Below are 1,153,433 nucleotides of genomic sequence, written 5' to 3'. Positions count from 1 at the left end.
ATTAATTATTATCATTATTATAATTGTAATCATAATTATGAATTCGTTAAATAAAAATTCATAATTAATTTAAATGAAACTTTTAGCGGAAAGAGTGCGTTCAATTTTGCTTAGATTACAAGCAGAATTCGAAGATGAAATTCAACTATGTGAGAACACGTACAAAGAAAGCGAGTGGGTGCATATTCCCAGATTGTTACTTGTAGCTAGTCAGTCTCAACTGGAGAGGTTCCAGCAGACCCTTCTGCCTCCTCGCGTCGTTATTGAAATTGAAAATGAAGATTAATTGTTGTAAAAACAAATGTTGTGTTGTTTTAAATAAAACTGCGCCACGCTTTTATTGTACTAAATATTTTCATTACTTTTAATTTTAAAATTTAATAATTATTACTTTTATTTATTAGATATTTATATAATTTATTTTTTACTTTTCAGTGCACTTTTATACTTGTTAATATATTATATTTTTTTGTTTAAAATTCTCAATTTGACTTAATTCTTATTTTTTACTTTTTAGAGGGTTTTTCTAATTTGTTTCCTTTTTGTAACTGAATTAATGATAGCTATCAAACAAGTTTTGAATATTATCAGAAGTATTAGAAAAAAAATTATTAAATAAAGAACGTTTCTCTTTTATTAAGTAGAAATTAATATGTAAAACAAGAAAACAACACGACATTGATTATGTAAAAAAAAATTAGAAATCTTCTAGTGGGTTGTTAAATAAATAAATATTCTATTAAATGTAAATATATCATATTATTACTTCGAACGAAGTAAAGGAAGTATTGTGATCTCGAAACATTTCGGTTTTTCATATTTCAACGGAAATATATATTTTGACCATCCCTGGATCCATTCTGGCTAGTTCGACGTGATCTCTGTACGTACGTATCTCACATAATTCAAAACACGATTAGTCGTAGGATGTTGAAATTTTGGATCTAGAACTGTTGTAACATCTACTTGTACTCTTTTTGTATCTATTTTTGATTGCAATCAAAATTAAAATTTTAATTAATGAGATATTTGATCTTAAAGGGAAGGCACATCGGTTCGAATCAAACTTCATATACTTTTGTGTTATTTTTAAAATTTTTTTCTTTAACTTTATTTTTTTAATTTTAATATATTGATTTAATAATTGTTAACCCGTGATTGTAAAAAAAAATTACAATAAATAATAATTTAAGGATAACAAAAAAACAAAGTACGAAAAAAGACACAGAACAAAATATACATTGGGACTTACATGCCCGATCTTTGATAAATAGCAACAAATTCTTATCTTTTAGGTCATTACTCTTCTGATATTGTCGGACAATATTCTCCTTAAGTCGGAGTTGATCATCATTTCGTTTATTTGTTTTTTGTTGCCAATCATTTAATCACTCTTTGGTTTGATATAATTCTTCTAATCTTAATTTGTGTAGACGTTGTCTAGTTTTCGAATTTTTTCTCTTCTTATATCCATCTTCCTCTCTATATTATTTTATTCTTTCCATGGTCTTAACGTTTTGTTCCTCTTTATATTTATCATCTTCTCTAAATCTTTTTATTCTTTCTTTGATTTTAATATTTTCTTCCTCTTCATATTCATCTTCTTGTCTTTTTATTAAAATACATTTCTTCATATTATCTTTCTTTTTCATTTTTGATTATTGACCAATAATAAAAACTAAATATTTTACACCGTTAGGTCGAAATTAACATTTGAACCAGTGTGCAGAAGTTCACTAAACGGAATAGTTTAATTATTATTAACTTTTGTTTATAAGATACATCAGAAATCTAAAATTATTGTTAATCAGCATCTCACGAAGATACAAATAATACTGATCTAGTAATACGAATAGTAAAGGGACTTTTACTCTATCCTAACATTTCATGTAAGATTGTTGGATTAATAATTTGTATAATTATTTGATGTTAATAAAAACGATATGCATGCAGGCAACGTTTGGAGTATGTAAAACAAATTGTTAGGGATGTAGGGTGTAGGGGGTATACCAAAATGAAACGACTAGCACTAGGTAAGGAATCTTGGAGAGCTGAATCAAACCAGTCAAATGACTGAAGACAAAAAAAAATAAATAAAAACTAATATTTTAGCAATTGTGTAATTGTCCACTTTATTAATGAACTGGAGGATCGTATCTCACTTTCAAATGAAATAACTTTAAATGAATTGCAGCAAAAAAATGTGTATATGTAATTTAATAGCCGTACAAGGAAGCAATGTGTCCACATCAGATTTTATTGTCTATTTATTCATCTCTATATTTTTTGACTTAACTGATTTAATAAAACTGATATTAACATGAACGGATTCTAGAATTAGTTTTCTATAGCCTATAATTTAAAAAAAAAAATGGAATTTCTGTTAACCTGACTTGATTTTGTATTTTAATCCGAGTTTTCATATTTATGTAGTGTTTTCCAGTTGTAAGCTTAGCACGAAATCGGTCTAATTGTTGGCAATCTACTACTTATCGGTGAAATCGCGGAATACTAAAATCATTCATTTTTGTGAATAATATTATAAATCTACGCTTTCAGTCAATACAATTTGTTGGCTGATTACCTATTACTGATAATTAATTTTATTTTACCTAGTCGAAACCCGCTTAGGCCAACAGTAACGTCAGTTCTGGAGAACATTAGTTATGCATCGTAAATGTAGTGCACTATTTTTGTATGACCTTTATTAATAAATAACATTTAATTTAAATAATGTTATAAAGTAACATGAAATGTTGTATTATGCCGTTCATAATTTAAAATTTCTTTGTAAATTTTTTAATTTTATTAAAATTAACTTTTAATTTTTTCTCCAACTATTTGTTATATTTTTGTATTTAGAACTTTGCAAACCTTTCTACCCATTTAAAATGGATGTTTTTTTGTAAAGAATTAATCTTGTTTTAATATACTTATCTGTATAATTTAGAAGGTTTATTTATTTAAAAAAAGAAAAAGTTTTAAGGAAGCAGTATTCTCTATGAAAGTTCATAAAAGAAATATAGAAAAAAAAAACGATCAATTAAAATTTTTCTAAATTTTAGGGTTATGGTTAGATCACATTTCAAGGAAGAATAAAAACAATAGAATTTCCATGAAAATCATCCTCTTTTATCCAGAAAGAACAAACTATAAGCTTTATTGTGATAAAGTTAAGAAAGACTTAAAAAAAAACAGGAATAGAAAACCTGAACTTAAAAAATAGGGAATTAATTAAGAAATAAATAAAAGAAATGTGAAATAAAGAGGATTTTCTACGAAGAAGAAACTACAAAACAAAAAAAAGTAGTAATAAAAGGATTCAGAAAAAAAATTTAAGTTTAAAGTATAATTAAAGATTATTTATAGTAATTTGAATAAAGAATAAAGATAATATGCAAAAGTAAGAGTAATAATTAAATTTTAATACACAAGCATTTCTATGAAATATATTAAAATGATAATATCGTAGCAATGGAAAATATAAATGATGGATGAATTTCTTAGAAGTAAAGTCTTTATTCTGTAATATTCTTAAAGAGATTCGCTTCAGTACAAGTAAATAATATAATAATAGAGCAGGGTTATTTGCTGAATTAGAATCAGTGTAAATGTGATGAAATTTCTGCTGAATAAGAACGAGGAAAATAGTGAAAGTGAATTTTGAAAACTGCTGACCGTGTCTAAAGTCCAAGTACTATATTGTATAAGAGAATTTACTAGATGGAGTCTAAAAGGTAGGGTATAAAAGGGGGAGGTAAGTTAAGATAGAATTCTGTCTCTCTTCTACGATTCCTTTTTTTTCTCTCTCTTTCAGTCTTATAATATCTATATATATATGTTGGATACAATAAGATGACGACTGTTAAGAAAAGTTGGAAGTTGGAAAAGAATTAAATTGGAGGACACCAATTCGACTGAGAATGAGCCACAAATTAAATTACACTTTATCACGGGCGCGCACGTACATGTACATTCGTACAAGCAATAAATACACACACAAAAAGATATTGTAACCAGTTATTTCTTTATTCTGTGGATAGGTAGTGTATATATATATATATATATATATATATATATATATATATAATATTTATTTATTGTCAATTGAAAATTACATTTACAATTTTATTCACCATATTTATCCTTGATGCAGGTAGAAAAAGAAACCTTGAGCGCTTTACGTGAGTTCATATCATTATAATAGGATGGTTAATAAAAGAACTAATTCAAAATACAATATTTAACTAAATTAAAAATACATGATTTTTGTAGCACGATACATAAAAATATAAATAAAAAATAAAACCATAAAAATTTTAATTGAAGAATTAAGTTAAAACAAATACATAGAATCAGAATGTAAAATTATTTAATTTTACATTGAAATAAAATAAAATAAATTCATAATCTAAGAAAAAGTGAGAAAAAATAATTTCATTATAGAGAAAAAAAATAAATAGATTATAATGCAACAAGAAATATTCATAAGATAGGACAACTGAATACTATTATGAATTTATACTGCCTTAGCATTTATGTAATCTTTCACAGTCTTATAAATATGTAGATTTTTTAATGTTAAGTAGTATATTAATATACGTTGTTGTATGTTATTTATTATAATAATACGTTAAATTTATTGTTATTAATGTAGATTATTTTGGTCTTTCAATTTGGTAAATTAAAATATATATTGTGTTTCACCCATTTGATTTTTTAACATTCTCCTATAGCACCATATTTCAAAAGCTTCTAATCTTTTCTTCTCAGAGGTGTTGCGGCAAATAGATGAAGAAAGAAGCATTTGGAAAAATATAACTAAAAGAAGATACAGACTTATAGGCCACATATTAAGGCATCCTGGAATAGGGACAGGTAGAAGGAAAAAATTGTGTAGGCAACGTTTGGAATATGTAAAACAAATTTTTAGGGATGTAGGATGTAGGGGGTACACCGAAATGAAACGACTAGCACTAGATAGAGAATCTTAGAGAACTGCATTAAACCAGTCAAATGACTGAAGAGAAAAAAAATGGTGTTTCACCCATTCATCTATTTCTTTGATTAGATTAATATTTATTATTTCGATGTTAAAATGATTGGGTACTTTATTAGAAAATATACTGGGGAATACGAAAATTGACGTTTGCAAACAATTAATTTTGAAAAGTATTTCTTACTGCTGAACGAGTATTGTACGGTATATTTTTATATATTTGTTTATGTGTAATATTACTTTCTTGACATATACGTTTCTCAAAGTAGGTGCTTTAAATTCTTCAAATAAGCGTGTACCTGGATATAATCTTGGTCTTTTTTTTTCTCTACTTCCCTGGGCCGGACCGACTTGATGGTATTACGCCACCCAGGGGATTGTCCGTTACTCTAATAGGCCCTCCCCGCCTACCGGCTATATACCGGCATGGCAGGTCAGGCCTACCGGTGGCTCTTTTGAGATTTTTTATTCTCTATTATGTCCTCTATGGAACCACATCATACCTACAAGTCGTGATGTGACCCCCGGATCTTTCATAATACTCTCTTGTCCCTACAGCACACCCCAAGGAGTTCTCAGCGGATCATTGAAACCAGCACACCTAAGCATGCTGGCTCTCACCGCTGAGGCTGTGCACCCAACCTAACATACTAGAAACCCATACTTCTTTCATCTTCATTCTTCTCTTTTAGTACTGTCTTTATATAATCAGCGACCTTCCTCCAGTTCTTCTTACTGCTGAGCATGAAATCCATGGTTTCCTTCGGCGTTTTTCCATGAATACCTGCGTCGTGTCTTAGTCTTATCCATTTATTACATACTAAAAACGTATGCTCAGAATCATCGTCCTGTTCGCAGTACATGCACGTGGGTTCATTCCTTCTTCCCACCTTATGGAGATAACCATTGAAACACCCATGTCCCGTAGGAACTGGGTGATCCAATAGTCAGTTTCTCCATGCCGCCTGTTTATCCATCCTGTTAATTCTGGAATTAAGGTTCTTGTCCATCCAGCCACTCCAGCCTCCGCCCATCTCTCCTGCCAGATTCTATGTATGTTTTCCCTGACTTCATTTTCTGCTCTCCCTAAAAACCTGTCAGTTCTATATCTGGCGATAAGGTCAATCGGTAACATTCCCGAGAGCACACAGAGGGCCTCGAAAGAAACAGTTCTATAGGCAGATACTACTCCCAGTAGTATCCCCCTGTGTGCTCTCTTCAACCTGTCCCTATTTCTGCTAATAGTGAGAGCACAACTCCATGCCGGCACGGCATACATCATTGTTGACACTACGGTTGTCGCTAAAACTCTTCTTTTTGATGCCCGAGGAGCGCTCTGCTTTGACAAAATTATATTTAGGCATTTAGTCAGTTTCTCCGCACTCTGACAGATACTTAGTACCTCCTCAGTAAATCTGCAGTTTTTCTGTAAGATGACTCCAAGATATTTTAATACTGTTACTTCCTCAATATTATAGTCTCCAATTCGTATATCTACTGGCTGCAATACACATTTTCCAGTGAATTTAATGTATTTACATTTTTCAGCCGAAAGCTGCAATCCCCTATCAATGAGCCATCTACCAACTGTCTGTAATGCAGCCTTTGCCTTGTTTTTAACTTCATCGATCGTTCTGGCCTGCACAAGGATTGCCAGATCATCTGCGTATGCTATAATTTGTACACCCTCAGGAAATGTTAGCCGAAGCACACCATCAAAGGCAATGACCCATAAAAGTGGTCCAAGGACTGAGCCCTGCGGTACTCCGGCGCTCATACTAAAGGATATCTCTTGCTCTTGCGCCTTGACTTTACAGCTGCGACTTTTGAGGTATTCCTCTACTTGCCTTCCCAAATACGGGCTAATTCCCTTTTCAACCATGGCCGCATTAATATGTTTCCATGGAATCGACCCGAAAGCATTCTTCACGTCTAAAGAGACAAGCATAGGAATGTTTCTTGTCCGCCAAGTACCTCTTCTAGTTTCGTTAGCCCAACTAATCACCTTACTAATTGCCTGAACTGTTGACCTGCCTTTCCAAAAACCAAACTGATTAGCACTTATTGTGTATTTTCTTCTCTTTCTTTATAGCTTTATTGAGAGCTGTTCTAGCCTCTTTATAGTTGCTAACTGCCTCCTGATATCTCGAGTCACCCGCGGGTCTGAGCCTTTGCATTACACGTCTCCTGGTTTGTAGCGTCTGTCTAAGGAGCGCTATTTCACCTGTCCACCAATAGACCGTGTGTTTCCTGAGGCCATTGCCCGATTCTCTATCCATCTCTTGCATAACAATATTGGTCAAAGTATCTGGCGTAAGATGTTCAGCCGCCTCTAGTCTTGTAGCCACTCTATTGGTAATCTTGGTCTACCAAGAGATACTCTAATTAAATATTTCTGGACCATAAATATTTTATTAAGATGGGTAACGTTCTTTCCCATATCTCGATTCTGTATTGAAAAAGTGAATGAACATATGCAAAATATATAATTATTATTTCAAAATCTTTAATTTTTTAAAAAGTATGAATAAGAAATTTAAGTTAAATACTGTACGTGGGCATTCCACTAAATATGATTGGCCATATATTATTTCGAGATATTTTATCGACTTGACTTCGTCTTTTGACTGCCGACGGCAGGTACTGTTTATCGATTTCTTATTATTTATTGAACGTGTTAGTTTTACGTGAAATTCACGAGGGGCCTTGCCGGTTTCAGTAGGCGAAAATGACATATGCTTCGTCTTATTTAGGTTGAGCGTAAGAATATGGCTTTCAACCAAGATTTTACTATTCGTAATCCAAGTTCCAATTCTGATTATATTGTTACCGTAGTAACCTGCGAGGGCGTTAAATGATAACTTAATCTGAGATACGGAAGACGACAAATATTGTTGATTGGTTTAATTTTTATTCGGATTTCTATTCAGATTATATTGTTACCGTAGTACCCTGCAGGAACTATAATCTGAGATATGGAAGAGGGAATGTCTTGTTCATCGGTTTAATTTTTATAGGCTTTTCTATTCTGATTACCGTATTTATTCGAGTACCCCCCCGGACGTTTATTCTTGGAATTGCAGAGAAAAAAAAGGGTGCGAGGCTTACTTGAAACATAGCCTTTAGCAAGGATAATTTATATATGGTAAACCTTTTCTTAGAAGTACCTAAATTCAATCACATAAATATAAAAAATTAGGCTTTCATTTAACAATACCGGGTGCCGCTTATACAGAATTCATCCTTAATTATTAACATCCTTTTCATATTATCGACAGGAACGAAATTACGGTATTTTTTATACGTAATCCACGGGTAGCGCTCTCATATACTTCATTTCACGTCTCGCCCGAAAAAACCAATGCTTTGTCATCAGCGAAAGATACTGTGGTACCGTTAGGAAGGTTCAGTTTTAAAAGATCCATTGACATATATTAAAAAAGTATAGGGAAGAAAACCTGTATCTTGCTTGTGGTAGTCCGAAGTTTGAGGATTTTCCGTGATCGCTGACATTATTTAAATTCAGAATTTGAGTTCTACCCTTAAGGTAATTTTCAAACAGTTCTTTTACTGGTCCTCGTATACCGCAGTTATTTAGCTTATTTATTAAAATATTGAGAGGAATTGTGTGAAGTGCCTTAACTAAATCGAGGAATATTGCTATAGTCTTACTATTTTTATTAAAATTACGGTTAATTATTTTAGTTAAATGTAAAACCGCATCTTTTGTCGATTTTCAAGCTTGAACCCTTACTGATTTTTATGAATAAAATTATTTTTATCAAGAAACTTAATTCAGTTTTTTTAATATTTTTTTCAATTATCTTGGAAAATTTACTTAACAGACTTACATGTCTCTAATTTTCCGGGTTGTTTTTATCTCCTAATTTATGTATTGCGATTATTTTGGCTATTTTAAATTTAGTAAGGAAATATCTTTCAATAAAACATCTGTTTATTATGTGTTAAAGTGGTTAAAGTTACTTATTTTTTTTAAGCAAGAAGCATTAAAGCTATCGAGTTATTTTACAAATTTTTTATTACACTTAATATTCCTGTAATATCTGTTGGGTTAAGAAACAGGCTATTAAATTTGAAATGTGAGCAACAATGGAGTGTCTTTTTTTTTGAAAAATTATGTATTGTTCAACTTACGACTCATTTAAATGTAAAATTATTGCCCATCAAAATGTTGTATTTCCAGTGTGTGATTGGTAATCACATTGATCTAACAGGTACTCATGTACTTACAGTATATGAAACTACCTGTATAATGTTTAGAGACTATGTAATGTTAGAATTGAATAAAATACATTCTCTATAAACTTTGGAATCCAAGAATGGATATTGTATGTTGTATTATTGTATTAGATTTAATTGTATTAAGCAAAAAATTATAGGATATAGGCAATCATGGAGCACGTCTGTATGCTACCTAGCAATTGTTGTTGCAAGATTATCCATTATTAAACTTGTAATTTGTAGTTAATGTGTAAAATTATTGTTTGTAAAAATTTTGTGTTGCGAAAGTTGTAATTGGTGATCATGTTGATGTATTAGATATAAATTTATTTAATGTAAAATCTTAAACTATGAACTACCACGGAGCATACCGGTATAATATGTAATGATTATTTTGTCACTGCATCTTATAGTTTTAATTAAATGTTTGGCATAATCATATATTGTAGGAATAGTAATTTGTAATTTATATTGAGACGCTAGGTGTACTTGTATTTACTATAAGTAATCTCGAATAACCAACCAACGAGCATATTTGAATAATGGTTAATAATTTTTCTATTACGGAATCATTATTGTTAGTATTGTAATTTGTAATTATCTATAAAATTGTGGTAGTTCATCATAACCGTGTACTGAGTGTTATAATTTGTAATTTTCTTGTAATATTATCGAATGTTGTTGTAGTGTTTGCAAGACATGGGAAACAATGTCTTGGCGAAGACGCTATCGTTATGTGATTGCTATTATAAGGTTATGTGGCTATTTTATGTAAAAACACTGGGCATGACCTATTTGTCATACCCAATGTCCAAGGATATTTCTTTGGACGTTGTATTTTCTTGGACGTAATCTCATGTTTGATGTTCAATTTTGTATTAATTTGTGGTAGTAATATGGTGAACACCTCATGTACCTTGTTGGTACAGTGGAATGTTAGGAAGTGTACTGATAATGTATGGGGCAAAAGAGTTTTATCAAAAATAAATAAAAAAATAGGGGTTGAAACGTGGCGGCGATCAGACCAAGGGAGGTAGCCTTCATGCCCAGGGTGTACTGATCCGCTCACACGCGAGTGAGTCGGTGCTCCCCGATGATGATATGAAGGACCCTCACGATGTGAGAGGGTCGTGGGGGTGTTCCCGACACGTTAAAAGCGTGACGGGTGCTAGTAGTTTAGGGACGGGAAGGATACCCCTGCAGCGGAGGAATGCGTCGGCTATCCAGAAGGGAGGCCAGCTTGTTCCGTTGAGGTTGAGCCCCTTGCAAAAGGGCTCAGACAGGGAGGGCAGAGACTTCTGCCACTACACTCTGAGGTGACTGTGTTATGCTTGGGGGTGTTAAAATAAAAATAAAAATAAAATAAAATATAGAAGGTGGGGTTAACAAAAGAGGCAGATTTAAATTTTTTTTATTTTTTAGTATCAAGTTTGCATAATTTTTGTCCTACATTTGTAAAGTATTTATTTAATTTATTAGGTTTAATTTTCAGTTGTGTAATTTATTTTTTCATATCAAATATTTCATTAATACATTCCCAAGTTTTCTTAATATTGTTTTTATTTGATTGGAACTTATTATTAAAATAATCTATTTTTGCTTCCTTTATTGTATTGTTTAATGTGTTCCTATATTTCTTATAATTTTGAATTGTATTAAAAATTGTTTTAATAATTTACGGCGCATTTTATCTCTTTCTTTCATAGCAGATACCATGGTCAGAGTGACCCATTGTTATAGTGGTTTATATTTTTATGTGATATTTTAATAATCTGTTTATTTTTATTTAAGTAGTCAGTAAGTTTATTAATAAAATTCGTTACTAATGTATCTACAGTATCAGTATTATTGCATATGTGTTCCAGTTTTCTTTATCTAAACTAGATTTGAGTTCATCGTAATTTATTTTATTGATAATGTTAACGGTCTTATCTTTTACAAAGTTTGTAAGTTTCATATGAAAAGAAGTACAGTAATGGTCAATGATAGCAGTCTTCAGGATCGCCCCATCACATCATTCTGCCCGACGGAACCGCTCTAAAAGAAAATATGGTCCATGCAGCTGGTCGATGCATTTCGCTATCGAGACTGTCTTGTAATCGTGTAGGTTTGTATATATATGATTTAAATCCATATAGTTGCACAATACTAATAAATTCATTTATTAGGTTATTGTTATCAAGAATATTCTAATTCGTAACCGCTATTAAATTACGTTATCATCCGTCTTTATAGTTTGTAGATAGATAAACATCTTAGCTAATACGACAAGAATGTATGTTCTGGGAAGGCGATCGATAAACGGCAATCAGTTTATGGTTCCCGTTCTAAAATTAATATCTACTGAATTTGCATTTTCTATCTCTAATTTCATTATCTCGTGTTTAATATTTTTATCTACAAATAAACACGTACCGTCATTCTTTGTGAATTTATTGTTTTGAATGACTACCTAACCTGCTAAACTGAAATTAAATTCAACGTCATCACCGATCCAAGTTTCGGTCAATATAATAATTTGTAAAACTTTACTGTTACTTAATTAAAAACAAATATATATAGGTATGATGACTTTTTTATGTAGCGTTTATGATGATTTATATAGTGTTTCATTTTCATGGCCCAGGTGATTTTCTCGTAAACTACGTACAGAACAAAAATTGTCCTAAACAAAAGTTATTCTGATTGGTGAGGGACATCTCATGGTGACTTTAGATTTAATCTTGACCTTATTTCAAAGTTTACACGACATTTTTAAATTGAATGACCTATTTTTGACCCTACAAATGAAAATAAAACAAAATTTTACGTTGGAATATGTGGTCACACATATATGACGTTTTTGAAGGTCATACGGCTAATCAGCTGAAATAATGTTATACGGGTGCTGGATTATTTTCGCAGGTATATACAGTCACTGGTTTCTAAGTTGTGAGAATTGGATTGCTATACTGTCCCGTATAACACTATCTCTGATGGTTGCTCGTATGACTTTCAAAAACGTTCCAAGTTCATATGTGTGACCTCATATTCCAGTGTTAAATTTTCTTCTCTTTTCATTGGTGGGGTCAAATATAGGTCATTCCATTTGAAAAAATCATGTTAACCTTGAAATAAGGTGAAGGTTAAGTTTAAGGTCAACATGAGGTTTCCCCTTTCAATCTAAGTAACTTTGTTTGGGTCAATTTTTTTAAATGGTGTATAGTTTTCGAGATAATCGCCTGGGACGAATAAAATGAAAAATACCCTAAAAAAAGGTCCAAGGTCGTATGTGAGACCACATATTTAAATATGTAAGTTTCCATTCTTTTCATTGGTAAAGCCAAAAAAAGGTCATCCCATTTGAAAGACTCGTGTTAACCTTGAAATAAGGAAAAGAGAAAGGTTAAAGTCAAATACAAGATCAAAAAGAAGTGTATACCTCCAATCTGAGGAATTTTTGTTAAGGTTATTCTTTTGTATTGTGCTTAGTTTACGACAAATTACCTTTTTTTCTTTCCGTAGGGGAGGAAAAAGCTCTGCCAGCCGCCGTCAGGCCCGCTCTGACGGCAGTGCGGGGCTCTCACCAGCTAAAAAACCTCCCCTGCTACCATGCAGGGGCCAGATCTAAGCCATATGGTATGTACAGTCCCTGCATGATCACCCAGGCACTCTACTATCCGAATCCGTGTGACCGGAAGGCGTCCCCAGGGGGCGATCGACGAGCGACGACTCCGAGGAGACCCCGCCGCCCACCCCCAGACCCTTGATCACCCGTCATCGAACTCGACAAATTACCTGGGGCGACTAAAATGTAACATATTATATATGCATAAATATTTACTTAAATGTAATTAATTTAAGTTTATTTTCCACTTGATTTGATAGAATTAAATATAACAAGACATTTTTTACTTAAAAATATTATCTTTATTAATCTCTTGGGCTAACCAATCAACTATACAAATTTATGAATTAAATTCGCTACGTTTCACTTAGAGTTATCTAAGTTTCCTCAAGTGACCATACATATTCAAACACACATCATACAGAATTCTCTTGCATACTGCAATAGAAGTATGCAAGAGAATTCTGTATGATGTGTGTTTGAATGTGTATTGTCACTTGAAGCTTAGGGAATTCTAAGTGAAACGTAGTGAATTTAATTATAACTGTATAGTTGATCGGTTAACCCAAGAGATTAATAAAGATAATAACTGTAAGTAAAATATGTCTTGTTATTAATATTATAATATATATATATATACATACACACACATAATGATTCAGGAGGAAAGGACCTTGTAATAAGGGAATAAATTCGTCACGCTTTGTTATCAAGTTGCAGATAGTGAAAAAGTTTGCCCAGATTTCAATTCCCCCTCACCGTTTGAAATGAGGTCATACTGAAATTTTTAAGGTGGTATATAAGGGATGAACTTGATGATGGCTTTTTATGTTTTTTGACCTAAAAAGTGTAATAAAACTGATGTCTCCCAGCAAGATATCCAACATAAAACAGAAAAATTCCGTGACTTAAAATCGTTTTTTTATGTTTAAAGTACAATAAACTTTTTATTAAATAACTAATAAATAATTAAATTTTATTATCATAATTTGTAAAAAAATTAATTATGAGAAAATCGATGTAATAAAGTATAAGAAAAACAAAAAAAAAAACATCAAATTTTATGAGTAAAAGCAAAACTGAAAAACGTTAACAGAAAAGTGTTACGAATTTGTATAAATTAAAAACAACAGTTTTTTTAGTACAGATAGTTCAAACCGTAAAATATTTTGTAGAATTTCTTATAATCATCGTGAGAATGGTATACTTACCAGGGTTATCTGATCGTCAACCGCTTCATAGTGATGACAAGGTAACATGCTTCATGTGGTACAGCTTAGTCCTACTACAACGAACACGCGAAGAATTTCTACACGAGTCAACATTACACAAAGTGCAGTACGGAGGACACTACATGTTCACGGACTGCTTCCTTATTATTTTTAGAAGTTCTACATGTCCAGCTTGAACATACCAGATGACTGCAGGTTTGTCAGTGGGTTAACAATTATTGCGATTTAATTCCATTCACATTATTTTTGGACGAAGCTACTTTTACTCGTAATGGCACAAACAGTGGCGGCTCGCGTTTAGGCCCTGTGGATTTACAGCAACCCCCCCCCCCTGTACTTTCACATGATATTATCGATACTATTTAACATAATGAGCCCTTTTTTCTTAAATTCTTTCTTTATACTTGTACAATATACAATCCTTAAGCTTAATATCAGCAGCCATTTCCCAGTTCATGAAAAAGATACGAAAATCTTTTTATGGAAGGGGCTTCACAGTTCTAGCAGCGTGGTGTTTGGCTGTTTTGCGCATCCGTACATAGGAAGCTGCACGCGAGGCTGTGAGCAAGAGATGGCACTGTCGCTCCCGCAGTGCCGACCCTGGTGTCCTGATGGAAGGTAGTTTTATTTTTACTCCACGTACGTATGGAATGTTCCTTGCTCGTTCCCTTTTCTAGTTTATTTGGTGGAAAGAATATGAAAGCGGTTTAGTTGTTTTTTTCAGTAGGGATCAGAAAATTGCGGAAAGCAAGGGCTCTTTGATTGCCAAATTTGTCAAAAAACACACTGGAAGGGCGAAAGAGAAGGTAATTAGTAAAAACTAATTGTACATTTGTTTCTGTGTACATAGAAATTTAAATTAAGCACCATTGGACTATAATGTTTTTAAGCGGACATTTTATTAAGTTATTATCTAATAATACTAAAAAATATTATTTGTAATTTCATTTTGTATTTCGATTTAACCGAATAAATAATAGGTTATTATAATAATAACCTTTTAAGCACAATGTAACATATTCTTAAATGTGATAAAAGTGTAGAATTAAATTATTATCCTGCTTCCTTCCATCTATTTTATTTCATTCACTTTTTTCGGTTCTTTTATTTTACAGAAAACTTTTACTGTGACCTTGAAAAGGCCTAGAACAAGATTTCCTGGAGCAGCACCCCCACTAATTTTAGCTACGAGCCGCCACTGGGCACTAACAACATACGGAATTCATATCTGTAGTCTGAAGTAAAACTCACATACTGTATTTTAATCAAATTTCCAGCAACGATTTTCGTTAAACGTTTGGTGTGACGTGATCGATCAAAAATTCCCCCTTTCATAAAAAAGCCCCTTTTATACTACAGTAACGTCACGGGGAAGAATTATTTGAAAAACAATGAATTGACAAGTGCTTACAGTGCTTAAAAATTTCTTATTGACAAAACGGGTTAAATGAATTACCAGCTTGATAAGAACATCAACACATTTCTGGAATGAAATAAAATGGTTCGTAGATGAAAACTTTACTGGTAAATGGATTGGACGTAATCAGCCGGTAAATTAGCTACCTAGATAACTGGACAGGAATGGATGAAATTGAGATACACAAGAAAAATGTGTTAACTTATCGCTCGCATTTTCAATTATGTTGCCCTCATCAAGGTATGCGAAGATGTCATTAGCTTGGCGACAGAAAATAACTGAAAATAACGGAAACGAACTGAAAAGTACATCGATGTCAATGGTGAAATTTTAATATTTGTTTTTTTTTTTAACAATAGATTAAAAGTGTTTTAATTTTTCAAATGTCAGTTTCTAAAAACAGCTGATTTAATTTTTCTGTTAAGTTTCGTTTTTAATAATAAAAGTTGATAGTTTTTGTTTCTCATACAACTTATTAGATCAATTTTCTCAGAATTAAATTTTCTACAAATTTTTGTAATAAAAATTAGGAATTTATTAGTCTTTTAACAACGTTATTGTTCTTTGACCTAAAATAACATAAAACTAAAAACCTAAAATAACATGTTTTTCATCACTGAATTTTTCTGTTTTGCGTTGGATATGTCGTGAAAACTAAAGGAGATACAGTTTTTCAAACTGTTTTGTTTCATTTTTCAGGTTAATAAACATATGAAACTATCAAGTTTCCCATTATATAACACCTTTAAAATTTCAGATGACCTCATTTAAGCACAGGAAATGAAATCCGGGCGAAATTTTTCGATAGCCGTAACTCTGTAACAAAGCATTTTCGGCAGATTTTCAGGCTTTTTTTTGTGTATTTAACCTCTGGGAACACCGTTAGGTATTGCTTCAGAGGATGAGACGAATGATTTGTTGAGTGTGTGAAAATGCCACGCGTGACCGGGATTCAAACCCGGGACCTCCGGATGAAAGGCCAAAACGCTGCCACGGAGGCCGGCAATAGAATCACCGATCTTCATAGCGGAGTGGTAGCGACTCGGTCTTTCATCCGAAGGTCCCGGGTTGGTGTCCCGGTCAGGTATGGCATTTTTCATACGCTACAAAATTTCATTTCCACTTTTATACGGATTTGAATACTAGATCGTGGGTACAGATGTTCTTTGGTAGTTGGGTTCAATTAACCATACATATCAGGAATGGTCAAATTGAGACTGTAAAAGACTACACTTCATTTACATTCATACATATCATCCTCATTCATCCTCTGAAGTAATACCTTACGGTGGTTCCGGAGGCTAAACAGAATCAGTTTCCAAATTATTCCTCTTTCCTTCTGAATAATTCTGTGTAGGAATATATATATATATATATAAATATTAAGAGAGTCTTAACGTATCATGAACTTAATTGATTTAAAATAACTTTTCGTGGAACATAGATTACATTTAAACAGTACTTTATTAAATTTGTCGCTAAAGTTGAAAAAATTCACAACACGATAGTAAACTCAGTTTCGATTAAAAATATAAAGAAAAAATTTAATACGTAATTAATTATACGGTAGTAAATAATTACCTCAGGTCGTCTACAAATTATCCAAAAGGACTACTTTGCGAAAGTATTTTATAAACACCAGTAAAGTTAGTATATACTTTTTTTTTTACTCAAGGGAAACTTTTCACATCCAATCTAATTTTGATGAATCTTCTCTTTAATGTTTTTATTTTATCTTTATTGTTATACATAATTAAAAAGATTGAAAATAATCGTTATTTTTTTTTAAACTGCAGAGAATCCTTTATATATTTTATTAGAATCATTAAAACTTTGCTGAAATAGTAAAATAATGTGTTAAATAATTAACACATAATAATGTGTAAAATAATTTCAATATTAAAATTCGATTTTTATTAAGTTATTCTATTTTATCTGAAACTGCATCTGTTCCATAATCTCAAACATAAAAATGTTAAATTTTATTTTTAAAAAATGGGTAATATTTATCGTTGTAAACATTTACAAAATGACGAAATCATTTTTATAAATATTGGTAATTAAACTTTATTAAATTCATAATCTAAAAATCTCACCGTATGAATCATGGAACCTTGCCAATGATGAGGGACTTGAGTAATCAGTGATACAGAGTAGCTGGACCGAAGGTGCGACCATATGGCAGATATATCTGTTGAGAGCCAGACTAAGGAATGATTTATGAAAGAGGGCAGCAGCTCTTTCAGTAGTTAAGCGCGTACGTCAGGAGGACTTAAACGGCCATATCAATATCACTCAGTCTTCTGAGTACTTCGCAGCTGAAAGCAATAGAAAACTTCAGCTGTTTTTGTCCCATGAAAATATAGCTCAGAATTTTCATGTAACAAAGATGCAGGTGTCTTCCTTGGTAAAATATTCCGGAGCTAAACTAGTCCCCGGTTCGGATCTCTGGGTGAGGACTACCAAGGAAGGGGTTACCAAAAAATAAAAAAATTAATATTCTACGATTCGAACCCCCCCCTTCTAAGGTACCCCTTCCAAGGTACATGGAAGGTACCCCTTCGATGTACCCCTTCCCCTTCTAAGATCCACATATTTCATTAATTAAAATTTTATTTGTCTATAATTCTGGAACCAATGAAAATAAGTACCACTTATATATCGATGAAAAGCTCTCATTGAGGGCTTTTTACTGCAGTTAAGAAAAGCCTTAAAATCAAAATCTTTTGGATTTTGGGATTTTTTTGGACACTTTTGATCAAGTCGATTGCAATCAAAAGGGAAATGCATAATTAGATTTTACAACAGTCCTAAATCCAAAATTTCAACATTCTACACCTAATCGTTTTTGAGTTATGCGAGATACGCACATACGTACGTACAAACGTCACGCCGAAAATAGTCAAAATGGATTCAGGGGGGGGGGGTCAAATAGAAATTTCCGTTGAAATTTGAAAACTGAAATTTTTCGCGATCACAATACTTCCGATACTTCATACCAGTAAAATCAAGATTATAAATAAAAGTTAATTATTTTAATTGGTCCCAAATTATTTTTATTGGTAACTGGTTATTGAATTCACTCCTGTAACAATTCTATTTTGCAGATCTTGAAGAGTAGTAGGCTTAATTGGTAAACCCACCGGGTTGGTATAGTGGTTATCTCATAATCTCAAATCAGCTGATTTCGAATTCTAAAGTTCAAATCCTAGCAAAGGCAAGAATAACTTTATTACGGGATTGAGTACTAGATAGTGGATACCAGTGTTCTTTGGTAGTTGGGATTCAATTAACCACACATCTGAGGAATGGTTAACCTGAAACTGTACAAGATTACACTTCATTTACATTCATTCAGTTCATCCTTTGAAGTAATACCTTAAGGTAGTTCCGGAGGCTAAACAGAAAAAAAAATAATCCTGAAGTTAAAGGTTACATATATATATTTGTTGTTGTTTGTATTCTAATGTCGACTTTTTACAAAATAGAATTATAAATGAGGGTTCCAGTCTAAAGTAATAAAAAATATTATTACCTTTGCTATTTAAGAATTAAAGAGATAAAACATTTCATTTAATAAGCATATCTTATAAAAACAAAATATATAAAAAAAATACGAATAAGCATGTGTGAATAATGACACGCTGATAATAAATTACAATATGGATAACAAGTTTAATTTTAATATTATAATACAATAGGAATAGGATAGGGCAGCTTACACTTTAATATCAATGCATCACTTTATATTTAAATGACTTGAAAATAATAACGTGGTATTTAATAATTAAAGGTCCTATGTTTAATATAAACGAGGTCATGATTTTAAATGGAATTTTATTTAAAATCAGTAAAAGATCTTTAATAATCCTTACTAATATTATAAATGTGAATGTGAGTTTGATTGTTTGTTACGCTTTCACGCAGAAACTACTCAACCGATCATCATGAAACTTCGTACACATATTCTCAAAGGTATTGCGAAGGACATAGGACACTTTTTAGTAAAAAAAAAAAATATTTTTTCGGAAGGGTAAAAAAATTTATATTGGTAGATATGATCGTCTGACAAAAAATTTGACCAAAGCGTGGAATGTTAGAAGTTTAAAAAAGGTTGGTAGGCTAGAAAATTTAAAAAGGGAAATGGATAGGATAAACGTGGATGTAGTAGGAATTAGTGAGGTTCGGTGGGAAGAGGAAGGCGACTTTTGTTCAGGTGATTTTAGAATAATTAACTCAGCTTCAAATAATGGGCAGGCAGGACTAGGTTTTGTAATGAACAATAAGATAGGGAAGAGAGTAGAGTATTTCAAAACGCATAGCGATAGAATCATTGTAATAAGGATAAAATCAAAACCTAAACCGACAACGATTGTTAACGTCTATATGCCTACAAGCGCCCATGATGATGATGAGGTAGAGTGTGTATACGATGAGATTGATGAAGCAATTAAACACGTAAAAGGAGATGAAAATTTAATAATAGTTGGAGATTGGAATGCAAGCATTGGAAAAGGCAAGGAAGGAAATATAGTGGGTGAATACGGGCTGGGCAAAAGGAATAAAAGAGGGGAACCGACTTATAGAATTTTGCACGAAGTATAATTTAGTAATTGCCAACACCCAATTTAAAAATCATAGTAGAAGAATATACACTTGGAAAAAGCCAGGCGATACTGGAAGGTATCAGATAGATTATATCATGGTTAAGCAAAGATTTAGAAATCAACTCGTTGATGCAAAACTTACCCTGGAGCAGACATTGATAGCGACCATAATTTGGTGATAATGAAATGTAGATTGGGGTTTAAAAACCAGAAGAAAAGAATCGGTGGAATTTAGAGAAGCTTGAGGAAGAGGAGGTAAAGAAGATTTTTGAGGAGAACATCGCAAGAGGTCTGAGTAAAAAAGATAAGGTAGAAAATGTAGAAGAAGAATGGGAGATTGTTAAAAAGGAAATTCTTAAATCAGCAGAAGCAAACTTAGGCGGAATAAAGAGAACTGGTAGTAAACCTTGGGTTTCAGACGATATATTGCAGCTGATGGATGAACGTAGGAAATATAAGAATGCTAGTGATGAAGAAAGTAAAAGGAACTATCGGCAATTAAGAAATGCTATAAACAGGAAGTGCAAACTGGCTAAAGAAGAGTGGATTAAAGAAAAGTGTTCAGAAGTGGAAAGAGAAATGAACATTGGTAAAATAGTCGGGGCATACAGGAAAGTTAAGGAAAATTTTGGGGTACATAAATTAAAATCTAATAATGTGTTAAACAAAGATGGTACACCAATATATAATACGAAAGGTAAAGTCGATAGATGGGTGGAATATATCGAAGAGTTATACGGAGGAAATGAATTAGAAAATGGTGTTATAGAGGAAGAAGAAGTTGAGGAGGATGAAATGGGAGAAACAATACTGATATCTGAATTTAAGAGAGCATTAAAAGATTTAAATGGCAGCAAGGCTCCTAGAATAGACGGAATACCTGTAGAATTACTGCGCAGTGCTGGTGAGGAAGCGATTGATAGATTATACAAACTGGTGTGTAATATTTATGAAAAAGGGGAATTTCCGTCAGGCTTCAAATAGTGTTATAGTCATGATACCAAAGAAAGCAGGGGCAGATAAATGTGAAGAATACAGAACATTTAATTTAACTAGTCATGCAACAAAAACCGTAACTAGAATTCTATACAGAAGAATTGAGAGGAGAGTGGAAGAAGTGTTAGGAGAAGACCAATTTGGTTTCAGAAAAAGTATAGGGACAAGGGAAGCAATTTTAGGCCTCAGATTAATAGTAGAAGGAAGATTAAAGAAAAACAAACCAACATACTTGGCGTTTATAGACCTAGAAAAGGCATTCGATAACGTAGACTGGAATAAAATGTTCAGCATTTAAAAAAAATTAGGGTTCAAATACAGAGATAGAAAAACAATTGCTAACATGTACAGGAACCAAACAGCAACAGTAATAATTGAAGAACATAAGAAAGAAGCCATAATAAGAAAAAGACTCCGACAAGGATGTTCCTTATCTCCGTTACTTTTTAATCTTTACATGGAACTAGCAGTTAATGATGTTAAAGAACAATTTAGATTCGGAGTAACAGTACAAGGTGAAAAGATAAAGATGCTACGATTTGCTGATGATATAGTAATTTTAGCCAAGAGTAAAAAGGGTTTAGAAGAAACAATGAACGGCATAGATGAAGTTCTACGCAAGAACTATCGCATGAAAATAAACAAGAACAAAACAAAAGTAATGAAATGTAGTAGAAATAACAAAGATGGACCACTGAATGTAAAAATAGGAGGAGAAAAGATTATGGAGGTAAAAGAATTTTGTTATTTGGGAAGTAGAATTACTAAAGATGGACGAAGCAGGAGCGATATAAAATGCCGAATAGCACAAGCTAAACGAGCCTTCAGTAAGAAATATAATTTGTTTGCATCAAAAATTAATTTAAATGTCAGGAAAAGATTTTTGAAAGTATATGTTTGGAGTGTCGCTTTATATGGAAGTGAAACTTGGACAATCCGAGTATCTGAGAAGAAAATATTAAAAGCTTCTGAAATGTGGTGCTATAGGAGAATGTTAAAAATCAGATTGGTGCATAAAGTGACAAATGAAGAGGTATTGCGGCAAATAGATGAAGAAAGAAGCATTTGGAAAAATATAGTTAAAAGAAGAGACAGACTTGTAGGCCACATACTAAGACATCCTGGAATAGTCGCTTTAATATTGGAAGGACAGGTAGAAGGAAAAAATTGTGTAGGCAGGCCAAGTTTGGAATATGTAAAACAAATTGTTAGGGATGTAGGATGTAGTTGGGTATACTGAAATGAAACGACTAGCACTAGATAGGGAATCTTGGAGAGCTGCATCAAACCAGTCAAATGATTGAAGACAAAAAAAAAAGTGGTAAAGTTTCGCTTCCTTTACCTGGTGAACCAGAGGAGCCTTTGAAAACTCTATATTTAAGTGTTGCAGATGAGTCGAAGCAATTTTTAGTAAAATCAGAACGTATAACTCTTGCTTTCAAATGACATCCTTTGAAGTAGATAAAGTGAAAAGAATGCCCGGATTTTCACCAACTTTTACTGTACAAGGACATATATCATCAAATTGGATCACTTTTCCCAGCAGATAATGAGCAGCAAAAAATTTTTCAGGTGTATTTTATGGTTGATGAAGAAAATGAAGATTACATTCATCTACAAGATGCGTTTAGCGCAGATGGTAATATTAGACCTAACGACATAGGCAAGATGGTTACTCTGCCTTCTACTTTCGTGAACAGTCCCCGTTATCTGCATGAATACACTCAAGAAGCTTTCACTTATGTACGAACTTACGGCAGGCCTGACCTCTTTGTAACTTTTACCTGTAATCCTTCGAGGCAGGATGTAACTAAACAGCTAATGCCCGGGCAAAAATTGACTGATCGACATGACATAGTTGCTCGCGTATTCCGTTTAAAGGTTCACCGCGAGCAAAGCCGCGGGTAAAAGCTAGTTAAAAATAAATTATTGTTTTTATTTTTATCTAAAATATTTATTTTAAAACCGAATGAATTATTCGCTTTTAAGGGGTTGAAAATGGGTAAAATACCCCAAATAACAAAATAGCTTATTTCATTATATTTGTGGACAATCTAATGTTTTAGGTAGATTTCATAAGAAAGCTACGTATTGTAATGGATACTGTGATTCGACTTCCGGAAAATTTCTACGCGTGTATATATACTCGTATATATTTCACTTTGTTATGGACACGATAACTGCCGTAATTTTGCGCCTGTCTCTGTAAAATTGTTCCTTAAAACTATCTCGTCCCAAAAACTCGGTCGAGTTCGTTAACGGCCAAAATCGGACCATGGGAATTTTCATTCCCATGGTCCTTTTTCGAAAAAAAACAACAAATTATAGCCTACAGCTTTCGTATTAAGTAAAATATCGAATTTGTTTAAAGTTCCTACTATTTTTTTTTTGGATAAGGACCTAATAATTATTTCAATATAGTTTTTTCACCAACCATTGGCCCAGGGCTTGGAAAAAATGGGATTTTGAAGACAAAAAAATCATACCTCCCTTAGTAGGCACAGTATCGAATCGGTTTAAAGTTAAGTTAGAAGTATTTTTAATTTTAAGGTGGAAATTGTTTTTATCCTCTACTTAGCACCGGTGAAATCAACCGCCTTCCGGCGTGCCGAAAAGAATTTTTTTATTTCCCTTTTAATAATATACGTTACATGCTTTTTTGTTTTGAGATATATATTTTTATGTTGCTAGCTTTTAGTTTTTGTCAGTTGTTAACATCTATTTATCTACACTAAATAATTCGTGTCGCGATGTTAACGCGAAAGTGTTTTTCGCCCAGGAAAATGAAATAGAATTATTTTTAAATCAATAGTTAAAAGTAAAAGAATGAAAATGAATTAATCTGTTTCGTATTTAAGTTTATATTTTTAAAGCGCTGGTAATGATATCCAAGTCTGGATATCTATTAAATAAAATGTAAAATATGGGTTTCATAGATCAAACATCAATTAGAGGTAAATTATTAATTTGCAGATGGAATATAACAAATACAGTATATCTATTCATGCAAAAAATTGTTAGTTGAGTAATATACAGTAATCGTATTTTGTACATTATAAAATTAAAACCCTTTAGGAAAACAATAATTGCTCATGCATATATCCTCTTAATCGACCTCTATCTATCGATAACAAATGAACAATTAGGTAATAGCAGTGGATATGATCGACCTTCATTTACAGAAAACAGTGGGTTGCCGCTATTGTACTATAACTGTTTGGTAATTGGGTACGTTTGATTAATTAATTAAATCGTATTAAATTTGCTTTAGTGTTCATTATTCTACATATTAAATTAGTAATAGAAAATATACTCGAATTTGATAAAGTTCTTCACTTAATTAAACAATTTTAAAAAGACTATGCAGGAGTCAGATATGTAAATTTAATCATACTTTTTATTTTATGTTGTAAAACCTCAAACGAGTTTAGTTTAATTATTATTAATTTATTAAATTTATGCTGCATGACATTTCAAAATTATCTCTGGGAGTTGTTATTCACTTTTTTAAAAGTATTTTCCGGCTTGAATGTTATTTTATGAGAAATAATATGTCTGGAAGATCAAAAAATTTCATTTTTTTAAATATTTATTTTTTTATTCATAAAGTAGCCTATAGGTAAAGTTTGAGGTCAATATCTCTAGCGGGTGGTGTAGATACATTTTTTGGGGGTAAATCTAAAAACTTTCTAAACATAACCCTAATTTATATTACGCTCAGTATATGCGTGTATCCTTATGTTACCATTTATAAAACAATTTTACCCAAAAATTCCTCCCTTCCACAAAAATTGAAAAAGATATCTTTTTATTTATTGAATATTTTTTTAAATTAATGTGCTTTTAAATTTCTTCCTAGGTATAGTAGAAAAGAAAGAAAACTGGAAGGCGATCACTACATATGTGAAAATCATTATGAGAGACCTTCAAACATGGGAGGAGTCACGAAACAATAGGCGGCTTCGGAGGGTGCACGGACGGACAGGTTGGCGAGTGAGCGACTAGAGGATCCCCTGTGCATGTGGGAGTCGCCTAGACGTGAAGAGGCCGCGGACACTCCGTTCCCGTATTTGATGGTATCCGCAGGTAGTAAGTATAACGGGTATGTATGAGTGCTTGGTTAGTTTATGATGTAAGTTTGCTGTATGATACGTATAAATATACGTATCATAAATATTATGTATTTATGATGTCTTTCTGATCTTGGGCTAATTCCCTGTTTCTTGACGCCTTATTGTAGTATCTAGTATATTGTATTTACTGTATTCCGTGAGGATTAGCTAGCTGTTTGGCTGCAGATTTTTATTGCTGTCCGATGTATCCAGTTTTAGTGTTGTGTTGTTGCACTGATCGTGTAATATTAATGAATGACTCTTTTCAGGCGTATTTTTATGTTCTTTATTGGTTTTGATGACTTTTTTTATGATGTTTATATTATTGTAAGACTTGTTGTTTTCTTGAGTTCTTCTTCTCTTGTATTTGTATATATTATGTAACTTTTTTCTTTTTTATGTAGTTTCATAATCTGTTTTCTGTATGGTGATGTATTTTGTTTGCTGTTGTTTTGCTGTGACTGATGAGTTTTTGTTGATTTTCCTATTATGATGGGATTACACTATGACGTATGAGTGTGTGAGTGGACGTGTAACACCCCTTCCAGAAGGAATGCTTCGCTAGCGGTTCCAAGAAGGGTGGTAGCGGTTTAGTCTGTAGCGCGCAGGTTTACTTACGCGTATTAATAACATCTTGTGGCACCTGTTAGCGAGCCCGACACTACTTAGGCGTCCGTAATTGGGATTACCCACCTCTTTAACAAAAAATAAAAAATAAAAAAGGTATAGAGTATTGCAAGCAACCCCCCCGCCCCCCCAAAAAAATACTTTGGGGTAATATTGCCGAAAAATAATAATAAAAATACTTTACGATAGGGGAGCCAGTCAAAGTCAAACATATAGATTTTTTGAATTTTTCAAAATTTTTTCGGATTTATCTATATTAAAAGTTTAAATAATAACTTTTAGTAAAAATATTACAGTAAAATTTCATCCTAATTTACCGCATCTCTAAAAAAGAAATCTTAGGTAACTTTTTATTAGTTATACATTTTTTAGTGGAATTTTTTAGCTTCTTCCATTTGATGTAGTAAACAAAGAAAAATCAAAAAAATTTCTGAAAGACGTTTTTGAAGATGGAGAATAGAAAAAATAAATACCTCTTTTTTTTAATTTAAAAAAAATTTGTTTATTTAAATATATAATGATAATTTTACAATAAAATTTACTCATAAATTACCTACCAAAAATCAAAATCTTAGGTAACTTTTCCATGTAAACCAAAAAAAAACCAATCCCAAAAAAAGTTGTTGTCAAATGTGTTTTTTTCCATTTTGGCCTTTTTAGGACCACGTTCCTGTTTCCTTCACTTCTTTTTTCTTTACTGCTTTTTCTTCCCAATAAATTTTCATTTTCTCTACATGTTCTTTCCGTTCTCCGACCACTTCAGTTTAGGATCTTCTTTTCTTGTCTTTTGTTTTTAGAAATATGTTCTACTAGTCCTGTCTACTTCCTTGTACGAAGTATTGTGATCGCGAATAATGTCGGTTTTCAGTTTTCAATGGTAATATCAATTTTGACCATCCCTGAATCCATTTTGACTAGTTTCGGCGTGACGTCTCTACGTACGTATATATCTTGCATAACTCAAAAACGATTAACCGTAGAATGTTGAAATTTTGGATTTAGGACTGTTATAACATCTGATTTTACAACTTCCCTTTTGATAGCAATCAACTGAAACAAAAGAATCCAAAAAAGTCCGCAATCCAAAAAATTTGGATTTTGGACTTTTTCTTAACTGAAATAATAAACCCCAACGATATATCATAAGTGGTACTTATTTTAATTGGTTCCAGAGTTATAGCCAAATAAAATTTTTATTAACGAAATATTATCTTACTAGGGGAAGGCACATCGGTTCGAATCAGACTTCATCTCCTTTTTTTAATCAACTTTTTTTTTTTAATTTAAATATATTAATTTATTAATAATTATTAACCTGTGATTGTAAACAAATTTTTACGATAAATAATTCAATAATAACAATAAAAAGAAAATATGAAAAAATCAGAAGTTTTTAATGAAATAGAAATTTATATACTTTTCATTTAAAAAAAAAAAAAAATCTATGTGTAATTTAATAGGCGTAGAAGGAAGTCATGTGGTGCCCACATCAGATTTTTAATATATGTATTAAAATATTGAGTTTTTATAATGCAATCGATTTATGTGTATCATAATCTATGGGTTTTGGAGGACCTTATACATGACGTTTAGATACACATTACTGAATGAGTATAATATTGCAACAGGTGTGCGTACTAGTATTCGTGGGAAATCTGAGTTACTCTTCCTTGCTATTACAAGGAATGCTTTAATCTCAACATTAAAATTTTATGTTGAAATCACGTATTAAACGTTGAACTCATGCAATAACGTGTGAAAATTTGAGCTACTCCTCCTTGTTACAATTAGCTTTAGGAACAACTAAATTATGAAGGCCTGTGCTTCAATATAGAACTCGATCGTTCAGACTTAACATAATTTTGTTTAAATTTTTTTAAATCTGCATAAAATTTTGGTTAAAAACATTTTTGCGATTAGTTAGATAATTTTCAGGTAATTGATGTACGTATCAACTCTAGCTGCTATTGTTATTATGTTACAGCATATTAGGATACGTTTAAAGATTTTAATAAAATATTTATTATGAAATCAGATATATAGGAAATTATATATTTTCTCCTGCCCTGTGAAAGATTCTCGATTCGACTCGTATTTACGAGTATTTTCAAAACATACTCTTCTCATCAGATTCTTTTTTTACTTTCAAAAATTAACATTTCTCTGGTGGTTTCAGATAATTGACATTGACGAGAAAAATTTAAATATTACGTGTACAAAATTTGAAGATGTTTCATTTGTTTGTAATATTACAACATAATAATACTTTACCTGTTATAAATATTAAAATGTATTCACACAATATTTTAGGAATTAATTAGAAAAACTGTTAGCTAAAAAAATACTTCATATTCCAGTTACTGTTAAGAATCTTTCTTTTTTGCTCCGCTAGGTAGCAGAGTTACCTCTCTCTTTGCCTGTTTAGTCTCCGGAACCACCGTAATGTATTACTTCAGAAGATGAATGAGGATGATATGTATCAATGTAAGTGAAATGTAGTCTTGTACAGTCTCAGGTTGACCAACCCTGAGATGTATGGTTTATTAAAATCTAACCACCGAACACCGGTATCTATGATCTAGTATTCAAGTCGGCTTTTACTAGGATTTGAATCTTAGAACTCTCAACTTCGAAATCAGCTGATTTGTGATGACGAGTTCACCACTTGACCAACCTGTTGGGTTAGCAGAACTAGCTATTGTAAAGTCAGTTTATTATTAATATTGCTATTATTATTTCTTAACAACTTATTTTGTCTACAACATATTTTTTTCTTTAGTAGCAATTTTTCGTTAGATTGAACTAAATTCTATTTTAAGTTATGTCTTGTTATTATTAATGTTTTGATTTATCTATTAATCAAATGATCATAAAATTTATATTAATTTTATTACTACTACTTTCATAAAAATTTAACTAAATACGTATAATTTTTATATTTAATTGCACATCTGACTTTTTTAAACTTTAAAGAATATTTAAACTTATCAATTAACGACGATGTGGTAAACACAGTGAACGATATCATTCAACAAAATCATCTTATTTGTGTGCTGTAATTGAGGGAACTGCTACATATCACAAAAATCAGTGCACACAATATTCCAATCGAGCAGATGCATATGAAACGCGCGTTGCTTGTTTTGACCAAATAGAGTACCGCGTCGTCTTCTATAAATAATTGTTGACTCGCTATAAGAAGTAAGAAACACGTATTTTATATAATATGGTAATCTTTGACGAGTATTGTATGGTCCATTTCGACTAGATGATATATCAAAGCTTTCAATGGAAGACAACTTCTACAGTACTTTCAAAAAAGCGAAAGCTACACGCAGCGCGGGTAGTCATGATCATCATTTTTATTGATAATGGAGGATTCACATACCGAGATTAAGTACCTAAAAGGACTAAAATGATCTCTGGAATATCAATACGCTAAAAATAATGCTGACTCATTTCGGAAGAAAACACTCTGGAAAAAGAATTTAAGTTCTGCATTGCGCGCGCCCCAATCGTGAAGAAAGACCTAACAGGGCAAAATTAGTGGTGGAAATAAAATGCGATGATCCTTCAACAGATGGTCCGGATTTCGTGTTTATAAAGTTGATCAATTGCTAGAAGTGCTTTCTACTTACGGCAGACTCTTTTGAAAAGGAACATTAACATGTACATGTAGATTAGTTTGGCATTTCTCCCACCACCACCACACCCTTCGGTCGCCCTAAAGCATAAGACTGAATGTCCGTTCCACATACGGCTATTGTTCCTAAAAACGGTTTAGCGACTAATATCCTAATTAGCTCCTAGATCTTACCTAAGTGCGTAAGTGGAATAAGCGTTGTGCCCACCGCTCACGTCATATATTACTAAAATGGGTAGGCGCACCCCGTCTACATACTAAAATATATGACCTGTCAATAAATTAAAATTTATTCTGTCAAGAACAGCAATTTTCTGCCACGCCTAGGTCGCTGAATGCCAGCAAGTACCTGTCCACCATATTATAGTGCTTGGAGCTATATTCGACCGATGGCCAGCCATTTCTCGATGGTAGCTTACTTCGGATAGCGGTAGGAATCTTATATCCCTTAAACTACTGATGCCGGTTGAACAAAGCAACGGCATCAAGGAACTCCCACACGGTCCGACAGTGTGGCTCACGCCGCATTTATTCGCTGCTTATGAGTGGCCAGTTTTCCCCTTGACCTCTAACTTCCAGGATGGCCTGAGTTCTGCCCCCCTCCCAAGAGCTGGGCAATCGAACATCATGTGTTCGTTCGACTGGACCTCTCCGTAGACGCACAGCTCATCACCTGCCAGGTGGAAACGAAACAAATATTAGTTCAAATTCGCGTGGTTGGAGAGCAGTTGGGCTCCCGTTGCCCTTAAAAACGAACTAGAGGCTCACCATCCCTCAAGTCCTGTATAAATTTATACAAGGACCTACCCATACTTATTGCTGCCATGCTTCCACGCGAGGCTCTAAAGCCTCCTCCGTAGGCGGGAGATGGACAACTGTTCGAAATTTAGAATAGGTGCATTGCGATCACAGTTCCGCTGCGGTACAAGCCCAGCTCGAAACCGTATCCCAATACCTCCGCCTCCCTGCCTCTTCGTAATTTCCACATGGGCGCCCGAACTTTCACCACTAAATCCATTGGGAGAGCCGTACATGTTGATTAAGAATAGTAATCAATTGTACATGTAGTAGTAATCAATCTACATTGTATATGTAGATTAAGAATAGTTTCGAACTACAGCTGCTTTCTCATTTACCTTTTAGTCTACCCTCGTAGATTCAGGTAAAAAAGGTTTTAGCTGAAAAATCCGACAGATAGACTTTTTTTTAAGGAGACTAATGTTTTTACCTCTGTATAAATAAGGGTACTGAAAATATAATTTTTTTTTTCTGTATGTTTCTCAGTTTAATATATTTTTTATTGTACATTTTAATTTCATACAATAAATAAATACAAAAAATTCTTACTTAAATTTGTTTATATTTCTTCAGGATATATTTTACTAAAAAATAATAAATTAAACTTTATCCTATAATAATTTGATTACCAAAGTTTTAGTAAAAGTGTTTTGTTTTTTGAAAATAAATTTCCTTTTATCCAGACTGTTTTTTATATACACCACAAGAATAATTTAAGTATAAATAAATTCATAGGGAAAATATTTTTTTTTTAATTTTAAATAAGTAGGTATTAAAATATTTTTTATATAAAAAAATACGCGCTAAGAATGAATAAAAAAATTACATTACGTAAAAATTAAAAAAGAATATTAAAAAAAGGTTTTTTCGAATTTTGATTAGGTATTCTATTTTTGTTTAAATTCTCATATTTATTAATGACACAGTAGTTGAGTAATTCTGTTGGTTCATTTTGTAATTTATTTATAAATCGAAATTTGACAAATATCATATCTGATAAGTTCAAATGTGAAGCTTTTATTTAATTTTGCCTTGATCATCCTGTATTCCATGACATTAACAACATATTCAATGTAGGTGATTTTTTTTTAGTCCGTAGGAAGAATGGGAAAGTTGGTTAGTTAGAAATGTCATATACAACATTATGTGAACTATTAACTAATGTAACCTTCACGAACACTCGCATATCCCGTTCACTCATGCGCACTGTAGTGTATTTGCTTAGTGTAGTGTATAGTTTGCTTTCTTCTATCATAAAGCGTTAATAGTTTTTATTTTTAAAATGATTGCCGGTTGTTGTAGTACACTCCAGTACTTTTTTTATCTATGGACTAATTCATTATGTATTTATTTACTTGAAGCATTACTGTGGTTACATATCATACAAAATCATCCATCACAAATGGTTGTCAGCCTTGAGATAAGTCCGTTGCACATGTCCGTCTTTCTCTTCTATTCCCGGTTAAACTTTTGTCATTCTTATTGTTACGATTCCTTTTAGATCATCTATCATTATTTACTTTTCTCTAACATCTCTTTTTGAGAGTCTTCTACAGAATCTCAAATTGAGATTCTTCTATTGATAAGACGTGTAAACTTTGACTTAATTTTATTACCGTGACCATCATTCTTATACCTATTTATATAAATTTTAATTTATTTTACTGAAGTGAATATTTATAAAATATACTCGATCATCATATGTTCCTGAAGATGGTGTATAATATTTCCGAAAGCGCTTGAACATACTTTACAATTGTTGAAGCGGAAAAAAACGTAAACGTAAACAGTTGTGATTGTTTAAGAAAATCAAAAAAATAAATAATTAAAATAGTCTTAAGAATTATTTAAATATAAAATTCTAAATAAAAGAGGAAAAGAACCAAAAAGAGTATAAACAATTTTAAACATTTTTTTTCAATTTTTTTTTCAATTTACGTCACATTTGTTGATAAGCGGAACTTAAAATTATATTCGGAAAGAAACAAAAATCAATAAAGTTTACATTATCTAAAAAAAAAATAACTCGTCTGTACTTATGTACGCACGTAAGAAGTTATACTTCTTTGGCGTGAATGAAAAAATAATATTTTTACGCATTCAAACAAATTTGAACCGAGTCAGATGATCGATAGACGACATTAAATACCATGAATAAATGTTTGAATAAATAACAAATTAAATCAAATAGTATTTTATACAATTTAAAAACTATTGAAGTAATCGTTGTCATATAAAACAAAGTTCATCGAATATATTTCGATTAGTTTAGTTCCATTAATTTGTTTTTGGTAAATTTAAAATTATTTATGCAAAATTAAGAATTTATCTGACATGTGCTATTTTCTGTGTCATTAAAAAATATAATTTTACTCATAAAAAAATAATACTTACAAAAATGTGACTCAAATCTTGATAAACAATTTTCACAAAAAAAAAAATAAATAAAATAAATATTTGCTGCAATATAAATAAAGTTTTATGAATATGAACATTCACAGTTTAAAATATCCTTCGTCAGAAATCCGTGTATATAAATATATATTTATTACGACTCATTATCTGTTGGGTTTCAAACACGAGCTAATCACTTAATTGCATTGAATTTGCTGAAAATACACTCTGATTAGTTTCTCCTAACGCGCCAAAAGATGTAAAACTTAAAAAAATAAAGTAATTTATATTTATGTTAATATTCAATTATAATTATGTTAAAATATACGAAATAAAATTGCAACATAAAACATAAAAATTACATAATTTTTTTTTTTTTACTATGAAAACTTTTATATTTAATAACTAATTTTTAAATTACTTTCTACTCGTTAAATATTTTAGGATTTGTCTTGTTATTCATATTTTTTTATATTTCCATCGTTACTTTTCCGCTTATTGCTATAGTAGAGCTATAGCTATAGAAGGTAAAGTATGGTAATCGGTCTAATTTGGACGTATGCGGTTTTCATCGGATCTTGACGTTTTGTCACCTTAGGAACCCAAAAACAGGATGGAAATTTTCCAGATTTTAATGTTTGTATGTGTGAATGTGTGCTCGGTATTGGCCTATAAATCACCTTATATCTCGAGAACTACTGGACCGATTTCGACCAAATTTGGGTCATTACTTGTATATATGGGCTATTGATGCTATTAAATGTTTAACCAAAAGGGCTGTAGATCAAGGTCATCCGCAGTATCTCGAGGTATCGCCTAATTAAGGTCATAATTTTCTTAGGCACATTTGTTAACAATTAAAAAGTAACAATATTTGCCAAAAATCGCACCTCCATCGCAAAAAAACGCTGTTGTAGTCGTCTGCTATGTTGTTACGTCACAGGTGAGCGGTAGAATTAAATAAATGAATAATATGTGAAGTGTAAAAAAGGAACTCGGTCTGGGTGGGTCTCGAACTCGATCGCCCGGTCGACTCGGTACCTGGTGCGTTAAGCCTTGCGGCTACACCAGTCTCCCAACCGGATAAATTAAATTTGTTCTATTTAAGTTGTAACATTACATTAGTTTAATTAGTGCCAACCGTTGCCGCTAGTACCAACATACCCGCGAGAATTAAATACGGTATGAGCGCGCGGGTTAGAATTAAAAAAACGAAAAATGTTATATTTAAATAAAATGATAAATATTTTTAATTATGTTGTACATGTGTGTAAGCCGTTCATAAAAAACAATCCACAGTCAATTCCGCGTGACAGGAAAGTCTTACAACTGTGTTGTCAGCTTTTTTTTATTATTATTTACACCGCATAATTTTTACTCGTTCACATAAAGTATTTAAATACTTCTTCTTGACAATTGCAAATTTATTTACTGATCTGGTCCAAGTACTGAAACCTTACGACTAGATTAGTATTTAAAGTAGTTTTAAAATAACTATGGTAATTTTTTAAATAAAAAAAGGGTATTTTTATGAAATATGGGCACAACCACTTGTTCCTTTCATAAAAGTGGCTTTTTCAAACGAATTTCTTTATTCATTGTTACTACAATTATTTCAACTTAGATATCACAATAAATTTACTTAGTGACGCTAGTTAGCGACTTACAGGCAGGTGTCCCTTATTGTATCGAGTATTTCCTGGAACGGGTTCTCGACATCTTTCTTGCGATAAAACATGAATGCGAGGAAATAGAATCGCACATGGTATCTGGCAGTTATTCTGTACTTTTTATTACACTATTTCAGCGATCCCCACAAATGTTCAACAGTTTCAGTACGAGTACGGCTGTGTGAATCATGGAAATGATATCGAAGATGTACATTATCATTCACAAGGGTTTCAATCGATCTGTCAACAAGCTTTACAACGAGACATTCGCCGTTTTCACGACAAATGCTACCGAAAACCATTGTTGTATGTAGACGTGAACAGCGTGATTTTTCCGCCACGAGAACAGCATTTCGTCGATTTCGACTAACATATCATTTACCTCGATTTTACCTTGTCTATGCTGTTTAATATAGTCGAAACACACATATCTAATAAAATTATTCCAGTTGACTACTATATTTAGAGCCGTACCCAATTGACAGTGATACTGAGCAACACTTGATTTTTTGGACACCCAACTGTTTAGAAAACGTATGCCGGTCAGGTAACTTAGGTTCCAAATTTTCAGCCATGTATTGACACGCATACTGATTTTCTAGCGCAACTATGTTTGTTGCAACACTATATAACCCTGTCAGTTTCGCTTAATGTTTTTCTGCAACATGTCCTGGTTCTTGGTAAAATGCCACGAAATTCCAGAAACTCAATAGCATCGTGTTCGTTAGTCGGCAAATTCCAAACACTCCTGTTAAAAGTCGGTAGCGAAATTAAACTGCTTTTACGATAAATGCACAGAACTCTTCGTAACCTGCTGTATTACATTATACCAAATTTAGTTAACTTAATAGAATTGAAGTAAACAAACTGTGCGTACGAGTGTTCTGGCGGCCGATTCATAAGCAACTCTTATAAATCTTGATGCATGCAAAAGAAAGTACGCGAAATATTCAGTAAAAACGCGCTATTATATTTTACAAAATTATATATATATATACAGGGAGTTTCATAATGTTCTTCGGAGTTTCGAAAATTCATTAACAAAAAGCTATTTCACTCATAAGAATAAAACAAGTACTGTATGAAAGAGTACTTAAAATAGTTTTTTCCACATATACTAGGCAGTTAGTAAATTTGCTCGCTAGGCGTCAACAGTAGAGAAAATGGCTTCCACAGGAAGCGAGAAGTCGTTTTGTGTGTATGTGTCAGTAATTTCTGTGCAACGTGCGTTTCGGTTGAAATTTCATAAGGAGCCACCAAGTGACAATTCAATTCGTGCACGGTATAAACAATTCAGTGAAGCCGGTTGTTTGTGCAAGCGAAAATCAACTGGTCGTCCATCAACCTCAGAAGTCAATGTCGAACGTGTGCGTGCAAGTTTCATTCGCAGCCAGTCAAAATAGACTGCGGTTGCAGGCAGAGAATTAGAAATTCCGAAAACAACAGTGTGGAGAGTTCTCCGTAAACGTTATTATGCAAACCGTACCATCTTCAATTAATCCAGCGTCTTTCTGATGGAGATAAAATACGTAGGCTCGATTTTTGTTTACAGTTACGGGAAAATATGTTGTCAGATGAAGGTTTTCTGAAGGGGAACTGAAAACCCACACGGTTATGTGGAACACATTCGGGATTCTCCGAAAATAAACGTTTTCTGTGCAATCTCTCGTGAGGCAGTGTATGGGCCGTTTTTGTTTTATGGAAACGACAGCAACCGGCACGATATACCTGGATAAACACAATTATGGCTTAAGCCTCAGCTACACAACGACTTCATTTTCCAGCAAGGTGGTTGTCCTGCCCGTTTTCATAACGAGGTTCGACAGTACCTTAACACAACATTACCTCGGCGCTGGATAGGACGTGCGTCTGAAGAAGACCAACACATTATGCTGTGGTCACCAAGATCACCAGACCTCACGCCATGTGATTTCATTCTCTGGGGTTACGTGAAAGATAAGGTGTTTATCCCACCGTTGCCGCACGATATCGCTGAGCTAAAGAATCGCATAATCAATACAATCAATTCTGTCGAAAATGACATGTTAGAACGAGTTTGGCAAGAACTAGACTTTCGTGTTGATAAGTGCCTTGTCACCAGAGGAGCACATATTGAACATTTATAGATTTTAACAAAAACTGTTTGAGTCCCTCATCACCTCGTACAACTTTCATTTAGGTAAGTGAAATACTGTTTTTGTACTGAATTTTTGTAACTCCTAAGAACATTATGAAACGCTTTGTATATATATTCTAAATTTAAATAAATGAATTATACGGTGACTAATATGTGTAACGATTATTGTGTTGTACACAGACACGGCCGCGTTATGAATCGGTACTGATACAAAGGACATGACTCAGCAGAAACTTGACGAAATCACTAACTCAAAATCAACGTTTGTTTATTCGTCACTCTAAAGCTAACTGAATACGGTATAGATACAAATACTGAAATACGGAGTTGAATTTGGTTCATTGTGATAAGGAAATGTGTTTTCATCTTATCTTTTCCGTTCGAAATATTTAATCAAACAGCATTCCTATGTTAAAAACAAGTAAATTGGGTTTTTAAATAAATAGTCAGTGTTACTTTTATTGGATGAAAGTACCAAAAAAAAAACTTTTAATTGTTGATTACGATATATTTTTGTGGGTGGATATTTTTCTAGATTAAGTACGTAATAGAAGATACCAAACCGTTCTGTCGTTATAGAAGAATAGATGATTATAAGCGTATTTTCTTTACCTTTGATACAGAAGAAGGTTTAAAAAGAGATCATCCAGACTTATCTAAAATATCTATTTTAAATATACAGGATGGCGCATGAAATGATCCAACATTTGCTTTGGTAATTGTTTAGATTAATAATTATTAAAATGTTTTATGTTGGCAGAAGTGACAGCAGTTCATGAATATTAGTTTCTTCTATTTCCGAGTGCGCTGGTTGTGTACCGTTCCAAGACGGTTGACCCAGGAAGACTGATTGTTGAACAGCCCGTAAAGACTCTGTTAATTTTTAATCAAATGAAAAGTGTGGTGCTAATATAAAGATGGTTTCGTACACATTTTCAAACTCGGTGTTCGCCCTTATTTAAAACAATACGTAGACTTTACGAAAAGTTTAATAGCGATGGTTCAGTATTTGAGAGTAAGCGCGAACAGCCTGCCGATGTTCGTTCTCCACAAAATTTCGAAGCTGTTAGAGCAGCGTTGCTGAGAATCCCGGGCTAATCAACAAGAAAAGCAGCAGAACTACTTGGGATCTCTAGGCGATGTGTGCGGCGAATTTTAAAAACCAATTTCCATTTATTTCGGTACAAAATAAGAGTGTTGGGTAAATAACGCTCGACAACAAACATTAAAGAATGACATTCGCTGAACGGGCTGTGAACCAAGAAGTATTGTTGAACAATGTTCGATTTTTTGATGAGGCACATTTTCACCTAGACGAGGTTTTTAATAAACAAAATATCCGTTTTCGGGCTTCCTAAAATCCACACGTGGTTTATGAAAAGGTGCATCACGCTCCAAGAATTACGGTACGGGCCACTATCTCAAATCATGAAGTAAAAAGGCCATTTTTTTGAACGACAGGGAGCGGTGAGTGTTATCAAAACATGCTGCGTAGTAATTTTGTTCCTCAGATTCTTGCGAAAGGGTTTCAGTTAGAAAATAAGTGGTTCATGCAGGATGGAGCCACACCGCGCGCGCGAACACACACACACACAGATAGAGAGAGAGTGAGTGTGAGAGACGCGCGCAAGCGCACACAGAGACAGAGAGAGTGAGAGAGTTAATATTGTTTTAGACTTTTGCATGAAACATTTAACGCAAATCTCATTTCAAACCGCAAACTCATTTCTTAATCGTTTTTCTTGTGGACAGAACTGGCCCCCGAACAGTCCTGATGTGAAGTTGTGTGTTTAATTTCTTCGGGAATTTCTAAAGAAAAAGATTTTTTTCTAGACTTCCTTGTACAGTAATGGAACTGCGAGTGCTGATCATTGAGGCGTGCGAAGAGATAACCGAGGATATGTGTCGTCGAGTTATTAACAACTTAGGAATTCGTGTTGAAGAAGTTGCTAGACGTGATGTTAGTCATATTGAACATGTGATAAGCAGAACATAATCTCCAGGTACATAGTAAACACGATGTATTTTACTTTTCTGTATTCCGATCCAAATAAATTTTTTTTAATAAAACCAATTGTTGGATCATTTCCTGCGCCACTTTGTATTATATGTGTATTTATTGAGTTTATACTATTAACTCAGTAGTATATCTAAAATCAAAAGTATATCTAAAATATTATTAAGTTAATTTTTTTTTCTCTGCTGCAGCAGTTTAAAATCTGTTGTATTAATTTATACAGATAATGTTAAAACTAAGTGTTTAATTTAATGGACTATATTTATTAATAAAATTATTAATTCATTTTACATACTCTATACTTATAGGAAAAGTGTATTTGTGTTCATAGAAATAGAAAAACGTATTTTAATAAACGTTCAGTGTCGTTGATGTTGACCGAACACGTTAGTGATCAGCATTCCGGTTTCTAAATCAACCGGTCATAGGCTTTATTCCAGATAAGGGTCTGATATTTTTTCTCTTGTCATTTCATCCAATTTATCTTTCTTATTAACATACATGCATAGTTTGACTTAACTAATAATAATAAAATAAATAAAAAAGCAATATCATCTTGGGATTATCCTGTAAATAGTAGAGGATACTAACTTAGCCGTCTGTGCAGCTACTTTTCATTTTATGATTTCTAATATATACATCATGCTCATCAGATATTTTAGCCTTTGTTTCTTTTGGAATTCATTAAACGCTTCTAGATATATTTAAAATCAACAACGTCGTTATTTTGTAATTTTATAATCCTTATATCTGATACAGAGAATTAATTTTAACGTTGTCTGGATAGTTCAATCTGACACAAACACTGCGGTTTGTTTCATTAATTCGGAAGTACAGTTTGTCAGGAAACGAGCATCATAAATTTTTTCAAAGAAAATATTTGAAATACCTCTATCAAAAGTTACGTTATGAACTTTGTTTCCGCTTTATTCAGTTTTAAAATTCACATTCCTATCTTTGTTAGGATTACTGCTATTTTTGTATTTATAAAGAAATGACACATTTGAAATTTCCTTTCAGCGTGACAATTTGGAAAAATTAGTTCATCAACATAATTACTTAAAGATAAAATACTTTTTTTTTTAAATTTGGGAAACAGTTAAAACGCGAAATCCATTTAACGTAGAAGGGTTTGATTAGCAAATATTTAGATTTCTTAAATATTCGTAATATTTTTGGAAGTAAAAATATAGGTGATCGGATATCTGGGGTGAGCAAACAAATTTCTCCCTCTATTTACAGTATAATAAAATGAAACAATCACAGAGCAGCGAAAACTGTATTATATACTTTTAGGTGAAATGATATTCAGTTTCCCTTCTATTTATTCGTACGATTATCACGGATTTCGTTAGAACTTCGTCGGTAAGAGGCGACAAAGTCAACGAATTACGTTTACAGTTCTAAACTTGACTTAAACTAACAGTGAAAACATTATATTTCAGTTCAAGTAGATAAGTAATAAAGAATACTTTCAAAAAATACCTCGAATTTGTTAAACAACTTTTTTTTTCATTTGATGAACCGTGGGACTCGAATATGTCATTTTATTCATTTTTTTAATGTACCTTTAGGAATCGCGCCGCTAGATAGCAGTACGTGATAATAGCTAAGTAGCGTACAGAAACTTGGAAATGCACTTGAAATAATAAAATTTAAAAGAAAATATACTACACCTTGTTTTAATAGAGTAAATGCTGTATTTAAATGAAAATACTGAAGATGAAACAATTTTTTTAATTCCCATCACTCCCTAAAAAAAAAAAAAAATAAAGGTATTAGTTTACAAGAGATTATACTAGTTTTATTAAATAACAAATAAAACAGAAATAAATTCGAATGGTAAAATCGATTTTAACGGTAAAAATCGAGTTTTTTGAAATAAAAATACTAGTTTTATTAAAAAAGGAAAAATATGGTATGAAGTGAATGATATATGACTATCAACAAAAAAATTGGTCGTGAAATTCAGTTAGTTTGTTGTAAGGCAATAAATTTTAATAATAAATCCATAAGATAACAATCAGTAATTTAAAAAAAAATAAAAAATAAAATAAATAATAATCTAACAAAACGCAGTGATATCCAAAAAAATTGTAAACCGTACGGTAAGAGTCTAGTAGATATTTCTTCCGCTGAAAAAATAAATATTTCTGTAATATAAATAAAACTGTTTTTAACAAAACGATAATGATGTCAAAAAAGGTAAGACACAACATTTCTATTATCAAAATCTGTTATTAATTTAGAATTTTCTTTAAAAACAAAATACATGTTAAATATGTGTAATAGACAATAGATATACAATTATAGATAATAAATAATGTTTAAGCGTTCCATACAATAAGCAAAATTTGTTACAAAATTCTTACCGGCCCGATTTCATTTATATGTAATACATATCACATTTACAGAAATAATACAATTCGTATTCGTTGTTTAATAAATGAAATCGGGCCGGTAATTTGTAACAAATTTTTATTTTTTATTCTTTGCTTATTATATGGAACGCTTAAGCATTGTTTATTATCTATTATTGTATATCTATTTATTATATATATTTAACATGTATGTTTTTTTAAAAAATTGTAAATTAATTATTGATTTTGATAATAGAAATGTAGTGCCACCTTTTTTGATATCAGTATCATTTTGTTGCCGGCCTTCGTGGCACGAGTGGTAGCGTCCCGGCCTTTCATCCGAAGGTCCCGGGTTCGAATCCCGGTCAGGCATGTCATTTTCACCCGCTACATTGTCATCCATCTCATCTTCTGAAGCAATATCTAACGGTGGTCCCGAAGGTTAAACAAAAAGGAAAAAAGTATCGTTTTGCTAAAAACAGTTTTATTTATATTATAGAAATTTTTGTGTTTTGATTGGAAGAAATGATATCTGCGAGACTCTTACCGTACGGTTTAAAATTTCATTGTAATTTTTTTTGGATATGTTATACAGACAAGAACCATAATAAGAACTAGCGAATTCTGTTTAATCAGTACGGATAAATTTCAACGGCGAAAGGTGCAGCAATCACTCATACGTTAGTACAGCATGTACCATACGACTGAGTTTAGATGAGGGAGTGGGGGACGTTCCACGCTGACAGAAAATAAATGACCCTCTTCGACATTACTACGCGCAACCCATTTATATACATCAATGAGTCGTCAGATTCATATAAACGTGTTTACTTCACCAAACAGCCAGTTTATTAGTCGGCAATGCCACAAGGATACTTGACAAAGCGGCTGTTTGATGAAGTTAACTTTTTTATTTGAATCAGATATCACTAAGCAAAATTTTTTCATAAAAAATTGACTAAGAATGTTTTTATTTGTTTTTTTATGACGTCTTTCAAAACTATTCAGCTATTTCAAATTAATTATTACGAGCTGTTTGTCGTTTTTATTACAAAAGAAACACATATTAATTATAATTCATACAATTATATTTATTCCAACGTATTAGTTTTTATATCATTATACAAAAACTTAAAACTTAACATATTCATTTAGTATATGAAAATGTCATATTAGATTTCTTGCAATTTATATTTTTATCATGCATGATTTCTTGCAATTTATATTTCACTGTTCCTAGATTAACTAAATAAAAAACAATATTATAATATATGTAAATTCATATTATATGACAAATATTTTACTTAAATATTTTTGTTAATCTGTAGTATTCATTTAAAATTAGATATAACCTGTTTATTTATATAAGAAATAGGAGCGACAGTTCCATTTATCTACCAAGTTAATATAAATTATACGTAGCTCTTTATCAAAACTTAAAAAAATAAGCGGTGCTCTCTCGTCTGGATATACAATTATCTTCGTATAGTGTGTTGTACAACCAATAAAGAGTAGCAAAAGTTTTTTAATAGCCAGTTGATCAAATCACCAAACCTTCTTCATTTTAATCTTGCAATCTCCTATATTTTACTAGTAACAATAGAAAATAATATTATTTAATATATTAAACTTAAATTGAAATCGGGGGACCGTCACTAGCGGCCCCTCTGGCAAGTATGACAGTTTGATAGAAAGGCGGTGACGGCTACGTTTTTAATCTTTAAAATATGATTTTTTGACACCTGCTGTACCTTAAAATTCATTTTATTAAATAAATGATTTTGGATATACGAATTGTGTTTAATAACCCTGAATTAAAATATAATCCTATGCACAAAACAGTTTTTCGATTAGCTTTCATATTTTCTTACTGAAACAACAACAAAATCCCATAGTAACTGCTATAAAAATATTCAGACTTCATAATTGCGAGTAGTCTGACCGTTCAGCTGCTCAGATGATATATGTATCATACATGAGCGAAAAAAGAAGAAAAAAAAGATATACCTCTCAACTATTAATGTAACATAAAACAAACAGGCAAATTTGGGCGTTAACAGCTGTATTTCCGTAGCATTTATGAAAATAAAACGTCGTTGTATGGACGTTTTATAGATATATAAAAAATAGACATATAACATATAGAATTCAAACATCCTAGTAAATTACCATGGTGTTCTTATCATAGTAAATTACCGGTGTTCTTTGGTGGTTGGTTTTCAATTAACCACACATCTCAGAAATAGTCGATCTGAAACTGTACAAGATTACACTTCACTTACACTCATACATATCATCCTCTGAAGTAATACGTGACGGTGATACTCGGAGGCTGAACAGTAAAAAAATAAAAAATAAATGAATTCTACAGAATAGCACATGAAATGATCAAACTTTTGTTTTGGCAATAATTGTTTAGGTTAATTATTATTAATGTGTTTTATGTTGGCAGATGTGACAGCGGTGGTTCCGGAGGCTAAACAGCAAAAGAAAAAAGTATTCAGCCATGTTTCTGAGGTCGAGTATTTTTTACTTCGAACTAAAGATCATCTTCAAAATTCAGTGACTTATTTGCAATTAATTTTAAAATACAACGCTAAGATAAAAATGAAATCAAAACACATCCTGTCAAGTATTTTTCATAATTTATTTAATGTTTATAATCAACACTGTTCATTCATACAATCACGTTTTCGCAAAACAAAAATTTGTCTCCGAATTTATTTTCAAAATCATTATTATAATATTTGTAAAAAGATTATTTAGGAGCAAGTATGACTTTATCTACGCGGAACTCTATGGACAATTCCATCTTCAACTGTATGCAAAATACATTCTGATCGGTCAAGTATGGTCAAAGTGGTCCTGTGTGTTTTTGATTGAAAATAACTCGAGTAATGATGTGGATTACTTGGTTGATTCCATTTTCTCTATAGGGATTTTAATACGAAACATATTGTTTTTATCCTGTAACGAATTCTACAGGATGAATTCAGTAAGATACGAAACACTTTTAAGAATACCATTTAAAAATAAGTTGTGATATATTTTTTCATCACATCTCTTTCGTTGAGAGATCTAGTATATAAATGGTTTGCAAAAAGCATTAGCTCAACAAAAATATGTTTACGTATAGAGTTGTACGTAGAAAAAAATATCTTATATCGAAATATAAGAGAAACTTCATCGACCTGGAAAATGATCGATGAATGTTTGAGCTTGACAGAATATTTAGATTTAATTTACAAATTTGAATTTAACAGTCGCAAACATCTTACAAACATATGACGTTACTGTCTCATTGACGTACGAATTAATTTTATTCTTGACAACCTACTATTATAAACATAACTGTTCAATTTTAAAAACGATTATTGATTTGAATTTAAATTAACAACCCTGTAAATATCTGAAGAAGGAATAACAGCTCCGAAAGTACTAGGTTTTACATTTTTTAAATTGTTGGTAAGTGGAAATTTAATTTATACAATTGACAGAATGTTTTAATTTCATTTTTTGCATAGAGTTGAAGATGAATTGTGTCCGTAGAGTTCCATGTAGTGCGGACAATAAAATCATACCTACATCTAGATAATATTTTTCGTTAAAAGAAAGAATGATCACTATTTTTGAAAATAAATTCGTCGATACTTTCTTTAATTTCTTGAAATTATAAAATGAACATTGATAACAAGAGTTTTTCCCCAGTTGTGTTGCGCATGTGCGCGCGCCCCCGCCCGACCGTGTGTGTAGAGGGCGCGCGCGCGTGTCTGTGTGTGTTTAATCCTTGTTTCTAATCGAGCAGAATTATTTTATTGTAAAATTATGATGTATATATAAATATTTCATTTGTGATTAGAAAATATAAAGGATTCTGAAATACTTTTTTATCGTATTATCTCAAAAATAATAAACAATACAATAAAAAAATAAAAACAAAGCAAGTCTTATCAATCGTTCATTGTTTTCTCACTAAAAAATTATCTGTACTGAAAAATTAAAGGTGAATTTTTTTTAAAAACTGTTTGTACATATAATATATATATATATATATATATATATATATATATAGTGATGCCTTATATTTTTGTATTGAAATGTGTTTTATATATATATAGTTATATTGTTTTAATTTATATGGTTACTTTGTGCTAGGTATAATTTAATTTTAATAATTTGATTATTTTGTACATTTATTTTTGAAGTTAATTGTTCATGGATGTTTGAATGAATGCGTGTATGTTCAAAGAGATTGATTATAGACCCTAACAGTGAAACGTGATGGTAGATTATTTTTGAAGGGAAGGTAAGAGATAAGTGGGCCAGTAATTTCTGTTATATGAATATGAGATTAACGTAATAAAGGACTTCTTTTTTTCATTTTAAAGTTTCATTAAAGAATTGTTATTTTTAATAATTAAAAAGTATTATTATAAAAAAAAAAAATAAGCAAATTTTAACGTTTCATTTTTTATTATAAAAAAATCGATACATTTAATGTTTTATATTAATGCTTCACTATTGCTAGATTTGAGTATATATATATATATATATATATATATATATATATATATATATATATATATATATATATATATATGAATACAATTGAAAGTTTGGTAAAACATTAAAAATATTAACATTACGGAACTTCATAAAATTTAACCTTTCACTATCTCTTTTTCCCTATTTCCCTTCTTCCCTTTCAACTCTTTTCTTTTTTTACCTTTCCCTTTATTTCCCTTTTCCCTTCTTCTCTTTTTCCCTATTTCCCTGTTCTTTTTTCTTTTCCCCATTTCCCCTCTTTCCTTTTAAATCGGACCAGTAGCGTTAATCGGTCTAGTAGTTTTTTAGTCTATAGCGGACACACATACGAACATTACCTTTTATATCTATAGAAGAAGAAAGTCTGTATATTTGTTTCATAAATATCTCGACACCGGCGCCTCCTAGCGGGTATATTTTTTGCAAAAATTTCTCTTTTCGCATAACTAATATGATGTATTCTGAATATGAGCCAGATCGGTCCATAAATAAATATTTTTCCAAATATCTCAACTCCAGCGCCACCTAGCGGGTCCAAACTAATTCAGAAACCTTCGGGGGCGTGCCCACAACAACTTACTAAAGTTTCATCGCAATCGGATGAACGGTTTAGGAAGGCAAAGAGACATACAGACAGACAAACATTCATTTTTTAATATATAGATATAAAATAATTCATTAAGTGCTCATTCTATCAGCTCTAATAATTTCAACGGATCGTCACTTCTTTCAGTTACAAAAGACGTCATTGACAATTTAAAACTTAATGTGATTGTAATAATGCAGGATAACCCTTTAATTCTTTAAGTCTTATTTATCGTCGCGATAATAAATGTAACGTAAATAAATACTGTTATTTTGAAATGCTGTATAGATCATTAAAATAAGAAAAAATTCTTATAAATATATAAAATGACTGAAAACGTTTCTTTTTTTATGGGTTTAAGCCCCCCCCCCCTCCAATTGAAGCGATTCTAGTTAACGTTGGAAGATCATTTCTGGGAATTTTTCTTCTTTGCCCAATACTCTCTCATTCTTTTAGACCTTTGGAATCTCTGTTCATCTGTGATATTGCTATTTCTTTGTTTTGATTTTTAATTTTGTTTTGTTGTTTTAAAGAATAATCTTCTTCTCTATTCAAAATCTGTTCTTTTGTAATTTTAAGTTTTTTAAGGTCTTCTATTTCTTTAAGCCAGTTGTTTTTAACTTTTTTTTTTGTCGGTAGGTTATTTTTATCGGTTAGCCTTTCTTCTGGGAGTCTTGCTAGATGACTATAGAAGGCTACTCTTGTTTTCCTCATGATATTCAGTAAGGATTTGTTCTCTTCATATACGATTTCACGAGGAGAAGTCGATATTTTCAATCTACTTTATGTTTTTTGTTAATAATTGTTCTTAGAATTCTTCTTTACATTTTCTGAACTTCTGTTCTGTTTTTGCTTCTAGGATTGAGTTGTATTTCATTGCATAGGTTACTTCCAGTCGTGTTACTGTGTTGTAGGACCTAAGTTTTGTCTTTGTTTTGTCATTATCTGTTTATTTTTTTTTTTGTGATCGGACCTCCAAGGATCATGCATGCATAGTACTGCCTTCTTTCGTTTCCAAAATTCTTTCCCTTAGCTTTTTTCTCCTTCCTTTGGTTCATCTACTATGTTTCCTTTTCTGTTTCTTTGTAAATTTAGATTCAGCTACTAAATTTTTAAAAATTATTTTTTGGAAATTTTTAATAATTTTAGATGTTTTTTCAATCTATTTGAAACAGATATTTTTTAAAAATATTTTTACTTATAACCACATCAACCAATTAAAGTCATTAGCGACTTACAGGTGTAATGTAACTGTACCGGTAAATCTGTAGTCTTGAACAAACTGAGGTAGACCATTCCCTGTGACGTGAACTTAATTAAAGCCCAACCACCAAAGTGCACCAATATCAACAATTTAGTACTTAAATCCAAATAAAAGCCATACCATTATTATAATTTGAACCTTTGAATTCTCCCCTTTGAAATCACCTGATTTACGATGACGTGTAGCACTAGATCAACCGGTCGGCCTAGTGGTATTATCCATGCTGTACATATTCTTTATATCCTGATGGGCTCTTTCAATTTATAAAATGTTGAAAATTCGATTAAATCTTTTTATAAATGCGGTGAATTTGGGTAATCCGACATCCAGTGTTGGAGAATACATATATAATTTGTATATTCAACGTTAGTTAGACGAAATTAGGAACATAGGTTATGTTTGGCTTAAATTTAAACTTCATTTCATTCACGTGGGTTTGTTGTAGTCTATTTACCTTAGAGATTGGTATTGCGGAATTATTTTTTTTCTTAATTTATAGGTATCCTTTCGATCCCCCGCCAGAGCTTATCTGTATTTGCCGACATATATCGGCGAAAATCCGAATAAGCAAATATTTCGGTCTTTCATCGACATATTTGGTATGTGTTGACATTCTTCGCAAAATATCGACATTTACCAGATATCGGTCTTTCACGGTCATATATATTTCTTATAAGTTAATTTTTCTATATATGATTGTTCGTAAAAATATTTCTCGTTGACATAACGATTATTATTTTCAATTTCGCGTTTATATATATACACACACACACACACGCACTTTTATGATTTAATGTAATTTGAAAATTAGTTTAATTTTTGAATCTTTAAGCCCTTTAGGATATTTTAATTTCAACTATGCTAAAATTTTATTTTAAATTATTTTTTTTTCTTTCTAACTGTTGCATGAGGTGAAAAAGGGTTCATTGAATGTAATATTATGAAATCATAAAGACGTAGAAGTTCACTTTTAATTTATAAACTCTAGCTTAAATAAAAAGACATAAGAACTTTGGACTTTGTATAAATAACTTTGTTAAAGGACCGAGTAGGTAATAGTAGTAATATTAAAAGCAATAATAATAATAAACGACGGTGGAAGTAAAGTAAGGTGAAGCATTCTTCAAACACTTAACAGTAATTAATAATTTCTCACAACAATTTCATAACTGTTTGATATTATTAATTAATTTTTTTTTTTTTTTTTAATATTAAAATTCCCGTTAAAGTATTTTTTAATTTTCATTATGTACTCATATTGTAATTTATTTATAAGTAGATTTAAGAGAGGTTAATGGAGGGGGGACGGTACATTATAAAATTTATTAATTAATTAACTAACTTGGCAATTTAATTAAATTTCTGTGTTATTTTAGTTCGAGTAATTACACTTCAGTATAACAAGAAGTAAGTTCTTTTACGTAGTATTAAATTATTTCCAAAAGTGATAAAATTTCATTGGACTTGTGTTAGCCCACCCGAAATGGGTTTTAATTATTTTTGAATGATGTAGAATATTATATCAGCCATAAATTTGTCATTTTACAGTTTTAAAAGTGTTTTATTTTTTCATCTGCTTTCTGTTTTCCAGTACGTCTGATAGACTTAATATAAAAGCGTTTTATAGAATAAAATCAATAAGAATTTTATTATTAATATAAGTTTATTATGTACAAAAAACATTCTAAAATCTTTCTTCAATAATAAAGCATGATGCGTTGGTTTCGTTTCGGTTTGTGTTAGTCTTTGTTTGTTGTTTGCACTCACATTTTTATTTTGAGTCAAGCGCACGAACTATTTATACTTCTGGAACGATTCACTCGTTCGATCTTGATATGAACGATTTATCCAAAATTATATTTGCGTTTTGGGAATAAAAAAAAAAAATCCCTTTCGGCACGCCACAAAGCGGAGGTAGATTTCATCAGTGCTAAGTAGGGGATAAAAAAGATTTCCCTACCCTAAAGTTAAGAAAATCTTCAAATTTACTCAATACGACAACGGTTGCATGTGAAAAACTGTTTCACATGTTTAGCATACGACAAGCCCCACCTTCTTACAATTCACTAATATTTTTGTCATCCCCTGCCTTAAGGGTTGGTCATATCAAAAATTGTTTCACACAATAGATTTAGGTAATGTTTAGAGAAATAACGACCACTTTAAACCGATTTAATATTGTGCCTATTAAGGGAGGTATGATTATTTATGTTCTCGAAACCCCATTTTTTCCACCCCCTGGGCCAATGGTTGGTTATAACAAAAACCTTTATTAGATTAAAGTTTTAGGCTTTTATCCAAAGAATAGTAGGAACTTTAAACGAGTTCGATACTTTACTTTATAAGAAAGTTATAGCATTATTTTGTTTTTTCGAAAAATCTCCCTTAGTTTCACCCCTATGGTCCTATTTTGACCAATAACGAACTCGATCGAGATTTTTGGATCGTTATATTTTATGTATAAATTTGAAAATGATTGCCGCAAAATTACGGCAGTTATCGTGTTCACAAGAAAGTGATTATACGAGTTATTTTTTTTTCAAGGTCCGATCGGTCGCGAAATAAAAATCCGCGAAAAAATCGGATGAACCTTTGCGCATATGTGTTGTGCAGCGTCTTTAGTATGGCATTCACTCAGGCTGCGTCACTTTGTTTAGTTCTGAACACGCAGCTAGCCCGTAAACATGTCTACAACAATAGCATCTCCTGCCAAGTGTGAAGTGCGTGCGGTAATTCGTTTTCTTCAGGCTGAGGGGTGTAATGCGGCTGAAATTCACGACGAATAAGTAAGGTGTACGGTGAAACTTCAATGAGTGACTGCAAAGTGCGACAATGGTGCAGGAACTTTAAAGCAGGACGTACAGATGTTCAGGCGGTCAGGGAAGGAAGCGAGTGTCAACCGATGATCTCGTTGAGCGAGTGGATGAGGCAATTCGAGAAAATCGTCAGTTCACAATTTCTGTATCGAGTGATTCGTTTCCTGAAATTTCAAGGTCAGCTCTCTACACCATTGTGAATGAGAGACTTCAGTACCGCAAACTGTGTGCGAGATGGGTTCCCAAGATACTGTCCGACCATCACAAAACAATGAGAATGGACGCCTCCCTAACGTTTCTCCAGCGCTACCACAATGAAGTAAAAGATTTTTTGAACAAAATTGTCACAGGGGACGAGATATGGGTCCATTTCGAAACTGAAGAAACAAAAGAACAATCCAAACAGTGGATGTATTCTCATTCTCCCAATAAACCAAAGAAGTTCAAGCGAACCTTCTCCAACAGAAAGTGTATGGCTACTGTGTTTTGGGGCGGGAATGGAGTTCTCTTGGTGGAATTCATGGAACGTGGTACGACCATCAATGCAGCCTCATACTACGTGACTCTTCAACGTCTACAAAGGGCAATTCAGAATAAGCGGAGAGGAATGTTGTCATCAGGCATTGTCTGTCTCCATGACATTGCTCGGACGCACATTGCAGCTGTAACAAAGAGGCTCCTGCAGCGTTTTCATTGGGAAGTGTTTGATCACCAACCATACAGCCCGGAGTTGGCTCCATCCGATTTTCACCTCTTTGCTCACATGAAACTCTGGCTAGGAGGACAACATTTTGGCACAGACATCGAGCGGCAGACTAGCGTAGAAACTTGGCTGAAAACACTGGCGGCTCCGTTCTATGACGAGGGTATTGGAAAGTTGGTACCACGCTACTACAAATTTCTAAATCGGAGTGGCGACAATGTAGAGAAGTAGCGTAACTATTACTTGTTACAAAAAAAACTTTTTTATTTTCACTGTGGTTTTAATTTCGTGACCGATCGGACCTTGAAAAAAAAATAACCCTCGTGTGTATATATATTATAAACCTTTGAACTGATCATTTCCCCATGCAACGTTTCCGAGAGACAGGCATTTATAATTTCAAACATTTTAATTCTTAACTACCAGTATTCAAACATTTGACTTATCTAGAAAGTAAGAAATGACGATTTCCTGCTATATTTCGCCCGCAGAGCATCCGTCTTGATGGTCCAATAATAATCAGCCATCACATTAGGATTCCATTTGCCTTGATACCTCTTTTCCATAGCCGAAATCTCATGATGAAAGTATCCCCCGTGCTCATCGCTCACTGCGCCATGATTTTCCGGGAAGAAATCTAGGTGCGAGTTTAGGAAGTTTTCCCAAAAAACTCGGAGTAACATTTTTGAATGCTTGCCAAGTTACTTTCTCCCGTTGATTCGATTGTTCCTCAAACTTATTATCATGCATTAGTGATCTTATTTGTGCATCCACAAATATTTCTTCTTTAATTTTGCATCACTAATTTTAGGAAAATTCTGTTTTAAGTACATGAAACAAGAATTATTGTCCATGGCCTTGACGAAAATCTTCATTAATCCTAGTTTGATATGGAACGGAGGTAGATACACATTTTTAGGATTACACAATGGGTTATGTTTCACATTTTTCTGTTCAGGAATGATTGATTCGCGTTTAAACCATTCTTTTCTAATGAAATGGTTTTTCTGTCCCTACTATCCTACTCACACAAAACTCCGTGTGTACCAAGCTGCAGACCAAGAATAAGTGCAATTACCTTCAAATCACCACAAATATTCCATTCATACACTGCATATTGAAACTTTTTCAATAAAAATTTTAAGTTTTCATGTTTCTTTCATACTAGCACAGTCAGCCACAGGTACTGACGGGAATTTACTGACATTATGCAGAAGCACAGCTTTTAAAGTAACTTTAGAAGAATCAATGAACAAGCGCCATTTTCTTACGTTATCTTCATTACAAAGTATCTCCATAAGAGATGAAATGTCATTACAAAATACTAAGCCATTTTCTTGAGAAAAATCGTCTTTAAATTCAGAATGACGTTTACGCTAAGTACACATCTTTGTATTCTTTTGAAGAAGATTCCATCCTTTTAGCCGGGAAGCAAGCATTTCAGACTGTTTTTTGGATAAATTTAAATCTCGTTTGAGATCGTCAAGGTTTTCTTGAGTTAGTAAATGAGGCTTAGATGACCTGCTTTGTTCAAAAGTCGTATCGCTAGAATCTGTTTCTTTTTCTTCCTTACTTCCATCGGACTCTGAACTCTCTTCATCTGGAGGCTTTGGTATGGGCAATTCTTCGCAATGTGGAACTGGTCTCATTACAGATTGCAAGTTAGAGTACACCACTGTATGTTTTGATTTTGACGTAATCCCTTTAATGTTTGTTACGCAGAATAACAGTCAGAAGAGTGATCTATTGGTTCCCTCCAAACCATAGAGATAGCAAATGGCGTGTAGGTAGGCCATTTTTCCATGAAGTGAGAACCCTAGAACACGATAAACAACAGTTATATGGGGCCCAGGTCTTAGTTTGGTCCCCAACTTTACATCCAAAATAAAATTCATAACACTTTTTTACTGATGGAGTAAGGTTTTACCTTTGGAACTTTGAGTTTCACTTCACAACACGCATAAAAAAAATTGTTAGGATGATTTAAACAAACTCTAGGCATTTTGTAACTAACGACTGTTAAAAAGAAATAAAGTTGTAAATGTATAATGCACAATAATTCATACAGACAAAGCATTCTCAATGACGTGTTAACCGGTACACTACTATCTCACAACTGGCATCGTTCTAATGAAAGTGTGCTACACTAGATCACGTTTATACATGTCTATACACGTCTGAACCTGCACAACAGTAGCAACGCTACCCTTTGGGTTACTTGATCTATTAAAAAAACCTTTATTGTCGTTATTTCAGATCTCTAATCAGTAGCCAATATTAACAATATTAAAGGAGAGTGTCTTAATTGTGGTCCTTTAGTCCATTGCTCATAGACAAGTATAGTCTATGAGAAAGAAGGCATATTAACTGCATTAATAACTAGCATAGAATAATTACTAGCAATTTATTTATTTTACTTTCAGTATTAAATTATAGTTAATATTTAAGAAAGAAGCATTAATGAGGTAATAAAAGAATTAACATGAAATTAAAAAACAGGAAAAAAACAGAAATGAACTACAAAAAAAACACCTACTTTTTCACCTTAAATTTAAATTTACGTAATTTTTTTTTTCTAAAAAAATCTCAATAAACCAGTAAGCTAGTTTTGCAATTTTAAAAATTATAGCGAAAGTATATCTCCCTTTCTCGTAGACTGAAATTTTAGGAAAAATAACTCCATTGAGTTTAAGAGCTTTAAGGTTTAGTATAACATAACGAATATTATTGTTTTGTTTTTTTTGGAATAAACGACTGCTTCTTTTAATAGTTATATTTTATTATATTCTTAACCCATTAAATAATTAAAAATTATTAATTTACTTAGTATTTATTGATTTATTCAGTGTTCAAATCTACTGATGCATCTTGCTTCCAGTTTTATTTTTATAGCAACATTTTTTAAAATTTGTTTTACTTTTTTAATATGTTTCAAATTTATTACCGAATCTTCTTCGTAGAAAATGACGTATTGTAAGTCTTTTATTTTGGTGTTCCATAACGTAATCATTACAAGTAATAATTCTAAATAAAGGCTGTGTTACTCCTCAAGGTAAAAGAAAACATTTTTCAATACATAAAGGTAGGTTTTACCTTTAATTTGCCTTCTGAATTGAAGTTTTTTAGATACAATCTTAATTCAAATTTCATTATTAATTTTGTTCATACTGACTTTTTTTCCATTTTTTTAACTATTCGTACCTGATTAGCCATGTAATAAAGTTCAATGAATAATTACAAAAACTTCAATTTCATTTAATGTTGTTTAATTTTCATACTATTTTTTTTTATTTTCAACGTTGGGTATTGAAATGAAAGTGAAGAGCAGCGATTGATATTCCGCAAATTTCAAATATCTAGCCCAGCTCTTTTAATTAGGGGTCTGAAAGCAGCTATGATCCCTGTTCATGGAATGAGTACACCTACAGCTCGTTACATCTATGGATTACCAGATCAAGATCTTTAATTAGATGCCAGTAACAGAATGGTAGTCGGAAAGCAGTAACGATAAGCCATTAGCATTAAAGTGTGATTGATTTGGTCGAGTTTCCAACTATTAATCTGTTACAAGGAAAGTTTAATCCTAACCATTTAAGACACTTCCTCCAGTACATCTCGTAACGTATCAAAATTTAATTAATTTACAACGTAAAACAATTTTTTAAGGAAATTATAAAATTAAAAAGCTTTTTAAACCGTTTAAGTAAATCCTTTGATGTTCTTACATTTCAATTAGCGAACAGAAAATCATAATGAGATTATTGGTAAATTTGCTTCAACTTGCATAAAACGCAAAGATGTTTTGAAAAGAAAAGAACTGTATTATGACCGACGAAAAAACTTCCGTTTTTACGGATTAAATTCCATTAACTTAGACAAATTTATATTTTAAGTAGGCAATCTACGTATCTTTAAAAATATCTTAAATATTTAATATATATTCTTTTATAATATATTAATAATAATAATATTATTATTATATCCAGTTAGCTGTTATCAGTATCCTTTTCCTCCTTAAATCCTTTGCCTTTCTACATGAGATATGGTAGTTGTAGGACATCAAAGGATATTCTCCTTCAATAGAAAACGTAATCCTTCAATAATGAACACTGCTTCCTTGATACTGTCGGATAAGTTACAGTTCGTTGGCTTCATTGAAGAAGCGATCAATCTTAACGATTTAACAAACTTATAAACACAAACGCGTGTGTACGATTACACACACACACATACATACATTTAAGAAAAGTAATCTTTTTTCATGGTATATTATATTTTTAGTTTACTTTTATAAAAAGTCTTGTGCAAAAAAAAATGTTACAATCCATTTTTAAAATGAGAATGATTGCTTTCAAAATAATTTATTTTTATAATTATAGTGGTTGTGTTGTATTCTTTAACCTATTTTATTTTCGTATTACTTTTATAGATTTTTTAATAAATTTTAATATAAATGCTTTGATATATTTTTTTACATTCTTTACTTTTTTTAACGATTAATCTTAAGTATTTTCTTTAGATCCATTTTTCTTTTTTTTATATGATTACTTCTCCCGCACGTTAACTCTATATTAAAACGTTGTTTAGTGTCAAATGAAATATTTTTCATTTCATTTCATCAAATTGCGCATTATAATATTACACATCGTATATAAGCGACGATAATATCAAATTTATATATTTCGGTTTATTTTCTGAGAGAAATTGTAAGTTTCATTTAGAGAAAATATTTGTAAACCTTATTTTTCTCATTCTATTTTCTGCTATCAAAAGCAAAAAAAATTGAACAATTTTTCGATTTAAGTAATAATTGTGTGTAATATTATTACATACATTTTTAATTAGAAAAAGATCAATTTTGTAAAAGTTGATTAAACTTATAAACCGAATTATAAAACAAAATCCAAAAGTATGTAATCCATTAACACTGTATTAATATTAATTAATTAGTAATTAATATCATGATATTTGTTATAAATTACGTATTTCGGAGGATAGAAATTAAAAAAAATTTAATTACTCATAGATGTTGGGTAGAATCGCACCAAGCCGTATCAGTTAACTGTTAACTCAATTGTTCCCATTAATAAGAAATCTTGGCTTAACCAACTTCTAGGTATACACGTCATAAGCAAGTGGAACCATAATTAAATCGTTTGATAATAAGCACATGATAGGAGGTTCTTAAGGAACTCCCTTAATAAAACAATCCATAATAATAGTTTTCAGTAATCTTAAAGTTCATTAGAAAAAAAAATTCTGCCAACACTTCATAGTTCATAAAAAAACAGCACATAAAAACCAATAAACAAATTAAATAATAAATAAATAATCAAGCGAAAAGTAAATAAAGAAGTAAACAAAAATTACATCACTAGTTTTGGCGGTAGTAACTGCAAATTGTCATTCAGTAGTCTCTAAGTCAAGTACATGCAGACTTACAACCTTCGGACGTCCTCACTGTTATCAAACAGATTTATCGCTAACTGGTTGAGGTGATTTTTTAAACGTTGTTGGTATTTAACACTGAGCTGTTTCAGAACCTTACGAATCGCCGAAGCTTCAGATATTCGTAAATATCATCATTCCGTGTTGTGCCTCTGCATTGGTATTCGTTATCTTGTTTTAGAAGCGTTGCTCGTATGTTTACGTTACTATTTATTATTTTCTGTCCCCCAAAAATCCACGTCAGATTGGTATCAGGATAATTTTATAAATCAGAACTTTATCGGACAACATGAGGTGTGAGTTTCGTCGCAGCAGATAATGCAGTTCCGTATACTTCGTGTTTAGTTGTTTATTTTTTTTCATTTTCACGCAACACTTTCAGATCAAATGCTGATCTAAGTGAAGTCCTAGGTACCGCACATTCTTTGTTGGTGAAATTAAGACACCATCCATGTTCGCACTGGGACAGTCGCCCCTTCTCATGTCGAATGTGATATGTACTTCGTATTTTCTGTTTAACTTTAATCCTCCTATTTTCTGCCGTGTGTAGTTAAGGTCCAATACCGTTTGCAGCTTCCGCGAGGCTAGTTCAGAGTCTTTGTTAGCATTAAGAATCATTGGCAAATGTAGCAACGATGACACAACCTTCTAGGGTTGGAAGGTTCGTAGTAAATATTGAATGCAGCACAGGAATTACGTATTTTAAATTACACTGATAGACAAAAAATAATTTTTTTAATGTTTTTCTAAGTGTGATATCATTTATTGGTTTGCTCTTTTGCGTACATTATAGATCTGTAAATACAATTTTGCTATCACCATTAATTTGGAATAAATTACGCTTAAAAAAATTAAGGGAAAATATACTCAAAATCTGTAAAATGTATAATTTTGCACGGCCATACCTGTGTTAGAATGATTTCGCTGATCCTTTTCTTTTATAAATAGCCTCAGGCACATCCCGAATTAATGTCCAATAGTAATCGGCTAACATGTTAGTATTCCATTTCGCGGTCCATTCCAGGATCGACGGCGTCGTCCTGCTGCACGATAATGCACTTTCACATGTTGCAGGTCCGACACGTGATTTACTGAGAACATTTGGATGGGAAATTTACGATCACCTACCATATAGCCCGGACTTAGTTCCTTCTGATTACCATTTTTTTTTTTTTGAAATTGAAAGAATTTTTGAGTGGCATACAATTCACGGTTGACGATGAACTTAAAAATGCTGTTAATAAGTGGCTAAATGGACTGGCGATTGAAGAATACGTTGAGGGTAAGCCGGTGTATCGCTACGATAAATGTCTTAATTCACGTGGCAATTATATAGAGAAGTATAGTATAACGTATGTAGTTTAAGAGAAATAAAATATATTTAATAAGTTTTCAGAATAATTTTTTTTTACAATGAAACGGTGTTTACTTTACTCTAGAAATAACTTCTCGTATTTTTCGTCCAGAATTCTAATTGATATATCAAATTATCGAAAATAAATACTTAATAATGGCTAGAACTAATAAAATCTTAATTAACTGTAATAAGACAGTTAATTGTATTGGCGACATGTCGTCAAATAAACGGTGTGAATGACAGTTTTAAAGGTAACGGTTTATTCCATTGAATTAATAACTGTATGAGAAACATTAGCAGTTGGCATTTTAATTCTTTTGTTTTGTAATATTGATTATTTTCTTTCAATACCTAGTTAAAATTTGCACGTTTTGATATGTTTTGTAAATATGTTTGATATGTAAATTTTGTATTTACTTTGTGTGGAGTCTAATCATACCATTTTATTCAGAATCAAATTTTGTGTAAGATTTGTTTAAAACTTTTAAATATTTATTACCCATTTATTTAACTAAGTTATTTTACTCCAAACATAAAATAGTGTGCAACCACAATCATTTGTCTTTCAACCCAGCTTTATCGAAATCTGGTAAAAATACAGTTTTGGGACAATTTAAAAAATTTTTCAGGTCAAATTTCGTATAAAGCCATAAAATTTAGGAGTATAACCCCCCTAAATAAATAAATTAGGGGTATAACCCCTTAATTTAGTTCCCAAGAATTACAGTTTGGATTAATTTTACCAAAGACACGGAAACAAGGGGGAAATATTTCACCAGCTGACACACGCTAACGGAGCGTTCCCAAATCAATGTTTCTATGTTCTTTCTTCCTCATTTTCATCAGTAGAACATTTCCTGAAGGTTTGTTACATTCTTTGCGAATAATTAATGTCTTAAAATAAAAAAAAATATTATTTTCAAATTTTTATGGTCAAATTTTAAATATTTACATATCATACATGTAACAATACCTTTCTTCTTCAACTTATCTAAGTCTAATCTCAGAATTAAAATCACATATTACGAGATGTTATCTCTAAAGTACTGGTTGTTTGATTGTAAAAAAATATTATTTTGAAAACTTTATAAATATTTTTTTTATTTTTCTTACACTACATACTTTATACTACTTCTCTATATAGTCGCCACATGAATAAAGACATTTATCGTAGCGATACACCAACTTCAATATACCCTCATCGTATTCTTTTGGTGTCAGTCCATTTAGCCACTGATTAACAGCGTTTTTAAGTTCATCATCACCCGTGAATCACTTATCACTCAAAACTTCTTTCAATTTCCAAACAAATCTTAATCAGAAGGAGCTAAGTCCGGACTATATGGTGGGTAATCGTAAATTTTCCATCCAAATGTTCTCAGTAAATCACGTGTCGGACCTGCAACATGTGAACGTGCATTATCGTGCAGCAGGACGAAGCGTCAGTCAGATGCCCAAGTCGCCAATTTTGAATGGCATGCCATAACTTAGGTAGAGTTTCGCAGTAGGCTTCTGGATTTATAATCTTTCCACGTGGCATGTTATGAAATGAATCAATATGCCAAACCTATTCCAAAAGACTGTGGCTATCAGTTTGCGTCCAAATTACTGTGGTTTGACCTTTTTCGGTCTGGTTGGCGATTGAGGATGTCGCCATTCACTTGACTGTCGTTTTCTCTGTGGCGTTTAATACGAAATCATGTTTCATCGCCGGTAACGATTGAATTAAGGAACTCATCGCCTTTTCTTGTGTAGCGCATCAAACATTATAAAGCAGATCCCGTTCGGACGAATTGACCACTAGACCAACCCGGTGGGTCGCAAACATATCCTAAAAATTTGAAAACAAACGGTCAGTTGGTTCTTTCGTAATGCCGTTGCAAACAAATAAACAGACAGAGACAAACTTTTGAATTTATATATTGGATATTAGCGAATATATTTATATAACAATTTTCATTATATATTTTAAACTCTTCTCATATTTTTTATTATATATATATATGTTTATTAATTTCAACGCAGTCAGGAAAAATAATCCAGATAAAATTAAGCATGTTCTTTCTATAAATATAAATCAGTTTACATCAAAGTAGTGTATGATTAAAGATCAATTTACCGTAAAATCGTTAATTCAATGAATTAACGAGTTTCTTGTAATTAATATAATTCTCGTAAGTGTTTATTCCGTATAACGGCATTTTAAGTAGATTATAGTTTTGAATTACATGAACGATATCATTATGTTCAAGACAAAACATATAGATGTAGAGTAACAGATGTTATACGCTTTGAGTCCATTATTGCGTTAAGTAATAATGATGCAGAGAAATCAAAGGATGAAATCTTCACCGTACGATTGAAATGGTTATGAGGGGGAAGTCGGTAGAAGGGTTTTACTGCGTTACCTTCCTCTATTTTGGATAGAGAAGGGTGAACAGTATAAAAGTTAGCGAATATGTTACAGATTGTTCGTAGTACTGTGTTATTGGTAGAAGTATAACATTAGAGTAGATGGTCTGTAACTGTAAATAAGGCGGCACCGTTGTAGACAATGGTTACATGAGTACAAGTTTAGCTAAGGCTATGTAGACCCTACCCGTTTGTTGAATGAATGGAAGGGAGTTTTGTACGGTTATTATTCCAGTATCTCTCTTCTAATTAGCGCTCTCCTTTAGTTTTAACACAATCCCTTCGTTATAACGATTTCTACTGTTCTGTTCTGGTTTCTTATGTTATGTTTCGTGTAGTATTATTAAATTTTATAATTTTAACTCGAGTTAAATCTTTAACATGAATTATATCTAAATTAGAAATGTATTTATTCAGTACTAATTAATGATTGTTTATGTTTCTTTCGATCGATGACAAATACATAAGCCAGTAGTAGTATAAATTACTAGGTTTTGTCGAATTTTACAAGAGTTTCTTCGAAGACAATGAACAATAAAAAAAACAAGTATCACCCAAATATTGGAATTTTAGATGTGATTATGTCGTAAAATTTAGAAAGTTCTCTCCTCAAGTTTTTTTTTGGAAGAAGTTTATCCTTATATAGTTTTGATACAATTTGTTTAAAAAAAGCTATCAAAGTATTATTATCAAAATAAGATTTAAGCATCAACACTAGGGGATTCCTTACTTTGGGGAAAATTTACGAAAAAATATTTATAAAGAAGTGATCCCTTACAGAAATAAATTAATTTAAAGAGAATAGTTTAAAAATAAGGTATGAAATAATGTAAAATAATGCTTCCCGTTTTGGGTCCCGAATAAAATATAGGTGCCAAAGGTACTTTAATTTTAATTTCCCTTTAATTGATGACGAAAAATTTTCAAAAAAATCTTTAATAATAAAAATTAAAATAGTTAGTTAAGAGTCCCTTACCCCTGCTCTCGAATCAATACACAGAAGGACCTACCTCCGTATTACAGCTGCATATCGTACGGTTTCTCGAGAGGCAGTCGATGTGTTGACGGGAATATTACCTGTCGATCTGGAGATCAGCCGCAGAAAGAAGATTAAACAGCAACGGGCGACAACACCTGCGGAAAAAAGGAGAATGGCTAGCTTCATCATGGAAGAAATGAGGAGAGAATAGCAGATGCGGTAGGACACTAATCACAGAGGGCCGATCGACCCATCGCATAATTAGAGACCTGAGAAGTTGGTACAAGAGGACCCGTGGCCGCTGGATTACTGTCTCGCACAGTTTCTAGCGGGCCATGAGGTTTCAGAGAATACCTTTTTAGGTTTAAGCTAGATCACTCCGCTAGTTGTCCGGTGTGTATAGACCAGGAAGAGTCAGCATATCACGACTTTTTTCGCTGCCCCCGATTTGAGGATGCAAGGAGGGAAATATTGGACACCATAGATAAAAGGGAAATGTTCCTCCCAGAGGAACTGCAGCAGATCATGTTAGAAAGCGCGGAAAACTGGACGGCTGCAGCAAGGTTTGCTAGGAAGATCAGTCACGAAGAGGTAAAAGAAGGGGTCGTCAAATAGTGAGGGGGCGGGCAGGCACGCGGCAGAGAGCCTAGGGGGTTCCCCGTACGTATGGGGACTGCCTGGGTGCGATGAGGTCGTGGGAACTCCGCTCCCGCGTCCGATGGTGACCCGTGAGATACGTATACTATAGTGTTCGATTGTCTAAGTCCTAGTAAACCCAGTTATTTTTACACGGATTTGAATACTAGATCGTGGATACCGGTGTTCTTTGGTGGTTGGGTTTCAATTAACCACACATCTCAGGAATGGTCGAACTGAGAATGTAGAAGACTACACTTCATTTACACTCATACATATCATCCTCATTCATCCTTTGAAGTATTATAAAAGAAAGTGTTCGATTGTCTGTGAGGTGTTTGTTTATGTGATTGGATGTGGTAGACTTTGATGTGATGTGTGGAGTGTGCGGCGTGAGATATGTTTTCTGAGTGATGATTGGATGTTGCGGAGTGTGTGGTGAGATTTAGTCTCATGTTTGGTATCTTGTGGATGTGAGGTCTGTGTCTGTTGATTGTGGTGTCTGAATGTGTGTGAAGGCGTATTGCCCCCTTCCTGAAGTAATGCACACCGGCTGTACCAGGAAGGGTAGGTAGCCAGGGGTGGAGGTTTAGTCGGTAGTGCGCAGGAACACATATGCATTTCATAACATCTTGCGAAATCTGTTAGCGGGCCCGATACTGCTCATGCGCCCGTAAATGGGGTTCCTCCACCTCTTAAAAAAAAATAAAAAATAAAAAAACAGTCCATTACCCCCCTCCAAAAAATGAATACTTATATTTTTATAGGGAAATATATTGAATTTTTTTTTTTTTTTTTTAATTATTCATACATAAGTTAAGCTTAACAAATTTGCATAAGTAAAAGTTGTATTTATTTAAGTATTTTCTCTAAAGCTAACCCCTCAATAGAGGCTAAAATAAGAAAAAAATTCTCTGTGTCACTTTTATGTTATATTCAACTTGTATGCACCATTAAAATATATACATTACAATAATAGTAATAATAATAATAATAATAATAATATTAAACAAAAATTAATAATTTTATACTTTTTCCTATTTCTTAAATGTGGTTAAAATTTTAAATGTATATATATATATATATATATATATATATATATATATATATATACAAATCTTTTTATCTTAACCATATTTTTTCATAGTTAAAACAATTATTTGTGAAAAAATCAATGCTGTAAGAAGAGAAGTATGGTAATCAGTGAAAATTGGGGTATGGGTTATTTTACATTTTTTGACGTTTTTGACACAGGGACCACAAAAAACAAAAAAAAAGGTTGGATGGAGGGGTAATGTCCGTACGTACGTATGTTGGCGTGCTAAAGCTTAATCTTTGACTTGATAAATTGATTTTCATTAAATCTGGTACAGACTGGTGTATATAAAGCAATTTGTTGGTAAAAGTTTGAAGTCAATATCTTCAGTGGGTGGGATAGATAGTTTCTTTGGGATCAATTTTATTAAAATTTTACAAATATAGCCCCAAATATATTTACAATTATGTTAATGCGTAATGCATACATATATGCTTATCTTACCATTTTAACAGTAATTTATCCCTAAATTCTCCCTTTTCCCCCAAAATCGAAGGAAGCTATATTTTTTATTCATTACATAATTTTAGCCGCATTTTTTTTATGTATTCCTAGGTATGATAGTAGTGAAAGTGGCCCCAAAAATACTTTGGGGGTAATATCAGGTTCGAGAGAGACAAAATTTAAAAATATCGATTTTTTATTTTTTTTTAATTTTCCAAGTATCATTATTTTTTTCACTACATCATCATCATCACCCTTCATAAAAAAGGATGGTGCGTGGGTTTGTTTATTGTACACGCTCACGTTTTTATTTTACCTGCTATAGGCGCAGAGCAGACCAGACCAATGGTGGTGCGCCGGGCGGCTGCGCGCAGCGCACGAACGATGCATTCTTTCGAACGATTTATACTTCTTGATACGAACGATTTATCTAAAATTATATTGTGCTTTGGGGATAAAAAAGGAGAAAATTGGGGTTAGAGATCTGTTAAAAGATCACAACTCAAGAAACAGCTAAACATTTTCAGGCTTTTAAAGCTTTTTCTTGTAAAAGCTTTTGTTGTCGTTAGTAACTAAATTCATGAACGTTATTTGGTTATAACTGGCAAAAACATTTAAAAAAGTCATTGTAATGAAATATAAATCGCGTAAAATTTTCGCCGTTTTTGTAGTAAGAATAGATAACCAATGTTTACTTTGTTGTTAGCTTTTTTAATTAAAACCTTTATCTTACAGTTTACACTTTTGCTTATATTAATAATATTTTTATTAGTTTTTCGTTTTTTATTCAGTGAAATGATTTTTCATTATATATAAAATATACATTTATTCCTTTACCTTTTTCAGTAGAATTGTAATCAACAGTTCTTATTGACCTAATTAAATCGCTTCTTCCTCTTCCCGTCTAAAATCCATATTGTTCTTTTGTAAATTAATTGAATATTACTTCTTTAGTTCAAGATTTGATTTCCGAATTTTTTGATTTTAATTTTTGTTACGGTTTTCTATTTATAAGTTAATTTAGTGTATGTAATTTATAAGTTATACTCGTAAATTAAAATCTATTATTAGCAAGAACAATTAGTAAGAACGATTAATAAAAACAATTTATTTAAAACAAAATATTTTTAATTAAAAAATAAGAGGAATATTGTACTTTTTAACTGAAGTTTAATATAATAAAAATGTATTTATTCTCTGTTTAATTATATTTATACCCCTTTTAATAAGCGTTGAAATAGGAAAATAATTCTACTCTTTATCTACTTAAAACAATCATGAAATAACACATGTCAGGAAATGAATACGGTTATGTTTTATTTTTCATTGTGTTTAAAATTATAAAACTGTAATATATTCATTTTAAAAAGAAATATTTTATGAATTTTAGGAAAAACATACATTTAAATATTCTAAACCACGTTTGTCAAAAGGATAGACCATTTAAAAAATAGTTACACAGCCGAGCTCTTGTACATTACCAGAACGTATACAGGAAAAGACAGATACATCCATCCGTCATGTTGAGAGAGTTAACAACAACCTTTTTTTAATTTAAAAAAATGCTATGTTCAAAAAGCATTTAAATATATTATCAGTATTTTTTATCGTATTAGATTTGAAACGATGTATCAACATGTTTTTTTTTTTTTTTTTTTTAATGAACATACTTATTTCCTGGTACATTTCTATTTAAAAATTAAGGTGAGAAAGCGTGAAAAGGGTTTAAGGGGAAATGTCAAAATAAAGTCCTAACAATTCTGCTGGGATAGCAAAGCTCACAGAACGTGAGAGGGAGTCTAGAATTGAGAGGCTGCAGTAGAAAATCCCCTAGAGACTGGACTAGTGGAATTAGCACGAAGAAACCTACTCAACCGTGCCATGACCTGTCTTTCAAATTATTATCCTTCTCTCTATTAAAGGAAAGGAAAAGGAAAAACATAAAAAAAGAGAGAAATTTTGTTATATATATAAATATATATATATAAATGAAAAGAGTGGTTTGGCTAGCATCAACAAAATAAATTGCTTTATATATATCTTATATTATAGTCATCTGACACATCACTGCCATAACTATCATTAGATAACACAAACACTTTGATAATACGACGAGAAATGTGATTGTGTTTTATATTCTGTTGATTTCAAATTAAAGATAACAATATATGAGTGTGTGTATATATATATATATATATATATATAAGATAAGACATATTTTACGTTAATTTTACGTAAATATTATCTTCATGAATCTCTTGCGTTAATCAATCAACTACACAAACTTATAAATTAAATCTACTACGTTTAACTTAGAATTCTATAGGTTTCTTCAGGTGACATACACATTCATACAAAATTCTCTTACATAGCGAGGAATTAACTGGTCTACCCATCCTAGATAACGATATTTTATCTCCACCCTTGTAATAGATCCCCTAACTCACACATGTTAACTGTTGGCAGTTCCTTTATCTTTGAGTGAAATTCATTCGCATTTCGCCTAACCACACCTTTATTATAATCATCTAATCTAGTAACCGGTTTAGAACGTTTCTTTTTCGGGATGATGAACGAACATTCTCTCCCCTCGGTTTGACCTCTCTCTCTCTCTTTTTCTGTTTTTTCCTTTGGAACTACCGTAAGTTTTACATCTGACGATGATGTGTATGAATGTAAATAAATTGAGTCTTGTACAGTCTCAGGTCAACCATTCCTGAGATGTGTAGTTAATTGAAAACCCAACCACCTAAGAACACCGGTATATCCACGATCTAGTAGTCAAATCCGTATAAAAGTAACTGCCTTTACGAGGATTTGAACCTTAAAACTTTTGACTTCGAAATCAGTTGATTTGCGATGATGACTAACCACTAGACCAACCTGATGGGTAGGCTTTGAATCTGAGTCCTGGAAACACCACAGGAAGCTGTAGTTCTTTCTTCACACTTCAGTATAGCAATTAAATGCTTCTATTTTTTTTCTTTTCTACAGCTAAAGATTGTTTCTTCGTGAAATCATAAACGTTGTTTATAATTTCGCGCGCTTGTCTTGGAAGTTTTTTATTTTCTCATCAGATTTAATTCAGCCTAATTATTCGCACGTGAACGAACTACTTTAAAAAGTTTGAACCGTAAACCACGATAAAAGTTTTATACAAAATATCTTGTCGTACCTTAATTGACTATGTAACAAAATAAATGACACATGCCAAAAGTACCGTACCGAGAGGAGAACCACACAACTGTACTTTATATATTCGTACATGGAAAAGCAAAAGAGAAACAAAAATAAAATAATAATAATTTTTTGTATTTGTTACTTTCTTAATACTGTAAACATATAAAAATATATTGCTTCGTAACAATTGCTTCATGTTTATGCTACTAAGATGGCTAATCATGATGTGTCAATATTTCAGAGAAAAATAGTACAGCAGTGACCTCCGGGTTGATCACCCAAACTCGCCGTTACGTGGCAGCTAATGTACTTTGAAATGATTAAGCGTGTCGTTGTAAAAGTGCTGTTAATTTTAATACTTATTGTAAAATACATTTCCTTGTAAAGTAGTATTTCTTTCTTGAACCAAATTGAATAGACTACTGGGTGAACTCACACTAGACCAGGCTAATTAAAATTTCCCATGACAAAAACAGTCTTCCCTTAGATCAATTCCTGCCACCTTTAAGGATTATCCTTGAGTCTTATTCATTTTCGGTGCAAAACAAACCTTAAGAGGCGATTGAACCGTTTGAACTCAAAAGGATGGTGTAAATTGTATATGTGGTATGAATACGGACTCCTTTCAAGCACAGCTAGTAATCACAGTAGCTTCTATGACGTTATTATTTTTAACGGACTTCCCTTGCAGTCTGGTACTATTGCGCAATTTAGGTGGCTGGAGATTTCTTAAAGGCATTTCTCTAAATTAATATTACAATTTTGCCAAATATCATAAAGATTGATTTAAAAAGGTAACATAAAACGGCAAAAATGTAAAAAAAATTATATTTTTTATCCTTTAAAATATTAAAATTCAAAAAACCCGAAAGTGGTTTTTAGATATTTATCTGGAGAGTATTTGAAAATCAAATCGAATGACTATCTGGGCCTGTATAGTCTGAAATTGAGAACAATTTGCAATCATCGTTCGAAATGTTTTTACCCTTTACTCCTTCACTCAAGGTCAGATTAAAAATTTGTTTTAAGATATATACATGAAGATTATACCAAAATTCAAGTTGATATCTTTTTTTTTACCGAGAAATTAAAAAAATAATAATTTAAATAGTAATATTCAATGTTACTCCACTTTAACCCTTTAAGTTCGGAATTTCCAAAAATCCTCTCTTAATTGCACTTACACCTTAAGAAGAATGTGCATAGAAATTTCATCAATTTATCGTCAATTTAAAATTAACCAAAATTAGTTTGGTTAGAAATCAAACATAAACTACGCTTGCTTCGTTCGCTAATCTCTTCTAATTAACGTTAAATATACAAATTATATGTTATTCTCCAACACTGGAAGCGATTAATCAAATTCATCGGTAATTATATATAATCACCGAATTAATCAAGTTTACCGTAACATATATATAAAGCTAAGGTGTTTTATATATATATATATATAAATTGCTTACTTTATTCTTTTCCTGATTAATTAATTATATTCCTACATAACTAAATAATTACTTTCTCGGCTATATTGTTATGCTGTACAGCTATACAATAAGTTATATAATGATAGTATAATAATCAACTCATAATTTGCATTTCAAGGTTTTGACTTTTGATGAAGCCCTCCAATCGAAAAACATATTTTCAATACTGAAACGTTCTTGAAGGATGTTGACCTTAGTTTTTTATTTGATACCTTTAGATTGGTTGGACGGGTAAAATTTCGCACGATGATTTCTGCGAGTGTCATTTAATAAATGTTATTTAGGTTTGTTCACAGTAAGTCAGTTGGGTAGAGAGATGGACCTTATGGGTCTTGTATCTTAAAACCTTACTCAAAGGGTAAGTAAATTTCTTCAAATTATTTAAACTTCTTTGGGTAGCTAAGATACTTTCTGATGCTGTTCAGTCCTATTCAAAACTCAATAAACTGGCGGAGTCAAAAGATAATTTTTTTTTCTCTTTGTCTGAAATTTTTAATCAGAAGTATGCCAAATCTATCCCAAAAGACTGTATCCATCGGTTTGCGTTCAAATGGCTGTGGCTTGACCTTTGTCTGTCTAGTTGGCGATTGAGGATGACGCCATTCACTTGACTGTCGTTTTCTCTGTGGGTTGTAATACGAAATCATGTTTCATCGCCGGTAACGATTGAATTAAGGAATTCATCATTTTCGTCTGTGTAACGCATCAAAAATTCCAAAGCAAATCCGATTCGGATTTCTTTCTGACGTTCCGTTAAGACGGCACAAACGTTTTTGAAACCTAAACGGTCATGAACAATGCGACCGATAACAAATCTTGAAACATCAGGAAAAAGAAGGGCCAAGTTGGAAATCGTTGAGCGACGATCTTTTCTGATTTCAGCATTGATACGTTTCAACACATCCTCGGTGATTATCGATGCCCTACCTGAACGTTCTTCATCATGCACATTAATTCTGTTATTTCTAAACCATTCACAATCGCAATTTTCGGACGTATTTCATTCATTACATTATACCGTACACAGCGACCAACTGCCTATGAATTTCAGCCGGCTTAACGTTTCGAACGTTAACGTATGACTCCGCGTATTTCACAGTCGGCGGCAACATCGATTTTCCTATTCATTTTATAACGTAATAACTGACACGTAATCAAAGACACTACAACGCGACAACTTGCGGACAACAATTCAGTGTATACATTATTAGCCTTAAGGAGAAAGCCAACCTTAAGGAGAAAAATTCCCCAGCGGTCTTTACTTTAGAGATATCCCTCGTATTAATAAATCAATATATTTGAATTTAAAAAAAAAAGTTAAAAAAAGAGATGAAGTCTGATTCAAACCGATGTGTCTTCCCCTTCTAAGATGGAAAATAGATCAAAAAGTAGAAAATACTCAAAGTGGATTCAGGGATGGTCAAAATGAATATTTCCGTTGAAATCTAAAAACCGAAATTTTTCGCGATCACATTACTTCCTTTATTTCGTACAAGAAAGTAAAAATAGATGTAAACTGGAAAAATCTTCGGTTTAAAAATTACCTAAATTTGATAAGGACAGTCAGAAATAATTAGATATTTTTAGATTTTTTTTTTTAACATTTCACACGAATCTACACTGGAATCTGTATAAAAAGAAAAAAAATATTCTTCTTTGTATTTCTTAAAGTTTTTAATGAATATTTCAAAAATGAAATGAAATTGTATAAATTAATTGTAATGTAATTAGAAAATAAAGTAACATCAGTTGGGAGATTTCTATCTTTTAGTTGTTAAAGCTAAGCTAAGTTATTAGATTATAAGGCTAGTTATTAAGTTTTAAACTCATCAGCAAATTCATTGCATACTAAGTACAAAGTGTTATAAAATAGAATAATTATTTGGATGCAGATCATGTTAACTTTTCTTTCTTTTTTGTTTTATTCTCTTTATCTACCTAGAATCGGGCATCCGATAATATACATATACATATACATACATATATATATATATATATATATGGATCTGTAAGAGAGCACGTCTGTATAACAACTGTGGTTACTTACACTACTTTAAAAATTACGATTGAAACTCGTAAATATATGGGTATTTCAGTTAGGATAAAAACTAAAATGAAAAAAGAGAGAGAAAAAGGTTAAAAAGGTGCCTCAGTCTACTGGCCTCTTGTAATCACCAATGAAAGACTGATTGAATGAAACCGCCGGAGGTACGATTTTAATTTCCACCCTTTTTGAATATAAAAAAAAAAAAAAGGTAAAAGGGATGGTCTAACCGAAAGTGGTATAAAAAAAGAGTTGAAGTTGAAGAGCGAATGAGGGGGGGGGAGCGGAAAGACAATTAACAAATAGCTAAAAACACTCCCCTACCTGGAATTTATTTCGCAGATCCTTTTACGTCCGTATTTTTTAACTAATACGCCCGCCCTTTCCGTGTCACACATAAATGATTTTCAAATAATATATCAGTGAATAAATGGTAGTAACGGGGTAGTCTAGTGATAGTAAAGGGTCGGTTTTTGGGTATGGATGCATTGTGACCGTCCCTACGCCCTTTACACTCCCAAATTTCTATCGGTAACCCCCTCTTCGTTACGCGTTTGTTCAATTAGAATAAAGAGCGGGATGAAGCTGAACATCAAGTGAACCGTAGTGATCAATCTCTCATAAATATAACACAAACAATAAATGCAGTACCTTCCATCCGTCCTTCTTTCTATCATTTAGTACAGTAGTACATTCATTTTCAAAAAGCTATGATAATTAATTATTATTATACGTATACCGATCACATGAAACATGAAGATAAATGGCAGATGCTTTCATATAATGCACAACACTTTTTTTTTATTGGATGAAAATTTCCTTGAATATTCTGAAATATAACATTATTCATTCATAATAATCAGTCATTTTAATATACATAGCAAATCGGTAACTAAATATAAATCTACATCAGGAAAATATAATGTCATGTTCTTTTTTTAATTATTATTATCTTGTTTCAGATATTACATTTCGTTTCATGTTAACTCTTATTTTAAAATTGTAATTAATTAAAATTCATTGAAATAGATAAATTTATCGTAGGGGAAATAATTTAATCGTTGATTTTACGCTTTATTTATACGGTTTATATACAGAGTGTTCCATAAGTTTACATACATTGGAAAAATAAACATTTTTTTTAATGAAGGTCATGCATGCTGTACGAGGAAAAAATACAAAACATAAATCATCTCAACAAACGTACCTTCAACACAGCTCAACTCAAAGTTTAATGCTTGTAATAGCGTTGGTGATAAGTTATTTGAAATGATTTATGTTTTGTATCTTTTCCTCATATACTATGGTCTTCATAAAATATGTTTATTTTTCTTGACTATGGAAACGTATGGGACACTCTGTATTATTATTATTATTAATATAATTTATTTTGTATAAAACAAAAATAATTTTATTTTATCTGTTTTTACACGACTGCTTAAAAAGGTTTGTAATGTATTTAGGATGTATGTATGTATGATCCACCGTAGCAACTCAACTGCTGAACCGATTTAGAGGTATGTACCCCGCGTTGGAATCCTTACGTTACCGGGAGTTATATTTAAATATTATATATATATATATATATATATATATATATATATATATATATATATATATAAAACTTACATGTAATTAATTAAGTTTATTTTCCTCTTGATTACATAGATTTAAATATTATAACAAGACATATTTTACTTAAAAATATTATCTTTATTAATCTCTTGGGTTAACCAATCAACAGTACAAACTTATAAATTAAATTCATTTAGAATTTTCTAAGCTTTCTAAGTGAATTTAATTTGTAAGTTTGTATAGTTGATTGGTTAACCCAGGAGATAAAGATAATATATTTAAGTAAAATGTGTCTTGTTTATATATATTTAAATAAATTAAAAAATATATATATACTATATACAAAATCTGTTTTACGCCCTTCCAACTGTAGAGTTACATAAAACTCAGCAAAATATTTCTGTTTGTGGTCGTTTACGCTAAAATAGAGTTAAGCCTAATAATGTTGTTCAAAACGTTCACACCTTGTGATGAGTGATATTCGAGGGATTGTGTCATATTGATATGAAGCCTTCACGGATCTAATGGCAATGGAACGAAATGTAGGGGCTCCGCACTACTACATTACACTGTCGTATAATGATCTACACTGGTCGGACATCCTATTTTTTTTCTTAGTTTTTTGGCAATTGAGGTTCTGAATTGTTAAGAGTTCAAAACTTGTTATAAGATGTTTATTGCTAAAACAGTTTATTTTCACTTATTAAATTCATTTTTTGATTATAAATTTTAGAAATATTGCATTTTTCTGGTAGTAAAGTATGGTTTTTTTTTTTTTTAATCTATACATTTTTTTTTTCTGTTAGTAAAATAACTAACTGAAGATTTCGTAATTAAAACGGAAAATAGTAGGACTCCTCTTAAAATATGTTTACGATTTTCAAATCAAGAAATAAATTATATTTATAAAAAATACAGATAATTTGCCTTTATTATTATTTTTTTTTTTGTAGAAATTATAGTACTCGTATATACAAAAATCTGATGCGGGCATCACATGACTTCCTTATACGCATATTAAATGACATAAATATATTTTTTTTATTATATTTTTTATTGCATATGTTCTTATCTTTTCATTTTGTTTTTTTTTTTTTTTTGTTATTTCATTATTGTAACATTTTTGTTACAATCAGAAGTTGATAATTATAAATAAATTAATATATTTCAATTTAAAAAAAAAAACTTCAAAAAAGGAGATGAATTCTAATTCGAACCGATGTGCCTCTTGTAAGATCCAAATATTTCATTAATTAAAATTTTATTTCGGTATAACTGTGGTACCAATAAAAATAGAAATAAGTACCACTTATGATAAATCATTGAAAAGCTCTCAATGAGGGCTTAATACTGTAGTTAAGAAAAACTCCAAAATCCATTTTTTTCTTATTTTTGACTGTTTTGGTCACTCTTGGTCCAGTTGATTGCATTCAGAAGGGAAGATGCAGAACTAGATTTTCCACAGTCCTACATGGAAAATTTCTACAACTAATCGTTTTTGAAATATTCGAGATACAAACATACGTACAGACGTCACGCCGAAACTAGTGAAAATTGATTCAGGGATGATCAAAATGGATATTTTCGATGAAATCGGAAAACCGAAATTTTTCGCGATCACAATAATTCCTTGTACGAAAGAAGTAAAAATTTTATGATTAATTAAGCCGTTTTATGGAGTTTATTTTGTTATAAATTGTTTATAAGTATAAATGATTCTTATGAAACATATTGCCGAGGTTAAAATTCGGCAAAATACGGCTTCAAATATGACTTCACTATACTCAATGATATATTTTAAGCATTTTTTGCAGTATTTCCTCACAACCTTTTGATTTTTTGAATGAAACTAGTATTTTATTGATCCCGATAAAATACCTGCAGTTGATTTCAAATTTTAGGGATCCAGTAGTTTCAAATGTAGTAATACTTTCACAGTGGATTGGAGGTAACTAATAAATTCCTTCATAATATTGGAATATGAGTTTTAATATTAACCGTTAATATATTCAAGAATCTATTGGAAATAATTAACAGGAAAGATTTCTTATTTCTGTACAAGTCGCATAAAAAATTAACTTTGTGGAAGCGCGTGTTTTTTGGTTTATCAACACATTTTTTCAGCTTCCACTAAGAAAAAGTTCAAATTTTTTTTGTTGAGACAACCAGTGCAAAAAACTGATTGCTAATGTTTCTGATGTTGTTATTAAAGCAATAGTATAAATCATACTTCTGTCAATCACATCGTTTATTTGATGACGCGTCGCTCTAGGTGTCAATGATAGCCTTTTGGAATTTTCACACCAATTATCTTTCAACATGATTATTACTGTGAAACTGGAAATTTTGTTATAAAACGAATAATACTACAGTAAAGTAAAAACCACATATTTTTACCTGCGAATTAATATATGTTTTATATATAGGTAAAATTTTTCCGTAATTTTTAACTAATATTTGAAGCCATATTTTTCTAAGTTTTATCTACAGCAGTATGTTTTATTAAAATGTACCACAAAACAATTTAATTAGTCATTTAATTTATATAATCAATCTTACACTATATTTTTACATAAAGGAAGTATCGATATTTTTCCTCAAATTGAAAGGTGAAAATTTTAAAATAATAATATAAATATTCTATATAATTAAAGATAAAATAAAAAAAATAGTTTTTTAAATATGTTTTTATTTTTACTACCTACAAAGTAAAGGAATTATTGTGATCGCAAAAATTTCGGTTTTAAGATTTCGACGGAAATATCCATTTTTACTAGTTTCGGTGTGACATCTGTGCATACGTACGTATTTCGCATAACTCAAACACGATTAGTCGTAGGATGTTGAAATTTTGAATTTAGGACTGCTGTTGTAACATGTAGTATGTAAACCTCCTCTTTTGATTGCAATGGACTGGACAAAAAATGCCCAAAATCTAAAGCATTTGGATTTTGGAAATTTTCTTAACTGCAGTAATAAGCCTTCAAGCTTTTTAACGATATATCATAAGTGGTACTTATTTTCATTGGTTCCACAGATATAGCCTAAAAAAATTTTAATTAATGAAATATTTGGATCTTACTAGGGGAAGGCAAATCCGACTTCATCTCCTTTTTTTAACATTTTTTTTTTAAATTTAATATATTAATTTATTAATAATTATTAACCTCCGATTGTAAAAAAAGTTTTACAATAAATAATAATTCAATAATAACAATAAAATTAACAAAAATATGAAAAAATATAAGAAGTTATTAATGAAATAAAATTTTATGTACTTTTCATTTTAAAAAAATGTGTATATGCAATTAAATAGGCGTACAAGAAAGTCATGTGGTGTTCACATAAGATTTTTTTCCTTTATTGAAACCTCTCTCTCTTTTTCCTGTTTAGCCTCCGGTAACTACCGTTTCGATAATTCTTCAGAGGATGAATGAGGATGATATGTATGAGTGTAAAGGAAGTGTAGTCGTGCACATTCTCAGTTCGACCATTCCTGAGATGTGTGGTTAACTGAAACCCAACCACCAAAGAGAGTCGAGTTTGGATACTCATACTGTGAGGACGTCTTATTATTGCTCCGCGTTTTGGCGCTTTTTTGATAGGTTTTTTCGGTATTTTCATTGATTTGTTAATTGGATGTTAAAGTGTTATGGTTAATGGACTAGATCTGAAAATTTCAAGAGTTTTGGACACGGAATTACTTTTTTATTAGTGTTTTTTAGTTTTCAAAATATTCAGTGAATTTTTAGTGAATTAAAATAGCTACAATTTACTTTTTATAAGGTGTTGAAGTGATTTAAGTTATCAATAGTGAAGAAGTATAAACTGAGTTTACATACAATTCAGAAGAGTGAGTAGAAGATACTTTTTTGTGTTTCATTATATACTATTGAGGTTACAATAGTATAATATTATAATATTTCTTAGCGAAATTTTTCTAAGTTAATATACAGGCTCATACAGGCGTGTTTATTGTAGTAAACAAGGACTTGTAATTATTCTCTCGTATTACCGTCGTACTAGTAGAGATTTTTTTTCTAAGTCCTCAGAGCTGTTTTAATAGGGAATTACATTTCTACTAATATCTCGAGAACTACCCACTCGATTTCCTTCCTACCTGGACATAAATTCGTCCCAAAACCTTCCCTAACCCCCTACCATCACGACCCCCCCCCCCAAATTTTTTGACCCCATTTTCGGTCACGTACATTTTTCTTACCCCTCAACCCCCCCACATTTTTTTTGGGGGGGCCCCTTCCCCGAGTGGGTACTCGTAGAACTTGGGACGGCCGCCTGAGTACAGTACTATATCATGCGAAGACGCGGTTCACTCCCTATGGATGGGACATCCGCCCAAAGTAGCAGCAGCATGACAAAATCGGCGACGGTCAAGAAAACCGATCTAAAAGGGAAGAAGAGGCTCCGTCAAGGATCTTCCGAGGAGGAAGAAGAGGCTCCCGATACAGTGAGCAGTCTAGCATACCAATTGGGTCTGATACTGATATCGTTGAAACAGCATTTAAGCCCAGGTTTGAATAAGTACATTGCGACCCATGAACAGGATCTAAGGCGAGTATACGAGGGACTGAATGCGCATTCCGAGCTGTCCTCTCCAGACACAAAGACTTCCCAAGCTACCCAAACGGACCCTATTGCGGGTGACGATTACATGGAGTATATTTTGACCAGCGATTTGAGTGATGAAGAACTCATTGAGCTCCTCCCTAAAAGGTGGCCTAACTCACTTAGGGGCAAGCTAAAGTTGGTTACTGACCTTCCACCTGAAGTCAAAGACACTTGTACTCTTAGAGATTTAAAGAGAGTAGGTGAGCAGGATATAGGTAACAAGCTCGCAGCTGGTGACATCATAAAAGACGAAATAACTCTAATAGGAGACCAAACCGTTGAAGAAAAGAAGAAGAAATTTAAGATACATTATGACTCGGGAGCCCCGGAAAAGGAAACCCTTTCTTGTTTATTGAAGGCGTTAAAAAAAATAGCTATACAGTCACCAAATTCAGCGTACATACTGCCTTCGGGCAGTATGGGAAATTTTGCCAAGAAGATCATATCCTATATCTTCAGAGCAAGGGAAACACCTGTATATGTGTTAACTCTCCAAGGGGATGGTGGGACCAGGCACATCGGTAATAATCAAATCCCGATAAAGAAGGCTACTCCACCGGCGGAGCAAAGCCGAACAGTGATTGTTAAGGCGGAAGGAAAAACGTACGCGGAGCTCCTCCGGTCCATGAAGGATGCTGTCACCAGCGAGGAGGCAAATAACGTCATCTCATTGCGAAAGGGCCGTAACGAGGAGCTCCACGTTAGGATACAGGGTGCAGAGAAAGCGGAACAATTTACATCTATACTGAGGGACAAGGCTGCCGACCTTCACGTTGATATAAAAAGCAGAGCTGGAAGGAGAACTGTTGTGCACATCCGAGATGTCGAGCATGACACAACAGAGCAAGAGGTTATGGCTGCCATTATAAAACGCGTGGGTTCTAGCGAGGAAGTCAAGATAACATCCATGAGGAAAGGTTTTGGCGAGACACAAAATATTACGGTCATGACCTCTTATAGAGCGGCATGCAAACTGGTCGAGGAAAGAATAAGAATCGGATGGATTAGTTGCCGGGCGTACATCCGGGAAGATGAAGACAGGTGCTACCGTTGTTGGGGCACGGGCCATAGAAGGCACGAATGTAAGGGCCCAGATAGGCTCGATTTGTGCTTCAACTGCGGTAGCAGAGGTCACAAGATAGCGGATTGTCTTGAACCTAAGCAATGCCTCGATTGTAAGAGCGGTGAACACAGGACTGGAGCATGGCAATGTAAGAAAAAATTGCATGATTAGGACTATGTTAGCGAATGCCAATAGGAGTATTCTCGCTCACGACTTAATTAGTCGTGTTGTTGCAGACAAGAACGTAGACCTCCTTGTGGTCACCGAACCCAATAAATATGAAGCTGCCAAACTTGGATGGACTGTTGATATGTCGGGAGATGTTGCCATTATGGATGTAAGTCATAGTATACAATGGAATTTCAAGTTTAGAGGTAGTGGCGTGGTGTCTGTTGAAACCGAAACAACTCTATTCGTGGGTGTGTACATTTCGCCCAACATTGCGATCGCGGACTTTACTAACTTCATCGACACTTTACAAGGTGTGAAAAAAGAGGGTGGAGAGGGCACAAGGCAAGCCAGAACAAGAGGTCAGGGATGCCGTTTATAATATCTGGCAGGAAAGATGGTCGCAGGAAGCTGTGGGTCGATGGACGAGAACCCTCATCCCCAACATCAAGCCATGGTTGTCGAGAAGATTTGGTGAGGTTGATCATCACCTATCGCAGTTTTTTACAGGACATGGTTCCTTCAATAACTACCTGCACAAAATAGGCAAGAGAGAAGAACCAATTTGCAACTACTGCAACGAGATAGATGATGCTGAGCACACCTTTTTTGAGTGCAATAGGTGGGACACACTTAGACATAGTAAGGCACTCACAGGTATAACTCCAGAGATAACAATAGACTACATGCTAAGAAGCGAGTCAAACTGGAATAATTTTGCTAGTTTTGTTAGACAAGTTGTTCTACAGAAATACTCCGATGAGAGAAGGTGTTGGCTAGAATAGGACTGGGTGGACAGCCTTGCTGGTGAGGTCCAGCATGCTGCGGTGTGTTGGCACTGATGAGCCACCAAGGACTCCACGGGTAACAGTCAGGCAAGAGCACACTGAATACTGAAGGGACCCGGTACCGCGTCGCGGCGAACTGGGTCTGGCGTGGTGTATTAGTATTGCCCTTTTGGGTCCCCAAGGGGCCAATATTGATAAAGAACTCTCAAAAAGAGCTAACCGGTAGGCCGACCCTGCCTTGCCGGTATATAGCCGGTAGGTGGCGAGGCCTATTTGAGTTTAAAGTCACTCCCCTGGGCGGCGTAATACCAACAAGTCAGGGTCCGGCCCAGGGGAGCTGAGAGAAAAAAAAAAAAAAAAAAAAACCACCAAAGAACACCGGTATCCACGATATACTATTCAAATCCGTGTAAAAATAACTGGCTTTACTAGGTAAACGCTGTAACTCTCGACTTTCCAAATCAGCTGATTTGGGAAGACGCGTTAACCACTAGACCAACCCGATGGGTTCCTTTATTGAAACCTGGCCCTTCTGAATTACGAGCCTTAGACATTTATCTTATTTATGAACTGGTTAATTCAACATTGATAAAAGGAATTGATTTTGGGCTTACATTTTATTATCCTTATTTAAAAAATTTCCTTTTATTTAAACAAAAACTGTATATTCAAAATTATAACAAATTTATTAATTTTTTTTTTTTTAATGATTATTTTTTTCATGCTATTTTGTTTTGATTATACACGTTTTAAAAAATATACATTATAATTAACATATATTCTTGTTTTTAAATGGTGAAATATATAAAAATAAATATAAAAGTAAATGTTATGTATAGGATATTAAAGGTAAAAACTAAGATGAATATTAGGATTAAAGTAAAAAGAAAATAAACGTAGCTATAGAAGGAAGTAACAATGTACAAGCAGAAACAGAGGAAGAAGTTAAGCTCGTTATTTCATTAAAAATGGATGTAACAGACAAATATTAGACAAGCTGTTTCGTTTTCGTCTTCAGTAGAAATATCTACTCGTCTGCGTTACTGTATTTGTTTGGGACGTGAATAAACGAATATAACGAACGTATCATGAAGTACTGTCCGTGGTATAAGAAGGGAGAAAAGAATCTGTAAAGAAGAGAATTGTAGACAAAACTCAAAATTCTTATATTCTACTTCTCTGCTTAAATTTAAGTCTTATTATATAGTGTGGAAGTGAAGAGAATAAGACTCTAATATGATATTTCTCTCTACCGTTTTGTTCAACTTTCTCTTTTCCACTTATACAATATAATTTACCCACCCTTAGTATTTCATCTACCTCTTATTTATTCTTTCTTTTTCCTTTCTTATTGTTATTGTTAACATTGTTTTCTACTGTTCGCTACCCTCTATCTTTTACTCCTTTATATTTCTAACAATTACTGGAAATCTTTTTCCATTCATTATAAAACAAACAATTAGACGTGTTTGATTTTCTCTCGTTTTCTCCCATCATTCTTTCAAGATTCCACACGCCTCTTCTACTCTTGTTTCTCATGACAAGTTTGCTCTCTTAACTAGTTATGACTCATTCATTCACTTCATTTAATACATTTGCTAATTGTACCTTTTCGTTTATTTCATACTATGAAATAAGTTTAAATTTTATTATATACATATATTTATTTAATTAATTATATCTCACATTTTTATCTTTAAATTATCTAGACTGTAAATGTATTGTTAGGATTTTTATCCAGTTATTTCCCCTTATAATATTTAACAAGCTGTTTATTCTTCTGTATTATATAATGGAAATTCATGTTTAGTTTGTGTTTTTATCAAATTTGTATTAAAAAACTAAGATGTAATTCTATCTCTGTAAATACTTTATTAATATATTAATTAATTAAATTTTCTAGGTTTTTATCGATTTATTTCTCTTTTAACTAGACCATTATATCCAAAATGAAAGTGTTGTATTAATTCCGCTCACTGGAAATTTCCGGTCAGAGAACAGATAAATATAAGATATAAAAAGGAATTATTTTCGATTCAGATAATTCAGCTTTTAGATGTTCCTAATTTTTTTTTTTTGTTATAGATAATTGAAATCGTTTATATATTTATAAGCTGAGAGATTTTTTTCTAACTTTTGGTCTGGTAGAAAAATGTAGTAATGGAAAATTTATTATAACATTCAATTTTCACTGTTAGTTATATTTTAATCTGTTTTGATATATATTTTTGTATATATATTTCTTTTGTCCGTGTGTATGTGATTGAACTCCTCCTAAACGGCTGGACTGATTTTGATGAAATTTTGTGTGTGTGATTAAGTTGATTCGAGAATGGTTTAGATTCACAGTTTCATCCGATAGAAAATGTTTTTTTGATTAATTAATTTTTTTATGTGTTGTTGATCTTGGGATGGTTAAGGTTCACAACTCGATCCGGTAGGCAGCGCAGCGATCGCGTTTTAGAAATTTTTTTTTGCATATCAGTCAGACCCGGTAGACAAAACCCGGTTACGTTAAAGTTGGTGCTGCGATCGGAATCTAGGAATTTTTTTTTATTTTGTTGCTTTTTTGCATATCAGTTACTTGCGTCGTAGGTTAGTGTTATTACATTAAAATTCGTATTTTTAACGGACTACTGTGTTTAGAGAGAGATTAGTTTGAATTAAATCCGATAGGTAGTGCTGTTCTGACAATTGAATTTATTTACATTCTGACTTTTATAAAGTGAAAGGTTAAATTTTGTGAAGTTCCTAATGTTCGGTTTTGAAAGATTTTATGAAATTTTCAATTGTGTTCATTTAATCTGTATGTATACACAAATATAGCAATAGTGAAGCATTGCCGAGTCTGCTAGAATTGCGCGCTTATTGAGAATATTATATTATTATTTATTGAAACAACGTTTTAATGTTTAATTAAAAAATATACATTGTGCAAATTTGTAAGGTGCAGTATTGAAGTGAGTATTTTACATGATTTTTCATGAATTTTAGTGGTGTATACACGTGCATTCAATAACAATCATCCTAAACTACAAATTTAAATTGTTAATTCTCATTTGATTTTATGCAACTTATGAAGTATTGAACGGCTCTTTGAAAATAAAAATGTAAGTTTGTAAAATAAATTATAACATTTATAAAATTAAAATACAAGTTACTTATAATAATTATAGTTTCAAGTATATTTAAAAAATTGAAGTTATAATTTTTGTAGCTGATTAATTTTATAAAAGATTTTCTAAAATTGTTTTTAATTTACAATTATCTGAAATTTGGTAAAATAGATGTTAAAATAAAGAATGAGAAAAATGGTAAAAATTTCTACTAAAATTTTAACTACGTTGCTTTTTTTTACAGTGCTTTAATTTTTTTATTAATCGATTAATTAAGATATCACATGGTTATGAAAATTCAAAATTATTAAATAAAAAAAAAAATGTAGGAAGTACTTTTTCAGAATGATCTTAAGTGAAAATTAGCAGCATGTGGATGAAAATTTATTAATTACACTAATTATTAATTTTATGACGTTTCGATTTTTTTAATTCAATTTTAATCAGACCTCTCAATATTTAGTGAAAATAAATATTAACCATATGGTTAATATCATAATACACATTGTGTATTATGAAACTTCATAATACACATAATTAATCAATAAACCCATTACAATAATACAACAATCACAAACTGATAATAGTCATACTAATAGTCATATTAATGAAATTTCGTTCACATTCCTGCTAATTTTAACTTAGATAAGTTACTTATAGTTATGTGTTGTGCATTTATTACAGAACAATGCCACGTCAGGACAACGTCTGTCGGGTCCGCTCGTATATATATTTATTATCTAGATACAGTTAAAACACCTCTCATTCATTAGAAATCGTAGTAAATGGATTACAAGTGATTTTATTTCTCACGTCTAATAAAGGACCTTTAATTAAAAATATTACTACATAGGAACAATTTTGGGTACACTAAATATCAAATTTATTGTAATTAATCAACTTCTTTGGTAGTTTTCATTTGTTTTAATGGTAACAAAAGTTTTAAAGCGATATTATTTAATTACTACACCATCATAACATATAAAACCTGTTCTACTTATTTATCGGTATTAATGTAGTAGGCGATCTACCTCTGTAGTTAGTTAGTTAATTCTTAGATGGCGCCACTGAAACCAGCCGGGTTGGTCTAGTGGTTAACGCGTCTTCCCAAATCAGCTGATTTGGAAGTCGAGAGTTCCTTAGTTCAAGTCCTAGTAAAGCCAGTTATTTTTACACGGATTTGAATACTAGATCGTGGATACCGGTGTTCTTTGGTGGTTGGATTTCAATTAACCACACATCTCAGGAATGGTCAACCTGAGACTGTACAAGATTACACTTCATTTACATTCATCCATATCATTCTCATTCATCCTTTGAAGAATTATCTAAACGGTAGTTCCAGAGGCTAAACAGGAAAAAGAAAGATGGCGCCACTGAAACACTGCATTGAAATAAGAAAATAAATAAATAAAATTTTAAATTAATGTAACCAATTTTAACCACTGTTCGCTTCGCTCGCTAACTTTGAATAGCGATCGAAGCGTGCGTAGGTTAAGTTTGGTTGGATTATATTTATAATTAAAACATGAGCAAGGTAATTTATTCAAAAATCAGTCCACTTATTTATTCATTTTTGCATTTATTTTCTTATTTCAGTATAGGGTATCAGTGGCGCCATCTAAGAACAAACTAACTACAGAGGTAGATTGCCTACTGCATTAATACGTACTTAGTTTTACTTTTATGACAGTTAATATAATTATTCTTAAGGCCTTGTCTTCCACTTTTCATGATTTTTTGCAGTCCCATCTCATCCCTGATGTGTGATGTGTGGTGTTCCCTGATTCATAGCCAAGTGTTCTGGATTTATCATGTCTTCTTCGGCCTTCCTCTTACACTGTCTCCCGCTTGTTGCCAATTCCAAGCTCTCTGTGTTGTTCTATCATATCAATTGTTTGTGAAAAATTGTATCTGTTATTGAATTTTTTTTTACACCATTCGCGCCTTTATTTTCTCATGTTTAATATGCTGCAATCACTCCAACTAAAATTCTTTCTGCAGTAGTCACTTTCAAAATCCTGTAGATGGCGTTATAAATCTCTAGACAGGACAACCTCTCTACCATGTTATGCAATTATCAAGATTTTTTTTTTCGAAAGCCCTACGTAGGTCCAAAGCCATATCATAGTTGTTTATCAATCGATTTCAATAAGTTTTATTTTTCCTGTTTAGCCTCGAGAAATACCGTTAGGTATTACTTCAGAAGATGAATGAGGATTTATTTACAAGAAACGATTAAAAATATTAGCTAATGAAAAAATAATTCAATAAAACTAACATATACGGAATTATAAATTATTAAAAAATTTAAATGTTCACAATTTTGGAAATTTGTAACGTAAAATTTTCAAACTTATATATTTTGTAGAAATTTTTGGTTACACATACACCAGATTTTATTAAGCAATTTTAATCCGTTCTTAGGTGTACATTTTTATTAAAAAAAAACCATACATTATAACGGATAGAGTTAAAATGAAGCGAGATTTGTCCACATAAATTACAATTACAGTTACAATCTTCTGGTTGTAATTTTGGAAATAAGGAAAATTAAGAAACTAAATAGAACTTTAAAAAAAACAGCTACATCATTGAAAATGTTTCATATTTTTGAATCTTTGACGAAGGTTTTACCCTAAAAAGTTAATTTTTAAATTAATTTATGGTGACGCTACACAATAAATAATATTAATAATTTTTAATTATAATTTAATAGTTTTTCTTTAATATTAATTTTTTTATGGTGTATTTTTTATTATTTTTTGTAGTTGTTAAAATATTTTAAAATTTTGCTGATTACATTATACCGGGTGATTCAAAAAGAACCTCACAAGTTTAAAAGCATATAAACATTTATCGAGATGACTTACAGATTTGATTGAGGTCTCATTTCATAGCAAACAAATCAAATTTTGACACCCGTAATTCATTAGTACTGAATTTGACCGCTGTCGCCATTGTTGTTAAAAGTGGATACATTTACTCGTGCGGGACGTACTTGCTGTGTATTTTGGTTTCACGATTTGCAATCAGCAACTGAATTCAACACAATTTGCGTAGAATACGATAAGGAAGCTTCGTAGTAGGTATACAATTTACTCTTGGCGGCACACCTTCGTTGAGGTAGGTTATACTTCTCCAGACAAAACGGTCTGTTCTTATTTCATGAGGCAACCGTAAATAGTATCGTTTATCTGGACATACATCAAAATTTTCTTCAGTTAGACGACGATGACCAAGTTGGACGCCATTACTATTAGCAAGACGGGGCACCGGAAGTCTGTAATTTTCTTGATACTCGATTCCCAGGTCGGTGGATTGGTGGTGAAGGCCCAGTTTTATGGCCATCTCGGTTCCCAGATTTGACTCGGCTAAATTTTTTCATGTATGTTTTAAATTAAAGGTCGGCTTTATTTTCCACCTTTACTTGCTGAACTTACTGATGTAAGACTTAGAATTAAGGCCGCAACTGCAGAGATAACGTCCGATTTGCTGGCTACCGTCTGGAATGAAATTGACTTCAGGTGGGATGTGTGTCACAACACAAATGGAAACCATATCGAACCAAAGTGAATGTTGGATGACAAATTTGATGTATTTTATATGAAATGTGATCTCAAGCGAATTTGTATGTTATCTCAATAAATTTTTATATGATTTTAAAAGTAGTGAAGTCCTTTTTGAATCACCCGGTAAAAAATAAACGAGGAATAAAAATGTTTTATACAGCCTATCTATCTATTTGACGTTAATAAACGTATGGAATCAAATCTCTGTTTCTACCAAAACTAGGTTTGCCACAATGTTTTATTATTGTGCAAAAAGAAAAAATTTGCGTATACTATATATGTAACGGAAAATATATTTCATTTCCTTCCACATCAGATATCAGTCTATTATTTTAAATATTTATATAATAAATTTAATTCCTTAAAATAAATACTTAATAAAATTATTTGTTATTAAAATTTTCTTATCATCAATTTAGAAAAAAGATTTATTTTCTAAATTATTCAGTGACGTAAAATTTGTGGTTATTAACAATATGTTTGGACTAATAATGAATTTCAGGTTTTGGATGAAGATGGAGATATTTCTTTGACAAAATCTTCTTATAAAACGAATCTAAGGTAAATAATTTGTATTCGCTAGTGAGATGTTACTAAGCTGATTTATCATTAAGTAAAAAATTAATACTGTTAATTTGTAGAGAAAGATTTTTTTCTTTTTATTTCCGTAGGAAGTGGGAAATTTTGTCTGAACCAAACGCCCTGCAGCCCGCAAATACTGGATGTGTGGAGTTCACCGCCTATGCGGTGGGACCCACTAAAAACCCACTCCCTCACGCAGGGTGGTACTGGAATTGACGTAAAGGCATAACATCAGCACCACCCACGTCACAGGCACACTTCTCATTCACACCAATATTTACGTAACACATTCAGACACTATTTACAATTAATAATATATACAGCTCAGAATACACACTATAGCTATACCGACCTCAGATCCCAACCTCTTAAGGAAAGACACCCGCCTAGTGACGTTCCGGTCGCCACACCCACCCCCGTTCATAGCCCTGTTGGGCTTTAACGGGAGAAATGCCGACCTCAGACGACAGGAACACGTCCCGCGGGAGCCATTGATGATGACAATGCCGTGGCATTCCCGCCACCCGCCCCCGAAGGCTAGCGCCCATCGCCGTTCTCAACCGACCTCTCCTTGTCCTCCTAACGGTCCTCCTTTATTAGTTTCTGCTGTATCATCCTTATAAATACCAGGCACACGCAGTCCATCCCTCACCGGGAGAGAGAGCATTAACCGCATGACTCCTCCTTTCTTTCTTTTTCCTGTTTAGCCTCCGGTAACTACCGTTCAGATAATACTTCAGATGAATGAGGATGATATGTATGAGTGTACATGAAGTGTAGTCTTGTACATTCTCAGTTCGACCGTTCCTGAGATGTGTGGTTAATTGAAACCCAACCACAAAAAAACACCGGAATCTACGATTTGGTATTCAAATCCGTGTTAAATTAACTGGCTTTTACTAGGACTTGAACGCTGGAACTCTTGACTTCCAAATCACCTGATTTGGGAGACGCGTTCACCACTAGACCAACCCGATGGATTGGCATGACTCCCCCCGGCGAATTCAATCGCCACGCAGTATTTCCTGCTTCCGTCTAGGGTGTAGAGAAAGATCTGTCATGCATGAACTACTCCTATAGTTAGATTTAATTCATTTAATTATATAATAGCCTATGATTATAATCAGGATATTATGTGATTATAACCAATTATTATAGCTTATGTAAATATTATAAACAATAAAAATGAAACTTATAATTTTTTTTTTAGGTTTTTAAGAACAGTTTTGATAATGGTATCCTTTTACATTTTTAAAATAAGCATAAGTATTAGTAAATAAGTGGCTAACTGGATGACAAAGGGTAAAGTGGATTTGGGAAAGACAAAGAAGTAGAAGAAGGATTAAGGATGGGGCGTTAGAGCCTGGTGTTGAAAAGAACGTAGTTGTAGAAAATATGAAGAACGGGTAACAAAATATAAAAACGACAATATAAATATTTCATGTGCTTTAACTTGGTTTTTATTCCATTATAAAGTTGAGTTGAAGCTTCATTTTTTTAAACCCTTCCCCTTCCTACCATAAAATTCAACTTAAAAAAAAAATATCCAGCTCAAACTATATTCATCTTTTTTCTTAGAAGAAGAAGAAGAAGAAGAAGAAGAAAAAGAAGTTCTTTCCACTTATTTATCAATTTCCCATTCTTTCACTTTTTTACTTCGTATAAAAGAATTATATACAAATATCTAATTTAAAATTGTATACCACATATTTTTATTATAGTTTTAAATTCGTATTTTTTTTGACAATTTAACTTTTTTTTTTTATAATTAATTAACTATTTTGTCTATAAATTACGAGCCGATTGAAACAGTAATATGCTAGATTTTAGATTTAAAGATTCTGTGTTCGATTCCCAGTTTAGTGTTCTGGAATTGTGTATTCTAATTCTAATTTTGTTACACATGTATAGAAATACAGCATATTTAAAATTAAAAAAATATATGTATTATTGGGTACAGTTTTCTGTTTTTTATGTTTTAAGATAAATAACAAAAACATAAATTTATGCTAACGTTACTCAGTAAATTATAGTAAAAGTTTTAACAGTAATTTTTTGTGTATAGTATAATAATATTTTATTGTGTAACTTAATATTATTTTCTGTAGCTATTTAATTTTTGCTGATTACATTTTTGAAAATAAACGAGCAGTAAAATTGTAACATTAGATTTGTTATCGAATCTTCGTTATGTATGTTTTAAATCTACATCCTCGTATGATTAGTTATAATCATACACAATTGTTGTCAGTAAATAAATAAATAAACAGGGTTTTTATGTTAAAAAAAAGTTTTTTTAAAAAATTGCTTGTTACATACATATTTTTTTTTTATGTGTATACCAGGCTAAAAATTTGTAGATCGAGTGATTCCCTACATTTTCTGCCGAAGAGAAAGATAAATAGATAGAAAAACACACAATTAACGTTATGAGAGTTTAAAATAAATTGTTGCTAGTTTACATTTTAACAAAAGCTAAAAATTAAAAGATTGCATAACATAAAACTACAAGATTAGATAAATTAAGCTATACATAATTATAAGATTAGATAACATTAAGATAATGTTATGTGGAGGAGTTGGGCACGGATCGATGATTGTGCTGTTCCGTATTTGAAGCCCCCAGCGGTCATGTTTGCTATGGCGTGGTGAAATCTATTTTTATCTGGATTTCTTAGAGGATGTTGGGATTAGCCAAGATATCATGACGGCTGACCTCTATTGAGCGTGTGCGTGCCATTATGAGATCTCAGTTGAGCAGCCGTACCTGCGTAGGTAAATTGAATGTTACTTGTGCAACAGAGGATGTCTGGTGGAAGCACAGGAAGAAACAGTACATTTTCAAATGCACGGTGGAGTTCCGCAGGGCTCTGTTCTGGGGCCGTTGTTGTGGCTGGTGATTATAGATGAACTCCTTCAGAAGGAGTTTCCTGTCGGCGTTCAGGTGCTGGCTTATGCAGATGACCTTGCAGTCCTCGTAGAGGGAAGGACGGTCTTGGAGGTGCGGGAGAGGGTGTATGCGGCCATCGACACTATACAGGAGTGGTTGAGGTCCAGGGGTCTGCAACTGTCTACGGAAAAATGCCGGTGTATTGCCTTTACGGGTAGAAGAGTGCTAGAACCGTTCAATATTTCCATCAACGGTCATGCTATAGAAGAAGCGAATAACATCAAGTACTTAGGAGTTATCCTCCAGAAAAACGGTAGATACACCGAGCACATAGTCAATGTATGCAAGGCAGAAAGGATGATAAAAAGTCTAAACATCATTATGTCATCGCAGAATGCCCCTCGGGCCTCAAAGCGCTGTTTACTGGCGACCACCGTCGTGTCTTCGCTTATGTATGCCGTTCCGGCCTGGTGGCGCTCTATCGCCATCAGGCGCAACAAAGAGAGACTGGCGAGGACGCACAGGTGTGTGCTCCTAGGTGTTGTGTCCGCATACAGGACAGTGTCCTATGCCGCCCTGTGCGTGTTATCGGGTACACCTCCTGTTGACCTAATCGCAAAAAAGAGGGTGGAGAGGGCACAAGGCAAGCCAGAACAAGAGGTCAGGGATGCCGTTTATAATATCTGGCAGGAAAGATGGTCGCAGGAAGCTGTGGGTCGATGGACGAGAACCCTCATCCCCAACATCAAGCCATGGTTGTCGAGAAGATTTGGTGAGGTTGATCATCACCTATCGCAGTTTTTTACAGGACATGGTTCCTTCAATAACTACCTGCACAAAATAGGCAAGAGAGAAGAGCCAATTTGCAACTACTGCAACGAGATAGATGATGGTGAGCACACCTTTTTTGAGTGCAATAGGTGGGACACACTTAGACATAGTAAGGCACTCACAGGTATAACTCCAGAGACAACAATAGACTACATGCTAAGAAGCGAGTCAAACTGGAATAATTTTGCTAGTTTTGTTAGACAAGTTGTTCTACAGAAATACTCCGATGAGAGAAGACAAGGTGTTGGCTAGAATAGGACTGGGTGGACAGCCTTGCTGGTGAGGTCCAGCATGCTGCGGTGTGTTGGCACTGATGAGCCACCAAGGACTCCACGGGTAACAGTCAGGCAAGAGCACACAGAATACTGAAGGGACCCGGTACCGCGTCGCGGCGAACTGGGTCTGGCGTGGTGTATTAGTATTGCCCTTTTGGGTCCCCAAGGGGCCAATATTGATAAAGAACTTTCAAAAAGAGCTAACCGGTAGGCCGACCTGCCTTGCCGGTATATGGCCGGTAGGTGGGGAGGCCTATTTGAGTTTAAAGACACTCCCCTGGGCGGCGTAATACCAACAAGTCGGTCCGGCCCAGGGGAGCTGAGAGAAAGAAAAAAAAAAAAAAAAAAAAGTTGAGCAGCCATAATAATTTAATGGGCTGTGATGCTTCCTTTACGAATTTCAAGAACACCGGACTGTTTGCCGAAACTGAAGGTTTTGCTTTTGTAATTCAGGACTCGGTTATTGGTACAAGTTATCGGAAGCACATAGTCAATTATACTACGGTACTTTCAGACCGCCGTTGTCTGTGTGACTCCACGATTGAGTCCATTGTGCCCGTGATCGAGGGATTCTGAGTACTGTCTCCGAAAATTTACACGTCGAACACAACAATATAGCGAGAATTCTCCATCAAAAGATCGCCCTAAACCAGAATTCAATGACAAGACCATTCCGCATTATCAACATTCTCCGTTTTCTATGGTGGTGAATGAAAACTGTAATATCTATTATGATCGCACTTTCCTGACAAATAGATCAGTGAAGCATTAATCGCACTGATATTCTTATAATAACGAAGAAGAAAATCACCTGGATTGTTGTTTGTACTGTATTATTGGTTTTCCAACATAAAGAAGAAATACTGAAAAGATTTACATGTACCAAGACTTGTTAAATGAGATCACGGAGATCTGGGTTCAGATTAAAGTGAAAGTGGTGACCACAATTATTGGTGTACGAGGTGAAATACTCAATACTCTATATGGGTCACTAAAAACCCTAGGCGTTCCAATTAACCTCTCTTTCACCATGAAGAAATCGATAATTTTGGACACATTTTCATTTGTGAGGAAGTATGACACTGCTGAGCTGGACCGCAGAGTAATCAGGGCTATGAACGGGAGGACCGGAAGCGTCACACAAGGCGCGTTCTTCCCCCACGGGATTGGGATCGACCGCAGAATATTCTAGATTCAGGTGCTTCTGACGTCTGTCAGTTCGGCCATGTTATTGATTCAACACACTGTAAGCTTTCCATAGCAAAATAAAAGTTCAGAATCCATGCCTTACTTGAGTCGGCTGGAGACTTATTCCGGTATTTATTCTTTGTAAAATAAATAAATAAATAATAATAAAGTGAACAGTTTTATTTGTGGAAAATATCTATTACATTCAGAAACTAATAAATTATATTCCAGTTTAATAAACGTAATTTAGCGATGAAATACAGCTTTATTAAAATAGTATGTTAGTTAATCTTGTTTAATTAATATTTTATAAACATCGTAGGTAAGCTATTGTTGGGTGGTAAATTGAAATACCAGCTGAGTGTGGCACTTACTATTAAAGTGTTATAATATGATAATTATTTCCTTTTACGGCTAGTATAACGCGAGATAGAAATAGTTATTGTAAAAAGATTGTTAATGTGTTTATGTTTGTGTGTGTATGGCGCGTGCACGCGTTCGAGAGGGAATGAGAAAATAAAGAGTTTTTATGTGGAAGTGGTTGAGATATGTTGAATGAGAAAATTAAGGATTTGTAAACAACGTGCCCTTTTTCTAGAGAAAGACTGACAAAGAGAGGGAACTATGTGGGAATGTGTATTCATAAATTATGTTAAAGTATGCATTGCAGGTTATCTCGCAGTTAACAATAAAGGATGTGCGCTGTTATAAACTTGTAATACCAAGTATGTGCATAAATGTTATTTACTATCTCTTGTATAAAGGTGTGTTGTAATTTAGTATAAGTTGCAATTTCCGAAAAAGTTAATATTTATTGTTTATGTTGTTCATATCTTTCGTTTTTTTACTTTTTAAATAGAATAGTTTTTTATTGATGGAAACGAAGTAAATTGTAATATATAAAATTAATAAATCTACAAAAAAATTGCTAATTTTAGAATTAAAATTAATTTATAATTAATACATTCAGTTTTACGTACATTCCCATCGATATACTTTCATACGTCAGATTTTTTTTTTTCTTTCAAACGAAACTATTTTCATATGGTTGGTTATTACATTCCCGTCCAGATAGCGTTATAGCAGAGCCGTAGCTCTAAAAAGGAAAATATTATAATCGGTCCAATTTGGGCATATGCGGTTTTCACGGGATTTTGATGTTTTGACACCAAAGGAATCCAAAAAACCGGATGGAAATTATCCGGAGTATTCGTATGCACGTGTGTTCGTGTTGGCCTCTAAATCACCTTATATTTCCAAAACTACTGGACCGATTTTGACCAAACTTGGTCAGATTATTTCTATATATGGGACATTGATGCCATTAAATTTTCAAGTTAAAAGTTCTAGGGGCGAGGTTGTAGAGCAAAGTCACCCAGTATAGCGAGATTTTGCCTAGTTAGATCATATTTTTCTTAGGCACGTTTGTTAACATTTAAAAAATAACAATATTTGCAAAAAAAAAAAATGTTTTATAAAATTGTACTCCCATCCCAAAAAATGCTGTTATAGTCGGCTTCTATGTTGTCACAGGTGAGCGGTAGAATTACATAAATGAATAATATCTAAAGTGTAAAAAAGTAACTCGGTCTGGGTGGTTCTCAGACTCATTTGCCCGGTTAACTGAGCGTTAAGCCTCGCGGGTAAACCAGTCTGCTGACCGTACAAGCGAAATTTGTTCTATGTAAGTTGTGAAATTACGTTACTAGACCGTCGCCGCTAGTACCGCCACACCCACGCGAATTAAATACGGTATGCGCGCGCGCTTTAGTTAGAATCATTGATTTAAATAAAAGAAAAGATGTTATATTTAAATAGAAGAATAGATATTTTTAATTACCGTGTGCGTATGTGTGTGTAAACCGCGCATCAGAAACAACTATATGTTTGTCAGCTTTTTTTTTCAATCAGTATGTAAATCTATTACTTGAGAACAAAGTTTTGGGTATAGCGGGCGGCGGATTGCTGTGCACATTTGCTCACGGCTGGCTTACCACACTATTAACTATCCTGAACAACTCTAACAATGTAGGTTCTTTTTGTTTCATGTTTAGCCTCCGGTAATTACCTTTCAGATAATACTTCAGAGGATGAATGAGGATGATATGTATGAGTGTAAATGAAGTGTAGTCTTGTACAGTCTCAGTTTGACCATTCCTGAGATGTGTGGTTAATTGAAACCCAACCACCAAAGAACACCGGGTATCCACGATCTACTATTCAAATTCGTATAAAAATAACTGACTTTACTAGGACTTGAACGCTGGAACTCTCGACTTCCAAATCAGTTGATTTGGGAAGACGCGTTCACCACTAGACCAACCCGGTGGGTTTCTGAAAATGTGTACTACATTCTATGTAAGTATACGGAACTATACGAGATGTTTTCATAAAGGGGGATGTTTATCTAACTGTTCTATCCGTCTTATTTCTGTATCTCTCGCACGCAATGTGCACAGCTATACGCCGCCCGATATACCTAACTCATAGGTCACAGTTTTCATGTTACAAAGTCATAAAGATATTTCACGTGCATAATAGATTGTCAAATACATTTTCCTTTTACAAGAGTCCGAATAAAAATAAAAATTTATATTTTAAACCTTACTTGTAAAGAAACCTTATCATATGTATCCACGTGCGACTGCACATTTAACACAAGGTAACATCGGACCTCCTAGAAATTTATATAAAAGTATGATTACTGATATCATTATTTACATAAAATCTTACCTGGTTATTTGATAATTATTCATAATAATAGAATAAATGTTATTTAATAAAGCCAATTAAAATAATAAACAATTAAAAATAAAATATCGGATGTACTGTAATTTGAAAAAGTTGGCAAAACAACAAGTTGGCTCTATTAAATATTAATAACCTCATTATGCAATTTTTAGATTATAATTGCAAAAAGGATCAAAATATTCAGTAAAAACCTTGGGTCTCATTTAACATCCTCGATCAGATGACGTTTTTACCACAAAAATTATACACCGTTAAAATCATTATTAAAAAAAAATTAAAATTTTTTGTAAAAAAGGTTTGACCTTGACTAAATGATGTCCGTTTCATTAAATTATATAATTGCTATACAAAAAATAAATATTGTTAATGAAAAAATTTGAGTCCCAGTTGATCACCAGCTCGAAAACTAGTTCGTATTGCACTTTTAATAACAGGCATTATTTCGGAAAAAAATATCAGAAATTAAAAAAAAAAATTGTATCCAAAATTCAAAAAAGTTGTAACCGTTATATGATGATAACCTTATAAGGAAACATTTTAATAAAACATCTGTTTAATTGTATTAGAAGAAAACTAATAAAATGTTAAATTGGTTTAGCATTACGCTACCTCTCGGTAGGGGTGCAAACTCGAAATTATACATTCTGTTAATTTTCTGCCTGTTTTCATGTATAATTTTTCGTGAAACAACTAAATCCACGTCTCAACTGTTTGTCAACCGAATTTAAAAACTTATTTTCTTCATAAGAAACTGGTTAACATTTTATCTTATAAAAACAAAATCGATAAAATTAATACTTCCAGAACTATTAATGATTAAAACTTTTTTGTAATTTTTGAAGGTAAAATTCTCTTTGAAGAAAATGCTGTTGAGTACATATAAACCAAATCTCTGAATCCGTTTTTAAATTTTTATTTAAAAAAAAAACAGAAAATGTCGGGTAGACGGAAGTAGAAGAAAGATAAGGCATTTGTCTTTTGTTTATTTTGATGTCTTGAGGTCAATTAAGTTTGTTCTATACTTTCGAAGTCATATTGTATTTCCGGAGGTGAAGGGAGGAAGTATAAGTATTGTGATACTTCGTTGTCATTGTCCAATCGAGTCGAAAATCAGGCTAAAGATGGAATATTTATTTTTTTATGTTTTGTCTTCAGTCATTTGACTGGTTTCATGCAGCTCTCCAAGATTCCCTATCTAGTGCTAGTCGTTTCATTTCGTAATACCCCCTACATCCTACATCCCTAATAATTTGTTTTACATATTCCAAACGTTGCCTGCCTGCACAATTTTTTCCTTCTACCTGTCCCTCTAATATTAAAGCGACTATTCCAGGATGCATTAATGTGTGGCCTATAAGTCTGTCTCTTCTTTTAACTATATTTTTCCAAATGCTTCTTCTTCATCTATTTGCCGCAACACCTCTTCATATGTTTCTTTATCCACCCATCTGATTTTTAACATTCTCCTATAGCACCGCATTTTAAAAGCTTCTAATCTTTTCTTCTCAGATACTCCGATTGTCCAAGTTTCACTTCCATATAAAGCGACGCTCCAAACATATACTTTCAAAAATCTTTTCCTGAGATTTAAATTAATTTTTGATGTAAACAAATTATACTTCTGACTGAAGGCTCGATTCGCCTGTGTTATTCGGCATTTTATATCCCTCCTGCTTCGTCCATCTTTAGTAATTCTACTTCCCAAATAACAAAATTCTTCTACCTCCATAATCTTTTCTCCTCCTATTTTCACATTCAGTGGTCCATCTTTACTATTTTTATTACATTTCATTACTTTCATTTTGTTTATTTTCATGCGGAATACTTATATTCGAGCAAAATTTCAACTCTTTTGGTCAATGAATTATCGAGATATGGGGCAAAATCTTCTGAGAAATAATGTTGAATATGTATTCACCTTGAGGCATTCCACCTCAAAATGTAATCGATTTAAAACCTTGACACTGTAAATAACTTAATAAGTACTTTCTACTTATTCGCTCAATTTTCTACAATCATTATTCAGAAAATCAAAAATTAAGTCGGCGAAAACTAACCTGCTTCCTATTTTAATTTTGTCAAAAATTTAATCCTTTCATTATCTCAAATATATAATCTTATGAGAAATTTATGAAAATGTACTGTCATTATTTTCATAATTTTCAAATTTTCATAATACGGTTCAAGAACTTCATTAGAGGTAACAATGGCGTTTTAGATAAAGTGTTTTTCACACATAAAGTGTAGTTTCACCTCGGTGAGTACGTTAATAGTCAGATCTACCGGACCTGTGGTAATGAAAACCAGTACATTTTCTTTCAATTTTCACTATACCCATTAGAAATATAAATAGATTTTATATTTTAAATTTAAAATAATAAAAGAGGGAACCATTTTGAAAACCTTTAAAAAATTTGTTCAAAGGTTTTGTAAAAAACAAAAAATAACATTATTAAATTAATAAAACACATTATTATGCCTGAAACACACGTATAGTGTGTACGAAGAATATAAAAGCTTGCTTACACGAGGCAGACAGTCGCTGTGCAAGGCATTATATTATTCTTTTCTCCTAACATTAGGCTCATTCAGAAACCGAGTATTCTGCAATACAATATGTTTAACTATTTTATTTAATAAATAGCAAAAATTCTTTCCACCGTTGAAATTTATTATCATTTTTCTTAATTTCAAACAATAATTTAAAAAAAAAAAATATTTAACGTGTTTATAAATATTTCTTATTGTGTGTAAAACAAAAACGAATAGTTTATACTTGTATTAATAGATTATTATTACACTCCCACCATCAAGTGAGTCGTAAATGAATGACTACTTTATACGAATAAAAGGTTATCAGAATGTTTCATTTGAGTTACATTTTATAGTAATAAACATCATTATTAAATTGAATTGATCTATACACTACAAATTATAATAATTTATTAATAGCTTAATCATTTTATACTTATTCATAGAATAGTATATAATTTTTGTATCGCATATCGTTAATTCAATATTAATATTTACTTTTCATTTTCAAAAAACTGATTTAGTTCAGTTTTTGTCATCTCTCGGTACGAATGGTGTAGTTTCCTTCTGTAATGCGCGGCTTGTTAGTTAATATTTTGTGTGTATTAATGAATTCGTATATTTTTTTGCATTTTCTTTTCAATGGAAGAATTTAAATCTACCTAAATTTATGATATTTAGGTATTTTATTACCTAAGAATCTACGGTTATTACTTGAAGTAACTTTGTGGCGATTTTTTTTTCTTGAAGTAACTTTCTGGCGATTTTTTTTTGAATTGGGTGGGCGGATAGTGGGCGAATGGTTGGTAGATAGTGCGTAGATGATGGACGGATAGTGGGTGGAGGTCCAGAACGAATTTAAGATGATATTTATTGTAGATAAATATGTTGTTTATGAAGAGAATACAATTTCAGAAAGAAAGAATCTATAAAGTTAGGAAGATTAGAAGATGACGATTCAAAAAAGTGAAGAAAGACCGTCGCAGCTGCAGCTTGTGTAACCCACCGGGTTGGTCTAGTGGTTAACACGTCTTCCCAAATCAGCTGATTTGGAAGTCAAGCGTTACAGCGTTCAAGTCCTAGTAAAGCCAGTTATTTTTACACGGATTTGAATACTAGATCGTGGATACCGGTGTTCTTTGGTGGTTGGGTTTCAATTAACCACACATCTCAGGAATGGTCGAACTGAGTATGTACAAGACTACACTTCATTTACACTCATACATATTATCCTCATTCATCCTCTGAAGAATTATCTAAACGGTAGTTACCGGAGGCTAAACAGGAAAAAAAAGAAAGCTGCAGTTTGTGTGATTTCAAGATCACACATTCAAAAACTGTGAAAAGAACTTAAACGTAAACCGCAATCGTGTTCATTCAGCACACCAAAACAGTATACACAATGTTCAAAACCAGTTACTAGATTAAGTAGTTTGATCAAGGCTTTGTAAGAAGAACACTTAACGACTTTCACGCAAAATATATTAAAGTACCTACATTAAATAAATTATGAGGATAACTTCCAAAGAGTATTCAATTTAAAGATTCTATAACTACACTAGCAGCTATCCTGAAAGAGAAAGACTTTAAGTGGTGTACAATTAATAAAAATAGGAAACTTTTGATTGAGAAAGAAGAAATCCGGTGGAAGAGAATAGAATATTTAAAAAGTGACCTATTGCAGAAAAATAAAATCCTTTGATTGTGTATTTGGACGAATTGTATATTTTAACGTCCAATTCAACGAAAATATCGTGGTAGGATGACAGTAATGCAGGAGTAAGAGTGCAGATTAATAAAGGTGATCGGTTAATTGTAATCCATGCTGAAGGAGAAATGGAGTTCATTCCGAACGAAATGTTAACTTGGAAAACGGGTTGAAAAAACGGTGATTATCAGATAGCGTCAAAAATAACAAATTTCATGAAGATGAAAAATTAATTAATTTTATTAATCATGACCTGTTTGTATTGATATATAATCTATTTATATAATAATTTCCAGTTACCAACAATCTTCAATAATATGTTCGAGCGCTTTCCGATTAGTAATCCATCCTCAGGGACATTGATGGGTTATAATTATTATTATTTACGTCACATATCATTAATTATACTAACTTGAATTTTAAAAACAAAAATTTCAAATATAACAATTGATCGTCAAAAAGTAAAATAATTTCAACGATATATGTCATGTCAGTATGCAGGTCTCAATTGTTATATTAATAAGTATGAAGCAGTATAACCAGCCTAAGAATCAAAATTATTGTTTTGAATAATAAATCATTTTCAAATTTCGTTTCCTCTTTTATCAATTTTTTTTTAAATTTAAGTATATGTAATATTTTTCTATATCTCTTTTATGAAGGTTATTGGAATATTCAAGAAATATTAATAAAATTATCTGGGTTGTAATTGATTATACATGACATATCTTACAAAATAATCATAATTACAATCCACATAATTGTATTAGTATTCTTGAATATTCTAATAACCTTCATAAAACAAATATTATAGAAAAATATTATATATACTTAAAAAGTAAATGTTTGATAAATGAGCAAACGAAATTTGTAAATGATGTATTATTCAAATTTTTTATTCTTAGGTTGGTTATACTGGTTCATACTAACGAATATAACGATTCTATTTATTAACTTCATACTATTTATTTATTTTTAATATTTAAATTAGTAATTTCAAAACGGAATTCATAATTTTTTTTAACTAAACTAACCAGTGACATGACGGATAACATTGACATTATTATTTTACCTTTCGACGATCAATTGTTATGTTTATAAGTTTTTTTTAAAAATTGAATGTAGTAAAATTAATGATAAGTGAAATAAATAATTTAATTATAATACATCAATGTTCCTGAGGATGTATTACTAATTCTAAAGCGCTCGAACATACTATTAAAGATTGTTGTAACTGGAAACTATCATATAAATAAATTAAAAGAAAAATGAATTCCTGGTCTCGCCCCCCCCCCCCCTCATAACCAGGCAGTGGTTGTTATCGATAATGCACCATACCACAATTCACTTTTACAAAATCCTCCGAATTTAAATGGTAGGAAAAGTAGCATGATTAATTGAAATTAGAAATGAAGAATATTCCGTTTAATAAAGCAACATTAAAACCAAAATTGTATGACATAATTAAATCATACAGAAATTCAAAAATAAATACCACTTTAATGAACTATTATTACAAAAAAAACTGGGGTTCAGGTTCTGTAACTTCCACCTTACCATTCCGATTTAAATCCGATCGAGATGGTATGGTCGGCTATGAAATAATTTATTGCTAGTAATAACACAACATTTTTAATGTCAGATATTAAAAAATTAGCTGAGTAAAAAATGAATGAAATCATATTGCGAACCTTTAAAAAAAAGCTGAAACTGAGTATAAGAGGATGAAACCGCTAATCGATGAAATGATGGTTAAATTTCTCATACATCTAGACACAGGTATTTAAAGCGTCTGTTCCGATGAAAACAGAGAAGATAGTTAACTTGAACAGGAACTGGGCATATAATGCAAATTTCAAATAAATTTAATAATATTAGTACAATCTACAATTAAAACAATCGTACAAAAAAAAAAAAAAAAATTGAACATTTTTAATAAAAAAAGTCTAAATATTGAACAAAAAAGGATTGTACAATAATAATAATTGTTCGTTTAATTTAATGTAATTACGGTTATAATACACATTCAAGCGCTGATTAAGATTTTTTTAGTTTAAAAATACACCTAAATTAAAATTCTTGACTTTGTAATCTTTATTTGTTGAATTATTAATACTAAACATGTAATAATGAATTATCACTAATAAAGCACTCACCCGTCATCTACTAGGGGGAGTTAAGACCAGTGTCCCGGTGGGGGATCCTTTTTGGGCCCCTCATTTGAGGCACAGACAACACCGTGACCCGGCCTTCGACGAGGGGATAAAGGTTGCAGCTTAGTTGGATCTGAAATCTCCTCGTTGAGGGTTAGAGGCTGGTACAATAAAAAAGTTCCAACCTGTCTTGTCGGACGTACAGCTGGTGGGTGGGAAGGCCTGTTAAAGGACTCCCCTGGGCTGAGTTATACTTAGCTGTGGGTCCGGCTCAGGGGAGGTGAAAAAAGGAAAAAAACAAAGCATAAAAACGGTAATAAATTAGACTTGCATAAATAAAAGTACAATAATATTATTGTGGCCGTGTTAGAAGGGTGTAAATGTTTTCAGGTTCGGTAGTAATACAGTCTCGACCTTCTCCAATACAGACTTTTATTTTCATTGTACATACTGTACGTACGTACGTCTTAATTTCATTTTATTTTTTTAATTAAGGGGGTTTTAAATCGTTACAATTTGAAAAACCCTGATCTAAATTTATACAGTCTCTATATTATAGGTTTTTGGAATCAAGAGGTCGTGAAATGGCGATATTCATTAAAATCCCGGGATAGAATTTTGAACCGATCTACGTATTTTCGTTTTATAGCTGTAGCTAGTACATTGCAGCAATAGAACTATAGCCGTAAAAGTAAAAATCGTTGTATTTATCTAAACAAGGATTCGGCAGCAGTTCTGTTTATGATGTGCTCCAGACAAATAGTTTTATAGAGTGGTACAATCACTGTTATTGCATATAAAACCGATTAGTTCAGATTATTATTGTTTTTTATTCTTCACATTACCAAAATGAAATAAATAAATTCTTAAGTTGATATGTAAATTAAATTTAACTGTTTGAAATGCTATTTATTATTAGTAGCGCACCCCGTCGTGACTTAGCCCACAATATAGATGTAGCTTCATTCGCAATGCTTTTTTAATAGCAAAATTATTTTTTTATAAATAACAAATATTTAATCAACAAAATTATATTTAGATTCTCATTAAATCCTAATAAAACGGCAAATAAATTTTTTTATGAAAAATACTGATGGAATGTACGATAAACAATGAATTATTGCTCAAAACTTAAATAAAAGAAAACAAAAAAAGGAAGATAAGAAACTTGAACAATATTTGTTAGACCAATCCATTTTATGAATGAATTAAAATAGTTCAATATAAAAGTCCAATAAATATAAACAAAAAATTTATTACAATCCTAAATCTAGCATTCCCATCGCGGCTTCGCCCGTGCTCTGTGGTTACTTGCGCTTTCCGTCACGATCAGAGAGTCAAGGCTCGCTTCGCTCTTCCTTTCCGTTTTCTCCCGTCTCCCTTTCCTTCTCCCGTTTCTCTTTCCCTTACTTCCCTTTCCCCCTTCCTCTTTCCTCTTTTTTTCTCTCTTTTCCCTTTCAGTTTCCTGTTTCAATTTTCCCCTTCATCCCTTTTCCGATTTTTCCCTTTATGTCTTCTTCCCCGGTGTTCGATTCCAGTTGGTTTTCGATGAATTTCGGTATAGGTTTGTTTTGGCGCTAAGCAGAAATCATGGTAAAATTATTTGTTATTCCTAATTTAAAAACAAAGCCTTTTCCGGACACATATTTATTATGAACTTTTTTCATTATTTTAAACAGAGAAATACAGCTGAAAAATTTAACGGCATTCTTCTGGAGCACTGGCACACTCATTCTGTCGCTCTGCGCGCGCACACGATGTTTTAATATTAACTTATTTGACAGATGTAATGAATTACTTCATTTCCATGCTTTACCTACGCTTTTAATCTTAACCAATTTTTTTGCATCTGACATCTTCAATTATTTATTTTAAATTTAATGTAATATTATTTTATTTAATTTTAATTAAATTTATTTAATCCCTTGCCTCTTCCCCCATTTCCCTTTTCCTATCCTCTTTTCTTTTTTCTCTTTTTCATTTCCATTTCCTTTTCCCCGTTTTCCCCTTATTCCATTCTTATCTTCTTTCTTTTTCCCTTTCATCCGTCTTCCCCGCGCGTAAAGCAGTGCAGTAGTTTTTTAATCAATAGCGGAAACACATATCGGAAATATTGCAATGGAATCGTAGAATATTTAGTAAAGCGTATGTTGCTATTACGTTCAACTGATACCTGACATCCGCCGATGGATCAACAGAACACACGGTGAGATGAGTTTTTAAACCACACAAGCTATGACCGGACATGGTAACTTTGAGAAATATTTACATCGTTTTGGACGCCGGGACTCCTCGAGATGTATGTTCTGTGTGTCGAGGAGGACACTGTAGAACACACCCTATTCATATGTCCTAGGTGGATGGCCCTGAGACTGCGTTATGGCATGCAAGGTTTGACTGTTGAAGATATATCACCGTTCCTGACGGCCAATGAGAACAACTGGCACAATTTTGAATCCTTTGTCACCCAAATCATTAAAGTTAAGGATGATGAAGGAAGAAGGAGGGGTTTTTAACATCGATGATTGGGCAATAAATTCAAGACCGAGTCCCGGCCTCGCGGTTGGTGGACGGGAATGACATAGTCGGGCCTGGCCTGTCTTCCGCGGGGTTAAAGGCAGGCAAATCAAAGAAGACCGAGACCCGGTTCCTGGGGCTGGGGCTGAGGATGGCATAGCCGGACTTGGTTCTGGCCTTAGGAATTTGAGGCAGGCAACAAAAAATAAAAAATAAAAGATCCGACCGGGGGGCCGAACTGCCGTCCCGGACATACAGCCGGTGGGTGGGGAGGCCCCCTTAGAGTAAAAGGACACTCCCTCGGGCTGCGTATACTTAATTGGATAACCGGCCCGGGTGAGTAGGGGGGAAAAAAAAAGATAGCGCTGTTAACACGAAATTTAGTTTTTTTATCGATTTTAACCCCTTAAAATCAAATTTTGCGAAATCCTTTCTTAGTGCACGCCTACTTAAAGATACGAAGGTACCCTGAAAATTTCAAGTCTCTGCCTATAATAGTTTTGGTTGTACGTTGATTATGAGTCAGTGAATCAGCCAGGATATTCTCTTTTATATAAGAGATTATTATTCATTTTTGTAATATAATAAAATTATAACATGTTATATAATTAGCATGACTTTACAACATTGCAGTAATAGATTTCCAACATAAAAAAACAAAAGTCAAATTATGCAACGAGTATGCAATGTAGCTAATACGAAGTGAAAATTATTACTATGCATACGGTAATTAAGTAATAAATAATTAATAAAATATTAAACTGTAATTATATTTTGATTAAAGTTTCATCAGAATCGTACAAACAGGCGGTTTTATATGTGGCTTTGTTATCCAGTAAATTAAATTAAAGTAATACAGAAATACTTTACTGAAGAACCATACGTATAATAGGTGAACATATTCATGTTGAGTTAGTATAGTTTATAAATGTTTTATAAAATGAATTATATTTTTGCTGGTTTAACTTTTGTTTAACGTATAAACGAATATATTTATTATCTGATCTAATAAAAAGAATAATATTTATTTATACATTATTATTTAATTTTCAATTATTATAAATTAAACATCAAATAGACTCATCCGTTAAGTTTCAATAACAACAAAATCGTTTATTTATCTATTTGTTCATTTATTTCACGTTTATGAAGTCATTTAATTATTTATGTAGTTCCTAAAATTTATTATTTTGATATTTTCTTTTTTTCATTACATTTTAAATTAGAAAATTCATATTTATTAGAACACATTCGAACAAAGTTGAAGCGATATTTTGTTTTTTTCGAAAAAGCCATTCCCCATTTTCACTCCCATGGTCTGATTTTGCCCATTAACTAACACGACCAGGATTTTCGGTCGTTATATTTTATGTATCAATTTGAAAGCGCAAAATTACGGCAGGTATCTTGACCACAAGAAAGTGAATTATTAAAGTGAGGGTAAGTCAATTATTATCCGCAATTTAATTATATTTTTGTTTATGTTGGTAGTACTGTCGTGTTGCGTAGATGACGCATGCGTGGTTTAATTGTTGTTATGTCTGTGCAGGTTTGATGCTGCTAGGTTAATTTCATTATCGCTACCCTGCCGTTAACCGTGGCTGCTCCGCATTCTGTTTGCACCAAAGAAGAGCAACGTTCAGCGATCCGTTTTTTGTGGTCACCTTTCGACCGGATGAAACGGATGAATTTCGGTAGAGTACGGGAACAGTGTGTTGCCACAACGTAGTGTCTACGAATGGATTGAAAAATTCAAAAATGGTCGCACAAGTGTTACGCACGACGAAGGAGCCGGACGACCGTTTACCGCCACAAATGGGGAAAACATTGAGCGTGCACGCGACATGGTTTTCTTAGATAGACGAGTAACTATTGATGAAGTAGCACATCGTCTGCAAATTAGTCACGGTTCTGCCTACGAAATTATCCACAACAGATTTGGGTTTCATAAAGACTGTGCAAGATGGTTCCCAAAACAACCCACACAGTTGCATAAACAAACGCACTTGGACATCTGCCAAAAACATATGGATCGATATCGATCTTCTTAGACAGAATCATCATTGGTGACGAAACATGGATCCATCATTACGAGCCGGAGAGTAAACGGCAGAGTATGGAATGGAAACATCCAAATTCGTCCTGCAAATAAAAGTTCAAGACCCGACCGTCCGCAGGAAAACTGATGCTTACGGTTTTCTGGGACTCACAAGCCCCAGTACTGGAACATAATGAGGAAAAGGGCACGACAATAAACAGTGCGCGTTACAGTGAGATGCTTAGTGCCAAGTTGAAGCCTGCAATTCGAAGCAAACGTCGAGGACTGCTGTCGAAAGGTGTTGTGTTGTTGCACGACAATGCCCGTCCACATACCGCTGTCCACACTGCTGAAACGCCCCAGAAACTCAACTTTGAAGTACTGGCTTATCCTCCGTCAGCCCCTTCTGACTATCACTTGTTTGGTCCACTAAAAGAGCCATTATGGGGCCGTCGATTTACCTCGGATGAAACAGTGAAAGAAGCGGTGTATTCCTGGCTCGCAGCTCAACTGAACTTCTTCTTATGAGGGCATCAGAAAGCTTGTGCAACGATGGACCAAATGCGTTGAAATGAAAGGGGACTATGTTGAAAAATTATGTATATAAGTTTCCTATTTGTATTGCAATAAAATTTATAACTACATTACGGATAATAATTTGCTTACCCTGGTGTATTGATATATATATATATATATATATATAAACCTTTGAACTGACGGTGGTTTTGGGGTCTGGAGGATGTCAAACGCGAAGATATGTTGAAATTTTCCGGAAGTCGAATCATGTTGCCCATTACAATAGGTAGATTTCTTATGAAATCTAACTAAAAAGAACATGCTTGATCTAGTGTTAAAAAATAAGTTAAAAAAATGAAAATTTTTAAAAATGTTTATTTGAAAAACTTCAACTTGTTACGGATCAGCTCTAAATGGAGCAATAAATATAATAAACGGTCATATTGAAGTGTAAATAAATTTATGCATTTATGTCTTTCTGAAAGAAAACCCCTTGTAGAAATGTAATACTGATGATTCCCAAAAAAATAATTGGTACCAGTATTTTTAATATTTAAATTAGTAATTTCAAAACTGAATTCCTAATTTTTTTAAACTAATTTAACCAGTATTAATTATTTTCTGGTAAGGGAAGCGGCTAGTAGGAACAAAAACTGCTCAAAATAAGAGACCTTATGCTGGAATAAGAGACCTGGTATGGTACAACACAAGAAACACTGTTGTTGGTGGAAGGACAATTTTCTATAACCAGATAAATTTTTAATCATTTTCTGTAAGGAAAGCGGCTAATATACAGAATGTATCACAAAATTCCCTTGGGACTTTCATAACCTATTCTAATCGTGAAAATAATGGAAAAAGTACGTATAAAAAAATGTCCTAACATGAAGCTTCGTTTACGAGTTTCAGGTAGTGAAAGATTTCGCTCAGATTTTAAGATACCCCGGTGAAATGAGGTCATACTGAAATTTTTAGGACGTAAATTAAGAGGCAGAATTAGTGATTTCTTATAGTTTTTGACCTAAAAAATTGATAATTTGATTAATATAGGTCACAGGTACTTATCTGCAGTAATTTTAATATTGTATGCAAAACAAAAATACATTCTCTTTGGGAATTAATTGTCCATATTTTGTATGCGACTTAAGGACTTAGGTTAAGTAACTTAAGGACACCTCTGAAGAAATAAAAACAGCAACAAAAGCAGTAAAAAAGCGAACCAACAAAGGTATTGAAAATGGCGGGTTCATTTTTCAACATTTATTATAAACTGGTATCTATAAAATATGCACTTTGGTCTAGTGCAGTGTTTCTAAACCTGTAGGGCGGGTCCTCCTAGGCGGGCGTAATAACACTAAATGGGAGACGCGAGCATATCGAAAAGAAAATATTAAAAAAAATGAAATTTACTGAAAGGAAAGCAGAACAAAACACATTCTGGCATAATAAAAAATAAAATACACATTTGCACTGATATAATACACTTATAAATAGGATGTTATCAGTACTGCACACTGTATTTAATGATTAGCTAATCAATACTAAATTAAAAACAGGTTTAATAATTATTAGTATCACCCTTAGGCCTGGCTTGCAGAGCAAAGATTTTCTAAGGAAAGTTTAAAATTAGAAATAGACAGTCTGAGCTCTTTTTCTATATTTAGCTGAGATCTATTTTTGTCTTTAAAACAGTCACCGCAGAAAATCCGGTTTCTCAAAGTTAGGATGTTGAAAGTGGTAATTATACAAAATACTCTTGTTTTCAGTTCAGATCATCCACTCCTGCCTAAAATTCAGAGTGCTTTATTATTAAATTGTCTTTGATTTCGCCACTTGCCGTGAAGTCTATGAAGATTTCTTCTTCGGCAGTGGAGAGCCCTTCGGGAGTATTTTGAAATGGGTTCCTAACCCACTTGTAACTTGCTACCAAGTTGTCGTCAGCAAGAAAATACTTTTTAAAATTCTTTGGCGGCATGGCTAAATAATTTTCAACAGTTACAAAAACAACTGTCACATGTTCTTCAGCTTTGTAAGTTTTAACACATTCATCCACATTTCCAAACATTTCTAGGTTTTTTTTGCTTTAAATTTCTGCTCCACAATTTCAATTTTCTACAATAATCATTAACTTTATCACCCGTATCCAACGTGTGTGTATTTTCTCCTTGGAGTTGAAGAATCGAAGTATTTTTAATTTCTCGAATATGTCGACCAAGTAGCTCAATTCCATCACAAATAAACCATCTCGAAACGTTTCCTCTTCCGGTCGGCTTTTCTCTTCTAGAGAATGGTGATTTCATCTCTTAATTTATAAACTCGTTGCAAGGATTTCCCACGTGATAACCATTTTGCCTTGCAATAAAATAATAACCCTGAATATACTGCACCCATATCTTTACAAAGCGCAGAAAAAATTCACGGTTTTAGGGGTCTTATTTTTATATAATTTACTACGGTTGCAACCTCGTTAACAAAATATTCATACCAGGACTCATTTGTTTGGAAGCCAGTGTTTCTCTCTGGATCATGGATGTGTCCAGACAGTATGTGGAGAATTTCGTCTTATAAGTGCTTGAATACTTTAAAATCTTCCACACATTGAACGAGTACCATCGGAGCATATTGTAACGCAATTTTCCGCTCTATGTTTGTCTCGTTTATAAAATCATTTAATATAGCAAATAATTCAAGTGCTGTTGCTTTGAGTTCTATTGGTTTGCAGAAAATTAGTTTTTCTACTGCTGAAGTACCATCACAAAATCGAACAATGAGCATCTTTATTGCTATCTGTAGCCTCATCAAGCTGAACTTGAATTTGTCACGAAACTTCTCGAAAAGCTGATGCTGTACACCTTCAGCTGTATCACTAATTCGACGGGCAACAGTATCATTTGACAGAGGTATGGACTGCAATTGTTTGGCAAAATTATCTCCAAACATAGATTCTACAATCTCAATTGCACCCGGCAAAAGAAGCTCTTCACTAATGGTATTTTACATCTGCCTATTTTACATGAAAATTTGTAAGAGGCAAGTAAAGCTTTTTCAATCACAGATAAAGTTTTTTTTTAAAAATGTTTGCTCTTCATATGATTTTAATTTTAATCTGAAGAATTCTCAGGGTTTGTTAACTTACTCACTATGAAGCGTTTCAACATGTCGTTTAAGTTTATTAGGTTTCATGCTGTTTACTGCCATAATTTTTGAGCAATTGGTACACAGGTGCCTTTTGTTCTTCATTTACTTCAGTACTGATAAACGCAAAATTTAAGTATTCTTGAGAATATTTTCTTGATTTTATTTTCGGAACTACGGTCGTCTGTGCACTTGTTGTTGCTTCACTATCATTTAATGCTCGCTTACGCCCAGTTAAAAATTTATCCATGATTCTGTATAAATCTATTGCCGTCAATATTTAATACCGTGAATTGCAGTTAACAGGCAAATTACAACATACATAATCATGATAGATTCGTTAGCGGTAGAAGGATTGACTCGACTGAGTCCGGCTGGAATTGAACGAGGTACAGCATTTAAACACGTTTGCGCAGACGGTCGCACAGATAAATCGGTTGAGACACATTGGAAATTCTCGCGAAGCCGCGAGAATGTCCGATATGGTGGAAGTAAGACAGAGAGCAATAGAATGGAATCGATTCTGGTTTTATCAATGCAGCGGATCGTTGTTGCTAAATATAAATAAATTTATTTATTATTGGTAATGTATAAGGTTTGTAATTAAGGTCGTAGTGTAGCTTTAGCGTAAAAATACTCAAAATACATTATTATTGTATACATCGTTAATTGTATGAGAGGGGGGCGCGATGAAAATTATGATTGAAAATTGGGTCGCAAATACTAAAAGGTTGAGAAACGCTGGTCTATGGTACTGTTTCTAAATAAAATTCAAATTTTTTTAAGTTTTCTTTGTTTTATTCAATTTATTTTAAGAATTTTGTTTAGAATTAAATTCTCTACAAATTTTTCTTTAAAAGTTTTATGTGTTTATTACCCATTTAACAAAGTTCGTCAAACATAAAAACTGAGTTTTTACCCCAATTTAATGTTTTCACTCCACATTTCTCAAAAACTGCAGATACGGTACAGGGACCTTTCAACACATTTCATCGCACACTTCTTTACTACTGTTATTAATATTTTTAGTTCTTCAACCGCAATATTTTTAGCCGCATCCACAGTGACACAATTAATTTCTCAAGAAAATGTATTTTTGTATTGTATTCAATATTAAAACTACTGCAGATAATGTCCTGTGACCTATTTTATTCAATTTTTAGGTCAAAAACCATAAGGAATCACAAATTCTACATCTTAATTCACGTCCTAAAAATTTCAGTACGATCTCAATTCACCATGGTAGCTGATATTCAAGCGAAACCTTTACTTATTGTAATTCGCAAACGAAGCATTTTAGGAGTATATTTATATGAACTTTATCCATTATTGTCTCAAGTAGAATAGGGTATGAAGGTCCTAAGACAATTTCGCGATACACCCTCTATAGGGGTAAGACTGCTCAGAAGAGATTTTAACTCTAAGCAATCCCTACATTAAACAAGTGGAAAGAGACTATGATGCATTTCTTAAAGGTTGAATAAGGTAATGAAAAAATTAATGTAGTTGTATATAATTTTCAAAAAAGTAGCCCCGTGGTGAGCGAATTTGTCAACTAAAATTAAAAAAAAAAAAAAATATTTTTTTATTTTTTATTTATTTTAACACTAGAACATCCTGACCCCCAAGGAAAGACACGCACCATGTGACAAATGCGGTCACCACGCCACCCACTCCGTTTAGCCATTATGGACTTTACCGGATTTCATAGAATAGGCACGTGTTATTTTAAATTACTTTTCTAAATAATACGTTTGATATCTAAGCACCATTCTCTTGAGCCATTGTGAACCCCCACGCGCCGATTCTCGTTTTAAACATTTTCCAAATTATTCACCAATTTATTCGATATCAATAGTTTTTGCCTGGAGTTATGAAAACTTCACACGGGAAATGTTTTTTCAAGGTTTTTGTAACTTTTTTATTTTCATTCTGAATGTTATAGTGTTAGAAATACTTTTATTTTATTATTTTCCATTTTACTTTGTTATTATATAACCGATATGTTTTTACATATTTTATTACGCATATTTCTAAAATAAAGAGGTATCAAGTAAACACTGGGATGTATTTTTAATGTCAAAATCATAAGTTTTTGTTGAATAATGTAAATGCAGAACTATTATTGGCACTTCATAAGTACTTGACATAAGACACTTACGTGACTAAGCAAACTCTATATGTTTGTATATGTGTAAGAAGTAAGTTGAAGTTTGGAAGAAGTATATTTTTGCAGAAGAAAATTAAAGAAAAGCATGTGATTCTTCAAGCATATTATTATTTTGTATCAAGAATTTATCATGGTCGATAAGCGAGGTTACTTTCTATCCATTTCTTTTATCTGAAGATAAAAAAAGAAATCAAAATAAAGTTTTATTGCAGCCTTTCACGAACGTAATCTTTTTGGAGCAATAATAAGGCGCTATAGGAAGCCTTGCTCATAAAAGCATAGTTTGGTAGTTGGAGCAATAAAGAGGCACTATAGGCTGTCTTTACAAATAATATAGGTACTATATTTATATTATTATATAAAGGGAAGAGGGTTTTTGTTTGTTCGGGATAAACAAAAAAAAATTCGATCAGTCGCTACCAAATATTTTCCCATGTTTTTATCTCGAAATTTCTCCCTCACACCCTCTCTCACTCGCTCCATTTTATATATATATATATATGTGTGTGTGTGTGTGTGTGTGTGTGTGTGTGTGTGTGTTTAGAAACATATATATATATATATGTATATATATGTTTCTAAAAACACACACACACACACACACACATTAATATATATATATAAATGTCTGAGACATATACATCTATATAATCTATTTATATATATATAAAATGGAGAGAGAAAGGGAGAAATTTCGATATAAAAACATGGATAGATAAATATTTGGTTGCGACTGATCGAGTAGTTTTTTGTTTATCACAAACAAACAAATATATATATATATATATATATATATATATAGTGAAGATTTGGCGGATGAAGTACAACCTTTAATGAATTGAATTAATAAACTGTGAACTGTGAGTGTCAATCACTGTGTGAGCTGGGTTTGAATTGAATGATTCGAATGAATAATATTACAAAAATAATAGAATTAAATTTATGTTAAATAAAATAATATTAAATAAATTTAAAAAAATTATGTTTAACAATAATGGGCTTTCCATGGGGACTGCGTTTGAGGCTACAGTGGTAAGTTATACGGCACTTCGTCGGAAGCTAGACCGATCATCACCATCTACTGGTAACAAACAGGCTACCCCTAAGACGCTGGACTGCTCTTATAAGATCTCTGCAAACAATCGTCTGATTTTCAAAATTGAAACGGGTGTTTTGACAGTCTGTTGAAGATTAACGTTTGCATGCATCAGATACAATCTCGATCACGATTATTGGAAAATGTATATATATAAGTTTGTTTGTTTGTTTGTTATTGCATCACACGAGAACCGACCACCGACCGATTACTTTCAAATTTTCAGGATACATTGGGGTTATCCCAGGATGATTTTAAGCCATCGATCAAGTCCCTAGCTCCCTTGAAGCTTAAGATGTTAAAAATATTCATTATTTCTTTGCATTCAAGGAAGGCAAATTTGTAAATTAAAGATATTCATTAAGCACAAATTAGATTCTATTATTTCATTACCATACTTCTGCCACCATGGCAAAGAAATAAGTTATGATATATAATTTTAAAAAACAGCTTACCAAATTCCAGTTTAATTTTCTGGAGCACTTTCGGCTATTCTGCCATCTTCAAGAGGAATATAATTATGATTAAAATTATAAAACTACCATAATTGAGTTATATATATAAAACAATTGATCGTCATTTTATTACTCGTCAAAAGTATCTCATGTTAATTTGATAAGCTCTTTTTTAAAATTATAATTGATAGTTATTATACCAAACGGTGCCATGTTCAAAAAACTAGTCATGAACTTTTCGTCGTCATAGGTGTGTAAACTTTAGTTACTGTTATTATATCTTTTGTAATTTAATTTCTTTTTCAGGTTTATAAAAGGCCTGAGTAATATGATTATTATTTATCAGTATTATTCTCACAACCATGACGATATCGTACAATGCGGGAATCCAGGGAATGGAGCCCTCTGGATTGATGGAATGAAAGGGCGCCGGTTCCCCTGGAAAATTGGGAATAACAAGCGAAACGAGCTCTGCGGCCATGAGATAGGCCCCTTGGTCCCGTAAGACCCCGAGGAGAGCCTGAGTTTGGCGCGGGATTTTCGTGGGCTGCCCTGAGCATCGAGGGTCCAGGTTCTGGCCAGATGGGCCGACTATGATATATTAATATTTGTATTTATAATAAAATTACTCCCAATTCCAGTTCCAAAAATAAATTAATTAACCATTTTTTAACAATTAACATTTTTTTTCGGCCATGCTCATGCTCATGTTAGTTTGTTCATTGTTTGTGTTAGTCTGTTGAATATTATCTGTATTTGTGTGTGTGTTGTTTTCTTCTTAATTCGTTTTAGAGTCCTTCTTCGAAGTTGTTGTACGATCGTAGGTTTTTCCAGAAGTTTTTTACGAAGTCTCTTTTGTATTCTGTAAGTTCGTCATGCGTGTGTTTTTCGGTGAACCACCCGGGACACTGTTGATCTTGGTTGCCACAGTATATACAGTTGCACTGGAGATCCTCGTGTCCATAGTTGTCGTATATGATGAAGGTTATTATTCCTTCCTTGATAATTTCTTGATATGTACTGATTGGTGTGTCTTGCTTTTGCTGTCTTTATACTGTTTTGGGTGGAGGTGGAGATTAGCGGTTTACTTTTGTCTGGAGTGGTATTATCTTCCAGTTGAATTTATTCTGTTAAGGTCCGACGTCCGAACATAAGTTGTTTATTGTCAGTAATCCATATAAAGAAATACTTATATATCCGAGATAATCTTACACCTTCCTTCTCCCACTCACGAGTCTGTCGTGTGTCTATATAGACACAATTGTAACATAGTTACGACACACCCGCCATAGAACTGTACTATTTGAAAAATATTATAGGTGACAGTAAAATCTACATTTTACATTTTTTGTGAGATATTAATTAACCTCACTAAAGTTGAAATATCTAAATGTTTCTTTTGCGGCCAAGGTTATTCAGAATACTCATAATACACAATGCACTTATTTGCTAAGAACAATGATTCTTAATATTATTAGTATTTTCATTAATATAGATTAATTTAGTCTATTAAATGTTATTTATATATATATATATATATAATCACAAAAGAATCATATTTTCGGTATTGATTACTGATGCTACCATGCGGAAATATTGCAAAACGTACGCGTTGTTGGGTTCCAAGAAAAGGAAACAAAAACAAAGTTAGATCAAACTGTTTATTGAGGGAGAGAAAAAAGGAAAACCAACAGAAACAAAAGGTGTGTACACCCCTATAAAATGTACAAAACTTAAATCATTATGATTCAAAATGACTTTATTCATAAATTTCATACGTGCATGTTTTTTAAGTTATGTTTTAAGAAGAAAATTTGAATAAGTCTCCAACCTAACATTGAAACATTTGTAATAAGAGACTTCTAGGTCGTCGTTGTTCTCTCTCTCACTTTCACATCAATTAACGTACATTTCTTAAAAATATTTAATTACCGGTGTAGAAAGTATAGTCAGGCGAGTTTGTGAGTGTTATAATTTTTAAAAGAGATTTAAAAAGTAAGAGATTATAAAATTATGTAAATTTTAATTAGATTTGTTTTTAAATCGGTTGGAGAATTTGTTTTTTATTAGCCTTCAAACTTGATTGCATATATTTCCTGTGCTGACTGCAGTAATAGCATATAAAAACAGATCAGTAGAAGATAAAATAAATTTGTTTATAAAAATAAATTCCGCATTAGCTTTAAAATAAACCAGGTGTTTAAAAAGAAAACTGTGGGAAGTAAAACGTTATAATATTTTGTATAAAATGTGATAAACGTACTAATTACAAATACATACTACAAATGTAAGCTAAAATAATTTAAAAGAATCATTTTTTTTGGTTAGCTGGCATCTCTCCCGCCAACACCTCATTCGGTCGCCCTAGAGCATAGACCAAATGTTCCGTGCCAAAAAACGGCTACTGTGCCTCAAAACAGATTTGCGACCTCGTTATTCCTAATGCTCCTAGTGAGCTCCTATCTTGCGTGAGCGGTTAAGCTGGGTGCCGTATAGCACCCGCTTAAGTGTCCCTACCGCTCACTTGTCAAAATAAAACTAGATCGGGGAGGCGCACCCCTTGTTACAAATTAAAACTAAAAAAGTTACAAGTTAAAAAGACGGCAATTTAAGCCGCCACGCCTCGGTCGCTGTCAGCCAGTTAGTGCCTGTCCACCATTTAAAGCGCTTGGAGCTTTTACTGGCTGGTGGCCAGCCATTATTTTGGATAAGGACTTCCCACAGCTCCGGTAAAGGAATCAATAAATCCCATTTAAATTTAAAATCTAACGATGACGGTTGAACATCGCAACAATGCGGCTCACACGGTCCGACAATGCGGCTCTCGCCACATCGACTCGCCGTTTATGAGCGGCCAATTTTCCCCCTGACCTGTAAGTTCCAGGGTGGCCCGGTCTCTGAAAGAGCAGGGCAGTCGAACATAAGATGTTCGTTCGACTGGTCCTCCCCGCAGACACACAACTCATCAGCCGCTAGGCGAAACCTAAACAGATATTGCATCAAATTCACATGGTTGGTGAGCACTTGGGCACCCGACGCCCTTAAAAATGAATTCGAGGCATACCATCCCCCCAGATCCTGTATAAATCTATACAGGGATCTTCCCTTATTCGTGGTGTGCCATTCATGCTGCCATGCATCCTCTTCCGCAGGCGGGAAATGGGCAACTGAACGAAATTTGGACCCGGTGCATTGTGATAGTCGTTCCGCTCCGGTTCTAGCCCGGCTCGAAACCGCATCCCATATACCTCGGTTTCCCGACCTCTTCGCAACTTCCACATGGCTGCTCGAACTTTCACCACTAAATCGATTGGGAGAGCCTTTCCCAATACGGTGGTAGCCTCATAGGAGGTTGTTTTAAAAACACCAGTGCATACTATTAAGGCTCTGCGCTGGGCACTCCTTAAATTTTGAAGCAGTGCTCTATTTCTATCCAACCTATGCGCCCAGACTGGCGCCGCGTATGCGATCATACTCTCGAAGACACCTCGGTACACCAAGTACATTTGGCGACCCGACAGCCCGTAGTCTTTCCGAGCAATCCTTCTAAGTTTGTGCATCACAGAGACAGCGTCCGCCGCAACTTGCTTAATGTGGTTGCTAAAAAGCAACTTATCATCAAACAAAACACCTAGATACTTATGAACCCTTACTCGGCTGATTACACAGCCTTTATATTTAATGTGGGGGTTTCGACTGGTTGATAATTTGTCTGCACCCTTCAGAAGCATAAACTTCGTCTTGGGCACAGAAATCTTTAAATTTTGCATGTCCATCCAGTCCTCGACGGTTGACAAAGCCGCCTGCGCTCTACTTTCTAGCTGCGGTCGTGAATTACCACGAACTAAAAGGAGACAGTAATCGGCGAAAGCCTGGGCCGTGACCCCTTCTGGGAATGTCAACCCCAGAAATCCATCAAATACCAGGTTCCACAGCAGGGGACCGAGAACGGAACCCTGCGGGATTCCCCTGGTGACGGATTTTTCCACAACTAGGTGCGCATCTTTAAACAGTGCCGTACGGTTAGACAATAGTCTCTTACCACGGCCTGCAGGGCTCTGGGAACATTGCGGCGTTCCAAAGCATAGAGGACAGAACTCCAACACAAGGAAGGAAATGCTGCCTCTATATCAATAAAAATAGCCAAAACATATTTGCAGTCGGCGCTTTCCACCTCGGTAAGAGCATTTAAGATGCAATCCTCGGTGCCAACCCCTTTTATGAAGCCATATTGGCCTCGATTTAGAATACAGCTCATATCAATGCTTTCCTCGAGCCGTTCCAGCCTTTCAAGCAACTTGCCGAGAACCGGCAAGAGGCTGATGGGTCGATAACTGCCGACCTCACCAGGATCCTTTCCAGGTTTCAGGAGTGCCACCTTCCAGCAAGCCGGAAAGCAGCCCCAGCTTAGGCATCCCGTGAACAGTCTGCTAAGCGGCTCTCTTATGACAGGCAATAGATGATAAAAAATATCCGGGTCAAGTTGGTCAATCCCCGGTGCCTTCTTCAGTGCCATTTGAGAAACCACTCGGTCTATATCATCGGGTTCCACGGTCCGAACGCCAGGGAATGGTGATTCACCCGCCCTAACGCCGATTTCCGCTTCACCCTCCGGAGCATCTGGAAACAGAGTATCCAGGAACGCCCGGTAAGTCGCCACAGATGTTAAAGTGTGGTCACGACCACCTAACCCGCACCGGACGCTGGACAACACGTGCAATGAATGGCCTTGGCTTGTAACAAGTCTTTGCGAGCTGCCAGGGATCGCGTTGCAACTCGCGCATAAAAGAATCATTTATAAGCATTAATTATAAGATTAAAAAAAACAACGCTTTCTCTAAAATAGAAGGTATTATTTTTTATTAATTAACAGACAGACGATTTGACACTTCATCAAAAGTTCCTCGTCTGTCTAAGAAAACCATGTCACGTGCACTCTCAATGTTTTCCTCATTTGTGCGGTAAACGGTCGTCCGGCTCCTTCGTCGTACATAACACTTGTGCGATCATTTTTGAATTTTTCAATCCATTCGTAGACACTTCGTTGCGGCGACACACTGTTCCTGTACTGTACCGAAAGTCTTCGATGGATTTCAGCCCCTGATAGACCTTCTGACCACCACAAAAAACGCATCGCTGAACGTTACTCTTCTTTGGTGCAAACGGAAAGGGGAGTAGCCATGGTTAACGGCAGGGCAGCGTTAATGGAACTAAGCAGCATCATACCTGTACATACATAACAACAATTAAACCATGCATGCGTCATCTATGCAACACGACAGTACTACCAACATAAACAAAAATATTACTAAATTGCGAATAATAATTGACTTACCCTCGAGTATATATATATATATATATATATATATATATATATATATTAAAATGAAAAACTTAATCAGCAAAACCATTTCTTGCAAAATCAGAAGTCGCAATTTTCCAAATTAACGACCTAACAGAAGTGGAATAAAAAACATGCATTTAAATTTCCTTCTCAAAAACATATAAGTCATGACAAACCTCAAAGATTACCCCTAAAAATAGAAAGTAAGTATGGAAAATTAAATGTTACAACCCAGTTTAGGTATTTAGAATATATAATCGGTAAATTGGTACAGCCAAAGCATCTTTAGAAATCAAAATTATAAAAAATAAGTTTTCTAACCAAAGAAATTTATAAGAAAAAGAATCTTTCTATAAACGAGGCATTATAATACGGAGTAATTCAAAAAGGACTTCACAACTTTATAAAAATTAATAGAGATAACTTACAGATTCGGTTGAGGTCTTGTTTCATAAAAACTACATCAAGTTTGTCACCTAACATTCACTTTGGTTAGTTATGACTTCTCACCTGAGGTCGATTTCATTCCAGACTGTAGCCAGCAAGTCGGGCGTTATCTCAGCAGCTGCAGCATTAATTAGAAGTCTTAGCTCAACAAGATCAGCAAGCAAAGGTGGTACTTAAACCCGATGTTTAACGAAACCCCACAAGAAAACTTTAGCGTGGTTAAAATTAGGGGAGCGGGCCATGCAATTGGACCTTCGCAACCTATCCACTCGATCTGGGAATTGAGTATCGAGAAAATTTTGGATTTTAGGCGATATTGAGGTTCTGTTTAGTAATCGTCTTTCTGATTAGTAATGGGGTCCATTTCAATGAATAAGAGTCATCAGTCTCTAATAAGAGTTACTTTCTCTGAGAGTATTGATTTTACAATACAGCTTGTCTATGTAATAAACACAATGAAAGTGCTACTTATAGAACTGAATTATATATGAATTTTGGTAAACTTAGCGTACTGATATGCAACCAATGTATTCAGCTCGGTTAAGAAGACATAAGAAAACCATTTCACTCATCACTTTATTTTGTAAACCAGACATGGGATTTTATTTTTATTTTTGAGAATGATTATGTGTGATTTACAGGAGTGATACTGAATCATATCAGATCAGATTAAAAAAAAGTTAGTTAAAAATTAATAAAAGTAAACATTTTAAACTTTTATGACATTTATAGCTTAAAACCTTCGAAGGAGAATGATAAATAATTGCGTGAAAGAAGCAAGTCGATAGGTGTAATAGTTACCGACAAAATCGGGAACATACATTGTACAGGTGAAACACATAACTCCCTTTTTCGCTTCGCTTTGGTCGGGAATTATCAAACGGGGAGAATTTTATTGTTTAAAATATTTTTAAACAAATGATTGTGGCATCCTTCGAAATTATTTTTAAATCATGTAATTCACATTTGTATATATATGTATAAATTATAATTAAAGCATACAATAAGTGTTAATTAAATTTATGATTTATTTTTCATTGAACTTCGCTTGATTAAAATGTTTGATAACAAAACTTTTTGTTGAAAATTTCGATTAAAATACCTTACCATAGCTTTTACATTTAAAAGAAATAAACACTGAAGAAGTTAATATAGCAATTTAAAAAAAAATAAAATAGACCTTCATTAATATTATTAATGTTGTTCTATACTACAAATTAGTATCGAGAAATTAAGAGAAAAAGTAATAAAAGACTGTGGGAAGGGGGAGAAATGAACAGTTAAATCACAAATACCTCCAGGAAAGAATAAGTTGTAAAAATATTTTTATAATAGAAAAGTGAGAAAGGGTGAATGATTGAGAGAGAGTAAAGAGAAAAAAAGAGTCATTGCTGATCGTAAGAATTTGTGTTGTAGAGTGTGAGGGTTGCAGAATTTAAAAGAGGGGGTTACTCGTTTGGAGTAGTTTAAAGATATTGTAGCGGTGTAGAAGCGGGGGGAGCGGTAGGGATTGGAAGCAGAGGAGTATAGAGCCGACGTTTTAATTTTCGACCTACTATTACTACTCTTTTACGTAACAAAACAAGCCCGAGCAAAGTTCTTTTCGAATTGAAATCGGGAACCGTTCCCAGTTATCGTACAACAAATGGGGCATGGAAATGTCGTCCCTTCTTAACTTTAAAATTTCTCCAAACTGTAGTAGATGCCTGCTCCCTTTTCATATTCTTTCATCTTCCAACCTCCCCGTCTCCACCAAAGAACACTTCCTTCGGTCTCATTGTGTTTATGTCAAGCCAGTCAGGCTTCTTTCGTTATTCTCCAGCAAGTGATTTTCTTCCAACGCCCGTACTCCCTTACCCGTCTTACCGTCTTTCTTTCGGTCTGTGATATTCTGCTTTCTACTGAACTTTCTTTCACTTTCTTAGCTTAATTGCTTGTGCTTTCAGTTGAATTGCTGAAATATTCAAAATGTTCCATTCAAAATTAATATACTTTTTTTTTGAAAGATAAAATATTGCTTACTTCATTCTTTAGTCTATTTCCGTAAAATAAAATAAAATAAATTCAATTACCAATTGTAATTCATGCAATTATAATAATCCAGGTATAAAATTAATAAAATTTAATAATCATTATCATACTGTTTGTTTTTATGAAGCATCTCAATACTTTATATTGTCTTACGTAAAAAAAAAAAAAAAATAAGAATAAAGTTTAATTTATATAATTCTTTTCCATTCTAAAAGATTAAAATAGTTAATTTAAATCTTAGTTTATAAAAAAACTACTTTAAAAAAAATCTCTTTCGGCACGTGAAAGGCGGAAGTAGATTTCACCGGTTCTAAGTAGGGGATAAAAAAGATTTCCACGTTAAAGTTAAAAAAAACTTCAAATTTACTCAACTCGACAATAGTTATACGTGAAAAAAGTTTCACATGTTTAGCATATGACAAAAGGCCCCCATCTTCTTACAATTCCGGCAACATTTGATCATCCCTTGCTGTAAGGATTGGTCATACCAAAAATTGTTTCAGCCAAACGTTTTAAGTAATATAACGACCACTTTAAACCGATTCGATATTGTGTCTGTTAAGGGAGGTATGATTTTTTGTCTTCGAAACCCTATTTTTCCAACCCCTGAGCCAATGGTTGGTGATATCCAAAAACTTTACTTTAAATAGGCTTTAGACCCTTATCCAAAGAATAATAGGAACTTTAAAGGAATTCGATATTTTACTTAATAAGAAAGTTATAGCGATATTTTGGTTTTTCGAAAAAGCACCCCCATGGTCCAATTTTGCCCATTAACGAACTCGACCGGTATTTTAGATCTTATATATTTTATGTATCAATTTTAAAGTAATTGGCGCAAACTTACGCCAGTGTCTACAAGAAAGTAATATATATATAAACTTATAACATATATGGTACATATAATCTTTTGAACTGTCGGTAGTTTTGGAGTGTGAAACGCTTCCGGAGATATGTCGAAATTTTCCGGAAGTCGAATCATGGTATCCATTACAATAGGTACAGATTTCTTATGAAATCTACCTAAAACTCATAAATTATTCAAAAATTTCGTATTAGAAATTTGTAGTAGTGTTAAATTGGTAGAAGAAATGCTGAAAAAATAATACCATGCATGAAAGAAATTCATCTTGATAATGAATAAAATTAAAAGAAAATTAATGAAATGTAGTTAAAAAGATAGTAATGGTTTGTTTATTAAATATTAAAATAGAAAAAGCAATCGGTGACGTGAGGAAGACATCAAAGCAAACTGATACGAGAAAAAAGAGCATTCATGCGTAATATTAACGTACCTAGCCGACCATTTGCAGCGAAGTCGTCGACTCATTGCCTCGCTCTTCAGTATCCCCTCTATATCTCTCAATCATACGGTGTATTCTCATTCGTTTTCAGTAACTCAAGATCCTTCTTTAGACCGTCCCTCTTTCAGTATACGTCTTCCTAATGGTCGTTTTTCTTGTGGTTTTACCACATTCACTTTTTTAATCTCTTTTTTTTATCTCTCAGGATATATCCCAGCCATCGTGGCGGGTTTGCTTCTATTATTTTTACCACGACCATTTTGTTGAAAATTTAATGTATTGTAGATTTTTTTATTTTCCAATTTTTTTCCTTCGTTCACAAAATTTTTCTCATATTTTTATTTTACTTTTTTTTTTTTACTTACGTTGGATAATTACACCTCTGAAACTAGCAAAAATCTAGCAGTTGTTTAGAAATAATGTTGAATATCTTCCTACTCCAAAATCTTATTGAATTAAAACTTTGGAATTTTAAATAATTTATTAAAAATTTTTATCGTATTTGCTCAATTTTCTACAACCAGAACAAAAATATCTATAAAAAAAATTGCCCTATTTACTGAATGTCCCACGAAGAAACTGAGAAACTTTTAGAACATGTTCTACTGATGAAAACTTAACGCCAATAGATTACTTCGTTTGGGACCGTTTGAAAACGATAATTTACCAACTACATGTTAATACTAAAGAAGAATTAAGGAGGTATGATACACCAAATATATTTTTTTAAACGTTCTAGGCATAATATTCATTAAGGTTTTATGATTTTTATGAAAAAAATTTAACCTTTTGTACCAAAAATTAATTATTACCTCTAAAATATGCGATAAACCAGGAAAAACGAGGAAATATATGCCCTACAGTAACAATTTGAACTTTAGAATCATTGATTTCTTCGGCCTTCAGGAAATTTATTTGTAAAAAAGTGTTAAAAGTGTAAACATTTGACAACATTTTATTTTTTATCTACTTTTGCTGGAGGTGTTTCAAAGATACAATGTTTAAAGTCATAAAAAAAGACTATTCTGAACGTTTAAAAAAATCACTCCGATCCATCGAAAATTACTAAAGTTCGAGTTGTTACCGTACCTGAAAAAAAATTGCGTGAAATTGATGTAAAAGATTTATTACCTGTTTCTTACTTAACCAACTAAAAAGTTGGCTTTCAGATTTCTTGCAGTTGTTTTTGTTGCATTTTGTGGCATAATCGTTGTTTGTGTGGCATTTTTCCACAAAAAAAATCTAAGAATAAACACTATCAAAATAAGCAAAAATTATAAACAAAATCATTACGTTATAATTTACAGTACGGTAAACTTATACGAAATTTTTGTTTATAAAGATAACCACCTTTCTTTCTTTTTCCTGTTTAGCCTCCGGTAATTACCGTACAAATAATACTTCAAAGGATGAATGAGTGTAAATGAAGTGTAGTCTTGTACAGTCTCAGTTTGACCATTCCTGAGATGTGTGGTTGATTGAAACCCAACCACCAAAGAACACCGGTATCCACCATCTAGTATTCAAATTCGTGTAAAAATAACTGACATTACTAGTACTTGAACGCTGGAACTCTCGACTTTCAAATCAGCTGATTTGGGAAGACGCGTTCACCACTTGAACAATCCGGCGAGTTAACCTAAAAATTGTAAAGATAACCTAGGAAAGAAGTCACATGAATGTAACTAACTATTATTTTGAATAAAAACTACTTCAAAATTATAAGCAAACATTATTTTAGTGAATTTCAAATAATTCTGCGAAAAAATATCACAGTCATACGGCGTTTACGGTAACCAAAAAAACTTTCGCAACCGGTTAACGCTTATGTGTTTTCATTGTTCTAAACAGGGCTACAACAACAAATACAGCGAAGATAAAAGCGCGAATTTTATATTTTACAACGAGGTAAAAATCTCTCTTCTAAGTCTTTTTGAAGCCGAGTAATACACATTCAAAAATCAGTATTTTCCGGCTTCAAAACCAGCCAAACTGACGTGATATGATTCTAATACTTATTTTTATTTTTTATTCTTCCAATTATATTACATAAATAATGATAACAACATTTTATTCAAAAAGAAATAACTATAAATTCAACAAAAAATAAAATTAAAAAAAAAGTTTTTTCTTAAATTGACTTTTTCAGTGTATCATACCCCACTCCCCTTAAGATACGAAATGTTATTGAATTTATACGAAACGATCCTGAGATGATACGGAAAGCCACCGGAAATATTTTACGTCGGGCAGAGTGGTGCTCTTTACATTGTGAAGGAGGGAATTTCAAACAATTACTGTAACAGAAGTTTGTATATTACCTATATTACCATTTATCATTGAACGTATTTAATTTTTTTGTTTTGCTATATTAAAAATAATGTTTATTAGGCACATAAAGGATAACTTCCATTTCTATTTATTTTTCATATGTTTTGCTTCAATAAAAAACAGATTTTATTTTTAAATTTTTTATTTACTTTTTATTGGCTGTAATTATATAAATTTTCTCGGAATTAAATTTTCTATAAGCTTTTTTTACTAAATCTTCCGCATTAATTAGTCATTTAACAAAGTTATTGTAGTATAAACTTAGAAAAAAGTTGTTTCTCGACACCGAAATTTGTGTTTTACGTTGAATATCATAAAAACTACCGGAGTTACAGTTCCGAGGCCTATTTTATCCTAATTTTCATCTTAAATTACATAAGAAATCATCAACTTTACTCCTTAATTTGGGTTCTTTTTATTGGAAGAGCGTAACTAGAAAACAAAGTTTTTACAGGCATATTTTACATGTACTTTTTTAATTATTTTTACCAGTAGAACATGTCCTGAAAGTTCATTCGTTTCTTCGTGGAACACCTTTATATGTGTATCAATTTTTTGACCTGTTTTTATACAATTTATTTTGAGTCTGCCATAATAATCAAAATACAGGCCAACACATGTACGTAGTTTCGAAAATTTGTAAACTTTTTGTAGTTTTTTGGATTATTGTAATTTTGAATCTTCTGAATTTGTTAAACTCCGATTTCAAATTTTGACTGATCGTTACATTGTGTTTTTTTAGACTCAGTGGGTCGTCACCTTAAAAAAAACCCGACATCGAAATTTTTGGACCGATCTGTACACTTTCCTTTTAGCTGTAACCGCTATATGGTAGCAATAGAGCTCTAGAGCTCTATAAAACTAGAGAGGTATATAAGTAAAAAGCTACTTTTTTAAAATACTTTTCATCGTTCACATAATTTTCCTCATAATTTTATTTCATCTTGTTTTTACTATCGTTGGATAATTTCGCCTCTAAAACTATTACAAATCTGACAATTTTTTTATAGAATTTAAATTTATTTTATTATTACTACGGAAATTTTATTTAAGGTGCTAAAATATCTTTTTTCGGTCACTATTTCTACTTTCATATTATTATTCTAATTTTACCTGCTCCTAAATGTTAAAACAATTGATCATTTTCGACGACAACTTCCATTTATAATTCACTCAACTTTATCACATTTGTCTTTTACCAACAATATATATTAGATTTTTTTTTTTTTAGTAGATTTTATTTCACATTTTTCTATATTCGATTAAAATTACAGTAGTAATTTTTTCCTTTTTTTCCAGAATTTAATCGCTGTTAACAAAATTAAGCAATTTGATTTTTACTTTAAATGTTTTAATGTTTCTACTTTTAATTTTTTAAACAACTTTCAAAACCCTTTTTTAGTACCAGATTAAACAGAATAACAAAAATAAAATCTCCTTGCTTTCTTCTTTACACTTCTGTGGTGGTAAGATCAATTTGATTCTTTTCCTCACTAACTGACTGATAAAAAACGTAAATTTAATAAGTAGAAAAAAAATCACTTGCATCACGTATCAGTCCTTTGTAATATCACAATTTTGACAATCCTGAAAGCTTGAGAATAGATATTTGATAAATATTAATAAGGTAATATTGAAAATCTAAATAAATATAGTAATAGAAATGAGGAGATTTTTACTTCCTTGTACTAAGTAAAGGAAATACTGTAATCGCGAAAAAGTTCGGTTTTTAGATTTCAACTGAAAATCCATTTTTACTATCCCTGAATCCATTTTGACTAGTTTCGGCGTGACGTCTGTACGTACGTATGTATCTCGCTTAATTCAAAATACGATTGGCCGTAGGATGTTGAAATTTTGGATTTAGGACTGTTATAATATCTAGTCGTACAGCTCCCTTTTTGATTCCATCGACTGAACCAAAAGTGTCGAAAAAAGCTCAAAATCTAATTGTTTTGGATTTTAGACTTTTTCTTAACTGCAGTAATAAGCTTTCATTAACAGATCTTCAACGGTATATCATAAGTGGTACTTATTTTCATTGGTTCCAGAGTTATAGCCAAATAAAATTTTAATAAATGAAATGTTTCGATCTTAGAAAGGGAAAGCACATCAGTTCGAATCAGACTGCATCTCCTGTTTTTTTTTAACTTTCTTTTTTTAATTTAAATAAATTGATTTATTAATAATTATTAATCTCTGATTGTAAAAAAAAAAGTTTTACAATAATTAATAATTCAGTAATAACAATGAAAAATATCAGAAGTTATTTATGAAATAAAATATGATTTTCTTTTTATTTAAAAATAATCTGTATATGTAAATTAATAGGCGAACAAGGAAGTCGTGTGTGGCCACATCAGATTTTTTTTAGACCTTATTTCAAATCGGATACGTTTCTTAAATTCCTATTATAATAGTAAAAAATAAATATTAAATCTTTATTCACTGCTGTGGAAGCCAAAAAAAAGGGTAATATCCTGCAAAATTTGATCGAACGGTTCCCTGTTGATGTTACGTTGGCGTTCATGAATTCGCATAAATAGCAATCTACCGTAGATCTTGATGTATCACAATCCTTGTGATTACGTCTTTTAGTTGCTGCCCGTAAACTTTCCACTGTGTTTGCATGCGCTCCGGTAATAGGATTTCAAAAGTTAACCGAGTGATTAACAGTTTAATGTGTAAAATTGTGGATTAAATATATCATCGTAATTCCGCCAAAATTTAAAAATTATGTTCGTCGCAGGTCTAATACACTTATAATACTTAGTTTGTCTTTCCTTTGGTCGGGTACTGATGACACTGAAACATTGGGACTGATCGGAACTGAACTTGAAATCGGAGGTATACGAAACCCCCCCGATTTCTCGTCAAATACCTACAAACACGCACTGCTGAGAGTAAATGATTTCCAGATTTTCCTGTAAAAAAAAAATTCGTCTATTTCGGCAGTTCAAATCTTTCCCGCCAATTATTACTGAATTATGAACTAACATATCCTCAAATACTTCCCTCATAAAATTGTTCCAAATAGTTAGAGCGACACTACACATACAAATTCTTCGTTACAAAATTTAAAACTAGTACTGTTTATTATACCCATCGGGTTGGTCTAGTGGTGAACGCGTCTTCCCAAATCAGCTAATTTGGAAGTCGAGAGTTCCAGCGTTCAAATCCTAGTAAAGGCAGTTACATTTATATTAGTTAATACTAGGGCGTGGATACGGGTGTTCTTTGGAGGTTGGGTTTCACTTAACCACACATCTCAGCAATGTTCGAGCTGACACTATACAAGACTATACTTCATTTATACTCATACATATCATTCTCATTTATCCTCTGAAGTAATACCTGAACGGTAATTCCCGGAGGCTAAACAGGAAAAAAGAGAGTAGTACATATTAACTACGTCATGCGAACAGGAAATAAAGAACTCACACCTCTCGTTGTCCAATAAAAGACTGACGTACAAAGTTATCCTACGACCAATCTGAATTTATGGCGTGAAGTTCTGGGGGATATCAAGTAATAATAGTAACGTAGATATACAACGATCCAAAACAATGTAAACTTAAACAATTGAAAAAGGGGCCATGGTTCACACGGAATTATGAGATTCACGAATATCTGGAGCTTACGACGGTTCGTGAGGTTGTGAGACAGCACAGTGTTAAATAACAAAAACATTTAGAAAATCACGTCAATTACTTAAGCAATCAATCTGCCTGATAACATCGGGATGCTCAAAGGTTGAAACTTCTCATGGGCTTGACTTGCGGCTCGCTAAATCTAGTGGTTTTTTTTTTGTTATCTTCTTTAGTTACTTGTTTTTTGTTTATAGCTGCAAGATGTTTAGCAGCGATCGCTGGATTATTTGCTTATTAGTGTTTATTTATGAATCGTTTGTTTTTATGGATTATGAAGTGTTGGCAGATATATTTTTTTTACTAATGAAATTTCATATTACTGCTTACTGATAACTTTTGTTACGAATTCTTATCAAACGATTTAGTATGGTTCCACTTAAGGAGCCGATTGTATATATACTAGTTGTGTTTTGGGGGAGGGGGGATAATTGTAGTAAAAGTTATTTGTTTTTTACGGATTTCAATACTAGACAGTGTATACCAGGTTTAGTCTGGTGGTTGGGGTTAAATTAACCTCACGTTAAAGGAATGGTCAGCTTGAATGTACAAGACTACACTTCATTTACATGTCGTATATGTCATCATCTCATTGGGCCATATCACTAATTAAATAAATTAAATTTTACACATTAGGAAAAAAATGTAGCAGTAACAACAGAGAAGTAAAACCAACTTTAAAGAACAATGTAATACGAAATCACCTTTATAGCCGTATCATTCGGTTTGTTATTCAGATATATGTTATATAAATTATTTCTTTATTTATTCATTACTAGTAACAAAAATGTAATTCCCAGTTACAGCTACTTTTACTTTACGATGAAAAATTAACTTTTATAGAGTATAAAAAAATTCTAAGATTGCCTAAAATTCGAACCTAGAACTTTTGATATGAATGGCAGAGGTGATACCACTTCGTCCATGGATGACAGCATTAATAATTAAAATAATATATTTTTATTTGGAATACAGAGAAGGGATTTTATAAAAAAGTGTACTTTTAAAATATTTTCCGAACGGTTTGAAAATTTTATAAAAACTGTTAATTTTAAATGAATAAATTCTTGTATAATCAATATCTAATTACACTAACTTTTATTTATTTAATTTTAAACCACTATTAATTTGTCATAATGATGCGTTAATTTATATTTATTTCGAAGAAATTATTAATTATTATTTAAATAAATATTAATAATTTAGTATTTAAATAAATTTGATGTAAAACATTTTAGTACACCGTTAGTAAGTCTGGGTTACTCTTTGCCGTCACAATAAATATATCATTTGAACTGTTTATATATATATATATATATCATGTATATGTACATATATATATATATATATGTTTATATATTTTTTTCTGTAAACAACTACTAAATGTGTTTGTCTGGCCAGTGGATACATGAGTCATAGTAACAACGAAGTGTACCGATTACGTTCGGTAATTACCGATTTCCATCAGTATAGCTTTGTGACGAGTTATGTTAGGTACGTGTTCGACTTGTTATGTATGGTTGTAGGTTGTGTAACAATAAGAAAAAAAATGATCTAACGGATTGATTATTAGGCTTTATAAAAGGTAAAATTGTTTGTTTTATTTTCATTATTCATTAATATAAAGAATTTCTCTTTATTTTTCTTTTAATTGTTTAATATAATAAGTATTTTCCGCAAATTATAAAAAAACAAATCATTATGTAAATTCATTCGGATATCGTGTTTAATGGCTGGAAATTTTTACATATTTGGAAGATGTGGAGAGTTTATTATTTAAATTCTCTCACAAGTTTAACCTCAAAATTCTTGTTTCTAAAATTTTATATTTTAAATGAGGAGGCATAAACTTTTACGTGTTTAGAAACAAGGCCCTTGTTTTATGTGTTAATATATATCCTGTATTTTATGGTTTCTTTTTAAATAAATTTTATTTGCTTATACCCCCAAATAGTTAACAAAATTAACTATTTCCTCCATTTTCTTTTATAACACTAAAAGTGTTAGAAATTACATTGATTATTTTAGGCTGTTTCTCCTCATTTGTTATAATTTTTACTTTCTCAGCTATACTCTGTTATTCTGTTAAGCATTGCTACGAAAAGAATGTATAACGATTGGCTAAAATTTTAAGAATCGGATTTTTGCAAGTGTCGATGTTTAAAGATCTCCATATTAATAAAAATAAAAAGTTATAGAAAACAACATAATTATATAAAATATTGTTACATTATTAAAACATTATTATAAAAATAACATAATAAGCATAAATACTTCAAATATGGTTTAAAAGATGACTATATATGGGGTGGTATTGATAGCATTAAATTTTGGACAAAATTAAAAAGGGGAAAAGATAGTTTACATCGTTTTTAATTTTTTTTTACTTTTTGTATAGTAACCATAGAAATTGGAGATTTAGTACGATCAAAGTAGTTAAAGTTATTTAAAATTCCAGTTTTATTCAATCGTATTAAGAGGTGGGGAGATATCAAACATATTTTTAAACAATCTTTCCATCATATCTCGAAAAACCTCTGAAAAAAAAAACATTGAAATTTGCCACAAAATTATTATTAAGATAATAATTATTATTATCTTTTCTGTTAACATCACTATAATTACTGATTATCTTTCTTAGCTTCATTCTTTTATTACACCTTGACGCGTTTCGGAATCATCCATTTTCAAAACTTTAATGTATCAAACGACAAAATTGTACTTTTGCCACAAACATTTGGCTATATTTATTCTTGGTTTGGTCCGATTTTCGGTCTAATTGGATAAGGGAGGGAGCATTACGGTACCGTAAACTAAAAATTTTGTTTGCCCTATTGAATAATATTGCTTCAAATCGTTCTTATTGAAGTGAGTAATTTTCCCAATAAATAACTCTTTAACCACCAAAAAACGAGAAAACTGAACCGGACTAGTATGTAATTTGTAATTTTTTAAACCTTAATTTCTGGATTGATAATCCAATACAATACTGTACCTAGTATTATTGTAAACGGTATGGAACATTTTTAAATAATGGAGGATTCCATGAAACCTCGATTGAGTATTTTAATTTTATAATAATTTCTGATACTTTACCGGTTTTCCAAGTTGTGACTGTTAAATGAGATGTAAAATGAGCTGTATTATTTATTTCGCTGGCCGGTCAGGGCTCGCTTCGCTCGCTCGACCGTGTATACAAGGGACTCCTTGAAGCGTTCGTATCTTTATGTTTGCGAGAAGTATTTTACACATATTTATTAAAGAAAAGACATATTAGTGTGTATAAAATATTTTTCTGAACCTTTAAGGTGTTTTTTATGTTTAAAATAGGGTTAAGGAGTGTGGTGATACAGGCTTAGTTTTTAATAGAAATATAATATTTACCGCTAGCCATATTGGTAATAAGGAATTGGCGTGGTTTAGTCTTCTCGTTTAGTCTTGTTCGTGTGAGGTTGTGTTAGTTGCCGGTCAGCTGCTGCTACTTATTCTGCTGCTATTGGCGCAGAGCGGATCACGTGATGCGCGGGGCCGTTGCGCGTATACGATTCTATCCCGCTCTCTTAGTCTTTCTTTCCCCTGTCCGTTGTAACGTACTTTTAAATAATACGTTAAATAAAGTATCCTTTTTTTACTCCTTAATATTAACCGATAATCTCTTTCTTTTTTTAATAAGTTTGAGTAATAATTATACAAATAATTAAATATTAATAAGGATTGTTAATCTTTGATTTAAATTTAATAAATTATAAATATTATACAGTTGTAAGTTCAAATTTTTCCCGCTAGATGGTAGCGCACAATTAAAAATAAAAATTTGAACGCATATAATAAACAAACCGATGCACCATGTTTTGAGCACGTACAGCAAAACAAACCAACGCACAATGCTTTTTAAGGGAAGGCAATTGTGCTTTAAATACAGTGTAATTTTAACGATAAAAACGGCCGAAAACCTTTTATTGGGAATTTTGATTTTTTCTCATTTATACTTTTAATAATGCATAATTTTTAACCTAATAGCTTCATTTGATAAAGAGGGTCAAGTTGAAGCAAACGTTTTAACTGAAAATTTTGATCTTTTTGTCGGTTGTACCCTCACTTACACAATTAAGCCACAAATATTTAAAACCTGCATGGCGTGTATGATATTCTAATTATTATGATTTATTATTATTATTACTATGATATTAGAATTCTGATATTTTAAATTTGTTAATGGTAGAGTCGGGAAAATTATGCAACCCTTTATATCATTTTATTTCATCAATTTAGATGTATCATAAAACCATTCCACATTTTATATTTTGCCTTAACTGAATTTGTTAAAATTAATAACTCTTACATTGTCATGAAGGTTAAATTTCTGGAATTCAGTACAATTAAGGGTTGTTAATTCAACTGAAATATAAATTTAACCTTTTTTTCTCATCTACGGTCATTAGTAAAAAGTGTTACTAGATGCACAAGAATTTAATTTGAAAGTAAAGAGCAATAATACTTAAGAAAAAGATTTACACCGAATTAATTTCAATTGGCAAAAAATTATTATTGGAAAGAGAAATTTGAAATACATAAAAAATATTTTTTTTTTTATTGCGGCTGGCTATTGTACATATATATATATATATATATATATATATATATAAAAGTGTGTGTGTGTGTCTGTCTCTCTCTCTCGCTCTCTCTCTCTCTCTGTGTGTGTGTGTGTGTGTGTGTGTGTGCGTGTGCGTGAGTTGGAGAATAACATATAATTTGTATATTTAGTTTATTAGACGAGGTTAGCGAGCGAAGTTTATGTTTGGTTAGGATATGATAATCCGACCCACCGGGTTGGTCTAGTGGTGAACGCGTCTTCCCAAATCAGCTGATATGGAAGTCGTGAGTTCCAGCGTTTCAAGTCCTACTAAAGTCGGTTATTTTTATATGGATTTGAATACTAGATCGCGGATTCCGGTCTACTTTGTTGGTTGTTGGGTTTCAATTAACTACACATCTCAGCAATGGTCGACCAGAGACTGTACACGATTGCACTTCATTTACACTCATACATATCATCCTCTGAAGTATTACGTGAACGGTAATTACCGGAGGCTAAACAGGAAAAATAAAGGTATGATAATCTAACCAAACATAACCCGCGCTTACTTCGCTCGCTAACCTCAATTAAGTAATGTTTTGATTATTTAAATAATGAATTCAGTTATTACTGCTTATTATGAAATTGTTGTTTTAATATGTAAAATGACCGGTATATTTAATAAACTGCTTGCTATACGTACATGTATTAAATTCTCCTATATTGGAGGCGATTAATCAAATTCACCGGTAAGTATGCATAATAACGGATTAATAAAATTTACCGTAATATATATATATATATATTGTATATTTTAAATTCCAGGTTAAATTATTTGTACGACCATCTAGACTATTCTTCGACCGAACGAGTTCTCTCTTTTTTTTTATATTGTTGTAATAGTTACTGGATATTTAAATTTTATGTTTTTAAGAAATACTATATCCTTCATTTTAATGTCATGATCCGAACCTCTTGTATCTCACAAGCAAAAGGGGCAAATTTTGTTTTTGAGTATTTCGATTTCGTCATCATTTTTCTCGTAAAATCCTAAATTAAAAATCATGAATCGCACGATCACTTTCCTTTCTTTTTTTTTAAAAAAAAAAGAAAGTTGATTCAATATGACGAATTCAAGATGTCGGACAAAAATTTCAAACACACCATAAGTTAGTAATTTTGTAACCATGTAGATCCCTGCTTGTTTCTATCTCTTAGTTTTCCCCAGTTTTGAAATATGAAGCCGTTTCCATATTTTAATATCACCTTTACAAGCATCCTTAAAGGTTAATATATTTTACTGTGTGTGAATGCGGAATCAAAATTTTATTTTTCGAAATATCTCTTTCTTTGTTAATGTTTAATCTTTTTAAAGACGAATTTAGAGAATAAGTATAAAATAATTTTGAATGAGTAATATGAATTTAGTTTTATATTTGCTAAATGTAATTGTTATTTATATTATTAAAATACATTTATTTATGTTTGTTTTTATCATTAACGTTACTGATCTGGTAGACGGTCTAGGGCTAAATTTAAAAAAAAATAAATAAATAAAAAATATTAAAGGTATTTTGCATTAACCGGCACGTATATTATTTTGCATAATTTTCTTATTATTATATATTCTTTATTTATCTAATGCTAGTATTAAAAGTAATCTGAAGTAATTTTTTTTTTTAGTCATAAAATAATTTCTTACTGTATGATTCATAAGGGGACTAGAAAAGAGATATTTCGGTACTTACGTATTAACGCCATCGCAGCTACAGCTTTATTTAAAAACAAAGTAGTCAATCGGATTTCGGTGGAAAATGAACAGTCTCTTTATTAATTTTAATAAATGGTTATTTATATTTATTATAAATATAATTTAACCATTTATTAAAATTAATAAAGACACTGTTTTAAATCTATGTTAAACTCTATATCGGCCCATTTCCCACCGAAATCCGACTGACTACTTTGTTTTTAAATAAAGCTGTAGCTACGGTGGTGTTAATACATAAGTACCGATATTTCTTTCAATATATCTCCAAACGGTTCATTTTTTGGAGATTTTTGCCGAAACTTGAATTCAGCCAGGTAGGATTTCGAGCAGTCCCTCGGTATTTTTTTGTTCCTCAACTGATCCCCACATTCTTTCGATTTGCCGAGTATGTAATCCCGTCTCCGGGTCGATGAAATTGTAACAAAAGTTAACTTATAGATGTGTGTAACCAGCCGCATCTAGCCGCCTAAAGTTGAAACGAGATCGATAGTCTGATACGACTATCGATCTCGTTTCAACTTTTTTGTTTTTAATAATTCCCTGCAGCGTTTTTTGCAGACGATCAGGAACTTCGTCGATGAACATTTTGGTTTTGTTATTTGCAAATTCCCCCAAAAATCCACTGTTGCGGAAGAACCCTGCCCGAATTATTTTTCGTGTAAACAGACTTTCATCGATCTCCACGACTGCACCGTTAGAACCTAATTTGCCCGTCAGAAACAGATGTGCAGTAAAAGCATATATTTCTCTTATGCACATATTCCACTCGACCGTAGTGCGTTGACTTATGGTCAGTTGTCGATCGCAGAAGTCTATAGTAGACGGTTTATCGCACCAATAATAAATGAATCATATAACAGTAACTGTCGGAAGCTTACTACTTTCCAGCCCATTTCCAACACGAAATCGATTAGTTTCATTACAAGTTCTTTTGTTACGATTCTACATCACACCGTCACTGAAATATAATTTAATGTCGTGTGACTTTTCTTTTTCCTGTTTACCCTACGGTAGTTATGTTTCAGATAATACTTTAGAGGATGAATGAGGATGATATGTATTAGTGTAAATGAAGTATAATCTTGTACAGTCTCAGTTCGATCATTCCTGGTGTGTGATTAATTGAAACCCAACCACTAAAGAAAACCGGTATCCACGATCTCGTATTCAAATCCGTGTAAAAATAACTGATCTTACTAGGACTTGAACGCTGGAACTCTCGACTTCCAAATCAGCTGATTTGGGAAGACACGTTCACCACTAGACCAAGCCGGTGCGTTCATGTCGTGTGACATGTCTGCATTTTCGGGAACGTAACACTACTCTATATTTCTGTAACAACTGTACCGCTGCCTCTTCAGTATTTGGTAGCTGCCAAAAATTCATTAGTGTTACTTCTTGTTGCAATGGAAGGAAACTTAAAGACGAAAACACAACTGGTATATAAACTAAGTAATTGAGAAATGAACAAACTTATTGCAATAAAATAACGAGAAATAAAAAAAAAAACTAAGAACACAACAAAAATAATGTGTAATAATAATAATAATATATAATAGCTAGCTATAAATGTAAAATAATAGCTTTATATGTGTATTTAATAGCTACATACGTAAAAAAATATGCGGCCGGTTAATCCACAAGAACTGAATTAAAAAGAATTTTTTTGTAGCTTTTATAAATATAAATCTAAGGTTCAGTAATAATATATGCTTGATTTTCGATATGTTAAAGAAGTTTTTCAGTCAGTTTGTTGTTCTTCTTTGTAAGATTTTTTGCGAGCGAATTAATAATCTTTTCTCATTTTCTATTCAGCAGTAGTTTTCTCATTTATTCACGAATGATATGGTTTTTTTCTTATTATTTCATATTTAATAGATAGTAACATAAATAAACAGAAGAGAATAAAGTAGCTGTCATCTTGTCATTTTCCTATTAAGTGTACCTTAAAATGTATACATGAAATATTATACAAGAATTTCATTTTATTAATTCACCTTTTCAGTTAAAAAAATGTTCCTTTCAAAGAAATTTATTTCATTTCTTTTTAACCTTAATATAAGTTTGTATTTCTATTCAAATTTGTTTCATGTAACGACTTATAAATCGCGGTAACGTGTAGTGAACTCCTAATAGCATGAAGTTTAACTTGTTCCCACTCCTTTTCTTTATATCTCAGACGACTAACTTTCATTATTACCTTCTATAAATCCGTAAGTTAATACATAATGGCAACCGTAATAATTTTTTTTTTTTTTAGTAATTTGACCGATTTCGAGGACGTATTCGTTTTTCTTCTTATTTTGTGATAATCGTTTAACTTCAACCTTTCATTCTACTGAATTTACCATGCATACTTGATGTTTTATTTTAAACAGAGTGATTCACGAAGAATATAACAAACTTTAAGGACATTTTCTCCTTTTGAAAATAAAGAAATTTCTTATAAATATAATTTTGGAAACGCTTCATTAGCGAGTATCGGCTGGCCAGAGGTTTCGCTATGATTTCTACAAAATGAACCAGATAAAATAAATGAACCAGACTGTAATGCTCGGGACCCAAATTAAGGTTTAAATTTTAGTGGTTTTCTACGAAATATTGAGAAAAAATTTATTTTTAAAGGTTTTTGAGAAATCTCAATATTACACAAAAGCACTGGGGTCGAAAACACAGTAGTATTTTATGTTTGGCGTAAAATAATTTTGTTAAACGAGTAATAAAAATATAAAAGGTTTAAACAACTTGTATACGAATAAAATAGTAATAATAAAGTTTAAATTTTAACTTCTTTATTATTTTTAAAGAATAAATTTTAGATTTTGATTGTTTATTTTTCTGAAATATTTCATTCCTTTATTTCATAATATTGAAAATTTTTTTAATACCTAATTAAAATCTCCCACATTTTGATATGTTTTATTTTTTTCAATAAATTCGGAAATTCATTTGTTTCCATTCAATTAGTTTCTATGATTTTTATTCATACCATTTTACTGGGAATAAAATTTTCTACACGTTTTGTTTATACATTATTATGTGTTTACAACTCATTTTAACGTAGTTATTTTAAGCCAAACATAAAATAATGTTTTTTCGACCCCAATATTTTGACTTATACCGTTAAATTCAGTATGAAATTTTGATTTCATATAAAAACATTAAATTTGCCGTTAATTTGGGTCCTAAGAAATACAGTATGCCGACACACTGTAATGAAGTTTTCCAAATTATATTTATGAGTTATCTCTAAAGTTAAGACCGTTTCATTGTAAAAAAAATTATTCTGAAAACTTTAAAAACATTTTTTATTTATCTTAAACTACGTATATATTATACTACTTCTCTATATAATCGCCACATGAATTAAGACATTTATCGTAGCGATACACCGCTTCAATATACCCTCGTCGTATTCTTCTGTCGCCAGTCGACTTAGCCACGGATTAACAGCATTTTTAAGTTCATGCTGCTGCATGAACCCGCGAATTGCTTACCACTAGAACCACTAAAAATTACCGTACCATTATATTCGATTTTATGGATTCAGGAGGTCATGAAATGATAAAAAATGTTAAAAATGAATGTGGAATGGATAAATTTTCATTCGCACGAATGAAATTTATATTCATTCTTGTGTTGATAAGGTATGTGCGAGTTTAAAGAACTAATTAAATTAAAATAATATACACCCGTCATTTCCCTTTTTCATTAAAACGAGGCAACTATTTTAAGTTGTTTGTACAAAATGTTAATAAATTTTAAATTGCATACGTTTATTCTTTGAATCCCAGAAACCAAGGATCTCGTTTTATTATAAGAACGTAAATACGAATTCATTTATGTGAAAATATTCCGCCAATGAAACTTTCATATATCTTTGATCTGGAAAATTAATTGCATATATAATAATTGCATAACTCTGGGTTACATACGACTATCTTTAATCGATGATACTCATTTCAAACGTTTCATGAACTATAATATGCACAAAGGATACTTGGAATAAATGGAAATAACAATAAAAGTGATTTTATACTTCAAAACAGAAAATTCTCTACCTTCAACATTTATAAAATTATAAACAAAAATCATATGAAATTTATAAATATTGCATTATAGTATCTACAGTTTGCAGCTAAAAAAAAATTACTTACACTTATCTGCATTCAAGATTTAAGTTGCTGTCCTGCTAGCTAAACGTCAATCAAAATGATTTTGAATTTTTTATTTAACATTAATTAGAATATTATTTACAAGCGCATAAAATCTTTGAAAATTATATCTATAAATCGTTCAACAATACGGTTTGTGAAAACATAGTATTTTATATTCGGTTTTAATATTCGAGGGTAGATCCAGAAATAAGGTTCTCATCAATTTTACAAATATACAACATTGATTATTCTTAATTTGCATCGTTGTAAAGAAAAACTTTGCTATATTTTTCTAAATAATCGCCATCTTTTTCTACAAATTTTTGTCAACGGTACTCCAATTTCTGTATCCCAATGTCATAGAACTCCGTCGCCAACCCGCTGAGGAAGCGTTTCAGCTCTTCTTTGACTTCATCGTCACTCCGGAAGCGTTGACCACTCAAGCGTTCCTTTAACTTGGGGAACAAGTGATAATCACTAGGCGCGAGGTCCGGACTGTAAGGTGGGTGGGGCATGACAGTCCTCTCAAAGTGTGTCAAAAGTTCCTGGGTTTGACGGGACACGTGAAGTCGGGCGTTATCGTGAAGCAGCGTTACTGTCAGTCGTCCTCGCCGGCGGTTCTGGATAGCTCGCCTGAGTTTTCTTAGTGTTGCACAATAACTGTCTGAGTGATTCTTGTTCCAGGTTCCATGAAATCGATCAGCAGTATCCCCTTACGATCCCAAAAAACTGAGACTGGTGACCCTAAGTGACGCCACTGTTTGGATTTTTGTTTTGTTTCGGGAGTGAAATGAAACACCGACGTTTCGACTCCCGTAACGATGGAGTCCAAAAATCCTTCCTTATCATCTTGGCGCTTTTGAAGAAACTGGCAAGCACAGTCAAGGCGTTTCTCTTTGTGTCAATAGCCGCGGTACCCATCGAGCACAACACTTGTGATACCCCAATTTTTCAGTCAAAGCTCTTTCCACTGTACCGTAAGAACTCTCAGGAATCCGAGCAACAAGTTCACGGACGGTGATCCTCCTGTTTTGAAACGCTTCGCGTTGGACCATCTCGATAATCGCCTCCGAAACTGACGGTCTTCCACTCCGTTCTTCATCGTGGACTTCCTTCCGACCGGCACTAAACTCCCTGCACCACTTTCGGACGTGTTGAACGGACATACACTTGTCGCCATACACCTCTGTCAACTGAAGATGAATATCCACGGGTGGAGTCCCTTTGGCGTGCAAAAAGCGAATTACGGAACGAATCTCGCACTTGGCGGGATCAACAAGTGGAACCTCCATCTCGGATGGCTGCCGGATTTCGCCTCGCACCTTCCTGTGCGGCTGGAGCTCTTTGGGAATCTTACTACTGGATTGATCCTTATATATATATATATATATATATATAAGAGTATATATATATCCTTATATATATATTATATATATACTCTTTTAACAAAACAAACGTTTTGAATACAAAATGTTTTGCCGTATCAAATCGCTTGTATTGATTAGAAATCCTTATTATTTAGTGTTAATTTCGAACATCTCGATTCCCCCCCGAGGGGAGAAGATCCCGCCTCGTAGCGTGTCCGGTCGCTAAACCACCCCCTCCGTTCCTAGCCAGTAGTGTCTTTAACGGAGGACATCTTCTCGCCCTCAAACTGATTGCACACCACAGTTCAGGCCACCGATGCAGATGCCCCGAGGGACATCTGCATCGGTAAATTCACCCCATCGGTAAAAAACCTAGTTGTTTTAGGTTTATGCCTTCAGAAGAAGACAACGGACACCTGCAGCTACCACGTCGCCCCAGGAACTAAGCTAGAAGGCTAACCGCGGAATGAAGACCCCGCGCCTAGCTCTAACTATTAATGAGCCAATTTATTGAATGTCTCGGATTTGAACAAACTACCATTACAACAACTTTCCCACTAAAAGCGTTAAACACAACGAAGTTTGGTCCTAGTTCTCTTAAAGAACCCCGCTAACAATTTCGAACATCTCGATTTCCCCCCCCGAGGGGAGAAGATCCCACCTCGTAGCGTTTCCGGTCACTACACCACCCCCTCCGTTCCTACCCAGTAGTGGCTTTAACGGAGGACATCTTCTCACCCTCAAACTGATTGCGCACTACAGCTTTCAGTCCAGGCCCCGCAGAGATGCCACCGATGCAGATGCCCCGAGGGACATCTGCATCGGTAAAATTCACCCCGAGATAGTTTTATGTGTTTATGCCTTCAGAAAGAAGACAACGGACACCTGTAGCTACCACGTCGCCCTCAGGAACTAAGCTAGAAGCCTAACCGCGGAATGAAGACCCCGCGCCTAGTCCTAACTTTTAAAGAGCCAATTACTGAATGTCTCGTACTAACAGCCTCTATAACAAACTTTCCCACTAAAGTTTCACACAGCGAAATTTAGACCTAGTTCCCTTAAGAACCCCGCTTATTGCTCAATGAGTTTCTATCTGCCTCCGCTCCGGTCCGCCCGGGAGAGGAGAATAAACGCCTACTCCCGCACAGCTCCATCGCTGAGTCCCGCGTGACATTCACCATCTTTCGCAAACCGCGCCGTCAAGACGCCCCTGCGTACCACCGGAGCGGTACCCAGAGACGCCCCGCCGACAGTGTCGTTAGCTCATAAATGCCCTTGTTGAAGCGTGACCGCACCCCCCGGGCAAGGATAACCATGCCCGTTGGCAGCGGCCGCAACTCCGCTGACAGCTTAATTCCAATACCAAAAACACCAATTACATCTAACCGAGGCTCGCTACCTTAGCGCCTACCTTCGGTCAATCAAACTGTCCAGACGGAACCTAGCCACCCGGGTTCCTATCCTAAATCCCTTCAGCCGCCCTGCCCTGGGCAAGAGATTTTAGGAAGCTGGCCACTATCGTCCACTCACTGCGAGTTCTCCAGTTGACTCGCAGATCCAAAAAGGAGTGCACTCTCTCAAGTTCCCTACCAACTCTGGTACGTTCAGCTTCGTACCGGAGACATGGTCCACTGTGCCCTCAACTCCGCATTCCGGGCTAACAATTTCGAACAGTCTAACTGAATTCTAGCCACATGAATCCAGAACTTAATCAGCTCAATTGATAAATATTTTTAGGTTATCTGTACATCTGCAAGAGCCACCCACTTAACAAACTAATACGGGTCTACAGCCGTACGTACATCCGAACTGAGTGATCCCCACATATGGTTTAAAGTTCCTAATATGAGAAACGCTGCAGGTTGGAATCGATAAGGTTGTTCAATTTGAATGACTTTTATTAAGGTGTGACGTTTATCAAGGAATAGAATTGATTTCAATCAGAATAAGATAAACACTTTACTCCATTAGTTACTCTTTCGGAATTTCCCCCCACCGCAAAAAGTTTCCTATTATTTTCTTTTTAACAATATTTTTTAATATTGTGCAATTTCATGATTCATTAAAAATGCATGTATTTACGTGATTAGATAAAGTTATTTTGAAGAAATTACGGGGTACAATTAAAAATAAATATAATATTTATAACAAATCATAATTACACTTACTTTTGTAAACACAATTTATACAAACTTATTTAACTAAACGATAATGTTATTACAATATGAAACAACTGGCTAATATGTTAAAATATCAAATTGAACAAAATTTCCTCACCCTGACGTCGCTGACGCCATAGAAATTCACATAAATAAGAATCCAACAAACTCTATTAGCCATCATTAAAGATTTTATCATTGCTGTATAAAACTGACATGTTAACGTTAATTAGACGAGTTTACCGAGCGAAGCTGCAGTAGGGTGTGTTTGGTTAGGTTATGTTGATATTGAAGTTAGGTTCAGCCTTGATGACTGCGTTTGCGTTTTTTTTTGCTCCGAGTAATCGTGGTTATTATTGCGGTTTTCGTTAATAGTTCTGTTAATTTTCGTTTTGTTGTTCGTTTTTAGTTGTTAAGTAATGCTTTTAGTAGTTTTGTTGCGTGTTTGTTGGGTTTTCGGTTTTTTTTTTTTTGTTGCGACACGTTTAGTTTACGTTAAACTGAATTTCGTAGTACGTTTATTTAGTTGTGCGTTCGTGATTTGTTATTTTACATTATTTTATGTGTTTTTCAAGTTAATTATCAGTTTTTGTTGTGTTATTTTATAATTTAGAAATTTATTTTTAATACACTAGCCTACGGTAACTAGGGCTTGATTTGTTTACTCGTTTAATCGACGTGTCGACTTAATTATTTTTTGCAATTAATTACTGTTGATTTTCTTTTTTATTTTTGGTTTCTTTTAATTTGCTTTTTTTGTTGGAATCATGACTTTAAGTCATGATTCCAACAAAAAAGTCAAGATTTTTTTCCTTTATTGAAACCTCTCTCTCTTTTTCCTGTTTAGCCTCCGGTAAGTACCGTTTCGATAATTCTTCAGAGGATGAATGAGGATGATATGTATGAGTGTAAAGGAAGTGTAGTCTTGTATATTCTCAGTTCGACCATACCTGAGATGTGTGGTTAATTGAAACCCAACCACCAAAGAACACCGGTATCCACGATCTAGTATTCAAGTCCGTGTAAAAATAGCTGGTTGTACTAGGACTTGAACGCTGGAACTCTCGACTTCCAAATCAGCTGATTTGGGAAGACGCGTTCACCACTAGACCAACACGGTGGATTAACTGTCTGTGAGGCCACATCATCACGGATGTGGTCTTACAGACACCCGCCGGGGGGTGGTGTCTGTGAAGCAGTGGTCACAGGTATTCGATAAAGTACCTGATTTTTAAACAAAATCTTGTTGGACGCATTGCGAAAGTTACATGGCTCAAGTTGTAACAAGAAATAAAATAAAGGGTATTTCCTGTCCGTATAAAAATATAAAACTTATTTCTTCTCGAGTTGAAGTTATAAGTGTATAAATGATCAGTCAATATGCTGATTGATCATTTTTTTTTAAGAACGTAACAATAAAAAAAAAAAGCAAAAATTTCCATTTCAAGGTGATTATTATGTAAAATTATTGTGTATTTTGCTCCTTTTAAGTGACATTTAAAGTTATTTTTATGAGCTGAAAAAAATATGGAGTGAAAACCAGATAACTTAAATAATTTATTCAAAACCTTTCCCCCGTCAAACGAAAGAAAAGATTTAACGATTAATTTAAAACGTAAATTTTGTTTTTAAAAACAAACATTTTTTAAAGTCATACTTTTTGAATATATAAACGTTTCATGGATTCAAATTAATACATGACAATTCGATAACATTTTAATTTTGATTCGTTTTAACTGTATATGAATTGGCGGTCAGAAAATTACCTGGTCATACGTTGTTCCCTATTGCCTTCGTTCTAAATCAAAAATAAAGTTAGATGATTATATACGGCGGTTGAATTTGTAGCTGTAACAAAAAATGTTTTATATATTCTAATTATCGTCTTTTATACGAAGTATAAAAAGATCGGTCATATAAAATTTGAAATTACAAATAACTATAATATTTCTAACGTTAGATTTCAAATCAGTACATCAATTTCAACGTGAACAACACTATTCTCAATTTTAAATTACTAAAATCTGATAAAAATAAATATTTATTTATAATACGATTCCAATTCTGTGACGAAGTGGTAACATGTTGGCCTTTTATCCAGGGAGTCCAGGATTTGAATCTAGGTCGAACATGGAATTTTTTATACGCTACAAAATTTCATTTCCATACTTCCACGTGCAGGTTTCTGTGGTGAATTAATTAAGTCAAGGTATAAATAATATTACGTCGTTTTTCATCAGAAAATTATATGATCATTTCTAGAATTTTATCGCTTAGAATGCAGCTAATGGTTAAAAATGTTACGAGAATGCTTGATTGATATATCGGATTTAAATAACGTATGCTAATCGTGTGTGTGTTGAAATTTATTAGTATTAACAATCCATTGATTGGTTGGATCAAAATTCATCGAGGTTATGATTGTGAGTTTCATATTCAGGCCGTTGACGCTGAAAAGTTTTGATTCTGGGTTCAAATGAGTAGGATTATGAGTGGTCCGAGTTAATGTCTTTGCTGAGAATGGACTTACATGCTTAATACAGTTTTATTAGTTCCAATTTGGACCACTTTTAAGAAAAAATGACTTCGTATAAAAAAAAGGTGGAAATGAAGAGACTTTTTCGAAAAGTTTAAAGTTCCCACTATTCTTTGTATATGAGCCTAAAACTTATATAAGTAAAGCTTTTTGATATCACCAACCACTGGCCTAGGGGGTGGAAAAAATGGGGTTTCGAAGAAAAAAATATCATACCTTCCTTAATAGGCACACTATCGACTCTTGTTTAGAGTGGTCGTTAGTCCTCTAAACATTACCCAAACTTTTGTCTGAAACAATTTTTCATATGACCAACTCTTACGGCAAGGGATGACCAAAATGTTGCTGGAATTGTAAAAAGTTGGGGCTTGTCATATGCTAATCATGTCAAACTCTTTTAACTTGCCACTATTGTGGTATTGAGTAAATTTGACGTTTTTCTTAGTTTTTAAGGTGGGAATGTTTTTTATCCCCTTAGCACGGGTGAAATCTACCTCTGCCTTCCGGCGTGCTGAAAGGGATTTTATTTTAAGAATTGTTTTTATTTTTTAAGATTTGTTGTTTTTCGTTAAAATTCTGTACAGATATGTATAAAGTATTTAAATTTAAATATTTTAAATATAAAACCCATTAAGAAGATGTTAGAGATGGCTTTACATTTTTATTTTGGTTTTGGAAATAAGTTATCAATTCGATATAAAATTTATGAGATTTTTAAATTATTGATTTCTCAAATTCCTTCCGAATTAACAAAATAAATAATTTGACGTTTAAATAAATAAATATTACTTTAGTTTACAATATAATATGTTTTGCGTGTATGGATTATTTAGATTTAATCGTTACCTTGATGTAAAATTTTCACTTTACACAAAAGTTGGACTGACTGTCAAAATAGATGACATGTTGTGTTAATTTAATCTCCATTGATATATTGTCTGTGATGGCTTCATTTCATGTTATCGTACTGCGCCATGCCCTATTTTGTGTTTATTCTATTTAGAATAATTCATTGCCCTATAGTTTTCATGTAGTATGTGATTAATTGATTGAATTTCATTTAATATATTATTATTCGGAGATTAATATTTGTTTGTATTTGGTGTTAAAATAATTTGTTTGGCCTGCATGGAATCGATTTATTATTCTCATTATTGAATAATTTATTAATTTTTTTAAAATAAAAAAATGTACACATTGTTTTCAATTCCGTCCTTTTACGCACGATATTATTGCAGTTACACTTTTTAATCTTGAAGGTCAGAAAAATAAATATAATTTTATAATTTTGTCAAAATTATAAAATGAAGAAAAAAATTTGTAATCCGTAACAATTCTAGTTTGCTCCTAGATGTAAATGTGTGTGTATATGTGTTTGTGTCTGCGAACGCGCGCAAGAGCACGTATATATATACATATTTATTGAAAAATAATTAGCTATTTCTAAATTCTAATTTAATTTATTGCATAACATCTATTGCTCTACACATTATGTTTTATTAAAATACATAGCGGTTCAACTTATTTAATCTACATTATTCTTTATAAATTCTGATGACTGAATTCGTTTTTTAATAAAATATGTACATACATTAGTAAAGACTAATAAGTGAACTAACAAGTAAATAATATACATCATAGATATTTATTAATTTTTTGGAACTTTTTTAATGTCCTGAAATCTTTCTCTTAAAAATCGAAATTCAATTACTGAAGAAATCATCGTCGTTCATCATTTCGTTAGCTCTCTACAAACATCTCAATATAAGTGAAGCACCTTTATTATTAAACAGAAAAAAAAAACAACCTCTACCTTCTGACATCTGAAAATGGATCTCTGGTGATAATAATTGATAACAATAATAATAAACAATAAATAACAATTCTTCAGACAATAGTATAATAATAATAGTGAAATCTGATCAAAATTACATTACAATGAATTAGTGCACTTCTGACTACTGCATACACGAGGTTGATTCACAGTCTACAAGTGACCGATCACTTGTACAAGTTCTCAAGTTGTCCACAAGTGATCAGTGGTTAAGCGAGACAATCACGGTAAGCATTGCTTCGCTCTAGGCCAAGAATTTGTGAATAGAAAAGCGTCCAACAACTGGACGAGATTGGGTGAATTGGATGCCGATCGTAACACGTAGTTATGTTAAGCATGTTGAAGGTGATCCTACTCTTCCTGACGATTAGTCACTGATTACTAGAATCCATCGACCATATATCATCAGGATACAAAATTTTAGTACAAACTGAATATTTAAGATATTATCAAAGTTGCCCATATAATCCTTCATAAAGCAGCCAACAAATGTGAATTGTGTCTCTGTGCAAGAGTCACTACAGTCAAATCTTCTTTGTTGGAGAATGATCACTTTAAGTTATATTTCGATCGAGCAATCCTGACTGACAGACCTATTTCCCACAGTAGATCAGACTTCAAGTTGATTGAGAAGGTGAAAAGATGTCCGTATGTCATTTATATCTCTGTCCCCAATAATATCCTTAGTCCTGTAATCAAAACAAAAGCAAAAGAGATATAGACAACTTAGCTGTTTAGTTTAAGTTGTTGGGAAATAATTTTGGAACTTTTGGAAGGATTAAAAATAGTACAATTGCTGGAGGGGTTAAACAGATCCATGCAGAATGTTATAATACTAAATACTCGTATATGCAGAACGGTTCACAAATTCATGGGGTTTTAATTAATTTAAATAATGAATTTAATATAAACTTTTCAATAAAAAAAAGGGCAAGTAGTTATTTTTTGTTTTTCAATACAAAAATAACTGCTTGCCCATTGGAAAACAAATATATCTCCAAGCAAGTTTTACCCAGATTGTATGTAACTACTGAGAACAAATCTGTTATATGTTAGAAGTGTAACAATTATAATATTATTATTATTTTGGATTGTTTATTATTGATTATAGATTATAACATATAAATATATTTTTTGTACATTAATTTCTGTAATAATTCAATACTGCTTAAATATGGAATTTTCTCCACCTTTTTTTTTATTTTTATAATAGCAACTGATAATTCAGAATGTTTTTCTTCTTCATATTTTGATGGCATGTCCTATTTTCTAATTTTAGTGATTTTTTTTCAACTGGAATTGAATGGATCAATGAAGAACTTCATGTACCACTATCAAATAATCTTCAACTACAAAATTCTTCTATTAAATGATTCATTTATAATAATTACCTATTCCAAAATTTGATGAAGAATGTACTATTTTTACATGACTGCCCAAAAATAAGTGTAATATATTTAGTGTGCATGTATGTTTGTTCCACCGTAGCTGCTCAACAGCTGATCTGATTTAGATGTATGACCCCGCGTTAGAATCCTTACGTTACCTGGAATGTCATAGGTTATATTGTAAATATTTATCACGGAGTTCGTTAGAACTTCGATGGTAATAGGCGACGAAGTCAACGAACTACGTTAACAATTCTACATATTACCTAACCTAACAGTGAAATTAAAATGGGGGAAAAAATAAGCGTAAAAATATTATATTTCAATTCAATTAGATTAGTAATAAAGAATACTTTCAAAAAATATCTCGAATTTTGTTACATAACTTTTTTACCATTTGATGAACTGCGGGACTCGAAAATGTCATTCATTTTTTTGTTTACGGTGACTTTATGAATTGCGCCGCTAGATGGCAGTAATTGATAGTGCTAGGTAGCGTACAAAAACTTGATAATGTACTTGAAATAATAAAATTTAAAAGAAAATATACTACAGCTTGGTTTAGTAGTAAATGCTGTTATGTAAATGAAAGTACTGAAGATGAAACAATTTTTTCAATTCCCATCACTTCGTAAAAAAAAAATAAAGGTATTAATTTACAAAAGGTTATACTAGTTTTATTAAAAAAGGAATAAATAAAACAGAAGTAAATTCGATTGGTAAAATCAAATTTAACGATAAAAATCGAGGGTTATATTTACAAAGTAATAAGTGCAATATTACATCACGGATTTTCGATTCGTAAAGGTCATTATACTAGGTTTATTAAAAAAGGAAAAAAATGATATAAAGTGAATGATGTGACTATCAACAAAAAAAATTGGTCGTCAAATTCAATTTGTTTGTTTTAGAAAGGCAATACATTTTATTAACAAATCCATAAGATAAAAATCAGTAATTCATAAAAAAAAAAAATAAAAGAATAATCGAACAAAACGCAGTGATATCCAAAAAAAATTACAATGAAATTGTAGACCGTACGGTAGGAGTTTTGCAGATATCATTTCTGCCGCTCAAAAAGCAGAAATTTCTGTAATATAAATAAATCTGTTTTTAACAAAATGATACTGATATCATAAAAGGTAAGACACTACATTTCTATTATCAAAATTTGTTATTAATTTAGAATTTTCTTTAAAAAAAATACATGTTAAATAATAGGCAATAGCTACACAATAATAGATAATAAACAATGTTTAAGCGTTCCATGTAATAAGAAAGAAAGAGAAATTTGTTACAAAACTCTTACCGGCCCGATTTCATTTATTATACAACGAATAATACATATCACATTTACAGAAATAATACAATTTTTATGATTATTCCTTGTTTAATAAATGAAATCGGCCGGTAAGAGTTTTATTACAAATTTCTCTTTTTATATAATAAAAATAATGGACTTACCGTGTGAGGTAGACCGATTTTCTACATCAACCGGGTGTTTCTGGGGCGCTGTTTTGGGAAGTCGAATGGGGTACTTTTATATCTCTTCAAACAATCGTCCGATTTTCAAAATTCAAACAAGGTGCAGTGTTTAGAAGTAGGTTGAAGGCTAACCTTTGCACGTATCATTTATATTCTCGACAGTATAACCGTAATAACAGTAATAACCGTGAACTCTAACAGTTCACGGTTATTCGGAAATGTTATTATAATTTCGCAACCGATCTTGTGATTTAAAAAATTCAAACGGGCTATTCCCTGGTATAATTCAAAATCATGATGGAACCAAACCAGAACAAAAATTAATTGATGTAGGCCTACTCAGAAATGAACCTTATTTAACGCTCTATAGCATTCGATTGTTCTGTTTACAAAGTTACTTCTGTTACTAGAAATTAATGTTAAGGAGATTCATAGATAAAACTATAGCCATAAATTTAGTAGAGCAACAAAAAGTACGTATGTAACAAATTATAATAATAATTATATTTATATCGATTTAAATATGTTCCTCGATCGTGTCGCACGGTAGTTCTTGTTAATAGAAATTCGTACGAAAATAAAATTCTCAGTCATAAAATTTTTTTATAATCACTTATTTTTTTACATGATTGCCCAAAAAGGAGTGCAATGTATTTACGGTATATGTATGTATGTTTGTTTCTGTAGTAGCTCAACTGTGAACAATCGACTTTCATTCAGTTATAATTTATTTAAATAAATTTTTATGTTGTAGAAATAGCTGGTATTTAAGGTTGTGTAATGATTAAGTTCTTACCAGGGTCTTACATCGATAAGAAAACTATGTTAATCAACGAAAATTTTTCAGTGCAGTCGGGGGGCTGTGAATAGTAATTATTTTACATTAAAGGGCATCCGACTGCATTTAAAAATTTTCCTTGAACGGCAAAATTTTCTTATCGGTATAAGTCCTGATGAGAACTTAATCATTAGACAACCTTAATTGCCTGCTATTTCCACACACGAAATACAGGGTCCGGCCATATAAACCTGACGATTTTTGAGGGATAGTAATTAAACTGTGTTTCGTACTATTAAAACATTTAATATATCAAATTAAAGATCAATTTTTGTAATTTATAGTGAATTACTTAAATAGATTTTCTTTTTATTTGAATAGTATGTCGTCCAAATGTTTCCCATTAATCCTCACACACTCATTTAACTTCATCCTAAAATTTGACATTGCTCGCTCAATCATCACTTGTGGAACCGTTTAAATTTCTAGTTGAATGGCCTCCTTGAGTTCTGAAATTGACTGTGGTCTACTACTGAATACTTTATGTTTGAGATATCCCCACAGAAAAAAAAAATCGCAAACAGCCAGATCAGGTGAACGCGCTGGCCAAGGAATGTCGACAAATCAGGAAATCAAACGTCCAGGAAAGGTTTCTTGGAGAACATACATTGCGATTCTCGCCGTATGGACGGTGGCAACATCCTGTTGAAACCAAATTTCAAGTCCTTGAAAGTCATTCGGTTTTGGTCGCAGAAATTCATTCAACATGTTTATGTATCGATGAGTTGTTACTGTTACTCTGGGATTTAACTCCTCAAAAAAAATACGGGCCAATTATGCCGAACATTGAAACCGCACACCACACTGTAACATATCGACTGTGAAGTGGTTTTTCAAAAATTTGCCGTGGATTATGCGAAGTCCAATAACGGTAATTTTCTATATTCACAAATCCTGACAGATGAAAATGCGCCTCTTCACTTAAAAGAATAATGGCATCCTGGTGGAAATTTTTGAGGATGACCTCGGAAGCTGCTTTGCGAGACGCCCAATCATTTGCATTAAGTTGCTGCAGTAACATCATATCTTATACGGATGGAATTTCAGGTCGGCATGAAGAATTTGTCGTACACTTCGATCAGAAATGGCTAGCGCAGCAGCATGTCTCGTTGTTGAACGTCGTGGAGACCGCGTAACAGCTAACCTTACAGCGTAAGGTTTGTTGGTTTCATTTTTAAAGCAGACGATGTGTTCCTAAAATACTTCACCCACAACAATATTATTGCTACTAGGAACAGAAGTCGATTTAAATTGAAATGTCTGCGAAATAAACGCTGTGTCACAATAACAGAGTAATTATTTTTAAAATAGGCTTCAATCACAAAGGCTCGTTGTTCACGACATACTGGCTACTGAAATAGCATGAATAAACCTGTCGATGTACAACACTCCCGCCTTCTCATTGACAGTTTTGCCAACATAACAATTACTACAAGATCGTCAGATTTATATGCCGGACCCTATGTATTTCAACTGTCTGAAAGTTGGTTGGTTGGTCACCCATTATTTTATTTAATTAAATACTGCATAACGATCTTTAGTCCTTTATTTTCATACCCTATTTTCTTTTTTCTTGGAAGTTGTGTTTTTTAATTTTTATAATTTTTTTTTTATTATTTAATACTTCGTACTGATATCCAGAAAAATTCAGGATTCGAAAACGTACGGATGTAGCGTATTTAACGCACTAAGCCAAATGAGGAAATTGTAATAATTTCAGTGTGTTTGAAATTGAGTTCCTCGAGAGATTTTTTATCCTGCGGATCATACAGCAATTTTCTGGAATCCAAACAATTAATGGTTAAACTCTCCAATTGTCTCACGCGACTCAGTGCTACGTAGGGCTGGCCCTTGGCAAAGATGTGAGTGCTCAGATTTACGACATCTCTATCTAGGGTAGTCCCTTCCAGTTTATGCATCGTCACAGCCGGAATCTCAATTCAACTATTTAAGGGTCTCAAGCTCTTAACCTATTTGACATTAACATATTTGACGGAACACTTGTACACTGCTGAACCTATTAACCTTGCAATTGTTTGCTAATTGTAAATTAGCAGGAGAATTACGCATAGAAAGATAGACACTGAGAAATCATAGTCTACACAATGATGTCTCAGTGTCTATGTTTTTATCTCAAAGGATTGCCTATCTCAACAGGATAATTTTCATCTGCGGTTATAAATTATATAGCCGGTTTATGCACATCTCACGCAAACGTAGGTAGGCTTTGTGTATTCTGTAATTTTTACTTTCCTCGTAAAAATGGTGTATGGTTTTTTGCATTTCTCAACGTTTCATGACCCAGGAATCTCCCCCTCCCCTAAAATAAATTGGGGATTGATTAATGTTCGTACATACGTGCGTACTTACATATAATACGTATGTGTTGGCTGTTTGATAATAACTTTTGACTGGTTAAATTGAATTTAATGAAATTTTGTAAAGACTCGTGTATATGTCACAATTTGTTGATAAAATTTTGGGGTCAATCTCTCCAGGGTGAGGTCTTTTTTGAGATTAATTTTCTCAAAAATTTATAAACATAACTACACTTTATATTAAGCTCATTATATGCGCGCATGCTTATCTTTCTATTTTTGAAAATATTTTGCCCAAAAATTCTCCCTTCCCCAAAAATCGAAAAATTATTATTATTATTGCATATTTTTTACCGAGTTTTTTTAATTTTTTCGTAAGCATAGTAGTAGTGCATACAACCCAAAAAAAAAAAAACACTTTCGGGAAATGAGGAAACCGATTAAATCTAAAAAATATCGTTTTTTTTTAATTTTTCAATTTTTTTGTTTAATTTTCAATTTAAATTTTTAATATTATTAAAAGTCTTGATAAAAATTTTTTAGTAATAATGCAATAAAATTTCATCATAATTCCCCCCTCTTCCCACCAGGAAAAAGGAAATCTTAGGTAACTTTTTTAAAGGTTGTACCTTTTTCAGTGAAAATCTTTTTAGTTTCTTCCTTTTAACATAGCAAACATAGAAAAATCAAAAGCAAAAAAAAAATACCGATTGTTTTTTTACATTTTTAAACCCTTTTTTTGTTTATTTTACAATAAAACTTAATCATAAATTACCCCCACCCACAAAAAAAAATCTTATGTAATATATTTTATGTATAATTATTTTTCCACGATATAAGAATAATAACCAATGCCAGGAAAGTACAATTATCTTTGTTGTCAGCTTTTATTCTTTTTATTATATTAATTTTTTAATATCTCAGTGCTTTTAATTTTATAATAATAATCTCAGTTCTCTTTTAAACGCATCTTAGGTAGTTCAAATTTTCAATATTGTAATATTACTGCAGGATTTAGGTCTGTATGTGGTTGATAATACCCAGTTAACATATTGGTACACTGGCATCACTACCCTCTCTTACACTTAGTTTGGTACATTAGTTTGTGTCAAATGTATCTGGCATTAAAAGTTGTCGTTTTCATAAGGTTAATTTTTCAAAAGTTTTGTTTAGGATAGTTGTTCAAACAGTTAAAAAAAAAAAAATGCTTACCTGTCTGTTTAGTATTCACAGTTTTATCAAATAAAAAAAAATTTTTAACCACTTTACCTGCAAAAAAGATGTATTTTCTCAAGATCTTTCGGTTTTATCAAACCATCAACAGCAGATTAAAAATATTATAATAAGTCAAACAATTAAAAAAAGAATATAGTCGCAGCTGTTTAAATGTCAACAGTATACTAAAGATAATGTAGCGAATTCTGGTGGTATAAAATAAAGAAAATAAAGAATTAAAGAAAACCATGTTATAAATATGGTAGTTTAGTTGTTTATGATTATTATCTCTTTGTATTTGTATTTATGGCATATTTAAATAATGTATCTTCTTTAAAAAATTTTTGTTCATTAATTAAATTTTTATGGTTATTAAATATGTGAAATTTTTCCAAGTTTTGTGTATTAAAATAATTATAGGAAAAATCTAAAATTTTTATAAAAGTATTTTGTATGTATAACGATTATCTAAGCTAAGTTTAGCAAAATTAGAATTTTCGAGTTTGTTATTTTTAATATTATTAATGTGTTCTTTTGCGCGTATGGAAAATTTACCTTTGGTCATACCGATATATACTCGTATCATATCAAAATATTTACAAATTAGACTATGTACACTTTGTTTATTAAAATTAGAATCGCTATTATTTAATATTTTATTATAATTATTTTTTTTTGCCTTCAGTCATTTGACTGGTTTGATGCAGCTCTCCAAGATTCCCTATCTATTGTTATTCATTTCATTTCGGTATACCCCCTACATCCTATATCCCTGACAATTTGTTTAATATATTCCAAACGTTGTCTGCCTACACAATTGTTTCCTTCTACCTGTCCCTTCAACATTAAAGCGACTATTCCAGAATGCCTTAATATGTGGTCTATAATTCAGTCTCTTCTTTTAACTATATTTTTCCAAATGCTTTTTTCTTCATCTATTTGCCGCAATACCTCTTCATTTGTCACTTTATCCACCCATCTGATTTTTAACATTCTCCTATAGCACCACATTTCAAAAGCTTCTAATCTTTTCACTTCCATATAAAGCGACACTCCAAACATATACTTTCAAAAATATTTTCCTGACATTTAAATAAATTTTTGATGTAAACAACTTATATTTCTTACTGAAGGCTCGTTTAGCTTGTGCTATTCGGCATTTTATATCGCTCCTGCTTCGTCCATCTTTAGTAATTCTACTTCCCAAATAACAAAATTCTTCTACCTCCGTAATCCTTTCTCCTCCTATTTTCACATTCAGTGGTCCATCTTTGTTATTTCTACTACATTTCATTACTTTTGTTTTGTTCTTGTTTATTTTCATGCGGTAGTTCTTGCGTAGGACTTCATCTATGCCGTTCATTGTTTCTTCTAAATCCTTTTTACTCTCGTTTTTTTACTCTTACCTCTTGTGATGTCCTCCTCAAAAATCTTCTTTACCTCCTCTTCCTCAAGCTTCTGTAAATTCCCCAGATTCTTTTCTTCAGGCTTTTAAACCCCAATCTACATTTCATTATCACCAAATTATGGTCGCTATCAATGTCTGCTCCAGGGTAAGTTTTGCAGTCAACGAGTTGATTTCTAAATGTTTGCTTAACCATGATATAGTCTATCTGATACCTTGCAGTATCGCCTGGCTTTTTCCAAGTGTATATTCTTCTATTATGATTTTTAAATTGGGTGTTGGCAATTACTAAATTATACTTCGTGCAAAACTCTATAAGTCGGTTCCTTCTTTCATTCCTTTTGCCCAGCCCGTATTCACCCACTATATTTCCTTCCTTGCCTTTCCAATGCTTGCATTCCAATCTACAACTATTATTAAATTTTCATCTCCTTTTACGTGTTTAATTGCTTCATCAATCTCTTCGTATGCACACTCTACCTCATCATCATCATGGGCGCTTGTAGGCATATAGACGTTAACAATCGTTGTCGGTTTAGGTTTTGATTTTATCCTTATTACAATGATTCTATCGCTATGCGTTTTGAAAGATGCTATGCGTCTTGAATAGAACGCTGTGCGTTTCTATTCTCTTCCCTATCTTCTTGTTCATTATGAAACCTACTCCTGCCTGCCCCTAATTTGAAGCTGAGTTAATTATTCTAAAATCACCTGACCAAAAGTCGTTTTCCTCTTCCCACCGAACCTCGCTAATTCCTACTACATCTACATTTATTCTACCCATTTCCCTCTTTAAATTTTCTAACCTACCAACCTTTGTTAAACTTCTAATATTGCACGCTTCGACTTGTAGAATGATATTTTTTAATTTTCTGGTGACCCCTTCCTTAGTAGTCCCCACCCGGAGATCCGAAGGGGGAACTAGTTTACCTCCGGAATATTTTATCAAGGAAGGCGACTCCATCATTGCTATATGAAAATCCAGAGAGCTACATTTTCTTGGGGAAAAAAGCAGTTGTAGTTTTCCATTACTTTATACTTTACTATGTAAATAAATCTAATCGTCAAAACAACACCACCTATCGGATTTAACTGAAAACTTTACTCTAAACACATTAATCTGTTCACAATACCCCAAACTTTCTAATTCCCAACTAATTCAGGAACATTTGCGAACATGCGCAAAACTACTCACCAAAGTTCCATCGGAATCAGATGAATGGTGTCGGAACGCATACGGAACGAACAAACAAATATTTTATATATATAGATATAGACTGACTAAAAAAATCATTTCTAATTTTTATATAATATTATTATAAAATTCTATATTTTCTAAACTGTTTTTCTTTCTTATTTCGAAAGCGGACAGATTCCTTTATTTTCATTTTCTGAATTACAAATATCGTCTTGTAAATTTTTTACGGATTAAGTAATAATATCCAGTACTAAATTGCTAATTTTTTATATTGCCTGTCGTTGTACTAATTATATTTCAACCTGTCTTATCTTAAATAACTGGCTGTGTACTAATCGATGCAGTGAATTATTTCAATCGTGCACTTGTTATTTGTGTGCTTGTCACTTCTTCCTTCGCCTTCCTCTTCCCACCGAACCTCACTAATTCCTACTACATCCACATTTATCCTATCCATTTCTGTTATTAATAATTTTATTAAATTTATTTAATATTCTATCAGATTCATTTTGATCCGTCAAGAAATTTTTCCTCAAATAGTCTTTCTGAGTGAAATTTAGAGTTAAGTGGAGACAAGGCCAATACATTTTTGTACACTACAAACAATTTCCTATCACCTAGATTATATTTCCTTTCTTATTATGGTTTTCAGTCTCCATTTTACCCGAAATATTTTTTGATTCTAATTTAGTACAATAATTACTTTATAGCGCTTAAAACTGACTTTTTCCAATAATCTTGGTGTAGACATATATGTGTAGACTTAAAATATGTGTGATAGTCTTTATCAAAATAACTCAAACTGTGTTTGAAAAATTAATCTTCGGAAATTTTCTTATCTGTGTTCATGTGTATCAAGCAAAAATTAAAGCTTTTTAAAGACTTGGATCAATTTTAGATGATACAAAATACGACTTGCACAAGCTCATACTTTTAATAGTACATCACTATAATAGTAAGAAAAAAAATTACAGTAATAAAAATTGTCATTTCTTTTTTCCAGATCACATTCATATTTATTTAAGGGTACATCTGCTTGTGTACAATATACGACTAATATATACGTGAAATACAGTAATCAACAAACACGATGTTTCTTTCAGAGTTGATTTGTTGTTGGGTGGTTCTATTATAATTGATTTAATGAGATATTTATGCACGATTGTGTTTATTCTTATACCATAAATTTCTTCATTTTTAATTATATAATATGTTTTTTTTTTTATCTTTTTTGGTCATTGGAAGTCGAAGTTATAAAATTAAGTTTACCAGTTAATATCGTTATTTTTGTAATATTTTAACGTATGTTTTTAATATTAACGTTACACTTTCTCGAATAAGGAAGCTAAAGAAAATGCATACTATTTTGATGGAAGAAACAAAGCAGATTTTTTCTTAGTTTGTCCACCGTCGCTAACCGGAGATCATACATAATGCAATATGAGTTTCTGGATGAAAATTAAATTCCCAATTGCCTCCTCTTAGACTACAGTTGGCCGTAAAATTTGCTTGAAATTTTAATAAACCTCTTTCTGTCCTTTTCTATGTTATTTTTTATTTTTTATTTTATCTATTTATTTTTAGCTTTGTTTCCGTGATCGTCTGTATTTTTCTATGTCTGTGTTTTGTCTTTTTTTTTATTATAATTTATTATTTCCGTGTATAATTCTAAAATAGTTTTTTTTTTAAATTATTTTACTATTGTAAATTTTTCTGTACGTAAAATTCAGATTAAGCATTATGTGTTATATTTTTATAAGAAAAGTATAACGAAAGATACAGGAAAAGTGAGAAGGAAAAATAAGGTATTTTTGTATCAGAAAAATATTTGTTTTTACTTAACCTATCTTAAGTTAAAAAAATTTCATGTTGACACAACATGACTTCCTTGTGTGCCTATTAAATTACATAAAACATTATTTTTTTAAAGTGAAAAGTAAATTTTTTTTACACTCACAGGTTAATAATTGTTAATAAATCAATATATTTAAATTAAAAAAAAATTTAAAATAAAGGAGATGACGTCTGATTTGTACCGATGTTCCTTCCCCTTATAAAATCCAAATATTTCATTAAAATTTCATTTGGCTATAACTCCGGACCCAATGAAAATAAATACCACTTATGATATTTCATTGGAAAGCTCTCAGTGAGGGTTTATTACTGCTGTTATGATAAAGTTCAAATCCCAATTTGTTTTGGATTTTGAGCTTTTTTGGACCCTTCTGTTTCAGTCAATTGCAATCAAAAGGTGAGGTGCACAGCTAGATGTTAGAACAGTCCTAAAAACAAAATTTCAACATCCTACGTCTAATCTTTTTTAAGTTATGCGAGATACTTACGTATGTGTACAGACGTTACGCCGAAACTAGTCAAAATGGATGTTTCCGTTGAAAAAATGAAAACCGAAATTTTTCGTGATCATAATACTTCCTTTACTTCGTACAAGGAAGTAAAAATAAATATACTTTGTTAACAGTGTGATTTAAAAAGTAAATGAACTTCTATGATTAAAGTACTGTTGTCCTTCAAAATTTAAAATGGTGCTTTTTTGATATCAGTTTTACTTTTATGTATATATATTTATCTCTTAATAAGGTTTTGACTTGTATGGGAAGAACACTTTTCGAAACCGTTCGTAACCAATTTTTTCCTTTTATCCGACATTAAATTTTACCTCACTTTTCCTCAATTAAAAAAGGGAACTTTACTTTAAGCTCTTTGATCTAATACCATTTAGTACGCGGATTCTAAAGTTCAAAACTAAGTCTTTGAAAGGTATTTTGTGATGGTTGTAAAAAAATTATCCATGGTTCTGAGGTAAAATCACACCCTTTGAAAATTTACCAGTCAGTTAACTGTTTGATTTAATTTAAGGTTTCAGTCCCCGTAGTAGCTTACAATAGCACTCACTGGTAATTGTTTTACCTTTGAGTGTGAATTGAACAAAAGACGGAATTTCCATTTCCTAGAATATGTACGTAACTTTTCCTCAAGGAATTCGTATTTTTTTCGGAAGACAACAAATGAATTTAAGAAAACTATCCTGATTACTCTCGAGTTTAAAGGAAATTTTTTTTATGTATTTGTAAATTTTTATTCAATTAAAAATGAATTAATCTGTTGATTACGTACCACCTTTTTTTATAATTTCCAAGCTAATCTAATTGTACGCGTTTCTCAATTAATGGATTTGGGAAATATCAAAAATTAAATTAATTATGGAAAATTGAAAATACATACTCACATTATTCAGCGTGTTTGCAATTTCATAAATTTTTACTCGCTGATAAATTCAAATTACTGTTTTTTTAGCAACTATTGACGTGTGACTTTAAAATGGAATGAATGTCTAATTGAATTTTTAGAAAATCTTGCCAGTTAGAAACCATTTATCATTTCAAAAATCTTGCTTCAACAACGTGAACCAAGCATTGTTTCACATCAGTGAAAAAAACCTTTGTGCTAACGATATGATTTCATTCATCCACAATGAAAAAAACTTGCCACTATTTGTATTTATTCTTTTGAGAAGACAGACAGTGAAGCGTTATAAATTATATTACAATAATAGAGACCTAAAAACTGACAGAGTAATTCCAGTAGTATTAATCGACTCTATGATATTATTGCAGGATTAACTACTTAACATTATCAGATAATGTTACTTACTAACCATCTAATTAAAGGTTCTGTTTTTTTTTTTTTTTTTTTTACTTTCTTACCATCAGAGCTATGCTGCTGCCAGGTAAAGGTCAAAAAATAGTTTGGTTGCAATATTGGTCGTGAATGAGCCGATCGAAATTTAAAAATTTCGATTTTTCCAAGTTTCTAAAACTTTTATTTGATTATTTAAATGTTTAATATTATTAAAAATGTTAATAATGTATTTTTATTAATAATATTACAATGGATAATAATATCATAGGTAAATTTTTATTGGTTTTATATTTTTCAATAGATATTTAGTTCCTTGTATGAGGTAAAGGAAGTATTGTGATCGCGAGAAATTTCGGTTTCCAGATTTCAACGGAAATATTAATTTTGACCATCCCTGAATCCATTTTGACTAGTTTCGGCGTGCCGTCTGTACGTATGCATATCGCATAACTCAAAAACGATTAGCCGTAGGATTTTGAAATTTTGCATTAAGGACTGTTGTAACATCTAGTTGTGTACCTCTCCTTTTGATTGCAGTCGACTGAGCCAAAAGTTACCAAAAAAGGCAGCCCAAAATCCAAAATAAAATTTGAATTTTAGACTTTTAACTGCAGTAATAAGCCCTCATTGAGAGCTTTTCAGCGATATATCATAAGTGGTACTTATTTTCATTGGTTCCAGAGTTATAATCAAATAAAATTTTAATTAATGAAATATTTGGATCTTACAAGGGAAAGGCACATCGGTTGGAATCTGACTTCATTTCCTTTTTTATTTAATTAAATATATTGATTTATTAATAATTATTAACCTCTGATTGAAAACAAATCAGATGTTAGTAGTGAAACAACATTTTATGTACATTTTCATTTTAATTCAATACATTTTTCAGAGGTTAATAATTAATAAATCAATATATTTAAATTAGAAAAAAAAAGATTAAAAAAATGTAGGTATAATAATAAGTCGGTTCAATCGATGTGTGCATGGTTACGGATCCACACGTTCTCATTTACACCACATAACTACTTGAGCGACGTGAAACAAAATTAATATATAAACTAATATAAAATGCTGATACGGATTCCACAAAAAAAGGTGATGCGATTTGGTGTCCACCACAATACAATTGTGTAACTGTCCACCTTAATAAAGAATTGGTGGATTCACTTTCAAATGAAATAAGTGCAACAAAAAATGTTTATATGTAATTTAATTGGCGTACACGGAAATCATGTGTTTTTCGTTTAAAATAATTTATTATTAGCTTTGTGGATGCAATGGTTACTGTGAAATTTTCTGTTATATCGTCAGAGGCTTGATTACGTGTAAGCAAAATGAGATGCAGATAATTAATTTCGTAATTATGGAGGTTTATGTATTGAATACTCATAGTTGTTATTACTGTACGCGCGTGATCCCGTATATATTTGATGAAATATAGTCGTTTTGTATAAATACTTTTTTTTTATTTGTATATTATAAACTAACATAAAAATACGGCTGATGAGTAGTTTTATTGGTAGTTGTTTTTGAATGTGGTTCTTCTAACATTTTTAAATTGACATAGAGACAGACATATTAACCAATTACTAGAAAGGCGAGAGCCCAATTCATTTCCATTTTTAATTATTAAAAAATTATCGATCGGTTTACTATGGTCATGAATCGTTCCACCGGGCGGAATAAAAAAAATGAATAAAAAAAAAAAAAACAAGAAAAAGGGGTGAGTGGAAGACTTTATTTTATTTTCAACTACGTGAATTGTATAAGTGTGTACATCAATGTTTGTATGTATGTGTTTTGTGAACCTAACAACTGGCCATGTTATAGGGATAGTTGGTTTCCCTCTACGTACACTGTGCTGCACTCTATCTCGGCTGATACGATATATAGATATCGAACTTAGTCCTTCGAGAATTGAAAAAAAAAAAAATGAGATACGCATTCACCTTAGGGCCCATTCATTTTCAACTCTCTAGCACTGTCTAATCAAGAACTCAATCCCTGTTTCAAATACACACATACGTGGATATGGCAACGCGCGCACGTATACATACACACGTACAAGAGTGAAAGATAGTGTATTGTGTATTTTTCTATGTTGGCAGTTTATCGTTTCTCTTCATATTGCAAAAGAAGAAAAAAACGGAAAAATTTATGAAGTACTAAATTGGCTTATCGTGATTTATTACTCTATTGTATATTATTTCCCCTCGAAGAAATTAAGGTTATTCCTAATTATGTTGTAGAAATTAACGTAGAATTTCACAATTAATAAAATAATTAATTTTAATAATTATAAAATTGTATAGTGTGAAAATGTTTTATTAGTTTGACGTTTTTTTTTTTAATCATTTGACAGAAATAAATTACGGGTTAAAATGATAGTATCAAGAGAGATTTATTCGTTATTTATTATGTTCAACCTTACACGGTTGAAATTTAAAGGTGATATCTTTAGTATATTTAATTCTTCTCCTTTTCTTATTTATCATTCTTATACTTTTGAATTGAAATGAAAAATTCACATCTGTTTATACAGTTTTGGCTTGTATACTCAGTAAATAAAATTATGTAGATTTTAAGAATTTAAAGGTACACTCTAAATTAAAAATAAATATACAGTTTACCATATCTAAGGCTCCAACTTTATTGAATTTTTTTTTTTTTTTGCGTAAAGTACAATAGCAAATATGACGAAGGCAACTTTTACTTAAAGTAAATAACAACCTGTACTTTAATTTTAATGAATCTAGGAAACATAATTTTTTGTTCTTTTTACATAGTTAAATCAAGAAATAGGAGAACAATAATTAAATCTAACAATTTAAATTTGTGCGTATTTAATTATTAAATTATTCAGTTGCAATTTTCTAAAAATTCAATTATACGAGTAGATTATAATGAATTTATCCTTTTTGAAGTTTCTATTTCTCCACTCTTGAGACATTATCGTAAAACCTGAACTAAAAAACTAATTCTAGCTTTATTTGAAATCCCTTTGTATATTTATTACTGTGAAATAAATATTGTAATTATTCAATTACATTTATTTCTTCCTCCCATCTCAGACAGTTAATTTATATGCTAATAATGTGTTTTATTAAAAAAAAAAAATTTGTAAAAATTGTATTTTTTCTTATAAAAGGTTTTCCGGCAAACCCAAATTTATCTGATTTTACTCAACAATAAATGCTCCCGTAGAATGGAAAAATATCAAAACACTACGTATAAATATTACGGAATATCTCTACCAAAATGATTTTTTAATATGATTGGGATTTCTTAATATTATTATTTTTTCTTAGCCCTTTCATTGCTTCCTTTGTAATTGGATATTTTAGATCTCGCACAAGTCGCAACCGAACAGTTTTAAGCAACCTGTGATGAAACTTTTGTCATTACCGAATATGCCAGTCAAAAATAACAACCTTCCGTGCTAGCTTTATCAGCAAAAGTTGAGAATAAAATACTTTGTTCTGTTTATCTTTATTGTAAAATCAGTCCCATCCTGTTATAAATATCTTTAATCTTTCTATCACAATTATTAATTAAGAATAATGAACGTCATTATTCTCAGAGAAAGTGCTACAGATGTGCCGTAGTCATAGGAAATATTGCGATAAACATAATAAAGCCAGAGTAAATTGTATAAGCAAAATATACAGACAGGGTACAGAACTAAGTTTTTAAGGGATATCTGAAAAATGAATATGTCGATATCGCATACCAACGCGAGTGTTTTTTGCCTTTTACACCCGCTTTCTTGTATTTATTAAGTTTCTCAGTGTGAAGTTTAGCAATTTTTTTTTACAAAACATATCTTTAATGCGTTCACGGAAAACGTAGTAAATATTTTTAGGATCTAAAAATAATTTCAGAGCTGAATTGAAACATACGGATTTAAAAACATGTTGTAATACACATTTTAAATATTTTTAATACTGTACTTTTACGGGCGAAAAATATTTTTCTGTTAAATTTCCATCCACGCCTGAAATTGGAACTAGATTGCCAGTTAGCAATACAAAATACATATATACACTCTTTCTTTATATAATGCTTAAAAATACTGTATTTCTGTTTTCGTACATTGAAAACTCCTACGTTTAAGAAATTTTAAGGGATCAAAATATCGAAGAAAATGACTTTTTATTATAAAAATAAATAATAAAAAAAGTACAAGATTATTTATTTATTCATTTCATTCCTGCAACTACAGGCTTACGCCTAATTTCATATGACTATCAACCAATTGAGATATAAAGCAATTATACCAATTATTAATAAACCAATTGAGATATAATAGTGAGATATAAATTTTATAGCGCATAAAAAATTCCAAGGTTGACCGAAATTCGAACCCAGATCCTTCCGGTTGAAAGACAGAGATACTACCATGTCACCATGAATTCGCCAATAATAATGATAATGTTACTTAAGAATTTTTGCATAATATGAACCATAAATGATTGACAATAGAAATATTAATTAGAAAACGAAAAAAGCTGGTAAAATATTGTGTGGCGTTTCTGGCTATTGATAATAAAAATTAAAAGAATTAGAGCTAAAAAAAAACAAACAGAATATTTATATTTTAGAGATTTTAGAATACATTTTCAGAAACACTTTTCTAAAGATATTTATAATTTAAACTTAATAAATTTGCTTAAGGAAGGTTTTTTCTTAACTTCAATAAAGAGTAATATATATATATATATATATATATATATATATATATATATATATATATTCATTTACATATACGTATATATCACTATTGCTGCCTAGTGCGAGAATTATCAACAATCTTCTGCGAAGTGCAACTATAGCCTGTTTCAGAATCATTTCTGGACATGACTACTTGAATAGAATTGGTGGCAGACAGCCTTGTCTGTGGGTTGTGCAATTCGAGAAATGGTGTTCATCTCAATATTTGTGAAGCACTGACTGTAGTCCGACGACTACTACAAGGGTAGGTAACATTATCATACACTATGACAAGTATTCTTTATTGGGCTACTCGATGTAGAATAATGTTAAATTAATAAATATAAAAGGCGTTGTGAAAAAAAAAAAACTGTATATTTTCCCAATGTGCACATTGCAATCTGTTCAACTAGTGAACAATGAGAAACCTCACGGCCCAATGAGAGAAGGATGATATGTATGACATATAAATGAGGTATAGTCTTGTACAATTCGATCATTACTGAGATGTATGGTTAATTAAACACCATCCACTACTAAAGTACTGTGGTATCCCCTGACTAGTGTTCAAATCCATGTAAAAGTAACCAACTTTTATTCAGGTTCAGGATCTGTACCTGAAAACCTTTGAATTCGAAAATCAACTATTCAATAAGTGATTTGCGACGACGTGTATAACAGCCCAGTGGATTCTTCGTAATATTTTCCGTATATCATAAAATATTGCTTTAGATTGTATTAATTGAGGGTAGAATTATTTCATAGTAACTTTCTGTTTATTTATCTTAGTAAAGGCAGTTACTTTTATACGGAATATTAGATCGTGGATACCGGTGTTCTTTGGTGGTTGGGTTTCAATTAATTACACATCTCAGAAATGGTCGACCTGAGGTTGTACGAGACTACACTTCATTTACATTCATACATATCATCCTCTGAAGTAATACTTGACGGCGGTTCCAGAGGCTAAACAGAAAAAGAAAAACCTTTTCTCTTTGTTACAAATAGAGGCTTAGATTTCGTAATTCGTAGTCATCTATGCCAAAGACTTGATTCCATCGCGATCTACTCCTCTCCTTTTTAATATTACGTAAGCATCTCCAGTTCAGTTACCATCATTTCACTGCAGTTTGTTCTTAAAATAGAAGAATAAATATGTGCATTTAGTTTTTTAATCCAAATTTGGGAGTTGTGAAGGATTGGTTACAGTGTCCTAATGAATTGATTCCATAAGATCCCTTCATCACTCCTTGTGAACGATGAATGAAAAGTTTGAATGCTAGTTCTGAAATAATTTAATAAAATTAAAACAGTTAAAATAAAATTTGTTAGAAGAGCGGATAGAAAAAATAATAGTTGAAGTAATAAAAGAATTAAAAGATGCTGTCTTTGAAGAAAATTTCAGAAAATTTTGTCTTTTTAATTACAGTTATGAATAGATGGGATTGTAGACATGACTGTCGTAATTTTGTGCCAATTACTTTCAAATTTGTACGTAAAATATAATGACCTAAAGTCTCGGTCAAGTTCGTTATTAGGAAAAATCGAACCATGGGGAGACTTTTTCGAAAATACAAAATATTGCTATAACTTTCTTCTTAAATAAAATATCGAATTCGTTTAAAGTTCCTACTATTCTTTGAATAAGGGCGTAAAATATCTAAGTAAAGTTTTTTGTTATCATCAACCATTGGCCAGGGGGTGAAAAAATGGGGTTTCGAAGACAAAAAAATCATACCTCCCGTAATATGCACAGTATCGAATCGGTTTAAAATGGTTGTTATTTCTCTAAACATTACCTAAAACCTTTCTCTGTAACAATTTTTGATATGTCCAACCGTTACTGCAAGGGATAACCAAAATGTTGCTAGGATTGTAAGATGGGGCTTGTCGTATGCGAATCACGTGAAACATTTTTCCACATGCAAACCATTGTATTGAGTAAATTCGAAGTTTTTCTTAATTTTAAGGTAGAAATGTTTTTTATCCCCTACTTAGCACCGATGAAATCTAATTCCGCCTTCCGGCGTGGCGAAAGGGTTTTTTTCTTATTTACTTTAGTTTTTACTTGCTTTACTTTAACTCACAATGATTTTTTTTCGAGTTTGTCCTCAGATTTGGCATCGTTAATTTAACATACTTTCTGACATTGCCGATTAAAGAAATTTTGCACATTTTCTAAGGTCGGGTGACAATACAATATTCCACCATTATTTTTGTAAATATCTCCCCGAACGGGGGTAAATTAAGGGTGCGATTAAAAAGAATTGCTAAATCTGCAAAACGGCTAAATATATGATGTTATCTTTTGAAATCCAAATTAATCTACTAATCAAACTCATGCAATATATAATAATAATTTGATTAAAGTTTGACTAAAAGGTATAAAGCAAGTTTTTAGAAATTTTGACAAATCTTTGTAATATTATTTTTTGGAAATTTTATCTGTCCACATTACTTAAGAGTGTTTTGAATGAAATCATCACCGATGAAAGGCTGATTATTATCAGGGAAAAAAATTACACACCAATTCTCTAATCAAAAATATTAAGCTAATTTCTTGGTTAATTCGACCAAAATTCTGATAATAAACAATACAGCCATGCGATTTAAAACTACCTTGTCTGAATATATGTATATATATATATTTTTTTTTTTTTTTTTTTGAGTTGGATCTAGTTGCACTCCTCTTTTAGTGGTAATTAGTTTCTCCCCTTTTTTCAAATTTTCATTCTATAAATTACGTTAGAATCTCATTAGCCGACATGAAACACAATTAAACTCAAAAATACATAGCTATATTTAATTAAATAATATTAAATTCCATAAAATTAGATCTTAATGCCATTCAGCTTTTATTTGAAATTACTTTTTTGTTATTTTAAAGCGGAATGTCACCAATTTCATGATAAAAAACCTCTGTCGTTTACTTATTTCTTTCTAATAAAATTCTAAATATATTTATTTAAATTTTTGAATTTTAAAATTATTTTTAATAGGATATTATTCTTTTTAATAATTTTGTACAGTTTCCAAAAATGAAAATATCTCAAAGTTGTCTGAAGCAATGTAATTTTAGTTCACTCTTAGCGATCGATCTATTTTTGTTACAATTTTATATCTATATATAATGTAAATTTATCTCTCATATTACAGTTTTTAATTATACATTATCTCATCACTATAATAGACTCATTGTTTCTATTAATTTATTTAAGACTAGCAGAACTGGCAATGCTTCGCTGTTGCTAGATTTGAATATTATATATAAATTAAATGAACGCAATTGAAAGTTTGATATAACATCACAAAACTGAACACTACAGAACTTCACAAAATTTAACCATTCACTTAATCCCTTTTTACGGTTTCCCTTTATCTCGTTTTCCCTTTTCTCCTTTTTCTCCCCGTGCGTAAATCGGTTCAGTAGGTTTTTAATCTATAGCGGACACAAAATTTTTCTAAATATCTCAGCCCCAGCGCCAGCTAACGGGATCCGTTTTTTGCTTAGGTATTTCTTTCCATGTAAATAACACATACTTTCAATATAAGCCAAATCGAATCATAAATACAATTTTTTGAAATATCTCGACCCCAGCGCCACCTAGCGGGTCTAAACTAATTTAAAAACCTTCGCGGGCGTGCGCACACAGCAACTGACCAAAGTTTCATCGCAATCGGATGAATGGTGTATGAAGGCATAAGAGACATACTGACAGACAAACATTCATTTATATTAATAAATAAATATATATATATGCATGTAAGATTAAATTAATGTAAAAAAAACGTATTTTAGTGCACCTTAACATTAAAAAAATTGATAATTAATGTATTTTTTGGTTGATGAATTACACAGAAGCTTGTACACTTGTGTATGAAATGTAGAATTTTTGTAGCGTATGAAAAATTTCATGCTTGAGCGGGATTCGAACCCAGGAACTTTGGATGAAAGGCCTAGACGCTACCACTTCACCACGCAGATTGGCGAGTACATAAAAAAGAATATATTTTTGTTAATTAAGGTATTTACATTTTTAAATAATTTTTCTAAGAAACTTAAAAAATATGTACGACGAATATGTGTGTATAATAAAGTTTAATTTAATTTTATGTCAAGTAATTGTCTGTACCTCCTACGTATTTTTGTTATTAAGTTCCGATGTTAAAAATAAATTTAATAGTTTTAATACCATTAGGAGTTCATATATTTTATTTTATTAAGCCGAAAACTCAATGCAAAATAAATTTTGAAAATTTATATATTTCAGTTAAATTATCGTAATGTAGTACCCCCCCCCCCACACAACAATTAACTAAACGACTTTAACCAAATATTTATGACATTACATAATTTCTAAGCGAGAAAATGTATAAAAATAAAAATATATAATATATTGTTAGTTTCTATGGAATAACCTCTTATTCTATCTTCAAAGAATGTACTTCCGTTTATAATTTTATTTTTTTCTATTGTACTTTTCTTGTTTCGTGTTAAAGAAAACTTCTTTGTTTCGGATAATACCATCACAATGAGTTTTATTTTATCTCGAAATGAGCTTATCTTTTCACATTGTCGTTTCTTTTCTTTTTTAATTTTTACTAATGTAATTTGTGTTTATTATAATTGGGAATAATATATTTTAATACTTAAACTTTAAGTAAATTAATCCAATCTTTATTTTAAAAATAATAATTATTAAGTTTTATTTTTATAAGTGAAATTTTAATTTAATCTATAAAGCAACTTGTCCTGACCGACTGACTGATTCATCAACTCCCGGCAAAAACTACTAATAATAAATTGATGAAAATTTGTATACTTGTTCTTCCTACGATGTAAGTTCTAACTAAGAAAGGACTTTTTAAAAGTCTGAGTTTAAAGAATTATGCTGTAACAAAGAATTTTTTTTTTTTAATTTCTCAGTAACAAATAAAGATATTAGCTTGATTTTTTTTTAGTTGAGTAATATTCATCTAAAAACCAAAATATGAATTTTTTAAATTCCCATTTTAAAGGTGTAAAATAGAATTTTGATTTTTTTTTAAACACGGCTATTTTCTCAATTTGTCTCTAAAAATATGAGGAAATTAACTTGATTTTTGGTACGAGTAATTTTCATGTGAATATCTAAAAACCAATTTCTAGATCTATCGAAACTCAATCTTGAGAGAGTGAAGAAAGGTAAAAATATGTTGTAGAATGACTGCAAATTTTCCCCATATACAACTACAGTAAACGAGATATTCACTAGTTTAGGGCTTGGAAATATTTTTCAGATAACTCCGTAAAAATCATTTTTAGGTTTTGTGAACTTGGAATTGTTAAGGGGTGCGGTGGTATACGGCGCGGCAGCTCAACCAACACAGACACTGCCACTGTTATTCTATGTGCGACGCGACTGGCTGCACCTGCCTCCGGTTACTTGACTAAAATATAAAATAAAAAAAAATTGACCGCGACGGAAAGTGCCGTTTACCATACATTGCTGGCAAACCGCGACTGGTGCTATATATATACTTCGGCCGTGTCCGAACACGGCCATCTCCGGGACATCTGCCGAGAGGACCGTACTCCACAGGGTATAAGAAAAACGGCCTCGTGCCGTATTAGACGAACCCGTGAAGAGGCGGTACAAGAGTCAAAAAATCCCAAACCAGGCTTAGGAGCCTCTATATCGCGTAACCTATAAATGGAAACCGCGCGAAAATTCCGGCTGCGAAAGTGACCGCAATTAAATTTTGTTAAAACTATAAAAAGCTACACAACACCCCACACCGTCCCACGAAGAGATCACAATTTAATTTAGTCAGCATATGCGACTCCCTCCTGAGAACGGGGCGCATTTCTCCCTCCAAATAACTAGGGCTCCGGTAGGCGCACTCTTGCTAGCCCATAGGTGCTGGTACCGAAAGGACTTCAGCGGATGGACTGAAGGGGAATCACGCCGGGATTACTAGGCTTAAAACTTAGTCTCTCACGGTCAGAACCAGTAAATAAATTTCACGATGGTCCATACGGATAGGAACGCAAATTACCAAATCCGTCCATAAATAAAACTTAGAATTTATAACCGCCACTAAATAACCGATGAAATCCGCCCGATAATAGAAAGATACAGCAGCAAGGTACATTGTCCAGGCTCTGCGATCTGTAGGGAGAAATATTGAATCTCCCGCCATTCTTGCATTCCATTCCATGTATACTTATTTACTTGTTTTTATATTGTATACTTTATGTACCAAGAAAATAATGCTTTGAATATTAAAATAAAATTGGTTTTGCACTTTACATTTCTTTTTATACCGCATAATTAGGCTAAAGAATAGTCTTATTAATAAAAAATACATCTGAATCTGAACTGTTATAATTTTTTTAATTATAAAAAAATAAGTAAAAACGAGCAAAAATGGAAATCAGATTATGTTTGTATAATTAAATCCTATTCTTTTTTACATATTTTAAATTAAGAACTGGTTTAAAGAGTAAAGCCATGTCATTATATTTCATAAACACGCGGGAAAGAAATATGATTATAGCGGTATGCAACTTCTGAACTATAATATTACAAATTTTTTTTTTGATTGTGTAATTAAATTATTATACTAATTATAATTATACGAATTATTTATACTAAACTTCAGACGTTTTGGAGTCTACTTCGACAACAATAGTTTAAAAAATTGATCTCTCCATATTGTCCTCGAATAACTGATTTTTTGTTACATCCAGATTTAAGTTGCCTATTTGGTTATTCATGAAATTAAAATAATGTTTTATCAACAAATTTTTTGTGGTATTGTTAAAATACCACAAAAAATTTGTGGTATTTTTTATTAGTTCTTGGAAACTAATTAATCAAGTACACTCTGCAATCACGCATTCTGTAATCTATTACCAAAAAAATAATGATAGTGGGGAACAATTTTTATCTTTGTCTGATTTATTACAGTTTCTCATTTTTTAATTAGTTTCTTAGATGATATTCTCAATACACCAATTTAGTGAACACCGATCTCCATAGCGGAGTGGTAGTATCTCGGCCTTTATCCGGAGGTCCTGGGTTCGAATCCTAGTCAGGCATCTATTTTTCATACGCTTCAAAACTTCATCGGGTTAAATAACCAAAACGTTCAATGCCCGTAATTTCATAAGAAAATACTGGTATAAATTATGATCTTTTCTTTCCGACCACAGTGGATCTCGTTTGCATAGTTTTAACTTTTTTCTTTTCCTAAAAGATTTTCATTCTTTTTTGCCGCCTTTCTTCCGTCATCTGTTCAGGTTTCTACTTTTATTTTTTTTTAAATCTGGAAACTTACAGTTCTCGAATCCCGTTTCTACAGGTAATCTCTATCTTTATACGGATCCTTAGAAATTTTAATGTTTTTAGATCTGTTTCGATTTCTTTGAACCAGTTGGTCCTTGGTGCTCTGTTTACGTAGAAATTAAATATTTTTTCTATCAATCTTTGGTTGTTCATTCTGCATAAATGTTCATAAAACTTTAATTTTTTCCCCGAATTAATTCCCTTTCTTTACTGTTTATTTGTAAATTTCTTTTTTACTTTTCAATTTGTAAATTCCATCTTCATATTTCGGTCTACAAATTTTTCTTAAAATTTTTTTTCTGCCTTTGATATTTCTTGTTCTGAAAAATCAAAATTATTATTTATTATTTAAAATAATATAATAATATGGACTGTATTGCCAGCCAGATTTTGTAAAATATTAGAGAAATTTCTACCTCGTAACACTCATCCATGCAGCTAACTTAATTTATAAATACGTACAGTTGAAACATGTACACAAAGTAGTATAAACATAAACTTTTGTACAGAATAGTTGCTTAGAACTTGAAAATTAGTAAAATAAAAAACAAATATGCTAATAAATTAAATACATTAATGTAATTACGTAACTAATTCTATTTTTTTTAAACATTACCCTGTTATGAAATGCTGGTGAATATATGTATGAAATATGTGTGACGATTCGTTTAATATTGTTAAAAACGCAATAATAATAATAATTTGATTGTCTTTGTTTTCATCAGTTTTTTGAATTCTGATAATTTTGATTTAACTTAAAACCTAATGTATCTTTCCCATACATTAAAAATTCAGTTTTATTAAAAATAATATATACGAGTATCTCTCTCTCTCTCTCTCTCTCTCTCTGTGTGTGTGTGTGGGGGTATGAAATGCTGTTAATAGACAAAAATTCATATTGAAATTGTGTAATTAAAGTAATCTTATATATGATGCTGAAAGTATGTTTGTTTGTTTGTTGTTGCATCACGTGAGAACCACCGCATCGGTTGCTTTCAAATTTTCAAGATACAAGGGCTATTCAGAAAGTAAGGAACGTTTTCGATTCTTAAAAAAACAAGTACAAGAAAAACTTTTTATTATATACATGTGAAAGAGGGACTAAAATACTACTTTTCAACATAATCACCATATAAATTCAGGCCCTTATCATAGCGGTGGACAAGCTTTGAAATTACTGTGTCATAGAATTCTGCCACCTGTGATCTCAGTGACGCACCCATCTTGCACAAAATTTGTGGTAGCCTAGCTTCAGTGAAACAATTTCAAACAATAAAGTCCGTGAAACTTGTGGGAAACATAGAGAAAGCTCAGTTATTGTGAAACGGCGGTTTTCACGAATCTTTTCGTCAACTTTGGAGACCAGATCGTCAGTCACAATGCTCGGATGTCCACTCTTCTCTTTATCGTGAACGCTTGTTCGGCCATTTTTAAACTGAATGCACCACTTCCTGACAGAACTTTCACTGATTACGTTGTTCCCGTACACTTCACACAGTCCCCGATGAATTACTATTGGTTTTAAATTTTTTTGCCAACAAAAAACGTATCACAGACCGCACCTCACAACTGGCGGGATTTTCGATTGCAGCACACATTTCAAATTTGTATATAAAAAAAAAACGGGCAGTGCGGAGATGTTCCCGTTGTCACGGCTGGACGCTGACGCTGAGGTGCCGAGCACGAGCACACCAATATATAGGCGACTGGCGTGCGCCTGGCGGCGTCAGGTGGAAACGTTCCTTACTTTTTGAATAGACCTCGTACATTCGTGATATCTCAGGGAAGGTTTTAAGCCACAGATCGATTCTCTATTCCTCTGGGGATGAATTTGTCACATAAAGATATTCATTAAGGACACCTGGTACCTTGTATCTCGGTAATGTAATTTCCCAACTTTTAAGACCCATTTTCTCAGGACACAATAGGAACTCAGCACGGAAATTTTGCACAGTTGTTTTAGGTCTTTCTTTTAGCTACTGAGTTTTTTAATACAAAAAGTTTTCACTTACAATATTTATTCAATTTTCCTATTTTTTGAAGCTAATTTTTTGCACAAAAGATTGTGTATCATAGAAAATACAAATCATTAGGTATTAAAAACTCAGTAGCTCTGTCTTGCATACAAAGACACACTGTAAAAATGTCATTTTCCTACTTTAAGCGGTTCATGAGATAACGATCCTCTTATTTAAAAAAAATTTCAATTTTCGGAAAACGATTAAAAACGTTATTTACTGGTCAATGCCAGTTTACAATGGTCAATACATCTCAGCACCATATTCTGCAATGTCTGGGTCTTCATCATCGTAATCCTTATTACGGTTGAGTACTTTTCTGTTTTTCTTAGTTTCGTGTTAATAATCATTTTTTATTCCTTATCAGCTCTTTTTATTCGACGATAGTCCATCATGATGAAAATCCATGGTGTGTAGAAGATTCATCATCTGTCGAGATTTTATGAAAATAAATAGCCCCTTTTTCATGGTTGATGTCTATTATATGTGTATTTTTCTTTTATAGCAATACCACAGTAGCCGTTAATTTTATTGTCAAGTTTATCTGTCAGTTGACCCTTTCGTGAAATTGTTTTACCGTCTTTTAATAAAACATTCTTCTAATCTCCGCGGAGTTTTCGCAATCGTGAGTCAATTCATTTATGAATATGATCAAAATTTCAAATTTAACCAAAATTGACAAAATTTCCGTGTATAAACAATAAATTTCCTTTTCATAATAACTAGGACAGTGCCAATAAAAAACAAATAATCTTGTAAAAAAGTTCAAACTTTCAATTTTTCGGTGAGTTTAACAAATAAATAAATTTTACCACTAAAAGTATTATTATTCCTTATTTTATTTTTGATACGCATAAAATAACATTTAAAATAAGCAAAAATGCAAAACAAAAATCGAATTAAAAAAAAAACAAGGTACCCTTAAAGAAAAAAGAAACATTTCATTGATATATTTCTGTCACCGTGGAAACAGAAATAAGTTACGAAGTTGTCCTCGTCAAAGGGGTCTTTGTTTTAGTGATGCTTTTGAAGTGCTTTAGTTACCATAGTTACTGCTAATCTGCATTTCGTAAAATACACATTAATAAATTAAACAAATAAACATTTAACTCTTATTTGCTGAATGAGTAATGTCGACAATCTACCTACCAAAGATACATTATAATTTACTATTAGTCAATGAAAAAAGTAAACTAATATTCTAATAACGTTTAACATGCATCTTTCTAGTCAAAATAATACAACGATTTCATATAGTGGGAAAACGAAATTCCGAAACAATTTTCAAAATGTTTTACAGCAAATTTTCTAATAAGATTATTAATCTAATAATAAGAAAAAAATAAGAAATAATAATCTTGAGATTAAAAATAACCTATAAGATTAAAATTATTATGTTTGAAGTGTTAGCGACCGATCACAGAGTATAAGACTGCGCATCTTAGTCTCCTGTTATAAACGTACCGACAGTAGTAACCACTCAGTCAGGCTGTGTTTGCGGCCTGAACGGAAAATTTCCATATTCCAATTCGTATTTGTCACAATTTTTAGTGAAAAGATACAAGTACTAATTTTTTGACGGTGTTGATATAATTTTGCACATTCATTAAAATATCTACTGATTTGTAAAGGAATTTATACGGGTATATATTTTAAAGATTGTTTAATTTATAATTACCCTATTATGTATTTTCATTTCCATGTGTGTGTATACGCGCGCACACACACACACACACACACACACACACACACACACACACACACACACACACACACACACACACACACCAACTTCCCTTCCTGATCCATGGTATAAATTAAATACGGCAATAAACTGTTACGGTTTTGCGACTCGTAAAACAAACAGATGAAAAGAACAAAAATTTGTAAAATTTAATCCGCAATTCCTAGAAAGTAATTATCATATCTAATTAGTACTAAACATACTGCTGTTTCATTTAAATGTACATATAAATGCCTGTTGTATTGTTTCGAATTATTTCATTTTATTCGGGAGGAAATGAAAACGGTTTTTTTAAATCTAAAGTAACTCACTTAAAGAATTTTTTCCATAATGTTGTTATTTATGAACGGATTTGGATAAATAAGGTATCATTTCCTTTGTAGAAAAAGGCTTAATAGTTTTCGTAACATTTTAATAAACATGACTGCCCTTTTTTAATGGATTGCGAGATTAGGTTCATTATTTTTGTACAAGTAGATATCTACGTACCCTAACTGTATACGAAATTTCAATTCTATACGGTTAACCATTCCGAGTAATAAAATTTTATGTTAAGAAAACAAAATGGCGGATAACCGGTAAACTAAGCGTATCTGGACATATCCTTTTGAATTCTTGAAAAGGTTTTTTATAAACACTATATATATATTTTTTTTTCTTCCTAATGTGTTGCAATCTGTTCAACTAGTGAAAAATTACCAACCCCCTCCATAGCCCAATGAGATGAGGATGATATGTACAAATGAAGTGTTGTCTTGTGCAGATTCAGTCGGACCATTCTTGAGACATATGGTTAAATGAACTCCAACTGCCAAAGCACCGCTATCCACTGTCTCGTATTCATATGCGTATGAAAACAACTTTTACTAGGGTTCAACCTCATAACCTTCGACGTCGAAAATCAGCTGTTAAAGAATTGATTTACGACGTCTAGTTAAAAACTAGACCAGTCCGATGGGCTACTCTATATATAAATAAAAATATTATTAATAAACAAAAATTAATATACAATATATGTAATTCAAATAATATTATATATAAAATAATTCAGTATGTTTAAAATAAAAAAATAAGAATTACCTATATTTTCAAGAGTTACGTATAATACTTCAATTTTTCAAAATTTAATTTTCAAGATATTTCAAAGAATATACGATAAAAATAAATATACAACATACACACCTATATACAATTATAAGTATTCTAATACATATTACAAAAAATGACACACATCAATTTTATATTTTATTTACCATACAATGAAAACTTTATCTTATTTACTTTTTTCATAAGTTAACTTTAGTCAAGGCGTTTAGGTAGCTAATTTATGTATTTACAAATAATAATACATAAAGTAAATAAATATTTTATAGCCACTGTTATTTCCATTCTTAAATTCCGTAAAAATAAGATGGATGTTAATTTTTTGTAGTAAACCATTGCACAGTTTAAGTATTTAATTTAAAATATTTTCACCATAAGTATAATAAATGCACTGCAAAATATATTTCAGTTTTCTGACGGCATATTGTTTTTCAACTGCTTCCTCGTACCTACATACATTAAAATTAGTAATATGGTAAAATTTATTTATTGAAACTACATGCAGTTAAAATACAAAAAATGTTTAAATAAATGAAACAGAGATAAATTTCAATTTTTAATATTATTTTTAAAACTTTATTCAAGTTGTATGTTTATTCAAATGTACAAAAGTTTGTTCCAGACCATACTTAATTCCCATATTTAAAAAATCGATGCCATTAATGATTTAAACACAATTTTAATACTTTTGTACTTTAATAACAATAAAAATATAACGGAAATATCCACATAAATGACAAAATAAAACTAACAAATAATATCACTATAGAAGAATACGCTAAAATAGAATGTAATATAAATTATAATAAGTTTATAAAAACATTTAAAGCACTTAAATTAAAAACAGCGTGTACAACTAGTAATAAAATAATAAATTACATAAATAATAAGGACCCCTTGTAAAACAATAAAATATCATAACAAATAGATCTTGAAAAGCAAGGAGTATATAGTCTTAAATATGAAATCTGTGATTTAAAATATATATTTAATATAGTATGACAAATCGTTCATTCTCAATTACATTTAAAGAAGATATCAATTATATAAATAAAAATAATAAAGATGGATCTAACTTTTCTAAACACATTAGTTAATGGACATAATTACAATCCAAACGAATTTTTCGAAATATTGGAATACACTAATAACATTCATAAAACTAGTATATTGGAAAAATTTCATGTATATATATATATATATATATATATATATACATGAAATTTTTCATGTAGCAAACCCGGGGACGCTTCGTTATTGCTAGATTTGAATATATATATATATATACTCAATTATATAGATTAAATGAACACAATTGAAAGTTTCATAAGACATTAACAAAATGAACATTATGGAAATAACAAAATTTAACCTTTCCCTTTTACCCTTTCTTCTATTTCCCCTTTCTACCAATTCCCATTTCTCCCTTTCCCTTTCTCATTTTCCTTTTTCCCCATTACAATTTTAGCCTCTCTTCACTTTCCACCATTTTCTAATTTTCTCCCCTTCCCCATTCATTCCCTCATTTTTCTTTCCCTGATTTCCCTTTCCCCCATTCTTTTTATCTTCTTTATTTTTTGTTATTGTATTTCCTTTTCCCGTTTCACAATTTCCCCTTTTTCTTTTTTCAATTTTTCCTTGCTTTCCTTTTCCCATTTTCATTTTTACCACATTCCATTTCTCTTTTCCCCGTTCCTCTCTTCCCTTTCCATAATTTTCACCGTTTTATCCCCCTTTCTTATTCCTTCCTCATTTCACTTTCCCTTATTTCCCTTCCCTCTTCCTTTTTCCCCTTTTTCTTTTTTCTCGTTTCCCTTTTCCATTTCCTTTTCTCGTTTTTTCTTCCCCTGTTTTCATTTTTTCCTTTTTCCATTTTTTTTCTCCCAAATTCGCTTTCTCTTTTCCACTTTCCCCCTCTTTTATTTCCACTACTTTCTCCTCCTTTTCCTTTCCTTTTCTTATTTCCCTTTCTTCCTTCCTTTCCCGTTTTATTTTTCTCCTTTCCCCTTTCCATTTTCTTTGCCCGTTCTTTCTTTTCCACGTTGTTTTTATATTTTCCATTTTACCCTTCTTCCTGTTTTTCCATTTTTATTTGTACTATATTTTCTTTCCGTTTCCCCCATTTCTTTTCTTCCCTTTCCATCATTTTCTCCTTTCTATTTTCTTTCCTTCTGTCATTTCTCTTTCGATTATTTCCTTTTCCTTCTTCCTTTTTAACCCTTTCACCTTTTCTTTTTTCTCCTTTCATCTTTCAAATTATTCTTGCGACAACGATAAAATTTCCTTTTAAAAATTACACAAAGCCAATAAAAATAAAAGCCATACATATAAAAAAATCCCCAATAGAAATTTTATGAAAAAACCTAAGATTTCTTTTTTGTGGTAGGAGGAATAATTTTGATGAATTTTTTATTCTAAATATCTCATTATATGTTTAAGTAAACCCAATTATGCTTTAAAAATGAAAAAAATTAGTATTTTTTTTCTGCTCCCCGTCTCCAAAATCGCTTTCCAATGATATTTTTTAATTTCTATTTTTACAATGTTAAATGGAAGAAAATAAAAAAAAATCCACTGAAAAATGTACAACCAATTTAAAAATTATCTAAGATTTATTTTTTAGGGGTGGGATGAAGTATGATAAAATATTTTGTAATATTATTATAAGTTTAAATAAGAAACCTTAAATTTAAAAACACCAAAAAAGTTTAAAAAATTCGAAAATTCGATATTTTTAATTTTTGATCATTTCTCTCATTCCCAATATTGCCCCCAAAAGTACGTTTTTGGGCCACTTGCACTACTATGCCTAGGAAGACAAAAAAAAAATCGTTTCATTCAATTCTATGGAATTTTTCCAATTTTTTACACGTCTTACCTAGCGGAAGTTGATTTTGGCACATAAAAATCTTATCTGAATGGTCTATTATTATAAAGTGAGGTTATGTTTGCAAACTTTTGAGAAAATACTACCCAAAGAAACTATCTACCCTAACCCCTGGAGCTATTGACCCCAAACCTTTACCACCAAATTGCTTTCTATAGACGAATCTGTGCCAAATTTCATTAAAATCGGGTTTTCAGTCAAAATTTATTATTAACCTTCAAACACGCCAACTTACATACATACATACGTACATACGAACATCACTCCTCACCTGTTTTGGTTTTTGGGGTCCCTAGTACATGAAACCTCGAGAAATTCAAATAACCCAAACTCTACTTTTTGACAGATTATCATACTTTCCTTCTTGTAATTAACGTATGTATACTGATCGGGGCTCCGCCCCCTGAAGCCACTGATTCCAGGATGGTCCAGATGAAGCCCGGAGCCGACCCAGGGACTCCCCCGAGGCCGTAAAGCTTGCTTGGTCATCATTCCCGTGTAGACAGAGGGCTCTACCCCGCAGTGTTTGTAACCCTGATGGTGGTAAGAATTGTCAGAATAATACTGATAAATAACAGTTGTATGTATTCAGGCTTTATAGAAACCTGAAAAATAAACTAAATTGCGAAAGACAGAATAATAATAACTATGATAAATAAAGTACAAAATCCTTTGACGATGAAAAATGTATTTCTCCTGCCTTGGTGGCAGAAATAAAATAATGAAGTAAATGGATCAATTTTTTTTCTTTAATTAATCTCTTTAATTTACTACTTCACCCGCGAGGGGGCTAGAACCTTATAGTTTATCTTAAAGCCTTTTCTCAGCTAACACGACTGTATCCTGCAAATTTGAAAGCACACGGTTGGTTGGTTCTCGCGTCATGCCATAAAAAAAAAAACAACAAACTTTCGGCTTTTTATATGAGAATATATCATAATACATCATTTAATCAGCGACTGAAAATATTAAAGCACGATAGATTTACGACTGAAATCTTTCCCCTTAATTTAATGATTACAATAGTAAAAGAACTTTTGTATTTATTTATCGAACCACGGTTCCTAGGATTAAGGAATCGTCAGTAATAATAGGCACATAGGTAATCCATTTATTTTATTTAAACAGATGTGTATCAAACTAAATTTGAATTGTCCTTTTGTTTTGTAAAATACGTAATAACAATATTGTAAAATACGTAATAAACATTAAATAAATTCATTTTGGTTTAAACAGTTTATTGAATCCTTTAATTAAGCAGTCATTTTGGAAATATTAATTTAAACTATCATTATAAGTGAAAACATACGATTTTTTTAATAGAAAGTATAATTTTTTTAATTGAAGTAAATAAAATATAGTACCGTTAAAGCTAGCGCAGACGGATTCTGGTGAGTGCGTGACTACAAGAGTGGAAGATTAGAAATGTGCGTGTTTAGTCGACACCGTGTAACCGATAGAAAACCTCGTACTGCGAATTCAGCATTTGTTAAAAACAAAAGGATTTGGATCCATTAACCTTTTCAACTTGAAAATCCTCTACCATTAGTCGATACAACACAACTGATCCCAAATTACATTTATATAAAAGCAACGCGATCGGGGAAAAAAGGGGCAACTCGATATATAATACAGTACGTTGTCGTAGCTATAAAACTGTTGTCTTTGTTAATAATATTGATCAATCTTTTCTTTCAGCGGTTTTAATACCCATTTTAGTTGAATTAAATTCGTTTATACATCATTTATTTGTTAATTCTTTATCTGAAAAAAGGCAGCACTTTCAAAAACAAAAACTTAATTCAAATGAAATAAAAATGGTTTTTTATTACCCAGATAAGAGATATTTTAGTCAATAACTGTAGAAAAGCTTATGATAAATACATCGTTCTTATTACCAACCATTTAACATGCTTTATTTTCTTTTTTTTTACTCTTCCTACTTTGTATTTATTTATTTATTCTCACAACACTAACTATAGCTATTTTTTTTTATCATGTAATGAGAAATATATTTTGTAATGTGTGAAATATGCCTAGCCTGACCATTTAAATCAGGAACCTTTTGGATAAAAAGCAAAGACGCTATCACTCCGTTAAGATTGTCGACGAAATACACCTGCTTTATTCTATAATTTAATTATTTTCTTCATGTTGGCTTACTCTAGTATTAGTATCTAAATTTTAGGTAGATTTTATAAGAAAGCTACCTATTGTAATGGGTACCATGATTCGACTTCCGAAAAGTTGTATCATATCTTCGCATTTCACATCCTCCAGACCCCAAAATCACCGTCACTTCAATAGTTTATTTATTATTTTTTTTTTTTGTCTTCAGTCATTTGACTGGTTTGACGCAGCTCTCCAAGATTCCCTATCTAGTGCTAGTCGTTTCATTTCAGTATACCCTCTACATCCTACATCCCTAACAATTTGTTTTACATATTCCAAACGTGGCCTGCCTACACAATTTTTCCCTTCTACCTGTCCTTCCAAAATTAAAGCGACTATTCCAGTATGCCTTAGTATGTGGCCTATAAGTCTGTCTCTTCTTTTAACTATATTTTTCCAAATGCTTCTTTCTTCAACTATTTGCCGCAATACCTCCTCATTTGTCACTTTATCCACCCATCTGATTTTTAACATTCTCCTATAGCACCACATTTCAAAAGCTTCTAATCTTTTCTTCTCAGATACTCCGATTGTCCAAGTTTCACTTCCATATAAAGCGACACTCCACACATACACTTTCAAAAATCTTTTCCTGACATTTAAATTAATTTTTGATGTAAACAACTTATATTTCTTACTGAAGGCTCGTTTAGCTTGTGCTATTCGGCATTTTATATCGCTCCTGCTTCGTCCATCTTTAGTAATTCTACTTCCCAAATAACAAAATTCTTCTACCTCCGTAATCCTTTCTCCTCCTATTTTCACATTCAGTGGTCCATCTTTGTTATTTCTACTACATTTCATTACTTTTGTTTTGTTCTTGTTTATTTTCATGCGATAGTTCTTGCGTAGGACTTCATCAATAGTTTATATATATATATATTTTTTTTTTTCCCCACTTTTTTGTGTACACAACTGGCAAAATTTTGCATCAATCACTTTCAAATTAATACATAAAATATAACGCCCCAAATTCTCGGTTGAGTTCGTTAATGGGCAAAATCGGACCATGGGAGTGAAAATGGAGAGGTTTTTTTCGAAAAAAGAAAATCTTTATAACTTAAAAAACTCGAAAAAACTTATAACTCGAAAAAACCTCTCCATTTTCACTCCCATGCTAAAATATCGAATTAAGTAAAATATGGAATTCATATAAAGTTCCAAATATTCTTTGATTAAGGGACAAAAACTTATATAAGTAAAGTTTTTGAAATCATCAACTATTAGCTCAAGCGGTGAAAAAATGGGGTTTCAAAGCCAAAAAAATCATACCTCCTTTAATAGGCACAGTATCGAATCGGTTTAAAGTGGTCGTTAGTCCTCTAAATATTACCAAAAACCTTTGTCTGAAACAAATTTTGATATGACCAACCCTTACGGCAAGGGATGACCAAAATATTGTTGAAATTTTAAGAAGATGGAGCTTGTCGTATGGTAAACATGCGAATACATGCAACCATTGTTTTATTGAGTAAATTTGAAGTTTTTCTTAACTTTAAGATGGAAATATTTTTTATCTTCTACTTAGCACTGGTAAAATCTACCTCCGCCTTTGGCGTGCCGAAAGGGATTTTTTAATTCCAAAAGGAATTATGATTTGAATGTGTACAGCTATGTGGTAATTGAATGTTCTTATACAGAAATGATTTATTAATACATTCCAAATTTAAAAATTTTAAATTACAATATGATAATGTATCCTACAAAAAAAATACCTCTATATGTATTTTGTTAGCATCAAATAATATGATATTATATTTTAATAAAAATTTAATCAGATAACCATTTAAAACAATTGGTATATTTTGCAATAATTGTGAAAAGGTTTGAGTACCCGTTTTCGAACTGTACTGTACAGTTGGATGAATTTCCATACACACATATAGTTCAAGCGGTATCTGTTTTGGATTGGAATTTTTCTACATGATCGCTAAGTTTTGCTTTAATGTCTCCGGAATATCATCAGAAATGATTATTTCGTTATGCTCTACTTGAAAAAGGTGTGCTTAAAATTTAAAAAAAAAATGTAAAAAAAAAAAATCGCAAAAATGTTTATTTTTTTCCTATTTTCGTAGTTAACTCTATAACTGTTCATTTTAGAGAAAAGTTCGCTCTGTTTGAAAAGTCTAACTTTTTGTTTCCGAAGCCCCTAATATGTTGCAGTCAAAAACTTTCTGATTTTCAGAGTACAATAGACTACATATATTTGATTAACGAATAGATCTTCTACATACGCATCAAGCTTAAAAACGCTCATTAATGTGACTGCTGCATAAATGCTTATGAAAAATACACTACTACCCACAGTCAAGATAACCTCATTTGGCGTTATGTGGTCTGATAATGACCTTAAAGTGAGCGTAACTCAAAAACGGTTCAACCAACCTACATCAAATTTTCACATGCAACATTTTAGAAACACTACTACCGCACATTTAAATTTTAATAAAATTGATGAAGTAGTTTTGAAGGGTTTTGAGCCACAAACGTTTTTATACATGAGTGGTATTTTCTGTATTCCTGATGCCTCAAAACGTAAGGAAAGTTCATTTTCACTTTCCCCCCCGCCACCAATCAGACCGTGCGACCGAAAAACATACTTCACATTGAGGTTATGTTGCCTGTTGTCGACCTTAAATTGAACGTAACTCAGGAACGACTCAACCAATCTTCATTAAATTTTCACATTCTTTACTTCAGATACAATACTACAGTATATCTAGATTTCAATGAAATTTATTTAGTACTTTTGGACTAACACACATTTTAAACAGAGATCTACATATATAATTATAATATGGCTCATAGACCAATAAGATGATTATATGCACAATATATAAATTTAATATCAACCTTTGTACCTTCCTACAATCATAATCTTGTTAATCCTGTCTTCTCCTTATTAATTTTCAGTTTAAGTTTTGTTAGTACTTTAGATGTTAGTGTTTCTAACATCATTTCCGTTCCTCTTGCTGATTCCGCCAGTAACACAATATCATCTGCAAAGCGGATACAATGTATCGATTTTCCATTATTTCTGATTCCTTTTGTTTTTTCTTTCATTTCTACAATAGCTTTTTCAATAAACAAATTAAACAAAAACTGTGACAGTGTGCAACCTTGCCTGACTCCTCTTCTTATTTTGGCCTGTTTATTTAAGCCGTTAATTTCTATCTCCGTTTTCTGCATTTTATACAGATTCACTAATAATCTTCTATTTCTCCAGTCGAGCTTTATTTCCCTCATTTTTTTGAATTCATATTTCCCAGTATTCATATAAGGAAATTAAAATTTAAGCGAATGGTATTTTCGTACTCCTCATAACTTAAAACGCAACGATTTCAATTTCACCGCTCAATCCCGCCGTGCGAACGAAAGTAATATGCCGGTTAAAAAAATGTATATAGTATTTATTTCTTTTTTCTTAGGGTACATTATCATATTTTCATTTATAGATAATTTTTAAATTTGTAAAGTATTATTATATGTATAAGAGGAAAATATTTCTTTATAAGCAATTTTAATTTAATATTTTATTCCGATATAGAATAATTAATTAAAATTACGAACAAAATTAATTAATTCAGTTAACAACAAATAATTAATATTCAAATTAATTAAAATTCAATTTTATTGATCATAAGGATTACTAAATTTCATATTTCTGTGTAGATTCTAAATATGAAATTGATGAATGAAATATCTTTGGAAAAGAAGATAGTCTTAAGCATAATACAAAAATGTATTAGGATAATTCCAACGTATGAGTCTGTTCAACTAATGAACAATAAGCAAACCTCATGACCCAATAAGATGATGATGATATGAACAATATATAAATATTTTATGTAGACTCAGGCCAACCATCCCTAAGATGTGTGGTTAATTGAACCCCAACCACCAAAGTTCACCGGTATCCACTGTCTAGTAATCAAATCCGTGTGCCGGCCCCTGTGGCGCAAGTTTCGCCTTTCATCCGAAGGTCCCGGGTTCGAATCCCGATCAGGCATGCCGTTTTCACACGCTACAAATTTGTCATTTTAGCGTGTGAGTGATACCAAACAGTGGTCGTAATAAATTACCTATTTTTAAAATATCCATTTATATAGAAAGATTAGATTTTTTATCGAAATTTCTAAATAATGATGTTAAAAGATTGAAAATTGTTAAACGATTAAAGATAGCTTTTAATAAATAGCTACTTCATCAGTTAATTTGATTGTATATCAATTAATCAATAAATTTAACTAATAAATTCGTTTCACCGTAGAATATAACATAAATCATATCTACGATAAGCTTGATATTGTTAATAATGAAGTAAGATAATTTTTAGTAATATGAGTAATTAGGATGAAATTTAATCTTGATATAATTTATCCGCTGGGTTAGTGTAATGGTAGACTTGTCGTAAATCAGCTGATTTCGAAGTCGCAGTTGATTTCAAAGGTAGTTTAATTTTATTTGGATTTGAATACTACCGGGGTTCTTTTGGTGGTTTGGTTTTCAATTAACCACGCATCTCGACATAAGTTGTTCAAGACAACAAATTTTACTGGTACAGTTACACTACATTGATAAGTCGCTAATGACTTTTAATTGTTGATGCGACTATAAATAAAAAAAATGAAAAGGTTAAATTTTATGTAATATTAATTACATTTTTGTTTTTTGTTTGTTTTTATTATTATTATTATTGTATTCTACTTTAAAACTCTAGATTTAATTTACATGAACAATAGAATAATGAAATAAAATTTTTCTCTCCCTTAATTCATATTACAAAACTTGACATCATTTTCTGTTTTGCATATTCATTTATGTAAGTTTGCGAATTGTTTTTTTGTATTCCACGCTGACTACAGTATTCAAAATTACATTATTTAAAAAAATAATCAATTAAGAGAGAATTTACATACAGCACGTTTATCATAAAAATTTTACATTTTTTAAAAATTCGTTATGTTCACAGTTAGATGCATAATTGTATAAGATATTTTACAATTTCTATTCTTATTTTTAAATTCCCTTTTGGAACCGTATCTATTTTTATTAGATTTTTCTCCAGTCTCTAGGTTTAAGATTTATACTATTACATCAGCATATCATATTAGTGATTACGATTCAGGTCGTATTTTAGAATCGTTTTTGTGTTTTAAATCTTTATCTATGTGGTCGTTTATGACGCTTTAATTCAAATCTAATTTATATTACTTCACGAAGGTAAAATGAATATTACGTAGAACTTTTCTAATGAATAATAAATTAAATATGTACGTAATGTAAAAAAGAAACTGACTACACAGTTCTAGGACTTTCCCGTCACACGGCTTTCACACATATACACACAATTATTATAAAATATGTATGATTTTATTTAAATACATTTTTTGTTTATTTAATTCAATGATTTTAACTAATGCGCGCAAGCATACCATATTTCATTCGCGTGGGTGTGATGGTATCAGTGGCCGCTTTAAATATATTTTTAACCTTTAAATATTATTCATTTATTTAATTCTGCCGCTCACCTGTGACGTCACAGTATAGCTGACTACTGCAGTAGTAGTTCGGCCGCTAAGTGGGATGTGGTATGTGTAGGGGGGGTTGCTAACCCACCGGGTTGGTCTAGTGGTTAACGCGTCTTCCCAAATCAGCTGATTTGGAAGTCGAGAGTTACAGCGTTCAAGTCCTAGTAAAGCCAGTTATTTTTACATGGATATGAATACTAGATCGTGGATACCGGTGTTCTTTGGTGGTTGGGTTTCAATTAACCACACATCTCAGGAATGGTCAAACTGAGAATGTACAAGACTACAGTTCATTTACACTCATACATATCATCCTCATTCATCCTCTGAAGAATTATCTAAACGGTAGTTACCGGAGGCTAAACAGGAAAGAAAGAAAGAAAGAAGAAAGGGGTTGCTAAGTTAAGACCCCACTTTGTTGGGGAATAAATTTGTGGATCCAACGAGATGCTAACAGAAAACACTGCAAAGTATTGCCTTCTACAACATTTCAAAATTATTACTAATTTATCGAGTAGGGGTGCAATTTAGCAAAAAAATTGTACCCAAAAGCTGCTTTTTTTATAACTGTTAAAAAAAAATATTAAAAAAGCAACAAAAATCACTCTTTGTATACTACCTTTTATAACTCTTCAACATTAAAAATTTTTAGGGATGGGAGTGAAATTTCTCAAACTTTTTTTTCAAAAGTTGTTTATTAATATTCACAAAATTATTAAAAAATATATATATAACCTTAATTACCAAAATTTGGAAACGATTTCGTTTTTCCCCCTGTACTCCCCACCCGCTGATCTTTTGAATTGAAAATTTAATAGCATCAATGCTCCTATTATAGAAATATTATTGCCAAGTTTGTTGAAAATCGGTCAAGTAGTTCTGGAATATAATACAACATACATACAATACGTACGCACATTTTGTCGCAGAAATTTCGATGCCACTTCTCAGTTTCTGGGGTCCTTAGAAGTTAATTTGTCAAGATTCGGTGAAAACCGGATATGTCCAATTTTGACCGATCAGCATTCTTCCCCTTCTAAATAGCTACAGCTTCGTTATAGTTGCTACATAAACGGGAAAATAAAAATATTTGAAGGTTTTATAGTTGTAATTACATTTACTTTTATGTTTTGATCATACATTTATCATACAAGTAAAACAGTCTACGACATTCTTTTTTGAATTTATATAAGCTATATATATATATATTAAAGTTTAATCCTTATTAAGTATTAATATAATTAATATTCTGAATAAAGCTGTCTACTTAAAAACCAGGAGGTTTGAATACAAGTGATATGTTTAAAACCTCTTACAGAAAAAGGACTTTGAGAGGAAATTTCGAAAAATGTTTAAAATTTATGAGATTTACTTTTTAATCTCTTAATCTTCTTCGTAGAGTATCTTTCTAATAACATCTTAAGTTACATTATTACACTTATGAATTTTAATTAAATCCAACATTCTTCTTAACTGGTAGTGTGATGCATTTTTCCAGTATGTCACTGGAAGATCAATGTAATTTGATATTCACCATTTTTCACGATTAAAAACCCGGAACCAAACCAGGAGTTTTTTAAATTTTCGTTTAAAAAAAGTGTTCCAGTAAAATAAGTTCTTTATTGCATCACCATTTTACGTATACGCAAATAATCACAAATAATTTTTTTATTACTATAAATTATTTAATAATTATTTTGATCTTCCAATATTTTATTTACTCGTATTTCATGTATGCAAATTTAAAATATAAACTAACATCTTCACCTTTCATTCGGAGGTCCCGAGTTCGAAATTAAGGTCCCCAGTTGCTATAGAATTAATTTATCATCTAGTAACTGTAAGAGGGTGTTAGGGGAAGGTGTGGAGATCGCGCTTCCGCGAATCTGTTAATTTGATCGTTGAGAGTTATGGTAGGTGGTCGTGATTGGAAGAGGTCGTACGAAGGCGATAGCAGGTTGTATAAATACATGTATTCCGAGGCGACATTTTTATCGATGGCATCCTTATAGAGGCTAAACTGACGACAGTGTTGTGTTGTCAAGTTTAAAGGATGTAAAGGACGACTTCCGGTAAACCCCATCAAAACTATGAACGGAGGGGTTAGTGTGGCGACCGGAATCGTCATAAAGCGGGTGTCTTCACCTATGTGGATTAAGATGTATGAGGGTGTAACTTGTTATTATGTAAATAAATAAATAAAATTATAAATAATAAATTATTTATAATTATAAATTATAAATAAATATTTATTATAAATAATAAATTATTTATAATTATAAATTATAAATAAATATTTATTATAAATAATAAATTAACTATTTCTATTTTTTATTTTATAACTAGCAGACCCGGCAATGCTTCGCTATTGCTATATATATACATATATATATATATATATATATATATATATATATAGAGAGAGAGAGAGAGAGAGAGAAAGAGTGAGAGTGGGAGAGAGAGAGTTTAAATGAACACAATTGAAAATTTGATAAAAAAATAAAAAACTAAACTTCACAAATTTTACCTTTCACTTATTCTCCTTCCCCTTTTCCCTTTCTCCCTTCTCCAGTTTCCTTTTTACCCTTTCCTCTTTCCCCCTTTCACCCTTTTCCCGTTTTTATTATATCTAAATACATAATAAAAAATTCTGTTTGTATATTTGCTTATTTGTTTCGTAAATATCTCGACACCGGCCCCACCTAGCGGGTATATTCTTTGCAAAACTATTTCTTTTCACGTAACTAATATTCATATTTACGAACTAAATCGGTCCATAAATATAATTTTTCTAAATATTTCAACCCCAGCGCTACCTAGAGGGTTTATTTTTTGCAGAGATAATTCTTTCCATGTAAGTAACACGTATTCTGAATATGAGGCAAATAGGACCATAAGTACAATTTTTCGAAATATCTCGACGCCAGCGCCACCTAGCGGGTCCAAACTAATTTAGAAACCTTCCCTGGCATGCATCCAACCATTCCCAAAAGTTTCATCGCTATCGGATAAACGGTTTAGGAAGGCATAAGAGACATACAGACAGACAGACATTCATTTTTATATATGTAGGTTAACTAGCGGCTTGCGTCTCCTGGCCGATTCTCGGCGCAGCCTCGCTATAGTTGGGTAAAAGAGTGAAAACGATAGAATTAATGTTTCTGGTACGAAAATATTATTTTTAAAAATGGTTTTCAACTTTTCTCTTAAGTAGAGAGAACCAATATCCATATAACCAATAACCATATCTCGACTTACGGTTGAGGAAAGATTTTGGGTCAGGCCTCATTATCTGTGGCTTGATTCTTCGAGTGTTTTAAGTTATTGCCCGTCCCAACAATTAGGTATCGAATTACTCCAATTTTCGTTTCATAATTTTTCTTACCATTCTATAACATAAAGAGGATTATGTAGTTTCTGTCGTTGCTCTGATCAAGTTCTAATCACAGTTTATTTTGATTTGGTCAGTCAAATGCTGGAATAGATTCATTTTTTTTTTGGAGCAGCAAATCTACCCATTCCTGACGTAATCTGTATAATGTACGAGGGCTATTCAGAAAGTAAGGAACGTCTTGGAATTTCAAAAAACCAAGTACAAGATAAACTTTTTATTATAAACATGTGAAAGAGGGACTAAAATACTACTTTTTAACATAATCACCATATAAATTCAGGCACTTATCATAGCGGTGGACAAACTTTGAAATTCCTGTGTCATAGAATTCTGCCGCCTGTCATCTCAACCACTCAGTGACGCGTACTTGGAGCTCCTCATCGTCGTCAAAACGCTGTGTTGCTAGCCAGGTCTTCATTTTCGGGAACAAGTGAAAATCCCCTGTAGCAAGACCTGGGCTGTAGGGGGGGATGAGGAAAAATTTCCCAGTTGAACCAGTTCAAGAGTTCTTGCCTACGGTTTGCCGTGTGAGGTCGGGCATTGTCATGCAAAAGAAAAATTTTGGATGACAATTTTCCTCGGCGCTTGTTTTGTACAGCTCTCCTAAGGTTTTGCAATGTTTTTCAGTACCGCTCAGAGTTTATTGTTGCACCACGCTCGAGAAAATCAATAAGAAGAACACCTTGCCTGTCCCAGAATACTGTTGCCATGATCTTCCTTGCCGACAAAGTTTGCAGACATTTCCTTGGTGTTTTAGGGGAACTTGTGTGCCCCTACTCCATGCACTGTAATTTTGTCTCACAATTCACATATTTCACCCAGATTTCGTCTCCTGTTACGATTCGATCCAGTAGTGCATCTCCATGACTGTGGTAGGCCTCCAAGAACGTCAAAGCTGCCCCCATTCGTTGTTCTTTATGGTGATCTGTAAGCATTTTAGGCACCCATCTTGAACAACATTTTTGGTAGCCTAGCTTCTGTGAAACAATTCCAAACAATAAAGCTCGTAAAACTTGTGGGAAACATAGAGAAAGCTCAGTTATTGTGAAACGGCGGTTTTCACGAATCTTTTCGTCAACTTTGGAGACCAGATCGTCAGTCACAATGCTCGGATGTCCACTCATCTCTTTATTGTGAACGTTTGTTCGGCCATTTTTAAACTGAATGCACCACTTCCTGACAGAACTTTCACTCATTACGTTGTTCCCATGGCGGGATTTTCGATTGCAGCACACATTTCAAATTTGTATATAAAAAAACGGGCAACGAGATGTTCTCGTTGTCACGGCTGGACGCTGACTGAGGTGCCGATCACGAGCACACCAATATATACGCGATTGGCCTGCGCCTGGCGGCGTCAGGTGGAAACGTTCCTTACTTTCTGAATAGCCCTCGTATTATTATTGTTATTATTACTGATCAGAATAAGATATTTCTTTATATATTTGTTTTTATTCTCAGAAACCTTATAACTATCTTTTTCAGAACGTGATTTTTTTTTCTGAATTCTGAAAAATTAAAAATAATGAAAAACGTGATATATTTTTTAAAAAAAATGTTCAATTAAAAATTAAGTTTAGTTTAATTTGATAAAAATTATTTTAAACAGTAGTAAAAAAAAAAAAAAATACAATTTTTTTGTTAGCTAACAGAATAAAAATTAATTTTTAAATTTACTCTTATACATATCTGTGATAATTTTTTGTAAATTATCTTCATTTTAAAATGATCCATACGATGAATTAGTAATAATTTCAAGTCAACGGTTTTAAACACTTCTTAATTAAGGAATTTATGTTTTGACATATAAACTATTTAAAAATAATCTAAATGAATAATAATAAAAAAAACCAAAATTAACTTTGCAAATATTCTATGTAACTGGCTCGGAATGTTAGCTAGATCTGTCGGACTATTACATTGAGCGGAATTTTTATGGAGCGTAATTATCACGAAAGGGGTCCTTATAAATTCTACCCTTCCTAATGTCTATTAAGCATTCCAATCTTTCTTCGTTCCCTTGTTTCCTTCCATCTACTTTTCTCTTTTTTATTTTTTGCTAATGACGATTTCATCGTAGGATATGTCCCGCCCAGAATGTTTTCCACTTCAATATCATCTTCATCAATTACTTCTTTTTCCTTTTCTTCATAATCACTACCTTACTTCTCATTTTATCTGCCCAACATTTCACTTTTTTCATTTTTCTCCCGAACCACATTTCAAAAACTCACCAAGTATAACTTTCCGTCTTTATGATTACAGCATCTGTGTTATAAGTCATTATGTATAAAACATTCGGCAGACATCTCTCTCATTGTAATCGGAATCCTTCTTTATCTATAATCCTTTCACTTTTTCAAAAAGTCTTTCCTTCCCTAATCTAAATTTACAAATACTTAAATTATTTCATACATTATACAATCTCTTACCTTCTAGTCATTTATTAACGGAAACTTTTTTTCAATTTTCTCTATCATTAATTTCAGATCTTCCTCTGATTATTCCAACGCGCTTGGTCATCTGCGTAGTTGATTACTACAATGCCTTTTATATTTCTGATCCCTTCATTGTGAAAATTTCAGCGTCATCAAAAATAATTAGTATTTTAAAGTTCTGTTGTATTACTTCTGTAATCCTTCGATAAGGGTTAAAAAACTTAACACAGTATACGTGCTCATCAGTTGATAAATTCTGACTTAAAAAGAATTAATTGTAGTATTTCTTATTGCTAAGCATTCAAACTTTCAATGATTTGATTTTAAATCTTTTAATGTTATTTGTAGAGCGTCTTTCTTATAACATTTTAAGTTATTAACATTGACTAATAACATTTTATTACAATTATGAATTTTAATTAAATCCGTAGTCTTCAAACTTGCAATACTACTATTTAAATAACTATAGTGCTGATGTATTTTTCCAATATATCACTGGAAGGTCATTCATTGGGAAGAAAGTGTCCGTGGAAATTCTGTCCATGCGGCCGTCCTACGGGTCAACACGGGTGGTCACTTTGGCCTTATCCTCTCTTCTTGCACAGAAATTACTATCCGACGGGCTCATCCGCATTGGCTGGGTGGCCTGGCAGGTGACTCGACGTGCCTCAGATAATCTTTGGTTTCGGTGTTGGGGAGTAGGATATTGGGCCAAAATTGTCTTGGTCCAGACCGAAGTCATTGTTTTGCCTGCGACATGGCCGGCCATGTGAGAAGGGACTACACACACAGGAACCTTGCTGTCTGTCATGTAGATCGCACGGACATGCACCCGTAGGTGGAGGATGTAAGGTGGTCCCACCTGCGCCAGCACCATGAATATGTACACAGTTGCGCTGTGGTATCTGCAAGGGACTGTCTCAAGGTATAAAGGTCAAAAACCTGTCTAAGTAAAACTTTTTGATATTATCAACCATTGGCCCACGGGGTGGAAAAAATGGGGTTTCGAAGACAAAAAAATCATACCTTCACTAATAGGCACAGTATCATATCGGTTTAAAGTGGTTGTTATTTCTCTAAACATTACCTAAAACCTTTGTCTGAAACAATTTTTTAAATAAACAACCCTTACTGCAAGGGATGAGCAAAATGATGCTGGAATTTTAAAATGGGACTTGTCTTAAGCTAAACATCTCAAACTTTTTTTCACGTGCAACCATTGTTATATTGAGTAAATTTGAAGTTTTTCTTAACTTTAGATGGACATTTTTTTATCCTCTCTTTAGCACCGGTGAAATTTTTTCTTTCAGTTTTTTCTATTAATATAATTATATTGATTTATTAATAATTATTAACCTGTGATTGTAAAAAAAATGTATGAAAAACAATCAGAAGGTATTAGTGAAATAAAATTTTATGTACTTTACATTTAAAAAAAAAAAAGGAAATAAAGTCGGATTCAAACCGATGTACTTCCCCTCGTAAGACCAAATTATTTCATTAATCAAAATTTCATTTCGCTATAACTCTGGAACAAACGAAAATAAGTACCAGTTATGACGTATTGTTGAAAAGCTCTCAGTCAGGGCTTATTACTGCAAATCCAAATCCAAATGTTTTGTATTTTGGACACTTTTGATCAAGTCGATCAAAAGGGGAGGTGCAGAAATATATGTTTCAACAGTCCTATATCCAAAATTCCAATTCTACACCTTATCGTTTTTGAGTTATGCAAGATACATACGCACATACGTACGTACAGACGTTACAATAGACGTCAGACGTCAAAATAGTCATAATGGATTCAGGGCTGGTCAAATGGAAATTTTTGTTGAAATCTGAAAACCGAAACTTTTCGCGATCATAATACTTACTTCGAACAAGGATGTAAGAATCGAAATCTATAAATGACAGTTAATTATTTTAATTGGTCCCAAATTATTTTTATTGGTAACTGGTCCCTGGTTATTGAATTCACTGCTGTTAACAATTCGATTTCACAGGTCTTGAAGAGTAGCACGCTTAATTGGTAAACCCACTGGGTTGGTCTAGTGGTTAATTCGTCATCGCAAATCAGCTGATTTCGATGTCGTAAGTTCTAAGGTTCAAATCCTAGAAAAGGAAAGAATAACCTTTGTACGGATTTGAATACTAGTTTGTTTATGCCATTGTTTTTTTGGTTGGGTTTCAATTTACCACACATCTCAGGAATGGTTGACCTGAAACTGTACAAGACTAAATTTCATTTAAATTCATACATATCATTATCATTTCTCCTCCAATGTAAATTATACCTTACGGTAGTTCCGGAGGCTAGACAGAAAAAAAGATAATAACCCTGAAGTAAAAGGCTACATATATGTATATATATATTTGTTGTTGTTTGTATTCTAATGTCGACGTATTACAAAATCGAATTATAAACGAGTGTTCCGGTCTAAAGTAATAAAAGAATTACACTTGCTATTTAAAAATTAAATTACTTATTTAAAAATGTTGAGATTATACATTTCATTTAATAGAACGTAATAATATTAAAAATACCTGTCTTATAAATACAAAATTTATAAAAAAAATACGAATAATAATACAATATAATAAACATTATACTATAATACAATAAGAAAAAAAAATTAATATTATAATACAATACGAATAGGAGAGGGCAGCTTACACTTTAATGTCAACGCATTTTTTTATATTAAAATAACTTGAAATTATGACGGGATATTTAATAATTAAAGGTCCGATGTTTAACATAAACGCGGTCGTGATTTTAAATGGACTCTCATTCAAAGTCAATAAAAGATCTTTAATAATTAAAAATAAACTATTGTTTATAATTTATATAAAATATATATTTTTCAAACCGAATGAATAACCCAATTTTAAGGGGTTGTAAATGGGTAAAACCCCAAAATTTCAAAAGAATTTATTTTATTTTTTTGGACAATCTAATGTTTTAGGTAAATTTCATAAAAAAGCGACCTATTGTAATGGATACCATGATTCGACTGCTGAAAAATTTCGTCATATCTTCGCGTTTCATATCCTCCACACCCAAAAAACACCATCAGCTCAAAAGTTATATATACATATATTTATTTCACTTTCTTTTGGACACGATAACTGCCGTAATTTTGCGCTAATCACTTTCAAAATGTTCCTTCCAAATAACTCGTCCGAAAATCACAATCGAATTCTTTAACGGCCAAAATCGAACCATGCGAATGGAAATGGGGGGGCTTTTTTGAAAAAAAAACAAAATATCGCTATAACTTTCTTATTAAGTAAAATATCGAATTCGTTTAAAGTCTGTACTATTCTTAGGATAAGAATATTGGCTCAGGGGGTGGAAAAAATTGGGTTTTGAAGGCAAAAAAATCATATCTCCCTTAATAGGCACAGTATCGAATCGTTTTAAAGTGGTCGTTAGTTTACAACACGTAACATTATCTAAAACCTTTATTTGAAACAATTTTTTATATGACCAACCTTTACGGCAAGGGATGATTAAAACTTTGCTGGAATTATGAATGGGGGTGTCGTATGTTAAATATGAAACTTTTTTTCACTTGCAACCATTGTTGTGTTGAGTAAATTTGAAGTTTTTCTTAATTTTAAGGTGGTAATCATTTTTATCTCCTACTTAGTACCGGTGAAATCTACCTTCGCCTTCCGGCGTGCCGAAAGGATTTTTTTTTATTAATTTTAATCAAACGGTCAGATTTTTTTATTACGTAAATCTACAATATTTCATAATACGATAAAACAAATGCGATGTGGACACCACATGATTTCCTTGAACGCCTATTAAATTACATATACAGATTTTTTGCTGCACTTCATTTAAACTTATTCCATTTGAATGTGAGATACGATCCTCCAATTCTATAATAAAATTGATAGTTACACAAAAACGTGGGTGTCCACCACATTGCATCACATTTTTTGTGGTGTCCGTATCAGCATTTTATATTTGTTTATATATTAATTTCGTTTCACGTCGCTCAAGTAGTTATATGGTGTAATTGAGAACGTGATGGACCCGTAATCATACACACATCGGTTCGAATCCGACTTCACATACTTGCATATTTTCTTTTAACTTTTCATTTTAATTTAAATGTATGTATTGATTTATTAATAATTATTAACCCTCTTTAAAAATGTTTGAATTAAAATGAAAAGTACGTAATTTTTTATTTGATTAACTGATTTTTTTTCATATATTTTTTTTTTTTATTGTTATTGAATTATTCTTTTATTGTAAATTATTTTTACAATCGGAGGTTAATAAAATCAATATATTAAAATTAAAAAAAAAAGTTAAAAACAAATACATATACATGAAGTCGGATTCGAACCAATGTGCTTTACCCTTCTTAGAACCAAATATTTCATTGATTAAAATTTTATTTGGATGTTACTCAGGAACCAATGAAAATAAGTATCACTTCTGATATATTGTTGAAAAGCTCTCAATGAGGGCTTATTACTACAGTTAAGAAAAAGTACAAAATTCAAACTTTTTGGATTTTGGACTTTTTGTACACTTTTGGTCTAGTCAATAACTAGATGTTAAAACAGTCCTAAATCCAAAATTTCAACATTTTACGAGTAACCTTTTTTGAGTTATGCGAGATACGTACGTATGTACAGACGTCATGCTAAAACTAGTCAAAATATATATATGTGTGTGTGTGTGTGTGTGTGTGTGTGTGTGTGTGTGTGTGTGTGTGTGTGTGTGTGCGTGTGTGTGTGTGTGTGTGTTCTAATGGTCAAAATATATATTTTCGTTTAAATCTGAAAACCGAAATATTTTGGGGTCACAGTGCTTTCTTTACTTCGTACAAGGAATTAAAAAATTGATAATGCAATTTTAATAATGTTTTTAATTTATAGCTTATTTTTTTTAGTTTTTATTCCTTTTAAAATTTTAACAATTATTTTGTATAAATTTTTATGCTTATTTTGTATATTGTATTATGCTTATAAAGTACCTTTTGTGCCAGCATGAGGTCAAAATTTCACTTGGTATTTTCAAAAACTGGCCAAAAGAATATTCATAATTTATTATATATATATATTTTTTTTATAAATAAATCTTAATTTATACCAATTTTTTTTTAATGAGATTACGGGCATCGACTGCTTTGGTCATTTAATCCGATAGAATTTTTTCGCGTATGAAAAATGTCATGCCTGACTGGGATTCGAACCCGCAACTTCAGATGAAAGGCTGAGACCCTACCAAGTTCGGCATATACCAAATTGTTGTACTTTAAAGTATATTAGAACTCATTTAAATAGTAAAAAACTATAGTAATTCAGAAGTAGATGAAATTTCCTCATCACTATTGTTATTCCCAAAAAAACCGATGAAAAAAATAAAGCCTTTTCAAATTCAGTTACTATTTTTTTCTCCTTTACGTGATAACGATGATAATCTGTACTGTCAAGTAAGTACAAATACTATGATTCTATATTAAAGAAAGATCTGACAATTTTGCATGTCTTGAGTATGACTGATTTCTGGAAGTTCTCTGTCTCTGTCTTTCTCTCTCTCCCTCTCCCAACCCCCTCACACACTCACTCACTCTATCTTTCTCTCTCTCTCCCTCTCCCAACCCCCTCACACACTCACTCACTCTATCTTTCTCTCTCTCTCTCTCTCTCTCTCTCTCTCTGTGTGTGTGTGTGTGTGTGCGTGTGTGTGTGTGTGTGTTGAGTTCTAAATGTACTAGATGTGGTGTGTATGTGTGAGCTGTAATATAAAGCTCGTGACTTAACACAATGAGAAGGATGATGATAATGATGACTTTTTCTTGAAATTATTATTATCAGTTAAAATAATTAATTGTAAAAGCGTAAAAAAAAAAATAATTTACAGACAAATCTTCAATTAAATATATAATGAAGATTTAAAAATTTGTTTTAATTAAAATTTCACCTCGTTTTTATTGGATGAATTTTTTATTGAATACAGCTGTGGAATTTTGAGAATGGAAATTACTTTTAAGTAATATTACTGTATACTATTTAACGACGTTGGCTACGTTCCAAAAGTGGAAGTTTCCTCCAATCCTTTTTGTTTACCGTCCTTTTCTATTCCAAAATAGCTCACGATTCCTGTCTTTATTCTCTTTAATATTTGTGCACAGTATATTTCACTTGAATGGTGTAATATTAAGATCAATTAATTGATAACCAAATTGGAATTTCTGCAGCCGTTAACTTAGTATGTACGTGTAGTATTTTACTGTTCACATAATCTTAAATTTACTTTAGTTTTAACTATTATTGTTATTATTACTATTTATTAGTTAAATTCCACGGTCTTGTAATCATAACAATTAACAACAATTTAATGTATATTTAATTGCTTTTAAATTAGTTTATTTCATGTAAGTGTTCATTACATTAAACTTATTTGACCTAAATTGAATATAATTTTATCTAATTTATTTATTTTACTTTATTATTGTATGCAGTTTATTTTTCCTCGTAAATTACTTGTTATAAGTAATTTTCTTGTAATTCTTATTACAAGAATTAACATTTTTATTACGAAATTTTATAAATCGATATCTGTCGAGTGTGGCCTGAAAATATGACGATATCAGAGTTAATTGTAAGCAATTGACGTATTTTTTAAGTACGTTATAGCAGCAAACATTTTTGTGCGCTGCATACAGTTTACTTGTTAGTATGTGTAGTGAACTAATTGATATATCGTGTGTTTGCAGTTAGGCCGTTCATAGATTGTAAATCGGTCACAAATTTACAACGGGAAATGTTTTTAAAATTAAATGTTTTTTGACATAAATGAATTTTTATATGCAATATTATTTTAGGTTGTGCAACGCATTAAAAACTAACGAATTATAAGTATTTTTGTCTTTACCTATCGCCTATTTTTCGGACTACATAAAATATTGGGCGGGTAAGAAACACGTTTCTCTAGACGATCAATAAAACGACCTTCACTTTCATTTAATTAAGTGATAAAATAAGTTATAAATCTGTTTAAATTTAAAATAATCATGACTGCCAAAAAATAAAACGAAAAAAAAATAGAGTTCGCTACCTAGCGGTCTAAATCGGAAACTTCTGGGTACCGTTTTTAAAATTCGTATTTGATTTTAAATGAGCGCATTCTGAGCGCGTGAGTGACAAACATTCTTCTCTAATATTGGATAGTTACAAATATATGATATTTAAAGAGCGTGTGGGTGACTATTTTGTATAAAGTATTTGTAGATAGTATAATTTTTTTTCAAATCTTTTAAATTTATTTAAATATACATATATATGTATACATATACATATTTATATAGCCTATGACATTACCGGTAATGTAAGGATTCTAACGCAGGTTCATATATCTAAATCGGTTCAGTGCTGCTACGGTGGAACAAATGTACATATATACGCCCTAAATACAGTGCATCCCTTTTTGGGCAGTCGTGTAATAATACAGCACAGACTTTTTCCAAATCACTGTTTTAAACTTCAAAAACGTTCTTTTTTTAAATCCAATTTAGATAATTATTTATAACATATTATTTACATAAAAAAAATTCGATATAATAAACGTAAAATAAACTAATTAAATATAATGTACATTCAGTTAAGGTCAGATAAATTAAAATTTTTGAAAATAAAGAAATTTTTCAGAAAATTCTGCCGTATAATCCACTAAATCGCCATAATTTTTTAGGCGTTTATTCAAATTTTATTTGAATAATATATATATATATATATGTTTCATCACCGGTTTATTTTATATTTTTAAAGTTTTAAAATGATATATAAGACCTCAATATACATGTAGATCAGGACGATGGCTTCTATCTCAGAATATCTGAAAGAAAACCTTTATGAAGAATTATTTTATTATAAACAAGCAAGATGAGTATAAATACGGAAAAGAGTTAAATGGAAGCGGAGATAATGTAGATCTCATGTAAAATTCTAGAAAAAAGGCCGGCTGGATTACTTAAAACGGGTGAAGCATAAAAAGATACTGAAAAGATGGAGCGGAGTTTGTAGTTGTTATAGATCTAAGGATAAAGTTGGAATCTTTTATGAAAAAACAGTATACAATAACAAACGGACAGGATAGTGCGCAGGAACCTTTTGAGGAAACTAAGGCCGATCTTCTTCCAATGCGATGCTACCACTTCGACACCTTGAAGCAATTGGAAAGTGAAATATTGAAAGCGACTGAAATATCGGTTGCGTCGGGCATGTTCGCATACCAAGGATCCGCGAACGGAAAGTTATTTCGCTTTGCTAAATTTATCACTTGACAGTTTTTAATTTACTAAATATCAAGCGACGCAGATGTAATTGTAGCTTATTATTATTTGTACAGGAAAAAGAGAAAACAACGTAAGAGGAGCTTTTGTGCGCGCGTAGGAACCGTCCTATAATGAAAACAAATTCAAGTCGTTTTACCGAATGTCAAAAGAAAGTTTCAAGCTGTTTCTTGAGCTAGTAGGACATACAATTACTAAAAGAGATACACATTACAGAATTCCTATTGAGGAAAGATTGCTAATAAACATCGATATGAGTAGTATACTTTAATGAAATTAATCGATTTTGAAAATCAATAATTTTTTACTTAATTACTTCTTATATGTAACATCATGTATGTACAAAATGAAAGAATTATAAAACATACAATTTTAACTGTTATTACAAATTAAGCAAATGAGCACTGTTAACATCGTAATCTGAAGGTGGCATAGTAGTTTCAAGAAAGAATGCCGCTGAATTCTTTGATACACAGGAAAGAGATGAAAGGTAGTTATGATGGGGCAGAATAACATCTTCATTTCATCTAACAATATCAGATGTTGAAAATGCTAATAGTATACGAACTTCTCTTATTTTCAGTGCAGAAAACTCATTATCCACCCCAGCCCAAAATTCAAAGGCTGATTTATTATTAAATTGTCTTCTGATTTCGCCACTTGCTGTGAAGTCTATGAAGATTTCTTCTTCGGCAGTGGAGAGTCCTTTGGGAGTATTTTGAAATGGGTTCCTAACCCACTTGTAACTTGCTACCAAGTTGTCGTCTGCAAGAAAATACTTTTTAAAATTCTTTGCCGGCATGGCTAAATAATTTTCAACGGTTACAAAAACCGTTCAACCGTTCAAAAACCGTTTTCAACGGTTCAATGGTTACAAAACAACTTTCACATGTTCGTCAGCTTTGTACGTTTTAACACATTCATCCACATTTCCAAATATTTCTAGGTTTTTTTTTGTTTTAAATTTCTGCTCCACAATTTCAATTTTCTACAAAATCATTAACTTTATCACCCGTACCCAACATGTATGTATTTTCTCCTTGGAGTTGAAGAATCTAACTATTTAATTTCTCGAATACGTCGACCAAGTAGCTCAATTGTAACACAAATAAATCATCTCGAAACGTTTCCTCTCAAACTTCTCCGCTTCCGGTTGGCTTTCCTCTTCTTGAGAATGGAGATTTCATCTCTTACTTTATAAACAGGTTGCAAGGATTTCCCAATTGATAACCATCTTGCCTTGCATTACAATAGTAACCCTGAATATACTGCACCCACATCTTTACAAAGCGCAGAAAAGATTCATGTTTTTAGGGGTCTCATTTTTATATAATATACTACGGTTACAATCTATATTTCCCCGGTTAGCACAATATTCAGACAGGACTCATTTCTTTGGAAGCCAGTGACTTCTCTCTGCATCATGCAGTATCCAGACACAATCTGGAGATTTTCGTTTCATAAGTGCTTGAATACTGTGGAATTTTTCAGATATTGAACGATTACCATCGGTTCATATTCCGACACAATTTTTCCGCTCTATGTTTGCCTCGTTTATAAAATCATTTAATATAGCAAATAATTCAAGTGCTGTTGCTTTGAGTTACATTGGTACTTTTACTGCTGAAATAACTTCACAAAATCGAACATAGGCGATGGAATGAGAATTTTTATTGCAATCTGTAGCCTCATCAAGCTGAACTGAAAACACTTTGTCACGAAATGATTTTAATTTTAGTTCTAAGAATTCTTGGGTTTGGTTAACGTACCCACTATGAAGCTTTTCCAAATGTCATTTGAGTTGATTAGGTTTCATGTAGTCTGCTGCCAAAAGTTTTGAGCAACTGACAACAGGAGCCTTTTTTCTTAATTTACTTCAGTAAACTTCTGGTAAACCGAAAATTTAAGTATTTTTGACAGTATTTTCTTGGTTTTATTTTCGGAACAACGCTCTTTTGTGAACTTGATGCTCCACTATCTCCAATGCTTGCTTACGCCTACTTAAAAATATATCGACTAATCTATATAAATCTGTTGCCCTGAATATTTAATACCGTGAATTGCAATTGATATGCAAATTACAACATACAATTCATTGTATATTCTATAATGATAGAAGGATCGACTCGACTGAGACTGGCTGGAATTGAACGAGGTGCAGCATTTATACGCTTTTGCGCAAGCGGTCGCGCAGACGTTCCAGAATGTTCGAGACAAATCGGAACGTCTCGCGAATCCGCGAGAATGTCAGAAATGGTGGACGTAAGACGAGAGCAATAAAGAGGCATTGATTCTGGTTTTGTCAATGCAGCGGATCGGTGTTGCCAAATATCAATAAATTTACTTATTTTTGGTAATTTGTATGGTTGGTAATTAAGGTCGTAGTGTAGCTTTAGCGTCAAAATACAGTATTAAAAATGTTATAAATTATTATAAATTGTTATTGCATGAGAAGGCGTGATGAAATTATGATTGAAAATTGGTTGGGAAATACAGAAAGGCTGAGAAACGCTGAACTAACTAACTGTAGTGGTAGGTCACCTACTACATTAACACCAAATATTTATTCGTGTTGTTTTTGAAATTTTAATATAATTACAAAGAATACTCATTAAAAAATTTTTAACAAATAAAAAAAAATCAACCAGTCATAAAAATTTAATTTTTGTAAATTTATCCAATTTTTTATTTTATTATTTATTCTAATTGATGCGTCATAGTATATAAAGTGGATTACTTTTAAACTTACATCAGGAAGTTAAAGAAGTAATATATTATAGAATATATATATCTTTAAGAATAAAAATAAAAATCGAATAAACTTTTACATTTTCCAGGTTATTGACTTAACATTTTATTGTTGTTTGTTTTTATAACTTAAAATTATGTGTTATGGGAGTGGGGAACAGCTTTCAAAGTTTGTCAGAAAAATAGGGCATAAGATTTACTAGTTATAATTTTATAAAATAAGAGTTCTTTAAAATTCTCTCTTTCCTATCATCTTAAAATTTTTAGTTTTCCTTTTCGTATTTTTGTAATAAAATGTTATCTGGATGGAAATAAATTTGATCCTTTAAAATGGAGGTAAAAGGAAAGAAAAAATTTTAAAATTTCATTCAAATATTCCGAAATGTTTTCAGGAATTTTTTTATTAAACACACTTTAAGCTTTAATATTCTTATTTTTTTTTTTTTATTAAACAGTTTTTAGGCTTTAAACGAAGGAATTTTATGAGATGTAATTCGTTTTTTACTTATAAATAATCTAGCTTGTTTTCTTAATACTGTTTTTTTAATATAAAAGTATTACAAAATAAAATTAAGTCACTTGCTAATAGTAGTATTTAACATAAAATTTGGAAAAGGTTGAAATTTAAGTTCCATGCAAATACCGAAATATATGATCATACTTATCTAGTACTTGAGTGAACCTGTAGATGTCGTTTAAAGAGTATACTTAATAATCGCGAATGAAGAAGCAATAAAAACACATAAATATGAATTCCACTGATATAATACCGGTATTAATTTTTATTTAGTATATGTATATAGTATTATAGAACGAATTTATATTATATCTAGCAATTAATTTTTTAGAAGAATGCGTCGATTCAAAAAAGTGTATAACGAATTAAGTAAATATTTGGACGAAATTATTTGTTACATTTTAGCGCATTTTGATGTCGGTTCTATTCTTTTCAATAATTATTTAATCATTTTCCGTGTGTGATTAATGACGATAAGTTATTCGGCGAACTTAATGTGTCCATTTTTGGTGATAAAATACAGCTGTCTTCAGTTAAAGGCCATTGGTGTTTTGTTCAATCTCCTTGTCGTGAGGCAGAAATAAATTTGTGGCATTTGTTTTCATTTTTTTAGCTAACAATAAACATGAGATGAAAAGATTACATCGAGTTGATTGATTTATTAAATAACTTGCGTTTCACCGAAGTTACAAATGGCCAATTGGAAATGCTTTGAGAAAGAATTCGGATACTCTTTAATAGACAAATTTACAGATGGAAATACTGTAAGAATAATCCCAACTATTGAATTAGTTGATGAATATAATCGTAGTGATTGATATGATATAAAAAAAAAAAAAAATAGAATTTATATTATTAACGCTTTTAACGAATCTCGAGAAGCTGCAACATATATGAAAATTCCCCCCAGGAATTTTATTCTGGTAAACGCCAATAACTATGACGGTCTGTTGCATAGTGTATCATTGGCAGAGGGTTCAAGAGTTATTTTAAGGCGTAATATGTGTATTTCTTATAGTTTACTTAACGACCGAATTGAAATTTAAAGAAATTCAAATGGCCTACTCTACGGAGGAATTTACTGGAAAGCGATGAGTTACCAAAAGCTACGTTAGTAAAATTCGATGACAAAACAATAGGTACAAAAACGAAAGATAAAGGTGGTTGTGAACCTATTACACCAGTAAATACAACACTGAAAGATAATAAAGGATATGGAGATGTAGAAAGACGTATGATAAATTTAATTTTCAGTTGAGCCGAAGCAGTGCATACATAAATTGCAAGGCACAGCATTATATAGAGTTTTAGTAGATTTCGGAAAAAGTATTTTTAAGCCAATTTAATTTGCTCCAAGTCGAGTCAGAAGGTTAAATGGTTTAAATTTGGGTGATTTATATTCACCTAAAGTACCGAATAGCCCGTACGGTAAAAAAGAACTTGCCGCGACGGAAAGAAAAATAATCCAATTCACCCTCAAAACTTGAGTACTTTGCACAGGATTGAATAATATGCCACACTTCGCTTAAGGCGTCGATGCGTTGATTATTAATTACATATTAACAAATATTATTAAGAAATTTCTTTGTCTGACGCCGCAAGATACCGCAAAAGACTATGTAATGTGATGCGTCTGAAAGGTTTAAGACGAGATATCTCGTTTTCTGATGATTTTAAAAACGGTGCTACGTAACTTGTGCAAAACCTCACATTACCTGCTCTACAGAAGACTATATAACATCATCTAACGTGATGCGTACATATAGAATATCAGCAGGATTCCCATTGCCCCTACCTACCCGCCGAAGGCAAAAAAGTTTTTTTGACAATTTTCAGACCGGTTTTTTGTGTTTAGAAAGTTTTTTCAACATGATGGCACCACGGAAAATGCAGCTCAAGATCAATTGCAACAAGATTTTTTGAATTGTATTAATAGGAAAAACGTTATGCCCGAACAAATAACAAAAAAAATCTATATGGGTGGAATACTAAACCTCCTTTTTTTGAAGTCGATTAAAAAGAATAATAATTAATTCCGCTCGGTTATGGTAGAATTTAACATTATCAGTGGAAATAGGTTGAAATTTAAGTTACATCTAAATACCGGAAGTATTGAGCAATTTCACAGCCTGATATTTTTTTTGATAAGTGATGCTATCTCTTTATAATTTCACTCTTATAGAATATGAATAAAATATCTCGTTGTTTGGAAATTTTCTTTTTTCATTTAATCATTGATTAAAAAACCTGATGTGGACACCACATGACTTCCTTGTACGCCTATTAAATTACATATACACATTTTTAAAAGTACATAAAATTCTATTTCACTAATAATTTCTGATTTTTTTTTTCATATATTCTTTTTATTACTATTATTGAATTATTATTTATTGTAAATCTTTTTTTACAATCAGAGTTTAATAATTATTAATAAATCAGTATTTTTAAATAAAAAAAAAAGTCGGAAATGAAGTCGAATTCGAACCGATGTGCCTTCCCATTGTAAGACCCAAGTATTTCATTAATTAAAATTTCATTTGGCTATAACTCGGAAACCAATGAATATAAGTACCACTTATGATATATCGTTGAAAAGCTCTCAATGCGGGCTTATTACTGCAGTTAAGAAAAAGTACAAAATCCAAACTTTTTGGATTTTGGACTTTTTGTACACTTTTGGTCTGGTCAATAACTACATGTTAAAACAGTCCTAAATCCAAAAATTCAACATTTTACGAGTAACCTTTTTTGAGTTATGCGAGATACATACGTCATACTAAAACTAGTCAAAATATATATAAATATATATATATATATATATATATATATATGTGTGTGTGTGTGTGTGTGTGTGTGTGTGGGTGTGTGTGTGTGTGTGTGTGTGGGTGTGTGTGTGTGTGTGTGTGTGTGTGTGTGTGTGTGTGTGTGTGTGTGTGAGTTCTAATGGTCAAAATAGATATTTTCGTTTAAATCTGAAAACCGAAATATTTTGGGGTCACAGTGCTTTCTTTACTTCGTACAAGAAATTAAAAAATTGATAATGCAATTTTAATAATGTTTTTAATTTATTAGTTTTTTTTTTAGTTTTTATTCCTTTTAAAATTCTAAACAATTCAATTCGAAATCCAAATCTTTTGGATTTGAGCTTTTTTTGGATATTTTTGGTCCAGTCGATTGCAATCAAAAGGGGAGGTGCACATCTAGATGTTACAACAGTCCTAAATCTAAAATTTCAATATTCTACGCCTAATCGTTTTTGAGTTATGCGAGATACATACGCACATACGAACGTACAGATGTCACGCCATAAATAGTCAAAATTGATTCAGGAATGGTCAAATGGAAATTTTCGTTGAAATCTGAAAACCAAAACTTTTCGCGATCACAATACTTCCTTTTTTCGTACAAGTATATAAAAATCGAGATATATAAATAACAGTTAATTATTTTAAATGGTCCCAAATTAATTTTATTGGTAACTGCTCCCTGGTTATTGAATTCACTGCTGTAACAATTTGATTTCGTACACCTTGAAGAGTAACAGGCTTAATTGGTAAACCTTCTTATTCCTATTTAAACCTTCTTATTCTTATTGGTTGGTCTAGTGGTAAACTCGTCATCGCAAATCAGCTGACTTTGAAGTGGAGAGTTCTAAGGTTCAAATCCTAGCAAAGACAAGAATACCTTTTTTACAGATTTGAATACTAAATCGGGAATACCGGTGTTCTTTGGTGGTTGGGTTTCAATTTACCACACGTCTCACGAATGGTTGACTTGAAACTGTACAAGACTACACCTGATTTACATTCATACATGTCATCCTCTGAGGTAATACTTTACGGTGGTTCGGGAGGCTAAACAGAAAAAGAAGACTAATCAATTTCCGTCGATATTCAGCAGGTTTTAGTATTGGCTAATATTGGTTTGCAGTAGAAAATAGTCGCAAGGAGTCACTTGCACTCGCTTGTAATAGCTAGTAGTCGCGTAATCGTTATTAGTCACTAGTAATAACTTCTATTTGGTTGTACCCTTTGTAAGTTATTAGGAGATGCTATTAGTAAAAATTGGTCGCTTGAAGTCACTAGTATTTAGTCGTAGAAGTCCTAATAATCTCGAGAATTTTTATGATGGCGCGAGTAATCGCTTGTATTTTGATAATAGTCGTTTTTAGTCGCATGTGGTCGTTAGTCGCTTGTAATCGATTGTAATCACTTGCTTCCTCGCAATCGTTTGTAATGTTAAGTATTCCATAGTCACTTGTACCAGCCAATGGTTGTAAGTCGCTTCTATTCACTAGTATTCGTTTGTAGTAATCTTAGTTGCTTGCTTTCTCTATAGCTTAGTAGATTAGTCAGTATAGCGTAATAGCATTCTTTATAGCCTAGTAGATTCTATTTGTAGAAATTGGTTGATTGTTGTCATTAGGCGCTTATTGTCTCTTACTCGCCCATAGTTGATTGTATTGTCAACCTTTCCGTAGTTGCTTTTCCGGTCAATGGTTGCTAGTCTCTTCTATTCGCTAGTCGTCACTTGTATTCGAGAGTAGTCGCATATTGTCGGTAGTAGTTGCTTATAGACGGTAGTTGCAAGTAGTCGCTAGAAGTAGTCTCTAGTATTCGATTTTATTCGCTAACAGTCGCAAGTTGCCGGTAAAAGTCGCTAGTTTGAAGTAGTCGCTAGTAATCACTTGCCCTCACAAGTAGTCACCAGGAATTAGTAATTGCTAATAGTCGCTTGTAGTAGCAAGTAATCGCAAGAAGTCACTAGTCGCTACTAGTTGCCTAGTCGCTACTATAGTATTTGCTTGTAGTCGGTTGTATTCTCTGTTAGTAGATGTTATTCATAGAAATTGATCGCTGTTATTCACTAGTAGCCACTAGTCGCATAGCCCTAATAGTCATTTATATTCATTAGTCTATAGCAGTTGCATTCAGACGCAAGTAATTGTTAGTAGTTGCTAATAGTCACTTGTCGAATGTTGTAGTTAGTTGCTTGTAATCGATAGTAATCGCTTGTAGTCGCTTACTACTTGCTCGTAGTCGCTTGTACCAGCCAACGGTTGTTTTTTTCTTCCATTGTCCCTTGATCCGTACTGATTAATTTATATACATATATTTCAAAAACGGGTTTGATCATAAATTGGTTTTCAAATTTATTTCAGTTGTAAGTTTTGTTTGCAATTTTTCTTTTTTATAATAAATGTATAGAGCAAAAAGAGTTCGTTAACAAAAGCAAGAGGAAAGAATCTATTATAAGTAACTATAGAAAAAAAAAATATCTGCCCGGAGTTATCTGAAAGCCAAAGGAATGCACTAGCGTTATTGAAAATTCGGCATTATTAATACTAAGTGGCTATCTGGTAAATAAGGATAATTTTAGAAGATATTTTGCAAAAGGTTTGATTTATTTCTGCGGTTCCACTTTCGATACCTTCTATCGTTAAAATAATTTATAGATACGTAAATACTGTCATATGCCAGTCAACATGTTAATATTTAAAATTCTGTGCAGAGTTAAATGTTTTATGACTTTGAAATATAAACAACAGAAAATCCAGAGAGAAGAAATACACGATTTTTCAGTAAAATGTTAAAAATTAGATGAGTTGATACATTTTTAAACAACAAATCTGAAAGGAAAATATTTTCGTAATAATATGTTATAAATAATAAGAATAAGGTTGGTGAATCAAATTTTAGATATTTTGTGTGTAAAAGGAAGTTAGAAAATAAAAAATATCAGGATGATAAAAATGGAAATGTTTATGAAGCAGATAACCTAGTGTGTAAAATTTATATTTTGAGGTTATCGAAGAAGAGATATGAATGGAGAAATTGAATCAAATGACTGAAAACATATGAAAATATCGTTTTATTTTATACAATCAATCTGAACTTATTTTATAAGTAAACCCACAGATATAAGGTTTTTTTCTTTTGTAAACTCATATTTTTAAAGGTTCTTCACGGAAATTTATTTCACTTAAAAATATTTTCCGGAAATTCATTATAATATTCTATCATGTAATAAGGTCATGTATTTCTATACTATGATTAATAATTATTCAGGTATGCAAAATAACATACTGAAAATCTTATTACTGAGTTTTCCATTACATTTCTGAATACTCCTTACTTCTTTTGCTTATTATGAGCTGGTAAAATTGAATATAAAATATTAGTATTTTAAATTTGAATATTGTATAAAATGTTCCCCCTCCCGTTCGCACACTCTCTCCAATCTTCCTCCCATTTCTCTCTCTGTCATCTCTCCTCTTTCCGCTAACTCTCTCTTACTTATTCCCCTTTTTCTCAATCACACTTTATTTCTCTTATAAATAAATATATATATATATATGAGAGAGAGAGAGAGAGAGAGAGAGAGAGAGGGAGAGAGAGAGAGAGAGAGAGCGAGAGAGAGAGAGAGAGATAGAGAGAGAGAGAGAGATTCTGTGGCAGATGTCTGAAAGAAGAAAACAAAAACAAAGAAATGAACAGGTAAAAAAAGGTTTTTCAGGTCAGATTTCATAAAAAACCGTTAAATTTATCCCTTAATTTTTATCCCAAGAATTATAGACTGGCTAAATTTTACAGAAGATACAAAAATCAGGGTGACATCTTTCTCCTGCCGACACTCGCTAACACAGCGTTTTCGAACCTCTACCTCTTTTTCCTGTTTAGACTCCGGGAATTACCGTTCAGGTATTAATTCAGAGGATGATGTGTATGAGTGTAAATGAAGTGTTGTAGTCTTGTACAGCCTCAGTTTGACCGTTCCTGAGATGTGTAGTTAATTGTAACCCAACCACCAAAGAACATAGGTATCTACGGTCTAGGATTCAAATCCGTATAAAAGTTTCTAGTTTATTCGTATAAAAGCCATTACTAGGACTTGAACGCTGGAATTCTCGACTTCCAAATCAGCTGATTTGGGAAGACGCATTCATTTTGGGTTGTACTTTTTGATTGGTCAATCGTACTCGTACGCGTGATTGTATAAAAAGATTCAATATTTTGATTAGGTAGTTACTGAAGTAATCTCTGGGGACGGAGAATGTTTAAGGTAATCTGCTATATGCTTGGATGAATATGAATTACCATTGGTTTATCGGAATGTCTTTGGAAAGATTAGAAACGTATTTCGGTCATATGTATTTTTTTTGCGAAGTTAGATGACTGTTATTAAGGGCCAAACGATATATAAATTGTCATCAAATTGGACTATTATCAAAAACTAATGAATACTCGTATCTTCATTTTTTTACATATTCTTTCATTAGTCTCCACCATTTAAAATTTAATATAAAAATAATTTACGACATATATATATTTTTAAGATTTCCCGTTAAAATGCACTTGAATTTGAATTAAAAATGATATAACGTAACATGAAAATTTACCTGTTTGTAAATAAGACTTGAATATTAAGTGTGGAATTTATTCAAATTTATTTCCAATTATACTATAGAATACACCGTACACTCGTTACCAAGTTTGTTTTGAATTTAAAAACCATAACAATTCCAATATGATTTGTGATTTTTAATATAAAATTATAAAGTAGCGTTTACTTATAATAATGTATATGTGCATTAAATATAAAGTAATAACATTAATCTGCATTACTATATAATAAAAACAATAATTTGTATGCTTGTCTTTAAATGCATACAGAAGTGTTGGCTTAAATCTGTTACGGTGTAATGAATTCGCGAATGAAATTAAACAATATATACTTCGTTATATGTTTAGTTATTAAATTAGTAAAATTTATGATTTAAAAAGCATACAGCAGAACATAAGCAGAAAATGAATGTTATAATTCGTAAATGTTCTGTTATTAAAACAAGAGCAATTCAGAATTCAAATAAATAGATTATTAAATGCAATGATCATAGAAATAGATATTTACCATAGATATTTTCCGTTACAAAATATAAACAACAACTTTTATTACACTGAAATGGTCAAAATTTACATACTCAAGATAGTCACTGAATTCCTATTAGTCACTTCAGAAATTAAATATGTTATTAATTCGCGGTTAATATACACATTTATCTACAATAATTTATGTATTATAAAATTTCATATACTGGAAAAACAGAAGTCCGATCTACGAGGTGTGTGAGAAAAGTAATGAGACTGACTTTTTACTTACCAAAGTTTTATTTTTTTCAAACAACAATATTATCCCCTTCAAAGTAGTTCCCTTGGGCAGCTATACACCGGCAGAGTCGTTCTTCCCACTCCTGGTAGCAGCCCTGGAAGGCTTCAACTGGTAGGGCTTTTAACTGGTCGGGCACAGTCTTTTGAATGTTCTCCAGAGTTCCAAAATGACATCCTTTTAAGACACGTTTCATTTTCGGGAAAAGGAAAAAGTCACAAGGACTCAAATCAGGTGAAGAGGGGAGTTGAGGAACCGTAGGAATGCGTTTTGAGATCAAAAATTGTCATCAAGAAGCATCCACTTGTCTGCAATGTCTGGTTTCACGCGAATCACTCTTTTCCTGAGCCTTTCAGAGACACCTTTGTAAAACACTTGGTTGACAGTTTGTCCTGGAGGAACATATTCTTTATGCACGATACCCCTACTGTCAAAAAAAGCAAATCAGCGTGGTTTTGATCTTTGATTTGCTCATTCGACATTTTTTCGGTCGAGGATATAACGGAGTGTGCCACTCTTCGCTTTGCCGCTTTGTTTCAGGCTCGTACTAAAATATCCAGGATTCATTACCTGTGATCACACGATTGAAGAATTCTTGGTCATTGTCAATCCTCTCAAGAAGATCAACGCACACATTTCTTCGATTGTCCTTCTGTTCCGTTGTGAGGTTTTTCGGCAGCAATTTCGCACAAACCTTTCGCATGTCCAAATCGTCTGTCAAAATTTGATGTAGGTGAAAGTATTTAAATTTAACTGTTCACTCATCATCCTTATTGTTAAACGACGGTCTGATATTACAAGAACCTTCACGCGCTCAACGTTTTCGTCAGATTTTGAAGTTGAAGGTCTCCCTGAGCGAGGTTGATCTTCAACGTGTTCTCGGCCTTTCAAAAATGATTTGTGCCGGCGGAAAACTTGTGCTGTTGATAAGCAATGTTCCCCATAGACCTGTTTCAACTTTTCTAAGGTCACACTTGCAGATTCCCCTAGTTTAACACAAAACTTGATTGCACAACGTCGCTCTAAATTCCGATGCTCCATTTTCGTAACACACAACAAAAACACAACTTCACTGATGGCGCTGTCAAAAATAATGTGTTGGCTGAACGGAGTTGAAACTCATGCTGAGCATGCGGAAGGGATGAACAAACCGGTCTAGCACAGACCGGTAGACACAGCATTGCCAGATCGCTCGCTATTACTTTTACTTATTACTTAAACTATTACTTTTCTTACACACCTCGTATTTTCAAAACGTTTAAGGTTATTTTACTATCAAGGTAATTAGATTAAATTGTAATTTAGTTGTTAACGACCTACTTGCAATTAAGAATATGTAACTCAATTCTTTGGAAATTGCGTAACAAACTTACTGAGACAAGCGATAACTCAGTCAAATTGTGTATTTAAGCCTAATTGCAAAATTTGTAGGTTCCATTTTTTAACTCTTACGGTCTGTATTAAAAAGTATATACCCCGCAGTATCCTTCTGTAAAATCTGCAACATTTAGTTTTTTTTTTAAATGGCCTCGTGTAACGACAAACTTCACTACCCAGTAAAAAATCTAATGTAAACACCGCTATTTGATGTTAGGGTTTTTCGACTCGTAAATCAAACATATGAATTGAAATATTAATTTGCAAATTTAATCAAAATATTGGGAAATACATTTTAGATTCTCTTGAGTGCCAGTAATATCGCTGTACTTATAAAAATACATAAAATGTAAACTGGTTATATAATATGATACCTTAAAAAAGTCCGTTGTTAGTATCTGAAAATGAACTAAAACTTTAGTGATATGTCAATGTCAATTTACATATTATTATGAATGCTTACAGTACAAGTATAAACTGGATTTTATATACGTATGCAAATACTGAATCATGAATGGATATGGACTGGGTAAAAAATAGTTTGGTTATGTTTATTGGATAAAATAACGGTGATCGTAATTCTGTCTTGTTTGGTCAAAATAATTGTGTGTATGATTCTCAGATTTGTTTCTGGCTAAAGGTAAAGTGTTGGGATTGTTTATGAGTGGTAAAAACATTAACGGACGCTACAGATTTTGTCAATCAAAATTTGTTTTATTCCAATTGATTATTATTAATTTATGATTGGATAAATATAAAGGAATATGGTTGGTTGCAATTTAATGCCTGATAATTAATCACTATTTTTTCCAGTGTTGATTCGTGGAATGTATGTGGCTTTTTGATTAGTCAATCGTATTCGTACGCCTGATTGTTTTTTTTTTTAAATACGATATTTTGATAACTTAATTTTTGAAGTAATCTCTGGGAGCGGAGAATGTAGAGTTTATTCTCCGATATGCTTGGATGATTGTAATCATCGGCTTTTCTTTGGGTGGATTAGAAACGTATTTGGGTAGTATTTCATTTTTTGAATGCACTTTTGGTTTCTGTCATGAAGGACCTATTGTTTCAAATATTTTCATCAAATTTCACTATTATTAAAAACAAATGAATGCTTATATTTTAATATTTTATATATTCTACGTTACGCTTCTGCATTTTACAATTTTATACAAAGATAATTTACTATTTACCGATATATTTTTACGATTACGCGTTAAAATATACTTCCATTTGAATGTAAAACCATATAACGTAACGTGAAAATGCACCTGTGATGAAATTTTATATGCTTGAATATATACTGTGGGATTCTATAAAAATATATTTCAAATTATAACCTAGAATGTACCGTCAATTCGTTATCACGTTTGTTTTGAATTTAAAAATCATAATAATTGCGATATGATTTGTGGTTTTTAGTATAGATTTATGACTATTATTTATATATAAAGATGTATTTGTGTATTAAATATAAATTAATAATATTATTCTGCGTACTATGTAATAAAAACCATCACTTGTATGATTGTCTTTAAATCCATACAGAGGTGGTGGCTGAAATTTTTTACGATGTGACGATTTCTTAAAAAACTTCAACACTAAATACTTTGTGATTCATTTAGTCGTTAAATTATTTAAATTTCTGGCGTAAAATAAATACAGTAGAGGAGCAACAGAATATAAATGTTTCATTTCATCAATTTTCTCTAATTAAAAAAAAAAAATAAATTCCAAATGCAAATTTCGAGATTATTATATGAAATAATCATAGAAATACGTAATTAAAATTAATTTTATCCTGTGACAAAATATAAACAATAAACATTTTTTACACCGAAATGGTCGTAATTTACTCTTTAAATTCCTATTAGTCACTACAAAAATTAAAACTGATATTTAATAGTGGTTGGCGTATACATCTATAACCATAACTTCATTTATTAAAATTTCATATACTGGAAAAATGGAAGTCCAAATGTATTTTCAAAAACTTTATAATAAGTTTACTAACAAGTTAATTAGTTTGGTTCATAACTTAGTTATTATCAACCGACTTGCAATTAAGAATATGTAACTTAATCCTTTGGGAACTGCGTAACAAACTTAACTCAATCAAAATGTATTTACGTCTGACTGCAAAATTTACAAGGTCCATTTCGTCAGTCTGGTCATTCATTATTAAAAAGTATATATTCCGTAGTATCGTTTTGTAAACTGCAACATTTATATTTTCGTTACCTGGCCTTGTGTAGCGACAAATTTCTTTTTTCAGTAAAACATCGAAATGAAAAACCTCTATATGCGATTAGGGCTTTTATACTAGTAAATCAAATATATTGATTGAAATATTAATTTGTAAGTTTAATTCACAATTCCTGGAGTACATTTCCCATTCTTCAGAGCGCCAATGATATCACTGTTGCTTATAAAATTATATAAAATTTAAACTGGTAACAAGTTAATAGTTACGCTTAAAACAGTCCCTTGTTTTCATGTGAAAAAGAACTAGATAGTAATATGTCAATTCATATATTAAAATGAAATCTTACAGTATATCTGTGAACTTGGTTTGTATATTCGTATATAAATATTGAATCATAAATGGATATGGTATGATTAAAAAATAGTTTTGTTATGCTTATCGCATAAAATAACGGTGATGATATTTCTCTCCCATGGTTGGTCAAAATAATTGTGTGGATATTTCTCAGATTTATTTCTGACAAAAGTTAAAGTGATGGGATTGTTTATGAGTGTTAAAAACATTAAGGGGCAGTACGGGTTTTATCATTCAAAATCTGTATTATTATAATTGATTAATTTTATTCTCACCTTATTATTTATTAAATAAATAAATGTAGTAATTATTACATTTTAAAATTAAAAGTAATGAAAATATATAGTTAAATAAAAGCACAGTTTTTATAACAATATTTTCGATTATTTATAGACGTTTGCTGTATTTTAAAATATATTTTTTGTTTAATGAGGTTGTTTTATTACAGATAAATAAAGTATGTACGTATACTAACGTATATACTTGTTTGTTTAAAATTCTCAAGTTGATTTAGTTCTTATTTTTAACTTTTTAGAGGAATTTTCTAATTTGTTTCCTTTTTTTATTAATGTTAATATTAGTTAAATAAAAGCTTTTTTAAAAAATAATTTTTTATATGTAAACAAATATATTACCGAAATTGTTTACTATATATGCATGTATTTATACCATTGTTCGTTAAAATGTAATTGAATTTGAATGAAAAATAATACAACTTTACGTGGAAATTTATCAGTTTCAACATTTTATAAATATTTAATATTTAGTGTGAATTTTACACAGATTTATTTCAAATTATAACTTAGAAAATAGTGTCAGCGTGTCGTCACGTTTATTTGATTTTAAAAACCATTAAAATTGCAATATGATTTTTGGTTTTAATATAAATTTATGAGATAGTGTTTATTTATAATGATGTATATGTGTATTAAGTATAAAGTAATAACATTATTCTGCATTAATAAATAATAAATAGAATTAATGTATGCTTGTCTTTAAATGAATACAGGAGTGTCGGCTTAAATATTATGCGATGTGATAAATTCTTGAATGAAATTCAACATTATATACTTTGTAATGTATTAAGTCATTAAATTATTATAATTTTCTGTTCTAAACAGCATACAGTACATCAACAGAAAATGAATGCTATATTTCATCAGTGTTTTGAAAATTAGTCTTGAAACTTTTTTCAAGATGCGATTTATTTTTGCATGTCTCACATTAACTGCAATTACAAAAAAATTACTGTAATTAAAAGATTTTTACTATTTGTTTTTCAGGTACTTTAATTATTCATTTCGATTTCTTATTTCTATTTCGTAATTTTATCGTTAGCCCTTGTACTGCTATCAAATACGTTGTTTGAATTTTTAAAATTGCTCTTTCCGTTTCGGAGATATATGTAAATTTTAGAAAAATAACAGATAACGGAATTATCCAGTGTAAATCTTTTTTATGCAAACGTTAGCGCTCAACATGGTAACAAATAAGCCGTTTCAATTTTTAATAGTGGTCATATCGTCCTGTAGATATAACTGAATTTAGGAATAAAGCAATGTCCGGATAACCGGACTACCGGATAATTGAGAATGTAAAAGAAACACATAAAAAACCAACCTTTCAATAAATACAAGCTTATTGTCGAATTAGACTTTTTTATACCTATGGGGTCCTTAATCTTTCATATATATATATAAATAACTCCTTTTTTACATATATATATATATTTTGTCTTCAGTCATTTGACTGGTTTGATGCAGCTCTCCAAGATTCCCTATCTAGTGCTAGTCGTTTCATTTCGGTATACCCTCTACATCCTACATCCCTAACAATTTGTTTTACATATTTCAAACGTTGCTTGCCCACACAATTTTTTCCTTCTACCTGTCCCTCCAATATTAAAGCAACTATTCCAGGAAGTCTTAATATGTGGCCTATAAGACTCTTTCTTCTTTTAACTATATTTTTCCAAATGCTTCTTTCTTTATCTATTTGCCGCAACACCTCTTCATTTGTCACTTTATCCACCCATCTGATTTTTAATATTCTCCTATAGCACCGCATTTCAAAAGCTTTTAATCTTTTCTTCTCAGTTACTCGGATCGTCCAAGTTTCACTTCCGTATAAAGCGACACTCCAAACATATACTTTCAAAAATCTTTTCCTGACGTTTAAATTAATTTTTGATATAAACAAATTATATTTCTGGCTGAAGGCTCGTTTCGCCTGTGCTGTTCGGCATTTTATGCTGCTCCTACTTCGACCATCTTTAGTAATTCTACTTCCCAAATAACAAAATTCTTCTACCTCCATAATCTTTTTCCCTCCAATTGTCACATTCAGTGGTCCATCTTTGTTATTTCTACTACATTTCATTACTTTCGTTTTGTTCTTCTTATTTTCATGCGCTAGTTCTTGGGTAGGACTTCATCCATGCTATTCATTGTTTCTTTATATACATAGATTAGTAATAGTTATTTTTTACAAAGATTATTTAGAAGCAAGTATGACCTTATCTACGTGAAAATTTATGGAAAATCTGTCTTTAACTGTATGCAAAAAATGAAATCAAAAAAATATTCTGTCAAGCATAAACTTTCATTCGATCATTTTCCTGCTACGTGAAGTCTCTTTTATATTTCAATATAAGACATTGTGGGGAAGAAAATGTATCACAATTTATTTTTTGTAGTATTTTTAATAGTGTTTCGTATCTTACTGAATTCATCCTGTAGAATTCGTTGTAGGATGAAAACAATATGTCTCGTATTAAAATGAGATCCCTATAGAAAAAAAAGGAATCGACCAAGTAACCCAATTCGTTAATCTATTTATTTTCAATCGAAAACACGTGGGACTTTGATCATACTTCACCGGTCTTATTTATTATTTAACTAGTATATACTTCATCACCACGAAACATGTACTAACGAATCAGAATTTTCGGCTGGTGATTGGTGCATGACGGTGTTAAGCTAAGGAAAACGGACACATACACATCCAAATACCCTTTAGCAGGGTAGGATTAAAAAAAAGGTTCCAATTGCAAATAAGAAGATTATTAAATGAAATAATCATAGAAATAGATATTTAACATAGATTTTTTTCCTGTGACAAAATATGAACAATAAACATTTTTTGTATTGAAATGGTCACAATTTACGTACCAAGTTACTCTTTAAATTTCTATTAGTCACTACAAAAATTAAAACACATACTAATTAGCGGTTGACATACACATATGTCTACACTAATTTTTGTAATAAAATTTCATATAATGGAAAAACTGAAGTCCGAATCTATTTTCAAAATGTTTTTATATAAGTTTAATTACAAGTTAATTATTTTGGTTTTTAATTGAGTTGTTACCAACCGACTTGCAATTAAGAATATGTAACTTAATCCTTTGGGAACTACGAAACAAACATACTGTGACTACCGATAATTCAGTCAAAATGTATTTACGCCTGACTGCAAAATTTGCAGAGTCCATTTCGTAACTCTCACGATTCTGTATTAAAAACTATATACTCCGTAGTATCGTTTTTAAAATCATAACATTTATATTTTGGGACATTGCGTCGTGTAGCGACAAACTTCTCTTTCCAGAAAAATATAGAAATAAACACCGCTATATGCCGTTAGGGTTTATAGACTCGTAAATAAAATATATGAATTGAAATATTCATTTTTAAATTTAATTCACAATTCCGGGAAATACATTCCCCATTCTCGCGAGTGCCAGTAATATGGCTATAAAAAAAATTTAAAATTGTAATAGTTTAATATTTTGGCTTAAAACAGTCCCTTGTTTGTATTTGAAAAAAAAACTAGATGTATAATAATATGTCAGTTCACATATTAAAATGAGAGCTTACAGTGCTCAGAGCTACATGTGCAGAGTTTTTTGGTACAATATTTATATTTTTTTGGTAAAATATATTATACAATATATTTTGGTACAATATATATGTATATAATGTTACCAAATATATATGTATATAACATCTAATAATTATAGAATGCACGAATTCACAAATTCTGATAATATTCTAGGTCCGAATATTTTTGGAGAGACTTAATTGAGACGCAAAAGTTAAATTATTTTGAATTTAAAAAATGTCTACTACCTTTCTTTTAATGTTTCTTTCCGAAATCAATTTGTTCTGTGCTAGGTAATTTATTCTCAAATCGATCGTTTAAAATTGTGCCATTTAAAGGGTGGACTGAAAATATGATAAGATTAATTTCAATGAAAATTATTGTTCGTATATAAATCAATAAAATCATTCTTTCGCTTATGTATGCTCATCCGAATTTACTGTATTTTAAAACGTTTCATAAAGGAAAAAATTATTTAAAACCAAATTAAATTCTGGAATAAAGGATGTCTCTAGGTATTTTATTCGGGGATCCCGGTTTGAATCCCGGTCAGGAATAACATTTTTCATACGTTATAAAAATCCCATTTCCATATCCCCATGTACAAGTTCTCTGGTGAATTAATTCATCAAGCAACAGTTACATTTACGTGTTTTTCGGAAGGTGAATACAAAATATTTTTGAAAAAAATGATAGAAATTCTATTCATTATTGCACTTACTTTCTTTCATACTTTTGTGAAACCGAAATTTCACGAACATCATAAAATTGAAAACAGAATTCAACTTGTAGAACGATCACGACCTAACCGACATAAATAAAGAAATTTCAGAAAACTAGTTTAAGCAGTCTTAAAAACTAGTATATTACTGAATATTAATTACGCTAGTTCACTGAAGTTTTTTTGAACATTTTTTAAATTCAGTTTATAGTTACGAAATAGTTTTTTGTTTTTAATATATTTTTCATCTAAAAAAAAATTGGAAAACCATAACTGTCATTGTAAATATAAAATATTTAAACTTATTTCTAAATGTATAATACTCATCCATCATATAAGAACAAAACGTAGTATTAATTATTATGAGCTAACATACTAAACTATTCAATTAATTATTTGTTGGTTGGATATAAAGTAAATTTATATTCAAGATGAGACCATATTTCTAATTAAAAGTTATAAAATTCTATAAAACTTGTCTTTTAAATAGATTTTTAATAATATTAAAAAAAAGTGGTTTTAAAAATTGTTGCCTCCCACCTAAAAATATTTTTCCATGTAATTCATTGAAGCAGTTTGAATAAAAAAAAAATCATGGAGTCAATAGATATGGAGTAAAATTTCTAAGTAATATCATTAAATTAAAACTGAATAAATAAAATATCCTATAAGGTAAGAATAATATTTTTTTAAACTTAAAAGTAATTATTCTCATACGAAAATGTATAATTCCACAAAAACAAAAGCTGGAAAGTATTGCATGATTTCCAGACTATGCCAGGAAATCAGGTCAAGTATAACTTTTATAAAAGTAATGAAAAAAATTGCTTCTCATTTTGGGTCTGTAATATAATGTAGCTAGCTGCCAAAGCTACATTGATTTTAATAGTCCTTTAATAAAAATTAAAAGAATTAAAGCCAAAAACCAGTATTTGTTCCTCGAAGAAACTGAGACACTTTTAGGACATGTTTTACTAGTGAGGATAATGAAAAAAATGTTGTTATAAAGATAGGTCTGGAAACTCTTTGGTTTTGAGTTAAAGCTAGCAAAAGATTTCGCCCAGATTTCAGCTCTTCTAATAAAAACAAGGCTTACTACAGTTTTTGGGACCAAAATTAATTAGTAAATTACGTAATTTCTTATGTAATTTGAGCTAGAAAATAGGATAAAACAAGTCCCAAAACCGTAACATAAGTAGATTTTATGATATCTGACATAAAACACAAAATTCGATGTCGAAAACATTCTTTTTAGGTTTGTAATTCAATAGCTTTTTTAAATGGTTAATAATACAAACAATTTACTAAAACTCTTGTAGAGAATTTAATTCTGAAAAAATCAACGTAAATACAGCCAATAAAAAGTAAATATAAACTTTTAAAAACCGGTTTTTTATTGAAGCAAAACAAACGAAAAATAGGCAGAAAATTGTATTATTCTCTCTGGACCTAATAAATATTATTCTTAATATAGTAAAAATAAAATATACGAAATGATAAATGGTAGCAGAATAACAAACCTCAGTTTCAGTAATCGTTCGAAATTCCCTCCTGCACAATGTACCCGTCGTAAAATATTTCCGGTGGCTTCATGATGTCTTTACGATAGTTGTTTGGCTTCGGTAAATTTATTTTGTTTTTGTCATCCTTTCGGACATCTTATTCTGTTTTTCGGTACGAGTCACTGTAGAATCACAAGAATATTTAATTTCTGGCTAGTTTTTAGCTCTCTAATACAGTTCATTCTATCGGTATGCCGCTTCCTTCTTTTTTCCGACTACTTCAGGTTAGCACACTCTTTCATCTTCTGGATTCCTTTGAATTCTAAGATTTTTACTTAAGTATCCTTCTATATTTTTAAATCCTTAAGTTTATGTTCGCTAAATAATAAAAATCTTTAAAATTTAAAACCTCGTTGATGTATTTGAAATAAAAAATTTGCCAAGAACAAAACCGGAAAAGTTATCAAACTCTTTATCGAGATGATTATTCATCCTATAGTTTGTGAACGAAAATCTTATGGAAATTTTTTATTAACATTTAAAAAATCGCAGTCTGCCCGGGATTCGAACCTGGAATCTTTTAGAAGATAGGATGAATCACTATCATGAAGTTAGGTATATTCGTTAAACCAGTAACCCAAATCAAAAACATCCGTTATTAGTAATAAATCAGTCAACGGCATAATAATGAAAAGAATATTGTAGTAAATTAAATAAGTTTTTTTTTTAAGAAGTCAAATTGGCGTGGGTAGTCGCATTATTTCATTAATATCAGTTCGGGAGAAAAGTTTTAGTAAGAGCATATGAATGAATGAATGAACGAACAAACAAACGGTTTTAACAACATCTATTGAACAGTAGAGCGAGAGGGCGTCTGATTGTGAATAAGTAAAAGGGGGTTCTATAGGTTTACTACTTCTGCTTCTACAGTATTTGATAGAAACAAGATGGGAAATCGTGATTAATAGACGAGCATCAGCTGTTTCAGTTCTACTTAAAGATTAATCTCACTTTTGTGTACAACAATTCAAATTGCTGCTTCTATGCAATTACACAGCAACGTTACAATCTAATAAAGAACTTGATTTGCTTTTAAAATAAATCCTTTTTTTCATCCTTGTCATCTTTTAATAATTATTAGAGCAATTTATAACCGTTTTTATTTTTTTTTAATTTCAGTAAAATCTATTAATAATGTACGGTAGCGATAAATGTTTCTCTTGAAATTGTCTTTTGAGTGTCGCAAAAACCAGCTTTTATATTATAGCCAAAGAAATAATTTATCTAAGTCAGAATGTAAATTTATCAACTACGTTAGGCCTAATAATGTTAATGTTATTTTTCTTTTTCTTTAGCTACCCCTCTTACTAATATTTTTTATTCCTTCTGGTTTCCTATTTTATTAAGTTCAGATCTTTTTCTATTTTCTTTCTTATTGTGAGCTATTCTTACCTTTTTACGTCTTATTTCTTTTTTCGTTCAGTTTTCCTTCTGTTTTACCTCCCTTCCTTTTTATTCTTTGATATTAATTTTCTTTAATTTTTTCCCCTTCACCACGCCATCCGTTTTTTTTTATATGCTCTTCCTTCCTCTTTTTTTATTTTATTTTTTCTTCATCTAGTTTTCTTTCTGTGTTTTTTGTACACCTTTAACCTTTTCTTACAAAATATCCTTGATTAGCATCACTTCGTAAAATCTGCAGTCACAAAGAATTTACATTTGTTGCTTTATTAAAATTGAAATTGCACGATTAAAAATAATGCAAATAAATATTTGTCGCTATTCTTGCGTATTTATTTGAATATAATTCATTTAACTTTCTCCATAACAGTCAGAGCGTTGTAAACTTCTTGTCTACGAAATAATTTTGTTCATGGATATAGATATAAGTCATTGGAGAGTAAGTAAGGTGTCCGTAATATCTCCTCTTTATTTCTCGTCTAGATACCACTATCGCAGAGCTATAGCTCTAGAAGAGAAAACATTTTAACCGGCCGAATTTGGGCGTATGTGGTTTTCGCCGGATCTTGCCGTTTTGACACCAAAGGAATCCAAAAAATCTGGATGGAAATTTTCCGAATGTTAATGTTGTATGTACGTGTATGTATTCGCTGTTGACCTCTAAATCACGTTATATCTCCAGAACGACTAGACCGATTTTTACCAAACTTGGTCAAATTACTTCTATAAATGTAGGGCTTGATACCTTCAAATTTTCAACTTAAAAGTTCAAGGGGGGTGAAGCTGTACAGCAAAGTCACCCTCAGTATCTCGAGATTACGCCTAATTAAGGTCATATTTTTCTTAGATACATTTCTTAACGATTAAAGAATGATAATATTTCCAAAAATCATTTTTTCCGAAACGCACCCCTTGCCACAAAAAATTCACTAAACTTTGAAGGTTTGTTGTGATCATTACAAAGGTTGTTTTTCAATGTGGTTTCTTCTATTTTTGAATAATTACGCGTATAAATTAATCTTCACTGAATTTTTTTTTTAAGCTCCGCATCCACCGCATAAGAATTCTTCTGAGGATGAGATGAATGATTTTTAACGTATGTGAAAATGCCATGCCTGACCGGGATTCGAACCCAGGACCTCCGGATGAAAGGTTGAGACGCTACCATTCGCCCCACGTAGGCCGGCAATCTTCACTGAATTTGGAGCCATGAGCTCCACAAGTGGGTAGGCCCAACCAAACGTCATCCATTTTTTATTATTTTTGCTTGTTTCCCTTTTTTATTGTAATCAAGACTGTTTTTAAAAAAATATTTTTTATAAAATTAAACTACGACTCCCACTTTAGGGTTTGCGCAAAAATTAACAAATATGGCCGTGTGAGGTATCAATTTTTATATTTTCAAGAGCGCTGAAAACGATTTTAATATTTAAAGTTGTTGAAATACAACCTTTTTTTTATTTTTTATTTTTTTTTCGTAATACAAGATTTGATATTTACGGTTTTAACCTCAAGCCAATATTATTATTTTGTAATTATAACATCAGGAGTTTTTCAATATATCATTAATATATTAATTATATTTTATTTATAAATAGCCACGTGACGGGAAATTCCTACAATTGTGTTGTCAGCTTTTTAATTAGTTGTAAATATTGAAATATTTTTATTTTTCTATTCCTAATAAGTACGTTGCAATCTGTTCCAATCCATAGTCTAACTGAGATAGATATGTGTGTCAATGAGGTGTGGTCTTTTCCAGAATAAAGCAGAGAATACCTGAATTGTGTGGTTAATTGAACCCCAACCATCAAAATAGTATTCAAAATAGTATAAAAGTATAATAAAGAATAGAATAAATAGTATAAAAATAGTAATAAAGTGTAAAAGTATAGAAATGGTATAAAAGTATTCAGATCCGTATAAAAGTGACTTAACTAGGATAAAATTATGAATCTGCAAAACAAATCTTAAAAAAATTCTAGTATCAAATTCTTAGGTATTTACATAGTATTTGCATACCATCATATAATCTGATAGATTAAATTATAAAAAAGAAGTTATTATGTAATTTCTAAACCATTTAAAACTTCCATTCATTAAACCGATAAAATTTTCTTAATATGTGTTTATAAATATTTAAAGTAAATGAATATAATTTTTATTTTCTTTAAAAATTCATAATTAAATTATTTACCGGTTGATCCGTATATTTAAAAATGAGTTTTTTCGAATATATATTAAAAAAAATTGTTGTTATAAATTTTAGACAAGCTAAATTTTTGTGGCTTTTTCTATAAAACTACTTTATTTTTTAATAATGGTTTTCCAATCTGTGCCAATTTGACCTTTTAATATTACCGTTTATTTTATTAATTATAATTACACGTAAACTTTATCGCACAAAATTAAAAACACGTATAGTAGAATAAAAATTTAATCTACGATAAATTACTGTTGTGTAAATTTATTATATACTCTTGTTTTGTAAGTAAAATATCCTTTTTTAAAAATAAAAGTTAATTTCTCCTCGGCTTAATACCTTGAAATTTCTTGTTTATTAATTTCATATTATTAATTAGCACGGAATACTTACTTCGATGTTTACTCGTGTGGATAGTAATAAGTATATAGCCCGTACTGTATAAAAGGGAGAAAATGTAATATAATAGAAAGGAGAGGTGAAAACAAAGGAGGAGAAATGCGGGTTTTGATGGTACAGTTCTGTGAAACAAGGAGGCGTTAGTTGATATCTTCGCCACCACACGTGGGAATTCAGGTGTGATCCGGTTAGGGGTCGGCAGTAGGTAAGTGTGAGAAAGATAGTGTCGTAAGGAGGAACTTGCCGTCTTCTCCACCCTTTGTGTCTGATGACTGTGCGTGTAAAGGAGTAACTGCAGAGAGTAACAGTGAAGTAGGCCTCGGGTACGGCGAGAGGACCCTAAGACTGCTTATCTTCTTGCGCATCTAACCCGATTTGCGGCTGCTGGAATGGAAACAGAGATTTCTACTCTACAGCCTTTTCTCTCACACTGCTGTTTTGCTCCTTTATACTCTATCTACTTGCGCAAATACAAACACACGCGTACCTTTATACTGTGTTCTTATACTAACACATACAACTCTGTATCAAATGCATTGCTAAAACACATACACACATGAACACCCAATTCCCCATACCATATCATGGCGCGCTCACTTACACACAATCTCAGCAGTTGCTTTGCTTTAACACTGTCTCTCTTGAAACATCTCCCTCCATCTCCTTTTCACTCATCACTATGTGTGTATGTGTGTGTGAATGTGTATGAAAAACATAGCGTAGCTTTCATATAGTAGATAATGTAACACCTTCCAATCCGTCAAACATCAATCTTATTATCTTATTTTTCCAGTAAAAAAAAAAAAATAATAATGAAGGGGAAAATATAAGCATATTTATTTATACATACATCCACAAGCAACGAGTCAAATCTAATTTTTTCCCCATATAGAAATAAATGTAGAAAACAGATATGATGACATGAAATAATTATTTTTTGGAATAAACCGTAAGGAGGAAGATAATGGTAATTATAATTATACTAAATTCTTCAAAATATGCAAAATATTTAAAAAAATATTATTTACTTTTAAGCAAAAATAATGATAAAATTATTATTATTGAGCTAAGAAATGACAAATAATCCAATCATTTTAATAAGAGTGAAATTTATGGATAGATTAAATCGCTTTTATTATATGAGGGCAGTCCAAAAAGTAACTTACCTTTGTACCTAGTGTGGAGATGGGTGGGGATAGAGCCGCCATCTTGGCGTCAAAACGTTTCTACAGTCAGTACGCATCAAGGTGTCGTAGCGTATGGACTGTGATTTTTCTACTTTGTTCGTTTTGAATTATTGAAATGTGCGCTACATTAGAAAATCCTGCGAGTTGTAAGGTGCGTCCAGTGATTAGATTTTTACTGGCGAAAAACCTCAAACCAATTGAAGTTCATCGGTAACTTTGTGATGGAATAATGAGTGAAGTTTGAGTGAGGCAGTGGTGCATTTAGTTTAAAATTGACCGCACCAGTATTCGTGAGAAGAACCGCAGTAGTCGGCCTAGCCTTTTGATTGATGAACTGACGATGAAAATCAACGATAAAATTGGTGAAAATCGCCGCATTACGATTGCGGAACTCTCGCTTCACTTACCCCAAATTTCACGAAGTTTACTGCTTGAAATTGTGTCGGGGAAGCTTGGTTGTCACAGGTTTTGTGCAAGATGGCTGCCAAAATTCTTAAGGCGGCATATTTCTACAGATAAGGAAATGAAAAGCTTGTGCATCGTTATGACAAGTCACTCAGTTTAAATAGTGACTAAGTAGAAAAATAGTTTAAGATTGTCCCTTTCAAATTTGTATAATAAAATATATTTTTTTATTTGGTTGGTTTTTTATTTCAAAGCGTAAGTTACTTTCTGGACAGTCTTGGTAATTATTATAATATATTTGGATAATAAATAAATATATATATATTAATATTATTAAATCGTAAGTTTATCAACTATATACTAAATGATTTAACATACATAAATGACAATCACGATTTTTCGTTTATAAATATAAGATTTTTTAACTGCTAACACACACACATATTCTTCTTAGATTTACACTCATAAAAATGTATACTTTGTTGCTTTACTACTCGTGTGACATGCCAATGAAGAAATTGCGGCTTATTTCCGACTACAAAACCGTATGTTAATTCTATTGATTCTAAACTACCTAACATCAAAATTCCTCCATTACAATTCATTTAATATTATTATTAGTTTCGTTAAACGCGTTACAAAAAATTATATATTCAAATGAAATCATAACAGTTGTATTTACGAGTATAATATTATAAAGTAACATTTTTACTTTCCTGTCTAGAAAGCGGTATTGCTCTAGAAAGGAAAGTATTGTGATCGGTTCAATTTGGGTATGTGCGCGGTTTTCACTAGATCTTGACGTTTTGACACCTAAGGAACCCCAAAAAAACCGAATGGAAACTTTCCGGACATTAATGTTAGTATGTACGTATTTGTGTTTGACGTTGGCCTCTAAATCACCTTATATCTCTAGAACTGCTGGACCGAGGGGCGATTTTGACCAAACTTGGTAGGATACTTCTATATATAGGGCATTGATACCATTAAATTTTCAACTTAAAAGGTCAAGGAAGTGAGGCTATAGAGCAAGGTCACCCACCCTCAGTTTCTCGAGATATCACCTAATTAAAGTCATAATTTTCTTAGGAACATTTGTTAACAATGAAAAAAATAACAATATTTAAAAAAATGTTTTTGCAAAATCGCACCTCCACCCCAAAAAATGCTATTGTAGTCAACTGCTATGTTGTGACGTCACTTTGCGAGCGGTAAAATTTATTAAATTAATAATACGAGTATTTAAAGTATAAAAAAGCAGCTCGGTCTGGCTGGGCATCAAACTCGAACGCCCGGTTGACTCAATATTTGACACGTTAAGCTTCGCGGCTATACCAGTCTGCCGACCGTACAAGTGAAATTTGTTATATGTAAATTGTAAAAATAACAGTTTAGTTAGTTCCGTCCGTCGCCGCTAGTTCCGCCACACGCGCGCGAATTAAATCCTGTATGCGCGCACGCTTTAGTTAGAATTTACGAATTAAATAAACGAAAAAATATTATATATAAATAAAATTATAAATATTTTTAATTAAGTTGTGTGTGTAAGAAGTGAATCATAAACAACCTATAGGTAATGGTTGTTTCACGCGACTAAAGCCGCGTTCCGGGAAAGTCCTACAACTGTTATCAGCTTTTTTTTTATGTAATATAATACAAATTTATGAGATTAATATTATAAAACAATACCGGTTGATTTAAAATAGTCTTCACAATTCTAAAAGCGTATACAAATATGTTAAAATAACTAACAGATGCTGTTGAGGTCTCATTTCATAGCAAAACACATCTAGTTTTGACTCACGTAGTTCATTATTACCAAATTCCGCTAGTAGCGGTGTCTTCAGTGTTGTTAAAAATGGATACATATAGTAGTGTGGAATTAGTTCATTGCGTGTTTGGTTTTACGGTTTGCAATCAACAACTGCAGTTAACGTAATTTTTGTAGAGTACGGTAAGAAGCCTCCTGGTACATACACTCTACTCTTGACACTAAACCTTTGTTGAGACAGGTTGTTCTGTTAAACGTACAAAATCACCAGGACGCCCACGCGTTCCTGAACCTGCAATGATACAACATAGAAAATGCTTTGCACTTAGTCTGAAGAAATCAACTCGACGTGATTCACAAGAAACTGGCATTCCACAAACGACTCTTTGCCGCGTATTATGTAAACGATTGCACTTGAAGGCATACAAATTAACCGTGGTTCAACATATTACAATTGGCGACAAAGTTGCTCAGCCGCAGTTTTTTGTGGAAATGGTGGGTAGAATTGCAGCCAACGATACATTTTTGTCGATGTAATTTTTATTGATGAAGTTTCACATCAGTGGCAAGACATTCATGATAGCGCAAAGGTCAATAATTTTTTGCACTAAGTAAACAAAGAATGTACAGCCCCTTCTTCTACCAGGAGGCAACCGTAAATGGTATCGTTAACCTGGATATACTTCAGAATTTTCTAATTTTTTAGTTAGATTTTTACGACCAAGTTGGACGATGCCATTACTGTCAGCAAGACAGATCGCTACCAAACTACAGCTTGGAAGTCCGATAGTTTCGTAATGCTCAATTCTGAAGTCAGTGGGTCGGTCGTGAAGATCCAACTACATGGCCGCCTCACTCCGCAGATTTGATACGCTAGATTTTTTCTTGTGGGGTTTCATTAAAGATCGGGTTTAGGTCGATCTGTTGATCTTGTTGAGTTAAGATTTCGAATTACCGCCGCAGCTGCAGAGGTAATGTCCGACTTGTCGGCTACAATCTGGAATGAAATCGACTTCCGGTTGGATGTATGTCTCATTACAAATAAAACCCATTACAAACCAAAGTGAATGTTGAGTGACAAACTTGATATATATTTATACGAAATAAGATACAACCGAACCTGTAAGTTATCTCAATACATTTTTATATGCTTTTAAATTTGTGAAGTCCTTTTTGAAATACCTAGGTATAGTAATTTAGCAGATAGATTGTGGGTAGAATCAATAGGACTGATGTAGATTTTGTAGTAAGGAGTAGGCAGTACTTCAGTACTTCAGTTTTGGGAAGTCATTAAGAGCATTAATGATGTTAATAGGTTAGTTTTTGGATTCTTTAGTTGATGGGACACCTAGTGAAATATATTATGCTTGTGTAATATTACCATCGAAAAATCTTATATTTTTTTTTAAATTATAAAATAATAATATGAATAAAAAAATGATATATATAAAACTACCATCCCCGTCACGGCTTCACTCGCTAAATATGTTTGCTTGCCTTTCCCCTCGCAGTCAATTGTTTTTTTATTTTATGTTTTTTAGTTAAGTAACCCAGAGGTTGGTGCAGCCAGTCGAGTCACATATACAGTAATAATGGCAGGGGCTGTGTTGGTAGAGTCATTGTCGCACTTCTTAAAAAATTAAAACCCAGTAAAACCCGAACACGGTTTTTAGATATTTTGTCGCAGACGTTCATCACGCTGTTCTCGAGATTCTTGTCTACAAATTTCTGATATTCTGATTCGTTGAGCTGCGTTTCTTGCTACAATTTGTTCTTCCGATTCATGAGCTCTCTTAACACGCATGCGTCGTACATCTTTGCTACACGCATTTTTACGGTTAGATTTTTTCCGCGGCATTATTACTGAAATTGAAAAAAAAAAATTGATAATATTTATTATTTAAATAAAGTAGATTAAAATTAATGAATGAATTAATTAACAATTAACAGATTAAATAATCAAAATAAAATACAAAAAATGAAATAAAAAGCAAGCATGAAATACTTACACGTTTTTGAGGTGGTATGAAGATTAATAGACAAAAAAAGTTATCCATAAGGTTTTATGCTATTATTATTTTTCTGTTAAAAATTTTAATAATATCCAAACGATACACTGCACAATTATAACACAATACACGTATAATTATAAAAATCATTCACGAAAAATTAAAATAGTACGGTAATGTCGTGAACATAAACAAATATGATGTGGAATACAGGTGTCGAAAAAGAAGATTTTTTTTAGGTTGCAGTACAATAGTTTTGTTAAATGATTAAACAATGCGGAAGATTTAGTACCAAAACTTGTAAGGGTTTAATTTTGAGAAAATCAATGTTAATACTGTCAATAAAAAGTAAATAAAAACCTTTAAATTAGAATATGTATATTCCGTGGCGGAGTGGTAGCGTCTCGGCCTTTCATCCGAAGGTCCCGGGTTCGAATCCTGACCAGGAATGGCATTTTTAATACGCTATAAAATTTCTATTTCATATTCCCCTACATAAGCTTTAAGTTTGAATGGTGAATTAATAATAAAAAAAAAACCGAAAATTTGTCTGTCTGTTCTCGCATTACGCGAGAATCAACTGACCGATTACTTTCAAATTTGTGAATACATTCGAGCTATCTTAGAAAAGGTTTTAAGACTCTAGGATCAAGGCTGTAGTTTTGATGTATGGCCTCTTAGGGGTGAAGTTGTACATTAAAAGATATCCATCACAGAAAAAAAATCCATTTACTTCGTTATTATATTTTTATCACTGTGACATCAGATATAAGTGGTGAATTTTTCGTCTTCAGCTGTGTGTATTTTAGTTACCATAGTTGGTATAACTATTCTGTCTTTACTAATTTCGTTTCTTTTTCAGGTTTATATAAAGCTTTAATATTTTAATTATTATTTATCAGTATTATTCTTACAACCATAAGGGTAATGAATACTGAGGGGGTCTAAGAAATGAAGCCTTCTGGCTAGTCGAGAACGGCAAGCGAAGCAAGCTTTGCGACCCTCTGGTAGGTCCAGCAGTTTACCTGAATCGACTGGCGGGATTCGCCTGGGCCGACCTTGACCCTGTTCTGGCTAGTATTTAATAAATGATTAAATATTGGCCGATAATTTTTTTTACAGACCTGGGCTAGTTTTTTCTTGTTTAGTTTTATTTAGCGTGCAGTAAAATAGAATCTCATAATTTGCAGTTTAATTTTTTTTTAATAAAAACTATTTTTCCATTATTGAAAGAGGAAATTAAAAAGGATTAATAACACAATTAACGTATAATTATGTTCTTTAATACGTATTCTTTATTAGTTTTTTTTTTTACATAAGTAAAAAGTAAATATAAAGTTAAAATTTAATTAGTACAGGAAGCAACCTTTTTAAAGAAATATTCTACATTTGAAGTAAAATTACCAATGCCATTTTATTAACTAATGTCCATCAGCCAGTGTTAATTTCATGAATTATTAATCAGTGTTAATAAAATGCAGTGATTGAAAAATAAAATATTTTTAAAATTTTACCAATTTTAGGACGAGTAAAATTAAAAGTTTTTAAGCCACCAAAATAATATTTTGTGTAAAAAACTAATCGTGTAAATAGATATAAAAAATAAATAAGCTGATCAATTATAAATAAATCAACCCATCTGCGTAATTATATATTTATAGGTTCAACTTTCAGTGTAGCACAGGATAAATTACAAATTTTTTTTGTAAGACATATTTTTATTATTTTCTTTTGAAACCGACTGTCCAAGAAAACGTAGATAAACCAACATAGAAACAAAGGTTCTTTAGAGTAGATAAACAAATAACAGGATATGCTTCTACCCGTAAGATGAATTGTTTTCTTGTAACGGTATACAAAAGAGTAACTTAAATGAAAACTTTTGTTTTTCCTTTTTTTTCTCTACAACACGATTGACAATATTCCATTCAATCGGGTGGGTGGTTGTATATCTTGTATCTCGGCCGTGACCAGTTGTATTGAATTGGATTTCTCTTATTCGGCTTCCCATTTGTTAAAGCAAATGGTGAAACGATCCCTTAGTTTTTTCAGCTATTTTTTATCTTGTAAAATAGGGTTAAGCCTATAGGGACCATATATATATATATATATATATATATATATATATATAATCGTTTTTGATATACTGTTAAATCTCTGTTTTACGTTCAATTCAGACCTACAACATGCTTTAATATTTACCAGTATTAATCTACAATAAATATATACATTTATATATATAAATAATCGCTTTTATCAAGATAATTTTTCTGACCGATCGGGATTTTACTATAAAAGTATCTTATAAAGTATATCCTGTAAAAGGTTTAATAAAAAATAAATAAATTTTTATTTTTTTACGGTATCAGGATTACAAATAAGTTAAAGAATATTGGTCTATCCAGTCTAAATTTGTTTCTTAGAGATATACTATCAAAATATCTCTAACCAAATGCGATAACAACATACCTCATTTGTTTTAAAATAATGGTTTTGAAATTTTTGTGCCCCTGATAATTCTGCAACGTTTGCTCCGATTTTCAAGTAAATGTATATCAAATAGTTGTGTGTATATATATATATAATATAAATAAAATTAGGTATATAGAGTGATCTTAACGTATGGAAAAGGCTTCGTATTTCAAAACTAAGGGATACTATATAGCAGTAGCTGAGGAATATTATTATTAATCGTATATTATTATTAGTTTTGTTTATTATTGTGGAGTGTGTTTAAAGTTTGTTTGAAGATGAAAAAAATTCTGGAAAGAGAAGAAGTAGAAAATGAAAAAAAATATATTTAGATTGGTCCAAATTGGCCGAAACGAAATAGAAAAAAGTAGTTGAATTTCAAAAGAAAAAAAAATTTAAATCATTGTTTTGATATTGAAAATAGAAAAGTCCTTAAGTTTGAAATTTAAAAAAAGGATAGATTGATAAAAGAATAAAAGGTTGCTAGCCCCTCCTAATGGTTGAGCGGATAGTTCTCTGTTAGGGTTGTGGTAATGTTAGGATGAAAATTACACTTTTGAAATGAGCGTTTTGTTAATAAAAAAGAAATGTGTAATTATCCATATCAAACGAAATCGTGTCAGGCTGTAATTGTCCTGGTAGTCGCCGGTTGAAGTCCGTCAGTAGCAGTGGTGGAGTAGTGCCGGTGGAAGGTCCTTGGGACGACCTCGAATACCCTGCTGCTTCATTCTCCTGGTAATCAAGGCTATCTGATCGACTAAGGTAAAGTGTGAGTCATGAGATTCAAGAGAGACGCTCCTGGCAACCTCCAGGGCTGGTATACGCTCGGGATCCTGGCATCACGTTGAATATTCTGGAAATAAATAATTTAATAAGAAATATAGAACGTCAGACCTTCCGGAATAACTGTAATTATGATTCTCTATACATGAAATAACTATATTATATCATATTTTTACAATAAATTTCTTTATTAATTAATATTAATAGTCTCGGGTTTAATATTAATTATTACAAAAAAAGCAGCAATAGTTTTGATTTTATTTAATTTGAGATTAATTAGTCCGGCAAGTCTTAATACAGATTAAAAAAGATTATTTTTAAGAAAGTTAAACAACTGACATAAAAAAGATAAGTTTTGCTTTTTATCAATCTAGACACAGAACTGAATGTGCATTTTGCATAACTTTTTATGTACCAGTGATCTGTGCCTGTGGATCAAATTCTTGTGGTCTGATATGTACAATACAAAATCAAATGTCCCGGTACTGGAAATTTATGAGTGCATCTCTCACGTATATGTATGTATATACTACTAACCAAGTTTGAAAAAAATTGGTTTACGCAGTGGGAAGTTATTTAATTAATAGGAATGCCACATAATCTGGAAAGAACGTGTTTTTTGCCTTAATGGACTCCTTAGGTTGTCAAACTATAAAATTTGTCAAAAATCTGGTAGTTGATATTTTTAATCATAACCAGGTTTAACATTATTTATACACATAAAATAAAATAAAAAGAAAGCAATAAATGTAAAAAATTGAAAATTAATTATACTAAAATAACATATAATAAAAACATTCTTGAAAAATAGAAACGAATACTCTGAATAGATTATTATCTAGATGCAAGTTCTAGTTGGTCAGACTTAGTTTTGTTAACATCATTAAAATAAATATTTATTTATTTATTATTTTATTAACCACCTATTTGTTAAAAACTGTTTAAGCATACTGACTTCTTATTTTATTTTATCTTAAGTTAGGTTCTAACAAGGTGTGCATTTTTTCTTCTTTCATATATATATATATATATAATATATAAGTGTATATATCATAGTTTTATGTACTTATTGGTGTACTGTCTGTAATTAATAAAACACTTGTGATTTTCGTTCTTTAGAAAGAAAGAATCCATAAGATTTAATTTTTAATTGTATAAAATATTCTACATTAAAATAAAAAAATATATGTATATAAATAACAATTTTTCCCGTGAGTGAATTCCTAATATAGAACCTCAATTTTCCTGAAGTTAAAAAAGGTACTGATGTGGTGTTAATTGGAGAACTTATCTGATCCGATTATGTATGAAATTCGAACTATTCAAATGGAAATATAAAATAAATCATTAAAAAAAGTTTTAATTAAGTTAAAATTTTTAATTTTGATGGATAAAATTATATTCTTTAGATGCTTCAATCTCTTTCGGGCGGTCCGGTCAACCAAAGTCACAGCCCTATATGTTTTCGGTTGAAAATGAGTCGCGTAACGATGCGAGTTACTTGGTCGTTAGCATTTTTTCTTTAGGGATTCCATATTAAAAAGAGACATATTGTTTTTGCCCTAAAATGAATTCAGTAAGTTACAAAACACTATTAAGAATACTGTAAAATTAACTTGTGATACATCATGTTCGTCGCATCTCTTTCGTTGAGATCTAGTATATAAATGGTTTGTAAAACACATTAGTTCAACAGAAATATGAGTAGACGTAGAGTTATATGTAGAAAAAAATGTCTTATAGTGAAATATAAAAGAAACTTTATTAAAAACAATCATTCATAAACACAACATTCTTATTTATTTAATAAAATGAATTTAAAAGTACGGAAGGTGGAGGTACCCTATTTTATAGATTATTACAGGGGTAGCATCACCGCGTCACTGTCAAGTTGTCATCCTTCTAGAGGGGACGCCAGCGACCCTCCTCGAGATATATATATATATATATACTTAAACGAGTATATAGAAAAATATATATTAAGTAATATTATTTTATTATTTTACATTTTTTTTGTGTTATTTATAGTAAAAAAAATGTTATGTTTAAGAAAGACATGACAAAATTATTTGTATCAAAAAATGTCAAAAAGTCTTTCTTAATGAAAAGTATTATTTTATTTTTCCGTTAACTTGTAAAATTGTTTGTTTATTTTGTAGTGAAATATTCTTTTGTGATCTTATTTATTGCTTGTTATGTATAAGAAAAGCTGACAACAGTTGTAGGACTTTCCCGTCACACGGCTTTATTCTGATGCACGACATACACACACAACTTAATTTAAAATACATCAGTGCTACACAAGCGCTAATTATGGTGAAAGGGGGTACTATTGATCTAGTATACACTTAGCCACTAGTTACAGCATTTTTTGGGGTGAGGGTGCGATTTTGCAATTCTTTTTTGCAAATATTATTTTTTAATTAACAAATGTGCTTAAGAAAGATAAGACCTTAATTAGGTGAAATCTAGAGATACTGAAGATGACCCTGCTCTACAGCCTCACCTCCTTGGCCTTTTAAGTTGAAATTTTAATGGCATCAATTTCCCATATACAAAAGTTGGTCAAAATCGGTCCATAATTCTGGAGATATAAGGTGATTTAGAGTGCTACACCGAACATACGCGCGCGCGCGCGCGCGGACCTACGAACATCCGGAAAATTTCCATCCGGTTTTTTGGTTCTTTAGGTAACAAAACATCATGATCCAGTGAAAACCGCATATGCTCAAATTGGATTGATTGCAATAATTTACCTTCTACTGCTATAGCGCTAGACGGGAAAGTAAAAAAATTATAATTGATTAAATATGTAAATATTTAAAACAAAAAAAAAAAAATACACCAGCAGCGTATTTGTAAATTTAATGTTGTCTCTTAACTTCAAAACTAATCAAATGGTTATTGTTGATATTTAAGAGTTCGAGAAAATTAATTTTCTTACAAATTTTCAAATAATATTTTTATTTTAAAAAATGAAATAAATAGTAACATATTTTATTTCTGTAAACTACTTATCTAATCCTGTTTGTACAAAACATATAAATAATATCTACAACAGCAACGGTTTCTTCTGGAGGCAAATCGCAACACCAATTTTTAACGAAAAAGTAAAAAATCTCACCCCCTCTGTTTTAATTATTATTAGGAATATTAGATTGTACTCGTTACAAAAACTCTGATATTTTTTATAATTTGAACAGGCTCTAAGTTTTATTTATAATTATTATTATTCTCACAAGCATGAGTTTAATGAACACAGCGGAGTTCATGGGAAAGAGCCCTTAGGCTAGACGGGAAGGGTAAACGAGGCAAGTCATGACTGGCTAAATATCCCCTAACCCCAATAGGAAACGCAAGTAACCGTATAGTGGCGGGTGAAGCCGCGATGGGGGTACTGGAGTGATATAAATATAGAAGCAAATTAAAAAAAAAATTGATGTATTTTACTCGTATATGAATTATATACTTCAAAATAATTAACGATTAAGAAATTCCGTTGAAAATTATTCTAAGCATATATTTATGTACACACTGAACTGGTTTCAGATAGTCCTTTGTTTGCCTTTTTTGTTTTCTTTATAATTCATAAAATTAATTTTTTTAATTATTTTTTAAATAAATCGATAGATTTTTCAAATGGTTTAGCAATTTATTAAATTAGCCATAACAAGGACCTCAACAGTTCCGTTGTCTGGTTTGGTAAAAGTGGGTATTGTTATTTTTTTAAGAATCATAAGCCTCAAGGTATATTTATACGAGAATGTATGTAGGCTTAATAAATAATTATTTAATAATGATTAAAGGTTAGAATTTTATTTAGACGCTTAAGAGCAAAAACAGCACTGCTTAATTTTGTTACGAGTACAAACGAAAATTGACTCTTTTCGTTATCTAAAGATTTAAAAATATTTTCAAAAACTGGGAAATAGCTGTCGGTAGATTTTCTTTCCTAAAACTATGCTGAAAGTATTTTTTTTATATGGTACGCTTTTCAAAAAGTTAAATATCAATTTTTCATCAGTTTTTCAAACGCTTGTATAAAATAACAATAATGATCAATAATTTGGTAAATTATAAATTTTGTTAGAAGTGTTTGTATCAGATAAAGAAGGTTAACCTTATGATGGTGTAATAGTACACCTTCTTTTTTTCTTTTTTTTTTTTTTTTTTTTTTTTTTCTCAGCACCCCTGGACCGGACTTTTTGGTATTACGCCGCCCAGGGGAGTGTCTTTAAACTCAAATAGGCCTCCCCACCTACCGGCTATATACCGGCAAGGCAGGTCGGCCTACCGGTTAGCTCTTTTTGAGAGTTCTTTATCAATATTGGCCCCTTGGGGACCCAAAAGGGCAATACTAATACACCACGCCAGACCCAGTTCGCCGCGACGCGGTACCGGGTCCCTTCAGTATTCAGTGTGCTCTTGCCTGACTGTTACCCGTGGAGTCCTTGGTGGCTCATCAGTGCCAACACACCGCAGCATGCTGGACCTCACCAGCAAGGCTGTCCACCCAGTCCTATTCTAGCCAACACCTTGTCTTCTCTCATCGGAGTATTTCTGTAGAACAACTTGTCTAACAAAACTAGCAAAATTATTCCAGTTTGACTCGCTTCTTAGCATGTAGTCTATTGTTGTCTCTGGAGTTATACCTGTGAGTGCCTTACTATGTCTAAGTGTGTCCCACCTATTGCACTCAAAAAAGGTGTGCTCAGCATCATCTATCTCGTTGCAGCAGTTGCAAATTGGCTCTTCTCTCTTGCCTATTTTGTGCAGGTAGTTATTGAAGGAACCATGTCCTGTAAAAAACTGCGATAGGTGATGATCAACCTCACCAAATCTTCTCGACAACCATGGCTTGATGTTGGGGATGAGGGTTCTCGTCCATCGACCCACAGCTTCCTGCGACCATCTTTCCTGCCAGATATTATAAACGGCATCCCTGACCTCTTGTTCTGGCTTGCCTTGTGCCCTCTCCACCCTCTTTTTTGCGATTAGGTCAATAGGAGGTGTACCCGATAACACGCACAGGTCGGCATAGGACACTGTCCTGTATGCGGACACAACACCTAGGAGCACACACCTGTGCGTCCTCGCCAGTCTCTCTTTGTTGCGCCTGATGGCGATAGAGCGCCACCAGGCCGGAACAGAATACATAAGCGAAGACACGACGGTGGTCGCCAGTAAACGGCGCTTTGAGGCCCGAGGGGCATTCTGCGATGACATAATGATGTTTAGACTTTTTATCATCCTTTCTGCCTTGTTGCATACATTGACTATGTGCTCGGTGTATCTACCGTTTTTCTGGAGGATAACTCCTAAGTACTTGATGTTATTCGCTTCTTCTATAGCATGACCGTTGATGGAAATATTGAACGGTTCTAGCACTCTTCTACCCGTAAAGGCAATACACCGGCATTTTTCCGTAGACAGTTGCAGACCCCTGGACCTCAACCACTCCTGTATGTAATAGTACACCTGCTGTTAACCATCATTACACTACACAAAATCTAATCTATTACAGAATAAACATAGCCATATATGTATACACGTATTCTTTTATGAGCAAAGATAACCTTTACCGATTTAGAAATTGACAAATTCTTGTGCGCTGTGATTAGATAAATGCACTTAAACCATAAAACTTAATTTCAGAGGTACATACTTCTGTCATCAACAGACGAATGTGCGTATCGGTTTCTGTTGCCGTATAGGAAACCCAGGCTTTGTCGCCTGGGTTTACGAAATTACGTTTTATACAGATGAATTGTTGTTTCCTGTGGGAGGGTATATTAATTCACCAAATACACGACTCTGGTCGAGAACAAACCCCCATGATTTACACGAACTATCGTAACACCAAGCGAAAATTTGTGTCTAGGTCGGTGTGGTAGAACGCGCAATGTGAGAACAATATTTTTTGAAAATACAGTCGATAGTGATCGTAATTGTGCTGTTGTAACAAACTTCATTAGTCAGTTAACAGAACTGGAAATCAATTCCGGTTAGTTTCAACAAGATGGCGCCACAGCGCACACAGCTTACAGCAGTGGATTCCTAAACTGTTCGCCGCGGCCGTTCACAGGAGCGCCGTGAAATATTTTAAAGCTTATAATTAATTGAAGCAACAAATTTATTTTTAATAAAGTAAAAAAAATAATGAAGATACACCAGTTTTATTTATTTTTATCTCTTATTTACGAGTAGTCATACTTTTACTTAGGGTAGGCACGGAAACATATTAATTGAAAAAAGGTGCCGCGACGCGGAAAAGGTTGGGAATCACTGGATTATAGCTCAATGAATTTTTTACGAAAAGTAAACGAATCATTTCGAGGGTTTGTGGCCTGTGCGATCACTCAATCTGACTCTTCTAGATACTTTATACGGGAGGAAACGAAACAAACATTGTATCGCAAAGACCATGAACGATTGAAGAACTAAATCCGCGATAATGGCATACACGTACGAGACATTCCAGTTCAACTGCTTGTTAAAGTGTCGGAAAACAAACTGAAACATGTACAGTTGTATCAATGTTGGAAGAGATTGTTTTCAACACCTTTTATAAACTATTCCGGTTATTGTAATATCCGTTTTTATAAAATAATGAATTAAAAGTACAAAGTACTAATGAAGTTTTGTCATTACACTTTCATAATTTCAGTGCACATCAACTTTCCTAACGCTCTTTATAAGATTATGCTATTTGGTAGCGTGGGATTATTTTCTTTGGAGTTACATGGAAAGTAAGGTGTGCACCATATCATTAATTAATCGTGAAGTAAAAGATATTGCTCGAGATCTAATTCGTAAGATTGAATCTCAGTTATGTTTAGATATTTTTGAAAACTTCAATAAAATATTGATTATATATAAAAATAAACATGTGGCCATTTGTATAACCTTTTAAAGTGCGATTTTTTTATTTTTGAAGAAGAATTAATTTTCATCTTAATCACCTGGAGTCAAAAGAAATCTTTTTACCGAGGCAATTTTAAGCTTAATATCGTTAACACGTTGTATTTTGTTTTAATTTAATAATAGCCAAATAACATTTTAGTAAGATCGCTGGAAAAATAATCAATTAACTGGGCATATTAACAAAATTGTTAAACTTATTGCTTATTCGTAATATGAATAGACTTGTTAATTAATTAATCCTTAATTAATTAAGATTGTTTTTTATCTTGAAATTAATTATATGTCACAAATTGTATTGTTTCACAAAGTTTATTAGTTTGTTATACAGAATCGGTTGATGAATACATCCAAGAGCTAAATACATGCGGTGTAGTTCGGTAGGTAGCTTAATATAAAGTTGCTGGAGGCGTCTTTTACCGTGAGTTGAACGTGAACGTATTTGTCTGACAGTTTTCGGGTGCAATGGTTATGACAGCCTGTTTTGTTTTACTTATTTTTGAAACAAAAACTGTTAATGCTGCTACACGTACGTAACGTTACAACAGCAAACAAAATTTTCTGTACTTTTACCCAACCTCTTTTTCAAATACTAACGACACTCTTGCGTATTTATTTATTTATTTTGTGTGTGTGTGTGTGTGTGTGTGTGTGTGTGTGTAAGTAAATGCATTTGTGTGGGCGTGCATGTGCGTAATATACGTGTGTTTGTATGTGTCAGAAGGAAAGGACGTATAAGCACAGCGAGTGTGATGAACACACAATACGAATTCCGGCCATTCCCTCCGCGTACCTTTTCACCAGTTCAAGATAAATTACCAGCCTTCCTTTCAGCTGTAGCTATCAAAAGTTGCACCCTTTACAAAGGATACACCTCTACTCCTTCGCCTCCTTTTATCGTACACACACACACATACACACACACACACACACACACACACACACCCAACACCTTCACCTAATCTAAACTTTACGGGACAGTTAATTTATATTCCTAAATAAAATACATATATATGTTATAATTTATTAAGGAACGTACCTAATGTTGAGCAACAGATTTAACACACACGAGCGCGCGCGCACACACACACACACACGCACACACACACACGCACACATATATAAATATATTGCTACGGTTTGATGTTGTATTTATTATAAAGTATGTCTTCCGTCAATATATTTATCATTCTACGAAATTTAAATTCTATAAATATTCACCCTACATTAGACTGACAATTCTTTTCGTTTTTATGGACTTAATGGATGGAGTGTTTTCGCCAGACGTTTTTACCATCTGTTGCCCTTCATGATTCTAAACATTTAAATGTCAATGACAGTAAATTAAAAAAAAAATCTTTAATTTTTTACATATTTATAACATTTTTCTGTTTTTTGTTTTGTTTTTAATAATCAAAGTTGATTTTTTTTGTTTTTCATGGACTTTATTACATCAATTTTCTCAGAATTAGATTCGTACAAGTTTTGATAATAAAATTTAACCATTCGTCGTTTAACTAAATTATTGTACTTCAAACCTAAAAACGTGTTTTTCGTCATCGAATCTTTCTCTTTTACGTTGGATATCATGAAACCTACGGGAGATACATTCTGGTACCTGTTTCATTCGATTTTTTCCTTATCAACAAATATAAGACACTTGGTTTACCCCTTATATAACGCCTTAAGAATTTCATTATGACATCATTTCACTGGGTAACTGAAATCCGGGAGAAATTTTTTGCTATCTGCACTGGATGAGAAAGCGTTTTAGGACATATGTTTATATGAAATTTTTCCTTATTTCAAGCTGTAGAATCAATTCCAAAATTATTCCAACTTCCTCCTGAATCAGCTTGTGTGCTTGCGTGGGTGTGCGTGTGTATGTGCGCGCACGTGTGTGAAAATATAAGGGAATAAAATGTAAAAGGATTCTTGAACTCAAATATTTTTAATAATGAAAAAAAAACCCTTTCGGCAAGCCGGAAGGCGGAGGTAGATTTCACCGGTGCTAAGTAGGGGAGCAGTTTGTCCCGTCTTGCGGACAAACTGCTGTCTGATGGTTGTGATCGCATTGGGTGGGTGGTCTATCGGGTGATGAGACGTGTCTCCGACGAACTCTCCTTTAGATGCTGGAGTCCAAGCCACAGGGCGAAGTTCTGTAATGGCACAGATAGAAGTGTCCATTGTTTTACATGTGGTAAGGCCGGCCATACTCGTAAAGATTGTAAGCAGGAGATTCGATTTGCTTCTTGCAAGTTGTGCGATCATGCGCCCGGAGGTCGAGGATGCAAGACGGTCCATCTGCTTCACAATAACGTCATGGTGTCTTTGAGGAACAGCTTCATCCGGGAGGGGTGGGAGACTACGGTCTTCCACCTTCAATATCGGGTGGGGTCTCTTTTGAGAAGCCATTGAGGGGAATGTAAAACCGCAGTCCTGGGGATCCCTTTCAGAGTTCCTCACTAGAGGCGAGTCGTTAAGACGGGAGTCCCGGTGAGGAGTTCCCAAAAGGCATACAAAAAGGCAGAGTCCCGGCTACCTGGACAGGGCCTTGCGGCCTTCCGAGGTAGTTTGAGGCGAAGGGATCCCCGGAGCTGAGTTTATGCTTAATTGTGTGTCCAGCTCCGGGGGGCGGGGAAATTATATATGTATAAAAAACAAAGTAGGGGATAAAAAAGTTTTCCACCTTAAAATTAAGAAAAACTTGAAATTTACTGAATACGAGTGAAAAAATGTTTTGCATGTTTAGCATACGACAAGCCCTTCTTACAATTCCAGAAAAACTTTGGTCATCCCTTGCTGTAAGAGTTGGTCATATAAAAAATTGTTGTAGACAAAAGTTTTAGGTAATGTTTAAAGGACTAACGATCACTTTAAACGGATTCGATACTGTCCCTGTTAAGGGAGGTATGATTCTTTTTTGTCTTCGAAACCCCATTTTTTCCATCCCCTGGGCCAATGGTTGGTGGTATAAAAAACTTTATTTAGATACCTTTTAAACCCTTATCCAAAGAATAGTATGAACTTTAAACGAATTCGATATTTTACTTAATAAGAAAGTTGTAGCGATATTTTATTTTTTCGAAAAAGGCACCCCCCATTTCCACCCACATGGTCCGATTTTTCCCATTAACGAACTCGAGCGAGATTTTGAGTCGTAAAACCTTGTTTATAAATTTGAAAGTGATTGGCACAAAATTACGGCAATCCATAAGAAAGTGAATTTATATATAAACTTTATATATATAGTAAGTTAAATTCTCTTCAAATTTTGATAACATTTATGAATTTTTTAGTCATTTAACCAATTTAATGTATTTTAAACTAAAAAACGTATTTTTAGTCACCGAATTTTTCTGTTTTATATTGGATGTCATGAAAACTACGAGAGTCTGGGTTCTGTTTTTATTCGATTTTCAGGTCAAAAAACATAAGAAAACATCATGTTTACCCTTTATTTTAACCCCTTAAAAATTTCAGTATGAACTCATTTCATCGGGGGAACTGAAATTCAAGCGAAATATTTCGCTAGCCGTAACTCGAAAAGAAAACGTTTTAGGACATGTGTTAATATGGACATTTTTTCTTACTTCAAGCTCTAGAATCAGTTCCATAAATATATCACTTTCCTTCTGATTCACTTTTATATATTCTATTATATGATTGATTTATCTACGAAGAGAAATGAATTAGTTAAACGTTTCCCTTTTCTTGGACATCTATTTGATTCTTATTAATGCTAGTTGTTTTTTAATGTCTGGCGGAGTTTTCTTCATTAGAGATTTAGGTAAGTGCTTCCTTTTTGAGGATTGAAAAAAATATATAGCTTTTTACTTGCATGGATTTCCAGTATTAATTTAATCCCAAGAACATAGTATTGGATGAGGATAGTGTCGATGGGACCTTAGAAGAGTTATAATATTAATGTTTTAGCCGCGTTTCGAACAATAAATTTACTCGTCGTGTAAGGCTACTTTAATCATCAGCGCTCCTCTGACACACTTTTGTATAATAGGAAAATCGTTACTATCCAGTTAAATTTTAATATGGAAGTTTCAGGACCGTAGTGTTCACGGTATGTTGATGAGTTTTAATTAGTCATTTATCTTCAAATGACAAAGCTTTGCTATAACAGATGTATATATAAACCAATGGTTCTTCATTAAAAAAATCTTATGTGGACACTACATGATTTCCTTGTTCGCCTATTAAATTACATATTCACATTTTTGCTGCACTTCATTTAAACTTATATCATTTGAAAGTGCGGTACGATCCTCCAATATTTTAATAAAAATGGACATTTATACAGTCGCTAAAATATTAGTTTTCAATAATATCAAAAATTTATACAATTATTAATTCAACCAAATTTCCAAATAATCCAATAATAAAAATTGATTATTCAACACCGTAAGGTCAAAATTAATATTAGTAACCAGTATACAAGAGTTCACTAAACTGGATAGGTTAATTATTATTAACTTTTATTTATACGATACACCAGAAATCTGAAAAATACACTAGAAATCTTTTGCATATTACGCACAAGTGAAAAAAATTTGAACAATCACTTTAAATTGAATACAATTGGAAAATGTATTTTATTTTTACGTCAAATAATTTTTTTTTTTGTCTTCAGTCATTTGACTGGTTTGATGCAGCTCTCCAAGATTCCCTATCTAGTGCTAGTCGTTTCATTTCAATATACCCCCTACATCCTACATCCCTAACAATTTGTTTTACATATTCCAAACGTGGCCTGCCTGCACAATTTTTTCCTTCTACTTGTCCTTCCAATACTAAAGCGACTATTCCAGGATCCCTTAATATGTGGCCTAAGTCTGTCTCTTCTTTTCGCTATATTTTTCCAAATGCTTCTTTCTTCATCTATTTGCCGCAATACCTCTTCATTTGTCACTTTATCCACCCATCTGATTTTTAACATTCTCCTATAGCACCACAATTCAAAAGCTTCTAATCTTTTCTTCTCAGATACCCCGATTGTCCAAGCTTCACTTCCATATAAAGCGACACTCCAAACATATACTTTCAAAAATTTCATTATCACCAAATTATGGTCGCTATCAATGTCTGCTCCAGGGTAAGTTTTGCAGTCAACGAGTTGATTCCTAAATCTTTGCTTAACCATGATATAATCTATCTGATACCTTGCAGTATTGCCTGGCTTTTTCCAAGTGTATATTCAAATAATTAAATAAAATGATTTTTTTTTAAAAATAAATATACAATTTTTATAAGAATTTGCTAAGAAAATCAAAAAATAATACGATTCTAAATTATAATTTTTAATAATCAGATGTTTCACAAACTCTATTACGTATATATATATATATATGTAATAATGCCTATTAAATTACATATATACATTTTTAAAAGTATATAAAATTTTATTTCACTCTAAACTTCTGATTTTTTTCATATTTTTTATTATTGAATAATTATTTATTGTAATTTATTTTTCTTTAAATCTCGAGTTAATTATTAAAAAAAGAATATATTTAATTAGAAAAAAAAGTAAAAAAAGGAGATGAAGTCTGATTCAAACCGATGTTTCCTCTTATAGATCCAAGTATTCATCAATTGAAATTTTATTTGGCTATAATTCTTGAACCAATGATAATGAGTACCACGTATAATATATCGTTAAAATCTCTCAATGAGGGCTTATTACTGAAGTTAAGATAAAGTCCAATATCCAAATTTTTTTTTTGACTTTGTGCTTATTAGTACACTTTTAGTTCAGTCGATTGCAATCAAAATGGTGAAGTGCACAATTAAATTTTATAGCAGTCCTAAAACCAAAATTTCATCATCCTACGCCTAACCGTTTTTGAGTTATGCGAGATATGTACATAAATACGTTCAGACGTCACGCCGAAACTAATCAAAATGGTTTCAGGAATGGTCAAAATGGATATTTCCGTTGAAATCTAAAAACCGAAGTTTTTCGCGAACACAATACGTGCTTTACTTCGTACAAGAAAGTAAAAAGGAATTGGTGAAGTGTTGAACACAATCGATATCATGGATATTTTCTGATTACCATGTGCTTTCAAATATTTTTTTATTGTCCATGGTTAATTAATAATATGTAATTGTATTTTTACAAAAAGAATCATTAAAATTACTATCGAAAATAAAAAATAATTGAAAATCTTTCTTGTGATTCGATAAATGTTTTTTAAGCTATGATATATACTAATTGTTTATAGTAACTCATCATCTGATTGATAGCAGATAGGAAGTGGTTTAATTTCTGCGGGTGATAAATTCCATAGATTGTTAAAGATCAGAAGTTTGGATTAACTTTATTTAAAAAAATAAATTAAGGTAAAATATTCACTCTAAAGTATCGTAAGATACAATATTCAATATTCTCTACTTCGTAATTAAATAAGTGACAGGAAAAAACTATACCGTCAGTGAAAAAAATAACAGTTACAACAAATAACAATGAAGATGACATGTCATTGTTCCTTTAAATTTAACAAAAAAAAAAAAAAAATTCTATATTGTATACATTAATATTCGTTAAGTTAGTTCAGACATAATACTACCTGTATGGGAAAAAGTACCTCTGTTAATTAATTCTCATTTACAAACAATGAATGTACAACGTAAGTGTCAAATAGTACATTATTCGCGGTTTTCATTATTATAATTTTTTATAATATTTCAGATCTGATAAAGAAATTTTTTTTCTATTTTCTTCTGGTTCTGAGAAAGCATTGCTTTTTTTAGAGAAATCACCTGTTCAGGTTTTTATATTTCTGAATAGTTAAAGATTTTTTTCTCGTTCCGATCACTACGGATGACGTTTGCATAGTTTACACTTCTTTTTCTTTTCCCAAAAGGCTTTCATTATTTTACCCTGTTGTTGTAACCTTTCTTCCGTCCATTTATTCAGGTTTATCTTTCTCTCTGGAAACTTTGATTCTCGAATAACTTTTCTAAATCTATGTCTGTATTTACACAGATCCTTAGAAATGTTTAATAGTTTTAGATTTGTTTCTATTTTTTTAAACTAGTTGGTCTTTGTGGCCCTGTTTATGTAGAAATTAAATATTTTTTTGTTTATCTTTGATTTTTCATTCTGCATAAATGTTTATGAAATTATCTTCTTTTCCAAATTCAGTCCTCTATTTTTTGTGTACATTTTTAAATTTCTTTTTCACTTTTCAATTTTTAAGTTTCATCTTTATACTTTGAACAGTAAGTTGTTCTTAAGATCATTTTTTTCTACTTTTTCTATCACTTGTTCTGAAAAAACTGATTACTTTCTGCTCCATACAGTGCTTCTCGTTGGACTTTTATAGTACCTTAATTTGGAGTTATATGACGCGGATTTTTACTTCCTTGTACGAAGTAAAGAAAGTACTGTGATTGCGGAAAATTTCGGTTTTCATTTTTCAACGGAAATATCCATTTTGACCATCCTTGAATCCATTTTGATTAGTTTCGGCGTGACGTTTGTACCTACGCATGTATGTATCTCGCATAACTCAACACACGATTAGTCGTAGGATGTTGAAATGTTGGATTTAGAACTGCTGTAACATCTAGTTGTGCATCTCCTCTTTTGATTGCATTTGACTGAACTAAAAGTGTCCTCAAAAGATCAAAATCCCCCGAAAATTGGATTTTGGACTTTTTCTGTACTGCATTGCCCTCTGCAAAGCTCTCATTGAGAGTTTTTCAACGATATATCATAAATGTTACTTATTTTCAATGGTTCCAGAGTTATAGCCCAATTAAATTTTAATTAATGAAATATTTGGATCTTACGGGGAGGCACATCAGTTCAAATCAGACTTCATCTCCTTTGTTTTTAACTTTTTTTAAAATTAGATACGTTTATTTATTAATACTCTTATTAATTAACCTCTTATTGTAAAAAAAAACTTTTACAATAAATAATAATTCAATAATAACAATAAATAAAAATAAAAAAATATGAAAAAATATCAGAAATTATTAATGAAATAAAATTTTATGTACTTTTCATTTTATAAAAATGTGTACATGTAATTTAATAGTCGTACAAGGAATATTACGAATTGGAGACTATAATATTGAGGAAGCAACAGTATTAAAATATCTTGGAGTCATCTTACAGAAAAACTGCAGATTTACTGAGCAGGTACTAAGTGTCTGTCAGAGTGCGAAGAAACTGACTAAATGCCTAAATATAATTTTGTCAAAGCAGAGCGCTCCTCGGGCATCAAAAAGAAGAGTTTTAGCGACAACCGTAGTGTCAACAATGATGTATGCCGTGCCGGCATGGAGTTGTGCTCTCACTATTAGCAGAAATAGAGACAGGTTGAAGAGAGCACACAGGGGATACTACTGGGAGTAGTATCTGCCTATAGAACTGTTTCTTACGAGGCCCTCTGTGTGCTCTCAGGAATGTTACCGATTGACCTTTTCGCCAGATATAGAACTGACACGTTTTTAGGGAGAGCAGAAAATGAAGTCAGGGAAATCATACATAGAATCTGGCAGGAGAGATGGGCGGAGGCTGGAGTGGCTGGATGGACAAGAACCTTAATTCCAGAATTAACAGAATAGATTAACAGGCGGCATGGAGAAACTAACTATTGGATCACCCAGTTCTTGACGGGACATGGGTGTTTCAATGGTTATCTCCATAAGGTGGGAAGAAGGAATGAACCCACGTGCATGTACTGCGAACAGGACGATGATTCTGAGCATACGTTTTTAGTATGTAATAAATACATAAGAATAAGACACGACGCGGGTATTCATGGAAAAACGCCGAAGGAGACCATGGATTTCATGCTCAACAGTAAGGAGAACTGAAGGAAGGTCGCTGATTATATAAAGACAGTACTAAAACAGAAGAGTGAAGATGAAAGAAGTATGGGTTTCTAATATGGTAGGTTGGGTGGACAGCCTCAGCGGTGAGAGCCAGCATGCTTAGGTGTGCTGGTTTCAATGATCCGCTGAGGACTCCTTGGGGTGTGCTGTAGGGACAAGAGAGTATTATAAAAGATCCGGGGGTCACATCACGACTTGTAGGTATGATGTGGTTCCGTAGAGGGCATAATAGAGAATAAAAAATCTCAAAAGAGCCACCGGTAGGCCTGACCTGCCATGCCGGTATATAGCCGGTAGGCGGGGAGGGCCTATTAAGAGTAACGGACACTCCTCTGGGTGGCGTAATACCATAAAGTCGGTCCGGCCCAGTGGAGTAGAGAAAAAAAAAAAAAAAAGTCGTACATGGAAGTCCATATCACATTTTTTAATGTAAATGTTCTTCATGAGATGATAGGAAGTTTCCATTTTTTTAACTGTATTCTTCATTCAATTTTTTAAAAAATTATACTCGGTATTATGATTTAAATGTTTAAATTCTTGATTTCTACATATTTTTTTTTGTTATCGGAAATTTTAAGGGTTTGAGTTCTGTTCTCTTTTTCAATGGAAAACCAGTTAGTTTTTTTTATAAGAAATTTTAAGACCGATTTTGTTGCACTTTTGCTTAGTTTTTTAATTTTGATTTTAGCCTCGTCTATATCTCTTGCAAAAACTGCAATATCTTCTGCGAAGCATAGAATATTTGTATCTATGAATTTAGTTTTAGTGTCCGTTTTTTTTTGTTTTTGAGTATGTTAAACTTTCTAAGTTTTTTCTCCCATTTAATTATAGTTTTTTGAAAGGCACAATTAAACAGGATGGAAGATCCTGTTTAATCTCCATTATATATACAATTTAAACAATTTTGTTAATAATTAATTCGTGTTTTTATGTATGTTCATTTTTTTTTTTTTTTACTTGAGGTCTATTTTCTGTTGTGAAATTTGATCCCCTTTTGATTAGATGCAATACGTATACATAATATATGCTTATTATAATAAAGTTACATTGATATGTTGCAGTAAATTATCCTCCCCTCTCTTTGGTATAAAAAGTAATGAAATTTGTAGTAAATATAACATCCTTGGTGTATATAGCGAAGAAAACACTTCATAATTCTGAATTTTTCGTAAATATTGATAATCTTGACAAATGTATATAAAAAAAAAATATTCCAGTGGGTGAAGAGACCAACAGTATCACTTTACTCCTCATGTTTCCTACTAATATGGTATAGGAATAATATGGATTACAGTCATTTCCTGTGTATAATTTGACTTGGGACGTTAGCATTTAACAGGTTGACTGCTACACTCAAAACAGCAGAACCTTGACTACGTTGCTACAAAACTTTTCCCCCCATTTTTATTTTCCCGACTAATATAGCTAGTATACTAAAGCTGTAGTAAATTTAGTTACGCTAAAGGAAAAGCATAGTAATCGATTTCAAAAAAAATGATAAAAAATAATTTTAAAATTGTGCCTCAAGGGCCAATATTTGAAAAATCCCTTATCATAAAACGATCCTAATTTTTTATATTAAAATTGTAAAAAAAAATTTTAACGGTGTCTAAGCCCAAAATAACCGTTGAATAACCTCCAAAATAATTGTTTTTCTGCAGTTCCAAATAATTATCAATGCCAAAAACATTTTGTAAGCATAAAACTCACAAAAAAGCTCCTTTTAATGCAGGAGACCCTATTTTTAAAAAAATAATTTTTTTTTTGTATTCTCAACTATCATTTATTTAATACTAATTTTAAATCATGAGTTATTAAAATAGTTCTTTCGGGGCTACCACTTAAAAATAAAACTAAGAAAAACCTGGTTTCTGGTTTATTAATTTCTAATTTAATTAAAATTAATGTTCGAGCATATTAAAGACAATAAATAGTTCTCTTGATTTGTTGGCTCCCTAATAATTATTTTAATTTTTTATTCAGTCTTATAAGATTATGTTATATGTAATTAAAAAAAATTTAGGACTTACAAAGATTTCTATAGATAAAATGTTTATTTGTAAAATAAGTTATCTAATTATTTTGGTAATTCTTTCACAAAGTATTATGATACGTCATTAAAAAGATAAGAAGAATGATTCTTAATGATTATTGAATTTCCAAAACTTTTCGACGTAGCCGATATAAAATGTTTTTGTAATGAAATGGTGCTGGCTTTGCCATTTCTTTTTCTTTTTAATATGTAAATTTTTTGTACAAAATTTCATTCTCTTAAATTCCGTGTAATTATAATAAAAAAAAAAGTTAGACAAAAATTTTAGTAATGGCATTTCTGTGAGCGAGACTCAAATTGATGCCTCAAACAACGATAAATTCAGCAATTGAGACATAAACGCGATTTTATTATTACAAGACACTTTTTGTATATAAGAATAAAATAAAGGAAAAAATTATTTCAGTCATCTGAAATAATGAATTCCAAGAATGTAGGTTTGTGTTGTTTACAATGCACACAGAGAAACGTATATACGTTAATTGTTTTACATTACTCAACTTTACATTTTATTTATCTTTGTAATAAAATAATACAAAAGAAACTTTGATATAGAAAATATAGAATATTTCCAATGAAGTTAGCAATTTAAAAAAAATATTTATTTTTATTTTTGTTACCAAAGAGCGGGCATGAACAGCTATGCACTTAGCCCGGTGAAAACTGGAAGCGATTCAAACCTGGGACCTCCTCACGAAATATGGAGATGCTACCTACTCAGCCACGAAGGTCAGTAATTATATAAATATTTAAAAGAATTTACGTACATTATTTACAATTTATTATTATTTTAAAAAATTATTTCGATCTAATAGTGATAAAACAAGTCCAGGCACATATACATAGCACATCCCCGAATTAGATTTTAACTTGTTTCTCGAAATACGAGTAATAACTAACTTATTCTACTAGTATATCTATTTTGTAAAAACCAGCTGTTATCTTATAACAGTACTGTAAAATTAATAATTTCTGGGTAATAATTTTGGGTAAACCTTTGAATGAGGTGATGCACAAATGTATAAATATATCGTTGGAATCCATTTAGTTTTCTCTAATATATTATGATGTTTTGACAAATGAGACGAAATAAAATCCATTAGTGGTGGAAATAAAATAAGAATGAGTCATCAAAACGGGTCTCATAGTCCAGCTGCACATGTAATTAATTTAACTAACAGAGTCGGATCTCAAAGCAATCAACCTGTTAAGAATTTTTTTACCGTTTTCGACAGTATATTTTGCCTAATGTCATACTAATATTTTTGTTATGAATCTACAAAATGTCAAACAAAGTGTAATAAAATTTGAAGGTGAGAAATTGATGTAGTAATTAAAAAAATACATATCTGATAATACTGTAAAAGAATCAGTGTAACGGACCTGGGTAAAATATCTCTTCAAATTAAGAAGAAAGAAAGAGAAAAGAAGAATCCAGAAGGAACTGAAAGGCATTCTTTTCTTAGACTAACAGGTCTGTTTAAAAGTCTATTCTTTGAAATACAGACAATGGACCCCCCAAATGCTGTTGTTTGACCAGAAAGGTTACCGGACCGAAATAATAATCTAAAGAAAAGCGTAAGGGCGTGATTGATGAAAATTATAACGCTGCAACAATTAAAGGGATGAACCAAGTACTGGTTATGCAGGTCAAGGGACTGCCACGAACCAGCAAAAAGAGTGGAGTAGTTCTGCGAGGCCGGCTTCGGCGCAGTCGTGATAACAGTTTGCAACAGAGTAGTTTCACAAGCCCGAGATTAACGAGGATGCGGGGACGGAGACATCAGTAAGCGTGTGGTAACGAGTGAAGATTACGTTATAAGTATTCCAGTATGGACACTGGTTAACCCACCGGGTTGGTCTAGTGGTGAACGCGTCTTCCCAAATCAGCTGATTTGGTAGTCGAAAGTTCTAGCGTTCAGGTCCTAGTAAAGTCAGTTATTTTTGCACGGATTTGAATATTAGATCGTGGTTACCGGTGTTCTTTGGTGGTTGGGTTTCAATTAACCATACATCTCAGGAATGGTCGAACTGAGACTGTACAAGACTATACTTCATTTACACTCATACATATCACCCTCATTCATCCTCTGAAGTATTATCTGAACGGTAATTACCGAAGGCTAAACAAGAAAAAGAAATAAAGAGTTTGGACACTGGGTGAATACAAGGAGTTAGGTGAGTTATTGGTAAACAGTAGTGCAAGTGATATTATATTCATTCATAAAGTGTAGGTTAGGTCTATTTCAAACAGTAAAAGTAATAATATTTTCAGAAATTGAATTGTATGAACTTAATAACTTATGGTAGTTATAATTAACACAACTTATGTTATAACTTATAACTTACGTTATGATTAACTTCTTTTAGTTACGGATAACACTATACTTTTCTAGTGTTATCTTATTATTAAAGCAATATTAGGTTTAGCGGACATTATAACGTTTACAGTAAATTGGATTTTATTCTGGTTTTTATCATTTAACAGTCATTAAATAAATCTTGTCTTTTTATTTGAATTATTATTTTCACTATTATTCTTCTTCTTTTTTTTATCATTTATTTTGTTTACATGTTTCTAGAGTAATAAATTGTATTTATAAGAAATTTTTATTTTTGTATCTGTAATATCAATATTTCTTAATATCCCTGTCGAACCGCAAACACACAATACTTTTGGATGATATTAATAATAGAACAAATTGGGAAAAAAGATTATGCTGCTGAAACCGTTAAAAAAAATTTTCACTTAAAATGAAAATCATTTAAATTGTTAAACAATCATAATCAACAGATCAATAGGTACTACAAAACATGTATATCTAAAAAATACGTATATAAAAAGACAATTAAATAGGAAGGGAATATTGTGGGTGAATACGGACTGGGGCAAAGGAATAAAAAAAGGGGACCAACATTATTTGGTTTTGCATTAAATATAATTTCATAATTGCCAACGCACAGTTCAAACATCATAATAGGAGAATATACCCGGAAAAATCCGGGCAATGCTGCAACGTATCAGATTGATTATATCATGGTTAAGAAAATATTCAGAAATCAACTCGTCGACTACAAAGCATATCCAGGAGCAGATATTGGTAGTGACCATAATTTAGTTCAAGTACAGAGATATAGAAGTACATTCTCTAACATTTACAGGAACCAAACTGCAACAGTAATAATCGAGGAGCATAAGAGAGAAATAGTAATAAAAAGGGGAATCCGACAAGGATGTTCCCTATCCACGTTACTTTTTAATCTTTGCATAGACCTAGCAGATGATGTTAAAGAACAATTTAAAGTTTTAAATTAAATAAAGTTTAATTTTGATATTTGGGAAGTAGAATTGCAAAAGATTGATGAACCAGGAACGATATAAAATGCCGAATAGCACAGACGAAACGAGCTTCAGTCAGAAATCTAATTTCTTTACGTCAAAAATTAATTTAAACATCAGGAAAGCATTTTTGAAAGTATATATTTGGAACGTAGCTTTATATAGAGTGAAACTTGGACGATCGGAGTACCTGAGAAGAAAAGATTAGAAGTTTTTGAAATGCGGTGCTATAGGAGATTGTTAAAAATCAGGTTGTTGGATAAAGTGACAAATGAAGAGGTGTTGCAGCTAATCGTTGAAGAAAGAAGCATTTGGAAAAATATAGCTAAAAGAAGAGATAGACTTGTAGGTAACATCTTAAGGCATCCTGAATAGTCGATTTGATATTGGAGGGTACAGGTAAAAGGGAAAAATTATACAGGGAGGCAATGTTTGGAATATGTAAAACAAATTGTTTTGGATGTAGGATTGTAGGGGGTACATCGAAATGAAAGGACTGGCACTAGATAGAGAATATTGAAGAGCTGCGTCAAATCAGTCAAATGACTGAAGACAAAAAAAGATAATTAAATAAAAAAAGAACAAAGAATAAACAATAATATTAATTTATAAATACATGTTCTTATGATTGAAAACTTTCGCAAAATGATTATAGCAACTTCAAATTTTAAAGAGAGTATTGGATATTGGTCCCGTGCAGTTTAACGATGACGTTTCTGTTCACGTATTGATAAAGTAAATTTCCTAACAATTTATTTCTGATAATTACTTCCTTTTTAAAAATATCGTTTTTAATTAATTTCTCGATTAGCCAAAACTGATTTCTCAGATTTTTTTAATATTTATTATTACATTAATTATTGTTTATTTTAGTTTCAATCTTTCTTTTAGTTTTCTCATCATTAATTGCAAATGTTATGTTTACAAGCAAATTTATAAATGTCCACATTTTTAAATATCTTGTAACATAGAGATCTATTAATAAAGCTACATAGAACTTACGAACTTAACATAGAACTTAAGAAATGAATTAAGAACGAAAATCACCTGTATTTTACAGCTTGAGGTAACCAATACAAATGTTACGTACCTCTTCGGATTATGAATGGATATTTATATCTAATTTGTCATTCATTATAATTAATAAAAAAAGAAAAAAACGACGAATTAGAGTTGCGAGATGAATTTAACTTTTGCATTATGTATGTGCGTTTTTACGAGAATTTAGGCGAGTGGCTTTTCTGATAGGCTTAATTTGCAGCCATCGGACAGAAACAGATATCCGTAGCGATCCATAGTTAACTCCCCCCCCCCTCCCATTCAAATAATACTAAAGACGCGGATAGGCTGTATTATCAACGTCGTATTATCTATTATCTAAGCAATAGATCTATTATCTTTCAATACCGTATTATATAATTAATAACATGGTGTGAATCAAAATCCATGTATGTAGTCGTAATTTTCCCCTTTGTAAAATATTATTTTAGTAAATAAGCGCTTTTACTGATTGCAGTGGATACTGAATATATATTGGGCTAGTAGTGTTTCAGAAACTTCGTCTTCAATGTTTGCTATTTAAGTATAGTGTACCAAAGTAAAGCGTTTTAGCTGATATATAAATATAGGTTAAAGTGTACGTATAAATTGAGGGTTAAAGAAAACCAACCGGCATAAATTTATACCAATATACGTGGCTAGAATTATCCCTACGCCGTACGATACGATATCGTAGTATAATACCGTTAAACAAAACAGTCTATCAGTAACAAGAAATATCCCTTTTGCCAATAAATTTCCCTCACTTCTTCCATATCACATAATATATATATATGAAGAAGTTTAAAGGGAGAGAGTTGATCGAACATAACTCACGAACGATATCTCGATTTCTCTCTTTCGATTCACCTTACGGCAACGACCGAACGAACGATTGTTGTGAAATAGACCGCTTTATTGCTCTCCTTCGTATGACAACTCTATTACTTTCTCTGTATTGCCGTGTAGAAATTACCTCATGTCTTTTTGAGTGTCTTGAGGGAGAAGAACATTGCCTGGAACCCTCCTCAGCAATTTTTACAATATTCTTCTCTACCATCCCCTTTCCATCAACTCCTCACCTCTCTTCCTTTTACGGCCTCCCTGTTTTTCCAATATGTTGTAGAAATACTTTTTATATATATAGAACAAGTTTTATGATACTTTCTTTTGATACATATCGTAAATATTTTAATATATATATATATATTTCTTTTTGACCAACCTGAGTTTTAATAACGATAAATAAAACCTCAGTCATTAGTTTTAAGCAGAATTTTAAAGTATAGAATGCCTTCTATTAAACTGTAATTTACATAAGCATTATACAGGATAGTAGTATTTAAACATTAAAATAAAATCGCACTAAATATTGTGATTTTACTGCAGTTTGCATTAAATATATTTGGCATTAATATTAATTTCATTTCATTTAGTAATTTTATTTTTTATTCAAAATATATAACGATAACAACAGTGATAAATAAAGGTCCCAGTTTGATTTTTATAGACATTAAAAATTACATCTATTAGATTATTTTTTTTTTAAATCATGTTCATTTTTAAAGAAGGTACTAAATAAGAAATAAAAAATCAGATGTGAACACCACATGACTTCCTTGCACGCCTATTAAAGTACATACACACATTTTTAAAAGCATATAAAATTTTATTTCACCAATAACTACTGGTTTTTTAATATTTTTTATTGTTATTATGAATTATAATTTATAGTAAAGGTTTTTTTTATAATCACAAGTTAATAATTGTTAATAAATCAATATATTTAAATTAAAAAAAAAAGTTAAGAAAAAAGGAAATTAACTCGAATTCGAATCAATGTGCCTTCCCCTTATAAGATCCAAATTTCATTCATTAAACTTTTATTTGTCTATAACTCTGGAAACAATGAAAATAAGTACAACTTATGATGTATCGTTTAAAAGCTCTCCATGAGGATTATTGCAGTTAAGAAAAAATCCAAAATTAATTGTTTTTGGATTTTGGATTCTTCTGGATATTTTTGGTCAAGTCGATTGCAATCAAAAGGGGAGGAGCACAACTAGATGTTACAACAACCCTAAATCCAAAATGTCAACATCCTACAGCTAATCGTTTTTGAATTATGCGAGATACATACGTACGAATATACAGACGTCACGCCGAAACTAGTCAAAATGGATTCAGGGATGGTTAAAATGGATATTTACGTTGAAATCTGAAAACCGAAATTTTACGCGATCACAATACTTCCTTTATTTCGTACAAGGAAGTAAAAATCAAATTAAAAAAACTGTTATTTGATTTTCACAAAATTTATTTAAAAAAATTACGTCAGCTGTTTCGGTACACAATACCTCAGATTTTACGAAAATAATACATAATGGATTTTCATCAAGTAACGCCTTCATTGATCGATTATTTGATTAAACAAGAAGTACATTGCTTTATTAAAATAAACAAGTAAAATGTTTGTTCGACAAACAAAATAGGAAAAATATATTAATAAAATTCATACAGGTTATCTCACAAGTATTGGTAAGAGTTTCAGAAATGTTCTGTAAATAAAAGTATAGAAAGATTAGGATGTATTTTTTTTTGTTCATAGTTCATAGTTCATGGATCCATAAACGCTTCATTTTTGAGTTAAAACTAGTGGAAACTTTCGCTCTAATTTCTGTTCTAAGGGTAAAATAAAGGCATACTGTAATTCTGGAAACTTAAATTAAGGCATAATCTTGTTTTTTTAACATTGTTTCAGTCTGAAAAATTGAAAAGGAAAATTGAAATTGAAAATTGAAACACATACATACGAACATTAACATCCGGAAAATTTCCATCCGAATTTTTGGGTTGTTTAAGTATCAAAACGTCAAATTTCGGTGAAACCGCGTATGCTCAAATTGGAATACTTTACCTTCACAATATGTTCCCTTTTAGAACTATAGTGCTATCTAGACGGGAAAAAATTTATAATTATTTATTTTCTAATAGAATAATTATAAGTAAGGGAAAATATTTTACAGTCAAAATTTTTTATACCACTGGAAAAATAACAGCGTAATTCTGTATGTTGTGAAATACAACTGCACGCGCACTCACGTCTGCACAATCATTAGGATTGGTAGTAGAAAAGCAATTCTTATTATTTTATAAGTAGAAGTTTCGAAATAATTTTTATCGTTCTATAAAAAACTGTTTATATTACATTGACTTCTTATTAATATAAGCAGATATATATCTTTAATAAATTCTTGTTTTAGAAATATTTCAGTAGTAGTGAGGCGAATGCAACGAAATATATTTATTCTTTATGTGAAATAATGTATTAAAATAAAATTTGAAATATTTAAATCTTCTGGAAAAATAAATAAATTTATAAAAATATTTAAAAAGCATTCTTTTAATGGATTACTTCAAACAATTTTAAAAGATTTACTGTTTGATTATTGCAAAAACTGGTTTAAATATGAATTAATAAGATAAAATTTCTACTTCTTTTTAGTAAAGCTTCTCTAATTTATAAACGTTTAACATAGATTAAAAAGTAAATATTTTCGAATTATTTTATTTTTGATCGTTTTTATTAATTTTTATAAGCGAGATAAAATTAAAAATAAATAAACTTTGTACCATCTCTGAAAGATTGAATATTTTTTTACAAGTATTTACGTATAATTTTATCATTATTATTCAGCAATTTTTTTTTGTACTTGTTACCGAAAAAGAATGATGTCTATTTTAGGTTTTGTGACTATAAATCGTATTTTTTTCAGAATGCAGTATGTACGTGTATTTAGGATATATATACGTATATGTACATATAATTTTAGCTCAACTAATAAAAATATAATGACCATACACGTCCAATAATAGCCGAGCATTTATTTTTCATTATAATTACAAAGCACACAGCAGCAGAATAAAATTGCTGTACACTATGTCGCCAACACATGTTGCTTGGTTTGGTGGTCGAGGTCCAACACAATACCGTTTATACATTTTGTTAATGGTATGCATATTACAATATTCGTTTTAAAAATGGTACCACCTGTTAAAAAAAAAGTAATAATAAAAATTTTAAAAAATCAACATAATGTAAAAACGTAATTACCATATACATGTTCTAATGTTTTTTATTACTGGTGTGGAAGGGAAGGGGTCTTAATACTTCATTTATTATTAAAGTTAAACGATAGGATTAACTAATATTATTTATAGAAGCGATTTTTTTTGAAATTAAAAAAAATGAAAATTTTTATAATTAATTACATAAAATAACAATTAAATTTGAAAAAAAATTAGATCAAGGCAAATCTGTCAATTTTAACTATCTGTATCGTTGCTGATTCATATCCAGCCTGGAGGACCAAAAATCTCGAATAATATGCCACCTTGGTTCACTACCTCGGTTAATTATTCTAAATATTTTATTATTCGCTGATTCATTCAAATAAATAAAAGTCTTTATTTGATTTATAATATAAATTATTTTTATTATACTTCGAACTTGTGTTTTATATGTATATATGACTATTATATTAATTAATTATACATTCATAACAAACACATGTTGAGTCTTTGGAGGACTCAATTAAAGACTGACTAAAAAATAGAGAATTACCCAAATTCAATCAATAAGAGTAATAAAAAAAGTGAGAATTTATAAACAGTACAAAAAAGTGAGAATTTATAGAGTGACAATAAAAGTGAGAATTTATAAAGAGTAACCAAAAAAGTGAGAATTTATGAAGAGTAACAAAAAAAGTGAGAATTTATAAAGAGTAAGAAAAAAGTGAACATTTTTTTTTTTAATTTAAAAGTCCTTCATTAATAAAATTTAATGTTCCTCCTTTTAATAAAAAAGGGGCAAATGAAACCTGAGTCTTAACATAGCATAAATGAATACCCAAAATATAGTAATTACAATAAATAATACAACAGTATTTTTATGAAGTTATACACGAATTCCATAATTAATTTTTACTTTTTCCGTTATAGCTGCATTTCTGCTGCAGTAGTGTAGCTGTAAAAGAAAGTGTAGAGAATCAGCTAAAAAATTTGGGTATCTAGGTTTTTACAAATATTGATTTTTAAACACCTCCTTACTCCAAAAAATGCAAAACTTTTATAGACATTTTTGGAAGATCATTTATGCATATATGTCAGGGTTTTGGCCTGTATTTTAATTAGTATTTCCGGATTGGTTTGATATAAATTCTTCGAAATTGGATCAACAAATTTCTATATATGGGGTATTAATTTTGACAAAATTAAAAAAAAAAAACGGGAAAGAAATTTTGGTAGTTTTTACCCCTTTGAGCTTTTATTTTCTCGGCTATAGCAACACGTACTGTATTTTCGTATTTTCTACAGCAACACGTACTGGTGTTGCTGTAGTTACAACGGAATATTATATTCATCGATCAACAAAAATAATCTGAAAAAATTGGAGTTTTTTTCAAGTTTTGTATCTTAATGAAAGAATTTAAAAGAATTTATTTAAAACCAGAATAGATTGAAATACATTACAAAAAAGCTAAACAAAATTTATTCAATGCTTCCAAAAAATGTATTTTTGTTAGATGGTTGTGCGTTTGTATTCGTATATGCGAGGGATATTCAGTAACTAACGATACAAACTGATGTAGAGAAAAAACGATTTATTCAATGACAGTGAAGCTTACACTAATTTTCAACATAGTCTCTAGCAACATTTAGACACTTGTCCAACCGTTCTGTGAGCTTTTTGATTCTCGCAGCGTAGAAGTTTACCTTTCTGTTTGAATCATTAGTATACCCTTTTTTGACCGCTTCGTTGTCGTCGAATTTCTTCCCACGTAAAAAGTCTTTGAGTGGGCCGAACAAATGAAAATCGGATTGGGAGAGATCTAAGTTGTAAGAAGGATGTGGTAACACCTCCCAACCTGACATTGTAATTTGCCCTGTATTTGATTTTACTCGTATAACTCTGGACCCAATTAACCGAATTTCTTCAAATTTGGTAGACAGGTACTATCTTTTGAAGGAAAGAATGTATTAAATTTTTGCAAAATTGGAAGAAGGGTTGGAGTGTTTTGGCCGAAATAGAATTTCAAATCTTTCCTGGAGCACATTAGCAGAAAACTTTATTACAAAAGCTGAATTTTTTTTAACGTCACACGTTACCAATAAATCTTTATTTCATATTTTTCTTTTCCTGTTTAGCTTTCAGATATTACTTCAGAGAATCTTATGTATGAGTGTAAATGAAGTGTAGTCTTGTACAGTCTTCAGTTCGACCATTCCTGAGATGTGTGGTTAATTTAAATTCAACCACCAAAGAACACCGGTATCCACGATCTAGTATTCAAATCTGTATAAAAGTAACTGCCTTTACTAGAACGCTGGAATTCTCGACTTCCATATCAGCTGATTTGGAAGACGCGTTCACCACTAGACCAACCCGGTCGGTTTTTTATATTCACCTACCTCCCCAAAAGACTATATATTGTTCTTTTTTTAACTTTATCTTTCTTCAGCAAAGGTAGTTTTTTGGATCTATATTTTCTACATAAATAGGCCTTTTTAAAAAGATTTTGAAAGTTTATACTTCATTTACCGCATTATGAAATATCTAAATTTTTTTAAAAATTATAGACACTGAACCTAAAATGCAAAGGTTTTTGAAAATTTTATTTTTCTTACTTTAGCTTGTATTGTAGAGGATGTTAGATTTAAAGAAAATTTTACTTTAGTGCATTTTTTAAACTTAACCTGTATAAGAATATTTAAGAAAAATATTCTTAAAATTTATTCTCCACCTCCAAAAAATTTATATTCATTTTTTTTTTTTGGGCTCTAGAACTTATTTAATTTTATTATTAATTTTTTTTTTATATATTCTTTTTATCACTTAAAGGCCTGTTAAAATGAAAGTAGTTTTGATATCTATATTATACACCGGGACTCAAAATAAAGTAATTTGTTTCATTACTTTAATAAAAATTGTACTTTATTTTTCTTTAATTTTAAGCAATTTTCTTTTAAATTATTATTATTTTTTTAAATAGAAGTCAGATCTTTCATGTTTGGAAATTTTTTGGAAGGTACAGTGCGTTCGGTAAGTCGCTGTGCACTGTGCTTTAGAATTATGTGGTGCATTTTGTTTTTTCGGCGTTAGGTCGGTTACCCTGTGTATTCGTTAGACGTTGCTCAATAATAAACCAAGACATCAATTTTTTAGTTGTGATTGAACGTGCTTAGTTTCGATTATCTGAATCAATAGTTGCGAGGAACGTAATGGTACTTTCAGTAAAGGAACGCATTTAGAGAGATAGAGAACTGAAACCTACATGTCATGCCAAAAGACTAAATTATTGACAAAAGTTTTATTGACCAAATTCCGTAAGTATCCTCGACATTATGTTTTATATACATGAAACATAGTTTCATCCGGAAGGATATATTAACTCACAAAATACACGACTGTGATCGACAACTAATCCCTATGAATTATACGAAGGGATGATTGGACTCTGGGTCGGTGTGAATAGGACCGCATTGTGGGTCCAATCTGTTTTTGACAATACAGTTGATAGTGATCATTACTGTGCTGTTTTAACAATCTTCATTAGTCAGTTAACAGAATAAGTGGTAATCAATCACGGTTGATTCCAAAAAGATGGCGCCACAGCGCACACAGCTAACAGATAAATGATTTTTTCGAAATGTCTTTGGTGAACGAATCATTTCGAGGGTTTTGTGGCCTGCACGATCGCCCAATCTGACTCCCCGAAGTTACTTTCTATAGGGAGCAGCGAGAAAAGCAGTATATCGCAACAGACCACGCACTATTCACGAACTAAAAACTGCAATAACGGCATATATGCAAGACATTCCAGTACATAAGCTGGTAAATTGTTTGAAAACAAACTGAAACGTTCTATTGATGTTGTAGGAGGTCGTTTTCAAAACCTTTTGTAAACTACTTCAGTTACTGTAATATCCGTTTTTATAAAATAATGAAATCAAAAGTCAAAATAATAATTAGGAAAGTTTCGTCATTACATTTCCATAATTCCAGTGCACAGCAACTTTACGAATACTCCGTATTATATGGCTTGCCCGGGATAGCCGGGAAAATTATGAAGTACTTTGTCAGTTTTTTAAATATTTTCTGCCAAAATGTGAGTGTAAAATAATTGATATTAAGGTTCTTAACTTTTAGTTGTTTAATTTATGAAGACTCTACTTAGCGACTATTTTATTAGGTAGATTTAATAAGAAAGCTACCTATTGTAATGGGTACCATGATTCGACTTCCGGAAAATTTCATGATGTCTTCGCGTCTCATATCCCCCAGACTCCAAACCACCGTCAGTTCAAACGTTATATATACAATTATATATATTATTATTATTATTATGCTTTTACGGCCAACATGGGACCACTTAAGTCAATTTTAGTTGGGATTTATTCTGAGAAAAGGTTGTTATTTTACTCTTCCGGGCTGCCCAGTATTTCTTCATCCGTTCAGATCTTGCGTTCTTTTCTTCACCGTAAACACCCTCTTCGTTGTATTTTGTCGTTTGTCTGTCTTTTGTTTAAATCTAATGCTTTTGTCTTTTAGCTTTGTAATTTTTCCAGTTTTATTCTGTTGCTCAGTCAGGGAAATTCCCAATTCTTTCATATCTTCTGTATTTTCTTTGACCCATCTTCTAGCTTCTTCTAGCTTCTACTTCTAGCTTTTGGAACCAGAGCTTTTCAATTATATTTCTTGACAGTCTTATTTCCGGTGTCCTTATGAGATGACCAAAGAAAGAGATTCTTTTTTTCCGGATAGTATCAGTAACAGGCTCTATTTCTCGATACACCACCTCATTTGGCACAATCCACCATTGGCCTTCTTTTTGGTGTTTTTTATTGATACACGTTCTAACAATTCTCCTCTCTATTTTCAGAATTTTATCAATTCGGTTTTTCTGAGTGATTTTGAAAAGGGTCTCGCTTCCGTAAGTGACTTCTGGCTGAACTACAGTTTTATAATGTTTAAGTTTTGTTTTAGCAGAAAGGCATTTTTTGTTATATGTTGACCAAGTTAATTTTTGGGATTTAATCATTTTATTTGTCCTGTTTTGCCATGTCACTTTTCATTTAAATTATAAGTTATTATTTCCCCTAGATATTTAAAATGTTTTACTATTTTAATTTTCTGATCGTTTACCGTAATGTGCTCTATTACCAGATGATCTATGGTCCTTAGTTCAGTTTTTTGAGATATGAGATATTTTTTGAGAAAGAGATATGAAGCCCTATCTTTTGTGCTAGGTTTTGAAGGCTCATGATTTGTGTTTTGGCTTCTTGAATATTATTTGCTAAAAGAGCGAGGTCATCTGCAAATCCTAGGCAATTTAATGTGATGGAGTTTTTCTTAGTACCCATTTTTATATTTTTTATTTTTGGGATTTATTTCATACCATTTTCTCATGACAAATTCGAGGGTGCAGTATATATATATATATATGTGTGTGTGTGTGTGTGTGTCACTGTCGCAATTTTGCGTTAGTCACTTTCAAATTGATACATAAAATACAATGACCCAAAATCTCGGTCAAATTTGTTAATGGGCAAAATCATAACATTGGGGTGGAAATGGGGGGGATTTTTCGAAAAAAAATATCGCTATAACTTTCTTATTAAGTAAAGTATCGAATTCGTTTAAAGTTCCTAATATTCTTTGGATGATAAGGGCTTAAGACTTATCTAAGTAAAGTTTTTTGATATCACCAACCGTTGGCCAAGGTGATGGAGAAAATGGGGTTTCGAAGACAAAAAATCATACCTCCTTAATAGTCACATTATCAAATCTGTTTAAAGTGGTCTTTAGTCCTCTAAACATTACCTAAAACCAACCTTTGACTGTAATAATTTTTGATATGACCAACCCTTATGGCAAGGCATAACCAAAATTGCTGGAATGGTAAGAAGATGGGGCTTAACGTGTGCTAAACATAAGAAACTTTCTTTCACATGCAACCATTGTCGTATTCAGTAAATTTGAAATTTTTTTTAATTTTTAGGTGGAAATATTTTTTATCCCCTCCTTAGCACTGGTGAAATCTGACTTCGCCTTCCGGCGTGCCGAAAGGGATTTTTTTTTATTGGTACTATGTTTTTATTATGAACCCATAAAAACAAAAAAGAATTCATATCGAACACGGGTAATAATGGCAAATTGCGAACTAGGAATTTTATTTATTTGATTTTCTTTGAGTATAAAGTATAAAACAAGTAGAAATAAAAGTGACATTTGAAGTCAGAGAAGTAGATAAACAAAATAATTAAAGATTCTCTTTGTCATACTAATAGAAAGTTAAGTATTCATGACTATATTGTCTAGTCTGCTTTTAGTTGATTGCTCTGATATTATCAGAAGCTGATATTTGATTACTCAAACGGCTGTAACAAAGATATAGTAATAGTGATCTTTATTGATTTCCACTTGAATAAATTCATTTAAAATGTAATTATTTCACAAGTAATTTGTATCTTTTCTCCTTTGATATAATAACTTATCAATTTTTCCCTATTACAAAATCAATATCTTCGTTTCCTTTGTAAAGTATCAAATTATTATTTTCATCATTTCGTTTCTGTTTAGATTTATTTAACAAAATATAAATAAGGTAAATTTAAAGCAAAAAAAAATTATGAAAACGTCGATTGAACTTACAGTACTGTTCTTATTATAATTAAAAGAAACAATATAATGCATTGTTATTCTTTTCTAACAATAGTTAATTGTTTTAATATTAAAACGTAGTTTTTACGACGAATGAGAACTCATTCGTATATATATAAATCATATATAGATCCTGGATTTAAACTCTATCAAATATATTGGTACAGGAGTTCACTTCTACGTAGCGAGTTAAGATTTACAAGTAAACAGGTCTGTATATACATCTTCAAGCACAAAATAAAATGTCTACACGATACTTGGTTTCGTTAATTTATATATATAATGTTAACGCGCGTTTTATTTATTAGTTGTTTCCTCAATTTTCTTACTGTTCCTATAACCCATTATACTGGAAGATTTACAGATGTCTCTCGGAAGGTCCCGCGATAGGAATTTATTTACTCTAACTGTCTTGTAGTGGTTTATTTATATCAGCTCAAAACATAAGAAAAATGGATTTAAAAAAAATTCCAATATTAGATATGTAATGTCACGCTTTTTCAGAAATTAGTCATTGAAAATAAGAAAGTTTAATAGCTGTTAAGTTGTAGAGCTTGTATTTTATCCCTTTTGTAATGGTAAGTGACTTGGTTGTATGTACGCTGAATAGTGTTGGTAAATAAATCTTGCTACACATAAAAGTGAGGTGCTATACATCATCTCACTGAAGGGGCAATGACATCTTCGGCTGACTGGAACTAATGAAAGTATACTGTGTGGATGTCAAACTCCACTAATGTGAATTTAAGAAAAAAAAAATTCGGGGGGGAATTGGCGAAAATGATTTTGTCGCCAGGGGGTCGAATCGTGGACACGTGCAGGGCCAGGGAGGCAGCCTCTTTGCTGAGGGCTTTCGGGTCCAGCAGATGGCTGGATCAGAACGTTCTGATGACGCATTGAGGACCCTCAAGGTTTGTAAGGTGGTCGCGCGATTCAGGGGGGTATGCGTGGGGTGCATACCCAGAGTAAGTGATTTGGAAGGGAAGGGTAGCCCTCTTGGGGAGAGTCACCATGGCAACCGGGAGGGATGTCGGGATGTCTTAATGATGCAAGAGGGACCCCGTCGGGAGGTCAGCTTCAACCTGCACAAAGGGGGGGGGGGCTAGACATCTGCCGCGTCATTTGGGACCGACCAAAGAAACGTCTTCTAGGCGGTTACCGGTTGCTCTCAAGTGGTAAAAAAAAAAGTTATAGAGCGAGTATGGACTGTTTTTTTGGTTGAAATGATGGTTGAGATGATGAAATGAACTAAAACATATTCTTCTTGAATGGTTAAATTTTAATTTGTCACATTAGACATTTTGAATATCGAAAATACAAGTCACATTAGACCGATGAATAAATGACACATTAGTCAAAATTATACAATTGAACATTGTCAATAAACACTATAAGCCACATTAGACTTTAGACTACAAAATAAAACTATTCTGCACTAGAATGAATTGTTACATTAAACCGCTCCAAGCCGGGGATCCGACTCTCGAATGGCCATATTAGACTAACTCGCCGGCCAGCGAAGTAGATGCTAGAGTGCAGCACCAACCGGCTCAACATGGAACGGAACAATAGCAAAGTAAAAGTTTTTGAAATTAATATTATAGTAGAATATTTAAAAGGATTTAAGATGGTGAAGTTTGCAATGAAAGTTCTGTTAACGAAATCAAAATCAAAAAAAGATGACAAAATATTGTACGAATTTCCCGGCTATTAATAATAAAAATTAAAAGAGTTAGATACTAAAAAAACAAAAAAATATATATATCTATTTCTTTTTAGAGATGGGGAATAAATTTGAAGAAAAATATTTCTAAAAAATATTCATACATAGATTAAGCTTAACAATTTCCTTAAGTAAAGTTTCTCTAAATCCACCACCGCTTTCAATAAAGGCTAAAATAAGAAAAAGAAAATTTTAAAATACTTTCTCCATAGTAAGCATAAACTTTCAAAGAATTACTGAAAATTATTTAAACGGAAGGGAGTGAGTAAAAGAACAAAAAATATCATTCAATTTTAAGAGATGCGGTCTTAAATAGAAACCTTTTGTTGATTATTCATATATAAATAATCAACAGTTGTAGGTAATAAATTTTCTTCAATAAAGTTTTCTCTAAAATATGGTTTTTATGTGATATCCCCCACCTCGTTAACGAATTTTGAAAAAAGTATAATATGATCAAAGCCTTATACAAAAATATAGAAATACATACATAGATATATTTGAAGAAAATCTGTTTGTTAATCATGAGATATAAAGCAAAAAGCAATGTGACACACATATGCACGAATATATATATATATATATATATATATATATATATGTTTTTTTTTGGTCTAGATGAATTATTTGGTCCCTAAAACGTAAAGATTTTCAAAAATCCCGATAACTAATATTTGACACGATTACCATACTTTCCATTTTCCAAAAAGAAACTTATGGGAAAATCATTAGTAGAACAATTTGATAAGTTGGTAGATCACACTGTTTTGAAACACGTTAGTAATGGAAAAATTATAAAACTAATATAGGGTTCATATTAAAGTTAAAAAGTACACTTCATTGATTATCACAAACATTATTTTTATAAATGGAGTAAATTGAAAATAATACATCTTAAATAATGTTTACTGCCTTTTGAGCATGGGAAATATCAGGAATATTTTAACTATTTTTATTATGAAGCATATGAAATGTTCTAGATTTTTATGTTTATTCTTTCGTGTATATTACGGAGTAGGATATCGATATCGAAACGTTTTACCAAAAATACTACAATTTTTTATCAGACTTGAAAGAATAAACGTTACGATAGTTAAAGTACTTGCATTAATTTACAAATATATTTTTTTTAAATTTACTTTAAAATTTTATTTACTATTATTTATTCTCTTGTAATTTTTGTTTTGTTTATCAACCCAATAAGGATAAAAAAGTCATATTTGTTTCGATAACCAATTTATTATTTATTTGATAAAATCCCAGAAATGTTTTAAATTTTTAGAAAAAAAAATCACAATGAATCTTATTACCTTGATGTAAATCAAGAAAAAAAATTAAACTTGTTTTTATATTCTTAATACCGGCTGATTCAAAAAAGACTTCACGTTTTTAAAAGCATATAAAAATTTATTGATAGCTTACAGAAACGATTGAGGTTTCATTTCATAGAAACACACATCAAGTTTGTCACCGAACATTCACTTTGTTTCGATATGGCTTCCATTTATAATATGACATACATCCCACCTGAAGTAGATTACATTCCAAACTGTAGCCAGCAAGTTGGCTATCAAGAAAATCTCGGATTTCTAGGCGGTAGTGAGGTGGTGCCCTGTCTTGCTGATAATAATGATCAGCTTTATCATCTTGGTCATCATCGTCTAACTGAGGAATTAGACGATTTTTGAAGCATGTCTAGAGCAAACGATACCATATACGGTTATCTTCTGGAAGAAGAACGGGCCGTACAGTCTTTGTTTGCTTAGGGCACAAAAAACATTGACCTTAGGGCTATTACGAATGTTTTGCAAAGTTTCATGAGAGTTTTCGCTACCTCATACTCGGCAGTTACGGGTGTTCATCTTACCACTGATGTGAAGCGTGGACCCTACACTAAAAATTAGATTGTTTGAAAATGTGTCGTTGCCTGCAATTTTTCCATCATTTCCACAGACGAGCAACTTTGTCGCCATCTGTAATCAGTTAAACCGTGGTTAGTTTACGTAATACGTCCTAAACAGTCGTTTGTGGAATACCAGTCTCACGTATATGCGTCAAATTAATTTCTTCAGACTACGCCGAAAGCTTTCTCTGAGTTGTTTCACAGCAGCTTCAGGGTCGCCTGGGTGTTGTGGTCGTTTTGTTTATTTAACAAACAACCTGTCTCAATGAAGGTTTGGTGGCAAGAGTAAATTGTATTCCTACTAGTAGGCTTCTTCCTGCTGCACTGTCTACGATAATTACGTTGAACTGCAGTTACTGATTGCAAATCATGAAATCACAAAACACAGCGAACACGTTCCGTATCAGTAAATTACCCATTTTTAACAACACTGGTGATCGAATAATGTACTAATGAACTACGTGAGTCAAAACGTGACGTGTTTTGAAATGAAATGAGACCTCAACCGATTCTGTAAGTTAACTGAATTAATTTTTAGGTTTTTAAACTTGTGAAGTTCTTTTTGAATCGTCCTATATTTTGCAGTCATGATTAAACTGCTACTCAGATGTATGAAAACAATTGAACTAGAAATAAAAAATTTAGAGAGAAAATAATAATAATGTATTATCCCATTACTCTTTTTCTTAATATTTATCCACAATCCAAATTTAATTCCATTTTTACTTGATTTTAAATCTCGTAACTATTTGGAAAGTAAATCTAGTTTTTTTTACAAAAAAAAACTCCAAACCACATTAGTATTATAAAAAAATATTCACAAAAATAACTGACGAACTTTATTTCATTCTGTACTTAATAAAATTCTGGAAAAGAAAACAATTATTGAAAACATATCGCTTAACAACAAATAAAAAATTGTCTTCATGCCCTGAATGTTACTAAATTTGTTTTAAAAAATCTTAGACTTTTTTGAGTGTGAAATTACAGTGAATTTTCTGTTTAACCTACTATCATGAAATTCTAAAAAAAAACATATAGTGCTTAAAATGTAAAATATAAATCCTTAATAATACTTTATATCTTTTTAAAGTCTGTACTTTAAAAGGGAATTTTTTTAATAAAGGGAAAAATCAACTTCGCTCGAAAATGGAAAATAAATAAAAATCCTGAGTTTTCAGATATTTCTATCAAATAATTTTGGATTCTACAAAATAAGAAATTATTGTACATGTGCGTAAATAAATTTCGAAAACAAATTTGTGTTTTCTACAGATGTTTTAACATTTTTAACATAATCAACAGTACTCTGTAGTTAGTAATTAAAGGTCAGCCACCTGATTAAAATTTAAAAGACAACAAGTAAAGGTACTGATTTTAGTTTAGTACCTTTTAAAAATTAAAACATTTTTCTATTTTGGTTACATGATCACTCAAGACACTGTAAATCTTTCGTTCTATTAATTTTTACCGTTATTCAGCTTAAGATTGAGAACCTATCAAAATACGATCAATTTATACATAACGGTTATCTAGGGGGAACTTTGAGGATCACTAGATGACATAAGAAATCCAAGCATTAACCTGATGTGCCTCAAGCACAACCAGGGAAGGGGAAATTCTCCTTGATAAATTGTCAGTGAGTTTGATATTATGCCATAATTTCAGATATATTCCATTCTAACTTATAACAAAATATTAAATAAAATATTTAACAATTTATCTTTTCTTTGTTTGTGGGCTAAAAACGCCTGGACGTTATCATTGCCCGCAATTTCAATTATAAAAGGGTAAAACAACTCCAAAATAACAAAATTTATAAGATGTAAAATTTTAACAATCTATGCTTATATTAGAGGAAGAGAGTGATTCTCGATGAATGCAACAAATTTTCAGGACATGCACTAGTGTTAAAATTGAAGAAGAAAGTTCATATAAACATAGGTCCGCAATTGCTTCGTTAGCGAGTGTTGGTTGGCAAAAGATTTCGCCTGATTTCTACGTCTTCAGTAAAATTAAGTCATACTGTAATTCTTGGAACCCAATTTAAGGGTAAATTTACTGGTTTTGCATGAAATCTGACTTGAAAAATTGAAAAAAATAGGTTCTAGAATTTTATTTTTAATAACTTTTGGGACATCTGAGGTAAAAGATAAATGATTGAAGTCGAAAACACATTGTTTTACGTTTGGCATAAAGTATGTTCGTTAAAAGGGTAATAAACACAAAAAAACTTTTAAAAAAAATTTTAGAGAATTTGATTCTAACCCAAACAGTATGAATAAAGTCCACAGGAACTAAAAACCCTGGTTAACAAGCTAACAAAGCGTTTTCGAACCTAGGTTTATATGAAATCTCTTCTTTGTTTTCACCAGTAGAACTTGAAAGTTTGTTACATACTTTGTAAATCACTCTCTCTCTCTCTCTCTCTCTTATATATATATAAATTGTGTTACAATAAAGCCCTGATGCATTACATTCCATAAGCCACGTGTGTTCCCTATCGCCATAAGCCACGTGTGTTCCCTATCCAGGAAAACCCACCGTGTAAAAGAATGTAATGAACCTGCAGCCTTTGTGTCTTTATTTTCATTGCCGTAACAATTATTTAGAACTACTTAAAATCTCTCCATGTGCTGATATTATTTTATTGTACTCGTTTATTAAATTATTTTACATTGTTACATTATCAACATGTACGTCGAATAATGAATAATTGTACAATTAATATAAATCAAATGCATATTATTTGTAAAATATTAATTGAAATAAATAATTATTCCTTTTTTTTTTTTTTAAAGAGAAGATTTCATATGTATATATATATATATATATTATCTTTGGTTTGATTTTCCACCCCATCAGATATCGTGGCGTTGAGGAACCTTTTTATTTTTTCAGTAAACTGACTTTTTCTGCCTTATTTTTTTGTTTATTTTAAGTCGTTTGACTGGTATGATGCAGCTCTCCAAGATTCCCTATCTAGTGTCAGTCGTTTCATTTCGGTATACCCCCTACATCCTACATCCCTAACAATTTGTTTTACATATTCCAAACGTTGCCTGCCTGCACAATTTTTTCCTTCTACTTGTCCTTCCAATACTAAAGCGACTATTCCAGGATCCCTTAATATGTGACCTAAGTCTGTCTCTTCTTTTAACTATATTTTTCCAAATGCTTCTTCTTCATCTATTTGTCGCAACACCTCTTCATTTGTCACTTTATCCACCCATCTGATTTTTAACATTCTCCTGTAGCACCACATTTCAAAAGCTTCTAATTTTTTCTTCTCAGGTACTCCAATCGTTCAACTTTCACTTCCATTTAAAGCGACGCTCCAAACATATACTTTAAAAAATCTTTTCCTGATATTTAAACTAATTTTTGATGTAAACAAATTATATTTCTGACTGAAGGCCTGTGATATTTGGCATTTTATATCGCACCTGTTTCGTCCGTCCTTATTATAAAAATACTTCACTGTAATTTCATTTTACTGCAACATAATTTCACTGTAATTTCATTATAATAATATTTCACTGAATCAACCCAAATGGTGAAGTAAATAATTAGTCAAAAAACGTTTTAAGCTTGAAATATTATAACAGGTTTGAATGAACTCCTACTTAAAATGTCAGGTTTTTAACTTTAATTTCGTGATTAAAGATATACACTTTTATATTTAGTATTAATGTAGATGACATGGGAACTTTAAAAGCGTCTTCTCATTGAGAGTGCTTAAGAATTGAAAAAAATTTCCGACTCTATATTTTTTCAAATTCTGACTGTTACTAAAAATGTAATATGAGATACCTGGCGTGTAATTTTTTTATTAAATAGTTTTTTTGTAGCAATTATCATTTAAATACAATAAAAATTTGATGATAAAAAGGATCAATCAGTCAAGAGAATGAACCTTAATGAACCATTGTGACAAAATTAACCACTGTGACTCTATATTGAAATAATAAAATAAATATTGAAACGAACGAATAAACGGACCGATTTAAGAATAATTCTTAACTCGCTAGTCAAGGTTATCAGGTGAAGCGAGCGTAGCTTAAGTTTGGTTAGATTATATTTATAATTTCGGTATTAATTAAATAAAAGTAATTACATTTATTATTAAACTGTTCCATTTATTAAGTCTTTTTTGTATTTATTTTCTTATTTCAATATGGCGTTTCAGTGGCGCTATCAAAGAACTGATCATCGACGGTTTTATTTGTTTTATGATTCCTTAAAGGATGCCCACGCCACATTGGGGGTAGTTTTAGCGTCCCTGCGACAGATATACGACGAGACTCCACATCCGCTGTTTTTCCTGTCAGAAGGCCGTATTGGCTCATGTTTGGAACGTATGGTGTTTGGTTTTGGACGAATGGGTTCCCAGGTTCGGGTGGTTTTGCTCCTGGTCTTTGGTGATAAACATGAAAAGGTAGTCCATTCACGGCATTCCACTCCGGATGTTGTTGACATCGGGACTGTTGTGGTTAAGGCAACTCTTACGCTGAGTTACTCAAGAGAATTAAAGAGACAGTTGCGACGGAGGAAGTAGGTAATGTGTTGTCGGTGAAACAGGGGCCTGCAGAAGATTTGCGTATACGGGTTGAGGGCGTTGATAAGGCGGTTGCGCTGAAGGCGGTTCTTAAGGATAAAGCTAAGAACCTGCATGTTCACATGAAGACGAGAGGCGGTCGCAGGTCGGTGGTTCACCTAAGTTTTATAAAATGTACCACGACTGAAATGGAGATTACTGGGGCCATACGCCGAGTGGTTGGCGAGTCGGCCGAGTTTCGAGTGTCTTCGATTGGTCCAGCTTATGGAGAAACGCAGAACACCACCGTTGTGACTACATTCGGTGTTGCGAGGAAACTGATTGAACACCGGGTTAAGGTCGGTTGGGTGAATTGTCGAGCCTCCGTGAGAGATCCTGATGACGATTGTTATCGCTGTTGGGGCCGGGGCCACATGTCCTCAACCTGTCGTCGAGGCAACCGGGTCATCAGCAGGCTACTTGTGGGAACCCGCGGGTATCTGTTATTTGTGGGAAGACGGATCACCGAACGTATGAGTGTGCTGCTCGCGAGTGACTTGCTGTCCTAGTGTTTACAAGCTTTGTGGAAGATGACTGTTGCCCAGCGTCTGGTTTTTCAGTTTCTCCTATATGGAGGCGTTCCGGTTGTTTGCAGTACCGTGAATGGTAGGGTAGCAATGGGGTGCTGGACAGCCACTTGTGGAGTCAGCGTCTATCCACGTTTGGGTGGGTGACCGTCAATGATGGGATGGCCCCGGAGCTGAGAAGACAGAGTCCCGGTAGGTGCGACCTGTAGGTCATGCTTGTTAGAGGCAGGCGCTTGAAAGACTCCCGGCGAAGGTGACCTTCGGGTTGCATCCAGGGTGGGGTCGCTGGGCACGACTTTGTTGGATCTGTTGGCTTTGCACTTGGGTTAGAGGCTTGGCAAGGAAATTGAGATCCTACTGACGGGCCTGTCTTTCATGCCGGACTTACAGCCGGTAGGCGGGTAGGCTCGTTAGAGTAATGGACACTCCCCCAGGCTGTGTTTATGCTTCATGTTCATCCAGCCCGGGGAGGAGATGAAATAAAAAGTAACTACATAGGTAGATTGCCTACTAAATTAATACCATTTTAAGTTTGAATTTTGATTTTTTTTTAAATTTTACTTTTAATATTGCAAAAGTTTTAATATAAAAAGGTAATTTGATCAAAGTTGGCAATTCTAACCCAATTGTTTTTACTGAACGTTTTAATATCTTTTTTTGCATTTTATTATACATGTTAAGTCATTAATTAATTAAAAACCCTATGGCATATTTAAATTAAAAATTTATCAAAGGCAAAGTCGGGAAACTTATGCAACCCTTTGTGGACTTTTCTATTTAGTTTTGTTTCGGTTACTTTGATAATTGTTTTTAAAAAATTACAAAAATGTATCTTTTTCGTCCGTAGGAAAGTTTTATTTCATTAAACGACGGTAAAGTTTAATTTTATTGTTTTGTTTACATGAAATAAAAGTTTAACAAAATTCTATTATTTTCTAAAATAATAACAACAGGCTTATGATTGATTGATTTTTTCTACGAAGTTGTCACTTTAAAAGCGTTCAATCAAACTGGTATATTATAATATTTAAAATCTATTAAAACTTTTCAGATTGTATAAGGGTTTATTTTATTTAATTATTACCATTATTTTTAAAATATTATAATACGTTATACAGGCTTACAGGCTAATCAGCTAAATTGAAACGTCAGTAATATATTATATTTTTCAATATAATATAGTTTATCTTTCGCAGCCTAAAATTATAATTCATCATTTTTCCACCAACAGATTAATTTTCCATTTCCATTAACTTTAATTGTAAAATCCATTGAAATAAATTGTAAAATTTTCATACGTACTGATGTATCTCAATATATTTGATAATTTATATACAGTCAAGCTAAGCCTACAAACTCACGCATTACGTGTTGCCTATCCGAAATTTCTCATAGTAAATAATTTACGAGATAATGTCGATAAAAGCCTGAGTTAACTATTTTTAGCTATTTTATTGCAAGGCTTCGTAGTAATATCAGAGAATATGGAAAAAGTTACAAACTAATTAGAATAATTTGCTTTTATTTTTTAATTTTGTTTTAAAATTAAAGTATTCAATGAAGTGTTTTTCATCAATGTTGTAGTATTATTTTAGTAATAAACTGTATTGTTCGAATCAATGAATAATGAAGATGAGATAACATCTTATTTTGCAATTTTAGCATTGATAACAAAATTTGGTGTATTTTTAGAGGCTCCTGGCTAAACTTATTGAGTTCCTGAAGAAAAACGTGAACTAATTTCTTATTAAACATTTTTGATTATCTAAAACTAAACACTACTTAGAAATATTTTTCCCCCATTTATATAAGATTAAAAATCAAGTCTACAAGCTAGTAATGCGAAGTAAGTATATTTAGCATTTCAATGATATGTCTGTGCTTATGTTAATGGACCTGTAGTGGACTGCTAGTGCATATGATTGTGCGTCAGCGTGGCAAAATTGTTGCGTGAACTATCAGTTCCGTTAATTGCTAATAGTTTGTAGTATTAAACTTCTCCTATGATTAGTTGACTTATCTTCTTCCAATGTTACTGGCTTAATTCACATACAGTATCTACTTATTAATTGTGAAAAATTTACTGGTAAAACTAGGAGGGGAAATGTTACTATTTTATAAAGGCTTGTTGATTGGTGGACTGTCAGTATAAAAAAAGATAAGTCGGCCAGAGATAGTTTTATGGTTTACTAAAAATTACTAGTTTTTGGCACAACATATTAATATTCATAATGAGGTAATTTTATTATTATAATGCAGGCGTCCGGGCTAAAGGTATACAAAGGTAATGGCCTATATTTCGAAAAACCAGCTGTCGTAATCTCTTAAACGTAGGCTCAATCGACAGGAAATATCTCTAAGATTATTTCTATTTACTTTCAAGGTCAGCGAAATATGTATAAGAAGGCAAGGCGACTCGCAATGTATCACTTTCTAACGCACAATTATCAAGAGTGGGTGGGTTGGAATTCCCTTATGATGACGTGGGGGACCCTCAAGGTGTGTGCAGGGGGTGCGGATCGCGAAGGATATGCTTTAGGCTTGTCTGGAGTATGTTTGGACGGGGAGGGCAGCCTTCCAGCGTAGAGGCACGTCGGCTGTATGTAAGAGGAGATCGGCGTGTCGCTATGAAATTCGGGAGACCCCTATTGAGAAAGCACTCTGGTGGGGGTAAGATAGGGAGAGCAGAGACTGCTACCATGCACCCTGAGGCAACCGAATAATGTCTAAACGGTGGGAGCCGGTTGCCTAAGGGGTGTAAAAAAATTAAGAAAAAAAAGGTTACGTTAGATTACATAACTCACCGGATTGGGCTAGTGGCGAACGCGTCTTTGAAAATCAGCTGATTTAGAAGTCGAGAGTTCCAACGTTCAAATCCTAGTAAAGACAGAGTTACTTTTATACGGATTTGAATATTTGTTCGCGGCGGATACCGGTGTTCCTTGGTGGTTGGGTTTCAATTAACCACATCTCTCAGAAATGATCGACCTGAGACTGTACAAGACTACACTTCACGTACACTCACTCATACATATCATCTTCATTCATTCTCTGAAGTAATACCTTACGGTGATTCCCGGAGGCTAAACAGGAAAAAAAGTTAGATTATATGTCACTTATAATTGACTTAAATATTAATTATTATTGCGTAGTAAAACTTTTAATAATGCGATCCTATACTAAATTTATGATACCGCAATGAATTTTTTGCTTTATCCATTTCTGTAAATAAAATTGCATGCATAGCCAGTATACAGATACTTGTGACAATAATTTTATATCATTTTGCTTAGAATTTTGTTTCAAATGTTGAAAATATATCTGGTTCGTATAATCACACGGCCATAAAGAGGGTGTGGATAATAATTCCAGTCAGGGTTGTTGGTCGTTATTTATTGTTATGGCTTGGAGAAGGTTGGTTGTGTGCACAATATCATTGTGCTGTGTAACTTTCCGTTTCGCTGTTCCATTCCGTTCAATTCAATAACGTATTCATCTGCATTACTAACATGCCTGGTAACTTGCTTGACTGACTAAATCGAACTGCTCCAAAGCTAAACTATAATTATATATTATTATGACGTCCGATACATTCCACAAATACAATTCAAACAACCTTTTTGTTATTAATCAGGCATTACAGGAACGAAATGTTTTTTGTAGAACCATAAAAATGTATGTTCTTTGTTTTATTATTTCGTTTAATCTTCTAAAACGGGTAACAAGTTCTAACATTTTGCTTTATTTAAAAACCTACGGGTAAAATTAATAACAAACAGTTTTGAGGGTTAAATCCAACAAGAAATTGTTTCTTAATTGTTGATTCAAAGCCACCCGGGTAAAATCTGTGAACGTTTACATTGATGTGAAATTTAGAATACTCTGAAATACCTGCAGAATTAAGGCAATGCTTACAACATAACTTTGATGAGATGAAATCTATTTATGCAATAGCTATGCACTTTCCAAGCACTCCCGCTAATAATATTTACTGTTAATCAATCTAAAAATATCAACTGATTTGTTAACTGTAGCTTATAATAACTTTAAAAAATACAAATAATAAATATACGATTATATAAATAACAACATGTCGTGAGTGATTCGTAATCAACGCCCAGCAAAATATTAATAGAAGATATATTAATGAAAATTTGTATAAATGATCTTCTTAGGTGTAAGTGTGCACACTAAGAAAATATGTTTTTGAAATTCCGAGTTTAAAGGGTTAAAATGTAATAAAATTACATTTTGTATTTTTTTAATTTCTCGATAACAAGTGAAGATATCAGATTGATTTTTGGAGTTTATATTCTTCATGTAAATATCTGAAAATTGCTTTCTAGATTTTTCGAAATTCAACCTTAAAATTGAAAAAGAAAGTAAAAACAGTTTGAACAATATTTGAAAATTTTTCCACCATTTTCGATTATATTAAAAAAGATATTCACTTGATTTGGTCTTGTAAATACTCTTCAGATAAATATCTAAAAAAAAAATTTCTGGTTTTTCTGAATTCCGATTTTTTAAGGGGTGCGACGGTGTACGGAGGCTCTACTATTACAACAGTAACTGCCACTGTTGCTGTATGTATGAGGCAACTGGCTGCACTTGCCTCCAGTTATTTGACTAAAAATTAAAAAAACATAATTTGCCACGACGGGAAACCCAAGTAACTAACTATAGAGCGTGGGCGAAGCTGCGCTATATTATTAGTGGAATGCTAGTTATATATATATATATAATTTACTAAGCATTTGGCACCGTTGGTATTAATTCAATTGTATAAATTAAATTTCCACTTATGAACAATTTATAAAGTGTAAATCCTTGTACTTTCGGAGCTGTTACTCCATCTTCAGGGATGTTAATTTAAAGTCGAATCGATAATCGTTTTTAAATTAAACTGTTATGTTCATATTAACAGTAATGTTAATTCGATTACGATATTTTTACCATATTTATTTTTCACCTACTTTTTTTTGTCTTCAGTCATTTGACTGGTTTGATGCAGCTCTCCAAGATTCCCTATCTAGTGCTAGTCGTTTCATTTCAATATACCCCCTAAATCCTACATCCCTAACAATTTGTTTTACATATTCCAAACGTGGCCTGCCTACACAATTTTTTCCTTCTACATGGTGTAAAAAAAATATTATTATTGTAATAAGTAATATTTACATTTTTATTAATATTTTTATTACTATTGTAATAGAATATTATTATTATTATTGGAGTATAAATAAATATTCATGGTTACGAATTTTGACAAATTCTTAATAAAATTAAAAGGATGATGGTGAAATATTCTAATTTTATAGTAATATTTTTTTAGTATTATTTTATGAATGGATTTAAAACAAGCTGGGAAAGTATGACATGACTTTCCCGGCTAATAATAATAATAAAAGTTAAAAGGGTTAGGCCCAAAAAAAAATAAATAAAAAAAATAGAATATATGTTTTCGAGAGCTAGGGAATAAATTAAAAAAAACTAAGATTTTGCTAAAAATATTCATATGTAGGTTAAGCTTAAAAAATTTTCTTAAGTAATGTTTTTCCTAAATCTAACACCTCCTTCAATAAAAGATAAAATAGCTAAAAGAAAATTCTATAAAAAATATTTTCTACATTTTTGGTCCGGGGTCTATAATTTAAAAAAATGTAGGCTTTTTCATAGCTTTATATATGAAATATAAACTTTCAAATAACTTATGAAAAAAAAATGTTTAAACCGAAGGGAAATATAAGAAAAAAACAATTAATATTAAGAGGTTGATTTTTTGAAAACAAAAAAAAATTGTATTATTTATATATGCACTGTAGGTAACAGATTTTTTTTTAATGAAGTTTTCTGTAAAATACTTATGACAAAAATCGAGATTGATATTTCGTGGTATCGGTCACACCCTAACGAATTTTGGAAAAATAAATATGATAAAATCCTCATATATAAAAATATTGGAACCAAATTTGAAGAAAATTGGTCTGATCAGTTCTTAGATATTAGGCCAAAGCCGTGCGACACAGATAAGTACGCGCAATGTATTTTTTGTGTAGATCAACTAGTTGGACCCTAAAACGTAAATGTTTGAAAAAAACTCGTTTCCCATTTTCGAATGTTCACCGTAATTCCACCTTAATATAACTATTCTAACTGTATTTGCCGGAAAAATAAAATAAATAAAAAAAAGTCAATAAATAAATAAAAATATCAGCCAATTCGAAGTCAAGAATATTCCTTCCTTGGTTTTTTTATTGCTATGAGTACGAATTCATCATTAGTTTCAGAAACTGATAAAAATCAACATAGTGAGGAGATAATACTTTTTCGGTATAAAACAAAGGTAATTTAAAAATAATGAATTTTGCATTTACTACATAATTTTAGTTTTTTGTAAGTATATTTATAAAAATTAAAGAATTATGTTATTAAATATCTATTTTAAATGTACAGGATGACAAACTAAATGCAATCAATAAGACTTTTATATCACTGACAGTATTTATAATTATGTACGTTGCAATTTGTTGAACTAGTGAACAAATAAGCACCCCCCCCCCTATAACAATTAGATGAAACTAATATGTATGACATGTAAATGAGATGCGATGTGCAAACTCAGGCCGACCATTCCTGAAACGTGTGGTGGGATTGAACCCCAACCACGAAAGTACAGCGGTATCCACTTCTAATATTCAAATCTGTATAAAAGTAACTAACTTTTACTACGGTTTTTTTCTTATTGTTTTAATAATGAACTATTATAATTTTTTCAAAGATCGAAAATTAATTAATTAGGAACAAACCTTTCTCTTTTTCAAACCGCGATAATTTTAAAGGAAATAAAACTATTCAAATGGTATGAAACAAAAGGTTCATTGTAAAAAATATGTCTACTAAGAAATATATAAAAATATTTACATATGTTCATATTTTAATGTAAAAGAATAAGAAGAAAACAGGGAAAATGTTTTTAAAAAACGATAAATACAAAAAAAAATGCTTGCAGAATAAAATAATAAAAGGGAGCCCTAGATCATTAAAGATGCTGGCCTCCGTGGCGGCAATTGTAGTGTCTCAACATCTAGTAATGCTGGGTTCGAATCCCGGTCAGACATGATGTTTTCACACGCTAAAAAAATTTTCATTCATCTTATCCTGTGAAGTTATACGTAATAGTGATCTCGGAGTTTAAAAAAAAGAAGATATTTATTACATTCAGATTGGGTGGGCATACAACAGCAGTCTTCCATGATTAGTTTTTGACTTGCCCGGACAATTTAGGTAGAATTGCTATAATAAAGGAGAAAGTATAGTGATCATGTAGAAAATGAGGTAATGGGTTTTTTTGCAAATCTTTATGTTTTAATGTCCAGCTAGTTCATCTAGAGCAAACAAACTTATGTATATACAGAATGATTCATGAGGATAGGGCAATACTTTTTCAACTCATTCTAGAGGCTAAAAATAAGAAAAAAGTTCATATAAACATAGGTCCGAAAACGCTTCGTTAGCGAGTTATACAGGGTGAAATATTTCGCCCGAGTTTCAGTTCCTCCGGGTGTATTAAGTTTTTCTGAAATTCTGGGAAGGTCAATTAAGGAGCAAATTCAATTGTTTCTTATGGTTTTTGAGCTTGGAAATTGAAGAAAATAGGTTCCAGAACTGTATCTCTCTTAGTTTCTAAGATATCCCATGTATAACGCCAAAAATAGGGGCAAAAAACATATTTTTTTACGTTTGACGTACAATAACGTTGTTAAATTGGCAATAAATCATACATTTTTTAAAGATAAATTGTTTGAGAATTTAATTATAAGAAGATTGATGTAAATAATGTCAACAGAAAACAAATAAAATTTTAATTTTTAGCCTCTAGAATGAGTTGTCAAAGTTGTCCCTATCCTCATGAATCACTCTGTATGTTTGTAAGTATTTAGGTATGTTTGTCGCACTGCTTTTGTACTTGTATCTCAGGATTTACAAATCCGATTTTCTTAAAATTTGGCTCAAATATTTCTATAAAAATAGATATTTATCTGAATTTCATTGATCATATTTACATTTTCAAAAATCTTTAAGGGGGTGGGGATATCATGACAAAGTCAATTAAGAAATCTTCAGAGGCATTTTTAGAGAAGAAAACTTTATTAAAACAAATATTTTACCTATATATATTAAAAATTTCGCATATATCATTGTATAAACAAAAGAAAGTATTTTATATATACATCTATTACAATTTTTTTTTGAAAAAATCTATCCATCTCTTAAAATTAAAATATTTGTTTTTTCTCCTTTACCTCCTTTTTATCTTCCTTCAATTTAAATATTTTTCCAAAATTTTTTGATATTTTACACATCAAAAAGTCTTCAATTTTTCAAACTTATAAACCCCGCATCTTAAACATAAAACGTTTTTACGTTTTTGTTTTAGCCTTTATTGAAGGGGGTGGATGTTAGATTTAAAGAAAATTTTTAGTTAACAAATTTATTAAGTTTTCCTATATTTTAATATCTTTAGAAAACCTTTTTTAAAATTTATTTTCCACCTCTAAAATAAAATATTCACTCTTTTTTGCTTTTACTTTTAATTTTTATTATTATTTTTTTAAATTTTCTTTTATCAATTTAAGGTACATTAAAATTTAAGTAGTTTTGGCACTTATAATATACTCCAGACCTAGTGTTAGAAGCAATTTTTTCGTTACTTTCATAATAGTGTTAAACTTATTTTGATAAGGATCACTTCTTTATAAAAAATAAAATTTACTAAACTGTGTGCACAGAGTAAAAAAGCCTCAAAAATCAAATCTTTTTTATTTTGAAATTTTGATGCTTAAATCTTATTTTGGTAATAAATAAAATCAATTAAAAAAAACCTAATGTGGACACCATATGACTTCCTTGTACGCCTATTAAATTACATGTACACATTTTTTGCTGCACTTAATTTAAAGTTATTTCATTTGAAAGTGGGATACGATCCTGCAATTCTTTACTTAAGTGGACAGTTACATAAATGCATTGTGGTGGACACCACATCGCATTACATTATTTTGTGGTGTCCGTATCAGCATTTCATAATTGTTTATATATTAATTTTGTTTCACGTCGCTCAAGTATTTATGTGGCGTAAGTGAGAACGTATCGGATTCGTAACCATGCACACATCGGTTCGAATCCGATTTCATATACATATATTTTATTTAATTCTATTTTTTAATTTAAATATATTGATTTACTAATAATTATTACCCTCTGTAAAAATATTTGAATTAAAATGAAAAGTACATAAAATTTTCTTTCATTAACAACTAAAAATTTGTTTTTTTTTAATTGTAATTATTGAATTATTATTTATTGTAAAAGTTTTTTTACAATCAGAGGTTAATAATTATTAATAAATTATTAAAAAATGGATTCAGGGATGGTCAAAATGAATATTACCGTTGAAATCTGAAAATCGAAATTTTTCGCGTTCAAAATACTTTCTTTACTTCGTACAAGGAGGTAAAAAACATTAATACATGAGCTCCAAAATTTAAAAAAATTCATAAATTTTTCGTGTTACTTATATTAAACGTTTATTATGAAATTAAAATAAGACTTTTAATGACAAGCTGGAAAGGTTATGCAATGAAAAAATGTTTGATTCTGCAGTGGTTCTGAAGCCTATTTAAAAATGTATTATAATAAATAATACCATAATTTAGATGAGAGCGTCCAGTTCACTTAAGGTTTCAGTTAACGGTACTTTTCAAGCATGAGAAAAAGCCTCATTAATTTTATTCGACCAAAAAAAGGGCCGTTTATCGTGGAAGTAAAAAATTATAATTTCATTTTATTTAAGGATTTTGTAAAAACAGGAAATAAATATTAAAAATTAAAAAAACACGACTGTCAAAAAAAACATTGTTGACAAACATTTCTCTTTAATATAGGATAATTACTAATCTAGGAAGAAGATCGTGCGGGTGACAATTTTGTTTACAGTATAATTTTTTTCAAATTTATTAAACATATATATATCTCTTATGACACTCCCGGTATAAGGATTCAACGCGGGATCGTACATTTAAATCGATTCAGCCGTTGTGCTGCTACGGTGGAACAAGCATACGTAATTGCTAAATACATTGCATTACGTTTTTGGTAGTCGTTTAAAAACACAAGTAAAACAACAAATTTACAATGTATGTGAGAACGAGGTTTCCGAATCGTTTAGAATGAAACGTTGAGATGCGAGCTATTCCAAAACGACTCGTTCATCTGATAGATTTTTTCAAAAGTTTAAATTTATTTAAACATAAAAAAAAGTGAAGGACATGGCTTTACATTGTTTGTAATTTATTATAACTGAACCAAAAAATACTTATTTTTTTAATCTTTTACTGTAGTATTATCCTAAACAAAAAAAATAAAATTTCTGTGATTTAGGTACACAAAACTACAGATTACTACTTTAGTGATTCTTGCTGTTGTCCGTAGATTTATTAGTAGCATAGAAGTTAAATGTGTTATTACTGTGTAACTACAGCAGTTACATTTTGAAGGAGGAAAAGGAAGTGATGTATAATAAGTCGGTGACCTTTATTAACCTAGAAGTAAACCCATTATTGTTACTCTCTCGTCATGAATAATGAATTACCCTAATACAGGGTCATCATAATACAAAGGTGGAGTTTAAAGTATCAGTTAAAAAAAAAAACTAAAAATAAAATGTAATTATATTGTGTTTTATTTTTCTAATTATTCATATCAAACTGTTTTTTTTTTTTTACGTCATCAGTAAGTTTCAATATGCGCGCCCTTCATCGGTTGCCAAATATCAAATCGATATTTATTTTCTGCCAGTATGTTACCGATATAACATATCCTTTGTTACGGTTGTAATCGCTTCCTTAAATTGATTCAGATCACTTAATTATAGCAGGTAAACAAATCTGTAATGTCTACCATAAAAAGAAAATCAAAATAAAAGGGGTTCTTGGACTTCTTGGAGGGTATAAGGTCTTCTCCGCCTAACCATCTATCTAAAAATTTTTTATTCAAAGGCTGGCTAAATAATTCAAGACGTTGGGGGACGACAATCTTCTTGGAAATAAATTCTATATACATTTTCAGGTTTTTCCGGTAAAGAAAGCTAGTCATTTGATTTATAAGATAATTATTTCCATTAACAATCATTTTAACCAACAAAAAATACCAAACTACACTTACTTTCTGCTGTTTAGCCTCCGGGAATCACCGTTCAGTTATTACTTCAGAGGATGAATGAGGATGATATGTATGAGTGTACATATGAAGTGCAGTCTTGTGCAGTCTCAGTTCGACCACACCTGAGAGGTGTGGTTAATTGAAATCTAACCACCAAAGAACACCGGTATCCACGATCTAGAATTCAAATCCGTATAAAAATAACTGACTTTACTAGGACTTGAACGCTGGAACTCTTGACTTCCAAATCAGTTGATTTGGGAAGACACGTTTCCACTAGACCAACCCGGTGGGTTAGACCAAACTACACTGTTTTTCATTAAACCACACCACCCGTTAAATTAAGGTGTGTTGTATGCTTTTTCAAAAATGACATATCGATCTTCAAATCCCCACATTCATATTTTGTATCTACTAACACATTCATTATCTGAAAGTTAGCTTTATCACTGGAATGAAGATGTTGAATGTTTGTTGAAAGTTTCAACAGCGAACTGGAAATATTTTTTTGTATCAGATCTACATGCGCAACCTTTTACGTAAAACTTTATGAACTGTTGTTTTTGGAATTTCTAACTTTAGTCTTTAACCAGTGATGGCTTTATTATTACTTCTGAATCGTTAAATAATTTCTTCTGATACAGGTGGCTTTTCAGAAGTTTTCTGTTTGAGAACAGATTCTCCCGGTGTCTAAACCGATTGAATTAATGTTTAACATTGTTTTCAAGTGGGATCTATTTTCACGTGTAAATCGAAATAATAGTTGAACTAAAAAATTGATTTCAGTCTAATCCACTATAAAACACACTCGTTTTTCTTGTACAAAAAACATTGCAAACAAACAAATAAACCGCAGTAACCGTACAGAAAGTGATGCCATAGTAAAAATGATTGTTAGCAAAAGTAAGTGGTTAAAATGGCTTTTTTCTGGCAAAGATTTTCAGTGCTACCAACATAATTTCTCAAAATTTCCCTAATGCTTTGATCTGAGCGTCTGAAACATCCCCATTATTTTACGATGAACCTGAATTTAACATACCATATGTTGCAGAACTTATTAACTTTCATAAGGTTATAAATGAGAATTTTTAATAACAATTAAATTTATATTTTTATTACTTCTTATGATTGAAAACATACTTCTGATGATGTATACTACTTCTGATAAAACAAACTTCTGACATCGAAAACATACGATGTACATGACAGAAAAATACACAATGTTCGGTGAGCAAATTTCTTTTATTTGCGTAGTATATATACTTTGCTCAGTGGAATAGATTTTAAAGAAAGAATAGCGGATGCAATTCGTAGTAGCAATATTTGTATCGTGAACAATAAGAAAACTGACTCTAAGTTGCTAAGACATGCTAGAATATGAAAATAGTGACCCTGAGTTTAAGAAAAATATTTTAACCGGAGATAAAACATGAGTACACCTCTCACCCAGATACAAAGGTTATCCCTTTAGAAAATTCCAAATTCTCTTCGGCAAAAGAAACCAATGTGAACCAATATGAAGGTCGTACTGACAGTCTTTTTGGATTATCAATCAATGGCTCATCACGAAATTGGCCCTCAAGGACAAATTGTCGATAAAGAGTACTACATAACTGTTCTTCGTCGACTAAAAAATGTTGTTCAACGATAGAGACTACGCTGTGGGAAAATGATAATTGAAAACTTTATCAAAACAACGTTGTAGCCCGTACATCACAACTTATCCAGAACTTCAAAAAACCGGATCGAAAATTTTCGCAGACTCCTTTTTGCTTAAAGGAAAGAGATAAAAATGAATGCGACAATAGGTCTTATGGTGCTCATTAAAAATATCTTTAAAGAATTCTATCGGAAAATGAAGTAAATACCGGAAATGATGTAAATATCATCTTCATCCCGATGGGAAGACACCCACCATATGACGGGTCCACCCGTCTTTCCGCCCCTCCCCACCCGAACCAAGCCCACAGGGGCTTAACCGGAGGTCTTTATGGCCTCAAGACATATCTTATCTGATCTCTGTCAAGATACCACTGATGCGAACGCCACAAACGACATTCACATCGGTATAAATATCACTGGGATAAGCGTGTTACATAATAGGCTTACTTTGAAAGGGACAACTCATCCAACTAAGGTTAAGTATTTTTGTTTTTACGAGCCAAGGCTGAAAATACCTTTTGAACTTACCTTGCATATATTTTTTGGCCCTCTAATAACTCAAAAACAATAAATGGCGGAGACAAAATAAACGAATGGTAGTTAAGCAAACGTAAGACCCGAAATATGACTATGTTAAAGAATAATAAATAAGATAAGCAAATTATCTCCCCTGAATTATAATAAAAAGTAAAATTTTTCGAAAACATATTGTAAACATAAGTAATAATAACCATAAAGATAATTAAAATATAACTAACAAAAATTAAACGATAGCGTCGGTGCGTGGAGTTACTACGAAAGCGAAGCTTCTTACGCAATATTATATACCGTAGCTTATAATAGACCAATAACCACTGTCAGTGTCACTTATTGATAAAAACCCTGTTTTCTATTGATAAAAACGTTTTTATAAGTCAAACTTAAATTAAGAGGTTATGATAAGTTGGTTGTTCATAATTTATCGTGTTTATATACTACATGGTTAATTGCATTGCATCACTCTACAGCAAAGATTGCGGATCACAGAGACAAAGAGAAACCGCGTATACGCGTATGCTGTGTATAAGTATGAGAGAGAGAAAAAAAGGGAGAAGCTGTATAGTAGAAGCTGTGTAGGAGCGAGTGCGAAAGAGGCAGAACACCATATACGCATATGCTCTTTTTAAGAGTGAGAGAGAGAGATTGAGAAAGAGTGAGAGAGCGGTTACCCAACACGCATGTTAATATTTATTTATAAACCCACCGGATTGGTCTAGTGGTGAACGCATCTTCACAAATCGAAGTCGAGAATTCCAACGTTCAAATGTTATTAAGACAGTTACTTTTATACGGATTTCAATACTAGATCGTGGATACCGGGTTTCATTGGTGGTTGGGTTTCAATTAATAACACATCTCAGAAATGGTCGACCTGAGACTGTGCAAGACTGTACTTACACTCATACATTTCATCCTTTGAAGTAATACCTAATTGTGATTTCCAAAGGCTAAACTGGAAAAAACTATTTAGTAATAGCACGTGGTAGGCGTAATGGGGGAAACAGATAGCGCGTAACGCTCGTTTTTAAAAGCTTTTATTTAACTCGCTTTAGGAATAATCAAATCTTGCAACTGCTATATCTTTTGATCTATTGTATGAAAATCAATGTAATTTGGAACACGTATGTAACTTCGATGACAACACAGCACTACGGTGTCAAATTTGATATGACCTCCCCACGCTACCCCAACGCTAAATTCATGCATTTAGTTGAAATTTTTCATTTCTCATGAACTATCGTATGAAAATAATTGAAATTTGGTACACGTATGTAACTTCGATAAAAAATAAATATTTTTACTTTTTTTTGTCTTAAAAAAAAAATTACAAAAAAATATTTGATTACATATAAAAAATTATTTTTTAAAAATGCTTTTATTTAACTAATATTTATATTAACATTAATAAAAAAGGAAACAAATTAGAAAAACCCTCTAAAAAGTAAAAAATAAGAATTAAATCAAATTGAGAATTTTAAACAAAAAAATATACTATATTAACAAATATAAAAATGCACTGAAAAGTAAAAAATAAATTATATAAATATCTAATAAATAACCAATAAATAAAAAACAAATAAATCAATAATTTTAAAATTAAAAGTTAAAATATTTAGTTAAATAAAAGTGTGGCGCAGTTTTTATAATTTATTTAAAACAACACAACATTTATTTTTACAACAATTAATCTTCTTTTTCATTTTCAATAACGACGCGAGGAGGCGGAAAGGTCTGCTGGAACCTCTCCAGTTGAGACTGACTACGAGTAACAATGTGGGAAAATGCACCCACTCTCTTTCTTTGTACATGTTCTCACATAGTTGAAGTTCATCTCCAAATTCTGCTTGTAATCTAAGCCAAACTGACTCTTTCAGCTAAAAGTTTCTTTTTAATTAATTATGAATTTTTATTTAATGAATTCATAATTACGATTACAATTATAATAATGATAATAATTAATAATTTTTCAGATTACCGTCAAAATGTAATAACTTTGTGCAAGATTTTTAAATTTAATTTTTATTTTTAATCTTATTAACTCGTAAAGGTCATCTCGGTGCAAATTTGAACCATCAAAGAATTAAAACTTGAGTTATTTTATTACAGATAAATAAAGTATATATACATATACTAAACAACTTCATTAAACAAAAAATATATTTTAAAGTACAGCCAATGTCTATAAATACTTATTCGAAAACATTGTTACAAAAACTGCGCCACGCTTTTATTTAACTAAATATTTTCATTACTTTTAATTTTAAAATTTAATAATTATTACATTTATTTATTGGTTATTTTTAGAGGGTTTTTCTAATTTGTTTTTTTATATTAATGTTAATATTAATATTAGTTAAATAAAAGCTATTTTAAAAAATAATTTTAATATATTTTTGTAATTTTTTTGTTTTTTTATATTTTTTTTCCCAGTTGAACTTTCCTTTTCGAATCCTGCGTTAAGAAGCTTCACTTTAAAAATTTACGTCTGTAAAATAATTAAATTAAAATAGAGCCAGATTATAAAATTAAAAGTCTCGTTTTTTTAAATATTGTCCTGCAAGGTACATAAAGATACCTTAAATCCCTATGAATGACGATTTGTTATAATCGAATGATTTACCAGGGATAATTTATCGCTTAAAATGTACACTGTTATTATAAAAAAATGGAGTATTGTTTAATTCTTATATACATTCTTACATCGGTTATTAATACGGTCGTGTTACACACAAATAAATTACATGTACTTTACAAATTAATTTTTTACAAATTCTGTTTTGAAACGCAGAAATGAATCATAGTGATATACATAGTTACTTTTTTTTATATTTTATTAGATTGCATAACTAAAATTACGGTGCAGTTTTGCTTATGTTATTATTTATATAGTATACAGGAACGCGAATATAAAAAAAAAACGAACATAACGTTAAAGAGTTGGTTGAACGCAACCACCGTAATATCATGACGTGACAAGTCATAGATTATCAGTTGCCCTATAAGGATAAGGTGTAGAGAAGTAAAGTGTTATGGTAGAGAAAAGGTGATACGCTTGGCGGTAGAGGTAGGGGTTGGTGTTGTAAACCATTGCGCCGCCGAGAATGAGGAAGGGTCATTGCTGTGTTGTTACTGTGCTATTACGTCACGAATTCCCTAACTATCTCTACTCACGCTATTTAGCGTGGTTTTGTAAAGCCACATAAATCAGTGCATCATTATTTATAACCCATCTACTATTGTACGGTTAGGTTAAACTATATCCAATTATTACTATTATTATTAGTATAATAGCACAAAACTAGACACCTTAGAATTTCTATTCGTATAGTATTTAAATACGTAATGTATTTTAATAATAATTTATTACTTCATTTGTCATAATTAATATTTGTTTTAAATCCACATTAAAATATTATTTTATCAGCATTCTAATGATCTCTTTTCTTAGGTATATTTTTCATACCAGTAATACTCCCAACTTAGACAATTTCCTATAATATTTGGAAATTTCCTTTTCCTTAGAGACCGTAAACATCATTCATCATTAGCTGTAATTAGGGTCGTCTGCCTGTTTATAAATAAATTAATTGACAGTCGATAAATGAATAAATTTTCTAAAATAAACTTAGATTATAATATTAATTTCTTTATTATTTTTTTTATTAGAATTACTTACGCTGAGTCAACATAGAATATTCAAATCTATTTTCTCTACTTTAGGAGTTTCATTGATTTGTAAAATTACATTATTTGTTTCGGTTTTTCCTGTGCGATTGATCCACGTAGAGGATGTAAGGCTTCAAGCAACTCCATTCAGCCAAAGTTGTTATTTCTGGGAGTTGACTGTAAATGGAGCAAAACCATTTAGAGTTTAAATGGAGGTGGAACACGGATACAAAGAATATTCGGCTCTATGAAGACGGTAACTGGGAAACTAATTAATTTATTATTTTCCTTTTAAAAGATCGTTAGATTTTCGGTGATCTTAAACTAAGCGTTTTCAGAAATATTTAAAGATGTTAGGATTTATACATTTAGGCATATCACCCCTAATCCACCGGGTTGGTCTAGTGGTGAACGCGTCTTCCCAAATCAACTGATTTGGAAGTCGAGAGTTCCAGCGTTTCAAGTCCTAGTAAAGTTAGTCATCTCAGGAATGGTCGAACTGAGACTGTACAGGACTACACTTCATTTACATTCATACATATCATCCTCATTCATCCTCTGAAGTATTATCTGAACGGTAATTACCGGAGGCTAAACAGGAAAAAGAAAGGAAAATGTTTATCACTTAACCCACCGGAATGGTCTAGTGGTGAACGCGTCTTCCCAAATCAGCTGATTTTGAAATCGAGAGTTCCAGCGTTCAAGTCCTAGTAAAAGTAGTTATTTTTACACGGTTTGAATACTAAATCGTGGATACCTGTGTTCTTTGGTGGTTGGGTTTCAATTAACCACACATCTCAGGAACGGTCGAACTGAGACTGTACAAGACTACGCTTCATCTTCACTCAAACATATCATCTTCGTTCATCCTCTGAATTATTATCTGAAGGGTAGTTACCGGAGGCTAAATAGGAAAAAGAAAGAAATGTATATCACCTAACCTAACCTACGTAAAATGAGTTTTTGAATGAGTTATAAATCGCAAAAATATCATCAAGATATAAAAATAATTTTAAAGAAATTTATTTTCAATAATATGTCGAAGAATTTCCTTAATTAAAATAAATTTCATGCGTGTATGTTACACAAGATTGTGTCTTAAAGAATAATTTAGTAGAGAAGATGATTTAATGATAAAGATATGGGTGGACACTTCTATCCATAAACCACACGATTCTATTGCTAAACAGGTGATTTTCTTCGAGAAACATAGTTCACAGTTTCCTGTTTTCGTACATAAAGGAAAAGTAATTTGTTGCAGAATACAAACAATTCAGTTATGTAATATAGTCATCACAGCTAAAGATACTCTAACATCTTGGGGTGTCCGCAGGATAGATTCTCACTGCTTGGAGGAGGCCATCAAAGAATTCTATGTGTGATATTAATTTTATTTTGTGGTCTCTATAAAGATGGATCATTTCTTTCATAGATTGTTCCTTTCCCTTTGTCTGTTCTTTAGTTGTGTTTTTTGAGTTTTATCTTTTAGCTTAATGAATTTTAAAGAGATGCAGTCTTCGCTGTTACATCCTTTGTAGCCTAAGAACCAATTTGCGGAATCTGTATTTGATGAATATACGTTAAGTCCAAATTGACGCTGAGGAGTTCATCGAGCTGAAGATCGTGTTATATTCTAATATATATATATTCCTTTTTTCTCGATTTATGCATCTATGGACCACGTGAACAACTTTACGTATGGTTTTTTATATATTTACTCCAATAATTTTTCATTTTTTTATGAATGAAGCTATTTTCTCTTCTCGGACCACGCAAAGTTTTTCATTTTTTGTTGTTGACTTGTTTTTCAGTTCTTGACACCCAATGAAATTTCTGATTTCATCTCAAAATATGCTCCTTCCGGTCTTGTATATCTTCATCGGTGATGTTTATTTTTTTCATAACTTTACGGATGTCGTCGATCCATCTAATGTTCATTTGAGTTTTGATTTAGGTGAGTCTTATGTCATTTATACGAGAAACGTGGCCATAGAATTTTATCGTACGTTTTCGGATAATGTTGGTGGGATTTTCATGGTGTGGGTAGAATTCCTTCTTAGTTCGGAGTTTGTAATTAAAATTACCTTAAATTATCTTCGGTTTTCCTTAGGCATAAGATTTTCTGGGGATTTTTCTTTCTTTTTTGAGTGTCATATATATATATATATATATATATACAGGGTCATTCACGGGAAGCGGATGTTTTTAAAATAATCATAAAAAATTGAATATTTACTTTAAAAAAGTTTTATTGGTACTGAAACACTTGTTAAATCAAAGCATTTGTTACTTACTCATGAACGAAAAATTATGTCCGGCAAGTGATGTCCATTTTGGGCAATACATTGTTGTAGCCTTTCACGGTAACTGGTCTCAGTTCTTTGCAGCATGTCTACATCAATCTGGGTGACGTGATGACGAATTGCGATTTTTAGGTCCTCTAATGTACGCGGTTTATTGCCGTACACACGCAATTTCAGAAACCCCCACAGAAAAAAATCACAACTACTCAAGTCGGGGAACCGAGGGGGCCAAGGAATGTCGCCGAATCTGGAAACGATCCTTCCCGGAAACAAGTTACGGAGAACAGCCATCGTTGCCCTCGCTGTGTGAGCTGTAGCTCCATCCTGCTGGAATAACACATTTTGAAAATAGATTTCCCTGTTTCGTAACTCAGGGATGAAAAACGTATTCAATATCGCAATGTAACGATCAGCTGTTACAGTTACGGCAGCGTCATTTTCTCCAAAAAAATATGGTCCAATAACACCGACCTTTCCTATTGCACACCAGACACTCACCTTTGGGCTATGAAGTGGTCCCTCGTGAAGCTGATGTGGGTTTCTTTCTGCCCAATACCGGCAATTCTTTTTGTTGACGAAGCCATTCAGATGAAAATGGGTTTCGTCACTCATTAACATAACAATTTTCATTTTCTTAAAAAATGGTAACCATTTGTCGACAAAATTGTAATCGCTGCGTGAAATCTTGCTCGTTTAACTGCTGCACGACGGCTATCTTGTAAGGATGAAAATGCAGGTCTGTATGCAGAATTCGTCTTAACGTACTTGTGCTCATTTGAAGCGCTGCTGAATGCCTCTGAATAGAGCGGCGTGGGCTTCTGACAATGGCTTCCCTTACTTGTTCGATGTTCTCCGGAGTGCTAGCAGTTCGTCGGGGACCCGGTGGTTTTTTCTTCAATATTGAACCGCTTGTTCGAAGGTTGTTTACCCGTCGCAATATTGTATTATGAGAAGGGACACTTGCATTACGATGGATATTAAACTGACGGCGGAAATCTCGCTGAACAGCAGTTACGGATTCGTCATTTCGCACAAAACTGTCATACGCGTACAGGCGTTGGTCTAGCGTCCAAGGCCCCATCTCAACGACTAAAATGTAAATGCTATGAACAAAGAAAACGTCAGACACCAGCCACGTGTCCCTCCCACCACGAACGTCCGAGTACAACCCACTTCAAAAACATCCGGTTCCCGTGAATGACCCTTTATATATATATATATATATATGTGTGTGTGTAGACTTGTATATGTGTGTATTGTGGTGGATGAGAAGAGTGTTTGTATTACGTGTATTATCTAGAAGCTTATTGTAGCCTTACATGAAATTTTCTTTGTTCTTGTGACAAATGCGTAAATTTTATACGCTTGAACATTTATTTAACCGTTTTATAATTTTCGTAAAAAAATATTTAATCGGAAATTTCGGAAAATCGATTTTCATTAAAAGGTTAAAGGAAACTATTGTGGTTTTAAATTAATATATTAGTAACATTTCAGTTAGTATGAAAGTAGTTCATCTTTTATAACTTTTTTTTAAACAAAATATAGTTCAATCAATCGATCTTTTATTATGTGTGAACTGATAAAAAAAAACTTAGCTAATCGTCTAATTTTTTCTAATATCATATTAAATAAAACACTTGTATATACAAGGAAAATGTTATCTATATTTATATAATACATCTTATTTTATAATTGACGAAATAGTTTTTTCTCTGAATTATTATCGCGAAAGTTTCTGTTTTCGTTTTATTTTCCAGGAATAATTATTTCTATTCTAACTCTATTTTCGTTTTCTTCTCGTCATCATTTCAAAAGCCCAAAAATAAACTTTGATATGTTATTTATATTTCAAAGAATAACGTACTAGTCTGTAAACGAAGCATTTAATGAGATTTTTTTTGTATTAATTGAAATCTTTTGATAATAGCTGTTTCTGTTAATTTTATTTTTTAATTTGTAGACTTATTATTTTTTTACTTTGATTTTGAAATGCTTGTTATGTTTTTTACTGGTGAAGACTGTTACGCTCATTACCCATTAAATTAAAGTTGACAATATACAATAAAGTTATGATGTACAGCATTGTTTCCTTAACTCTTAATCATTTTGAAACTAGTTCGACTCTTTTATCAATCTATATATATATGTACACACACACACACACACACAATATATATATATATATATATGCGCTCGCACGCACATATACACACAACCCATAAATATAGTGTATATATGCCATATTGAATTGTACCTAGAAAAGTAAAACCACAACGAATTTTACCATTGAAATAATTAATAAAGGTAGTCAATATATATTCAATATTTTTATTTAAAATGCCTAAACGTTTGAAAATTTTGAACCGCTTAGATTACAGCCAGAATATTTTACAACAATCATTGCGTAACCTGGTTGTGTGATTTTTAGGCGGATATTATTTTCTAGGAAATAAGTGAACGTCTGTACCGTAAAAGTGGCAGGATTAGAATGTAGATGTCAAAACGTGGAATGAACTGCATTTCTAGTTAAAAACATTACCATTGATATAAGTGTACCTGTAACGAAAGTATAAAACGAAAAATAAAAAATACTTATTTTAAGATACTAATTTAAAAAAAAAAAAATGCTGTCCATGTCAATGTATCTCTAATTAAACAAAGGTTAGAGTGAACCTTTAACTAGTTTTACTACTGTCCTTGGACACTGTAATGCACAGCCATTACCAATCTAACTGTAACCATCTCCAATGTATCATAAACATTCGTAAACATTAAATTTTAAGGAAATGCATTTCATCGGCGTAGCTTTAACTCGTAAAACTGTTTCTTTGATATTTTATTGTTTCACTTAACGTATCTTTTTAATATTTTATAAAATAAAATTGTTTAATTCGAAAAAATAAATAAATTTAAAATCTTTAAGTTATAAATTTAAAACGCTGCGCTTATAAAATATACAAGTAAATTTATACACTAACATTTATACAGATATGTAAAAATAAAAATTAACCATAAATGTTTAATTCATTTTACAAACACTAAATTATTTGACAGAAAAGTTGATACCATTTTATTTCACCCATTAATTTAAATATTTTTTAGCTAATGATTACATTAATATATTTCATTTAATTTTATTTATTCGTCTCAGGATGATTTCTTGGTAATAATTTAATTTTAATTAGCAGTAATATTTTTGTAATTTTCTTTTAACCGTAAATTCAAAATTTTAATTGTTCTTTTTTTTAATTAAGGAAATATTTTGTGCTTAATTTTGAATGTTATTTTTTTTTTAATACGAGATGAAATATATCCATATTTATGTACTGAAGTAAAATTTTCTTTTGCTCATTAAAAACAGATCGCGTTTCATCCAGTTCCGTAGTTTAATTATGCGAGAAGTTACCGGGTCTGTTCAAACACCATTTATTTGAACTAATAGTGATAAAATTATATTAATATACTGAACGTAACAGAGAATAAAGTAGCAAATGTTACGTTTGTATTAATAGAAGTTAAAGATAAACATGGGAAACGATGAACAAATCAAAAGGTAATGTTTTTTTTGTATAAACCATATTTTGATTTTGTAGAAAATTATGAAAAAACTTAAAACTTAACTTATTATTAAAAACTTAAAACTTTAATAATTTTATTTGAATTTTTTTCATCTCCATTGTATTTAAAAGGGAATTAACAATAATTAAATTGAAGAGAATCAATAATATTAAAAAATTTAGTGCGCGCGCGTACGGAAACTTATACGAAAACGGAGGAAAACAAATATTATATTCTAACAGAGGATCAAAAATGACCTGATGACACCGTTTGACATTTTGAACCAGAGTTGATAGTTTTCGAAATAATCGGGGGAGGTATGGGGGGAAGGGTAATCAGAGCATCACGCGAGAACCAACCGACTGATTACTTTCAAATTTTCAGGATACATTCGTGTTATCCCAGGAAAGGTTTTAATTAGCCCAAAGATGGAAGCCGTAGCCCACGTTGGGAGTATAAGGAGAGTATCAAAGCTTCTATATCATGAACGAGGAAAACGTAGGAGGAAAGAGAGCTTTTCAGAATTTAATTGTTATTTATCAGTATTATTCTTACACCCATGAGAATAACAAACACAGTAGGGATCCAGGAACGGAGCCGCGACTAGTTGGGATATACGAGCGAAGTGAACCCTGACCGGCTAGTTAATTACATATAAATTTTCTGTATTATAAAAAATTGGTTCTTGCTTGCTCTTTATTGTCATTTATTACGGATTATATAGTAAATTCAAACCTATAATTACCCCCAAATGTTATTATTTACTAATTAAAATTTAAAAAAAATAAAAAATTCTGTTTGTTTGTAGAGACAGGCTTGTTTTTCTGGATTGTTCGTGTCTCTCTGACTAGCTAAATGTTGAATAAATCTAGAAATGAATAGATTTACAAAGATATTGTTTATCTAATTGATAGGACCTTTTTGAAAATTTAAATCAAACAGTTATAAAATAACTGTAACGCATATGAACTATAAATTAAGTAGAACTAAACTTTAAAAAAAAAAATGTTAAAGGTCAGGAAATTTAATACTAAATTCACATGATTATTACTTAAGTTGGAATACAGTTAAAATAATCTAATTTTTCGTTTCTTAAACTGTAAGTGAAAATAATTTAAAACTATTGCGTTCAATCTTATTACAGGATAATTATATTTTCAAAAAATTGAAGGTTCTTAAAATAGATTTTAAGGTGGCTACACCGCTCAGAATAACTTTGCTAAGTTTACATGTGCAGATTATATAAAAAAACAACTATTTACTCTGTGACTGACTGTGTTATGAGGCTTTTACTGCAGCTTTAATTTTTAAACAAATATAAGCGATACAGATAGGAAGAATGGTAGTCAGTTTAACTTTATCGATTAAAATGTAATATTCAACCATTTTTCCAACTAAAAGTTTACATTCCCTCAATTTAAATTGAGGGACAAATTTAAATTGTCAACCACAATAAAAAAATTCCCTTTTTTTTCATAAAATTTGGTTTCGGTCTAGACAAATTTTTATTTCAATTATGCTGTAAGGTTTGTTTTTTTATTTTAATAACTTAATTACGCAATATTTAGAATACAGTTCTGCAAAAAAAAAAAGATTAAGATGTTCATTTTTAAACTTTGCTTAAATAACGTTTTTTCCTTAAAAATTATGCAGTATTAAAAGTTTACCTAAGAAAAAACTCAAAAATTCTTTGTAAAATATTTTGAGTCCCATTTATACTTCTTGATCAAACGATGTTTTTATCAAAATTATACTTCATTTAAGTTATAATTGTTACAAAAAAAATTAAAATTATTAGTAAAAGATTTGGGTTCCACCCCAAATTCTCGGGTAAGGGAACCCTTACCCGACAGCAAACTCATATAATATTTTTAATAACTGCCTAAACGTAAAATATAATGTTTCAAAAATTTTAAATTAACAAAAAATTTTAAATTATTAAGTTGGGTCCCGTTGGACCCCGTTGTTTAAAAAATGTTCCTACATCTATATTAATAATAACCTCACATGGATTTTCATCATGAAAGGTGAAGTTTCAAAAAATTAATATTTTAAGAAGCGGAAAATTAAAAGTTTATTAATTTACGTCAGTAAGGGGCTAAGGATGGTACGGGTTTTCGAAATATGAGGCAGAAACTGTTTAGAAATGTTTTTGAATATATCCTCCATTCTTAAATCCGATTGATTTAAATCTTTGAAATTTTTAATACCTTATTAAGTACTTTTATCGTACTAATGATCATTTTTTACTACCAGTATTCCAAAAAAAAAAGATTAAAAATGATAAAAACTATTCATTTTTCTTCTTGGTTTAAAATAGTAAAATAAAAAAAAAAAATGAAAGAAATCCCTAAAACAAATTTTATTAAATATTTAATATAACTTTCTATTTACTAAGTGTTTTAAATCATAATCAAGATAGTAAACGTAAGGGATAATCATTATTTAAAAGCACTGTATGAAAAATAAATAAGGGTTATGAGACCAACTTATGAATTAAGTACTAGTTCCAAAATATATTTAGGTTTACATTTGAAATTAATCAGAATCGTAATTACAAAAAATCCCTTTCGGCACGTCGGAAAGCGGAGGTAGATTTCACCGGTGCTAAGTAGGGGATAAAAAATATTTCCATCTTAAAATTAAGAAAAACTTTAAATTTACTCAATACGACAATGGTCGCATGTGAAAAAAATTCATATGTTTAGCATACGACAAGCCCATCTTTTTACAATTCCAGCAAAACTTTGGTCATCCCTTGCTGTAAATGTTGGTCACATCAAAAATTGTTTCAGACAAACATTTTACGTAATGTTTAGAGGACTAACAACCATTTTAAACCGATTCGATATTGTGCCTATTAATGTAGGTATGGTTTTTTGTATTCGAAACCCCTTTTTCCCACCCCCTGATCCAATGGTTGGTGATATCAATAAATTTTAACGAATATATATTTTACTTAATAAGAAAGTTATAGCTATAATTTGTTTTTTTGAAACAGCCCCTATTTCCACCTCCATGTTCCGATTTTGCCCATTAACGAACTCGACCGAGATTTTGGGTTGTCATATTTTATGTATTAATTTGAAAGTGATTGGCGCAAAATTACGGCAGTTACTGTGTCCACAAGAAAGTGAAATATGTATATAAAATTTTGAGCTGACGGTGGTTGTGGAGTCTGGGGGATGTGAAACGCGAAGATATGTCGAAACTTTCCGGAAGTCGAATCATGGTACCCATTATCATAGGTAGCTTTCTTATGAAATTTACCTAAAACATTAGATTGTCCAAAAATATAATAAAATAAATTATTTTTGTAATCTAGAGGGACTTTACCCATTTCCAACCCCTTAAAATTGGATAATTCATTCGGATTGAAAAAGAGATATTTTACGTAAAAATAAAAATAATAATTTATTTATAATTATTAAAGATCTTTTACTAATATGAATTAAAAGTCCATTTAAAACCATGACCTAGTTTATATTAAACATCAGACCTTTAATTATTAAATATCTTGTCATTATTTTCAAGTCATTTAAATAATAAGTGATGCATTGATATTAAAGTGTAAGCTGCCCTTTCCTATTCGTATTGTGTTATAATATAATAAAATATTAAGTTTAAACTTTTATCTTTATGTTATAATTTTTTGTAAGCTTGTCATTTCAGGTGTATTATTCTTATTATTTTTTTTTAATTTTGTTTTTATAAGAGAGGGATTATTAATATTACATTACATTCTATTAAATTAAATGTTTTTAACTCTATAATTTTTAAATAAATGCAATAATATTTTTTTGTTATTTTAGACCGAAACACTCGTTTATAATTCTATTTTATAATATGTCGACATTACATACATATATATGTAACCTTTTACTTCAGGGTTATTATTTTTTTTCTGTAGCCTCCTTAACCACCGAAAGGTATTACTTTCAAGGATGAATGAGGATGATATGAAAGAATGTAAATAAAGTGTAGTCTTGCAGTCTCAGATCGACAATTCTTGAGATGTGTGGTTAAACGAATTCCAACCACCAAAGAACACTGATATTCACTACCTAGTATTCAAATCCGTAAAAACGTTATTCTTGCCTTTGCTAGGATTTGAACCTTAGAACTCTCGACTTCAAAATCAGCTGATTTGCGATGACGAATTTACCACAAGACCAACCCGGTGGGTTTACCAATTAAGCCTGCTACTCTTCAAGATCTGTGAAATCGAATTGTTACAGCAGTGAATTCAATAACCAGGGACCAGTTACCAATAAAAATAATTTTGGATAAATTAAAATAATTAACTATTATTTATAAATTTCGATTTTTACATCCTTGTACGAAGTAAAGGGACTATTTCGGCCAAAAATTTCGGTTTTCAGATTTCAACGGAAGTTTCCATTTGACCACCCCTGATTCCAATTTGACTATTTTCGGTGTGACGTCTCTACGTACATATGTACGTATGCATTTCGCATAACTCAAAAACGATAATGCGTAGAATGTTGAAATTTTGGATTTATGACTGTTGTAACATCTAATTGAACATCTCCCCTTTTGATTACAATCGACTTGACCAGAAGTGTCCGAAAAAGCCAAATGGCCAAAATCCACAATATTTGGATTTTGGAGAGCTCATTGAGAGCTTTTCAACGAGATATCATAAGTGGTACACATTTTGATTGGTTCCAGAGTTATAGCCAAATTAAATTTTAATTATTGAAATATTTGGCTCTTACAAGGGGAAGGTATATCGGTTCGAATCCGACTTCATTTCCTTTTTTTTTTAAATGAGAAGTACTTAAAATTTTATTTCACTAATAACTTCTGATTTCTTTTCATGTATTTTTTATGATTATTATTATTATTATTTACTGTAGAACTTTTTTTTACAATCAGAGTTTAATAATTATTAATAAATCAATATTAAAAAAAAAAATTGAAAAAAAGATTTCTTCGGTTCTAAAGAGGTGATAAAAAAATTCCTCTTTTAAGTTAAGAAAAATTTCAAATTTACTCAATCCAAGAATGGATACATGTGAAAAACTTTTCACATGTTTAGCATACGACAACCCCATCGTACATTCCAGTAATATTTTGGCCGTCCCTTGCCGCAAGGATTAGTTATATGAAAAATTATTTCATACAAAAATTTTAGGTAATGTTTATAGGACTAACAACCACATTAAACCGATTAGATACTGCGCCTATTTAGGTATTGGTTATTTTTGTCTTCAAAACCCCATTTTTTCCACCCGCTGAACCAGTGGTTGGTTATATCAAAAAAACTTTACTTAAATAAGTTTTAGAACCTTATCAAAAGAATAGTAGTAACTTATACGAATTCGATATTTTACTTTATAAAAAAGTTATAGCGAAATTTGTTTTTTCTGTTTTTTGGTTTTGATCATCCCTTGCCGTAAGTGTTGATTATATCAAAAATTGCTACAGACAAAAGTTTTAGGTGATGTTTATAGGACTAAAGACCACTTTAATCTGATGCGGTACTTTGTCTATTAAGGTAGGTATGGTTTTTTTTGTCTTCATAACCCAATTTTTTCCACCCCTTGAGACAATAGTTGGTGATATCAAAAAACTTCCTTTACATAAGGTTTAGATTTACATAAGGCTTTACATATGGTCCTTATCTAAAAAAATCGTAGGAAGTTTAAACGAATTAGATATTTTACTTAATAAAAGAGTTATAGCAATATTTTTTTTCGAAAAAGCCACCCCATTTCCACTCCCATGATCAGATTTTAACCGGTAACGAAATTTTTGTCGCGTTTTTTTAGAGATTAATATGATAGTGATTGGTTCAAAATTACAGCAGTTATTGTGTCCATAGGAAAGTGAAATATATATATATATATATATATATATATATATATACATATATAACAACCTTTGAGTTGTCGCTGGGGTTGGGGGATGTGAAATGCGAAGATGTGTCGAAACTTTTGTGAAGTCGAATCATGTACCCATTACAATAGGTAGCTTTGTTATGAAATCTGCCTAAAAAAAGATGACAACATAGTTATACAACGTTTCCATCATGCGGTCCGGGAAAGGCCTAAAACTATGGGTTATTTCTCATGCACGGCTTACACACACACATGCAATCGCCACTTAATTTAAAATTATTATCATTTTATTCAAATATAATAGTTTTTCGTTTATTTAATCCAGTGATTCTGACTAAAGCGCGCGCGTATACCGCATTTAATTCTCGCAGCTGTGGCGGTACTAGCGGAGACGGTCGGCATTAACTAAAGTAATGTAATTTAACAACTTACAATTTCGTAGCTTACAACTTACAATGTACAATTTTGCTTGTACGATCGGCAGGCTGGTGTAGCCGGGAAACTTAATGCCTTAGGTACAGAGTCAACCGATCGAGTTATCGATCGAATTCGAAATCCAGCCATCCCGAGTTTTTACACTTTAAATAACATTAATTTACTTAGCTCTACTGCTCATCCGTGATGTCATAGCAGACGATTACAACAGAATTTTTTGGGGTGGAGATTCGATTTTGCAAAAAACTTTATTTTTTTGCAAATATTGTTACTTTTAATTGTTAAAAAATGTTCCTAAGAAAAATATATGTTAAGTTTGGTTACATTATATTTATAATTTTATTATAAATTTTATTCTATAAATAGAATGTAGTTATTTTACTAGCCACCAGTCGCGCTGTTTAACCTCCTAGCCATAGCAGCGCCGTGATAATATAAAAGTACAAAATAAATAAACTACTGGAATTTTTGTTAGCTTAAAAAAACTTCCGTGAAATCTTTGCTAATTCAATATTTTCTTTTCTTGTTACTCAGAAAAAAATATCTTTACACCCTTTTCACCTCTCAACCTTTTATACATTACCTCTTATTTCTTAGAACTCCAAAATCTTAATAAATAATTTATACTAAATTGATCAAACATAAAAAGCGATGAAGTTTAATTATTTCTAGATAAACATTTTTTTTCGATTATTACGCTGTATTTACTAATACCTACAATGCCTTCTATTTATATACCTTCTTAATATTTTGCTGTGGTAAAAAATTATTACATGATTTATTTAAATTATTTACGTTTATCAAACAAACATTATCTGTGCATGTTCCAAATTTCTATCTTGTAAATACAAATTCCTATGCATGAAAAACTTTTAAATGCATTCCAACGTTAGATATTAATAAGTGTTGTTACATTATGTAAGCGTATTTGTTATAAAATTAAAATTGCATTATTAAATTTAATTAAGCCGCTTCATTGGATTTAAGTCATCTGTAAATTTGATTTCTATAATTGTATTTAAATTCTAGTGGTTTTCACGGCTTCTAATAAATATATATCAACTTAAGGAACCCTTAATTTATTTAATAATTGAAATGCAGTAAATTATTTCTAATTTCTCATTTAATTTACCGCTTATTTTAAAACAGATTAATTCAGACTTTTTAAAGTAATCCTTCTAACTTTATAAACGTTCAATAAATTGAGACAAATGTGAACTATTCTTAAACTGTAACAATGTGATAAAATAAAAAGGGAATATAGAAGAAAATATCGGTATTATTTTTAAACTAATATTTGTATTGTGATTTTATTTTCAGTTTATTCTTCTCTTTTTAACAGTGGTCATATATAAATAATAAAAAAAAACTTAATAAAAAATACGATAACAGGAAAAGTATTTTGAGAAAAGTTTATTATTAAATGTCACATGTCAGAGTAAAATTTAACAAATAAACGAAAAAAATCTCTCACAGTTTTGAAAAGTTCATTTCAGCTTTTTTTTTATTATTTATTTTTGTTCATTTTTTTATGAAAGTTTCAAATGTAAAAAGGGTTTTAAAATACTTCGGATGGGAGATTTAGAGCAGAGTTGTCAGAGACAGTTGTCTTCTTCTGCCAGATTGCACAACTATCTCTCAAAATTTTGTTTCATTCCACGTGTTTCCTTGTTTATTCCTGTCTATCTTTTTTTTATTTCCCATTAATTTAATTATTCATTCATTTATATAGTTTCTCAATGTTTTTTCTTTCTTTTACACGCGCACACAAACAATCGCGCGCTGTCATTTCCTTAAAATTATTTTAATAACAATAATATTTTTTTTTATGTAAGATTTTTTCCCCATAAAATGCAAACGAGTTTTTTTAATAATAAATTGTAGGTAACAATATGTTTGTTCTTTAATCGGAAGATCTATAAATTCTATATTGCTAATTAATGGTATGATAATTTTTTTTTGTCTTCAGTCATTTGACTGGTTTGATGCAGCTCTCCAAGACTCCCTATCTAGTGTTAGTCGTTTCATTTCGGTATACCCCCTACATCCTAGATCCCTAACAGTTTGTTATTCCAAACGTTGCCTGCCTACACAATTTTTTCCTTCTACCTATCCTTCCAATATTAAAGCCTTAATATGTGGCTTATAAGTCTGTCTTTTCTTTTAACTATATTTTTCCAAATGTTTCTTTCTTCATCTATTTGCTGCAACACCTCTTCATTTGTCACTTTATCCACCCATCTGATTTTTAACATTCTCCTATAGCTCCGCATTTCAAATGCTTCTAATCTTTTCTTCTCAGATACTCCAACCGTCCAAGTTTCACTTTTATATAAAGCAACACTCCAAACATTACTTTCAAAAATCTTTGCCTGACATTTAAATTAATTTTTGATGTAAACAAATTATATTTCTGACTGAAGGCTCGTTTCGCCTGTGCTATTCGGCATTTTATATCGCTCCTGCTTCGTCCATCATTAGTAATTCTACTTTCCAAATTACAAAATTCTTCTACCTCCATAATCTTTTCTTCTCCTATTTTTTTTTACATTCAGTGGTCCATCTTTGTTATTTCTACTACATTTCATTACTTTCGTTTTGGTTTGTTTATAATTTAATAATAATAAAAAAAATGTGAAAAAATATCAGAAATTATTAATAAAATAAAATTCTATGTATTTTTTTTTTTTTTTTTAAAGCGTGTATGTAATTTAATACGCGTTCAAGGAAGTCATGTGTGTCCACATCCGATTTTTTCTTTTTCCTGACTATTAGCAATTACAATCGGTATCTCATAGGGGACCCATTAGTAAATCTGATTAATGATAATCACGTGAAGAGAGATCCTGACGACACACCTCATTAAAACTTACATAGGTACAACATCTCGTACATAGAAAAAGCACTTGTACAAGTGGTCCAAGTAAAGTTAAATAATTAACATAGTACTACAAATAAATCTAAAGTAGAAAAGAACAAAAAATAAAAAATAATGTCTTCAATATATGAAAACAACACTATAAATAAAACAGATAATAGTCGGTAGCTGTAGACTATTAACGTGACGTTCACTAGTCAGTGACACTCATTTTAGGTCCCTCCTTTGTTTACATCACGCAGGTCCAGGAGATTGAAACGTTTTAATCGCTGGATTTCAGTATATTTCGTATTATAATTGCTGTTGTACAATAGATTTATTACCAGATAATTTACATGTTTGTACCGCGAGATAAATTTTTGGATCTCTTCGTAAACATAAGGTAATCATAGATATTGCATGAATTTCTTTACCATTAACAAATCACGGTGCCTCTATTAGGTCCTCACCAATTTATCTTGAAATCTCAATTATTTCAATATTTCTGTTACTCATCGTACCCCAGAACTGGATTCCATACGTCCGCCGGCCACCGTGGCGCGAGTGGTAGCGTCTCGGGATTTCATCCAGAGGTCCCGGGTTCGAATCCCGGTCAGGCATGGCATTTTCACACCCGTTACATATCATTCATCTTATCCTCTGAAGCAGTACATAACGGTAGACCCGGAAGTTAAAAAAAGGATCCCAAACGTCCAGATTATTTATGTATAACTTCTGTCGATCAACAGTTTATTAGGTAACGGTAACTGTCAGTTTCTGCCCAGCAACTACTTTGGTTAAGCTGTTTCTTCCTTTCTACCACGTTGCCCTTCCACGTCAGGCGACGATCCAAGTTTAGGTCGAGTTACCGTAACCGATCCGTTTATGACAACCGTGTGAGGGTCCATTCATTCCGTAGACAATCATCCCATCTTATCGTAAATGTCACATGGCTTGATTTGTTCTGATTCACTGTGTTTTCTATTTCGTCAGCCACGCGTCGTTATCGTCTAACTCAGATTGTCGTAGTTTAGCAGAAGCTTAATTCCGATCTTCATAATCAGCTAGGATTGCCGTGCCGTTTGCAAACGATGCGACACTGACGTACGTAATTCAGAGCCGTAAAGACTGATGTGAAAATCAAATACAGAACAGAGCTCTGAGGAACTTCCAATTTCCTATCGAACAACGCAGATAATTCCTGATTGAACTTAACCTGGGAAAAGCGCCCATCAAGGTAACTCCGCAGAACTAAGTGAAATAGCCGTATAAACACCCAAAACGAAAAATATATATATATTTTTCGCAGTTTCAAATTTTTAATGCTGAAAACCTATTTTTGGGGGACAACCAAATTAAAATCATAAATGAATTATGTATCTTGACCGGCGTAACCGGGAAAGTTGTACAATTCACTGCCGGCTTTTTTTTAATAGTCGTATACCATTTCTTATATAAATACACTAAAAGATACCGGAAGTTTTTATGATCATTGATCAGATGTTATAATCCCTAAGTGAGCGTAATATTTATGTTGAAATTGATATATTAAAAATATTGGCGTTATTAACTGTTACACTAAGTATAAAAAGGAGTAATGAACACTTCCGTTTACAATTTAATGCTTCTCTTTAAAAAAAACTGCAATGGAAAAATTCTAAATCAAAACATTAAATCAAATTGATTTATTATATTTAAAACAAATTTTATTGAAATAATATTATTTATTACTTGATTTATATTTTATTGTTTTCTTTTATAAAATAATAGATATACAAATTGAAAACCATACATATTTAAAAAAAAGTATATATATATATATATATATATATATATATATATATATATATATATGTTTATATATAATTGAAAAAGTCTGTATAGATATTATTTTACGAAACAGGAAATTTAATTTATCTTGTATATTAATAAAATTTCCTGTCTAGAATGTAAGGCAAAAACTGTACGAAGTTATTTTATATCTAGTACTATTTTATACAGTACGTATTGGTTAAGATGTATGTGCATAAGAACATGTATGTATTTTATATATTGATAAAAGGATTTACAGTTACGGTTGCTTTAAATTAAAAGTAGGTTATTATTTATATTGTATAAAATTTATACAATATTTCTGCAAATTACGTTTATTAATATCAAATCATATTCATTGCGACATTTATCAGTTTTGTTTATTTATTTTAATCGTAATAAATTGTTTTAAAATTAGTTTTCTTAATTTTTAAAATAAATGTATAAAAAAATAATAAATAAATTCACGTATTTATACATTTATTTAATAACAATATTTAAAATTACCCAGTATTATAAACGGATGTAACATATTTCACACACAAATCTTGATGCTATGGTAATCATAGTGGTTAAATGTTTTGTCTACGTTTTTAACTACCGTACTTTAATGTAATAGATTATATTAATAATAAATTATACAAGTCCTTTGTAGAGTTCTCATAATAAACTTAGTTTAAATACTAAAAATTAAGTTTTTTAGAAGGGAATATATAAATACTCAAGCAAATAGTTTTATTAATCAGCCGCTGGCTAAGAAATAGAATAGGTCTACAGGAAGATACCATATCAAGGCTGCAGGAGCTCAACAAGTCCTTTATCGTTAATAAGTGGGAAAGAAGATATATCAAAGATAAAGAAAACTAATGATAAGTTAACAAGAATGATCTCGTATTGGATTTCTAGGGAAATTTTATTACAAGGTACAATCACTCTCAAGTAGAGTTCGGATATCTTGACAGGTCGATTTTGGACAGAAAACCGGCTCCAGACTACGCATAATTTGCTTTAAGGCGTTCGTTGGAGGTTAGTAATAGTAGCACGTGCGCATTTCATTCCGTAACTGGGTTCGTGCTTTTTCCGGCCTTCGTGGCGCGAGTGGTAGCGTCTCGGCCTTTCATTCGGAGGTCTCGGGTTCGAATCCCGGTCAGGCATGGCATTTTCACACACGCTACAAATCATTCATCTCATCCTTTGAAGCAATCCTAAGGTGAACCCGAAGATTAAAAAAAAAATAAAACTCGGTTTGTGCTGTCAACGTCACTGCTTGTACAATCAGTACAAGAAGTGAGACGCGAATTACCGTGTAATTGTGTTAATATTGTGTATTTTAATTGTGCATAACATAAATTTATTGTATTTATATCAAATTGTAAATATGTCTCCTAAAAATTATGCAACTGGAGAAGCTCTTATCAATAATTATGACTTTAACGTCTCTGTAGCTGAGTTTTTGTCCTTAGTGAAAACGCATAAATACTTCTCGTTTCGGAGGGGGTCATTTTATGATTTACACAGCTATGTCCAATTGCCAGTAATAAACGGCAATACTCAACGATGAGCTTGGGGTGGCGAGGATTACTACCCAACGTAAGTTGCGTTATGTTTATGCTACTAAGAGATTACTAATCGTGGTGTGCTATTGTTTCAGAGAACAATAGTATAACAATGACGTGAGGGCTGATCATCCAAGCAGTTTCTTCTGCTTAACCTCTGGAACTACCGTAATGTATTTCTTAAGAGGATGAATGAGGATGTTATGTGTGAATGTAAATGAAGTGTATTCTTGTATAGTCTCAGATCGACTATCCTTGAAATGTGTGGTTAATTGAAATCCAACCACCAAAGAACACCGATATACACGATCTGTTATTTAAATCTGTATAAAAATAACTGGATTTACTAGGATTATAATAATCATCTTGAATAATTTCAAAGCACAGAATTTTTTTATTTACAAGCATTTCTATTTTAATTATTAAAATTAGTAGAGTTTTATATCATACAAAACACACACACACACACACATATATATATATATATATATATATATATATATATATATATATGAAATTTAATAAGCAATCTAAATTCGTTGTGTACTGACTAGGTGGAATAAATTAGCATAAATTTTAAGTTTAATTGATATAGTTGGCGTATATTTTTTAATTAGTACGGCAGTTTGAAGGTGATTGGTGATTGGGTGAATATAGTGATATATATATATATATATATATATGGTTGGTATGCGGATTGGGGTAACAGCAATCTAGGGAAAGAGGAAAATATAGCCATTCAATGGATAAAAATCTATATTCGATATAGGACAACCAACCGTATTCGTATGTGGGCATATGTGGTTTGTCGAAATCAATTGTTTGTACTGCTCTACATCTTTCTGTAATAAACAATCGTAACCATGCGTTCGTAAATTCATATAATACAAGCTATTTCCCTTCTCACACACACACACACACACACACACACACACTCTCTCTTCGCTCTCGCTCGCTCTCTCACTCAATCTCTCTCTCTTTTCCAATCACGCGCTCTTACACTAGCATTGACGCATATACAAACATAAAGTTGTGAGGAAAACACTTTGTAGATTATTATTGTTCTGTGTTGTTCAATTTTATTACAATGCCTACGATTGTTTTTACTTTAAAATGAATGTTCTTCTCTGTTTATTTATTTATTTATATTCAAAATACAAAAATTACCTTTAAAATGTTTTCTTTGTATAAATTTTTTGCCAATTGTTTTATTTGGAATACAAAAAAAATAAGTTAATTAAAACAAAATAAAGAATATAATATTACTTATATTTTATTAAATAAAAAAATACATTATTTTTATGTAGATTATTTGTTTAGAAAAGGAAATAAAAATTTATATATACGCAAATACTTTTACATATATTTTCATGTATTCAAATATAATGTGGCCCTGTCTGTATAATATATTCAATTTGTTAGCCTATTTCATTCGGTATGTCAATTTACATGATAATTTCTCTGGGTTAATCCGATCTCCAAGGAATTTTGTATAAATAACTGCATCAACTTTTTTGTTAATTTTTACGATGAGTTAAACCACCTAATATTTATTGATTAATATTAAATACAAGTGCTCACAAAATATTTCTCTTTATCAGTTAAAATAAATTCTGTACCTCTTTTCTTAATGCTTAACGGTTGGTAATTTCAGGTAATTCAGGAAATTTAAGTATAAAGGTGTGTAAAATAAAGATTGTATTTGTGAATGCGATGAGATATCAGAGTACGGTTATTCGATTATAGGTAAGCTTTGTTAGGGTTTTCCAGTCTAAATTTATGATATCATAACAAAAGGTAATCATTGTAATAAGAAAACCTGCAGAGGCAACCGTGTCTATATATAATAATAATAATAATAAGAGAATCCTTAAAATAATATCATTGAGCTGATTCGTGATTGTTAGGAAGCTTATTACTCTTTCAGCCTACAATAGATTGGTACAATAATGAGTAGACACCAAAGTATAGAGGTCAATGAGAGAAGTTATTTTTACTAAAACAAAAGTTCATATTTTCCGTGTATATTTTCGTATACTTGTGTAGGATTAACTCATATACGGCTTTAATTGAAGGTCTAAATCATTAATTCTCAAACTTTTACGCCCACCGCCCACATTGAAAATCAAACATTTTCTAACTTACCATCTGTTAAAAATAATAATTGCAAATGCCGTTTTTAAGATGCGCTCTTAAAAACGGCAATTAAAGGGTTTTGATATTGCTTTAGTGACCAATTGTGACCGAGATAATGAAATCTTTAGTGAATCAAATAGTAACATGATCTTGTGTTAAGCTGAGGGCGGGTTATACATCTTGCAGACTCAATCTTTAATGATTTCAATACCTCGGTGCAAAATGAAGAATAGCCAAAAACTGCAACGCTATATTAAAGACCTCACAATTTGTCATTAAAACTAAATGAAAACCATTTAATTTTCATTTCTATTTGTACCATTACATTGTTTAGATCGGGAGATATGCAGCGTTAAAAACAAAAGTGGCCTTTCTCTTTAACGTGGAATATTTCGGTTCAGAAAAATCATAGACATACAAAATAGAAATTAAAGCTAAAGTCTTAAGCTTTTAAACGATTTTAATGTAGTTTACCGAAAATTTTTCGTTTCCTCCATGTGCTCGATCAAACTTGAAGAAAAACATTCAAATCCTTACAACTTTTCTACTCACTGATTATTTTTTAATTTGATGATTTTTGGAATCTGAAGTATGTCTGTCTGACAAAAGATAGAGTATTCAAGCTTTAATTTTATTTTATTCTATTCTCTAAGCTCTTGATTGCGAAGTTAAAATAGTTCTAATTCAGTCATTTTAGGTAGATTTCATAACAAAGCTACCTATTGTAATGGATAACAATGACGATGACATATTTTCGCGTTTCATATTCCCCAGACCCCAAAGCCACCGTCAGTTCAAACGTTTATATATACATTTATATATATTTCAGTTTCTTGTAGACACGATAACTGTCGTAATTTTGCGCCAATCACTTTCAAATTGATACATAAAATATAACGACTCACAATTTCGGTCAGGTTCGTTAATGGGCAAAATTGGACCATGGTGATGAAAATGGTTAGGGGGGGGGGCTTTTATGAAAAAAACAAAATAATCCTGTAACTTTCGTAGTAAGTAAAATATCGAATTCGCCTAAAGTTCCTACCGTTCTCTGGATAAGGGCCTAAAACTTCTCTAAATAAAGTTTTTGACATAACCAACCATTGGCCCAGAGGGTGGAAAAAATGGGATTTCGAAAACAAAAAAAAAATACCTTCCTTAATAGGAACAGTATCGAATCGGTTTAAAGTGGTCGTTAGTCCTCTAAACATTACCTAAAATTTTTGTCTGAAAAAAGTTTTGATATGACGACGGCAAGGGATAACCAAAATATTGCTGGAATTGTAAGAACATGGGCTTGTCGCATGCTAAACATATGAAACTTTTTGCAAATGCAATCATTGTCGTATTTAGTAAATTTTAAGTTTTTCTTAACATTAAGGTGGACATTTTTGTTATCCCCTACTTAGCACCGGTGAAATCTACCTCCCTCTTCCTTCGTGCAAAAGGGATTCTCTTCTCATAAAATGTAAGCGTCCCTTTAATTTCTTGTACTAGTGTAGTAGGTGTTTAATTTTAGTTTGAAATATCACGAAAATACATTTTTCCTTTTTGTTTTAATCAACCATCGCCTTCCTAGACCGCCTGAACGCTACCAATTTTCTGTGGGTCTTCTACAGCCCCTCTCTGAAGGCCTCCAGCTTCCACAAATGGGCGTTATCGCCCACTTTGAGAACGAATGGTCTGAATCATCATAAAATCTCGGTGTCATATTGTACATCAAAACATTGAATTTTATTAATTTTTCTTTAATTTGGATATTTTAAAGGGATACTATATCACAAAAGGTATTAGAAGTCGGTTTAGTTTTTCAGATATATAATAATATATTTAAATGAATTCAATAAATCATCGTTGATAATATAACGTTTTACTAAATTGAGGCATTGTATATAACTTAATTATATTACAACAGTAAGAAATAATCTTGTTTTTTTTTTTTTTTTAATGAAAGAGCGGAATCAACAGCTATGGTCATTAGCCAGGTTGAAATTGGTAGCGTATGAAAAGATGCCTTGCCTGACCTAGATTCGAGCCGAGGACCTCCGCCCAAAATACCAACGCGCTACCTCAGCCACGTAAATTAATTTTTTGATTTATTTATCTATCCTAATCTTTCTTTCTTATAGCTTCTAATATTCTTTCTAATTGTACCTGAAATACAAACGACAACATTCTGAATTGCTTAGATAATAATGCGGTTTTTATACTAAACTCATTTAATTCTCTGATAAGTACATAAAAATACCTATGAGAAACAGATTAAAAGTAAACACATTTGGGTGAACATCATTTATATTGGTATGGTGATATGCATCACTACAAATAAAAAGGCAATCGAAAACCAATTAATTTTCTTAAAAATTGCTAACAAGAAGTGTCTTTAATGTTTATGAATTGATATTTAGGTTTTCAGGAGTGATCTGACCGTTCAGATTGCCTTCAATCTTTTGCGGTTGTGGGATCTGATAAAAAAACCTTAAGAACTAGAATTTATAAATAAATATATTTAAGCTCACCGGGCTGGTCTATTGGTCAACTCGTCATCACAAGTCAGTTGTTTAACAGTTGATTTTCGAAGTCGAAGGTTCTGATGTTCAGTTCTTAGTAAATGTTGTTTTGCTTCTGTATGTATTTGAATACTAGTCAGTGGATACCTGTGTAATTTGGTGGTTGGGGTTCAATTAATCGCACATCTCAGAAAAATGATCAGGCTTAGTCTCTATAAGACTACACCTCATATACGTCATACATAATCATCCTCATTTCACTTTGGTCAGTGTGGGGGGGGGGGGTTTAGTAAAACCCCCCCATCTGACTAATTAGCGAAAAACAAGCATGTTGTTCGCTATTTGGACCAATTGCAACGTACACATTAGTAAAATAAAAAAAATATATATATATATATTTGCATTGAATCCGCTTGAATATTATTATTTTATTTTATTTTTTTAATTATTTTTTATAGATGAGATGTAATGAGAGTAAAATAAGTTTTCAACACTTATCACCCAGGTTAAGGTCTCGTATCCTAACACCAAAAATATAGGAATCCAATAAAATCATCTAAAGTCTTTATTTATTTTCTAAACAAAACGCCATTAGTGTGTTAACAATTTTAATATTTTTAACATATTAATTGGTAAAAAAAAACAAAGATTAGGTAATTTTTTTTTATTAAAATTGCACAAAATACTGTAATATGAAGAGTTTGTTTTAACTAAAATTATTATTTTATAATAAAAGCACCTTTTGATTGAATTAATTAAAACGTTTTCATCGTTGTATTGATTTAGGACGTTAATCTCGGGGGAACTGTCTATGCTTTAGGATGTTCATCCGAACGGTTATTGGTTCGAATCCCGGCAAGGTTTTTTTTTTATGTAACCTCCGGGACCACCGTTAGGTATTGCTTCAAAGGATGCAAGGGTGACAATGTAGCGTGTGAAAATGCCATGCCTGACTGGAATTCGAACCCGATACCTCCGGTTGAAAGGTCGAGACGCTATCACTCGTGCCAACGGAGGCCGGCCCGGTAAAGGTTTTAACTATTTTATTCACACAATATAAAATATATTTTTTTCTATATGGTAGCTTTAATTGGATGTAGGCTTGTAATCACGGTGTGAATTTAAAAAAATTATTTATTTATTTGGAGATGGAACAATATTTGAGATTAACAGGTAAAGTAGGTTCTTAAGTCAGTTTCATAAGAACAGGAATTGAAATTAAAGTTGAATAAAAAAGATTGCTGATAAATAAATTTAATGTGGTCTTTTATTCGAAAACCTTTCTTTTTTCTTACCATCCTTACTTCTCAGAGCCGGACATACAAGTAAGTAAACCTCAGCCAGGAAAGTCTCCATTTACTTAAACGAGCTTTTCCGCCTACCGGCTGTAAATCCGGCATGGCAGGTCGGCTCGCCGGTTGACTCCTTTCTTTTTTTGCTTGTGCCCACTGTAATGGGGCGCACCCTAAGGTGTCCCCACCGGTTCGGGTCTTTTATGTTATTGTTCTTTCATCCCACGGAGTCCCCAGCCGTTCTTAAAACCCGCGTCTTCGAGCTTCTTCATCCTTCTTTCTTAAAACTTCGGTCGCGTATTTGTCGATCGCCCGCCAATTCTGGACTGTCCAAGCATATATTTGACAAGGTCTTCTGGAGTTAAACCAATTAAACCCACCTCATCCTGGAGATCGTTCCACTCCTCACAGTGAAATAGTGTGTGTTCGGCAGAATCCTCGTCACAACAGAACGTGAAGCGAGGAGAGCTGCGTCTACCGAACCTATAAAGGTAATAATCAAACGCGCCGTTGTTCTATTTTACTTAAAACCTAGAAAATAACTGAAGGAATATTACAAGATAAAACAACATAAAGAAAAGTAGTACAAGATTTTAAGGGTTTTAACGAGAAGGAGAAAAAGAAACCAAAAACGTATGATTAGAAGAGAGAAAGTAAAAACAAAACCTAAAAATGAAGAACCAAGAAAATAAAACGATCAAACGAATCGGAGGTAAAGGCAAAAATCACTGGGTCTTCAGCTAGTAAAACTAAAAAAAAAAAAAAAAAATTGAATATTGTTATTTTTAGCGTATAATTAAAGAAGATTGATTTTTGGAACTCTGTAAATACGTACAATAAATAAAGTATAAATTAAAGATAATAGTGAAAAATTAAAAGTTTAAATAAAACGTAAATATACAAAATTATTACTAAAGAACATTTGATACTCAATACTCAATAATAGTTGCGCAATTATTATAATTAAAGGAATGATAGAAGGATAATGATTGAAAGATATTAATGAAACGCCAGGGAAGGTATGTATTTATAATGGCAGTGAATGCAATCATTCCATTTGAATCATGTTGTTTAGTTACTATTTCAGTTAACCAGTATTCAATTTATGCATTATTCATTTATAATCTAGACTTAATTTTGAAGATAAATTAAAACGAACAACTGTAATTAGCAGGAATATTTTTAGCTTTATAATATATATTTCTTCTTCAAAGTTATTTGTGATTTTTTTTTTTAATCGAAACACGAAACAATAATTGCGTTACTCATACTGAAATATTTAATATATCGTGACAAAATTAAAGCAGGTTAAAAAAGTGAATTATATAAAGTTCAAATATATTTTTGCACATTGTTTAAAATAATAATGGGGTATTCCATTTTAATTCAACAAATGATCAGTGCATCACTACTTTTGATTTTTATGATATTTGGTATATGATAACAAACCACGTTGTAGTGGCCAAAAAAATATTTTTTTAAATATTTTTAAAAATTTGTTTCTTCAGTATTAGACTATTTTCTAACTCGCCAACAGATAAAAACTGTCATTTCGTTACTCTTTCCATGATCTGTATCATTCTATTTTTACATCGTACAGAGGTCAAAAACAGCTTGTCGGAAAGAGTAAAAATGGAACTTCATCTCAGTGTACTCAAAATTCATTTTCTTTCAAGCAAATCATGTAATGTTTACTGAATTTAAGTTTACCTATTGTTTTTTTTTAAATTTTGGGCCCAAAAAAATTAATAAAGGGCTTGGGATTCGGGACTTTGACTATTTGCGAAATTTTCCACAACGTTAGGAAGAATGTTGTCCGCAATTTGCCATTAAACAGTTTTGTTACGTACACGATGGCTTTGGAAGGTAGCATAAAGAGAAATATATTTCTGATTCAATCAAAATTAGGGCTTTTCTGTGAGTTATTTTCATTCTTGATCAAAAGAATAACGTCAGCTGTAGAAAAAGGGTTATTAGGAAAACCTATAGAGATCGGGCTATATAAGAAACCAACGATTTCTTCTAATGAAGTATTATTAAATGCTTTTATCCAGTTTATGATTCCTATATAAGTTTTTCAATTAAAATATCGACACTTTTAAAAATTGTTTAAGATAAAAATGCGTCTCTGAAACTCCAAAATCAAATTATTACATCAATTTTTTTTTATTAAGGCGTAACTCCTAAAAAATCTATTTCATAGAAACATATACTTAATAATAAATAATTTTGAATTTATTTTAAAGAAAATAATAATAACTTACAAAAGGAAATCTATATCAAATTACATTAAATAAATAGCTTAATTACATATGCAGTCAACTTATAAATCTCGTTAAAATGAGTTAAAGATTTTTAGATTTATAACGATAAAAAGTAAAAATGAAATAAAGTAATAATAATAACAGCAAAGATTCAAAGGTATTAATAAAAAAACACCAGAAACAATTAAATAAAATTATAAAAAAAGAAAATTAAGGAACAAGTTATTAATTTCCAAAGATTATAAGTAAGCCCTAGATTTAAGTAATGACTATTAAAAAAATTATTATAGGCAATGAAACAGTCTGTATTTTATTACACAAAGGTGAACCTGAAGGCCAATGAATAATAATATTAAGATTGAATCCCAGGCGTGAAAATATATAAAACTGTTCTTATATACGTATAACCGCAGGCGGTTTGTTTTCCGTATATCTGATTTTTATGCCTTTACGTTAAAAACTCATAACTCAAGAACTGATGAAGTTAATTTAATGAAAATACATGCCTTTTTTAAAAAAGATTCTCTATTAAAATCTGTATTTGAAATTTTTTCTTTTTAAAATTCCATAATACAAATGTGTTGAATCTGTATATGTATTTTAAATCTGTGTGTACGATTTTAAGCAACCGAGTTACAAAAGAAATAATAAAAGTGAATTAAAGTTTCAAATGCCAAAATTGAACCGTTAATCTACAAAAATAATTTGTGTTTCAGTTTTTGTTTAATCTACAAAAATTTTCTCTACTAAAATTTAAAAAAAAATTAATTACGGAGATAAAAATTATTAAAAACTCACATGACTGCCATTTTGACATTTGAAGAAATCTGATGTGGACACCACATGACTTCTTTGTACGCCTGTTAAATTATATATATTTTTTATTACTTTTTTCATTTTTTTTTTGTTACTATTGAATTATTATTTATTGTAATTATTTTTTTTACAATCAGAGGTTAATAATTATTAATAAATCAATATACTTAAATTAAAAAAAAAGTTGAAAAAAGTAAATGAATTCGGATTCAAACCGATGTGCTTGTAAAATCCACATATTTCATTAATTAAAATTTTATTGGGCTATAACTGGAACCAATGAAAATAAGTACCACTTATGATATATCGTTGAACAGCTCTGAATGAGGACTTACAGTTAAGAAAAAGTCCAAAATCCAAAGTTTTTTGATTTTGGGCTTTTTTGGACGATTTTAGTCCAGTCGATTGCAATAAAAAAGGGTGGCGTATAACTAGATGTTACAATAGTCCTAAATCCAAAATTTCAATATTCTTCGAGTAATTATACAGACGTCACGCCGAAACTAGTCAAAATGGATTCAGGGATGGTCAAAATGGATATTTCCGTTGAAATTTGAAAACCGAAATTTGAAATCACAATACTTCCTTTACTTCCAACAAGAAAGTAGAAAAACACATTAATATATTTTTATTGAAAACGAAGATAACTTCAAGGAAACCTAGCGTTTTCTTATATACAAGGTGATATTAAACAGTGGAAACTGCTTCATGTTTTAAAACTGAGGGATATTAGGAGATGGAAACAACAGCGAATCTATAAGGTTATAAATTATGGTAATGCTTTTATTGTAAGTTTGAAATTTTTGTTCGCAAACTTGGATCGGCCACATTGAATCAAATTTTCTTTTTTAGTAGGAATGTTGACGTATGATATAAGGTTCTAATGTAAAATTCTATTAGAAAAACAATGGAAATAACTGATTTTCGATAAATAATTTCGTTTTGTAGTTATCAAAAAACGGGAAAATTGTGGTAGTAATAAAACGAGGTAAAATGCCCGTAGTAAATTTTTTATTTCGTGTTACCTTAAGAATTACATGCAATAACAAACTTTAAGTTAATGTTGAAATTACTGGCCTAAACCCGAATAATAAATGGCCTTTACAATAATAAATCACACTGGTGACAACTATTACCTTACTAGTATTATTTACTAACAGTAATAATAATAATAATAATAGTAATAATACACAACTATTGCAAATTATAATTTGCAACAGTACTACAACAAATTAAATGACTAGGTCAACTGTATTATTACAATAAATTAATTATTACAATATTTAATTTAAAAATTTGGTTAAATGTTTTCGGTCCTAAATTATTTAATACAATACATTTTTCAAGTATAACATTCTACAAGAAATATTCAAAATGCTTCCATCTACAGCTTGGAAGTGTATAAACCATAAGTTATATGTTTATAATTTTTTTTATCACATTTTTGACGTGCAGATTCGTCAATTATATGCCTTTTTAAGTCGCAAAAATTTACACATTTTGTTTTGTATACACTATGTTTTAAGTAACCTCAAAATTAATAATTTAGAGGAAACAGAACTGGAAACCTGGCAAGCCATTCTACGGCTACTCTACAATTTACCTAATGATCTGTAAATTCTTCATTTAAGTCATTCCGTATCCTAAGGTAATAATGAGGTGGTGCCTCATCTTGCTGAAACCAAAAGTTATTTAATTTTTCAAACTTTTCCTGAATATTTGGCAAAATCCTACTGGTTAAAAGGTTGCAATAAGCATCTCTTGTTTTAGAATTCCACCTAAATCGAAAGACCCTGCAATTCAATATCAACGATTCCTGACCAAACGGTTATTTCCACACGGTAAAATATATGACTCTCTAAGATCCGTCTGGGATTATCATTGCTCCAATAGAGACAGGAAAGCTTATTCACATGTCCGTTTAACATGGACGTAACTACATCATTAAATATTATTGAATTAGAAAACATCTACCATCAGGTTTTTTTCATCATAATAACGTTTTTATTGTAAAATTTTACATTAAATTAATATAACACGTGTCCATCTCCTTATTTAAACAAAAGTTTTATTCACTATGGCGCATCCAAGATGGTGAAGAAAAATTTCAAACACAGCATAAAATATTAATTTCGTAACTATGTAGATCCGCACTTGTTTCTGGCTCCTAGTATCTCTCAGTTTTGAAATATGAAACAGTTTACATAATTTAATATTATTTTGAACGTATTCAAGAATAAATGAAGAATTTATTACGTCATTTTACGTAAAAATATATTTCCAAAGTTTTTCTGCAAATTGTTAGGATAACTCACCCTTTTTCTTGCCTCACTCCTCACAAGACACTCGCTCTACAGATATCTGTTTAAATAAAATGTAAATGTTCGTTTGTTCAAAATCTTAAATTTCTGAAAGTTCTTCACCGATTGCTTTGAAATTTTGACACAAGGTTTGATTCGAAAACGGCCTTTATTTTTATATACCTATGATGTCACACCTGTAACAGGTAAAAACATGCTTTTTTGAAAACAGCGCTATCTGTTAGATGTAAAACAAAACACGGTATACTAAATATTTTACGATTCCATTTCAATATTTCCGATATCTGTGTCCGCTATAGATTAAAAAAACTATTGAACCGATTTACGCACGGGGAAAAGGGAGAAAGGGTAAAATTTGAAAAGGGAAAAATCGAAAAAGGTAAAAGGGAAGATGGGGAAAATGGAAAAAAGAAAAAAGGGAAAACGGGGAAAATCGGGTGATGGAAATGATGAAAGTGAAATGGAATCTGGTAAAAATGAGAATGGGAAAGCGGGAAAAGAAAGGGGAAAGGGGAAAAGTAAAAAGGGAAAGGTTAAATTTTGTGAAGTTCCATCATGTTCATTTTTATAATGTTTTATCAAACTTTCAGTTGTGTTCATTTAGTCTTTATATATACTCGCCGGCCTCCGTAGCGCGAGTGATAGCGTCTCTGCCTTTCACCCGGAGGTTCTGGGTTCGAATCCCGGTCAGGCATGGGATTTTTCACGCACGCAACAAAACATTCATTTCATCCTCTGCGGAATGAATTGCTTGACTGCGGACCCGGAGATAAAACAAAATAAAAAGGTGTATATATACTCAAATCTAACAATAGAGCATTGCCGGGTCTGCTAGTGTGTGTGTGTGTGTGTGTGTGTGTGTATGTGTGTGTGTATATATATATATATATATAAATCAATGTTTGTCTGTCTGTATGTCTCTTATGCCTTCCTAAACCGTTCATCCGATAGCGATGAAACTTTGGGGAATGGTTGGACGCATGCCAGGGAAGGTTTCTGAATTAGTTTATACCCGCTAGGTGCCGCTGTGATCGAGATATTTTGAAAAATTATATTTATGGTCCGATTTGGCTCATATTCAGAATATGTGTTACTTACATGGAAAGAAATACTTCTGCAAAAAATGGACCCGCTGGATGGCGCTGGGGTTGAGATATTTGGAGAAAATTGCATTTATGCATATGATTTGAGTATATATATATATCGGATATAGTGACCAAAATCTTGACAATTGGTTGGTTTGGTATGCTGTTAATACATAAATACAGTATGTTGTATGTCGTTTATAATTACATCGGTTGTAGTGACATATACGTTATTATGACTTATTTTTCTACTTCAATGCAACATTTTATCGCTTATAATGACGGAAGGAAGTGACTCATCTGTAACGTAGTTTAACTACATTGTAGCTACAGAAATATTTTGACGGTTCATTTTTTCTTTCATAAGTACTGTAGTTATTTTTTTTTAACTTCTTCATGTACAAGTTTATTGTAAACTGAAGTAATCTCATTCAGTTGTTATTTATCTTTTGCTATGAGCTTATCATATCGTACGGGTACAGATATGTACCCGGGGATATGTATTCTACGTATCCTTTGCAAGTTTATTCAATAGTGATTTAATTATGATTTCCCGAAAAAAAACATTCACGATACAGGAAAAGGCACACGTTATCAGGAGATTAGAGAATGGCGAAATTAATAAGGTCATCGCCCAACAATTAGGCGTAGGTCATTGGACAATATCGGTGATATGGAAGATCCGTGAAAAAATTAGGAAAATGTTTGAAACAAATTCTGTGAAATAAAAAAAATTACGGCCTAGTCAACATAATGATGTAAAGCAAACTAACCGAATTTTGCAGAAAAAATAATTTTTATACTTTTTCTCTATCTTGTTTAATTCTACCGTATTTGTATTTATTATTGCCTATTTTGTTTTTTTTTTCTATAATATTTTTGCGGAAATAGATTACTATAATTATTTTTAATAATTATTATTATTATTACTGTATTACAATACCCGTGTAGATGGCTTATTAAATTAGTACTACTAAGCTATCTAAACATCGGTTACTGTAACTATTGATTATAATGACTAAAATCGTAGGTCCCTTGGAGGTCACTATAAATGACATTTACTATATATATATGTTTACGTAGAGGAAATGTCCGGGAATTTCTGGAGCAAACGCCCATTTTCACCTACAGTATTGTAGAATGAACTGATACTGGAAATTATCCTAGTTTGATATAAGCTACAATAATTGGTAAAATTTAATTTAAAATTTTGTGATCAATACTGATTGTTCTTCTTGTATTAATTTATTTTATTATTTTTTATTAGTTTTTTTTAATTTGTTGTTTGATTAAATGTATTTTACCTGTCTAATTTATTATTATTTTTTGTTTTATATTCATCCCTATCTTTTGCAATTACATTATTTGCGACCACTTTCACTAATGAACATGGGAGCAAAGTGAGACAGATAAAATACTGTTATAGAGCGAGAGAGAGGGACCGAGAAAGAGGGAAGAGTGATGCAGTAGGCAAATTTGCGTTCGTTTTGAAAATAGACCTGTCTCACAAAAGCCGCTAATGAAAGCGGCACATGCATTCATTACTGAACTGTGCTACTGGTGGTATGTAACGTAAATTCTTATCGTTCTCATTTATAAATGCATCGCAGACTACGTTCAGTATACAATTTAATTAATTACTTAATTATGCTTAGAGATTTTAGATATTTACGATTTTATAAATTATATTGAAATCTGTCGCTTAGTATTGCCATTAAATTAGCTTTTTCATTTTAAAAATGTGTTTTAGAATTTAATTCAAAGATTATTTCTAAGGAAAATATAAAATGAAACAAAAAGGAAAACGTAGTGACAGAGATATATAATGAATGCATTAGCTATTCCATGTAGTATTCCTCTGGGCCCAAAATTTATTTATTACTTAAAAGCGAACCTTTAGTCAAAATTCCTAATGTTTTATAGAAAAATTGTTTCAAATTTTGTTCTATTTAATTTTTTTTTCGAAAATTTAATTAAAAATTACGATCAGAAAAAAATCGCAGAAAAATTTCCCCTGAAGAAGTTCATCTTTCTAATTACAAAGGAGTAATACAATTCATTTGTGTATTTATTACTTGAAATTTTTTACTGAATTTCATCGTAATCATTTCAACAGTTACAAATAAACGAGGAAGGAGTTTCGTTTTCTATTTCGAATTAAAATAGAAAACATTCTTTTATAGTAAAATTTTAAATTTTATTTAAATCCTTTTAGATATTTTTTTTTATACAATAGAGTGAAAGAGTGTTATTTAAAGAACGTTTTACCAAAAGCGACCGGGCTCATATATTTTTATGTTGTAGGTTAAGTTTGCGTTATTATATTCTAAGTTTTAAGCGCCGGTCTCTGTGGCACGGGTGGTAGCGTCTCGGCCTTACATCCGGAGGTCCGGGTTCGAATCCCGGTCAGGCATGACATTTTCACACACGCCACAAATCATTGACCTCATCCTCTGAAGGAATACCTAACAATGGTTCTGGAGGTTAAACAAAAAACAAATAAATTCTAAATTAAAAAAAAAGTTGAAATTTACATCTAAATTTTTCCAAAAGGAAGCAACGCTAAATATATATATATTTTTTTTGCTCAATAACAATTTTAATTACAATCGGCTCTCCTGCTGAGCCATAAGTAAGTTTCCTAACAAAAGCACGTGATAAGAAGGTCCTTAAGGAACCCCCCCCAAAATAAATACTACAGAATAAACAGTTGTAAGCAAAGTTAAAGTCAAATATGAAATTTCAGCCTCAGTCATAAATCACAAATCAATAATTTCAGCACCATATATTCCACAAAACAAACATTAATAACAAATAAAAAAGAAAAAGAAATTTATATTTAAGAAATTACGTACACTTAAGATTTCAGTAATTTAAATTGTTACGTTTACATAAAATAAATATATTAAAATAGGAATTTATTTTATACGTCTACAATAAATAAAAAATATGTATTTTAATACAGATAATGAGCATAATTTAGTAAAGTATTGAAGGAAAACCCCTTTTAAATTAGTTTTAAGTAGAAGATAAAGATAACATGAAAATAAAATGAATCTTATTAACATTTACTGATAAATAAATGTAAATTTAATTACATACAGATATAATATCTGTAGAAATATAGATTTAGTCAAACATAGCGTTCGTTAAGAACAATTATTTCTCCTTACAAAAAAATGTGGTAGGATAAAATTTGTTATTAATAATTCTCATAATTTAAAGTATTATTAATTTTTATTAAATTATTGATAAATGAAATGTCAAAATTAAATTCAATTTTTTCCAAAATTTTATTTGTAGGAATCATGAAGCTATGCTGTGCAGAACACAGTTAGATAACCTCTTTGAATATTACTACAATCATTCGTAATGTTCTGCCATTAGGGCAGGTCCTATCACGGCTGCTGCTCTTCATCTTGTCCTATCCGTTGTTAACCTCTTTGTTTCTTCATATTTTCCCTTTTCCATAATCACATCCACCATTTGAAATCTCTTCCTTTCCTTCCATTCACCAAGCCTACTATAGCATCCACTAATACACACCTTCTTCTCATACAATGTCCTAGCTAGTTACTTTTCCTATATTCAATCACATATAACATTTTCCTCGAAGAGATTCGAAGATTCTCTTCGAATCTTCTTAATTATAGTACAGCTCTTTTATTTGGCGCCTCTCTTTCCAGACAACTACCTTCTTCTCCAAAATTCTCAGTAATTTATCCCATCTACCTCAGTCAAACGCCTTTTCTATGTCGACAAATGCAACATACACTCTCCGCTTCCTTTCCATGTTTCTCTCGCTTATTAGTCTTAGCAGCACCAAAGCATTCCTTTTTCCAAGACCTTATCAGAATCTCTACTTTTTTATTTTTTCTTCTTTCCCTGCCTCCCGGAGTCGGATCCGCAGTTAAGCATAGCACAGCTCCGGGAGGTGCCTTCGCCTCAAGTCATGGGGGAGGAGCAGAGTCGAGATCGGCTACGCCATTCCCGACTATCCCATCCCGTAACCGGGATTCGGGTTTTTTTACCTGGCCTTAAGCGAGGCTACCTTGAGGAGAAGCCCCGCCGGGACTCGAGTCTTCTCAGTGTAGAGGACTAGGAGTCCCCGGGCTTCTTCACCAATGCCTATCTGTGGAAACACGGACGAAGGCGTTTCCACCCGAGGCTGTCCTTCTGCTGCATAATCCTCGTTATAAAGCCTGCTATTGCTGTTCAGTTTGATGCACTTGCAAGCATCGACCCTAGGACACTATCTGCATCGGTCAGTCCCGTGATCGCAGCACATCCACGTCGTCCACCCACCTGTCTTGGGCATCCCAACCTCGTAGGGGGGAGACACCCGTCTTCCCCCTACGAGGCTGGGATGCCACCCGCCCACCACTAGGTGGGGATACCCACTTTGTGACGTTACCGGTTGCCAAACCATCCCCTGCGTTCCAAGCCCTGAGTGGCTTTACCGGAGGTCGTAGACCCTCTTGAGGGTCTAAAGTCGTCTTCCACTGCCCAAGATTGGGCAGTGGAAGACGACGTGCTTCGGCGTATCAATTTCGCCGCAATATTAGCAATTCGGATCATCGGCCCTCCTTCGATCGTAAAGATGTGCCCGGAAGTCACCGTGGTCAGGAACTGCGTGAGCCAGAGATTTAGCTTATCATATCCGCTCCCTGGCCACGTCTATCTGAGGTATAAGGCGGTGTGTCCATCTGCCTTTGGTGGACGCATCCCATCTCGCTTGTCACTCCTGCATCATGACGTCGAACGTTGCCTAAAGTCTCCCCCTGATGAAGTTTTCCCCATAAGGATCTCTACTTAAGTTTTATCTTTATCACATAACAATTTAGTTAACTGAGTAAATTTACATCTGATACCATCCTAAAGTTTAGTAAAAAAATGTGGTGAAAAATTCATTCTAATCGGTCCAGCAGTTCGGATGTTGTAAGCGAACATCAGTACATAAAAACCAACTTATTAGAGACATTCAGATTTTTTCATTAGGATATCTGTAACAGTGTTTTAAAACCATTTACTGTAATTATTCATAAAAATGGAATATTATTTAGTTAATATTTGATTTTATGAAAGTTTTTTAGTTAAAAAGTAATAAAATTAACCGACCAAAAATTAAAAAGTGAATTTAAAAAAAATCGTATTATGTTGAATGAAGTTTAAATTTTTTAAATGATTTTAAATATTTTACCAATTCACACACACACACACACACTTAAAAATATACACGTACACGAAAATTCGAAGTAGAATCTAGAAAAACTGTTCTACATTATCTAGAAGTTTGTATCTTTTATTGTACTTTATTAATAAAGAATATTTATTATTATTATTTGATGCAACGATTTTAAGAATGCCTTTTGACAACCTAGAAACTAAAAATAACGCTCTCATTTTAGAAATTTTAAGTGATGCGTTTACAGTCTTATACTAATAGATGCACAATTTTAATACTTTATAAAAAAAACAAAAAAAAACATTGTACCAATTTTTATATACAATTTTGGTGTTTTATTACCTCCCCGTCTAGATAGCGCTATAGCTCTAGAAGGGAAAGAATTGTAATCAGTCCAATTTGGGCGTAGGCGGTTTTCAACGGATCTTTGACGTTTTGACAGCTAACGAACTCAAAAAACCGAATGGAAATTTTCCGGATATTAATTTTTCGTATGTACGTACGTACGTGTGTGTGTTTGTGTGTGTGTGTGTTCGGTGGTGGCCTCTAAATCACCTTATATTTCCAGAACTACTGAACCGATTTTGACCTAACCTGGTCAGATTACTTATATATAAGGCATTGATGCTACTAAATTTTTAACTTAAAAGGTCAAGGGCTGTAGAGCAAGGTCACCCTCAGTATTTTGAGATTTCGCCGATCATATTTTTCTTAGGCACATTTGTTAACAAAAAGATAACAATATCTCCAAACATTCATTTTTGCAAAATCGCACCCCTACCCGAAAAAATGCTCTAAATTAGTGACTAAGTGAGCATATTGCATCAATAGTAGTATCCCCTGCCACCACAAGGAGCGCTAGTGTTACACTGATGTACAGGTGTTGTAGTCTGCTATCTTTAAATAATATTATAAATATTTTAGATTAAGTTGTGTGTGTAAGCCGTGTATCAGAAAAAAGCCGCGTGACGGGAAAGTCCTGCAAATCTATCGTCAGATTTTTTTTAGGAATTTTTATTACTATACATATTAATACTAATGCAATTAATTTTTTACAAAAGTATTAATTTTTCAATCGCTTCTTTTATAATTTAAAAATAATTAAAATTTAAAAATCAAGTTTCTTTAAAATCTTTATATATATATAAATTTCATGGTTGATGATTAAACTTTTATTATTTTTAGTTTTTATCTGTTTGGAGTTAAAAAAAAAAAACATTCATTGTCCGAGTTGTTACTATCTGTCATCAAATATGAAAGAAACAGCTTAATTGCAATTTTAATTCAGACGTAATATGCTAATTGCGAGAGTAATATTTTCCATTAGTATTTTTCCACAGAGTATATCGTAAGATATTAAAAGCATATAATCATCAAATATATTTCTTTCGCAACAAAATCATAAAGTTTTCCCCTTTACAGAATCTTAACAGAAGCATCTTTAATAGCATTTAATAGCTTCTCCATTATTAAATTACTTAACAAAGGATTCTCTTACGAAATATTAATTTATAAATATGGCTTCTTCAAAAATTGCGTATCACTTTTAAGAGTACAAAAACGGGCTGTCAGATTTTTGTGTTATTCCTGTAAATCAGGATTTGTACATCATTCATGTAAAATATTATACAATATGTTCAAAAAATACATACTATAAACACGATTATACGTGTAGAGATTCTTTTTTTGTACGCTATGAGTAATCGTTTTTGGAAAGGATAATAATCTTGCCTTATGTAAAGTTTTCCCGCCAACGCAGGCAGGCTGGTGAGCATGAGATGAGAAGGTGTGTCTGGTTCTTTTTTAATTGTGTCTTCGTTGCCTGTGAATGATTTAGACTTATCTTTTTGAGTACGCTCAAAGTGGTACTTTAGAACAGCGATTATTTGTCGTTGGATACATCTTCGATGAGCATTTTGAGTATATACTGACAGGGAAAGACCAGTTTTCCGTTAGGTTTTGAGGTAAACCGATTTCTAAACGATATAGTATTAGAGCCGTAACCGATAAATTTAGGATCGGTAAAGGTTTTTGAGCAAAGTGGAAGAAATTGTTACTCAGTGAAGAAAAATTACAAAACATACTAGCTGCTATGCAACATAGTCCCAATAAGTCCGTCCGAAGCTGACCCTACGGAATAAATCGGTTTTCCAACTGTACACTAGGCAGTTCCGGTTAGAAACTCAGTCTCATCCTGTTTAAAGTGAAAGCAGTTGAAAGTTATCAGTAACAAACTGTACAAAGTGAATTCAATATTGTAGATGGTTTCAACAGATTTGTAGCGGATTATTGTCAGTTTTACAGTATTTCACAATATCTTTTCTATAAAAATGAGGTTTGGTTACATTTATCAGGGGACGTTCGCGCACAGAACTCACTTATGTGATCACCCAACAACACTCTACCTGACTAGAAGATAACGGTATGGATTGCAATATCCAGAAGAATAATCGATCATATTTTTCACAGAAACAGTAAATTAACTCGTTATTGCGAAATCAATCACTAGGTGGTTAACCAGATGGTGGATTTCACCGTTGCAGACGCCTTGACAGACATTTCCATTCAGTGTGACTTCACAATTTTAAAAGTATGTAAACATTTATTGCGATATTTTTAAAATTCGGTTGACGTCTCATTTCATAGAAAAACACATCAAATTTTTCACCCGACATACACTGGTTCTATATGGCTTCCATTTGGCGACATACATTCCACCTGAATTCGATTTCATTCCAAACTGTAGCCAGTATGTCGGGCGTTACCTCTGCAGCTGCGTCGTTTATTCGAAGCCTTAGCTCAACAAGATTAGCAGGAAAAGAGGTACATAAAAGAGATATTTAATGAAATCCCATAAGGAAACATCTAGCTGGATCAAATCTGGGGAGCGAGGCGGCCATGCAATCGACCAATTCACCGACCTGGGAATCGAATATAAAAAAAAATGTCAACTTCTAGACGGTAGTGAGATGGTGCCCCGTTTTTCAGATAGTAATGGCGCCCATCTTGGTCATTATCGTATGACTGGGGAATTAAAAAATTTTGAAGCATGTGCAGATAAACGGTACCATTTACGGTTGCCTTCTGAAAAAAAAAAAGGTCGTTCTGTCTTGAAGACGAACAATCTGTCTCAACGAAGGTTTGTTGCCTAGAGTAAATTATATGCCTACTAGGAGGCTTCCTAATCCACCGGGTTGGTCTAGTGGTGAACGCGTCTTCCCAAATCAGCTGATTTAGGAGTCGAGAGTTCCAGCGTTCAAGTCCTAGTAAAGCCAGTTATTTTTACAAGGATTTGAATACTAGATCGTGGATACCGGTGTTGTTTGGTGATTGGGTTTCAATTAACCACACATCTCAGGAATGGTCGAACTGAGAATGTACAAGACTACACTTCATTTACACTCATACATATCATCCTCATTCATCCTCTGAAGAATTATCTAAACGGTAGTTACCGGAGGTTAAACAGGAAAAAAAAGGGAAAAAAAGGGAAAAAAAGGAGGCTTCCTACTGTACCCTCTACGAAAATTATATTGAACTGCAGTAGTTTACAGCAAATCATGAAGTAAAACAAACCAAGCATGTTCCGCACTTGTAAGTATATTAATTTTTACTTGACAGCGCTGGTGGTTGAATTCGGTAATAATAACTCGTAAGTCAAAACTTTATCTGTTTTGCTATGAAATGATACCTCAACCAAATCTGTAAGTTATCTCAATAAATTATTATATGTTTTTAAAGTTGTGTAGTCCTTTTTGAATCGCCCACTTTTCTCGTACCAACTAACCAAGTGTTGATCGCAACAATGACAATTTTTCCTACAACTCGATTTACTAAAAAGTCCTCTTGATTTACTTTAAGATAAAGAAAGAGATTAAAACATTTAATAAGCTTCTAATGAAAACATACCCTATCACCCACTCACTCACTCACTGCTGTGGTCCGCTTTCGGAAGCGAGGTCAAAGCCTAAACTCTCCCATACCGCAGCTCCATCACGCAATAACTATTTCCTGCATCCTTATTTATTTACAGAGTATTAAAGTATTAAAATCTACACTACATAAATTTAACAGAGAGCAACACAGTTTATTTATGTTTTTACAACTATAATCTGGTTGTGAATTTTATTTACTGATAATAATATTTTCTTAAAGAAGATGGTGTATCTATCTCAAAATTTATAATGCTTTAAATCGGTTGATTTTTGTATAACATTATACATTTGATATATATATATATATATATATATATATATATATAAATATAATACTGAAATCAAAATACAAAATTCATTACGTCCTGATAATTGTAATTATATCAAATGTTTTATTTTTATTTTTAAATAAAAATGGTAATGTTAAGAATAAACTCGAACAATTTCGAAAAATAACTCCAGTTACAACAATTATCCTCGGATAATTCCTGTTGTTTTATTCAATCCGTTATTTAGAAATAACGCAATATTTTGGAACTTTATCACCTACTACTGAAGGTTGTCTCTCCGTTAATACATGGGCATAATTAAGAAAATTTTCTTCGAAAGTCTTCTTTCTATCTGTGAAAACAGAATGAGATTTGCAGAGTGTATCCTTATATAATTTAGAAGGAATATCGTTTACAATACTTATCTTATTTAACCAATGATAATGAATTTAATTTTTCATGATCTATCTCTGATTTGTTCGAAATGCTCTGAGGTCTCTCACCTTTTAATGTAAAATCGGACAAAGAGATGGAATGAGGCGTTACGTAAATCTTCCCATAGAAAAAGAATCCCATCTCTCTTGCCAGCTTTCCTCATTTCCTATTCTGTACTCTTGTTACTACGTTACCTCGTACGTAACTGCTACTAATATTTTCTTTTAAAAACTCTTTGCGTTTAGATAAGTATTTTATAAATTGCAATTTAATGAATCTTAAAAAAAATTCTCTTTCAGTTATTATAAAAGTGCTAATATTTTCATATAATTTTCATAGTTTTAGCACGATTAAACATCTCAGTAAAATGTGAAATTAGACAATTATTCGTAACGGTCTTTATTATAAACGTTAACAACTTTTTTTAACGGATTTCCAAAGAATTTAGAAATGGCTAATGGCCCGCATGTTTACTGTACATGTAAGATGTACTGTGTATGTTTTTATAAGATTTTTTCGTCCGCTCTACCGAACGCAAATCTTAAACGATTTTGAGGAAACTTGGCAGGATATTGCAAACCTAGTATGAATATTGATTTTCAAGCGAATCGGTTCACAGGAACCTGAGCTAGAGCCAACAAACGGGAGTATAATATTTTTTTAATCTTCTTTTATTTTCTTAAGTATAAATTATTTTAAGAGTTAATACTTAATTCTCAGTTGATGCTTATCAACAGTTTTACACAAAGCCTTTGTAACACTGGTGAAGCATACACAATACTTTTATTTTTACTGTCATAAACTTTTATTTATACAGGCAAAAAACTGTGGTAACCAGTGTTCTTTGGTAGTTGGGTTTCAATTAACCACACAGGAATGGTCGAACTGAGAACGTACTCGTACAAGACTACATTTCATTTACACTTATACATATCATCCTCATTCATCCTTTGAAGTATTTTCTAAACGGTAGTTACCGGAGGCTAAACAGGAAAAAGGAAGAGGCACAAAACTGAGTTTTTGGGTGCTTTTTCATGTTTCTTCTTTTTTTTCTGTTTTAGTGTCCAGAACCACACAATAAAGTATTATTCAGAGGATGATTTGTGTGAATGTAAATGATTTTTAGTCTTATACACATCGACTATTTTTGAAATATGTGGTTAATTGAAACCTAACAATCAAAGAACACCGTTTGCCACGTTCTAGTATTCAAATCCGTGTAAACAAAACTGCCTTTACTAGGATTTTGACTTTAGAACTCTCGACTTCAAAATCAGCTGATTCGCGTTGAAGTATTTACTACTAGACCAACCCGGTGGGGCACATTTTCAAGGTTAACTAAAACCGAAATCCGGCCTTCTGAGCTCGTTCTGGGACAGAGATTTTTAATGTGCCACCAATAGCTTTGAAATTTTAAGAGCTAAACGTTTAAATTCCAAAATTGTTTTATTTTCCCTTATCAATTAAAAGTATGGTGTTTTTTCCAGTTCACTTTTCCAATATGGCAAAAATATTCGTTTTTGTTTACAATGCCTGAATTGATTATTAAAACTATTTTCTTTTTATTTACGTTTAACTTACAGAAAATACCGTTTTGCATACATAGACCTTTTTTTAGGAAAACCATTTTTATTTATATAGTATGCTCTACATAACTACCGTTGTTTTGAAAACACATTTAGTTACGTGTCCTCCACTGTTGAAGAACAGGTAACCTTACAAGTTTCTACACAAAGGAAAAATAAACATTTTTTTTTATGAAGGCCATGATGTATGAAACGTTGATGATACGTTCCTTGAGATAATTTATGTTTTGTATCATTTCGTCAAACACCTACTCCTTCATGAAAGAAATGTTTATTTTTCCTATGTACGGAAACCTATGGGACACCTGAACATTACAATTAAAAATTTTAATATCCGATTTTAACACTTTCTGTTGCGTTATGATAATTATAATTAGTAATTAATTTGAATTTAAAATAACTTAACAGTTAACAGTCATTTATAACCTTGTTAATTATTCATAGGTTGGTATTTTGCTTACATAGACTGTATATAATGCTAAATAGTTGTAATAGTGGGGCTGCATGTTCGTGATTCTGTAGTGCATAACATATGTAGAATAGCAAACGGATACGAGGATTGCGTGTCATTTGATCAATTGCTACTTGCTGTATATATTGGTCTACTGTATATTGTTACGGTTACTCTGGTCTGTTGTCTTATCAAAATATATACTAAATTATCTACATGATTATTATGACCGTGTAAGTAATCTTGTACAATCATATATATATATATAGAATGGTTTAGTGTAATAGCATATATACTATATTTAAATTACAGTGTATAATTAAAGTATAGGATTAAACCTGTATTTACCGTATTGTTAGAATTCTGATAATATCTTAATAAAAATATCTTTAATTTGTAGTAATCATTTTAATTAGTTATGCTGCTAGATGCAGCTACAATAAAATCAAAAATATGTTAATATTTTCTTTTAGCAAGCTAAAACTTGGATTGTAATGCTTTAAAATAATCTGCGAATATTCTCATCTCATTGCTTTGGTAAAAATTTCGAAATTCAACGTGTGTTTAAAAAAGGATAACTGGAAGTACGTAATGAATAGTTAATGGAAAAGAAATAATAAAATAATATTAAACGAGGGAACAAAATATAGTTAATAAAATTATACAATTTTGTTATTCTTCAGTAAAATTGAAAAAAACCGCTGACAACACCGTTGTAGGATTTTCCTGTCGCGCGGCTAAAGGTTCGTTGGGAAAGCCCTACTACAACTGTGTGTTGTTTCTGATTCACGGCTTAAACACACACACACACACACACACACACACACACACACACACACACACACACACACACACATACATACATACACACACACACACACACACAACTATTTATAATTTTATTTAAATATAATATTTTTTCGTTTGATTCAATAATTCTAACTAAAGCGCGCGTGCGTATCGTATTCAATTTGCGCGGGTGTAGCGATACTAGCGGTGGGTTTTGGCATTAAAGAAACTAATGTAATTTCACAATGTACATATTTCTCTTGTACTATCGGCAGACTGCTGTATCCAAGAAGCTTAATGCACCAGGTACACAGTCAACCGGGCGATCAAGTTCGAGACCAAACAGACCGAAATACTTTTTTATACTTTAAATATTATTTATTTATTTAATTCTACCGCTCACCTGTGACGTTACAACATTTTTTTTTTGTCTTCAGTCATTTGACTGGTTTGATGCATCTCTCCAAGATTCCCTATCTAGTGGTAGTCGTTTCATTACGGTATACCCCCTACATCCTACATCCCTAACAATTTGTTTTACATATTCCAAACGTTGCCTGCCTGCACAATTTTTTCCTTCTACCTGTTCCTCCAATATTAAAGCGACTATTCCAGGACGCCTTAATATGTGGCCTATAAGTCTGTCTCTTCTTTTAGCTATATTTTTCCAAATGCTTCTTTTTTCATCTATTTTGCCGCAATACCTCTTCATTTGTCACTTTATCCACCCATCTGATTTTTAACATTCTCCTATATCACCACATTATAAAAGCTTCTAGTCTTTTCTTCTCAGGTACTCCAATCGTCCAAGTTTCACTTTCATATAAAGCGACGCTCCAAACATATACTTTCAAAAATCTTTTCCTGACATTTAAATTATTTTTTATGTAAACAAATTATATTTTTGATTGAAGGCTCGTTTCGCCTGTGCTATTTGGCATTTTATATCGCTCCTGTTTCGTCCATCTTTAGTAATTCTACTTCTCAAATAACAATATTCTTCTACCTCCATAATATTTTCTCCTCCTATTTTCACACTCAGTGGTCCATCTTCGTTAATTCTACATCTTTCATTACTTTCGTTTTGTTCTTGTTTTCATGCGGTAGTTCTTGCGTAGGACTTCATCCATGCCATTCATTGTTTCTTCTAAATCCTTTTTACTCTCAGTTAGAATTACTATATCATCAGCAAATCGTAGCATCTTTAACCTTTCACCTTGTACTGTTACTCCGAATCTAAATTGATCTTTAACATCATTAACTGCTAGTTCCATGTAAAGATTAAGTAACGGGAATAGGGAACATCCTTGTCGGACTCCCTTTCTTATTACGGCTTCTTTCTTATGTTCTTCAATTGTTACTGTTGCTGTTTGGTTCCTGTACATGTTAGCAATTGTTCTTCTATCTCTGTATTTGAACCCTAATTTTTTTTAAAATGCTGAACATTTTATTCCAGTCTACGTTATCGAATGCCTTTTCTAGGTCTATAAATCTCAGTATTGTTTCTCCCATTTCATCTTTTTCAACTTTCTCTTCTTCCTCTATAACACCATTTTCTAATTCATTTCCTCCGTATAACTCTTTCAAAATTTTAATGACATCAGTGCCCCATATATATAGAAGTAATCTAACCAAGTTTGGTCAAAATTGGTTCAATGTTTCTGGAGATATAAGGTGATTTAGAGGCCAACATCGAACACACGCAAAGACACACACACACGTAGATACGAACATTAACATCCGGAAAATTTCCATCCGGTTTTTTGGATTACTTAGGTGTTAAAACGTCAAGATCCGGTAAAAACCGCATATGTCTAAATTGAACAAATTACAATAGTTTTCCTTCTATAGCTATAGCTCTGCTGTATCGCTATCTAGACGGAAAAGTAAAATTGCATTAGATTACGAAAAAATCTGCGGCAGACTACAACCAGTAAGAAAAACGTTCATGCCGAGTCTTTTAACAAGCGTAAAATTATTTTTTAACAATTAGAGATACTTTAACAAATTCTTGTTTAAAATTTATTGGTATAAAATTGGTAATCTATACAGAATCCCTCGGGAGGTGTGTCTAAACGTAAAACCTAATTCAAAGCAACAAAATAAACAAAACGTTCATTAAGACAAATGACTTAGTCGCTTCATTTTTCTTTTTTCCGCAACTTTGTTTTTAATATATATATATATATATATATATATATATATAAATTTGTTAAATATGGTTTCCGTACAGATTGTTTTTACATTCGAACAGGTATTGTATAATTATTTTAATTTTTTGACATATTATTTTTATCTCCTGATGATGGTTTGAAATAAATCAAAATATCTCGAGAAAACACATCTTTTTTGCTGATAAGGTGGTTATAAAATTTTTAATTTTTTTATTTTATTGAAAATATACATATATATATTTAGAAACGATTATGATATTTTAATAAAATCTTGTGTAAAATTAGCCCACAAAGTCTTCTAAAAAAAAGTAAATATGTTTGAAAAGTTGTACCTTTGAAAATTCCAAAATGGGCCACTTTAATCTATTATATAATCATTAACAGCTTCGTAAATATTAGTTTTATCCAATAATGTTTTATCAGATAAAATTTAATGGCTTGTATTTTTAACAAAATCATACTTATTTGTTTAAATTCATTAATAAACAGCTGAAATTTACCTGAAATTAAAATAAAAAATTGGAAAAAAATTTTGAGGTGTTTTCACGTTTAATTTTTGCGATCTTATTTAACAATGTCAGCTATACCTCATCAACTGACTTCAGTAAAAGTTACGTTATTTTTTTCAAATAAAAAATATTTATATTATCTAATAATATTTTTATTCAATAATACAACGTTTATGGAGCCATTAATGATAAAAAAAATTATTATTATTAGACCGGGTTGGTTCTAGTGATTGAATTTTCATCGCACATCAACTATTTAACTACTAATTTTTGAAGTCGAAATTCTGATGTTCAAATCCTAGTAAAGATAAGTTACTTTGAACGTACTTAAATATTAGACAGAGCGGTGATGCACTGTGACATCATTACGGGAGGAAAAAAGAAACTGCTCGGGCGGGCATGATACCAGCGTGGCAGAGAAGGTGGGATCTCTCATTAACGGGGCATTGGACCCACCGCTTCATCAAACAGGTTTTGGCCGAAAATCTGGCCAACTCAATTTCTGGTTAACCCATTTCTTAACGGGGCCCGGGGTCTTCAGGTCATATTTTTTCGGGAGTAGAAGGGCTATCACTTCCGAGTACCTATATTGCGGAGAGTGTCTCCCTTGAACATCTGTTCAGATGTCGACAGTGGATGGTCGAAAGAAGCATCTGCGAACAACTAACTGGACCCCTTGATGTAGACACGATTGTACCAATAGTGCTATCTGGAGTCGACAAATTCAGGGCTGTGTCAAAATACATAACAACGATGCTATAGCACAACGGCAGGGACGACGAGCACGAAGGTACAAAGGCACTCTAACTGGGCCCCCTCGAGGGACCCTGTTAGAGGCAGCCAGTTTTTAAAAGACTGACACTCGGTGTGGGCCCCTTTGTGGGATACTCACGTTGGAGGCAAGACATCAAGACCGAGTCTCGGTCCTTAGGCTGGGGTTCAGGAACGACATAGTCGGGCCTGGATACCTTGCCCTAGGGGTTAGAGGCTGGCACCTAAGCGATCCGTTGGAACGGACAATCCCTTGGGCTGTGGCTTATGCTTCACGGTGAATCCAGCCCAGGGAGCTAAGGAAACAAGATAAAAACTAGGCAGTGTTTAGGTTTCAGAGTGTTCCAGGATATATTCCACGAACTTCAGGTACTGATGCGGGACACACCAAAAGGAGCAAAAAAGTTCATATATACATAAGTTTTTCTTTGATGTACTTTCCTTTTGGACGCCATTTTGTGATTTACAAAAAATAATTATTTGTCAGGAAAATGTTAACCTACTTTAATTAAATTTGGCAAATCTAAGATTATTATCTTATTCTAAAAAATAAAAAAATTTTAAAACGTAACTTTAAAAAATTTCAACATGGCAGCATCTTAATTTTGTAACCTTCAATATCTTTGTAATTATTTTTTTGATCAAATTTTTACTTATTTAACAATTCACTTTGAACAAGATGACACTTATTTGTAAAAATACGTTGACAAATAATCAAGTTGTTGCTCAAAATTCAGCTTGCATTACGGTGCGCAAGCATACTTACGGGTTAATTGCCTGCAATTACTCGATTGTTTGTCCACGGATTTTTACAAATTAGGTATCATTTTGTAATCAAAAGATGTCAAATGTAATCAAAACGTCAATCTTCGTGGCGGAGTGATAGCATCTCGGCTTTTCATCAGAACGTCCCGGGTTCAAATCCCAGTAAGACAAATTTCCACTTTCATATTACCATGTACAAACCTCTTTGTAAGCTTCTGTGGTGAATTAATTCGTTATCAAACAAAAATAATCTCTATAAAATTTAATCAGTTCGCTTCAGTAGTTAATTATTTTACAGACTTAACAGTAGTTAAATAATATAATGACAAATTATTCGTTTGCGTTAATGCATTTTCTATTATTACCGTTTATTAAATAAATCATATATTTATATATAAAATGAATAATTCTGTTTTAAAACATTTATGGGTAGGCTTAATCTAAATTTATATAGTATATCGCTCCATTAAAAAATCCTTACAATAAATTATATGTACAATTATTTAAATTAGCGGCCTGGCCTGGTTCTGATGACCTAAGAGGAGTAACGTAGGCATTACTCAGGCTATCTCATCAAATTGTACTGATCACCAACGTCTATATGATTATTACATTGGCTAAATACATGAATATCTATCTACCTATAATAATTCATATTCTATAATAACTAAAATCCATAGTCTTCACGTACACTAAATTTAATGGTAGGCTTTCCAGGAAATTACATATTATATACATAAGAATACAGGTGTAAATCACCATTAAAGTTGATTTGCCAAATTATACGAAGAAAGAAAGAAAGAAAGTTAACAATTTAAAAATTAATACAAAAAATTATAATTTTTTTATTTTTAAGTTTTAGGAGCATCCACTGCTATGGTCATTAGCTCCTTCCTTGCGTCATAAATTTAAATTGCCTGGGAATTTTCGTCAAATCCTGGGCAATAATAAATAACTTATAGACCGGGTGTTTTTATTACTTCGAGATGCTAATATTTTACACATTTTTATTACTGTGGTTTTTTTTTTGTTGTAGTTATGTAGTTTTTGTGTTTTAACATTTTAAGTTTTTATTTTAATTTTTTAGTTTGTTTTGATTTTGTTTTTAAATTTCGCCTTTGAGTTTTCATTTTGTTTGAATTTTTTTTTTGTACTATTGTTTTGTGTTTATATCTAAGATTTTGTTTTCTGGGTGTTTCTTTTAAGTTTTTAATTGTGAATTTCGTTTCTTTTACATAGTTTTTAAACCATTTACATCGTATTCAATATCGTATTATTATTTTTTAAACCGTTTTGACCATTTCCTTCGAAACTTTGTCAAAAATATCAAAAACACTTCAGTGTTTTAAAAATTATAACACACATTGAAAAAATAAAATTTTTAATTTAAGATGGCAAGGGTGTAAAGGGTTCTTACCGGTTAACATCACACAAATTAATTATAACGAAATATCAAAAACACATATAAAAGCTATCATGTAAATAAAAAATTAAAAACTGTACCTTTTAATATGAAATTCTTCGAGGTAACATACGATAAATCTCTTCTTCAATTCCATCGCCTTAGTTTACCTCCACCTACTGGGCAATTCTTGCCAAATGATTGTCCCATGTTTTAATGACTGACACATATGAGCGGCACAAGTCTTCGGCAGACCAAGCTCACAGCAGTCTACCCTCAACCCGGCTCTACAATCGAGAAGAGAGTGCACTTTCCATCTGCACTCCGCCCAGCGTCGACAGTACAGATCACGGTCGTGCCTCCCGCCCACGCCAAAAACTAGAAAAACCGAGAAGTACAACCAAAACCAGTTCGGAGAGCTCGGAACCGTCAATTCCGTACTTCTCAGGAAGGCCCTGAGGAAGACCATTTCCCCGTTGGCCGACATAAGTGTAGATACCGAAGTACCATGTCGTTGCCCGCCCCGGACGTGTGGTTGGATTTATCCACCTAGTAAAACCAGATATTTTTACATGGATTTGAATACTAAATCGTGGATACCGTGTTCTTTGGTGGTTGGGTTTCAATTAACCACACATCTCACGAATTGTCGAACTGAGAATGATTACACTTCATTTACACTCATACATATCATCCTCATTCATCCTCTGAAGAATTATCTAAACGGTAGTTACCGGAGGCTAAACAGGAAAAAGAAAAAGGGCATTATTATTATTATAGTTGTATGAAAATCGCTAAGGAGGAACATTTTACACTTTCCTCACCTGGAATCACGAGACCAGACGACGATAGACCTCAAGGCTTATGCCTTTGGTCAGACTGTGGACACAGCGGCGGTGTGGAGAAGTGGAGTTGTACGTAACCCAGTTTTTAACGGGTCACAAATACAATATATACTTCCGCGTTTATCTCCATGTCATAGGGAAAACGCCTTCCCTATTGCCTCTATTGCCTTGGTGTACAGGACGACGCTGACCACACCTTTTTAAGTGTGCTCAGTGGGTGGTAGATTGAGGGACACTAGAAGCGTATCTGGGAGCACCGATCCCCCACAACATGGTGCTCCGATGATGCTCCGGGATCTGAGCAGCTGGGAAAGTGTGACCCGATTCGTCGGAGGCATTTTCCGATCCAAGAAGGGTGACCTGAATAGTTCTGAACTGGGTGAAAACTAGCTGACAGCCTTTTCAGGCTAGAATAGTAGGATTCGGCTTGCATTAATGTGTAAAACTGCTTCCGGGCCGAGTACTGATAGAAAGGGGGGTGGTTTTAGCCGATAGTCTGCTGATGGCGGTTTAATAAGACCACCAGTGGGAGCCTGACACTCCGCGGGTCAATGCATTTTCAATGTACTTTTTGTGGTGGGGAGGAATCCCATTCCCCACCAAAAAAAATACTGTTGTATGAACTACCTTTTCGTAGTTGATTTTGAAATTGATCGTTCTCACGTTCAAATAATAAAGGTAGTTTCATTTATTCGGATTTGAATACTACATCCTGAATACCGGTGTTCTTTGGTGGTTGGATTTAAATTCAACACGTTTCAGGAATAGTCGTCCTAAATTTGTTTAAGACTACACTTTTATCGGTACAGTTACATTACACTGATTATTCGCTAATGACTTTTAATTGTTAACACGACTATAAATTAAAATATTTTTTAAAAACTTTCCATCAAAATTCGAACTCGATCTGGAAATGAATTTGAAAACTATTGTATACAATTATAGTATCTCCTAAAAATACTCCTTCAATCTTACAAAGAATGCAAGGGAAATTTAGCAAATAGACACAGAATGCATTCTGCTAGAAGAGATTAAGTATAAAGAAAAAGGATGATGATAAAGAAGAACACCTAGACCTTTTTATCAACCTTTTGGTAAAAGCAAGGTCACTCCTGATAACGGGCATCGATCCTGTTCTTCAGCATTTCCAGAGATCCGATATCTTCACCCAGTTTGGATGTAGCTTAGTCCAAATTGTAACTATCAAGAGGAAATGTTTTACTAAAATTATATTTTGTAGTTAGTTTACGTACTACTAATCTGATTGACCCTTTAAAATACAATGCTTTATGTACTGTAAATCAGGAATAGATTATTCTTTGTGATATGAAGTACGTACATCAGATACTTGCTTATCTCACCCATCTACTACTGCAACTACTCAGTGCCTAAATTTAACAAGTATTTAATGATTTTATATTACCCAGCTTCAGTTTATATTATAATTTACTTTCCTCTACATATTAAAAATTCATTTTAAAGTAGTCTTTAATCTACTTTAGGAAGACTTTAGCACATTCCTGGAATCATGTGGCGTTCGGAAATATTCACTTCAACTATAACTTAACTGCTTATCACGAACCAGTTACAGGAATAATAATATATTGACCGAATAAGATAATTTTTCTGTAGAAAGATTATATCAAAATTTCATTATAAAATATTTAAAAGGAAGTAGAACTCTTTGTATTGTATACTAGTTTCCTTTAAGGAAGGTATTAAAAATTCCTTTCTAGGATTCTTGTTTTTAAACAGCTTAAAAAAAAAGAAAAAAACGAAACCGATTTTAAGTTATTCCAATATCATATTTTAGGTTAAATTAATATGAATTTATACTTTATATGTTATTATTATAATAAATTTTATTTTGATAAATATGATATAAGCTTATAAATGTATTAGTACTAATTAAAGGTATTATAACAGTATATTAATATAACCTATATTTGTTGGCGTTTATTGATGTATAAATTATAAAGAGATAACGTAACATAACTTAGGATTCATTAATGTTTCAATTCTCGTGAATTTAAAGAGATTACAAAGGATAAGTTGCTTTCCTGACATTTAAATTAATAGCTGTTAATTTTCTAGGTATTTTCCCTTATGATCATATTATATGGATTGTTGTTATTGTTGTTGTTGAAGTATTAGTATTAGTTAAGGGTTGGCGGTAAATGGTGACGATGGTAACAGCAGTAAGGATTCAAATTAACTTAGAAGCGGGGGTGATACCGACGAGAAAACCAAAACTCGAGAAGGGAATTATCCCAACAGGAAATGTGTAATCTGAGGTTGGCCTCTTTCATCCTCTCTTCTAATGCGGTTAGAGGAGTTTCGTAAGTCTTGTTTTATACGAATGTGTTAGCGTATAAGTATCATAACATCACCCTTTCCTGAGTGTGAGAGGATGGGAAATTTGAATGCAGCAGTATGGGTTTATACGTCGAGTAGGTGCATGCAGGAGAAGAACTAGGACGCGAATGGTAATTCCGTTTTGTACGTCATCTCTTCTGTTCTGCATGTTGTACTATAGCTGTAGACCGCTTCCCTTTTATTCTCTCTCGCTCGCTCTCCCTTATTCTCTCAGAGTAACCTTTCCTTTCTCTAATTTAAACTTTAACCCAGATTAAGTACAAAACTGAACTGTCGCGAGAGTTCTCTTAGTCGGTTTAGTAGAATTAGTATTTGTTTCACAATGAAAATATATCATAATTGTCTGTACGGAATTTTGCAGAAAAGCAACACATATGTTGTTTCATTATTAATATTATTATTATTATAAACAACTATTCTTTTAACGAACAATTCACGACAAAATGTCTAACATTATTGTTTAAATGCGGAATAAAAATATACATCGTAAATTATATCCAGCTTTTGTATTCATTCAATTTTTTAATTTAAAAAAAACAAAACATGCCGAGGCTTTTTAGGTGCATTTTTTCTAGGTGCTTTTTTTAACCTTTATAAAATTAATGCATTACGGGTTAAATATAATAAGTTATGATGAGTTTATGAAAAATTAGTTATATTTAATATATCTACAAACGGGAAGGTACAAGAGTTCTTTATGAAATAAAAAAATTACAATTTTTTTTTAATGTATAACCTTAGATACGTTCTAATCAATACTTAAAAGTTTATTTTAATGTCATTGTAGTTAAAGTATAGATTCATTTTTAAATAAATTGTGCTTGGAATCTATCCCAAAAACGTGTGTAAAAATTGGCCGAAATCAGTTTTATATATTTTAAAAGAACGAATTACTTACTTCCAAAAAGACACAACCATCTGTTTTATAAAAACAGGTCATCCGGTAAAATCAGACAAATCTCAACATAGTTGATAAAAATGACGGTAGTTTGTAAGTTTATTTAAACTTTACAGATAATTATTATCCTGGGTATAGTTCTACTATTACTGCAGTTACAGGGGGAAATTATACCCATCGTACAAAATTTTGATATCCCGTTTTTTACAAAAGTAGACGTTTTAATACCACCTTAGTCCGATAAACACAAAATAGAATACATTTCAGAAGATGTAAACACGTTCGTATTACTAAAGTACGACATCTTGGCCTGTATTTCGATTAGCATCTCCCGATTGCCTCAATACAAATTCTTCATAAGTGATTCAAAAATATTTATTTCTATGAAGCGTTAATGATATTAAATTTTGGACAAAATTATAAGAGGATATAGAGTTATGATAGTTTACACCATTTTTTATTTTTTATTTTGAATAATGGTTGAGTGAGATTTAGAAGGATAAAAAAGTAATACTTTTAAAGTTACTTAAAATTTCAAACTCTAAAGTCAATCGCATTTTGTAAAGAAAAGATGTTCAATATTATTTTTCAAAGTTTTTGTTTCCTTTTTTCCTTGATACCGCCACTTAAGCTTGAAGCTTGTGCGTGGGATATGATAATGGAATTTTTGTAGTGTAAGAAAAACACCATGCCTTAACGGGATTCAAACCCAGAACCTCTGAAAGGCAGGTCGAGACGCTACCACTCGCGCCATGGAGGCCGAAGCAAGTTGGGTTTATGAATTAAAAATATTTATTTGATATTTTTATAATATCTGATGATATTGTAACAGTTTTATCAAAATGTATTTCTTATTAAAAATGTTATGAGGGTACTGTCGACTAAGGTGAACAGATGAGTTCCAAATTTTTTTTTTGGTTAAAATTATGTTTTTATGTTTTCTTTGCTATTATATTCTAAATACTGTATAATTTTTATGAAAATAACATTTGGTCAAAAGGGTGAATTTAAACTGAAATATTTTGACAAAGAATTTTTATTTTTTTCTTCACACTTATACTTGTAATTCTGCATACTTTTAAATATAAAAACATAATTTAAACAAGATTGTCCAATTGAACCCAAAAATTTAGATTTTTTTTTGCAATTTATATTAAATAGAGCATAATTACAAGGCGTGTGAAAAAAGTAATGAGACTGACTTTTTAGTTACCAAAGTTTTTATTTTTTTCAAACAACAATAATATCCCCTTCAAAGTAGTTCCCTTGGGCAGCTATACGCCGGCGGAGTCATTGTTCCCACTCCTGGTATCAGCGCTGGAAGGCTGCAAGTGGTAGGGCTTTTAACCGGTCGGTCACAGTCTTTTAAATGTTCTCGAGTTCCAAAATGATGTCCTTTTAAGACATGTTTCAATTTCGGGAAAAAGAAAAAGTCATAAAGACTCAAATCAAGTGAATAGGGGGGTTGAGGAACCGTAGGAATGCGTTTTGAGGTCAAAAATTCCCTGATGGAAATGGCCGTGTGATACGGGGCATTGTCATGATGAAGCATCCACTTGTCTGCAATGTCTGGTCTCACGCGAATCACTCTTTTCCTGAGCCTTTCAAAGATACCTTTGTAAAACACTTGGTTGACAGTTTGTTTTGGAGGAACAAATTCTTTATGCACGATACCCCTACTGTCAAAAAAGCAAGCAAATCAACATAGTTTTGATCTTTGATTTGCTCATTCGACATTTTTTCGGTCGAGGAAATGACGGAGTGTGCCACTCTTCGCTTTGCCGCTTTTTTCAGGATCGTACTCAAATATTAATATATTCATCACCTGTGATCACATGATTGAAGAATTCTTGGTCGTTGTCAATCTTCTCAAGAAGATCAAGGCACACGTTTCTTCGACTGTTCTTGTGTTCCATTGTGAGTTTTTTCGGCACCGATTTCGCACAAACCTTTCGCATGTCCAAATCGTGTGTCAAAATTTGATGTTCGGTGAAAGTTTTTAAATTTAACTGTTCACTCATCATCCTTATTGTTAAACGACGGTCTGATCTCACAAGAACCCTCACACGCTCAACGTTTTCGTCAGATTTTGAAGTTGAAGGTCTCTTTGAGCGAGGTTGATTATCAACGTGTTCTCGGCCTTCCAAATATGGTTTGTGCCAGCGGAAAACTTGTGCTCTTAATAAGCAATGTTCCCCATAAACCTGTTTCAACTTTTCAAATGTCATACTGGTGGATTCCCCAAGTTTAACACAAAACGTTATTGTACAACGTTGCTGTAAATTCCGATACTCCATTTTCGACACACAACAAAAACACAACTTTACTGATGGCGATATCAAAAATAATTGTTGGCTAAACGGAGTTGAAACTCGTACTGAGCATGCGGAAGGGATGAACAAACCGGTCTAGCGCAGACCGGTAGACACAGCGTTGCCAGATCGCTAGCAGTGTAACCAATCTCATTACTTTTCTCACACATCTCGTAAGTCATTAATATTAAAAACATGTTTTTTTTTTTATATTTGTTAAGGACAGAGCCAATAAAATTATGCAATTCGCACTTTCATTATATAAATAAAATAATTTAAATAATTAAACAAAAAAATAAAAATAAATTCTTTTAAAAATCGGCAGTTGTAGTGAATCGAATTATAAATGTGAATTATAAATCGAGCAAAACTGAAATAAACATTACTGAATATTTTTGTGAATTTTTGTTATCATTAATATTTAGATAAGGAATTTCGTTTTAAAATTTATTTCCACCCAAAAAGAGCATGCTGTTATGTTACAGCAAAAATTTTCACGAGTTTCGTTTCAGAAAATTTCATAATTACCTTATCGAAAAAGTTAATTATTATTAATTTTTTTTTTTTTTTAATTTAGAAATGTACCAGTAAGTAAAAATTCTTCTCTTATTCATATTTTTCTTTTAAATTACTTAATCTACTATTTATTTTAAAATAAAAATTATCTATTTAACACACTATATCTTTAATATTATTTAAAATTTATATTTTGAAAAACCATTTGATAATGTAAAATAAAATTAGATTGAAATATACAGAAAGAAGTATGTATTATTTATATAAGATCAGGTAGCTATAATAAGAATAAAAAATGAGACAAAGTAAGTTTTATTACAAGAAGAGGGGTGAGGTACTAATGAACCAGTCCTCTTTTTAATAGTTTCTTTTTAATCTATATGTAGAAGAAGGAGGAAAGAAGGTAAAAGAAATATTTGATGCTAAAATAACAAAGAACTAAAAATAAATAAATGTTCAAATCCAGTTGAAACAAATTTTATTTCAGTGTAACAAGGAAAAAGTTAAAAAAAAAAAATAATACTGTAATACAAATTAATTACTGTCGTAAGAAAATAATGTGGAAGTAAAAAAGAATTGAACAAAACTAATTAAATATAAGAAAAATGATAAATAATAAAATTTTTTACAATAAATAAACTTTTTATCTAGATAGTTCAATTAATAAAGAATTGACTGACAAATTGACTAACTAGAGTTGCTGAATGATAAAAAAATTAGCTGATATCGAAGTCATAAAATTGGAACAGACTTTTAAAACTGTAATAAATAGGCTTTTAAAAGGAAAAATATGTTACAATAGGAAAAATTTAAATCAGATAATAGAAAAGCTTTTAAATTATTTTGTTTAAAAATATTGCAAATTGTGTGGTGTAATGGTATAAAGACATAAATTTCATTCATTGTGGTTACTAAACTGTTTTTTCTGGAAAAATATTGAGATTTATGTGAAAGTATAGCGCAAAAACTGAAGTTTCATTCATTATGGGTTTTAAAGTGTTTTATCGTATAAAAAAAAGGGTAATTCTTTTCAATTTCAAAGCACGTAAAAATTTATTTAGATAACTTAGTGATCCGTTTGAGGTCTCCTTTCATAGTTAAACAAATGAAGTTTGGACTCCGTTGTTCATTAGTACCGAATTCGGCTACCAGCGCTATCACCAGTATTTTTAAAAATGGCTACATTTAATGGTGCGGAACGTCATCGCTGTGCGGAACAACTGCAGTTCAATGTAATTTTAGTAAATAATACGGTATAGAGCCTCCTATCAGGCATACAATTTACTCATGAAACCAAACTTTCGTTGAGACAGTTTTATATGCTCTAAGCAAACAAAGACTATACGGTCCGTTCTTCTTCCAGGAGGCAACCGTAAATGTTATAGTTTATCTGGCCTGCTTCAAAATTTTCTAATTCCTCAGTTAGATGATGATGAACAAGATGTACGCCATTACTGTCAGTAAGATGAAGTACCCCACCACTCTATCTATATTAAAAGTCCGAGAGTTTCTTAATACTCGATTCCAGGTCAGTGGATTGGTTGTGAAGGTCCAATTCCACGGCCAACTCCCTCTCCGGATTTGACTCCGCTAGATTTTTTCTTGTGTGGTTTATGTACCCTATTTATTGCCTTTGCTTGCTGATATTGTTGAGCTAAGACTTTGAATTAACGCCGCAGCTGCAGAGGTCTGGAGTATTGTGCAATTAAATCGACTTCAGAAGGGATGTTTGTCTCATTTCAAATAGAAGCCATGTCGAACGAAAGTGTATATTGGGGGAAAAACTTGTGTTTTTCTCTGAAATGAGACCTCAACCGAATCTGTAAGTTACCTCAATAAATTTTTATATGCTTTTAAAGTTGTAATGTTCCTTTTGAATTACCCGTTGTAAATTGGGTGGGGTAATAGTGTAAAAAATGAAGTCTCATTTTACTGTAGGTTTCAAGGCGAACTTAAAAGAGAAATTTGTAACAAAATCTTGGAAGAGGATAAGATTAACGAACAATATTGAGATATCCAGTACCAATAAATTTATTAAGAAAAAGAAAGTAGTATAGTTAGACAAATATTGGAGGATGTGAAACATAAAATTGAGGATGTAGAATGTATGTTGAGGGTAAATGATTCGAAACATTAAAAAAACTGAATGGGGGTCAAATGAAGGGTTGTTTCAAATGATTGTTTAACTTCTAATACTAATTAGTTAACTCTGAGTAATGCTTCTTATTTTAAAATAAAATTGAAAAACGTTTTTCTAACAAAAATAAATAATTTCACGAAGGAAAAAATCAGAAAGTGTAAACAATTTTTTGAAAGTTGATCTCTTCAAAACCCTTAAAAATATGAAAAATAACTATGATAATTACAAAATTGATGTTTTGTAAATATTATAACATTATTTTTTTTAAATTACTCTCCGATTGTAAATACCATCGAGATAATATGACCAAAAAGTGAAGTTACCTAACAAAAAAATTAACAAAAAATTTTATTAACAAAAATTTTGAAAACTTATATTGACATTTAAAGGTATAAAATACGCAGAAAGGAAAAAAAATAGAATCTATTAACGAATGTTGAAACTTAGTTTAAAAGGTAGATTAAAATATTATTTGTCAATCTACGATTTATAAATCTTTAAAGTTAGTTGTCATTTGATGAAAAATTGCATATATAGATTAATTACAGTAATAAAACAGAGCAATTGAAGGATTTATTTTTGAGTTTACCCCATTTAAGATTGTAATCTATTTTTTATTAATTTGATGAAGATTTATGTACTAATATTAATGATAAATTCGATAAAAAATTTGTGACATTAATCATTACAATCACGAATGTAAATCTTAACGTTACTAATTGACAAGTAATGATTAAAATAAAAGCAAACTGTTTTTTTGCTTAAATAATGTTACGAGATAGTAGGGATTATCATCACACCAGCCAATGAAGTATTGGCAATTATTTTTTTATACAAGTAATTTTTCAATTTTGAATATTTTACATTAAAACGTTAAAAAAACTAATGCTTACTAAAAGTTTATTTAAGTTTTTTTTTTTTTTTAATTTAATTAAATTTAACTGGTGTTGCCGAAATATTATCGATTTTGGAGAGATTACATAATATTCTATTCTGAGCGTTTTATTTAAGTATCATTTTCTATTTTCTGATTATCAGAAACTAGTTGGCGTTATCTTCTGACATAAATGGACGTATTTATTACAACGTTCTTACAATTATACACACACGCGCGCGCGCACACACACACTATTGTGCTATTAGAATTAAACATTCTGTGAATTTGACTAAAAGTAGAATTAAATTATAGAAATTTAGTCGTTGTTTTACCAGAAAAATTAATATTAATTCTTTAGATTTACTGTAGCATTTACGCAATGTCTTTCTATCTCCAGAATTAATAACCCTAATATAGAAAAAAGAGTTTCTTTTTTAAATTGAACAAGAAAATTATTAAGTTATTCTTAATTTAATTATGTAATTAAACTATTATTCATATTTAGTAATAATTTATTTTGTCATATAATACAGGGTTATCATAAAAGAATGTTTTAGTAATTCATAGGAAGACTGTAGGGGAATTTCTAGACGTTATATTGGTATCCCTGAAAGCCTCCAACCCAAAAGTTTGTTTATCAGCAGTTGTAACCGCAACGTTAGTTCTTGTATTGTTGTTGCGGTGAGATTAGTGAGTTACTTTGTTCTCGGATAAAGACAAAGTAAAGTGCGTTTTATTGATGGCTGAATTAAAATCCGTAATTTTAGTTCAACGTGCGTTTCGACGTGAATTCGGAAGAGATCCACCACACAAAAATAACATGACACGTTGGTTCAAACAATTCGAAGAAACTGGATCAGTTAAGAAACAGAAATCAACCGGCAGACCAAGTGTACCAGACGAAACGGTTGAACTAATTAGACAATCGGCAATTAGAAGTCCTGGGAAGTCCATTCCCCGTCAAATTAGGTATTCCAAAATCAACAGTTCACAAAGTTTTACATAAAAAATTGAAATTACACGCTTATAAAATCCAGATACTGCAGGAATTGAAACCCGATGATGGTGTAAAACGTTACAATTTCGCTGTTGAAATGTTGGACAGAATAAATGAAAACGAATCATTTTTAGATGATATAATTTTTACAGATGAAGCTACATTCCATGTGAATGGATGTGTTAACAGACACAATTCACGAAAAAAATCAGTGTTGCCGACTTGTTTTCCGTAGGTCTAAAATTATTGTATCTACTAGACACATCTGTTTTCTTTTTTGTAGCATTTTCTTCTAAGGTTTTGTTGTTAATAAAAGTCGACATGTTTAAAATTTTATTTGATTTCTGTTGACATTATTTACACCAATCTTCTTATAATTAAATTCTCTACAATTTATGCTTAAAAAATGTATGATTTATTGCCAATTTAACAACGTTATTGTACGTCAAACGTAAAAAAAATGTGTTTTTCGACCCTATTTTTGGCGTTATGGGATATCTTAGAAACTAAGAGAGATGCAGTTCTGGGACCTATTTTTTTTCGAATTCCCAGCTCAAAAACCATAAGAAATATATGCATTTGTCCCTTAATTGACCTTCCCAGAATTTCAGAAAGCCTTAATTTACGCGGAGGAACTGAAACTCGGGCAAAATCTTTCACTCTGTAAAACTCGCTAACGAAGCGTTTTCGGTCCTATGTTTATATGAACTTTTTTCTTATTTTTAGCCTCTAGAATGAGTAGTCAAAGTATTGCTCTATCCTCCTGAATCACTCTGTATAATGAAAAATATAATTGAAAATAAAAAATAAAAAATTACTATTCTGTGGAATTATTTTGAATAATCTAATCAATGAAATAGTAAGGGTTTTCAAAAGTTAAAAAAAAAAAACAGGTTCTGTGGTTATTATTACCATACCATACCGAAAAACTAGATATTCACTGAAAGCGGTTATAAATTTTAAGGTATTTTTTATTTTAATATAGCTCCTTGCGTGAGAATAGTATGTAAATATATATTTTAATCATAGTATCACAAATAATTTTTAGTTTGTTTATACTAAGCCGGAGTCAAAAGTTTTCCAATAGATGAGCTTAAAATTTTAAGGCCTTCGACTCCGCTTAGTGTAAATAAAATAAGTACTATTTGTTTATTAATATTTAAATAAACATACAAATATGAGCACGCAAGTGAATTAAATATAGCGTACTATTTATAACTGTTTATACATGAATGTCTAAAATGTTTTTCTTTATGAAAATGTTTACAAACACTAAACGTTTTAGTTTAGCCTACAGTCAATATATGTATAAATATATTCCTAATATTTTTTTTTTGTGTTAATTACCTAATTTACTACTTTTTCCTTGTTAATTACCAATTTTTTTTTACCTAATTTTATTTTTTTGAGTTCTCTAACAAAATTTCCTTGTTGGATTACTCGTTTGTCCTTCTACTGTATGTCAACCGATTATAGCATACCACACAAGATAAAATCATGTATAGTAACCTTACGTATCCGTAGTCAAACAATTTTCAAAAGTCAGTGGAAATCATAAACAATGTCGTCAATAATTGTACTTGATATTAACGTAGCGGTCTTATCTGATTTTGTATGGAATTGCCATTAATAAATAGCACAAGTTATTTAAAATTTGAGTGAAAAGTTTTATATTTTGTGAAAAATTTAAGAACTGAACAGGATCCAGCACCTTTTTGAAATCCCAGCCAGTGTTGACCCTCCACCCTATTGACCACCTGCAGTGTTTGTTACCCTCATGGTTGTGAGAATAATTCTGATAAATAACAATTAAAGAATTCAGCTTTCATAGAAACCTGAAAAAGCAACTTAATTATAAAAAACAGAATAACAGTTTTATTTTTCTGTTTAGCCTGCGGAACCACCGTCAGGATTACTTCAGAGGATGAATGAGGATGATATATATGAGTGTAGTCTTGTAGAGTCTCAGGTCGACCATTTCTGAAATGTATGGTTAATTGAAATCCAACCACCAAAGAACACCGGTATCCACGATCTAGTATTCAAATTCGTATAAAAGTAACTACCTTTACTAGGATTTGAACCTTAAAACTCTCGACTTCTAAATCAGCTGATTTGACGCGTTCACCACTAGACCAACCCGGTGGTTTCGAATAGCAGTAGCTATGGTAACTAAACCACACGGATCTTTGACGATTAAAAATTCATAATTTTCTGTTGCCACTGTTACAGAAATATAATAATAAAGTAAAAAATTATCTTTTTTTCTTTAATGAATATCTTTAATTCACCCCCTAGAGGTTCTCTATGATTTGAAACCTTCCCTGGATAACACGAACCTATCATGCAAATTTGAAAGCAATCTGTCGATCGGTTCTCGCGTGGTGTAAGAAAAAACAAACATATACAATTTCGGCTGTTATGTATAAGATATACATATAAAATAACAATGCTGAGGTTTGAAAAATAATGATTTTTTGAGTCTTCCATATCGATTATTTCATAATTTAATCGATTTCATTTCAGTCGTAGTGTAAAGGCTAATCCAACGATAACTCATTTATCGTCAAAATCCGGTTCACCTCTTTGGGCTCTAGAGTGGACAATACATACATACAAATACGCGAAAAACATTACTCTTCTTTTGATTTTGCTGTAGTCGGGAAAAACAGAGTACAACATTTTATTTTTAGTTAAATAATTAATTAGTCGTACTATGTTTGACTCTTAGTTCTATAGAAAGATGTAAATTTAAATAAATATACAATTATGGAACGTAAATTTACAAAGAATATCGGAAATTATTTTAAAAATTGAACCTATTATTTAATTCAAATGAGAGAATATTTAAGAGAAGAAATTGTTTTAGTTTCAAACAAATAAGCTTTTCTAGATTTTATAGCTTAAAATATTTAAAAATAATACAGTGATATCTATATAAGAAGAAAAAACAAGGAGAAAGAGTAAAAAAAATGATTTGCAATAGTAAAAATATTATGTTATATACTGTTAGTTTCTCTGGCTTTGGTCCAATGTATGAGCTAAATAAGTACATCTCTTCGTAACATAGAAAGTCGAAATTTAAAATACATCGTAAATAATAATTTTCATAAAGTCAGATGACCGTAAAAACAAAGTATATCTTATCATTTTTCAGTGAGAATGTTAAAAAATAAAGTTTTATAAATTTTTTTTTCTCCTAAATTATAAAATCATTTAAAATTAATCATATCTGACAAGATATTATTTAATTAGAGGATTAACAAAACTCAACTGAAGTATAAAAAAAATCAGGTGATTTTTTTTTTTGATTTCGTTTTGACCACTTTGGATCTTGATAAATATCTTTTTTTTTCACTTTCTTATTCTTCTCTTCGCAGAATTTTTTATTTTCACAGAGAACTCTTTCTGTCTCATCTTACCATGGTATTTATTTTTCCATCTTTTGGAATCCCGTGATCTGCTGGAATGAGGGATTTTTTTTGTAGATTTCTCTGTCAGTGTTAGTTCTTTCTAGAAGTTGTGTTCGTTTATGTACTTTTATATCTCTTTGTACCGATTTTTTTAATTGTTTTCGATAAAATTCAAGATTTTCTTTTCTATTCTATTTTCATTCATTCTTTTAATATTTTAATAAAATTCTGATTTTTAATGATTCTTTCAGAAAAACTGTTAAGATTTATTGTTTCTCAAAGATATTTGAAATTTTCGGACCTGTTTATTATACTGTATTTTTACCAGCTGTTTATTTTTACTTCCTTGTACGAAGTAAAGGAAGTATTGTAATCGCAAAAAAATTTCAGATTTCAACGGAAATATCCATTTTGACCACCCTAAATCCATTTTGACTAGTTTCGGCGTGACGTCTATACGTACATTTGTATTTCGTATAACTCAAAAACGATTAGCCGTAGAATGTTGATTTTTTTTATTTATTTAGGACTATTGTAACATCTAGTTGTGCACCTCTCCTTTTGATTGCAATCAACTAGACGAAAAGTGTCCAAAAAAGCCCAAAATCAAACAAATTTGGATTTTGGACTTTTTCTTCACTGCAGTAATAATTCCACATTGAGAAATTTTCAACGGTATATCATAAGTGGTACTTATTTTCATTGGTTCCAGAGTTATAGCCAAATAAAATTTTAATTAATGAAATATTTGGATATTGCAAGGGAAGGCATAACGGTTCAAATCCGACTTCATCTCCTTTGTTTTAACTTTGTGTTTTTTTTTATTTATATATATTTATTTATTAATAATTATTAATCTCTGATTGTAAAAAACAAAAATTTACAGTAAATAACAATTTAATAATAACAATAAAAAAAGAATGTGAAAAAATATCAAAAGTTATTCATGAAATAAAATTTTATGTATTTTTATTATTTTTTTTATCTGTATATGTAATTTAATAGGCGTACAAGGAATTCATGTGGTGTCCACATTAGATATTTTTTATTTATCTCCCAAAAAGAAAAGAGGAGTGTAGATATTATCTATTAGATTATTTATTTGTCCTAGTAAAGCCAGCTATTTTTACTCGGACTTGAATACTAGATCGTGGATACCGGTGTTCTTTGGTGGTTGGGTTTCAATTAACCACACATCTCAGGTATGGTCGAACTGAGAATGTACAAGACTACACTCATACATCCTGATTCATCCTCTGAAGTATTATCTAAACGGTAGTTACCGGAGGCTAAACAGGAAAAAGAAATAAAGATTATTTATTTGGGATTAAGAATGATAAATATATTCTTCAAGTTTGAATACAAACAGTTTTTCCTTTTTTAAACTAAGTTGGCTGAAATCCAACGGTTGGAAGAAATAGTAAAGCACCGTTGAAATCACATATGTGTTTGTCTCTTTGCTTTTAATGTAATTGCAATCAGATTTTATTACTAGTACTAAATTACAACAAGATCTCTGCAGTAAGAGTGCACGTTTGATTTTTCCGTTTTTTAGTAATAAATAGAATTCGTAATTTTAACATAATAAATTAATAAATCACTATTAAATCCGTATACAAGCTGAATATAAAATAAAAATATAACATGTTTTCCAAATTACATAAACGAAGAGCAATTTAAAAAAAAAACAGCTTAAATTCGAGAAAAATAATATTAATGTATTATAATGTATTATAAAAATAATATTAATGTATTTTTAGCGGATTTCCAATCAGTATGAAAAATCGCTACTGCGTTCAGTAATGTTTATTTACATATGTATAAGTAAGAAATTATTTCTTCCGATCTATCGAACGCACGAGTTCGATAGACAAAACCGATTTACCAAATTTGATTTGTTAAAAAATCGATTTAACCGATTTGAAAAAACTTGGTGGGTTAAACTTATTTTAAATCTAGCCCTATTGATTTTCAAGCTCAACAGTTCGGAGGAACCGGAGTTAGAGCCAAAAAAAGACAAGACTTTTGCGTGATTTTATTTGGGTCTCCTCCGTTATCTGTCGCCACTGAATTAAATCAAGCATTTAAACTAATGCTTTTATGAAAACTAGAGCTTATTCGATCTAATTTATAGTGACAGATAACGGAGAAGATTCTTTTTTCGATCTCACGTTGAACGTAACTCAAGAACGATTTAACCAATCTTATTTTCACATGCACAACTTCAGATACATACTACAGTATATTTAAATTTCAATGAAATTGATCTCGTAGTTTTAGAGATTTTTGAGCCAAAATGTTTTCATGCATAAGCCTGTATATTCAAAGCAAGTGATTCCAAATTGCACGGCAATCTCTGGGAGATGGTTCTACAGCCAAAAATAAGGAAAACGTAATAAAAATAGGTCAGAAAACGGTTCGTTAGCGAGTTTCGGCTCGTGAATATAGCCCTTCTTTTTTCTCCCTCTGTGAAATTAAACGGTAAAAGAATTCTTGAGGAACAAACTGAGGGGTAAATTTGGTTTACCCCTCAGTTATGGTTTTTGATCTAAGAAATTGAATAAAAATTGTCCCAGACTTGTATCTTACTTAGGTTTTTAAAAAAAACATGGTAAAACACAAAAAAGTTTTGTTGAAAAATACACAATTTTAGATTTAGAATAAAATAACTTTGTTAAGTTACCAATAAGCAATAGCAATTTCTAGTTAACTTTCTATAGAATTTAATTGTGAGAAAATAGATGTAAATAACATCTGTTAAAATTAAACACAAATTTGAGAAGTTTAACTCTAATTACAACAAACTGGATCTGAAAAGTGATGCTGTGGTTTAAAAAATTGTTTTTTTTAAATTGTTATTAGGAAAATTATTATATTGTAATATTGTTATAAGATAATTAAAATATAATTTTTATTATATTTTCTGTTAAGATCACTATGATTTCTATGTTGAGTACCGTTTACCTTTCTTAGTTTCATTGTTATATCTCGACGAGTTTCGAAATAATTCCATTATCAAAACTTCTTGTACTAAAGTTAATACAATAAGTTAGTTTTTCGTACAATAAGTTTTGACAGTAGAGTTAGTTATTCTGAAACTCGTCAACATATAATAAAAGAATGAACCTAAGAAAGGTAAACGGTACTTAACATAGAAATTTTTTTAAATTAAAAAAAAAAATTTAGAGCGAAAATATTTTTTGTTGGTATATAGCATCGGTTTCTAATGCCATTAACAACATTGATCCTTATACTATACCACATGAGTGGCCAAAAATCCATAGATTTACCTGGAAAGCTCTATAGTATTAATATCCATAGTATTAATTACGCCTCAGAACAAACAAAAGTATTTCTAAAACTTCTTCAATTTTCTCTTACTCTTGTATCAGTCTTACCACAAGCAAAAGAATAGTTGTGGGGGAGAGTATTCTATCATTTATTTCTCAGATAAGGAAAGGTAATTATGTTTCTCAACTTATTTTTCTAATTGTTTAAATTTAGTATTGTTTAGTCAATTAGCAATTCTTATTTATTGTTTTAATCACTTCAACTGTAATTACTGAAAGAAGTACACCTGTTAAATACGAGTATATACGTACGGACATTTTTTCGCGGGAATTTCGGTGCCATTTTTCAGTTTTCTGAGGTCCTTTGGGGTCAGTTCGTCAAGATTCGGTGAAAACCAGATATGCACACTTTCCCTTATATATATGTAGCTTCTATATAGACGGGAAAATAATAAAAATTAGTTAATAAATATTTTTTCCTTTTGTAATTGTTAAAAAAAAATATGTATGTTCATCAAACAAATTTAAATAAAAAAAATAAAAAAATAAAATCTTTAATTTTAATTTTTTTAAGTTGCCATCCAGTTAAAAATAAAAATTGACAATTTATGATATTAAATGTTAACATTAAGTTAACAATTATAAAATATTACAAAAGACGACATGTAATATTTTTATATATATTAATGACTTTTTATTCAAGAATTATATCGTATTAAGTGGTGGTTCATGATGTTAATATTACTTTTTTTTTTTTAATTGTAAAATTTAATTATTAATGAGTTAGTAAGAGTTTTTCCATATTCATTTTACGAAGATTATTGAAACGTTTTTAATTTGAGAATTTAGTTTTGATTAAATCAGTTTGAGTTTTAGATTGCCAAGATACATAAGAATCTATTTAAATTTGGAATATCATGATTTAAATGATGCCGATTTTCACGGTGGTGTGGTTGCGTTTCAGTCTTACTATCTACAGATTCCGGGTTCGCATCCCGGTCAGACATGGCATTCTTCACGCACTGCAAAATTGAACTTCCATATCCTATGCACAAGCTTCAAGTTTATAAGTTGATATTTTTTTTTTTTTGTCTTCAGTCACTTGACTGGTTTGATGCAGCCCTCCAAGATTCCCTATCTAGTGCTAGTCGTTTCATTTCAGTATACCCTCTACATCCTACATCCCTAACAATTTGTTTTACATATTCCAAACGTGGCCTGCCTACACAATTCTTCCCTTCTACCTGTCCTTCCAAAATTAAAGCGACTATTCCAGGATGCCTTAGTATGTGGCCTATAAGTCTGTCTCTTCTTTTAACTATATTTTTCCAAATGCTTCTTTCTTCATCTATTTGCCGCAATACCTCCTCATTTGTCACTTTATCCACCCACCTGATTTTTAACATTCTCCTATAGCACCACATTTCAAAAGCTTCTAACCTTTTCTTCTCAGATACTCCGATTGTCCAAGTTTCACTTCCATATAAAGCGACACTCCAAACATACACTTTCAAAAATCTTTTCCTGACATTTAAATTAATTTTTGATGTAAACAACTTATATTTCTTACTGAAGGCTCGTTTAGCTTGTGCTATTCGGCATTTTATATCGCTCCTGCTTCGTCCATCTTTAGTAATTCTACTTCCCAAATAACAAAATTCTTCTACCTCCATAATCTTTTCTCCTCCTATTTTCACATTCAGTGGTCCATCTTTGTTATTTCTACTACATTTCATTACTTTTGTTTTGTTCTTGTTTATTTTCATGCGATAGTTCTTGCGTAGGACTTCATCTATGCCGTTCATTGTTTCTTCTAAATCCTTTTTATTCTCGGCTAGAATTACTATATCATCAGCAAATCGTAGCATCTTTATCTTTTCACCTTGTACTGTTACTCCGAATCTAAATTGTTCTTTAACATCATTAACTGCTAGTTCCATGTAAAGATTAAAAAGTAACGGAGATAGAGAACATCCTTGTCGGACTCCCTTTCTTATTATGGCTTCTTTCTTATGTTCTTCAATTGCTACTGTTGCTGTTTGGTTCCTGTACATGTTAGCAATTGTTCTTCTATCTCTGTATTTGAACCCTAATTTTTTTAAAATGCTGAACATTTTATTCCAGTCTACGTTATCGAATGCCTTTTCTAGGTCTATAAACGCCAAGTATGTTGGTTTGTTTTTCTGTAATCTTCCTTCTACTATTAATCTGAGGCCTAAAATTGCTTCCCGTGTCCCTATACTTTTCCTGAAACCAAATTGGTCTTCTCCTAACACTTCCTCCACTCTCCTCTCAATTCTTCTGTATAGAATTCTAGTTAAGATTTTTGATGCATGACTAGTTAAACTAATTGTTCTGTATTCTTCACATTTATCTGCCCCTGATTTCTTTGGTATCATTACTATAACACTTTTTTTGAAGTCTGACGGAAATTCCCCTTTTTCATAAATATTACACACCAGTTTGTATAATCTATCAATCGCCTCCTCCCCTGCACTGCGCAGTAATTCTACAGGTATTCCGTCTATTCCAGGAGCCTTCCTGCCATTTAAATCTTTTAATGCTCTCTTAAATTCAGATCTCAGTATTGTTTCTCCCATTTCATCCTCCTCAACTTCCTCTTCTTCCTCTATAAAACCATTTTCTAATTCATTTCCTCCGTATAACTCTTCAATATATTCCACCCATCTATCGACTTTACCTTTCGTATTATATATAGGTGTACCATCTTTGTTTAACACATTATTAGATTTTAATTTATGTACCCCAAAATTTTCCTTAACTTTCCTGTATGCTCCGTCTATTTTACCAATGTTCATTTCTCTTTCCACTTCTGAACACTTTTCTTTAATCCACTCTTCTTTCGCCAGTTTGCACTTCCTGTTTATAGCATTTCTTAATTGCCGATAGTTCCTTTTACTTTCTTCATCACTAGCATTCTTATATTTTCTACGTTCATCCATCAGCTGCAATATATCGTCTGAAACCCAAGGTTTTCTACCAGTTCTCTTTATTCCGCCTAAGTTCGCTTCTGCTGATTTAAGAATTTCTTTTTTAACATTCTCCCATTCTTCTTCTACATTTTCTATCTTATCTTTTTTACTCAGACCTCTAGCGATGTCCTCCTCAAAAATCTTCTTTACCTCCTCTTCCTCAAGCTTCTCTAAATTCCAACGATTCATCTGACACCTTTTCTTCAGGTTTTTAAACCCCAATCTACATTTCATTATCACCAAATTATGGTCGCTATCAATGTCTGCTCCAGGGTAAGTTTTGCAGTCCAAGAGTTGATTTCTAAATCTTTGCTTAACCATGATATAATCTATCTGATACCTTCCAGTATCGCCTGGCTTTTTCCAAGTGTATATTCTTCTATTATGATTTTTAAATTGGGTGTTGGCAATTACTAAATTATACTTCGTGCAAAACTCTATAAGTCGGTCCCCTCTTTCATTCCTTTTGCCCAGCCCGTATTCACCCACTATATTTCCTTCCTTGCCTTTTCCAATGCTTGCATTCCAATCTCCAACTATTATTAAGTTTTCATCTCCTTTTACGTGTTTAATTGCTTCATCAATCTCTTCGTATACACATTCTACCTCATCATCATCATGGGCGCTTGTAGGCATATAGACGTTAACAATCGTTGTCGGTTTAGGTTTTGAATTTATCCTTATTACAATGACTCTATCGCTATGCGTCTTGAAATACTCTACTCTCCTCCCTATTTTCTTGTTCATCACGAAACCTACTCCTGCCTGCCCATTATTTGACGCTGAGTTAATTACTCTAAAGTCACCCGACCAAAAGTCGCCTTCCTCTTCCCACCGAACCTCACTAATTCCTACTATATCCACGTTTACCCTATCCATTTCCCTTTTTAAATTCTCTAGCCTACCAACCTTTTTTAAGCTTCTAACATTCCACGCTCCGACTCGTAGAATGTTATTTTTTAATTTTTTGGTGACCCCTTCCTTAGTAGTCCCCACCCGGAGATCCGAACGGGGGACTATTTTACCTCCGGAATATTTTACCAAGGAAGGCGCCTCCATTATTGTATATGTGAAAATGCAGAGCCACATTTTCTTGGAAAAAAAAGCAGCTGTAGTTTTCCATTGCTTTCAGCTGCGCAGTACTCAGAGGACTGAGTGATGTTGATACGGCCGTTTAAGTCGTCCTGACTCACGCCCCTAACAACTACTGAAAGAGCTGCTGCCCTCTTTCAGGAATCATTCCTTAGTCTGGCTCTCAACAGATACCTCTCCGATATGGTTGCACCTTCGGTCCAGCTACTCTGTATCCCTGAGCACTCAAGCCCCCTCACCAACGGCAAGGTCTCATGATTCATAGAGGAGAAGTTGATATAATCAAGCCAAAATTTTCTTGTACAATTTTCATCCCGTAGCTTTGTTGCGAATACATTGTGGATCTCCACTCATATATCTGTAGGGGCTAGTTTCTAGAATCCTTTATTATTTTAATGATCTCGACCTACCGCCAAGTTTCTATATGAATGTAGGAGATCCTTATATTAATGTTATGAAGAATTACAGGTAACAGACTGTGAAGAAAAATATCCCTACCGAAGCTATTATATTAGTAATAATCTAGAAATAACGCGTGATTTCATCCAAGGTGGCCCATATGAGCGGGGTGGATATTCTTTTAGGCATACTAAAGCTCAAAATTGGTTAACAGGACAACTAGATGCAGGGGGCGACTATGAAGCGTGGTGTCCTAAACTCGAAATGAATGAGATCATCACCAGATCTCGCGTCCGTTATGTCAGTTGGTCTCAGATTTTCAGTAGCGGAGTTCAGATGTGTGATACAGAAAGAGAGCGTGTTGCCTCATACAGAACGCTGGAAGTCATAATAAAAACCAGGTCCGTCTTCCAAAGTAGTAGCGGAGGATTTGAGCCGTTCCTGATAGTCTACTGATCTAAGTGTTCCAAGCTCGCCTCTTTACAACATATTTTCGAATTTTATATACAAATTCAACTTAGATCCATCTAAATTTACATTTTTGTTAACTGTTTCTATTACTTTATCATTACTTTCTGTAAAACATACCTCCATTTGTCCGTATTGCAATGAATGTAGAGTTTATAATGTATTGAATCTCAAATGATAAAATTTGTGAATGAGATAATACCGGGTGATTCAAAGAAGTGATTAAATTCTTTAAAAGCATATAAAAATTTATTTAGATAACTTACAGATTCGGTTAAGGTTTCATTTCACAGCAAAACACATCAAGTTTTGTCTCACCTAATTCATTACTACAAAATTCAGCCACCAGCGTTGTTAAAAATGTATATATTTTCTGGTGCAAAACGTGCTCGCTGTATTTCTGTATTTTTAGTTTCACTATTTACAGTTAGCAACTGCAACTCAACGTCATTGTCATAGAGTGTGCGGTAGGGAACTTTCTAGTAGATATATAATTTACTCATGGCAGCAAACCTTCGTTGAGAAGGTTGTTCTGTTAAACGTACAAAATCACCTGGACGCCCACGCGTCCCTAAAGCTGCTGTGGTACAACTCAGATAAAACTTTGCACGTAGTCCGAAAAAATGAACTTGATTTACGTCACGCAAAACTAGCATTCCACAAACGAATTGTTGGCGCGTATTACGTAAACTATTGCACTTGAAGTCGTACAAACTAACCTTCGTTCAACACATTATAGGTGACGACAAAGTTGCTAGGCTGCAGTTTTATGGGAAATGATGGATAGAATTGCAGATAACGATACATTTTAGACAATGTAATTTTTAGAGATTAGTCAACGTTTCCCATCAATGGCAAAGTGAACACCCATAACTGCCGAATTTGTAGTGAAAACCCTCGTGAAACTTTGCAGCACATTTTTGATAGCTCTAAGGTCAATGTTTTTTGTGCCCTAAGCACAAAAAGACTCTCTTACCCATTCTTCAGGTATCGTTTATTAGAACGGACGTGCTTCAAATTTTTCTAATTTCTCTGTTAGACGATGACGACTAAGATGGGCGCAATTATTATCAGCAAGACGGGGCACACTATTTCACTACTGTCTAAAAGTCCTAGATTTTCTTGATACTCGATTCCCAGTCCGGTCGATTGGTCGTGAAGGTCCAATTGCATGGCCAACTCACTCCCCAGATTTGATTCCTCTAGATTTTTCATTCGGGGGTTTCATTAAAGATCGGGTTTATTACCACCTTTGCCTCCTGATCTTCTTGAGGTAAAACTTTGAATTAGTTGCAGCTGCAGTGATAATGCCCGACTTACTGGCTACAGTTTGGAATGAAATCGGCTTCAGGTGGAATGTATGTCGTGTTACAAATGGAAGCCATATCGAACCAAAGTGACTGTTGGATAACAAACTTGATGTGTTTTTTTATGAAATGAGATATCAAGCGAATCTGTAAGTTATCTCCATAAATTTTTATATGCTTTTTAATTGTAAAGTCGTTTTTTAATCAATCGGCACAGTATCGTCTAAATTCACATTGGAAGTAATGCAGCATACACCGTAACAAAAGGTTTTCATATTATTAAAATAATTTACATGTAATTTTTCTAAAAAGGGAAATTTAAAAATAATATTCTATTTAAAAAGAATACGATAAAACAGAAGGAAACAAAATTAAAAGTTGAAATCGATTAACTAATCTACAATGTAGAATATACTGTACAGTAAAATAATACATATAGTGTTCTATGAAAGTATTATTTCTTTAATTACTTGATTAAAATGAATCTACTATAATTTTAGCCAATTTGTTTTCTTTGCCGATGAGTTTAAAACTTAATAATATGCTTTATATACAGTAATAATTTGAAGCAAATTGTAATTTTCTCCCGCTTTAAATTTTTTTGTTAAATTACATAATTTGATTACATCACTTATATTTGACCTTTAAAAATTAGGAAACTTTAATAAATTTATATGTTTTAATTATTTTTAATGCTTTTCTTTGTTAGATTATGAATTATATAAAATCTGGTTTTAACGACAATAAATTTGTTTAAACTACATGCCCGTTCATCTCGAGAGATGTAAAACTATGATACTAAAGAGATGTTTTAATCAAACGATTAAAACAAACAACCGAAGAACTTATTATGACTTAAACAATAAAAATAATGGTACATTTTTCAAATTAAAAAAAAAAACAAATACACATACATATTTTTTTAAATAATAATATTTATTATTATCAGTATTAAATATGCAATTCGATTAATACGCTACGGATACTAAGTGAAACATTGTAATAAAATTGTGCAAATGCAGTTGGCATTAGCCGTATTCTCTGAGATTGATAGTTGGGAGGGCCAGCCGAACAAATTATTAACGCTAACGGCTATCGCATTCCTGTTCACTGTTCCCAACTGCTACTCTGTAGTTGGTTATAATTAACGACGTTTCCAAGTCTGGCGATTCATGAATATAATGATCTACAATTACAATATTTTACACGGTTTATAGACTCTGTATCAAGAAATTTGTTCTAAATATTTGAAAATATCCAGAATATTGTACGAATCAACGAAACCTTTTCTTCTTTTTTTTATAATTATCAAAATTCCTCTTCTTTTTTTATTTTTCCCTGTTTAGTCTCCGGGAATTAACGTTCAGGTATTACTTCAGATGATGAATGAGGATGATATATATGAGTGTAAATGAAGTCTTGTACAGTCTCGGTTCGACCATTCCTGATATGTGTGGTTAATTAAAACCTAATCCACCAAAGAACGCCTGTATCCACGATCTAGTATTCAAATCCGTATAAAAGTAACTGCCTTTACTAGGACTTGAACGCGGGAACTCTCGACTTCCAAACCAGCTGATTGGGGAAGACGCGTTCACCACTAGACCAACCCGGTGGGTCAATACATTTATTCTAAATTTTTTTTTTAGAAAACTATATTTCAGATTTTCAAAATGTATTTTCTATAAAAGTCAATTTACTTTTTTTTAAGGTAGGTTTTTGACTCATAGCAAGTTTTGTTAAATTCTTTCGATGCGGTATATCAATATTCAGTCCGAATTTTGTATATTTTATATTATTATATTATATTATTTGTTATTAAATTAACTTGGAAGTTAATTTACAGAACTTTTAATAATAAAAGTTTGGTTTTTGTAATACATAATTTTAATTTTTCACTTCCAATTTTTTTTAGTTCTATCCGTTTATTAAATATAGTCATTAAGGTTAAAACAAGTATAATGACAAAGTATTTTAAAAAATCCGATCTCCGTGACGGTGTAGTAGGGTTTCATCCTTTCATCCAGAGATCCCAGGTTCGAATCCCACTCACGCATGGTATTTTTTATACGTAAAAAAATTCCATTTCCATATAAACTATAAGTTTTTCGACGTTTCTGTGTAATTTCATCAACCAAAAAATAGATATAAGAATCATACAATTATTGGTTAAAATACGGTATAGTAATCGATTATTAATGAATAAATATATTTGTTTAGAAAAATAACATCTTTTATTGGTTATTTAAAAAGTAAACTTTTAATTATTCATAATCTAAAAATTAGAATATACTCGCACATTTTAAACCATGAACATCCTGACCACCGTCGTGGAAGATACCTGCTTTGTGATGATCCCGGTCGCTATACCACTCCCTCCGTTCATTTGTCCTGTGGGATAGCGGAAACGTCTTTTAGACTTTCAGCTATAACAAAAATATATTTTAACTAAATAAAATTACCTTTTTTTTAACTGCTTTAATTTTGTCACCATATATTAAATATTTCAGTATTAGCACTGCAATAACTCAGAAATAACTTTGAAGAAATTATATATATTATTTTAAACTAAACATATTTCCAGCTAATTACTGTGGTTCTCGTTTATAAATTATTTGAAAAATTAAGTCTAGATTATAAATGAATAACGCAGGCATAATGAACTAGTTTTGGCATTTTTTATACGCCAAAAAATTCAAAATTTCCGTATCAAGCTTATGTGGTGATATCATTAAACAAAAACAAACGTAAGGAACATTAAATCGACGATATCTGGACAACAAAAAAATCAGATTTTGGTTAATGAAATATGGATAGTTTTCTATAACTCACGTGCGGGATAAGATACAATTATAAAATTTGATTTTCATAGATGTAATTGCACAAGAATATAATTTAGTCCTAATCAAGGTCTGATTTAACCAATTTCTCGTTAATACCGCTTGCACTTTATATGGTTTACATCACCGATCATAATAGTAAGAAAGTCTGTCGCAGATAACAAAACAACAGTTTATTACGTCCCTAACTGAAAATAATTTTGCAAAATATATTGAATTATAATTAATTTTTTATTTACGTTTCGGTATATGTTAAAATTCTGTAGTTTATCAAAATAATAATTATATTCGAATTTTGTATTACAATTAAAAAATAATTGTCTTTTCTTTTTAAATAATAATTTAAAAAATTCTGATAGGATGTAAAGAAATAATCAGCTAATTATTGAATTCTTAATCCATAAAATTTCATAGAAAACCTTTTTTCGTAAAGAGCAATAAATAACAATTTTTCTAAAAATTTAACTTTTTTAATCAACGATTTAATATCAGTAGGTTGAACTGGTTTTTCTTGGTTACACATAATTTTAATAAGTATAATCTGTATGATATATTTCTTTTCTTTTTAACAACCTATTGGTTATAATTGTCATAGAAGCAAAAACCCTAAAAAAAAAATTACAAGTACTAAATTATTTTATTCTTGAACTTTCTTATATATAAACTTTCATTGTGAATAAAAGATACTAATTTGAATATGCCGGTGGGGTTTTGAGGGTCATGAAACGAATAGGGTAAAATTGTTTTTATTGTTTTAAATGATAAGAGGGCAAAATGTATTCGGCGTTTTCTAAATACTACTGGTATTCTCGTAAGACACAAATAAAAATGCAATTGACAATCAAAATGCTGATTTATAACAAATGATTACCTTGTACTACTAATAAAACAAAAATAGCAATTAAATTGCTAAAACCTAAACTGCAAATTATTATCTTTATCTTCGTAACTTACAAAAAGTGTTAGATTCATACATTTACATACGTACTTTCATGTTTTAAATAATAATTTTACTATATATGTTGGGATTAAATAATTTTTATTTATAGCCATCTGATAAATTTAATATTGCGTAAATTTTTTCTCGTAAAATGGAATGTGTTATATAATCTAAAATATAAATAAAAATGTAAATGTTCGTTGTTCAAAATCTTAAATCTCTGAAAGATCTTTAAGCGATTACTTTGAAATTTTGACACATCGTTGCATTCGAATATGCGCATGTTTCTTCTATATACCTACTATTTACATACGTAAGATGTCACACCTGTGGCCGGTAAAAACATGCATTTTTGACAAATAGCGGTATGTGTTGGATGTAAAAGCAATACACGGTATAATAAGTATTATACGATTCCATTTCAGTGTTTCCGTTATGTGAGTCCGCTGTAGACTAAAAAATTACTTTACCGATTTACGCGCGGAAAAAGGGATAAAGGGAAAAATCGGAAAAGGGAAAATCGAAAAAGGCAAAAGAGAAGAAAGGGAAAATGGAAAAAAGGGAATACGGGGGAAAGGAGACGGAAAGGGGGGAAACAAATAGGGAGAGGGGGAAAAGAGAAAGAGAATAGGGTTTTTTTTTTGTTTTTTTTTGTCTTCAGTCATTTGACTGGTTTGATGCAGCTCTCCAAGATTCCCTATCTAGTGCTAGTTGTTTCATTTCAGTATACCCTCTACATCCTACAGCCCCAACAATTTGTTTTACATACTCCAAACGTGGCCTGCCTACACAATTTTTCCCTTCTACCTGTCCTTCCAATATTAAAGCGACTATTCCAGGATGCCTTAATATGTGGCCTATAAGTCTGTCTCTTCTTTTAACTATATTTTTCCAAATGCTTCTTTCTTCATCTATTTGCCGCAATACCTCTTCATTTGTCACTTTATCCACCCATCTGATTTTTAACATTCTCCTATAGCACCACATTTCAAAAGCTTCTAATCTTTTCTTCTCAGATACTCCGATTGTCCAAGTTTCACTTCCATATAAAGCGACACTCCAAACATACACTTTCAAAAATCTTTTCCTGACATTTAAATTAATTTTTGATGTAAACAAATTATATTTCTTACTGAAGGCTCGTTTAGCTTGTGCTATTCGGCATTTTATATCGCTCCTGCTTCGTCCATCTTTAGTAATTTTACTTCCCAAATAACAAAATTCTTCTACCTCCATAATCTTTTCTCCTCCTATTTTCACATTCACAGAATGTGAAAAGGAAAGGGAGAAAAAGGAAAGGGAGAAAGAGAAAAAGGGAAAGGTTAAATTATGTAAAGTTCCGTAATGTTAATTTGGTTAATGTTTTATCAAGCTTTCAATTGTGTTCATTTAATCTATCTATCTATACTCACATCTAGCAATAGCGAAACATTACCGGATCTGCTAGTTAGTAACAAAATTATAAAATAAATAAAATCATGGTATTCCTAGACCGATCTTTTTATAAATATATTTTTACGCAATAAAAGCCGCATTAATAAAACGTATATAATTTTGTCTTGTTTGAGGCAGTGCTGATGATAGCCAGGATGCCTCCGGTGAATTTGCTTTCGGAGGAAAGCAAATTTTCTTGATACTCGTTCTCGTGTTTGTGAATCAGTCGTGAAGGTCCAATTGCATAGCCACCTCGCTCCCCGGATTTGACCCTGCTAGGTTTGAGGTTTCATTAAAAATCGGGTTTATGTACAACCTTTGCCTGCTGATCTTGTTAAGCTAAGACTTCGAATTACCTTCGGACTTTACGTTATTAACTGATCTAATCATTGATATGAAAATAAGACATTTTTATATACTACAAAATATAAATCTTTTATATACAATTATAAATCTTTTTCATAGTTAAAACTCGCTCTAACGGAAAAAGAAATGTCAAATTATGAGTAAACTACAAAAGTTCTAAAGGCCTTAAAATTTGTTATTTGAATGATAATTTGAATGATAAAATTTGGTCCAGCATTTACTGAAATATTTAATGTTAAAAATTTAATTAAAAATTAATAATTCTAATTAATAGCATTTTGTTGATATACGGGAGGAAAATGTATACATATAAAAATATACTTATTAGCATGGAAAAATAAAGATTAAATAAATCATAATTTCTTTCTTTCACTCTCTAGTAAAAAAAAAAGCCAACATTTAAAAAAAAAGTGTTAAAACGTAAATTTAACTCCATAATACATAACTACACTATCTTATAAGAAAAAGCAAATTGAAATTTTTAAACAAGTTATATAAGTATTTAAAACTTTTTTTCATCGGTGAAAGGGTTTACCCGATCAGCCATCTTAAACACCAAGAACCACATTATTGAAGAAAAGACACTTATCTTCAATTCCTATGTACTTGTGTTTTCGTCCTAAGACATCACAATGAAAACCACTGACCATACAGGAAAGGACGTCCAGATATAAATAAGAATATTTTATTAATTATTGAAATATTGAGGTGAGAACAACTTTTTGTGATTTTAAATGATTTACTTTCAGTTGTAGTTACCATAAATCCTTTCGAAATAATGCCGCGCGTGTACATTAATTAAACTTCCTCATTATTTATAGTTCTAATAAAATTCTATTAAATGTTTAATAACGTCCTGTAGCGTTATGGCAGTTGCTTGTATGAACAAATGGTTAGTATATTATTAAACATTTATTTATAGTGCCCGGTTCTACATAATTATGGAAACCTGCGTTTAAACACGGTTAAAACCGGTATCTGATATAATATCTATACTGAATTCTATTGCATTATTTTTTGTTTTGATAATATTAGATAAATACATTTTGCACGAGAACAAAACTGTTATTACCGATATCAGCAGTATTGCCTATCGATAATATATTTATATTTGTGGGTTTGTGTTTGCGTCTATGTATATGATATATGTATATCTATCTATATATAGATAAAACAAACAGCCTCTCATCTATCTGGCCAAAGCCATTCTCATCCATTACAAAACTGTCATCATCTCTAGGCTTTCTCTTCCCCTCATATCTCTTAAAATACATGTCATAGCTCTCAGCTCTCATCATTGTCATCGTTTTATTCTTATATATATATATATATATATATATATGTATATATATACGCACACACCCCAAGAAATATTTTATATAAAATCATTATTTAAAATTTGATTTTTTTTACGGATTCCCAAAAAAAATTATAAAAAAATATTTTTCAAATAATAGATGGATAAAGTCTTTACTTGATGAAAATCCATCATAACAAAAATTATTGAAAATTAATAAGTTAAAAATACTAATTTATTTTTAAATGATCAATTAGACTTAAATAGTTGTTGTTGAACTTTTAGAAGGGAGATAGGTTTTTATTTTTCTCTTAGTACTGCCTCTTTTTCTGAATTAACCAATAGTATTTACTCTTATATTATATAATAGTATTTAAATATTAATTGTATTAAAAATACTAATAAAATATTAATAGTTTTTAATATTATATAACAGCATTTATCTTTGTTCATTCATCTTTTATCTTTGTTGCATTCTATCTCTTTTATTTTGTATTTTCCTTTTTCTTTGCATGTAATTTTAGTTTTTTTTATCCTTTTTGTAACATCTGAAGGATTTACTGTGAACAGAAACAGCTGTTATCTGATGTTTCACAAAATGTTTCAAAATCGTATCACCCAAAAAATGCATTGTAGTCGTCTACTATGTTGTGTCGTCACAGGTGAGAGGTAGAATTAAATAAATGAATAATATTTAAATTATAAAAAAGTATCTTGGTCTGGCCGGGTTTTGAACTCGATCGTCCGGTTGACTCGGTACCTGGTGGGTTAAGCGTCGCGGATACAGCCAACCGTGCAAGCGAAATTTGTTCTTTGTAAGTTGTGAGATTATATTTGTTTAGTTAGTGTGCCGAGTATCGTCAACAGTATCGCCACACCCACGCGAATTAGATACGGTATGCGCGCACGCTTTAGTTAGAATCATTAAATTAAATTAAATAAAAAAAATATTATATTTAAATAAAATGATAAATATTTTTAATTAAGTTGTGTGTGTAAGTCGTGCACCAGAAAACCCACAGTTGTAGGAATTTGCCGGAATGTGGTTTTAGCCGCGTAACGGGTAAGTTCTACAACTGTACTGTCAACTTTTTATTATGATATTTTTTATTAATATGCCTTTTTTAAAAAATCCTAATAGTTAAAACTTTTAGTAAAGGTAATAATTTGTATCTTTATAGTAACTTATTATTCTTGGCATTTCTTAATATATTTTTAAAATCTACGCGAATGTGATTACATTAAAATTAATCGATTTTTCATTTTTTTTTTATCCATAGATAAAAATGGCACATTGTGGTTGCATGGATGAGAAATGAGAAACAAAACAAAGCATACGTTTCATAGAAGTTTAATTTTGCAATACTAGTGGATATACAATATCTTTTGTTTTTCCACTGTGTGCGTAGATTTAAAGGTTATCTGGTTTGCCGACTCGGGAACACGCACATACAGTTGTCCATGTGAGAAGCAATCCGCATCTAAATCTAAACCACACAATTCTAAAGATTGACCTTGAGCTTTATTGATTGTGATTGCAAATGCCAATCGAATTGGGAATTGCAATCTTTTAAATTGAAATGGTGTATCGGTCGGGATCATAGGTATTCGAGGAACGAGGACATCTTCACCTTTGAAAGGCCCTGTTAAAATCGTTGCTTCCACTACGTTATTCATCAATTTCTTAACTGCAAGTCGCGTGCCGTTGCAGAGTTTTGGCTGAAAATAGGTGTGTCAGTTATCCTGTTGCGGAATTAAATTCCGCAACAGGATAACTGACACACCTATTTTCAATTTTAATATGTGTGGTGGCATCCTTGGCAGATCAAGTGAGTTTAAAAATTCCGTTGGATAATTAACTACTTCATCTGCTTCCACAACCGTGTCTATCGACTTATATGTAATTTCCTCACTTTGAATGCTGGATTGCATAACATAATTAAGTTGACAGACATCTTTATACTTTGCGGCAAGGATAGCTCGATCGAGAAATGACAGGCAATGTTTGCCTAAAATCTCCTGCGAGCAATATCAAAGCATTCCCGAATGGTTGAAAGTTTCCACGCAAATCTCCTAATGATCGATCAAGAGCTTTAAGCGATTTTTTATGTGCCATCGTGCATTCATCCCAAACAATGAGTTTACATTTTTGTAATACTTTTCCCATACAGGATGCTTTGGAAATATTGCACGTGGGAGTCTCGATGATTTGCATGTTTAATGGCAACTTCAGAACTGAATACGCAGTCCTTCCACCTGGTAACAATGTCGCAGCTATTCCAGACGAAGCAAGAGCTAAGGCTATGTCATTTTTTGATCGAACCGTTGCTAGAATCAATCTAATGAGGAATGTTTTCCCAGTTCCTCCTGGCGCATCCAAGAAGAAGGTCCCCCCAACTCCGTCATTTATCATTTGCATTATGCGATCATAAATGCCTTTCTGTTCAAGCGTTAATTTGGGAATGTTTGATTGGATATATGACTGAAGATCACCAATGTTGTTACGGCGTAAATCCACATCAAATGAAGCAATCGCAGCTCGGTTGGGTGCTGGCATTCCCAATTGACTAAGAACTTTATTTGCATTAGTTAAGCACTTGTCTTCAATATTTATCAATGCTTCGTTGTAAATGCCTTCTGTAAATTCTTTTTGTTTGTTTGCATACACTTTTTTGTTTTGCATAGTCTTAAGTCTATCTGGGCTATAAGAAAGTTGGGTGTTTTAATTTATTTACTGTAAGTCATCCTTCTTGGTGGCCTTTCATTTTGTTTTTATTTGTTTTTTTTTTTTTAATAAAATACAGACGTTTTAGCTGTTAAATATAATTCAATGAAATTTGGTCGTTGTGTTTGACAGCGGCCATCTTGCATTGATCTGACTGGTTTTCCTTTGTTTACATTTCCAAATTAAAAATGTACAAATTAAAAATAATAGATAGATTTATTAAAAATAGATGAAAACAATCTTTGATTCGGGTTATATATCGTGCTAAAATTTGAGCTCAATCGGTGCAGAACATTTTTAGTTTTTGGAGCGTACACAAACGACCTTAACATTTTTTTATATATAGATAAATTATTACCAAATATGATTAATCCGTTGCTGAAAATTTCAAAAATAGTTTCACTTTGTTTTGTTTAATATATTAAATTTTTTTATTAAAACTGAAATATTTAGGCAACAATCAGAAATATCTAAATGTTAAAAATTTTTTTGCACTGGTTTGCCAAAAATATTTTACTTAATTCTGCGTCATAAATATTTAAAAACCTATTTAATCATAAAGATTTATTAAAATTTTTTTATAATTTAAAGTTTCATTTGATAGTTTGAAAGTTTCTGCGATTACGAACAATATTTCTCTTAAAATGATTATGGTAAGTATGTGATAGGATAATATCTCGGTTATTAGTCGGTATTAAATACATGAAACGACGGGGTAATTATTGATTTCTCTTATCTCATCACGCTTGTTTTAATTGATTTATTATTTTTATTTTATTACTAACGGATACGCGTGACTTCGCAAGCGTACCTGATGTTGTTTAGCTTGATCATTTTGAAGCTTATTTGTGTAATCTTCAACCTCAGAAGTTCTGGATGCTGCTTGAAGTTCAGCTTGTGGTTTTTTTTCTGAAGCGTGCATGTTTCTCTTTAAAAAAAAGAAGATAATAAAAATATATTCTTTGAAAATGTTGCAGTAGCACTCGTTTAATGAAGATATTTACATGTTTCACAAATTAATAAATCTTTCAAACTTTTATACTTTCTTCATTTTTATAAAAAAATAATATACGATACTTGCTTTTCGTAGCCTTACATTTTTCTATAAAAAATGATAGATGATAAAAAAAGATTTTCGGTTCAGTAGTTTTTGTGTAAATGAGTAACAAACAAATTTTTACATTTATATATTAGTACGAATACTCAGAAATATTTTCAAAAAAATTAAAAGTACCTCTTCCGGTGAGTAATATTGTATTATGGAAATTTATGAATTTTACAGCCTTAAAGGTAACCTACTTAAAAAATGACTAAAAATAAAATACCCGTTCTTTTTCCTTTCTTAATTGTTGAAATGTACCAGATTAACTTTTATAAACCGTACAGTATATTAAATTTAAATTCAACAAAAAATAAAACAAACTATAAATTCTACTTTTTATGAATTTACTCTTGGTGTATTTGAAATGAACTGTAATTACATAAATCTACATTGTATGTTAACAAGTTTAACATTATTAAATACATACTCGTACAAAAACAAACGGTAACTGTATGTGTACTAAATTACTAGAATAGCGCATCTTTGAGGGTTTCCCCCTCCCAGTAATTAACAGTATGGCTAATGAACGATAAATGAGCTTGCATCTATCCCAGTGATATTCTATCAAGCCACGTACTGTCCGCTTAGCTTTGATTACATCACCGCAATCACCTGTCTACTGTAAAGTGCGATCACTTCCACCTCACCCTTCTCGATAATACGAAACCTGATGAATCCCGGACAACTGTCTCTTTGGTTGAGCACAGGCTAATGTGCTACCCTACAAATCGAATCGGGTTGTGGAACAAGATTTAATGACATTTCCCATCGGCTAATCAAAGTCCTTCACGTATTCTACATATCTATCCTTGGGTCACTTGAACCAATACTTCTTGCTTCAGTTCCCGTCATAGATATCGGACACGGCTAACGCTACGTTATTTACTGATTATTCACTAGCTCATGGAGCTGGAAGCTCCCAGTATGCAATGCGTTAACCCGGTATATCACGTATAGATACAATAAGAGGTCATTATCTGTAAAATCAGATCAAAATATGAGACAGTCCGAATAGCACAGAACTTTTCTTTGTCTCACAAATTATGTATTTACAAAGTCTGTTCAAAAAATAACCGAATTTTTTTAATTACGCGCCAAAGGAGATATTTAGTGACGTGCGTTTGGCAGCATTGCGTTCCTTATAACCTCCTCTGTAATCACATTTCTTGGATTGTTGATATCTCGTTTAGTTTTTGTGTAATTCTTGTTTGAGTACAATACGTTTAAGTGTTTATAGTGATTTTTATAATGTGCGTTATCTTGATGATTGAACTTTTGTCTCGATTTCGTAGCAGTAAACCCATCTTTCTTCTTCTGTTACGATCCATTGCATGAATGTTTCATCGTCATCGGCTTGTTCAAGGAGTTGCCGAAAATTATTCACTTGATGTTCTTTCTGCTGTCGGTCATCAAAAGTGGGACAAACTTTACTGCAACTCGATACATGTTCAATTTTTCAGTAAAAATGTCATAGAATGATCCAATCGAGATGCCAACCTCTTCTGCAAGTTCTCTGAGAGTCAATCGGCGATTTGCACGCGCCAGATCGTTGATTTTCTTCGTGTGTGTCGTCAATTAAAGTCGAAGGCCTACTTGGTCGAGGGTCATCTTTAGTTGACTGACGACCACTTTTAAAACGCGACAACCATTCATAGCATTACGTACGACCCAGATCATCATCTCTGAAAGCATATTTCAAAACTTGTACAGTTTCTGTGAAAGTTCTCCTTAGTTTTACCCAAAATTTTACGTTGTATCGTTGCTCCCGAAAAATGCAAATTACAAAAATCACTTAAACATGTTGCACTCAAATAACAATAACACGAAAACTAAACGAGATATCATCAATCCATGAAAATGTGGTTACAGAGGAGGTTATGCGGAACACAGTGTTGCCAACTGCACGTCACTAAATATCTTCATTGGCGCGTAATTATAGAGGTTTGGTTATTTTTTGAACAGACCTCGTTCAATCGGCTCCGATTAAGGAACCACAAGTGCACTTGCATTACAAAAATCACGTAAAGAGGAGTTTCCAGCAAACCCCTCAATAAAGCGTACATATATAAATAAACTACATTTACATAAAATGTTTACATAAACACTTACATGAGATCACAATAATCTCATGAAAAATCAAACCAAAAAGAATCCACAACATTATTAAACACTAGATATAGATAAAAAACATAATAAGTTAACGGAAAAAATAGAAGGGCGCTAGGTTCCTCACTAAGGCATAGTAAAGTCGTTTATCACATGTCTGACGATACCGAACGAGTTTGTCAGATATCCCAAGTTCAGTATGTATTGGGATTTCAGTCGCCGGATATCTTAACAGCAGAACTTGAAAATATAACTTTATCTGCTTTTTATAAGTAGTACGGGCCATTATTTTTGTATTTTGAGGTCATATCTTTTTTCACTCATGACATGTTTGTAACGATACTCTTTCTGGTTAGATTCCCAAATGATTTCTCTTCCATGAATTAAATCTAATCTAGATTAACAGACACAAACAAATCTAATGTTCTTTTAAACTACATCCTAAATACTTATTTAGAGAGAAAAAAAACGCTAGCATTATTATGCAACGAATACCTCAGGTGAACTCGTGGACAGATCTCTTATTGTAAATGTCGCATGGCTTGATATGTTTTAATTCATTCTCATTTTTAAATCGTATCTTAATAGAAAACAATTTTTTTTTTCCTTTTTTGAAGTGGATAAATATGTGAGTTTGGTTTATATACTTGATCTATAGAAATAACGAGAATCAGTACATTATTTATAAATATTTTCTTTTGTTACACCATTCCTAAAAAAAAAACTTTTTTATAATTTATAATATAATGATGGATAAAATTGAAGTTGGTTCTTCTTTTTCTTTTTAATTTCATCATTCTTCTTTCTATATTTTTATTATTATTATTTTTGTCATTTCAGGTTTTCTGTCTTGATAAAAAAAAAAGTGTATGAGATTCATTGTAAAATGTGTGGATGAATAATATTATATATTTTGCCAAAAGGCATGATCGCATAGTAAAAAAGAGAAGGGGAATTGTTACATAGAGGAGAGGAATGAAATGATGGAGTAAGTAAGCGTCAGGGTGAATATACTCTCTCCCTACAGGCTGAAAATTTCGATGTTCTGTTGGTCTACTATTGCAATAACCAGTGATGTTCTTGTTACTGCTCACTCATTTTATAATAACGATTTCTCCACTGTTTAATGTTATGGTATCTTTTAGTTCGCCTCAGGATACATATTGTGAATTTATCATTTCTCTTCTGATCCCTTTTTTTACTTCCATCTTTTTCTCCTTTACTGTTTTCTAAACCTATAGAAAGTTATTGTAATCGATAAACTTTTTCTCAGCTTTTGATAATCCCTGAAGAAAAAAATTGCGATATGTAGTATTTTTTTCAAATTAAAATTCATTTAAAAAAAATTGTTTCTTAATATGGGATTAATTAATTTATACGTTTGAATTAATTAAAATTGTAATATACGGTTATTTGATTAATTTGTAAAAATATAATCCATTTAAAATCGTGTCGTTTTTTACTTCTGTAGTTTCTCTTTTGAAGAACGTATTTATACTCTTTTCTTGTTTTACAAAATCTTTTGGCACTCAACAGGTTAACGCATGGTTTTATTCTGCCATAACATATGTTTCCCCTTTTCCCAATGTAATTGTAGCAGTTTGTTACATCCTAATAATATATATTATCTAAAATTGGGATATAAATTTAAAATCGTACGTGGAATTATTTTTGTTTTAGGTTATAATATTTATTTCTTTTTTAAAAATTATTTGACTAGCTTAGCACTTACCCCATATATTTTTATTGTATGAAATTCATTATTGCTTTAAATTGTAGCACAAAATTGTAAATTTTTTTTCAAAATTTTTGATATATTATACAAACGTTTTACTACATCTATCTATAACACTGTACGTATTGTTAATTATATTCTTGGAAATAAAAATAGTATTGATAAAAGCAAGCTTCCTATATTTTTTTCAAGAAAAATAATTTTTGATTATTATTATCACAGCTAACAAGGAATTAAAAAAGAGGAAATAATTTATCGTAAAAATTAAGGTTTTATAACAAAAATAGTAATCATGTTTTTGTGTCAAACCCATCTCCCTTAAAAAGATATATCCTAAACTGTTTTTATAGTTATTAGGAGAAAAGCGAGATTACGGCCCGCCGCGAAAATATTACATGGTTTAAAACGAGTTGTAAAACGTTTCATTTAATGTTTTTGTCAATTGTAATTAAGTAACGTTCATGAACTAAGCGTATTAACAGTAAAAAAAACTTTTACAACAAAAGTTTCAAAATCCTGAACATATTTAGCTGTTTCTTGAGTTGTGATTTTTGTAACATAACTTTAACGAGCAGTAAAACGTTCGAGCTATAAATAGTTGGAGCATTGCGCCCAGCCACTCGATACACCAATATTGGTTTGCTCTGCGCCAGTAGCAGCCAAAATAAAAATGTGAGCACATACAACAAACAAAACCGCGCACTATCCTTTTTTATAGGAAAAAAGATTAGGATGCTGTTGCTACTTACCACATCGTATTCCTTCTTAACCTATCCTGTAATTTTTCATCTTTTAGTTTATTAAGAAATCTTTGTCTTTCAGTAGAACTTTTATTCAAGGCTTGTTCTGTATTTTCGATATACTGAAGATACGACCATTTCTAAAGTACCGAAGGTTTTACAGATCTGTTAAGGATTATTGGTATATAATAATATCGATACTCTTATAAATATCAAAAATTCGATAGTTAAGCTATATTAGTTTTCAATCTCACGATGTATTGGTCATTTGGATCAGGATATTAATTTATCAAAATGTCAAAATTTAATTTATTCGTTAACTAACGCAATTTTTGGTAGATTATTGTCAATGAATATTATAGAATTTTATGACGAGATATATTTTTGTATCAATTATAAAACCAAAATTTCTTCATAAATAAAGTAAATTATTTTAAAATTAACAAACGTATAATTTTAAAAATTATAAAATTACTTCAAAGCAGGCCTATATATGTATGTGTGTTTTATAAAAATGTTACCATAAAACTATCTGTAATTGATATATACGCTGCGTTTTAGACGACTACCCTAAGAGGAGTGAAAGGTATTTAGGTTATAATGTATGTTTGTTCCAACGTAATAGCTCAACATCTTAACCGATTTAGAAGTATGACCCCACGTTGGAATCCTTACGTTACCAGGATTGTCAAAGGCTATATATATATTATATAATCACCTGGAGGTGATTCGAAAGGAAAGAGAAGTAGTCTAGAATCTGTTTGTAGAGTTTTAAATAGGAAAAACGATCATACAAACATGTGTTTGAAAACGCTTTTTTTGGAGTTACGGCTAGCGAAATATTTCGCGCGGATTTCAGTTTCCCCTGGTGAAGTTTAAGTATATTAGGATATAGAAAACCTGATGGTTTCTTATGTATTTTCACCTGAATAACACAGGATTCAGAACTGTATTTATCGTAGTTTTTATGATATCTAACGTAAAACAGAAAAATTCACTGATGAAAACCATTATTTTGGGTTTGAAGTACAATTACTATGTTAAATGGCTAATAAATGCGTAAATTTTATTTTCAAAATGTGATAAAATTGATTTAATATAGTATATATGAACAACAAAAAAATCAACTTTTATTAATAAAAACCTTACAAATTTGTAAAAAATTAAGAATAGTTGTTTTTATTATAATAAATTTAGGTCTTTGAAAAAATAAAATATTTTTAGATTACTTTTAAAAAAATTCTCATTTTGTTATTCTAAATAACAATAAAATTTTAATGTGTTGATTTCTGTAACCCATTCTTGTAATTTTATTACTTAAATAATATTATTACGTATATAACTTGTTGATTATGCTTTTATATCTTAATTAATTAACATTTTAATCCTTTTGTGAGTTTCCTTTCATTTACTTTTTAAAATTGAATCGTTTTTTTTTTTTTAATTAATCTCTGTAACAATCATTATGTTTTCTACTATATTTTATTGCTACAGTAGTTTTAGCCCAAATAGCAATGATTTAAACAAGACTTTCAATTTTTTACATCAGTTGCTAAATCTAAATAAATTTTTCTCACAGAAAAATTAAACTTTCTATAAAATTAATGAATCTAGTTTAGAATTTATAAGAGAAGAAATTTTAAATATTATTTTCCATTTTAAGTATTCTATTTTCTGAAATTGAGTTTTATTTTATTCAAAATGTAGTTATATATATATATATATATATATATATATATATATATATATATATATATATATATATATATATAATGCTGGATAGTTAAATAAATAGATATAGCAAGGATGAAGTATATAGATTTGGTTGAGTAGGGTTGATAGAGTAGCAGGAGAAAGGATGTGCTTCATCCTTAATAGGCCGAGTGGGTCCTACATCGTTTGTACGTACTTCATGGCTTGTTACTACTTGTAGTTAGGTGGATATAACCAGGAATAGTCTCCGTACTGTTAGTTACGAATAGGGTGGCTACGTGGCGCTCGTTATCCCACAGTTACAACCACCCGTTACGATGTGGGCGCCCTTAGTCCATTTTCAACAAAGTTCGTTGGTGGTGGTTTGGAACTCATAGAAATGAAGGTAATTCTTCATCCCTCAAATAACATTACTTACACACACACACACCCAAAAAAAAAATATATATATATATATTAATATATATATTTGTGTGTGTGTGTGTAAATAATGAAAAATCATTTGCTTATTTGAAGCTATTACAGTGTTAGATTTTAGGATGTTCAGCGGGAATACGCTTAATGGTGTTCTTACTTTTCACGTTACACACTATTTGAACGGCGAGAGGAGTATGGGTTTGGCGTGGTGGCTACAGCTGCCTATCCGTCTTGTAATTTTCATTTCTGTTATTAACTTACATCTGGAACATAACTCTGGTACGCAGTCGAAATGTGAATATTATGGAAAGAAGTAAAGTCATAGAGAGCTAAACACCATTGAAATATGGATTATATATTAAAGGATACTAATGATAAAATAGTCGGATAAAGTTTGTGTGAGGAAGTTTTTAGAGGAAAATAAATTGTATAAAAGTTTGTGAAAAGGAAAAATGAATTAATTGGACATATTATGAAACATGATTTTTTACCACTAACATTAATAATTGAAGTCTATGATGAAGAAAAGAGTCTGAAATTGACATATTTAAAACAAGTTATAATAAATATGGCCTGTGGAAGCTGAAAAGAAACTGAGGAAAAATCATTAAAAAGAACTTCTTGTAGAGATGCTGTCAACCATTCTTCGAATTTAGTACTATAGAGAAGAAATGATTTGTAAGTGATCGCGGGGAAGCGTGAGAAGATGGTAAAATTTTTATTTAATTAGTTGTTTAACAGATATCGAATAATATATTATTTGACAAAATATATCATGGACTTCCTTTACAGTTTACAATATTTCCAGCAATTTGTTTCTTTTTCTTATATTATGCGAAAAAATGATGTTTTAAAATTTTTCAACTTCTTTATAAAAAAAGTATTTCTTATATTAGTAGTTTGGCAAATAATTTATTTTAAATATTTAAGAAAAAATAATTGAATCGAATTTTTACAGAAATTACTTTCTTGCAATTTTAGTTTGCTTTCTTTAATGTACAGTAATAATTAATCGAACCCTGAATACTCATAAAATACCAAAAAAAATATTTTTCTTCATTTACACCCTATCACATTCATTGGAAAATAGAATCTATAAACGTTTTGTATATAAGGGATATATATTAGTGTATTTTTTATTTTATGTTTCATAAACCGAAAAAAGAAATTTTATTTTATAAAAATAAGCAACCGTTTTTATTTTCCCGTCTAGATACCTATAGCTCTAGAAGAAAATGTATTGTAATCGATCCAATTTGGGAATTTGTGGTTTTCACCGGATCTTGACGTTTTGACACCTAAGGAACCAAAAAAACCGGATGGAAATTTTCCGGATGTTCGTATATACGTATGTCTGTGTTCGGTGCCGCCCTCTAAATCATCTAATATTTCTAGAACTACTCGACCGATTTTGACCAAACTTTGTCAGATTACTTCTATATATGGGGCATTGTTGCCATTAAATTAATAACTTACAAGGTGAAGGGGGTAAGGCTGTAGAGCAAGGTCACCCTCAGTATCTCGAGATTTCGCCTAATAAAGGTCATATTTTTCTTTTCTAAGGTCATATTTTTCTTTGTTAACAATAAAAAAATTTTTTTGAAAATCGTACCCCACCCCAAAAATGTTCTAAACTAGTGGCTAAGTGAGACAATAGTACTCCTTGTCACCACAAGGAGCGCTAGTGTAGCGCTGACGTACAGTTATTGCAGTCAACTGCTATGTTGTGACGTCACAGGTGAATTAAATAAATGAATAATATTTAAAGTGTAAAAAAGTAACACGTTTGGCTAAATCTCCAACTCGATCGCCTAGTTGACTCCGTACCTGGTGCCTTAAGCCTTGCGGCTACACCTGTCTGTCAACCGGACTAGCAAAATTTATTCTATGAAAGTTGCAAAATTACGTTAGTTTAGTTCGTGCCGAACGTCATCGTTAGTAGTGCCATACCCGCGCAAATTAAATATGGTGTGCGCGCGCGCTTTAGTTGGAATCATTGAATTAAATAAACGAAAAAATATTATATTTATATAAAATGATAAATATTTTTAATTAAGTTGTGTGTGTAAGCCGTACATAAGAAACAATCCAAGCCGCGTAACGGGAAAGTCCTACAACTGTGTTGTCAGCTTTTTTTTAAACATTTTAACGTTAGTTATTTAAAAAGTATATCATTAATAATTACTTAAGTATATAATTTATGAAATAATTTGTTGTATAAAATATGTTTGAATATTTAATTTACGCAATTATAAAAGTGCCAATAAAATATTTAAACGAATGTACCATGTATGAAATTACATTAAGTATATTTATTTAATTATAAATATTTATCTTAATGTAATATTAAACTGTAATATATGTAACAATATATTTAATAATTTTTGATAACTAAACATGTCAATCAAAATGTCAATGGCCCATAATTATTTCCGTATTCAATATCTATTTTTGTTATATTGTATTCATCAACTTTGTTTCACATTCTTTAATTATGCCTTTAACTGTTTATATTAAAATGTTAATTAATCTGAATTTTTTTCAATAATAATTAATAAGAAAGTTAAACAGAAATCGATGTCGATCATGTATGTTTTATTTATTTAAAAAAAATGTATTTATTATTAATACTTTATTTTCATCAACCATACGACTGATTTAACGCTTTTCCGTTGTTTTTTTTATTCTCTGTAAAACTCCTTTACCAAGTTGAAGTACAATACGTAACGCGTTTCATTAAAACGGAGAGGTTTATATTAATTTCTTCCTTAACTGCACCATCTGTCCTAAACTTTCTTGTCGTTTTCGGTTATATAAAGCACTGAGATAGAAGCAAAAGAAACCAGTCAAGGTTAATTTTTCTGATAGTATACGGTCCCAATCTGTGATCAACGGAGTGAAGGTGTCACTTGGTGCGTTGAATATCACGGCCCTTGGGTCGGCCTCGCATGCTAATATGCCACCGTATATTTGAATTACTGAATAAGGCAATGAAAACCCACTTCAGTACTGATTCTTTTTAGAAACTCAGGCATAATAATAATTTTACACAGTAATAATTTAGGAATAATATTACACAGGAATTAAAAAAGAGGTCGATTTTATTAATGTAATAGATTTAAAACCAAGTATATGCTACTATTTTGAATTAAACTAACATTAATTGAGGGAAATAACATTCAGCAAACGTCGTCTATTTTAGACCTCACATATCTGGAAACTGTAATTTCTGATTACATTTTACGGCAAGTATCCCGATAGAAAACCACCTAGCGTTGAATTGCTGCCATTAATTTTGGTGTTGAACGTGGTTTTCTGGTGGACACTTTAGATTTTAAATAATCCCGTAGGAAGATCAGAAAATAGCGAAAGATCGGATGAACGAAATGGCTGGATGATGTCTTCAAGTTCCGAAAAGTTTCTTCTTAACACATCCATCGAAACCGTAACCATGTATGTAATCTCCATCCTATTAGAACCACAGTTTGGGTCGAGATATCCACCTTCTTTGAAGTTCTAGAGCAAGGTTGTTCTCCAGCATCAAAATGTACAGTTGTGCATTCACTGCGAGTGTGTGACCATCTTACCATCTTTTTCAATGTAATAAGAGTTGTAAACTCCAAACAATCCCAAATCACACTGTGGCGACTGTTTTCTATGAAATGGACGGTCATAAAGCTGTCTTGGATTTATATCAGACTGATAACGAAAATTATCTTAATTGGTACAACCTGACAGGTGAAAATGGGTTGAAATTAATGAGGATTACTGTGTTTTCTTTTATCATTTTTAACATCGTCTTTAAGAAAACTAGTCGTTGTTCCTGATCACAAGTGGTCAGTTTTTGGACAACCAGAAAATTTTTAGGGGTAGAAATTCTAATCAGATTCAATTAATATTTTCAATATTTTTCAGACAGTTTAATTGGGAATATTCAAAGCTGAGGAATATCGGTGCACGATATTGCAAGCTTCAATTTTCTGCCTTATTCGTTCAATATTTTCCGGTGTTTGATCTACGTCTTCTTTCTGATGCTCCCCGGCTAAAATTCTCTACATGATCGGTGTTAGCCAACATTGAAATGTAGGAATTTCCTCTGGGTGAGCATGACAGAATCTGTGTTTTTGAAAAATGTCTGCAGTGTAAAAGAGGTGTGAATAGCATTTCACGGTCTCAAGGTGAATGAAATGGAAGCTAATGAGGAACAGAGTTCCTAATACTCCACCTCAACATGAGGTGGAGTATTACGCGCGCAATGACTAATAAAAAATCATTACGTTTTTTATCCCATTCTGTACGTAACATATAAATGCTGCTAATCATTATAATTTTGTTACATCTGCTATCCTTAATAATTCTAACCGTGAACTTTATATATTCTATATTTTACCAATGTTACGGCTTTATATGTTTTAAAATTTTCCATCTAAAATTTTTAACTTCTGTATATGCTTTCTTTTCTAAATCTATTAATTAGTGCCTTATTATTTAAAGTAGAAATTGTTTTATCTTCATGGAAATGGGGTATCGTTATTTTACCATTTTATAATAATTTGATGAAATAAAACTTAAACGCATATACTAGGCCCAGACATCCTACGAGCTTGTGATATTACGTGCTGACATCTCATATTATTTATTGTTTTCCAAAACATTATTTTTGCGCGTAATTATTATTTTTATTTCATTTTTCGACTTACAGACAATACGGGAGCCCAAACAGTACATTTATGTTGTTGTGTGTTCAATTCTTTCCATTTGAGTTGAATACATGTATAAAAATGCTTAATGACTCAAGCTTGTAAAGAATAACAATTCCTTAACCAATGATTAATGCTCTGATTGGTATTATGAACGGCCTGTAAAAATTTTATACATGCAGTTAGAAATGATGTCTTTCGTCACGATTTTGTTTAGATCCGTCATTCGTAGTACACAATGTGTGCATAAAGAAATAAACTTTAGTCCAGTTTAAATCGTTTCAGTGAAGCTATTCGGATAGGGTTTTATCCGCTCACATATATTTTACAATTACTCATGTTTTTTTGCACATTTTTTTAAAAATATATTATCTTTTTGTTTTCTCTTTTTTCGTGTGTTATTAGTGCGGTTTGTTATGGCATAACTTAAATCTGTAGTTAAGAAAAAAAACTTAGAAGTCAAGCACGTGAAATTATCTATAATGTTTATGATTTTAAGAAAAAAGGAGCTCTAAAAATAGGTAAATTAACTGACGACAAACATATAATTGGCATTCAAAAATGCGAAGAAAGAACTGCTACTGCTTGTGGAATATCAGGAAAACAGGTTCAAAAACTCAGAAGAGAAAAAAAGACATGTTTCCTCAATCCTAATCGTATTCTTTCACCACGCCGTAAAATTATAAACAACGTTCGAAACTTGTAAGTAGACTGAACAGTTTTGATTTAGGTGTTGTTAAAAGAACAGTTAATGAATTTCATTCAAAGAAGAATGAATTACCTACTTTAAAAAAAAAAGGTAATAATTTCAGTCATCTTTTGATTTTAAAGGCAGTGAATCGACTTTAGTTGTTATTTTGAAAGAGTTAGATTTCAGATGGCTTAAAACTGAAAAGAACAGAAAATTTTTAACTGAGAAATCCGATAACAGGTGGAATTGAATTGAATATTTGCAGGCTAAGTACAGACAAATTAATGCCGCAATTGTTTATTTGGACGAAACTTATGTTTTAAGTTCGCATTGTTCGACAAAGTCGTGGTCTGATGGTATTATTGAGGGGCTTCATGTGCCGAATAATAAAGGTGACTGTTTAATAGTAATTCCTGCTAGAAAAGAAATTGGTTTTATTCCGAACGCTTTACTAACTTGGAAAGCTAGTTCGAAAAATGGCGACTACCATTACAACGTGAATACAAACAATTTCGTGTAATGGGCGCGTGAAAAATTTATTCCATATCTTCTACCAATGTCTGTAGTAGTTGTTGATAACGCCCGTTATCACAATACAGGTAATGATAAAGCGTCAAATTCTAGCTACAGAACAAAAGATTTGACCTATTGGCTGCAGAAAACCCATATAACGTGCAGTTCAAAAATGCTGAAACCACAGTTATATGAATTAGTAAAGTTACATAAAACCAAGCAACAAAAATATCACTTGGATGAACTTTTGAAAAAACATGGGCATCGTGTTCTTAGATTCCCACCGTTCCATCTTGATCTGTATCCGATCGAAATTGTATGGTCAGCCGATAAAAAGACGTGTGGTGAGTCATAACAACATTTGTTTCACAAATAATAAGTAATACTTTGATTTTATACTCGGAGTTGATGTTTTCAGGTCGAGTAGTAATACACAGTCTGCTCGTGACGTCACAAACTCGTACATTGGCTGGTGCTAGTGTAAGTATACTTCATTTTTTTATATTTTTTTATGATTAAATCCTTTGGAAGGCGTTAAAAGCTTGGATCTGAGGTTACCTAAACTTAGAAAATGTAAATCAGTTTAAAAAAGATAGATTTTTAATGTATTGTGTCTTAATCAAAACTACTTTAGACGTCAATTAAAATGTAATGCTATAAAGGAAAAACTAAACGTGAAAATACTATATACATAACCGAAATATATTTCGAATAGTATTCTTTATAATAAAAGTCTAAACTTCTTGGATTATAATTTATTTCCAAGCTCTGTTACCTAAATGAAAATTCTAATATTAAATAATCTGTTTGATGCCTTAACATGGAGAAAATCCATAGTAATAAAGAATTAAAAAATGAAATGGTTAATAAAGAATTAGAAAATGAATCTAATGAATTAGAAGTAATAATGAATTAGTAAAATGAAGAATTAGGAATGAATTAGAAAATTAAATCAGCTTATGTATTTCGATTTTCACAAAATTTATTTAAAAAATGAGAGCTGTTTCGATACGGTGGTATCTTCCTTAGATGTTATGTACAGTATTCTCTGTATTCATGTTAAATTAATTTTATGTAATCATGTTATGTTATTCATGAATTCAAGTTTATTAATCGTTATGTACAGAATATATAATATTCTGTATTTAAAGCTGTAATTGTGAAATTGAGAAATACGTAATTGTGAAAATCAAAATACATATCTTGTTTTCATTTTATAATTATATTTCATGATTAATTCTCCTATAAGCTTCAATGCTTGTACGTGGGAATATGAAATGGAAATTTGTAGCGTAAAAAAAAATGCCATGCTGATCAGGAATCGAACCCAGGAACTCTCGATGAAAGGCTGAGCTGCTACCACTTTGCCATGGAAATTTGCTAAATAGAAAAATATTACCAACGTGGCAGATATACAGTTACTTTATAGTAAATAATTTGTTTTTAACCTACTTCCAAAATGTTTACATACCACTATTTACAGAAAATTGATAAAGTTCGTATAAATATCTTTTTAAAATTTGTTAAAGTCTAGATATTAATTCAGATGTTTTTTTCATAGATCAATTTGAAAAAGTTGGCACTTGTTAGTTTTCTTTTTATTCTTTATTTTAACATTATCTAACTTAGTTTCTTCATACCTGCTGAACTTTTAAACTTAGTTCTTCGCTGTCAGGGTTTACATTTTCTTTCTTTTTTACTTTTATTTAATTTCTGTCAACCGTATAATTGAATTTTACAGTTTTTATCTCTTTTATATAGTTTTTAATTTGTTTTATACCATTTTTTTTTTATATTGTTAACGTAATTATTATTAATATAGCAAAGCAATAAAATGTTTTTACTCAATAATAATACATTTTCAGGAAATAGGTTACCTGATTTTTTATGGAATTTTATATTAAAATTCATTGCAGTTATAATGAATTTTTAACAACCTTTGATAAAATTTTTCGTTTTAAATGTGATTTGTCGTAGACGGTAGGCAGTGGAGAGAAATTTTCCGTTATTAGTTGATCGCTGCTGACATAGTGATCGCATAGTTTTTCCTGTACTGCTCATATCACCCACCATTTCTAATTTATCTTTCATTGGCTACCCTTAAATACTTTATTCTTTCACGTTTTATGAAATTTTAAGATTATCGTTTCTCTCAGAGACTGTTTTTCTAATACTATAAAGCATTATTTTTCTTCGTATTTTATTAAAATTTAATTTTACGTTGTTTTTATAAAAAAATACTTTTTTATAGATAGTTAACTTGATGCTTTATTTACAAAAACAAAAATATATAAGAAAGGACAATTTTCTTAACGGTCATCACCGATTGTTGTCCGATCCGCTTGCAAATCTTTTTTTATTTGACTTAATGGTATCATCGCGTAAGCTTGAAGATTGTGCGTGGGATATGAAAAAGGAATATTGTAGCGTATGAAAAACGCCATACCTGACCAACATTCGAACTCAGGACCTCCGGATGAAAGGCAGAGATCTCCACCACGGAGATCTTTACAAATTACTTATACAGTAAGATTTTTCCTTGATGGTAGCTTAATTTTTCTCAGTAAATTACTGTCTAGAATTCCATTCTGTAATTTATTTTAGTTTAATTTTATTCATTCATCTTTGGTGTAGAACTAATATATAAAATTTGAGTAAAATTAATTTGTTTTGTTAATGTAACAAGTAGAATATACTGACAACAACAACAAATATAAATAGATTAATAAGAATTTTTAACCAGAAGCCAGTTTTGAACATGGAAATATAGTTTTACTATTATCATATCCTTATGTAGCCTATATTTATGTCACAGTTGCACTACATTATAGATGAGAAATCTACCAAAGTAGATGAACTTAATTTTGATACGTTTGACTGAGTATTACTAAATAACTAATTACTGAATAAATCCGCCAGGTTAGTCTAACTTATCATCAAAAAATCAGATGATTTTCGAAGTCGAGAGTTCTGAGGTTCGAGTCCTTCTAAAGGCAGTTAACATTTATATGAGTTTGAATGGAGTACTGTAGATACCGGTATTCTTTGGTAGTCGGGTTTCAATTAACCATACATCTCATAAGTGGTTGACCTGAGTCTGTTCCAGACTACATGTTTACCGGTACATTTAAACTTACACTTCTACTATGGCAGGCCAGTAGCGATAATTGCATTTGCCTGCACACACACACACATACACACACACAGAGAGAGAGAGAGAGAGAGAGAGTGAGTGAGAGAGACCCAGCAGTAGCTGGAAAACTGGTTGGAGAAAACAAACTAATTATTGAATAAAACTAAATTCCTCTTACTCATCATTAAAAAATAAATAAACAGTCGTAGTTTATCAAAAATACGAGCAATATACAAAAATAATTTAACCGTATTATATAGAGTGGTGCACGAAATGAACCAACATTTGGTTTTGTTAAAAAATATTTATTTGATTCGCAATACAAAAAAATAAAATACAACTTGTTTACTATACATCTGGAGATTATGTTCTGCTTATCATATGTTCAATATGACCACCATCACGTCTAGTAACTTCTTCAATACGAACTCCTATGTTATTAATAACTCGACGACACATGTCCTCGGTTATTTCTTCGCACGCCTAAATGATCAGCACTCGCAGTTCCATTACTGTACGAGATTGTTTAGGGAAAAAATTTTCCTTTAGAAATCCGCAAAGAAAATAACCACAAGGATTCATATCAGGACTGCTCGGGGGACAGTTCTGTCTACAGACAAAACGATTAGGAAATCGGTTTGAAATGGCATTTGGCGAGACAATTTGACAAATGGCGTTAAAAGTCTTATGCAGAAAGTCTAATCAACATTAGCTATGTCAGTCTTGTTCCATCCTGCTTGAACCATTAGTTTTCTAATCGAAACCCTTTTTATAGAAGCAGAGGAACAAAATTTATTACGCAGTATGTCTATATAACATTCATTGTTATTGTTGACTGTTTATTCAAAAAAGAATGGCATGAGATAGCGGCCCAAACCGTAATCCTTTAATGTGATGCACCTTTTCATGAAGCATGTGTGGATTTTTCGAAGCCCAAAAATGCACATTTTGTTTATTAACAACCCCATCTAGGTGAAAATGTGCCTCATCTGAAAACCAAACATTGTTCAACAATACGTCTTGGTTCACAGCCCATTCAGCGAATGCCATTCTTTGATGTTTGTTGTTAACCGTTAATTTAGGCTACATTGTTATTTTTACGGCTAAAAATGCCAATTAATTTTTAAAATTCACTGCACAGATCGCAATTCCAAGATGTGTTGCTACTTTTCTTGTTGATTTTTTCCTGGCTCTTCAGCAACGCTACTGTAACCGCTTCACATTCTATGGAGAACGAACATCGGCAGGCCGTTCGCGCTTAATCTCAAATACTGAACAATCACTGTTAAAATTTTTTGTAAAGTCTACGCACTATTTTAAATGAGGGTGACCACCGAGTTTGAAAATCTGCTCGAAACCGTCTTTGTGTAAGCACCACGCTTGTTTCATTAAAAATTAGCAGTGTCTTTATGCTTTGTTCAACAGTCAGTTTTCCTTTGTTAGCCATCTTGAAACGATACACAAACAGCGCATTTGGAAAGAAAAGAGAAAAGTTTTCATGAATTTCTGTCACTTCTGGTAATATAAAACACATTAATGTGTTTTATACCTAAAATTAATTGTGTTTAGTTGTGTAAAGTTAATTGTGATTAACCTAAAAAATTATTGCCAAAAAAATGTTAGATCATTTCGTGCTCCATCCTGAGTTTTTCCATATATTTTTATATTCGTTATGTATAGGTACCAATAAATAAAATATCTGTATCTGCAAAAATATCTGTATAGGTTAACCTGATCACATTAAACCCACAAAAGCATTCATAAAACATTAAATAAGACCGGAATGTTTTATTTTCATCACAGAAGTAGAAAATGAACTTATGATTATTTATAAACATTTACTACTTGTTTAAATATCCAAAAATATTGCATCTGGTGTTTTAGATTACCAATAATTATTTAGGATGAAATATTTCACTCAAGATTGAATTTATGTTAATTTTCTACCTTTTTTAATGGTCTAAAATATTAGATCTTTAATAACATCTTCTATTTTTATTTTTTTCTTCTAAGATAAGAAGTGAAAAAATTTTTATTTCTTAGTAATCAAATAACAATCAATTTCAGTAAAATTACTGTTGAATGGACTAAATATGAAATTGTAATCTATTATATATTATCAGGTTTCTTCTTTTATCTATCAGATACACCAATTTCCTTCATTTATCTATACATAAAATAAATTTACGATAAAATTTTGGAGATCCATACATCAATAATCACTTTTAAAAAATAAATTGTTTATATATATATATATATTGTTACCACATATATCCCTAATTTAATATCGGCGGATGAACACTGCAGCAACTCAATGTGAGTTTTTTTTCCTCTCAGCTCCCCTGGGCCGGACCGACTTGTTGGTATTACGCCACCCAGGGGAGTGTCTTTAAACTCAAATAGGTCTCCCCACCTACCGGCTATATACCGGCATGGCAGGTCGGCCTACCGGTTAGCTCTTTTTGAGAGTTCTTTATTAATATTGCTCTTTTGGACACCACGCCACATCCAGCGCCCCGCGACGCGGCGCAAGGTCCCTTTGGTATTCAGTGTGCTGTTACCAGACTGTTACCCATGGAGTCCTTGGTGGCTCATCAGTGCCAACACATACCGCAGCATGCTGGACCTCACCAGCAAGGCTGTCCACCGAGTCCTATTCTAGCCAACACCTTATCTTCTCTCATCGGAGTATTTCTGTAGTACGACTTGTCTAACAAAACTAGCAAAATTATTCCAGTTTAACACGCTTCATAGCATGTATTCAATTGTTGTCTCTGGAGTTATACCTGTGAGTGCCTTACTATGTCTAAGTGTGTCCCACCTATTGCACTCAAAAAAGGTGTGCTCAGCATCATCTATCTCGTTGCAGTAGTTGCAAATTGGCTCTTCTCTCTTGCCTATTTTGTGCAGGTAGTTATTGAAGGAACCATGTCGTGTAAAAAACTGCGATAGGTGATGATCAACCTCACCAAATCTTCTCGACAACCATGGCTTGATGTTGGCACACAACTCAATGTGAGCTGGCGCACAGTATACGTACTCGCTGATACAAGCATCATTACCACCGCGCAGTTCTCCCACCATAGCGGCGCTGCGGCCTCACCATTCTCAGGCTCCAATAAAAGAGCGTGCACGAGAGTGAAATTTTAATTCATCGACGATCACCACCTGGAGAAGACCAAGAAGAAGTTCCCTGGTCGGCCCAACATGGAACCTACCGGCGGATACCAACATACCTTCCGGAGCAGCAGGCCTGACCGGCCCGCCGAGGGAGCCGCTGGACGCGGACGCTACCTTTCCCCTCCAACTCGCCGGGCTTCGCCCTGGCCGGCGGACTGAGCACAGTAGCCGGCCCAGAGTGGGATCGCTTGGGGAGAACCGCCTCGGCCGTGCCGGCGAAGAACGAACGACGCCGACCCGATACTGCGGGGCTCTGAGGGCCACCACTGCCACGCTGTAGCGGGGACCCAGCTGCCGCTAAGGGAAAGCCCGGTAGGACTTCAATGGTCGAGCCGCAACTCCCCGACTTCACCGGAGTCCAGGTTCCGGACCTAACAGCTCTTCTCAGAACCCACCGGGTTGGTCTAGTGGTGAACGCGTCTTCCCAAATCAGCTGATTTGGAAGTCGAGAGTTCCAGCGTTCAAGTCCTAGTAAAGCCAGATATTTTTACACGGATTTGAACACAAGATCATGGATACCGGTGTTCTTTGGTGGTTGGGTTTCAATTAGCCACACATCTCACGAATGGTCGAACTGAGAATGACTACACTTCATTTACACTCATTACATATCATCCTCATTCATCCTCTGAAGAATTATCTTAACGGTAGTTACCGGAGGCTAAACAGGAAAAGAGCTCTTCTCAGAACTAACACAAAAAACGGCCCTTTTCAGGGCCACGACAAGGTTATGAAATACGTGCCGTCCAAGCCATTATTAAATATCTATAAGTAAATTATACTTTATAAGTAGTATAATTTATACCAATAATAATAATATAAACAGATAAATAATATTTCATGTCTAAAATTTTCATGTTATGATTAGAGTTTAAATTAACATAATGATGGAATTGTATATCGGATTTTCATATTTTGGTATTGCGTTTTTATAAAATAATTTTTTCAAAATTCCATTATTAAGATTTTTGAACAATCTTTTTACTTTGTTTTAATAGAAGTTTAAAAAAAATCACATTTCTCCAAACTTAATGAAATAATTAGAAAATTATTCAAAATTCCCTTTAATACTCGTAGTTGATTTAATCGATTAAAATACATAAATTAAAAAAAAAATTATTTGTATATCCAATAAAATTAATATATTTCTTAAATGAATAAGCAAAAATAATGTATTTGATGTATATTTTGAGGAAAATTTATTCTTATTCAATAAATAACTCGATTTAATTTTTTTTTTGTCTTGTAACTAAATTAAAAAATTATATTAACCTAGTTTGGGCAAACAAATTTAATAACTTAAATACAAGTAGACAGCAATAAAACAAAACATGTCAAAAAGTTATCCTGTAAAACTGAGAAGAAACTGTGTGAAATAGAAATTTTTAATTTGAAAAGTTAAGTATGAGGGAAATAAATTTTCTGTCAATACTGTCTACTTATTTACTTTATTTGTGTCAACATTGGTAAGTTTTGAAATGTTTTACAGTGTTTATAAAGTTTATTACTTTCAGAAACAACAAAGAAAATAACAGTAACAAAAAAATTAAAAAAAAAGAACAAAAACGACATCGTTTACAATTCATAAGTCGTACTAAGGCTACAGAATTTAATCTGTTTTTTCTACTTTCTTATACTGTCTAAATTTCTCCTTTTTTCACGATTCTGAAATATTTTTCTTGTTACCTTTTTATTTTGTAATGATATTTAGTCTCGCTTTTTTAATTTTTATTTTATTTTTAAATTATTAATCCACTTTTATAACATCACATTTATTAAAGTTAACTAATTTTTACTTTCCCCTTGTGTATTGTATAAAAAAATGAAAAGTAATGCTGTTAACAAAAAAAAAATATTACTTTTTTTTCAAGATTTTTGTATTAAAAAATACTAAAATATGATTTAAAAATTTTTATATGGATTCTTTTTTTGTTTCAAAGCTTATTTACATAAACCTTGTCATTTATATAATCCTTTAGTAAATTGGATCACTTCCTAAATCTTGTGATCAGGAGTTCTCAACGAAATTCATAAAAAAAACTATACACTAGTATAGTAAAACCTTTTACATCAAGCACATATAGTTAGCAATTCTGAATGATACTCGACAGCACTGGAACGATAGAAAGCAAAATAATATTTCATAGTAAGTAGAAGTAAAAAAAAAGATGAATCAACGTAAAAAAAGAAAGAAAAAAATATATGTAACAAATTTGAGTCGAATAGAAAATGCGCAATACTCACACCCAATTTTTTTGTAGACACATTAAGACACTATAGGGGCACTTATGTCCAATATGTGCAATCGATTAAACCTTCTAATATTTTTACTAAGTTTACTGCCAAGTGATTTGTGTGTTAAAGCCGAAATTCATATTTTAAACTGAAAACGTTGTACCTCCTTCTGCACGGACCGTAATGCTAAATAGTCCTGGATCTCATTGTAAATCATTATAAATCAAGGTGCATCTGCATAAGCTTATTTTGAAATCGTTGTAATATTGCTTTTCCTCATAGTGGCTCATAGTTCGATTACATAGGTCCAGATGGGATTTAGAATTGTTGAGTATACAAGCCGTTTATTAGAAAAGGACAAACGAGAACGTCTGCCCAACACCAGAATATTTCTTTGAACTTTATCTCAAATCGTCCTCTCTTCTCTCATATATAAACTTTCCACGTTTGTCGTCGATCCAGATGTCGACCTAGGTATCTTAAATTCTCAGTTTGCGGAATTACAACACCATCAAGATGGACGCGTAAGCAGTCCCTTCTTCTCATAGTAAATGTCACATAGTTAAATTTTGGCTGGTTAATGGATGTTAACTTAACTATCTGATGCTTAAATCCAATTAAAATTATAGGTTTTTCGATGACATAGTCGGACTGGCATCAGTTGCGAGTACAGCTGTTTCATCCTCAAAGGAAGCGACAGTAATCTCGTCTGTAGTCGTAAAGTCTGCACTAATGATGGAGTATAATACGGGCCCCAGGACAGAGCCCTGAGAAACTCCTGACTTATTTCGAATTTCACACATGGTTAAGGGTGTATTTATTTTTAATACTTAGATATGTTACTATTTAATCGTATATGTGTTCAATTCTAATTGATTTCGTTTAAATTAAGTTTATGAAAATGGTTTAACAGTGTCTAATATTATAAAAGTTTTGAAAAATCAAAAGTAGGGGTAGAATCATATTCAGAGGCTACTATATTGACGTTATATTGAATTGCATATTTATTATAATTCTGAAAAGAACTGTAATTCCCACTTTACTATTTAATCAGAATACATTAATACATGACATTGGATTGGATCTACTGATAAAATGTTTACTGTATTTTACACTGAAAACAGTTCCAGCGCGCTTGCATAAGTTATAGAGTAGACACAGTAACGCCAAGTAACGGCGGGCTTGGAGTGATGACGAATACTACCCAAGGTAAGAAGCATCATGTTTATGCTACTAAGAGATGACTAATCATGGTGTACCAATGTTTCAGTAAACGATAGTACAACAGTGACGAGCGGGCTGATCATCCAAGCTCGCAGTTACATGGCGGCGACTGTACCTCCTCTTTATTGTTAGGAAACCTTCAAGAAAGTGAACGGAACGATCTTTGACTGATACAAGTTTACTTATGTACAGAACCTTATTTATTTTTTTTTTTTATGTCTTACGCTCCAGGAATTTATTTTTCTTAAAACTAAGTGTGTTTATAAGATAATTTTTTCCCTAGATGGCCAATTCATGACAAAAATGTTAAGCTTATTCGTAAAATTTAGTGATGGGCATTTTTTAGCGTATGCCATTATAACTGCCACTATGCCACTGTAACTGAAATTTAAACCCGGAATCTATAATCATTATATATGTGACATAATGATTTTGTTCAGTATAGTTTTCTAAACTACGTTTCTAGAGTTATAAACTTTACTTAGTATGTACGAGTATACTAAGAAATGTTTATTAAAAAAAATAGTATGACACAGAATGAAAATTAAAATAAATGGTAGTTGTAAGGAGAATTTTCTCCGTACAGTAAGGTGTGCACTGTAGTGCAACGATTTTTTATTTTAGAATGTGTTGTACTAAATTTTTTAACAGAATTTATTATCTGTTTTGTCTTTTATTTATTTATAATTTATTTTTATTATTAGCCGATATTTTTATAAATGTTGTTTAAATTTATTGTATTATCTCTATTTCATTCTAGATTGTTGTGTATTTGATATAATAGGTCTTTTTGCTAAACTTCTGGAAATAGTCGTAAATATCATTGAATTTTGTAAGCAATTTACTTACTTTTATTTTGTAATTTAACGTTTTATATATATGTGTATATATTCCTAAGAAACTACGTCAAAAATTTAAAAGCGTGTATTTTTTTCATTTGTATCTCTTACATTTATGGTTTTCCATATATATTTCATCTGGGAATTTTTTTCCTTTCACGGTATGTAACTTTATTTCATATAGTCAACCCAGTAAATTTTAGAAATTAATAGAATTTATACAATTAAAAGTGCTGGGAAGCGTGCGTATATGTGTATATATCTATATATAGAGTTTACAAAAATATCAAAGAAAATGGTTAGGAAAACAATATAAACGAAAAGATTATTCAGTAATCAAATTGTTACTAGTTTACTAGTTTCTATCCATTTTTACATTTGCTACATTTTGTAATATAAAATCATGTCAAAATATTATAAAAAAAGCAATTTTAAATAGTTTTATGTAAGAAACAAATATTTGTATTAAACATAATAACATTTTTAACGTTTGTGGAAAAGTCTTGTAACGTTTGCACTAAGTGAAAACATAAATTGTTTATCATCTTTATACAGTTAGTTGAATGTTCACTTTAGTAATACTGTACCGTATTATTTGTATTACACTTTTACTATAGTGTATTTTAGAAACGAAATGCGACTACGAGGCGAATATTTAAATTTTTACTTTTGCTTATTATAGTAATTTTCATTCCGTAAATTTACATGTTCAGTGACAATTTCGCTACAGTAAAATAAATATTTAGTAAAATTTTCAAAAAAAAGGGAGAAGGTTATCAATTCGAACCGGCTATATATATTTTTACTTCCCTGTCTAGATAGTGCAACAGCAGGGCTATAACTCTACAAGGGAAAGTATTGTAATCAGCAAGATTTGGGAAAATGAGGCTTTCACCGGATCATGAAGTATTGACACTGAAGAAACTCAAAAAACCGGATGGAAATTTTCCGGATGTTAATGTTCGTATATACATGTGTGTGATCGATATTGTCCTCTAAATCACCTTATATCTCCAGGACTACTGGACCGATTTTGACCAGACTTGGTCACATTACTTCTATATATGGGGCATTGATGCCATTAATTTTTCAACTGAAAAAGTAAAGGGGATGAGTCTGTAGAGTAAGATCATCCTCAGTATCTTGAGATTTCGTTTAATTAAGATATTATTTTTTTTAGGCAAATTTATTAACAATTAAAAAATAACAATATTTGCAAAGAAAAATTTTTGCAAAATCGCTCTTCCACCGCAAAAAAATACTCTGAACTACAGCGGTGTTGTGCCGTCACAGGTTGGCGGTAGAATTAAATAAATTAATAGTATTAAAGTCATATGTATCTCGGTCGGGGGTGTTTCGAACTCGATCTCCCGGTTGACTCGGTACCTGGTGCGTTACGCCTCCCGGCTACACCAGTATGCCGTCCGTACAAGCGTTTTTTTTCGTAAGTTGTGAAATTACATTAGTTTTGTTAGTTCCGACCGTTGCCGACAGTACCGCCACTCCCGCACAGATTAAATATGGTATGCGCGAGCCCTTTAGTTATAATCATTGAACTAAATAAACGAAAAAAATATTGTATTTAAATATAATGATAAATTAAGTTGTGTGTGTAAGTCGTGCATCAGAAACAACCCACAATTTTAGGGTCCGGGAAAGTCCTAGAACTGTGGGTTGGAACAGTTCTAGGACTTTCCCGGACCTAGAACTGTGTTGTCAGCCCTTTTTTTCTTATATTTAAGAGCTCTTTATTACCTAACATCGATTTCCGTGATTTGGATTCACTTTATAGAGAAATTTAATTCTATAATCTTGTTAATTTTGTCCTAATAAAAGAATTAAATAAATAAAATAAAAAAAATAATAAAAATTTTTAAAAATTCGCCGAACTTCGTGGCGGAGTTGTTGCGTCTTGGACTTTCATCCAGAGATCCCTGGTTCGGATCCCGGTCAGGTATGGTATTTATCATTGCAAATATCTATTTTAATATTCAAGCGTCTTTGTAAAAACATTTGTGATGAATTATTTCATCAAAAAAATGAAAATTATTTACAGATTTGAAGATAATTTTCCTTTTATTTTGGTCGTTAGTACTGATTTTTTAAGAGGTAATAATATTTATTATTTTTTAATGCTAATATTCCATAAAATAATTAAAAAATTAAGTTTTAAGATGTAGATTATTTAATATTAGAAAACATTTTTGTTTATATTTCATTTAAATGATATTCTATCTTTGTAGAATTCCTGTGAGCCTTAGTTCACACACTGAATTAGTTTCTTTTCACTATTTCTCTGCCTCGTTTTCTTTTTTTTATTAAATGCAAGTTTCATGCATTAATTTTTTCTAGGATTTTTTATGTACATTTTTTGCGGTTTTACAAATTTAATTTAAAATAACAATAACAAATTTGGAATAAAATCGATTTTTAAATAACAATAATAAAACAACTTATATTAAAAAAAAAATTCTAAATTTGTTATTCTTTGTTGATTATATAACTTTTAACTATTTGACCCGTACCAGCTTAATACAATAAAGGTAGTGATAGTTAATTCAAATCGTTTCATATAGAGTTACATGCATCAGTTAAGGATGTAGTCTTATTTAAGATTCATGTACACCAATCTCTCTTCACCGCGTGTGAACGGTGAGCTGTTTGTCAACCTTATATATAGGTGTCATCCCCTATCATAAACACCTCCGCCGTAGCAAGGCTGTTTTTACTTATACAGTCATAACCGGTAATTGCCCGTAAACAAGTTACAGTCATTTTTCTCGGTAGATCCAGAGGAGGTTTTATTAAACATTCCTTCGGGTGTTCCTTATTTATATCTTTCTGATTTCTATACTTGCTTTTCGGCTAGAATTCTTTAAATATGTTCCGTATGATACATTACATTTAAATGAAGGGTTAGTAATTAGCGCGTAATTATTTGTGATTAATTTTACGTCAGGTTGTGAAGTCAAAATTTAGTTATTCATTAAAGTTTCTTTTTTACGACTTTATACATACATATACATATATATCATTGTTTATTTAAGCAAAGAATTTACAAATATAAATATATTAATTTACAGAATTCATAATTTTTTGTTAAAAAATTTGAAGCAAGTATTTTTGTATTTGGAATCTTTTTATTAGAAAGTCCATTTTTCATTTTCACGATATACAGCTAGAGTATTTCTATTATAATACTCATCAACAAAAATGATAACTACATATTCTTCATTCTGAATCCTTCAAACTGAAAAGGCATTTTTAGAAAGTGATACTCACAATCTCCTAACTTCCGTAGATAACGACACCCGCCTCGTGACAATCCCGATCACCACACCACCCCCTCCGTTCCTAGCCCTGATGGGCTTTACCGGGGTCCCTCCAAACCTGATAATAATCACAGTCATCAGTTTGGCCTCTATATGAATGCCACCGATGCAAATGCCACGGTAGATATTTCCATCCAAACCTACCGGATTGGTCTAATGGTGAATTCGTGATGGCAAATCAGCTGATTTCAAAGTCGAGAATTCTAAGGTTCAAATCCTACTAAAGGCAGTTACTTTTATACGGATTTGAATACTAGATAGTGGATACTGGTGTTCTTCGGTGGTTGGGTTTCAATTAATCACACATCACACTCAGGAATGGTCAACCTGAAACATATCATTTTCCTTCATACTTATCATCATTCATCCTCTGAAGTAATACCTTACGAATCTAAACAAAAAAAGAAAGATATTTTTATCAGGGTATTTACATAGGTTACTAACGCCTTCTTATAGCTTCTTCCAACCATGACCACCTACCAAAATTACAACTCTCAACTATCAGATTAACCGATTCGCGGAAGCGCGATCCCCTCGCTTTCATCTAACTTCGAAGGTTTCACAGAAAAAATTTTCCCGTATACTCATAAATTGAAATTTTCTCTATTCATACAGTACACGAATTTTATTGCTAATTTAAAAACAGAAAAAATCATAATTTTTAACGATATCTCTAAATAACAAAATGTAATATGATGAAGTTTATACCGTTTTAATAGCAATTAATCTTTATTATTTTTTAATAATTAATTTTGTTTCTAGATATTATATAGCTATTCTCCAAGAAAGAAAGTACGGTAATCAGTCAAAAATTGGTGTATAGGTCTTTTTTTCATTTCTTCACGTTTGATAACCCAGGAATCCTAAAAACAAAAAAAAGGGAGGTAATATTCATATACGTATTGCGCCGTTGTCGGCCGAACTTGCTTCGTCCTGCACCGATGATGTGCCAAGAACGACACAAAAAAAATGTAAAATGAAAATTTTGAATGGTCTCATAAAATTATTACAAAAATTCTGAAATTATTTGGTTTTTGATGAATCTTTTTTAATGAAATGAAATACAACGCTAAGAAATTTGTATGTTTGAACAAAGAAATTTTATTGAAATAATGTATCTTAAAATTAATAATTTTTATATTAGGATTCTCCCTTTGATGCCGGCCGGACGCTCGCTGCATCATAAAGAGAAAGTCATCTTCATACAGATTCGACTCTTCACTACGTTATTCGTCTTCTGCCGTTCACAGCATACCCGGCCGCCGATCTTAATGTCTTGATCCTGCTTCTTCCAAGTCCAGAGTGAGAGTGCCAGTGCCTTTCCACTCACTAGCCGGCCGGAGAAAAAAATAATTACCTTCCCCTTCCAATAAAGTTACAGATCGCATGCGCGAGAACTTCAACATCTTAACAATAATACACATCTACTTAATACTAGCAAAAAACACGTTACTCATATTAAATCTAATACAATGTCACACAATTAAATACAAGTTGTAATTTCAGCTTTAATTTTTATTCATGAGGTTTGACACGCCTCAGTATGCACGTGTGTTGGCGAGATTGAAGTACTATAATTTTTGACTGAATAAACTGATTTTTATGAAATTTGGCACAGAGACTCATGTGTATTGGGCAATTTGTTGGTAAATGTTTTGAGCTCAATATCTCCCAAGGTGGTAGATTTTTTTCTTTGGGGGTCAATTTTCTCTAAATTTATCAAACAATAACCCCACTTTATATTAAGCTCAGATCATGAATACATGTTTGTCTTACAATTTTAAAGAAAAAACTGCCCTCAAATTCTCTCCGTTTCCCAAAAATTGAATAAAATATCTTTTTATTTATTCTATATTTTTTAACCAAATATTTTATGTTTTCTAAACATAGTAGTAGTGCAAATGGGCAAAAAAATATTGGTTGTGAAAAACCCAATAAAAGTTTAAAAATATCGATTTTTTTGAATTTTTAAACTTTTTAATGCGTATTTTTCCATTATTTAAGATTAATAACCAATACCAGCCAAATATAACAACTTTGTTTTCAGTTATTTTTTATTATTAAAATTATTCTTATTTCTGTTTAAAATTATAATACATTATTTTTTTGTCTGTCTCCGTCTGTTTTGTCTTTAAGTCAAATTTCTTAAACGTTTTTCGTGTTTAGTTGACAGTACTTCGAACATTTTCGTAGAATTAAATTCTCTACATATTTGTCGTAAAATTTTTATTTTTTTACTGGAAATTAAAAACGTTATTGTACTGAAAACTAAAATATTTTGTATTGCGAAAACAGTTTTTATGTTTTAAAATAATTTTCTAAAAAATTACTGTAGATACTGTTCTGGGACCTGTTTTATAAAATTTTTCAAGTCAAAAACCTGTATATAATGTCATCAACTTTACCCCTTCTAAATTTCAAGAATTTCATTACGCCTTTATTTTATTCTTGGAATAAATATGAGGAAGAAATTTTTTACAAGATATAAATAAGAAACAAAGCGTTTTTAGACCCATATCTTGAATGAAACGTTAGGGAAAAATACTGGATTATAATTATAAAATTGTATGTAGTGGTTTTTTTTTAGTAAATAACATTTCTTAACTTTTTTTTCATGTTTAGATATTATCACATTGATTTTATCATAGATAGAATTTCTATAAACTAATTAAAACTCTATTTATTTAATCTAGTTGATGTACGTCAAACAAAAAGCACAGTTAAAAAAAAGGTTGTTTAAGTAAAAATTGTTGCACGGTTTTTAAGAAAATTGTAACAAATAAAATTTATCGGATCTGCTTTATTAAATGTTTTGAGTTAAAAACCGTATAAAGTTACCAAATTAACCCCTTAATTCAATTTTCAAGAATATCATTTTATTTTCATTTTAACCATAGAGAAAAAAACAGGAAGAAAGTTTTCAAAAATTAAAAGACGTAACTTTTATAAACTCTGGTTTTACGAAGATTTTTAATTTATTTTCATTTATAGAACGTATGCTGAAATTCTTTACGTTTCTTCTTAAAACAACCTTTATAAATTTTATTAATAAATATATATATTCATTTTCATATTACTTTTATGTAAATTGGTCATACTATTTATAGATCATAAGCATGAGAGTGATCCATGACATTTTTCGTTCCAACTTGAATAGAATTTATCCGTTATTTCATACAAATGAATTAGAGTTGTAATGATCAATTTTTGATTAATTAATTTTTTGCTTGATGAATTAATTCCGCATGAAGCTTAAGGAGAAGCTTGTACGAGGGAATATGGAAATAGAATTTTTGTAGCTTATTAAAAATGCCATGCCTGACCGGGATTCGAACCCGGAACGCCTGGATGAAAGGCCGAATCCCTTCCACTCCACCAGGGTGATCGGCATTACTTATTATTATATTCTAAACAAAATAAAATTTGATGGAAACTACTTAAAATATTCTTACTTTCAGTTTTGTTGAAACTCTTTTCGAGACAATTGTATGTCTGGAAAAAAAACAGATCCACGATCGTGAGCCCTTTTATGATAGAATATTTAATCCTCAGGATTAATTTTAAATTAAATAAATAATTATAAATTAATGAACTGATCATGTTTAAATTCAGTGCAATCTCTATCCAAACCTAATAGTTTCTTAATCTATGCCTTATTGATTATTTATAAATCTTACAAACCTAACCTAAAAAGCAATCCTAACCTAAAATAGCATTGCAGAATTTCTGATTTATTTCCTAAAATTTCAAATGTAAATGTTTTAACGTGATTAATTAATCAGTTATTTTCAATTTCCACTTATAATTATAATATTTTTAATAATTCTAATTTACGCTAAATCTTTTTACAATCAATAAATTTTACAGCCGTGCTGTATAGTTATCTTTTTTTTACAAACAGTCTTCTTTATACTGGGTCTTATAACTCTTTTGTTTTCGATTTTCTTGTTACATGGAGTGTTGTAACGTGGTTTTTCCAGTTTTACCTTTTTACGACGTGTAATGTAGAAGTCTCTCGGGTCTTAAGTCTTTCCCATTTTCCTATTTTATGGTAGATGACATATTGTACTCTTTTCAATAACGTTATTTATGGTAGATGGTACACCTCCCGCTTTTCGGACAACCTACATTTTACTGAGCTGTATAAGTCGGTCACTGCTGCAGTGAGGAAAACTTTTTTTATACTCTTTACTCTTTTGTTTATACAGAGTGTTTGTTTTAAAACGCAACCTAAAAAAAGCAACCCGGTATAAAGAAAAATAATATGATATTTAATGTGATTAGTTATAAACATTTGTGCAAAACAATATTGAGATCAAATTTTTGTATAACATATGTTGAAAGTGTCTACCATTTTCTTCTATGCATGCCTTTCCTTTTTTTTTCATATTCCGTACAACCAATCGAAGTGTACATCTTCCAATTTCTCGTAATTCTCGAGTTATGATGGCTTTCAGTTTTTCTGTGGTGTGTGGATTACTTTTGAATACGCAATCTTTTAGATATTCCCAGAGAAAAAAATCTGCAGGAGAAAAATCGGTGACGCAGCTGGCCATAAGCCAGCCGATACTACTTTTTCACTAAAGAACTTTCTCAAAAGATCTACAGTTGTTCTTACCGTGTGACATGTGGCCCTCACCCTGTTTAAACCACGAATCTCTCTTTTCTAAATTTGCAATAAATTGCTTTACAATTTCTTGTTAGATATCTCCATTAAAAGTGTTTTCAAAGAATTATTATTATTATTATTTTTTTCCTGAATTTTTATGTGGATCGACTGCTAAGGTCATTAGCCCTTGTCACATTCTTTAAAAGAAATGATTATCTCCATCAGGATCGTCATATGTAAGGGTGTAAAGGGCCCCTACATTTTATTTAAAAACACAAACTTCACAATAAACATTAAGACATAAAAATACAAGGACAATCACAAACACTTACGGGGTGTAAAGGGCCCCAATATTAAAATTTGAGATAAGGTTCTCAAAAGACCATGAAATTAAAATTTCAACTTATCAATACCATTTCTTTCTTTATATATATATATATAAAACTACCGCTTAGAGATTCTTTTATCACAGCTTTAAACTTTCATTTTCTAGACTTTTAAGAAGTCCACTGGCGTGTAAAAATGCAACTATAATTTCTTCATTTCCATTATCCAGATCAGCACTAATATTATTTCTAAGACGGAACCTCTTTCTGAGGTCCTCATATATGGTACACTCTTCTATTAGATGCTTGATTGTCAGTGTTTTATTACACCTGCAAATAACTTCGACCGTGGCCGCCACATCGCCAGCTCTAAAGGTAGTATCAATCCATTTCCATAATCGGTAAGAATTTCGTATCTGCAGGTGGCCGCGAAATCCAGTCCTGTAATTCGGCCTGTAGATGAAAATCGACCGAAAAAAAGCATATCCGAGAAACAAAACTCGGAACCCCGTTAACCAGCTATATGTGATGTACGTGAGTACAGATGTTGCCGCCCTCGACGTGGAACGTAGATGTTAGGTTCCGGACGTGGGGATTATCTACCTCAGGGCTAAAAGACTTTATTGATTGTGGTGTAATCAGTCGTACTCTCGTCAGAAATTATTAAATTATAAATTGTTCTACTAAAATTGTTTCTGTTAACTCCTATAATAATTTATTTTTTTGTAATCGTTATTTTTATTTATTATTTGTGATTATTTTTTATATGTTTTATTATTACAGGTGCGTTGATGCAGTTACTAATTATGTATTGTAGAGAAGTAATGAAAAAAATTGGTGTGTATTTTACGAGGACTATACTCTTCATTCATGTTATTGTTCGTTAATCCATTTACTTACGGTTTCGTTGTGTTTAGGAATCATTTATAAATAAAAAATAGCAACAAAATAATTAATTTATCATTTGGATACTTGATATTCAATCTCGGTTTTTAGGGCTCAAAGATTAACTGATTACATTCTGGATAAATAAATACAACAAGAACTATGTGCTTCTATTAAATTCTATTACTAATATTTCTTCATATTTATTCTATCTTCATACATAACATCCTGCTCAAACAAATTTTGAAATGTAATAAAATTGTTTGTAAATGTGACATGATGAAAACTAAAGCTGACACGTGTAGGTTGCAACAATCAAAGTTAAATATTAATGTAGGAGGTTTTCCGACATCACATACAGGGGCACGCGCGTGCTCTCACATATACATACTTACATGCATATAAACAATTAACAAATCGTTGCATATCAAATTGTCTGTTATTTAATGATATACAGATTGTCCCAAAAGGTTTGGAAACGGTTTAATAATAGAAAATTGAATATGACTACGCTTCAAGAATAAATGAAGTTGATTACAGTATAAAAGAAAGTACTCAAGTAGAGTTGTGTTTGAAGTTATTGTCGGTCAACTTAGATCTGCCGTATTCAATACAATTTTATTTTTTTAAATTGAATGATGGTCATATTATACATGATTACAATGTAGATATGAATAAGTAAAACCTTAGTGAAAACCCCGCATCGATAGTTTCATCTGTGTTTTAGATATTCTGTTAAAGTGTACAGATCGGGCTAAAACGGCCATCTCCAACCACCATTCAAGATAAATATTTTCAGTAGGAAGAAGGGTAATTACACGTCATTTGCCGTTTTGCAAAATTTCCTCTTGTTACTTAATTATTCAAAATTTATCATTAATATATTGTATAACGATGTATTTGCTATTTCTAATTTTGTTAAGACATTTCATTAACTAATATCGTAATGATAAATTTCGAATAAGAAAGTAACAAGAAGAGATTTTGCCTAACGGTTTGCAGACTCGTTTCCAGCATGAAAGTGCAACTTTACATGATGTGTAATTACCCCTCCTTCAAATCTACATTGAAATCATGTATAGTATGACCATCATGTCATTTAAAAAAAAAATCTCTTTCGGTACGCCGGAAGGCGGAGGTAGATTTCACTGCTAAGTAGGGGATAAAAAGATTTCCACCTTAAAGCTAAGAAAAACTTCACATTTACTCAATACGACAATGGTTGTATGTGAAAAAAGTTTCACGTGTTTAGCATATGATAAGCTCTATCTTCTTACAATTACAGTACCATTTTGGTCATCCCATGCCGTAAGGGTTGGTCATATCAAAAATTGTTACAGATAAAAGTTTTAGGTAATGTTTAGAGGACTATCGACCAATTTAAACAGACTCGATAGTTTGCTTATTAAGGGAGGTATGATTTTTTGTCTTTGAAACCCCATTTTTTCCATCTCCTAGGCCAATGGTTGATGACATCAAAAACCTTTATATAGATAATTTTTAGGCCCTTATCCAAAGAATAGTAGGAACTTTAAACAAATTCTATATTTTACTTTATAAGAAAGTTATAGAGATATTTTGTGTTTTCGAAAAAAGCCCCGTCATTTCCAGCCCATGTTCCGATTTTACCCATTAAAAAACTCGACCTATATTTTGGGTAGCTATATTTTATGTATCAGTTTGAAAGTGTTTGTCCCAAAACTACGGCAGTTATCGTGTCCATAATAAAGTGAAATATATATATGAGTGTGTGTGTGTGTGTGTGTGTGTGTGTGTGTGTGTATATATAAATGTATTTATAAACTTTTGAACTGACGGTGATTTTAAGGTCTGGGGGATGTGAAACGTGAGGATATGTCAAAATTTTCCGGAGGTCGAATCATGGCACTTATCAGAATAGATAGTTTTCTTATGAAATCTACCTAAAATAAAGTTGAATTCAATATGGCTGATCCAATATGGCCGCCGACAATTATTTCAAACACAACTCAAAGTAGTTTCTTTTATACAGTAATCAACTACATTTATTCTGGTAGTGTAGTCACGCCCAATTTTGTATAATTAAGCAGTTTCCAGACTTTTCGGACACTGTATAAATATTTCTGTAGTTAATATAACTTGGTAAAACTCTGCGTTATTTAAAACTTAACCGAGGTACTAATATTAAGCAATAATCAAATTGAGGATATGATAATAGTATCTTTATCAAATCAGTCAATTTAATATTAACCTATCTTTAAACTAGTGAAAGAATGTTTCTAGGACGAGATGTTTCTTTAAACAACCCTCCCACATTGACGCTACGTCGTCAACTGCAACACACATCACATATAAAATATTATTATAAGTACAAATTATTGTGTTCATAATTACGACACTAGTCGGCATAAACACTAGGAGGGTTAAATTGCTTTATCATGACTCCCAAACGTAGAAATAATTCAAAGTAATGAAATTTGCTTTATAGCAGACAAAGAATGTTGAAATAGATTTAATTAATTATTCATACAAATGAATGGGAGAATTTGGAAAAATAAAATATTTAAAATTTTACATAATAAATAATTTTACATAAGGATTTTTGAATAGTAAAGAAATGAAGTTGAATAATTTTCATCATACGCTGTGATTAATGACAAGTTGTGAAGAGGAAGACCAAGATATTAATATGAATATCACATGTAGGAGTTGGGAAATAGAAAGATAAAATATGTAACAAAGAAGAGAGGTAAATGAATATGACTACTTGGGTAGAGAGAAATGAATGAATAAAAGCAAACTCCATGACGTAATTGGTACAAAAGGAGGAAAAGGAAGAGTTAATTGAGGGAAAATGGATAAGGAAAACGAAAATCCAAGTTGAAGGTGAATAGAAGAAAAAGATAATAGTAGCTTAAATTTTGCTCCTATTATTTAATTATAAACTAAGTGAACTGTAATAGTTCACTGTTTATTAAATAGGAAAAAAGAAAATCATTTAAATCTAGACTTTTAAATCTCACTTATTTTTTTAAAGTAAAAAAAAACAAGAGATAAATATTAAAAATTAAAAAACACAACTGCAAAAAAAAACATTCCTGATAAACATCGCTCTTTGATACGGGATAATTAAAGAGCGTGCGGGTGTCAATTTTGTCTATTGTATAATGTTTTTGTTAATTTTTTAAATTTATTTTAACATATATATATATATGTATTCGAATCCCGGTCACGCATGGCATTTTCACACGATAAAAAATTGTCATTTCATCTCATCCTCTGAAGCAATACGTAACGGTGGTTCTGGAGGCTAAAAAAAGGTAAAAAAAAATTGTTCGCGCGCGTGTAAGTAAGTAATAGGCTCGATCATACAAGAATAAAAATAAAATTTAAACATTCAGATTATTCTCATTAATAAGAATTATACTATTAACATTCATTTTATGAGAAAAGCTAAGATTTAAACGAAATAAAATCTTAAAAAACCAACTATCATCAATTGAATGGTTTTCAGTTACACCACCCGACAAAATCGAATAAAAAAAGGAATAACTTAACACTAAGGCTTGAGAAAGGACGTAATTTTAGGTCAAAATATTTCTATTAAAGTGCGTAGGGTTGATACTATATTTCTTTAACAGGAGATAGATGTAAGGAAACAATTTTTTTAACATCTAATTTTTATTTTTATTTTTTTTAATATTTAATATAATACTCAGTTTTTTAATATTGTTTTAAGTACTTAGTAAACTGAAAAATACCTATTCACAGTGACTTCTTTTCATAGTTTTTATCAAAACTTTATTTAAACCGTATTTTTATCTAAACTTTTTTTTTAGTTTTATTATTAAGTGGTGATTTCAGTTTTGTCGTAGTAAAGCTCTTACGGTTTTCTGTTTAACTTGTACTCTTATACAGTAGCTTTGAGTGGAATGTCATAGAAAAACCACTTGTATTCTTACTTGCTTCAAAGAGGATTTAAAACTACAATACTTAATCTAAAAAGCAGGATGGTCACCCGTTTTATATTTATCCCGTTTAAATATATAAGTTTTCGTTCAGGAAAAAAAAATACGTATGGTGGTAATATTCTTATAAAAAAAGGTTTTTAAAGGGTTATTTTTTTTTTTAGTGTTATTACGTATAAGTTTATGTTTTATAAAAAGGAGTTAAAAGTGACTTTAGTACTTAGCGACACTAAAAATCCGTCGTTACGAATGAATTATAAAAAGGAAATATTCTCGTATGGGAATTTTATTAAATGATTGGGAAATTTTGGTTTTATAAAGGGAAATAATACGGGTATAGCTAGTGGAACTTCTGTTGAATTCAGTGTTCATTACCAGCTGACGCGTCGTCGGACGTACGGGCTTGTTTACTGTTTTAAGGGTACGGTGTCGTTATTTGAAAGTGTCGCTATTTTAATATTTAAAATTAATATTTAATTTATTTTATATATATTTATCTTTTTTTATTAAAATATACATATTTTTTACCGGAACAAAAATTATTTTATTAGTGACCGTGTAATACTTATTGTTATTTGTGTAAAATTTTATTTATTTTTTTTAATGTGATAACAAATATTTGTCAACTTTTTATACACAAAAGAAAAGGTAATAAATATATTATCGTTGTTTTTTGTGTTTGTTTTTTTTTTCAATTTAAAACATTTCTAATTTAATAATATTTATACTTACCAACAATTTTTTAATATTCTTTAAATTATTATTTTATAATAAGTATTATTCATGCCGAATTCATTTCTACAGATAATCTAATTAAAAAATCAATTTTAAAGAACAAAGAAAATGTTAAGAAGTGAAAAATTACAATAAAATTATAATAACTTTAAGGAAAATTATTTTAAGATTTAATACGCTTAATCAAAAATTAATTTTCACATTTTTCACTAAGGAATTGTAATGTTTGTGATAAGAAAATTTGTTTATCTGTTTATAATTTTTATTTCACAGTTAGTGAACACAAACAAAAATAAGAAATGTGTTATTTAGTTACATAGTAATATGTGTGGGTGTGTGTGTTTATATAAATAAATATATATATATATATAAAATATTAACATGTTATATTGAAATTAAATGTAAAATACTACTGTTTTAAAATCTTGTTTTTTTGGGGGGTTTTGTACTTTTATATTTAATGAAGTAATTACAAAAAAAAACATTGTAGTGAAAGCAATGTGTAAAACTTATCAAAATTTAAAAAATATACTTTTTCATAGTATATATATATATTGTTCGTTGAATTTCTATTTTTTATTTTTAATATAAATCTTTTCATGAGTTATTAAAGGTTCATTTTTTAAGAATAAATAATTTCGCCTAATTATTTTTAAAATAACATTATATATTTCGATAAGAATTTATTTTGATAAACGTAACATAAAAAAAATAATTGTTCTTTGTTTTTATTTTTTATTAATATTTTCAGAAAAACAATATTTCGAGAAATAAATATAAACAATTATATTAAAAAATAAATAAATAAAATCAAAATAATTTATTTTGATGTAGATTAACCAAATAATAATTTTAAAAATTGTTATCAAATTAAATATTTTTAGGCATTTATTAAATCTTAAATGTAATGTATGAAATTTTTACCATTTATTCCATAAGTACAAACTTGAATTTTTAATTTTAAATACTATAATAGAAATACTTACTGTGAATAATTTTATTAAACATGGTTGCTGGCTTAATTAATCAATACGTAATAGTCTAAATCTTTTATTAAAGAAAAAATGTTATATTTGTTAATGAGTTCCGTCGCTGACTGGTAGAATCATAGCCTTTTATCTGAAGTCCCTGGATTCGAATCTAGGACCTTGTGTATAATATTTTTATTTTATTAATAAATAAAATAAAGTAATTAAAAAAAGTATAATTTTTTCTTTTCGTTATGTATGAATTTTGTTTGATTTCATATATTACGTTTTTTTTCCATTAAAAACTCTCTATTATGAAGTTTTATAAACGGTTTACAGAAATAGGTTTGTTTTAGCATCTCATTAGTTTTTCTTTATTAAAATAGCTGTAAGGTAGTGATCTTAAAGTGATAGTGTTCCTGTATTATATTCATTAACTTACGTAAACTTAATATACTTTTCTAAGTTACTAAACCATGATAATGATAAAAATTACAAAAAAAAAATATGGAAAAGTCCTACGTTTATATTTCATTAGAATCAATATATAATCTCAAACAAGAAATAAGTATCAGATTTACATAGCAGAGTATAATTATAAAAATAACTGCATAAATTAATCAGCTGATTTTTTTATACGAACATTAATCGATGCCTTGCTTTGACCTATTTAATTATATTTTCCAGCTGATGTGTAAAGCCTGAACAGCGTGAAAGAGATATATTGTGTCATTATTGCGGTAAACAAATCACAGTACCTTTCTATCATCAAAAACATATATTTAGGTTGTGATACAACTGATTAATACTATTAAATTATAAAATATTTGTACCACTACGGCTCGCTTCGTCTTGCGTTCCCGCCTAGCTAGGGCGCGCTTTGCATTCATTAATTTAATGTTTGTGGGAATAATAATAAATAAAAATTAAAGCCTTGTCAATTTATAAAAAACAATATCAATGTATTATATCTTTTTACAATTGCTTAGTACAGGACCCATTATTTGGGTTTTAGATTTAGATTCGTTGGAAAAATACGTAATTAGAATTACAAACACAAATTACCAAATCTCATAAAGATTTATTCATTGAACATTTATTATGATTTTTATACTTAAATTTAAGTATAAAAATCATACTTAAATTGATTTTTATATCAGTTCAGTATAAATTCATTTGAAGTATTTAAATTCAAAAAATTTGAAAATGGTTTTTAAATATTTATCTGAAAAATATTTCCATACCCAGATCTAATGAAAATTTCGTTTAGTGTAGTAAATGGGGAAAATTTGCAATCATTGTTCGAATTTTTTTTTACCTTTCTTTACCCTCCTTTCAAGGTCGATTTTTTTTAAATTTAGAATTTGGGTTTTAGATATTCATATGAAGATGAAACACACAAAAAATTAAGTTGTTATCTTCATTTGTTACAGCGGAATTAAAAAAAAATAATAATAAAATTTAATATTACTACATTTTAATCCTTTAAATTTTGAATTTCAAAAGGATCTAAAAACTAGATTTTAGATATTCACCAGAAAATTACAAACATCAAAAACCAAGTTTAAATCCGTATTTTTTATCGAAAAATTATAAAAATAGTAAATTTCATTGTTACTTCATTTTAACCCTTTAAACTTGGAATTTCAGAAGATTCTTTTTTAAGTGTGCATTTACACCGTATGAAGAGCGTATACGTATATAAATTTCATCAGTTTATCTTCAATAAATTTTACTGGGCGTTGATTATGATTCATTTACGACATGTTTTTTAAATATATATATATATAGATGTAGATAAAAGGGGTCGAGAAAGTTATCCTTCTCCCGTAACTTAAATACGTAATTAATTCTATGATGTTATTCCAACATATAAATGAAAAACGTAACATAGAATTTACTCAAAGAAAAAAAAACTTACTAAATAAATGGGCTATGAGAAAACAATCGTGTTATTTTTGTTTTTATTACTATGTGTTTTTAAAACATTGAATTTATTTAAAAAAAAGTATTACAAAGTTTTTTTTGCTAAAAAATAAACACATAAAACTTCTCTAAATGTAAAATTTAACGAATTGTTTAAAAAAGTATCTTCAAATGTTTATTTACATGGTACTTTATTACTGTTATTTTGTTTATCATTTTTATTAATGTTTTTTTGGTTTGTTTATTTATTTAGAAGTCCTTGTTTTATTTTACGGTTTTTTTAATTTTTTGTTTTAAGGATTGTAATTTTCTTTTATATAGTCGATTTTTAGTTAGAAAAGTATTTCCTCAGTTTTTTTTTTTATTTAGTTTTTAATCTCTTGATTGGAAAAGGATATGAAAGAAAGATTATTGTATTTTTTATTACGTATAATTGTAATTTTAATACAGTCAAACCTGTCTAATTCGAATATCAAGGGACTAATATTTTTTTTTATTTAGGGAGTTTTCTATTTAGTAAAATAATGAAACTCGAAAATTGTACACAATTTCATAATTTAATAAAAATTTATTTTAATCTAAAATAATGTATTGTAGTATTAAATTACGTTAGAAAAGACGAAATATTTATAGTGTTATGTAAAAATAATTATGCGAATACCTTTAGTAATTTCTTCAAAAAAAGTCTGTAATTTTTTTTAGTTTTCTCCGGCAGATTTGAAAATCAAGGGCATTTTCAATCTGCACTTATGCACAAAATATACCATCGTCTGATTCGCTTGAACTTTCGAAGAATGTTCAAAAGTTATTTATTGCCGATTTCGCGTCTTTGGGTGTAATTGAAATTTTTACTTGTTCCGTTTTGTCTTCTTTACCGGAATCCTTATCGATGGTTGAATGTAACACAGACGCAATGATATCATCTTCGGTTGGAGTGGCACTAACTGCAATATCATCATTAAAATGTACGAACAAGTCAAATGAAATTTCGTCCATACTAATTTTTAAAATTTTACAAATTACACTCCATTCTTTTTATGAAATTGAGGAAGGTTCTACAAATTCATCATGATTTTTTCGAATGGAAATCTAAAAGTTTTGAAACGATCAATAATAATTTCTGGGCAGACATTCCTGCCAGCGAAACAGCCTTTACATAAAATTCGCAGGCGCACACTGACAATCGCTATACACTATTAACTGAATTTACAGGTATCTATGCTTCTTTGAAAATCGTGTACAGTAAGTAAATTCTTTATTGAAGACGTTTAAAAAAATGTTTTCATCAAGAAATAATATGTATGTAAAGCCCTGAAAATTTTGGAATAAAGGAGATGATTTAATTCGATTTTAAGAGGATTTTTCAAGGGAAAAAGTAAATATTCGATTTAACGAGTTATTCGAATTAAGGTGGTTCGATTTAAGGAGGTTAAATTATAAATAATTTAACCTAAAAATGATTTTGTTTTAAGAAAATTTATATTCTTGTAAGATAAAGATGTAATTCATGTTTTTTACGTTGTCTTTGTTTGTAAATTTGAAGGCTATTTACTGGATTCGCAATAACAGTATAAAATATGGATAGAGCTTTTATCTTTTTCCATAATCATTTTTCCGTTGACCTATATAGTTTTATATCGTACTAATATTTGTTTAAAAAATTTTTAAAACCAAGAAAACATTTTTTCAACTAACTTTTAAACTTAAAAAAAAATTAATATAACGTGATTAATCAAAAGCTGTTCTTAAGATATCCCGTTTTAATTATCTAATGTCTTATATCCTGTCACGTCTCATCAAATTCTGGCAACGGAATTTCATGATTAAGCGATCTAATACAGTTATTTCAATTAGGAATAGTTATTTAAAAATACGTTTTTTTTTTTAATAAGATAAATATTGCAAAATGTGTGTTAAAGAAAAATAATATCATTATTTGTTCGTGACGAAATGATATTTGTAAGTAAAAATACCATTAGTCATATCAGTACCAGCGATTTATAGTAACTTTAACAAGAAAGTGATTGACGTCTTGTCATTTGAATAACAGCACCACAGAATAGTAAACTACTTTTAAATATTTTTACAAGGTTGTTACAGTAGTTTCCTATTCGCAGAAAATCATTTTAATAAAATTTATTGAGATTTCAAATTTTTTAAACACCATATCATGCCCTCTATATTAATGATTGGTGTAATTAATTAATTTTTTTTATTAATCTATTCAGTACTAATATATCGGTATAATAATTGCTTGATTAACAAAAGATTATTCGTCCAATGTTGTAAAAATTAACGGAAGTTAAAGAAAAGAAGAATAACTATTACGTAATTTTTTTTTTTAAATTTACGACACCTTTGAAAAATCGAGTTAAATGTTCAGTAGTAGTAAAAAAGTATAATTTTCTTTCATTTTTAAACAAAAAGTTCAAAAAGGAATAAAAATTTTTAACAGAAAAGTAATTAAGAAAAAAACATTAATCTATTCTGAATTTTTTTACCATTATTATGAAGAGGGTTATTTAACTGTAACTATCAACTCATCGGTAAAGATATTATTTGATTAATAAATATAATACTTAAACATAAACTTTTTTTTTTAATTTTGAAGATAGTCTTAACAGTTTAGACTAAAATTTAAAAAAATCAGAGTTTTTTAAATAAATTTAAAAATCTAGGAGTTTAATAAGCATTTAAAATATTGTTATCAAATGAAAATAAATACGTATAAATTACAAAACTGCATAAAAGAGAAAGAATAATTAATTTTTTTTTTCTAACGACAGAAAAAATTATTTATTCGCTGCACGCAATACATGTGATTCGGATATAAAGGAACCAATCGGACGCTAGTACTCTCCCTGTGCTGTGCCGTTTAGAGGCTGTTGTATAACCTTGCAACATCGTATCAACAAAACGATTTGAACCTTTTCCATTCCCAATCTTACCTCTTTAATTTTAATTTATCTTCTTTTCCTTGTATTAAACTGTATTTTTCCGTTTTTTTGTGCTATTTTATAAATTCCTTTTTTATTCATGGTTTCGTATCAAATCCCTTCATGATAAAAAAATGAACATTTTTTTATTATTTATTATTTTATTTATTATTTATTTTTTATTATTTAAAGTATTTTTTATAAATTAAAACATAACACAGGTAACGACAAAATACTGATTTTGATCTGTAATTGCATATCTTGTAATTAAAAAAGGAAAATTGATTTTTTGAAAATAAAACAGAATTATTTTTTTCGTATTTCTAAATATCATTTCGTGGCTTAATATACATGTTTCTTACAAAACTATTTTGTTAAGAACTTTTCTGCATGAGTAAATTTTTTTAAAATCGTAAAATCACCAAAGAACTGTAGGCAATAAAAACGTAAAGTAAAAAAAGAAAGGATTATTCGGGTCTCATCAAAATCAACTGAGATTTTAATCAGTCTCGAAAAAAAGTAAACAAGTATTTTGGAATTAGAATCCGTAAATCTGTGGCTGTGACGATATTTTAGAGTAAAATAAGATTTTATGACAAAGAGAATTTAAATAGACATTTTTAATATTAAAAAGCATTTTAGGGGATTTTTAAAAGTAAAAATTAAGATTTTTTACGGAAATATATTTATTATTTAGGGTAAATATATTTAATAATTGGAATTCAATGTCGAATTAATATAATTATGTAATTTTTATATTCTTATATATATAAATATCCATTTATATTTGTTTGTTCCGAATGCATTCCTATACCATTCATCCGATTGCGATGAAACTTTGGTGAGTTGTATTGCGCACGCCCGCAAAGGTTTCTGAATTAATTTAGATCCGTTAGGTGGCGTTGGGGGTCGAGATATTTCGAAAAATTGTATCTATGTTCTGATTTTTCTCATGTTACATGTTCCATGTGTTACATGGAAAGAAATACCTCTGCAAAAAATGGACCCGCTAGATGGCGTTGACCTTAAGATATTTCGAGAAATTGATTTTATGATCCGATTTGGATCATATTCAGAATATATATATTATTTACGCAAAAAAGAAACTATACCCGCTAGTTGGCGCCAATATCGAGATATTTACGACAAACAAACAAATTTATACACACACTTTTATTCTAAAAGGTAATGTTCGTATGTGTGTCCGCTATAGAGTAAAAAAACTACTGGACCTACTTACGCGCGAGTTTTATTTAAAATGGTCCGCGTTGTCCGGAGAAGGTTTAAAGCTGTTGAAATCCTCGATATGACCAGTAGAAAGAAAGGAGTATTTTGAACAGACTACTGTGTTTAGAGAGTACTTTGAATTAAATCCAAAAGGTAGTGCGGTTTTGACAATTGGATTTATTTATATTCTTACTTTTGTAAAGTGAATGGTTAAATTTTGTGAAGTTCCATAATGGTTTGTAAGTTTTTTAATGTTCATTATTATTTCTGATGATTTTGCAGCCATAACTCTTTTCGTTAAAAAGTTATTTTCCACCGACTACGATGTTTAGAGAGTGGTTTGAATTATATCCGAGGGGTGGTGCTGTTGTTTTGCCAATTGGATTTATTTACATTCTGACTTTTGTAAAGTACAAGGTTAAATTTTGTGAAGTTCCGAAATGTTCATATTTTAATGTTTTATCAAACTTGCAATTGTGTTCATTTAATCTATTTTATATATATATACTCAAATATATATGTATATAAAAAGGTAATAATAGCGAAGCATTGCCGGGTCTGCTAGAATTTTATAAAAATAATAAATATTCTTCAAATATTTTAATGGTTGTTCAGATTCCTAGTTGTTTAACCTAACATACTGAAGTTGACGTTGCCCAAGTCTAAGAGAAGCTCGTTTCTCCCGATTCTGTAGTGTATTAGCAATCCTTATATGATGCCTCTTCTTCTTTTCTTTACTTTAGTTTACTCAAACATATCGTTAATACACGCCCTGCACCGTTTACAGTTAGCAGAGTGGTCGGATTGGCAGTGTGTCGCTGGTTTATTTCTGTCCTGTCCAGAACAATCCGCAGTTCTTAAGCCCTATGCATAATTAACACAGCGATAAGCCCGCATGCAATTATTTTTCGTGTGCCCATCCTACTGGACTCTCATGTGCTGGATCAAACCGGGAGGTTACCTTGGTGTTTTGAATCTAACCCCAGTTGGCAATACCATTTAGATTAAATGTATCTTTGGAAAGGGACTGCATATAACAGATCTGTAAGTTCTCCAAGATTTGAGGTCAATCAGCTTCTCTTGGTTGTAATGCATCGTCAAAATTCTTCATTTTGTTTCACAATTTATTTTTGCTGGTTCTTTGAGTTTTTTTTTGTTTATTATATATTTATGTATACTGTATAAGATATGTATACACATGCGTACATATGTACTTGTATACTCGTACATAAACAGTTTTTTTCAATCCTTCTCTGCATGTCATTTTTTTTCTTATCCAAAGTTACCTATGGTTCCGGTAAATTGGAACCTATAGAAAATTAAACACTGCAGCAAAATATATATATATATTTTAATTTTAACATTCTTGGTAGAACAATTAATTGATACATCAGCCAGTCCTGAGTTCAATTTTCAGTTTTAACTTCAAAATTATCTTTAAAAAAGTTTGATTACTCTTTAAAATTTTAAATCGATCTGATTGTTCGAGACTTACAGCTGGACTTTGCTTTGAAATTTCACAGCTAAACCTAATACTTTGAACCTAATGGACCTATAAATTTATCATTAATTTAAAAAAAAATACTATTTGATTTTCAAGATTTCTTTTATAAGTTTGAATTTAAGTTCTTATATGTACTGTATATATTACGAAAAATTACACAGTCCGGTCTAAATTTTACTGGATCTTATTCAAAGCTTGAATGTTTTGAACATCTATCGGATAGAAAACAGAGTTCCGCAGAAAAATAAATTGGTAGTACTACCTACCCACATCGTCAACAACCACACAAATACGGAGAAGTACTTCTAATGGTTCTCACGTCTTTATCATAGCGTCTAATGCCTTAGCATCCTGTGGGCGTCTTGCCAAAGCCCACAAAACACCTTCGGGAAAGAGAAGTGAATCAAAGTAAAAGAGACAGAAGAGATAGTATGAAACGGAACTAGATCTAGCTACAGAGAGACCGCAAAACGAGATAAATAATCCGACTCACAAGGAGTCTAAAGGAATGTTAACCACATACAAACTTCTCGGTAGATCGGGGTTTCTTTACCCGATTTCTCATTTGTCACTATTGATTTATAATTTTGTTAAAAAAGCTTAAATATATGTTGTAACAAATTGGTTTTTTTTCAAAACACTAAAAACCTACCTCAGAATAGTTTTCGACTTCCTTAAGGTCTCATCCATTCCCTAAAAAAGTTGTTTTTTAATCTAAAAGATTTTAGGTTTGAGTTGAAATCAAGATAAATATTTTTTATAAGGTTCATATTTTATATGTAATAATATTATCTTTTAGCTCAATTACAGTCTTAATGATATTTAGAAAAAAAATTATTTTATATTTTTCTGGGATTTTTTAAAATATTTTTATTATATAAAATCAATTTTTACGTCATTATTTGCTCTACATCATGTGACATCTAAAAATTTTATATTAATATAACATTTAAAATAAATGTTGTAAAATTTGCAATGGTAGATTGTTTGAATAACGGGAAAATAATTTTTTAAAAAGCGAAATATTTTCCAATATTTTAAAATCTGCCGTTTATAAGGTATGGGTGTTGTATTTATATAGATAGACTTGACTACTCGTGAACTTTAAAGCTGAGTTTTAATGATTTAAAAATTGAAATTTATATAATTTTCATTAAACTGAAAATGTGAAATCATAATATGATTTCTAGTATGAATATAAACTTCATGATCCACAGATTTTTTCTCCGTTTTAGTTTGCAGAAAATTACTATACCACTAGAGGCTCTCTAAATAAATTTGTTTAAAATTTATTTATTTAAAAACAGTTCAATCAATGGTATGGATTTTTTTTTCCGTACAGGCCTGCAGAGGACCGCGCAAATATCATTTCAATTCCGTCTGTTGTGATTTTCTCTCTTTTTCCTCAGGATTCTCTCACTCTTTCACAACGCTGTGTTTTTCATTCTTCTGTCCAGTATGAGCGCTCTCTTTTATTTTTTTGCATTCACAAGAACCTCTACTCTGCGGATTTTTTTCTAAATTTTTTTTCTCTCGACAAACTTTTATTTTTATATTTGCTTTATTTAGGTCTTCCTTTAATTGTTTTACGAACGGGGACGGATTTTTATATATTTAAAATTTATCAAAAGGTTTTTTTGTTCAATCTATCTAAATCAATTTGAATCATACGTCCTAAAAAATTTAGTCTTCTTTTTCGTATTGTGGATTCTAAATTTTCAAAAGTTTTATCTTTGTTTTTTTTTTTAATTTTATAAATTCCTTTATTTGACTTCATTCTGTATCTGTCTTTCGCAGGCCGTGAATCGTTCTTAAAATTTTCCTTTTAGTTTTTAAAAGTGATTCTAGATTTGTTTCACTGGAGGTTTCTGCCCCATAGATTACTGGCTTCAATACTGCATTATAGTGTCTCATTTTGCATTTACGGATAAATGTTTCTTGTATATATCTTCCAGTTAAAATTTCAGTCTCTTAAAAGCTATTTTCCTGGTTTCAAACGCCTGCTTATCAAAACCGTTTGAGGTTATTATTTTGCCTAGTTATTTAACCCGCGGTCGGTCAGCCTGTTAGACTTAGCCTAACGAGAAAAGCTACTCTGAAGGAAACTTTTTTATTTCGCGTCTGACATGTTTCAAACCTTTCTTTTTCCTGTTTAGCCTCCGGGAATTACCATTCAGGTATTACTTAGGATGATATGTACGAGTGTAAATGATGTGTAGTCTTGTACAGTTTCAGTTTGACCATTCCTGAGATGTGTGGTTAATTGAAACCCAAACCACCAAAGAACATCGGTATCCACGATCAAGTAATCAAATTCGTATAAAAGTAACTCTGCCTTTACTAGGATTTGAACGCTGTAACTCTTGACTTCCAAATCAGCTGATTTGGGAAGACGCAATCACCACTCGACTAACCAGGTAGCTTAGACAAGCCTCAAACTAAAATAAAAATAAGGTTAAATTAATTTTAATTAATTAAAATTAATCAAATTATTATTTCTGACTATTTTTTAGCATAATAGGAATACGCGAAAATATAAAATATATATTATATTTTATAATATATAATATTAAAAAAATTATAATATATATATATATATATATATATATATATATAAATACATTATCCCCCTCACTCCTCTCTCTCTCTCTCTCTCTCTCTCTCTCTGTGTGTGTGGTGTGCATAATTAAAAATTATATATAAATCAAATTAAAATTTGTCTATAATTCTGGTTAATAGGATATAGATATTTTCAATAGATCTTCAATACTAATTGAAGAAAAAAATTCTGCTAAATGGAAAAATTAATTATCTGTCTTGTTGAGTAAAAAATATATGGAAAAAGACGTTTGTAAAAGATAAGAAAGGTAAAAAATATATTTAGAGAGAGTGTAAGATATATATTACTAAAATATTTATAAAAATATATTTAGATAGAGAGAGTGTGAGATACAGAGAGAGGTAACGTTAATGATGGGACAGCTGGGAAAGGAAAAGAAGAAGATATGATGTAAGGAAAAGCCGGTGGGTCTCTCCCACCTTTAGAAAAGTAGTGGAGGATTCCTAATGAGTCTTAATCATTATTGGGATGATGATTTATCATATTATAGCGTGTATATGCTAAGAACAAATAAAAATAAATTTGAAAAATTTAATTTATATACAAAAATAGAGTAATAATTTTTAAATAAGTACTATATATATACACAGAGTGTTTCCTAATAGCACGGCAATCCGTGCTAGTAGGAAACACTCTGGGAGAAGATTCTAGAGCCAAAAATAAGAAATAAGTTCATATAAACTTAGGTCAGTAAATGGTTCATTAGCGAGTTTCAGCTTGCGAAAAATTTATCCCTGCTTTCTGCTACCTCTGTGAAATTAAACCGTGCTAATATTCTTGAGGTAAAAATCGAGGGGTAAATTTGGTACTTCCTTGTGGTTTTTGATCTAAGAAATTGATTAAAAGTGGACCCAGACCTCTGTCATGGTTAGGTTTTAAGAAAAACAGGGAAAAACTCGAAAATATTTTGTCGGAAAATACACTTTGTTAGGTTTGGAATAAAATAAATTTGTTAATTTACCGATAAACAAATAAAAATTTGTGATTTCTATAAAATTGTATGGTTTTTTAATTTTTTAAATTGATTTTTTATTCATTTTTTCTGTTACTGATAAGTTTTCTGTTTGTTTTCATTTACATTATATTTTTCAAACATTGAGAAAAATTGTCCTGTTTAAAATCATATGACTTTTCTTTTCCAATTTGTGTTTTGTTTTTACTAAAAATTGAAATTCTCAATTATTTTTTTAATTTTAATAAACGCTATTTACATCAGTGTTTTCAGAATTAAATTCTCTATGATGTTTAGTTTAAATTTTTATTTGTTTATTGGTAAATTAACAAACCTAATAAAGTGTATTTTCTGACAAAATTTTATCGTATTTTCCCCCGTCTTTCTTATAATCTAAGCGAAATAGAGGTCTGGAATTAAACAAAAGTCCTTTTTCTTAGATCAGAAACTATAAGAAAATACCAACATTACCTCTCGACTTGTATCCCAAGAATTTTAGTACGGTTTAATTACACAGAGGCAGCAGAAAGCAGGGAAAAATGTTTCGGGAGCCGAAACACGCTAACAAACCGTTTCTGACTTATGTTTATATGAAAACTTTTTTCTTCATTTTTTTGCTATTGAATCTTCTCTCGATATTTTGCCGTGCAATTTAGAATATTCTGTATAGTGAAAAATGCCATGCCTGACCGGGATTCGAACCCGGGACCTCTGAATGAAAGGCCGAGACGCTACCACTCGCGCCACGGAGGCCGGCATAGTTGTTTACTATTAATCTAAGCGATACTTAGTTTCTAAAATTACACTTTTACCTCAGCTCTTCATAGGATTTGGTTGTTTAACAAACATCATTACTCTAAGTGAAAAGAACTTGTAAATTAAACAATATTTTGTGTTTAATACAGCCATGAAAAACATGAAGGGAAAGTAACAAAATAATGCATCAGTTTTTCATTATTTTTTTTTAAGTTTGTTTCGAGTACTTGCATTAATGGAGGGAGAGAAAGCAACAAATTAATTTCAATTATTAAATTGATTAATAAATAAATAAATTATTAATAATAATTATTTATTTATTATAAATAGTTATGTAGGAAAATATGATTCATTATATTTGATTTTTCTTTTTAATACGTAGAGAAACTCCCTCATTAAAAATAATGGGACTGGAAAGATTGCTGGAGGGTTACGTATAATATAAAAAATATAATTTTAAATAAAATATATATATACCTTAAGTTATTTAATAATATATAATATAACAATTTTCATTGAGTTAATTCAATAATTTAGAAAAAAGAAAATTAGTAAAACATTGAAAAATAAAAGGAAAAATTGTAAATTAAATTGGAATTGAAGAAAATAACTCTGCTTGGAATGTAAATCTGTATCAATTAATGGAAAAAATAAATAGTAAAACTGTTTGAAGAGAAATAATAAAGATGTAATAATTTTATCCTATTCCCGATAACCTTTACTATCAGTAATTGTTTTTAAAAATATTTTTAAATTATGTATTTCTTAATTTAACGTTAGAGTTTTCTTATATAATATAATTTCATTTTATTTTCAAAGCATTTTTATCCCGTAAAAGAATTTTTGTATATTTTACGTAACTGGTTTTTTTTTTAGTAAGGTAAAAGTAGATATTATATATTATTACTATTATTAAAAAGTTTTAATGGATTTTATTTACTAGTTTTAATATTATTTCACCATAAATAACTATTGATAAATAAAATGTGAAAATAAATAAAAAAAAAAAAATTCTTATTTTATAGTGAAAATTACAAAGGCAAAAAAAACAATTAATTTTTAAAAAAGGATGTGATAATCTGTAAAAATAAAAATACCTCAAAAAAAGTTAATTTCCCTCTAGGCGAATGGGATAAATTTTTATTTTGTGACTTACAATGAATTAAATCCAGTATTTTTCATTTTTTTATTTGAAAAAAAAATTAGAACAGATTCAAATTATGACTGAGTTTTTATCCAAGTAGTATGAATGTAATAAAGTGGTTTAATAAAGTTTTAATTTATAAAACAATATATATATATATATATATAAAATTTTGTATTGTAAATCGGTGTTTTTCGGCTTCAAATTATTTTTATATTAATTTTTCTGTAGACTAAAAAATTTATCTATATGACTAAAAATTTATTTAGACTAAAAATGTATCTCTCTCTCTCTCTCTCTCTCTCTCTCTCTATATATATATATATATATATATATATATATATATATAAATTTTGCATTACAATTTGTTACAGTCGGTTCCAAGAACGAACCAGAAGTAGAGTTACAAAAAGTACTTTATGAGGGATTTCCAATGAATCAATAAATCATACATACATACGACAATAGTAAATTTATATTAATTAATGCACTTGTACAAATTCACTTCATAAAATGTACGAATTCCGTAAAACCCTGCAAAAAAAGTAATAATTACAAGACAAAGGAAAATAAAAATAAAACAATAACACAATTTATCAAACTAATTTAGATCCTTCATCAGGCATTGAGAAGATGCTTATCACTTAACGGATGTAGTCCCAGCCCAAGAGTCACTCAGACTCCCCCAGGTCCAGCACGTGAAGGGGTTTGAGTTGCCGGACATCCTCACTGTTATCTAGGATATTTAGCGCTAGAAAGTTTACATGATTACTTAATCGTTCTTTGTGTGTAACAGTGTACACACAATATTATGAAGTATGATTTTTTATCATAATTATCATTTCCGACCTCCGTAAAGGTTCTTACCTCTCATTGGAAAGATTCTGGGTTTGCTACCCGGTTACTGTTGGTGTTTTTTATTGTAGAATAGAAAGAATACATTTTCAGAAATACTCTTTGTGCGAATGAATAATTTTTTTGTACAAATGTTAAACATCTGATAAATTTGAATTAAAATGTAGTAAGATTTAATTATGGAATTAGCCTATAAAGAGACTGAACTTCTAGTATGTTTATCGTTAAATGTATTAGAAATTGAAAAACTTAAATAGATTAAAAATTAATACTTAAACTTAAGAAATTAGTTATTTATTTGTTATCTATTTTTAACCTTCTTTATACCTTAGTGGAAAATTGTAGGGTATATAAAAATATTGGCTTATTTTTTTACGAGTACATAATTTTCTGTGTAATCACAATTAAAAATCTATTATAATATTCCAAAGTATGATATTTTTAAATATAAATGTATATTTCAATTCAAATGTACCATAAAGCACAAGTTATCCAATGAAAAATTTTTAATTGAGAAGATAAAAACGGGGAATATTACTTTTAATAACGTAGAAGTAAATTTGATAATCGCAGAACCAAAGTGGTTTAAGATAAACATTTCGAAAGCGGTAAATAAGAATTAATATCGTATATTTTTATACGATAAATTTATTTTTTATTTTTTTAATTGTGTTCGAAATTTTGATTTAACGTATAATAATCAACAATTTTAAAAATTAATGATTACTCTTTTATTTACAAATAATACTATTTAGTAGCAAGTATGACTTTACCTACATGAAACTCTGTGGACAATTTCATCTTCAATTCTACTCAAAAGATGAAATCAAAACACATTTTGTCAAGTTTTTTTTTCTCATTTATAAGATACATTGTTAAATGAAAATATAAAATATGTACGAGAATTCTAAAGATATAATACAATAAAATACAAAAATTTTCCTTATCCAAGCAGCCCAATTATTTCAAAGTAAGAGTATAATTTACTCTGAAATCTATTTTGGCGGACCGGTTAAGTACGGTCAAAGTCCCGTGTGTTTTCCATTGAAAATAAATCTAGTAACTATGTGGTCGATTAATTTCTACTTCCTTGTACAAAAAAAGGAAGTATTGTTATCGTGAAAAATTTCGGTTTTCAGATTTCAACGGAAATATTCATTTTGACCATCCCTGACTCCATTTTGACTAGTTTTGGCTTGACATCTGTACGAACGTATGTTTGTATCTCGCATAACTCAAAAAAGATTAGACGTAGAATGTTGAAATTTTGGTATATTTTGTTCGTCATACATTTCATTCCTTGAAATCTAGTTTATAAATAGTTTGCAAAACCGTTAGCCCAACATATATATGTTAAGCATAGTGTTGTATGTAGAAAAAAGTCTTATATTGAAATGTAAAAGAAACTTCGTGTAATAAGAAAATGATCGAATGAAAGTTTAGCTTCACAGATTGTGCTTTGATTTATTTTTACGTCCTTTTACGCAGTAATGGAAGTATTGTGATCGGTTTTCAGATTTCAATGGAAATATCAATTTGGAAGATCCCTGAATCCATTTTGATTTGTTTCGGTGAAGTCTGCACATACGTATGTATATACGTACGTACGTATGTATCACGTATAGAAACGATTAGTCGAAGGATGTTGAAATTTTGGATTTAAGACTGTTGTAACATCTAGGTGTGGGTTTCCCTATTTGATTGCAATTGATTGAACCAAAAGTGTCCAAAAAAGCCCAAAATTCAAAAATGGATTTTGGACTTTCTCTTAACTACAGTAATAAATCCTCATTGAGAGCTTTTCAACGATATATCATAAGTGGTACTTATTTTAATTGGTTCCACAGTTATAGCCAAATTAAATTTTACGTAATGAAATATTTGGATCTTAGAAGGGGAAGGCACATCGGTTTCAATCAGACTTCATCTCCTTTTAACAATTTTTTTTTTTTTTAATTTAAAGATATTGAATTATTAATAATTATTAACCTTTAACTAAAAAAATATCGGAAGTTATTAATGAAATAAAATTTTATGTACTTTTCATTTAAAAAAAATGTTTATATGTATTTAATAGGCGTACAAAGAACTCATGTGGTGCCCACGTCAGATTTTTTGTTTAGAATTAAAGATTTACGTGGAGTTACTAAAAAATTATCTCATATTGAAATAAAAATAAAACTTTCTAGAAGGAAAATGATGGAATGAAAGTTTTAAGCTTGACAGAATGTGTTATGATTTCATCTTTTGTAAAGAGTTGAAGATTGAATTGTCCATTGGGTTCCATATAGATAAAGTCGTACTTGTAATATTTTTCTTAAACAAAATAATGATCACTAATTTTAAAAATAAATTCGAAGACAAATTTCTGTTTTGATAAAGCGTAATTTTATGCGTGAACCATGTTTAATATAAATCTTATTTGAATGTTTTTTGTTTTTTTGTTCCGTATGCGTTCCTATACCATTCATCGGATTGCGATGAAACTTTCTTGAGTTGTGCGCACACCCGCAAAGGTTTTTGAATTAGTTTGGACCTGCTAGGTGACCCTCGGATCGAGATATTTTAAAAAATCGTATTTATGGTCCGATTTGGCTGATATTCAGAATATATATTAGTTACATGAAAAGAAAAACTTTTGCAAAAACTATACGCGCTAGGTGACGCCGGTGTCGAGATATTTACGACATAACAAACACATATACAACAGATCTTCTTCTTGTATATATATATATATATATATATATATATATATATATATAAAGCAATGTTCGTATATGTGTCCGCTATAAACTAAAAAACTACTAGACCGATTTACGCGCGGGAAAAAGGGAAATGGAAAATAAGGAAAGGGATGAAGGGAGAAAGAAAAAAATGGGTGGTAATCTAGCAATAGCGAAGTAGTGCTGGGATTGCTAGTATTAAATAAATCATGAAAAATAACTGACGGGATGTGTTTTTTTAAATATATGCGGATGTATAAAATTTTAAGGCTCAAAAATTTCTAAGTACTACATCAGTTTAATAGAAATATAGATATGCGTGTTAAAATTTTATGAATATTAGTTGGGAATTTAATTTTCTCCAATAAAAAAGAAGAATGCTAATTAAAATACGTTTTGCGTATACGATTACATTTTTATTCAGGATTTTTAAACACAATCATTCATAAACACATTATTCTTATTTATTTAATAAAATGAATTTGAAGGTGGAAAGTGTCGAAAAATCCCATTTTAAATATTATAGAAGCGGTAACGCCTCCTTGTCAAGTTGTCATACTTGCCATAGGGAGCGCTAGCGGCGACCTTCGATGGAAAATTTGGTTGGTGTAGGTTCATTTGTTGTACACTGGAGGACAAGTTTCTCATCTATAAACAAAAATTAAATAAAATGTTTATCGCCGATTGAGAAATGAATATAAATTGGAATAGGTACAGAATTGTATAGCATAAATCCTTCACTAACTTTGTAACCAATATTGAAAAGTTTTATAACTCCTTCAGCAGTTATACAAGCGGTAATCCGTTCTATCTGTTCTAGATTACAAACTGTTCTTTTGTTATGTGTGTTTTTTTTAATATATAAACAATTACATTGCGATACGTTACCCTTTTCTTTTTATATTGTTTATTTTTCCTTTGATATAAGTGATAAATTATTTTCCCAATCATTTTTAAATATACTATCAGATTTTTTGTTTATTCAGAATTTACTAATTTTTTTTAATTATGTAATTACCTTTTGTTGTTTGATCAAATATTAATGGATACATAAGCTTATATCTGAAACCGCGTACCGTAACCGGTATCGACATATAGTAAAATCATAATTAAATAAAAAAAAGAAATAAAACATGAAATGTTAAATTAATTTTTTTCTTATATAAGAAACTGTAAGACCAATTTCGTTTCAGGAAAAGTATAGGGACAAGGGAAGCACTTTCAGGCCTCAGATTAATATTAGAAGGAAGATTAAAAAAAACAAACCAACACACTTGGCATTTATAGACCTAGAAAAGGCATTCGATAACGTAGACTGGAATAAAATGTTCAGCATTTTAAAAACATTAGGTTTCAAATACAGAGATAGAAGAACAATTGCTAACATTTACAGCAACCAAACAATAACAGTAATAATTGAAGAACATAAGAAAGAAGCCGTAATAAGAAAGGGAGTCCGACAAGGATGTTCCCTATCCCCGTTACGTTTTAATCTTTAAAATTAATTTAAATGTCAGGAAAAGAGTTTTGAAAGTATATGTTTGGAGCGTCGGGTTATATGGATGTGAAACTTGGACGATCGGAGTACTTGAGAAGAAAAGATTAGAAATTTTTGAAATGCGGAGCTATAGGAGAATGTTAAAAATCAGATGGGTGGATAAAGTGACAAATGAAGAGGTGTTGCGGCAAATAAATGAAGAAAGAAGCATTTGGAAAAATATAGCTAAAAGAAGAGACAGACCCATATACCACATATTAAGGCATTCTGGAATAGTTGCTTTAATATTGGAGAGACAGGTAGAAGGAAAAAAATTGTGTAGGTAGGCAACGTTTGGAATATGTAAAACAAATTGTTAGGGATGTAGGATGTAGGGGGTATACCGAAATGAAACGACTAGCACTAGACATGACATTTTGGAGAGCTGCATCAAACCAGTCAAATGACTGAAGACAAAAAAATAAATAAATAAACTTATAAAATTACACTTGAGATATTTCCAAAACTTCGTTATTTTATTCATGATTAATTAAATGTGGTATAGTTTCGTTTGCAGTAAAATTCTAAAAAATTTTACTTCATAAAATATAACTCTATAAAATTAATATTTATAAAGATAATAATGATTTAAAAATTTACGTAGGTGTTATTTTGAAATTTAAAACCATTGCAAGCCAATTTTTGTGGCGGTTTGTTAGGGTGTTTGACTTTTATCTAGTGATTCTGGGTTCTAATCCCTCTCGGGCAACGAATTTTTTTTCACATGCTAAAAAAATCATTTCATGAGCATTCATCAGCAGCTGTTTGGGAGCTAGTTAGGATCAACGGAACATAAAAGGAGGTTTTTAATGACTATTCGGCTCTCTCTTCAAGTCAATTGTAAAATTATTCACCGCATCTCATTATTCAAGGGGAATAGAATATTTGATATTAGATATTTGTGTTTTTTAAAAAAATAATTTTATCATTAAGAATTATAACTTAAATTATCTTTATATTAAATGTCATTATTAACCATCAATTTTTTTTTGAAATGAATTTCTACGAAATAAAAACATTAACACATAGACAAATGGAGAATGAGGTGTTTTTCGATAAATAAAGCAACTTTTTTATAAAGTTTAACATAAATTTCAAATTCTTTTTAAATGTAGTAAATATTTAACAAAGCCAGCTATAAATGATAACGTTTTTGTCACGTTAGGTTACTCTTGTGGAATGAGCCGCCGCATACAAACATGGAAAAGCGAGATCAAAATTAAAAACCGTGTAAATCTCATTAAACGTTTTTTTAAAGCTTCTGTAAGTGAATTTAATAATTTAAGCTAGTCTGTTTTTATTAAATTTTTTTACATACCTGAATTTTATAGGAGATATGACAGAAATATGTTTTATATCTTAGTAATATTTGTCTCTTTATATGTGTTAATATCCATAATGTGTTTTATTTAATTACGTTCAATTTAATTCTTAATAAATTTATAAGATTGTTAAAATAAAAGTTGACTTAAATATTTAAAGAAATTTTTTTTTCATGTTTGCAATAATGTAATAAACTACAGCGTATTACATTAGATCGTTAAATATATAATATTATGGAAACTTATAAATTATATATGAGTTTACTAACCAAATAACTTACGAAGGAGATTTTTAAAAATGTAAGATGAATAAAGAGAGGATATAAGGATATAGGAACTGAAGAAAAGTCGATGAAAGAAAATAAAAATTGACATGATATGAGCAAGCATAATTTTATGAAATTTTTATGGCGTTCATAAAATAAAGTATGGTTTTAGACGACTTTTATTAGAAAAATAATCGTCTTTAAGGAAGAGAGGGGTGTTTGAGGAGAGAATAAATGATGTGTATGAAATTTGTTATGGTGATGATGATACTTACGTAAATTTATGCCTTCAACATCGTAAAGACAATACAAAAAAAAAAGAAAAATTATAAAAACAAAAACAGCAGCTTTGTTACTGTTTACATCGTCTCAGGTTCCAATTTATGTAAACTAGGTTATCTATGGAAGAAAGTACCATGCTTCTCTCTTTCTCTCTCCTCTACATTACTCTCTCCCCCAATTCTATTGTATTTTCAAGGCTTTTTTAATGTCGTAATATTCTCTTATTTATTCAGTTATTCATTTTATTTATTTATATACCATGCCGTGTTTTATTACACGAGAAAAATATATTATAGTGCTAAAAATTTATCTTGTTTCTCTCTTAAATTTAGAAATTCTTATTTTTACTTTCATTCTCTCTCTCTCTTCCCCCCTCACTCCCTCTCTCTATATATATATATATAAATAATAGTAAATAAAATAAGAAATATATAATATTGTTTTGTCTAAAGTAAACGTTTAACCTTTTTATTAGTTTATTTAAGTTTATATTAAATAAACTGTAAAAAAAGAACTCGGCTTTACCCAGATCCTGCTTGTCACGTCTTTAAACCTCATATTTAGTGTAAGTAAATATGTTGTTCTTTTATACAAATAAACTGATTCAAAATCAGATAATAATTGTATTGTTTATACTTCTACAATTTAAAACGGGAACATAAATATTAAATCTGTTGCCTTTTAAATTTTAAAAGATTTATGTTCGTGTATTAATAATATCTTTGATTATATATCGTTAATAAAAACGAATCATACTTTTAATTAACTTACATTAAGAATTGTGTAATCTTCTTGTATTAAACAAACTAAATCTGTGCGTACATAGTAAGGTATAATTCCCAATGGAATTTAATACGGTAATCTCTCTCTGATTTTCAAATAAGGTTTCATAGGATTGTATCGGAATCATTATTTGTAATTTGAACAACTGTGTTATTTGATGTAGGGATCCAATTAACTTTGTTTTCTCAAGATCTTGTAGTACTAATTTTGTTAACACTGATTAATAATTCGATTTACTTATTCTTGTATTACACTATACGGGTATTTAATATTTGATCATGTAAGTTTCTATTTTACAATATAAAGTTTTAATTCATCGCAGTACAAACGCTTTAGTTTTTTTTTTTTTTTTTTTTTAATAATTTTTCGATTAATTTAAAACAGACAGCTGTTTTAATTAAAAATAGTTTCATTTTACTGAATTTGAAATTAGCTTATCTGCTATACTTGTTAATTAATAGTGAATATAATTACATACTTAAGGTAGGTTGTAATCGAAATTAGATTCAGATAAATTGACACGTAAATTTTCAGATCAATAATTATTTCTGAAATTTTTTTTATTAATATATTCCCAACTAAAAAAGTTACCTAGCTATTTAAATGCAATTAAAAGTAACAATGATAAAACCACAGTTAATGGAATTTCTGGGGACCGAATAAATATAAGTTACTATACTATATAACTATAGTGTCTTCAGTATAAGTATCTATACTGAAAAATTTTAAATTATAAATAAAAATTAATATTTTTGCTTGTAAAGTAAATAAACTTATAAAAGGATGTAACAAAAATGAATATAAAAATATCTAAAAATTCCAAAATAATTCTTTTTCAATTTTTTTAAATGCAGAGTGTTCGGAAAGTCGCTGTGCAATATGTTTTAGAATTTTGTGTTGCATTCTGTTCTTTCGGCGTTAGGTTGATTGCCGTGTGGATTCGTTGGGAGTTGCTCAGTAATAAGGTAAGACATGAGTTGTTGAACAGCATTGGTTTCGTTTCGTGTTGTTTCGTTTATCAGAACCAATAGTTGCGAGAATAGTTCTTGCAGTAGAGAACATGTTTTTCTCGTTGAACACGTCTTTTGTGAAGGCGACAAATATATTGATTTAGTGAAATGTAAGTTTCCTGAAAATTTTCCAAACACTCCATTCCTCACCGCAATACATTTGGAAAATTTCGGGAATAGGCTTTGTTTCCCGACGGTGATCGAAGTGGATGACCACCTAAATAATCAGAAGCTGCTTGATATTTCGGATGCAGTGGCTGAAAGTCCATTAAAGTCAACGCGTAAATTAGCGCAGCAGAAAGATATCAGATTTGCTACCGTACATAAAGCTGTAAGAAAAGTACTGTACGGGAAAACTTTTCCCGAATAAAGTAACGTGTTTTTAAAAATTAAAACCTATATGCCAACATATTAAATTATTGTCAATGGTTTAAATGCTATATTAACCAAAATTCCATAGGCTAATTATTGATTATAGATGAAGCGTGGTTTCATCCGAGAGGAATATTAATTCACACAATAACACCGATTGTGGTTGACAACTAATCCCTACGTATTACATGAACAATCTTTATACTTTGCGAAAATTGGAGTCTGGGTCGGTGTGAGTAGAACGCACTTTGTGGGTCCAATCTTTTGTTTTAAAAAACCGTTAAAAGACATTTAACAAAGTTTTTAGTCATTTAACAGAAGTGAAAATCAATCACGGTTGGTTCCAACAAGATTGCTTCACAGCGCACATAGCTAACAAGTCTATGACTTGTTAGCCTAGTCTTTTTTTATATATCTAACGATTATAATACGATTATTTCGAGGGGTTTGTGGCGTGGACGGTCGCCCGATCTGATTCCTCCAGATTACTTTCTATGGGGGCATCGAAACAGACCACACACGATTGATTAAGTAAAAACCGCAATAACGGCATACGTATGAAACATTACAGTAAATCAGCTGGTTCATGTGTTTGAAAACAAATTGAAACGTATGCAGTGTTGTATTGATGATGGATGAGGTCATTTTCAATATCGTTTATAAACTATTTCGGTTATTGTAATATCCGTTTCTATAAAACAATAAAATAAAATACAAAGTAATAATTAATAAAGTTTCGTCATTATGCTTCCATAATTCCAGAGCACAGCAACTTTCTGAACGCACTGTACAGTATTTCAAAGTCCGCGCAAAATTAAAATAAACTTCCACCAGTTTGCTAATTATAACAAAGAATTTAAAAAAAAATTATTTAAAAGATTTATATTATATTTTATCGTTTTTTTTATTTATTTGTAGTTATCAGTTTTATTAGTGTATGTTTTAATTTATTGAATACTTTTATTTGTAATTTTCTTTAAAATATTGGCATGTATACATAAAAAATTACCGTGTACACAATGTATTATGCTGCTATTTAAAGATATACCCCTACATAAAAGGTGATAATCCTACAATCTTGATAAAGATTACAAAAAAATACAGAAAAACAACGTAAAAAGACTTTTAATAAAGAGTAAGATTTGTGGAATGAGAAATTTCAAATATTTTTATACTCTTTTCCAAGAGATTTTCATTAATTTTTGCTCAAAATTAAAAGTACTTTGAATATCAGAACGGCATTACTATTTTATGATCCAGTACTAAGCAGTGGTTACAGCAAATAATAAGTATTACTTTTTTTGTTCCATAACTATTACATTTAGAATCGGTTTCTTAAGGGAAACCATTAAGTAAAATCGTTTGATAATAAAAACATGATAGAGGATTCTTCAGGAACTTCCATAATAATTCATCAAAACGTTAAGAGTAAGGAATGTTCTTAAAATTCATGAATAAAAGAATATATCAGTCAGCCTTCACTTCACAGTCCTTAACACAAACGATAAACAAATAAATATTCAATAAAAACAATCAAACGAGTGAATAGAAATTATCAACAACAAAACATAGTTATAAATTAAAAAAAGTTGACAACACAGTTGTAGGACTTTCCCGTCACGCGGCTAAAGCAGCGTTCCGGATGCGTTAATCAGGTACCGAGTCAACCGGGTGATCGAGATCGACATCCATCCAGACCGAGTTACTGTTTTACACTTTAAATATTATTAATTTATTTAATTCTACCGCTCACCTGTGATGTTAAAATATAGCAGTATTTACGAGTATTTTTTGGGGCGGGAAGGCGATTTTGCCAAAATTTTTCTTTGCAGATATTTTTATTTTTAATCGTTAACAAATGCGTTTAAGAAGAATATGACATTAATTAGGCGAAATTTTGAGATACTGAGGGTGATCTTGTTCTACAGTCTAACCCCCTCGACCTTTTAAGTTGAAACTCTAACGTCATCAATGCCCAATATATAGAACAAGTAATCTGACGAATTTTGGTCAAAATCGGTCCAGTAGTTCTGGAGATATAAGGAATTTAGAGGCTAACACCGAACACATACACGTACCTACGAACATTAACATCAGGAAAATTTCCATCCTGTTTTTCGGGTTCCTTAGGTGTCTAAACATCAAAATCCGATCAAAACTGCATATGCCGAAATTGGACCGATTGTAATACTTCCCTTCTATCCCTTTTAAAGCTATAACCCTATCTAGACGGGAAAGTGAAAATAAAAAATAAACAAAAATAACATCATTAGATTTTGCGATAGTAACTGCAAACTGTCATTCAGCAGACTCTGTAATTTCCATTCACAATGAAAATTATCTATAAAGATTATTTAACCTTTCGTTTAAATAATTGTCATCTAAAAGTACCTGGCCAAAACTTAAAACATGATCACCAGAAAAATAGTAGTCTTCCTTTAAAAAAAATCACTCATTATCGGTACGAAATGAGTAATACTTGAACATACTTATAAACTATTTACGGGTAGAAGTAAGGTCTTTTTCATTGTATTGAATCGATTAAAATCTTATTTTGTTGTTTGTATTTTTTAATTAACACTATAATTTAATTAGAGTATTTAAACAAATATTAATAATTATATTTCTCAAAAAATTGTAATATTTTACTTGCCTACTATATTTATTTATTAATTGACCTCACATTTAAAAAATATGAACTGAACCATGAAAATTTTGAAAAAATAAATACAAAAATAAAAAATTATTAAAATAATTTTTTCTTTTTTTTTGTTATCGGCTGCTAGCCATGTATCCTGAATTACCTTACATAACTTACAAGGGTGAAAAGGTACGGACATACATAGCCACAAACAACACCAACTACTAAAGCATTAATTACTTTACTGGTTAGAGAAACATACGAGAAACAACTCGTAAATATAAAATGTTTTCAAGCGCCCGCTACTCTCCTTTTAGAAGGACACTTCTAAAAGGTAACAGGTAGGAGGAACGTGATGGGAGGTATTCTAGCACCAGTTCTCTTCGTGGAGATAAAGTACATTTTTAAAATAATGAAGTTAAAAAATGTAATAGTAATAATAATAAAATACATTGATTTCTAATTAATTCGCAGCGGACTTCTGCGAATTATTCACGAAAATCGTTATTAAAAAAGGCTTAAAAAAAGGAACGAGTATTTGTGCAGGTTAAAAATACAAAATTATTTGATAACTTATTTCGTGTTTCAGAACTTTTTAATTATAAAAATTAAAAAGTTTTAGAAAGAAAGGAAAACACAATACGAAGAAAAAAAATCATTTTCTTTAATTTTAAAAATGGAGTTATATAAATATACATACATACAAATAACACAAAATTGTTTGTGAACTATAACAAAATTCTGTTTATTAGTAATTTTACTTAAAATAAAACTTTATGTTATATGGTACCTGTCTTAACTACAAGAATATGTAAGAAAATAATCAATTTTTATCTTTATTTTAATTAATATAAATAATATTAAGTGGGCAGGAAGGATGATGATTATAAACTATTTTTTCTTTTTCTTTATATTCTACTGAGATTTTTTATAATTAATTAGTCAATAATTTAATTGGCTGTTTTATATTATAATGTTTAGAAATTAAAAACGTAATGGTAAATAATAATAATTATATTTATTTAAAGGGTTATATGTGTATACTCCTTATTAATTTTCTTTTTAAAATCATTTTAGGTATTAGTAGGTAAAAATAATTTTATTTTACACGTATTCTATATAAAAAATATTTAGAACAATAATTGTTTGTAACACTATATACCGCAGATAAAGAACCATCTTCCAACCTGCAGCGTCACAACGAACCACATTTCTTAACTTGTTCATCTCAAATTTTTTGACTTTAAATTGTGCGTAACTCAAGAAAGACTCAATCAATTTTTATCAAATTTTCACATGCGTAACTTCAAATACACCATTATAGCATAACTGAATTTCAATGAAATTAATCAAGCAGTTAGAGATTTTTGAGCCACAAACTTTTATACATAGGCCTCTAAATAAATAAATAAATATATAAGGAAACCGCAATTTCAGTGAATTGTATTTTCATACTCCTCATACTTCAAATCGTAAAGAAAATCCATTTTAAACCCCCACTCCTACCGTGCGACCGAAGTATACTTTACTTCTCATAGAAAATGAGGAATGATTTTTTTTGTAGTGTATTCTCACCAAATAAATGCCAAAACTATATTTTTTTATAAAAAAACAGGCGCCACTAGTAAATATTTTATATTAAATAATAACAGAGATTTCTAAAATTTTATTAATATAATTATATTTTTATAAATAATTTAATTAAAAAATTCATTCTTCTAATATAATTTTAATGGATTATAATATTATTGCATAATCTTATGTTAACATTAATAAATCGATTTTATGAAATCATTTTTCATTAGCTTTTTTAGAGAGCAAATAAAAAGTAAGCAGGGAACACAGTTGAAGGAATTTCCCGTCGCGCGGCTAAGAGCCGCGTTACAGGAAATTCCTACAACTGTGAGTTGTTTCTGATGCACGGCTTACACACACACGGTGACCTTGCTCTACAGTCACATCCCCTTGATCTTTTAAGTTGAAACATTAACGACATCAATTCCTCATATATAGAAGTAACTGACCAAGTTTGGCCAAAATCAGTCCCGTAGTTCTAGAGATATAAGGTGATTTAGAGGCGAACATCGAATACATAAACATACATTCGTTTATTAACATCCGGAAAATTTCCATACGGTTTTTTTTGGATTTTGGGGTTTCTTAGATGTCAAAACGTCAAGATTCGGTGAAAACCGCATATGCCCAAACTGGACGTATTGCAATACATTCATTCCCTTCTAGAACTATAGCTCTGCTATACTGCTATCTAGACTGGAAAATAATAAAGAAATTATTTGTATATATATATATATATATATATATATATATATATATATATTATGAATTGTATTTATATTAAATGATTTCCTTCTATCTGCGAAAAACTATGTCACTCGTACAAAAGAAAATACAATAATAATTTATATTAAACTCCTGATATCCTGAGAATAAATTTTTGTTCTTTTTAAATATCAAAATAAATTTCGGTTTATTTTGTAAACTGTATTTTGGGAATTTTTCTCTTAAAAGAATGTGATTTAATCACTCTAAATACTAATAAATAAAATATGACCTGCAACATTTTACACGTTCTCTCTATAAGGTTTAATGCTCATCTAATGATGAGGTTATCTAGATTAATTTACGAAACAATACATGATTTAAGTTATTCTGATTACTTGATATCTTAATGTGGTATATTTTTATTTTCTTTTAACAGATTATTAGTATTGGCAAAGGACTTTCAAATTCAAGAATTAAGAAATGTTCCTTTAATCTTTAGAAAGATATTTTATAATGCTACGATACATAAGCTTTAGTAATACATAAATTTTCTGATTTACACCATCTTATTCTTTTTATCTCATTTATTATCCTCATTTCATTAGTCTTTCTTACGGATATGGTACATTTATTGTTGGTGAATTATGCGAAGAAACAATAGGAGCTGCTTTTTCTAATAAACATAATATTTACCTTATACCTAGAACCTGTGATAAGTTGAACAGATTTTCACTTGTGAAATTAAATATCAGCTGAAATGTTGTGTTTGAGAGAGCTAAAGAGTAGTAGTAGTAGTACTGTATGATACATAGAGGAAGGAAATTGGTAACCAGTTTAATTTTCCTAGTTAGTACACCTGAACCCGCCAGGTTGGTCTAGTGGTGAACTCGTCATCGAAAATCAACTCCTCTCAAAGTTGTGAGTTCTAAGGTTCAAATTCTAGTAAGGTGGTTATTATTATACGGATTTGAATACTAGATTGTGGATACCGATGTTCTTTGTTGGTGGTTGGGTTTCAATTAACCACACATCTTAAAACGGTCAACCTGAGACTGTACAAGACTACACTTCATTTACATTCATAGACACAATCCTCATTCATTCTCTGAAGTAATACCTTACGGTGGTTCCTGAGGCTAAACAGAAATGAGATTTAGTATACCTGGCATTGGATGCTTTTTATTGTTAGTAATAGTTGAAACGAATTCTTGAATGATATTTTATGTTCTGTCTAATCATCTACAATATTGTAGTTATCATAACAAACAATAGAGTAGTAAAAAAATAAATTTGTTGAGTTTGGTGAGATATACTATGCAATAAAACATATCTCATAAATTTAGAAATAGGTAAAAATTTGAATTAATAAAATTTTATTTTATAATTAAAAAAGATTGAAATACAACTTCAAAGAATAGTTTTTACGGGTTTTCTTTTGTAGATTAAAGAAAATATTTCACTCCCCATAAAATAGAAAAATAAAAAATGTAGGCCGCTGTAAATTTTTTATTAGGCTAGATATACTTTTAATGCAATATAGACAGAGTACTATAGGAAAGAAAAGAAAAGAAAGACTTTGGAATTCTAATAATTAATTTTCTATCCAATTTATAGTACCCATACCCTTTTGGGTTTCGAGATTAAAAAAAGGATTTACTGCTTACGAATTAATTGGTCGGTCGATGTGTTATCACAGAACACTTTTCATTTCCACTACACCAGCAAAAATTCTCTTTTACAGACATTTTTAGCGTTTTTAACGATACAGTTGTACACAGGCACACGCGCGAAACACACACACACACACACACACATATATATAGACATAAACCACACCAGGTACTTAAGTTTTTCTTTAGTGCTACCTAGTTATATAGTTAAGACATTTTTTTTTTTACTTTATACCGTTCAAGTTTCTAACATGAAAGAGTTTTAAGAATTCAGTTTTAAATTGTAAGAAGAAAAATAATTGGTATAATAAGAATTCTCTAACTGAAATGTTTGTCTATTTTTTTCAGTAACGAGTAGTCACTTTTCATTATTGAAAGAAACGAGAAATATTGTTCTTAATTTGGTATTATAAATATATTTACTATCTTGTTATTCCGTTTTGCACTCAAATAATATAAAACCATACGTCATTGATTCTATATAAACTAATATGGTCCTATCAGCTTAATTTTGTAAATTTGGCATTATATTTAATTAAAAAAATTAGGTTGAGAAACAATTAAAAAAAAATATACAATTCATAAATTATGTCATGTTTATTGGAAGCATGATAGGGGAGGGTTAGTTAGTGTATTAAAGATTTATAAACTATAATTTACCTTTTAATATTTTACAGTATTCTTGTTGAGATTTGTCCTTTAAATATACAATAAAAAGCCTGAAAAGTTGAAGCGAAGCCAATATTTAAACAAAATTATTAGATAAAGAACATCCATTTTGTTGTATAGAGAACATTTGTTCGCATAGAAATAAATCTAATTAAATATATTGCTGATTTAAATGGGAACCTACTAAAAATATTTACAAGGGTATTAACAATATATGAATGCAGCAAAACAACATTTCTGTAGGATATATATAGAAGCAGAGAATAAGAACAAACATTAGACATTACAGTCCGCTTAGTACCGTAATAATTTAAAAATATTATTTATTGAAATCAGAAATTTGTATCTCGTATGTACCTACAACCGATGTAATTATAAACTGTATTTATGTATTTACAGCATACCAAGAGAGCATCTTTTTGGTCAGTATATCCGATATGTCATTTTATTCGATGTCACTATAAACGATACTTTATTTTTATATGCAACCCAGTTTATACATTTTACACCTACACTGTAAGCTTTCATTTAAATATGTGAATTCTCATATTACTGTAGTTTTACTTCTTTTCCACATGCAAAAAAGGAATGTTTTCAGGCAAAATATTAATTTCCTATTAGAAACGGTCACAATTTTCACATCCAAATTGTTACCATTTCAGTTCAATAAATGTTTATTGTTTATATTTTGTCACAGGAAAAATTTTATGTTTATTACATTTAATAGCTTCCTTATTTACAACTGGATTTCTCTTTTTTTTTAATACGAGAATTCTGATGAAATATAACATTCGATTTATTTTAATGTTACTGTATGCTTTTTAAACCACAAATATTAATAATTTAATGACTAAACGCATCGCGAACAGTATAGTATTGAATTTCTTTGAAGAATTTGTCACAAAGCAGAAAATTTAAGCCCCCACCTCTGTATGTATTTAAAGACAAGCATTCCAATGATTGTTTTTTTTATTTATTAATGCTGAATAATTTAATTGTTAAACATATACAAATTTATAAATAAACACTACCTAAAAAATTCATATTAAAAATCACAAATCGTAATTCAGTTTTTATGGTTTTTAAATTCAGAACAAGCGTAATAACGAGTTGGCGGTACATATAAAATTTATAATTTGAAATAAATTTGTGTAAAATTCCACAGTAAATAATGAAGACTTATAAATTTTCATACATTTTAATGGGTAATCGTAAAAATTCATGCGATATAGTAAATAATGTTTGTGTTAGATTTTACAATAGCGGAGACTAACGAAAGAATATGTAAAAAAAAAAGAATCGAATATTTATTAATTTTTATAATAGTGCATTTGATGAAAATTTATTTAAGTTTGGCTCTTCATCACATTCACTTAAAAGTACAAAAAGCAATGAAATATGACCCAATATGTTTCTAATCCACTCAGAGGCAAGCCGATAAAAATAAACCGTGGCAATTGACATTCATCCAAGCATATCGCAGATTATAATTATCGTTCTCCGTCCTCCAGAGATTACATCAGATTCTAGGGAATCAAAATATCGTATTTTTTCAACCAATCACGAGTAAGAATACGATTGACCAATCAAAAAGCACTACATTCCACATATCACAACTCTAGAAGTCATAGATTAATTATCAGTTAGTAAATTCCAACCAGTCGTATTCTTTGTTTTTAACCAATCATAAGGTGAGAGTAATTCTTATCATTATCTGGCACGAAATTCCAACCAATCGTATTTTTTGTTTTTTAACCAATCTTAATTCTTATCATTATCAGGCATAAAATTCCAACCAATCGTATTCATCGTTTTTTAACCAATCATTAGGTGAGTGTAATTAATTTTGTAATACACGACATATTATTAACAAAAATTCTAATCCACATAACATAATTATCTTTACACGTCATACAGTGTATAGATATTGATGCAGTTGTTATGTATGTCTTTTTCATTTACACATTGTAAAGAAAATTGGAACAATCTGCGGTCAGTTTTTGTCAGAAGACGGAAACTTATTCCAAGTTGTGAAGGCAGAAAATCAAGTAAACTAAACGATTTACATGATTATATGCAGTTCATAATTCCATACATAAAACCTTCAGCCCCTCTGATCGGTTGATGTGACAATCCAATCCAATGAAAACACCGAATCACAAATCAATGAAACTGAGGTGCTCTAAATGCGTTTACAACAAAGATCTTTGGTAAAAATGAAAAGAAAACCAATATTGAATGATATCGATAAAGCTTTTCTTAGCTACTTTCAACATAAACAATCCGGAAATGACGGTTGTCCTAGAAAATACTTCTTACTAAGTCTTTTGTCTTAAGTTAATGAACTAACTGATGCACAATTTAAAATTTTTAAAAGATGAGCCCTGACATTGTTAGATGAAATGAACGTGTTATTCTCCCCCATCATAGCTACCTTTCATCTCTTTCCTGTGCATCAAACAATTCATCGGCATTCTTTCCTGAAAATCCTATGCCACCTTCAGATTACGATGTTAACAGTGCTCATTTGCTTAATTTGTAATAACAGTTAAAATTGTATGTCTTATAATTCTTTCATTTTGTACATACATGATGTTACATATAAGAAGTATTTAAGTAAAAAATGATTGATTTTAAAAATCGTTTAATTTCATTAAAGTGTGCTACTCATCTCGATGTTAATTATCATCTCGATGCAATTTTTCCTCAATAGAAATACAGGGTCTGTAATGTGTATCTCTTTTAGTAATTATAGGTCCTACTAGCTCAAGAAACAGCTTTAAACTTTCTTTTGACATTCGGTAAAACGACTTGAATTTGTTTTCATTATAGGACAGTTCCTAAGCGCACACAAAAGCTCCTCTTACGTTGTTTTCTCTTTCTCCTGTACAAATAATAATAAGCTACATTTACATCTTCGTCGCTTGACATTTTGCAAATTAAAAACTGTCAAGTGATATATTTAGCAAAACGAAATAACGTTCCGGTCGCGTATCCTTGGTATGCGAACATGCCCGACACAACCGATTTTTCAGTCGCTTTCAATATTTCACTTTCCAATTGCTTCAAGATGTCGAAGCGGTAGCATCGCATTGGTGGGAGATCGGCCTTAGTTTCCTCGAGAATTTCCTGTGCACTATCCTGTCCGTTTTCTCATATCTATCATCCAAAGATTCCAACTTTATCCGTAGATCTATAACAACTACAAAGTTCGTTTCATCTGTTCAGTATTTTTTATGCTTCAACCGTTTTAAATAATCCACCCGGCCTTTTTTCTAAAATTTTACGTGACATCTACATTATCTCTGCTTCCATTTAACTCTTTGCCGTATTTATACTCATCTTGCTTGTTTAAAATAAAATAATTCTTCATAAAAGTTTTCTTTCAGATATTCTGAGATAGAAGTCATCGTCCTGATCTGCATGTATATCCAGATCTTATATATCATGTTAAAACTTTAAAAATATAAAATAAAAATATATATATATATATAATTCCTTTTATAATGCATTTATATCAGCACTGACGCACTGTTGTTTTATGCACATTATTTTCAATTTTTGTCAAGAGTTTCATAGGTATATAAATACTATTCAGTGGCAAGGTGAAGCTATTTTCTGTTGTTCTCATTATTATATAGTCGTATGCTATTTAAAAAAAAAAAAATTACACATTACCCGAGTAAAAGCATCAATCTCAGGTTTATAGAATATAATTAACGTTTTCAAATAATTGGGATAGCCATGTTAACGTTAAACGAAACAAAATTGTGTTTATCATTTCAACACGTGCAAATACCAAATAAATATTCTAAAAGCGTAAATTACAATGATGTATTTTTTTCGGTTTATATTGATTTCAATGGTTATGAAAAATGTGGTCAGCAGTTTATAGCCCTCCTCCAAGACGGCTCGTTTAACAATTTTGAAATATTCATATTATAGTAATTAATTCGTTCCTTTCTTCCGAACGAAAACAGAATTTATTACTCGTACGTGTAGAAAATGCTAATTCTTACGTTGAGAAAGAGATTAGCTAAATGCTATGTTTGGAGTTTTTGCATGTAAGTGAAGCATGAACAGAAAGAGAAAAAGAAACTGGATTAAGGCTTTCGAGATGTGGATATGTAAATGATGAAGAAATTAAAATGTACTGATAAAGTGAAGAATGAGGAAGTAATGAACAGCGTAAAAGAAGAGATATCACCTCTGCTGGGAGTACAAAAAAAAGCATAGTTAGTTAATGCGATTAGAAGGAGAGAAATCTTGACAATTGTATTGGATAGTCAATAGAAGCAGAAAGGAAGTGAGGAGAAACAAGAAGGATGGAGGTAATATATGAGGTGAAGATTGGAAACTACAAGGGGATGAAGGAAAAGGCTTAAAACACATACATGGTTGGGAACAGCAGTTACGTAATGCAGAACACTGGATTATGATGATATCTAGGAAATTGATTTCTGCCCTCGGAAATGCTAAAGATATAACTAAAAATCCATCGAAAGAATGGAAATTTATAAATTAATTCGTAGAGATGGAGGTAGTTGCAATTTTGCTAGAATAAAGGAGTATATTCTGAATATATATATATATATTTGATTTTATTTACAATCGATTCAAATTTACCGGAACTATAAATAAATTTGGATACAAAAAAAAAATGACATGCAGAGATGGGTTTCTATTGAAATCCGTTAAAGAACCAGTATATCTATACATAAACAAACTACATAAATATTTTTTGTCTTCTGTCATTTGACTGGTTTGATGTAGCTCTCCAAGATTCCCTATCTAGTGCTAGTCGTATCATTTCAGTATACCCTCTACATCCTACATCCCTAACAATTTGTTTTACATAATCCAAACGTGGCCTGACTACACAATTTCTTCCTTCTACCTGTCCTTCCAATATTAAAGCGACTATTCCAGGATGCCTTAGTACGTGGCCAATAAGTCTGTCTCTTCTTTTAACTATATTTTTCCAAATGCTTCTTTCTTCATCTATTTGTCGCAATACCTCTTCATTTGTCACTTTATCCACCCATCTGATTTTTAACATTCTCCTATAGCACTACATTTCAAAAGCTTCTAATCTTTTCGTCTCAGATACTCCGATTGTCCAAGTTTCACTTCCATATAAAGCGACACTCCAAACATATACCTTCAAAAATCTTATCCTGACATTTAAATTAATTTTTGATGTAAACAAATTATATTTCTTACTTAAGGCTCGTTTCGCTTGTGCTATTCGGCATTTTATATCGCTCCTGCTTCGTCCATCTTTAGTAATTCTACTTCCCAATTAACAAAATTCTTCTACCTCCATAATCTTTTCTCCTCCTATTTTCACATTCAGTGGTCCATCTTTGTTATTTCATATACTACATTTCATTACTTTTGTTTTCTTCTTGTTTATTTTCATGCGATAGTTCTTGCGTAGGACTTCATCTATGCCGTTCATTGTTTCTTCTAAATCCTTTTTATTCTCGGCTAGAATTACTATATCATCAGCAAATCGTAGCATCTTTATCTTTTCACCTTGTACTGTTACTCCGAATCTAAATTGTTCTTTAACATCATTAACTGCTAGATCCATGTAAAGATTAAAAAGTAACGGAGATAGGGAACATCCTTGTCGGACTCCCTTTCTTATTACGGCTTCTTTCTTATGTTCTTCAATAAATATGTAATAAATATAATAAGTATACACGAAGATGATTCAAAAGAATATTGATCAAGTTCAGAATAAAAAGCAAGGAAAACACCAAAAAATAATCTTTTCAATCACACAAAAAATAACTAATCATACAAAGAAACAATAAAATAAATTAAAGAATCAACAAAAGTAAGTGGTGAAACAAAATGAAGAATTTTGACGCAAAAACAACAAGCAGTTGTACTCAACGGTTCTGAAACCGATTTGGACCTACGGAATCCAAATATGGTGTACAACAAACTACAGTAACATCGAAGTCTTACAGCGATTCCAGAAGAAACTGCTGAGAAATTTAACTAAAACGCCATGGTTTGCGAAAAAAAACATTGAAATACACGAAAATCTAGGATTGACAATTCGTTCGATGGGGAGATGTGGCGATTCTGTATATGATGCAAAATGAGACTGAATAAATATGTGAAGAGGCTCGCGTTTAACTCTCTGGACAACAGCGAGAACCTAAGGCGCCGAAAGCGATTGCATATATTAGATTTGTAAGTTCTCAGAGATTTGAGTTGAATTAGCTATCCTACGGTGTTGTGCATCGTCAAAATGTTCTCAATATAAACATAAAAAATAGATAAGTCAACTGTTGCCAAATAATGTTTGGAGAGTAGTCACAAGTATTAAATTGGGAACGAGAATTTAAAAAAAGGACATAACAGACATGAATTACATATTTTAGGAAAATTACTTTATTAACAATGATGCAAACATTTTGTCGTTGAATAACAATGGGAATATTATCTAATAGCCTTAAGCATTTTTAAAAATTTATTAAAAAATGTTATTTTAGTTTTAAATCAAAAGAACATAAAACTGTATCCCCTTCTTTAAATTTTATTCAGTGGAGGGTATTTGGTTTGCTTGGAATTTCTCCCGCCACCGCCTCATTCGGTCGTCCACCCCATTCGTTTCTCATTTTTTTTTTTTTTTAAATTACTTTTATGTTTTGTAGTCAAGTAACCGGCGGCAGGTGCAGCCAGTTTCGTCTCACGTACAGTAATACTGGCCATTTTGTTGAGCTGCCGCTCCGTACACCGTCGCATCCCTTTAAAAAATCGAAATTAAAAAAAGCCCGAGAATGGTTTTTAAATATTTATCTGAAGAATATTTGCAAGCCCCAATCTTGTGAATATCTCATTTTGTATATTCGGAAATGGAGAAAATTTGCAATCATTGATTTTATTTATTTTGAAAAATATAGAAATTCTTTTTGAATATTTAAATGCGATTTATACATACCAAAAGTTCAGTTAGGACCGAGAAATTAAAAAAAATAGCCAGGTTTAAAAAAAAAATTCAATATCCATTTTAACTCTTTAAACATGGAATCCCCAAACAAATTGGAATTACTATTTAGATACTCACTTGAAGATTACACGCACCCAAAGTCAAGTTAATATTGTCGCGTGTCCGCGGCTTGGTCAGGATATTGAGAGATTGACAGTTGAAAATGTTTATATAATTACAATTTATTAGTTTAAGAACATAAATAAAATAAGACAAATCAATAATAACAATAATGTCAACAACAACAGCAACAACAATAATAATAATAAATGTCAATAATAAACAAATAATAATCATAGTAATTACATCCACAATAATAATAATAATAATAATAATAATAATAACAGACAGTGATTACATACATAACAATATTTAAAGTAATCGTCAGGTTTTATTTACGGATAGTTAAATATCATTCAGTCCTACTGACAAAAGACATGAGCATAACCGCTTGTCTTAAAACTTTTCACCACTAGTCTTGTAATAACATTAGTGCAATAGATATGACACGTATAAAGTTCTTTTACTCAAATATCTTTGTTGTTCACAGATAAACTACCCTAACAATTTATGAATGAAATTTAGTATATAATCTATTTCACTTATAGTCAACTCAGTAACTCATCGAACCACTTCTTATTTTCATCTACCGGAATTATTATGACGTCACTTTAATCGCGTCGAACTTTCTACACACTAGAAATTTGCTCCTTCACTGTCCTCTCCGCAGACTCTCCTCACATACTGACATCTCGAAGAACTATATCATAGCTCTCTCTCGTAGAGTATCCTCGCAGACTGGCATCTCGCAGTACTGATTTCAACTGGTCTTCCCAGGAGTATTTATACTCGTATATCTTTTACCTGCCGGGCCGGACCCAATTCGAAGCGTGAGAATGATCACCCGCCATAAAATTCCCATGAAATATTCCTATTCGGGTCCGGTAAATCTTCTCACGGAACAACATCTGTTTAGGTGTATCAATGGGCAGTATTACAAAGAACGGTTGTTAAACCGACCTGTTAACTTTACTAAAAGGGTTTGTTTTAGTCCCTTTCTAGATTCCTCCCATTATTATACTTTATATTACTTTCATGATAATTGGTAGGAATCCTTTACTCAGGTCCGTTATACCGGTCTTGTTACAATATCTTCATTTGTTACCGAGAAATTAAAAACAACTAGTTCGGTTTCAAAAAAAAATTAGGAACCGAAAAATTAAAAAAATAATCTATTTCATTGTTGCTCCACCCTTTGAAATCGGAATTTCAAAAATCCTTTCTTAATGTGCACTTACACCGTAAAAAGAACATGTATACTAAGTTTTATCAATTTATCTCAGTATTTTTTGTTGGGCGTTGATGAATCTGTCAGTCAGTCATTAGAACAAGTTGTTTTAAAAGTACGGATTTTTATTAAAATTGAAATTTCTTGCATTATTTTAATATTATTGGTTTTTTCGCTAATCTGCTGGAATAAAAATAATTTCTTATAATCTCCCTAATGCTTCATTAAGCTTGATCCCTTCCTCTTTCTAACCATCCTTTGGTCTTCTTACTTTCACATTTAATACATTCTCAAATAAAATTTATTCAGAAATTGTAATGTAATCCGAATTATTTACGTACCATTTTTTCTTTTTTGTTTGTTTATTTGAACGGACTTTTTTTCAGTCAATTTTTTTAACATAAAATAGAATTTTAATTTTAATTAACAGTAATTTTCTTGCAAAAAAATAATTAAATGAAATCGTTTATTCTGATTTAATTTGAAGACATGCGGTCAATTTGACTGTTCATTCATCAAGCTCTTAATTCTTTTTTTTTAATTTTAAAAACACTTTTTTTTCTTAATTTTAATTTTAATGGGAAATCTACGAGTATATAAAAACCTACGACTATGTCATATCTACGAGTATGTATGAAATAATATAATTATTTATTAACATATAAAACAAATTTTCTATATAAAATGAAATAGAAATTAAAGTGTGTTAAACATCCAAAACGTACGTTAGTACAAAATGTTCAATAATGACGTTTACAACCCTGTCAGCTTTTTTCCGACTTGCTAGTTCTAAGTCATTGAATCAGATAAAATAAATTTAATTCTTTTACTACTACTATTCCTACTACTACTACTGCTAATATTAAATACATGTATATATATATACATATCAGAATAATTGAATGTTCATCAGCTAATTAGGAAAACAGCATCTCTAGAACAGAATTATTGTCACATTTAATAATTTAAAACGTGGAGTATTGTACCGTTTTCTGAATGCTGATTCTGGATTATAACTGGTAAAACGAAAAAAATACATGGGTTTTTAATAAGAAAGGATCTCGCTTGTATTTCTAAATAAATATTTAATTTTTATATTTAAGTTAAAATTTAAGTCATTGAAAATATGAGCATTAACTCTAAGCAATTACGATTGAAAAAAAAGAGTAGTAGTTTTAGTTTTTTTTTACGTGTTTATCTTTTAAAATAAAAAAATAAATAATTTTCACTTTTTAAAGTATACTTAATACTTTGATAAGTTAAATATTTCTGAATTTATTCAAGTATAAATGTGTTTGTATAATATATCTATGGTAGGGGTTCTTGAATACGTTTTCACTACCTTTTGCCACACAACATCCGTTTTCCTGGCTTATGTATTTGATCCTCTCGTAGCTACCTTAAACCTTCATTTTGTCCACACCATTTACAACTTTCTTTCATATTTTTCCTTTAATATTCTTTTCCAAGCAAACAGTCTTTTTTGAACTAATTTTGTACCCAGTCCTTGTTTTGTTTCTTGTCATAGTTTCCTGTCTTTTTTCAATTTTTTTTCTTTCATCTTTTCCTTGAATAAATTCTACCGATTTATTTTTATAATATTTCCATTTTTTATACAACGTTTTGAAAAGTATAATATTTTGGGTGAATATTTTCTTTAGTATCAATATTTTAGGTGAAATTTTTGTGTTAATCATACAAATTTACAAATATGTAAATATTAAATTTGTTTAATTTTTACGGTTTTTTCTTTTGTACGTACTTTTCCATTTTTACTTTACCGGTTGTAGCTATTTATGCTGCTATATATAATGGGTAGTATATAGAACGGTAAAAAAAATTGGAAGTTTTGAGCATTAAAGAAACACATAAAAAAATTGATTAAAATAAATTCAGGTCAGTCATGGTATTTTTCGTACGCTTCAAAATTCCATTTTCCATACTCCATGCACAAGCTTATGTGACGATATCATCAGCCAAAAAAAGAAAAATAGATTGCAAGTAATCTGAGAAAAAAATATTTATTCCGATATACTCAAAAGTTATTTATTACTCGAAGTTTATTTTACTCCAAAGTTCAAAAAATTTACTTTTGTCAGATGGATGTTTGTATGATGTTGCTCTGTATTTGGTTTTATAATTCAGGACCTGTTGACCGGTTTTCTTCATACTTATTAGCCAGGTACTACCTAGGGAGAGAACAATGTATTAAATTTTTTCAAAAATTGGAAAATGGGGAGGTGTTTTGCCCGAAATAAATTCCAACCTTTACTAGGGAAAATATAAATATATATATATTTTTTTTGCCAAATCTTTCTTCAGAAAAGGAGTGTTTTGGATCTATATTTTCAACATTAATAGGCCTTCAAACTATTTTTTTAGGTAAGTTTTCCCATTCCTCTCCAATGGTCTGTGGTAATTAAAAATATTTTTTCGATTTTTTATTTTTAAATTTCCAATCTCTGCCATCAAGGGAGGCGTATTTTGATTATGCTTTTTATATATATCACTATTTTAATGATATTTTTTGATCAACAAAATATGTTTTAAGCATTAATAATTTGAAATTACAAATGATTTTTGTTTTTTCATTTTGGGGGCTCCCATACTCAAATGGAAGCATTCGATTAAAATTAATTTTTAAGAAAATAATCTTAGTTGTGGTAATAAATTAAAATGAAGAATTTTTATAATTGTTTAAAAAATACATGTATGATTTTAAATAATATTCTCTAGGAAAATTATTTGGAAGTTGAATTAGTTAAATTTTGGATCAATGCCAACTTCAAATTAGAAGTTCAAATAACATCAAATGGGGAAAGTATTGCGAACTTAAATAGTGGAATATTATCTACGTTCCTTGAAATAAATATAAATTTAACAATTTATACTCTTGGAAAACATGAATGCTCATGGACGAAAAAATAAATAATTTTGAAAAAATTACAAATCTGGGAAACGCAGTAGATGAACTACAACAGGAGTTTATACAAGTAAGTCTCAAGCACAGAAAATAACTGATTGATATATCAACAAAAGTCATTCTATATTCACTTCGTGAACATTTGGTTATTCTGTATGTTTGGAAAAGAACAAGAACACAAAACAATAATCCCTCGTTCAGCTTTCATTAAGTCTGTAAACAGTAAACTGCAACGGCCTCCAGTTACTTGACTAAAAATTATAAAATAAAAAGATTGACCGTTACGTGAAACGCAAGTAACCATATAGCGCAGGCGAAGCCGCTACGGGAAGCTAGTTGTATATATAATGTTGAAACTGAATACAATTTTTTCTCGTTGCAATAAAAAAAAAAAAACTAAACATTATCAATCAAGTTTTTACTGTATTGAAAACAAATCTGATTAGTTTAACTATTAAAAAAAGAAACATAACCAAAATATATAATAACAAAAACATCATTACACAAAAATTCAGTAATATTATTCTCAAACAGTGTTATATTGTGTATGGCTTCATCCGTAGAGTTACTTTTGTAATAGATTGGGAGAGTTCGTTTTGTGATTGTACGTGGTATGTACAAGCAAATTCAATTGCATACTTTTATCTTGTCCCCTATTTTACTATGTACGATTGCATTTTGAATATTACGTTGGATACCTACGTGAAACCAGTTGCTCAATTAACCGTAATTCGATTTTCCGGAGCAGAAACCTTTATCAGGTTTCTGGTGATGGTGGTAGTGGTGGTGGTATTATATTATATGACCCCTTAGGCTACCTTCGTTAGCTGAAATTGGAATGAACTTGTTTAATAAACTACTCCTGGTTTTGTCCTATTTCAGATTGTGATTTTTTATTTTATTTAATTTTGTTGAGTGATTCACGTAGACAATACAACGTGTAATAATTTGTTCAGTTTATTTGTTTATTTACATATTTTTTTTGTTCACTTAAATCTAATTTAATAAGAAATTATTATTTTTTAAATGATTAATTAAAAATATTATTTTGAAATTTAATAAGAAGAATAGAATAATCATCATAAAAAAAAATTACATAAAATGATCTTTTACACACACGCGCGCGCGCCCACACACAAAATTATTCTTAATTGTTTTTAACGTTCGTTAAAGTAATTAAACTGAACTTCTGAAAAAAATTTTGTCTCAATTTTACTAACGGTTATTTTACATCTCCGATCTATTATTAACTGCTTCTCCATAATTATTTTAAATTTTAATTATTTTATAATTTTTAAACTAAAAAAAACGTTAAATATGTTATAAGCTTGATGTTATGATTATAACTTGTTTTACCAAATTACAATTTTAACATTTTGAAAACTAGTATTTCTAATATTTTATTATCATTTATCTTTGAAAATAAAAATCTTCACACATAACTTTTGATTAAATTTGTTATTAACTAAAAAAAAAAAAAAATATTATTAAATCTATTCACTGTATTTATACATTTTATTTCTTATGCAAAAGGTCCCAAATTAGCACCTCGTAAATAGCTTCTTTCTTTCTAGCTTCTTTTCTTTTCTTCTATGCATTTCTCTTTTTTTAAAAGCTTTTATTTAACTCGCTTTAGGAATAATCAAATCTTGCAACTGCTACATCTTTTGATCTATCGTATGAAAATCAATGAAATTTGGCACACGTATGTAACTTTGATGAAAATACAGCACAACGGTGTCAGAATTTGATATGATCCACCCCGACGCCCCCACGCGTTACCCCTGCGCTAAATTCATGCATTTAGTTGAAAAGTTTCATTTCTCATGAACTATCGTATGAAAATGATTGAAATTTGGTACACGTATGCAACTTCGATATGTAAAAATAAATATTTTTACTTTTTTTAAAAGTTTTTATTTTTAGTCTTAAAAAAATACAAAAATCAAAAAAAATTACAAAAATATATTTGATTGCATATAAAAAATTATTTTTAAAAAAGCTTTTATTTAACTAATATTAATATTAACATTAATAAAAAAAGGAAACAAATTTGATAAACCCTCTAAAAAGTAAAAAAATAAGAACTAAATCAAATTGAGTATTTTAAACAAAAATATATAATATATTAACAAATATAAATATAAATTTAACAATATATATAAAATATATATTAACAAAATATATATTAACAAATATAAATTTATATTTTTTTGTTTAAAATTCTCAATTTGATTTAATTCTTAATTTTTTACTTTTTAGAGGGTTTTTATAATTTGTTTCCTTTTTTTATTAATGTTAAAATTAATATTAGTTAAATAAAAGTTTTTTTTTTTAAATAATTTTTTATATGTAATAAAATATATTTTTGTATTTTTTTTGTTTTTTGTATTTTTTTTTAACATCGCTTCATTTTTGATTATTTGTCTTTTTTCTGCCATAGAAATTCTAAATTGTAAATTGTATATCGGAAGTTATTTCTATCTCAAAAGTCCTTTTCTTTCAAACCTATTTTTGCAAGTCTTCTTCCACTTGCTTCAGTTAATTTGATTTGCTTTTCAGGTTCAACAACTTGTCAAAAATTTGTTTATTTTATCTATTTGGATCCATTCTGATCATATCACCGAAAAATTTAACTTTTTTTTTCTTATCGCTGTTTCGTGATCTTCTTGATTTTAGTAGATGTTTAATCACATAACTCAACCTTTTACATCGTACCACTGATTTACGGATATTTAATTAACACAATTAGTAATATATATTACTAAAGAGTATATTCTTTATTAATGATTACTTGTTTTAAGTGTAATATTTGTAAATTCATGTCTAAAGAATAACTAATTAAAACAATAATACATATTAACATAGTTAAATATAAACCATGCCAGCAACATAAACTTATATTTATTTTTATATTTATAGAAAAGAATAGTAAACATCTTATATATATAATAAAAATGTAAATGTTAGTTTGTTCAAATCTTAAATCTTTGGAAGTTCTTTACCTATTACTTTGAAATTTTGAAACATCGCTGCATTCGAATACTCGCGTGATATTTACTATTTATATACCTTTGATGTCACACCTTTGACATGTAAAAATATGCTTTTTTTGGACGTAAAGCAACACACCCTATACTAAATATTTTACGATTCCATTTCAGTGTTTCCGATATGTATGTCCGCTATAGACTAAAAAACTGCTGGACCGATTTACGCGCAGGGAAAAAGGGTTAAAGGTAAAAATCGAAAAACGTAAATAGTAAAGAAGGACAAAATGGAAAAAAGGGGAAAACGGGAAAACGTGATAAGGAAAAAACGGGAAAAGGAAATGGAAAGGGGAAAGGAGCAAAAGAAAAAGAGAAAGGGGGAAATATACGTGGAAAGGGAAAGATATATGGGGGAATGGAAGGGACAGAAGGAGAAAGGGGGAAATGGGGCAAAGGTAAAGGGAATATGGTAAATTTAAAATGGGAAAACAGAAAAGGGAAAAGGGGGAAGGGGAAAAAGGGAAAGTTAAATTTTATGAAGTTCCGTAATGTTCATATTTTTAATGTTTTATCAAAATGTCAATTGTGTTTATTTAATCTCTGTATATACTCAAATCTAGCAATAGCGAAGCACTGCCGGGTCTGCCAATAGTTAACTTCTTTATATTTGTAGAAAAGAGTAGTAAATATCTTAGTATTAAAAATAAATAAGAAAGGAAAACATACGGGACTGATCAGCATCCTTACTAAGTTTTGAAATTGGTTAGGTGAAATGTTTCAATGTCAAATAAGATTACACTGATCTTACTACAGTTGTAGTGTTTATTTTCTTAATGTTGGAGAGATTCTTCTTGTGTAGATGTATTTTGTGATAAATGTATGCTCCTCCAGTTTTAATTTTCTTATTTTCAATTGACTGTTTTGCTTATAATCTGTACTAGGCACTTAAAATGGTTAGTGAAATTTTTCTTTCTGTATTTAGTCTCTATTTTCTTTTCTGTGAATGATTTGATGTTCGTCATAATTTCCATCTTGGGAAAAGATATCTTTAAGCCTGTCTCTTGAGATATTCTTCTATATTATTAAAATAAATATATTTGAAGAGAAGTATATAGAAATTAATTGATGATTTTCAATTTGTCTAAATTTCTATTTGACTAAATATAAATGTTTTCTGTTTGCTGAAATAATTAAGAATCGGTTTTTGTATCTATGAGTCCGTTTTGTACTCGAGTTATCCTATTATTATCTCAGTTTAAAGTCGAGTTAAAATTTATTAATTTAAGTTAATGTAGTTTACGTCTCACTAGATTGAATTGCAAGTTAATTTAAAAATATGTTAGTCGATCTTATATAAGGCACCAATCCTGAAAATCGTGAAGCAGTTCTTACGAATAACAAGTATTCTACATCATGTTTACGTTTTGATAATGATTTTTGATTAGGACAGTGATTTTCGATTTAGTTATTCGGTGAGATAAATATGTTGTTTCGTACTAGTAAGTCTACAGAAAAGTATTTAATATAGAAAAGTAGTTCTAATAAATAAAAAATTACCCTGTTTACCTTTAAAATAAATTGTATAATTGAAATTATATTTCTGAGAAAAAGCAACTTAGTAAGTTTAATTTTACACCTCATATTATTTAAATGCATAAGAGCTAGCTATAAGTATTATCGAAAAATATAGAATAAATTTATTCCTTTCTATCGGAGAATAATTCATTATATACACGCGACTTAGTCGGAGAAATATACATGAATATTTTATATATTTCTCTCTTTGTGGTTAATATAACGTAGTATCGATGACATTTCAGTGACCAGATCGTTTTTATATTACTCAACAATACAGACATTTATAAATTTTTATTTCGAAAATATTTATTAATTTATCTTCTATCCAAACCACCAAATGATACATTATTATTTTTATTGTTTATTAATAAATTATTTTATTTATTATTTAGAGAATTAGCTTATTTTAGAAAAAATGCTTGCCCATCTCCGCTTTTGAGAGTATATACTATAACACACAAATGCAATTTTTGAAGTTTTATTTATCTATTTGTTACATAACAATAAGTTATGTAAAAAACTATATTATATGGTTGTTTAAATAAATTATAAAACAACAAAACGCTCAGAAACCTTTTATACAATTAATAACTCCTTTTAAAGTCTACAAATATAAATATATTAAAAAAGATAAATAAATAAATGAAAAAACGGTACCAGAGAAGTAAGTAAAATTATATATATATATATATATATATATACTAGCGTATACCGTCGCGACTTCGCTTACAATATAGATGTAGCTTCACTCGCAATGCTCTTTTAATAGCAAACTTATTTTTTTATAAATAAAAAATATTTAAACAACAATATAATATTTAAATTTTCATTAAATCCTGATAAAACGATAAACAAAAATTTTTATGAAAAATACTGAATGAATATACGATAAACAATGAATTGTTGCCCAAAACTTAAATAAAGGAAAACAAAAAAAGGAAGATAAGAAAATTGAACAATACTTGTTAGACAAATCCATTTTATGAACGAATTAAAATAGTTCAATATAAAAGTCCAATAAAGATAAACAAAAGATTTATTACAATCCCAAATCTAGCATCCCCAACGCGGCTTCGCCCGTGCTGTATTGTTACTTGAGCTTCCCGCCACGATCAAAGTGTCATGGCTTGCTTCGCTCTCCCTTCCCGTTTTCTCCCGTTTCTCTTTCCCTTATTTCCCTTTCTCCCTTCCTCTTTTCTTTTTTCTTTTCCATTTCCAATTCCCGGTTTTCCCCTTTTTTCTTTTTTCCATTTTCCCCTTCTTCCCTTTTACCTTTTTCGATTTTTCCATATTTCTCTTTAACGATTTTTCTCTTTCTTCCTTTTCCCCGAGCGTAAATCGGCCCAGCAGTGTTTTAGTCTATAGCGGACACACATATCGGAAACATTGTAATGGAATCGTAAAAAAGTTGGTACAGCGTTTGTTGCTTTTACGTCCAACAGATATCGCTGTTATTAAAAAAAAAAAAAACATGTTTTTTAAAAAAAAACACGAAATTTAGTTTTTTTATCGATTTCAACTCCTTAAAATCAAAATTTCGAAAAATCCTTTCTTAGTGCACACCTACTTAAACATACGAAGGTACCCTGAAAATTTCAATTCTCTACCTATAACAATTTTGGTTGTACGTTGATTATGAGTCAGGGAATCAGTCAGGATATTCTCTTTTATATAAGAGATATAAGGTTCAGAAGGTTTCACGAATAAATTCATTTTTTCAAAAATTTTTACATAAAAATTCAAATTAGTTTCCTATGGCAGCTAAACACATTTAAAAACGTCAAACAACTCAAGTCCTTGAAATATTTCTGAAACAATTTTTAGATATCGTCCTCATCTGTTTCGTCGAATTGGCAATCATGTCATGGGGGCTCTTTTATCTTTTCATTCAGACCCTTTTTAAAACGAGCAAAGAAGTAGAAACCAGTTGGTGCCGAGTCGGAAAAGATTGGTAGATTCTCCAGCGTTGTTACATTGTGTCAGGTAAACCTGAAATCCCCTAAGAATTGGATTTTGGGCTTTTAATTAATTGCAGTAATAAGTCCTCATTGAGAGCTTTTCAACGATATATCATAAGTGTTACTTATTTTCATTGGTTCCAGAGTTATAGCCAAATAAAATTTTAATTAATGAAATATTTGGATCTTACAAGAGGAAGGCACATCGGTTCAAATCCGACTTCTTTTATTCAAATCTCCTCTTTTTAACTTCTTTTTTTTAATTTAAATATATTGATTTATTAATAATTATTAACCTTTGATTGCAAAAAAAAGTTTTACAATAAATAATAATCCAATAACAATAAAAAAAATATCAGAAGTTATTAATGAAATAAAATTTTATGTACTGTTCATTAAAAAAAAAATATATATCTATATCCAGTTTAATAGGAATACAAGGAATCATGTGGTGTCCACATCAGATTTTTTTTTCAGAGTGTTCCCTTCTTACTGCAACCTATAAATATCAAATAATATCTAAGTATATTTCCTTTTTCACTGTCCGCTTGTCAGGAATAAACTTTTAAGGAATAATGTTTTACAAAACTAATAAAAAACTTTCATTATAATTTTTCCTGCTCTTACCCAAAACAATTTCTGTGACCCCGGAAGTGATATTGATTTCTACTCTGACGACTAGTGTGTTTGTCTGTGGATTATTCGAAACGTCTCATCACCTGTTATGATGTTAGTCAAAAGTTTTATCTTATTCCTCATATTGTTAAGATTTCTCCTCGGTGTCATGAGTGCTGGCAACATGAAAAAAAAAAAAATTCCTTATTATATTAAACTACTATTTTTATTGTACAGGCTGTACAATAAAGAATATCGAGGTTTAATTTTGTTATATCTCAGATGAGGTGTACAGAATTCTTTTTAGGCTAGAATCAAAGGATAAAAGGGAGTGTTTTAGCTGCTAGCGTGGCCATAAACTGATTACTGATCTTTTCTTTTGACAGTGCCACTGACAAAAAGCCGTTTAAATGTAAGTCGACATTTGTAGTTCAACGTGCGTTCTTTACAAAGTTAAATTTTAATACTGCAAGTGGAAATAAAATTCGTTGGTAGCATAATCAGTTTCAAACAAACGGATATTTGTGTAAAAGGATGAGTACGGAACGACCGAAAGTGTTTTAAAAAAATTGAAAAGATCGGGGAGTCTTTCTTCAGCAGTCCTAACAAACCGGAAAGTTCAGCAGCGAACTAGCAATGCCAGTGACGACTAGAGAATATTTTAAGGAAACGCTTACAAAAACGTCGATACCATTTACAATTTTTAACACTTTAAAATCTATTGATTACGCTGTGCGTGTGCCGACTTTGCAATAGAAATGTTGCAACATGAAGGTGCAAAATGTTGCAACGACTTTCCTTATTGTATTGTGGTTAGTGATGATCCGACATTTCATCTTAGCGGAAAAGTTAATACACATAATGTGTAGACCTGTAGACAGTAAAATCCCCATGAACTCTTACATTGCGATAGAGACTACTAAAGTTAAATTTTTACTATGCAATGTATAACGTAAACTTTTTTTTTAAACCTCCGGGACCCCGTAAGGTATTAGTTCAGAGGATGTGATGAATGACAATTTTTGTAGCGTGTGAAAATGCCATTCCTAACCGGGATTCGAACCCGGGACCTCTGGATGAAACGTCGAGATGCTACCACTCGCGCAACGGAGGCCGCATAACGTAAACTTGGCCCCCGTTAAGTTTACGGGCAATTATTTTTCACTGAAACGAGAGGAGCAGAAATTGCTTGCTTGGATATGCGTTTACAACTTTTTCCACAACTGTAAGATGCACCAAAGAATTTTATTTGACAACAAGATGGTGCACTTCTTCACTGGAATAACTCTGTACGGTATTGGTTGAATGACGTTTTCCCCTACTTCTGGATTGTTCGGCATGTATCCGTTGGCAAATCTTGTTTTTGGTAGCCTTCATGATCCGAAGTGACCCCATATGAATTGTTCCTTTGGACTTTTATAATAGTTCTTCTGAATGTCCATCTACAACCCAATTTGTGTTTACTGGTCTACCATATTTAAGGCACAGAAGTGAAGCAGCTGTCGCTTCCATTACTTCAGAAGAGCTGATTTAAGTACGGGACAAACTCTTCTATCGGTTGGATATGTACTGCGTGTAGGAAGATACTCATATTAAACACTTGAAGGGGAAAAATGTCAAAATTACCATTTCGTTTTATATGTAAATCAAAACTGTAAATGAAAGAGATATTAAATAGCTTCAATACCCTGATATTCAGTTTTAGTACATTCTTTTATTTTAAATTGTACGTATTAGACAATTTCGAGGGGATCCTACCTTGATTATGTATCTATAAATAAACGGTCGTAGCACGCTTATACCAAAAAACGAAAATTTTATAAGTATTTAAAGAATATTAGAGAAATGCAAACAATTTTAGATCAAATATAAATTAAGAAATCATTTCATATGAAATAATTTGTTTTTCTATCAAAATGTTTTTGGATTAGGTATTTTTCTATAAAACTATTAGAAGTACTTATTTTGTAAAACATTTTAATACGTAAAGTATTTTAATATTTTAAAATATTTTTTTTTAAATTTTTTAATTAGTATTTATTGTTTGTTATTTTATCATTATAATTTTTCGTTGAAATAATTTTTTTAAATTATATACTTCATTACATTATTATGTTTATTGGTAATTAAAATATTTTTCTTGATGTAAGCCATGCAGAAATGTTTAAATATACTTAATTTGTTTATTATTATTTAATTTATTAAAATGAACATATTATACTATTCAGTATAAACAATCGAGTCGAGGGAGAAATTGTTGATAAGTATAATACATTTTCTAAATATAAAACTAAATATACTAATTTAGTTTTAATTATTTTTTTTTTTAACTGTTGGACTTTTCTCATCTTTTGATTTATTTGTTTATTTAGATATAAGAAATTTATACAGATAGGTCCTGATAATAAAGTTTTGACATATATTGGAATGAAAAATGATTATCTTTCCTGATATACAGTTATCTAGAAAACACTGATGAAAAGGACGTATATTTAAACGTCTAAGTTTTGATAAATCTTATCATTTGATAATTGACAAAATTTAATGTGTTAATTTACACATATGAATTGAAAAAGCCAACAAATAGAAAAAAATTGTTGATTTAATTGTAAAAATAACATTCATGTAGATATTTGTTTTATCTGAGATACCGTGATAATCACAGTTATAGGTCATGTGAAACGAAACACCTGTTCCTTTGAAAATGATGAAATCATTTTCAAGAATGACGTGTCATTTTCAAAAATTAAATTATCCAGGATAGACTTCTTTTAAAAAATGAGGAGTAAAGTAGTTTCTTATTTTCTTTTTCACTACTTCGTTGAATATATTGTGGCATATCAACATAAAAAGTCCGCTAAACGTAGATAATATTTTGTTGAACTACTAACAACTGTACTCTGTTCACAATAGGTCCTGAATACACAATTCTCTAACTATTCATCGTTTACTTCAAATATTTTACATACGATACATCTATAAGAAACTAAATGAAAAGTATGAGATCAGTGCATCCTTAAACCTTGAATATATTTTTTTAAATGAAATATTGTTCCAATAATTCATAACGGCTATAGATATTTTTATTTTAAATGTCTATATCTGAAGGAAAAAGTGATTGCTTATAATTCTTTTCACTGGATCTATCTTTCGTTCAGACTTTCTAATATTTCGTGTCGGAGTTTTAAATTTCAACATGCAAACAAGGCACTAAATCTGAATTATTCTGACTGTTTATGACATTAAGCAGGTAAAGTATTTCTCTTAATCCAAAATTTGTGACGCTGTTACAGATTTTAACGTTTTACTTTTATTATTATTATTTTTATTATTCAGATATGAAAGCTTTAACTTAAAATAATCATAAAAATACGCATTCTCAGCAAAACGTTTCTCTTGATTTTTTTATTCTTTATTATCCTCATTTATTTTTATGTCAACTTGTATTTGCTTTTGTTCTTGAGTAAAATAAAGATTGTATTAGATTATATTCAGCTTTTGTAACATAGGCTTAATTTTATTACATATTAGGATCAATATGTTTAATGTGAAATATTATTTTATTTTTACGTAATATTTTATTGATTTCAACATATTTTACAAAATATTTCATTACTATTTTTTTCATATACATTTTATATATGATGTGTAATCTATTATTTCTTTTAGCTTCAAAATTTAGGCAGATAATCTCAAGATTTATCACTTATTCTCTTCCGAGCCCGACTTCTGATACAAAATAATATTAATGCTATACGACTGGATGCAGTTTAACAAAATTCCTTTAAATTTGAATAAGGTGCTTTAAATTTGAATAAGTTGCTTCAAGTTCCATCCTCCAGAAAAATCAATGTTCTCATCATATTTATCCTCTGTTGTTCAACCTATTAGAACTGAACAAAAAATCAATGATCCCGAAATCTTTCTGAATGCTTTATTTAAAATATCGTGCCAATGGAATTGTTAGTAAGGCGAAGTGTAACCTTAGGGTGATTAAATGGTTGGCAAGACCACTTTAAAATCTAAACACTTGTCTGATACTAAAAAACACTTAGTTTACAGTCAACTGGAATATTCTACTATCACCCGGAACAGATTACGTAATTGCATTGCGGAAATTATAAAGTGTTCAGAATAATTTCTTATGTTGGTTGCATCACAGATTAGTTTGATAATTAAGGATTTTTGAACGTATATCAAAGCTGCTTTGACATTACCATACATTTCAGTAGAAAAGACTGTTTGACTTGGTTGTTTTTTATAAAAATATTCTTGGAACTTATTCCTGGCAGTGTCTCAATCAGAACTCTAAAAACTAATGTTAGAAATTTCTTTCCATTTATTTTGTGGCTAAAAACTACATCTTCTGTCGTCCGATGCATGGTCACTGCAGAATTTAAAAAATAAGATTGTTCTTTTACACAATACTTGTAAAATTTAAAGACGATTTTATATATTTGATGTGGAAATGATTTTAAATTGACTAAAATTATTATTATTGATGCTGTTTGTAATCTAATCGGCTTGAAATTTAAGTTGTTTTTTTTTAATTCTAATGTGGCCAACTTTTTATGATCTGTTTGACCCTTGCTTTTTTTTAATAAACCTATTCTTTTTTACCAAGCATAGTAAGCTTGTTTTACTGCCTATTTGCCGCCTTATTTGTTTGCTGCTCAGCTATTTTTGTCCGTCTAGTTTTGTAAGGAATCACTTTAAGGGGCGGTGGAGTTGATCCAAAAAAAAAATTATATGATTATTAAATATATACGATTTTTTTTTTATTTTAAGAAAAATCTGGATAGCAGTATTTCAAAATTTAACCAATACGGCTTATTTTTCTGTTATATAATAGAAAAAACCGTAATGAGAGTAAGAAAATTTTCAATTTATTATTTTTACTTCCTTGTACGAAGTACAGGAAGTATTGTTCAGAAATTATTAATCACGAAAAATTTCGGTTTTCATATTTCACCGCAAATATCCATTTTGACCATACTTGAATCCATTTTGACTAGTTTCAGCGTGACGTCTGTACGTGAGTATGTATGTATAGTAGTCCCAGCTAATTTACGAGCTTGTGACGTGACGAGCAGACTACGTATTACTAAGGCCTGAAAACATCAACTCAGCGTATAAGATTATTGTCGTATTGTACACGGTAATAACTATCATATTTATATTTACTAATTATAAAAAATACGTAATTAATTATCTTATAGCCTTTATTTGTACCAAATTATTAATTTTTAATAATAAACAAAAGCTTACTTGAATTTTTTTCATGCATCTAATTCAAACTTATAGCAAATTCACCATCCTCGCTAAACGAATTACTATCACTGACACTTTCGTTTTCACTTTCACTATCAGAGTCTACACGTATAATATAACGTTCTGCCATTTCATCTATCAGTGGTTCCAGTTTTTCATACTCTTTTTTAATATTCTTAACTTTTTCACAATAGGATTTTTCAGTCATCTTCATTCATGGAATTAATTTTCTCCGTAGTTAATTTTTCAACATTTGTGCAAGAAAACTTTGTGTTATGACTCGCCACATGTCTTTTTACGGCTGACCATACCATCTCGATCGGATGCAAATCAAGATGGTCCGGTGGAAGTCTAAGAACAAGATGCCCATGTTTTTTTCGAAAGTTCACCCAAGTGCTATTTTTGTTCATTGGTTTTATGTAACTTTACTGATTCATATAACTATGGTTTCAGCGTTTTTGATCTATACGGAATATGGGTTTTCTCCTGCCAATCGGTCATATCTTTTCTTCTGGAGTTAAGAGTTTGTAGCTTTATCAGTACCTGTATTGTGATAAGGGGCGTTATCAACAACAGACATTGGTAGAAGATTTGGAATCGATTTTTCACGCGCCCATTTCATGAAATTTTCTGTATTCATATTATCATGGTAGTCACCACTTTTCGAACTGGCTTTCCAAGTTAATAAAGCGTTCGGAATAAAACCGATTACTCTTCTAGCATGAATTACTATTAAACGGTCACCTTTATTAATCGGCACATGAATCCCTCAAAAATACCATCAGACTACGACTTTGTCGAACAATGCGCACTTAAAACTTACGTTTCATCCAAATAAACAATTGTGGCAATGCTTTGTCTGTATTTAACCATTGCCTGCAAATATTCAATTCAATTCCACCTGATATCGGATTTCTCAATTAAAAATGTTCTGTTCTTTTCAGTTTTACCCCATTTGAAACCTAACGCTTTCAAAATAACAGCTAATGTTGATTGCCTTCAAAATCAATAGATGACTGAAGTGCTTGGCTTATTTTTTTTTTTTACAGTAGGTAACTCATTTTTTTTTGAATGAAATTCATTAACTGTTCTTTTAATTACAAGTAAATCAAAACTGTCCAGCCCACTGGCAGGTTTCGAACGTCATTTATAATTTTACGGCCTCGTGAAAGAATACGATTTGGATGTTGATTGAAGAATCATGTCTTTTTTTTCTCTTCTATGTTTTTAAACCTGTGTTCTTGATATCCTACAAGCAGTAGCCGTTCTTTCTGCGCATTTTTGAATGCCAGTTATATGTTTGTCGTCAGTTAATTTACCTACTTTTACATAAAATCATAAAAATTATTGATAATTTCACGTGCTTGACTCCTAAGTTTTTTCTTAACTACGGATTTAAATTTTGCCATAAAACACCGCACTAATAACACAAGAACAAAAATAAAACAAAAAATTATATAATACAAAAAAATAAGTAATTGTAAAATAAATGAGCAGACAAAACGCTACCCGAATATTTTCACTGAACAGGATATAAACTGGACGAAAGTTTATTTCTTCACACACACATTGTGTACTACGAATGAAGGATCTAAACAAAATTGTGGCGAAAGACATAATTTCTAACTGCATGTATAAATTTTTATATGCCTGTACGTAATACCAATCATAGCATTATTCATTGGTTAAGGAATATATTGTTTACAAGATTGAGTCATTAAGCATTTTTATACATATATCCAATCAAGTGAAAAGAATTGAACACACAACAACATAAATGTATTGTTTGGACGCCCGTATTGTTAGTAAGTCGAAAAATGAAATAAAAATAATAATTACGCGCAAAAATAATGTTTTGGAAAACAATAATATAATGACATGTCAGCAAGTGACGTCACAAGCTCGTAGATTCGGTTGGGCAACTATATATATATATATATATCGCATTACTCAAAAACGATTAGCCGTAATATGTGAAATGTTGGATTTATGACTGTTGTAACATATAATTGTGCATCTCCGTTTTTTATTCCAATCAACTGAACCAAAAGTGTCGAAAAAACCCAAAATAAAAAAAAAAAATGGATTTTGGACTTTCTCTTAACTGCAGTAAGTCCTCACTGAGAGATTTTCAACGATATATCCTAAGTAGTTCTTATTTTCATTGGTTTCAGAGTTATAGGCAAATTAATTTTAATTAATGAAATATTTGGATTTATAAGGGAAAGATTTTTTGCATTTTTAAAAAAAATTAAATAAATTGATTTATTAATAATTATTAACCCGTCATTGTAAAAATAAATTTACAGTAAATAATTATTCAATAATAACTAACAATAAAAAAATTAAAAAAATATATAAAAAAATAAAAAGTTATTAGTGAAATAAAATTTTATGTACAGTACTTTTAAAAATGTCTATATATAATTAAATAGGCATTACTTCATATGTGTATTTGTAATAAAGTTGGTGAAACATCTGGTTATTTAATATTAGTTGAAAAATTATAATTTAGATTCGTATTATTTTTGGAAAGAAAGGTTAACGATTCTAATTGAAATAGAAAGTGTGACTAAAGTGTCACAAAGGATATATTTAATAAAATCAAATATTGAATAATATATAATATTGTGTAATAGTCAATTATTTGGTAGCGTCTCGGCCTTTCATCAGGAGGTCCCGGGTTCGTATACCGGTCAGGGATGGCATTTTCACACACGCTACAAATCATTCCTCATCCTCTGAAGCAATGCCTAACGGTAAACCCGGAGGTTAAAAAAAAGTATATGATTAAACGTTATGGGTATCCTAAATTTATTGATGCAAATGAATTGAATATGGACGAAATGCAACACTCTGAATTATCAATAGACCTTAAGACGTTAGAATTAAAAAAATAAAATAAACTTAACAATTTGTCGATGGTCAGGAAAAATAATATGGTCACAGTTGATACATCGATTAGGGTAGTGATATTATATTGTATATTAATTTTAATTGTTATTATTGTATTTTATATTGAAATATTTATAGGAAAATACACCTGTGCCTGATAATCAACCCCTCCATGTTTTATTTGTGAATGGGGGAGTTATGTTACAGTAAAATTTGAGGCATTGCATTCTATAAGCCATGTGTGCTTCATATCACATAATATTTAGAAATCTACAGTATGATGGAATGCAGTGCAGCTGCAACTTGTACCAAGTGTACAGAATAATTATTCAGTTCTGAATAGATTCTTGTCGAGTAAAGTTCTACTGCAGTACTCGTTCGATGCACTTTATCGTCCTATTTAATTCATCATTAACATATAAGCAAAAAGTTAATTACTTACAGTTAATGTATACCAATTATAATAATGTTAATTGTATAAATAAAATTCATGTTTGATTTATTAATAATTGTTAAAAAAAATTGTTAAAAAATTGTACGATAAATTAGAATTTAATGTCATTAATAAAATAAAATTTATATACTTTACATTTTTTTAAAAATGTGCATATGTAATTTAGTAGTTGTACCAGGAAGTTACGTGGTGTCCAAATCAGATTTTTTTTTAAATATATTTTTATTGGTAATGTTAATATTTTTTTTCGGGATTTCATTATTTTTAAATCTTTCGTTGGTCTATTGTCTAAAACGGAAAACAATTCTTAAAAGAATTTAATTATCTTTCTTGTTTAGATAAAAGATTTAGCATAATATAAATATTATGAAAAAAAATGTGCGCTCTAAAAAAATAAAATGAAATGGTTGAACTGAAGGATTATGATATCATTTTCCAATATGAAAAATATTTTTAGCGATGAATGAGTTATCTCCTACGGCAAAATATATATTATTTCAATTATTTAACAAAAAACTATAAAATCGTTTTAAATTTGGTTTTCTCTGACTTTTATAAATAAAATTATTCGTTAAAGTTTTATTAAACATCAATTTCATTAACTAAAATAATATTTGTTTTCTTATGTTTATAAATAATCTAAAATTATTTGGTTATTATGAATTCCATTTAACATGCACGTCATCCAATCTTTTAACAAAATATTGTCTGTTTGAAATGAACTTTTAGGTATTCAATTTTAAACGTATGAATAAGATTTTGGATGTTAACTTTTAAGATTATGTTATTAATACTAATATTTTTTTATTGGCAATATTGAATTATTATTCATTGTAAATTTTTTTTACAGATGTTGGCAATTATTAATAAATCAAAATTGTTTAAATAAAAAAAAAGGATATGAAGTCGGATTTGAACCGATTTGCCTTCCCCTTGTAAGATCCAAATATCATGAATTTAAGTTTTATTTGGCTATAACTCTGGAATCAATGAAAATAATTACCACTTACGATATATCGTTGAAAAGCTCTCAATGAGGGCTTATTATTGAAGTTAAGGAAAAGTAAAAAATCCAAATTATTTTGGAGTTTTTACTTTTTTGGGCACATTTGGTCGAGTAAATTGCAATCAAAAGGGGAGATGGACAGCTAGATGTTACAACAAGTCCTAAATCCAAAATTTCAACACGAAATCCAAAAGTTCATTTTTCCCTACGACTAATCGTTTTTGAGTAATGCGAGATACATACGGACGTACAGTCGTCACGCAGAATCTAGTCAAAATGGATTCAGGGATGGTCAAAATGTATATTTCTGTTGAAATCAGAAAACCGAAATTTTTCGCGATGACAATACTTCCTTTACTTCGTACTTACTTTCTTTTTCCTGTTTAGCCTCCGGTAACTACCGTTTAGATAATACTTCAGAGGATGAATGAGGATGATATGTATGAGTGTGAATGAAGTGTAGTCTTGTACATTCTCAGCTCGACCATTTCTGAGATGTGTGGTTAATTGAAACCCAACCACCAAAGAACACCGGTATCCACAATCTAGTATTCAAGTCCGTGTAAAAATAGCTGACTTTACTAGAACTTGAACGCTGGAACTCTCGACTTCCAAATCAGCTGATTTGGGAAGACGCGTTCACCACTAGACCAACCCGGTGGGTCTTTCCTTCGTACTAGAACGTACTTCTGGAGGTAAAAATTAGACACTTTTTTATAATATCCAGATTTTTGTGATAAATAAGTAGTGTAGTTAAAACATACAAGGAGTGAGAGAAATTCCATTGTTTCACTAATTCTCTCTTTGATATATTAAACTTGTTGAGTTTTTTAATTTTAGTTCTCTTATATTTCTACTAATTGTATTATTTTTAATTGTGTATTTTATTAAATTTTTCACTATTTTATACCCTTCTCCTCCTTTTTCATTTATCTTTTATTCTTTCTTTTTTTAAGAAAATAATGTTTCTTTTGTTTGCTTCCTTTATATTTTCTTAAAAGAGTAGAAAGAAATGAATATATTAATTTAGATCTTACTAATTAATTTTGTTATACTTTTTATTTATTTTGTCTAAGCAACTAATTTTATTGTATACACGATTTATTCTACTGTTCCTTATTATTTTATTTAAGTACTTTTCTTTTTTTTAAAGTTGTTTTATTTGAGTGTATAAATTTTTTTTTACTTTTTGTTGTTATTGATTTTAATTACATTTTTGTTTTTTATATACATATGTTTGAGCTAACTAGAATGTTCTAATTAAATAGGTTGATTTTATTAATTATATCATCTTCTGGATAATATAAATTTCTTTAAATATAAGAAAGATTTTCAATGTATGTATGAAATTTATTTATACTTTCATATAAAAGAAAATAAACACTTTGGTAAGTATTGTTTTTAGTTACTGATCTCCGTAGAGAAGTGGTAGCGCCTCGGCTTTTCATCCGAAGGCTATAGAAACTTTAATTCTATTGGTTTTGTTATTGTGACTGGCAATAGATTAGATATGTTTGGCCTTCCCAACAATGCCAGTATTTTTATTGTGGAGCTATATGTAATTAATAAGGTCTTACATATAATTAACCCAACATTTCGACATGTTTTGATTTGCTCAGATTCCATGAGTGCCTTACAGATGTGTACTCCAGACATCCTGTTATGTATGAGATTCAGTGTTTTATTTCGCAAACGAACCACCATAATACAAAATTGTGAGCTTCTGCTGGATTCCTAGCTATATTGGAATTTCAGGCAATGAACGCGCTGATGATGCGGCAAAGGAGGCTTGTTTCCTACTTCCTTTCACCAATCGTATCGTTTCGAACGATCTTATCTGTTTTCTAAAGATGATGGTTCATGATGAGTGGAAAAGTGAATGGAATGCTACCGTGAACAATAAACTTCCCCCAAATTAAGAACACTGTGTCACTTGTGACACAGTGTTCTTAATTGGAGCTCCACAAGCAGAAATAACCGTCGAGAGCAGGTTATTATCTGCCGTTTGCGAATAGGAAAACTTGGCTCATTCATGGATGACTGAAAACAGTCATTCATGGAAACAGATCCATCCTTTTGTGCTCACTGCAACTCCCAACTAACAGTGCACCATATCCTTGCGGATTGTATCTGTTATGCGGCATTACGTTGAAAGTTTAAACTAGGGGTTTACATGCAACATGCAAACTATTCTAGGGGATAATGAAATGTTTTTATTTTATTTTTACGATTTTTTCCGTCTGTTTATATTCAAACATTTAAATTACTGCAGTGTGTTTCAACTATTCATGTTATTTGCCGTAAAGTAGATTATAATTTTATTTTTTTAATGGAGATATATAATGTGAGCTATAACATTTGTTTAACCACGCCCTAAATATAGATATAGAGAGGCAATAATTCAAATAAAATATCATTCTTACAACATGGTTTCATTTTATTCTACCAGATTACATTATATATTTCACTCAGTATGCTGATAACTGGTAATCAGTCATGACTGCCTAATATTTTAATTCGTTAACTTTATTTTTTATGATATTTTAATCTCCTGACGACGTTCTAAGGGATGAAAGATCTCGAGAAGTCAAAATAATTTTGGTGGCAAAGTGGATTTGTACTTTTTAATACTTTTAATAATTTATTAATATATCAGCGGTAACTATGTTTGAGAAAGTGATATGTAATGTGATATATCTCTATTTTTATTTCGCTTTTAGCACGCGTTATGGACCTTTTAATTTGAAGATGTATTTTTGGGGTGCTGGCTCGGTTATTTAGTTTTTAACTAATTTGTAATTGTTCATTTTTTAACATTTATTTTTATAAATAATTTTCTTGGTGATGATAACACGAAAGCGTTTTTCACCCAGAAAAACTAAAAGAAAATCTAATCCCGCTAGGCGTGGCATTTTTCATATACTACAAACTTCCATTTCCATACCTCATGCACAGTCTTTAAACTTATGTGGCGATATAATCATGCCAAAAAAAAATTTCGATGTATCAATATTATGCTGCTTTCCCTTCCATGATTGTATTTGCTAGTGTAACATACCGTAGTGTAATGACAGTAGATGTGTTGTTACAATTTAGTAAAGCTTGGTTATTGGAAAATTTTTCAAGTTGTTTTTTTTTTTTATTAAATTTTATTATAGATAAAATTATTTGTTTAGAGAAAATGGATTTAATGCAAGATATGATAAATCCAGTTCGTTTCGAAATTCAATAATTTACACTGTTCTGTATGCTTATTAATTACTTACAGAGTAATTTTTTTATTTTTTTAACTCTTTATACGTTGTATTTAAAAGTGGTTTAATGCAATTTTATTGTAACAAAGGTTTTATTTTATACTTGCACGTGCTAGTCTTCATATAGGCTACGCATCATATTATATATATATATATATATATATATATATATATATATATACACGTCCATTACGCACGTGTAAATCTCTTTTGATCAAACCCCCCCCAATTACAATATATGCATATAATGATGCAATCTACACTATTATCCAACCCTATTCTTTTATGACATCCGTCGTTGTAAATTGCAGAAAATTGTGAGCTAGATTTCGAGAGAAGTGCTCTTCTCTCCCTTCTACCCTTATAAAATCCCTATAGGCGATTTCTTCACCCTCTCATTTTCATAAGCACATTTCTACGAGTAACTTCCTCTTTATATTATGGAAACCCTCGTTTTTAAGGGTGATGTCGCTCTACTTAAAAGATATTACAGTAATGATATAGCTTGGTTTTCCTTCCTTTTGTTTTAAATATGTGATCATATTTAACTTAATCCTGTATCGTTTTGTTTTTATTCATAATTGTACTATTTTGAATAATATATAAATTAATATATTTTATGAAGACATCTTACTGTTTCCGTAAAGGGAGTGAAGGTATTACTTGTTAGGGTGTTGTGTAAGGTGTTACTTGTTAGAAATTTACTGTAGAACAATTTTTTCTTTATATTATACCAACGTATATATATTTCAAATATTCTTGAAAATAATTCATTACCTGTAAATGTAAATATTTATGTAGAATTTAGATATATTTGCTTACACCTAAACATTTTATCCATAAGTAACCCAATTTGAGATTTAAATGTAAGTATGTAAATACCTTTTTTAACTGTTAAAAATTGTTATTAACTGAGAGTATATTTAAGTAGATTTATAATTTGTGAACTATTATTTAAGAACCACTGGACCAGATATCGTGAATTAATTCTATATTGTACTAAAAAGGTTTGCAGCTTATAATAATAAATCACGAATCAAACACATCCGGTTAAAATAACATCAAGATTCTCCTCAGCATCCAAAATTTCATACGGCAATCCTGTATATACCCATTTTTTTCTACAGAATTTAACTTCCAAATCATGAATAGTAGTTCATAGATTAATCAAAATATACTGAGAAAGCATTTTATCATAGTCTATTTATAAATCATGATACTTATATACCATCTTGGATTAAACCAGAATCTTTTAACGTATCTAAACCACGTTTATGAAAGAAGAAAAATATTTTATTTTTCATCTCTATACCTTTTATAATAAATTAACCTTTTTGGAGAAATATTATTTCTATTGAAAATACAAGTGATTATTTAATTTTAATAAAAATGAACCTGTTTTAATAAACTAATCGCATAAACTAAAGTAGAATTGGAAAACTTTACTTTTCCTTGAGAGTTATTGAGGCCCGCAGTTACGACAGCTTCCTGATCATAAGTGACTTTAGTAGTGTAATTGTGAGCTTGAACAACAGACGATCTGAACCCATCATACAAATTATCTATGACACCCTCTCAAGAGTAAGCAAGACAATAGTATTTGTATGGGTCCCGGGTCATTACGGTATCCTTGGGAATGAACGGGCTGATGAGTTTGCCAAGAGAGCGGCAGGCAACAAATGGCCTGAGAATAGAATTAACCTGTGAGAACGACTTCACAAAAACAGTCTGTGTCAAAACTCCGTACTCAGTAGAACAATTTGTGGTTGCCGAGTCCTTTCACGGTCTTATATGGCATCCGGGAGAATGTCTTGAGAAACCTTTTATCCCAAGCAACGGAAGAAACAAAGTCATCCTAACGCGGCTGAGGATATAGTGTTTAAAAATTGTCTTTATGTTTTTTCTACTAGTGATGTAGGAATGAAAAGTTATAGCTTAAACTAGTTATTTTAATTAGAGTTTTAATAGTATAAAATCAGATGAATAATCATTAGTTTTAAAATCGATCGGTATTTCATGTGGTAAATTTATATTTTGATTTTCACCTTGATGAAAATTTCTTTCAACAAAAAGTTATTTTTCTTAAAATAACTGTATTTATTTAAAATTCTACGCAGTCCATTGTAATGCATATTAGATGAGGTGATTTTGTAAAAAAATGTATCGAAGCTTGTTAGTCCCTTTAAACAAAATCATGAATATCTTATATATTTTAAATAAAATGACAAGGAGAAAAATGTAATTTTTTTGAAAATTGCTAATTTAAAATAAAATAAACATTAATTTCATAATGTTGAACCTTCGTTTGAAAAAGGGTACAGATGTGTGCAGTTCACCCGAATGTGATTTAATATATCTATTTGCACATACCTGTAGTAAATTTTTTTGATCGATTTTGATCATTTTATTTCTAAACTAGTAAATAAAATAAATTTATTTTAGTAATTTATTTTTGAGAATTTCGTAAAATGCTATAATTTCTTATTGAACACAGTAATAAATCAAAACAGATTTCATTTAAACCACATGAAAAACTTTCAATTTAATAATTTTTTGAAAAACTAAATAAATTATTTTTCAGTAAATTTGTAAGCAAATTTTTAAAAATTGTATAAATCTTTTTTGAGAAATTCAGTTTTGAAAATTATTGCATTATTGTGGAATAAGACAAATAGGATTTATTTTTACTTTTTGCCTATACGTTTTAAAACACAAAATCATTTATCCCAAAGTACACACACACACACACACGATATAGATAGATAGATAGATAGATAGATAGATAGATAGATAGAGAGAGAGAGAGAGAGAGAGAGAGAGAGAGAGAGAGAGAGAGAGAGAGAGAGAGAGAGAGAGAGAGAGAGAGAGAGAGAGAGAGAGAGAGAGAGAGGGTGAGAGAGAGAGAGGGAGGGAGAGAGAGGGAGAGAGTGAGAGAGAGAGAGAGAGTCAGCTCTTTATTTTTCCCCTATCAATAAAATCAGTAAATCACTGAACTTCGTGGCTAAGTAAGTACCATCTTGGCCTTTCGTGAGGAGGTCTCGGGTTCAAATCCCGATTGCGCATGGCATCATTTCATACACTACCAATTTCCATCGGGCCAATGACCAGTGTTGATGCTCGCTTTTTCATAACAAAAAAAAAACAAAAAAAAAAACAAATTATGTTTATCGAAAGATGCATCTATTAGTCAGAACCAGTCGTAACTGGATTCAAACTAGAAACCTTTATATAGGAAGATACTTTTGTACCACTGAGATATTTTTTCCACGTACATTTATCATTACGGATTGCGAAAAGCTGCTGTGTTTTATTTTCGAACTTTCTTTTTCTCTTAATTAAAGTTTTCGAGGATGTCGATTTAATTAGTTTTTTAAGTAATTATTTGTTGCCTAATTTTGGTTTATTACTTCTACTTTACGACTTGTTATATCTTCTTTTACGAAAAAGTTTGTTGGAGTAATTTTAGCAGATCTTTTATCATCGTATGATTCTTTTTTTATTTAAGACTTTCCATTTTCTAATTTATATTTACTTTTCAGTTTTATTTTCTTCTTAGTACTTTTTATTCTATGTTATATCCTTCCAGTTATTCAGAAAATATTAATATAAATAAAATATAATTTACTTAAATAAAATGCAATATTGAAATTAATCGATTTAAAGAGCTTAGTAAATATTTATAAATCAGAATTTTACAATATAGTTAAAAGTTAATAAAATAATTTTTTCTTTTGTTATGAAAGAGTGGACATCGGACAACTATGGTCATTAGCCTAGTGAAAATTGGTAGTATGAAAAACTTCCATGCCCTTACCGGGATTCGAAATCTGGATTCTTGTACAAAATGTTAAGATGCTACCTAGTCAGCCACGGAGATCGGCAATAATTAAAATTGGTTTACAGCGTTATAATAAAAATTCATATGTACATGAAATTCCTGATGAAAAAATAAAATCTAAATAGCTCAATAAAATAACTACAATATTTATTTAATAAAAAGCATGTTGAAATTTTAATATTTAAATCCTAAATTGTATTTTTTAATGTAATCTACATATAAAATGTAGTGGACTGTGATTTGATAATTGATAACGATAAAAAATAAAGCTGACAACACAGTTGTAGGATTTTTCTGTCGCGCGGCATTTTTCCGATGCAGGGCTTAATTACTTTAAAATATATATCATTTTATTTACATATAATATTTTTTTATTTATTTGATTCAATGATTATAACTAAAACGCGTGCCATACCGTATTTTATTCGTGCGGTTGTGGCGCTACTAGCGGCCAATTTAAATAAATACTTTTTTTACACTGTACCCACTTAGCCACTAGTATATTGAGAACAGTTTTTCGGGTGGGGGTGCGATTTTACAAAAAACGTTTTTTGGAAATATTATTTTAATTGTTTTCAAATGTACCTAAGAGAAATAAGACTTTAACTAGACAAAATCTCGAGATACTACAACCTCATTTCCTTGACCTTTTAAGTTGAAACTTTAATGGCATCAGTGCCCCCATATATAGAAGTAATCTGACCAAGTTTGGTCAAAATGGTCGAGTAGTTCTGGAGATATAAGGTGATTCAGGGTGCGACACCGAACACACACACACACACACACATACATATGTATATATATATATATATATATATATACGCACATACGCGCGGGCGTATACAAAAAATCCGAAAAATTTTCACCCGGTTTATGGTTTCCTTAGGTGTCAAAACGTAAAGATCTGATGGAAATCGCATATCCCCAAATTGGACCGATTACAATACTTCCCCTTGTAAAACTATAGAGCTAGACGGGATAGTTCAATAATATTCTACTCCGTAGACTTTATTCGGATTATAAAGACATCAAAAAAAATTCATAATTTTTTTCTTAAATATTCAATTAAAATGAAATATCCGAAAAAATATTTTTTGCACACTTAAACTCTAAACCTTTTTGCAGTATTATATTTTAATGGAGTATACTATCTGTCTTCGTTGCCTGATTGCATGTGGCAAGACCTCATGAATCTGGTGCTTCTTCTCATCTTATAGTGTCTGATCTTCAGAGCTATTTTAAATAAATAAGTTATAATTACGTCCTATAAGATACACAAATTATTTTTCTACTGCAAAGATTATTTTTAATATGACCATTGTTGCCGAAATATTAAAACGAGAGCATGCTTATATATTACGCGTAAATTGTAAGTCAGTGTTATAACAGTTTTGCGTAGGTTTTGATTTTTTAGGAAACAAAAAAATTTATATATACATATATTTATAGAAAGCGTAATGTTATTTTTTATTTTCAATATATATTATTTTATTTATTACTGAAATAATTTATCTTATTTTAATTTTTTGAAATTTTCACAACACAAATACAAGTTTACAGTTTCAGATAGATTGAGATTTAATGAGTTATACAAAAATCTGATGTTTGATAATTTTTTTAAATAACGTTTGAATATAAATTATACCAAACTTTACTATTCAGTCAATTCAATATTTGAAAATGTAGGGCTTTTAAATTACATTCCTCCTTCAAAATTGCGTTCATCTTAAAAATTCTTCATCTGGAATTGTTTAAATAAAAATATGCCTAATGTTTGTGTTTATGATTTTTTTTTTTTCACTGTACAGATCGTCATATACTATTTTTTCCCAATCAGTGTATAGAAAGAATCAATTTCTTTCTTTTTATCAGTCTACAAGTCTCCTTTTTAGCCTTCTTTACAATTACTAAATAAGAAAAATAAAAATTATGTGGATCCTTCTTTACTTTATAAGCCAATTATAATTAAACGAATTGTGGTACAGAAAAAATAATAAAACACTATCTTAGAAGTACATTTCTATCTTAAAAAACTTATACTCTCCGAATTGTAACACACTTTTTTTATGCTTGATGCATCACATAAGCTTGAAGATTGTGCGTGGGATGTGGAAATTGAATTTTGTAGCGTAACCCGGAACCTCCGGTTGTAAGGCCGAGAATTCCAATCTGCCACCGAAATCGGTTTATATGAAAAACTATGTATACCGTATAGAGTATTCTGTGTTGAGGATTATCACAAATTAAAAAAAAACAAAAAAAAATTTAATTACAATAATTCATTAATTTGTGCTGTCGATATTGTTTACACCATTCAATAGAATTATATTTTCTTATTTTATGATAATTTCCTTAAAATTTTGCATTCTATTAATCGAAAAGCAATTTTTCTATATTTTTTGTTTTTTCCAACTAGTTTTCTAATTACTGCCGGGTCTAGGTGAACGTGTGTAGGCAATGCAATTACTTGTACCGGCTTGCCAGGCCCGAGGTAGCTGCAGTGTAAATGTAAATGTACCGGTAAATATGTAGTCTGGAACAGACTCAGGTCAACCACTCCTGAGATGTGTGGTTAATCCCGAGAACACTGGTATTCACAGTCTAGCATTCAAATCCATATAAAAGCAACTGGCTTTATAAGGACTGGAACCTTAGAGCACTCGACCAACCCACCGAGTTGGTCTAGTGGTGAACTCGTCATCGCAACTCAACTGATTTTGAAGTCAAAAGTTGTAAGGTTCAGATTCTAGTAAAGGTATTACTTTTAAAGTTTATTACTAATGATTATTAGTTTTAAAGGTTATTACTTTTATACGGATTTGAATAATAATAGATCGTAGATACCGGTGTTATTTGGTGGGTGGGTTTCAATTATCCACACATCTCAAGAATGATTGATCTAGATTACACTTCATTTACACATATCCACTTGACTATTCAACGGATTAGAAGCACTACGTTACGTGATAAAAAACTCATCTAAAGTAATCTCCGATAGAAGATACCTATATCACCAATAATTTTCTGGAAATCAGGATATATTTATCCAGAAGTGGAGTAAAGCTTCAGCGGTTCATAATTTTAAATAAAGGCTTGATACCTTAAACGTAAAATAAAGCTCTCTTTTAGGCTTTTACTATGTTAAGTAAATACTGCAAAAAAAATTTCTCTTTTAGATAATAAAGAGAACAAACTCATGATTTGCTAGGAAAACCTCTAGCCCATCATCAAAGTAGTGGATTCTGGAGGAATCCAAGTGAATTATAAACCATTTATTCAGATTCTCACAGGTGGATTCCCGATTCAGGTTCCAGCTGTAATATTTTAAATAATTTTATAATGGAAAATTTAAGTCTAAAATCTTTAATTTTTATAATATCTATCTCAAACGGTTTCTTCTTACATTAATCATAATAATATCTATTTATTCCTCAAAAATATTACGTTCTGATTCAAATTTTTGACCGAGTTGAAATTTAGTTTTTTTATGCTTATTTGAATGTGATAACTGATGATGAACGTCCAGAAAATTATGTTTCGGAATAGCTGTTAGCCGTTGATTGTTTCTAAGAATTGTCAGTATTTAGAAAGTAATTTTTTTTCTGGATAATTCTAATTGGCAAAAAGAGCTTTACCTAATCAATGTCGTGTCCCTTAAACATTCATCCAATTTTGAAATGTTATAATTATTCAGTTTTTAATTCGTTTTGATCGAGCAAAGTACTGTTAGAAAGAGGGAACTCTTTCATCAGATCAGGCGGTTCCCGCTAGGTAGCACTAAAACTTCGTTCACTTCAGTTTTAGAGAAAGTGGCGATTCCACAACAGAAATCATTTTATATTCTACGCTTCGCACAGGTGTGTCCGTAATTACTGTTCAGCGTGTTTTCCGTAGTGAATCTAATGCTGAACTTGCTACCGCTCGGAGCATTAGGCGATAATTTAAAAACACCGGCAGTTCGTATAAGGGGAAATCAAGTGGTCGACCCCGTGTGTCAGACGAAGATGTGGATCGCATCCGTCAGTTTTTCACGTACTCCTCCCCCCCAAAAGTCAACTCGCCGTGTCAGTAGAGAACTAAACATTCCCAGAATGCCTATCTGGCGTGTTTTGCACCTACGTTTGCTTATGAAACCGTACAGGATTCATCTACTGCAAGGTCTTTATGAAGATGAATTCCACACAACAACGTGTGGAATTTTGTGAATTCTCCTTAACGAGGTGGTAGGTGACAATTTTGTAACACGTTTACTGTTTACTGGCAAGACTATTTTCCATTTAAGCGGGAAGTTAAACTGCCACCATGTTAGAATACGGGGTACGAAGAAGCCACATGAATTACAGCATGAGAAAGAATCTCCCAAAGTTAATGTTTTTTTGTGCAATGTTTCAGGAAAAAGAGGACGATCCCTTTTTTTCTTAAAAAACTGCTTAAAAATATGCTTAAAAAACTTGTTTTTCCCTCAATTAGAGGCCGATTTGGAAGTTTTCATTTTCCAGCAGGACGGAGCAACATCTCACTGGAATCTGTCTTAGAGAATTTTTGAGCGATAGGATTCCTTAACGACGGATCGGCTGTATGGAAGCTAAAGATTCAGTTTTTCATTACTGGCCTCCAAGATTTTTACCTCACTGTGTACGATTTGTACTTATGTGGTTTTGTAAAAGATTACGTCTATGCGCCTTTCCTTCCAGCTACAGGGGTCGAACTGTTGAACCGCATAATAGCAGCTGTGGCAGCAGTGAATAGAGAAACGCTTGTAAGGTGTATGGACGTATGCCATTCATCATAAGGGGGATCGGACATATTAAGAATTTATGAATTAGTATGTAAAACAAAACTTCATGAATAAACCTTAATACAAAATTAATCGTAATTTTTTTATATTTAGTATTTTCTAAAATATAAACAAATCGGATGATTCTTCTTTCGATTCTATAAAATATATAAAATTGTTTTATTTTCGGATGATTCATTTTCTACCCCTCTTTTTTCTAATTTTTATTTTAATTACCGAATCAAATTTACGGAAATTTTACAACTGGATCCTATTAGTAATGTTAACTTAATAAAGAAAATCATGTGTAGAGGTTGTTTAATGAATTTGAATTTTACGCATAAATAAAATTTTGTTTATGGAATTGAGTTACATCGAGACTAATAGTAGTAGTATTAACATCTTTTTCCTTCTCTTTATTTTTTATTTATTTATTTTTTTGTCATCATTTCCTCTCTTTTATCTTCTCATTATATGCAAATTAAATTAAATACTCTTAGAAAATGTACCTAGATCTTAGGAAAGATTCAAAAGTTATAATGAATATTCTTCGCCTGATGATGCTTGATTCTCCCCAAAAAAATCAATCTTTGAGTTTTTTTTTATAGTTTTTGATTATTACATATTTTTTATTTATTTAACTTACCGGTTAATTTTTCAACAAGCAAAACCAAGTTATCTTTATTATTACAACTTTAGGATTAAATCGCCTTTAGGCTATTATTCTAATTTAAATAATTACATTAATTTGTTTTTCGTTTTAAAACTTTAGGTATTAACATTTAATTAAATTATATAAATTTATTTTTTTCCTTTCTTTTTTCTTTTGTTTTATTTATTTTAGTTTACTTTTCTCTTTTATTTCCTTCCGGCAACTTCTAATTATTTGTGTACTTTTTATCACAATTAAGTTTGCTTGTCTTTTTTTATTATTTTAACTCAGTTGTCTTATCTCACTCAATAATAATATTTTATATTATTTTAAATTTTACTAAAATTCTATTAAAATAATAACAAAAAATACCTTGCCCTGTTGTATCCTTAGGCTCAAAAAAAAAAAAAATTATGAAATGTGTATTGTTACATTATACAATTATAAAATAAATTCACAGGTATTCTAGGCAAGAATAAACACATTATTTACTCATTTGTTTTTTTTAATGGCTTTCAATTATTCAAATGAATATGATACGTTTTTAACGATAATTTTATAATTATTGTTAAGGATGTTAGTTACAGTGTAGGAGGATGGTTTTAAGATAACGACTATATCTTATATAAATATGAAAGACGTTTTTCATGGTATTTGAATTAAACATATAAAGAAATTTGTGAAACCAATTTTTTTATTAAATGAGATTGTATTTACATTTCTTTTGCAATTCATAATTTTATTTCTTCATTTTACTTTTATATTTCTTTGTATATTTTTGGTTTTTTTTTAAATAAAAAGAAAGCTTATTGAAATTACTTTGATATTAATATTACGTAAATTCTTGCCAGTAATATTTGTTGGAGTTATTTTATTAATTTAATCGTTTATGACCAGTTGATTGATATTATTACTTATCGTCAGAATTAGTAACGTAATAAGTAACGTATTATATATATATATATTACTTTTCCACCTAGATAGCGTTATAGCAGAGCTATAGCTCTAGAAGGGAAAGTATTGTAATCGGTCCAATTTGGGCATATGCAGTTTGCACCCAATTTTGACGTTTTGATAACTAAGAAATCGAAAAAAACCGTATGGAAATCTTTCGGATGTTAATGTTCTTATGTATGTGTGTATGTTCGGTGTTGGCACCTAAATCACCTTATATCTACAGAACTACTGGACCCATTTTGACTAAACTTGGTCAGATTACTTCGTTTAGATTAATTTCTGGTTGGTTAAATTGGCCTAACCATCTAGTTTTTATTTTTACTAGTTTCGGCCATAGATTTATTTTTTCCTTTACTCGTTTTAAGATGTCATTTTGAATTCTGTTGATCCATTGGTCCAAAAAAGCCCAAAATCTAAAAAAATTGGATTTTTTACATTTTCTACTGCAGTAATAAGCCCTCATTGAGCGGTTTTCAACGATATATCATAAGTGGTGGTTATTTTCATTGGTTCCAGAATTATAGCCAAATGAAATTTTAATTAATGAAATATTTGGATACAAGGGGAAGGCACATTAGTTCGAATCAGACTTCATGTCCTTTTTTTAACTTTTTTTTTTAAATTTAAATATATTGATTTATTAATAATTATTAAACCCTGATTGCAAAAAAAACTACGATAAATAATAATTCAATAATAACAATGAAAAAAATAAAAAAAATATCAGAAGTTATTAATGAAATAATATTTTATGTACTTTTCATTTTAAAAACTGTGTAAATGTAATTTAATAGGCGTTGAAGGAAGTCATATATTGTCCATATCAGACTTTTTTTAACTTCTTCGTGTACCAGATTATTGTAAACTGAATCAGCTACATTCAGTTGTTATTAATCTTTTGCTGTGTGAATACAGTATTTTATTTTACGTATCCTGTGTAATTCATTCAGTAGTGATTTATTTATGACTTTGCGAATAACATTCACAGTAGAGGAATTTGTATTTATTATTGCGTAGGTTTTTTTTTATAATATATAAATATAATAATATAAATTTTATTTTTTATAAATTATTCTTATTTTTAATAATTTATTATTACTGTATTACAATACCAGTTTAGGTTGAATATTAAAGTAGTACTACAAAGCTACTTAACCATCGGTTATTGTGTCTATTGGTTACAATGATCTAAAATCTTCGGTTTTTTGGAGGTCACTATAAATTATATTTACTGTATATATATATATATATATATATATATATATATATATATATATATTCACGCAGGCCTCCATGGCGCAGTGGTAGCGTCTCGGCCTTTCATCCTGAGGTCCCGGGTTCGAATCCCAGTCAGGCATTGCATTTTCACACACGCTACAAATCATTTATCTTCATCCTCTGAAGAATGCCTAACGGTGGATCCCTAGGTTAAAAAAAAAAATATATATATATATATATATACACTTGTATTAGGGATACCGCCTATTCGTGAAGAAAGTCATCGGTTAAGCTCAAGATACGTTTTAGCTTAACACAAATAAAGACCATCTGGTTGTTAACCTTTTCGATAATTATGAGGATGTGAGACGTCTGAAAAGGTTGCCTGTATTTGATGTTGGGACTGTTGTGTGGTAAAATATTGTCCTTTTGTTTGTTTTCATTGACAGTTTAACTGTTGTGTTGACCATTTATCCTTTTTTATTTATTCATAAATTGTTAATTTATGTGTACTTTGTTAACGAATTTTGTGTTCATTTTTAATTGTTTTTTATTAATATACTTTTAATTGTATTTTGGTTTGTTCAGTTTTTTATTGCATTGCCTTGAGAGGTATCACTGGATACCTTTCTTTCACGTCACTATTGCGTTATACGATTTACTTATAATTTAGTTATATTAGAAAGTGATTGTAAATAAAACAGTATAACAAAGAAAAATTATATACATGTTTTATTTTATTTTATTTTCAGGGCTGGGAAGCAGCAGTTATGTTAAAACATAATGATAAAGATTACTACTGTTTAATTTGATGGCTATGTCTTGAGGTGAAGTAAAGTGCCAATAAGTGTGAGCGAGGGAGTGAGTGAGAAATCTGGCAACAATGCGTGGTGCGTATATAACAACTACGTTACGTGTCATCGTTTTCATTTTTTATTGGTCTACAACGTTTCAGTTGATATCGTCTAATCCAGCCGCCACTAGAAAGGGTAAGTATGGTTTACTTTTATTTATTTTACTACTGTAGAGTACATAGTTGTAGTAGTACAACGTGGTGGATATAGTATAAGTAAAACACAGTTATAAACTATATATATATATATATATATAGTTGTGTAGTAACTTTCATCTTGAACGAACGAACGTACTTCCCCCCCCCCCACCGTAGTCGCAGTGATTTATATCTGTTAATACTGTAAATTACCCCTTCCTCTACTACTATTAGTTCTTCTTCTTCTTCTTCTTCTACTTCATTCCCTCTTTAATTCCCTTCAGTTCCAACCGTACACAATTCCTCTTATTTTCTCCCCTCGCTATATAGATTACGTTCGTTCAGTAATTTGGATTAGTGTACGGTCCAAAGATAGCCCCTCTTTCTCAACGGTTAGCTAATTTCAACTATATCCCTCCTTGGCCAATTCTCCTGTGAGTTCAGTTGACCGATAATTTTTTTCTTTCTCTCGGTTGCATAAATCTATAATTTAATAGATGATAAATATTGAATTAAATTTATTGCCTATGTTGAAACAAAGTTTAAAGATTATATATAACGTTTAGTTACATAATTCTTTAGTATGTACATGATTTTCAGGAGTATTAAGGGTTATTATTGATGTTTATCGTGTACGAATTTAATTAAGCATTTATAATTATTTAAATAAAGGTGGATTTATTACATATAAATTGATATCAATGTAGACATCGATAAAAAATAATAAAATCTGTAATATGCTTCAAGATGATTTCAATGTTCTCTCACAAGTCATCATCCTTCCGTTCGTTAGTTCATAATTTATTTTCGTCAGGATATACATTTCTAAGAGGAATTTTTTGTTTCCTATAAAACAATTTTCATTATTTACTCCCTGAATGACAGTTTATTATTTATTGTATAGAAAGTATAAATTATATGTTACAGTATGAATAAACTAAATTGAGTAAAATTTAATTTAGAATGTTTTATAAGAATAAGAATATTTGTTCTTAAATAAGTTTTTCTTATAAAATATTTTTTTTGATAGATTTTTCTAATTCATTGGTTACTAGTAAACGCATTAGCTAAAAATTAGTGCTCAACTTTATTTCCCTTTTAATCTACGTTAATGTATAAATAATAGATTTGTGCATTCTTATAGAGTAATCAATTTATACATTTTTCATTATTTACATAAAAACAAACGGTCATAGCATGACTTTCCCGGATATTAATAATAAAATCTAAAAAACAATATGTATTCTAAAATAATTGATGGATGTGTGTTGGCGTACTTGAAGGTTAATAACTTTTGAGTGGATAAATCGATGAAATTTTGTACAAAACTCTATATACGGGACAATTTATCGGTAATATTTTGGGGTCAATATCTTCAGGAAGGGATATAATAGTTTTTGAATTAATTTTTCAAAACTTTCAAAATATAACCTCACTTGATATGAATTTAATACATCATGTGTGCATGCATATTTTATTTAAAAACAATATATGTTTCCCCAAAATTCCTCCCTCACCAAAAATTGAAAAACTAACCTTTTATTTATTAAACAATTTCTTTTAATGTATTCCTAGTAGTAGCAGTAGCGCAAGTGATCCAATAAAAACTTTGGGGGTAATATTAAGGTGAGGAGCCGGTCAAAGTTTAAAAATATAAATTTTTGAATTTTTTAGGTTTTATGAGTTTTATCATGCGTTATTATTTTTTCTCTATATAAGATCAAATTACTAATGGCAGGAAAGTATTATTACTTTGTTGTCAGTTTTTTTTTTTTAATTTCTGAAGGTGTTAATAAAAAATTCATTTTTTTAAACCGGCTTCCAACAAGAAGGTTATGTATTCGACCCGTATATATATATATATATATATATTTTTATGTTGGCGCATAACTTTTTTCTTATTAATACGATTGAAATAAACCTTGTTGCTATCGATCCACCTGTTTTTCGTGGTGGTACCATGATGTTGAAAGAAGGTTTTAGACAAAAATAGTTCTGGAAATTGATAAGAAACCTTTTTCTGCCGTCTGGTAGGTAGATTGGAACAGTGGGAATCCTGGTAATCTGTATGCATGCGTCACGTTACGTGATGATGTTATGTGGTCATATGTAAGGGGCAGGTAATGTGAGTTCTGCACAAGATATATAGTACTATTAATAAAATAATTAAAAATTGACATAACTCGTCTTAAACCTTTTAGACTAAACATACATATATATTATATACAGCATCGGTAGGGACAGTCGGAATCTTATAACTGTATATACGTGTATCATATTACACGGTCTTGAATGTCGGTTCCATTTTTGTTAAAGATAATGATTTTTTTTTTGTATACTTTTAATTCAAAAGCGATGAAACTAAATTTTCTATATTATTTTTTTCCCCAAGAATTTCCGAAACGAAATTTTTCACGAATTGAAACGAGATTCCTGGCTTTCCTGACCAAATATATTTCCCCGTAATGTTTTTCCAAGTTTACAGAATAACTTCATTTTTACCTAATAATGATTTACCTCATTTTTAAGCAGAGACCTGGCCAAATTTCTTCCTTAGGTGTAATTCGATAAAAAAAAGCAATCCCGAATTCATTTTATAACAGTTTCTCCTTATTTTAATTAAAAAATATGCAAGTAAATTTAACAGGAACTTTTAAATGTACTGTACGTATATATATATATATATATCAATACACATCACCGAGTCAGGATTGATTTTATTGCTGCAATAAAGTTACGCTTTAACGATATTTTACCCAATTCCTGGAACAAAAAATATGTTTAATGCATATCCTGAGTAATTATGATGCATTTAATTCGGTTATATTGAAACAGATCCCGTTATAAATTTCATTAAGAGTTACTGGACTAAAACTAATTAAAATTCAATTGGATGAAAATTAGGGTTACTATAATTAAGGGCGGGAAAAGCATTATTTTCTAATAAACGGTTAACGCAGGAGTTATGCTATGTACTTTGTTTTATAACTGTCCTACAAGTATTTGTATGCAACAGTTGATGAGTGAAATTAAACAATTAAATTCTACAAAAATTAATTTAATTTGTATTCAATACCAATGTTAATTAATTAATTAGTAATTACAAATTATTTCATTTTAACATTTTTTTCCGCTGAAAATCAATTGCATCGTTATGTAATTGTAATATTTTAACAACTCGTCATTCTCAGCTTTCATAATTTCTTGCATTGTGTTATCCTATTTTAAAATTATAACTAAAATATATCAAAATCCAAATCTTGCCGTTTAAAATACAAAATTATGAAAAATATACTGAAATCAAATATTATCTGAAAAATAATGCAGTATTATCCATTCTCTTCCTGCACGCGTACGGAATGTTCTGGGACGTATTTCCCATTCCGGAATGTTCTGGCACTGATTAGGACACCAAAGTGAGCAAAAACGTTTATATCGACATAAGTGTTATTTTTCTATATTTTCCCACCTGTCGCCATTTCGTAATTTTTTAACAAAAAAAATTATTTCTCAGGAACAGGTAAACGTACGTTAATTAATTTGTCAAATCTAGGACTAGCGTCTTATTCTACAAAATAAAAAATTTTGAAACATCACTTTCAGAAATTTTAAATTGGCGGCCATACCTTTGTAAATGTTTGTTTAATCAAATTTTTAATTTAAAAAGAAATTATTTATCAGTTTATTTGAACAAAACTATTTGTAAAATTCCCTTGACAAATAATCGACTTATTGCACACAATTAATCCTACAGTACGCTTGCGCACCGTAATGCAAGCTGATAATTTTAATTAATGTACTATTATTATATAATTAATCATTTTCATTACATTTAGCGGAGGAAATAAAAATAAGCAAACAATTATTAATTGTTTGCATTAAAATTTTCAGCATTTTATAAATTGAAAGGGCCATTCAGGATATACATAATATGTTGTTCACTGCGTGGATGAACGATAACGATTTAAGTAAATGGTCAGGTGGTTTGCCCTTTGTTGTATATTTATAAAAATATTTTTCAACTTTCACCATCAGTGTACGCTGAATGCGTTGAATAATCGCCTCCAGTGTGGGAGAATAAGAAATAAAATTTTATATGTAACGTTAATTAGATAAGATTAGCAAGCAAAGGGAGCGTACATTATGTTTGGCTTAAATTTAAACTTCCTTTTTTACGAGTACTTTTCGTAATCTATTTACCTTAAAAATTGGTTTTGTATGAATGATAACGACGGGTGATTGTTTTTTTTTTTAATTTTTAGTTATCGTTTCGACCCCCACCAGAGCGTATGTACGTATAATTAATAATTAAAAACTCTTTTAGCAACAATTCTTTTATTGTGGATTACATTGTTCTCTTCTTGTTTTCTTTAATTCTTTCTTTTTCTTTTTAAATTCTAACCAATTTGGTTTAGTTGTTTTCTTCACACCTAGTTTAACAGAAAGTTAAAAGTATATACAAAATACATACACATGATTGTAGTAAAAAAAAACTAAAACAGGAATTATAACCATTAATTTACAACAATTTTTACCTTGTAAGTAAACGGGAAAAAATGATCAATCAACAGCTATAACTCAAGTCAGTATTCTTCATCTGAAGCTAACTATCCCTTGTAATATAACCAGAAACAAAATAAAAAAAATAGATCTTTTATTCTGATTGCCACAGATCAGAAAAAGAACTACTCCAGGAACTGTTTGCACGGATGAAGGCGAAACCACAGTAAAACCTTCATCAGAGCAGCATCACAGAATATACAATTAATTATAAGATAAAAAATAGATGTGATTAAAGTCCAAAGTAATTATTGAAAATATAAACATACAAAATAATGTTAGTGATCCAGACAAATGCTGAAGTAGTAGCATATTTACCATTTGTAACATGATCAATAAAATGTACACAAAAATATAAGTACCAATCAGAATAAAACATTTATTTATTTGTAGAAATTCGACACAGAAATAAAATATTCCCTTGCTCAGATCTCCAGGAGAAAAATACTTTGAGGAAAGATGCAAAAATATTGAAAAGTGAGATAATGGGAGAAAAGAAGTGAGTAGAAAGAATAAAGACAAAGAGGTAAGTAAAAAAAAAAAAAAAAATGGTAGAGGAGGAGCAAAGAAAAATTGAAAATTAATATCCTGAGTGTCCTAACATTACTTCAAACTGGTAAATTAGGACATCTAAAAAAGAGAAATGATAAAGAATCAATTTGATAGCTCATTCTTGGAATGTATGAAATTAGATGGAGAGGAAGCTGGGAGTTGCAATGTGTAGATTTCCATTTTTATTATTTTGGAGAAATAAATAGACAAAAAGATTATGTTGTAGAAAGAATGAAAGATTATGGTGTAGAAACTACTGAAACAGAACACAAAAAAATAGCCTGAGTATAACTAGGCAGAAAAGAAAACAAAAGGATTTGATACTAGTCTAAGTTTACATGACATCTAGGCAACAGACTCGGATAAGGAGATAGAAGAGTACTAGATAAAGATGAAGAAAATTTAAAAAAAGAAAGACATAACATTGCAATAGGTGATTAGAATCAAATCATTGTTCAGGAAAAAGATAACAATGTAGAAAAACCATTAAGATGAAATATTTAACACGAGCAGAAAAAAAAAGATGGTTTATTATCTTTAAATCTTATTGAATATATTGATTCTTCTTAGAATTAATAATACCCATGCCAGTACACGCTTCTCATTTCCTAGCATGGGCTGCTAAGGAAATGGTAACATATTTGTACCCAGGATTCCCACATGTCTAGGAATCCAGCAGAAACGTGTAGCGATGATTTAATTCAGCAACTGTATTATGTATTTTGGTGACAATAGATGTCTAGAATAAATACAAATCCTCCAAAGCTTGAAGAGCACTGTATGAATCGCTATAGATAAGGATGCAATGATATTTTGATTTAATAATTTTCAAGGCCATTTTGATGGCGTACAGTTCAGCATTGTAGATAATTGTAAGACAAAATAGACTGAACACATAGGTTATGCTGTCATTTACAACAAAAGCGCTTACAACAGTAACATTCGGCTTTGCCTCCATCTGTGTGTACTACTGCATCTGGGTTTGACTTTTGATAGAAAATGGTGAAATGTTTGCTGAAAGACGAGAGGAGTTAATTTTTTATTATATACAGCAAGGTCACAATTAAAATTAATGGGGTCGAGTCTCCACTTAAGTTTTTGTGACAGTACACCATGTACTTCTGTTGCCATAAAATAAAATAGTTAATTATTAGTAAAAATTTAATTATAACTTTTACATAAAAATAGCTCAAAAATTATTAAAAAAAACATGGTTATTCAAGAGTCTGATTTGGGAGCAACATCTAGTGCAGAGTGGCCAGCTCGGCAGAGGTCAAATCATTTCCAGAGGTGGATTGCACTGTAGTGATGTGGTCTACTTTCATCAGTTTCCTGACTTCTAAATCATTTCCATAACAAATGTCATCTACTGCAATACTTTATAAGTAAAAAAAAAAACATTTACTTTAGAATTAACTTTACCAACCCAGGCTCACAGTAGTGTTAATAGAGGCTCTAGAAGATATAATGAAAGAAAATAAAAGGTACCTTGTGAACAGTTGCAACAAATTATGTTAGTCGAAGAACTGGCTTGAATACTGACAATGTGGTGCGATCTGCCAGACAACAGAACCCTGATCACCATCATCATCAATTAGAGCATCAATCAGACCACTGTACAATACAGATCAGCAATAATGATCATTTTTACATTACATTTTGTTTCATTATTCTTTAGTTTATCTGCGTATTTAATTAAGAGCTACAATAACTTAAAATATGGTAAAAATTATGAGTACTAACACAAAAAGAGATAGGGAGGAGGTTTGTTACCAATAACTTACCGAATCTAGATTTCCGAATTTTTCCAGATTTATCAATAACACCAATACCTTTTAATATTTCACTACTGCTTTCATCATAAGCACCTGATTCATCATCTAAATCACTATCATTAGATTCTTCCTGTATTTCCGCTGAATTATCCTTTTTCTTTTTCTTCTTTTCATTAATGCTGTCATTTTTCTGGACATCTTTTTTAAATTTCTTTTTTGATTGTTTCATTAATTTTTTATTATCATTATCATTATCATTAATTTCATTTTCATCAAGAGTTTCTTCTGTTTTTAATTTCTTTAGATGATCATTTTCATCATTAAAATTGTCTTTTAAGTTATGTGATTTACGTTTTACTTTTATTGCCATATCAGTAGTTATGGTTATGTATATACTTTTTCAAATAAATTAAAATTAACAGATTAAGATAAATCGTTCTTAGGTATCATCTGAAACAAAATATTACAAATATCACATATTAAAAAAAAAATAATAATACTAATAAGAAATAATATTTTATTCGAATATTTATTTGGTGCTACTGGAGGATGAAAGTAGAAAAAATAAAAATGATATGGAAGACAATTATTGTGTTGACATATAAACAAAAAATTAAGTAACAAAGGAAAAATGTAATGATGTATAGATAACAGGAAACAGATATACTGTAAAGAAAAAGAAACAGAACTGAAAATAGTACACAAATCGGTAAGTAATAATTATGAGACTGGAGAAGTCTCCTCTTACTTTAATACAAGTATTATTTTCTATTTTACTGCAAGCTCTGTGACAAGGTTTAAAAACTATTTGCACTCTGATAACATTTCATTTAAAATAAAATAATAAAAATATTAGAAATAAATATGCTGGATAAGTAAACAATGACTATTTTTAGGTCGGGGGTTTATCTCATAATTTTCTAAAATTGTGAAAACTATTCTCACTCAATATAATGCCTCATTCTCAGATAAACATTTTCTACAATTATAAAATTAACTGCAATGAATACAAGAAAAAGGCTTTGATAAAACTAACAATCATTCTTTAAAAACTTGAGAATTTACATAAATAAAAGAAAGAATCTCTCAAATGTAAAAATAGAGGTTGTACGTTTGATTTTAAAATAACAAATTGTACCTACCCTGATAGGAAATTTTTTTTAGATCCAATTCTTTTAAAAATAAACAAAAGTTAACTTTTTTTAAATATTTCATTGGTAAAACCACACGTAAGTACAGTTATACTATTTATATTGTATTTTTATTTTCAGTTATATTATATTTTCATTAAGTTTAAATATTGCCTAAATAATAATTTTTCCATCCTCTTGAATTTTTCACTAATCTAACTGAACTGATCCCCTAACAAACAACATAATGTTACATACACATAAACTGAACTTTTTATTATAAATCAAATACAGTCCAATTAATAATTATCAACAAAAATCCACATAAACATATCAAATGAATGGCAAGCTCAATGTAACCTTACTGATTTACATATTAAGTACTTTATAAATCGATTCATTCATCATAGATTATTTAAACACTATTTCAAGTAATGCGTTAAAATTAGAACTGATAGTTGTCATGATCAACTTAATTAAAATTGGGAACTACTAAGCCATCTACCACAGTTGTGCCAATTTAGACGATTAATAGCTTTAAAAATTTGCCTGTTCATTTCTATGCTTATATTTGTTTAATATTTATGTTTATTTTGTATTTACCATCATTATTAAATTAATCTGCAATATAATTTTACTATGATTAAATACTATACTAAACCATTTACTGATCTAAAAGCTATGCTATAATATTCAATGTTGTAAATATTAACTATATAACTTTAATTTCATCTATTTTTTACTTTATAATTACAAGTATTTTATATGCTCCTGTGTGTCTGTTGTTTGTGAACTAACTGCAGTTGCAGTTTTTTAATTTCAGTATCGCTAGGTCAAGATAACCTACTGAGTTAATCAAAACCTAACAGAATGGTAAACTGTACAGAGAAGTAGAATTAGAAGGTAAAAAGTCCATTGAGCTCAAACTGCTAAGCTCATAAAGTGGAAGGCATGCATTAACTCTCTCCACCACGGCACTCAATTAGTTATCAAAACTGATTTAATATAGGCTAACATATAGCATTAATTCAATATTTCAACTTAAAACATTAATTGAATGTATATTATTAAATTCTAAACATATTTAGAATTCAATAATATATATTGAATAATATATTATATTATAGTAATATATTCAACTATATATATACATGGTAGAATATATATACTGTCAGTAGACTTCCATAGCAATATAGGGCAAAAAAATTCAAATTTAAATCAACTTTAACAGTTGAAATTAAAAAACTTTATACTTATAATTAAATAACTATAACTTTAATTGAAATATAACTGATCGCTCAAAACCAGGACATCTTTTCACGCATTTGTATTCTACATAAAGTTTATCTGTTGCAATTCACAAATGAGTACCTTATGTAAACATGGCAAATTTTAGTTTATGTAATCTTTTTTTTCCTGTTTAGCCTCCGGGAATCACTGTCAGGTATTACTTCAGAGGATGAAGGTAATGTAGATGTAGTCTACGGTAGCTGAAATAAACATTAATTATTGGGTTGTTATCCGACAAAGGCAACTTTACACATATACATGTCATCACTATTGTAATAACATTAATATTATCTATAAGAAATTACGAATAAATTAAATTACTCCAAAATTATTGTTTACAAAACTAACCTAAAAAAATATAAAATACGATAACATCAAAGATGTAATTATCAAGAAAATTAAAATAAACTATCACATTTAAAAAAAAATAAAGTATAAAAAAAATTAAATTCAACTATAAACTAATCATACACATACAGCACTTAGAAAGGCTTACCAATTGACGGTAATTCACCACACACGCGGTTAACCTCTACTCGAACACACAAAACAAACGTACAAAGTAGTAATGAGAAGTATCGTGAACGAGTCGTTTCTTTATACTGAACGAAAGGATCTAGAATCGGTTTGCAGGAGAAACAGATTCTTTTTACGATTCTTAACAATAAATAGGATCGGCGACGGGAACCCAAATCTTTCTCAATTACGATTCGATTCATAGCAATCTTTCTTATGCATAGCTTGTAGTGGAGGATCCTCCTACCATACCAAATTTTAGCTTGCGTTTGTTTTATTTATTTATTGTTTTCCACACGTGACGCATAACTTATTACATCACCATCACTAATGTTTATTGAACATTCAGTAAATTGATTACTTCTGATTATAAAATATTTTCATTAAATGTGCTACTTAACCGAGTTAATCTTAATTAATTTAAGATTTAATTTAAGACCCCCCCCCCCCCGGTTGCACCTTTTCATTCTTTATTGCCCACTCTAATAGGGATACTACATTACTGGATTCCCCCCTTCCGGTATAGGTCTATATATCCTCCGGTTCCAGATTTGCAATACAAGCCCGAATACGTTGTTCAATCCATTCCTCACACTTTAAGAGAGTGTGCTCAATCGAGTCCTGTTCAGCACAATACATACAGTCAGGCGACTCTCTCCTCCCAATTCCATACAAATACACTTCAAAATTACCGTGACCAGATAACATTTGCGTCAGGTAAAAACTTGTCTCACCAAATCTTCTATTATACCATATTCTTAAATCGGGAATTAATGTCCTCGTCTATCCAGCCTTGACACCCAAGTTCCATCTGTCTTGCCACACTCTTAGTGTTTCATTTCTACCTTCAGCACTGTCACCGCCTTCTACTTACGGGCACGCTCAAGAACCAAAAGGTCTATGGGAGGAGTCCCGGTATGTTAAGACACATACCGCGTCTTAAGAAGCCGTCCGATATGCTGCCACCACACCTAACAAGACTCTTCGATGAATTCTCTCTAGTCTGACTCGGTTCCTCCGTATACCAACTGCATCCTTCCAAACAGGCGCGGCATATAACATAATGGAAGAAACCGCCGACATAATGGCTCGACGTTTAGATGCCCGCGGTGCAACATGTGAAGTGATCAGACGACTTAATGCCTTAAGAGTCTTTTCAGCCCTTTCACAGCACTCCAAAACGTGTTCGCCTAACCGTAGTGACTTTTCGATTTTCATACCAAGGTACTTCACCTTAAAGCTTTCTTGTATGCGGTGATTCCCGACCACCAAACTGATGGGATCAACTTTAGGTTTTCCTGTTAACTTGTCATACCGACAAGTTCCAGCCCGTGGTCTCTCAACCATACATGGATCAAATCAAGCACAGCATTGTCCCTGTGCAGGATCTCCTGCTCCGTCTTGCCACTAATAAGGACTAAATCATCCGCATAAGCAATTGTCTGCGGTGTTCGGTTGCTGCGGCAACCGAACATCCAATATGTCGTCTAAAACAATGTCCCAAAGGTGGGGGCCCAACACTGAACCCTATGGTACGCCCCCAAACATCTGGAAACTGATCCAAAGTCTCCGTCTTGATCCATCTCACATTTAAATAATCGCCGACTTGCTTAATCAGGTAATTACTTATTTACCAGGGCAGACGTTATAACATCCCAAGGCACGGAACCAAACGCGTTCCTGATATCCAAGAACACCAAAACAGGGATACCCTCGTCCCGCATGTGTCTTGTCTAACCTCCTTAGCCCATTGTATCGCTCGTGATACAGCTTGAATGGCCGATCTTTAACCTAACCTAACATTTCCTAACTTAACCTAATCCTCTACCATCTTGTAATTTCCCTTTAATAAAGATTATGAAATCGTGCAAGATATCTTATTTTTAAGCTATTAAAACCCTATTTTTAAACAACACTTTGTTTTGAGGCCTATCCCTGTGTTTTGACAAGATAGGGGTTAAATTAGACAACTCAATCAAACTTTTTATGAGTGTTTAAGCCACCAAAGGAAAAACGGAATAGCTACTGCATTCGTGTAATTTGACACCTTGCAATTTTTCATTTTTTTGAAAACAAAAAGATATGGTATTTTCTTTAACTACAAATGACCTGAACAATTTCAAGATTTTAATTACCTGTCCTGATTTTATACATCAGAATGAAACTTTATCGAAAATAAAAGATATGTACTTCATCGGTAGACATGTACTGCCCGTATTTTATGTAAAAGATGTTACATTGCATGGAATATTATATTCAGTATTCCTGATGCTGAGTATATATATAAAATTTGATTAAAACTTTACTGAATGACCAAAAATCAAATTTTTGAAAAACTCTTTGTATTCAACACAACTGAATTTTCAAAACATACGTAGTCAGTTTTTCTTAATTTAATAAATATTACTAATACTGATTGTAAATGCCATGTTGTTTCATAAAATATCGATCATTGACTTTTCCAATAATATTTGATGTAACATTGTACAGCAAATATGATTATGCATTCGTATGTATGATTAAATTCCATTAAAGCATAAATTTTTAGATGACCTGACATGAATCACAAGTTACCTCTAAAACTGGTAGAGCCATCCTCAAGAATAACAAACATTCCGTGCCAGATTTACTAAGAAATGTGAGGACTGAAATGTTTCCTGTCGCCTTATTCACTAAATTTTAAATACGTAAAACAAAAAAAACTGTTCCCGTAAATTTTCACTACCACACTGACAGAATACATAAGAGATTACGCTTATACATTTATGATATCCCATAAAATGCAACCGCTTAAAAATGGACAACCCCACGCACAGTCGATTTCATTAGGAAGAAAGACAGTAGGTTTACCAAACAAATTAAACAACCGTTTAATATCAAAATGAAAAAGAACTATAAATGATACATTTATTTCGAATAATGTAATTACAAAATAAAAAAATTGAATATTTTAATAATAAATCTGAACGTAAAAGGTAACGCAAAGAAACCTTGCAAATAGATTACCCAAATGATAAACCCGATAAAAGATGAACGTCAACCGAAAATCGACTCTGAAATCTTAAACAATCACATTGAGAGAATTATGCCAAAAAATTATCGAACGATAATATAAATATTACATCAATGACATCATGTCCTGCAGCTAGACATCACAATCCACTACAAATGCTAGACAGTTTTTTTTATCCGCTGAGGAGCACATCTGCCATTTCAGTTTAATAAATTTATCAGAATAAAAAATGTATTTAGGAAATTCTTTTTTAATCATAGGTCCTAAGTCATTTTTTTAAACCGTGTTCCTCAGTCAGATAACGTACATAGGGAAGTGGTGTTTATAACTTCGTTGGCATGTTAAAATATCAATTTTCTTTTGTTATTTATTAATTTGTTTTTATCCAGATTAATTTTTAATTATTATTATTATTTCTTTTTCCACGAAAATAAGTCATTACATTAAATTATCTCAGATAAAAATATTAATTTTATCATTTATCAGAGAACAGAATAAATTTTTCCAAACTTTTTTTACAAAAATACTCAGAAAAAGATTTTTCATGAATTTTATACGATCGCTAACTTAGTGATATCGTTAAAAATTAGTCTTATCGCTTGAAACTTAGATATACTCTTTTACAGGTTTGAGAGTAAATAAATTAATTTATAATATCTTCTCTACGTTCTACTGAATGTAGCAAATTAGACGTGCATTAATAAAAAAAATAAGAAGAACACAAAACAGAATAAACCTTTTTAAACCTCCTCGTGGAAACTGAATTCTTACGTAAAGTTACGAACCGCACCAAACAAATCCTAACTTAAAATACGGATAAAATTTGTGCGATCCACCGCTCAGGAAGACAAAAATTGCTAATTACGTGAATATTATTCTCATGAATAGTAACATTTTCGTTGTGTACATTACGTAAAAGATTTGGACTTAAAATATTAAGTCCAAATGATTGAATTACTTTTAAGACCGTTTTGGTTAATCGATATTAATATGTGAAAAAGCGGTCTGTTGTTCACAGGCCGCTTTTCAGTACATTCAATAACCATTTTCTTATAATTTGAGTTAATAGCCTAATAAAAGTAAATAACAATAAATACTGTAAAAATGATTCATTTTTTATTTGATGTTTTCGTTTTGCACCGACTGAATCGAGGTTATTTATGAATTAATTACACGGCAGCTATATTTTAGGTTATATCAATGCTGACAAACCGCGATAGACAATAACGTATTAAAAAAATACCGGTAAGGAGTAACAAATCGACTCACCCGGTACATTACTGCACTAATACAATCGCACACGTTGCAGTAAAACTCACTGCTACAAACAGCAGCTAGGATAGCCCTTATCCCGAACATAATACAACAACGAATTTTTAACCGTTGACCTAACTTGCATTTCGAAACGGAAGCGGTTTAATGCAGTTTTTCTCAAGCTGTAAAACGCGCTTCGTAGGGGGGCCTGATAACACTAAATAAGAGCGCGAGCATATCGAAAAGAAAATATTATAAAAAAATGTATTAATTTACCGAAAGGAAAGCAAAATAAAATACATTCTTACATAATAAATAATAAAATATACATTTACACTGATATAATACACTTATAAATAGGACTGCATTACTACCGCACAATGTATTTATTAACTTATCAATGCCGAATTAAAAACTAGTTCAATAATTATTAGCGACTCCCTTGGGCCCGTCTGTCAGAGTTAAGTTTTTTAAAGGAAGGTTTAATATTCGAAACAAACACTTCTTTTTTCTATATTCTTTTTCTATATTTAGCCGAGATTTATATTTCGAATTCAAAGCAGCCACCGCAGAAAATCCGGTTTCGCTAAGGTAGGGTGTTGTAAACGGTAACCGTACACGAAATGCTCTTCTTGTTTTCTGTACAAAATCCATCTACCCCTAAAAAAATTCAAACGGCGATTTTTAATAGATTGTCTTTTGCTTACGCCACTTTCTACGAAGACTATGAAGATTTCTTCTTCGGCATTTGAAAGACCTTAGGTAGTATTTTGGAACGGATCCCTAAGCTACTCGTAACTTGCTATCGAGTTTTCATCAGCAAGAAAAACTTTTTAAAATTCTTTGTCGGCACGGCTAAATGATTTTCAACGGTTACTAAAACAACTTTTACATTTTTTTCTTCGGCCCTGTAAGTTTTAACACATTCATTCGCATTTACAAATATTTCTAGATTTTTTTTTGCTTTAAATTTCTGCTCCGCTATTCCAATTTTCTACAAAAACATTAAATTTATCACTCGTATCCAACATATGTGTATTTGCTCCGCGGAACTGAAGATTCAAGGTATTTAATTTTTCGAATATATCGACCGAGTAGGTCAGTTCCATCGCAAATAAACCATCTCGAAACTTCTCGGCTTCCGGTCGGTTTTCCTCTTCTAGAAAAAATAGTGATTTTATCTCTTAATTCATAAACACGTTGAAAACATTTCCCGTGTGATAAACATATTGACCCGCAATGAAATAGTAACGCTGTGAATGTACTGCAGCCGTGTCTTTACGAAGTGCAGAAAAGATTCTTGATTTTAGGGGTTAGCACAATATTCAGACCGCGAATCATTTCTTTGGAAACCAGAGCTTATCTGTGGATCATTCAATATGTCCAGACGCGCTATGGAGATTTTTGTTTCGTAAGTGCTTGTATGCTTTGGAATCTTAGAGACACTGAAGGAGCACCATCGGTGCATATTTCGAAGCAATTTTTCTACTCTACGTTTGCCTCGTTTATAATATCATTTAAAATAGCAAATAATGCGAGCGCTGTTGCTTCGAGTTCTATCGGTTTGCATTAAAGGGGTTCTTCTACCGTTGACATACGATCACAAAATCGCAACATAGTCAACGAAATACTTTCTGCTCTTTATTGCTATCTGTTGTCTCATCAAGCTGAATTGAAAAACGTTTAGTCACGCGACTTCCCGAAAAGCTGATGCTGTACATCTTCAGCTACATCACCGATTCGACGGGCAACAGAGTAATTTGATAGAGGTATGGACTGCGATTGTAAGTTTTCACCGATGGTGTGAGGCTTTACATGAAACTTAGTAAGAGGCAAGTACGACTTTTTTTCACAAGGTATTTTTTACAACGATATTGTTTTTCATGATTTTAATTTTAATTCGAATAATTCTCGGGGTTTGTTACCGCACTCACTATGAAGCGTTTCCAAATGTCGGTTAGTTTATTAGGTGTCATGCTGACTGCTGAAAAACATTTGAGCAAATGACACACACGGTTTTTCTTTTTTATTTACTTCAGTACTAGTAATCCCAAAATTTAAGATTTCTTGAGAATACTTTTTTGATTTTATTTTCGGAACCACCCTCCTCTGTGCACCTGTTGATGCTTCAATATCGTTTAATGCTCGCTTACGCCCGCTTAAAAATTTATCCGTGATTCTGTATAAATTTACCGCCGTGAATATTTTATATCGTTAATCGCAATTAATACGCAAATTACAACATACGCATTCACGATAGATTCGAATAGCGATATAAGGATCGACTCGACCGAGACCGGCTGGAATCGAACGAGGTGCAGCATTTATACACGTTTGCACAGACGTTCCAGAATTTTCGAGACGAATCGGAACTTATCGCGAAGTCGCGAAAATATCCAATATGGCGGACGTATGACTGAGAGCAATAGAGAGGCATCGATTCTGGTTTTGTCAATGCAGCGGGCGGATAGGATTCGGCAAATATCAGTAAACTTACTTATTATTGGCAATTTGTAAGGTTTGTAATTAAGGTCGAGTGTAGCTTTCATGTCAAAATATTCAAAATACATATTTATTGTATCAGAGGGGGGCGCGATGAAAATTATGATTGAAATTTGGGTCGCAAATACTGAAAGGTTGAGAAACGCTGTTTAAAGAGTAAACCGATAACACAAAGAAAATAAATATTTCTTACATCAGTAACCATTTCAGAGCCGTAACAAAATAATAAATACAGTATTGTGAATCACGTACAAACTACTGACGCATCGTTATTTGTAATGTACGACATTATTTGTGATTACGCTTGACATGCCGACACCATCTAACAAGTAACGTAATAACATGTATCAAATTATTTGTAATTTATTTTTTGTTATCAAGATTCATTATAAATTATAAAATATTTAATAAAGATTACGAAATTCAAATAATGTGCTAACTACTTTAACATCATAAAAATGATTTACTATAACTTTTGAAAATAATAACTATTAAAAATAAAATAATAATAATAATAATAATAATAATAATAATAATAATAATAATAATAATAATAATAATAATGTGTGTGTGTGTGTGTGTGTGTGTGTGTGTGTGTGTGTGTGTGTGTGTGTGTGTGTGTGCGTGTGTGTGTGCGTGTGTGTGTGTGTGTGTGTGTGTGTGTGTGTGTGTGTGTGTGTGTGTGTGTGTGTGTGTGTGTGTGTGTGTGTTATACTGTAAAAATGATTACAATTTTTTTCACTGAAATTTCGATTTTCTTTTATCTTCAGTCTCATGAAGAAATTAAATATATATATATATATATACCGGAAAGTTTTTGTTGAAATTAAATTTAGAAAATATTCAAAATTAACATCAAAGAATAATAGCTGCATATAATTTTGTATTACGTTTATCAAGAGCTACTAGGCGATAAACATACCTCGCTAAAATTTTTATAATTTAACTAGTAATGCTTTCTACTATGTATTTCAATTTACTCAATGTATTTCCAAAAAAATATAAACAACGTCGAGGAATACGTAAACCGGTAAGAAGAAAATTTAATTTTTTTATAAATAATTATGTTTACTGCTAGAATAATTTAGATTCGGAGTAACAGTACAAGGTGAACAGATAAAGATGCTACGATTTGCTGATGATATAGCAATTCTAGCCGAGAGTAAAAAGGATTTAGAAGAAACAATGAACGGCAAAGATGAAGTCCTACGCAAGAACTATCGCATGAAAATAAACAAGAACAAAACAAAAGTAATAAAATGTAGTAGAATAACAAAGATGGACCGCTGAATGTGAAAATAGGAGGAGAAAAGATTACGGAGGTAGAAGAATTTTGTTATCTGGGAAGTAGAATTACTAAAGATGGACGAAGCACGAGCGATATAAAATGCCGAATAGCACAAGCGAAACGAGCCTTCAGTAAGAAATATAATTTGTTTACATCAAAAATTAATTTAAATGTCAGGAAAAAATTTTTGAAAGTATACGTTTGGAGTGTCGCTTTATATGGAAGTGAAGCTTGGACGATCGGAGTATCTGAGAAGAAAAGATTAGAAGCTTTTGAAATGCGGTGCTATAGGAGAATGTTAAAAATCAGATGGGTGGATAAAATGACAAATGAAGAGGTATTGCGGCAAATAGATGGAAGAAAGTAGCGTTTGGAAAAATATAGTTAAAAGAAGAGACAGACTTATAGGCCACATACTAAGGCATCCTGGAATAGTCGCTTTAATATTGGAAGGACAGGTAGAAGGAAAAAATTGTGTAGGCAGGCCACATTTGGAATATGTAAAACAAATTGTTAGGGATGTAGGATGTAGAGGCTATACTGAAATGAAACGACTAACACTAGATAGGGAATCTTGGAGAGCTGCATCAAGCCAGTCAAATGACTGAACACAAAAAAAAAGAACTGCTAGGATGTAATTTATTAAAAATATTTCACACACACCCACTGACAGACAGAAACAGGGAGAGATTGAAAGGTTGCTTGAGACTTACGTACTACTAAAAACGCAAAACATCATTTGCACTTTGGCGCAAAGTCAAAGTAGCAGTAAACAACACGTTCACCGCATGAACTCGAATACGAGTGAAAAATATGTTTAAATTATTTTTATATTATACTACTAAAAACTTCCTAGAAGCTATATATTTAACGATGAAGATTAAATATATAAAATGATAAAAATGAAAAAATGTCAGAACTTGCCGGGAATCCGACAATTATCGAGTAACTATGCTGGTTATAATGATGGAACTATTTTAATTTTTATTTCCGAAATATGTCAGACAAAATTAGATCGTTCCTTGTGTCCTTCATTTATACAGTTGATACAGTCTTCTTTAATCGTAGTCGAAAAGAATCGATAGCCACCGATGATAATTTTAATTTTATTTTATTTAATTTGAAAAAAAAGCCTACACAATTTGTAAAAAATATCAGTGTTTTGTAATCTCTTCCCAGCAACAGTTTGGACAGCACAGGACCCGAAACTTTAGGTGAGCTGAAGAATGCGGGTTTCAAAATAGTCGGCACCTCTTAAACATATTAGTTTATAAAAGGTTTATGTAAATTATAATTTCCGCTTAACAACAATTATTAGTAGAGATTATATTCTAGCACTTTCGGTAAATATTGTTTCCATCTTCAGGAACATATGTTAATTAAATATATATTTAATTATGATTTGTTAATTAGATGAACAAGAGATTGTTATCTGCTATGAATAGCGGTGTAATGAATGAAAATACAAAACATAATAACAATATAATTCGTAATAATGCAATTAATTGGGAACATAAGTTTTGAGCGGACTTAGTCAACACTGCTAATATTGAATTTAATGATAAAGAAAGTAACATTATTAAACACCCGTACAAATTAATCTATCAATTTCAATAATCAATCTTTAAAAAATAAATATTTTAGAAAAAATTTCGTATATATTGTAAGTCGTTACACTCCTTAAAAAATCCCGAAAACTGTTTTTTCGATATATATCTGAAGCAGTATTTGTAAGCCCCAATCTAGCAAATACGTATCTCGTTTAATATAGTCGGAAAGGGGGAAAATTTGCAAGGATTGCTCAAATATGCTTTTTTTACTATTCTTATTACTTTTACGGCTGATTTTCAAAAAATGAAGAAACTTGTTTTTAAATATTTAAATGAGAATTACATAGGCCAAAGACCAAGTTGATTTCTTCATTTGTTACCAAAAATTAAAAAAAAAAAAAAAAAAAAAAAAAGTACTAAGTTTCATTGTTACTCCGTTTTAACTCTTTATACTGGGAATTTCAAGAAATTCATTTTACTGAAATGGAACACCGTAAGAAGAACAAAATTGAAATTTTCATCCGTTTTTCAGTACTTTTACTGGACGTTAATGAATCAGTCGATCATTCAGAACATGTTCTTTTCTATATACCGGGTGATATTTCAGTACGGGAATAGCTTTATACTGCGTATCTGAGAGGTATTTGGAAACGGAAAGAAATGGAGTTCTACATAATTTTTAAAAATCTGCCTTAAATTTTGTTTAAGTCTGTTTTAATCTGTTTTTTTTTTGATCTGATTTTGTTTTAATCTGTTTTTAAATTTTGTCCGCCATATTGAATCAAATTTTTTTAAATAGGAAGTAGGACGTATGACGCATGATTTCAATGGTGAAAACCGTTTTTCTGTTAACCTTCATGGTCGAGGTATAAGCAATCATATTTTCCATGACGGAAAAATCGTGTTAACAATAAAACGAGGTAAACGGGCTGCATGAACACTTTTATTGTACTTTACGTTCATAATGCATACAATAATGATTTTTAACCGATGCTACGATACTGATAACAAAAAAAAAAATACTGATCGTAAAAAAAAATTGCAATAAATAATTATTCATTATTCAACAAAAAATAAATAAAATGGAAAAATATCGGTAGTTTTGCTGAAATAATATTTTATGTACTTTTCACTTAAAAAAATGTGTATAATATAATTTAATAAGCGTGCAAGGAAGTCAAGTGGTGTCCATACCAAATTTTTTCTTTTAAGATGATTAGCTATTGAAAACTTTAGTTTAATTGTGGAAAATTGTCCAGATACAAATCTGGAATTGTACCCAATGTAAGATGGATTGTTGATGTAAGATGTAGTAAGCAAGCACGCTTTCTGTGACACCGACGCAGCGATATTACATTTTTATTGTTAATTACACTTCGATTTTTAAAATTTCTGCTTTAAATTAAAATAATAATATTTATCAAAGTAAGTAATATTAGTAATATTTATCAAAACAAAATCTAATGTGGACACCACATGACTTACTTGTACATCTATTAAATTACATATACGCATTTTTAAAAGTACATAAAATATTATTTCACTAATAACTTTTTTATCGTATTTTTTTATTGTTATTATTGAATTATTATTTATTGTATTTTATTTTTTATAATCAGAGGTTAATAAATTATTAATAAATTAATATATTTAGACTAAAAAAGTTAAAAAAAGGGAAGAAAATGATGCAAACAAAGAAAGGATAAAAAGATTACGAGAAGATGATAAATATAAAGAGGAAGAAAAAGTTTAAGAGCGGATGATGAATATAAAGAGAGAGAAAATTTGAAAACTGGAGAACGTGTACGCAAATTAAGACCAGAAGAATTATATCAAACCAAAGAGCGATTAAATGGTCGGCAACAAAAAACAAATAAACGAAATGATCGACTCCGACTAAGAGAGAATATTGTCTGACAGTATCAGAGGAGTAATGAAATAAAATATAAGAAAATATTTTGCAATTTATTAAAGATCGGGCATGTATGCTTCAGTGTATATGTTGTTCTTGTGAGAGTCTATTTTTCAGTCACTCTGTAGTTAACTTTAATGTAGATAAAATTAAACAGAAATTAAAATAGAAAATCCAAAAATAATACGATTCTAAATTATAATTTTCAATTAGTATTAAGAAATCAGATGTTTACCAAATCTGTTACATATACGCATATGTAATGGTGCCTATTAAATTACACATACACATTTTTAAAAGTACTTAAAATTTTATGTCAGTAATAACTTCTGATTTTTTTTTTATTATTGAATAATTATTTATTGTAATTTTTTTTACAATCACGGGTTAATAATTATTAAAAAATAATTATAATTAAAAAAAATAATTAAAAAACAAAAGGAGATGAAGTCTTATTCAAACCGATGTGCCTTCCTTTATAAGCTCCAAATATTTCATTAATTAAAATTTTATTTGGCTATAACTATGGAACCACTGAAAATAAGTACTCCTTACGATTATTACTGTTGAAAATCTCTTACGATATATCGTTGAGGGCTTATTACTGCAGTTAAGAAAAAGTCCAAAATCAAAATGTTTTTGGATTTTGGACTTTGTTGAATACTTTTGGTTCAGTCGATTGCAGTCAAAAAGGAAGGTGCACAACTAGATTTTACAACAGTCCTGTATCAACATGCTACGTTTTGAGTCGTACATAATCGTTTTTGAGTCGTAATACGTAGGTACGTATTTGTACAGACGTCACGCCGAAACTATCAAAATGGATTCAGGGATATTCAAAATGGATATTTCCGTTGAAATCTGAAAACCGAAATTTTTTGCGATCTCAATACTTTACTTCGTGGAAGGAAGTAAAAAGGATTATAAAAACACGCAGGCGAATGTGCTTTTATGTATACGTGCAATCATCACGATATCATGTGCTGTTGAAATTATATATATATAAATTGAATATTAGATAAAATTAAATAACTGAAAGCCTTACCATTACCCGTTCATGTACCGTTGGCAATGTTCTTCAGCTAATACATACAGGTTAATTTTAAAAGTCGCTTTCATTTATTATATTGTACATCGTAAGTTATCACGATTAATAAAAAGAAATCACAACAAAAATATCGGCTAAACTTTTGTCGAATAAAAAAATTAATAATAAATCTGACCATCTAAAATAAAATCTGGCCGTTTTGATCTGCAGAATACATTAATATAAGTTAAAAAAAGTGCCAAAAATTTGTAAACTATTTCGTACTGAACGATACATATAATAACGATAAAGTGGCTTCATGACAAAGACCTAATTATTAACGCTAAAAAAACTACTGTTTTACATGTAAGATCTCCTTATCTTCAATCCCAAAGACCGATAAAAATTATTTGTCATACATGTGACTGTATAAAAAATTACCACATAAATTGTAATTGTGAACATCTCCAGAATGCTGACAAATACAAATATTTGGGTGTACATTTTGACTCTTTTTTTAGATGGGATCACCATATAAAACATATATGTAAAAATTTAAGAGTGGTTGCTATGAAATTCCACCACATCTCACCCCTATTACCAATTCACTGTAAACGCTTACTCTATTCATCCTTGTTTGAATCTGTTATTCGATACGGCTTGACAACATGGGGATCAGCCGCAGACTATCTCATAAATAAAATAAATTTAATACAAAATAGGGTCCTCAAAGATATTGCTCTTTATGATTCTGATAACAATTATGACACTAATTTAAATAATCTTACAAGGTTTCTGTCAGTTAGAGGTCTATTTAAATTCTTAATTATTTTTAAGAACTTTGAAGTGAATACAGGGTAAATATAGAAAGTGGATACAATTTGAGAGCAATGAGCTTTATCACAGATAGATATAATAATACTTACGGTAAACGATTAAAGAAGTACGTTGTTCCTGCATTACTTAATTCTTTACCGAATCACCTCAATAATGTAAAAATAAAAAAAAAAATGATTTAAAAAAACTTCTCATTGAGTGGGCATTAATTATAACGTAATAGGTACTAACAGGATTCATGTTGGATTTATACTGGCAGTCCAGACAATTATAACATGATTATAGTTATTATTTTAATGTTGATAATTATTGTAAATCAATAAATAATGTATTGTTGAATGGTTAAAGCTTAGTTATTTATTTTCTTTATGTAATTGTTGCAACAAGATATTAATTGTGTAATTCGTTGTTGTAATTAAGTATAGTTTTGTTTCTTGAATATAATTTTAGTTACTAAATCTAATACATTACAATTATTAAAGAAATAATTTGTTCATTAGTTTTTAAATATTTAGTCTAATTTTGTAAAATTAATTTTTATAATTGTACTACTATTATAAGTATTATAAAACTAATAATATCTTTAGTTGTTACATGAAATTGGTTATTACATTAACCACTTAATAATGTAATAATACTCTTTAGTATATCTGTCGACAGACTTAGGTCTGACGGATGACCATGTAAGTTTTAAATTGTAAATAAAAAATAAATACAGACAATTTACCTTTCTAAAATAGATACCTAATTTATTAATCACGAAATGCAGACAGGCAAAAGATTTCGTTATTAACAGAAACGTAACTTTTAAAAAAGTTACATTAGAACTTCAATAAATATTGATACACGAAATAATTAATAAGCAGCAATTATTAGAGCACATATAAATAGAAATAAAAAGTTTAGTCTACCAAAGAATCCGCAACCGTCTTCTAGTTATCGGTACTTTTTTGAAAGCAAATCGTTTTTATAAAATAATCTATAATAAATTTTATTTAATTTAAATTAAAATAACAGGAATAAAAATATGTTTGGCTAAGTTAAAAAAAATTATTTTTTAAAGCCTTACAAATCGAGCAAAAATAAAACGTTTAGTTCATTAAACTACCATAATTCCTGCTAATACTTGTAATTAATCGCAATATTTAATAGCGTAATATTTTTCTTAATACAAAATACTGTTATTAAAAGAACTTACCTAGTTACATGTAGAATTCGTCGTTTAGATTCACATAAAATTTGAAAGTAAACAAAATTTGATACGGTTTTATACACGGTACTACATATCGTAAAGAAATACATATTATTACTGTATTTGACAACGTTAATCGTAAATAACACTTACGTTAGATTAATAAGTTATCAGAAAGAAAATATCACATAATATGCTATATACGTTTTGTTTATTTTCACTATAATCGCCGTATATAATGAAAGGAGCTAATAATATTATAATCAAATATAATTTTTTATCAACGTAGCAAATAGTTTGACACACCAGTTGTTTTGACGAACCAAGTCGAAGGAGGAGAGGTCGAATGCACTCATAGCAACTAACGCTATCTTGTGCCATTTCTACGTACACTCCCTCTCAAAATCAAAATTATGAGCAAAGTTATCAGTTAGTAATTTTTTTTTCCACTCTATCTTTGTTAAGAAGCCATCTTTTTATTTAAATTGTTAGGCTTTTTTACTTCCTTATACGAAATAAAGAAAGTATTGTGATCACGAAAAATTCCTGTTTTCAAATTTCAACAGAAATATCCATTTTGACTAGTTCGGCGTGACGTCTGTACGTACGTATGTATGTATCTCGCATAAATCAAATACGATTAGCCATAGGATGTTGAAATTTTGGATTTAGGACTGTTGTAACATCTAGTTGTGCACCTCTCCTTTTGATTGCAATCGACTGAACCAATAAAGTCCAAAAAAATTTGAATTTAAAAATTTTTCTTAACTGCAGTAATAAGCTCTCAATGAGAGATTTTCAACGATATGTCATAAGTGATATTTATTTTCATCGGTTCCAGAATTATAGCCAAAATAAATTTTAATTAATGAAATATTTGGATCTTACAAGGGGAAGGCACATCGGTTCGAATTCGACTTTATTGAATTTTTTTAACTTTTTTATTTTCATTTACACGGTCTTAATGTGATGAATAAAACTGATAGCCGGATAAGCATATTACGCTACGAACTTTCGCCAAGCTGAGAAATTACTCTTAGATTTTCAGCCTAAGGGTTACGTTTTTTTTAATTGATAATACCCAGAAAAACATTAAACATGTCAGCTATCGTTCAAACCAAGAATCGGACCCAAAACCCTCAGTATATCATTCGGTTTTTCTGTTACGGAGATGACAAAATAGATTAAAAAATCCAACAAAATCCGAAATCCGACTAAATCTAATTCCGTATTATTTAATGAACTTTCAGTTTATTTTTTGGATTGTTTCATTCATCGAGAGCCAAGTATTATTTAAGAACGACGAAATATATTTTAAAAGATCTAAATAAAATTAAATTAGGATTTACACGTGTAATAAAGTGTATTAATAAATAGATCTGTGGGTGTACAATATCCATTTGATTTTGATATTGCAGACGGGCTTAACAGTAAAGTACCGAAATCGGCTAGATATGATAACTTTGAAATTTAGATATAATACTAATCATTACATCTTTACGTACCATTTGTAGTTTTTATAAGCTGTCATAACAGATGTGGCTTTGTTATTTTTCTTTTTGAGCTGATAACTATTAAAGTAATTAGAGAATGCGCTATTATAAATTTTCCAGATCCTAACCGAGTAACGAATCCGGAACATTTAGTCTAGCAGGTAAGCAACTACCTCTCTAATATTGTAGAGGTCACGTTAATCTAAAAAAAAATAATACTATTTTTTTTTAATCCCTGATTTCATATTTAGACAAACACAGTAATAGTTAATAATAAAAAATGTACGCGTGGGTGAGGGTCCGTATTTACATGTACTATAACTTGATTACTTAACTTGATTACTATAAGCTTGATTACTTATATAAACTGATTATTAGGTGTAATTAAATAATAAGTGAAAATCTCGTTATAACCCCTTTGTGTCTGGTTGGCTGTTAGAGTAATACGTACATTTATAGTGTAAGTGAAAATTTATTCTCATTAATACAAGTTCCGCAAGATTGATAATAAATTTTAAAAATAACAACAGTAATTTAGTATTAAACAACGCATAATGGATGGTCAAATGTTAAAACAAATTGATGGGAAAGAAGCAGTTTGCGAACCAAATTTAAAATGGAATAATTTTGTTGTTTAAAAGTGTGGTTGTTGTGTCTATCGGCGACGGTCGTTGAGGTACGGGAGGGGGGAAGGAAGACAAACGCCATGATTGAAACTAAAGAAAAACAGGCAGTTTAGTCATGCAGTTATTGGCGGGAAATTGTCGGACGTAGATTACTCAATTCACCGTATTTAAAGCCTCTAGCGAACAGTGTTGTTTAACCTAACCTAAACAACGCATCCATTGTACATCTCTATTGGTATATTCCGTATTACTGATTAAGGTATGTTTTATTTGCTTTTTTAATATTAGAATTTTTTAAACAATTATTTGCAGTTATTTTATTCTTTGTTTGTATTATTCAAATAAAATACGAGTAAATTAAGCAATATTTTTAACAAAAATTCTTTCGTATAAAGATTAGAATTACTGAACAAGAAAGCACTTCAGTATAATGCAAATACACCTTAAATAAAATTTCACATAAACACATACACAAAATATTTTATTAAACCTCCCCTTTGAGATTATTGAGTGCGATGTAACACCCGATAAACCGTCTTTATTCTGTTCGTTATTTACACACAACTACTGTCATTGTATTTACTAAATTAGTATCTACTCAATATTCCATTTTAAAAATATTTATTAATTAAAAATGTTAGAATCCAGTTTACACTTGTTTATTTTTACGAAATAAATTAATAATTATTTATCTTAATAATGTATCTAAATAGCAGTGAAACTGTGTCGAAAAAATAAATAAAACGAATCACGTTATATATTTGTTATATATATTAGGTTATTCGACCATTAATTAAGAAGGAAAGTAAAATATATTGTGTATCAAATTAACTGTCTCATATAAGCAAAATGTATTTCACGAGGAAAAAGAGAGTTTTTAAGTATCGAATTTAATATTTCATTTTAGATATATAACAAGTTTTAAGTCGGGTAACGAGAATGAAACGTGCTACGCAAGAAAAAATTTGCATCGGTATCGTTATCAAAAATATACTCTGATTTACTGGAACTCCTGAGTTCGATTCCCAAGTAGCTTACCGTTTGTTCACCGATCTCATTCGTGTCGTTAAATATTCATAAATGAATAGATTTAAGAGGATAGGTAGTTTGACGAACTTATTGTTCTGTCACTCAAGAAAATATTTTTAAATAGCGAAGGAAATAGTGAATATTTGTAAATAGTGATATTTTTTGAATATTGTATTTTTTAAATAGTGCTCTCTCTCTCAAAAATTTGAAAATTTTATCTGATTTAATTTTTGTAATTACAAAGGTTTTGCTATAACAAATTTTGAGTGAGAAAAAAAAATTATATTTATATAGAAAAGTATATTTCAGTATTTATATATAATTAAAATTGTGCGCGCGCGCTTCGGTTACTATACAGAGAATGCTATTCTTAATAGGGAGGGAGCTTGTATATGAAACAATTCTAACATTTTGTGATTGACAAATGCTATGTTGCCAATTATACTGATTTTTTTCCTCCCCGTTGACTCTTTACCTGCCAAAATCGGCATCTCTTATTTTACTCCGTTGCGTTTGACTTATTCAATATACTTTTACGTAATAAATCTTCCAACCAGTAAGGAAGATGAAAAAAAAAAAAAGAAAAAAAAAGTCAGTCTTAAATTCTCATTCAACAATATGGTTGTACTAATGATTTAGTCGTTTATGTAGTAGTGTTAAAAAGTTTAAAAAATCATACTTAATAACTTTTTTGTTTATGTTAATTTTTTAATTTGTATAATACAGTTAGTAAAATGATCACTGATCTTATACATCCGATCTCCTGATTAACCGGACCTACATATTTTATTTATCCGTAAAATTTACATAAATCATTGCTTGATTTAAGTACTCGAATTATCAGAGAGATTTTCTTGTAACAAAATTCAGAAATAATTTGTGATTCAAATTAAATATAATCTGAGATTAATGTTTATTAAAACGTCGATTATTCGGACCTCCATATCTCAAACATTTTGCGACTTAAAAGCGATGACAAATCTAAGAGAACTTTGACAAATCTTAAATAACCTTTTTGTTTATGGTAATTTTTTAATTTCTATAATACAGTTAGTAAAATGATCACTGATCTTATACATCCGATCTCCTGATTAACCGGACCTACATATTTTATTTATCCGTAAAATTTACATAAATCATTGCTTGATTTAAGTACTCGAATTATCAGAGAGATTTTCTTGTAACAAAATTCAGAAATAATTTGTGATTCAAATTAAATATAATCTGAGATTAATGTTTATTAAAACGTCGATTATTCGGACCTCCATATCTCAAACATTTTACGACTTAAAAGCGATGACAAATCTAAGAGAACTTAGACAAATCTTGAATAACGTTTTTGTTTATGGTAATTTTTTAATTTGTATAATACAGTTAGTAAAATGATCACTGATCTTATACATCCGATCTCCTGATTAACCGGACCTACATATTTTATTTATGTAAATTTACATAAATTATTGCTTGTTTTAAGTACTCGAATTATCAGAGAGATTTTCTTGCAACAAAATTCAGAAATTAATTATAATTCAAATTAAACATAATCTGAGATTAATGTTTATTAAATTGTCTAATATTCGGATCTCCATACCTCAAACATTATGTGACTTAAACGTGGTGAGAAATGTGAGAGAAAAATAATTATTAAAATGCTGAAAAAAATCGCTTGTTGAACCAAGACTCAGATTTAAACAAGTTTGTATTTATAACGAAGTTATTAGTTATGTAATTTCACAGCCGATGGTAAATAATGGCGTAATGCGCTAACATTTAACTTATCACTCCTTCATTCTCCTTCATTCGAGATTTGTAGGATATGAGAAATACCAAATCTTGTTGGGATTAAACCAGAACTTTCCATTGACGCTACTACTCTCTCCGTCGTACGTGTTTCCTCAGCATCATTCAGGAAATGCTATTATTCTGTTTTATATTTGGGCTAGTTATAGGCTGAAATTTTTTCATTGTATTTTATTCATTTATTAATTATTAACTCGTAACAAAAATAAAGCTAATTGGCCAACCCGTTAATTTAAATAATTATCGATTCCTCGACTGTTCCGCTCACAAAATCGTTTTTCTGCATTTACACTCTCAGGCTGTTCCTTCATAAAAATAAAGATTATAGGAAAGTAATTTGGAAGTCATAAAATCTTTGTAGGCATTTTATTAAAAGTGAATTAAACTTTAAAAATTAATGATTGTCTCCACCAATAATATTTTATGGGGCCCGGTGTAAATGATTTTTTTGGCATCTTATAAAATTGTCTTTTATAAATATTTTATTATTATCATTTTTTTAATTTCAGAAATTAAAAAATAATAAATTGTATTATTTTTTATTGTTATATTTATCAGAGACATGATTAGTCATAAATGTGTCAAAATAAAGTACGATTCATTTGTCCGCTTGTTTAAATGTAAACATCTGTCATTTTTTTCTTAATTGTTAATGAACGAACTTAATTATTGTTAAAATTATTAATGTATGAATCTTTAATTTCCTTTAAAATGTTGAAGAAATAACATTAGTAAGTTCTACGTCTGTTCTAGCTAGGCAGCATATTTAATATACAATTAAAAATGTGAACTTAATTAAAAGTATGAAACTATTGCAACAATATAATGAATGATTAATTCAATGTAAATTTCAAGTAAGATACTTGGTTACCCGGCAGTTACTTAATGTATACACAACCAACGAATTACTCCGCGGCTGGAATTGTTGTACAGGTATATACACCCTTCCCTGCGGTGAAAGAAGTAAAGTTGACATTTGTACGACTGAACTTCATTTCCGTTTTCAAAAGGGTAGTTACGTGAAACTGCTTCTTCCTAATTCTCCTTAGCGAATTCGCCAGCCGTAACTCTATAACAAATTGTTTTCGGACATAAGTTTGTAGAACTTCTTAATTTCAAGCTCTGGAATCGGTTCCCAAGTTTTTTCACTTTCTTCCTATATCATTTTGTGTAGGTATATGTATATATAATTACATAAATTAAAATATAAAATCTATAGTTTATATTTTTTATTGTTTTTAAAAACATCATTTACGGAAAGATATTTTCTTAACTAAAAGTTTGAATAAAGTTTATAAATTCAATGCGTCGATGAACTTGAACGTTTAGAAATATCTAGATGGGATTGCTCTCCTGTCGCAGTGAGAAATATAATTTTTTTTATTTTATGAAATAATTTCAAACAATCGGTACACGGTTCATAAAAAATATGTCAGATTAAAATTAAGTTTGATTTAGCTATATTTATTCGTTATAATATTTAACAGAACTACGATCGGTATAAATATGCTGAAGGTCCGATAACGAAATTATTGCTGCAGTGCATTTTTAGTAAGGAATTAAATGATCTTTCGACCCCTCAAAATTTGCGGGCACCCACACGCACCAAAGAGAGAGTGAGAGCATGAGCGAGAGAATTCTCGCGCTGTCTGAGGTAGACTACTGTTTAAGACAAGGGGGTGATGATACTGACTGTGATGTTACTTTTACTTTCCAAGAGCGACTCTTACTTTTATAATTGTGTTCTCTAAATAAGTATACGTTTTCATACTAAATTTTTACAGTATTTTGTATTTCATTTTATTCGCTAGTGAAATATTAAATCTCACATTTTAAAATATTTAAATGTTAGCAGAGTGATAAATTATAATGTTATTACTTGTATTTACGAGCGTAAACAGTAAAAAAAAAAAAAAAAAAAAAAAAAAATTTTTACTGTAGTTAAAATGTAGTACTAGGTACTACCGGGTTCGAATTCCGGTCAGAATTGGCTTTTTTTATACGTTTTATTAAAATTTAAAAATAAAAGTAAATGAACCGGATGTCGGTATATTATCGATTCAAATAAAAAAATAAAAAAAACGTATTAGATATTAATATATATAAGAAGAATTAACAAACATAATATGCGACGATTATTAACCGTTGGTAGCCGCTTTATTATGGAGACAACACCGCCCTTCTGTCGCCGGTTTCTCGCCGACAGACTAATCGTAGAGCGTTAGAACAACCTTCAATAAACACATGCTTTACACGCTACAATATAAACTCATATTTTGATAAATAATTCAACGATTCTATAATATACATTATATTAAATTAAATTAAAAATTCCAACCGCGCCTGAGATTCGAACCCTGACCTTCCGGGCGAAAGATCCCACCTAACGAGGTCAGTCGGCACACTATTTAGTTGTCTCGATGCTTGTGGAAGTATTAAATAACATTATATTTTTTGTACTTATAAACATAAAAGGATTACATAAATGTAGGAATGTAAGTTTTTTATAGCGTCTAACGCAATGTTGTATTTATCTGGCCGTCTTACTTCTATGTATTAGAACCTTAAATTTAATCGAGTTAATTACAAGTTTTACCGATTACTTTTTTATCCTTTAATGCTTTATTTCATTTTATAAATTAGTTTATAACATTCTATCGTATTAAAAACTGGCCGACCAGTAGATATAGTTGTTAGCTTCTAAATATGCTGGTCCCGGGTTTGATTCTCGGCAAGAATTTGGCTTAATTTTTAAATATCTCATTAATTTCATCAACCCCATATTCCTTAAAATATACGTGTAGGATATTACGAGGTCGTATTGTAAATAAAACCGGAAAAATTTATCTGTTATTATTTAATATTAAAATTTTACTTTACAAAACGGATAAACTATCGTAATATTTTTAATATGTTTATTAAAATTAAAGGAGATTAATTATAATTTTTATAAAATGTTATTAGTATAAAATAATAGACTAATCTTAATTTAATTTAATTATACCGAATGTCTACATAAGAAATAGGACTACTAACAATGTTACCCGCATAGCAATATTGACCGTTACACGGTTGTATTTAAATTGTATCGCGTGATGTAGTACTGGCCTACGGTAGCCAATCAGAGCGAAGGAAGCCACCTGCCTTTGTAACCCCTCTCTCACCACCACAACATCGTCGCATTAGTCACCGACTGACAAATCTCTTATGTGTCCAGCTACTAAAAAAAATTAAACGAAAAAATTATTACCTCTAAAATTCCTCTTTACAAAATAGTCCTCTTTCAGCGTATATCGATACATTTTTACTAATTATCATATTTATCATCGGCTATTGAACAACTTTTTTATTTATTAAAACATTTGTTACTATAAACAAAATATTTTATTAATTTATCAGTAAACATATCGTTTTAAACTTAATCTGAATTTTTTTTAAAAATATAGCGTAAATAATATATTTACAATAAATTAAATAAAACTGTACCTTCAAAACTAGAGTGATATACCGATAGCGCACAAAGAGGTGATGAAGGTTTCTATTATTTAATCAAATCTAATTTCCGTCTTGATAGAACTCCGCGTGTACATGTGTTCATCAGTAATCAAAGAATTGAGACGCACGTGCACATGTACGCGCGCAAAGGGAGAAATCTGTTACCAGATTTTTGCTTTTAAATTTTAATTAAAATAATAAATAACGTTTACTTCTTAGCAAATGTTACGCATTTGTAATTGTAAATGAACGGAAACATCAGAATTTTTAATTTACTAAACAATTTACACGAATCACATTTACCGGTACAAAAAGTTCTGATAGCCCATTTTAGTATTTTTTTTTTTACTTTTTCAAATAATCACAAAACATATTATTTTATTTTAGATAGGGTATTCATTCATAAACGTAATAAATGATAACGATGATGCAAGGTTAGCATTTCATTAAAACGCTTGAAAGAAACACAGTGTGATTTGACTCGCTGTAATGAAATCGGTTTAGTCGTCTCATGAAAATTTGCTACTTAATTAGACGGTCCAAACATTTTACATAATGTACTACAGAAATGTTACTATTAATGGGAATAATATTTATGCAATTAGCAATGTTATTTCTTTTTGAGAAGTGGATCGTACAAACTTTTTCATATTTAAAGTTTAAAGTTAGGATTTGCACGGCGGGTCGGTAACTTTATGTAAGAATTCAGTTTCCACGAGAATGGTTACAAAGGTTTATTCTGTTTTGTGTTTTTGTTTGTTGATTTATGCACGTCCAAGTCGGTGATACAGTGAAATGTAGAACAGAGACTACAATTTAATTTATACTCAAATTAGTGACAGCGTATATCTAAGTAGATTTTCAAACAATGAGTTATTTTCAATTGCAATATTTGTAATACCACTACGTTAGCAAACGTATCAAAGTTCTGAAAAAAAGTTGTTTTTTTTTCGTATATTTCTGTAAACTATGTTTGGAAAAATTCTGTTTGTTTTTCGATAAACGGTAAAATTTTTATTTGTTCACGTTAGGCAAGGTAGGCGACTGCCTACGGCGGCAAAATTTATTTTTTAGTAAAAAAATAAACACAACTCACAAAAATATATTTCGATTACTTTTATCTAGACAATAATATTATTTACTATTTATTAGTAATTTTGTTTATTTTTTAAAAAGTATATTTAAATTATCTCTGAAAATAGTAGGTACTAGTTTTAGTTGTTAACTCGTTAAAAAAGTAATTTTTTTCTCGATAAAACAATTTTCCGTAAATCGTATTAGTATTATTGTCTTAATTCAGTTATATGCCATTTTTCTGGCTAACATGGTTTTTTTATAATTCTGTTTTTTTAATTTTTAATTTTTTTTAAGCTTGGGGGCGGAATTTTTGGGGTTTGCCTACGGCGGCAAAAACGCTAGGGCTGACCCTGCGTGTTTATCTGTTTTAATTTGACGCGTTAACTTTATTCTGATATAAAATGGAAGAGTAATAATTCGAAATTAATCGAGATAATAGCTATTTAATAAATAACAAAGGAAAATTTATATTTCAAAAAGTCGATATTTTAACGCGCCAACAGGAAGCGTTTACACCTCTTTTAAGGCCGTTATCACAAGTTCTGACTGACAAACACTGTGTTAAAAAACTTAGCGCTTAATTAAAACCCCGAACCTGTAGGTGAAAGGCAGAGATGCTACCACACCGTCAGGAAAATCTATGATATTGTTTTTTCAAAGAAATCTAACAAATCATATACATCTCCATTTTTACTTTCCCGTTTAGATAGCGCTGTAGGTATAGAAGAGAAAGTATTGTAATCGGTCCGATTTGGAAATACGCGGTTTTCACTGGATCTTGACGTTTTTATACCTAAGGAACCGAATAAACCAAAAAGCTGGATGTAAATTTTTCGGATGTGTTTGGGGTCGGCCCCTAAATCACTTTATATCTCCAAAACTACTGGACCTATTTTGACCAAATTCGGTCAGATTACTTTTATATATGAAGCATTGATTTGACTACTTTAGAGTTATTTTTGTGGGGGTTGTTTTGTAGCAAGTCTATAGCAAAAACCACTAAAATTAGATGATTTCAAAGCAAATATTCGTTTTATTATTTATGGAATTCAATCTGATTTAGTGAACGAATTACGCAAAATTTTGATATAGACTTTGGTTATGTCATGCAAAGCCGTGGTGGCCATACGATTGATATTGATTTTTGGACATAATGTAACATTGTAAGCTTCGAAATAGAACACGATTGGTTGATATTAGACGTATTTTTTATTTTATAGAAATTTTACTTTTTGCGTTGAAAATGGAAAACCCCTATATACAGACAGGATATACAAATAATATAATTAAAGGTTAAACTAAAAATTATAATTTACTAATTATCGGCTTAAATCAATCACAATTTTTTAATAACAATACATTAGTTCGTCCAGCGACCAAGTGGTGGCCTGTCCTAATCCCCCGTCCACGGTACGGAGTCTGAAATGCTACACCAGAGGCAACGTAATACTTTTGGGTAGCCTTGTCTTCCGTACTTGGCCGAACCGGTTTTAACCTCTGAGATCCATCTTCTAATCGGTCCAGAACCTCTTCAAAAGACTCCAATATACGAACACATCCTCTGAGCACACTTTAAATTCAAGTGTAGTATTTGAGTGCTGTTGAACCAACAAATTCAGCATGTTGTATGCAAAACACTTCTTCTGCTTCATAAAAGTCTTCTCGTTACTCTCCACACATCGATGTTCTGCAGGTCCTTCCTCCGTACCGGAGACGTCCGCTAACGACTCGGATCTCTCCAAGTCGGAGGCTTCCTCAGCCGAATATACGGAACTTCAACCGACTCTAGACTTCTTCTTCCCCTCGCAGTGCCGGAGGAGAACCACGAAATCGACTTTTCCCTGCAGACTTAGTCTGCCTCTGCCCATCGTCCTGGTCGCCATCCGACCCTGCCGGGCGAGAAGTGAAATCTACTTCATAGTCTCTGCCGGACGGAACAGACTAACCGACAATCTTCTTCTGGCGCCGAGCCGAAGTCTCTCTTGTCTTCTTCACCTTACTTCTGGAAAGCGAGCGACCGGCAGGTCGAATCTTCTCTGTAACCATCTCTCCAATGTTGTCACCACCGCTACTACCGGAGATAACTTCCTGCACGGTATTCTTCGATGTGCCCCGCCTGTTGGATCTCCGACTCGCAACCGGAGAAAAACCCTCATCGTCGATCGGGACCTCGTCCCAAGGTCCACCTGAATCAGCCATATATCAGTCACAAGTTAACATATAGCAAAAACAAAATCGAGAAAACAATAACGGGAAAAATAAGTTGTTAAAACTCACAAGACACTGCACCCGAAAATCCACCCGCAAAAATTTTTCTAAGTGCGAATGTAAACAACAACCCTGAAGGAGGGAAAAATTATTCAAAACCTCTACTCCGACAGCCGAAATGAAAAATAATTTAAATAAAATTATTTTGATAAAAGTCGACTTAAACTCTGTAAGCCGAATGTAAACTGAGATCTAAACGAAATAGACACAGCTGTTTTCCTGGCAACAAGCCTTGGCAACTGTGGGATAAGAAATTTTCTTATAAATATTGAACAGTTTAAAAAAAAACAAAAACAAACAATGAATACCTTAATTAACGCTACGGAACTACGTAAAACACTTATACGACTTCAAATTTGTGTAGCTTGCCCTCAGCATATATAACAATTAAATACGAAATTCTTCATGTATCAGACTGTTTAAACATGAATAGTAAACCCCCCTCCCAAAAAAAAATGGAAAAAATATTTTATTTTATCCTTTAAAATTATATTAAAATAAATAAGCTAGTTTATTTATTTGTGAGACATGAAGATTTACTGATTGGTTTTCTATTTAATTCTTATATTTTATTACCGGATGATTTCGCTACAAAAGCTATAAGCTTATCTATCTGTGGCATATGAAAATGGAATTGTGTAGCGAATGAAAAACGTGCCATGCCTGACCGGGATTCCAGCGTGAGACTTCGGATGAAATGTCGAGATACTACCAGTCCGCCACGCCGTGGAGGTCGCTGTGGTGGATCAAAGGTAGCGGAAAAAATGTCAAACACCATGAAGGAGTAACTTTGTAACTATGAAGATACGAACTTGCTTCTACGTCACAGTAACCCTCAATTTTGAATATGAAGCCTTCGGCGATGTTAAAAATAGATACACTTACTGGTGTGGAACGTGTTCGTTGTGCGTTTTGGTTTCACGATTTGCAGTCATCAACTGCAGTTCAACGTAACTTTCGTAGAAAGTACAATAGGGAGCCTCCTAGTAGGCGTACAATTTACTCTTGGCACCAAATTTTCTTTGAGACAGGCTGTTCTGTTAAGCATACAAAATCACCAGGACGCCCACGCGTCTCTGAAGCTGCTGTTGAACAACTCGGAGAAATCTTTGCAGAATTTCGTATCTAAATAATACTTATATTTTCCTAAAAATTGTATTACAATGTTAAATTTAATGAAATTAATTGTTAGTACTGCACACTTTTGACGTAAATTATTTCTAACAAATTTAGATAAAATTAAATTTTAATTAGCCTTAACTATGTCTAATAACTTTAATTGATGTTACCATATTTTATTTTTATTTTTTGATTATTTATTTCTCTCGAACATCTAATTCTTTTGTTTCATAATATTGTACATTTTGTTTCGATAAATACCTACAATTTTCAACATTTTGATTCGATCCAAAAAAACACAAAAATATTTTGTTTATGCATATTTTCGGAAGATGTATATGTACGTATTTTAGTTTGTATCTCTATTCATATCTCAGGACTGGCGCAACATAAATTCTCCGAAAATTAATTTTTTTTTTTACATTGTGTAGTGGTCATAAAGAATTGAATTTTTTTCTCGATAAAAGTGCTTATTTAAAATTCCACACTTTCCAAGTCAATCGGTTTCTGGGGGATGTTCAATTAAATTTTCAATAGTTTCTTTTTTAAAAAGAGGATCACTTGGGACCGTCTCTTTAAAATTTGTTGATTTTTACAAATTTCTTATATTTTAAAAGTTTTTGCTATTATTATGTATTTTATATCACGTAGCGTACGTCACCGTTGAGATAGGAGCAAATGGGACAAACAGTTTTAAAAAAAATTGATTTTACTTTCCCATATAGCGCTATAACAGTAGAAGGGAAAGTATGGTAATCGGTCCAATTTGTGCGTTGTGGTTTTCACCGGATCTTTACGTTGACACCTAAGGAACCCAAAAAGCACAACAGGATGTGGAAATTTTCCGGATGTTCATAAGTAAGTGTGTGTGTGTTCGGTGACGCACCATAAATCACCTTATATCCACAATTACTGGATCGATTTTGACCAAACATGGTCCGGTCTATCTCAAAGAGCGCTATCTATACATGGGGCTTAATGCCATTAAATTTTCAACCTAAAAGATAAAGGGGATGAGGCTCTAGAGTAAGGTAACTCTCAGTATCTTGATGTTTGGCCTAATTAAAGTTTTTCTTAGGCACTTTTGTTGACAATTAAAGAGTAATATTTTTAAAAAAATTCCGTAAAATCGCATCCCCCCCCACCAATAAATAAATGCTCTAAATAAACTAGTTTCTAAGTATAGTGCCTCATTACTACCTCCTCTCACCGCAAGGAGCGCTAGTGTAGCACTAACGTAGAGCTACTGTAGTCGTCTGTATGTTTTTTTGTTTCACCTCCGGAGACCACCGTTAGGTATTGCTTTCAGAGGATGACATGAATGACGACAACTAGCGTGTAAAAATGTTATGCCGGACCGGGATTCGAACCTGGGACCTCCGGATGAAAGGCCAGACGCTACCGCTCGCGCCACAGAGGCCGGCAAGAGTCGTCTGTAGGTTGGAACGTCAGAAGTGAACGGTAGAATTAAATAAATTAATAATATTTAAACTGTAAAAAAGTATTTAAAGTGGCAGCTAGTACCGCCACACCGCGCGAATGAAATACGTATGGTAAGCGCACGCGCGCTTTAGTTAGAATCATTGAATTAAAAAAAACAAAAAAAATATTATATTTCAATAAAATGATAGATATTTCAAATTAAGTTTGCATATGTGTGTGTAAACGGTGCACCAAAAAAAGCCGGGGAACGGGAAAGTACAACAACTGTTTTCAGTTTTTTCTTTTGGCAATTAAATTCTAAATACAATAATAATACAATATAATTTTGACGGTAAAAACCTCATTTGGTCGAAAGGTAAACTGAGAAGCAAAATATTTTATTACAAATATTGTTTTTTTTTTTACATTAATGCATTTAATACTGCATCATTTTTAAATTAAAAACATAATTTGATCAAGGACGTCAAATCTGACCCGTTCCCCGGAAAAAGTAAAAACTATAGATGTTCAAGGTTTACTGTTCATTAAATTGAATGATTGTAATGATAATTTCATGTATTTTGTATAGGCAATTCCTCTGGTAGCTCTGAGAAAAGTTTTTTTTATAACTTATATGAACGGAAAATTATTTAGTCTAAATAAACGATTCGAAGGTGTCGGCATCATCATTGCATTGTTGTAGTGTTATAATTATGTCATTCTTTTATTTAAAGGATTTTGCGCAAAACTCGTATATCAATTTATTGTTTTACATTTCATTTCTATTTCTTCTAATGACTGTGATGTATGTAAAATATCTCCTACACTAATATTAGTAATTAAGAGTAATATTTTCTATGAGAGTAATGATGTTTATTAATTAAACAAACCATTTGGCGAACGTTATTAATTAAACTCTTTGAATCGGTATATCAATATATAAAACGTGTTTTGTGAATACAGGGAACCGTTTCATTTCTCATTCTATATTCCCTAGTATGCTTGAAAAAAGGTTTTTTTTTATTGAAATTTTTTTGTTATATTTGTTCGTACAAAAGTTATGTATATATATTAAAGAGAGTTCATGAGCAATTACAAAACTAAGATATATAGTCTAAAATTCATTTTATAATTACACTGCTACTTGTGCTAGAAAAAATAAAGTTTTATTAAAACGGATAATAGTCAAAACAAACGCTATTATATGTAAAGATTTCAAGAAGTGATAATGTATAGAAAAACTATATAACAAAAAGTCTTGTACGTGACCACTTCGTAAACCAGCGTTGAATGCACTAATTTCAAAGCTAAATAATTGATATGTTATAGAAAATAATTTAAAAAAAGTTAATTAAATTTATTTTAAGTAAAGGTTATATTTAAAAATAAAAATTCTAATTCAAATTAAATTAACTTGCATCTTGCATTCCTATTTCAATAAAAGAAAAAAATATTTAATTAATATTATTGAGATACTTCTTTCCATGCAGTGTAAACATTTTATTTGCTTTACTATGCGCGCGTGTGTGTGTGTGTGTGTATGTATGTATGTATTCAAACATAATGGACGCACACTTAGATTGCATAGACAAAAAAACAAAAGAGGAATAAAAGAAGTGAACAGATTTGTTAGTTATTTATAATAAATCGTTAAATCACAGTCTGCTTACTCACTAACATCTGTCTCTCTCTCTGCACAAATATATATATATATATATATATATATATATATATATATTAAAACGTATGAACACGTGTTACATGAGATACAAAACATCAACCTTGACTTGTTATTAGTAATATACTGGACAGTTGTCGTTATTTTGTCTATAGAGATGACACAATGTTAAATGATTTATGTCTTTATTGGTTCTCTTATTTTTTTCTTCTCACTTCTTTTTTTAACGGTATTGTTTGTTAGTTGCTTTATATCTTTCTTTGCTAATGTATTTAAACCGGTCGTATTCTTTCTAATAAATGCAATAACATTTCTTCAAGGCTTCTTTTTCCTTGAAAGACATCTTTACTACCATTTGAATTATTAAAAAAAACAACAAAAAAAACAATCATTTCTGTAATCTTTTCTCTGTTTTTTCTGTAAAATATTTTTTTCAATTTTGGAACATTTCTTAACTAATAACAGGGGATGATTTTTAAAAATAAAATATTACTTGTACGTATATCTGTTTCTTACCCTGATAAAGAAAAAAAATATAGCGTCCCTAAAGTCGCGTGACCGAGAATTACAGTATTTCAAAAGCTGAAAACAATACTTGTGGTTTTAAATCGACAATTTTTTATAGATAATAAAATCTTTTATACTTTTGTTAAAAACCATACAAGAATTGCTCAAAATGCTCCCCATGTACTCGTACTTCAACACATTTTTACAGCGTTTTTTTACATTTGTATCAATCTTTTGTACAAATGTTTGTTTCTGTTTAACACTTCTTCATTTTCTGGATATGGCTGGAGTTTGAGGAAATTTTTCTCCTAATTGCTGAACGACTTCATCGCTATGGTCATCCACCATTTTAGGAGAAAAACGTAAGTTAGTTTATATTTCGTGGTTAATTTACAGATCAACACTGGTAAACATGAACAGTGAACTACTTAATCGCATGGGAAAATGAAAACAATATAAGTAGTGTGTCACCAACCTAACAAATATGAAATTTTTTAAACGACATTCGTCATATGACATAAAATATAAATATTTTATTTCACCGTCAAGCGACTTTTGGGACACTATATTAGTAATTAAAATTGATTATTATTATGAAGAAAATGAACTGGTATTTGGAGCTGAAAACATTTAAACATTTGGCTATATATACAGGTGTATCACGAAGTTCTTCTTCTGTAACTTTCATAACATATTCAAGTCGTGAAAATAATGGATAAAGTTCATACAAACATGACTGACTTAAAATGCTTCGTTTTCGAGTTACGACTAGTAAAAACTTTGCTCGGATTTCAGCTACCCGGTGAAATGAGGTCGTACTGAAATTTTTAGGACGTTAATTAAGGAGTAGAATTACAGATTTGTTATGATTTTTAACCTAAAAAATCGAATAAAATATGTTCTAGAATCGTATTTGCAGGTTTTTTTTAGATATCTGTGGTGAAAACAAATAAATTAGGGTAAAAAACCTGTTTTTATGTTTGATGTACAATAACTTTATTAAACGGGGTAATAAACCATGTGTATATATGTATGTGTGTGTGCAGATGATCCATTTAACTCGACAACCACTGACGTGATGTGAACAATTCTTTTACCAATATTTTAATTAAACCGAGAGAATGATTTTAATTATAAATTTATCCAGGTATCTCCATTATCGTCGAAGTTTGAACTTTAAACGTAATTGCGGTAGTATTTTATAGCGTCAATGTTTTTACGGTATAGTTTTAGTCGTTGAATAAATAATTTCCTAACGAAAAGCTGCGTTATTTTACATGCTGAAATTTAAAGGTGAAGATTATATTTATTTTAATAGTTTATTTATCAAAGTCGGGTAAATTGTTCTTGTGATGTAAACTATTAAAGAAAAAACCGATGTGGGCACTACATGACTTCCTTGTTCGACTATTAAATTACATAAACGCATTTTTTAAAATTGAAAAGTACATAAAATTTTATTTCATTAATAACTTACTGAATTCTAATTTATCGCAAAACACTTTACAATTAAAGATTAATAATTATTAATAAATTAAATGTGAACTTTATTTTTATAATTAACATTATTACAATCGGTATACTTCAACTGTAAATAATTAACTTTCCACATAATTTTGCGTATATGTTAATGATAAGTTAAGCAGGACGATGAAGCGCATCGAACGAGTACTGCAATAGAACTTTACTCGATGAGAGTCTATTCAGAACTGAATAATTATTCTGTACACTTTGGATGCAGTTGCATCGGTAGATTTCTAAATATTAAGTGATATGAAGCACACGTGGCTTATGGAATGCAGTGCGTCAGGAGTTTACGGTAACATAACTCCCCCATCCCCAAATCAAACACCGTGGGTTTGATTATCAGGCACAGGTGTTTTTTCCTATAAATATTTCAATATACAATACAATAATAACAGTTACAATTAATATACAGTATAATATTATTACCCAAATCGATATATCAGCTGTGACCGTGTTATTTTTCATATTACTTTTTTTACAGATATTAAAAGGAAGAGTTTAAAGAAAAATAACAGTTTAAGTCTCCAAGATTTAATTCATAATTTTAGTGAAAAAAACTCTTGTCGAAGATAGCTTTGCTGAATATGGAAACAGATTTAATACGTAGAATGGAAATTCATTCTTTAGGAAAACTGTTGATCACTTAAACAAAATTATTCGAAAACGACGGAGTATGTTTACGCAAAATAACTGAAACTAAAGGAATAAGATAGCGTCTAATGATGCTTACAAACTATTCGGGAAAAAATATAAAGTTAAGTGGAATATTTCATCACGGGCAGTCAATGAAGAAGGACCATCATACTAGCACGATCAAAATTGGATAAAGCTAATGATTCATTTATAGCAAAAAAAAGTTGGCCACGAAATTCCAAAAACGTTTACGTTTTAGTTTTAGAACAAATTTGCTTTTTTATTAGATAACTGAATACAATCGACGAAAAGTTATTAGCAAACGCACGACAGATACCGGAATTATTATAAACATAAAACTAAAAACAGTTTCAATTTAACGAATGCACAAAAAAAACAAAATACAGATGATATCAAAACTTCCAAATCAATAAAATTGTTAAGGTTTCGATGAGAGTTTGTTGTCGATTGAAAACATCGAAAATCCAAATTCAACAATTTATTTAATTATAGCACTTCAAAAAGATATTGTCCTAATTAAAAACGTACAGTTATGTATAAAAGGCGTCATAATTACGTTATAACGTAAATTGAAAACATTAAAAATCGAAAATGCAAAAAATCTTGCCGGCCCAATATCGTACTTCTAAGAACGAATTTGAACGAAACTTCAATATTTTACGCTTACCATTATCATTTATTGTTCTACGTAAATGCACTGCGATCTCAACAGTAAGTTCAACTTTGTCCGTTACGGGGAAAAAATTCTATAAAGAACAATAATCAATTTCTGATTTCAATAAAAAGATCAGTGTTGATCAAATATCAATATCAGGGGCAGTACGGGTCGATGTGACAATTTAAAGTGAATGTTACACACCTTAATATGCGAATTAATTATCATTTATCTAATTATACATTTTTTACTAATTGTCTATTTATACATTTATCATATATTCCTAACGGTTAAAATGTCACATAATATTAATTGTATGTATTTTTACCTTTTAATAAAATATGAACCATTTTATTTTCAAAATTTTTCAAAATATTTTTTCAAAATATCCTTGATATTTTGAAAATTCAAAGTGATGAAATCATTTCTAATGTCAGCTTCACTCTAAAGTATCATAACTTCCGGTACCGCCTCTAATTGTGTATTAATTAGCTTGGAAAATGTTAACTTACTGAATAAATATTAATTATTAATTATATTTCAATTTTGTGCACGAAATTTACGTTTTGTTTTGCTATTTTCAAATTATACAACATTTTTTTCTGGAATTGAATTAATTTTTGAAACAAAGAAAATTACGAACCGTTAATATATTTTTTTTATCCGATTAATTATTTTCAAAGATTGAATCATTTGATACTGTCATGAATTAAAAATAATAATCAAAATTTTTTTCATTAACTTTAAACATCGTTAAAAATTAAGAGATAAAAATGTTAAGTATATTTTCAAGAAAAATTCGAAAAAAATATATAAAATAAGATGCACATTATTTTGCATGATACTTCCGAGTTGCATCAAATTATTTTATACCGTACAACTTCTTATAAATGACTAATTAGGATTTATAACTAGAGAATGATCGCTCGTATGATTTGCATTGTGAATTATCACCTTTGAAAAACAAATCAGGAAGTAGAACGCTCGCTTATGGATCATTAATTATTACGATTTATGAAGTTTAAAGTATGAAATCGGGCCGGCAAAAGTTTTTGCATTTTCGATTTTTGATGTTTTCAATTTAAGGCGTAAAATTTATTATCTCGTCTTTTATACATATCTGTACTTTTTTAATTAGGACGATATCTTTTTGAAGAACTATAAATAAATAAATTGTTGAATTTTGATTTTCGATTTTTTCATGTTTTCAACTGACGGCAAACTCTCGTCGAAACCTTAACAATTTTTTTATTTTGGGAGATTTGATTACACATTCCCATATGTAATAATGCCTATTAAATTACACATACACATTTTTAAAAGTACATAAAATTTTATTTCACTAATAACTTAAGATTTTTTTTTTTTATTGTTATTATTGAATAATTTATTTATTGTAATTTTTTTTAAATCACGAGTTAATAAATAAATCAATATATTTAATTTAAAAAAAAAAATAAAAAAATAAAAAAAGGAGATGAAGTCTGACTCGAACCGATGCGCCTTCCCCTTACAGATCCAAATATTTCTTTAATTAAGATTTCATTTGGCCATAACTCTGAAACCGTTGTAAACAAATACCACTTATGATATATCGTTGAAAAGCTCTCGATAAAACCTTATTACTACGGTTAAGAAAAAGGCCAAAATCCAAAATTTCCTTGGATTTTAGGTTTTTTTTTGCATACTTTTGGTTAAGTCGATTGCAGTGAAAAGGGGAGGTGCACAACTAGATGTTACAACAATCCTAAATCCAAAATTTCAACATACTACCGCTAATCGTTTTCGAGTTATGCGATATACGTTTATACATATATACATACGTACGTACAGACGTCACGTCGAAACTAGGCAACCTGGATTTAAGGATAGTGAAAATGGCCATTTCCGTTGAAATCTGCAAACCGAAATTTTTCGCGATCACAATACTTTCTTTACTTCGTACAAGGAAGTAAAAATAAGAATATACAACGAAACTCGACGCAATATTTCGGCGTACGAGAAAAGGCTTTTATCTGTATATATATAAAAATGAATCTTTGTCTGTCTGTATGTCTCTTATGCCTTCCTAAACCGTTCATCCGATAGCGATGAAACTTTGGGGAACGGTTGGACGCATGTCAGGGAACGTTTCTGTATTAGTTTAGACCCGCTAGGTGGCGCTGTCGTCGAGATATTTCGAAAAATTGTATTTACGGTCCGATTTGCCTCATATTCAGAATATACATTAGTTACGTGAAAAGAAAACTTTATTCAAACATTATACCCGCTAGGTGGCGCCGGTGTCGTTTTAGTTACGAAACATATATACAAACAGACTTTCTTTTTCTATATATATATATATATATATATATATATATATATAAAAGGCAATGTTCATATGTCCGCTATAGACTAAAAAACTACTGGACCGATTTACGCGCGGGAAAAAAGGGAAGAAGGAGAAAGGGAAAGGCTAAATTTTGTGAAGTTCCGTAATGTTCATTTTGTTAATGTTTTATCAAACTGGACGCAAGCCAGGGAAGGTTTTTAAATTAGTTTCGACTCACTAGGTGGAACTGCGGTCGAGATATTTGGAAAATTGTATTTACGGTCCGATTTGCTCATATTCAAAATATACATTAGTTACGTGAAAAGAAAACTTTATTCAAACATTATACCCGCTAGGTGGCGCCGGTGTCGTTTTAGTTACGAAACATATATACAAACAGACTTTCTTTTTCTATATATATATATATATAAAAGGCAATGTTCATATGTCCGCTATAGACTAAAAAACTACTGGACCGATTTACGCGCGGGAAAAAAGGGAAGAAGGAGAAAGGGAAAGACTAAATTTTGTGAAGTTCCGTAATGTTCATTTTGTTAATGTTTTATCAAACTGGACGCAAGCCAGGGAAGGTTTTTGAATTAGTTTCGACTCACTAGGTGGAACTGCGGTCGAGATATTTGGAAAATTGTATTTACGGTCCGATTATGCTCATATTTAAAATATACATTAGTTACGTGAAAAGAAAACTTTATTCAAACATTATACCCGCTAGGTGGCGCCGGTGTCGTTTTAATTACGAAACATATATACAAACAGACTTTCTTTTTCTATATATATATATATATATATATATATATATATATATAAGGCAATGTTCATATGTCCGCTATAGACTAAAAAACTACTGGACCGATTTACGCGCGGGAAAAAAGAGAAGAAGGAGAAAGGGAAAGGTTAAATTTTGTGAAGTTCCTTAATGTTTTATCAAACTTTTAATTAATTCATTTAAGCTATAAATATTCTCAAATCTAGCAATAGCGAAGCAGCGTCGTGTCTTCTAGTATTTAATAAATTTACCTTAGGATTATTACGTATTAATACATTTAAATATTTAATATGAATTTTAATCATATCTGTTTTCATTTTATAATGACGTCACTTATATAACGCATTATTACACCGATAAAAATAAATTTATTTACCGCCTACATCATTCGACATAAAAAATGATAAAAAATAAACTTATTGAATTTCTACTGTCGGGCAGAATCGGAATGTTTAATTAAATTTATAAATTTTATATAAATTGCTCAAAATCTGAAAACCAAAAAAACCGCTCAAAAGAATTTTAGGTACTCTTCCTTTAACCGTCAAGAATAGAGAATAGTTATTAATTAATTAATCTAGCAGTAATATTGAAGTTATTAATGTATCAAGTCGTTTTGTATTTAAACGATATCAATATAGTCGGCCTCGTTGTACTAGTATATGCACGTCCACACTGTTCGCGTTAATATAATTCCGTATCTAGCCGGTTATTAAGCACCGATTAAACGACATTGTCCAGTATTATTTTTGCTTTCCGTCGTCTATCGTGAATTTGAGCCCGTATACGATTTAATACCTGTAGGGATGGGAACGCGATCCACAACTCCGTCCGTAAACAAAACCGATATGTAACCGACTTTAATAAACAAATATCAAGAAAGGCTCGGCAACAAGAGACTATTGACCGTGTTTTGCGATTAATAGCGGGATATACATCTTGCGTTCCTTTGCGTTCAGGAAGACTCGGTGCTAAAAGTCCTAGCGGAAATATAGAATATTGTGGAAACATTAATAGAATTTTATCGCCGAGCGAGTCGAAGGCTTAAGTGAGTTTACATATTTTAAAACCGCATTTACTTTTTGTTTATGATGAACCGATCGGGGGCCTTTTCTGTTTTCCCCTCAACGGTTTTTTTGCGTTACGTATTACGTATTAGTAATCTGTCATGTCTGGTTATTTGGTACAGCATTACTAGACATTGGTGTCGCTGCCTGTAATTAGTCTGTGTCGATTTTATTCAAACGTTGATCGTCCAAATGTACTTGAGAGAGGTACATTATAAGCATTATCGCTTATAATTATAATCTTTTCTTTCTTTTTCCTGATTCGCCTCCGATAATTACCTTTCAGATAATACTTCAGAGGATGATATGTACGAGTGTAAATGAAGTGTAGTCTTGTACAGTCTCAGTTCGATCGTTCCTGAGATGTGTGGTTAATAGAAACCCAACCGCCAAAGAACACCGGTGTCTACGATCTAGTACTCAACTGTGTAAAAATAACTGACTTTACAAGGAATTGAACGCTGGAACTCTCGACTTCCAAATCAGCTGATTTGGGAAGACGCGTTCACCACTAGACCAACCCGGTGGGCTTGTAATTATAATCTAACCAAACTTAACGTACGCTCGCTAACCTTGACTAGCGAGCGTTGGTTAAGTTTGGTTAGATTATATTTATAATTTCTCTTGTTTGAGCGATTACTAAAACGTAATACGTAAGTTAAAAAAAAACATTGCGGGAGGAAAACAGAAAAGGTCCGATTAATTCACCACAGAAGCTTTTGCAACTTGTAAGACAGAATATGGAAATGGAAACTCTTAGCGCATGAAAAATGTCACGCCTACCGGGATTCGAACACGAGATCAACGGAAAAACGCTGAGATAACTACGGAAATATTTTTATTAGAATATCCTAGAACGACAAAAGTTATTTATCTGATTTCTTTTATTCTAAAATCAGTCTATAAATACATTTTTTTTTTTGAGTAAATATTTTTTTGAAGATTATTTTTGGAGCGTTTGTTGTTACTTCTTTTTATAAAGAAAAGGAAGTATTTTAATCGCGAGAAATTTCGGTTTTCAGATTTCAACGGAAATATCCATTTTGACCATCCCTGAATTCATTTTGACTAGTTTCGGGGTGACGCCTGTATGTACGTACGTACCTCGCATAACTCAAAAACGATTAGCCGTAGTATGTTGAAATTTTGTATATACGGCTGTTCAAACATAAATTGTGCACCTTTCCTTTTGGTTGCAATCGACTAAACCAAAAAGTGTCCAAAAAAGCCCAAAATCCAGGCAAATTTGGATTTTGGACTTTTCCTTAACCGCAGTTATAAGCCCTCATTGAGAGCATTTCAACGATGTATTAATAAGCGGTACTTATTTTCATCGGTTCCATAGTTATAGTCAAGTAAAATTTTAATTAATGAAATATTTGAATTTTAGGCGTAGGCACATTGATTCGAATCAGACTTCATCTCCTTTTTTTAAACCTTTCTTTTTTTATTTAAATATATTGATTTATTAATATTTAACCTCTCACTGTAAAAAAAAAATAAGATGAATAATAATAATAAAAAAAAGAAACAACAAAATGAAAAAAATATCAGCAGTTTCTAATGAAATAAAATTTTATGTACTTTTCTTGTGCAAATGTAATTTAATAGGCGTACAAGGAAGTCATGTTGTTATTATTAGGAGAGCGGTTATTTGTTTAAAGGACTAAAAGATCAAAAAACTGTGACTACAATTTTTAATTTTTACTTTCTGTTATTGATCTGTCGAGTATTAAAAAGCTGTTTTGATAATGCATACATCTCCGCAAATGTTCTTGACTAGGAATGAACTAATATACTTCAATTAATTTTAATATAAAACATGTTTTCACAGCGATTGTAGTAGTATAGAAACCTCAGCTTTTGGATCTGGCCGACCAGTCCTGAGCACATGCCACTGAACTAATATACTTCAATTAATTTTAATATAAAACATGTTTTCACAGCGATTGTAGTAGTATAGAAACCTCAGCTTTTGGATCTGGCCGACCAGTCCTGAGCACATGCCACTGAACTAGAACCTGAGGTTTTTTTCACGGAGAGCACCGCCATTTTCCAGTTAAATTTTCACCACGAAAGCGTCTATCTACTACAAAAAGCACACCAAAACACGACTCTGTTTTTATAGTAAAGTATTAAATATTGTTATAGTCGAGTATTAAAAAGCTGTTTTGATAATGCATACATCTCCGCAAATGTTCTTGACTAGGAATGTCCTGAGCACATGCCACTGAACTAGAACCTGAGGTTTTTTTCACGGAGAGCACCGCCATTTTCCAGTTAAATTTTCACCACGAAAGCGTCTATCTACTACAAAAAGCACACCAAAACACGACTCTGTTTTTATAGTAAAGTATTAAATATTGTTATAGTCGAGTATTAAAAAGCTGTTTTGATAATGCATACATCTCCGCAAATGTTCTTGACTAGGAATGAACTAATATACTTCAATTAATTTTAATATAAAACATGTTTTCACAGCGATTGTAGTAGTATAGAAACCTCAGCTTTTGGATCTGGCCGACCAGTCCTGAGCACATGCCACTGAACTAGAACCTGAGGTTTTTTTCACGGAGAGCACCGCCATTTTCCAGTTAAATTTTCACCACGAAAGCGTCTATCTACTACAAAAAGCACACCAAAACACGACTCTGTTTTCTTCAATAAATCAACACGTTAAAAGATTGATCCCGTATACGAGTAAATTATTCATTACATTAAAAATAACAAATAAAAAAATAATTAAAATTTCTACTTATGAAGGTTGTTTTATTACTTTGCCGGTTAACGACGAGTAAGCCGCTACATTTTCATATATTAATAAACAATACGCGATTGTATTTGGTTTAAAATTCCCTTCAACTTCAATATTAATTTCCCTCTAAATCTTCGTACGGATAACAGTTTGAATTTATAAATACTTTAATATTTTTAACGTTGCACGAATCAAATTCCGACGCATTTTTAGTAGCTTTATTTAATCTATCGGTTTGAAAGTCTACAATAACGATCTAAGTTTGTCCAATTGTGATGATGTTTTTACATTCCAAACCGTAGATTTTGTCTGTGGCACTGTTGGATTCTGATGAATTTCCCAACTTCAAAACGGTATGCGCAATTCGTCATTTTTTACTCTCAATTTGGCCAATTTCAACTGATATTGACTCGATACCTTTAAATATGGTACAAGCCATGTAACATCTGTTATTTCTAGTCTAGATTTATGATCTGAAACCGTGGCCAGTATAGCGTTTACATCATCACTAGTTCGTTTCAATAACAATTCTTGCCTGTTGTTTTATAATTATTTTCTTATAATCTTCGGCAAAACCCAACAACATTGAAAGAGGTATGTATAAAGTAAACGCCCCATCGTCGTCTATATTAATTTTATTTGTACCGGTAACCCACCCGGCTTGTTCCAACAATAGAATCGAATTGTTTATCATTAAAATTACATTTTTCATAATAGAGGTCACGGCTACGTTCTTCGTACTGGCCACCTCTTAACCAATTCTGGTGTTGTTGATTTTTTATTGTTTTCACCAACAAGTTTCCCACGAATACGTAGACAACTGTCGCCCGGAACAGTATACTCCTCCGGTTGATTTATTATTATTATAATTTTATCATCAGTTTTAAAGTTGTTTTCAAACGGGGTGTGTTTATGTATTTGTTTTTATGTTAACGATTCGTCAGTAGACGCGACTTTTTTACCATTTAAATATTTCATCTCTATTTAAAAATAAATTATTTTTCATTTCAACAACTTATTGGTGCTTTTTAATTTTCCACCGACAATTTCAAATCCTAGAGATTTTAATTTCTTAATGCTTTCCTCTGTTAGTTTATATTTAACATCGTCATCACAGTCACTTTTATATGGCATTTCTAATAAAAATTAAAAAAAAATCAAATTGCAACAACTTATTCAAATTCTCTCAATACCAACGACATGCTTACTCGTTTGCCGCGTAAATTTAACAACTGATCGTTTTCATCGGTCAATTTTATTATCAAGTTGGTAATTTCTTTTTCATCTACCGGTACGAGTGTAATATAAAATGGACATTCTTCAATCGGATCACCAGATCGACACTCGGTGGGAAATAATACAAAATGCAATCTTGTTTCTCGTTTTTATATCCGCCCGAAATAATATTACATTTTACACGTATTACATTTACAGAAGCGTTATTTATTATTCGATCTGAATGATGTGTTTGATTTGGTTTGAAAATTCTCGCCCCATAGCCCAATAGAGTGCCAATACTTGAATCTGTTCTGAAAAATCTATCCACACAGTGCTTTTAATTTCACATTGTAACGTATTGGTATTCGCCTTTAATGCGATTGATTTTTTAATTTTCTTCATTTCATTTTGTACATATTCACCGACATCTTCAATTTCATAACTACCCGTCGGTATTATGTAATTTTTCTTTGTAAATTCATAATTGTTATTTTCATCTTTTTTAACGTCCTTGTCGAACGCAAAACACAATTTATTATTTTTGTTTTCTTCAACATTTGGAATCGTGTTGGCCGTCATCGACCATTTTAAGCCCGATTCGTATTGGCCTTTTGAAAGTTCTATCGGAGGAAAAAAAATGTTTTTTTAATCGACGAATCGTTTCCATCGATTGACAACAAACACGACATGTCTAAAATGAGAAAAAAAATTAAAATGTACAATTTATTCCGATAAAAATTCCAAACACAATAGACCACAAATTACATCATCATCATCGGCTTGATATCTGTTGTCATTGTACGTTACATTAGATTATAAAGCTTCTTCTTCGGCCAAACCCATTATAAAGGCTGAATGTTTACGTTTACAATTTTTATTAAGCTTATCAATTTCAATCATTTGTTTCTTCTTTTTCATTGTTCTATACAGACAAAAAAGGAACTTAAAAACGAGCATTTTATTAACTTATACGTTACGTTCAATAATGATGAATTTATCGATATTGTTTCCATATCGACCTTTATCTTTACCCTTTTTTTTGTCGATGGCTAGAAAATTATATCGGTTTGTATTCCAAACTTGATCGCACATCGATTTAAAATCATCAAAAGACATGTCGACGTTTACATGATCATCGTAAATGTGTTTTAAATTTAAATTGTCTTGTTTGAATAAAATTAAAAAATTGCAATTGTCACGTACGAGTTGTTTTGGTATTTTGGTATATGTTTGTGTTAGATAAAAACAATCAATTTTATTATGACGTCCCCGTGCAAAATAAGCACCGATGTTATTTTGTTTCTCTTTTATTACATCATCAAAAATCATTTTTGAATGCGGTTCAATCGCCTCTGGTTGAGGGACTTGATCGTTTTCAGTATATTCATAATAGCCCGTTTCAGGATTCATCATCGTTAAATTTGACAACATTCTATAGAGAGGTTGATGAAGCGATTTTGAGAAAATGTACAAGTTCTGAAAACGAACACTGTTTTCTTGAACTGAAAGATTAAAAACTACATTTGTTCTACCACAATTAGATGGGCCGCATACAATACATCTAACGGTGATTGGCAATAGAGAACCACGTTTACATTTGTTTTTAAATGTACATCCACCCAATACATTTACAATGGGGAGAACAATGGAAGCAATCGCCTTTCCATATCTCGCTATTCATTTACCATTCAACGCCATCAGAGATTAATCCAATAACAATGTAATCAAAATAAGAAAGACGATAATATTTAAACCAATAAAAAGAAGCAATCGCCTTTCCATATCTCGCTATTCATTACCATTGGGTGCGTTATTGAACTTTAAACTTGGGTGACGAGGCAGATGGGGTGAATTTATGAAGAGTGACTACTTCTGGATAATAAAAAGAGAAGACTTCACCGAACACAAAAGGAAAGTAAGGAAAAAAAAAGATAAAAGTAAATGTCTGCAAAATAAATGTAGTAATTTTATTTGTAATTATTATTATTTTTGTATTCTATTACACAAGCCAGCGATGAGTTATGTTTTTAGTTTTTAATAATTGATTCTTAAGTATTTTCTACCGCTGAATCCGAAAATAACCTTCTTTTTCCCATTACGTCGGGCTTTTTTTGCAAATCGTGAATTTCAAGATTTGTAAAAAGTTGAAAAATTGTGAAAGTGTGATACAAGAAAATAGATATAAACCTTTTTTTTTATAATAAATTAATGTAATATATTCACTTTTATGGCTTATACTATGCATTCTTATAATTGAACAGTCGAGTGGTTGAAGAGGTTGGTAGGGCAGGCACTGACCCCTTTGTTTCTATTGAAAATTTCCACAAAATAAGCCTAATTTCTATTAGGCTATTATTCTATTATTTTAAATTAATTTATTTTTATTTGTTTATTTAATTCATTTTTATGAGGTAAGTCATGCCTTTGGAAAATATTCCCCCCCCTCATCCCCCACTGTTAATGATGAAGTATAAACTATTCCTTCTATTCACCCTCCCTTAATAATGAAGTATGTAAAATACTTACATTTCTATTCCATGTGTCGAAGTTTATTTGGATGGCTTACACTTTGCTTGGCACTTTTCCTTCTATGTTCCCTGTAGGGTTCATCTCTGTATAACATCCAGAAATAGTCTGCCATCATCGTAGTAATACTTTCCTTGATACCTTCTTTCAATTTCTTTCATGTCCTGATGAAATCTCTCACCCATCGCTTCACTAACGACACCCAGCTTTTTAGGAAAATAGTCCTAGTCCACAAGTGAATTTAGGAAGTGAAACTTCAAGCTCATGGAACATCCTAAATTTTTGTACTTCTACAGCAAGTTTTCAATGATTGATTTGAAGTTCAAATTCTTCTTATTGCCTGGAGACTTGATTACTACATCTTTAAAGGCTTCACAGGTTTCTTTATCTGCAACTTTCATTTGTTTCTCAAAATTACCATCTTTAAGAAGTTTTCTAATGTCAGGACAAGTAAACACACCCTCTTTTAGTTTGGCGGTTGATAGACTGTAAATTTGTCACAGATATATTTAAAACATTTACCTTCTTTTGGTAAGGCGTTGACAAATTGCTTCATCAAGCTTAACTTGATATGCAGAGATTGAAGAAGAACTTTATTCAGATATATGAAAACTTTTCAGAGCAAATTTTTGGTTCCAGGTTCTAATGAAGCTCTATTTGACAAATCTTTCCTTATCCTATCATTTTCATTGTCTTTGCTACCCTACTCACACATAAAACAAGAAAACTTTGTGTATCCTCCTTGCTGTTGTAAGAGCATCGATATTATTTTGAGATTGTCGCACGTAATCCTTAACACAAACACAATCATTTAATTTTATTGAAAATGAATTCCAAATCATTGTAATCCTCTTTTAAATGGACAGAACATTTGACTGGTATTGATGGACACGTATTCTCATTGTGAGGAAAGATAACTTTGAAGCTTCTTTTGGATGAATCTATGAACACTCTCCAACCACTACTTTTGTAAGGAATGTTACATAAATTAAAAGTTCACTACATCAGTGCAGAAGACTAATTTTCCTTCTTCCAAAACATATGGTAGAAAATCCTTTATTCTGTACGTGAATCAGGAAAACGAGGTGCTGACTGCTAGCTAGCTCTTCTCTTTAAGCATCAAACCAAGCAATTCTGAATTTTCTTTGATCAAATGTAAGTCTCGAACTAAATCGTTTAGTTCAGACTGTGAATAAAGCTCTGGTGTGCAGCTATCTCCAGGTTTGTACTCTTCAATGTTATCTTAATTTAAATCAGTTATGGAACCATCTATTTCAGGTAAATTTTCTGGTGGAATTGACACTGGTACGTCTAGACCATAAGGAACCGGGTGTAAAGCAAATGACATATTTGGATAGATGATTCTTTTTTTATTCTTCAAATTAAAACTGTGAACACCAGCCAAACAAAAGTAAAAATCATTGGTGTGATTTCATGGTTCTGGCTCCTACCATACCATTGGAACTCGAAATCTGAACACTTCTTGTTCACCGTTTGACCACCATCTAAGTCCTTAAACACATGGGTAGCAAACATAATGGGATGCCCAAGTTTTGTCTTGATCTCTTATTTTCACTCCGAAATATGTGAGGTACACTTGTCGAAAGAAACTTTTTATATCTTTTTTCCACCATTAACTCGCTACAAATTAACAAAAAGAATCTGCAGAATTTTTGCAGTCTGTTGAAGCTTTTTTGAAAACAGAAATTTGCTTTATGGCCTGAAACTATGTTTTCCATTAACAAAAACACACTTATAATCATGGAGGATGGAAAAAACTTAATTTGAGCTCACTGATGGTTGATTCATAGTGCATGAGTGGTGCAGATAGCTGCCAATAAACATGTTACATGTCGTTAAGTCTTGTCACAACCTGTCAACCGAGCTCTCTCACCATCTCATCGCCATCAACCCAAACCCCTTCCTGACCCACCTCTTCCGACCATTCAACAGTTTAGTTATAAGAATGCACAGTATAAGCCAAGAAAGTGAATTTATTATTAAAAAACGTTTTATATCTATGTTATAGTATCACAGTTTCACAATTTTTCAACATTTTACAAATTTTGAAATTTGCGATTTGCAAAAATTTCTGATGTGATGGAAAAAAATGAATGTTATTTTCGGATTCAGTGCTAAAAAATACATAGAAATCAGTCATTAAAAAGTTAAAAAAACATTATACAACCCAAATTTTGCAGGCTTGTGTTATTTAAGAAGTTTCTCAATATTTGAAAAGTCATAACTAAAAATCTGAGGGTGATGAAGAAAAACTGATTTCATTTTTAAGATTCAGCATTAAAGTACATTCTAATTCACCTACTTTTATCTCGGTTCCAAATTTTTTTTTGTTATATACTTTTAAGTGCTTTCAGAATAAAATTCCATCATCAGGAACTTAAAAATTTATGTTATAATTTTAATAAAACTAAAACTTCTTCGTCACGTAAATTTGTTTATGTAACGTAATATAATATAACAGTGGTCTTCAATTAATTGCATTAGTTACGTATAAATTAGGAGGCAATGTAGATTAAACAGGAATATTTTTTGTACCGCCTCTATCTGATTACACAAATAATCCTTATTGCTGTTCCACACCACCAAACCATTTCAAAATTGGTCTGATCAATGCTTTATTTAAATACGATATAGTCTTAACACTTTTGAAGTATCTAGGCACCTAGAAAAATAATCCTAGGTCCCTTCGAGCTTTAGAAGTGATGTTACGAGCGTTAGAAGTGTTGTAAGTGTTTTGAGAGAAATACAACTTCGAGTCGAAGGGTAACGCCCAGTGATCGAAAACACTACCTACACGACGAATCACCTTTTCATATATTTTATACTTGTATTTCATAATCATAGTACTTTATTAATTTTCTGCTAGTATCAAATAGTCATCAAAGAAATCCACTTTTGATATCACTCCACGCAGCTTGATATTATCAGCAAATACTATCAATTTGGATCTTATATTCTTGCTAATATCTTTGATAAACAACATAAACATCAGTAGATCCAATTTGGAACCTTGAGGAACAGCAGAGGTTTCTCTAAATTGACTGGGCAAAAAACCAGTTATTTAACATGAAATGTCTTATCTATCAAATAGGATTGCAGCCATTTTAACGTGTTATCTGTAACGTGTTATCTGTTATCTGTTTAAGCTTACTAAAAAGGACATTATGCAGCACTGAATCAAACGCTTCACTAAAATTAAAGTAGATCAAATCAACCTGTTTCCTACTTTCAATCTCAGCTGCCAAAAAGGCCATCATATCAACAAAGTTTGTGACCGTGGATCTTTTGACCATAATCCTGTGCTGCCTAGAATCAATGTATTTGCTCAAAGAGGAATTCAAATGTTGATGGATTTTACCTTCTCAAAAATCTTCCTCATAACAGTTATATCACAACCCGTTTCCAACTTACAGGTAACATAGCAGTTGTTAAGTTAAAATTGTACAATCACGAAAGAACCGCAGCAACTAACTCTGCCACATCATTGATAATAACTGGCGGAATACCATCAATTACGGCGGCATCTAAGATGACTTTAAGAATATCATTCAGTTTTACAACCAGCACGTTAATCATATCCATTATATAGTTATCATCATCGTCAATAATATTCTTTCCGTTGTTTATTGAAAGTTGATAAACCGTTTGAAAATAGCTTCCAAAGACCTCAGTCAGTTCTGATAGATCCGCCACAATACGTTCCTGGATCATGGTAGGACGAACTCCACTAGGTTCCTTCGTAAAGGAATTGATATACTTAAACAGATATCTAGGTTTCAACTCCACCTCATCCTCAACCATTTTTGCTCTGTTTAATGTGTCTCTCCTCAAAAGAATATTCCTCTAAGCAAAGAGAACGCTTCGTAGAAAACAAGTGCACCTGTTCTACTAAACATTCTGTGCACTGTATTCTTTCGTTTTAGACATTTAACCAAATCAGCAGAAAACCAATTAGAGTTTTAGTCTGTCCTAAATTTTTTTACAGGTACGTGCTTGGTAATAATATAATTTAGCAACTCATTGAACGTACAAGCCGCCGCATTAGCATCAGGAGAGTTGCAAGTAAGTCTCCACCCTAACACTATGTACAATCCAACGTAGTCAACTTTACTATAATCATAGTGTGTTCTACCACAATATGATATGTCGACTTCTCCTAGAGTAGATAAGGCCTACTTAGCATTATATAAGTGTGCGTATTCCACCCTCAATTCTAATTTAATTAAACGAATATTTACGATTAATTAAGTATATAGAAAGAGCATCATGTGGTGCATCAGGAATAACAAGAGCCTCCCAGAGCATCCAAATACTCTATAATACCCTATCAGTAACTCAGATCGAACATCCGGGCAGAATTATTGGTTCCCAAAAAGAAGATTGATTCCATTTTTCATCTTAATCTCAATCCCCACGCATTCAGGTGTTAATTCCAAGTCTTTTCCTCTAATCCACTATGTGTGCGTTTGCAGCAAAAAGAAAACCTCCTCCTCGCAGTTTACCAGTTATAACAGTATATCTATCAACTCTATACGTTCTCCACTTGTCGAAGAAATAATCAGTCGATAAAAGATTCTCATCGAATGCGGTCTCCGTAACAACGATGACATTATGTCAGGATACCGAAACTCTACTTCTACGTATAATTTCTCAGTTATCCATTTATGCGTAAAACTTTTATGCATATTATTAAAGCTCTGCATCAAAACTTGAGATTTCCTCTGTTAAGAATGGGATTGCCGATCTACGTGGCTGAGTAAGTAGCGTCTCGGCATTTCGTGCGGAGGTCCCGAGTTCGAATCACAATCAGGTATGGCATTCTTTTCATACGCTACCAATTTTTACCGGGCTATAACTGTTAATGCCCGTTCTTTCATAATAAAAAAAAAAATAATGGGCTAATAGTCTGTTCTTTTTTTTCCATAAGCATACATTATGAGATAATTGGTTATTGATTTATTAATATTTTTCCCATCATTTCCCATCTGGGTCACCAAACGGGATAGATCTGAAGTCTATTCGTTGGAACAGTTATTAGCATTGAAATTAGTTAGCAAAATTATGCTGTATTATAAGTTATATATAACTTAAGTTACAATATAAACTATAGGAAAGTAGATAAGGCCTACTTAACATTACTTAAGTATGCGTATTCCACCATCAATTCTAATTTAATTGTACGAATAATTAATTATTGTAGTAATTAATTATTATCAGATAATAATTTTGTAATGCGTTCTGATTAACAAGTTTTAGCTGTTCTTATCAAGAAATAAATAAAGTGATGAAGTAACTTTATAAAAGTAGTGTCGGAGATGTCGGCAGTTGAATTGATTCCACAGTCAATTCTCTTAAAAGCATAGTAAAGGTTTACAATTTTTCTCTTCGACCAATCCATTTACAAGGTTTCACATTTTTGCTAGCCTTTAATTTACAGTCTGTGCAGTGAGAAATTATATTACTCTTGTATTAATTGAATAAGTTTTTAAAATTAATTTCCTAATAATAATAATAAAGTATACTTCGATATTTATTAATAATAGGTTGAAATAGGGTATGCATATTTATTTATTTATTTTTATTAATACTTAATGTATAATTCCTAAAAGTATATTTATGTTAACGATACATTTATGAATACATTCTATACATTGACTTATTCATATTAAGTATAAATATTTTATATGAATTTTAATTAAATGTAAATTCATAAAAAGTTATTATATTTTAAAAGCATTTTTGTGGTTTTCCATTAGAATTTATTATACAATAAATATAACTTCATGAATGTTATTTTGCCAATATACATACGAATGTGTGTTCGTATTTTAGCGCGTCAGTATATGTGAATGTTTAAATCCCTATAGGAAAGTATGAAGAGACGAGTATAACCTAAAACCCAAATCCACCATCCACTTAAATTAACTCTTCTATATCCATTTAAAAATTCCAAATTACCATTCTTTTTAAATTAAAATTAAAGTAGTTTATGTTACTTTAATTTTAATCTACGGTCTAATTCTGAATATTCATATATGAGATTTTTTTTTAAAAAATCAACTAACTTTAGAAAAGTAGTCCAACTCAGGTTCCGCTTAAACTGGAGATTTATTGCAGAGAAATGAATTTTACTCGTGTTAAAGACTCAGCTGAATTTATTAATTTTATTAGAAAGACCATTAACACAAAATAGAAAATATTCGCCAAGATATTTAATGAATGGAACAAAATAACGTTTTTAAGAAGAACGAAAAAGATGGATCAAAGAAAAAATATTTATTGTCCTCCATAAACGTCAGTAAAGTAAAGAATAAAAAAAAAACAATATTGCTACGGTTACATCAAGAACATTAATCTACGTTTTTCGAGACGTAAAGATAAAATAATACCCGAAAAACACGAATTTATTCATTGATTTTAAGGGCAATAATTATAATTTAGGATATGTAGGGCAAAAAAAAAAAAGAATAAAGAAGCATTTGATTTAGAAATCAAGTGGAAGACTTGAGAAATCGGTTGTTACCTAGAATTGCCTCTAAATTGGTCACAAAATTAGTTAAATATAAACGATAATGTTAAAAAATATTCCTAAAAACCAAAATTATAAAACCTACTTTATCAAAAATGAAGCAGATACTTCACAGTTAAATAACAATTCTACATTGATGTCCAATATAGAATAGCTTGTTTAAATTTTTAATTTATTTAAAGATCTTTTGTTAGAAAATTAAAATCATAGATTGTAGATAAAGAATTTTTATTCCTTCACGTAACCCTGTGTTGTGGCAGGTATATCTGTGGTGTAAGGTTCATCTGTCTTTGTCATTCTTAAGATAATTTGTTTCCACCCAACTTATAAAAGAGGCGTATACAAAGTTTGTGGTGACCAATCTGCATTGGAAAATTAAATGGTTTACATAATTTACAGCTAAATTTAAACTATTTTAATTCCCTAAAATGAGAATAATTAAGTTTTGAATTTTTTTTATTCTTAATTTAAGATCTCGGCTAAAAATACTTGTTTATAATATTTGGTAAAATGATTTATTTGTCAGTAAATACTGTTTTTATTTTTTATTTATCTTCATTAATTCTTTATTTATACTGCGCCCATAATGTCTATTGATGATGATTTCTTAAAAATTGAATGGCGTCCTAATTTAGATTTTAAATAAAATATTGTAAACAGTTTTGTAAATGGAATTTTGTTTATTGAATAATTTCAAATATTTAGCATAGATTTTTATATAGTGTGATTTTGGCATCATGCTTCTATGCATATTTTTATTAGCAAAAATGAGGTAATAATAATTAATATCCTGTAATAATCTCAATCCAAGGTTAATCCTTTTTATATAGTAATTATGCAGTACCCCACATTCTTTGAACGGACCCAATCAATATCGTTTCAAAATAAACAAAATATATCAGGGTAGAAATCATAAAGGATATAGATAATGAGAAAGAAAATATTAACCCACGCACAACCCTTAAAACGGACAGGCCTGACATAAGATTTTTACACGGATTTGAATACTAGATCGTGGATACCGGTGTTCTTTGGTGGTTGGGTTTCAATTAACCACACATCTCAGGAATGGTCGAACTGAGAATGTACAAGACTACACTTCATTTACACTCATACCTATCATCCTCATTCATCCTCTGAAGAATTATCTAAACGGTAGTTACCGGAGGCTAAACAGGTAAAAGAAAGAAAAAGAAAGAAAGGCCTGACATAAAAAATGCTTCAATGTATGTCTACATAGTGTTTTTCCATTCAGCTCAAAATTCCATGAAAAACTTGCGTATCACTACTCAGGAATAAGTGCATTATATAATTTATACTCGGTTTCCTAAGGTAAACTGTCCACTATATAATTGTTTACGTATGGTAGGAACTATTTAAAACTAAACTATATAGCCAGCTCATCCAAAAAAAGTATTTATTAACTTTCCGGTCAGGGGTGCTCCAAAACTCCTCAACCCCGGTTGTATAAGTTATCCTCATCGTTTAGAGAACAATACTGATTAACAAAGCCCGAAAATCTCTTTCTTTCAACGTTTACCTCGATTTTCACTCCCCTCATACCCGTCCAAGGGAACTAAAGTCTCGATATATATTTTAAAACCTTCCCTGAGATTACACGAATATATCCTGAAAATTTAAAAGCAATCGGTCGGTTGGTTCTCGCGTGATGCTCTAATACCTCTCATGATTATTTCGAAAATGATTAAGTTTGGTGCCAAGTGCCAATTAGTGTTATAAGGGCATTTTTGGTTCTCTATTAGAATACAACGTTTTTTTTACTCGATTTCGTATTAGCGTTACGCGCGCACGCACACATACACAACCACACTCATTTTTTTTTAATAGTATAGATTACAGCTGTCTTATAGTAAGGAATGGGATTGTTTACCCTAAGCCTTCTTCACTGAAACAAAATATATTGTTTAAAACAGCATGCCAATCAAATTTCAATGGCGATGAGTTCATTTCTTACAAGAGACATCTACATTCTGTTCGTTACAAGGGCACCTGTAATATTACATAAATTGTCATAAAAAATGGAATTTTATTTAGTTTTGCTTTTACCTCGGTTGCTATACAAATTTTATCGTTACTTAAGTTATACTATTATTTATACATAGTAATGTATAAGTTGTTATCATTACAAACATATTTATACAGTCTTATTATGTCGTAGTTACCCATTTAGTTAAAAAATGTTAAAGTTTCATTCAGTTCAAAATCTTAAAGAGATTTGAAAAATAGTGTAACGCAACAAATTAATGTAAATTTTCATTGAGAATACTATCTCAACTTGGTATGAAAAATTATCAGAACTATATCTTTTAAATGTAAATGCGAAAAAAATGTTTATATATAATACACATTATCTTAAGGAATATATTAAAAAAAAAAAAGGAAGTAGACATTTTTGAAAAGGAGAGGTGAGATAATTAATAGATTAAAAAAAAATTGAAATTAAAATTAAGTTAATTCTTAACTATTTCTAAAATTTACAGTTTAGTTTAACTGTAAATGTGCATTGTTTATGAAATTTTTTTTATACAGTATATCTGATGTATTAGCAGTTTTAATATGAATCAATTTTTATAAAAAAAAATAAATAATTATTATAATTTTATTAATATAATAAAAGGAATGAAAAAACATATTCTTTTAGGAAGTTTTTTTGAGTAATACATAAATTATGTAGTATTCTTTTATTAATTTTCTAATGCGTTAACAGATAATTTTTTTTTTTTAAATACGATGTGTGGGCGGTTACTGATTTTAATCTCTTAATGCTCCTGAATAAATTGATTTTTAAATAACTATTGAGACCTTAAAAAAATAAATAAAAAATATCTTTATTGGTTTTTTATTCCAGTTGTATAACTTCTATTTCGGTACTAAAACGTTTTTCTAATTAACGGAAAAGGTTAATTATTTTATGAAATTTTTAAACCTTTTGTTAAGATTTTTTTTGTTTTTAGTTCATGCTTTAGAATTTTTCTCATTTTATACTTTGTTTAAAAGTATTTAATGATATATTTTAATAAATAAATTAAATTTTAAGATAGTTATTTATTGTTCAATACATAGTTCGGTCGGTAATTATTGTGTTGTATAAACAAGTGTTTCCCAAACTTTTAAGACTCACGGCTCCTTTGGTCTTTTGCAACTAGTTACGGCTTCACTATAAAGTTCTATGTACAAAACACATACACAAACACACACACACACACACACATATATATATATATATATATATATATATATATATATATATGTATAGTGGGTTTTATATTTACACACACACACACACACACACACACACACACACACACACACACACACACACACACACACACACACACACACACACACACACACACACACACACACACACACACACACACACACACACACACACACACACACACACACACACACAAACATATTTTGGGATGTAGGTTTAAAATTTAAGTCAGTAGATAACTATTTAACTGTTCAATATTTCTAATAACCAACACGCTGGATGAAAATTATTTTGTGAACCAGATTTACGAGTATTATTGAATCTTTTGCGCACAAGATAGCGTTAGCGTATTGTGGAAAAAGTCGAGCAAGACTAGCATGTAAGCAGTCATGACATCGCCAATGACCAAAAGAGCTACCACTAAACAAGTATTAAACTATTTGGAGAAAGGTGTTCTCAGGAAACATGTTCTCGGAAAAATTTACTCGATTGCATTTCTATCTGCGAATCTTTATTGAAACGTAAAGAAATTGTGGCATTTCTGAAGCGGTTGATCACGAGTGATGAAAAGTGGATAACCTACGATAACAGTGTGCGAAAAAAATCGCGGTCGAATCGAGGAGAAGCTTTGCAATCTGCGACAAAGGTCTCAATAACACTCAGCAAGGTTACGCTGTGCGTTTGGTGGGATTGTAATTGTGCATCACGAGCTGCTGCTTCCAGGTAGAACGGTAGACTCAGACCTTTACTATTGATAATTAGGGCGACTGAATCTAGCAATTCAAAAGACACGCCCTGAACTGGTCAACAGAAAGGGTGTCGTATACCACACTGAAAACACCAGATCGCATATATCTTTTATGTTTCGTTAGATATTAAGAGAACTTGACTGGGAGGTTTTAATGCATCCACCGTATAGCCAGGACGTGGCACTGTCATATTATTATTTGTTTCAGTCTCTGCAGAACTCCCTGATTGGTGTTAAGTTAGATTAAGAGGCCTGTGAAAATAACGTGTCACAACTGTTTTGACCAGAGACCACAGAAGTTCTATAGCGACGGGATTGTGGTGTTGCCGGATAAATGGCAGAAGGCCATCGGAAAAAATTGGTACATGGGTGGTCTCATATGTTACTTTCTAATAACAATAAATCTGTTCCCAATTTTGGCCTCCAAAGGCTCAATCCTTTTAGATAACATGATGTATGCAAGACTTTAATATTTTGTAAAATTTGGGTCACTGTACTACCTGTACAATCAAGGCGTACGCCAATTGCCTGTTCAATCGGTAGTAACGTCTAGTCCAGAGAATGTTTTCTTGGAAGTAAGAGGATATATATTCCAGGTAAGAATAAATTAATCGTTTCGTGTTCATTAAAATCGAAGCCAAAATCCTGTTCATCATAATCATGTGGTAATCTACCTGGCAGAAAATCCCTTACGCTCTTGCTGTCTCCTTTCATCTATATCTCAAGCCTTCTTCTTCGTTCCTTTGTAGTTTTCAATTTTTACTTCATTTCCTACCTTCTTCCTCGCTTCATTTTTCCTTCTACTGATATTTCCAATGCAGTCTATAAGATTCCACTTTCCACTTTAGCTACATCTCCTAACGAGTTTCATTTTTCTTTATGACTCCCGCATAAGTGATCATTCTTCTTTAATCCTGTTCATTATTTCTGCGGAAATATTTCTAGTTTTTTCTATATCATTGTATTATAGAAAAAAACTCATCCGGCATCCAGCTCAAATAGACAATAAATCAGTAAATAAAGAATTTTATTTCATAATTATTACTTTTTTTCTTCACGTATTTATTTTATACTTTACAGAACGTGATCAATTATTTCATACAATTCCATCAGACAACTTGAAACATCATCAATTTCATAATAACATGTTTAGATCTATTATTATTGATTGTGTTAAAAACTTCCAAGTTTTAGTTAGATTTTATAAGAAAGCTACCTATTTTAATGGATTTTAATGGACAAATCTTCGCGTATCACATCCCCTCAAACCCCAAAACCACTGTGAATTCAAAAGTTTCTATATATATATATATTATTATAAAAATAATAATATAATTAAAAAAAGAATGACCAATGCCAATTAATTGATTTTAGTACAGAATGAATGAACAATTTTAATTAGATAATTAATTAGCAACTACTGTTTTGCAAAATGCATTTTAAAATGATTGATTGATTGTTTGTCATTTACACGTATAAAAACAAAACAATACATAAATTTATAGGCACAAACATTCCCCCCCCCCTTTTTATCCATGACCAACCCTTCTGAATATTAATGCTTACAGAAGCAATAATGATGTCGGTATCTTTTTTTTTTTTTTAATCTACGTGTGCAACTGTCACTAGCAATCGATTTATCGTACATCTAAATGAATAGTCATATAGACGTAGCTTATATATGTACGTAATTATATTTCATGATAGCCGATATTCATTCACTCATACCATTTCAGATTTGTTAATTCTTTTTTGTCTTGTTTTGTATATGTTATTTCATTATCACATTTATATATATATATATATATATATATATATTTATATGTCGGAGAATAAAGTACAGTGGAGTATCTTCCGACAAAACGATGAGAATATTCTTTAGAATATCTGTATTTTTAGTAGTTTTAAGAAATGTACTATTACTTGTAATGTTTTGTAAAATAAGGTTTAAATTGTTTTATTGCGGTAGGCTTAGGCCTAGGTAGGCACATGGTTGTCAACGTAGTCATTGTACGGGTTGTCTACTCATTTTTATTGGTTGAGCTTTATTATAGTCTTATATATTCTCCACTTGTAATAATAAAAGTGAGTGAAACACAAAACGTTGAATCCCTGACAAATCTCCTCGCCTCTCCGACATATATATATATATATATATATATATATATATATAGAGTGATACTAAATTGCACGGCAATCTCTCGAGAGATGATTATATATCCAAAAATTAGAAAAAAATTCATATAAACGTAGGTCAGAAAACGTTTCGTTGGGAATTTCGGCTCGCAAAATATTTAGCCCTTCCTGTTTTCACTGTGAAATTAAATCGTACTAAAATTCATGGGGTACAAATTGAGGGATAAATTTAATGGTTCCTTATGGTCTTTGATTAAGAAATTGAATAAGAGTGCTCCCACAACTCTATCTCGCTTAGATTTTAAAAAAAACCGGGATATAACACGAGAAAGTTTTGCTGGAAAATGCACTTTTTAGGTTTGGAATAAAATATTTTTATTAATTTACCAATAACATGGAAACATTTGTAGTTAACTTTAAAGAGAATTTAATTCTGAGAAAATTGATGTAAAGTTATTTACATCAATTTTTATTAAAATTAAAATTGTCTATTAAAATTAAACAGAAATTTGAGAAGTTCAGCTTTAATTAGAAACAAAATACAGAAACTGGATCGGAAAAATAATACGATTTTAAACATAACAGTTTACATTCAAATGCCAAAAATTATGTTATTAATTAAATTATCTATAATTATTTATGTATTATAATTTTATATTTAATTATATTAAATTATTTTCTCAGAGAGAAAAGAAAGGAGGGCTAAATGCTTCGCGAGCTGAAACTCGCTAACGAACCGTTTTTTTACCTATGTTTTTTTTTTTTTTTAAATTGTTTGATTTCAGTTTTACAAAAAATTTAGACATACTAAATGTCTTCTGAAATCGGTTTATTAGATTTTTAGTAAATATAAAGAAAATTATGCAATCCATCTTTTTTAAAATTTCCATTAATTAATTTGAATGAAACTTCATTATTATTTTTTTGTTTACTTTTATGTAGTTTTTGTTTTAAATTGATTTTATGAATTTTGTTTTTTATTTTATAAAAATTTGAAAATCTGCTTAGTTCTATAAGCATATAAGCCTCCATATTAAAAAAGGCATTTAAACAAAGGTAAAAAGAAAAATGTTTTCTGTGGTAGGATAAAAATAGAAAAAAAAGCAGAAAAACAACATTGTATACTAAAAATCATAAGTTAATGTCGTCTGGAATTTTATTTATGTACATAGGTTGTTAATTCATGAAGAAAACTGCCATACTTTGAAATATTTTGTTTTTAATAAACTTCAAAATTTTAGGTTTATATTTAATGTCTGTGAACTTTATTTGTATAACTATATTCAGAATCAAATTTTCTAAAAGTTTTGTTTAAAACTATTATGTGTTTATAATCATTTATCAAAGTTATTTTACACCAAAAAAAGCGATTAGTTTTTCGCCACGAATATTTTCTCTTTTACCTCAGATTTATCAAAGATTAGAAAAAATTCCATTCTGGGACCTATTTTTTTCCAATTTTTCAAATAAGATTTCATATAACTCAAAATTTGCACCTTAATTTAGTTGCAAAGAATTACAGTTTGGCTTAATTTTACCGAAGATGCAGAAATCAGGGCAAAAGATATCGCCCACTCACGAAGCGTTTTTGACCCAATGTTTATGTAAATTCTTTTCTTCATTTTCACCAGTAGAATGCTTCCTGAAATCAAAAGTTATACAGATTGAAGGGGGACACCTCATGGTGACCTTGGATTTGATCTTGAATATGATTTTGACCTTATTTCTAGGTTAACACGATTTTTCAAATGGAGTGACCTATTTTTGACCCCACCAATGAAAAGAGCAGAAAATATTACACTGTAATATGTGGTCAGATATATGACCTTGGAACTTTTTTTGAAGGTCATATGACTAACCATCAGAGATAGTGTTACACAGGTGCTGGATTCGTTTCGCAGGTATCTGGTTTAGTCACTGGATTCTAAGTTGTGAGAACAGGATTTCTATCCGGTACTGTCTTGAATCAGCAAATTCTGTTAATCGGATACCGTATGTAATGAACTCTTATACCATGAACTTTAAGAAGCTGGAAAAAATGAAACATAACCTTAAAACGTCACGATGATATTCAAGTATTCCGACATGACATTTTTTTGCGCTTTCCATTTGTGCAAACGAAAAAGGTAATTACATTTGAAAAACTCCAATGACCATTGGACATCTTCCAAAGGGGAAATCAAGGTCATGATCAAGGTCACTGCTGGATATCCCCCTCCTACCCGCATATCTTCTGTAAAGTCATTTTTATGCTCTTTCCTATAGTTTGCAAGATAAATAGCCAGGAATATTTTATGATATTTAAAAAAGTAAACTAGTCATGCATCAAAAATCTTAACTAGAATTCTATACAGAAGAATTAAGAGGAGAGTGGAAGAAGTGTTAGGAGAAGACCAATTTGGTTTCAGGAAAAGTATAGTGACAAGGGAAGCAATTTTAGGCCTCAGATTAATAGTAGAAGGAAGATTAAAGAAAAACAAACCAACATACTTGGCGTTTATAGACCTAGAAAAGGCAATCGATAACGTAGACTGGAATAAAATTTTCAGCATTTTAAAAAAAATTAGGGTTGAAATACAGAGATAGAAGATCAATTGCTAACATGTACAGGAACCAAACAGCAACAGTAACAATTGAAGAACATAAGAAAGAAGCCGTAATAAGAAAGGGAATCCGACAAGGATGTTCCCTATCTCCGTTACTTTTTAATCTTTACATGGAATTAGCAGTTAATGATGTTAAAGAACAATTTAGATTCGGAGTAACAGTACAAGGTGAAAAGATAAAGATTCTACGATTTGCTGATGATATAATAATTCTAGCCGAGAGTAAAAAGGATTTAGAAGAAACAATGAACGGCATAGATGAAGCCCTACGCAAGAACTATCGCATGAAAATAAACAAGAAGAAAACAAAAGTAATGAAATGTAGTAGAAATAACAAAGATGGACCACTGAATGTGAAAATAGGAGGAGAAAAGATTATGGAGGTAGAAGAATTGTGTTATTTGGGAAGTAGAATTACTAAAGATGGACGAAGCAGGAGCGATATAAAATGCCGAATAGCACAAGCTAAAAGAGCCTTCAGTAAGAAATATAATTTGTTTACATCAAAAATTAATTTAAATGTCAGGAAAAGATTTTTGAAAGTGTATGTTTGGAGTGTCGCTCTATATGGAAGTGAAACTTGGACAATCGGAGTATCTGAGAAGAAAAGATTAGAAGCTTTTGAAATGCGGTGCTATAGGAGAATGTTAAAAATCAGATGGGTGGATAAAGTGACAAATGAAGAGGTATTGCGGCAAATAGATGAAGAAAGAAGCATTTGGAAAAATATAGTTAAAAGAAGAGATAGACTTATAGGCCGCATACTAAGGCATCCTGGAATAGTCGCTTTAATATTGGAAGGACAGGTAGAAGGAAGAAATTGTGTAGGCAGGTCACGTTTGGAATATGTAAAACAAATTTTTAGGGATATAGGATGTAGAAGTATACTGAAATGAAACGACTAGCACTAGATAGAGAATCTTGGAGAGCTGCATCAAACCAGTCAAATGACTGAAGACAACAAAAAATAAAAAAAAATAAAAATAAAAGTTATATAAAATATATCCGTATAACTTTTACCCATATAACATTATCTCTGATGGTTAGCTTAAACCCTCAAAAATGTTCTAAGGTCAAATTTTCTTTACTTTTCACTGGTGGAGTTAAAAATAGGTCATCCAATTCGGGAAAAAATTAACCTAGAAATAAGATCAGAGTCAAAGGTTGAAGGTCAAATCCAAGGTTGCCATGAAGTGTCTTTCTTCAATCTCATATTTTCAGTAATATTTTTGTTTTGCGTGTAGTTTACGACAAAAATGATACATTGTATATATATTCCGCAAAAAATATTTTTTCCAATATATTTCCTCATTCCGCTACAAATTTCCTTATTCATATTCCAGGGCACAAGTTTCTTTTTAATCTTCTGAGGTGAGACTTAATTCATTAGTCTCCAAAAAAGGTCGTGTATATGTATATATATATATATGTGTGTGTGTGTGTGTATCCCAGAAACAGGCCATACGAAGGTTAACCCGCCGGGTTGGTCTAGTGGTTAACGCGTCTTCCAAAATCAGCTGATTTGGGAGTCGAGAGTTACAGCGTTCAAGTCCTAGTAAAGCCAGTTATTTTTACACGGATTTGAATACTAGATCGTGGATACCGGTGTTCTTTGGTGGTTGGGTTTCAATTAACCACACATCTCAGGAATGGTCGAACTGAGAATGTACAAGACTACACTTCATTTACACTCATACATATCATCCTCATTCATCCTCTGAAGAATTATCTAAACGGTAGTTACCGGAGGCTAAACAGGAAAAAGAAAGGAAAGGCCATACGAAGGCGATAGTAAGTTGTGTAATTACGCTGATGGAAATATCTGTCAAAGCATTTGCATTGGTGGCATCTTAACAGAGGTTAAACTAATGACTATGATGTATCAGGTATACAGGGTCTAAACGTCGACCTCCGGTAAAGCCCATTACGGCTTGGCGTGGAGGGGGTGTTGTGGCGACCGAGCTCGTAACAAGGCTTCCTCTACGGGGGTCAGGATGATGATATTTATTTTAATACTGTTTAATTTAATTCAGACTCAAGGATTTCAAAATGTTGAGATATGGAAATTTAAATATAGGCCATTTTTTTACTTTTATGTCTATTAACATCCTTACATTTCCTTCTCTTGTATAATACTATAACAGAAGGAAAATAGAATGCTTATTCAGAAGTAATTAACTTTCATTCAGAATAAAATAATTTCTGTTTTCACAAAAAAATAAAAGTATTGTTCCATGAAATTAGCTACATTAATTTTAATGGGAAATTTTAATTTATTTTAAAATTAATTAATTCTCAATCTTCATGGGAAAATTCTTTTACTTCTTAGTAAAATTTTGGTATAAGAAAATTGATTAAAAAAAGTAAAAAGATAAATAAACAATTTGTTAAAAGGTTTGTCAATCGATGGGTTATTTGAGTATAAGATGACCATTACTACTACAACAACCAGGACACCGGGTTTGGCAAGGAACAACTTAAAGGAGGCTGGATTGGAAATTTAGGGGTGGGAAAGAGAACGTGTGTGAGTGATAAAAGAGAAGACGAGATTGTTCAGTATTTGGAATCCTGGCCACGGCCCAATACGCTTCCACTTCCTGTTACGGCCTCTTAGGCATTATTCAGGGGTACCCGTTCCATAGTTCTCTCTTTGCCGTCTCGCTCGTACTATTTCCTTCTCCGATAAACCTTCCTACCTCTACCTAGTGTCCTTTATACCCTTTCAGGAGTGTAAATACTCGCAAGGGAGATAGATGCCCTTGTACCTCCATATCTCAAACTTAGTCGAAAGTGGTGGGAGGATCAGAAACCATTGTATGTGTATTAAAGACCGAAGCACCACCTGGTGACAAAACTTAAAACTAACTCATCCTAATATATAATATGTACAGACAAATCCTCCTTGTGCTTCGGACAATGTGGCGTTATTCTCACGGCCCCCTAGAATTTTATTACTCTTCCACATCCATAAACTACATTTTATACAATGACTATAGAAATATTTTACTACAGTGTGTCGTTGTGTTGTTTAAATTGCTCCACGTTATATAATATATGTATCATTATATTTATAATTTTTTATTTTTATTGTTCGAATTCACGCAACATAAATACGCTTACACATACGTACGGGGTAGGAAATTTTTGAAAATAAAGTTTTCTTCGATATTAATATTGGAAATTTTAAGTAAATAAATAATAATAAAAAATATAATGCATTTTTCATTATAATTTCGCTTTCTCTGTCTCGTGCCTTTTTAAAATGAATTTATTTTTCTCTTTCATATTAAGCTGAAATTTTACAGATGTATTTGGCCGACCCTTTATTGAGTTATTTGCGTGGTTTAAAAATTCTAATTTTTTTTTTAAATCAAGATTTTTTCATGATTCATTACGTTAAAATTTTTAGTTTCGAATTATTAAAAATTTTAAAAAAAGTAATGTAAATAATTCCTTAAATTAAAGAATTTTTTTTAAATCACAATAATTGTTTTTATATTTTTAAAAAATCAGCTACTTTTGTAAATAAAAATAATTTTTTTTCATTATACTTTTTTCATTTTATTTTTTTAGTTATAGGGAATATGATTAAACTTTGTATACACACACACACACACACACACACACACACACACACACACATACATATAGCTGCTCAATTTTTAATACAGTAGCCAACAAATGGTTGATTGGTTATTTATTTTTTCTACACCCAAACAAATTTTTTTAAAACGTTTCAAAATAATATATCAAATAAAAGCATTTGATATAATTCCAAAATATTTTTAACAATATTTCACAAGAATATTTATATATATATATATATATATATATGCATTAAGAATAGATACATACATTGAAATATTAGTAAAAAATATAATTATTTTAACTCGTATCCGATTTTCTGAAACTACATAGCCTCCAAATAAAGTTTAAAAAATTAAAAACTTCCATTTTTTTAGCTGACCAAACTGAACTGGAAACTGCGAGAATAAGTTGTGGAGTGACTGGTATCCTGTGGTGCAAAAAATCATTTTTTTTTTTTTACGAAAAACGCTTTCGCATTATCATCTCCTGGACACGATATATTGTTGTAATAAAAAAATATATATAACATTATATAACTAAATTAAAATAATAAAATTACTATCTGCTTTACGGCAAATGACATGAATAGCTGAAATACATTAAAGTATCTTAAATACTTGAGTACAAATGGACCAGCATAAGAAATTGTAAAACATAAGATAGCATTATTTCATTACCCCTACAATAGTTCGCATTGGTTTGTCTGGCATTTCTGCCACCACCACCCCGCTCTGTCACCCTAAAGCATAAGACCGACTGTCCTTTCCGCAAACGGCTACTGTTCCTCAAAACGGTTTAACGACCAATATACTAATTAGCTTCTAGAGCTTATCTAACTGCGTGAGCGGAATAAGCGTGGTGCCCTACACCACTCGCTTGCGTGTCCCACCGTTCACTTTACATATATTACTAAAATGGGAAAAAATTTAAAATAAAATATTTAAATTAAATAGTTCGCATGTTAGCCCCTAGATGAAACTTGCGACGCAATGCCTCATAACAGATACAATCCACAACGATGTTGTGTACTGTTAATTGGCAGTCACAGCGAGCACAAAGAGGTGCATCTGTTTGCATCATCAGATATCTGTATTCGAAACGGCAGATAATAATCTTCTCTGAACGGTTATTTCTGCATGAGGAGTTCTACAGTGAAACAGTATTATTAACTGGATGAAGTTTACCGTTCATGGTATTCTTCCATTCAACCCACCGGGTTGGTCTAGTGGTGAACGCCTCTTCCCAAATCAGCTGATTTGGAAGTAGAGAGTTCCAGCATTCAAGTACTAGTAAAGCCAGTTATTTTTACACGTATTTGAATACTAGATCGTGGATACCGGTGTTCTTTGGTAGTTGGGTTTCAATTAACCACACATCTCAGAAATGGTCGAGCTGAGAATGTACAAGACTACACTTCATTTACACTCATACATATCATCCTCAATCATCCTCTGAAGTATTATCTAAACGGTAGTTACCGGAGGCTAAACAGGAAAAAAAGAGGTATTCTTCCATTCACTTTGCCGCTCATCATGAACTATCCTTTCAGAAGACACACAAGACCGTTATAAGCAACACGATTGGTAAAAGTAGACTGAAAACAAGCCTTTTTTGCCGCTCTATCTGCACATTCATTGCCTGAAATTTCGAGAATTCTTTTAATCACATCATCAGATCCGTAGAGTTATTCGTCGGTAAGTAGCTGTCCCTTACCGACGAAAAATGAAAAAAATTTTAACTTAAATCAGACTACACTCATAATTTTCAATCATTGTTCAAATACTTTCTACTTTTTTTCTTTACTTTCATTAACAAATATTACTGAAATGCAAAATTTAATTTTCTGAATAGATATTCAGCATCATCCTCGATTTCCTGTTAGAATATATGTTCTGTAATGCTGTAGAACCTAGTTTCAAAGTAAAAAAATTGTAATTTGCTTTTAATTGAATTTGAATTACATTTTTTTTACGTTCTTTAGAGGTTTAATTCGATTTAATAATTGTTTTTTTTTTTTTAGCAGAGGTCTTGAAAAGTGAATTCAAATACCAAACTGTAATTGGTCTATTTACTTGTCATTAAGTAATTAATAAAAAAATTTCAATAATTTTGCCTAAAAAAAGTTTCATTTAAGACATTTATAAATTATAATCAGGACTTAATAAAATTGGTTTATATTTTTAAATTATTAAAATTGATTTTGTATGAATTTTTTTTTAAATTTTCGTGTGTGCATTACTTTTGCTTGAGTAGCGATGTCAAAATATATATTATTTCTTATTTTTCTAATTTATTAATAAATAACATTTTGAAATTAAAGGAATATATTGATCTCCTGTATATATATATATATATATATATATATATATACAGGAGATATATATATTATAGGAGATATATATATATATATATATATATATATATATATATATATATATGTGTGTGTGTATAGTGTAATAAAAGTAATAATGATTATAAAAATATTTGTTATTCAGTAAGAAAAATGAAGCGATTTCCATTAAAGAAAATTACAATTTTTATCTTTTTTTTTATTTTATATATATATTGATTTATTATTATTATTCACTCAGATTAAATTGAATATTTCCAATAAAGTTAATTCAAAGAACAGAATAACTTTTATATAAGGATAACGGATTTTATCTGAGTTGTTATTTTTAAATTATAAAAAGCATTTAATATTTGTACAATTACTTATATTTCTAAAGCAATTCTGATTTTATAATATATTTCAATTGAGTTCATAAAGTTTAAGTTAGTTGAATATTGCTACAAAAAAGCAAATAAATAATATTGTGAATAAAAATCTGATGTACACACTACATGACTTCCTTATACGCATATTATAAATTACATATACACATTTTTTTTTAAATGTAATGTACATAAAATCTTATTTCATAAATAAGTTCCGATATTTTTTCATATTTTTATTGTTATTGTTGAATTATTATGTATTGCAATTTTTTTTTTTTACAGTCAGAGGTTAATAATATAATTATTAATAAATCAATATATTTACATTAAAAAAATAGTTAAAAAAAAGCATATGTAGTCTGATGCGAACCGATGTGCCTTTTTCTGGTAAGATCTAAATATTTCATTAATAAAATTTTATTTTAACTCTGGAACCAATGAAAATAAGTACCACTTATGACATATCGTCGAAAAGCTCGCAGTGGACGGCTTTTTACTGCATTTAAGAAAAAGTCCAAAATTCATTTTTTTTGGATTTTCGGGTTTTTGGACACTTTTGGTCAGTTAATTGCAATCAAAAAGGGAGGTGCTAAACTAGATATTCCAGTAATCCTAAATCCAAAATTTCAACATTCTACAGCTAATCGTTTATGAGTTATGCGAGATAGTACATACGTATAGATGTCAGGACGTCACTAGTGAAAATGGATTCAGGGATGGTAAAATGCATATTTCCGTTGAAATCTGAAAACCGAAATTTTTCGCGATTAAAATACTTCCTGTTACGTACAAGGAAGTAAAAATGAATGTGGTCAATACTCGATGTATAGAAATATTTGAGCCAAATTTGAAGAAAATCGATTCGGAGAATCGATTCAAATTTGGCTCGATTTGAGATATAAGCAGTGTGATACATAATTGTACACGTGTTATTTTTTATCTAGATGATCTGTTGGACCCTAAAACGTAGAGAACTGGAGAAAACCCGATACCCCAAATTTCAAATGATATTTTTCATCATATTTTTCCCATTAGTATAGTTTTTTGTAACTATATTCGCCGGGAAAGTAAAAACTATAAAATACAATTTAAATTGAAAATATTTTTCTTCCAAAAATACAAATGCAATCGATTTAGAAATAAGCATACTCAGTCATAATCTTTTTTAAAATTGTTCTATAAGGAAGGTATTTGATGATTAAACAGGTAAAAATGTATTCATAGAAATTTAATTTAACACTTTATACAATCTCAGTTTGGACGTTCCTGATGTATTTTTTTAAAATTTATCACAAACAGTCGATGCACACCAAAAATTTAGTATTTATAATTAATATAAATCTGAATTTGAAGTAAACTTTTCATTTTTCATTAGGCTATAATAAGAAGGATAGAAGAACGTAAACCAATTAATATTCACAAAAGAAAAATGAACTAAACAAATAAAACTGTGAATATAATTAAGTTTATGTTAATAGAAGATTTTAAATATGAAAACGAAATAAAAACATAGGTTCAGTAGCTAAGAAAACAAATAATATTTATATTCCTAATACGTACGTTGTAATCTGTTCAACTAGTAAACAATACGCAACCCCCTAATGACCAAATGAGATGAGGATGATATGTATGACATGGAAATGAGGTGTAATCTTGTATAGACTTACGTTGACCACTCCTGCCCATCGGGCTGGTCTAGTGGTCATCGCAAATTTGCTAATTTCGAAGTCGAGAGTTCTAAGGTTGAAATCCTAGTAATGTCAGTTACGGCTATAAGAATTTGAATACTAGATCATGAATACCGTGTTCTTTAGTGGTTGGGTTTCAATTAATTACACATCTCAGGAATGGTCGTTCTGAGACTGTGTAAGACTACACTTCATTTACATTCATACATATCATCCTCATTCATCATCTGAATTAATATCTTTACGGTGGTTCCGGAGGCTAAATAGAAAAAAGGTTGACCACTCCTGATACCTGTGGTTAATTGAAGCCTCAACACGAAAGTACACCGGTATTGACTGTCTGGTATTCAAATTCGAATAAAAACAAGTAACGTTTAATAAAATTGGAACCTCAGAGTCATCGAATTCGAAAATCAGCTGTTAAACAACTGATTTGCGACGACGAATTAAGCACTAGGTCAGCCCGTTGGTTTGCATATATGATAAGAAATAAAAATTCTTTAGTAAAAATGAATTAGAAATGAAGAAACATGTTTGATGTATTACGTACTTCTGTATATATATTTGAATCTTGAACAATACCAAAGAGAAAAATAAATGTGAGTAAGTCATTTAAAATATAGGCATGGAAAAAATTAGAAGAGAATGAATATCCAGAGTAAAAGTACTGTAATGGAAATGAGAATAGAAGCTTAATCGAAACAGTTTCGGATTAGAAAAGATTAAATCAGAATGGCTGGAATTTATCACGTGAGGAGAAGGGTTGACTAAAACAGTGGTTAAAAATCATTCCAAGGTGTAAAAACAGAGATTGAAAAAGATTAAAAGTAATAAAAAACCTAAAAGGAAATATAACTATCAAAATCTTAAAATTTTAAATTGGAATAGAGTAGAATGGAAAAATATATGATGCAAAGGATTTGACTCAATGCAGTTAATCATTTAATGGTGAGATTTTGTTTTAAAGTTAGGTTATATCTAAATGTTTTCAAAGAGAAAACAATTTTTAGTTAGATGGTGGAGGCTTTTTTTTAAATGCACCTTAAATCTGAATATTTTTATATCGTTAAAAATTTGGAACTGCAAAAAATAATTTTTTTTTTTAACTAATAACTGAAAATACAATGTTTAAAAGAATTTTATAGTGGTTAATTAAAATAAATTATTCTTCAACTAATAAATCGCCTAAAATTTGCTATTACTATATGATGTTGTTAGATTACCAACACGCTAATGTGCTCAGATAGAATTGGTGCACTCATCTAAGAGAAAAATTAATGAAAGCAAAGTGCAACAGCTACCAGATACCAACTTCACAAACGGAAGTGTCTTGACAGACGTTTTACAATCATCACAATTTACTGAGTTCGGAAGCAATTCTTTTTTTTTCTTTTTCTGTTTAGCCTCCGGAACCTCCGTATTACTTCAGAGGATGAATGAGGATTATATTTATGTGTGTAAATGAAGTCTAGTCTTGCACAGTATCAGGTCGACCATTTCTAAGATATGTGGTTAACTGAAATCCAACCATCAAAGAACACCTATATCCACGATCTAGTATTCAAATCCGTTTAAAAGTAACCAACTGCGTTTACTAGGATTAGAACCTTACAACTCTCAACATCGAAATCAGCTGATTTATGAAGACGCGTTCACCTGTAGACCCACCCGGTGGGTTCGGAAGCAATTCTTAATTTGGAATAAACTCACATTATAGAATGATCTTCACAAGTTGGCTGTAAGAAACATATTTTTGTTTTATAAATGATATTAAAAATTACAGGTTAATAAGCCAAAATAAGGTACCAAGCGTACTTTATATATATATATATATATATATATTTTCGTGATTATATCACCACGTAAGCTTGAAAACTTGTGCGTAGTATATGGAAATGGAGTTTTGTTGCGTATGAGAAATGCCAAGTCTGACCGGGATTCGAATCCGAGACCTCCAAATGAAAGGCCGAGTCACTACCTCTTTGGCATGGAGATCTGCAGTTGTGTAGAATTTATTTCTCATATAAAGTTAAGAAATATTATTTTCATAACTAAATTATTTGAAGTGAATCCCTATAAATTTCTGTACGTCATAAACTGATTGAGGGTGATTTATAATTGTTTCCGTGTAATACTGATTCTTTCCAGAAGTAAAATATAGTAGTCTACGTATATATATATATATATATATATATATATATATATATATAAAGTACGCTTGGTACCTTATTTTGGCTTATTAACCTGTAATTTTTAATATCATTTATAAAACAAAAATATGTTTCTTACAGCCAACTTGTGAAGATCATTCTATAATGTGAGTTTATTCCAAATTAAGAATTGCTTCCGAACCCACCGGGTGGGTCTACAGGTGAACGCGTCTTCATAAATCAGCTGATTTCGATGTTGAGAGTTGTAAGGTTCTAATCCTAGTAAACGCCTACGTATATATATATATATATATATATATATACGTAGACTACTATATTTTATATATATATATATATATATATATATATATATATGGATAGATAAATAATGTCTGATGATTTATAAGCATAATCTAAGACTTTTTTTAACTTCATTGATAGAGTGAACAGTATATCACAATTTAGCTTCATTTAAGGAGGGGGATTGTTATTTTTTTTATCAAAGATTTATTGCACTCTGAATCATAGTTGTATATGTTATGAAATATCGGTTTTTTTTATTTCATTTTTTTATTTTGTTGTATTAAATATAATTTTCATATTAAACATTGCTATCTAATAATAATTTCAAAAGATGGCATTTTTTTAAGGTAAAGGGAAATCTGAATGCTTTTAAAATATTTTCAATGAATTTTACAGTCATTACATTTATTAGTAAAACCGACCTACGAAAGATGACGCCTGATTTAAGAACCACGTAAATCGTAGGCGTAGAACAATTAAAATTACATATAGCTAGTTTCAAAAATTTTTATTTTTTAATTTGAATCTACATTAAAATAAAACTAGACAGGAGCAGACTGTGTGGCCATGGAGTAAACCCAGAAGATACCCTGGATCGGCTCCGAGGTTCACCTGGACCCCAGGGTTTTAAGGGGCAGAATCACTTTGTTATACGGTCGGGATAGTATATTTTAAAAATAAATATTAAGTTTTTTAAAGTTGATATAAAATAAGGAGTATATTATTCACGTTAACTCTTGAGGAGATTATGCATCTTATTTATTTTACCAATTTTTTTACAAAATGCGTATGAAGAAAATATTTTTACGTACTTATTTTCTGTATATCTCTAAACAGGTTATTCGTTTAATATAAGTGTTTTAAGAATTATGGAAATTAAAAAAAAAATATTTTCATTCTTCAGATATTTAATGAAATAATTTAATTTAGCCTTATATTAATGAAAGAGTGAAGATAAAAATTATTGCTTTATGTAAGTTTTATTGTTTAATTAAGTAATGAAACAAAATTATTACGAATAAGTTTTTGACACAAAGATTCAAGAATAGGATTACATAGTACAGTTAAGTAGAACGACAAGTACTCTGATATTAGCCTGTTACAAGATAATTGTTACTAATGAATTTGTTCAACTACTAAAGTTTGAACAATTAAAATAGGTATGTTCATTGTTTTCCTTTAAAATATAAACAATATTATAATATGAATAAATATCAGAATTAAATATGTGTACCAAAGTATAATTAGAATTTTTTTTTTTGATATATAAATGAAAAAAAAAAATTACATGTAAAATAAATATAATTATAATACACTGTTATAAAAAAAAAGTCTATAACAATAAAATTGAGAGGTCAAACTATTTAGGAAGTTGAAGAGTTTAAATATTTAGGAAGTAAAATTAAAATAACAGGTGACGGAAGGAACAACAAAGAAATAGCGAATAGAATACACAAAACAAAAAACGCCTTTAAAAAAAGAAAAAAACTTTTTACAGAAATTAATATAAGCCTTAAGTTGAGAAAACAATTACTTAGAACATTTTTGTGGAGTATTGGATTGTATGGGAGCGAGTCATGAACAATTGGAGGAGAGGAAAAGAGGATACTTTTGGTTTTGAAGAATGATGTTACAGAAGGATAATGAAGATAAGTAGAATGAAAAAAGTGTCAAACAAGGAGATATTTAAGAGAGTTAACGAAGAGTGAAGATTTTTGAAACAATTAAAAAGAGGAAGAGCTCAGTTAATATGACCCATTCTTAGGCACCAGGATATGGTTAAGAACGTAATAGAAGGACAGGTGGAAGGGAGAAATTGTTTGGAAAGGCCTCGGTTGGAGTTCATGAAACAGATAATGGACGATATGAACGATATGATACTTACTGGAAACTAAAGAAAAAGTCTGATAAGCAAGAAGAGTTGAGAGCTGCTGCCAACCAGCCTAAGGGCTGTTAACATCAAAGAAGAAGAAATAAAATTTACTGTTGAATTATTAAGACCTGTTTGTTGAGCTTTTAAGCTCAGGACTTCTAATACCGGAAATTGATACGAGTAGTCCTTTTTTCGATCGAATTAATTACATTTCAGCTTTGACCGTGACGATCCTTTCTCCAACCGTAAATTAGTGATCGGGTTTTTAATCAAAAATTTGTTTCATGATCTGTGATTTATGGATATGATATGCTGTATTTGTATGCATTTAACAAGAGATAAACCTGACCCTCCCCCCTCCGTAGACAAAGATACCCGCCTTGTGACAATCCCGGTTGAAACACCACACCCTCCATTACTAGCCATGTTGGGCTTTACCGGAGATCATCTTTTAGACGCTGTAAACTTGATAACAAAACACAGTTATCAGTTTGATCTCTGTCAGGATGCCACCGATGCAAAAGTCTCAGCAGACATCTCCATTGTATTTACACATCCTACTATCGCCTTGGTTTGGCTTTTTTCAACCACGATCACCTACCATAACTTACAACCCTCAACTATCAAATTAATCGATTCACGGAAGCGCGATCCTTGCGCCTTCTTTTAACATCGAAGGTTTCACACAAAAACTCTTCCTTTATCTAACTTCAATTAGAATAGAATAAGAAATACAGCTGGCTACGGAAGTCGAATTAAAAAAGTTGTGCTAGGTATTTCAAAGCTTCCAAAATATTATTCGAATCAATCATTTAAATAGGCTTTATCTATTACTACAAATTCGAGCAGGTAAATAAGTATCTAAACCTGATAATGAGTATCCCCTTAGATACTTCTGTATTATATTTAAGTTATTATTCTTTTTTTGTTTGTTTTTTAACTAATTAGTAAAAATTTAATTATAGAGATTTAATGATAAACAAAATTTCATTTAAATGAAATATTTAGGTAATATTTTAATTATATTATCCAGAACACTCAAAGAAATTAATTGTTTGTCTTGCGTACAAGTAGTATATATTTTATCTGGAATTTACATCAGCTTGCTGGTTGTAGCTTTACCAAGTTCTTCATAAAAAAATAATACAAAATCTCTATACTAAAACAGTAACTCTAACTTTAATGAAAACTATTTTACACAGAAGTTGAACAATTTGAAAGTTTCATGAATAAAAAGCCATTTTAAAAACTAATACGAATTTTGATGCGGTTTGTTAGGAAACTTTACCAAACAAAACATTATAAATTTTAAGCATTTTATTATAACCGATTAGAAAATGTTGTTTTCTATTGATTTAATTTTTTACGTACGTCTGTGTTGGTAGATAATACTCCGTACACAATTATTGAAAATTATTAACAATTATTTTTGTTTTACTTTCCGCCTCATACGTTGGTAATATTTTATACATCTCACTAAGTATCGTAGGAACAAAAAAAAATTTAAATCTTTTTTGAATAGCTGTAATTTCTAAAACTCTTGTACTAAAATACTGACTGATACATTGGTAATATATTCTGGAAAATTTCCTTCAGAATGAAATTTTGGATACTTGGTAGTTAACAGATTGAATTTATAAAAATATATATAAAGTATAAATATAAATATATTAAGTATACGTAAATATATAAAGTATAAATATAAATGTTCGACCATGTAATTGCAAGTGAGTGGTCAATTTTACTTTTATTTATTGCTTTGTTTTAAATACATTTTCATAACTCAGAGGTTTTTTGTTCTAATAAATTTATATGAAATCAATTCAATTATTTTATACTCCAAAAATTATTAGTTTCCATGTGGTTAACTTTATATACAGATTATAAAATAATAATATCTCCTCAGGTCTTTATGGATACACTTATGTACAATATAGGTTATATAGATAAGATATATTCTTATTTTTATTATTATTTTATGAATCCTTGTTTAGAATATGTCTTTAAAATATACACTTTTTAAAAATTCTACAAAAAACGCCAAATTACTGTTAATATAATGTAATTTTTTCTAATACTTTTATTTATAGTCGTTTCAACAACTAAAATCATTGAGACTTATCAATATATCGGTAAATATACACCGATAAATAACTGTACCGGTAAATGTTGTAGTCTTAAACAAACTCAAGCCGACCATTCCTGAGACGTGTGGTTAATTGAAATCCAGCCACAAAAAATACCAGTATCCACGATGTAACATTCAGATCCAAATAAAAGCAACTACCTTTATTAGGATTTGAACCTGATAATTTCGACTTCGAAATAAGCTAATTTACGACGACGAGTTGACCACTAGACCAACCCGGTGGGTTATAGTAATTTAATTTAATTTTTTTTTAATATAAAAAATAAAAATTGGCAAAAAAAATATTGCATGACTTTCCCGGCTACACTGGTTAAGTCATACAGTACCTTGGACAGCTTTTTCATTGCAAAATATTTTTCTACATTTTTGGACTCGAACTATAATTAAAAAAAAAAATGTACATATTTCTTGAAGTTTATGTAACATAAACTTTCAAAAGCGTTTTAAAAAATATTTAAACCGAAGGGAGGTAAAGCAAAAGAACAAAATCATATACATATAACAATTTTAAGAGATTGGTTTTTTTATTATCTACATGCATTGTAGATTACAAATTCACTTTTAATAAAGTTTTTTTCTAAATTACTCTGAAGAAAATTTAAATTGGTTGTATTGCGATATCCCCCATCCCTAAAACGAACTTTTCGAAAAATTATCAATACCCCTATATGTATAGAAATATTAACCAAATTAGAAGAAAATTGGTTTAGTCAGTCATGAGATATATGGTAAAATGCAGTAAGACACATACACACATACTGTACATATATACAGAGTGATACTAAATTGCATGGTAATCTCTAGGGAGATGATTCTATAGCAAAAAAAAGAAAAAGGTTCATATAAACATAGGTCACAAAATATCTTTAATTAATATTTGCTTGCTAAATAATTTTCCCTGCTTTCTGTTGCCTCTGTGAAACTAAACCGTATTAAAATTCTTTGGGTAAAAATAGAGGAGTCTTCTTTGATGCTTACTTACGCTTTTTGATCTAAGAAATTGAATAAAAGCGTAGGTTTTAAGAAAAACACGAAAACTTTTTTCGGAAAATACACTTCTTAGCTTTGGAATAAATTAACTTTTTTAATTTACTGATAAAGAAATAAAAACTTTTAGTTATCTTTGTATAAAATTTAATTTTGAGAAAATCGATTTAAATAATGTTTATTAAATTAAACATAAATTTGAGAAGTCCTAATTAAAAAAAAAAAAAAAAAAAAAAAAGACTGGATCGGAAAAGTTACACGATTTTAAAAAGAATAATTTTCATCAATGTTTTAACAACATAATGTAAATGAAAACAAATAGAAAAGTTATCAATAGAATAAAAAATTTATAAAAAATCGATTTAAAAAAAATCTGATTTGGACACCACATGACTTCCTTTTATTAAATTATATATACACATGTTTTTAAAATGAAAAGTACATAAAATTTTATTTCATTACTAACTTCTGATATTTTTCCATATTTTTTTATTTTTATTATTACTGAATTAATAATTATTGAAAATTTTTTTACAGAGGTTAATAATTTCAATACATTTAAATAAAAATTTTTTTTTTAAATTAAAAAAGAAAAAAGGAGATGAAGTTGGATTCGAACCGATGTGCCTTACTCTTGTAACATCATAATATATCATTAATTAAGGTTTTATTTGGCTAAAACTCTGGAACCAATGAAAATAAGTACCACTTATGAGAGATATATCGTTGAAAAGCGCTCAATGAGGGCTTATTACTGCAGTTAAGGAAAAGTTAAAAATTCAAACCTTTATGTTTTGGGGGTTTTTGGAAAATTTTGGTCGAGTCGATTGCAATCAATCGTGGAGTTGCACAACTAGATGTTACAACAGTCCTACATCCAAAATTTCAACATCCTACGGCTAATTCCTTTTGAGTTATGCGAGGTACATACGTATATACATAAATACATACGTACGTACAGATGTCCGCCGAAACTAATCAAAATGGATTCAAGGATGGTCAAAATGGATATTTCCGTTGAAATCAGAAAACCGAAATTTTTCGCGGCCGCAATACTTCCTTTACTTTTTACAAGGAAGTAAAAATGAATTAAAAAAAAAAAATTATATACTTTTTGGCTTTTTCTAAAAAAATATTATTAAATATAAAAATTGTTACTTGATAAAGCTGCAACATTTCTTCAAAGCACTTGTTCATCGTGCCCTCGATTCAATTGGATGCATGGTTCAGCTCGGAAAATCCATGCTAGCAGGGCACTTGTAATAGCATCATTATTATTCCTAATAGTAGCTCCAGATTCTATTAATCAATTCTTCTTGTGTGACTATACAAGCGGAATAAACTAACGACTTCATCCAACCCCAAAGAAAAAGGTCCGTTGGAATGAAATCGTGAGTTCGAGGCGGCTATTTTACTGGGCCGTTTCGACCTATTCATTGATTATTAAACGTGTTATTTAAATGGTTTATCACATCACGACAGTTGTGAGCAATTGCGCTATCATTGAAAACCACATCTGCACTCTATCTGTAAGTTGGAATATCTTCCAAGAGTACCATCAGATTTGTTTGCCAAAAATGCAAGTACCGCTCTCCATTGAGCCTTAGCAATAATATGAAAGGGTCTATGAAATATCACCAAAAAAATCACCACACCACACATTAAACGAAAAACTTTGTTGGAAATAACTTGTAGAAATCTCGATAGGGATTTTCTTCTGCCCAAATATGTGTTTCGATAATCTAGAATGTCACAGCTTGTAAAACATAATTCATCAGTAAGTAGAATATTACTTAGGAGATCAGAATGATGTCCACAGTTTCTAACTAACCATCACCAGAATTTCATCTGCTTATCAAAATCAGTTGGTGATAACTCTTGTACATGTGTAAAGGTTTACAAAGTACCCGATACCCCATTTTTGACATGATCAACGTACTTTTCCCGTTAATATATCGCTATTCTAAGTATTTTTGCCTGGAGAGTTGAAGTTGAAGTCGATCTGCATGCCGTAGTGGTAGCTTCTCTGCCTATCATCCGTACACCACAAAAATTAATTTCATTGTCATCCATTGAGAGTTGTTACAGGATGTCAACCAGAATAAATGAAATATAGAAAAATTAATTGTTAGGATTTTCAACTATAGACGTTCAACACACTTATTTATTGTTCCAAAGAAAAGGATTGTAGATATTTAATTACTTTCAAAAAAGATGAATCTTTTAGCCTGCGAGAATATTAAACCCAATCGAGATTCGAATCCTAATATTAAAGGTAATAATGTGTAGTAAGTAATATTTTATTGCAAATTCAACAGTTACCCTAAATTAAATTATCGGATAAACAAGAAAACGTTAAAATGTAAAATGTATAATGGTTAGATTCTATATAAAATGTGAAAGTTAGTAAAATAAAAAGAGATAAATGAAGTTAACAATAGAATAAAATTAAATTAGTAACTGGAGTTGGCGATTGAATTGTGGGACTTTGTATGACATATAATTTGGAGAATTTCTGCTGAATGACGTTCATTAACTATTACTAAAGGGAAATTCTCTTTCCTTGCGGATTCAAAAATGATCCGACATTTGTTTTAATATAAATTAAAATATATTACACATCTTCAAAAAGACGACTTACTTAAAAACTGTATTAAATATTCTTTCCATTTTTTTTAAAATAACAACATTAACATTAAAATAAATTTTTGTTAAACATATTATAAATGATAAATTTTTACAATTAAAGAACCTTAACCGGCCTCCGTGGCGCGAATGGTAGCATCTCGGCCTTTCATCCGGAGGTCCCGGGTTCAAATCTACAACAGGCATTGCATTCTCACACGCTACAAAATTTGTCATTCATCTCATCCTCTCAAGTAATACATAACGGTGGTCCCGCAGGTTAAAAATAAATAAATTGAAGAACTTTAAGATTAAAAAAAATTTAGCTTTTTTTATTTTTCTGTGATTCTGAATTTATAGACTACTATTTTTTTTAAATATCCAGGCTTTAAATAAGGACATACAAAGACCAGTCCATGTAACATTGATAAAGTTTAGAAAATAAAAAGCAAAAAAAATAAAATATAATCTTAATAATTACACAAAGAATAACTAAACAAGCAAAGAAACAGTGAAACAAAATAAAGAACCAACGAAAGTAAGTGGTGAACGAAATGAAGAATTTTGACAATGGACAACACCCTGCTAATTCACATCAAATCTCAAAGAACTTCTGACACTTTAGGAATCATACGTCCTCGCTGTTATCCAGGAGTTTAACCGCGAACCATTTCTCATGATTTTTCAGTCTCATTTTGAATCTTTTGCCGAATCGCCGTATTTCTTATCAAACGTTTGACAATCTCGATAATCGTGTATTTCAATGGTTTTTAGTAAATCACGACGGTTCTGTTATACTTCTCAGTAGTTTGTTCTAGAATCGCTGTAAGACTTTGATGTTATACTCATGTAATTCATTTTTTTTTTATCAAAATTATTTAAGTTCCTAAAAATTAGAACCGATTGTAAACTAAATACTGCGGCAAAAAATATTCAGGCACTGTATTTCACTACAGTAAGTATAATTAAAAATTATATATTAATAAATTAATAGACCTGCTAGATTTTAGTTTATATTTTTAATTCTTTGTTGTAGGGAAATATTATTTTTATTTTTTATACGGTTGGTATTACGTAATTTTATAAATTATTATAATGCATAATGAATATTATAATCGGCTTTATCCATACCAATTAAATAGATTACTACTGAGGGGGCAATTACGTAATGTACGCAAAAGGCTTTAGGGTTATATACAAATTATTCTAGGAGAGGATTAAATTAATAAATTAATTTTTAAAGAGGTGGATTAGCAGAGAAGGCCTAATTAGAACACAGCAATGTAAAGCAACAGTTTAACAGTAGATATCTGCTTTCTACTCATAAATTAAATGCTTTATTATATGCACTCACACAAATACATGAATTACTCGCAAATTTAAGTGTCTGTGTACAAGTATGTGTGTTATTAAATCAGATAACTAAGTATAATTTAAGGTTTATCTTTACTAGATTATTTTGTAAAAGAAAAATGTGCGTTTTTTCCGAAACTAAATAAAATTATTAGTTTCATTTTTATCTACTTGTAATTCTATAAAATAAACCGGTGTACCAGTTTTAATAAAACTTTTAAAAATGAATTTACTTTAATCTAACTTACAATCTAAGCTCTTACCTTATATGTTAACTTGAGGTTCCATTTCGTAATTCAAGAAAAGTAATTTTACTGGATTACTTTGCATAAAATTATATAATTTTATAAGAAAAATTAAATGTTACAAATATTATAATACCAATAAAAAAATAAAACCTGGGAATAGGATCATTATTTTTTCTGGAAAAAAGGGTGGTTTATTTTATCATAAATCTTCAAAATTACTATTCCCTGATATTAAAATAAAAATTTATTTTATTATTCCAAAATAATAACTCCTTTTTTATTATTATTTACTTATGTACATAAGTAAAGAAAAATAAATTCTAAGTTGATTTATTACTTGTTTTATTTTAACTCATAGTTTTTTTATCAATTAAATTTTTTTTAAGGATCTTGCATCCTTCTTTTTTTTCCTGTTTAGCCTCCGGTAAATACCGTTTAGATAATACTTCAGAGGATGAATGAAGATGATATGTATGAGTGTGAATGAAGTGTAGTCTTGTGTATACTCAGTTCGACCGTACCTGAGATGTGTGGTTAATAGAAACCCAACCACCAAAGAACACCGGTATCCACGATCTAGTATTCAAGTCCGTGTAAAAATAACTGGCTTTACTAGGACTTTAACCCCGGAACTCTCGACTTCCAAATCAGCTGATTTGGGAAGACGCGTTCACCATTAGACCAACCCGGTGGGTGGATCTTGCATCCTTAATTTAACATACTGTAACAAGACTGGTATATCGGGCCAAAATAACGGATTTCTACCAATTATTATGAAAGTAATAGAAAGTATAATAATTGGAAATCCAGAAAGGGATAAAAAGTAGTATCTTTTGTAAAGATAAGGTCCGTTTTACAATCATCCTTTGTTATACTGCCTGCTAAAACACAATAAACACCTGTTGTACGATGAATAGGGACCAGGTTTGGAATTCATGTGAAATGAATTCCAAATTAAAAGTAACTGCCTTTACTAGGATTTGAATAATGAAAAACCTCGGTTAACCGTTCTCACACTTTGATTTGGGTCCGATCCGGCAGGTAAAGAGGCTAGCAGTATAAATAGTGAGGGTAAGACCAACTAAAAATGAGTACTGTTAGAAGCAGTCTTCGGGAAGTTACGGCGTCGGTCCCGCAAGGCCAGTTCTGCGAGCAGTTAAGCGAGAAGAAGCTGCAAGTTTTGTGCGTTCGGCGGAGTTCTATTAGAATCTGTCAGTGCGAAGTTACAACGTAGGTCCGTCGAGGAGAGTCACAGATGTGAATCTGCGAGACGTCAGTCCAGCGAGGAGAGTCTTGAATCCAGTTCCGCGAGAAAATCCAGTAAACAAGAAATACTACCGGTGAGTTACAGTAAAACTTTTTATAAATGAAGGAAGTAATGCAATAAACTGTTAGGGTTGACAGCAAAGGTATTTGCAAGTGGAGTTTACACGATTGTTTGTTAATATAAGACTTGTGGTTAAAAAGGGTTAAAACCAGCGGTTTCTTTCGTTAATGAGTCTGAATTCTAGTTTTCTATTTATCTACCTGGAATATATTCCGAACGATTATTTTTTTTGAACTCTCTCTCGAGTGTAATCTGTATTTATTATTTTCTATTGACATTTATCACTATTTGATGTCTATAATATTATGATTGTTATTCTTTGTTGATTACGTTATGTATTATGTTCTGTTTTTACATCATCTTTATTCTTTTGATTATGTTATGAATTATGGCATGTTTTATGTCATGAATTCTGTTATGTATTAATTAATTGATTTGTTTGTAATTGAAATGTAACATTATTATCGTTTACTACTATTATCCTGATTATTATTGTGGTTGGAATTACTATATTAATATTTGTGTTTATTATTATTATTATTATATATATAAAACCATTGTTATTATTATTAATTTGTCTTGTTGTAATAATGGACATTTTATACCAATAACTGTAATTATATAAGCATTCTAAATTGTCAGCCTCAATATCCTGATCGAGCTGCAGAACACGCTACAATACTTGATGAAATTTTGCACACTTACTAAGGTTGGGTGACAATACAATATTGCACCATTACTTTTGGAAACATCCTCCCGTACGAGGGTAAATTAAGGGTAAAAATTAAAATTGCGGGTGTAAAGAATCTTTTGAAGTGCAAATTAACCTACTAATTAAACTCATTCATTGAATGATAATAATTTGATTAAAGTATGACTAAAAAGTGAAAAACAAATTTTTAAAAAATGTAAAAGAATTTTTATATTATTTAAAAATAGTTGAATTTCGCGCAAATTTAATGTTGGACTTATTGATATTTACTCTCTTTCCATAATATCATAAATTATGTTTAACGATATCTGATTTTATATTATGTAAACAAGATACTTTTTTAACTCTCTCACTTTTGTTTAACTGCTCTTCAAGGTTTTTACGTGAGAATAAAAATTTTGTGATAAAGTCACCATTTCATACCTAATAATATTTCATTTATCGAAAAAAAATTACATTGAGTTTCAATTATAACAGTGTTTCAAGTCGAAACAGTAAAAAATAAGAAAACATTATGGAATTTTTATTTCTTGGTATGTGAGCGTATTTTTACAATCCAGAATTTTCAGTCGAAATTTATAATTTATACTATATAATTGTTATAATTTCATAGTTTTATAGTAATATATAAGTTCTATTTTTTATATTACCGAGTGATTCAAAAAGGACTTCACAAATTTAAAAACATTGAAAAATTTTCTGAGTTTTCCGATTACATCCGATTACAGAATCGGATGAGGTCTCATTTCATAGAAAAACACGTCAAATTTGTCACCCAACATACACTTTGGTTCGATATATCTTCCATTTGTAATGCGAGATACATCCCAACTGAAGTCAGTTTCATTCCAGACTGCAGCCAGCAAGTCGGGTGTTACTTGTCTAGCTGCGGCGTTAATTCGCGTAATCTTAGCTGAACAAGATCAGCTGGTAAAGATGGTTTATAAACCCGATCTTAATGAAATCCCACAAGAAAAAATCTAGCGTGGTCAAATTGGGAAGCAAGCTGGCCATGATCTTGAACGTTAACGACCAATTCACCAACCTGGTAATCGAGTATCAAGAAAATATCGAACTTCTAAGCGGTAGTGGTAGTACTCCGTCTTGCTGATATTAATGTCATTTATCTTGGTCATCATCGTCTAACAGAGCAATTAAACACTTGATTAGTTCTAGGTAGCGTACAAAAACTTGATAATGTACTTGAAATAATAAAATTTAAAAGAAAATATACTACAGCTTTTTTTAATAGTAAATGCTGTTAAGTAAATGAAAGTACTGATGTTGAAATAATTTTTTTAATAATTCCCATCAACCACTTTATTAAAAAAAAGTTAGTTTACAAGAGATTATAGCTGCAATAATAAAACACACAAAAAAACGAACAGTAGGAAAGTGTTGAAAATTTGGCACCAAAGATTTGTTGCATAAAACAGAAATAAATTCGATTGGTAAAATTTTTATTCTACAATTAAAATTATTTGAACAAATTGATGGAGAAATAGAAAAAAATTTCATCTAGTAATGATATAACAAAGTTTGAGTTTCAATTAACCACACATCTCAGGATGGATGGTTGACTTTTTTTCCTCTACTCCTCTAGGTCGGTCCGGACTGATGGGTATAACTCCACCCAGAGGAGTGTCTGGTTACTCTAAAGAGTCTTCCCACCTACTGGGTGTATATCCGGCACGGTAGGTCGGTTCGCTGGTCAGCTCTTTTGAGGAGTATTTATTGTGCCCTTTCTTGACGCCGTGTCCGGACCTATCTGCCTTAAACACAGCGCCGGGTCTTTTCTCTTTTACTGTGCCTACCATCCCCTGGAATCCCCAGAGGATCATAGGCACTGGCACACCTGGGCATGCTAGCCCTCACTTCTGCGGCTATCCTCCCCTCCCCATAATATTAGCTCGGTGCCGCTCCTCTTTAATTAACTCCTGATTAACTCCGTGACATATGTGTTGACTCTCCTCCAATGTTCTTCGCTTTGTAACATGTAGTTCATAATGGTATCTGGTGTGCATTATAGTCTAAACATAAAAAAGAGAGAGATTTTTCGCTCAAAAAAAAAATTCTGTAATATAAATAACGGTTTTTTTTTTTTAATGAACTGATATCAAAAAAGGTAAGACACTACATTTCTATTATTAAAATTTGTTAATAATTTACACTTTAAAAAAAAAAAAAAATGTTTAATATATGTAATACACAATAGATAATAAACAAAGTTTAAGCTTTCCATATAATAAGTAAAAATTAGAAAAATCTGTTAGAAAACTTACAATTTCATTTATTAAACAAACTCATAATTAGCAAGGGTAGTATAAAGTCATTACCACAATTTTGGTTAAATTTGACAATTATAAATTTACTGTCTCAAATGTATCATGTATTACTGTTTATTCGTTGTTTATTGAAGAAAATTTGATGAGTCTCCGACTTTTAATTGTAAAGTTCCCCGATCTAATCCCGGTTTATATGCTGCTACACATCAACATTATACTTATTTATTCAATCGTTTGGAATGTAATAATTATGCTTTACATCTAAAACATTTTGATTTCAAATTAACTGTTTTAAATTGGTTTCTTAACTTAATACATCCGTTATAAGTTACGAAAATTGTATACAAGTTATATAAACGATAAAAATATGATTTGTTCCGTAATTGCAACGGAACTTTAAAAAGAGAGATTGTATAGAAGTATATTTAATGAGCAATATATATTTCGCTTATTTACTCACTCTACTTTGTTCGCCGTCTCTGTCTCCCTTTTATAAGTTTTTGTACCTTATTGTATATTTAACATTCTTCAAATCCGTTAGTTTCATTTATTCCTTACATTTACTCTTCTTCAACATCAGAAAAGCATTACATTTCCTACAAAAATTTCTGTTGCATAAAGTTGTATTTTTGATTACGTTGCAGAAACGGATGTGAATGACTGTACAAGTTTACGTGCACCGATGCAATGATAAATTGTGGAGTGTGGGTTAAGTGAGAATTGGAGAATTAAAGTGAAAAAGGGAAGTAGAAAAGGGTGGAGCAATGAGGGTTGTTAGAAAAGATATGTTGTTAAGAGTTGTGAACGAATGAGTTGAGAGTTTGAAATTAATTAGCGAGTTTGACAAGCTGTTTGTTAGTTGTTATTCTAGTCCATGCTTTTCGATTTCAACAAACCTAGTTAGTTGAAAAGGAGATGTAGAATAAATTTGAGGAGATTGTATACGGGTGAATACGTTGTATTTGTCTCTCTCTCTAACTCTCTCTCTATCTGTGTGTGCGCGCGCGTGCGTGTGTTAGAAAATAGAGAAAATCATGGAATAGTGCATTATGCTAGAATACGTAGTATATATGCAGAAATCTAAGAAATGTTGGATGAATACAATTTAAAACGAAATGTATTGACACTAATGTTGTAGAAATTAAAACACTGTTACATAAAATAAAAGATGATAAAACGAAAACTCATCCTGTATAAAGTGAAATTATTTATGTTCCTGTTTGAAAATTTTATTGTTAGTCTACTTTTTTTTTTTATTTTACTTATTACTAAAAATATAAAATATGCAATAAGCATTTAATCTCTGTATTTAACTTATATTGACAGTTAAATTATTTTTTTTTTCTTTTAATTATAAGAAATGCTTAACTCTATTGTGTATCACTTGTTAATAATCAAACCCATTCAGCAGAAATATATATATATATATAATTTTTTTTATGCTGAATTCGTTATTTACAAAATCAGCTTCTATATTAAAGTAAGTTGTATGACAGAATATCACTTGAAATAAGATCATCCAATCATAATCCTCAACGAGTAAAAAAAAACAATATAAATAAATATATGATAAATACTAGTAAATATGAAGTAACATAATACATATAGATAAATATCTTCACACTACTAATCTATTCGGGTACGTAAATAGAACGAAATAAATAAACCATAAATTTTTAGATAACCATAGATAAATAATAATCGTAAATATCCATAAATCTGAATAACCGAAAATAAGTGTTTTCTCCAATTAACCGGATCATCATAACCGTCCATCAACCAGATCAAGCACATGGAATCTTTTCATCCTCCTAACGTCCTTACTGTTGTCAAAAAGATTTACAGCTAGATAATTAACATACTTTTCAAACCTGGACACATATCTCAGAAATAGACGTTCAACATCTACTCGAACGTATGGAATACTTATGTAATCGTGGATCTCTGTATTTCTCACGAACCACGGCGGTTATGTTCCATAGTATTTTATTCTGGAAATGTTGAATGATCTTCATATTGCTGTTACTTGTGCCTTAGAGTTTAATTCCGTAACTCCATACCGGCTTCAAGAAAGCATTGTAAAGCAGAATCTTGTTAGATAAAGAAAGTTGTGATTCCCTAACCAATATCCAGTACATCTATTTGAACTTAATGTCAAGTAACTTGCTTTTCTCCCTTATATGATCACTCCAAGTTAAACGGCGATCAAGGTAAAAGCCCAGGTACCTTACCTTACGCCAGTAAGGTATTCTTACCTTATGCCAGTAAAATAAGATACCTTTTAAATGAACATCAGGGCAGTCTTTTCTTTCCATAGACAACGTTAATTGATTGGAAATTGTGGAATTTACCTTTATTCTCCATTTATGCAGCCAAACGATGATAGTATCCAGAAATATGAAGACGAGGTTATATAATTTCATAGTCAAAGATATCTGAAAAAATGATATGTTGAGTAGCTTATTTCCCCTTTTTTTATAGTTTGTGTTTGTTTTCTTTTTCTTCTCTTTCACCCTGGGCCGGATCCTGCAGTTAAGTATTACACAGCTCAACGGGAGTGTCCTTTACTCTAACGGGCCTCCACGGCTCGGCCCGCCGGTTGGATCTCACTTTGCGTCCGCCTCAAATCTCCAGAGTAGGATCCACCAGGCCCGGCTATACCATCCCTGAGTCCCCACTCCTGGAGCCGTGCTCGGTCTTTTTCGCTCGGGAGTGCGAGAGTACCCGTGCCTCATCACTACCGCCCACTCGTGCAGTAATTTGACACTAGTTTGTGATTAGACAAGCACTGCGTCACAGGAATAAGCGCTGACACGCTGGCACGCTGACACGCTCTTTTTTGTACGCAAGTAGTAAATTGAGTTACTGTTTTTTTTTTTGTTTTTTTTTTTAACTGAATTTTTACGGGCATCGACTGCTAAGGTCATTAGCCCTCGTCATATTCTTTAAAAGAAATTATTATCTCCATCAGGATCGTCATATGTAAGGGTGTAAAGGGCCCTTACATTTTATTTAAAAACACTACTTCACAATAAACATTAAAACATAAAAGACAAGGACAATCACAAACACTTACGGGGTGTAAAGGGCCCCAATATTAAAATTTGAGATAGGTTCTCAAAAGACCATGAAATTAAAATTAAAATTAAACTTATCAATATTACATCTTTCTTTCTTTCTTCTACGAAGTCTCATTTATAGTTTGTTTAAGCACCCTCGGGGCGACCAGAACCGCCGTTGAGCAGTATATCAGTCGTGCCAGGGTGCCGTGGCAGTTGAATCCTTCTTATATCAGTCCATAGGCATGCACGGCGTACACTTATAGCCTCGCGCCCTCAATCCACCCTTGAGGGTCCCCCATGCCATCATCGGACACACCCCGACTCACTGCTCTTGAATGCAGGTGAGCCAAAATGGCCTAGGCAAGAGTGCTACCTTCCGTCACTATACGTGCCACGCTTCGAGACTCCCTTATATGTATATATAAAACTACCGCTTAGAGTATCTTTTACCACAGCTTTAAACTTCCATTTTATAGACTTTTAAGAAGTCCACTGGCGTGTAAAAATGCAACTATATTTTCTTCATTTCCATTATCCAGATCAGCACTAATATTATTTATTATTACAAAAATTCATACATCCCTTAATAGGCATAGTATCGAATCACTTTAAAGTGATAGTTAGTCCTCTAAACATTACCTAAAACTTTTATGTGAAACAATTTTTTGATATGACCCAACGCCAAGGGATGACCAAAATTTTACTGAAATTGTAAGAAGATGGGGCTTGTCGTATGCTAAACATATGAAAACTTTTTTCACATGCAACCGTTGTTGTTTTGAGTAAATTTGAAGTTTTTCTTCACTTTAAGTTGGAAATCTTTTTTATACCCTAATTAGCTCCTGTGAAAACTACCTCCGCCTTCCGGCGTACCAAAAGGGATATTGTTTTACATTGTGGTTTCTTCTATTGTCGTCTAATCACACTTATAATTTCTTTAGTAAATTAAGAGCCCCAACTCCCTACCAAGAGACCGGACCCAACCAAAAGTCATGCAATTTTAAACATTTTTGTTTTTTCCCCCTTTAACTGTAATCAAGATTGCTTTAAAAACAAAAGGCTTACATTTTTTCACATTTTTCTTTTTACCTTTTTTATTAAGTAAAAATTTTTTTATAATGAACTTTGACTCACACTTTGGGGTTCGCGGAAAAAGTAACAAACATAGTCGTTTTTGATATCAATTTGCATATTTTCAAGGACACTGAAAACGATTTTACTGTTTAAAGTTGTTGAAATAGAAACAATTTTTTTTTTTTAGTAATACCAGATTTGAAGTTGGCAGTTTTTAACGTGAAGTCAATATTATTATCTCGTTAGATTTTATTCAGTTTATCATTAATATACTAATTTTATTTAATTTGTAAATATGGAAAGTCCTACAAGTAAGGGAAAATCCTACAACTATATTGTCAGCTTTCTTTTATTATTATGCAATTATTTACAATTAAAAAAATACCGTACGTATTTTTATTTACCAGTAAAAATTTTCTGGATGTTGTATATAACTTCTCGCGGAACAAAATCTAGGTCGTAATGGTGTGCGTTGATGAATCTTAATAAAACTTTTAACTTATCATAATTATTAAATACTAGCAGACCTGTCCCGGCTTCGCCCGCGTTATACGGTTACTTGCGTATCCCGTCGCGATCAGGAATGTTAAGCCAGCCCAGGCTCGCTTCACTTGCTCTTCCCGTTTAACCAGGGGTCTCCACTGTATTCATTAAACTTTAAAAAAAAAACTGTAATAAATAAAAAATTAAAATCATAAAAAAATATATGAATAAATTAAACTTATTTTACTAAATTTAATATAGACGTGTATATATTGAGAGATATCGTCTAATGTATTGTCATTGTCTATATCAACCGTTGTCTATGTCAATATCGACTTTCTCAGAGTAATGTGAGTAAATTTTTCTAAATATCTCAACCCCAGCGCCATCTAGCTGGTCCATTTTTTTGCAAAAATATTTTTTTTCATGTAACTAATATAGATTTGTCAGATTTGGCTCATATTAAGAATATTTCTTAATATGAGCCAAATCTGACACAAAATAAAATTTTTCGAAATATCTCGACCCCAGCGCTACCTAGCGGGTCCAAACTAACTCAGAAACCTTCCCTGGCATGCGTCCAACCATTCCCCAAAGCTTCATCGCTATCGGATGAACGGTTTAGGAAGGCATAAGAGACATACAGACAGACAAACATTCATATTTATATATATAGATATATTCTGCTTACATATATTCCCGTATATAATGTCATCTCTTGTGGATTCCCTCAAAAAGATACGAGTTTTTGAGATATAGGAATGGGACATAGATCTCTGTCGCTCATAAGTATGAATAGTATAAACCTATATTTAGATAATTAAATATGTTAATTTATCCTTGTATTTATATTTATTAATGTGCCAATCATTACAAAAAGGAATGGTCACGCAGTAAAATCAATATCCATATTTTTAAAATCATATAATCCAACTCTTTTAGTATAAATCAACACAAATAGTTCGGATTATGAGAAAGAGATTTATTTTGCTTCCATTGACATTTTTAATATATTGATAAGCCATTTGAAAATTTTTTCATATAAACAATATGATTTTTTTAAATATTTTTAATTAAAAAAAAACATAACAAGATTTATCTGCATTCCGTTCAAAGTGTCCATACAAGTTAATTTAAAATATTTATCATTTTATTTAAATATAATACTTTTTGTTTATTTAATTCAATGATCTAACTAAACCGCGCACGGATACCGTATTTCATTCTTGTGGATGTGGCGGTACTAGCGGTCACTTTAAATACTTTTCTACTCTTTAAATATTATTCATTTATTTAATTATACCGCTTACCTGTAACGTCACAACGGAGCAAACGACTGCAACAGCTACCTGTACGTCAGTGCTACACTCGCACTCCATGTGGTGAGAGGGGTTACTGTTGTTGCAGTATACCCGCTAAGCCGATACTTTATTTAAATAATTTTTTGGGGTGGGGTGCGATTTTGCAAAAAAATATTTTTTGCAATTTTTTTTCGTTAATAAATGCCTAAGAAAAATAAGACCTTAAATTAAAGAGGTGAAATCTTGAGATGTTGAGGGTGACCCTCCTGTACAGCCTCACCCATCTGACCTTTTAAGTTGAACATTTAATGGCATCAATGCTCCATGATAAAAGTAATCTGACCAATTTTAGTCAAAATCGGTCCAGTAGTTCTGGAGATAGGAGTGCAAAACCGAACACACACACACGTATATACGAACATCCGGAAAATTTGCATCCGGTTTTTTTTGTTGTTTTTTGGATTCCTTAGGTGTAAAAACGTCAAGATCAGGTAAAAAATGAATATGCCCCTTATTGGACCGATTACAATTCTTTCTCTACTAAATCTATAGCTCTGCTACAGAGCTAAACGGGAAAGTTATGTATAGTAACATAATGTTTTCTCATAATTCTTTTATTTATTTTCTAACTCAATTCTTTTTTTTTTTTTTTAATTATATATATTTTTTTCTTTTTATTAAGATTTTTTAACCGTATTATTTTAATATACACTTTTAATTCCTTTGTTATAGTGATTTGAAAAAGATATGAAGAGAGAAAATGGAATTAGGTCAAGAGATAATTCTTTTTCTTTAATTTTAGATTTTACAGATTTAAAAAAAAAATATATGAAATCTATAATTCTTTTTCTCGTTATTTAAAAATAAATGAGTATTGGAAAAAACTATTATTAGTTCTTTAGAACATTTAATTAAGTTGCTTTAGGATTTTGGAAATTAGAATCTTGTGATATATTAAATGGGTGGAACCAACAATAACGACAAGGGTTAGTTTAGTTAAAATGGATTGGGAGCAGAATAAGGGGTAGTGGTTAAAGGGTTGGAGGTGTTTGAAATACCGGATAAAACCAAGGACTAAGAATTAATTATTATCCCTTGAATATATAGGAGAGGTAAACGAGAAAGATAGAAAGATATATGTGTATAATTAAAGGGATAGAGCAGCAAAATGGAAAGCAAATTTTTTACTTTTATTTCTTTAGAAAGAGACGATGGATTAAGGTGTATTGAATAATAACGTATAGTACCTAACTTGGCCGCAAAATGGATTGGAAAGTTTTTTCCATAAAAAAAAGTACAAAAAAAAGGGAAATTTTTGGAAGATAAAAATGGATAACATTTTTACATATCAATTATATTTATTAAAATAGCACTCACGTGTAATGAAAAATTAAATAAAATATTCCCTTGATTTTTTTAGAAAATATCTCCTGATATTTGTAAAATTAATTTCAGTGCGTTCATAAACCAGAATGAATCTATAAATCATATATTTATCTTCAAATGGGAATAGATTTTATCTGTAAAATTAAATTAAAAAAATAAATTCAGGAATTGCAATGGGTTTTGTTTACGTCATCAATTATCCCAGAATATCTTTTAGTATCTAAATGTAAGCCATTTATTTTTACAAATTACTTAATTTTATTTATTTCCTTCTGTACTTAATGTATGTTATAAACAGATAAAGGTCATATTAATAGGTCATATTACGTATGTATAACAACTCAAAAACGATTAGCCGTTGAGTGTTGAAATTTTGGATTTAAGACTGTTATATCATCAAGTTGTGCACCTCCCCTTTTGATTTCAATCGACTGCGCCAAAAATATGTATACAGTGAGACCTCAAAATAAAGCGGGGTTTCAATTTTAAAACATTTGGATTTTGGACTTTATTCTTAACTGCATAAATAAGCCTTAATTGAGAGCTTTTCAACGATATATCATAAGTGCTACTTATTTTAATTGGTTCCAGAGTTACCAATATAAAATTTTAATAAATGAAATATTTGAATCTTACAAGGGGAAGTCACATCGGTTCGAATTCGATTTCTTTTCAATTTTTACAATCGGAGATAAAACTTTTTTACAATAAATAATAATTCAATAATAACAAAAAAAAAAAGATAAAACAATGTAATAAAAAATATAAAAATATATCCCGTTTAATAGGCGTACAAGGACGATGTCTACATCAGATTTTTTTTAATTCCAATAGTTTTTAATATGTTTCTCTAAGCATGTCAAAAAAATAATAAATGAAAAAGACCTACCTTTGAGATGTTATACATTACAAAAATGACAAATGCTAAAAATGAATTTTTTTGATTCGACTTACTAGATGTAACCCATGAATGTTAAAGTCAATAATTGTCGATAATTGTCACCCGACAATTTTGGCGGGGGCTATAACCCCCTTAGCCCCCCAATTGCTACGTGCGTGATCCTTAATTATAGTTATTGTCTTTACAAATTAATTTATAAATTCCAGTTTTAAACACGGGTTTAATTTTCAAGAACAGATGAAAATGTCCTAACATAGTCATGGTAACGTTTAAGTAATAAATTGTTAAACACATTATTACTTTTCTGCTTATCGGAGGGTAATATGGAACTTTTATTCGTGCCTTTTCTATGATCCTGTTTTTCTCTTGTTATAAAATAATCTTTTTTTTCATCTTTTAAATTTGTTTGCGATTCGTTTCAATATGTTGTCTTTTAAAAATATTGAACTGAGCTGTATATTAAACCAAATTCATTTCTTTTCGATACGCTTCCAGACTAACTGGCACCATGTTTACTTTGTAAACAAACAATCATATTAAAAACTGAAAATTATATTTGTTGAAAAATCCTGTTACAGGACGTAATTTACAATATTTCTGAATTTTTATTTTCAATCCATACAGAAATTGAGATGTTTTAAACATTTTCAATTGTCATTTGGGAAAAAAGTTATTTCTTTTAAAATCTAAAATTATTTTATCACAAACGTAATAAAAAAAAAAATCTAATATGGACACCACATGACTCCTTGTACGTCTATTAAATTACATATACATATTTTTTTTTTTTTAAATAAAATTTTATTTCATTAATAACTTCTGATATTTTTTCATGTTTTTTTATTTTTATTGTTATTATTAAATTATTATTTATCGTAATTTTTTTTACAATCATTGCTTAATAATTATTAATAAATCAATATATTTAAATTTAAAAAAAATCTAATAAAAGAGATGAAGTAGGATTCGAACCGATATGCCTTTCTTTTATAAGATCCAAATATTTCGAGCCCAGCAGAGATGCGTCCTGAAGGGCAGCTATACCAGAAGCGGATGAAGAGCTTCTACACAACCTCTCCTTTTCAAAACTTACAAGTTAGATAAAATAAACCAGCAATTGCGACTCCTCCGGAGTAGGGATCGCATTGCTCCCTCCTTACAGTTAGTGCCCCGTTGTGGCGTATTCCTGCTAGCCAATTAAGCGTTAGCACCGAAAGGACTTCAGTGGATGGTCTGAAGGGGAATTACGTCGGGAGGAGACAGGCTTCATAAGCCTAGCCTTCCGCGGTCGGCCCATAAAATGGGTTCGATAACGCTGGTTCAACAACGGATTGGAATGCAATTAAATCCGTCTTAAAATACTAAATAATAATAAAGAAAACTTGAAAAATTAGACCCGCTAACAAAAAATAAACCATAAAAACACGCCCGATAGAATGATCCAGCAGCAAGGGACCCTGTCCAAGTTCTGCGATAAGTAGGGAGAAATAAACTCCCGTCAACTTTGCATTTCATTCCGTCCAAATATTTCATTAATTAAAATTTTAATTGGCAATAACTCTGGAACCAATGAAAATAAGTAACACTTATGAATATATTGTTGAAAAGCTCTTAATAAAAGCTTATTACTGCAGTTAAGAAAGTTCAAAATCCAAATTTTTTTGAGTTTTTTTGGACACTTTTGGTCCAATCAATTGCAATAAAAAGGGGAGGTACACAACTATATGTTAAAACAATCCTAAATCCAAAATTTCAACATCCTACGGCTAATCGTTTTTTAATTATGCGAGATTCATACCTACGTACGTACAGACGTCACGCCGGAACTAATCAAAATGGATATATCCGTTGAAGTCTGAAAACCGAAATTTTTCTCGATCACAATTCTCCCTTTATTTCGTACAAGGAAATAATAATAACGTAATATCTGTGTTGTGAAATTCGGCTCGATTGTTTCAAAAATAAATTGCTTTCTCGAATTTATATGTTATGTAACGCACTAAAATGAGGTAAAGAGATATATCTTCTTTTTAAGTAACTAGAATGTACCGACTTTAAGTTACACTAAAACAGATTTTTGTTTGTAAACTTATCCGAAAACGTTATATATACATTTTTTTTTTTTTTTTTGTAATGCAGTTGCAGTCCGTTTTACAAGTGAAAAATAAGCAAATAATCTACGACTCAATGATATGTATAATATAAATGAGGTATATCTTGTAAAAAAATCAGATCAACAAATACTAAGATATGTTGTTAATTGAACCGTATGTTGTGAATTTAAATTCGTATAAAAGCAACTAAATTTTATTAGAATTTGAACCTTAGAACCTTCGACTGAACTGTTAAACCACTGATTTGCGACGACGAGTTAACCATTCAACCCAGCTTGGTGAGAAAAAACGTTATTTTAAAAAAAAAATTGAAACCATTATATTTAAAAAAAAAATAAAATAAAATATGTACCTTTAACTAAACACTCAATTTTCTGATAGATAGTACGCTCGTTTTTTTGTCTTTTTTTTGAAATTCTAGTAAATATATTAAACGAGGTATTAGATTTTATGCAGCTTATGAAAGAAAAATTATGATCCTGTTTGAATAATCGGTATTATTTATTGAAATTTTTATTATAGCTTATCCTTTGTGTTTTATGTTGAAAAAAAGGATCTATACTCTCTGTAAAACGAAGTACACAGCTATTTAATAAATACAAGAAAATTAAAAAAAAAATTAGAAACAATGGATTTAGATTGTTTATACAAATAATTAAAACGATTAGAATTCTTTCTATATTCTTTTATATTATGTAGGCTAATTAAGGTAATAATTACAACTTAAAATATTTATACTTAAGAGTATTGTTCTAATTTCACATCGTTTTAATTAAATTTTACAAATTTTATTTCTGTTAAAAATTAAAATACATTAAAAGAAATTGTGAAAAGTAACGAACGGTAATTGAAGTTTGTGTTTTTAAGTGGATTGTAAACTTAATGAAAATTTTCTTTTACTTAAATTGCGAGAAAGAGAGCAAGTTAACATGAGACTGAGTGAAATGATGGTTCAGTGAGAAAGAGCAGCAGAGAAGTGTAGTGTTTTCAGGCCATTTAACTTAAGCTGGATAGTGTACTTTTGTTAGACTTTAATCCAGCAATGAAGTACTTTTAACTGCTGTGCACTTAAAAATTTAAAACAATTTCATTTTATGAACTAAAAATTTAAATCTTTTTTTTTTTATTGAACAAATGAAAGATACCAGTTATTCTGTCTATGTTTGTTTAATTTTACTCTTTATTTTAAAATGTTACTCTAAAATTAAACACCATTTCTTTTATTTTAGTTTTTTTAATATTAGATGCCAGTTTTAAAAGTAATTAAAAATTTCAATTTGGTCCCATTTGGTTTGCATTTATTCTTTAATTTTATTATTAGGACGATTTGTTAAATAATTTAAGCATCTTATAAAACATTATAAATTTTTTTTTAGTCTTGAACTAAGAAATATATTTATTTAAAGTTAAGAATTTCACAAAAAATATTTTCGTATATAAATAAAATAGATTTATGGAAAAAAGCTACACTTAAATTTTTTTAAATTAAATTTTTTGAGTAAAGCGATAAAAATGAAGGACAAACATTTCTCTCACAAAAACACAACGCAAAAACAAAATGTTATTTTATTTTCTTTTATTACATCTCTAAACTTCGAAAGTTTTTGTTACGCTATTGTTATACTATAAAAATGAGAAATATTTTCACGTTTTCCATTTAACAGATGATATTTTAAAGTAGACATATTACTTAATAAAATGTTACGAATTTTAAACCCATTTAAATTAAATTACAGGCTGGCTAAACAATTTCAATTATCAATTACTACTGTTAACATTATTAGCTAGCTACATGTGATATTATTGAACAGATTAGTTTAGCTCCAATTAATTAAATATATAATTAGTCAATTTGATAATTCATATTACAAATATGCTTTTGAAATTGTGTAAATAGTTTAGTCATGAATGGCTGAACGATATCAAACGTCAAATTCTAATAACTAACCGATCAGTGATATGACTCGATAATTTTGAGAATAAAATAAAATTTAGTTTTTAAAATTAACTAATGTTAATACTTACCATTGAATAAACCTTAGAATGATATTATCTAAAAGTTAATCATAAAAATAGTAATTAGTATTATATTAATAAAATAAAATCAATCTTTTTTTACTTTCGTTCCGAAAACTAAGGATCACGTTTACATAGTTTTCACTTCTTTTTCTTTTCCCAAAAGGTTTTCATTCTTTTGCTCTGTTATTGTTGCCTTTCTTCCGTCTATCTATTCATGTCTATTACCCTTCTTTTTCTTTCTCTCTGGAAACTTAGATTCTCGAAATACTTTTCTAAATTTATCTCTCTGTCTTTACACAGATCCTTTAATGTTTTTAGATATATCTTTATTTCTTTAAACCAGTTGGTCTTTGTGGCTCAGTTTATAAATGAAGTAAATATTTGTTTTGTCATTTTTTGGTTGTTCATTATGCATAAATGTTCATAAAATTGTATATTCTTCTTTTCCCGGATTAAGTCCCTTATTTTTTCTGTATATTTGTAAATATCTTTTTCACTTTTTAATTTGTAAATTCCATTTCATATTTTAGTCCATAAATTTTTTTTAAATTCTTTTTTCTACTTTTACTATTTCTTGTTCTGAAATAAAAACTGCAGACATTCTGCCACGTACAGTACTTCTGATTGAGCTACAGTTTATATTGCCTCAAATTCGAGTTATATAGCACGGATTTTTATTGTTAATATTCTTCGTAAAATGATAGGCAATTTTCCTTTTTTCGTATTCTATTCTTCATCCCATTTTTAAAAATTAGATTCGGTGTTGTGATTTCTCCAAAATAGTCATATTTTTGAACCCTAGTTACATTTTATTATAATATAAAATCTAAATTATAATTTGTAGTCTTGATATGAAAAGTATTTCTCAGTAAAACATTTGCATTATAGTAAAAGTTCTGAGTTTCTCGTCAGAGATCTGAGAGGTTTGGGTTTGATTTTTTGTAGTACCTAGGTATGAGAGTATCATTCAAAACAAAGTTATTTTCAGCCATGAGGATATAGTTAATGTCAAGAAAAAGGTTGTGAAGTTTGATTTTATTTAGATCAAAGTAATTTGAATGAGGAGCGAGCAAGTAGTTGTATGGTATTGCGGCCTTAGATTTTAGTTTGATAGTGTTTTATGAGTAAATGCTTAAATGAATTCGGGCAAAGTTGGTCCGATCTCCGAAAGGACTGAGGTAGACGAGACGAAGTCTTATTTCTCAGTAAAATTGTATAAGTTGTATTAACACTATCATTCATTACTTGAAATTTTCGGCTGAAATGAATCCTAAAGAGGTAAACCAGAGAAACCTTTTCCATTAAACGCGACCCAAATTCAGAAAATTTGTTTTTTTTATTTTTATCTGGAATTGATTATGTCCTCAGTAAGTAAACGACAAAATATTATTTTTTTAAAGAAATAAATGATCTCAGATAAATATTTCAAATTATGACGGCAGAAATTTCGACACGGTTGAAGTAGTAGTTCGTAATGATGGGTATTACATGTGCTAATGCTTAGATTCAATGAAAAAAAGTAATGTAATTAATAAACGGCAAAGTTACACTAATAGTTACTAATTTAAATAGTAAATTTTTTATTAGTTTAGATCATTTTTCTTCTCCACACAATTCTGGGGATAAGTTTTTTCATTGATTCCGGAACAAGAAATACAGATACCAATGGGTAATTCTTGTAGTAGTTTATCTATAATTTTTCGCATCTGTTGGATCACAAGTCAGGATGTGTTTTTAATCAGAACCCAATAACAAACTGATAGTTGGTATCAATTTGGTATCAAGAGGCGAGATTTAAAATATTATTGCTTCCAACGCACTTCATTTATAAAAATCTTCCGCGCGAGAAGCTGAGGTACTCAACTAATTATGAGTTTCAGTGGAATGCATTGTGTCGGAGTGGTATAGCCACCTCTTTGAAGTGGAATGGTAAACCTCTTTTATAATTTTATACAATAAATATAATTGTTGTACATTTTGAATTATTTTATATACTCGTCTTTTAAAATTATATCTAATTATAGACATTAATTAATATATTTACTTATAATATTTTTTGTTTATAGGCCTAAACTAAACGAAATTATTTGTTAATAACAATAAATTTAAATAACTAATAAAAACAATTTTTTCATGTTATAATTAACATAATTTTATTACTATTAATGCTGATATGAACCATTCTGACTGCATCTGCGAATAAATTCCTACATCTTATGACAAAAAATGATTCTAACATATTTTTTTGACGCTACCAAACTGTGCCATTTTGCCACATTGTGGATAAGTGAAGAAATAAATTATGACAATGTGGCAAATGCTGATATGAACCATTCTGACTGCATCTGCGAATAAATTCCTACATCTTATGACAAAAAATGATTCTAACATATTTTTTTGACGCTACCAAACTGTGCCATTTTGCCACATTGTGGATAAGTGAAGAAATAAATTATGACAATGTGGCAAATGCTGATATGAACCATTCTGACTGCATCTGCGAATAAATTCCTACATCTTATGACAAAAAATGATTCTAACATATTTTTTTGACGCTACCAACCTGTGCCATTTCGCCACATTGTGGATAAGTGAAGAAATAAATTATGACAATGTGGCAAATGCTGATATGAACCATTCTTATTGCATCTGCGAATAAATTCCTACATCTTATGACAAAAAATGATTCTAACATATTTTTTTGACGCTACCAAACTGTGCCATTTTGCCACATTGTGGATAAGTGAAGAAATAAATTATGACAATGTGGCAAATGCTGATATGAACCATTCTGACTGCATCTGCGAATAAATTCCTACATCTTATGACAAAAAATTATTCTAACATATTTTTTTGACGCTACCAAACTGTGCCATTTTGCCACATTGTGGATAAGTGAAGAAATAAATTATAAGACAAAACTACAGTGGTTACTAAAATAGCACTAAAATAGTAATAATAATAAATAAGATAAAGTACTAAAAATAATATGATTTAATTTTGGAACTGAATAATATCATGAAAACATCCATTTTACAAATGTTAGTAGGACTTGTTATGAACAATTGTTTTGTTTGCCTACTGACGAAATGTATGATATTTCACAAACTTATTCTCTGATTTTTATAAATTAAATATTGCAAAAAAATTCAAGCGTTTACAATAAATGTTGTAATGTGATGCAAAATAATATTGCACAAAAAGAAATACGTTCTAAATTCTATACGCTGATGATTAAAATCTTGCTACACATACGTTAACTACAAATGTCCAAATATAAACTTTCAAAACGTTTTCTAAATACAGAGGTATAAAAACTTTTAAAATTGTACTGGTGGTTTTTAAATTTTAAAGTGAACATCTGATTATAAAAAAAATATATATATATATTGTTATATATTTTTTTTTGTTATTGTTGAATTTTAACGACTATATTCTAACAGTAGTAAGGTATAATGTGTTTGTTATGATAAATCAATACTGTGTTTCGAAGGAAAAAACTTCTTCTGTGATGCAATTTACAACTGAGTGAACGGAGCCAACATGGAACCCCTTACAAGAAAGAAAAAACCTAAAGAGAGAAGATGCATGAATTACGTGGCGCAATCTCTTGACCTAGAATACTATGTAAGTGTTGTGATGCAGTTTCTCTACATTTTATGTGGATAAATAAAGGTTATAAGGGATAAATTTTTTCCTGCAGGTTCTTTTTCTTGTATAACCAACCAAATTATGATAAAAAATTTATATAAAAAACATATGTATACAAATCAATATAGGGAGAATATTTAGAAATGTATAAGATAAAAAAAAAGTTCTTCGGTTAAAATAGGTTATTGTACCGCATGCTTATTTATTTCACTGTTGAAAACAATCTTCATTTAATTATAGGTTTATTTTTTCTATTTTATAAAAATAACCCAATAACTTTCTGTCCTGTTTGTCCGTAGTAATTTATTACAACGAAGAAAACCTCGTGTAGGAGATTTTAAATTTAAAATATATTTCTTATGGAAATAATTTATCTGTTTACAGAAATAAAATTGCTTATTTATTAAAGATTTTTTTGTAAAAACCTAACTATTTTTCATCACCAGCTCGGATTCAGAGAAAGTTTATCTACTGTACACTAGTTTGCAAAATGTAATTTGCTTACATCAAAAATTTAATTAAAACATCATGAAAACATTTTTAAAAGTATATATTTGCAGCGTAGCTTTATATGAAAATCAAACTTGGACGATTGGAATACCTGAGAAGAAAAGATTAGAAGCTTTTGAAATGTGGTGCTATAAAAAATGTTAAAAATCCCGATCAGGCATGGCATTTCACACGCTATAAAAATTTCATTCATCTCATTCTCTGAAGCAATACTTAACGGTAGCCCCGGAGGTTAAAAAAGAAAATCAGACGGGTGGATAAAGTGACAAATGAAGAGGTGTTGTGGTAAATTGGCGAAGAAAGAAGCATTTGGAAAAATATAGCTAAAAGAAGAGACAGACTTATAGACCACATCTTAAGGCATCCTGGAATATTCGACATGTTGATGGGAAAAATTGTGCAGGCAGAACGATAAGTTAATTTAAAAAAAAAATGTTAGGGATGTAGGATGTAGGATACCGAAATGAAACGACTGGCACTAGATAGGGAAATTTGGAGAGCTGTATCAAGCCAGTCAAATGACTGAAGACAAAAAAAAAAAATTTAAATTCGATGATTGTAATGATGAATTAAAGAATTAATACAATGAAAAAAATTTGCAGTAAAACTTAGATAATTAGAAATAAATGAACCTTTTAATAACTAACCTTTTAGATAGAAATCAAGGCGTTTAAAAATTAAAGCGTAAAATGTTATTAATTTACAAGTAATATCTATTTAAATCTAAACAGTTATAATCATTTTAATTATAGATAATATTGGATTTAAATGATAAAAATACACTTAGTTTTCAAAAATTATTTTTTTTTCGGAAAATTCAAACAATTATTGTATTTGTTAAAAGTTTTTTTAAAAAATAAAACTGATTTTAATATGTGCTTTCTGTTAAAAAAACGAACGAATAAACTTAAATATACAAAATACATTTTATTAATATACCTATTAATATTAATGTGAAAATTAAAAAAAGATTATCATAAAAATAATAATACAGCATTGATAATTGACAGTATTTGAATATCTTTCACATACGTTGAATGTAAACGGTTGCATTAGATATGTGGTCGGGTGTACTGTTACCACCATGCTTCGACCGCGCCCGTCATACTCTACTTTATGTTTATTTCCATCCAACTGTGGTTTTAACATTATTACATTACTCTTAATTTAATGTTTGATAATTTAAAATCCCCGTTTATTTCAAAAGTTTAATATAGACGGAAATATACGTATATTTACGATATATTACGGGAAAACATATCAGATATATTCTACTAAATTTAAAATGAAAGAGGTACATTTAGGAAATTGGCTGTTGGATCTAAGTTTCAAGAAAAAAGTAAAAGCTAAAATCTCATGTGGAGCGAAGAAAAAAGAAAAACAGGAATAATGAGAAAGTACTGAGAAAAGAAAAAAATCTATATTACGGAAATGTGGTCCGAAGGGTGGCCGGAACGAACAAAAAAAAAGCATACATTTTTCCATCAAAATTTTTTTTGTAATTTGTACGTTCCCATCTTTTCAATTAGTGAACAATAAAGAACCACCTCACGGTCCAGTGAGATAAGGATGATATGTATGACATGCAGTTGAGTGTTGTCTTGTACAGACAGGTTGACCATTCTGAAACATGTGGTTAATTGAACCCCAACCACCAAATTACACCGGCATGCTGTTTAACATTCATACCTGTATAAAAGCAGTTACCTTTTTCTGGGATTTGTACTTAGAACCTTCAAATCCCAGTCAAAGTAATAAAATAAAATTATGTTTTTAACACAGAGCAATTCTAAATTATTGACTCAATTTAGTAACTCTATATTTCCTGAAGTATACATTGCATCTGTGTGATCTAGTAGTTGAGAGAATAGGTCCGAAAATTTCGAATAACATCGCTAGAGCGTATGTAGTTAACCCGCCGGGTTGGTCTAGTGGTGACAGCGTCTTCCCAAATCAGCTGATTTGGAAGTCGACAGTTCCAGCGTTCAAGTCCTAGTAAAGTCAGGTATTTTTTACACGAATTTGAATACTAGATCGTGGATACCGGTGTAGTAGTTCAATTCTTTGGTAGTTGGGTTTCAATTAACCACTTATCTCAGAAATGGTTGAACTGAGGTTGTACAAGACTACACTTCATTTATACTCATCCTCTAAAGTATTATCTGAACTGTAATTACCGGAGGCTAAACAGGAAAAAGAAAGAAAAGAGCATATGTATTTGTGTAAACGACCTCTAGAGTGTATCTCGACTCTCCTTTTCTGTTTAATTCTGGAATCACCCTAAGGTATTACTTCAGTGGATGAATGAGAATGATATGTATTAATGAAAATGAAGTGTAGTCTTGTACGGTTTCAGGTCAACTGTTCCTGAGATATGTGGTTAATTGAAACACAACCGCTAAAGAGTACCGGTATCCACGATCTAGTATTAAAATCCGTATAAAATTTCACTAGGATTTGCTAGAGTGTACTTGCGCCATCATTATGTGTCAGTTGTGAGTAAGATGACTACAATACAACACAAGGTTTTCTGTGTTCTTGAGTACGGCAAATCTCAGTCTGCAACTGTAGTGCAGCGTGTGTTTCGTCTCCGATTAAACATTGACCCTCCATCAAGGAGGAGCATAGTTGGTTTCACCAAGTTTGAACAAGTAACGTCTCTGTAAGAGCACGGTACGACGCGTGTAGCAGAGGAGAACGTGAGACGAATTGAAGAAAGTTTTAGAAGTTTAAAAGCTTTGGAAGAAGAGAATTTGGAATACCTCAACTAATTATCTGGCCTGTTTTGAGGCGTGGTTTACTTTTCAAGCCGTACCGCTACAACTTTTACAAGCTCTTTGTAGAGGTGACAAACCAAAGCGTGTTGAATTTTGTGATGATATACATGAAAATATTGGTTTGCTTGGTATTTCTCTCGCCACCACCCCATTCGGTCGCCGTAAAGCACAAGACCGAATGTCTGTACCACAAACGGCTGCTGAGCCTCAAAACAGTGTAGTGATCAGTGTCCTAAATAGCTCCTAGAGATTACCTAACAGCGTGTGTGGACTAAGCGCGGTGCCATACACCACCGGCTTACGTTTCCCAACTGCTCACTTGTCATATATTTACTAAAATAGGTAGGCGCATCCCGTTAACTACTAAAAATATATATGACATCCATAAATTTTAAATGAAAATATAGAGGTGACACTTCTTCCTCGTTTATTTTTTATCGAATAAGCGACTTTCCATCTCAATAAAAAAAGGGAATAGAAACAGTATTCGCGTTTGGGGTCTACAAATTGCTTATGTCACACTGCAATATGAAAGAGCATCTACAAGGTGTGTGCTGCGCCGTACCGCAAACAAATGTTTATGGGCAATTCATTTTTGCGGAATAAACGGTTGCTGTGGTAACCGTACCAGGACATGCTGGAAAATTGGCTTTTCCCTCAACTAAATAAAAATTCATAAAACTTAAGTTTTCGACAGGACGAAGCTGTGCCCCATTGTTACCTAGATGCTTTACGCTATCTGAATGAATCTCTACCTCAACGATGGTTAATGCACTTCGGGAATGAAGATCTGGATTTTAAGTTTTAGTCCCCAAGGTAACCTGATCTCACGGATTATGAGTTTTTCTTTTCAGGGTTTGTGAAAGATGCAGTTTACTCACGTATCACCACTACCAAAAATCTGTCCGACCTGCAGAACCGTATCAGAGGTGGAGTGAACCTAGTAACACAAGATACGCTTCCTCGAGTGTGAGACGAGTTCAAATGCGGTTTAGACGTGTGCCCTGCAGCCCGAAGGGGCACATTTAACATTTAAGAATTGTATCTGTAAATTTTATTGTATTATCAGATGTAATATAGTTCACATTTTTCATTAGTTCTTAATTTTGAATACAGAATTACGAAATTGAGCCAATCTATCATTGCCAATTATCATTTTGAATCACTCTTTATTTGTAGTCTTTTTAAGGTGAAGGTCACCACCGAAAATTTTATACGGTGTTAAAGCTTTTATCTACAGGTTCCAGACTGTAGTTCCGGTCTGGCATGGCATTTTTTCACTAACTAAAAAAAAATTCATTTTCAATTGTGGAAATTTTTATTAGTTATCAATTTGTCGTTGCTGAATAAATAAATACATTAAAATATATGGTTCAATGAATAAAAAATTATGTTATCCATAAGCAAAAATAGCAATTAATAAAAAAGTTACTCCAATTGAGAATGGATTTTTTTCTAAACCCTTAAATAGGGTTAAAATCTACTAGTAGATATAAATTAACATTACATTTTTTTATATAATATCTTAAAAAAATTATGAAATGTTGATATTGCTTAATTAGGAAAAACAAGATAATTTTTCTGCGTAATTTCCCATTATTCTTATTGATTTTCTAAAATTACACTCAAACACTCACTATAAGAATAAAATTACATTATTTTTAACTACTGGTCTTTTATATAATGTAATTTTACTAAAACAAATTTTATCATTTGTTTTATTTTTGTTTACTTAAAAATACTATTAACTACGTTGTCACTTTCTTACCGCACGTTATAAATAGTATAATATAAATTTATAATCATAACGCTTTTAAAATCAATAACTTATTAATATTTATATAATTTAACGTTTTATCATATTTCTTATACTTTTTATATACGTGTTACGTTTTTACCATGCAATAAAATATACCATAAATGACTGGTATAAAATTTATTAGAAATAATATTTATTTTTTTCAATTATCGTTAATGCAAAATATATACATACTGTATGACACAGTCATATATTTATGTAAAAGTAGTGTATATAGAAAAGAAGTTTTTATGAATAAATAAAAACTTTTCGATAAAATACCATTACTTATTACAAATTTAAATACCTTATAACAATAATTATTTTATATCTTATACGAATTCTTTGGGTTTATTTATGCATTATGTAATAAAAATTTATTAAATAAATAATATAGAATATTCTACGAAATATGCTTAAATAAATTAATTAAGCGATATTTAAATAATTTATAATAATACAAGTAATAAAAATAATAAAAGTATTAATTTCGATATAATTATATATGTTGGTAATTATATCAGAAACATATAATTAGATTAATTTCAAATAAAAATCGACTAACAAAATTCTTTCCCCTCTTTAACAAACTTAATATTTTTCCAATTAGGTGTTTATTTAATTAAAAGATTTTAAGGGTCTTCTTTAATAAAAGTATGAATAATGGAATTAATAATGTAGAAGATACAAAAAAAAATCATGCAGAAAAGATATCTTTATATTGCCTAAAAGAAAATTTGAATTATATAAACGTTTCTACACTTTTTTAGTACTAAAACGCCAAAATTACTCCCCGAAGAAATCAAGAAGTGCAGGAACAAAACTAAGTTTAATGTAAAACTATTCACCTGGTTATTTGAAGTAGATATTACGAGGTCTGTAAAAAAAGTAATGAGACTAGTTCTGAAAAACTTTTTATTTACACTATTCAATTATACACGAACTCTATCACCTTCGAAATAGTTCCCTAGGGAAGCCATGCAACCCTTCAAACGGTTTTCTCACTCTTTATAGCAGAATTGGAACTCAGAAACCAGAAAATCTTTCAGATGGTCGGTTACATTTTTTTTTTTATTGTTTTGTACTGACTAAAATGGTGTCCTTTAAGGTGTCTTTTTAAATTCGAGAACAGGAAAAAGTCGCAGGGACTCATGTCAGGTGAATAATGTGGTTGAGGCACTACAGGAATGTTTTTCTTTGCCAAAAATTCATTAATTGAGAGTACAGTGTGACAAGGTGCATTGTCATGATGCAGCATCCAGTTGTCTTTGATGGCTAGTCTCACGCGGACAACTCTTTCCCGCAGTCTTTCAAGAATTTCTCGGTAAAAATATTGATTTACAGTCTGTCCTGTAGTCAGAAACTCCTTATGGACAATTCCATTACTATCGAAGAAACGATTAACATGGTTTTGATTTGATCGTTTTTACTTTTTTGGGACGTAGTGATTTTGAAGTGTGCCTCTTCTTGCTGTAGCGTTTTGTTTCTGGATCGTCCTGAAATATCCAATATTCATCACTTGTAATAATATTTTTTATAAAATCAGGATTAGTTTCAATTCACCCTAGAAGATCGCCCACCCTGTTGTTTTTCTGTTCAACAGTGAATTTTTTTTGGGGCCGATTTTGCACAAACCTTTTTCATGTCCAATTCGTTTGTCAAAATTTGATGGACTGAATGGTACGGTTCAAACTTAATTGTTCTGCAATCATTCTGACAGATAATCGCCGGTCTTATCGTATCAAGTTTCTGATTCGCTCAACATTGTCGTCACTTTTTGACGTTAACGGTCTTCCAGGAGATGGATCGTCCGCAACCGATTGCCGGCCATCTGAAAAGGCTTTAAACCACCTAAAACTTGGGATCGCTACAGACCGTCATCTCCATACACCCTTTTCAATTTTGAAAAAGTTTCAGTAGCATTCTCCCCGAGTTTAACACAAAACTTGATTGCACAACATTGCTCATAATTAGTGTCATTAATTTTTGTAACGCACAACAAAAATCCGTTTAACGAAAAGTTTGGTTACGTCTCACGTGGCAACAATAGACTAAAAATATTAATACCAAATATAAATCAGCTGTTCATATAACTGTATGTTTATTAGTAACTTTACATTGTTGCCACTTTGGTAGCCAAAAGAAACTAGTCTCATTACTTTATTTACAGATCTCGTATACAGAAATTAATCCGTCGGTAATTACCCGTGGAAATTACCGTAAAGTAAGAAAATAGGATTGTATTGAATGGTGTAAAATTTGTCGACAGCACAGAAAATTAATTATTTTAATTTATAGATTTTTTTGTTATTTTTGATTTTAATAGTAATCCCCAGCACGAATATTCTTTAGGGATTTCTTAATTTATCATACCAAGTTATATTAAGGATTATTATATCCTTAATAATAATCCTTAATTATCTTAATAATTATCCTTATTATATGGAGTACATATTTACGTTTGAAATGTATTTCTAAGATGCTATATAATTATTATTATTATTTTTTATCACAATTCGTTTATAAATAAAATAAATATAATATGTTCCAAAGGAACCATAAATAAATAGAATTATAATAAGCGCTAGATAAGGGATGTCCAATGAATCCCCTTAATAAAATATACATACATAAGACAATAGTTCATTTACATAAGTGCATTTGCATAGTTACACTCCATAAAAAATACAGAAATCCATAAAACCCTAAAAAAAGAAAAAGTTAAGTATTATTAGACAAAGGAAAAACAAAACAATAACATAATTTTTTTATCAAAGGAATTTAGGTTCTTCATCATGCATTGATAAAATGTTCATCACCTAAGGGCTGTAATCCCAGCCCAAGAGTCACCCAGATTCCCTCAGGTCCACCATGTGAAGTCATTTGAATCACATCCTCAATGTTGTCTAGGAAATTCATTGCTAGATAATTTACATGATTACCTAGCTCTTGTTTGTAATCTGTAATTTCCTCGCTGATATAAGGCAATACCAGAAAGTTATGAAATTTTTCGTTCCGTGCAAACCACGGTGCCTCCAAACATAATGTATTACGAGAAATAAACTTTGAAAAATTATTTGCAATAATAATTCAAAACATAATTATTGAATTCAGTATCTTAAAGTGATTAATTTCTTATCTTATTTAAAATTTATCCTAATGAAGTATTAAACGAATGAACTACCAGGTGATCTCAAAGGGTTATAAATAAATTAATAATGATTTATTATTCTTATTTTTATTTATAGATGATTTTTTAGTAGCACTTAGTGAGGTCATAGAATATGTGACCGGAGAATTGAGAAAGATTAAAAGAAAATGGGATATATTAAGATTTATTTTGATAATATCAAAATATTTATCTGTGGGAACAACAGGACCTAGAAGTTGAGTAAGAAAAAATACAAATATGTGAAGAGTTTAAGTATTTGTGAGTAATTTTTAGCAGCGTAGAGAAAATCTATAGGAAAAAGCAAATCTTATGATTTAGCGGAAACAGATCTTTGAGCAGGTGAATACACTGTTCTGTCAAAAGATATAATAACTAACAAAGCGAAGGATTGGAAAGTTAATATACAGACTGATTTACGACGTATGTCACAAACTTTCAAAACATGTCACTACTGATAAAAATAAAGAAGAAATTTCATATAAACATAGGTTCGGAAATGCTTCGTTAACAAATGTCGGTTGGCGATAGATTTTGCCTTGATTTATTCTCTTGATTCAAAAAACTTTACATAATATTAAGTTTTGATTAGCTATAAACATTTCTAATAAATTGTTTTGTTGGTGTGTGGTTTTATTTTTGTTTTGAATTCTTTTGTTTTGTAATATTGAAAATTTTGTTTCATTTAATATATAATTAAAAGTAAAAAACAATTAACAAAATGGGAATATCAAAAATCATTGCTGATTTAAGTAAAACAAAATAAAAAAATAAGTTTTATTTTTTATGTTGTTATTTATTTTATTTGTTCCCTTTTTTTTATTAGTTTACTTGTTTTTATTCTTTTAGATGTTCCCTTTTTTACTTTGTTTGAGCATAGATTGATCTTTCATATTTTTTTTTTTTTGATTTTAAGAAACTTCGAAATTTTTACGATTCTATTTAGTTTCTACAGACTTTGTTCATAGTATTATTATCAGAATCAAATTCTCTACAAATTTTGTTGAAAACCTTTATTTGTTTATTATCTATTAAAAAAATTATCTTACTCTAACATAAAAAATTATATATAAAAAATAGAGTATTTTTTCACCCTAATCTTTTTTCTTTTACCACAGATTTCTCAAAAAATACTACAGAGGCAGTTTTGTGACCTATAATTTTTTAATTTGCAAGTCTGATTTTGTATAAAACTATTAAATTTACCCTTTAATTTGGGTTCCAAGAATTACAGTCTGGCTTAATTTTACAGAAGGTGCAAAAAGTAGAGCAAAATATTTCGCCAGCCATTTTTCGCTAACGAAGCGTTTCCAAACCGTTTCGAAGCGATTTATAAGAACTTTATTTTTATCCGTAGAGCATGTCCTAAAAGTTTGTTACATTCTTCATGAATCACTCTGTATATACAACAATAATGAGATATGTAACTGAAACTTGAAAACTGACAAGAGTACGCGAAGAATTAGGGTGTTGAGATAAATTTTGTATGACGGAAGTTGTTGAGTTTCTTAGATATACAATGCACCCAATAAATAAATAAGAAGAGTTATAGAACGGTTTGTTGGGTTTTGAATGATTCTGAATCAAAATGGATTTTCTTATACGAGTATATTGCGCTGAATGGATACCAATCGGCCTAGTGGACTGCAAAAGTGAACTCCGGTGGGAAGGTGAACACAACGTACACTGTCTAAAAGATGATTTCTCGGATAAAATTGTGTAGAAAAAATTGAATTGGAATCCATAACACGTAAGGGACTCTGAAATTTTGAATCCACGAAATTATGTAATTAGCTGTGTAATAATGCAAAAAAGTGGATAAATTAAACACAACAGTAATAGTTCTTTTAAAATTTATGACGTAATTTATCTCAGATTTAAAAATTTCTGTTGTTTTTATATTTTGAAGTAGAAGGTAATCTAAAAATCAGATTATTTAATAATTTACGTCTCGTAATTCATTTTTTTTTTTCAAGTATCATAACCAGGAGGTTACTTTTGCATCAATTATAGTTTATAACAGAAGGAAATTACTGTAGGTAAACTTAAACCGAGTTAAAAATTTCTCTAAAAATTAAAGAAATAGAATTAAACAAATTTATATTATGTTTTAAAAAATATATATATAATATATTTATTGGCCTACTCCACAAGAATATTCGATCGCTTCATAGCACTGTTATTGAGATAATAATGAACTATTGTAACGGGTGAAAGATGGCATGTCTTACCGGGAGTCGAACCCGGAACTTCCGGATGACAGGCTACTACCACTCAATTGGGGGATGATACTAATACTACGTTTTTAAACTTTAATTCAACGACAAATTAAAACAAGCAATTATCAAAAAAAAAACTTAATTTAGTGCTGATTTCAAGATAATAAATTTAAAAGAATTATATTATTGTCAGTTTTTATTTATTTATTATTTTGGAAGAGTGGACATTAACAGCTACGATCATTAGCCCGGTGGAAATTGGTAATGAATGAAAAGATGCCAGGCCTGACTGGGATTTGAAATCGGGACCGCTCAAAGTGCCGAGCACTACCTACTCAGCCAAGTAGGTCGACATTATTATTATTACTATTGTTATTATTACTGTATTATTATTATTATTCATGGGCTAAGATCAGGGATTAATTATTAATGAAGTTAAGAGAGTACTCTACATATCGATTCCAGTGTTAATCCCATTATAAGTTAAACTCATTATTGTATTTGTTTAAGAATAATACATTGTCATGTAGTTTTGTACCAATTAGAAAATAACAATTTAGTATTATATTTGATGAATTTTTTCCGGCTCTAGATTTATCGAAAAATGTCCAACCGTTTAGTTTCGATGCACGGCAAAATATAATTATTTTCAATTCGTTTTCTGATCTAAAAACAAGTTATTATATTTTATTTAAATATATTTTTAGAAGATGAATTACTGCTTGTTGAGACGCTGTGGAATGCTACTTGATTAAAATTACTTATTCAACAGAAGCTCATTAGGCTGATTGTTAGGAAAATTAATTACAATGAAAATCAAGCAGCTGCTTATAATTTTATATAATTATCCTGTTTCAAAAACAGGAGCTCTATATATAAGTCACAAGCTCCATCTTTCTTCCTTCAGACTGTTCTGTTTTTATAATAATTACTTTTTATTTTGAAAATTATTTTTAGATATTTCATAAATATATTCCTTATTAATGTAAAAGCAAGTACAAATTTCCTATCTCAGAGTATTTATAAGTACTACCTCAAGTATTTGCTGACTTTTTGTTAGACATTTTAATTTCCAATCAATAAAACACAAAAAGGTTGATCAATATCATTCACTATTACTTGAGTTTATGAAATAAAAATAATAAATTTAATTGGATTTATATTAATTTCAATTTTATTATTGTTAAAATATGTTCTCCTTTATTCACATAATAATCAAAATTATATATAAATTGTTATAACAAATAAACAAGTTTTAAATTTGTTAAAAATTAAAAAAAAAAACATAAACAAAAATTATGATGTCCGGCCAGTGTAGATCATTCATTACACGAATTGTAATATAGAAGAGCGGAATCCCTAAAGTTCCGACCATTGTCATTAGATCCGTAAAGGGTTTATGCCAATATGGCTGAGTCCCTCAAATATTACGCATCACAAGGTGAACGAACGTTTTGAGCAACATTATTAGGCTTAATTCCATTTTGGCGTAAACGACAACAAACAGAAATATTTTTTTGAGCTTGTAACTGTACAGTTGCGAAGGCGTAGAATAGATACTCGTTGGTCTAAAATCTCCTTTCGTTACTCAATACCCTTGATTGAAAGTAGTCAAATTGAGTCACTGGTACTGACCGATATTCTCTGAACCCATTCCTATCGCCTATAAACAGTATAACCCATGTCAATTCTTCTGCGTGTTAGGCGAGCAGGTACAAATACTGCTCTTTAATACAGGATAATTAGTAATATTTGTATACGTCAATTGAAGAACATACTGTTGACAATTTTGTATATACTATAACTGCTTTATCAAATTTTTAAAATTTATTTAAGTGTTTTAAAAAAATTATTTAGCCTATGATATTCTCGCTAACGTAAGGATTCTAATGCGAGGTCATACATCAAAATCGGTTCAGCCGTTCATCTGCTACGGTCGAACAAATATACATACATAAATAGGAGTGTAATAGGTTACACTCCATTTTGGATAGTCGTGTAAAAAAGGGCTTTAAATATTTTTTGTTGACTTTCTTTTAAAAATTTTTTTATACTCTCTTTTTAATTTTATTTTTGTTTGAAATTGGGTAGGCTTCAAAAAAACATTTTTCCTGTGAAAAAGGAATCACAAAATCGACTATCAATTACAATATAAGATTAAGTTTGACATAGGAATATTATATATTATTTTACATCAAATGATCAAAATGATTTTTGAACTTTGATTATCAGAATTTTTTTTAATGAATAGTCTTATATTATAACGTTATAACATTCCAATAAGTAACGATAGCAAAAGGAAAATTTAAAAAAAATAAGCTTTTTTAATGTCTATGAAACGAAGGTTAATTTTTCCTTTTTAATCATTATCTATTTAAGTTATGTGAAAGGAAGTCACTACAAGTTTACCTGATGAACTTCTTTTATAAAATTAATTTGTAATCATTCAGTTTGTTTGATGGTAATTAAAGTTTGAACTTCATAAAATATAAAAAACAGTGTTTCATCTGCTATATAAAAAAAAATTGAAGCCATCAAAGGATCAATAAATTTTCCCGGCATTGTCTCTTATGTTCAAAAAACTTTTAAATGGAAATAATTTTAAAAATTAAGTAAAATTTATTTGATTTTACATAAAAATTATAAATATTATTGTTAGGCTTTTAACATTCAAAAATCAAATATTTAATTCCGTGAAGTTAGTAATTTTATTAAATTAAATTATAATAAAATTTGTGAATATTATTATTATGTATAAGTTATTAAACTATTATAATCATTAATATAATTTTTTTTCTTTTTTTTTCTGTTTTGCAAGGCAATAAATGCTTTGGCGTTATCATCGCCCGAACACGGTGCATTTGTTTTAAGAAACTAAATTTAAAAAATTCAAAAGTAAAAATTAAATTAATACGCCCGGAAAACAAAACATAAAATATAAATACAAAACCTAATAGAATAAAAAACTAAAAAAAATAGAAACGTGAAGTACAAATTTAAAAACAAAATCAACACAAACTAAAATATTAATAATAAAGAAAAAACAATAAACTGAAATTAAAAGTTAAAACACAAAAAATAAAAAAACTGTTAAAAAATATGTAAAATATTAGCATCCCGGAAAAATAAAAACACCTGGTCCAAAACTTCTTTTTTATTGCCCAGGATTAAACAAAAATTTCTGGGAAATTTGCCACAACGTGGCAAAAATTGTACACAGAACTCTGCAATAGATAGAAGTTAGTTTCAACATAGACCCTACTATACTAAGGACCCAACCTCCTTTTTGGAGAACAACGCAAAAATTTTCTGGAATTAGGGTATTAATTGTAACAGCAAAACCTATCAACTGTAATAAAACAGATATAATAGTAGTTGATAAAATGGAAAAAGTAACTTACCTGATAGACGTAGCCATCCCTACAAGTAACTACATCAACACTAAACACAATGAGAAGCTGCAGAAATATACAGATCTTGCTTTTGAAATTAAAGAAATGTTGAATCAAAAAGAACTTAGTATAATTCCGATAATTATATCTGCGGAGGGAATAATACCATCTACTTTGCATAACAGCCTTGAAAAACTTAAGATCCAGTGGAAGACCCATGCGCTAATGCAAAAGAGTGTGGTAATTGACACCTGCCATGTTGCCCGGAAGGCACTTAGTCATCAGTACCAAGCCTAATCTCGTTGGTATAAATTACTCCGAGTTTAGTGAACGTCACTGGCAAAGGTAAAAGCTGTGAAAGTGTGAGATAATAATAATAATAATAATAATAATCGACTCATCAGAGAAAACAAATTAAAGATGAGAGGGCTCATCCCCGGACTGACGCCGTTGACATCAGAGACGCACCAGCACAGTTTAAATCACCAGCTAAACCTGCGATTATTAAGCCACCAACTGAAGTAAGAATAAAAACTCTTGACTTATCTAGCAAAGAGAAACGGATCACTCCGTCGTCTAGTCACAAGCTTAAAGAAATTGTGACAAGAAAATCTGAATCTACGGAAATGGAAGTGCAAGTTATTATTGAGAAACCACCAGACGTAGAGAATATAAAACCTGTACCAGTAGAGCCTCCAAAAGCGCAAAGATCAGCTTTGGTGAGAGCATCTATTTCAGCTGGACCCAGTACTGCAGTAGAGATAGAGTCCAGCTCATCCGCCACGGAGAGTGGATCGCTTGTTAGTTTAGATTCCCTAGCAAAGATGCTAACAGCACCGACGAAACTTTTATCAACTGACGTCAGCCGCAGAACGTCACTGGCATCCGAAAGAGAGGAAGACGATGCCATGTCTGAGGCTTCAGATACGCTGTCATCAGAGGTTGAGGCCGTCAGAAGAATGGTGAAACGGTGCAAGAAAGGATGGCTGAAAGGAAAGCCTAGAAAGTAATATTCTGGATTCGAAGTTAGAAGAATGTAAATTTTTGAACATTATTGTTTCTAGAAATGTGAATAATTGAACCTTTTTTTTTTGTTTTTATTTTATTTTATTTTATTTTTAAGTGCGATGGGGCTAATGACCAAAGTAGTCGATGCCCCTAAAAACCTCAAGGAAAAAAAATAAATAATAATAATAATAATGAAAATAGTTTTTTTAGGTTTGGTGATCAGATAGAGGAAGCAGTTTAAAATACACAACTGCGAAAATGATAAAAATATTCAGAAAAAAATGTTGGGCCCGACTTGATTCCTTAATCAAATATCGTTCTTAATTTAAAAGTGATATGTTACAAGTATAATTAAGAAAAAAAATCATAATTCGTAATAAAAAATGTTCGTCCCATTTGAACCCCTTAATAAACAGCTACCTCGTACAACATTTTTAATAACAAGCACAACTTAAAAAATAAATAAATCATCAAAAAGTTAACGTTTAAAAAATTTTTAAATCTTAATTCGGGAGACGTTTCTTTAAAACCATTTCCCGTATCGTCAAAATTGCTGTTACATACATCTCAATTTTCAACTTTGAAAATTAAAGTTAAAAAAATCGGATGTGGAAACCACATGACTTCGTTGTACGCCTATTTAAATTGCTTATACACATTTTTTTAAATGAAAAGTACAGAAAATTTTATTTCTTTAATAACTTCTGATATTTTTTTTATTTTTTATTGTTACCGATTATTTATCGTCAAATCTTTTTACAATTGGAGGTTAATAATTATTAATAAATAAATTTATTTAAATTAAAAAAATTCTTAAAAAAAAGGAGATGAAGTCTAATTTGAATCGATATGCCTTCCCCTTGTAAGATCCAAATTTCCATTAATTAAAAGTTTATTTGGCTATAACTCTGGAACTAATGAAAATAAATACGACTTATGATATGTCGTTGAAAAGTTCTCAATGAGAGATTATTGCTGCAGTTAAGAAAAAGTCCAAAATCCAGATTTTTGGGGATTTTGAGATTTTTTTGGACACTTTTGGTTAAGACGATTGCAATCAAAAAGGAAGGTGCACAACTAAATTTTAAAACAGTCCAAAATCCAAAATTTCATCATTCTACGGGTAATCAATCGTTTTTGAGTTAAAGGAGATATATACGTAACTACAGACGTCGCGCCGAAACTAGTCAAAATGTATATTTCTTTCGAAATCTGAAAACTGAAATTTTTCGCGATCTAGTAAAAATGATACTATAAGGTCTAATTAAGCCCCTTGTTTTTTGGAGTAAAATTTCATTTATTTAAGTAAATTTTAATTTCCATAAGTTAGCCCAATTTACGAATGATTTTATATATTGATTATGTACTGATAATCGAACACATGTAAGCGTATTCTTTGTGTATATTAAGTTAAAATACATTAGTATTACTAAGCTAGTTGAAAAGTAATATTTTTATACGCTTTAGTCACAATCATGGTAATCCAATTGGGTAAATTAAATATAATGATAATTTCATGTAATGCATCATGATTTAATTTGTTATAAATATTTTTGAATGTTGTCACTGAAAATTTTTTATGGTTTTATTCATGTATTAAAATGTAAATAACTGTTGGGAAATATAGAGTAGTTATAATTCATTAGGTAATTATAAAATTTTAAATAAAAAAAAATAAATATTTTTAAAGGACTGTGAGTAGTTTTTATTTAAAAATTCACCCAAACGATTACAATACATACACAATAAATGCGTATTAAATTTTCATTATACAATAACATGTATGTGCAATAAAATATTACCGTATTTTATTGAAATGAAAACATTAAGTAATTTATGACTGACTGTCGCACATTCTGAAGTGAAACACTCATTCGGGTGAGCCGAATTTAGTCGAGTGCGGGACACAAGTCTAGTCTGTCAGGCTGCAAGGTGAACGCTTGTTCGCGTAAATAAGAAGAGCAGAGGTTTGTCGATCGAGGGAGCTATGTAGTGAATAAGTGTGATCTGTAAGGCTTTCTTACGTTATGCTCATTCGGGTAAAAACGGAAGAGCCGAGTTCGTCCGAGCGGGAGTCAGTTGTCTGTGCTTGTCTGTGCTTCGGTGCTGTGTTGTTCGGTGGATGTGTAACTTATTCGTATAACTATATCTATCTTTCAGTGTATACGTTTAGTGCAACATTGTTTCATTACCAATATACGACGTACATATATGCTGCGGTTGATTTACGTAAAGCAACAAGTTTCGACAGAATAATTAGTACATAGTTACAAGTTTACTAATGTGGATCTAATAATTACAGGTGAATGAAAATAAATAATTTTATCTATATTATTATATATAGTATTAATTTTTTCTTCTTTCTGATTAATCGAAGTATTTGTACTAATTGAATTCTCATGTTTTTTTTTTTTTTTAATAATCTATAATGCCTTTGTATGTACATTGGATCGTACAATTAGTTGTACGTTTATTTTCTTATTTATAAAACAATATTTTTTTTAGTTTTAATGTTTATTAAGATTTATTTATAAGTTACATTTTTTTTCTTCTATTTTTCAGTAATTTCGATTGAATTACAAATATCTATTACATCAGTTTTTTTTTTTTTAAATATTTACTTATGTAAACAAATCTAGAGCATTCTAAATTTTTGGAGGCTTGATGAATTAATTCACCATATAAGCTTTGAAATACAATCTTATGGAAATTGAATTTTGTAGCGAATGAAACAAGCCATGCCTTTCCGGGATTCGAACCCAGGACCACCGAATGAAAAAGAACGGCGATCTTTGTTAATTTTTTTACTTAAAAATTATATATATATATATATATATATATATATATTTATATATGTGTGTGTGTGTGTGTGTGTGGAAAATTCACCATGAATTTGTAATGCCAAATATGAAATATCTGAATAACTATTACGAGTTATTTTCTAAAACTTATCTAAGTGTAGGAAATATAGTGTTTTCACTTCGGAAAAAAGTGTAAACGTTTTTTTTACAATAAAATATTCCGTATTCCAGAAATATATATATTTATATATATCCCACGATGGGAGTTTAGTGGGTACGGAGGTTATGAGTTTTATTGCCACAGTCTGTGAAACATTTTTCATCCTTCGGGAATTTTTCTATAAATTTATAAATGTTTAGTCTGTTTTTTTTTTAAACAACATATTCTCCTTTACGACAAATAAATAATACATATATGGGTGTGTTGAACAAAAAACATACAAAATGGATTAGGAGAGACTTACCTAGTTTGAAGTCCGTTAAAAAAAAAAATGAATAACTGTTATTTTTTTATCTTAAAATAATTATAATTATATATATATATATATATATATATATATATATATATAAAGAGGAAGCCATTTTTTTGTTTATATTTCAGTATTAGTAAAATAAATGTTTCGTCTCATACGGTTTCAACTTTATCTCTTCTCTAATTAGACATGAGACATTTTAATTCCAATAAATAATTTTATAATAAAGGTATCATGTTATGAATAATTATGCTTGTTGCTTCACGTCAAAAAAAAATTAATCTGTTATTTGCCTGGAAGGATCGAGGTAAACGATCCATAAACACCGGTTAAAACTTCATATAATGTAAAATGTATAATAAAAAAAGCATTAATTATTTAGTAATGGTAAAAGTATATCATGGAAACATAAATATATTAAAATAAAAGACTTTAAAGTACAGAAGAATTATTTGAAAAATACATTTAAACTTTATCAAAATGAACATATAATAAAATTATTATACTTTCAATAGGTTTTAAATTACAATGTTATCAATGTTCTTTGGTTACTTTGGTTTAATTAATAACACTTTTTGGAACTGTTAGCCCGTACAGTAAATAAAGTAAACTAGTAAACCTTTTTTTTGCATTTTATAGCACTCTTTCGAAATTTCCTCTTCCCAAAATGATTTTTCTATTTTTTTTTTTTAATATATACTTGTAATATTGTGCAATATCACAATTCATTAAACATGCATATATTTTAATGATTTGAGTAAATTATTATCGAGAAATGAGAATATAATTAAAAATTCATATAACACATTTTTAAATATAACATTTATTATAAATCAGAATTACGATTACTTTTATAAACACGATACAATATTTAATTTACGAAACGATGAATTTAATTTATACTACAGGATGAAATAAGTCACTATAGTTTACGTAAAATCTAGAGGCGGTTCGCCCTGCAAGCTGGTTCTACTTGCCTTCTTTACAGCACTCCTGTGTAACCCGGCATGCAGAACACTTGCTACTTTTCTTTTCTTTTTCCTGTTTAGACTCCGATAATTACCGTTCAGATAATACTTAAGAGGATGATAGAGTGTAAATGAAATGTAGTCTTGTAGTCTCAGTTCGACCATTCCTGAGATGTGTGGTTAATTGAAACCCAACCACTAAAGAACACCGGTGCCCACGATCTAGTATTCAAATCCGTGTAAAAATAACTGACTTTACTAGGATTTGAACGCTGGAACTCATGACTTCCAAATCAGCTGATTTGGGAAGACGCGTTCACCACTACACGGGTGGAACACTTGCTACTGGTTGCAAAAAAAATACTTCGTACGTGCTATTTAAAAATAATTTTCATAAATAACTACTCCATGACAAAGCAACCGCAGCTACACCTTTAGGTTATGTTGACTTCGTGTACTGACAAATCATAAGTATATCAAAATAACCTGACTAAATATAACCTAAGCTCGCTTCGCTCGCTAACCACTTATAATTAACATTAAATATGCATAATATTTACAACTTATTAATAATATAATCTTAATGTTATAGCACCGAAATCCAATTAATGTTAATCCACCGAAATCCAATTGACTACTTTGTTTTTTTTAAATAAAGCTGTAGCTGCGGTGGCGTTTATACGTAAGTACCGAGGTTAGCGAGCGAAGCGAGCGTAGGCTATATTTAGTCAGGTTATTTTGATATACTTACGATTTGTCAGTACACAAAGTCAACATAACCTAAAGCTGTAGCTGCGGTGGCGTTAATACGTAAGTACCGATCATAACATTATAACTTATAATAAATAAACAATTCATTTCATATACTTTTATATCACATTATTGTTTTTGTTTATGTATAGAAAAACCTTAGTTGAAAAAATCTGACGTGGACACCACAGGACTTCCTTGTACGCCTATTAAATTACATATACACATTTTAAAAAAAAATACATATAATATTATTTCACTAATAACTTTTGATTTTTTTCGTACTTTGTTTTTTTATTGTTATTATTGAATTATAATTTATTGTATTTTTTTTTTACAATCAGAGGTTAATAATTATTATTAATAAATCAAAATATTTAAATTAAAAAAAAGGAAGAAAATGTTGCAAACAAAGAAAGAATAAAAAGATTAAGAGAGGATGATGAATATAAAGAGAGAGAAAATTTGAAAACTAGAAAACGTGTACACAAATTAAGATCAAAAGAATTATATCAAACCAAAGAACGATTAAATGATTTGCAAAAAAAAAAAATAAATGAAATGATGATTAACTCCGACTTAGGGAGAATATTGTCCGACAATATCAGAGAAGAGTAATGACCTAAAAGATAAGAATTTGTTGCAATTTATCAAAGATCGGGCATGTATGTCCCAATGTATATTTTTTTCTTGTGAGGGCCTATTTTTCAGTCACTCTGTAGTTTAATTGTAGATAAAATTAAATAGAAAATCCTAGAATAATTAAATATAAATTAAACTAGAAAATCCAAAAATAATACGATTCTAAATTATAATTTTCAGTTAATATTAAATAATCAGATGTTTCACCAAATCTATTACATATACACATATAATATGTAACAATTTAGTAATATAATAATGTAAATGTAAAAATACATTTATAATATGTAATAATGCCTATTAAATTACATATACACATTTTTTAACGTACATAAAACTTTATTTCACAAATAACTTCTGATTTTTTTTTGTTAGTGAATAATTAGTCATTGTAAAATTTGTTTAAAGGAGATGAAGTCCGATTCGAACCGATCTGCCTTCCCTTGTAAGATCCAAATATTTCATTAATTAAAATTTTATTTGTTTATAACTCTGGAACCAATGAAAAAAGTACAATTTTTTTATATATCGTTGGGAAGCTTTCAGTGAGGGCTTATTACTGCAGTTAAAAAAATGTCCAAAATCTAAATTGTTTGGATTTTGGGTTTTTTCTGGACACTTTTGGTTTAATTAATTGTAATTAAAATGGGAAGTGCCCAGCTAGATTTTACAACAGTCCTAAATTCAAAATTTCAACATACTACGGCTAATCGTTTTTGAGTTACGTAAGATATATACGTACGTACGTACAGACGTCACGCTGAAACTAGTCAAAATGGATTCAGGGATGGTCAAAATGTATATTTCCGTTAAAATTTGGAAACCGAAATTTTTCGCGATCACAATACTTTTTCTACATCGTACAAGGAAGAAAAAAACATATACTTTCAAAAAAATAATAAATAAATAAAATACTTCATGTACATCTTGAACAAAATATTAGGCATAAATAATTTTACTTGTAATAACAACTTACCAGAAAATATTTCGTTGCTATAATAGTAACTTCATAATTGGACACTGTACAAGTCATTGCAAATTATTGGATGTGACTTTTGGAATACATTGACTGTTGGTATGAGGACAAGTCACTGATGTTAAGAGCAGTGGAAGGGATGCCAGAGCACTCTACTGTCCCGCCTTCAGATATTACACGTACTATAATATGTTGTATCCAACTGAACAAATCTTCCTCATCCTCATGTCGGTGACGCCATAGAAATTCACATAAATAAGAACCCTAAAAACTCTATTAGCCATAATTAAAGATTGCATCATTGTTGTGTATTTAACGTTAATTAGACGAGGTTAGCGAGCGAAGCGAGGGCAGGTTATGTTTGGTTAGATTTTTTCATATACGTACGATTCGTCATATATGGTTTAAAGAAAATGAAAAATTTTGTGGGTAAAGTGTACCCATTTTATATCCGTATTTAAAAAAAAAAAAAAAAAACATTTTTTTACATCTTAAATAAAATAATAAATAGGAGTAATACGATTTTTTTTAACAAAAATAATCCAATTTTTATTAAGTGTTATAATTTTGTATTTCAGTAAAACTTGTTATAATTTTATATATATTTATAATATATAAAATATATATTAATATATACTCGTATATTTATATTTATTTATTTTGTTAATAAATATTTTTATTTCGGATTGTATTTCATAAATAGATCAATAAAATTTATGTGGTGTGGTAGATATAAAATTTATTGATTTCATAACTTTGTAGATTATTTTTACTCTTATTTGGTGGTTTTCGAAAAAAATGTTTAATTAAAGATATATTATTAGTGGTTGCCTTTTCATAAAATTAATTTGATGAAAAAACCTGTGAATGGGCATTACTTAAAATAACTTTTATTGATAAGTAAACTGAATTACGAATGATTTTTTTTCGGAAAAATTTGGAAAATTTGTTTAAATTAATCTTTAAACTTAAATTTTTATTTCTTCTTACTTGTATCCATTCAAAATGTTTTTAAGAGATATCATGAAGATCAAATATATATATTTGTAAAAAGTCTTCTTTTATCACAAGAACACGATTTAAATTTAAATATATGAAAAATTATTACAAAGAGTTTTAATCTAAGTCTATTGAAATAAATTATTTACAAATACGTATACAGAATGTCTATAACATTTATTTGAAAATTTACTGATAGTTTATAGACAAGCTAATGAATGAATCATACAAACTCATCAATAAGAAATTTATTTCCTTCAATCTCGGTTAACATAGTGTAAAGCTACAAAAACAATGACGGAAAGTAGTAATATTATAATATGCATTCATAAAAAATATTTAATTATTTCATTAAAAAATAATAATAATAAATTTCCTTGGGATAGAGTAATAGATTATTCGTCTGGTGTTTTTTTCTTCCTGTCTAAGAGACGACTAAAAAAAAAAAAAAGGATCAGAGGAACCTTCCAGAAATATTTATTTTCTCTAATAAGGTAATTAAATCTTCAGTAACTAGAAAGTATATACTGTACTACCAGACCCGCCAATGCTTCCCTATTGTAAGATTTGAATTCATGTATATATATATATCTGTGTGTGTGTATGTGAACACAATTGAAAATTTGATAAAACGTTAAAAAACTGAAGATTACAGAACTTCACAAAATTTAACCTTTCGCTTTTCCCTTGTTCCCTATTTCCCTTTCCCCTTTTTCAATTTTTTCCCTTTATTCATTTTTCCTTTTCCCACGCATAAATCGGCCCAGTAGTGTTTTAGTCTACAGCAGACACATACCAAAATGTATATTTATAGAAGAAGAAATTTGTATATTTCTTTCTTTGTTTCGTAAATATCTCGACACCGGTGTCACCTAGCGGGTATAGTTTTTGTAAATGTTTTTCTTTTCACGTAACTAATATATATTCTGAATATGATCCAAATCGCACCATAAATACAATTTATCTAAATATCTCAACCCCAGCACCATCTAGCGGATCCATTTTTCGCAAAAATATTTATTTTCATGTAACTAATACATATTTTGAATTGAGCTACATTGGACCATAAATACAATTTTTCGAAATATCTTGACCCCAGCGCCACCTAGCGGGTCCAAAATAAGTCAGAACCCTTCACCGGCGTGCGCACAACTCACCAAAGTTTCATCGCAATCGCATGAATGGTATAGAAACGCTTGCGAGATAAAAGCAAACAAACATTCGTAGATATATATATATATTTATATATATGAGGCTAATGTCTCTAGCAATCTATTCTAAAACATAAGAACGTACATATATATATATATAAATTTATGGTTAATTTGTTGCTGGAAAGAAACAATATAAAAGAGGTTGAAGTAAGAGAGAAAGATGTGTTTTGTAAGAAACTGGGAAAAAAAGGATTCCAAGGTAGGGAAGATAAGAGAACTGAAACAAAGTGCTTAGAGGAAGGAAAAAAACGCACAGCGAAAAGAAAAAAGAGTATGAAAGATAAGAAAACAACAAAGGAAAAGGAAATGAAATTGTTACGTAGTCCTTAGACGGCAATAATGAAAAAAAGAAGACATTTATGGATAGCGTTATCCATGCAAATTTTTCCAGAAATTTTATTTAAATTTATTATTGTATAAATTTTTGTATACGAAATATCTTAACTCTGTAAAATAAATGGTTTTATATACTCAGTCATCCAGAAAGAATGTAACAAATTTCCAGGACAGTTCTATTGGTGAAGATAAAGAAGAATGTTCATGTAAACATAGATTCGGATACACTTTGTTAGTGAGCGTTGGGTGCGAATTATTTAAAATTAAGTTTTTTAATACTGAAACTTTTTTGTCGTTTAATATCTAGTTAAAATATGGCACATTGTGATATGTTTTATTTTTAATAAACTTCAAAATTTTTACATTTATACTTCGTTTTTGTAGACTTTATTTATAGCATTTTACTCAGAATCAAATTCTCTGTAAATTTTTTAAAAAGTTTTTATGCGTTTATTACCATTTAATCAAGCTATTTTACACCAAACATAAAATAACATGTTTGTGATACCAAGGTTTTGTGTTTTACTCCAGATTTCTCAAAAAATACTAAACTTTTTTTAAATTTTTCTAGTTGGATTTCATATTAAACCACTAAATTCATCCCTTAATTTGGGTCCCAAGAATTACAGCCTAGCTTAATTCTACACAACGGATAGAAATCAGGGCGAAATCATTCGCCAGCTGACGCTCGCTTACGAAGCGTACTAACTTAAGTTTATAAGAATTTTTTTTTTTTTTTCATCAGTGGAGCGAGTTCTAAAAGTTTATTACATTCCTCGTGAAACATTCAGTACACTTATTTTATATATATATAAAGTTTATTGAAGTAACATTTTTACTTCCTTGTACAAGTAAAGGAAGTATTGCGATCACGAAAAATTTCGGTTTTCAAATTTCAACGGAAATATCCATTTTAACCTTCCCTGAATCCATTTTGATTAGTGACGTCTTGACATCTGTTCGTACGTATGTATCTCACATAACTCAAAAACGATTAGTCGTAAGATATTGAAACTTTGGATTTAGGACAGTTGCAACATTTAGTCACGCACTTCCCCTTTTGATTGCAATTGATTGGACCAAAAGTGTCCAAAAAAGCCCAAAATCCAAAAAAAAATTTGAAATATGAACTTTTTCTTAACTGCTGTCATAAGCTCTCTGTCAATGAGTGACTTTAAACAATACATGCATAAGTGATACTTATTTTCATTGATTCCAGAGTTTTAGCCAAATAGAATTTTAATTAATGAAATATCTGGAGCTTACAAAGGGAACGCCCATCGGTTGGAATCTGACTTTAATCCTTCCTGAGACATGTAGTTAATTGAAACCCAACCACCAATCAACAGCGGTATCCACGATCTAGAATTCAAATACATAGTAAAGTTCACCACTTCACTAACCCGGTGAGTTTACGGTAGATATTTGACACGGAAATATCTCGCATCTCACTTTCGTTAATAAACCTGGCATTTGCATGCTTTTTATTCTTTTAAATTGTTATTCATATCAAGTCATCTATAACTATTACTTATAATTTTTAACATACAATTTTGAATTAAACATTTATTTAAAATATGTTATATTGTGAAGGAGTTAAGTAATTTTTTTCGTAAATTTTTTTGCAAAAAGAATATATTTGTTGAGTTCTTTTTTCGAGAAAAACTATGAAATTTCTTTTTCTGGACGCACAACGAAGTATTGTCATCATTCTATTGTCGGTATATATTGTTTCACAGATAGTTCAAAATTTATTCTATTTATGTAAAATATCCTCATCCTCAAAAAATGATACGTCACATGTCACATCCTCAATAGTTACAGTGCAAGAGCTGCTCAATATATATATATATATATATATATATATATATATATATATATATATATATATATATATATATATATATTATATTATATTATAGGAACTGTTGCTTTCATAAACGTTGTTTGTCCAAATAAACGAAGGTAAATATCAAATGCATCCAGATAATTGTATTTATGGTTGCTTTACAAACAATAAATAACTAAAAGGCAACGGAATATATATTGTATATATATATATATACAAAAAAGAGGGACTGATTTCATTTGATAATGTCAGCTATGAAATGAACTCGTATAATTATAAATATAATACACATATGACGTTTAATCAATATTCAGTGCTACGTCTATATTGTTATAATGAACAACGATTGAATTAACAAACAGTTACTAACAACTACTGTCAATTTTAATGAATTATTATATAATTATATATATATATATATATATATATATATATATATATATATATATATATATATATATATATATATAAACTTATAGCTGACGCATCAATACGAAATACCATTGGTTGAATAGACCAACTGCTGAACTGGAATATCTTCTATCATTTTTATTTTTTAGTCATCTACATTTAATTTGAATTAAATATACAGTTTATTGAAATGTCAGAAACAAATCGATTGATTTCTGTCCGTTTATTTCATCTTTATGATAGAAATGTACTTATATTGATATATTAAATCTTTAGTTCAGAATATATGGTTTTTTCTGTTTTTTTATTTTTTGGATTTTATAAAATATTTAACTTATTGCGATAGATTTTATTCTGTTTGTACGTACAAACTTATAAAAAAGAATTGGAATCACGAATTAACCGCGACGAAAAAGATAAAAATTTTTTATTAAAATACCGTTATAGAGAGAATTTATTTTTTATTAATAATACATTTTTATTTTGAATTTATTAACTAAGGATATTCCACAATTTGTAATTTTGCTAAAAATTTTGCAGTTCTATTTTTTAAAAAAAAATTATGGAAACCAAGTTTACTATTATAGGAGTAAGTTTCTAGATGAAGTAATTGTTCTGGTTTATATTTTTAAGATTATCAATATAATTTGTTCAATCAATAAGGAGCTTGGCACTCTTTCGGAATATCCTCCCTTCACATTTTTATATTTTTTTTAATGATATATATACTTGTAATATTGTGCAATATGGTAATTCATTAAAAATTCATGTATTTTAATAATTAGATAAAATTATTTTGGAGAAACGAGAGTAAAATAAAAAATTCATATAATATATTTTTAAATATAACATTTATTATAAATCATAATGGCAATTACTTTTATAAACACAATACCATACTTATTTTAGTAAACGACAATTATAATACAGTATGAAACTCAATAATATGTTGAAAAAGTATCAAATTGAACAAATCTGCCTCATCATTATGTCGGTGATGCCATAGAAATTCACATAAATAAAAATTCAACAAAATCTATTATCCATCATTAAAGATTGCATCAGTGTAGTATATAATTTAACGTTAATTAGACGACGTTAGCGAGCGTAGGTTATGATTGGTTAGTTTAAACCAAAAACCAATCGTACCATTGTTCATATATCGTTAAAAAAATTAAAAAAACTTGGTGGGGAAATCCCGAAAGAGTACCATGAGCACTTGTTCTTTCATCTTCAGTAAAAATTATCCGATCATCTAACAGAATTTTCCCTAAAAATTGCTCTGTATTTGCATCTCTTGAAAATGTCATCTTTTCTCTTTTTCTTGTTTAGCCTCTGGGAATTACCGTTCAGGTATTACTTAAGAGGATAAATGAGGATGATATGTATGAGTGTAAATGAAGCGTAGTCTTGTACAGTCCCAGTTCGACCATTCCTGAGAAGTGTGGTTAATTGAAACCCAACCACCAAAGAAGATCGGTAATCAAGATCTATTATTCAAATCCGTATAAAAGTAACTGCTTTTACTAGGACTTGAACGCTGGAACTCTCGACTTCCAAATCAGCTTATTTGAGAAGATGCTTTCATCACTAGACCAACCCGGTGGGTTTTGAAACTGTCATCTGAATGGATTTATTTGTTTTGTGTTGCGGTTTGTTCGGTAGATACTTACTCTCATTATCCATCATCCTTTTCCGTAATTTTGATTATCCTTTCTTCCCTACTTTTGGTTTCATTTCCTACAGAGTTCTTAAAATGTATGCCCTTGTCCATTTTATTGTTTGGTTCAGTTTCTTTCTTATGTCCCACAATGAAGCAACCTGTATAATAGGATGACTTTGATGTGATGTGATGAGGTTAGCTGTCTGCAGGAATATCTTGAAGCTATTTTAAGCTCGCTACTTTGTAAAAACAAATTTATAACAGCTCATTACAATTAAACTGGAATTTGTAATCATCTTATAGTATAAAATATCCGATCAGATTATTTACCAAAAAAACGTAACAGAAACATCATAAAATATGCAATTATGAAGGAGAAGAAAGCAACTTTTTAAATTTCCAAAGAGGAATGTTATCAGTTGTGAAATCATTTTTTTTTCTTTACGCCCTAGTTTTAAATTTAAAAAAAAAAAATATATATATATTAATAAAAATAACTTTCCGTTAATAGGGTTTTTAATACAAAATTTAAGATGTTAATTGTAGAAAATTTCAAGATTTTTAACGCAGGCTCTTCTTTTGTGTTAAGGAACTTATTTTTTACTTTGAAAGACATAAAAAATTTTATATTGAAAATTAAGTCGGTAATCACTCGGAAAGAAATTCTCAAAATATACTTTTACCAGGAAAATTAAAACACTCTTAAGGAACGATGTTTGGCAATTTTTTAGAAAAGTTGAGCGTATTTATTTATAAAAGGCGGTGCTAACGGCGACGGTCAGCACTAATTAAACTAATGTAGTTTCACAATTAGATAAAAAAAATTCGCTTTTACGGTCGGCAGACTGGTGTGGCCGCTAGGCTTAACGCATCAGGTACCGAGTCAACTGGGCAATCGAAAAGATTTTGAAAAAATCTTTTTTACAGATTGTTATTTTTTAATTAACAAATATGCTTAAGAAAAATATGACTTTAATTAGGCGAAATTTTGAGATACTGAGTGACCTTGCTGTACAGCCTCACACCCGTGAGCTTTCAAGTTGAAAATTTAATGGGAACAATGCTCCATATATAGAAATAATCTAATTTTGGTCAAAATCGGTTCAATAGTTCTGGAGATTTACAGGCCAACACGTACATACGAACATTAACATGCGGAATATTTTCATACGGTTTTTTTGGTTCCTTAGGTGTCAAAAGGTCAAGATCCGGTGAAAACCGCATATGCCCAAATTGGACCGATTACAGTACTTTCCCTTCTAGATCTATAATTCTGCTATAGCACATATATAGTTTTATATAGTTCTATAGACGGATATATAAGATATCGTTATATATTTATTAATAATATACAATATTAATAATATATATACGATTATAAAAAACGTTTCTTTTTCGGTTGTTCAACTATCCGGACTGCTTAAATCCGCGCTAGGTAATTTAAAAAAATTAATACACTCATTAAAAAAAATTTTAAATACTTTTCAAATAAAGCAATGCTTCCACAGGAAATATATTTTTAACGATCTTTATTTCACTTGGTTGACGTGATTCACGATTACGTGATCGTGCAGCTTATAAACAAAGAACAACATTAAATGAAATGCAGATTATAGATTGTTTTAAGAAGAAATTTTGCTTTTAAAGGTATATTTTGGTTATGACTGTCAATAATTTCTAGTTTATAAAATGTATTCATTACTATAGTGTTTCTTAAATTTTTTTTGTAATTTTTTTAAATTATATTTTTATATAATGCACAGTAACCCAATAAAATTTATCTTCAATATGCTTTTTGTAAATTTTTAATGACATTTTTGTGAAACAAAAGGTTAGTAAATTTTGTCTTATTTTTATTACTTTTGTAAAATATATTTCTTTTATTAGCAAATTATTAATTGAATTTTTTTTACATATCATTGTATCAGTTTTATTTTAGTTTTTTTTCTGAGTTTTTTTGAAATTTTATTAAAATACGTTTATTTTTTATATTTTAGACTTTTTATTATGTGTGATACCTATTGTACATTACAATAATATGTTCAATATGTAAGATAATCTTTTTTAATTTATCATTTATCAGGATTCGTTAATTCGGATAAACGACGTTCTACTTTAGTAAAAAAGATATATAAAAACTATTTTATACATAACGCTCTGATGATTATATTTATTTACAAAAAAAAAAAAAAAAAAAAAAAAAAAAATCGTTTAAAGCGTATATGAAAATTCGAAAATGGCTTCAATTAAATAATTAAAGTCTACTGACCAAAAATAAGTATAATTATTTTATACTAAATAATACAAGTATAAATCTTATACTTTTTACTTCCTTGTACTAAGTAAAGGAAGTATTGTGATCGCGAAAAATTTCAGTTTTCAGATTTGAACGAAAATATACGTTTTGATCATCCTCGACTCCATTTTGACTAGTTTCGACGTGACGTCAGTACGTACGTTCGTATGTATGTACGTACGTACCTCGCATAACTCAAAAATGATTAGCCGTAGGATGTTAAAATTTTGGATATTGGACTGTTGTAACATCAAGTTGTTTACTCCCCCCCCCCCCCAGCTTTTGATTGCAATCGACTAAATCAAAAGTGTCCGAAAAAGCCAAAAAAAAAAAAAAATTGGAATATGGACTTTTTCTTAACTGCTCTAATAAGGCCTCATCGAGAGATTTTCAATGATATAAGTGGTACTTATATTTATCGGTTCCATAGTTATACCCAAATTAAATTTTAATTAATTAAATATTTTGGCCTTATTTGGGAAAGGTCACATCCATTCGAATAAGACTTAAACTCCTTTTTTTAAATTTAGATATATTGATTTATTAATACCTAATAATAAAATAATTAATAATTCATAAAAAAAAAAAAAAAATGAAAAAAATATCAGAAGTTATTAACGAAATAAAATTTTACGTACTTTATATTTTAATAAATATATATATGAAATTTAATAGGCGTACAGGAAAGTCATGTGGTGTCCACATCAAATTTTTATATATGAAATTGCATATTATATTATAATCAAGTGATCAAAATGGGTTTTTATTTCAATAATTACTATTTTGAAATTTATTTTTTTATATACCTCATCTCTCCCAGTGTATCAGTGTATTTTTCTTTAGTTTCGTAATACGTAGTACACTTTTTTATTAACTGTTTAATCATGTTTTATGAATCTGCATTATTTAACAGTTTATAATATTATAAACAGTTTATTAAACTATTATAATTAGCAGTTTAATGTTTGTATATCTGGCTGCAATCTTTTCATTTTATAATTAAAATTTCTGAATTTTATTAGTTGTGACCTCAATATTAATAATTTTATATTATTATTAGTTTTTAATCCTATGTTGTAAATATATTTATTTTAATTTAAAAAAAAGAATATTTATGTTATTAATATTACTTTTATATATATGAATATATAAAATACATAATATAATATATTATATAGGTATATAATGTATTTTATATATATGTATATAGCCCACTGGGCTGGACAAGTAATTAACTCGTCGTCACAAATCAGTTGTTTAACAGTTGATTTTCGAAGTGGAAGGTGCCGAGGTTTAAATTGTAGTAAAAGTTAGTTGCTTTTATACGGATTTCAATACTAGACAGTGGATACAGGATACAGGTGTACTTCGGTGGTTGGGATTTAATTAACGGCAAGTCTCAACACTTGTCGGTTTGAGTCTGTATAAGGCTACATCTTATTTATATGCTATATAAATCAACCTCTTCTCATTTGACCATGAAGGGATTATTTATTGTTCACTAGTTGAACAGATTGCAACGTATACACACACGTATATATATATATATGTGTGTGTGTGTGTGTATACAGTAAAACTTTCTTATAACGAGATCCAAGGGTCCGGAGTGCTCTTTACTTCCGAGTTGCCACCTCGTTACCGCAAATTTTTACGCCGTCATTATTTATTATAATACAAAAAATATACAGTATACTTAAGAACCTAAGAAACACTGAAATGAAAACTGACGCGACTACTGCATTCACTGACGCGACTACTGTATCCCAGTAGCCAAATACAGTACAGTAATACTACTGTACTGTATTTGGCTACTGGGTATACGATCGATCACTTTAACCCATTACTATTTGTTTAACTGATTTTATGGTACAGTATTGTATTTTTTAACTAAAAATTATGACTACTGAATTTACCAGTGGTGGTAGGATAGGTAAAATTTATCTTTAACCACGCCGCTCTTCAGACTTTCACTAAAATCGTTTAAGATATGCTGTGGAGTTCGATGAACCTGTTTGGGCAGTTTTGACGGATCATTGTTTGGCCCCAGTCTTTCTTGGAACTTTGTAAACAGAAAAACCCAAGTAATTAAAATAACTACCAGCCTTTATATTACCGCAGTAGATCTTGTACTGTACGTACTTGAATTATAAGTATTGTACAACGTCCTTTTACAAACCTCAAACCTTTGGTTCACCCCTTAGTCTGAACAAACCTTATACAAAATTCACAATATTTACGTATAAATCGTAAATATATATTTCGTAAATGAAGAAATGGAATTTCCCTTGCGTTGAGATTATTTAGTTGTTATTTAACTTTTTTCGAATTACAGTATTTTAAAAAGTGAAAATGCTTGTAATAACCAAGTTTATGATGCGTCGATACCTCGCTAAAAGCAAGTTAATTTATCATTAATGAGATAGAGAACTAAACAGATCTCTGAATGTTGCTCGATACAAGCGAAATCATTATTAGCGGGTTCCACTACGTTTATTCTATTAATTAAAAGTGTATAATTTCTATTTTGGTTTTCATAATAATTTTATATTTTTATTAATTTTAATATTTAGAAAAAACTTATTCTTATCATAGCTATTTTAACTAGCATTTAAATAAATAAAAATTATTTATTTATTGACCAGCAGTTCCCATCGCAGCTTCGCCCACGCTAAATATATATAGAAATTAAAAAATTGGAATTAGATTTCTTACTAATTATGTGAGGAGTATTGATTTCATAATTATCGCTATTCACAATTTCCCTTCTGTTATCTCTATTGCACCAAAAGTCGTCATTTAAAGTCATGGTGTCTAGAATTATAGAGAACTAGTCAAAAATATGGAAACCCCTAAACAATTTTAAAACCGTTCTAGATAGAATACAGTAACTTTCAGGATAAGATGATGGCCAATTATTTTAACTTGTTGACAAATAGAATTTAAACCCTTTTTGGGGGGGTGGCCCAGGGTTGTAAAATATATATTTTAAATGCTAACACTCTTTTTGTCATAAACATTTTTAATGATCTCTTTAAGATAAGGCAAACTTTATGAATAAAAAGTTGGTACGATGTCTGTACCAAAAATGGCGGCTGGATACATTTTCGATTTATCCCGCCGCCATTAAATAAATAAATAAATTTTGGATTTATTAAAAAGATTACTTTAATAATTTAAGGAAATGTTATCGCAAATAAATAAATTTATAAATAGTTGATTAAATGGATAGATAATACGGATTAAATTTATTTAAAAAAAAAAAAAAAATATTTATTAAGCATTACGTTTGCTTATTTACTTATATTTAATTTTAATAAATGTTCTAAATGTCCTTTTTCTGCTGTTTGACAGTGTGCCAGATGGTCGTAAAAGGATGATATTGCATTATTCAGTGATTTCCTAGTGCTATTTTGTGCTTTGTCGCGAATTTTATTTTATAAATTGACGATATCATTGGACTTATTACGATAAACAATACGTTTTAAGCTATGGATTACTTTAGAAAGTAATCCATTAGTGGCAAGTCGTATGATCTCGCTGGGAATTTTATTTCACCCCTTCGGCCAATTCATCTTCCAGAAAAAATACATTTAAAATTTCACGTACCTGAAAATCTAAATGTGGCGGGGCACCATTATATTGAAATCAAATGTTTTGGAAGTTGGGGCCAACATCGTTTTAAAAGTTTGGAACGATATGTTCGAGAAACAAAGCCTCATTTTTCACTGCGTTTAAATTTTCATCAATAGGTCCCTTTAAACAACCTACTGGGACGATCTAGTCGTGAAAGCATCTTCTCAAATCAGTTGATTTGGAAGTCAAGAGTTCCAGCGTTCAAGTTCTACTAAGGCAGTTACTTTTATACGGATTTGAATACTAGATCGTGGATACCGGTATTCTTTGGTGGTTGGGTTTCAATTAACCACACATTATGTTCTTTGCCACCAGAAGCAAAATCCAGACGTTTCTTCATTTCCCTTTATTGTGATTTCAAATCGTGTTACCTATTTGAATATCTTTTATATTCTAATAATCAATTTCATGGTGGTAATAAAAATCTGATTTGATATGTAACATATTCTTTAAAGGTTGAACTCAATTTTAAGCTGATCATAAAAATTGCTCTTTAAGTCTTTTAGAACGCTTTGGCGTAGATTCATGTTTATACGATCGTAAATTCTAGTAGTCCTAGAAGTTCTTCTCTTAATGTGTAACCTCGCTGACCTAGGCATTATGAAAATATTGATACCAAATTGTAAGTCCAATGTATGGGAATTATGTGTCTGGCTTACCCTGATGGAACTTCTTAGTTTAGGAAACAAAAATCTAAAGTGCTATTTTACTTGTGTGAGAATGAGTTCTCGCGGGTCGTTACCGTATTAGACAATGACATTAAATTTAGTAAAACATATAATAATTTTCTGAAGAAGTCGTTACTTGTATCGAAATTCCGTATTTCTTAAAACTATCAAAGTTTTGTTAAATATGTCATTTCTTATAGTTAAATATGTCTCATTTGTATAGTCGTCATTCCTTTTAATTGTATTATCAGTATAATTCCTTTTTTACGTATATTATGGTTTTATACTAATTAATCTTTTATAGCAATAATATTGAATTCAGTAAAAGAAGTTCTAGAATATTCATTTATAATTTTTTTTTTTTAATTTTATTTATGATTTATATAGTAGTGAGATTGGGGAGTTTTGAACTGTAATAAAGATTCCGGAGGTCGTAGGAAAGCTAAAATTAAAGTTTCGTAATATTTCGGTAATTTTTGTGGTTACCGGAAACAAATGAAAAAGACGTCTATTTATATGACAGTGAGATAAAAAAACTATAAATTTGACACCTAATATATTTTTATATTGACGGCTAATGTACTCTTTGTTGTAATGTATGTGAAATTAATTTTATAGCTTTCAAAAATGCTAAGCTTGATCGGGACTCGACGCCGATATTTCCAGATTGATACTTATTTATTTTGCTGGTCAGAATAACCAAATTAGATGTATATTAGATATTAATCAGTATAATTAAGAAGACTACATAAATTAATACAGAAACGTTGGTTTTTTTTTATTTATTTATCGTATGGGTCATGTTTTGAAGCTTGTAGAGATTTATTTCTATTTAGTAAATTGTTAGTTCAGTGAATTTTATCGTATTTATATAACAATAATAATTTCGGTTTTATTTGTGTGGACACAATAGAATACTGACAATGTGATTGTTCTGTTTGTAAAATCTTTCATCAAATGTCAATATTAAATTACTGACATTTGATTCAAAGCCCACCAGTAAACTGTATTTTCAAATACAGCAAGAGAAAGAAAGAGACTGTTGTTTGTTACTAGTATTAAAGGCGTATCCTTTGCCGATGGTAAACGGAAAAACGGCAGTTCAATGCTTTTTATTTCACGCTTGATACTTTAAAAAAGGATGCCTTTTTACTGTTTTTGTTTGTTTATTTAAACTTCATTTCTTTTACAATTTACTGTAAATAGATAGAAAACATTTATTGAAAAAATGTCATGTAAAAATAAAATATATTTACTTACAAGTTTTATTTACGTGTAATTATATTTAGATGTTTAGCAAAATAATAAATTGTTGTAATTTGTTAACATGTTTTAATATTAAGATGTACTTGTTGTGTTATTCAGAATTCCAATGTATGTTTATCAGCGGAGTAATTTCATATTTCCTTAAAATGGAACTACATGTACCTAAAATGAGAACTTTTATGAGGGTTACAGAGTTATCATTAGAACCCTTTCTTTTCTTTTTACTTTCCTGACTACTTATATAGCTACATATAAGTAAAAGTATGTTTATTAGAAAAAAAATGCCTACTAGGATTAGAAAAATCTCGATATTTCTAATCTTAATGATTCTATTAGAACAAATAACACAGCCATTGTTCTAGATGTAAGTTCATATATATATGTATCCCCGTTTCGCCTTCGCCTGCGCTATGTACCTACCTAAGATTCCCGTTGCGGTCAATGATTGGTAATTTTTATTGTTTAGTGAAGTAATCGAAGACAGATGCAGTCAGTTGTATCACACATACAGTAACAGTCCCAGTGGCTGTTTAAGCCCCCGCGACGTACAACGTTACACCCCTTAAAAAAAATCGAAATTGAGAAACCAGAAAACGGTTTTGGATATTTATCTGAAGAGTATTTGAAAGCCGAAATCTATTGAATATTTCATTTAATATAGTCGGAGATGGGGAAAGTTTACAAGCATTGTTCAAATCTTTTTTACCTTTCTTCCTCCCCCCCCCCCTTTAAACGTCGAATTTAGAAAAATCTAGAAATCTGTTTCTAGACATTCAGTTGAAGATTACACACACCAAAAGTCATGTCGATATCTTCATTTGTTACCGAGAAATTAAAAAAAAATTGTCAAGTTTCAAATAACCAAAAATCTATTTTAACCCTTTACATTTAAACTCCTTATATTTTTTAAAAGAATTAAACATTTAAAATAAATTAATTTTTAGATATTTACATGAAAACTACATCCACCAAATATGAAGGTGATATCTTAACCCTTAACCTCCCGCTTTATTTCGCGCACGAATCGAGATTTCGGTAAACGTTTGTTTATCTCGCTATTACTGAATTGTTTTTCATCCAAAAAATCTGAAAAAAAATAGGGTATGTTAACAATGCGTTATTAATTTATATTGTTCAACAAAAATAAATTTTTGTTAATATTTGATTATGTTGCGCGCGCACAAATATGGTATAAAAAAAATTGTATAATTACAAGTTTTTTTTAGTTTTTGATTTTTTTTTTTTTTAATAATCAGTGACCTTTGTTTTTTTATATTTATATAAACTATAGACTTTTCTGGTTAATTTGAAGTAAAATTTATTTATATTCGATAAAAACTGATTATATAAATCAAAATAAAAATCACTTTACATTTTAGAAAATTGTAACTAAAAAAATTGAGATTTCGGTAAAGGTAAAGGAGTATACGTGCGTATGTTTGTGTCATTGAACCCCAGTATAAAATCTAACTTTGATATATATATAAATGTTTCCTTTTGATTCACGTATAAAAATATTTAGAATAAAGAACAAGTATGGTTTAAAAAAAAATAATAATTATAATTATTGCTTCCTTTCATAAAAGTCACGTTCACTCGTTATTCTGTTGAATTTACGTTTGCATAGCAATTATATAAAAGATAACAAACCGCTAATGTATATAAGAATCAAATAAACAAAAAAAATAACAAAATACTACGACTTAAACAATGACGTCAGTGAAAAAAAAGTACGTGTCTTTGATCCTTTGTGAAATATCTACACTATACACGGCTGTTATGGTTATTACATTTTCTCATAATTCAAGGCGTTGTGATTAAATCTATATAAAACTCTTTTTTCTATGTTAAATGGTTCATGAGAAATTTGAATTTGAAAAGTTGATTACCAGTGGTTAATATAGTGACCAGCGGTAGACAAGGGGTGTTACCGAAAAAAAAAATTAAATTTCATTTTTACTCCATTTTAACTCTTCAAATTCGGAATTTCAAAAAGTCGTTTCTTAGTGGCCCTTCGTAAGAAAAACATGTATACAAATGTTTATCAATTTATCTTTAGTAGTTTTTGCTGAGTGTTGATTATGAATGGCTGACGACATATTGTTTTTATATATATACACACGAGTATATATATTTTATGTAATATATAAGATAAACAGATAAACTTTTGGCATTATATTATACGAGTACAATGCCGAAAGTTTGTCTGTTTGTTTGTTTGCAACAGCATCCTGCAAGACCAACCGACCGATTTCTTTCAAATTTTTAGTTTACATTCGTGTTTTCCCAACGAAGATTTTAAGCCATAGATCGAGGTCGTAGTCCCCTTGCGGGGATAATGTAATTATTAAAGAAACAAAAATTAATCCTTTTACTTCATTATATTTCTGTCACCATGGAAACAGAAATATAAAGAGCATTTGTATATCTGTCTATCTCTCTCTCTCTCTCTCTCCTTGTGTATGTGTGTGTGTGTGTGTCCGTTTTCCTTTGCTTAGCACCGTAATGTACCGTTCACTAGCGGAAAATCCCGATTCGTTAGTACATGTCTCTAGTCGTATTGGTGAGCTGACCATGTAAGTTATTATATTACCACATTTACGTGTCTGAGACTAATAGTTAGGAAGTTATTAAGGCAGGAAGATATAGAGCTTATCGTTACGCTACAGATTTCTGTTCTGGTACTCGTATGTTTCGGTGTGATTTTAAAGACGTTCCACGTCAAAAGTATAGAAAACATTCACCACCAGTTTAAAAATGTCTTATTCAATATGTCTAAATTTGTCTTTTACGACTCAAAAACTCAAATTTTTGTTTGATAATGAAAGTATTCGACCCGTTTAATATCTTACTCGTACTTTAAATTAAATTAAAAATTTAGAAAAAAATGGTTTGGGAACATTTTTGAAGTCTATTTTTGCAACTCGTCGTAGAATAGACCGGAAATTTAGGGTATATTTTTATGTACTTGACTTTTTAATTTTATAATGTAACTCGTTTAATTTTATTTAAAAATAAAATATGGTATTTTTAGATTTTTAATTTCTGATTCTGTCAACTGGAAAGATTCGCCCTAATTTCTTCCCTTCAATAAAATAAGCCAAATTATAAATCTTGAAGCCCATATTAAGGCGTAAATTTGGTGGTTTTATATAATACCTGTTCTGAAAAATAAAATAAAAGTCCTAGAATTGTATTTTATAGAATCAGGGGTAAAAGGCAAAAGATTGGTGGTAGAAGAACACATTATTTTATGTGTTTGACCTGAAATAACTTTTTTTTATGGTATTAAATATATATAAAATCGTTTTAAACGAAATTCATAAAGAATTTGATTTTGAGTAAAATGGCATGAATAAAGTCTACAGAAACTAAATTATAAACGTAAAAATTTCGAAGTTTATTAAAAAAAAAAAAACGTAAAACAATGTAGTAGATTTTAACCAGGTATTAAGCGAAGCAAAATTTTCAGTAATACGAAACAATTGCCGACCTCCGTGGCTTGAGTGGTAGTGTCTCGGCCTTTTATCCAGAAGTCCCTGGTTTGAATCCCGGTCAGGCATGGCATTTTTCATACGCTACTAGATTTCATTTCCACATCTCACGCAGAAGCTTCAAGTTTTTGTGGAAATATTATCAAGCAAAAAAAAATAAGTTAGAGAGTAAGGCTTAATTTTAGTGAAGGCGCCGAACTTGTACAGTATAATACATATGCAACCGTGAAAGACCGAAATTAGAGAATGTCAATATTTTCCGGTAAATGTCGACACGTACCAAATACGTCTGTGAAAGACCGAAATATTTTCTTACTCCGTCCTTCGCCAACATATGTCGAAAAACACAGATAAGTTCTGGTAGGGATCGAAACGATAACTAAAAATTAAAAAAAAAAACATTCACCCAATACCAAGCTCTAAGGTAAATAAATTACTAGAAACTTTCTAAAAAAAGGAATTTTAAATTTTAGACAAACATAATTTACGCTACTTAATTTCATCTAATTAACTTACAATATTACAAATTATATATGTTATTCTACAAACATTGGAGGTGATTAATGAAATTCACCGAATTCAGCATGCACTGATGGTAAAAGTTGAATGAAAATGTTTTTATAAAACATTGAACAAAAGACAAAACATCTGACCATTTATTTACATCGCTAACGTTCATCCATGCAGTTTCATATTATGTATATCCTGATTAGCCATTTCAATTTATAAAATGCTAAAAATTTGATTAAATTTTTTAATTCCCCTTCAGTGTTGGAAAATAACATGTCATTTGTATATTTAACGTTCATTAGACGAGGTTAGAGAGCGTAAGTTAATATTGGCTTAAATTTAAACTTCCTTTTTTTACGAGAGTTTCTCGTACTCTATTTATCTTAGAGATTGGTATTAGGTGATTTTTTTTTTTTTAATTCTAGTTACCTTTCCGACTCCTACCACGGCTTATCTTTGTTTGTCAAAATATACCGGTGAAGGTCCAAATAAGGAAATATTTCGGTCTTTCACCCACGTATTTTTTATGTGGTATTCACCGGAGAATATCGATATTTTCCAGATATTGCTCTTTCAGGGTAACTTATATACTGTTGGCTGGTGAAATTTTTCACCAGCCGATACTCGCTTAAGAAGCGATCCCGAACCTACGTTTATATGAACTTTCTTCTTTATTTTCGCCAGTAGAACCTGAAACCCTTTTGTTACATTCTTCAGAAATTATTTTATATACTAATTGGAGGAGAAATATTCCAGTTGAAATTCCGGGAATTTTTTTCGGACTTCTTTCTGGTTTAAATTTATTATTTACTGTTTCAAATAGTTCTTTCAAATCTTTTTTTGCTGATGTATAAGTCTTAAAATAAAAAAATCAATTTTGAATTTTAATTCTGATAAGGGTATATTTTTAAACTAAAGTATTTATATATGTTACATTTCCTTGCACGAAATTTATCATAAATTGTTCCAACTAATAATGAGAGAAGACAAGTCTCCGGGTAAAAAAAAAACGACGAGTTTTATGTCTTCAAATATTATTTTTTACCTAGTAAACAAATTAGTGAAATAATGTTGTATTATTTTTTTTTTTAATCCGGAATGAGGTAATTCGTTTCGTTATATTTATTACTACAAAGCTTTTGTTAGTAAATTTGAATTTAAAAAGAAAATAATATCAGTAGAACAATTATGTTTTTCAAAATCCTTGAAAACATTATTGGTTTATTAAAAGAAACTAATAATGATTGACGATTTCAACCAAAATTGTTATCATTTATATCCTTAGGGTTATGTTGTAGGAAGTACTACTCGGAAGGTTCTCTTATGACATTAGCAAGTAAGTCAATTCTAGCTGAATATTAATTAAATATTATATTTATTCTCATAACGGATTTAAATCCCGGTCAAGCATGGCATTTTTCATACGCTACTAATTTTCGTTAGAGCTGAATTACCACAACAGTCGATGCCCGTAATCTCATAAAACAGATGAAAAAAATATCTATTCTGTAATCATTTTAAAAATTGACATTTATTTATAAATACAAAGAAAGTAGGTTTGTGACAATTATTTTTCAACTATTTCTTTTATTTTTTCGGACAAAATTGACATAAAATTGTAACGAATGAGATAATATTAAAAAAAGAACATGATCATTTTATGGTAGGATTTATATTTTACAATTAAAAATCTCTAAAAAATTTATGATTTAATCAACCTGTATTTCAAGCTACTTGAAATTGTGGTAGATGGTCAGGAATATAAAACTAGGGAAAGTTGGAGAACGAATTGGTTTTTATGTTTACATAGTTTCCTATGGAATCTCTAATAAAAGACTATTGGAGTGTTTCGTACATAAAGTACTCTCAAATCCGTATATCTAGTTCCATTTCGTATGTAGTACGAAGAAAAGGTTATTAGACGAACTTTTGATTCAAAAGTTCGTGATTGTATGACCAGAATAGTTTAAGGAACTAATTATATGTTATCATTATTTTCTTATTCAAGAGCACTAGTAAAGATACCATTGTATAAGGTAACATTCTTATCGAAAGTTCTGTTATAAAATTATAACATAGCAGGAAAATATTTTTAATCAGTCAGTGAATTTAATCATTTCAATTAATGAAATTTAATTGGATTAGGAATAGTGAAAAAAATTATTAGATTGGGAACAAACAGAAATCTGTTTAACTGTTGGTGGCTGAATTATAGTCGGGAGTAAAAATACGTCCCGTTACTACTACTTAACTATATAAATCAAAAAAATTCATTCGTCCTCTTAAAGTATTTTATTTTTTATTTATCTATATTTGGATTAAATTTTCTGAAGTGATCTTTTCAGAAAAAGATTAAATCAAAGAAACAATTGAAAAATAATTCTAAAGGGATGCTATAAAAAAAAAAATTTCGGTTATCCCTAACTTTTTATAATAAACAAAGATTTGTAATAGTTTCATATCTATAGTATTAATTGATTAATACTAATAATCATATCGAAAATAATTAGGGATTAAAGAAAATACATTTTTTTATATCAATTACGTGTTCGAAATTTTATTAAAAAAAAAAAAAAATACAAAGAAAGTTCCATGTAATTTCATCTAAAACAGACTTTCCTCTCAAGTTGGTAGAAGGAAAATTTTTATACAGACTAACTGCGTGTTCATTGTACTTTATCAAAGAAATTTGGATGTCATAGAATTTTAGTTTGGGCTTATCTGTATCATAGTTTTATTGATAAGTGACTAAAAAAAAAATTCCTTAAAATAATTTCGTTATTCTATTCCTTAGAGAAAAAGAGTAATTATAGTAAATTACAAATATATGTAATATAATAGAGAGTATTTACAAAATATTTTTTCTTTTTTTAACGAATTAAACACAGATTTAACAGTAATAGAATAAGTAAAATTTAAAAATAAAAATTTTCATTTTGAGAAAGTAACAAATCTTTACATATATTTATATTATTTTACTAACCGCATTTTAATGAAATATTCTCATTTCTTCTCTCAAAAATATTATATGAAAATATAAATATTTTTTTGGTGATATAGACACCAAAACATTTCACATTTACAAAAACTTATCGGGATTTATATCGTCTCTATTTAGTTATATATTGGACCATAACTATTTATTAATTGAGGTAGCAGTAATTAGTTTCTTTTAAAAAAAAATATTTCGTAAATATTACTGTTTTGTGTCAGAAATTTTTAAATAGGTAAAGTTTCACAACTCTTTTCAGTAGTGAAAATTAAAAAAAAAACATATTTCGTGTTATGGGATCTCCAAAAAAAATATTAATAATATATTTGAAAATTAATTAATTTATACTATTTGCCTGTAAAAAAAAAAGAAAACTAACAGTCATAAAATACTTATCCACTACTAAAGAAATCAGCTAAAATCACAGAAACAACAGCTGTTAAATTGTAGCTATATTAATATCTGTATATAATATTTATTTATTATTATTTTAACAGCCGACTTAATTTTTATAATTTGTATTTTCGTATATGTTTATTAATAATTAATTTCACCATTTATTCATCGTAAAGGGATAAATTAATATAAGAGATTACTTAAAAATTACCCAACTTTAAATAAACGGGTGATTCAAAAAGGACTTCATTAATTTAAAAGCATACAAAAATCTGTTGTGATAACTTACAGATTTGATTGAGGTCTCATTTCATAAAAACAAAATCGCTTTCAACACGTCGGAAGGCGGAGGTAGATTTCCTGTGCTAAGTAGGGGATAACAAAGATTTCCTCATTAATGTTAAGAAAAACTTCAAATTTACTCAATACAACAATGGTTGCATGTGAAAAAATGTTTCACATGTTTAGCATGCAAACCCCATCTTCTTACAATTCTAGCAACATTTTGGTCATCCCTTGCCGTAAGGGTTGGTCATATCAAAAATTGTTGCAGACAAAAGTTTTAGGTAATGTTTAGAAGACTAATAACCACTTTAAACCGATTCGATTCTGTACCTATTAAGAGAGGTATGATTTTTTTTGTCTTCGAAACCCCATTTTTTCCACCCCCTGAACCAATGGTTGGTGATGTCAATAAACTTTACTTATGTAAGTTTAAGACCCTTATCCAAAAAATAGTAGAAACTTTAAACCATTTCGATATTTTTCTTAATAACATTCTTATTAAGAAATTTTATTTTGTTTTTTTAGATAAAGTCCACCAATTTCCACCTCCATGGTCCGATTTTTCCCATTAATGAACTAGACCGAGATTTTGGGTCGTTATATTTTATATATCAATTTGAAAGTGGTTGGCGCAAAATTACGGCAGTTATCTTGTCCACAAGAAAGTGAAATATATATATATAAACTTTTGAACTGACGGTGGTTTTGGTGTCTGGGGGATGTGAAATACGAAGATATGTCAAAATTTTCCAGGAGTCAAATCATGGTACCCGTTAGAATAGGTAGTTTTCTTATGAAATCTACCTAACACATAAAGTTTATCAACAAATATTTATTTTGGTTCGATACATTCCAGCTGAAGTCGATTTCATTCCAGACTGTAGCCAGCAAATCGGGCGTTACCTATGCAACTGCGACTTAATTCAAAATTTTAGTTCGAAAAGATCAGCAGACAAAGGAGGTAAATATACCAGATCTTTAATGAAATCTTACAAGAAAAAATCTAGCGTGGTCAAATCTGGTGAGCGGGTGGTCATGCAATTGAACCTTCATGACCATTCCACCGACCTGGGAATCGAGAATCAAGAAAATCTTTGACTTCTAGGCAGAAGTGGTGCTCCACCTTGCTGATTGTACTGGTGTCCAGTTTAGTTATCATCGTCGAATAGAGGAATTAAACAATTTTGAAGTATGTATAAACGATAAATGGAAACGGTTACCTCCTGAAAGAAGAAAGGACCGTTCATTCTGGAAATAAACAATCTGTCTCAACGAAGGTTTGGTCCCAAAAGTAAATTGTATGCCTACTAGGAGTTTCTAAGAAAATTACGTTGAACTGCAGTTGCCGACTACAAATAGTGAAAATAAAACACACAGCGAGCACGTTCCGCACCGGTAAATGTATCCACTTTTAACAACACTAGTGAGAGCACTGGCAGCCGAAATCGGTACTAATGAACTACGTGAATCAGAACTCGATGTATTTTGCTATGAATTGCTTCTGAACCCAATCTATAAGTTATCTTAATAAATTTTATATGCTTTTATAGTTGTGAAATTCTTTTTCATTCATCCCAATTACTATAACTACTTTTTTTAGAATGTTTTTCACATGTTTTTAGAGTGTTGTATTCATAATACAATACTATGAAATTTTCAATTTTAATTCATTTAAAAATTGTTTATAATTTTTTTCCCGTATTTGTAGTTGAAAGTGTTTTCATTTAAGTCAAATTCTTCATCTATTAGGGGCCATCTATTTTCTATTAAATATGGAATGATTTGTAACGAATATTTGGTTGATATTTTGTGATGACATCAACTGTAATTTACAATCATATTCGTTTTAATTTAGTTTTAAATTGGCTACATACATCGTTTATGCCGTAAAATATAATTATAATGAAATATTTAATAAAAAATATAAATGAAGTTGAAATAAAAATTACCATGTAAATTAGACGATGAAGTAATCAAATGTGGGGTATTATCAACCTCTGGTTTATTAAAAATAGAAAATCATGAACGACACAGAATGCATACTCAAAGCACTTTTATAAAAATGATATATTAAAACTGAAACAGGAAGGTAACTAGAAGACCACTTGTCTAACCAACGAAGTAATTCAAATTTCTCCAATTAATACATAGTGGGGATCGATCAACGCGCTATATATGCAACTAAAAGTTAATATAAAATTCAAAATAAACCGAATATTTTATCAGAAGTATTGATTTATTTAATTTGTATTTATTTAGATGTTTATCGATTAAAATGATGTTTCAATATACAGACTACAAAGAAGGACTTCAACGTAAAGCTAAAAATGATATAATTTAACAATAAGTTGAATTATGAGCAAAAATTCGTTATAAATAATCTACGAGAAAATATTATCATATTACATTTTATTTGTTTTTGTAATTTTTTTTCAATATTTTTAGGTTAGTAAAAAGAAATACGATATATTATATTATATGTGTATGTGTAATAAAAAATTTCAGGTATTATTGTTAATTAGAACAGCTAATATGTTGGCTGAGAGTGTCATATTAAATTTCAACGTTGAAAAGAATCGTATAATTGAAACAAAAACCTGGGAAAACTCCATTACAGTGCGTGAAAAAAAAAGTTGAAAGTAAACAGTCATTCTTTATTCTATAAAGAAGAACATTTTTTGAGCCGTGTTCTTGTCTCTCATCTCATGTAACTACTTTTATATGTGTGTATGTGGTTTGCGCGTACATACCCGTGTGATAAAATATACGGCAGTATTTTCAGTCTGTCTTTTATTCTCATGCTTTAGTACACACGCCACTCGCCACACAGGTCGTTATGTAATATTCAAGTCCCTTTTAGAAAATGTAATGGAAAACTTCTGCCAGTTGGACATGTTTAGGACTGGACAACTATAAAAGTGAAATTGTACATTTTCTATTTTTATATGTAATTTCTTTTTTCAGCGCATCGTCACTTTCTCTCTATTTCTCCTTGCCTTTTTTTTATCAATTATAGTTGGTAATATATAACTTAAATTTACCGTAAACTTATTAAAGTTCTAATATTTCTATCAATTAATAAAATAATATATATTACAAAAAAAAAAAAACGTTTTATTAGGCCTAGATTAGTTGTTTTTATATATCCTGTGGAAAGGGTTTTCTATTTTTAATCAATCTAAATTTATCTAGAATCGGTATTTGCAATGAATAATCAAACATTTTTTTATTAAACAAGCAATCCCGTTTTCAATAAAGCGTGTTATCCAATAAAATTGCATTGAAGCTATATATTTTTTAATCATTTTATAAAAACATAAAAATATTACAAATTTTTAAATGAAATATTTTTAATTTCATTATTAATAAAACCCAAATAATATGTTCGCGTTTTGTTTCAATAGTTTATTTTAAATTTAATTTTGACTCATAACTTTCTTTTTCATACAGAAAAGGAAGGTTCATATTTGTGTTAATTTTTCTTTAAAAAAAAAGAAACTTGCACTGCATTTTCATAAAAACATAATTGATTTCTACGGAAATTTCATTGAGAATAAAAAGGTAAGAGATCCGCCTGTTTGTCTTTATGTTTATGTTTCGGTTATATGAGAAACAACCAAAGAAATATTCGTAAAAAAATAGTACGCATGATTTAACCGTTGACTCAACGAACGTTGTTGATTCTGAACTGACTCTTACATGTGGAGGGGAAATTCTTTTTAATCTTCCAAGAGGATGAGAAAATGTACAAAATTAGAATGAATGTAAATTATGAAAGTGGATTATATTTACAAAGTTTCAGCCTACTGTAATGATCGAGTATATTATTTGGCTTTTATATCCAATATTAAGTGTAAAATTTTGTGACGGCTCTGTCCGTTTGCAACAGGATCACGGTAGAACAAACCGACCGATTGCTTTCAAATTTTCAAGACACATTTGTATTATCCCAGGGAAGGGTTTAAGCCGTAGATCGAGGTCCTAGCCCGCTTATGAGTGAAGTGAATTTTTCCTCTTTGGCGACGACCTTTTTTTTTTTTTTTCCTGTTTAGCCTCCGGTAACTACCGTTTAGATATTTCTTCAGAGGATGAATGAGGATGATATGTATGAGTGTAAATGAAGTGTAGTCTTGTACATTCTCAGTTCGACCATTCCTGAGATGTGTGGTTAACTGAAACCCAACCACCAAAGAACACCGGTATCCACGATTAAGAACACCAAAGGTATCCACCTTTGGCGACGACCTACAATTGTATATTATTTCGTTTTTCATCGTAAAAATAATAGGCTATGGGTTTTGAAACATTCCGATTTTCAGCTGTCACCTTGACTCTTCTGAGATTTAGGATATTATACGATAATGTAAAGGGAGATCAAGACGGATATGTCTTCGTCTACAGCAAGACAATTTCAGCATTTCTATGTCAAGAACGAGGGAAGTATTGGAAAAAGAGAGCTTTTCAGGCTTTAATTGTTATTTATTTATAAATATTATTCTCACAATAATGGAAATAACGAACACAGCTGGGGTCTAGGGACGGAGGGTCTAAATAGAGATTTAAAAAACGAGAGTTTTAGACTCCCGCTTGACGGAGTCTAGAACTCCCGACTTCAGGGCTCGCTTCGCTCGCCCTTCCCGGCTTGTATATTTGTATGTATATATATATATACACGTATATGTATATATATATGTATATGTATATGTAATATATATATATATATATGTATATATATATATATATATATATATATATATATATATATATGTAAGCGAGAAAAAAATGTTGTCAATCTACTCTTAAAGAAAACTGAAAACTTATTAAAAAAGTTTATTTAAAAGTTATAGGAATTCTATATGAAAAAAATTTTCGAAAAAATATATAACATTGTTATGCCAAATGTAAAAGTCAAGCATTAAAATAAAAATTATACTATAATTACAGTCGTAAATGTCTGAAAAAAAAAATCTGATGTGAACACAAATTACATTTACAATTTTTTTTTTTAATGAAAACTACGTAAAATTTTATTTCATTAAAAACTTCTGATATTTGTTCATATTTAACTTTTTTTTCTTTTCTTTTTTTTACTAAATCAATATATTTAAATTAAAAAAAAAAAAAAAACTGTAAAAAAAGGAAAAGGAGATAGATGTAGTCTGATTCGAACCGATGTGCCTTCCCCTAAGATCCAACTATTTCATTAATTAAAATTTTATTTGGCTACATCTTTGGAACTATGAAAATAAGTACCACTTATATGATATATCATTGAAAAGCTCTCAATGAGGGCTTATTACTGCAGTTAAGAAAAAGTCTAAAATCCAAACGTTTTTGGATTTTAGGCTTGTTTGGACACTTTTGGTTTAGTCGATTGCAATCAAAAGGGGAGGTGTACAACTAGATGTTACAACAGTTCTAAAACCAAAATTTCAACATCATACGGCTAATGGTTTTTGAGTTATGCGAAATACATACGTACATACGAACGTAGGTACAGACGTCACGTCTAAACTAGTCAAGGATGGTCACATCCTTGACTAACATTAACCACACATCTCAGGAATGGTCGAACTGAGAATGTACAAGACTACACTTCATTTACACTCATACATATCATCCTCATTCATCCTCTGCCGAATTACCTAACGGTAGTTACCGGAGGCTAAACAGGAAAAAGAAAGTCAAGGATGGTCAAAACGTATATTTCCGTTCTGAAAACCGAAATTTTTCCCGATCACAATACTTCCTTTATTTCGTACAAAGAAGTAGAAAGAATTTATTTTATTTAGCAAGATTAGGACTTTTAAGACATGTTCTACAAGATAAAATCAGAAAAAAATTCATATAAACTAGCGTACGAGAACGCTTTATTTTCAAGTTATAGTAGTTTAGTTGTTTAAATTTATTATTGGCTATAACTGAATGTAATATGAAATAAAAGCGTTACTACAGAGTTTTTTTCGTGTTTTTTTGCTATCGCAATTTTTCCGCTTTTGCAATTTTGATTTCTAACTCAAAAACTAAGGCATTTAATGAAAAACGGTTTTCTGCATCGTGTTTCTCGTAGTGCTTTCTTTAAAATCATGGATTATAATATGATCACCTTATTTAATAAACTGCACATTTGATTCAATGTTTTGGATTCAAAATGGTGGACAAAAATTTCCATCACAACAGAAAGTAATAATTTTGTAATCGTGTAGATCAGCACGTGTTTCTACTTCTTAGTACACCTCAGTTTTAAAGTATGAAGCCATTTTCATAATTTAATATCCTTCTGTGTGTATGTATATATATGTATACGATTATGTCCAATAGATGGGACTCTATTTTACCTTACAAATGTAGAAGTATCATTAATATTTCACAGAGAAAGAAGAAATCATTTTAAAATTATTACATAATAAGATAGAAGCATTGCTGTTTGAGTAAAATGTTATTATGCTCCTACTGTATTAAAAGAAAAATTAGAGGTAGAAAATGTTAAAAGAATACGTTACCTTTAAACTTCAGCAAGGGATTTAAATATTAAATAGATATTTACTTTGTTCATTGTAGCAATTCTATTTCAAATAAGATAGTATTAGAAAGTCGATTAAAGTAATTGCTTTGTATAAAAAGTAGTTTTACGTGTTCCATTGTGAACTTTTTATTATTATTTCAACTTTATTAAAATTTAATTTATTTATTTTATTGTAATTCGTGTATTGAATTAAGAACTTACTTTTTACGGAGTGTTATATTTTTGTAACTACTTATCCTATCTCTGTTTTTCAGATAATGAACAGTATTGTCTTATTAATGGAAGATAGCGCGCGCGTATTCAAAAATAACCAATAAATATATTCTCATAGGCTTTCATACTCACGTGTGTTTCCTTTTTTAAAAAACAAATTACGTATTTTAATTCACGCTTGTGATTCAAATAAAGAATATCCAAAAATGAGCTGACATTGTAGTTTTTTTAATAAACCATATTTTTTATTTGATAATTGATAATATATTTATTTTATTAGAAAGTAGTGACATGGAGGTCATAACCTTTTTTTTTCCACTCTACTCCCGTGGCCCGGTCCGACTGGTTGGTATTGCGCCACCCAGGGGAGTGTCTGGTAAACTCTAACGAGCCTCCCCGCCTACCGACTGCTGAACGTCCGGCATGGCAGGTCGGCTCGCTGGTGTCAGCTCTTTTGAGTGATTTTCTGTTTGCCCATTTGGTAACCACGACATACCTCGAACAGCCGTAACGTGGCACCGGGTCTTTTCTTACTCTTCTTCTTCATCAGAACAACCTTACTAAACCCTTGGAGTCCTCAGTGGATCATTGAGAACGACACACCTCAGCGTGCCGTCTCTCACCACTGAGGCTGTCCACCCTACCATAAGATATTACTTCAAAGGACGATATGTATGAATGTAAATGAAGTGTAGTCTTTTGCAGTCTCAGGTCCACTGTTCCTAATACATGTGATTAATTGAAACCCAACTACCAAAGAACACCGGTATCCACGATCTAGTATTCAAATCCGTATAAAAGTAACTGCCTTTACTAGGATTTGAAACTTACAACTCTCGACTTAGAAATCAGCTGATTTGTGATGACGAGTTAATCATTATTCCAGCCTGATGGGCCTTGGCACGGCCAGATTGATTAGCCACGGCTTTGGCTGCACATGTTCAATCTTTTGCCAAATTATCCAAAATATGTTCACTTAATTGTTGGAAAATGTCGACAATGTTCTATTGAATTTCTTCTTAAAGGTCCTTTATCCTTTATCCTTAAGATAACCGCAATGAAAAAAAAGTACATCGGTGTAAAGTCACATAGTGGTGGTGGCCAATTCACATCACCACGCTGCCAGATAACAAGACCATTACATTTTTCTTGAAGTAACTACATGGTCATTTGCAGCGAGACATGTCTACAACAATTTTTTATGTAACCACATTCATATCATTAATTTTAGACCATAAAACGTTTGAAATAAAAATGTTTGAAATCATCTCACGATATCGAACGCCATTGACGGTAACGGCATCTTCATTTTCATTTTCGAATAAGTAAGGTCCAATCAGTCCCCCAAAATCCGCACCAAACCGTGACCCGTCGAGGATGCATAGAAAGTTCTTCAGTTTTTTTTTTTTTATTTTCTGATTTCCAAGTTGGACAATTTTTTTACTGGCAAAGCTGGTAAGAAGAAACCGTGCCTCATCACTAAAGATGATTTTCTTTATTTATCGTTATCAACTTGTTGATTTTCCAAAACCTAATTTGCGAACTTCCGATGACTTGCATTATCTTGGGGTTTCAGTAATTATGTCAACTGAACCTTGTCAGCGAGCAAATCCAAATATTTCATCAAAATTCGTTGAAGAGAGCCTCTAGAATTACTTAATTATCGGCTGCGATGACGGATTGATCTGAAAGGATTCTATTCCACACTTTCATTAACACCGGCTATGATTTCATTCGAATGAGCTCTACGAGGACGGCCACTGCTTTTTTTGCTTAGAAATTAACCAGTTGACTCCAACTTATTGATTAAATTTACCACTGTGTTACGAGAAGGTACGTTATGATGACCAAAAAAAGTACGGCATTTGCGAACAGTTTCTATAAAATTTTCAGAATTTTTAGAATTACTACGCGTTGTTCAAGTGCGTAATTTTCCTTAATTTATCTTCAAAGTTTAGCGATCATAAGATATAAAAATCTGATGTGGTTACCACATGACTTTCTTGTACGCACATTAAATTACATATACACATTTTTAAAAGTCCACAAAATGTTATTTCACTAATAACTTCTGATTTTTTTTTTATTGTTGTTGAATTATTATTTATTGTAAAACTTTTTTTACAATCGCAGGTAAATAACTATTAATATATCAATATATTTAAATTAAAAGCAAAAGGTAAAAAAAGGGAATGAAGTCGAATTTGAACCGATGTGCCTTCTTCTTGTAAGATCCAAATATTTCAATAGTTAAAATTTTATTTGGCTATAACTCTGGAACCAATGAAAATAAGTATCATTTATGATATATCGTTGAAAGCTTTCAATAAGGGCTTATTACTGCAGTAATAAAAGAAAAAAATCCAAAATCCTAATTTTTTTAGATTTTGGGCTTTTTTTGGACATTTTTGGTCAAATCGATTGGAATCAATGGGGAAGTGCACAACTATATGTTACAGCAGTTCTAAATTCAAAATTTCAACATCCTACGGCTAATCGTTTTTTAGTCATGCAAGATACGTACGTCAGACGTTACGCCGAAACTAATCAAAATGGATTCTGAGATGGTCAAAGTGAACGTTTCTGTTGAAATCTGAAAACCGAATTTTTTCGTGATCACAATACTTCCTTTACTTCGTAAAAGGAAGTAAAAATCTTTACTCTGATTTTACCACGAAAAAATGACGGCAAATTAAAAATATCAGTTCATTTTGGGACATCTTTATTACCGAATTTTTAGGGAAAATTTACGTAATTAAATATAAATATTTAAGTAAATCTGTATTCTGATCGAAATAAAGATTATCTGATCGGAATAATACATTACATAATCCCGTCACTGTAAGATAAATTATAAATATAAAACGAAATTACAAGATCAAATATATAGATGTTTAAAATCCATATTAATTATTTAAATATAATCTCATGAAATAATGTTAAAGTAAAAATATTAAATAGAAAAAAATTTTAATTAAAAAATATAAAAAATTGTTCTCAAATCAGAAGCCGCTATTGAAAATAATTTTGAGCTCATATTTATGTACGCGTTGAACCGGATGCAGATAAATTTGTTTTTCTTTTTAATTAATATTATTTAAAAATTCATCTTCAGAATAATATTATTTCCGTAAAAGAAACTCTTTTAATTGTACTTTAAATAAATCGGATGGAAGATTTTTCAAGTGGTTCAGCAATTTATTAAAAACGGTTAAGGGAAACATAATAAGGCCCTTTATCGTAAGTTGAAGTATAGTGGGTTTCAAAATGAATATCGGAGTTTTAAAGCTACATAATTTTTATCAAGTTTCTCGTACTTTGATTAATTATATATGAAATAAAATAAAAATTCAAGCAATTTTAGTGTGGCGCAGATCTAATGTTTACAGATTATGGCTTATGTGAGATGCTATGCAAATTAAACGATGTACTGTGACGATGCAGACATTCTTTATGGTGTTGTATTCAGTGACGAATCTATGTTTAACGTTAATAGAAAAATAACCACTCATGTGCGTAGTGGGGTTTAGAAAATCTTCACGAAATATTACTATTTAATAATAATAATTGCATTTTAATAATTTAACAGTAGGAAATAGGGTGTCCATGAAGTCTTTCCATGATTATAAAATTTATTCCAAAAACCTATTACAGTTACAGTTGTGTGCGCTTTGTGACAAAAAAAAAGAAAAATTATCAAGGATTTTATAATGTCAATAAAGTTCAACACCTCCAAGGCAACCGGTTCTCGCCGTTAAGCAAAACACAGTCACCTCGGAATGTCGTGGCAGCAGTTTCTGCCCACCCTAGCTAGCCGTTTTTTGGGGTTTTCCCATCGGGGTCTCCCCAACTTCACTAGGACACACCGACGTTCCTCCTCCGGATAGCCGCTATACTCTTCCGCTAAGGAGTTACCCATCTTGTCCCTAATCTAACAGTTCCAGATGTAATTTCGCACATCCTTCACTTTGCGACCCACTCATAACTTGAGGGTTCTTTATGCCATCATCGGGGAGTCCCAACCCCTCGATTCTTCAATGTGGGCGGACTCGAACACCCTAGGCAAAAAGACTACCTCCCTGTGCCTGAATAAACTTCAACATGTGCACCTTTTTTTGCTCGTAGAATGTCTAACCGATAACCCATTTCACACCATGTGTTTGTCAACATTTCTTCGATAACGCTAGCAACAGCTTCAGTTATTCTACATCTCTATGGGTCCAGATCACGTACGGGTGTTGCATAGACTTCGTCCTTAACATAACCTCATAGGAAAAAGTCTAAGGGAGTTATGTCTGGTGATTGTGGTTGCCAGGGAGTGGGACCGTCGCGCCCAATCCATTTGCCATGAAAGGATTCATTCAGAAAATCTGGAACTAGTAACCCCCTAATGTTGTGGTGCGCTATCCTGCTGGAAAGCCATTCTAAGTTGAGGTGTAGCAAAGTGTTGCAGCATATCCAGGTAAATCTTAGCTGTTATTGATTGCTCGATGAAAAAGATTCTATTGTGTAACAAACCGCACCGCATATTCACTTTAGGAAAATCTCTAACCTTTTTTCTGGTATAGTACGGGTTTTCTGAGCCCCATATTCTCACATTATACCTTTTACTTTCCCAGAGGTGTAGAAAGTACACCTCAGGTGTACTTTCACAGGTCTGAGTAAACCACACGCTGCAGGTATTCATTTTAGTTATCAATCCGTTGCAAAAACTTGGTCACAAAGTCTCGTTCCAAAATCTCGGTTTGGAAGGGCTACGTAGAAGAGCTTTCTGCACAACCTCAAACTTCTCTTCAGTAACGGATGGTCGCCCTGTTTGTGGAAGGTCGGCTACACTTCCATTCCCTTTGCATAACACACAACGATACTTTTGCTGTCAGGTGCTGGTCATCCGTATTCCCTTCTAAAATTTCGGTGCACAGTAATCGGTGATTTCGAATCGTGATACCACAAAACACATTGTGTTTTCTCCTGGATTGACGCCTTTTATAAAAAATTGATCACCGTGCCCTCTACTCTGTCTCTACCTACAACAAACCAAGAGAAAAAAACTTGATAATTATTTCTTTCTTTTGCCATAAAACCGCTCAGCTTTAACTGTAATAGAATTTTTTAATAAATTTATGTAATTATGGAAAGACTTTATGGACACCCTTGTATATAAAGCTTGTTCTAATCAGTATAATAAGGTTAAATTTCTTTTTTTAAGATGAAAGATTTCTTATATGAATTATAGTTTTTTTTTACGTGTTTCCTAAATTGAAAAAAACATTGTTACCATAAAAAATATTTATTGGAATTACGGTGAAAATTTTACTTGGATTACCTTCATTTGCAGATTTTTATTTTTATTTTTTAGTACACTGTAATTGAATTTATCATGAAATATATTTTTAATTATTTTCAAAAACACAGTTTGTTAAATAAATAAATAATGTTTGCTTATAATTTGATTTATTCGATATTTGAATTTAGGAATATTGTTTTAAGAATTATTCAATTAGATATAAAATTTATTATTGTAATTATTATAATTGTTTTTAAACAAAAAATAAATTACTATGTATTTATCAATAATTCAATAAAGTAAATAACATATCACTAAATTACGTAAATTATATTTTTATTTATTGAAATACTTCGTCTGGGTAAATGAATTCCATTTTTATTATATTTTAAATCATTAACCCTAAGTAATTTATTTTCAAGACATTAACAAACAAAGGAAATATGTATTTAATATATATTTATATATATAAAACGTTCATATATTTGATTTTGTTTTTGAAATATTAAGGATAAAATCAATGTTGTTATTTAATAATGCAGTCCAATGGTATATAATAGTAGGATAATAATTTCCTAGCAATATAAACAGGAAAAATGGGTGTTGCAACATTATTTGGCTTCGATTTTCAATAATATATACGTAAAATAAAATGTATACCAAACAGTATAACAAAATTCCACGTTATATATATAAACACAAAAGCAAATATTGTTTCATTCAATATAAACAAAAGAAAAATCAATTTTTCATTTTAGTTGTTATATATGTATTTATATTTACACAATATAAAGGAGAATATTTTTATTCTTTTTAAATCACTTCCACATTTATTCTTTACTTTTATATAATCATTTATTTATAAAATACAAATTACTTACTATAAAATAATTAAAATTATATTATAATATTTTATGTCATTTTTTACTTAAATATAATACCCTAATGTAAGAAAAAAAATTTCTTTGTTATTTTATATATATATATGTAATATTTATTTTTTGAAAGGTTTCTTTTTTTAAAAAGTTTATATACTTAAGTAGTTTACATTAGTTTTACTGATTTATATATTTTATTTTATTACAGTAAAATTAAATCAACTATATATTTTATATAAAGTATAACATAGTTGGATAAATAAGATTACTTCAATATATTAATGTTCAAAACCTTCATTTGTTCAAAATGTTCAAAATTCTTTATTTTCCTTCAAAACCATTTAAAGATCTGAAGTATAGTATGGCCTAAATATGTTTTTTTATCATTAGGTTTGTAAAAATACTCCAAATTTTTTTACATTCCCGACTATCGCTATAGCAGAAAGCTACAGCGGTAGTCGGAAAAGTACAGTTTTCAAGCTGTAGAAGAGAAAGTATTGTAATCGGTCCAATTGGGGCAAATGCGGTTTTCACTGAAACTTGACGTTTTGACAGCTAAGGAATCCAAAAAACCGGATGGAAATTTTCCGGATGTTCGTATGTACGTGTGTGTATGTTTGATGTCGCATTCTAAATGACCTTATCTCCAGAACTAGTGGACCTATTTGGACCAAGTTTTAGTTGGACCAAACTTGGTCCAAATAAGATTACTTTTGTATATGATATAATATCAGATTATACTTCTATATATGAGGCATTGATGCCATTTAATTTTTAACTTAAAAGTTCAATGTCACCCTCAGTATCTCCAGATTTCGCCTAATTAAGGTCTTATTTTTCTTAGGCATATTTGTTAACGATTAAAAAATATTGCAAACATTTGCAAAAAAAATGTTTGCAAAGTCGCATCCCCACCCTAAAAAAATGCTCTAAACTAGTGACTAAGTGGGTATACTGCGTCAACAGTATACCCCCTTTCACCATTAGGAGCGCTAATGTAGCACTGATGTGCTAAATAAAGTTGTGTGTTATGCGTGTGTAAGCCGTGGGACGAGAAAGTTTTATAATTGTGTTGTTAGCTTTTTTTTATTACTTCTCTTTAAATAAAATAATAAAAAACTAAAGTAAATATGCTAGTTGATAAAATAAGGTTTAGAAAGCCATCTCTGATGGCTCTGTTATACAGGAAGGTCCGATTTCGGATTCCGGTTAGGTATAGAAATATTTAACTGCTTGAAAAATTTAATGTCATCCTACTACTTTGATCTTTAAAGCTTGTATGATAAATTTAAAAAAAAACTCAGAGAATTTAAAAATATGTATTTTTCTTTCATACTTCAACTCTGACAGCTCTTAGCGTTAGCTTCCGTATCATTTTTCCTTAGCGTTTTTGCATGGCGTAGATCTGTACGTCTTCGTTTTTCTTCTTATTAAACAGTATTCTTGCTATTTAATCTGTTTATTTCTTCTTCTTCTTATTCATAAATCCTGTCTTCTTGCAGTGGTTGATTATCTGACAACTAGATAATATCATCTAGTTATATTTGAACTAGAATGGAAGCAGAACATCCATATGTCTTAGATTTAGCAAGACTTAGCATGTCTTAATTCTGCTTTAAAAGAATAAATTGAATATTAGTTAAAATAATCATTCTTTTTGAAGACACTTTATTCGAATTTTTTCTAATAACATCAGTTTGTATTACCTTATGATTGATTGTTATAATAAGTGTGTCTTTCTTCTCGTTACTTTGCTGAAGTGTGATTTTTGATTATTTTGTCTTGTAATTAATTTCTTTGTACTATTCCTTCTGTTTCGGCTTACGTTGCGAAATAAAAACCTTATATATTGTTAACCTTATATTTGTTAAACCTTATAACTGTAAACTATTTTATTTATTTGTAACATACATAACGTACTATTGAACTTTAAATCTAATAAACTGGTAGTAACAGATGCAGAAGAAAGGTGTGTTGTCTCTTTTTAAACTTATAGCGGACTGTCATTAAGCTGGTGACTTGACTTCACACAACAATCACTTCCTCCACTATCTAACTAATTGGGAAAACCTTCAACACCTTCCAAAGTTTCTTCGCTAATAACCTCTGTTAAAAAAATTCTGACCATGAATTCATAAAGATATAATTATCTTAAGTGTTTTACTTTTGATGTTTAGAGAACCACGGATTCAATTTATGGCAGATAAGGTGGAATGAATCGTCTGGTAGACGTCACACGCATGGCAATTAAAAAAAGTAAAAGGTTTACACTAGGTGGGATTACACCAATCGGCATATTACTCAGTTTCTTTCTGGACATCGGGATAAGTTGGCTAGGTTTGGCTTGACTGGCTCAGGTTTATGTCCGGAATGTAGAGTTGATGACAATGTATACCATGTCCTGTATGTCTGCCAAAAGTACGAAGCTGTACGTGTTAGAAAAGTTAAAGAAGTTGCAAGAATTAATTCTGATCTAGATTTAGCAAGTCAGTTGGAAAACCCAAAGGGAGTGGAATATAGTTGTTGGATTCCTGGATTCCTGTCGTAGAGGACAAAAACCTAAGAGAGTGGCTGAAGAGATTTGATGTTCCAGTAGATGTAGTAGCAACCCGGTTGGCTAGGAGTCCGCTTAGGCGATTACTTTGCCAGAGTAGGCGATTTGGCATCGAATTATTTGAACTATTCGTGTTAGAATAGAGATAGATTGTGTTAGGAACTCTATAATGGAGCTGCATTGTGGGAGGGTGAAGGCATAGATTGACTTCGATCCCGAAAGATCAGATCAGAAAGAGTTAGTTTTTACTTCTTGGTAGAATTTTATAATTGTCTTACAAATTAAGAGGTGGATTTAGTTATCGGTATATCAAAAATGTTGCTGCGATCAACATTTGTTTAAGTGGTAAGTGAATTTAGTTGTTTCTAGTAGGCTCAAGAAATAAATAACTGATAATACAGTCTAGAATGACATTTTTTAATGAAAAATGGCAATTTTGTGTTCTTCAGTATTAGAAATAGGCGTTGAGTTAGATCAGAGGTTCCCAAACTTATTTTTCTCTTAGACCACTTTCAAAATTTTGCTGGTTCCGGTAGACCCCCTGCAGCTACATTTCTACCATATTTCCTCCAATTTCGCTTACGAATTGTGAACCCCCATTTTTTTGTCACGCCAACGTAGACCCCGTCGAGTCTCCCGTGGACCCCTGGGGGTCCACTTGGACCACTTTGGGAATCAATGAGTTAGATAAAACAGCTGATTTGCGACGAGATTTTTACCACTAGACCAATCCGATGGGTAATCTTTAATAAGTGAAAGAACTTTCATAACTATGAAATTTGATGTTCCAGTAGATGTAGTAGCAACCCGGTTGGCTAGGAGTCCGCTTAGGCGATTACTTTGCCAGAGTAGGCGATTTGGCATCGAATTATTTGAACTATTCGTGTTAGAATAGAGATAGATTGTGTTAGGAACTCTATAATGGAGCTGCATTGTGGGAGGGTGAAGGCATAGATTGACTTCGATCCCGAAAGATCAGATCAGAAAGAGTTAGTTTTTACTTCTTGGTAGAATTTTATAATTGTCTTACAAATTAAGAGGTGGATTTAGTTATCGGTATATCAAAAATGTTGCTGCGATCAACATTTGTTTAAGTGGTAAGTGAATTTAGTTGTTTCTAGTAGGCTCAAGAAATAAATAACTGATAATACAGTCTAGAATGACATTTTTTAATGAAAAATGGCAATTTTGTGTTCTTCAGTATTAGAAATAGGCGTTGAGTTAGATCAGAGGTTCCCAAACTTATTTTTCTCTTAGACCACTTTCAAAATTTTGCTGGTTCCGGTAGACCCCCTGCAGCTACATTTCTACCATATTTCCTCCAATTTCGCTTACGAATTGTGAACCCCCATTTTTTTGTCACGCCAACGTAGACCCCGTCGAGTCTCCCGTGGACCCCTGGGGGTCCACTTGGACCACTTTGGGAATCAATGAGTTAGATAAAACAGCTGATTTGCGACGAGATTTTTACCACTAGACCAATCCGATGGGTAATCTTTAATAAGTGAAAGAACTTTCTTGACTATGAAATGACTACATCACCCGAAAGACTGTTGCGAATTATTTGGAAGTCAAGAGAACTAGGACTTGAATGCTGGATAAAAGTAGCTGCCTTTAGGCAGTTACTTTTATACGGATTTGAATACTAGATAGTGGATACCGGTTTTCTTTGGTGTTTTAGTTTCATTCAATTAACCACACATCTCAGGAATGATCAAACTGAGACTGTACAAAACTACACTTTATTTGCACTCATATATATCCTCATTCGTCAAAGTAATACCTGAAGGGTAATTCTCGGAGGCTGAACAGGAAAAAAAGAAGGAAATACAGTGACCCGAAAAAAGTTGAAAGTATTTCCACTGATCAATCTTGCATTTAGAAACTTTTTGTTCAGTTTTTCGGAACTAACAATTAATTCAATATTGGGTGTCACCGTTGTCATTAATATATAGTTGCTTCTGAAATAGACCAAATATACTCGCAGTAATGAAAAGATAATACTTTTCTCGAGAATTTCCTACCCTACTGCATTAAGAGTTTTGAGATGAGAACTGTTATATTATAAACATTTTCCCCAAACTGGATATTACGACAAGTAATCGCGTGGTTATTCTAAAACCAGCTACTATATTTGTTGCCGTAATCGATGGTTTGTCAGAAACAAATTGGTTTAGAACATAGGTGTTGAAAAATCTTAATTTCATTGAGTTCATCAACTCATTTATGAAGAAAAATTGTTTTAATTTTTTTCTCTTTTGAAGAAACTATTTATAATTTTTTCCTTACCTTCAATTTTACTGAAGAATCAACTATATTACCTATCTTAAGATTTATATTTGTATTGATAAATTTATCTTTTTCTATGAATTTTTTTCCTATATTTAATATCACGGCACAATAATTTCAATAATTTATTTGTACTTCTTAAATTTATCTTCAAACTACATAAATGTACTAATTTCATAGGTTATAAGTAACTAGCCATAAATATATTATGCTTCCAACACAGTATCTTAGGTTAATTTATCTTACGTTGTATATTAAATTTCAATTAAGCACAACGGCTTCATGTTGTATATAATACAAACATTGACATATTGTTTCTCTGTTATATATAATTAATTATCATAAACTTCCTTATTATTTCGTTAATGTAAAACATACAAAGGTTGTTTCTAAAGTTAGGTCCGTTTTGAAACAAAAATAAAAATGGAGAATATGAAAATAACTTACACGTAAAAACATTTATTTAGTAGTTTATTACATATCTGCCTTCATTTCCACATATTTTTCGTAACGTCTCAATAGTCTTTTTAAACCCTCTTCAAGAAATTCCGCCGCCAGCGACTTAAACCTCGCAGTAACGTCATTTTTCAATTCGTCGTCATCGTTAAACCATTGAGATGTAAATCACTATTTAAGATGAAGAAAAAAAGTATTTCCTGGAAGATTAATTCAGGTTTATTGGGTGAACGATTAGACTGCAGATGTAACAAATTTTTTCCACTCGCTTCACTGTCTGATTCGTCATGCGTAATCGTGTATCTCGTATGCTTTTTATAGCTGTTCTAAGATTTTTTAACATTTCGCAATACGTATTGACATTCACAGAAGTTCCGGCATCACTGAATTCAGCAAATAAGGCACCATTTTTCCCCAAAAAGAATAGCAATAAGCTTCATTATCGGACGTTCTCTATTGAACTACTTCGTTCCAGGAGATGAGAATGCCACCAATGCATGGACTAATACTTTAGCTAGACTTTCGAATAAGAAATCACGGTTTCATCTTCGCTAACAATAAAATAATTCATCACCTTCATTTTCGCACGCCAAAAAAGTTCATGCCCTGTAACCAGATGGTTTTCTTTGCATGTGTTGATTAACATCTTCGGTATTCATCTGGCGCACCATATTTTACAGCCTGATTTTTCAGCCAAAACTTCCTAAATAAAAAAAATTGTGAAACGGTAAAGCACTGGTTTTCTCATATTTTTTCGTCAACTTTTTCAATCATCAAATCATCCGTCATCATCGATGGCGGGATATTTCTTTCATTATAAAAGTTCGTTTGCCCTTTTGAAAATAAACGGTAGCACTTTAGCATTATTCAAAATATTCAGCCTTTTACAAATTTTTCAATGAATTTCAGTTGCAGAATTAGATGTTTTGCCGTAAAAAATCGGATTAGTCCTTGAATTTTACACTTGGCGGGATCACAACGCCCAATTAGGGTGATCTGGGAACTCTACATAAAGTGATTCTGGGTGCTCTGAACTGGTTGTCAAATTTGGACGTTTCCATCTAATTGTGGATACTTTGTATACTTGTAAAACCACACGATATATATATATATAGTGCTCGAACTTCATTCTCGGCGGGTTCACAAATTGTAGCACTCATAATTGAATAAATATAAACAACTAACCAAAAATGACTAAACTATTATTGTTAACATCTGATTTTTGATTGAAAAAAATTAGCTACACAAGCGCCATCTGTTTATATAATGTATATAGGCGGAAAATTCAAGACGGACTTTACTTTAAAAAGATGTTATGTATTTACGTTTTTATTATTGAATATAGGCTTACAAATGCATACATAAAGCAAGATAAAGTATTTATTATTTCATTTCTTTTTTTAATTATCAGGTCATCAGTTTGAATGTTTTACTATGCTATTTTTTCATTGTTTCTGATCCGTAGCAATTCATTAAATTCAAAATAATTACTATGTCCTTAATCTTTTGTTTTTTGTATTCCAATCTTTATCTTTATTTGTAATTTTTCCTTCTATTTCTCTTTAATTTCAAACATTTTCTCAAACTCTTTCATTTTATACTTCTTAACTTTAAACTTTATTAACTTCTCTAAATTTGAATAACCTCCTATGATAGCATAGAATGTATTCAACATTTTTATTATTTCCTTTTTCTTTTATTTGTGTTTCCTTACTATGAAGAATGATTTATAAGAATTAGATTTTAGATTTCTTTTACGAATTATCTTTTATTTAAAAATTTTAAAACTAATTTTCTTCTAACATTATTCTGCAATTACATTTTAAATAGTCTGTTATATTAATATAAATTCTGTTTATTACTATGTATACTTGATTAATAGGATAGACATTCCTTAAACAAAGGTTCAATTTTGATTAATAAAGTAGAAATTTTGTTTTTCAGAACCATCATGTAGAATACAAACTCACATTGCTGTGGCAAATTACAAAACCAATAACATGATTACAGAGATTTTTTCATTTGTTTTTTCGTCTACCTTATATATCCTATTATCTTATATAATGAATTTTTATTTATTTATATTTTTGATTTAAGAGTAAGTTTAGAAGAAAATTACGCGAAGATAATATATTTTTCGAAAAATTAAACAATTTTAAAGTGCAGCATCATTTCTGTATTCTAAAAATACAGATTTTTTTCGCGTTAAAGAAAAACTATAAAGAAAAATTATAAAATTATAAATCTTGTAATAAAGTTTTTTTTTTTAATTTTATTATTAGTTTAAATGATTGTACTTTTTATTTTTACTTTATTGGCATGATGACTGTAGAGCTAGGCTGCAAGGAAAGTATAGTAATCAGTAAGAAAAATTGTGTATGGTTTTTGACATTACTTGACATCATGACCCAGGGACCCAAAAAAACAAAAACAAAGTGAGTCGTAAAAATCCGACGACAAACAATAGATTTATTGCAAAACGTAGGCCTAAACCGATATGGCGGCTATCTTGTGTTTTTTTATTATGGTGCCAAAATTAACAATTTTAATAAGAAAATTTGATTTTGTTATTAACCGAGTCACGATAATAATAAAAAAAAACCAAGATGGCCGCCATATCGGTTTAGGCCTATTTTGTAATAACTCTGTTGTTCATCGTCGGATTTTTACGTTCACAGAAAAAATTCTTCATAATTTTTATAATACAAAAAAAAAACAATTTGATAAATTTAATAATTTATAAAATGTTTAAGATTGAAAAATTGAAACCACCGGCATTTTTAAATCTGCAAACAAAGAGTATCGTTATTTTTTTTCCTATTAAAAAAAAATGTACAAAATTTTATTGCGTAATCTTCAACCGTTCTTGAAAAATAGTTTTTTTTCTTAAAAAACACAAAATGACAGACAGACAGAAAAATATTCGTTTTCGGATTTATGTTCCTTGGATATTTTTTTTTTACAGTATATTAAGTCGAATCACTTCCTAGAGTTTGATCTCACCTTTAAAGGACACTCTGTATATAATTTTTTATTTGAATTATTTATACCTTTAGCTACAATTATATGTTTATACTCAAAAAAGTTAAAACAATGTTCGGACCTATAGAGTAAAAATAGAAGTTTTTAAATTCCATCTAAGTAGTTTAAGAAAATAATTTAAAATACGTAATAAATGTGAAATAAATTTGGTCTTAAAATTCGATCCTTTATGTTTGATTATTTTTTAAAAATAAATTTTACAAGCTTTTGGATTATTAAAGTATATTTGCAATAACAAACAAAAAAAAAAATGTAGCCTACATAATTCATATTTATTGAGGTTTCAAAAGAACATTATATGTGTTATTTAATGTTGGTGGGCGGAGAGGAAAGCACATATGTCGATTATGCAAATTAAAGGATCTGGTGGTTTACTGAGTGGAATTCCCAGTCCGTATATATATTCCAAAAGGGTCACAGAAAACAAGGGCAAAACTCTAAAATTTAAAGAGGTCGTCCTAAATAAACCATTCTGAAAAGCTTAAAGTGATTCCCATTAAAAGTTAATAAAGATTAAAGCGTTGAAACAAAAAATAAATAAATAAATAAAAATAATTAAAACTACGTAAAGTATACAAAAAAAAGTTATTAGTATTATCAGAACGGGGAATATAAGTCGTTAAAGATAAGGAAATGCAACAACCATGTCTATTAAATGATTCTCGGTACGATATAAACGATATTCAGACTTATGCGTACTTACAGTAAAGTCTAATATCGTTTGACAAAAAAAAAATGCCAACAATATATTTTAGCTAACGTAATAGCCAACTGCGATCGCATCGTATGAAAGGAGAATAAAAAAAAAAATTAGAGAATGCATTTCCATAAATGTCCAGTTCAGCGTCCTTTTTTTTTTTTAAATATAACCAAATAACTTGGAACTCTTCACTTACCTCATCCTTCTTCTATTTTCCTCTACGTTTTTAACCTTTTCGTTTTTCCCCATGTTTTCCTCGATTTCCCCTTTTTTTTGCGACTAAACAACCCATCCCACCTCTATTAACTATTACAATTTACCAGTAAACACGAAAACCATCCCTTCCCCTCAACCTCCTTAATAGCCCACAACTGTTATTACACAGTGGCATGCAGCAATACTAAAATATCTGCAGCGATATATAATTGCTATATATGTTACCCCGTAGTGCTATCAGCTTATAAAGTATTGTTGCATGGTGTTCCATTGTTACTTTGAAAATCGAAGTAATAAAAATGTTCTACGTAACTTATAAAATAAGTAGTTTTGTTATATGTGCGATGTTTTGTTATATCTTACTGTGCGATGAAAAGTTATATTAATAATAAGATACATTATATTTTATTTCACCAATTTGTTTTATAAGTGTGAGTACAGTTAGAAGACTATTTCGTATCTGTAAGTTAAGTATATGATACAAAATGATTGTAAGTTCTATGTACCGATTAGTAATAGCATATTTTGACGTCGTTAGTTTGGTTTTTATGTAATATCAAACATCTTCCTACAATGCACCATGTTTTATTTTAAAAATAATTTTCACATAGTATATTAGTTCTTATGAGTCTCCCCGTGTATACGATTTTTACTTAAAGCTTCATTTCTTCAAGTATATTAAGTTCCTTCTTCTGGTTATATTATTTCCTTTTTTTTTTGTTTAATTTATTATTTCATTTCTTAGTATTCTAGTTCGTATTTTTCTACTAACTTCTGTATTTGTTCAAATTATTTATTTCGATTTTAATTTCATATTATTCTCTTTTTACATTTTGTACGAAATAAAGGAAATATTATGACCACGAATAATTTCGGTTTTCAGATTCCAACATAAGTATTCATTTTAACCATCCCTGAATCCATTTTGACTAGTTTCGGCATGACATCTGTACGTACGTATTTATATTGCGTAACTCTAAACCGATAAGCCATAAGATATTGAAATTTTGGATTTCGGATGTTGTAAAATCTAGTTGTGAGCCTTCCCTTTTGATTGCAATCAACTGGACCAAACGTGTCAAAAAAGCCTTTGGACTTTTTCTTAACTGCAGTAATAAACCCTCATAGAGAGCTTTTCAACGAGATATTATAAGTGTTACTTATTTTTATTGGTTCCAGAGTTATAGTCAAATAAAATTTTAATTAATGAAATATTTACAAGAGGAAGACCCATCGGTTAAAATCCGACTTCATCTTTTTTTTAACTTTTTTTTTTAAATTTAAATTTGTTGATTTATTTTAATAATCAATAACCCGTGATTGTAAACAAATTTTTACAATAAATATTAAAAAATGTGATAAATAAAATATGACAAAAAAAAATTATAGTACATAAAATTTTATGTACTTTCATTAAAAAAAAAACAAAAAAAACGGGTATACGTAATTTAATAGTTGTACAAGGAAGTCATGTAGTGTCCACATCCGATTTTTATAACTTCTGTACTGGTTCAAATGATTTATTTAGATTTTAATTTCATATCATTCTCCTTTTTTTTATTTAATTTTTTGTTTAAACATTTAAATTTCAATTTATTTTTATCACTACATCAAAATTCATTATATCTCCTCGTAGATAAAAATTACATTCCGTAATTTATTATCTCAACAACTTGTACTTATAGTGTCCGTTCATGTTTAGATTTATGTGAAAAAGATTTTTAGATTTTTTATACGTGTAATTACCATAATAACTTTAAAAAAATGTCAAATATTAATTTTAATTCTTTCTATTTTATTCTTATTAAATTTCAAAATGATTCGTTTAATATTTCAAAAACACATCCCGTCAAGTATTTTTCGTGATTTATTTAATATTTATATTAAACACTGTTCACCTACATAACCACACTTTTTCCAAACCATTTGTATACTAGATTTCAACGAAAGAGATGTGATGAACAAAATGTATCAACTTATTTTTAAATAGTATTTTTAATATTGTCTATTATCTTATTGAATTAATCCTGTAGAATTCGTTGTAGGATGAAACCAATAATTCTTGTATAAAAATGGGATCCCTATAAACAAATGCAACCAACCAAGTAACCTACATCTTTACTTAATTTATGTTTAATCGAAAAAACACGGGACTTTGATCGTTCTTGACCGGTCCGCCGAAAGAGATTGAGGCATTTAAAAATATAAGTTTATCCAACTATGTTAAGAATTTCTTTAAAGAACTACTAATTTTCCCTTTTATCTTTTCATTTGAATAGTTTTTCATACGTATTCGGATAAGATGAGTTCTCCCGATAACAGCACTTTAGTATCTTTTTTAATTTCAAGAAAATTGAGCCTTTATATTACAAATTCACTCACGGAAAAAATATTTTTACTCACGAAATTTAGGTTGCTCGGCATCCTGTGTATTTTAAATGGAGCTGAAGTGTCCTGAAGTTACAGAAAAGACAAATATTGTCCAAGCGAGTATACGCGAAGTTTCGTGTAATCTTAAGTTAGCAGAGGTGACAAAATCGGTGTCACCTTGGAGTAGATGCCACATATTGGAATGAATTGAATCTAAACTTTTCCCGTGTTATATACAATGTTACAATATATACAAAAATTCTAAAGACATACTATAATACAAAAACTTTACATGTACAAGCAGCCCACTATTTCCAAATAAGTGTATAACTTACTGTTAAATCTCTTTCGGCGGACCGGTCAAGTTTGGTCAAAGTCCCATGTGCTTTTGATTGAAAATAAATCGAATAACTTGGTAGATTCCATTTTAGATAGATTTCATAAGAAAGCATCTATTGTAATACGTATCCGGAAAATTTTGACATATCATGGTGTTTCACTTCCCCCAGACCCCAAAACCACAGTCAGCTCAAAGGTTTATACCAATAGGTATTAATAGGTTTATATAGAACATGAAGATGGAAATGGGGTAGCGTTTTCGAAAAAACAAAATATCACTATAATTTTCTTATTAAATAAAATATCAAATTCTTTAAAAGTTCCTACTATTCTTTGGTTAAGGGCCTAAAACTTGTCTAAGTAAAGTTTTTTGATATATTCAACCAATGGCCCAGGGGATGGATAAAATGGAGTTTCGAAAACACAAAAAAAATCATAACTCCCTTAACAGGTACAGTATAGAATCCGTTTAAGGTGGTCGTTAGTGCTCTAAATATTACCTAAAAGTTTTGTCTAAAACAATTTTTGATATGACCAACCCTTACGGCAAGGGATGACCAAAATTTTGCTGGAATTGTAAGATGGGGATTCTCGTATGCTAAACATGTGAAACTCTTTTCACATACAAACGTTGCCGTATTGAGTAGATTTGAAGTTTTACGTAACTTTAAGATGGAAATCTTTTCTCTCCTACTTAGTACCGTTGAAAATCTACCTCCGCCTTCCGAAGTGCCGAAAGGGATTTTTTTTTCTATAGGGATTCCATTTTAATTCGAGACATATTGTTTTTATCTTATAACGTATTCTAGAAGATGAAATCAGTAAGATGCGAAACATTATTAAAAGTACTATTTAAAAATAAGTTGATACATTTTGTTCATCACATTTCTTTCGTTGAGATCTAGTATATGGTTTGCAAAAAATATTAACCTAACATAAATGTGTTTACGCACAGGGTTCTATGTAGAAAAAAATATGTTATATTGTAATATAAAAGAAACTTCATGTAGTAGGAAAATGATGGAATTAAAGTTTAAGCTTGGCAAAATGTGTTATGATTTAATTTTATTCAGATAGTAGAAGATGTATGTGGACTTAATAAAATTTATCTTATATTGAAGTAAATATAGTTATATGTATAGAAAATAATTTAATAATTTTTTAAGGCTTAATTATGTACAAAAACCAAAATCAACGTAAAAATTGAAATCATATAATTTCAATAAAAAAATGTAAAAAAAAATTGAGTATACATTTTATTATTATGTTTATAAAATGATGATATTTTTGGAATATTAATGTTTTGGGTTTTTTTTAATGTATTAAATCGAAATAAATTAAAAAAAGATTTGTAATTTTATTTAAAAAAATATATTTTAACATAAAAAGTTAATTAAATAATATATTGAATTGTTTCATAAAAATAATGGGAAATAAAAATGTATATATTAAAATGAAAACCATAAAAAACTTGTGTACTTTTAAATAAATAAATTATTTATTCCTAACTAATTAAGGTTTTTATTATAATTATTTAGAAAAGTACAATATTTAATAGTCTGTAGTATGTTTTTTTTTTTAACAACGGTTTTTAATAGACAGAATATTTAATTTCTTTGTTTTTTTTTGTTTTTTTTATTGAACATTTTCTTCGTTTATTACAAAGTTAAAATCTGTCACAATATGTTTTTAATGGACTTCGAAATTCTTGCGTTTGTATTTGTTTAGTTTTTGTTTAGTATTTGTTTAGAACACAGTCATATAATTTTACTCAGAATCAAATTCTCTACTAGTTTTGTTTAACACCTTTATTTGTTTATTACCCATTTAACAAAATTAGTTTTCGTCAAACTTAAAATAATTTGACTTTCGACTCCATTGGATTTTCTTTTACTCCAAATGTTTCAAAAGCTTCTGAAAATAAAGTTCTGGTACCTATTTTTACTTCCTTGTTTGAAGTAAATAAAGTATTGTGATCGTAAAAAATTTTTGTTTTCAGATTTTAACGGAAATATCCGTTTTGATCATCCCTGAATCCATTTTGACTATTTTTGGCGTGACATACGTACACGTATACATACGGCGGACATAAGTACCTATGTATCATGCATAACTCAAAAAAGATTAGCGTGTAGAATTTTGAAATTTTGGATTTAGGACTGTTGCAGTATCTACTTGTACACCTCCCCGGTTGATTGAAATTGACTGAACCAAAATTATCTAAAAATGGCGAAAATCCAAAAAAAAATGATTTTGGACCTTTTTTAACTGCAGTAATAGCCCACATTGAGAGATTTTCAATGATATAACCTAAGTGTTACTTATTTAGAATATATATAATATGTCGTGGAAATTTTGTTACATTTTTCGTGAATCACTTTGTATAAATGGTTTTACAGAATAACTGTAAATTTTATCATGATTTTATTTATAAACATTGTTGTTTTTACAACTAAAGACTACATTTTTCTTTTAGAAAAAAAAAGACAGATTCTCAATATATCTTTGGTAATCCTCATCAAATGAACTAATATTGCTGATTCTTTTTTATTTTTACTTTGTTGAGAAAGTATCTTGTTCGAAATTTTTTTGTCATGTAATTCATTTAAAAAAATATTTTATACAGATATAAAGAAATATATACAGTTCTTGTAATTATCTACATAGATTATTTAATGATTTACTTTTTTACTACTAGTTAATTGTAGATTTTTTAAATACATAATTATCCATAACTTTTTATTTTTCTGACAAATTCACCTAAGCATTCAATGAAATGACTTAGAAAACTTGGGGCAAAAGAATAAGAATTCATATTCCCCAATACTTTACGAATTATAAGCTTCTTAATATTATTATATTAATAAGCTTAAGCCTATCGCTTGAGTATATAATTTGGTCCATTCAGTAATAATATACAATATAATAATAATTCAACATGATGAAAATTCTAGTTATTCTGCAAAACCATTTTGTACGATTGATTCACGAAGAATGTAATAAGGTTTTACTACATGTTCTACTGATGAAAATAAAGAAGAAAGATGATATAAGTAAAGGTTCGGAAGTAAAGGTTAGCTTCGCTAACGAAGCGTTTCCGTAGTTGCATGGCAAAATATTTCGCCTGATTTTTACGCATTCGATAAAATTAAGCCAAATTATAATAATTCAGTAATGATATATTTAACGTTTATATGCATTTTTTTATTTTATCAAGATAAGATCTTTCATCTTTGAGGTTTAATAGAATGGTTTTTTTAAAGAGAAATGTTTTTTTTATATTTATTTATTCATATTTAAAATAAAATTAAACGAAACTTTAAAAAACTACAAAGCCGATTAGATTAATATACCAAAAAGTATAATTTTTTCTGTTCTTTAAATTTTGACTTTTTAAAGTCGGCGGTAAAATAAGGTTTAGTAAGTTGGTAACAGTGGTTGTCTATTCAGAGTTCCAGCGTTCAAGTCCTAGTAAAGCCAGCTATTTTTACACGGATTTGAATACAAGATCGTGGTGGATACCGGTGTTCTTTGGTGGTTGGGTTTCAGTTAACCCCACATCTCAGGAATGGTCGAACTGTGAATCTACAAGACTACACCTTCATTTACACTCATACATATCATCCTCATTCATCCTCTGAAGAATTATCTAAACGGTAGTTACCGGAGGCTAAACAGGAAAAAAGAGAGAGTAGTTGTCTATTGCTGACTTTGTAAAATCAAAATCTTTTTTTTTGTTTATATCTCGAATTATATTTACTATCGTTTCTTAGATTAGAAGGCATAACTGAATTTCCACAAGATAATGAAGTATAAAGGAATATCCGTTGAAATACCTTACTTAATTAAATACATTCTAGAAACCAATAGTAAATTAAAGGTATCGTAAACATTAATAGAGTCTAGCTGAAAATAAACTATAAGTCATAATAATGTCCAGTTCTACGAATAAAACCACAATCTAAAAAAAAAAAAAAAAAAAAAAAAAAAAAAAAACATTAAACTTAAATATAAATATTTTAATGATGTACGACTTAAAGATAGGCCTCGTTCTGTGAACTACTATTAGGTTCCTAGATCTGATAACATGTATCCTCTCTAATCGTCTTACATCTTTTCGCCATTGTTTTAAGAGGTTAACAGTTAGATAGTTTAGTGGTTAAGTCTTGTTTTGTTCTTAGTTGCAAATCGATCGACTTCCTTTCGAAAATATGCTAACCCTAAGTACACGTGAATCTCGTTTTCTCATGACGCCTGCGTAGTGCAACTCGCAAATTTATTCTGAAAATGCTGAATAATCACTACGTGGTTGGTACTTGTCTTAACCCAACAAACCGGTTTTAGAATCAGTTTGTACAAAATTAAAAAAAAAAAGATTACTTAAAAAAATTTGTTTAAAATTATTTTTAGTCAAATTTGTTTTTTTTTAAACTTAATTTTATTAATAAATTATACCGACAATAACATGGTTAAAAAAAAAGAAGTTATTTCTTTACTTTATTGAAGTCTTTTTTGAATTTATCAGAAACTTATACGTACAATATTTCAAAATTTATAGAAATTCAATTTCATGCAAATCAAGCAGGTGAGTGATTTATCAGAATTTATATATATATATATATATTTATTCCTTGCTATGTTATATAGGCTAGCTGAACCATTGAGCAGTATATGTATTTCAAATATAATTTATTGGAACTTCTTCCTTCTCTATTTTGTGCTATATGTATTTTTTCTTTTCTTCTTCTTTTTTTTTAGTAAGTTATAAAAGACTCACACTTCTTTTCCTATCCAGTCAAGTGTTTCATACGGTACACTGGAATAAATATCTGAGATGGAGAAGTTTTATTTTTAATAATATTCCATACAACACCCGCAACCAACTCTCAAAGGAAGAGTTTTTCAAGAAAAAAGAAAGAAAAAATTGAAGAGAGTACACACGTAACGTGTGAAATATTGGTTTTGGTTTCACGCTTCCTGAAGCAATCAAAATAAAGTACTTGCAGCGCTCTCTGTACACCGTCCGTACTCATATTTATTTCTGGGTACATTTTTCCTACCCCGTTTTTCACTTTCAAACTCCCTCTGAAAACTAAAAATTATTGATTCATAAAAATTTCTCTTAAATTTTGAAAATGTATGTACACTACCGTAAACTGTAAAATACAAATTATTAAACTCGTAAATAAAAAAGAATCCTCTCTCTATATATTATTTGAAACAGAATTTGTAATAATTTAAATGAAATAATATGTTTTATATAATTTAAATAATATAGATAAATAAAATACGGAAAATTTAACGACCGTATATTTTTTCGTAATGTAAATTTATGTTTATTGATTTGTTTCCTTACTTATGTTTTATTTGCCAAAAGTATATACAGTTTAAATGTAACGTTTAAATTTCATGGATGTTTCTGTTTCTATGCCAAGCCGGACATTCAGTGGTAAATTTCTTATTTTATTATAGAATTTCCTGAACTGTGCTTATAATTTATGTAATTATTTTCATTTATATATTTACTAGATTTCATCGTTATAAAAAAAGGGAAAAATAAATTCATTTTAATGCTTATTGCTTATATTTATTGCATTTTACAAAATTAAAGAAGTATAATAATGATGTATAATAATAATAATAACAGTTGTTATTTGTTACAACTTTATTATATATATATATATGTATATAAAATATTGTACGATGTATTTTGATTTCGTGAATATTAAAATACATTCTAATAATAATAAAATTAAAAAAAATTTATGAGGTCACCACATGACTTCCTTGTACGCCTATTAAATTACATACACACATTTTTTTTTAAATGAAAAGTACATAAAATTTTATTTCATTAATAACTTCTGATATTTTTTCATATTTTCTTATTTTTACTGTTATTATTGAATTACTATTTAGTAATTTTTTTTTTACAATCACAGATTAATAATTATTAAAAAATTTATATATAAAAAAATATAAAAATTATATATTAAAATTAAAAAATAAAATAGAAGTCGAATTCGAACCGATGAGTCTTCCCCTTGTTAAGACCCAAATATTTCATTAATTCAAATTCTATTCGGTTACAACTCTGAAACCATTGAAAATAAGTACCATTCATGATGTATCGTTGAAAAGCTCTCATTGAGAGCTTATTCCTGCAGTTAAGAAAAAGTCCAAAACCCAAAGTTTTTGGATTTTAAGCTTTTTTGGGCAGTTTTGGTCCAGTAGATTACAATCAAGGGGAGGTGCACAACTGGATGTTACAACAATCCTAAATCCAAAATTTCAAAATCCTACGGCTAATCGTTTTTGAGTTATGCGAGATACATACGTATGTACATACGTACAGACGTCACACTGAAACTAGTAAAAATGGATGCCGGTATGGTCAAAATGGATATTTCCGTTGAAATATGTAAACCGAAATTTTTCGCGATCACAATACTTCATTTACTTCGTACAAGAAAGTAATTAATAAAACTCAACGGACTAGTAAACTCATTGTCGTAAATCAACTGATTTTGAACATGGGTTTTTTTTACAACTCTCTACGTTTCATGACTTAAGAACCCCTCAAAAAAAAAAAAAAAAAATGTGGCGTTGATGTTCGTACGTACGTATATCGTGTGATGACATATTTGAAGCTTATAATAACTTTTGATTGGATACACCGATTTTAATAAAATTTTGTATAGAGACTAGTGAATATGGGGCAATTTTTTTGGTAAAAGTTTGGTGTCAATGTCTTTAAAGGGTGGGGTAATTTTTGAGGTCAATTTTCTCAAAGTTTTGCAAGTATAACCCCACTTTATATTAAGCTCGGGATACTCGTGTATGCTTATCTTAACATTTTTTTCTAAATTTTCCCCAAAATTCCGCCTTCGTCAATAATTGACAAAAGGTATCGTTTTATTTTTAATCATATTTTTTAATCGAATTTCTTTTATTGTCTTCTTAGGCATAATAGTAAATTTTAGTATTAACAGACCCGAAAAAAGTACTTTGTTGACAGTATTGATGGTCGGGGAGCCTATCAAAGTTTAAAAATATAGATTTTTTGAATTTCTATATTTTTATTTATTTAAACTTTTAACGTGTTTAAATAATAAACTTTAGCAATAATAAATAATATTACAGTAAAATTTCATCATATTTCATCCTCCACCCCCAAAAAATTAATCTTTGTTAACGTTTTATTGGTTGTACATCTTTTAGTCGAATTTTTTTTTTTAGTTTCTTCCATTTGACATAGTAACCGTAAAAAATCAAAAGATTTTCTTAGAAGGTGATTTTGTAGGATTTTTAATTTTTTAAACTTTTTTTTGTTTATTTAAACATATAATGATAATTTCAAAGAAACTTCATCACAAATTCCCCACCCCAAAAAAGAAATTAAAGTAATTTTTTTCACGTATAATTATTTTTCAACTATATAATAACAAATAACCAATTCCAGAAAAGTATTAAATCTTTTTATCAGCTTTTATTTTTATTGATTAAAAATTACTTATATTTGACAAGTTAGAAAATATTTGAGGTATAGAATTCATACTTGTTTTTATATCAATGTGGAATATAATGGAATGTTTTTAAATAATTTGCAAAATGAAAAGTAATTATTAGTGATTAAAAAAACAAAAACGTCTCCTGGAAAAAAGGACCCCGATATTTATATATATAGCCTGTTTTTAATACAGACCGTATTTATCCTGTTTTTGAAACAGTATAGTTATGCAAAGTTATAAGCAGCTGCCTGATTTTCATTGTATTTAATTTTTTTTACAATCATCCTTATGAGTTGCTGCTGAATAAAGAGATATTTATTACAAGTAGGATGCCATAGCATCTCAATCAGCAGTAATTCAAAATATATTTAAATAAATTGTGCTCAGAAAGTTAACAGGAAAATAAAGTTGCAAATAATACATTTTAACTTGCAATGAAAGTAAACGATCGCTTCGGTGAGAATAGAGCAGGAAAATATTTATCATATATAATATTAAAAACTTATATTTCAGTACAAAACTACAAGAGATGAACTTGAGAATGGATTGTTCATAAACACCCAATAATAGGATTTAACTTGTAATTTTATACATTCGAAATCAATATATAGCACACACTTTTATCATTATTCCTATTTCGTCTTACCTGTTCATTAATAATTTATCCTTGATCGTGAGTCCATGAATAATAACAGTGATAAATAAAACTAAAAACAAAACAGTAGATACATTTAAATTTAAAAAACTTTTTTTAATAAAATTTCATTACTTTATATATATTATTAACACATACATGCCTAATTTAATATCGACGGACGAACACGTTATAGCAACTCAGATGTGAGCTGGCGGACAGTTTACGGACGCGCTGATACAAGCATCATTACCGCCGCGCAGATGACCGCGCAATTCTCCCACTATAGCGGCGCTGCGGCCCCACCACTCTCAGGCTCCAATAAAAGAGCGTGCCTGAGAGTGAATTTTTAATCGTCGACCACCACCTGGAGAAGACCAAGAAGAAGAAGTTCCCTGGCTGGCTCAACGTGGGACCTCTCCGTGGATGCCAACATCCCTGCCGGAACAGCAGGTCTGACCTGCCCGCCGAGGGAGCAGGTCGCGGACGCTATCTTTCCGCTCCAGCTCGGCTTCAATCGCCCTGGCCGGCGGACTCGGTAGCAGTAGCCGCCCCAGCGTGGGATCGATCGGGGAAAACCGCCTCGTCCGCACCGGCGAAGGACAACTGACGCTGAACCAACACTGCGAGGCTCTGGCGGCCAACACTGCCACGCTGTAGTGTGGACCCAACTGCCGCTAAAGGGAGACCCGGTCTGACTTCAATGGACGAGCCGCAACTTCCCGACTTCGCCGGAGACCAGCTTCTGGACCTAACAGTTCTTCTCAGACGCAAAAAACGGCCCTTTTCAGGATCACCACAAGGTTATGAATTACGAGCCGTCAAAGCCATTCGACGGCAACAGCCCTTCTCAGGGCTACCATAAGGTTAGGAATTACAACAAGCTGTCGAAGCCAATCGACGACAAAAACGACCCTCTTCAGGAATACCATACGATTAGTAACTACCACGTTGCGTCGAAGCCATTCGGCGACAATATAGGCGAATTATATAGACAATATATCGTAGGCGAATTGAAAAATCACGCTTACTCTAAATAACCTACGAAATTTTGCAATGTGCCGAGCAAATTGGAAAATTATCTCGAAATTTTTAATTAGCCTGATATTTTTCACGCTTACTGTGATTATGAACCCATAAAACTGTAGGCTAATTAGAAAATGTGCGATTGTTTTTACGTTTAGGCAAGGTTATCGAGCGAAGCGTACGTAGGTTAACTTTGGTTCGATTATATTTATATATAATTTATATTTATAATTATAAGCAATAATGTTTATATTGGACTTCTGTTTATCTTTATTGAGCAAACAATATCACATTTTCTAATTAGCCTAAAGTTGTATTGGCTCATTACAGTAAGCCTGAAAAATATCAGCCTGATTAGATATTGCTAGATAATTTTCCAATTTGCCGGGTGCATTGCAAAATGACGGCGCTTTTTATAGTAAGTCTGGTTGTTCAGTACGCCTGCGATATATATATATTGATTAGTTATAATTTGGTTATAAAGCTTTTTTGAAATTTTGTTTTTAAAACCGATTTGTTGAAACAACAGCAATCTTTGTTTACGCTAAATGGTTATAAAAATAAATAGGAAAACATATAAAGCTTCAAAATTGTTTAATTTTTTTTCTATATAAAATCTAAAACTAGATGACCATTATGATTGTTAAACAACCGTCATCAGTCGATACAGAAAAAATAATATATAATAAAAGGAATATATTCTATTTGTGTTCCACTAATGAAGCCCGATGAGATGCGGATGATATGTATGACATGTAAATTAGGTATAGTCTTGTACAGACTCAGGCTAACCGTTTCTGAGACGTGTCGTTCACTGAACTCTAACCACCAATCTAAACCAGTAACCACTGTCTAGTATTCTAATCCGTATAAAAGCAACTAACTTACTAGGATTTGAACCTCAAAAACTTTAACTTCGAAAATCTCCTGTTAAACAACTGATTTGCGACGAAAAGATGACCAATAGACCAGTCCGGTGGGTTAGGAAATAAATAAATAAAAAAATTTAATGAAATTATTAATAATAATAATCAAATTAAAAAAAATAATAACTACAAAAAATAATCTAACGAATTGTTTATGAAACATAATTTATAAAATAAAAGTAGAAATATACAAATTTCATATGTTTTAGACAATTCCAGTCATAAGATATAGCTTTATTAGCTATATTTTTGCAAGTAAGTTTCTTTTTTGTGATTATTATTTCCTGTATACTGATGATGATGGTTTAAAAACCGAAATTTCCGTCTAATTATAGATTCTAATCTAAAATTTTTTCCAAGATGTGTTTGAGAGGATTAACTGGTTTCTATTCCATGTAAATATATGAATTTGTAAGATGGTTCATCTTAATAGTTCAGATATAAGATGGTTCAAACACTACTAATCTAAAAATAAAATAAATTTTTAAATTGTGCTTTAAAATAATTTTAAAGAAATTGGAACAGTATTAATTTATAACAATTTATTAACAGTTAATTTCGCATTAACTAAAATAATTTGAAATTAAAGAGAAAAAATCAGTACTAGTGTTTTTACTACCTTGTACGAAGAAGTATTGTAAACGCGAAAAATTTCGGTTTTCAGATTTCAACGGAAATATCCATTTTGATTATCCCTGAATACATTTTGACTAGTTTCGGCGTGAGATCTGTACGTACGTACGTACGTATGTACCTCGTATAACTCAAAAACGATTAGCCCATAGAATGTTGAAATTTTGGATTTAGGACTGTTGTAATATCTATTTGTGCATCGCCCCTTTTGATTGCAATCCACTTGAAGAAAAGGGTCCAAAAAAGCCCGAAATCCAAAAGAAAATTGTATTTTGGATTTTTTTTTTTTAATGCACAAATAAGCCCTCATTGAGAGCTTTTCAACAATATATCATAAGTGGTACTTATTTTTACTGGTTCCAGAGTTATAGCGAAATAAAATTTTTATTAATGAAATATTTGGATCTTAGGGGAAGGCACATACCGACTTCATTTCCTTTTTTTTATTTTATATTTCTTTAATTTAAATATATTGATTTATTAGTAACTGTTTACCTTTTATTGTAAAACCTTTACAATAAATAATAATACTTCAATAACAAAAAGGAAAAAAAATATAAAAATAATCAGAAATTATTAATGAAATAAAATTTTCTGTACTTTTAAAAATGTGTACATGTAATTTAATGGGCGAACAAGGAAGTCGTGGTGGCCATATCAGATTGTTTAAGTTTTTGTTAGGTTTTTTAAATTTTTTATATTGTTTTGTTTAAAATATTGATAAGCCTGCAAAACAATCTATTCGTATGAAATAAGTCATTTTTAAGAAATCTATAGGCGAGAAACTTGGGTTTTGATAAAATACAAAATTATAATAAATAAAATCTTAGAAATGAAATAAAATGCCTTCTACCCAGGTTGTGCTTTTAACTTTCTAAAATGCAGGTAATTCTGTGTTTTTTACGCTAAGTTTTCCAAATAATTTTGTTGAAATTTTTAGAATAAACAAAGTAATTTTACATAATAGATTGCTTCCAGGCAATTTATTAGAAAAAAATAACGGCCAAAAATAACATATTTTTCATTTACACAATGTAATCGTTCGTTAAAAAAATTTTCAATTATGCTATTAGAAATGATGTATAAAACTACTCACTACCACTTTCTCTAAAAAAGTAAAAAAAGAATAATAAGAATAAATCCTTTTGGTAGGCTTCAACGTGCTTACCAAAAAAAAAAATAAATAAATAAATAATAATAAATAAAAAGCATGTAATTTTTTAATTACTTATTGTGAAAGCTAACTGTCCCAAACACAACATCAAACGTTGAATTCATTTCGCTCCCTTCAAATTAAAACAGGATTAAGACAAGGAGATTAATTATCTCCCCTGTTTATCAACCTCATCCTGAACAAAATACGAAAGACTTTATGACAAAAAAGGAATGAGAATACTTACAAAAAACAGCGGGACCCTATTAAGATGTCTGAACTTTACGGATGACCTGGCTTTACTAGCAGAAACAGAGGAAAAGGTGATTCAACAGGTTGAGAACCTGAAACAGGTGGCTGAGAGAACAGGCCCATCATTAAAACCGAAAAAAAAATTAGTACAGAATACGGAAATCTTAAAATGATATCTAGTTTAAAATTTCTTGGGGAAATAATAAAATACAACATTACGGATAGAGCAGCAATAAAAAAGAGAAGAAACAAATTGGATAAATTACGTTTCCTGACCCAAGATATCTACATTAAAAAGAACCTTTCAGAAAGAGCAAAACCTCAGACATTACACTGCAGTGATGTGACCAGCGGTCTTATACGGAAATGAAACGTTACACCTTACCAAGCTGAAACCGTTAAAGAAAATAGACAGAAAAATAAGATAAAACAGGTAATGAATGATGGAAAGGTATTCAGAAAAAAATACATAAAGTTGAGTTTGAAACGATGAGGAAAAAACGAATCACACTCAAGTGAAATGGATGGAAGAGAGAAAGACCAAACAAACGAAAAGAATCAAAGAATATTGGGAAAAAAGAAAAAGACAAAGAATAATATTTGCTTAGTCCATAACCTCAAAATACCTAAAGTAAACGAAAAGAAAAACGTTTTCCTTTTTCGGGTTGTTGAATAGATAAAAAATTAAAATTTTTAGGATGTAAATTATTTTTTTGTTCTAGAGTTGCCTCAGTATATTCTAATAAAACAAAAGAAAAGAAAACTTTTAACTTAGAGGAATCATGTAGTTTGGCCTTTCATTTAGAAAGTTCTAGTTCAAATCCCAGAGTTGGAATTTTTTATATACTAAAACATTCATCTACTAAAAAGTAACTCTATTTAAGTGTAAGTCCGCTGCTTCTTAGAGAATTATTAAATGAATAACAGAATATTACATTTAGTTTAATCTTTTAATTGTATGATTTTTTAAATTACCTTATTTTCCCCAAGAATTGTTTCTTCCCCCGGTTGTTGAAAATTATGATGGATAATATATCATATATTATCATTCATTAACACTCGATTAATGTTCTTTGAGAAAGGTGTTTTACGCTTTCTATATGTTCATATTCCTTTGTCTGTGTTACATTTAAAGGATGTTAATTACAAACAGAACTAGTCCGATTTGCTTTCTATGAAAGTAAGTACAGTTAATGACACAAAGAATGTCCTTTTAATAAAAAAAAATGGTGCCTAATGTACAATATTAAATTTGGTTCTATAAAGGAGATATCAGGTACAAGTAAAGTTTTAGTATCCCTGACTAATATAAAGTATTTAATTAGTATTTTATATTTAGTATCCCTGACTTTTTAAGTAAAAATCAATTACTTTACCTTAAATGTTGCATAAAGAAGCTTAAATGATCACGTTATATCATAAAGCAAGTAGTTACTATTGTTGACTGTTACTCAAAAGATGTGATACACGTGTCGTTTTAATCTGAAACTTACTATACCTCGAAATAAATTTAATTATAAAATATTGAATTACTATTAAATAATCGACAGAAGTGAAATATTTACAAGTTTAATTTCCAATTATTATCATTTTGTAGGATCCCTGAAATTTACATAAAAAGTAAAAATTTTACATTTGATTCAATATATTTCGAGTTATAGTAAGTTTCAGATTAAAACGACGCATGTATCACATCTTTTGAATAACAGTTAACTACTTGCTAATAATAACTACTTGCTTTATGATATAACGTGATCATTTAAACTTTTTTATGCTGCATTTAAGGTAACGTAATTGATTTACTATGGATATTTTTAGTGAAAACTTCTTAAGGCACGTTGTGTCAGAATTGTTTGTACATACGAATTACATGGAAACATGAGAAAAAAATCGCTGACTCGTGATCAAAATCTGTAACGTAACGCAAGACGCTAATCATATATATATATATATTAAAGAGTAAAAGGCATAGAGCTAGAATATATATACGCATATATCAGTGTATAGTATAGTATGTAGTAGCAGAGGATGGGAAGTGGGAGAAAAGCCGGTGATTCACAACAATTCTCCCTCTCTATCGCTCATGATAAAAAAAAAATAATTGTTTAAATTCAGTGTAAGTGTAACATGTTATATTTTTTAATTGAGTTTGGATAACATATGTGAAGATTTTCAACACCTAATTTATATGCATTAAAAATTCATTAACCTTCAAAATATTGTCGGTAAAGATAGCTGTTTATTGTTAAAAAATTACTTTATATGAAATATTTTGGTCCTGCAAATCTGTTGGGGCGAATCTCGTTCGTGATAGTATCTCAAGAACGGTGGCCGCTAGACGCATGGGACTAGGACCTATCGTCCCAGGTGATCGCAAAGCAGCCATTTCAAGTAAGACTTTCAAAATCACATTAAAAATGCCCTAGGGCGCACCATTTTTGAGATACGCCCTTTTTTTATTTAACGAAAGATATGTATGAGAAATTCCGTTTCTTATGCAAAATATAAATAAATAACATCAGCTGTCAATAATTAGCTATCACAACCATAAAACATTCACAACACCCGCTTTCTCTGAAAGTAATGATGATTGATTGATGCAGAAAATCATTATAAATTTACAGTGTTAATCGAGTAGCGTTAGATTATATAAACCAATAATAATTTTGAGTTTTGAATCGTAAATAATGATCAATGATATACATACATATCGCTGAAAGTAATGATGACCTACATCGTCATCATTAATTTAAAATTGATCATGGTGTGTGCAGTTAAAACATATGTTTTGCTGTATCAGTAAATCAACTGTTTCAACATGTGAATACTCATTAATCATTGAAAGTAGCCGTTCTTTAATGTATTCGAATAAACCCGTAAACAGAGACGTGGAGGTTCAATAGCCAATTTCTTTGTTGGTTCTTTGTTGTAATTTTGGGCGCATCTCAAAACCGTGTTTTACTACGTTATTGCAGTAAATCCACTCTTTCAGCGTGAACATTTAACTACAAACAGCGAATATTCGTGGAAAACACACGTTCAAATTGTGCGTCAAATTGGTTTTAGGGGGGTCAAAGGTTAAAGTGGCTATTGAATGTAAACATTATATGCTACTTGTAATATATATTAATTCGAAACGATTGCGATCCCACACAAGTTTTCACTTCGGCCGTGCGGTCTTAAGCACATTTATTTTTTTAGTTATAATCAATTTTTTGACATTACAATTTTAAATGTATTAAAAAGTAAAATATACGACTGCCAAAAAATACTAAAAAAAAAATATAGGATTTCTTCTGTGTACGGTTTTAAAATTCGCGTTTGATTTTAAAATGAGTGTATTTTGAACGCGTTAGGCATACGGATGACAAACATTTCTCTTTAATTTAGGATAGTTACTAATATAGGATAATAAAAGAACGTGCGGATGACAATTTTGTATATAGTTTTTGCATGTAGAATAATTTTTTTCCAGATTTTTTAAATTTACTTAAACCCATATATAATTATATAATCTATAACACTACCGATAACGTAAGGATTTCAACGCGGGGTCTTACATCTAAATCGGTTCAGCCGTTGAGCTGCTACGATGGAACAAACAGACTTACATACATGCATCCTAAATAAACTACACTTCTTTTTGGACAGTCTTGTAAAATATGAATTTATCGTAGACTAAAGTAGATAATAATTAAGAAATATAACTAACCAAAATCAATTCGTCCAAAACCGCTTAGAATAACCGAGGACAATTAGAAAATATTTGTTGTAAGCTGTAAGATGATAAGTCTATTGTTTTGCCTACTGATCTCAGCACATGGCAGCTTTCATATTCAATTAAAAACCAAACTGGTAGGTCATCCAAACTCACCGCGTTGGTCTAGTGGTGAACTCGTCATCTCAAATCATCTGATTTCGAAGTCGAGAGTTATAAGACTAAATCCTAGTAAACGCAGTTAGTTTTGATTACTAGAGCGTGGATACAGGTGTTCTTTGGTGGTAGTTTGATTTCAATTAACCACACATCACAGGAATCGACCTGAGACTGTAAAAAACTACATTTCATTTTTCATTTGTATTCATACATATCATCCTCATTCATCTTCTGAAGTAATACCTTACGGTGGTTCCGCAGGCTAAACAGAAAATAAAAGAAAAAAAAAATCTTCTCCCAACTAACATTTTTTTGTTTACCAGTTTTTTCTTTTCACCCTGATATTATCAATTTTTGAAACCGTCCACCATAGTTTCAGTAAACTGTAAACATATTTTTTAAATATATTTATCTTTTTTCATTACATATGAGAGTTAAGTCTTGATTGATTAAGAAATAAACAAAGTATTCATTTTTGAATTTATTTATTTTTCTTAGAACATTTTTGTAATGAAATAAAATTAAATATATTACCAATGTATAAAATAGAGACTATGTTCGATTATTTATTGTTTTATGAAGCGTATTAAGATTCAAATATTTTCAAAAATTAAACAAAAGTAATGTATAATTAAAATAGATTATCATGTAAATAAACAACAATTATTTACTAAAGAGGTATGATAATTTGTGTTAGTAAAAGAAAAGAAAACAATAAAATAAAAGTAAACAAGGTAGCGAAGGTTCTGGGTTCGAATCCTGGTCAGGCATGTGTTCTTTTCATATACTACCAATTTCCACCAACCTAATGACCATAGCTGTTGATTCCTGCTTTTTCATATAAAAAAAAATAAACAAACATACGAACGAGTTTTATTTGTAATGGTATATAAACTAAAGGAAGTTAAAAAGTACTACATGTGTTTATTGTAACAATAAAATGGATAAATGAGGATGTGAATGTTGAGGAAAAAACTGTGTACAAAGTGCATACATGCATGTGTGTGTGTGAGAGAGAGAGAGAGTGAGTGTGTGCGAGAGTGTTTTGAAAATGAAAGAGGGGTGGAAAAGAGAGAGCGAGTAAGTGAGAGGAACTGTTTTCAATAATAACAACAATGTTAAAAAACCCCGACCAAACCAGAAAACGAATTAAGCTGAAAGAGGGAAGTGTATTTTATTTAATACGTAGGCTATGTTACACGGGTGTATTTGTGAGGGAGTGATTGTAGGTGTTGTGTGGGGGATATGTGTGTGACTGCTTTAAAAAAAAAAAAAAAGAATGTGTTCAACCTCTTAGTTTCTGATCTGTCCACTATAGGTGCGAAACGTGTTTGGACTGTAACTAACAGTAAGGAAGACCATAGGCCCCTTTAATTTCAGAACCAATTGCCTCGGCTTAACCTATTAAACCTTTAGGTTTTATGTCCTTCATTCCTTCGTTCTTGTTCCGTTAAACATCTCCCTACGTTCTTTTTTCTCTCCCTTTTTTTAAAAAAGAAAAGAGTATCTTTTTACGAGTGTTTCTCGCAACACTTATTCAAATTGAACGCCTTTCAGTCCTTTTGCAGCTCCTCTAGGGGAACGAGAGAAAAAGAGGAGTTTTGGTAGAGGATAGGTGGTAACTCACACTTCCTTACCCTTTTCTCTTTAGACGCCTTTCTTTCACTACACAATAAATTTAATGGAATTGCCTTTTCCATACCCCTTTTTGTACTTTTACAGGTATTTTAAACTCTCCATTCTATTTTATAGCGAAATTAACGTTAAAACTATCATTTCCTTTTTCTTTTCTACACAGTACAAATTATCAACTATAAGAGTTGGTTATACATATATGTTTATATATATATGCTCTCAGAAAAAGTTTTATATAAATTAACTTATTTATTTTATTTCAATTTTAAATGTTATGAATAAATTATATAGTAATATAAATTTTTATTATGCAATTTTCAAATTATTAAATTCTGCCGTAATATAAAACAAAAAATATTTTATTTATTTATTTATAGTTCTTTTTTACGAATTAATCTATTTATTCAATAATGGAAGTAATATGTTTGAGAAGAGGAATCTTTTTTTATATTTATATAATTACTGGCATATCCTCGCGCTTCGACCAATATATGGTTACTTGCGTTTCCCGTGGCGGCAGTTTTCTTTCTTTTTAATCAAATAAACGGAGGCAAGTGCAACCAGTCGCGTAACACATATAGTAATCGTGGTTGAGCAGCTACATTGTACACTGTCGCACCCCTTAAAAAATTGAAGTTAAAATCCGAAAATTATTCTAGATATTTATCTGAAAAGTATTTGCAAATTCATATCTGCTGAATATCTCGTTTAATATAGTCGGAAATGGGGAAAATTTGTAATCATTGTTCAAATTTTTTTTTTCTTTTCACCCCTTTCAAGAAAGAATTTCATAAAATCTAGATATTACTTTTTTGATATTAACATGAAAATTATACATACTAAAAATCAAGTTTATATATATTTCTTACTGGGAAATCCAAAAAAATAGTAAATTATTTGTTATCCTATTTTACCCCTTTAAATTCTGAGTTTCAAAAACTCTACTTAGAGTTTCCTTACATCGTAAGAAGAACGTTAGTGCAAATTTTGATCAATTTTATTTTTAATAATATTTGCTTGGCGTTGATTATGAACAACTTACGACATTTTATACATGTAGATTGTAAGAATTAAGATCCCCTTTTGAGTAGAGGCAGTTGTACATTACAACTCTTAGAGAATACATTAATTTATGTTTTCGTACTGTCTTTCTAATACTGTGGCTTAAAACCTTCCATTGTTAATATGAAGGTATTTTGAAAATTTTAAAGACATCGGTCGGTTGGTTCTTCTAGATTTTTCGAAATCAAATATATGTGAAAACCTTCGCAGTTATGCCAAGAGACATGTGTATAAATTTGGTTGCGAAAGATCGAGTTGATTTTTGTTTATTCCGGACAAACAAAAACCCTCTTCTTTATTATATAATAGTGTTTATATATAATTTTCTGAAAATTCATATGTTTTATTATCATAGTTACCACTGTGTTAATTGAACTTAATGTGTTATAGTAAATAAAACACCAAACACAGTTCATAAACATTTAATAAACTATCAGTCAATTGGTGATTAATATTAATCATATATATATATTATTATTACTGGATAATAAAATTTGTTTCATTGCATCTTTGTAGTTGCTTTTATTTCTTTGATTTCTGTTTGGTATAAATTGGTAGTAATATCCACTATTCTGATCAAGAAGGAAGATAAATATCCGTGCATTGAACCTGAAAATATCTTTGGCTAGTTTTCATTTAAAAAAATTAAGTTTTACAAATTATTAGAAAAAAATGAGGGTGTTTTTCATGTCACCCGGAAAATTTTGGAACCCTCATCTGAGAATCCGGTTGTACCTTCATGTTGTGTAGATTAATTCCGAGTAATCTACCAATTCAGATAAGATGAATCCAGATTATTCACCTTCCGAGTTTTGAGACCTGATTCGGGTTCATAAAAAATTACCGGGAACATCTTTTGGGAAAATTCGACTGAAATATCTGATAGAAGTTTTTCAACAAAGTCTAAATTGGTTGATTACTCCGATCACCATCCGTTTTATTAATTAGTTAAATATATGCCGAGAAATATACCGATTTAGTTCGGGTGAATCCAGAATAGTTTCTCTCCGGGTTTTGAGGCCTGATTCCAGTTCTTCATAAAATACTAGGGGGACCTTCCGGGATATTTTGACTGAAACATCGAATGGAGGTCCTTGTTAGTGGTCAAAGATTATAAATGGCATATTTAACGCTGAAAATACGTAAAATAATAGTACATGCCCATATAAAATTTTTGTGGAGGGTCAAGTTCCGTCGATTCAAACAAATTGAGAAAAAGAGAGCTAAGTGAGTTTGTAATTCACGTTAAAATAATGATATTTAAAAATTAAGATTTAAAATTTACATTTTGAAGATTATTTTTGAAAAGTATGTTTGTTCATTCAGTTTTACCAGAAAACAAATTAGTCGATTATAGTTTAACAATATTTATTTGTTTTTATTATTTTGAACACCGAAGAAAAATCATTAAAATTTTCCAATTTTTAATTGATGCTTTTATATCTCTTACTACTAGTCATGGTTTTGGGTGTATTAGATTATTTTATATTACTTGGGTTAAGTAGAGTTTTATTTAATTTATTTTTTTTTTATTTCTTTATTTATATTTTTCAAATAAAAAGTCATTTTAATTTTTTTGTAAATAACAATATTAAATTATGATATATACATATATAGTATTTGTAACAAAAGAAAACCTTGTTTTTGACGAGTAATTTCTTGCGAGCTGTGTATGAAAAAGTATGTACCTGACCCTTGTCAGATTCATACCACCTTGTGACAAGTTTTAGTCGTCAAATTACCCTCTTCGTTCTTTGCCCTGAAAGGCTTTACCTTAGACTACTTTCGACAATAATAATAAAAACCCTTAGAACAGCGTGAAAAACTTTTGTTTTTACTAAGAGCTGAAATAGCTTTAAATAAATAAACAAACAAACAAAAATGGCCACCATATTGAAACTGATCGCGGGAAATTTTTTGTAAATACGTCAATGACAGAATACACTCTGATCCTAAATAGACACAAAGATTAATTCGTTTTATACAATCCCCTAACGAAGTTATGAAACAATGAAATTTCATTGGGGTATTGAAAAAAATCGAAAAACAGGGAACTAACTATAATAGTTTCCGTAAATCTTCTACTAAATTGAAACTTTACAATATAATGCAATAAAGAAGGTTTATGATAAAAAAAGAAGATATTTCATTTAATACTGATTCGTAAGAAATAATTCTTCAGACAAATTATTATTTTTTTAATAAAAATATACTGTCAAATTATTGTTGGCTCTATACATATGAATAACATAAAACTATTTAATAAAGAAAATATATTTAGTAAAAATAAGGTATTTATAACATAATTACTATTTAGTAAATTTAAGCTTATAACTTATCCATGTATTTATATTTATGAATAAGCAACTTTCGGTATTAGAAAAAGTAATTGTTACTCTTATAAAGTAATAGAATATATCTCTATCAAACCAGACAAAGGAATTGTTTTCTTGTAACTCAACACAATACTCCGGCTTAAAACAAACGACCGTATTGTGCTTTCATTGCCATTGTTAATAACTAACTCCATTTTAAAAAAATGTACTACCAATATATTAAAATAAACTAATATTTTCCTTTAAAAAATAATAATGTTGTGTTTTTTAAAATAAATTTAATAAAAAAACCTTGAATTTTCAGCATCTTTTTTTTAACGTAGTTTGTCATCAAAAGTCATACCAAGAAGCCTAATCTCATTTGTTCCCTCTATCTCGTCTTCACCTAAATGCAACCTCACCAAGTCTTTGCATCCGACCTTGAGAAAGTTACCTTTGAAAGTTACCTTGAGAAAGCAGTAAGTTTAGACTTGGTTACCAACAATTTGAAACCACTACAATGTGCCTATCTGTGCACCGAGTTCAACGAATTCTACATTATTTGCCTCGTAGTTCCAATTTCTTTACCTCCGCAGGTGATAGTGATATCATCAGCAAAGATACATTTCTTAACTGGTAGAGTGATCACATCAGCCACCCCATTGATAGCAGTCAAGAAGAGCATTACACTGAGGACAGATCCCGGTGGTATTCCGTTCTCAATTTCGAAGACCTTTGAAAGACTCCATTAGCTGTAACACGGATCGTCCGTTTCCTCAGAAAATTAGCTATAAATCGCCAGCATATTCCTGTTAACATTGTTGTGTAACAAGGTAGCAATTATATTATCTCCCTAAGCCATTTCATAAGCCTTTTCAATGTCTAAGGTCAAGGAGATGCTCCTTGAAGGTGAATGCCTCACACACATCTGTCTGTGTAGATATTAGGTGGTTCATGGTGGATCTCTTTTCTGTGAATCCGTATTGGTATTGGGAGAAGAATTTAATTCTCTCCAGATGCCATTTCAGTCTGTTAATTATCATCTTCTCCATCACCTTGCTAAGGGTAAAGCAATCGGACTGTAGTTCTCTCCTGAAGTGATGTCACAATTGGGCTAGCCACAGGGATGACTACAGCCTCCCTTCAGACGTCCGTAAACACTCCTTCCTCTAAGATAATGTTATACAGGTTTAATAGGTGCTGGAGATCCTCATTAGAGTGTTCCCGTATGAATACATTCAGTATATCTCGTAATTCACTGAAGGTGAGAGGGGAATTTATATCCTGGTTGATACTATTATTCCGTCGAAGTATCATTACATTTGATGATTACTCCAGATTTTCTGTAGTTCGTTTCTGTCAGGCGTCTTATCACATACATTTTTACAAATCATTCCTTGGTCGGTCACACTCATAACTATTCCTCTGTCCTCAGAGGAAGCTGCACAGTTGAGATATTCGTTTACGAAGATCAGCTGGGCCGAACGTCGAAACGGTTGAACTTAGAAGTTTATGTGGGGTTATCTAGTCGCGTTATTCCCCAATTATAGAATATTAATGTCCCAGCGGGCTATTTTAAATATTATATAGTACTTAACCAGCTTCGAGTCCAGTTTGAACACAAATAAAATCCGTTATTGAAGTCACAAATAAAAAAAATATATAGAAAATAGGTCACTTAAATAGTACAACTAACACGTAACGTGCAGTGACTGAATTTTTAACAGCGGATAAAATGAACGCTAATAACATTTATTCGTCATCTAAAAGCTGTTAATCGAAGTATTGTGAATAGGTGAACAATAAAATTTCGTATATCAAAAGTTGGTAAAGTGAATATTTTGAGATGAACCTCTCAGTGGTCGAACGGTTCTTTGACTGATGAGAAGCACCAAAAGGAGGTGGCTGAATCTATTCAAAATGACCGTCGCATCAAATAATAACACATCACCACCCTGATAGGCATATCGAAAATACGGGTGGAACAAATATTGCAAAGGCTATCGTGAATTCTGTACGCGGTGAGTGCCATCAAACACACAGAAAAGAACAAACGACAACGAAAGTAATGTTATGAACAAGTAATGAAACGTTATAGCAATGAGAAGCGATTCTTTTCAATATTGTGACGTGAAACGAAACTCAGGTGGGTCATTTCTTTCCTTCTTTCTTCTTTCTTTTTCCTGCTTAGCCTCCGGTAATTACCGTTCAGATAATACTTTACAGGATGAAACGGGGTGATACGTATGAGTGTAAATGAAGTGTAGTCTTGTACAGTCTCAGTTCGACTATTTCTGAGATGTGTGGTTAATTGAAATCCAACCACCAAAGAACACCGGTATCCATGATCTAGTATTAAAATCCGTGTAAAAATAACTGCCTTTACTAGGACTTGAACGCTGGAACTCTCCACTTCCAAATCAACTGATTTGGGAAGACGCGTTCACCACTAAACCTACACGGTGGGTGGATCATTTCTATCCAGAAGAAAAACGATAAAGCATATGATTGACGTAAATTACATTTTAGTCCACCCTCGTATATATATTTAAAAAATTAGAGGTGGACACTGTATAACTTCCTTGTACGCCTATTAAATTAAATATACACATTTGTTTTTTTTAAATGAAAGTACATAAAATTTTATTTCATTAATAACTTCTGAAATTTTTTCATATTTTTTTTTTATTGTTATTATTAAATTATTATTTATCGTAAAATTTTTTTACAGTTAGAGGTCAATAATTATTAAAAAATCAATATATTACAATTTAAAAAAAAAGGTAAAAAGAAAAGAAGGAGATGAAATCTGATTGGAACCGTTGTGCCTACCTTTTGTAAGATCCAAATATTTCATTAATTACAATATTATTTGGCTATAACTCTGGAATCAATGAAAATAATTACCACTTATGTTATATTATTGAAAATCTCTCAATGAGGACTTATTACTGCAGTTAAGTAAAAGTCCAAAATAAAAAATAAATGTATTTTGGGCTTTTTTGGACACTTTTGGTCAAGTTGATTGAAATCAAAAGGAGAGGTTTACAATTAAATGTTACAACAGTCCTAAATCTAAAATTTCAACATCCTACGGTTAATCGTTTTTATATTATGCGAGATACATACGTACGTACAGACGTCACGCCGAATTTAGTCAAAATGGATTCAGGGATGGTGAAAATGTATATTTCCATTGAAATTTGAAAACCGAAATTTTTCGCTGTCACAATAATTTTTTTAATTCGTACAAGGAAGTAAAAAACAATTTATATGGTATGGAATAGTGGATGAAATCATGAATAATAATGAAAATATGAAAAAGAACTAATTCATCATTTTCCTAATTTAATTATATAATAAACAATTAATTGGGTTACATACTGTATGCATTGTGATTATGCCACCGTATAAATATAAATACGTTTATAGATACTGAATAATATTATATATCCACCTAAATGCTAAAAACAAACTAGCAACCGCCGTACAAACAATGGTAACCTGTTAGTATAGAAACGGTGAGGCAGCTACGACGCTTATACTATGTACTGTTATAATAATGTCATAGTTTACATCGCCATACTTGCTACTGCTTTGTCCTATGTTGGTAACTTAGGATAATCTCTGCAGAAACAATTGCCTCAAGATATTATATTATGTGAATACAAGCATAGTACTGTATACACGTAAATTTGTAAATTTAATATTGTGCATGTCAAAATGTAACATAATAATATATTGTTTAATAATGCAACATTGTTTCATTATAATACAAGTGTATTATAAAATTAAAAGTTGCTGTTTATCGCTAAACATTAATGTCGAATTTAATTTAAATTAATAAAAAATAAGTTGTAAATAAATTATGTAGATTAATATAATTAATCTACTAAGTTAAATTATTATTTCGTGTCTATAAAATTAACAGTTGTTTCAAAGCAATACCAAACATAAAAAAACAACTAGAGGTGTGGTCTCACTCCAATGGCTGTCTTTCTTTCTTTTTCCTATTTAGCCTCCGGTAATTACCTTTCAGCTAATACTTCAGAGGGTGAATGAGGATGATATGTATGAGTGAAAATGAAGTGTAGTCTTGTACAGTCTCAGATCGACCGTTCCTGAGATGTGTGGTTAATTGAAACCCAACCACCAAAGAACACCGGTATCCACGATCTAGTATTCAAATCCGTGTAAAAATAACTGACTTTACTGGGCCTTGAACGCTGGAACTCTCGACTTCCAAATCAGCTGATTTGGGTAGCCAACGGCTAAGTCGATCTAATCCGACGAATTACAATAGTTTTAATGATAAAATACTCAAGGAATTTAATTTTATTTGTAAACATCGTTAAATATGTTAGTACCTTCACTGTGGCGAAGAAAAAACACGTATAGTCACTAAGTCTGCGCTGTATATGTATAAAGACTTGTATTACTTGACGCGACACCCATTTTGATGAAGTACTTTTTTATAGTTTGCAAATCGTAATTTACGTAGTAGTTTAGTTTTGTTAAAGTAAAATTTTTATTATGAAAAAAAAATTAATACTTGATGTATTTTATTAGCTGTGTATTAAATTACTCAATAATAATAATAATAAATAAACTTCGATTTTATAAATATTACAAGTTTATTAACTAATAAAAATACGGAATGAAAAAACAAATCTTAATTTGAATGTTAAATATAATACTCTGTCTGTAAATATTAGGTATACATGCGTATACGCTCGCTCGCAAACATACACACACTCCTACATAGTACGTGATCACATTCTATTTGGGAATTATTTTTTAGGCCTATAAACGTAAGTAAAAAAAAAATGTCCTACGAAGAAATAGAGAAACTTTCAGGACATGTTCTATTGATGAAAATAATGAAAAAATTCATAGAAATCATAGGCTTTGTTTACGAATTACAGCTAGCGAAAGATTTCTCCCGGATTTCAGCTCTTTAATAAATACAAGCCCTTTTGTAATTTTTTGAACTAAATTAAGAAGTGAAGTTGGTGGCTTCTTATATATTTTGAGCTGGGAAATAGGATAAAATAGGTCCCAGAACTGTAACTCCAGTAATTTTTAAGATATCCGACGTAAAACACTAAATTCGGTATCGAATTAGGTTTGTAGTACCATAGGTTTTTAAGTTTGTATTTAAATGAGTAATTAATAGGAAAGATTTATTAAGAAAACATGAAAGAGTATAATTTTGAGAAAACCTATGTGATCGTTTTTATTTTCTTCTAAAATTAGTTCAAATAAATCCAATTGAAAATAAATACGATAAAACTACCTTTATTTAAAAAAAATAATAATTAAACTAAAAATATATATATTCCTAATGTGTACATAGTAATCTGCTCAACTAGTGAACAGCTGTAAGCAACTTCCCCATGGCTCAATGAGACGAGAATTATATGTATGACATGTAAATGAGGTGTACTCTTGTAAAGACTCAGGTAGACCATTCCTGTGGTGTGTAGTTAATTGAACCAACCACCAGAGTACGCCGGTATCCATTGGCTACTATTCAAATCACTACAAAGTTAACTAACTTTTAGTAGGATTTGAACTTTGCTAGGATTTGCCATGTGGGTAAAACAAAATATGCCAAAAAATACTTTGATTTTAAAAGAAAATAATAATCAAGACTACTTAAATGTATTGTTGAAAATTTTAATTAAGTTAAAGATACTTTATGTTTGTGTTTCGCGGAAACCTAAGGTAATATAGCTACTGGATTGTATTAGTAATAGTGTTATTCTAAGCAATATTATTATTATAGTTATCAAGATTAGATAGATCAAATTCCGTTAATTATATTATACTACCACATTTTGGTCGTAATAATTAGAGCACTTGGTGTTTATTATTATTATTATTAGTAATTAATATTAACCATTGTAAAAAAAAATTGAATTTTTTTATATAATGTAACAAGTGTCTGAAAAGACACAAATCTATTGACGTTAAGTGTTACGTACAGATATGTCAATAAAATTCTATAGAGAAGGTTGCCGCGATAAATTTATGTTTGTTTACCTGTATCAACGAAATTTTTTTTTTTTAATTTTGTTTAATATTTGTCGTATAAAGGAAAAAAATTGTTCCAGAATTCACGAATTACTTTTTTCAAATTTGAATATCCAGTATCAACATATTGATAAAAAAAGCTTCACGTCTTTTTTATATAAGAAAAAAATTTCTGTTAGAAATATACAAAAATTAATTAAATCGGTCTTTTATAGTCAATTTTACCTTCCATTTTTTTTTTTAAATCATACTCATCTGACAGGTTTTATATATTTTTAAATAACCTTCCTGATAACCTTAATACTTTTAGTATTATATTTACCTATCCATTTCAGTTATTTGCTTTATTATATTTTTTAACTCGTTGATTTATCTTCTCAAATTCGTGTAAAAAAAAGTTCTTTTTGAATTTCATCAACAAAAAAAAATTAAAATTAATTAAAAATTACAATTTTTGAAATTAATTACTGAATTTATTTAATTCACCATATTATGAATTTTCGTTGATATTTTGGGTTTTAAGAAATAGGAATTAAAAGAATGGAAAAATTCTGTAAGGTTTATTAGAATTTACGAATGGTTAGGAATTCTTATATACTAAAGGAAATCATTACTTCTCTCATACTTTCTATTTAATTACATATAAAAAATAAAGAAAATTAGTAAAGCTAATGTTTCCAGTAAACTTTGTCTAAATTTATTATTATATACTAGCTGATCCGGCAGTGCTTCGCTATTGATAGATAGATATATATATATAGATAAAATTAACACCACGGAAGGTTTGGTAAAACATCAACAAAATGAACATTAGGGAACGTCACAAAATTTAACTTTCCCTTTTACCGTTTTCTCCTTTCCCCTTTTCGCAATTTTACCCCATTTTTCGTTTTCCACCTTTCGCTTTCCTTCCCCATTTTTCCCTTATTTCCCTTTTCCCTTCTTTCCCCTATTATTTTTTCCCTTTTCCTCTTCCATTTCCTTTTTTCCATTTTCTCCTTCTTCCCTATTAACTGTTCCGATTTTTTCCTTTCTCCCTTTTCCCTGCCCGTAAATCGGTCCAGTAGTTTTTTAGTCTATAGCAGAAACACATATCGGAAACACTGAAATGTAATCGTAAAATATTTAGTATAGCGTGCGTTGCTTTTACGTCTAACAGATAGTACTCTTTTTTTAAAAGAACCATGTTTTTACCTTTTTCAGGTGTGAAACTTAAGGTATATAAATAGTAAATATATAAAAATACCTATTCGAATGGAAAATTGTATCAAAATTTCAAACCAATCGGTGAAGAACTTTTGGAGATTTAAGATTTTGAACAAACGAACATTACAATTTTTATGTATATAGATAATTGATTTTTATTTCTTTTTTTAATGACGTACTGTTTTTTATCGACTTCAAAGAAAGAGATGTTTTCAATTCAACCTATTTAATTTAATAATTTTTTTTTCTTATGTATGTTTAAGCTGCAATTTACTTTACTAAATGGACCGATTTCTATGATATATTTGTTACTTTATAAAGATAGTTTTTTTGGTGGAATCCGTTGTGTGATCTTCAAGTCTCCAAGCCACATAAGTGAAATATATTTACTTATTTTCCTTTTAAGTCTAAACTATATTCATTAAATTTTACAACCATTATATAAGTGGTAATGTGTGAAGGACATAACAAGATTAATTGAAGAAGTGAAGACTCCAACGCCTTAACTTTATTGAAGGCAAGGAATTTGACTTCTTGTTGAAAGTTTATTTTAGAAGAAATATTGATTCAGGTACAGACGTTAGTTTTAGAAATGAAAAGATAAGAAAACTGTTTTTAGAGTTAAGTATAAACATTTTTGTAGAATATTTTGATTTCAGTTACGTTCCGATGTCCTAATTGATGGAATTTTTGATTGACAACTTACTTAATTAAGGGTTTTGATGTTTCTTAAGACTATAGAGGAATCTAATTTAGTGTTCTGTTGCTACATCTGAAATAAACAGTATATTAAGGTATAAAAATAGCTTGAGACTGCTTTCAACAAAAAATAGTTTTGCCTAATACAATATTTGAAGAAATTTTAATTTTTTTATCATCATTGGTTCTCTAATTTTCAGGGTAATTTTACTAGAAAATTAAAGGAAAATAGCTGGTAAACTTAAGATAATATAATAATATACTAGTTGGGCTCTACCTTCTGGATCCCCGCTTTGTTCGTTATCCTCATGGTTGTGAGAATATCACTGGTTGTGATAAACAACAAATAAAGCCTGCCTGAAAAGCTGTCTCGTACAAAGTTTTCCTCTTTCTTGATGTAGTAAATGTAATAATCCCCTCACCCTCCTTAGGGGAGCTAAACCCTCAATTTCTGGCTTAAAACCTTCTTTTAAGCCACATGAATGCACCCTAAAAATTTGAAAGCAATGGGTCAGTTGGTTCTCGCGAGATGCTATGATACTCCCCCGCAAGATTATTTCGAAAACTATTAAGTTTGGTGCAAGTGCCAGCTGGTGTCATTAGGTCATTTTTGCTGCTGTATTAGAATATATCGTTTTGCTCAATTTCGTATTAGCGTTACACATGCACACATATACCCACGCACACAATTTTTTATAATATTAATTATATTCTTGGATTATATTTTCTGTTGGACACTTTATATTTTAAATAAGAAAAAAACTTTTAAAACAAATCGTAATAAAAATTAACACTTTCATAGTTGTGTAAATTTATAAGTTTTGAAGTAGACAGAAATTAACATCTAATATGTTGTTAGCAGCTGCTTGCAACTTGGTATCAACATTTACAAATCCAAAGTTAAACGAAAGTAATTGGCAAAATTATTATGATTTAATTAGATTAGATTCAGATATTTTTTCAGCACTGAATTGATTCCTTTTTTGTTGTAAAATTTTAACACGGTATTTTTTTTGCCACGTTTCGGTCTTTTTCGTTTTTAATATGTGTCAAATTTCTTAAACGTTTCTTCATATTTAGTTGACGTTTACACAGATTTCTCAGGATTAAATTATAAATATTGTTATAAAACGTAATTTTTTTACTTGCAGCTTTAACGCTATTCATCAAACATAAAAAACTGTCTTTCGCGAGATGAACTTCTTTAATTATCTTATAATAATTTTCTAAAAAGTTATTATAATTTTTAAGACCTGTTCTATTAAAGTTTTTGGAGTAAAAACTGTGTGAAACGACCAAATTTAACCCTTAATTAAAGTTTCAAGAATTTCAGTGTATCTTCATTTACTCTTGGAGAAAAAATTAGGGGAAATTTTTTTGTAAGCATATTAATCGATGACGAAGCGATTATGAGCTCATGTTTATATGAAAGTTTTTCTTTATTTTTACTTGTAGAACGTATCCTTTTTGTTTTTTCGTAAGATATTGCAAAATTCGCCTGATTGACCTTTAGTAAAATGATCAAAAATTGATATTTTATATTTATGCTTTATAAATAGATGTGCAGTCATTATTCAAATTCTAGGTTACCTGAGGGATGATAATTATATTAAATTAGTTTTTGAGACGGAATTGAGTTTTTTACTTCCTTATACGAAGTAAAGAAGTATTGTAATCGTGAAAAATTTTGGTTTTCATTTTTCAATGGAAATATCCACTTTGACCATCCCTGAATTCATCTTGAATAGTCTCGGTGTGACGTCTGTACGTGCATACGTATGTATGTATGTCCAAAATCCAATTTTTTGAATTTTGGGCATTCTCTTAACTGCAATAATTCTCACTGAGAACTTTTCAAGGATATTTCATAAGTGGTAATTATTTAAATTGGTTCCAGAGTTATATCCAAACAAAATTTTAATTAATGAATTATTTGGATCTTACAAGGGGAAGGTACATCGGTTCGAATCCGACTTCAAATACGTATATTTTCTACCTTTTATTATTGAAATATATTGATTTATTAGTAATTATTAACCTACGATTGAAAAAATCAGAATTTATAAGTGAAATAAAATTTTATGTACTTTGCACTTAATTCAAAAATCTTTACAGAGGTTAATAATTATTAATAAATCAATATATTTAAATTTAAAAAAAATAAAAGGAAATTAAGTTGCATTTGAACCGATGTGCCTTCCCCTTGTAAGACACAAATATTTCATTAATTAAAATTTTATTTAGCTATAACTCTGGAACCATTGAAAATAATTATCATTTATGAGATATTGTTGAAAAAGCTCTCATTGAGGGCTGATTACTGCAGTTAAGAAAAGTCCAAAATCCAAACGTTTTTGGATTATTTTGGACACTTTTGGTCCAGTCGAATGCAATTAAAAGGGTAGGTGCACAACTAAATGTTACAATAGTCCTATATCAAACATTTCAACAGTGCCCGGCAAATCGTTTTTGAGTTATGCGAGATACATTCACACGTACGTCCGTACCCACGTACAGATAGCCGAAACTATTTTCTAAAAAGTTAAGAAAAAAAATGTATGTAAAGTCGAATTTGAAGAGATGTGTCCATGGTTACGGATCCGACACCTTGTCATTTATACCACGTAACTACTTCAGCGCCGTGAAAAAAAAAAGAAATATAAACTAATATAAAATTCTGTAATGGACACCACAAAAAAATGTGATGTCCACCAAAATGCAATTGTGTAACTGTCCACTTTATTAAAGAATTATAGGGTTGTATCTCATTTTAAAATGAAATAAGTTTAAAAAAAGTGCAGCAGAAAATACAAAAAGTGCAACTTGTAATTTAATAGGCATACAAAGAAGTCATGTGTTGTCCAAATCACATTTTTTATTTTCAGCAAAAAACGTTTTGATTAGCAAGTAAAAGTTTGGGAATTAATATGTACATGCGCACTCACGTATATACGTTCACATATATAATATATACAATCTCATTTATATAACTCATATGTACAAACTCAAAGGTCAACACACAAATGTAGACGTAGTATTCATGTATGAGTTTTAAATCCCTGGAGTTGTGACCCTCTTGTCAAATTTTAACACTGCTGTCCTCATACAAATACACATACATAAATATACCCGTATCTAAATATCACCCCCTTCTCTAAAACCTTCTGTTATCAACCCTCTTGGAGGGTGAATAAACATATTTAAACCCTTTCTGTGCTGGACATTAATAATTTATAACTACGTTTAACTGAGAGGATTATTCTTCACAGGAAAATTAAGTTATTAATATAATTTCATTTATTCTAATTATCAGGCGCAATCATATAAATTTTATTTATATATTTAATCCAGTTTACACTTGAAAAAATCAACCTCTTTTCTTTTTTTTTTTAATTCGATGATGAAAATTACTAAAAAATACCGCTTTATTCCGTAAAAAAAAAAGTTTTCAAAAAACTTTTCATTTTCTGTTTATAAATGATCGATGGCAGTGAATTATTTATAATAATAGGATTATAAATTTATATCCTTAATTTTTTTAGATGTATTTTTTAATCTTTTATTAAATTCTTACAAGTATATTGATTGTATTATCATTAGTTTATTGTTCTTTAGCAATGTTGATTAATGATATTAAAACTCATATTTTGCCGCGCTCTGATTGGACGTAAAATGATTTCTTAGGTTTGATTCTTCTGAATTGTATATATTATTTTCGATCCTCAGATATGCTTATTTATTCTATTTACTTCCTTGTACGAAGTAAATGAAGTATTGTGATCGCGAAGAATTTTGGTTATCAGATTTCAATGGAAATATCCATTTTTAACATCCCTAATTCCATTTTGACTAGTTTCGGCGTGACGTATGTATGTACGTACGCATGCACATAACTCAAATAATGATTACCCTTAGGATGTTAAAATTTTGAATTTAAGACTATTATATCATCTAGTTGTGCACCTCCACTTTTGATTGCAATCGAGTAGACCAAAAGTGTCCAAAAAAGCCCAAAATCCAACGTCATATCTGTATAGCTTTTCAACGATGTATCATAAATGGTACTTATTTTAATTCGTTATAGAGTTATAGCCAAATGTAATTTTAACTAATGAAATATTTGGATCTTACAAGGGGAAGGCACATCGGTCCGAATCCGACTTTATTTCCTTTTTTTTAGCCTGTTTTTCTAATTCAAATATATTGTTATTATTAATTATTAACCTCTGATTGTAAAAAAAAAAAAATGTGTATATGTAAATTAATAGGTGTACAAGGAAATAATGTGGTACCCAAATCAGATTTTTTGAAATATTTTTACGAATCTAAATAAGAACTAAACAGAACATAAATTAGGATACAATATAAATGAAATGTTTACGTTTTATTTCAGTAAGCAATTAATATATAAAGTTTATTTATTTATTTTTTTTTTGTAACCAATAAAACATTTTCATGAAGTCCAACTTTACATCTCTTACACAAAAATACCATTGTACTTTTATATACTCCGCTCAAAATGTTTCTATTATTTACATTATTTTTAGGAAGGTGCTTGTCAACTGAGTGTCGCTTAGTTGTTACAGTCGAAAACACTGTTGGTCGTCCAAGTCTATGCAATTGTGGAATATTCTTCCGTGTTATTTGCCTTTGATGATAATAATGCGATAACTACGTTAAAGTCGTCGATATTTGAATTATTCGAATTGTTCTTTGTGGACGTATTGATAAACCTTCCACAAATTTACTAAAGGTGCATCAAGAAAGTTTGAAAACAAAGGCCACCACAATTTCCAATGAATCATCCGCACCCGTATAGCGATTATATTGCTTGATGAAATCTGGCTATTGTATTGTAATTTTCATTTTTTTCAACCCTTAATAACTTTTGGCATTATTCAGAGGTTCAATAAACTGAAAATTTGTAATTAGAGTAGCAGCAGAGTTATCGTTCCATTTTGTAATAAAAATTGAATCGGTGGTTACAGATTGATAATCGTACTTTCCCGCGAGGTTCCTTAAGCAAAGAACGAGAATCTTCCAAAGTACAGTTTTGAATTCTGTTTTCTTTAACTGTTACAGTTACGTAAAAGCCATCCTTCTTTTGTTGGATTTTAACAATTTATACAAACTGAAAAATGTACAAAAATAAATGCTGTGCTCTCCAGAATTGTCTGCAATACGCAATAAATTTTAATCAACTGAAGTACATAATCCAAGGCAAAAATCAATTTCTGCTTCTTTTCCTTGATAAAAAGGAAAAATTAAAAGTTATCCTTGTGAAGAACATTACCAACACACCTTGTAGCCAAAGCGCACAGGTTTTCCTCTCATAAACATTTTACAAGAGAAGCAACCAGGGCATGGTATCATTACGAATATTCATTACCGCTAAACTTCCGAAAACGCAAAATTAATTTTTCCTGTCTAGATATAAACATAATAAATAACTGACCATAAAATAAGTAGTTTACATTGAAAAATTATCGCTATTTTTGAGTAAGTAATAATCAATTAAAATAATATTGTTCATTGTAGTTTATTATTCTTATATAAATTATTTATAGGTCATCTCAGAAGAAGCAAAAAATATGATGTGGACACCACGTGACTTCCTTGTACGCCTATTAAATTACATATACACATTTCTACTTCCTTGTACGAAGTAAAGGAAGTATTGATGTCGCGAAATATTTTCGATTTTTAGATTTCAACGGAAATATCCATTTTGACATCCCTGAATCCATTTTGAGTAGTTTCGGCGGTACGTCTGACATACGTACATATGTACCTCGCATAATTAAAAAAACGATTAGCCGTAGGATGTTTAAATTTTGGATTTAGGACTGTTGTAACATCTAGTTGTACACCTCCCCTTTCGATTCCAATCGACTTGACCAAAAATGCATAAAAAAGCCCACAATCAAAAAACCAAATAGGTTTTTGGACTTTTCTTAACTGCAATAATAACCCCTCATCGAGAGCTACGTAAGAGCTTACGATATCTCATCGAGAGCTTACGATATCGTTAGTGGTACTTATTTTAGTTAGTTTCAGATTTATAGCCAAATAAACTTTTAATTATTGAAATATTTTGATCTTACAAGGGGAAGGCACATCGGTTCGAATTTCCCTTTTTTAATTTAAATATATCGATTTATTAATTAACCTTTCAAAAGAAAATGTGAAAAAAATATCAGAAGTTATTAATGAAATTGCATTTTTCACATCACGTTGTGTCCACATCAGATTTTTTCTGATTTCTTCATTTTTTTTATTGTTATTTTTGAATTATTATTCATTGTAAAACTTTTTCACAATCAGAGGTTAATAATCATTAATAAATCAAGTTATTTAAAGTAAAAAATAAAAAATAAAAAAAAATTAAAAGAAAAGGAGATGAAGTCTGATTCGAACCGATATCTTCCCCTCGTAAGACCACATATTTCATTATTCAAAATTTTATTTGGCTATAACTCTGGAACCAATGAAAATAAGAACCATTTATGATATGTCGTTGAAAAACTCTCAATGAGGTCTTATTACTGCAGTTAAAAAAAAGTTAAAAATCCAAATTTGTTTAGATTTTGGGCTTTTTTTGGACACTCGGTCCAGTCGATTGCAATCAAGGGGAGGTGCGCAACGGGCTATTATAACAGTCCTAAATCCAAAATTTCAGCATCCTATGGCTAATTGTGTTTTTGAGTTATGAGATACGTACGTATGTACAGACGTCACGCTGAAACTAATCAAAATCGATTCAAGGATGGTCAAATGGATATTTCTGTAACAAATCTGAAAACCGAAATTTTTGGCGATCCTTACAGGAGGATTAATAACAATAATCTTACGTCTCGCGTGGTTCCTTAAACAAAGAACGAGAAATTATTAAATAAATATAATCCTCCTCTTTATAGTATAAAGAAGTAAAAATGATTACATTTATTGTTTAATAACATAAAATATATATAACCAAAAAAAAATTATTTTCTATTATTGAATAACACGCAAGATTTTTATTAAATCAGGCAACTTAAAACAGTTAAAAAATATTATTTCATGCCATAATAACAGAAAACAAATTACTTTACGTTATCGCAACATCAGCTTTATACGGGTTAAAAATTGTCTTCTTCAATACATTTTTGTATATCACAAAAAAAAAAACTGTCACTGTTATAGCAATTAAAATGTTTTTATTTATTTTTTTTATACCTGTTCATTATTAGAATGCATTTATATTGAAATCAGCTTAATATCTTTCGTAAATTTTTTATAGCAAAATTAGGGTAAATTATTCATTATAGTTGTGAAGCTGAATATTTTATTCATGGAAAAATACACGAAAACGCATTTATAGTTATAAAAATAAACAAAAGAAAGTAAATATAAATAGATTAAGTAGGAATAGGAAAATATGAGAATATATCTTTATAAATAGAAGAAAAATAAATATTATTATTACCAGAGGAAGGATCATTTTCAGTCTAATGTAATAAATGTAAATACTTCCTGTCTGAAATGACCATATAGAAAATAATAAACGCAGTTGGTATAGTATTATAACACTTTAATGTACTGTAATAAAACTACAATAATAATAATAATAATCATAGCACTAAAAACAACATGACTAATGGTACAATAAGTGTACATTTAAACAAATTTCCCGTGGGTGATATTTCACGTCCATCTACCTTAGCATTTAAAAAGCTACTTTTTATTGCTAGAATGGTTATAAAAAAAAATCAAGTATTATTTTATCAATCAATTAATAAAATATGCAATATGTTTTAATCATAATTAAATTTTTGAATAATTTGATGATTTTTATTTCTTAACGTTAGAATTATTTTAATAAATTTCTTATTATTATATAGAATTGTATTTTTTTAAATTATTTATGTAGCACCACTCTAAACAAATATTCAGGGATTATTAATTTAGTCAGCAGTAACAAAATAAATAAAATGTACGATTATAATTTAAAAGTAAAATGAAAATTAACTAACTGGTGGGATTAAAGACCAGTTTTCCAAATTAGTAATTAGAAAAGTAAATAAAAAAAGACAAAAGATTGAAAAACTAGGGTGTCCGATATAAAACGTTACCCAACCTTATATTGGTACGTATTGAAATAATAAAAAGGCATGTGTAAATGTAAATGTAATTTTTATTATTACCATCCATTACCTTACATTTAGAATAAATGTTGGAAGTGGCCACCATCTTCTTGAATACAAGCTTCAATTCTTTTTCCAGAGTTTCTTGCAACTTTTTTCAAAGTTTGTGGCTGGATGTTTAATACAGCTTGTTCAATATTGACTTTCAATTGTTCGTGTTGCTGTAGACTTTTTCTTTGAGGTAACCCCATAGAAAAAAATCCGCCGCAGTCAAATCTGGAGATCTTGGTGGCCACAAGCCTCGACCGATAACACGATTACCAAAGAATTCCTCAACGAAATCAGAAGTTGAACCTGCGTAGTGCGATGTCGCACCGTCATGTTGTAGCCGGAAGTGTCTGTCTTCCTCTTCCAAGAGTGCGATGAACTGAAATAAAATATCCTGATATCGTTCTGCATTAATGGTGTACTCGAAAAAAATAGGACCGATTATTTTCTGACACGCCCAACTTCTGCGAGCTTAATTGTTTTTCGTGATAAACGTGGGGCTCAGCGCTCCAAATTCTACTGTTTTGGCTGTTTACGTAGCCATGCAAATGAAACCGTGCTTCATCTGTGAAAAATAACGAATCCATAACATTAATTCCCTCACGCAGAAATCGACGGGACCATTGACAATATTGTAGCCGTTTTTCTTTGTCGGGCTCTAGAAGTCGATGAACCGTTTGAATGCGATAAGGTCGTAATTGTAATTGTTTGGTCGCTTGGTATTCAACACTGAGGCAGATCTTTTGTGTTCCTTGTTATTAACAGAACCGGTCTCTCTAAATTTTGCAACTAACCTTAATACTGATTTTTTTTTTTAGGAGTTGGTTTATCTGGGTACTTATGGCGAAACAAATCTTGCACTGCAACCACTGATTTCGTACTGAAGTACGACCTGACAATGAAAATACGTTCATCTAGCGAAAACACCATCTTGTCTCTAGCAATACACTGAACGTTATGATTGCATTGTTGTTACTATCGGTAGTGTTCTACTCCGTCGCCGCGATGTTCAGATGTTGGACGAGTCCATTTCAGTAACGAGTAGGGGAGTAAGCTTGACTTTTGAAATTTCATGGATGAGCGATTGGTGGGTTGTGTTTTATATGGGACAGCCTGTATTAAAAGAACAAAACAAGGCAGATATTTATTTGAAATATTTCACAGGGTTTTAAAATATTAGTCATTTATTTTTGCAGTATTGGATCTTGCATTCACCATAAGAATGGGCGACTGTCCCAGTATGAACATGGATGATGTCTTGATCCCACAAAGAAAGAGTATGCAGTTACAAAGTTTGCACCTAGTTCGGCGTTTGACCTGGAAGTGTCATGTGAGAATGAAAACAAATAACTGAATGCGAATTATAGGGAACTGCTTTGGCTGTTGTGGAGAAACTCCCACCTAAAATTGTCCAATAAAGTTCTAATTTACAAAGCTATCCAACGACCAATCTGGACTTACGGCGTGGAGTTGTGGGGGACAACAAGTAATAGTAAATACCGTACAACGCTTCCAAAACAAAGTAACGAGAACAGTTACAGAGGTTTCATGGTTCACACGGAATGATGAGATTTATGAATGTTTGGAGCTTCCGACGGTTCATGATGTTGTGAGACAGCACAGTTTTTAAATATTAACAACTTTCGAAAATCACATCAACAACTTAGCGATCAATTTGCTTGATAAGAGTGGGGATGTCCGAAGGTTGAAAAGTCTCCATGTGCTTGATTTAGGGGTTACTGAATGGCAGTTTATGCAGTTAATTTCGCCAAATCTAGTGATGCTATTTTATTTACTTCTTTACATCTTTTTTTTTTTTTGGTACTTAAAACTTGTTTTGTTCTTTGTTCGACTAGCTGTCGCTTGATTATTTGTTTGTTTTTTATTGACTACTTATTTGTTTATTGGTTTTTATTTGTTAATTGTTTGTTTTTATGGACTACGAAGTGAAGACAGATATATGTTTTACTACTGACGAACGTTTAGATTACTGCTTATTGATAACATTTTTTATGGATTGATTTATTATGGGAGTTCCTTAAGAACCTTAAATGCACTTAAACTTAAAATATGATAGTTGTGTGAAAAAAAAATCAAAATGATCAGTAAAAAAATTTGCGTCCAGTTTGACCTGATTCATAAAATGACGTTTTTACAATGAGAACTATGCAGGATTAATAGTATATATATATATATATATATATATATATATTTTGTTTTTTCTTTCTTTCTTTTAATTTTCCTAATTTGTACGTTGCAATCTGTTCAGCCAGTGAAAAACCCCTCCCCAACTGTTCAGCACCTCCCCCCCCCCCAAATGAAATGAGGATAATATATATAACATGCAAATGAGTTGTATTCTTGAACAGACTCAACCTGACCATTCCAAGGACGTGTGGTTAATTGAACCTCAATCACCAAAGTATACCGGTATCCACTATCTAGTATTCAAATCTGTATAAAAGCAACTAACCTTTACTAGGATTTGAACCTCAGAACTTTCGACTTCAGATATCAGCTGTTAAACAATTGATTTGCGACGACGAATTAACCTGCTAGACGAGCCCGGTGGGCTAATATTATGATTGAGCAAAAATAAAATTTCTTAGTGAAAGATTTTGAGTCCCGGTTGATTTCCTTGATCAAATGACTTTTCATAATCAAAATTATATATTTAGAACCACTAAATAATTTAGAAAAAAAAATTAGATTCCCCTTTGATCCTCGTATTCGTCATCTACTTGATAAAACATTTTATAACAGTTACAACTTGAAAAACAGAAATTTAAAAAAAATAATTCGTAAGTCGGTCCCTTAGGAATGCCATTTTTTAAACAGCGCCCATGTCATGCACATTATTACCAAATCAGGTAGATTTTCATTATTGAATGTTACTCTGAAAATATTAGTATTATAAGCTTTTTGATCTTATTCAGCGGTTTTTTTTTTTTTGAGGATTTAATGATTTTTTTTTTATTGAAGTAATTCGGCTCGATTCGATGCAGTGTTACCTAATATTATAATTATTGGAGAAAAAAATTGTTACCAAAATCTCGTTGCCCAAAAACTTGAAATTTGACCTTATGTATTCGAGCATTGGGCTGATTTTCTACTCCTTATCTGATGGAGTCGAAAGTAGGACAATCTACGATATACAAAGAATTAAAAAAATATATATTTTTTTAAAATATTCAGAGAAATAAAAATATAACTATCTCACAGATTATGATATTTTGGTTTCATTATAAAGCTATGTAAAAACCAACATTTTGAATTTTGGATTTTTGTTTTCTCGTATACATCACACGCTCCTAGTTTTAGATAAAACATGTTCGTTAAAAATGTGCGTGAATTACGCTACTAAATACGATATATAACGAAATTTCAACCTTTTTAGTCAACGGGTTTTCAATATATGAGGTAAAACTGTTAAGAAATAATGTTGAATTTTCCCCCACCACAAATTCCAATTAACTTAAAACTTTGGAATTATATATAGCTTAATAATTAGTTTCATCGTACTAAAGCTCTTTTTTCTTCAACAGTAAACAAAAAGTGATGACTTAAAAATGGGGATAAATACTCTTTTCTCATTTTTATGTTTTTTTAAATTAAATATCATTAATGTTCCTGCGTAAAACGTTTTTTACGTTTTCCATGAATTTATGTTGAGCCAGACCGATGATATTAATCAAAATGCAGGCCAACTCATGTACGAACATAGTAGATATTCTAGAAATTTATATAATGTTTTTTACTTCCTTATACGAAGTAAAGGAAAAAAAAACTTGAAAAATACAGTTTTGGGATCGCGAAAAATTTCGGTTTTCAGATTTCAACGGAAATATCTATTTTGACCATCACTGAATTCATTTTGACTAGTTTCGGCGTGACGTCTGTACGTACGTATGTATCCCGTATAGCTAGACAAAAAAGCCCATCTTTATTAACTGCAATAATAAGCCCTCAGTGAGAGATTTTCAGCGATATATCTTAAGTGTTACTTATTTTCACTGGTTCCAGAGTTATAGATAAATTAAATTTTTATTAATGAAATATTTGGATCTTACAAGGGGAAGGCAGATCGGTTCGAATCCGACTTCATTTCCTTTTTTAACTTTTTTTTAAATTTAAATATATCGATTTATTAATAATTATTAATCTCTGGTTGTAAAAAAATGTTTACAATAAATAATTAATTATTAATAACAATAAAAATAAATATGAAAAAAATCAGAAGTTATTAGTGAAATACAATTTTATGCATGTTTCATTTAAAAAAAAAAATGTATATGTAATTTAATAGGCGTATAAAGAAGTCATGATTAAGTCATTAGGTTTTTTGTGTTTTGTTTTACTAAGAGGTTGACATCTGCAAAAACCCGATATCCAAGATTTTGGACGATTTTTACACTTTGCATATACCTGTGTTGTTATAATAGAAATATAGAGCTAAAGTCGGGAAAGTTAGAATTAAAAAAAATGTATTATATACAAACATCAGATGTAGTGTTCAAAGTTTTCAACTTTGTTCGTATATATCCGTGGTACGGTTTAAATACTTAATTGCTTATATAATTTTATCTCAGTTTTGACCCAATTTATAAAATTAAGTGAATTTTCGATCGACAATATGATAGAATTCTGGTCGCTTGGAACTAAATAAAATAGAATTCATAAAAAAAAAAATCACAAGGAATAAATCACGTAACTTGTGATCATTCTATTGTTCCTTGGAGTTCTCTACATTTAAAAAGATTTAGTGAACTAACGACAAAGATAGGGACAGCAAATGTCAAAAAACAGGGTTGTTTAACAGCTCGAGAATAACATTTTAAGATATGGACTGGTGTTACAGTTTTATCAAATAGATAATATGCTAAAGTTCCTTTTTTGGCAATCCTGTACCAGATATAAACTTCAGTTACAATTAGTCTCGTCTACATAATACACGAGGATTTTATAAAATCAATAGTTAATTGTAATGATTTATTAGGCCATATCTTAACACGTCGGCATAGGAAAATTATGAAATTTTGCATGGAATTCTTTATGTAACCTTATAACTTTTCCTTTAATACTGAAATATAAAAACAAATTCCTCTTTCGTGTACTTCGTCAATTATTTATTAAACGGATAGAAAAAAATCTGATGTGGACACCACATGATTTCCTTGTACACCCATTAAATTACTTATACACATTTTTTGCTGCAGTTGATTTAAATTTATTTATTTGAAAGTGAGATACGATACTCCAATTCATTAATAAAGTTGTCAGTTTTACACAATTGGATTGTGGTATCCGTATCAGCATTTTATATTATTTATGTATTAATTAAATTTTATATTAGTATGTATTAATTTTGTTACACGTCGCTCAAGCAGTTATGTGGTGTAAGTGAGAACGTGTCGGATCCGTAACCATACACACATCAGTTCGACTTCGTATACAATATTTTTTAACTTTTCTTTTTAATTTAAATATATGGATTTATTAATAATTATTAACCTCTGTAAAAATATTTTAATTAAAATGAAAAGTACATAAAATTTTATTTCACTAATAACGTTTGATTTTTTATAGTTTTTGAATTTTATTGCTATTTTTGAATTATTATTTATCGTAAAAGTTCTTTACAATCAGAGGTTAATAATTATTAATAAATCAATGTATTTAAATAAAAAAAAGGAGATGAAGTCGGATTCAAACCAATGTGTCTCCCCCTTGTAAGATCCAAATATTTCTTTAATTAAAATTTTATTTGGCTATAACTCTGGAACCGATAAAACCTCTCAGTGACGGCTTATTACTGCAGTTAAGAAAAAAAACAAAATCACTTTTTTTTAGTATTTTGGGCTTTTTTGGACACATTTGGTCCAGTCGATTGCAATAAAAGGGGAGGTGCACAACTAAATTTTACAACAGTCCTAAATCCAAAATTTCAACATTCTAAGGCTAATTGTTATTGAGTTATGCAATATACATATGCACCTACAGACGTCACGCCGAAACTATTCGACGTAAATTCAAGGATGGTCAAAATAGACATTTTCGTTGAAATGTAAAAAATGAAATTTTTCGTGACCGCAGTACTTTCTTTACTTCGTAAAAGGGAGTAAAAATTAATTGAACATCAATTGAATAATCATTATATTAGTTGGTTACTACCAATTGCAGAAGCAAGTGGCAAAATCAAAATTTCTTACTTGTTACAGAAAGTTACTACAGAATTTATATTTGCTGGCCATTATATATAATACGGAGTAGTGGAGAGTACTCAACTACTCCGTATTATAGAAGTTGAACATCATCAACTTTCATCTTTAAAAGCTCAACTTATAGTTAGCCAGGGAATTTTTTACACAATTAATAATTTCATACTTCATTTTCACTTAATTACTGTGGTTACAAAGAACAACCAGCAATAAACAAATTCGGCAAAATTTTTCCCACAATATTAGAAAACAAAAATGATAAATAGGTGTAAAAAAATTATTAAACAATACTGTAATTTCTAAACCGAAACTAATAGGTAGTGTAAAACGTATTTGAACCTTCCGCGCGAGATAGTGTTAGCGTATTCTGGAAAATGTCGAGGGCTAAGCAGTCATGACGTTGCCAGTGACTTAATCTTTATCATCAAATAGTGTTAAACTATTTGGATAAAACTGAAAATTAATCTCTCTCTACTGAAACGAAATAGAGCCATTTCTGAAAAGCTTGATCACTAGTGGATAACCTACTACATCGATATACAAAAAATATCGTGTTTGAAGCCAGGAGAGACTCCACACTGACACCCAGGAAGGTTGTGCTATGCGTTTGAGAAGATTGAAAAGCCATTGTGCATCACAAGCTTCTGCCACTAGACAGAACGATAAACTCAGTCCTGCACAGTCGACAATTAGTGTGATTGCACCTAGCAATCTAAAATAAAACACCTGAATTGATCAATATAAAGTGTTTCGTACACTACCCTGACATCGCCAAATTCCATACATCTTAACGACCCGTCAGAAATTGAAAAAACTTGAGTGGAGGTTTCAGTACATCCACCGTATAGCCTGGACCTGACACTGTCAGATTGTCTTTGTTTCGATCTCCGCAGAACCCTCTGAATGGTGTTAGTTTCAATAGAGGCCTGTGAAAACCACGTGTCACAATTTTTCGACCAGAAACCACCGACGTTCTATAGCGACAGGAATATGGTGTTGCCGGAAAAATGGTAGAAAGCCATAAAAAATATAATAAAAGATGCATATATGATTTCATAATGATTTTGTTTTCCAATAACAATTTATTCTCAATTTTGGCCTTCAAAGGCTCAATACTTTTTATATAACCTGATATTATTATTATTGAAAAAGTTAAATATTTTAATAAAATATGAAATCCAGTAGTCTTAATTATATATTGTAGTAAATAAATTATAAAAGAAACTAAATCAAATGTTTTTTATAAACAGAGATTTTGATATGAATACCAAAAGGGAGTTTTTGAGGTATAATAATAGTGTTCAACCAAATAAAATAAAGTTACTGGAGAAATCGTGTTTGTTGTGAAGTTAAAATGTTCATTTTATATAAGATAGACGTACGGTACAATGATTCTATTTCACTTAGTTTACTTTCTTGTACAAATATTACTTTAAAAGAAACTTTAATGTAGATATAATTATTATAAGAAATAAAATTATTATTTTAATAAAATCTCATCTTACTGCTCTTTTAATTCATTTTATGTGTGCTCATATGCGCTTTATAGCGATGGGTCTTTCATTAAATGAGTATTTAAAAATTAAAAACCTTTAACGTAAATTAAATTTATTAAAATTGTCTATCTTCTTCTAAAAATTTAAAAAAATGAAAGATGTGTTTTAATTTTAACATTCTGTATGCATCTAATGAAGCAATCATCGCAATTGAAAGCGCTTATAAGCACTTACAAAAAAAGTTCCAAATGGTTTTATTAGAGAATTCATTTTAATACTGTTGTTCTACTATTATTTACATTAACAAAAATTGTATTGATTTATTATAATATGTAGATGATTCGCAAAGAATGTAAAAAACACTTTCAAGGTATATTCTATTGGCGATAATAAAGAAGAAAATTCATATAATCAAACATAGGTTTGGAAATGCTTTGTTAACGAGTATAGGCTGGCTAAAGATTTCGCCCTGATTTCGATCCCTTCGGTAAAATTAAGCCAGACTATAATTCATTTGGCTCAAATTAAGGAGTAAATTTAGTCGACATATCTGGGGTATAAGCAAAAGAAATTGTTGGAGTCGATAAACGATATTTTATGTTGGTCTCAAAATAAATTTGATAAATGGATAATCACCACGAAACTGTTGAATAAATTTTTAAATGTTTAAACTTCAATATTATTAAACTTTTATTAAACTTTAATATTATTACATTTTTATTTAGTTTCTATGAACTTTATTCATAATATTTTACTCAGAAAAAATTTTTTTACAAGGGTATTTAAAATTTTTATGTGTTTATTACCCATTTAACAATTTTATTTTACGCAAAACATATATATATATATATATACATATATTTGGGGTTTTTCTACCTCAAATATTTTGTCCTTTACTTCAAATTTCTCGAGAACTACCAGAAATACAATTCTGGGTCCTATTGTTTTTTTAATTTTTATATAAAATCACTAAATTTACCCATTGATTTTGGTCCAAAGAATTTCAATCTGAATGTTACTGATGATGCTGAAATCTGGGCGAAATCTTTCGCCAGCACTCGCTAATGAAGCGTTTCCAAATCTATGTTTATATGGACTCTTTCTTTATTTTTCGCCAGTAGAATATGTTCTTAAAGTTTGTTATATTTTTTGTGAATCACTCTGAATAAAATATTTGATTACAAGTAAAAGTTACAATTTCAATATAGAATTAGTAAAATATAGATTTTTGATGTAAGACAGGAACTATGTATAGTTCTTAGGAGATTATAGATATTACAACAAATTATTCAATATTTAACTGTGTTAGTTGACGGAGAGATTTTTAAAAACCAAAATGTACAGTAAGAGTAATACTTATTTTAAATTTTTTTAAACAAAATTTTTAAACAAACGTTATTGAGATACATTAAAGGGGGACTGGGCCAAGAATTAGTGATTGAGAGTTTATTGGAAGCTTATATTACCAATTTTGCTTCTTTTTTTTATAATTACAGATTTATTTTCCAGATATATAGTTGTAGCATTTTTCTAGTAATTAAAATTTTCGTAAAAAATTACAAGGATCACTTTTACTCTCTTTATCTTTTAGTGAATTATTGACGAAATAAACCATTTTAGAGTGCGAATTTACTACAATTCTTGAAGCACTCGCTGCGTAACAGTTAGATAATGTTAAATGCAAAATTATGTGCAATTTGTATAAGTGTATGACGCTTTTATATCATTTCGGAATCAATTGTCGCTCCGTTTCTAAAATGTTTTTTGTTTCAACAAAATTGGTTTTTAAACACTGATCAATAAAGGTCATTCTTTTATTTTTTTGTTTGATTACTTCCCATGTTATTTGGAAAAAATCGTAACAGATATCATCATTATCTAAATCCTAGTTGTTTTTTTTTTTTTAAAGAAAGAAAAAATGCAACCGAAATGAGTTATACTCAGTGTATAAATTTATGGCGGGGGTCGGGTGGAATTGAGGTAAATCACGGTCGATGAGTATGGAGGAGGATGACTTATCGAATTCGTTACTGTTGTGGTAGCGTACGACATCCTATCAAGCTAACCCGTTTATATATTTGATTTTTTTTAACATTTCTTCATCTTTCTCTCTTTATATTCGGTCTGTTACAGCACCAAAGCTGTCGTGTAATAATTGAATTGAGGCAAGTATATCTTTTATGAATCTGTACTGATCAGTTAAACTGCAGGTGTATTAAGCTAAAAAGTAACTTACTTTATTATTATTATTATTTTATTATTATTAACTTTCCTGATTTTTAAATAATAATCCCTTTACCGTTTTAATTGTTCGTTAAACAAATATTTTTTTATTATTTAATGTTAACATAAATTTAACATTAAAACTAGGTTTCTTTCGGGATCAGTACCAGTTTTTCGTAGTTTCAAAATTTATATATCTATATGGTTTTAGCATTAAAGTAAAATTATTTTTGTGGCTTTTTTCTTCAAATCAAATTTGTTTTCATTTAATTTGAAATTATTTTCAAAGAAAAAAAATTATAAGTCTAAATTTTAAGTACTTTACGTCTGCAGTATTACTTAATGAAAAATAATAATTTCTATTTATCCTGAAACGTTTAACAGTTTTGCGATAATAAGAAAGAAAACTGCTTTGAAATAATTCTATTTTATTTAAAATCAAACCCAAAATCGTTAAATAATTCTCAGAATTGTAAAGCCACTTAAAAATGTATTGCTTTATTTATATTTTTTGTATTTATTATGTTACTAATAATTTCAGATTTTCTTGTATTTCCATGTGCCTGAATGATTTATCATTTTACAGTCTTTCATAAATTTTTTTTTTAGTAGAAGAAGTAATATAACACAAATCTAGCGTCTCGGTCTTTCATCCGGAGATCCTGGTTCCGATTCCGTCAGGAACGGGAGTTTTCATACGCTATTCCATTTCCCATGAACAAGCTTCAGGCTTCTAAAATGAATTTATTCATAAAGCAAAAAGAAAACAGTGAATATTTGTAGTCTATTAATAGGCTTTATTTATTAGTAATACTAGACTTTGCCTATTAAATATTTGAATTCTTATTATGTACTTCAGCTCTGAGTACGAGAATTCACAGACCGAGTATTTATTTCTAAAATAAATAGATATTTTTAAAATATATTATGTATAAGTATGCTCTTTTTGCTAATGAAATATAGAAGTCAGGAATATGAGAAAGAAAAAATGCAAGCCTTAATGTGTTGTAGGAGATAATTGAAAACTTGGAAATTTAATAAAGTATCAAATTAAAAGATCTTAAATAAATAAAATAAGGAGAAAAATTTGTGAAAACAACTTAAAAAAGAGATGGAGTAAACTGTAATGAGTACATTGTGATTAGTGTATTGGGTTACTAATACATCTATCCATATCTAAATCTGGATGCCATAATATACTAATTAATTTACTCATACCTGGATATGTAAATTATAAAATTTGTAAACGAAGGCAAAGATTGAATATCCAATTTAGATAACTGTAGAGGATGTAGGATGAAATAATTTACATTGAGACAAATTTGAAAATTTCCAGGTAGGAATTTGCAAAGATAGATAAAGGATTAAAAACATTGATAAACGAATTATAACAACAGGATACGAATTTGGAAAGAAAATTAATTTTTACAAAACAAAAGTTATGAGAATAGGTAAAGAAGATACAGATTTGGATATTTTTTATTTCAAGGGAAAAAGAACAGATGGTAGTTTAGAACATACTACAATTATCTTAAATCGAAGCTATACTAAGGAGATAAAATGTAAAATATAATGGAAAAACAGCATTTTTGAAAGGATTCAACGACTTCTAACAGCGAGAAAAATAACTGGATTTAAGAAAAATATTTTGTATGAGTGTGGTGATGTATAGATTACAAAATGAAGAAGGATTAATATTTTGAAAGTTCTGCAGTGTGTTTATGGCGAAATAGAGAGAAAATAAAAGGAAACAAGAATGGACAGGTGCTAAAAAGAGAAGAAGCATATGAGCGAAAAATGAGTGGAAGAAAAAAAATTACTAGTGTTTATCGGACTCGATGAGAGGAAGGAATTATGTTCAACTAAAGAAGGACGCACAAGATATAGATAGATAGTGTATAGATGAAAAGAATTATGTAGAAGTTGAAAAATTAGCACAAAACAGAAAGGAATGAAGAGAGTTATCAAACAAGTCAAATGACTACTGATGATTAAAAGAAGAAGACGACTTCTCAAGTGGATGATTTGACTTATAGTTGAATAGGATACTTGCAGACACTCCAACTCTGAGATAATTAAATTTTTTAATTTAGGAATCCTAAATCTTTTTTTGGGTATTTCTTTCATTTCTAGAGGAAAAGCTTTGTAATTTGAATTGCAAACGGTCAGTTCAAAATATTTGAAATAAGACAGTTAGTCAGTTAAGACAGTTTAGTAGGATATTTGTACAGTTCTGGATAAAATATTGGAAATCTTAAAAAATTTAGTTAGAATTATTTGAGGCACCATTCTGGACAAAATCGCATCACTGTCTGAAGTTATCATTTGGGTCGGATTGTCAGTCTTCTGGTGCGATTTCTCCATAGGTAGAAGGTCCTTTTACACTAACCATCTGTTTTCCTTAACATTGATTTAATTTTCCCTGATTTTGTTTTCTATGATTTATGGTTGCTCAGACCTTTTTAGTGCCAAGATAATCTATTTTGGTAAGGAAAAGCATTTTGCCTTTCTTGTGACTGCACGGTAGACAAATTGTGATAGCCTTATTGCTATTAAAATTACTTATTTTACTGGATCAAATATAAAAATGGGTAAATGTGATTCAAAAAGCCATAATTTTTACAAAACCTAACAGGTACTGCAGTTTGTGTCTACATGTAACGTTTCAATTTCGAAACGTAGGAAAGCAAATTCTTTCAATAATAAGAAACTGTAATAATAAAAACCAGCTTAAGTATACATATATTATACTTTTCTACCCGTAAAATTTAGGGCTAAAATTGAAGGTAGTCAAAATGCAAGATTATCCTTTATAGTGAATTCATAATTACAGGATAAGCCCTTCAGGAATTATTATGTAAGTAGATAGCTAGATGTGCTTACTTATTCTAGTTAAATATATATCCTTATTTTTTTACATTCCTGTCCAAATAACGCTGTAGCAGAGCTATAGCTCTAGAAGGTAGTTGTAGTCAGTCCAATTTGGGTATATGCGGTTTTCACCGGATCTTGACACCAAGAAACTCAAAATACCAAAAAAACTGGATGGAAATTTTCCGGATCTTAATGTTTACAAGTACGTATGTTTGATGTTGGCCTCTAAATTACCTTATATATCCAAATCTACTGGACTGATTTTGACCAAACTTGTTCAGATTGCTTTTATATATGAGACACTGATGCCGTTAAATTTTCAACTTAACAAGGTCAAGGGGGTGAGGCTGTAGAGCAATTTCACCCTCATTATCACGAGATTTCGACTAATTAAGGTCATATTTTTCTTAGTCACATTTGTTAATTAAAAAGTAATAATATTTTCAAAAATAATTTTTTTTAAAATCGCTTTCCCACCCCAAAAAATGCTGTTGTAGTCGACCGCTATGTTGTGACGTCACAGGTAAAATTAAATAAAAGAATAATATAAAAATTGTAAAAAAGTTACTCGGTCTGGCTGGGTTTCGAACTCATTCGCCCGGCCGACTTAGTACCTGGTGCGTTAAGCCTTGTGGCTACACCAGATTCCGACCGTACAAGCAAAATTTGTTCGATGTAAGTTGTGAAATTATATTAGTTTAATTAGTGTCGGCCGTCGCGGGTTTAGCCGCATGACGGGAAAGTCCTACAACTGTGTCGTCAGCTTTTTTTTTTATCCTTTTAAATATAAATACATTTTGATCCTCAGTACAAACGGTCCTAGGTTGGGAAGTTTTCCAAGTGCTTGTTCTATTAAAAACTTAATGTTAAATTGAAATTATTTATATTTAAATATTCGTTTATCTGTTTATAACACTTTAAGTTAACAGGATATTCTACTGTATTAGATTTTCACACATGGAAATGAGAGCCGTGAACGCTTTAAACTGATATATTATTTAATTATAATACACTGTTTAAAATTTTCTTTATTAATGCAACTTTCGAAAAAAAAATTGTGTATTTAAAGGTAAGTATTACTTAAAAAAGTCTTTAATAAGATGTAATTAAAAATTGATAGGTGTAACAGAATATTAGCCAGGTATAAAAATTTAACTGTATCAATTCTTGAGCTAATTCCTTTAAACTAGATGAAATCCTGTTTGTATAACGTAACTAGATCTATAATCTGTTTCTCCCTCATTCGGTTAACTATTTTCCTACCCACTGCTCTCCCTTTGTAATTTCCTCTCTTTCTCGCCGTATCACATTTTCCATCTCTCTTCCTCTTCATCATGATTGATGATTAGGCAGCGGAAGAGATTAGGTTGTCCAAAGTTGGATCCTCTTTCCCTCTCTTCTCTTTGAACTAAAAGCGTCTTAACTCGGTTAAGTTGTGACCTAGACAGGACTGGACAAAATCAATCATCCTTTATACTTACACTACAACCGAAACGTAGTCTTTTCCAACTTGACTGTCTGAAATGAAATAACGAAACGCAACTTTTTAAGTTAAGTAGGTTGAAAACAAAGCTTCTTTATTTTTTCCGCTTTAGTCTTTTTCATTATTATATAAACCTTAGAAAATTTTCCTCTTCTTTCTCTTCTCTTTTATTTCACGTGAGATTACGTATTATATATGGATACTTCTGTGTTTAAATAATTGTTGTATTATTATGTGTTACGTTCTTCTCTTTCTTTACTGTATCTTCTTTATATTTTCACTCATTTATTTTTGTTCTTTATTTTTTATACTTTTTCCTTTTCTTCTAATATTTCTTATTTTTCATTGTTGCTTTTTTACTGCTACAACAAATTCATTAAATCAATTGAATAAGTTAAATTAACATTAAGAAAATATTCCACGGTTTATGTTTCATTACACATGATTTTTTAAAAATGTTTTTCCAATTGTAACTAAATAACGTTCATGAATTTAGTGTACTAACAGCAACAAAAACTTTTACAACGAAAAAATTCAAAATTCTAAACATTTTTAGCTGTTTTTTGGGTTTTGATTTTTTAACACAGCTCTTACCATAGTATTTTACTTTTTTTTTCTCAAAACACAAATATAATTTTAGATAAATCGTTCGTATCAAGAATTATAAATTTTTTGCGAATTAATCTTTGGATAGTATAAGTCGTTCGAATGAATGAATCGTTCGTGCGCTGGCGCAGCCGCCCGGCGCAACACCATTGGTCCGAGCTGCCCCAATAGCAACTAAAATAAAAGTGTGAACACATTCAATAAACTCACGCTCCATCCTTTTTTATGGAGAGTGAACTTAATTATTAGCCAAGGTCTTGGTTAATGGTTTTATTTATAGTCGCATCAACAATTAAATTCATTAGCGACTTGTAAGTGTAATGTAATTGTACCGGTAAATTTGTAGTCTTGAACAAACTCAGGTTGATTATTTCTGAGACGTTAGCCGGCCTCCGTGACAGGAGTGGTAACGTTAGGATTTGAACGCTGTAACTCTCGACTTTCCAAATCAGCTGATTTGGGAAGACGTGTTAACCACTAGACCAACCCGGTGGGTCAGGATTACCTTCTGTTAATGAAAAAACCCAAAAAATTAGCTCCTGGTACAAACAGAGGTTAGACAAACATGTTAATTATGTGGTAGAAAATCTACTGGACAACAGCGTTTACATCAGGCGACTGAAACCTTTCCATATGCTGGACCTGGGAGATGTAACCAGAGAAGTGACCTGGAGAAGGAACCTAGGAGTGGAAACATAGGTCACTGTTTAGTAACCCACCGGGTTGGTCTAGTGGTTAGCGCGTCTTCCCAAATCAGCTGATTTGGAAGTCGAGAGTTCCACCGTTCAAGTCCTAGTATAGCCAGTTATTTTTACACGGATTTGAATATTAGATCATGGATACCGGTGTTCTTTGGTGGTTGGGTTTTCAATTAACCACACATCTCAGGAATGGTCGAACTGAGAATGTACAAGACTACACTTCATTTACACTAATACATATCATCCTCATTCATCCTCTGAAGAATTAACTAAACGGTAGTTACCAGTGGCTAAACAGAAAAAAGAAAAGAAAGGTCACTGTTTAGTGAACGTCACTTTGATAGTCTACGAAATACAGCTATTTCTATTTATGTAAAATATTTATCTGTAGCGTTGTTTTAATATATTAGTATTGATGACGTTTTTATTTTTATTATTTTTTTCCTGTGATTTTTTTCTAATGCTATGTTAATGTATTGAACATTTAAATTACTTGGACCACTTATGCAAATGCTTTTGCTATATATGAGGAGTTGAATCTTATGTTTAAATGAGGATTTGTCGGGGATCTCTCTTCTGGTGATTATCATGAATCAAATTTATTTGTGGTCTCATATGAGGTACCGATTTTAAATGCTAACAGTTAAGACAAAAATAAATAATGTCAAAGTAATATTTATTTATTTTAATCCGTTTTTATACAATTAAGTTTCAATTTAATTATTATTAGAGAAAATAGAATCGTTTTCTAAAGAAATTAAATAATCAGAAACAATTATTTCAATATATTTGTGATTTTTAATATCGATATATTTTATGTAATAATAAAGTATTAATGGAAAGGTAAGCTGTATTTACAAAGCACTGTCAAACGATTGTTGTTTCAGGATATCCTAATAGAGAATATAAATCATAAAAAATCTTAACCATTTAATCCTTTAAACATTATATATAATTTATAGAAAAAGTTATTTTATAACAAGTAGAATGCATATATGTTTATATAAAAAGTAATTCAGGAAGAAAGGGAAATAATTTGAGAACTGATTCTAAGCTTAAAAATAGGAAAATATTACATATAAACTAATATCTGTAAATGCTTTGTTATCGAGTTACCGCTAGCAAAATATTTCGCCCGGATTTCATTTACCCCGATGAAATGAGGTTATACTTAAATTTTTAAAGCTTTATATTTATAAGATTTAAACTTGATGGTTTCGTTTTTCTAATCGGGATTTCATGTGAGCTGAAGTTAATTCATTGCAGGAAGAGTTCATAGACAAAAGCAATCTTTCTAAATTGAATCACATTTGCCCTGGACAAATGTGATACCATACTACGAGGTTTTTTCTGATTTGTTTCTTTCCTTTATATTCATTATCATCAATTCTATCTTCTTCCTCCATAACAAAGTCTGGATCATAGTCGTAATCATTTATATTTTCTATATTTTAAAATTCCATTTTGTCCCGTACTTCATCAGAATCCTTTTCTAGTAAGTAGCCCCTGATCGATTTCATTAAAACGTGGGGTCAATTTTGCGGTAAAACCAGTAAGCTAGAAAAAATAATACAATGATTTGTCAATAAAAGAATAATCTATATAAATAAAAATGAATGTTTGTCTGTCTGTATGTTTCTTATGCCTTCCTAAACCGTTCATCCGATTGCGATGAAACTTTGGTAAGTTGTGCGCACGCTCGCGAAGGTTTCTGAATTAGTTTGGATCCACTAGGTGGCGCTGGAGTCGAGATATTTCAAAAAATTGTATTTATGGTCCTATTTGGTTCATATTGAGAATATATGTTACTTACATGGAAAGAAATACCTTTGCAAAAAATGGACCCGCTAGATAGCGCTGAGGTTGAGATATTTGGAGAAAATTGCATTTATGGTCGGATTTGGGTCATATTTAGAATATATATTAGTTACGTGAAAAAAAAAATTTTTACAAAAAAAGGACCCGCTTGGTGGCGCTGGAGTTAAGATATTTGGAAAAATTGTATTTATGGTCCGATCTGGATCATATTCAGAATACATATTAGTTATGCGAAAAGAGCAATTTTTGCAAAAACTATACCCGCTAGGTGGTGCCGGTGTCGAGATATTTACGAAAAAAGAAAGAAATATACAGGCTTTCTTCTTCTATAGATATAAAAGGCAATGTTCGTATGTGTGTCCGCTATACACTAAAAAACTACTAGACTGATTTACGCTACTGGTCCGATTTATAAGGAAAGAGCGGAAATGGGGAAAAAAAAAATAACAGGGAAATAGGGAAAAAGAGAAGAAGGGAAAAGGGAAATAAGGGAAAAGGTAAAAAGAGAAAAAGTTGAGAGGGAAGAAGGGAAATAGGGAAAAAGAGTGAAAGTATAAATTTTATGAAGTTCCGTAATGTTAATCTTTTTAATGTTTTACAAAACTTTCAATTGTATTCATTTAATATACTCACATCTAGCAATAGCGAAGCATTGCCGGGTCTGCTAGTGTAATCATAAAAACAATCTACACCCCAACGATGACTGACAAAATGTTGGTAATTAGAAGAACACAAGCAAACGGAGACGAATGTAACATTCATTATGGATACCTAGTTATCCACTGAAACTAGAAGAATATGCAAACATACAGCTGTAGCCAATTTATACAAATAAACAAATTTATACAAGGGCCGCCTTTTAAGCTTTTACAAAAACAACGAAAAAGAAAAATGTTTGGTACAAATCATTTTATTGTTTCTCAAAACATACGCCTATACGCTTTTCATTGCGTTCGAACCAATCCTCAAAACGTTTTTTTCATTGTGATGTTGGTACCTCAAAAACATGGTTTTGGAATAATTCAACAGCTTCTTGAGGTTATGAAAATCGATGGTCACACATTTTTTTTTTTTTGACATTCGGGAACAAAAAGGTATCGTTAGGCAATAAATCAGATGAATACGGTTAATGAGACATTAATTCAATGTTTTTCTACGTCATGTAATCAATTTTTTGATGTCCTGCTATGGTAGAGCTATCATGATGAAAAATGATGCGACGTTTACAGTTATGTTTCTCGATTTCATTGATTATTTCTGGCAAACAAATTGTTATTTATCGTTCAGGATTAGTTAATCCTGAAAAAAAAACAGATCTAAGCAATGTTTGGTACATGTTTAGCATAACCGAAGAATAAAGGGATCATTTTCTTCAAAGTGCTTCGCGAATGAACCATTTTTGTTGGATTCGGTCTTGGAACATCCAAACAATTGATTGTTGTTTACTTTCCGGCCTGTAGGAGTATTTACAATTTTTCCTGTTATTATGTTTTATACGGATTTTGCATTTCCTGTCTAAATTTGTTAATATTTCCTTATACCAATTGACACAAGATTCAGTCAAATTATGCGGAATCCATCGGGAACAGATCCTTTATAACAGCTAAATGTTAATACAAAATAGAATGTATTGTAGTGTTTCATATGCCTAAGAATGCCAATCACTATCTTGCGGTATGTCATATGCTGATATAATATGTTGCGAATAGCATCGTTGTTTTTTGGAACGATAACCGATTTAGGTCGATCTCCACATAATTCTTCTCTGAAGGAACCACGATCACGATGAAATTCTGCAGACCAATTGTGAATAGTCTTTTCTGGTGGATTCATTTGCAAAAGTTGAACGAAACGATTTGAGGCATTGTTGTTATTAGGCCCTTACTGAAAACTTAAAAAAAATGAAACCGTAAATTGAAATCGTAAAATGTTATCCAACGAAAATCTTCACGTGAAACTTGCAGTTTTTCACAACATTGTATTTTTTTTTAACTCTCACAGTAAACAAACTACTCGACCGATTTCTGAGCTGCCAGTGTTGTAACAATAAAAAAAGGCAAATTTTATGTCAATAATAATACCACATCTTAATAACGCTACCTAGTGGTCGTTTATAAAAACTTAAAAGGCGACCTTCGTATTCAACGTCTTTGTGTTATGTTAATTAATATTTCAAGGTTAAAATAGTGCTTAAAAAGAATCTTTAATGGTAAAGAAAAGAGGAACGATTATATTTTAATTTACGGAAGATCTAAAAGAAAGTGGGAGCAATCTGGATGTTAAATATTTATCTCTGGAAATAGAGCAGAATCGAGACCCATATAGTACAAGGGACCTGCTTCAAGAGGGAAAAGAATGTAGTTATTATATTATCATGAATTGTAATTTTTAAGCTAGATTTATTATTTAAACATCATAAAATAATTTAAAAAAAAAAAAAAATTTCTCAAAGATGAAAAAATTACATATTTTACCGTTTTCTAGTGTGGTATAAAGAGAAAAATAATTTAATTTAAATTTTAAACAAAAAAAAATGATTTATTACTATTTATAATATAATATTTTATTGAATATTTGTAAGGGTTAGGGCTAATATAGTTTTACGCTGTTTGAAAAAAGCCTTAAGCTAGATCAAATAAAAGATACTGACTGCTGTGAAATATTGGAATATTGCTAGCCGTTTTATAGAGATCTTTTACAAAAGAAAGAGAAAGAATAAATAAGAGGATGAGAAAGAGTGGGGGAAGATTATTTGTTCGATTTATCTTTTCTGTTCTTTTTTTTTTGTTATTGATGGATAAAAGGAAGGAAACGTTGAGATTATTAGAAAGTGAAAAAGAAGTTGATCTGCTACAAATTTTAACTTTTCATACGTTGACTAGCTTATTTTTCTTTAGCTTTTCTTCTCGTTCTTCATCCATATGATAATGTAATAGATAGTATTACCCTTTTCTTCACCATCCACTTTGCAATTGTCATCCGTTTTCAACCGGCATACTAACACATTCAGAACACACTCTAGGTTAAACTTTATACTAGATTCTGATTAAAGTTATATACTTTTATAACTTGATTTATGTATCAAATAAATTTATTTGTTCCAAATATTGATTTATTTATTTTGCCTGAATATTACTGTCCTATTATTTCGTGTAATCTGATACAATACGTATGATTATTGAATCAGCAGTTATTGAATCCATAATTGTACGTCATATACCCATTTTTAATCGAAAATTACGTAAATTAAATCCTTGCCCTGAATTTTGAACATTCCCTATTTTGGGAATTAGATTAGAAAACCGTTTTATAACTTACAAGAATCATAGTATTTATTATTGGAGATAATAAAAGGGTTTTTTATTTGATTCGCGAAATTTATTAATTCGGTTCTATCAATGGATTATCTGAAGATCCCGCTTCTATTAATAACACTAGTCAACAAAAAGAAGAAGCTTTTGAGTCGTTCAGGGTGATTTTAACTAATTTTGGGGTGCTGAATTCAAAAGTGTTATCAGAATTTGTGTAATACATCACGTTTATTAGATACATATTATTTAGTCGTACGATTTATTTACCAATGAATGCATAATCACTGTGAAATCAATATCTAAAAAAAAAAAAGATTATTTATGTGAATTTATTTAGAATTCGTTTAAATCAACTAAATTTTTATTTATTCAAAAATAGATAAATTGAAATACATTAACACAATTTTAAAATAATAGTTTCTAAAAGTCTAAATCAATCGAAATGTCTTTAAAACAACAGTTTTTAGAAGTTTAAATCATTGGAATTATCTTGCCTTTAATTTTTAAAATATGTTGACAAACGTTTTCGCTTGTACGATGTTTGATCAGTTTCTCTAAAAAAAAATCTATAATTTCACCCATCATTCCAGGATGCTATCTTCCTTGGTAAGATGTTCCATGTTCAGAATATCTTGATGGAAACGTTCTCCATGCTCATCGCTGACAGAGCCCAAATGTTGGAGTAAAACATCTGGATGGTAGTGAACGTAATTAATTTTAATGATATCCTAAATCCTAAACGTTTGTAGTTTTCAAACAGCTTCTTAACAAAAAAAAAAAAACATAGTTTCTTCTTTTCTGTTGCTTTTAAAAACCACCAACAACGTCTTTGAAGGACTTCCATGCAGCTAGTTGACTTTCGCTAAGTTTATCGTCAAATGATTAGTCCATTTCTTGATTTGCGGACCGATAAATATACCTTCCTTCAACTTACTCTCACTCAATCTAGAAAATTTATTTTTAAATGATTAAATCCTGGTCTATCTTTGTTTGATGCCTTTGCAAAATTTATCATGAGTCCGAATTTTATGTAAAGGGGCGACAGTGTGATTTTAACACTCTTAATTAATAATAAATGCTTTACATTTTTTTTCACCAGTCACAAAATTCTGACGCATTGGCCAGTTATTTACTTAGTAGTGACTTATTGCATCATGACTATCACAAAGACAAAGAAAACAATAATATTTCGTAAACCCACATTGTAAATCAAGAAGTAACGCAACAAGATCATGTAAACATTTCAGATCTTGTCACGTATGCTCTTCGTATTTCATCTTTTCTAATATTAATACCATAGTTTCATAGTTCGTCTAAAACTACGGCATCACATTCAGTGTTATTCAATGTCATGCAGTCAACATTAACTCATGTCGACTGCATGAGCTAATGGAATGGATAGATGTTTGTTACCATTATGCAGTAAAATTACTTTCATTCAAATTTTTGAAGAGTCAATAAAAAGACGCCATTTTTCAGGAATTTACTGAATTTCAAGCTCTTTCTTCGTCAGCCCATCCACGTCAATTCAAACATACAATCAATTTTTCATTGATATCTTCAACAACTGAAATATCTTTGGTGCACTTATGCCAGAATCCACTCAAAATTTGATGGCATAATGATGCTTCTAATGTATTTAATTTCTTTTCTCGACGTGGAATTGAAAAAAAGGCGAGCAAAAACAGTCATACAATCTGGATGAAGCAAAAACATAACTGAGTAGATCCTGATGTAAGTGAACTTAAACTTCACAAAATTCACCTACATTTAAATTTTTTTTCCTAGATTTTGAAATCACGTCATGAAATGTTGATAAATGCAAAAAGGCCTAAATTCTATACTTATTTACGCATGTTTTAGTGTCGTAATTTTGAGATTTTGAAATCATCTGGATTTAATTAATATCTTCATCTTGGTCGCGGTTGCTTTATTTATAGTGTATTGATTCAATTAAAATTTTGAGTTATAATTTTAAGAAAATGGAAACATTGAGATACTGGTCATTATTGATCGATCAGCTGTTGCTATTTTATTGAAAACTTTGAAATATTAATTTTTTATATTTCTAACATTAATAAAAAGATTTAAGTAATTCTAATTTATTTATTTATTTTTTTTTTTTTACTATATTTTTTTCTTGTGCAATTTCCAGTCTTTCATCAAATTTAACAGCAATTTTAAGCAGTAAATTTTGTTTTTACAGATTTCTCAATATCACCAAAAAAGAATTTGGGTTTTGTTTACATTTAAGTACTTTTCTGTTTCTAAATAAAATTCTAGTTTTTGTAACTTCTTTGTTTTATTCAAATTATCTTACACCATCATTTTTTATTCCTTGTACGAAGTAAAGTAAGTATTGTGATCGCAAAAAATTTCGGTTTTTAGATTTCAATGGAAATATCCATTTTGACCATTTTTGACCAGTTTCGGGGGGAAGTCTATATACGTACGTATGCACATATGTACGTATATACGTACGTACCTATGAATTTCCAATAACTCAGAAACAATTAGCAGTAGGATGTTGAAATTTTGGATTTAGGACAATTGTAACATCTAGTTTTGCTCCACCCCTTTTTACTGCAAACTACAGAACCGAAATTGAACAAAAAAGCCCAAAATCCAAACAAATTTGGATGTTTGACTTTTTCTTAACTGTAGTATTAAGCCCTCACTGAAAGCTTTTCAACGATATATCACAAGTGGTACTTCTTTCATTGATTCCAGAGTTACAGCCAAATAAAATTTTAAATATTTGGATCTTAGAAGGAAATCTTACATCGGTTTGAATTAGACTTAATCTCCTTTTTTTTAAATATTAATATATATTATTTTATTAACAATTATCAGAGGTTATCTGATTGTAAAAAAGATTTTACGATAAATAGAAATTCAATAATAATAATGAAAATAAATATGAAAAAATATCACAAGTTATTAATTAAATAAAATTTTATCACTGTTCATTTTAAAAAAAAAGAAGTGTATATGTAGTTTTATATGCGTACAAGGAAGCCATGAAAATTTGATTGTTCACATCAAATTTTTTTCAAAATTAAATTCTCTACTAATTTTATTTAAAGGTTTTATATGTTTAATACCACTGAACAAAGTTATCGTACATCAGACATAAAAGAAACAGGGTTTTCTACCTCAATTTATTGAGTTTCACCTTTTATTTTTTTTTTATGTTTAGCCTCCAGAACCATCGTTAAGTATTACTGAAGACGATAAATGAGGATTATATATATGAATGTAAATTAATTGGAGTCTTGTCAGTCTAAGGTCGACCGTTCCTGAGATGTGTTGTTGTTAATAGAAACCCAACCACCAAAGAACATCGATATCTACGATTTGGTATTCAACTCCGTAAATAAGTAACTAGGATTTGAACCTAAGAACTCTCGACTTCAGGATTTGCGATGGATGACGAGTTCACTACTGGACCAGTCCGATGGGCTTATTGTGTTTTATCCTAGATATCTCAAAACATACTGCAGATACGGTTCCGGAACCTGTTTTATCCAATTTTTCAGACAAAATTCATAAGAAATGATAATTTTTCTCCTTGATTAACGATCTAAAAATTTCAGTACGGCCTCATTTTACCAGGGTACCTGAATCAGAACGAAATCTTTCATTAGCTGTAACTCGTAAACGAATCATTGAAGAACATATGTTTATATGATTTTTTTCCCCATTATTTTCATTAGTAGAATAGGTGTTAAAAGTTACTGGAGAATTTCGTGGTATTTGTACATTCTGTATATATATATATATATATATATTTAAAATAGTGTTTATTTACATTTATTTACAGATTTGTAATATTTTTTTTTCTTTTTTTTAGGTGAGTGATTGCTAATTCGTACATTCACTACTGTTTAATTATTACAGGTAATTAAATATTACTTAAAATTGTATGTATAAGTTTATTAGCTACTATAACTTATTTAAAAGAAAATTCTGACACTTTGTTTTACAATTTATGTTTGTTATTACAATGTTATTTTTACCCTTCCTTCACAATTATCACATAGTTTGGTAAAATAAAATGTGATTTGTTTACCGTATTTTGTAAATATAGTATAATTTTTATGATAAAAACGTCGTTTATGATAAAATTTAAACTGGCCAATTTTTTAATTTGGATTCAAAATGTTGTGCCAAGAATTTTGATCTTTTTTCTTAATTATATTAAACAAACATTTTTTAAACAAAAAATTCATTGTTCAAGGATCGGTAAAACTGAACATTTTTATTTTTTTCCAAAAATTTACTCTAAATATGGTGTAATTAAGCCAATAACATTAAAGATTTTATGGAATATTTAGAAATAATAATATGTAAACGACAAAGTTATGAAAGTTATGCAATCATTTACTAGATTTTTACGAATGTGATAGTTTGTAATTTATCCACAGATAAATAAAAAAAATAATGTTAGGTGTCAATTATCGGTGTTCTGATTTGAAATTAATTAGAATCTTCATAAAAAAATAGGCTGTTAAAAAAATAGATATGATTGTTATATATCCAAATTCAATGAATAGAAAGTTTAAAAATTAGAATCTCTTACTTCTAGTGGTTTTTTAGTTGGGAAATCTTAACATTATTTTTACTGTTCCATTAAACTTCTAAGCTTTTATATCTCTATTTTGAGATTGTAGTTTACATATTTTTGCGTGAGCATGTTTAATATGGTTTAGTAAAATCCCATTTTACCAGTGTTTTAAAATATTGTATATAGAAACCAAAAATATATAACTAAAGTTAAAAGCTCCATTACTATATCTAACATAAATTATATTTTTAACATTTTATTATACTCGTATTTTGTTTTGTAAGGACAGTATTTTTTTTTTTTTTTTTTTTTTTTTTATTGTTCAGCAGTTTGAGTTGTTTTTATTTATTTATTTATTTTTTTTTAAATAAAAAAAAAAAATACTTCATTTACCAAAACTGTGGTGAATATAAAATAATTATTTATGGGATTAAAAACTTTTTATAGTCTGTTTTTAAAATTCGTTTCAGTTTATTTTTAATAATAAAATTATTTACTTATTATAAAATGATAGTGATTGAACAATGTGTTTTTTTTTAAATTTCCTTTCTTATGATTTAACTTTCTTGTACGATGTAAAGGAAGTATTGTAATCGCGAAAAATTTTGGTTTTCAAATTTCAACGGAAATATCCAGTTTGACCATCCCTGTATCCATTTTGACTAGTTTCGGCGTGACGTCTGTACGTACGTATGTATCTCGCATAACTAAAAAACGATTATTCTTAGAATGTTGAAATTTTGGATTTAAGACTTTTGTAACGTCTAGTTGTGAACCTCCCCTTTTGATTGCAATCGACTGGACCAAAAGTGTCCGAAAAGCACAAAATCGAAAAAACTTGGATTTTGGACTTTTTCTTAACTGCAGTAATAAGACTTCATTTGCAGATTTTCAACGATATATATAATAAATGGTACATATTTTCATTGGTTCTAGAGTTATAGCCAAATTAAATTTATTAATGAAATATTTGGATCTTACAAGGGGAAGGCAGATCAGTTTGAATCCAACTTCATATACATATATTTTTTTAATTTAAATATATTGATTCATTAATAATTATTAACTTCTGATTGTAAAAAAAGTTTTACAATAAGTAATAATTCAATAATAAAAATAAGTATGAAAAAAGATCAGAAAAAATCTGATGTGGAAACCCCATATCTTCCTTGTATGCGTATTAAATTACATATATACATTTTTTTAAAATGAAAAATACATAAAATTTTATTTCATTAATAACTTTTTATAATTATTTTTGTTTTTATTGTTATTAATGAATTATTATTTATTGTAAAATTCTTTTTACAACTAGAGGTTAATAATTATTAATAAATCAATATATTTAAATTTAAAAAGAAGTAGATGTGCCTTTCTCTTGTAAGATCGAAATATTTCATTAATTAAAAATTTATTTGGCTGTAACTCTGTAACCGGTGAAAATAAGTGAAATTACATTAGTCTAGTTAGTACCGGCCGTCGCCGCTAGTACCGCCACACACCCTCTCTTTTTTCCTGTTTAGCCTCCGGTAACTACCGTTTAGATAATTCTTCAGAGGATGAATGAGGATGATATGTATGAGTGTAAATGAAGTGTAGTCTTGTACATTCTCAGTTCGACCATTCCTGAGATTTGTGGTTAATTGAAACCCAACCACCAAAGAACACCGGTATCCACGATCTAGTATTCAAGCCCATGTAAAAATAACTGGCTTTACTAGGACTTGAACGCCAAAACTCTCGGCTTCCAAATCAGCTGATTTGGGAAGACGCGTTCACCACTAGACCAACCCGGTGGGTTTGTACCGCCACACCGGTTCTCAGTTCCACCATTCCTGAGATTTGTGGTTAATTGAAACCCAACCACCAAAGAACACCGGTATCCACGATATAGTATTCAAGCCCATGTAAAAATAACTGGCTTTACTAGGACTTGAACGCCAGAACTCTCGGCTTCCAAATCAGCTGATTTGGGAGGACGAGTTAACCACTAGACCAACCCGGTGGGTTTGTACCGCCACACCTGCGCGAATAAAATACGATATGCGCGCGGCGGTCGTTTGTTAGAATCATTGACTTAAATCAAAGAAATATTACATTTAAATAAACTGGTAAATATATTAAGTTGTGTATTTGATTATATGTGTGTAATCCTGTGCATCAGAAACAATCCACAGTTGTAGGACTTTTCCGGAACGTGGTTTTAGCCACGTGGCGGGAAAGTCCTACAACTGTTATGTCAGTTTTTTTCAACAAATTAACAATTCGTTATGTTTTCAGTATGTATGAATGTGTTTTTGTTTCGGATTTTGATTTTGATTTCGCATTCGCATTAAGCTTCGTTAGAAGTTCACAAAAATACACGAATAGTCACGATCGGCCAACGGGTTCCCGTCATAATGACCACTAAAACTAAAATTTTGTAATAATCATTATGCAATTATGGTGTAAGCTATCAAGTCGATTCAAACGCTCTATTGTAAAGTTTATTAAAATGCATAATATATATATATATAAGTTTGTTAATTGAAATGTAAGACCCTAAAATGGTTGAAAATATAACTTTTTAATAACAGAAAGAAAAAAACCAGATATTCCATAAAACCGCCAAAACATGATAGTAGTAGAAGTTAGATATAATATCTTTGTTAGAAATGAATTAATAATTAGGAGAAAAGTAATGGTAATAGAAATGTTTGTTCGGGAAAGTCTTATTTTCATTGATAATGGGATTAGTCTTTTATTGTGTAACATATATTATCATTAAAAAATAATAACGTTCAAAGCTATCTATAGATTAAATTTTAATTTTATACTATAAATATAAATAAATAATTCTAAAATAAAAATAATTCTTCAAGTATTATGGTGATTAATTTTCTTTCGTTTCATTAATTAATTTAAATTTACGAGTATAATACATTATATATTTATTTCAGTGTTGAAAAAATACGTCACGTCTTTGAAATAAAAAAATATAAGTAAACAATAATAAAAAAACAAAAAAAAAATATAGGAGGCTGGAGTGAGTAGTATTGTAATAGAAGAAGGTTGAATATTTAAATCAAAACGGAAGAAGAAAAGTTAGTTTTATTTCTCTATGGAAATATAAAGAAGAAGCCTTCTGCTGTTGCACAGCTTGTGGAGTTGTAGAGCGACTTTACCTTCTTCTTTAATGTTAACTTAAAACTAGTCTTTTTTAGGAAGTAGATTCTTCTCTTGGTATTTTTTATTTTGTTTCTTTTGTAAAGAATTCTAGTCGAGTAAAGTTTAATATTTGGTATTAAAAACATAATATTAGCAAAGTATATTCTGCTTTGTGTGTGGGTGTGTGTGTGTGTGCGCGCGCGCACGATCGTACTAGTTTAATATTATAATGACTTCGGAGTGCTTTTCTTATGAAAATAAGAATAATAATTTAACATAAAATATATAATCGATACTCATCAGCATGCAAGCTATTTTTAATATTATAAGTAGTCCGATATTGTCTATATATTCAAAAGTATGTAAAATTAAAATTTTGAACTCACTCATATTTAGCTTAGAAAAATTTTTATTAATAATATTTTTTTCTTTTTATTTAATACGAGTTTCATATTAAAACCAAAATAAATCGAAATAGATTAAAATTAACTGATTATATGACTTATTTCTCTTTTTAAATGCCAGAACGATTGTATTCATTTTGAATAAGTAAAAAACTGGTTTTTTTTTGAGAGAAAAAAGTTTAATGTGATTAAATTTACTGCTTCCATATTCGTAACAGTTTTTTTCAAAAACAGGTAACAGCTTTCTAGTGAAAAACAAGATTTTTGATCAATTTTACCAAGGATGTATTTTAGCAAAATATTTGCAGAAAAAACTATAAAAATGGTAATATTAATAAGTATTTTTCCTTTTTTATAAATATTTATGAAAACGGTTTTAGTCATTTTTTATGAAGTTTTAATTTATTTAAACATTTTTCGTTTTATTAATATTTTGGATATGAACAGGATTAACCAAAATAAACATTGCACATATACAGGTGGCTTGGTTTGGTTAGCTGGCATCTCTACCGCCACCACCCCGGTGGTGGCGGTAGAGATGCCACCACCCACATTCGGTCTCCTATAGCATAGACCAAATGTTCCGTGCCAAATAACGGCTACTGTGCACAAAAACAGATTTGCGACCTCGTTATTCCTAATGCTCCTAGTGAGCTCCTATCTTGCGTGAGCGGTTAAGCTGGGTGTCGTACAGCACCCGCTTTATGTGTCCCTACCGCTCATTTGTCCCATTAAAACTAGATCGGGGAGGCGCACCCATTGTTACAATTTAAAACTAAAAAGTTGTAAGTTAAAAAGACGGCAATTTAAGTCGCCACGCCTCGGTCGCTGTTTGCCAGCTAGTGCCTGTCCACCATTTAAAGCGCTTGGAGCTTATTACTGGCTGATGGCAGCCATTATTTCAAGGAAGACTTCCCCCAGACACGCCACAGAAATCAATAAATCCCATTTAAATTAAACAATCTAACGATGACGGTTGAACATCGCAACCTCATCGGGGAACTCCCACACGGTGGGAGTTCCTCGATGAGGTTGCGATGGCACCTGATACAGGTGGCTTACGAAATGATTCAACATTTGGTTTTTTAAAATATATTTATTGGAATCCCAATAAAGAAAAGTAAAATAAAACGTGTTTACTATACGCCTAGAAATTATGTTCTGTTTATTACATGTTCAATATGACCACAATCACGTCTAGCAACTTTTTCAACGCGAACTCCTATGTTGGTAATAATTCTTCAACACACATCCTCGGTTATCTCGTTGCACACCTCAATGATTAGCAGTCGAACTTCCATCACTGCACTAAGATATTTAGAGAGATTTTTTTCATCAGAAATCCCCAAAGAAAATAATCATACAGATTCAAATCATGACTGCTCGAGGGCAAATTCTGTCCACACGCAAAAAGAGTCAAACGTCTCATGCAGAAAGTCTAATACAACATTAGTTGTGTGTGGTCTGGTTCCATCCTACATGAACCAGCCGTTTTTAATCGAAACCCTTTTGCAGGAAGCTGAGGAACAAAATTATTACGCAGCCGGTTTAGGTAAGGTTCACTGTTCACTGTCTGTTCAAAAAAGACTGGCCCTATGCCCCGTAACTTGTAATAGCGGCCCAAACCGTAATTTAATTCTTAGAAGGTGATGAATTTTTTCATGAAGCACGTGTCGATTTTCGGAAGCCAAAATACGCATATTTTGTTTATTAACAACCCCATCTAGGTGAAAATGTGCCTCATCTAAAAACCAAACATTGTTCAACAATAAGTCTTGGTTCACAGCGCACTCAGCGAATTTCATTCTTTGATGTTTGTTATTAACCGTTAATTTAGGCAACACTGTTAGGTTTACGGATACAATTTCAAATCGGTTTTTAAATTCGCTGCATATATCGCCTAGAAATTACAAGTTGTGTTGCTGGTTTTCTTGTGATTTGCCCGGGCTCCTCAGCAATGCTGCTTAAACAGCTTCGACATTCTCTGGAGAACGAGCATCGGCAGGCCGTTCGCGCTTACTCTCAAATACGGAACCATCACTGTTAAATTTTTCGTAAAGTCTACGTACTTTTTTAAATGAGGGCGACCACAGAGTTTGAAAATGTACTTGAAACCGTCTTTATGTAAGCAAAGACAGTTTCATTAAAAACAATATAGTCTTTATACGCTGTTCAACAGTCAGATTTCCTTTGTTAGCCATCTTGGAACTTTACACTAACAGCCTACTAGGGAAGAAAAAAGACAAATATTCATAAACTGCTGTCACTTCTGCCAAAATAAAACGCATTAATAATTAATTATTAACCTAAACAACTATTGCCAAAATAAATGTTGGATAATTTCGTGCGCCACTCTTAGAAAAAAGCGATTTCAAAGAAACGTAAAGACATAAAATTTGTGAAATGATAAAAATAAGAAAACAATTTTAGGGTTATGACGTAAAGATATCACAATGAGTTAAAAATAAAAAAAATAAGTTGCGGAAATAAGTATTAATTTTTCCCTTAGTTTTTCACTAAGGAATAGAAAATGAATTTTCTTTAATTTGTATATTCAAAAAAAAATACTGTAATTTCAGTACATCAAACTAAATATTAGTATATATAATACATCATTGTTATGTATTAAGGAATGAAACTCGTTTTAAGGAAAGAGAGTAAAAGAATACAGTTAAATTTTAAAAGTTAAAGAATGCATTTATTAAAACTGCAGTTAATGGTATTTTTCGTTTAAAATTATTTCCACTATAGATTATCTGAAACAAATAATTATTACATAATTACCAGCAGAACTTCCTCTAAAAGAATCCAAGAAAAAAATTGTTACTGTCTTTTTAATGTAGACAAAGCTTTGAATTTACAAAAAAAATTCAGGAAGTTTTTTTTCTCGAGTTGGGTTCGAAATCTCGCTTTCAACGTTTATTTTTTTCATATAAAAAATACAAAAATTATTATTTATTCATAAATCAGTTCGCAAGAAGATGATTATTCCCAGCAGTGATAACAACCACCTGATCGAGTACTACTAAACTTTAAAAATGATAAAAAAGAAATTATTAAGTTAAATCACCGGTACAAGTTAGAATAGGTTGATGAATAAAAGAAAGAAGTAAATTTGAAGATGGCCACCTTAGAAGAAGCAAAATTCAAGATAATTGAGAGGGCGGGGCTTGTCTTAAACAGGTACTTGTATATTAGTACTAACGTCATCATAGCTAACATCAGATTCTTATTACAAAGTTACATAAATCCTAGTATCATTGTTATACTTAAGAGTATATGTTGATTCAAAAAGAACTTCACAACTTTAAAATCATACAAAAATTTATTTGGAGAACTTGCAGATTTATTTAGGTCTCTTTTCATAGCGAAACAGATGAAGTTCAGACGCGCGTAGTTCATTAGTACCGAATTCGGCCACCAGAATTGTCATCAGTGTTGTTAAAAATTAATACACTTACTGACTTGAACGTGCTTGCTGTGTGTTTTGGTTTCATGATTTGCAGTCAGCAACTGCATTTCAATGTCGTTTTCGTAGAGAATACGGTAGGGAGCCTCCTAGTAGTCATACAATTTACACTTGGCACCAAACCTTCGTTGAGACAGGTTATTCTGTTAAACATACAAAATCACCAGGCCCCCAGCCGTCTCTGTAGCTGCTGTGGAAATATTCAGAAAAAGCTTTGCACGTATTCCGAAGAAATCAAATCGACCTGCGTCACGTGAGATTGGCATTCCACAAACGACTGTTTGGCGCTTATTAAGTAAACGATTACAGTTGAAGTCATACAAAATAACCGTGGTTCCAACACATTAGAGATGATTGTATAGTTGCTCGGCTGCATACGCACGATCTTCCCAGACATTAGAAGCTTCAAGGCGCCTCATAGATTTCCGTAACAGTACATGACTCAGTTTTTTACCGGTCATGGAGCCTAAAACCACCGGGTTGGTCTAGTGATGAACGCGTCTTTCTAAATCAGAGCTGATTCGGATGTTGAGAGTTCCAGCGTTCAAGTCCTAGTAAAGACAGTTATTTTTATACGGATTTTAATACTAGATCGTAGATACCGGCGTTTTTTGGTAGTTAGGTTTCAATTAACCGTACATCTCAGGAATGGTCGAACTGAGACTGTTCAAGACTACACTTCATTTACACTCATATATATTATCCTCATTCATCCTCTGAACGGTAATTCCCAGAGGCTAAACAGGAAAAAGAAAAGGTCACGGAGCCTTCAGAAGTAGACTGGCTGGGATCGGTCTTGTGCATTCGGTCTGTGCTCGTAGTGTGAGGTGCAGAATCATGTCTTCCATGTGTTTTTTGAGTGTCCCAAATACGATCTGAAGCGCACTGCAGTAAAATTTTGACTGGATACCATCGGAGCAACGCTTGACATCAGTCAAAACTCGAGGGTCTGTGGTGAATGATCAGTGGTTGCAGAATTTCTGCACTATTTGGCTAGGAAAAGGATTACGGAGGTAATCTAGGGTGCTGCTTGATCTTGTTGCTGCGTACTTTGTTTTTTTACGATTTCTTGTTAGTGTTGTTTTCTTAATGTTATACATGATATTCCCCTAGGGAATCAGGATGCAGTTTTGTGTGGAAATGATGCAGAGAATTGCAGACAACAATTCATTTTTAGACAATGTAATTTTGTGATGAGTCAATTTTCACACCGTGAAAGGTGAACACCCAAAACTGCTCAATACGGAGTAGCGATAACCCTCATGAAACTTTGCCGCACATTCATGTTAGCTCTAAGGTCAGTGGTTTTATGTCCTAAGCAAAGACTGTATGGCCTGTTCTTCTTCCAGGGGGCAACCGGAAATGGTATAGTTTTTCTGGCCATGCTTCAAAATTTTCTTATTCCTCAATAAGATGACGATGATCAGGAAAATGGGGGAACGCGTTACCTCACTACCTCTTAGAAGCCCAAGATTTTCTTAATACTCCATTTCCCAGGTCACTGGATATAGTGACCTGGGGAATGATCTTGATGACCAATCGGTCATCAAGATCCAGTTGCATGGCCATCTCACTTACCAGATTTCATTCTGCTAGATTTTTTCTTGTGGGATTTAATTAAATATCGGGTTTATATACGACTTTTACATGTTGATTTTGTTGAGCTAAGACTTCGAATAACGCCGCAACTACAGAGGTAAGAAGTAACTCCCGACTTACTGGCTATAGTCCGGAACGAAATCGACTTCAGGCGGGATGTATGTCGCATTAAAAATATAAGCTCTATCAAAGCGTAGTGGATTTTGGGCGACAAACTTGTTTTTTTTTTAATGAAATTTCATCTCAACTGAATCGGTAAGTTATCAAAAATAATTTTTATGTACTTTTAAAGTTTATAAGTCCTTTTTGAATCGCCTGGTATTTTCACGTAAGAATTCAAGTTTTGAAATCGTAGAATAAAAATACATTACCCTGAATTACCCTGAATGAAAAACAAATTCGAAGTAAAAAAATACTAATCTTCTTTTCAAATTTTCTTTAAATTTTAACTTTTGTAGTCTGTACCAAATTAAATTTTCTGCTGGTATATATTATATTTTTTTAATAGTTTTCCATTTGACGTCAACTTACAAACGTAAAAATTTACAAAATTTGGGAATGAATTTTTTGTAACTTTAGAGCGATTTTTTGTAATTAAGCACTTACTTTTTAATTTATTCTAAATTCTCGGCCTTCGTTGAGCGAGTGGTAGCGTCTCGGCCTTTCATCTGGAGGTCCCGGGTTTGAATCCCGGTCAAGCATGACATTTTCACACACGCTACAAAAGATTAATTTCATCCTCTGAAGCAATACTTAACGGTGGTCCCGGAGGTTAAAAAAAAGTAAAAAATTTATTGAAATAATTTATATAAAATAGTTATTAGTTGTAAAAGTTTAGAAAGCTCGGTTATTGAACAGAGATGGATTGCTAGACCGTCGACTAGCTTCTACCTATGAAATCCTGATACAGTAAAGTACTGCTATATATATTAGCAGTGCAACATTACTTCAGATATTCGGTGTAGAACTTTAACCGCATCTATGTATTTACGCCTTCTAAACTTTGACGATTAATAATAATTAATTAGTAAATTACTATCCATTTTGAACTTCATGTATTGATTATTTATAATCCTTAAATATCATAAAATATATATATTCTTAAATATATTAAAATAAACTTTGTACTTATCTTAATGTATTATTGGATAAGTTTTCAGTAGTTAATCTGTTTTATGTGATATGGTTGCAGTATAACAAAAGTAATCGAGGATGTATTAAGAGTGTTAAACTGAGTTAATATTTCTTCTTTACACATATAAAGCACTTAGTAAATGAATTCCTACGGGTCATTAATTCTTATCTGTATTAAAGACATATATATATATATATATATATATATATATATATATATATATATATAATTTCATTTTTAATATTGGTGTTTAGTGTTGGCATGCGTTTCCTCTAAAATTAAAAACACAATTTTTATAATGAAATAATTTTATAAATAAATCATATTACAATTTTATTGTTAATCGTTATAATGCTACATAATCAAGGGAATTATTTTCAGAGAATCATTATTTGATAAAGAATATAATAACTCTCATTAATGTTACTAATATTTTGTAAACTTTAATTTTTATTATAATTTTTTATGAATAATAAAATAATATTAAGAGATTTCTTATGAAAAGAGAGAAATAATGGCCATGGATTCCCTCTGTATAAGCAAAATCAAAGTTATATTATAAGGAAATAAAAATAGTTGAACAATTTAAATACTTAGGTGAAACCATTCACTGCAGATTGAAGGAAAAACTATTATGGCAAAACAGAATAACTAAAATCAAAAGAGCACTAAGTCTAACTTGGTAAACATACAATAAAAAAGTCTCTCAATAAAATCCATAATTCACCATTATAACAGTAGTTCTTCCGGTGGCGCCTTATGCTTGTGAGACTATCTTTCACATTAAGAATGAAAATAAAACGGACCAATTACTTAAAACAGAAAGGCGAATTATCAGAACTTGTTTAAATGAAAGTTATCAAAAGGGTGATTCTGGCAAATTTCCACAAATGAAGCGTCTACAAACAAGTCAACCAGATTCCCAGATCAATGAAAAAACGAAGAATTTCCCATTTTTCCACGTATTAATAATGCTGAAGAACCGAATTCTAAAACAACTGGTCACAAGGGATAATAACAAAAAAACCTATGGAAAATATGTTGTAGAAATCCAAAGAGATCTTTTCAAGAAATTGACGTGAGGGTTGAGGACGTCTGTGATAAAATGAAAATTAACTATGCACTTCAAAACAATAGATTCAACGTTAAAAAATTAAAAATGTAACATTAAAAATAACAAAGTGGCGGTCACAGACGAGATCAGGAAGCAACGTTCCGATAGAATGAAGAAATACTGGGAAAATCGAAAGGCCAGATTTATACAGAAATTCAACAGGAACTGAAATATCGATGACTAAAGTGGTCCAATGTGGCCTCAAATTATCAAAAGTAAAAAATAAAATTAAAAAAATGACTGCTGAAAAAACATTGATCTTTTTGTCCTGGTCTGGTTCAATCGTTTAAATTTTTTATAATCGGAAGATTGGTTACGAAGACATAACAAAATTTCCGAATAACCGTGATCAGTTAGATCGAAAGTTACCTGATGCATGCAAAAGTTAGCCTTCAACCTACTAAGAAATACCACGTTTGAATTTTGAAAATTGGACTGTTGTTTGCAGATAAATTACAAGAGCAACCCGCCCTCATTACACCTTCCATAATGGGCCATCCCGTTTGTTACCAGTTGATGGTGGTGATTGGTCTAGCCTTGTACAAGGTACTTGCTTCACCTCATCACTCTAGCCTCACACGCAGTCCCCCATGGGAAGCCCATTATTATTAATCAGAGATTTTTTAATTTGTTTATTACTTTATTTTATTTAACTTAAATTTAATTCTACTATTTTTGTAATATTATTTATTCGATTGATTCGAATCATTCAGTTCAAACCCAGCTGACACAGTGACAGAGCCTCATGTACATAATTATACAGCCTATGACACTTTCGGTAACGAAAGGATTCCAATGCGGGGTCATACATCTAAATAGGTACAGCCTTTTAGTTGCTACAGTGGAACAAACAAACATACACCTAAATACATTACACTCCTTTTTTTAGGCAATAGTGGAAAAATATCTGATTTATCATAAAAAGCTATTATTTAAAAATTAAAAAGTACAAAAACGTTATTAAAAAATTTATTGATATTAATCCTGCTGTATTAAATTACTTGTTTTTAAGCAAAATTTTCAAAAGGATAAAATTTTAAACAACATGAGTTTTCAAATAATGGTGGTAAATCATCATTTTTAAAATTTTATTGTTATAGTTAAAGCCTAATATTTCATACATAAAAAATTTCACTGAATTTTTAAATTAAACTTTTCGAAAACTGTTGTGTGTTATTTTCTTTCTGTTTATTAAACTTTTGGTTATACATCTATTGCTACTGCAGCACCAAAACTATAAACGGAATGTATTGGCCAAAATGTTTGGTATCTGAGCTTTTGCAATTGTTGAAGTTTCAAAACTATTTTAGTCTAAAAACATAAAAAAGGTTATAGAAATTTCTGAAAGACGTACGCAGCTCAACATTAACTTGTCGAAAGTGGCAGTAAGAAGGTATGGTAACTGCAACTGTCTATTAAGAATTCCATACGAGATTTCATAATTTTCTTTTACCTACCTATCAACCTGCCTATCCTACCTATCTATCATATGGATGTATGATAATATCCAATCGGATGGATATTCAACATATAACCAAGTAGCTTTCCCTCCTAATTTGAAACCCTACTAATCAAAAAAGTGGGAAAACGTCAGTAGTTTCAAATTATTTTCTTATTACACTTTTCACATTTTTTTTTTTTTAGTATATATATATATATATATATATATATATATATATAAATGAATGTTTCTTTGGATGAAACTTTGATGAGTTGTGCGCACTCCCGCAAAGGTTTCTGAATCAGCTTGGACCTGCTAGGTGGCGCTGGGGTCGAGATATTTCGAAAAATTGTCTTTATGGTCCGATTTAGCTTATATTCAGAATATATATTAGTTACGTAAAAAGAAATATTTTGAAAAAAATGGAAAAAGGGGAAGAGGGAAATAGGAAGGGAAAAAGGGAAGAAGAGTAAAAAAAGAAGAAGGGAAAACGACAGATGCGATAAAGGAAAGAACGGAAAAGGGAAAGGTTAAATTTTGTGAAGTTCCGTAATGTTCAGTTATTTAATATTTTATCAATCTTTCATTTGTTTAATTAATATATATATATATATATATATATATATATATATATATATATATATATATTCACTCTCAAATCTAGCAATGGTGAAGCATTACCGGGTCAACTAGTATCTTAATAGGCTTACAAATTTCTTTCGAAAAAACAAAATGGTTCTGCAACGATAAAGTAGTGTAAATTACAAACACTAAAAATTCTGGAAAATCAAGAAATTATAAAGTATCAAAATTTAAACATCTCGGAGAAGTAATAACGCTTAACGCTATAGAAAAGGAAGCGCTAAAAGAGTGAACGCGGAAAATGGCGTTAGCGTTCAACACGAAATTTATAAAATAAAAAATCTCTTTCGCTTAATGCTAAACTCTCCGTAATTACAAAAGAGTTATTCTTCCGGAGGCGTTATATGACACTGAGTTTCGCAAATTTTTGTTTTGGATAAAAAGCTTTTTAAAATAGAAAAAAGAATTTTAAGAAAAATATATGGAACCGATTACCAGGACGGAATTTATAAACTAAAAAATTAAACGGAAATTTATAAAACTAAAAAAAATTGAAAGACACTATCCGGAGAAGAAGATTACGGGGCATTTATACAGAATGAGTGAAAACAGATTAACAAAACAAATATTTAACTTTTATAACAGTAGAATTATTAAAATTAGCCGGTTTAAAGAACTAGAAAACGATCTTAAAACTTCAAAAATCTTAAAATAAAAACCAATTTAGAAAATTAATCAAAGAATAATTTTTTTAACAAAAAGTTTCCGTAGGTGATGGATAAGAGAAGTATAGTAAGAAAATGGACTGAGGTAGAAAAACAACAACAGATTGAAAAAATACTGGGAAACAAAAGTAGTTCCAAATTATTATGTAAACGTGATCCCTAGTGGTCCGTATAAACAAAAAAAAAAATATATCTGAGATTGAATTATTTCTTTGTGGTAGTTAATGAAATTTCTACGGTACTAATCAATGAAATTTAATTACATGTTAACAGAAAATACAATATCGTAGACTATTTTAAAAGTTTTTATTCTTTAATTAACTATTTTTTAACTGGTATACACAAAATAAAATTTAATTTTAGCTCTAAAGGGATCATTATCAAGTCCTGGTATATTTTTTCACTTTTTTGTAACATTTTTAATAGAATAAAACCTGTGGTAAACGTTAAATCTCTTGTATAACTTTTTATTTTAATAAGGTATATTAAAAAATATGTAATTATATATTTTTTTACGATTGGGGATCAGTTTCTCATAATGTAAGTTAACCGGGTTTAATATCATTGAGTATATTAACTACAATGCACAACTTTGCTAATCCAACTGGAAAAAACGAAGGTTTAATTTAACAATAAAGCAAAATATATATATATACACACAAGCGTATATATATATGTATATATATATATAAACATTTATTACAATTTATTATTAACTTATTTTTCATTTTTATTCTTTTGAACAGATACAGAAAATTTTAATATAAGTATTTATTTTTACGCTTTTTTTTTAGCACAATATATCTAGTAATAATTGCTATTAGGTTCGTTTTAATTTATTGCTGGTATTTATTATGGTTTAATATTACCTTTGTTTTTAACAAAAATTCTTAAAATTATTTGTTAATGTTCAGGATTGTTATTAAATTATTTAATAAGAAATAAATTTTGGTTTTTCGGTTTTCGGTTTTCAGTTTTCAACGGAAATATCCAGTTTGACCATCTCTAAATCCATTTTAAATAGTTTCGGCGTGACATCTGTACGTGCTTACGGACCTACGTGTATGTATGTTTCCTGCATAACTCAAAAACGATTAGCGGTGCAATGTTGAAATGTTGAATATATGACTGTTGTAGCATTTAATTGTGCACCTACCCTTTTAATTGCAATCGACTGGACCAAAAGTGTCCAAAATTTTTTTTCTTAACTGCAGTAATCAGCCCTCAATGAAACCTTTCAACAATATATCATGATACTTATTTTCATTGGTTCCAGAGTTATAGCTAAATAAAATTTTAATTAATGAAATGTGTCTTACAGGGGGAAGGCACATCGGTTCAAATGCGACTTCATTTCCTTTTATTTTTAATTTTTTAAAAATTTAATTATATTCATTTATTAATAATTATTAATCTTTGTAAAAATTGTTGAATTAAGTGCAAATACATCAAATTTTATTTCACTAATAAATTCCGATTTTTTTCAATCGGAGGTTAATAATTAATAAATCAATATATTTCAATAAAAAAGACTAAAAAAATATACGTATTTGAAGTCGGATTCGAACCGATGTACCTTCCCCTTGTAAGATCCAAATATTTCATTAATTAAAATTTTATTTGGCTATAACTCTGGAACCAATTTAAATAAGTACTATTTATGAAATATCCTTCAAAAGTTCTCAGTGAGGCTTATTATTGCAGTTAAGAAAATTTTATTTAAACATTTTTTTTTTTTTTATTTAAACATATTGATTTATTAATAATTATTAACCTTTGATTGTAAAAAATTGATACAATAAATAATACAATAATAAAAAATGTAATAAAAAATATAAACACATAAAAAAATATATGTAATTTAATAGGCGTACAAGGAAGTCATGTAGTGTCCACATCAGATTTTTTTTTTTTTTGTTCGGATCACTACAGATCACGTTTGTATAGTTTTGACTTCTTTTTCTTTTCCCAAAAGGTTTTCATTCTTTTGTTCTGTTGTCGCCTTTTTTCCGTCCATTATTCTGGTTTATACACTTCTTTCTCTTTCTCTCTGGAAACTGAGATTCTCGCATCGCTTTTCTAAATTTATCGCTGGCTTTATACAAATCCTTAAAAATGTTTAATTTTATTTTTAAAAAAAATATATATAATACAGTCAAAATTTGTTACAAATATATAGTTTTTCAAAAATACTTTTTTTTCTTAAAAATAAAAAGAAGATAAATCTCAGTATTATTCACAAATAATTTCTGCAGTCCTTTTCCGTTAAATTTGTGATTTTGAAAGTGGTATCCGGGATTAAAGCAGTTATATTCAATGATGATAATTGTTTTTTTTCTGCGAATATGTGATTCTTGATGTTTAAAATGAGTGGACCATGCGCAATATAAATGCTGCTTTTCTCCACTTTTCAATACGTAATAGCAGGTTACTGTTATTAAGTTACATAAACGATGAATTTAAAATATTTATTTAGACGGTTACTAGATTTTCAAAAACTATCACTGTCTTTAAAGAAAATTTAATGTAATTCTATTTATTCACAACGTTTACTTATTATTTTTTTTTAAATAATCACGTGTAAATGTTACTATTATTATCACAAAGTAACTCACCTAACCTAAAAGACCTTTTCATCTGAAGATTTGACAACTAACGCTCAGGCAGAACCCGGTCCTAGACCTTTTTTTTTGTTTAACCTCGGGAATCACTATCAGGTATTACTTCAGAGGATGAATGAGGATGGTATAAGTGTACGTGAAGTGTAGTCTAGTACAGTCTCAGTTCGACCAGTTTTGAGATGTGTGGTTAATTGAAACCCAACCACCAAAGAACATCGGTATCCACGACCTAGTATTCAAATCCATATAAAAGTAATTGCTTTTATTAGGATTTGAACGTTGGAACTCTCGACTTCGAAATCAGCTGATTTGTGAAGACGCGTTCACCACTAGACCAACACGGTGGGACCTGGTCCTAGACCTATAATAATCCAGACTTTGATTTGACGGGAATTCATTCACCGTGTTGCTACCCTATTTTAATGTATAAAACGGTGTTAATTTTATCAAAACACAATAATATAATCATTGTATTTTGTTAGTTACATTTAATCAGTAATCATTTATGTCACTATTACTTTAAATCCAACACATCTTCGTTTAGCAGTACTGTTTGCTTATATTTTAAAGACTAAATTACCCATAACTGCAATATAACAGTATATAAATTAAAAAATATCATTACTTCCTATAAGATCGTAATCCTTTTGTAATTACAGTGGCACAGTGGTACAAATGTGTACCAAATGGTACAAATTTGTATGTGTGGTAGTGGGTTGTAAAAATGTGTGTTTCGTTTATATTTTAATAATATAATAATCGACTCACCAAAATCCTTTTAACATTTATCAGAATCGTAATGTATTTTATTATATGGATAAGCAAATTTATAAAAGTGTATAGTTTATTTATTATTGTGTATAGTTTATATTAAGGCTATCTTTATCAATTTTTTCCAGAAAAATTTATTTAATAAATATTTATTATAGATATTGTTAAAAGTAATTTTTAAACTCCAAATTTTATTGCATATTATTGATAGTACAACCCAAAAATATTTATATACTTTTTGCAATTCTTAAATCTAAAAATAAATTATTTTGTTTAAGAATGGCTTTACTATAATCCATTAAGTATATTCTACAAGATTCCTACTGAATTTGTTGGCATATTACTCTGTTTAAAGAAATGTCTCTATAATTTAGTCTTTGCTTTTTGTTTTAAAGTGAAATTTCTGTAATTTTTATTTGTGTTTAATTACAAAAATAAATTCTTTTCAATTTTATTTGTTTGTTCTGAAATTAACAAACTAAGTTTACTACAAATATGAAATATGTGTTATTTAACTATGTTTCTTGATAACAACTTTTTGAGCTTTACCATAAATCATGAAATCTATTTTAATATTTTTACTTCCTTGTACAAACTAAACGAAGTATTACGATCGCGAAAAATTTCGGTTTTCAAATTTCAACTGAAATATCCATTTTGACCATTCCTGAATCCATTTTGGATTTAGGACTGTTGTAATGTCTAGCTGTGCATCTCCCCTTTTGATTGCAATCGACTGAACCAAAAGTGTCCAAAAATGCCCAAAATCCAAAAAAAAATTGGATATTGGACTTTTTCTTAACTGTGGTAATAAGCCCACATTGAGAGCTTTTAAGCGATATATCATAAGTTGTACTTTATTTTACTGGTAAAAGTAACTGGTAAGTTATAGCCTAATGAAATATTTTGATTTTGCAAGGAGAAGGCACATCGTTCGATTCCGACTTCAAACATATATTTTTTTAAACTTTTTATATTATTAAATTGATATATATTGATTTATTAATAATTATTAACCTCTGATTATAAAAAAAATTACACTAAATAATAATTTAATAATAACATTAAAAAAAATATATGAAAAAATATCAAAAGTTATTACTGAAATAACATTTTATGTACTTTTCATTTTAACTCAAAAAATGTTACAGAGGTTAATAATAATTATTAATAACTGAATATATTTAAGTTAAAAAATGTATATAGTGAATATGAAGTCGGATTCGTACCGAAGTGTCCATGGTTACGGATCCGACACGTTCTCACTTACACCACATAACTACTTGAGCGACGTGAAACAAAATTAATGTGTAGAATAATGTAAAATTTGGATACGGAATACCACAAAAAATGTGATGGATGTGGTGTCCACCACAATGCAGTTGTGTAATTCTCCATTTTATACGTGTATATATAACACCACAAATATTCCCTCAAAATTTAAGTACCAGTTTACAATAAATTTTATGTTAAATTTCGTTCATTTACTTTTGTCTTAAGCACACCAATATGAAGGTGATAATATTATACCCTATCAATTTACATTTACTAAAAGTAATGAATATATAAGTCATTTCATTTTATCATTCGTTCATTTTATCATTGGAGAATATTTTATAGTTAGCTTTAACTCGAAACGCAAAAGATGTTCCGGGCTGTTATTTACAACAAATATTTTAATCTAATAAGAGGAATATAACGCATTGTTTACCAGAAAGTTATTGAAACGATGTGATGACAGTAATTTTTTTTTCTTTTATTTGCGTATTACTTTTTTTCTCTTTTCGTAGTGTATAAATCGATATTAATTATGAAATGCATCTTTCATAATAAAACGGGGTATATTAATTAATTCCTTTACGATGTTTTTCTTCTAGTTGTCACTAAAAATGAAAAACAAATTTAAACAAAGACTTTTTGCAATTTGCTTTCTCAGAAAAAAATTACTCTTTAGTAAATAATGAATTCTCATCATCGTACATCAGCTGATTTCAAAGTCAACAGAACTAAGGTTCAAATCCTAGTAAAGGCACTTACTTTTACACGGATTTGAATATTAAATCGTGGATACCGGTCTTCATTGGTGGTTGGGTTTCAATTAACCACACATCTCAGGAATGGTCAACCTGAGACTGTACAAGACTGGACTTTATTTACATTTATACATATCATCCTCATTCATCCTTTAAAGTAATAGCTTTCGGTGGTTCTGGAGGCTAAACAGGAAAAGATAAAGAGAGAGAGAGAGAAAGAATAAATGGTAAATTGGTAGGGGTTAATATTACCTTCAATTGGTGGCTTAAGGAAGTGATACGCAAAAGTAATTTATCAGTAAAGAACTCAATAAAAATAATTTGTCAAATCGCCAACAAACCCATTTTACTTATCATGTTTAGAAATATACAAATGAATGAATATATAACCATTTACAAATATAATTTCCACTGTCGTTTTCTAATTACTAATAATTGAAACCGAAATATTTCTCCGTCTTTGCCAATAGTGATACCGAAAGCAAATTATAAATAAAAAATACTTCAGAGTAATTAATTATAATTTAAGTAAGAGTCATCTTTTTTAATGAATTATAAATCTGTGGGTAGAGTTTCTAAAAAAAAAACCATTATTATAAAATAGAAAAAGGTTGTGAACTCACTTAACTAACGATGATGGTTTATGAGAAAAAATTAATGAAAAATTCCTTTAGTTCAGTTGAGCGAGTCTTGTAAGTCACTGACTCATATTTCATTCTTTCTCTTTTTTTCCCTTCACTTAGTCATTCTGTCTTTCTCTCTTCTGTATGACTAACCTTGATTGATTGAGTGCCTTCTTTGATTGGAAAACTCTAAACAGGGGTAGACTGTTTTAAAGAGAAGGGTTAGAAATTATAGGGGTTGTACTTTTTTTCTGTAGGGCATATTTTACAAGAAGGAAATTATTTTGCATTCTTTCACTTTTTTCGTGCTCCCTCTTCCATTTTTTTATTTCTATTTCTTTTACTTTATTCTTTTTTATATTATTTTTTTATTAATGATTTTTTTATACCTTATCTAAGTACTAAAACATTATATAGTATTTACGTAATATTTTATTGATTAGTCATCCTGTAACCTAATTATTTAATCACCTAACATTTTGAAGAACAAATTCTGAAAAGTATAAAGTTTTTGTAAAATAAAATATTACTTAAATCTTTTTTAAAGTTGTTTTCTTTTAATTAATATTAGATTTATAAGAAAAAATAAACCAAGACTTATGATAAATAAAAAAATTAGTTCTGAAATAGAATTTTTCATTTTAGATTGATTGATGTTAAAAAATGTAAATAATCAGACAAAGCTACTTATAATGTAAACAGAACGAAAAATTTATACATCTAAAGAGGAACAGGGATTTTCTAAATCAACTGAAGTAGATTTCGTATAGGGTTTACATTTACTACGATGAAGGTTTAGCTTCGTTTTGCAATACGTTAGCCTACCGCAGATTAACTTTATCAGCCAAAATTATTATAAATTCTACAATATTGTTTTTATACATATATTTATTGAATTTTTTAATATAGTAGAAAAACGTACAATAGATTTGAACCCAGAACCTCCCCATGAAAGGCCGAGAACCGGAGATGGGCATTTTATATTAATTCTGTCAATTTCTCAATACTTTAATTCAAAAAATTCAGATACTTTCAATGATAGAATAAAATTTATAAATATTTTTCAAGAAAATATTTCATATCACAGTTGAAATAAAACATCAGTGACGAAGGAGTTAATTATTTTAAAAAAATGCTTTGGTAAATAGGTTTTCATCTGGAATGAAAATAACAGAAAATTTAATTAATAAATAATTATTTTATTGTAATCAAATACATGACAAAGATCACAATAGAAATGGGTATGCCTCTTTTCTCTAGCTACTTCCCCCAGTATTAGCAACAAACAAATATTATTTTCCGAGAGTGAATAAAAAAAATTTTGTTAGGTTAACAGTTAACAAAATAAAAGTTTTTTTTTGTTTTATTATTAAGTCAATAAACTTTCTTTGTATAAAAAACGTTTTAAACATTCCTTCTTATGAATAAAAAATAAACTCTATCAGAACTTGCTTGGATGGCTCAAGGAAAACTACTGTAACATCTTAATCACAGTAGTATCAAAAAACATGCAATAAATTATACAATAAAAAATAAAAATGATTAAAGGTTATATTAATAATTTAGAATATAAAAAAATAAAAAAAGATGACAAAATTACATAAATGAAGATACTAAATAAATAATAAGTCATTTGGCAGTAGTAACATGGTACGTGTCTTTATGTAAAACCTAAATGGAGATAAAGAAAAATTATGGGGATATATTCATAATTAAGCAGTTTCTGTTAGTTGTTATTTTCTTTGCGGAATTTCTTTATTTCAGAATAATCAATCGTGACGCAGTATTATTTTAATAAAGCATGAAGAAGAATTTTATTGTTTACAAAATTATACACTGGTACAAACTTTATTTGGGATAGAAAATATAAGGTTATATTTCAGATTTTTTAGAATGTCTACAAGGTATTCCTGTCGAAATGAAATTTTCAAAACAGTACATGATCTCTACAATAACTAGTTCAAATTTTAAAAAATGATTCGACGAATTTATCAGGAATATAGCGGGTAAAATTCAGCAGCATCATCATTTTCTATAGTATTTTATGTAATTAAATAATGGATTTAATTTTTTTTATACATTGTTATTTACTTTTTTATACTACCTCCTCCAGTCAACCTAACGGCTGTGACACATGTAAAAGGACATAAGATACACAAGCGATATTAAATACAATTTTTTTTTTCTCAGAGGAACATGTTAGTATAAAAACGATACTTTTAATTAAGAGAGAGAAGGTGTAATATTTAGAGCTAATTATGTACTGGATTCATCATTTGTCAGTGGCTGGTATCTCAAATGAAATCATATAAAACCTTTGATATAGAACTTTTACGTAAATATATGTATATATCTTCAGGGTGGTGCACGAAATGATTCAACATTTAAAAAATGTTTATTTCAATCGCAATACAGAAAAGTAAAATACAATTTGTTTCCTATATACTTGGAGATTATGTTCTGTTTATCCCTTGTTCAATATGACCACCATCACTTTTAGCAACTTCATCAACACGAACTAGTATGTTCTTAATAACTCGACAACACTTATCCTCGGTTACGTCGTTTCACGGCTCAATGATGAGCTCTCGCAGTTCTATCAGTGTTCGAGAATGTTTAGAGAACATCTTTCCCTTTGGAAATCCCCAAAGAAAATAATCACACGGATTAAAATCAGGTCTGTTAAGAGGGGCCAGTTCTGTCCACCCGCAAAATGATTAGGAAATCGGTTTGAAATGACATTTGCGTTACGTCTCGTGCAGAGTCTAATACAACATTAACTGTGTGTGGTCTGGCTTCATCCTACATGAACCACTCGTTTTCTAATCGAAACCCTTTTGCAACAAGCTAAGGAACAAAATTATTACGCAACAGTCTAAAAAAGAATGACCCTATTACCCCGTGATTTGAAATAGCGGCCCTTACCGTAATACATGGAGCATGATGCACCGATTCATGAAGCAGGTATGGATTTTTGGAAGCTCTTTATTTATTAACAACCTCGTCTAGGTGAAAATGTGCCTCATCTGAAAACCAAACACTGTTGAACAATACGTCTTGGTACACCACCCCTTTACCCAATTCCCTTCTTTGTTTATTGTCAACCGTTAATTTAAACAAAACTGTTATTTTTTACGGATACAGATGCAAATCAGTTTTTAAAATTAGTTGCACAGATTGCCTAAAAATCCAAGTCGTGCTGCTGCTTTCTTGTTGATATTCCCGGGCTCCTCAGCAACGCTGCTCGAACAGCTTCGACATTTTGTTGAGAACGAACATCGGCAGGCCGTTTGCGCTTACTCTCAAATACTGAACAATAACTATTCAATCTTTCGTAAAGTCTACAAATTGTTTTAAATGAAGGCGACCACCGAGTTGGAAAATGGGAACGAAACCATCTTTGTGCATACACCACGTTTTAGTATCATTTATAAACAGAACAGTCTTTACGCGCTGTTCAACAGTCAATCGTCCTTTGTTAGCCATCTTGGAACGATTCACAAATAATGCACTTTCAAAAAAAAAACTAATATTCATAAACTGCTGTCAATTCTGCCAACATAAAACACATTAATAATTAATTATTAACCTAAACAATTATTGCCAAAACACATGTTGGAACATTTCGTGCGACATTATGTTCAAGGAATTGATAAATCAAAGCTTTATTAAAATGAGAGTAAAATTATTAGTAAATATTTATGAATTTTTAAATGAATAGTCTCAAGTATAATTTACTTTAATTTAAATTAATTAATTATTTAATTGAAAATTTTAAAACAAGATTTAATGATAATTCTAAAATAGAAGGATCAGTTATATTAACTGACCCAAAACAGCATTGCTTGACTATATTGCTACTTCTTTTTGATTTCAATCTATAAATTTTCTATACAAAATTTCAGTATATCCTTAATTCTATGTAGTTATATTAAAAAAGAAATACGAATATAGACCTCATTACATTTCAGTGAGAGACCCAAATTGGTGACACAAAAAATTAAGGGAATGAAACATAAAATTTATAATTACCATACACTGTTTGTTTAAAAAGATGAAATTAAGAAAAACTTTTTTAGTAATGTGAAGTAATGAATCTGAAGAATGTATGTTTATATGGTTCACAATACTCATAGAAAAAAAACAGTACATCCATGTTTTTAAAAAGACTCAACTTGTTACATTATCTATCACATATTCTATTACTTATCTATCACTTTTTTTAGGCACATTTGTTAACAATTAAATAATAATATGATAACATTAAATTTTCAACTTAAAAGATCAAGGGGGGTGAGGCTGTAGATCAAGGTCACTCTCATTAATTTGAGATTTGGCCTAATAAGGTATTTTAGACACATTTGTTAACGTTGAAAAAATAATATTTCGTAAAACATTTTGAAAAATCGCACCCCCTTCCAAAAAAAAGTGCTCTAAATAAACTAGTGGCTAAGTGGGTACTCTGCGTCAATATTATCCCGCCTGAACACAAGGAACGCTAATGTAACACTGACGTACAGCAGCTGTAATCGACTACTGATTTGTGACCGTTACAGGTGAGCGGTAGAATAAAATAAATAAATAATAATTAAAATGTAAAAAGGCAACTTATACATGGAAAAAATAAAATATTTTCTATTTTATTGTTTAAAATAAAAATAAAAATTATAAATGAAAGTAGCAGTTTTTAAAAAAGCTTTTAAAGAATTTATGTACAATTTTTTATGTGTAATTATTTCAATGGAATAGTGATATAGAAAAAAAAGCAGTCCAGGTGAATATGCATAGCACATCCCGGACATTAGTCTTAACTTGTTTGCCAATCTGAACAATAAATTTATTTTACAAATTAAATTATTTTTTCAATTTTTTTTTGAAAGAGAAAACACCAACAGCTATGGGTGGAAATTGGTAGCATATGAAAAGAAGCCGTGTCTGAATGGGATTCGAACCTGGAGCCTCCAAACGAAGATGCCACAGAAGTCAGCTAAAATTAAATTTATAAAAATTAATTTTATTAAATTAAATCTGTTATTAAATCTGAATTAAATTTATAAAACTCTGTTATTTCAATAACGTAAAATTTACAATGTCTGGAAACAGCTTAGTAAGGCTTGAAAAGGCAATACACAAATAGTTATATCACTATAATCAATTTATATCCGATTGCAATTTACTCAATTATAATATGATGTTTATGTTCTGAAAAATAAGCCAAAAATAATACCGTTAGCTATTGTAAATTACTATTAAACTGAGACATCAAAATGGGACTGAAATCCTATCTGAACATATATAACTTAAGACTCAGAATTGGGTCTCATAGCGGGCTAGCATTTATTTTTTTTTTTTATGTACATTAAATATTCAATTAATTGACGTTTAATGTTTTTTTCTGTAAATCCTTTAATTATATTTTTAAATTCATAAGTATTTTTTTTAGTAAAAAATTAATAAATTAAAACAAAATCTTTTTTCTTTTAATAATTTTATTTATAGTCACATCAACAATTCAAGTCATTAGCGACTTATCATTGCAATATAACTGTGCCAGTAGATGTTTAGTTTTGGACAAACTCAGGCCGACCATACCTAATATGTGCGGTTAATTGAAATCCAACCATCAAATGAATACCGGTATCAAGAATATCCGGTAGATCTTGTATCAACTCGGAATAAAAGCCTTCATAAGGATTTAAACCTGAAAACTCCGACTTCGACATCAGCTGATTTACGATGACGGGCTTACCACTAAACCGACCTGAAAAAAAATTTCAGAATGAGAATAATAACATTTTGGTTTGAAAGATGATCAAAAAATTTCTTTTTAGATTTATTTAAATATAAATTGTACATTTAAATTTATTAAAGCATATTTATTTCGGTTTTTAAGAGATTAGAAACCTTGCTAATGTAAGTTATTAATAAACAGAATTATTGAAATATTTACAACCGAATTTTTTTTAAAGTTTTGTTAAAACTAACAAACTGGATAAATGTTTTTAATAAAACAATAATTAATTGGAATGTATTTATCCTTAGTTCTCTAATTTGTTTTAAAATGAAAGATTATGCTTTTTAGAGAGTGAAGTATAGCAAAGTAATAAGTTAGCGAACGGGCTTGTTATATATAATATTACTTGTTACTAACAAGACAACATCATTAATTTGAAATGATGAAATATATTATTCTATAACTCGTACTACAACCTTTTGTTTGTATTATAATATTATATTTTGTTTACTTAATCAAACAATAAGTTAACTAAGTTAATTGATTTTTATATAATATAAAAACAATTTATTCTAGTGAACTGAATACAGATTAAAATAACTTATTTTATTTATTTCTTTTTGGAAAAAACAACCAACAGTTATTGTGTATTTTAAACGACCATATTTCAACATTATAGATATTACTTTTTCTTTTTTTTCTTAAGAATGAGAAATTATAAGTTAGTTCGTAAAATAAAGAAGAAAAATGCATCGAAGGGTAAGAAGCGACTGTAAGAAACAACTTGATTGATTGCTTTCTGATTGAAAAACTGTCTTGTCTGTCTAGGTCTGCAGTTGTTAAAGTACGTGAGAACACGTACCAGTAAGTGTGTATTATCTTTGAATTTGTTTCTGTGTGTATGTATGTGTGTGTGCGCGTGGGGAGGGGTGTTATGTGATTTTGATGGTTTCAGGAGGTAAGGTTAATGAGCTGAGTATGAAAGAACGAGTGTAGTGAGGTGAAGTTAACTAAGAAGGTGATAAAGACGGATAGATCATCGGAAAAATGGTAAGAGGGTTTGCCGAGATTGAAGTCGTCTCAGTTTTTATGAGAAAAAAAATTAGGAGAAGAGGGGAAAACAGAAGGAAAATAGAAAGAATAGTAACGTAGAAAAAGTGTTATTTCATGGGGAAAATCCATTATGTTTGAACTAAAATTGTAAATGAAAGAAAACAGAAATCTCTTACGTATTCCTTTCAAGCTTTGTATGCATATATATATGTGTGTGTGTGTGTATGTGTGTGTGTGTGGGTGTGTGGGGGGACTTAAGAGAAAACCTAAAAAATTTAAATAATTAATCTGCCTTTATCAGATAAAACTTTACATTTGTGTAGAATTTATTTGAATAAGAAATAAACTTTTCCAATGATAAATAAATGTGTTAATGGAGCTAAATATTAGACATATCATTTAATAAAAGAGTTTATATAGAATAAAAAATAAACCTTAAATGTTAACACATCTTGCAATTAAGACTGGAGAATTGATGGATAAAATCACGTAAACTAAATGTTTTGTGTATGAATGTGTATGTCCTACGCATAAAAAAAAACATGTTTGCTAATGTTATATTTTTAAACAATATGCAGATTAAAAGATTCGATACGTCTAAAATATTTTTATTTATATTTAGTAAATACCTTTGCTGCAAAAGATCGTATGGAACAAACGATTATGTATACAATAATTATTGAAAGAATAATAAACCGTAACAGTGATTCAGGCCAAATAAACAGTAGGCCAATAAACAGTACTCATTCAGGCCAAAACAATTGATGAGGTAAAGGATAAGGTAAATTCAGCACTCGAAATAGTCGGTAGATGGCTGCATTCAAGAGGACTACAGCTCTCGGTGGATAAGTGCAAATATATCAAATTTACCGGTAGAAGGGTGTTGGAACCAGTGGATATATATATATATAGAAGGTAATAACATTGCTTAAGTTCAGGTATTGAGATACTTGGGAGTTACTCTGCAAACAAATTTGTCGTTTCACTGAACATGTATTGAACGTTATTATATCAAACCACAGAGCTCCTAGGGTATCGAAAAGGAGACTACTTGCGACATCCGTAGTCTCATCGATTTTGTATGCGGTTCCTGCATGGTGGCCCGCTATGACTATTAACAGGAACAAGGACAGATTAAAAAAGATACTCAGGAGGGTATTGCTTGGAGTAGCATCCGCTTACAGAACGGTCTCGTATGAGGCCCTCTGTGTGCTTTCTGGTGTGCCCCCTATTGATCTCATTGCTAGACACAGGGTTGAGAGGTTTTTAGGACGTATGGATAATGAAGTCAGACAAGATATTAATAATATGTGGCAGGAAAGATGGCTGCAGGCTGGGGTAATCAGATGGACCAGATCCTTGATTCCTGATATAGTTAGATGAACAGGCAGACGCCACGGAGAAGTAGATTACCACTTCACACAGTTTTTAACTGGCCATGGGTGCTTTAATGAATACCTCCACAAAGTTGGGAAAAGAGATCAACCTACGTGCATGTTTTGTAACGAACGTGACGATGTAGAGCATACTTTCCTGAATTGCCAAAAATGGCAAATGCTAAGATACAATGCTGGTATTGACGGAAAGACTCCGAGAGAGGTAATAGATCATATACTCAGTAGGGTAGAGAATTGGAGAAAGGTTGTAGAGTTCATAAGGTCAGTCCTTAAACAAAAAATTATAGATGAAAGGAATATGAGTTTTTAGATTGTAGTTTGGGTGGACAGCCTCAGCGGTGAGAGCCAGCATGCTGAGGTGTGCTGGTTTCGATGAGCCGCTGAGGACTCCTTGGGTTGACTGTTAGGTTTTCTTAACTAAGTTAAAAAGGGGAAAAAATCTCAAAAGAGCCAACCGGTAGGCCTGACCTCCCATGCCGGTATATAGCCGGTAGGTGGGGAGGGCCTATTAGAGTAACGGACACTCCCCTGGGTGGTGTAATACCATCAAGTAAGTCGGTCTGGCCCAGGGGAGTAGAGAAGTTAAAAAAAAAAAAAAAAAAAGCAACAGCAACTGCGGCGCCGCAGTCTCTTCATAGGGGCGCCACGAAATATTGTAAAATTTCGTAATTAATTGAACCAAGGCATAATAATTATTAATTTAATGTTAATAAAGAAAAAAAGTTAAATAATGAACATATACAAGTTTTATTTATTTTTAACTTTTACTTAGGGTAGGGTGCTATGGAAAAAAAAAATATTGAAAAAGAGCTCGGAAAAGTTTGGGAACCACTGAAATGTAATATTAATAAACAAACCTACTGTATTATTAAAACAATAAACTGGCGATTTTACTGATGTCAACTATTCGGACCAGGGAATTTAAACAAAACAAGAGATAAATATTAAATATTTAAAAACACGACTTTCAAAAAAAAGCATCGCTTTTTAATATAGATAAATTATACAGGATAATTAAAGACCGTGCGGGTGATAATATTGTATATAGTCTAGGTTTTTTCAGATTATTTAAAAATTTATATAGCTTTTGACATCCCGGTAACTTAACCCCCCCCCCCCCCCAACGCGAGGTCATATATCTAAATCGGTTCAGCAGTTGAGCTGCTAGGGTGGAACAAACAAACACATACATACATACATAATCCCTAAATACATTCCACTCCTTTTTGGGCAGTTTTGTAATAAATTATTGGAGTATAAACTACAGTGAGTATTTTTTAAATGTAAATTAAATTAATTTTTCAAAGGTCTAAATTATTGTACTAAAAATAGCAGCTATTTTTAATTTTTACAAATTCACAACAATTATTTTGTTTAGTTCTTTTATTAATAAAAGTTTTTTTTTTTTTGTTTTTCATAGACTATATTAATTTTCTCAGAATAAAATTTTCTTCACGTATTGATAATAAAATTTACGCATTTATTAGTCATTTGACAATGTTATTGTTCTTCAAACCTAAAAAAAATGTTTATTGTCGCCGAATTCTTTTGTTTTACGTTGGATTAAAACTACGAGAAATACAGTTCTTAAATGTTTTATTAAATTTTTCAGGTCTGTAAATATAAGAAACCATAAGTTTACCCCTAATATACTGAAATTTCACTGGGGTAACTTAAATATTTAAGAAATTTTTTGATAACTCGATAACAAAGCGTTTTCGGACATATGTTTGTAGTGAACGTTTTTCCTTATTTCATGCTCTAGAATCAGTTTCCAGATTAATTCCCTTTCTTTTTGAATCACCGGCATATATATTTATATAGCCTGTGACACTACCGGTAACGTAAGGATTCCAACGCGGGGTCGTACATCTAAATCGGTTCAGACGTTAAGCTGCTACGGTGGAACAAACATACATACACCCAAAATACATTGCACTACGTTTTGGGCAGTCGTATAAAAATTAATATATTATTTTAAAAATCTAAAACTGTACATCAATAAAACTTTAACAGAAATTATATTTTTATCGATTTTTGTTTTTACTGCGTTTTTTAATTGTCTTTTTCGAAATCGAATATTCACAAAACGTATGTCAATTTAAGCCTGTGTTAAACAAATTATAAAATTAACTTCTCAAAAGTTTAAAAGAAATTGACACATTAATTAATCAGGTATAAACCATGGTTAAATGATTTACAACCAGGACCGTCTCACGGAAAAGCTCATAAATCTGTGTCTGTCGCTATGGATTTGTTGGAAAAACAGAAATAATGCAGTGTTATTTAAATTCTTTGTTTAAATCTACTACCTAATCTAGCAGCTCATAAACAAACATAAACGTAAAAACAAGTAAGATTACAGATTTTTTTTAAAGAAGTAATATTTTTAAAGATATTTTTTGATTATTGACTGTCACTAAGTCTTCAGTCATTTGACTGGTTTGATGCAGCTCTCCAAGATTACCTATCTAATGCTAGTCGTTTCATTTCAGTGTACCCTCTACATCCTACATCCCTATCAATTTGATTTACATATTCCAAACGTGGCCTGCCTACACAATTTTTTCCTTCTACCTGTCCTTCCAATATCAAAGCGACTATTCCAGGATGCCTTAGTATGTGGCCAATAGGTCTGTCTCTTCTTTTAACTATATTTTTCCAAATGCTTCTTTCTTCATCTATTTGCCGCTATACCTCTTCATTTGTCACTTTATCCACCCATCTGATTTTTAACATTCTCTTATAGCACCACATTTCAATAGCTTCTAATCTTTTCTTCTCAGATACTCCGATTGTCCAAGTTTCACTTCCATATAAAGCGACACTCCAAACATACACTTTCAAAAATCTTTTCCTGACATTTAAATTAATTTTTGATGTAAACAAATTATATTTCTTACTGAAGGCTCGTTTAGCTTGTGCTATTCGGCATTTTATATCGCTCCTGCTTCATCCATCTTTAGTAATTCTACTTCCCAAATAACAAAATTCTTCTACCTCCATAATCTTTTCTCCTCATATTTTCACATTCAGTGGTCCATCTTTGTTATTTCTACTACATTTCGTAATTTTTGTTTTGTTCTTGTTTATTTTCATGCGATAGTTCTTGCGTAGGACTTCATCTATGCCGTTCATTGTTTCTTTCAAATCCTTTTTACTCTCGGCTAGAATTACTATATCATCAGCAAATCGTAGCATCTTTATCTTTTCACCTTGTACTGTTACTCCGAATCTAAATTGTTCTTTGACATCATTAACTGCTAGTTCCATGTAAAGATTAAAAAGTAACGGAGATAGGGAACATCCTTGTCGGACTCCCTTTCTTATTACGGCTTCTTTCTTATGTTCTTCAATTGTTACTGTTGCTGTTTGGTTTCTGTACATGATAGCAATTGTTCTTCTATCTCTGTATTTGAACCTTAATTTTTTTTAAATGCTGAACATTTTATTCCAGTCTACGTTATCGAATGCCTTTTCTAGGTCTATAAACGCCACGTATGTTGGTTTGTTTTTCTTTAATCTTCCTTCTACTATTAATCTGAGGCCTAAAATTGCTTCCCTTGTCACTATACTTTTCCAGAAATCAAATTGGTCTTCTCCTAATACTTCTTCCACTCTCCTCTCAATTCTTCTGTATAGAATTCTAGTTAAGATTTTTGATGCATGACTAGTTAAACTAATTGTTCTGTATTCTTTACATTTATCTGCCCCTGATTTCTTTGGTATCATGACTATAACACTTTTTTTGAAGTCTGACGGAAATTCGCCTTTTTCATGAATATTACACACCAGTTTGTATTATCTATCAATCGCTTCCTCACCTGCACTGCGCAGTAATTCTACAGGTATTCCGTCTATTCCAGGAGTCTTTCTGCCATTTAAATCTTTTAATGCTCTCTTAAATTCAGATCTCAGTATTGTTTCTCCCATTTCATCCTCCTCAACTTCCTCTTCTTCCTCTATAACACCATTTTCTAATTCATTTCCTCCGTATAACTCTTCAATATATTCCACCCATCTATCGACTTTACCTTTCGTATTATATATTGGTGTACCATCTTTGTTTAACACATTATTCGATTTTAATTTATGTACCCTCAAATTTTCCTTAACTTTCCTGTATGCTCCGTTTATTTTACCAATGTTCATTTCTCTTTCCACTTCTGAACACTTTTCTTTAATCCACTCTTCTTTCGCCAGTTTGCACTTCCTGTTTATAGCATTTCTTAATTGTCGATAGTTCCTTTTACTTTCTTCATCACTAGCATTCTTATATTTTCTACGTTCATCCATCAGCTGCAATATATCGTCTGAAACCCAAGGTTTTCTACCAGTTCTCTTTATTCCGCCTAAGTTTGCTTCTGCTGATTTAAGAATTTCCTTTTTAACATTCTCCCATTCTTCTTCTACATTTTCCACCTCTAAGTTTTATTCTATTAAATTTTCTGTAATTTTTTTCCGATTTTTTGCAATTTTTGAGAAATTATGTTTTTTATAAAACAGTTACTGAATTATTTCTTCAGTATGTTTTTTGTCAGTTTTTTTTTAAAGTAATATCTTTTATAAAACAGTAGAGTAGTAAACCTTTTTAAATTATGATACTTTTATTAGCAAATTTCTATTCAATGGATATTTTAAAGGTATTATTGTATCTATTTTTTTATTAAACTTTACGTATGTTCTGAGAATTTTTACAATTTTAATGAAATACATTTTTTTTCACTTTTTTATGTAGTTTGATACCTATTTAACATTAGAATTGTATGACTATTAGTTATGAAAAACCTTTTTTTAATTTACCAAATATCTGGATTTCTGATTATCGGATTCGGCCTTGCAAAAGTCATTCCGGATAACCGGCGTTTCAGTATATATAAAACAATCCCATAACTTGTATAATCGTTCAGTATATACGTCTGAGGTATATCAAGTCCAGAAACATAGATTTGTGGTACCAACTAATAATGCGGGTCAAGAATTCGGAGCAAAAATAATGACTCGGACACCAAGGTTCTTTAATAGTTTAACTACATTTTTCCTGTTTAGTCTCCGGGAATCACTATCAGGTATTACTTCAGAGGATGATATGTATGAGTCTAAGTAATTCTATGTATGAGTGCAATTCTTTAACTACTGGAATAAGAAAGTCACAAAAAGACAGGAAAAAATTGTAGCCAGAGATTATGTTGAAAATTAGCGTTATATCATTGTCAATGAATACGTAATAATTTTTCAATTGTGATTTGTCTGTTTAATTATTAAACGACCCATGTATTTTACATTATCTGTCTGTCTTTGTTATACACGATAATAGATGTAACCATTTGAAATTCAAGGGGAATTAAATCAATTATATCTACTTTCTCTGAAAGTTGTAATGTTTATATTACCACTTTCTCTCATGACATAATGAATATTTTAATTAAAACAGTACAGTCAACCTAATGATGAAAGTAATGGAAATAATTTCACGCTAATAAGTTTGGTATAGTTAGATATTGTTGATCACTATGCATTTCATTTTTTTTTTTTTTTTGAGAGGGGATTGTCTTGGTGTCTTGTATCAAATTGTTTGAATCATATGACTTACCTAATATTGATAATTCCAAAGTATTATTTATCTGTCTGAATTACGTTTGGTACTAAACCGAACGTACGAAAATTGCTAGAGATCTTGCGAGGATCACTTCTGATTTTGATTTGCAAGTTAATTGGAAAACTGAAAGGGAATGGAAGACAATTGCTGGCTTCCTTAGATTCTAAGCTCTGCGGAGGATGGCTGAGGGGGTCTGATGCTGTTATAGATATATAGGTAGAATAACAATCCGGGTGGCTAGGAAGCCCGCCTGGGTGCTTACTTCTCCAAGATAGATGTTATGGGATCGAGCCCCGCTTAGCTGAAATATTCGCTCTTAGGATGTGTGGAGAACTCTGCGATGGAGCTGTGGTGTGGGAGGGTGTAGGCATTGACTTCTTTCCTAAAAGCGAACCAGAGTGGAGAGAAAAGGTATGTTTTCATCAGAGGCTTATTAATTGTGAATCAGTTTCTTGATTTTTAAGTAAATCACGAGTACTTTGAGTAAATTGAATTATAAGACAAAATTATCGTCGTTGCGATCAACACTTGTTTTGTTGGTATGAGGTTTTGTTGGTATAAGATTCAATCAAATAATGATCTCAGTACATAGTGTAATTTAAGTTAGGTATCAGAAGAGTTTTTGTGTGAAATCTTCGGCGTTAGATGAAGGCACAGGGATCGCGCTTTTGCAAATAGGTTAATTTGATAGTTTAGTATTGTAAGTTATGGTAGATGGTCTGGGTTGGAAGAGGCCACGCGAAGGAGATAATAGATTGTGCAAATATACTGATGGAAATGTCTACCGAGGCATTTGTATCGGTGGCATTCTGTTAGAAGCGAAACTGACGACTGTGTTGTGTTATCAACTCTGAGGGTCTAAAAGATCGATAAGGATTTGAACCTTAGAACTCTCGACTTTGAAATCAGCTGATTTGCGATGATGAATTCACCACTACACCAGCTTGGTGGACTGATGGAAATATCTACCGAAGCATTTCCATCGGTGGCATTCTGATAGAGGCCAAATTGATGACTGTGATTATTTTCAGGTTTAGAGGAACCTCCGATAAAGCCCATAAAGACCAGTAACGGAGGGGTTGGTGTGGCAATCGGAATCGTCACGAGACGGGTGTCGTTATCTACGGGGGTCACAGATGAATCCAACATTATGTTATGCAACTGAATTGAAAAAAGATTTACGTGCAATATAAAATTTTTAATTCGTATAAAACTATTAATTTTTAAAATAATTTAACATTTATATAAATAAAAATGTAAATATTGGTTTGTTCAAAATCTTAAATCTCCGAAAGTTCTTCACCGATTGCTTTGAAATTTTGACACAATGTTACATGGTCGAATACGGGCGTGTTTTTATACACGTACTATTTATATACCTAATATGTCACACCTGTGGCAAGTAAAAGTATGCTTTAAAAAAAAACAAAAAAACAGCGCTATCTGTTGGACGTAAAAGCAACACACGCTATACTAAATATTTTACGATTCCATTTCAGTGTTTCCGATATATGTTTCCGCTATAGATTAAAAAACTACTGAACCGATTTACGTGCGAGGAAAAAGAGAGTAAGGGAAAAATCTGAAAAGGGAAAATCTAAAAAGATGAAAAGAAAAAAGGTAAAAGGAAAAACGGAAAAGGAGAAAAGAGATAAAATAAAAAAGGAAGGGGTAAAGGGAAATAAGGGAAGGAAAGGGAAAAGGGGAGGAAATGGAGCAAAGGATGATAGAAATGGAAATGGGAAAATGGAAAAGGGATTTATTCTCTTAATAAAAAAAATGCTTTGCAAGGAATATATTTATAAAAATAAATCTAAAAATTATCATGTAATCTGTTGTTAGGAAATTTAACACATTTTGGAATATTTTTTGTTTTTTTTTGTTAACAGTTATTTTTTTATAAATTTTCTATTTATCAAAAGCCTTTCTTTTCGTACAAATATTGCAACACCTTATAAAATAGATGTTTAAAAATCGTATAATTTTTTTTTGTTTCCTAGTTTGATTATTTGTTTGTTTCTAAAACAAGTTTTTATTAGGTAGACCTGTAGCCAGCAATAAATAGTGATTAGAGCTTTTAATATTGTAGCAATTTACTTTTAGTTAGTTAGTTTCTAAAAGGATTTAGAAAATAAATTGTTCTTTTATCAAATGGTTTTAGTTTAATGTAAGGTTATTTATTTTAGCTGCTTAATTAACTTAAATTATTCGATGTTATACGTCTTTTCGAGATTAAAAAGGGTAATTTAAAAAGAAGTCATTGCTGGTCAATTCGTTTACTTCAATGAACTTTTTTTAATATTATATTTTTTGTTGTCTTTAAGATAAGTTTTATATATTATTAATAAATAAATTTTATTATCCTTAATATACGAATTATTAATTGGAAATTTAATATTATTGATTTAACTCGGTTCATTAATTTTTAATTTTATTTTTTTCATGGATAGAAGAAATATAAACTGAGAAAAAGTGAAAATTTTCTGGAGTATTTCTTAAAAAATTTCAAAAGTTCATATATTTGTTATAGTATTATATGATTTTCTAATGCGTTTGAAATTTTGTAAGAATTCTTAAAAATATGTAACTAAAAATTTAATACGTATTTACGTGAAAATAATCATACTTATAAAGTAGAAAAAATTCAAAATTTATACAAGATGTGAATAGTAAATATATTTTTTTTATTTTATAAAATATATTTATGATAATTATAAATAAATGTAAATTTATTTCATATAGAACAGTTTATATATTGAACGAAAGAAATAAGTTTTGAAGAAATTTTTCTAATTACTTTGTATAAGATTCAGACTGAGTTCCCCTTATTATTTGCTTTTCTTTAACTCACACAAATTTTTTTTCATGTTTGTCCTAAAATTTAACATACTTTCTGATATTGCCGATTGATGAAATTTTGCACAGTTACTAAGGTCGTGTTACAATTCAATATTCCCTCATTATTTTTGCAAACATCCACCCGTACGGGGATAAATTAAGGGTACGGATATAAAAAATTTCAAAATCTGCAAAACGGTTATGCAGGGTTTTTGAGATCGCAGATATCAAATCCGATAGCCGTTTGACATAAAAAAAATGAGAAAAACTTTGTATGGGGGTTTTTGTGGTTTAGAATTTGACAACATTTCGTCATCACTTATATAAGTATGTATATGTGTGTATATATATATATATATATATATATATATATATATATATGGAGATGATTTTTGACGGACATTATGTTGAGACAACTCCTTAATTAATAATATAATTAAGTAAATGAAATAAAAATTTCACTATGCAAAAACTTCACTATTTCGTTACCTTGTGTAGTAAGTGTTTAATGAAAATTTGTTTGTTATTTGATAAATATATTAGAAATTTCAATGTATGATGTTATCTTTTGAAATTCAAATTAACCTACTAATTAATCTTGTGCAATGTATGATAATAATTTCATTAAAGTATGACTAAAATCAAAACCTAAACCGACCACGATTGTTAACGTCTATATGCCTACAAGCGCCCATGATGATGATGAGGTAGAGTGTGTATACGAAGAGAATGATGAAGCAATTAAACACGTAAAAGGAGATGAAAATTTAATAATAATTGGAGATTGGAATGCAGGCATTGAAAAAGGCAAGGAAGGAAATATAGTGGGTGAATACGGGCTGGGCAAAAGGAATGAAAGAGGGGCCCGACTTATAGAGTTTTGCACGAAGTATAATTTAGTAATTGCCAACACCCAATTTAAAAATCATAATAGAAGAATATACACTTGGAAAAAGCCAGGCGATACTGCAAAGTATCAGATAGATTATATCATGGTTAAGCAAAGATTTAGAAATCAACTCGTTGACTGCAAAACTTACCCTGGAGCAGACATTGATAGCGACCATAATTTGGTGATAATGAAATGTAGATTGGGGTTTAAAAACCCTGAAGAAAAGGTGTCAGATGAATCGGTGGAATTTAGAGAAGCTTGAGGAAGAGGAGGTAAAGAAGATTTTTGAGGAGCACATCGCAAGAGGTCTGAGTAAAAAAGATAAGGTAGAAAATGTAGAAGAAGAATGGGAGAATGTTAAAAAGGAAATTCTTAAATCAGCACAAGCAAACTTAGGCGGAATAAAGAGAACTGGTCGAAAACCTTGGGTTTCAGACGATATATTGCAGCTGATAGATGGACGTAGAAAATATAAGAATGCTAGTGATGAAGAAAGTAAAAGGAACTATCGACAATTAAGAAATGCTATAAACAGGAAGTGCAAACTGGCGAAAGAAGCGTGGATTAAAGAAAAGTGTTCAGAAGTGGAAAGAGAAATGAACACTGGTAAAATAGATGGAGCATACAGGAAAGTTAAACAAAATTTGAGGGTACATAAATTAAAATCTAACAATGTGTTAAACGAAGATATATAATACCAAAGCCTATATTAAACCAATATATAATACGAAAGGTAAAGTCGATAGATGGGTGGAATATATTGAAGAGTTATACGGTGGAAATGAATTAGAAAATGGTGTTATAGAGGAAGAAGAGGAAGTTGAGGAGGATGAAATGGGAGAAACAATACTGAGATCTGAATTTAAGAGAGCATTAAAAGATTTAAATGGCAGAAAGGCTCCTGGAATAGACGGAATACCTGTAGAATTACTGCGCAGTGCAGGTGAGAAAGCGATTGATAGATAATACAAACTGGTGTGTAATATTTATGAAAAAGGCGAATTTCCGTCAGACTTCAAAAAACGTGTTATAGTCATGATACCAAAGAAAGCAGGGGAAGATAAATGTGAAGAATACAGAACAATTAGTTTAACTAGTCATGCATCAAAAATCTTAACTAGAATTCTATACAGAAGAATTGAGAGGAGAGTGGAAGACGTGTTAGGAGAAGACCAATTTGGTTTCAGGAAAAGTATAGTGACAAGGGAAGCAATTTTAGGCCTCAGATTAATAGTAGAAGGAAGATTAAAGAAAAACAAACCAACATACTTGGCGTTTATAGACCTAGAAAAGGCATTCGATAACGTAGACTGGAATAAAATGTTCAGCATTTTAAAAAAAATTAGGGTTCAAATACAGAGATAGAAGAACAATTGCTAACATGTACAGGAACCAAACAGCAACAGTAATAATTGAAGAACATAAGAAAGAAGCCGTAATCAGAAAGGGAGTCCGACAAGGATGTTCCCTATCTCCGTTACTTTTTAATCTTTACATGGAACTAGCAGTTAATGATGTTAAAGAACAATTTAGATTCGAAGTAAAATTACAAGGTGAAAAGATAAAGATGCTACGATTTGCTGATATAATAATTCTAGCCGAGAGTAAAAAGGATTTAGAAGAAACAATGAGCGGCATAGATGAAGTCCTACGCAAGAAACATCGCATGAAAATAAACAAGAACAAAACAAAAGTAATGAAATGTAGTAGAAATAACAAAGATGGACCACTGAATGTGAAAATAGGAGGAGAAAAGATTATGGAGGTAGAAGAATTGTGTTATTTGGGAAGTAGAATTACTAAAGATGGACGAAGCAGGAGCGATATAAAATGCCGAATAGCACAAGCGAAATGAGCCTTCAGTAAGAAATATAATTTGTTTACATCAAAAATTAATTTAAATGTCAGGAAAAGATTTTTGAAAGTATATGTATGGGGTGTCGCTTTATATGGAAGTGAAACTTGGACAATCGGAGTATCTGAGAAGAAAAGATTAGAAGCTTTTGAAATGTGGTGGTATAGGAGAATGTTAAAAATCAGATGGGTGGATAAAGTGACAAATGAAGAGGTATTGCGGCAAATAGATGAAGATAGAAGCATTTGGAAAAATATAGTTAAAAGAAGAGACAGACTTATAGGCCACATACTAAGGCATCCTGGAATAGTAGCTTTAATATTGGAAGGACAGGTAGAAGGAATTGTGTAGGCAGACCACGTTTGGAATATGTAAAACAAATTGTTAGGGATGTAGGATGTAGAGGGTATACTGAAATGAAACGACTAGCACTAGATAGGGAATCTTGGAGAGCTGCATCAAACCAGTCAAATGACTGAAGACAAAAAAAAGAAAAATGACTAAAAATTACAAAGCAAGTTTTTAAAAATTTTGAAAAATTGTTGTAATATTATTGTGTAACTTAGAACAACGAAGTCACCAACGATTTTTTAATAAAATTAGAATCTACCTTTGAAAAAGCGTTTATGTTCATAATCATCATCTGCCGGCCACCATGACGCAAGTGGTGATCCTTTCATCCGGAGATCCCGGATTCAAATCCTGGTCAGGCATGGCATTTTTATACGCTATAATCATTTCCTCCTGTGAAGCTATACCTCACAGTGTTCTCGGAGGCTTTTAAAAAAAAATACATTATCTGGTTTTTTTGCCTGGCGGCAAGTCGCTTACATCACTGCTGAATATCTATCCTTTCCCCAGTCATTCTACTAAAATTTTCAGTCTCCACCGCATCTATTAGCTACTTCTTTTCTAACTTCTACTTCTTTTCTACTTCTATTCTAAAATCTTCTTCTTCGCTTTTTTTCTTCTTCTAGTTCTTGAACGTTTAGTTTTTAAGATTCCATTTCCTTTAACCACATATCCTAACCAGTTTCTTTTTCTTTTGTGTACTTCTCGCATAAGTGCTCTTTCTTTTTTAAAGGTGTTTTTTACTTTCCTTTCTTGCTTGCTCATTTCATTTCTCGATTTATCTTACTTGCATTTACATTTTTCTATTTTATTAATTTATTTATAAAAAGAATTCGGCTTTATACATATAGGATCAAAACAAAAAAAGTAATCGTATGTAAACATTCATATACTCGTGCGCACAGAAGAGAGAGAGGCAAAGATTAAGAGATTACGTTGATAAGAAAATGCAAAACTGAGAATAATGATTATATAATCATTAAAATAAAATTATAGGCGTCTTATTATAGGCACAGCTAGCTGGATTACTATTGCTTATATAATTTTAAAAATCAAATCAATCAGTGTGTGCTGACTATTTGTATGAAAACTGCATAGTCAGCATATTTTGTCGTGCCAACATTACCACTCCATTTTATCACTCTGCTGATTCTGGCGTAGTGCTAATGTTACTCATCCTTAAAATTTTAAGTTTAAATCCAGATAAAGCTTTTTGTATTTTTTTCGCTAAAAATTAATTTGTTATTATAAATTATATATTAATCGGGTAGTTGTATTTTAATCTATTGGAAACAATAAATAAATACTTTTTAATCTTCAAATTTAGGTAATGCGGGATCGAGTGTAGATAAACTTTCAATGCCAATTTACTTGTAGCGTTATGATTTATTTACAGTGTAAACTCTCCTGAGCCGTTTTATACTTACTGTTTAATTCCCAATATCAATAAAATATTGTAATTTGGAAATATTTTCTTAAATTAATTCACTTTTATTCTGTAATACCGTTATTCTTGAATTACAGTAATAAAAACGTTTTAATTTTGTTATAAAGTTGAAAATTAGTGTGACTTATATTCGAAAAAGATACTACGCTATTATATTACATGCGTGTATGTTTGCATCATTTGTTTATTAGTGAGTATTTATGTATTTACTTGGCCTATATAATCCTTATCGTATTTGAATTAGATAGATTATAAATGGAAGAGGAATATGTACAATTTACTAAAGTTAAATAGCAAATAATACCGTATTATGAGTAGTCTAGTTTAAGGAAGGCGACAGTAGATAGCGTTTTAGTGTGGTTTACGACCGCATTTACTTCGGCGACTTAAAACTTAAAATTGCGTTGTTGTTGTTGTCCAAGTTTTGGTCGGTATATCTTTAGATGTTAAAAGAGAAAGACAGTTTGGGAAGAGACAGCGAGAGATAATGTTTAAGAAAAGGAGATAGATATAGAAGAGGGTAATTTTGTTGTTAGAAGTTAGAAGGAGAGTTCGTTAGTTGTATTATGTATAGGATGGGAAACGAGGGAAGGCCCGCAGAGTTTATAGTTAAAATTACTATGATAATACGACCATAAAGCCTCCTCAATCTTACTAGCATGACTCTGTATTAAAAAAGTTGTGATGGAAAGAGAGAAAAAAAAGCTTTTTATAACCTTTACCACGGTTATAATGTGGTGGCTATATTCAAGCTCTCAAACCCCAACCGCCGCACCCTTATCACTATAACCGTATAACCAACCTACTTATATAACATCAAAAACAGTTCTTTAAAAATTTTGACCTCAAACTGTTTAGTGGTTTATTACCTCGTATACTTTTAGGCTTATATTACTTTACTACTTAGAAGAATGATTCATTTTAAATTCCTTTTTTCTTATAAAATATATTATATAATTTGGTTGATGTACTTACACACACGCGCCCACGACATATAAATAAAAACATTTAATGTCGATAAAAAAAAAATATATATATTTTCTTCTTATAATAAATTTACAATAAACAAATTATTTCGTTCTATTACTTTCCCGCATATTGCTATAGCAGAGCTATTGTTATAAAGTATGATAATCGGTCCAGTTTTGCATATGTGATTTTCACCGGATCTTTACGATTTGACACTTAAGGAATCCAAAAAACCGGATGGAAATTTTCGGGATCTTCATATGCGCATGTGTGTATGTGTGTGTGTTCAGAGTGTTGGCCTCTTGATCACCTTACATCTCCAAAACTACTCAACCAATTTTAATCAAACTTGGACAGATTACTTTTAAATATAAGGCTTTGTTGTCATTAAATTTTCAATTTAAAAGGTCAAAGGGGTGAGACTGTACAGCAAGGTCATTATCAGTATCTCGAGATTTCGCTTAATTTTTTATCGTAGACATATTTTTTAACAATTAAAAAATTATATTTCAAAATAACTTTTGTAAAATCGCACTCCCACCCAATTAAAAGCTCTATAATTCTGTAAATAAACTAGTGGCTAAGTGGGTATAGAGTACCCACCGGGTTGGTCTAGTGGTTAACGCGTCTTCCCAAATCAGCTGATTTGGAAGTCGAGAGTTACAGCGTTCAAGTCCTAGTAAAGCCAGTTATTTTTACACGGATTTGAATACTAGATCGTGGATACCGGTGTTCTTTGGTGGCTGGGTTTCAATTAACAACACATCTCAGGAATGGTCGAACTGAGGATGTACAAGACTACACTTCATTTACACTCATACATATCATCTTCATTCATCCTCTGAAGAATTAACTAAACGGTAGTTACCGGAGGCTAAACAGAAAAAAAAGAAAGAAGTGGGTATAGAGTGCCATTAGTACCTCTTCTCAGCACTAGATGCACTAGTGTAGCATTAACGTACAGCTGCTGTAGAGTCGTCTTTCTTTTTTTTTCTGTTTAGCATCCGATACCAACTGCGTTGTAAAGTCACAGGTGAGCGGGAGAATTAAATAAATGAGTAATATATAAAGTGGCCGGTAGTACCGCCACACCCGCGCTAATGAAATACCGTATGCGCGCGAGTTTTAGTTAGAATCATTAAATTAAATAAACAAAAAATATTATATTTAAATAAAATGATAAATATTTTAAATTAAGATGTGTGAGTAAACCACACACAACTTAATGCATCACAAAAAGCCGCGTGGCGGATTAGTCCTACCACTACATTGTCAGCGTTTTTAATTACAATAAATTATTTTTTACCCACAAATAAACTATACAAATTTTTTTAGATAATTAAAACCAGATAGTTATAATCTTTGAGAAAAAAACTTCGCCAAAATTTTGATTGTGTTCCATTTTCATAAATAAAAAAAGGTGTCAATATTGAAATGCTGTCCTGGAATTGGTTATTTATTCTTATACAGTATAAAAATAATGATACCAAAGAAAAAGTTACCTATTATGAAGTAGTTAACTGTTATCAAAAAGTTACCTAAGATTTCTTTTTTGCTCATCGGGCTGATCAAGTAGTTAAATCGTCATCACAAATCAGCTGATTTTGAAGTCGAGAGTTCTAGGGTTCAAATCCTAGTAAAGGCAATTACTTCTATACGTTGAATACTCGATTGTGGATTTCGGTGTTCTTTGGTGGTTGGGTTTCAAAAATAAGTTTAAAAAACACAATTTTTTTGAAAACAAATTTCTCAATGAAATGCTATTATTGTTATTACCACAGATATGCATTTATACAAGCATTTTGGGAGAAAAAGATGGAAGAATTTTTAAATTGTATTTTATGATTATGTGCAGAAAAAATATTAAAAGCTAAAACATTTGAACATTATATCGATTAATTTGAATTTTTACTCTTGATAAAAAATTCATGATTTTCATTTGTATTTAATTTAAAGAAAAAAATTTACTCATTTTATGTTGTACATTTTAGGTGGCAGGTGTACATTTTATGTGGTACAATTACATTTGTTCTAAATTACAGTATATGTGTATGCATTGAAATTGTCATTTATATGCTTTTATGTTCTCGTAAATTGTGTAAATTAAATTAATTTTTTTTTTTTGTGAAAAAAGTAAGTTTTTTATTATATTCATTTACTAGCCGGTCAGGGCTCGCTTAACTCGACCTTCCTATCTAGCCAGGAACCCCACTGAGTTCACTATTATCATACTTATGAAAAGAATATTGATGAATAAAAATGAAAGCCTTTTCAATTTATAAAAACAATCAGTGTGTGGTAATTTCTTCAGAACATCAGTTTGTTAGCGTAGGACTCAAAAGTTTGAGTGATCTGAAATATGCCGGTTTCAGATTTCAGAATAGTCGGCTTCCATCTTAAAATAGTAGTTATACTACTATCGTTCTTCGTACAGATAAAAAAATATCGTGTACGGTTCTTCTTAACGTTATCCGAAAAGCACCTCAAGGAGGTGACCGTAATAAGTGTCTCTTTCTTTTTTTTGTTTTTTATTTTTCAGCCAAGAAACCGGAGGCAAATGAGCCAGTCGCGTTGCACACACAGTAGCAGTTGCAGTAATTATATTGGTTGACCCGCCGCACCGTACATCGTTGCAATTTAAAGCTAATTTTATCGATAACTGAAAGAGATATCGAAAAAATCTAATAAACCTAACCTCTAACCTTGAAATATCTAAAATACTTTTTAGTAGAAAAGTTAATTTCAAATATTGCAAGTGGTTTCTGATTTCGATTTCATCAAACGTTTCACCATAGTAAAATTGAATATCGGCAAAGAACATAATCCTATTCTTTCAGTAAACCATCGAAACGGCTACAGTCTTGAAACGGTGAAACATCCCGTAATGAAAATAGTTCTGTATTTTTTCCAGGTGTAAAACTTATCTTCATGCAGAATTTCAGATTAATCGGTTGAGTTTTTTTTTGCGTGAAAAAGTAATAGAATCGGTAACCACTAGAGATATACATCAGATAGATAGCTACGTTTTTTCTGATTTTAGTCGTATTAAATGTCTAGTCTGCTTTGGAAGGTGTTGTTTTACTACAAAGCTGTAACTTTCAAGGAGAATCTTGAATCACTTGAGAAATTTATAAAAATACCAATTAGTTGTACTTATAAAAAATGTTGTATAATAATTTAAAAAAAAAAAATGATTAATAACAAGTTTATTACAATATGTACCTAAAAGGATGTATACAAAACACAATGAGGTAAAAAATAGGATCTGGAAAAAAATGATAAAACAAAAAGATCCTATTGTAGAGTCGTCAAACCTGAAATAGCTAAAGGAATAAAAGCATAATTTTTTCATATCGAATTGTGATGTAATTAAGAAATTCATATTTTTATTTTAGAGTTAATCATTTTATTATTATTCTATCATTTATTTAAAAATTGTATTTTATTTCTATGCAAATTTACATTGAATTAATATAAATGCTTTGTTAATGTTTTTAAATTAAAATTGGCAATTTTCGTTAGATGTGTTATGAAGTGCCCTTTATACGGAATGATTCAGGAAGAATGTACCAAAATTTCAGGACATGATCTACTGGGGGAAATAAAGAAGAAACTTTATAAAAGTATAGATTGGAGATGTTTTATTAGGAAGTGTTAACTAGCGAAATACTTCTTCCTGCTTCTGTGTCTTCGATAAAATTAAATCAGAAAAAAAATTAAAAAAGCCATTAAAAAATAACAATATTTGAAAAAAATCGGTTTTATAAAATCGCTTCCCCACCACCAGACAATTCTCTAAACTACTGTTATAACGTAACGTCGTAGGTGAACGGTAGAATTAAATGAATCAATAATTTTTAAGTGTAAAAAGGTAACTCGGTCTGGCTGGGTCTCGGAACTCGATCGCTCGAGTTGAATTGATACCTTGTGCGTTGAGCCTTGCAGCTACACTAGTTTGACGATCATACAAGCGAAATATCTTCTATGAGAGTTGTGAAATTACATTAGATAACTTAGTGCCGACCATCACCGCTAGTACCGCCACAACCGCGCAAACTATATACGGTATGCACGTGCGCTTTAGCTAGAATCATTGAATTAATTAAACGAAAAATATTATATTGAAATAAAATAAATATTTTAAATTAGTTTGTTTGTGTATGTGTGTGTAAGCCGTGCATCAGAAACAACGCGACTTCTTTTTCATCATAATAAATCGTAACGCGTTCACTATAATGTGCTGTCAATATCCTACGATAAAATCTCATCTCAAGAGTTTCTATTTTCTTGATGTTTACTCCTATCAGAGATCAAGACTATTCAATATTTAAAAAAAAAAAAATAAAAAATAAAAAAACATGTGTAGAGTTCTGATACTGTATTTGTATCTCTGATAAAACTGTAACAAGACTGGTATAGCGGACCTAAGTAACAGATTCCTGCCAATTAAGAAGAAAGTAGTAGAAAATATATTAATGGGAGGAATCCAGAAAGGGATTAAAAGGAACCCTTTAAGTACAGGTAACAGATCCGTTTAAGAATGGTCCTTTTTAATACTGCCTATTAAACACATGTCGTTTCGTGAGAAGAGTTACCGAACCGAGGTTTGCATTTTCATGAGAAAATGAGAGGGCAGTTGATAATTCACACGCTTTGAATTGGTCCGGCAGGTAAAGAAGATAGGAGTATAAATACTTCGGGGTAGACCAGTTAAAAGTAAGTTCCGCGAGGAGAGTCTGCGAGATGACAGTCTGCAGATGTGTGTTCTTCGAATCAGTCCGCGAGTCGTCAGTCAGCGAGAGTATTCTGCGAGGAGGTCAGTGAAGAAGCGAATTTCGAGGCAGCTTCGATGCAATTAAAATAAAGTCACAAGAATTGGTTCGGTGAGTTACTGTAAGACTATAAGTTAAAGAGGTAATTTACTAAATTTCATTAGGGTAGTTTTATTTGGGGGAGAGCAAAGGTATTTGCAGTAAAAGAACTTTATAATTGTCTTATCTATTATACTATTGTTGTTAATACAAGACTAGTGGTTAAAAGTGTTAAGACTAACGGTCATGCTATGTTTTTTGTCAATGGGACTGAATTCGGGTTTTCATTATTTATTTACCTGTGGATAAATCCTAACGACTGCTTTAAATTCTATTTTGTACATAATCTCTGCTTATTATTATTATTATTATTATTATTATTATTATCCCACACTTTCACAGCTTTTACCTTTGCTGGTGACATTCCTTAAACTCGGAGTAATTTATACCAATGAGATTAGGCTTGCTATTGTTGACTAAGTGCCTTCAAGGCAACATGGCCGGTGTCATTTACAGTGGTCTTCCACTGGATCTTCAGTTTATTATTATTATTATTTTTTTGTTATTGAAATTTAATATTATTATTGTTTACTGTTGTCATTATTGTCATTATTCTAATTATTATTGTGAGATAGTTTTTTATTGTCTAGTATTATTATTACTACTGCCATTATTACTGATTTGTCTTGTTTTACTTATGTTCTTTAACTAATAAATTGTAATTATATAAACATTTTTAATTTTCAATCTCTCAATATCCTGATCGAGCCGCGAACACGCGACAATATTATGACTTAATGATACACAATGCGTAACGTTTTAGACATCAATCAGGATTTCTCAATGCAGCTTTTGATTTCTTCTAAATGATCCAAAAGGTTAATGACTAAATTTGTCATTTATTTATATAATTTTTGCTAATAAATTCATAAACATGTGATAAGTTTCTCTATCATATTAGTCTAAAGTTCAGTCAATGTAACAACGTTTGAATATTTTGAGATATAATTGAATTACAACTATCTAGTATTCAGTTGTAATCATTTTCACCAGTTATAATTCTATACTATAATGTTAAACAATAGGACACTGTTTAAGATTAATGGTCGCTCCAGTGCAATTGGGTTGAACATGTTTTGAATTCCACTTTGAATAATGGCTTTCTATGTATTATGTATATATGTAGCCGTGTACATACATATATGTTACTAATGGCTTTATACTGGTAGGCATGTCATATATAAATAGGGATGGATAAATACAGGAGAGGGTGAATGAGATACTTTTGAGGGAAGGGAGACGGTCCTGTTTCTCTTTAATTATTGCAACGAGATGCAGCGAAATATCTGCTTGGTATATATGTATGTATATATATTTATACAATTGTCATTGTTTTATTCCTACTATTGTTCTATCAAATGAGTATTATTTAATTAAAATTTATTTATTCGTTTACTGAAGAAGGGAGAAAAAGGGAGGGAAAAGTAGAAGGCAAATATTAATATGAAATGAAAAAATATATATATATTTTATACTGCCTAAAATACGAGAGTTTCTATACTTCGTTATTTGTATCAGTGCTGAATGGGTATATTCTATATATTGATTTTACATTTTATAAAGCTTTTACGTTTTTTTTTCAGAACTGTATAAAATATAACCAAAATATATATCAACGGGTATTCTAAAAATCCATTTAAAAACAACCTGCTTTTTTAGTATTTTTTGGCGTATATATGTAGGACTACGTTTTTTTTTAATAATTAAAATGCTATTCTTTTTTTGTCATTTCGTATTATTTAACCTAAATTTAATGTAAAACAGTAATTTAAAAATGCGTAAACTGTTTTTTTTTAATATATATCTAAACAAAAGTATGTTTACAATGTTTTCTTTCAAATTTATCTGTCATCTTCATACTATGATCTGGACTGTAGATATGTACATTCTATGATCAAGTAAAATACTATATCATATTAATCATTTCGTAAAACATTTATTATGTTTCTTTCCGGTATGGTAAAAGTAGGGAAAGATCACAATTCAAATAAAGCTTATGACAGCTGTTAGTCAATGAAGTGAACAAAGCAATGTTATCTTGTTTATTTCAATAATTATAAGTTTTATCAAAATAGAATAAAATACCGTGTGTTTCAAAATGAATATTGGGGTTTTAAAGTCATGAAATATTTATTAAGTTTTACATACACTGATAAATTATATATGAAATAAAAGAACAATTCAAATAGTTTTTCCTTTCAGTGTTTAATGTAAGCACCATTCATCACCCCGGGCATATCAATCTGATAGGAATGTACATCCCATACTTTAATCAGCAAGTCCAACGTCACATTTTAATCAGCAAGAATAATCGATGCAAAAGCTTCTCCAATCCTTTGTATCAAGTCGGGTAGGTCAGATGGTAAAGGCGGAACATACACTTGATCCTTTATAAATCCCCAAACAAAATAATCGCACGGGGTCGGATCGGGCGAACGTGGAGGCCACGGCAAACAAGCCTTGTCATTAGGTCTACGGTGACTGATCCAGCGGTCAGGGAGAATGTCATTCAACCGATCGCGTACAGCGTTATAGGTGTCGATTATGTACTTTTTCTTAACTGCAGTAATAAGCCCTCATTGAAAGCTTTTCAACGATATATCATCATACCTGGTACCTGTTTTCATTGATTCTAGAGTTACAACCAAATAAAATTTTAATTAATGAAATATTTGGATCATACAAGGGAACCTATATCGGTTCGAATATACTTTTTTTTTATTTATTCATTTTTTTTTTAAATAAAATATATTATTTTATTAATATTTATTAGCCTCTGATTGTAAAAAAAAAAATACGATAAATAATAATTCAATAATAACAATAAAAAAAATTCAGAATTATTAATGAAATAAATATTTTGTACTTTTCATTGAAAAAAAAAAAAAAAAAAATTGTACACCTTATTTAATAGGCGTACACGGAAGTCATGTGGTGTCCATATCAATTTTTTGTATTTCATATTTATAGTGGCATCAACGATTAGTCATTTGTGACTTAATTGAATATTGTTTACAAGGAACCAATAATTAAGAAATTCAATTTAACATATATTTAGCATCAAACAATAAACATCAAATATTAAACTAATAACTGATGATTAGAGAATCACTACTGGGTAAGCAACATTCCACAAATGCCCTTATACATATTAAGATTGGTTAATTAAGTTCAAATCCTATTATCATAAAAAAACTGTAACATAATCTTGATGTCACCCTCTCGATTAAATATCCTCTGTTCCGAAGTACAAATGACGACGACTATCTTCGAATTGTGGGAAGTATAGGAGGAGATGGTTTATAGACCATCGTACATCGCAGACCTCACAATAAGACTGGGGAGAGCCACGCAGATGGGTATGGGTTAGCCGAGTATCCAATCCTCAATCGTATCACGATATATAGCCCGGCGACAGAAGATTTCTTCTGTTGCCGGGATCTATGGTACTTTAAAAACATTTCCTTTTATTACGAGTGGGTGAACTTAATTGCCAAAACTTGTTTCCTTTGTTATGTAGTTTATTGTAGGTTTTTTTTTATGAAGTCGTTCTGACTCGTCAAATCCACTCGGAGGCCATTCAACGAGGCTGTCTTAGCTGCTTCATCAGCCAGTTCATATTCCGAAATTTTTTTATTTATTTTACAAAATATTTTTTATTTATCTTTTAATGGATATTTTAATGTACAGAATGGCGCAAGAAATGATCTAACATCTGGTTTTGTTAAAAAATATTTATTTGAACCGTAATACAAAAAAATAAAATACAACGTGTTTACTACATACCTGGAGATTATGTTCTGCTTATCTCATGTTCAATATGACCACAATCACGTATAGCAAGTTCTTCAACACGAACTCCTATGTTGTTAACTCGATGACACATATCCTCTGTTATCTCGTTGCACACCTCAATGATCAGCACGCGCAGTTCCATCACTGTAAGAGGATTTTTAGAGAAAATCTTCTCCTTTAGAAATCCCTTAAGAAAACAATCACACGGATTCAAATCAGGACTGTACGGCGGCCAGTTCTGCCCACACGCAAAAAGATTATAAAATTGGTTTTAAATGAAATTTTCGTTAAAATTTTCTTGCAAAACGTCTAAAACAACATTAATTGCGTGCGGTCTGGCTCCATCCTATATGAACCACTTCTTTTCTAATTGAAAAACCTTTTGCAAGAAGCTAAGGAACAATATTATTACGCAGCAGATTTTGTTATTCACTACTCCCTGTCCAAAATGGTGTTTTTATCCCATGACTTGAGATAGCGACCCAAACCGTAATTTAATTTTTGGAACTAGATGCATCTTTTCATGAAGCACATGTGGATTTTCGGAAGCGTAAAAACGCGTAAAAACAGCCCGTTCGGCGAATACCATTCCTTGATGTTTGTTGTCAATCTTTAATTTAGACAAAACTGTTATTTTTTACGAATACAAATGCAAATCAAAAAAACTTCAAAGTGGAGGACATTTAAGTACTTTAATCATTAATAGCTCCGTATTTGTTTAAGCAAATTAAGTTTAATAAAACAATGCTCTAACATTTGAGTTGAATGTTCTTAATCTTTTATTGTAAATAATATGAGACCTATTTTCTTTAAATTTCTTGATAAACATCTGAGGTATTTCAATAATTGATAAAATAGAAGGAAAACTATATTTCCTAGTATAAACAATCAAATCACTATTTTTCCAGTACCAGACGGAGATATCAACGATTTTTGGTGTATGTAATTTTCATTGAAAACTCAGACTGATCACATAACAGGTTGAGTTTAATAATCCAGTGTTCAGGTTAATTGCCAAAACAAATGTTGGACCATTTCATGCGCCACTCTGTATATTTTGTATATTTTTACAAATATTACCATTTTATCTTAAAACTTAGTCAGATCTCAATTTTCAACAAAATCAAAATGAATTAATCGTCACTTTTACGATGTGTAAGTGTTAATTTCTCTTCAAATAATACGATCAGTCTCGTAATAAAAACGATTTTTTTCTTTGAATTAATAGTGTGGATGATAATAATTATTATGTAAAGATAACAAAATCGAAGTGATTGTTTAAGCAATATAGTTGCGTGTATAGTCTACTATTAAGAAAAACATCCGTAGCGATGATGAAAGTTATTGAAAGCGAATGTCGTAACAGGATATTATCAGTGTTATTTGACAGGTTAAGGACTAGGGATGAGTTAGGTAGAGAAAACGGGTATGAGGATAGAACGGCTAGGGTAAGAGTAAGGGTAGGTTACCCCTACTGTGTGTTACGAAGAGAAACAAGAACGGGATGAGATGAGAAATGAGGCCAATAACGATGTCAGCCCTGTGCAGCATAGCAAAGGGTTTATATTTCCAACGTTAGAAGCATAGAAGCAACCCGCTGACCATTCAGCACCGTTCAGCAGTACGGGCAACAGATGTCAGCATGGTCTTGCTGTGATTTATCACGTGGGATATACTGGTTGTGTAAGATAACGGCAGTGTGTGCGTGTGTTGCGTGAGTGCGCGCATGCTGAAAACCAACACATGCTTTGATAGCTATATTCTATTCACTATAACCTATAAAGATGTGAAATGTAGTAAATTAAGTGTCATGTTTTTAATTTATCTTACTTTATTAAAACTATTTATTTTTCTTTTTATAAACTTATTAAAAAAAAAAAGTTTGTTGAATTTCGAGAAAATAATCTATTTAACGAAACGAAATAAATTTATGATTTTTCTGTCTATGCCAGGATTTTCGCACTGCTTTATTTATTTTTTACGATAAAATTGTAATTAATATTAATTTAAATGAATTGAAATATTTTTAAGTCAAGAAAGTATTTTGGTATTTTTTATATCTGTACATACGAGGTGTGATCAAAAAATACGGTGAATAATTTTTTATTAAAAATAGTAATAAGGTTACATAGAATTCGATTTAATCTCCTTCAAAGTACTGTCCTTGGCTAGCAGTGCACTTATCCCAACGTTGACTCCATGACTGGAGGTATTTCTGGAAGGTGTCAAAACGGTGTCAAATGGTGTCAAAACGTTTTCGTTTAAGCACAGTTTTAATTTTTGGGAAGAGCCAAAAGTCGCATGGTGCTAAATCCGGTGAGTATGGCGGATGTGGACAGACAGGAACACTTTTTTCGGCCAAAAACTCGCGAATGAGAAGCGAGGTGTGACACGACGCGTTGTCGCGGTGAAGAAAGAAGCCATTGGTCCATTTTTCTGGTCGCTTTTTTCGTACGTCGTTTCGCAATCGTTGCAGTGCACCCTTATAAAATTCAGAGATTACAGTTGTTCCCCTTGGAACGAACTCTGATCGCACTACTCGTATGCCCTCACTATCAAAAAAACAACGAGCATGACCTTGATGTTGGATTTTGATGACGTGCCTTTTAAGGGCGAGGAGATGAACTGGTTTTCCATTGGGAACTCTGCATTTTGGTCTCAGGGTCATAGCCATAGACCCAACTTTCATCTCCAGTTACAATTTTGGCCATGAAGTCCGGAACTGCACGAAGACGACCCTTCAACTCCGTGAAAAAATTGACACACGATTTTCCTCATGTACATCACTCAAAAGTCTGGGAACAAATTTTGCATTCACTCGTCTCATTTGCAATTCATTAGTTAAAATGCTTTGAACGGATCCGTACGAGATGTTAAGGTCTTCCGATAGCTCTCGAATAGTCATTCGCCTGTTTGAACGAACCATTGTTTCCATTTTTTGCACATTTTCAACTGTTTTTGAGGTTACTGGACGTCCCGCACGCTGCTCGTCTTCAACAGACTCATTTCCGTTTTTAAATCGGTCATGCTACTTGTACACAGTCTTCAAAGTTACCACATTATCGCCGTTCACCGATTCTAACATTTCGTGAGCTTCTTTGGCACTCTTTTGCAACTTAAAACAAAACTTAATGTTAATACGTTGTTCAAAATCCATGTTGCGCGACAGACACGATAAACACAACTTCACTCTAGCGGCTCTGGCAGCTAAATGGCAAGCTCGAACGTGTTACAACTTGTCCCTGCCTATCTCGGTTGATCACGCTATTGGACAAATTACAGAATATGGATGTAGCGTCGGCAGTTGCCGCTATAAAAATTCATTCACCGTATTTTTTGATCACACCTCGTATAAAGAAACTTGTCCTGATTCATTCATCAACGCCCAGAAAAGACTACTGAAGATAAATTTGTGTACATATTATTTTTACGGTGTAAGTACACATTAAGAAAAGATTTTTTTTTTTAATTTCTACTGTAAAGGGTTAAATGGAGTAACAATGAAACTACTATTTTTTTTAATTTCTCAGTAACAAATGGAGATATCAACTTGATTTTTGGTGTGTGTAATTTTCTTGTAAATATCTAAAAAATAATTTCTAGATTTTTCGAAATTCGAAAAATCTTGAAAACGGTGAAGAAAGGTAGCAAAATGTTGAACAATGATTTCAAATTTTGCCCGTTTCCGATTATACTAAACGACCTAGTCACTAGATTGGGGCTTAAAAATACTCTTCTTTCGGGTTTTTTGAATTTCAATTTTATAAGGGATGCAACAGTGTACGGCGCAGCGGTTTAACCAACACAGCCACTGTTACTGTACCTGCAAAGCGACTGGCTGCACCTTCTTCCGGTTAGTTGACTAAAATATATAAAATAAAGGTAATTATTATTTTTTTTTTAAATGGTAAACGAAATACGGTCACCTCCTAGTGGTGTTTGTCTGATAACTCTAAGAACCGGGAAAAATACTTTTTAACCTATAAAAAATACAGTTTAGTAGTTATAAATAATAATTTTAAGATAGAGGCCGATTTTTTGAAACCTACATTTTGATCACTCAAAGTTTCGGTTACTGTATTGACCAAAAGTCATGCTCTGAAGAAATTACAATACACTGATACCTTTTTATAAATTGAACAGTCTTTAATTTTTATCAAAACATCGTCTTGATAAAAGTAATCAAAGAAATGCGGTAAAATGTTGTTAGGCTAACTAGTTACAAAATTGCGTGATCTAAAGCAGTTTGAAATGCGAAAATACTATTACAACTGTCTTTACTTTAATTTCTCCTACTAATTCTGTACAATTTTTTATAAGAAAATCATAGCAAAAATAAAATAACGCTATAAATAATCCAGTAGGAAGTAATCATATCTACAACCAAAGTAAAAAGAAAAAGTTCAATTGCCTCTGTTGCTATATAACAGTCCATTTAACAGTTTCAAATTTTTAATTTAAATAATTTTATTGTATTTGCTAACATTTATTTTTAATATATGTATTGCCTATATAATAAATATATATGCATAATGTAAATGTAACATAGTGATTGAATTTTCTAGTGAGAATCATATTTTTTGCATTTTCCCGTAAGAAAATTCTTCAAGTTTTATAAATTAATTATGAATTTTAATATTTGAACAATATAATTTAAAATAAAAAAAAATTACAATGAAGTTGTAAACCATACGGTAAGAGTCTCGCAGATATCATTTCCGATATTATATAATTTAGATATCATTTTGTTAAAAACAATTTTATTTATATTACAGAAATTTTTTTTTTTGAACGGAATTAATGATATATGGGAGACTGTTACTGTAGGTTAACAATTTCATTCTAATTTTTTTTTTTATATATCACTGCGTTTTGTTAGATTGTTCTTTTATTTTTTTATGAATTATTGATTGTTATGTTATGGATTTATTATTAATATTTATTGCCTTTCTAAACAAACATATATATATTTTTACAAATTCACGGCCAATTGTTTTTGTTGATACTCATATTCACTTCATACATTTTCCCTCTTTTAATGAAGATAAATTTTTAAGTGTAACCTCGATTTTTATCATTAAATTCGATTAGAAAAATCGAAAAAGGAATAAATAAAAAATTATTTATTTTTTATGTATTCCTTTTTTTAATAAAACTAGTATAATCTCTTGTAAACTAATACTTTTATTTTTTTTAAGGAAGTGATGGTAATTAAAAAAACTGTTTTATCTTCAGTACTTTCATTTACATATGATCATTTACTATTAATACAAGTTCTAGTATATTTCTTTTAAATTTTATATCAAGTACATTATCAAGTTTTTATACGCTACCTAGTACTATTAAGTACTGCTATGTAGCGGCGTGATTTGTAAAATTACCTTTAAAAAAAAAAAAAAAGACATTTTCGAGACCCGAGGTTCATCAAATAGAAAAAAAGGTTTTCTCACAAAATTCGTGATATTTTTTGGAGCATTTTTTGATTTTTTCGAGGCATTCTTAAATATAATTAACTTAAATATAATGTTTTCATGCTTATTTTTTAATTTTTTGCCCCATTTTAGTTTCACTTTTAGTTAGGTCATGTTTAAAACTATAATCGTAGATCATTGACAGCCGTTTGCGGACTCTTATTGGGGAAGTACTAACGAACTTCGTGATTAAGATGTCTTAATAGAACATATATCTTTCTATTTTAATTTGACATTTTTTTCCATCTTGTATTAGTTATAAAAGACAGGAAAAATTTTAAAATAAAAAATCCTAGTGTTTAACTGTCCTTTTTTTTTTAATAACACATTTTCGTAAAGGCATTAAATATAAAAAATATATTGCTGAGTAATAATTTTTAAGGATGCGTTTGAGGAAGTTGCTTAAATCTAAAATCAATATTTATTAGTATTTTCTTTTTTCTTTTTATAATTTAAGATTAATATATTAATCATTTAAAATTAGAGTCACGTAAATATTTGTAAAGAGGGTTAAAACAAAGCAAAACACACATACACACAAAATAAAAGTTTTTTTTTAAGTTTCCCTGGAGTCAGGTTTGGTAATTCTAGTTTTTTTTTTTTTTAGCAGAATGATTAGAAGAGGAGTAAAATTGTGAATGAACAGTTTTTCCCCGGTCAGCTTTTCTCTATTTCCCATGTTAGTAGAAAAGTTTTTCTTTTTGTTCTCTTTCCTACTTCACGTCTTATTCTTCTTTTAACTTTTCCACCACCTCTCAACCAATTAAGGATTGAAAAGAAAGAAAGTAAAGAAAGAGGGGGTAAAAAAAAAGCGAAAAAAGTTCACCCAGCTCGTCAAAGTTTTAGATGTATCCTAGAAAACAAGGAAAAAAACACTCATTCTACACCCGAGACAATTCTTCACAGTGTTTCTTTTATGAAAAAAAAAAAAAAAATGAGCAGCACTCTACATTCTGACTTCCTTTTCTACTACTATAATACTACACAATACTAAGAAAAGTAATTTTCAAAACAAAAATTAAAATAAAGCAATATCTTTCCCTTACTTTTTTTTATATTTAAAATGAAACGAGTTCAATCTTTTTGTTACTGTTTCCTGGAGACTTTTAACAGTTTTATGTTTTTTATTCCCAGACAAATTTTTGCTTCAGTAATATAAATAAGAAATAATATTTGAAAAAAAACTTATTGTTAATTTGGATATGACAAAATTTGTAACAAATTTGTTTGGTCTCCAAAGGAATATTTTTTTTGTCTTCAGTCATTTGACTGGTTTGATGCAGCTCTCCAAGATTCCCTATCTAGTGCTAGTAGTTTCATTTCAGTATACCTCCTACATCCTAAACAATTTGTGTTATATATTCGAAACGTTGCCTGCCTACACAATTTTTTCCTTCTACCCGACAGTCTAATATTAAAGCGACTATTCCAGGATGCCCTAATATGTGGCCTAAAAGTTTGTCTCTTCTTTTAACTATATTTTTCCAAATACTTCTTTCTTCATCAATTTGCCGCAACACCTCTTCATTTGTCAATTTATCCACCCATCTGATTTTTAACATTCTTTTATAGCATCGCATCTCAAAAGCTTCTAATCTTTTCTTCTCAGGTACTTCGATCGTCCAAATTTCACTTTCATATAAAGCCGCGCTCCAAACATAATTTTCAAAAATCTTTTCCTGACGTTTAAATTAATTTTTGATGTAAACAAATTATATTTCTGAATGAAGGCTCATTTCGCCTGTGCTATTCGTCATTTTATATCGCTCCTGCTTCGTCTATCTTTATTAATTCTACTTCCCAAGTAACAAAATTCTTCTACCTCCGTAATTTCGCTTTTCTTCCTATTTTAAATTCAGTGGTTCATGTACATTATTTCAACTACATTACATTACTTTTGTTTATTTTAATGCGGTAGTTCTTGCGTAGGAATTCATCCGTGCCGTTCGTTGTTTCTTCTAAATCTTTTTTACTCTAAGCTAGAATTACTATATCATCAGCAAATCGTAGCAACTTTATCTTTTCACCTTGTACTGTTACTGCGGATCTAAATTGTTCTTTAACATCATTAACTGCTAGTTCTAAGTAAAGATTAAAAAGTACCGGGTATAGGGAACATCCTTGTCGGACTCTCTTTTTTTAATACGGCATCTTTCTTATGTTCTTCAATTATTACTGTTCCTGTAGTTATTTAATGTTGTTAAATTGGTAAATTTCAATCAGTAGATTATTATTTACTGTTGTTCCAAAGGACTAAAGTTATAGATAATAGTTTATGTAGATTAACGAAAAATAAATTACGAAGAAAATAATATATATATATATATATAAATATATATATATATATATAAAGATATATATATATATAAAGATATATATATATATATATATATATATATATATATATATATATATATATAAAGGCTCTTTATGTCATGTTTCGTAAAAGAAAATTAAATAAAGTTAATCTATAAATCTTCAAATGTAGCTTAAATTAAAAATACGTATTGGACGTAGGTGTTTCTCAAATAACCAGACATTTGGATTAATCTGAACCTAAATTTCTACATCCAAAAGATCTATCAAAATAAAAATATTTTAAAAATTACCTGTAACAAAAAAGTTAAATAAAATTTAATTTGGGTTTGCATACCTTTTTTTAATTTTTTTGTGAAAATTATTACTTCATATATAAAGTTATTAAGAAATGTTAATAATTATTTTAAATTATAAACCCCGGTCTAAAAATGCAGAAAAGCTTTTTTGAAAATTTTCTTTTTCTTATTTTAGACTTTATTGAAGGGAATTTTAAATTTAGGAAAACTTAAGAAAATTTGTTAAGTTTAACCTGTAGATAAATATATTTAGAAAAACGTTTCTTAAAAATTATTTTCCACCTCTAAAAAATGTATACGATTGTTCTATTGTTTTGGCTCTACTCGTAATTTTTATTATTAAAAAATCTTTTTTTGTATTTTTCTTCATCATTTAAAGGGCTACACGCGTGCTGCAATGTATACAAGTCCCTATATAAGTGCCACTTATACAAGCTTTTTCTATATATGATGTTTAAACTTTGATATTCATTAATGAGAGGAGGTTTCGTCGAGGAACTCTCTTCAGTAATTATCATGAATCAAATTTACCTATGGCCTATTTATCGATTGTAAATATTAACAGATAGAAATAAAATTAGGCTATTAAAATTATAGTAGGTTTAGCACTTATATTTCATTCGAGTCCAAAAATGAGGAGAAGGTTTTTTTTCATTACTTTCATAAAAGTTACTCTTTACTTTTCAGTATTTTTAAACAATTCTCTTTTAGATAATATTTTTTTTAGAAAACATTTCTTTCTTTATTTTGTTTATAAGTAAATTTTTCCTAAATTTTTCCGACCGGGAAAGCCATGCAATATTTTATCACCTTTTTTACCTCTTTATCTTTACATGTATTTAACTTTAGTATGTTGAACTGGGTTCATTCTATTTTTTATTTCTAAAATATTAAATCAAGTTACTCTATATGTGTGTTCTTGCATAAATAATACTTAATCAATTCTCTAAAGTAAATAAGACTTTTATCTTTTTTATAAAAGTAAAACAACTTTTTATTATCTTAGTTTTCGATGTATTATTAACTGGAGACATGCAGTTGGGTATACACGCGTATAGAAATATTGCTACGAAATGTTAAAGCCTTTTTCTTACTAATTTGAATCGATTTCAATTAGTTTCGTTGAAAAAAATGTTTTTGAGTTTGCCTTTTATAACTTTCCAGGATAACTTAGATTTTTTTTAAACAGATTTATAGATTTTTAAAAATTTTTGTTATCATTGATTTTTTTTGTAGACATATTATGTTATACACCCCCTTTTGATTTAAAAATATAAAAAATTTTCAAAGGGAAATTCAGGAAATTTAGTTTGATAATTAAGGTTGAAAAGGGAACATATTCTCATATCTAGAGAGTCTTATCTCATCTTCTTAAGCGGTTTCATTAGTTAATTTATCTGTTTTTAATTATTTTTATCAAGAAATTATCTCATCTTAATATTTATTACGACAATTTTTCATAAGGGAAGTATTTATGTTGTTAATTCAAATTATAAATAAAAATAAAACAAAAAAATATAAATTAAAATAAATGATTTTTAAATATTCAAGAATTTTTTTAAATTCTTTTTCAAAGAAGTCAACAAGAATTAGAAAAAAGTATCAATTTATTACAAAGATCGATAGTTTGTTAGTACCTTAAAACTATTCAGTATTTAAAGAAATATTGAAAATGTAAAATTTTTATTTTTATTAAGTCATTTTTAAATTATTTAAGCTAGGTTATAACATACAGAGTGATTCAGGAGGATAGGGCAATACTTTTTCAACTCATTCTAGAGGCTAAAAATAAGAAAAACGTTCATATAAATATAGGTCCGAAAACGCTTCGTTAGTGAGTTATACTGGGTTAAAGATTTCGCCCGAGTTTCAGTTCCTCCGGGTAAATTAAGGCTTTCTGAAATTCTGGGGAGATCAATTAAGGAGCAAATTCAATTGTTTCTTATGGGTTTTGAGTTGGGAAATCGAAAAAAATAGGTCCCAGAACTGTATCTCTCTTAGTTTCTAAGATATCCCATGTAAAACGCCAAAAATAGGGTCAAAAAACACATTATTTTTTACATTTGATGTACAATAACGTTGTTAAATTGGCAATAAATCATACATTTTTTAAACATAAATTGTAGAAAATTTAAATATAACAAGATTGGTGTAAATAACGTCAACAGAAAACAAATAAAATTTTATACATATATTTATACAGCTATAAAATATATAGTTGTAATATATTTACACAGCTGTGTATATTTATTTATACAGCTTACATAAATATACACTTATAATTGTAGGTGAAATAAAAATTATTTTTTTTTAGTAGTTTTGTGTATGCGTGTGCATGCGCGGTTCAATAATAATAGTAATACATTTTTTTAAGATAAAAAATACTCCAGCCTGTACATATTTATTTATTGTTAATAATTCCTATAAGATACAAAGTTACTACTTTCTTTAATTGATTTTTTTTTTTTTTTTGTAATGGATATTAATTTACTCATTACTTCAATATACATTAATTTTATAAATAATAGTACATCCAGTTATTTATTTTAAAGAGGGTATATATAAACTATAATTAGCGGTAAATGGGGCGAGACTTTCAACAGTGTTAAATGAAGCGGAGAATTATTTCAGTCAAGCTGCAAACAAGATCCAATGGTCCGGAATTATTGCTTTAATCATTGATCTATTTATAAAAATGATTTAAATACTGATACACTCCCCTCCTCATACAAATTGGATGGTCTCTAACCCCTATATTTCCCTCCCTAATCTCATTCGTTTTTTCCTATCTTTCTTTTACAATTTTCCTATACTTTATAATAGCTCTTCATTCCATTCCCCCTACAAAACCAATTCACGATCAAACTATAGGTTTCATAGCTTATAAAGAGTGATTCACGAAGAATGTAACAAACTTTCAGGATATGTTCTACTGGCGAAAAAAAAAGAAAAAAAGAAAGTATAACATGGGTTCGCAAACGCTTCGTTAGCGAGTGTTGGCCGGTGAAAAATTTCGCCCTGATTTCTGAGACTTAGGTAAAATTAAGCCAAACAGTAATTCTTCGGACACAAATTAAGCGGTAAATTTAATGGTTTTATGTAAAATCTGATCTGAAAAATTGAATTACAGTACACAGGACTGTATTTTTAGTAGTTTTTAATAAACTTTGAAATTCTTAACTTTGTATTTAGTTTCTATGGAATTTATTCATAGAATTTTACTCAGAATCAAATTCTCTACGAATTTTGTTTAAAATATTTATGTGTTTTTAATCTATGTAATCCATAATTTTTAAGTTATTTTATGCCAATCTTAAAATAATTTGTTTTTCTACCTAATTATTTTGTATTTTAGCCGACATTTACTAACGAAGCCTTTTCAAACCTACGTTTCTATGAACTATCTTATTTATTTTTACCAGTATGTCATGAAAATTTGTTATATTCTTCGTGAATCAATCTATATACAGGGATGATTCAAAATTGCTCGGAAAATGATTCAATAGCTAAAAAAAAAGTTAATATAACATAGATCAGAAACGGTTCGTTAGCGAGTTTCGGCTCGCGAAACATCTAATCTTGCCTTCTACTCCCTCGGTGAAATTAAACCGTACTAAAATTCTTGCGATTGCCGGCCACTGTGGCACGAGTGGTAGCGTCTTGGCGTTTCATACGGAGGCCCGGGGTTCGAATCCCGGTCAGGCATGGGATTTTCACACGTTACAAAAATTGTCATACATCTCATCCAATGAAGTAATACCTAACAGTGGTCTCGAAGTTAAAAAAAAATTCTTGGAGATCTTTATAAATATATATATATATATATATATATATATATATATATACATACATATATATAGTCGTATGTATAAAATTTTGTGGCTTGAAAATCTCCAAACCTACAAAGTTAATTTCATTGATTTAGGTATGTTGTAGTTTATCAGAAATTGTGTATGTGAAAATTTTGTGAAGATTGGTAGAGTCGTTTTTGAGTTATGCTCAATTTAAGGTCGAAAACATTTGAGTCGAGCAAGTCAGAAGCGTGGTTCGTTACGAACTGCAAGTTGTAACATGGAAATAAAATAAAATAACGAAAAGTCTGTATTCTTGCGCAGAACTGCGCAAGAATTTTATACGTTTAACTCTTTTTGAGATAGAGCGCATTTCTTTAATTTTTTTCTCTTTCAAATTTAAACGTTTTGAAATTCAATAGTTTATAACTAGTTAAAATTATAGGTTTCATTTTATTCTGAATTGTTAAATAAAAGATATACATTAATATACATACACACAGAATTAACTTTAAGTTAACATAAACAAAATGTTAAGGTTTTTTTTTTATTTATGCAGCTTTTACTGACAACTGTATTATTACATTATAAATAATAGTAATAGTTTCAGTATAAATTTTGGAAAGGAAAATGTTTCTCTCTAAAAAAATATTTTTTTACTTTTATATTAAAATTGCTAAAAAATATGGTAAATAACATCTAAAATATATATATATATATATATATATATATATATATATATATATATATATATATATACATTTTTTTTTTCATGAATAAAAAATCGTATTTTTCTTGGCTTTCCCTTTTATTAAATTCGCCTGTTTATTAAAAAAATAAATAAAATATTTCTCATATTTAATCTTCATTAAATATTTGATTTTTTAATAAAATTAATATATATCGTGTTAATATCTTGCCTGAAACAAGATATTAAAAATGGATTTCTCTACCTTGCAAATGGAGATAAATTCAATAAATCATAAACCAAAATAATTTTTGTTCTGTGGTTTAAAATCGATTAATATGAGCCATTTTTATTTATTATAAAATTAATTTTGTTTCACTTTTAATATCTCCTTAAAAAATCAATTTACTTATTAAGATTTCTTTTTTAATTTTTAAAATTTCTTCAGTAAGGAGAAGTAGTGTAAATTAAAAAAAAAGAAGTTAATTATAAATGCAGTGCAATAAGAATTTTTTTTTTGCTCAATAACAATTATAATTACAATCGGCTCTCCTGCGGAGCCATAAGTAAGTTTCCTGACAAATGCACGTGATAAGAAGGTCCGTAAGGAACCCCCAAAATAAATAATACACAATAAACAGTTGTAAGCAAACTTAAAGTCAATTATGAAATTTCAGCACCAAATAGTCCACAAAACAAACACTAATAACAAATAGAAAAGATAAAGAAAGATAAATAACAAGAAATTAGATATGACACCATATCTAACTTCTCGGTGTTAGACTCCAAACTATTACGCAGACCCAGTCGAGTACATTGGTTCATTTCAACCGTCGGACGTCTCTGCTGTTATCGATTAGATTAATTGAAAAGTGGTTTACATGATTCTCAAGCCTCTGCAGGTATTTGACATTGCGCTGTCGTGTAATCTCACGAACCGATGGGAGCTCCAGATAATCCTGAATCTCATCATTCCGCGTGAACCACGGAGCTTCGGCAATTACCCTCGCTACTTTGTTCTGAAATCGTTGTATAATTTCCACATTACTAGTACTAGCCGTTCTCAACAATTCCACACCGTACGTCCAGATTGCGAAGGATAGTCTTGTAAATTAAGATCTTGTTTGATAACGTGAGGTCTGAGTTCCTCCGTAGCAGTCAATGAAGTTCCCTGTACCTTGCGTTTAGCTATTTCCTCTTCATCCTCACGTGACACTTCCAGATCAAATGTCGATCCAGGTGAAGCCCCAGATACGTGCGATAAGAATGGCTAAAAAAAGATAAATAAATTGTTTTTGTTTGTAAGAATTAATCTAGAATGCTCTTAAAAAGGTAGAACGAAAGTGAGAAATATAAAAAAAAACTTTTTAAACGTTAATGGTAATAACGGTTTATCAATTTGATGGTAGATTATGATATTATGCGATTCTCAATAAATAAAACAAAATTTAAATTTATAATGGTCGATCGTGGTAATGCTTTAAGGCACTACCGGTCGCTCTGGGAGTGTTAAAAAAAAATTATAATAGTATTCTTGAATTAGTGACATTACAAACCATCAACATTTTTATGTATATCTTACATAAATTCTCTTTAAAAATTAAAAAATAAAAATAATTTCACATCAGTGTAAAAATTTATTAATTTATCTGATACGTAATATAAAGGAAGAACATTTTAGATTTATTATAACGTTATTATAGTATAGTACGCTGCCAATATAATCAATGATTACGTGACCCGGATAGGTAATAACGTTGCTGGTAATTTCAACGATAAAACTGTCATATCAGACGTTTGACCAGGGATATGATGTAATTTACTGTATGCAGACTAAGTTGTTTCTTATTGGTGGATATTTATTATTGTTCACTGCTATGAATACGACTATGCAATTTAATCTGTGTCAATACAATCGTTTTATTTTTATTGTTTTAATTTATTACATCTTATCAATGAATAGTTTTTTGAATGATTTATAGCAATTTTAAATTTAATTTGTTAATAATAATAATAAAAATATGGATACAAATGAAAGTAATCATCGGTGTATATTTATATATACTGTGTGGCTGAAAAGGTAATTACACCGTCCTCTTAACTTTTTTCATAATTGAAATAACTATATGTGATTTGCGGCATTCTTCCTTATACTTAAACGAAAAAACACTCTTTTTGTTCTTTTGGTCGTAGGGGGTGGAAGGCAACTCAAAAATTTTAAATGAGACCAATGGTGATATTTGATATAGTGAGATAAGAAACATGATATAATTAAAACCAAATTCTGATCACCTAATCCAAAATGGTGACCAACAATGTGTTTGTTTCAGATAGCTAAAATTATGCTACACTTTAATTTTTTGTTGTTTGAGATATCTCGATTCTCTCTTTGGAAAACTTTCCTGCTTAGGAGGGTAACTCAATAAGCCCCAATTTAGAGTATTCCCTCTTCTATGATGGCGAAGGTTAGGGCTGCTCAAAAATTTTAAATGGGCTATATGGTAATGTGGTAAAATTCTTTGCGAGACAAGCAAAACTGTATCAAAAAGATAAATTCAGACTGTTTAAATCAAAACGGTGACCATAAATATCATTACGTTAATTAAACGTTGGAGAAAATTAATTATTAAAATTTTGTTACTATTTTTTTTTAAATAAAAGAAACATTTTAGATTGGGCGATTAGAACTTAGTTTTAATTGTATAATTTTTCCTCTCCTTGAGCTCTTTTAAACGATATATCAAATGACCATTTTTTCCATTTGAAATATTCTGTCTGCAGCCTCATCGGCTCGTTCGTTCCTGAGCATGCCACAATGGCCAGGGACCCATACCAGTACCACAGTCTTATTTATCCTTGAAAGGATTTCATGAATAATCTGGACGATGGAATCAGAAAGTCTGCAGCTCAAGCTCCCAAGTACACTCCTAGAGTCGGTAATTACTAAGAAGCAGTAATCACTATAGGTTTCGATAACTTTCAAGGCGGAAAAAATTGCATAGGCCTCGCAAAAGAACTCAAAGAAACAGGCATTAAGCTTATATAATATCTCGGTGTCAGGGAGTACAATAGAAGAGACAGAGCCGTTTGTGTAGATGAGAGTTCGCCTATTGTACGTCTTAGCCGTGTTGTTGAATTGGTCTCTAGCAGACTGGAAACGTGGATCCCGTTTATGACTTCCAGATTGTAAGTATACGATCTCTGGAGACGCGTGTAACCGAGGGGTGCCGCATCCTATTCCCTTTCAAGAATCTTCAGGAAGGCAATTCTAGTTCTTGGAGATAGCGAAACAACCTGAGGCTGAAAGACTGAAGTAAGGACGTCCTTCCTTCAAGTGCGAAGTGCGAGCGTGTGTGGTCATTTGCCGTGACCAGTTGATCGCGTGTTTAATAGTCTTGTATTTCCTTCTGTAATGCAGAGGTAGTTCATCGGATTCCACCAGTAAGCTTTATATAGGGGAAGTGGGGAATGCCCGTATTGACATGTGAATGCAGGTGTTGTGCAAGGAGTCAAGTATTCCCTTAATAATCTTTATCGCAGAGTCATATAGTACAGAGTTGAATTTAATTTATTTAGAATTATTTTTATGAATATATGTATTTAAACTATGGTAGATCAAAGTTTTACCTGTAAATAATTATTATAGTAAAATAAACAACTTAAACATCAATGAATATGATAATAATTTGCTTCTGTAAATAATTTAAATATTTTAAAATAAGTTTTTCGGTTAAATTCTACAAAATAAAAAATAAACGTTCTAATTAACCATCTACATCTGCAAATATACTAAATGGAGAAAACAAAAATCATAAGTAACAATAAGATAATATGCAGTTTGATAAACTCATTTACACGCATGTACGCACACATATGTACAGAGTGATTCACGAAAAATGTAACTAATTTTACAAGCTTGTTATATCAATAAACTTATTTACAAGTTGTTATCAAAGAAAGCGTTAGGGTAAGGAGGAAATTATTATCCTAAACCTAATAATTGGAATATTTTTTGATATACAAAATGATTCACGAAAAATCTAACAATTTTCAGGACATATTCTACTGGTGAAAGTAAAGAATAAAGAAGAATGCTTACATAAATATAGGTTCTGAAAGCTTCGTTAGCGACTGCGGCAACAAATAACCTTTTTTTATAACTTCAGCAACAAACTTATAAATTATGTTGTTGAAGTTAAAAAAACTTCAAGAATGTAATCAAATTTCAAGACTCAAGTTTATTTTTAGCAGTAGATATGCTCCATTGCTAAAAATCGGAAATGCCTCAGTGAGTGCCAGCTGGCGAAAAATTTCACGCTGATTTCTGTCTTCGGTAAAATTAAGCGATACTATAATTCTTGAACCCAAATTAACAGATAAATTTTGTGGATTTCTATGAAATCTGAAATTTTTATATGCTTTTTTTTAATAACTTCAGAATTATTATATTTGTTTTTAATTTCAGTGAACTTAATTCGTACCATTTTACTCAAAATCAAATTATATACAAGTTTTGTATAAAACGCTTATGTGTTTAATAAATTTATTTTATGGCAACCATTAAACATTTATTTCTCGACCCAAGTAAATTGTCTATGACCGTAGATTTCTCGAAAATTACAAAAAAAAAACAGTTTTGAGACATATATTTTTCAATTTTGCATGTCAATTTCATATAAAAGTACTAAACTACCTCTTTATTTGGGTTACAAGAATTACAGTTTGGCTTGATTTTACCGAAGGTGGAGGTCCCGGGTTCGAATCCCGGTCAGGCATGGTATTTTTCATACAAATTTCATTTTCTTATCCCACGCACAAGCTTCAATTTTATATGGTGATTCATCAATAAAAAAAAAAATCAGGGCGAAATGTTTCGCTAGCTATCACTCGCTAATGAGGCGTTTCTGAATTTATTTATGTCTATACAAACGTTTTTTTTATATTTTCACCCAGTAGAATATGTCCTGAAAGTTTATTACAGTTTTCGTGAATCACTCTGTATATTAAAAAAATGTAATTATTAGTTTTAAGTTAATAATTTTTTTCTTACCCTAACGCTTTCGTTGATATAACAAAGATGAATTGTGAATTATTATTTAATTTTTTTTTTTTTTTTATGAAAGATTAAATATTTAAAAAATATTGGTACATATAAGTTAATTTGCATGAACACTTTAAATTTGTTTTTTCTAAAGATAAGCATTATTGGCAATATATTATCATATAGAATTATCTTCATAATAACGAACGTTACCGTTAGCTATACCATGTTCGTATGGAAAGTTCTGATAAAAATACAATCATATGAAATGCTAATTCAGTAGACAATTTGTGATATTAAAAAATCTTTTTTTAGGGTATAGAAAATTATTTTTAAAAAAACCGCTTTGAAGTGGATGAATTCGTTCAAAAGTTAACAGGAGAACAAAGAACGTAGTTTCTGGAAGATGAATATATTTTATAGCTTTCTTTCGTCAGTCTGCCGCTGGGGATAAAAGAATAAATTAAAATATTTAAATACCAAGCAGTTAAAAAAAAAAAATAATAATAAATATTATTTCTAGTACTTAGCCAACATCAAAAATGATTTAAATTACTATGTTAAATTAATTAACATTAAAAAAAAAGTAGTAATAATATTAATAACTCACACATATTCTACTGGTGAAAATAAAGAAGAATGCTTACATAAATATAGGTTCTGAAACGCATATTTGTATTACTGGATCTACATATTATTTATATGTTCTGGTGGCTACATTTATATGATTACATCTGAAGTCACTTTGTAACAGACAGATTGCATCAATGAAGAGATATTTTCTCTCCAGGTCTGAAACATCATCATTGAACAAAGTAAAGTACATCTGACAAGGGCTACTCCTCTCTAAAACTGAGTGATGACAATATCTACCCCAATATCATTACGACCAGTGATATGATACAAGCATGGAAATCTAAGGTACTCCACGGTAGATTTCTCAGATCTCTCGAAAATGCCGGTAAAGACACATCTACGCATCGGCTAAGGGATGGGTCTGTATTTAGAGAAATTGAAGGGTTTATCCATGTCATCCAGGACCAGGTCATTGCGACAAACAATTAAAAAAAGTTGATAGAAAATCAGGACATCAGTGATGAGTGCAGAGTGTGCCATCAATCATCAGAAACAATTTATCATTTGATAACTGGATGCTTCAAGTTAGCTAACACGGAATATTGTGTTTCTACAGAGGCTCATGTTTATTTGGTAATTTGTTGGTAAAACTTTGGAGTCAATATCTCCAAGAGGTGCGGGTGGGAGGATTTTGGGGTTTAGTTTTCTCAAAATGTTGCTAACATATTCCCACTTTATATTAGGTTCAATACATGCCATTACCATTTTTAACAAAATTTTGCTTTAAAATTCCACCCCTTCCACAAAAATTGAAAGAAGCTGTCTTTTTATGTATTAGATATTTTTTAACATAATTTTTTTCATTTTCTTCCAAGGTATAATATTGTTGCAAGCGATTCAAAAAATAAATACCTTGGAGGCAATATTTTGCGTGGGGGAGCCGACAAAATTTAAAAATATCTATTTGGAATATGAATTATCCAAAATATTTTGTTTATTTAAACGTATAATGATAATTTTACAATAAAATTTTATCTTAATTACTCACACCCCAAAAAAATCTTAGGTAACTGTTTTCATGTGTAATTGTTTTTCCACTATATAAGAGTAAATAATCATTGCCAGGAAAACAATACAACTTTGTTGTCGGATTTTTACTATCCCGTGAGATAGCGCTGTAGTAGGGCTGCAGCTCTAGAACGGAAGTTATTATAATCGGTCCAATTTGGACGTATGTGGTTGTCATCGGATCTTGACTTTTGACACCTAAGAACCAAAAAACAGGATGGAAATTTTTCGGATGTTAATATTCATATGTACGTAAATTCGGTGTTGGCCTTTAAATCGATATTTTCAGAACTGCTGGGCCGATTTTGACCAAACTTGGTCAGATTATTTCTATATATGAGGACTTGATGTCATTCAATTTTCAACTTAAAAGGTCAAGGGAATGAGGCTGAGAGTGAGGCTGTCACTATCAGTACCTCGAAATTTCGGCTAATTAAGTTCATAATTTTCTTAGACACATATGTTAACAATTAAAAAATAACAGCATTTGCTAAAACATAACTTTTTACAAAATCGCAAACCTCCCAAAAAATGCTCTAAACTACTGCTATGTTGTCACCTCAATGGGTGAGCGGTAGAATTAAATAAATTAATAATATTTAAAGTGTAATAACAAGGTCTGGCCGAGTCTCGAATTCTGAATCCAGTTGACTTAGTACCTAGTGCGTTAATCCTCGTGTTTTCACCAGTCTGCCGACCGTACAAGCGATATTTGTTCTGTGTAAGTTAAGAAATTACATTAGTTTAGTTTTAGTGTCGACCATCGCCGCAAGTACTGCCACACCCGCGCGAATAAAATACGGTATTCCTGCGGTCTTAGTTAGAAACATTGAATTAAATAAACTAAAAAGTACTGTTTAAATAAAATGCTAAATATTTTTAATTAATTTGTGTGTGTGCGTGTGCATGCGTACGCGCGCGTGTGTAAGCCGTGCTCAGAAATAACCCACAGCTATAAAAGACATTCCCGGAACGCGGCTTTAGCCGTTGACAGGAATGTCCTACAGCGCTGCTATCAATATTTTAATTGAGTAATCGAATCGTTAAAAAGAACGTATTTGTTAGTATAATAGATTTGACAAATTACACGAATAACGTAATCGAATTACTTTACGAGGAGAAGCAATCAACTCTTCAAATAATACTTTTAATATTTTTTAATAATGAAAATTAGTACCGTCAATATTATTTAATTTTAATATTCATACACACACACACCCACCCACACACACACACACATATATATATATATATATATATATATATATACATATATATATATATATATATATACGTGTGTTTGTGTGTGTATATACAGACGTACGCATCTACACACACACACAGAGAGAGAGAGAGAGAGAGAGAGAGAGAGATAGAGAGTGAATACTGAGAGAGAATTATTCCGTATTTATAATACCTGAATATTTGTTTATATAAAATTTCTTTATTTTCATCAGCATTATTCGAGTTGAAAGTTTGTTACACTTCGTGAATCACTGTGTATATTTAACACATGGATAATTTCAAGAATTTGTTGAAAAGAAATTATCTTATTATAGTCTAATAATTTATTCACAGTTATTGTCGACTGATATCCCACTTCCCCGCAGGTTTATATTCAGAAAGTTTCTATATAAACCTACCTATACAAACTTTTTTTTTCTTTTAACCATTAGAACATTCCTGAATTTCTTTTTACATTTTTCGTGAATTATTCTGCATTGTATTCACTACATCTAGAATAGTATTAAAATTAAAAAAAAAAAAATTACGAACTCTTTTAAAGTAATTAATTTCTGAAATTTTTCAAAAGAATAGTGTCTCACCTACTTTTAAAAATTAGGGTAGCTGAAAAAAAAAAAATTGTTTTTTTTTAATGTTCAGTAAAATACAAGATAATCGTATGTAAAACCAAATTAATAAAATATTTATATAATAAAACGTATATATTTGTATGGTAATAATCAAATAAAACATATTTAAATTGATAAAACTATTTAAATTACGTTAAAAGAGAGTCATGGAAGATAACTTTTCTAATCATGTCATATTAAAATTAAATTAAAAATAAGAGAGAATAGAATAAAAAGATTTCAATGTAAACGCTAATGTTATCAATAAGAATGTTGCCATCTAAGCTTAAAAGAATTTAAAACTTCTTTTTTTTTGTTTTGAAAATGGTGAAGAAGAAATTTTATCGATAAAACTTTATAATGAAAGAATGAATAAATTTAAAAGTAAATTACTGTAATTCTTATAGTATCCTCTATCTTTTTTTATCATAAGTTTTTTTTTTTGTTTAAAACTACGTAAAACATCAACCTCTTGCTCATTTCCAAAAATTCATTTAGTTTCACTTTATTGTCAGTCTCATACTTTTTATTAATGCGGTTCACGATTTCACCCTTAAATGGATGTCTCATTCTTTCTAGTCTTTTTACTACACTTTTACGAATCATCTCTGAAATAAGGTAGGAACAAGAATTATATTTTGCCAACGTATAACTCATAATGATTCTTTTAGAAAGTTAAATTTCTTATAATTCTTGCAAGGTAGAAGTTTTCAATCACATTCAAACACATTCTCATGAAGAGGTGAACAAAGAAATATAGTTTTCTTTTTTATTATCATTTTTTTAAAAATAGGCTAATATATTTTACAAATGTATTTGTATGTTATCAATTAATAGACCAAAAATAAGATAAACAGTAATAAAAGATTTTAATTAATATTTTTCTTAAAACTACATACTTTGTTTTATTTCTATATGTAATTCATTCATAGTGTTCTGAGATTAGGGCAGATCTTGTCACAGTTGTTGCTCTCCACTTTGTTCTATCCTTTGCTAACCTCTTTGATTCCGCACATTTTTCTTTTTCATTATTCCATCTATCATTGGAAATCTTTTCTTATCGTTTCAATCACTTCTATCGGATCCACTAATAAACAAACATCATCTTCTCATACAGTATCCTAGACAGTTCCTTTTCATATATTCAGTCATATTTAGCATTTTCCTGTTTTCTGCGATTTTAGTTGATACTTCTTCATTTACTAAATGGTATTGTTATCTGAAATATGACACCAACATCTCAAAAGCCTAAATTCATTTTCTGTCTGCCTTTCTCATCGTCCATATTTCAGCTCCACGGAGCATCACACTCTAAATAAAACATTTCATTAATCTCTTCCTTAACGCAAAGTTTAAATTTCTATACACAGCATTCTTCCGTTCTTATTAAATGCCTGCTTACGTCTTCTTGATATTCTTGTTTTAATTTCTACATGTCAGTCAGGTCATCAGGTATAAAGCTTCCTAGGAACTGAAATTTCTTCACCTGCTCTAAAATCTCATTTCCTAATGAGATTTTAGAGATTTACGAGATATATTCTTAATCATCTGTTCTTAATGATTTTATTCTCAATGAGATTTTTTCTCAATCCTCTTCTCTTTTCTCCACCTAATACCATATATTTTCTCTTCTTTTTGCTCATCCTCATACTCTGACTTTCGCAAGCTTCATTTATGTTGTCAAGTATTTCATTTAGTTTACTTGGATTCTCCACTAGTACCGCCATGTCATCAGAAAAACGTATACATTCTATTCTTCTTCCCGATTTCCTGATTTCTATTCTTCTTTTCCTATTCAGACAGAATTTAATTTAAATACTAACCTAGTAGAGGATTTCTTTCAGTTAATCATCGTTTAAAAATTGTTCCCTATTAAAAATTTAGTTAAATTCGGATTGTATACGTTACATCCACTCAGATAAATCCAAGATTGAAATGTCTTTTCTCAGTTTTCATTATCACTTCCATATAACGGTATAAGTAGTTGACCTTTATCGGCATTCCAGCGCTTTCCCGGTCGCCCCATTTCCTTCCTTCCTAACGTATTATAATTAAGAGTTTGTTTGGGAATTCTTGAATCTTCTATTCTTCCTTCATGTTCCTTTTATTCTCTCTATAATTTTTTATTATATAAATTTCTAAATAAAAAATTCAGTTGTCAATTCTTCTGAATTTTAACAACAAAAATAAGTTACAGTTGCATGATATGAACCTGTTGTATCGTGGAACTAAATAAAAACATTATCAGCCAATCTCATTTCTAATTTTTTCACATAGTACTGCATGTTGTGGAAAATGTTTTAGGTGATGTATGTATGAATAATTGTTTATTGAGATATAAAATCGATAAATAAAGGATCAAGCTGATCCCAAATGGTTGATTTGTTTCCAACATCAAATTCAGAGAGTTAAATTGTGTTTACACCTTTTTTGTTTTTACAAAGATTTTTGTCACTTAAATAAATGCATCTTATCTCGTAAACGTAATTAAATATTGTTAATAATGAAATCGAAGAAATTCATTAATTTATTTTGTAGGGGCGTTAAACTTCATTTTTTCCAGATTTTCAGATTTATTTGTGAACTTGCTATAACTTTAAGTTTAATGGATAACTATTTTACTGTAAACTTCTCCAGAATTATTTGATAAATTCATTTAATTTCCAATTCGTACATGGTGACTTATCAATTATTTCTTTTTTTTTTCACCATGTTCGAAACACTCTTCATTTTGCTTGCTCCTTTTACAGTTTAAAAATATTCATATCATTTTCGTATATTTCTTTTATTCATTTTATTAGTAACATACTCTGAAAATGCTTATGATTTTTAACCGCTATATTAAAACCATAAAAATTAACATTATCAGAATTTGTCAATTGGCTGTTATATGATTGTACAGAGTATTCAAAAAGTGACGCAACCTTATGGAAGAATTTTTTCTTCTTTTTTTACTGGCTTAATTGAGAAAAAATGAGTTAAATTGAGTAAAAAATGAGAAAAAAAAAGGATAAAATATTCATTGTCTCCAAATACATTAGCTGTGAAAGTTATGCCCAGATCCAGAATGCCTTTACAAAAAAGTACGTTGAGAATGCACCATTCAAGTCATCCATCAAGCGCCCGTACGACAATCTTTAAGAGATAGGGAATGTGGCAGATGCAGGCAAAAGTGATTGATCGAAAGTACTCACACCAGAAAAGTTGATTGACGTTAAGCTGCCTATTCTGTTAGTCCCAAAAAGTCTATGCAATGCCTATATATCCAGTCTGGTCTCTTCGTTGATAGTCCTCACAAGACAACGCGCAAGTATTTAAAGATGCATATGTACAGAATTCGTGTTCTTCACAAGTTGTTACCTGCAGACACTGGAAAACGTGTAGTTTCTGTCAGAGGTTCATGTCATCTGTAACGTTAGAAGAGGAAGAACTCAAAAACTGGTTTCCGTCTAACGAGGCATGGTTCCACCTTGATGAATACATAAATGCACACAATTCACGTATTTGATAGACGGAAAATCCTCATCAGCTGCACAAGTCTCCTCTGTACAGACAAAAAGTGGATGTTCGGTGTGCAATTTTACGTAGGCGAATCTTCATGACATTTCTTCATGGGACAATGAACAGTGAGCGTTATAAACAGATGGTGCAATAATTTGTATACATTATACCTGCAGCCCGGTTAGAGTACACGGATTTCAGTAGAACAATGTTATGGTTGATACAGCCAATAACATTATGACTTATTGAATCGGTGTTTTCATGACAACTGATTTCAAAGGATCCTCCCTTGGTTTCCTGATTATCTTCTGCTGACATTTTCTTGTGGGGATGCTGCTTACAAAACTCATGCTTACACCATTCCCGAATGGCAGAGCGAAATTGAACGATATGTCGCTGCAATTCCTCAACAAACGTTGTAACATGTGTTTAAGAACGTGCAACGTCGTATTCAATTATGTGAATTGCATAATGGAGGCCACTTTCAAAAACTATTTTAATTTACTCATTTTCCCATAAGGTTACAGCACTTTTTGAATACTCTCTATTATGAGTTTGATAACGTCTATTCACCCTATATCTGAGCGTATGAGGACCCAGAAATCTGAAGAATAAAGCAAAAACTGTGACCAAACCAGTTTATTTTAATCCCTCATACGTGCCAATCTCGACAAAAGAAATTATTTTTGAGGTTGAATATTATTACTATTTTTGAAACTTTTTAAAACTAATTAACGATCATTTTTTTAGTATAATTTATTTAACTAGTATTAATGTTAATTGTAATATATATATATAGTGCTTTGAACCTAATTTAAAATTATAGCTTGTCATTTGAGGTTATGTTCCAATTAACGTTTCGTGATTGTTAATTGTCAGGTTTAGTTAATGTTAATAATTACGTATGGTGGTGTATATAAACACACACACCAACACATTTGCTGTGTAACTATATATTGCATAGTAAGCTTAATACTGACTGACAGCTTATTAGTGTAAAATCATCCTGTTAACTAATTTGTCATTTGGAATTGAAAAACCATTGTTATTATAATTATGATAGTAATTCTACTTCTGTATATAAAAGAGTTAAAAAAAAAATTACATTGTGCCACTCTTATATGAAACTCTAAAATGTATTTCTCGTATTAAAAATCCACACAAAAAATTTTATGTTGTCTACGTTAATTATTCCTAACAACAGTAGTTATTGTTATATCAGTAATAATTCTTGTTGGAAATTGGAATAGTAATTTTTGATCTATTTTCAGGGAGTCGTGCCGGAAGAAGGATGCAAAAATTATGCAACCGTCCCAAGTAATAACCTTAGTTAAAAATTTATCATCTCACAGTATCAAAGTGAATTAGAACACAATTAAAAATTCTGTCCTTTTAAACCAATATAAACTTAAATTGTACCCTTATTTTTTTAGATTCAATACAAGGGACAAATATCCAGCCTCTGCAATAAGTATGGAGATAAAATAACCACCAAAATACTTGCATTCTGTTCTGTTCCCTTCTTCCAACAACTGTAAATGAATTACGAAACCGCATTAAAACAGCAATAACTGCCAGTAAGCCATGACACTTGACATGACGATTATCGTTCATGATCATTCGAGTATGTAACGATTTTAACTATCAAGTAGATATATGTGTGTAAGCTCACCGTGTTGGTCTAGTGGTTAACTCGACATCGCAAATCAGCTGATTTTTAAGTCGAGTTGTTCAAATGGTAGTAAAGGCAATTACTTTTATACGGATTAAAATATTAAATCGTGGATACCGGTGTTCTTTGATTTTTTTTTTCTTGTTTAACCTCCGGGACCACCGTTAAGTATTGCTTCAGAGAATGAGGTGAATGATTTGTAGCGTCTATGAAAAATGCCATGCTTGACCGGAATTCGAACCCGGGACCTCTGAATGAAAGGCCGAGACATCACCACTCGCGCCACGGAGATTGGCTTCTTTGGTGGTTGGGTCTCAATTAACCGCACATCTCAGGATTGGTCGACCTGAGTCTGTATAAGACTATACTTTATTTACATTCATACATATCATCTTCATTCATTCACTAAAGTAATAGCTTCCGTAATATGCATCCGTAGGGGGACCATATCGAGCATTATGACAATTTTTAATAAAATTTCATATTCAAACATTTATTTTAAAAGTATATGTGTATTTTTTATAAAATAAAGCGTTTTGAAATTGGATGAATCTTTATGAACCACGTTGTACATTTATTAGTTTACAGTTCTGTGATTTAAAAAAAAATTTAATCTCATTGTTACTACCAGTAATATCTTTTGGAAGTATGAAGTCTGCTCCTAATATTTTGTTTATTTATAACTTTCCTGTGGATTACTGATGGTCGAAAAGAGACCCAACCATAATTTTTTACATATATCGACTCTTGGGTGTCTGTCCCAGCTTAATGTCTTTAAAGGCAACTTTTTTTTTGTTGCGGAACTTTGGTTATTAAGTGAGTAATTTTTATAAATTAAAAAAAAAACGAAAGTTGAATTCATGGCTCTGATATCTAGAAGAGTTCCTACTGTTATGATTCTTCATGAAAATTTAGCTCTAAACAGATTTATAAAAATAAAATAGGTGATGTTAGAAATATTCTATTGGATATAATGAAAACAAAACAAAAGTTAATCGATGTAACTGTACTTCAGTTATTTTTTAATTTGATTAATGTTTCTAACATTAAAAAGTTTTACTCTTCTTATGATATTCAACTTTGATAGGGTGATTGTATAATTAAATTTGTTCGAAAAATTTTAATATTACACATCGTGTCTTTTTCTTTTTTCTGATCACCATAGTTGTTAATGCCTGCTCTTTCATAACAATTGTTCGCTTGATGTATGAATATAACACTTTACTTTTCATTTTAATTCTGAATAATAAATTTATGTTGATAATACATTAAGAATTTTGCAACTAACAGTATTCAGAGAATAATTAAACTATACGGTAAAGAGTGGGTGGGAATTAACTCCCAATTGAAAATTGTTTGTAATCTTTTAATACTTAATTAATTTTCATGAAAAAAAAAACATTTCTTTCCTTACAATGGTAGAATTGTTATGCATTGCTAAAATTCCATATATCAGTTTCCATAAACGGATGGAGATGTTTGCGACAGACTTCTGCAGATAATCCAGCAGTACATTTCCATGAACTTGGTGAATTCATTCCTCCAATTCATCAAGATTTTTTTGGTTTTGTACAATAAACTTCGTCTTTCGGCAAACCCCAGAGGAAGAAGTTGTAGAGCGTTAGGTTAGGATTCCTTGGCCATTCAAGGGGGCTACGACGTCCCAACCAACATCCTGGAATGCTGGTGTAGAACATCATAAATTTAACATTGTAGGAATCATTCATTAATGCCGTTTAATTTCAGTTTCGCTGATTATATAAATTCTATTAAAAACCATTTTTAAGCTAGGGAGGATTTTTAATTGTATTATGTCAACAAACTGTTTTATATTTTTTATATAATTTTAGAAATTCTGCCTGTTAATGCAAAAGATCAGTGTTATAAAAGATAGATAACTATACAGCGTGGTATGTAAAATAATGTAATTTAGTTATTTCTGATTTATTTTTGAATTTATATGAAGAAATATAAGGAGCTAGTGAAGTACGATAGTGAACAATAAATTGAATGTTAAACGTCAGTATAAATGAAGGGAGTAGTATTTCGAGTGTATCTAAATAGAAGGAGAAATTATAGAAAGTGGAATTTAGAGAACGGGTTAAGTAAAACAAGTATTAGAGGAAAACTAAAGAACCAACCGCCACAAGTTAGTATTACTTAGTAAGAGTTAGTGCTAGCTGATTTGGTTGCGGAGAGATGTTAAGAGACTACTTGGCTCATTGAGCACGGAGTTACTGAATTTGATTAAACTCAGAACCATCACCACTCTCTCTCTCTCTGACTGACTTTAGTCAACTCCAACCATCATTTCAAAACCCTCTACCTCCGTTTTCTTACACCACATTTTCACCACCGTTGCTCCACTTTCTACTTTAACCGACATAACTAACCACTGTACAACACTCATACTATAATGTCAAAACTACACTACTAACGCTTACATAACTTGAGACCTCTCACTACATTAATTATATTTATAACTTATAGATCCTTATAGGGTTAACTTAACCCTTTAAAGTTTAGATTTATCTAATAAAAATCATTATAATTTTCAACTTAATTTCATAAAATGGTATTATATGATTTTTCCCAGATTGGTATAATTTACCAGCCGACTGCTAATGACATAATATTGATTGATATTCAGAGCTTATCTCTTTTGTCTGCGTTTAATTCCTGTTTAGTATCTATTTATTCACAAATATCATAATACAAATTCATTTGTATTTTTTATATATTTGTAAAAATCGTAGAAAAAAAAAACCGGCAATGATTTGCCTAACTATCCCGGCTACGACGGTTAACTTATACGGTTCATTTTTCTGGGGTGGCCGAAAAGATTTATCTGTTCAATCACTTTAAGCTCTGTTTGTATCTTTTGATAAAATAATTCCTTTGTAATTGATTTTAAAAAAGTAGGAGGTTATCAATTTTACTGTTTTTTTTTTGTTTTTTTTTTATGTTTGTTAGGCAATATCAAGATGTTTGTAAACCGATTTTGATAATTTTGTTTAATCGAAAGAGTATACTTTCGGAATGGTCCCACATAAATTTTAACCAGATCCGATGAAAATCTTAGGCAAAATACTAAAAAAAAACCGAACTACTACCCTTAACCGCTCGCACCAGTACCGTTTTTCTCTGTTCCCTGAATGACTAGGATATTAACAGTCTGTATTATCGATGTATTGTCTCCGTGGAAATATTAATGGCATTTCTATTTTTCTTCCTTAAACAATCATTCCCTTTTTTTTGGCTACTTTCCCCTAAAAATTTTGCCTTGGCAAAATTTGAGGTCTATCAGTGGCCTTTCCAGAGTCATCCCCTTGCAGTTTCTGAACAGTTACACCTCAGGTTAATATTAGTAGTAGCATTCTGCGCTCGACATCTCCTTATCCCTTTGTCGTTTGGAAAGTTGTACAAACTGGTTAAATGGCTACGCAACCATCAACATCTTTCATTCTAAGAGCTACAGTCTCATCATCAAATTTTGAGTAAAGCTTTCGGTAACTCTTGTTCCTCGAATATCAAGCCGAGACGGTAAGAACGTTGCTGCTCTTGCGTTTCGTTTGGCAAACGTATGTGTAATAACCTGACGAGATGAGCATTACTTTCTAGACTATCATTCCGTAATAATCGACTTTAGTACGTTTTAATTTCGTTTTTGGCATTATCATTGTCAACAATGAGTAGTCTACATTCTCGTTGTTAAAAAGTATGGGCGGGAATATTTATGGCAGTTTTTCTGTATTTTTCCTTATATAATGATTTTTTTTTTGGTCACTTTCCCTTAAACGTCGCTGTCTCTTTGAGCAGCGCATTTAGTAGGCTTACTCATATTTTAAGTGCATAATAATATAATTTATTTGTACTAAACACAACTAAAAATTATGAAATAAAATAATTTATAAAAAATAAAAATCTGATGTGGACATGTGGATACACGATTTCCTTGTACGACCATTAAATTATATATACACATTTAATAAAAAAGTATGTCAAATTCTATTTCATTAATAACTTATTGAATTCTGATTTATCGTAAACGTGTTTTACAATCGGATGTTAATAATTATTAACAAATCAAACAATATCTTTATTTATACGATTAACATCATTACAGTTGGTATGCATTAACTGTAAATAATTAACTTTTGTCGTCCGACAATACTTAATATTGTTCGACAATATCAGAGGAGTAATGACCTAAAAGATAAGAATGTTTTGCAATTTATTAAAGATAGGGTATGTGTGCCTCATTGTATATGTTGTTCTTGCGAGGGTTTTTTTTTAGTCACTCTGTAGTTAACTTGTAATGTAGATAAAATTAAACAGAAATTCCAGAATAATTAAATAAAAATAAAAAAATAGAAAATCTAAAAATAAACTATAATATCAATTAATATTAAATAATCAGATGTTTCACCATATCTATTACGTATACACATATGTAATAATGCCTATTAAATTACATATACACATTGTTAAAAGTACATAACATTTTATTTAACTAATAACTTATTATTGAATAATTATTATTTATTGTAAACCTTTTTACAATCACGAGTTAATAATTATTAATAAATCAATATATTTAAATTAAAAAACTAAGTCAAAATAAATAAACTGAACAAAAAGAGATGAAGTCTGATTCGAACCGATGTGCCTTCGCTTATAAAATTCAAATATTTCATTAATTAAAATTTTATTTGGCTGTAACTGGAACCAGTGAAAACAAGAACCACTTATGTTATATCATTTTAAAGCTCTCACTGAGAGATTATTACTGCAGTTAAGAAAACGTTTGGAGAGTTCCAAAAATCCTCCTAACTCCAAAATTTCAACATCCTACGGCTAATCGTTTGTGAATTATGCGAGATACATACGTACATGCAGACTTGACGCCGAAACTAATCCAAGTGGATTCAGGGGTGGTCAGAACGGATATTTTCGTTGTATATTTCTGTAAAACGAAATTTTTCGCGATCACAATACTTCCTTTACTTCGAACAAGGAAGTAAATATAAAAGTCTTTCCATAATAACAGAACTAAAAAGGATAAAAATAATTATATTTTCATTTATTTATTAACTAATGTATAACAACAAATAACTATTATTTTAAGTCGGGGCCAGCCAACACAAGTTAAACCAAAAAAAACCTATATCTATATAATACAAATCCTACTTCAAACAATGCAAAATTGGTCAGGAGAAGTTACTATAATATGAGATCTACAAATATATAATACAGCGACATACAAAAATATGATACAATACTTTATAGATGCTTAAGTACGTATTTTATCACCAAGTATGTACGCTTAAGCGAACTCAAGATGAGATATGATCGTGAGACGCTCTCTTATAAGATACCATGTTACACGTGGGAATCCCGTTTAGCAGCCTAGCGGTCGGTTCAGGTACTAACTTTACGTAACTTAATGTTTAATTTGTGTTGTCTAGCAAGAACTTCAAAAAGAGTTATTTGTTGTATATATTTTCACTTTAGTTAAAAATATAATTATTTGTAGTATTTTTTAGTATTATTATATGTTGAAGTCTTTTTATTTTTTATAAATTATTTTATTTTAAAAGTTATCGTTATAAATGCAATTAACAGATTAATAATTCTATTATATTTAAATATTTTTGTGTTTACTGGTTTTTTTTTTCTTGAAACAAAACAAATATTATGAGGATACGTCCACTCCTTCCTGCTAATACACACTTGGTCTCTAATTCATTTGACAGGAGAGCCCCTATGTGTGAGTTCCTACTTGTGTGTTACTGTATCCCACCATATAAGTGTAAAGTATATACGATACTCTCCCGTCTCGCGATCCTGTAGTGTAATTTTAATTTGGAATTTCTTTGTACAGTGAAATGTGTTATTCTAAGTGTGGAAGACGGGCGAAGCGCGATACTTATCTTGTAGTACAAAGTCGTGCAAAGCGTCTTCGTACCATTTTTCTTTCCTTCCCTTCCCTATTAAAGTGCACGCTTAAATTGATCTCTACGAAACCCCCACTCATCTACACGACCCCATATCGGAAGTGGAAACGTGATTGATCTACCTGCAACAGAAAGATGAATTAACACAAGCCTATGCATGCACTTCGTAAAAAGATCATTTTTATAAAGCGTGAAAAGTCCTCACCCGTCTTTGAAAACCTAACTTGTTTGTGTTATGTTTTTGGCATAATAACAGGATCGGAGTGGAGGTACCCTTTGTAAAATCAACTTAAAATTCATTCCAAAGACAAAAGAAGTTCTACATGTGACATCTATAACTCCTATTAGATAAATGATAATTTATTAACAATGTTTCTGTAGCAACATAATTAATATATTTTTATTTATTTTTTTTATTGTTGAGAAATTTTGTAATTATTTTATTTAGATAAGTTATAAAATAATTAGAATTTAGTAATTAATAAATTCTATATGTTCCTTTTTCAAACGAAAAACAAAATTAATAACCACATATTAATGATTTATGTATTTTTATTTTTAAGTAAACGTAAACAGCCACTATATCATTAAATTTTAGAAGAGATGGCTTCTATTACGTTTTCATCTCTAAGAGATGACGTGCGCATACACACGAGTCTACGCACAGACATATACATACACACACACACACACACACACATAACATATATATATAAAAGTTAAGAATAAGAAGTGATTAGCTTTACGTAACTGCATCTTTAATTTGTGTTGGCTGTGGCACAGACTTCAAAAAGAGTTATTTTTTTGTAAATACTTTTACTTTAGTTAAAAAATAAAAATATAATACTTGTAATTTTTAGTATTTATATTTTTTGAAGTTGGCTTTTATCATTATTTTTTCTTCCTTTTACGAAGTAAAGGAAGTGATTGCGTAAAATTTTGGTTTTGAAATTTCAACGGAAATTTACATTTTGATCATCCCTGAATCCATTTTGACTAGTTTCAGCGTGACTTCTGTACGTACGTATGTATCTCGCATAACTCAAAAACGATTAGCCGTTGGATGTTGAAATTTTGGATTTAGGACTGTTGTAACACATAGTTGTGCACCTCTTCTTTTGATTGCAATCGACTGGACCAAAGTGTCCAAAAATCCTAAAATTAAAATAAAATTGGATTTTGGACTTTTTCTTGACTGTAGTAATAAGCCTTCATTGACAGCTTTTCAACGATATATTCTAAGTTGTACTTATTTTTATTGGTTCCAGAGTTATAGCCAAATAAAATTTTAATTAATGAAATACTTGGATACAAGGTGGAAAGCACATCGATTCGAAACCGATTTTATATCCATATATTTTTTTACCCTTTTTTTAAATTTAAATTTATTGATTTATAATTAATTATTAACCTCTGATTGTAAAAGAAATCTTTATGTTAAATAATAATTCAAAAAAAACAATGAAAACAATATATGAAAATAAAAACAATAAAAACCGTGGATATGTAATTTAATACGCCTATAAGGAAGTCAGTGGTGTTCATATCAGAATTTTTATAAATTACTTAATAATTAAAAGATAATCAACATTATAACTTTTTTTCACATTTAAAATTTAAATTTTTAAAGTTTTATAACTTTAAAAAGAAATTTATATAAATTATCTTTTTAATTTAATTAAATTTGAGCTTTGAATTTAAGCTTTTTGTAGTTTTAGGTTTTGTGTTAATGCTTTCAATAAGTGTTAAATAAATCGAGAGTTTAAACTATAACGCAGGCCTGAATGTCTTGGTAAAAGTGAATTATTAAATCATTTGAGAATAGTAATAAACATAAATTTGAATATAACGTTAATCCATAATACAAAGTTCAGTGAAATTAATTATGAATTTGAATAATTTAATGTTACAATTTTAAAATATTCGCTAAAATTTATTTTAATTAATTAAAACTTAAGTTTAAAAAACTTTTTTCGATGATTTTTTAAACTTGTGAGTTTCCCCATGAACGGAGGGTATTAAGTTATTTTAGTGTCCATAGTGTTAAATAAAATTTATCTTGAGGGTTAAAAATTTGAAATTGTAAGAAAAACTTTTTTTTTTCATTTGGAGGGTTTTCATACTCAAGGGGAAGCATTCGGGTAAAATTAATTTTTAAGAATATAATCCCTAAGAGGTGATAATGAATTTAAAAAAATAACTTTTTTAATTGTTTAAAAAATAAAATATATTTAAAGATAGAATTATTTAATTCTAAATAAAATAATTTGTAATTTTCTAGGAATGGGTGAACATTTTTGTCTAATTTTTAAAAATAAAATACTAGAGTAAGGGCTCTCAAGGAATTAAGACTTTTACATTTTTAATTTAATGGGTTTTATTTAAAAAAAAAGTTTTTTTTAAATTAAAAAATTATTTTTTGTTATCGCAGAATATTGAAGTGGGACAGGCATAAGGATTTTATTGTAGTTTAAAGGCCTATTAATGTAGAAAATTTAGATGCAAAATTTCTTTTCGACTCCTTTTCTGAAGCAAGATATAACTAAAAAAAGAAAAAAAATCATATTAAGTAATTTTTTTAAGACGGGGTTGAATATTTAATAAAAAATATTGTTAATAATTTGTGATCTTGATAAGAAAAATTTTAACTTTCGTAAGATAACGTTTTGGCTAAAGTGCTGCAATAAAGATTCTAAATTTTATTTCAACCAAACACCCCCATCCGTTTACGAAATTTTTTCAAAAATTTAATATATTGTTTCTCCCCGAAGGTAGTACCTGTATACCAATTTTGAACAAAACTGGTCAACGACTTCGTTAACCACTTGGTTAGACTGGTTAGAAGACCAAATGCAGGGCAAAATCGTCAAGCGTGTGCATATAGACAAACTTCCGTCTGACAAAAATAGAGATTTTGACATTGGAACATTGCAATAAAGTGTTTTTTCGTAGATTATTTATAATTAATTTGAATCCATTGGTTTTATTAAATTTCTTTTTAAATCAGCACAAAGCTTTAAAGAAGACCGATTTTTTAGATTTATTTTTGATCGGTCTGTATACTTTCCAGTTATCTGTATAGCTACAGTAGCAGCTTATACCATCATAAATACATATATATATATATATATATATATATATATATATATATATATATATATTATAATTAGAATTACAATTATAAAAAGGAATGCGTACATTTGACTGGCTAATATATCCGTCATTAATTCTTTGGGAATTTTCTTACTGATTTATCAAACGTCAAAGGTCTTTTGACAGCCTGGAGTGGGTTAAAGGAATTTTAATTGATTGTTTTATAAAAAAATAAAGATTTTCTGAACAAACCTTCTCATAAAATCAACACTGAAAAACTTTATTTTGATTAAAAAAAATGTAAAAATTAAAAAAAATGTATTCATTATTAGGAAACTATGATTTGAAAAGAGTTTGAAAGGTAATAACGCAAAATTTTTGTAAGACATAAAACATTTTAGATTAAGTAAAAGATTCAAAATTACTAACGATTTTTTCTTCGTCTTTAAAAAACAATTTTTTAGTTTTATGTTATTAGGTACGTGGTATTTGCAGTAATTTTATTGCAGGCGGCTCATGTAAAACAGGGAATATAATTTTTAATTTTTTAGCCATTGAAAAACACCACAATTGATCCCAATTTGAACACACATCTTCTGTTTCAAACCAGATGCTACCACTTCACCATGAATATTGGCTAAATATTAAAAACACATATCATTCGTATTTTTTTTTTTGTCTTCAGTAATTTGACTGATTTGATGCAGCTCTCCAAGATTCCCTATCCAGTGCTAGTCGTTTCATTAATGTATACCCCTTACATCCTACATCCCTAACAATAGGTTTTACATATTCCAAACGTTGCCTGCCTGCACAATTTTTTCCTTCTACCTGTCCCTTCAAAATTAAAGCGACTATTCCAGGATGTCTTAATATGTGACCTATAAGTGTGTCTCTTCTTTTAACTATATTTTTCCAAATGCTTCTTTCTTCATCGATTTGCCACAACACCTCTTCATTTGTCACTTTATCCATCCATCTGATTTTTAACATTCTCCTATAGCACCGCATTTCAAAAGCTTCTAATCTTTTCTTCGCAGATACTCCGATTGTCCTAGTTTCACTTCTATATAAAGCGACACTCCAAACATATACTTTCAAAAATCTTTTCCGAGACATTTAAATTAATTTTTGATGTAAACAAATTATATTTCTGACTGAGGGCTCATTTTGCCTGTGCTATTCGGCATTTTATGTCGCTCCTGCTTCGTCCATCTTTTGTAATTCTACTTCCCAAATAACCAAATTCTTCTACCTCTATAATCTTTTCTCTTCCTATTTTTACATTCAGTAGTCTATCTTCGTTATTTCTACTACATTTATTACTTTCGTTTTGTTCTTTTTTATTTTTATGCGGTAGTTCTTGCGTAGGACTTCATCCATGCCGTTCATTGTTCCTTCTAAATCGTTTTTACTCTCAGCTAGAATTACTATATCATCAGCAAATCGTAGCATCTTTATCTTTTCATCTTGCACTGTTACTCTGGATCTAAATTGTTCTTTAACATCATTAACTGCTAGTTCTATGTAAAGATTAAAAAGTAACGTGGATAGGGAACATCCTTGTCGGACTCCCTTTCTTATTAAGGCTTCTTACTTATGTTCTTATGTTCTGTTTCTTTCAAATATTACTGTTGCTGTTTGGTTCCAGTAAATGTTAGCAATTGTTCTTCTATCTCTGTATTTGAACCGTAATTTTTTTAAATTGCTGAACATTTTATTCCAGTCCGTATTATCAAATGTCTTTTCTAGGTCTATAAATGCCAAGTATGTTGGTTTGTTTTTCTTTATGCTTTCTTCTACTATTAATCTGAGCGTTAAAATTGCTTCCCTTGTCTCTATACTTTTCTTAAAATCAAATTGGTCTTCTTCTAACACTTCTTCCATTCTCCTCTCAATTCTTTTATACAGAATTCTAGTTAAGATTTTTCTAGTTTTTTTTTTTTTATCATTCCTATAAAATGTGTAAAATATTTTAATTTATATTACGATATCTGAATAAAATTCATGCAGGAGTACTAAATCGCAACATTTTCCAAAATTATAAAAAAATATTTTAACGTAGTAAATTCTCAGCACACAAACTAAGTTAACGTAATTTTTCAATAAACTTATGGTTTATTATAATATAATTTAGGAATGACATAAATCTGAAGTTGTATAATGTTAAATTGTGTATAAATTGCATTTTAATGGTTTAAAATGCAATTAATAATAAATTTTAGTAAAATTTTAGTAAATTTTAGTACCAAACAACAAATTTTAGTTTACTGAACAAAGGAAATCCGAAATTATTAACACAATCAATAAGTTTCCGTTTATAATGGCGATGATATAACTCCATACTTAACCAATCTTTTAATTGTGAGTTGACCAATCTCATTAATTTTTCATATCAGCAAAACTTTCAAGAAAAATATATAATATTAAAACAAATTTGAAATGACATAATGCAATCAGTATGTTTTCAATTTAATTTAGATACAGTACCGGCTATTACATGATTTATATAAATTGTACGCTAAATACAATAGTAATTTTTATACATCTTACAAAGACACTTTTCATCACATGATTTTTTTTTAAACATTAGATACGGCAGAATTTACCGATAAACTATTTTAAGAGTGTAATACAGTGCGATCGCAAAGTCGCTGTGATACTGCAGAGTGAAATTCTGCATAGTGAATTCTAAAGCTATTCTCGCTTTAGAATTATGTGGTGCATTCTGTTTTCGGTATTAGTTTGGTTTTCCTGTGGGTTCGTTGGGCGTTGCTCAGTATTAAACCAAGACACCAGTTTTTGAGTTATAAATGAACGTGCATCGTTTCGTTTATCGAACTCTATAGTTGCGAGAAACGAAATGGTTATTTCGGTAGAGGAACGCATTTTTATCTTTGAACACCTCTTCCGAAAAGGTGACAGGTATACTGATTTAATGAAGAACAAGTTTTCTTGAAAAGTTCCCAAATACTCCTGTTTCTCACTACAATATAGTTTGAACTGTTATCGAAAAATGTTGAGTAACAAGCTTTGTTGAAGACGCTGATCGAAAAGAACTGAAAATTTTCCTTTACAAAGTAATGTGTGTTCAAGGACTGAAACTTACACGTTATACCAAAAGATTACATTATTATCAACGGTTTCAACGTTTTTACCAAAATTCCATAGGTATCCTCGGCATTATGTATTTTAAAAATGAAGAGAGTTTTTATCTGGGAGGGTACATTAATTTACAAAGTACACAACTGCGGTCGACAACTACCCCCATGGATTGCACGAACAATCTTTAAACAAAGCGAATTTTAGCTTTGTTTAAAATAGCTTTTAGCTATTAAGTTAATAGTGATCATTATTGTACTGATTTAACAAAAAAAAATAATCAGTTAACAGAAGTCGAAATTAATCCGTGGTTGGTTCCAAAAAGATGGCGCCACAGCGCATACAACTAACAGTTCAATGACTTTTTTTACGAAATGTCTTTGGTGAAAGAATCATTTCAATTGATTTGTGGCCTGTACGATCGTCCGATTTGATTCCCTCAGATTACTTTTTATCGGGGCAGCGAAACAAGCAGTACATTGCAACAGATTACGCACGATTGACGAACTAAAAACCGCAATAACGTCATACGTTGGGGACATTCCAGTACATCAGCTGGTTAGTGTTTGAAAATAAATTTAAACGTGTCCAATCTTGTATTGATGTTGGAGGAGTTCATTTTCAACACCTTTTTAAAATTATTACAGTTATTGTAATATCCGTTTCTATAAAATAATGAAATAAAAATACAAAGTTATAATCAAGAAAGTTTCATCATTTCACTTTCATAACTCCAGTGCACATCAACCTTTCGAACCCATGTAGTCACTAATAAAATTGATTACAACTAATAAAAAAAACAGGTAATTATGTTTTGTGTTCTCATCAAAATATGGTTCACCTGAAAAAATGACCAATATTATTTTACTTTTTTCTTTTTTAATAGTAATTTTTTTATTTAGTTTGAATATCGATGGAAGAACAGTGTTTTATAAATTATAAAATTCAATTCTTACGACATAATAAATATATGGTGGGTGGGGGAATGTTTTAAAAATTCCTTAAGAAGATTTTTGTATTTTTAATGTACGGATTGATTGTAATAAGTTAAAACAATTAATAATAAAAACTATTTATTTTTCAGCAAAGAAACACTGAAAAAGTCAATATTAGTTTAAGATTACTTGCTAGAATTTATTCTGTTTGAATTCTAGTTACAATAAAATTAGAAGAAATACATGCAATGCACTTTGGATTTCGGATTGATCAGAATTTTCAATGAGGCCAGCGCACTGAATACTTAGTTATATTTTATCATTAATATACCATTTTATAGATAGCGGTTACATCATACTATCTCTATCTATCTTGTCTGTTTTCTTGTCTATTTATCTTGTCTGTCTGTCTATCGATATCTGTCTATCTACCTTGTGATGTCATCGTACTATCTCTGCTTGTTTTTCCGTCTGGGAAAAATAATTTTTTATATAAATTTTAATTTTTAGAAGCGGTGGATATTACAATTGGCCTCATTAGAGAAATGTTTCAAATTGAATTCGTTGTTTACATTTTTATAGAAGTGATGTATGTAGAGCACCCGACGTATAACAGCGCCAATAAGAATCGCTTTTTCTGAGAGTAATGATATTTATTAGGTCAGAGAGATCAGATTGTAGATACATATATCTGATATCTGATCTCACGATTATATGTACATACATTTAATCGTAGAGCTAAATATGCCTGCATTTTAGTAGGCCTAACACACTAATATGAAGTAATCAATAAAACATTATTCTAAACTAGTAGTAAAAATTGAATGTATTTAACATTCATTTGCATGGTTATGTTAAATTAAAAAATAATTTGTTCTTCCTTTCTTTTTCAGGTGAGTGACCACCATAGTTATTTATACTCTTTGAAATTACAGGTAATAACTTATTTAAATTTATTGATATTACCTTTTATGCACGTTATTATTAATACGTTAGCTTACCGGGCTGGTCTATCGATTAATTCGTCGGCGCAAATCAGTTGAAAGCTGATTATAGAAGGTTCTGATCCTAGTAAAGGTTAGTTGGTTTTACACGGATTTGAATACTAGACAATGGATACCGGTATACTTTGGTGGTTGGAGTTCAGTTAACCAAATATCTCAGAAATGGTTGGCATGAGTATATACAACACTACACCTCATTTACATGTCAAACAAATCATCTTTTTCTCATTTGACCGATGGTGATTGCTTATTGTTCACTAGTTTAACAGATTGCAATATGCACATTACGAAAAAGGCGTAATGAAAATTATTTTTTTTTATTTTTTATTTTAATTTTTAACAATTATTTTGTCCAACTTATAGTTTTTGAACATAATGCTCATTATGTATAATTATTGACGTACTTAGAAACCCAGAGATTTTAACAGAAGGAATAAAACAATATTATCCGAATAAATTAAAACATAAATAATTTAGATTTTTTTAAAAATAAAATATTTATATATATTTTTAAAAATACAAAATTATGGGGTAATGAAACCTGTGCGATTGTTCGAACAATACAGTGTAGAGAGGTTTCATGGCTTATCTATTGATTTCATTAGCACTGATATTCTTCTATCAGCCAATAGAATCCAAGTACAGCTTGAATAGTTGTCTTAGTGCATAAAATTGTTGCTCAGATTTTTTCTTTCTTGTATTTACCTAACGGGTAGATGTAATCAGAAAATTATTAGCATTTTTGAGTAAATTCCCTCAAGGTTACACTGTTAAGTGTAACCTTATCCAATCATCATGTATCCATCTTCCACCAACCAGATTTCTTCCTTACCTATGCTGCAATTACTTTGGTTAAAGTATTTTTTATTTTATTTTTTATGTATTTATAACTGCTTGAGGTACAGGTTAACATTTTCAAGGTATCTAACTAAGTATGACATCATTTTATAAGTGGAGGTTCCTCGTAATATCTCACCTGAAAAATTTGTCTTATTGATAACAAGTACGTTTTCATATACGGGTGCTTCAAAAATGAACTAACAATTTTAAAAGTATATAAATATTTATTTAGGTAACTTGTAAATTCCCTTTGGATTTCATTTCACAGCAAAATACATCACGTTTTGACTCACGTAGATCATTGCTACCGAATTTCGCCACCAGCGCTGTCACCAGTGTTGTTAAAAATGAATACATTTACTGACGCAGAACGTGCTCGTTGTGTGTTTTGGTTGCATGATTTGCAGTCAGCAACTGTACTTAAACGTAATTTTTGTAGAGAGTATGGTAGGGAGCCTCCTAGAAGGCATACAATTTACTCTTGGGGCCAAACCTTAGTTGAGAAGGATTGGTTTTTTCCAGAATGAACTGTTTGTTCTTCTTCCAGGAGGGAATTGTAAACGGTATAGTTTATATAGACATGCCTCAAAATTGTTTAATTCTTCTATTAGACAATGATAACCAATATGGACACCATTATCATCAGCAAGATGGAGCACCACCTCACTCCGTCTATAATTCCGAGATTTTCTTGATTCTCGATTCCCAGGTCGGTAGATCGGTCATGAAGATTCAATTGCTCACCAGATCAGTTCAACAAGTAAAATCTCCAGGACACTCACGCGTCCCTGAAGCTGCTGTGTAACAACTCAGAGAAAGCTGTACATGTAGTCTGAAGAAATCAACTCGACGTGCGTCACATGAGACTGGCATTCCAAAAACGACTGTTGCCGCATATTATGTAAACGATTGCCGTTAAAGTTATACCAACTAATCATGGTTCAACACATTACATTACAGATAATGACAATGTTGCTAGGTGGTAGTTTTGTGTGGAAATGATGGATAGAGTAGCAGACAACGGTACAATTTTAGCCAACATAATTTATATTGATGAGTCAATGTTTCCCATCAGTGGCAAGGTGAACGTCTATAACAGCAAATTTGGGCTAACAAAACCCTCATGAAACTTTACAGCACATTCATGATAGCCCTAAGGTGATTTTTGTTTTGTGCCCTAAGCAATCAAAGACTGTCCGGCCCGTTCTTACAGGAGGTAACCGTAAATGGTATCGTTTATCTGGACATACTTCAAAATTTTCTAATTCCTCAGTTAGATGATGAAGACCCAGATGGACGCCATTATTATCAGCATGACGGGGAACCATTTTACTACCGCTTAGATGTCCGAGATTTTCTTGATACTAGATTTCCACGTCGGTGAACTGGTCGTTAAGGTCCAATTGTAAGATCCCTTCGTTCCCCAGATTTCACCCCGCTAGATGGTATTTTGTGGGATTTATTAAACATTGAGTATATGTATCGCCTTTCCGGCTGATTTTGTTGAGTTAAGACTTCGAATTAACGCCACAGTTGCAGAGGTAATGCCCGAATAGCTGCTAAAAGCTGGAATGAAATCCCTTAAGATGGGATGTATGTCGCATTACAAATGGAAGCCACATCTAACCAAAGTAAATGTTGGGTGACAAACGGGACTTGTTCTATGAAATTAGACTTCAACCGAATCTGTAAGTTATCTCATTAGATTTTTATGTTTAAAATTGTGAAGTCCTTTTTGAATCATATAATGAAAACAGTTTGAAATTTAAAAAAAAAAATATTTAATTTACTCTTCCATCAGCACCGCTTATTACTTACTGAAAAACTGGTTTCTATGCGGAATAACATGAAATTTTATACTTTTATGAGCAGTAAGTATTGTAGACATCTTTTCAATTATATCTCCTACTTAGAACGTTTTTTTTTTCCTTTTTTTTTAAATTCATTAATTTTATAAGAAATGCCAATACCAATTTCAATTGGTGGGGCAAGACTTGAGTGAAAAAAATATTTAAAAGAATGAAAAGAAGTGCCATTGTAAAAAATGATTCTTTTAATCAGTAAAAATATTGAAAATGTAGAAAAAGTTTCATTGTCCGAAAATATCGCAATATAAGTTAAATTAAATTTCTTCAAAACTTTCAAATAAAAAAATTCCCTAATAATTAGATACCTTTTTAGAATGAAATGAGACTTTTATGGATAATTTATTTTACCGTTTATTATTATTTATTTATTATTATCTACTATAGGGTTTTTATAAACTCCTCCGTTTCAAATATTATTTTAACAGCATTTTATTTTAAGTATTAGTTACATGAGTATATATTCTGAAAATGTAAGTTATTAAGTTTTTTACGTTTAATGCACTTCGATATGTGCACTATTCGTTGCCCTGCAAACGTCCAGATGGTAATCCAGCTCTTCCTACGTAGTTGACAGCATGTCAGGTTAAATGAATGCTACTGCCGCAACAATCCTCTCCCGTAGGTGGTTGATGTCACGAATTTTCTCTGAATAAAAAATGTTTTTTACATGCCTCCACGGAAAGAAATCTAGTGTGGGTCATATCTGGGATTCTTTGTGGCCGTGTGACTGCCCACGTCTTCCAACCCACATGTTTTGAAACGAATGTTTAATGCAGCACGGATTGTTGTAACACAGCGGAGTGCTGTCTACCTGGTAGAAAATTAAGTATCCTTATTCATCGTCTATATCCGATCTTGTTTCGATAGTGCTAAACCATGCGCTGAATTTTCTGTGGTGGTGTCGTCATGACAGAGAGAGACTACTGAACGGGTAAGGAGCGAAGGTCACACAGTGGTGCCAACATCAACGAATATTTGCAGTGAAAAACTTAATAATATAAAGAACATAAATATGAAAACCAGTTGCTTTTAACTGATGCTTAATCTCTATTATTTATTACGATTTTTTGTAACCAAAGAGTTCTTTTATAAACACTCCGTATAGTACAAGAATAATTGAGATGATTATAAAATGTGTACAAAATCTTGATAGGAGGAAATGTACCACTCAACAATATACCTTTATTTATAAAAAAATAAGAACAACATTTAATATAAAAAATAACATTTTATTGGTATTTTTTAGTTTATATTTTCATAAATATTAAATATTAATTATATTAAATATTAATTATATTATCAATTTTCTATTGAAACAGTTTTCCAGCCTTCATAGGGAATTACGGGACTAATGTAAAGTCTGAAAGTTTCTGACGATTAAGTTTTTGTATGTCTTACTAATTTATGATGAAACCCCTCTTATGAATGTTGTAGATTTTTCAGTTAGAAAAAACTACATATGGTGTATTTTTGAAAAGATGTCGTTTTTCTCGATCTATACTGACCTACATCCATGTATTCAAATCAGTTTTAAGAATATATTTGTATACTGTAATTTATTAAGATAACGGTAAAAAAATTGTTGATCGATGAGCTTGTAAAAAAGTGTAATTTATTTGATGATGGTTAAGTGTAACGCTAAAGTATTTTATTGATTCTGATTTTGAAATTGAGATATTTAAATAAACCTGGAAACAAGTACCCTATGGAAAAGGGAAAGTTAATACATACATTTTGACAGATTTAGTTAATTCTTTCACTTTTTATGATATTCAAAGGATTTTCGTTATATTATGTAATAAGGTTATATAAGGAAACAATGATGGCTTTAATTTAGAAATATTATTAAGAAGAACTCAGTGTGATCAATTTACGTAAGTGCTAATATTTTTGTACGTTGGCACATTATTTAAACGTACAGAGTGATTCACGAAGAATGTAATAAATTTTGAGGTATGTTCTACTGGTGAAAATGAAGAAGAAAGCTCATCATATAAACAAAGTTTTGAAAACTCTTCTATAGAAAGTGTCGGCTTGCGAAAAATTTCGGCCTGATGTTTGCGTCATCGGTAAAATTAAACCAGATTGTAATTCTTGGGCATAAATTAACGGGTATATTTAATGGTTTTAAATGAAATCTTACCTGAAAATTTAAAAAAAAAAAAACAGATCGAGACTGTTTTTTAAAATAGTTTTCGAGAAATCTGGGGTAAAAGTAAAAGAAACGTTATAAGACCGAAAAAGTGTCGAGACACATTATTTTATGTTCAGTATAAAATACCTTTGTTAAGTGGGTAATAATCTTGTAAAACTTTTAAAAAAACTTCGATTTTAAAAGAAGAAATAAAACATCAAAATGTAGCATATGTTAATTACGTATTAAAAAATTTATTTTTCAATATTACAGAACAGAAGAATAAGATATATTAGAAAAATAAAATAATCAAAATTTAAAAATAAAAAATTAAATAGAAGTTATTCAACATCTTTAAAGCTATTTAAAAGTTAATTTTATCGAAATCTGTTTGAAATAATTTATTTCATAAGTTGGTAATACTAATAACTGATTCCAACAATTAAGTTTCTTCTGTTGCATTTAAATATCCTGACCCGTAAGGGGAAGACAGCCGCATTGTGATGATCCCGGTTGCAACACTACTCCCTCCGTTCATAGTCCTGATAGACTTTACAGGAGGTGGTTTTTTAGATCCTCTAAACTTGATAACACAACATAGTCATCAGCTTGTCCTCTGTCAGGATGCCATCGATACATGCCTCGGCATACATTTCCATCAGTATATTTATACAACTTACAATCTCCTTCGTACGGCCTCTTCCAACCAAGGCCACCTACCATAACTTACCACCCTCAACTATTAAATTAACCGATTCGCGGAAGCGTAATCCCCTTGCCTTCATATAAAACCAAAAGTTTTACACATAAATTCTTCCCATATCTAACTTTAGTTAGATATTTAGTTAGATATGGGACTTTAGTTAGATATGATCTGCACTCAGATCATCCTTGATTGAGTCTTTAAACACCAGTTATACTATTCTCATACCAACAAAACAAGTGTTGATCGCAACGACAAATTTGTCCTACAATTCAATTTACTCAAAAGTCATCTTGATTAAAAAACAAGAAACAGATTTACAAATTTAGTAAGCCTCTAATGAAAACATACACTACCTCTCTCTTCTCTTGTCAGCTATTGAGAGCGAGGTCAGTGTTTCCACCCTCCCACACTTAAGCTCCATCACAGAGTTTCCGAAACATCCGTTCTCATCCTAACAGCGAATATCTCAACTAACCGGGGCGGAATGCCAAACGCCTATCTTGGCAAAGTAAGCACTTACGTGGGCTTCTACCTGCTTGGGTTGCTATTCTATTTATAAATTTGTAACAGCATCAGACCCCTACAATCCATCTCCGCAGGGCTGAGAATCTGAGGAAGCCAGTAAGGTGTTGTACTGCATTTTAGCTTCGCGTACTTCCTTGCATAGAATATAAATATATAGCTATTGCATTTAATCAGCGATAAACATATAAATAATCGAATGGAATAGTTCGTATATGTCATTTTCCAACAATACCTTATACATTTTTGAATGAATAGTGTGCAGACAAAATTTTTATTTAGGTAAAATATAACTACTAAAAATACAGATCTGGGACCTATACATATTTTTATTTTTTCAAATTTTCATATCACATTTTTTATAAAACCATTAAATTTACATCTTAATTTGGGTGCCATGAATTACAACAGTTCGGCTTAATTTTACTGAAGGCGTAAAAATCAGCGCAAAATTTTCATCAGGTTCAGAAACGAAGCGTTTTTGAACCTACGTTTATATGAACTTTCTTCTTTATTTTTATCAGTAGAATATGTTTTGAAAAATTGTTACATTCTTCGTGAATCACCTATATAAGGATGGGTATAAGATAGAATCCTCTGGGATACCGGTTATAATCGGGAAAATTAAGAAATACGTAAATCTTTCTTTTAAGTTAAGCTAGAGTCCCTTCGTGTCAAACGTAATTAAAGACTTGAATGATAGAAGTACAAAATCGAATCCAATTCACACTTTTCTGTCTATGTTTAACAATTTAATGTACGGATATGTTTTTTTTATAAATTAAAAAAAAAAAATTAAGTTAAAAATTATCCGTATCACATTGAATTTTAACATCGACGAAGTCAATATATACGAATGTTTTTTTTTTGTTTCTTTTTTGGTTGAAAGATGCGGGTAATTTAAAAAATTAATTCAAATATATCGTGGGAAGATTGATGTATATTTATCAATATAACCGTTAGGTATGTGAGTACTGTGACTTTCATTGCAGGTCATTATGTAAAACTACATCATTTAGCGATCAAATGTTTTTCAATCTGACGTCGTAATCCGAAATGAAATTTATGAAATATGTCCTTCTGACTCAATACTGTGATATTTATAATGAAGATTCTGGATACAATTTCTTCATCAGGTTAGTTTAAATATCATCAAATGAGTGAACTCTTCTTCTATTAACGCGAAAGAAAATAATGGTGAGTTAATTCCAAAACATTTTCATTTGTTCATTCTAATCTAATATATGTCTAAAGAATTATAAAATGACTCATATTATTCTTAAAAACATAGTTCAAGTAAAATCGAATTAAATTAAAACAAACCTTTTTATTTAAATATCGACATTTTTATTTAATTTCCAATTTTTTACTTTTATTTTAACATTTTTACTGAGAAGAATGTAGAACGCAGCACAGGTCCTTAGGTGTAGAACACCTAAGGAACACAAAAAACTGGATGAAAATTTTTCGGATGTTCGTATATACGTGTGTGTGTTCGGTGTCGAACTATAATCATCACTTTATATATCCAGAACTACTGGACCGATTTTGATCAAACTGTCGGATTACTGCATTGATGCCATTCAATTTTCAACTTAAAAGTTCAAGGGGGTGAGGCTGTAGAGCAAGGTCACCCTCAATATTTCGAGATTTCACCTAATTAAGGTCTTATTTTTCCTAAATACATTTTTTAGCAATTAAAAATAATAATATTTGGAAAATGAAAATTTTCAAAGATAAGACTCCCACCTCAAAAAATGCTTTAAACTAGTGGCTAAATGAGTATACTGTGTCATTAGTACCTTCTGTCATCACAAGATCGCTAGTGTAGCTCTGACGTACAGCTGTATAAAAAAATATTGTATTTAGATAAATTATAAATATTTTAAATTAAGTTTTGTATGCATGTGTGTGTAACCCGCGCATCAGAAAAACGTTGCGTGATGGGAAACTTTTAAGACTGTATTGTCAGCATTTTACTAAAATTAATACTTCTTTGCGAACTAACGAGCTAGTGAGGCGGCCAAGAAATCGGCAAAAAATGGCCTCTGATTAGAATTAACATGTGAGAGCGACTTTACTGAGATTGTCGTGTTAGACTATGTACTCAGTTGAATAAGTTCTGGCTGCTGTCCCAAGGCCTTACATGGCGTCTCTTTAGAATGTCTTTGCAAACCTTTTATCCCAAACAATAGAAGAGACTAACTCATTCTAACGCGTCTGAGGATTGGGCTCAGAAAGTTAACCCACGCTCAAATATTTGGTTCTTGTCGGCAGAAATGTGAATGTGCAGTGTAAAATGGTCCGTAAAACACTTATTCATCATCAATTAAATCTGGGTTCAGAGGTAAAGGATTTGCTCAACCGGAATAAATACATAAAATATTGTTGCGGTTTCTCTCTGATAGTGGGTAAAGAAAACTGCTAAATTGAGTTTATCAGTTTTCCTCTGATCCTCTGAAGGGATCGGGAGATCCCATACTGAATACTGTGAGCGCCGTGAAAGTAGTCTATTGCTGTATACCTGATTCGATATTTGTTATCCAACGATTGGTGTTTATTACCTGATTACTTAGGAACCCTTATCTATTTAAGCCGCTAATAATATTTGCCATTGATGCGAATCTAAACAAAGAATGAAAAATAAAAATATACGTTGTTAATATTTCTTTTATTTTCAAGAATAAATACAAGGATTTAAACATCTTTTTACGAATATTGATACATAATTTTCCCCTCCATAACCTTAATATAAATTTGATTATATAATTTATAACTTAAGAGATTACTTTTATTGATTTTATTTTTTATTTAATAAAACTTTGTTAAAAAAAGAACACTCTTTATTGTTTAGAAATATAATGACGTTCTATGAATAAAATATTTTACTTAAAATTACTTTTCTACAGTTGAAGAATTTTCCAATTAACTTAATTAAAACTTGGAAAATTGCAGAACTTTTCTCTTAAAAAAAATAATAAATGACTTTTTTTTATAAAAAAAAAATCTAGTTATATTATTAAGTAATACTTTTGTTTATTTATGTTTTTTTTTTTTTTTATTAAATTTGTCGCTTTATTTTCTTAATCATTTTTCTTTTATTTTAATATTACTGAATATATTGTTGTGTTACTTATATAACTTTTTTAATTGTAACAATACAAAATTTTAGAATATTAGATAAAAGTTTTTTTTTTTGTGGTTGTATAATGAAGAGTACTCTAATCTGAATAATAGAACACTAAACCCCCAATGAAAATCTCCCTACCCTACTTTTTTTTCATTCATGATGACTTGACACCATTTTGCCTGTTGATGTTTGTTTAGTTCTTCGTCCTCCGTTAGATCCCGTTGCTTTTATAAAGGGATAGAGTGGGATGAGAAATACTCATGCTTTGCATCATGTTTACCCTACTTTACTACCCTAACCGCTATTGTTATTTATAACAATAACTCAGGTTTTTTTTTCTTTTTCCTTCCAGGTTGGTTAGTGAGCTGTGGTTTTTTTTCACTTCTTTTATTTTTTTTTTTTATATTAATGCATGACAACGGATTTAAAATATATAGACTTTTTTATTATTAATTTCTGTTCAAACAACTTGTTAAAAAGTTATTTTATAAGCATGTATGAAATAAATTAAATTTGTTCCTTTTTAATGATACATTTGCCTGTAATATATTAGTTTATTAGTATTGTTGCGTCTTTCGCGACTCGATCAGGATATTGAGAGGTTGACAATATAGAATGTTTATGTAATTACAGTTTATTGGTTTAAAGTGTTCAAATTACAACCAGACAAGTTAATAATAATAATAATGGTGATAAATACAATAATGATAATAATAATAATATAAGTGACAATTATGAAACAATTAATAAACACAAATATTAACATAGTAATTACAACCACAATAATAATCAGGATAATAGTAGTAAACGATAATAATATTACATGTCAGAAACACCAAATCAAACAATTAACCCTTCAAGCCGGTATTTCAATTTTTAAAGCCCTACCCTACTGCCGGTAATTTAAATGCCCAACCAGCAGCTGTATTGCAATACTAAAAGTAAAAAATTATAGAATCAAAACTATTACACCAATTTAAACCAAATTTTCAGCAGAAGATTCATCCACTTTTTCTCATCTCCAATCTATGTCTTTTCTTGTACCCTTCACTTGTATATCAATATCGTTATCACTATCGCCACTACTCTGTTCAGAATCTTATTTATTTTCATTACGATTTTCTGGCACAAAATCTTATCACTTTCGTCACTATCAAATTCACTACCACTATAAAATATTCTAATTTTACTGTCACACGTCTCATCTAAACATTAAATAATTTGTTCCGATGTAAGATTACGCGACGTGCTTGACCCGGCCATTTTCATTTACTCACAGCTGACGCAACTGAATGAAAGAAGAGCATTCAACTTCGTAGAACAAAATCGTATTTCATAATCGATATGCAATCCTACGTAGTTATAAAAACACGGAAGTGAAGAACGAAGCCTCGTGATAACATGTAGCCAGTTTTTCAAATAAACATTACAAGATGGCAATGTTATGAAGTTTTGAAGCAAGCACTGCGCGCTGCGAGACTATCACGTCTACCCGCTGATACATACAACTTAACATGTGCGTGGCATTCACGTGCTCCGTGCCTACATAAAATAAAATATAACATAATCAAAACAGTAAGCATATAAAAACAGAGCGTAATCAACAAATATAACAATCAAAATATTTCATATCAATTAGTGATAAACGTCATTAGTAAATAATAAATACAGATTACACACAAGACAGAGTTCAAAATAAATAATCGTTAGAATTTATTCCAGATGGACAAATAGAAAAGTAGACCCATTAACAAAAGAAACCGCTAGTCTTCCCTTTTTAACCACTAGTCTTGTATTACCACTGCACGGTAGTTACTAATGAAATTGATTATAACAAATAAAAATAGGTGATTACGTCTTGTGTTCTCCTCAAAATATAGTTCACCTGAAAAAGGACCAATATTATTTTTCTTTTCTTTATAATAGTAATTTTTTATGTAATTTGAATATCGATGGAAGAACAGTGTTTTGTACATTATAAAATTCAATTCTTACGACATAATAAATATATGGGGGAATGTTTTAAAAATTCCTTAAGAATATTTTTCTATTTTTAATTTACGGATTGATTGTAATAAGTTAAAACAATTAATAATAAAAACTACTCTTTTTTCAGCAAATAAACACTGAAAAATTCAATTTTAGTTTAAGATTACTTAAAATTTTATATTTTTATTTTTCATTTAACAAAGTTACTGTACAACAAACATAAAAAACAGAATTTTTCCGCCAATTTATTAGTTATCACTTCATTATTGCAGGTACGGTTCTGGGACCTATTTTATTCTATTTTTCAGGTCAGAAATCATAGGAAAATACTAATTCTACTCCTTAATTAATGTACGAAATATTTCAGTACGACCACATTTTACCGGATTAACTGAAATCCGAACGAATTTTTTCTCTAGCCGTATCTCTCAAACGAAGCATTTTAGGATATATGTTTATATAACTTTTTTCCATTATTTTCACGAGTAGAATAGATTATCAAAGTTTCGGAAGAACTTCGTGATATACTCTATATTTTTTGTTTTTCGCTCTTAACATATTTAATTTTTATTATTAATAGTCGGTAAAGTAATGAAATACTTTGCCAACCTCTTTTTAAATGTACTTTATAACTGTTTCAATCTATAAGTAAATAAAAGGTAATTTAAAAGTAGTTTTATATCATAAGTACCTTGTAAACGATATTCGTTCAGAATAATGTTATTAATTTATTTACGGTATACTGAGAAAAAAAAACAGAAAAATATTTCAATTTTTACAAGTTTAAACGTTGGCGTTGTAAAAAAAAAAATGAAAGTAGATCAAACATAAAACCAACTCAGTTTTTCAATTCACCGTTTGATTTTTTTTTTGTAATCGACTGAATAATTTTGGCAGACGATGGAATAATATATTCATAAGTTTGTTGATTTTACAACTTGAAGTAACTTACCATTTTTACATGAAATTTATTATTTTAAGTATTCAGATTATTGGAAATACTTTAGGAAGTAGATAACTAATGTGTCATCAAAGTAAATTATTATTATTCTTCAGCCAGAAACGAATAGTTTTATATTTTATCTATTTTGCTAATGTCCTTGTAAAAAGCTGTTTTTCTTTTTTGTATGAAAAAGTAAGATAAATTGCAAAAAACCTTGAATCTGTTCCAGTTATAATTTTTCAGTTTTTATACTCAAACAAGGCTTTTATACTTAAGGCATTTTATTGTTTTTTCCATTTTTACATACAGATTTTCTTATAATTTAAGATAATATTTTATTTTCATTTGATTATGATACTTTTCTTAATTATTATTTTAATATTTGTGAATTTTACATGCTGTACTTATCAAAATTAATTGTAAGAAGTATCTACATAAAACGTCTTTTTCTTATTTGAGTTGTAATTTTAGTAGTTTATTTATGGTCTGATATAGATGCGTATAAATTTCCCTTAAAAAGTGCTATAGTTAAATTCTATAGTAACGGTAATACAGTTCGGTTCTGCACGAATACAATGAAAAATGAAGAATGAAGTGGTTTTATTTATTTAAATATACTTTGTAATACAAATAAAAACTACAAAATAAACAACCATACCAACCGATTTTGAAATAAATTATAAACGAAAAAATGTTCACTTAAAATCTTTAACTAAATGGCTATCTCAATTATTAAACAATATTTACCCAGGTAGACTGACTACCAACCCGGTAGGCTGAACCTACCGGGTTGGTCTAATGGTGAACGCGTCTTCCCAAAATCAGCTGATTTGTAAGTCGAGAGTTCCAGCGTTCAAGTCCTAGTAAAGTCAGTTATTTTTGCACGGATTTGAATACTCGATGTTGTTCTTTTGTGGTTGGGTTTCAATTAATCACACATCTCAGGAATGGTCGAACAGAGACTGTACAAGACTACACTTCATTTACACTCATACATATTATCCTCATTCATCCTCTGAAGTATTATCTGAACGATAATTACCGGAGGCTACAGGAAAAAGAAATAGTTAGATAAAGCTGGGGATTTACTAAGTAAGAAAATAAAACAAATAGTTAAACAAAAGATTAAGAAATAATAATAATGGTAATAATGAAAATGTTTACTGTGAACAAACAGTACTTACAAAATATTAAAAAACTAGTATTTTAGGAGTGTTTTTAGAATAATGTTAAAAATTAGATATGGTACTTTATTTTACCCTTATTACTATTTTCATAATAAAATATTAGTAATGTTTGAGAAAAAATCATAAGGATAAATAACTGTTGTCGTTTTAGACAATCTTCATAAAAACAAACGTTTATTTTAAAGTCTAAAACTTTGTAACCTTAAATTCGAACGGCTCACTACAACGTAATAAACAACTTTTCTATAGATTAGATAAATCAAACTTCTCGTAAAAGATAAAATAGCATGTACTGTTTTTTTTATTTTCTTTTTGGGTGCTCAACGAAGGTTCGTTATTAGCGCTCAAAAGCGCTATTATATATTTTACAATATATAAACTAATTTTTAACACATGCACTAAGTATAACGGTTTTGTTTTTTGTCTTCACTCATTTAACTGGTTTGATGCCGCTCTCCAATATTTCCTATCTAGTTCCAGTCGTTTCACATCGCTATACTCCCTACATCCTACATCCCTAACAAGTTGTTTTGCATATTCCAAACGTTGCCTGCCTATACAATATTTCCTACCTCTCTGTCCCTCCAACATCAAAGCGACTATTCCAGGATGCCTTAATATGTGGCCTATAAGTCTGTTTCTTCTTTTAGCTACATTTTTTTAAATGCTTCTTTCTTCATCAGTTTGCCGCAACACCTCTTCATTTGTAACTTTATCCACCCATCTGATTTTTAACATTCTCGTATAACACCACATTTCAAAAGTTTCTATTCTTTTCTTCTCAGATACTCCGATCGTCCAAGTTTCACTTGGCTCTAAATATATACTTTCAAAAGTGCTTTCTGATGTTTAAATTAATTTTTAAAATGAGAAAATTATATTTATGACAAAAAGCTCGTTTCGCCTGTGGTATTCGACGTTTTATATCGCTCCTGCTTCGTCCATCTTTAGTAATTTTACGTCCGAAATAACAAAATTCTTCTACCTCCATAATATTTTCTCTTCCTATTTTTACATTCAGTGGTCTATCTTCGTTATTTCCACTACATTTTATTACTTTCGTTTTGTTCTTGTTTATTTTCATGAGGTAGTTCTTGCGTAGGACTGCATCCATGCCGTTCAGTGTTCCTTCTAAATCCTTTTTACTCTCAGCTAGAATTATTATATCATCAGCAAATCGTAGCGTCTTTATTTTTTCACCGTGCACTGTTACTCCGGATCTAAATTGTTGTTTAACATCATTAGCTGATAGTTCCATGTAAAGATTAAAAAGTAAAGGAGATAGGGAATATCTATGTCTAACTTACTTTTTAATTACTAGTTCTTTCTTATGCTCTTCGATTATTACTGTTGCAATTTGGTTTCTGTAAATGTTAGCAATTGTTCTTCTATCTCTATACCTAACGTTTTTAAAATTTTGAATTTTTATTCCAGTCTACGTTATAAAATGCCTTTTCCAAGTCTATAAATGCCATGTACGTTGTCTGTTTTTCTTTAATTTTCCTTCTACTATTAAGCTGAGCGCTAAAATCGATTCCCTTGTCCCTATACTTTTCCTAAAACCAAATTGGTCTTCTCCTAATACTTTTCCTTTCAATTCTTCTGTGCAGAATTCTAGTTAAAAAATTTTTTGTATGAGAAGTTCTGTATTCTTCACATTTATCTGCTCCTGCTTTCTTTGGTATCATGAAAATAACACTCTTTTTGAAGTCTGATGGAACTTCTCCTCTTTCGTAAATATTACATACCAGTTTGTATAATCTATCTATCGCTTCTTCACCAGCACTGCGCAGTAATTCTGTAGTCATTTCTTTATAACACCAGTTTAAATGTAACGTTATATAATATAAGTAACAGAAAAAATTAAATTAAAAAAATTTTAACAAACAAACCGCACAATAACACAGAAATAATAGGAAAAGGTAAATCACAATGTAAAATAGTGTAGTAATAAAACATATTATAATTAGTATTAGATAATCGAATATAGATGTCCTTCTTCAAGAATGAAAAAAATATCCAATAACATCTTCAGATTGGTTCCTAGAATATCTTAGATGGTAACTCCTACGCCACGCCGCATAGAACACGCAGTCCACAAGGATGTGGTGTGTCGTTAGTTTCTAAATGCAGCGAACACAAACGGGTTCATCGGTCTGATTCATTAGGTATCCATGTATAAGATTAGCATCCCCTATTAGCAAACGGCAAATAATAACCTCCTCTCTACGGTTATACCGGATTGACCAGTCCATGTGATTACCGCAACCATAGCGAAGATTTTAAGGGTTTTGAAGATTTCCCAAAAAATATATTTCCTGTATAATCCATAAAATTATTTTTAACAATACAATATTATACTTTTTACTTAAATATTCACAGATAGGTTAAAAAATAGATTTTTTTATGCTCTTTAACGCATATTTTTAAATAGTTACTAGGCTACTTGTAAAATTAGTTTTTATTATCGCGTTTGTAGGATTTACCTTACATAGAAAATTAATTAAATAGTGTTTTTAGCATTTTCGTATTCGACAATTCAGTTCTGATAAAATTTTACACATTTTTATATTTAATTAATCTTTAATAGCAAGCATATTTTAAAAAGTTAATTGATTTCGTTTACAGAATATATATATATTATAAGAATACAATTAAAATACAATAATAAAGTAGTATTCATTAATTCAGTATTCAGTCAAAACTGAATATTAAAAGCGTATGAATACTCTATACTCAAAGGGTATAGGAAACACATTTTTTTTATTTACTATAAGATGAATGTAGAGTTGTAACATTAAACTTTTACGTTAAAAATTTATGTTTAAGTAAATGACTGACCGGATTACCATCACTTAGTTTTATGTTATTCAAGTAAATCTAAATGTGTTATTGAATTGATAAAATATATTATTCTTGTTAGTTGTTTAAAAAATTATTTATTTATGTAATCAGTCTTAAATTTATTTCTTCTACATTTTATACACTTACGGTTAAAAAATAAAATGTCTGATTAAAAGAAAGAAAAACATAATTAAATCTTTTTACTTAGAAATTCTTTCAACTGTATTTTCTCTGAAAAAAAGATTTTTATTATTTAAAATGTCTGATTATGAATAAATTATGTATTTTTTACTGAATGTAAATAAATGAAATTTTACGATGTAAAGAAAATATAGCGTATTAGGAAGACTCAGATAACCTTTCTTTCTTGTTTAATTTTCCATGAATTTTGTTGTAATTTTCTCATCTGTTATATGAGTTATCTTTAAAACCTTTTTTTTAATTCTATAACGAGAAATTAAATAAAATTTAAATGACCGAACGAAGTCACTTCCTGTTTTAATTAGATCTTTTACATTTCGTTTGTTTGCGCAATATTTATAACTAAACTGGTTGTCAAGTTATTATCATGTTTTCTAGTAAGATTACTTTTTTCTGGTTTAATCTCTGGGATGTATTTCTTCAGAGGATGAGATAAATGATTTGTAGCGTGTATGAAAAATGCCATACCTGACCGGGATTCAAACCTGGGACCTCCAGATGAAAGGCAAGGACGCTATTACTCGCACTCTGGAGGCCAGCGGTAAGATTACTTCTAATAGCCGATGTTTGATCGAGGAAGCATTAGAAACATTTCTTCTTTTTAATTAGTTATCATACGTAAATTTAGTTCTTCTTTTTTTAACCCACCGGGTTGGTCTAGTGATGAACGCGTCTTACCAAATCAACTGATTTAGAAGTCGAGAGTTCCAGCGTTCAAGTCCTAGTTAAGTCAGTTATTTTTGCAAGGATTTGAATACTAGATCGAGGATACCGGTATTCTTTGGTGGTTGGGTTTCAATTAACCACATATCTCAGGAATGGTCGAAATGAGAATGTACAAGACTAAATTTCATTTACACTAGTACATAACATCCTCATTCATCCTCTTGTGTTATCTGAAAGGTAATTACAGGAGGCTAAACAGGAAAAAGAATATATATATATTTATAGATAGATAGTTCTTTATTTTTACTTCCTTTCTCGAGAATACATGTCGTTTATTTATTAATATAAATTAAAAAGTGAACATAAACCTATAATATAGTATAAAACTAATATAAACATTGACACATAATCATAGTAAAATATCTATGTTTAGATCCGAATATAAACAACTGAATAATAAATATACCGAATAAACATCTTATAATATTGAATATGTGTACATTTATTTGATGATCCGGCACATCTATAGTGGGAGGAATTAACCTCTCAATACAATGAGAAACAAGATTCGCACAGGCGGATTAACAAACGAAATGATTTTTTATAAAATTTTAAGTTTAAAATTATTGTTCGATATTTTTCTTAGATAGGGATAATGGAAGGGAAGTTTTTCATTGTCAAGGCACCTGCAATATCCGCATGTCCATTGCTGAAAAACCTATTCTTGACATCACCCACCGTTTCCAATTTATCTTTCAGCAGCTACACATTGAATACATTTTTCACCCTTTAACGTCTTATTTCACAATTAAAACAACCATTTGTCTCTTGACACCTCTCGCTGTATACGATGTAATGTCAAAAATTAATATATACTTTATATATTTAGGTGAGATTGATTTTTAATATGGTTTTTAATAAAGCTACTTTGTAATTTTTCCCTTGAGAAACTTAATACACCCCAAAACAATAAGGATGTAATGAAAGTACTACGTTAAAGGTTACCCATCAATGAAAACTGATGTAACATGAAATTCTGTTTTTACAGGAAACTTATTTCTGGTACTAACTAAAAAAAAAACAATTGTTTGTTTCCATAAATAATTACAATCTAAAATTCCGTTTTGTGCTATATTTAAATTTTCATTTTGATTGTTACGAAAAATAAACTTTAATGAAGACAAGAAAAATATTTAAAAAAAATAATTAATATGTTATTATTGTAATTTTTAACACTACGATATAATTATGAATTGCAGTTTAATAAGATAAATTGTTAGATAAGTTGCAAACACTTCACAAATTTTTACGGTAAATTTTTCCAAGAAGAAAATCTACCTTTTGTTTTGTTGACCTTTTTATTTAATTTCTATTTTAGAAGGTAAAATTCTTAGTTGCTCGCCCAAGTAGTCACGTAACTAAAATGTTACTACTTATAATGTAATAAAAATATTAGCTATTTTATTAACTACTAGCAGACTCGACAATGCTTCGCTATTGCTAGATTTAAGGATATATATCGATTAAATGAACACAGTTGAAAGTTCGATAAAATATTACAAAACTGACATTACGGAACTTCACAAAATTTAACCTTCACTTTATAAAAGTCAGAATGTAAATAATTCCAGTTGACAAAACAACAGCACTACATATCGGACTTAATTCAAACCACTCTCTAAACACAGTAGTCGGTGGAAAATAACTTATTTTTTTCCCGGGCGATGGTAACACGAAAATATTTTTCGCCCAAAAAAGTTAACTTTAAACTATGTTTTGTCTTTGTTTTTAATATTTCTGTTTGTTTTTATATTTCGTGTTCAGGCGATGATAACGCCGGAGCGTTTTTCACCCAGCAAAAATTCAACAAGGAAAAAACAAATAAAAACCACACATTCTGAATATGAGCCAAATCGAACCATAAATAAAATTTGTCGAAATATCTCGACCACAGCGTCACGTAGCGGGTGGAAACTAATTCAGAAACCTTCGCGGGCGTGCGCACAACTCACCAAAGTTTCATCGCAATTGGATGAATGGTATTGGAAAGCTTACGGGACAAACAAACAAACAAACATTCATTTTTATATATATAGAAGTTAATAAAACATAACAGATTTTTTATAGCATAAAATTAACATAAAACTAGAAATTTTCACTTCTTTTAAATATCCTTCGAATGAAAAAAAAATAAACTAGATTTATTACTGTAAATTTAATTTTAAGATCAATAGAATTATTGGTGCTAGATAAAGAAATAGATTTTTAATTTCGAGCCTTCTACCAACTATCCTTAAGAATAAATATTAATTATAAGTTAGCCTAATTAAAATATTGTACTAGAGCTCTTAGCTTTTGTCAAACATCAATTAATGTATCAAAATAGAACTTAGGAATTTTCGCGCATATTAATACCAATAAATTTATGTTTGTTTAATCATTTTTACTACCTCTTGTTTTTTGTTTAAAAATAACAAATGAAATATTTCTTAAGCATTATGTTAAACGAGATTTTAAATATCCTAGATGAAGAATAAGTTTAAAAAAAAACATACATGCATAGACCGCTTGTTTCTACACATCAGATACAAAAATAAGTTTTTTCATTACCTTGCTCTCATAAGAAATAATTTAATTAATTAATTCGTTAAGCTAAAACAAAAAACAGAACTAGAATAATTGCATTTTTTTTTTTAATTAAAGAATAAAATTACTATCAAAAACTAGTAGTATAAATATAAATATATACTGCTCTGTGGTTACATTATTATTATTAACAACATTTATACAATCCTAACTATCTATTAAAAAGAGTGGTAATTGTGGAAGTTAAGTTAATTAATATTACTTCTCAAAATAATGATTATAAAAACAAACAGTAAACAGAGTAATAAAATTATAATGGTACTTAATTGTAAAAAATTCGTATGTAACTTTGTGTATTCATTTTTACTACCTCTTGTTTTACGTTACTTTAAAAATTACAGTAAGAAAATAACAAAGAGCCAATTAAACATTATTTTTTTTACGATACAAAGATACAAATAAAATAATTGATGTTTATGATAAAAATAAATATAAACCAAATAACCATATTATAAAATATTTAAGGAACCAAAACAGAAATAATGGAGAAATTTTAAGTGGAATTTATAAAATTACGTGCAAATAATTTTTGTAATAAAATCAATATTGGTAAAACTAAGAGATCCTGTAAAAATATATTCATGGAATATAATAACGCCTACAAAATCAAGAAAAGAGATATATCTAACATGGCCGACCATGTACTACAATATAAACGTAGTATCACTGATTATAAAAATAATTTAGACGTTTGTAACAACAATAAAAAAATTAATATACTCGGAAAATACTGCATTTATAAATTTAAAGAAAAATATAAAATGAAATATATAAAAATATAAAATATTTATGAAATTTAAAAAAATAATCCAAAATATTAAAAGAATACATAGATATTATAGCTCTTAATATAAGTGTTATTAATAGCTGTTTACGCCATTCTGGCATAAAGTTTTTCCGTTATTTCTACGAATTCACAGCTAGGGTAGGTCCCGTTGCTTTGTTACAAGGAATGTTTGAATTCCACGTGGTTTCGTATTGCTGGGTCGGTAAAGTCCACCTGTCTCTATTATTGTTCTCGTGCGAACCTCCCCCCGTCATCCTTAGCGACCGCGCCCCTTATTCTTTCGAGTTATTTCTGACCAACCTTTTCATACACCCGTTATTTTTTCGTCCCCTTACTAATACATACACAAACACTCTCCTGTACACTACCTGGATCTGGTTACCCCCGCCTTTTTTCGCCATCTTTTCGGCAGAGTACCTCCAACATCTCACCACTGCAGTCGCCTCGGGCAATACTCTCCTGCAAAATCTGTGTTAACATTCACGCTCAAGCAGAATTTCAAACTCATCACAACACATTTGAGATTCCGCGCCGCATTCTACCACTAAACCACATCACGCCGCTGTATTCCTGATTCACCGTGCGGACTGCGCCCAGGACTACATAGGTATTCTTCCGTACTTGCTGTTACGAGGTCATCTCTGGCAAATATTTGTTGCTACAGGCAAGTTCAGTTTTTCTTTACTCATTACGTTAAACCTTTATGTTATCATTCAAATCTGTGGAACATTCCGTTCATCCTACCTATGCCGTTCAAGTTTCGATTTCACTTTAGTACGGTCACGACAGGTCACTTACAGAAGACTGTCATTTCAGCTGCAACCCATTTCATGTGCTCAATTAAGTTCAGTGTGATTATATTGTAATTAACTCTTTTGTACTGTAATATTATTGTGTCTTTTTCTACGTCAAACTAAAATTACATTTTTACATTATTTAACGTTAAGTTTGTGGTTCATAAATCAGGAAAGGCCAATGCCAATCAAGATTTACTTTAATTTATTTTTCTAAGGTTATGACATTTGTTCATTGCTAATTTTTCAATATTACAGCATTTGTCAGTAATGCAATAGTTCTCCAGTTATATTATGTTTATTGATGTTTTGTTTTTCTAAGTATATAATTGTAAATCTCATTTTAATAATATTATTACTGATATGCTGATTTCAGTTGATATTTCTTATGTGAAATTAAGTTATGTTTAGTTCATAATTTCATTCAATTTAAGGTTATGCTTTAACATAAGTTCAGTTGTTTTACATAATTAAAGTCCAATTTCTTTTGGCAAATACTAGCTGTGTGTTTTTTTTATTTTTTAACTTTACCCAACATAGCTAGTTGTTTTTGGTCCTCCGGCTGCCGGATATCATTCCGGATTTACAGTTCATACTACATTTCTTAAAGTAAATTGTTTGTCATAAAATCTCTTTCAAACATTTTTGATCTAAACTTTTTCTATTATATAAATACTTTAAATTGTTCTTTCAAATTTAGAATATCTTATATTGTATTGTTTTTAAGCATATTACTGAAAGTAATGATGTCATGAAAGTTGTAAACAACTACTAATTACAGTAATTATATAATTAATTATTGCTTGTGATAATTTAATATAACGATTATCGTATGTATTAATTCTCTGATAAAAAATTCTTTCTGATTTTATATTATTGTTGTATAATTAAGTTGTTATTTTTAAGAGTGGTATTTCATATTGTATCTAATCTTACTATTTAAATATTTATTGTAAACTTAATGCACAACATGACTCGTGCTCAGGCCACCATCATTTCAGCTAACGCTGCGCTGTTAGCCAAAGCGCAGCTTCGTGTTAACAAACTCAGGAGAATCGTCAACTTTCACGGAATTTCCGTATCTAGTAAACAATTTGATGATATCAAAGCCCTCGATCAACAGTTTTATGGCATCCTCGATGAAATTCTTGTTAATAACTCAGAAATAAAAAACCAGTCAGAAATTTGTGATATAAATTTAATCAGCACCTAATGGGATTCATTGTTTTGTCCCATTAAACGTGTAGAATCAGAAACTCCCGATTTAAAACAGAATATCAAACCAGTCTTTCATTCCTTGTTAGAGACTCCGAAATTCAAAATTCCCATTTTTTCTGGAAATTTCCACGACTGGATAAATTTTCACAATCTGTTCAAAGGTTCCGTCCATGAAAATTCACAGTTATCTTCTGAACAAAAACTGCAAATTCTAAGGACACATTTATCTGGTAATGCGCTCCTATTAATTGAATCTCTGCCAATTTCTGCGGAAAATTATCAAGTCGCTTATGACATTTTGATTTCTAGATATGACGACAACCACTTAATTCGCGTTGGTGGACGTCAACAGTCGTCACTGGCCTATGATTCAAAACATCAGCTGTTACTGCCCAAAACTTCCAATTTATCCAAACTTCTCATCAGAAAACATCATCTCGATGGCATGCACTGTGGTCCTCGACACACCCAAGCACTCGTCGCGCAACGTTTTTGGGTCATATCTGCACACACTGTAATTCGTCAAGCCATTAAAAACTGTTTGACTTGTCAACGCTTCAGACCCTTCTCAACCCAACCAATCATGGCTGATCTTCCTGCTGATCGTGTCATTCCTCAACGGGCCTTCTCTGCTGTAGGCACTGACTTTGCCGGACCCTTCCCTTATAAATCTTCTAATTTACGAAACGGCAAAATCCAAAAGGGATATTTGTGTATCTTTATATGTTTGTCCAACAAAGCTGTGCATTTGGAATTTGTTTCTGATCTATCCACTCAAGCCTTCCTCGCATCCTTCCAACGCTTTAGGCCGACCTCATACAGTGTACTCGGACAATGGTACAAATTTCGTCGGCGCTTCGAGGCATTTAAGGGAAGTTTCGAATCTCCTTGCCAATTCCCAAGATCAAATCTCAACAAATCTGTCGTCCCAAGGCGTCACTTGGCATTTTAATCCACCTTATGCTCCCAACTTCGGTGGTCTGTGGGAAGCCGCTGTCAAGTCAGCCAAAACGTTACCACATCGAACCTTCGGTGACGCCCCCTTCACCTTTGAAGAATTTTGCACAATTTTCGCCCGTATTGAGGCAATTATGAATAGCCGACCTCTAACTTCTCTTTCATCGGACCCTGCTGAAGAATCCTGCACGCTTTCCCCTGGACACTTCCTTATCGGATCTCCAATCCTTGGACTTCCCGAAAAACCCATTGGTGTCATCTCGGAAACATTTCCTGGTAAGGATGGTATCTTCCGTGTCATCCGTATCAAACTCTCTTCTGGTTTCATCACTCCTCCTGGAAACAAGATTCCTCCTCTGGTCTTCTCTTCATGATTCTGCTCGCTCGCCCCCCAGTATGTTTACGCCATTCTGGCATAAAGTTTTTCCGTTATTTCTACGAATTCACAGCTAGGGTAGGTCCCGTTGCTTTGTTACAAGGAATGTTTGAATTCCACGTGGTTTCGTATTGCTGGGTCGGTAAAGTCCACCTGTCTCTATTATTGTTCTCGTGCGAACCTCCCCCCGTCATCCTTAGCGACCGCGCCCCTTATTCTTTCGAGTTATTTCTGACCAACCTTTTCATACACCCGTTATTTTTTCGTCCCCTTACTAATACATACACAAACACTCTCCTGTACACTACCTGGATCTGGTTACCCCCGCCTTTTTTCGCCATCTTTTCGGCAGAGTACCTCCAACATCTCACCACTGCAGTCGCCTCGGGCAATACTCTCCTGCAAAATCTGTGTTAACATTCACGCTCAAGCAGAATTTCAAACTCATCACAACACATTTGAGATTCCGCGCCGCATTCTACCACTAAACCACATCACGCCGCTGTATTCCTGATTCACCGTGCGGACTGCGCCCAGGACTACATAGGTATTCTTCCGTACTTGCTGTTACGAGGTCATCTCTGGCAAATATTTGTTGCTACAGGCAAGTTCAGTTTTTCTTTACTCATTACGTTAAACCTTTATGTTATCATTCAAATCTGTGGAACATTCCGTTCATCCTACCTATGCCGTTCAAGTTTCGATTTCACTTTAGTACGGTCACGACAGGTCACTTACAGAAGACTGTCATTTCAGCTGCAACCCATTTCATGTGCTCAATTAAGTTCAGTGTGATTATATTGTAATTAACTCTTTTGTACTGTAATATTATTGTGTCTTTTTCTACGTCAAACTAAAATTACATTTTTACATTATTTAACGTTAAGTTTGTGGTTCATAAATCAGGAAAGGCCAATGCCAATCAAGATTTACTTTAATTTATTTTTCTAAGGTTATGACATTTGTTCATTGCTAATTTTTCAATATTACAGCATTTGTCAGTAATGCAATAGTTCTCCAGTTATATTATGTTTATTGATGTTTTGTTTTTCTAAGTATATAATTGTAAATCTCATTTTAATAATATTATTACTGATATGCTGATTTCAGTTGATATTTCTTATGTGAAATTAAGTTATGTTTAGTTCATAATTTCATTCAATTTAAGGTTATGCTTTAACATAAGTTCAGTTGTTTTACATAATTAAAGTCCAATTTCTTTTGGCAAATACTAGCTGTGTGTTTTTTTTATTTTTTAACTTTACCCAACAATAGCTGAAATACGATATCTAAAACATTCATTAAACAACATAAAATATTATGTCATTTATAAATACATTGCATAATAGTTGCTATGCGAGCAAAAGTGTCATTTTCAAAAACCATCAACAGATAGTTTTTAATTAAAGACACAGTGAATTGTAGCAGTTGGCAACAGTATTTACAAACAACTACATCATAATTTAAATTTACATAATTCCAGCTGATAATGACAGTGATATTATGTTATCTAAATTTTACGATTGCTGCCGGCCTCCATGACGCGAGTGGTAGCGTCTCGGCCTTTCACCCAGAGGTCCCGGGTTCGAATCCAGGTCAGGCATGGCATTTTCACACACGCTAAAAATTATTCATCTTCATCCTCTGAAGAATGTCTAACGGTGGATTCAGAGGTTAAAAAAAAAAATTACGATTGCTAGTTTTACACATTCCTTTAAGTTTTTATTTATTTTCCCATATTTTTGCACATAATTATACGATTATGTACAAACTGATGATGCGAGATTCCGCGGAAGTTAATTTTCAGTAGTTTATTAGATTCTTCTATTACTGTGTTTGGTGTATGTTTTTACAATTATTATTTGAGATTAAATTGGTACAGTGGTATGTTAATTAAATATTTGAATTTTCAGAAAAAAAAAAATTTATTTAATTTGAAAGTTTTACCATAATTATTTTATAACTTATTAGCCAGTATTTTGTTCGGATTATTTGAAATTTACGACAGAAAATACATCAAATTTTAGTTGACATTGTATTCTGATCAGATGGGGTATTATTATTAACTGCAGCTGTGTTCCGTTAATAATACGGTCTTATTAAATACGTATTCTATCCACAGTACAGCTGTGTATCGACAATATACTGTTTGGAACGTTTGTTGCTTGCATAGCAACTATTATGCAATACATTTATACATGACATAATATTTTATGTTGCTTAATTAATGATTTAGATATCGTATTTCAGTTATTAATAACACTTACATTAAGAGCTATAATATTTATATATTCTTTTAATATTTTAGATTATAGTTTTAATTTCATAAATATTTAAAAAAAATTTAATTAATATAAAAACGTCCTTGAAAATTAATTTAATTACTATTTAAAAGTAATTTAATATTTTTAATTGATAGAGATCTCAGCCATTATTTGTATATTAAGTAACTAAGTATACGAGTATTATCCCATTCAATGGTAATTATTCACTGAAAAATTCCTGACTTTTTTTCATTTCATTCATTTATGGCTTAAATAAATGAAATAATGAATAAAATAACTGTGGTAATTTGATACGTAAATTAAAAAAGGCCAGAAAATAAGAAAAAACTAATATTAAATAAAATGTATATATATTAGAATTTATATATATATTAGAATTAATATGAAAATGGATCCCCAATTTTAATAAGTAAAACTTGTAAAATGTTAAAAATATAAAAAAAAAACAATGCTTAAAACAAACTCTATAAAAAGTCTGTAAAAACCCGTCTTTATTTTACACTATAATTTTATTAACATAGAAAATAATCATATGACTTCTCATTGGAAATTTATCTAAACCAAAATGGATACATGAGGTTTTAAAATAATGCCAAAATTCTTGGTGGAGTAGCACCCTTCAATTTTTTATTGGAAGGCCCGAGTTCCAAGCACGAGCAAATCTGATAATTTGTTATAAACTTTGTACAGCGCGTTCGGAAAGTCCCTGAGTAATTTTCCTTAGAATTATGTGATGCATTCTGTTGTTTCCGCGTTATTGCATTATGAGTTCGTTGTGCGTTGCTAAATAATAAACCAAGAAGTCAGTTGTTGAGTTGTGATTGAACGTGCTTCGTTTCTTTTCGTTTATCGAAATCAGTAGTTGCGAGAGAAATAATGGCTCTTTCGGTAGAGGATCGCATTTTTCTCGTCAAACGCGTCTTTCGTGAACGTGACAAGAATACTGATTTAATAAAGCACAAGTTTTCTGAAACGTTACGAAATATTCCTGTTCCTCACCGCAATGCAGTTCGAACTCTTACCAAAAAATTTCGGGTAACAGGCTCTATTGAAGACGCTGTTCGAAGGGAAATACCACCTAAACTAAACGAACAGAAGCTACTTGATATTTCTGGTGCTATAGCAGAAAGTCCTTGAAAGTCAATGCGTAACTTAACACAGTAACAATATATCAAACTTGCTACCGTACATAAAGCTGTAAGAAAAGAATTGAAACTTTTCCCCTACAAAGTAATATGTGTTCAAGAACAGAAATATGTCCGTGCTCATATCCTCCGTGGAGAATAAACCTTGTAAATTTTATATTTGACCTTACAACATACGATAAACAATCAACACCACCTACTGTCTTCCGGCAAATGTTTCAGTATATTCTCACCAAGACAAACCCAGATGCGGTGATATACACTGATGGGTCGAAACAAGACGATACCGTTGGTTGTGCTTTTGTTGTCAATGAAAGAACTTATATGTTTGGCCTACCCGATATTACGAGTGTGTTCACCACTGAACTACTCGCTATAAATAAGGCTCTAAATATCGTTAACCCTGAATATAAAAACATTCTTATTTGCAGTGTCTCGTGCAGTGCTCTCCAGGCGTTAGAAAACTTTTATTCCAAACATCCTGTCGTCATTGAAATTTACGATGCAATCGCTGAGTTAGGTAATCGCAACACAGAAGTAAGTTTTTGCTGGGTCCCTAGCCACGTAGGGATTACAGGTAACGAAAAAGCAGATTATCCTGCCAAAGAAGCGTGAAATCAATCTCCTTTCATCACCCGGGTTACTACCTTTGATTTTATTAATCGTGTAAAACTATCACTAAGAGCGAGGTGGCAAAGTGACTGGTCTTACTGTCGTTAATAAACTCCGACAGATTAAAGATTCAGTGTTGCCATGGGCTCCTTTTGCGGAAAAACTCGTCGTGAGGAAGTGGTTCTCTGCCTGTTACGGATAGGACATACGAGGATCACACATGAATACCTAATGTCAGGAGGAGTCCCACCTCTATGCACACGATGCAACTGCCGCATGACTGTGCACCACATTCTCGTGGACTGGATATGTTATGCGGCGTTGCGTCGTAAGTTTAATCTACCTAGAAACATCCCTGATATCTTGTACAATAATAAAGAAATTTTGGACCGGATGTTTCTGTTTTTGCATAGTACCAGGGTACTGCAAAAAATTTAATATTATCATATATATTTTAATGCTAGAAGAGTTTTTGATAACTTTTAACCTTTACTTAATATTTTGATTTTTTTGGTTCTATGTCTTTAATTTTATTATCCGGGAAGGGAGCCTTTTGCACAACCCATCGGAATTAGTTAAGTTTTATATAGTTTCTTCATTCTGTTATTATGACTTTTATATTTTAAAGGCTTCGTCTGCGATATTAGTTTTGAGTTTTATTTTACTTTTTTGAATTTTGTTTTAATAAATTTTTATTTTATGATTATTATTACTTTTACACCTTATAAGTTTTATTATTTTGGAGTTAATTTAGCGTTTTATTAATAAAATTCCGGGCGATGATAACGCCCAGGCGTTTTTCGCCTATAAAAAAAAAGAACAGAAACCTACAAATCGTGCCAAAAGACTAAATTATTAACAATGGTTTAAACGTTTTATTAACCATAATTCATTAGGTATCCTCGCAATTATGTTTTTTACAGATGAAGCTTGGTTTCAGCTGAGAGAATATATTAATTCACAAAATACATAACTGTGATCGACAACTAACTCCCATGAATTACGGGAACAATTTTTACATGAAAATTTGAGTTTGGATCGGTGTGAGTAGAACGCGCATTGTGGGTTCAATATTTTTTTTAAAATACAATCAATAGTGATCGTTATTGTCCTGTTATAACAAACTTCATTGGTCGATAAACAATCATTAATTAATGACTATTATTATTAGTTAATTAGCTAATTACTACTAAATCATCATTAGTCAGTAGAAACCAATCACGGTTAGTTCCAATAAGATGGTATTACAGCGCACACAAAAAGTCAATGACTTTTTTTTACAAAAAGTCTTTTGTGAACGAATCATTTCCAGGGGTTTGTGGCTTGCACGATTGCCTAATCTGACTCCCCCAGATTCCTTTTTATGGGGAGCAGCGAAACAAGTAGTGCATCGCAACATACCACGCACGATTAACAAACAAAAAACTAAAATAACTTCATACGGACGAAACATTCCAGTACATCAGCTGGTGAAAGTATTTGAAAATAAATTTAAAAGTGTGCAATGTGTGTATTAATGTTGGAGGAGGTCATTTTCAACACCTTTTTAAAACTATTACAATTATTGTAATATCCGTTTCTATAAAATAGTGAAATAAAAATACGACAGAAAAATAAGAAAGTAAAAAAAGATCATCCAAAACCAATATCTAAGATAAATAGATTACGAGAAATCTTCGTAAAAAAAGGAAGTTTAAATTCAACCCAAACATAACTTACGCTCGCTTTGCTCACTAACCTCCTCTAATTAACGTTAAATATACGAATTGCATATGTTATTCTCCAACATTGCAGGCGATTAATCTAATTCATCGCTTTTCTAAGAAAATTTAATCAAATTTTCAGTATTTTATAAATTGAAATTAGGATGTACAGAATATGTTAACTGCATGTATGAACGATAGCGATACAAATAAATGGTCAGATGGTTTGTCCTTAGTCAGGTTTTTATAAAAATATTTTTATTCAACTTTCACCATCAGTACATGCTGAGTACAGTGAATTTGATTAATTGCCTCCAGTGTTGGAGAATAGCATATATAATTTGTATATTTAACGTTGATTAGACGAGATTAGCGAGCGTAGGTCATGTTTAGCTTAAATTTAAACTTCCTTTTTTTGCGAGGGTTTTCTTTTTAATTTCTAGTTATCGTTTCGATTCCCACCAGAGCTTATCTGTGTTTCTGGAAATACCGGTGAAGGTCCAAATAAGTAAATATTTCGGTCTTTCACGGTAACATATACATGATAAAAGACTACAGTTAGAGTAAATATAAGACCTGAAAATATTGTCAGTTTTCAAAGAAAATAATTATAAATTTTGAATTAATGAAATAATTTTAATTTAATTTATAATTATTTAGTAAGACTCTTTTCTCTACATATATATTGTATTTATAAGCCTCATCTCTAACAGTGTCCTTTAAAAGTAATGTTCTGACTTAACGTAATATAAATAATAAATGTGTTATTTATTTTACACGATTTTCTATTTTTAATTTCAAATATTTTTTTTTTTTCATTTAAAAGTTAATATTATAAAATTATTTTTAATATATAGTAACATTTTAGACAATTCTTTTTAATTAAAAAATTTATACCGATATCTTTAACAGAAACTAATGATAAATTTAGAATGATATCCTATTAATAGTAAATAATGATTCGTTGTAATTGATACAGTGTTAATAAAGATAATTTGTGTATACATTTAATTTAAATTTGAACGTTAGATATATATCGTAACAAATGAGGTATCAATAACTGATTCTGACCGCTAACTTACAAACATAAATTATAGTTTATTTTAATATTAATATTACATTTACTTTTAATAGTTAATAAATTATATATATTTAATATTTAAACTATATTTGATTAATTTTATCAGAAAAATGAATTAATCTCCTATTTAAATGTATTTTGTTACATCATTATAGTAAGTTTATACTTCCTAATTGAATGAGTATGTTTTTCAAGTATCAGTTTGGAGGCTAAAGCAAGTGATACGTATAACGTTACGGGTATATATTATTGTCTGAAGTGTTTGACAGTTTGTTGGAATGATTGAGCGGATTCAGTATCATTCGGAGGAAGAGATGTTTAAAACCGATAGCAGGGTTTCAATTGCGGGGGGAGGGAATAGGAAAACTCATATCATTATTGAAGAGGAGGAGTATGGGAAGGGTTAAGTGAATAGATTTAGGTAATGTACGGGGTAGAATTGAGGTTATGTTAACCGAGATGGTTGAACTCAATGGGAAGGTTAGGTTATGTTATATATATATATATGTTAAGGCAAATGGAGTATAGTTTAAACCACGTATGGTTTGACCAGGGGTTGGTTCTGAATGTTGTTATTCATATATCAACCGATAAGCTCGTCTCTACTCGCAAACGCACTCATACGATTACTCAGTAAACTAAACTAGTATTATTCGTATCGCTTTGCAACGTTGTAACAGTGATTAGTGATTTAGCGATTAGGATTACTGTTACAACTGTGACAAACTGTCCCTCGTACCTTTACATCTATCTACCTCTGAATTTAGTCTACCCCATAGACATAACCTGTTTGTCTCCTGCTGTATGCTTAAATGTTGGCTATGAGAATAAAAGTTAATGTTTCGCGATGTTGTCTAATATCATATGTAACATCTATAATCATATACTAACTCACATTAACTCACTAACGTTTATTTAATAAAAATTCATTAATTTTGTAATTAATATTTTTTTAATACGGATTTTCTTGTGAATTATTTAGGATTCCTATACCAATAATTCATTCTGTTCACAAAACAGTAATTAATACTACTCAAGTAAAATAGTAAAATTCATAACCTTAAGAATAAAGGAAAAATATGTTTTAATGGACTTTTAAATACTTACATGAATGTTATTAATTCGAGTAGTTTTTAAAAAACCTATTTTTTTTAATTTTATAAATCCTATACTTGTTTAAAACTAAAGAAGTCTTCTAGGTGTAAGGATTTGGAATAAATTTGTAATGGTGGGGAGGGGATTATTTAAAAACGTTTGCCAATAAATAATTAACTAGTGATGGATGCTTCCGTCGCAACAAATAATTCCCAACATACAATCAACTGCTCTGAATCTCACAGTCATATTTTTTCTGTCTATTAGTTCTTGGCTAATGATTAAACGAATAAAACAAGGAAAATTATGATAGGTTTGAAGATTTTTTATAGAATTTCTTACTGCAATAAAATGTAATTTTAAGGAAAACTTAATAGTTTTTCCAAATTAATGAAAAAAAAAACAAAGAATTCAAATTAGATCAGAATGAAATTTATTTCAAAATAATTGAAATTGATTTTGTATTCAGATAAATGTCTCTTTTTACTTGTGATGTATTAACTCCCATTGTAATATGATAAACGACGTTACATCTCTGGAATTGAATCAGAACATTAAAATAAATAAAACATATATATTGTCGACTGTTCGTGGCTCGATCAGGATATTGAGAGATTGACAATTGGAAATGTTTATATAATTACAATTTATGGGTTTAAAAAATAAATAAAACAAGACAACTCAGTAAAAATGACAATAGTAATAATAATAGTAAACGACAATCATAAAATAACTATTAAAAAAAGTATAGTAATCACAACCAGAACAACAGTAATAATAATAATAATAATAATAACAGATAAAAAAAATCTTACAATAATAATTGGAATAATGACAACGGGAAACAATAATAATATTACGTCAATAACAAACAATAAATAATAATAAATAGAGATTAGATACAAAACAGAATTTAGAGCAATCGTCCCGATTTATTCACATATAGTCCCATTACAAAAGGTGATCGCTAGTCCTAACACGTTTAACCTCTAGTATTGTATTAATAACAATACTACACTAGATAAGGCAAGTATAAAGAAGTTCTTTTACTGCAAATACCTTTGCTGTTCACAAATAAAGCTGGCCTAATAGTTTATGAATGAAATTTAGTATATTATCTCTTTCACTTATAAATCTTACAGTAACTCACCGACAGTATTTCTTATTTACTAAAATTACTCCTGGCATCACCTTAATCATATCGAACTTAATTCACACTGGAAATTCTCTCCTTCACTGTCCTCACAGAATGCTATCGCTGACCGACGTCTCGCAGACTCACATCACAGACTCTCCTCTCGGAACTGACATCGTAATGTCTCGCTAGATTGATTTGCAGAACTGATTTTCATTATATATTAATTAATATTATCTATCAACATAGTTGGAAAATGTTTCAATTGCCATTTTATGGATTTTAAACCAAGAAACTGACAGAAAGGTTATGTTTGTCTTTACGTTTTTAATCCGGTATCTCATCTTACTAATGTATATCTCACTAATTCCTTTTTCGTTTGTTCCCAAAAACTGCAAAAACGATTGAAACAATCATAGGAAATTTTAACTGTAGCTTTCTTATGATCCCCAGAAGGTTAACCACAATTCAAACCTCAAAAATTTTACTAATATATAAATCATAAAAAAAACTTTAAAAATAAATAACTTAGAATTTCTCTTAATAAAATTTAATATTATTGTCTATCTCGATCCTCTCTGTTTATATCGATAATTATCTTTTTTTTTTCTATTTAGCCTCCGAAACCACCGTACGATATTATTTCAGAAGATGAATAATGATGATATATATGAATGTAAATTAAATGTAGTCTTGTACAGTCTCAGATTGACCATTCCTGAGATGTGGTTTAATTGATACCCAACCACCAAAGAACATTGGTAGTTGAACATTATCGATCATTATCTATGTCAATATCAAACTGCCCCTGGATTTCTTGGACTTCTTCAGACAATTATTATGTGATTTATTAAATTTAATGTCATCGTCTAATCTTGTGGCAACCCACAAGATCTCATCCTCACTCATGTAAAGAAGCAATCTGTTGATTTTCATATCCTGTTTTTAGAATTTCATCAGGATAAGTCATAAACATAATCAATATATATTTGGCTGTCGGTTTAGTGCGAATATTCTTATGCCTAGATCGGTGAGGTCACAGATAGGAAGAAGAATTTCTGGTGCTAAGAAAATTTATGAACGTAGAAAATGTGAATATACCTCAGAAAGTTCTCAAATACTTGAAGAGCAACATATACACTCGGCTCAAAATCAAGTTCAATCTAGGAGAAATAGGTTTTAAGTTGTGAATAACTATAAATCTAATTGAAAGAGCCCATACATAGATATTAAAAATCTTTTTTCAATTTTCGAAGTTCTACACGCATATAGAGTGGGCGAAGGAGTGACGGGGTACTAGTTGTATGTAAAATAAATCTTGTGTTTTTACAATTTCAAAATTTAATTAATTTTGAACAGTTAAATTTTTAAATAATTATTTATATATTGGTAACTTTTATGGTTTACTACTAATTTTTTCTTAAATAAAATCTGAAAACCTTTAGAAATTTTTTAATTTTCTGGGTTAAATGAAACCAATCATATTGAAAATACGATATCATACAACCGAGTTTCGACAGAAATAAAAGTTACATATTGATATTGATACTTCAAGTTCAAAATGGAAAATTGATTTAAATTAGTATTATTAAATTTTGAACCAGATCTCGTTTCTTCCGCTATGAAAAAAGTAAATTTTTGGTTAATTTAATTAATATAAATGGTTATTAATATTATACATTCTATTTATACTGAACACTATTGCGAAGAGAGAGTGCTAAAATGTTCCGATTCTTTAAGTGCACTTGTCGCAATTCGGAACAAGAACATTAAGGATGTCCTAATTGCAAAAATCCTGTCCATTTTATACGTTCTAAATCAACGAGAACAGCGATGCGTATTTGTATGGACTCCGGGGCATGCTGGTATTACAGGTAATGAAATCGCAGACGAAGCTGCCAGAAAGGCAACAGTCTGCGATGATTTGGATGCATTTCCTGTAAGAGTGGCAGATGTTAAAAACTGTCTAACAAACATAGTAAAAAACAAGTGGAATGCTGAATGGAGGAGTTTAAATACAAAATTAAACTCAGTAAAAACTTCTCCTTATAAATGGAAAAGCGACTTTAAGTTGACTCGCCGTGAACAAGTAGCGGTGACCAGACTTAGAATCGGTCACACGCGATTAACAAATTTATATTTGTTAACCGGCGAAGTGAGACCAATGTGCGGTGTTTGTAATAAAACACTGACAATCAAGCATCTAATAGAAGAGTGTACCATATATGAGGACCTCAGAAAGAGGTTCCGTCTTAAAAATAATATTAGTGCTGATCTGGATAATGGAAATGAAGAAAATATAGTTGAATTTTTACACGCCAGTGGACTTCTTAAAAGTCTATAAAATGAAAGTTTAAAGCTGTGATAAAAGAATCTCTAAGCGGTAGTTTTATATATATATATATATATAAAGAAAGAAATAGTATTGATAAGTTGAAATTTTAATTTCATGGTCTTTTGAGAACCTTATCTCAAATTTTAATATCGGGGCCCTTTACACCCCGTAAGTGTTTGTGATTGTCCTTGTCTTTTATGTCTTAATGTATATTGTGAAGTTTGTTTTTTTAAATAAAATGTAAGGGCCCTTTACACCCTTACATATGACGATCCTGATGGAGATAATAATTTCTTTTAAAGAATGTAACGAGACCTTAGCAGTCGATGCCCATAAAAGTTCAAAAAAAAAAAAATTATTATTATTATTATTATAATACTTAAAATGTAGGATTTTAGTAGAAAATCCTGTCCATGTTTAATGACAAAGTGAATTCATATAAATAATTTAAAAAAGTAGTGTAAATTGTATTTTAATTTTTAAAACATACCGCTTTTCTAAAGTTATGTCAAACATTTATTTGGATTAAAATCAGTGATGTTATACAATGATTAATTTTTTTTTTTCTTTGGGCGAAAAACGTTTTAACGGTATCATCGCCGCGGGAAACAAAAATATAAAATCTAAACAACAAAATGAAAAAAAAACATAAACTAGAAATTTAAAAACAAAATTAAAACTTAAAAGTAAAATATTAAAACAAAAAAATAACGTAAACTAGAATTATACAACAAAATTAAAACGTTAAAATATTAAAACAAAATATTTAACACAAAAACATGCAACTACTATCACAGCTAACATATTAAAACTTAATTATAACTACTATCACAGAAGAAAAAATAAATATATATATATTTAATATATATAAATATAAAAATAAAATAACTCTAAAGAAATTTCGAGAGGAGTGTAAAAGGCTCCCTCTCGGATAACAGAAAAAAAATTTAACATGAAAAACATAATTTTCACACTGTTAAAAGTATGTAAAATATTTACACATCCGAAAAATAAAAAAACCGTTCCAAAACGTCCTTATCATTGCCCAGGAATTGACGAATTTTCCTGGGCAACTTAAATTTACGGATTAATTTTATTGTACATTTAACAAGTTTTAGGAAAATTTTTACCGTTTGAAATATATTTTTCTATCAAGGAAGTTTTACCTTATAAAGTTTCTCAACCCTCAACAGCGTAGGTTACTTTAAACTTTTTAGGGACCATTTAAAATAAAGTACAACATACTTTTTCATATTTTGTTTTATAATTTATGTTCGAAAATCAGGAAACAAGTACGAACAGGAGAAATATTTCTCCTGGGCACCCCAACGTCTGAGGGTGGCAGAAACTTTGTCAGCCATCCTAATTAATTATTTTCAGTATTAGAATAATTCATCTAATGAATTACTTAAAAGTAAATTTTGTTCACTGTGCTTTAACTCATATTATGGGTGTAAATTAAGTTAGATCTTATCGTGAAAAGCATTTCCCAAAATTTTTCTCATTACGTAGACAAATAATAAATAAATAAATTATAGTATAAATTACTTTAGAAAACATTCAATTAAATTATATTGTTGAAAAATTAAGTATGAAAAGAAGTAATTTCGATCATCGGTTTAGAGGAGTAAAACAATTCGTAATACTACATCAATAAAATTTTTCCTCTATATTCTATATTAAGTTATATTTAATTTTTTTTTTCGTATAATCTTAATATCATAATTTCATAGTACTATTATTATTTTATAAAATAGTTTGTAGCAATTAAAATAATATTTGTTTTAATAACTGTGAAATTTTATTACGAAGAGATATGTTTTTGTTATATTCAGAATTATGAAAAATAATTTTACTGCTTTTTTATCACGTCATTTTTATTACTACCTATCTTCTTTATTATCTTCCTGCTATGAACATTACAGGATCAATTATATTTCATGGAATATAGAGAATATCGTATTCGTTTAACATACGGCTTTAATTTTTATCCCTGTAACCTTTTTCATATTCTCTAGTACTTTTGAAATATTTTTTTTATTGTTATTTTAAAAATTTTATTTCAATTTTACTACTGAAGAGTTAATTATAAAATTGCATAATATATAGAAAAATAGAGAAATATCGTTTATAAATATATCAATTTATTTTATTTCTAGTATTACTAAATGTTTATTATTTAAATTATATTTGTCTATGACATGTCTAACATCGTTGCATACTTGAATACAATTTTCATCACCGATAAGTGTGTGTGTGTGTGTGTGTGTGTGTGTGTGTGTGTTTATTTCAGTTAATCTTAATGCTTTATGTTGAATAATGTATACTGAGGCTAAAGTATTTCCTAGTATCCATAATAATCCTTCCACTGGGACAATCACATTACAAAATGCAATAGAATACGTTGATCGTAGGGCACGGCATTGCGTGGTGTGGAAAATTTTCGGTAGCCTGCTACAACAGAACAGCAAATTGCTTTTAAGCTTTATAAATATTAATAACTACATCCATTCTATTTTAAATCTCAATGGTAGAACTTTGTTTCTGTTGTTATTAATGAACGAACACTAAAAGTGGTTAACTGAAATACTTAAAAATTAACTATAATTTTGTTTTTTCTAATAAAAAAATAATTAAATATAAATAATTTTATTTGGCTAATGGATAATTAATTTTTTTAGTTACTTGGATAAAAAAATAAGTTTTTTGTAGATAAATTAAAATTCATTCAATAAATTGAGATAATTTAAAAAAATTGTAAATTGACAAAAGAGCCACTGAAGTTTTTATCATTGAAAATTTCATTTATATGAAGACCTTCGAAAATGTTAAATACTTATTATTTTAATCTAAAATAAAATGATAACTATGAAATCTATGATAACAAATGTTCAGATGTATTTAATTATTGTGTAATTTATTGAAAATCAATTTTTGGTATGTGATTTGATTTTGTTAAATTAAAAAAGGGTATTCAAAAATGGCAATTATTTCGCCCTTTAATAAATAATACTTTGTTAAAATATTTTTAAAGTTTAATTGATTATTGATATAGGTCAATGAAATTAGAATTTTACGTGCCAAAATGAACTTCCGTTAGGTAAGACACGTAAAAATCGGAAAAATTCCGTATAATTGAACGAACTACTTTTTCACCCTTAGTTAGTTAGTACAACTCGTAAAAAAAATTTTAAGCCCCGGATGGGCCACGTACATTCACTACAGTATGAGTTATTCAAATTTTAAGAAAACGTCTTTTTTTCAAAAAACTCGATTTTTTCTAAAACTATTAAATATTTTGCAAAAGTCAAAAAAGGTACTTATTCTACCCGCCAAGTACTACATGATTTGTAAGTTTCGTCAAAAATTTTTTTTTCATTTTAAACATATTAATAATTGAAGAAAACGTTATTTTTAGTGTAATTTTTGCAATGAATATTTTACTTGTTGATCAATTGATATCGGGAGGGCTTAAAACTTTTGTTTCATAAGTTCTACAACTTTTATTTAAAACTTTTTTTGTAAAACGTCTAGTGTTTCTTTAAAACAAAAAAAAAAATGTTTTTCGCCAACTTTGGACGCCATTTTGAAAATGATGCCAAAAAACAAGAGGGTGGAAAAGTAGTTTCAATTCTTCTGAACGTTTCCTATTCTTTACATGTCTTATTTACCAAAAGTTAATTTTGGTAAAAAAAACCAGTTATTTTTGACAGTTTGCTTGGGCTAATAGTGATGGATTAAGTACGACTATTAGAAACCGAGGTAGTTCAATTAAAGACCCTAAATATTTGTTTTATTACTGTTTAAGATGAAGTTCTGATTCCATCTGATTTAATATTAAATAAAAGTAGTTTTTTTTTCATAATGATCCTCAGTAAAATTATGTTAACCTTAATCTTTGAGCTCACCAAACTGAAATTTCTTTCTCTTCCTCTATGAAAGAAAGGGGTGATTGAAATACATAATTAGAAGATATTGTTCTCTATAGAATTTCATTGCAGAAAATAAATACAATTATTATTAACAAAAGTAAAATAAATCAAATTTGTAATACAAGGAAAATTTTTACGTAAGTCAAAAAATTTCATGTACATAGTTCATTAATTACTAAATAGCGCTGTTGTGATTTCAGTTAAAGATATTGAAGTCCACCTAGCTGGTCTGGTGGTTAAATCGTTATCGCAAATCAGCTGATTTTGATAAGTTTAAGGTTCAAATCCTAGTAAAGGCAGTTAGTTTCTTTTATACGGGTTTGAATACTAGATCGTGAATACCGTGCTCTTTGGTGGTTGGGCTTAAATTAACCACATATCTCAGCAATCGTCGAACTGAGACTGTACATGACTACATTTCATTTACATTCATACATATCATCCTCATGCATCCTCTTAATAGCTTATGGTGGTTCTGGAGGCTAAACAGAAAAAAGTGAGCTGAAGTTATTGATGCTGTTCTTTTTGAATAGATAAAAATAAAAATTCAGTTGCAAGAAATACTCGAGATTTTAATCATTAATTTTCGTAAAATACATTTTTTCGTTTATATAAATTTATACTTTCTCAACTTCATAATAATAATATTCAGTGATACAGTATGCTACGCAATTATGTTACTAGGGTCAAATTTTAAATGTTGGAGTTTTACAGTTGTGGAATTTTCAAGTTATTCTATAGCCAAAAACTCAATTCAGGCATTGAAAAAATTGACGAAGGATGCATTTACGAACGTAAGTAAAGTCGCTGCCAAGTAACGGCAAGTTAAACCCACCGGGTTGCTCTAGTGGTGAACGCATCTTCCCAAATCAGCTGATTTTGAAGTAAAAGAGTTCCAGCATTCAAGTCCTAATAAAGTCAGTTATTGTTACACGGATTTGAACACCAGATCGTGGATACCGGTGTTCTTTGGTGGTTGAGTTTCAATTAACCACACATCTCAGGAATAGTCGAATTGAGACTGTACAAGACACACTTCATTTACATTCATACATATCATACTCATTCATCTTCTGAAGTATTATCTGAAATGTAATTACCGGAGGCTAAACAGGAAAAAGAAAGAAAAAGTAACGGCAAGCTTGGAATGGCGACGATTACACCCAATGTAAAAATATGTTCCTCGCTCTTAGTAATCCCTATTACCAAATAATTGTTCTATTTTTAACAAATGAATGCAACAATTTTGAAATGAAATACAGTCAGCATGTTCTGTACTATACGCTGTATAATGTAATAACGGATGAAAAAATTCACGGTAAATATTGCGATAGATGGTAATTACTGTAACTTAAATTCCTTACTGGAAAATGAATTAATCGTTTAATTCCTCAGTTAGATTGCTGTCCTCGCTGTTATCATTATCTTCAGTGTAATTTTTCACTATTATCACTTTGACTGCGTAAAGAAACAATGAAAGTTCTGTCAGAAAATGTATTAACGATTCTTTGGTTCCAATATTCACCTTCCGATTTTTTAACTTTTTCACAGTAAGAATTCCAGTGTTTTCGCTCATCGAATTCATTTTATCTTCATACAGTTTCTGTACTTCTTACATCTTAAACGTTGTGTTGTAGGTCGCAACATGTCATTTTTCTTCTGACCATACCATCTCAATCGGATTTAAGTCAGGATGGTAAATTGGAAGCCTCAGAACTTGAATTCTTTCTAACAATTCGTCAAATTGAAATTGTTTTCTGTTACTTTTGTCCAACTTATTTAGTTTATACGATTGTGGTTTAATCATTTGAGACAAAAATGGAATATAATGTTTCTTTAGCCAAGCAATCATGTCTTGTTTCTTGGTTGATGACACTGGAGAGTTTTCAGAAAGGGTATTATGATACAGAGCATTATCTATAACTAATACAAACTCGGGAGGAAGGTTAGGAATAATTATTTTTTCATCCCATTTCAAATAATTTATGGCATTTATGCTACCATGGTAATAGCCACTTTTTGATTTGGCTGTCCAAGTTAAAATTGCGTTTGGAATAAAGTTCATTTCAAATTCGGCGTGAATTATAATTAAGCGTTCACGTTTATTTATTGGTAATTGAAGTTCTTTACCGCTGTCGTCAGCCCATGATTTTGCGGTTGAATGAGATTATAAAACTTAGGATTCATCTAACTATACGTTCACCCGTTAAATTTTCTAAAATCACCTGAATTAGGAAATCCTTTTGTGCCTAATTTCATGTTTTTCAACTAAGTTTTCCTTTCGTTTTCTGTTTTGTGCCACTTAAAACCTAATTCTTTCAAGATTCTTCTTAAACTAGTTTCACTGCCGTTAATATTAATTTTAATTTTCAATTCTTTATAGAGTATTTAACTGTTGACAACTTCCATATATGTAAATGAAATTCATTCTCAGTTCGCCTAACTACATCTTTATCAAACTCGTTTAATCCGGTAACTGGTTTAGAACGTTTCTTTTTATTTTTCGGGGTGGTAAAATAATATTCTGGCTCCTCGGATCGAAAAAGTTCTATCTTTTTCTTTCCTTATGCTTTAAACCTGAGTCCTGGAAATGCCACAGGCAGCTTCAGTTTTCTCACTCTTTAATTAAATGCTTGTCAGTTTTTGATTTTGCTACACATAAAGATCCTTTTTTCGTGAAATGATATATGGCGTTTACAATTTCGCGCGCTGTCTTCGAAGTTGTTTACCTTTCACAACAGTCTTAAATTCAGCCGTAACTATTTGCATGTGAACGAACTACTTTAAAATGTTGAACCGCAAACCACTTTACAAACCTTATACAAAATTTCGTGTCGTACATTAATAGACTATGTTAAAAGAACCGTACCGAGAGGCAGAACCACAGAACTAAATTCAGCTTTTAGTTTATAATGCATGTTAATCTTTATTAGGCTTGTGTTCTTATTGATTTTTGTTTGATTTTCAGTGCCTAATTTTTTTTAATTATATTTTTAATTGAAATTATATTGTTAGGACTTAAAAAATTGTTGTGCTAGTATTTGCGGTTATACATCAAGATCAAGTTAATTTTTTAACAGTTTATTTGTTTTTAAAAGTTTGTCTTTAGGTGGATTTTATATCGATCTTTTACGTCCTTGTACGAAGTAAAGAAAGTATTGTGATCGCGAAAAATTCCAGTTTTCAGATTTCAACGGAAATATCCATTTTGACCATCCCTGAATCCATTTTGACTAGTTTCGGCGTGACGACTGTACGTATGTATCTCGCATAACTCGAAAACAATTAGCCGTAGGATGTTAAAATTCTGGATTTAGGACTGTTGTAACATCTATTTGTGTGCCACTCCGTTTGATTACAATCGAGTTAACCAAAACTGTCTAAAACTGCTCTAATAAGCTCTCATTGAGAAAAGCTGTTCAAAGATACACCATAAGTGGTATTTATTTTCATTGGTTCCAGAGTTATAGCCAAATAAAGTTTCAATTAATCAAATATTTTGATCTTACAAGGGAAAGCAAATCGGTTCGACTTCATTTCTCTTATTTTTAACTTTTTTTAATTTAAATATATTGAGTTATTGATAATTATTAACCTGTGATTGTTAAAAAATTTCACAATAAATAATAATTCTATAATAACAATAAAAAAAAATATGGAAAAAATCAGAAGCTATTAGTGAAATAAAATTTTACGGATTTTTCAATTTAATTCAAATATTTTCACGATAGGAGGTTAATAATTATTAATAAATAAATCAATATATTTAAATTAAAAAAAAAAAAAGTTAAAAAATATACGTATATGAAGTCGAATTCGAACAAATATGTGCATGATTACGAATTCGAAACGTTCTCACTTTCACCAACCAGTTATCTACTTCAGCGACGTGAAACAAAATTAATATATAAACTAATAAAGAATACTGAGGAAATTTTTAGGGTCACTTTTCTTGAGTATAAATGAACATTGCGTGTTATTATTTTGTGATGAAGACACGTAAACACTGTACTGTTCACACACGCAATGTGGTTCAAATCGGTGTCCCGAAGCCCGTGCCTTCCCCTTGTTAGCTACAGTAATATGAATCTTAGGTGCCTTATACTAATTAGATAAAGACTTACATTTATTTAAAGGTAATAAAGGGAGTTTTACTCAGACATCTTGATGGTAGTGGGGTGGGGCTCCATCTTGTTGCACGTAAAATGTTCATCACCATACAGGTTTTGAATGGCAGGCAAAATCCTTGTCTGAAGAATATCAAGATACGTCTCACGGGTTACATTACCCTCGATTAAGAAGGGACCAATCAAACCACTCACTGATAGACCACACCATACAGTAACCCCCCGTAGGTTCACTGCCCTGTTCACATGAGCGTGAGGATTTTTAGGAGCACAGTAGATACAATTGTGGCGATTCACAGTACCGTTAAATTTTAATTTGTGTCAGCCACACAATCTTCCTTAAAAATTTCTCATCTTCGCCAACAATGTGCGGAAATCATTCACAGTATTCCATCCTTTGGAATTCTTTCCTCCTGGGTCGTCCTCATTCATTGCGTGTTGCAGTGATTGAATGTACACTTTCTACTTTGCAATCTTCAGAATGCGTCTTATACTTGAACGACTCAACCCACTTTCGCGCGCTTCCTGGTTCATTGAGTTTTGCCGTGATCGGGGAAAATGTTGCAACACCGCAGCACTGGACGTCTGAATTGATTGGAATATCAATTATCTTCACTGAGAAATTTTTTCTTTGGTATAGATTTTATTTGGTAACCAAATTTATTTAATTAATTTTTTTCTGATTTTTTTTAAATTATTTAATTGCTCTATTAGTCCTGAAAACTCAAAAAAAAAGATCTATAAATAATAAAATGAGTTTTTATAAAGTACTCTTATGTGAAATCAATAAGAATATAATTGAAAAGTAACGAAATAAAATAAGTACGAAATGAATCAAATAAAAATAAAGTAACTACAAAATGAATCAAATAAAAATAAAACTAATAGTAACTGATAACTTAGAAGTTAGATTGGTAAACGTTGTAAAGAACGTTTCATATATTACTCCGAGATAAACAAACAAACAGTATTACTCTTTGGATAACAAACAATTCTAATAAAATTCCAAATAAAATTTAGTGTTTTCCAGATTTGATATAAATTGACGAACGGTCTGATTGTTTAGTATAAAACTGTTCTTGATTTGCAAAAGCTATTCCATCAATACTGAAGCAAATATAACAGTCTCCCTCAGATGGATACGGCGTTATTTCAGCCAGTTTACGACTGTTGAGTCCATTAAAAACGGAAATGTATAGATATACACAATCGCAACTTACATAATAACAGAATTTCACTTAAATAAAATAGAGGGAAAAAAATGGTTTATAGTGAGTGTGGGTGTTTTCTTTTTGTGGTTTTATAAATTATGTTCATTCTGTAAATTTTGAATAAAAATAACTTTTGTGCGGGTTTATTAAAAATATAAATAAATCTTATTAAAAATATAACATGACCATAAATTTTATGTTTTATGATGCCATCTATATTTACCTGCGAGTGTGTGTTTGTGCACACACGCCCGCGTGGTGTGGTATAAAGGCAAAGACAGAAATAATTTCAAACATTAGTGTAATTATTTAGTACATAGACATAAATTATCAAAAAATTATAATTCAAAATTATCATTAAATAATAATCCTGTATAACTTCTTACTGTTTGATGTACAGGTTAGATTCTCGAAGCAGTCGGAAAATAATAATAGGAATGATTTTGAAATACAACTGTTATTATTATCCTTTGTTATTTGGTAGCAGGGGTGGCGGCTCGCGTATAGACATAATAGAAGCTCAGTACCCCTACTTCAACTTGATATTATCGATAACATTTAATATAATGAGTTCTTTTTTCTTTAATTCTTTCTTTGCTCTTGTACAATATAATCCTTAAGCTTAATCACAATAACCATCCTCTAGTTTATAAAAATCTTTGTACGGAACTGTGCGCCTCACAGTTCCAGTGGCGTGGTGTTTGGCTTTTGTGCGTATGCGCACATAGGAAACGGCACGCGAAGCTGCTAGGGAGAGAGAGCACTGCCACTTTCGCAGTGCCGACCCTGTCGTGCTGGTGGAAGGTAGTTTTATTTTTACTCCGCTTGTGTATGGAACGCTCCTTGTTCTCGCTCCATAGCGTTGTATGGAACGCTTCCCTTTTCTAGTTTAGTAGGTGGAAGGAATATGAAAGCGGTTTAGTTGTTTTTACAGTAGCGATTAGAAGATGGCGGAAAGCAAGGGCTCTTTGATTTCCAAATCTGTCGAAAAATACGCTGGAAGGGCGAAAGAGAAGATAATTAGTAAAAATTAATTATGTGTTTGTTTCTGTGTACATAGAAATTTAAATTAATGTGACCACCATTTGGACTATAGAGTTAATAAGCGGACATTTAATTTAATTATTATCAAATAATACTAAAAAAAATTATCTGTATTGAAATTTTATTATTTATTCGGTTAAACCGTGTACCATATTCTTAAATGTGATAAAGTGTAGAATTAGGTTATTATCCTGCTTCCAGCTATTCTATTTGATTGATTTTTTTGGGGGGTTTTTGGTTTTACAGAAAACTTTAACTATGGTCTTGAAAAGCTCCAGAAAAAGATTTTCTGGAGCATGACTCCCACTAATTTTAGCTACGAGCCGCCACTGATGTATTACAACAAACGATTGAGTTGTTACTGATCACTGAAAATGTAAATCAAAAGCGATTTAGTATTATAAAAGTCTGCATTATTATAATAGTATTAAAATCATCCTGCGCGTGAAGGTCACGCGACTTCCTCATCTCATACCGCCTATCAGTTGTATTCTGCTGCAGCGCGGAGCGCGTACGTCCAGTACATTACATTATCCACATCATTAACTACACATCAGAAATCTAATAAGCCAATACACAAATATAGCATTTTCAGTAGATAACTAAATCACAAAAATTAAAACCAAATTTTTTAATAACCCCGCTTAAGGTATACATACACGATAACAGAATCTCATTATAAAAAGTTATAAGTGGTTTCCATATAATTCGTGATTGAACTAATCATTCCTCTTTGTATTTTTATTGAAAAAGAATTACATACAGGGACAAATATTTTATTAAATAAAAAAAACTAGCATAATTATCAATATTATTCAGTATAATTGTTAATTTAAATAGTCTATTTTTGCTATTTCAAGACGGTGATGTTGTCACCGCATACACAACTTTTGTTTTGTAATACGAAGTTTAGATTACGGTTTTATATCAATCTTACGTGCAGTTTCTTTGCCTGATCTTTAATTGTGAGTGTTACGATATTTTAATTGTGTAAGCGTGCGATTACAATATTCCTACTGTGAGAAGATAGAGAAGAAAATAGAGTAAACGTCTATTAAAAAACAATATTGATTAATATAATTAATACATGTAGAGTAATTAAAAAATATGATAAAAATTCTACAGGAGCTAATTTTGGGACATTAATATTAGAAAGGAAGATTACTATTAGAGGAAATTACGGTTACTATTAAATTATATAAATTAAGATTATTATTTAAGGTATTTAAGGTACATTAATATTAGTAGAAGGAAGATTAAAGAAAAACAAACCAACATACTTGGCATTTATAGACCTAGAAAAGGCTTTCGATAACGTAGACTGGAATAAAATGTTCAGCATTTTAAAAAAATTAGGGTTCAATTACAGAGATAGAAGAACAATTGCTAACATTTACAGGAACCAAACAGCAACAGTAATAATTGGAGAACATAAGAAAGAAGCCGTAATAAGAAAGGGAGTCCGACAAGGATGTTCCCTATCCCCGTTACTTTTTAATCTTCACATGGAACTAGCAGTCAGTGATGTTAAAGAACAATTTAGATTCGGAGTAACAGTACAAGGTGAAAAGATAAAGATGCTACGATTTGCTGATGATATAGTAATTCTATCCGAGAGTAAAAAGGATTTAGAAGAAACAATGAACGGCATAGATGAAGTCCTACGCAAGAACTATCGCATGAAAATAAACAAGAACAAAACAAAAGTAATGAAATGTAGTAGAAATAACAAAGATGGACCACTGAATGTGAAAATAGGAGGAGAAAAGATTATGGAGGTAGAAGAATTTTGTTATTTGGGAAGTAGAATTACAAAAGATGGGCAAAGCAGGAGCGATATAAAATGCCGAATAGCACAGATGAAACGAGCCTTCAGTCAGAAATATAATTAGTTTACGTCAAAAATTAATTAAAATGTCAGGAAAAGATTTTTTAAAGTATATGTTTGGAGTGTCGCTTTATATGGAAGTGAAACTTGGACGATCGGAATACCTGAGAAGAAAAGATTAGAAGCTTTTGAAATGTGGTGCTATAGGAGAATGTTAAAAATCAGATGGCTGGATAAAGTGATAAATGAAGAGGTTTTGTGGCATATAGATGAAGAAAGAAGCATTTGGAAAAATATAGTTAAAAGAAGAGACAGACTTACAGGCCATATATTAAGGCATCTTGGAATAGTCGCTTTAATACTGGAAGGACAGGTAGAAGGAAACAATTATGTAGGCAGTCCACGTTTGGAATATGTAAAACAAATTGATAGGGATGTAGGATCTACGGGGTATACCGAAATGAAACGACTAGCCCTAGATAGGGAATCTTGGAGAGCTGCATCAAACCAGTCAAATGACTGATGAAAAAATAAATATATTAGAAAAAAATCTGAAAATATCTGTCAAGAAACGCTTTGTTTTTGTATTACGGCTAGTGATATTTTTTCGCCCTAATTTTTGCTTCAAGGATAAAATGAAAGCATACTAAAAAAATTCTTGAGACCCAAATTAAGAGATAAATTTGATCGTTTTATGTATTTTTATTTTTTTTTTTAGGAAAAATTAAATAAGATATGTTTCAGAATTGCAACCCGAATACTTCCGAGAAACGTATTACAAAAGCCTAAAAATTGCTGAAGTCAAAAACCACTGTTTTTAGGTATGATTTAAATTATCGTTTAAAAATAAAAGTTGTAAAAATTCATTTTTATGAAAATGTATATAGGCTGCTTAGGAAATCAAAAACAAATTTTAAATATTTCAATTTAATTTAACTAAAACACAGCAAAATATGGCAAAGAAATTATAATTTAAAAACCGATAGTATATTTTTGTTATAAATAATTCTGTTCTATCAGATGAATTAATAATAAAAATATCAGGTGTTTTAGACAAATAATATGAGTTTATTCATTATTTTTTATGTTATAGAGATTATTCAAAATCAAATTTGTAAATATATATTATGGAACTGTATTCAAGTGTGATATTGGATTTACATTTATGGGTTGTCTTGAATGATTTTTTTCTCTTCTTTTAGCTAACAAAAAGAAGTTTTAGTTTAAGATATGTTTTACGGTGAAGTGGTTATTCATGATAAATATACAAATATATTAGTATATCGGAAAGGAAAAAGGAATACTGACTGATATGTAATCATTGGACTGATATTATAAATGAACCTTGCAATTCTTTCCATTCCTATTATTCTTTTTTTTCTTCTATATTCTCTTCTATTTTTCATCTTTAACCTACATTTAGGACATATATATATATATATATATATATATATATATATATCCTAAAAAGAGCACAAATATTTATGTATAGGTATTGGTTCTCTTTTTACTCCGTCAACCAATCTACATAGCGATTACGCTTCTCTAAGAATCCATGAACTAAACTTCCTTCCCTTGCGTATTTAAGGTAAAGCAGTTTAGCAAGGTTTAATACATGTTATTTATTCATCAGTTATAGTTAAGTTAGTATAAATAAATGGGTCAACGGATAAACGTTGCATCTTAACAAAAAATACATTTTACAGGAAAGAAAAAATCAACTTAATCTTAACTGATATATGAAAAATCATGTTTTATGACACACAGATTATAATATCCTGTAAAACTATTTCTTTTTTACACTAAAATAAAGGAATTTTATGCATATATTATAATTTAGAAAGAAAACTCAGAGTACATTGCATTTGTATACTTAGAAAGCTTTTTTATTTTCACTGAACTTCTTTCATTTTCTACTGAGCCTCCGGAACCACCATAAGGTATTAATTCAGAAGATGAATGAGGATTATATGTATGAATGTAATAAAGTATACCCTTGCACAGTCTCAGGTCGAAAAGTGTCGTTAATTAAAACCCAACCACCAAAGAACAACGCACCGGGTTTGTGTAGTGGTGAACGCCTCTTTCCAAATCAGCTGATTTCGAAGTCGAGAGTTCCAACGTTTAAATCCTAGTAAAGGCAATAATTACTTTTATACGGATTTGAATACTAGAACGCGGATACCGGTGTTCTTTGTGGGTTGGGTTTCAATTAACCTCACCTTTCTACCTGGGACTGTACAAGGCTATACTTCATTTACATTCATACATGTCATCCTCATTCATCCTCGTAGTAATACCTGATGGTGATTCCCGGTGGCTAAACAGGAAAAATACTACCAAAGAACACCGGTATCCACGAATCTAATATTCAAATCCGTATGAATGTAATTGACTTTACTAGGATTTGAACGTTGGAACTGTCGACTTCGAAATCAGCCGATTTGGGAAGACGTGTTCACCACTAGACCAACCCGGTGTGTAACATATACACAGGAAGTAAAAGGTTATTAAAAGGTTGTTTCTACTCTAATGTCGAAATATTACAAAATAGTATTATAAACCAGTGTTGCGGTCTAAATAAAAAATATTATTACATTTACTATAATTTAATTTTTAAATAGATATTTAAAAATTAAAGAGTTAGGTAAAACAGTTCATTTAATAGAACGTAATAATATTAATAATGCCTAAATTATAAAAAAAAAAAATATATAAAAAATACCAATAATACACATGTAATGACTCGCTTATAATAAATTATAATATGAAGAAAGCAAGTTTAAATTTAATATTATATTACAGTATGAATAGGATACTGCAGCTTACACTTTAATATCAACGCATAATTTATATTTAAATGACTTGAAAATAATGACGTGATATTTAATAATTAAAGGTCCTATGTTTAATATAAACGAGGTCATTGTTTTAAAAGGACTTTTATTCATAATCAGTAAAAGATCTTTAATAATTAAAAATAAATTATTGTTTTTATTTTTATGAAAAATATCTAATTTTCAAACTAAATGAATTATTTAATTTTAAGGTGTTGTAAATGGATAAAACCTCCCAAATTACAAATAGTTTATTTCATTATATTTTTGAACAAAGTAATGTTTTAGGAGATATGATATAAAATTGTAATGTGTACTATGATTTCATTTCCGGAAAATTTCGACATATCTTGGGGTTTCACATCCCTGAGACCCCAAAACCACTGTTACCTCAAAAGTTTATATATATATAAACCTTTGTGGACACTTTATTGTGGAAATGATAACTGCCGTAATTTTGGGCCAATCACTTTCAAATAGTACCTTAAAAATAAATCGTCCGAAAATCTCGGTCGAGTTCATTAACGGCCGAATCGGACCATGGGATTGGAAATGGAGGGAGGGGCCTTTTCGAAAAAACAAAATTTCGCTATAACTTTCTTGTCAAGTATTTCTTATCGTATTTGTTTAAAGTTCCTACTATTTTTTTGGATAACGGCCGATAACTTATGTAAGTAAGATTTTTTGACATCACCAACCACTGGCCCAGGGGGTGGAAAAAATTGGGTTTTAAAGACAAAACCATCATCCTTCCCTTAATAGGAACAGTATTGAATCGGTTTAAAGTGGTCGTTAGTCCTCTAAACATTGCCTAAAAACTTTGTGTGAAACAATTTTTGATTTGATCAACTTTTCTGGCAGGGGATGACTAAAGTTTTGCTGGAATTGTAAGAAGATGGGCTTGTCGTATCCTAAACATGTGAAATATTTTTTTCATATGCAACCATTGTCGTATTGAGTAAATTTAGAGTTTTTTCTTAACTTTAAGGCGGAAATCTTTTTTATCCCCTACTTAGCCCCGGTGAAATCTACCTCCGCCTTCCGGCGTTCTGAAAGGGATTTCTTTTTTTATATTACTTTATTAAATGTTTAATGTAATGTCAAGCAATATTTAGATTATATATTTTCATAAAAAGATTGAAAAAATGAATTATTCTTACGCCATATTTTCATTCCTAGTTTCAACATCCGTAACTTTATGTACGCATATTCAGTAAATATGTAATCAATTATATTTCATTAAACCTTTCCTTTAAATTTTTCCTTCATTAATTTTAATGTGTTTTGTGTACTTTCTTTATTTTACCGTAGTTAAGGGATTCAAAATAATAACTGCGCCCTAGTTATCGTTTTAAAATAACAGATAAATAAGCAGCTTCAGAATAGTAATTAATTTTTTTGCCGTTTAGTAACTTAAATAAATAATTAAAAAAAAAAAAGGTAGTGAAAGAAACTCATTTAAAAACTTTTAAATAGCTGACAACTGCGCTTAGCAGCATAGTATACTCTCATGTATAGTTGGAAAAAAAGATTACTTATAATTATATATAAGCTTATTTTAAGAAGATCTTTTCTTCAATTTTAATCTTAAAATTAAATATATAATTCTTTCGTGAACGTAAATAAGTCTCAGATTCTTTTAAAAAATTTACGAAATTAAATTTTCATTTTTTTCTTAATTAATTAAAAGATACAGTTTTTATATATATATATATATAAATAACTTTAAATTTTAGTTTTAAAATATTTATTACAGTGAAAAAGATCTGTTCCAGTAATAATTGAAAAGGAAATACTAATTTTTCCTTTCCTGCCTATAACTCTGTTGCTGATGCAGTAACACTCATAAGTAATGTAAATAGTAACTGATCGAAATTTTGAGGGTTGGGGTTATTTGGAAATATTGATGTTTCAAGACCATTTTAGTTCAAAAACCACAAAATAAGTTGTATAAATTTCCGGAGGATATGTGTATATAAGTTGTTAGATGCTTAATAATTTCGGACTGGCTCAACGTATATTCTTCTAAAACGAATCAAAAAATTTATTTTAATAATAATAGTAATAATAATAATTAGAGGTGTGGCTGGACAAGAACCGATCCTTTACTATACATGTTGAGGTGGCGGAGAGAAAGGGCGAGAATGTGTTGAAGGCGCTCAGCAAGATGATGAGAAATAAGGGCGGTCCTCAGACGGGTAAGAGGAAACTGTTGGCCAGTGTGTACTCTTCGGTGGTGTTGTATGGAGTTCCTGTATGGCTGAGAGCATTTTCGAGGGCCAGGAACGTGACGCGTTTGGTTATACAACAACGTAGGCTAAACATACGTGTCATCGCAGGGTATCGTACGATCAGCGCCGAGGCGGCTTCGGTTATAGCTAGAGTACCGCACACAGACTTACAAGCGCAAATGAGAGCTTCAATAGTGAATGGAGGGGACAGAAAGGAGGCAATTAACGGTCTTTACATGGCTTAGTGTGACAGATGGCGAGATTCGGACAAAGGAAGGTGGACCTATGGGCTCATAAGGGACGTCAGGAACTGGGTGGAGCGAAAGCATGGTAACACAGGCTACGAATTCACCCAGTTCCTGTCTGGACATGGATGTTTTCGGGACTACCTGTACAGGATGGGCAGATGCCATACAAGTCGCTGTCACGATTGCGGCGGACTGGATGTAGTGTTTTGCCCTACATGCTACATGCTACAGAGCATGTAGTGTCTTTTTGCCCTAGATGGTGCAACTTCCGCCTAGTGCTCGAGGATCAGGGTGTGGGGGGGGCCAACAATATAATCGAGGTAATGCTCAGCAATAGCATCAAGTGGGAGTGTGTCTCGACTACGATCACATCAATGATACTAGAGAAGGCACATGAAGAGAGGCGACGGCAGGCTGAGTAGATGCGAATCTATGGAGACTTCGAGTTCGGTGACGGGTGATCAAGGGAGGCCAGCCTCTGGGGGTGGGCGTCGAGGGCTCCTCGGAGTCGTCGCTCGCCGATCGCCCCCTGGGGACGCCTTCCGGTCACGCGGATTCGGATAGTAGAGTGCCTGGGTGATCATGCAGGGGCTGTACATACATACATTTTTCTCCATCTTTTCCTCAATGATTTATTTCAATCTATTTTTGAGGGTATTATAGAACATTATTTCAAAAGAGTCTTTGCCTTTTATCTCGAAAACTCAATGTCCAAAGAAGTTGAAATTTGGTTTTATTTATATATGTATATATATATATATATATATATATATATATATATGTATAACCAGAATATATCGCAATGTTCTTCCGGGACTCGTAATAATAATAGAAAATTTCATATAAACATGTCGTATATGGTATAATGCTTTATTTAATAGTTACGGCTAGTGAAAGATTTCGCTAGGATTTCAACTGCCCCGGTGAAATGAAGTGATAATGAAATTTTTAGGAAGTTAATTAAGAACAAAATTACTTATTATAGTTTTTGATCTGAAAAATACAATGAAATAGATCCCAGAATCCTATTGCAGTAGTTTTCGAGAAATCTGGGGTGAAAACCAATAAATTGGGTAAAAAACCTGTTTTTTTTTAAATATTTTACATACAATAATTTTGTTAAATGGGTAATAGATACATTCAGCTTTTAAACAAAACTTGTATAAAATTGAATTCTAAACGAAATGGTTTAAGATAAATTGAATAAAACAATGATAAGTTAGAAGATTTAGATCCACCGGGTTGGTCTAGTGGTGAACTCGTCTTCCCAAATCAGTTGATCTGGAAGTCAAGAGTTCCAGTGTTCAAGTCCTAGTAAAGTCCGTTATTTTTATATGGATTTGAATAATAGATCGTGGATTCTGGTGTTCTTTGGTGGTTGGGTTTCAATTAACCACACATCTCAGGAATGGTCGAACTGAGACTGTACAAGACTACACTTCATTTACACTCATACATATATATCATCCTCATTCATCCTCTGAAGTATTATCTGAAAGGTAATTACCGAAGCCTAAAGAAGGAAAAGTTAGAAGATTAGAATATTATTTAGAAACAATTCATTGCTACATTTGTCAGAAAATTATACATATCAAATTTAAACAAAAACCAAATTCTTTTTTGGTGATATGAAAGATTCAAAAAGTTTAAAAAAAAACTGTTAAAAAGTTTTAAAAAAACTGGAAATTACATAACAATTGTAAATTAAAAATAACCAATAAAAAATTATTTAGATAGCAATTTTTTGATTAATGACAAAAATAAAATAAATTATTTGAAAAATTATTATTTCAGTTAGCAATAAAATAACAACAATTTGCAATACTTTATTAGTGTTTAAATCATTCTGCAAGGTACATTAAGTATATCGGGTTCTGGGAACGTGTTATCATTAGCGAAGGTTTTCTGTGAATTTTAGTTTGAACGTGATCGGTTTACTATTGAAGTAATGCCATACTTATTTACAAAAAGGAATACGCTGATATGAAATTCATTTTGAATGTGTGTATTGGTAATGCTACACCTGCTACAGTAGATAATGAAATACGTTTTCTGAATCGCAAGATTCCAGCTCGCATAGTAATTAATGCGACTTTTCGCAATCTTTAGGAAACAGATTTACTACCTAGTATTCGTACCACTTATGAACGATTTGTCCAACACGACCTTGTTGGCCAACCTTGCCGGCCTCCGTAGCGCGAATGGTAACGTCTTGACCTTTCATCCGGAGGTTCCGGGTTCAAATCCCGGTCAGGCATGGCATTTTCACACGCTACAAAAATTGTCATTCTTCTGATTCTCTGAAGCAATACCTAACGGTGGTCCCGGATGTTAAAATGTTAACGTTATTGTACGTCAAACAAAAAAAAAAATACTGGGTTTTTTCCATAATTTATTGATTTTAACCCCAGATTTCTCAAAAACTACTGCAGACTCGGTTATTCGTTTTTAAGTGAAAAACCATGAGGAATCACTATTCCTGCCCCTTAATTAACACCCAAAAAATTTCAATTGGACATTATTTCACCGGGTAGCTGAAATCCGAACGAAATCTTTCATTAGCGGTAACTTGCAAGCGAAGCATTTTAGGAAGTATATTTATATGAACTTTTTTCATTAATTTCACGAGAAGAATAAGTTATGAAAGTTTTTGAAGAACTTCGTCATAACCTCTGTATATATAAAGGTGATTAAAGAGAAAAGGAAATAATTTAGTAGCTGATTCTTAAGCTTGAAGGAAGGAAAAACCTTTATATAAACATATGTCCGAAAACGCTTTTGTTATCGAGTTACGATTAGCGTAGAATTTCGCCCGTATTTCAGTTCCCCGGTGAAACAAGATCATACTGAATTTTTTTACAAAGTTATTGTACTTCAAAATTAATAAACGTGCTTTTCGTTGCCGAATTTCTTTGTTTTGTGCTGATTATAATAAAAAACATAAGAAAACGTTAAGTTTATCCCTTACATAACACTTCAAATGACTAATTATTATGTAAATTCTGTTATTAAAACTTGTTTCGATACAAAACAATATTAATATTAAAAACAAAACTTAACAGAAAACTGTTACAAATCTGTAAAAATAAAAAAAAAAACTATTTTTAATAAAATAAATTTAGATCTTCAATAGTCATAATACTTTTAATTTACATCCTAAAAAAATACTCATTGTGGTTCATACTGTATTAATTTCCAATAAATGTTCGGAAATGTCACCAATGACATCGATGCACTTCTGAGGTCATTTCCGTACATTTTCTGTTACCACCTAATGATTTTTCCTTATTTCAAGTTTTAGGATTAGTTCCCAATTTATCTCGCTTTCCTCCAGAATCATTCTGTACATAAATTAATGAATAAACCTTTATTCTAATCGGTACATAAAAAATACATAAATTGCATCAATGATCTGTATCATATATATCTGATCTATATGATACGTATATTTGTAATTAAAGTAAGATTGCGACTATAGCAGTAAATAAAACATTTTCGTAGTAAAATAGTAAAATAAACAGCACCAAGTAAAAGATTCAGAGATTTAATTTAAAGTAAAAACTAATATATGCCTTTAATAGTTCATAAAAAGAGACACACATTTATTCAAATAAATACTAATACAGAACCCAATTTGTATTTAATTATCTTTTATTTTTAGGTCAACATATTATTAAGTGCAAGAATGTTATTCGTTTAATCCATATTTTTTAGGTAAAAAGAAAAAAAAATTGATGTGGACATCACATGACTTCCTTGAACGGATATTAAATTACATATACACATTTTTTTTTTACATTTAAAGTACATAAAATTTTATTTCATTAATAACTTTTGATATTTTTTCATACTTTTTTTATTGTTATTCTTGAATTATTATTTATTGTACATTTTTTTTTACAATCAGAGGTTAATAATTATTGATAAATCAGTACATTTAATTAAAAAAAAAGGAGATGAAGTCGGATTCGAACCGATGTGCCTTCCCCTTGTAAGATCCAAATATTCATTAATTTAAATTTTATTTGGCTAAAATTCTGGAACCAATGATAAGTACCAATTATGATATATCATTAAAATTCTCTCAATGAGGACTTTCTTAACTGCATTAATAAGTCCAAAATCCAGATTTTTTGGATCATTTTTGAGTTATGCCAGATACGTACGTACATATACGTGCGTACGTACAGATGTCACGCCGAAACAAGTCAAAATGGATTCAAGGATGGTCAAAATGGATATTTCCGTTGAAATCTGAAATTTTTCGCGATCAAAATACTTCCATTACTTCTTTCAAGGAAGTAAAAATACAAGCGTAAATGTTTTTTACACTATAATTAGTTTTTCTAGCCATTTTCCAATTAGTTTTATTAATTATATTTAGCAGTGTTATATAAATTAAAACATACTACTTTTATAGAAGAGAAATACAAGAAAAAATGAACGATTTTACTAAAAAATAATGTGAAATATTCATTCTTTATAATAAAGAAAAGGAAAGAAAAAATTTAAAAAGGGCAGGGTGTCCTAGGATGGTGATGCTAAGGGACTGACTGTATCTCCAATATTTGATTTTAGGAATAGCGGGTGGTAGAATGGTAAACGGAAGTGTCGCATCCGTTTTGAACGGCAATCAGGATTGCCTGTCTGTTACCACCCTCCTTGAAGTTTATCAACCTTTATAACACTATCTATTTTATCCATAAACGATATATACTCTTACTTTTATCATTTTTTACCTTTATTGCTATTACTTTTTATAAAACCTATTAAAACCTATTTTTATATACTCATCCTCTAATATGTACATAAAAAGGTATTCCATATTGCTCATTTTAGTGCAGATGTACATTTTTTCAATGTTTCTAATATTTTTTCGTACATTTTTTTTAATGTTTCTAATATATAAATATATAGGGTTGCGCAGGAAATGATCCAACATTTGTTTCGGCAATATTTGTTTACGTTAATAATTATTAATGTGCTTTATGTTGGCAGAAGTTACAACAGTTCATGAATATTAGTTTATTCTCTTTCCATGTGCGGTATTTGTGTATCGTTCCAAGATGGCTGACAAAGGAAAACTGATTGTTGAACAGCGCGTAAAGACTGTGCTGTTTATAAATGATACTAAAACGTGGTGCATACATAAAGATGGTTTCATTCCCTTTTACCAATTAAGTAGTCGCCTTCATTTAAAAAAATACGTTGACTGTACGAAAAATATAATAGTGATGGTTCAGTATTTGAGAATAAGCGGGAACGGCCTTATGATGTTCGTTCACCACAAAATTTCGAAGCTTTCAGTGTAGCATTGCTGAGGAGCCCGGGCAAATGAACAAGAAAAGCAGCAGCACAATTTTGGATTTCTAGGCGATTTGTGCAGCGAATTTTACAAACCGATTGTATTTGTATCTGTAAAAAATAACAATGTTGCCTAAATTAACGGTTCACAGCAAACGTCAAAGAATGACAGTCGCTGAATGGGCTATGAACCGACCCGTATTGTTGAAAAATGTTTAGTTTTCAGATGAGGCACATTTTTACCTAGACGAGGTTGTTAATGAACAAGATGTGCGTTTTCGGGCTTCCGCAAATCCACGCGTGCTTCATGAAGAAGGACACCACGCTCCAGGAATTACAATACGGGCCGCTATCTGAAGTCACAGGTTAATAGAGCTGTTCACTTTTGAACAGACAGTGAACGTTATCTAAATATGTTGCGTAATAACTTTATTTCTCAGCTTTTTTGCAAAAGGGTTTCAATTATAAAACGAGTTTTCACGCAGGATGGAGCCAGACTGCACACAGCTAATGTTGTTTGAGTCTTTCTGCATGAAACTTGTAACGCGAAACTCATTTCAAACCGATTTCCTAGTCGTTTACCATGTGTACTGAATTGGCCTCTGAAAGTCCTGATTTGAATTCACGTGATTATTTTCTTTTGGAATTTCTAAAGGAGGAGATTTTCTCTAAAAATCCTGGTATGAAGCTGCGTGTGCTGATCATTGAGGCGTGCGACGAGATAACCGAGGATATGTGTTGTCGAGTTATTAAAAGTATAGGAGATCGTGTTGAAGAAGTTGCTGGACGTGTTGGTGGTCATATTGAACATGTGATAAGCAGTACATAATTTGCAGTTGTGTAGTAAACACATTGTACCTTATTTTTCAGTATTGCGGTTCAAACAAATTTTTTTTAACAAAATCAAATGTTGGATCATATCGTGCGCCATTCTTTATCTGTAGACTGTTTTTTGCCCCTATCTCCGGTTTCTGTAGACATTTTCACTTAAAAAACAAAAAACGATTCACTAGAACTCTATTTCTACTACAATTACATACCCTACCATGTTTCATCATAATCGGTTAAAAATTGTGCCTAGTAGAATGAAAAAATACACCAAAATTCCGTTTTTTTGGCTCGTCACTTCGGTTCCTGTGAACCAAATCACTTGAAAATCAAAAGCTCTCTATTTGCTATCGATTTGTATCATCTCACCATGTTTCGTCAAATCAGCTAAGATTTGCGCCCGTTAGAGCGGATGCAATAACGGTTGCTAAAGAATTTGGAAATCCACTGAAAAATATGTGGAGAAATGCTCTATCACGTTTCATTTTTCCTCTTATCACCATTTTGTATTATTACTATTATTATTATATTTTTTTAAATTACATATTTAAAATGGATTTTGGTATTTTAATGTACTTTGATGTAGATCTTCCCAAAATAAATAAGGTTGAAAATTGCAATAATTGTGCATAAAATAGAAACAAAATTCTAAGATAACATAATTTTTACGTTTCACTGTAACAATTTCAGCAAAATCTCCCATGTTTATTATTCAATTTGAACAAATGTTCATCAATTAACCAAATGAGATGTCATTGTGTTTAATACAAAATTCTGTATATTTGATTTAATGAAATATATTTCCATAAAACGAATACTTCCGGAGATTTTTATGATTAAAAAGTTTAACCTTTGAAGTATGAAAGGTTAAATTTAAATTTTTTTTTATTTTGTAAAAGTTGTTATAGGATATTACACATTCTATAGTATACAAATCATTATTATAATATCTCGATCCGTTATGTAAATTTTTATTGGAAAAACACAAAATGGCGCTCAAAAGGAAAATGAAGTGAAATAGGATATTTTTCCACGGTCTTGTTTATTTATTTTGATATCTTGATTCAGTACCTCAAGTTTGAATAAATCCTCCCGGGACTCCCGTATAGAGAATTTCACGTAACAGTTCATCACACAATTTTCAAACTGCTGTCAATCATCTTTTAGCTTATCCCAAAATATGTCTCTGTATTATTTACTTGCAGTATTAGTTTATGCACTTAGTCATTCTCATAATATCTGATGGTTAATTTTTTTATTAATCTTTTAACAAAATTTATGGTTTTATTATTTTCTTAATTTGTTTATTTTAGTATAATCGCAATTAAAATATAAGATTTAAAATTATCATAATCTATTTTCAAAGAAGAGAAAATTAACAAAAAAACAAAAATTGATTACACTAAAGAAGAATGTAGTTTTTAATCTTTATAATAGAACTTTTTACCTATCTAGAGAATCTATTCATCTGATACATCCAAGATTTTCCAATTACTTATTTATTTAGTGTACATTTTTTCTTCTGTTTTTTCCGTAGAAGGAGGAAAAAGCTCTGCTAGCCGCCGTCAGGCTTGCACTGACGACAGTGTGGGGCTCTCACCCGCTAAAAAATCTCCCCTTCTTATCATGCAAGGGCAGGACCTAAACCATATGGTATGTACACAGCCCCTGCATGATCAACCGGGCACTATACTATCCGAATCTATATGACCGGAAGGCGACGACCCCGAAGAGCCCCCACTGCCACCCCCAGAAACTGACCTCCCTTGATCACCCGTCTTCTAACTCCATGTCTCTATCGAACCGCATCTGCTCAGCCAGTCGTCGCCTCTTTTTTATTGGCCTTCTCTTATATCATTGATGTGATCGTAGTCGGGACAAATCCCATTTGTCGCTGCTGCTGAGCATCACCACATGCTCTGCTGCATCCAGCCCGATGCAATCGTGACAGCGACTTGTATTGTTTCTGCCCATCCTGTACAGAAATTCTCGGAAGCATCCATGTCCAGACAGGAACTGTGTAAATTCGTAGTCTGTCAATGATTTTGCTCCACCAGTTCCTGACATCGCTTATGAGTCTGTAGGTCCTTTGCCCGAATCTCGCCTTCTGTCACGCCAACCATGTAGAGACCGTCTGTTGCTTCCTTTCTGTCCTGACCGGCCACTATTGACACTCTGATTTTTGCTTGTAAATCTATCGGTGGCATCCCATCTATAACCGACGCTGCCTCGGCGCTGATCGTACGACACTCCGCGATGCTACGAATATTTAGCCTACGTTGTCGCGTAACCAAATGCCTCATGTTCGTCGCCCTCGACAACGCTCCCAGCCATATAGGAACTCCTTATATCACTACCGAAGAGTGCACACGGGCCAACAGTTTCCTCTTCCCCGCCTGAGAACCCCCCTTATTCCTCATGATTTTGCTGAGCGTCTGCACCATATTTTCACCCTTTCTCGCCGTCTCCTCAACATGTGTATATAGGATCGGTGCTTGTCTAGCCACACATCTAAATACTTCGCGGCTTGGCTAGGGTGTACTCTAAAATGCACTGGATTTAATCTGTGTCTGTCAGCCATAACTTTCACCTTGTCTTCAGCGAGCCGTAGACCATTAGCCAGCTCCTAATCATGTCAGCCGCTTCTTCACCGGCTGCCATCAGTTCTTCTTCTGTTTTGCTCACAACCACAAGCGCATAATCATCGACGGACGCCATCGGGGTGACGCCTGCCAGATAGTGCTGCCTTAGGATGTCGTCTAAAGCAATGGTCCACAGGGCCGGACCCAGCACCGAACCCTGGGGGACACCCCTCTTCACCAGAAATTTCGTTTTACCACCTTCTGATCTGCCCACCACGTATCTGTCTTTAAAATATTCGTGAAATATCCTTCGCAGATATGCCGGGATTTTAGTTCACGAAATATAACTTCCCATGGCAGCTAATTAAACGCACTGCGTATATGTAACATCATGACCGTTCCTATCTCTCTCGTAGCTGCGTAGCTGATCGAACAATATTCATCACGCGTCCAATCGCATCAATCGCCGAGTGACCGGGCCGAAAATCAGATCGGTCCTCATGAAGTCCCCCTTCATTTTTGGATACATTAGAGAATGTTAAAAAAAAATTTATGCTAATTAAAATCTTCCTTAAGTATTTTTTTTGAATGATTAAAATTTAATTATTAAACTCCTATCGTGGTTTAAGTAGTTAAAATTATGTGATAGATCCTGGATGGATATATTTTATTTTCATTTAAAATATAAATAAATTGAAGTAAACTCCTTTGATGAGGATACTGAATTACTAAACATGAATTAGTTTTATCATTTTTTTAATGACACTTAATCAAAATAATGTTATTAAAAAAAAATTAATATTCTTATTCTTTCTGTAGATTCTTTTATGAATAACTATCCGAAATTTCAGATTTTTATCTATATTGAACATAATCATTCTAAACGAGTAAGTTGGGGTGGGGGTTATATTAATGGATTTTCCACTACATCATTACGCCACTGACAAATTAAATTTTAGTTTGAAAGAAGAAATAAATTAAATGATGATAAATAGACTTTTCTATTTATCATCTGTACTGAATTTCAATTTCTATTCAACGTGATAAAATTATTCTTCTACGTTAAACAAACTCATAAATATCATTTTTCACTCAGGATGAGGCTAAAAAACTTAGTCTCCATTTTTTGGATATTTTTTTGGAATTAATCGCAGAGTTAATTTATAAATAATATTAAAGTTTTTTTCAAGAAATACATGGAAACTAAGAAATGTAGTTTTATCATACCCTGTATAATATCACCCTCCTTGAAGTTTTTTTAACTCCTCAGCACACATCACTTTTTATCCAAAACCGATATGTTCTATTTTTGTAAGGCATTTTTTAGGTTTATATCTATATTATTGTACAAATTCTTTGTGTTATGTACACTATTACCACGTGATTTACCTAACAATAAAAATTATCTCAATAAGCTATATATATATAATAGCAGAATCATGTACTTGATAATTTATTGCGTCAGAGTATACGTGAGAGGACAAGTACATATTATGAGCATATATGAATACGTGTTTTAATCATAATACGTATATTAAACATATATGTCTACTATCTACTTTAGGATAGATGTAGAATCCGAAACATATTTTCATGAAATGTTAGAATGATAACGTTTATCATCTGTGCTTAATTTAATGTTTCTGTCATAAAAGCTTCTGATGTTAAGTTATATATATAGATAAAAAATATCAATTTTTCCCTTTTAATATTGTTAAGAGAAAATTGTAATCCTCTGAGTAATCTTTACTCTGGATATTATTTTTACTTTTTCCGTTTAGCCTTCGGAACCACCGTAAGGTATTATTTCAGAGAATTAATAAGGATGATATGTATGAATGTAAATGAAGTCTAGTCTTGTATTCTCAGGTTGACCATTCCTGAAATGTGTGGTTATTTGAAACCCAACCACCAAAGAAAACCGGTATCCACCATCCAGAATTTAAAACCGTATAAATTGCCTTTATTAGTATTTAAACCATGGAACTCTCAACTTCAAATCAGCTGATTTGCTATGACGAGTTTACTACTAGACAAACCAGATGGATTACTCAGAATATAATTGGGTTAAATAGTTATAATGATTATAATTCTTATTATTATCATTATTATTATTTATTTTTATTTGTGATCATGGTTCTGTCTCTCCAACTGATAAATTAGTTATTACAGCGATTAATTTTGAAGATAAGATCAATTATTTTTTATCATCTGAGAAATTTGATATAGGAAAATTTGTTGTGGTTGAGGTTTCAGTTGACTTATCTGGGTTGATGTTTCGGTGAACACTGAACTGAGTAGGTGGATCGATGAACTGAGTAGTCAGTCATTGTTACTAATTTTCTCCAGACTCTTGTTGCTGTGTCAATCTCTTTCTTCGATCTTCAGATCGACGGATTTGGTGTTGATATATCTCCTTTCCTTGTTGCTCTTTCCTTATACTTCTAACTGAGATTTTATTTGTTTTTTTAACATTTTTAAGACTCCTAGTAATTAATTGTTTTTCTGTTTAAAAATACTACTTTTGAGAAGTGAAAAAAAAAAATCATAATATTTCCATTTTTACTGATCTTGTGTTTTTCCTTACAGCAGAATATTGGTTCTGTTATATGGTTGAAATTTTCTCACATTTTCTCCTGCTGCCTGGCTTTTAGTTTTGTCTACGGTGGTAAGAAACACTGTACTGGGTGGTGAAAATGCTATATTTAAAAAAAGAATTATTATTATTATTATTATTACTATAGTTAGTTAATTTCAGTGTTAGATCTCAACTGGAAGAAGATATGTGAATTTTTGATTAATTTGGTTTCATCTATTTTAATAATTTTACGAGTTAGTGAAGAAAAGTTTCTTTTTATCAATAACAATATTTTATACTTATGAAAGATATCTCTGCCAGAGTTTAAGTTTCTACCAATTTCGATCTTGGCACTTATTTCCAGTTAGTTTTGTCTAATTGGATTAATAATATTTAATTTATTTTTTAATTATAATTATATTTATTTTCGGGCATTAATACTTGTTAAATTTTTTCTTTTCCTAAAAATGAATTTGAAAACCATGCTGCTTCCAATTTTTTAATTAATTTGAATTGCAAAAATTAGTATAAGTCGGTTCAGTATTTCCAATTTATATGCATATAAATATAAAATTTTATGAAATAATCGATGTTAAAATATGAGATTCATAATAGAAAGTATTATTTGAAAAAATAGAGTTAACTTGAAATAAAAAATGTTTTATAAAAACGGAAATCGATCAACAAGTAAATTCTGCTTCATATTTTAGTATACTAATATCGTAAGACTAATGAAAAGTAATGGAAAATATTTTAAACTTTGATATTAAAAAATTACAATATATTTTTTTTTTTATTTATGAATTTATATAGTAAAAACATGAAAAAATTATTTATAAATTCCATTATTGTAAAAAAAAAAAAATAATTTAAATATATAAATTCTGATATTTTAAATGTAATTTAATTTCTTCTAAAGTCTAATTAACGTATACATTTTTCTAATTACGTTTAATATATTTTCCTCTGGATTTTGTAATTATTCTACAAATCTAATTTTCATTACCCCTTGACCTTTTTAATCTATATTTTAGATGTGTTATTTTTTACATTGATATTATTACTTTTGTTTTAAATTATAACATCATTATTTCTAATTTTTTCCCGTTTATTTTTAATTGGTGTTAACAGTTACTGAAATGGTTTAGTGTCATTCTCTCCTTTCATTCTTGTTTTGTGCTAATATGCTCAGCATAGTGACTACATGCTTTTTCTTTAGTTATCTGTTTTATTTAATTCAATATACGTTTTCTTCTATATTTTTTTACTCTTTAAATATCGAGTATTAACTAAACTTGAATGTCTTAATGTATGACTAATTAACTTAATATGTTTCTTTGTAAAATTTTTATTGCCCTAACCCAGTGATCTCAACCATTTTAGCGCTAAGACCCCCAAAAAATAAAACAATAAATATATATATACAATGAATATTTCGCGACCTCCTCAATCAAAACCCACTGAAATCTAGTTGAACCATTTAGCTGAGTTGATAGCGACGAGTATGAACAATCATGTATGAAGTTAAAAATTTGATCAAATTACAGGTTTAAACTTGATGTGTTAAAACACATCATATGGTTCCAACGAAGCTATTAAAACATAGATTGGACAAAATATATTGCTATACGTAGTAATGATGCAAAGGCGATAACAGGAAAGAACAAAATTGTGTGGGTGTAACACTTAATAAATACGAAACATGAACATTTGGAGAAACTGAAAGGAAAAAATAAAGGACTCACAAATGTGGCATTATGACGATTTTGAAATTTACGTGGGTTGATAACATTTAAATTAACAAAATGTTATGACGGAAAAATTTTGACAAAATTTTTTTTAGAGATGAACTAAATTGATTAGTCATGTTTGGTAATAATTGATAAATAGAGGTTAAAAATTAAACAGGTAAACAAAGAATGGAATATTAATAAGATTGAAGGCAAAAAAAAGGAAGTAATCGCGACAGATTTTAAACAGTAACAAAGAATATTCTATTAAATTTATAATTAATTAAACTTTTTTTAAATTTTTATTAATTAATTAATTAAATTATTAATATCAATCTTAACTACTTTTTTTTTGTAATTAACTGCATATTTTTCCACTTTGCTGTGGTCAAGACTTTTCCACGGTTTACCATAATCCACAAAAAGTGTTCCTTCTTTATCTGTGGAGTAACATACCCACCCATTTTTGACATGATCTATATAAACTAGTATTACCGACCAAAATTTAGTATTTTTCCAGAAAATTGTTTTTAGTTAATTCGTTGGTAATCGATATATATATATGTTAAAAACTGTAGAGGAAAACAAAGATTGGAATATGTAAAAATGATAACTGTGGGTAAAAGATATAGTAATTATGTTTAAATTAAAATATGAATAACGTTTTAGTAAGTAATACAGAATGTACCAAAACAGTCAAGTGACTGATGAAAAAACAGAAAAGATTATAAACATACTTTGTTTCGTGAATAATTACTATTAATAAATTCATTTTCTGAAAAAGTGTATAATAGTTACTTCCATACAAAACCTGACATACAGTTGTCCCTAACGCGGGAATCCCACGCACGCACACCCACACCCACGCGCACACAAACACACACACACATGAACATTAACATCCGGATTTTTTTATTTTTTGGGTTCCTTAGGTGTCAAAACCGCATATTTCCTAATTGGACCGATTACGATATTTATCTTTCTAGAGCAAAAACTGTGTTATAACGCTATCTAGATATTAAGTAAAAGTAAAAAAATAAAAAACTCCAGAATGTGATTGTAAAACTTAAAATCTTAAACGGATTTGATTTTTAACAAAAGCTAGATGAAATTGTGTAAGTATAATTACAAAAATTTGTATGTTAACTAAATTTTATTCAGAATTAAATTATATTTAAATGTCAAATTATGTACTTCATAATAAAAATATGGTATATTGTTATAAAATAATTTATTTACTTTCTCTCTCTTTCCACTTGACAGCCCCACTATCAAAGATATTGACTCCTAAACAAAAAGCTTTCCTGCGTTTTAGAGTATTCTGAGTGCAGATTTGTTGTTACAGTACAACGTATTCCGTAGAAAATTTAATAGTAATCATAAAAATAACAGTAAGATTGCTCAGTGGTAATCAGTTTTGGAAAAAACGGATGTCTGTGTAAAGGGATGAATAAATGTCTTAGAGTGTCTGAAGAAAATCATGAATGTTTCAGGAAGTCTTTCCTGGGTTGTCCTAAAAAAAATCTGTTACAAAATCCAGTCTTAAACTAGCAATGACGATAGTGTGGTATGGTTTAAGGAAACGTTCATATACGTTCAGGTTTTAAAGTCTTCCGACAACGGTGTGCCTGCTGATTTCGGAATCTAAATTTTGCAACATGAGGATACATTTCTAATCGCATTATTTTTAGTGATGAATATTTTCATCTTAGTGCAAAAGTTAATACATATTAAGTCAATATCTGGAGGTCAATAAACCTCCATTAACTCTTCATTCGAAAGGAACTCCATAAAATTAAATGTTTTGTGTACAACATACCGACAGCAAGTTTACGGACCGTTCTTTTTCGCTGAAGTAGGAGTAATAGGAGTTGCTTATTCAAATATGTTGCGTATGTATCACCTTCCTCAACTGCAAGATAGATCAAAGAATGTTATTATGAAACGAGATAGTTCACCTCTTCAGTGGCATAATTCTGTACAGGATCGGGTTGAATGATATTTACCCAACAGCTGGATCGGTTGTCATGGATCCGATGTGAGAGCTTTTATGTAGTGTCTCCAAGGTCATCCGATATGACCTCATGGGATTTTACCTTTGGGAAAATCCCATGCTTCAGGATCGAAGCATCTGTCACTTCCATTATTCCAGACATGCAGGTTACAGTATGGGATGAAATTTTCTTGTCAGCCTGATGCATGTCGCTTGGCGAAATATTCTTACATTGAACATTATTAGGGAAGAACTTTAAGAGTTATTTTTCTATTTTATTTTTGATTCATTATTGTAAGATAAAGTTAAGAGATATTAAATAGCTTTAAAACCTCAATATTATATTTTGTACACCATTTATACTGAAAGAAAATAGATCTGGAAAACAGAATAAATATAACTAATCCTATCTTTTATAGTATTTTTTTCGATTTATTGGTGAAAATAAGTTCTCCTGATCGTTAAAAGTAAAAGGAAAGAGATTTTATTATAAAACACGTTGTAGAATTATACGGGATTAATTTTTTGTTTTATCTTTTTGTAATTTCTATTGAATCTCGCCTTTTCAGTTGGTTTATATATTCTAAAAGTATTTGACTCGTTATAGTAGGAGCTTTATTTTAATTGCTCTCTTAATACCACTGAATCATTTGAATAAAAGTTTTAGCCACATTAAAATAAATAAAAAAGGTATATAGTAGTTAATATATGACATCATTGAAAAAGGAAATAACGTTTCTTTTATGTAAATATTTTATTGATTTTTTTTTTTTGTTGATTTTTTAGTGGTCTAAATATTAGGACTATTTAAACAATTTAAATATGTTTATATTTTTTAAGTAGTTTTAAATATTCCTTTCACGGAATAGTCGATATTAGATGTGCAAATTTAGAGAAAATCAATTTCTTCTAATTTCATTAGGGTCAATGAAACAATTAAACGAACAGTTATAATTTTAAAATTAATAGTATAATATTTACTCCCGTTGTTACACGTAACAATGGTATGTAATTATTTTTTGTATTAAAGATATTAATTATTGATTTTACGACTTTTATTTTAGATTAAAAATAGAGATAATTTTCTAATTATTATTAAACATTTACGTGTTTTATTTTTACCTAGAAGTCCAGTTTCACGCAAACATAACATTTTAAAAATTAATAAAACAGAAATTAAAAGCTTTTCACACGTAATCCACTTTGAACTTTCAAACGCGCATAAAATCCATTAACTTTCATTTTTTTCAGATTTTAATTTATACATTCATTATTAAATATTAGAATACCACATCGTATATTTATTTATATCCTATCTTATATGTAAATGTGAAAGTTAATCTGCTGGTATATTTGCAACAGCATCACGCTAGAACCAACTGATCGATTGATTTAAAATTTCAAGATACATTCATGTTATCCCACGAAAGGTTTTAACCCAATGAATGAGGGCGTAGCCCCCTTGGGTATGAAGTTGTGAATTAAAGATATTCATTAAAGAAACAAAAAATAATCATTTTATTCCATTATTTTCAGTCACCATGAAACAGAAATATAATGGAAGGAAATGAACAATTCATTTTTACAAGGGTGCCCAAAAAGAAGTTTTTAGGGTTTATGTATGTATATTTGTTCCACGATAGCAGCTCAACGGCCGAACCGATTTAGATGTATGCCACTGTGCTGAAATCCTTACTTTACGAGGAAAATAGTAGGCTATATATATTTACGTATATATATATATATATATATATATATATATATATATATATATATGTATATACGATTCTAAATCGATAATATTTTCAGTATCGATTTATTTGTATCAAATGTAGGTTTTTTTTTAACCTCTGGAACCACCGTTAGATATTGCTTCAGAGGATGAGATGAATAATCTGTAGCGTGTGAAAATCCATGCCTGACCGGGATTCGAACCCGTGACCTCCCTCCGGATGAAAGGCCGAGACGCTACCATTCACGCCACGGAGACCAGTGCATCAAATATAGTTTTATTTTATAATCTGATACGATATTGAATGAATGATTTACCGTAGTAAATTTATTAAATAATTATTATTACTATTATTAGTTATTGTTTAACATTTAACAAAAATTCTATGATTTTTTGACGGGCAGTATGTTCGATCATGTAAGCATGTTCTTTCTTCTTCTTGCTTTTCTTTAATAATACGTTTCTTTAATTAATAAAATTAATAAATAATAATAAATTAATAATAATACAAAGATAAAATATATATAAAAGTAATCTACATTTAGAAATTAATATAAATAATCTGTAAATTAGTGACCACGGACTGCTACTAGAGGGAGAGAGTCGTGGAGGGAACCGTTTGCAGCCTTCCGGCGCACCACCATTATTGGTCCGCTCTGAGCCACAGTTTTATTGATAAATATTAACTAATAATCCCTTTCTTTTATTTACATGACTGACCAAAGAGGAGTGTACTGTATTTAGGATGTATGTATGTTTGTTCCACCGTAGCAACTCAACGGCTGAACCGATTAAGATGTATCAACCCACTTTGGAATCCTTACGTTACGGAAAGTGTAGGCTATATGGAATATGTGAATATATATATATATTTAAATAGATTTTTAAAATTTGAAAGAAAAAATTATACGAAATTGTCACCCGCACGCTCTTCAATTATTATTAACGAGCAATATTTTCAACGTTGTTTTTTTTTCGGCAGTCGTGTTTTCTAATTTTTATTATTTATCTCTTTTAATATTTATCTTTTATATTTTTAATATTTAATTTTCACACTACTATAGACACAAATTTTTAATTTTGAAATTAAGATTTTTTGAAGGTTTGTAAAATCTTTCTTTGTCGTTTTCTCTACTCTTTTCTTTGTAAATAAGGTCACCTTTCATTATTCATTTTTCTTTTACTTCCTAACAAGTAATTATTTCAATCTATCTAATTTTGTCCTCTAAGAAGAAATCGAATCTAAAACGGTCAGCAGTTCATATATAGTTTATTCGAGTATGTAGAATTACGGTTTTTGTCCACCAAGACGAAGAGAAATTAAGAAGCAGAAATACTTATATATGATTATATTAAATAAATAGGTATTTTATTCGTTTGATAAACAATAATAAATCGTTTAGATAATTGTGAGGAGAAAGGGTAGGTATGTTACAATTAAATAGTGAAGCTACACTAGTGCCTCGATGAATCAAAATAAAGTGTGGTAAAACCTTAAACAGAGAACAACATCACGAATAAACAGTTAATTACAAAAAAATAAAACAAGATGTGATTAAAGTTCTCATTAGTTATTTTACGTAATAGCAAATGAAATAATATTAAAATTAGATATTTAAAGATATTTAATGTATAAAATAAATCACAACTCACTAAACGTTAATGAAAATTACTTACATACTTATTTTTACATGTGAAAGGGGTATGCAAAACTTCAGGCTTTTTTTTTACTACACTGGTAACAGCTATATAAATCTTCTTCTTGTGTGACTATCAAACAAACTACGGTGGTCAAATTTTTACTTTCTTGTACAAAGGAAAGAAAGTATTGTAATCAAGAAAATTTTCGGTTTTCATATTTTAACGGAAATATCCATTTTGATCATCCCCGAATCCATTTTGACTAGTTTCGGCGTAACGTCTGCACGTACGTATGTACGTATCTCACATAACTCAAAAACCATTAGCTGAAGAATGTTGAAATTTAGGATTTAGGACTGTTGTAACAACTAGTTGTGCACCTCCTCTTTTGATTGCAATCGACTGGACCAAAAGTGCCCAAATAAGCTAAAACTCCAAAACATTTTGGATTTTGGAGTTTTTCTTAACTGCAGTAATAAACGCTCATTGAGAGCTTTTCAACGGTATATCATAACTGGTAATTCATTTCATTGGTTCCAGAATTACAGCTAGATAAAATTTTAATTAATGAAATATTTGAATCTTAAAAGGGGAAGGAACATCGGTTTGAATCCGACTTCATATACACATATTTTTTAAGTTTTTTTTAATTTAAATATATTGATTTTTTTAGTAATTATTAAGCTCTGATTGTAGAAATATTTGGATGTTACAACGGGAAGGAATATCGGTTTGAATCCGACTTTAATATACACATATTTTTTTAGCTTTTTTTTTTTTTAATTTAAATATATTGATTTTTTTTAGTAACTATTAAACCTCTAACTGAAATTTATTTACAACAAATAATAATTCAATAACAGTATAAAAAAAATGAAAAATTCAGAAGTTATTAGTGAAATAAAATTTTATGTACTTTTCATTTTAATTCAAAAAAATTTACAGAGCTTAATAATTATTAATAAATCAAAATATTTAACTTAAAAAAAAAGTTAAAAAAATATATATGTAGATGTATGAAGTCGGATTCCAACCAATGGGTGCATGCTTACGGATCCGACGTGTTCTCACTTACACCACAAAACTACTATAGCGATGTGAAACAAAATTTATATATAAAATGATGATAACGACACCACAAAAAAATGTGATTCAATGTGAAATCCACCAAAATGCAATTGTGTAACTGTCCACTTTATTAAAAAAAATTGGAGGATCGTATCTCACTTTCAAATGAAATAAGTTTAAATGTAGTGCAGCAAAAAATGTGCATATGCAATTTAATAGGCGTACAAAGTCATGGAAGTCATGTGGTGTCCACATCAAATTTTTGGGTATGGGGACACACAAAACGTTATGTATGTTACACATCCCACTGCTTGAACATGTATAGTTGAAAATTGGTAAAAATATTTCTTTATATAAGACAAAAATTTCATTAAATTTGAGCTTAATTAGAGTGATGTATTACTTACATAAATTAAAATGTTTATTTTTTATCTTGGCACTTAAAATTCAGTACAGTAGTAGTACGATAGGAATTGATTAGTAACGGAAAATGTAAGACAATCGGACTTGGGGTAGAGATTAAGCTTAATTTCTTTAGAGTTTTTATTACATATACTTCCAAAATGGGTTTTCTTAATTTTATTAAACTTAAAAAAATATTCGTCAACATAAGTTCTAACTTCTGTTAAATTTTGGCGTTAACTCAGCAATGTGGTAAGCCTGTACTCAAAATTACTTGAGTTTTTTTTTTTTTAGATTTTCTAAACCAAGTTAAACAATAAGTAAAAAAATTAGGCCAAATTATTTCTATGTAGAGATCTTATTTTTATTAATTTTTTTAACCTTTACAGACAAATGAGTAAGATGGCAGTTAATTTCATATTTTATTTATTTATTTTTCTATATGATTAAATCATACAACGATATGATTTTATAGATTTTACGAATGTTAGAGCTCAATCAGGTTAAAGGGGGGGACCCACCTGGTTGGCCTAGTGGTGAACGGGTCTTCCCAAATCAGCTCATTTGGAAGTCAAGAGTTCCAGCGTTCAAGTCCTAGTAAAGCCATCTATTTTTACACGGACTTGAATACTACTTTGGTGTTTGGGTTTCAATTAACCACACATCTCAGGTATGGTCGAACTGAGAATGTACAAGACTCTACACTTCATTCACACTCATACATATCATCCTCTGAAGTATTATCTAAACAGTAGTTACCGGAGGCTAAACAGGAAAAAGAAAAAAGAAAGAAAGGTTGTTAAAGGGGTGGTGGGGGGAACGCGATATAGATTTAAAGAAAAACAATTTTTTTTAATTTATTTTACTGACAAACTAATATTATTTCTATAAAAGAAATTGTCTAGTTGTATATTAATTAATTGATCGGAAAATGTTTTAACCGTAATATATTGAAAATGGCAACATAATTAATTTTTTTTATTTATCGTAAGCAGATAATATTGTGTTAATATATGAAAACAGTTCCGTTCTCTGGTTTGGTAGTGAATGGATATTATTATTTTTTTTAAATATGTGTCTAATATTTTTAGGTATGATTACAGATACATCAATATTATTATATTTATAAGTTAAACGTATTTGAGTGATTTTTTTTTTTTAATATAAATCGTTAAATATGTCGTTAGAATATTAAATGTTTTTTATACCAAATTTTTAATTGTAATATTGCATATTATTTTAGCTACAATTTCTATCAAATACAAATATATTCAAGAAACTTCGTAACATTTCAAACAACCGTTGAAAATCATAAACTTCTTTTTCAAGGGTAAAGTGAAATGTTTTACGATCTAAAGTAATAAACTTAAAATCAATCAGTGCGATGAAATTACATAATTAATTCTAAGATTTAAAAAAAAAACATTATAATATAAGAAAAGGGCAAAGTATCGCCAGCTTTTTGGCTTCGTTTATAAAACTATCAAGAAATGATTACAATTTTTTTTCAGACCCCGAACCTAAAATTCAGAAAAAGTTTTGAAACTTTTCTTTTTCTTATTTTAGTTTCTATTGTGAGAGGGATTTCTATTAAATTAGAGAAAAATTGACTTAAACAAATATTTTAAGCTTAACCAAATTAGATTTAAGTATCATAATTACAAAATTTTGAATGAAAAGATTTTCGATTTTAGGGGTTCCTTATTTTGTAAGGAAAATTTAGGAAAACTTTTTTGTTAAGAATTGATCATAAAAAAAAACTTAACAAAAAAGATTAATTTAAAAGAGAATTGTTTAAAAATATTTAAAAAATAAAGCACAACTTTTATGAAAGTATTAAAAAATATTCTCTTATTTTGAGTTCTACGAGGGATATCTCTAAAGTAAAAACCACTGGAAATTTTTTCTCCTTAATGTTACCGAACCTGTGTCGTTTATGTTTACGCTAGTAATGTATACACTGCACTGTTGTTTGTAACTTGACGCGTTGTAGTATCTTTGATTACGTATGAGTTATTACGTTATAAAATGAATAGGAAAATCGATGTTGCCGCCATCTGTGAAATACGTGCAGTCATACGTTTTTTAAACTATCAATACGTTAAGCCGGCTGAAATTTATAGATGATTGGTTCCTGTGTACGGTGGTAATGTAATAAATGAAAGAAACGTCCGAAAATGGTGTGAAAGATTTAGAAATAACATAATTAATGAGCACTATGAAGAACGTTCGGGGAGGCCATCGATAATAACCGAGAACTTGTTGAAACGCGTCGATGATGAAATCAGAAAAGATTTTCGCTTAACGATTTCCGATCTGGCCCTTCTTTTTCCTAATGTTTCAAGAGTTGTTATCAGTCTCATTGTTCATGACAATTTAGGCTTTAGAAAGGTCTGTTCACGTTGGGTGCCGCGCCTCTTAACGGAACTTCAAAAAAAAATCCGAACGGGATCGCCTTTGTAATCTTTTATGTGCTACACAGAAAAAGGTGATGAGTTCCTTAATTCGATTGTTACCGCCGATGAAACATAGATTTTGTATTACACGCCAGAGAGAAAACGGCAGTCAAGTGAATGGTGTCGTTCTCAATCAACAACCAGACTAACAAAGGTCAAGCCACAACCATTTGGACGCAAACTGATGGCCACAGTCTTTTGGGAACGGTTTGGCATACTGCTGATCGATTTCATGCCACGTGGAACAACTATAAATGCCTATTGAGAAACTATACGTAAGTTACGGTCCGCCATTCAAAATCGACGACGTGGGTGGCTGACCGACGGCGTCATCCTGCTGTACGATAACGCATGTCCACATATGTTGCGGGTCCGACACGTGATTTACTGAGAACATTTGAATCGGAAATTTACGATCACCCACCATATAGCCCGAACTTAGCACCTTCTGATTAAGATTTATTTGGGAAACTGAAAGAATTTTTGAGGATAAGTAATTCGCGGGTTACAATGAACTTAAAAATACTGTTAATCGGTGGCTAAATGGACTGTCGGCAAAAGAATACGACGAGAGTAAATTGAAGCTAGTTTATCACTACGATAAATTCACGTGGCGATTATTTAGAGAAGTAGTAGTATAAGGTAGGTTAATAGGAATAAAAAAAAATGTATAAAGTTGTCAAGATAATTTTTTTTTACAATATAACTGTCTTTACTTTAGAGATAACCTCTCGTTATATAATATATAGGTGCCAAATCTACTTTACGTTTTATAGCCCTTTAAGTGACAAAGAAAGATAGAAAAAAAATTAATAACTATAGCTGAAAAACAATAAACACAATATTACAAACATAAACAGGATAGGTTAATTTACAAAAATTTGTTTAATTATGATTATCTTTAAATTGATCACTCCTTTCAATAAAAGCTAAAATAAGAAAAAGAAAATTTTCAAAAAACGTTTCTCTGTTTTAGGATTACGGACTATATTTTTTTTTAAATTGTAGACACTTCTTACTGGCTTTATAAACGAAGTATAAACTTTCTAAAAATTCTTGAAAAATATTTAAACTGAAGGGAGATAGCATAAAAGAACAAGGAAAAGAAGAAAAATGTATTATTTAAATTTAAATAGATGGGAGTTGATTTTTTTTTATTTTATTTTTTGTGTATGTACAGCAGATAACAAATTTGCTTTAAGTTTTTTCTAACATGCCTATGAAGAAAATCGAAATTATAAAAAAAAAATTAATATAATGAGTACAATATATATAGTTGTATTTGAGCCAAGTTTAAAGAAAATTGGTTCGATCAATTCTGAGAGAAATAAGGCCAATAGCAGAGCGACACACGTTCGTACATATTTTTTTTTTTTTTTTTTGTATAGATGAACTAGTTGGACTATGAAACGTAAAGGTATAAAAAAAACCGATATCCTGTTTTGACATGAACACCAAAATTTCCCTTTTTACATAGCTGATCTAGCTATATTCGCCAGGAAAATATAAGATTATTAGTCGCATGTTTTTTTAGTAAATGATTTATTCACCAGATAAGCTCGTAGCTTGTACATAAAATTATGGAATAAATATTTTTAAATGTACAAAAACAAAATGCCAAGCCTGATCGGGAAATTTAATTTTAATTTTACGCTTCTAAGAATTTTAGTCATGAAAGTGAACCTAACCAATGGAGGGGACTTGAGAATTTTATTAAAAATAAAGTATTTTTATAATAGTGTACCATTAAAAATATTATTTTTTTTTATTACGGCTGAAGGGATATATCATGTGGATATCGATATAAACTAATGATAAAAAAGACTTGTGCAATAATATTTATTATATTACATTTGGGAATACTTAATTTTTTTTTTAGTAATCGATTCAACTGGTAGCACAACGATATATACCCTCTTACCCCATTTCCTCACCACTATATTTATGGATATTACTCTCATCTATTATGTTTTCGTGTTACCTAGAATAAAATATAAAGTCATTCTTTCTGAAATTTAAACGTTGAATGTTTTACGTATTTATTTTGTTTGTTTTCTTCAACCAGTTTTTCAGCTACTACTGGATCTAGGTGCGTGTGTATAAGCAAATACAATTACCGCTACCGGTTTGCCAGGCCTGACGTACCTGGAAACCTAGTGGAATGAATGTAAGTGTAAATATACCGGTAAACATGTAGTCTGAAACAGACTAACACTCCGGAGATGTGTTGTTAATTGAAACCCAACCACCAAAGAACAGCGAGCGGTATCCACAGTCTTAGAATGTATTCAAATCCATTCTATTGTTCGAGTTCTTGTAAAGCCAAAAAGAACTCAAACTATAGAATACTCGACTTTGAAAATCAATTAATTTTGAGATAGCGAGTTTAACCACTAGACTAACACGGCGTATTACGTATATATATACAAGTATATTATTTTTTTATTTCTATGTAGTATAAAATATAATTGTAGAACTGAAAGAAATGTTGCCTTTTTTATTTCTTTATATACTAAGAAGTATTTTTATTTGACGGGTTAACACGATTTATTAGACTTAGTATATATTTTTTATTTCGGAAAGTAATAAAATATTAATTAAAAGTTATGAAAACCTATTTCTGAGGAGCTCTAGTGTGGTTAATGTGGTGTAGGACTATATCTCTTCTACAGTGTTTACACTCAACACTCTTTTTTATTATTTTTCAATGTAGAGTAGCGATTTATCAAAGTTATAGATAATATAAGAAATATTTTCCTTTTTCGCTTCTTTTTATTCAAAGTATATTGGTATATCAAATTTTAAACTTTTTTTAAGAAAAATAGAATTAGTTTTTGTCCTCGGTAAAACCTTGCTACTTAAAAAGTTTTTCATCAAATGCAGGCTGGCTTAAATTATGTCCTGAATCGTTTTACTCTTTCAATGTTATTAGGAAGGATTAAAAATAATTCTATAAATATATATAAAAAACACACAACATAGTTTTTTTTTTGTGTGTGTGTGTGTGTGTGGTGCCCGTGCGGGCGGTTTGTTAAATGAATTATCATATTTATGCAAGGTATGCAAGGTATGCAAGGTTTCTTTAATTGCGTATTAAAGTAATATTGTATAATTTTTATTTTAAATTCCTCACATGATTTTAAAAAAAAATCGTCGAATAAAATTATCATTGATACTGATTGGTCGACAGCATCAACCAATAAGACTACCACTGACATGATTTGTTTGGATAATCCTTGATAGCTGTATACCATCTCAGCCATGACTCTCTGGACTTTCAAATCACTTAATAATCATATTTCTCTCTCACTCATTCCGTCAATCTTCTATAACAATTTCTTCTCTCATTTTATCTAAATAAAGTTTTAAGTATTATTTTATTTTGATTTTAAGCCTTATATTTATAAACACTGAATAAAGGTACATTTATATATTTTTTTAAATTTATCTTCCTAATATTTAGCTTATAAAATTTATTTTGTTATTGTTCAATAATTTTTTACGACATGAATACATCATAAGAATTGTCATAAAGTAGAAATGTTTGCAAGAAATTTAAATGAAACGAAATTGCTTGAGTCGCAAATCTAAACGTAAAAATTGAAGTTAAGAAAAAATAAAATATATATCGTTTTAAAGATAAAGGGTATAAGATTTGAGTAAAACATGTTTTGTACGTCTTACTTTAACCATCAATCTCCACGTTATTTACAAGTTATGCTTGAATTTCATTATTATACGATTGCTCAATGACTGTCGTATTTGAATTTAAATTTACATACAAATAAACGTAAGCGAATGTGTTTTCTGACTGAAATAAATATAGCGTCAAACAATAGGAAAACTCTGAAATGCTATAACCAGGACAAATAAAATTTGTTTTGTAAAAAAAAAAAATGTGTATATATATATATATATATATATATATATATCTTTTTTTTAAGAATTTGAAATAATTTTGCAATAGATACAATCAGAAATCAAGAAATCGTTCATAAGAGAATAGATCGCAGTAAGAGAAATTAAGAAACATACACAAAAATCAACTAAAGATCGTTTAAACATCGAAAGAAATTAAACACTGTCGATTAAGAGCACCGACATATTTACGAAAGTTGTTCATTACTTAAAGAGGCAAATGGCAATAGCGTACAAACTATCTAATATCATAAGCTCTCTGACACTGATGCCTAGCACCCGTTACATAGAAAATAACATCCTGACCCAGTAGGGGAACCCCTGTCTTCTGATGATCCCGGTCGCCCCACTAACCCCTCCAATATTAGTCCTGAAGGGCTTTTCCGGAGGTCGTCTTTTAGATCCACTAATCTTGATAACACAACACAGTCATCAGTTTGACCTCTGTCAGGATGCCACCGATGCAAATGTTTCGACAGACATTTCCATCAGTGTATTTACACACCTACCATCGCCTCCGTATGAACTTTTACAACCACGAAAACTCACATAACTTACAACCCTAAATTATCAAATTAACCGATTCGTGTAAGCACGATCCCCGCGCCTTGTTATAACACCGAAGTTTTTACACAAAAACTCTTCCTATTTCCAACTTCAATAGACTGTGCACTAAGATCATTACTTTATTACAAAAAATAACAGCTAATATTTAATATGTCTGGGGACAATAATTAACACAAAAGAATTTTATTATTTTTAATTTTTTTGTTTATTTCAAAATTTCCGTAAATTTTTATAAGCGGATCAAACGGTTGAAACAGATAGTACAAGTTTCACTAATTTTCACCTTAGTGGAAGGCCGGTGGAAAGTTTAATTGACGCTACGTAAAATCGAATAAATGATTTTTTTCCTAAGGACAATCACACTAAAATTTGAAAAACCTCTGAAATTAGAAGTTTAAGCCTTAACCTTCCGCGAATCAAGATTTCGGTAAACGTTTGTTTATCTCGCTATTACTGAATTGTTTTTATCCAAAAAATCTGAAAAAATTAGGGTATGTTAACAATGCGTTATTAATTTATATTGTTTAACAAAAATTAATTTTTGTTAATATTTGATTACGGTTGCGCGCGCACAAATATAGTATAAAAAAATTACAATTTTATTTTTAATGATCAGTGACCTATGTTTTTTTTTATATTTATATAAACTATAGACTTTTCTGGTTAATTTGACGTAACATTTATTTATATTCGATAAAAACTTATTATATAAATAAAAAATTAAAAAACACTATATTTCAGAAAATTGTAACTCGCTCCGCAGCGGACTGCGCTAGTGAAATAAAATCCTAGGCCTGGCTATGCATGCGAGTATACATGCGTACGTTTGCCTCATTGAACCAGTATAAAATCTAACTTTGATATATATATATATATATAAATGTTTTGCTTTTGATATATGTATAAAAATATTTTGAATAAATAACAAGTATGGTTTAAAAAAATAATAACTTAAAATGATTGCTTCCTTTCATAAAAGTCACGTTCACTCGTTATTCTGTTGAATTTATGTTTGCATAGCAATTATGTAAAAGATAACAAACCGCTAATGTATATAAGAATCAAATAAACAAAAAAAATACCAAAATACGACTTAAACAATGACAGCAGTGAAAAAAAAGTACTGTGTTTTTGATCCTTTGTGAAATATCACCACTATACACGGGTATTATGCTTATTGAATTTTCTCGTAATTCAAAGCATTGTGATTAAATTCATATAAAAATCTCTTTTCTATGTTAAATGGTTAATGAGAAATTTGAATTTGAAAAATTGATTACCAGTGGTTAATATATTGACCAGCGGGTGACAAGGGGTTAAGATTTGGCACATCAATTCCATTATCATTATAGCTGAATTACCCCAAAATTTCTTCAAGATTGCTTCCGAGACAGTTGAGGCAAAATCATAAATTTACTGGATGCATATTTACACCAACTAAACAACTATGTTTAGTGGGAAGTAATGTTTTTAGATTAGATGCACTTACTTGCTTTACTTTACTACTACTTGCCTTATATATACAAGCACATTCTTAATAGTGATCCAAAGTTTCATCATAATGAATTATTTGAAGGTCTCGGTAAATAACTTGCGATGAATCTTGAACGGTAAAGTAGTACCAAAATAGTTTTAGAAGCATAAAGGTCTAATTTATTGAAATTATTTGTAAGATCTGTATACAGTCAACAGGTGTGACATGCTAGAAAACTAGGAAAAACCCACAATAAGGAGAATATGCCATTATTCTTTCTCAAAAGGCGTAATTCTTCTGCATTATTACATCCGTTTCGATATCGATCAAGAGATACGGGAATCTAGTTGAAAATCGGGTTGGAAGGTTTTGCCACATCTATTTTACACTCCCTATTCCAAACTACCAGAATTTTTTCGTCCTTGTTCGCCGAATGTTTTAGACCTTGAGGTTAAGAAATCTTTGCTACTGCAATAAGAGAAGATGAGAATAAAAAAAACCTTTACAGAAAGAAATGACAAGATTCCTAAATTTAGCCGAGATTATGTTGAAAAATAGTTTTATTAACATTGAAAAAATAATTTTTATAGTCTCTTTAATTATCATTGGTCTACAAATTGGAAATAAATTTTTGAAATAGAAACACAAATAAACGAATTTTATTGTTTTTTGTGCGCTGAATCTGAAAATCAAATCAAATATTCTCTTTCACCCATATTTTTATTACGCACCGTTCGTAAATTGCTATTAATATGAAATTCTGAAAACGAATAAGTTGATATGTATAATAATAAATTTTGTAATGTGTTATATACATTTTTAGTACTTAATAAACAAAAGACTTGTAGAATAGAAGTTAAAATTCACCTAAAAGTTTTGATTTCTGGAATCGGTGAACCAATAAATTACTGTTTTCTTCTGCGTACGGTAGGGTCCTCCTTTCTAGAAACCAACAATAATCATTTATCATCGATTCATCCCATATATAACGCTACTCCATTTGCAATATATCCTGGTGGAAGTGTTCTCCCTGCTCATCATTTACAATACTCAAATTTGGTGGGAAAAAGTCAGAATGTGAATACAAAATAATGAATTTTTAATGACATCTGGCAGGCTAAATTTTATAGTTCAAAAAATATTTTGTATGAAATGATCGGTATTTTCTCTTTGTTATTTGCAATAAAATTATGGATTACATCCTTACACGGCTTCCATGCCGTTAGTCCAATGTTAATTAACTTTATGTCAAAACTTTTATCATTGAGTAATTTTCTAAGCTGAGGTTAACGAAAATTCCTTCATTCAATTTGGCTTTACGAAATTCGTGTTTTAAATACTTAAATCCATCTCCTTTATTCAGTGATTAAAGAGAATTCTTTATTAACCCCAATTCTACATGTAAATGTGGAAAAGTAACATACTGATGGTTGATTAAAGGAACGTACTTAATTTTTTTTTTCTCCAGGTGTGAAATACTCTTTTTGACCACTCTTTAACCACTTAATCTTCATTTTTTGCACATAATTTTCAATTGTCCTACAAACATTAAAAAAGAACTGTATTTCGTATAGCCACCTTGCAGACCGAGAAGAAAAATAACAATTTTGTGGTCGCCATAGATACTCCCTAAGTGAGCGTCGGTATTGACTGCTACAAAATTAATAACATACTTTGTCTCTTATTTCAACTTTTGCAATTGCTATAAAAGTATTCTTGTTTTAAATATGCATTAAAATTGCCTTAAACCTTATTTTTGACGAATTAATGAATGATTGCTAATCATTAGCATTTTAAGCAATACCCAGATCAGATATTACAACAGAAACACAGCAGCAGAACTTTCATAGTGAAGTATTTACACTCTCATATCAGGTATGTTTGTAACAATGTACAAGATCATTTCTATTACGCATAAAAAACGTGATGTATTAGAGCATTTTTAATTACATTTTCTGTTTCGTCGTAAAATGTACTTTAACAGTAATTAACGTATCTGTCCCGAAAAGCATATAAACCAGTGTTATTGAACAATCATCGTGTATCTAAGACGTATTGAGAAAAATACTTGTGGTTGTACCCCTTGATACAATTTATTTAAATTTGTTTTATACCATTAATTAAGAGTACGGAAATTCCTCTCCCCGCAAAAAAATGTGTGTTCTTTCTTTGTAATTTTTATGCTGCACAATCTTTAGATAATTTCCCTTGAGTTAAATTTTTAACGGCAGTGACGTCACTATTTCATTTTATTTATTCCCTTCATTTCATAATATTATAACTTTATTTCCTATTAAATCGTAAATTTTTATCCTTCGAGGTTTTATTTTTTTCTTTTATCTGCACCATTTTTTCTATTACTAGGCTCTTTATTTTTTATTAAAAATTCTCTTGTTGTGTTAACAAGTCAATTATTTTCTCTATAGGGAATTGAGTTTGGAATCTCTGGTTATGTCAGACTTTTCTCCTTCTATTTGCCTTTCTTTTTCTATTCATTTAATTTCCTCTATTTTCTTTTTAAAACTTTCATTTCATAAAACTCAACCTTTTTTTTTATCTATTTCATAAAAATTATATTTTTCCTATTTAAAAAAATGTGGTTATTATGTTCTATTTTTAGTTAAATGTTTTACAGAATTAATTCCTATTTTGCAGTACAATACTAATTTCATTTTTTATAATTAATTTTTTTGGTGTTATTTTTATTTCTTTTTCAAAAAGAAAATTAAATATGTTTATTACACGGTATATTTAAGAATTTATTATTCTGTAATCGTGAAATTTAAAAAAAAATAATTTAACGAAATACTACGATAATTGTATTAAATCTATTTACAGGAAATTTAAATGTTTTAAATTCATGTTTTACAATTGTAAAGTTGTATTTAAAATTAAAAAATAGGAAATGAGAAATATATTTTATTCTATGAGGAAAAAATTAAGAGGAATGGTAGAATTTAGATTTTGTTACGTAAGTTTTCCCTTATCTAATAAATTGAATGTGGAAAATGTTGTTTCTTCATTCCTTCGGGGATGTAGCTGTTGTTCCCATAGGAAAGCGTACTAGGAAAATAGTCTTTCTATCTCCTTCTTTTACTAACACACGCGCGCACACATTCATGCACATATATGTTATACATACGTATATTCACTGATAAAGAGGCTGGGAAAAGGGGTCATAGTGTGTCCAACAGAATCATTTGGATGTGGAAGGCTAGCTATATTGAAAAGAAGTGTTGCCACAAGCACACTCGGTCCATATGTATCACTCTCTTTATCCCTTCATCGTTCTGTTTCACTCAGACTTTCTCCAACTATCTCTCTTTATCCTCTCTCCGTTTGATGCTTACTGTAAAGTGGCCCCCTACAGTCAAGCGACCGAAATGCAAATGGTATGGACAGAGAGGCCGATAAATACTTTAGGGTACACTTTCCTCACCCGTTTCATCGTTGTCTGCTGTAAATCCTCTCCCTTGTTCCACCACATATCCTAACTCCGTTCACCCCTTTCCCTTCAAGTTAGGTATAGACATACGACCGCTACCCTTATTTATTTAGGGGGGTGGATCATTGCTGCAATTCTACCCACCTTCGATTCTCTTTTCCTACGATCTCTTTCGACCTAACCCATTTCATTCCACAAAACCACATTTAGCCTCCGTACTCGAACTCCCTCTAGCCTCTGTGACTCTCTCACTGTTATACCGGCAATCTCTTTCCGCTTCTCTCTCTCTCTCTCGCATAAACTGCAACCCATCAATCCATCCCACGCACATTTACCCATCCGTAGTACTCTTTAACTTAATCCTTACCTATAAAGTTTCTGTTAAGTACCACTTTCTCTTCCCCACTTTTTTTACACTTTCTGTTTCTCTTAGTAACAGATCAAAATCATTACATGGTTTATTACGTTCGTTTTTTATAAAAATGAATTAATGTAATCAAATGCGCTAAGATTCCATTTATTATCTTTTAACGGTTAAATTTACACAGAGATGTTTTTCTTCTTTTTTTTATTATTTATTCAAAAACTTTTAAGTTTTTTATTATTTTTACTTTATTATCCAAAAGTTAACTTTGATAATTTTAATTAAAATATAATATTGGATAACACTAATTGTACAAATTTTCTAAAATTAGGTAGGAAATAAACTAATTTATCATTAAGTGGGTTTAAATTTTTTTTCGGGTACTTATTGCCGGATCTTATTTCACACTTGCGGCATCGCGCACGGTATATACGTATAGAACTTAAAATATTGGAAATAGTTTTTTAATAATTAAAGACCTACAATAGTCGCCATTCTGTTTAATTTATAATAAAAATAATTTGTTTTTTTGTGTATATTACGAAGTTAATAATCCAAATTGATATTTTTATAAACAATGACATAAATGTATTAAAAAAAATCTAGGTTATTTATTTACATACTTTTTAAATTTATTTATCATTTACGAGTAATGAGATTAGTGAGGTTTGAACTGTGGTAAATATACCGGGTCATAAGAAAGTAACAATTAAAATTTTACAATAATTGGTTACGTAGTTTTTGCGAATATCGGGAACAAACGAAAAAGACAACTATACAATATTGTTTATGAGTATTTGTTTTTTATTGGGCTATTTTACATCAATTTTTTCAGAATTAAATTTTCTACATTTTTTTAATAATAAATTTTACGCATTTAACAACGTTTTTGATTACAAAATTAAACAAACTTGTTTTTAGACTATAAGTTTTTCTGTTTTACGTCGTATATTATAAAAACTACTGAAGATATGGTTCTGAAACCTATTTTATTCAATTTATCAGATAATATGTCAGAAGAAACCATCAAGTTTACTTCATAATTTGGGTTCCCAGAATTTCTGTATAGTTTTATTTCACTCTTTGCCCAAGAATCAGGCCGAAATTTTTCGCTAACCGTTACTCGCTAAGAGATCGTTTCCGGACCCATGTTTAAATAAAGCTTTTTCATTATTTTTGTTAGTAGAATCAGCTCAAAAAGAGCTGGTAGCACTAAGTGAATCATTCTGTACAGTATTGAGAAAGAAAAAGGATTTCCTTAAAATTTTCACAAACAAAAATGCACTTAATTTTTTCGTTTTGTCACTTCTTTTTGTCCTATAATAAAGGGATTTGAAGGTATCGTTATTAAATAATATATGTTGGTTTAAAAATACTGGCAATAGAAACGAGTCTATGCTATAAGAATAAAGCGGTGTATTAGTTAAAATATTTAAATTCTTTTTAAATCTACATATATAAAAATGAATGTTTGTCTGTCTGTATGTCTCTTATGTCATTCTAAACCGTTCATCCGATAGCGATGAAACTTTGGGGAATGATTGGTCGCATGCCAGGGTAGGTTTCTCAATTGGTTTGGACCCGCTAGGTGGCGCTGGCGTCGAGATATTTCGAAAAAATATCTTTATGGACGATTTGGTTCATATTCAGAATATGAATATTAGTTACATGAAAAGAAATATTTTTTCAAAACCTATACCTGCTTGTGTCCGCTAAAGACGAAAAAACTAATAGACCGATTTACGCGCGGGCAAAAGGGGACAAGGTGGAAAGAGAATAGGGGAAAACGGGAAAGGGTAAAAAGGAAACTGAGAGAAGGGGCGAGTGCGAAGGGGGAAGGGAAAAGGGGTAGGAGAATATGTGAAAGGTCAAATTTGTGAAGTTCAGTTTTTTAATTTTTTTTATCAAATTTTCAATTATGTTCATTTAAACTCTCTCTCTCTACATATATATATATATAGCTATATATAGCAACAGCGAAGCATAGCAGACCCGGGTCTGCTAGTATTCTATAAACAATAAAATAAGTGAACCAAACAGTAATCTAAATCATACTTAAATTTCGTAAAATGTTTAATTACTTTAAAAATTTTTTTTAATTGATCATATATTTTTTACGTTTAATAATTTAAAATTGTTTTTTAATATTAGATACATACAATTGAAATATAAAATTATTGTATTAAAAGAATTAAAAAGAATCTTAAATTATATAGTGATTTATTTTTAAAATTGAAAAAATGTATTACTCAGAAAATTGTTTAAATCTCGTTAGTTTTAAATTGCAATCAGTTAACTGATTTTATTTTATAGGATAAAGATATAATTTAATAATTTTGTCGTAAAATACATTTAGATAAAAATCAATACAACGAAGTAAAAATTAAGTGCATTCTTTTCTCTTAACAATAATTTTTATTATTTGATATTTGTTGTTTTTTTATTCTCTAACGTTTTTCAACAGCATCAACTGGTGTGTTCTCATGATATAGATGCAATAAGAATATATCAAATTAATCAACGTTACAAAAAACATTATATAAAATAAATTTTATTTTTATGTATATTTATCACGTTACATTTTCTTCTTTCTTTGTATTTCATACATAACTGAATCAAATTATTTCTACTTTTATTCTGTTTTGCTTATTAATAAAATAATGATAGATTTATGTTACTAACATTTGTAATTTGTTTCTAAATAAGATAATACTATCTAATAATAAATAAGAAATACTATCACAAGGAAAAAGAATTTATGATGTAAAGTTAGATTTTATTTAAAATAAATAAATTAAACTTTAAATACCTTTTTTAAGGTCATACTTTTTAATTCATCAAACCTTACTCTTTTTCTCTCTCTCTCTCTCTCTCCCTCTCTCTCTCTCTCCCCCCCCCTAACCCCCATCTATCTATCTGGTTATCTCTGTCTTTAAGCTAATTTTCTGTATTTGTATTCATTTAAAATAAGTTATAGTGAAATAATTTATAAATGTTTAATGTTTCTATGTTAAGAAAAACTGTTAAAAAAATACAAAAAACGGTTAAAAACATATTGACCGAGATGGGAATCACAAGTAACCATATAACGCGGGCGAAGCCGTGACGGGGTATATACGAGTATAACTTTATTATTTATATAATTATTATTTATTTTTATAATTAATAATAATAATCGTAGTTAAATAAATAAGCGCCCTTTTACAGTACACAGACTAATAGCAAATATATTTCAACGGTAACATCAATTCATTGAAGAAATTAGTGATATTACCACTAATTAGCAGTGAATATTAGATGAAGCATATATTGGAAGTTATTTTCATATTGCTACGTTTTTTTGTTTTTTACTTCCTTGTACAAAGTAAAGGAAGTATTGTGATAGCGAAGTTTCGGTTTTCAGATTTCAACGGAAATATCCATTTTAACCATCTCTGAATCCATTTTGACTAGTTTCGGCGTGACGTCTGTATGCACGTACGTACGTACGTACATAACTCGCATAACTCAAAAACGATGAGCCGTAGAATGCTGAGATTTTGGATTTAGGACTGCTGTAACATCTAGTTGTGTATGTCCCATTTTGATTGCAATCCACTGGATCAAAATGTACCAAAAAGCACAAAATAAAAAAACAAAATTTAGATTTTGGACATTTTCTTAACTGCAGTAATCACCCCTCTTGAGAGCTTTTTAACGATATATCACAAGTGGTACTTCTTTTCATTTGTTCTAGAATTATAACCAAATAAAACTTTAATTAATGAAATCTTTGTATATTACAAGGATAGGCACATCGGTTCGAATGAGAATTTATCTCCTTTTTTTAATTTTTTTTTTTTTTTTAATTTAAATATATTGATTTATTAATAATTATAAACCTCTGATTTAAAAAAAAAAACTTTTTACAGTAAATAATAATTCAGTATTAACAATAAAAAAAAAATTAAAAAATATCTGAAATTATTAATGAAATAAAATTTTATGTACTTTTCATTTTAAAAAAGTGTATATATGTAATTTAATAGACCTACAAGAAGTCGTGTATTGTCATCATCAGATTTTTTTATAACTATTGGATTGCGGTTCATAAAGTAAACACTGGCTAATTTTTCCTCTTTTTTAAAATAGTACGTCGATCGTATGCGAAATATTTAATCTCATTTTTAATAGAAATATTTTTCATCTGCGATGAAGTAATTATTAATTTTTTTATGTAATAATTAAAACGGAATAAAAATATTTATTTTTGTCTATTTTTAATAAACGAAATAAAAGTAACAAGTATTATTTTTTATTATTCCTTATTTGAAATTTTTAATTGATTATAATTAAATTTTAAGACTATGTGTTTTGTTGACTTAAATTTTTGTTCGCAAGGATTAACGCTAAGAAAACAATTTGAAATTATAATTTGCAGTTTTTTGTGAAATGATATTAACTATTTATATTATTTAAAAATGACATTAAATTGTTAATTTATTATTTGGAATTTATTTGTTTTATTCAAATTCAAATAAGTTTTTTTTAATTTTAGTTATTTTTTCGTGTTCATTAAATATACTGAATTATAAATTTTAATCCAATTTTTAATTTATCTTAAACATATTATAATTAATTTGAAAATATTCCATATATTTTATATATACATTCGTATGTAATTTTTGAGAAGAAGCTAATCATTACAGTTGTTAAAAAAAAAAAAAAAACAAGTTACAAATACGTGGATAACATATTTATTCCGATATTACATATACGAACCGAATTTCATTTATGTGTCTTGTCTATATATGTATATAAAATCCAAGATAACAAAACTTTGTTTCTTGTATTCTCTATTCTATAGTCTCAATATGTATGAATACAAATCGGGCAAGAACATTACATTTTGCAAAACAAAACTGATACAAACGGATTCAGATTTAGAGATAGCCTACTACCCCTACATATATTCCTTCCCAGTTTTCATCAATTTACATTTGTTATATCTATATAAAAAAAAAAGATAAAAAGGAAATAAAAAGTTTTACATCCTTTTAATTTAATTCTTTTTATATACTATTTTTATACTAAATATTTATTATTTTTTTTTTTTATTCAAATTCAAACAATTTTTTTTTTTCAGTTATTTGTTATGTTCATCATTATATTTCACCAGGCTACGTACATAACACCCAAATATACATTTCTGAAAATTTGTGTAAAAATATGATCATATATTTAAATAAACGTTGAATTACATGAATTCAACGTATACTATTCAACTATACAAGCTAAATTAACTGATTTTCTGACGGGTAACAGATATAAATAATTTCTCGTCTGAATAAATAATATCTGTTTTTACTCAGATTTTTAATTTTTACTCCGATAGGAGACTTCAGTAAAAATTATTAAAAAAATAAATTCATATGAAAGTTTTAGTTTGTTTTAGTAATTTTTCCGCGAAATTTTATAATTAATCCATAACGAGCAATTTACCAAAACCTGCTTTTATTATATTTTGGGAAAAATCCCCTATTTAAAGTTTCATTTCATGTTAGCCATCGTTTGGTCGATAAGTATAATGTAATTTTCATTCATACCTCCATTAAAATACAACTCTGCAAGAAAGAATGTTATATGCTATGCAATTTATTTCATAAAATGTAATATTTATTTTATCATTATAATTTTTTTTTTTTAAACCGGCTAACTCAAGGATCGTGTATTAAATGTCATTTAGCTTTCTTTTTTTTCTCTTAATGATTTTCCATATTTTTTCATTGTTTTTAAGCTTTTTTCTTTTATCACGTTTATCCATTTTGTTCTGTATTTTTTTGACCATGGATTTGTTCCAGAATCCTTTCATCCTTTTGTAATATTTTTTTTCTAAATTTTTCTCTATTTTTTATTATCTTCAGCAGTTATTTGCTTTTCTTTTAAATCATTAGAAATTATTGAGGGATGAATGGTTTCTACAAACCATTTTAGTTCCACTTTTTATCTGCCAAATGATCGAATATTTCCTTTGTTAATCTATTATTATTATTATAAATTATATAAAGGTGGCCGTAAAATTAGAATTTTTTCCTTGTAATTATTTTAGAGAAATTTTTCAGTTTGTTCATATAGATTTTCATTGAGTTGTATTTCCCAGTCTTCTTCAGATGTGGATGTGTGGACAACTGGGTATTAGTACTGCGGTGTGGGAGGGTTATGCATTCACCTCGCTCCTGAAAGCGGACCAAAGCAGAGAGAGATACGAATAATATTTTCATTTGAGTCTTTCTAAAGTTTTCACTATGTTTTTTCATTAATGTTTTCATTATTTTTTTTTGTTTTCTATTGTTTTAATTAGATGCTTATTAAATTTGTAAATCTATTTCTTGATTTATAAATAAATCAAGAGGATTTTATTTTAATCAAGTAATGATTTGAATTTATAATCTAATGAAAGTTAGATGTAGGAAGAATTTTTGTTGAAACCTTCCGTACTAGAGGAAAGTGCGGGAATAGCGCTTCCGCGAATCGGTTAATTTGATAGTTGTGGGTTGTAAGTTTCGGTGATGGATTTATCCATCAGTGATAAATACACTGATGGAAATATCTGCCGAGACATTTGAATGGGTGGCATTCTGACAAGAGACAAAACTGATGACTGTGTTGTGTTATCTAGTTTAGAGGATCTAAAAGACGACCTCGTGTAAACTTCATCAGGACTAATAATGGTGGGGGGGGGGCTAATGTGGCGACCGAGATCGTCAATAACCGGGTGTCTTCCCTATGGGGGGTCAGGATGATTCTTTTTCGTAATGGTTGTAGTTGAAAATTAGTTAGGGAAATTTTCCCTAACATTCTTCTTTCGTACTTTTCTATATTTCTACTATAACTTTATTATGGAGAGATAAGCAATCAACCTTTCTGGTTTTAATCCGGTATTATAGTGTCCTACTTTTTCATTTCAAGGTAATCATTTTTTGTAATAAGGATTTTTAGTTATTGGATAGGCTTTATTTAATTTTAGTAATATTTCTTTTATAGAATTTTTCCTACCATTTTGTCCTATTATCTGAATATATTGCAAGTTTATATTTTAAAAAATTATGTTTTTAAAAGTTTTGGTGCGGTTTTTTAAATATTTTTATTTGTAGTCGCATTAACAATTAAAGTCGTTAGTGACTCATCAATATCTGTGCGAATGTATTAGTAAACGTGTAGTGTTGAACAGACTAGGCTGACCACTCCTGAGACGTGGGTTAATTAAAACCCAACCATCAAAGAACACCAACGGTATCTACGATTTAGTATTCAAACAGTGAGGTTTTAATATTAGTCATATTTTTAATTTTTTATTGAATATTCGTAAACCTGTTCTGATAGTAATTTTATTAAAAATTTCAACTTATTTTTGCATTGATTCTACATATTCTGCTACAAAGGCTAAATCACCTGCAATAGCTAAGCATTCTGTTTTTAATTAATTTTAGTGTTATTTTCTGCTCTTCCTAGCGTTGTCAACATTCGTAGTTGACGTGTTCGAAGTACTTTCATTCTCGAAACTATTTATAGCTTTTGAGTCTTCCCGAGTTGGGATCATCGAATAAATAGGATGTTAAACTCCGTATTCCCCATCCTTATTGTCATGGCCTCTTCTGCTTTGTTCTTACCGCTTTAACTCATATAATTTATTAAAAATTAATCCTTCTGATTGATTTTATTTTAACACTTTTAGATTTTTAAATATTACATCGGATTGATTGTTTATTTGTTCATTAATATCCTATTTATATAATTGTTCTTAATTGTTTTGTAATTGTTCTAATTGTTTTTGTAATTTGTTCATTAATGTCCTGTCCTTTTAATTTTAGTTTGAATAGTTGTATGTTTTCTAGAGATTTAAACGTTTTCCCTTTTTCTGCTTAATCTAATATTTTCATAGATTTTATCTTTTCATTGGGAATATGTATTTTTTCTATCAATTATATTGAATAATTTGAATCTCATGCAACAAGATTAATGCATCTTATGCACATGTGAATTATGCAACACATTTGATAGAAAAAGAAGCTTAACATCGATTTTATTCGACAATTCCAACTCAGGAAGACTTCTAAAATAATTTTCAGAATGGAGGTACATCGAAATGCTTCAACTACGATAGAGTGGCAATGCTAGGAAGGGCAATAATAACTCTCAAATCAATTATGATAACCCCAGTAGAAATATAAAACATTGTAAAATTTTTTTTGTATCCGAAAAGGATTTTCCTAATTCTGAGGTTTTTACCCTTTCTTCTCTACACTCTCTCATTATATCTTCCGATACACAATTGAATAGAATTGGTGAGAAGCCATCTTGGCGATCACTCTTACTTAGCAGAAACGTTTCTAAGATTTATGCCGTGAATTTCAGGTTAGATTGTTTTTCTGTTTGACTTTCTTGTTTTCTGATACATTAAGAATATTTTTGTGGTCATTTTAATGATTTATCTATTATTATTATTTTATTAAACTATTTATGAACTTATGAATTAAAACAATACTAATAGAGAATGGGTATTATTTAATTTTCTCATTTTTAATGTCTTTTCTTTTTTTTAATCAAGACGGATCATTAATAAAAATATTTTTTTAAGGCAAGTAATAACATCCTTATGATTTCAAACCCGTAAATTATTATATATAGTTAACAAAATTTTATTCGATTTACTTAAAAATTGTTTGTATGCTTTATGGGTAGTTCCGTTAAATTGCATATTATAAATCCATGTAACGGACTCAAAATATAAATCATGGAAACAAAAGCTCTTTTGATTTAATTTTGTATATAACGTAAACATAACATGAAAATGCATTATATTCAAATAAAAATAAAAAAACACGACTGCCAAAAAAAAAAAAAATAAAACATTGCTTTTAATATAGGATAATAAAAGAGCGTGCGGATGACAATGTTGTATATAGTATAAATTTTTATCAATTTTTTATAAATTTATATTAATATATATATATATATATTTATATATAGACTATGACAGTCCCGGTAACGTAAGGATTCCAACGCGGGGTGAGACATCTAAATCGGTTCAGCCGTTGAGCTGCTACGGTGTGACAAGCATATGTACACCCTAAATACATTACACTCCTTTTTGGGCAGTCGTATAATAATCGTTTAGTGATCTTTTAGAGTTTCCTTTTTTCTTTTCAATTTTGGCCACTGTAGGACCACGTTCCAAATTCCTTTACTTATTTTTTCTTTTCTGTTTTCCTTCTTCCCAGTACCTCTTTACTCTCACCGCATGTTCTTTGCGTTTTAACTATTTTTTTAATTTTTTTTTTTTTTACTTTTTTTTTGTTCTTGTAAAACCTCTAACATGATAATTTTGATTTTTAAGGTGTCTATATTTCATATTTTTTCTGTTTAATTTTTAAAATTATAAGTTTTTTCATCACTTTAATCAGTTTATTTCTGCTTTCCTCTTATAGAAAAAATGAAAGATTTACTTAGTTAATATCTTTTTATTTATTCTGTTAAAGGTGACTAAAGATAATATGAACTTCACCTTCTCATTATGTCCGTTATTATTTTTCTATATTTTAATATACTTATTTCATTGTTGCTTCTAATTTTAAATGTGTTAACCTATTATTTTTTTAATTATTATTCTACTTCTATATTTTCCATGTTTTTGTTCACGTTTAAGGACTCACACGCATATAAATAAACGGTTTATATTAAGGAAATTGAGGTATATTAAAGTTTATTTAAGGAAATTTCCTTTTATATTATATGTTTATACACTAATAATAATTACTAGTATATTTTTAATAATATACGTAGGTTTATGTATAAAATTTGTAAAAGGGCTGATATTTAAAATTATCCATGCTCACAATGATACATAAATAAATACATATATAAATTTTATATTTTATTTTGCATTTATAAACATGCAGTATTAAACATATAATTTTTAGATATTTTCATAAGCATTTCTTATTGTATGTATTTTTTTATTATTCTGTAAGCTTTTGTTTCGTCGAAACCCCCTTATATTGCTGATTTTTCTAATCCATTTTTCTTTATAAGATCACCCAGATATCTGAATTCTTTGACTATTTATATTCTTCTCTATTATTATTATTATTATTATTATTTTTCCCCCAATAGTTCACCTTGGAACACGTTAGATCGTTTATTTATTTGCAATTACTTTTGTTTCTGTTTTTGTATCTGTCCAATACCTCTTAATTCTTTCGAAATCTCTTTTCTTCGTTCTTCACAAAGTTCATTTCTGTTGTTCTTGCGTTTTGGCCCTTCTTGAAACCTTTTATTTTCATCTTTTATTCTCTTTAAAATGTTTCTTTCTCTTATAATTTCTTCAGTTCTTTTAGATCTTCTTTGATTGTATGAATCATTTGCCTTTAGTTTTTTTTTTTTTTTACTTTGGAAGAAATCAAACGTTTGTTTAGTCAACCTGCTGTAGTTATTCATTCTAATTATTTTTATTTTTTAAAGAATAATTTTAATGAAGAAATAAAAAAGAATAAGTAAACAAAAACGTAATTTGGGAGTAAATTCGGACTACAATTAACTTTTATCATTATTATGTGAACCATTAAATTTTTATATGAAATACTTTGACTGTTTTCGTCGATTTTGCATACATAATAATTCATTTTGATTTACGAAATTCTTTTCTATATTTTGGTTAAAAGTGTATTTATCCGTGCACGCGCGCGCGTGTCTGTGTGTGATATATTTTCATATTAATATTTCTCTTTCGTTTGTTGAACATTTTTATGCTTGTTGGAAGTCACATTTTAGAGAAATTGTAACTACAAAGTTAACAAGGTTATTATGCATTATAATATTACTGGTATATAAAGGGAATGCTGGATATTTCTAAAAAATGTTTACTATTGCGTATCTTCTCAAAGGTGGACTGTATAAAAAGGTTTTTTTTGAGTAGGTCTTATCATTTCTGTTACGTAATATTGTTAAAGAAATTTTATTTAAGGATATTGCGTTTTATATTATATACTTATACACTAATAATCATTATTAGTATATTTAATAATATATGTTTAAAATTTGTAAAAGGCTTGATATTTAAAATTATTTTATTCATGTTCACAACGATATATAAATTGGTATTTTATATATTTTACGATGAAAAAATGATTTAAAAATTATAAAAAACTTTATTATATTAGAATTCAAACATATCATGGAAAAAATATATAATGTAAAATCTTATAAAAGAAGTAAGAGCTTAATAACCCAAACATATCGTATATCTAAAACATCTGTATTTTCTCCAGTTTTCATTTATATTTACTTTTCCGGCTATTGTTGCTACAGCATAGTCATAAAAAAGGAACATAAAGCTGTCGGTAAAAATTTATAGAGGTTTTCATAAATTTTAGCTTTTTAAAATTCCCTAATTCCAAGAAACAAAAAAATATATATATTATCTATATACTTACGTGTTTTGGGATGTATTTCTAGACTAGCTTAACATAAATTCTTTAAAAATTTATATTTGTGGGGTGTTGATGCCATTAAATTTTGGAAAAATTAAAAAAAGGGGAGACATAGTTTCACTATTTTTTTATTTTTTACTTTTATGTAGCGGTCTTGAGAAAATTGAGCTTTTGTACGGTGGAAGTATTTCTTACGTTTTTTTTTAAATGCCCCAGTTGTAGTCAATCGGGTTTATAGGGATATACAACATTATTTTTTAAACGTTTTGCCTTACATCTCAAAAATCCGTATATAAAAAAATGTAATTTCATACAAATTAGCTATAAATGGCCAAAATACGCATATTTTTGTTTTAGAAATAAACTGAATATAATTATAAAAATTACAATTTTGTTTATTCTTGTTGAAAAACACCAAATCGGGCTAACTTATTGGAGTAAATAATTATTCCGATAACTAAACTTTTAAACCTGAAGAAAGAGGACTCGTATACAAATTAATAATTAGTTTTCAATATTAACAATTTAATTCGTCTACGATTAATGTTATTTTTACAAAAAAAAAGGGATGCTACGGGACCGCAGTTACGAAATTGTTAAAAGTTGTACAAAATGCAATTTTGTCTATTATTAAAATTGTTATAAGACATAGTTACCCATCAAGAGGGTAAAATGAAATCCAAAACCTTTTATTAAGAATTTTTATTTTATCTCAGTTATACTTTTAATATTATACAATTTGTAAGGTTAAAAACGACAGTTGATGAAGGGTGTAAGGTTCGACCGGAATTGTGTATAAAATTAAATGTGTAAAAGGTAGAAATTTAAAATGATTTATGCTCATTATAATACATAAAATAGTATTTTATATACTTTATGATAAAAAAAAGGATTTATTACATTAAAATTCAACTCATCATGTTTAACAAATAAGAAGAAAAAACTCAATGCAACAATAATTTTCTATATAAAGCAAATGTGACATAAAGATGAAGAATTGCATCTAAATAAATATTTTGTTAGATCCTTTGCGATGTGGAGCACCATAAAACCTTTGTGGCAGGTTTTAGAGCGAGTATGAACTGTAGACGCATAGGTGATGAATTGAAACAACGCCTTGTTGCTTATTGAATTGTTATTTAATTTCTTGTCGTCTTGACATTTCGATAACATAGTAATTGAACATCTAACATTAACGTAACACATATAATTGAACTTAATAACATATAAATATACAAATTAAATAAGCGTTCATCCGAACATTAGTATGCGCGTCCATCCGGACTAAATGTACAACTCGACCGCTCTGGGTCAGATTTTGGCTCCGAATGAACAGAAGTCGCTACATCATAATTATCACTCCTTGCGGTATTATGACGTAGGATATCGTATGATCATAGCTTGCCGGGGAGCTCTATCCCTCCCTAGGTAGCAGCACCCAACGGCAAAAGTGGAATGTAACTTATTTATTGTTATTTTTTTGTTAAATATTAGTAAAAACTACTATTTTATAAGATAGCCCAAAAAAGAGTGTGATGTATTTAAATTTATGTATGTGTGTTCCCCCGTAGCCGTATGTGTGTCAACGGCTGAACCGATTTAGATGTTGAACTCGGTTTGCAATCCTTACGTTACCGCGAGGGTCAGACTATATAAATAAGTAAGTATATGCTCGTATATGTATATATATTTAAAAAAAAAAATCTAAATTTGAAAAAAGTTATACTGTATACAAATACTGTTTTACGCCCTCTCAACTGTAGATATACATAAATCTTAGCAAAATGTTTCTGTTTGTGGTCGCTTACGCCAAAACGAATTTGTGCCTAATAATTTTGTTCAAAACATTCACTTTGTGATACGTAATATTCAAGGGACTCAGTCATATTGGTATTTATACCAATAAAGCCTTCACAGATGTAGTGACAAAGGTCCGAAATTTAGAGATTCCGCACTTTTACATTGCACTGTCGTGTAATGGATCTGCACTGGCCGGACATCCTATTTTTTTTTTTCTTGGCAGCCGTGTTTTGTAATGTACAATAGATTTAAAACTTGTTTTTATTTTCGACTTTGGCCACTTAAGAATCACGCTCTAACTTCGTTCACTTAATTCTTCTCTCTTCTCAGTACTTTCAAGAACATTTTGATTTTTTAAGAATTGTACTCATTCCACAATTAAGTTTCTTAATACTTGTAAAGCTTATGGTGTATTTAAAATCAAAATTTTAAAGGAAAAGCCGGAAAAGTTATACAACCCTTTTACAGGCTTTTTTTATCAACAGAATATAAGATAAATAATTTTAAGAAATATTTCCTATGAAAATTCTTTAAAATTTACTTACCTCTGTTACAATAATTGGGCTATTGAGCATTTATATACTTAGAATTCCGCTATTCTGTCTTCAAAGTTTCGTATTACTGTAGGGTTCCCAATAGGTTGATAAAAATTGATCTTATGATGAAAAGTTTTATTTATCTTATTGTCATGATCCCAAGTTCTCGGATTGGCTAGCATTAAATGCTAGCCTCCTCATTGTTATCAAATCTTTAATAATGTACTATGGTATTATTTCCGGCAACACGTAAGACTACTCTACATAACTTCAACTCCATACGTTTAAGAGGACAAATTATTTAATAATAATTCAAAGCTTATGAAGTATAGTGTAAAATAGTATGATATTTTATTGATTTTTATTTATTATTAAAATATGCAATAGTTTCTATAAACTCTTTTTACCAAGGTTTTTGTATTATTTTTTTCAACTTCCATAATCAAATTAAATTGACAAAATCTAAGGTGGACAATACTTGACTTCCTTGTACGCCTATTAAATTATATTTTCACATTTTTCTTTAAAATTAAAAGTACATAAAATCTTATTTCATTAATAACTTCTGATTTTTTAAAATTTTTTTATTGTTATTATTGAATTATTATTTATTGTAATCATTTTTTTTATAGTCAAAAGTTAATAAGTCAATATATTAATATATCAATATTAAAAAAAAAGTTAAAAAATATATGTATATGAAATCGAATTCGAACCGATGTGCCTTCCCATTGTAAGATCCAAATATTTCATTAATTAAAATTTTATTTGGCTATAACTATGGAACCAATGAAAATAACTACCACTTATGAATATCGTTGAAAGCTCTCAACGAGGGCTTATTACTGTAGTTAAGATAAAGTCCAAAATCCAAAAACATTAGGATTCTTTTGGTTCGCTAGATTGCAATCAAAAGGGGAGGTACACAACTAGATGTTACAACAGTCCTAAATCCAAAATTTCAACATCCTACGCTAATCGTTTTTAAGATATGCGAAATACATACGTACAAACGTCACCCCAAAAGTAGTCTAACTGGATTCAGGGATGATCAAAATGGATATTTCCGTTGAAATTTGGAAACCGACATTTTTCGCAATCACAATACTTACTTCCTAGAAAAAAGTAAAAAAGATTACCATTTTTAATAACAAGCAAAAATTAATGGTTTTTAATGATAAAGCAAAAAAATTAATTTCTGTTTTAGTAAGAGATGGTTTCTTTAAGAAATTTTATTTCCCGGTTGTTTTATTCCTAAACAATCCTTTCACAACTTTGTTTTGTACATAGTATCCTAGATATAAAACCTTCTTATGTATAATGCTGCTAGAGGAATGGTCGCATCTGTGCCGTCCATCTGGAAGATTATCGATTTGAATTCTGGTCAACCTTGGAATTTTTGGCCAGTAAAAAATTTATTTATCAAAAAGAAAGTGGGTAGGTAACTGTAATTGGAGTTAAGCTTTTAGTTTCCGGATTGCGATATAATTTTAGTTCGAATTTTCTTCAGGGAATGCAATAAATTATGTTACTTAAAAAGACAAATCAAATGACCATTTAAAAAAAAAAAAAATATTAAACTCATAACTAGTTTTCAAAACTAGGGGTTTTTTTCAATTTTTCCTTCATAGGTATTTCAATAGTATTATTTTTGCTGATCCTGCATATGGTATATAAACATGCTTATCTCCTGCAATACACGTCGGAGGAAAAATTGCATCAATTTCAACTTCTTTTGAGATCTAACACCTTTTCAATATTTCTTGCATTCAGTATCATTCGAAAAATTTTCACATCAACATTTTATGTAATTTCATTATTATGAATACAATTATTCTTAAGATACAAAGAAAAATAAGTGCCGCACACTCTTACGGATGTTCTTGTATGACAAATTCATAATTTTAAAATTTCTTAATAATAATTCAAAAATTAAAGTAAGCTTGAATTAAAGTAATACCGTATCGGGTTATGATCTGATTTTACATACTTCATTATTTATAAAATATTCTCAGATATTATATTCATTGTAGTTGCTGCATCTTGATCGACATAATTTAGAAAATGGTTATGCAGATTAAATGAAAACTAATAAATTCCTCGAATAGTAAAAATTATATTACTCAGACATGAATGGAAACATAAAGTATTGTTCCAAGTAAAAAATATATATATACATATTTTACGAGTATGTTAAATGTAAAATACAAGTAATATAAATTAAATAATTTTTTTGATTGATTAATACAAAAGTAAAAAACGAGAATTTAAAAATTTTTTAAAACTATATAAAAAATTTGGCGTTTATAGACCTAGAAAAGGCTTTCGATAACGTAGACTGGAATAAAATGTTCAGCATTTTAAAAAAATTAGGCTTCAAATACAGAGATAGAAGAACAATTGCTAACATGTACAGGAACCAAACAGCAACAATAACAATTGAAGAACATAAGAAAGAAGCCCTAATAAGAAAGGGAGTCCGACAAGGATGTTCCCTATCTCCGTTACTTTTTAATCTTTACATGGAACTAGCAGTTAATGATGTTAAAGAACAATTTAGATTCGGAGTAACAGTACAAGGTGAAAAGATAAAGATGCTACGATTTGCTGATGATATAGTAATTCTAGCCGAGAGTAAAAAGGATTTAGAAGAAACAATGAACGGCATAGATGAAGTTCTACGCAAGAACTATCGCATGAAAATAAACAAGAACAAAACAAAAGTAATGAAATGTAGTAGAAATAACAAAGATGGACCGCTGAATGTGAAAATAGGAGGAGAAAAGATTATGGAGGTAGAAGAATTTTGTTATTTGGGAAGTAAAATTACTAAAGATGGACGAAGCAGGAGCGATATAAAATGCCGAATAGCACAAGCTAAACGAGCCTTCAGTAAGAAATATAATTTGTTTACTGCAAAAATTAATTTAAATGTCAGGAAAAGATTTTTGAAAGTGTATGTTTGGAGTGTCGCTTTATATGGAAGTGAAACTTGGACGATCGGAGTATCTGAGAAGAAAAGGTTAGAAGCTTTTGAAATGTGGTGCTATAGGAGAATGTTAAAAATCAGATGGGTGGATAAAGTGACAAATGAAGAGGTATTGCGGCAAATACATGAAGAAAGAAGCATTTGGAAAAATATAGTTAAAAGAAGAGACAGACTTATAGGCCACATACTAAGGCATCCTGGAATAGTCGCTTTAATATTGGAAGGACAGGTAGAAGGGAAAAATTGTGTAGGCAGGCCACGTTTGGAGTATATAAAACAAATTGTTGGGGATGTAGGATGTAGAGGGTATACTGAAATGAAACGACTAGCACTAGATAGGGAATCTTGGAGAGCTGCATCAAACCAGTCAAATGACTGAAGACAAAAAAAAAAATATATAAAAAATAAAAAGACATCATACTACTTTAAATTCTTTTTCAAGGAGGGAGAAATCTTCCAAAGGCATCAGATGTGATATCCCCTGGTCGTTTAAGATTCTTACCCACTAAAAACTCTTTACCCACGTTTTTCCTAGGCCGAGACTGCTTTAGCATTCTCGGGGCGAGCTGCTAATGCAGTTCGCCCCGATCTGCTGTGTTAGAGCAACCCTCTAACTTAAACCACTTGCGTAGACGTCTAGGCGTCCGCTAAGCACCCCATACACTTCTTACATAGCCGATATCAAAACCTAAGCCTCCTTATTTCTTGGACTATTTTGTTAAGAGAGACTTTGCTCAACGCTGAATTTATCAATTTTGTTCCCAAGCATACTGTGCCCAGCCAAAACGGTGTGAAATGTGTCATGACTTTCTCTTTCGTAGTACTGACACCGGGAACGGGGTGCTAAATTTTTTCTTACGATGAAGCTACTTGCAAAAGTAGCTATGTCCTTTGAGGAACTGGATGAAATAAAAATTCACCTCATCATTCGTTTGATTGATCCAAGGTCTCAGGTTTTTAATGAGATGACTGGTCCAATTCCCTGGTACCGCACAATCCCATCTCTGCTGCCATCTCTCCATCGTCAGATCCTGTGCTTTCCCAGCTATCTCCGCTCTGCTAATTTGCTGACTGAGTTCTAGAATTCCCTTCGTTCCTGAGCAAGCAGGTCGATTAGGATCACTCCAGCCACCACCAAACAAGGGGTTCAGACATCACGTAGAAATAGAACCCCTCTAAGCTAGAGGCCATACGGTTGCTGTACCTTTAAACTATCATTTAAATGAATGTACGTATATATCTTACTTTTGTTAATTTAAGATAGACCATGATCTTACCGTATAACAGTTGTTCATTTCGTGTTACATTTTCTCTTAATATTAAAAAAAAAAAAATTGTATACATACAATTATTTATCGTAGTGATACTCTTAGAAATTATTTTTTTGAAATTATCATGATAATATAGTTATTTAATTTTTTCTCTAATTTTAAATTTTAATTTTAAGTTTTCATATTTCCATTTATTGTGCGTGGAATAAAAGTTAGATTTTCCAATTATTGCGCCTAAAAATAAAACTTTTAATAAAAGTTTTAAAAAATTAAATAAAACGTTATATTTTAATTATTATTATTACATTTTTAATAAAATTCAGAGACGTCTGAGATTGTAGGCCAAGTAGTTTCAATATATGTCAACTGTATTCTATATTATTAAAATTGCATGTAAGATTACTTTTAATATTATAAATGAATAAAGTGAATTGCTTTGGTGCTTGTCAGTATGAGTGTAGTAAAGTGGAAAAATGTAATTTATTGATTAATTTTATTCCATTACTGAAATAGATTTTTAAGTTTTATTTACGTAATTGACACTTTTCTTTAATTATTATTTGCATATTAAATGAATATTTTCAATGAATAAATTGGAATATTTTAAGCGTGTATTGTAAAGAGGCCATGCACATTCTAATTTTATAATATTATTTTAATTTTATTTACTGTTAATGTAGTACAGGATTATTTTCTATTAATGTATTTTCCTTTTGTTTTGTAAATTAAGAATTAATAGTTTTTTCTTTACTAATCATTTGTGTTGTTTTAAGCAAGTAATGAAAATAAGCCTGGTAATATAAGTACAATTATGGATAAGAATTTGTTGTAATGGTGATAGTATTTTTGCCACTCTTCACTCAGTCGAATGGCCTTGAGTATTGTATTCAGGGTTCAAATATGTTTTATTGTATTGTATATGATTTACATTCAATAAACACACATATAATATTGTTATTATTATTACACATTAGAGGAAATCTTCAAAATATTATCTTTCTTCTGTTTTTGTGGAGTCATGGCAGTGTTTAACCAGTTTATTACAAATTTTTTCCAACAAAGTTTCGATCCGGATAAATAAACAATTAACAGCACCAGTCTGTTGAAATTATTTTCATTTTTAGAAAATATAATGGTTTTGAAAATTTTCCTAACGTAAAAGTACAAAACTCATATGAAATTAACATCGTCGCCACACTACTGTTCTTTGATGTCCTGTCAGTTCAGGAAAAGTATTATCAAAGTAGTCTCTAACTTAAAAAGTATAGTGAGAAGAGGTATCCAATATTAGTATCCAAAATAGGGACTACCACTGTCAAACACAGGATTACTAATGGCTTGAAAAAAACATCTAAGATATCACCTGTTACACTTCCGTCAAAGAGATAATGTTCCAAAGCTTATCTTTTTTGTAATTTGAATTTAAACCAATAATAAACTTCAGATGTATTAAATCCTACGTCTATATGTACAAGAAATTTTTTCTCAGATTAATAAACACAATTATAATTATAAAAAAATAATTAAAATATTTTTTTAACCATATTACCAGAAAAAAAGATGTATTCTCTCCAGATCTTTCGGTTCACACCGAAAGAGCTTGAAGAAATACTCTGTTTTTTCTTTGAAAAAAACCGAAAGATTTATAGAAAATACACCTTTTTTACTCGTAAGGTGGTTAAAAAAATTGTTTAATTATTTTTATTATTAAAATATATGAGCGGAAATCATGTTTAAGAAATCTACAATTATACTTGTTTACTAGGCTATTAAGTTTAAAATATATTTCATCAGACCATATCAAAGAGCTGACAAAAGGAATGAGGGGCTGCTTCTCAATGAATAATAAATTCCATCCTTCTGTCAAATACATCTTGAAATGCTAAAGTGAACTTGGTCGATTAATATTAAAATTAAAATCCTTTAGAAACGTTGTATTTCTTAGAAGCCTAATGGTATTTTATCCTATTATTTATCCGGATGATATTTGAAAGAAAGATCTTCCATTAGTATTCCGTAAAATTTTGATTGCTATGCTTCACTGGTCATACAGTATTGCTAGCGTTTCCAGAATTTTTAAATTTTACATTCAACCTAGATAAATTTTGATTGATAAGAATATCAAATTAAAAAAATTTTGAATAGAATTCTTCAGGGAAACAGAAATTGTTTATTTTTCTTTATCATTACTTCAGAATAAAACATTTGTGCATTTACAAAACATTATTCTAAATATAGATAAAGAAAAGTAATGAACAGAAATTATATCAGCTGATTACTACCAACTCGCTAAACCAAAATTTCCTACCTCTTACAGAAGTTATGTATTTTATACGTACGAGGATAATTGAATTTAGTCCACAGATTATATAGAATTATTCACGAAGATTGTAACAAACGTCCAGGCTAGGTTCTACTGATAATAATAAAGAAGAAAGTTCATAATGTAACATACATTCGGAGACACTTCGCTAGCGAATATCGGTTGGCGAAAGATTTTGCCCTGGCCTGCGCCTTCGGTAAAATTAAATCAGATTATTGGGATCCAAATTAAACGATAAATCTAATGGTTTTCTATGTAATATTACTTGAAAAATTAAAAAAAAAAAATACATTTTCATATGTTTTATTTTTAATAAACTTCAAACTTTTTCACTTTGGATTTAGTTTCTGTAGACTTTATTCATAACATTTTACTCAGATTCAAATTCTTAACAAATTTTATTTAAAACTTTACGTGTGTATTATCCATTTAACTGTTTTATTTTACACCAAATATGGAATACTTTGTTTTACGACCCCTAATTTTTTGCTTTATTCCAGATTTATTAAAATTATTAAAAGTACAGTTCTGTAATCTATTTATTTTTTTCAATTTTTCAGGTAAATTTTCATATAAAATCATTACATTTACTCCTTAGTTTGATTATGAACAGTTACAGTCTGGCTTAATTTTACCGAAGGCTAGAAATCGGAACGAAATATTTCGCCAGCTAACACATGCTAATGAAACATTTCCAAATCTATATTTACATGAACCTTTTTTATCTTCACAAATAGAAGATGTTTTGAAAGTTTCTAACATTCTTCGTGAATGACCCTAACCACAGAGTGTTCAAAAATGACACATCCTTAAGGGAAAATGAGTAAGGTACAATATTATTGAAAATGGCTTTCATTATGCGATTCACATAATTGAATAGACCGTTGCATGCTCTTAAACATATGTTGTTTATTGAGGAATTGCACCGATACATCGTTCAATTTCGCTTTATTTAAAATTAAATTAGGTTCAAAACACTATATATATATATACACAACAGTTATGATCCCTAATTATGAACAGAAATAATGAACAGATATTTATTGATAAAATCAATGAATCTATATATATAAAAATGAATGTTTGTCTGTCTCTATGTCTCTTATATCTTCCTAAACCGTTCATCCGATAACGATGAAACTCTGGGGAATGGTTGGACGCATGCCAGGGAAGATTTCTGAATAAGTTTGGACCCGCTAGGTGGCGCTGGCGTCGAGATATTTCGAAAAATTGTATTTATTGTCCGATTTGCCTCATATTCAGAATACATGTTACTTACATGGAAAGAATTATCTCTGCAAAAAATGAACCCGCTAGATGGCGCTTGGGTTGAGATATTTAGAAAAATTATATTTATGGACCGATTTGGTTCATATTCAGAATATGAATATTAGTTACGTGAAAAGAAATATTTTTGCAAAAAATATACCCGCTAAGTGGGGCCGGTGTCGAGATATTTACGGAACAAACAAACAAATATACAAACAGACTTTTTTATTCTATATATATAACGAGTATATATATATTATACATAATATCATATATATTCTATATATAAACATATGTTCGTATGTGTCCGCTAAAGACCAAAAAAGATAATGGACCAATTTACGCGCGGGCAAAAGGGAAAAACGCGGAAAAGGTGGAAAGATAAAAGGGGAAAACGGGAAAAGGTAAAAAGGAAACTGGGAGATTGGTAAGGGAGAAGGGTGAAAGGGAGAAGGGAGAAAGGGAGAAGTTGGAAAGCGAAAAGGGGAAGGAGAATAAGTGAAAGGTAAAATTTGTGAAGTTCAGTTTTTTAAATTTTATAGCAAATTTTCAATTGTGTTCATTTAAAATCTCTCTCTCTCCCACTCTCTCAATCTCTCTCTCTCTCTCTCTCTCTCTCTCTATATATATATATATATATATATATACATATACATATATATGTATATGTATATATAGCAATAACGAAGCATTGCCGGATCTGCTAGTTAAATTATAAATGATCATCGACGAAATTATATAAAACCGTTTTTTATTACTTTTTCAACATCAAAAGAAATATTATTAACTAAATTAAATGTAATATATATATATATATATTATAATTAACATTAATACTAGTTTAATCAATTATATTAAAAATAAAATCATCGTTAATTAGTTTTAAAACGCTTCAAAAAAGCAATAAGTATTCAGCATCAAAAATAATTTCTTTTGCTGAGATTGACACGTATGAGGAATTTAAATAAACCGGTTTGGTGTCAGTTTTTGCTTTATTCTTCAGATTTCTGGGTCCTCATACGCTCAGTTATACGGTGAATAAACGTTATAAAATTCATAATACAGAGTATTCAAAAAGTGCTGCAACCTTATGAGAAAATGAATAAATTACAATAGTTATTGAAAATGGCATCCATCATTTACATAATTAAATACGACTTGCACGTTCTTAAACACATGTTGCAACGTATGTTGAGGAATGTTAGCGACACATCGTTCAATTTCGGTCTGCCATTCGGGAACGGTATGAGCATGAAGTTTGTAAGCATCATCCTTAAGGTATCTCTACTATAAAAAGTTAGCAGGAGATAATCAGGAAACCGAGGGGGCTACAACCCCTTCGAAATCGCTTGTTCATGGAAACACTGATCCAATAAATCATGAATGTAGTTGGCTGTATTAGCCGTTGCATTGTCCTACTGAATCCAAATATACTCTAGCAGGTATAGTGTTTATAAATTCTTGCATCATCTGTATGTAACGCTTACTGTTCACTGTATCATGAAAGAATATCATGAAGATTCACTTATGTAACATTGCACACCAAACACCCACTTTTTGTCCGTGCGGAGTAGACTTTGCACAGCCGCTAGATGTAGGACTTGGTGCATCAACACGATTCTTATCTGTGAAGGCATTCTGGGTCTGGGCATAACTAGCACATCTAATGTGTTGGGAGACAATGAATATTCTCTGCTGCGATGAGTAACCCATTTTTTCGGAATTAAACTTGCCGAAAAAGAAGAACGAAATCACTTTTTGAACAATCTTTATGGATGTATATATATTAAACTGAATCTATTTATTCAGGTAGCAAAAAATTTATAAACATAATTTTACTTCTCATCAAATAAAGAGACAAAGTTCACTTATATATATATATATATATATATATATATATATATATATATATATATATATATAATATATAAATGAACTTTGTCATATATATATATATATATCTTTGAAAATTTTAATTTTAAAAATATAGATTCAGAATTTTCAATATTTTTTGTCTGTTTTAGTTAAATTTTAACTTTACTATAATAATTGGAAATTTCTGTTTGAAAAGGATAATATTTTATAGAAAATCGTTTATTTTTTTCTTTTTTAAATAGTTTAATATTGATAAAATCAATAAATTAAATTATAAATGATCAGCGACGAAATTATATAAAATTGTTTATTTACTTTTTCAACTTCAAAAGAAATATTATTAACTAAATTAAATGTAATCCAACAAAAAAAAAAAAGAGAAAAAAAAGGTTTTTACGTATATTTATGTATAAATAAACTCTACCCAATATATATTATAGAGCGATTTTATTCATTTTACAACCAATTTCTTCCAGTCAAACGGTTCAAAAAATGGAAGAAAAAATATTTATAAAAGACGAAATTGGCTGTATACTAATAAATGATAAAAGAAAAAATCGAATTTATATAACGTATACCGAATTATTTCAAAATATATACCGCATATTTCAAAAATAAAGAAAAAATATTCGTTTACGATGCATGTTATCGATAAACGATAATACTCTCATAATATTGTAACTTAAAGCAGAAAAATAAAAAGAGGAAAAGTATTGGAAGGAGAGGTAATGACGTAACTACCTTATTGTAATATGATTTTTAAACATATAAAAGTTATGTTCTTCTTACATAATACAGCTACAACAAAAAATATATTTTAAGTTTTTTTTCATTAAATTATAATAAAAAAATATAAAACTGTAATAAAATGTGATTTTCATATTGCTTTTATACATACAGTATATCGTATTATTATTATTATTATATTTTTTATCCGAAAATAAATTAAGTGAAGGTAAATTCGTTCGAGGGATTAAATTCGGAGCAAAGAAGGTTCATCAGTCTACAAAGGACTGAAAGGAAGGGAAAAGGAATTAAATTGCCTCAAAAGTTTTACTGCTTACAATATTATATATTCATATTATAAACATTTAAAATGAAGAGTTTGTATACATTTTTTATATACATTCATTTTATTCTTTTTTTTGCATCTTATTTCTTTTTTACCGTAAAATCTTTTATAAGAACAAAACAATAATAATAATAAAAATACAAAGAGACTTGTATTAAGGAGGGAATATAAGGAAGGGTAAAGCAAAAAGGACAAGAGAAGACACGAGAACGTAGTAGTAGAATAAGTAAAGAAACAAAAAAAAAGGAACGAAGTAAGAGAAAAGGATAGCTGCAGCTAAATTCACAAAAGAACAGCTTGCTTCCTTTATTGGTTCTTTGTTTGCCAAGTAATATCGAAGCTTCATTATAGGGATTGTAAAGGAAAGCACAAGACAGATAAAGAACAAGTAATATGGGCTGCTGCCGTTGGTGTGTTTTCTCTTATTGTTCTTTCATATACCATAGGCTACATATAACATCCTGCTTTATATGTACAAATTACACGGCTGTGCACGTATATACGCGTGTGGGCGTAAGTACTGTATAAGCTATATTGTAGGCAATAGCGATTAAAAAAAAGTGTAATAGCAATAATATCTTTATATTGACTGTTACTTATTTTTTTATGTACGAATTTTCTTTTATTATAAATCTTTAGAATACAAGATTTACTTGATGTTTTTTTGTCTTTGTTTCTCTTCTATCCTCGTTTATATCGAGATTTTTTGTTTTTGTATTTTATTGGTTCATTATTTTTATAATAAAACGTAATATTTGATTTATTAACAGCTATTCAAATTCTCTTTTATTTATTTTTTATTATATCTAAATTTTCAACAAATATGATATATGTAGAATGTTTCACGAAGTTCTTCCAGAAATTTCATAACCTATTTTACTCGTGAAAATAATGGAAAAAATTCGTATAAACATATTCCTGAATTGCTTTGTTTACGAGTTACGACTAGTGAAAGATTTTGCTCGGATTTTAGCTCGGTGAAATGAAGTCGTACTGAAATTTTTAGGACGTTAATTAAAAGGTAGAATTAGTGATTTCTTATAGGTTTTAAACTGAAAATCGAATAAACAGGTTCCAGAACCGTATCTTTAGTAGTTTTTGAGATGTCTCGGGTGAGCAATAAATTTTGGTAAAAAACCCTTTTTTTATATTTGACAAATAATAACTTTAAATGGGTAATAAGCACATAAAGCATTTTTAAAAAAAATTGTAGAGAATATAATTCTGAACAAAATGGTGATATAAGTTGAATTAAACTATGAAACGTTAGAAAATTTCGAATTTTATTTAGAAACAGTACACTAAACCAAAGTACATTACACGAACCAGTTTGTAATAAATGTTTAAAGATGAGAATGCCATTTTCAACATATTTCATGGTACGCTTCTGTACTGCTTTTATTGCTATCATATGCCTTTAATATGTCTAGAAACCACTACTAATTTCTTGTTATAATCCCACTTCTTTTCATTTACTTGTCCTGCGCAAATATTGCATCTATCATATCTGATTCCCATCTGTTCCCCTTCCAAACCCTCTCCCTTTTCCTTCTGATGCGGTTTTCCAATGCCCTTTAAACAGCTTTACCATGTCTGAAGCAGGGTAATACCTCTATAATTAGTACAAAAAATTTTGTCTCCTATTTATATGGTTGAAATAATTTTTTAATTTAAATCAATGGTTTTTATTTTAAAAAATTAAAAATTTTCAATAATTTCACGGTAATAATATAACTTACTCAACGGAACGGAAGGCAAGATTGTAGGAGGATAGGTACATTTGAATGAAGTATACGCGCTACTGGTAGATGTTGGGTGATGCTAATGAACCCAACAATAGACGATTTCGTCTATTGGTGAACTCGTCATCGCAAATCAGCTGATTTCGAAGTCGTGAATTTTAAGGTTCAAATCCTAGTAAAGGCTTATATGTACCAGTATACGTTTATAAGGATTTGAATACTAAATCTTGGACACCGGTGTTCTATAGTGGTTTGGTTTCAATTAACTACACGTCTCAGGAATGGTCGACCTGAGACTGGACAAGATTAAACTTCATTTACATTCATACATATCATCTTCTGAATACCGTAAGGTATTACCTTACGGTGGTTCCGGAGGCTAAACAGAAAAAGAAAGAAGGGTGATACTAATGATTTTACTAGTAATGCATAAGGATTGAGTGTATTTGTAGAATATGAAATGATAGAACTATGCTCTTTCTAAACGTTATCGCGAATCGGAGATAGATGAGATTAGACTGCTTATCTGCCCTTAGGTTAAAGAAAACTATATTTTTTAATTAGTAATTAACGGTATTTTTTAATATACCGCACAATCATTGACTCTAGCGGAAATTTATAGAAACTTGAAATAATTACTTATTTCTCTTTGTTTTCTTAAATTATGCTTATAATAAAAAAATCTGAAAATATTTCCTCTATTATTTTCCCAGCGAATAGAGTTGAACAGTTGTATTAATGGGGAAAGTATGGTGATCATGTTAAAAATGGTGTATCGGATTTTCTTGACATCTTTACGTTTTAGAGTCCATCTTGTTTATTTATACAAAAAAAAAAATTATGTATGTGTGTTCGTACGAATTAATATATGTGAGTCGTACTGCGTTGGGCTTTTATCTCAGGTCTGACAGATCTGACAGGTCTGACAGACCTCAAATTTGGCTCAAATTTATATTTCATATGGGCCATTCATCATATTATTCTTTTATAAAAATTCGATCAAGTGGGTGGGGGATATTGCAAAAAAAAAACTTTTATTGATATATCAATTTTCTTATAGAAATTTTTGAAAAAAATTAAAACAGATTTATTACTTGCAATGCATAAAGTAATCCAAAAGAAACTTTGTAAAAAAAATCAACCACCTTCATATGATTTTTGTTCTTTCGCTCTATCTCCCTTTGGTTTAAATATTTTTCAAAGATTTTTTGAAAGTTTATATTTCATATATACAGCTATCAAGAAATGTCCAAAATTGTAGACCCCGGACCTAATATGAAGAAAAGATTTTTAATATTTTTTTTTATGTTAGCTTTTACTGAAGAGGTGTTGATTTAGAGAAAACTTTACTTAAGAAAATTTGTTAAATTTAACCTTCATATGAATATTTTTAGAAAAGTCTTTGTTAAAATTTATTCCCCATATCTCTAAAATATATATATGTATATATTTTCTGTTTTTTATTTATTTTTTTGGTTTTTTATTAGTAATTTTTCTTTATAATTAAATTACTTATGTGTTTGTGTACGTATTTTAGTTTTGTTATAAGTGTGAATTTTTAATTTTATTTTTATTTTATAACATTTTGTTAAGAACATTAAAAAATTTGGTTACAAAATTTTTTTTAATAGTGTTAGCACATTTTTTTTGTAATTTTATTATACAAATATGAAATTACTTTATTATAATTTTTTTTATTAAAAAATAAACAGACATCAAGACCATGTGCTGTGATGCACGAATATAGAATTAAAATATTCTCAATGTCCCTACCAATGTTGTGTATTATATAATTATAATTATATTAAGTCTGAAAGGTTTAAGACGAGATATCTCGATTTTTGATGATTTTATTAACGGTGCTACATATCTTGTGCCGAATTTCAAATTGCCAACCTGCCTTCCAGAAGACTGCATAACATCATCTAACCTGATACATACCTATAGAATATCATGATTCCCATTTTCCCTACCTACCCGCCGGAAAGCAAAAATATATTTTTTTTTTTTGCCAATTTCAGACCGATTTTTTCTGTCTAAACAATTTTACTACAATGTTACAGTACTAAATTGTCTAAACAATGGTACTACCACAAAAAGCAGTTGCATCGATTGCAAGAAATTTTATTTCAGTCGGATTAATAAGACAAAAGTTATGCTCGAACAAACATTTAAAAAAATCCGGGTCGAATACATAATCTCCTTTTTCGAAGTTGGTTAATAATAAAAATTAGATGCTTACTGTTTGAATTGCAAAAAACGTTACGAGAAAAAAAAAAAGATTTTGTAATGAAAATATTGTGTGAGGTATTATATGACTTGATCGGCGAAGCCGGGAAAGTCATGTAATATTTTCCCGGCTATCCCAGAAAATACAAAATATTTATATGACTTTTCCGGCTACACCGGTCATATCATGAAATAGTTTTCAAGTTTTTTATCATGCTAATTTTATAACATTTAAAATTATTATATCAATAATTAAAATTGCCCTATTTGAAAATCTATAGTACAGAAAATCTTATATTATCGAGGAAAATGTCGAATCGATCTATTTATCTGCAGAGACTTTGAAAAGGTTAATAGGATAGATTAATTTGAAAAGGTTAATAGGATTAATAGGATAAAGGTTAATAGGATTAATTTGAAAAGGTTAATAGGATAGAAGTCTTGTAAACAGCTCACAGTTATTTGAGAGACATGAAGAATTATTCAATATATCACGTGTTTACCATTACATTGTCCGTTTAAGAAAAATGAGTTATAGTTTTAAACGTTCAAACACTTCACAAAAGATTAAATTTGCCTGACACGGATGAATTCCTACGTGCAATAATACCTTTTGGTTCTGTAATACATTTCTATATACCGGAAGTGTGAGACTTTTTTTTTGTCCTTCCTTCTCTTCAGGATACGGATAAAGCTAAACAGTAAAGGAAAATGATTAACCAGCTCTGGACGACCAGTTATACAGCATTTAATATCATTATTTTATCCTATCATCAGCATTTTTTGTTATTATAAAAAATAGTAATTTTTTAGTGAATTCTACCAAATGGTTTAATTTTTATAAAACAATTCGTTTAATTGTGTTATATAAACCCAAACCCACGAGTATTATAGGATTTTTATTATGTCAGACTAAGGTGGTTTCTATTTAAAGGAGTATTTTATCAAATAAAACTCTAGATACAGTTTTTTTCCTAACAACTTATCTTCTGAATGTTATTTTAACCACGTATTGTAAAACTTTAACTCTTGCTTTGCATTGGCAATGTTTGTAGCTATTGGATGTTAATTCATCAAAATAAACCTTAAGAGTTAACTGCTTAAATATAAATATTTAAGATATTTTTATAAATATTTATTTAAAAAACTATAAAATAAACCATTTAATCTTTTTTAAGTAAATAATAGAACATTTAAAAATAAATCATATTGTTCTAAATAATAAGTTAAAGTAGCGTGCCATTTAAAGTTTAAATGAAAAACCACTTAACTAAATTGTGTATATATGTATTTATATATAATAGGGCTTTATACATAAGTAGGACGTCGTTTATATATTTTTATATATTTTATAGCGTTTTATCGAGATAAACTAATGTCAAACTGTACTAGATAACATTTAGTTATGAGTTTGGTGGCTTTAATAATAATTGCTGTAGGGGTTTAGAAAAATAAATTGAGTATAGAACATAAAATGCTGAACGTGTATTTCATTATATACTCGTATGTAGAATTGAATAATAGTTAAAATATGACATTTTTCTTAAAATTCTTTAGTCAAAAATACATCAATTGTTTTATGTTTCAGCTTTTAGGGTAAAATAAACCGATATTTTATATTACATTTTTATTTGCAATTGTTGATTAAATAAAATAATAAAATATAAATAAAACATAAATGTAGAGTTTTTGTTAAGTTAAAATGTTTTTTTAAAGGAATGATATATTTTTTTAAATTAAAATAAATGTCTGTATAAACGATTTGTCTTTCTTTAAAAATTGAAAATAATTTTATAAACTTGACAAAAATAATTTAAAAGAAAATTGTCCATCTGAATAGGAAATCAGTAATTTTCAATTTTGCCTGAATATGGCAAAAATCACAAGTCCCTGTACTTTTTTTCTAATGTGTAATGGTTTCTGAATTTTTATCTTGATTTCATCCATTTACTATTGCCTCAACAGTGTCAAATTATTCCTTTTCCTTCTACAATCATTATATATCCAAAATAAGGTAACAATTTAATTTTAAATTATTTTATCCCCTGAAAACATTTATACTAATAGTTCGTTGTATTAACCTATATTAAATTTTTATTATCTTTTCTCATCAGTCTGATGCTTAATAAATGTCTTCATAATTAGAATATTATGTTTTTATTTTTATTTAACTTAAGTAATTTCGTTTCATTAATCAGATAAATTTGTTGTTAAAATGTTAAAATGAACTACCAAAAGTTATCCAGTTGACTACATTTTAAAACACTTTTAGCCCGAACCTTATAGGAAGGACATTTATTAGCAGCCCACGGTGTTTTTATTATCAAACGATCAGCCCCGCGTGTTTAAATTTGATTCTCGCAAAGTAAGGCGCTCAGCCCTGTGTATATCATATCGGTACACATGACTTAAACTGTTTTTCTAAGCATGAGCCTTTTTAGCTTCAAATGTAAATTGAAATAGCATAGTGTCTGAAATTCACTGGAGCTGTGGATTGAGTCACAAGGCAGGATTGAGTCAAAAATTGTTTGAATGTTGGCAGCACTACATTGTTTTTAAAATCATCTGATTTTGCCTAGTGTAATCGTGTTATTTTCTTATATAGTCTTTTTTCTTTGTTATTGTAGTCTTAATCTCAACTTATCTTGTTAACACCAAGTAGGCCACTCTTTATTCTTCTTTTTTTTCATTTTTTAAACACCCCCAAGGCAACCGGTCTCCGCCGATTAGAAATAACTCGGTTGCCTCAGGGTGCCCTGGTAGCAGCCCACCTTCCTTACCTTCGCCTAATCCTCAAGCTACCTAACCGGGTCCCGCCTGGATCTCAAGGTTGCCCCGACTCGCTTTTCTGGGCACCCAAGACGCCTCTTCTCAGGAGGGCTACCTGTCCCCGTTCCAATCCTATTAGGATCCAGGCGTGCGTTAGGCGTGCCCTTCCCCTTACTCGCACCCTCTCACACCGCAAGTAAGCCATTCTTGACATAACCAAATCTAATCTAATGTCAAAGTGTTTGATCAAGCGTTAAATATGTTAGGGCTGTTGAGGGTTACGTATAGATTCCTGATTTTTGTAAATTATTTTTAACATAATCAAACCTAACTTAATGTCAAAATGTTGTATCAATGGTTAAATAATATAATGATTTACATGGGCCGCTGTAAAAAAATAAACAAAAACATACTCATGGCTCACTTATATCTTATTGACTCACATTTTAAAAAAAGGCGTGAAAATAAGAATTTATTTGTTATTTGTACTAATATACTTATAGGCTAATAGACTAACAAGTCATGCTAAAGTATCCCTTGGGCTGGGAGTAAATTTACCACCTTTTTTTGTTGGGTTATACGGTGTATCAATTCAATACACATGGGGCTGAGCTCTTAATTCACCATGTAACAAATTGTTACATATGGAGCTGAAAGTATTAAGCTAACTAGAATTTAATTTTGGCTAGAAAAGTAAACAAAATGTTTTTTTAATACGTCTTATTAATTCCCTAAAAAATGACTTATTTATTGTTATTGCCCAGTTTGAATTTATATTTTAACTATTTTTTTTTTATCAATCATTTTTTTTAAATAACTTTTTTTTTATTTAGAAGTCTTTTTTTTAATTAAAGAAAATAATTATGGTATGTCACTGTAAGTAATCTTATCACAACGAGAAGAAAGCATTATTTGAAAATAACACAGTAACCCTAAAAAATTTGTAAATAATGGGGTGTCAAGAGTAAAGTATTCGGAAAAAATTACATTAAATATATTACACTGTAACTATTACACTGATCATAAGACAACACTAATGATTTTCTCATGGAAATTCATCTCCATTAAGCAAAGTAGCGAAACATTTACACTTCCAATTTTTTTTTTAATATCACTTCATCCGTAAATTTATAATGGTTATTTTTTACTGTTTTTACGAGGATAATAATAATTACTATTATCTTTTCTGCTAAAATCACCATAATTACTGCTTACCTTAGCTTCATTCTTGTATCACTTGTTGATGCGTTTCGGAACCATTCCATTGTCAAATGTAATTGTACTAGTACTTTTAAATTTCAATTAATCTTTATATAGCGTTTAGTCAACGCCTCTCCCTATATTTGACGTCATGGGTTATATGGCCTTCATCTTGTTTTTGTTTGTTATTAATGGTTATTCTCGTCTTTTAATTTCATTTATCTGTTTCCTGTTTTCAATAAATTGAGGTTCTTAAAAAGGACATCTATTTGATTGTTGATCTGTTACTTTTTAATTTAAAGATTTCTAAATTTTCTAAAATATTCATTTTTTTTCAACACATTTGTGAATTAATATCATTGATTCTTCCATTTTCATTAATGTCCTTATTTTATGAAATGCGTTGATAATTAGAAACTTGTTTTTGATTTTTAAACGACCTCATATGTTCATTATATTTTTATTTTATTTTCTTCCCGTTTGTCCAGAGTATGTTCCATTGCGCGTAAATTTTATTTTCTTTGTACCATTACTGTTGTATGTATATTCTTCTTCTATATCACTATTTTAAATCTTGTTTAGTGTATTATTTGTATTTATAGTCATTTTTTATATTGTATGCATAAAGAATTGTTTAATTAGGCAAATTTATTTTCCTGCAAATGTTAATTTATTCCTTTTAAAGGTTTATTTATCGTATTTTCTTTTAATTTAATTTTTTATTTTTATTGTTATTCACTTTTCTGATCATTTCTTATTTATGTTATTTTCTGCTATTTAAAAAATAGTGTAACTCTTTTATAAATGCTGGTTTCTTTAATGGTAATTTATGTACTCTATCTATCATATTCTAAAAGTCGCCAATCTATGCTTCACTGAACGATTCGAATCGTCAGCTATGATGTTATCTGTAAAGGTTTTTTGTGTATGTCTCAAAACTAGATATTGTTATTTTTGTTTATTGGTAAGTCTAAAAAATTAATAGTTTCGTCTTTCTCTTTTTCCATCGTATATTTTATGTTATGGTGGAATTTGTTTATTTCATTCAAAACCTTTCTTCATTATTATTTATTATTTTTTAATTATTAATATTGTTTAATGTTATTTTTTATTACTATAATCATTTTCTGGCCAGAGCTTATAGTATTGTTTTACTTTCCTGGCGTCATAGCTTTAAGGTAAACTGCAAGAAGGAAAGTATGGTAATCAGTCAAAAAATGGGATATGGGTGTTTTTTTATTTGTCGACGTTTCTTGATCTAGGGATACACTGATTTTTAAGAAATTCTGTACTGACTCGTATGTATAGGGTAATTTGTTAGTAAAATTTTTGAGTAAATTTTCTCAAAATTTTGTAAACATAATCCCACTTTATATTATGCTTAGTACGTACGTGCGTGCATCTTACTATTTTTTTATTTTTTATTTTTTTATTTTTTTTTATTTAAAGAATGCCCCAAAATTCCCCCTTCTGCAAAAAATGAAGAAAAATTTCTTTTATTTATTTATTTTATGTTTTAAACGATTTTTTAATGTTTGTAGTGGTAGGCAAGTGACCCAAATTAATACTTTCGGAACAATACCGTGGGTAGAGAAACCGATAAAAGTAAAAATTTCGATTCTTTTTTTTTATTAAAAAAAAATATTTTTTTTTATTAATTTAATTTAATAATTTTATTAAAAGATTAAGTAATAAACTTTTAGTAATAAAATTTCTTTTTAATTCACCCCCACCACCAAAAAATTAACCTTAGAGTACTTTTTATTGATTGTAATTTTTTCATTGGAATTTGTTTTAGTTTCTTCCATTTAACATAGTAAACGTAAAAAAATCAAAAACGTTTTTTGGAAGGTGATGTTGGAGGTGAATGGAGAAGCATAAAAAATACCGATTTTTAAATAATTTTTTAGTTTAAACATATATATATATATATATATATATATATATTGATAATTTTATAATAAAACTTCATCATAAATTATCCCCGTCCAAAAAATACTCTACATTTTTTCCTGATCATTTTTCCACTATATAAGAATAAACAACCAATAACAGTAAAGTACTACAACAAAGTTGTAGTCCTTTTTTAAGTGGCATAACTTTACTGTTGTTTCTTTCAGTTTTTGTTTTCAAATAGCAAAATAAAAAATTAATTTCCTTTAAATATGCTTCACTTTATGTTGAATACTAAGTTTAAAGAAAAAAAATGATAATGAATTCAGTATTTACATGAACGTATCGATTTTCGCTTAATTTGCTTTAATATTTAAACTATTCTTTAGTAAAAGACTGTAAAATAAAAGTTTTTATTACCAAAATTTCAAGTTTATAAAGAAAACGAAAAAAATAAATTAAATTTTAGTTATATTATAACTTAGTAAAACTTTTCAAATAATGGTCAGTTTTATGTTGATGACATGTAACACAGTAAAACATCTGTACATTATATCAGTGTTCCAATAAAATTATTACATTCTTTTATATCTTAAGTGTAAGTGACACATTTTTCTCGAGTAAAAAAAAACCCCAAAAAAAAGAAGGAACTAACGTAAGAGTTTGGCGTTAGAAGAAAAGATACTCGGAAGGGGGTTGTAGGGAAGATGATCAGTGGAAGTGGTCGTTTATTTTCTATGCCACCCTCAACAACATTGCCATCTTCCTTCGTCTTCTCCAGTACCTTTATTTCTCAAGACATAGTCTACTATATATGCTTCTCTATTTTCTTTCATCATACCATGTACTTTACTTTTTCTACTTACCAAGATCTTTTTCGTTCAAAGATAAGTTTTGTTAAAACACTTCTGTACACATCACCGTGTTTTAAGCTCCTAGACTAAATGAATACAAATAATGTAAAAATGTATTTCACGTTGTTGAAATCAAAAATGAATTTTATTTTTTGTTGAAGAGCAAACAGTGTGTAATTGAGATATTTATGTAAAAATAATAAACTAAAAACCATGACAGTTTTTATAAACTTTCTAACACACACACACACACACACACACACACACACACACACACACACACACACACACACATATATATATATATATATATATATATATATATATACACACACACACACACACAGACACACACAGGGTATATTGTTTGTTTTGAAGTGAATGAATGAATTGAATTGAATGTTTTATATTGTTTTAATTGGTAGATCATTTTTATAATTTTTTTCAAAAATAATTTTTAACTTTTGAATATATAATTAGTTACAAAGTTTTTTCTATTTGTATGACAAATGCTAATACCAACTGAAAAATAGATCTTACAGATTTGAAAGAATCTCATTTTAAAAATTACACATTCAAATTTAAAATGATAAAATCGATTTTGGATAATACTCTGGATTAGCCACGTATGATATTGCTCTCTAAAGTAACCCGCATCGAGTATTTCTTCTTATTTAGAAGATAAATAAATTAAAAAAGAGGAAAACGTTTAAGAGTGACAAATATTTGCTTTATTCCAACCTTCTGTTTTGAGAATTCACGCTAATCTTGTAGGCTCATTTAAAGGTATTGGTCTATCGCTAGCCGGTAAAGGAAGTGCATAGCACCCTCCAATAATTAGGGTTCCACCAGGCGCATTACTCTTTGATCGATAGGGCACTAGCATCGAAAAGCCTTCAGTGGTTGGACTGAAGGTCTTTCATGGAAAAATCGAAAGACGAGGCCTTTCAAGGGAAAAAGAGGCTAGGTATTGCGTTTTCCCTTTCTTTTCTTAAAAAGTAAGGGAATAAGATAAAATACCTTGCTAGTCTCTCAAGGATAGCCCAAGTAATAATATTTAAAATTGATCTTTAAGAATCGGAACGCAATCCACAATTCCATCCATACACAAAACAAATATATATAAAACCTCCATTAAATAAATAAACATTCGGCCGACAATAAAATAAAACCCAATAGGAAAGGTCTAGTGGTGAACTCGTTATCGCAAATTCGATTTCGAAGTCGAGAGTTCTAAGATTCAAATCCTAGTAAAGGCAGTTACTTTTACACGTATTTTAATACTACATCGTGGATACCGTTGTTCTTTGGTGGTTGAGTTTCAATTAATCACATATCTCAAGAATTGTGGACCTGAGACTGTACAAGACTATACTTACATAGACTTCACTTTCATTCATACATATTATTATCAATCATCATCTGTAGTAATACCTTACACGTGGTTTTGGAGGCTACACAGAAAAAAAGAGAGATAGAAAAAAATAGTAGCAAGGCACTGATGTCCAGACTTTGCGATGAATCTGATATGTACGATTATATCTGTCTTTTACCTTGTATTCCATTCCGTTACATCTAAACGGTGTTTCAGTAACGACAGGTATTTTAAACTATGTACCATTGAAAACTACAAGATTCTAAGCTCCCACATTTGATGTTTATCTTAGTGAGACTTAGATGTTATTAGAAATGCCATGTTAAACGTAAGAACAACATTTATTTATTGAAAAAACCATTACAAAAATGGGTGAGTGACTAAGCCCTATTTATTTGAGAATAACACTGGTGTTATTGTTACGGTGAATTCTTTTCATTGTCGAGCGATGATCGAAAATTCTTTTTTATCGTAATTGGAAGACATGGGTTTTAAAGAACATTGCGTGTACGTGAAACGGCTTTTATCGCAAAACAAATTTTTAAGTCGTGTAATCTCTCGTTTTGGAGATCAAAACTGGTCATCAAAGTCGTGCGATAAAACAGCTTGCGATTATCTTTTATGAAGTTATTTGAAGAATAGCATAATTGCATAATAGCATAATACTTCACAGGCACTTCTAGAATTCAAAGCAAAATTCGCCGCTGTATTGAAAAAAAATGACTGGAATATGAATGTATACTTAAAAATTTTATTAAAAGGGTGGACACCTGCTGACGAAGATGTGGTTGGTCATTTGCCTGTTATTATTCTATATTTAACCTCCTAATTTTCTGTTATTGAACTGTATATTATAATAAAAATATTAAATATTGTTAATACAAATATGAGTTTTTTCGTAATTAAAATATCTATTCTTATTCGGGTACCTCAAAGAAATGAAGTTGCAGTTACAAGAAATTATGTAGTGACGAAGACATGGTTGGTCATTTGCCTGATATTATTCTATATTTAACCTCCTAATTTTCTGTTATTGAACTGTATATTATAATAAAAATATTAAATATTGTTAATACAAAAATGAGTTTATTCGTAATTAAAATATCGATTCTTATTCGGGTACCTCAAAGAAATGAAGTTGCAGTTACAAGAAATTATGTAGTGATGAAGACATGGTTGGTCATTTGCCTGATATTATTCTATATTTAACCTCCTACTTTTCTGTTATTGAACTTTATATTATAATAAAAATATTAAATATTGTTTATACAAAAATGAGTTTTTTTCGTAATTAAAATATCGATTCTTATTTGGGTACCTTAAAGAAATGATGTTGCAGTTACAAGAAATTATGTAGTTGCTCCTTTCAAAATGATGCCACTAACTGATTAGATATCACACACATAGAGCATATTAGATATTGTGTCAGTTCTCTATTTTCCTTCACGGTTTCGTATCTTGGCAACCGATGCTATTCCACATTATTATTATTAGCTGAGAGAGTAAGCAACACCTGATATTGCTCCCATGACATTTCAAAATTTGACGGATGTGAGCTCAGACCTTTAAGGGACGCCTGAATACTAATGTATTAACTTTATTCGGAGATGCGAATTGCAAATTTTTAAGATTTATTTAACGTCGTTGTGTTAACCTCAGAAGAGATTGAATGTACTGGGCATTAAATATTAAGAATTCATCTGGAACCATTTGGTGTCAACGTATTGAAAATTTTCGGATTTCTGATTTATTCTGTTCTGTCCGTTATTTATGACCAATATCTTTTATTATTTTTCTTCTTCTGTTGTTCAAAATATCAGTTTTGTATGGAATCGACTTAAAAACACTCTGTATGAACTGGGATTATCATATAAAATCAAACGTCCATAGCTTTTTTATATTTTTTTTTTTTATGAAGACTATACGAATGAGTTTATTTTGGAGATGTGTTTGTATAACAATTAAATGAGTTTAACATTTGATTGTAAAATGAATTATTATGAGTATTGTGTCGGAAGAAGGCTGTTATTAATTAATTCATGGTCTTACTCAGCTCATCAACCGAACGATTCATCTTCAACAATCATCAATATGGCAAAATGAAAATAGTGAGAGGTATTAGGACATCAATGAAAGATATAACCATAATTGTTTTTTTAAGGAAAAAATTTTTTTTTCTTAGTTCACTAATTAACCTGCATACACACTGAAGAATTCTCGTAAAACTTTCTTCTTTCATTCGTTAGCCACCCTGTTAATCGTTCAATTTTTTCCATAATTTTTTTTCCGTCATAGGCATATCCTATACATTTTTTACATGTATATCTATTTCTTCGTATTTAAATGATCAACCGCAAAACTGTTTCGGTAAACCCGCTTCAGTACAAATACATAAAAATCGTTAACTAGAGGGTAACAACTGTGTCACTGGCACGTATCAGTAAGGTTGACAGTTATAATAGTAATTGGATCAATGAATTAATTCCTACAGAGTTCCCTCATTTATTCGGTTAACAGTTGCTCACCAGGGAACTATTCGCTTCCCACTGGAACACTATAAAGCGGAAGGTGTATTCTACTTATTCCCTCATACTATCAATTAAATAAACTATATAAATGTATGGTACATCAATCGTCGTGCACATAAATACATCATGTTTAAATAGTGACATTGACATATACTACCTGTGATATTGTCTATTGATGTACAGTAGTAGGGGAATTTCATCTAGCATCAGATATTATTATTTCTACCAGTTATTAATATTAATATTTATTGTTATCATTTCATGTAAATTGTTACTTGGTTAGGAGATATATTATAGTGCTTTCTCAAATTTGTTACACTAAAAGATAACAGTTTTAACACACAAGTTTATAATCTCAACATAGATAGCCTCACACTTCTATGATATTATGTATAATAGATAGAACATGTAACGGTTTATACTGTATTCTCTCCTATAAGTTATTGTTTTCTAAGAAGGTATTCATTATATATATATATATATATATATAATTAATTTACTAAAAATTATTTAAAATTTTACCAAGTGATATTTGATATAAAGTAAATATGAGACGATTGTGTTTACTTAGGGTAAGACTGTTAGTACTGCCAATTTTAATGTCAGATTATTTATTTATAATGGTTTTTTTAAATATATATACTAGCGTATCCGGCGAGCGAAGTGACCACGACCGTCTACCAGACGAGGTTCCGGTCTGGCTAGATTGGATCCCCGTGGCTCAAATCGGAGCAGGCGAGCTCCGAGCCGATCCTAGGGCTGAGAGCTTCACATTGCCGCCTAGCCAGAATCTCCACAGTGTTCTTTACCCTCATGAATATGAGAATAATACTAATAAATAATAAAAGTATTGAGGCTTTATATAAATCTGAAAAAGGAAGTTAACTATAAATTACGAAATTTTAATAATAATAATTATAATAACATTAATATTATATAACATATATTGTATATTAATAATATATAATATTTAGCATGTCAATACATCATATCATAGGATTGCAAAAGAATGGCCCACGAAAACAACTTGTAACAGCGGCAAGTAGTAGTGATTTCATTTCCAAAGGTAAACAAACAAACCACTTTAGCATTCATTTATGTTAAGCACTGCTTACAAGTAATATTCCTCTTAACAAACTTACAAATCTACCTTCAAAGATTGTTTGCGAAAATATTACTTGAATCAAAATATACCAAAGGAATCAACATTGCGTAAAAATTGTATACCAACAATTTACCTGCATATTCTGGAAGAAATACGAAATGAATTCAAGTATTTGGATTTCAGCAAACGAAACTACCGACACTTGTGACCATTACATTGCGAATTTAATTGTCGGTGCACTAAAACTAGAGCCTTCTTCTTCCTATTTGGTGGTCTGCAGACACTTTAAAAAGACAAATAATTCTACGATCACCAGATTCGTGAATGAAGGTAATGAAAAAATATTTCCTGAATCTTCTGAAGATGAAAGACATTTTATACTTCTCTCAGATGCTACTCTGTTTATGATCAAGGCAGCCAAAGCTCTCCAAGTATTTTATTCAAATTTGATTTATGTGACGTGCTTTGCTCACGGAGTACATCGACTCGCTGAAGAAATAAACGTTTGGGGATGTAAATAAACTGGTTTCATCAACGAAGAAAATGTTTCTTAAGGCACCTGCTCACAATAAGGCTTATAAAGAAAAACTGCCAAATGTGCCTTTACTTCCCGAACCAGTAGTAACTCGATGTGGAACGTGTATTGAAGCTGTGCTGTTTTACAATGAACATTTCGAGGCAGGTGTAGTAAACGACTTCGATAGTGCAGAGGATATGGCAGTTTGTCAGTCCAAGGAAGCATTTAACGATTCTGTTATAAACAAAAACGTAGCTGTATTTAGCACTTATTTTTCCTACAAACCTGCAAGTATTAAAAGGCATGAAACTGAAGGTTTGGCGTTGGCTGAATCTATTTAGTTAATGAATAAAATCCGCTAAATGAATTCCGCATTGCCAGAGGTATTCTCGTTTAATCTTAAAGAAAAATTTAAAAACATTTTGAACAACAACCCAGGCTTTGAACCTCTGTGCCAAATTGATAGTTTTATTAATGGGGCGGGTGAACTTTTGCCAGAAACAATAAAGTGCTAACATAGCTCCCAAATTTAAATACTGCTCAGTTTCCTCAGTGGATGTGGAGCGATCCTTTTCCATTTATATAAATATTTTGACTGATTGAAGACTACATACTAATACCGAACATTTGGAACAGTACCTGATTTTTTACGTTTACAAAAATAACAAAATGTTAAATAATTATCGAATTTATCGATTCTACTACTTACTATGCTGATTTTGAAATAAAAATACTAAAATTTAATATATTTTTTATTGTTTAAAGTTGCATATTTTGACGCTTTTTCGTATTAGAAATGCATTTTTAAACATTTTTCTTGCATATTTGCATGCATATTTCAAGCTTTTTATGTTGCAAATAATCCGGTCTCTACTGATCATTCTTACGTTTGATCCAAAACATCGTTCATTCATTAACTAGAATTTAGTCGAAAATACTAATGCAGTAATAAGAAAAATATTATATATATATATATATATATATATATGTATTATTTATAGATTATAGAAAGGTAATCATGTTAATAAACAACTTTTGGCAGATTTCTTTTATAAAATGTATTAAGATATAATTAAAAGGTAGTACAGTCGTTAAATATTTGAATAGTACACCATTATTTTATTATTTATTTTTTAATTAAATTTTACATTCGACTTAAATAAAGTATGATTTTTTTTACATTTTATATTTGTTGTGTTTTTGCTTTTAATAATAAACTGGAAAAGTTACTTATTATCGTAATTTTATGGTATCGGAAGTTCCTTGGCCTCCCATTAACTCGACTAAGTTTAACTTTACAGCAGTAATATGAACTTTGAAGTTAAGACTAGTCATTTATAAGTTCAATTAATTTTTGCTGCTTAATTTTAGGGGTAGTATTATTTAATTAGTAACAACCTTTTAAGAAAAATTAAATTATTTTACTGAAGAACCATGCTTTATTTTACTTTGCTTCTCCTATTTTCTGTTGTCGTTGTCGTCTTTCTTCTTCCCATTCATTTCCCCCTCTTTATTTTATTTATTCTTCTTTTTCTCCTTTTAACTGTTGTTCTTATTTTTTGTTGCTGTTATTACAGAATGAAATTAATGTAAAACACTTTAAAATCTGCTTTAAACCAACACCCTCTCTTTATCCTTTCATCTTATGATCACAATCCCCTCTTTCTTCGCTTTCTCTCTTTTTATATGCTTTTTATCCCCTTCTCTTTTATTACTTCTTTACCGACGGTACGCGAAAAGCATCTGCATGAAGTGAAAACAACACTTAAGATAAACGTTTTACATTTAACTTTACTTAACTTTTAGGGCGTCGACCGTCGTTCGTCGCTCTTTCATTTACAACAAGAAAATGAGAAATACATAACTTAAGCTTACTTACTGGAAGAATAAAATTTATTTAACAAAAACAATTATTTAAAAACTTTAATACTAAATACCAAAAGACTTGGGCTCATGCAGTTCTGTAGTATTTACATTTGTTTTTGATATTCAAATGTTTTTTTTTTCCGGTCGTTTTTAATAATTGTAACGCTACCATAGGTTTTCTCTATCTCCAGTAAACTTTTTAATCTAAATAAGTGTTTGTATCACAATAGAAAAATATCAAACTATTATTATTTTTATTTAATAATTTTAATATATCATATATTAAATCAATAATTTCCAAATATTTTATAACTGATGTCCTTTAAAAAGAAAATCAGTATAAAGTTATTACTTGTAAAAAAAATTTTGACCAAAACAAGAAAAAGTTGTAAATCAAAAATTAATAATACTATTTTATCATTAAAATAATGGTTACTAATAAGTAATTAATAGTATTACAAATTTGGTCGCAAATCATAATCTTGTATATTTTATTTTGTATTCAGTCTTTTGACTGGTTTGATGCAGCACTCCAAGATTCCCTATTTAGTGCTAGTCGTTTCATTTCACTATACCCTCATATCCTACATCCCTAACAATTTTTACATATTCCAAACGTGGCCTGCCTACACAATTTTTCCCTTCTACCTATCCTTCCAATATTAAAGCGACTATTCCAGGATGCCTTAGTATGTGGCCTATAAGTCTGTCTCTTCTTTTAACTATATTTTTCCAAATGCTTCTTTCTTCATCTATTTGCCGCAATACCTCTTCATTTGTCACTTTATCCATCCATCTGATTTTTAACATTCTCCTATAGCACCACATTTCAAAAGCTTCTAATCTTTTCTTCTCAGATACTCCGATCGTCCAAGTTTCACTTCCATATAAAGCGACACTCCAAACATACACTTTCGAAAATCTTTTCCTGACATTTAAATTAATTTTTGATGTAAACAAATTATATTTCTTACTGAAGGCTCGTTTAGCTTGTGCTATTCGGCATTTTATATCGCTCCTGCTTCGTCCATCTTTAGTAATTCTACTTCCTAATCTTGAAATATAAATATTAATGTCCGTTAAATAAAAATATAATCTAAAAACCGGTAAATACAAAAATATTTAAAGAGGATAAATTTGTATTAATTGCATTTATATCGATAACTTTTAAAAAACAATTTTTAAAAAATACAAACAATAGACTTCAAAAAATAATAGTACTAAAATGTTACAAATAATTATATTTTTATTTTTCAACTAAAGTAAAAGTATTTACAACAAATAAATATTTCTGAAGTCGATGCCAGCGAAATTAAACATAAAGTTACGTAAAGTTAGTAAAATCATATTGTAAACTTTTATATTTATATAATATATATACTCGTATAATTCTTGTTTAATCTATCGAAATAGAATAATTAAAAAATTTCTCAACAATAAAAAAATCTAATAATAATAAATTAATTTTGTTGCTACGGAAACATTGTTAATAAATTATCATTTATCTAATAGGAGTTATAGATGTCACATGTAGAACTTCTTTTGTCTTTGGAATGAATTTTAAGTTGATTTTACAAAGGGTACCTCCACTCCGATCCTGTTATTATGCCAAAAACATAACACAAACAAGTTAGGTTTTCAAAGACGGGTGAGGACTTTTCACGCTTTATAAAAATGATCTTTTTACGAAGTGCACGCATAGGCTCGTGTTAACTCATATTTCTGTTGCAGGTAGATCAATCACGTTTTCACTTCCGATATGGGGTCGTATAGATGAGTGGGGGTTTCGTAGATCATTTTAAGCGTGCATTTTAGTAGGGAAGGAAGGGTAAGAAACAAGGTACGAAGACGCAATACATGACTTTGTATCGCAAGATACATATCGCGCTTCGCCCGTCTTCTACACTTAGAATAACACATTCCACTACGCAAAGATATTCCAAGTTAAAATTACACTACAGGATCGCGAGACGGGAGAGTATCGTATATACTTTACACTTATAAGGTGGGATACAGTAACACACAAGTAGGAACTGACACGTAGGGACTCTCCTGTCAAATGCATTAGATAGCAAGTGTGTATTAGCAGGAAGGAGTGGACGTATCCCTTAAAGTAATATTAATTTGTTTTGTTTCAAGAAATAAAAACCAGTAATCATAAAAAATATTTAAAGAAATAATAAAATTATTAATTTAATTGCATTTATAACGATAACGTTTAAAATAAAATAATTTATAAAAAATAAAAATAAAAAGACTTCTCAACATATAGTACTAAACAGTCACAAATAATTATATTTTAAACTAAAGTAAAAATATATACAACAAATAACTCTTTTCGAAGTTTGTGCTAGATAACACAAATTAAACATTAAGTTACGTAAAATTAGTACCTCTACCGATCGCTAGGCGGCTAAACGGGATTCCTACATATAAATGGATCTCAAGAATTTACAAGAGAGAGCGTCTCACGATCAAACCTTATCTTCAGTTCTCTAAGGCATATATATCTACTTGGCGATAAAATATGTACCTAAGCATCTATAAAGTATATCATATTTTTATATGTCACGTTTTATTGTTGATAAATTTTTGTATTCTCATTTTATTGCAGTAAACCTTCTCTTAACAATTTTGCATTGTTTCAAGTAGGGTTTGTAGTATACATATCACAGGTCTTTTTTTTAACTTGTGTTGGCTGGCACCGATTTCAAAAATAGTTATTTGTGGTAAATACTTATATTTTACCTAATAAATAAAAATATAAATATTTGTAACTTTTATTAAAGTACTATTATTTTCTGACGCCGGTTTTCGTTTTATTTTTTTTTTAATTATTCTATTTCATAATTATTAGTGGTACCTAGTAAATCTATAGTATCTATAATTAAAATATTGGTATACCTACTAAACGCGCTGCTCAAGTGGGACAGCAACGTTTAAAGGAAAGTTGCCAAGAAATGAATGCCCGTTTATTGAAAATTATAAAAAGAAATGCTATGAATATTTCCGCAGAAACTTCTCAACGAGAATGTAGACCGCTTACATATGAGAACGTACAACAGTCTTCTGATTTGGGCCCAAATATGTTATTAAATAGACCGTATGATGAGTAAGTTCTAATAGAAGTGATGAGGTTGCGTAATCTATTCAATTTATAGATTTCATTATTGCTAGTAGACATCCGAACATGGCTACTACATCCGTACATTGGTACGGGCGAGTACCCGGTTAAAAAAAGTATTATAATAAATAATATTATTTATTGCTAAATTATAGTATTTAATTCGCATCATACAGTTGATGTCGGTTAGGAGGTGGTTGTATGACTATTTAATACTGCAGAATTAGAATTTATTATTCCATAATATTTATATTATAATTTGGTAATAAAAACAAAACACTTTTTCACAATTTTATGCAAATATTAAATGTAGGTTTAATTATATTTATATGAAGGTTAGAGAGGAAACTAGCCAAGAAAAAAAAAGGAATGATTGTTTAAGGAAGAAAAATAGAGAAAGAAATGTCATGAATATTTCTACGGAGGCTAAACAATGATAATATAAATTCTTATTTAATATCCTAGTCATACTGGAAACAGAGCAACACTGTACTGGTGCGAGCGATCAGCGTTTGTCGAGACGTTTTTGGTATTTTTCCTAAAATTATCGTTGTTTGGTTAAAATTTATATGATACCATTCCGAAAGTATACTCTTTCCATTAAAATAAAATTATCAAAATCGGTTTACTGACGTCGGAGATATTGCGTAACATATTAACAAAAAGAGTACAGTCGAATTGATAACTTCCTCCTTTTTTAAAGTCGGCTAAAAAAAGCAGCTATTTCTCACTGACTTCTTTATTCTTTTCGTTCACTGTTCCATGAGTTTTCTAAAATATTTTTTTTGAAAAACTTCATGGTAAATGGTTTACGAAACACTGGTAAGTATTTCATATGGTAATACCTAAGCCGATATGAACAAAAAGCAATTTATATTTTAACATTGATTAGAGGTAATGATTTTTGTGTATTTTTCCCCGTCACCCCTGGGCCGGATGTTTGCAATTAAGTATAACACAGCCCAGGGAAGTTTCCATATACTCAAACAGGCCTCCCTGCCTACCGGCTATATCCGGCATGACAGGTAGGCCCGCCGGTTGGATCTTTCCTCCGAGCTCGCCTCTAACTCCCAGAGAAAGGAAACCAGACCCGACTATGTAGTTCCTGGGCCCCACCTTAGAATCCAGGACTTGATCTTTACGCCAGTGCCTCTAACGGGAACACCCCGGAAGGGGTAGCTTCTCCAGGACTCGGTCTTTTTCAGCGCGGGGATGTTGGAAATTTTTGTGGATTATTTACAAAAATATTAACTTTTTCGAATTATTACAGTACTAAAAAAAGTCAACAGAAGTGTATATTTCTTGCTTATTAAATTTCCCCCAAAAAATTGTTTCTATGGTTTTCCCTGAATATATTTCCATATATAAAGAAAACGCAAGAAGTCTGACAATTAAAAATAAAACATATAACGCTATTGTTAGTTATCTATTACTCTTATTATGTAAAATAATATTCATAAGGTTGCAAAGGTTTGTATTTCGGTTGTACAATAGTGTACATCAATCGGTATAGAAAAATCTGTAAATGTAATAATATTTGTATATATACTTAAATAAATACATCCGGAGAAATACTTGTATTGTTTTGGTTTTAGTGAATTCTAAGGTGAGAAACGTCAACTTTTGCCAAAAAACCAGTAAGTGACTTTTTTGACTGATCAACTTACTTTTCTATTTTAGGTAGATTTCATAAGAAAGCTACCTATTGTAATGGGTACCATTCGACTTCCGGAAAATTTCGACATATCTTTGCGTTTCACATCCTCCAGACCCCAAAACCACTGTCAGTTCAAAAGTTTATATATATATATATATATATATATTTCACTTTCTTGTGGACACGATAACTGCCGTAATTTTGCGTAATCTTGTACCATTTTCAAATTGATACATAAAATATAACGACCCAAAATCGCAGTCAAGTTTGTTAATGGGAAAAATCAGACCTTGGGGAGGATCTTTGTCAAAAAAACAGAATGTCGTTATAACTTTCTTATTAAGTAAAATATCGAAATCGTTTAAAGCCCCTACTAGGATAATGGCCTAAAAATTATATAAGTAAATTTGTTTTATATTACCAACCATTGGATCAGGGAGTTGAAAAAATGGGGTTTCAAAGACAAAAAAATCATACCTCCCTTAATAAGCACAGTATTGAATCGGTTTAAAGTTGTTGTTAGTCCTTTAAACATTACCTAAAACTTTTGCCTGAAACAATTTTTGATATGACCAACCCTTACGGCAAGGGATGACCAAAATCTTGCTGAAATTGTAAGAAGATGGGGCTTGTCGTATGCTAAACAAGAGAAACTTTTTTCACATGCAACCATTGTTGTATTGAGTAAATTTGAAATTTTTCTTAACTTTAAGGTGGAAATCTTTTTTACCCTCTATTTAACACCGGTGAAATTTACCTCCGCCTTCCAGCGTGCCGAAAGGTATTTTTTATATAATTACGTATATCACCGGAAAATTGAAACATATACGAGTATATTTATATGTTTATATACTACTTTTATTTATATATCGTGTATATGTTTTTTTTAAATAATTGCAAACATAATATTTGTTTTTATAAATAAAAGAAAAAGGTTCAAAACAGAGCAGATTGTTCTTTTACAAGGAATTATAGCAATAAATTTAGACCTAACTTTCTCGAGTAAGCCAAAACTAAATATATAAACAAGCTGAATAAATGAATTTTATTAAAATTTATTCAAGAATAAATACATTTTAAAATAAGAAAAACATTTTTAACAAAGAATAAAATTTCACATTGAAATAAAAGGAGTCAAAACGTTAAGCTAAAAATAAAAAGAAGACCTTTTTGTAATTCAGTGATGTTTTATACTACTGTATAATCAGAGCAATATATTTTAGTACCAATAAAATGTTAAAATTTCTAAATAAATCGGTTATATTAAATAATTGATTTATTTTCTCTAATACAGTTTAATTAATTTAGATTTTATCTTGAAACAAAGTTAATTTACTTGTAAAAGTAAATGATATGGACTTAATAATAAGTAACAATGGGGTAATAGAAACCTGTATAAATTTTTGCATGAGTTTTGGTTTCTGAGAACTATGAAAAAATATTCTGAATAGAAATAAAAGAGTGGAAGTATTAAAATTTATTCTAATAATTTATATTTCATGTTTTTAAAAAATAACTTGAGAATGTTTTTAACAGTGATTTATATCTTCCAGCTATTATAATAATAATTGTAATATATAGTTAATATATATTTATATATATATATGTGGCCCAGTAAGAAGAACTAAATCCGTCCTTTAACGAGACGGAAATCATGACAAACATTGAATGAAGCTTAATAAGAAAAATCCATGGTGTAAAGGTAACAGAGCGTAGATCCAGACTAAGGAAGTTTCTAGCGTAAATCTAATAAGGAAGTTTGCTATGATTTAGAAACAGCAATAAGGAAAATATGGTTAAATCTCTTGAGGTATATGATCAGGATAGATCCACAGATTACTGTAAATGAAATCCAATTACCTGAAAAGATTAAAAAAGACCACCAAAGATAGCCTTAAAAAAAAGATGAAATGTTTCTATACAAATAACTTCCGAAGAATAATTTATAATATAAAAGTTCTTGTGGCAGAATAAAGAAGAGTAATATAATCAACAAATGAGCAAAAACGAAGCGATAGTTAAAAAAATAAGAAACGCAAGGAAGTAAAGGAAAATATCTAATAAGAAATGATATTTGCGTTGTCCTAAGTTGGCCTGTTTGAATAAAAATAATGATTTATAATGACATTTTTTTAAATTTTATTATTTACAAGATTTATCAGAAAATTCTAATTTTAGGTATTCTGTTCAATGCTATGAAAATTGTCATGATTTCAAATTTAAAAAAAAAAATAGACTTATAAAAGTGTAATTTTAATAATTTTTTTTTATGTTAATACATTTTTTTGGGTATATAAATAAAATTATAATTATAATTTTTAGTGTCAACAGACAATTTTCTCACAGTTATATAACAATTACCTTTTATATTTCTTAAAAATATTTAAGCTAAATACGATTCATTAATTTTCATGAAATTATTAAATTATCCATTTCTATTTTATACAGTTAATTTTTTTGTATAGTTTTTTAACACATAAAAGAAAATTAAAAATAAAGCTTTTAAGACCAACCCGGTAAATTCATCATCATATATCACCTGATTTTGAAGTCGAAGTTCTCAGGTTGAAATCTTAATAAACTTATCCAAGAAAACTTTTATTTGAATTTCAATACTAGATAGTGAGTGGCTAACTGTGTTTTTTTCTTTTTAGAACAATAATTTTATTATTATTATTATTATTATTATTATTATTAAACCGCTTTGTTGCTTTTCCTTTAATATTTGGAATTATTTTCAAGGACAACTCTAAAAAAAATTTTTTTCGGCGGGGGGCTGGGGGTGAAACGTAGTATGGAAAAATATTGTTCCCTTTATATATTTTAGAAAATTTATTCAAAATAATAATAATAGAGACATTTCTAAGTAACAGAGTAAATATTTCTTGTCTTGAAATTTATTTGGGACTATGACACAAATCGTCCGATAGTGGAACCGTTGTCTACGGGCATGATCTTCCTGACAAAGATGGCAGAAAAAGTCCAGGGATGTATAATTCCCTCTCAGTCTTTTGGGTAGGCCCCAAGCCCAAAGGTCGACGAAAAAACGTAGGACTTCGATGGGTGCGAGCGTGAGGCCAGCAATAGTATTATCACAGCTTCCATGTAAAGCTATGATAATACCGGAAGCCGTAAGGTGAGTACGGCATCTCATGTTGTAAAGAGGAAGGGGTTTTTTTTGGACAGAAATGCAAAGGAGTGTCCCGCAGTGTTACAAGGAACGAGATCGTATGATACTACACGTTTCCTTCCATGGATGAAAAAATAGGCTGCTAAACGTACAGGAGTTATTTGTTGTGTTGAATTTTCTACCAATCAAGACAGTTATAAACATTTAACCCGTTTATCCATTGTTTCGAAAGATATTTTAGTTGCATTTAAAAATATAAACCCATTGAAATTGAAGATTTAAATTTAAAGTTAATTATGTTATTTTATTAAAACAAAAAAGTTGTATAAGTTTAAAAATTAATTATTTGTAGTTTGTTTATTTAATTATTCTGATGATTGATTTTTTCATAAGATCTTTAAAAAGTTTTCTCAAAGTTTATTAACTAACAAATTTTCTTTATTTCTTTTATTTTTACAGTTGAAGTGAAAAGAGATCACTGTAACAAGACTGTGGACATATATGAAGATGTATCCAGTCCTGAGGTGACACCTGAGAATATTGGAAGACCAATGACATGTTGGTATAGATTTCGTAGTTTTAGAGGTACACCGCGGGATTGGATATTAAGGATACGGTTTAAAAAATTCAAAGTTGGAACTTTAGTCAACGCTACATATTGTCATAACGGATATATGCAGGTAAGATAATAATAATTTTATTTTTGTAAAATGAAAGCTTAAAATAGAATTTTTAGAAGATAAAAGATGTATTCATAAATCTTTTTCTCCGTCTCTTGAAAAAATAACATTTTTTATGCATTTTCTCACTATTTTATCGTAAAATCAAAATCGAATTTATTTTATCGTAAAAACAAAAATAAAATAGTATAATATAAAGAAGAGGTGGTATAATTTTCATAAGAAATATTTTTTTAAGCTTTAAACTAGTTTCAAACGTTTATATCCACATTTTTTCTCCTAAAGCATCTATTTCTTTGATTAACACATTGGTTACATTACTTTATAACATTCAATGATAAATATAATTTAAATAAAATAAATACAATTTATAAAATTTACTTTTTTAATCGTGAAGCCAAGATTTATTTATTCAACTTTCTTCTAACGCAAACTGTAAATTAAGGGCTTTTGATTACTCATCAAAATCTTTTCTATATCCATATAGGAAATTTATCTTTTTTGTTGTATATTAAAATTTTATTAAAATATAATTACATTCATATATATATATATATAAAAGCTGACAAACAGTTGTTGGACTTTCCCGTTAATATGGGTTAGTTCTGATGCACGGCTTACACACACATACACAAAAACAACTTAACTTAAAATATTTATCATTTTATTTAATGATAACATTTTTTCGTTTATTTAATTCAATAATTCTAACTTAAGCGCGTGCGCATACGGTATTTAATTCGCACAGGTTTCGCGGTACTAGTGGTGACGGTCATCACTAACTGAACTAGTGTAATCTCACAACTTAAATTGAACAAATTTCGCTTTTACGGACGGGAGACTGGTGTAGCCGCGAGACATAACGCACTAGGTACCGAGTCAACCGGGCGATCGGGTTTAAGACCCAGCCAGACCAAGTTACTTTTTTACACGTTAAATATAACTCATTTATTTAATTCTACCGCTCATCTTTGACGTCACAATATACCAGACGATTACAACAGCATTTTTTGGGGTGGAGATGCGATTCTGCAAATTTTTTTTTTTTTCATTTCTTGTTATTTTTTTAATCGTTAACAAATATATCTAAGAAAATTTGATCTTAATTAGGCGAAATCTCAAGATAATGAGGGTGACCTTCATCTACAGCCCACCCTCTTGACCTTTTAAGTTAAAAATCTATTCGCATCAATGCCTCATATATACAAGTAATCTGACCAGGTTTGGTGAAAATCGGTCCAGTAATTCTGGAGATTAGGTGATTTAGAGGTCAACACTGAACTCACGTATACATGAACATTTAACATCCGGAAAATTTCGATCCGGGCTCCTTAGGTGTCCGAACGTCAAGATCCAGATGAAAACCGCATATGCCCAAATTTTAACGATTACAATACTTTCTTTTCTGCAGCTATGGCGCTAGACTGGAAAGTAAATATCTTTATAAAGAATAAATTTAATTATTTTTTTAATTAAAAAATAATAATATAACAAAAATTATAATATTCTTAACTGTTATTGACATTTTAAAATTAAAAAAATATAAGAACTCGCTCTCAAAAAAAAAAATAAAATTTTTCTGTTACTTCCATTGGGAGTCTTTTTTTTATAATTCTGTTTATTTCCTCAAACCTACATACTTCAAGGATTATCAAGAGCATTCCTGTAGGAACCTCGTTATTTCCTGCAATCACATTTCTTAATTCTGATAGAAAATAAACTTTTTTTGAAGCACATAATTTAAGTTACTCAATGAAAAATCATTTATCAGTAACTTGCTGCTTTAAACTATGCTTAGAAACCTCAACTTCCTACAGAATTTTAAAAACGATGGACATCTGCTGCCAAGAGGGGGCTTTGAGTGGGGTTTTAGCAGGTTATTAGTAGGGTTATTTTTTTAATATAGTGTTTTATCCAAGAATAGACTTTTTCTTTCTTACTACCCAACTGTTTTTCTTATTCTTGAACCATTCTTCCCCATTATCAGTTTAATTAGTCTTACCTGCTCTGTCCTTCATGCTGTGATGACGTTTTAGAAGAGCCACTTAATCCATGGCGTTACTGTTACATGAGTTGCCTGTGGGCTAACAGAATCCATTATGTTTCCATAAGGCTTGACAATGTACCTTCTTTTTTAATATATATCAGTTCTCTATGTCTGTATGTTTCATATCTATAATTATGAAATCTTTGATTTGTTTGAACCATCTGACGTTAGATTTACCTCCACTACATTTACCTCCATTACATTTGTGAAAAAGCCTGTTGTAAGTCTTTGATAGTTTTTTCTCGCTCTTGTTAAAAGCCCACAAAAAATATTCTAGTATTCGTTTTTGTGTGTCGTCTGTCTATTTTAAGGTAGAGTTCATTGTTCTTCCAGATTTTTCAACATCAATATATTTATCTTGAACAAAGAATTTTTCTTGGTAACTATTAATTAATATTCACTAATGTACTAACGTATACTAATGTAATTAATGTACATTAATTTCTATTTTGTTACTTCTCCCTTATTTATTGTAATGAATTATGTACCGTATAGGATTTCATGTCGGATACAGATATTTAGTGTAGTACTTAATCAAACACATCCTATATATCCTTTTTACTTCCTTGTACGAAGAAAAGGAAGTATTGTGATCACGGAGAATTTCGATTTTAAGATTTCAATGGAAATATTCACTTTGACCAACCCTGATCCATTTTGACTAGTTTCTCCGTGACGTCTGTACGTACGTATGTATCTCGCATAACTCAAAAACGATTATTCATAGGATGTTGAGTTTTTGGATTTAGGACTGTTATAACATCTAATGATGCACCTCCCCTTCTGGTTGCAATTGGCTGAACTAAAAGCGTCCAAAAGAGCCCAAAATCCAAAATTGGACTTTATTACAGTAATAAGCCCTAATTGAGAGCTTTTCAACAATATATCATAAGTAGTACCTATTTTCATTGTTTTCAGAGTTCCAAATAAAATTTTCATCAATGAAATATTTGGATCTTGCAAGGAGAAGGCACATCGGTTCGAATTCTACTGCATATCTTTTTTTTAACTTTCTTTTTTTAATTTAAACACATTGATTTATTAATAATTATTAATCTCTGATTGTAAAAAAAAATATATATATAATAAATAATAATTCAATAATAATAAAAAAAATATCCAGAAGTTATTAATGAAATAAAATTTTATATACTTTTCATTTTAAAAAAACCTGTGTATATGAAAGTTAATAGGCATAGAAGGAACTCATGTGGTGCCCACATCGAATTTTTTTGTTGTACGAGTATATGCACTTTGTCAAGACGTAGGCTTTCTGCAGTTTGGTGATTTTTACTTTATTTGTTTTTATATGTATTTATATATCCGAAAAAATGTAACAATTTTCTTTCAGACTTATTTATTACTTTTTTGAAAAAATGAGGGAAATATTGGCATAAAGAGAAAAAAATAATCAATTTAAAATAGAACTAAATGATTTAAAAATATACATGTAATCAATATATCAGTTTTTATTTCATATATTTCATAATAAAAATATACCCTGATATTAGTTAAACAACATTTGATATTTATCTGATGTTAGTTTTTGTGTTATTTAATTAAACTCTGTCTAATTTGTTACGTATTTTTTTTTAACTTCCGGGACCACCGTTAGCTATTATTACAGAGGATGAGATGGATGACAATTTTGTTACGTAACTTAGATCATTTTAATTACTTTTCTCTGTTGTTTTTTCCATTATTAATATACTGTTCATTTAGGTTTTACTATTAGAATCCCAAGAAATAATTTCATTTATTCAAAAATATTGTTTGGGATTAACAAACAAAAGTTATTTTTTTTAATACATCATTAAATTTCCCACTCATGCCAGCGCAATACAGTACAGGTTTTTAACGTAAGATGATATTAATCGGTGGAATATTATTTATTTATAAAATTATAAATGAAGCAATACGATGTGACGTAACCTATAAATTATTGAACGGTTGGAATATTGGAAAAATATCTAGATTTATAAAAAAAAAATTAAGTATTTAATTTTGTAAATAAATATTGAAACAAGAATAGTAACAGCCTATACAAGAATACGGCTGTCTATTATCAAATCAATAATATACAATTGTATAAAAAACTCGATATTTTTATAATTGTTATATTTACTGCTAGAAAATTACGGCAAAGAAAAAAATCACAACCACCCAACGATTTATTTTAGAATTGACGTAACCTTGTTAATACTATACAATACATAATAGCTTAGTGTGCTCTGTACGATCGTTGTTATTTTTGGTTTGGTATCAATTCTATTGCCACACAGAAGCAGTGGCAGAAAATTGCCAATCTATTTGCTTATTTGCATACTAAAAATAAACGAATACCACTTTTATTCGTTTAAATATTAATGAGACTGTGTGGGACTTTATATATGTATATAGACAAGCGCCTGACCGCATGAGCGTATCACTGAATAAGGTTATATTATATTAAGGACATAAAATTTGATTTTTTTTTGCATTTTTTAAACATTTTTTTTTCTTTTTAAATAATATAATTTTTTCCCTTATTTTATAAATATTTTTAACTGTTTGAAATTTGTTTTCCAATATTAACAAATTTCGAATTCCATAACTGATACAAAATAAAACAAATTTTACGTTTAAGTGTGATGATTTATCTCTGCGTTGTTTTTACGTAATCATTCTATCATCCTCTGTTTTATAGAAAGGTCTATAAAAGTTAATATAACTAATGTTATAGGATATAACAATTTCAATGTTAAGTTTTACAGTTAAGCTATCTGAACAAAAAAAAACATCCTAAGAATATTTAATGTATACCTATCAAAAAAAAATCCAAAATCAAAAATTCATTCACTTATTCATAGTATTCTGCTGTTAGGGCAGGTCCTGACACGGCTGACGTTTTCCACCTTGTTCTATCCTTTGGTAACCTCTTAGTTTCCGCATATTTTACCTTTTTTTTAATCTCATCCATTATTTTAAATTTTTTCCTTCCTCTTCTCCTTCCATTACTAAGCCTTTTATCGCATCCACTAATCCTTCTTCTCATACAATATCCTATCCAGTTCCTTTTCCTATATTCAATAACATTTAACATTTTTCAATTCTCTCTGAATTCTCCTTAATACTTCATTTATCACATGGTCTTGCCATCTGACATTTTATCATTCCTGACCACATCCACATCTCAGAAATCGTTTTCTGTCTTGCCTTTCTCTCGTCCACGTTCCAGCTCTATAGAGTACTCTCCAAATAAACCATTTCATTAATCTCTTCCTTAACGTTAAATTTAACTTTCCACAGAGCGGTCTGTCTTTCTTTTTAATGTCAAATTGTACTAATAAAATTTATTAAGCATTTTATTTTGAACAAAATGACACCTCATTTGTAAAAATCCTTTGATAAACAATCGAGTTATTGCAGATAATTTACCCGGCATACCGTAATCAAAGCTGATAATGTTTATTACATTTCGTGGAGGAAATACAAACAGGAAAACATTTTGTGGAATAAGTCTTAGATTCGCCAAATACATATTACTGTGTAATTACAGTAAGTTTACCTGTTCCTGAAAATTTTTTTTTTTTTTTGAATATTACAAAATGACATCCGGAAGGAAAACATGGCAAAGTAGGAGTTACGTCGATATGAACTTTTTTACTCATTTTGGTGTCCTGAATTAGTACCTGAATTTCGGGGAATACGTCCCGGAACATTCTATATACATTTTTTTTTAATAAATAATGCGGTATTATACATGTATATGTACAGTTAGAAACATGGACATGTTAAGAAACAAAAATTCTGTTTATCAGTGATACTACAAATGGATTTTTGACAATGATTACAATTTTTTTTTTTTTATTATTAAATATGTCCATATAAATATAAAAAAATTGAACATATATAAAATTTCTATTATATATACATCATGGTATATGGCTTCCAATGACGTTTTTAAAATAAAAATTTCACAAATAAATAAAACAAAAAGTTTACAAATTATGAATAATTCGTTAAAAAATTAGTTTATCCTAAATTTATCTTTTTTAATTTCCTAAAATAAAATTTACTAATATTGATATGTGCATATTATAATTATTTAAAAATAGTAAAATATTCTAAATGTATAATTGCATATTTATAATCTAGTTATTGTTCTTAATAATTAATATAAAACAGAAACTATGAAATCATTCAAATGACAAAAAACCCTATTATAACTTTATTACTGTGAACGTAATGCTTTGATTCCCATAGGAAAGAATACATTAGTTTTTTATATGACTTTATTAAGGTGAAAATATAGGAACATATTTTGTTAGAAACACATTAAAGGAATGTTGGATGACCTTGTTTATGACCCTTTAATGTGTTTCTAACAAAATATGTTCCTATGATCATGAATTCGTAAACGCCTTTTATCCTTCCCGTCTCCCATATATGTTCTTTAATTAGATATTTATAACCCCGAAACAAATTTAGCTAATTTAATGACATTTTGAGTAATTTATTAAATTAGTTCTGTTTACCAAAAAAAATATACATCATGAAAATGTAATGTTTGTAAATTTTTAAATGGTAGCTATATTGATTTTTCACTCCACGATAGGTGATAGACATACAGAACGCATAGAGAAGGTCATCTAACATTCCTTTATTGTGTTTCTAACAAAATATATTTCTATGATCATGAATCCGTAAACGCAGAGGAAGTAATGGTTTATTAGTTAAAATTTCATGTTTTTAATTGTAAACAAAAATACGTTGTTTTCAAATCGAATCTTAAATAACAAAATTATGTTGGAAAATTTAATGAATCTTTACTCAAATTACAGAAAAAATTCCTACAAAGCTTTATTTTTATCCACTATTTGATAATATTAAGCAATTTCACTAAGATATTTGATGTTATTTAAATACCACTAAACCGATGATGTTATCTTCTCAAGTTTTTTCTCTTTCAATCAGTCAAAAGTACTAACTGAATATTTTTATTTTAGTTTCAGGCAATTTAAAAAAAAAACCGTTAAAATTTATGTTTTTAACAGAGTAATAATAAATTGGTATAATTACTGTTTATATAAAAATAAAATATCCACTTACCAACAATTGTGAGTATTGTCTATCCAAGCGCTTTCGGATTATACCTCCATCATCAGGGATTAATGATTAATTATGATCTTTATAGTTGTGCATATGAATTTTTGTAAGTGGGAAGTAAAATTAAAATAAAATTCAAATTTATTGTTATGTTGTAAACATGTTGACAAGACGTTTTTTTTTAACATTGACTTATTTTAACTAGTGAAAATCAACTGTTTGAACATAATTTTAAATTTTATTTTAATTTTAATTCCAATTTATAAAAATTGAATACACAACTATAAAATTCATAATTATTCAGTAATACCTGATGATAGTGGAATAATCTGAAAGCGCTTGGATGGTCAATACTCACAATTGTTGGTATGTAGATGCTTTATTTTTATATAAATTGATAATACCAACGGTGCCAGATGTTTTGATTGATTTGCATGGCATTTCTCCCGCCACCAACCCATTCGGTCGGCCTAAAGCACAAGACCGAATGTCAGTACCACCAACGGCTACTGAGCCTCGAATCAGTTTAGCGACCAGTGTCCTAACTAACTCCTAAAGATAACCTAATTGCGTGAGCGAACTAATCATGGTGCCACACACCACTTGCTACCACCTCTCAATTGTCATATATTCTAAAATGGGTAGGCGCACCCCGTCAACTACTAAAATATATATGACATTCAATAAATTAAATTTATCACGTCAAGACATCAATTTGCTGCCACGCCTAGGTCGCTGAATGCCAACAAGTACCTTTCCACCAATATTAAAACTCTTGGAGCTTTAATTGGCTGATGGCCACCCATAACTCTCGGGTAGCTTCCCACAGCAGCGAGGTAGGAGTATTTCCCTTAAATAAACCACTGATGCCGGTTGAACAAAGCAACGGCATCTAGGAAATCCCACACGGTCCGACTCTCCGCTTATGAGGGGCCAATTTTCCCCTTGACCTCTAAGTTCCAGGGTGGCCTGAGTTCTGGTGCCAGATGTTGGGAAAATTGAACCTAAACTATAATTATTCTGTTTATTGTATCTTTTTATGCCTACCGGGTTAGTCTAGTGGTTAACTCGTCATCGCAAATTAGTTGTTAACAGCTGAATTTCGAAGTCAAAGATTCTAAGGTTCAAATCCTAGTAAATTAATTGCTTTTAAACCGATTTGAATGCTAGACAGTGGTGCTTACCTGTGCACCTGGTTGGAGTTAAATTAACCATACGTCTCAGGAATTATTAGCTGTAATTTCCATATCATACATATCACCCTCATCTCATTGAGCCATGGGGGGGGGGGGAGGTTGCTAATTGTTTACTAGTTGAATAGATTGCGACGTACAAGTTAAGGGGGGATTGCATCTTTTTATTTATTTCTATTTTAATTGATATATTTCTACAAGGTATAGTAGTAATTTTGTATAAAACTCATGAAATGGTTAATATGAAATTAACATGCAGGAAAATCAAAGGGACCCGCTCCAAAAATGGCTTGCCTTAATCGTGAATCTTATTTAGAACGAAAATTTCCTTTTCCTTTTTTGTAACGTTTATCAAAGTCTATCGGTGGTTGTATAAGATTCCCACATTTGATCCGTTGACTGAACCGGAGTCGTTTTTTTTATTAAAGAAAATCCTTGATTTTCATGTAGAAAATCCGTTCGGCAAAAATATATTCGTAGCCATATTATCAAATGAAATTATTGAAGTTTCATTACGATCATTTTCGGGCAAATGCTACTTTTGAGCTGTGACCTAAGCATTTCTCTATCTTTATGTTGGTAGGTATTTTGTAAAAACATGATATCTGTCCTTTACGTTTTGCTGGTAAAAATATCATGAATTTTTCAACAAAATATTTTAAAATATGTTTACAAATATTTCTCTAGCATTTATGCAACAAACTTTGTTTCAGGCAACATTTATTTTTGTTTAAACGTCAGACAGAAACATATGTTTGATCAAAAGTTCCCCAAATTTAAATCAATTAGACTTTTACCTTTGAAAAAATTTAAAAAATAAAATTATGCCACTGCAGTAAAAATTCCGTTGAACTGAGATCTATGATTATTAATCGTTATCAACAATTTACATCAAATATCTGAAATATTTTATGTATTCAATCTTCAGATCCGCTGAGTACTGCGTTAATGAAAGTTGTACATTAAACACCTACTTTAATTACTTTATTTCATCGTTATGTTTAATTGAAAAAAAAAAAATGTTTTTAACCGCTACATTTAAGTTTTTAACCGACTTCATAAAAGGCTGTAATATATTTGACCCTTATATATTTTTTTTTATATTAGTTTGCGCATATATTTTTTCCTATTAATCCGGCAGAAATAAATCTCGTTGCAATCGACGTGGCTGCTTTTCCCAGTGGTACCTTGATGTTAAAAAAAGGGAAGTATTGTGACTGCGAAAAATTTCGGTTTCCAGATTTCAACAGAAATATCCATTTTGACCATCCCTGAATCCATTTTGACTAGTTTCAGCGTGACGTTTGTACGTACGTTTGTATCTCATATAACTCAAAATCGATTTTGCCTTAGTATGTTGAAATTTTTTATTTAGGACTGTTGTAAAATCTAGTTGTGCATCTTCCCTTTTGATTGGAATCGACTGAATCAAAAGTGTCCAAAAAAGCCCAAAATCCAAATACATTTGGATTTTGGATGTTTTCTTAACTGCAGTAATAAACTTTCATCAGAGCTTTTCAACGATATGTAATAAGTGGTACTTATTTTCATTAGTTCTAGAGTTATAGCCGAATGAAATTTTATTAATAAAATATTTAGATTTATAAGGACACATTGGTTCGAATCAGACTTAATCTCCTTTTTTATTTTTTTAAATTAAATATATTGATTTATTAATAATTATTAACTCCTGATGGTAAACAAATTTTAACGATAAATTGTTCTATAACACCAAAAAAAAAAAAATGTAAATAACAAGAAGTTTTTAGTGAAATAAAATTTTATTTACTTTTAAAAATGTGTATATGTAATTTAATAGGCATTTAGTCATTAATGATCTTAAATTATCTTAAATTAAATTTATCACGTCAAGACATCAATTTGCTGCCACGCCTAGGTCGCTGAATGCCAACAAGTACCTTTCCACCAATATTAAAACTCTTGGAGCTTTAATTGGCTGATGGCCACCCATAACTCTCGGGTAGCTTCCCACAGCAGCGAGGTAGGAGTATTTCCCTTAAATAAACCACTGATGCCGGTTGAACAAAGCAACGGCATCTAGGAAATCCCACACGGTCCGACTCTCCGCTTATGAGGGGCCAATTTTCCCCTTGACCTCTAAGTTCCAGGGTGGCCTGAGTTCTGGTGCCAGATGTTGGGAAAATTGAACCTAAACTATAATTATTCTGTTTATTGTATCTTTTTATGCCTACCGGGTTAGTCTAGTGGTTAACTCGTCATCGCAAATTAGTTGTTAACAGCTGAATTTCGAAGTCAAAGATTCTAAGGTTCAAATCCTAGTAAATTAATTGCTTTTAAACCGATTTGAATGCTAGACAGTGGTGCTTACCTGTGCACCTGGTTGGAGTTAAATTAACCATACGTCTCAGGAATTATTAGCTGTAATTTCCATATCATACATATCACCCTCATCTCATTGAGCCATGGGGGGGGGGGGAGGTTGCTAATTGTTTACTAGTTGAATAGATTGCGACGTACAAGTTAAGGGGGGATTGCATCTTTTTATTTATTTCTATTTTAATTGATATATTTCTACAAGGTATAGTAGTAATTTTGTATAAAACTCATGAAATGGTTAATATGAAATTAACATGCAGGAAAATCAAAGGGACCCGCTCCAAAAATGGCTTGCCTTAATCGTGAATCTTATTTAGAACGAAAATTTCCTTTTCCTTTTTTGTAACGTTTATCAAAGTCTATCGGTGGTTGTATAAGATTCCCACATTTGATCCGTTGACTGAACCGGAGTCGTTTTTTTTATTAAAGAAAATCCTTGATTTTCATGTAGAAAATCCGTTCGGCAAAAATATATTCGTAGCCATATTATCAAATGAAATTATTGAAGTTTCATTACGATCATTTTCGGGCAAATGCTACTTTTGAGCTGTGACCTAAGCATTTCTCTATCTTTATGTTGGTAGGTATTTTGTAAAAACATGATATCTGTCCTTTACGTTTTGCTGGTAAAAATATCATGAATTTTTCAACAAAATATTTTAAAATATGTTTACAAATATTTCTCTAGCATTTATGCAACAAACTTTGTTTCAGGCAACATTTATTTTTGTTTAAACGTCAGACAGAAACATATGTTTGATCAAAAGTTCCCCAAATTTAAATCAATTAGACTTTTACCTTTGAAAAAATTTAAAAAATAAAATTATGCCACTGCAGTAAAAATTCCGTTGAACTGAGATCTATGATTATTAATCGTTATCAACAATTTACATCAAATATCTGAAATATTTTATGTATTCAATCTTCAGATCCGCTGAGTACTGCGTTAATGAAAGTTGTACATTAAACACCTACTTTAATTACTTTATTTCATCGTTATGTTTAATTGAAAAAAAAAAATGTTTTTAACCGCTACATTTAAGTTTTTAACCGACTTCATAAAAGGCTGTAATATATTTGACCCTTATATATTTTTTTTTATATTAGTTTGCGCATATATTTTTTCCTATTAATCCGGCAGAAATAAATCTCGTTGCAATCGACGTGGCTGCTTTTCCCAGTGGTACCTTGATGTTAAAAAAAGGGAAGTATTGTGACTGCGAAAAATTTCGGTTTCCAGATTTCAACAGAAATATCCATTTTGACCATCCCTGAATCCATTTTGACTAGTTTCAGCGTGACGTTTGTACGTACGTTTGTATCTCATATAACTCAAAATCGATTTTGCCTTAGTATGTTGAAATTTTTTATTTAGGACTGTTGTAAAATCTAGTTGTGCATCTTCCCTTTTGATTGGAATCGACTGAATCAAAAGTGTCCAAAAAAGCCCAAAGTCCAAATACATTTGGATTTTGGACCTTTTCTTAACTGCAGTAATAAACTTTCATCAGAACTTTTCAACGATATGTAATAAGTGGTACTTATTTTCATTAGTTCTAGAGTTATAGCCGAATGAAATTTTATTAATAAAATATTTAGATTTATAAGGACACATTGGTTCGAATCAGTCTTGATCTCCTTTTTTATTTTTTTTAACTTTTTTTATTTTTTTAAATTAAATATATTGATTTATTAATAATTATTAACTCCTGATGGTAAACAAATTTTAACGATAAATTGTTCTATAACACTGAAAGAAAAAAATGTAAATAACTAGAAGTTTTTAGTGAAATAAAATTTTATTTACTTTTAAAAATGTGTATATGTAATTTAATAGGAATTTGTATATGTGTATATGTAATAGAGTTGGTGAAACAACTGATTTTTTAATATTAATTGAATATCATAATTTATAATGTTATTATTTTTAGATTTACTAGTTTAATTTTGTCTAATTATTTAGGAATTTCTGTTTAATTTTATCTACATTGACTGAAAAATAGACCTTCACAAGAACAACATATACACTGGGGTATACATGCCCGATCTTTAATAAATTGCAAAAAATTCTTATCTTTTAGTTCATTACTCCTCTGATATTGTCGGACAATATTCTCTTTAAGTCGGAGTTATCATCATTTCGTTTATTTGTTTTTTGTTGCCAATCATTTAATCGCTTTTTGGTTTGATATGATTCTTCTGATCTTAATTTGTGTACTTGTTCTCTAATTTTCAAATTTTCTCTCTTTATATTAATCATCCTCTATTAATCTCTTTATTCTTTCCTTGGTCCTAACGTTTTTTTCTTCTTTACATTTATAATCATCCCTTAATCTTGTTATTCTTTCTTTGGTTTTAACATTTTCTTCTCTTTATATATTTCATATTCTCTTTAATTTATTTTTTTATTTTTCCCTTGTTCATAATATTTTCTTTCTCTTTATATTCATTTTCTTATCGTTTTATTGAGGTATATTTCTTTACGTTATCTTTTTTCTTCCTGTATGATTGTTTCTTTTTCATTTTTGATTATTCACCAAATAATCACATAATAAAAACTGAATATTTTACACTGTAGGTCGAAATTAACATTTGTAACCAGTATACAGGAGTTCATTATACGGAATTTATTTTTAACTTTTATTTATACGACGCACCAGAAATCTGAAACTTTTTTTAATCAGCAATTCACGTAGATTCGAATAATATTGATTAGTAATACGAGTAATAAAGGACTTTTACTCTATGCTAATATATTAATGTATACCAATTGTAGTAATGTTAATTGTTTAAATAAAGTTCATGTATGATATTAATAATTATTAACCTCTGATTGTAAAAAAAGTTTTACGATAAATTAGAATTCAATAAGTTATTAATGAAATAAAATTTATGCATTTTTCATTTTTTTTAAAATGTGTATATGTAGTTTAATAGTTGTACAAGGAAGTCATGTAGTGTCCACATCAAATTTTTTAATATATTACCTCCCCTTCTGTTCTTCTTTCCATACAGTTTTTTCAATCCTTTCCAGTATGCACTCTGACAAGATCAAATCTAGGACGATCATCAAGTGCCGTTACGCTTAGCTGGTTTCACAAGAACATAAAACCCAAGAGGAAAGAGATCATCACCTGTAGGTTGAACGAGCATATAAATACGAAAGTTTCTCACAACTATGAATATATATATATATATATATATATATAAACCTATATTGTGCACTAGAATTTCTTATGCGCGAATGGTTTAAAATTAATCCAGAAAATATTCTCATAGGATACAAACGAGATAATTTAAATTTAAATTGCCTAGAATTTGCCGACGACTTAGCTTTATTTGCTAATAGTATCGCAGAAGCCAGAATACAAATAACAAGTATAGAAGAACTTGCGAATAAAATTGGACTTAAAATTTCTTACGAAAAGACTAAAATGATGGCTATAGATCCTTTAGTTACTAATTCTGTGAATATTAATGGAAACAAAGTAGAACTTGTAGAAAAATTTAAATATCTTGGAGAGATAATTACTTGTAATTGTAACGAAAAACAAAATTGGACTGAAAGACTTAATAAATTATTGCTACAAGTAACCAAAAATACTTACAAGTAACCAAAAATCGCTCTCGATTAACACTAAAATTAGACATTACAAAACTGTGGTTAAACCGGTAATTACTTACGCCAGCGAGACTTTATGTAGATTAAATCAGAAAAATAGGACTGAACCTTTGCTTAAAGTTAAACGCAGCATTCTTAGAACCTTCATAAACAAAAAAATATTAACACGAAAATCAGTACAGATTATTACCTAATAAATTTCTGTACGAAAACTTGGAATTCTTACTTGATACTATGAAAAAGAAGCGAATTTCTTTCTGTGCACACTTGTTAAGATTACCACAGGATAGGATTACTAAGAGAATTATCGATCGATTTTGGTCTTTAAAAAATCCGCCATTATTGATGGCGGATTAAAGAAGACATGATTAAAGAAGACATGTAAGAATTAAATTTAACTTACGAAGATTTACTTAATAAATCCGAAAAATTAAAATTTGTTATTAAAGATCCGAATACCAACTTTAAAGTAAAACTTTTAATTATACAAAAGGGATCATTAAGAATGACTAAATATTGGGAGAAAGTAAAAGCTAAGAACTTAAAGGCCAAAAGATCGGCAGAAAAGACTTGAAGTATTCTGACTAAAGTGGTCCTTTGCGGCTTTAAAAGTAAAAAAAAAAAAAAACTATCATGGAATGAAATGAATATGTATATAGTTATTAATTTTATTCCTAGCTGCAATAGGAGTTCACTCAAGAACATTATCGGATTATATCTCTATTTCTTTTTACTTATTTTGCTTTCATTGTAAACCAACGCAACTTTTTTCACTTTTCTCCATGTAATAATAAACACTAAATTGTTTTTTTTTTTTTTTTTAGTTAAATAACAATAAAAGCATTTTTTTAAAAATATCAATCTATGTAATAAAAAGGAAGTCTATTAAATTGTAATATTTACATTTTCGGTAAGCTGTTTTAAAACATATAATATATTCAGAAATGTTTCATATTTATTGTTAGACTTAAAACAGGTTAAATATATAGGAAAATGTTTCTGTAACTATAAATTACTCTGTATTTTGATGGAACAGCTCCATTTTTATTTGAAATACTGTATTTCATGTTTCAATGCCAATATCTATTATTGACATGTTTTTATTTTTTTAAGGATAATTTTTATTCTTTTACAATTACTTTGAATAAATGTCACGTTACAGATACCGTGTTAGATGAAGTACTTTTCTTGAAATGTTTTATATTTTAATATTCTTTATACGTAGATATATTTCACAGGTTATACAATAAATACATCTGTCACGTGTTACCTTCTATGTTATTACTGTAATACTGTACTTTTAGTATTAAACTAGCCATAAATGTTTCACATTCTCAACTTTTTATTGCCTAGCTTTCAAAGTTATGTTGGTAATAAATATGAAGTGTTACATTGTTATATAACGTTGTTAATGCTGTGTGTGTCTCTCTGTGTGTGTGTGTGTGTGTGTGTGTCCGTGCGCGCGTGTGCGTGTTTTACTAAGTAATATAATTATCCATCTATTTTGACGTAAAACATAATTTTTCTTCTGTTTCCTTGATTAATTTTTTATTATAATATTATGTTAATATATCTCTCATTATATTTTGTATAATTCTGGTTTTTTCTCAGTTCCACGTGATTAACTTCATTACACTTATAACGCCGATCTCTAAGACGGAATGGTAGCATCACAGACTTTTATTCCGAGGTCCCGGGTTCGAAATTCAATCAGGAAATTACATTTTTCTTACGCTATAAAGTAATTTTCATTTTCATATTTTCTCGCATAAGTTTTGAGCTTTTGTGGTAATCTAATTTATCAAGAAAAAACTGTTAACTTTTATCTTCATAAATATTTTAATTTATATATTTTTTTTTAATTTTAGCATTTTGTAAAAAATACATTTTTTTTAATAAAAAATAGTAAATCCATTTTAAAAAAGCTTACCAAAATGAAACAATAATAATTCTGTTTTAATTCATGTTTTAGTAATTGGCGTTAAATTAAAATAAAAAAATCATCAATAATTTACTAAATTTAAATTTCCGAAAAGTTTTGATTTCATTCGTTTTTCTTTTATTTTGATTTAATTTATTATTATTTTTTCTTCAAAAAGTCAAAATTAAAAAAAAGATTTGAGAAATATTTTATTTTAATGCAGATTTTTATATCGTTTGTATTTTTTCCTCTAAAAAGTGAATACTAACTTATTTATTTTATTCTAATAGTTGGCAAAAACACTGAAAAAATTGCCTCAAAAAACGTAAAGTTGAGAAATCTGTTCATTAATAAAAATAAGAAAAGTAATGCGAAAAATATTATTATTATAATTTTTGGCTTGATCAATGAATTTACAGCAGTTCTTTGTTGAAGCTTGTACGCGGAAATATGGAATAGAATTTTATAACGTATGAAAATTTTCATGGCCTGACCAAGATTTGAACCCGGGAGCCCCAGTGAAGAGGACCAAAACGCTACCGCTCTGCCGCGAAGATCTACCGAATGGTTTTTTTATTTTTTACTCAAAGTTTTCTAACTAATTTGTTTTTAATTTTCGCTTGTGAATACTTTGATACAGAACGACATTAGGCTACATGGTGGGTGTTCTTAACTATAGGAATTTGTAAAAAACCTTTCCAAAGATTAAAACAAGAAATATAGACTTTAGCAGATTTTTCAACCTCAAAACAATCTATTTTTTCGGTATGAAACCGCTGTATTCTAAAAAGCCAGTGGCCTTCCATGGAAGGCAACTTAAAAACTTTAAATGGAAGAAGGTGTTTAATTAAAACATAATTTTTTACAGGGCATTAAAAAAGAAAAATATTCAGGTTTAAACAGCGGACTATGAGAAACCTAACCAAAAAATGGTTACAATTTAATTTTCATAGCTAGTTCCAAAAGTAGTACCGGCAAAAATCGTTTAAAAAAATACATGTGTGTAAGTCATATAGGGAAAATTTGGTATGAAATAGCTAACGAAATGTAAAACGACGGTAATTACTTGTACAATGCTATATTTCTTATATTAATTAATTTACATGAATACTGATTCGTAAGATTATTTCTCATAGTAATATATTTATATTGACTTATATAAATAATTGGAACTAATAGTAATTTATTAATTGAGAATAATTAATTGAAAACCAATCAATTATTGTTCTTGCCAAGTTATATCTAACTTCTGAAATGAAGTAACGTTTAAAAATTTCTCTTATACTGTACGTAAGTCACTTCACGTTTTCTGGTTTTGACTGAATTATGCGGTTTTAAATTTTGTGTTTTTGAATCAGTATTCCAAAAAACATTTTCAACCACTGTTCTGATGCGGCCTAAACGATAACTAAATGTGCGCTTTTCATTGTCGCCCAGGGAAACATTGTTTCCCAGGGTATGGTCTCGTCAAATACGTTTTGCGTGTTTCATTGTAGATTAGTTAAGTTTAATGCTTCATAGAAGATATACTACTGATGTATACGAATAGTTAAAAAAAGTTATCATATTACGACACAGAACTGATAATCACATTAGGTTTGTAGTAATTATCACATTACATTTGTATTTGAGTAGACCTTTAATCACGACCATAGCCTGTTTTTAGCCGTTTATTATAGGTAAGCTAATGTATATTACTTGACGTTTAATCTAGCTTTAAAAAAAAAACTAAACACAAGAGAATTTTAATCTCAGAAAATTATTTTTTCATGAACCATTTTGTATTATTTTTTAACTTTTTCGTATTCATGAAATACTTTATATATTTTATTCCCTCAGGTGACATTTCATCAAAAACTTAATACGAGATAAAATTTCAAAGAACAAATTTAAAGAAAACTTTTCTAGAATATTAAAGAAGGTTAACTCAGTCAAGTAATAACGTTTTTTTTTTCTATTTATTTGGGCTGTGTTGGTTAGTTCTTTTTTTTTTTTTAATTCTAAATTTTTTTTAAAGATTTTAATTTATAATCAGTTTGGTTTTAATAAATATTTTAAAATTGATAAATTATTTTTTTTTTTTAATTCTAAATTATTCTGTTTATTTTATTTTTTAAAGATTTTATTTATTTAGCGTATGGCACTAAGACATAACACCAATTACAGTCAAAATTATAAAGAAAGATTTAACAAACTAATATATTATATCGATCCTGGAGTCGCCATCAGGAAATCTTCAGGATTCCCTTCATAAGCTGTCTAAAATTATACAAAAATTCATTGTTGTACAAAATTTGTTAAAGAATTTTTGTACAACAAAGTTACGGAAGATGTTGTATCACTCCTTCATAGAATTGAATGGTATATCTCGATGGGAAGGTATGTATTATTCTAATATAAAGCAATTATTGGTAGCACAAAAACATGTAATTAGAAAAATTTCGAATAAAAATAAATATCTTTTCCACGTATATATGTGTTCACTAACATATATGTTAAAAACTTAACATATTGCTCTTAAAATATATATATATATATGTTTAGAGTTCTAAAAATCTTTTATACAAGATGTAATATGTTTAGGGTAACGCACATTCATGTCAAAATAATTTAAGTAGGTATGATTAATTTATGTTACCTTTCCCAAAATTGGAACTATAAAGACATTTTTATTCATTTGTAGGTACGAAGGTGTACAATTTGTTAGCTAATAATATAAAGGATCAAGAAACTTTAGAGAATACAATGCACTGTTATTTTTATGCTTAATAGAAATCGATTAAATTGAAAAGTTATTATTCTAATCTAATTACTGAAGAAATTACCATTTTAGGTTTACAATACTTATAGATTGTTATTGTTAAGTTGATGGCGTGTATATCAGAATTTCTTTTACTTTATAAATAATATTTTAATGGTAACCCTCGAAACGGATTTGTTTACAAAGGGTACCTAAATTTTCACGCATTTTATGTTATTGCAGAATTTTATTATTAGTCATTTTTATCCGTAAGGACAGTATTTGAACTTGAATGTTTCATGATTATGCGATTCTAAGTTGTTTTCTCTTTCTTTTTCTCTTCCCAAAATCTTTTTATCTTTGACTGTGTTCCTGTTTCCTTTGTTCTGTCCACTTTTCTACCGTTTTCTTCTTTTCTTTCACTTCACATTTCGCGTTCATAATTTTGTTTCTAACTTTTCTTTCTTCTCCCATCATTTCCCTTTTGATCCCTGCTTGTTTATTCTTCTATTTCGTAATACCAATTGGTTTTCCTGATCGAGCCGTTCACTACATCAAAGATCCTATTCGTGAGTCTGTTGTTGCTCATTCGCTGTATGTGCCCGTAGAATGTAAGTCTCCGTTTTCTGATCGTGTCTGTGAGTGTGTGCATTCGTTCATATAATTCCCCGGTTGGTCTCTTCATCCATGCGCTATCTCTATATACTGCTACAAAAAGTTTTCTAAGTATTTTCTCTTCTATTTTTCTCCGGTATCTGGAGAAAATAAAAACTGTGAACCGAGAAATATATAAATTAACATGCGGAAGATAGGAACATGCGATATCCCTTAAATAAAATATGTAAGTGTTATTGTTTGTAATTGTGTGTGTAAATAATACTAAATAAAAAACGTAAAGGGAAAGATTGTTTATAAATCTTTTATCTATAAAATTTGGTTCGCTTTGTATTTTAAAGTATTTTAAATTATTGTATATAGTATTGAAGTAACAAGTAATTTTGATAGTAGATGTCCAGTTTTTAATAAATATTATTAATTTACGATATTAAGAGAAAAAAATTATGTTAAATAGATAATACAGTTAAGAAATCTACTCGGAAATTCAACAAGTCGGGTTTATTTACAATACTATATAAATATAAGTATTGTGTATTTATGTGCTTAGCGCGTGCGTTTCTATCTATTTTGCGTTTTATGTTTATATTTTGTCTGTATGATAATGTGTTATGTAGTGAGAAATTTGCGTATGAACGTATATACTAGATTTATGCGGCCTGTTTCGGTAGTTGTTCAGGCAAGTAAACGTTTAATAATGTCAATATTTGAGTTAATTGTAGGTTAGGTCCCCTAACAAATAGAAAACTTTGTGAATCTCAAGCAAGCTTTCTCCTTCATCTAAAACTCCACCCTAAATTAAACATTATTTTAATATATCTCCATTTTATGTATAAATTAATCATATCCCTTCTGTTAACTTAATAATTCTTTTAAAAACATATAACATTTCTACTGTTATGTACGCGCTTGTGTATCTGTTTGCATGTTTACTGAAGTTTGTTAATCTTAAAAGTTTTATACCTGAATTTAATGATATTCTCTGATAATTTAGGTATATTGTTTACGAGGCTTAAATCCAAAATCTATTTAAAACCCTTCAGGGTATTTTCTGAAAATAATTTAATATTATGAATTATCCCTTTGGCAAGGTATGATTTATATTCAACTTATAGATTGAAATAAAGTCAAGGTATTCGAATTCTGTGTAAAATAATTTATGAAAACATTAACACAAGAGGTATAATATGTTTACTGAATGATATTATCATGTTATATAATAATAAAAAAAACAATCAGTAGGAAATGTTTTAAATGACCTAAATTACGTGTTTTATAATAAATATTTAGAATATTATTCAAAAAGGTTTCTGGTAAACTAACTTCTTTAGATAAACGATATTGAAATTTTTAATTTTCTTTTTATTCAAAGTAAATTATTTATTTCAAACATCATAAGTTTTTCATCAGTAATTTGACCGTTAAACATTACCTACTACGTTATTTCAACTAATACATTTTTCAGTTTCTTTTTCTTCTATATCTCCATCATTTCTCAGTATTTTTTTCTTTTTACTTTTTCTATCCATAAATACTTCTTTCGTAATTTTTGTTATTCATGGAAACCTGTAATGTTTTGCAATTTCTTTCTAAATAGTGAACGTACTTTGATGTCATCTTGTGTTGATTTCATATCTTCCATGTCACTTTGATTTATTCTAACCCAGTTGTTACTGGATATTAGATTTTTAAAGTGTATAATAACCTGTAGTATTCATTCTTTGTAGGTAACCGTAGAAGGCGGCTTTTCTTCTTTTTTTATTACACCCGTCCTACGCTCATGTGTAGTTCATTGTTGTGCCTTCTTTTGTATTCTTCTCCGTCTTTAGTAAATCCTAGGACTTTTCTGAGTATTCATCAGTATTTTGTTCATAGTTTATCGATTAGAAGTGTTTTTGTTAAATGTCAGACATTAAGCTACTTCCGGAAAGAAGACTCTAGCTTAGTGTCCTAGTTTACTGCAGTGGCGGCTCGCGTATAGGCACTGCGGAAATGCAGCACCCTGTGTTCACTTGATATTATCGATAAAATTTAATATAATGAGTGCTTTTTTCTTTAATTCATTCTTTATACTTGTACAATATATAATCCTTAAGCTTAATATCAGTAGCCATCCCCTAGTTTATGAAAATATACAAAAATCTTTGTATGGAACTGTGAGCTTCACAGTTCCAGCGACATGGTGTTTGGTTGTTGTACGCATGCCCGTATAAGAATCACAAAATTCTGCGAGAGAGAGAGAGAGAGAGAGCACTGTCTCTCCCGCAGTGCCAACCCTGGCGTAATGGTGGAAGGTGGTTTTTTTTACTCCGCGTGTGTATGGAACGATCCTTGTTCGTTCCTTTTTCTAGTTTACTCAGTGGAAGGAAAATGAAAGTGTTCAGTTATTTTTCCAGTAGTGATCAGAAGATGGCGGAAAGCAAGGTCTCTTTGATTGCTAAATCTGTCCAAAAACACGCTGGAAGAGCGAACGAGAAGGTAATTAGAAAAAACTATCTATTTGTTTCTGTATACGTAGAAATTTAAATTAAGCACCATTAGGCTATAGTGTTTTTATGCGGACATTTTATTAAGTTATTATCTAACAATATTAAAAATTGTTATCTGTAGTGACAGATAACAGTGTTTTTAAGCACAATACTCTATTCTTGACTGTGATAAAGTGTATAATTAAATTATTATCCTGCTTCCAGCTATTCTGTTGGATTCATTTTTTTCGGTTTTTTTATTTTATAGAAAAGTTTAATCATGACCTTAAAAAGGCCCATTAAAAACCTTTCTGGAGCACCAACCCCACTAATTTTAGCTACAAGCCGTAATTGTAATTTTAGCGCCGTAATTACTGGGTAGTAATTACAGCGCTTGTGGAACCGTTTCGAAGAGTACGTCACGTAGTTTTGCAGTAACATCCGAGAGATGTGTGTAGGCTCATTATCTAAATAATAGTCCTTTGTCTTTGACCAGTTGTGGGCATTTAACCTAAATAGTATCCTTCTCTCGGTCCAGTACTGAAACATAATAGTTTCCGGTGATGATTCTGTCTTTTTCCAGGTACTCAATAGCACCACACGAAGAGAATCCTCCAAAAAAAAACCGTAACCATGAATTTATTTGCAGATGTAACCGTTTTTGCCACTCTTTGACGAACTTTTACCTTCTCCCACTAACGTTTTAGATTGAAGATTGGTCTCTAGCCAGTAATGATGAAACCATGTTTCATCTACAGTCAAAAAATGTCAAAGAAAGTCAGCGGGATCGCATTTAAATAAGTTTTAACATATTTGAGAAGTATTCAGTCGTTAATATACGTTTAATATACGCAGCACATATCGAGCAAAAATCTTTTTCATACCCGAAACATAGTATGAAATGTAGTGGATTCGGTCTTTCGAGATGTTTGCAATGTCAAGCTAGCATAACTTCAGTCGGCTATTATTTATTTCGGTATTGTGGATTTTTGTGACGATTCGTCACAAAAAACCGATAGTAGCGGTTTTGGCGGTCTCGAGCGTAGATCATCTTGAATAGATATACTATCACGATTAAATTCAGCAATCCCCTTTATTACATTGGAAAACGTAGAGGGATTCATTAAAGTGGAAACTCTTTTTGTATGTCCATCGGAGTTAAACCTGTTAAAGCAAAGTACTTTATAACAACTCCAACTTCAGTTTTATCTATTTTTCAGAGTAAATCAAGACTTGTTCCTTTACTCAATTGCCATCAATAATCAACTAAACGAACGCGTCTGAAATTTCTAGCATTCCATCTAAAAGATCATATTTGACATATATCTTAGTCATTTGGTCATGCTTGCGTCATCTCTTTCAGACAAAGAACTTTCTGAATGATCCTGGTGCGTCTTTAATAGAAATCCTGCTTCCATCAATACAATCTACAATAATGGAAAAACTTATTTATACCTGATGATAGAAACCAATTAACGAAACTTATCGTTAGAAAGAAAGTTGCGAGACGAAAGTATTCATAAACAAATTGGAAACATTCCTTAGCTGAATACTAACTACAAGGCATGTTTTTCAATTCTTTCTCTTATCTTTTTGATTTTTATTGAAATTAAAACAACTTATACTCTAAAATTCATTTTCCAAAACTTTTGATTAGTGAATTTAATTACGGATCCAGCATGTGGTGGTTTATTACTCCTGATCTTGACTGTGTCTAGATCAGTAGATGGCTGATTTAGGTAGTAAATTGTAAATTTATTTAAGGTTAATATTTACCTCTCATTATTTCTTCTTATATTCAGCCATGTTTCTGTATTGCAAATACACCGGTACACTAAATTTGCTTAAGCTTACTAAATTTAAACAATTTTAACTTAAAAGTTTAATAATTTTTTTTTTTAACTTAAATTCTTCTTTGCAAATTATTTTGCTAGTTTATTAGCTTTTGATAAACTTATTATCACAGTGATTTAGACTGTGTCTTAATCAGCTAAATTGAAATTATTTTTATTAATAAATTAGAGTTTTTGTTTTGTCAGTGATAACTAGGTTTTAAAATCGCATAAAGTCATCGTAGGCTTATCTAACTCCCTATTAAATGTCATACAATTTATGCTATGCATCGTTTGGTAAACAGTTAATTACGTTTTTGTTTTCTAATCTCTTTTCATAAATCTTAATTATATTATACACGTTTCTATCCTTGTTGTTCAGTTTAGTAATAAAATTCCTGTATGCTGTCATTTGTGTGTATGTGTGTGTGTGCGCGCGCGCGCGCGCGTCCGTGTACAGTTGGGATAATTTGGATTTGTGATATCAGATTTCTTACTAATTTTAAAAAGCGAAAATCTATATCACATAAATATTATTTTTTATGCTGTGATTTCTCATTGTGAAATTTTCAATTTTTTTAAGATCGAGAAAAAATAATTGGAAGAATTCGTAAAAATTAATTTTTATAAGTCTTTTCTCAAAATTGTTAAGGTCTGTAAAATGAAAAATAATTGGAGAGAAGAAAACGCTTTTCACTTTAATATTATAACATCAATAACACCAGGATACAACAGGCTACAGTATTTTAGAAAGGAAATAACTGAACAATTATAAAAATATTTTTAGAAAACAACTGTTCGCTCTGCTCTGAACGTCACGGTTCTTCGTGTTAAAGAAACCCTGATTTATGATTTAATGAATTACAAATGTAATTTTCTTTATTACTGTTATTTATGCTATTATTATTATTGTAATTTATTATTTCTTTTTAAATGTTTAGATCATTGATCTCTTCAAGCAAATAATTTCTTTTTCTTTTATTACAGATTCAATAAACTTTTTATCGTCAATTTCTCATATTACTTTGCCTTCCTAAAGCAAAAACAAAAAAAAGTTACAGTAATTTGATCAACCTTGAATGCTAATTTCATCCAGTTCAAATGGTTTTATATATATATATATTTTGCTTGATACATTAATTGACCACTGAAGCTTACAGAGAAGCTTGTAGATGGAATATGAAAGTGGAATTTTGTAGCGTACAAAAAATGCCATGCCTGACCAGAGTTTGCCGGACCTCCGGGCAAAAGGGGGGGGCGCTACCATTCTGCCACGGAAATCGACATATTGTTATTAAACATTAATATAACATGATAATAATTATTATTATTAAGTAGTAAATATCTTAAAAAAAGACTATTTCTATTTTTTCTACTTTTAAGCCTTTGCGCACTCACAGCAAACAATGGTGTTTAACTGTTTGTTGTGTCGCTGTTCTTTTGTACCACACTTATTTCCCAAGCCGCCTGACTTTTTATTTATGTCCATCTATGTTGGTAAGAGGCTCACTAGAAAGGAGGATGATGGCGGTGAACCCTAAAAACAAATTTATGAAAACAGATCTAGAGACCCCAAAATAATTTAAGTTCATTTATCATGTTATGCTAGATATTATTGATTTTAGAAATTCTTCGTATTTTTGGAAAATTCTTTCATTTTTTTGAACTACAAGAAATCACATCAAGTGAATCAGTAGATTAAATGTTTAATTATCAACATTTTATTCAGAAATTCGCGATGGCTTTTTTTGCATATCCGTAATAGTTAATCCACTTGACAGATCATTTTCTCTGAACAGAGTCTCATATTCTTTTCAGCACCATTAATTTTTTATTAGCCATTAATTGTGCATTAAATTATCTATCAAACTATACAAAACATAGCATTCTCTTCACATTTATGTTCATTTTTATACGCATTTATTTATCTCACTCTGGGCTCAGTGTCGCACGTCGGGATATCAGAATTTTGTCAACAATATTTAAACTAGTTCCAGTTAGATAAAATCCTAAAAATGTTGCACACATGCTTCTTTTCGATGATAATGTATTCTGAAAACAAAGTTCCAAAAAAATATATATTTTCATAGAAAAGTTGTTGTTTGTAATTAACGGAAATTCAAACAACCTCGCGTGCGTTTGAAAGACTTAGACGCATGTAAAAGATCTATGAAAGACTTCTACTGTTCATAGATTTAGACACACAGGTGTATTTGAATAATTATTAATTTTGCTGCATCATTATATTTCAGAATAAATCCATCTGAAATTGTATACAATTGTGTAGAGTTACGTAATCTTTTATACAATAGGTTTAAAAGTGATAAATTAACACATTTCAGTGAGATTTTGTGTCCGAGAAGTTTCATAACACACTGTCTAATATATAGCACTGTCTACATAACAAATTATTATTGAAATTATAAAATATAATGAAATACAATGAAGGGCACCATTCGGTTTCATTATTCGTAATATAAAATGTAAAGGAATTTTCTTAATAAATACATTCAATATGCATTATTATAATTAAGTGTAGCTGGGAGAAAATAAAAATACATTCACTACCTTGAACAGGAAACTGATTTATTTATAGATGGTTATTATTAATATAAAATGTTATTTAATTTAATCAAAGAGTTTATAATAAACATTTATTCTTGACTTAACATGAAAGTGAATTTTTTTAGTGCATCTTTAAATATATTTGAATTAGAAAAGTTTTACAAACAATTTATTTTGTAATTTAATATTTACCAAATAGTGAAACTTCCTTAGAATTTTTTGTAATTTTTTCATTAGTTAAATAAAAGCATATTTAATTTTTTTTTCATTTTACTTTCCTGGCGTCATACCTCTAGATCTATGCTGCAAGAAGGAAAGTGTCGTAATCTGTTAAAAAATGGATATGGGTGTTTTTGCATTTCTCGACGTTGCATGAAGCAAGGAATCCAAAAAGCAAAAAAAAAAAAAATGCTGAGGTTATGTTCGTACATACGTATGGACCTACGCGTGTTGGCATGTTTGAAGCGGGCCTCCGTGACCCGAGTGATAGCGTCTCGGCTGTTCATCCGAAGGTCCCGGGTTTGAATCCCGGTCAGGCATGACATTTTCACACGCTAATTGTCATTCATTTCATCCTCTAAAGTAATACCTAACGGTGGTCCTGAGATAAAAAAAAATGGCATGTTTGAAGATTAATAACTTTTAACTGAATAAACCGGTTTTGATGAAAATTTGTACTGAGATTTGTATAACAGGAAAATTTGTTGTTAAACTCTTGGGACCAATTTTTCCAGAGACTGGGGTTTTTTGGGGTTAAGTTTCCAAACCTTTTGTCATTAAAACCATTTTATATTAAGCTCTGGACATGCGTTCATTAACAGCCAGTTCTATGTAAAGTTAAAAAGTAACAGTGATAGGGAACATCCTTGTCGGACTCCATTTCTTATTACGGCTTCTTTCTTATGTTCAATTATTACTGTTGCTGTTTGGTTCCTGTAAATGTTAGCAACTGTTCTTCTGTCTCTCTATTTGAACCCTAATTTTTTTTTAAATGCTGAACAATTTATTCCATTCTAGGTTATCGAATGCCTTTTCTAGGTCTATAAATGCCTTGTATGTTGGTTTGTTTTTTTTAATCTTCCTTCTACTATTAATCTGAGACCAAAAATTGCTTCCCTTGTCCCTATACTTTTTTTGAAACCAAATTGGTCTTCTCCTAACACTTCTTCCACTCTCCTCTTAGTTCTTCTGTACAGAATTCTAGTTAAGATCTTTGATGCATCGCTAGTTAAGCTAATTGTTCTGTATTCTTCACGTTTATCTGCTCTTGCTTTCTTTGGTATCATAGAATATTAACCAACCGTTTTGAGAATTAAATTGTCAAATTTCATATATTTAAATATCCCTTTTAAATGACCCTGGATCATAAATTTATTTTAATGACTGTTTATTGGAAAGTTATAATAATTTTAGAGACCGCATAATTATCTGAATAATATGAATATTATTAGTTGTATATATGTTGTAACAAATAAAAGAAGCGGTCGCTTTCTTATTCCTCTTAGAAGAGGATTTATTTCTAATCATGCGTAGGTTTTTTAACACAGTCAATGATACAATTGTTGTAGATTAAAAAATAAATATTTGGATTTTTCATTTTTTCACTTACAAACATATATTATTTTTGGCTTTTAGTCAGTTGTCTGTCTTACATCGGTGTCCATTTCAACACATTACATGCATTTTTACATTCCACACGCTAAATATATTTACAATATTTTACATCTACAATTATATATTTTATAACTTCCGATCTTAATCTTTCTCTACTGGTTTTATCATCTCTACTCCAAATTTATTTAAACCTGGGTGTTATTTAATTTTTCACTTACAAACGTAATTTCTCCTTACAAAATTCTTTCTCATTACTAACCCTGTTGTAACATTACAGTCATCTCTTTCTTTGAAGGATTTTTTTTTTAAATCCAAACTTTTGTAACAAAAAAACTAAACTTCATGAAAAATTATTAAGTATTGTTTTTAATTCATATCTTAATCTATTATTAAATAATTATAATAATAATTTATTATTAAATATTTTTAATATTTTAATTTAATAGCAGTAAACTTCGTTTCAGATGATAGTACTTTTTACTTTTAGTTCAATGCTTTAAATATATTCTCTCTTTACTCATCCAATTTCTGCAAATTTACTTCATAAATACGCAGTACATTTGTATATCTGCTGACTATTATAATCATCTATCTTTATATTTAATTTCTCGTTATTCTTTTAGTTTTTACGCTTCATTAAGTTTTTTTATTTTTGTTTATTTTCAAACGTAGAATTTCTTTTCTAGAAATTTTATAACCATTAATATTGTCTTATTATTAATTTTTAGTTTTATCACAAAAAAAAGTTACAATGAATCGTAAGGTATTCAGGTAAATATAATTATATTAAAATACTTATCCTTTCATTTAAAAAAAGTTATTAAGTTTTTTAGTCTGATTTATTAAATTTTTTTTATTTTAAGAAACTTGTTCTTGTGTATGGTTTCATAGTAATGTCAAAATATATTTTTCATTAAATGCTCAACACTTTCTGTCTAAACAATCAGCTTATATATTTTTTCTTTTTTTTAATAATAATAGTAGTAGAAGGAAAATAACTTTACTCATAGAATTTCTTTTGTAAATTAATCTGATTCTTCTTTGAAAATTAATTCTGATTGTCTTTTCATAGAGTGTAATGAACAGTCATAGGAAATTTTAAAAATATATCTGTTTATTGTTGATACTAAGATTACTGTTATCTTTTCTGCTAAGATCACTATAGTTTTTTATGTTGAATACTGCTTAAATTTCTTAGTTTCATTCTTTTATCACTTGTTAATGCGTTTCAGAACCACTCCATTGTCAAACTAATTAAAATGGTGCTTATAAATTTCTGTTAATCTTTATATAGCGTTTAGTCAACGCCCTTCCCTATATCTGACGTCATACCTTTTCTGGCATTCTTCTTGTTTATTTGTTATTAATCGTTATACTCATCTTTTAATTTTATTTATTTCCGGTTTTCAATAAATTAAGGTTCTTGAAAAGAACATCGGCTTGTTCGGGACATTCCTTTGAAAAAGAAATTCTGATTGAAAAGATGAACAATCAAAACTGGATACACTTTTTTTTTCACGTTTAGAAAATATTCTAAATTCCTTAGATAACAAAAAAATTATATTTAAAAGTTTTTGCTACTTCAATAAAGCATTAGATTTAGTTTTACATATTTTACTGACGAAAATACTTAGTAGTTTACAGTGGAGATGCTTTCCATTGGTTAAAGTTAACCTTACCAACTGTTAAAAAGTAGTTGAAACTTAATCATTTTATAAGAATACATTTGTAAAATTAATGCCCTTAATAAAGCGATGTAGAACGTGCGGTGCCTCAGGGAAGTATTTTAGGTCCCTTAATTTTTTTTTATTGTTTATTAATGGCATGTCTCAGAATCTTGATCTATTAATTGTAACCTTTTTTTTAAACGACACAACTGTATTTTTTTCTGATGATAATTTTTAAAATGAGTTGAAAATTGTACGATAGCAGCTCAAAAATTTATTCACTGTATGAATTGTAGCCAATTAACTTTAAATATGAATAAAACTATATTTAAAGTGTCCGTATTTAAGTGTCATCATGCTTCTCAAATAGAAGTAACATTTCTGATGGCGTGGATGTAATTCCCATTAATGCTAACAATAGTAATTCTGTTCCCAAAAAAGTGAAATTTCTGGGTGTTTTATTAGATGACAAGTTCTTATAGGATAATTAAATTGATTTTGTTACAAAATAAAATCAAGCCGTACTGCTTTGTTCTGAAGCGCCTTATTAAACTTTAAGCTTGTCATCATTATTAAATATTTTTATACCTACATATATTCTCGCATAAAGTGTAATGTCATCTTTTGGGGCTCCCTGAAAAAGACATGAATTTTTAAGATACAAAAATTGACTGTCGGATTATTATCTGGCTTCTATGCTATGAATCGCGTTGAGATATATTTATTAAGTTAACATAATTATGTTAACTTATCCTTGTGTTTATATTTTTATAAATATGTAATATTTGCTAAAAGCAATGGTCACTTTTTTATTTTTAAATAGAATATTCTCCTTTAGAAAAATTGACAACGGGACTGTTTTCGCATGATTCAATATTATTTCGGTTTACGTAAAAGGGATTTATTATACTTCCATTACCATTTTCTATAAATTACTAAATCTTGTAAAAAGTCTTCCCACCAATTTATTTAAAATATAATTAAAAGATTTTCTTTGTCGAGTTTCAACTCGCTCTCTCTACTGTGACTCACCGCAGAAGATCGTATGAAAAATACACCAATAAAAAGTCAACATAACCACAAATTGACGTTATCTTGTTTCTAGTCGATCTTAAATCAAGCATAACAAAAGAACGACTCAACCAACCTTCGTCAAATTTTTAGATAAACAACTTCAAATAAACTGCTACAGCATAACTAAACTTCAATGAAATTGAACAAGTAGTTTTGGAGATTTATCAAGACGCAAAATATACTATTTTTTTGGAACAATTGAGCGTAACTCAAGAACGAATTAAACAATCTTCATTCAATTTTTACATGCACAACTTCAGAAACACTAACATAGTGTATCTAAATTTCAATGTAATTGAACAAATATTTTTGGATATTATGGAGCCACAAAATTGTATACATGAATGTTATTTTTTTAGATTTTTAAGCCAAATATATGTAAATGAATGGTAAAGAAAAACGTAAAGAAAATTCATTTTCAACCCCATCCCCAACATCCGACCGAAAAAAATACGTCAGGTTAAATTGTCTGTTGTCGAACTTAGATTGAACTAACTCAGGATCGACTCAACTAATCTTCATCAAATTTTCATAATTTATATAAATACTAATATATATAAAGAAATTACATTTTAAGTGAATAGCATTTTCATAGTCCTCATATCTCATAAAGAAAATTCAATCTCCCTTCCAAAATCGTGCAACCGTACGACCGTAATACCGTACTTTTCTTCGAAAAGTCGATAAAAAAATTTTTTTTCTTTTTTAAACTCCCGTTTTATCTGCATCTAGGTCAATGTGTACATAAATATGTCCTCAAAATAACTTTCAATATCGGCTTCAAATATGTGAATTAATTTGGATTCGAAATATTTTAAGTACCTGAATTTCGAATTATTTTATAGAAATATTTTTATGTTTTATGTACTTTATCATAAAATTATTTCATGCGTTTGAATTTAAATAATTAACGTGAAGTTTAATCACATCTATTTTTTATCTTATATATATATTTTTTATATTTATAATTTATCTTATACTAACGTGATCTAAACGTTATGTTTTGAACAGAATAAAAATTTATTTATTTATGTAGAAGATTTATTCAACCTCAGCAATTATCGTATCGATTAATAATACTGTAAGACCGATTTAAAGCCTGCCGGATCTCACTATTTAGAAAAATATTAATTGTCCAAAGAGTCGAAAAGATACTTTGATTATACCCCTACTTTTCTTTTTTATTGTTTAAAATTATTTTTGTTTTTTTTTTTAAATTTTTTCTTTAATTTATAAAATAATTAAAATTCACAAAAGCAGTACTTTTATATTGATGACTAACTTATCGACGTTCTTCCCAATAGCTATACCGACCTCAACTTGAATTTGAACGTTTATTTCATTGGAAGCCTTACTTGAAACATTTTATAAAAAATCGGGAAATACTTAAGGCCATAATTTAGTCACAAAAATAACAAAAAAAAGTAGTTAAAAGAAGCTGGCTTTATTCGCTTCTTTATTAATACTTTACAAACAAGCTTTCTTTTTCATTACAAATATTATTCAAAATTAAATTTATTTACTATTAAAAACGAAATAAACTGAAAACAGTACCAGAAAGAGATTACTAGTATTAAAAAACAATACTAGAAAGACGATCGTGGTGGATTGTGCCCAAAAAAAGTCGTGTACAAAGAGTTACAACTCATCACTGATACCATGCGTAAGAGGAGACTAGGATTCTTTGAACATATCATGAGGATCCAAGATTCAAGAATTCTGAAACAAATACAGTACAATCTCGATTCGAAAAACGCCAAGAAAGGATGCAGATAGATCAGAGAAATAAGAGAGGATCTGAAGAAAATTGGCGTTACACCAGAACAGACAACAGATCAGATAAAATTAAACAAGAAAATCAAGAACAAAAACTCACAAAAAAAAATAATCGCTACACGAACATTTTCAACATTAGAAAGGGCAGAAAGATCGAAACGTATGTAAAAGTACTGGGAGGACCGCAAAGTCCAAACAGACCGATTGAAGAAACTAGGATAATAATGGATTGACTAAAATGGTCCTATGCGGTCAAAAAAGATAATAATTTCCGACATTTTGCAATGCAAGGAGATGTTGGCCAGAGGATGAAGGACAGCCCCTCATGGAGTCGCCGTTCGTCTGGGCTTGCTAAGATGGTCGGTGGTGGTGAAGTGGAGGGACTCTGGTTGCCCTGTTTTTCTGAGATCTCGGTAGATCGCTGTGAACGGTGGGGATTACTGAGAAATAAAACATCGGAACCGGTGGGGGAAGCCATTCATGGTGTACTCCCACTAGAGTGGGTATACAAAAGACCCGAACCGGTGGGGGGGAGAGAGCCAGAAATGGTGTACTCCTGCTAGAGTAGGAAAAAATCAAAAGAAGAGATTCAACCGGCGACCTTCGTTTGAGTTTTAAGGACATGCCAATGCAGTCAGTTATGCTTAACTATTGATCCACTGCGGGGTGTAGGGAGAGAAAAAAAACGTAATAACAAACAAAATATTTTTTTATATTGAAAATATTTCTTTGTTTTAAAATTAATTTCACATTCTTTTAATATGATTGTGATCAATTTTTGTTTTGTGTATGTTAAATAGCAGTTTAGGATTTTACTAAAACATATGGTCAATGGCCAATTCAATGAAATGTTTTAAAAAATGTGTAGCGATTCATTAATGAAAAAAAATTAAAAATAAACTTCTTTTTTTTAACAAATTATGCTTGTAGGCACCTAAAGGGACTGTGTGTATTAGATTTGTAATTTTTTCGAGATTTGAGGTGAATCAGCTACCCAAGGTTTTGGGCATCCTCAAAGTTCTTCATTTCGTTTCACTACTTACTTTTGTTGGTTCTTTGATCTGTTTGTGTTTCTTTGTTTGATTAGTTATTTTTTGTGTTGATTGATAATACTGTTTTTAGTGTTTTCTTTGTTCTTTGTTTTTGTAAATTCAGATTTACAATCTGAATTTTATGAATGTTCTTTGAACTAATCTTTGTATGAATTTATTTATGTTTCTTATATATTTACGTATACTGTATGAGATATGTATAAAAATTTATACTACCTATAGTACTTCAATTTCAAATTTCAAATTTTTTTGTGCCTAGAGGGGGATTTCAATGGAAACTTCTCTCTCTCTTTCTCTCTGCCTCTCATTTTTATTTATTTATTTATCTTTTTCAACTCTACTTATAATTACGTAAATTGGAAGCATCTGGGGGACGGAATGTAAGATTGTAGTCCCGGTGGGGGATCACCTTGGGAATACCCCATTAGAGACAGGGCATTAAGACCGGAGTCCCGGGGAGGGGAACCCCTTTGGGGTCCTCTCATTAGAGGCGTGGCATTTACTGCAAGACCGAGTCCCGGCTACCTTGGTGTGACCTTGTGTTCTGCCGAGGTAGTTTGAGGCGAAGGCTTTCCTAGGAGCTGAGTAAATGCTTGTTCCGGCTCCGGGGGGGGGGGGGTAAATGAAGTTGAAAAAAAAAAATTGGTGGCGATTGTAGATTAAATAATGTACAGAAAAAATATTAAGCTCATTGTAAAATTACCAGAAATGTATACTACTCGCTAATGATTTATTAATAGATTTAATTACATCGTTAATCTTTATTATTTCCCTTTTAAATATAATTTAAGGATAAATAAAGTGGTAAATATTAGCAGTCTTGAAATAGTTAAGAGGAATTTTATAATATAATATGTTTATTAACGTTGAAAAATATTGTTTATAACTCTATTTTTTTAGGATCATTTCATAACGTAATAAAAATTACTCGCGTAAAATAAAGTAATAAAAGAAGAATTATTTTGTAGATTATTAAATATTTTAATGTTTAAAGTACATAGTATAAACAGATATATCAAACCAAATTATATAACATGAATTACTATTATTTATAACAAAAAACCTTACTATATATTTTTAAATAATGGTGTTTTTCTGTTAATAAGAGTACTATATTGGTGGTTTCTTCCTATAGAGTAATAATTTACTATTTTATAGGTAATAAACAGTAAATTGGAAAGGTGAATACAACAATTTTACAACTTTAAATTCTTGTTTAATTCATAATATTAGATATAACATCTGGGAAATTAGCAGTTAATGGTTACCTTTATTATTATGCATATATTCCGTTTTTTTAAAAATATTGTTGTTTTCGAAGCCAAAAACCATTAAAATTTATTATTATTATTATGTTTATAAATAAATAAAAAAGTTTTTGTATTTTGAATAAACTTCATATTGCTGATTTTATAATAGTAATCATAAACCAAAAAGTTTTTTTTTTAAATATAAAACTTTAACATGTTTTGAATTTTAAAGTAACTTTTTTATAATATTCAGTGTATATTTTTAATTTACTTTCATATTTAACTGCTTTAAAGTAATACTGTCAACAAAGATGAGTATTTAAATTTAATTTTTTTTATTATGTATAAAATAAATACATTGAAATACTAAGCGTTAAAAGAATATCATTTTAACTAAAGTTTCTGGTATTATAATAAATATATTAAAATACTAAGCGTTAAAAGAATATCATTTTAACTAAAGTTTCTGGTATTATAATAAAGTATAAATCACTGTTTTTATTTTCTTTCTTGTTTTCTTTTAATAAATAATAAAAAAATAAATTTTAATAAAACATTTTTGAATTTTTCAAAACATAATATTAAAATATAAGTAAAATTTATTACTCTAACAACTTAAATAATAAAATAAATAATAATATCAATAGTAATAATAATATTGTTTTATTTCCAGTCAGTTTCCCGAACAATGAAACTTAAGTAAATTATACAGTAATAATGACGAAAAAGGGAGGCATCCAGTGATATCTCCCAAGAAAATATAAAGGTTTAAACACAGTATAGTATAATAAAAATACAACCAATAAAATTAAAACGTTAACAAAACAGAACAAGCAGTTGAGTATAAAAAATTGTCACAAGTCATACACGAGAAAAAAGAAAACATAACAAATTAACACTGGTCAAACACAAAAAAATTTAGTAAAAAAGGATGCTATTCAACGCATAACAGCCTCTAGATCCAATATATGCATCCTCTTTAGTCGTCTCACATCTTTGCAATTATCCAAAAAATTAACAGCCGGATGGTTTTCGTGCACATTAAGCTTAAGTACATATTTTGAACTTAGCCAATGAATATCTTCACGAATAGATGGCATCCGTAGGTAATCGTGAATCTCCTTGTTTGTTGCAAACGTCGGCGCTTCTGAAATGTTCCTCATTACTTTATTCTGGAATAAATGAATGATATCGATATTATATGCCGTACCCCAAAATTGTATCCCGTAGGCCCATATTGGTTTTAAGGACGCCTTGTACAACAATAGTTATATGACGACAACATGGACCTTCTTCCTAATAACCATTTCAACGTTCTAAGCTTGATAATTAATTGTTTCCTCTTTTCTCTCACATGATTTTTCCATGATAAGTGACGGTTCAAATTAAGTCCTAGGTATCATACGTTGTCCGAATGAGGAATATGAACTCGTGAACTCTAGGTAGACTCGTACGCAAACTCCTCTCCTCATCGCAAATGTCACTTGATTCGACATTGTAGAATAACCATTTACTTTACATTTTACTAACCATTCACTGAGACGTCTAACTCAGATTAGACGCTAGTGTTGGGTTAACGTCAACTGCCTTAATCGCCTTATCATCAGCAAAGAATGCAAGAGTGATATTTTCCGTGCTTGGAGGATTAGATACAAAACCGGACCCAAGACTGAACTCTGCGGAATTCCCAATTTCGTGTCAAAAACCTGATAATTCTTGGCCACGTTTAACTTGAGAGAACCATCCTTCAATGTAGTTGTATAATACCAAATAATATAGTTGTGGTAGGCTCATTTTAAGCTTATAAAGCACCAGTCAACCATACCTTATCAAAAGCCTGTTGGATATCCTAAAATGTCATCAAGCAGTAATCCTTCCTTTCCCAAAAGCTGGTGATCATATGAACAATTCTATGAATTTGTTCAAAACGGGAATGTCAACTTTGGAAACCAGATTAGAGGTCAGGAATAACAACTCTTTCCATTACAGTAGGTCTAATTCGTTTGAGGAAGAACCTCTCAAACAACTTAGATAGATTAGGTAAAAGAGCTGATAGGTCTATTCGAAGATACATCTTCTACAGGTTTTCCGGTTTTGGGATCATCGTTATTTGTGTGACGCCTTCCATTCTGATGGGAAAGGTGTCGTACGAAGGTATTGAAGAGGCTGTTATGTACTCGATCGCCCTAAATGTATCATAAACAACATCTTATGCGTTATTATTTCAAACCCAGGAACCTTTTTAGAACTTCTACTTTCCCAATCGCTTGCGACACTTCTGCACATGTTAAACTTATAGGTAGATATAGAGGAATCGATTGTCAAGAAGTCATAAATCTCTTCACCATCTTCTCTCCCTCACGTATAAAAAATTTTAATTCATATAAAAGGGATAAGATTTGTTTGAAGATACTTAAATTATTCCAGAATAGAAACCCGAACACAGTTTACTAAAAACATTATAATGACTACTAGAATTGATATTGCATTAACAATATAACACTAGAAAAGTCTTAGTTCATACAATTCAATTGTCTGCAAATATTATTCCTTTAACTGTTTACCATAGAACTAAAAAAAGAAAAGAAAAAATTGAACATCTAACATCAATAAATATCTTTTGTTAAATAAGTAAAAAAAAATTGAAGGACGAAGAAAACTAAAAAAAAAATAAAACATTATACTTAAATCATCAAAAAAAAGGCATTAAGTTACCGAGCAAGTAAGGATGAAATATACCCTAATATTCAAACTTAATGTGCTACTTTAATTAAATAAATAAAACTGCGAAACAAAACCAGCCATCCAAATAAACATAAAATATTTATGATATATTATTACAGTACTAGTTTTGTTATATTTATTTTATATTAGGTCAATATGCATGATTAGTACTGTTAAAATGAATGATAGGTTAAGTGGAATGTGAGGAATCGATCTAATGTTGGGTTTTCTACTGTAAATCTTTTGTTTCTTTTTTTATCTTTATTTACTAATTGTAGTTGTATATATTTCTTTTGTTTTAATTATATTTTTCTTTATTCTCAATCATTTTTTGTTATATGTTTTGGTTTTAGAGTAATTATTCTTATTTTCTTTTCTGTTTTATCTGATAAAATAATGTCACTGTCACTACTGTTTATCAATAATTTTCCGAACAACTTCCTGCAGTGAACAGTACTGTTCACTCATTATTACCAGACGCTTACTGATAAAGCCGTCACCGCAACCGCGTCGAAGTTAGGCTTGGTAAACTACTGATTGTTATCATGACTATTCCGCATATGGCCCACAGGATTACTGACTGTTATCGCTTGTTATCTTGAATGTACCGAACACGGTCTCGCCGAATCACTAACTCTTCAGCTGGTCCCTGGCAGTATTTATGTCCCCTGCCCTGCAGAACCAGTACCCGCAGATCCCTTTAATTATTAAAGAGTAATAATTTCCATCGTTTGCGCCCTTACGTTTTTCTATAAATTTTTATTTCGGTCAGGTAACCCTTCTAGTAGAACAACAGCTTTTGGAGGTACCATTGTATGTATTACAAAGAACAAATTGTTAAACTGTTATTCTGAAAAAAAAATCCTTTTTAATTTCTACTGGATTCTTCTTTTCATTATTATTTTCTTTTCTTACTTGAAAGAGATCCGTTACTCTGGTTCGTTTTATCGGTCCTGTTACAACATGCAATATTTTTTCAAATCAAATTCGGACCAAGTTTAAAATATCTCTCTATTCTTTTCCTGCTAGTATTTTTTAAATCTCCCTGGTTTTTTCCTAAATTCTTCTGCCACTAATCTCTTTTGTTTTTAAGTTTCTTCTTCGTAGAAAACTCTCTTTTCTTAGATCTCTTTTAGTTTTTTCTTAATTAATTATAAATGTTGTAACCATCCGGAAACCACCCTGGTTTAAGTTTTATTAATATTCGTTAGTTTTTCTGTCTAGATAAAAAGAGGAAAAGTTTCTTGCAAATTCTACTATCGCTCATTCTTAAAATTTGGTTATGAAAGTCAATTAACCCCCTCATGCATTTCCTTAAATTTCTGGTATAGCGATGTGAGGAGGGTGAATAAGTATTAAGTGTATTGTAATTTATAGGGCGAAATATTTTCTTTAACAATTATTTTTCTTTCTTAATAAAAAAATTTATTTATTTCTTTTAATAATAAAAAAAGAATAGCTAAAATAACATATTTCTCTGTTTTCATATTTATCGTTTAGAAGTAAAAAATAAAATTTATCAACGCTTTATGGTTATTGAAACGATAGTATTAGAGAATTTTTATCTACATATTTGTGGAATGATTATTCTTTATAAGAAATGTATAGCCTCGTTAACTAAACCATTTCTTAAAAAATTAGCACTAAAATAAACATTATATTCACATTTTTATTCTTCTTAACTGTGCAATTAAAAATTAAGAGAAAATTAATATTTAAATGAAGTACTGCAGTAGTTATACTACTGTATATTATATAACAGATTTTAAAATTTTTAAAATTTAAGGAATTAAAAAAAAATATTTTGTATTTTTTTAATTTTTTTATATTTAATTTATCGTTTTCTTCTTTTTTTTCTTTGAAGCTTAATTATTTATACATGATAATTTTAACTGTAGATGTTAGCAGCATTGCATTTGAATAACCACCCCATCCTAACAAAAAAGCAGGATTTAAATTATAAGTTAATGGGATGAGTTTGGAAGCCATCAATTAGGTTAAAATTTCTAAGCGGTGTTAAAGGAATTAACGCTCACAACCACCAGCTACCTTTTGAGTAACGAATTTTGTGTACTTTACGAACGAATGAATGATTTATTAAATATATTCTTTTAAAACGTTGAAAGGATATTTTACTCTTTTTTTTACCTCACTTTTTAAATTAAAAAATTCAACTGCAATTTTTCTAAAGAAAGTGTTATTGTCAATAAATTTATATATATATAATATATATTATTATATTTATATATATTTTTTATAGCATAAAAAAAAAATTAAATATTAAAACATTGGAAATTTATACCGTTAGATCAGAGTCCTAGTAGATTTATTAGTTTTGTCAGTAACTTATATGTTGAAAATATAATAATTTCTTTGGTAAAATGTTTCCCCACTTATTTATTTATTTTTTATTATAAGAATGACATAAATTTTTTAACTTATAAATAAACCAGTTTAACTTGAATTATAGTCTCACTGGTATTTAAACTTACATATTTCCAAATGTAAGAGGTAGTGACTACTTTACTGGAGGTCGTTGATAATATATAATTCTTTAACCAGTACACCGGTTTGCTGGTAGAAAGGAACTGACCTTATCACAAAACTTTAGTTTTAGTAGATAACAATTATTTAGTTCTAGGCTTTTCATTAAAAAAAAAAAAATTATTTTTGACGTGATTTTTGTATATAAAAATCATTTTTATGTATAATAAAATCAGTGGATGGTTTTTATTATGAATTTTGATATTCTCGTATAAATTTTAAACAAATAAAACAGCATTTAATTAAAAATTTCACTTTTTATATCTTAAGTATTCGCACACATTAATTCCGTTTAATCTCAGGGATAAAACATCGAGTTGTAAACACAAAGCGGTTCACCACAAAACAAATCCTTAACCCCAACATTATACGTTGAATCAGGTACATAAAATACTTCTTATGTAATTTATTTTTAGTTGTTTGTTAATGCTTTAGTTTCCGTCCATTCTGTTTAAAATTTAACGGTAAAAATAACACATTACTTTTTTAATTTTATTTGTTAATTTTTTTTTTTTTAATTTTTGTAGAAATAACCTATGATTTTTGTTCGGTTATTGATCCTTGCCTCCTTTTTAGGAGGAATGTTATTGAGAAAGTTATGTTAATCTATCGTCTGCTAACTAAAAATAAGTTTATCTTAATTAAAACTGAAATAAATTTAAAATCAATAACACCGTTATATATTGGCTATCAATCAACAGTCCCACCTTTATCAAAAACTACCAAAAATAACCCCGTACCTAGCTAAATAACAGTTTATCACTTATCAGCCAAAAATTAACAGTTTATCAGTCATGCAAAGTACAGCATGTCTTTTCCGAGTATTAATAATAATAATAATATAAATTAAAAGAATTACAGCCAAACACATAAAACAGAATTAATTTTAGAGGTGGGTGATAAATTTAAAAAAACTTTTTCTAAAAATATTCATATATGTGGGTTAACCTTAACAAATTTAATTAATTAAAACTTTTTTCGCTACATCTTCGTTATCTCTCCGCAACTTTTTTTTATGTAACTTCTGCCTCAAAAAAACTATGTTTCAAACGTATTACTACAATATTTCTGCTAGCGAGCGAAGCAAGCGTAGGTTGTTTGTTTAGATTATGTTGACTCCATAAATTGACGAATCGTGCATATATCAAAATAACCTAATCAAGTATAACCTACAATCGCTTCGCTCGCTAATATTGTCTAATTAACGTTAAATATTCACATTATACGCTGTTTAACGTCAATTAATATAGGTTAGCGAGCGTAGGTTATGTCTGATTAAATGATGTTGATATACGTACGATTTGTCAGTACCCGGAATCAGCATAATCTAAAGTGTTTTGTAATCTTTTTTTTCATTAAATATGTACTTTTTACACTTTACATAAATGTTCATTTTCTCATGAAATCTGAAGAAGTTGCATCAAAAAAAGTGAAAACATGGTGGTACAATAACAAAAAAATACCATTTTCTCTAAATTAACATCCCCTTTAAAATAAAAAAAAGAAAACTACAAAAAAAAAACTATTTTATGTCAGGGTCTATAATTTAAAAAATTGTATTCATTTCTTGATAGCACGATTTATAAAGTATAAGCTGTTACCAAATTTTTTTTAAATATTTAAACTGAATGAAAATAGAGCAAAAGAACAAAAAATAATTTTTAATTTTAAGAGATGGAGTTTATTTTTTTATTTTTATCTTTCTCCCTTTCTAACACTCTCTCTCTCTCTCTCTCTCTCTCTCTCTCTCTCTCTCTCTCTCTCTCTCTCTCTCTCTCTCTCTCTGTCTCTCTGTGTGTGTGTGTGTGTGTGTGTGTGTGTGTGTGTGTGTATTTTTTGAGGTCTCTTAAGAAATTCACTTCGTTGGATTGTATATAGCTTAATTCATTTCTCCTTAAAACCCAAGTCTCACAGTCGTATAATAGAGCAGGTACAGCGATGGCCTTGTACAACTTAAACATAGTTTTTTTGCAGTAAATTTCTTTACATTTTATAATACCCTAATCAATTCTAAATCTATTAGTTTCATTACGACTGTCTTTATCTATAAAAAAAAGGAGAGAATATATCCCAAATAATTAAAAACCACAGTGTTATTAAGTATAACTTTCAATCTTACTGATCGTTTTACAGGTCCGGCTTCTATAAGTTATAACGTAACGTTCTATAATATAACGTAACAAATTGTAGACATTTCTTGATTGGTTTATACATGATGTATAAACTTTCAAAAATGTTTGATAAATATTTTAACCGAAGAGAGATAGAACAGAACAGAAAACATATATTTCAATTTTAAGAAGAGAGGGTTGATTTTTTGAAAAATATTCTTTTTTTGATTATTTATATGTCTGTTGTACGTAACAAATTTGCTTTGATAAAGTTTTCTCTAGCATTCTCCTGACGTAAATCGAAATTATTTTTTTTTATGATATCCCTTCTTAACTTAAAGAATTTTGAAAAAAAATTAATATCATTAATTAATTACCCATATATAAAAATATTTAAGCCAAAATTGAAGAAAATCGATTCGTTCAATCCTGAGATATAAGTACAAAAACAGTGAGACACATACGTATTACTCACAAAAATATATTTTTTTTATCTAGATAACAAGTTGTACCCTAAAAAGTAAAGATTTTAAAAAATACCGATACTCGAATTTTGGCTTTCCTTTTTTAAAGTGCTATTCTAGCTGTATTTGCAGGTAAGTATAATTATTTTATAATTTACTTGATACTTTTATTTATTTGCTAAAATTTTTTTAAAAGAACAAATCAAAATTGTGCTAGAAAAATCGAGTATGAGAAATTGCAGTGAAAATGAATTATATAAATCTTTCAATTCCAACGAGTAAAGTTTAACATTTTAAATTTAGAAGTATTTTTATAATAAATTTTTTAAGTCATTCAATATAAGTTAGAGAAATATGTGTAGACAACACCCGACCTGCATACTAATAATCAATAATTTTAATACTATATTAGAATTGAGTATTGTAAGAAGAAGAAACAGAATGAAAAATACATTAATACATAAAATATAACGTAAGAGAAATAGTTAAGAGAGAAGGAGCGAGAATAAATAAATGATAGAATGAAAAGCAATATACTATTCTATAATTCAACAAATAATACTGTAAAATTTAACCATATTGTAGAAACATATAAATATTTAATAGAAATAAAAACCGATACTTCTTGAAATGCAAGGGTTAAAAAATAATATCAATAGTAGTAAAAATTTGTTTATAAATTTATGAATAAATAAATAAATTAAAATGAAAAATGTATATAATATGTTTACTCGACAATGAAATATTAAAATATATACACAATATTACTGAATGTACTTACACTTATCGATATTTCACGTAGTATTTTATTAGCTAGTAACTCATTGAAAAGTTTTATATTGTATCCATTTAAATTTTATATAATTATACTGTTATTTAAATCACTCGAAACATTTTTTTTTCAGGAGTTAAAACCTATTGAAATATATAGCTTTCAAAAATTGTTAATAATAAATTATTGTCAAACTAAAACTATCCGTCGCATCCGTTTCGATAAATAACCTTTTAAACAATTGACTCAATCTTTCCCATAAAAAAGGATGGTGAATGAATTTTCTTGTTTGTTGTATGAACTCGCATTTTTATTTTAGGTGGTATTGGCGCAGAGGGGACCAATGGTGGTGCGTTCGAGTGATTTATACTTCTTGATACGAACAATTTATCTAAAATTATATTTGTGTTTTGGAGAAAAAAGGAAAACAATTGTGATAAAGCTGTGTTAAAAAATCACCACCCAAGAAACAGCTAAATATGTTCAGGGTTTTGATGTTCTTTGTTGTTTGTAAGCTTAATATCATGAACGTTATGTAGTTACAATTGGCCAAAAAATTTAACAAAATCATGTGTAATGAAATATAAACCATGTAACATTTTTGCGGCAGGCCGTAGGCCATCGTTTTTCCTAGTTTTATAATATAAATAATTCAAGAGCATTTTTTCTTCAATATTGACGTTAACTAAATATAAATAGGGAAGATTTTAATTGGAATATAATATGAAAGCTAAATTAACCGGTAAGTGCTAAGTATTATTTATTACCATAATGTGTACCCTTGTTCCAAACTGCAAAAAAAAAAGAAAGAAAGTTTTGTTTAAATATTGTTTCAAATTAAATTTCTTTAATATCTAACTTTCTGATATTTATCCATTCACTCATAACTAATAAACAAAAAAATATAGTTGTATCAAAAAGAATTACACGATTTCAAACAGATTTATTTCATAATAAAACTTTGTTACAAAATAAATTACATATTATTCAAACAATTTTAAATTTCATGTATTAAATTATTAATGTTCAATATACCCTCTATCTACTGCACATAAAACATCAAAAATTCTTTTTCAACGCGTTGCTGACAGTGATCTGTGATTATGGTTTTCAGTTATCCAAAACAGTAGTAGGTAATGGTGAAACATAGACACTTAGTTTCATATATCTCCAAAAGAAAAAGTCATAGGGTGTAATGAAAAATCCCACCGGATAAGTCTATTGGCGAACTTGCCATCGCAGATCGACTGATGGAGTCAAAAGCTATAAGGTTTAAATCCTAGTAAAAGCAGTTACTTTCATATAGATTTGAATACTAGATCGTGGATGCCGATGTGGTTGGGTTTCAATAACCACACATCTCAGAAATGGGTCGACATGAGACTGTGTAGTAATACTACACTTCATTTACATTTATACATATCATCCTCATTCATCCACTAAAGTAATACCTTACGGTGGTTCCGAGGTTAAACAGAAAAAGGAACTAAGAGTGTCAAGTTTTGGGTTTTCGTACACCCTATTCAGTTTTGAGGCAATGTTTCATTTAGAAATCGAATAAATTGGTTGTACCAATGTGGGGACGTCCCATCTTGCAGAAAAATTGATTCTTCAGAATCTTCATTTAGCTTTGAGGAAACCCAGTACTGCAGCTCCTTAAGCTAATACTCTGTTACTGTGTTTCTTTCAGTAAAGAAAGAGCTTTAAACGGAACTTACAAAAAATATACAATATTGATGAATCTCGCTCTTGCTGAAAAATCTAGTGCATGTTCTTGAGCCCCCAGATGTTAACAACGAGACGTGAAGCTTTACCGCTGAAATGAAATTTTGCTTCATCAACCGCAATAGAACCTATCAGCTTCCTTACCAACTAAGAGCATATCTCAGATATCTTTACGTTTTCTTTTCTCTCTTACCCGAAAGCTTTTACAATTTGTGATCAGTATGGCTTGAAATGTAATCGTCTTAACACACACCAAACATCCGTATGAGCGATCGTAAGCTTTGGGTAGCGTTGTTCAGATTCATGTGTTTCCTTCATACTCGTGATAATTGTAAACATCCTGTAATTTTCTTATTTGTTATTTAATAATGAACCAGGTGAGCTTAAATATTCTTAAGCAATTAATAACTTTTGACTACACTTTCCTTTAAAATGTGAAATAAACTACATCACTAATTTTATATCTGTTCTAGCTAGACAGTATGTTCATATACATACATATATTTAAAAATATGTATTTAAAGTACGTAAATATTGTGATATAATGTAATGAATAATTAATTCAATGTAAATTTAGAAGTAAATAAAGGAAGAGTAAATTATCCATAGTTTATCTATCCGGCAATTATTTAGTGTATGCCATTACCACAACCAACGTATTACATCGCAGCTGGAATGGCTGTACAAGCGTGACGAGTGGATTTTTCAGGTTTCGCTTCAAAGCCTCTTGAATTCACTGTTCACTTTCCATTGAGGTACTTAGTCACCCTGGACTCGTCCCGCTACATAAACACTTCTCTGTTTCTTCTGATTGTTTAAAACAGCCACAAATAAACTTAGGACCAATAAGACCAATTAAATTAAACGAAAAGAAGTTTCTTGATATTTCGGATGCTATGACCGAAAATCCATCAAAATCCATACGTAACATAGCACGGCAGCAAGATATCGGACTCGTTACCGCTCATAAAACTGTAAAAGAACTGAAACTTTTTTCCTACAAAGAAATGTGTATTCAAGAACTGAAACCTACAGATCACGCCAAAAAACTGAATTATTGTCAGTGGTTTAAATATTTTATTGCCCCAAATTCCATAGATCCTCGACATTACCTTTTTTTACAGTTGAAGTATGGTTTCATCTGGGAGGGTATATTAATTCACAAAATCTATGACTATAGTCGAAGATTAACTCCCATGAATTACACGAACAATCTTAACACGAAACGAAATTTGAGTCTAGGTCGTTATGAGTAGAACACGCATTGTGTGTCCAATCTTTTTCAAAAATACAGTAAATAGTGATCGTTATTTTGCTATTTTAACAAACTTCATTGTTAGTTAACAGATGGAAATCAATCACGGTTAATTCTAATAAAATGGCGACGTAGCGCATACAACTAAAAAGTCAATGATATTTTAGAAATGTCTTTGATAAACAAATCGTTTCGAGGGATTTGTGGCAGGCACCATCTCCCGATCTGACTCCCCCAGATTACTTTCTATGGGGATTAGTGAAACAAGCAGTGTATCGCAACAGACTACGCACGATTAACGGACTAAAAACCGCAATAAGGGCGTACGTTCAAGAAGACATTTCATAACATCAGCTGGCTAAAGTATTTGAAAACAAATTGAAACGTACCCAGTGTTGTATTGATGTTGAAGGAGGTCATTTTCAACACCTTTTATAAACTTTTCCAGTTATTGTAATATCAATTTCTATAAAATAATGAAATAAAAATGCAAAGTAATAATTAAGAAAGTTTCTTCATTACACTCCATAATTCCAATGTACAGCAACTTTCCGAACGCTGTATCACCGACCATTCTACTGAATAGACTGAAATGGATGAAAATGGATGGACTTTAAAATGGATTATTACCTACCAACCTTTCGAAGAGTTTCTCGTGCTGATAGAAAATGTATGTTTGGTTCTGCATATAAAGACATAGGGAATCCACTTCACTCGTCAGTTTCCCTAATAAACTTGGCGTAGAATGTATGTTAATCACGGAAAGGGTTTTAAAATTTTTCCTAATAGTGATATCACCAACAGTGATTTTTTCATAAACTGTGATTTTTGTACTAATAGTTTAGAACTATTTAAGTTATAACACCGATATTCGTAGAAATGGAGTTAAAAAAAATTGTAATTTTGTTCTTAATAAATATTTGATTTATTAGTTACTACCAATTGGTTTAAGATTCACGGCTTTTTGGCTTATATCCCTCTGGAGTTTCCTTGTTTGTTAATTAATACAAAGTAAATATTAAATATTTACCACTATAAATCTCTTTTTCGGTGAAAAGAGAATGTTTTATTTCGATTTACTTACGTTGCGAAGGGAAATAATGTATGATTTTAAATACATATAAAATGATTAAATATAAAATTTGCTCCTATTATTAAATTATTCTTTAATAATTTAACGAGTTCATGATTTAATGAGTGAACTCTTAAAAATAAAAAATTATTTATGATAAATAATTGTTTTAGGCAAACGTAATTCTATTTTTTTTTTTAATTTATCATTAGTTGACCAATTTACTGAAGTTTTTTTTGTTCTTTCCATTTTTATAACTTCAAAATTTTAAATTTTCCTTAATAAGAAAAATATAAAATATATTTCATTAGATTAATGAAAATTCTTTATTAAGTTCTTTATTACACCATATAATTTTATGCTATAACTATGATAATAAAACACTTCATAAAAACTTTTATATAGCGTTTTACTGATTTATTTTTTAATATTACTAACTCGATACGGTTTTTACTCTTAACAACGATGAAGTAAATGAAATGATCAAAAACATTTTTTCTTTTCTTTTTGTTTGTTTAACCTCCGGGATCACAGTTAAGTATTGCATGTCTGACCGGGATTCGAACCCGGGACCCCCCGATGAAAGGCCGAGACACTATTACTGGCGCCACAAAGGCCGGCAAAAAAAAAAAAATAAAAACTTATCGGTAATAACGGTTAATATGGAATTAAGTCTTCTAAAATGAAAACCTCTATTATTCGTTAAAATGTTATCCTATTGTACATCATTAACAGTATGGTACTACCTCAGCTTTTTTGTAGATTTATTTTTATTCGTTTGCGGATTCAAGGCGAAATAAAAATAAAATAAAATGAAAAATGAATCGTTATTTTGCTGCCACACATTTAAATTTACAGTACTGTTAGTTTAATGAAAAAATATGAAAAGTTTCCTCATATTGAAAATAAAAATAAATTGTTAAAAATTAACAAAAAATATATTTTGTTTTAAAATATATACATTTTTTTTAGTTTCTTCAGAATACATTTTTGGTGACTCATTGAGTGTTTGCTGTAACATTCCACTTCCTTTAATCTCAGTATGTTAGAAGAAGTTAAAAAATTCATTAGATAAAAATATGTTTTAAATATTCCGTAGAATTTCTTCATAGAAATCTGGTATAAATTTTTTGTGTCATTACTACTGCATCTATTGCGTGACTAAATTAACAATATTAAATTTTCCGGGCTCCCTGGCGTGAATGGAAGCGTCTCGTCCTTTTATCCGAAGGTCCCGGGCTTGAATCCAGGTCAGGCATTGCATTTTTATACGCTAAAAAAAGTAAATTTCATATCCCTACGCAAAAGCTTCAAGATTACGTAGTGAATTTCATCAAGCAAGAAAAAAAATCATATCATTTTCCTCTACTTATTCATCGAGCAATTCAATCTTTAGAAGGTTCATATTCTAGATATCCTATAGTAACCGAAATCAATAATGCAATCGGTGAGTAGAATCATCTCAATACACAAGTGAATCTCTGCTGGATCCATAGCTACTGGGAATTCTGGGTAATGAATGTGCGAATTCCGGTAGCCAACCGTCTTTCATCACTGATGTTGTTACTGCCAATTTTATTAATTCTGCAAAACACTACCTTCGAGGAAAGTAGTAAGATAGGACTGCTACAATAGATAATAAACTCAGACACATCAAGGATACTGTGTTACCATGAGATTCTTCAATTAGAAAAATTCACCCAGAGGTAGTGGTCCTTTGTCGATTACCCCACCGGTTTGGTCTAGTGGTGGTTTGGTCATCTCAAGTCAACTGATTTCGAAGTTGAGAGTTCTAAGTTTCAAATCCTTGTAAAAGCTTTTTAATATTAGGATCGGGTTTGAATACTAGGTCATGAATATCGGAGTTCTTTGGTGGTTGGGTTTCAATTAACTAAACATATTAGAAATGGTTGACCTGTAACTATATAAGACTGCACGTTATTTACACTCACCTTACATTATATATCATCCTCTGAAGTATCCTTACGGTGGTTCTGGAGGTTAAACAGAAAAAGAAAGATCCTTTGTCGATTGCGGTTAGGACATACCAGAACTACTCACGGGAATCTGATGCAGCAGAAAACGGACCACTACATGAACGATATGTCTGCTACTTGACTGTACGCCATATCTTTGTGGATTGCATATGTTATACAGCTTTACGTCGTAAATTTAAATTGCCTAGGAATATTCGTCATATCCTAAGCAAAGATAAAATGTTTTAGACTGAGTATTGTTATTCCTTGTGTAAAGTATCAAATTGCTTCACAAAAGCGAATATTATTTGCCACGTGACACAAACCAACAGTGTTTAATTCAGTTCTTGTATTCCCGTTCTTTATTCTATTTTAGTACTAACCATTCTTATTATTACAGTTTTAATCTTAGTTTCTAAATGTTTTTGTTATCTGAGAAAGAGTTCTTTACACATTAAAGATGTTAATGTAAATTTTATTTATGTCTATTTAAATTTTATATTTTTTTATTGGTTGTTATTAGGTAGATTTCATAAGAAAGCTTCTTATTGTAATGGGTACCATGATTCGAAAAATTTCGACATATCTTCGCATTTCACATTCCCAGATCCCCAAACCACCCTTAGTTCAAAAGTTTATAGATATATACATTTCACTTTCTTTAGGACACGATAACTCCCGTAATTTTGCGCCAATCACTTTCAAATTGTTTCATAAAAATAAATCGTCTCAAAATCTCGGTTGAGTTAGGTATCGGCCAAAATCGAACCATGGCGGTGGAAATGGGGAGGTTCGAAAAATATATCGCTACAACATTAAGTAAAATATCGAATTCGTTTATGTTCCTACAATTCGTTGGATAAGGAACTAAAATTTATATAAGTAAAATTTTTTGATATCACCAACCATTGGTCCAGGGGTGGAAAAAATGGGGTTTCGAAGATAAAAAAATCATACCTCTCTTAATAGGCACAGTATCGAATCGGTTTAAAGTGGTCGTTAGTCTTCTAAACATTACCTAAAACCTTTGTCTGAAACAATTTTTGATATGACCAACCCTTACGGCAAGGGATAACCAAAGTGTTGCTGGAATTGTAAGAAGATGGGGCTTGTCATATACTAAACATGTAAAACTTTTTTCACATGTAACCATTGTCGTATTGAGTAAATGTGAAGTTTTTCTTAACTTTAAGGTGGAATTAGTTTGTATCCCCTAACTTAGCACTGGTGAAATCTACCACCGCCTTCCGGGATGCCGAAAAATTTTTTTTTAAATAAAGTATATTTTATTTTTAAGATTCCATTTGTGATAAACTATTACAGTCGGACAAAAATGCAAAAATAAATTTTAAATAAAAATAAAGATTACAAATTTACCTGTCTCCTTACAAAATTTATTATCAAAAAATCCCAAAATAAACTAAAAAAAAAAATATATAAATGAAAAAAAAAAATTCTTATCGTCGCTCTTCAACAATTAAGCTTTTTAACATAAAAATAAAGTTCTGTTAATTCCATATTCTGAATGAGTTTCATATGTGAAAATCAATATAAACTTCACCCAAATACAGATTTTCTAAAATAAAACCAAACTGTAAAAAAATTAACCTGAACCTGATGTTTTTTTTTTTAGTTTTTCTATCACTGTTTTTATAAACTTTTTTTGTTATCATTATATTTTGGACTAAGTAAGTTTATGTTATATTACCTGTAATACGAGTTTTAAGTTCGTTTTTTTTTGTTTTAATATCATTTATGATATGTTTCTTCCGGACGATGATAACATGAAAGCATTTTTCGCCCCCAAAAATCATTCTTTTTGATTTTGGAAGACTAATATTTTTTTCTCCCGCTAGTTCTTTAATAAATTTTACAAATTACAAGAAAAATAGGGTAAAATCTTACGTTCACTGATAGTAACGGAAATCGGTTAATTTGGATTCGAATAATTAGGGTTATGCTTTATTTCAGTTGATTTAAATAATCGGGTTTAATATTTGATTTATTTCATTGATTCTTGTTAAGTATAAGAATGTAACAATAAAATAAAGTAGAATTACTCACGCTGAGGCGTTTTGTAAATGAGCCTGCTTTTCTATAGTTATAAGTTTTGTCCAAATGCAGCCGAATGTAATTGTGCATAGAAAGTTGAATCCAGACTGGTGTTCTGTTATCTATCGGACCTTAAGTCCCGGAAGAGAAATCCCCAACTTTGAACCTCCCCCTAACCGTCTTTCCTTACCTACCAGATATCAAATATCTAGTGCCGCCTTATGTTCCCTACTATTCAGAGGTACTTTAATGTCACCCTTGAGACTCAAAACTCTTCCCTTTCTCATACCGTCCTTATTTTGTATAAGTCTATCTCATTTTCAACCTTACACCCTCCTTTCTGTTTCCATAGAAACCAGTTAAATCTGGCCACGTTTCCTTCTCTCAAAATATATTTTATACAGTCTACTAATTAATTTCACAGTTCTGTCACTGCACCTGCGTTGTGTGGGTACTTAAGCTAAAATTCAAATAAAACAACGTGTCGTATAACTTGAATAATGAGAGTGTTGATATCCGCTTTTCAATACTTGCTGTAAATTGAACAGATTACTAAAATACTCTTCGTATAATAAAACAACGTTTTTATTACATTTATTTGCGCAGAAAATTAAAAATAAAATTATTATTAAACTAAAATAAAAAATGAAAGTAAGTTTATAACTTCTGGTCTAAAAAATCTTTTTTGTTTCAAGTATTAAAATATAAAATTGAATGTAATTTATAAAAATTAACAACCCTGCTAATAAAACTTTAACAAAAATAAATTATTTAGTTAATTTGTTTTGTAATTATGTGTTTACTCAAACCAGTTTAAAAAAATAACATATTTTAAGTTTATTCTCAAAATAATAATGAAAAACTATTTATCTCGTTACGTCTGTTTAACGTCAGTTTTATTCTGTATTTCCAGCAATGCTGAATGATATATCACGAATGATAAGCTAAAAATAACACATTAAAGCTTAGGTTAAACGACACCTCGTTATTTTGGTAGAAATCTAATGAAAATTTACCCTTTACGTTATAAAGTCTCTCTTGCGGTATACATTTTTTTTTTATTACGATATAAAATGATGCTTATCACCTATTGTAGGAAGCACTATTAATGTAGCATATATGTATGTATGCGTGTGTGTTCGTGCGCGTACGCGCACACACGCACATATATGTATAAATCCCTACCTTCTGCCTGAAGAACAATCATCAGAGCTTATTAAACATCAATTCAAGCCATACCCCCACCATGCGTACTGTATCTAGCCTATAGGCCAGGACGGTATTGCTTTCCTTTCTGAAACATACATTTTGCTTCTAAAGTTGAGGATTGTTGTTGCTGATAGATCTTTTATCCCATAACTAGATAGTAGATCCGAAATATTATTGCCTGATAGCATGAAGAACAAGATTGGATGCAGTAAGAATGTCAACGGGATTTCCATCCACAACAATAGAAACAAAATAGTAAATCCACTATACTTCGACAATCGTAATACATCTAACACTATTTTCTAATTACCTACTCCGTGTAACTTAATACTTAGAACATTATGCAATAAACAGTAATAATTAATTTCCTCTCACTTCAATTTCATTTCCCTTCATTTTTCAACAAAAAAAAAACACACTTTACCCTAGTGTAGAATATTGTCTTTAGTCGTAATCTTTTTTCACGAAGACACATTTAATATCCGCATATCCTCTTCCTGAGGTTAAATCTAAATAGGTAGCATAATCCTCACAAGTTTTAAATAATCTATATGAAATAACATCATCAATATATAGCTTATGTCAAATGATTCAAACCTTCTAGATAATTTCTAAAAAATAATTGTTATGCGTTAACCATTCAACAAGATATATACCCTCTTTCCTTTTTCGTCTTTCCTTGATGTATAGCCTCGGAAACTAATATAACGTACTTATCTGCTACTCTTTCAGCATAAACGCGATTACATCTTTATATAGTTGGTAGAGACATCCTGAAAATCCACATAGAACATCACCAGATACTCGTAGACAGGAAATGAAAACCTTAATCAGCGTTAGCATTTACAGATTTAAGAATCCTATTATAAGTTAAAAAATTTAATGCACACCCAAAATAGATGCACCACACAACAATGCAGGTTTGCTAAGTTGCTATCCAATATTTAAATGTTGAAAAATCTCAATCCTCATTCGCTTCGTATTGTCCTATTAAATAAATTTCCTAAATTGATTAGTTCAGTATCCTTGCAGAAAATACTGATAAATGAAGTTTAAAATAAACTTTTCATATAAAATTATACTCAAGTACCTCTCTCCTATTAATGAAGACAACAGATATTTCTGATTATTCAATTAAATTAATTAATATTATGATTTAGACTAAACATTAAACTATAAACTTATTTTTTAGACTATTAAACTTATTTTGATTTACACTAAACAATTATATTATGTAATATAATTTATAGGTTTTGTAGTAAGATGTTGCTGGCTTTACTTAAAATTTCAACCCTGAAATTATTCTTAAATCCGAAAAATATATCATTAGCAAACACTAATTACAAGTAGCTAGAGGTGTATGTAAACAGTACTTAATCATTTTATATACTTTGGGGCGATGTAGAGATTAAATCTTACCTTAATCAGGGCGGTGGTTATAAAAAGTATTATACACAGTTTTTTCTTTTTTCGATTTTGTAACTTTACCAGGAGTAGAACTCATAGATCAATCTCATAGATTTCAATAGATCTCCTGAACCACTGTATCAATGTTTTCCAAAAATGATCTTATTGAAGTTTTCATGAAACTATTCATGTTTTATCTATCAGAAAGTTATTTTTATCCTGAATTCAACAGGAAAATTAATTAAGAAATATATAATCATCCGTAACAATTCACTTTTGATTTTAAGAATTATATTAATATTATTTTAACTGTGTAAGGAAGCAATATATATGAGAGCTGCAAGGTAAACGCCTAAATTCCGTTATAAAACTAATAGCGAGTGCTGTTTGCATAATTCACTACAATTCCAACTAATATTTTGCAAACAACGGGTAACACAGTGAATCAACTGAAAACAATGTTAATGTAAATAAATATTAACCACAGGGAAAAGTTATAAATGTTTGCAATTCTCATATATTTTAACATATAGATATATTTATAAGTTTAGTAATTAAAAACTTTATTTAGCGAACAAAATCGATTGTAGTAAAACTTTTCAAACGTTAATAAGAGTTGTTGATATATGAGTATTGCAGATGCAACTTATACTAAACACCACTGCTGTTCATATAAATGTATACTAAACTCATCAAGTTAAAAGTATTTTCCTGAATAATATGTAGGTATGAAATTGAAGTAAAAGTCATGACACTACCAGGTGTGTAACTCCAGCAACAAAGATGTTTGGTGAAGATAACATTTGTAGCATTTGAAGAGGATATATATGTATATATATATATATATATATCCTCTTCAAATGGCTCTTATGAAAACTCATTGTACAATGCTTTTTAATATACTCGTATGTGTCACCGGGAGATGATAAAAACGGAGATTTGATCAAATCCCTAAGATAGATGATCAATTCACGGAAGATGTTAAAATTACAAAACTCTGTGAGGTGATTTCCCTAAAGAAAGTAAGTGATTTGATCAAATCCCTTAACTGTTTTAGTGAAAAGATGAAATAAACAAGTCAGGACTCAAATAACGAAGGGTAGAAGGTGTCTCGACTTATTTATTTAGTAAACCATGCATTATTTAATTAGAGTAGGTTATACAGTAGTCATTGAAACACAAATTATTTATTTGAAACTAATTTAAAAAAAAAAAAACTATGAAAAAACGTATAACTTAACTACTTTCCTTTTTTTTCTTTTTCTTGTTTAGCCTCTGGTAATTACCTTTTAGATAATATTTCAGAGGATGAATGAGGGTGATATGTATTGTAAATGAAATGTAGTCTTGTACAGTCTCAGTTCGACCATTCTGAATGTGTAGTTAATTGAAATCCAATCACCAAAGAACACCGGTATCCTCGATCTAGTATTCAAATCCGTGTAAAAATAACTGACTTTACTAGGACTTGAACGCTGGATCTCTCGACTTCCAAATCAGCTGATTTGGGAAGACGCGTTCACCACTAGACCAACCCGGTGGGTTCGTAACTTAATTACTTTTAATATCTAAACAATATTATTTCACCTTTCCACTAAAACAGTTATGAGATTTGATTTAATCGCTTATTTTTTTTTAGGGAAATCACCGCACAGTGTTGTAATTTTATCATCTTCCGTGAATTGATCATCTACCTTAGGGATTTGATCAAATCTCCCTTTTCATCATTTCCCTGCGACATATGAATTATCCATTATTATTATTTTTTTTTTTTGGAAAAAAAAAAATAATAATAATAATCTTTATTTTACAAAATAAACAGATTACAAGTGAAAATAAAATTATATACAGTTATAAATTCTTAATACATAATCAATACATAATTCTTAATACATAATTCTTAATTATTTCTTAATACATAATTCTTAATAGACATACAACCAAACAATATAAGTATAATAATTTTATTAAGCCCGGCCCGTATAAGTATATAATTATAGTTAATATACGAAAAAACCGCTTACCAACAAATGAATTTGACCCGTTCAAGCGCTTTCGGAATTAATCTACATCCTCAGGAATTCACATTATTCGTCATATTTGTAACAATAATTAAAACTTCACATGTTAATTTATGAAAGTTGTGATATTTGCGTAATTATAACAGTTGACACCAGCAAATTGACAGGACGTTTACGCTGACATAATTTAAAAATATACGATGACCAATTTTTTATATATACGAAAATATCGCGACATTTGTATTGCTACAAATATGACGAATAATGTGAATTCCTGAGGATAAAAATTAATTCCGAAAGCGCTTGAACGCGTCAAATTCATTTGTTGGTAAGCGGTTTTTTCGTATATTAACTGTAATAATATAAATAAAAGTAAAAGAATAAAAGTAAACATTTATTACATAATCTTTTAGATCTAGGTACATAATAATAACTATAAATCATATTTTAGAAGACTGAAATCGATCACTGAAAATTTTCTATAGTGATTCATATGAAAAATGTACTCTCACGTATTTATTTCGTACTCTGGATACTGGCCTTCGATGGGATATTAAGACTAGACTATCGGGATGGGGTACAAGTAATTGCCTATGCCGATGACCTGGCGATACTCATCAAGGGGAAAACAACTGTCGATGTACAAGAGAGTGCTAACAACACGTTACGGACGATAGATAATTGGTTGAAAGAGAGAGGACTCCGGCTGGTAATAGAAAAATGTAAATATGGAAGGGAAGAGGGTTCACAGGGAAGAGGATTTTAGACCGTCCGGCTACCCAAATTGGAAACCAACAAATAACAGAGATTAAATACCTGGATTTGAATAAAATAAATCTTTTATTAAATAAAAGATTAAATACCTGGATGTGACTTATGAGAGGAATTGCCGGTTCACCCAGCATATAATAGACATATGTGCCAAAGGTGAACAGATGACTAAGAATTTGAATATAATAATGTCTTCGCAGAGAGCTCCAAGACCCACTAAGCGAAGGGCGATAGCGTCCACAGTGACATCTATGATGTTATATGCAGTACTAGTGTGGTGGCACTCAGTCAGGGTTAAAAGAAATTTGAACACACTGGTTAGTACTCATAGGAGGCTGTTGCTGGGGGTTGTTTCAGCTTACAGAACGGTCTCCTATGAGGCGTTGTGCGTGTTGTCTGGGGTGCCACCAATAGACTTAATGGCCCTAAATAGAGTCGAGAGGGCGCAAGGCCTCGAAGCAAATGAAGCAAAAGATAGACTTAGACATAGATGGCAAAATAGATGGCAGGAGGATGGACCAGCCAGACGCACCAAGGAGCTGATTTCAGATCTTGCAATATGGTTAGACAGGGAACATGGTGAGTTAAATTATCATATCACGCAGTTTTTTACAGGTCATGGCAATTTCAATGAGTACCTCCATCGTGTTGGAAGAAGGCCAGGTCCAGAATGTATGTACTGTGAGAGAATTGACAATGCAGAACACACATTTTTCTGCTGCGAGAGGTGGGCAATTAAAAGGAGGAACTGTGGCATAATAGGTATGAGCCCAGCAGAGGTCCTAGAGCACATGTTGAGGAGCGAAATAAACTGGAAGAAGGTTACGGAATTTATAGTAGCAGTATTAACAGAGAAGGATATAGATGAAAGGCGACTAGGTTACTAGTGTAGAATAGGGTAGGGTGGACAGCCTAAGTGATGAGAGACGGCACGCTGAGGTGTGTCGTTCTCAATGATCCACTGAGGACTCCAAGGGTTTAGATAGGTTCCGATGAAGAAGAAGAGTAAGATAAGACCCGGTGCCACGTTACTGCTATTTGAGGTATGTCGTGGTTTCCAAATGGGCAAACAGAAAATCACTCAAAAGAGCTGACACCGGCGAGCCGACCTGCCATGCCGGATGTTCAGCCGGTAGGCGGAGAGGCTCGTTAGAGTTTACCAGACACTCCCCTGGGTGGCGCAATACCAACCAGTCGGACCGGTCCAGGGGAGTAGAGTGAAAAAAAAAAAAAAAAAGTATTTATTTCGTACCGATTTTAGTTTCTTTTTATTTAAATCTTCAGATCTTTGTTACTAACAGTTACTTTTCTTTATTGCGTTTGTTCTAATTTCAGTTATTTATTTTATACTTGTATATTCCAGTCTTAAAATTTCTTCTACACATTTCACCTTCTAAATATTCCTTAATTATCAAAGTAACTAAATTTGGATAATTTAAAACATAGCCTGTTAACCTTGATTTTGTATTTTTTATGCAGAAAATCTGCTATAAATTTTTCTCTTCTGTTAGACTTAAGATCTTCACTTTTTATATATATTTTTTTTATCGATCTGACTAATTTTAAAAGCAGAATATTTTAAAGACTTCTATCTTTTTCTTTTTTGTTTTTTCCTATCTTTCATTTTTGGCCACCATAAAAGTGTTTTTAAGAATATTTTATGAATTTTTAGACCTTTGATACCAACGGAATTCTATTCTGCATGAAAGCTTTTGCTTATCTCAGTCAGCTTTTGAGTTCTACCTTACTTTGTCCATCCTTTGTAATTTTATTACCTGAATAACGATATTCTGCACTTTGACATATTTTGTTCTCTTATCTTAATATTTAATTCATCATTTCTCTCAAAGTTTATTAGTTCTTATGTGTTATTTCTTCACTCTTATTTATTATTAAAAATTAAATTCAATTTAAATTAAGAAATAAATTATGTAAGATTTTGTTTTAGTTTTGATTTAAAACTAGTTTCTACACTCTTTGATATAAATACGTAAAGCCATAATAAAATAATTTACCAGATTTTTTTATAACTTTTTATATTAATTAGTTTTTAAATATATTTTTATATATATATTTTTTAAATATATTAATGATTATAATATTTATCATGCAACAGTAAAAAAAGATTTAAATCGCATAAATGTTTTCTGTGTATTTATTTTTCGAAAAGGTCAACTTACGATCACAAAAATATTACTTCTTTTTAGATTCTTTTGTCTTCTTCCATGCGTTGACTCATTTTTCGTTTTTTCTCATCTTTTCCTGTCCTTCTTTCTGACATAAGATCTTTTTTATATTGTAAATTATTCTTCGGAAGTTATCTCTAAAACAACAGTCTTCTTCTTTCAAACCCAAAGAGGTCCTTTGGGTTTTGTCATTTGTTTCAAATAATTTGATTTACTTTCATGTTCACAGCTTTTTAAGAGTTGTGTATTTAATCTGTTTAGATCCATCCTGATTATATGCCCCAAGAATTTTCTTATCCTGTTCCTTCTTTTCCTTATCGCTGTTTCTAGGTCTTCTTGATTTTAGATAGTAGATATCCTTGGTAGATTTCAGTCTGGTTCCTTTCCCTGTTACCTTTGGACTATGGATTTTACTTAAGCTTTTTTCAAGGTTGAGAATTTTTTCAAGGTCAATTAAATGTATCAATGATATAATAAGATTACTGGTGATGATATAATAAGATACAATTGTAAGATGTATTAATTTCACTATCTTGGTAAGATTCTTCGTAGATACCTTCGGTGATAAATCTCAGTTTCTCCAGTTCTAATATTCTATTTTAAATTGAAGTTTATCCATTCTTGTTCTGCTTATAATTTGTCCTAGGTACTGATAGTGATTGGTGACAATTATATTTTTGTATTGAGTCCCTATTATCTTTTTTGTGAATAATTTGAATGTTCATCATGTTTTGGATAACTGTATTCCTTCATTCGGGCTACGTGTAATATATATATATATTATTTTTATTATTACCAGTATTATTATAATTATTTACATGTATTTATATAAGTATATATATTATTTTATTATTTTTTATTTGCTGTACCTGTACTAGAAGAAATAAAACAGTGTTAAAACGTTCTCAAGTTACACTCTTTAAAAATTGTGAAATATAAATTGTTAAAATAAATTTATAAGTCTCACCCTTTTATTTGTATTCAGATTATTTTTTACGTTTTCGTCAATTCCCTCTTATTGACAGGAGGTCGATTACTTGTGAAATTCTGGATTTTAAATAAATTTAACAAATGTATAAGCAACTCGGTTCATAGATGGACTATAGGTTATTCATGTAATAGAATAATAATCAATCGAGTAGCTAATAACAATAATTAGCAAGGTGAAATGACAATCTACATTAAGATTTTAAATAAAATTTTTGTAAACGGTTTTTGTAACCGTTTAGAATTACTCTTTATTTGACACGACAGTTCAGACTTATGAACTTCATAAACATTGGAATGTTTTAACTTTTTTATTTTTTTCTACACGACGTCTCAGTACTTGGTGATGATGATTCATTTAAAACCAAAATTCTCATCTAGTTTTAGATTTTAAGTAGACTTTTTATAAATAAAAAAGTCTTAAAGCGTTTTCTTGTGTTTAAACTTGTACGTTATTTGAATCTAGCTTAAATGACTTAAACTTAATTTTTAGCTTGAGTTAATTATAAATAAATTATAATTTAAAGATTTAAGGGGAAACAATAATAATTTTTACAAAAACTCAATCATATTTTTAAAAAATGAAAGAAAAAACTGTAAAAGTATTCCATGACTTTCCAGTCTATTAATAATAAGGATTAAAAGAGCCAAAAAACAATAAAAACCAAACAGAATATATTCTTTTACATGTTTTTATTTATTATTTTTTTAATTTTTATTTATCATGTTAAAAAAACATGTATTTTTATTTATTTAAATATTGTATTTTTAATTAGTTCTTTTTATAATCACCCTGTTATTATGATATGAACTCGCGGCTTGCGCTCATGATTTCTTTTACTACCTGCGTCAAGATAAAGATATTGAATAAAATTGTATATGTAATTTTCAATAATTTTTATAATAATTTATTTTTAGAATAATTTTTAAGAAACATCTTTCAAAAAAGATTTTTTTAATGTTAATCTTAACAAATTTGCTTAAGTAAAGTTTTCTCTAAATATAACACCCGTTTCAATAAAGTCTAAAATAGAAAAAGAAAATTTTCAAACACACCTCTCTGGATTTTAGATCAAAAGTTCATAATTTTACATAATGTAAATATTTATTGATAGCTTTATATATGAAGGATAAACTATCAAAAAATTTAAAAAAAATTAAACCGAAGGTAGATAGAGCATAATAATAACAAAAAAGAACATCTGTCAATTTTAAGAGACATGGTTTTTGATTTTGTGAAAAAATTTTATTGGATTATTTATTTATACATTGTTGGTAAAAAATCTACTTTAATAATATTTTCCCTAAAATTTTTTCGCGATACCCTCACCCTATTAATCACTTAAAAAAAAAATTAATACGAACAATGCCTCATATATAGTAATATTTGAGCCAAATTTGAAGAAAATCGAAGTGTTCAATACTGAGATATAAGGCCAAAAGCAGTGCAACACACATTAAGTAATACGTTGGCACATACGTAAATACATACAAAAAACAAAATATGATTTTTGGGTCTAGATGAACTAGTTGGACCCTTAAACGTATCGATTTGAAAATAAACGGATACCCCATTTTTTACATAATCACCATACTATTCCTTTCCAGATATATTCGCAAGGAAAGTAAAAACTTCAATTCATGTAACCAAAATTAAGATAATTTTAGAAAGGAATTTTCCAGAATATTAACATCTTTTATTAAATTCTTTAAATTTTTGTTGAAGAAAAATATAGTTTAATCAAAATAAAAGATTTATTTTAATCCAATAATATTTGATTAATTATCTCTCAAACCAAGTTTCTCAAAACAAAAGAAACTATTTCAACTCACAGAATTCAAAATTAATAAAGTTTTGCTGTACTTCTAGAAACTAATTTTGAAAATCATTATTCATATGTATTTTAAAGTTTTGTAATGAAATAATACAATTAAAGTGCACAGAGAAAACGAACAGTAGATATTTACTAACAGTTTTTAAGAAAATCATTTCAATTTGGCACAAATCCAAAGTTTTAAATTAATGTATAAGTAGATATTTTTAAATATTATTTCTTTTACAGATTTAGAAGCCCAAAATCTAAAAAAAATTAATTATTCGTATTAAACTGTGAAATAATTTTTTTTTACATACAGTGTCCCAGGATGAAACGGAGAAATTTTCAGGACATTTTCTACTGGTGAAAGTAATGAATAAAATTATGTATATAAAAGTTACAGCTAGCGAAAGATTTTGCCCGTATTTCAACTTTTCCATTGTAATTTTTGGGACCAAAAAAAAAGGAGTAAAGTTGATAGTTTATTTTATAATTTGAGCTAGGAAATAGGATAAAATAGGTCCCAGAACTGTAACCCACCGGGTTGGTATAATGGTGAACTCGTCATCGCAAATCAGTTGATTTCAAAGTCGAGAGTTCTAAGGTTCAAATCCTAGTAAACAGTATATCCTAGTAGTACATTCTAGTAGTTACATTTATACGGGCTTGAATACTAGATCGTGGATACCGGTGTTCTTTGGTAGTTGGGTTTCAATTAACCACACATCTCAGGAATGGTTGATCTGAGACTGTACAAGACTACATTTCATTTACAATCATACATATCATCCTCATTCATCCTGTGAAGTAATACATTACGGTAGTTTCGCAGGCTAAAGAGTAATATAAAAAAAAGGTCCAAGAACTGAAACTTCAGTGGTTATTATGATATCCGACGTAAAACACAAAATTCGGTGTCGAAAGTTTTTTTAAGTTTACAGTACAATAACTTTGTTACATATAAATAAATGCGGAAGATATAATAAAAAAAACTTGTAGAGAATTTAATTCTGAAAAAATAATTTAATTACAACCAATAAAAAATTAAATCGGTTTTTTATTGAAGCAAAACAGATGAAAAATAGTAAATTAAAATAGTAAAAATAGGTAAATCCAATTTTATTTATGGGTGAAACCAGTTTTACGAGAAATGTAGTCTTCACTTCTAAAAATAGTCATTTATGAAGCGAAGACAATCCACATAGTACAGTGGAAACTAATAATATACAGTGGCGAACAAATTAATCTGAACACAGTTTTTTTAACAGGAAATTTTATTTTTATAAGAAATAATGTTTAATAGTCAAAATTACTTAAATTTAATAGTTTATGTGTTCTTTGTTTTTATTTACTTCATTAATCCTCTTCGGCATTGATTCCACTAAGGTAGAACAATAATGTTTGATTTCTTCATCTCGAAACCAAACATTCGTCATTGAAATAATAAGGTCAGTTCTTGTGCTAAAATTCTTTTACCAAGTCAAAGAAGACTTGGGAAGTATGGCCCATAAATTTTCGATGGAATTCAGATCGGGGGAGTACCCTGGCCATGAGAGCACTCGAATTTTTTAGTTTTTAATAACTCTTTTGCTTTCTTTGACGTGTGACATGGTACAAGGTCCTTTTTTTTCTTTTTATTTGTTTAATCTTCGGGTCCACATTTAAGTATTACTTCATTTAACAAAGCTATTGTAAAACAAACCTAAAAAAATTACTTATTTTTTGACACCGATTTTTGTTTTTTACGTCAGTTATCGTAAAAACTACCGTAGATACAATTCTAGGACCTGGTTTATACTATTTCCCAGCTTATTTTACATAAGAAACCATCAACTTTACTTCTTAATTTAAATCCCAAAAATTACAGTAAGGCTTTTATTTTTATTAGAAGAGCTGAAATCCGGGCGAAATCTTTCGCTAGTCGTAACTCGTAAATAAAGCGTTTCCAGACCTGTATTATACGAACTTTTTTCATTTTATTTTCCCAGTAGAACATATTGTGAAAATGTCTTTATGAGACACTGTGTGTATTATGTATATATAAGAAAGTTAAAAAGAATAAAATCAAATAATTCATTTTTTTACTACCAACCTTTTTCTGTACAATTATTACCTTTAGCAGTGCATTTTTTTTTTTTTTTAGATATTCTATTTCTCATTATACTCTTTTACATTTCATTTTTTTATATTAATTTTCATTAATTTTTTTCACGTTGAAATAAGTAAGAGTAAAATGGACGAAGGAATGAATGAGTGGATGAATTTATAAATGAACGGCTACCTTTACCTCCATCAGTTTTAGAGTTTAAAAGTTTATTAATATTCATTGGATTCCTACTCCCAGTCCTTAACAACTCACTTCTCTTTTACATATTACTTATCATTCTATCTCCCTTTACTGCTAAATTTCTATCTTTTTCACTTTATTGTTTAGCTCTTTTTTTTCTTTTTTCCTCATTATGAATATAGAACCTATACACCTTAATAATACGCTATACCTGTAAAAAAATTTATAAAACTGTAATCATTTTTTTTTTTATGTGTGTTTGTGTGTGTATGTGTATATTATATATATATATATATTGTTTTGGGATTTCTTTATTACAATAAACTCGGTGTAAAAAGCGAATAATTTTAATTTAAACGTAAATAAGTACTTTCGTAGCATTTTTATTTCATTTTAAAATGAACTATGTTGTGAATTCACTTATCCTATTCCTTTAATTTCATTTTTAGCAAACAATTTATTTAAAAATGAAATTTAAAATATACATTTTAACAGTTTTTTTTTTTTTTTTTTTTATCTACTAACACGTTTTATTTACTCAGACTCTAACAAAAACCGTATAAAGTCAAACAAAATTAATATTCATAGAATAAATGTTAGCAATGCATTTAGTAAAGTAGTTTTTTTTTTCAAGTTTTTTTTTATCATAAAAATTATGATAAAATTTATTAAAAAAAAAAACACTTTTAGAGATCTAATCGTGAAAAGCAGTTATAAAATTAATGAGATAAATGCCGGTATCACGTTTGATTGAACATCGATCAGAAGCTGAAGTTTACCACCGTCCGATACAAAGAATATTTCTATGAATATTCAAGTTCTGTAATAATTGTGATATTATATTCACTAAATTAATGAATTCAAGTAATGTAAATATATGATTATTTGTAAAAAATAAATATTTATTCTTTGTTTTACTAAAAATTGAAAACACTGTACCAAACGATTTGATTCAATTTTGTATGAAAGCAGGTTTTTTGTTATTATTGTAAAGAGTGCCCCAAAATGAGTTACATTTTAATTTTTTAATAAAATACATTTCTTATTTGGTAATTGATAATATTTTTGCTTTACTTTAGAACGTAATGGCATGGAGGTTATGTGTTATACAAAACATCTGACAAATGAGTGCCCCGGCCTTGGCTGCACATGGTTGTTCTTTTGACAGAATTTTCTAAAAAAAATGTTCACATAATTGCTGGGAAATGTCGGCAATGTTGTATGGAATTTTAGGTAGATTTTATAAGAACTCTACCTATTGTAATGGGTACCAGGATTCAACTTACGAAAAATTTCGATATATCTTCACGTTTCACATCCCCCAGACACCAAAACCATTCTCACTTCAAAGGTTTATATATATTTCACTTTCTTGTGGATACGATAACTGCCATAATTTTGCGCCAATAACTTTCAAAGTAATACATACAATATTACGACCCAAAATCTCGGTCGAGTACTTTAATGAGCAAAATCGTTGAATGGGGTGGAAGTGGGGGGCTTTTTTGAAAATAAAAAACAAAATATCGCTATAACTTTCTTATTAAGTAAAATATCGAAGTCGTTTGAAGTTCCTACCATTCTTTGGATAAGGGCATAAAACTTCTCTAAGTAAAGTCTTTTGATATCACCAACCATTGGCCCAGGGAGTGGAAAAAATGGGGTTTTGAAGATCAAAAAAATCATACCTCCCTTAATAGGCATCGAATCGGTTTAAAGTGGTCGTTAGTCCTCTAAATATTACGTAAAACTTTTGTCTGAAACAATTTTTGATGTGACCAATCCTTACGGTAAGGGATGACCAAAAGTTTTCTGGAATTATAAGAAGATGAAGCTTGTCGCATGTGAAACTTTTTTCACATGCTACCATTGTCGTATTGAGTAAATTTGAAGTTTTTCTTAACTTTATGGTGGAAATCTTTTTTATCCCTTACTTAGCACCGGTGACCTCCGCCTTCCGGTGTCACGAAAGGGATTTTACTTTTTTGAGGTCCTCAATTGTTTGTTGTTTATTGATGTTCCCATTATCTTTAAGATAACACTTATGATAATAGTCCAGCGGTGTCAAGTCACACGATCATGGAGGCCAATTCACATCACCTTTCTGCGAGATTAAAACGACCAATAAGTGCATAGTTTCATTAGTTGTGTGGCATGTTGCACCTTTTCCTTTCTTTTCCTGTTTAGCCTCCGGTAACTACCGTTTAGATAATACTTCAGAGGATGAATGAGGATGATATGTATGAGTGTGAATGAAGTGTAGTCTTGTACATTCTCTGTTCGACCATACCTGAGATGTGTGGTTAATTGAAACCCAACCACCAAAGAACACCGGTATCCACGATCTAGTATTCAAGTCCGTGTAAAAATAGCTGGTTTTACTAGGACTTGAACGCTGGAACTCTCGACTTCCAAATCAGCTGATTTGGGAAGACGCGTTCACCACTAGACCAACCCGATGGGTTGTGGCATGTTGCACCATCTTGTTGAAACCACACACTTATCATAAATTTTAAACCATAAAATTTTGAAATCATCTCACAATATCAAACTTCTATGACTGTAACGGCATCTCCATTTTCATTTTTGAAGACGTCGTAAGGTCCATTCAATCCCTCAGCCCAAAATCCGCACCAAAATAGGACCCGTTAAGGATGCATAGGAAGTTCTTCAATCGTCTTTGGATTTTCTGATTGCCAAATTCAACAATTGTGTGTATTGACAAAACTGGTAAAAAAAAAATATTCCTCATCGCTAAAAATTATTATTTTTCGAAAACTCGTTATCAACTTGTTATATTGTAATTCTTACAATTTCTACACGTTGTTCAATACTGTAGATTTCAATAAATTAACCTGAATGTTTACTGATAACAGCATATAAAAATCTCTACTTTGATTTTACCGCGAAAATAACGGTGGAAAATTTTAAATATTAGTTCATTTTGGGACACTTTTTAGCATACGGCTTTTTTTTACGTTCATACTGTATTGTACAGTGTTAAATATCAACAATGTTTAGAAAATCACGTCAACCACTTAACGATCAATCTATTTCATAACAGCGGGAACTTCTGAAGGTTGAAACGTCTTCATGTGATTGACTTTGCGGCTGTTGAAGGATAGTTTTCAGTTACTATCACCAAATCTAATCATGTTAATTTTGTTTAATTCTTTACTTTTTTGTTTATAGCTACAAGATGTATAGTTCTTCTCAATTGCTACGTTGTTATGTATCTATCGACTCGCTATCGCTTGATTATTTTTTTTTTTATGGACTATTTATTTATTGTTTTTATTTTTGTGGCCTATGAAATGAAGGCCTTTTACTAATGCAGTTCAAGTACATTACTAAATAAAGTTTTTTGTGGATTGATTTATTATGGGAATCCCTTATGGACGCCATATCATGTGCTTATTATCATACGTTTTCTTATGGTTCCACCTGAGCAGCAGATTATGGAATAGAAATACTAGTTGTGGAATAAAACGTTTTTTTTATTTAATTCATACTGCATCCATAGACTACAGTCAAGTACACGGAGTTTGATCTCAGAAAATATTAATGATAATGAAAAAGAAGTTGTAATTTACAATAAATATATTTTTTTTTATACTTAGATAGATTTATTTTAAAACGTTAGACTAATTATTAAAATGAAGAATACGTGAAAAGACTAGTAATTGTAGAAATAAATAAAAAAAAACAAAGAATAAGAAAAACAAAATAAAAAAAACAACGAATTTCACGAAAATTGATAAAAAAAAAAATTAATTAAAAACCATAAATTTAGTTAAGTTTATATTTAAAAAATGTCTTAGAATATATTTATTGGGTTCGATTTTGATAAAAGCTTGTAGGTTTTGTACTAACGACAAAATAATTATTCGAAAATTTCAACCTGAAAACAATAGAATAAATTTAATTTTGTTTTTTTGAGCCTACATAATTTATTTTTAACGACACTTCTTTTATTTTTACACGACTGTCCAAAAAGGAGTGTAATGATTTTAGGAATCTAAAGGAATTTTTGTTATACCGTAGCAGCTCAACGGCCGAACTGATTTAGATATATGACCCCGAGTTGGAACCCTTACGTTACGTAGAGTGTCACAGGCTATATAAATATGTATGTTTAATTGTAACTAAAAGGCCACAAAATATCATGCATACCACTCTAAATTTATAATCGATAGTATTTTCAGTATCGATTTATTTGTATCGAAGATAGTTGGACTTAAGATTTGCTACGATATATTGAATTAATGAATTACGGTAGTAAAATTAATTTATTTATTTTATAATTATTATTACTGACGTTATTTATTGTTTATAAACATTTAAGAAAAAATCTTATGATTTTTTGACTGGCAGTATGTTCGATCATGTAAGCATGTTCTTTTTACTTTAAATGTTAACTAATAATCCCTTTCTGTTAACAATAAAATTAAGAAATAAATAAAAATACAAATATAAAATATAAATCAAAATAATCTATGCTTAGAAATTAAATAATCTGTAAATTACTTGACAACGGACTGCTTCTACTGAAAGAAGTCGTGGAGGGAGTAGTGTGCCGCCCGGCGCACCACAATAGGTCCGCTTTGCGCCACAGTTTTCTTACTAAATATTAACTAATAATCCCTTTCTTTTATTTACACAACTGTCCAAAAAGGAGTGTAATATATTTAGGGTGTATTTACGTATGTATGTTGGCTGGAATATTTACGTTACCGGGAGTGTCATAGGCTATATAAAAATGTGTGTGTGTATATATATATATACACAAGAGCAATATTTGTCAGCAATTTTTTTTCGGCAGTCGCATTTTTTAATTTTTTTATATTTATTTATTTTTCAATTCTCCCATTCCTTTGGGAAAAACATTTCCTTTGCGTGATTATATTCGAAGAGTTTCCATTCCCTAGCCATTGATTTGCTAAACCTCTTTTCTTGTTCATTCTCTTCTTACCTTACTCTGTACCATTTTTCAATTAATGAGATGTAGCAGAATGAGTAACTGCAATAAATGACCAACCCCAGTTCCCCGTGCCGCGTTGATCGCTTCTACAATACACGGTTTTTTCGTTGCCATCAGGACTTTATTAATTATTATCCCACTAGTTTAGGATACTCATAACTCTCGACGCAGCAACACATTTTGAAGGCAGATAGCAATTTTAGACAAATACTTTTCAACATTTAGTAACGTTAATATTTCTGAACTATATATTCTTGTACTACAAACAAGACTTAATAATGTGCTTTCTAAATGAGAATGATATAGTCTGGGTTGTCATTAGATTTTATTCTTTATTAAACATTTTATTAGCCTAAAGATCAAAGAGAATTTATGTTTTTTATTCTTAAATGACAGAAGGATTCAGAAATATTTAATTTTTGTTTCCTTTGTCTGTATTTCTCCATCCAGCCAAATACTGATATTCTCATCACCATTTCGTATGCATTTCATTATCATTTTTTTCTTCGTGTTTTGCTTCTCTTTATCAAAAGATCGTTAATTTTTTTTAAAGAGGTATCCAATTTTTTCTCACTTACTGCGATTAGAAAATAATATCTGAAAATATATTTTTTTTTTAATGGAAATAATTGAAATTAGTTATATTTTATTTTTACGAAAAGTAAAATTGTAAGAATTAAATGTCTGTTTCGACTGTTTATTATTACAAATAATAATCATAAAATTATTAAGAAAAAAATAAACATAGAAGAGAATTGTAAAAAGACTTGTTACACAAACATGAATATTTCCTTGAAAACAAGTGTAAAAAATAACGGTTAAATAATGAAAGACTTTACAACTTGAAAAGCATATACAAATTCATTTAGATAACTTAAATTCAGTTGCATCTCATCTCTTAGAAAAATACATCAAGTTTGTCACCCAACATTCACTTTAGTTCGATATGGTTTCCATTTTTATTGTGAAAAACATCCCACCTGAAGTCGATTTCATTCCAGACTGTAGCCAACAAGTCGGGCGTTACCTTAGTAACTACTGAGGTAACTGAGGTAAGGAATTAATGCTGCAGTTGCAGCATTAATTCGAAGTCTTAGTTTAACCTGATCAGCAGGCAATAAACACGTGTTTTAATGAAACACAATAAAAACTCTAGCGGATTCAATTCTGGGGATCGAGGTGGCCATGCACTTGGACCTTCACGACTGATTCACCGAACTGGAAATCGAGAAGAAAATCTCAAAACTTCTAGGCGGTAGTGAGGTGGTCTTGCTGATGTAATGGCGTCCATCTTGGTAACTAACGTCTAAATGAGGAATTAGAAAATTTTGAAGCATGTCCAGATAAAATGATACCATTTACGATTGTCTCCGGGAAGAAGAACGGGCTGTACATTCTGGAAGAAGAATTGTTTCAACTAAGGTTTGGTGCTAAGAATAAATTATACTAGGAGGCTCCCTACCATACTCTCAACAAAAGTTACTGCAGTTGCTTGTTGAATGCAAATTCTGAAACCAAAGTACGTTCCGCACCAGTAATGTATCCATTTTAACAATACTGGTGACAGGCCTTTTGACAAAATTCAGTACTAATGAATTACGTGAGTCAAAGCTTGATGTGTTTTGCTATGAAATGAGATCTCAACTGAATCTGTACGTTATCTAAATAATTTGTTATATGCCTTAAAATTTGTGTAGTCCTTTTTAATAGGTTCTATGTACTTTTTATAATTTCTATGGTATAACTTTATTTTTTTATTTCTCTTTAACTTAGTAGTTAAAGTTTTATTTCATTTATATTTAATTTTATTAATAACTTTTTAACTATCATTCTCGTGAAGATGGGTGCATTGTTTATCAATTGAGATATCCATCTAATCTGATTTTTAATTTGTCAACGATTCATAATGCTCAGTTATTATTCTATTTGCCGTTTTATCATTCATTATATGTCTTACTAAAATAATATGATTATTTATTTTAATATATGGGTTAGTTGACCCATTTTACATTGTTTTCACTGAAGAAGAATGAATATTTTTAATGTTAAAATAAAATAATGTATCTGAAGTGGACATTTTTCTTCTTTTTCTTTTTGTTTTAGATTAAAAATGATTTATTCATTTTTATAATAAATTCTAAAAACTTTTAAAAACTTTATTTTGTTGTTGTTTTTGTTTTAGTTGTTTGTTCTTTCTTAAAGTTGTTAACTTAGTCACAAAAAAAAGAGTTTTTCTTATAAAAGTATGTCCCTGACAAAACTGTGTCCTTTTTATTGGATTACACTTTTTTGTATGTAGTAAAAGAAGTTTTCCCGTAGGTTGGGAAAGGAGTACCAATGGAAATGAAAAATGTTAAGATAACAGATAAGACATAGTTACTTTTGAATTGCCTAAAGCTCTCTATATTTGAAAATATTTCCCCCGTTTCATTCACTTACATTCTCTCTTTTTTTTCACTATACTTTCTTTTTCTTTGATATTTAGATTCTCACATTTTCATTCTTCTTCCACTTCTTCGTCACACTTCATTTTAGTTACACTGTTTTTTTTTTTTACTTATATCTTTTCTCTCTCTCTTACTAACTCAAACGCACGCTATTACTTTGTTCTCTCTTAATTTTCATTATCTTACACTTTTTTAATATTCATTTTCTTTTTATTTTACCCATTTTAACGTGGTTTTCTCCCCAATTAAGCAGTTTATCACCCACTGTAGCTAGGTTCAGTCTGAGTTACAAACATTTAATATACTACACTCTTATAGTCTTACATAATAACTATAGTACATTAATTTATCTTTTTGATTTATCGTTCACTTTTTTCTATTTACAATGAAAAAATAATCTTTCTGTAGCGGACAATATCAAAATGGAAAGAAATAAATAAAAAACAAGAATTGCTCCTTAAAAAAAAATGTTATGAAAAATGTACAAAGGAAACTTTTTAATAATTTAATATTATCAACTTTTGAAGCCGTCGATAATTAAGTTGACATTTATTGCAGGTTTATATCCTTCTATTGGGCTGATGACATCCTGGAAACTTCTGTATTATGATTATTTTACGCACTTATCATTATACGTGCGCATATTTGTTTGATGTGATTTTTTTAATTTTGTAATTTGATTTTAGGTTCCTTCTTAATTTTTTTTTTTCAAAATATCTTTTATGAACTTGTTGAAGCAATGTAAATAACGTAATTTTCAACAACAAGAAGAAATATATTACTTTGTAGTATTGAACAGATTCACTATTCTTCCTTTATCTTATAATTATTAGTAAGGCAATCGCCTTTAGATAACACATGAGATTCCTTCTGCGAAGGAAGGGCATTGCTCCCTCTAAAAACAAGGCTCCTATATGAGACCGAAAGGCACTAGCACAAAACGACCTTCAGTGGTGAGAGTGAAGGGGAATCGCGTCGGAAGAAAGATGCAAATATCTTGCTAAACTCCCAAGGAATAAACCAAAGTAAAATCATATCAAAATTTATTCACACAGTACTGGAACACAATCCAAAACTTCGTCCATCTTAAAATAAAAACAAATATGTAATCACCCTGCTCAATAATTAGAAATACCTAAAAGGAAGGGACCGATGTCAGGCTCTGCGGCTAATAAGGGGAAAAATTTCCCCCGAAACTCTTGCGTTCCGTTTCGTACTATTGAACCTTATGTTTTTTGTAGTTGTGACACTTTTAAAGCGCCTATCAGAAATTTTTTTCCAAGAGTCATTATTTTTATTACGCAGCCAGTCTTTCTGATTAACTGAAGTTTCAATTATAGGGCAGAATGTCACCTACGTTTCATTAGGCTTATCATATTTGTATGTAACTATTTGAAGATATTTAGTGAAAAAGACAATACAAACCACTTCATTCCTCACTTTTTGTAATAACTTTGCATTAAATGATAATTATCTTGAGAATGGCCAAGTCATTTTCAGAAGGCAATGTTTAAAATTGCCTTCAACTATTAAAATAACTGTACCGAATTATAAAATTAAAAGCACCGTCTTTTATTTTAACATTGAATAAATATTTTTAATTTAACAGATTTTACTTACACTAATTTCTAATCGCCTGTCCATTCTTAAAAATTATTTTCTTTCTGTACAAAAAGATCTTTAACTAGATATTTTTTAGTGACAATAATATTACACTACATGATAATTATGTAGTGAACATTGTAAAAATAAGAAATTTTTATGGTGAAGGATAACTTTTATAGAATTAACGTGAAATCTTATTGACCTAAACAGATCTAACCTTGTGGAGTATTTTGCTAGACAAGATAAACGATTGCTTTTTCTACGTTGAGGTTTTTAAGATGGAATCTATCTATAAAAAAAACATTTAAATTATAAAGCTATCATTTCCGGAGTTCTCTCTCTCGGCAACAATTTAGTTATTTATTTTAATTTTAATTAGAATCTGATGTAAACAAACTAGATTAAAATAAATTGAATAACGATGCTAATTAAAGAAGAAACGCAGCTAACTACAAGTCTTAACTAAATAATACTATATCAAATAATATCGATTCTAATAAAACAATTAATACTACAAACATGGTCGTTTGAGATATTATGTTAGTACCTACCCTTCTACGCTCAGGAATTTCACAATTTTAATAAACAAATAAATTACGTAATATTAAAAAAAAATAATACATTGATAAATGTTTTCAATTGTAGAAAATTGCTAAAATAAGTTTAATAAGGAAAATTTAATTTGTTTTAAACTAATTTGAAAACCCACCTAGTTGGTCTAGCGGTGAACGCGTCTTCACTAATTAGCTGATTTGGAAATCGAGAGTTCCAACGTTCAAATACTAGTAAAGGCAGTTAATTTTATATTGATTTGAATAACAGGTCGTGGATACCAGTGTTCTTTGGTAGTTGGGGGTTCAATTAACCACACATTTCAGAAATGGTTGACCTGTACAAGACTACACTTTACTTACACTCATACAAATCATCCTCATTCATCCTCTGAAATACCTTATGGTGATATCCGGAGGCTAAACAAGAAAAAAAATAATTTGAAACGGGTGTTTCATAAAGTACCCCAACCCTAACATTAAGAAGGTAGACGTCACGCACAGGTAAATTTAATTTCTCTCTAGTTGTCAGTTGGCAACACTGTACTTAAATTTAACAGCTTGAAATATCAATCATTGAAGTTAACAGTTGAAATATCCTTCTTATGCACTAGCGCTATACTATTATAAATTTCTCTCTATTGTGTTAATTATGTCGTTTTCCAAGGACGAACATGTGTTTATTATTGAGATTTATTGCACGTATAAATTTTACGTACGAATGAAAGACAATTTTCGGATAAAATTTCCAAATTCTGCAGTTTCTAATAAGTCGACAATATCGCATTTATTTAATAAATTTCGTGAGACTGTGAGTGCACATGATCGGAAAAGAACAGGTCAAACATAACTGTAAACAGTAGAATTATGAAGGATTTTGTAAGAAAGTTTGACTCGCTCACCCAGAAAATTGCTCAGAAGGTTATCTTCACCGGCTGGGCTTTCACTATCTACAGCTTTCAGGGCTATTAAAAATTTACAAGTGCATGATTATATCATCGGTGTTGTTCAAGAACTGAAAGAAGTAGAACGCAGAAAACGTTTACAATATTCTCGTTGGTTTCGTTCTCTTGTTGATGACAACGGTATTGAAATTTTGGATCGTGTTCATTTCAACGACGAGCCATGGTTTCACTTTGATGGCTACATTAGCAGCTAAAACTGCCGATTGTGGAGCGCTAAAAATCTACACGCGTTTCACGAACGACCGACCATTACACGCTCATAAAATTGGTGTTTCTCCCGGATAATAAGTAATTAGTAATCTCTCGGGGTCGTGTAATAGGGTTTTCATTTTTTGACAAATCTGTAAATGGTATGGTTTATCGCGACCTAATCGAACAGTTTATTGCCTTTTTAAATTTACACGAACGAGAATGTTGGTTCCAGCAGGATAACGCAAAGTATCATACTTCTAATGAAACGCTGGATATGTATGTTAGGAGAATTTTTTGACCATCGTTTCATTTCAAAAGGGCTATAGCCTTCAAGATCTCCAGAACTTATACCAGCAGACGTTTTGCTTTGGGGGTATTTGAAAAGTATAATCTTTAATAACAATTCTCATACACTTGACAAATTGAAAGCTATCATTGGAAGTGAGATTTCAAATATTACTCGGAAAATATTTGGTAAAGTGGCTGGAAATGTTGTGAGACGCATACGAACCTGCATCGGGATCACAGGAAATTATTTTAAACATCTATTGTAAAGTTATTAAAGGTAATTTGAATATCGTTGTATTTATTAACATTAATATTTTTGTGATAAATTCAGTCGTCAAACAAAGGGGTTGTAACTTTCTGAAACACCCTTAGTTTAATTGAAAAAAACAGTAAATAACGAATAATGTGCATTTAGCTTTTACTCAAAATGTAACAATTGTAATTAAATCAGATGAAACAATTAAAATATCGAACTTTACGTGGTTAACACAAAATATCAATCTTTAAATACATATATATATATTTCGGTGTTAATCTTCACTGAAAAATATAAGTGTTTTTTTCTTAATACATTAGAACAGAACAAACATTATGTCTTAAAGGATATGAATGTAGTCTACACGTATATATTTGTATACAAAGTAGTCTTTCACTTGTGTGTATATTTGTTTTGTTATGTTACAGTGTGTTAGTGATGTTTGCTATGTTCAGTATGACAATTCTACCTTATGTTTAGAGTGAGTAGTATTCTCGACTCCTACACACTATCATGTTTGGCTACGTCTAGTAGTCGCATCTCAGACTCCTGTTTTTGTCGTAGAATATACATTATAGCAGCTGTATTCTGAAGTAGTCGTTTCTGTTGTATTGCCTCTAAATGGAAATGGTTGAGAGACAATACCCTGGGGTGCCACGGTCTCCGCACTTCCATGAATAGCAAGCAACTAGTCTGTAACTGAAACACAGTCCAATATATATATAGAATGAGCTAGCGACAGTGTATACCAACAAAACTAAGCAAGTGTACTGTTCAACCATAGAGTGCTTTTCAACCAATATTCTATCCTTGTTTCGCAATTTAGTACTTTATCCATTGTATCATCAAATGATTTCTGTATGTTTAAAACCACATAAAATGTCACTTTTGTTTGTATTTTAATGCATTTATTAAATGTAAATGCGTATAAGTAAATTTTATTTTTCAAAATTATTTACATTAATTTGTCAATATGTTATGATAAAATGTTATTTATAAAAATTGATTTTTTGTTTTTTCTGTACCGTTATTTTGTAATAAAAATTGAATATAATTAATCAAAACAATTCTATCAGTCTGTTTTTTCATAAGCAAACAAATTTTAGTATAAATTTTTTGATAACTTTATCTTAACTTGAATTAAAACTTATTCATAATACACAACATTTCCTTTTGCCATGTTTGGATGCTTTATTCTCCAAGCTCAAAAACAAATTATAAATCGGACCTATTCATCTGGGAAAAAAAATTGTTACTTCTGTATTCTTTTCATTATTGTTTTCTCATTCTTTCTTCTTCATTGGAAGAAATCCGTTATCCTGGTCCGTTATGCTGATCCTGTTGCAGTATATTAATTTTAAAAATACTTACAGTTTATTTAGTAGAAATAATCATGTAAATATTAATAAAAACAATCAAATTATAAATTAAATTATTCAGTTGCACTCAATAAATATAAAAATTATGAAAAAAATTAAACTTTTAAAAATTGTTTTTGAATATCCTTCGGAAAAGCAAAAAAGATTAAAAAATCTGCATATTGTTAAATATATATATATATATATATATATATATATATATATATATATATGTATAAATAAAATATATGTAATTTGTTATGATTATTTCAACTTATAAGCTCCAAGTTTATCCTCATTAATTCGTGATGAGAATATTTTAAACAATGAAATATATGAAAGTTGATCAGGATTCGAACTTTTCGAATCCACATTCGATTTTCCACATTATGGGTTGAGATACCGCTATACCATCTTGTGGATAAAATAAATAATAATTACTAATTATTAATTTTTAATAACTGTAAGAATTTTCATTGTGATTAAATCAAACTCTTTTTGTATCCTTTTTACTAACACTCAGCATGTCAGTTAAAAATATATATATATATATGTATATATTCTGACCTAAATTAAATGGATTTTTTCTCTTTTCTTTATTAAAAAACTAAAATTCAATAAAATATTGTGAAAATAGATGAAAAGTAACACAAAAAATAATATTTATAATTTTTTTTTCAAGTTAGAGATGTTATTTTAATTTTATCTACAAATCTTAAAATAAATTTAACAATTTACTGAAGATCTGTTTTCTCCGGCGTTGCATTTATTTATTTTTTTCCATTCTAGTTAATTTAGTTATTTTTAATTAAAAAAACAAACTGTCCGAACATCGATATATCGTTAAGCGTCCTTGCTTCTAAATCAAATAAATACGTTTCAATATCAGTTCAGGGTCTTGAGGACTTTTATTTATTATTTTATTAAGTTTATCATTCTCGTTCAAATAAAACGAAAATTACTGTCATATATATATTTTTAAGAAAAATATTAATAAAATTAACTAATTTGTGTTCATTCAAAAAAAAATTTGTTACTATATAAATATATTTACTATTAAATACCGTATTTTGCTCAATTCTAAGCACCACCTAAATTTTCAAAATGTTTTTGAAAAAGTTGATAAATAAAAACAAGATTAATAATTATACGATTTATTTACAAAAAATACACAAATAAAAATTAAAAAGTTTTAATGTGTTAAAAATTAAAAACACGACTGCCCCCAAAAAAATAAAACAAATAGAATTCACCACCTGGCGGTCGAAATCGGAAAACTTCTGGGCACCGTTTTTGAAGTCCGCATTTGATTTTCAAGTGAGCTAATTCTGAGCACGTTGGTGTGCGGGTGACAAACATTGCTCTTTAATATAGGATAATTTAAGAGCTTGCTGTGACAATTTTTTATATAGTATTTGTATGTATGATTTTTTTTCGGAATTTTTTTAATTTATTTAAATGCAAAAAAAAATATATATATATAAATAAATATATATATGTACAGCCTATGACACCACCAGTAACGTAAGGATTTCAACGCGGGGTCATAAAATTAAATCGGTTCAGCCGTTGAGCTGTTACGATGGAACAAACGTAGATACATACACTAAATACGTTACACTACGTTTTGGGTACTGATATTAAAATTAAGAATTACTTCAAAGAATTATTAGAAAAATAAATAATTTTATAAATTAATCTATTAAAGTTTCAGTACAAAAAATAATTCCATATAATTCTAATTTGAATTGAATAAATATTAATTTCAATCAGTTGCCTATCACTACTATGCATGAAAGCGGTGTCAACCGCAACATCACCCATCGTCTTCTGTTCCTTTCATGGCATTTATGATGCTGCATTTTTTATAGGAGCGAGATGATATTTCATTCGGGATTTTATTTCAGGCGATATAAACCCATTTCACTATTGTTGAAGAAGTTACCTTTTTTTTATTTTTCTGGAAGCAATCTTTTTCGGAACTGGTTTGAGAAATATAATCAGTTTTCGTATTTTATTCTTACGCGGTCTTTGAAAGGCTTCAGAATTCAGACATCAAGTGGCTGGCTGGACATCCCACTCGGGATTACTACTAAGTCACAATTTTTTTCTTTAATTTATTTTTCACTGAATTCATCAAATGTCCAATAAATGCATCCCTTATAAATATGTTTTTAAGTTTTCGAAAAGTTCTTGATCTTCTGTTCCACATTGTATAGACCCAGTCTTCCATAATTTTGAAAGTCATCTAACCATTCTTGTGGGCACGCACCATAACATCATTGGAAAATTTATCGTTTTTGGCCATTGTTTTATTCAAATTTTTATTAATAATGACGGTAATTTGTGGCTGTCTTCCGTAATACATAACATTACATTAACATATTCTTCTAATGCTGTACTATTTTAACTTCTCTTTCATCTTTTCAAGTTACTATATACTTATGCGGCACATCAAATAAAGGTGTTTTTCATACGCATTTCCAGTATGTGTGTTTGCAAAGTTCAATGATATATCGTTGAAAATAGACGAGCTTATCATCAAAATCCGTAGAAAGTTTCTGACCGATTGAAGTTCTCCCATCTAAGAGAAAATCCCTCCATTTTCATAAATGTTCTGTACTGCTCTCTTGATGGATTAAAATTTTTAATTTTTAATTTACACTGAGGCTGCTTTTAACTTCAATTGTAGCATTTGTATTGTTGCTGGTAGCATTTTAGATCGAGTCTTTTATAAATTGAGCAACCTCAACTTCAAAAATTGAACAATCTACTCAGGGAAATTTTCCCGTTTTTAATCCTTTTACACTCTTTGTCGTCAATTTTTAAGTAAAATTCAACTCACGTTGTATACGCCATCAATGAAAGTTTTTTCTTTAATGTCAAACTTTCTGACAGCTGATCTATTCTCGTTTTCTTCCGCGTATAAAATCAACATCCTTTTTAAACTGGCTTCGAAGCCAGTTTTTTAAACTCTTCTTAATACCATTTCTGATGATAATATTGACAGAAATATAGTCGATAAAGAAATGCAGTAAGTAAAAAAAGTCCAATAGAAAAAAAGTAGAAATAGGTAACGACACACAATCAAAATACAAGATAAACTAAATACATACCGAAGTTGATATTTTGCCTACAGGCAACGATATTTTTCCGGTCATTATTAAAAACTAAAGGGTTGTTAACTTCTAAACAAAGTGAAGGGACTCAGTGTTGTTCTTTTCTTGTATTAATGATTTCTATAGCATTCTGAAAAAATATTTGACTAAGAAAATAAGTTAAAAGTAAAAGAATGTTCACATTGACAGCCAAAAGTGGTTGACCGAAATTGTAAACACCGGAAAAGTTGATCAACGTGCAAGCTACATATTCTGTTAGTCCACAGAAGTCTGTGTGACGCCTATTCTCCGTTGGTAGTGCCTATATGACACTGCGCAAGTGTTTAAAGATGCATGCATACATAATTCGTGTTGTTTACAAATTGTTTCCTGCAGACATTGGAAAATGTGTAGCTTTCTGTCAGCGGTTCATGTCATCTGTAATGCCAGATGGGGTTACAGATGACTCCATGGGGGGTTTTGGTCTGACGAGACATGGTTCTACCTTGGTGGATACGAGAATTTACAGAATTCACGTATTTGGTGTAAAAAAAATTCCCATCAGTTGCACGAGTGTGCATTGACACGTTGGTGAATCTTCATGACATTTTCATGGCACAATGAACAGTGAGCGCTACAAACAGATGGTGTAACTATTTGTAAACACTATACCGACAGACCGACTAGAGTACACATGGCTTCAGCATCAATGGCTCATACAGCCAACAACACTATGACTTTCTTGGATTAGTATTTTTATGTGCAAGTGATTTCGAAAGGGTTGTGGCTTCCTCAGTCTTCTGATTTATCCCATCCAGACTTTTTCTTGTGGGGATACCTTAAGGATGCTGCTTACAAAACTCATCCACAAACAATTCCCGAATTGCAAAGCGAAATTGAACGATATGACGCTGTGATTTTCAACAAACGTTACAGCATTGTGTTTAAGAGCTTGAAACTTTGTATTCAATTATGTGAATCGCATAATAGAGGCCATTTTCAACAACTGCTGTAACTTATTCATTTTTCCATAAGGTTGCGTTACTTACGAACACCCTGCTAATTTTCAGTGAAAAGATTGATGAACTCTGGAAAAAGGTTATTTTTATTTTCAATTATCTTTTTTTTTAATTTTAATTTTAAATCGCAATAATGCACGATACTTAATGAATTGTAAACAAAAAAAACTAAGAGGATTTAAAAAATCTGTATTAATTTTTTTCTTCGCGTAAAAGAAAGTTATAATTTAAACCGCACCCGAGTTTTTAGATAGAAATTGGAAAAAGAATTCGGCTTACGTTAGAGCAAATACGGTATATTTTGAGAAGTTGATGTGCACCCTGCTAATAAATTCATTATTGCTATTTTTTTTTCTTTTTAAGAATTAAATATCTATAATCTGTACCCTTGGGTTAATGAAAAGGAGTGGGGGAAATGTATAAACTGAGTTGAAGGAGAGAAAGCCAACAGCTTCTTTATATTCTTTTCAACTTCTTTATAGCCTATTTCTTCTGGTTGGCAGCCTTTAGCAGTGCCGATGGATAATGAATGTTTAGCGTGAGAAAAAATACCACATCTGAATGGTACTCGAACCTAGAACCTTTTGGTAAAAAGCAGAGATGCTACCATTTCGCCACACAAATAGGAAAAATTATAATTATTTACTCGTTTTATAATTATTTTTACGTGTAAAACCTATTACGTTATAAAACTTTTAATAATATTTCTTCTTATAATTATTACTGTTATTTGAACTTCAGATATCATTTATATCGTATAACTCATTCCATTTTGTACTACCTTCTTTTTCACTCTCACTTATGCAATTTCACTTTTCACTTTATATTAATCATTTAGTTTCCAACTTCCACCCACTGTGTAATTCCACTTCATATGAATCCGCAATAATATCTTTCATTCAACATCATCTTTAAAATGATACGATATCGTGTACGTGGTATCTAATAACCTTCGAAGTTACTAAGTTAGGATGGAACAGAAACTTTGTGTCTATAAAATAGATAATATTCAATTTAGATTTCCCCTTTCTTCTCTCCTTCCTATTTCCATCTTCATTTTGTAACAGTATTATCATTGTCGTTATGATATTCATTTTCATCATTTTATGTGTTATTTTTGTTCAAGTTATACAGCTCTGTGTGTGTGTGTGTCTCTCTCTCTCTGTGTGTGTGTGTGTGTGTGTGTGTGTGTGTGTGTGTGTGTTTGTGTGTGTGTCTACATTATGTGCTGAATGCTTCTTCGTTTTGTATTATTGCAGTTGGTTGTTTGTGTTCTTAGATACAGTTACTATTTTGATCTACACTTTAACACCGCCGATATTAAATCTTGAAGTTCAAAGTGACTATATGTATATATATAAAGAAAGAGAGATAGTGTCTGATTTAGAATGAGTAAAAGATATTGTATATGCTGAAAGAGCATGATGGAATGGGAATATTGCTTATATAAGGGGCTGTGTAGCGAAAACATATTAGTTCATTGCTTTTCACTAACTAACATTACATTATTCATTTCACTTTAAATGTTCCCTTTGAACTAACTTCTGTTATTCAAATTCTCCTTCTTCACTAATTGTATAATATCAATAAATTTTACATTTGTTTAATATATCTTTATCTGTAACGGGTTATTCATTGTAAAATAATAACAATGGTTAATTTTTTTGTGGAAATTTGAAAATACATTTTCCCTTTTAGTTATTCATAATATATGTAGCGAATTGTTTAAATGAAAATTACACGTCATTAATTTGTTGGTTTATATTATCGGGACTAGTCTTTTTTATGAACTGGAACATATTTTTTTCTGTTAAACAAGCTGACAATACATTTTTATGACTTTCCCTTCACGCGGCTTTTTTTATTATGCACGGCTTAGACAATTTAATTTAAAATACGTAAGTGCTATACTAGTGCTCTTTGTAGTGACGTGTAGACCATTGACGTAGTAACGCACTCCATTAGTTTAGAGCATTTTTTGGGATGGGGATGTGATTTTGAAATTTTTTTTGTAAATATTATAGTATTAATTGTTAAATATATGACTTAGAAAAATAAGACCTTAGTAAGGGAAAATCTCGAGATATTGAGGGTGACCTTGCTCTACAGCTTCACCCTCTTGATCTTATAAGTTGAAAATTTATATCATTAATGCCCCATATATAAAAAAAAATCTGACCAATTTTGGTCAAAATCGGTCCCATAGTTCTGGTTATATAATGCGATTTAGAGTGTGACATCGAACACACATACGAACATCTGGAAAATTTCCATCCGGTTTTTCGGGTTCCTTAGCTGTGAAAACGTAAAGATCCGGTGAAAACCACATACGTACAAATTGGACCGACTACAATACTTTCCCTTCTACAGCTATAGCTCTGCTATGCCGCTAGACGGGGAGATAAGAACAAAGTATAATAAATATAATCAGTCCCTGATGTGTATAGGCGTAATACAATATTTTAATATAAATCATTTATTCAAAATTTTATGAAGCACGTACTTTTGTATGATATTTTTATTGTTATAGTTCATTAAATAATTTGAAAAAGAACAAAAATTAACTTCTAAGAAATTATTTTTATAGACGCTTTAGTCATACTTCTCTAAGAAATTTTCGAGTGTTGATTTATGATCACTGTTTATTATTTAATTTTTTAAGGTATGATTAATACCTACGTTTAATAACTCTCTAGATTCTATGTATCTCAACTTGGTGTAATCTGTTTTTATTTTCTGAAGGTAGTAGTAACTTTAAATTCATGAAGCCATGCAACTAAAGTCCAGCTTAAAATGTGGAATTATGTAGGACAGTTTCTATGTACATAAATATAGTTTTAACTCTATTAAACTAAAATTTACAACGTTTTATAAGACCAGTTTATAACATGTTTTGATGTAGGTTATTTTCTACAAACAAAAATATAATTTTAACTCTTACAGAGATAATTAAAATTTGTATAATATCTATTACAAATTGCTTTCGGGATTACCAAGAAAGCAATTTTACAGAAAACTTACATTTTTTTTCTTTTTCTCTCCAATAAAACGTCATGGTGCATTGGTTTTTTTGTTTACCACATGTGCTCACATTTTTATTTTAGCTGCATTGGCGCAGAGCGCACCACCTGGTCCGCGATCCTAAAAACGGCTAAATTTTACACGCTAGAAGCAGTACGTTGTCAATTAATTACATATTATTTAATTTAATCTCTAAACGTAGATTATTTTTGTTTAATTTATTTTTTAATTTGTATTAAGCTTTATTTATTACGTATTAATCTTATTTATGTAATTTATAATAATCTATTATTTTATTTATACTGTATGAATTAGGATTTATAAATTCATGATTTTTTATTTATAATTTATTACTAAATTTAAATCAAAGATTAACAATTCTTATTAATATTAAAATTAATTATTTATATAATTATTATTCAAACTTATTAATAAACAAAAGGGATATTAGCAGTAAAAAAAAGAATTCTTTATTTAATGAAATATTTAAAACGTTACAACAGACTGAAAGAAAGACTAAGAAAGCACAAGAGGAGGGAGAGAGTCGGCTGCGTGCAGCCGCCCGACGCACCATGTGGTCCGCTCTGCGCCAATAGCAGCAGAGTAAGGAGCAACACTTGGCCCGGCAACTAACACAGCCTCACACGAACACACACAAGGCTAAATGAAGAAGACGTCATCACCAAGCCGATTCCCTGTTATTAATATTATCGTTGTGAAAGTTTTGTTGAAATATTAGTAGTGTTTATTTCTAACTAAAACAAATACATCCAATTTGAAAAGACAAAGAAATTACATTCAATTTGAAAAGGAAACACAACATAATTCATATTTGTACTCGTTACTAATATAACAATAAAGAAACTGAAAACACTTTCTTTTACACGTGGACATGATTATAAGGTCGTCTGCCCGGTTGGTAGAGAAATTAGTTTTTACTAAATTACCAAATTACTTATTATAAAATTACTTATACTTTGTATCTTTTTACAAACAAAACAAAAAAAGGTCCCTCCTTTTCCCCCTCACATTCGACCATTTTATGCAATATTAATATAATGAGCATGTGGTCATAAAAACGAAAAAAAACGTTAAAATAATTTTACAAAAAATAGTTAAAAATTGAATTCCATTATTAAGCTTTTCTTATAGGCTAAAGTCACGTTCAAATATTTCACTAAAATTCTGCAGTCACCTTCATCCAAACAGCCCTAGTACACCTTCCTCTGAGTCCCTTTCCGGCCATAATATTCTAATCTCCGATAAAATCGGACACTTGCCTACAAAATGAACAATATCTTCCTTCTCACCGGTATTGCACAATGAGCATATCCTTTCATCCAATTCCCTACTGGGATTAGATTAGAGAGTTAGCATGCCACTTCTTGCTTTTCAATTATACTCATATAAAACGCCTAGAGTTTGTGTCTTTGATATAATTATACATTCCCAATCATGATCTCAAGTTGCAAGAAAAGATGTGCAATTCCGCCCTATGCGCACGCACCACCCAGACTTGTTTAACCACCGACAACATGCTCAATTATATCTGTGAAAACCATACAGTTCAGATCTCTTTCTCATCCACATTGAACTCACCTTCTAAACTAAATTTCTCTCACAGGCTAAGCCACGTTTTAAACCACCCTAATTTTTTTCCTGTCATTAACTTAGCCAATTTATTGTGAAGTCTGAATTTTGGCAAGTTCAACACTTTCATAACATATTTGAAATGGAATTCCCAAGCCTACACTGACATTAATTCTGCGTCTGATTCCAAGTAAAATGCATAGTTTTGCGTGTTCATAGAAAGTCCAAATAGTCTTTTAAATAAAACCTGAGTTGCTGACTTGCTCTGTATCCCCAGACCTTTTATTTTTTTCCTGTTTAGCCTCCGGGAATTACCGTTCAGGTATTACTTCAGAGGATGATATGTATGAGTGTAAATGAAGTGTAGTCTTTTACAGTCTCAGTTCGACCATTCCTTAGATGTGTGGATAATTGAAACACAACCACCAAAGAACATCGGTATTCACGATCTAGTATGCAAATCGTATAAAAATAACTGACTATAAAGCTGGAACTCTCAACTTCCAAATCAGCTGACATGGGAAGACGCGTTCACCGCTAGAACAACCTGGTGGGTTGTATCCCCAGACCTGCGCAACGTACATCGCAACTGACTTAACAGGCGATTTCAAAAAATGCTGTACTTCGCTGTAAATGGTATATTATTTTTAATGAAAAGATTTGTCCATAAACTGTTCATCACAGATTTCGCCAGAACGGTTTTTTCTTTCAAATGTCGGATCATTGACAGCTTAGAAGTAAATGTCACCCCCCAAATATTTAGAGTTATTTACTATATCAGTGGGACCCTGTTGTTGTTAGTACGCTAAATTCATGATCATTATTTAGTTAAAAATTGGCAAAAACATTAAACGAATTCATGTGTAATGAAAAATAAACTATGCAACATTTTCGCGGATTTGAATCACTTTTCAAAAATTACAGGAAAGTAATGATTTTAAAATTTAACAAGATTAGCATCTTATCGTAATTTTATTATTAAAGAAGATATTTTCTTCGTTGCTTATAGAGGTTTTTAAATGAAATTTAATTATTCTTTAAACGATTGGTACAGATCGTGAAAAAAATAAACTAAAGATTCTTTGTTCGTATGTGGAGATAGCTTGATGAACCGATGAATAGACTTTTCATGAAAACTTAGACATATGTATATGTATATATGCAAGAGTGATTACAAGGCCTAGCAAATTATTACCTGCCAGTTCACACAGAATTCATAGAACACATAAAACATATTTATGGTTGGTTTTGAATTTTTTTTTATATCCATACCAAACTAAAAATTTCAGCAACATCTCTATTATACAGAGCATTTCATAATGTTCTTCGCAGTTTCGAAAATTCATTAACAAAAAACTATTTCATTCATTTGAATAAAACAAACACTGTACGAAAGAGTACTTAAAATATTTTTTTTTCACATATGCTAGGCAGTTAGTAAACCATTTGCTCGCTAGACGTCGACAGTAGATAAAATGGCTACCACGGGATGCGAGAAGCCGTTTTGTATGTTAGAATTTCACTTGTCATAGTCAGTAATTTCTGTGCAACGTGCGTTTCGATTGAAATTTCATAAGGAGTCACCAAGTGACAATTCAATTCGTGCACGGTATAAACAATTCAGTGAAACCGGTTGCTTGTGTAAGCGAAAATCAACCGGTCATCCATCAACCTCAGAAGTCAATGTCGAACGTGTGCGTGTAGGTTACATTCGCAGCCCGTCAAAATCGGCTGCGGCTGCAGGCAGAGAAATAGGAATTCCGAAAACAACAGTGTGAAGAGTTCTCCGTAAACGTTTGTTATGCAAACCGTACCGTTTTCAATTAATCCAGCGTCTTTCTGATGGAGATAAAACATGTAGGCTCGATTTTTGCTACAGTTACTGGAAAAGATATTGTTAGATGAAGGTTTTGTAAACAAGATAATTTTCTGCGATGAAGCTACTTTCCATATTAGCGGCAAAGTAAACCGTCATAACGTGCGAGTTTGGGGAACTGAAAACCCACACGCTTACGTGGAACACATTCAAGATTCTCCGAAAGTAAACGTTTTTTGTGCAATCTCTCGTGAGGCAGTGTATGGGCCGTTCTTTTTTATGGAAACGACAGTAACCGACATGATATACGTGGATATGTTACAATTATGGCTTATGTCTCAGCTACTCAATGACTTCATTTTCCAGCAAGATGGTTGTACTGCCCATTTTCTTAAAGAGGTTCAACAGTACCTTAACACAACATTTCCTCGGCGCTGGATAGGATGTGCGTCTGAAGAAGACCTACACATTACGCTGTGGCCACCATAATCACCAGACCTCACGCCATGCGATTTCTTTTTCTGCGGATAGTTAAAGATAAGGTGTTTATCCCACCAATGCTTCACGATATTGCTGAGCTAAAGGATCGCATAATCAATGGTACAACTCTATCGAAAATGACACGTTAGAACGAGTTTGGTTAGAGCTAGACTTTCGTGTTGATGTTTGCTGTGTCACCAGAGAAGCACATATTGAACATTTATAGATTTTAACAAAAACTGTTTGAGTCCCTGCATCACCTCGTATAAATGTCATTTAGGTAAGTGAAATACGTTTTTTGTACTGAATTTTTGTAAATCCTAAGAACATTACGAAACGCCCTGTATTTTATTACCGCACTGTTCGGAACTGTAAAATATTAGTCTTTATTTCAGGTACCGCGATATTCTACTGTCAGTTACTATTTTTTGTCATTATAGAGGATTTTAATGTTGTGTAATAACTTCTGGCCGAACTTCATATTTGCAATGATTCATTTACAGATTAAAACCTTTCTTTCTATTGCATAGATGATTTGTGTATATTTCTCTATTTGATTTAGTTATATAAACTGTTATTTTTAACAGTTCCTTTTAAAAATAATATGTATTTATTACGGAACTCTTTCATTATTTATTTTATTACAGGTCGTTCAGTTATTAAAAACAAAAATGGCTAAAAATGTTTTGTTAAGTATATTCTCATTTATCATGTTCCGAATAGCAGTTAGTACGCTTAATAAGTCGGAACGTATAAACACTCTCTCTTTCCAGAAATGTTCTGTGTAGCGAAGAGCTTGCTGTATAGCAATGAGCTCTGCCGTATAAACACTTGCCGTACGTGGCAGTTTCCACGAATGAGCTTCACAGTTTATGAATATAGAGCATTCAACACCATGTTCAGTTTTAGTATTATCATAAAAATTTCAATATATCCGTAAAAATTACTGATGACTGTCTGAAATTCTTGTTGGATAATCACTGCTTTTTTCTCTTTTATTTTCCCATAAGAGAGATCTATCTTGCGCTTATAGATGGCAAAAGCTACGATGGTATTTCTCTCGCAGAAATTAGTAATGTATCTGGCAAAGAATTTCGTATCTTGTTACTAACTCACAATACCGTATCCGGCCGATGTAGTATAGGTAGCGTGGTGTTCATATAATGCAGTTTATTATTAAAAGTTTTACTGTTTATATGGATAGGAAAGATATCTGCTGCATATTTTAATAGCAAGGTAACTCTTCTATAATATAATGACATTATGCCGGTTTCAGACATTAAAATAGTTACCTGGCATGTACGGAAAGCGCCTATGGCATATTTTATTCCGTTTTATCTATTACGTCTACCTTTGTTAGATGCGACTTTCTAGTGGATGAATATGTAATACACCCGTAATCGAGTTTCGATTGAACCAATGCTTTATATAACCGCAGTAATGTCTCTTTATCTGAGCCCCAATTGATGTATGATAAACAATTAATAAAGTTTAGAGCTTTTTTGCATCTAAAACTCAAATCCTGTATATTTAATCTCCAAGTTAGGGATTTAATAATAGATCTGAAAACCGTACTTTATCTTTGAATTGTATTGGACGGTAATCAATGTTCAAAAGAGGACTTTGATGAGGATTCTCTTCTCACAGATTATTATTATTTTAAACAAAACTAATACCGTTATATTACATTTTATTCAATACATAATCTATTTTTTTAAATTTTAATAAAAAGTATAAATTAAAATCTATGATTTCATCGCTTTTGTTAAAACATTAAAATAAACGTAATGTATTTATAGAACAATGTATCATATATAAGAAAATAAACAAAACTAACCATTTCCTAGTACTGTTGTTGATATTTTTAACGTAAATGTCACTAACACTAACCAAGAGGTGTTCACTAAAAATATAATCTCATGAGAATAAAAAAAAAATATAATCAATGGATTTGTTTTACTATACCGGTAATTTTAGTGTGACATATTTATTTCAGATAAAACTAAAGCTAAACAATACATACTGTTAAATTGATGTAGCATAATATTGTAATTTTATAAAGTTTAAACTTTCATCATGAAATTTATGGACAACTTTTTTAATATCCCTATAATAATTTAAAATAATTGCATGTTTCTGTAATTATATTTAATAAAACTTTCCTATTATTATTATTGTTGATAAGGAAATCCAATTTCTAAGTGCAATTTAAAAATAAATAAAAATTAATCTTACATTTTTATTTATTTATTTCACTCATGATTGCATTGTTATTTCTAATATTATTAAAATATAAAATATTTATTTATTTGTAATTAAAATTATTAACTTTCATGTTTAACTTGATTTAAATAGAGGGAAACCAAATAAAAAAGAAGTATTACTCTTTTCTTACAATTAAAAAATGCAGCAAATATATAGCCTTTTCTACCCATATTAACTGAAAAAGTTTTAATAATATTCTTTTGCATTATATGAAGCTCTCTTCATTTGCGAGTTATGAGTAACTATGCATTACGTTACAATAATCCATCCATCGTATTTTTGTGTTTTTTTCTTTTGTAATTGTTTTAATTTGTACCATGTTGTGATATCTAATAATAGTCATGATTATTAGATATTACTAATAAACAAGTACGCTAAAAGAGATAAATAATTTCAAGGTAAATATTAAATGTCCGGTTTCCGCTGACATGTATTGAGGTTTACCTTTAATTTTTAAATACCACACTAGTTTTAAAACTCAAAGTTTTATTATCGTAAAAATAACTAAAATATTTTTACATCACACGCCATAAATCTGTAAAAGTCAAATACATATAATATGATTTAAAAGTTAAAATTAATTATATTATTCACAAAGGAACGGAGACGCTATATGCGTTTGGGGTAAGAAGTTTTATGTGTATTTGTGTATATGTCTGTTACCATTTTCCCCAAAAACTACTAGATCGATTTCGATACGGTTTTTTTTGTATTAGGTATCACTTCAGAGCCGGTTCTTAGACCTGTTTCACGGTTATAGGCCACCAGAGGGCGCTGCAGTAGATGTGTTATTCTAAAACGGCTGGGACGATTTTGATGCAGTTTTTTCGAGATGAAATATATGTAATAAAACTTCTTAGTTATGCCAAGAAACATGGGTAAAAATTTGGTTGCGATTCATCGAGTAGTTTTTATCCACGGTGGATCGGAGATGGTATGTGCGTTTGAATTAAGATTGTGTGTGTGTCTGTTATCATTTTCCTCAAAAACTACTGGGCCGATTTCGATGCGGTTTTTGAATTACATAGGTATCACTTCCGAAAGGTTTTTAGATATGTTTTACGGTTGTACTCTACAAGGGGGCGCTGCAGTAGATGTGTTTTTTTAAAAGAGTTGGGCCGATTTTGATGCGGTTTTTTGCATTACATACATAGGTATCACCACAGAGCTGGAGAAAATTCGTAGATTAGTTTTACGGTTATAAGCCACCAGGAAGCGCTGCAGTAGATATGCTTTTTCAAAACGGCTTTTGAATGTATCTATATTTTTAAATCCAGCTAGGCTACATTATTTTGTGGATTAATAAATAATTTGCGCTGGTCATGTATACTAAACTTTCATCATCAGCTTATAAACGTCCCACTGTTGGACTAATTTTTAAAAATAAATAAAAAATTTAATTAAATTTTTTTAAAAACCCACGTGCAAAACATTTATAAAATCAAATAATTAAATAACTGTATTTTTACCTTATAATCCTCTGTGACATTGTGATATTGTTTTTAAGATAATAAAATTTAAGATTTTGATTGGCCATCGTTCGTGACCAAAGACAAGCTTTAATTATCATCACAGTCACGCGCGACGGTTAGTGAAAATCTGGAACTTTATTGTCTTAAAAACAGTAACACCGAGGATGATAAGGTAAAAATACATTTTTTTAATTATTTCTTATTTTTTAAGGTTTATTCGTCGTGAGTTTTTTTAAATTTTAAATTTATTTTTAATTTTTATATTAATTGATTTGAAATATGTATACCATAAAAATAAATATTTTCTTATTATAAAAAGAACCTGATTTGTGAGAAATAATTATCTTCTTGCTTGTTTCCGGATCCCTATTTCTTTCATTCCCATATTTCCCTCTTCTTCTTTATTAATATTTCCCTTATTTCTTTATCTTCTTAAAATCCATATCTTTTTTTTTTTTTTTTTTTTTTTTTTTAACTGAATTTTTACGGGCATCGACTGCTAAGGTCATTAGCCCTCGTCACATTCTTTAAAATAAATTATTATCTCCATCAGGATCGTCATATGTAAGGGTGTAAAGGGCCCTTACATTTTATTTAAAAACACAAACTTCACAATAAACATTAAAACATGAATTGATCATTGAATAATAAGTCAATCTCATTCGCCGCTATTATGTTACATATAAGTTATAAAAGGTAATTCTCGTTTTTAAACTAAAAAAAAAAAAAAAATATATAATAAATACATTTTTTTAAATTCGTAATGCAAATTCAGTTCAATTTTGTATTAAACGCATTTATGGGTTTTTGTATTTCTTTCTTCCCATTTCGTAATTACATTTACCAAAACATAACGTACATGTTATTCTGTACAGATGAATAAAAAAAATCACAGTAATACTGAAGTTTAAAATAACTTTCAAGAATATTACAACCCACTTAGTTGACAGAAGACAGAAGACATAAGTAGTAAAGAAAAGTGAAGGAAAAACCAAGTTTTCTTAATAGAATTCGATGTTATTACTGACCAATAGGTGATAAGACTGTAAAAATTTTGGTGAGTAGCAAAAATTTCTACCCCCTCCCAAGCCCAATTCTAAAACCATCCCACTTAATGGAATATATTCGGTCTAGGGGTTTAGTAATCTTCAAATATTTCTATACATTAAATATAATCATTAAGATTGCAAATAGTAGAGCAGGTCGTTTTACAATCTTATTTACAAGTCTTCAACAGTAGAATAATTGTTTTTTTTTTGTACATCTGAAAATTAACACTTTTTGAACCATTTACACCAAATTTGTTGCAAAATTTAATTTCGAATATTATTTAGGTTAGATTTACCAAGAATTTAAAAAATTGTTCTTTTTTCGTGATAATTAAAATGATTTTTTAAATTTTACAGAATATTGTGTTCCTGTGAGTGCGAAATAAAATATAATTTAGGTCTTTTTTTTAACTTTTCCGATTGATAATAACGGAAGTAGGGAAAAAATGTATGATTATATTTTTATTAGAATAAAGGTGAATGGCCCGCAGCGAAAATGATACATAGTTTATGTTTCATTATACATGATTTTGTTAAATATTTTTGCCAATTCTAACTAAATAACCTCACCTCACCGCTGTAGCCTGACACGCATTAAACATTATAAGCCCATTATTATTAAACAAATTTTTTTTTAAATATACTTAATATTGTTTTATTGTATTTAACATAAATCTAGTTCTATTATTTGTATAATATTATTCATTCGATTGATTTGAATCATTCAATTCAAATCCAGCTCTCTCTCTATTTTTACTCCCTTGTTCAAAGTAAAGTATTGTGATTGCGAATTATTTATTTCGGTTTTCAGATTTCAGCGGAAATATCCACTTTGACCATCCCTGAATCCATTTTGACTAGTTTCGGCGTGACGTCTGTACGTACGTAAGTATCGCGCATAACTCAAAAACGATTCGGCGTAGGGTGTTGAAAGTTTGGATTTAGGACTGTTGTAACATCTAGTTGTGCACCTCCCCTTTTGATTGCAATAGACTGGACCAAAAGTGTCCAAAAAAGAGGGAAATCCAAAAAAATTGGACTTTTTTATTGCTAAATGCTTATTTTCATTGGCTCTAGAGTTATAGCCAAATAAAATTTTAAGTAATGAAACATTTGGATCTTACAAGGGAGAAGCACATCGGTTCGAATTCGACATCTTCTCATTCTTTTTTTTAATTTAAATATATTAATTTATTAATAATTATAAACCTCTGATTTAAAAAAAAAAAATATGTAATAAATAATAATTAAATAATATCAATAAAAAAAATGAAAGAATAACAGAAGATATTAATGAAATAACATTTTATGTACTTTTCATTTTAGAAAATGTGTATACGTAATTTAATAGGTGTACAAAGAAGTCATGTGGTGTCCACATCAGATTTTTCTATTTATCCTCCTGAAACACCGAAAAAGTATTACTTCAGAGGATGATATGTATAACTAACTGAAGTGTAGCCTTGTACAATCTCAGGTCGACCGTTCCTGAGATGTGCGGTTAATTAAAACCCAACCACCAAAGAACACTGGTATCTACGATCTAGTATTCAAATCCGTATAAAAGTCTTTATTAGGATTTGAATGTTAGAACTCTCGACTTCGAAATCAGCTGATTTCAAACCCAACAAAAATATTGATAGAAGCTCATAGTTAACAGTTCATTAATTCACTTAATTAAAGTTTGGGCTTTATTCAAAATAAAAATCTGATGTGGCACCGCATGACTTCCTTGTACGCCTATTAAATTACATATGCACATTTTTTTTTAAATTTCTTTAGTAACTTCTGATTTTCTTCATATATATTTTTTTTTTATTGTTATTATTGAATTAAACTTTTTAAACAATCCTTTACAATTTCTTTACTTCGTACAAGGAAGTAAAAATGTGAGGACATAACAGCTGGCAAACCAAGGCAGCGTTTTCTTGATTTGGAAGATTATAGTTTGAAATAGTAAGCACTTTTGGTTTATTTTTATTATTTCTTATTTAATTTGATCTTGTTTTCTGGATAAATTTAAATTACTAATATTTTATTCTTCCGGCAGTTATAAAATTGTATATATTACAACAACGGGCAAAGAATGTTCGATTTTTCTTTTTTACTCAGACCGTCGAGAAACACAAATGTAATATATTCTATTCGTTCGTATTTATGTTCCTGTGTTGTCGGCGTCTATTTTAACTAACTTGGGTCTTACTAGATTAAGTTACTTCTACATATGTAAAGTGATTCAGTTAACATTTTTGTCATAATCTCCAATTGGAGGAGTTTTTGATTCGATTTGAGAGTTCGGGCTTAGACTTAAGGAAAATGTTGCTACTACGATTTTTGAATTCTTTCTAAAAAAAAAAAAATAAATAAAAAAGATTTTTTTCAATTTTTTTTTCCTCAAAGTGGCTCATATTGGAAACTACTAGGAAACGAAGGAAAAGGCTTCGAAATGGATGGAAGCAACGGTGGCATGCCGCCGCAGAATACCAAATGGTAATGAATTGAGAAATAACTATTTTATTAAAAAATTTAATAATCTTCCAGATATGTTGTATTTTATCTAATTGAGTATACACAGATATACATTCTTGCAAATAAGATAAATTGTTGTTACTATTAAGTTTTGGAGTTTTGATCTCAAAAGGATAAATATCTGGAATGGGTTAAATCTACGAGATCTAAATCTATAGATGTAAATCAATCTCATACATGTTAATGGTTTTATAAGTTGAGACCTAGTAATCAAAGATTTGTTAAATTTATGATCTCCCTCTAAAAAAGGCTTTACGGTCTTTTCTAGGTATAGGCTTGTATTCAAACATCAAACAGATAGTTTTGCTAATAGAAGTGACCTGATACTGATGATAGAATTATTAGTTTTATTCTCGCGCATCGTTCTCTGTGATGTATACGTGAACTTGTTTCATTATGTACGAAACTTTTATTAAAGATCATATAAATAACAGGTGTTTTAACGGAGATATTTATCGAGTTGTTCTTTAGTAAAAGCAGCATATTTATTATTCAAAATAACGTTTAACGCGTCGAATTAAAATATCGTTGAAATAATATAAAAATGAAAGAAAATCAGAGATAAAAGTACGTATGCTATCATTACTGATACTTTTTTCTAATTTTCCAATGGCGTTAAATTAAAAACTATATACGTTACAATTTAGTTAAATAATATAATCAGAACAAATAAGGAAAAATAATTGAAAAAATAAATAAATAACTCAGAGCTATAAATTACAATATTACCTTATTACAGTATTGTTATTATTACTAAAAGTTTATTATTTTATATGTTAAAAATATTAAAAGTTTAAATAAATAAAAAAATGTAATTATTCAAAAAATATGATCGGCTTCCCCATCTACAATATTGCCCCCAAATCATTTTTTGGGGCTGCTTACACTACTATTGTGCCTAGGAAGACAATAAACAAATTCTGCTAAAAAATATGCAATAAATTTGGGGTCAAAATCGTTCAAACAAAAAACCCCCAAAACTTCGCCTGGAGATATTGACCCCTAATTTTTACTAATAAATTTTTCAATACACACGAGTCTCTGTGGAAAATCTCATCAAAATCGGATTATTCAATCAAAAATTATTAAGCTTCAAACACGCCAACACACGTAGAGTTTTGCCGTTTATTATTGGCAGCTGGACATAGCTGTGTAAATCGTAAAATTATCCCCTCCAAAACGCATGCGTTTTCAACAAAGACAAAAACTGAGTCAACTACAGAGACGGTACAGTCACAGTCAAAATTATTGATATGAGATTTTTAATTGCACGATTTTTAGGGGGCATATTTACAATTTGTTATAAATAGAATACTTATGTTATAAAATACACAGTCATAAAATACACAATTACACAGTAATTTGCATATCCCTTCTTGTGTTGACTGTACAAGCACTGATGTTGACAGCACGAACGCAGTTACGGAATGAAATGCGCGCGCGCGCTACTATTGCTAACCTCTAACGAACGTCTTAAAGTAAACTGTCCGTAGCCTCTCGCCGGGTGTCTGTCTAAAATCGAGTTACCAAAAACGAACAGCCGAATTCTATACACGTATGTACGAACATTACTCCACTTTTTTTTATTTTACAAAATTTTACATTCTTTTTAATTCAAATTTTTTTTTTAAGTTTTTAATTTTTTTTTTCAAAATTTGTTGTTTAAATAATTTAGGACCGAAAACATTTAACTAAAATGTAAAATTAAATATTGTGATAAAGTAAAAAATATTAGTTGACCTAGCCGTTCAATTTTTACTAGTGTTACAAATTAAGTTATTGTGTATTATTTTTTTTTTTATTATTATTGTGAAAGCTGTTATTATTAGTGATTGTGCCTTCAATTCCACCTGTTCAAAGTTTGTTACTGGATGAAATCCTGAAAGGAATACGAAATAAAAAAGTTAAACGGGGCATTTTAATTCGTTTTATTACTACCGTAATTTTTTAGGTTTTGCAAATTTAACACCTTAAAACTCAAAAAACGAAGTAATTAATCGAGAAATTGTGTTCGCAGTCGATTTTCTCGTAAAATTTTATAACACACGTCCACTTTCTTATTTAAAAAAAAAAAAAAAATAGTTTGATTCAATGTGACCAATCCAAAGGGATGGACAAAAATTTTAAGCACACTTTAAAGTAGTTTTGTAATTATGTTCATCCAGACTTGTTTCTACCTTCTACTATCTCTTAATTTTGCAATATGATGCTGTCATTCTGTATATTTTTACTCTAAAATTTTATTTCAAAATATTTCTAGAAGGTTTTCATTTATTAAACCTATAAATATTAAAATTTGTAAATTTTCAAAATACCATTTAGAAAAATAAATAACAGAATTATATAATATTATATAATATATTATACTGATTTAAATATTCCTTCTTTCTGTCAAATTTTAAATATAGAAGCATAGTACAGTAATATAGAAAGATAAAACAAAATATATTTTCTTACTCGAAAAAAAACAAAAGAACAAACTTAACAAAATTGAAATTAAAAAATGGGAAAAAAGTGTAATTTCAAAGCATAATACGATTTATTTATGTACTGTAGGCATTGTCTCTTAGCTTCCTGTACCTGGAAGTTAAAAAACTCCCTTTTATTACGTAAATTACGTTTTACAAACAATAAAAAAATAAAAAACACTTTAAAAATTAAGCGGCCGTTATTTTTGGAATTCCAAGAACTTACAAACACGAGATTTATTTATTTTGTAAGAAATTATGGATTAAAAATGTATATTAAATGTTGTTAGTATATTTCATTTCGGTTTATTGATGTATGAATTTCCATAAACAAGCTAACATTCTGAAAATGCTTTTTGATGTATATTTATAAAACCGTTACTGTTTATTTTCCCTCGAATCACTTTTAAAGGTTTTTTCATATACATTCTGTATATATTTACTTAATTTGATATTTTTGCGTCATATTTTTTACTCAATATTGATATTATAGAAACAAAAATGTCATGATAAAAGTATGATCTATTACTTCTAAAAGTACTTCATTCGTAGTGCCGAAAATATTGAAATTCAAATTTTAATACAATATAATATTAAATTAAGATAGACTCCAAAGGAAAATTGAAATATGTTATATTCTAAGAAAAATGTAAAAAAGAAAGGAAATATTTAGCAATCGTTTCTCTGCGTTGGCTATACTTTGTTAGATAGACAAAAGAAAATTAAATTTTATTGAGAAAAAACGATAGGAAATAAGCGAAAAGTTTTTTTATAATATAGAGAACCTATTGGATAGTTTATCCTGCAGTATCTGCATGTTATCAGTGGAAAAGAGTTGATGGTCGGATGGAGAATGAGGTATGGGATAGGATAAAAGAGAAGTAGATTGGTTGTGGGGGTTTTGAACTCCAGGTATTTTTTTTTTTTTTGGCTGTGGAGAGTCGGATAGAATCGGGGAAGGGACACTAAGCTAAAAGACAAACAATGCCAAAGCTCTACCTCCAAACTCTCCTCTCGCCAGTTTGCTACTCGAACAAACAACGGAATACCTCAATACTTATATTCAACAATAACATCAACAACGCTATCTACTGGTTTGGATGGAAAACTTTTTGATTATAAGATACTTTCGCATGAGAGATAATTTAGTATACTTTTTTCATAAATAAAGTATTTTTTAAAAACTAATCTCAATAATTAATGCATGAATGATTGTAGGCTTTACAAGTTAATTTTATATCCTTGAATTTTTGTTTCGTAATGAAATAAAAAAAATATATGTATATTTTATTTACGTAAATAAAAATAAATTATCATGCTTGTGATTAGTTTTCATCTATTGCGATATTTCTTATGAAACACTTTAAAAATGTTAATTCCTATAACTCGTATTCCTTGTCATTTTTATATATAATAAAAAAAAAACATCATGAAAACGTATAAATTGCAAAATAATATAGTTTCTTTTTGAGAGAATACTTCATATTTAAAAAAAGAATTCTATTATTGAAACTTATTTCAGATGTTAAATCTATTTTTGTGATTTTTTTTAAAAATAAATCATTAACAAAAAAGTTTTTTAATTACTTTTCAACATTATTGGATTTAATTATTCGTTCAAAAGTAAAAAAAAAAATAATTTTACTATAAAATTTTCTGAGTAATTGCATTTAGCAAAAATAACAAGCACTATAGAGTTAGTAAAAACTCACAAAACTTCCCAAGGAAAATCATGATTGCAAAAGTTTTATATTTTTATGTCGAAGAAGGTTTAAGATACTCCGAATATTGATAAAGATTACTTACTTACATGTAGAAAAAATAAAATTTGTATATGTCCACAAATAAATTTAAAAATAATAAATACTACGATTATAAGAATTATATTCCATACATGGTTGCAATGATATTTGCTGAGAATTAGAAAATTTCTCTATAAAATCTTTCATTTCCATCTTATAAAAAAATGGAGTATTAAGGTTAATCAGGGTAAGTCAAGGCACGTCATATTTGCCATGCGGAGAGATGACTGTCCCGGTGTGTATTTCGATGGTGTTTTGATCCAGCAAACAGAGAGTGTGCGGTATCTGGGACTTCACCTGGATCGGCGTTTGACCTGGAAGTGTCACGTGAGGATGAAGAGAAACAGCTAAACGCAAGGTCCAGGGAACTTCATTGGCTGCTACGGAGGAACACAAGCCTCACGTTATCAAACAAGATCTTAATTTGCAAGACTATCCTGCGCCCGAACTGGACGTACGGTGTGGAATTGTGGGGGGAACGGCTAGTACTAGTAATGTGAAATAACGATTTCAGAACAAAGTAGCGAGGGTAATTGCCGAAGCTCCGTGGTTCACGCGGAATGATGAGATTCAGGATTATCTGGACGTCCCATCGGTTCGTGAGATTGCACGACAGTGCAGTGTCAAATATCTGCAGAGGCTTGAGAATCATGTAAACCACTTTTCAATTAATCTACTCGATAACAGCAGAGACGTCCGACGGTTGAAACGAACCCAAGTCCTCGAGTTAGGGTCTGTGTAACAGTTTGGAATCTAACACCGTCAAGTTTAGCTGTGTCGTATCTAATTTCTTGTTACTTCTCTTTATTTTTATTTTTTATTTGATAATAATGTTTGTTTTGTGGACCATATGGTGCTGAAATTATTGGTTTGTGATTTATGACTGAGCTTGAAGTTTCGTATTTGACTTAAAGTTTGCTTATAATTGTTTATTGTGTATTATTTATTTTGGGGGTTCCTTAAGGACCTTCTTATCACGTGCCTTTGTCAGGAAGCTTACTTATGGCTCCACAGGAGAGCAGATTGCAATTATAATTGTTATTGAGTAAAAAAAAGAAATCTTATAAAAAAAATTCCTTTCGGCACGCCGGAAGGCGGAGGTAAATTTCACCGGGACAAAATAGGGGTAGGCGAACTCGGATTGTACGAGATTATATCAAAGATTACTTTACATGTTTTACGGACGCTACATTTTCTTATTAGAATATAAGCAATAGCTTATGTTATGATAAATTTAGCAATAGCTAAATTTATCATGACTTCCTTATGATTTTTCCTGAACTGCTTGACAACACACCTATTTGAGGATTAATGGGAAATTCTACCTTTGTCTCCTTGTAATGATAAAAAAAGGACAATCTTTTCAGAAAGTTTTATTTAAAAACATGTATAAATGTAACAACAGTGATGTTGAGAAGATGATTTGAAAGTACAATAGACTTACATTACTCACATAAAATACTGTCACTTGCAAAATTTAAAATATAGATACACAGTACTAAGTTACGGCAGTTTAAATGCGTTCACCTCAAATTCACTCAGTACAACAGTTGTTTCATATCTAAATAAGATTCACATGTTTAGCATATGGGAAGCCTCATCTTACCATTCCAGCAATAGTTGATCATCCATTATCGTAAGGATTGGTCATATAAAAAATCGTTTCACACTAAATTTTTAGGTAATATTTAGAGGAGTAACAGTCACTATAAAGGGATTCGATCCTGTGCCTGTTAAGGGAGATACGATTTTTTTGCCTTAGAAAACCCCATTTTTCCACCTCTTGGTCCTTATCCAAAGAATAGTAGGAACTTTAAACGAATTCGATATTTTACTTAATAAAAAAATTTAGCGATATTTTGTTTTTACTGTTTTTTATTTCTTTTTTTGTCATCCCTTGCCATAAAAAATTGGTCATATCAGAAATTGTTTCAGACAAAATTTTTAGGTAATGTTTGCAGGACTAACGACCAATTTAAACCGATTCGATACTGCACCTATTAAGGGAGGTATGATTTTATTGTCTTAAAAACCCCATTTTTTCCACCCGCTAGGCCAATGATTGGTGATATCAAAAAACTTTACTTAGAAAAGTTTTAGGGCCTTATTCAGAGAACAGTAGGAACTTTAAGCGAGTTCCATATTTTACTTAACAAGGATGTTATAGCGATATATTTTTTTTTGATAAAGCCCATCCATTTCCACCACTCATGGTTTAATTTTTCCCATTTAACGAACTGACAACAATTTTTGGTCGTTATATTTTATGTATAAATTTGAAAGTGATTGGCGCAAAATTACGGCAGTTATCGTGTCCAAAAGAAAGTGAAATATATCTAATAAAATTTTGAACTGACGGTTGTTTTGGGGTCTGGGGGATGTGAAACGCGAAGATAAGTCGAAATTTTCCGGAATTCGAATCATGGTAACCATTACAATATTTCTTATGAAATGTCCCTAAAAAAAGATGGTGCGTGGGTTTGTTTGTCGTATGTGCTCAAATTTTTATTTTAGTTGCTATTAACGCTGAGCAGACTTATGGTGGTGCGCCGGGCGGCTGCGCGCAGCGGACGAACTATCCATTCATTCGAACAAGATATATTTCTCGAACGATTTATACTTCTTGATACGAGCGATTTATGTAAAATTATATTTATGTTTTGGGAATTAAAAACGAAATCATTGGGGGTTAAAAAATTCTCTCTCTTTCTGTTTAGCTTCAACCACCGTACTGTATTACTTCAGAGGATGAATGAGGATGTGTATGAATACAAATGAAGTGTGGTGTTGTACATTCTCAGGTCGACCATTCCTGAGATGTATGGTTAATTGGAACCCAACCACCAAAGATCACCGGTATCCACGATCCACCGTATTTGAATATTAGATCGTGGATACCAGTATTCTCTGGTAGTTGGGTTTCAATTAACCATACATCTGAGGAATGGTCGACCTGAGACGATACGAGACTACACTTCACTTACCCATATTCATATCATCCTCATTCATCCTCTGAAGTAATACCTGACGCTAATACCCGGAGTCTAAACTGGAAAAAAAGGAAAGGAAGTATTCAAATCCGTATTAGCGATGACGAGTAAGCGAATGGACTATCTCTGGTGGGGTTAGAGCCGTGTTAAAATATCACAATTCATGAAACATGAAGCTTTTTGTTGGCAAAAGTTTTTTTTCTTGTTAGTACACTAAATTCATGAACTTTATTTAGTTGCAACTGGCAAAAACATTTAACAAAATCGTGTTTAATGAAGCATAAACCATGTAACACTTTCGCGGCGGGTTGTGGGCTTGCTTTTTACCTAGTACACAAATTAAAACATCTATGTGAACTATAAAATTTTCTACTTTTCCTGGTGAAAAAGTAGTTTTAACTGAAAGCATAAACTTCACAAATCAGTTTTAATATTGAGATTTTAAGAAGTCCAACGTAAAATAATTTAATTGATTGAATTTTAATTTCTCAGAATATATGAACATATTTTATACGGAGTATAAACGTATAATAAAATTTGAAAAAATTATTATATATCATTTAACTACGAGTATTACCAGAATTTAATAAATTCAATTTTTTTCTACAAGTGCAAGATGAAGATAGCGAAGACTTGAAACTCACTACATTTTAAAAATACAAAGCGTTTATTGTAATTCTATTTTGTCATGAGCGCGGTAACTTATTGATATTGTTCGACTTGTTATTCCAGATAGTATATTTTACTATATTTGACAATAATATGATCAAATAGTTAAAACTTGATTATCCATTTATATATTTCTTATATGAGTACATATGCATACTTATATATACTTAAACTTTTTACAATTTTTTTTTCAAATTCATTCTTTACGCCATTGAATAGCTTAAATAAGCCATAGTATATTACTTTCCATAAACTTATTATTGATCAAAAGAAAAACCTAATAGTCATCTAAAATAAACCAATCAACTATTCAGTACTATGCAATGTCAGTGATTGGTTAGCCCAATGGTTCTCAAACTTTTCCGAGTCGCGGTGCCCTTTTTCAATTAAAATTTTTCCATGGCGCCCTACCCTAAGTAAAGGGTGATTACTCGTAAGTAAGAGATAAGAATAAATAAAACTCGTGTATTTTCATTCTTTTTTTTACTCTATTAACATTAAATTATTAATTATAAATGTCTTGGTTCAATTAATTATGAAGCTTTTACAATATTTTGCTGCACCCCTGTGAAGAGGCTGCGGCTCCCCGGGGCGCCGCGGCGCACAGTTTGGTAATCACTGGGTTAGCTGTTAATTCAATTAAAACAGAGGAAGTGTGGTAGTTCAACTAATCAATAATGTATAGTACCTTCTCTGTACATTTATAGACTTATACCAATATGTGAACGTGTGCAATATTTCCATTTTTTTTAAATTACATACTTTATTTTAATCCATTGAATTCAGCGCTAATCTCTTAATTTAAATATAATTCTTAAATCCTGTGTTATTTATTTTTAATTACGTTATTACTTGGATATTATTCTCATTATGTATTTTAATCATTGTCCTAAAAAAAATTTTCTTTGTCTTCTACATATGCTTGTATCATCTTATATATTGTTTTTTTCTAGTAAGAATTTAGGCTTATTTTTATTTAAATTTATTTTACAACAATCTCATTCAAATTTTATCAACCCGTTTAATTTCTAATACTTTTCTATAATACCATATTTCAAAAGCGTTTAAACCTTATTCTTACCCTTTTTGGCAAAGAATATTGTCAATGTTAAAGTTAAATTTTTGATAATATTAAATTTCTTGAGTCTTTACTGATTTGCGCTCCGCAATCTTTTTTATGCATTATTTGTAATTGTTGTTGTTTTTTCATATATTCGCTGAATTTGGAACCTACCATCATCCGAACACAAGACTAGCACTTTTCCATTCGGATACTGCTAATTTATATAAAGCGGCATAAATATACCTCACATAGTCGTTGTGACAACGATTATAAACCGTAATGTTACACGGTAACTAACGAAACATCACCTTAATATCACAAAGAAATATGCAATAGTAGAATATTAGTAAAATATTACTAACTTATCATTTAACTTATGTAACTTATCATTTTGTAATTAGGTCATCCAAACCCACCGGGGTGGTCTAGTGGTGAACGCGTCTTCGCAAATCGGCGAATTTCGAAGTCGAGAGTTCTAACGTTCAAATTCTAGTAAAAGTTATTTTTATACGGATTTGAATACTAGACTGTGGATACCGGGGTTTTTGGTGGTTGGGTTACAATTAACCACACATCTCAGGAATGGTCGTTCTGAGACTGTACAAGACTACACTTACATTTACATTTACATTTATACATATCATCCTTTGAAGTAATACCTTTCGGTGGTTTCAGAGGCTAAACAGAAAAGAAAAAAATTAGTTCTTCAAAAAGCTACTTTCTGTACGTGGAAAATAAACCTATAAAGTACTTTTAAAAACTATGCAACATACTTAGCTCGCTCATTTTGCAAAAAAATTGCCACTCTTGACTGAACTTCGAATAATAGAAAATTATTATGGAGGCACATTAATTTTTGTGCACAGAAGATCGATTTATTAGCATAGCTTACAAATTGACTATACTAGATCGCTGTCTTATCTGTAAGCTGTACAAGCTAACACTGGTAAGAGTTTTGCAAAGTTATTTTTCTACAACATTAATTAATCATTTGTATGATGATTTAAACGATATTGGATCATAATTTTAATAACCATCAAGAAATAATAAAGAACTGTGTGCGAGGTGAATAACAGAAAAGATCCAATTTCTTCTTTTTTCATAAAAGGTATTTTTTTACGAACTAAAATGATTTTAATTATTTTCTTTACGTTAAATGTAATGAGCAACTTTTAATTTTTTACGTTGTTATTTTGTTCTTAAATTTTTCTTTTTAAAATTATTATCTTTTGAATACTATCTTTATGTGTAAGGTATCTCAATAAATTAAGTTTAACTAAGAATAAGAACTTATTACCCTCATTATATATTGGTTAAAAATCAACCAGGATAAACAAAATTTTTCCCTGATCTCTTTCCATTCTACAGATTACCAATCTTGGTTTTATAATTTAATAATTGCTACCTGATACTTCAATAGATTATAGTTATTTTATACTATATTCTTTTAAATATTTTTTTTAAAAGATAAATAATTTTAAACACTCAAAGTCAAGATTTTCTCCCTTGTAACTATGTTCTATCTAAACCAAAATTATTTTTATTACATTTCTTTTCACTTTCTATTTGCCTATAGATTATTTTAAATAATTTGTTTTTTTTTTTATTCAATACGTCTTCGCTTTTAACTTATCCAAAATTTATTTAGAATAAAATTACTCTAATTTTTCTATTACTTTATTTATTGATTTCGATTTATGAATATTTTATGACTATTATTTAACTCAAAATATTTATATTTATTTACACATGTATACAAACTTTTTAGCTAAATGAGGTATATATATATATATTCTGAATTTAAGAGAGCATTAAAAAAATGGCAGAAAGGCTCCTGGAATAGACGAAATACCTGTAGAATTACCGCGCAGAACAGTTTTGAGGAAGCGATTGATAGATTATACAAACTAGTGTGTAATATTTACGAAAAGGGAAAGTTCAGTCAGACTTCAGAAAGGGTGTTATCGTCATGATACCAAAGAAAACAGAATCAGATAAATGTGAAGATTACAGAACAATTAGCTTAACTAGCTATGAATCAAAAATCAATACTGAAGAATTGAGAGGGGAATGAAAGAAGTGTTAGGAGAAGACCAGTTTGGTTTCAGAAAAGTGTAGGGACAGGGGAAGTAATTTTAGGCCTCAGATTAATAGTAGAAGGAAGATTAAAAAAACGAACCAGCATAATAGGCATTTATAAACCTAGTAAAGGTATTCGATAACGTAGACTGGAATAAAATTTTCAGCATTTAAAAAAAAATTAGGTTTCAAATAGAGAGATAGAAGAACGATTGCTAGCATTTACAAGAACTAAACAGCAACAGTATTAATTGAAGAACATAAGAAAGAAGCCATAATAAAAAAGGGAGTCCTACAAAGATATTCCGTATCCCCGTTACTATTTAATCTTTACATAGAACTAGCAGTTAATGATGTTAAAGAACAATTTAGATCCGGAGTAACATTACAAGGTGAAAAGATAAAGATGCTACGATTTCCTGATGATATAATAATTCTAGATGAGAGTAAAAAGGATTTAGAAGAAACAACGGACGGCATAGATGAAGTCCTACGCAAGAACTACCGCATGAAAATAAACAAGAACAAAACGAAAGTAATGAAATATAGTAGAAATAATGAAGATGGATCACTAAATGTGAAAATAGGAAGAGAAAAGATTATAGAGGTAGAAGAATTTTGTTATTTGGGAAGTAGAATTACTAAAGATGGACGAAGAAGGAGTGATATAGAATTCCGAATAGCACAGGCGAAACGAACTTTCAGTCAGAAATATAATTTATTTACATCAAAAATTAATTTAAACGTCAGGAAAAGATTTTTGAAAGTATATGTTTGGAACGTCACTTTATATGGAAGTGAAACTTGGAAGATCGGAGTACCTGACAAGAAAAGATTAGAAGCTTTTAAAATGTGGAGGTATAGGAAAACGTTAAAAATCAGTTGGATGGATAAAGTGACGAATGAAGAGAGGTGTTGCGGCAAACTGATGAAGAAAGAAGCATTTGACAAAATGTAGCTAACAGAAGAGACAGACTTATAGGCCACATATTAAGGCTTCCTGTAATGGTCGCTTTAATATTGGAGAGACAAGTAGAAGGGAAAATTTGTGCAGGCAGGCAACATTTAGAATATGTAAAACAAATTGTTAGGGATCTAGGATGTAGGAGGTGTAGCGAAATGAAACAACTGACTTTATATAGGGAATCTTGGAGAGCTGCATAAAACCAGTCAAATGACTGAAGACAAAATATATATATATTAATAAAAATGTTTTTTTTTTTACTTTTTCACGATAAATAAAATAGGAAATGAATGTTTTTATTAAATTTAATGTGAAAAAATTAATTAACGGTCCATAAAATTTACATTTGTGCTTTTAATTCGTATTGTCATTACATTTAGTTTGTTGGTCATCACATTATTATTGGTACTAGTTGTTCTGTTAGAGTTGTATCGATTTGTATAGTAGTTACCAGAAGGAGGTACGAGGTTCATTTCCGCTGACAGAAAGTTCCGGCTCAACACAATGTACAATGATAACAAACCATCCACTAACATTCACCACCTACCACTACTAATACTAGTACCGACATCATCCACTTCACTCAAACCCCTTTTCATAACTACCCTATATTATTTGCTTTTATCATGTCTCCTCCACCAATATCAAAATTGGTCTTCTCCTGAAATTCATGATTTTATTTATTTATTTTTTAAAGTAATACTATGTTAATTTTGCCAACAAAATCAGTTGTAATCGTTTTGTCGAATAGTTATTTTTTTAAGATATTGAATACCTCAAAATTTGTAGTTTTATGATTTTAATAGAGTGGGTTTGGAAAGTTGCTGTGCATTGGAATTATGGAAATGTTTTGATGAAACATTCTTAATTATTACTTTGTATTTTTATTTCATTATTTTACAGAAACAGATATTACAATAACTGGAATAGTTGAAAAGGACCTCCTCCAACATTAGTACAATACTGCACACGTTTCAATTTGTTTTTAAATACTTTAACCAGCTGATGTACTGGAATGTCTCGTACTTATGTTGATATTGCGGTTTTTAGTCTGGAAATCGTGCATGGTCTATTGAGATACACTGCTTTTTTCCTTCCTCCCATAGAAAGCAACCAAGGGGAGTCAGATTGGGCGTCGCTGTAGGCCAAAAGTTACTCAAGATGATTCTTTCACAAAAGATATTTCGTAAAAAATCATTGACTGTTAGCTGTACACGCTCCAGCGCCATTTTGTTGGACCAACCGTGATTGATTTCCATCTAACCGACTAATGATGTTTGTTAAAACAGCACAATAACGATCACGATTAAGTGTATTTTGAAAAAAGGATTGGCTCCACAATGCACATTCTATTCATACCGAACCAGATTTCAAGTTTCGTTCGTGTAAAGATTGTTCATATAATTCATGGACTTAGTTACTGATCACTGTCGTGTGTTTTGTGAATTAATATACCCTCTCAGATAAAACCACGCTTAATCGGCAAAAAGACGTAATGTCGAAGATATCTACTGAATTTTGCTCAATAAAGCGTTTAACTATTGTCAATTAATCTTTTGGCATGATATGTAGGTTTCAGTTTTTGAACACACATTACTGTGTGCGCAAAAGTTTCAGTTCTTTTCTTACAGTTTTATGTGCGATAACAAGTCCGGTATCCTGCTGATATGATAACTTACGCAGTAACGTTGATGGAGTTTTGGCCATAGTATCCAAAATATCAAGCAGGTTTTGTACCTTTAGTTAGATGTGGTCTATCAGTTAGATCAAAGTCTTCAATAGAGCCTGTTGCGCGATACTTTTTGTCGATAAAAATTACGTAAAAATATCTTCTTTGAAAAGTTATATTTTACAATGTTTTCTTGTACTATTGAATTAAAATATTTATCTAAAAAATTAAAAATCATATTATTATATTTTTTTATATTGAATGCAAAACTAACTTTTTCTTAGTCAAGAATTTTTGGATGAAGGGTTGAATTCAGATAGTTTCCTTCTCAAAGGTATATATAATCATCAAATGATTAATAGTGTATACATAAAAAATTTCATATTCCCTCAAGAATTTATAAAGAAATAAAAATCATTAAATTTTATTATATATATATATATATATATATATTTATACAAATCTAAATCATTATCAAAAAAAAAATAATATGAATTAATTTATTCAAGCAGGAAATTTTATATTAATAAAATAATAAATTTTGGAAGTTATTAAAACTTTGTTTTCATTAATTCCACAAGTTTCAGCAACCATACAACTGTTTTCTGTTGAGAGGAAATTGGACAAATTCATTTTAACTATACAAATAAGCTACAAGCAAATGTTAATTTATCTTAGCCACAATAACACGGGAACTGTTACAAAATGTTACTTACATAAATAATATTAATACAATATTTCACTGCTGTATGTTTATTTACGAATAAATTTAACTATTTTGCATAGTGTTTAGATTTTTCGTGGAGCAGGTAATTTTTTGAGTCCTACATTGAAAAAAAAATTGTATAAAATATTAAAAATAAAATATTTATGTAATAATGTACAATAAATTTAGTTTTTTCAATCTTTAGTTGGTAGTAAATTTTAATCAAAATTTAAAAATGAAGTCGATTAAAAAATTAATTTTTCTAAATACGTAAAATATGTTCTATTATTGGGTATTATATTATATCATAACATTTGTATTTTTGTTTTTATCGCTCATTTCATTGGTTCTGTTCTATCAATTTATTGGACATCGATCAATTGTTTTCCGTTCTGTTATAATCTTATAGCCTGAACAATCGAGGGTCATTCGGAAAGTTCTTGGCCTAACAAAGAAGATTTAAAAAAAAAATTATTTTAATATTTCAACGTAGCTATCTTGCAATTTGATATATTTAGACCAACGAATTTCCAATCTTTTAATATCCTAAGTATAATGTGGTTTGTCCAACTATATATAATAAGTGGCTGTTTCAGTATGACCTCATAATTTGGTGTAAAATTTTGTCCAGCGAGTCATTTTTTCAGGTTTGAGAAGAAAATGTAATCGTTTTGAACCAAATCCGGCGAATACAGCGTACATAGAAACACTTAAAAGCGTAGATCGTGAAGTTTTGTAACATATACACGAGCTGTGGTGTACAAATCCAATATTATGATGAAAGAGCCCTTTATTTTTATCCAGATGTGGTCGTTTAGCGTGGTATCACCATTCAGTCAGTCCAGTAGTGAAACAAATTATTTCCCCATGATAGTCTTGCCTTTTTCTTGGTAGTCTATGAGCACCATATCACGTGAATAAAATAAACATAGCCATGACTTGTCTTCCAGATTGAACTATTTTCGCTTTTTTTTCTGCTCATTTTCCTGCTTTCACCTATTATGGGATGTAATGGCAAATTCATGTCTCATCTACTGAAGAAAGCGGAATCACACTTGAAAAGTCTTCAGTCGAATGTGTTTTCGGTAAACTGTTAACGCAGTACACATCGAGTGGAAAGCTTTTTTCTACCAAAAATATCGTGTAAAATGTAATGGACACAGTATATAAAGTTGTTGATAATTTAAGCAAGCTCACATACCTTCAATCGGGAATAATTTAATACGCATTATGGATTTTTGTTATGATTTCGTTTGTAGTATGATTTTTGGGCGATCCCAGCGTAGATGGATGTACGACCACGTATAAATTAAGAAGCCCGCTTTTATGGCGTCAAAAACGAAGGGGAATTAAGTCCTTTAAAGTAGAATCTAACTCTTTTTGTATGTTCACTGGGATTAAACTTTTTAAAACAAAGTACTTTATAATAGCTTGAATTTCAATTTTATCCATTTACAAAATATTTCAAAACTTGTTTGTTTTATTCAGTCGTCACAAACAAGCAACTAAAATTGCGTCTGAAACTTAGCAGTACGGCATCCAAAGCCTTATATTAATAAATATCACAGTCATTTGATAATATTTCCGCCATCTCGATTTCAGGACGAGAATTTTTCAAATGACCCTCGTATTTTTTTCATTAAACCAGTCTTTTAATGGATTTTACCTTTTATACATTTCTACCTATTTTACTTAAACAGGATGCCTTAATGGCTAATGGTAAGCCAGAAGCGAATTTGCGAATACCTATCTAGTTTAGAAGATATTGGCATAAATCTTTCTCTTCTTCTATTCGTCTTTAAATCGTTTTTAAATCTATCACATCGAATTATTAATCCACTAATTTTTAACATCCATCTATAACACTTCATTTCTTCAAAGCCTGTATTCTTTTCTTTTCGATTCTTTAATAGCATAAATTTCGCTGTATAAACCGATATGTTCCACGGAAATATTTTTTTTAATTTCTTTCTTACCCTGACAGAAAATTAAAAAAAATCTGTAAGACTAGAAAAATCATACGTTTTCTTTCTGTCCGCCATCTGCTATTTTGTGTTTGAAAATACATATTTATAAGCAAAGAACGGATTGAACAGTTTCAATTTTTTTTTTTTTTTTTTTTTTTTTTTTTTTTTTTTTTTTTTTTTTTTTAATTAAAATAGAAAGAAAAATTGCAGAGGTATTTAAAATTTGATTTACACGAAAATTTTTAAAATTAGGTAGTTTGAAAAAATTCAAAATTAAAAAAGTTTTAAATTAAATAAATAAATAAAAAATTGAATCGTATAAAACAAAATTAATGAGTCATGTATTAACATAACCAAATATATTTTTTTGATGGAAATAAATATAAATATATATATATATATATGTTAATGTGAATGATCGAAATTAGAGAATGTCAATATTCTCCGGTGAATGATGACACATACCAAATACGTCGGTGAAAGGCCGAAATATTTGCTTACTCGGCCCTTTGCCGGTATATGTCGATAAATACAGATAAACTCTGGTGGGGGTTGAAATGATAACCAGAAATTAAAAAATAGTCATCCAATACCAATCTCTAAGGTAAATAGAATACAAGAAACGCTTGTAAAAAAAGGGAGTTTAAATTTAAGTCGAACATTACCTACGCTCGCTAACCTAATCTAATTAATGTTAAATACACAAATTATACATGTTATTCTCCAAAATTGGAAGCGATTGATCAAATTCACCGTATTCAGCATGCACTGATGATGAAATTTGAATAGGAATATCTTTATAAAAAATTGAACAAAGGGTAAACCATCCGACCATTTATTTGTATCGTTATCGTTCATCCATATACAGTTAACATATTCTGTATATCCTGATTGGCCCTTTCAATTTATAAAATACTGAAAGTTTATTAATTTTTTTTAAAAAGCTGGTGAATTTGATTAATCGTCTGCATAAAATATATAATCTAATGCTAGTTAGCTGAGATTAGCGAGCGTAGGTTATGTTTGGCTTAAACTTCCTTTTTTTACGAGGGTTTCTTGTAATCTATTTAGCTTACAGATTGGTATCGGATGGTTTTTTCAAGTTCTAGTTATCATTTCTACCTCCCACCAAAGCTTATCTGTGTTAGTCGACAAATACCGGCGAAGGTCCGAATAAGTAAATATTTCGATCTTTCACCGATGTAATTGGTATGTGTCGACATTCACCGCAGAATATCGAAATTTTCCAGATATCGATCTTTACAGTAAAATGTACATAGAGAAGGATTCCAAACTCTATAAGAAGACATTTATTTAAATACATAAATTTCCAAATCAGATAATTGAGGGAGTAGGACGGAATAATAAAAAGTTGTGGTTAAGTATTATTACAGAATAGAAATGGCTAGAGAATTTCATTCAACCAGTCAACTGATTCGTGATTCCAAAAATAAAAATAAGAACAAAATTAGGATTTTCTTTCTTTTTTTGGAGGTAGGGTCCCTTGAACATTGTTTTTTATTCCTTGAATATAAAACGGTTTTGCCCGATCACCCTTAGCAGGGTTTTCATTATTGTAAGATACTTACTGTTATTGGTTGAGGTAAATCCTTTCCAGTTTCTCTTATTTTTTTCAGAAAATAATCAACATCAAATTCATAATTTTATATTAGTATTTATGACTTTATTTAACTCATTAACTTTTACTCGTATTTACATCCATTTTATAATTTAACTTTCTCTTCTACCACTTTTACATATAGTTTTGTTTTAAACTAATACATCTATTATTCGCTTGGGTTTCTTAATTCCCTGATACTATAAAGTAAATAATAACTAAATTTTATATGTTTATTTTCAATACCTTGTGTTTTAATAATGATAAGGTAAAGTATAATTTTAAAATCGAATTCTCAATTTGATTTAATTATAATAATCTTTTTTATAATCAATCTGAGACTTAATCAATAGTTTATACAAACTTTGAGGTTACGAAATGTTCATGGATAAATAAATATAACGGAAGTACCTTGGTATGTTACAATTATTTTAGTTTTCGTGACTAATGCTGAAATAATGGATTAGTAATAATTCCACGTCCTTTCAGTAAATAACTCTTTAATCTCTACAGCTTATTTACCCACACGTTCACCCACACGTTTACCCACACAAATAACAATGTAAACAATAATATCTAATAGTACACTATATATATATATATATATATATATATATCCTATCCTGATATTAAACTATAAAAACGATATACAAAAACTGAAAATGATATAAAACGATATAGAAAAGAATAATAAACTATAGAAACGATATTTCATATTTCAAAATTGAAAGATACTAGGAGGTAGAAATAAGTACAGGTCTAAATAGTTACAAAATTACTATTTTTAGTGTGTTGAAATTTTTGTCCGCCAACTTGGATGTGACACATTAAATCTACGTTTTTTTTTTTTTAAATAGGAAGTAGGATATAATGATACATTAATTTAATTAGCAATTTTACGAAAAAAACGTTGGCGAAAACCGTTTCTAGATAAATGGCTTCATTTTTGAGTTATCAAAGTTGGAAAAAAGCTGACAGCCAAGTTGTTATACTTTTCTGGAATTGGTTATTTATTCGTTTTATTATTTTATTCTGGAAAAATAATTTATACATGAAAAAAGTTTAAAAAATACAAAACATTCCTATTGTTTACTCTTTTTGCTCCCAGATTCTCTAAATCACCTCCATTGAAAAAATTTTTGATTTATCTAAATTTACTTTGTAAAATGGAATACTAAAAAGAATTCCACGGAAAAATGTTCAACCAATAAAAAGCTATCTAAGATTTCATTTTTCGAAATGAGAAGTGAATTATGATGAAATTTATTGTAACATTGTTATTAATAGTTTGAAGTAAAAAAGTTTTAAAAAATTTCAAAAATCGATATTTTTAAACTTTTACCGGTTACTCTACTACCAATATTGCCACCAAAATTTATTTTTTTATTTTTTGGTTTGTTTGCACTACTACTAAACCTCGGAAGGCAATTTTTTTTTTTTTTTTTTTGTTTATCTGTTAGTATTTACAATCGGTACCCATAGGGGATCATAAGTAAATTTGAGTCATGATAATCACGTGAAGAGAAGTCCCCAACGAATCCATTCATTGAAGCATATTGAACACCATCCATTCATTCATTTCATTCATTGAAGCAAAGGTTCAACACCACATATATATAAAAAGTACTTGTTTTAGTGATTCAAGTTAATTTTAGTACTTAACATAGTGTTAGAAATAAATCTAACGTCATCAATACACTATCAATTAAAAAAATACTCGTCAGTAATAGAAATAGTGCAATTTGTAAACTATCAAGGTGACAGATCCAACCTGGGATCCTACTCCTAAGTCCCCTCTCCAGGTCACTCATCTGATAACGTCTCCTAGGTCCAGCTTTGAAACTTTTCAGTGGCTTGATGTCATCGCTTTTTTCCAATAAATTTACTGCGTGATAATTTGCATGTTTGTCTAACCTCTGCTGTTTGTACCGTGAGCTAAATTTTTGGATCTCTTCGTAAACAGAAGGCTAGACGATTATGAATTTCTGTACTCCTAACAAACCACGGCACCTTTTTATGGTCCTCACTAATTTATTTTGAAATCTTTGAATTTTCTCAGTATGGCTATTACTCATCGTACCTCATAGCTATACCCCATATATCCAGATAGTTTTAAGGATAACTTTATAGATAAACAGTTTATTAGATAACGATAACTGAGTTTCTACCCAGCAACCAGATTAGTTCCCTATAATGGATGTTAAGCTGTTTCCTCTTTTCTACCATTTGGCCCTTCCATATCAATGATGATCCAAATGTAGATCAAGGTCATCCGTCTGAGCCATGTAAACGTCAATCAGGTGGAACAGTGGGCAATCACCCCTTCTCATCATGAATGTCATACGTCTCGATTTGCTTTGATTCATTCATATACTCCATTTCGTCAGCGACGCACCGATCTCGTCTAATTCTGATTGTAGTTTAGCAGAGGCTTGATTCGGTTCTTCATAATCAGATAGGATTGCCGTGTTGTCAAAAAAGATAGCTTTTCGATTAGGTGGAAAGGGGAGAATTTGGAGATTAAAAAATTGTAAAAAATGATAAGATAAGAATTTACACATGTATTCAGCTTAATATAAAGTAGGGTTGTGTTTGTTAAAGTTTGATCTTTAACCCAAAAAAATTATCTACCCCACCCCGCTTGATATACTGACCAAACTTTTACCAACAAATTGCCCCATTTATACGAGTCTCTGCGCCAGATTTTATCAAGATGGTTTAAAAGCTATTCCTTTTATAACTTTTTTATTTTTTGGTGTTATACAAAATATAATATAACATAAAAACTAAAACATAATTTTTTTTCAATTTCAAAATACCTGTATATTTTTAGCTGTCTCATAAAACTGATTGTTTATTCGGACTATTACAAATTGTTGTTGGATAACAGAATTACAATCTATTTTGGTTTCCTTAAATTCAACATTGTCAAATTTCAGTTCATTTATTTATTATAAGTGGACCTGGTAATGCTTCGTTATTGCCAAAATGCTTACCACAGTTCAAACCTCACCAATCTCACTACTATATAAATCAATAAAAAAAACTTGTATAAATAAATTACCTAAAACTTCTTTTACCAAATTTAATTTCGTTGTGTATATCGAGAGATATCTTCTATACAGATTGCCATTGTGTATATCGATCGCTGTCTATGTCGGTATCAACTTTCCCTGATAGTTTTTATGTGACTAAAACCGGATTAATCTGGTGATTAAATTCGTCATCACAAAATCAGCTGGTTTTCGAAGTCGATAGTTCTAAGGTTCGAGTACTTGTAAAGGCAATTACTTTTATATGGATTTGAATACTAGATCATACATTATTTGAATACCGGTGTTCTTTGGTGGTTGGGTTTCAGTTAACCGTACGTCTCAGCACTGGTCGACTTGAGTCTCTTCAGGACTACATCTTTGCCGGTACATTTATACCAACTGAAGCACACACATTACAGTACACCTTAAGCTATTTCAGGCCTGACAAGCCGGTAGCAGTAATTGCATTTTCCTATACACACACACCCAGCAGCGGCAGCTGGAAAAACAGGTTGAATAATAATAAAATATTATTTTATTGAATTATTATATTATTAAATATTATGGAACTAATAATGTGTAATCATGTATGGGACAGATAAATTGCGAAATTTTCAGCGAAATCGGGTAAGTAATCTTTGAGTTATTAGGTTACACACAAAACGAAGATTCTTTTATTTGTATAGATATTTCCATTACGATATTTTTCAGTAGTATTAAATTTAAATCTGACACTAATAATTTAATTTAATAACGTATCTTCTATTAACAAAATATTTGTGTTTTTCTTATTACAGTCCGCGTAAATAAATGTTTGTCGTACTTATAAATATTTTCAACGATTTATTTATTTTTGTTAAATTTTTTTATATAAGAAAATATAACGAATAAGGAAATAACGGCTTTTAAATTTATATTAAAGCCGTTCAGCGTCTTTAAATCATCAATTTAAAGACTATGAGGAGATTTGTTATTAAAATAATTTTTATATTTAGCCAACATATTTTGATTACCGTAAATATTATTTTGTAAAATAATAAAAGATTATCTTACAAAGTCTTTTATTTTTTGATATTTATTTTAAATAAACCGTATTTCCGATTATTTTTTTATGTTTTCTTATCGGTCAAACTTTGATAGTGTTCTTTTTCTTCTTTTATAGGTCAAGTAATGATGAAACCGGATATCCGTTGTCGTATACTTTTTGTATAATATTGGTTACAGTTTCTAGGAATAGTAGAAAGTTAACGATAGTTTGAGATGAAGTTTATTTTCATTGAACTGACCCAAATCAGAAGAAAGAGTTAATCAAAACTATAGACTAAGTCTCTCAATAACAGTTCAGAGATTATCCTCTCTCTAACTCACCCTTTTTGTATTTCTTTTATTCACTTTTTTCTTCTTCCTATTTTTTCCTTAATATTTTTACTATTGGTTTTTCTTTCACAATCTTTATCATAGGTTTTGGAATGGTTTATCTTTCGAATAGCGGAAAAAAATCGGGGTAGTGATGTTAAAATGGATCAAAGTATAGTGAATTTGTCGAGTGTTTTGTATTGTTTGTCGAACTACTTTTTTCTTCTTTTTCTTGTTTTTTTTTTATTCTTGTTATTCCTTTTTATATTCTTCTCTTGATACTTTTTTCAACTGGTTCTTCAACTTTTTTGTCTTGAACTTTCAAAACATCTCTTCAGTATTACCCATCAACACCAGCACACTATTGGGTTAGCTATGGTATAAGAAAAACTGTAAAGAGTTTATTCCACGAAGTTAACGGGAAATTTTCAACCTATACATCTACATCACTGTTCTGGTCAGCTCTTTGTAAAGCTAAAAACTCAGATTAATCTTTTAAAACTTAATCCTTCTTAAGACTTTATTTTCTTTCCCTTTTCTTAACAGTGAACTTAATTAACTATTTATTTTCTGTTGGTTATTTAATTATTGTTTAAAGGAAGTTAATTATATTTTAACAAACGTTAATTTAACGTTTAAAAATTTATTTTTCATCTATAATTACGTAAAGAAGTATTAATTAAATTACAAATAAATTATATTATTTAGTAAATTGTTTATTTCGTATATACTAGTTAAACAACAGGTTTCGTTTGAATCTCCTGAATTAGAAATATATATATGTATATATATATATATTTTTTTTTTTTAAAAAAGATTTATCTGATGATATTTAAATTAATATAATCATAAAATTTAAATTAATTGAAACATAACTCGAGCATAAATAATTAAAAATACTATACGCAAAATAAATTTAAATTTTACTTAATAAATTAGAAATACAAATATTAATTTTAAGATGTAATTTAAGTAAATATTAATTAAATTACTATAATTTCAAAATTGGTACTGAAAAAAATAAAAATGAATCAAATGTGATGTGGGCACCAGATGACTTCCTTGTACACCTATTAAATTACATATCCACATTTTTAAAAGTACATAAAATATTATTTCACTAATAACTTCTGATTATTTTCATTTTTTTTTTTTATTGTTATTATTGAATTATTTATTGTAAACCTTTTTTTTACAATCAGAGGTTAATAATTATTAATAAATCAATATATTTAAATTAAAAAAAAAAAAGGAAAAGAAGTAGAATCGAACCGATGTGCCTTCCCATTGTAAGATCCGAATACTTCATTAATTAAAACTTTATTTGGCTATAACTCTGGAATTAATTAAAATAAGTACCACTTACAGTATATCGCTGAAAAGCTCTCAATGAGGTTTATTACTGCAGTTATGAAAAAGTCCAAAATCCAAATATTTGGGATTTTGGGCTTTCTTGGACACTTTTTATGCAGTCAATTGCAATCAAAAGGGGAGATGCACAACTAGATGTTACAACAGTCTTAAATTCAAAATTTCAACATTCTACAGGTAAATAGTTTTTGAGTTATGGGAGATAAATACGTACAGACGTCACATCGAAGCCAGTCAAAATTGATTCAGAGATGGTAAAACTGGATGATATTTTCATTGAAATCTAAAAACTGAAATTTTTCGCGGTTACAATACTTCGCAAACACATACAAAGAAAACACATTACAAACTATAAAAAATAAAATTAATAAAAGTATATTTAAATAAAATACAAGTAAAAAGTAAAGATTTATTTTTATTTATAAGAACTATTCGTAACGCTTCTATAAAAATATTTGATCCAGAAAATACAGCCATCAGAAATTATATGTACAGTTCTTGATGTCAAAAATATTTTAGACTTTAATAATTTTCACTGGAATTTGACCTATGTTGAAGCTGGTGTCTGACTCTGAGTTGGCGGTCTGAATTTCTCTGCTGAGGATTCAGTGCATTTATTTTTTTGTGACTATTAGTTTTATCTGACTTTAATTGGATGACTTTAATATTTTGTGATTTTATTATTTATCTGTCTGTATTATTTGTAATTTTGTAATAAAAATGTCTTTGTTTTTATTATTGCATTGTTTGAGTCATGAGAAGTGATGCATACTATTAATGTTGTATTTGAGGTGGTTGTATCTTTGGATGGTTTCACTCTTGACCAAAAATTTTACTTATGATTGGTGATAGATATAAAAATAAATTGCACAAAAAAAATGTAGATTATGATTTTCTAATTCATCATATCATAAATATTTTATTAATTTTTTGTATTATATATTTAATAATTACGTTAGCAGTGTGTGTTACAGAGTTATTTCTACTCTTTGGTGTAAGCAGACTACAAATAATAAGTATAAGAAAAACGTCTAAAATTTTATGAAAATCAGTGAATATCTTATATCTTTTTTATGATCTCCCAAAATTTAATTTTGATATGAATTTGTCATTTTTTGTGATGGAGTAGTACTATCTCTCCCTTTCACCTGAGGTTCTGGATTCGAGTCTCGGTTAAGCCTGAGATTTTTTCACACGTTACAAAAAAGTAGTATCATCTTCCATCGGCAGATATTACAGAGTTCCAGCCATAAGTAAACGGAATATAGAGAAGATAAATTTTTTCAGGCTTTCTATCCTTCAATTAAATTACAGGAATACTACACATTCATTATTCCAAGGGAACAGATTGTAGATATGTGATTGTGTAGAAATAATTTACGTATACAATGTAGCGCTTCAAATGAAAGTCAATATTCGAAATGATATATTTAATTACAGTGTAGAGTAAGTAAAATATTTTTTCATCAGTATATTATAGAAAATAAAAAGAACATACCATAATAAAAAAAAATGACATAGTCAATAACACCAATTTGATTAGTCATAATTGTTTCATATTTTAATAGATTTCTTTAAAAAAATATTGAATTACATACTAAAAGCAAAAATTACATCTCAAAACAATAAAATTAAGTTTGAAAGTACGTAGTTAAACAATAATCACACCTGAAAAAGTATACATAATTTCAGAATACCGGGTTTTTCTGTTTTCAACGACATATGAAAGAAATTTTTTTTTAAAAAAGCACAACAAAAATGTTACATATGGAAATTATAATATTTAATATTATTAAAAACCAGTTGTGAACATTGATTCAAGTTTTAGAATTAGTAAGTGAAATTATAACTACAATCAATTTCTAACGTTGCACCTCAAATGTTTACCATAACGAGAATTAAAATTTATTATATCGATTTTTTTTTAATAAATTATAGTCTAACAAGAAAGTAATAAAAATATTTGTTTTTGACTAAGGGAAGTGATGATTACAACTGAAGTATTTTATAATTCTAGTAGCTTAAGTAAGTCTCCAATTCAAAACTAACCTATACGTTTCATTAAATAAAGATGAAAGTAGACTTTCACTTTTATAAATTTTGTACATGAATAATCTATATTCCATTTTTTACTTCGTAAAGGAAGTATTGTGATCGCGAAAAATTTCGGTTTTCAGATTTCAATGAAGTAAAGGTAGTTACTTTTGATTTGATTACTATGATTACTAGATGGTGGATACCGATGTTTTGCTGGTTGAATTTCAATTAACTACTCATCTCAGGAATGGTCGGCCTGAGTTTTTTTAAGACTACACGTTTACCGGTACAGTTACATTACACTGATAAAACGCTAATGACTTTAATTTTTGATGCGACTACAAATAAAAATAAAAGAAATAATAATAAAGAAAAACGTAATTTGTGTGTTATGAACAAAGACACATTGATATATTATACCATTATATCATGGTTGAACTAAGAAAATATAAGAATGCCAGTGATGAAGAAAGTAAAAGGAACTATCGGCAATTAAGAAATGCTATAAACAGGAAGTGCAAACTGGCGAAAGAAAAGTGGATTAAAGAAAAGTGTTCAGAAGTGGAAAGAGAAATGAACATTGGTAAAATAGACGGAGCATACAGGAAAGTTAAGGAAAATTTTGGGGTACATAAATTAAAAGCTAATAATGTGTTAAACGAAGATGGTACACCAATATATAATACGAAAGGTAAAGTCGATAGATGGGTGGAATATATTGAAGAGTTATACGGAGGAAATGAATTAGAAAATGGTGTTATAGAGGAAGAAGAGGAAGTTGAGGAGGATGAAATGGGAGAAACAATACTGAGATCTGAATTTAAGAGAGCATTAAAAGATTTAAATGGCAGAAAGGCTCCTGGAATAGACGGAATACCTGTAGAATTACTGCGCAGTGCAGGTGAGGAAGCGACTGATAGATTATACAGACTGGTGTGTAATATTTATGAAAAAGGGGAATTTCAAAACGTCAAAAAAAGTGTTATAGTAATGATACCAAAGAAAGCAGGGGCTGATAAATGTGAAGAATACAGAACAATTAGTTTAACTAGTCATGCATAAAAAATCTTAACTAGAATTCTATACAGAAGAACTGAGAGGAGAGTGGAAGAAGTGTTAGGACAAGACCAGTTTGGTTTAAGGAAAAGTATAGTGACAAGGGAAGCAATTTTAGGACTCAGATTAATAGTAGAAGGAAGATTAAAGAAAAACAAACCAACATACTTGGCATTTATAGACCTAGAAAAGGCATTCGATAACGTAGACTGGAATAAAATGTTCAGCATTTTAAAAAGTTAGGGTTCAAATACAGAGATAGACGTACAATTGCTAACACGTACAGGAACCAAACAGCAACAGTAATAATTGAAGAACATTAGAAAGAAGCCGTAATAAGTAAGGGAGTCCGACAAGGATGTTCCCTATCTCCGTTACTTTTTAATCTTTACATGGATCTAGCAGTTAATGATGTTAAAGAACAATTTAGATTCGGAGTAACAGTACAAGGTGAAAAGATAAACATGCGACGATTTGCTGATAATTTAGTAATTCTAGCCGAGAATAAAAAGGATTTAGAAGAAACAATGAACGCCAGAACTATCGCATGAAAATAAACAAGAACAAAACAAAAGTAATGAAATGTAGTAGAAATAACAAAGATGGACCACTGAATGTGAAAATAGGAGGAGAAAAGATTATGGAGGTAGAAGATTTTGTTATTTGGGAAGTAGAATTACTAAAGATGGACGAAGCAGGGGCGATATAAAATGCCGAATAGCACAAGCGAAACGAGCCTTCAAAAGAAATATAATTTGTTTACATCAAAAATTAATTTAAATGTCAGGAAAAGATTTTTGAAAGTGTATGTTTGGAGTGTCGCTTTATATGGAAGTGAAACTTGGACGATCGGAGTATCTGAGAAGAAAAGATTAGAAGCTTTTGAAATGTGGTGCTATAGGAGAATGTTAAAAATCAGATGGGTGGATAAAGTGACAAATGAAGAGGTATTGCGGCAAATAGATGAAGAAAGAAGCATTTGGAAAAATATAGTTAAAAGAAGAGACAGACTTATAGGCCACATACTAAGGCATCCTGGAATAGTCGCTTTAATATTGGAAGGACAGGTAGAAGGGAAAAATTGTGTAGGCAGGCCACGTTTGGAATATGTAAAACAAAGTGTTAGGGATGTAGGATGTGGAGGGTATACTGAAATGAAACGACTAGCACTAGATAGGGAATCTTGGAGAGCTGCATCAAACCAGTCAAATGACTGAAGACAAAAAAAAAATCATGGTTATCACTTCTATATAATGAACATGGTTCTATATAATGGTAGTAAAAAACGCGTCGGATAAGACGGCGATCATAATAATAAAATATTTTATTACTAGTCTCTTTTAAAAAAGTATATTTTCTTAAACCTATTCTTTCTCTCTCTGTGTGTGTACGCGCGCGCGGTGTGTATATATATATGTGTGTGTGTGTGTGAAATTACTTTTCTATATTTGAAATCACAATTTTCATAAGAGGTCTTTATGCAATAAAGGCACATATAGTAATAGAAGATTAGAAGTAATGGTATTTAATAAATTTTATCAACGTAATTTATTGATTAATATTAGTTTCTTCTTTTTTTTTGTTAATATATAAATGTATAAAATTAATTATTGTTAATTAATTTAGATTGAATAACAATCATTCACAAGTATATTTTACAATTTCGTTATATTTATTTTGAAAATTTAGGAATTAATTAAAATAAAATTAATCAAAAATTATTGTGAGAGATAATGCATTGATGTCGAGATTTAAACAATATAGAAAGTTAGTCATTTTAAATGGTACTCCCAAATGTGGAATTATGGTAAAAAATAAATTAAAATACGAAATAATACAAAATTAAAATAAAATTTCGTTAATACTACATACGAACAGTTGTACCAAATTTATTCTTGAATAAATTTCTATTAAAAAACTTTTGTAAAACGTAGATTTTACTTGGTCTATTAAATGATATTTATTGTTAGTAAAAAGCAATAATAAAAATTATTATTCCTCGTTAAACTTTTGAAAAATTTATTGGAAAAATTGAGTTAAAAGTTTATTTAATGTGTATTCTCACATTCTAAATATCCATGGCTCAAACGAATTTACGTATAGTTATTTTCTTAATTATTTCTTTACATTTTTTCTTTTTCATCAAGATGCAAGTTTCTTGCGTTTTACATCACTGATTTTTAAGTATGGGTGGCGTTTTATTTTTGTAACTTACGTATTTTTTAAATAGACTTGTTTGGGGAGCGAGGTGGCATGCGATTGGACTTTCCCGACCATGCGATTGGACCTACCTGGGAAACGAGTATCAAGAAAATCTTGGACTTCTAAGCAGTAGTGAGGTGATGCCTCGATTTGCTGATAGTAATGGCGTCAGTCCATCGTACTCATCATCTCTAACTGAGCAGTTAGATACTTTTGAAGCATGTCCCGATTAACCATACCATATACGGTTGTCTCCTGTAAGAAGAATGGGCCGTACAGTCTTTGTTTGTTTAGAGCACAAAAATATTGACCTTAAGGCTATCACGAATGTGCTTGTGCTTGTGTGTGTTGGAAAAGTTTTTGCCAACCCATATTCGGCAGTTATGGGTATTCACCACGCCACTGATGTGAAACATCAGTGTTGATTCATCACTAAAAATTAATTGTCTAAAAATATATCGTTGTCTGCAATTTTATCTATCATTTCCTCACCAAACTGTTGCGTAGCAACTTTGTCGTCATATGTAATGTGTTGAACCTCGGATAGTTTGTATGGGTTCAAGTGCAATTTTTTACGTAATACGTGTCAAACAATCGTTTGTGAAATACCAGTATCACGTGACACGTGTGGAGCTGATTTCTTCGGATTACGTGCAAAGCTTTCTTTGAGTCGTTCCGCAGCAGCTTTTCAGGGACTCGTATGTCTCCTGGTGATTTTGTATGTTTATAAGAACAACCTGTCTCAAAAAAGGTTTCGTTCTAAGTGTAAATTATACGGTAGGAGGCTTTTTACCGTACTCTCTACGAAAATTACATTGAACTCCAGTTGCTGATGGTAAATCATGAAAGCAAAACACACAGCGAGCACGTTCTGCACCAGTAAATATATCTCTTTTTGAAAACACTTGTGACAGCTCTGGTGGCCGAATTTGTTACTAATGAACTACGTAAGTCAAAACTTGAACTGTTGAAATTGAACTGTTGATTATGAAATTAGACTTCAATCGAATCTTTAAATTATTTCAATAAATCTTTACGTGCGTTTAAGTTTGTGAATCCTTTTAGAATCGCCCAGTACAGTCTAAAAAAAATACAAAAAAAAAAACAAAAAAAATTACAAAAATATATTTGATTACATATTAAAAATTATTTTAAAAAAAAACTTTTATTTAACTAACATTAATAAAAAAAGGAAACCAAATTAGAAAAATCCTCTAAAAAGTAAAAAATAACAATTAAAACAAATTGAGAATTTTAAACAAAAAAAAAAAAAATATATATTAACAAGTATAAAAATGCACTGAAAAGTAAAAAAATAAATTATATAAATATCTAATAAATAACCAATAAATAAATTAAATAAATATTAATTTTTAAATTAAAATTAATGAAAATATTTAGTTAACTAAAAGCGTGGCGCAATTTTTGTAATTTATTTAAAACAACACAACATTTATTTTTACAACAATTATTCTTCATTTTCATTTTCAATAATAACGACGCGAGGAGGCGGAAAGGTCTGCTGGAACCTCTCCAATTGAGACTGACTAGTCTCAATTGTCTCCAATTGTGACTAGTCTCAATTGTAGACAATTGGAGACAATTGTAGACTCAATTGGAGACAATTGAGACTAGTCATTATTAATCTGGTAATTTTACCAGATTAATAATTTAATCTGGTAAAATGCACCCACCCGCTTTCTTTGTACGTGTTCTCACATAGTTGAAATTCATCTTCAAATTCTGCTTGTAATCTAAGCCAAATTGAACGCACTCTTTCCGCTAAAAGTTTCATTTTAATTAATTATGAATTTTTATTTAATGAATTCATAATTACGATTACAATTATAATAATGATAATAATTAATAATTTTTCTTATTACTGTCAAAATGTAATAACTTTGTGCAAGATTTCTAAATTTAATTTTTATTTTTAATCTTATTAACCCTTAAAGGTGCAAATTTGAACCATCAAAGAATTAAAACTTGAGTTATTTTATTACAGAAATAAAGTATATACATATACTAAACAACCTTTTTAAACAAAAAATATATTTTAAAATACAGAAAATGTCTATAAATACTTATTCGTAAACATTGTAATGAAAACTGCGCCACACTTTTATTTAACTAAATATTTTCATTACTTTTAATTTTAAAATTTAATAATTATTACATTTATTTATTGGTTATTTATTACATATTTATATATTATATATTTTTGTTTAAAATTCTCAATTAGATTTAATTCTTATTTTTTACTTTTTAGAGGGTTTCTTTCCTTTTTTATTAATGATAATATTAATATTAGTTAAATATAAGCTTTTCTAAAAAATAATTTTTTATATGTAATCAAATATTTTTTTTGTAATTTGTTTGGTTTTTTGTATTTTTCTTTATTTTTACTTTTTAGTTGAACAATAACTTTTAATGAACAATAAACCTTTTACATAAAAAAAAATATTCTTAATAATAATTATATCTGAATATTATTGTTTTTTCAAGTTTGTTTGTTTGTTTATTAAGACTAAAAAGTAAAAATATTTATTTTTACACATCGAAGTTACATACGTGTACCAAATTTTAATCATTTTCATAAGGTAGTTCATGGGAAATGAAAATTTTCAACTTAATGCATGAATTTAGCGTAGGGGTTTTGCGTGGTGGCGTGTGGGTGGGTCATATCAAATTCCGACACCGTAGTGCTGTATTGTCATCGAAGTTACATACGTGTACCAAATTTCATTGATTTTCATACGATAGATCAAAAGATATAGCGGTTGCAAGATTTGATTATTCCTAAATGGAATTAAATAAAAGCTTTTAATTATAATCTTCATATTTCATCAATTTAAAGATTTCCAAGTTGGCGCCAAATTAATGGTTAGTACTTCAAAAAAATTTAGAACTTTGAGAAAAATTCGACAAACATCCTTTTAAATTCATAAAAAATTTCATATAAATTTTAACTTCTAACAGATAGAAGATTGTTTAAAACTTTTCGTATTTACAGTATATCATGTTTACGACTGTATTCAACATTTCTATAGACACTTTAATGGTTTTAATCATATTTTTCTTGTTATCAGTCATTTCATTATTTTCATCAACTTCTCTTTATTTCCATTTTATCAAACTCTTAGTTACAGTATACTTATAAGCTCATATATCGTAAATATCTTTCTTCAAATATTCTAATTATTGAAGCGAAGCTTCTTAATGCAGGCTTCGGGATGGGAGTAAACTGAGAAAAAACAACCGTCACGAAAGTCGAACGTTACGGAACAATCGAGTTCGGTAAGCGCTCTCTCTCTTTTACTCTCACTCTTATACACGGCTTATGCGTATACGAGTGAGATAAATATGTAAATAAATATTTTTTTTAATAATATGTTTATTTCATTGTTTGTTCATATTTATTATTAATAAAAAATTTTGCCGTTTGTGTATATTGCGTATACGTTATTTTGCACCAATTCATAATACTCGTATATTGAGTAAGAAGCATTGCTTCCGTCGAGTGTCCTGAGAAATTTTTTTTAATATTATTTTCTTATAGTTTTTTACCGTTTGCATTTGCTTCTACAAATAATTAATGGCCTCACATAATGTCTTTCAACTATTATTTTAACATTTTAAAAATATTGAGTTCCTTCTAAACAAAATGAAGAAAAAGAATACTGAAAATCAAAATAAAATGTTTAATATCTAATGTTTTCTAATTTGTTTCTTCGTAGAATTTGTTTTGATGTATTTCAGTCGTCTTTTAAAATATTGATTATTTTTTCTGTACTTTATAATTTCATTTTTAAAAAATAAAACTATCAAATCTCTGGGAAATCGTACAACAACCCTTTCTTATTATTTTATTTTTCTTTATCATTTATCCTATCACATTTCATTATTTTTGTTTTGTTCAAATTTAATTAAAAATATTTAATCATACTTCTTTCTTAAGCTATGATATTTACTTCAAAATTTTCCTGTAATTCTTTTATTGTTTCTTATACAGAGTTATCATAAAAGAATAGTGCCGTTTCAGTAATTCATAGGAAGATTGTAGGGAAATTTCTAGATGTTATATTGGTATCCCTGAAAGCCTCCAACCCATAAGTTTGTTTATCAGCAGTTGTAACCACAACGTCAGTTCTTGTATTGTTGTTGCGGCGAGTTTAGTGAGTTACTATGTTCTCGGATAAAGACAAAGCAAAGTGTGTTTTATTGATGGCTGAATTAAAATCCGTAATTTTGGTTCAACGTGCGTTTCGACGTGAATTCGGAAGAGATCCACCACACAAAAATAACATAACACGTTGGTTCAAACGATTCGAAGAAACAGGATCGGTTAAGAAACAGAAATCAACCGGCAGACCAAGTGTACCAGACAAAACGGTTGAACTAATTAGACAATCGGCAATTAGAAGTCATGGGAAGTCCATCCCCCGTCGAAGCGTCGAATTAGGTATTCCAAAATCAACAGTTCACAAAGTTTTACGTAAAAAAACTGAAATTACAGGCTTATAAAATCCAGATACTGAAGGGTTTGAAACCCGATGATGGTGTAAAACTTTACAATTTCGCTGTTGAAATGTCGGACAGAATAAGTGAAAACGAATCATTTTTAGATGATATAATTTTTACAGACGAAGCTACATTCCATGCGAATAGATGTGTTAACAGACACAATTCACGAATATGGGGCTCTGAAAACCCACACGCAATTTTGAGAAACAACGCGATTCTCCTAAAGTTAATGTTTGGTGTGGTGTGATGAAAAATCGTGTAATAGGGCCTTTCTTCTTTGCTGAAAAAACAATTAATGGAGTTGTGTATCTTGACATGTTAACCGATTATTTCTTTCCTCAGCCGGATGAACTCGAAAACATTCATCAACTTCATTTCCAACAAGATGGTTCTCCCCCGCACTTCAATGCGTCGGTCACGGACGCTTTGAACGAAAAATTGGAGATCGATGGATAGGCCAGTAAGGACCCGTACTTTGCCTCCAAGGAGTCCAGACCTGACACCTTGCGATTTTTTCTTGTGGGAGTACATCAAAAGCGTTGTTTATACACAAAAACTTCGCGACCTAAATCACTTAAAAAATAGGATTAATGAAGCAATGACAACCATTAACGAAGAAATGTTAACTAATGTTTGGAGAGAAGTTGAGTATCGTTTAGATATTTGTCGAGCGACTAAGGGAGCACATATTGAAATTTATTAATTATGTAAAAAAATGTTTGAGACGACACATTTGAAAAATAAAAAACATAAACTGTAAGTAATTCTGTTTTAATTTAAACCATGTTCAAAACCTCAACATTCTTTTATGATAACTCTGTATTTAAATAAATTAAAAAGCAGTGGACCTGAACAACATCCTTGAGTCACTTCTTTAAAAAGATACCATCTTTAATTATATTCTTTAAGTATACCATCTTTTTTACAACATTATTATAACCTTATGATTCATACATGAATAAAAATTATAAACATTTTTATTACTATTTTAGCATTATTTCTCTTAAGATGTTTATATAAATTATAAATATGATTGTATTTTGAGTATGTACAACTTAAGTAATTATAAATATCCAAACTATACATATATATATATATATATATATATATATATATATATATATATTTACCTTACAATCATAGCAATTATCAAAGTCGGTGTAAAAGCAAAGGGTCTTGTGTACAGATACGCGTGGGCAGCACGTTTGCAAACAAGCAGTTATTTAACTCAGTAATATGAGTGTTGTGCTGATGGTGCCATGTTTCTAACATCAAAGTAAACCTCAATTTAGCCACAACTATATAGAAAACGGGTGTTACGTTGTTGCCTTACATTACTATTTCTAGAGAACCACATAACCTACCAACTGACCGACTTTTAACTATCCCTTATATAAAATGTTAAGGTGTTAAATGTTACTTAGCTATTATGAAAACTAATTACATATGTTTTAACTTTTCATGTAAAGTTAGATTTGTTATATAATTTTCAAAATAAGTTGTTAATTAATGCAAACATTAATTAACCTGAAAAACTAAATATAACATAACTTTTTATGTATTTACTTTAATAAATATTATATACATCATTTACAAATTATAATAATAATAATAATAATAATAATGAAGTAAGCCAACATTTACTTCTAACTCTGGTAATTCTCATTCTTTTTGCGATTGGTTACGTATTGGTTTACGTATTTTGCTTTATAACGTATCCGTCTTCTTTTGAGCTTTCTGCAATTTTATATTCTTTTACAGGTTTCAGATTAGTCTTCGAGTTCACTACTCACCTTGGGTGGATTGCCACCTCATTTGAATCTATTTTTAAACTGCTAATAAACAGTTCTTATTATTTAAAAATTTTTTCATATTTAGTTTTATCGTTTATGAGAAATTATGTTTCTGATTCGTACGTTACGTCTGGAATGATTTTTAAAATATTTAAAATTTATATTTAATAATATAATATTTATATTTAAAAAAAAATTTTGCATTAATGTGTTTGGAAAAATCAGATGAAAATGTTTAAAACTTTTTTTTGCATCTAATTTTCGTTGTATTAAAACCAAAAATTCAATTTTTTTTTATTTATATTTGGTACTTTTTATTTGTATTTATACTTGCATATATTTATTTATTTGTATTTTTGTATTAATCCTTATAGTTGATTTTCAGAAAATTAAGTGGATAATTTTTTAGACGAAAAATTTCTTTGTTTTTAAAGATTTGAAGATTGTTTGTCATCATCATTGCTTAATATTTTATTATTTTGAATAAAAATATACAACCAGGTATCATTCTTTTATTCAGAATTTTTTCCCGTGAAATGTTAAAAAAATTAAACCGTAAACGTAAAAGCATTAATACATATTTACACAACTTAAAAAAGTCCTAGCTTATGCTCAGCAATATTTTATACATCGTTCTTTTTTATTCCTTTGTTTTTATTTACACAAAAATACAATAAAAAAAAAAAAAACACTAATATACAGAGTGTATCATGTAGTTTTCCCGGGACTTTGATAACCTATTCTACTTGTGAAAACAGTGGAAACGTTCATATAAACATATGTCCTAAAATGCTTCGTTTGCGAGTTACGGTTAGTGAAAGATTTTGCTCGTATTTCAGTTACCCCGCTGAAATGAGTCGTACTGAAATTTTTATGAAGTTAATTAAAGATTTCCTTGTAAATCAAACTGTATATAAGATCACAGTTCTGGCTATACAACGTTATACTATATTATACAGCATACATACATTATAAATCATCGTGCTCTAAACCATTGATTCTCAAGTTTTTTGCCCACCACCCACATTGAGAATCAAATATTTTCTAGCGCCCCAAAATTTTTAATTTACCATGTGTAAAAAATAATGACAATTACTGTTTTTAAGAGCTGCTCTTAAAAACAGTAATTGCAATTATTTTTTTTAAACGTGGCATATCCTATTACGGAGTTGAAACTTAAATTTTAAAAGAGAACAATTAAATGCATATTTAATCGTATTTGGAAGTATTTTTATTCAAATTTCTTTCAAAAAAATTACAATTGTATTATAGAGAGACACAAAAAAAGAAATTAAGCTAAAGTCTTAAGCTTTTAAACGATTTCATTGTAGTTTACTGAAAATATTACGTTTCCCTTATAGCTCGATCAAACACAGAGAAAAACTTTTCTTCTCACTGATTTTTTTTTAATTTGATGATTTTTGAAATCTGACGTATTCAAGTTTTATTTTTTTTTTATTCGTCTCTATAAGCTTCTTGGTTACAAAATTAAAGTAGTTTGAATACAATCATTTTTTATCATAAAATATAGCTTTCCCTTTAACTTTTTGTACTATTATTTACGTATAATAAAATATTTCATTTAGAGTTACACTGTTTTGATGTAACCGTACTATTATAGTACAAAAAGTAGAAAGCCAAGTAGTTTCTGGCTATTCTTGTTGGGTGAACCCCATCTATTTCCTGGGTGGCACTGTTAATGTTTATCTTCATTTCCTGCAGACTGTGAGGATTGTTCCTGTAAACAATATCTTTTATGTAACCGCCCAGAAAGAATTCTGGACAAGTCAAGCAATCCTTTTCTTGACAGAGAAGATTCCTTTTTTGTCAGAGCAATCCTGTCTTGGTGGCCACAGTCCTTTAGAAATGATCTTCCACCAAAAAAATGATGTAGCTTCTCCATAGTTAAGCGATCTGTGTGACAAATGGCAAAGTCCCGTTGCTACCAGCAGTCACGTTCATTCTTTTCCAGTTAGGCTATTATGAATTGATGCATAATTTCTAGGTAGACGGCAGCATCAACAGTTTAAAAAAAAAACAAAAAACAAGGGTCCTATTATTCGTCGCCTTGAAACCCCCACACCGTACGTTTATTTTTCTGGTTATAGAGGAGATTCAAAAAATTTTTTGAGTTGTTTTCCAGATCTGGTAGTTATGACTTAACATACCCACCAAGGTGAAACCAGGCTACATCTGTGAAAAACACTTGATCTAAAAAAACAGTGTTACCTCTAATGATGTTTTTGAACTATAGTGAACCCTTTTAGTATAAGTACCTTGGATAACATTTCAACATTCTCCTCCCTACAATGCGGGCTGAACGTAGTGAAATGTTCTTTTCCCAGCTTAATTTCCCCAAAGATTTATGAGATCTTTTAACTGCCGCTTTATTATCTGTATGATCTACGTCGTTATAATTAACTTGTGTCGCGCACGTTTAACCTGTTAAACGAAACTTTTTAACTAATTTCTGCATAACACTTTTCACTGGTCATTCCTTCTCAAATTTCTCCTTAAACTTTCGCCGAAACACAACATGAGATTTCATTTCTAAATAAGTTTCCGTCACGAATATACGTTCTTCAACAGTTAATCGCATTTTAACAAACAACAACATACATTAATGCATTCTTGTTAAAAAAATCAAACTTAACACAGGGTGGCTATACTCAAATGTGTAGACAACAAATAGTCCTCCCCACTCCAGATACAGTCATGCCAACGTCTTCCACATTATTTTCCCATCTCACACCAATATATTCATTTTTTTTTTAAATATGCATTTATTATAAACTACCGAGTGATGGGGCTTCTTTTAAGTTCAACACTCTGTATATAATTTATGTTTGATAAACCTCTTTTCATAAATTAATTATTTTTTATCGAGACCATTATCTACAATTTCAATGATATTTTTTGAGAAAATTGTCTATGACTTTTTTTAAAAAATTTTATCAGTGTCACTCGTTCACACAAATGAGAAGGATCCTGTGATTTTTATGAAAAAAAAAAAGCTTGTTATGATATTGGTTTAAATGGTATTAATATTTTAATCAAAATAATTAAAAATGTTTCATCTTTTATGAAATAACCGGAGTGAAGCGGGATATATCAATATTTTTTTTTATATGTTCCAGTAAAATCCTACATTTTTTTTCTTACAACAATTTTATCGTTTAACCAGGTTATTTGTATTAGTATATTTACTTACAGATTGCCATCACCGTATTTTTCATGTTACTTTTTTCCACTTATTTTTCTTTTGAAGCAATCAATTCTTCTCCAGTAATTTTTAAGTTAGATCACGTCATTTTTCAATCAATAAGCAACAGTAAAAATAAACTTCCCTCTCATTTTGTCCGACTCACTCTCTCTTAAACCCCTTCCCAACCTCATCTCTTATTTTTTCCTGTTTCTCTTGCTCAGTTAGCTGTCATTTTTTTCTTCTCTTTCTTTCCTTTTAAAAACAACCCTCTTCACATAATTTTCTCTCTTCTATCTTCAATAACCAAATAAAATTCTTGTATACTTATATGAATAATTCATTAGTAATTTGTAAAAAAATAAAATAAAAATATGTATATATAAAAAAGAAAGAGTAGATCGGAAAAAAACAAAAAATTAGAATTTTAAGAGTGTTAAAGTTTTCTTCATTGGATTAAAAGATTGCTTTTATAATAGAATACCTAATGAAAAGAATGAACGGAATTGTTATTGCTTTTTACGTTATAGAATGGATTAGTCACGTACCCTATCCATTGCTTTTATTATTAATATTAATAATATAATTATTATTTTTGTTTTTATTTTATTTATTCATCAACAATATTTTGCTTATTCTAATATTATTTATTTATACCTTTAGATTTACTGTTTTTTTAAAGTCCCTTTTTAATTTTTTTTGAGTATTTATTTTATCTTTTTTTTTCTTGATTTCCACCATAGAATCTTACACAGTTAATACGTGAAAATATGGTAATGGAATATTGTGACGTATGAAAAACAGCATGCCTGACTGGGACTCGAACTTGAGAACTCTTATGAAAGAGGGAAACGCTCAGTTGCAAAAATGGAAAAAAAGCTGTCAGCCAGGTTGTTATACTTTCCTTGCATTGGTTATTTATTCATTTTATTCTTATATACCTTTTTTTCTTGCCTCCGGGAATCACCATCAGGTGTTACTTAAGATGATGACTGAGGATGAAATGTATGATTGTAAGTGAAATGTAGTCTTGTATAGTCTCAGATCAACCATTTCTGAGATGTGTGGTTAATGGAAACCCAACCACCAAAGAACACCGGTATCTACGATCTAGTATTCAAATCTGTATAAAAGTAAAATCAGTAGTAAAATAAAAACCTTTACTAGGATTTGAATGTTGGAACTCTTGACTTCGAAATTAATTGATTTCCGAAGACGCGTTCACCACTAGACCAACCCGATGGATTATTCTTATATACTGAAAAAAAAAATTATACTAGTACGTGAATGAGTTTAAAAAATACAAAAAAAAAAAATTCATATATGTATACTGTTTTTACTCCACCCGACCCCCGAAATCACCTTCAGTGAAAAGACTTTTTATTTGTCTACGTTTACTATGTTAAAAGAAAGAAATTAAAACGAATTCCACTGAAAAAGATTTCCAATGAATTACAACCAATAAAAAGTTGCCTAAGATTTCTTTTTTGGAGGTGGGGAAGTATTGTGTTAAAAATGTTATAGTAATGTTATTTAAAGATTTAAATAAATCGAAAAAGGTTTAAAAATTTAAAAATCTGTATTTTTAAATATTCAATTTTAATCATGATAATGATTTAAATAGAGGTCTCCGACGAAATCCCTCATTAAAGGAGAAATTGCCGTTTTTCCTTAGGATATTTTTTTTTTTAGTTTTACAATCCGAAAAAGTATACCCATCCCACCATTTTAGAAACACTCTATATAATATACAGCTTCGGTAAGGTAGGTAAGGTGTGGTAATCCTATAATTCTATATACGTGCATCACATTACTCGGTGATTTGCGGTCTCCGCAAGGTCGAAAAATTAAATTTCTTCATAATACTGTTAATATGTCATTTCCTTTTGCAAATACTTTTTTTAATTATTATTTTTTTAAATCTTATGTGGACACCACATGACTTCTATGTACTTGTACGCTTATTAAACTACATATATATATTTTGAAAAGTACATAAAATTTTATTTCACTAATAACTTGATTTTTTTTTATTTTATTTTGATTTTTTTTATTGTTATTATTGAATTATTATTTATTGGAAAATTTTATTACAATCACAGATTAATAATTATTGAAAAATCAATATATCTAAATTAAAGAAAACTAAAAAAAAAATGAAATGAAGTTGAGTTTGAACCGATATGCCTTCTCCTTGTAAGAACCAAATATTTCATTAATTAAAATATTATTGCACAACTAGAGGTTACAGCAGACCTAAATCCAAAATTTCAACGTCCTACGCTAATTTTTTTCGAGTTATGCGAGATACATACGTACATACGTACGCACGTGTGTACATACAGACGTCACGCCAAAACTAGTCAAAATGGATTCATGGATGGTCAAAATGAATATTTCTGTTGAAATCTGAAAACCCAAATTTTTTGCGATCATAATACTTCCTTTACTTTGTACAAGGAAATAAAAATGGAACCGATATCAAAAAGAGTTCTAAAAAGTGAGAAATAATTACGTCCAAATACTTAATTACTTCCTAGGCAGTTTTTTGAATCGGCGCCAGCTTCTACAAAATTAATTATAATATATAAGATATAACATAAACTTGTTCTGTAGTATTATATACGTATACTTCATAAAAACCAATACCGATAATCTTTTTATTTACGCCACCTACAGGTCCACTCAATTACCACGTAAGTGTGATTATGTATTTTGGTACCGATTTACAATTAATTATGTATTTGAACGAAATTATTTCTTACTTTTTAGCTCATTTTGATGTACTTCCATTTTTTTTCAATAATTATTTGTCTTTTTTAATGAAAAGACAACCCAATTAAATTTACATATTGTTTTTTACAATCAAACGATTTACAAAATCTTTTTTTTGATAATCCAATTAATTGGATTTCCTTTTACTGTCCCGCCTATTTTTATAGCAGATCTACAGTTGTAGAAGGTAAAGTATGGTAATCGGTCCAGTTTGGGCATATGCAAATTACATCAGATCTTTACGTTTTGACACCTAAGGAACCCAAAAAGCCGAATGGAAATTTTTCGGATCTTCATATGTACTTGTTTATATTTAGGGTGTTGTCTTCTAAATGAACTTATATCTTCAGAACTACTCGACCGAATTTGACCAATCGTAGTCAAATTACTTCTCTGTATGAGCCATTGATGGCATTAAATTTGCAATTTAAAAAGTCAAGGGCGTGAAGCTATACAGCAAGGTTACCCTCAAAATCTCCAGATTTCGCCTAATTAAAGTCCTATTTTTCTGAGGTATATTTCTTAAAAATTTAAAATAATATTTGCAAAAAACATTATTGCAAAATCGTACTCCCACCCCAAAGAATACTCTAATTATACTAAGTGGGTAGAGTGTGTCATTAGTACCTCCTCTCACCGTAAGGAGCACTAGTGTAGCACTGATGTACAGCAGCTGTAGTCGTCTTTCTCTTTCTGTTTAGCCTCCAGCAACAGCTGTATTCAACGTCACAAGTGAAAGGTAGAATTAAATAAATGAATAATATTTAAATTGTAAAAACGAATTTAAAGTAGCCGCTAGTACCGCCACACCCGTGCGAATGAAATACGGTATGCGTGCGTGCTTTAGTTAGAATCATTGAATCAAATAAGCAAAAAATATTATATTTAAATAAAACAATAAATGTTTTAAATTAAATTGCATGTAAGCCGTGCATCAGAAAAAAGCCGCCTGGCGGGAAAGTCCTAAAACTATGTTGTCAGCTTTTTTTTTTTTTTGCTGGCGTTAATCTCTGTTTCAATACATCGTTAATGTGTGTATATTATATTTTCTGTGCCTGAATAATCACACCATTCTCAAATTTGTCTTTTATTTATTTCCTTTACTCTTCTTCTCAATACCTGAAAAATGTTTGTAGTGTATAATTATAATGAATTATTTATTTACTACTTTAAATTATATTTGTTAATATTTATGTTTGTTTTTTTTATTTCAGGTAAAAAGGTTTTGTCCTTATTATCTTCATAAATACTACAATTATTCTGTAAGTTTGTGTTTTTTTTATATGATTATTATGAATACATTCAGCAAACAAACTAACGATCATGCTTCTTAGTAAGAGAGAAAAGTATTTCTATTGTCTTGGAAATTTGTAGCGTATGAAAAATGCCATGCTTGACCGGGATTTGAACCCAGGACCTCCGGGCGAAAGGCTGACGCTACCATTCCGCCATATAGATCGGCGGAAAAAATAATATTATTATTATTTTTTGGATTTATCTATTGGAGTAAATGAACAGTTCTTTATAAATTAACTATTTTGAAAAATATTTAAATTTCATAGCTTCCATATACTTTTCTGAGAGCTTTCAAACTTTTTTCTTTCTTTTTTTTTGAAAGAGAAGTAAAAATAGATCTACATTCATTATATAATACTTTTGTGATACGAAAATAATATTTTTATTTTACCTCCCAATATATTCCTGCAATTAAAAATATTAGAATAGTAGTTCGGAGTTCAATAATCAATAACAGTTGTATTTAATAAAAAGATAAAATGCTGTACTAAATTTTATTGATAGTGAGCTTTTTTTCAGATAATTATGATTATAGTAAACAAGAATTATTGGTTTTTCCTATATAAGTATGTAACAAAAAGAAAACCGTTGTCACGTGCATTTAAATAAATATTTTTTCAACTACTTTAGGTGCGAAATAATTTGTTCCGGTGATATATTTCTTTAGGTGTTCGTTATTTTGTCCCCCTTTAACACCTGACATGTTTTCATAAAATAAGTATCAAAACATTTTTCTACATTATCCTAGCAACACTGAGTATATATCAGCTTAAAACATATAAATTGGTACACAGCTTTTTACGAAAACTAAAAAATGGAAATTTTTTAAACTCATCAATTGAGTTAAATTGAAGTGCTTGCGAAATCAAATTACGTGTTCTAAGACTTCCATAGAAATATTATTCATAAACCCACCGGGTTGGTCTAGTGGTTAACGCGTCTTCCCAAATCAGCTGATTTGGGAGTCGAGAGTTACAGCGTTCAAGTCCTAGTAAAGCCAGTTATTTTTACACGGATTTGAATACTAGATCGTGGATACCGGTGTTCTTTGGTGGTTGGGTTTCAATTAACCACACATCTCAGGAATGGTCGAACTGAGAATGTACAAGACTACACTTCATTTACACTCATACATATCATCCTCATTCATCCTCTGAAGAATTATCTAAACGGTAGTTACCGGAGGCTAAACAGGAAAAAGAAAAAGAAATATTATTCATAAACAATTAAATTAAGTTAAAATATATCAAATATTTGTAAGAAAATTATCTTTATAAAAATAGTTAAAATATAATTGAGTATTATTTAATAAATCAATATTTAAAAAACTCACCGGGTTGGATTACTGGTAAAACTCGTCATCGTAAATCAACTGATTTAAAACTCCTGATTCTTAGGTTCAAATCCTAATAAAGATAGTTGATTTATTCGGATTTGAGTACTAGATCGTGGATACCGGTCTCTCTTTGGTGATTGGATTTCAATTAAACACACGTCTCAGGAATGGTCGGCCTGAGTCTGTTAAAGATTACACGTTTATCGGTAGATTTTTAGATTGAAAGTTATGTTTGATCTCAGTTATTTAAAAGTTTATTTTTTATTGATTTAAAAAAAACCGTAAAAAAGTTTCAAAAATATCAACTGAAAATTCAAAATGAAAATTGATACACATTTATAAAAATTTTATAAATTATCTGAGCAAATATGGTTTTGTAATATTTGTTTTAGAAAGAGTAAAATTGTTTAATTTGAATGACTAAGCTATCAAATTTTTGTTAAACGTTTTTCATTTTGTTGATAATTATTAGCAGATTTCTTATAATTCTTAAAATTATAATTTACAAAAACGTATACTTTGTATTTTAAGGATACATCTGCAACGCTGCTGAGAACAAACTGGAGAAGCTAATATCTAATATAGAATTTCTTCTACAGCATATAAATAATTTAAAAAGCCTACTCACCACGGTGATTGCCAAAATCCGTTGATGGCTAGTTTTCTCAGGATTGCTGCCTGGAACAAAAAAAAAATTGATGTGAGAACTACATGACTTCCTTATATTTCATTTATTAAAATTTCATTTGGCTATAACTCTGAAACGAATAAAAATAAGTACTACTTATGATACATCTTTGAAAATCTCTCAGTGAGGGCTTACGTAATAAAGAAAAAGCCCAAGATTTTGAGCTTTTTTGGACACTTGGTTCAATCAATTGCAATCAAAAAGGAATGTGCATAACTAGATGTTACAACAGTCCTAAATCCAAAATTTCGACATCCTACGGGTAATATTTTTTGAGTTATGCCAGATTCATATGTACGTACAGACGTCACGCCGAAAATAGTGAAAATGGATTCAGGGATGATCAAAATAGATATTTCCGTTGAAATCTAAAAACCGAAATTTTTCGCGATCTCAATACTTTGTTTACTTGGTACAAGGAAGTAATTAATAAAGATTAAGATATTAAAGAGTAAGATCTCTCTCTGAGTATACTAAATTTACTTCTAAACGATAACGCTGCAGTGGTTTAGTATACAAAAGCAATGAATTGCTGAACAGAAATATTCATACAGAAACATTTTTCTTACTTCAGACACCCCTTGTAAGTCGGGATTTAAAAATTTTGGACAATGAATTTTTTTTCGAATTAATTTTAAATAGATTGTCATCATCATTTCTAACTGAAGTTCATGAAGTAAAGCATTATTAAAGTTATTCTTTCTTTTTTATATTTTGAGCGATCATTCAACAAAAATTCTCTAGGTTTTTCTTTATGACTACAATTTTATAGATGTAGGCCATCAACCAACGCATCAGTACGAGCTGTTTTAGTTTACCAAGACTAATGACCTGTTCTGAAATGAAACTTTTTTTTTTTATTGATAAACATCAACTTTCTTCTGTTTCCCTCTCTTTTTTTCTTTATTTTTGTTTTTATTATAATTTCATTACGATGCAAAATGTTCTCTTATTGGTTTCTTGAATCATTAATCGTTGTTTTAATGACCAGTTTTTTTTCAAATTCAGTACATGAGTAGTTACAATTCAGTACACGAGTAATCCTCATACAACTACAGTATTACACAATGTATCACGAAGTTCTCCCGGGAGTTTCATAACCATTCTCATTCTACTCGTGAAAATAATTGAAAAAGTTCATATAAACATATGTTCTAACATGCTAAATTTGGTTATTGTTTACATAAAATGAATACATTTCTGACAAAATTAGTAATTTACTTTCTAAATAAAATAACACAAAAAACTTTTCTTTGGTTTATTCAACTTTTCTTACATCATTTTGTTCAGGATTAAATTTTCTACACCATTTTTTTTTAAAGTTATGTGTTTACTACCTATTTCACGTTGTTTTTGTATGTCAAAAATAATAAAAGTGTTTTTCACCCCAATTTATTGGTTTTCACCGCCGATTTCACAAAAGCTACTGCTAATACGGTTCTGGGACCTATTTTATTCAATTTTTTAAGATCCACAACCATAAGACATCACTAATTCCGTTCCTTAACTAACATCGTAAAATTTTCAGTACGATCTCATTTCACCAGTGTAGCTAAAATCCGATTGAAATCTTTCACAAGCCGTAACTCACCAACGAAGAATTTTATAACTCATGTTTACATAAGTTTTTTTCATTACTTTCATGAGAAGATTAGGTTACGAAGGTCCCGGGAAAACTTTATGATACACTGTGTATATTTCTATATAGTAACCATGATGTAAGGTGTTAATAAAAAAATATTTTCAATAAAAGAGATTTTTAATACAGTGAAAATACAAATAAAACCTTACTGAAAACAGCAAAAAGAGTAGGTTTTCAAATACATTATGAAAAAACTGAATCCTTGGTCAACATAAAAAAATGAGCCCAGAGATTTAGTAACAAGATAATATAGTGAAATCAATGCAGTAGAGAAATTTAAATACCTGGAAGAAATATTAAAAAAATAACGTTATTGAATAACTAACTATAAAGGAATGAAAATAAAATTGGATTAGCGTATTAGTTGATATGAAGGATTTGAAACGAAGGATTTGAAAGTCGATATGTGATAACGTGAAATTTAGGTATTGCTATTTTAAAAAATTCAAGTGTAAAAATAATAAAAATAAACTAAAATCAAATCAAGAGCTATTTCAGAAATTTTAAAGAATATTCACTATAAGAAAAAGAAGATTATGCTTTTGTAGATATTTAAAAGAAGTTTTAGAAAAAAAGATTACCAAGAAGATATTTAACTACTTTCTAAAATTTAGAACAAATATAATTGGTTAAAAGAAATGGAATAACAAAAAAAAAAGAAGAAAACTAAACAGAAAGAAAGAGGAAATGTGTGATAGAGAAATATCTGCTAATAAAATACAAAATCTATAGAGTTTCCAGAAAAAATAGTATTATAAGGGCAAAAAAAGGGCTGCTAATCCACTAAATAATGGGGAGAAACAAGCCAAATTAGATTTGGGCCACGCCAACTTTCCTACGTTAGGTCAAGAAACGCCTTGTCCTGGTACGGTGTTTCCAAGGCACAGCCTTGTCCTGGATAGGTTGGAGGGTCCAGCGACCCACCATCAATGATCGGGCGAGGACTCTCTTGCGTGCACCTTTGGGGGGAATGTAACACCTTAGTCCCGGTGGGGGTTCCTTATTAGAGGCGAGGCATAAAGACCGGAGTCCCGGTGGAGGGAGCCCTCTGGGGTACCCTCATTACAGGCATAGCAAACAAGGAAGACCGAGTCCCGGCTACCTGGATGGAGCCTCGAGCCCTTCGGAGGTAGTTTGAGGCGATGGCACCCCTCGGAGCTGAGTTTATGCTTGATTGCAGATACAGTTCCGGGGAGCGGGGAAAATAAAAAAAAAATAAAACAACAAACAAGAAAAAAGTAGTTTGTTTCTAGCATCAATATAATTTTGATTTTTTTTGTTTTGTAGAGGAAGCTCCTCTGGTAGTCCCGTGGCATGTTTTACACATAATCTACGAAGAAAATATTTAAACCATTAACTACACTGTCTGCTTAGAAGATTTTAATATATTTATATTTTTTGTCTTCATAATTTTTCCAATACCGAATTATTATAATTGATCAATCTAGCCTAATTTCAATTTGATGTTCTAATAATTCTGATAAATATCCAAGAATATCTTTTACTTGAGGTAAAAGATTATGTTTTTTTACCAATGAGTCGAACTCATTGCTTTTTAGTAATCTTTCTTTTGTTATTTCTCTGTATTCATTTTCTTATCAGGATACATGTGTCTCATTTTTGTATTTGTCTAACCTGGTTTATTTTCATATACTCGTACGTAGACTTTCTTTAGTTTTTAGATTTGTATTTAAATTTATAACCATCTCTATTTACGCCTAACAGTAGATACCGCAGATAAAGAGAAGTCAACATTCCAACTTTATTTTCTGTTTACCTCCAGAACCACCGTAAGGTACTACTTCAAAAGATGAATCAGGATGATATGTATTAATGTAAATGAAGTGCAGTCTTGTACAGAGTGATTAATTGAAACCCAACCACCAAAGAACACCGGTATCCACGATGTAGTGTTCATATCCGTATAAAATAGTATCCGTATAAAGTTTACTAGGATTTGAACCTTAGAACACTCTTTCTAGGATTTGGACCTTAAAAACAAACCAACATACTTGGCATTTATAGACTTAGAATAGGCATTTGATAACGTAGACTGGGATAAAATGTTCATTTTAAAAAGTGTTTAAGCATAGAGATAAAAGAACAATCGCTAACATTTACAGGAATGAAACTGCAACGTAATAATTGAAGAACATAAGAAAGAAGCCGTAATAAAAAAGGGAGTCCGACAAGGATGTTCCCTATCCCCGTTACTTTTTAATCTTTACACTAAACTAGCAGTTAATGATAAAGAACAATTTAGATCCGGAGTAACAGTGCAACGTGAAAAGATGCTACGATTTGGTGATGATATAGTAATTCTAGCTGAGAGTAAAAAAGATTTACAAGAAGTCCTATGCAAAACTAACGCATGAAAATAAATAAGAAAAAAACGAAAGTAATGAAATATAGTAGAAATAGTGTAAATGGACCACTGAATATAAAAGTAAGAAAAGAAAAAATTATGGAGGTAGAAGAATTGTTACTTAGGAGGAAGAATTACTAAAGATGGACGAAGCAGGAGCGATATAAAATGCTGAATAGCATAAGCGAAACAAGCTTTCAGTCAGAAATATAATTTGCTTACATCAAAAATTAATTTAAACGTCAGGAAAACATTTCTGAAAGTATATGTTTGGAGCGTAGCTTTGTATAGAAATGAAACTTGGAACGATTTGAGTACCTGAGAAAATTAGAAGCTTTTGAAATGCGGTGTTAGAGAAGAAGGCTAAAAATGAGTAAAGTGGATAAAGCGACAAATGAAGAGGTGTTGCTGCAAATCGATGAAGAAAGAAGCATTTGGAAATACATAGTTAAAAGAAGAGACAGACTTATAGACACCATGTTAAGGCATCCTGGAATAGTCGCTTAAATATTGGAGGGACAGGTAGATGGAAAATATTTTGCAGGCAGGCAACGTTTAGAACATGTAAAACAATTTGTTAGGGATTTAGGATGTAGGGGGTATACCGAAATTAAACGACTGGCTCTAGATAGGGAATGTTGGAGAGCTGCATCAAACCAGTCAAATAACTGACGACCAAAAAAAAAACCCCTAGATTCCTATCAACGTCAGTTTTTATGACAAAATTTGTGTATGTATGTGTGAGTGTGTATTGCAGTTTGTCCTTTTATTATAACCTATCTATCTAGACACACATTTGTCATAAACTTAGCGACAATATGACAGATATCAATTTGTGGTTTTGTTACAGTATACCGTGATGACAAGGACCAACTGAGTCCTACAATGTATCCCCCTATTTTCCACTGTTAGCGTTTATTCCCGTTCCTACCCTCATTCGTCGATCATATTCTTTTTCTATTGATAATAGTGCACATGAGATCATTTTAGTGATCACGATATAAAAAGAGGGAGGGATTTGATGATAATATACAGTGATATAATGAAAAGGATGTATGTATTATTATTATTATCATTATTATTACTATTTGTATCGGTATCAACACTGTGGTAGCCCTTTCAAAATGAAATACAAACGTCAGGGTTATCGGTTCAACCGTGAATTATGGGTACGGAAGTTCCCATGTCAAGCCGGACATTTGTCACAGCGATAAACCTGAATTCACCCTTTTACCCTTCTACTTTCTCTTTTCTTCCTTCCTCTATCGTTGTCGTCATCTCTTTTACAATCTCACATTTCCTACCCTTCCTATGTATTACATCGTATCGTATAAGTGATACCAATTCACGTCACTAAAATATCTATTTTCTTTTTTTTTTCTCTAAACTTTTCGCTTTTTAACTTTTACTCGTGTTCCTTTTATTTTTATTTTTTGACATCTTTTTCTATAAAAATTTATTCCGTTGATTTATTTCGTTCTTTTTTTTTAGTGTACGTATTTTGCCTGTTGTATAATTTTGTCTTTACATTTAAAAAAATATATATATACATAATTTAATACAGGAAACAAATACACAACCTTACAGTTAATTTATTAATTTTATTAGTTTCATTCATGATTCTAATTTGATTTATATTAAAATTTCTTTCTTTCTAGTACAGTTCACTGTTTGGTTTCGTTAGATATTCATCTCATTCCAACCAATATTATGAGTAAAACAATCTATTTCTGTTAAATCAAAAAAAATTATTACTTTCACTTAAAATAGCGTAGTTTTTGGCCTGAAATGGCCTGAAAGAAAGTTCTTTATTACGATCTCTTTTCTATTTTAATAAATATTGTTAATAAACATTTTTCCATTTTATTCTTATTTTAACATTTTTATTAGACAATGAAAAAACTAAGAAAATTCTGGAATGGTGCTCGTAGAGGGAAAATAGAAAGAAAGGGAGACCTAGGTTAACGAGATGAGATTGATCCTGAGGTAGTGCAGGATTGTAGAGAATGGAATATGATAGATTGGATTGGAAAGGACTGTTGTGCTGAGGTCTGGATATATCTTCAGAATGATAGAAAGGTATAATTCACTAGAGCTAAAAAAAGGATATTCAAAGAATAACATGCGAAATTAAGTAAACATTTTGACTTTAAGGAGTTGTAAGCATTATATGTGAAACACATGTAAAGATTTAAGGAAATTAAAGAAATATTAGCTCAAATTAGGTTATGTGAATGAGAAATTTTTATAATCCTACTTATGCCAGTCCATCGCTACCGTTAATTGTATCCACTGGACTATATGATTATTAGTTCAATGAAAGTATGTTTTTCAAACGTTTAGAATAATTTCAATGACTGCTAATAATTTAACAACTGTAAATTAATATGTTGTCATTCCAGAATCTAATAGGTATTCTATACCTTTAGCGTATTTAGATGCAATTCGTAAAGTTTCTATAAATCCATAAAGCGTATTCTGGATGTTTTATTAAACGGAAAATTTTCGTAGAATGATCAAATTGATTTCATTTGTAACAAACTCAAATCGTACTAGTTTTTTCTGAACCCTCTTAATAAAACGCAAATTTTGTAATTATTATTAAATATTTATTAGCCTACATATATTCTATAATAAAGTATATCGTCATCTGTTGAGACTGTTTAAAAAATCAAAACGAGTTGTTCAGTTTTAAATTGGGCTGTTTGACTGTCTGGCGTTAGTGTAATCGTGTAGACATGTTCTTAGAAAATGAAATATGTTAATCTGTTATTGTATTTATTTGTACGAATATATAGTCTTTGCTAACAAGAATGGTCACTTACTCTTAAAAAAAATAACAATAACTACCTTTACCAAACCAGAAAATGAAAATTTTTATGTACAACAGGGAACGGCATTTGGAATCAAAAGACTTGATATTAGTATTCAAATCCGTATAAAAGTAACTGACTTTATTAGGATTTGAACCTAAGAAATCTCGACTTCGAAATCAGCTGATTTGCAATGGTGAATTCAGCGCTAGACCAACCCGGTGATTTTATATGTTAACTTGTAATTGTTTGTGTATATATGTTAACATTATCTGTACATAAATGTTTTGCATTGAATGTACAATTCACAAAGACTTAAGTAGTTGTTCTGGTGTATTAAATAAATAAAAAATTATTTTTATTGTAAGAAATAACAAGTTAAATGTTTTATTAATATAATTTATAAAACATAAACTGATTTATAAATATAAAATTGTATTATTTAGATTATTAGAAAAATTAGAAGATGCATTTTAATTAATTATATAATAAGCTATTTAAGAGTAATATATAGTTAGTCTTCTGTCACTGTTGACGAACAGAAATCACAAAACAAAGTTTCTGCACGTGTTCATAGAGGTTCATAGAGGACTAACTACTGTTGTTGGTATGTTAGGTTAGTGGAAGGGATATAAGTAGGCTTGACCGCTCACAAACAGTCGTAGCTATTCAGTTGTGTTGTTTTGTCTTAATCTGAACGTCATATTAATTAGTGCGTTTCTTTAATATTTTTATAATTGTTTTTTTTATTTCGGATTATTAAGCGAATAGTACTTAAATCTTATTTTATTTCAGAAAAAGTTAGTTTTTTTTATATTGTGTAATAAACTGTTGTGTTATAAAATCATCGTTAATATATTTTGGTTTGTATAAATAACTCTATTTGAAAATCGATGATACTGACTTGCAATATTTTAACTCCGTTTTCAAATATGTGTTTTTAAATACGTGTAATTGTATAAAATGTTCCGATAAGTTGCCTGTTACGTTTTCAAACTAAACAGTAAGTACAGATATATTATTATTCAAATATGAACGATATTTTTGTGTTTTGTTTGTTATGTCTTTACATTTGTTTTATCGGTACTAATGACATTAATCTGTTTGTTAGGAATGAATTTTTCTGTATAAATAATGTTATAATAATTAATAATTCTAGTACTAATTGCAACATGAACTTTAGGTAAATAATTTATGATATTATTTAATGTATCTGATATTAATATTATATACTTCAACTCTACATTATATGCGTGTTCATTTATAGAGATAATTACGGTATCATTCATTAAGCGAAATTGTTTCCAACGTACGAGAAGTTAAAACTTCATTAATCTACTGAAATTGATTTATTATAACTTAGCTTCAATCGTTATTTTGTCCTTACTTTATTTGCAATATCTAATAATTCCTGTGATTTATATATATAAGTGGGCGATTCTATAAAAATTCCTGACAGCAATAAGAAAAGTATGTATGATAAACAGTAAAAAATTGAGGTAAAAATGTTTTATTTTTCATTTCTCGATTCTTGATCCAGTAACCTCAAAGGCAAAAAAGGGGTAATGTTGGTACGTACGGGTTTTACGTGTATTGGCATGTTAGAAGCATAATACTATAATTTACAAACAAATTAGTTTGTTTTCTTTAAATTGGTCGAGTGAATAAAGTTTATTTTTCGTTAGAGGCTTTAATTTTTTGCCATGTCTAAGTTACAGCTTTCCTTAACCTTTCTACGCATTTTTATATGTTTGTTCTGTTAATGTTTTCTCTACCGTCTTGAGCCACTTTAAATCTTCTAAATTCAAGTACTTTATTTTTGAAAATTTCTCTGTCTAAATTTTCTTATTCTAAACTATTGAATATCGTTTTATTTCTGTAGAAACCAATTTTATTTTTACTATTTAGATTTTCTATGAAGCGGAAAATCTTTCTTGACATTATTTCTTTATTCATTCTCTTTAAATGTCCTTAAAACATTATTTTCCAATATTTTAAGGGTTTTCAAACGTTTTCCAACGTTTTCAAATTTTCAAACGTTTTCCAACGTTTTAAAATTTTCAATAAATTTCCTAGTTTAATCTTAAAATATTTTTTTAGAATTTTTCTTTCTTTTTCCAAATTTTCTTTCTCTACTTTTTATTGATTATTTAAAATTAAAATTTCTACCGCGGAACACTTGCAGGTTTTATAACCGTGTTGTAATGAAATTTAGTTCTTCGAATTGTAAAAAATCCATTTTTACTGTAAAGATTGGTAATTCAGAAAGCTATTTTCTTTGTATTTTCCCGATCTTCTAAACACTTTTCTTCTAATCATTTCGCCTAGTTATTTAAATATTTCCACCATTTTACTTTTCCTGAATTTCATTTCTATTTTTTTTTTGGGTGTTCTTTTAGATTTGTCATTATTTCCGTTATTTTAAAAAAATTTGCAGCCCAGTTCTTTCAGTAAATTAATTTTTCTTCGGTACTTACGTATTAGTCCAAATCGTCCAATAAATTGCAAACTTTTGCGTTATTGTTAATATCGCCTGATATAACCATTACATTTTAGTTAGTTACATTTTACATTTTAGTTAGATTTCATAAGAAAGCTACTTATTGTAATGGTACCATGATTCGACTTCCGGAAAATTTCGACATGTCTTCGCGTTTCACATCCTGTAGACCACAAAACCACCGTCAGTTCAAAAGTATATGTATACATTTATATATATATATATATATATATATATATATATATATATATATATGTGTGTGTGTGTGTGTGTGTGTCTGTGTGTATAGTCAGTTCAAAAGTATATACACATTCCACTTTCTTGTGGACACGATAACACTGCCTTAATTTTGCGCCAATCAGTTTCAAATTGATAAATAAAATTTAAAGACCAAAAATCTTGGTCGAGTTCGTTAATGGACAAAATCAGACCATGGTGGTGGAAATAGGGAGGGGGCTTTTTTCGAACAAACAAAATAATGCTGTAACTTTCTTAAGTAATATATCGAATTCTTTTAATGTTCCTACTATTCTTTGGATAAGGACCTAAAAATAAAGTAAAAAATTAAAAGTTTCTAAAGTATTAAAGTTTTTTGATATCACTAACCATTGGCTTAGGGGATGGAAAAAAATGGGGTTTAGAAGAGAAAAAAATCATACCTCTCTTAATAGGCACAGTATCGAATTGGTTTAAAGTGGTCGTCAGTCCTTTAACATTACCTAAATATTTTGTCTGAAAAAATCTTTGATATGATCAAACCTTACGGCAAGGGATGACCAAAATGTTGCTGGAATTGTAAGAAGATGGGGCTTGTCGTATGGTAAACATCTGAAACATTTTTTCAAATGCAACCATTGTCTTATTGAGTAAATTTGAAATTTTTCTTAACTTTAAGGTGGAAATCGTTTTTATCCCCTACTTATCACTGGTGAAATCTACCTCCGCCTTTCGGCGTGTCAAAAGGGATTTTTTATAACTATTTATATTTATTTTATTTTATAAATATAATTTAACCAATCTTAATCTACGCTCTCTAACCCTGACTAATTAACACAGTAATTTTTTGAGTATTTAAATAATAAATTCAGTAATTATTGTAATTATTTATTATTTAAATAATCAAAACATTACTGTTAATTAGTCGATGTTAGCAAGCGTAGGTTAAGTTTGGTTAATATATATTTATAATTAATTATAATAGGAATAATGTTTATATTTTTATTATGTAAAATATGTTAATGAACCCGTAATTGCGAAGTATTTTCAAAATTACGGGATCATCTTGGTTATGGTTGACGGGCTTTTACGTAACTACCCTTTCTTCTTTTTCTTAATAGTTTTCATATATTTATAACATTTTTAAAATATTTTATAATAGATTTATAATAAATTTTTGCTCAAATATAAAACTATGTATCAAACTATACTTATATATTAATGACGTATCAGCTTCAATAAATAATTTCAGTCATAACAGAAATAGTAGGCATATAAGATATAAGACCAGTCAATTTTATTTATATCTTTGTTTCTAACTGATATAGTCATGTTGTTCAAGTAAATGCACCTACCTTACTGCTACGTTGTTGCCACATTGTCAGATAGCAAGATAGCTTATAATTAACATTTACGCTAATTCTCAATACTGATTTAACATCGGAGAGATTAAATAGATTATAACACTTTCAATGAATTTTTAAATTCCAGGGTTTTATATCTGTATGGAACGTGCACATATGTATGTGTTGGAATGATTTTCATTTACGCTTTTGGATAGTGATTAATTATATTTTGTATTTAGTATTTTATGTATTTATCTTAATATTATACATATATTTTTTAAACAATTAATATAGATTTTATAATCCAGTTTATTTTTTTAATTTTTGAATAAATTAATTTTATGATAATCTGATCATGTATTTATCACGGTTTTCCCTTTAACTATCAAAACAAATGCTGGCGCAGTTCTATTTTTTTATCGCATATCTACGTATTTCTGTCGTGATCTATATAAAGTATTTTTTATAGAGTATTTTTTTAGAGTACTTTTTTATAAAGTATTTTCCCCCAAATAGTTCAACTTGGAACACATCAATCATTTATTTATTTGCGGTTGTTCCTTTTTTCGGTTTTTTTTTTTTTTTTTTTTTTTTTTTTGTCTGGCCAGTACCTGTTCGTTCTTTCAGATATTTTTTCCTTCGTTTTTCATCTGTGCTGTACTTGCGTTTTGGCGCTTCTTGGAACCTTTTAGTTTCATCTTTTAATATTTCTATTTCTCTTATAATTACTTCAGTTATTTTAATTCTTCTTGGACTTTTGTGAATCAATGCCTTTAGTTTTTTTTTTTACTTAGTATGAAATCACAAATTTTTTTAATCATCTATTGTTATTCGTTCTAAATAAATGGGAGTAAAATGTAATTCGTCTTTTTCTTATCATGTTTAACAATTTTTCAATTTTAGTATAAAGTTTTTATTTCGATTTAATCTTACCTGATTATTTTGCAATTTTGAACCTAAAAGTTTTCTTATAATTTTCCTTTCTTTTTTTTAGATATTTTAATTAAATTTTTTTTTTTTTAATTTTCGTTTGTTGCACAATCTTAGGGTTTCTGCGCATAGAGTGTGCTTCAGGCTTTATTGCAGCTTTATAGTGTCGAAATTTTGAGTTCCAAGACTGTTTGTTGTATGTGTTTTCGTTAGATTGAAAATTCAATTTTATTAGTCCTAACTGTTTACGCTTTTTCGTCTAAAGAATTCCAGCTGATGCATTCTTCGATACATTTGAAATTATCCACTTTTTGTATTTTATTTATTATTTATACTAAGGAAATTCGGATCGTTTTTATCATTGGTCAAAATTTTCGTTTTTTTCAAACGCGTTTTTAGTCCCACATAGCAGCTTTTTTTTCTAATTCTTTCATTTGTTGTTCAGGTTCTTTCTAGTTTTTCGCTTATAATGCTATATCATCAGCGGAAGCTAAACTGTTAATTCCTTTAGTTCCCAGTCTTATTTCACTATTTTGGTCTAAATTTTTCTTGCATATTCTACCTATTTTTTCAAAAGCACAGTTAAAAAAAAAGTGGAGAAAGTCCATCTCCTTGTCTTACACTGGTTTCCATGGGTAAAGGATCAGATAATACTCCCAGAAATGTTATTTTAGAGTATGTGTTAGTTAATGTTGCTTTAAGTTTGCGGCTTTATCTAAACATAATCCTGATATTGTTGATAAATACTGATGTTCTATCTTCCGAATCGTTTGCTTTTTGTATTATTATATACCTACTAAATATTATTGAAACTGATAAGAAAAAAAATTATTTATTGTGTTTGTTACAATAGTTCATTTCTTGTTCAGTTATAATATTTATTAGAAGTAAATTACATATAATAAAATTCTATTTTCATTTTGGCAAATGAGACATTAATTATCGCAATTGGGGGGGGGGGGGGTAAACATTGCTTATCCATCGTAAATAATATATTAACCTAACCTAATCTGAATTTTTTGAGCGATATTTGCCATGAAACAAAACAGGAATTTCTATATAAAATTTTGATGAACTGTACCCAAACACTCAATTGAGCAATAAAGGAAATCTAGAAAAATTCTTCCGAAAACTACTTCAATGACTTAAATGGAAAGGTTAGAACGATCTCTCTAGGAACTTGCCGATACGCAATATATAAACAAAACCAGTACCACGCCAAAAGCTTTTTATACTTTGTAGGAACACAACTCTTTGAATGTCTCAAAACAACTAACAAAAGTTTTTTAATTTATTATCTTTTATTGTTATTTTATTAATAACAAAATTGTTTATATGTTACAAATAATACGAATAAAAATTACTGGAATCGTATTTATAGGAATTTATGCACCGGCAGCCTCGAATGGACTTAAATTTGTTTGGCCAGATTTTCGTTGATATTGACTCTTTCCGATATCAGTAGCAACTAATCTACCAGATAAGAAGACGTAATTAAATTTAATTTTTGCCTCATAAATATTTATAAATTTGTAATAATGCAATGTTAACATAAAAATAACTAATCCACCCAAAATATTTCGTAGCTTGTGGTTGTACGATCCAAAATCGAAGTTAATTTGAATTGTAATCACGAATTGTTTAAAAAAAAAAATCTTAATTTATTTAACAAATTTATTTTTGACGTTATCAACCATTTGCTACACTAATGCTATATCCCTTTCTGTTCTAAGCACCCTTTTAATCTCAATATATTGATTAGCCAGTCTCTGTGGCGCAAGAGGTTAGGTCTTTCATCCGGAAGTCGCGGGTTCGAATGCCGATCAGGCACGGATTTTCACACGCTAAAAAATTGTCATTTCATCTCATCCTCTGAAGCAGTACCTAACGGTGGACCCGGAGGCTAAAAAAAGAAACATATCCATTACATCGTACATAATCGATAATCTATTTTATAAATTCCGATTTTTGTCTTTACAGATTTTACCCTTTATACGTATCCAATTAATTCGTATGGCCAACGAATATTTTTTTCGTCATCTACAAGATTCTAGAACAAATATTTCTCCTTTCCTATTTGTATTATTTATTACGTCTTCATTCCTAGATTTATCAAATCAATTAATTTTCGGTATCCTGTTTTTATTTTGGTTGATTTGACATATCGTCAAATAAAGCTTACGAAGCTGTCATGTGGTATCCAATTCGAAATAGACCATGTGATTTAAAAGACTTGATAACATTAAATTCATATTTTAGAATTAGATATCTTATAGGAGATGTATTTAAAATTTTTAGGAAATAGTACATCTTGAAATGTGTCATAACTTTTATGAACAAGTCAAATTTTCAAAATTATCTTGCAAAAAGTATATTCTAAAACATATATTATTTGTTTACAGGGCATTTCAGTTGTCTTTGCATACTGTTATAAATTTCTACACCATGAAACATATTTTTTGTAAATGACTTCTGTCTGATTCCTTATTTAAATTCTTTAATTTTATTTATATTGTAATCCAACGCCTTTTTATGGAAATTTCAACGTAATTGTCTCCCAAGACAAAATTAATCACAAACTTAGTTTCAAAAACAAATGTCGAAATTTTTATTTTCAAGATCGGTGTTCACAAATCACTATCATTTTTAGATTATTCTACTGCGGCACACTCAGCTTGACACCTATTCTCTCTAAAGCCAAGATGGATGTAAGGTTGTCTACTGTTAAAGAATTCCCTTCAGAGATTACAACCTTCCCTCGAGATATCACCCTCCACGCATCAGAAACCCCGACTCCCGCGGTTTTTAATGTTCCCAATCTCATCACGAAGTCCTTATGTCACCCTCACCTCCCTTTACAATCAACACACTCCCAAGAAAAGTCTGTTCACCTCCTACATTTTAATATTTTTCCTGCATTTCCCCTTTCATTTTTTCGTAGCAAAGAAATATTTCCCTCCTCAAACCAAATTTATTCGTTAGTTTATTTACAATACGTTCTCGGTCACATACCACGCTCGTTTTCCGAGTGTCCAATTTATTTAACAATCTTCTCACACCTTCAGACTTTTTCAAAATAAACTGTGTTGTTTTTATAAAGCAGTCTTTTTCTGGCATTATAAATACGTTCAGGTTTATCTGTAGTTGTATCACATCTCGTTGAAAAAGACATTCAAACAAGTCTTAATGTTCCCGAATTCAAAATTGTTTCTAATTTTATTATTTAATATTATTGTAATTTAAAAAATTTTCTGAATATTAATACACAATAAAACTGAAAAATAAAAAACAATAATAAACCTGCTTACTTTCATTGCAGTAGTGATTGCTTACATAGAGAACCGTATAAAAATAGTTAGCACGGCGAGTGATTCAGACATTTAATTCAGTACTTGCTCAATATTTAAAGCTAAGAGTTTACCATATTCCACACTTTATTTATTTGAAAAGGTAAAAAGATACATCACCTCCACGAAAGTTATAAATGACTATTTATTTTGTAACATTTATTTTTAAATTAATAACTGTCTTTCAAAAAGGATTCACTGCCTTTGTTTGACGACGTAAATTTATTACAAAAATATTAATCTTATTAAAATACTTATACAACAATACTTAAATTACCTTTAATAACTTAACAATAGGTGTTCAAAATGACTTCCTGTGATCTCGATGCAGAATAGTAGACGTTTCGTAATATTTGCAGCCACTTTTTGTAATGTTTGAAATGTTTGAAATCTCACTTTCAATGTTAGCCTTCAATTCGTCAAATGTATGAGGATTGTTTTTAAAAACTACACTTTCTAAATATCCTTTCTTTTTCCTGTTTTAGCCTTCGGGAATTACCGTTCAGGTATTACTTCAGAGGAAGAATAGGGATGATATGTATGAGTGTAAATGAAGTGTAGTCTTGTACAGTTTCAGTTTGACCGTTCCTGAGATGTATGGTTAATTGAAACCCAATCACCAAAGAACATCCGTATCTAGGATCTACTATTCAGATCCGTATAAAAGTAACTGCCTTTACTAGGACTGGAACTCTTGTCTTCCAAATCAGCTGATTTGGGAAGACGCGTTTACCACTAGACCAACTCGGTGGTTTTACACTTTTTATTTTTTCCCCCAAAGGAAAACGTCTACTGGTGTAAGATCTGGGAATCTTGGAGGCCACAACCCTTTTGATATCAAACAATATTAAAAAAGTGCCGTAACATATCCAGCGTTTCATTGGCGGAATGACACGTTGCGTTATCCTAGTGTAAGCGACATTCTCGTTCGTGTAAATTTAACATAGAAATAAACTATTCGATTAAGTTGCGATAAGCCACACCATCTCCAACTGGGTTGGTCTAGTGGTGAATGCGCAAATTAGCTGATTTCGAAGTCGAGAGTTCCATCTTTCAAATTCTAGTAAATTTTTGAACGGATTTGAATAATGGATCGTGGATACCGGTGTTCTTTGGTGGTTGGGTTTCATAAATTAACCACACATCAGAAGCAGCTATTGAACCGTTGAAAATCAGGGCGTACGCTGATTGCCTACTAGTATATAGGCGGGTACCCACTGGGTTGGTCTAGTGGTTAACGCGTCTTCCCAAATCAGCTGATTTGGAAGTCGAGAGTTACAGCGTTCAAGCCAGTTATTTTTATACGGATTTGAATACTTGATCGTGGATACCGGTGTTCTTTGGTGGTTGGGTTTCAATTAACCACACATCTCAGGAATGGTCAAACTGAGAATGTACAGGACTACACTTCATTTACACTCATACATATCATCCTCATTCTTCCTCTCAAGAATTATCTAAACGGTAGTTACCGGAGGCTAAACAGGAAAAAGAAAAGTATATAGGCGGGTATTGTTGTCTAGGCAACTTGTTTCTAGAAATAGAGAATCTCTCCGCCGTTGGTGAGGAACAAAATAACAATTTGACGTCACAATATAGCGTTCACCTCTGTTCATTAATTAAATTAATTTAAAACTATTATCAGCGAATGATAAAATAAAATCAAAACGTAAACCCGATCAAAGAAGTTATACTGATCTTAGAACACAAAATTTGGACTGGTTTCAGAAACTTAATAGGATAATATAATGGTTTATCTCAATAGCGGTGGCTCCTGACTATTTCTTATTCAGTAGAGTTCAAGTAAACAAACCGCGTACGAGTGTTAAGGCGGTTGATTCTCAAGCATCTTCTGTAAATCCTGATGCAAATAAAAGAAACTACGCGACGTTAATATTCATTCAGTAACCATGTGCTATTATATTTTTAATTATTATATAATTAAGACATTTTATTTGAGTTTTTAAGAGTTATTAAATTGTCAATTGTCCACAAACTTTAAAATTTCACGTATATCTTAGATTAATTCTACGACAATAAACAAATACATTCAATTTAGTTTTCGTCATCTGATTACGAGAAATCCGTAGTCCTGTCAGTAATAAGAGATACAACGGGAGGCTCAGCTGTGTTTTGTATTATATCATCCAATTTCCAATAATTTGGTTTAAATTACAATTGCTCTTAATACGCGAAACCCTTTGCAGTAATTGGACCTTACGTTCAACCACTTCAAAATCACTCGTTTTGAACTAAGCCACGTTTTGATATCATTCTTTTTCCAATACACGGCTGAAAGTTTTTCCTTATTACATGATTGATAATGGGTATTGTTTAAGATAATAATCGAATTATCTTCCAGAGGAGGTAATAGTTAAACCATTTCTCAATAAATGAAATTCGCGTACTTTTTTACGAATCACGTTTTTATCGAAATCGTCAACTTTTTCTTCGATTGATCTGCGTGGTTTTGTTCTTATAGAAAACCGTACTTCTTTAGTAGAATCATATTCGCGTATCACGTTGTATACTGAAGAAGACAATTTCTAGTTATGTTAGCAGTTTATTAACGACATCCGAAATCAATGCCGTGGGATTACTCTGTAATTCGTGGTTGTAAGCATTTAAAATGATGTGGCTTTCTGCACGATTTAGGAATTTTTCCGCAGCCAATTTTTCAGAGTGGATTTCAGTAATAGTGCCCTATTATCACTTGAATCTGTATCAGACGTGGTGTCAAAATAATGGCTTAAGTTATACAGAACAAATCTAGGAATACAATAGACTCACGTTACAGTAAACTTAAAGAAATTGCATTATATTAACTTTAAATAACATTAGATTGAATAATTAAATAATAGAAACACAAAAATTGAACTCAAGACAGAAAAATGATGATCATATGAAAAGATCAAAGGTTTTAATAGAAGAAGACATAATATTTTATAAAATTTTGATTACATTGACTACTATATGAAAAATTAATTTTACGTGACTTTGTATTATGAAATGATTATAGTGTTGTACATAGATATAGCGGTGTTGTGAATCGGCACTGACGCAAGAGACGTGACTCAGCAGAATCTTGACGAACTCACTCACACATAGGCAACGTTAGTTATCTTTATTGTATAAGCTAACTGAATACAGTATAGTTTTTATAGGGACTATATCACTAACTCTGACTAGCGTTTCGTGGCTTTTAAAATGCCAAGGTGCCCAGTTTTTGGAAATTACTAAAATTCCGTATTTATGAAGTACAATGTTTCATTGAATCCTCTACGATCAATGTTGTAATTAAATGTAGTGTTTCGTCATTTTTGCATTTGTGCAGTCAAGTGAAAACATATCAGCATTATTTGATCAAGTATGGTTTAGTTGCATTTCACAATTCCACCGGGTTGGCCTAATAGTTAACCCGTCTTCGCAAATCAGCTGATTTCGAAGTCAAGAGTTTGAACGTTCAAATTCTAGTAAAGGCAGTTACTTTTATACGGATGTGAATACTAGGTCGTGGATACCGGTGTTCTTTGGTTTTTGGGTTTCAGTTAACCACACATCTCAGTAATGGTCGACCTGAGACTATACAAGACACTCACATCAAATACACTCATACATATCATCCTCTGAGGTAATACCTGCTTGTGATTCCTGGAGGCTAAACAGGGGGAAAAATACTTCTAGCTTGCACTTGTTAATTTCTAAATTATTACTATTGTAAATACTTAAACCTTTACAATGTACGAATAATGACAGACGCTTGTATAAGTAAATGGAAATGTAATTTTCTCTTTTCAGCATTTCATCATTTATCAATCTATATGAAAGTCTTTATAAATTGTTTACAAATTCCTAACCTGTAAATAAATCTTGCAGTATTACGGTAGTTTTATTTTAAACATAACTGGATAAAACGTTAACCGTTTGGATAATTTGATTTATTACTTTTATATTTTAAATAGTACTTACTATACTCACGAATAACTTGGCACAATTTAATCATTACTATATTCCTATTCCTATTATAATTGTATACACGCGCGTGCGCGTGTATATATATATATATATATATATATATATATATAAGAATTTAAAGGTACTGTGTTCGTGGCTGTCCTACGGGAGGGAAGTTGACACCAGGAAAATTAATTAATTTCCCCAAGGATGGTAACCCTGTCAAGATGCAATTAATACAGTCGGCACGTCAAACCGCTGTTACTGTACGTACGTACGTAGCTTTACCACCTCTGCTGTCATTTGTCTTTTGAAAATTTACCCTCCTCTCTTTTACTAAAACACATACACTTCCCTCGGAAAATTCCCTTACACCTACTTTCATCTGCACGCGTACACCCCCGTACATGTACATTTAAATTCTGTTCCTAACACTCTTAGTCCTGACGTTCGTTAGCTGGTTCAAAATTTAAACCCCCTGCTATTATAAATGCATCATTTACATTGTTTACGTTGACTGTAGATTTTATCTTGACAACTTTGATAAATTTTAGTTAAATAGTCAACACGGGAATTCTATTTATAAATCATTTTACTGAAATTAATTATTATATTGTAATTAAATAATGGTAATATTGTTTGTAAGAAATATTATCTAAAATAATTTTATAACAAATTCTTATTCAAATTTTTAAATCCGCGTTAAAGGGAAAATATTGATAAAAAATCGAAATATTTAAGGTATATAATATTCGACTTTTAAATTTATTATTAATAAATTGAGTCCTTACAGTTACAAGTTAATGAATATAAAAGATTTATAACAAATTATTTTTGTTTCTTTTTTCTAACGTATTCGTAGTTTAGACCTGCACTGCACCCAACGGGTTGGTCAAGTGGTGAACGCGTCTTAGGAAATCTGCTGATTTCAAATTCGAGAGTTCCAACGTTCAAATAGTAAAGACAGTTACTTTTATACGGATTTGAATACTAGATCGTGGATACCGGTGTTGTATGGTGGTTGGGTTTCAACCACACATTTTAGAAATGGTCGACCTGAGACTGTACAAGACTACACTTCACTTACACTCATACATACCATCCTCATTCATTCTGTGGAAAAATACCTGACGGTGATTCCCGGAGGATAAACAGGAAAAAATAAAAGACCTCCGCTCTATCTCATTGGAAACAAAATTATTACTTTGTTTTCCATAGGTATAATATAAAAAATGTTACAATTAAAATTAAATCGCTGTTTATTAAAATTACTGTTTATTATTGTTGTTATTTTTTCATTGATTTATTTAATATAGTTTTGCCATTAGCTTCGTGAAATTAAAAAAAAAATGATTGACCTTATTTTAATCCCCATCAGTTTTCTTTTGTATTTATGAAATCTAAATTCTTTATTGGTGAATGTATACTTTTGTTTGAGTGTAGTAAATAATGTATTATTCTGCTGTGTTAATTCTGGCGGAGAATTATCGTTTCAGTAGTAATTTGCAAGGAAGTTAATGGTGTCGACGAAAAAAATAAATGGTGTTCATTTTACGATTTAACAATAATCGCTGTTCCTTTATAATTTGTTCGTCAGGATAATGTATTTGAATAAAATATTAATATCCTATAATTTAATACTTTTGATAATCAAGTAAAATGGGTTTCAAAGTTCAGCACATCATCGATTCTTTTGGCTTACAGGTACAGTTCTACAAAACGTATGTATCAAAATGAATATCGGGATTTTAATGCTATATAATATTTTTGAAGTTTCACTTACATTGAGTACTTATACATTAAATGAAAGAGCAACTCAAACAATTTTAGGTATGAGCAACCTCATAAACTGTTTCCTGTACTTTCCACGAAAGCGCTAGCATAGATGGTGGTCCTCTTCCTATCAGAAAGCGTTGAGTGTTTTGCAGTTTGCTAAATGTGAATCTGTAATTACCGTACAACTTGCGTTCCGTTGTGATCCCCAGAGTGACACTAACATACGTAGATGGTATAAACAATTTGAAACTAGTGGCTGTATTTGTAAGGGACGACCGAGTGTGTCCGAAGACAACGTTTAACGTGTAAGAGTCTATTGCGAGTAGTTTTAGGGAATCCGTTAGAAAGGCTAGCCGCTAATTAGCAATTCCAGTGACGTCTGAGTGGTGGATTTTAAGGAAACGCTTACAACTGCGTCCATATCGTTTACAGATATTACAAGCTCTAAATTCTATAGATTATGGTTTATATGCTAGCTTCGCGAATGAAATGATGCACCGTGGCGATGAAGACTTTTTTTATCGTATCTTATTCAGTGACGATTCAACATTTCATGTTAATCGAAAATAAACACTCATAATGTGCGTATCTGGCGATCAGAAAATTCTCACGGAACATTGCCGTGTGAGTGAGATTCCCCAATGAAAGAAATAAACAAAAGAAACTGAATGTTTATTTTGCCGTATCCCGACGGAAATTTTAAGGGCCGTTCTTTTTCGCAGAAGCAACTGTGTCTGAAATGAACTATCTTGATATGCTACAACTATTATTCTTTTCTCAACTGCAATACCAACCACGAAACTTTAATTGGCAACAAGATGATGTGCTTCCTCAGTGGCGTAAGCGCTGTACGTGATTGGTTCAATGAAATTCTTCCCATCACTGGTTCGGTCTCCGGGACCAGATGACAAGGCTTGTTTGCCGTGGCCTCTATGTTTGACCTATCTGACCCAGTGCGATTTTTTCTTTGGGAGTTTATAAAGGATTAAATATGTGTGTCATCGTTACCATCTGACCTATCCGACTTGAGACACAGGATTGAAGCAGCTTTCGCATTAATTACTTCAGATACGCTGATTAAAGTATGGGATGAACTCTCCTATTGGCCGGATATATGCGTGTGACAAAGGGTGCACCTGTTGAACCCTTATAGAAAACGCTGCTTGAGTATCTCTTTCATTTCATTTATAAATTTATTAATGTAAGTAATACGTAATAAATATTACATAACTTTAAAACCCTGACATTCATTTCGAAACACATGGTACTTTAAACGAAATATTACTTTTTATTTAAAATTCCATAAAATATTAGTTAAAAATTGAAATTTAATTAAATTATTTTTCATTTTATCTTATAAAACATTTAATATTTCTTATATTTAAAATTTTTTACAGAAATAAATGATTTTATTTATCAGATGCGATTTTTCTGGAATACAGAATGCAGAATAAAAATTATTTCGTTTCATGTAACTTGGCTGTTAGTATGACATTGACTGACGTTTGCCTTTCATATGGAACAAGAAATAATTTGTTAAATAAATAGGATGTTACATTTATAAGATCTTAAAGATCTAAATAGAAGAGTTTTTGTCTGGCAAAGCAGAAAAGGTTCAAAACATATAGCATAAATTTAAAACTTATTTAACCCAGATTTTGAAAATGTATTTTTCGACTAAAGGGATGTGTAGGTAAATTATTGTTATGCCGCTGATCACAGTGATTTTTTTTCTTAGCGTTTTACGTGATAGCAGTTTAAAGTTGTCAAATGAGTTTTTCATTCGAGTAATGGATCTTTATTTAGAATATTAGCTGGAAAAGGATTTCTTCGGAACACAGTTCCCGGTTCTCATGTGCCAAATAATGAAAAGTTCTTAAATCACTTTCTTAAAAAAAAGTTGAGATAGAAGATATGCCCGTCGGCCTCCGTAGCGAGAGTGGTAGCGTTTCAGCCTTTCATCCGGAGGTCCCTGGTTAGAATCCCGGTCAGGCATGGTATTTTCACACACGCAACAAATAATTCATCTCATCCCCTGAAGCAATACCTAACGGTGGACCCGGAGGTTAAAAAAGAGTTATGCACACTCTATCGTCGTTTATGATAATTTTTAAAATAAATTTTTGTCGACATTAAAATCTAAGTCTTGCAGTCTTCTGAAATATATTTATCTAAAATATTTTCTAAAATTAGAATCTCTAAAACAACAATTTTAAGAGTAGTGATACTACATCGTTTAGTAAAATAACTCATACAATATTTGATAATGTCTGTTTTAGTGATGATGCATGGTTTCATCTAAACATTAGAACAAACATTACCGAATTTGGAGCAGTGTAAATGTTCACACCTTTTTTTTATCCCAGTGGAATAAAGTAGTATTTGGTGTAAACTTTTGTGGAAGAAAACTATGATTTATTATTTTTAGAATCTGAAGATAAGTTATTGTTACCTAAAACAAAATTTTAGTGCAGTACATACAATAGTTGAAACCATGAAATTTTTTAAATAACTTTTTCTGAGCCGTGTATCTGTCAGTGGATTATGGTCCAGCAAGTCTTCTAATTCCCATCACATTATAATCATCGCAGGATTACATAATGAGATTTTTGTAATCGCATTAGCGTTTTATGAATTAGTAATTTATTATTAGGTGATAATTTTAACTACTTCTTAAGAAGTTAAAAGTTTTCAGTTTTTTTTTTTATTTTGATTGTTTGATTTAATTAGTTTGTTACATGTAAGTATCTTGCAGTTAAGCAAACTGTTTTGGTTTTTGTTTTTTTTTGGATGATTAATTTATCATATAATATTCAAAGCTTGTGCATGGGAATATGAAATGGAAACTTGTAGGGTATGAGAAATACCCTTCTTGACCAGGATTCGAACCCGGGACCTCCGGATGAAAGGCCGAAATGATACAACTCCGTCACGGAGATCGGCATAAATATCGGTTTAAGCATACGAGTTCTGTAAATAAAGTAATGAGACTGAATCAGAAAAACTTTTACATTCCAATTGTACATGGACTCTACCACCTTCAAAATGGTTTCCTTGGGAAGCCACGCAACGCTTCAAATGGGTTTCCCACTTTTCAGAGCAGTATTGAAACTCAGAAACGAAATATCCTTCAGATGGTCGGTTAGATTTTTTTTTGTTTTCTACTACCTAAAGATGGTGTCCTTTGAGTTGTTTTTTTTAAAATCGAGAACAGGAAAACGTCGCAGGGACTCAAATCAGGTGAATAACGTGGTTGAGGAATAAGGTGGTGGAACAGAAATGTTTTCTTTGCCAAAAACTCATTAACTGAGAGTGTAATGTGGCAAGGTGCATTGTCAAGATCATTATGAATCAAATCAAAATCATGCTAATTTTTTCTTCGATAGTAATGGTATTGTCTATAAGGAGTATTGGCGTACAGAAAAGGCTGTAAATTAATATATTTACCGATAAATTCTTGAAAGACTGGGGAAAACAGTTGCTCGCGTGACAACAGCCATCAAAGACAACTGGATGCTGCATCATTACAATGCACCTTATCACACTGCACTCTCAATTAAAGAGTTTCTGGCAAAGAAAAACATTCTTGTAGTTCCTCAGCCACATTATTCACCTGAATTGAATCCCTGCAACTTTTTTCTGGTCCCGACTTTTAAAAAAACGCCTCAAAGAACAACATTTTTTTAAAGAGTAGAAAACAAAAAACTGTTAAAGAACATTTGAAAGATATTCCGATTTTTGAGTTTCAACAATGCTATGAAAAGTGCGGAAACCGTATGAAGCGTTTTGTGGCTTCACAACGGAACTATTTAGAAAGTGATAGAGTCCATGTATAATTGAGTTGTAAATAAAAAGTTTTCCTGACCAGTCTAATTACTTTATTTACAGACTCGTAAGTTGTGGTATTTAGACGTCTACAATTGTGGGATATGTGTGTTTTAAATTTTAAATGCCGGATATCACAGTTGTTTTTTTAAGTGTAAATGTGTTCTAGACACTCTTGTTCACCTGACTTCATTCGCTTGGCTAATATGGATGAAGTAGATGTTACGTAGTGTGATTTTCGAGTACTATTTGAGTAGGTATGTAGGTCAATAGGAAAAGTTTCTACTGCTAGGTTATGTGTTGTGGAAAGTCTTATTTCTACAAAGAAAACAGGAATGGAACTATAATCCCTCCCTGTGGCGCTTCAGAATGAATTAATTTTAATAATAACTGCTAGTTTTCAATTCTCACAATACGATGCGATTTTTAATAATAAAAAAATACTTAACCAGAATAATGGTTTTTAATTTTTAAAAGAAGGCCATTGTTTCATACATTTTTAAAAGCTTGACCGATTCAAGGTAGGCTAACGAACAATAAATGTTTTCATACAGCACTCCATATATATATATTTATATATATATATCCAACCAGTTTTCCAGCTACTGTCAGGTTTGGGTGTTTGTGTATAGAAAAATGCAATTACTGTTACCGGCTTTTGCCAGGCCTGATGTTGCTGCTATGTAAATGTACCGATAAACATGTAGTCTGGAACAGACTCAGGTCGACCATTCCTGAGACATGTGGTTAATTGAAACCCAACCATCAAAGAACACCGGTATCCACAGTCTACCATTCAAATCCATTTACAAGATACGTTTACAAATATTTACAAATACAAATAAATAAACAATTACATTTACAAATAAATATTTACAAAATACCTTTACAAGAAGTAGAATCTTAAAACTCTCGACTTCAAAAATCAGCTGATTTTGCGATGACGAGTATTAACCACTAGTCTAATCCGGTAAGTTAGGGTAATCCGTAGATTTTCCATAAATTCTGAGTATATTTTTCCGTACTACATCCTGTACTGAAATTGAATTGATAGATACGAGTGAAATTTAAGCCATTACTATCCTCCTAATTTATTTAAGCATATTTTTTTAAATTTAGAAAAATAACGGATAATCGAGTTATTGACCTGAATGAAGATCTCGTGAAAGGAAGATAATAAATAAAACGGCTCATTTTTTAAATGTTTTTATACAATTTTTATTTCTGTTTAGCCTCCGACACCATCGTAAGATATTTCAGAAGATGATATGTATAAATATAAATAAAGTGTAGTCTTGTACAATCTCAGGTCCACCATTCCTGAGGTGTGTGGATTTGAACCTTAGAACTCTCGACTTCGAAATCAGCTGATTTGCGATGATGAGTTCACCACTAGACCAATTCGGCGGGTGAAATGTCTTTTATAAGATTTCATAGTTTTTGTTTTTACCAAATGGACAGTAACGCAATAAATAATATTGTGTGAATAATTTTAGAAGAGATTATAAAATAATAACAATAATATTTATTGCTATAAAATATCAGCCGACACTTTAATTATAGAATAGTTCGAATTTAACGAATAATTATTTCCCTTGAGAGATTGTTTGTTGGTACTGGACATAGGAATTATTTGTGACATCGTATTTGATACTGTCAATTAACTCTCTCTCTCTCTCTCTCTGTATTATATTCCTCGTATTCGTTTTCTCTAGGGATGAATCATAATTTGTAGTTTAACTTGAAATTATTTATTAATTAACATTTCATTATAAAACTATGTTAATACATTTATATTTATATTATATAAAATATAATAAAATTAAAAAAAAATAATAAAGAATGATCTGGTTAATTAATAATATTAATATAAATTTATTATAAATTCCTTTTTATACTTATTTATTATCTAAATAAATATTAGTTTTAATCTACGTCAAAGAAGCTTATAAAATTATTTTTAACTTTTATAAAACAGAAATTAATATAAAATGAATTAAGGAATATTGAATTATACTGAATACTTTCTCCATTTTTTAAAAAATAAATAAGTGTTTACCCTTCGTGTTTCAACAAGATTAATCCTTATGGATGTTGAAATATAGGGACTGAAATAAAGAAGGTATAAGAAGAAAAATTGTAGGGGAGAGAAATTTAAATAGATCTTGAATAAAAAAATAGTTCGACGAATCATATATGAAGGCATTTGGAATTAGTAAAAATTTACTTAAATTTTAATTTTAATTTAAAATCCAATTTGTATTAAATCTAGTTAATCTAGTTATCTATTTAATAAATATCTTTTACTTAAAAAATAGCTTTAAATAAAAAATAAAAAATAGCATATAGCTTTTACATAAAGAAAAAAGCATCGCACGGCGGATTTACTGGTTATTATTGTAATGTATGTTTTTACTTCCTCGTACGAAGTAAAAGAAGCATTGTGATCGCGAAAAATCTCGGTTTTAAGATTTCAACGGAAATATCCATTTTGACCATCTCTGAATCTATTTTGACTTGTTTCGGCGTGAAGTCTTACGTATGTACGTAGGTATGTGCATACGTATGTGTCTCGAATAACTCCAAAACTCATAGTCGTAGGATGTTGAAATTTTATATTTAGGACTTATTAATTTTATATTTAGTAACATCTAGTTGCGCACCTTCCCTTTTAATTGCAATCGACTGGATGATGAGTCTAAAAAAGTCTAAAATCTAATTTCTTGGGGAATTTTGGAAATTTTCTTAACTGCAGTAATACGCTTTTCTACGATATAACTGGTACATATTTTCATTGGTTCCAGATTTATAGCCAAATAAAATTTTAATAATGAAATATTTGGATCTTACAATGGGAAGGCACCACGTCGGTTCGAATCAAACTTCATCTCCTCTTTTTTTTTAACTTTTTTTTAAATTTAGATATATTAATTTAATAATAATTATTAACTTCTGATTGTTACAAAAAAAATTATGATATATAATAATTTAATAATAACAATAAAAAAGGATACGCAAAAATATCTGAGCTTATTAATGAACTAAAATTTTATGTATTTTTCATTTAAAAAAAAATGTGTATATGTAATTTAATAGCCGTACAATGAAATCATGTGGTGTTCACATCAAATATTTTTAGTGAACATTATATATTAATATATATATATATATATATATATATATATATATATATATATATATATACATATATTATAATGTATAATATATATATATAATTATGTGTAATTTAGTATACATATATATAGAAGTTTGAGCCAAATTTGAAGAAAATCAGTTAACTAAATCCTTAGCCATAAGGCCAAAAGCAGTGCAACACACATACACATAAATTGTATCAAAAGCAATCCGTCTTTTTTTGAAAACCTTTCCATTGATCTTGTCAGAACTATAAGCCTTCCTATTCTTTATAGTAGTGTTAATAACTGCATTAAGCTCTACTAAGTTTAATATGATCATTGCCTACTGCCCGATAAGTTTTGTTAGATACTGATATATTCTGATCCCCACGTCACAAGTTAGCAGAGCCATATATTAATATTGAAAAATATCTTATTAATTAATTATAATAGATTTACTAATGTGAAAGCTGTTTACAGATTTTTTTCCAAAAAATTAGTTTTATTTATTTATTTGTTAAGTATATTTACATATTTATAAACAAAATATGACATAAATATTAAAATGTCACATTTTAAATTTATTTATAAATATTAAAATATGATAATATTATAAAAAATTGTTTTTTTCTTGTTTTCTTTTGTTTATTTATGTATTTAAATTACAAAGGACGGGTAAAGAAATTAACATATTAATAGTATATACATAATGGAAACTTTTATAAAACAAAGCAATCAGTTAGTTTAAAGCTTACATTTAGAAATTAGAAAAAACATTCTTTTTTATGACTACAAAACATGAACAATCTATTAAGAAAAATTAAAAAAAAACGGATTTGAAAATTGGTGTTAGTGAAAAATATTGAAAATTTATAAATTTAGTTAGATAAAAAAACCTTCCCGGGTTGGTCTAGTGGTGAACTCGTCATCGCAAATCAGCTGATTTCGAAGTCGAGAAGTTCTAAGGTTCAAATCCTAGTAATAAAGGTTTTGAACGAATACTTTTACACGGATTTCAATTAACCACACATCTCAGGAATGGCCGACCTTCCTTCTTTTTCCTGTTTAGCCTCCGGTAACTACCGTTTAGATAATTCTTCAGAGGATGAATGAGGATGATATGTATGAGTGTAAATGAAGTGTAGTCTTGTACATTCTCAGTTCGACCGTACCTGAGATGTGTGGTTAATTGAAACCCAACCACCAAAGAACACCGGTATCCACGATCTAGTATTCAAATCCATGTAAAAATATCTGGCTTTACTAGGACTTGAACGCTGTAACTCTCGACTTCCAAATCAGCTGATTTGGGAAGACGCGTTAACCACTAGACCAACCCGGTGGGTTAGGAATGGCCGACCTGAATCTGTACAAGATTACACTTCATTTACATTCATATATAACATCCTCATTCATCCTCTGAAGTAATACCTTACGGTGGTTGCGGAGGCTAAACAGAAAAAGACAGTAAGATAAGAAAAGTTTTCAAAAAAAATTGAAAAAGGGAAAAATTTGCGATAGAATTTTATAAAAAAGAATGAAAACTCAACAATAGGTTAAGGATTCTAGGTTGAATGACTTTGAACTAAATGAAAACATAATAAATATAAACAGTAAAGGAAGACAAATATTAGAATTGATGAAACAGGTTCAGGATGTATGTTGTAAGAGATTGGCATAACTTGAAAAGAATAGAAAAATTGTATTCTCCTTTTTTTTAAATTATATAAATATTATTAAAAATTCTCTTAAACCGCATTTACTTCATTTGTTTGTTTTTTTTATTTCTGCTGGAATGTCCACTGATTCAATTTAAATTTCGATTACATATTGTTGTTTACTTTAACATACTGTCATGGTTTTATCGTATTTCTTTCTTATAAAAAAATCGTTTAACTTTTTTCAACAGTTTTATATTTATTGGTAGAGACGTTTATTAATTAAATCTACAAATTAAAAAAAAATATGTATACATTCATCTTTTAATATAAATAAACACATGTTAATAAATATTATAACAGATTTCATTCTAGCAGCAGATTATCAATTATTTATAGAAATTAAATTTCATTTACTTTCTGTTTAATATCTTTTTTCTCTTTTCTGTTTGTTAAGCGCATTCGTATACATTATGTTACATCAAAAAATATTAAAATATAAAATATTATTTATTAAAAACACATTGAAAAATTAAATATATATAAAGGGGTATGTTTATAATCTCAGTTATTGAGTTAAAGTGAATTACTGTACTGCTATTAAAATTTGTGACAAATAATAGAACTATTGTGGATTATTAATATTATAGTTTGAATAACTTAATTAAATTAAATATACTATTTTCTTAAACCAAACATCATGATCAAACTTTACTTTTTTGTATTTTTGTTGCTGTTTTTTATTATTATATATGTATTTTGTCGGGAGTAAAGGATTTTAAGTCTTTTATTGTTTATATTTTTTAATTGTGTGATTTCTGTGCTAAAGAATATATATTTATTGCCTAATAAAAATAACATAATTTTATTTCAAATAATTAAATTTATATGCTTGCATTTTATAAACATATTAACTATTAAGTATATTACTTGCGTCTTATAGAATGTAACAAAATTGTTAATCCATAGTACAGGCAATTTGTCATCAAAATAGGCTGTATTTGAAAATCCTTACCTACCGATTGATCTTTTGTCCATGCGTTAGGGGTGATGAGGGAAGCTTAACTCCAGATTTTTGAAGCTTAACTCCTCCCATAGATTTTTGAAAAACTCAAAAAGTTTTTGAAATGTGTTTTTCTCTGAATCTATGCATTTTAGAGAATAGTTTTTCAAACAAAAAATGTAGAGAACATTCTCTTCTACAATTAATATCTCTAAAGTTATGCCATATAATTTGAAATTGAAATACTAGGTGACGCTGAAGTTATAAAAAACAAGTTTTTTCGGGTTTTTCACAGGAAAAATTGTTTTTTGTCTCTATTGCATTTGTAAAAGTTGTTAATCTCAAAAAAACAGACAACTTTTGTTCACACAATTTTCTTGTACGACTTAGCATTCCAGAGTTATAGCGGTACAATGGCAACGCAGCGGTCCTATTGTTACTGTAGCCGGGGAGATCGGCATTGTTCAGCGACTAGACCGGTTTCGAACACGTGCCCAATTCACAACATTTTCACACTTTCACAAGCTACAACTCCAAAACGGTAAGTCGTACAAGAAAGATCATAAAATATCTTATTTCATTAATAACTTCTGATATTTTTTCATATTTTATTTTTATTTTATTGTTATTGTTGAATTATTATTTATTGTAAAAGTTGTTTTTTTTTTAAACAGAGGTTAATAATTATTAATAAATCAATATATTTAAATTAAAAAAAAAGTTAAAAAAAACGAGATGAAGTCTGATTCGAACCGATGTAAGCCTTCCTCTTGTAATTCCAAATATTTCATTAATTAAAATTTTATTTGGCTATAAGTCTGGAAACAATGAAAATAAGTACCACTTATGATGTATCGATGAAAAGCTCTCAAATGGGCTTATTATTGCAGTTAAGAAAAGTCCAAAATCTAAGTTTTTTTTATTTTAGTGCTTTTTTGGACACTTTTGGTCCAGTCGATTGCAATCAAAAGGGGAGGAGCACAACTGGATGTTACAACAATCCTAAATCCAACATCCTATGGCTAATCATTTTTGAATTATTCAAGATACATACATACGCACATACGTGCGTACGTACAGACATCACGCCGAAACTAGTCAAAATGGATTCAAGGTCAAAATGAATATTTCCTTTGAAATCTGAAAAACACGAAATTTTTCGCGAGCACAATACTTTTTTTACTTCAAAAAAGGAAGTAATAAACGGGTTTAACTGTTGTTTTCCTTGTAAAATTTTGAAGCAAATTCATATGTCATGTATACCTTCCTATTTAAAAAGATTAAGTTTGATTGTGTATGGCGAATCCGGATGGCGGACAAATCTTAAATACCCACCTTAATGCAGATTTTTTTTTTTAACTAAGTAGAACTCCATTTCTTTCTGCTTCCAAATACCTCTCGAATATTCAGTATAAGTTTCCATAGTTAAATATCACTCTGCGTATGTACATATATATATATTATATAAAACTTATTGTTTTTCAGTAATACGAGTAGATCAATTTACTGATTAAACAATCGGTCTTAGTATTTTTTTTTTTTTTGGTTTGATACAGAAAAAAAAATTCCTGCGGTCTAAGTAAGCGTAATAAGATTTTACTTTTTAGACAACAGTTCTAGGAGGTATTTTTTATAAATGTATTTCTTCCGGTAAAAATTGTGTATCTTTCATTTGTAGGGTTGTATTACATTTTGAAAATAGTCTTGAATTGCTGCTGTTCATGACTATTGTATTAGGGTAAACCAAATTTCTTAGTTTTTATGCATCCAGATTTTTGTATTTTTTCTTTCTTTTTGTATAATATGAACTAAAAAATATACAAAAAAGAAGCTTTTGAGGAATAAAAATAAGAGACGTTTTATTTTGTTACTGATAATAATAGTTGGCTTTATTATGTGATAAACGAATAAAAATAATACGAACAAAAAAAATAACGTGGAAAATATTTTTAAATATTGCTGAATAAACTGTAAAATAAGTAGAATAAACCCTTGGAATACATTTTTCAGTAATAACAATAATAACAATAGTCACAATAATTGAGTGTCGAATACAAGAATGGATTCTGTATCCGGCTGGCAATATTCAAACATAGACTTAAATGCGAAAAGCGGCATTTGGCAAGAAAGAAAACGGAAGTTGGCAAAGGAAAGTCGATTTAAGTATATGGTGAAGGAGAAACGGATAAGTGCTGCAATCAGTTTGAATTACTTCAACAGCCTGTGAGTGAGCGAATTTGTGGATCTTGTGTATGCATGTTGGGGTTGTTTAGTCGAGCGAAGTGAACAGGTGTGTGTGAGTGCAGTATGTTTAATAAACACTGATACCGTGATATCATTCAAGCACTTTTATTTGTTTCTCACTTCAACCCACACTGGTATTTGCTTATTTCTTCCCTCACAAAATCTTCTCTTTACTTTATTTTTCCCTTTTCCTTTTCTTCTTATTTACCGAATCGCATTTCCTCTTCCTTATTAATTTTTATTTATATTCCTTTTTTGTTATATTCATTAATTTTCATTTCATTCACAAAATGTGTGTATTATACATTAAAACAATCTGTTTCTCAATTTCAAATAAAATATATTACAAAATTAAAATTAAATGTAAAATTTTTCATTCGTTTTTTCTGTATCATTATTTTTAATTATAATATTTTCCAGAAATTTTTTTTAATCTTCGGGACCACCGTTAGGGATTGCTTCAGAGGATGAGATGAATTAATTGTAGTGTGTGGGAAAATGCCATGCCTGACCGGGATTCGAACCCGAGAACTCCGGATTAAAGGTCGAGACTCTACCACTCCCACCACGGAGACTGGCATCCAGAAATTTATTTGCCATATTTCAACAACTTAAATGAAAAATTAAAAAAACGACTGCCAAAAAAAAACCATTTCTCTTTAATATAGGATTATTAAAAAGCATGCGGGGAAAATTTTGTATATATACAATCTTTTTTCAAATTTTTTTAAATTTAGGTTGGTTGCGAAGGTATAATTTCTGAATAACCGTTATCTGTTATATTGATAGTGTACCTGATCCGTGCAAAATTTAGCCTTCATCCTACTAACAAATACCCCGTTTTAAATTTGAAATTCGGACGATTGTTTGCAGAGATATTATAAGAGGACCCCATTGTACTTCCCAAAATAGCGCCCCAGTTGCACCCGTTTGTTATTAGTTGATGATTGGTCTAGCCTCGCACGAAGTACTCGCATCACCCTACCACTCTAGACTCACACGTAGCCCCATGGGAAGTCCATTATTATTAAACAAAATTTTTTTGAATTTATTTAGTATTATTTTATTTTATTTAACGTAAACTTAATTCTATTATTTTTTAATATTATTTATTCGATTGATTCGAATCATTCAGTTGAAATCCAGCTCACACAGTGGTAGTGGCTCACAGTTCATTAATTCAATTCATTAAAAGTTGTGCTTCAACCGGCAAATCAGTGGAGATTTGCCGGTTGAATATGTATGTATGTTTATATAAACATACATAAATATGTATGTTTATATACATATTTATATAACCTATGACACTCACGGTAACGCAAGGATTCTAACGCGGGGTCATATACCTAAATTGTTCAGCCGTTGAGCTGCCACGGTGGAACAAATAAACAAACAAACATACATAAACCCTAAATACATTAATCTCATTTTTGGGCAGTTGTGTAAACAAACGAATGCTTTTAAAATTCTCTTACTGAATGGTGACAACATAAATAACATATTGCCTTTCGACCGGGTTGGTCTAGTGATAAACTCGTCATCGCAAATTAACTTATTTCAAAGTCGAGAGTTCTAAGGTTCAAATCCTAGCAAAGGCTGTTACTTTTATACAAAATTGAATACTAGATCGTGGATAACGGTTTTCTTTGGTGGTTGGGTTCCAACTAACCACACATCTCAGGAACCGTCGACCTGAGACTGTACAAGACTACACTTCATTTACATTCATACATATCATCCTGTGAAGTAATACTTTACGGTAGTTCCGGAGGCTAAACAGAAAAAGAAATGCTCAGTATATTGAAGTTTGATAAGTTTTTTTATAGTAGGGTTAAAAAATTGATGTCCTTAATTTTATTTGATTACTTAAACATGTTTCTGTTAATCTACCGAATTTCAAAATATTTTTGAAAATTTTCATTAATTAAAATTAAAAGAAAATAAAAAAAAATTAAGATAAATATTTTTTAAATATCTGCGTTTTTGTGGTGCCTAATAGCTATTTCAGACAGGAATGGTTATTTTTTAAATTCTAAAAAAAATAGTACGTTCGTTTTTATAAGCTGAACAAGAAAGTGTTTACAGTAAAAAAAAGTTACAATTACTAAGGGTACTACCGGTAAAATATTATTAAACTGGTGTACTAACTGGTGCGGAAAAATTATTACATTGTCTTATAACATAGACTAAATAGACATAGACTTAGATTGACATAGACATAGACTTAAAATAACATAGACTTTCATAGATTGCTGTGCATTCAGTAGTTCTCTATTATAATAATAATAATTTTCCTGGGAGAGTTGATGTTCATCGTCTGCAAAGACGTCAAAATATTTAATTACATTTTTATTTACCCATACTGATTCAAAAGGCTAATAATTAATTTTTATTAATATTCGTTTCGTATATAACTTAAATTTTCCTAATTTGACTTATCAGACTTATGAGTACATTTTTTCTTTTTAATTTTTAAAATGCCATTCATAACTATAATAATTGTTCTTAGAAAAATAACTGACAAATGGATAATAATTCGTTTAGAAACGTCCAAATATTGTGTTTTTTTTTTGTTTTTTTTTTTGTCTTCAGTCATTTGACTGGTTTGATGCAGCTCTCCAAGATTCCCTATCTAGTACTAGTCGCTTCATTTCAGTATACCCTCTACATCCTACATCCCTAACAATTTGTTTTACTTATTCCAAACGTGGCCTGCCTACACAATTTTTCCCTTCTACCTGTCCTTCCAATATTAAAGCTACTATTCCAGGATGCCTTAGTATGTGGCCTATAAGTCTGTCTCTTCTTTTAACTATATTTTTCCAAATGCTTCTTTCTTCATCTATTTGCCGCAATACCTCTTCATTTGTCACTTTATCCACCCATCTGATTTTTAACATTCTCCTATAGCACCACATTTCAAAAGCTTCTAATCTTTTCTTCTCAAATACTCCGATCGTCCTAGTTTCACTTCCATATAAAACGACACTCCAAACATACACTTTCAAAAATCTTTTCCTGACATTTAAATTAATTTTTGATGTAAACAATTTATATTTCTTACTGAAGGCTCGTTTAGCTTGTGCTATTCGGCATTTTATATCGCTCCTGCTTCGTCCATCTTTAGTAATTCTACTTCCCAAATAACAAAATTCTTCTACCTCCATAATCTTTTCTCCTCCTATTTTCACATTCAGTGGTCCATCTTTGTTATTTCTACTACATTTCATTACTTTTGTTTTGTTCTTGTTTATTTTCATGCGATAGTTCTTGCGTAGGACTTCATCTATGCCGTTCATTGTTTCTTCTAAATCCTTTTTACTCTCGGCTTGAATTACTATATCATCAGCAAATCTTAGCATCTTTTCTTTTCACCTTGTACTGTTACTCCGAATCTAAATTGTTCTTTAACATCATTAACTGCTAGTTCCATGTAAAGATTAAAAAGTAACGGAGATAGGGAACATCCTTGTCGGACTCCCTTTCTTATTACGGCTTCTTTCTTATGTTCTTCAATTGTTACTGTTGCTGTTTGGTTCCTGTACATGTTAGCAATTGTCCTTCTATCTATCTACTCTGTATTTGAACATTTTATTCCAGTCTACGTTATCCAATGCCTTTTCTAGGTCCATAAACGCCAAGTATATTGTGTTAACAATGAGAAAGATTAATTAAGCATCAGTTATCAGAGAATATTTTAAGAACTTTTTATAAGTATCACACGGAGTGATAATTTATGTTAGATTATAATAAAAATGTAAAAGAAAGGTAATTTGTTTTAGAACAATAATTTGTAGATAATTAAATTTTTTTGTAGATGAATTTATACAAATTTGATTTGGAGTAAAAGAATTATTACACTCGACTCTCGACTCGACTTTAACCGTGGCCCTCTCTCATTTTTGTTTATTAATGACGTTTTGGGTCACTTTAAGAGTTCACATTTGTTGCCGTATGCGGATGGTCTTAAAATGTATAAACTTGTGGGGTTCACAGGTAATTTTATTGAATGTAGGTTGGCATCAATAACTAGTAATTAAGAATAAATTGTCATTACTTATCTCTTAAGTTCAAGGAAGAAAAGTATTTTTACACAGCTATATTTGTATAATTATATTTTTGCGCGAGTACCTGATATTTTGGATTTGGAGATAGTAGTATTTGAGACTAAGTTCTCATTTAGCCCCCATGCGTCAAAAATTGTTTGCCAGGTTACTACAGGTTCTTGTCATTAGAAGTTGTAGATAGATAAAAAATATACTTGGAATAAAGTTTTCTTTTTCTTTCTGAGTTGTTTCTAAGTTAGAGTTTACAACATTTATCTAGTATTTTCTTACTTAATATTCATTTTATGTTAATTACATTGAAAAGAATTCTCCGGTAATTTATTTTTTTTTTTTTATAAATTTTATTAGGATATACATTTTTTATTTGATACCAACCTCAGTAGAAATAAGCTCAAGAGTTGCCGCTTTGCTTCATCTGAAACGCATTTTGTTTCGGGAGATGAATAATGAAATTATACTAAAAAGTATCCATTTTAATTTTGCTATAACTATCCTAGATAGCCATATCGTTTCAATTGGATTCGTAGAACCAATTATGCAATGAATTCAACCGTATATTTTTTTATGTTTGTTTAATATGATCCGCTGTCATCTTAATGTTGATTTTTTTTCCCGGATTCGTAAGAGATTTTAAATGGCCTTGAGAGTGGATCTTCAGCTTAATAATTAACATGTGTCTGTTTGTGTTTTTTTCTCATTTTGCCTCTCAGGGTAAAATGCAATGTTTTGTAAATTTAATTTTTTAAATAATTTGACTATTTGTATATTTTATATTTTGCTTAAATATTATAAAAGTACTATATATTATACAAGTATTATCTATATATATAAAAATAAATGTTTGTTTGTTCCGTATGCGTTCTTATAACATTCATGCGATTGCGATGGAACTTTAATGAGTTGTGCGGACGCCCGCGAAGGTATCTGTATTAGTTTGGACCTGCTAGTTGGCGCTAGCGACGACATATTTCGAAAAATTGTATTTATGGTCCGATTTTGCTCATATTCAGAATATATTTAGTTAGGTTAAAAAAATATTTTTGCAAAGAATGGAACTGCTAGGTTTAGGTGGCGCTGGGGACGAGATATTTCGAAAGATTTTATTTACGGTCCGATTTGGCTTATATTCAGAATATGTTACATGGAAAGAAATACCTGTGCAAAAAAATGGACCCGCTAGATGGTGCTGGGGTCGAGTTATATGGAAAAATTGTATTTATCGTCCGATTTGGCTCATATTCAGAATATATATTAGATACGTGAAATGAAAAATTTTGGCAAAAACTGTACCCGCTAGGTGACGCCGTTGTCGAGATATTTACGAAACAAATATACAAACAGACTTTCTTCTTCTATATATACAAAAGGCAATGTTCGTATGTGTGTTCGCTGTTGACTAATGAATTACTGGACCGATTTACGCGCGGGTTTTTTGCAAAGTGGTCCACATTGTACGGAGAAGGTTTAAAACTATTGAAATCCTCGATCTGACCAGTAGAAAGAAAGTTAGGGGTGTTTTGAACAGACTACGTTGTTTAGAGAATAGTTTGAATTAAATCCGATAGGTTGTGCTGTTGTTTTCCCAATTGGATTTATTTACATTCTGACTTTTATAAAGTGAAAGGTTAAATTTTTTTGAAGTTCTCTAATGTTCAGTTTTTAATAGTGTTTTATCAAACTTTCCATTGTGTTCATTTAATCAATATATATACTCACATCTAGCAATAGTGAAGAATTGCTGGGTCTGCTAGTATATATATATTATACATGTATTTAGTTATTTTGTTTGTCAGTAAGACTTTATTTTAATTTTATAATGCTGATGATGGTGAAATGTAATTTTAATTAAGACATTTAAATTTTTACTGTCATTCTAGTAATAGGGCTTAATTTTTAACTTTCATGATAGAATGAATAAATATTGTCATTGTAGCTTATACTGTTTCATGTACAACATTTATTTCGTTCATAATTTTCTACGACTGAATAATTTTTATATAACAGACTGCTTTTTTTTCGACACCGGTCACTGGAGGACCACATAGAAGAGTTAATTTCTGGCCATTTTTTTTTTAGCTCTCCAATACTCGCTTCATTCTTTCACTGTACCACTTTCTTCTTTCTTCCAGCCACTATAGGTTAGCGAATTCTTTCTTCTCCTTCTGGATGTCTTTGAATTTTAAGTTTTTTTTCTTAAGCTCCTTTCTGACTTTTAAATCTGTCACGGTTGTATTTGCTACTCTTAGATCTTTTTTAACTTACTTGAATCTTTTAACGTTCGTCTTTTTACCATTATATTTGTCAAAAATTCTTTTCGTAAGCCTGTTTGAATCCATTCTTGTCAGATGTTTGTAGAATGCCAGTCTTTGCTTACGTAATTCTATCTGATTCCCTGTAAACTTCCTCATTCTTTCTTAATATCCATCGATCTTTAGTTTTTCTTGGCTCTAGGATTTCCCTTAGATCCATCTTTCCGCAAGTTTCAGTTTATTTCTTTCTTCCCAGTTCGCGTTTACTCTTGCTCGTATTACCGTTGTGTAATGTCTAATCTTGCCCATTCTTGAGATCCGTTTATGATTGTACTCGTCATTCGTTAGGCTACAAGATTTTAGAATCTTATTGATCCGGACAATGTTTGCAGACTATTCTTTTGTATTTTAAAAAATTTCTTCGTGTTACATGTGATGAATTATTTTTCTATTCAATAAAATATACATAATTACTGATTCAATCACTATTTATCCCATTTCCTCTTAAAATTGTAATTAAACTTAGGTCTTCCTCTTTGATCTTTATTTTCTTTTTTTGTTTAATGAAAATTATTAAACTAATTATTATATCCTCTTCCATCATCATTAAAAATTTATATTTTAATTAATATTATATATAATTTAATTACATTTTATTTGTATTTATAGAAGTATTGCGACCAGTTAAAATATTTATTTCTTTTGATTACATTTTTATTTAAAATCATTGAACATGTACATTACTTAAAGTAAATAGAAATTAGATTTTCAATCTAAGGTTAATTATCGTTTTGTTTGAATATCCCATCCCTTATTTTACCGTTAAGTTAAATAATTATTTCTATTAATTAAGGTAAAAGTTATTCTTTTAATTACCGTATTTTTAAGTCAGCATTTTCAAAAGGAATCCTTTTCTCATTCTCTATTCCTTCTTTTTTTCTTTAATTTTCTGTTCAATGATCTGATCAACTCGGTAAAGCTGTCCAAAAAGTATAAGAGTAAAGATGGATTGAATAAAGGGAGTTTAAAAAAAGGTCGAAAGGGTTGAATTTAGTGGGTAGTATTAAGTTTTAGAGGATGGGAAACGTTTGGCGCCCATTCCTACAGTAACGAGGTCCGTTGAACAACTTTTTGGATTTTGGCCAAAGTTACAAGCTTCACTGACCGTTTTACCCGTAACAGAGGGAGAAACGCGTATAAGAGGGTACGTAGGGAGGATAAAAAAGGAATCGGTAGAATAAGAGAAAAGAGATTTAACTCTAATTTTTCCCTTTTTTTGTTCGTTTCCCTTTTTCCGTTTTCCCTTAACCTTAATACATTGATATTAAGTTTACACCTAACCTAATCTAATGTAATGTACAATTTTTACATTTAAATTACGCATCACTGATTTTTTTATTTGTGATTTATGCGGGTTTTTTTATGCCTTTTTCATATATATTATTGTTTAATATTCTTTTATATATATATATATATATTTTTTTTTTATATACAGTCTGTTACATTTTTACAAGACCCTAAGTGAATTTATTAATTTTTTTAAAAGTGATCATCTTTTTTATTATAATTATTATTTTTTTGTTAAATAATTCAGAATTTATATATTATTTTTATTCAAATATATATTTTTATTAATCAGAAAATGAATCTGGTGTATTTAATGTTACATTACTATTAAAATCCGTTGAAAATTATAATCGGCGAAGAGTTATGAGAGTAGTAATCTCTTCAATCCTTCATCAGAATAATAGAGATTTTTGTTTGTTGATTATTAGATAATAAATACTTTTATCTTCTTCGGGTTAATAAAAAATAATCACGTAATCTTCAATAATGGAAGGAGGATGTAAAAATATTTTTATTATAAATTAAGAGTTTTAAATTAAACCATATCGAATATTTTTCAGTTGATTATTGAATATACTAATATTTTTTTGAGTAATGGGGACAGGTGTTTTAAATATACTGATACTATAGTGAAAGATAACTAGTATAATGAGAATTTCTAAACAAAGGATCCTAAACAAAGGAAATCCTAAATGAAAGATATTTCTTAATAAAACATTTTTCTTTTTTTAAATAACTGGTGTTTTTACCTATTATGTATAAATAGGGAAGAAGAGATCGTCTACGGAACAGTATGAATGGAAGAGATGGACAGAAGAAAATTTATAACTGTAATGTTGTTGATATTAAGGAGAAATTAATTATTATTTATAATGAAATAATAAAAAAAAATACAATAAAAATTAATGGATAGAATCCAAAAGTTAGATTAATAAAAATTTTTAATGATTTGAAAATTACAAGGCAATATGATTTCTACTCTGGTCTGTGTAGTGAAGCGATTAAATGCGTTTCACTGCATTTTGCTTATTTTTGTGCCTTTGTAACTTCTTTACGGATGAATTAGTTTGAATGCGATTTTTACTAAATGGTTTGTGTGCTTTGAGGAAAAACGTTTATAGATATTTTGATATTTATGTATTCTTAATATGTAGCATTCGTTTTTTATTGAAAGCTTAACACACTCTTGTTCAGTATAGTGATTTTAAATTAAATTTGTGCTCTGTTGTACACACCATTATTTCCACAGTTAATTGAACAATTTTATGTTTATATAAATACATTTTTGTGGGCGTTCTCGAAATTAAATGAATGTAAAGGGTGATTCAAACAAACGGGATATTTTAAAGATTAAATAACGTTAATGAAAAATTGTTTTTAGAAAATTAATCTTATTTCATGTAATTGTACAAATGTTGCCATTTTAGGATACATACATTGTAGTTTATTTTTTAAAGATGACATCTTCCAGGTGACCTCCTCTTCTACGTAAACACTCACGAAGCCTCTTCGTTAAATTGTTCATGGTTTGACGTAACATCTCAACTGGAATTTCCGCAATTGCTTCTCGGATCTTTGCCTTCAGTTCTTCTGTTGTAGCAGGTCTACTGTGGAACACTTTGCTTTTAAGGTGACCCCACAAAAAGTAATCGCAAGCTGAGAGATCAGGCGATCTGGGAGGCCATCTAATGTCACCATTTCGTAAAATGACACGTTGTCCAAACAATCGGCGTACAGCTGCCATCGATATTCATGCAGTATGCGACGTTTCTCCGTCTTGTTGAAACCAGGCTGTGTTAAGAATCGGTGGAAATCTCTTTTGTTGTTCCACAACAAAGGTTTCAAGCACAGCTACGTAACGAGCCGACGTCACTGTAATAGCAAGACCGTTGTCATTCTCAAAAAAATAAGGGCCTATAACACCGTAAAATGACATAGCACACCACACGGTCACTTTCTGGCTGTGCAACGGACGCTGGTGTAGCTGCGTAGGATTTTCTTGTGCCCAGTATCTGAAATTTCGCTTGTTAACAAATCCACTGAGGTGGAAATGCGCTTCGTCTGACATTCACAGTTCGTGAACAAACTCTTCGTTATCATTTATCTTCTGAAGCATTACATTACAGAATTGTGCTCGCACAACTGCATCGTTCGGTTTCAGTTCCTGGACGATCTGCAACTTGTATGGATGATATTGCAAGTCCTTCACTAACATTCTTTGAACGCTTGAACTATGCAATTGTAAAGATGCTGAGAGACGACGGATTGACCGATGTGGACTTCGTGTGACAGCATCTTGTAAAGCTTGAACATTCTGTGGTGTACGGACTGTTCGCTCACGGAGGTTTCTTTATCATTGCCGAACCAGTTTCCTCAACATTAGATATCCATGTTTTAATTGCATGGGCTGATGGAACACGGTCGTGCCGTCCCAGATTAAAATGACGGCGAAATTCTCTACGCGCTCCCTCCACACTGTCATTGTTTTTGTAAAACGCTTTGATAGCAAATGCACGTTGCGCACCACTCCAAGGATCCATGACAACTAAATGGCAGGTTAGGTTAGAGAGGCTGGCGCCACTTATCAAGTGGTACCAATCGCCCACGGCTACTAATACAACTTTCAAAATTTCCCGTTTCTTTGAATCACTCTGTATAACGTGATTATTATTGCTATATAATGTTTATTTTTCTAGAGGGATTGATATTTTTTTAAATTTTATCCTTGTTAATTTAACCTTAGGGTTCAGCTCTATACGTTAGTTACTTCCATATATTCTGAATCAGTATTATGTGGTATAGATTTTATTCCAGGCCATTAATGGATAAACGAGTTGTAATCATAGGAATATCAATCGTTGATAATATTTTTTGAATATTTAATTTTAAGTTAGAATAAGTTTTATGTGATTGTAACACTCTTTCTTAGTTACATTCAAAGTATTGTTTGAAGAATCCTTATGCTTGTTTTTATCCTGTTGTGTAACAATTATTTCAGATTAAATTTTTATTATCATTTTTCTTGGATTGTTGAAGTAGAATTACAAAACTATAACACTCTGGTTTTATGAGTATTATTTGGTATTAGCCTATTACTATGACAATACCCGGTCGAAGAAGGGTACTCGACTAGAATTTATGCACACAAAAAAGAATATTTAATGTAAATTGCGCTATATTTGAATTTTCTTATAATGTAAATTATTTCTTAATTTCTGTGACAGTTTTGTTTCGCTCAGATTATTAACCTCATTTATTAAATTACGCCATTACAGTTGATGATTTTCATATTTTAATTTTTATAACAACAATAATAATATAATTATTATTATTTTAAAATGCCTCGGAGGTGTTTTACATCCGGAATTTCAGAGTGAATGACCATTGGGGCATATCTCATTCAGTGATGTAGTGCATTTAACACAGTTCGTACAATCCTGCACGTCTCCAGAATTACTGATTTTTGAGCTTGAATTATTATTTTAGAATCCTTTTTCTATGTATTTCTTTAAATTTTTTAAAATTAATCTATTTGCTGTTATCACAATGGGAATGACTTCTTTTTAATTCAGTCTATAAATTTCTTTATATTTTATTGCCACAGGGTAGTACTTGGTTATTTCATCTATTTCAGCCTTATTAATATTGTGATCAGATGGGTGAGTGACACAATGAAAAGAGCAGTTTCTCTCTAATGCGTTATTATTATTACTTACAAATACTGGTACCTAAGAAGTTTTCAAATAAAAGCGTTCCTTCATATTTTACAAATTATTTAAAACGAGCTATTGGATCTAAATTCTAGTTTCCATAGCAACCTCAGTATAACCTATACAACAGTTTTACGTTAGTCCTTTCGTCTGTTTGACAAACGTCGCGTAAGAAGCAAATACTAGTAGACAGCATTCTCATCTTATCTTCCTTATAATCGCTCTCTCTCACTTTCTCTCTCTCACCTTTACGTATGTTTCTTTGTGTGAACGTGTAAATATAAGCGGGTGGAAAGATCTTTGTCGATTTTCCATTTCTCTTGATCTCTTCTACGTGTATAAATATATATATCTGTGTGTGTATGTATGTGTATGTGTGTGTGTGTGTGTGTGTGTGTTGTAGTGGTTGATATACTCACACAAGCACACATATACAATAACATACTGAATGACTGGATGATGGTTGAGAGAAGAGCAGAAGTTCCCTAACGAACCCTCAGGAACACAATCGTACTGGATAATGAACATTCCCACTCTCGTGTGAAATAACATCATCATCCCATCTGAATCCCATCTCTAAAATCCGGTTACTAACCGTCCCCTTTTCTTCACCACCTACCGACCTAACATCCACTCTACTTCTCCAATATACTCACACATTTCTGATAATACGTATAACCAGTATATTGCGGTGAGATATGGTTTAATATATTCAATTCAATTCAATTCAGTTCAGTTCAGTTCGATTCATAAATTTTGTGGTTTAGCGATAGAGTTCAATGTTAATGTAATCTTATAATTTATTATTTTTTTATGCTTATCAACTTTTTTTTAGAAGTTTCTAAAATCCCCATATTAATACGTATGAGAGTTATAAAATTATGTTTTATAATTCAATCACATTTAATTTTCTTGTATTTCTTTTCAAGAATAATAAATTATTGCTATCCTTGTGTTTTATTACCTTATTTATTATTTGTTTATCTTCTCATAATTGTACGTAATATGAAAATGATTTAAAAAATATATTTTCTCTTATATTATTAATATTAATATTTATAATGTGTTTAGGATTCACTAAGAATGTAGTAAACTTTCAGGATATGTCCTACTAATGAAAATAAAGAAGAAAGTTTATGTAAACATAAATACGGAATGCTTTATTAGAGAGTAGTTGGCTAGCGAAAGATTCCACCCTCATTGCTACGTATTCGGTAAAATTACACCTGACTGTAATTCTTGGGATTCAAATTAAAGGGCAAGTGTAGTATTTTTATAACAAAATTTGCCCTGATAAATAAAAAAAATCTCAGAATTGTATTTTCAATAGGTTTAGAGAAGTCTGGGGTAAAAGAGCAAATGATTGTGGCTGATAGACACACTATTTTATGCTTTTATTAAAATATTTTTATTAAATGTGTAACCCTCGGAGTGGTCTGGTGGGTAAACTCGTTGTTGCAAATCAGTTGTTTAACAGCTGATTTTCTATGTCGAAGGTTTTGAGATTCAAAGCCTTCCTTTTTTTCCTGTTTAGCCTCCTGGAATTACCGTTCAGGTATTACTTCAGAGGATGAATGAGGATATGTATGAGTGTAGTCTTGTATAGTCTCAGTTCAACCATTCGTGAGGTGTGTGGTAATTTGAAACTCAACCATCAAAACAAAGAATACCGGCATCCACGATCTAATACTCAAATCCGTATAAAAGTAACTGCCTTTACTAGGACTTGAACGCTGGAACTCTCAACTTGCAAATCAGTTGATTTGGGAAGAGGAGTTCACCACTATACTAACCTGGTGGGTCTGAAGTTCAAAACCTAGTAAACGTTTGTTGCTTTTATGCGGATTTCAATACTATAAAGTGGATACAGGTGTACTTTAGTGGAAAGGGTTCAATTAATCACACGACAATGGTCGGTCTGATTATGTGCAAGATTACTTACACCTCATTTAATATTATTCACATCATCCTCATATCATTGGGTCGAGTGGGGAGGGGGGTTGGCTTGATTGTTTACTAGTTGAATTGATTGCAACCCACCGGCTTGGTCTACTGGTGAACGCGTCTTCCCAAATCAGCTGAATTGAAAGTTGAGAGTTCAGCGTTCAAGTCCTAGTAAAGTCAGTTATTTTTACATGGATTTGAATACTAGATCGTGGATACCGGTTTTCTTTGGTGGTTGGATTTCAATTAACCACACATCTCAGGAATGGTCGAACTGAGACTGTACATGACTCACTCCATTTACACTCATACATATCATCCTCATTCATCCTTTGAAGTATTATCTGAAAGGTAATTACTGGAGGCTAAATAGGAAAAAGAAAAGTTGAATATATTGCAACGTAAACTTTAGGAAAATGATAAACGTGTACTTAACACATACTTTAAAAGAAAATTTGAGAGAATTTGATTCTAAGTAAGATGGGTGTGAATACAGTTCATATAATCATCAGAATAAAAACGTATTCAGAGTGCGTCGAACGGCTAGGGGGGCCTAGGCTAAAGTGTGGGGGCGCACCATCTTCTTGAGAATTACAGCAACGTTAATTTCGTGGTCAATTTGATTTTTTTAGGGCTTCTTAAACAACTTTGTCGTAAACGCTCAACTGTTTCGTCATTCGTTTTGGGCCATCCGTGGGATATTTTCACTTTCCTCGTTGCCAGATTCCTTATACCAGTACCATCGTCTAATGCTACATGAGAGAAATCATTGCCATACACAAGCCGGGAAGTCCGTTGAACAGTTATAACTGACTTATATTCTGCTAACCACAAAACACACTTTCTCCTGAACTGTCGCTACTGCACTCACTGACACTGGCGCAGAGGCGTTGTGCCCATATGCTCAAGGTCACGTCTAAAAAAATTTGATGATATTCCGATTAGTTTGCAGTTCCAATTAATATTTTATCTCAATTACATAGGAGATAATTTTATTTTTTGCAACATATTTCGATAATGCTTATAGAAATACTATATTGGGATTCGATGCGTGACTTACTTGGTAAGTACTAGTAGGAAACTCTCAAAAACGGTTTATGTTTGTGGTAAATTGTACAATAAAATAATGAAAATATAAGTAATAAAAGGAAGAAAGCAATCGTTGATTATAATTTTACCAAAATAATGTATAAATTAAATAAAAAGATAACAAATTATTTAATTTGAAGTCAGTATTGGTGAAGTAATTCTAATAAGGGTAAAGTTAAATTTTCATTTGCACCTACATAGGACTGTAACGCGGCTTGATAGAGTGCTTGGGTCCTAATTGAGTTAAAGCAATCACCACCTATTGTCGAGTGCAAACATTCGCATCTCTCAATAATGCCAACAAACTATCGAGTATCTTGTTTAGCTATTTTCATGATAGGTGATAATTGAATCCTCTTACTGTCACAAGATTTAATAATACTCAATCGTCGGCATTCTGAATTGTTAATCAATCCGTCATTCTACCTTTAGCGTCGAATTATAATCAAAGACGAAACTGTTTCATTGTTTAGCATTAGTACGCGTACGGTCAATACTGAAAATCTTACACTGTTATGTGGGGTTCAGGCGATTGGGTATTCGGTCCGTCAAATTTGGCGAACGGATGGGCCGTTTTATCGTTGAAGTAATTAACAGAAATCTAATCCAGCCGGGAAACAACGGTTACGTCGCACATGAGCCAAAAACTGGCTTGATCAGGCGCAAGACTGAAGGCACATTTCATGTAGAATGAAATCTGAGATAAATGCAAAGTAGCAATCGCCTCGGAGAAAGTGAAAACGTGCAACCTCTCTTCCTTCCATAAGCAGCGAGTATGGATACTATCTCTCTCTACAAATCCAACCTTATTCGGCTGAGGCAGTAAGAAATTGATGTTATTTTTACACCACTGAAATCTAACAGCTACCCGAGGGTCATGTATCAGATTTCATTGATAAATGTTTAGCCGATCGTACAGCTGAATAGCATGATTTGCTATTATAGTCCTCTCCAATTAGAGCGGGGTCCGGGAATTTTTTAGATATAATAAATGAAAAACAAGTTAGATTATCTTTTTATTTATGAAAAGAACAAAAGTATCTCTATAATTATAGTAATATTTGTAAAGGATTAAAGGAATATTTAATAGTTCTTAATATATCACTCAAAAGGGATTATAAAAATTCAAATTTTATATATTAATTTCCCTTTACAAAATTTAACGCAACAAAGAAAAATTAAATTAGTGTTTCAATGAGAGCAAAAAAAATTTGTGAAATGTTAAATAAAATAAAAATATTATTTATAAAAATTTGTATAGTTTTTTTTTAGGGGGGGGGGGAGTTGGGAGGACACAATTGGAAGGAATTTTACTAAAGTTTTCTGTTTACCAGAAAAAATTTTCGTATACCAGAAGAAATGTAATATAGAAATTTTTAAAGTGCGAAAACTGTCTAACCTGACCGAGATTTGAACCCAGCAATATGTTTTTATTTCAGATGAAAGTTCTTCCATTCTGCTATTGAGATTGATGGAACTTTTCATATCTCTAGGTTTATATACAATAATTTATTTAAAAAAGATAAAATTAAAAAATAAGAAGAGTATCTTTATATACTGTAAATACAGTATGTCTCACGAAGAGGTATACTCTTTTGATTTAGTATCGCTCGCCCGTTTCCCCACCGATTCTATTGAAACTTTACAAGCATTTAACGTAGGTTCTATGAAAATTTCAACCTTCTAGGATTTATAGAAAAAAAATGGTGGTTTCAAATGAATACATCAATTTCAGATAAACCAAATTTTTTATTCATTACAAAATAGATGGTAAAAATGATTTAAAATTACAATAATAGTAATAAAAAAAAATTATAATTATAATTAGAACTAGAATAATTAAAATCAGTTAGAGAATTATTATATTATATTATATTATTATTATATTATATTATTATATTATTATAGTCATGCATCAAAAATCTTAACTAGAATTTTATACAGAAGAATTGAGAGGAGAGTGGAAGAAGTGTTAGGAGAAGACCAATTTGGTTTCAGGAAAAGTATAGGGACAAGGGAAGCAATTTTAGGTCTCAGATTAATAGTAGAAGGAAGATTAAAGAAAAACAAACCAACATACTTGGCGTTTATAGACTTAGAAAAGGCTTTTGATAACGTAGACTGGAATAAAATGTTCAGCATTTTAAAAAAATTAGGGTTCAAATACAGAGATAGAAGAACAATTGCTAACATGTACAGGAACCAAACAGCAACAATAACAATTGAAGAACATAAGAAAGAAGCCCTAATAAGAAAGGGAGTCCGACAAGGATGTTCCCTATCTCCGTTACTTTTTAATCTTTACATGGAACTAGCAGTTAATGATGTTAAAGAACAATTTAGATTCGGAGTAACAGTACAAGGTGAAAAGATAAAGATGCTACGATTTGCTGATGATATAGTAATTCTAGCCGAGAGTAAAAACATTTAGAAGAAACAATGAACGGCATAGATGAAGTCCTACGCAAGAACTATCGCATGAAAATAAACAAGAACAAAACAAAAGTAATGAAATGTAGTAGAAATAACAAAGATGGACCGCTGAATGTGAAAATAGGAGGAGAAAAGATTATGGAGGTAGAAGAATTTTGTTATTTGGGAAGTAAAATTACTAAAGATGGACGAAGCAGGAGCGATATAAAATGCCGAATAGCACAAGCTAAACGAGCCTTCAGTAAGAAATATAATTTGTTTACATCAAAAATTAATTTAAATGTCAGGAAAAGATTTTTGAAAGTGTATGTTTGGAGTGTCGCTTTATATGGAAGTGAAACTTGGACGATCGGAGTATCTGAGAAGAAAAGATTAGAAGCTTTTGAAATGCGGTGCTATAGGAGAATGTTAAAAATCAGATGGGTGGATAAAGTGACAAATGAAGAGGTATTGCGGCAAATAGATGAAGAAAGAAGCATTTGGAAAAATATAGTTAAAAGAAGAGACAGACTTATAGGCCACATACTAAGGCATCCTGGAATAGTCACTTTAATATTGGAAGGACAGGTAGAAGGAAAAAATTGTGTAGGCAGGCCACATTTGGAGTATGTAAAACAAATTGTTGGGGATGTAGGATGTAGAGGGTATACTGAAATGAAACGACTAGCACTAGATAGGGAATCTTGGAGAGCTGCATCAAACCAGTCAAATGACTGAAGACAAAAAAAAAAGAAGAAAAAAAGAGAATTATTCATAGTTATGACCAAGTATTAGCTTGTTTTATTCAATTTTACCAGCTGTTTAACGAAACATGATTTGTTTGAATTATATATATATATGGCTAAATAGACTTGTAAACCCCCTTGCTTTAATTAGATAACGGTGATGACATGAGACGATTGAAAAGGGTTCATGTGCTGAACCTTAGCGATGGTCGTTGAAGATATTATATTTTCATTTCTTTTTCGGTAATTTTATCTTGTGCATTTACATATTTCTGTTAAAATGTTTTTGTTTCCATTGTTGCTACATATTTAGTGTTGTTATTTTAATGCTGTTACTGTTTGACGTATTCTTTCGTTTACTTACCTGTGTTTATATGTGTATGGGAATTTTCTATTTGATAAAAAACATCGCTTGCGAACTGAATATGTTAAGACACATGTGGTCCGTAGATTGGACAAGTTGTAGAACCCATTGATGATAGTGCATATGACATAATGAGTGTGTTTATTGGATCTTAATTGTTACAATAAGTATGTTTATTAACATGGAAGTTTCTGTTATTATAATCATTTATTGTTTGCTCTCGGAGGGGGTCATAATTAGATGGTCCTCTCTCATGTGATATTTTAATATATTATATACTTACGGTTTCGTCAGGAGAAACCGATTGTAAATTTTTTTTCTACAGTAAAAAAATGTATATATATATATATATATATATATATATATAATAGTTTAAATGTTTAAATTATGAATTTGAAAGGAATTAAATTTTTTTTATGCCCTGATAAAATTTGTTAATGTTAATATAAAAATGCGTAATAAGTCATTCTGAAAAATAATAGTTTTTAGAAATATAAAAACACAAAACAAAAGAATGTTAAAAATTAGTTGTGTTGATTAAGGTAAAAATGAAAAAAAATGTTTTGTAACGGAGGAATCAGATTTAAAAAAAAATAAAAAGATGTCTATGGCAAATTATTGCTTAAGAAAAATTAGGTTAATATTTTATCTATTAAAGCAAGTAGGTTTATTTAATTTAATAATGGAAGGAAGTGTAGAAGGTAAAAATTATACTGAAAGATAAAAATTAAAGTAAAGAAAAATAATATTATAAAATTTTTTCAAAATTTTTAAAAACTTGCTTTATATTTTTTTAGTCAAATTTTAATCAAATTATTATCATACATAACATGAGTTTAATTAATAGGGTAATTTTTATTTCAGAAGATAACATCTTCTGTATATATATATATATATGAGTGATGAAATGTCAAATTCGAAACCACAATATCTCCCGTACCAAGTTTTTGTCATTGTTTTACGTCAAACGGTTGTCGGATTTGTCATCTGCAACTACAAAAACCCCGGTTAGCTGTTTTGCAGATTTTGCAATTTTTTACACCCGCACCATTAATTTACCCCCGTACAGAGGGATATTTGCAAAAGTAATGGTTGAATATTTTATTGTCACCCGACTTTAATAACTGTGCAAAATTACATCAACAAGTAATGTCAGAAAGTATGTTAAATTACTACATCTGCACCCTTAATTTACCCCCGTACGGAGGGAAGTTTGCAAAAGTAATGGTTGAATATTGTATTGCCATCCGACTTTAGTAACAATGCTAAATTCACCAATTGGTAATGTCAGGAAGAATATTAAATTAAGGAATCAAAATTAGAGGACAAACATGAAAAAAAAAAACATAGTGAGTTAAAGAAAATCAAGTAACAAAAAACAAACCCACCAGGTTGGTCTAGTGGTGAACGCGTCTTTGCCAATCAGCTGATTTGGAAGTCGAGAGTTCCAACGTTCAAATCCTAGTAAAAGCAGTTACTTTTACACGGATTTGAATACTAGATCGTGGATGCCGGTGTTCTTTGTTTTGATGGTTGGGTTTCAATTAACCACACATCTCACGAATGGTTGAACTGAGACTGTACAAAACTACACTTCACTTACACTCATACATATCATCTTCATTCATCCTCTGAGGTAATACTTGACGGTGGTTCCCGGAGATTAAACAGGGAAAAAAATTGTTGCAGATATAGGATGAGACATTTGTGTTGAAATTACAAGAAAATTGAAGATTAAAAATGATGGAGAATAAATTTAATTTTGCTGTTTTACTCTTACGTGTTAATATTTTATAGTTTATTGAATTACAAATCTACTGTGAGAAGAATTTTCCCCTTACGAGTACAATTTATTTAATCTACCGCAACTTATAACGTGAAATATTATCAGTAATAATATGTAAATCTCCAGAAAGTTTAATGAAAGCTAATGATTTTATGATTAATATATGATGCTCGAGAACCCTGAGAATTTACGTAAAGGGAACATTTTAAATTTTAAATATTGAATTAAAAATATGATGGTAGAAAAATGAGGGAAAAGAAGTGCTGGATTAAGTAGTAGTACTGGGAGAAAGTGATTTATATGTAAACTTCAAGTTAATTATTTACGACAAACTTTAATAATTTTTTTATAATACTGAATTTAAAATTTTAATGACCTAAAGTTTATTAAAATACTGTTGTATCTGTATATTTTATAAACTGGAATTAACTGAGCATGAACCGTTCACAATACGATAGAAGGATTATTACGTTATAAATCAATGCAGCAGACAGAGTATATAAGAAAATCTATATCTGTCCCTTTCACTCAGTATCAACGCCCTTTAAATCTACATTTCTCCCCCCTCCTCTTAGAGTCTCTCTCTCTGTCTGCTGATAATGATTGGATCTCTTGAAGGGTAAATAAAACAGCGCACAGGTTACATCCTAACTTCACCTCCAAAATAATCCTTTCACTGTTCATTAATTTTTGGTTCCATCTCATACTAATTGCATAGAATGTTAAAAAAAGATGTGTAGTGCGCTATTACTTTTTTTAATTAATTATTTACTTTTATTAACGTTGTAAATAAATACATCCCTATAATTATTTTTTCCTAAATATTGAATAGTGTAATTAAAAATTTGAGAAATTATTTACATAATTAATGTTATATTTAACTTTAAAAGTGCAGCTGCATTGAACTTTATAGAAATTTTAATTGTTTATGTGTGTATGCGCGCGCGCGTGTGAGAGTCTCTCTCTCTCTCTCTCTCTCTCTCTCTCTCTTACTCTCTCTCTCTCTCTCTCTCTCTCTCTCTCTTACTCTCTCTCTCTCTCTCACTCTCTCTCTCTCTCTCTCTCTCTCTCTGTGTGTGTGTGTGTGTGTGTGTGTGTGTGTGTGTGTGTGTTGTTTTTGTTGTGTGTATGTATCTTTTAGCATTATGTCAAATAAGACATGTATTTAAAATACACAAATAATTATATAGAAGAAAAGTACCTATGAAATTTATAGGATTTTCCGTAAAATAAAAAGTTGATGGAAAAATTATATTTACGCAATTTAAAATATTTATTGCCACATATAAAACAAGTAAACCTAGTCTTATTTAATGCTTCAAACAAACAAAAAATAATAATAACATCAAATTAAATGAACATTAAAAATGCCGATCTCCCTGGCGGAGCGGTACCGTCTCAGTCTTTCATCCGGAAGTCCTAGGTTCGAATCCCAGTCAGATATAGCATTTTTTATGCACTACAATATTTCCATTGTGTTAGGCCAAAATTACCGAAGCAGAAGATGCCATGAATAAAAAAAAAAATAAAACTTGAACAAAAAAAGAAACAAAAACATACAAACAGTTAAGTGTTCAGACAAATTTACGTTTTATTAGTCGTCAGAAAGTGCCAATACATATCAAAGACTTTCTAATGGTATTTTTGTTAACGAAATACTATAGTCAAATAAAGCAACGAATGAAAAAGTTATGATGTGCTGACTTTAATTAAATTACGCATTGATGGTGGATTCTGCCAATTCAATTTTTTTCGGTGTGTACGTTGAAATGTGTTGGTCACACGTTGAAACGTGTGAACAACAAGCAATTCCATGGCCCAATGAGATGGAGTTTTGGTATGTATGACATGTAGTTTAGGCGTGCCCTCAACTAGGTAGTTGTACAGACTCAGCCCGACTATTCCTAAGATTGTGGTTTGTTAAAACTCTAACCACAAAAGAAGACGGCATCCACGGTATAGTACTAAAATCTGTATAAAAGTAATCCTTTAATAGGATCGAACCTCGGATTATTCGATTTATAAAATCAGCTGTCAACGATTTAACATTAAACCAATCCACTGGGTTAGTGCAACTTGTCAAGTAAACAATTGAAACATTATTAAAGAATTCTAACGAAATTCCTGTAATTATATAAAAATTTACATAATATATATATAGCAATTTGTGTGCTTATATCCATAACTTTTCATTAGTTCACATCCCTTTATTAACAAAGTTAGATATGAAACATAAAAGCAAAGAATTATCCTATGACAATTAAAGTAATTTCCAAAAATTGAACAGTGGCGCTTATCAGATAAAAATAATGAAAGGGAATATGTGGTGAAGTAAACTGTAGGCTAAATTTTGATTCCATTAATGGAAAGAAGTAGCGAACGATCTAGTAGTAGGAAAATATTTTGTTTGAGGTTATAGGGTATTTAAGGCAGATTTTGCCTAAAATAATATACTAGTCAATAGAAGAAGTATATTAAAATGGATCGTTCGGAAAGTTCTCTGCCTGTTACAGAGATGTCAAAAATATAAACAAATGACTATGATATTTGGTCTAGTATGATTTATTAGGTGGAATTCTGCGAAGTTTCAGGCGCGTGCGTTTAGTTCCTTAGATTTGGCTATCAGATAGAGAAAACAAATTTTGGCATTTTCTAAAAACAGAAACATAATATTGAAGATTGAGTTGTTACAATGTACTTTGATTTAAAAGATTTAACTTTGACGGACACTCGAAAAAAAATTTAGTTTCCATTTTAAAGCATTCTTCCCCTTCGTTTTTGAGCGTAACATCTATTAAAGGTGCGCTGGGGAAGTTGAAAAACGTCTACGACGGACGAAATTGTCACGAAAATTCACATTGCCATATTAAATCATAAAGGTACGCATACTTGCTGTAATCTCAAAAACATCTCAATAGACCGTGTCCACCACATTTTATACGATGTATTGCATATGAAAAATCTTTCCGCTCAATGGGTGTTAACAGTTGACAAAAAACGTATTCGATTGAACACTTCTTGTGGGAATTTAGAATTTAAACGCGATTCAGCTGAGTTTATTTGAGATTTTATTTAAGAAATGAAACATGAATTTACCATTAAACGACAGAGACTGAATAGTTGTCCAAACCGTTGATGGGTACAAGTGAATGTGTGTTAAATAAAGCGGAAACAATTTCATCTGAAGGAACAGTCATAGCTACGGTTTATAGAGATTCTCGTTATCTGGTGCTGTTAGACTATCTCAAAAAAAGGCAGTATCGTTACCGGGTGGTTGGGCTTTCAATTAACCACACATCTCAGGAATGATCTGCCTGAGACTGTACAAGACTACACTCCATTTACATTCACACATATCATCCTCATTTTTCCGCTGAAATAATAATACCTTACGGTGGTTTCAGAGGCTAAAGAGAAAAAAAAAGTACGATTACCGGGGAATATTACTTATCACTACTACATTGAATGAAGGATACTATTCAGGATAAATATATACATCCGGGAGAAAAGAAAGTGTTTTTTATCATAATAATAATAATGCCTGCACGCACATCTCCGGTTTGTTTTTTCCTGAACTCCATTAACTATATGTTGACGTGCTTTACCATTCACCGTATACACCAGATTTGGCTCCCAGAGATTACTGTCTCTTATCAAACCTGAAAAAATGGCTTGCTGGACTAAATTAACTTCAAATGATGAGATCAAAACTCAGATAAGTTGGAAATACACCATTATACTGGTATTAAAATCGTCTCTCCGCTGATCTCTGTGGCGGAGTGGTAGCATCTCAGCCTTTCGTCCGGAGGTCCCAGGTTTGAATCCCGGTTAGGTAAGGAATTTTTTATGCGCTCCAAAAATTCCATTTCAATATCCCACGGATAAACTTTAAACTTATTTAACGAAATCACCAAACAAAAAAAAAAAATATGTTGGAAACTCGTTGGTCTAAATTTATCGAATTTAAGGTGACTTCATTGAACAATAAAAAATAAATTCTGAAAAAAACATGTGTTTTCTTTATCGGCGAAGAAATTTCCGGATGGGTCCTTGTAATCTTACTACACTTTACACTTATTTACTACACTTTGTAGTCTTAGTATACTTTGTAAGACTGTTCAATTTTTTTTTTTTATTTTAACTTTGTAACTTCTAATTTTAATTTTGCATAATGATAAAATTAATTTTTCTTATTTTTGAGTGGAGAATATTTAGTATAATAAGGTCTTTCCCGCTGAAAGAAGTATAATTAATACATTACAGTCCCATTCTTTTTAATATTCTGGTCATGAAATCGGGTGTACAAACACCGCTAGTTGCTTTTTCTGAGTGGAAGTCTGAATATTACCTGTATTTTGGTTCTGTTAATATTTATGCTACGTCGTACTCGGATAAAGGAGGTGGTAACAAATCCTCACATTACTTGGTATATATTTTTATAAGCTTGACATGAGATCTTCTTTTCTTTTCTTTTTTTCTTACAATGTTCACACCATTTTAAGAACTGATTGTCTTTTACATATCAGATCGCGTTACTACCGTCAGCATCTAACACACATGCAACTTTATAATTTAAATTCCTCGTTAAAGTATTTTACTTATCTGATGGGAAGTCAAGTTAAATCTGAATACATTTTTTTAGTTTGAGGAAATATAAAATATCACATATTATACAAGATTTTTGTAAGGGGAGAGTTTACCCTTGATACAGTAAAAAATAGGTATACAATTTTTTTTTAGTGATTTTTATTTTATGGAATGTGTTCTTGAACTGTGTTTTTTCTCCGTTGATCACAAAAATTTTAATAAGAAAAAATATAAGCTTATTTCCATGGCTATATTTTGTATTTTCTCTGTGTAAAATAACGAAATTCAATAGATCGTATTTCACGAATGAAAAATGAAAAATATGGATATTTCACCATTTTAAACCTCGTTTTTTGTTCTATTTAGTTCACATTTCTTCCTACAGGTTACGCCACTTTGAAGTTCATAAGACATTGCTAAAACCATGCGATACAATCAGTATGTGCCATGGTATATTGCAATTTTTTTTAATCTGTGTTTTCCGAAACTTTAATTTCTTTGTTTCGTTAAAACTAAAAAAATCATAACTTTAGTTGTAATTGAGATAACTGCATGACCTTTTTATTACATTGTACAGAAAATGTTTTTCTAGATGCATGTGATAATCTTCGTGTATATATAATTATGAGAGGGGGTTGAGATTAAAATAGGGATTTTTTTCCTTTAAAAAATTTGTAACAAAAATTGTTCTAGATTTTTTTTGTGTATACACAAGGCACCAGACACTTAGTTTCTCTTTATTTTAGTGTATTTTCTAAATTTTTATCTTTTGTAACAAATGAGATAAATGTATTCTTGTCATGACTGTTTTTTACCCCAACCCCTATTTTAGGGGTTGTAGTGAATGTAATTATCTGAAAATTTAGAAAAAGGACTCTTCACTGTAAGATAAATAAACTAACCAAGTATAAACTTCCTATCCCCAGTTCTGTGGAAAAATACTTTTTTGGATAGTCTCTTCCCCTTTTAATTACTTTCCCGTCTATTCATTATTATTACCGTATTTAGGTTGCGCTATAGCAGAC

At 30.4% G+C, this 1,153,433-nt stretch overlaps 2 protein-coding genes across 2 annotated transcripts; one reads left to right on the top strand and one right to left on the bottom strand.

Annotated features, from left to right (window-relative positions):
• The first annotated feature begins 413,815 nt into the window (after positions 1-413,815).
• On the top strand, positions 413,816-955,450 carry LOC142330689 (uncharacterized). The gene is made up of 3 exons (XM_075376135.1): positions 413,816-413,903; positions 487,872-488,108; positions 955,221-955,450. The coding sequence occupies exons 2-3, from the start codon at positions 488,003-488,005 to the stop codon at positions 955,448-955,450; spliced, it is 336 nt and encodes a 111-aa protein (XP_075232250.1). The 5' UTR covers positions 413,816-413,903; positions 487,872-488,002.
• LOC142330357 (uncharacterized) lies at positions 492,446-497,953 on the bottom strand. Its single transcript, XM_075375583.1, has 4 exons — positions 497,914-497,953; positions 497,499-497,617; positions 495,007-495,447; positions 492,446-492,540 (listed from the first exon to the last, which is right to left on the bottom strand). The coding sequence occupies exons 3-4, from the start codon at positions 495,365-495,367 to the stop codon at positions 492,446-492,448; spliced, it is 456 nt and encodes a 151-aa protein (XP_075231698.1). The 5' UTR covers positions 495,368-495,447; positions 497,499-497,617; positions 497,914-497,953.
• Positions 955,451-1,153,433: the final 197,983 nt, after the last annotated feature.

The sequence above is a fragment of the Lycorma delicatula genome, chromosome 9, assembly GCF_047948215.1.
Source record: "Lycorma delicatula isolate Av1 chromosome 9, ASM4794821v1, whole genome shotgun sequence".
Taxonomy (NCBI): domain Eukaryota; kingdom Metazoa; phylum Arthropoda; class Insecta; order Hemiptera; family Fulgoridae; genus Lycorma; species Lycorma delicatula.
This window is presented reverse-complemented; position numbering and strand designations above follow the sequence as displayed.

Bases quoted from the DNA above. Each gene is read 5' to 3' on its own strand.
- LOC142330689 (XM_075376135.1), top strand. From the start codon at position 488,003: ATGCGTGGTGCGTATATAACAACTACGTTACGTGTCATCGTTTTCATT. The intron at 488,109-955,220 runs GTAAGTATGGTT...TTATTTTTACAG, and splicing joins TCCAGCCGCCACTAGAAAGG to TTGAAGTGAAAAGAGATCAC.
- LOC142330357 (XM_075375583.1), bottom strand. From the start codon at position 495,367: ATGGCAATAAAAGTAAAACGTAAATCACATAACTTAAAAGACAATTTT. The intron at 492,541-495,006 runs GTAAGTTATTGG...CTGTTAAACTAG, and splicing joins AATTCGGAAATCTAGATTCG to GTGTGAAGAAAACAACTAAA.